This window comes from Ictidomys tridecemlineatus, chromosome 7, assembly GCF_052094955.1.
Source record: "Ictidomys tridecemlineatus isolate mIctTri1 chromosome 7, mIctTri1.hap1, whole genome shotgun sequence".
NCBI lineage: Eukaryota > Metazoa > Chordata > Mammalia > Rodentia > Sciuridae > Ictidomys > Ictidomys tridecemlineatus.
Window position 1 is genome coordinate 12,084,292 of NC_135483.1, and position 1,051,193 is coordinate 13,135,484.

Sequence of the window (1,051,193 nt, forward strand, 5' to 3'; positions counted from 1 at the left end):
AATTTGGTCTAGAAGTGGAAAAAGGGGTGGGCTGCGGGAAGAGTCGTTTCTTGGGTGTTGTGTTTTTTATGCAGAGATCATACACCTCGTTGGAATTACTGTGGTAGAGAGATGAGGAATGAGGAAGGAAAAGGAAAAAGGAGGAAGGACATTCTGGGCAGGAAACTGTAGGTATGTGAAATCCAGAAACAGGGAAGATGATGATAGGTTTGAGGACCAAAAAAAAAAAAAAAATTCTGTGCTGGCAGGAACAACATAAGGGAGATGTGATCCTTGGGAAAGTGGCAAAGTGAGTGAACAGTAGAGGCCTGGAAGTGTGGACCCGTGTGAGCACTTTCAGTGAAGGAGTAAAGATGATGCAGTAAGTATAATAAGGAACCACGATTGTTTCTTGAGAGCCGTAGATTGAAAAATGGATTAGAAGGGATTGAAATCAAAGCTACTGGTCCATTAGAACCCGTGGAAGTAGTCCAGGTGATTGACGAGTTAGATTTGGTTTTAGGTAGTGGGGAGGTGAGGGAACTGAATAGATTCTAATGAGATCTAGGAGTCAGCTCCAACAGAACGTGGAGGAGAGATGAATTACATGGGTTGGCATTCAGGAGGAAGAATCGGATGCCTCAGGTACTTGTGGGGCTCTGTAGGTGAGGGGGTGATTGCCTTACCATTTCTCTATCTTTTCAGTTTCTGAGGGCCATCATGATCTCTCCTTTTGATTACTGTTGTCACCCATAGGCCCCAATGACAAGGGACATTATTGTAATTGAAGAGAACCATAAGTGGCATTCAGAAAGCCATAGAGTAAACCTAAATCACTTGGGCATTAGATTTAAGGGTAAAATACTGAACAGACATCTACTTCCTCTTGGAATAGGCTTTCTGGTGCATAAGGAAGAGATTTTGTTTGCAGTGCAAAGGTAGTAAGGTCCCCCTCATTGTTGGTGCAGTTACACTTCAGTCAACTACCAAACCCAACAACTGAGAGTCCGTTCTGAACACTTAACCTAGAATGAAGATAGACTTTGTTTTTAATGTCAGAGATAAGGGAAGTTTCTAAAATCATCCGATTCCATCCATTCGTGGAAACAAATAGGACAACTAGAAAAGTAAAGTGAATTTCTGTGTTAATAGAGAGTCAGCGAAAAAATGCATCAGTATAACTCAGCCTTTCTAGCTTCTATACCATGGTGGGTGTTCAGTTAACACCATACGCTGTTTATTACATCTACCATGCATCAGGTATTACATTCAATTTAGTGCTTTCTTTCCAAAAGATGGGGATTGTTTTTTCCAGTCACCTTACCAAAGTAAAACCTAGGCATGGGAAATCTAAATGACTTGACTGAGGCAATCGTACAAGATTTCCCCAGCTTGCAGATGAGCTCCTATAGCTTCAAATTCCCTGTCCTTTCCCCTGCATCTTGTGCTCCTCATGAGCTACATAAGAAAGGGAAAGACTCTGATGGTCATGGTCCAGATTAGAGCCTCTTTCAGGGACCCAGCTTCATCTGATATCAAGGAGAAACATTAACTCTGTCATCTCAACCCACTTTATAAAAATCTGTCCACTCTTTAGCTTTGCTAGTGATCTGGATTTCTAGGATAATTGTAAAATAAATGTAAAATACCAAGCCTCGTCACCAAGAGCTTATTGTCCCACCTAATTTCCCAAGAGTGTAGTAAGGATACAATATGACTCTCAATTGCCTTATCATGATTTTTTTATTGTATGAACATTCTGTAAACTATTTTAATCTTTTCAACTTCCAGCCTTATCTTTTGTGTCTTTACTGGAGAAGTTTCTTTTTCTTAAGAAGAAATGCTATTTAAGCGGTTTTTTCTTTCTGAGTCTGCATCATCTGGCCCAACACAGTTAAGAATGAGTTGGGTAATCCTCTGAACACTTAGGCAAACTTGTTTGGCAGGCCAATTCCACGGGGGCTTGAGAGTTACGGCCACTTTGGCATTGCTAAATTCTGTGACCTATTAGTTTCCTCTCAGTGGCCATTACATTAGGAAAAAATTTACAGCTCACGATCAACAGCTGTTCCTCTAAATAAAACAATGTAGGTTTTTCTTTTCCTCTCAGCATGCCAGTGTCCTGTGCTGTGTGAGACCAAGGCATGCGCTTGGCATTCTACGGAAACTACTTAATCCTTGAAAACACGTGGAAAATAACAGTCATTTATGCTCATTTGTGTGTGTCCATCTGTTCCCCCATCTCACTTATCCTTATATTCATTCATTCACTCACTCTTTTGCTTATTGAGTTTGTGTCTTTATATAGATAAATGTACATATAAGAAACATAAAAGTTGCCATTTTAAAGTGTAGAGTTTTGTGCCATTCACCACATTCACATTGGTACAGTATTATAGCCAGCATTTGTTTCCAAATTTGTCCATCATCCCCAATGGAAATTGTTGTTATTTTCTTTGCTTATTATTTACCCTTTTCTTTAACAAATATTTACTAGGAACCTACTATGGTTGGCTCTTTGGAAGGGGCTGTGGGAGGATGCAGACCTTAACTCTGTGGGGTCTGCCGCAAAGGAACTCAAACTCTGCTGGGACACGTGTCCTCCATGTGGTCCTCTGGCTTCACCTTGACTTTCTCCTCAGACCTGCTCTCCCTGCACAGTGCTGTGGGCTTCAGTTAGTACAGAGGCAGTAAAACACAAACAGGCTTGGTAAGCGATTGATCCTTAACTACCTTCCTAATCCCAGCTTCTACACTATATTTTTCACTTTATAATGCAATTGGTTAGACAAAAGGGCAACCAGAGATAAGTGATTGGTAATGGAATCATCATCATAAACACCAAAACAACAAAAGCAACAGTAAAACCACCAACTCTGCCAGGCTTCTGCCTCTGATCTCATCAAGTCCCAGCACCTGGCTGCTTCTCACTCCTCTGGTTCTTAGAGAAACTTCTTTGTGACCACCTACTCTCAGTTGAAGTGAAAATCTGACATGGTTTAGTGAAAAGCTACTACCTCCATATATAGGATGGTGTAACTTCTAAGTGTCTCAATTGCTCCATCTGTAAAAATGAAAATGTGATGGTGATGAAGAATACCTACCTTTTGTAAAAATGGTATATCTGATTGTGAATGCAAAGTTAAATGATCATGGCTCTTCTCTGAATACTATCTACATGCCAGGCATCATTGTAGGTCCTTGCCTTGTATTTAATTGTTACTGTGACATCATAAGATGATGTCAAGATCATCTCAACTTTTCAGATGAGAAAACTGGGCACCGAGAGTTGAAGTAGTTGACAAAGACTTTTTTTTTTTTTAAACTACTGACTGGAAGGGCTTCATACAAACCATTAGCCTGGCTGCAGAATCTGCAGAATCTGCAATCTCAATCTTACACATTATAGCAGCCAAAGAAAACACACACACACACACACACACACACACACACACACACACAATATGGGAGAGGGAGAGAGAATGGATACTCTTAATTCCAACATCAGTCATGACCATGGATATGTGAATGTGTGTGTGTGTGTGTATGTGTGTGCACACGCGTGTATGTGCACATTTACTCATTCATATGTACGGAGAACAGAGAGCAAAGCATTGACAAATATATCTTTTTTTTTCCTGCAGAAAGAAGAGACTACATCAGTCAGACTGTGCCTGTTATCCTCCGTATTAAGTGAGTGGTTCTATACCTTCTACTGAAATGTATTTTTTATCTTTAGGCTAACAAATATTTGAATATTGGTCTTTTTTATCAAACATAGTTTATTATGCTATATGATTCCATGAGTATTGGGGCTTGAGGTAACTCTCATTAAACAAAAAAACTAATAATTCAATGTTAACTTTTTGGGAATGTTTTGTCCTTTGTTTCCATTTCTTCCCACTACTCCATCCCTACGTTTATGTTTTATGTTTCAAAACTTCTTTCTTGGCTGATATGTAATAGATGCCTTTAATAGCAGTCTACATATACATTATACATCATCTTTATTTGTCATTGTGACTCTTTGAAATAGGCGACCCAATTTACTCATTCATTCAATACTGCAGTTTACACTGCCAGTCACACAGGAACCACTGCAAGCATGACCTATTTCTTACCTTTAAGGAGCTTATAATATAGTGAATGATGCAAATGAGAAAACAGGTAACATCACTAGCACACACAGAATTGTCTAAGTCACTATGACACTGTGTAGACAGCTAAGTACTTCACTCTGAGAGGCTTGGGTAAAGCTGCTGGAAGACGTAAAGCCCAATTTAATATCTTTCCTTATTTAATGAATAAAAAAACTATATTTCTGAGAGGGTATACAGCATGTTCAAAGCTAGCTACATAGCTATAAAGCGATAAAACCAAGAGACACACCAATTCTACAATATCCTAACCATACTTCATATAGTAAATATTAAATTTTGAATCACAAGCTCTTTGTGTAAATAAATGTCACATGAAAAAATACAAAAAAAAACCCCCACAATGATCAAGAGTATTCCGACAACAGAGGGGTTGTCACAGACCCACTCACCAGCCACACAGATGTGAGGGTAAGATTCCACATGGTGAAGGAGAGAGAGAATCATGAACAAATCAGGAGGCTAGATAAAGCATATGTTTAGAGAACTCTAGGTCACCTTTTCTTAGCGTGCTTAATAGATATGAGGGTGGAAAATTGGTCTATTTCAAAAGTCAAGTCTTTGAAAGGTTTTGACACCTATAGTGAGCCATTCACATGCAGATTTTGAGGCATCTTTGAGGCTTTTGAGGAAAGGAGTGGCAGGATCTCTTCAGTGTTTTTAAGAAAATATCAAAAAGCAAAGAAGATAATGGATTAAGGTGTGCATCAATAGATGTCTTTCGAGTTAGTAGAGTTAGATAGATGGCGAGGTTGATAGATAGTTTCTGATATTCTTCTTTGATAACACTGATTAAAAGAAAGAATGACAAATTGTTCAAGTATAAAGAAATGTTGAAATCTTAGGAGTCTACAAGTAATCATCACTAATGATCATTTAGACACAGATTTTGGACCCTGGAGTTGCTCTATAACTGTTTCATCTATCCCACTGAATCTGGAAATGTGGTCCTGAAATTGTTTGCTAATAGCAAGGTCATTTTAGTAGTCACCCACATTTTAATTTACTAATTGTACAAGCTGTATATCTTAACATCTATTGCAAAAATATGATGAAAACATTCAACTAGTGATTGAGCAGGTAGCCTTAGAGGGCAGGACAGCTAGTACTAAGAAAGTCAGGGGCACAGGGGCCACAGAGTTGGCTGCTTGGTGACACAGGCATCTGGTAAAGTGGGAAGTGTGATGTCCACATGTCTGCAGTGTGGGGAGCACTGATCCCATCCAGCTCATCTGAAGTTTAGTTTCATGTCCCCTTAGGATGCAGTGTGCACAAAGTCACAAGTGGAGACAGGCGTCTTCCTGTTCCCACACTTCCTGCTCCTGAAGTGCCCTGTGAGCTTCATCTACATTATTTAGTAGCTGAGGAAAGACAGAGCCAGAACAGGGAATCCAAATTTGCCTGAGAATGTTGACACAGAGAGTGTGGGTCTGTACTAGTTTCTCATTTTGAGGAGACTGTCCTTAAAGGGATAAATGCAATGTCTCCACTGTAGTACAATCAACAGGATTAATTTTAACAATTCTTCAAACTCATGTCTAAGTTTTGATACTTATTGAGTCTGAGAAGTGGAAGCATTCTTAGGAAGGCTTAATAACAAGTTTTTATTTTTTAAGCAACCATGGTTTATTCTAATCATTTTTATAGTTCATTTTATACTGTATTTCTTAGTTAAGTTGTTTGAATTCAAGTTTTTGAAGTCAGGAAAATTAATCTCATCTTCATGTATTCTGTGGCTTGGGATGGACATTTAACGGGTGGCATTCAACCTGTATGTCAAATCTAACCTAAAGCTTATAAATTCTTCAGTTTTCACAAATTAAGAAATTAATGCATGTATGTCAGTCAGCTTTCCATAGCTGTAATGAAATACCTGAGAATAACAAGCAGAGAAAAGGTTTATTTTGACTATGATTTTAGAAGTTGTAGTGTATTATGTATGTGTCTGTGGAGAGAGAGGCAGAAGGGCATGGAGGACCAAAGCTGCTCATCTCATGGCAGTCATGAAGTAGAAAGAGCAAGGAAGGGGCAGGGGATAAGATATATCCTTTCAGGACACACGCCCTGTGACCCACTTCCTCCAACTGGGTCCCACCTCCTGCAGTTCCTACCACCTTCCAAAAATGCCATGATGGTACGAATCTATCAGTGGATTACTTCACTGATGAAATTAGAGGCCTCATGCCCCAACCACTTGCCCAAGGCCCCACCTCTTAACTCAGCTGCTCTGGGAACCATGCCTTCAACACAGGAGCCTTTGGGGGACATTCCAGATTCAATCTCTAAGAGTATGCATTGCTTTATTCAACAAATATTTGCTTAATTCCCGCTCTATGCCAGATTATTTTAGTCCATGTCTAGTTAATTGGCAATTTTGAATTAATCAATGCAAACCCATCCCCTGCCCTCAAAAAAAAAAAAAAAAAAAAAAAGCTCTTCTTGGGAAAAGACATATGTAAGGATATAGAAAGATATGCTTATCCCAGAAGTGGAAAAATAAATAACAAGTTATTGGTAATATAAGAATATCTTACTTTATGTGTGTTGCTTATTTTCCCCTAAGTTTTTGATAACAAACATCTATTATTTTTATAATAAAAAATATTGTATCAAAATACATTTTTGTCCTGGTTTAATTATATAAATGTTTGGCATTAACTTTTCAAGTTCAATAGCTTTCATCTTCTACCTTTCCTGGTATCTTCCCTCTTGGCATAGATACCTCCAGTTCATAATATATAATTCTATCCTTTTTATTTTTGGTTATTATTGAGAAGGGAAAACATTCATTTTTTTTTAAAGGAAAACTTCCATTTTTAAGTTTAAGAGGTAACATGTTGATGAAAAAGAGCCAGGAGTCAGAAAGACCAGAGTCCAAAGCTCATCTTCCCTGTATGACCTATAATATAGAAAGGTTACTGGCTCTCTCCCAGGCTACTTGTCTTATGAGTAAACAGTGATCCTACCTGACGGCCTGCAGATGAGATAAAGTGTGAGAAACACCTGCCTCAGAGCAGCCCTGCTCCAAGAGGCAGTTTCCTTCCTGCTTACCCTCCATGTTGGCGTCGGAAACTGAGGCCAGACAAAGAAGAGGTATTGTCAAGGTCAGTGGTTGAGCCAGGCTGGAACATGCACCTTCTAACCCCAGGTCAATGCTCTGTAAGCACTTTTTAATGATTTTAGGCTTAGAAGCATCACAAATGGCATTTTCAATTCTTATGCCCCGGAGCTCACATTGCTAGACTGTTGAAATAGCAGCAAACAATTCCAACATGTATTGCTTGACATTCAATGACAATTCTTTGTGGCATTAACCTACAGATTAACGGCCCTTGAGCTGGCAAAGTTATTGCTTTGTCTGCCTCCCCACCTTCCAAGAATCGGGTGCCTGTTCTTAGGCATGAAAGAATCCAACCCATGAATCATGGGGACAAGAGCTCATTCTGTTTTCTTTAAGCTAAGCCACCTTGCAGAACAAAAGAGATCACATAGCTCATGACCTCTTAATTCTTGGGCTTCTCTTAATTCTTCCAACGTAAGTCCTCTCTAGTACCACCCCTCTTTGAGTTAGACTTGGAAATTCAATAACTGTGTGTTAGGACATGGGGAAGGCTGAGATATAGAGACATGTGTCAAGCAAGAAGCCAGCACCTATGTATTTCCTTAGAATACACAGAAGCAGTAGTTGTTCACAGATGTGATTACCAAAAAGCACTATAGGTCCAAACTAAACAAAACTACATTTATTTGGGATGATCAAGGATTCTCTCAAAGTACAAACATTTGGGATCTGTTATCAAAATAGGTCAAACTAGCAATATTCTAATACAGGTCATGTAAAGGCAAATAAATGTTTGGAGCTAGATGGCATCTCAGAAGTTTCTTATCTGACTTTTCTGAATTATTGTGTGTATGAGTAGATTAAAACATGAAACTGAGTCCCAGACAAATCAAGATGTTTTACCAGCATTGGTGGGTTTAGCCTGACTTGAACTTGAGCCCTCTCTCACTGGTTCAATCCTCTGTAATCTATAGCTCACTGAAGCCAGCCAGGCATTAGAAGCATCTCATGGCATTTCCTTTTACTGTATGTCTCACATCTCATATTTCTAGGCAAGTTATTTAGTACCAAGTTCTTAAAGCACCTATTTCTTGACATTCATTTCTTCAATAAATAGTTAATGATCTCTTATTATGTAATATACACTCAGGGTGGAGATATAGATTTAACAGATAAGTTAGATACCTTCTCTTGAGGATCTGATAGATTTTCTTAGTCTATATTGTGGATTATGGACTTAACTCTTTGCCTGAGGTTAAGCAAAAGGGCATTTTTAGTCATGATAAACAATAACACAAAATGTTTCTAGCTATGTCTACAGAAGAGTTTGCAAGTGTTTTCTAAGAAGCTAATCATCATATTTGATTATGAGTAAGAGCATATTAAAAGACGTCCACTTCCATATTGGGATTTCATGTTTATTTCAGCATTCTGGAATCTTCCCCAAGGGGCTGGCTTTCCTTTGGCTCAGCTCCCTCACTGGATGAGAGGGGATTTCCAATGACTTATTACGTGAGACTTATGTTGAATTGTGTAAGCAATGAGTACAGGGAATGGAATGAAAAAAGGACATGACTAGATAGAATTGTAAATAAATGTTTACGCGGATAAAGGAAAATGTAGTAAGCTTTCTGACCATGGTAAAATGTGTTCCTTAGTATTCTGCCTGCATTATGGACAGATAAACAGACACAAATCAAAAGGCTATTGTTTTGTAGATCCAGGCCACCAGAAGCTACTTGAAATCACCACCACATTACACACTCTTTTGCCAATCAGAATTCAAAGCTTCCTTCCCTGCCCAGGAATAGCACTGTATGAGGGATGATGACCCAGTGTTTTGAAAGGAGCAGAAGTCTTACATCACTTTGGGATAAACAGTACACTTTGTTTATCAGGGATCCAGATTCTTCATCTTTCTTTCTTTTTTTTTTAAAAAAAAATTTGGACAGAATAAGTTTAAGAACCCTGTTAGATCAGCCAATGAAAAGATGTGGGAAATGAATGGAAACAAGTTTCATAAACATCAAAGAGAGAATGGCACTTTTAAGCCACCAAAATGTAGAATGAATCAGACATAACTTTCCTGTGTTCATATATGAATGCATGACCAGAACATGTTCACAAGACCACTTCATGTTCGGCCACAAGAATGGGATCTACTTAGAATAAGTTATACTCCTCCATGTATGTATAAAATGTTCACATACACTCTACTGTCATGTATATCTAAAAAGAACAAATTAAAAACAACAAAGCAAAACAAAACACCAACACTACACCAAAGCATCATCCCCCTGACCTTCCAGCAGTAGTGATACAGGCTGGCCGGTAGACACTAGAATGGCACAACTCCTCAGGGGTTCCCATGTAGATTGGACTGTATTTTAACATTAAAAATAAAACTATTTGTCACAAAAAGCAAAACTAAAACTGGTTCGCAGAACTGTCCAAATTATTCTTTAAGCATGATTTGAATTTTATTCTTTTAATGTCAAGGTTATTTTTTTTTCCTGAACCTATCCAAAACACTAAACTTAATTTTAGAACTTAAAATTTATATATGAGAGTGTCCTAAACTGATAGTCATCAAGATATCTTCCTTGAAGCCCTCATGTGCTTATCTCCCCTTTAAAAGGTGCATGTATCATGTCATTAAGTTGTCATTCTCAAAGATATTTCTGAAGGAAAAAAAATTATGAATTAAACACCTGCAGATTCTTCTTCACTTCTCTTATAATATGGCCATTTATCATCCAACCCACAGTGGTCTATCAAGTGAGAAAGGCTTAGTTTCTTGGCCTCTTCAGACATAGCTGGCTGCAGCTCATAAAGCAACAGCTGGCTACAGCTTCTCCACTTCGTTATTAACAACTGTAACGGAGACAGGTTGTTCTATGATCTATGCATTTTGACTAGTTTTAGCCTCCAAAGAAGATCTTCTTCCTCCTGAACCTGCCTCACCAATTCTGCTTTTTTGTTTTGTTTGATCCTTGCTTAGGATTCCCACTGACAAAATCAAGAGACTCAGATTTGCATGTCGTGATGTCCTTGAAGGTGTTTTTGAACAGGCATTTTCTTCAGATTCTCGGCCTCTGTATTTAAAACTTGAAATTCCACTTTTCTTCTGTTGAAGATGCCAGTTTCTCTAAAAAACCCTGTTCATTTTCTTCATTCTCTACTGTAAGGCGTTCTACCACACTGAGACAGGAATTAAATGAGAATCTTATTTTGCTGAATCTCATCGGTTCCATTTGTGAACGATTCCTATGGAATCCTGGGTGAGATCTCAGCTGAGTCTGATGGACTTTGCATGGTATTAATGAGAATCTTGATTTACTTCTCATCACTGGCTTTCCTCAGACCCGGTGGGGCTCGAAGAGTACAGCTTGCAATGCCCCAGAGGCTGAGACCACCCAAGAGCAGCGTTGGTTTCCAGCCAGCGGGGAATCCAACGTGCTAGAAACCCACCGCAGAGTCCGCACAGGTTCTGCTGAACGGCTCCCCAGCTTTCCCTTGCTGCGGAGAACTCAACGGTCCCGTTGCTATGCTTTTCACTGTGTCTACCTCAAAATTCAGGTCCCTTAGAATGTGGCTTCATGTCATTTAGACAAATCTGGGATAAATGTGGACAAATAGAATTTGCTGTCGTGCAGTATCGGATGCAGAACTATCGCTGATCACACTTGGGTGGGTCCAGAACTGAGATGCTGGAGGTGGATGTGTGCCTTGCTGAGCTCCCATCCTGGGCTGGAAAAAATGCCATTTCCAATTTCTTCATCTTTAAAATGACCAAATAATGGGTTGCACGATCTAGGAAAGCAAAGAGAGGTTGTGAGGCTCTATTAAGATAATGTGTGTAGAAGGGCTGGTAGTTTAAGAATTGTATCTATCCATTTGATATACAATCTTTGATCAGTTCTAAGAATGAAACATGTTAGTAGACAAACTTTAAATTTTTCAATTACTCTGTTATAAAAGGTGTGTGTGGGGGAGGCTGGTAGTCGATACTTGAGTCATATAAAAATAGCTATTGTCAGCATCTTTCTTACTCAATTAAAAAAAAATAAAATTTCAGTGGAATTCATCATGTAAGTCTCAGACTTCCCCCTAGAAGTTGGGATCTTTGAGATCTCTTTCACTTTCCTTCCAGAGACACATCCTATATAAGGGAAGTCTCTCTCCTTTCCTTTCCGATAAGGGATGCTCCTCTAGGGTGGCTGACTGGGTTTTAGAAAGGGCTTGAGCTCATTCTTTACGGGGACTCTGCAATTTAATTTTAGCCACAAGTGTCCATGGAAAAGATCACAGAGTTCAGGCCACTCTTTAGTGGAAATGAAACTGGAGAAGGGCATGAAGCCAAAAATAAGGCCCGTCCTAAGTAGTGTTTGGGGACAGGGACTTCAGCACCTCAAGTGCCCGCAGCCCTGCACACCCCCTGGCTCAAGCCTTTCGGGGACCTGAGGGTCCTGCTCTAGGAAAGGAGAGCTGCTTTTTCCTGACACCACACTCAGCAGGAAGGAATGTGCCTCAAATAGCCTTGTTCACTCAGTTACCACTTTTGGGCCTCGTGCCTTAGGGCTCTGCTCTATTTGCAATTGACACACTGCAGGAAACCAGCTGTTGATAACAAAGTATACTGAGTGTTGTTTAGGGCAAGGACTTGCATGAAATGCCATTAATTAAACATGAAGGGGGAATACCAGGGAAGAAGAAACTTGTTCTGTGATAAAGATTGTACATTCTTGGGTTTTCTCTATGGGGCAGATGCTGCAGTTCCTAAAATACTTTTTTGCTGTCCATTTGTTAGAGTCCTTGATGGGACATTTCTATTTGTAACACTACACTCTGGCTAATAAAAAAAAAAATTAGTAGCTTATCACAGTTTGTAACTTAAATGTTTATACTTACGATTGACATATGATTCATAATGCTATAAAAACTCTTTTCCCCTGCTTTGCTATGTCAATGAGTCCCCACGAATCAGTACCTACAATTTGAATTTTCAAAACAATCTTAAAATGCTTGCAAGCACTGATAGTTCAATCTTGAAATCATGATTCAAAAAACATTGTAATTTGGTAATACTGTTTTTCACTTACATTTTCTGTACAGAATACCATGAATTTCTACACTTGACCACTGTGGTTATTGACATTAGGGTAGTCGAAGGTCATTAACCTCATCTGATGACCTCACCACAATGTGGCACAGAATATCCCAATAGTTATTCAATAAAGACTTGGAGGAGGACTGAAGCAAAGTCTCAGCTTCCCTATGTGCTAAAACAAGAGCTTCCATGCTGTGAGCCTGCTGAGATGCCCACTTCACCCTCTGCCTTTCCCCGACTGCCACCACTCCAGTACTGTTAAAATGTCACGTAGCATTGTGTCCATACACGACGAGCATGTGACAACTCCCTCCCTGCTTTCCTGACCTGTTCTTCCCACCCATCAACAAAGAACATGATGCCTACCTGACAATCTTCTCCTGCTACCTAAGTAAACTCTTCACGCAGCATTTTCTATGACTCTGAGTAGATCTCTAACGGTATGTTTCATGTGGTTTGGAAATTATATGTTTTTATATTTTGATGTCTGCCACTTGAACTCCTAAATGAGGAAAAGCCTGTAGCCCCATCATCCTCCCCACCAAAAAAAAAAAAAAAAAGAACCATGTTGAAGTTCAGTCCTTTGTGCGTGTGAATGTGGCCTTATTTGGAATAGGGCTTTGCAGCTGTAACTAAGATACGTATTAAGATGAGGTCTTGCTAGACAAGGGGGGCCCTAAATCCAAAGTTATTTGTGCTTTTTTAAGAAGAGAGACACAGAGGAGGTGGCCATGGGGCAACTGAGACAGTTAGGAGCCAGGTAGCTGCCAACCAAGGACTGCTGAGGTGGCAGCCACCACTGGAAACTAGGAAGAATCAGGAAGCTCCTCCCCTGCAGCCTTCAGAGAGAACACAGTCTTCCTCACTCCCTGATTTCAGACTTCTGGCCTCCAGAGCTGTGACAGAATAAATTTCTGTTGTTTTTACCCACCTAGTTTGTGGTACTTTTCCTGTGGCATATTGGAAAATGAACACAGAGCTTGTCTTATTTAATATCATATTTAAATTCTCAACATCATTCTCGGCACTTTGTAGACAGACAAATGATTGTTTTATTGTTACTTAAACTAATCTGAGAAATGCAGAATGTTCCATGGCTTCCCCCACCTCTTATTCACCAACTTTCCAAATCTACCCAGCTGTATGAGCCCATATATGTTGTTCTCTGCTTGGGAAACTTTCCTAGTCAATTAAGTCCCTTCTCTGAATTCTTAAACCATTTTCTTGTGATCAGGATCCTAGATAGTTGAGTGCACCATAATGTATACCTTGTCTCTGCGAAGATCTCGTACTCAATCTGGAGGAAATTCTGTTACTTAGTGTGAATTGTGTATCACTCATGTGACATTTAGTGAATAATACAATCATAACTATTCTTGTAGTACTCACATTTTTAAATAATAATGAGGAAAATGGTCTCAAGTTGATGATTAGTTTTCACATTAGGACTAGGAATGGACAGAGCCAGGGTTTGCATCTAGAATCATTGACAGAGTCAAATGATTCTAGATTGTACTCTTTCCACTTTGGCCTTTTAGTAAGACTTCAGAGTGGCAACCATTGACCAAAGTCCTCAATTGCCCTTGCTGTCACTGAAGAAACCTGAGACTTTTGACCAGCAGCAAGAGCTGAGCAAATAGATATGTGGGACTCGCGGACCCGGCCAACCTGGAGAGCTGGAAGCCAGAGGCTGCAGCAAACGCACACACAGGCCTCTTGTAATCTCCTGCAATCAGGTCCCACATATCCCAGCTTCCCATGGGATGGCTCACTCTGAGACAGTTGCCCAAAATAGCAATTTAGCTTTTAGTAAGTGCAGATTGGATTACATTAATTAGTAAAAGGTAACAGAGAGGAATGTCACCCGGGAACTCACTTTGTCCTAGTTCTCTTCATTATCCTCAGATTCCTCCTTCCCAACATTTCCTGATGGCACTGGGGTGGGGGATGGGGGAGCTTTACAAAAATCTGGAATTCTTAAACTACAAGGGAAATAGACAGATGCTATCAACTCTACCTTTCAAAAGTAAGGAAGAGGCATTTTTGTAAACTTCAATGGTCTTCTGTAAACATAAAGAGCTATTATCATTGCTTTCAAAATATGGACATGGCATTTTTGGATGAATTTTATAGAATCAAGAGTGGCTCATTTCCATTACCTTAATTATTTTAAATTTATTTTTATAAACAGTACCAAAGTCTCCCCTTATCCATAAGGACACCTTCCGAGACCCTCAGTGGATGTCTGAAGCCATGAATAGTACCAAATCCTACAAATACTATTTTTCCTATAAATATATACTTATGTTAAAGCTTCATTTGTAAATGAAAAATAGTAACAGACTAATAACAACAACAATAATAAAAACAACAATGATAACAGTACAGTACAATAAATGTTATGTGAATGTGGTCTTTCTTTCTCTCAAAATATCTTACTAGAGACGGTGATTGTTCCTGAGTAGGATGTTCCTGAGTAGACTCAAGTAGGTGCAGCAGGATGGCATAAGATTTCATCACATTCCTCAGAACAACACGAAATTTAGGACAAATTGTTTACTTCTGGAATTTTCCATTTAATTTATTTTTCAGACAGTAGTTGGCCGTGGGTACCTGTAAATGCAGAAAGTGACTGTGGATAAGGGGTGACTACTGCATTGATTTTTCAAAATAGTGTCTTAGCTAACACTTCTTCAACAACATACCCCAGATTGAGTGGTTTCAACAACTGACACTTATTTCTCATAATCCTGGAAATGGAAAGTCCAAAATCAGGTTCCAGCAGATCTACTACCTCCACTCATGACTTGCAGATGGCTGCCTTCTCACGGTGTCCTTCTGTGGAAGACAGAGAGTTTGGCCTCTTCCTCTGATAAGGGCAGTATTTACCTCCCCAATTTTCCACCTCCAAATACCATCACATGGTTGGGTGGAGGCTAAGGTTTTAAGACATGATTTTGGGGGGAGACACCCACATGCAATGTGTAACAAGGAGCATATATGATTTGAGGCAATTGTATTTGCTCACATAACAAGATTCTATCTGTTCTGAAAATTAAAGAGCAGTCAATGCAGAATGTTTAACCCAGAATATCCACAGGGGCATGAAATATTTGACTTGTTATTTTTAAAAGCCTAAACTTGTATTTTAGAAATCACTGTGGTCAAAAATCTAGCTGTTATTCCAGGACCTAGCACTTACCAACTGGTTTCCTAACCTTTTTGAAGGGGCTGATCCTGAGCAAATCTGGGACAATTTACACCTCAATATAAATAATCAGAGTAAAGGAATAAACTCATTGAAAATAAGAACCCATGTTGTTTTCTGTGATGTATATGAATAAATAGAAGACAAGACTCTATATTACAATAATAAAAGAAATATATATATGAAATTTAAAAATCATTTGACAACCATCATAGAAAGAATTAATTTGGGCAGAAAATATCAATGAATGCTAAAACTAGTAGATAAAATGGGATGTGGAACAGGATTTGGTATTGTGTTAAAGTTTTTTGTCTCCTCTCAAACACACACACACACACACACACACACACACACACTAATCTGTTAACTGTAAAGGTCAAATAAGAAATTTTAGAATATAAAATACTGCCTTGAACTAATCAAAACTAAAAACACCATAAATAGTACAAATCAGCATTTGTGTATCACCAGACAGTAGGCACTGATAAAATTTTCTGACCCCAGATGCAGAGGCTGGATCTAATCATGAACAACACTGGACAAACTAACTGGGGAGACATTCTACAAAATAATCAGTCTATCATCTTTAAAAATATGCCAAGGCCACAAAAATTAAGGAGTGGCTGAAAAACTGGTCTCAATAAAGACCAGTGAGTCATGACAACTTGGAACAACTTGACGCTGGATTGGGTCGTTTTTCTGTAAAGGCTTGTCCAGGACAATTTTTTGACATTAGAACAGGGTCTCTGGATAAACAGAAGTACAGAAACTCCTTGCAGTAATTTTATAACATTTTTATAACTTGGAAATTGTTTCAAATAAAAATCTAAGAAATTAAGCAAAGATAAAGACAACTTGAATTCTGGAATCCATTCTATATTGTTATCTGGGGAGAGTAAGTGTATAAGAGATTTTGAATTAAAAATTTGGGAAGGCTCTAGTTACCTTTGTTATTTTTTCAGAATAAAGGAAGATAGTTCTATTCTTGATACTCTAATAGTGCTTGGGAAAACATCCTCAAAACTCAAAATGAGCTGTTGCTTTGATCTTCTTAATCATGGTGTTATTTGGAGAAAGCTGGTGAGTAAATGAACTTTTATTCAATCATGTACATGGTACATTTAATTATAGGCATTATTTGGGGGATACATGAAAGCATTCTAGTGGTATCTTTTGTGTTTCTTCCATGATAAGAACAAGAGAATTGTTATTTATATGGAGGAACGGACATATTTTTTGCAGAGGGTAATGCAATTTAGAGTCTCTGTGTGTTTTAAGTGTTTCTCAGGGCTGATTAAAGCCTTGCACTTGGAGTGGAAAGCTAATGCTCTTCTGTCTAATGAATATCCTTTCATTGCATGAACTTAAGTAGAAGTTAAAGTCATGACAGGATTACACAAAGACAGGTGGCACCGTGAGAGGCTTGAGGAAAAGTTGATAAAAAAAAATCCTTGGCCCTGAGAGTTTGAGAGATGTTTTCAGAGCTTTTGGAAATTGGATTTTCTTATGCTTTAATCTAAGAAATTAAATGTGTATGTTTTACCTATCATTTTATCCCAGTTGTTTTACCTATCATACTTACCCTAATAAGTAACTGAAAAATAAATGAATTGAAAGCTCAATAAATAAAGAAAAATGAATGATTGAAATGAATTATTTTCTCTTATTGATTATCAACTCCAAATACTCTTCTTACATTTTCAACTCATAGCGCAGAGATCAGTAGGCCATGACTTATGGGCCAAGCCAGATCGCTGTCCATTGGTGTAAGTGGTTATGAGAACCCAGCCATGACCGCTGGTGTATGTATTTTCATGATATAGCAGAATTAAATACCCACATGCAGATTGTGCAACCCATAAGGTCTATGAGTTTACTGGCTGGCTCTTTTTACACAACATTTGATGACTCCTCTTCAAGAGTATAATCAAGTGCTTAGAGATTAAATGATGGTAAAACCCAAAAGAGAGAACCTGATGAGATTCACCCCCAGAACATGATCACAACAATGATTTCAACACATAAGTGAGAACCTTCCTGTTTGATCTTCACCTCTGTGTTAGGAACACAAAAGCATCTTTGGGTATTTCAAAACCAGGAATTTGACGCAGGTAACTGTTTGCAAAGGTGTCAGAGGGAATGGAGGGACAAATGTACAATGGTCATGGATTAGTAACTGCAAACAGCTAAGACTAATGGAGATGCTGCAGAAGAAGAGAAAACCACAGGGATGCTCAGAGCATAGATGCTCTGTGCCATCATGTGATGCGGGTGCTGTGGGAACTAAGCCACCTGGGAGGACCACATATATGCTCAAAAGCTCCCACTGTTGAAGCTGCCATAAAGGGTGGGGTAGCTTTTCACTTACTCTCCCATCAGCAGTCGCTGGGGACACAAGCTAACAAGAGACCAGTGGGCAATTGGGTCTACAGTTATAGTTTATGGGCTGCAAGCCCCAGGAGCACGGAGAAGGAGAAACAAAAGACTCGGAAGCTGAGTGACACAGACAAAGTCTAACTATGCCAATGCTCATCTTAGCAAATTTAATTAAAAGTGCATCATCCAGCCAAGCCTCACCAGTAGTGATGGTGGTGAGGATAAGAAGGTGCTCTAGAAGGATGCAACAAGGAAAAGCAGTATATATAAATTCACAGGGATGGGACCGAGAATTAAGAGGATATATATATCTTACATATATATATATATACACACACACACACATAAATTTTTGTTTTAATTAGTTACACATGACAGTAGAATGCATTTGTGCACTTTGATATATCATACATTGATGGAATATAATTTCTCATTTTCCTGAGTGTACATGTTACAGAATCATATTGGTCATGCAGTCACATATATACATACGGTATGAATGTCTGTTTCATTCTATTATCTTTCCTACCCCCACATCCCCTCCACTTCCCTCCCATCACTTCCCTCTACCTAATCTAAGGTAACGCTATTCTTCTCTAGTGCCCCCTGCCTTATTGTGAATTAACATCTGCATATTAGAGAAAACATTCAGCTTTAGGTTTTGTGGGATTGGCTTATTTTGCTAAGATGATATTCTCCAACTCCAACCACTTACTGGCAAATGCCATAATTTCACTTTTTTAAAGCTGAGTAATGTTCAATTGAGTATATACCACATTTTCTTTATCCATTCATCCATTGAAGGACACCTAGGTTAGTTTCATAGACTAGCTATTGTGAATTGAGCTGCTATAAACATGGATGTGGCTGCATCACTATAATATGCTGATTTTAAGTCCTTTGGGTTTAGACAGAGGAGTAGGATAACTGGGTCAAATGGTGGTTCCATTCCAAGTTTTTTGAGGAATCTCCATACTGCTTTTCATAGTGGTTGCACCAATTTGCAATCCCATCAGCAATGTATGAGTGTACCTTTTTCACCACATCCTCACCAACATTTATTGTTGCCTATATTCTTGATGATTGCCATTCTGACAGAAGTGAGATGAAATCTTAGTTTTCATTTGCATTTCTCTAATTGCTAGAGAGGTTGAACACTTTTTTATGTATTTGTTGATCAATTGTATTTCTTCTTCTGTGAAGTGTCTTTCAGTTCCTTAGCCCATTATTGATTGGGTTATTTGTTTTGTTTGGTTTGGTTTTTGGTGTTAAGTTTGAGTTCTTTATATATCCTAGAGATTAATGCTTTATTGTAGGTGCATGTAGTAAAGATTTTATCTCAATCCTTAGGTTCTCTCCTCACATTATTAATTGTTTCCTTTGCTGAGAAGAAGCTGTTTAAATTGAATCTACCACATTTATTAATTCTTGATTTTACTTCTTATGCTTTAGAAGCCTTATTAAGGAGGTCACATCCTAGGCAGGCATGGTAAAGATTTGGGGGATTCAATGTATCTTGATTAAAGCCGCGAAGGGAAGAGAGGTGTACAACTTGTCAGAGCTGGAGAGGTAAAGCTGGATAGGGAGGCACATCCCAGATAATATGCCTAAGGTAAAAAGTGGAAGTATAAATAAGAAATAAACGTCATTATGACATTTTATCAAGCCTTCTCCATTCTGGGCTTGAAATTTATCACTGGAAGAGTCAGAGTCCGGCCACATAAGCCAAGTGTCGATAAAAGAAGCTACAGGGAAATTTCAATTTTACTGATGTTTCAGATTGATTAGCAGGAGGTCCCTAGAGATCTGAATTATGAAGGATTCTGAGCAACCTCCTGATTCACTGGAAAAAGCAGCAGAATGTGTGACGTCTGTCACTAGCATAGGAATGGCACAATCTGTCATGTTTGCTGCTGTGATTTTTAATGATGTACCTGATGATATTGTATAATTCAGGAATTTCTGAAGACAACAATAGATTTGTTGAGAATGAATGCTACGGTTAGCAAGTCTTCCATATACAGTTTTATAGATAGAAATAAGGGATCTCAATGGGCTGTCACATTTGTCTCTTGTTGTTCCCAAAATAGTAAGTGTGCCGAAGGAAATTGTTTCTGGACAGTCTAACTGAGGCATAATTCTATGGATACATGTTACCTTGGTCCCACTGGATCTTGTCTGGGTTAGATATGTTTCCTTAGGATATTTCTTAATGATATTTTAGCGTAGAAAGTACAAAGTTTAGTCCATAAAAATCATGTGAGAATGAAATATGTCATCACTTTTTCATATATGAACTCAACTTGTAGGTTGCTTTAACAATGCTGGTTGTGGATGAAAAAACAAAACGGTTTCAATTAACAGCATCACCCCACACCACTGTCCCCTGCCCTAGAGTGGATATCAGAATACAATAGAGCACGCAGTGACCGGTGGAGAACCGTCTTACTTGGTGTTTACTGAGTCCACCATCGTTGTTGTCTAAGAGTTTTCCTTAGGGCTTCACAGTGAATCGATGATGTTCTGTCACCTTGGGGATATGGAACTCTCTGGGAGGCTCTCGAAGGTCCCATGCAGACACACACACACACACACACACACACACACACACACACATACACACACACATTTATTCCAATGGCTATCTTCTTACCAACCTGGAGCATCAACTGATGCAAATCATATATCCTCACAGCTTTGTTTCGATAAACTGAACTGGGTCTTTTAGATATTTCATAGACGTGTCCAGAAAAGACCCAGGACTTTTTTTTAATATTCATTTTTTAGGTATAAGTGGACACAACACAATGCCTTTTATTTTTATGTGGTGCTGAGGATTGAACCCGGGTCCTGCCCGTGCTAGGCAAGCGCTCTACCGCTGAGCCACCATCCCAGCCCCAAGACACGGGACTTTTAGTGTCTGTATTTTTGTTCCTTCCAAATCTTCTTCCCCAGCCACGGAAACTGGGGAGCAATATGCGCTTGAATGGAGGAAGGTAGAACAAGAAAAAAGAAAGGTGAGAAGGGTTCCGTGTTTGCTTCTGCACTTGTTCAAAAATAGCCTTTAATCACTAAGCTCCGTGTGCTAATGCAGGAGCCCATGCAAAAAGCTGCAGGTCTGGCTTGTGTGATTTTCATCGAACATCCCCGAGGCTCTTCTCCAAGAAATGGCTGTTCGCTCTTTTCTCACTCTGGTTATCTTTACATAAGAAGGAAATTAATGAATGAAGGAGCTAGGTTGGTGCCCTATTCTGTGATGAGAAAGCAAATAAACCAACCTAACCCCACATTCACACAACAAATTCACAGTACAGTTAAAGACCAAGCCTCCTCCACCCCAGGTTTGAGTATCACCTCCAGAGTGTCTTTCCCAAAATGCACGGAGAACAGGAAAAAAATGAGGCAAGTGGCTTGACCCAACATTTCACAAAAGAAGACATATAAAAAGCCAGTTGTACATTATTAATCACATTACTTTTCAAAGAAATGCAAATTAAAAGCTCCATGTTAAGCTCCTCCACGCTCACTACTGTGGCAAAACCAAACAAAAAAGGCTTGGTAAATGCCAAGTGTTGGAGAAGATGTGGAGTAAGTGAGATCTTACATACTGCTGGTAGGAATAGAAAGCCATTTGGCAGCATTACATACATTTAAATGTGTAGTTTACCATGTGACTCCTAGATATTGACATAAGAGAAATAAAAATAGATGTACATACACACATACACACACAAAATACTAACACAAGAATAGGCATAACATCTTAGTCATAACAGCCTCAAACTTGAAATAGCCTATGCCTGTATGAACAGAAGAATAGACAGAAATGCTGTTGTCATCATACTTTAAAATATTGCACAAAGGAACAAACAACTGGCATCTCTAACAACATGGCTGAGTTTCCAAAATATGATGAGTTAAATAAACCACATCCACATGCTTATAAACACACACACGCATTCTGTGTAATGGCATTTATATGAAGCACAAGTACAGGAAAACATAATCTGTGATGATACAGCCAGAATTGAGGCAAATGAGTAAAAACTCTCATCAAATTCACAACTTAGGATTATACGTTTTATTTAGCATAAATTATACATACTACAATAACTAATGTCAGAAGTGAAGTAATATAACAGTGTTGTTTATAAAAAAGGCCAGATCTTGAAATGAACCTGGTAACTTTCAGTTGGGACATCTTTAATCTGTCAGTCAAAGATTCTAAGAAGGGATGTTCTTAGCAGAGCCAAAGAACCTTCTGGGTAATAATCATCCCTAGGTATTTCTGATATCAGTAATCCAAGGACTCCATTTTGAGAAATATCATTGCTGAATTTGCTGCTAATATATATTTTAACACTATTTTTTAATGAGCTTCCCTTTGATTGTCAATTTTCCACTTTCATAACTTTGGCTAACTTTTCTCCACATTTTAGTAATTGGTAGTAGTCTTAAAAGATCCGATCCTATGGTCTAAATATCTAGATTGCTTTCTCTGGCCCAGTAATTAGGTTTGATTATGTGAACTCTCATAAAATATTCAAAGCCATTAATTAAAATACTGATAGGTATCAATGTGCTTTCCGGAAACAAGGAGAGTTCAGGCCAGAAACCTGAGCACCTGTTGTACATAGCGCACATTCTTTTCCTCCTGTATTTGTTTTTCAAATGGAAACCAAGAACAACAAAATACAGCCTTGTAGACCTGATGCTTGTGAAGTAATGCTGTGCATCACAGATGCTTGACAAATGGAATTGGCTTGAACCAGAACTAATAATTCAGACAAAAAGAAAGAACATAGCTCCCTTGGGAGTGCACAAGCTTGAGAAGGTCTTCCATGTGCCAGTTAGTGAAGACCCCTGAGTCTCGCTCTTCCCCCCATGCAGATGCGCCTGGCATGGTGTAGCCACTTTGCTTTCAAATTTCACTATTTACTTTATTTAGTGACTGCATATTGTCCCCCTTTCACAGATGAGGAACTAGAAGGTTGAAGCAAATAAGTGGCTCAGATTGAATAAATATCACATTGATCAGATTTTCAAGTTTGAGAGGTAGAAATGAACCACCAAATCTATTTCAGTGGCTTAAGACCATGGACATTTATTTTTTTGTGGACCAAGCTTGGCTCTGTGTCATTCACTTCATGCTGCAGAATGTAAGGGGTAAGAGGAGACTGCATCCAGGGACTGATTTTATTACAGGAGAAGTCCAAAGTCAACCCTGCAAGGACCTCCCTCTCTGCTCAACCTCCCGTCTGCTCTCCTCCCAATGCCAATGGAGCAGGACGTCCAATCCATGTGTGGGGAACAGCAATCTGTCAAAAGTGGGAAAACCAAATTATAAATGTAGATTTGTCTGGTATTAAGGTTCTTTCTCCTTTTTCTTAGATCATTCATTTACTTGTTTATTTGCTATTTTTTAAATTCAATAATATTTAAATATCTATTAGTAGCATGTATTGACTAAGAAGATATTAATGAGTTTGGAAATAACTGACTCTGAACCCCATCTCTTTAATAAGTTATTCACTACAGAATGGTTAGACTTGTATTCCACCTGATAATGAAACTGAAAATTATATATATATATATATATATATATATATATATATATATAATCTTGTAAATCATGACATAAATACAAACTCTACTTGTGAAAATGTAATGTCTTACACTTACATTTAGGCCCACATGAATCTGCAGAATTTTTCTTTATCTTTCTGAAATTTCCCTAGTTTCTATGGATCCCAAATTTTAGGATGCTATAGATTAAGAAAATATTAACTAATAAATTTTGGAAACTGTGTTTTGATACCTAAGCACATTAAACAAATTACTATACGCTAGAGCTATCATTTCACACACAAAAACAAAATACAATAATGGATACATTTGAAGTTCTTTAGGATGCAGAAAAATTTAAAAATCAGCATGAAATACACTTTATGATGTTATTGCCTTACCATATTGTTTTCCTGATGTATTTCTGTTTTTTTTTTCTGCTGGGAATGTTTCATTTCGAAGATGTTATAGAATATATTCACATAGGAGTGATGATGAACATGGAGTTTAAATATTTAATATTTTCATTTCATTGAATCCAGAATATTAGGAAACAATTGAGAGAAACCAATATGTTTCCATCTCTTTCCTCAACCTCTCCCATTTGTCCATCTAAAACAAAGGCAGTTCGGATGTCTGACTAGATCACACAATGTGTTCAGCTGAGGGTTGGCTGGTGCCCTGATTTCCCAGAACTGAGCAGTCAGGAATCTGAGGAGGAGGCCTGCTGGTACTTAAGATCCCTCTGTCACGGAGTAGGATGACCTGAGGACCGGTGCTTATGAAGTGTGTCCTGCTAATTTGAAGAGCTGAAGAAACCCCTCCATTTCAGTAGTGGCTCAGACTTCTTTGGTCTGATGAATTTAATTCAAAAAAACTTTTCATCAAGTGTCTACTCTAAGCCATATATTATTCTGTGTTCTGGGCATGTGACATTACATAAAAGAAGAATCTGACCTTGTGGATTCCAGTGATGGTACCACAGCCTCTGCTGAGCACCAGCACTCACACTAGAGGATGTTCTAACGATTCTAAGAAACAATGCGACTCTGTGACAATATAACTGTACCTGGCAGGCTTTCCTCTCTTGGTTCATCAATCCTGCATAGAACTTACAATAGCAATACTACCAGAATGCAACCAATGTTGCTCGTTCAAACCCTGCACTGTGACTTAACATGGGACCTTTTATACATCTGATGCTGCCACTCTTCTGCTAAAGTCCTTTCTTTAGCAACCCTATCCCCTTGTCTAAGGGATTCTGTAGGGTCAGCCCTTTGCCTAAACTCTCACAGTGCCTCTTAGTATGCAGTATTAGTATTTCTGAGGTATTTAAATGGGCGAGCCTTTTTCCTGTCTAGAGACCTTCTCTCTACCTAGAATGTTCTCCCCTCCACTCTGTGCCAGAATAATGTCTATTTATCTTTCAGAGCTATCCTTGCTGATGTACCAAAATAGGATTCCCTATCCTAGTTGGTTATTTTCTTACATCCTCTACTGTTTAACTTCACTGTGCTTATTACTGTTTGCAAATATATTTCCTTGTGTGTTGGTATGCTTAATATGTATCCATTTCTAGAATAGAAGCTTGGAATTAATAGAGATGTCTTATTATGTGCTCAGCACTGTATGCCCACAACAGGGCCAGAAGCCTTCTGTCACCTCCTGGTTATGTAGTACTATCTTCCTAGTTAATTCCTGACAGTTTTGAAGAGTCCCTGAATTTTAATTCTAAATCTCGAAGAAGTCGGTATTAGGATATAAAACCACCTAGTATAGATATTAATAGTTCACAAGCCTGGAATGTTTGCAAACGGAGGCACCTCTGTGGATCTAGATAGAAGAATCAGCTCCTTCTCCCTGAGTTGGTGAAGAGGAGCAGGATCCTCCTGGGAAATGAGGGCTAGTGAGCTCCTGGCACCCAGCACGACAAAACTAGAGAGGGGGAGAGGACCAGCGGTTGGCTCCAGCTCTGCGTAGGTGCTCACTGACCATGGAGGACAGACACGAATTGAGTTCTGCGTGGCATTGCCTTCTGGGTCTATTATGAATCAAGGAAAACCCAGTTTTACAGCATTATCCTAAACTTCACCATCCTCCGTGTTAGTCAGCTTTTTCACTGCTGTGACCAAAAGATTGAACAAGAACAAGTAGAGGACGCAATGTTTATTTGGGGGCTCTTGCTTTCAGAGGTCTCAGTTCATAGACAGCTCCATTCCTCAGGGATCTCTGCTCAACAAGGACAAAATATAAGCCTCAAGGTCATGCATATCCCCAGGGACATCCTCCTTCTGCCACACCTTACATGCTTACAGTTACCACTTAGTTAACCCCATCAGGAAATCAACTCACTGATTAGGTTAAAGCTGTCATAACCCAATCATTTCACCTCTAAACCTTGCATTTTCTGACGCATGAGACACCTCACATCTAAACCGTAACATACCCTATTGTCAAGATAATGACTGGGGTTAGTGTTACTGAAAGCTTTCTCTGTGTCAGAGACTAGTCACATGCCTTAAATGGATCTCCTCACTTAATTGCACAGTGATCTTATATGGTAGGCCTCACCTGTATTCCCATTTTAGAGATAGGAAAATAGACTCGGTGAATTTACTAAGGTGGTTTAGCTCTAAGAGGTCAGCAGGGTTTGGAAATTAGGAGTCTCATGTAGGCCTCATATTCTGAACTTATTTTCTCTGAGTCAAGTCTTGTTCAGCAGGCATGATGGGGACTTCCAGATCTGGCCCGGTACTTTAATTCAATGTCCTCCTCGACAGGGAAATTGGGGGCTACTGGTTTATGTCCCGACCTTCCCCAGGATTGGTTCAGTGGTGGGAGAAGGCTTTGGCCTGAGAACTCCTGCCTGAGGAAGAGGGCTCACTTCCACAGCAGCCGGAACCAGGAAGGGCCAGTCTCAAGTGGCAAGAGGCAAATACCCAAGGATGGAGAAGACGCCTCCTCCCAGGTGCCCCATCTCATCCTCTCCAAGTTCTGGCCCTTGGAAATGATCTCTTAGACATATTTGGAATTTGTCCTCCTGGATTTGTAGCCATTGGCCAGAATAAATGACTCCCATCCGATCTAAGGGCAATCATTATCCCTTTCTTTTAGTCCACTTTGAAGTTCCTATCGATGAAGAGAGTCCCTTTGTCCTTCCAATGCTAATGATGTTGGCTGAATGTCTCAATTGCTCAAAGGATTTTCACCTGAATTTATTCATCTGGCTCTTACAGCAAATGTTTTAGAGGGAAGGCTTCAACATGCCACTCTCTGGAGGGAAAGGCAGCAGACGATGGCTTGCCCAGGGCAGTACAGTGAGCGGACGGTAGACCTGAGTTAACTCTGACTCTCATATCCCCCAGGCCTTCCAAAGTGGTCATTTCAAGGTTCTTCATCCTTATCTCTCCAGCTGCATATTGGTACCCGGTGGGATATGGATATGGCCCGAATCTGATGTGCTAGTCACTTAGGCTGAGGGAAGGTTTCTTCTTGCACACACAGTCCTCACTATTTATAAACCTGACCTGGTTAGGCTGACAGAGCCGGGGTCATAATTTCTCAGGAAAATGGCAGACTAATGGAAGAAAGGTCATAAATATCATGGAATACAAGGCCTGACATTTACCAAGGCGATTGTTTCATCATAAAAGTCTCAGGCTTTTTGGAGCCTTTCAATTAAGCCTCCAAAGACATTTGCCTCCATAGGAGGAGGAGGAAAGGAAAGAATAACAAAGTGTGTGTGGGGGGGGGAGTTGGGGGAGCAGGGGTGGAGGTGGCAGATGAGAAGAGGAAGACCAAAGGGGACATTCCTGCGGTTTCAGGAGTAAATTGAGCTTCTAATTCTTTGTGACCAGTAGTAGGATTAAGAGTTCAAAAGGGCAGGTCATACAAGGGCAGGGGGCCAGGCTGGGTCTTGCAGGGACATGACCCAGGAAATGCTGGCAGGCTGGGCCCCCATACCTTCCCCAGCAGGCCTCCAATTAGGATTTAATGGTCAAATGTGGAATGCATTAGTACAACTCAGCAGAAAGTCTGTGTTCAAAGGAGCCGGATCTTTTTGGCTAAGTAGAAAAACATTCCTCTGTGGTCAGCTTCCTCCTGAACCTTGCTAATGCTGGGGGCCTTACTGACATGGGTGCCTTTCAAAGAATCATGTGTGAGTGGCCTCAGTGTAAACCTCTTATTTCCCTTGAAGATGGCATGAACAAAAAGGAGCAGACCTACCTCTCTCCTTGGTATTCGGAGCCATGTTAGGGATAGGAGGAATCTTTCAACCCAGGGTTCTTTGTGTTTGTGGATCCTGGGAATGGATATCTGATTGAGGGAGCATAGATGGTAATTGCCTATATGTCAGCACTGGATGTACCCGAGACAGAGTTAAGGCATATGTGTACCTCTGCTCATTTGTGTGCTGCTACAGTTATTTATTTTTCCTTAGAGTTTCTTTGTACTCTACCTTGCCAGAGGCAGAAATTCAAGCAACTTGTCCAAGGTAAAAGTCTGTGTGTGTGCATGTGTCCGTGGGCATTTAAACAAGTATATTTGGCATAAGTGTATAAAGAAATGTGTAATATAAAATGTGCATGTACAAATCTGTCCATCAGTGTATGCCCTGCACCTCTGAGTGTGAGAGTGTGTGGATCTGGGGGAATGTGTTAACACCCATAAAAATGCTTCTGGAAGAGAGAATAACAGTGAGTGAAAGGTTACCTATATGCAGACCAGCCCATGGAAGTGTGTGTACACATACGTATCAACGGCTGTCTCTGTGGTGAGACATTTTGCTTTGCAGGTGTTGCTTTGTGTGAATATTTATGCTAAATTATGTAATGTATGCATGCCCGGATTGTCTACTGCAAGTGCACATGAATGGATGTAAAAACTACCTTACCAAGTTATTGTAATTGTGTGTAAATTTGTCATATGTGTGAATAATCTATGAATCCAGCATAAACTTGGATGTGCAGTATGCGATTGTGTCTAATGAATGAATATGTCTAAGTCATGAATGTGTCACTACATGCATATTCATGTTTCTGGGAAGGTGTGAACGGGGTGAGATTGTGAGGGTCATGCTAATTTGGGGAACTTGAGACTGCATGTGTGCATCTGTGCACCGAGTGAAAGATCATGCTCATGTGTGCTTGTGACTTCCCTTTCTACATAGAACGCATGAGGATGAATGTCTTCAACTAGAGCTTAGAAGTCACACTGGTCCTCTCCTGATCCGGCCCAGCTTCTATTTTGGAGTTTTAAAAGATGACACAAGGAAATATCTTCATTTTTCTCCTGACAGTACTATATAGTTCTTGTATGCGTGGTGGGCGCGCGCGAACACACACACACACACACACACACACACACACACACACACACACCTGTACACTTTACATGTTCTTTGGAATAAGCAAGTGACCAAATAACTCTTATTGGAGCATTTGAATGTTATTATCTCAGCCCTGAATTTAGGGTGACCGGCTTATCCTGGTTTGCCTGGGACTTTCCTGGCTTGAGCACTGAAAGTCCCACATTCCAGGAAACTCCCCAGTTGGTCCAGATGGAGTCAGCTTGACCCCTACCTAGATTAGCTAGTGATAGACTGCTAATAGCGTAACTGAGTCTGGGCTGCACCCAGGGAAGTAGCTCAGAGACATGATTTCTGTATTTTTTTTTCCCAAAGGGGGGAAAGTTATGCTGAATCCTACCAGAAAACTTTATTTTCATGTGCAAAGTTTATGGCCTCTTAAGCACATGTAAAGCATGAAAATTTGCAGTTGCCAGGATCTGTTTTGGAATTTCACTGTATCCCTTACCAGGCATTTGACCAGTGACCATGGCCAATTTATTTAAACTTCCTGGATCTTAGGTTTCTCATCCATAAAGGGGATATAACTACTTCATAGGCTTACTTACACATTAAATGAGAACGTACAGATACAGAGCACTTAACTTACCGCCTTGCATAATGTATATATTCATGAAACGGCACATCATTATTATCCACCTATTCTTACAATATATTTATGGAGCAGTGATACAGAAAAGGTATCTGAAAGGTATATAAAAATGTAGAAAACATGGTTTCTTCCCTAAAAGTGTACTTTGGAAGACACTAGTTAACCTTATCATAAATAACGGTCTTTTTCTAATTGCTGTGGGCTTTAAAAATGAAGGAATGTGTCTACACTGCAAAGAGTGGCAGTGGTGCACTGCCAGCAGTTTTTAACAACAAACACTTGTCATCTTCCAAAAGCCACAGCTGCTCCTTGAGTCATCACCGTAGGCCTGGCAGTGGGCTGGAAGCCAGAGGACAGTGCACAGAGTGAAGCAACCCTGCCATAGAAAGCTCCCGAAGAAAGAAAAAATGGCCACAGATTGTCCTAGAACCTAACTCCAATGTGAGACGTGTAGGAGGCTTCTGACAAGAAATTGGGGTATGGGAGCAATTTGCAATCAGTGAAGGAAAATTGCCCGATCCATGGTGCAAGGAGCAAGTTCAGCTGTGTTCTCCAGAAGTGAAACGCTTTGCAGCTAAAGCCTGACTCTGTGCAGGGCTCTGTGAATGGGAGAGCTAGGCTCTCCCATCCCCAACCAGAAGAGTCAGAGGGGCTTGGAAGAGACAAATAACTGCCCAATAATTATAATGCAAAGTGATGTTGGCTCTGATTTAGGTAAAAATAAAGTGGAATAGACTAACGTTTAGGGAATTGTAAAGATTTGTCAATCAAAAAGACAGGAGCTTGAATTTGCCTTATAGGAGGTTTCACCAGGCAGGAAATTGGGTGGCTGGTGGGTGGCAATTTGAGGGTGGAGATGGGACTGTATAGCAGACATTCTAGAGGGTGGATGACATGTTCACACACAGAGATCTGGAAAGGAGGAGAGAAGGAGAACCTCCTGATGGCCAGAACATAGACTCTAGGATCACAGAACCCTCTCCAGACCAGAAGTCCTGGAGGACACCACCCAGGCATGGACTCCCCCCTGATGCTCTGCAGAGGCCCCGTCTTCCCAGCTCTATGCACAGGCCCTTGGCAAAGGTCTGTTTAGTAAGTGAAGGAGTAACTTGGCAAAGGCGTGTTATGACCATTAAACACCCCGCTGAAGGGTTTGCATTTTATCCTGGAGAGAGTGAGAAACTACCAAAGAACTGCAACCAGAGCATTGATTCAGACCAAATTTGTATTTTGGAAATGCTACTCTGGACTCATGGCTGGGTTTCAGAGATGGTGAGGCAAAACTGGAGGCAGGAAGATCAATTAGGAGATGTTCCCGGACCTCCTCCCACTTCCCTGTGAGCCTGCAGGAAGACAGCAGCAGGAGCGATGCAGGGGAGGGCTGCCCAGCTCTACTCCACAGAAGTGAGTCTGGGCAACCCCTCAGTCCTCCCCTTTCCATTCACAGATGAGCATTACTCTCATTCCCTTAAGAAAGTAATTAGAGATCTGGGAAAGAGCTCTTAGGCTTCTGAGAATATATGATACATTCACGTGATCACACTAATGGACAAGCAGCTACCCTCATTGGGGGAAAAGAAAAGACAACACGTGTTTACAGCAGCAAATCGGAGTCCTGCTTCCAGCTCCTCCATGTAGCAGCAGCCTGGCTTTGGCCAAGTCCCTAAGCATAGTTTCAAGATAGCCACATAAAACGGGAGGAATGGCATCATTATCATGGTGTTTTGGGGACCAGCTAAGGAAAATGCAAGTGAGAGTCTCTTTAAAGTCTCAGAATGATCATTCAGACATAGGCACAGATGGAGCAGAGACCCTGGACACAGGGCTTGTTGACAGTGTCCAACCACAGAGCGTGGCTGCACCGATATTGGGGTCAGCAGCTGAATGGAGGGATGTTCGACTTAAACCTTTGTCTCAGGAGTCCTGACTTCTTTCCCTGTCTTCCATGGGGCCATTTTAGTTCTAGAGAAAGCTCTCCCCAGCGTAGTGCGTGGAGAGGGAAGTGATGTCGATACTGGCTGGGTTCTTTCTGGAAAGGTACATCCTGGAAGGGGTCTCCTGAGCACCCTAAGGACTACAGCCTGTGAGGGCTCAGGCCATAAAATACCAGGACAAACCCTCTCTATTTACTCTTCCTTCTTCATGTGTGACTTCCAAGTCCCTAGGCACATGCTTTATTTCAATTAACACTTCACATGCCCTCTCTTCCCATTTCCTTAGACTGCCCAGCACTGACTCTCTCTCCTCCCGACCACAGTCGGGAGATGCATGGCCTCTATGAACAAGAAAGACGAGCCATGGCTAAGGCTGTGGATAGGATTTAAATCCACGAAACATTTGAACCTCTCCTGAAAAGAGAACAGCTTTGCTTAGAATTTTGGGTTTTGGCTCAATGATGAATGGATCCTACAGAGGCATGCTGTGACCCAGCTGACACTCTGTCATCACGATAGGTGGATGACCACGGGCACAGGGTCACCAAAGCATATTGTTCCTGAAGCGACTTGTTTCAACTCACGTTGGTGGAGAGCATCTTGTTTAGGCTCAGGTGCTTTACTAAGTGACGAGTCCATTAATAATGAAAACCTGATTCCCAAGCTCAGGAGTGGGGTATAGATAAATCCATTCATTTTTCCTGCCTTCATTTGTTCAATTATTAAATATTGACACTGTGTAATAGGCACTGTTAAGAGCCAAGTGAGGAAGACAGACATTCTTTAATATTAATCTAAACAAATGCACCTTGAAAATGACAATCCAGGAGGGAAATGGGGCCCTCATCTAGCCCTGAATACAAGAAAAATCCTTCTTTTGGAAGTGACATTCAGGCTAAGGTATAAAAACAAATGAATGAAAATCAACTGATCAAGGGATTGGGAGTCAGGAGGGGTGTCCCAGTCAGGAGGGCTCTGGAGGAAATGAGCAGAGGCCAGTGTGGCTGGGACTTCGTGAGCAAGAATAGAGGACCAGGGAGGGCCTGGAAGCCATACTGGGAATTTTGTTTTTGATCACTGGGTCAGTGAGAAACCATGAAGAGTGGTAAGTGAGGAGGTATGAGATGGTATTGCAATTGAGTTGATTCCCCCGTGAGCAGTGTAGAGAACTCATCTGAAGAGGCAAGCAAATTTGGAAGCAGAGAGACTAATGTGGAGGGATTTGATGTGGTTTAAGCCAGAGAGGACAGTGGCTTGGACTAGAGTAGAGACCATGGACATGAATGAAAGTGGTCACACTGGCAAGAATAAATGCAGTATACAATGACATTGAACCAATTCCCAGAGGACACCACGGTGGCCTGTGGAGCTTTACAGATGAGGAAAGCACAGTTTGGGAAGCCAGGGTTTGCCCGTGGCCCCCAGCTAGCAGTTGAAAATGCAGGCCCTGACTTTCCTGCCTCCTGCTCTGTGAAATTTCACCACAGTTCTGCCCTGCCCTTCCCCTCCAGCCCCAGCTCTTGCTTGAAGTGTTTCCTGCCTTCTTTGGCCATAACAATTGCACATTTTCTTCAGGTCTAAAACAGTCCTTAGGATCCCAACTCACAGAATCCAGCACACATCTCTGTTCCAACTCATGGGCCCATGTAGGGCCCAGGTACTCTTTGGGTGAAATAAGAGAATCAAGCCAGTCATGGGTCCACCAGGCAAAGACCAAGAAAACTCTAAGATCCCGCTGCAGAGAAGAAGAGGTAAGCAGTTGCCTAGATGACATGCCTGGGGACCTCATTTAATCACACTTGAAAGACATCAAGTACTAGGAAACAGGCTGTGGGAATGTGCTTTCGTTGGATCTTATTAAACTTCCAAAGGATGCAGGTATTTCTTGGCCTGCAATAATTATTCAGAGGGTAAAACTGAGTCTTCTTTCCAGTAAATCATAAAATCCACGAGGGCACAGATATCTATGTGCCTATGTGTTCACCTCATAGAAACTTCTCTGTGGTGCAAAGTAGGCAAGCAATTTGGAGTCTTAGAGTTGACCAACTAAATAAACCCCTGAAGACTCGACAGCTCTGAGCAGGGTGAAGAGGGTGATGGGACTCAGTCCCAGGTCTGTTTGAGCTCATGCGCCTTCTTAGAACACACCGCCTCTTACTGGAATCAGGGAGAAACCCACCACCATACCTAGTCTAGCCTGCCTTAATTCATCCAGATGAAATTGAGGCTCAGACGAGATGTGGTGGTGACCTATTCAAGGTGTTACAGCATGTCAAAATCGAGTCTAGCCTGAGAATCCAGATCTCTCTGAATATTGCGATCTTGGATAAAATGTATCTAAGATTCTTATTTCTAATCTGTACAATGGGGTTCATTTAAAATCTTTTATATTGAGTAAAATCATGAACATTCAAGATGACCTGTGTAAATTGTGCAGGATAGTGTCTCATCTCCAGAAAACACAAAATAAGTTTTGGCAGTCTTAGATTTGCCATTAAAACAGTTTAACTTACTCTTGATTTTTCCATATGAAAAAAAAATGGAGATAACAACAGTACCTAGGTCACAGTGTCTTTTTCTAAAGATTAAATGAGGTTATGGTGTTTAGCATGGTAATTGTCAAATAGCTAGCACTGAATAAAGGTAATCTATCATCACGGCTATCACTGCCATTATTATTGTTATTATTAATATATTTCTCTTGGCCTTTCCACAACAGACACCTTAGATTGAGTGAGCAATGCATTGCGCCACCTCTAGAGGGCTTCTCCTTTCTGTCCTGGTGGGAATGCTGAGAAGAGATACAACACTAGCAACCTCTGCTCAGCCCAAACAACTACAAATGCTCCTTTGGAAGGGGACAGAGGAGAGCTTATTCTAACAGTCCCCATATCATATTGGCATCTGATCTTAGGTTCTGTTTACATTTTGTCTACTTAGTGTTTTCTTCCCATCTGTTTCCCCTATAGGGATGGTCTAAGCTCTTCTGAAAATGGCAGCCTGCAGGACCAGCCTGCCCCAAGTTCCTGTTTCAGCCCTGTGACTGCAGGTTTATAAAAGGGACAGAAAAGCCCTGGGTGCCTTATGCCAGTCATCTAAGTACATAATCACAACTGCTATTGTTTCTGGAATGCCCTGTGGAAATGGGGTGTTTCACTTAGTGTAATGTTTAATTTTACATGTCAACTTGACTGGGTCACTATGTGCAGAGATATTTGGTCAAACATTATACCAGGTATTTCTGTGAGAGTGTGTTTGGATGAGATTAACATTTAAATCAGAATACTAGGTAAATATTCTTCCTTAAATTGAATGAGCCCAGTCCATTCAGTTGGCGTTGGATAGAGCGGAGACTGAAACTTCCCTAAGTAACAGGGGAATCTCCCAGATTTCCCAAATCAAGGGATATGAGATGCGGGATGTACGTTTGAAATATCACTTCATTATTGGTAAAGCTGACACAGGAGAGTTGGGCTGCTGTTTGGAACTGAACAGACAAACTCTGAACTCAAGAATTAGACTTCCTTCCACTGCTCACAGGCAATGGTGGGTGAAAGTCACAGAATAGAGGTGCAGAGTGTACTGCATGCTCTCTCTACTCGTGCCACATGCCAAACATGAAAATACTGCTGGGCTGCACATGCCCAGTGCTTTCCTCCAAGATCACCCATCGGATGCAAGAGGGTGGAGGGAGTCGGAATACTATGACTACCCATCTCCCTGCAAGGGGAAGCAAATGGGAAAAGCCTCTCTCCCCAAAGGACTCAATGTGGGTCATGTGCTATTAGAAGGCAGAGGTAACTAATTGCCCGCTGCACTTGTCTTTACATTCGACTAGCAGACAGCCTTATAGATTGGAAAGCACCGGCTCTGGAGTCACTCAAGGGTTGAATCTCATCTTTATCATTTATTAGATTTGTGATCTTGGTTGACGGAGTCTCTGTAACTTCATATTTCTCACCTGTGAAATATGAGTATCATTTTTCTGAGCAGCTCTGAACATCAAGAGACCATGTCTGTAAAATGTCTGAAATATAATCAGTGCTAAGTAAATGTTATTCTCTTTTGCTCTTGTTCACCCAACTCAATGCCTGCTCCCTAGCTTTCAGAAGTATCCTGCCTTTAAAATAGCTAAGTCTCAAATTGTCTTCATCTATGTAAAAACTAATGCTTACTTCTGAGTTGCCAAGTCAATTAAAAGGATGAATGTGTACAACACTTAGCTATCTGCCTGGCACACCAATAGGAAGCAGCAAAAGTCCTGATAATGATGGTTGGATACTTAGTGTCCCTTTTTGTCCTTTTAGTTCTGGTTATTGCTTGAGAGAACTACCAGGTAAAGCTGTCTGCCTAGGAGGCTTTTACCTCTGCAGCCCCTGACATTCAGTCAATCCAAAGAAGGATGAATGATTTTGGCCTGTAAAGTACACTGTGCCAGTCTCTTTAATCATATCTGCTTCTTAATGTCCTAATGGGCAGGCTATCTGGGATCATTAATGTCTGCAATGTACTTTATGTCCATGCTGGTAGAGGGCAAATGTGAGTGCATTGTTCACAAACCCAATCAACAAATATAATCATATCCATTCTAGAAATGCCCAAGCCATCATCTTGTTAAGAAACCATAAAACATAACATCATGCCTCATAGAGTCAGGATGTGCAAACGTTCTGTCATAGAAATAGGTGGCAAAAAAGCAAGTCACTTCAATTTTTGGAGCAATAGAAGCATAAATACAGACTTTCATAGTTTTTGTGAGGGATGGTGAGAGCCCATAGCTATAAAGTCTTGTTCCTTGCGGAAAAAGAACCTGGAAAGGAAGAAGAGTTTCTCGTGGGAGAGTTTAGGCCCATGTTGGCTTTTCCAAATACAAGATAGCAAAGGCTGTGGGTGCATTTCACAGCCGCAGCTCTGGAAGAGATAAAGGTGATTTCCATGAAGAGTAACTGACTTGGGTTTTTTAATCCCACAAAGAGAATTTATATCATGTCTGGATGTGAAAGCCAGTGTGGAGCTCAAGTATCTGAAACATATTGGTGATTTAAAGAAAAAATATGTTTGACTCTTTGAGTCAGAATTCCCCAGAAAATATCAGTTATTAAATAATTCCACTAAGCCAGCTGACAACACTGTTGGTAATACACACCCAAATCCCCATTCACGGTTCAAAGCCCAAAATGGCTCTGAAACCTCAAAGCATTTTTTTTTTTTTTTTGGAATTTGATGGAGATTCATTTGTTGACTAAATCTGAATGAAATTCACTTGAGGTTATTTACAGTGTTTCTTAGTCTCATTCAGTGTGAATGTTCCAATGCATTTCACTACAGAATAATGAATGGATTTGCTTACAGAGAGCTTCTCCAAATCCTTCCTGGGTAGTTAGCAAACATGCTCCCACAAGATTTGAATTATATCACCTTTCTAAAAATCTAAGATCTCTAAATTCAAAATAAATCTGCCCTTATGAGCATCAGATAAGGGATTATATATCTGAAAGAACACTTGATCATATATGCTCATATGTACATGTTCAAGAAACTGTGATCAATCTTATTATGTAGAAAATCTTGTATGTACTCATGGCCAGCCATTTGTGGTAATTATTTAGCTCCAATTGCTAGTGTGGAAAGTGGGGCACCTAGATACTAAATAACTCATCCTGAGATGTTAGTCTTCATTCAAGGTCTATACTTTTTACCCATGTCTCCTAAATTGATAAATACTATAAAAATGTCGAATTTTAGACAGAATTTTCTTTCATTTTTGCTTTCCTGAGCTGTTAGTCACTACCTATATTATTATTATTATTATTATTATTATTATTATTATTATTATTATTATTATTTAGCTGCACTAATAAGGTTCTGAATCCAGTAGGGGATTACAAACTGAGCTGGAACCCAGGAGTGAGAAGGAGGCATGGTAGGAAGAGAAACTGGCTCTCTGAGAGGCAGATGGGATGGTGCTGATTGTAGTGTCAGTACGAACGTGTGCTGTCAATACTCCCCCTCCAGCCAATTCCAGACTTCTCGGGTTTTACAAACGGCTCCCAAAACTTCTTGATATTTAACAACTTGTAAATCAACATGAGTCACCTCTGGCCCATCACAGGAACTATGTCACTCTTCAGAAGTCTGAGATGACCACAGGTGAGACCCTCCTCTTTTGTAGGCAGCTAGAAGGCCCCCAGGAAGCTTTCGCTGCAGCCTTGGGTCGCTATGAATAAGGGGAGCTGGTCTTGAAACGAAACAGGGACCTACTCTCCATCAGGTGCCAAAGTTAAACAGGGGAATCAATCACATGCTGCAGGTCCTCGAGCTCCTTAGAGTCCTGGAGGTGGACAGGTGAGATGGCGACTTCAGTGCCACATTGAAGCCAGGGCTTCGGCCACCTCCCTTCACCTGATTTCTGCGTGTTTCTTTCCTCTGAACCACACAACATTCCTTGGCTCTTCAGACAGGATTCAAACAAACCCTCTCCCCTCCCCTCAGGGAGGGTTTGCTGAGTCCTCACAAGCTACCAGTCCTACAAGGTCTGTGTGACACAGAGACCAAGACAGCCTGTCCCTTGGGGAAAACAACTAAACAAATAATTGCAAAAGAGGGTTGGAAGTCCTGCACTGCATCCGTCACCCAAAAATGTCATGCTCAGGGGACACTGAAGCCTTCACAAAGCAGAAGCCTCACCTGGAATTTGAATAAGGAGACTTTGTCCTTCAGGTGGAGGGTGGTGGGGACAGTGTGGAGAAATAGCTCATTCCATGTGATGGAGTCATGGGTATACAGCTCAGGTCCTCTGTGACCACACTGGTCTAAGATCAGGAACACTTTATGTTTAAAAAGCCTGCCTACTACTCACAGACTTACAAGACCTGGTGAACTTCTTATGTATTTTTATTTTCAGCATCTAGCATTCTGCCTGATGTAAGGTATTCAATCATTACTGAAATGATTACCAAAAATAAAAATATGATTTTCTGTTCCAACAAACTGGGGAAATTTAAAAAGGCAAATAGAATACATAACATCAGCCAATCCTTGATAGAAAAATACTGAACACTTCAAAGAAGAAGCAATAGTTAATTGTGAGATTGACAACATGTCTGCAGTCTGAAAATTATAGTTGAGATTCCAAGGTTTCTTTACTTGGGCAGAAATTGTTCTATTTCCTGGGAAAATCTTGATGAATTCAAGGAAAATTTCATGTTCTCTCTGGAGAAAGAAAACAAATCTAGGGGCTGGAAATATTGCTCATTTGATGGAGTGCTTGCCTAGCATGCACAAGGCCCTGGGTTCAATCCCCAGCACCACACACTTGCAAACTAAGAAATCAAATGTAAATCCCAGAAAAAATTCTTCCTAGTAAGTTCTTATTTTGAAAATGTGAGTATAACATGAAAATACACACCAGTTTTCCTGGGATCATTCTAGTTCAAGGCTATATCTTCCCTGGTGTAAGTACCAGTATCACATCTTTTTTTTTTTTTTTCCTCAGAAATGTCACATTTAAAATTAAATTCTCAGTTGAAATTTTGATGAGTGAAACATTTTAAAGAAATGCATTGTGTATAGCAAAATGAAAAAGAATGCTGCCTGTGGTGGTGTGTCTGTAGAGTCAGAAAGTGAAAAGAGACACAGATGACAATAATGAAGAATCGGGTAGGTTAGTCACGGTCATCCCCACATGGCACTATCAGGTGCCCATTTAAAATAGTGATCGTGATCTATGTTCATCAACAAGAAAAGATGCAGACACACTATATTATTAAACACTGAAGAGGCAGATTTCATGATAGTAGCTTTATTATTTCATTCTTCTTCTCAGAAAGAGAGTGTGAGAGAGAGACTTGGAGACAGGCAGAGCTGTGAGAAGTCTCAGCTTTTTCATGGAATTTCAGAAGCTGCCCAGCCTTTCTGACCACTAGGTTCCTTGGCTGTAAAGTGAGGTAAAATTGACAGTTGCCTGTTGTGCTTGTTAGGGTTTGAAGGTGTAGTATATCCCCTCAAAACTCAGGTGTGAATGCCGAAATGTTCAGAGCTTCGACTGAGTTGCTTATGAGAACTGAGACCTCGCCAATGGGTTAATCCATTGAATAGATTTTTAAGAATTTAAATTGATCACTGTGCTCGGTGGGTAGGTAGTGCATGGCTGGCTTTCGGAACAAGGTCACCGGGGGCGTGCCTTTGTGGTTTATATTTTGTTTATGGCATTTTGCTCTCATTCTGCTACCCAGCTGCCATGAGCAAGGTCCAGAGCAATGGAGTTGACCAACCATGGACTGAACCTCTGAAACCGTGAGTCAAAACAAACCCTTCCTCCTCCAAGTTATTCTTGTCAGGTATTTTGGCCACAGTGACAGAAAGCTGACTAATACAGTGCTATTCTGAGGAAGTGGTACATTTGATGCTGTTTTGCCCAGTGGTTCTTAATCAGGGTGATTTTTTGGTTCCGAAGGGACATTTATTAATACCTAGAGACGATTTGGGTTGTTAGGGTTGGGAGGTGGTGCTACTAGAATGTACTGGGTAGAAATCAGGGATGATGTTAAATATCTTACTATCTACAACCTAACCCCAGAAGAGAGGATTATCTGAGCCAAAATATCAGTAGTGCTGAAGTCGCAAGATTGAGAAACAATAAGCACTCAAAAATTGACATGAATATTTTCATCTGCGGATAGGCTAACTATGATTATCTTTTAATGGCAAGATTCAGTGTGTGTGTGTGTGTGTGTGTGTGTGTGTGTGTGTGTGTTCTCATTATCTTTATTTTGTATTATTATCTGTAATGAATATAGATTACTTGAGTTATTAAAAAGTAATACTTTTTGTTTGAGACCAAGTCTCCCTATGTGGCCCAGGCTGACCTTGAACTTCTGAGCTCAAATAATCCTCCCTTCTCAGACTTCAAAATGGGTGGGACTGTAGGCAATTGCTGTTGTGTCTAGAACACCAATTTTAACATCAATGTTTGAAACCACAACAACACGAATAATAATATCGGAAGCCCCTAGAAGTCAGAGTTCCGATCTCAGGCCCATGGACTGAACTCAGCACTGCTCAACTGAGGTGAAAGGCACAGGAAACCCCAATGCAGAGAAAGGGAGAGGAAGCTGGCTTGTACTAGCTGGATTTTTGCTAGTGTTCTAGCAGAGTGAATAATTTGTGATAGGTGAATTACAAATATGTAAATTGTGCTGCAAACCTCCTGTCTGAAAACAACTGTGGACTGAACATTTGTCTTCTATGATGTGATTTAACCCATTGCCACACCCATGTATCAAACAGTCACACATGTAATTTTTAAAGACTATAAAAGTCTTCATGTTTTAAATAGCTGGAAGGTATACTGTTTTCTCTGTATTCATATCCTTTTCTTTTGAATTCTAAAGTGTCTACAACTGTCTCTGGTTCAATAATGTTACTCAATTTCCTTTCTGAATTGTGTATTCCAAGAGATCCAAAAGAAGATTCTATCTTTATCATGGAGAGATGTTGAGAAACAATGTTAATTTATGAAAATTGTAAGAGATTGGGAAATGCTTCTGAAGCTCTGTGTCCTTATTTGTCAAATGATAGTCAAATGAGAAATGTTATATAAAATGTAATACATACCATTAGGACTCAATGAGGTGTAGCAATTGTTATTCTTTTTTCCCTTTTATCCCAGGTGGTTATTTTGCAAAATGCCTCAATGTCACTGAGAATCAAATTTTCTCTGAATCATGTCCTGGGAAGAAAACACGAACACATACATGATCTAATTTGCTGAGAGCCACCATGATGTCCAGGCAAGAGCTTTTAGTCTACAGTCACCAAATAACAGAATGTTTATCTATGTTTATCAATGTTTCTTATATTTTTTAAAACCCATGACCTCCTATGAAAGCAGAAAATACTATCAAAGCCACATTTAATATCAGTTGAAATTTGAAAATAATTTGAATGGAACAGCCAAGTTGGTGTTGAGTTGAAGGTCTTATAAGTTTTTTTTCCAAACTTCTCGTGTTCTTCTCTGAGACAGCTGTGGGTTTCTGCCCAGGCATCACTGAGAACCATACTTTGAATAATGCCAGAATGCTTAAGTGGACTCAAGGAACTTCTTTGCCTGGTTTCACAAGGTCAATCAAACAGACCCTTCATGGTTCCATCATTGAATAATCAATCAAATGAAAAACTATTGATCTGCTCCAGGCATGTCAGCAACATATTGATTCACCCATTGAACTCTGTTCAGATTCAATGAAGGTGATGAAAGCCATCACTGCACTGAGAAATGGCCAAATAAAGGACCCTGTTCCCACAGTTTCCCTCCTTTTTAATTATTGCAATTATTCTGTAAATTGATTTTAAGGTTGTTAATACATGAATCTATATGTACCATGGCACAATAGATAATGGGGTGAATACCTCCTTTTGGCCACTTGCTGTCTGGTGAGCATACATATCTCTTCATCTTTTGTGATTTTATCCAAAAGTCACCTTGGATCTCCCCAAAGAAAAACAATAAATAGTTAATAGCTGAAACTTGGGGACCTGATGATACTGATATGGATCCCGCTCTGCAATATCCTTGTTGGGAGACCTGAACAAAGGCCTTAACTTACTTATACCTTATTTTTCTTTCTTATAAATTTGCTATGAAAACAGTAACTATCCTTCAAGGACTTTGTGAATGAAGGTGATCCATAAAATACTGATTTTATCATTTTAGAGCACCACATTTTGCAAGACTCAATACAATTAGGTTTACTGTTCTTGCTTTTTGAAATGCTTTTCCTTATATATTGTTCCTTTGTTTTCCAGTGGCATATATTCCATTTTATTTCTTGTATGCTGAGCATCCACTAGGCAGATGGTACAACCCACCACTGGTCATCCTCCAAAATCCAGTCTTCCAAACTCCCCATTACAAAACACCCCACATTAGCTGGACCTATGTTTTCTAAATTGCATACTTCATATATATATATTTTCCCTTTGATGTTGAGGATTGAATCCAGGTGCACTCAATTGCCAAACCCATCCCCAGCCCTTTTTGTTTTGAGACAGGATCTCCCTAAGTTGCCAAATTGCTGAGCCTCCTGAGTCATGGGATTACAGGTGTGCACCACTGCATCCACCTGCACACTGCATTTGTAAGTTTCCTTTGTAGTAGATGTGGCCCTGTGTGTACATGCTGATTGTTTAAAGAAGCACTGTGGGAAATTAGTAGGTAATATACACACAGGAGAGAGTACTGTACTTTTCTGCCTCCTTTCTCTTTTATGTTGGATACTGTGTGACTCTGTTGACAGGAATTTAACCTTGACCTTGAAGATAAAGTTGAACAGCCCAGCTCTAAGTGGGAAGGTGGGAGTAGCAGAGAACAAAGAAACAAGGATGCTGAGACTTTAATGGTTATGGGATCATCAAAGCAGTCTGGACCCTCTGTCAGGATCTCTATGATATTATCATATATATCTTGTGTGTGTGTGTATGTATAGTGTGTGTGTGTGTGTGTGTGTGTGTGTGTATATATATATGAAAGTTTAACATAATTATGTCTTGTTATAGTTGGGGATTAAGAAATAATCATGTAATCACACTAAGAAAGATCACTCCTGAACCAGGGAATCAAGTGATTTCCACAGGGCTGACTTAGAAATTCAACAGGATAATAAAAGTCAAGAGCATTAAGCTATCTGCGTGAGTAAGACTGCCTGCACCCCTCTTGCTTTAATTATGCTGAATGAATGAATAAACAAACAAATGATTAGAGATTAGGAAAAATTTAAAAATTTATTATTCTCTAGTTGAATCTACTTTGGAACAATAGAATTCAACTCTTTACCCAGGAGTCTCTGAGAACCAAATGTAAGACATGTATATTTCAACAACATAGAACAATAGAAAAACCACAGGGCTGAGAATTAAGGGATTTGGATTACACCATGCTCCTTCTTGAGTGAACTGTGTGACTTGGAGATTTCATTTTTTCTGAGTTTTAGTTTATTCCTTTGATGTACATCATAACATCGACATTTGTGTAGAGCATAAAAGGTTGTTTATAGGGTAATGAGTACATAAATATTCTGAAATGTTGAAATCTGGAACATTCGCAAGGTATTGCTATAACTAGGTTCCCTGATGGTTGGTGTTGACTCAGAGTTTCCATGGAAGGGAACAACAGGGTGGAAACCAGAGGCCACTGATAAGCCAGTTGGCAGCGTGTCCTACTGGGATTGAGAATATTCATTTATGCATTTGGATTTGCCCTTCGCACCTGCCCCCACCCAATCCCTACCCTCTGTGTGAGACACAAGCCTGCTATTTATCATAGTCTCTGCATGCCATCAGGAATGTGCTGCTGCTCCAGTCCTTTGGAACAGCCAGTTGGTTGGCACCCCATCAGACACCTGTTGAGACTGCGTCATCCCTATTCACAGGATGTGCCTCACAGCCTGGGTGTAGAGTGTTCACTTAAGGATGCGGGGCCTGGTTAGTCCAATCGGGTGCAGCTGATGCCCTCATTCATTGGCAGCTTTCAGGGGAAATGAGAGAGCCATGGTCTAATTTCACTTGCTCCTCATCTTCTCTTTTGACAGATGGCTATTGCAATGAAATAGTCATGCACATTCGTTCAGGCTGGGGAACCTTAGAAGGAGTTGTGTTGAGCTTGAAGGAAATCAACTATTTCATGGAAATTAAAATGAGTGATGGTGGCATTGACATGCTTCCTCATCCAATCTCTGATGCTTTCTCCCAGCACAGCCAAATTTGCTAGTGCAGTGACTTAGGTAAAGGTCTAGGCAATTATGTCAGTTCCAGAATTGGCCAGTAGGGTTTGCAGATGACATTAGTTCTGTAAGTCAAGCTGGTGCTCTTGTCGTTTGTAAGGTTGTCTATGAGTATCTGAGTTTTTACTGGAACCAAATCAGTCTTGTCAATTTCTGGATCAGTGTTAATGATTAACATTTTCTCCTAGTTGCCTCTTCAGAATTCCTGTCATAGAAGGGTTTTGGGAGCTGCCACACCTCTGGAAGGGGAGAGTTGGAGTCTTGAAAGTGACTTTTCTATTGCTTATACAATATATTAAGAGATAGTGTTTCTAGGAAAGGTGAGGAGCTGGTGGCCACCTGAGTCCTTACTTTGCAACTGACATTGTCCTTTTCTTATTGGATATTGCAAAAATAAAATAAAATAGGAACAGAAAAAAGCTTTAATACTGACAAAACGAGATTAGAACATGCAGTTTGGAGCTACGGCCCAAGCAGACTTTTCTTCTCCTTTCTCCTGATTTAAACTGACCATCAGCGTGGCAGGCACAATGGCGGGACTGGAGGGCTTTAATCTTAGAATCGCTGTCCCCATGGGTCAGCTCAGTCTTGAGGAGGAGTGTATGGTGTGTATGTGGCAGATCCCACGGGAAAGACCAGAGAGAGACCACAGAGCAACTCCTCAAAATCTCTAGTTTCTCGCTGGGAGGGGAGTACATAGGAAGTGAAGAGAAGGCTACAAGTTCTCAACTTAAAACCTGGGAGAGGGCCGAAGCTCCTGTTTTATGGGCTTATAATATTTCTGGAAAAGCAAGAAAGAATATGTCTCAATTTTTAGAGGGAATGCTTTTAATTTTCAGTTCTATTCAACACAGCCCTTGAAACTCTAGCCAGAGCAATTAGACAAAGGAAAGAAAGTAAAGGGATACAAACAGGAAAAGAAGAACTTAAACTATCTCTATTTGGCAATGACATGATCCTATATTTAGAAGATCCCAAAAACTCTACCAGAAAACTTTCTAGAACTCATAAAAAAATTGAGCAAAGAAGCAGAATATAAAGTTAACATCCATAAATTAAGTGCACTCCTATACACCAATGATGAATCAGCGGAAAGAGAAATAAGAAAAATTATTTTATACATAATAGCTTTAAAAAATTTGGAATCAGTCTAACTAGAGAGGAGAAAGACCTCTACAACGAAAACCACAGAACACTAAATAAAGAAATTGAAGAAGAGCTTATAAGATGGAAAGGTCTCCCATGTTCTTGAAAAGGCAGAATCAATGTTGTCAAAAAAGCCCAAAGTGCTGTACAAAATTAAAGCAATTCCTATTAAAATTTTAATGTTATTCTTCATAGAAAGAGAAAAAGCAGTCATAAAGTTTATTGGAAAAAATAAGAGGCCAGGAATAGCCAAAGCAATATTTAGAGACAAAAGTGAATCAGGAGGCATCACAAAACCAACCTTAAATTATACTCCAGAACTAGAGCAACAAGAACAGCATGGTATTGGCACCAAAACAGACATGAATACCAAGGTACAGAATAGTAGACACAGAAATAAATTCATATGCATACAAAGGCACCGTATACATGGAGAATCATAGCCTCTTTAACAAATGGTGCTGGGAAAGCTGGAAATCAATATGTAGCACAATGAAATTGAACCTCTATCTCACACCCTGCACAAAATTCAAAGTGGATCAAGGACCTAGGCATTAGACCAGAGATCCTGCACCTACTAGAAGAAAATATATGCATAACTCTCCATCATGTCAGCTTACAAAACTCCTAAACCACAAGTAGTGAAATCAAGAATCAATAAATGGGACAGCATGAAACTAAAAAGCTTCTTCAGAGCAAAGGAAACAATCAAAAGTATGAAGAGAGAGCCTACGTAATAGGAGAAAATTTTTGCCACCTGTACCTCAAATAGAGCATTATTGTCCAGGATACATAAAGCATTAGAAAGCTTAACACTAAAAAACATATGACCTGATCAATAAATGGGCAAAGGAACTGAACAGGCACTTTACAGAAGAAGAAATATGAATGGTCAACAAATATATGAAAAATGGTCAACATCTCTAGCAATTAGGGAAATGCAAATTAAGACTACACAGAGATTCCATCACATTCTAGTCAGAATGGCAATTATCAAGAATATAAATAACAATAAATGTTGGTGAGCATGTGGGGGAAAGCTTACACTCATACATTGCTGGTGGGACTGCAAATTGGTGCAACCGCTCTGGAAAGCAGTATGGAGATTCCTCAAAAAACTTGGAATGGAACCACCATTTAACCTAATTATCCCACTCCTCAGCATACACCCAAAGGACTTAAAATCAGCACACTACAATGACACAGCCACATCAATGTTTATAGCAGTTCAATTCACAATAGCTGAGCTCCGGAGCCCACCTAGAAGCCCTTGAACAAATGAATGGATAAAGAAAATGTGGTATATATATACACACAATGAAATATTACTGAGGCATACAAAAGAATGATTTAATGATTTTGCCAGTAAATAGATGAATCAGGAGACTAGAAGGCTAAGTAAAATAAGCCAATCCCTAAAATCCAAAGGTTGAATGTTCCCTCTGATACACAGATGCTAACACTAAACAAGGGAGGATAAGGAAGAATAGAAGTTCAGTGGATTAGACAAAGGGGAATGCAGGGAATGAAGGGAGGATAGGAATAGGGAAGACAGAAGAATGAAGTGGACATAATTTTGTATGAATAATATGTCAAAATATGCTCTACTATCATGTATATCTAAAAAGAACAATAACAACAAGAAGAAAAGAAACAGTTCAGAATCACCAAAACATAAAAGAATCAGTTGACTGTAAATGTGTGGAGGGGGAAAAGAATATGGCTCCTTTCTGTAGCACCCAGCTTAGATGAAACCGCTGGGTGTCCCGAGAGAATGGGGAAGGCCCTGGATTTGGAGATAGAGGCCTGGATTTGGATTCAACTGAGTTTGGATCAGGCTCTTCTGTCTACCAGATTTGGAATGACCGCTTCCTCTCTACCTGCCTCAGTTTTCCCTCCAACAGAACGGTGGTGCTGAGACTCAAGGTTTCCTTCAGAACAGCAGAGCAAGGGGCTGCGTGGTGGAGAGCCAGCCCTGGAGCCCGAGGACCTGTTGGTTCAGTCCTGGATCCAGTGTTTTCCAGGAGCCAGATTTCCCATTGGAGACATTAAATGTTTCAAGCATTAAAGCATCTGTCTTGAAGTCTTATTTTGGATAATCAATGAGAGACAATGTATGAAGAATTTAATGATAATAAATGATACATAAATGTTACTTAAAAACAAAATGTGTGTTCAATTTTATCTAATTATTTGCCACATTTTGGGATTTAGTGGGCATGTATATTAGGGCAAATGCTGAGAAGAAGATACAACAGGGTCTGTTGACCCAATAATTTCTTGGGCTTTAAGGACAACAAGGCATATTTTCACCTAACAGTTCTGACATTTGTCCTTCAGAGTAGCAGTAACTCTTCTACCAAATCACGAGATAAACTGGATTATATTATGAAATGTCTGAGCATGGTATACAATCAGAGGCTGCTTCCAGCTCAGAATGAGTAATGACTCTAGGTCCGTCAGGAGGGATCTGTTTTTTGAAGAAAACCAAGGCATCGTATCCCTCTCTGCTGCTGAATTCACTCCTTTCAAGTGGGCTTGAGTTTGCACCTATGAAATGAAGAGAATGGTTGAATACTCAGTGATTTTAATGTTTTTAAGTAAATAAACAGTCATGAGAAATATCAAAGCAGAGTTAAAACGGGGGTTTTCTGGATACCTCTGGTCACCCAATGACTTCTCCTCCAGCATCTCCGTGAATCTGCCTGACAGATACCCACCAGGTTGATCTAGATCATCAAAAAGGGCAACTTATGCCCAGGTCAGTGAGTCCATCCAAGAGCCCTGAATCTAAATTGAGTACAGACATTCCTAATAGGTACTAAGATACAAAAGACCATTCTGGATAAAAATGAAATGTAGACCACTGTACAAAAAAGGTTGAGAAATCAGGATGGTTACATAAGTCTATAGGTATCAAATTTAATATATAAAATGAGTGTTAAGTGAAACTAATGTGTCAAGTAACCCTGACAAATATAGATTCTATATACAGGCAGAACTACATCTAAAACATAATAGAGTTAACGATATTAACTTTTGGGAGATACCCAAGAAGTTTGTTGAATAAATAGAAAAATCAATGACTTGATGAATTGATAATTTTATATTAGAATCAATGGCATTATTTTCTTCCTTACCAACAGGCTCTTATTTTTGATAAACATATCCAGCCCTGAGGATTTATGTGTTAGTTCTCTATATCAATAGTTTTGAATTTTTTATTTATAATTCTGATTCCTCCATGGAACTCCAGACATTTGAAATCTCCAAAAAAAAAAAAAAAAAATACAATCCAACAACAGCCCTTTTTCTGGACCCTCTCTCCTTTCTTCAAGACATTTTCCATACGTCTGTTCTGCTTGTCTATTGTTCCATAAAAACAATCCTAAGAGTTGATGACTCTAGATAGCATCTCGTCACGAATCTTTTTACAACTTTTTTTCACAAATCTGTAGTTTGGGAAGAGATTGTTGAGAAAGCTTTGTGTCTGCTTCTCCCTGCATCAGGTGGGCAGTTGGATGAGCAGCCAGATGGTCTGTTATAAGGTGGCTCAATCACTTCACTAGTTGGTGCTGGTTGTTAGGCTCAGCGGGTGCTGGGGACCGGGAGCTCCTGTCTAAAGTGGGTTTTCCATGTGGGCTAGACTTCTTCACAGTATGGAGGCTGGGTTCCCGGGATCTAATCCAAGAAAGAGCCAGGGAGAAACTGTGGAGCCCTTCATGACCTAACCTCCAAGGAAGCCAAACAGCATCATTTCCATAATGCCATTCCACACTCTTTTAGCTAAAGTCACAGAGAGCAGAGCAGATTGGAAGTAGGGAGCCACAGACTGGACCTGTGGGAGTGGCAATGCCCTGGAAGAGATGGAAATATCCGAGCAGCCATTTTTGGAAAACACACTGTGCCACATATTCCAGTCAGAAGGCAAGGACACTGTTATGCTCCCAGCCAGGTGCTCAAGCCAAAAATTCTTTTATTTCTTCACGGGAATATTTGGTTAATCAGAAAATCCTGGCAACTCAAAACATATCACAACCCTGAGGTTGGTTTCATCTTTCGGAAGACCACGACAGTTCAAGTTGCCAGTATCTCTCTCCAAGATGGATTCATCACCACCTTGGGCTCCTACATTGACAGCCAGGGCCAACATGTAAAACCTTCCAATCATATCCTTCCCTGATTAACAAAATCTCCAATGACAAAGCAGACCACAGCCTAGTGATAAAGGGAGCATTTCACCAGGAGTATATAAAAATTTGAAATGTCAACAAATCTAATACCATAAGGACAATATATGAAAATCAGAAACTGGCATAAATTAATAGTTTTACACTCATCAATGCAAAGTTTTTCATAAATTTCTCTTTAAATGATAAATTAGGCAGAGAAAAAAATTAACAGTACATATCTTAAATAATTACTGTTGGATTGGGATACTCCTGCTTTCTATTGATGAGCTCTCCTATCTGAATTGCTTTATCTATGCATATTTTTGTGCACATTAGAAGAGGTAAGAGATCATTACCTTAAATCACCTCTCATACAATAAAGATACATTCCTCCATGTTCATTGCAGTATGTTTTGGGGTAGTGAATATTTTGAAGAAAGAATCAGAATGAAGAAAATGTATTGGGTATTTGCACAATGGATTATATGCAGGTATTTACATGGACAAACGTTACAGATATTGAGGAAGAATGGATGTGATATGATACCATGTGTGCACAGGTTAAAAAGTTGCCGAACAATTTGCAATTATTCAAGGATTCTTACCTATGTCCTCTAAAATATGAGGACAGGTGGAGAAACTGAAGCCACTGAGTTCAGGTGAGGGCTCAGGTCTTAGAAGGGTGGGAGTGAGAAAGAAGTACACTGAGGGAGTCATGAAGAAAGAAAGAGGGACTGAGGATGTTGCTCAATGTTTCTCTTCTTATAAAGCAGTGGTAAGTACATTTTTATTGTATTATTCTGGTACATTTTTGCACATATCAAAAATAGAAAAGAAAGCTAAATTTTAGCTCTAAGCTTAGAAAACCATACTTATACATGTGCACCACACACACACACACACACACACACACACACACACACACACACACACCAGGATTCCCACGATTTCCTTATTCTGGCTAACAAAGCCTGCAGTATAGGACCCCTGCCTCTCTCTCGGGTCCGGCTTCCTACGACCCTTACTTACCAGGCCAGCCCCTCTAGTAGATCAAGTTCTTTTCTGCCTTTGAACATTCTGTGCCTGGGTGTCCATTTTCCTTACCACTCAGAACTCACTTCTCATCCCCTCAAACATCCTCCCCCAACACTGAAGCCGGAGTAGGTGCTGTCTTTCTTATCATTTCTTTCTAACTTGCCTCCCTCCATACTCTGTACATCCATTGAACTTGTAAAGTTCCTTTGGTTGCCTGATGCCTGCTCCCGTCTCCCATGGATCTGAAGCTCCAGGAGAACAGGTTCCTCAACTGCTTGTTTCCCCCACTGGACCCCAGTGTCTGGAAACGATGTCACCCATGGAAGGCAAACCACAACTGCGTGCTCAACTGCTACAGGAATGAATGAGTGAATGAATGCAGGTGGTGTGGTTTAGACACGAGGCGTCGCCCAGCCCAGGTTTGAGAGAAGTAAACCGATGGCATCACCAGAGCCTGCAGCTGATTAGTGCATTGATCCACTTGAGTGAACTCACGTGGTGGGAACTGTCAGCAGTAGGCTGTGGCTGGTTAGAAAGTGAGTGGCTGGGGGCGTGTCTCAGAGGTGTATCATTTGTTCCTGCTGAAGATGTAGTCTCACTCTGCTTCCCGACCGTCACGTCCTGAGCTGCTTCCTTCCTTCCTACTCTTTCACCATGATGTCTTCCTCACCCTGAGCCCAGAGCAATGGAGCCTGCTGCCTGTGAACTGACACCTCTGAAATCGTGAGCCCTAAATAAACCGCTCCTCCGTTGAAATTGCTTTTGTCTGATATTTTGGTTACAGTAGTGAAAAAACTGACAAAAAGAGTAGGCCAGAAAACTACTAGACAAAATGCAGCCTGCCAGTGTTGAGAGTGGATGATAAGTGAGTTCTGAGTTGTAAGGAAAAATGGACATCTTGTATTTTAAGACATTTAAAATACCACTGTATTTTAAATTTTAAGAGTTCATATTCTAGTTGGTTATGTCTTAGCACTGGATTCTTACAAAGGACGCTTTTGTGGCTTTTTCTAATTGGTTAAGATGATAGAGGGCTTTCAGCCAGGTGAGACACAAACATCATCAACAGACCACTGAGAACACTCCATGGAAAATCATCTGGTACTACCACTCTACATGCACTTTATCTTTGGGAATATATTCCCTGTCCCATGTATTTGTCATTGAGTAATAAAGGTAATTTCTAAAGAAATATAGAGGCTGTATCTTAAGGAAGGACTGACTATATGCTATGAAATTTCTAGTTCTTGATCTCTATAAAAGCTCACACCTTTCAGTCATTTTCTAGCTATCTGTCTGCCTCAAAGCATACTTTACATTCAAGCCATCTAAGAAAGTTGATTACTTTTCTAAGACTAAGGAAATGGCCAGTAAATGATTCCACGTCCTGGGAGAATGAGAGCCACTATTCCATAATAACCTTTTAGTTAAATAAATTCTTAAGAGCTCACCTTAATCTTTCAAAGTTAGTATTTTATGTTGTCTTCAACCAAATTTCCTAGTTTTAGTAATGGTCCTGTATGCGGTAGCTGTAAGACCTTAGGAAAGCTACTTAACCTCTCTGTGCAAAATGAAGGGTGGTTGTGAAGATTAAAAGAGCAACTGCAGCTGGTGGTGGCACACTTCTGAAATCCCAGAGGTTCAAGAGGCTGAGGCAGGAGGATTGCAAGTTCAAAGTCAGCCTCAGCAACTTAGTGTGGCCCTAACCAACTCAGGGAGACTGTCTCCAAATCAAAACTAAAAAGGGGTGGGATGTAAGCACCCCTAGATTCAATCTCCAGTACAAAAAAAAATACAAAAAATAAAGCCCTACTGTGTGTAAAGCACTTAGATCATTTATCTGAACATGGTAAATACCATTTATGGTCAGCCAAAAAATTCCTCCCCTATTCATTTGCATGTTGACTTTGACCTTGGTGGTCACAAGAAAGAATTGACCTCTTCAAACATGTTTCACTTAAGATTATAAAAAATCTGCCTGAATGTCTTCTCATCTCTGTTTACCCCAGGTTTAAGATAGCTTTCCTTGATAACAGCAATAATATCTGAGGACAAATTGTGGTTGCATGCTTTGTGGTAAGTAATTTCTTTTATAATTTTCCAGTGAATTTTCAATTATTTTGACAAGGGTGGCTAAGGACACCACGGATCTGACCTCACAACAACTCTCTCCTGTGGCCTCTCCTCACAGGTTAGCTTGCCCTCTGGGCGATTCACCTGTTTTTGAAAAACTCCTTCCAGATTGTGTGCCTCCCCCCAGTAGAGGTGGATGGAAAGGACTGAGATGCTGAAGTATTCGTCCTATCAGAAAACTGAGTTTTGTTATATAATCACTTCTACACTTTCTAATTAGTGGTCATCTCCTCTGGCATAAAACATTTTGCATTTTTATGCCATTTACTCATCTAATGAATAGTGAAAATTAGGTATACAACTTTAGAGCAAAAATGTCGTGTCCCTTCTTAAGGATTTCAACATCTAGTGGGAGATAGAGACAGCAGAGCCGAGCTGGACTGGGGGAGAGCGAGGGAGAGCGAGAGAGAGTGAGAGAAAGAGAGAATTTAATGTAGGAAAACAAGCGCTAGGACAAAGAGCACAGTAGGGACTTTACGTGGGTCCGTAGGTGCAGAAGAGGGGCAGGTAATCTGACTTTTGGCTGAAGCAGGATCAAGGTGTCAACAGACAGAGCATCAGTGGAACCCACAGGAGCTGAGTGCCCAAGGATAGGGGAGACGGAATCCATGCCAACAGAAGGGTCATGGTGTGGACCTGAAGTGTTCCCCCAAAGCTCCTGTGTTGATGCAGAATGTGAAGTGATGGGCCGTGAGAGCTGTAGCCTAATCGGTCCATCCTCCTTTGAGTGACTGGCCATGATGTTGACCAGTGGGGCCTGGTGGAAGGAGGTGGGTCCCTGGCAGTGGGCCCCGGTAGGGTGGTTCTTCCCGGAACCCCCTCCTGTCTCTTCCTCAGTCTCTCTGTCTCTCTCTGTCTGGGTCTCTTTCTGTCTCTGTCTCTGTCTCTGTCTCTGTCTCTCTCTCTCTCTCTCTCTCTCTCTCTCTCTGTGATTCCTGGCTGCCATGTCCCCAGCTGTTTTCTTCCACTGGCCCTTTTCTCATGATGCGCGGCCTCACCTTAAGCCCAGAGCAATGCATTAGGCCAGATATAAACAGAGACCTCTGAAATCATGAGCCTCAACTAAACTTTTTCTCCTCTACCTTGTTCTTGTCAGGTTATTTGTCACGGAGAAGAAAAGAGCTGACTAAAGCATATAGTCTTGCAAAGTTATTTATTCTCCTTAAACTTAAATTCCCTCTAACTAGTCTAATACCTACCTCTGGAGGTCAGAGAATTAAATGAGATTATATAGTTCCCTTAGGTCAGTTCCCCTCGAATCAGAGCTGAGACAGGGATTTTTATTCATGTAATTGACAGAATGTGTTCTCTCAGGAGAAGCTGACAAGAGGGTGAGGAAAGCAATTAGAGAGGGCAGGAGAGCCACATAAGAGCGGACTTTCAGGTGAGAGCTAACTTCAGCCTGATTCTCAGGGGTGCTCGGGAACATAGACCACAGCATCTGTTGTGCCTGAGGTTCAAGACAGGAGAGGAGGTCACAATGCAGCATAATCCCGGGGACTCCAAGAGGTGGCTTCACAAGACCTAGAAAAATTCTGGAAAAGTCCTGAGCTAAAACGCCCACAGCAGTTGGGGGTTGGGAACAACAGTACGTGGGGTGAGAGGAGTCCCAGTCCTGGACAGACACCAGCACCGTGTGTGATCACAACGATCAAATGGGGTCCAGAGGAAACAGGAAATTGCAAATCAGTGGAGCTGACGGGAGTAAAGCGTCAGACAGGGGGTGGGCAGGGTGCTCAAACACTGTGTGCCAACCAAGGTGAAGAGCCTTCCTGGGGATGGGGTCATTGGCTGAGCTTTGCAGGATAAGTTGGGGGCCACAGTTCAAATGTGGTCGTGCACGGGAAGGATTTGACCAGGAGCATCATCCAAAATAAACTCCCTTGCTGCGTGCTCCCACCTGACAGGGAGGCCGTTGGTGGTTTCTACTGGAGAAAGTTAAGAATTTGCCTTCTGAGTGTCATTAGGCTATAGCATGACAAACCGAGATTTGATGTGGTGAATCGAGGATGAAGCTCACTCTTCCCAGGCAACCATCCAAACACTTGAGCACATTGCAAACGTGTGGATTGATTTCAGTGTGTGCTGGGAACAGCTCCAAACCAGCTTTCAGCAGACTGTAGCATCGAGATGAAGCACAAAGCAAAAGACACAGATTGAGCTGACCCTGAAAGAGGGAGCAGATGTACTATTCTTGGAGGGTGTGGCCATTTGACTTTTTAGGGGTCCCTCAGGCAAATCTGTAGACTGGGAACATCTGATATTTCAAATAGTGGGAAGGGGACAGAACCTCTTGCTAAAACGTCAGCTCTTCTATGGATAAAGTTGTGACACTTTAGAAATGAGAGCAAGAGGGAGGGAGATTAACTTCAGTCTTCAATGCTTCCAGCTGAGAAAAGGGCATTGATTCATCCACAAGATTGCTAATAGCAGGTGTCTTCCGCAATTTATGCCAACAAACAAAGTTGTGTGGGGCCCTAATCCTTCTCCATCTGTTCTACAACAGGGAATAGCAACAGGAGAGGTTGTGAATACTTCTAGAACTTCCAGATCCTTCCCTCTGGCATGTGGAAGCCACACTCGCCTGTCACTCAATTGGCCTCTCAAAGACAGTGGCCCTAGTGGGGATTCAGGCTCCTGGGCTGAGTGTCTCATAGCTCTTGTCCCTGGTGGTGATGAGGCTTCCTAGACCTGGGAGGAAGTGGGGGAGTGAAGCATATCTCTCAGGAGGAACATAATGGAAAATCCCTCTGTTCCTCCCCCATCTGCTTCCATGGAATTGTAATTCGGTGTTCTCCTGAAAGAAGTCTCCAGGACTGGTCAGAAGTCTGGGGAAGAGCAGGCTTGAATAATTTGCACAGAAACAGCAATAAGTTGAGTACATGCAACTGGAAGGTATTTATGGAGGTCATTTTATTGGTCAGGCATGGTGCTTTCTACGAATCTGAACTTCCAGACATATTTTGGAACTTGAGAAAGAACATCAGTTAAGAATTCAAATGATTAAAATGCAGTTTAACTGATCGACTGTGTTCACCACAGACAAGAAAGATCTCTGGGACATTAGTTCTTCCTGATCAGCAAAACCGGCAAGTGTAACAGGAAGAACACTCGACACAAGTTCATGGGGCCTGGGTGCCCTCCATGTTCGTGAATTGCCTGTGAGTCTCTAGGTACCTTTCTTGTCTTCTTCTTCTCTTCATTTGTAGCATGAGGGGCACATCCTCATTTCCAACCCTACACACTTGCTGTGACTATTACATTTGATGATTTTGAAAGTACTACATGAATGTAGTTTTTCTTTAATTTTTATTATTATCATCATTATTATTATTATGAAGAAACCCATAAGATGCAAGGAGACATACGGCACACAAATTGCCTCTCAGGAGGTAGGTTCTGGGAAGTGAGCCACTGACATGGCATTTAAGCTGGGCCTTTGAAGAAGAGGTACCTTTCACAGTTCAAATGAGAGAGCTTATTTATTTTACTTCCTCAGTGAAGACTGTTGTAAAAGAGAAGCTACCAAAAACTGGACTGAAATAAGAATGATTTATTATCATAGGGTTCAGGAACTGGGAAGTCTGAAATTAAGAGACTGGCAGAGGCCAGCTATCTCTGAAGGTTCTGAGGGAAGAGCCGTCCTTGGCAATCCTGGGACTGCAGGGGCACCCATCCAATCTGCCTCCGTGGTCACAGGGCATTCTATCTGCGAGTCTCTGTTCACTCTCTGTCATTTTATAAGAGCGCTGGTCATGGGGGCACGGTGGTGCATGCCCATAATCCCAGTGGCTTGGGATGTTGAGGCAGGAGGATCTCAATTCAAAGCCAGCCTCAGCAACTTAGTGAGACCCTGTATCTAAATAAAATATAAAAAATGGGCTTGAGATGTGGCTCAGTGGTTAAGCACCCCTGGGTTCAATCCCTAGTACCAAAAAAAAAAAAAATGTAATCACTGGGTTAGGGCCCACCCTAATCTCAGATGACCCCACTTTAACCTATTTATATCTTCAAAGATGGTCCCTAAATAAGATCACCTTCACAGGCAGGTATGGGGCACTAGGATTTGAACATATTGGGGAGGGGCACATAATTCAACCCACAACATTATGAGAGCAAAAATTCAGGGGAAGGGGTCACAAAGCCTCTTCAGAGAGCTAGTAAACCACTATGAACACAGAAGGAAAGCGGTGGATGGGTACAGAGGAACAATAAGAGAATGGATTTGTAGTCAAAGAGCAAGTACCAGGCAAGGAGCTGGGTGTGCCGAGATGCACAAGGCCACATCTCTGCGTTGCAGACATTTTGTGTAGTTCATCAAACCCTTTTGTCCAGATAACTGGAAAAGAGGTCGCCGGTGCTCTCATGGACTGTGATACACAGGATGGCTATGTTCTGGGGAGACCACACCTCTGCTCTCTGCTTTATCCATCATGGACTGCTTAGAAACTAGAGTAATTTCTGACACATAGCAGATGTTCAGCCAATATTGTTGAATAGATGAATGGACATCTGCTTTGGCAGATGGAAAAATCAAATGAGAGAGCGAAGTATTGAGGGAAACACACCACGGATGATAACACTGGTGTACACCTGGCCTGCGGGAAGCCAGAGACTCTCTTTTCTGGACCACGTCACTGCTTTTTGAGGTTCCTCTTAACTCTGGACAGTTTACAGTCCTGGCCTTTACAGGAAGCTGGAACTCCACTCAGATGCTCATGTCCTCCTTCCAGAGAGAGTGAGGCAGGGTTGCTCGTGAGACATGTCATTTAACAGAGCAGTGGCTTGATCTGGCTCCACTTCCTCAAATGACATGCTCACTTTCTCCCACAGATGTTAGGCAGAGCCTAGAGGACATAGTGACATTTGGCATCTGCAAAAGGCCATTGTAATTCCTCCGTCACAGGCAATGCCAATCATCCTTTAATATCCATTTAAAATAGTGCCATAGCCTGACCTTCTGCCCATGGAGATAAACAGATTCAGCAGGATGGGTTTGCCCCAGGCATTCATTACTGAGTTGGGAGATAAAATGGAATTCAGGTTTCACAGATTCTCAGGATCCAAAGGAAACTTAAAGTTCATCTGATTTTATTCCTTATAAACAATGCTTGAAGCATCACCCCCATTACCCTTGCACAACCACATACACACATTCATGCAGACATACAAATAGATACATGCTCATTTGAAAGATTTTTTTCAAATACTCAGCCTATGGACATAACCATACCCAAAATCTTGAACTTGGGACTTTGAAGGCACCGACAGAATTTTATTTGTCCAGATAAGAATAGTTCTTATAAAAAGAGAAATTGAATATTTAAACCATTGGTGGGAAAGCCTTACTGCTGGATAAAATATAAATGATGTGTTGTGTGTCCTTTTACATTTAGATGCTATTTGGTGGATAATCATAATCTTAATTTGCTATTTTTTTTTTACATTTATCTTTGTGATATGGTTTGTAAAGAGCAGAAGATAATAATAAACTCTCCCTGCTGCCAAGAGCTAACGTCACCATCTCTCTCTTGTTTGCAATGATAGAAAGACAAATTGCACTAAATATTTGGACTGGCTGGTAGCTTTGATGGATCCTAGTCTTCCAGTTCTGCAGAGAGCAAGAAACTAACAAAGAAAGAATTCAATTGGACTTATTTAGGCCAAACTAAGAAAGCCATGTCCGCCCAGTTCAAAACGCCACCAGAGTTTGCTATGGCTGCTCCATTTCAGAGAGAAAGCAACTCTCAGCAAGATTTCCACAGGCAGCAGAGAAGCCAGGCTGAGCCCTCATCTTCAAATGGCATCTGGAGCATTTATGTTCTGACATTTTATTAGGACAATTAAAGGTGCAAACTCCTTGTTATTTAAATGAGAGGCACTTTGTTTTAAGCAAAAAGGGCTAGTTCTGTAAAGGGAAGAAAGAGTTCAAGAGCAAATACCAGGTATCAGCTAAGAGTTTTGCTAAGACATTTGTGCTGTGACAGATCACTAAGAACCTTGAGTTCCAACTCAGTCCCAATGGCTGAAGAGAGTCATTCAACAGTTTTGAATAACAGCATGACATGTTCAGATCTGTGACTTGAAAATGTCATTTTGACCACAGTCTGTAGGGCACTGGGAAGTGGATATTCTTGTATTGTGGAAACCACAGGGAAAAAGGGACAGTTTTCAAATATGTTGAAGACTTAGGATGGGTAGGATTTTCTAGCTATTTGAATGTGGGATATGGTATGTGAAAATAGGGAACTTAGAATATCCCAAGTCCTAGCCAGGCAACTGGACAGGTGATCATGGTTTTTATGAAGAGCAGTAAAGAAGAGAAGCCTGTCAACATAATGAGTCTGGCAGGAAAGTGTTTCACCCATGGTCTTTGTGTGACTTCTGGTAGTAGATGCCCCAGGGACCCTGGATTGAAGATAGGCACATGCAGTGGTCAGCAGAGTCATGACACTCAGAGCTGATGTATGGATGAGGTCTCAGGGCCACCCACAGCTAGGAGGATCTAGGTCAGAACAGACTCTCCCAGTAGGTAAGCAGAGGAGTGGGATCCAGGGAGGAGGAGTTCGCAGAAGTAGTCGCAGATAAAAACAGGAGACTGTGGTAGATGCAGATAGTGAAAGAGACAACAAGAAACAAAAGGTCAGCAGTTTCAAATGCTAAAGACACAACAAATACGAAAAAAAGTCACAACTGATAAACCCAAACCCAAATCTGCTTCCTCTTTGATGTATCCTGTCTTATTAAATAATAACTTCACTTTACTCTGAGTTCATGACCCAAAGCAAGAAACCATCTTTACTCTTCTCCCTGCACATCTGTCTTACAATCAATGAGAAAATTCTGCTTCCTCTAACTTCAAAATATATGCATAACTCAACCATCTCTCCCAAGCCTCACTGCCCCCATCCCATCCAGACCCTGTCTTCTTTTACCTGGACCCCATGGTCATCTCCCCATTGGTCTGCAGGTTTCCATGTGGACTCCACCACAGTCTGTTCTTCAGCTCAAGTTTTGCTTGAAAATGCAAATTTTAATATACTGCACCATTTTGAAACCCCAGAAGCTTCTTTGCACAATTTGAATCAATTCCATTACTCTTCCCATGGCTGACAGGGCTTCCTGATGTACTCCAGTCCTGGTGATTGCCCAGCCTCTTTTCTTACCACTCTGCGCCTTCTTGCCTCTGCTCCTCCCACAACAGCTTCCTTCCTGGAACATGAGCTCACTTGCTGGGTTAGGCTTTGAGCTTTCCCCATGCTGAGGTGCAAGTGCACCCACATGTCCAAATGGTTCACAGTATATTTTGTTGGTTGATATGCATTCATTATGTCATTACAGAAAAGCCCTCTTCCCCAAGTCATCATCTCCCTATTTTGCTTTATTTTTGCTTTGTTTTCTTTATAACACTCATTGTGTATATATAGTATGGATATATCTATCTACCTCTTTCTATAATATATCTATCGATCTCATGCCACGAGGATGTCAGGGTTGTTTTGTTTTGGGAGATGGTACTGGAGATTAAACCCAGCGGCACTCAATCACTGAGGCACATCCCCAGCCCTATTTTGTGTTTTGTTTAGAGAGAGGGTCTTACAGAGTTGCTTAGCTCCTCGTCTTTGCTGAGGCTGGCTTTGAACTCGTGATTCTCCTGTCTCAGCCTTCGAGCCACTAGGATTACAGGCCTGCACCACCGAGCCCTGTGAGAATGTCAGTTTTTGAGGGCATGGCTGGTTTCTATTTTGTTCATTGCTGAAATTTCCACCATGGGGCATGGGATTGGTCAATCCCCAGGCCACATGGAAAAGGAAAGGGAACAGTGCGTCCCCCTGAGAGAAAGCTGAGGGGTAACTCTCAAGGGAGATCCTCACTTTGTGAGATCTAAGACTTGAACAATTGTGTGTGAAAAATGAGTACAAAACCGAATACGATTGAATATGATTGTTGATTTGATGGCATGGGAAATGCCCGTCTGATGTAACATGCTCTGAAACTTTAACATAGTAGTGTCCTGGCACATCAAACGCTGGGAAGAGAAACAAACAAGCAGAACCCTAGAAGTCCCTGCAAGGCACTGAGAACGAAGTGACTATGTGGATCAACTGCCCAGGGCTGCAGGAGAGCAGGGCTCGCTGACGTGGAGAAGGACGGCGTCAGTCAGCCTTGACCGTGCTCCCCTCTTTTCAGCTGAACACATTTCCTGCTCAGTTCAGGAATTTGCAGAGTGATTATTCAGCCAGGAAGAGAGGAATGCAGAATTTGTTCTTAAGCTTTCTGTTCTTACCATTGTCTGCAGCTTGCTCTGAAGAGACTTGTGGAAAGAACAGCTGTGTGTCCCCAGTACAGCTAATCCTTTTGGGGGAAAAAAAAAAAAAGTTACATAACATAAATGTGTTCAGCTTTATCCTCTCCTCCTCCATAATTTAAAACATCCCACAGAATGCCAAGTTTGGGTGGGGTGTGAATATTAATGACTGCTTCCTGCACTATACATCCTGCATCGCAAGGAGGGGAGTGAGTTCATCCAAAGCCCTGGGAATGAGGTGGCAGGACAACTGAACGTGCTCACGTGGCGCAGAGGAACTCGGCCCTAGGCTTCCGAGCACTTCCGTCCTGGTCAGCTTGTGAGATGCTGCCTCCGGGTGCATGTTTAGAAGTCAGTGAACATCATCCCCCAGAGGTCAGGGGAGGCTGCAAGGGTATCCCTCCAGGGAGCTGGGGAGGTGGCCAAGAAAGGAACCAACGTGGGCCAAGAAGGAGGGCTGCCCGGTGGGCTTTGGCCCTCTGCAATAACGCCTGGTGATACAAGTGTCTTTTGTGTTTGCAATGTTTTTTCTGAGCTCCCTGGGATTAGGGAACCCAGTGTCGCAGACTTATGAAGAACAGATTTCAGGGGTCCTCTGGGCCAACTTCCTTGTGTAACCCAAGAACAAAGTGAGGTGTCATGGCAGTGGCCTTATATACGACATGTCAGCTGTTTGCCAGGCAACGGGTTTGATGCTTTTTATACAATATTTCTAATACTCAGAGGAACCCTTTCCTCAGGTAGACTTTACAACCCTGCTTTAAAGTAGAAAATAAAAAACAAAATAAAAAAATCCATAAACTCAGAAGGCACAAGGAGAGTGAATGTCAGACGTGGTATTCCGCCCCTCATCTATCTGACCCTAACCGTAGGACGAGATTTCCCCTCAAGATATCTTAATTTTTATTATTGGGATCATCATTAGTATTGATTGGTGGTTTGTTAAAGGCAGTGTGTGTGTGTGTGTGTGTGTGTGTGTGTGTGTGTGTGTGTAAGAATAGATGAGAAAACTGTTTTTCTGATCAGACAAGAACTTGGCCCAAGGTTATTCATCAATATTTCACATTTGAACCCAGCCTATTCCAGTGATGAGAAGTTCCCTGCTCTGCACGTGCCTGCTCGTGGGTGATGTTGAGCTTTGCAACCTAGGACTTGGCGATGTGGACAGCTGCCCCTCACTGGCCAGCAGCCTGCAGGTAGAACTGCGCAGTGTCACCAGGTAGCTAAGTAGAGGACACCTTCCCCTTGCCTGATGATTCCACAGCAGCTCCCTCTGCACAGGACCAGTGGGACCCGAAACCCTTTGTGCCCCAGCCCCACATCATGGCTGACCGCCCCGTGGGGAGTCACCTCAGCTGTGGGGTGGACGTGTGGCCAATCCCACGAGCTGGCTTCCTTTCCACTGTCCTGATTGTTAGCTCTGTGGTGGTGGCCAAGGAATCGACTGCCTCAGCATTTAAATTTGAAAGTGCACATTAGAGCCCCACAGGCCCTGGCCCAGGAACGCACGGCTCCGTCCGTCCTGCACTTCATGTTCATCCAGCACAAGCCCACAATGAGGGCGACGCAGGGCTCCCTGGACGTCCTGGGTAAAAGGAGTTGATACATGAAACCCCAGAGAGAAACGTGACGTGGTTTGAAGTGCAGAATCTTGGTCGATACATTTTCAGTCACCTCCCTCCAAAGGGGTGGTTTGAGATAAAAATGGCAACCCACTTGAGAAACGCTTGTGTTGGTTTGGTAAGGGAGCCAGTCCAGACGTTCCACAAGTTTGTGGAAGAAAAACTAGATTTTCAGGTCCTTGAGGCTTGGGTTTAAATTCCCATTTCAAAAGAATACAAGATGAAAGGACCCTACTAGCTAATTTTAGAGAAGCTATTTCATCCCCTTGATTGACTCAAACTGGGAAGAGGGACAGGGAATTGAGAAAGAATTGAGGTCTTCCCTTTAAAACCAGCTAGGCCCGTGGAGCCAGCTCAGGCTGTGTTTTCCTTCCTCAGCATTTAAGGCAGGATATTTCATGACTAGAACTGGGGAGCATTTTGCTGTCTCAGAAAACAAAGATCCTCTTATATATCTGGGGTAATGAATGAATTGACAGATGGTACAGAAACCCTCCTGTACATCTGACTTTGCCTTCTTCGTCTCTAAGATTGGAAGAGAGAACAAGAGAATGTAAAGGGAAACTCACTTAGAAACCAGGCAGCTGCAGTCCTTGGGAAGCAGAGGTATGTGAACATTACTGTTGGTTCAAGGTCAGGTCACTGGTTAGTGGCTGAGGCAGGACCTGTGCGAGCTGTGGAGCTCTGAATCCAAATTCATTGTTTTTGCCTTTTTCTTTAGACCAACAGGTTCAACAAATATTGGTTGAATGTCTACATCATTATTGGAAAATATACTTTTAAAAAGCCAGGAAAGATTTGAAGATCTGGACTCTGAAGACTTTGCTGATGGAAGCAGCCCTTCGGACAGGCCAGAACCTGCACCAGGGAGGCAGTGCCTCTCCGGCATTTGGAAGGGCTGCCTTGGCAAACCCAGCCATGCTGCTGGAGAGACCAGGGCGGAAAGCCTCCAGCCACCACTGCTGAGAAGGAGCCAGCAGCAGCTGTCCCTCTGACACCTGACACTGCGGTATTGAGGATGGAGAGGAACAGTCCAAACCAGACCTCCCTGTCTTGACTGCTTGGAATACCAGCTCCCTTTATGACTCTGGGGCCCAAAGTCTAGGGCCTCTAGAGCTGTCCAAGGAAAGGTATCCAGAAAGCCTCAGAGGCTGCAAAAGCAGGCAACCCAAAGTGGGGGGCCTTCCTTCATTTGTGTACCCCCTCCTGCCTTCCATTGAAATATGTCAATCCAATCAGTAACCCCCTCCTGAGTGAACTCAGGTCACCCTCATCCCCCAGGCTGCCTTCTCCCTGTGCTCCCACCTGCTGTGCTCCTCTCCCACATCATTTTATTCTGTCCCTTAAATCAGCCCCAGGGTACCTTATTGCAAGCTGCTTTTGCAGCCTCTGGAGGTCTTGTCCTCTCTGCCTGGGACAGTCCCTCTCCTTCACCTCCCCTGCCCTCTGCTTCCCTAGCACCCAACGCTCTATACATTGCTTCTTTCAGAAAGTCTTCTCCACACCTCAATGAGCTCCGTGCTCCCTTTGACCTCAGGATACTCCCGTGGCTACCCTAACAGAACTGATGACACCATGTTGTTGTTCTCCGTTTAGCTTACTTTCTCCTTGAGTGACCTCAGGGACTCTGTGTTTGGATTAACGTTTCCAGATCTCATCCTGCTTTCAACACAGCACAGATCCTTGCTAGTCACTTAGTGGATAACTAACAATTCCTAGTATTTACTAAACATTTACTATGTGGCCATCACTGTATAAAAACATTAAGAACATTATGACATTATCCTTAATTCCTAGAAAAATCTTTAAAGAAAATGGCTTTATGGTCTCTGTTTAATAGATGGGAAAATTTAGGCCAGGAGTCTTTAGAAACTCACTCAGAGCTACGTGATTGCCTAGGAGTGAGGAGATCAAAAACATGGAAGTTTGCCCTGGTAGCCCCATTCTTACCCATCTGCCGACTCCTGGAAACACAGGGCTCTTACCTGCTGTGTTTATTTTCCCCATCAGCTCTGTGACTACTCTGAGATTTGAGACAAAAGGAACAGTGCACCGGAAGAGATCCCTGTCAGCACCAACATACTATCGCTGTATGTCTTGACATTGGGGGTAGAGTGTGATAGGGGCACAAACAGATGCTTCTCGGGCATCTTCTCATTAATAGACATGTATCTGGTGTCTCAGCTCCCAGGCACCCATTGTAGTGAAGAGCATATCCCATTCTACTCGTGATGATTTCTGGGAAATCAAAATGTGTTATCAAGTCAAGCTCCAGGGATTCTTTTGCCTTGCAATTCTGGGCAGTTAACAATAACCCTCCATGCCATGTTTGTGAGAGTCCACACCCAAAAGGGAGACTTTATGGTGTTTATCAGGGTAGAGGACATATAGGGGTAATAGCATGTCAGAAGAAGAGAGAAAATTCGATTTAGTCTTCGACATATGGGCCATGCATCATCAAGGAAATGTTGAAACCTTCTCCCATTCCCTTCTATTCTAACATCCCTTCTGCATTCATCTGGACAGGACTGGATGGTAAGGATGAAATATTACAGAATTCCAGAGACACCAGTATAAAAGGAAATTAAAACTGTGAATGGTGGGGGAAAGGCTTGCCAAACAGAAGGAGCCGTCATGGAAGACAGACGAATCTGGCCAGGTGCACGTTGTCACTTTTGTTTTTCTCTATCTCCCTGAAACACCTGCCCACCCCCATTCTTTTTATGTGGCACACTTTGGGGGGTGGGGTAAGCTAATTCCCTTTGTACTTCATAGTCTGTATCCATCAATTATGAAGTGCCACCTACATATCTACATGAGGGCTTCATTCAACACGTTTATGAGAACAATTTCCTATGAAGAGCATTGGCCAAATGGGATGGAGGATACTGCATTTAAAATCACAGGGGAGAGGGTGAGCCAATGCCCAATCATAAATATAATCGAAAATGTGCACCCAGGGTGCATTCCTGCAATTAAGCCTTGCATTCTTTTTGGGGGATTTACATTGTTCCTTTTAATTATATGCCCACCCTGTGGTTTATAGGTGGACCAGTTTGAACTGGGTCAGACATCAACATATGAACTTTTTTTTTTAACCAATAATATCCCAGTGATAAAATAATTGATATTTTAACTAAAACAAACTACTAAAACCCATTTATACCTCAATATTAGGTTAGTATAAGTATGGAAACAAAGATAAATATTTTTTAAAAGTAGAGACAGAAAATACCTTGAGCCTGGGGATGCACTCCCTGAAGAAGAATTGAGGGGAAAAAAATAACCTTTTCTCATCAAGAGAAATGATAACAGCGGAGAAAGAATGTGGAGAGGCCAGTGGAGAGCAGAGAATAACATCAACCTACTGTATCACACCCCGTATCTAACCACTGTACCTCCAAACCACTGGTTTGATATTTAAAGACCATAAGTACACTCCTGTTGGGGTTTACAACAGACAAAAGAATAACAGGGTCAGTGCAGAGATTATTTTTCCTTTGGGATTCAGGAAAATGAATGTTCCCCAGAAGAAGGAATATGTTTCTAGGGGTCAGATCTGCTCAGAGACAGGAACAGTGTGGCCTTGTGAGGTATTGAGTTTCCAGTCACTGGGAGAGCTTGGCAGAGGTCGACCACCATTTGGTGGAGATATTGTAATATGAGTTCCAGCATTAACCACTCTTTCAGGCTAAAACAGTAAGACAAAGATCCTCTGTTGCATCTCTTAGGATTGAATTTGATTTGACTACCAGTAACACAATACCTGAGCTACAGGTATGTACAGGGTTGTTTGTTGAATATTTCAGCAAGTCCAAAGTTAGGTGGGTTAGGGCAGTAAATTGGCTTGTTATGGTGTGGATATGAGGTATCCCGCCAAAGCTCCTGTGTTGATACAGGAATGTTCAGAGGTGAAATGATTGGATCATGAGACTAATCTAATCAGTCCATTCTAGTTTGCGTGGACTGGGTGGTAACTGTAGACAGGTGAGGTGTGGCTAGAGGTGCCCTTGAAGGGTGCATCTTCCCTGTGGCCCAGGGGTTAATGCTGGAACTCATATTACAATATCTCCTCTCTCTCTGTTTCCTGGCCATCATAAGGTGAGTTGCTTTTTTCCATCCTGCCCTTGGGCTCAGAGTAATAGAGTCAGTCATTTGTGGAATGAGACCCATAAAACTCTGAGCTCAAATGAACTTTCCCTCTTCCAAGTTGTTTTTGCTGGGTGTTTTGGTCATAGTGATGCAGACTATGGCTCATCAATGCTATTGAAGACTCAATAAATTTGGTTTTTCACTCTATTATCATTATTTAAAACTTCTCATGCTCATAATAATGAAAAAACTAATAATGATAATAATACCCCTGAGGATACTGACCTGTTTTTTCAGAACTAACCAGGTACTAAGAATTGTTTTCTAATTACACTCATGTATTAATGTATTTATTCATGGTTACATGATGGCTGTTATGTTACAGAACTCACATCTGTGTTCCAGCAAGCAAAAACAGTTTCATGTTTGTGCGAAAGAAAAACTAAAGAGGAAAAACTAAAAGCAGGACCTTCTTATCAGTATAATACAGATATTCTTAGAAGCCCTTCAGAAATGTCTGCTTTTGTTTCTTTGGACAAAATTACATTATATGACCATATTTTGCTAGGAGGTGGCTAAGGGAAAAGGGATTATGAATGGATGTTGGGGTCTACTGACAAACAGATATTGGCTTAGGAATTAAACCTTTTTATACCCATACTGCCAACTGATCCTTTCAATAAGCCTGGGTGCTGGATGCCAAAAGAAGTGAGGAATGCACTTTTTAGGAGCCAGTCCTTAGGTATTGACTTCCAAAACCGAGAAGAGAACACACCAACAGCGACCCCAGAAGTCATATTTCCATGCTGTCACTACTAATGAGGTTACCTTCCTAGATTGGTTTTAATGCCTCTCCTTCCCTGGAATTTGATAACTGAGATGTGCTAGTCACCTTGAAATAGAAGACAGAGTAAAATTACACAGCAGCCAGCCCAAAGCCAGTTCTTTTCCTGTAATGGCTTTCCATGAATTTGCTGGACTCAGTAAAGGTCTGATGAGGTGAATGTTCAATGCCACTTAGCCAGGCTCAAGTTCAGACTGGCACCAGAGTTAAAAGTACTGTTCTTGCCACAGCTGAGCAGAGCACAGATGCTCTGGATGGAAAGTCATACTCTGTAAATAGGTTAGGCCTTCTTAATGGTTCACTGGACACATCAGGTCATAAGAGTGCCACCCAGGCATTCCTGGATGAATGTCACCTGCAGCAGTTCAGTGACCCGAGAAGGATGCTCTTTCCTGGGAGTTCTCATCTGACCTCCACATGAGTGGCATCAACACTAGGAAAATCCGGATTGCTGGGAGATGGAGCCCTCCCCTTTTTGGCAGAGGCAGAATTGCCAGCCCAGCTATTCCTGCAGGATTTGCAGGTTACAAGGCTAAAGGAGACTTTGATGAGTCTCTGTCAGAAATAGCTGCTGTTGGCCTAGAATCCCTTCTGCCCATGGGGAGGCAGCATAGCACAGACAAGCAAGGGGCTTTTATCCTGCACCCCTGCCCCCACCTTAGCTATGCTACCCAAACCTCTGCACTTACATGGTTGTTTTAAGAATCAAATTAGGGAAAAAATTATTTAAAGCTCTCAGCAAGATGAACACAGGAATAAAAGGAATGGTCAATAAATGTGCATTGAGTTTTTTATCACCTGAAGGACAAAATTCTGGAAAGATCCTAGAATATTGCCCAGGCAAAATCGGGATCCATGCATGCAGGCTATAAGAGTTCAGACATTTCAACCGCTAAAAATTGAAGCTGGAAGCCTGTATTTGGACAATTTTACATCAGACCATGGAACTTATGAGTTCTCATTTGGACCATGAATGATCTTCAAATATCAGTCAACTCTGAGCTGAAATGAACCAGTGCCAGGAGAAAGATCTAGAGCCAAGAAGCCAGGTCTCAGAAGTCGACCTCAGGGTCCATGCTGTGTCTTCCTTCAATAAAGCCACTGTTCTGCTGAGGTGAATAAACTATGGAGCACTGGTGTTTTGGACACTGGAGTGCCTCCTCTTGGTCCAGCGGACATTCTAAGCCCTCACACATGTCTTGTCACACGGAAGCCTCACCTGTCCTCCGTGGAATCCTGCCATCCCCTCCATCACGGAGTTAAAGAGAGTCCTGCAGACCAAATTAGACAAACCCACGGATACAAAGCCTGTAAGGGCAGCCCTGGGCTCTGGACTCGGGTAGGGATGTACGCTATCTATGATATAAATGTCTTTCTTTTCTGTGCTTTATTACTTTCTGCTGGGAGGATTCTCCCTGCAGTGGGGCTTCATGAGTCACCCCAGCTCATCACTCTCTTCCTTACTCATTTCTCTTCCTGAGCTTTCCTGGAACACATCAAGCTTATTCCCACCACAGGGCAGGGCCTTTGCATCTCCAATATTCACTAGCTAATAATGCATTTAGAGGTCCCTCAGAGGAAAGATAATTGCTGAGACGGTCTCATTGGTCACAGAATCAAACTTTATAAACAAACCAAACTCAAACAAAATCATCTGTCTCTCTCTCTCTCTCTCTCTCTCTCTCTCTCTATATATATATATATATATATATATATATATGTTATATATATATATATGTTTTATATATATATATATATATATATATATCTTAAAATTGTAATACATTTCCATTTTTTTTACCTTTTACTCCATGTCCTAAAGAAAGATAAAAATAATTAGCAATCAGAATCATTTAGGTTATTCATTCATCTTGGTTGGACCAAGATAGTCAGTTTATGCCCCTTTTTCCTTTTATGGTTATCAAGAATACCTTCTTTTGCTCTCAAAAATGTCTTAGTTTAGAAAATAAATGATATATGGTTGCCACCTTTTTAATGGTAATTTTTATTTCTATTTTACAAAGTAGGGTACCTCATTTAGTTGCAATTCTTTCCTCACAGTAGGCAGGCAGAAATAATGTACCTACACAAATTCAAGTTGGTAGTTTTCAAAGATCTGTGTCCTTAAATGATGAGAAAACTGTTCCAGATCTGACACATCTCAACTTGCCTCCACCAGTGACTTCCAATGTCCCTATCAGATATTGCCTCTATCATGATCAATACCAAACTTATGTGATGCCATTTTTCTCCTTTTGTGCATATACTTGTCGTTTCCAAGTGGAGAAATAAAATTGACGAGTGGATCTTCTTCTTTTTTATTGTCTATGGTGTCGAGCAAAAGGCTATGTCCAAACCAGGAACACTAAAACCTGGTAGGAAAAAAAGGAGGGAAAGAAAGAAGTGGATGAACTATAGACAGAGAGCAGAAAGGAAGGAGGGAAGAGAGAAAGGGAGACAGTAAGAGGGAGAGAAAGAGGAATGGAGAGGGGGATGGAAGAGAACGGAAAGGAAGAGAGGAAGAAAAGAAGGAAGACAAGGGAGTGAGAGCAAGTCAAACATCCTGCATTTCCTGCAGCAGACGGCAGGAAAGCCAGCTGGTGCCCTGTGACAATGACTTGTTTTCATCCAGTGTGAACAGACACATCCTCCCTGGGCCATTCTTTGTGCCACTGAATGACATGCATTTCCAGACTGAAGAGTTGCAGGCACGCTGGACTGTAATTGGACTAATTTCATATTAGCTACTTAAGAGAAGCAATGTGCTTTTCTACTTGGACAATCTCAGAAGTCCGCCAAATAAATAAAGGACAAAAAGCAATTTGCTGAAAAATGAGGCTTTCTTCAAGCGTTCTAATTTTCTTCACAAGCCACTATGACACATGGGTTCTCTTCTAAGCCCACAGCTTTATCACGGCCTGGGTCCAAGCCTTCTCTGGACTACTTTATGAGATATCTGCAGTTAATACGTCTTGATAAGTTTGATTTGCAAGTAGAAAGATTATCAGAAGAAAATTGAGGCCTCTCTAATGGCCTCAAGTTCAGCATCTCCTCTTTGAAAACAATAAACTTAATAATTTAAATCCAGTCACTTATGCTAAATATAAAAAACAAGGCAAGATTTAAGAGGTATAAAATGCTATTTCATGTAGATTATATATGCATGCATATGCGTATTGCACTTAATGTTAATGCATAGCTCTATACAAATAAGAGTATATGAGGGATATCAAAATAAATATGAAAACAAAATGCAACAGTTTTTTATAATTACTGCCCCCCCCAATCCCTCAGAAATACTACTTTCTCAATTTGCTTAAGATTTGTAGAAAGGTCTCAACTCAGAATATTTGTAAAGGTAAAACAAGGGGTTCCTCTAAGATCAGGAAAAAGACAAGAATATCTTCTCAAACCACTTCTGCTCAGCACTGTTCTAGAGGTTCTCACTAAAACACATAGGCAAGAAAATTAAATAATGGACATCTGGACTAAAATGAAAGGAAGAAAGCTGTATTTGTATCTCAGATGACCTTCTATACAGAAAATTCTTAGGAATCAACCAAAAAATCCATTAGAACTAATAAATGAGTGCAGCAAGGTTATAAGATAGAAGACAAACATAAAGAAATCAATTGTATTTCTAAAAACTTGTAATGAATAATCAAAAAATGAAACAAAAGTCCATTTCCAATAACATCAAAAAGAATCAAATACACAGAAATAAACAAAATGAGTACACAACTATTCTCTAAAAACAAAAATAATTGGAAAAAATTATAGTAATCTTAAACAATTAGAAAAGCATTCCATGTTCATGGATTAGAAAATTTAATATTGTTAAGATGGCAATACTCAACAAAATGATCTCCAGATTCAATGTAATTTGTTTGTAAAACTTAATGAACTGATTCGAAAACTTATATGAAATTGCAAGAGGTCCAGAGTAGCCAAAAACTATTCTGAAAAAGAAAAACAAAATACAAGAAATGATGCTTTTTGATTTTAAAACTTACCACAAAATAATTTCAATCAAGACAGTATGGCACTGAAATAAGCAAAAACATTTAGACCAACAGGATTGAATTGAGCATCCAGGAACAAAACCATGTGTCTATGGTTAACTGATTTTCAACAAGTATTCCAAGACCACTCAGAGGGAAGAGAATATTCTTTTCAGCATCTGTTGGTTGGACAACTGGAAGGCCACATTCAAAATAATGAGTTTTGGGCCCTTAACCTACCCCTATCATACATTTTAAAGTGATTTGTAAGTAACCAGATAATCATTCATACTTGAACACAGACAACATGAATACACACACACATGGTTCAGTGGTTAAAGTTTTTGAGGTAAGCAATTTTAGGTATAAATATCACTTGAGAGCAAGGCAATAAAAATTAGGACTTGTAAATCAATGATTTAGCCTTCCCAGACATGTAGTTTAGTTAAGAAGAGAAGCAAGAAGCTATTGATTTGGTAGTCTATGGTCAATAACATGTGATGGCCATGTGGACCTGGAAGGAAGCACCAAATAGATGGTGGTGGATCAGGGAATGCTTTCCTAAGGACTCATGCTTGAGATGATCATGGACGATGGGCAGGCCGGCGTTAGCCAGGAAGATGGAGGATGTCCAGTGTGTGTGATGATACACTTGTGGAATGGATTTCAAGTGGTCTGGCTGTCAGAGCAGTATGTCTGGTGGTACAAACAACTCTAAACAAAGAGAAGTCGGCCAAGGATCGAGGGTGGAACCAAAAACAGTCCTAAAGCACTTTTATAAATAATATTAATAAGTGGCAGAATAAAGGAATCCACATACCTGGATTCTGTAGCATCATATTGTTCTCAAACCAAATGTGAATCTTTAAAGTTTCTTGACTTCAATATCCTTACCACCCAAGTGAACGCTTAAGCTCATTATAAAATATTTTCAGCTTTAAATTCTAGAATCTTTCTCATTTGCATTCAGGCCTCTAAAATAAACTTTTAAGATAGAAAAGTATATGTGTTAGAAGCAATAAATATCATATCACAATAAATATTCATTTTACTTGTAAAATAAGTTGAAAAAAAAACAGAATGATTTAAAACCGATTCAAGTCATAATTTCACAAGCCTTATTTCATTATTTTTCCTGTTCTCCCCATTCTGTAAGACATTTTCCCCAAGACTTCTCACCTTTGGTGCAAGACAGAAGGGAGGCCTCTTCTCTCTCAGCCTCATTACTCTGCTTTGAGTACCAGGCCTTGACAATGTGCCAGACTGCCACCACCTCAGAGAGGGGTATGTGAGCCTGTATGAGTGTGTGTGTGTGTGTGTGTGTGTGTGTTAGATTTGTTTATTTAAATAAATACTTAAAAATTAAAACCTCATGATGAAAACTACCTCCTCTGAACATGATAAAACTATTTATTGAGAGGGAGAAAGGAAACTTCTTCAATGACAGCACATTCAAATCTCCCACTGCATGCTCATAAAGATGCCCATCTCTTCCTAGTCACAAGCACATGAAGTGAAAGAGTAGCTGGAGTCTAGTGACTCAGTCCTGTATCTACTGGGTTTTTCTTCCTCCAGTTGCTTTTAAGAACTCATACAAGCTAGACAACAGTGGCACAGTATATTTAAAATACTGAAAGAAAGAAAAGGTGTCAAATAAACTAAGTGAAAAATATCAAAATAAAATTAAAAAACAAACAACAGATGAATTGATAAAGAAAATGTGCTGTATACACACAGTGAACTATTATTACCCAGAGATAAAGAAAAATTAAACTAAGGCATTTGCCAGTTAATGGACGGAACTGGAGACTATCGTCCTAAGAGAAATAAGCCAATCCCCAAAAAACTAAAGGCCAAATATTCTCTCTCATATGTGAATGCTAACCCACAACAAGGGGGGGGGGGGAGAATAGAAGATCATTGAATTAGACAAAGGGGAATGAAGGGAAGGAGTGGGGATGGGAATAAGAAAGAGAGTAGAATGATTTGGATACAACTTTCCTATGTTCATATATGAATACATGACAGGGGAACTCCACATTGTGTACAACCACAAGAATGGGATCCCAATTAGAATAAGCTGTACTCCATCTATGTACATTATGCCAAGATACACTCTACTGTCACGTATATCTAAGAAATGCAAATAATCTTTAAAAAGTAGAACAAATACACACACACACACACAGTACAAAGCAGAAAATATATATCACTGGCAGTCCTGCACTACAAGAAATGCAAAAATAAGTCATTAAGGCAGAGGGAAAATTATACCAGCATTAAATCTAGTTCTTTAAATAAGAATGAAGACAACCTAAATGATAACTATTTGGGCATTTGAAAATAATTTTAAAAATCCCTTTTGAAATATTGATGCTTTATGGTTCTTTATTCAACAAAGAAAACAAAAACATTAATAATTTACCCATTCTTTCGTGCAGTACTCTTCTGATACTTAAATCTCTGTAGAAGATAAAGCAGTAGAAAGCAAAATTAATCATATTATGGAATTTGTCACACATTATAGTACATGTGGGAAAGCAAACAGACTCACTAAGATGGATAAGTGAAAGTGTATGATGGCAAGTTCTTCTAGAATCGGTGAAGTCATGTAATGTGATTTGAATATAGACCTTGACAAAGACATGCATTTAAAGCTGTTTAAGTAACCATTAAATTAAAAAGGAAGAACAACAAAATGTACCTCAGAAGTTACTATGGTTGGAATACTCTCCAAAATTACATGTTGAAACTGAGAGTCTGGAGGACTCTGTCACAGGTGCCCGCCTGGGAACAACACAGCCCTCACCAGGTACGTGTTCGGGCGCCTGGTTCTGGACTACATTGCTCTCTTTTTTGTGGGGGAGGGTGCAGGGGGTACCCGGGATTGAGCTCAGGAGCACTGGACCACTGAGCCACATCCCCAGCCCTATTTTGTATTTTATTTGGAGAAAGGGTCTCACTGAGTTGCTTAGCGCCTCACTTATGCTGAGGCTGGCTTTGAACTTGCGGCCCTCCTGCCTCAGCCTCCCAAGCTGCTAAGATTACAGGGGTGTGCCCTTGCACCAGGCTGCACTGCTCTCTTCTTTTTTGCGTTTAGTTAGTCGATTTTTCTTGTAGTGAAATGTTTAAATTCCTTTCGTATTACCTTTTATGTATATTCTTCAGTAATTTTCTTTATTGTTAACACGAGGGTTACATTTAAAGTCCTGAAGTGGTAATGCTTTGATTTCAATTCATACCAGCTTAACTTTAATGACATACACAAACTCTAGCTTTTCTTAAAATGGTTCTGTCCTCATTCTTTTAGATGGTTAATGCCACAAAACTATATTGTTATACATTGAGGGTCCAAAAAGATAAATCAATAGTTTTAATGCATTGGTCTCTTAAGTTAGGTGAAAAGCAAATGTAAAATTGTGACCCTAAGTTACATTATTTGCTTTTAGGTTGATTACTTTTAATGTGTTAGTTGCTTTAATCATGTAGAAAATTTTAAAAAATGCATTTATACACCATTATTTCATTAATAATAATTTTTATCATTGCCCATGTATTTACCTTGACTGAGAACTTTATTTCTTCATGTGCCTTTGAGTTTCTGTTTTTCCTCATTTCAACCTACAGGACTCCCTTGTAGGGCAGATTTAGTGGTAATGAACTCCCTTAGGTTTTGTTTATAGAAAAATCACAATTTCTTCTTTACTTTTGAAGGACAGTTTTGCTGGATATAGTACTCTTGGTTGATGGTTTGTTTTTTTCTTTTAGCATCTTTAATACATCAGCTTGTGGCCAGGTTTCTGGTGAGAATCAGCTGATGGTCTTATTCTTTAATGATTATTTAATAAGAATAATAAATAAGTGATTCCTTGTAGATAAGGAATCTCTTCTCTCTTGCTGCTCTGAAGTGCTGTTTTTGGCTTTTGACAGTCCTGTAATAATGTGTCTTCGTGTGTTCCTCCTTTCATGTATCCTCCTTGGAATTTATTGAGTTCCACAGATATTTATATCTGTTTCTTCGTCAAACACCCGGGACATTTCCAGACAGTATTTTTTCCAAACTTCTCTCCGTCCGCTCACATTTCTTATTCTTCCCATCTCCATGGCACATGAGTGGCCCGGCTTGATGGTGTCCACCAGTTGCTCAGCTATGTGCACTTTTCTGCATCTTTTTTCCTGCTCCTCAGACCCCTTAGTTTTCTACCTCCAAGGACAATGTCCTCTCTTCCTTTCACCTGGTTGAATCTTCCTTTTGCCTCTTCTGGTGAATTTATGGAGGTGTTCACTTTAGTTGTCTTCATTTTAAGCTCCAGAATTCCTTTTCAGGTTAATTTTGGTCTTTCTATCACTGTACTGATATTTTCATTTGGTTTGCAAATCAGAGTCTGGATGATCTCCATATCTTCTTTTAGTTCCTGGCAAGACAGTTATTAGAAATTCTGTGTGGTAGCTCCAGCAGCAGGTCTTTTCAGGGGTGATTTCTTTGGTTTACATTTTTCCTTTGAATGGGCCATGCTTCCCTGTCTCTCTATTGGAGTTGTCTCCTGGTCCCTGGGGTTTGGGGTTTTGTTTTATTTTGTTGTTGTGGTGGGTTTTTCCCCCCCATTGTTTTAGTTTCTCTCTAGGCTGAAAATGAGCCTGAGGTATAAAGTTCAGGTGTTCTCAGATCTTTTCTGAGTTTGTGCCTACCCCTGGCATGTATGATAACTTTCTAAGTCTTCCTATATTATGTAGTTGCTTTTGAGTATTCTGCTCTACAATAGTTGACTCTCAAAAAGGAAAAAAGGGAAAAATAAATGGGGGATGGTGGTGATGAGGTACCAGCCCTTTAATATTTCTGCAAATCACTTCAACCAGAGGGGCAGGGGCTTCCAACAATGAAGAGAGGTACGGAAACAATTACCACAGGTTGTTTGTCTGCACTGCTGTGATCAGAAGCAGAAGCACGGATATTTGAAGGACAGAATTCTTTTTGCCTGTCCCATCTCCTACAAAATATATGCAAACTACTCCAGGAAAGTGTGCACATCTGCTTACCATGCGAGTGAGTCCTGGGGAATGGGTAACTGCCATTGTGCTAATAGGAAAAACCATCTGAAATTAACTGCAATGCACCATCCATGCATTCCTTTGGAAGTTTCCCGCCTTCCAAGTATTTACACCAGACAGATTCTGCCAGTGCCATTGTCGTCTAGGTGGGGAGACAGATTCTTGGAGCTTCCTATTCCTCTGTCCTCCAGAATCCTTCCTGATGATTTGCTTTTAGTTGCTGAGAAGTACTCCATGCTGTACATCTGCCAAATCTTTGCTCTTCACTATTTAAGTGATGGATACCACTAGGGCTTCTGACTCCTCATCAGCATAAATACACTATAGTAGATCACTGAAAGTAGATTCATTGAGAGACCACTTACCTACAGTTACCCCCAGATCAGTCCATTCAAACAGGGTTGGATTGATTCAGCTCCAGCTTTCACAATCCAATCACTCTACCTCTGACTATTCCTGCATGAACACAGGAAATTTTGGGGAACACCTCACAGCCAAACCATAGTAAGGATATGATGGAAGGGGTAATAACTAAAGGTGATATTTTTATACCTGGCAAAGTGATACAATTATAAGCAAACCAAGAGACTTGATAAGAATTCAACAAAGATACCTGATACATGTTCTATAAAAATCAATACTATTTCCTTATTCTGAAAATTATCAACTAAAACAGTTTAGTTGATAATTTGAATAAAATAAATAAAACTTTGAATAAAAAAGTATTCCATAATGTGGCAAAGTATTAATATATGTAGGAATTAGCTTGACTCGAATCACAAGATCCCTATTGACAATAATTAAAACTCCAATAAGACATAGAAAATGATGTGAATAAATGAATAAACTTCCATGTTTTCAGACAAGATAACATTCTTAAAAATTCATTAGGATCATCATTTTACAGTGCTGGAAATTGAACCCAGAGCCTCAGGTCTGCTAGGCAAACACTACCACTGAGTTAAACACCTGGGTTCCAATGATAGCATTTTAAAGATACCAATTTTCTTTAGGTTAATTGATAAATATTTGATGCAAATATTTGGTAACCATATGGGTTTTATACACTTGACAAATCTCTAATAAAGTTTAAATTGCTAAATATATCTAAGTTAACCTTAAAAATAAATAACTGGAAAAGCTTACCCCATCTGATATTGAAATATAATAGTGAAACCCTAGTAATAAAAATGGTGTTTTATTGATGTAATAATAGGAAATTTGACTAATGGAAGATAATAGGTATCTCTGCAACAAACTCATTAATATATGAGATCCGAATACATGATAAAGTTGGCATAAACAATTATTTGAGAAAGAACAAATTGTTTAGTAGACAGCATGACCAATAATGGTTCATTTTGGGGTAAAAAATGAATTCAGCCTTCTATCTAATACCACCAAGATGTGTGAACTCTAGAGAGACTGGAGATATACATGAGAAAATTAACTATTAAAAAATTAACTATAAAGTTAATGGTATTTCTTCTGTATTTAAAATCAATAAGAAATTGATATCTAGAACATAAATCAATAACCTGCCAATTGAAAAGAACCCCCAACACCAAAGAAAGGTGAAAGACAGAAATAGTCATTTCAGAAAATAAAAAAGTGCATAAAGAGAGAATAAAAGTTATTCATAAACAGAGTTCAGTGAATTAAAACACAAGTAGAGCTGGCACACACCTGTAATGCCAGAGGCTCAGGAGGCCGAGGCAGGAGGATCACGGAGTTCAAAGCCAGCCTCAGCAAAAGTGAGGTGCTAAGCAACTCAGTGGTGCCCCTGAATTCAATCCCCAGTTCCTACCTGACACAGACACACACACACACACACACACACACACACACACACACACACACAAAGCAAAACAAATAAACAAACAAATAAACAAAAACCCCACCAGCAGCTAGTAGTGTACTTATTAGAGAAAATAATTATAATTTTCTATACTCTATCATTCTCCCTTCTTGTAGAGGTTTAGCATTTTCTTCACTAAAGTTCACCACTAATAAACGACATCTTAAGTAAAACTCAAAGCTAGTTTTTAAAAATTTATTATCAAAATCTCTCCCTTTTCTAAATAAACACTATCACAGTGATAAGAAAACAAAGGATGATCTAGGCTATTTGGCTTCCCTTTATTTAAGAACAAGTTAAGATCTGGTTTGGTATACTCCATCCCATCTTTATTTTCCACAATGAGTTAACTTCCATGAGCTGTAGCTATTGAAGATTCACATTATTTGAAATAATAAAAATAGCAGTTCATTTATTCACCCATGACTTCATTAACAAATGTTAAGATCCTTTATTATTAAGCATTGATATAAATTCTATGAATTTTATAAAGAAGAGAGAAATAGCCACAGTCTTCTAGGACCTTATAATCCAATATCATTCAAAACTTGGCTGCAGCACTTTCAGGTTGTATGTTCCCTGGACAGTGACTATTTGACCTTGTATGAACTGGGGCTTTGTGTCTGTGTAACTCAAATAGTAACTCCTGCCTCACAAGGTGGTTGTGAGAGTTAAGTCATGCTGTTCACATAGGGCGCTTATTACAAAATGAAGAGGTTTGCAGCACATCAACTACCATATCTTTAATATTTAGTGTCAGTAGTCATAATTGACAGAAGGAGTCTTATCTTTCTCTTTAATGTTGATTGCTTTTGTGAAATTTATAAATTAGGGTTAATTTTTCTTATGTAAAACATGACCTGCAAAGGATATTCTTTAAGATTTCTGTTTACAAGTTACTGCAAAATAGTACAGAAGAGTGGTAGTTAGTTTTTGTATCTCCTTGGTTGGGATAAAAGATGTTCAGATATAAGTGAAGCTTTATTTCGGGGTGTGTCTGTGAGTGTGCTTCCAGAAGAGAAGAGCAGATTGAGGAGAGAAGATACACCTTCACCTGTGTGGGCAGACAGCATCCAACCATCAGCAGCCTAAAGACGACCAAAAGGTGGAAGGAAGATGAAGTCTTTCTCTCTTCTTGAATGTGGACATGGATTTTCTCTGCTCTCATACACTAGAGCTCTCTTTGGCCCTTAGCCTCTGAGCATTCTCATAATCAGTTTTTCTTTATCTTTCTACCTCTCTCTTGGAAAATTACTATTATTACTCTGGAAAACTTTGACTACTATAAGTGTTAGGATTCTTCCTTATGAGTTGTCCACCATCAGAAGAATTATGTTTTCTTTTAATCTTATTATCACTTAACCGAATATATGCCTTCCCACCACATATATACAAAGAGTAAAGAGAAAAAGGCTAATTTTAGCATTGTGAAACCCACAAATCTAAAGCAGATAGATATTTAGTGATGTATATTTGAGGTGTGTAGCTTCTGCTGGGAAGACTAACTCCAAGTATTTACAGGGAGTCAACCAAGAGAACGATAAATAGGAACACTGGCCAGTCTGCTGGTCTCCTCCACACACAAGTTATTAAACACACTGATGCATAATCCTGAGATCTTCTAGCATGACTATTTTTCCCCAGAAGCCTTGTAAAACAGTTTTGGAATCTCTTTTGTTCCCTGCTGGTATTTCCTCCAGTTCCCTCCTGACCACTTGGCCAGATGATTGGGCAGTCAGATAACTCTTCCTAGAGAAGAGGCTAAGATGTTACTGGACTCATCACTTCAGTGGGGCCAACATCCTGGAAAGTGTACTACCTTAGTAATTTCTTAAACAAATTTAGCCACAAAAATTTGGAAGAATTTGACCTATTAGCAAAGGCAAAAATGAGCTAGGGATGTTGAGGGGGTAAGTCTAAAGGGTCTGGTAAGAAGAAGTGCCTGATGAAATTAAGAACGACTGGGTTAGCAAAGGGTTCACAAGGAATGGCAAAACTGAGTGACATATAGTGCATCTGGCATGCTACATGGAACAGCTCATGCCCATAGTTGAGGGTATGTAGTCCAACAGTCAACCAGCTCTTCTCTGCATTTGATGTGCTTCCTTCAGCTATGTACACACCTTTGTTCTGCCCTGGTCCCATTTTGCAAATGGATAGACACATCTGCAAGCCAGGTAACTGCAAAAAGAAGTCTAATTTGGGAGCAATGAAAGGTTGAAATTCCTTTTGAACATTGATTGAAACTAAAAACAAAAAATCTGCAAGAATATTAATAAATAATGTTCCTTTGTAAAATTGTGTCAGAGATGTTTAATCTCTTTCTTTTTTTTTAGGACACCATAATGTATGAAATAAAGATAATTTCAAATATGTTTAATTTTTTTTTACATTATGTCAACACTTATATAGAAAAAATTTCATCTTTAAAGTTCAACTTTAACTGCAGAGAATTGAGTTCATCACCCTAAGCACAATAGTATGCATAGCTATGCCTGCAGGTAACAAGAGAGTGTCTCTCCCCTCTTCCCACAGTTCTTTGTTGTGCAATTCTATTCTCAAGTCCTCAGACATGTAAGACACTTAATATATTCCCTGAAGCATTATTATATCTTGTAAGATATCTATTGTTTTATATGTGTGTTTTAATTTGCATAAATGGTTCTATCTATCTATCTATCTACCTACCTGTACTTCTTTTTTCTAACTCAACATTCATTTTCATGGGGTAATCTACCCACATGGTTACAGACATCTAGTTAGTGTTCCTTACTGATGTCCACAGTGCCTTTGTGGACATCTATCAACTACTTGCTTCCTTGGAGATTTGCCATGGTTGACTTTCTCTGCTACCAAAAACAATACTATGAAAAAATAGGATTGCTCATGATCCCTTAAGAACATGTGCAAGAACTGTTCTGGACTTCACACACAAGATTGGACCATCGGCATCATAGGAAAGAGGAGTACCTACTGTGGCTAAATTTGTTTAATTGTGTTCCAGAATGATTTTTACTGTTTAATCTCCATTAGGACTTTATAAAATTTCCTTTTTCCCCAAATCTTGTCAGCCCTATAGCCCAGCTTTTCCACTGATTACCACTCTAATGGGGATAAAGCAAAGTCTCATTGTTCAAAGTCCATTTCTGTGTTTCCAGCATGATTTTATTCCCTTCAGACATTTAGAATTCCTTTTCTGTAAATTGCTTGATCACTTCACCTGTGTTCTTGGTACAGTTTATTGCTTTCTGCTGTTAATTTGGAATTAAAGCATATTTCAGAAATCAATTTTTTTCTTAATTTTAAATGGTAAAAACGTCCCCAAAAGTCAACAATTTGTTAACATCATGTATGATAGACTTCTCAAATATAGATCCAGAAATGTATATAATTATCCTATTTTATGGTTTATGAATTGGAGTTTTGTTGACTTTTAAGTCATTAAGATATTACTTATACAAAGCCTTCTATTATGTAGGAACTGCTTTAAATATTTCATCTTCTCTAGCATATGTAGGTATCTAAACTACCTCCAAACACATGAGACAGCTATTGCTATTATTCTCACTATACAGATGAGGAAAATAAAGTCGGGGGGCAAGGGCAATCAATGCTTTCTAAGTAGTTCTGATACAAAAACAGTCAAGAGATATAGAGGCAATTGGCAAGGAAAGTGGAGTCAGGACATAGTTAAGGACATTTCTCCCAGTTAACTGCTATGAATCCAATCACGCCACATATTATTCAACCTTTTCTCTATTTACTTTCTCTGTAGGTTTTTGTCACTTTAAACAATGGTACAATTGAGACACTTATGTGTATATACATAATCATAGCAGTGGTTTTTCCAACCACCCAGTCACTACCATACTTATATACATATGAATCTTGTTCAGTGGGCTAGACAATTAGAGATGGGTATTCTCAATAGGATTGCACTAAGTATTTGCATATCTGATATCTAATGAATATCAAGCTATTCATATATATTTATTAATATACAATTTTATATAAACACACATGTATATAAATTGTGTTACAGTTCTCCCAGCAATATTTGAGTACATATTTTCTTGGAATTCTCACTGGCAAATAAAACACAATTCATCATGATGAAGGCAAGTTATAGCAAATACTTTCTCTGGTCTTTAAATTGGAACTGTGGTACTCCCTCTAGCATGACCCCCAGTTTACAGATCAGGAGAGATTAAGATGCTAATGCAGCTGTCTGAATTTAGATTCACTTTTTGTCCCCTGTTATTTCCTGTCTTTGGACTCTGGTTTTATTCACAGACTTTTCTCAGCAACTCTGAAGGAGGCTAGAGCGAATTCTTTTAAACTGAGCTTATATCTGTCGCTGCTCTTCACCAAAAACCTGATTGCACAGTCTGCTGCCTAGCATCCTTCCCTGGGCCCCAGGTCCTCTTGGCCCTGAGAGTCTTCCCACCCTGAGGCCCCACTGAATCTCAGCATATTACACATTCCTCCAGCAAAACAAGTTCCCTGGCAGACACCCAGGAACACACAGTTACACATGAGGCTCCCCAGGCAGGCTGGATTCTCTCCAATTGTGGTCATAGGTAGCCGCAGAGACAGGGGTAAATGCAGGTCCTGAGCCTGAGGCCGAGGAACAGTGGTTCGAGTGTGTGGAATCACAGTGTCCTGTAAAGTCTGCAGCCAGTGGCCGCCACTCAGGACCTGCCAAGAAAACTGGAGCATGGTAAGAAACCCAAGTGTCCTTTCACTTTCTGCCCTTATTTTCTTCTCCTTTAGAAATATGGTGCTGATACTCTTAAATCCATGATCATTAGTTAACCACTAGATAACACTAATAGTTGTAACTATCACATACTTTGGAAACCAACCAATAAGTTACAGGCACCCCACATTCTTTGCATGCTGGCTTCAGAAAATCTTTGAAATATCACTTTGGTTATTTCCAGTTCAGAAATATTAAGAAATACACTCTAGATTATCCAGGTAGTAAGGGGTAGAATTGGCACTGAGAGGGACCTCCCAGGTAGGGACATTTGTGGGATTTTCACTTTAACACATCACTGTCAATAATAATAATAATAATAATAATAATAATAATAAAGAATATTTGTGAGTCTTTAATATGTGGGATGCAGCCTCAAATAATTAACATGTTTGTTCAGATAGGCTGACAGCAATTCTGATTTCCTTTCTTTCCAGTACAATTTTTTTAAATTATTATTTTCTTAAACAGATGAAGGAACTAAGTCTTAGACAGTTAAGCAATTTGCACAAGGTCCTAGAACTAATAAGATGCAGAGATGGAATTTGAGATCCAATATATGTGGCCCTTGGCCCATATTCTTGACTATCTTGTCTCTTGAATACACAGTTTCTCCCCATTCTGTGAAGTAAACCTGGATGCATTTCTTAAGAGCAATGGAAAGCAAGGTCTTTCTCAAGGGTCAGATAATATCACAAGTCTAACAGGAGAATGAATTAACAAATGCATTTTCAAATGAATATGTACGGTTTTTGCCTTCCTGGAACTGTTGCTAAGATCCGTCTTTAAAGCTGTGAGCTTTTTGTTTGGTTTCTCTTTGAATAACCCCAAGGTGCCTGGATTAGTGTTGGCATATGGAACTTAATAAATAAATATTCTTAAGAATTTGGTTAATGCAAACACTCAAGGAAGGACAACTCCCAGGCATGTCTAAAGGAGGACAGGTCACCTGCTGTTATTTAGCAAGCAGCCTGTTCCTGATTCCTACGCATTATCTTCACTGGTCACAGCCCTCCCTGTAGCAGAACCAGACACTGAGAGGTTAAAATAATGGCCTCTGTGATCTAAAACTTCGACTCCACCCAGAATCAACACTTCCTAGGAAAGGAGAATAGTTGATAAGCCACTTCTGTGCTCCTCAACTGGAATCCTTGGAGCCAGGCCAGCACAATGAAAGACGGGCAGGGAACACACTACTTATAATGCCGTCCACGTGGAAGCCTTACTTCCTGGAAAAATATATCAGGCCATTGGAAATCCTGAGATTCTGTGAAGCTGATTAATACAGTGTGGACACAAGGAGCTTCTGCATACACACACCAGGGAGCCACGTTTCCCATCAGGAAGAGGAACTCTTCCATTTCCTTTCTAGAATCCACCTTGCCTTTTGTTTCAGGTGCCCTGTAGGGACAGCCCCTCCTGGGGTTGGCCAATGTCAAGAGATAGTGCACAGCACGCCAGGGCCATGCCTTTCAAATGGAAACCAACCAATCCACAGCAACCACCTCCCTTACTGGGCTCCCACAGTTCCTGCCACTATTCTACCTGTTCTGATCACCTGAGGGCCAGGTATCTTAGTGACTAAGGACAGCCTCTACACCCCAGAGCCCACTGTGGTTATTCAGATTCACCAATCCTAAGCCTGTTTGCCTATTTGTCTGTTCCTATTGATAGAAACAATAATGAAGGCTTTTGCCCACATTCTTCCTCTCCCTCTGCCTTCCGACTAACCCTTGTGCTTCCCTGAGTGGGCTCTCACAGTGTGGATTTGCCTCCTTCTCTAGGGATCTGTAGCAAAAGACTTCATGTTGGCCTCGACATACCTAAATAATAGCAAAACATATTGCAGTATCTCTGGACATGTTCTTTTTGACCTATTTGTCCAGCAAGAATGCAAGGGCAGGTGTCACCAAAGATGCATAAACTTTCCAATGAATGCAAGGATATATGCAGAGGAAAGAAGAGCTCTAACCCTTAGCTTTGGATGACAAGCACCCCAGAGGTCACTCCTACTGAACAAAGGAAAAGGTGCAGCAGTGGCAAGAACCACCTGCTATGGCCCCTCTGGATGTGACTTCTATGAATTCTAGGTCATTTGTAGTCTCTGTGATTTTTGTGACTGCATTATTGACTTATATTTGTAAGATTGTAGGAAGTGCCCACAAGTTCCTTGCTCCAGTGTTTCAAGAACTAAATGACTGACCTTTCCTCAAGAAGAGTAGAAATATAGTGAACTTTCTAGGTAATTATGCCTTTACTATTAAAGATAATGCTTTGCCAATTTAGGAAACAATTTAATTTAACTAGCCATAGATTGCTAAGCACTTATAGCAAAGTTTAAAGGAATACCAATATTTAGAAACAAGTTAAAAGGCTTCTTGACTACTAGGTAATTATTGTCAATAACTGCTTCCTCTTGCTGGAATGTTCCCCAGAGTTGTCAGAGTCAGCAAAAACCAGCCTTGACCCCTTTTGTTGTAATTAGAAGGTGACCAGCACTTTGCTTTCTGAGCAGATGGATTATCAGAAGGTGTTAACTCTTGAGTGTGGTGATTAAATTGTGAGCTTTGGTTCCATCTGGCTGTGGGTTTGACAGGGGAGCAGGGACTTGTGCAATGTGTGATCCTGAGCAACATTCTTCACCTTCCTTAGCCTCAAGTTCCTGATCTCTGAAATGGAGCTAAACACTGGACCCACTTCAAAGCATTACTGTGAGAATTTAATGAGTTAGTACATGTGCCTAGCACATTGCCTGTCTTAGTGGTTGGCCCCATAGTTGTCTATTGGTAGATATCCCAAAGAATCTGGTAGATACTTAAAAGAAAGGAGGAGTAGATGTACTATGTGTTTTCTCACTTATTATTATTATTATTATTATTATTATTTTGGTGGAGGGGTACCAATGATTGAACCCAGGGGCACCTAACCACTGAACCACATCCCCAGCCCTTTTCATTTTTGTTTTTAGAATTTTTTATGTAGTTTTTAAATTTGTATATGACAGCAGAATGCATTATAATTCTTATTACATATATAGAACACACTTTTTCATATCTCTGGTTGTATACATAGTACATTCACACCAATTTGTGTCCTCATACCTGTACTTTGGATAGTAATGATCATCACATTCCACCATCATTAATTACCCCATGCCCCCTCCCTTCCCCTCCCACCCCTCTGCCCTATCTAAAGTTCGTCTATTTCTCCCATGCTCCTACTCCCTATCCCACTATGAATCAGCCTCCTTGTATAAAGAAAACATTCGGTATTTGTTTTTTGGGGAGTTTGGCTAACTTCACTTAGCATTATCTTCTCTAACTCCATCCATTTACCTGCAAATGAAGGTACCTTCTTCTCATTTGGTATTTTATTCTTAGCAGGACAAGACTTACAGTAGTTCTGCTCTGAAGGGATGCTTGGCTTGAGGAGAGAGATGTATGAAGAATTCATAGAATTCCTAACATCCCACACATGTTCAGGGTCCTGTGAAGCACTTTCAAAAAACAGAAATAAATTCATCTACTGACTCCACTCCTTGTTATTGCTCTGAACCTCAAGTTTAAGTGTGATTTCATTCATTCACCCTGTTTATGAATTTAATTCCCACATTACTCCTGTCCCTGAAAGAGAGTCTGTTGAAGAGCTGTCTTGTCTTCCACCTTTAGGGCACCAAACATCCTTTAGAAAGGACACTTTTTAAACAGTTATGCACTGTGGTATTCTTACTTTTTACTCCAAAGCCTTCAGAAATTACTATTAGCGTCATTCAAGTCGGGAAACCTAGTCCTATTTCTTGAACATTATGGACGCATCCCAGAATGAGAAAGGACAGAGGATACGTCTTCCACAGCTGGGAGAGGTTTTGTGGATTTCATAGTGGTTGAGAACCACTAACAAGGAAATATTACACATGGCCTTTGGCAGAAACCTATTATAAAATCCAGAGCCTTTTGTTATGGGCTGAGTAGGGTATTATTCATAATTGTTATTTGATTTGGTCTTCTTCCCGTCTTCTTTGTAACAGAAGGCTTTTTTCTGCCTTGAAAAATTACACCATTTAAAGGTGCCCTATGTCTGTGATTATATGCTACATAACCTGGCAAATATTCCTCAAATAAAAGCCCATAAGGCCAATAAAATTTGCAGCAGCAGATGGCATTTCACCACCTAACAGAGCCAGTTTTTCATAGAGGTAAAAAAAGGGATCCACCCTCACTTGAGCGATGCCAGGAAATGTCCATCATTCCCAGAACATCTCACTCATTCAACCGACTTCATTAATCCCCGGAGCATCCCGACAACTCCAGGAAACCATCCAAACTCATCTGTCTGGCTCCTGCTCGTGTCGCCAGCCCCATATCACAACACTCCTCTGCCCTACAAATTCTAAGCTCGAGCCATTTGCACCTTCAACGTTTCAGCTTTCACAGCTGACAAGTGTCCCCAAGCAGCCAGTGACATGTAATAATAGGTAAATTTATTGATGCACTAATTTGAATCCTGCATGCTTTGGTCTGGTGAGCTGAAGGGACTCATTAAGCAGCTGATTGAGATTAGCTGGCTGCCTGGCAATGGTTTTGCTATTGCATTTGGCCATTTTTCTGTTTATTTCTATATGTGCTTTTTATGGGGTGCATCATTCATTTATTTCCACAAGAATGTTGTGCTAAAAACAACCACAAGCCTCACTGGCCTGCTGCAGTAAACATTTATCTTGCTGCTGGGTCTGTGTGTGTGGCTCAGAGGACTTGGGAGGGGCATTGGTGATCTCACCTGGGCTTACTGGTGAGCCCCTACCAGCTACTGGTTGTCCAATAGTTTTTGTCTAGGCTGACCGTGGGATTCACGGGCTGTTAACTGACCCAATATGGCTTTTACCAGGTCAACAGAGGCAGCCTCGTTCTGTTTATGCTCCTGTGGGTGAGTCCAGATATATCTCTCAGCAATGGCAGAACCATGAGAGGAACCAGCCCCATGAACCTTCCAGTCTGGGCTTGGTCACACTTTTTGATACCACATGAGTCAGAACAAGCCACACAACAACACCAGAGCTACTAAGACCCACTGCAAAGTTACATAGCAGAGGGCAAGAATAGAGGAAAGGAGAGGAATTTTGGTCCACTATAGTTTATCTGCCCCATGGAAGAAATGAGTTCCAGGCTGCTTCTGAGAGCGATTCTCTTTAAGCCCACCTGAGTTCTTAGAGCACCATCTCTGTCCTTTCCCTCCTCCTCATTGCATGGCTGCTCTTTCTCCCACTCCTCATTTTACCTTTCTACCCACCCACCCCCAGTACTCTGCCAGTCTTCGTAGGTATAGAGACAGACCTGAAGCATCATCTCTGATTTTAGGAAGAATAGAGATTATTAGGGCAACTGACCCATTAGAATTGAGTTGGGTAATACAAATAAAGAAGCAACATAATGCTTGGTTCATGATAAGCGTGGGTAGAAGATTGTGCTGAGATGCACCCAGCCGGCAGTGTGGGCATTAGCCCTGGGGTGGATGGCTCTGCCAACACTACTGCTATAGTGGCCTGATATTTACTGGCCCATGTCCTTAGAAGCAAGGCTTTCACTAGCTGGTTGAGGTCACAAGTTTCTCCTGATTGTTCTAGGGGATTTCTTGTGAAAAACAGCAGTAGGCAGTCAGCCATGAGAACCAAGCTCCCACCAGATCATATGTACAATGATTCGTGCATCTGTCTCCACCAGGGATGTGATTTAGAAAGGAGCTGAATGATGGACCACCAACACACCAAAAGCAATGAAATCCATACCATAAATGCCTATTAGCTCAGTTCTTCTAATATAGGCCTTGAAGCTAGGCCCCCAGTTCGGTTTTCTCACAGTGAGAATAGTGAGAAAACTACAATAGTCGATTAAAACACAGAAAGCATGGTAAAGCTCCACTACATGTTCTATACTCACCACAGTGTGTCTCTAACAAGGGCAAAGACAGACGTGTTTCAGGAGCTGGATTGTTGACATGCCAACTACAAAGTTGTTATCAGTCATGACTGCCCATAGGGTTGTTACAAGGAGAGCCTGAATCTGCAAGTGGAAGACCCTTCTCAGGGGAAAGCTTCATTTATGTCTATAAAATTATAGTGTGAGGGGTTTTCTTTCACAAGAGTATGCCATGACCAGCATGGCCAAACTATCATGATCCTGTGAGGGGCGATGGGAGACTGGAAGAAATAAAAAGTCACACATGCAGATCTTGAAGATAAGACAGCTGGGGTTGGGTGGAGCACTCCTCTCTGATGGAGAAGCAGGTCTAAACAATTACACCAGCAATCTTTATTATATATGTCTCTAAATCAGATTAAAGACTAAGCAAGCATTATTTGTATTCGTGAAAGTAACAGAGTTAGCAACAGTATACAGCTATTTCCTCAGTTACATTCTACAGTTGCAATGTTAGGAGCATCCTGCAGCTCTAAGATACTAATTCAGGGGCAGATTTAGGAGCAACAACTGGTGAAACATTATGGTTACCTTAGCAAGAAAGTTCCTTCATTCCCAGGAGCTGCTGTGCCTGAGAATAAGGTAGAAGCTGATAAGACTCTAGCATGAAGGACATCTCCATAGCAACCAGGCATCCTATGCCTTTGCACAGAAACTTTCCTAGTCACCAAGTATGCCACAGCCATGAAGTCATCAGGGACCCCAATCTCAGACATTGTTCCCCCAGTCACTGTCACTGCTCTCCACAAGAGTAGGTGTCAGGTGGAGATAAAAGATTTGAGAAACTAGTTCAAAAACCTGTAGGGAGTTCATCCCAGGAGGACTGGGACTTGGTTCTTGGCCAAGAAGAGCTGTGTTTGCATTTCACCCTGATGTGAGTATTGAAAACACACACACACACACACACACACACACACACACACACACAAAAGCACATACACCCTCAGTGTTTGCTGGCTAATCTGCTATAATGTAACCAATTTGAAACCTCATACCTTTTTCCTAGAGTGTCTATAAAGGAAGGTGAAGAAGAGTGAGCTACAAACAGGACAAGGTTATAGTTACATGGAGGCTTTTCCATAAACAGAGAGGACATATAAAGAACAGGCTTAAATAAAAAATAAAATAAAATAAACAGGCTTGGGAACCATATATACCTGCCTTTAAATACTGAATCAGCTGTAGGGCATTGGGCTGGATGGCTGCTCCTCCCATTTCTATCACAGTTACAGGTGATCCCACCAGTCTTGCAGAGGGTTTCATTAACATTAGAGCAGTTTCATGGTAAGTGCTTCTGCATGTGCATGACAAGTACTTTCTCCCATGGTCATGTAATTATGTCATCCCCCGTTTTGTTTTATTTATTTTGTTTGGTTTTTCAGTGACTGCTGAGACACTTGAAATAATTTGAGGTTTCCTTAGCAACTGGGGAGGTCATTCTGAATCTATTTCCCACCCAACCCCTTTTTTTGACTTTTTCTTTTCTTCTCTTTGGATCGTTTACAGAAACTTGATATATTTTAGGGATGCTGCTTAAACATTCCTACAACAAGTCAAAGTGCAAATCAATCAGTTAATACATTACCATCATATGAGACATCCAGAAATTTCAGCATAAGCAATTATCAGAAGGACCCAGAAAGGGTAAGTTAGATTGATCACTATTGGTCGAAGATATTGTTCTATTGAGCAGTGAATTAATCCATTGTTTTCAAGTTTTTGGAAACCATATTATATATTAATGTTAATACACAATTATACTCAGAGAGTTGAGCTAACAGTCCTGGCTTGAGTTGTATGCTCTGCACTTCCACGAAATTAGGGGAATAATCTTTAGGACACCCGGTAGAGATGTTCTTTCTTCCATCAATGGGGCCTCGAACTACATTCCTCACACCCCGGGGCCTTCCTCATCTTGAGGACTATTATTTCTTCCTTAGAAGGCTTTGGATCCTGAGAGCTGATCAGAGAGAGATTTTTCAGACTCTTTAAAAAGGAATGCAGTTGTAAACCATACCCATACAAGCAAAATGCTTTCTATATAGTGGGACCCTGACCCCAATGTCTTGATTTCTCCTTTTCTTCTTCCTGGCTTTTCCCAGCATTATGGGTCTCCTCTTTTCTCTCAGCCTGATGGGATCTTGAAGCCACAGCCCTCAGGAGTGTTGTATTGAGACTCTGGAGTCTGGAACAAAAGGTCTGGGCTCCATACTGCTCACATCAGTTATTAGATGGTAATATGGACGTCTGGCAACTTATTTAACTTGTCCAAGCCTCAGTTTTATGTTTGTAAAATGGAGTATGTAATAGTCCTTACATTAAAGAGGTTTTATGAAATGAAATGCATTAGATAAAATTGTGGTATCTTTAAGCATCCACTCAACAACTATTGCCATTTCCTGTTGATATCGTGATCTTTCTGTTTCCCATTTTTGTGCTCCAGCCCCTCAGGGTCTTTCTAGCAGGATCTTCTTGGCTCTGCTGGTGGTGAATACGCCAGGATTCTCTATTTCCACATGATGATCACAGCCAGGTGCTGGATGGAAATGGTGGGACACTTCCCATCCTGAGCACAAAACCATGGGAAGACTGTGGCATCTCTAGTTAAATGAACTACGATCTGCTCCTGGTAGATGTGGACACTAGGAAAGGCTCAACTCTACTTCAGTTCTTAACCTTGTAGGGATTTTGTGATGCTTTCCAAGAACTAGTGTTTACAGGACAGGCATTGAGACTTTTTAATGATCCCTCACGTTTCTCTTTTTGCTTCTGCTTCTGGGGAGCTCAGAGCACATGAAAAGCTCAGCAATCACTATATAATTTCATTTTTGATACAATTACATTCTCTTCCATCTGTGTTTCTTTTGTTCTTAAATATCTTCATATGTCAATTCTATTCAGTATGCAATTTTATTGTAAGTCATGTGAAACTTCTATAGATTAAATGTAAGGAACCAAAATTTGACAGATTTTTCTTTTGTTATCCTGATGTTTAAGCCGTCAGCCACCCAGTAGGGTTTTGTTTTTCCCCAAGGAAGACAAGACAATAAAAGATATGAATGCAAAATTAGAAAAAAATAAATGATGACTTCTAAAAATTCAATTTATTGCCTTCTTGTACACAGAAAAATAATTTAGTAGATACTTCTCTCATTCATTTTACAAATGCAGGATATTAATAAGAAAAGTCCCAGTTGACCAATGCTATGTAGAAACTTCATATATGTTTTCTCATAAAAACTTCCAAACAACCCCTTGGAAAAGAATCATTTTACAAAATGAGGAAACAGGCTCAGAGAGGTTAAGAGGTGTGTCCCTGGTCACATGCTGGTAAGAGGAAAGCCGAGACTGAAGCTGTATTTGTCTCACCCAAAGCTCAAGTTTCCCCCATATGACAGGTATGTGCGGACTGACCAGTGCTATATGAAATATGGAGACATGCTCCAGATTTCCAAAATCCCAGAGCAGAACTGTAAATAAATGGGGAAAAAAGCACAGACTCCCAGTTCTCCACAGCAAGCAGGAAGTCATGAGCCACCTCTGCCCAGAGCACAGGGGCCACCTGCCTGACTCCAGGGCAGTGCTCTGTCCCCCAGGCCCCACCCCTCCCTCAGAAAGTCAAGATCTACCAAGTCAAGTCCAGGCTTCTGTTCCTTTTGTATCACAACTGGAATCCATAATTGGGGAGGGGCCTCTCACAAGCAAAACACCAGAAACCTCCAGACCTCGACCCACCATTTTGCCTTTGAAATGGAAAACACTCCCCCCACCCCCCACCCCCATAGAACTTGGCAGGTGACAGCCAAGATCTCTCAGCCCCATGCGTGCCAGGGGGCCAGGTGTGAACCGGTCCGTTTCCAGAGAACTGCCAGGAGCACAGCCACACCTCTGAGGGCGCCTGGTGGCACCGGAGCCTTTGCAGGGGACCAGAGAGGGCGTGTGCTTCTCTCCTGTGAGGCACTGCATGTGTGTGGCTTTGAAGCCTTGAAAACGGGAAAATGAATCACCTCTACGCCCAGGGTCCCAGCGCCAGAGCCGCAGGCCCTCTCGGAAAGAGGCCTTTCTCCCTGACGGGCTGCGCCCGGTGAGCAGCCACCGTCTTTGTGGAAGGAGAAGTGCACACCCCGGTCCCCGCTTCACATCACCGCCTCTGGAACAGTGGGCTCCTGGAGGTGAAGGTCACCTGCAACAGCTTCTAGCTGGTGAGCAGACCAGGGGGAGAGCCCGTGTCCACCAAGGACCCCCAGCAGCCCTGTTGGTCCTCGAGGCTGGGTGTTCACACAGCCCCTCACGACTCTGGTGGTGGAGGTGGGGACACTCCCCTCCACCAAGCAGGCACCAGGGCACCAGCTTGATTCAGATCCTGAAGCCCTTCGAGATAATAATATGTAAACTTTTTCAGGCATAAGAAATCAAAGTGGCCTACAGGTGACTTAGCTAGTGACAACTGAAGCTGAGAAGGACCCCCCCACACACACACCAGCATGGTGGCTCACCTTCAGTGCTCTTCCTGACGCATGGCACAGAGGTGACCCGCTCCAGGACACTCCCTCCATCCCGCGCTCAGGAACTCAAGTGCAGAAACATCATTCGGGGCCTGTTCTGAGCTGCATCTGGGGCTGAGGGCTGAGACCCAGAGGGAGCATGAGGACCAAGTCCTCCCGAGGGCACAGCATCCTGGGGACAGGAGGAGAGGGCACCAAGGACTGGCACGGTGCCCAGACCCTGCGATCTTGAATGCTTGTAAAGGCGCAGCAAGGGCACAAGCTGGGCTTGGGGAGGTGGGAGTCGCAGAGCAATTCTCTGAAAAACCAAGGCCTGAGGACAAGGATTGGGTACAGGCGCTGGAGATGAGCCCCATGAGGAAAGGGACACACTCCCGGGCAGAGGGAAAACATAAGCCGAGCCCCGAGGCATAAAAGGGCTTGTGTTGCTCATGGATCTGGAAGGAGTTTAATTTGATTGGAGTGTCTCCTGATTGCCCTAAATTACATCAATTTCCTAATAAACGTCGGCCAAAGGCTCCTCATGCAAAGAGGAAAAATGAAACAGGGATCAAGTCAGAATCTATTTCATGAATGAGAGCCGTGCTGGTACCTAGAGGGGCTTCCACACAAAGGGCGTCCAAGAGCCTGGACAGGAGGGGATTCCTGAGACCAGGATGAAAACCAAGGCCAGCTTCCAGCACAGCACCCCCACTTCCATTTATCACCACTATTTTAGCCACCACATGGACCCAGCCATCGCTCATCCTTTAACTCCCCAAACTGATGTGTTTCAAGGTTATTCTTTCATAACCTTGTATAACTTCAGGGACCCCTCCTTACAGATTGTCCTTGTGCCCTAGAAGGAAACTAACCTCTCTGACAAGCATTCCACTCCAGTATGAAGGCATCCTATCACTCCTGAGGCCCAGGGAAATGGAAAAGCATTTGATTTCTATTGCATTAATCCCAAACTCCTGTTCTAGAAGAGAAATGGTAGGAAGAAAATCAATATTTACTTAGCCTCGTCTATGTGATAGCCACATATTGTTTAATATTATGAGACTGATGTAATAATCCCATTTCCGATGAGGAAAATTATTTGCTAATAATCACACAGTAAAAATAACAACAAGACTCAAACCCAAGTTTTGTTCTGAAGCTTATGCTCTCTAGGGTAAAGAACTTTTGAAGGTTCTTCCTAGGCATGACCCTGCCCAGCTTGACACCTGGCTGCGTGGGAGATTCATCTTTCTTTCCTGTAGACTTGTCAATAGGGGATGTGCCAACACCAGGTCTGTAAACCAAGTGTGTACAGTGGGTCCGGCCCAGTGGACTGACTCTTAAATCAAGAAATCATAGGCAATGGGGAAAATATTTGCCTTTCAATAGTACAATTCTGTATGGGGTAGATTCTTTAATCACTGATGTTGAAGGAGAAAAGCAAAATTATTATTGCATGACCAAATTCCATAGAGAGGCAAATCTCCTGTGTTCTCATAAACCACATGCGGAAATGGCAAAAGAAGGCCCAGACTTGGTCAACTATGGCCTCTCATTCTACCTAAACTTTTCTCCAGGCCAGTCACGTGGACGTATTACTGAATTCTCTCTCGTCTCACTGGTTCTTTTATACATTGATAAACATGTCAAAACGAGACAACATACATTTAATAAAAGAACACACTAGCAGTCTAAGAGGCTTTCAACAAATGTCAGTCCTCTCCTACTTCTAATGAACTCATTGTGTTTTCAACCATCTATATTGGTTTACTGTTTTACTGAGATGATGATAGGATATCTTAAAATATGTAGCACTTATATGTTATTATTTGCAAAGTATCTTCAAGTTTACTGTCTTATTCAGTCATTACATCAAGGCAATGCATGACTTGTACAACTAAGTTATGCAGACTCATACATTACACGTAGTAAGGGATTCACAGTGCCCACAAGTGCCAACTGCTATTATTGACCAAGATGACTCAGTGGTTGGTAGGAAACTGGTTTTCGAATGAGTCCTTGGAAACTAAAGCCATTCTGAGTGAGGAGGGAACAACTAATGGTGGAAGTCCTATTGTGTGCTAGAAGTCCTATTGTGTGCTAGGCACAGTGCCAATGCTTTGAAGCCTGGCCTATATTATTTTTGTAACACTTTGAAGATTCAAATCTATTATCCCTGTAGTTTCTAATTCTTAAGTGGGGAAAAGGCAGCCTGTTTAATTACCCTCCTGTAATAAAGCTGTGTAAGGGAGGCCAGTGAATTATGGCCCCAGCTGTTCCCTTCCTCAGCGCTTCTCATACAGCTACTGAGACTGGCTCCCTCCCTTTGCAGCTTTCTCTCTACTGCCTACAACCGAAACAGACCATCACAAGCTGCTTTTTAATGTGAATCCCAGCTTTCACTCCCAGACTCAAGCACATTTGGGAGACAAACCTCCTGGGCTTCCCCATCAGGGCAAACTCCAATAAGAGGCTGGAAACCAAACTGCGTGGATAAAGCCTCAGAGTAGAGGTGTTTTTGTGGAAGGGAGTCTGCAACCTGGTCGTGTTGCTTTTGATGGAGGGCCTAATTAGCCTTTAACTCTTTAACCACAACATCATCTTAAAGCATGGAGAGGAAATTAACCACCAGCACTCAAGAGCCACATGGAAGAAGTTAATGTTCTTCTTCACTAATCCTCGTTCAAGGCACAATAGTAAATATGCATTATATTTAACAATCCTGTTCCCCCGGAGCTAAGCATGGGTTTCAGTGAAAATAAATTGCTCTCTACTGTATCTCAGGGTGCTACCCAGAATTACAAACAGAAAGTCCTGTGACCTCCAACCCCAGCAGAAGGCCCTGCATGATGGCAAGGATGCGGGTCAATGAAGAGGGTTTGCAGATCCATTTGTCATCTAGGGTTTATATTTCATCTTTGCTTGCAAAACAGAAGCTTGACTGGGTGGGACCATCACTTCCCACATCTGGCTCTTCTCCAGTCTTGGAGGAGTAGTGGTGTTTCCAAATACCATCTCGAAGGAGATGACATTGAGGTGTTTTCTGGCTATGTCACTTGTCCATTGCACATTTGATTTTGTAATATGGCAATATTCATCTAGTTCACTCTATATATGTTTTGTCATCTTGCATATATTTTATTCATGTATGTTCAGCCTATGTGATTTATTTATACATAAATGTGTAAATACAGGGATATAAGAATACATAAACTTATATATGAATATATAGTCATGTGCATATATATTATATACACAAATAGAAATAATATAAAATAAATATATACATATGCATGCATACATAAACACACATAAGTACACCTTAATATAAATACAGCAGATATGTATAGATTTCCTTGTATGTGAAAAAGAGTTAAAAAATTGGTGGTTTATTTGTAGCCTCGTGGAGTCACTGTTTGCTAGATCAGTGAAAGCATACTGGGGAGTAAATCATCTAAAACAAAGAGTTTTCAATTATGGTCTTCATAGGCCTGGGTTTCCTCATTGGGTTTACAGTGAGATAGATATTTAGATATGGTTGCATTTCAATTTGAATACTTGCCGAATTACTTGTTAGCTTTGTAAACTTGGGCAAAGCATCTATGTAATCGGGAGAGTAACAGTGACTGTAGGGATCATGAGTCTTACACGAGCAGATGCACGTGAAGTGGATAACACAGGACTAAGATTGTGGAAACGAAATCACAGTTAACTGAATTGGTGTTAAACAGTACAGTGTATCTGGATCCTTATTTCTCTCTCTTTCTTTATATAAGTACATACATCTCTCTCTCTCTCTCTCTCTCTCTTTCTCTCTCTCTCTCTCTCTCTCTCTCTCTCTCTATATATATATATATATATATATATATATATATATATATATATAAACCATAAGTAAATATCAGTATCTTCTAAAAATTACACTTTTGGCACTTTTCTAAAGGGGTTTCTGAACATCTTACTATAGTCTAATATGCTCCACACATAAGAACAAGTCCAGAAAGGGTTTGAGTGTGTCAAGGTCACAGACAGGCTCTGTCTATTATGAAAAGGAAGGTGTCTGGAAAGATTTGGGGTTGTTGATTTAAGAGGAGCTCTGAAGGATTGCTTAAAACAATATTGAATAAAGGGGAATTTAATTTATTCTCTGTACTGAAACTGCTCCTTCAACCGTCTCCCTAGTTCAAAATTAAAGTTCACACACACGCACACCCAATGCAAACTCTCTCTCTCACGCACATGTACACACAGATATATTCAGTCACTCATTCACATGCAATTATACACATACTCATGCACACACCATGTCTGGGGGCAGAGCTGTGGTAATCTCTCCTATTTATCCTTTCTGCACACTCAGTAAACATGCAGGCATGCCTGTTGTGAGGCCTGATCTCTTTATTTGGATGGGGAATACCAAAAGACTCAGTAAGCCCAGGTTGCTCCCTTCAGTGACTCTTTGCCTTACCCAGCTATCGAGAGTTCTCACTCTATTAAGCTTCTAACAAGTATTATCACCTTTAATAATTACAACCACCTACCTAGGGTGGATGATCTCCACTTCACACTTTCTCTTTACAAATTCCCAGACTCATAAAAAGTCAAACTGCCTGAATCTTGAGACTACTTATTGGCAATACCAACATTCAGAACCAGTTCTGTGTTACTCTAAAGCCCATTTATTTTGAGGATTCTCAAGCTGGCAGCAGGGGCCAGCAGGGAGAGGTATGTTTGTGTCTTTCCATTCATTTCTCAAGGAAGCCCAATTTAATAAGTTTCAACTGGCATCTAAAGTATTTGAAACAGAAAAGAAGAAAAAATGTAAGAGTACATTGTGCACAGTAAGTATGGTTTTATGAAACTTGTCTAAATATGCATGCGTTTGTGTGTTCACAATAAACATGTAAAATCAATTATGTGTTGTTGGTCTCAACCAGAAACAGGTTGACAACCACAGCCCTGTACTCTTCAGCCAGGGTCAGTCCAGGCATTTAGTATAAGAGTTTTGCTGGAACCCTCCAGACTGAAAAAAAGGCTTCTGCCTGTGTGTTCCCTAAGCAGTGTACATTGTTATAACATGAATCAAATTGCATTTTCGTTTCTTCCTCAAAGAGTTTCTATGTGTGTATAGTCTTCTCTCTCCTATGCCTTTCATCTCTGCCTCAAAATTACCAGTGGAGTTACTGGGAGAAAATGAACACCTAATACCTTGGACTTGATGGAATTTAAAACTGACTTATTTGAGAGAATGTCTCCAGTGTTTGAATCTACGAGTTTCTTCTCTTTTATAATGTGGCATGAAATCATTTTATTCTTCCTTGGGATCTATAGAAAAGACAAGCTAAAAAGGAAAAGAAAAAAAAAGAGAGAGAAAAAATAGAAGACAGAAGAGAGGTAAAAAAGGGTAGTATGTGAAATTGCTATTATTATTATTATTATTATTATTATTATTATTATTATTATTTGTATTGCTAGGGATGGAACCCAGAGTTTTGCACATGCTAAGTACGTACTATACGACCGAGCAATATTCTGGACTCCCAAATTATCCATTTGAATAAAAATGAAAAAGAAGAAAAACCATAACGCTGTTTATGAAATTTAAGCTTTTATATAAAGGATATGAGTTTAATTTATTCAAATGTTCACAGGCCCAAAAAGTGTCAAAAGCTAACAATTAATAGCTGAGTTGAGTAAAATCGGTTATATCCATAGGAAGGACACTTGAGCCATTAGCCAGGGGAAAAACATCAGAGGAGAAGAAATGAGAACTTTCCGCCCCCTCTTCCTGAACCATCTCTTAGCCAGCACAGGAAGCCCAGCCAACATGGCCTCCCGAGGCCAGAGAGGGCTAGACTGTACTCTTTCGGCTGTTTATGTTGTTTTATGGCTCTTCATTTTCACATGCCTCCTTGGAAGGGAAGCGGAAATGCGGAGTTCTTTCTCAGGAGGAGGAAGCCACAGCAGACGCCCATTGGAGCCAGAAACCCCCGGGGCCAAATGTTCCTTGCTTGATTGTAGGAGAAACACACTGGAGTGTCCAGACACATCTCAGATAAACAATGAGTTCTTAACTTGGAATCAGTGTTGACAAACGAGTGCATTGGAAAACAAAGGGCTTTCTCACTCCATTGCTGTCTTACTCCACAGGGGTGGCAGGAATCAGGGATACACACTTCTCAGAGAAAACCACTTGATGGGTCTTCTGTTGTTCATCTTTCTCTCAGTATGAATTCTGTTGTTATTGTTTTATTGTCTTACTATCTATTATTGTTTCTTAAGGTCCTCTTATCCTAGTCTCCAAGATTAGACCCACAATAAACCCAGTCAGAACCCAGAGTGGAACATGGATGCAGGGCACAGAGCATATTTAGGATGCAGTTGAAGCTGGCGTAGGTCGGGGGACAGTTTGTAAAAGATGATCAAGAATAGAAAAATTGATACTTTGTAAAACATGATGCTACAACTTTGGATAACTCACTTGAATGAAAGAGCAAAATCATGTAAAAAGCATTTCTATTTGAGACATAGATCCTCATTATCTTAACCCATTGACTTTGCTTAATTAAAAAGTTTCTCACTTTCATGGTACCACAAGCCCTGGATGCCAGCTTTACAGGTTTGGAAGTTTGTCTCTGAAAAGATCAAACTATTTTCTCTCAATTCATCTATTAGGAATATATACAGGAATCGTAATCGTATTAATGTTTACGGTTTAGATATGAGGTGTCCACAAAAGCTCATAAGAAAGCACGAAAGTTTAGAAGGAAGATGATTGAATTCTGAGAACCTTAACCTAATTAGTCCATCACTTCTCTTAAATGGATTAATTGGGTAGTAGCTGTAGGCAGGCAGGATATCACTGAAAGAAGTAGGTCACAAAGGAAATGTCTTGGGTGTATATATGTTGTCCTTGGTGAGCAGAAAGCTCTCTCTGCTTCCTTATTGTTATGTTCTGAGCCATGTCCTTCCACTATGGGCCCAGAGCACTGGAGTCAGTCATCTGTGGACTGAGACATCTGAAACCCTGATTACCAAGTAAAATTTTTCTCCTCTAAAATTGTCAGTTCATTTAGTCACAGTGGGGGAAAAGCTGGCTAAAACAGAAATTGATATTAGGAGTGGGGTTGTCAGGGTGACTAAATTGACTATGGAGTTCAGAAGCTTTTGGAGCTTTGTAATTTATGGGAGGAACTTTGAAAAGTTGAGAGATGCAAGATGGAAATGTTTTAGGGTGATTCTGGTGAGAGCTCAGAAGACCAAAATGCTAATAGAACTGTGGACAGTAAGGACTGTGTTCAAGAGATTTTAGAGAAAAAGGAAGACTCTATGGAACATTGGAATAGAGGCCGTTCATATTACATTCTGACTAAGAAGTTCTCCACATTGCGCTTATATCCTGAGACTTTCTATGAGGGTGTATTTATTTATTTATTTTTATTATTTATTTTTTAGTTTTTGGCAGACACAACATCTTTGTTTGTATGTGGTGCTGAGGATTGAACCAGGGCCGCACGCATGACAGGGGAGCATGCCAAGCAAGCGTGCTACGGCTTGAGCCACATCCCCAGCCCCTATGAGGGTGAATTTAAAGATGATGAACTAATTAATCTGATGGAGAAAATTTCAAGGACACCCAGCATTTAGGAAGTGGATAGATATTGCTGGCATATTTCAGCCAAATTTACTATGCTAATTAGGAGCTGGAAAGCAAATCAGAAATATTTGAAGAATTTGCAGTTTGACCAGAGAAGTGCAAGTAAAAATGGGGCTAAAGAAGGTGTGGTTGTTAAAGAGATGACAACCAGGAAAATGATGTTGCTAAATACTTTACCTAGAAACAATAGGAAAGATGGCTTCAGGGCATCTCAGAAATTAGCAAAACCACACCCCATCTCGGTCTCAGGGTGTAAAAGTAAAAATTCCTCTGAGAGGAGATCATGAGGGCATCTTACTTGCACAGGTGACCTAGGAAATTGTTTTACTGTGCTGTGGTCCAAGGATCTCTGGCGACTGCTTGAGACCGTGGCAGATTTTCCATCAACTGTGTGGTGCTGGTGCTACAGGCATGCGGGATGCTAAAGTTTGGGGGTCAGGGAGCCTTCCATCAAGATTTCAAAGGAAAGCTTGGGAGACCAGGCAGAGGACCACAGGATCTGAGTCCCTGCAATCTCCCCGGAGAAAGGGATGCATAAAGATGTGAGAAGGAAGACAAAGCTGGAGTGGAGATCCCCGAGACTAAGAGATGACAGTGACATGCAATGTCTGCCTGGGAAGGTTGAAGGAATAAGGAGAAAAAAGCAAAGAGGACAGTCGTGTGGGCTGCAAGGTCACAGAGGCGAAACCCTTTGGAGAGAACATCACCAGGACTATGTCCCCGAAGCTGGATGCAGAGGTACAGGACTTGTTGGCCCAGCTGAATTTCAGTCATGTTTTGGTTCAATTTTTTCTTTCTGTGCCCCTGTTTCTCCCTTGTAGAATATAAATATTTACTCTGTGCCTTTCTACACCGGATCTACATATAACTCGCTCTTGGTCTTTAAAAGGGGAAAATATCTGAGAGTTTGACTTGATTCTCGGAGACTCTGAAGTTAAACTTCTGGGAATTGCTGAAACTATTAAGAAGGTGAAGACTCTTGAAAATAGATTAAATATATTTTTCACTGTGAAACAGGCATGAGCTTTTGGGGGCCAGGGGTGGAACGTTATGGTTTAGTGATCAGGTGTCCACAAAAGTCCAGGTGTGAGAGGATGCAAAAAAAAAAAAAAAAAAATCAGAGGTGAAGTGATGGGGTCAGGAGAGCCTTAACCTAATCAGTGCATTAACACACTTTATTGGATGAACTCTGGTAACTGTAGGAAGACAGGGTGTGGCTGGAAGGAACAGGTCACTGCGGCTCATCTTTGGTGTTCATATTTTGTCCCTGGTGAGCAGAAAGCTCTTTCTCCTTCCTTGTTTCCATGTCCTTTTCCTCCTCTGAAATTGTCCTTGTCAGGTCTTTTGGTCACAGCAGCAAAAAGCTAACTAACGCAGTCAGTTTTTCACTTTTGTGACCAAAGGACACAATAAAAATAATTTAGAGGTGGAAAAGTTTATTTTAAAGTCATGGTTTTAGAGTTTCAGAAGTTTGTCAGCCAATTCCATGGCTCTGGGCTGGAGGTGAAGGACAACATCATGGCAGAAGGGTGCAGCAGAGGAAAGCGATTCCCCTCATGGCATTAATGAAGCAGAAAGAGGGAGCAAGCCCCTGGGACAAAATATAAATCTCAAAGGCATGCTCCTAGTGACCTGCTTCCACTAACCCAGTCCTAACTGCCTAAGGTTGCCATCCATTAATCCACTCAAATTATTAATCCATCGTATGGATTAATCCATTGATTAGGTTTCAGCTCTCAAAATCTATTCATTTCACCTCTGAACATTCCTGCATTGTGTCACACATGAACTTTTAGGGAACATCTCACATCCTGATATCTAAACCATAACAATAATAATAATAATCTTTTATAGAATTGTAGACTTTACAAAGTGTTTTAATATTCGTCCTGCTATCCGCTCATAGTCCTAGGAGGTAGGTGTTTAATTCTCATATCTTAGATAAAGTAGAATATGGGAAGAGTTTTCCAAGGTTAAACAGAACAAATATAACCTGAAAAATGAACTAGGTGTTTTACTCCAAAGTTTAATACTGTTTGGCTATGCAACACAATGTCGTAATTAAACTTGGAAATAGAGATGTAACTACTTCTACATGATGGAGAAAGAAAAGCAAACAAAAATCATAGGACTAAAATAAATTTCAGTTAAGAGTTACAGTAAATCCCAATGAAACCATTATGCACCAGTATGGCCCAGTCCCTCTCATAGCATTGACACATTGTAAACTTTTGGTAAAAATCTCCCTATTGACTAAATGGATGAATCCATTGAAATCACCCACCCTCCTTTGGAGAGAATTTTCAAATGACTTTACTAATGGTGGCCAGGCTGTTGGACTAAGCAGATGCTTTGGAACTGTGCCAGACATGTTTTCAAAAAATGCTGTCTGTCCTCTGTATCTGGGGGTTCCACATCTGCATAAAATATTTGGAAAAAAAAGGAAAATGTTCAGAACTTTACAGACATTTTTTGTCATTATTCTCTAAGCAGTACATTTTAACCACGATTTACATGGCATTTACATCTTATTAGGTTTTATTAGTAACCTAGAAATGATTTAAAGACTATAGAAGTGTGTGTGTGTGTAGGTGATATGCCAATACAATACTACAGCATTTTACATAGGGACTTGAATATCCACATTTTTGTTATCTGAAGGGGTGTGGTAGCCTGCAACCAATTTCCCGTGTGTAGTGAAAGATGAGGGTTGGCTGTATTTGTTTACCGAATACCTTCCAATATTTTTGTCAGTTACCTTGAAGCCTGAAGGAAATCAATGCAAAAAAAAAATGGCATATATCTTTACACCTTAGCAATAACAATGACAATAATAAAAACAGTAATAAAGTCAGCAAAGATTCCTAGCCCTGTACTGAAGGTGGTACTCTCACACATATAAATTGCTAGAAGACTTTTGGAAAATATTTTATCAATAATTTTCAAGAGCCAATACATTTTCTCACACTTGTCTTAGCAAAGTAAGATCAGTCATCCTCTTCAGGTTCCAGACTCAAACGGATATTTTTCTAGCTTCAGCAGCTCTGTTATAAGGAATCTGCCATATTTTTTTTTTCATGGAAAAAGCATTTACAAAGCTCTTTATAATTATATTACTTATGTTAAATACGAAAACTAGAAAATAACACAGCTGCTTAACAAAAATTTAATGAATATATAATTCATGATCCTTTTAATCAGAGTGTTTTCAACAGCACCCTTAGAATTCCTGTTTACAATCTGGGACTGCCTAAGAAATTCCCAAGACACATTGTTAATTGTAAAAGGGATATAAGATTGTTTAAACACTAATTTCACCTAAACATAAATATGTTTAGGAGGGAGACAGGAAGTAACACACAAACATGTTAATAATAACAGGCCTAGACTGGTAGAATCCTGACATTTTTCCCTCAATTTTTTCTAATTTGGTTTTACAGCTTTTCTGATACATAAATAGATGAGAGAGGAGAGAGAGACATTTAAGTTGCAATTTACTGTGTGACCATAGACATACTCCCAATCTTACCTGATTGCAATATGAGGAGGTAGACTGCCCATTTTTTTCTGGAATGACCTCCAATTCTATGGATGATTTCAGCCCATAATAGGTGTTAGTGAGATGATTCTGGAAAGATACTTTATGTTGCTAAATACCCTCCATCAAGGGAGCAAAGGGCCAAGACATTCGTACTATAAATGTAGCAAGGAATAGTTAGCGGGGATTAGAAAAATTCTCAAGTTATGTTTGGTATATTCCTCAATAATCTTTAAAGAATCATTTAAGGGCTGAACATGGTGGCACATGCCTGTAATCCCAGCAGTTCAGAGCCAGTCTCAGCAGTGAGGCCCTAAGCAACTCTGTGAGACCGAGTCTCTAAATAAAATATAAAAAAGGTTGTGGCTTGGTATTTAAGCACCCCTGGGTTCAATCCTTGGCACAGGAACAAAAATCCTTTAGGGGTAATAGTGCATTCTGCTGTCATATATAAATTTAAAAAATAATTTTAAAAAATCCTTTAGGGAAATGACTGGGTTGTACTTGCTTTACATAAGTGGAACCCTAATAGTACTTGCACTTCCTTGGTCACAGATGGTGATAACAGCCCTAACATACACACACACCATCTAAACATTGGTAAATGTCAGGAGTCAATGGCAGAGAAATTATACATTTGGAGTAACCTTCAAAAAAATGTACCCTCATTATGTCTTTTTCCGGCTTGAACCCTCTCATTCACCTAGAAGAAACTTACCAAGAAACACAACACCCTGTTTTCCCTTCTGACCTTGGACCCTATGGATTTCTCATAGTGGCCTGAACTTGCCGTGCATGGTCAAGCCTCTGTGCTTTTGCATGTGCCCACTCAGCCAGCTGCCTCCCAGTCTCTTCTTACCCTTCAGTGACCGTGTGGATCATGACGCAGACCCTCAAACCTCTACATACAATGAAATATAACCCAGTCTTTAAAACCTTTTTCTGTACCCATCCTGGTCTCTTTCCTCTACCTAATCCCTGCCTTTAAATCTGCACAATCAGCCTCTGAACTTTCTGTCTTTATTCTAGTATTAGGCACTGAACTATTATTGACAATTTTTTTTTCAGTCTACTGGGAACTCCTTGAGGGAAAAATATTGTTTTTCTTTACTTCCTATTTCTAAGTACAATGCCTGACACATAATAGACACTCAAAGATATGCATTAGAAGGATATATATACACACATATCTCACATATTTTATGCATGTAACATGTGTCTATATAGTCACATTTATGTAATACATTATACAATTTTGTAGATAATTATAATTTATATAAATGAGTTTATGTAATTTATATATAAAACATACAACTAAACATATATATTTATGTAAAGTACATACATACATGCATATATATATATATATATATATATATATATATAAAATCATAGAAAAAGTAATACATTGCTGCTGGGACTGCAAATTGGTGCAACCATTAAGGAAAGAAGTATGGAGATTCCTCAGAAAACTTGGAATGGAACCAACATTTGACCCACCTGTTCCACTCCTCAGTTTATATCCAAAGGACTTAAAATCAGCACTCTACAGTGACACAGCCACATTGATGTTTATAGCCACTCAACTTATAATAGCTAAGCTATGGAACCAACTTAGATGTCCTTCAAAAGATGAATAGATAAAGAAAATGTGGTATATAACCCAATGGGATATTACTCAGCCTTAAAGAAGAATGAAATTAAGGCATTTACCAGAAATAGAATGAGCTGGAGGATATCATGTTAAGCAAAATAAGCCAATCCCCCTCCCAAACTAAAGACTGATATGTAAATGCTAATTCACAATAAGGTAGGGGGCTGGGAAGAATAGAATTACTCTGGATTAGGTAGAGAAGAGTTAAGGGTGGTGAGGGGTCATGAGTGTAGGATGGATAGTAGAATGAATCAGACATTATTAGATTACCTACATATATGACTACATGACCAGTGTGATCCTGCATCTTGTACAACCAGAAGAACGAGAAATTATACTCCATTTATATGTGATGTATCAAAGGACATTCTACTGTCAAGTATAGCTAGTTAGAATAGAGAGAAAGAGAGAGAGAGCCATCAGCATAAGGGGACAGATGTCTGTAATCCTCTGAATACAGACTGCATTACTACAGCATTGTCTTCTGGCAGAACAATCCAGTCTCTTATCAGTAAAGAAGAGGAGTTCTATGGAAGAGAAATTCAGCTTCTACATTATTAGCAAGAACCCCCACCTACCACCCCGCAAAAAAATAAATAAATAAAAAGCTGCATGATATTTGGACCTTTATAGCTAGCTCCCTAAAATAGTTCTCTACTAAGAGTTTTGCAGTTCTGATTGGAATAGATTTATTTAATACACATGAAAGATGATTTCTCTACTGACAGTAGGTCTGAAATAAGCCCTGTAGAGTGGGAATGCTTTTTGTTTACCCAGAATAACAGCAAAGAAGCAAAACTAAATTTGCCAAAATTTTTCAAGCTTTGAGGGGGGAAAAATCAGGATTTCATTGTGATTATTGATTTATTTTAATTTTTTCAGAAATAAATGTCATGCTGATAGCATGAATGTAAATTTATTCTCAACTCTTCAGTTTCCATGATTTATATATTTTATTTATATTCCATGCTTTTATAACTATGTCAAAATGGATTCTACTGACATGTATAACTAAAAAGAGCCAATAAAAATCAGTCAATCGATCAATCTCAATATGTTTCAAAAGGAACTTGATGAGGCTCAAAAACATCTATAAGTTATATGATATTAAAAACAAACAAATAGGTAAAGGGGAAATAAACAACTATAAAAGGGAGATGAAAATAGAACTAATTAAATAAATTCTAGAATCCATCATATGACTTGTATTTTATATATATATATATATATATATATATATATATATATATGATGGTTGCAAGCACCTAAAAATTGGGTTTTGCTAAGTCTGAGTTTCCTGGACGAGGCAAAGAGGGTAGATGTGAAAATCACAGTTAAAGTAAAAAAAGTACATCCATTGTCCACAAGAACCACAGCTGTTCTAGATAAGATTTTTAAAATTCCTACCAACTTTACTAATAATATGTAAAATGGGAAATGTCTTCTATGGGTCCTCATGGAGGAGATTGTCATGCATTGGGTTTCTTCAGGAACACATAAAAGTAAATAGAAGAAGCATTTTTGCACATTTATTGTAATAATTCATCTGGACCAGGAAAAAGTCAGATACAAAAGAACATTTCTCCCTTAGATGGTTTACTGTGACAGTGCCTATTGCTTTTAAAAATCTGTTTATACCACCTGTACCAATTTCAGTCTCATTTAGCTTAAAACAAAGAAACAGCAGTGGGTAAAATAGGTATTCTTTCACTTTTTCCCTCTCTTATTAGTAAAAGTGTTATGGGCTCCCCTTCCCATGGTTTAACATATTAGTCACACAAATTATTTCTGTCAATGTCACTGATAAACAAATTTGAAAACAATCATTTGGCAATATCTAAAGTGTAATAGTTGGAATATACAACCTTCTAAACGTCTTCCAATTCAAGCATTCTATGATACTGAATGTCAAAAAATATGGCAAGAAGTTGAGAGAGTGAGCTGGGAGGTGTACTTGAGGGTGGAATGGAATGGATGTCTTTGGACAGTTGTATAGTGTACATAGTATAGATTGAGAAAAATTGCAGAGTGGTCCTATCACCTAACCTATTACAATGTTTCTACTCAGTCATCTTGGCAAATTTTTCAGAGCATTTTTTTTCCCTAAGAAGCTACAACTGTGTTCAACAAGACAGTGGAAAAGTGTAAGCTGTTAGTGTCAGAGAGAATGTTTTTCAATTCTAACCTTTTCAGATAACAACTATGTGACATTGGGCAATTTGTTTAATCTCTATGTGTGAAAATACTGCATCCCTTAAATGTTGTGAGGATTAAATAGCAACAGAAGAACTAACTGATTCATACAAAGGGCATTCTCAGTATACATTTGTTTCCTTCTTATGGGAGTTTTATTCTTACAAATAACATTTATAAAATAATATTTATATGAACTTCTCATCTAAAAGTCCTTATAAGAAACTAGAGTAAATGTAGTTAAGAACCTATAAACAAAGAGAAACTGATTTTTTTCCCCCCTTAGCAGACACTTGGTTTTAACTTCTGGAAGCAAAGTTCATGCTAACTCCTGAACGGTTTCCTGAATAGGAAATATGCCATAGAGACATTTTGACCTGAGCAATATCATTTTCAGCAGAACAAAGATGTTTATGTGCTGTATAACATTTTGGCATTTGATGCTGGAAGCAAAGTTTAAAGTTCTGAATATACATGAATATCCTAACTTCATTTAGCAGCATCTGCTTTGAAAGGGTGAACCTGATATGCCTTTAAATTCCACGCTGTTGGGTCGAGTTAAGATGGCAGCCCTGGGTGGAACGCATTTAAAATCTCTCCCAGGAATGGAAAGGTTGGACTTGAAGTTCCTCTTCCTCCTTTACTATCTCTTCCTTCACAGACCAAAATGTTTGTTGATGAAAACACTCTTAGGAGCATCTTGATTAAAAGGAGATGATTTTTAGAAAGAGAAATTATTGAACAAAACATTGTAATAATAAAGATCAACCATAGTAGAAATCAAAGACTCCTAAATGAAAGCAAATTCTTTTACTAACAAGGCTATTGTAACACGCCTTTAACAGCCTGTTCTTTCCTAATGTGAGGAAATTTCTACATTGCCTATATCATTGAAAACTGTACAACTCCATAGGCAGGCACCAGGGCAATGGGATATTAAGAGCTCAAATCCATTTATACCTTTTTGCTCAATAATTATGAATGCAGGTATTACCTTTATCCATTACTTTTTTTTTCCCAGAAAATGCTGTGAACCTCTGATGGGCATTTGACCTAAAAGGATTAAGGCAAAAACTGCTTGGTAATGTTTATAGTCTAGTGAGGAAATTTAAAGAAACAATTTGACTGAACTAAATGCCATAATAAGCGATTTTCACTTCAGTGCTACTTCTAGGAGCAAAAAATATGATGCCTATCAAATATCCAGCAACAGGAGGCTAATTACATCCATCAGTTCACTGGAGAGCAGAATATAAGGGTATAAAATGTGATGATTGTGATGTACAATGTAGACAGCACTGTAAAATTATTAAGCAATCTTTTACAAATAGTAGAATCTTATTCATCTTAAATATATTTGAATGAAAGAAAATGGAAAAATGGTAAAAACTGCACTTGTCATACACCAGCAGGTTTTAATCTACAAACTAGCAACACTAGAATGGAATAACATTTTTTAAATTAAAAAAAAAGTAGTGAACAAAAAAAATTAATCTAGTTTTTCCTGATCAATGATAATTATATGGGGATTCACAGAATTGGCACAGTTTATAAGGATCTAGAATTTTCTCTTCCTTCCTCCCTCCCTCTATCCCCACCCCCTTTCTTTCTTTTTCATATAGTTTTGTCCTTTCTGCAAAATACTGTAAGTTCTTTTTAGGATTTTAGCTTTTAAATATCACCTTTCAAAGATCTTTCTGGAGTATAAACTAAAGAGAGTTGGGGAGAATGTAGAAGGGTTTGATATGAATAGAGGTCAGAAATTGTGAACAGGTCATTCCATTTCTCTAAGTTTCTACACCTGATTTTTTCTGGGGGTGGGGGGACAAGGGATTGAACTCAGGGGTACTAGACCACTGGGCCACACTCCCAGCCCTATTTTGTATTTTATTTAGAGATAGGGTCTCACTGAGTTGCTTAGGGCCTCACTTTAGCTGAGGCTGGCTTTGGACTCACCATCCCCCTGCCTCAGCCTTCCAAGCTGATGGGACTACAGGTGTGTTCCACTGTTCCCAGATAACTTTCTACATTTGAAAAATGCTGATGATTGTTTCTGCTTGACTCTAAGTGGTTTTGGGATGACAAGCACTTATCCAAAGACAGGCTAATGTTTTGAAGCTGTTGGGAAACTGGAACAGTAATTCCCAAAATCCCATGAAGATCTCATCATTAGTGATTCTATTCTGCACACTGTTGATACGTGGGAGTAGACTCTGAGGTCTTCCCAGGCTGAAGACCCTGAGAAGGAATTTGGTGCATGAGATAAGGCCTTCAATGACAGGAGACATAAAACCATAGGTCCTTGTGGCTTAGATGTCAAAAACAAAGAATTATAAAGACTAAGCTCAGGTCGCCCTGCATTGGTATACTTTCATTGAAAATGATAAACTCAGTTTTCATTCCTACCATCCAATAAGAGACTGTCAAAACAAGGCTGTGCTGTTGTGCTTCATGTAATGTGTGTGATATAGTCTCTGTGATATCGTGGATACAGTCTCTGCACACACACAAAAGCTTTCCTTCAAATAAAGAAAATAAATGAAAGGAAGGAAGAAAAAAAGGGAAGGGATAAAGAAGACAGGGAGTGTGGGGGAGGGAGAAAGGAAGGAGGGAAGAAAGAGGGGAAAGATGCAGAGGGCGCCTGAAACAGGGCAACAGTGGTGTCTTGCTGGATTTGTGATGCACAGAAAAAGAAAAGCTGGTGCGGCAGAGCGGAACTGAACTAGCACTCTGGCCACGGACAGAGCAGATGCTGCAGGCTGGGTGGTCAATATTATACTGTAGGGAAACCTTCAAAGATAAATGATCTAAATCTCTATGGTTCCTGAATTTAGAGCAGGGAAGTTCATAAATTACTTTTCAATGTGTAAGGAAATATGCAAGTGAGAGAGTTTATCACTGGAAAAACCGTTCAGAGTATACAAATGACGCCTTTTCTCATTGCCAAGGAAGCAGTCTGAACGCCTCTTACCTGCACCCACTGGAAAGACTGCATCCTTCTTTTCCAAGTCTCACTCGATTTACTTCCTAACGTAGATTCTCCACTTGATTCAAACCCTTTCATATATGGCCTGAGACATCCGTTCTCTGTCACCTACCGATGCTACCCGCCCTCTCCTAAACAGCAGTGAACCCTCATCACCACTCCAACAGCCGTCAACCACCTCTGGAACTTTCAGCATCCCCAAAAGTCTGTGTTTTGTCATCTGCAATTTGTAGAGGACAACTTCTCCCTTGGAAGTCGAGTGTACACCTCCCCGAGTACCACACTCAAACTGCATGTCCTCTCAGATGCCCCCCTTACTTCCCAGTGCACAACTTCCCCTTCCTCTTCACAGCGTCCATAGAGCTTTGTTTGGTAGATATGCTTTTGAAGAAGTAAATGGAATGATGAATGGGTGGAGAAAAAAACAATGGAGCCATCCTGAGCAGAAACTTGGCAAATCTGGGGGCAATAGTGAAGTAGTACTTTGCTAAAGGTTTCATTAAAAATATAAAGATTGCAAACCCAAGTTTTTACTTCATACATTTCTAACTTGGAAGGTACATGAACTAAAATGAAAAACAAACTTTGAATGAAGCTCACCCCTCAGGAATGTGTGAAGTTGGAATACAGCCATCTTGAAATCTCCAATAAGTTCTAGGGTCCTCCTTACTCCTCTTCTTCCACCACTTGCATCACTGAGACATAACACTTTTGAAAAATCTGACAACTCACACTTTTGTTCAAAAATATATTGCCATCATCTATGTTCAATGGTTGCACAACTTTTTCATTTTCAGATTTGCAAACACCAATTAGATCTAGACTGAGGGCATAAGGGGTCATATTTGAGTCATGGCTGCATGCCATGCTTGTGTGGCCTTGCAAAGATTATTTTCCCTCTCTGAAACCTCATTTTCCTCTCTTGTAAAATGGGTGACAAAGTCCCTACATAATAGGGGTTCTTTCTCTCTGCCTTTTATTTTATTTATTTATTATTTTGTGTGTGTAATCTTAGACATTTATTTACCAGGGACCAAGTCCAGTCTTTCTGGGTAGCCACTCATTAATCCTGACAGTCCTGTGAGTTCAAAGTGAGAAAAAACCATGACTCATGCTTAGCAAAGCACCTGCCATTTGAAGAGCACTCCTCATATGATGGCCATTGTTGATTTCCATTGATTCCTCTTAATCTAGACTAGAAGTCAGTGATAGAGAACTTTCCAGGTTTTCTTGTCCATATTCTCATTTCAAAGTTGAAAAATTGGCACCCTGGTGGCAGATCATAGGGTGGGACCTTTATTTCTTATGTTGATCCAGCTCCATTTCCAATACATACTTTTCTTGGAACAAAGGAATAAAGACACGAGATTTCTTGGGAAGAGTTTCCTGCTAAATATGTGTGGCCAGTGTAAAATGCACATGAAAAGGGGTGTTTGTTTATTTGTTTTTTTAATGCTTTTTAGAAAGAAAAACATGGGTAAGTCGGTGCTTTTAGTCAACACTCTCTCTTCTTCAGTCTATGATACATGCACATTTGTGTAAATCCATTTTCTGTTGTTAAAACAAAGCACCAGAGGTTGGTACTTTGTATAAAAAATAGATTTATTTAGCTCACAGCTTAGAAGCTGAAAGTGCAGAATCTGATGAGGGTCCCTTAACTCCATCACTACGTGATGGAGAACTGAACAGGAAAATGGCCTCATGTGGAAGTGGTAAGAATATATAGCAAACTGCTCTGGTGAGACTAACTCAGTCCATTAAGACCAGCATTAAGGTTTTCAGGGGTCTTGTCTTCATGGTCTACTGATCTTCCACTAGGCCCCACCTCTTAACATCACCACCTCCCAACATCACACACTGGACACTAGGCTTCCAGCCCATGAACCCTGATGAGACACAATCAAACCATACAGAAACCATGGCAATGATCTAAAATACAATTTTAAAATTACCCACAACTACTAATATAATGTCTATAAATTTCAAAACTGAAATTGATTCTTTGGGGTGTGAGGAATATCTCATTACAAAAAAACCTTGTCATGACTCTTTTGGAAACTCACCTTGATATTTGCAACTTCAAATATCCTCATGTTATTTAATTTTCGTTTCTTATTTCCAATTCCACAGAGTTGAGGAGATATGGAAATTAAGAGCTTCTAATCTCAAGACTTGCATTTGTTGATTCCCTCCCCTCTGAATTCATGTGCTATGTTTTTTTTTATTAAGATGGATTTTATATTACAAATATGTGAATATGTGTAGTGACAACCTCTTGCTGAATCCAATCACCTGCTTCAGCAGCAGTAGGTTTATCACAGAAAGCAATAGAACAATGTGACTCTCTGGGTGGGTAAATCTTGCCACTGGATATGTTCTGGGACAATGACTTTTACCAAGTAGAAATGTCACACCTGCTTCCATAACTTTGCGTAGTTCCTATAATCTATGAATCATGTTACTGCTGAATTACTTTTAGGGGAAATAACTTGGGAAAGAGCATATGTTTTGAAAGTTGTTAGAAGGGGAATTGTTGACATAAATATGTACGGGAGAAGATGAACATATGGAAATTTTCATGGTGAGTTTTCCTCCAGAGTAAATGAAAAAGAATGTCAAACCACAAAGAATCTTTTCCCTGGGCTTCAGAGTGATAGCAGAAGTCTTAAAAAGGCACTTAATGGAATCATATCTGGAAATGGTTGAATCATAAAAAGGTACAGCATTCAACTCTCTTTTTTAAATGCTTTGGAAACTTCAGTTTTCTCATGGAAAAAAATGAACCAGACTTTAGCCTCCTTGGATGCAAAGTGAGACCGTTCTATAAGCCACTTCTCACCTTATGGCCTGTTAAGGTCAGGCGGGTCCTCTTTTACCTCCCAGACTATACAGATCCTGTTCCCCCTCCAGGGTCTAGACACTAGGATTTCCTCCTTAAAGTTGTCTCTGCAGGGCTCTGCTCCTTTTGACTTCAGTATTTCCTAAAACCTATCGTAGATGTTTGTAAAACCCAACTTTACATTTCCTTCAAAAATATCTTGCACTGAGCTTGAACAATATCCTAGCAGACCACCAGGTCCCTAAAGGCAGAGATGAAATCCCACTTCCTTGGTGTCTAGCTCTCTTTGGGGCCCCTGTAGAGACTTTAAAATATTGGCAATAATCAGCTTAGCAGTTGGGATAATTTAACTATAACCTCCCCCGTCAAAGAAAAGGACTTTTCATGCAAAATAAGAATGGTCACTTTCTGAGCCCTTGATATCTACCAGATGTAAGGCTATTTTTGAAATTTATGAGGTTCAAAGATAGTGAGTTGTTTGCCCAAGGAAAAAAATCTACATTTGAATCCAGAGTGTGTCTGACAGTGGGATTACCAACGTACTTGTAGAAACAACAAAACCAACCATTAAAAGTATTTCCTTTGTATCAGAGATAATCTCCCCCCAGATCATGGACATGGCCAGTAGGAAGTCCTTGTTCTTCTATGTGGGAAATCTCTCTGCTTGCACCTTGGTTTTGCCAGCAGTGTGGATTACTCAAGGTGAAGAGGGATGGCATGACATCTGTTTCCATTCTACTCAGTCAGATGACATCTTTGTGCAGACTGCCAACTACCAGAAGATATAAATCTATGAAAATTAGAAGAGGTTTCTTTTTAATGTAGAATTGAAAATTGGCTCAAAGAACAGACTTCAGAACATTTTTAGCATATGATGTTTTACTTCTTCAATCAATTTATTATCTTCTCTCTTTTCTCTTCATTGTCCCCCCTCAAAAAAAAAAATACATTCAATTTAACATTTCAAATGTATGTAGGACCTCTCCTGTATGGTTATTGAGCACTCAGGGAAAACCACATGATCAGAGAGACTCCCCAAGTCAAGGATCTGGTGACGTTTTAAAAGTGACTAGGGCTGGGAGATCAGTGGAAAAACAGTTGAGTCATGTGCAAGTTTAGATTCTATTCACTGCCCTAGTATTAATGCAGAGAGTACTTGGGCACTAGACAGGGGTGACCAATGGATGGCTTAAAAGAAGAAGGTGGATTTTGAGCTAGATTTGAGGAAATGAGGAGTATTTGCTGAGAACAGGATCAAAAGATGTTCAAGAAAGAGAGAAAACATGAACGAAGATGAGACTCAAAGGCAGTAGATTTTTCAGGGATTTTTAAGCAATCAGAAAAGGCCAGAAGATACAGTTTGGTAACCACCGAGAGATGTTTTAGTCTGGAGAGTGTAGAAACGAGAGAGTGCTAGGAAGTTTGGTTCTATCATCTATTTCACTAATGACCCACCCCTTTTATTTAGTGGAAATCTGATCTGATGAGAGCAGAGCTCTAAAAGTTGCAGAACTGTTTATTCCTTAGAATAGGTTTTCTCACTGATTGATATTTGGATTCAGATAATTCTTGCTTGTGGGCATCTGCGCTATGCACAGGAAGTGCTTAGCAGCACCCCTGTCTTCTTCCTGTTAGGTCACTAGAGCACCTGTTCTCATCAGTGACAACCGAAAATGTTCAGATGATGTCAGATGTCCCCTAGTGGGAACATTTGCCCTCAGCTGGGAGCCACTGCCTTGGAGTCTATTTTTATTCTCCATCCCCTCCATATCGCATGGCTTCCTGGGCCGGGCCTCAGAAGATCCCTCTCTGACCGTCTCTTGCTCCTGCCTCTGTCCTGAAACAATATACAGAAACCCAAATTCCTCTTCTCCAGTATAAAGAAACTACAACTATTTCTCTAATCTTCTACTTTTCTGTGAAGGTTCTGACCATATAGACCTCTCTAGCCTGCCTTATCTGATAGTGGGTTCCAAGACCTCGTTCCACAGGGGAGCTGCCACATTCCTGGGGGAAGAGGACACAGTGTGGAGAGATCCAGGGGAACCTGGACAGGTGTCCCCCTGGGTCTGCTATCTCAGGTCATGCCTTTTGTCCAGTCACACTTCTGCATGGCCTCCATCCTTCATCACACCTGAGCTTTCGAATAGGCAATTTTCCCTGGGTCTTGGGTCTTCATTTCTGAAGGCTTTTGACTCCTAAGAATTTTGATTTAGTAAGTTAGTCATGCTTTTCTCTTGTAGACCTGTCTTGTTACCAGGATGTCAGCCATGACCTTGATGATGGGTGAGCAAAGACAGCGTCCCTTCTGACCCCTCCGTATGAGCAATGGGTAACGCCACCACGTCGGTGGAGCTGTGAGAAGCTCCACACAGGTCAGACACACAAAGTTTCATCTGAGGCCCTGGCATGGAGAAGTGACACCCAGAGCACACATTCCCTTCCTTCCAAAGTAATATGCTCTTCACTGGATCCTGAAAAGTTCGGTCTAGCCATGGGTGGTCTCTGTGGATGAAGGGCTTTCTGCAGACTTCTCATGCCCCCCCATCAAGGGGGGACAAAAGCAGCCCACAGGCCAAGTTCAGCCTGTTGCCTGCTTTTGTCTAACCTACTTTAAGGATGGGTTTTACATTTTTTTAATATTTATTTTTTAGTTGGAGTTGGAAACAATACCTTTATTTCACTTATTCTTATGTGGTGCTGAGGATCAAGCCCAGGGTCTCACACGTGCAAGGTGAGCACTCTACCGCTGAGCCACAACCCCAGCCCGGGGTTTTACATTTTTAAACTATGAATAATGACAGATAAAGATTATATGGTGTTCACATTTCGGTGGTCGCAGGTGAAGTTCTGTTGAAATACAGCCTCATCCTGACTGACTGCGGCTGCCTTTGGCTCCAGGAGCAGAGCTGAGCAGCTGCAGCACAGACAGTGTGCCCTGCAGGGTGGAAAGTATTTACTTTCTGGTTCTTCACTGAGGTTTGCTAATTTCTTTACTTGTTGCTGGAGCTCAGAAAAGGACACCCCCAAAAAAACATTGTTTTGGATTTCAAATTAAGATTACCTAGGAGCAAAAATGCAGAGGAGACTTTCTCTGAGGTTCCCTTAATACCAGATCTGCCAAAGAGAAACACAATTCCCTTCAATCCTCTTACTGCAATGTCATTAACCAAGGAAGACCCAACTCATATCACAGAAGGACACTGGAAATCACACCTCATACTGAGAGCTCAGAAACATTGTTTCGGGACTTTGTTTTTGGGCCCACTCATTTCTTCTGAAAATCAATTATTGTCCATTTAAATTGCCTACAACCCCCAATTCTATCCACCCTATGAAAGAGATGTTTAAACCTCAGCCATCTGGCTCTTCTTTGGATTTCTCATGTGGCATGGCTCCCACACACATGAAATAAGTCATGTTCTTTTTCTCCTATCAAGCTATCTGCTTATTCTGCAGACTCAAAATATCAAAACTTCAGGGGAAGATTTGAATTCTCCTACATTCTCTACCCTTTCTCCTAAGGGCTCCGGGCTTTCAAACAGTCCTTTGGATATCCATACCCTGTTTTCCCCCATTATCACTCCAAGCACCATAATTAAGGTTATGAAGTCCAAACCCATACCCACAATTTTTCATTATCCTCACCTGGGCAATTTGAATGAAATAATCCATATGAATATGAAAGAAATTGGCTAACCATGGGATTTATAATATTCTCCTTATTTTAAAAAAGCACACATTCATCTTCTACTACGTAGGGTTTAGGCAGCAGGGCAGTGCCAAAATGAACCTGTGGTTCTGAACTGCTCTATAGCTTTATATCAATTAAGTCACTGAGTCCTTTCATCAGTTGTATGAAATGGGTCACATTATTATCCATTATTTTATACATAGGAGGAAACTGAGGAACAGGGAGGTTAAATAGCTTCCTCATGATTAAGAAGCAGGTAATGGCTGCTGTTCAGTTTCAAGCTTGGGCAGTCTGGTGCTAGAAGCCTGCCTGCTCTTAACTGCTGTGTACATGGCCACTCATCACCAAGTGGCTGAGAACGTCACGCAGAATCAGGTTTGTTCCCTCCACAGTGTGGCTTCTGGCAAGTTTATCAACCTCTATTACCTTCCGTTTGTTCATCTCTTAAATTATAGTAATATTAGAATAGTCATGTGCCACGTAATGATGGGGATATATTCTGAGAAATATGTCATTAGGCATTTTTTGTCATTGTACAGGTATCACAGAGTGTCCCTAAATAAAGAGAGGTAGGACCTTAGTTGGCCACATAATTCATCGGTTTAAAGTTTTAAATGCGAGTCATGATTGAATGAAATGTCACACAGAGTGCGACTTCACCTAATTCACATGGTACTTATGACTTGTGAAGAAATTTCAGTCTATAAGGGCTAAGCATGATGCCTAGTCTATGAAAAGAACCACACTAACCAATGTTTACTTTATTCTTACAACTTTCCCTGTGCCCAGGACGTCATTTTTAGGCAGAATGGAAGACCAATATGAGGTTATGCTTGGAAAAAAAAAAAAACCACCTGTCCTTTCATGTCCTTTAAATTCCCTGCACAGAAACCTGCTCTGCTCATTCATGAAGCCAACCCTGATCATTGATGTATGTGCACAATGTGCACATATGTCATCTCATGATGCAGACTCCAAGAAGGAATCCTTCAGTTCTGCTTTGTGGGCTATCTGAGCTCCTGAGTATAATCACTTTCTTTTGTGGTTTCAGATTTATATACACAATGGCAGCCACAGGCATGCAGGCATGTATTTTTAGATCACTCTCTGAAAACTGAGCATCCAAGTTTTTAAAAATAAACTTGTGCAGCTCTTAAAGCTGGAATCAATGAGTGGGGAAAAACACCACCAAGCCTTGTGCTCCCAAGCCTGATTTCAGCCGATTCTTTGATTTTCCACCGTAGGACCTACAGTGCAGATCTTAGCAACTGGCAAGTGTGGAGTTTGCTGTTAAGGAGAAATATCTGACTCCTCCCGGGGATTTGGCTTCTGACAAATGTTCTTGAAGACTTTAGGATGTGCCTGCATATTTCAAGGGCCTCCTTAGGAAACCTTAAGTGAAAGAGGCTTCTCACAGATGAGCCTCTTTGGGCTGGGGGCTCACCAAGTGCCCCTTGAAGGGAGTCGGAGCCTGTGAACACAATAAAGTCCTGTGCATGGACTCTTCAAAGGGACAAGCCTCCACTCCCCATTTCCCCAACACAGCTTAACAACCAAGAGAGATGTTTTCATGGCTGATTAGCGTTGCTGGGGCAACTCAACATGGATCCTTCATCATATCACTTAGGGGCAGATCTCCTGGCAATTGGAGAGGGTGATGGGTGATATTCTCTGGGTGGGAGAACAGGGTGCTATTTAGCATCAGGACTATCCATTCCCACCCCAACCCACCCCTGAAAAACAAAAATATCGCAAAGCTTGATTTTAAGTTCTGGAGATGTACTTAGTCTGATAAAGGTTGAGGATAAAGACAGCAGAGGAGGCCCTAAGACTGCTGGGGGAAGGAAGACCTCACTGCAAGAAGCACAGATTCCCAGGATGGGGATGAGAGGGTGGTCAGAAGGAAGAGACAGGAAACAACTGTCATTCAATAGCCAAGGGACCAAAGACAGCCCCAGGGGACAACCCTTCAATTTGCCACCGAGGAAGATTTAGAAAATATGGGGGTAGGAGAGGATAGAAGGTCCTGGGGAAATCCCAATCCTGTTAAAGAACAAGGATTCTGTTCAGCCAGTACTTTGAGGAACACCTCGGGGCAGACAAGTGGAGGAGACTTTAGTGACCTTAAGCAGGGCAGGAATTAACTGCCAGTGACACAGATCACAGATCTGTCCTCTTCTGGTTTAAACTCAGATGAGATCAAACTCCTTTGGAAATTCAGTTTGTGCTTAGAGAACCACAGCAGCCACTGTGACTTCTTACTCCCTGTGCTATTTTGACTCTGAAAAATTTCAAAGTGCCTGCCTATTACTCCACTGTACCTTCAGAAAGAAAGGAAATCGAAAGAAAAAAAAAGAACAGATTGTGAAACATTCCAGAGAGCAGATTTGGCAAGTAATCCCATTTCAAAAACATCTTATTGAAAACAATTATTTGTCTTACACCTAATTCACTGTTTTCTGGTGCACTGGGTTGGAAGAAACTCTAGGTTTGCTTCCAGAGTTGCCAGAGATAGAAAAACCCGAGACTCCAGTGGGGACACTGCATCTGCACAATTTACTTGACCTCTCCGAGCCTCAGTGTTGTCACCTCTAAAATGGAAAGCATGCCACCATTCAAGGAGGCTTAACCTAAGACTTCAACACAAGATAAACACCCTGAGTGGTGTTTTAAGCACTTAGAAAGCAGCACCTATTATTTCTGTTAGTTTCTAGCGATTCCCAAACCTAAAGCTAAATTATGATGTAAAGGGGACTCAACATAAAGGGTTTATGAACTATTTGAGAAAATTAATTCCATGCAGTCTTGGGAACTGTTTTTGAAATCTAGAAGAGAAAATGTTATTTTATCAGCATTGTTCAAATAGTGTTTCAATCGTGTCGCTGGCTGTTTCCTTGAAGGGGGGAAGTCGCATGAGGCTGGCGCTGCATGGATATTTCATCTACAGTTCCCACATATGTGTTTTTCTCAGCAAGCAGCACATATGGAAGAGCTCATTATGGAAAACAGGAGTGATGTCATTGGCCTGGCAATACCAGGATATGAACTCAGACTCCCACCGTGCTGTTGGATCTACACAGCTACCAGTGTGCTTGGAGGAAGGGGGACTATTTTGAAGGTTTCCGGAGCAGTAGGCTTTGATTTTCTTCTGAGAAATCACTGGGAGGGTGTAATCTGATTTCCACAAAGAGGAGGGGGGGGTGTGGGGCCAGAAATAAGTTTATTCTTAGGGATTCCTCGGGAACTCATTGAAAGTGTTTCTCATATTTCAGAGCAGAAAAGGAGAAAATGGAGCAAATGTGTTCCATTCCCTTTTATGTAGAGGAAAACAGTCCCTCGTCCTCTCAAGAGCTTGGGTCCCAGGCAGGCTGCTCAGACCTGCTATTCAGTCTGCATGCCTCCTGGCATCGCTGAGCAGATTAGCTCCAAAGGAGTTTAGTGCTTCTCTGGTGATTTAAGTCATTTTAAACAAAGATTTCGAGAGCGAATGGATGAAAGGAAGCCAGATATTTGGGCATGCTCTCTCCTTGGGGAAAACCTGTTTGTTTGTTTTTCTTCTCTTAAAACCAATAATGAAAAAAAAAATTAAGTTTATTCACACGAAACTGTATTGGGATGGCTTAAATTCCATTCTTTGTAGCTAGGTACAATGCCCTTCATTAGCATTGATCTCCCTATAGAAAGACCCTTCATGGTGACTGGGAATTCAGGCTCCAGTCTATTAAGAACTAATCCCCATAAGCTCCTAGGAATTGCCACCCTGGGCCACAAATGAGAGAGCTGCCTGGAGTCACTGAGGGGTCCACTGGTGGCTCCTGGAGGGACTGACTTCTTGCAGATAATGGGTTGGGTTTGGCAAAACGTTTGAAAAGCATTTGAATTGGAATGCTTTAGCCAGGGGTATGCGCTATCTTTTTTTCTCCTCGGACCCAAGAACTCCCTAATAATATTTCCACTGGTGTCCCTTAGGGGAAGTTACCTGCCCAGTTCCCAGAGGCATTTGAGTTTGAGTTTCTTTGGATGAGAAGGGACACCTGACATGATGTCAATATTGTATGAATTTTCCTTCCTATTCCACCAGATCCCGACGTCAGTGTGGACTTGGCCACTTCCTTTGCCACAGACCTCACAGTCTGTTTACCCACTGCTGGTTGGCTGCTGTTCTACTCCAGGGTCTGACTCCAGGATCCAGGTCTGACTCTAGGATCCAGGTCCAACGGCTCCCATTTGGATGTATACTCAAGTTCATTGCAGAGAGAACAGAAAAAGGACCAGTTACTCTTCAAACATTCACTCAGAAGTCACACACAGTCTTCTGTTTACCTGATAAAGTGAGTCACACACACAAGCCCTACTTCCTAGATGGGAGCAAATAGCTTCCTCCTTCAAGGAGGGACAGGGAATATTTTGGACAATATAAAATCAACTTCATCATTTAAAAAGAAACTATTCATGAGCTCAGCACAAGCTAAATGAAGTGATAAGTGGGGGATACAGCCTGCCTTCAGTTAGAAAATGGAATTGATGAGAGAAAAGTGTAAAGCATTTAAAATTTTTGCTGTTGATTCATAAGTAATTCTATTCCTATTCTTTTATCTATTAGCAGAATCTCAACTCCCTTTGGAAAACATTCTCTTCCTTATATGTGTTTTCTAGTTGAGCTGTGACTTCAGATGTCCCTCCTCTGACAGGAGATGTTATTATTTTTACAGGATTGGAGAAAAAAATTAGTCTCATTGACTGAGATAAAAATTCCGCCCTGGTGGTTGTTATGGGTTGAATTGTATCTCCCATCCCCAAATCTATATGTTGAATGTCTAAGCCCCAGTACCTCAGAAAGATAACCTTATTTATAACTAGGATTGTCATAGATATATTACCAGGTAAGAATGTGTTATGTTGTGGTTGGGTAACCCTTAATCCAACATGGGTGATATCATTATAAAGAGGGGAAATTGGGGCATAAACACACAGACAAGGTAGCACTCTGTGGAGATGAAGGTAGATACTGGAATGATCCAGCAGAAGCCCAGAAACATCAAAGATTCCCAGAAAACTAATAGAAACCAGAAAGGTCTGTAACAGATGCCCCTCACACTCCTCAGAAGAAACAAATCCTACTGGCATCTTGATCTTTAACTTACAGCCTCCCAAACTGTGAGATGATGAGTTTTTTTGTGGTGTCAATCACAAGGTTTGTGCTTCTTATCTAAAAAGTTCTTGGAACCTAATGCACTAGACTTAATTGAATATATAGGAGGGAGAAAGGGAGTTTGATGGAGCAAGATCTTGGTTCAAGAGAAAGGACCAACAATCTAATATTAAACAAATAAAAGATCTCTCGGTCTTTGGAGAAAAAAAAAAGATAAGGATTGGCTTGAATAAAAAGACTTTAAGGGAAAAGAACATGAGTAAATCAGTATAGGTTTGCATTTTAATCTTTGATATGTCACAAAACTTGGGGAAATTCTGAAAGTATCACAGTTTTTATACATAATATGCCATAACTACTTTATAAGCTGACTGATATAAATACTTTTAAAAATACTATTCTCTGTCATGACACTCCTTTTAAACTGGAAAACAGTTTAGTGTTTTTGATGTAAAGAAAAGTTGCTAGACCTAGAACATCTGATTTGAGTCTGATACATAATTTCTCTTACTGATTCTGGTCAAGCTGCTAAAACATTCTATCATTGAGAGTTATTCTCTATAAAAAGAAAATGACAATATTCTCTAAGAAAGATTATTTGCCTGACCAATCTGTTTCCAGCAGGCCCAAAGGATAAGAAATACTAACTAAAAAATTCAGATAAAAGGAAAATGAACTTAGAAAAAAACACATAACTTTTCAGATAAGAATAAAAACATTAAAAGAGGTCAATATTTGAGCAAGTATAAATTACAGAGTCTTTAATCAACAATAATAACAATGTATTACAGGTGCTATATCTATATAGAAAAAATGAAATGTATGGTAGCAGTAGGTGGCAGTAACATTAAGACATTAAATCTAAGAATCATTGGCATAGCAGAAATATCAAGTTGCAGACTATAGGAATGTGCAATACTTTGGGTGAAATAATATCAGGAAAAATTCCAAACCTTAGGAATGAGATGGGAATTCAAATACAAGTCACATTTAGAACACCTACTAAATAATATCTAAGAACATCCTCATCAAGACACATTATAACTAAAAGGTCTAATATACAGAAGGACAGAATTTTTAAAACCAGAAGAAAAGAGCATCAGGTCACAAATGTGACCAATTAGACTTCCCAAGAACTCTCAATTCAGATTCTAAAACAGTCAGCAACACTCAGAATAATGTACACCAAGTCCTGAAGGATAACAGTGCCAACCAAGATTACTATAGCTACCCAAACTATCCTTCAGATTTGAAGATGAAATTGAAAAAAAGAAAAACTTCCAGGATAAGCAGAAATTTAAAAAATTCTTAACCACAAAACCAGCACACAGACTATACTTAATGTAATATTATATGCAGAAGAAAGGAAAAATAAACATCAGAGTAAGGGAGTGAATGGATATCACTAGAAGACTATTTAATTAAAGAGAATTAAGTCTGAAACAAACATTAGAAATAAATAAAAATAGTGGAAAATAAAAATCATCTCTATTATACTGAATATCAATTGTCTCAACTCTCCAACCAGAAGATATAGATTGGCAGAGTGGATTAAAAAACAAGACCAAACTATATGTTATTTGCAAAAGACTCACCTTCTAGGCAAAGATATCTACAGGTTCAAGGTTAATGAATGGGAAAATATACCACACAAATGGAGACTGAAGGCAAGCAAGGGTTGCTACTCCTATATCAGACAAAGTATACTTCAAACCACCATTAATCAGAAGAAACAAAGATGGTCACTTCATGCTGGTTAAGAGAATAATCCAATAACAAGATATGGTAATTATAAATATTTTTGTCCCAAATATCGGTACAACCACATACATAAAGCAAACTCTACTCAATATAAAGACTCACATAGACCTCACTACAATAATGGTATGTTATTTCAACGTACCTCTCTCACCAATATATAGATCATCCAGACATAAACTCAGTAAAGATTTTTCAGCACTAAAAATAATATTAGTCAAATGGACCTAACAGACATATATAGAAAATATCATCCATTGACCACTGAATTCACTTCCTTCTCAGCTTCACATGAAACCTTCTCTAAAATAGACCATATTTTAGGATACAAAACAAGTCTTACAAAACACAATAAATAGAGATAATTCCTTGCATTTTTTTTCAGATTATAATAGAACGAAATTGTAAATCAATAACAAGATAAAAAAGCAAAAACCATTCCAACATATGGAGTTTGAATAATAACCCTTTGACTGATAAATGGGTCAAAGACACCAGAAGAGAAATTATTTTTAAAAATCTGAGAAACAATGAGAGTAGAAATACAACATATTTAAATCTCTGGGACAGTATGAAGGCAGTTCTAAAAGGAAAGTTTATAGCATTAAGTACCTATATTAAAAAAGAAAAAGAAAAATTCTAAGTAAAAGATCAAATGCCACCCCTCAAGTACCTGGAAAAGTAAGAACAAACTAATTCCAAAATAATCAGAAGTCAGGAAATAATTAAGATTAGAGCTAAAATTAATTAAATTAAGTATAAAAATACAAAGATCCATTCAACAAAGGCAGTTCTTTGAAAAGATAAATCCATTAAAAACCATTAGCCAAACTAACCCAAAGAAAAAGAAGACCCAAGTCACCAGAATTAGAGATAAAAAAAAGAAATCTCACTACAATACTGCTGAATTTCAGAGGATCACTAAGGAGTATTTTGAAAATTTATATTCCAATAAACTAGAAAATCAAGAAGTTATTGTAAAATTTCTAGACACAGATGACCTACCCAAATTGAACAAAGAGGAAGAGAAAAACTAAACAGACCAACATGAGATAGAAGCAGCAATTAAAAGCCTTCCAGTCTCAGAAATGCAAATCGAAACTACATTGAGATTTCATTTCACTCCAGTTAGAATGTCAATCCTTGAGAATATAAATAATAATAAACGCTGGTGAGGATGTGCATTCCTATTTGTTGGTGGGTCTGCAAATTTATGCAATCACTCTGAAAAGCAGTATGGATATTCCTCAAAAGACTAGGAATGGAACCAACATATGACCCAGTTATCCCACTCCTTGATATTTATCCAAAAAAAAAAAAAAAAACTAAAGCCAGCAACCAGTCATGGTATAGGCACATCAACATTTATTGCAACACAATTCACAATAGCTAAGTTCTGGAAAGAGCCCACATGCCCACCAACAGATGAATGGATAAAGAATAGGTGGTCTCTCTACAGAATGGTGTTCTACTCAGCCTTAAGGAAGAAAAAAAAAGTGAAGAAATTTGATGTAAATCATCGATGGAACTGGAAAACATCCTGCTAGGTGAAATAAACAAGTCTCAGAAAGTAAAGGGTCAAATGTTTTCTCTCATATGTGGAAGCTGGAGAGAAATAAAGAAATAAAAAAAAAATGGGAGCAGGGATCCATGAAATTAGAGAGTTCAGAGGAAAGGGACAGAGGAAGAGGGAGGAGAAACAGGAATAGGGAAAAGCTGTCGAATGAAATTGATCAAGTTATGCTGTTCACCTACATGAATATAACCATCAATTGTACCTTTATGTCTAGCTTTAAAGTACCAATTAAAGAATAAATAAATAACAAAAAGAAGAGTGGTGGGATAGAGGAAGGGAAACAGGGAGAATTGGAGGAGGGGGGAAGTAGAAGTACTAGAAATAGAAATGGAACAGATTATCCCCCATGCATAAACGCACATGTGAAAATGAACCCCACTATCCTGTGTAACTACAATGCAGTCATAAAGGTATTTCAAAAGAATAAACCAGAAAAAAATAAAACTACTGAAGGTGTCTGTAGACTTCTACGAGCAGGGAGAAATCTGAATCTCTTCCCCTCTTGCCTCATTCCCCTTATTTTGTTCTGGAGGAAAAAAAAATGACACAAGAACAGTAGAAGATTTTTGTTTTTTTCTCTAACTGAAAGCTAGTCCCTCCACGCAGGGTGTTTTCTGATGTGGCTCTCACTCTATTGCTTCCAGATTCATCCTTAGCCATTGTCTTTCTCCTACCAAATATTTGAGCAAGATTGCAATAAAAATTGAAGTTTGATCACTGATCTTGTTAGATCTCCATATATATTTGTATTATATTTGCATATGCTATTCCCCCCCTAAAACATCCTTCCCATTCAAGTAATTCCCCCCAAGCTTATTTACCTTTTACAAATATTTCAAATCTCCATTCCCATTTTCTAGTATTTTCTAGCGGTCCTGGGCACCCCATAGGTCTTTTTGGAGCACTTGAACAGTGTGGTAGTGATATCCCTTCATATTCTCTCCCTCTCTAAACCAGTGTGCCTAACTTTTTGAATTTCAGCTCAATTCGAGGGGCAAAATACCCCAAAGCTATCATTTGATAGACTTAAATTCTTTATGATTAGGAATTGGGTCCATTTCTGACATACAAAGATCCTTAAGACTCAACAGTAGGCCAAAGACCATGCATGAGAAATCACAAGGTTACATAAATATTCAGGTATTGATGTAGTGGCCAAGTGTGTGGGCTCAGGCCCAGCTCTTGAGTTGTAAATCTAGCTCACCCCTTTACTAATTGTGCCCTGTGGAAATCACCTAATGCTTTTTTCGGTTCCCTCATCTGTATAATGGAAATAATAATACTATGTTTCTCCAGTTAACTCATGCAAAATATTTACAAGAATGATTGGTGCATAATAAATTCACTGTAGAAAATAGCTGTCTTAATCAGTTTTCAGCTACCATAGCCAAACTGCAGAGCAGGTAATTTTAGACAACAGAAACTTATTTGACTCAGAATTCTAGAGGCTGGGAAGTTCAAGAGCATGGTACTGGTATCTGGTGAGGGAAAAAGGGAACACAGGTAAAATAGAAAAACATTGAATGAACTCAGCCTTTTTACCATAAAAACAAACTGAATCCCATGATAATATCATTTATGTAGCAAAAACTTCCTGCCTAATCACCTCTGAAAGATCTCACTTGTTAATACTATCATAACATCAATTAAATTTGAACAAGATTTTAGAAAGGATATTCAAACCATAGCACTATTAAACTTAATGGTATTTCTATACGTCAGTTCTTCCCACATTACCTAGAACATAGTAGATGTTAAATGCATTAATGTTCCATTATCCATAAAGGAAACATTTCAAGACCCTTAGTGACTGTCTGAAACTTCAAAGAGTACCAAACCACTGTTTTTTTCCCTATAAATAAGTACATACATATCTGTGAGGAATTTTAATTTAAAATTTAGTCAGTAAGAGAAGAACAAGAGTCACTAATAAAATATAAAAAAACAATAATATACCAGCATACTATAATAAAACTCATGTAAATATGGTCACTCTCTTTTTGACTCCTAAAATATTGTATTATACTTCCATCTTTTCACACTTTACAGGAAGCACTTTATAGCCTCTCTTTAACACATCTGAATTGTCAACATCACTCACTCCTCTTGCATTTTGGGTCCATTATTAAGTAAACTAAGGGTTACTTGAAGCAAGCACTATAATACTGTAATCTGATAACTGAAACAGCTACTAAATGACTAAGTGTGGGTAGTATATACAGCGAGGATACACTGGACAAGAGCATGTTTCATGCTCTGGACCACACTGAGCAGGCTGCATTACTAAGATTTGTGTGTAGTTTAAAACTTACTAATAGTTTAATTCTGGAATTTTCCATTTATTATATTTAGACCCATAGTCACTTGGAGGTAACTGAAACCATGAATAAGGGAGAATACTGTCACTGCTTTCTAAGTGAAGGAATGAATCAGCCCATTTGGACAGAATGCCTACCAAATGCTCAGCAACTGATAAATGCAGAGGGAATATAAGACTCGGTTTCATGTTAACTGCTTTTATCACTCTTTATGACTACCTCAGACAATCCAGTTTGAGGACATCTGAAGAAAAAAACCATCTCTGCCCATTGTACACATCAACATGGCAAGTTGTTAGAAGGCACAGAGAAATGTTTTTCTTCTGCTAGCAGAGAAGCAAGGTGATCAGAAGAGGAAAACAAGAGAGAGAGGGAGATTGGATTTGAATACAGGAAATTAGGGTTAATGCTCTCTGTGCAAAAGTGCAACATTGGATAAAGTCACTTAATGCTATCATTTGCTCCATCTTAAATGAATTATTTATGCTTCGGTGGTTCCCAGTAGATGGTGAGCTCCATGGGGAGGAATATCCAGTGTTCCCTTGGTAATGGCACTTAGATACCTTGCTAAGTGTTTTGCAAAGGGAACTAAACTCAGACCCTTCCTTCATCATTTATGAAGGATGCCTGTCCAGCCCACCATGAGGATGCACTTTGGAGATCTTCAAATTTTCCAAGGACTATAGAAATGTGTATGGTCTCTGTAGATGTTTTATGAAGATCAGTAAGTAACCAATACATATGAAAATCACTTATTTACAAAGCATTTTTCATATCCAAAGCCCAATTTAATCCTGGCCAATATTTAAACGTATAGAAAAGGATTACTATGTCAGTTTCTGAGAAGTTCCAACTTAAATCATCATTTTGACATTAAAATATGCTTTATAATAATTTAAGGGTACTTGTTTCAAAAGTCTTTTACAGTAATTCTTACCTAATAAAATATTTTCTCTTTTGTAAATTTTACAAGTCTTATACTGCGGTTTTATTTGCATTGATCTGCAATTGAATGAAATCTATGTGCATTTGCCTCAACATCAGAGATTATACCAATGCAGTACATTCTCTACTTTAAAACTTTTTTGGTGGGGGGGACATAGATGTATTTATCTGTTTTAAAAAACTATAACAGTCAGGAGTAAATGCAGACTTAGGAGTTAGATATACTTGTGTTTTGTTTCCTTCTTCTTTCATGACCATGTGCATATCAGAATTCTTACTTATAAAATAGAGAAAAATTTATAAATACCACCTAGACTTATTTTGAGGACAAAGTAAAATAATGTCTTTGAAGTATTCAGCACTGGTCCTAACAAATAGCAAGTGCTCGACAAATAACTGCATTTCCTTTTATTAACAATTATACTTTGTAGGCTAATCATAATTAGTAAAATGTCTTTGAATTAACAATAATAAATGCAATGGGTAGTTTTATTGTCTCTGTGTTTGGTTAGGGAACCTCTGAATAAGCTTTGCTATGATTTCCTATTCTGTGAATAATTCACAAGTGAGACCAGAATCTTGTTATGCTCTATGATCCCCATTTGTGTTTGTTTCCTGGACAACAGTAACAAACCCCCACAAAACTTAAATGGCTTAACACAACACAAAGCATTATCTTATGATTCAACTGGTCAGAGTGTTAAATGGGGCTCTCTGGCTGGAGTGAGTCGGGTGGCCTCTCTGTGTCTTTCTGCCATTCTGATCTTACACTCTGATCTATGCCACCTCTCTACTCCCTCTTTAAGCATGATGGTGATTATGCTAGACACATGGTATGATCCAGGATAATTATCCCCTTTTAATGTCAGCTGATTAGCAACCTTAATTCCATCTGCACTTAATTCTCATACAACCTAATATATTCACAAGTTCCAGGGACTAGGACTTGGGCATCTTATTTGGGGGACATCATCCTTCCTACCACACAGTTCCAAATATCTAGGTTAGAAGACAATACTGTGGAATTTGGATAGAGGTAGGTTTTGATTTGATGTCAAGTTTCAAACTGACATTTCTTGACCCCAGGCTCTGTTTTCATAAGGCTATATTTCCTGCCAGCGAGCAACAAAAGATGTACCTATTCCACAAGACAACCCATCTCTGGTACTCTGGTTGGGTCATGTGCTCTTAAGAAATCCAACCCAGCTGACACTGAAGAAATTGATGATAACTTAAAATCCCTGGGGTTTTTTTTTTCCTGGTTTCCTGTATTTTCCTTCTTCTATGAAAGCTGCCTAAGAAATTCTACTGTTTATAGTATCCTTCAAAATCTACATTGGATTTCCAGGAAGGTCAGGAAAACTTAGTATGAAATTTTTAAAAAGTCAGAGGATTTAGTTAGTGGATAGTACCTTGACAGCTGAAGGAGCTGAGGCCCTCTGCAAGTCACAGTCAGGCCTGGGTTGTCCCATCTGGATGCGAAGATGTGCACAAGTTGTGTGGATCAGTTGTTGTCTTCCCTCTGCCAGGTGCTTTATGTCTAATGTCTCTAAGGAGCATCACCATTGTTTTGAAGCAAGTAAAGATAAAATTTTAGAGGGCTAAATAACTTATGAAAGAGCCTTCAGTTGTGAGTTGCAGTAGGGGTTTAAATCCCCAATGTCGGATTCTCAAGGTAAGGATTTTCCCACTGCCTGCAAGCCTCTTCTGCACACTAATGCTCATCATAGATCAAACTGGTTGCTTTACAGCTGTCAGAGAGCTGGGCTCAGTCGGTTCCATCTGTCTGCTGCATGAAGGCTTGGGCCTGGTGTGCAGTCAGGATTCAGCAACATTTGCTTATTTCATGAACATGAGATTTTGCTGGGATGCCAGCTTGGGTGTCTAACTGCTCCGGCGTCTATGTTAAGAGACACAGCAGTGACTCAGGGACTGGTGGAAACTGGCCAGGGAATATTGTTGTCTCCAGTCGCCATTCTCATGCTATTGGATTTGGCTTTCTGAAGCATCTGAATCAGCCCTCAAAACTCTACTCATGGTCATATGCTACTCAGTGGCAATCAGCTAGCATTTGTCCATGGAGACACTTGCAAAGATGAAATGGAAAATCGGACTTTCACAAGGGGCTTTAACTTGTCCCCTTCTTCCCAGCTTCATTTAAACCTCATCTCAATGTGCCCCACACAGCTCTCTGCTTGAGGACTCCTACCAATGCCAGATAACTCAACACATAGCTTTCAGGTGACTTGCATCTACTTAGTGGCAGACACCGTGTTTGTCCCTGTGTATTTTAATCTGGATATTAAAAGCCCAACAGATGATCAATTTGCAATGCTACATTTATCTAAAATTCAAATACATAGTGTTTCACAAAGACAGGCTAAAGTTTTCTTCAACATCATTTTCGAATCTCTAAGAGTTTTTCCATTAGGGATGAATTTTTAATATCATGGACTATTTTTAGTTATTGAAGACTAAAAGTATCCTTTAACAAATTTGCCAGAAAAATATTCTAAAAATATCCCCAATAGAGGCACAGAAGGAAGAGATATATCCTATTAAATGCTGGAAACATTCAGTACCTGTTATAATACATAAGAAATGTGTCAAAAAATATTGTTAAAAAACATTTGTTAATCCTCTTTCAGGATGGCTAAAATCATTCTGATAATATCAAATGCTGTCAAGGAGATGGAGTAATTTATTCTCTGAGAATGATTACAAATTTGTACCGACATTTTGAAAAGGTATTGGCACCCTATCACACAGCAATTCGACTCCTTGATGGTATGTATATGTTTAATGTATTTGTTTGCAGGTGAGTTTTTGTGTGTGTGATCATCCATATTCTCTTTTGTGAAGTTGTCTATCTCGTGTCATTATTTCTATTAAAAGATATATTTATCTCTTCCCAAAGAATTCTTCAATGTGGTTTTATTCATAACAGTCCCAAAGAAGAAGCAGTTACATATCCTTTGGAAGTAGAATTAATTGATGCAATACATGTGCACACACACACATGCACAAGCACACACACATACACACACAGACACTTGAATGCTATTTAAGAATGAAGAACAAACTAATGCACAGTAACATAAATGACACAAACACAAAACTATGTTGAAAAGCCTGATACAAATTGAAGTTCAAATTAATATGTGATGATTAAGGATATGTTCCTTGGTATGGGCTATGAGGAGTCTCTGAATGACATAATTTGTCTGGAATGTCCTCCAAAGACTCACATATTGGAGGCTTGGTCTGAAGTTGGTGGCACTCTTAGGAGGTGATAGAAACCTTAGGAGATGAGACCTAGTGGGTGAAAGTAGGTCACTGCAGGAGTGTCCTTGAAAGGTGTATCTCATGCCAGCACCCCCCCCCTCCGGGCTTTCTCTCAGCGCTCTCTCTCTCTCTCTCTCTCTCTCTTTCTCTATCTCTCTCTCCCTTTTTTGGACACCAATAGATGAGTATCTCTGTTCTGCCTTCATGCTCCCTGCCATGATTTTATGCCTTATCAAAGGCTCATAGTGACTGGGCCAATTGTACATGAACTAAAACTTTTGAAACCATGAAGCAAAACAAATCTTTTCCCTTTAAGTTGATTTTCTCTGCCTCATTGTCACAGTGACAGAAAGGTGACTAACACAGTGAGGTACTGTGAATGCTGTATACCTACTCTAATTGGTGGTTAAATGAGAATAAACCTGAAAAAAATTCTCTGAGGTATGTATCCGTTGCATGTTATGGTATGTAAATTATACTTCAATAAAAACTGAATTTAAAAGATATACACAAAAATCATATATTTCAGGTAAGTGCATGGAAAATTTATATCCACATATATTAACCTTATAAAGACTGGCATAGAGCTCATGAATGTAAATTTCCTACAGGTTGTTTCTCAATGCCAACATGGGAAGGGTTCTCCTATTTCATGGAAATCCCTTAGCACTATGTCAATGTCTTTTATGTGAGAACTATTTGTTCTTATTTCTTACCTACAGATGTGTTAGGGTATGTTCCCATACTAGGCCACAGTTTAGAAATGCTTGGAAACCAGAGATTCAGAGTCCATGTCAGATTTATTTCTATCTCACTTCTCCCCATAGACACAACCCCCAGGACCTGACTCCTGTACATAGACTGCCCTTGTGGATGTATTATTTTTGATATCTAATCCATGCCATCTAAACTTTGAAGAGTGCTGGCCTGTTGGTCCACTCAAGCTGTCACAACAGACTACAGACTGGGTGCATTAAACAACCAACGAATTACGCCTGTTCTGGAGGCTGAAGTCTAAGGTCAGGATGCTCACAAAGTTGATCTCTGGTAAAAGCTCTCTTGCTGGCTTGCAGATGGCCATATTCTCACATAACCTTTCTTCAACGCCTTGAGGATGAAAAAGGATTTTAGGTGTCTCTTCTTAGGAAAATACTGATCTGTTGGAATAGGACCCCACCTTTCTGACCTGATTTAACCTTAATTACCTCTTTAGAAGCCCTGTCTCCAAAAGTAGTTACATTAGGACTTCAGCATATAAATTTGGGGAGTGGAGCACAATTCAGTATATAATAGCTCCATTAGCTGAACCCCTTTGTCAATCCATCTTGGCACCTAGAATTCTCTACTCACACCGTCTTTGTTTCCATGGAATTCTAGTGGCATTATCGATCCTGGTCCCAGGGTTTGGACTCACATCTGTCTTGCTTTAATTTGCTCCTCAGTCTGGCCTTCTTAGTCACTAATTGGTGAAGTCCTTAGAAAGAATCGTAATCATTCAGAACCCTATATATGACACCAGCTCTAGGATTCTCTATTTTATAGTTCTCGTATGTGTGTGTGTGTGTGTGTGTGTGTGTGTGTGTGTGTGTATTCTCCTTTGTGAGATATCTATTATCTGTTTAAGATTTTTTTGTTAGTCATTTCATATGGGCTCCCCCTTCCAAAAAAAAAAAACAAAAAACAAACAAACAAACTAATTTTCTACAAAATCCTTTACCAAAAATCATGAAACTTATGAGAAAAATCAGATTGGAGGAAGATGACTCAAAATGAAAAAAAAATATTTATCAGAACCCTAGTAGAACTACTCTTATTGGGGTAAAAGAGTGCACAGTTAGTTTTCTATTGGTATCTGCATTATGCTTTATAGTTAGATTTGTAGTCTTGAATGTGGGGCTTACACCTTCTCCTTAAAGATGTAGGACTTTGGAGGTCATTTGCTTCTTACAAAGAACATAATGACCAAAATTTAAAAGTCTGGTCTAAATGTGTAGCTTGCTTCCTCCAGCCATTGTTTAAATGCACTAGGAAATGTCTTTGCAGGTTTTTATTTCCACTGTGTCCTTCCCTGTAGGTTAGCCTAGTGGAAAGCCTGCAGTTCTGGAAACCATTCAATTAGCCACCACTTGCACTAAAGAAGGTCTCTTCTATAGATTTTCAATTTTTACTTCAGATCTTTCCCTTTAATTGTGAGATAATTTGCCCTTGATTGCTACAAAAGATTCACATATTGAGAAAATTGTGCACAGATCAACACAACTTTTATACTTTATTGACATCATCTCCCTATTTACCAACAGCCTGTCAGATAACTTCTGCCACAGAAACACTCATTATAGCTGAACAGAGCGCCGTAAACCCTCAGGGCCTCCTCTCTCAGGATGCTCCTTGCCACCTTCTTCTCTTAAGTCTCCGTCACCAGAGCATGCAGGAGCAAAAAGTTCACCTTTCTCTGCTTGACAGGCAATTAAGAAATGCATCATTCCGAAACCTAAAAACTGGGATAAGGAATTTTAAGGCAGAAGTTAGAAGACAATGTTCAAGACCCCAGCAAGGATTCATTAGCTGCTATAGCCAGTATCTGTGCACTCACTAAACTTGTTTGGAGGATAAACAACTTATCAGGAAGTCAGCAATAGCAAGGGATTTTCCATGGGTGCTCAGTGTTATCCCTTATGTTACTTTACTCAGTCCCCCAAGCAGTGGGCTGAGGTGGACCAACTCCATGCTCTTTTGCTAATCAGGAAAATGAAGCTCTTGAGGAATAGAGAACACAAGCACGATGCATCCAGAGTGGAGAACTCATTCTTGCTTTTGCTCCAGAGAGTCACTGCTACACACCTGAGGTTCAAAGATGTCTCCTGTCTTTTTTGTGTACTTAAGATTTCCTTTCCTTGGACCTGTCCAAGTCCTTTTTAAAATAGATGAACTTTTCCAAACTTCCTTCGTTGTAATCCAACTTTTCTCTAACATGTTGCTTCTAGAATGATCTCCTCATTTTGAAACAGTCCATTGAAAATGCAAATGACACCCATCCAGTGGCCTGATTTGGGGTCAGAGGAATTATAACGGCCTTAGATTTAGTGGTTTGAGGCCCCAGTTTTCTAGAAGGTGATACTGGGCACAGACACATAGTCTCATGATAGGGGATCTACAATTATTAATTATTTTTCACAATTGCTCGAAATCATGCAACAATATGGCAGGGCAACATTTGAGAACTGTTCTGTACGAATCTAGATTGTATGCTTATTTAACAAAAGCACACTTCCCCTCTTGTATGCTAAGGAATAAAAACATATGCAACACAACTCCCAGTCTTGAAGTGTCACAGCTGATTAGTGCGATGGGAGAGAGCCATGGCAAAGATTGCATCATCTAAAGTAATCCACACATGTCTCCGTAGAGGGACAGTTTCTTGGCAAGACTGGAACTGGGGAAACCTGGTGACACTGGATGTTGAGTAGGTCAGAAAAGAGAGAGAGGGGCTCAGAGATTTAACTGGACCCTGAAGAAATGAGACTGAGTTATGAGTGGGAAACTGGATAAGGCAATCATTTTCTCGTTTCTCAACCTTATCACCACAGTTATAGATCATTTTAAATTCATTTTATTCATGCCTCAATTTTGCCCATCATCCCACAGTCTCCATCTTTGTCTCTAATAATGATTTTATTTCTAAATATTATAGAAGCAGTCATTCTTCCTGGACCATAGGGTGAAATTACAATGAAATGAAACTTGCTGTTCTTGGCCTTTTCCCCCTATCCTGAATACATCATACATGATCCTGCTCAAAGCTTTCACTATTCTTACTCATCCATATCCTTGAATTGCTGCAATCAATTAATCAATCAATCAATCAATCAATCAATCAATCAATAAAACATCTCTCTCCATGTCAGCCCAGTGGTCCTGGAAGCGGCGTTCCCACAGCCTAATCCCAGTGGGCCCTCCCTAACATCCCTTTGGGATTGTACTCATAGTGAATCATCTTCGAATCTTCTGGGATCTGCCTTCTCCTCTAAGGCTCCTTGTAGACTTTCCCTTCCATTTGCCAAAGTCCCTGAGAACTTAGGAAATTCAGCAAAGCACCCATTCGTTCCAAGGAAAAGATTTTTTTTTACCTCTTCCTCTGTTGAAGCTAAACTTTTCTTCTTTCTCACTTTCTAAGCATATATTTCTGTAATTCCTAAAAATGCCTACACATGGGCATTATTTGAAAGTTTGAAGCTTTTTCGGTGAGTCACAGCATGTTCCAGCCCTCCCTTTCCTTCATAAAGTTTTGAAGAGTGAAATAGAGAAGTGTATAGAACAAACTATAATTCTAAACCCTGTCTGACATTAGCCGTATGATCTTGACCAAGCTATTTGACCTCTGTAAATTTCTAACTTTGGATCCCCAAAATGGACAAATAGCCTTTGAAGCACTGATGTAAAATGCTTAGCACAGTATTCTGTGCCTGTGGGTCAGACTCCCCAAATGTTGACTTCTCCTGTTTGGATTCATGAGCTCATCACATTTATTACGGACTCTCCTCTCACTTTTTTTATGAAGCATTCAGCATATCCCAGACTTATGTGTAAATCCTGGCTCTGCTACCCCTTGGTTGGGTGGCTTTGGACAAATCACATACCCTCAGAGTCAAGCTTATCTACTGAGTAGGGATTAAAATGGCTACTTCTCTAGCTTTTATGAGGATTAAATGGGGTCATTTATGTGAAGTGCTTCCTCTAGTGCATGGTAAAACTGCATGTTAAGTGGTAACCATAAATAGTTCCTTTTCCTCCTACTCGTCCTCCTCCTTCTCCTTTTTTTCTTCTAAATATCATTAACATTTAAACATTTTTATTATATTACTACTATTACTGTGTCACAGTTGTGATCAAAGTACAAGATTCTCAATCTCATTCTCATTGTGCTTCCTAGCCTTCTTGAGTTTGCTGAACATGGAGCCTGTTCTACAGTATTTGGGGCTATTTCCAATCACTGTACCCATCTTGGAAATGGCAGTGATGCTATCTTAGACTGAGACAAATAGCCCATTTTCATATTCATTAATTATTCTTGAATGCAACCAGCCTGCCTTGAATTCAGATATCTCTAAATCTGTATTAGATGAACAAGGCTTCCATTTAGTCATGATTAACATGAAAGTCTTCCCGTCTGGTTGGTTGATTTAGTGGGGAATTTTGCCTCTAAGTCACATCTGTTCAAACAAGCAATATCAGTCACTGGTTTATCCAGACCACTGTTTCTTTTCCATCCTAATAGGCCAGAGCACACAGACTTCCCAACATCAAATAGACTCATGAGGGCCACTTGCATTCCTTGCTTAAAGATTTGTGGCAATAACATACTCTGGACCACAGAACTGGATCAAGGTTAACTATGGCAGCTAGGAAATGTCTGCAATTGACGGCATGTTTCTCTATGATCTTCTTCCAGTTGCCTTATCATACTGGAAAGGGCAAGAAGTCAAGACACATTGGAGTTGTATTTGAGTCTGAGTCATGTGATTAGAGTGTGACCTCTTCTTTCTGTTTTAGTTTTCTCGTCTTTAAAAATTATATTGAAATGTAATTATATTTACATTACTTGGGTCATTAGATGTGAGACTCACAAACGCTTTATGTGGACCTCCAGCATGGTATTTGTCACATGGCACATGCACAGTAAATTATAGCTGTTATTATTATGGTTAGCAAAATAATTTATCTTACATAGAAGGGCCAAGGTGGTACTTATCTTCCAAACAGCTGTAGAGTGTTCTGGTTCCAAATCTCAAGTGTGGCTGTCATTCTTGCCAGCCTGAAGGTTCAGCACTTGCCATCACTTGTCAGATTCCTGATGCACCAGCTCTGCCATCTCTGTCCTCGAGAGCAGATGAGGCTGGTAATAGCATCAACCCATCTGCAGAGACTTCTACCCAAGCAGAGGCAGACTTCTGTTTCCTTTCCTCAGCCTCTCTGCTTCTCATTGTGCATTCAGTCATCGTACAAAATGGGAAGCTCTGTTATGCTCCTAGTATGTGTGTCACTAAATTGTATTACATTCAGTGGCATATTCTTAGGGTTTTCCAGAGAAATATAATCAATAGAAACAATGGGAGAATATATATATATATATATATATATATATATATATATATATATAATGTAATACATGCACACACATACACATGTATACAAAACACATATTTATTATGAGAAATTAGTTCATTGTGATTATGGAAGATGAGGAGTTTGATGATCTGCTATCTTGGAGCTAGAGACACAGGAAAATAGTGGTATAATTCAGTCTCAGTCTGAAGACCTTTGAGCTAACAGAGTTGATGGTGTAAAATTGAATGCTGGAAAATATGAGATAAAAAAAAATAAAAAAAAAAATCAGCTCAAGCGGTTGTTTTGTTCTGCTCATGCCTTCCAAGCTATTGAATGTTGCCCACCCATGTTAGAGAATGCAACCTACTTTACTGAGCTCACCAATTCAAATGCTAATTCATCCAGACACACCCTCACACCAGCATTCAGAAATAATGCTTAATCTGGGCACCTTATAGCCCAGTCAAGTTGACACATTACAATTAACTCTTATACCTCATTCTTTAACTACTTATAAATTTACCAGCACCACTAGGGAGGGTGAATTAATCAATCTACATTCAAAATCTGGTTGTTACAATATCCTTTGCATCTCACCTCCCCTGTCCTCTCCTCTAACCCTCAGTACATGTTGATGAAGTGATAAAATTTTATCAAGCTCTCTTTCTTTCCTGATCTGTCTTCCTGGTCTTTTGAGCCCCGGTTTTGAGGGTTGGCAGTCACATTAATAGAAGTGAGAGCTTCCAAAGTTGAATACTGTTCAAGTCATTATCCCACTTCCACAATTTCTTGAGCCTCTTCTTTGGCTCACGACAAATCCATGCATGCTGGTAGAATGTGGACTCAGTTACCACCCATGTACAGGTCATATCAGAATTTGGATTCAGGCCCATCCTGGATTCCTGCTGTATGAATTTTTAAAGCCACAGGCAACTTACAGGACTGATGGTGTCTGATCCCTGATGATGACACATCACTGTCTTAAACACAGCTGCATTGCCATACCTATGAGTACTGAGTTATAAAGCTCTTACATTGTGCAAGATGTTGTGATTGGTATTTCAGAAGCTTCATCTTATGAATAGCTCAAGAAAGTATGAACCTTTAAAATCTTCCTAGTGATCAGAAAGACATCTGAGAGGTTAAGATATTTACCTAATACCACCCACTTAATAAGAAGAAAAAGCAAAGCTTGCTCTTTTGTAAACTCAAAGGAGTCTCTATACTCTATTGCCTCCGAAGATGAAGAATTTAGTATTTAACTCACAGTAAGCATTTGATATGTGGGTATTATCCCATATGGAATGTGCCGCATCTGTAAAACCCTTGAAGAAAAATGGCTTGTCTTATTCTGATTTTTATTCTCATCATTGTCTCATAAATTCCAGGAAGTCAACTGCAAATACATGCCTAGTTGAGGAAATTTTGATGTTCCTCAGCTCTAAAATGGTCACAAGCACATATTTAGTGTGCTTTTGTATATTGAGAGGTCAATTCCCATGTGGAGAGTAGCCATGATATGCCTTTCATACTTCAATGAATAGAAAACCTCTGCTCAGGTTTGCTAGATCCAATCTCCATTAACTTCTTGAAACTCAGATTTGAGGAGCAATAAATGAGTAAATAAAATGAAGTAAAAAAAATAAATAGAATTGTTGGCTGAATATTTCTAGAGCCTGAGATGGTTAATTTAGCAAACTTCACCAACTGAGATGTCCGTCTAACAATAAATATGCTAGTACATTGTGTTTCACATCAGTTTGCTGAGCTTGCACAAGAGGTCTTAAATGAAAATAAGATCAAAAGTGACAATACAGCAATCTAAAGTTGAATGGGTTTATTTGCCCTGTCAGCAAGACTTTTTTTTCGTAGGAGACGCTGTGTCTTTCCTTAGCCCTAAATACTACAAGCTTTATCCTTGGCCTTTGCTTTATATGCCAAATGTAATTAACATGAGAAAGTGAACCTGTTTGGAAAGAGAGAGGGTCAACTTAGAAGATATGAGGTTAGTTGGAATCCATGTCTTTCGTGAATTATTTATACTGTTTGATCCCAGTTTTAAAGGAGAAACACTGAACATCTTTTTTCTGTTTTTTTTTATTTGATTTTATTGGAGTGATTCAATAACTTTTTTTTTTCAAAGCAACTATTTCTGGGTGTTTTCAAATAGCACTTTGTGTTATGTGGGGTGATTCAGTGAAGGAAATATGTATTCATATTTAGACCAGCATAATCAGAACCATTCCTAGGGTGATACTGAGTCACCCCACCAGGGATAAGCAAGTGATCTTGAACTTAGAAATCACTGTGGGTCTACAATATAACTGACCCTGTCCCTAACTCACTGTGTAGCCTTACAAATTTGGTGTAACTTACCTGAGCCTTAATTTCTATGTTGGGAATGTAGGATAAATACTGGCCACCTTGCAGCAATCGTAAGGTTGAGAGGACACCATACCCATATTGTAGGTGTTCCATAAATGGTCACAGTCTTTATGTGGCTCACCAGGCACTCATGTTTAGAAACAGTAATGTCATCTGTCCTGCATGTAGGGAAGAAACAGTAGGATGACCGAATGCCCCACAATAGGTCCATTAAAGACCATGGTCTTGACGGCCACATCAATGTTTATAGCAGCACAATTCACAACAGCTTAACTGTTGAGCCAACCTAGATGCCCCTCAGTATATGAATGGATTTAAAAATGTGGCATATATATACATTGGAATATTACTCAGCAATAAAAGAGAATAATATCATGGCATATGCAGGTAAATGGGTGGTGTTGGAAAAAAATAATGCTAAGTGAAGTTAGCCAATCCCCCAAAAACAAATGCTGAATGTTTTAATATAAGGTGACTGACCCATAATGGAGTATGTAGGGGGAGCATGGGAGGAATAGACAGACTCTAGATAGGGCAGAGGGGTGGGAGGGGAAGGGAGGGCGCAGGGGGTTAGCAATGATGGTGGAATATGATACACATCACGATCTAAAGTACATGTATGAAGGAATGAATTGGTGTGAACATACTTTACACACAGAGACATCAAAAATTGCGCTTTATATGTGTAATAAGAATTGTAATGCATTCCACTGTCCTGTATTTTAAAAATAAAATCAATTAAAAAAAGGAAATAAAGAATTATAAGGGATTAGAGAGAAAAAACAAAAAGACCATGGTCTTGGGAGAATTTCCTCTCTAGCATGTTCCCTTTCCACTATTCCCTCTCCACATCCTGCACCTCCTTGGAAATTGTTCATGCCAGTAGGCTATGCATCATAGAGTTCTCCAGGTTTCCCCTATCATCCGGCCCCTTCCTCTTCTCTAATATCCCCTTCCCTTCTTTGTATTCCAAAATCGCTCCTGAGCATTGTCTGCTCTTTCTAATCTTATTTCTCCTCCTAGGTGAATATGTCCCCACCTCCACACTCCCCTTCTGCCCTCTCCTATCTACAGGACAAGACTGAACAGTGCCTTCATCCGCTGTTATTATTAGTATTGATTTATTTATGTATCTGAAGAGCAAACGGAGCTCCTATGGAGGGGAAATAACTCCTTATATTTTCTGTTCCTTGTATCCAATTTGGCTTGACTCCTTTCAAGGTACAAAACAAATGTTGGACGACTGACCGAAAGAACAAGTGAATCTTCTTGAAGTTACTCTTTATATCCCTCATACAAAAAGGTGAGCTGTAAAGAAACATATGTATAATATGATTTGCTTTAAAATGTATGGCTATCTACATAATTGGCCTTTGAATCTATTTATCTACCATGATTTCACTCATAGGATACTTCACAGGATAACACAATGAATTATTTTTTTAAATTAAAATTTCAAAAAAAAATGACTTTGCTGTGAGATAAAATTTTCTATTGCTTAAAGGAGAGAGTGGCCAAGTATACATATTCATTCATTCAATCACTCATTCACTGTACACAAAATTCACTGGTAACTACTACTGTGCGTGAAAGTGGGCAAGGTGCTGGGAAAATAGCAATGTACTGTGGAGACAGAGTTATTTCCCTCCCCAACCTGCAATCATTGGGAAACAGATAAGGAAGGTTAATTACCAAACATATCTACGATAAAAATCAAACTGAGGTAAGTGCTTTGAAGGAAAATACAAGCGGCTGAAAGAAACTCCAGTCCTAGTCTAATAGGGTTAGAAAGGCTTCCCAGGAGAACTAACCAGTGTTAAACACAGACAGATCCAGGCAGATAAATGGGTTGCAGGGGTGGTGGGAATAAGTAGCAAAGAGTTACAGCCGGAAGCAGCTTGGAGAGATGGAGGTGGTTTCCAAACATTACCTCGACTGAAATCTAAATCCAAAGGAAACAAACCCAACTCGGCTCTTTTGGAATGGCTTCCTGACTTCCATCAGCCTGCCTATCTGCTTTTCATTAGATGAACTACCTATATCCCATGGATATAATCAGATTTATTCAGAGCCCTGGGCGCTTATAGAAGATCTGCATTGAGTAGAGTCTGATCAAATAGAAAAAGTGCCTTTATATGCAAAACAGAACAAGAAGAATTCTTATACAGAAACTCCTATAATTTAATCAAGAAATCTGGTGTGCTGGCTTCTGCTTGGTCAGCCTGAATCCAGTCGCATAGATACCTTGGGCTGTATTCAGAAAATGTAACAACTGGGGGCTGGCTGTGTATTCAGGACAAAGGATATTGTTGGGAGAGCGATGTAATAGGAAGAACATTGAAAGAGCATTCCAGTTACATCAGATTTAGCCTCTATTTCAACAGCAGCCGGGACGGAACTGCTCCCCAGCCTTGTTTCCTTAGAGAGGATGGGATTGCATGATGGGCTTTCTCTGGGTCCCTTCTTCTTTTAAATGTATATGGATCATCTCCAAATGCTGGCAGGAAGTAAGGCTGAGTCTTCACAGTGAGAATGAGTTCAGTCATCTCAGGTGCTTGAGACAGACTGCAGCCTCTGAGAAAACACAGCCTTACATTTCCTTAGGGTTGAATTTACCCTAATGATAAGTTCCTCAGTCTGCTCTTCCTAATGGGGAACTCATCCCATTACAGGTACTTGGCTGGAAATCGTGCTTTCAATTGATGAGGTGCTATGACACTGGTAGGCTGTTGTTCTTCAAATCATTGTAGGAAACTTAACTGTGGCTAGTTAACAGCACTCCTGCAAGGGCGGTATAGAATCTCTCTTAAGGGAACATATGTCTTATTTAATTGAGGCCCAGATTACATTTGTTTTGTGGTAACAACACAATGCTATTTGTGCATATAGAGCTTGGACTTCTCTAAGTCTCTAAACTGGGAGACCCATTACAGGACATGACTGATTACACCACTCCACGCTTCCTTGGTGAAGCTGACCCATGTTTTGAGGATAGGGGACCCTTTTTGTGTGTGAGACTGTGGAGTAAGGAAAGATTTATTAAACTGGGAACAAAAATCACTAACTACAAATCACTAACTACAAATGCTAAGTTGGACTATATCAAAATTAACAACTTCTTCTATAATCAAAAGTCAGTATTAATGACATATAAAAATTACACATAACAAGAGAAAATACTTATACATATATTTCTTAAATTATTTATAGCTAGGATTTTTGAGAACACCTAACAAAGAAGAAAAAAAATGATCAATCCAATAACAAGTTAGCAGAAAATTTGAAGGTACTATAATAAAAAATATACAAATGGCCAATAAAGATATGAAAAAGAGTCCAATTTCATTAGCAATTCAGAAATTCAAAGCAAAACTTTCAATATGATATCAGGAGACTGGCAAAAATGGAAAAAGAGAACTATGAGGCAGCTGTGTAGCCAATAAATATTCCTACATTGTTTCATTGTAGAAATTAATGCAATGCTCTTGGAAAGCAGTTAATCAGCATTTGCTAACATTGAATTGCTTATTTCACCATGCAGCAATTCCATCCCTAATTATATCATAGAATATATATTATATATATGCAATATATGTATATGTGTATACATGTTTTGTGTGTGTGTTTAATAAAAGACATGAGGTAGAATGCTCATAGCACTACTATTGATAATTGCCTCAAACTAGATATTACTCAGAGGCCCATTAAGAGTGGATAAATAAACATCAACATTGGCACAATGTACTATTATTCATCAATCAGAATCAATGACCTACAACTACACACACAAATATGAATGAATTTTATAAAATACTCTTTTTTTTTTTTTTTTTTTTTTTATTTATTTATTTATTTATTTTTTTTTTATTGATTGTTCAAAACATTACAGAGCTCAAGACATATCATCTTTCATACATTTGACTCAATTGGGTTTTGTACTCCCCAAATACATAATACAGACTCACTTCTGTTACATACTCACATTTTTACATAATGGCTTATTAGTGACTGTTGTATTCTGCTACCTTTCCTATCCCCTACTATCCCCCCTCCCCTCCCCTCCCCTCCCATCTTCCCTCTCTACCTCCTCTGCTGTTGTTCAATTCTTTCCCCTTGAGTATGACTGTAAAGGAAAAACCCTGCATGGAAAAACAGGGTTCTGACCAGTTCTGCTAACTGTCCTGCCCATTGGCAAGGCACACATGTTCACCAGACCTCAGTGTCTTTGGTGGACCGACATAACTATGCCAATGTCAGGCACTGATTAGGAAACACTCAGGAAGTGGTTTTCTTTTCAACTGCTCTCCCCTCTTTCTTCTCTCCTTCTGCCTCTTTTCTATTATTTCTCTTTTCATCTTCTGGTTCTTTTTATGCCTTTTCTTTCTCTTTTAATGTAGCTGTATTTATTCTCCCTTTTCGTTGTTTTTACTGTTATCCTTAGCAGTAAGGATGTGCTGGCTATTCCTACGTAGTATCATTTACCTTTTCCCTTGTTAAAGGCACCACATATGGTGTAGGGGATTATCCCTCCCGCCATAGTGTCATGGAGAGATATTCAATCAAATTCCCCTGGATTTGTCTAGAAAAAAAAGAGTGAGCTGGGGACTCAAGCTAGGCCAGTTAAATGCTTTCTACTTCAATGGATTTTTACAAGCACTGAAAATAAATTGTGAATTCATCCCACCCTGAAGATCTGCCCATCAGATCTCTCCAGCTATATCTCTAAGTCTGCTCTGCTGCTCTTCCTTCCGGAAACGTGATTCTTCAGCTTTTCTTTCACTTCCACAAGCTACTCTGTCTTTTCTATGAATCTCCCCTTTTGCTTAAGTTAGCTAGAGTATGTTCATGTAGCTCCCCTCTGAAATTCCCTGAGGGATTCACTCTTCCCCCACCCAGAAGTGTCTCCTTTACCCCCATCACAGCTGCTCCACTCCAGTGGACAATAGAACGTAAACACATGGAGCTAGGCTTTGCAGAACCAAACATGGGTGTCAATGATGCCTGCAAGCCCCAGGTAGGAAGAAGGAGGCCCAGTGAAGCATCATCCAGGGTGGCTCTCTTCTGGTGCTCTAGAGTGTATAGAGAGATCATAGCTAGGCATAAAACAAAGACTGAGGGGGAATCTGCTCACTCTTAATCTGCTCACTCTTCAAAGGTCAGGCAGCAGTAATGGGAGTGAGCATGGAAGTTTGTAGCCTGGCTTCTCTATTATCCATGATCCCTTTCACAGAGGGAGATGGGATTATTTTCAGGGTCCCTTGAGCTGCCTTCTCCCAAGGTGTTATTTATTACTTTCACCTTCTACTGAAGCTTCATTCTTTTGACCCTCTTCTTCTACTTCCCAAACACAGACTCACACACCTCCTCCTCTAACATTGAGGTTTCTGCTAACCCAAGAAAAATAGCTAGGATTCTGGGATCATGGAAACCCTTGCTGAAATTGGAACCTACACCAATCAAGCTTTTAAGACCACCTCTCCCTTTGGGGATAAGCGTAGACCCATTTAACTTTAGCTCCTCTATGCAGGACTGGCTGTCTCAGTATAAAGCAGTACAGACTTTGGTTACTTCTAGTTTTAATTTCACTGAGATGTGTTTTATACCTCCAAAAGCCATATACTTATAACAGAGAATTTAAATACATTACAAAACGGAAAGGACAGGTTTGCTTGGGAAACTTTACTAACTCAAGAGCTCTTTTCATCTCGGTTGTTTTCTTTTCCTCAATTTAAAGGAAATGACATTTTCTGGTGCAAAAGAATGAAACAGCCCTTCTTTGTTGGTGACAAGCATGTAAAGAACTTATGCTAGCTGCCTGCACATAAGCAATAATGTGACTGTTCTTTAAGCTCATTGCCTGAAATGGTCTAGGAAAATCGAAAGATAAATAGATCATGGTGATGGTATTACCATCACATCAAGATCTTATTTATCCGGGAGGACTGTTAATAGCTCTGTGCTTAGGACACAAGTTCAAAAGAATTTGCCTAGAAAAGACCCAGGGCTTTAAATATTCCCTCTGAAATGTGGGCTGCTGAAGTAGATTGCAACAGTCATTTGTCTGCTTATTAGTTTAGAGCATTTGTTGCACTGTAATTGCAGGGAGAGAAAGCCTCCCATCCACATGGCTGGTTCCACCAGTCACCAGCGGGGGTACTTCTCCCTGAGGATCAAATCGCTATTTGTTTTTTGTTTTGTTTTTCTTAACCTCCTGCAGAAGCTTCCAGTGTGATGGGCTATAACAACTAATAGATACAATACATCTTCTCTGAAGAACTTACAAAAGAAATCAATGGCTTGCTTTATACCCATTGTCTCCCCCAAATTCCCTCATCCATTTGCCTTGCCTGGGTTGGGCAACTTAAGAACGGCCACACTTCATAATAAAATGTTGGCTCATAAACATGGACTTGGGCTAGAAACTTTAGTGGGGACTCGTTTATTTATGGCATTAATTGTAGTCCTAGCTCAAAATAGGATAAAAGAACATCCAAAAAAGGAAGAAAATGAAACAGTAAAACTGATAAAGTATGCATTCACACACAGTGTTACTCTACAAAAGGCACAGTGGACTCATTGAAGCTATTCCCAAGCAGCAGAGCATAGACCAATGAGATTCCAGTTTGCAATAATCAAAACACCTTCTAACAATCGAAACACCCAGTGATGGAAAACAATGCTTCACTTCATTCTGGGTATCTTCTTTCTCCAGAGCAAAAGCACGACAGAAGGTAAATATTCTAGAACTTGAAGAAGGAAAGAAAAACATATACGCAGGGGGTCACATGAAGCAGCTGAGTGAAACAAAATAAATTATTTAGCCTCTGTGACTTTATTTTGTCATCTACAAAATGATGATAATGCTTAACCAGATTTGGAAGACTGAATGAACCCGTGTGTGCGCAGTGGCTAACATGATGTCACACATATTTTGTATTCAAAAAATGTCATTTTTAAAATTTTTGTTTTTATTTTCAGTAAGAGTGAACGCATAAATCCTGCTCAGGATGTGGGCCATTTGGCACTTAGCATTTGTCCCCAGGTCTCCTAGTGGAAGTTTAGAATCTACCTCTTCAGTGTCTCCTGGAGCTCAGATTTTCTACCAAGTTAAATTCCATTTGTTTGATGCCTTTATGCAGATGTGGGAGGCAGAATTTCAGCTGGTGGCAATTTCCTGGAGCACTGGGACATTTCTTGCCACCCGGCAGTGTCTGGGTGGGATCTGTGTCCCTCTTCCAGCTTCATGCAGTGGCTTCCTGGCCCTGATCAGAGCCATGGCAGTCATTCTTGAACTGAGTGGCGGTGGGGTCCCTCTCCCAACTTCCTTGTTTCGGAAGAGTGCCTCTCTTACTTGGTCACTTATTCACTGGGAAGCCTGGTCATCAGGCCCTTTAGCAAGCTTATAAGCAACTATTTTTGTTTTGAATCTTTTCTCTTAAAAGTCTCCTTATGATGTTTTCTGCTTGCTACCCTGAATTAAGATATATCTTGGATGCCCCATGAGTGCAAAATTTTAAGAAGATTAAAATTGACTACCGTTAAAAAGTATGGTGAGTTTAAGAATGGGAAATAGCCTGTGAAAGATTTCCAATTTCCACTTCTTAGCATGAAGAAAATATTTGAAGTCAATTTATAATTTTGCACATTTGCAATTATTTTGTAGGTTAACAGTTGTATCAAAATAAACATTCAAAGTATGTTATGAGGTGATTATGTGATTTATAAAAATAATTTTAAAGATAAATCATTCATATGATAAATGATGTTTGAGGAATAGCTCAAGAAAGCAGTGATTATCTTGGAATAAAGTAAAATTAAAGAGAGAAATTAGATAAAATAGGGCAAAAGTATGCTACTTTTAAACAGAGAACCACAACAGGGTAGACATCACAAAGAGACTGACTTGGTTCAACATGAGAAAGAAATTTCTGTGTCCTATAGTGAAAAGGCTGCCTTCAAAGAAGGTAAACATATCATTTAAATGGGGAACAAGCAGCCATTTTGCAGGGACAAATGACAAGGGATTCTCAAGTAAGAATCTGAATTAGAGAAACCTCATTGTCTTTTGCAAGTTTAATATCCTAGGATGCTATGATCCTTTGTATTGTGACTTGACTTTTCTCATTTAATTGATGTGTGAAAGCAATTTAAGCTCAACATTCCAGAAACATAACAGATTCATAAACTGAGGCCTAGAGTAGCTCAATGATATTAGGGCAATTATTGTGCATTTTTGTACCATACATTCAAGTGTATGCATATGTATGAACATATATTCACAAAATGAATATACATGGTGTACATATGTGTTAGTGAACAGAAGTGATATGCAGAAGCTTATCAATCATTTATGCAATCATTAACCTATCCATTTAGTCTCCTTTTTATTATTTGACTTAAAAATTAGATCTGTGTAATCTGGAAGAGCTAACAATATACATGTAAATGAATATCATTAGTTACTGAAATAAATAGGGTAAAAATGTGTTTTATGTGTATGTTAGAAGTTCTATCAATATGATTCTAAAACAAGTGCCTTTTTCTGAATCCCCAATGTTTTCCTTACTCCTATAACACATATCTTGAGGGATACTCATTTCAGTGATACATTAAAAACAAAACAAGAAAATTGTGATTCATTTTGACTATTGGATGAAATTTTATGGACTTGAACTATTTTAAAAATACTTTCTCTTAGCCAAGAAACTCTGGAATTTACAGTAATTTGTAGTGTCATATTAAAAGGGAGATCTTAAAAACATAAGTTTCACAGGATAAGGTGGTGCCTGCCTGTCTTCCCAGCTACTTGGCAGGCTAAAGCAGGAAAAGAACAAGGTAGAACAGCCTGGGAAACTCAGGGAGACGTTGTTTCAAACAAAAATAAAAAAGGACTAGGGATATAGCTCAGATTCCCAGAATCCAGAACATGTATATTTTTACACATTCACACATGTTTACAAATATACACGTGGATGTTCATATGTGTGTGTATAATTTTTAATTGGGCAAACTCTGACTTTCTAATTTTCCCATAGACCATTTAAGAAGCTTTTATGAGTACCTGACTCAGTGCCAGGCAGAAGGCAATGAAGAATGCACATGCTTAATCTATGTTTTATTTTCTTCCTAATTCACTGGCAGGATCAATGAGATTATGGATTAAGTGATTTAATAATTCTAATTCATTATACAGACAGAAGCTGATGTTCACATTGCAGTATGGATTTGGATTTCAATGATGTGAATACCAATTCCAGTTTTGACATTTCTTTACTAGGATTTGGGGTAATCGTCTGTGCTTCTGTTTCCTTAGCCATAAATGAGAGTAATAAAGCCAACAACAGTACTCGAGATTAAGTAACGTGTGAAAGTGTTTGGAAACCAGAATGAATCGCATGTTTATTGAATCTATTGAAATCATAGGTATATAGGGGAGTACAAGAGCCAGGAAGAACTTTTAAAAAGTGTGCTCAGACTTTAAACACAAGACCTGGTTTCAATTCTCCTATTCTTTAAATGGCGCTGTCTATCTCAAGCTCCATCCCGCTGTGGGTAGGTAGGAATCTAGATTTGTCCTTTTGGCATTGTGCCCTGTATCTGAGACACCACTGCCTCGAGTGTGCTGCAGCTTGATCTGTTTGTAGAGTTCATTTTTCAAACCAGACAGATTCTCACAGAACTGTGAACCCCCTTACCTGTCTGAATGTTACTGCTGGGAACCTCTCATATCAACACTAGCCGACTGAGGCCAGTTATGAGATGTCCTTTGAATGTCTTGATTGGAATGGCTGCAGAAACCCCAGGAGTACCACTTCCAGGGTCCTGAGGTCTTTCCATGTGTGTGGTCAACATTTTATAGATTATCAAAATTAAATCCCTCCCAGGCTATCAAGTATAATATAACATTCCATAAGTGGGAAGCAGGAGGGGCTTTACAAGTCCCATATCATTGTGCAAATGGACAGTTATTTTGTCTGAATGTGTGTGCCTTCTCTATCTAGTTCAATTAGCAGATTAGGAAGAAAATGGATGGTAAGTATGGGTTCACTCTGCGGTGGCATAAATCATGTTTAGAACCTTCTTAGAGTTCTGGGAGGCGCTGGGAAACTCCGATCATTTACTCCCTGTAATTACATTTCCTCCTATTTGCTTTTGGGTTTGTCTGTTAATGGAGTCTCTTGATCTGCTTAACTGCCTCCTCTGTAATTAAACAGTCGAGGAAAGCATATGGATAATACTATGCTAATGATACAGTTTTAAAATTTAGGATGATTTAAAAGGAAATTTTAATCTTCTACTGAGTTTGGCCTCAAACTGCTCTGGTCATATGGTGTGTTTTCAGACTTATCACCTGCAATGGCTTCACAGTTCACAAAGCCAACTTCGCATCCAAAGAGTTTTAACCAGCACTTGCTCAGAAATAGATGCACCCAAATCTCCATTATGTATTCTAACTTTTTCCCATGACTGAATAGGTTAACATTTCAAAGGCAGGTACAGAATTTTCCTAAAGTCATGTACCAAGAATGTTGGAATGACGTGTTTCATATTCAAATTTATCGTTCAAAGTTCTGCTTGGTCTATGAGAAGAATGCTGTGTAAATCAGCTTTGCTAGTCTACAACAATCCCCAAATTTTAGCGACTTGTAACCACAAACTTAAAAAAAAAAAAGACTATATGCAGTAACTGCTCCAACTTTGTTTGTTTATAGTCTATATGTATTCTCACGTTGGGGCTCTGGTTGAGGATCAGCCCACACCTGGTACATGCGTCTGGAAGCAGAAACATAAAGTCCAACAAAACTACATAGTTGCACTGAAAATTTGGAAGTGGCTTGCACAACTTCCACTAGTATTCTAATGGCCAAGGTGAATCACACAGTCAAGCTAATATCAGTGGAGTGGGATTTTTATTTTTCTAGAAAACAGAGGAGAGGAGTGAGCTCATGAAGATGATAACATATTACATAGAGTCAAATAATATTTTAGTTGCATGAGTGTCTAACTGTTCTGTCATCTTACAAATCTGCTGCGTCCTTTGATTTGGATCTTCTGCTTGTATTTGGCTAAAGACTACCAGGTCCATCCAGCCTGTGCTTTCTCAGGTGGTGCTGTGTCCTTCCATGAGGCAGAATGGAATATTAGAGGGAGATAGGATTTCAAACTTCTGAACAGAAAATATGAATTGGAGTCTCAGCCCTATGAGCATCCAGATGTTCGATGGTGTTGAGTCAGTTTGCATGAACAGGGCTGTGGGTTCTTAATCTATAAAACTGTGCTAGGCATAATAACATGGGAAAAGTTGTCATACAGCTACTCTGGGGTTGGAGTGGGGGGTAGAAACACAAACACATGTGTCCCTGGAGAGGACTCTCCGTGTGTGTAGGGACGGGTAAGAGCTTTCTGATAGGGAGATAAGAGGGTCATGTGACTAGGTGGGGAAGGAGTGGGGTCTGGGGAAGAGAAGAGCATGCAGAACAGGAAGATCGAAGACACAATGTGGAGCATGCTGAGGGTGCAGCGTGGCCACTTCTCTGACTTTGCACTGAATATGGAAAAGGTGTGCCCCCACATTTTTTGTCAAAAACTCCCTTAGCTTTCTCATCTTCTCCTCAGACATGCAAATGACATGAGAAGTAGGAGATGCTCATCTGTAAGATCTCTGGTCTATTACGTAACACCTGTCAGCCTTAGTTTTCTTATCTGCTAAATGGGGATGATCAATCTACTTAATGTTTTCTTTTTTCCCCCTGAGATAATGATCACAGCAGGGCTTTGAAAGGCTTAAGATATGACACACGTGGAGTTACTCTATTGTCTGTAAAATAAAAGACCTGGAGTATCACTAAGAACCTTTTTATCTTAGAAACTTTATGATTCTGGTACTATTTTGTTTTTACTCACAAAAAGTGTTAGAGAACAAATAGTTCATGCTTTTTATTTCACAATTGAACAAAATACTTTCAGTTCTTAAAATGTTTAGCAAAATATTTAGACTTCTTACATCAGAGTTTTGGGATTGATTTTAGTTTTAGTTGTACTGCATACAAGAAATACTTCTGCAGTAATGTTAATATGGTCTGCTTTTTCTCTAAATGCCTACTAAACCTCACTATCGTTCCCTTTAGTTTTTTAAATGTTTTTTTTTCATGTTGATGAGCCTTTATTTTATTCATTTTTTTATATGCAGTGCTGAGAATTGGACCCAGTGCCAGACACATGTTAGGCAAATGCTCTATCACTGAGCCACAACCCCAGCCCTCCCTTTAGTTTTTAATTTATTTCAAGTCAATCAATACACATAAAATCCATGGATATATGGGCGTATGTACACACTAATGCTTCTCAACTCCACTGTATAGTGGAAACACTCAGGGAACTTTAAAAAATCCTAATTCCCAGGCCCTACTCTAAAAGCTGTTTTGTTTAGTCTCAGGTGAGTACCAGGCATAATTTTCATATGCTTGCCTTTTACCTGGTTGTTTGAATCTTTGGTGGATTCTTTTGTAAAACTAGGCTTGGGAACAACTGCTCTAGAGACATCAACTTGAATAATGCAAAGCTCCTTCTCTCAAAAACTCAAAAATCTTTTGGATCAGCCAGACATGGAGAAAAATGGCTTAGAGCTGCTCTGGTATGGAATTCCTTCCAGATGGGTGCTTTCTGAGAGCTCAGCAAAGGCCTCCCGAGTGGGATAAAGCTTGGACTTTTGTCTTGAGGTAAAAGTAAGTATTTTCTAGCTACCTGGCCAAAGGAAAGGCCCTTCCAAGGAAGAGGGGAAACGGCAGGCACAAGCCTTCACAGCAAGAACATCAGTAATGGGACATGTTCCAGAGAAGCACAGGTTCTGAGGTTGGCAAGCAGAGCAGGAGCTGAAGACACAGAAACAGGAAAAATCGTACAGGGAAGGAGCTGGACACCGTCTGCCTCCAGCCATTGCAAACACACCAAAGAGTTCCCAAGAAACCAGATCAGTTTTCTTTTTTTTTTCTTTTTACTTTTCTTTTTTTTTTAAATTTTTATTATTGGTTGTTCAAAACATTACATAGTTCTTGACATATCATATTTCACATTTTGATTCAAGTGGGTTATGAACTCCCATTTTTACCCCGTATACAGATTGCAGAATCACATCGGTTACACATCCACTGATTTACATATTGCCACACTAATGTCTGTTGTATTCTGCTGCCTTTCCTATCCTCTACTAACACCCCCTCCCCTCCCCTCCCCTTTTCTCTCTCTACCCCATCTACTGTAATTCATTTCCCCCCCTTGTATTATTTTTCCCTTTCCCCTCACTTCCTCTTGTATGTAATTTTGTATAATTCTGAGGGTCTCCTTCCATTTCCATGCAATTTCTCTTCTCTCTCCCTTTCCCTCTCACCTCTCATCCCTGTTTAATGTTAATCTTCTTCTCATGCTCTTCCTCCCTACTCTGTTCTTAGTTACTCTTCTTATATCAAAGAAGACATTTGGCATTTGTTTTTTAGGGATTGGCTAGCTTCACTTAGCATAATCTGCTCTAATGCCATCCATTTCCCTGCAAATTCTATGATTTTGTCATTTTTTAATGCAGAGTAATACTCCATTGTGTATAAATGCCACATTTTTTTTTATCCATTCGTCTATTGAAGGGCATCTAGGTTGGTTCCACAGTCTAGCTATTGTGAATTGTGGTGCTATGAACATTGATGTAGCAGTGTCCCTGTAGTATGCTCTTTTGAGGTCTTTAGGGAATAGACCGAGAAGGGGAATAGCTGGGTCAAATGGTGGTTCCATTCCCAGCTTTCCAAGAAATCTCCATACTGCTTTCCAAATTGGCCGAACCAATTGGCAGTCCCACCAGCAATGTATAAGAGTACCCTTTTCCCCACATCCTCGCCAGCACTTGTTGTTGTTTGACTTCATAATGGCTGCCAATCTTACTGGAGTGAGATGGTATCTTAGGGTGGTTTTGATTTGCATTTCTCTGACTGCTAGAGATGGTGAGCATTTCACTTTTCTTAATAGATCTCCTCCAATTAAACCAACTCAGTTCTTCTTAAATTTTTGTTCTACTTTTTATCACACTAATCTGGGCTTCTATGTACCTGTACATCACATGTGAGTCCCGGATGGTCCCTGCAATGACATCTCCTTTGAAATATGCCACCTCAATGATAAGTCTATCACAATTGTGAAAATACTTTGGTCTTGAATTTCAACAAACTTGCTCTTATTTCCACGAATCTGAAGTGCCAATGAGTCTAAGAAACCACTTTAATAAAAGCTTTCTATGGAAAAATATAAGGAAAATGAGCTCTGACATATTGTCGCATGCTTATATTTCTTATTCCCATGAGCCAGCCCAATTGTGAGACTCATTACAACTGGGGGAAGCTGCATGTTGGAATAAGGTAGTGAGGAAGGGCGGGAAGCTCTGCAGAAGCTCAGGTTGTGCTCACATGCATATGACACACGATGAACATGTTGAGATTTCACTTAAGGAACCCATGAGTTTTGCTTTTTTTTTTTTTCCCTTTCATTTTTCTGTGTTTACGTGTCCTCCCAAAAGACCAGAATATCCAAATAGTGTCAGTGGAAAAGGGATAAAAGTAACACTTCCTTTGGATATGACCAATAAACAAACAGAAATTCTGATGCTTGTTGATTGTGTTCTAACATGTAAGGCAGCTTTGCAAAACACCAAGAATCGAGGCAAAGCCATCTGCTCATGGACTCACATATCACTTATTTGAACAATTATTACACACTTCTCATCATGAAAAAGTCTGGACAGACAAAAGTAAGTGGAAGATGTTCCCTATCTTTAACGTATCAATAGTAACAATTCAATTGAAATATACTGCAAGATATACATATATATGTGTGTGTGTGTGTGTGTGTGTGTGTGTGTGTGTGTGTGTGTGTGTGTTTTAATAGCCACATTTAAAAAGCAAAAAAAAATCAATTTAAATCAATTTCTGTAATATATTTTATTTACCTCATATGTCCAACATGTTAACCTTTGAACAAAATGTAACAAAATATTAAAATATTTTGAAGTCCTTTTTCCTTACCAGTTCTGTGAAATTGCTAAATATTTCATACTTACGGTAGGTCTCAATTTAGATATCACAGTTCTAGTCGTCAAACTAAAATCATAGGTAGTGGAAATACTTAACACTGCTTCAGTTTTAAATTTAAGTTAATCCAAAAACTCTGTGAGATTAAAATCCAGCCCTGCAGCCAAACCAGCCGTGCTGCGTGTGCTTGAGACACAAGCGTAGCTAGTGGTTACGGCTGCACAAGGCAGGCAAGAGACGAAGTGGAAAAGGGAGAGATCAGTCAAGGATTAGAGTAACAGCTAGGAGACCTGGAAGGTGGCAGAGAGCACAGAGCAAGATGCACCTAGTGTCCCTAGGGTAAGCTGGAGAGTCCAGCAGCTCAATAACTGCTACGGAAAACCAAGCTCCTGAGAGGGGAAAGGGATTCCTGGAAAAGGCAGAAGAGTGAGAAAGAAGAGTGGTGAAGGGCACAGTCACCTGCTCCAGAGTCACACCCGCCCCAGGCATGCATGGCAAGGAAAAAGAAGTTCACGCTGAAGAGCAAGATAAGCTTGGGAGAGCTTGGAGGCCAAGAGCCAGCCCCCCGCAGCTGCATCCCACTTCTGTAGCTGGGTCATGCTGAACAAGCACCTGAGCATTTCCTTGTCTGTAAAAATGGGGACAATACACCTTCCTGGGCCATTGTGAGCAGTTGACAAGGTGACATGGATTAGCGCTTCCAGCACATGACTGTGACCTCAGAGGCCAAGTGGCAAAGTCATGAGTGACTAACAGCGATGTCCCATGTACAAGCCACCCCTAGACGGGAGACTTAGGGTAGAGCTCTCACTTCAGGCTACAGTGGTAAAGGGGGCACCATCAGAGGTGGGAGGAGCTGGGTATCCAGGGGAAGAGGACCGACTTCCAGGTATCGCTCTCAGAGTGACAGAGCAGCAACTGGTGTTAGAGAGCAGAGGGGGAAGTGGTTAGTGCAAGCCCCTGCCTTAGAAGGACACAGAGAGAGGAAACTGGGGACAAATAAGAGGCAAACACAGAATTTAACTTTGAGCAAGACTAAATAATATCAGGAAGCAGAGGGAAAGAGCGCCGTGGAGTGTCTCTGGTCCGCCAGGGCCTGGGCAAATCGCCGGCTCCACCTCTGTGCTTTCTGTTGTCCCAACCCCTCCTCACTCCCTGCCTTGAAGACCAGCGCAAGCCTTTCTCTCCTCTAGATGCCTGTGACTTTGCTCTTTGCCTCGTCCCTTCTCATCTCCCGTGTCTCAGCTCAAATGTCTCCACTCCTGATCTTCCCTTCTATAGCACTCCTGGTCACATAGCCGGTCACCACCTTCCACGTGTCCATTGAACACGTGTTGAATAAACAAATGACATCATCCATGGCATTTGGCTATTCTTCAGTGCTGGCCACTCATTGCTCAAGAAGCTAGAAGCTAATAGCATGAGCTCAGATGCCCCCTGAACCTTAGAGCAATTACCAGGATCCTCTATTTGCTTCTGACCCAGTCCTTTGTTTTTCTCATTGTCAGCTTCTTGTTCTACTTTCATCCTCTAGACTTCAGTTTTAAAGCCTAAACCTAATTATTTGGCTCCAGACTCTTTTGGATACAATGTCTTGAGGAGTGGTATGAAAGAGTGAGCCTGGTCCTTCCCTTTTCTCTGGCTTTCTATCTTGTCATGTGATCCTTTTTGCATGTGCTTCCACCATGATGTCATCCATAATTACATTGTCACCACAGGTTGAGCCACTATAGTCACCTCATCTTGGAATTTTGGCCTGTAAAACTATAAGCTAAATACACCTCTTTTCTTTAAAAAGTAATCCACATCAGCCATCTTGTTATAGTGACAGAAAACAGACTAATGAAGCTAGAAAATAAAACCTCATGAAGAAAGAGGTTCAGCTGTTTATGGAATTGAATTTCAAATAAATCAAAAGAAAGTATGTACTGCTTGAAAACCCTGGAAGATGGCATATTTAGGACAGGAAAACTTCTTGCGAGAAATTTTCAGACACTTCTTGAGGATATGAAGTCACTATTTCCAAGAGAGACAGAACTGCTTTATTCTGACAAACTTTCTTCTTCCTGATCAATCATGGTATTTCCTAAGTTTTGATTTCACTATACATAAACAATCCACATATCTGGGTCAACAAAATACACTCCCATCTACAACAATTCCCTCAATTTTCACATTGGGCAAAGCATCCGTTATATGTCAGCTACATCAGAAACGGGCTTCTTGTGAGGTTAAGAAGAATAAGAAGGAATCTATTTAATGATTATGTCCTGAGGGTCCACTTCCTAGATGTGAAATCTGAGGTCCAAAGAAATGGACACATGGTCAACTCAGCAATCCTTAATTACCTTAATCTCTCAGATGAACTCTTTTAAATTCAAAAAGGTTTCTAATAATCTACAACCACCATTCCTGAATTTCACTAATTCTTAGGGCCATTGATTTTGTTGTCCCAGATCTACTTACACTTTTAGGATGAGAAAATATTCCAGGTCAGGGGAATGCATCCCTGTTAATTCTTCTGATGCAGTGATTGATGGGTTCTTGAAAGACAGACAATGGATGGGTAGATGTTCATGGAGGAACAAGGAAACACCGTTCTTAGATGTCAATTCCCGGTGATCCATATAGCTTATGTACTCTATGCATTTAGGTTGTGTCATAAATGATTTTAAATGCTCAGCAAAGAAATAGATTAATCCTTATAAAAACCTAATGGTAGTTGTTGTTATTATCATCTGTGCTTATAAATGAAGATACTGAAGCACACAAAAAAAAGTTAAATAGCTGGTCCGAGGCACAGATATAGAAAATATTCAAGCCAAGATTTGAACCAAAGCCATCCTTGAGTCAGGAGAAGTCATGCACTATACTTGCCTTCTTCTCCAGGAAGACACATTGAGGAGGAGACCTAGGGATTAAGGAACACAGGGCATGGAATATGATTCAAAGACGCACAGAACAAATGCTCCTGGAATTACAGGATCTCCCGAGGAGGAGTGATGCTGGCAGGGCTGCCCCCGTTGCTTGCCAGATCTGCTTAATGAAATTTGTATTGCGTGGCCTCCCAACCTGACAACATCTTGAAGACAGTGATGGGAGCTTGCTACTTTGGACAGTGCTCTTCACCTCTCTGCAATTCCACAATATGGAAGCACAATATATTTCATATAATAAACTAAGCTTCACTCCTTAACTAAATCTTCTACCCATGTGTCCCAAATGTGCCTCTTAGGAACACCGAGACCAAGGCTAATACATCTTACATCTGGCAACCCTTCATGGAAAAATAATGACTATCCTCTCTCTATTTTCTTTTAGTCAAGATAAGTCGTTCCATTTTCTCAAATCTTCTTTTTATAAAATGAGCTTGAGGTTTCCCCCTCAGTCCTGAGGGGCTTGGGTGAGAGAAAGCATTCTGGGAAAGAAAAACAAACACCAAACCAAACAACAGCAACAACAACAACAAAACCAGATGTTGCATATAAACAAGAACATTTGATTAACCATCTGACTCAAAGATAAAAAGTGTGACTTGTATTTTCATTAGACAGTGTATTAATTAGGGTGAAATTTGTCTTTACACCAGTTCAAAGTGGGTGTTAGCCTGTGCGTCTCCCTGTGCTGTGATTCAAGAGTTCAGGCCTCTTCCCTTGGCACAGTGTATGGATGAGAAAGAATTCCTGGGGGAAGTGGACTTGATCGTTAAAGCCTTGATGCTAGTGGTACACATCATTTCTCCTCACACCAGTAGGAAGCCTGGAAAATGGAGCCTTGCTGTGCGCTCAGGGAGACAGAGAAATGGGTTTGGGTGAACAATCAGCACAAGCCCGATTTGTAATGTGGAGAACTTAGACCTAGATTGAAATCCCAGTCTCCCTTTCTGACTAGGCACGTGAATATGGGTAAGCACTTACTTGCTTGAATCCACCATCTCCTCACTTATGAATAGCATGCTTCCTACAGGATTGTGGCAATGATTAAATGAGATCACACATTTCATGCTCTTGTTCTTATCTATCAAGCAGAAATTATGAAATACATACGAATCCTTATTATCACCTATTTTCTTACTATTACTGCCAGATTCCAGCTTAAATCTTAGAAGATAATGGACCTCAATAAATGTCTGTTGAACTGAACTGAACTAAGCATCGCAGTCATTCCCAAGGTCAGTTACACCCTTATAAGGAAGTACCAGGGGGACACGGCTGGTCCATGCTCACTGTGCTGCTAACAGGCTTACAGGGTGCTTTCCTTGTGTTCCCACGCCTCTGCAGCATCCATCCAAGAGACTGATTTAGTTCTCCTCCTGGGACACACTTCCACTAATTGAGGACCAAAACCCAGAAATCTAGAGCTAAATGGAAGAAATCAGCCAGGCTAATAAGTGCCACTGGTCTCATTTCTCCAGTGCCTGGTGACTAGTGGTGGCTATACTGGCACATGCAGGGTCCTGGCCATCTGCCCAATGAGCAGGGTGGCTCCCCAGGAAATGAGAGTGGCTTTTCAGTTGCTCTTCTGAAGCCTTGTGCCGAGTCACCAGTCTTCTGACTCAGAAAGCCCATCAACTTCAAAAGGCAGCGAGGAGTGGTGGGGAATATTTGCTTTCTTTCTTTCTTTTTTTTTTTTTTTTAAAAAGACCATTAAATAAAAATCACCATCTCCAGAATTAACATAAGCCAGCGTGCACAGTATTCCCCAGGGCTGCCATGACTAAGGCTGGGTTATTGATTACTGTCTGTTCCCTCAACTAATGTCTTCTTTGCAGTTTCCACCCCAATCATTGTTAATTGTTTAAACAGTGAATTGATAGCCACGTGGCCAGATGGAATGGGGATGGGTTAGATCAAGTCTGTCTTTCCTCATATTCATAGTCTCTGAGACACTCTGATATGCCAAAGCTGGGTGGAAGAGTGGTCATATCAAAAAGCCAGTCTGTCTCTGAGAGCCAGACAGGATGTGCAGTTGAAGATTCTCCCGTTCGAGTTCTTTAAATAACCCTCTATTCAACTTCTGCTCAGATTTTCTCTGTGACCCCATTCCTCATTTCCTTTGGAACTGGGGAAAAAAAATTCCCTTGGAAAAATCATCAGAACGGGTTGTTTAGTACTGTGGAAAATAGCTAGAGCATGAATAGTTATCCCAATAGCTGAACTTTCTTTTACCCCAAAGGTTACCAGGGCAAGGATATCAAAATTTCTCTTTGTATTCTTTCAAGGCCTCGCAGCCCCTCACACTGAGCAGCTCTTCTTGCATCTGATCTATTTTCCACCAGTTTCCTTGAATCCTGTGTTTGGGGAGGATGGGAAGATCTGGAGAGCAGCCTGAACTGTCTTCCTTGGGGTCCTTCCCATTCTGTCTGTTTGTTTAAGAGCCTTCTCATCTTTCTTCTTGCAAGAAATGCAAAGATAAGAGCTGAATGAGTCCCAGGACAGACAACTTGGCACTTCTCTAAAAACCGAGAGGCCAATTGGAGATGTAATGACTGCAACTGCTCCTTACACGTCTTTCTCAGCTTGGACGGCCTCTATTGCTTGAAACTTATACTCCTGTCAGAGAGAGATGGACAAAGGGCTCAGTGTGGGAAGCTGTGAGTGTGTGGCGCTTTCCAGAGTCAGACCTGTCATTGAGATGAGTCTGCAATGCCTGCTGTAGGTCACTTGGGAGGTAACTATATGCGGAGGGCCGTGGTGTGTTAAAAGAGCAATGCTCACAAGTTCAAGACTTGGCTGACCATTTGTGAACGATTGATCTTGGGGCCAATCATCACTCTTCTGAGCCTCCATGTTTTCATCTATAAAACGTGGCTCATAATAATCACTTCACAGGCTGCCTGGGCAGATGGAAGGTGTTATGTGTGGAAAGGGCCTTATGAACTATAAAAGATGGCTATAAATAGAGACTGCATGTTCAAGGCAAACAGTAGGAGAGCAGCCCAGATCCATAACAGCAAGGGTGAAGGGAGGGCTGAGAAAGGCCTGGGAGTGAACAGCCCGGCCACTCCCCACACCCCCACGCTGCAGGCTGCAGACCCTGGATCTGGAGTCTCCAGCTCACACTGTGCTACTGGATGGTTGTGGAGGTGAGCGCTGATTAGAGTGAATTCAACAAGAGCAAAAAGAAACAAAAAGGAGGAAGAAGCAGGAGGTAAAGTTTTACATCATCTTTTAAAAATATTTGACATGTGGTTCCCTGAGTCAAAAAATCGCCCTCACTGGAAACCTGCTGCCATAAACCCACCGGAGGGGTCTATCACATTTTTCAGAGGCCTGGCTTTCTAACACACAGGAGAGGACCATCAGAAGTGTTCCTGTGCAGAGATGTGCAGATGTGCAGGAGATGTGCAGACAGATGGATGTGTGGGAACACACAGGTGGCTTTAGTGGTGGCTGGGAATCAAGGTGGGGCTGATGTCTGGCTTTGTCGCGACACACGAATTTCTATCTCATTGACTTGCCTATATTTTTAAATTACAGAATGCGGCTCCATCACTTAATTATCTTGACAGTTAACTTCCTGATTTTCATAAAATGAGCATCGTTCAGAGGATTAATGGAAAGAATAGGTACCTATCATCCCACTCATCCCAGAGGACATTCTTGATAAAGGATGATTCCTTCTCCTTTTCTCCAATTTCATCTGCTGTCTTGAATGTACAGAATTTTCTATGCTAGAACCTCCAAAATCATGAAATTATGAATTTATATATATTTATATATGTGCATATATATGTATGTGTGTATGCGTGTTTATGTATATGCATATATGAAAGGTATCTGGTTAATTGATAATATTAGTGCTTCTGATAGTGTCTTTTCAAGGTTACAGGAATACCATATTCCTCATACATGGAGATCAGTGATATTATCAGTTAGAGAAAGCTATCTGCAAGCTTCATGATTGCATATAACATCACTTCTTGGTAAATGGAAAACTTTCAAATATTCATATGTAAGTATTATAGAGCCATTTCAACCAAGTTAAAATAAATCTACTATCAGGATAATTTTATTGGGGTAAGAAGTCATTTTAAATTAACTTGGTGGACTCAAACTAAGGATACCCTTCAATCTGGACAAATTAAGGATAGATGTGGGATCTAAAATGATCCCATTAAAATAGCTAGAAACTTTTGATGGAGGGAGAATGGAGATCAGCACACTCAATGTGCACTGTGCACCCGGGCCTCAGTTACAGGCTGTCCACAAACCACCTCACACAGCTCTGATGACCTCATGAGTCAGGCAAAAACAGGCCCATTTTGCTGAAAAGGAAGCCAAGATCAAGGGCTGTTAAGCATTTGTTTTTTTTAATCAAGCTGCAAATGACAAGACAGGCACTCACACTACTGTGAATATAATGAATGTATTCGAAGCGCTTACATGTGCTAAGGATTAATTTTTAAGTGTTGAGATTTAGCTATAAATAAAATAAGCCTAAGTTTGTTGCCTTTGACTTTAGATACAACAAAAAAATGGTATAAAATATATGCACCTATAGAAGCCCAGCCAATTGTACACTTTGAATTATACCAAAGTGATCAGAATAGTTATCTCAAAAGAATTCAGCAGCAACATATGTGAGAGGGTCGTTACATACATGTACACACACGTACACATACACATACACACACACAGTGCATCATTATAGTGCCCTCTCAATGCATCTTATCAGGAAGTACATACTGTTGATGTTCTATTACAAGCAATTCCATGAAAACACTTGTATAAGATTTCTTCCCAATAAAACTATAACTTACCCCTTTGTATTTAACTACAACTTTGTGGAGAAATATTTTAAGACTATTCAAATAGCCTGTTTCTCATCATACCTACACCAATTGATTTTATTATCCATTAATGTTTCTCTCTTTTAACAATTATTACTGTGGAGTTCCCCAAATGGTAATTTTTCTATTGTTATTATTCCCTCTACATTTATTAACTAGAGTGCAATTGTAAGAAAGAGTTTTCTTTTCTCCCCATTTATATTATGTCTATGTTTTGAAGTTCATGTCATATGGATTAATGGACATTTATTTTCATCCCTGAGTCTTATAATCCATGACTGTCTTTATTTATTTTATTGTCCATATTAGATCTTCGGAGGCCATTCTCATTCTCTTCTGATTAGCTCATGGATTGCTTCAACATAATGCTATGATTTTTAAGCATGTTTGTGTTTTGCTGCATTTGACAATGGCATGTTGATAAACTGGTTCTCAAGAAAAACAAAATTTTAAAAAACGAAACCAATATGTACATGCAAATTGTGCTAATTGGTATTTAATTGCTATTGGTATGTCATTACACATTGATCCAATCAGAGACTAGTTTTTGGAAAAACTTTATGTATGCATCCACACATGTTTATATCCATTTCTTTCTGTGTATATGCACAGAACTATGTGCTCAGACTGATATCTTTGATTCTGATGCATTGCTACAGGATTGACTCTTGTCCTCTCTCTTCTGGTATTATAAATTCTTTCTAACACTGAGGAAACATGGCTTTCATTGTCTCATTATCTACAACACATGTACCTATTTGCTTAACCTTATAATACATGCAAAGTTTCAGTATTAGTAGCCCATAGTTACTTAGACTGTTCCTGTTTCTATGACAAAATACCTGACACTGGTTAATTATAAAGATAGGAAATTAATGACTCACTGTTCCAGAAGCTGGGGTTCAAGATCAAGGTGCAAACAGGTTTGGTGTCTGGTTTCTGCTTCCAAAATGGTGCCATCTTGCTGAATTCCCAGGTGAAGAGCAATGTATGCTGTGTCCTCACTTTAGCAGATGGAATAGGAAAACAACAACAAAAGACTAAGACCTCTTTTATAAAGTCCCCAATGTCATTCATGTAGGCTCTGCCCCGTGACTTCCTCATCTCTTAAAGGCCTCACCTCTTAATACTATCTTATTGGCAATTACTTTTCAATATATAATTTGGGGGGACACAATCAGACCATAACATTCCACCTCTGATCCCACAAATTCTTGTCCTTCTCCCGTATAAAATGCATTCATCCCATCCAAAGAACCTCATTCTAGAACCAAATCAAAACTGTAACATCCAATCCCATGCAACTTCAATTAAGGCACAATTCATTCTTAGGCAGACACCCCTCCTCCAGCTGTGAACCTTGGAAATCAAATAAGTTATTTGCTGCCAGAATACAATGACAGGACAGGTAGAGAACAGGCATTTCAATTCCCACAGGGAAAAACATAAGAATGAAAAAATGTTCTCTATAAATTTGTGAATGGCTTTTACTTTATCTACCAGTGTTTTTAAAAGCTCATGTGTTCTTTCAATAAAGCACCATCAAGTCTCACTGGAGAGGTGCAGAAGGTGTTTGTGTCCTACCCAAGGATAAACCATCTTGGTGACGGTACGTACCCAGGCACACCTCTGTGCCACGGTAACTTAACCTGCCCACCTTGCTTTTCCTTGCCTCATCTGACTCTCTTGGCACTGACACAGTCAGAGAAATATGTAAATCAGATTGTGCCACTTCTCACTCAAATTGCTGCAGCTTGCATGGAGTGTGCATTCCCTTGAGCTCACTAAGCTGCTTCTGCCTCAGGGCCCTTGCATGGCCTTCTCTTTGGTCAGCAAACTCTTACTCTCAGGGAACTGTGTGGCTGGCTCTCTCACTTGCCTCAGATTTCTCTCATCACCAGCCAGGTTTCTATCTAAAGGGAACGCCCATCCCTATGCCAAATGGCTCACTTTCTTTCCCTGTCTGATTACATTTTTCATTATTTAACATCATTTGTGGGTGTGTGGATGTGCATGGTGCTAGGGATCGAACCCAGGGCCTTGTGCATGACAGGCAAGTGCTCTGACACTGAGCCGCAGCTCAGGCCCTGTCTAACACCATCTTTATTCTCCTTGTTTGCTTACTTCTTATCCATATCCTTCTAGTAGACTTAAGGCTTCCCAAGGGCAGGGCTGTTTGCATTTTTTCACTATGTTAGCTCCACTGATGGGGCTCCAGAAAGACTTTTGGAAGAACTGAACTAATTACTATAGTAAGTTTGGTCTGGATGCATACTCAACAACCTAGAAAGTTTCTAGAAACAACCAAAGGAAATTTCCATTTGAAAGAACTGAAGATGAAGGCTATTATGATTCAGAATCAAAGAATCTGTAGGCCTAAAGAAGCTTCACAGATTGTGTAGGTGGTTACCCTCTTATTCAAAAGGAGGAACTGGGGTCCCTCTCAAGTGCAGAAACTGGCCCGGTGTTCCACAGCCGGCCTGGCTCCACCCCAGGAAGCCCACGCTGCTCAGCTATAAAGTAGTGGAAACTTTACACATTTGTTCAACTCTTTGTTGTATTTTTGCTTCATAACTTTGGACAAATACCTTAATTGGTTCCAGTCTGAGTTGCCATCTTTAAAAATGGGAATGATAACCCATCACAGGAGTCGGGACTAAATGCTTAGGGCAGTGCTGGGTATCCTGTGGTCCTACATGGAAGGCACTCTAATCATTCTATTTTTTGTTGTGAGCCATCCATGGGCTGTGTGTGTGAGCTATGTGCATTTGAGCACTATGAGGGAACTGGTCTGTGATTGTGTGCTGATTGAGCTGGGCGATGTAAGTGTGCCCTTCTTCTTGCTCTGCCTGTGATCCCACACAGCACCTGAGAGGGGTGTGACTTGCCAAGATGTCAATCAATCTGTGACTGCAAAGCTCCACCTTCTGAAGCCCTATCCCTTGCAATTCTCTGGGTGGAACATTCCATTGAATGTCTTTTCCCTAATTAATAGAGGGTTTCTGGGTGTGCTCACTCTCTCTTGCTCCTTTTCCAGCACTGTCCAGAGCAGAGCTGAACCCTTAAGGTCACAGAGCCGTCCTGCCCTCATTCTCAGAAACTCAGTGTTTGGTTTAGTATTCATTTTGTTGGGGTGCTCTAGGGTTACAATACTGATCAAGAGGAGCCTCTGCCCTCATGATGCTGATAGACTCGTAATTTTTAAGAGCTCTATCTTTTTCCTCAATGATATATTTCTACTTGAATATAAATAAAAACTATGGTATATTTCTAGGAATGGTTCCTATATGAAGTTTAACTCAAAATGTCAATATTTGCTTCAAGGATGTACTGGGGAAAGGAAGTTCCAAATCTGTCCCATAGACAATATCTGGAATACAGAAAGTTAGAGTGAGCAATGTAATTATTTCATATACAGATATAGGCATATACATTTATACATATATGTGTATACATACATACACATATATAAAGCCATTTGCTTATTCTTCAGCTGCCCTTATTGATCAGACAAGTCAGGCAGTCACGCATGTCGAGGAGCGTGCCTGGTTTGCCATGATCCAGTGAATTTTGTCCAACAGACACTCATGTGCCCAGTTTTATTAATACATAAATCTAACACCTGAGCAGCTACAAAATATGCTGCTAAGGAAAGATAGTAATATCCCCAGGACTAGAGAATCCATGAGAAATATAAGCACAAAATCATAAAGTTATACAGTTATATAAGAGCTCAGAGGTCCAATCTACCTATCGCAATGCAGGACTCATATCCACAACTTCAACCTCGCCATCAAAGAGCACTCCAGAGGCTGCTTGGCACAGCCTTCAAGAGCATAAAACGTTGAACCCGGTGGAGGGGCATGATATTTGCTGCTGCCCAAGGTCCTGAAAATCACTCTTGTTATGGCATGGCTCCTTGTACCAATTATCATGGAATTAATGGTGGCTCATGTTCAATTCTGCCCCAGTAATCTTCAGCTAATAAGAAAAGGCAGTGATGCTGGTGGAGAATGAGAGAAAGGATGGAAGGAAGTGGGGAGGACACAGCCTTTTAAAGTGCCAGGGGAAAAAAAATCCTTGATTTTTTTAACCATGTTCAAATAATCACAGTTACCAACAAAGAAGACGACTTCAACTTAAATATGTTGAGTGTCTTAGTCTGATCAGGCTGCTGTAACAAAAAAGCATAGGTTGGGGGGCCTTATCTATGACAGAGGTCCATCAGGATGGGAGCACTTACACTTTGGTGTATGACAGGGGCTCAATTTCTCACAGAGGGTTTTCTTCTCTTTCTCTCTCTCCTTTTCCCTCTCCCTCTCCTCTCCTTCATCTCCACCTCCTTCTCCCTTCTTTTTCTTTATTATTATTATTTTTTTTTTAACCAGGGATTGAATTCAGAAGTACTTAACCCCTGAGCCACATCTTCAGCCCTTTTGTAATTTTTATTTTAAGACAGGGGCTTACTAAGTTGCTTAGGGCCTTGGTAGCTTCGAACTTATGATCCTTCTGCCTCAGCCTCCTAAGCACTGGGATTACAGGTGTGTGCCACCGTGCCTACAGCTGTCTTTATATATATATATATATATATATATAGAGAGAGAGAGAGAGAGAGAGTAACCTCATGAGAGGGATCTCTAAGGACCTCTTTTGTAAGGTTATTAATCCCAACCAAGAGGGCTCCACTCACTCTCATGGCCTAATCACCTCTCAAGGGCCCTGTCTCCTGATGCCATACCCTGAGGATTAGGATTTTCTGAGGGTTGTGAATTTGGGGGGAACACAAACTTTAGTCCATGGCATTGAACGATGCTATGGATTGGACATACTGGAAAGCAGACTTGGGTAGAGCTAAAGAGTAGGCATGCAGGCTGTTGAAGTCTAATCTAAGCCTTACAGATTCATACCTGTTGATGGAAAGAAATAAAGTAGGGGAGGGGAGGAAGGAGTCCTTGAAAGCCTCAGTGGACTTTGGAGGAAATGAAGCCTCAAACACCTTGGCTGACCCCATAGGAAATTAAGGAGCTCGACTGTCCCATCAGAGTTCTTTAAAGATGGCCCCAGGAGGTATAGTTCCCACATACATCGGGTGGATCTGGAAAAGGGCCTCATCTGGTGGAAAGTGGAGCTCTAGAACTCACCAAACCCATAAGAAGGCTCTGGATATTTTCCTGAAGGAATATCCAGGTGGTCCATGGGCTGGAGACAATAGCTGCTTCTTATCATTCCCCATGGCCGATCTTCACTTAGCTCCAGCCTTGTTCATATTCCAGCCTTGCCCTTGGGAAGGCAGCTGCCATGCTTCAATGCCACCCCCGAAAGCCACACCTGTCTTCCCTGGTGCATCACCCTTGACCCCTTCAGAGTTTCCTGGGATGGCAACAACTTAAAGTCGTCTTTTATTTTAGTCACTCTCTTCTGGTTGCATTCTTATTTTTATTTTATAAAAATGGAACCCGGAATAAAAACTACTTGTGAAAATGTAGCCACAAGGCCACTTGGAATACAGTTTAGGAGCTAAGTAAATATTTTAGCCTTCATGTGAACTATCTATAGAGAATAGAATACTGAAGAGTAATTAAGGACATGAAAGCAGGGGGGATATATGTCAATATATCAAAAGAACCAGTATAGAAATATGAAATTTTATGATTTAAAAATATCTGGTTTGGAAGGATGGAATTTAACTAGAATGTTTTTGTGAGCTGTCTGCTCTTCTATCCAGCAGAGTCCTTTAAAATGAGACTATGGAGCCTGGGTTTTTACCACCCAGTTTGCTGCATGAGAAGGAGGTCTTCCCGCATCTTCCTGTTCTTCCCCACCTTGGTTCTGAACAGTCAGCTCTGCCTGTATGGCACCATGCCTCTCAGTAAGCTGACCCCCTCCAATCTTCTAACTCATTATCCACTTACGATCCCACCTTGTCCCTTGGAAGAGTAAAGTGGCCCCATTTTGCCAGGTACAAGCTAGCTACCTGCCTGTGATTAAAAGCTTTCTTTGGACTTCATTTTCAAGACAGTAAATTAGTTGCAAGGCAGTAAGTTAGTTGAGGCAGTAACTCCCTGTTTCACTCCCCATTCTTTTTGCACTCCCTGCAAATAGAATAACTGGGTCCAGGTGCCTAGGATGAGAATGTCTGGTATTGGGCAGATGTTCAAGGAGTGACTGATTGGGCTGTACCTCTGAGAGCTGCTGACAAACTTTTTCATGTTCTAATGTACACTTGAGACCCTCTGCCTCAGCCCCTCCCATGAGCATGTCACTTACCAAGCCCATGTCACCCTGCAGGTGAGATCCAGGCCAAAACAGTAAGCCACTCTTCCTCCCTTTACAAAGCAAGTACCGTCTGCCAGGAATCTCAATCCCGGATAGCAAGCAGTTAACTCGAGGGAAAGAGAAAAGAGAAGACAATGGAGGAATGGTCCTCATTTCCAGGGGCATCTGCGTCCCAAAAATGAAACATTTGGAAGTTTTTTAAAAGCTCCAAAATGCAACATGTGAAGGGAGGTTATTTAAATTCTGATCTAACTGTGTGGCCTATCTTCATGCCTGCATTAAAACTGCTCAGGCTTTGACCATCCACCCCCGTCATTTTGTTTGGATTAGCCCAGGGCTCCACTTGTGTGGTACGTTTTGATTTTGTCTGACACAGTGTTCCCATCCCATCCTCCCTTGAGTAGGTCTGGGGAAAAAATGTACTTAGCTGAGAAGTCACAATCTCTGCTTTTTTATGCTTCCAAAGAAACTCAACAGGAAATGGCTTTGCTTTGCCATATTTAGGATAGATTGCAGTGCAGATTTAGAGAATTTTCCTCAAGTTAAATTTTACAGAGAAAACTCAATGACAGATGCAAAAGAAGAAGTGATCTCAGGATCCAATCCCAGTGTGCTTTGAGGCATGATTAAAGCTTTTCATTTGATAGTTGAGGGAATTAATTCCTGGTGGGGGAAAGTTTGTACTCAAAGCCACACAGTAAACTATTGATTATTTAAGAACCTGAACTGGAACCGGATTTCTTGCCAGTGTTAGGTGAGAGAGCTAAGTTAAGCTAAAAAGTTACATGCTTTCAATTTTTTTTTTTTTAACTCCATGGTCCTAATGGCAGGGATAAAAAACAGCACTTCCCAGGTTTGATCTCCCTGATCTTAGCGTATATGCTGGGAGTGGTCCCTAAGGAAGTTCTACAGGTTCTGTAGAAGTTAGATCTGTGAAGGTAAGTCATCCAGTCCCAGATTTGTAATAGTCTGATTGGATGTTTTTCTCCGCCTCCTAGTAATGTGCTTCTAGAATTGCACCCTCTTTATCAGAAGCAGCAAGAGACCTGGAGTGAAAAGAAAGATTAATCACAAACTTGTGCTTACATTGCTTAATTCTAAGGGACTCAAGTAGCACAATCTTCACAACAGAGTGATTTAAGTGATGGAAGATTCTAGAAGGCAAACTAAACCTTATCCAGGACCTTTATGCACGATAGGGCCTGTGCCTCAGCCATGCTAGAGGGAAGTAGCTTTCAAATTGGTCAGAAGAAGAGCAGGAATGTGCATCAGCTTTCCCCAACTTTGGGGGAGAAGAAGGGAAGGGGAGGCGGGGAAGAATGAAAGGTGGGAGGATTCATTTGAAAGAGTGTTCTGGGATATTCCAAAGTCTGCCTTGATCTCCTACCAACAGTCCATTAAAAAGCCGCATCTGCAGGCTTGGATCAGTCTTGGCTCCAGGGGAAATTTTATTATGAAGAGACCTTCAGTAACACTCATTGGGAGGAGTGAAAAGCCAGGAAATCAGTGGGGTTTCCAAGCCGAAGGAAGACCCCAAATGGCAGGGATGGTCCTGCATAGGTCTATGCAGTCCTGTGTGGTATAGTGGGGGGTTTCTGATTCTCCTCAACCTGTCTCTATATTGGATTATTCATATTCAGCATCAGTAGCCACAGGAACCAACACTTCAGTTTATCTCAGTGTCCTTCAACACATGAGGAAATGTGAGTGTGGTAGCCATTTTTATGTGCATTATTTTTTATCCAAACAACAATCTCAAAATAAAAATATTATAAATGTTTTATAGGAAAAAAAAAAGGAAACTCAAAGAGGTGTAGCATTTAGCCAAGGTCAAATGATTGAGTAGTTGTGTAGGTTGGTGGCTAACAACAGGGGCCCTGTAAATAGAATAACTGGGTTCAGGTCTTAGTTTTGCTCCTTGCTGGTGGGGTAGTTGCGGTAGGAAGCCTCTGTGTGGCCTGGATGATCCCCACATCCTGCTATTACAGGTTCTGTACAATCCACTCCCCTTCAGTGGAATCTACTTGCTTCTCACTAGTAGAATATGGCAACACTGCAGACTGACATTTTATGGTGAATTTATAAAATACAGCATCTTGATAGCAGACTCTATTGCTGGCTATGACAAAGCAAGATGCCATGCAGGAGTGGCTCTAATGACCAGGACCTGAGGGTGCCCTCTAGCTGGTAGCCAATGGGCTGAGGCCTTCTGCCCAAGAACCCACAGGAAATTGAATTCAGCCAAATGTCCGTGAGTTCATCTGAAAACGGATCCTTCTCCACTCAAGCATTCAAATGGAACCCCAGCTTCAGAGGACACCTTAACTATAGTACTGTCAAGCAGGAGATGTCATATAATATAATTGAAATAATAAATAAGCCTTATGTTAAGCCTAGGAGCCTGGGCAAATTTGGCCATCCTTTGCCTCTTTTTTGTTACTTCTAAAATAGATATTATCACAGCTATTTTCACAGAGTTCCTTGGAAGATCCTGCAATACTACATGTGTGTAGCTTGAGACACCTGGTAAACGCTACATTTTTTAAGTATTAAAGCTGAAGCTGAAATGTGGGTTGGTTGCTTCCCAAGCCCTCTGCCCTGCAGTAGGCTCTCCTGCACCATGCCAATTCATAAGAGCCTTGTCTTTGATATTTACTGAAAAATTCATCCATGGCTTTTCTTTGTCCCTTGCTACTTTTCTAAATTGATCTCATTCCTGACCCGTTTCTAATCTCTCTGTCTTTGGTTTCTAAACCCATTCTTAAACCTTTGAACCAACGAGGGAATTGGCCGTCCCACTTGACTGCGCAGCATCCACCTTTGGACGCCCGCTTCTCTTTGGCTTCTGGTCACACGCTCCCAGGTCAATTCCATTCAGTTTCACGGCGTCTCATTCCTGAGTTCAGGACCATCTGAAGATCTCTATGCAGTACCCTGAGAAACCAGGATAACAATGACTGAGGGCAAGGACATGCGTCTTCTTGTTCCAGTTCTTTAAAGTAAGTCACTTCATCATTTTCTACAACTCTGTGTATCGTATGAGGAAGGAGATGCACACGTCCTGTCTCACAGTGACTCTAGAAACATTAAAGTAAGTGAGGAAGATAGAACAATTAGCATCCAATGAGCGCCAGAACGCTCTTACATCCTCACCTTAAGCATTCCACGACTCTAGCTGTAAGAAATTGATACAAGCAGAGGCCATGGAAAGTACTAAAAAATCCCTTCCTCTCCACCATGACCTGTTTTCCATTGTCCCCTGACCTCTTTCCCACTGGAAGTACTATTTCTATCTAGAAAAAGATAAACCAGCCTCCAGAGATCAAAACTTGAAGTTTCCTGCTGTGGGTGGTGCTTCTGAGTCAAACCGCCAGCCTGATTTATTCTCTCTGGGGCCTTGCTCCTGTTCCTTCCATCCCTGAATCTTGGGAACCTCACTCTTCCCTCATCTGTATTTCAAGTACCTGCTCCTTAAGGCTTCTAGGCTTCAGATGCTATAGAACCACCAAGTGTCCCGGATTTTCCAGTTTAATTAACAGTTATTGCATGACTTTTCACTTACTCTCCCTATAAGGCTTAGTTGTTTCATTCATGAAATGAGGTGAAAATGTCTATTTTACAGTGTTTATGTTGCTAAAATTCCTTGCACACAGGACTCAATGTAGGATTATTATTATTATACTTAAAGGTCAGATAGAGCTAAATTGCTTACCTTTGCAAAGCTTTCCTATACCTATATTGATAAATAAGCAAAAGTCCTTTATGAATCTTTCCCTTCAAAACAAGATACTTTTCAGGACATTAATAATACTGTGTGTGTATTTGTGGCTTCTTAGTGTGACTCAAGGGGCAGCATGTGCACTTTAAGCCAATCTCAGCTTCATATCCCTTGAGCTCAGCTCATCTGTGTGTCTTTGGCAAGCTCCTTGATCTTGCAGACTTTCTGTGTAAGTGTGACCATGCAACCTGCCCTGCAGGAATTTGGTACCCATGGACTCCCTGCCATACACTGAGGACATCATATACGTTAGCTTTCTCTCCCTGGAAAAAATGGTATTTTTCAACATAATCTACTTCCACTAACGGAGACAGCCCTGACTTTGTGTCACTTGACATGGGATTTTACAAACGTAATGTCCCTCCTTGAATGAAAGCCAGCTCAGAGGGGGCAACTAATCCAATTCATGACCCCAAACATGGCTGACTCATCCCCCTCAGCATCCTGCTTCTTCCTCTAACCCTGGATTTGTTTCTCATCTAGAAAAATCTCATCAAAATTCAAAAGGCCAAGGGGTCTTCTGAGGGAAGTCGAATCTCTTCATACTTTGCCAGAGAACTTTCCCACAAAGAGGAAATTCTACAAATACTCAAATGACATCATCGAGAAAGGACCCTATTTCCCCGAGGGCCCATCCTCTCTAGAAGATGGCAAGGGTTAGGAATAGAGAAACCTCAGGCCACTTGTCAGATTTGGCAAGCGGCAGCCAACAGCTGGTCCAGCCGGTTAATTAGCCCTGCACTCTGCTCCGGTCCAGCCTTCCCTGGCAGAGGCAGAGAGGCAAGGGGCTCCGGCCTGCTTTTCTCTTTCTATTAACAAAGCCCAGTGCCATCAGATTACCTTGGCCTGCGGCCAGATCTGCATGCCCTTTGCCTGCCTGCGAGTTGCTATGGTGATGGCGATGTGCCTTTTGCCAAGGCAGCAGCTGGTGGATGGGTAGCCGATTACCTGCCAAGCAGATTTACTAGCTCCGAAGTGTAGACCTTTCTCCAAAAAGTAAAAGGGGGTGAGGGGGTGGGCCATGGTTTCCAGACTCAGGAAACAAGGGAGGAGGGTTTGCCACACCTTTTGCCCTGTTTCCTCTATTTTAATTTTCAAACAAAAGATGATTATCCCTCCTCATTTGTCCAGATGCCCATCTGCTAAGCTCATAGGCTCGTCTCGTGTCTTTTTCTGAAGAGAAGCAATAAACAATTTAGTCTTTGTCTTTGCTGCAAGAAATATGCTACCCGCCCCCAGCATCCTGCGGCAGGATGCAGCGCCTTCCACGCTGCAAGGCTGGGCTTTGGGGGATGAAAGGGTTTCAGGCAGTGGAAGCAATTTCTGTCAAGACAGGAAGGCAGGGCCCAGGATGCCAGAACCCTGAAATCTGAAAAAAGACACAGGGTGGTGACGGTTCTCACTAGGAGGGCCTACCATGGGGTCTGGGTCCCTGAAGGTTAGGATGCCTCTTTACATCTTAAACTTCATTCAAAAACCATCTATTAAGCATCAACTGTATTCAGAATCAGATTTCACTGCATTTAAAGCCTCAGTCTGGGATAGTCCTTAGTAAGTTAGATTTCAAAAGGGCTCTCCAAGCAGAGCAGGTGGGGACCCTGGGACGGAGTGAAGTGAGGAATGGTGAGCACTTTGCATAGCTTGAGTGTGGGAGCTGTGCCTGAGAGGGGGAGAATGCAGGGAGCAGCCACAGACAATAACTAAACCAGAGAGTACAGCCATGTTCCAATAAAGCTTTATTTAAAGAGCAGCAGGCCAGATTTGGTCTTTACTCTATGGTGTACCAACTCTTATTAGTCTAAGGTGAAAAAAGAAGGTAATCTCCTTTGGTTGTAAAAATGGCACAGAAATGGTTGTGAATTATTGAATTTGATATGAAGAGATCCTGTGGTCTACAAATTCAGATCTAGGAGTCTTGGAATTGACCCAGCGATGTTAGGAAGGACTCAGGATGTGAGTCATGGTGTTTATGGCAACATTCCTTAAGAAAAATAGGGTGGACTCGGAGGATGCATCACCAATATACTTTCACTTTTCTGGTACAGTCCACAGTGTAAAGTGTAATGATTGTTCTCCGTTGAGGTCATATAAAGGTTGGAAGGAAAGCACATTGTAAGGACTTTGGCAGTAGCCTAAGTGGGCTTTGCAAGGCCTTGGGGGGTCTGTACGTCCCTGGGATTGTTGGAAGAATTGTTGGGGATGTGTATGGCTGTAAGCCTCGCCACTGTGCTGCCTCCCATCCACATCTGCAGGCAAATGTGCAAATTGGTGGATGAAGAAACCAGAATTGGACTAAGATAGACCTAGGTGCAAATACAGTACCCCCGCTTATGAACTCTGATATGCAGAGCATGCTGATTAGCCTTTGTCTGGATATTTAGAAAATGGGACAAAAATAATACCAATGTTTGTATGTAGGAGACATTGCTGTTAATATTAAGTTACGTAAATTAGTTTGATATAAATTGGATATTAGTCATTGTGTAAAAAATGGTCAAGTGGGGTAAGAATAAAAGTAGAGTCTAGCCCCGTCTGGGGGAGAGTACCAGAGTGGTCAACTCCTGTGCTCATTTGCAAAAAAAATGGATAAGTATTAGAACACCCTCCACTTGGGGAAGATAAACTGAGATGATGCTTATGAACAATTTAAAGAGTGTGTGATTCATGGTCGGAGTCCTTTGAGTTTATAATTTGGACAGATGGTAAACTGAGGCTCAACATATACAATGACTCACACAGTTGTAATGCTCTTTGGAAATTTTCCAATTTTGAGAATGAGAGAAGGGAGGAAAGCTTAATTCTAAAACACTGATCTCATATCCACATCAAATTAAAGAAGAAAAATGCTTATTCGGAGAGACATTGCCTTTGTGCTTACCAGAGGCTGGCAATATTCTAAGTGCTTTGAGTTTCCATCCCAGAAATCAAAGTACAAAAAGGTTCAACATGGAGATAGAAATGCCAACCCCCGACTTCATCAGCACACACCATACAGCTGTGGAAATAGGATACTGTACCCGGTTATGTAAGAATACAAAACTGTTACACACTAATAAAAAAAAAAAAAAACACTATAAAGAGTGTAAAGGCACTAAAGACTTTGTGCACCCTAGTGAAGCTGTCGCTGGTGACCTCTTAGTGTGACGTGGCCCGTGTTTGTGGTGATGCAGGGTCACAAGGGAGGAGGACTGAACAACGCTCAAGATGGTGCTCGTGTGGGACCCTGGCTGATGGTGACCAACAACGGTGCTGCTGTTTTATGAAAAGAGGGGCTAAGGAAGTTGCCCGGGCAGACAGTGGTAAGTAGCCCTCCCAACCTCCCTAAGTACAGACAGAAGAACAGCAAAGACAGTGAGGAAGAGAGAATGTGAATGCACAAGCGTGTCTCTCTGCACGGGTCTGAGAAAGAAGGCACCGGGCCTCAAACCCCTCATCAGAAGTCTTGGCGTAGGAGGTGTGTCCAATTCTGCAAGGTGTCTGTTCCCAGCATGGCGTGATGTCCGGCTCCTGGGTGGCATGTCCACTGCTCCCTCATCCTGACCCCTGCTGTGGCACCTTTGACATGTGACCCTGTGCAGGATGCTCCTCTGTCTTCTTTATACAGGCTTTGTCGTATCCATTTGTACATTCTCAGGACCCAACACAGTGCCCGGTACAGCATAAGCACCTGATTCATTTTTACTGAATTAAATAAACAAATCCACAAAGAAACGCATGAGGGTCTTTGGGTGAGAGGACGGATGGGTTAAGAAGCCATGATAACAGCTGGGGGGAAACCCGGTTTGGGTTCTGGTGAAGCTATTGTGTGACTCCTGTCCCAGCTGGATGTTGAAATGAAAGCTGATGTGAACCTGCGCTCTGCTAAGAATAACACCTACGAGATAGCAATGTTTGAAAGAAGCCTGTCTCTGGAAAGGTTCCTGAACCTTGTAATTTTACTTTTATAGTCATGGCCCCAGCATGTTTGACTTTCCAAATCCCCTTACTGTGATTCAAGGGTCTGTTTATAAAAGCCATATCTTAGGCTCGTTCCTCTGCGAGGTACGAGTGGGATTTGTAGGCCTCTGTATAAATTGGTCCCATAGAGTGATACTGCATTCTGCTCCTTGCAGACTTTCTGCTTGATGCAATGGGGAGAGAGCAGACAGAATTATATAGAGTTGGTCATAAACGTCTCTCAGGAACCAAAACCCTCTAACAATAAATGTAACAATAGCAACAGTAGTAATAATAGCCCAATGCAGCTGTCATCCAAGGGGCAAGAGCAAATGGGGACTTAGCAAGAGTAGCTAGACTAGTACCAGAGGAGCAACAGGACATTTTAAGTGTGATGTTCTGGTCAGTGGACAGGAGTCAGGGATGTTGGAACAGGATTTGAAAACAAAGAAACATGTAAAACAAAGCAAAAGTATGCAGAGCTATTTTCAGGATCCAGGAAAGACTACCAAGACATTGAGTTTATTGGATTGCAATGTGGTTGGATTAAAATATTTAGGACCAGACCAGAGCCCTGTCATCCCCGATGTATTAGGGTGGCTTTATGTATCAACTTAGGTAGGCTGAACTGAATTTCCTGGAGCTTTTCTCCCCAGAATGTTTCAGGTCCTGGTGGGCTACAGTGGGGATTCTCATGCAAACTCTGAAGGGTTTCAACACCATCTCATAGATTGCCCATCTGCTGGATGGCCTGGTCAGCATGGGGGCAATAGTTGGACTGGCAGCTGCTCTTGCTCCCCCCGGTTTCTTCCCCAGCTTCTCAATCTCTTAAACCGGGTGCATATGTTTAGTTCAGTGATGAAAAGTACCAGAGTCTTCTACAGGACACAAGGATCATCAAGGTCCGAGGTAGTAAGATCTGATAAACATTTCATCTGATCCCTGTGGATTCTAACTTGCCCTCACTTACCCTCACTTCCATCCATCTTCCCTCCCAATGTCCTTGTAGGCTTCAGGGTTCAACATTAGATGCAAAGACAACAGGCTTGCAGAGAACTCCTTCTCCGGGCCATCAATTGGGCAAGATCAAATCCCTATGATAAATCACTTGCTACACACATCTTCATGCTACCTATTATTTGGCTTTTCTGATGGGACGCAGACTGATACACACATCCTCAACAGAATGAAAAGAGCATGTGGTTTAGAAAAAGACCTGAGTCCAAGTCCCATTCTTTTCGCTCCTTGTGTTTAACCATCTGTGAGGAATCTTTATCCTGATGGACACGGGGCTTCTTGTCCGTAACGTGAGGATAACGTCCACTTCCCAGGGTTGGTGTGAGCATCAGAGGAAGCACATATGCAAAGCATCTCACTCATGGTAGGTGATGCGTTATGGTGCTGAGGGCAGGGCACGCCATTCTCTATTGACTTATGGATTTCCTCTTTAATGCACCCAAAGCAGCAATACTAGCACAAATGGCGTAAGAGTTGTGCTCCCTGGTTGAGTTGTGATGAGTGGTCACAGCTGCTCACTTACAGGACACAATGGAGATGAAGCTGGTTAGATTCAGGCCATGCTTGCTTCCTCCAAAGTGAGTCACTACAGGCGATTTCCTCTTCACTCAGAATGAGCCCAGCACGTGTGTCTCAGTTCTAATCCCCAAACATTTCCACATGGCCCTCTGGCTGAGGATTGCCCAGCCGGGTTCTCCTATTCCTTCCTGCATGTCTTGGTTATCAGAATACAGGGGATAATGCTGCTGGAAAAGGTGGAGGCTCTGCCAGTCAGCTTCCTGAGTCCCTAGCTAAGCCTTCCAATAGTCTCTTGGGTGTCAGGCCTCCAAGGGTATCCATCGTCTAACACTAGAAGCAGTCTCGGGACTCGGGACAATACCCAATTATGGGTGTTGTCAGAACTAGGTTTCTGGTGCTAAGTCCTCTGATGAAAAATCTCCCTTATGTTTATTTAGCAAGACAAAAGCTGCAAAGAAACAGTCCACAGAATATCAGGCATCCACCCTTGCCTGGGTTAATTCACAGCAGAGGCAATAGGAAGTAACAGAAAAGGCAGTGGACGGAGACTAAGGAGAGATTCCAGGCCACATGTGTTCCTCAGGGCTAAGGGAACTGCAGACGCCCACATTATTTTCTAGATCTCAGTTTTCTCCTCTGTTCCCTTCTCCGAGGTTGGTTCTTAACTCAGTATTTACATTTCAGTGTGGGTTTGTAAAAGGAGAACTAGACCATCAAGCCATAAATACCTCTGAATGTTTACTATGTGCCAGAGACTCTTGCACATTCTGTAGAATCAACAGATGGAAGGATCTGATTTCTACCTTCAGAAGAAAGCTAAGAATTAAACAATTAAGATGCTGTTATAGAATATTAAGATGAAAACAGCAATGTATTTACCTGTTTTGTGATTTGTGCAGAAAATACATACAAAAGAAGTCAAAGGAATTGAAGGAAGAAACAAGAGAACTGCACCCCAATTGGCCATGGGTCAAGGGGGTATGCTTGTCTATGATGAGGCTTAGGATTTGAATAGACAGAGACAAAACTGAGAATCAGGCAAAGAAGCTGCATTCTCTGCCTCATACTAGAAAATTAAACAAGATAAGAGCCTGGGTATAGCAAATCCTCAGTTTTCCCATCTGCTAAGTGGTTTTATCAGGATGCTCTTAAGAGGGATCTGCCAAGTATCTAATTAGATGGTACTTCCTACCATTTTGAATGACGTTGTACAAATGAGTCACTGTCCATCAGCCAAGTGGCTTTGCTACACACCAGCAATGGTCACAAAGACATGAGTGAGCAAAGTGAGACAAGCCAGAAGACGTTTGAGGGAAACTGTAGAATTTTCCCTCAACAGGTTAACAATAGTGTCGGGAAGATATGAGTCGTGGTTAGGGAACTACTTGGCCCACTGCGCACACACTCAAGCTAAATAGAGATGAAAGTGGATAACCACGCTCAAATTACCAGGCCAATGTAGAATCTGAGCTTTTCAACTGCAATTCCCACCCAGCCCTGAAAATTTATTCAAGGAGAGGAAGATGTGTGAAAGTTGTCACCACATCTCTTTTCTCACAAAGCCAAGCACTCGGTGTCTTTTTTTTTTTTGCAAGTTTGCAAAATCATAGAAAGGCTCCGAGGGCTGCTGGGAACAGACTGTCTCTGCGGCCCCAGCAGAGCAGGGAGAGGATCTGTCTGCTGAGTAACGCGTCTGACACGCAGACATGATATTTTCATTCCTGCTTCAGTGGTTTGAATGGGATGACTGAGGCTTTTTATAGAATTATTGTTTTGGCCCCGACAGTTTGCAAATCTGTTTTCAATCCAAGGGGTTTGTGTGTGGGGGGGGGGGAGTCAGGGAGATATTTCCAAAGTGGGTACTGTGGAATAGACAGGGACCACTCAGCATCCTTCTCTTGATGGAGCTTCAGTAAGCTGTTTTATTGGGTGAGGAGTCTGACTCACCTACAGGGAACAGAAATATTTTGGGACCTGTCAAGAAAGTGATTTTTGTGGTTTTAGAACACAGAAAGGTGTCCTGGGTATTACTGGTGTCCAAGCTACCTGGCCCAGGTAAGGAGATCATGATTTTCCTAGGTGGCCCTTAATTTGGAAAACAGTTTGGGTTTTAAAAGACCTTCTGGATTTATTATCTTGATGGCTCTGGGGTTCTTTTCCCTTCCAGATTTTACTTTGCCACCTGTTACCTGGCAACATCTTCCAGGTCTGGCTTCCCTCTTGGACCTCTGCTCAGGGCTGGGATAGGTCTTGCTCTTCTTGGATTTTTTTCTCTAGTGTTGGTTTTGCAGTTATCGTATTTTACTAAGCGCTTTCCAAATTGATTTTGATTTCCTAAAACAGCCTGTAGGTTAGATCAACCAGAAATCTCCTTATTTAATTAACTGAAGATCAGCCCTCCCCCCAACATACCTTCCTCTTTTCCCAGCGGGTAATTCACAGAACTCTTTGTTCCACCCAAGTCCCTCTCCATCTGGATGTCCCCTGATCGCCTCAAGATTCATTTCAGGGGATTTCTACTCTAAAATAATGTAGTGATATGAGACCTCTTGAGATCATCCTGGTGACATGTAATAAGACACAAGCTCAAATACTCCTCATCTTGGTATGAGGCCTCTCAGACTCCTGCGAGAAATTGAGAGGAAATTTCACTTGCTACAATAATTCAGCAATTCAACTAAGAATCACTACCTCTAGCTATTGAATTCATTATTATCCAAATGCAACAGGGCCACTTGTTAAAAGAAGGTGAGGAGATGCTGTGCTTCAGCCTTCTCATGCATATAGCTATATTTTGGCAAAGACCCAGAGCTTTAGGCCACAGGAAAATCATGCCATTGTTTCTCTGCTGAAGAGGACATCTTATTGAAAAAATAAGATACTGTTTATTCTTATCTAAGAATACTCCCCCCAAATAAAATATTCATATGTACACACATACACACACATCTCCTTACATATGAAAACACAAATTACCTGTGTTACATACACACACACACACACACACAAAATAATTCCACAAAAAAATTCATATATTTTTTTCCAGAAATGTTAAAAAGCTATATCTATCATTTGGTTCTTTGATTTTCAAATCATCTGGAATATACTTTTAATATGAAATGACTTTGGGATTTATGTTTTTCAAATATGAAATACTGTCTCCACTCTACTTTTGAAAAGTCCATTTGACCGTTATTTCAAATGCCACTTTAACAATACAGTTACATGCACCCTTCTGTCTCTGGGCAGTGCATTCAGTTCCATGGATCAATCCTATGCATTTTCATGAATGTAGCTAAAGCTTAAGTCTTGATGTCCACCAGGGCAAATATAATACCCTTCTTTGGCAGAATTTCCCTAGCTATGCTTGGACAACTATTCTTTTATATGAATTTTAAGTAATATTTTATCAAGATCCATGAAAAAAGTCCTACTGGATAATTGACTGGAATATCATTGAATAGATACCCTAATCTGGAACAAGCCTCAGTATCTAGTCCTCAAGCCCATGGTTGAGATACTTTCCTAACTGGATCCATTCTGCCTTGATTCTCGGAGCCCTTCCACAATACACTGGAGAATGTTCAGTCTGACTCTAGCAAATCCCCTGTACCTAGACCCTGAGGCCAGGACTTCCCCTGAAGTTCTGTCATTGTACCCTGTTGTTCTTCCTGCATCCTTTGTGTCTCTGAATGTGGAGTGGGGGTCTTCCTCGCTCTTTATTGGCATGTTCTAATGATTCATCCTCCTTTCTGTCTAAAACATCCCACATCCTTTGGAAAAAAATACTGTTGGACTGCACTGTTTACTGCATTATGCACAATTCCTGGACAGTCTCCTCCTCATTGATTTGGCACCTGTGTCCTGAATTTTCTCTGCACTACTTGTTGGTGATTTCTATATTCATGATGTTTCACATATCCACAGCTCATCTTCTTTTCAGGATCTCCTCCACATCTAAATTTAACCAAACCCACATTTATGACAAACTTGACAATTACTTATAATCATCACCCTGTAAAAAAAAAAAAAAAAACCTCACTGTCAGACTCCTCCTACCACACCTAGCTTTTCAGCTGTCTCTCTAGTGCTCCTTTCCAAACAAGCCTCCACCTCACCTGGAGCCCCCATGCATCATGGTAGGTGGCAATGCTAATGATCATGGTTTTTCTCCTGTCAGTGACCTCCTGGGCTCATGTTCTCCCATGCTCCATTCAATTTTTTTAAAATTTGTTCTAATTAATTATACATGACAGTAAAATGCATTTGGGTACATCATACATAAATGGAGTATGACTTCTCATTCTGGTTGTACATGATGTGGAATTAAACTCGTTGTATGATCATATATGTACACAGGATAATAATGTCCGATTCATTCCACTATCCTTCCTACCCCCTATCCCCCTTCCCCTCCCTTCACTCCCCTATGCCTAATCCAAAGTACCTCTATTTTTCCATAGGTCACCCCTTATTGTGAATTAGCATCCACATATCAAAGAAAACACTGAGCCTTTGGTTTGGTGGATTGGCTTATTTCGCTTAGCATGATATTCTCCAGCTCCATCCATTTACTGGCAAATGCCATAATTTCATTCTTCTTTAAGCCTGAGTAATATTCCGTCGTGTGTATATACCACATTTTCTTTATCTATTCATCTGTTGAAGGGCATCAAGGTTGGCTCCATAGCTTGGCTATAGTGAATTGAGAAGCTATAAACATTGATGTGGCTGTGTCATGGCAGTATGTTGATTTTAAGTCCTTTGGTGTAAACCTATGAATGGGATAGCAAGGTCAAAGGGTGGTTACATTCCAAGTCTTCTGAGGAATCTCCCTATTGCTTTCCATAATGGTTGCATCAGTTTGAATTCTTACCAGCAATGTAAGAGTGTACCTTTTCCCCCAAATCCTTGCCAACATTTATTGTTGCTCTATTTCTATTTTGATTCCATGTTCTACCATTATAGTGCCCACTTGCCTCTCTACTGTCAGAGCATTTGTATTAGTTTCATATTGTTGCTGTAACAAATTACCACAAACATAGTGACTTAATTCAATACAAAAATATTGTCTGACCCTTCTGTAGATTGGAAGTTAAAAAAAAAGAGGGTCTCATATTTAAAATAAAGGTGTGTATAAGGCCACGTTCCTTTTTGAAAGTTCTATGACATAACCTTTTTTCTTGCTTTATCCACCTTCCTGAGATACCCAATAGTCATGTATTTCTTCCATCTTCAAACCTAGCAACGACTGATCCAGTCCTCACGAGATGTCACTCCAACAGCTACTCTGCGGTCTCCCTCTTGTATTTATGGGGGTCCTCATCATTACATTGTCCCGTATTCTTTGATGCAGTATATATTTCCAGTTTGCAGGATAATTTACCCCATTTTGGGGCAGACGATCAGCAAATTAATTCATCTGCAGTCTTAATTCTGTCATGTTCTATAACCTAATATGATCGCAGAGTTGTGGCACTAAAACGTGGGCATTTTTGTGGTGCTATTATTCTACCTACCATAGTACTCCAATGGCAAAACTGCACTTAGTTGAAATTAAACTTGCAGCCTATATTCTGGGACCAACATCTTGGAGCTTAACCTGACAGCTGCTGGCATAAATCTCACCACAAGAGACCTCAGGCATGCCACCGATATTCTAAATTAATTCATTTTGATGCTACTGTTGTTCACACAGCCCCATTCTCATTGCAGTTCATCTCAACTCCCTCCTAGTAGCTGTGGCCTTGGCTTTGTTACTGAGAAAATGGAAACCATGAGAGCAGAGTTGTTAAAGTCTTTCACTAATACACTTATCACCGTAGTGGCTTCTAAATATTCTGCTTCCCTCTTTTCAACAATTGTCAGGTGTGCTGCTCCAGTTGGGAACACCTCCTAGAGAGTGGACTGGATCTTATGTTGTGTCCACTCTACAGGACCTTCATGGTTTCCCTTCCTTCTTCTCCTGTATGTCTTCTTTATTTTTTTCCTCTCTCTCTCTAGAAAATAATTTTCATTAGAATAAAAATATGCTATAGTGTCTTCCAAACTAAAGCAAGCACAACTTTTACCAAGTCATTGCTCTGTTTCTCTGCTATCCTTGATTGCAATACTCCACACAATTCTTATGGATAATTGAGTTTTTAATGTCTCCTCTGACTGTCTTTGACCCTTGTTCCCACTAGTTTTTCTTCATTTGACTCCATCCTCTTTTATCCAGGTGGGCAGTGACTCCCACCTTCTGAGACCTCATGACCAGTTCTCAGTCGGCGTCTTCTTCATCCCGTTTGCAAGAACAGACACTGAACTTTCAATCTACTGTGTCTCTCAATTTTCTCTTGTACCTCATGGCCAATGTCCTTGTCAGATCCTTCTCGATTTCTCCATGTGTAAGCACTGAAGGAGTCCAGGGTTCAATTTTCAGAACTCCTCCTTATCAGGTCCATGATGTTTAATGCCCAAGTTGGTCCTTCCAGCCCCTGTCTCTTCCTAACTCGCATCCAACTATACAACTTCCAACTTGGCATCTATACTCAGATGCCTATCAAGGTTCATCATTTATTTATCCCAAACAGCACTCTTCATTCATATCCTCCATACTGAAGTTTCCTTCTTCTATACAATTTCTTGATTTATCATCAAGAAGCCAAAGCTGTTGTCTCTACCTTTTAAGTCCAACCCAAGACTCACCTTTTCCTTAGCATCTGCCATGCTACTTCCCCAGTCCACTCCCCACCCAGTCATTTTACACCTGGACCAAAGCAATGGTTTTTCTGTCCAGTCTCTCTTTTTTCATTATGGCTTGCTAAAGTGCATTCCATTCTTTTCAATCTAAGATTACTTGACAAACCAAGTAATCCATTTAAAGTTCTGACCTGATTATGTCACTTCCCTGCCTAAAATCATCTATTGGCTTTCCATCATGCTTAGAATAAAATCTGCATCTTACCATGATGTATAAAAAGTTTTTCATGACACACCAAAGTCTTCCTCTCCTACCTGTGCACTTGTTCACTCTATCCCATTACTCTGGCCTCCTTGTTCTTCCTTAAACACACCATGCAACCTTTTACCTTGAGACCACTGTTCTTAGGTGTTTTGTGTCAGGAATTATCGTCTTACTCATGATGGCTTGATTTATTTTTCTTTGAGATTATTTTTGTTTTTATTATTCTTTGATGCAGTATATATTTCCAGTTTGTTTATTTTCTGAATCTCCCACTAAAATGTAAGAGAGGACATATTTTTGCATACTACTGTATCTTGGGAGACTAAAGGAGTGACTATATCCACAGGATGTTCTTTTCAGTTATCTGTCAGCTAAATTGACTGCATGAATGAAATATCTTGAATGTCCATCTATCTGTAGTACAGCTGTTCCCACCCATTCTCTTAGAAATTTCAACAGTGTTTTGGAACCCACATGGTTTCTGGTCCTAAGTTTCTCTCATCTTCTCACAATGAGAGAAAGGAGAAGGGAAGAGAGGCAAGTCTACTTCTTAGAGATAAAGTAACTTGTACTGGTAGTACTCTGCCCTTTTAGAATATGTTTGTTGAATTTACTTATTGTCTGGAATATTCATGCTTCACTCCAGACTAATTAAAAAAAAATCTGGATACGAGTGAAGGATATCAGTTGCATTTAATGTTCCCCAGATGATTTCAACAGCCAAGTTGAGAAGCCATTTTTTAAGGGACAAGAAGAAAGAGAGAAGTTTCAAACTGCACATTCATGGTCTGGCTTCCTCTCAGGCAGTTGCCTTTGGCTACCACTTTTCTATTATCCAGGGTTGCGTCCCACTCTCCAGGCTCTGACTGTGGATCTTCTGCCTCCCCTTCTTTTTCCAACTCCCATTTGAGCCTCTGAAGTCTGATCATCTTCCTCCAAACTTCCCAGAGTTTTCCTCTCATAACTTGTAAGAGACTTTCCCCTTGTGGCCACTGAGCATTCCACCCTCACCTCCACCATTGCTCTGGCCAGAAGATTTCAGTCATTGGTTCCTTTGGGTCTCTCCCATTGGACTCAATGCTCTTGTGGTTGGGGCCATGTTGTGTTCATCTGTGATTTCTCAGTTCTTATTGGAATGCTCCGTTCAGAGTGGAAATCTCGGTGAGTGTTGAATTGATGAACAGAAAATCATGAGAAGGTTGAAGTAAGAACTGTTGGCATTGCCATTGCCTGAGGCAGTGTGTAAAATATCTGGTCATAGCCAGTGAGGAAGAGTAAGTTGGATTGCACCACATTCATATTGGGGAGCCACCTTTCAAACACAGTAGTACCCCATCCAGTGAGATGTCCGGTTGGGAAACAGCCATTCCTGGGTGTAAATTGTCAGAAGTATGTACTTGACAGTGATGGTGATCAGAGATGTCTGATGTCTCCAATCTGATTTCCCCTGGATCTCACTTCTCTTACCATCATCATCCCTGTAAAAGATGCCTCCAAATTGTGTCACAGAAGACCATCAGTGGAGCTGGGGTTGTGGCTCAGTGGTAGAGTGCTCGCCTAGCATGCACGAGGCATTGGGTTTGATCCTTAGCACCACGTAAATGTAAAATAAAGATATTGTGTCCACCTTAAATTTAAAAATAAATATTTAAAAAAAGACCATTAGTGGCAGTCTTGGATTCAGTAAAGAAAAAAGAAGAAGAAGAAGAGGAGGAGGAGGAGGAGGAGGAGGAGGAGGAAAAGAATCATCCAAGGACCAGAAACACTCTTCTTAATCTTCCTTGACCAAATATTTAAAAAATTACAGCTCAAAAGAAAAACAGAAGCTAACAGAGGCATTGCACTATTTTGTTATTATCAGATAGTCACACACACAGAATTATCTTAGGTTATGACTTAATAAATTTACTTTTATTCCATATAGTGACTGCCATCATTTTTAGAAAATATTTTGGCTGTATTAACTTATGAGGCTAAAATCTTTTCTTATTTTATTCTATGTAACCATCTGGACAAAGATAGACACCAAGTAATAATGAAGCAAAGGTGCCTCAGGCAAATGTGAGAGATAAGGGGAGAAGTTCAGTCCTGGATGGAGAGCCACAGCCTGCCAAGGCACAGCCACACCCAGATCTCAGCACTCCCCATGGAAGTCATGAGATGAAAATCTGCTGTTACTGTCAAATTAACATGCTACTGGAAAGTGGCATTGTGTCACGTCCATTTTGTATTGGAACAAAATTGCAGCAGGAGGAGTGGCCAATGATCCTATCAATAACTACAGCAGCAGCAGCAAACTAAGGAATATCTTCCCTTCTGAATTTCCTTCTGTATAACACAGAGGGCTTCATACTCTTCTGAAGAATGAGTTAAAATAATTCCAAATTAGAGAGGCAGCTGAAGGAAATATTCAGTGAACAGCAGAAGGAATTCTTCATCGAGAGCCTGGGCCTTAGAGAGGTTTAAAGTGTGTGCGACCACAGAGCTGACAACCGGACTCAGGTGGGATAGGGTAATTTCCGGAAAGGCAATGGTTCTAAACTGGGATCAGTTCTACTTCCCAAGGACATTTCACTCTTTGTCAAGGATCTTTGTTTGGCACAACTTGGGGAAGAGGGTGATGCTGATATCCAGTGGGAAGAAGCCAAGGATATTCTACAATACCCAATACAAATGAACCAAAATGATATTGATGTTGAGGTTGACCAACTTTTCTTATAAGGCAAATACAGTTGAAATTTTGACTGCAACACCTACTAGCAAGGTAGCTTTGGAAAATTATCCTTTCCCAATGTGTCTCGGTTTTCTTAAGTGTAAAATGAGGAAACTAATATCTGCATCAAGTGAAGTTTTCTTGTTTTGTCTCATATGCTGTAAACATGTAAAGGAGTCTGTATATGAGAACAGGAATATTATAGCTGAAGTGAGGGAGTAATTCTACCTTCCATCCCACAAAGAAAGTTCCTTAATCAATAGCAACCCTGCCGGATGGCCATTAACCCTTGTCACCTGGTCCTCCTGATAGCCTGATGCTCTAATTGGTAGCTGCTGCTATTATTCTATATTATTCTTCAGCTACTGCCTGGAGTTTGAGCTCATTTGTTCTATCTTTCCTCTGGAACAAAATGTCACAGATCTCATTACTCTTTCACAGGACAGCAAGTTACGTGACCTAAGATGCAAGAGTAATGTTTTCTGGGTATTGTTGGAAATGTGGGGATAGCATACCTACCTAAGCAGTTTATCACAGTAATATCCTGAGATACTGGAGCTTGCAGAATCTATCATCTAGTCATGTTTCACAATTAGAAGGCTCAGATCTGTTGTTACTTTCCATCATTTCTTCTACTCCAAATCCAAAGTTAATGTCAAATATTAAGGAAGAAACACTTTCTAAGAGTAATTGAAGCACATACCACATATAGACTGTTTCTCTATTTTCAAAACATGTACCATGGATTCAAGGCAAACTGTGAGCTCTGGCTAACTCCAGGAGCCACTGTTGCAACTCCACCCAAACCTCCTCCCACTCCTCTTTATTCTTCTCTCATTGAATGACTTGCTGTCCCTCCTCTCTGTTTCACCGCTCCATGTCAAAATTTCCAGTAGTGATTCTTCTTTCTTCTTCATCCTCCAGGTGTGGGTTCCTTTAGCTCTGGTTCGTCAACATATCTGAATCTGAGGCTCATTTTCATCAATAATGCCACTTCTTCAATGTCAGGTTCCATCATATATCCTCTATTTTATTGCAAAAGTAACCAATCACCCTCCTTATTTATTGCGTCTTTTAATAGACACTTTAATGTGTCTTTTGAAGGGCACTTGTAATTATGTATTAGTTACATATGTGCAGCATGCAGAAGATTTTATACCACCTGTCTTTTTTATGTAAATTTTTTATTTATATATGACAACAGAATGCATCATAATTCTTATTACAAACATAGAGCACAATTTTTCATATCTCTGGTTGTTTACATAGTATACTTACACCAATTCGTGTCTTCATACCTGTACTTTGGATAGTAATGATCATCACATTCCACCATCATTAATTACCCCACACCCGCTCCCTTCTCCTCCCACCCTTCTGCCCTATCTGGAGTGAGTTTGTCTATTCCTCCCATGCTCCTGCTCCCTATCTCACTATGAATCAGCCTCCTTATATCACATAAGTACCGTGTGCTAGCCAATTGTGCAACTAGAGCCACCAACCACCTTATATCAAAGAAAATATTCGGCATTTTGTTTTCTGGGATTGGCTAGCTTCACTTAGCATTGTCTTCTCTAATGTTTTAATGATAAAATATTCACCCTGCAGCCCAACAGTAATTTCTAGCAATTAAGGAGTCCTTCACACCTGGATTCATAGAAGAGCAGCTGGACATTCACATTCATAAAGATGAAGTTTCTTTAAGCTCTAAGGCCCTCTAAATTACTTCTTTCAGTTAGTGTCCAAGCTGCCTCCTGACCCAGTGTGTTTCCAGGAACCCACTGTGTCGATGACCTGGGACTGTGAATGAGTTCCCACTGTGTCATTGTATTTGCCAGTAGGGAAAGATGTGCAGATTTCAATCCCATCTCAGCAAGTACAAGCCTTTCCACCCCTTATTCCAGCCCACAGCACCCACACTGAGATCTGGATGCTGATGATTTTGTATGGAACAGAGAAGAGGAGGTTAGAAATGCCCTTAACCAGCAACTCACATTTTTTTTTTTTGAGGCACCAGAGTTGATATCCTTCTTGAACTAAGCAGAAGTTTTCCCACTGATTGCATGAACACAAATCACAAGGTTAAAGAACTGTAGATCTGAAAGACCATAAAGCCTAAATGTTCCAGGAGACGAGCTACGTGGCAAAGCCAGTAGTCAGTCATATCCACATTTCTTCATAATTTTAAACAAATATGCCAACCTATCTGCTGAGAATAAACAAAAATAAAACCTACCCTCTGCATCTTGGCTTTAGATTACACAGTCACCAGAGAAAGTCGGTCAGTTCTTCCCAGTAAAGATCCCCTCTTCGGCATCATCATGCTGCTTGGTTCATACAAAATCTGCTTTCAATTTTATTTTTTTTAAGTTTTAGGTCCTTAATAGGCATAGATCTAGTTTCTGCAGTAGGGTTTATTCAAAGTCAGCGAATGCCTTTCTGTCTTGCTTATTGCTCCAGATGTAACAACTGAGGCATAAGAAAGGGCTTTTCTAAAATCATGGAGCAAAGTGTCCCAAGACTTCAGAGTGCTCACTTGGTGAATCTCTGGCCTTCAGTGCTGGGCTCCTTCAGCTGTGTGAAGAGCTTGAGTGGAAGACGGGTCTCACTTTGCTTTCCTGAAAGGCCTCCATTGGACATCTTGCACTGTCTTTATAAAAAAATTATTCTTTTCTATGACTAAAATACTACAAAAAATGGCTTCCTAGAATCTCTTTTTAGACATGTCTCTAAGAATCAAGAGGAACTAGCTATACACGTCAGGAAATCACATGTTCTGCTTGTCAGGGATCTGTGGTCATTTATCATATAGACTCTGACTGTGTCTTGTTCTTTTCTTATATTATTTCTGGTTTCAACATTTCATTTTGACATTTGTTCCCATGTACCTGTTGCCTGAGTTTTCTCTCCACTTCCTGTAGTGCTGCATCCTAAAAAATAAGTATGGCTTTTTTCTCCTCTAAAAAAAGACTACTCTGACCAGTCACGGTGGGCAAAAATCAATATATAAACAAATTATTATCATTCAATATTTACCAAGTTTTTATACTGATAATGATATAGTATGACTCAGAAGCTACCATGGAATACCAAAAAATGCAGGATTTAGAATCATATCCCCGGTTCACTACTTTAGAGATATGACTTCTTGGAAACTGAATTGCTCCTCTAAAAAGACTGGAAAATTCCACTTAACTTTTAAGTCTGTTGTGAAGACTGAAGGGAAATTATTTATCAACAAATATTTACTGTGCATCTTTTAGGTTACAGGAACCATGCTGGACTCTCGGTATTTAATAGAAGGCTGGTCTATTGTATGGGTCACATACATTGCTGACAGTTCTCTGAACTTATGGAGTTCATATTTTATTGCAGGAGATGACACAGAAATAAAGAAACATATAACAACCAAATAGTAAATTAAAGATATCATATTACCTCCTTAACCTTGAGACATGGGGGCCCTCAAAATTTTTTTTCTTGTAATTTTTGAAATTATCGATCTTAAAAATATTTGGAAGATATAGCAATGTAACCTCACTTATTTATTTGTGTAGTGATTTACCTTCCTAAGATTGAGAATACATCCTTTGAATTTCCTCCTGAATCATGTATCAATCACATTGGGCATAAAGGAAGATGGTCCCAGGATCTGGGGAAGAAAATGTCTTCTGTTCTTGGGTTCTACAGGGAGAAGAAGGCTGAATAGATTTAGTCACAGGTAGTGGCTAACTTGGTCCAAGTGGCTTGCCTGAAGATAACTCCATGAAATTAGGGTTAAAGAAAAGAAATCCCACTCTCCTATGTATGGTACACATACAAGCCTTTGTCTTAGAAAAGGAACTGAGGCAACTGGTGGCAGAAAAGAAAAATATTGATGCATTTTATAAGACACAAATATAATGTCTCAATGTTGCTCAAAGAAATAGAATTTTATAGAAATATTTCATATTCTATATCATATTTTCCTGTTAAGCATTTCGAATATAAACCTTCTGAAGTAACCACTGGACTCACCACTCACAATGATTGAGTGAGCATAATGCTCCAGAGACTTAACAGCCTGGAGAGATGGTAAAGAGGGTCTCTGAAGGAGGCCAGTGTACCAGAGGCCAGCCTAGGGTGAATCAGCACCGGCCACAGTGAGTCCTCCCGTGGGAGTGGATCACTCAGGTCCTGAAAATGTCAGTATATCCTGTCTCCAGGATGTGGTACGTTGATTCTTGTTGTCTTTTCTGGAATAGGAGGGGGAAAAGTCATCATACCCAGCTCATATCTAATCCTTTGATATCGTTATTATGTTTTGACTAATCCAAAAGTGCATTGTAATTTCTGTAAGCCTTGTAGTGGTTGAGTCTATTCTTGTTTGTCTAAATCAACAGTGGAATCTACTCTGTTCTTTTAATCTGATGTGCTAGGGGGAATTCTCAGTGAAGACTGCGTTGGCTTTCATCTTTTCTGCCAAACCTAGGGAGCAATCAGCAGCCCAAGTTGCTTTGAGGACACAGTAAGTGTTCTTGCCAAGTCTGCTGTGGTTGTCTGACTGCCATGCACCATTTTGTGGCAGGGAACCTTACAATCAGAGACCCAGGGCTTTACACACTACAGATACACACACAACAGACTCTTAAGTGCATATCTCCCACGTCCCTTTTCAGTAGCCCAGGATCATGCATCCAGCGGCCCATTTCATAGGTCTCCCTGCTTACCTGGTCTACAGATCTGAGATGACACATTCAGAACAAACATTTTTATTCCCCAATGTGCAAAATTATTCCTCCCTCAGATTTCCACAGCTCAGAGGTGTTTTATCACCACCCATTCAGTATTTGAAGCCAAAATCCTGAAATGATACTTAGTTCCTTCCGTTCTTCCTCCCCATAGAGAGGGACCCAGCAGATGTTCTCAGTCTCCCTCACATAACTAAGCTGGCCATTCTCCACCAGGCATCAGATTACCAGCCTAGTCCATGACTGTAAGATTCCCTGCTTACAGGACAGTGTGACCCATGGGACTCCTCTCACATGCACCCCACTGCAGTTCTCTCCACAGCTATTGATTTACCTTTTTAAAACATAACAAATATTAACACTGTTACTTGTGTTATAATTCACCTCTACCAAACTTCCCTCAAAGTAGGAGATAGACAAAGAATCATCTGATGGTTGATTAAAAGCCTATGGTGTAGTGAATAAAATACACTGGAATCAAGAATATCATTCATCGTTTGATCCAAATCAGTTTTCCACAATAGCTGTATGAATTGGAGCAAATTAACTAACATCTTTGTATTAGATTTTCATTGCTGTGACGAAAAGACCTGACAAGGAAACTTTAGAGAGGAAAAGTTTATTTTGAGTTCATGGTTTCAGAAGTTCAGTCCATAGTTACTTGACTTTGCTGCTCTGGGCCTTAGATGAGCTGAACATCATGGTGGAAGGGTGTGGTGGGGGAAAGAAAGCGGTTTGGCTCATGGCAATTGGGAAGCAGAGAGGAGCGAGCCACAAGATACAGTTCAAGAACATGATCCCAGTGACTGACTTTCTCCAGCCATGCTCCACCTGCCTAAAGTTACCACAGTAGTCAACTCAAATTATTTTCTAGTTTTATTTTTATTTTTTAATTTTAGTTGTAGATACACACAATGCCTTTATTTTATTTATTTATTTTGATGTGTTGCTGAGGATCAAACTCAATGCTTCACACGTTAGGCAAGTGCTCTACCATGGAGCTGCAGCCCAGTCCAAATTTTATTATTTTTATTAGTACTTTTTAGATGTATATGACAAAAGAATGTATTTTGACATTATACATATTTGCATACAAATTATTCTAATTAGGATTCCATTATTTTGGTTACCCATGATGCTGAGTTTCATTGGTGGTGTATTCATATATGAACATAGGAAAGGTTCGGTTCCTTCTACTGTCTTTCCTATTCCCATCCTCCCTCCCTTTTCTTCATTCCATTTTGACTAATCCACTGAACTTCTATTCTTCCCTCCTCCCACTTATTGTGTGTTAGTTTGCACATATCAGAGAGAACTTTCAGCCTTTGGTTTTTGGGGATTGGCGTATTTCACTTAGCATGATGGCCTTCAAGTCTATCCATTTATCAGCAAAAAAGTCATATCATTCTAGGGCTGAGTAATATTCCATTGTGCATATACAGTACATTTTCTTTATCCATTCATCTGTCAAAGGGCAACTAGGTTGGTTCCATACCTTAGCTATTGTGAACTGAGATGCTGTGAACATTGATGAGGCAGCATCACACTGGTATGCTGATTTTAAGTCCTTTGGGTATATGCTGAGGAATGGGATAACTAGGTCCAGTGGTGCTTCCATTCCGAGTCTTCTGAGGAATCTCCATACTGCTTTCCAGAGTGGTTGCACCAATTGCAGTCCCACCAACAATGTATGAGTGTATTTTTCCCCACATTCTCACCAACATTTTATTGTTACTTGTATCCTTGGTAATTGCCATTCTGACTGGAGTGAGATGAGATCGCAATATAGTTTTCATCTGTATTTCTCTAATTGCTAGTGATATTAAACATTTTTTCGTACATTTGTGGACCATTCATATTTTTTCTTCTGTGAAGTACCTGTTCAGTTCCTTTGCCCACTTATTATTGATGTGGTTATTTGTTGCATTTTGTTGTTGTTATGTTTTTTGAGTTCTTTGTATATCCTGGAGATTAATGCTCTATCTGAGGTACAGGTGGCAAAGATTTTCTCCCATTCTGTATGTTCTTTCTCTACATTCTTGATTGTTTCTTTTGCTATGAGGAAGCTTTTTAATTTTATACCATGATGAACACATATGCAAAAATTCTTAATAAAATTAGAGAGCTTTGTGCTGTCATTTAATATAGAAATATCTACTTTTATTTTTTTACTAAAAAAACCCTGAAATTCTTTGTTCTATGTAGGATAACTTGGATAGACTTCTTAGTGTAAATTAGGAAAAGATGAATTATTGTGCCCAAGTTATTGCACAACATTTTTGTACCTCTTTTAAGGTTGCCATTTTCTGAAATCCATGTTATACAAAGTTGGAAATAAACCAGGTTAGGATAGAAAACCAGAATTATTTCTAAAAGGGAAAAAAATGGTAGTCCTTATTCTTCTTGCCTAGATTTTGAATTATAGGTTATGAGGGAGAAGGAGGCAGCTATCAGAGAACACTGGGAGATCTTAAACAAGATCCAACATAGCAAAGAATTTCCAGGATTCTAACATGAAATTAACCTCAAAGACTTCCCTGGTAATTAGTGGTCAACTCAGAGACCAAAGAGGATGAAGTAGAGCATCAGCAGAATCTGTGGCTGATCATGAGGTCACCTCTCCATGCAGCCTCCTCTCTGTAGACAGGTTGTGTTTAGGGGAATCCATAGCTGAGCACCATTAAAATGCTGGCCAGAATCAGGTGACCAGAGGGCAGCAGAAGTGAAATACAGGGCATATTAGACTGTGCATGGCCAGTCTATAGTGGAGATGTCACAGGGCAAAGGGCACTTTTCCTGCAATGCCTTCAGTCATATATTTCACCCACTAGATGTGTTAAGGTGTATGAGGAAGTGTGTTCTTTGAAGTTTACAATTGTGTGGTATTTGTAGCAAAATACAAGAATTGGGTTTTATTTACAACAATAGATCATAAACAGCAGATAACACCTATGGCCACAAACCATACAGAGGTGGGTGTGGACTTATCACTGTTCATATTCACTTCCAACCACCATTAAAATAGAAATGGGGATCTCTGGTCAGCCAAGTAAGTGACACAGGACAAAGGTACAACAAAAAAAGAGGTTGGGAATTTGACAAGAAGATAGGCAATTATTTCCTGCTGATAGGAAACAGGAAATTATAAAAATACTTTGCAAAGTTAAGATATGACCATATTTTAACAGTTTTGAGAACAGGTAGTCTTGATTCTTCTATTGAAATAAATAGGTTTTCTACGAGGCCTGAGAAGGTCTTCAGCCATACATCTCACCCGGTAGGTGTTAAGATGTATGAGGAAATGTGTTCCTTGAAGTTCACAAAAGTGTGATGCTTGTAGTAAAATACAAGAATTAGGTTATAGTTACGACAACAGACCATAAGCAGCCAGATGGCACCTGTGGCCACAAACAACCGAATGCAGGCCAATAGCTGGAGTCAACTGAGATCTAAAAACCACAGCTGCAGGTGGCAACAACCTTAGAGCAGCTTGGGCCAGCTCCACCTTCTCTCCTGAGCACCAGGAGACCTCATCTTTGTTGAGAAAAGTGTCCCTGTGACAGCATGGGGGGCCAAGGCTGGTTGCAAGCCCCTGGGGACCTTTGTATACGTAGCCCCAGGAAGGAAAGCCTTCATTCTTCAAAGGGAACCACAATTCAGTTCACAGCAGAGAGAAGTCCAAAGAACACCCCCTCCCTTGTCCTCCTGCTACCCCATATCAGCTCAGCCAATCAGAAAGTGGCATTTTCAAAGGCCTGCGCCTAGCTCTGAAACGCTTTGGCTTTCATTTCATAAGATGAGCAAATACAACTGCCTAGCCTGGTGAGAAAAACCTGGATTCACTGATTTCATTGGGAAAGTCTTTTTTCTCACTTGGGTTCTTTGGGCATGGGAAGAAATGAAAAGGTAAGCCATCTAGGGATGATTCTGACTCCGTGCTCCTGCAGCATGGGTAAGCCACTCCTCTTGGGTCTTAATGTCCTTACCTTAAAGAGGCAGGCAGCAGGAAACTTTAAAAGGTCCTTCTGAATCTGCAGCACAAGCCAGAGACACGCAGAACCTCGATGGAAGGGGCAGAACTCTAGATGGATTCACCTCTGCTATCTGGGGGTCAGATCACTGACTTCAGCCTTTAGGCCATTCCACTATACTCTGGGCTTCCTTTCAGGAAGGCCCTTAGTGTGAAGAAGGCCCTAGTTCTTCTTTGTCCTGCTCGCACATTCACCTTACTAATTACCATCTTTTCTTTGAGCCATGGACCCCTCTCATCTGCACAGGAGCCTAATTTGCTGCCTCAGAAGACTGTGTACTTCCAGTGGGTCCCTGGGTCCATCTCTTGCTTTAGAGTAAGAGAAATGTCTCCGTGAAGGAGAGGCAGATTGAACCTTCGGGGGAAGCTCTTGGTAAATTTCTTTTTCTCAATTTAAACATCTATGCACTAGGGATAAAAATGAATTCACATAACTTCGGAATTAGTGGAACTACCCAGATGTTTGTTCTTTAAACAATATAAGCACCTTCTAAGTTCTAACCACAGTGCTAAGGAGATTAGTTGTATCTTATGTAATCAATTTAATTAAAAATACTAATTGAATACCTACTAAGCATCTGGAAACGTACGTGCTGCATTTCTGATACTTTTTCCCCTCAACATTTTCTTCCTAGAGTCCTCTTCCTTTAAAACATTTAAAATCAAATTTGTCAAGATGTAATTTATTTTAGTAAACAATTCAAAGAACTTTGAAAAATATACATACCCATGTAATTACCCAATCAAAATATAGGACATTTACTTTATCACTGGAAAATTCCTCCATGCCTCTCAGCAATCAAATCCCTTCTATTCCCGGCCAGAGGCATTACCGATATGTCATTATAGATTTGTTTTGCCCTTGTTCTAGAATTTCATAAAATGGCATCTTAAAGTATGTTCTCGTGAATGTCTGTCTTTTTTTCCTTTACTGAATCCAATGTTTTTGAGATTTTCCCTTGTAGCTTGTTCCTTTTTCTTACTAAACATTGCTCATTGTAAAGACATTATTGTCTATCTATTCATATATTTGTAAACAATTGGGTTGTTTTTAGGTTAGGTTTTTTTTTAATATATATATAGAGGGGGGGGGATTTTTTTAATATTTATTTTTTAGTTTTCAGTGGACACAACATCTTTATTTTATTTTTATGTGGTGCTGAGGATGGCACCCAATGCCCGGCGCATGCCAGATGAGCGCACTACCGCTTGAGCCACATCCCCAGCCCCTAGGTTAGGTTATTATAAGTAAAGCCACTGTAAATATTCATGTCCAGGTGCTTGTGAGAACATTTCTCTCATTAAGTACCTAAAACTTAAAGAGTGAAGTGTGATTATGTTTTACTCTGAGAAGCTGTTTTTAAAGTTTTGTTCCATTTTGTATTCCCAATCTGTGTTTTACCTCTTCACCAACACCTGGTGTCACCTGTCTTTTTAATTCTAGTTCTTCCAGTGGATGTTCAGCGGTATCTTAGTGTGGTTCTAATTTGCATTTCGCTGGTGGCCAGTAATGTTGAGCATCTTTTTGCTTTGCTAATTGGTCATTCCTCAATCAATTAAAAATCTGCTGAAATACTTCTAGACCAATTTTATGGGCTCATTTAATTTTATATTATTGAATTGTAATAGTTGTTTATATAAATAGAGTAAGAGAAAACATTTCTCACAGAGGACTTAATTTTTTTTTCAGTTATTTAGTGGCTTCCTTCAAAGAGGGAGCATTTGTCATTTTAATGTCATATAATTTATTCCTTTTTCTATGCATTTAGTTACTTTTGATATAAGAACCTGGGTCTATTTTCAAGCTGTGAATATTTTTCTTTTATTCCTATTGTTCCAGATAAAACATTCATCGATAAACCATAATATATCATCTTAGATGTAAGGATTTTTTAAAAAATATTTATTCTTTAGTTTTAGGTGGACATGGTATCTTTATTTTACATTTATATGGTGCTGAGGATCAGACCCAGTGCCTCATGCATGCTAGGTGAGCACTCTACCACTGAGCCACAAACCCAGCTCCAGGATATTTTTGCATACATAGTTACATAGTTGGTTGAAATTTTTTTTATGAATGCTATAAAACTTTTTTCTGAGATTATCATATAGTTTTTCTCCTTTATTAATACAGAGAGTGCATTTATTGACTTTCAACTATTATGCTAACTTTGTATTTCTAAATAAGTCCTAATTGGTCATGATGTATTATTATTTTTAAATTTTATTGGATTAATTTTTGAGACCTTATTTGGAGTTGTCTATCTTCATAAAGAATATTAGTTTATAGTTGTCTTTTCTGGTGGAGGTATCAAGGTAATATTGGCTTGAAAATTCAACACCATTTCTGATGAGAAATCAGTGATTCATCTTAACTTCATCTCCTCTAGGTAATGTTTAAGCACCTGTCTACCATTCCAATTTCTCTACGATGGAGGTTCTTACTTTGATCCCCTGAAGGATTTCTAGGGACCAGAGTTATAATTCTAAACCCAGTTGATTGCAACTAGTTTCTCTTCTCTACCTGTTTCCATACCATGGAGTAGCTGATACTGTTGTTTTAATCTCTAATCACCATCCAAATAATTTTCATCCAAAGATATGGAAATGCATGACATTTCTTCTCAGTTTTTGGTAGGGGAAAAATCACTATAATGAAACTTCTAGTTTATATTCTTGGATTACTCATTATAATTTTTAAATACAAAGGAAGACAATTTCCAATTTTCCAGCCAAGGGTAAAGAAACTAAGAATTTGGAGGAATCACCCTTCCTAAGATTCCCCAAACCCTCCAGCACTTACTCATGTAAGCTATGGCTCTTCTTGAAGCAGTGCTTCATTCCTCACCTTAAAATCGGCCCAAGATTCTTTTCACATCCAATAATGACATCATCCTAAAGAGAACAATTTGTCCCTTATAAGAATCTCAGTGAAATGCTCTTTTATCCTAATCCTCAATCTATTGTTTATATTTAATGTATTATATAAGTTGACTCATTTTTTTGCATACCTTTCTTCCTTTATTAGTTTAGAATACTTTAAAAATATAAGACTTCCTCTGTATCACTTGATATATTCTCATTCATATTCTTTCTCACAATATATTGAGGGAGACCTGTGAATAAATGAGGGGGAGCATATAATCTTTGGAACCAATCTACCTAAATTTGGGAATAGGTTGTGGAATTTACTAAGGGTGTTATGGGGAAAGTTAATGTCTCTAAGTCTCTGTTTTCTCACCTACCCATGAAGGATAGCATCAACTGCTTAGAATTGGGCTACAAAAACCTCACTAGTGTTAAACATATAGAAATATTGGCACAATTCAGGAATGCAATTATTCTTTCCTTCCCAGATCTCCCACTCCCCAAATCCAAATCCATTCCCCACTCCTACTTCCTTTCCACCCACCGTTCCTGGTTCCACCCCACCGTTAATCAGAGTTTGATAAATTGTACTGAATTCCCTGTTGTTAGTTTCATTGAATCAGGAAGCAAAGGATTCACGGCTTTTGAATAATCTATTGACTCTTCTCTCTGCCACTTGCTGGGGGCCTTGCCTGCTTGTCTCCTGCCTCTCTCTTTCTAGTCAGCGATGACTAGTCTTTTGTGTTGCCGGTTCTGTTCCAACATTTTATTTTCACCTTGGAGCCTCTTGTTTACACGGCCTCTGTCTTCTGTTGGAAGAGCCTGGCCTTATAAGCTGGCATTTGTTTAAACTTCTGACTTCTCAAAACCTGTATTCATGAGTTTCCTAATGTTCCCAGTGCGGGGACTTCAGTGTGTATGCCAAAGCTTGTCAGAGCTCCAACCTGAAAGGAGGCTTCTGCAAGGTTTTGTCATCCCATCGTGGCACTGACTCATCCACCGCCAGGCAAAATAGAGGTTTCCATGGAGATGAAACAGAAACACGTCTGTCTGATCAATTTTGATTTTTTATAAATAGGAATTTGCTTTCAGTCTGCTTGTAGCTTGAGCTAATTGCTTGTCAGTTAAGAGGAGTGTGGGATGTTAGCAAGTAAATTTCTAACATCATCTCTATTCAGCTCAATATAAGAGAGAGGACAGGACCCTACTCAAGGGGGGCTTAAAATTTAGTTGGGGGTAATCAAAATTAATTCATAAGAAAGAGGAGGTCACTAAAGGTTAGGAGTAGGAACAGATAATGTAACTGATATTTATTGATTGCATAAAAAGTACATGATTGAACAAATGAATAAATATAAGTCAATACATAAATGAAGATTTAAACTGGTGCTTTAAAAAATCTGACAAAGTCACTAATTTAAAGCAATTTAAATCACCATTAAATTTTTTGCAGTGAAACGCCACATTTATCTTATTAAGTAAATAATCTATTTCAATAAGCACACCAATCCATAATCACAACTGGCCAGGCCTTTTACTGAGTCCAAGAAGAAAACATGATGCATAAGACAGGGTCCTTTCTCTAGGATTAAAATGAATTCTTGTGCACATTTTTTGTGGATTATTGCCAACATATCCTATATATAGGCCCACACTCTCCAAGTCAATAGAAATGTGACCAATTCTAAGTTCACTAATAGACTGAATGGACACTGTGTTGGTACTTGGGACATTTTGTTGCTCCTAGTGTAAACATTCCTGTAAGCATTACTTGGAGTGTCCATTTAATCAGCAGGAGAGCTTCATCTTTCTTTTTCTGAAGTCATTTGGCACTTTTTATTCTCTGTTATAGGTATGTGAACTATTTGTTATGTTACAACTAGGTTGTAAATTTTCTGAGAGCAGGATCTATTTTTATTTATATGTATATCTTAAACAGAGCGAGCACACTGTCGGGCATATGGCAGATACTCAATATATACTGAATAAGTGTATGAATGATGTGCATTTGTTCTACAAGGATTTGGGAACTCTCCCTATGCATCAGGTACAAATCTAGGCAAAGGAGACGTGAAGATGAATAAAACTAGTTCTTGGTGCTTTTACAGTTCTCAATCTGTCTGGGAACTCATATTGCAAACCAATATAAATAGTATGTTAGTGTGCTAAATATCATGGTAATGTTGAATACCGCAGGATCTGTGAGTAAGTGGCTGAGCTTAGGACTTCTTAAAAGACTTGAGAAGACATATAAACTTGAAGGAAGATCTAAACTCATTAGAGGTAGAAAAAAACAGTATATGCTAAGGTACAGAGAAATGAGAAAGTCTGACATTTACGTATCAGGTGGGTAGAGTAGGGGTATGTGAAGGAGAGAGTCACAGTGGAGGGAAGAAGCAAGCGAGACTTTGATCAAATGACAAAGACCCTGTTGTGCCAAGTACTTTGAACTTTATCACTTGAGCAATAGTTAGTCATTAATTTTCTACACAAGGAATCTAGTGATATGAAAAAATGGTTAGTCTTAAAAAGAACTTTGAGAGAGCTGGGGAAGGTGGTCCCAAGAAGGAATAAGGAAGAAAAGAAATATTTATTGAATAATTTCTATGTACCCGGAAATTTATCAGGTGTATTCACAGATAGATTAATGTTTTTTTTCTCATTTAAACTATTCAGTAACCAGGAGAAACTATCATGCATATGCTCATTAAATAGAAGAAAATGAGGCTTGAATTTGGAAATGGAAGAAGTATAATAAACTGAGATATTTCCTAAACTTCTGTGGGAAACCAAAGCTGCATCTCTGCTGGAGGAGTGGTATCAAAGACAGAAAAGCAGGTAGGGAAGGGAGAGTTGGATATAGCACACCAGAGGAGAACTCAGAATGCATAATGATAGAATGGTCATTAGCTATATGTGGGCACGAGGAAGAGTGATAATCAGCTGATTTCAAAGTCTCTAGACTTCTACGCAGTTGAAAAGCTGGTACTTACATAACCAATATTTTTAAATCTCACACACTTCATGTAGTTCCATTCACTGAAGTCCGCAGAGGTAGAAATAATTTTCCCATAGATGCAAAACAAAGTTTTAAGTCTTGAGTCTTCAGTGGGTCCCCTTGGGAGTTGGCTGCTATCCTAGGAAAGAACACAAGTACACAGATTTTAAGACAATTTCATGTCTTTAGTTCTGTTGTATGGAAAGGATTACTGTTAGTAACGTGTTCAGAAGAATTTGGAAGCAAACAAATACGTTAGTGCAAAGCAAAGAACTGTATCAGATGGGAGCCGCCACCCAGACTTTTGGCACACCAAAATTCACTTGGAAGCAATTAGTGGCTCAAGAGACTGATATCATAGAGGATCAAAGTGTTCGCTGGGAAGTGATTTGGGGAGTAGAGGCCACCAGTGACTTCACAGAAAACCACGCAGTGATTGTGAAACTCTGGGTGCATTTTGCAATGCAATCCACTGCAGGGGAATCATTCCAAGTCCAGAGAAATCCTGCTGACATCCAAAAAGCCTCTTTCTTAGGCTTCCAAGGACTTCTAGTATCACATATTCTCCTTCCTCTCCCAGGCCTAGTTTTTGGTGGTCTGCTCTCTATTTTGGGAGTTTCTATAACTACTAACATTGCTGAATTTAGTCATGCACACCCCAGCTTTTTACAAAGAAATTGAAAGTGGAGGAGGTGGATTGAGGTTGAGAAGGTAAAGATAGATTGCTAATATACCTTTGTGGCCATTCTATAGTAGTTCTGACCACTTCCTCTGACCAAAGCTATGAAAGAGGAAATAAGAGCAGAGGATGGGGGTGACACAGGAAGTCAGAGCGGAGGAGAGAGGCAAGGGTACCTTCAAAAGGCCTTTCTTCAGTTTTTTTTTATTTGTTCTTTTTAGTTATACATGACAGTAGAGTGTATTGTGACGTATCCTACATACGTGGAGTATAACTTCCCATTCTTGTGGTTGTGCATCCTGATGTGGAGTTACACTGGTCATGTATTCATATGTCTGCTTCATTCTTACTGACTTTCCTATTTTCTTACCTCTTCCCTTCCCTCCATCCCTCCCCTCCAATCCCGTGAACCTCCACTCCCTCACAACCCTGCCTATTGTGAATCAGCATCCACACAGCAGAAAGAACTTTTGGTCTTTGTTTCGGATTAGCTTATTTCACTTAGCATGATAGTCTTTACTTCCTTCCATTTACTGGCAAATTTCATAATTTAATTTTTCTTTATGGCTTATTGATATTCTATTATGTATATGTGCCACATTTTCTTTATCCATTCGTCTGTTGAAGGGCACCTAGGTTGGTTCCATAAGCCACATTGATGTGACTGCATTCATTGCTATAGTATGTTGATTTTTAAATCTTTTGGGTACATATTGAGAGTGGGCTAACTGGGTCAAATGGTGGTTTCATTCCAAGTTGTCTGAGAAATTTCCATATTGCTTTCCATAGTGGTTGCACCAATTTGCAGTGCCACCAGCAAAATATAAGGGTTCCTAGTTCCTAGTTGCCAACTTGTAGTTCCTCACAACCTTATTGTTAACTTGTAGTCCTGCCATATATTGTTACTTGTACTCTTGATAATTACCATTCTGATTGAAATGAGATGAAATCTCAGTGTAGTTTTTTTGGGGGGAGGGTGGATACCAAGGATTGAACTCAGGGACACTCAACCACTAAGCCACATCCCTAGCCCTATTTTGTATTTGTATTAGAGACAGAGTCTCACTGAATTGCTTAGCACCTTGTCATTGCTGAGATTGTCTTTGAATTCACAATCCTCTTTTCTCAGCCTCCCAAGCTGCTGGAATTACAGGCATGCATCACTGTGCCTGGATCATATATATATATATATATATATATATATATATATATATATATATATATATATATCACCATTCGTATTTTTTCAAAGAAGGTTTTCTATCTTGCAAATCTAGAGAAGGTCTCCTCATTCATCACCCTCATCGTAGCCTGCTCTTTTATAACTTTTGTGGACTTTTGTGTATATTTTTAACTTGTTACCATTTATAATCCTGAAATGCTTAATAATTTCCAAATAATGGTATTCGGGAGATTCTAGTGAGTGTCCTGTGTGCGTGCATGCATGTGTGTCTAAGAATAACAGTGCCTGACAAGGTAAAATGGCAACACAAATTCTCACATGGAAATCCATCTGGATAGGAGGATGAAATTTGTAGTTCCCAAATATGAAACTCAGGGAGAATTTCAGACCAATGAAACAGTGGATGACAGTTTCTATGCAAGTCTCATACACTCAGAATCAAACTCTCTAAGGATGAAAATCTGGACTATTTTAATTATCAGAATTCTTCACAATTACTCAAACTCATGCCCTGAATATTTTCTTCCCTCCCATTCTCCATCCCTAAACACACAAACACCATGCACATCCTACATTTCAGCCATTCTTCTCTGTGTCACTTTCCCATTGGTGCATTAATGGTCACCACAACTGGGTATTTTAAAGCAGTAAAAGTTGATTTTCTCATCATGCTTCAGTTCTGAAGTCCAACACAACTCTCAGGAACTGAGGTTGACGTTTTGGTAAAGCAGGCCCCTTCTCGAGACTTCAGGGAGAATGCAAAATTTGGCCTTTGGCAGCTTCTAGATCCTACCTGGGTCCCTTGGCTCAGGACACCACTTCTCCTTCAAATCAGCAGCATATGGCCATTTTCAAATCTCTCTTGGAGGCTCGCCCTCTCACATTTCCTTCCTTTTTTATAAGGACTCTTGGAATCCTCCAGGTAATCCCCCATTTTTCATATCCCTATGTGTCCTCTTGGTAATGTCCCTTGTCCACATAAGGTAACAGATTCGTAGGCCTTGGGAATTATCCCAGAGATTTCCTGGGAAGGGCCTTTCTTTGGCCTAATGTCTTTGAAGAAGACAAAACCTGTCCCCACTTCCGTGTCTTGTCTCAGGCTGATGTCTCTGCATAAATTCCCTCTCCTCCTCTGTCACCTAAAGATGACCTCTCTTGACTATGATCCCTTTAACTACCTAGCCTTCCCTTGCAAGATTTACTGTCTTATCTTTGTCTCCATGGCAACATGTTAAACATGGTGTTTATTTTAGCATTTATCACTTTTTTTTGTCATTTATCTGCTTCCTGCAATAGGCTGAGTGTTTCTCAAGGTCGGAGTGCATACCTTACTCATCTACTTTTAATTGCTAGTCTTAGACAAGTGGCATTAGTAGAGGTGGTTTATCACTGAGGAAGATAGGATATTTTTGGTCATTCACAACAGCGTACTTTGTTATATACCTTCTAACCCCAGTCCAACAACTGCCCCTTCACTTGGGTTCTGGGCAGGCAATGCCTTAGCTGGTACCATAACAACTGAGTTCAGAATTTCAAAGGAAACTGTGTGAGGAGAGACCATGTTGAGTGATGCCAGAGGACGGAGCTAGGACTAATGCATCAACATTACTGAAGATCTAGTTTTGATTCATTGTTGGGGGAAAACTTCTGTTTAAAAGAGCTGTAAATCAAAAAGCAGCTCTCTTAAAAGGAAGGTTCTGTAATTGCTCTGGTATAATTAATAGAAAACAGTAGTAGATCATCAGGAAAACTAGAGAGTCCCTGATGAGTGTGGTGAGACCAACAAAGGACAACTACTTCCTTAATGAAAAGCAAATTCAGGAAATTTAAAATTATTTTTAAGCCATCGTGAACTATACATTAAAATAGATATCCTGGAGTCGACGACGGGGAAATGGTAAAGCAGAATGCTCAAATCATTGGTCCCTCTACTAAAATTATATCACCGTAAGGTGACAAAAATGGACAAAACCAACATTTTTGAAATCTGTGTACTAATTGAAGACTTGGCAAAGAAAACTGCCACAGAATTCTCTCAGGAAAGTGTTGTGGCATTTGTGCTTACTCTCTGTCATCGCCCTGTCCCCTGCACTATGGTAGTGGCCAGGTGACAGAAGTTCACATTCCCTGTGTGGCTTACTGTTGCTGGGGGATGACATGAATCTTGCCTTTAAAATACTGTGATTGTGGGCTGGGGGTGTGGCTCAGTGGTAGAGCACCTGCTTAGCACATGTGAGACCCTGGGTTTGATCCTCAGCACCACATAAAAATAAATAAAATATAGGTATTGTGTCCATCTACAACCTAATTTTTTTTTTTTTAAATACGACTGTGATTCTGTGCTTTGATCTGTCTTGCACCTCCTCAAGGACTAGGAGCTACCACTTTGTTTTGCTCCTCTTCTCCCCCAGGCTGGGGAGGCTTTTCAGTGGTCACTAAAGAGATTGTAAAAGATTGTCAAACATACTGAACCTGTCTCTGCCTGGGACAAGAGACAGAAGAGAGGAAAAGCAGAAGGCAGACTCAAAAGCCTGGGAAGTGGGGAAGGGAAAGGTCAGTTTCATGGGGTAATGTGGAATCAGTAGGGTCACTAGGTGGACAGAAGGATCACATGATCAGAAGATACTTGTACACACTGTGTAGACTTGTGCTTCTAAGAAATCTTATGCTTTTGCACAAACAGCAATAAAGAATAAGTTTAACTTAGCAATGAAGTAGAACTCCAGTTCAGAGCTGAGACACAAAGCCTAGGAAAGTACCATTGTTTCTTTTAATTCTAGATCCAGGGTTTAAGACAATCCATATCAGGGCACTGGATGACCACTATGACAGCTGAAGAGTCCTCAGTGATCACACATGACAAGGAATACAGTGTTTTCAAAAATGGTTTGGAAAGAGGATGATTGCAGCCCTCGATAATAAACACCAAATTGCCTGTGAAAGGATAATCTAATGTCTAGTTTATCACATTTTAATGTTTAAATTTTAAACAAAATATTACAAGGCATACAAGGAACAGGAAATTATGGCCCACTTACAAGAAAAAAATTAGTGACAGAGGCAGTTCCTGAGTAGGCCTAGACATTGGACTTAGTAAACAAAGACTGAATCAACTGTCTTGAATTAGCTTAAAGAACCAAATAATACCCCGAATAGCAAACTAAAGAAAAGTAGGTAACTGTTGCATGAAGAAATTAAAAATATCAAAGAGAAAAATATTTCAGGGAGGTTGACTAGTAATTCTGGAACTGAAAAACACGTTAAGCGAAATGACTAATTCACAGAGGGATTGAGCGGAGAATTTAGCCATCCAAAAGAAAGAGTCAGTAAATTTAAAAATAGGACAAATTCAGCATAAGTGTCCAAAGAGAATTAATTTTAATAAGGTGATTTTTTCTAAAGCTGAAATATCTGTGCAAGAGTTTTTGTATTTCCTGATAAAAACTGCTCTGGTAGATTAAAGACTGGTTTGAAATTTTGTTCAAAATCTTACTGCAAAATAATCTGGGCTCAAAGTGATCCAACCTGGAGTGAGTTGTCAGCAGAATCCAGGTATGAGAAGTATGTTAGAATGACAAACTCTCTATTACCGCAAAAATATTTATAATTGGGGAATAAAAACATATGGAACACTTGTACTAGGCATCATTTCACAGCAATTCAGATTGGCCTAGAGCTCTATAGTGCCCTGGACCCTGGATTGATCTATTTTATATCTTCAGTAAACTTTGCACATGATTTCTGACTCCTATCTCAAGACCACTGCTCAAATCCAACCATCCTGTTTATATTCCAAAGGGAATATAGCAAAACAACAACAACAACAAACTCATCAAAATTTACAATTGTAATCTTAGTGGCTGAGAAAATTCAAGTATTATTCAAGTGCCCCAGGAAGTTCTATTAAAGAGAAATAAAGGGAGAAATATGAGTGACCAAGTAGCAAAATCAACCACAAGAGCAAAAGCTCTGGTTAAATCATCTTATAACTGAACACAGATGGCATTGAGGAAAATGCCAAGATGGAGAGTTCTGTTTCTTCATATCCACTGTATGATTTCTCATCCAGGGAGAAATCCTGGTACATCACTGCCCTGGAGAAGACAAGGAGAGAGATCTGCAGAGCCATGGAGATTTCAAAGTATTGCCATGAAAAGTAAAACCATGAACTTACCAGGGAGGTGGACTAGAGGGAAGTGGTGTTTCTCACAGGACCAGGACATGGGACTCAAGTAGCAGGAAAATTGCTTCTCTGTGAGGGGACTTTACTGATACTCAATATTGGACAGAGAGCCTTGGAGACTTGGAAACTTTTGGTTCATCAGACAAGAAAAAGGAACAAAATTGGAGCTGGGCTCCTGGTAGGAGCAGGGGAAATTAGTACATCAGGTCAGAAAAGTCAGAGAAGTGCTGCAGACAGTCCTGCCATGGAGAACCCTGCGATCAGGGGGCACAGCTTACCCTGGGCTGACCCAAAGGCTATTTGGCTCATTAAACTGGTGCACAGAAGACTCCTCAGGTCTGCCAATTGTGCACAGGGAGCCAAGGCAGGGCCTGTTTGGGGATATCCATACTGCAGCAGTGCCAACAGAGACCAGGAGCTCAGATGGGCTGAGTCAAATACAGGAATCCAGCAGACACCAGCCATGGCATCTGGACGCACCCTAGCAAAACTGGAGATTTTCAGGCATGGAGACGATTTTTCCCAGGTGTAAAACAGGTGGAGAAACTGAAGAGATCCCTTGTCCCAGCTAGGGAACACCAGTGGGTGGAAGTGATGGATCTGGGGGACAGACCCATGGGAGCCCAGAAAGACAACAGAAGCAGCAGAGGATTGGCTCCCCCGTCCCACAAGTGGAGCCCTGGGAGAGTCCTGGGGTACAGATGTAGTGGTGTACTGATTTAATGTTGCCAGTTAACTCCCTATGCAATAAAACACCTGGGGCAATACTAGACCTAAGCCCCGTCCCTGGAAACTTCACTTCCAGAAACTCATCTCACAGACCTGCAGCATCTCCACTGTGGGAGTGGAGCTGACAGCATTTCCCATCCCTCCACATACCATTCTGCTCTTTCTGCCGGGAAGGGAAGATGAGTTGGGTGTCAACGAACTTCATATATAAACAGAGATGTGAAAAATTGTGGTATATATGTGTAATGAGAATTGTAATGCAAAAAAAATCAAAGTACACGTAAAAAGGCATGAATTGGCGTGAAAGTACTCTATATACAAAGATATGAAAAATTGTGCTCTATATGTGTAATAACAATTGTAATGAATTCCACTGTTGTGTATTTAAAAAATAAAATCAATAAAACTAAAATAAATAAAGAGAAAAAAGAGGGGAAGATGAGAAATGGAAAGAAACTTTGGCACAGAGAATAAGCATATACTCATTGACTATTCTTTTTTTTTTAAATTGAATGGGTACTGATTAATTCATGAACATTTATGTGTGTGTGTGTGTGTGTGTGTGTGTGTGTGTGTGTGTGTGTATATATATATATATATTTGTTTCTATTTTCTCATTTCTTGTGTTTCTTGAAGGTAGTTATTTTCCCTTACTCTGATTTTTAAGGATAAGGGTGTTGATTAGTATATTTTCAATTGATTTTCTATTATCGGTTCCAAAACTATTTTTTCCTTGCTTCTGTTTCTCTCTTTTCCCACAGCTGAACCCCATTGTTCTCCTCTTCACTGTCCCTTTAGCATTTCTACTTCTATTTTTCTCCTCCTGCTCATGAACAACACATCCTTCATGGCCTCTCCATCTACCTATCAACTTTCAAAACTACAAACCCTTTTCTCCCCGCTGATCTCTTCTTCTTTCCTCTTAATTAGCTAAATTCTTAAATCCTCTAAACACTAATTGGCTTATAAAATGCCAGACCCTACCACTAATGATATAACAATAATTAATATAGAGAAAGTCATTGATAAGTTTAATTTTATGAAAGACATAATTCATGATTATTTACTACCTTTGCTGATAGAAATTGATGATCTTATCATTTCTGTTTATTGTGTCAATTAACAAGGAATATGTCACAATAAGAACTAAGTGCTTAATTTAGTGCTACATATTGTAGGGTTGCTATTACTTGCTCTCTGTTTTCTGTGAGGATTACAAGATCACTAAACACTAGTAGAACAGGAGCTCTGCTGCTTCAGATCCATTTGGATAGATTGGCAGTCACAAAAACATTAATGAAAACTTAAGGGAACAAACCATCCCAAACAAACCGGAATGAATCAACAACAGACTCCACTGACACCACAATGGAGGAAATGTCTGATAAGGAATTTAGAAAGTTCATAGTTAAACAGATCTATGAGTTAAAAGATGATGTAAGAAGTGAAATCAGAGCGAGAATACAAAAAGTGAAAATTCACTTCAATAAGAAAATATAAATTCTAAAGAAGAATCAATCAGGAATTCTGTAAATGAAGAAATCAATAAACCAAATTAAAAATTCAATGGAAACATTAGCAATAGACCATTTGGAAGATAGATTTTTTTTCAGGCAGTGAAGACAAAGTACATAATCTTAAAAATAAAGTTGACCATGGAGAAAAGATGTTAGGAGACCATGAACAGAATTTTCCAGAAATATACCATGGAATACCATTAAAAGACCAAATCTAAGATTCACAAGGGTAGGTGAAAGCTCTGAAGTACAAAATAAAGGAATGCACAATCTTTTCAATGAAATCATAACAGAAAATTTCACAAAGTTTAAGAATTAAATGGAAAATCAAATACAGGAGGCATACAGGACTAAAAATATACAAAATTATGACAGATCCACACCTAGGCACATTATAATGAAAATGCCTAACATACAGAAAAAGGATATAATTTTTTAAATTGCTAGAAAAAAATGACTGGTCACATTCAGAGGTAAACCAATCTTGATCTCGGCTAATTATTCAACCCAGACCCTAAAATCTAAGAGGTCCTGGAATAATATACAGGAAGCTCTGAAAGAAAATGGATGCCAACCAAGAATAATATATCCAGCAAAATTAAGCTTCAGATTTCAAGATGGTGGGGGGGGGGAAAGTTCCATGATAGTATTTTAACAAAAGTTAAAAGAATTCATTATTAGAAAACCTGTACTACAAAATATACTCAATTTAATATTTTATGAAGAACAAATGGAGAATACAAGTAAAAAAATAGCAGAGGGTGAAACCACACTGGAAAAATGGCATGTCAAAGGAGAATCTAATTCAACTTAAATAAAAACTAGAAATAAATCAAAATGACAGAAAATATAAATCATCTCTCAATAATAACACTCAATGTTACTGGGCTCAACTCATCATCAATCAAAAGACATAGGCTGGTCGATTGGATTAACAAACAAGACGCAACAATATGCTGTCTCCAGAAGATTCGCCTCAGAGGAAAAGACATACACAGACAAAAGGTGAAAGGATGGGAGAAAATCTGGTTGAGTTATTTAGTCTCAGAAGCAAAAAAGCTGACCAAAACAGACATTGGAGAGTCTAGTCTCTCTCTGCTTCCTGATCATCATGTGGGCTGGTTCTCTCTGCCACACTCTTCCACCATGATGTTCTGCCTCACCTGGAGCCCTGAGGAATGGAGCTGGCCTCCTATGGACTAAGTAAGACCTCTGCAACTGTGGGGCCTCAAGTGAACTTTTCCTCCTCTAAAATTGTTCTGGTCTGGCCTTTTAGTCACAGCAGGATGAAGCTGACTAAAACACAGGAGATTTTATTCTCATCAGATAAAGTGGACATCAAGCCAAAATTACTCAGAAGGACAAAAGAAGGTAATTTCATATTCTTAAAGGAGTCATACAACAAGAAGTAGCAGTTGTAAATATTGATGCCCCAAACAACAGAGCATCCATGTACATCAACCAACCCTCTTCAATAAAAAGAATCAAATTGACCACAGCACAGTAATACCAGGTGAGTTCAGCATGTCTCTCTTATCTCTAGTCAGATCATCTAAATGAAAACTGAATAAAGAAACTACAGAACTAAAAAATACAATTAATAATTAAGACTTAACAGACATATAGACTATTTCATCCATGAGTGACTGAATGTACTTTCTTTTCCATAGCACATGGAATATTTTCTAAAATCAACCACATTAAGGGCACAAAGGAACTCTTAGCAAATACAAAAAAACCATAGAGATAACAGCTGACATTTTATCAGATCATAACAGAAGTAAATGAGAAGTAAATGAGAAAGTAAAAATTAGAAACTACTCTAACACATGGAGACTAAATAATTAACTACTGAATGATGAAATGGTAGCAGAAGAAATCAGAAATAAAATTTAAAAGTACTTAGAAGTAAATGAGAATAATAATATAACATGTCAAAATCTCTGGGATGCTCTGAAAGAAGTACTAAGAAGAAAGTTCATAGCACTGAGCTCATACATTAAAAGAAGAGAAGGATACCTAGTAAATAATCTACATTACATCTCAAGGCCCTAGAAAAAAGAATAAACTAATGCCAAAATCAGCAGAAGACAAAAAATAACTAAAATAAGAGCCAGAATCAATGAAATTGAGATTTTAAAAAATTTTTTAAAATCAATGAATCAAAAAGTTGGCTCCTTGAAAAACAAGTAAAATTAATAAATCCTTAGTCACGCTAACTAAAAGAAAAAATGCAATTCTTAAAATCTGTGATGAAAATGGAAATATCAGTACAGACACTACTATAATACAGAGGAAAATCAGAAGCTATTTTGAAAATTTATAGTCCAATAAACTAGAAAAACTTGAAGACAATGACAGATTCCTAGAATTAAGACATACCTGAATTGAACTAGCAGGAGATAGAAAGTTTAAGGAGATCAATTTCAATTAATGAGATTGAAGAAGCCATTAAAAGCCTACCAAAAAAGAAAAGCCCAGAACTAAGTGGCTTTCCAACTGAGTTCTACAAGACCTTTAAATAAGAACAAATCCCAACCCTCCTAAAATTATTCCATGAAATAGAAAAGGAGGGAAGTCTTCCAAACACATTCTATGAAGCTAATATCATCCTGATATCCAAAATCAGACAAAGACACAAAAGGAAAGAAAACATCAGATGAATATCTTTGATAAACAATAAAGTACCGACAAATTGTATACAAAAACATGCTAAAAAGATTATGCACCATGACCAAGTAGGTATCATTCTAGGGATGCAAGATTGGTTCAAAATATGAAAATCAATAAATGTAATTCATTGAATAAATAGACTTAAAGACAGAATCACATAATTTTCTCAATAGATGCAGAAAGCATTGATGAAATAGTGATATGAATAGCAAAAGAAGAGCTAAAACTATCTCTGTTTGCTGATAACATGACTCTATATTTAGAAGACCCAGAAAAATTCCACCAGAAAACTTCTAGATCTCATAAATGAATTCAGCAAAGTAGCAGGATATAAAATTAACACTCATAAATCAATTGTGGAAGTGAGGGGAAAGGGAAAAATAATACAAGGGGAGAAATGAATTACAGTAGATGGGGGTAGAGAGAGAAGTGGGGTGGGGAGGGAAAGGGAGGGGGGATAGTAGAGGATAGGAAAGGCAGCAGAATACAACAGACACGAGTATGGCAATATGTAAATCAATGGAAGTGTAACTGATGTGATTCTGCAATCTGTATACGGGGTAAAAATGGGAGTTCATTACCCACTTGAATCAAAGTGTGAAATATGATATATCAAGAACTATGTAATGTTTAGAACAACCAACAATAAAAAAAGAAAAGAAAAAAATCCAAATTATTAAAGTGAAAAAAAAATAAATCAATTGTGTTCCTTTACTCCAATGACAAATCAGGTGCAAGAGCAATTAGGAAAACCATTCTATTTAGTATAGCCTCAAAAAAAAAAAACTTGGGGAATCAATCCAACAAAAGAGAAAAAAGACTTTTGCAATGAAAACTACCTTACCCTGAAGAAAGAAATTAAAGAATTAGAAGATGGAAAGACTTTCCATGTTCTTGGATATGCTGAATTAATATTGTCAAAATGGCCAAAAGTGCTATACAAATTCAATGCAATGATGTTTTCGTGGAAATAGAAAAAACAGGCATAAAATTTATTTGGAAAAATAATAAACCCAGAGTAGCCAAAACAATCCTTGATAAAATTTGTGCTTTTGAAAATGGCATGATATAATTCAATGGCAGAGAGAGGAATCCTTCCAACACTTCTTTTCAAGCCTTGAGTTTTCTGCCAACAGAATTCCGTAGAGTCTCCCTCTGTCCACAGAGGCTTTCTTTCTCCCTCAGAGCCCCATCTTCTCATCTTTTCTGTCCCTCCACGATGCACTTCTCAGTAGTAAGGTCTTGCAACTTTCCAATGACATAACTATCATCATCCCTGTTTTGTATAGAAAGAAAGGAAAAAGTCAAGATACATAATGTGGGTAGAAGCATACACACCATATCAAAATTATATTTTTGTAATAAGGTACTTGCCAAACTATGAGAACTAATAATAAAAATCATGTTTATATATGCATTACTATAGTTACCAGTTTGTATGCCCTAGCAGAATGCCACGAACATAGCAGGTAACTCCTCACATCACGTACCAGCTTCAGGACTCTATGTATTAGGTAACAATGATAATAAACAAGTAAATTCATTGGCTATTCTGAGGTAGGCATTTCATTAAATATTATGGGCTCTATCTCTTGATCTGTTGGACTATGCTATAAGGCAGATGATGTCACTGCCCCTTGCCATATGAAATTTCTGAGACCTAATGTGTCCATATTGATATATTCCATAATAATGTTTTCTGGTCACTATCAGGGAAATGCAAATGAAAACATAGTGAAATATCTCATTCTAGTTAGAATGGCCACTATCTAAAAGGGGGAAAAATAAATTCTAGTAAAGATATGGAGAAGGGGAGTGCTCATATACCATTCATGAGGATATAAACTAGAACAGCCATTGTTTCTATGTCCTCGAATCACCAGACATAAAACTTCCATATGACCCAGAAATTCCTACACTGGGTATATATTCCAAAGGAAGCAAAATCAGTAGGTCACAGGGACATAGCCACTCATACATGTATTGCAGTACTATGTCCATCAACAGATGAATGGATAAAGAAAACATGACATGTATACACAATCGAATATTACTCAGAAAAAAGAATGAAATTGTGTTACTCACAATAATACAAATGGAACTGGTATTAAGTAAACTAAGTCAGGCATATAAAGACAAATACCATATTTATCTCTTATATATGGAAGCTAAAAAGTTGATCTTACAGAAGTAGATAATGGTTTAGTGGTTAACAAAGCCCAGGTGTGGAGAGAGGATCACTAACAAGTACAGAGATACAGATGGATAGAAGGAATAATTTTTAATATTCTATAGCACCATAGAATAACTGGTTGACAATTAATTGAATATTTTAAAATTATGTATATATATATATATATATATATATATATCCTGTTGGTCTATTCCTCTAGAGAATTCTAATACAGATAGATTTGCTAATTGCAGTCATCTGATAATTACACATAGCATAGGTATTGAAATGTCACACTGTATTCCATAAGCATATACGGTTACTATGTGGCACATGAAAAATATACATATATTTTAAAAGAAAAATTGTGTTTGTTGGATCATAAGATCTAAATTCTCAGAGAGTGCACCTATTTTTATAGTCAGTCCTAAGATCAAGAGCAAAAAGCACTAGAATTTAATGATAGGGAACCTCAATATTTATTCCTTTGTCTCTGCCCTGAACAAGTGGCACTGATTGGGGGCTGGACAACCCTGTGTTAGAAGCTGTGTTCACACGGATTCTCAGAGATTTGCCTCCTCCTGTGTTGTTCCATAAGAAATTAGCCCACGGGCTTATGTTCCCTTTTTACCTTTGTGTGTGGGGTCAGTTCACTGTCATGTTGGTTCCAAGGAACGTGGGCGTATCCTGTTCATCTTGTCACTAGTGTAACCTCTGGGTTAGCACTTCATTTCTGATGTTAATATTTTCTCATTTCTAATTTCTTCCCTAGAATTTTCTAACTTATGTCTAAATTTTCTGCTGTTCTTTCATGGTTTCCAAGATTTTCTTAAGGTATTTCAGCTTGTTTTGAAATAGAATTTGCTATTTTTATCGGATTTTTGCACAGAGCCTTCTGGCATAATTTTATTGTTTCTAGGGATTTTTTATTCTCATAACTTTTCATGAGATATAACCTCAATACTTCTCTGCTTCTCATTTTATGTGAGATTAATTTCTGTGAATTTCTTAGAAGGCGTGAAGGTTCAGGTATCATTTCAGCTTCACAACCTCTTTGGCTGTTTTAGTTTGACTTCAGGAATTCCATGGCTCCTTTCTCCTCCCACACTTTGTCCTCCTCCCTTCTTCCCTCTGCCCCACTTCCTTTTTTTCTCATTCCAAGTTTCATTTTGGTTCAAATTCTAGGTTTTTCTTCTCAGTGTGTCCAGTCCAGGAAAGGAGCTCTGGCTGGTGAGTTCTGAGGATCCAGAGTGATCGACTTCTTAAGTGGAAGACTTCAGAATCTCCCAAGGTTGTTTGGGGGCAATTTTCATAAGATGCCACTTGCTCCCCAGGCTCCCCTGCACTCTGGGCTGTCCAATGCCCCCTCTTCCCTCTGCTGCTTCTAGTTACATGCTGACTTTTGCAGGCTTTTGGGGCCTGGTGCTGCTTGTATTTGGGGTTTATGAGGACACTCAACGGTGGGGTTTTGTTCTAAATGTTGCCCATGGTTTGTGGTTTTGTTACCTCATTGTTTGGGCTGTTTTAAACATTGTTACCTTCTTCTTTGAATTTTTTTATAGCTACCTTTTTGTTCTTAATTTCTATCTAAATTCCACTGTGTGGGAAATGCCTGTTCTGGTATAATTTAGATCCTTTCATATTTATTGAGACAAGTTCTGCCACTCAAGATACGATTAATTTTAGTAAAGTGTAATTCGAGCTTGAAAAGCAATGAGTATTTCCTGTTTGGTGCCGGGTTGTGCATTGGTCAATTAGGTTAACTGACATATATTTTTTACTTCCATCTGGGATTACATTTCATCTTCATGAAGACTGCCTTCAGTCTTTAGTGCACATCTCCTGGAGCCAAGCATTCTCAATTGTGTTTGTAAATATGGTTTTTGGCAGCATCTATTCTCTTCCAGTGCTTTCAAGTTGCCATTCCACTTTCAGCTGGTCTGCTGTGTTTCTCTTGAAAAGTCAGTTCTCAGTGTTATTGTTTAATCTCTGTTGGTGTGTGTGTGTGTATTGGGGGTGGGGGTTACCTTTTGGGACTTACAGAGATTTCCTCCCATTTTTGTTTTATAGCAACTTTACTCTAATACATTCCTGGGGTTTGCAATTGTCTCTTGAACCTGGTGTTTGGTGTCTTTCACCATTTTAAAAAATCGGCCAATATAATTATGCCTATGGCTCTGACACAAATTATTTCTGTTCTCTTTCTGGTTCTTCAATTATAAATACATCATCAATTTTCACTATATCTCACCTGTGTTTCATGCTATTCCCACTTTAATGAAATTTGGCATTACATTTTTAATTATGGTGATTCAAGAGTCCAGACAAAGTGGCTCAGGAGGCCAAGGCAGGAAGATCACAAGTTCTAAACCAGTTTCATAAACTCAGTGAGGCACTAAACTCAGCAAAACCCTGCGTCTTAAAAAAAAAAAAGACTTAGGATGTGGCTCAGTGGTTAAGCAGCCCTGGGTTCAATCCCCAGTATCCAAGAGAGAGAAAGAGAGAGAGAGAGAGAGTCTAAGAGATGACCTCAAGCTCTCAGCCCTTTTATAGAATATGGGCAAATAAATTTCTGTTCAAAAGTGAGTTGAACTTTCTAAAACACTCTTTTACATCAAGGCACTTGCCAGTTTCTGAAGTGTTTGAGGCAAAAAGTCAACTAGAGAGTAACAACTAAGACACTAAAAAATAAAATTGAAAGAAAAGCCTCTTTCTCGGGGTACTCAGAAGACAAAACACTGCAGTTCAGTTTTCAGTAAGGAGAAAGGAGCTTTGTAAACTCTAGATTTTATGTTAAGACCCCTGAAAGATTACATCATATTAATGTGGACACATTGCAAATAGACCCACCCTTCCTATAACTGAAAATCTCCAAACCAGATTTAATAAGGGTCTCCTTCCAAATATATCCACCAGTCAGAAAGGAAAATAAATTCTCTTTGGAAAGGACATTGTGGGATTTGGACTCTTCCAGTGCTGGTTCACTTGGTTGCTTTGTGAATGACTTTAAGCATCTCTATTTTGTCAAAATATGCTTTTGTGATCATGTTTTTGCAAGCTCACCATCATGTTTTGACAAGTCCCCAGCATTTATCGTCATGATTTGACAAGAATGTTGGTCTGAAACATGCCACTCTGTGACAGCCACAGTACCTCTTTGTTCTACATTTTAATTATGTAAGATTATTTAGTTAATGCTAAATGTTTCACTTCCAAGTAAACCACACATGGGTAGGGAGAATCCTCTTGTCTTTGTGACACTCAACAGTGCTTGACACACCCAGACAATCAATAAACCCTTTTTGGTGGTCATAGGAATAGACCACCTCTCTCTCACTTTCATATCAAGAGCACTTTGAACAAGTATGCACCCAGCAGTACCTTACACATTTTGGAGGTACAAAGAAATGTAAATTATAGGTTGCAGAGAGCCATAGCCAAGTAGGAATGATGCATGGCATTTTTGGTTGAAAGGTGATGCCAGGAAGCCATTGAGATGATAATGATTATGTTAAGATGTGCCTTCAATTGGAGATTAGACCCCTGCTGTCCACCTTGGCCTGCTACTTTGGAGCTCTAGCGGGACTCCCGGAGAGTTCCCATTGGTTGGGGAAGTGCGGTAGGAGGGAATTCCGGAGGAGGGATTTCCTGTTGGTGTACTTTGTCCCTGGAGAAGGCCGCCTGCGCGGCATTCGCAGGAGTTTTGGAAATAAAGTTTGTTCCTGCTTGAGTGGCTCGTGATTTTGTGCCCAGCCAGACTGCGGCAATAGGTTTTGTCCTAAATAATTTATATATTTCAATTAGTGACTTTCATGATTGAAGACACAATTAAGGTCACCCATGTCAACTAGTCATTAAATATTGAAATCACAGAGCTTAAATGGACACTGGAGTCCTTTAGTCCCAGGAATGATTAGTGTTTTTGTGTCATACATGTGGGGCATGAGAATGGCATATATTAGACTTATCTGATAAAATCCATATGTAGCACACAAAGAAAAGATATAAAGATATAAAATATCCCGAAAACTCTTTGAGTTTGGGGAATTTCTGAACTTGCACATACTTATGGTAGAAATAAAATAAAACTTTCAGGAAGGCTGGATTCATAGTCTTACCTTTCTACTTGTGTACCCAATGTTTTATGTATGCTTATTCCATGTCTGGTCCAATTTTTGAAGTTTTGCATATTTAACTTATTTACTGTACACAGATTTATCAATAAATTGCCACTCATTTCATGACCTTGGCAAATGACCTTAAATGCTCACAGCCTCATTTCCTTACTCTGTGGCTACTTCATGGCGCTAATGCAAGGCTTATGTGACATCTATAATCTAAAAGTGTGGTGTGCTATTATTATTCTAAGCCTATGGGATGGTTACGGCTGTTGAGTGTGGAGATAAACTAACACACAAAACAAGAGGGCCCGGATTGCTCAGTGTCAGAGCTGAACAAACCGTGTAAATGAGCTCTGTAATGTTGAGGCAAGAAATAGAGTCATGGAGGGCAAGGACTTTAGTCATGAGTGAAAACAAAAGATGAAAGAAGGCAAGGAGATTCGGTAATAAGCACAATACTATTAATTTCTGAAATTTCAAAAAAATGTTACTTGAGTGAAATGGAAAATTATACATAAAAAATCAAACATGCAACATGCGTATAACAGAATAAATATAATGAATATTGTCTTCGCTTGAGTGGTTTTAATTACTATTTCTTCCTAGGTACTACAATCATGTCTGGGTAGGTTTTTGCCATTCTGTTTGTGAGCTTTCTGGGGACAAGGACAAGCTTTATTTATTGTATCTCTCTACATGTTGTGAAAGAATATAGTAATTGAGGTAAGACACGTGAGTCGAAATCTTTGCTCCACCCAGCTCATGAAAGCATCACCTTCTCATCTGTGAGGACAAGAGGCTGAGCCTCCAACCACCAAATCTCATGGCTGTGATAAGGAGTGAATGAAGCCACCTAAGGCCTGCTCTCAACTGAGATGTGATGACCTCTGTGGCCACCGCCATTGTCTTCATCGTCTTCACTGTCAACACCACTTCCTCACTGGACTCAGTGCTGTTTTACACAGTGGACCACTGAGTGTTCACTGAATGAAGGAAACATGGAGCCGATGGCTAGATAAATGAATCAGGAGGAGCTAAGAAGCAAAGCAGAACTCCAGGGTATGCGGGATGTTGAAATCTCACGAGTAATCAATGGTTTTAAATAATTAATAAATTGTGAAACCTCACAATAAAGAGGGGTTCACAATTCCTAAATTTGAAGCCCTGCCTATGTGTCGCTTTCTGAGTATAAAATATAAATTTATATTTGAATGAGACCCAAGATAGGGCAGAGGCCATGAGTGGGATTGGAGGGAAAAACCTTCTAAAAGGAGCCTTAATTATTCTGGTGCTTAAAGAAAGGCCAATCTTTCAGTGAGTGGGAACCACAAAATGACCTTCCAGCCAGAAGAGAGGAATCCGACGCCCTCCTTGGTGGAGACTACTTTGAACAAGACAACCAAAGAGTTTTCCCTATTCAGACCCCTGGCGGCTGGGTCCAAATGAGGTACGCATTTCCAAAAGTAAAATTTTTGCCGCTGAAGTTAAGGATGTTATTTCACAGAGGAAATTATATCAGCCAATTTTAGGAAGGTTTAAATCTCATGACATTTCCTGTCCTTTTGGAAAATTTGTGTATACTAAAACATTCTTACGAATCAAGAATCACTCTTTTGTCTCAAAATAACATCAACTCTTTGCCTTCTCCTTGTGACTTTTGATGTTACAGTCATTTGTGCTTGAAGATAAAGGGGAGGGGAGGAAAGCAGATGTGGAAATAAAGGTAGGATTCAAACACACCAAGCCTGAATCAATGCGGTTTCACAAATTTGGTTCAGTTGTGCAGGGTCTTCTCATAATGCAGGACAGGAAGGAAAATCCACTAACCCAGCTGCTTGGGTGGGTGGAGGAGAAAGAATTTTTTTAAATACTCTTTGTTCAAGATGGAATAACTTGCTCAGAACAAAAAACAGAACAAAACAGAAAGAACCCTAAATAACAAGTATTATCAAGAGCTTAGTGTTACTTATGAATTGTTTTGTATAAATGCAAATTTTTTTCCTGTACAAATCTATGAATATTTGGGTTTATGTATGTTTTTTATTAGTTTTTTTAAAAAAAATCTAATCAAAGAATATACTATTATTTATAATAAATATAGTAAAGGGTCCAAACATGGAGACCTCTGGGCTGGTGATAAGGTAGAAAACACAAACAGCTCTCCACAATCTTTTTTATGACTTCTAAACTGAGTTTCTTCTCTTGCTGAAGAACTGTGGGTTTTTACAAGTTCCTTGAGCCTTTTTCTCAGGGTAAGGAGTAAGTATAAAACTGGCTTCCCATGCTAAGTACCAGGTAGGGGATATTTATGCCTCTGGTCATCTTCATTTGTATGAGTGCTCTGTGTAGTTGTAAGAATGGATAACGCTAGAAACATTTGATGTTAAAGACTTTGAACCCTGGGCTGGGGATGTGGCTCAAGCGGCATGTGTGTGGCCTGGGTTCGATCCTCAGCACCACATACAAACAAAGATGATGTGTCCGCTGAAAACTAAAAAAAAAAAAAAAAAAAAAAAATATTAAAATTCTCTCTCTCTCAAAAAAAAAAATGACCATGAATCCTAATTGTGTCTTTTTGTTTTTTTCTGGGGGGGGTCCCAGGATTGAATTTAGGGGTACTTGACAACTAAGCTACATCCCCAGCCCTATTTTGTATTTTATTGAGAAACAGAGTATCACTGAGTTGCTTGTCATCTCACTTTTGTTGAGGCTGGCTTTGAACTCAAAATCTTCCTGCCTCAGCCTCCAGAGCCTCTGGGATTACAGGCATGCACCACTGTGCCCATCAATTGAGTTTTAATCCTAGGAAATACTTTCTAAATATCTTCTAGCAGGTAAGTTAGCTGAAAGTCAAAGCATTAGAAAAAACAGGTGAGTTACCCTCCAATACTAAAAATCTTCCCCATTTTCAAGAAATAGGCCAGATGGTTTTAATGCAAGTACTTGATCATAAGACTATACTCTGGTAAAAACACTCTTTAAGAGGGAAAAGGACTAGTATTTCATTAATAAACATCTGCTACTTACCAAATACATATCATCAGTCATAATAACCTTGTGACTGATTATTATTATTATAAGTAGTATTATTCCATTTTTGCAGATGAGAAATGGAAGCTAAGAGCATCCCATAGCTGATAAATGGTAGATCAAGGTTTGAAATTCATGTTCTTGTTTCTTTCCCTACACTAAAAGTTTTTCCTTTTGTTAAAATGTCTTTCAATTCTGATTATCAGGAAATTATTCCTCCTTGGAACAAACACACAACATTTGTTTCCTTTGGCTCATAACTTCATTTTGGGATTGAGTATACCTAGAAGCAGCATACAGAACAGTCCTCATAGAATAAAATATGGACCCAAAGTGGCCTGGTGAAGTATCCTCCACCAGCAACCATGGGCCTCTCTCAGTTTTTAAAGAATTATTCGTCATCTCTCTCTTTTTTTTTTTTTAACTTTTGGTTTGAAAATTAGATATTTCTCTCAAAAGAAAATTTGAAGTGGGGTTGTCATAAGGCTTATGCATAATGATTTGTTTTTTTTTCATAACCGAATCGCATTATTTTTATCCATGTTATTTCTTATTCCATTATCTTTGAAAAGTGGAAACTTGTGTTTTTGTTTTCCTTTGTATTGGTTTCCCATTCTTTCTTATAACCCGATGTAAAATTAGATTTAGGGCATCCTAATTATGCCGTAATTACCATGATCATATCTTTCTGCTATTGAAAATTAGAACCAATTTTGGTTTTCTCCAGAACTTCAGCAGATGCTTTCCTTGTAGAGCTTGGGGATCAGCATGGAGCAGGCACAAGTGCAGGGGCCATTTTCCTGAACTGGCAGGGGCGTGTCCAACCCACTGTTTCACTGAAGCTAATTGTTTCCAAGAGTTATCATTTTTATTGATGATTCTATTGCAGAGGACGTAATTATTCTCTAATTACACCACAGACTGTTGTATTTTCACTCTTTAGAAAGAAACTTGTTATCTCTGCCAGAAATTTCATTTTACAGACAAGACATAGAAAACCAGAGAAAAGAAATGACATTTTCAGGGTCACTCAGCAAGCCAGAAACATGGGTGAAGTTAGATATTTTTATCCCCAAATTCCTTTTATGATATCACTCTTAATCTGCTAAGTCTTATGATCTAAGACTTGAATCTGAATTCTAGTCAACCATCTCATCTGTATTGCTTTTGAGCAGCAGAACCTTAGAAAGTTTAGTGGAAAGAGACTGAAGCTCACCAGTTCTGGACAAGAAACATCTTAGTGTCTCCGTGGGCGCTTGGAAGATGAGACTTTACTGTTTATATATAATTAAAAGTGTCACTTATCTCTTTTCTAGAGGTTTCCTGGTTAAAACCAGAGAGGAAACATATCTTCCCAAGCTGACATGTTTATATGGAGAACCAGGAATGACTAGCTAGAGATTTTGAAAGCACATGTGAATATTTACAAGTGAAAACAGCCATTTTCTAATACAGCAGTTTTTTAGGGATCCAAAATAGCCTAAGCATTTAGATAAACAACTAATCCAAGTCCTGGGCATGTTTTATTTCCATGAAAGGTCAGCTTATGACCAAAGATTACAGAACTAGCTGTCAGTGTGCATATTTATTAAAGAGAAGTAGAGTAGACATAGAGTGATAGGGAAGGAAAGAGACAGAGACCAATTTCCTGGGTATAATTTTCTGGATTAACTATGGAGACGGAGCCGCAGGAATGTGGACTTACTTTACCTGGACATCAAGTTTCTACATGGAGACAACCGCTTTCCAAGGGATGGAAGGAGAGGGCTGAGGGACGAGAATCTTTCTCCCAGTACTTGCCTTCTCCCGTTACCTATCCCCATCTCAGTCCTTCCATAAAGACCAAAAAAAAAAAAAGCTCCTCTGTTTCCACTTATACAAAGTGTGTCTGTGTGTATAAGTGGGTGGAGAGATGGGGGAGGACCTGCAGTTCCTGTTGACGAAACTGATTTTCCCATGAGATGATCATATCTCGGACCACACTGTACATTAACCAATCATTGGTCCAAGGATAAATGGGAGCTGGCACTTGTAGTGTTGCTTTGGATCTAGAAGTGACCTGCCACTCATTTCAGCTGTCATACCCCTCCATTAAGTCTCCCCTGTGCAGACAATGCATTTCCAGGTCATATACAAAGGAGGGACCACTTGGTTAGTGGTAAGAAAAGAGTGACAGCTGCCAAATGGATACGTAGAGCCATTAGCTTTCAGCCCACATAGGGAAAAAATAATTTCAAGATTTAAGGATGGTGTTCCAAGTTAAATTAAACTCACTTGATCCATAAACATTCATTTCCAAATTTTTGTGCCAAACTGTCTTTTTCAAAGATAGAATTGCTATTTCAAATCTCTCTTCAGATTTGACAATGTACGATACTTCTGTTTTTCTTTTGTTGTTGTTGTTTTGCGTGGCTTTTAAATATACTGATTAGGGCAGGAGGAGGACAAAATATCTCTTAAAATTAAAGTCCAAATCTAAAACTGATAAATCTTTGGTGTACCTTAAAGATTATCCAACTGTGTTTACAAACTTGATTAAATTCAGTTTGACTCATTAATAGATATTTATTCTCTGTCATTTTTCAGGAAATTGTTAGATGAATTAAAAATGTTAGCCTTGTCATTATAGGCTGAAACCCTTTCACCATTTATAAACAATGTAAATGACAAAAATTCCAGTATCTTGATGGCATTGTGAGGGTGAATGAGATCATTTATGTGTGAAAAGAACCCTGTGTAGTAGAAGGTGCTTTGTGTGTACAAGTTCTTGTTATCACTAAAACACCAGAGCTACTATTACTCCAAGAAGGGGAACTTGCTAGAAACATACGGGATGGTTGAAATCACACCTTCAAGCAAACTGGCAATTTTACAGCTTTGTAGCTATAAGAAGGAGACCATAGAGGTACCCCCTGTCAGAGCAGACTCTTGCAGGAAGTGCCACACAGTCACCTAAGACAGGGAGGGACAAGTGTCTTCCTTTTTGTACTGAGTCAGAGTTGATCCCTCACTTGAAATATGATCAAATGATAACACCATAAATATTTTAGCAATTCTTAAGTAGAGGTTTGGGGGAAAGTGATTGATTTTAAATGGGGGAAGGATTTTATTTTTTGCTTGATGTTAGACACAGGACTAGCTCTTAGCCTGATCTCTTTCCTGGGGGCCGGGAGGTACTGCTCCAGAGGAAGAGGTCCGTTCTCTGCACGGGTACTCATCATGGAGGCCAGTCACGCTGCAAGGTGGGAGAAGACACCTGGGAACTGAAACTTGACTATTTGGAGGGAAAAAGCATTGGTACCCTGTATCAGGGAAGGGGGTTAAGTCGAAAGTGCCACCAGAGGTGACGGCCACTGGCAGAACTGGAAAAAGGGGAAGTTTTCGCCTAAGCAAGTTCACACTGCAGGCTCAACGGAGCCTTGCCTTTGTGCAGAGAGAGAGCTGAGAGTCAAGAAGGCAGGCCTGGGGAGCTGTGGTCTCCCTCACATTGCTCCTCGTTTCCACCGTCATGGGCACCACGTGAAAGCAGGCGTACCCTCTATGACTTTAAAGAAATGGAGTTCTTTAGAAGAATTGTTTTTAGACCAAGTCATTTTTATTGGTGCATTATAATCACACATCACAATGGGTTTTGTTGCTGCATATCAGTACATGCCCTCAGAACAATAATATCATTGTGTCAATTTTCTTCTCCAGTATCTCCACTTCCCCTGCCCTCCTCCCTCCACCTGGTACCTCCCTCTATTCTACCGGTTTTCCTTCTGTTTTCATGAGATACCCTCAGCTGGTTTTCCTTTTTAGAAAAGAATAGCTGAAACCATCTTCAGGTTCACGGGTGTATTGATGGCTTCCTTAGCGTAAACTGTGTAATCGCCTCCTCCAAGACTTGAAGGTCCCCCTACTGTTGACTCCCAGCAGACATGGGTTAGCAACCTCCCAACCACAGCCCATCTGGGATAAAACAGGGTCCAGTGACTTTCTGTCCTCAAAGGGAAGTAGGAGAGAGACTCGGTGACAAAAGAAATAGGGGGCATACCTGGTTTCAAAATGAATCCTGGCAAATCAGTTCATGGCAGACGTGGCAGAAAAGCAGCATTTATCAGATGGTTGTTACGAAGATCTGGGATTCCAACCTGGGTTCAAGAAACCTCAAAGCTCTCCTCAGAGACTGCCTCTGTTGAGATGTTGGTGACTATTATACATTTCACATTTATTACATGCTTGTCTCTATATTACACAATTTTCACAAAAGACAATTTGACAACCTCGTGGACATTATTAATGCTCATTTGATAGATACAAGAGAACTAAAAAATGATGATAGAATTCACACAACTAGAAAGTGGATTTGGAATTAAGCACTAAGTATTAATTAGATGAAGTATCTAAACAGTATTCGATTAGACTAATTAAAGCTTGTGTCTCCACCCCTCCAGTTTATATAATGTATCATTTGCCTTTTGGGTTTCCGACAAGTGCCTTCTATCAATGTGGCCCTTTGAGGTTTCTGCCAGACCAGAGTGATGACACTCATCTGTTTCTTCTAGCTATTTAGTGACACCACAATTTCTTATGCTTAGTGTTCCCGTAGGTCTGACATATTGTCCTGATATTGCCTATTTCTATACCTGGATCCCTAAAACAAATATGTGCTGGGGTTTATTTTGGGGGTCCAACCTTGATTCATAGGTCTTTTCCAAGAATCATAGATTGCCAGGTACAGAGTAGCAATTCAGGGAAGTTTTGAACGCCTCTTCTGATATAAAGCTCTTCGTTGGGCAAGTAGAGAACTGAGCTTGTGTCAGAGTTCCTTGGTTAGCTGTGAGGTTTTGAAATGGCCTGAGGCAATTACAAATTAACCAGACCGGGGTGTCCCACACTAACTGCAGCTCTCAGCCATGTGATCACGCCGTGTCCCCACAGCACTTCTCAATTCCTTTGGAAAAGACATTTTAAAATGGTTTTCTAGGAAAAAAATCACCGAAAAATGATCGCTGCAATCTCTCTACAATAGAGTGACTCATCTGCAGCAGTGAACTGCATGGCCAGGAATACGTGAGCAGAATAGTCTGCCCAGAGAGACCAGGCCATAGATGGTCCTTCCCCTAGCTCCCACCCTTTAGCCTTCTGTTCCAGTGACAGCTGAGGACCACATTCACCAAATAGTAATGCCAGGGTTTCTTTTCTTTCTTTCCTTTTTTTTTTTCCTTCCATTGGAATTTCCTCTTTTTCTGTGTCATGAACAAAATGGGGAGGAAAGAAAAAGAAACAGCTTCACATTTCTTGACAAATTGCTTGTATCGGACACTGCCCCTGACATATTGGGTAGGTTGACACATTTAATTCCACAACAGCCTACGTGGTAGGCTAGAGAGGCTGCGCTTGTCCATAGCCAGACCCTGCTTCAAATAGGCTTGTTGAATAAGGTGCTGGCAGCCTGCCTTAGCCTGACGCTTACAGAAAGACAAACCTGACTCAAGAGTTTGCTGAAGGCTGAAATTCTGAGGAAGAAGAAAAAAAGAAGGAAAAGCATTGGGAGAGGAGAGTAACTTCAAGGGGAGTGACACCAAACTAGTCACTACTCTGAGATGAGTGCAGCTGGTCCCTTGGCCTTATGGTATGTTTCCAAAGAGTCTATTCAAAATCCTGTGTTTCAGAATAGTCTGTCCAGATAGCACAAGGGGAAAAGAATCATATATCATCTGATTCTTCCCTATGACTGGTGTCCCATTGGCTAATGACTGCCAGCCATTAGCCACACTTCTCAATTGCTCCTGTCAGGCAAGTCGTGCATGGAACTACTCAATTTACAGTAGCATCAGCACTAGTAGACACTTGGGCCCAGGACCCTTGGCAGGTCTCCTCCTGTCAGAAAGCAAGATTTCTGGCCTCAAGCCAAAATCAAGATATAGGGGAAGAAAAAAGAGGTACCCTTGCATGATTTAGGGTGGTGTGTTAATGAGTTTAGCCTTTCTCCTGCCCAGGTCCCATAATCTTTCCTAGACCTAGAGACTCAGCTCTTCCTGTTCATCTTTCTTCCTTTCTTGGTCATGGACTCCAGCCACTCAGACTCATTTGCTTTCCTTTCAGCAGCTGCTACCAATATTCTCCCCCTGAGAAAGGTGGAAATTCTCTCTGCATTTTATGTCTTGCAGAGTAGCGGCATACTGCCACTCCAGCTGTCCCCACTGCCTCATCATCACCCTCCTATCACCACTCTCAATGAGGAGGGTCTGATGTCAGGAATGGCCACTAGGTCTCAGTCTACTAGTGTCATGGGCTCAGACTACTAGTGACAGCCTGGAGAGCTGCTCAAAAAGTTTCCTGAGGCCATGATCATTGGAGATCCTTTGACATTGTTTGGAATTTATTTCTTTTTCTTGGGAGGAGAGTGATGACAGTACACGGATCAGACTTTTTTTTTTTTTTTTTTTTTTGTGTGTGTGTGTATTATGATCCCTTATTATGGACTCATTATACTTTGAGTTTTATCTCATCACTTATGGAAAGCTAGACAGAAAAGATGACTTTTACAAGTTAAAAATATTAGGAAATAATAATATTTACAAGAGTTTTAATGTCATGATTCCTGGTTCATGGTCCTTACTCTTCAAAGTAGTGAATTCAGGTCTAGGCGGATTTATACTCTGTATTTTGTGGAAGACTCACTGACAGCCCTTGTACACAATGATATCATTATCTCTCTTTTAATAGAAACTTTAGCAAAAAAGAATACCCTAATTTCCTCCAAGTAAACTCCCCTGTTAACCATGAAGCTAAAAATCAAATTGAAGCAACAATAATTTTCAGTCTCAAATGAGTAATTTATAACTTGAGACTTCCATTCTGAGGCATCTTTAGATCCCAAAGATACAGGGCATGTCTTCATAGTCCTTGACGGAAACAGAGAAATACTGACACAGGACGGACACCAGGGGTGCAAGTTAGTAACAGGAAAAGTAGATAAATTCTGGATATATGCTGAAAGGAAAGCCCCTAGAATTTACTGCTTGATCAAATGTGTTGAGAGAGAGAGAGAGAGAGAGAGAGAAACAACAGGTCTTTAGTCTGAGCAATTGAATAAACAAGTAAAACGTTAAAATATCAAAGAAGAGATAATATAAATCTAAAATACCTTAGATTATAATTAGTATTTCTTCCATCAAAGACATGAGTTCATCAGTAAAATAAATATCCTGAGTTCACCAGTAAAATAAGTATATATACATACATACATACATACATACATACATATATACATATATATTTACATATATATAATATATATGCATATATGCAGAGAGAGATAAAGAGAGATAGCTGTGGATATATAGATACATAGTGAAGAGGATCAGACAATTTTCAGGGTAAATGAAAGAATTCCATTAAGGAATTCCATTCAGAGCCCCTAAATATGTTATTTTCTGAATGCCATTTAAAATATCCATTGCAAAAAAAAAATTATTAGCAAAATGCTTCTAAATAAAGTATTTCCATAGAAAATAAATAATTCTGATGGGGAGGACCCCCAGAATGCATACTGAGGACTGAAAACAAAACAAGGTACTTACAAAAGATCTGAAATTCTGCAAATGACAAAGTTGAGGGGAAATTATGAAGACATATTTGTTCAGAAAAAAAATCTGTTAAAGTACTCATTCCCTACTAAAAAACTTATTGTCTTAAAAAAATCTTAATATTTCCTTACTTATTTACCTGATTCTCCTAAAATTAAATATTCCTATTAAAACTTCACCCACTTAGCGTTTCAAATGAGATCTTCCAGCCAAAGAAAGAATCTATAAAGAAAAGAGATCTTTACAATTGCAAAGAAGATACATTTCAGCTAATTATACTTATAAAAAATAAGGAATAAGCAGGCTAGGTTCACTAGAAAGGTTAAAGAAAAAAAATAGCATGAAAGTCAAGGTCCAACATAAGACCAACCTGAAACTTCCCCAGGAAGAGACAGAGAAAATTCATGGAGAAAGAGAAATTAAAATAGTAATAAAAATAATATTATCAGAGTAAAGAGATTCAAGATAATAATGTATCCAAAGATTAGTTAGGGGAATTAACCATTTGATAACCAAATGTCAAACCTAATTTAAAATGAGATCCATATAATATGCACGACTAAAATGTGTGTTAGCCAAAAAAAAAAGAGCTGAGCTAAAGGAAATGTATCACAGAGTACAGTAAAAACTCAAAGAAATATTTTTAAAAATGCAAAGAACTTAAAATCATGGGGGTTCTACCTAAGAGATTCAAAATGCATTTCAAGTTTCATAAGAAAAATAAAGTAATGGAAACAGAAGATAATCATCAAACTTATAGAACACTCTCCTGAGTTCAACAATACAGTCACTTCTGAATGGCACAGAGTGTAGAGAGCCAAAACTGTCAGGTGATCATGGGAAGAGTCACTGAGGGAGGAGCCTGCAATTTTCTCTTCCCAAGTGAATGTTGATAAGGTTTTCTCTCAGTTCAGGACCATAAAGTGAGAAAGTAAGCCATGCAAGATTCATAAGAAATGGAAATTAAGAATGTCTTAAAGCATCATCTTCCCTAAAAATAAGAATCTTAAAGTAGTTTATCAGGAGGTACCCTCATAGGGAAATGCGGAATGAACAAGGGAAGAAACTGTCCCATGATATACTCACAACCCAGGCCTCAGCAAGCCCTAGGGAGAGTTCTAAACCTCAGATGGCATTTTACAATTGCCTCAAATTGCAGCATGAGGCTGGAATTTTGTATCCCTACATGAGTAAACCACTGCCTGGAACATTCTTGTAGCTGGAAAATAGCAAGAGCAAGGTCTCAGCTGCCAATCTCCAGCAGCTGGAGACATGGTACGGTGACCCTATAGAAGGGGTCCGTCGTGAACACAGCAGTATCATCACAAGCCTGTACAGGTTGTGTTCTTCTGTTACAGGCAAAATTCATAGTTCAAAATTGGTTGGGAGGTTTTTCTCCACCGAGTTTAAATTCATAAGTCATGAATTCCAGGAGACTGGCATGAATCACTGACTGGCATTAGAGTGAGACCATACCAAGACTTTCTCTTTCACTCATATATCCCTGAAATTCTGCTGTCTTTTTGGCAATGGAAAATATTGTGTTCTGGGAACATCATTTTACCAGTGATAATTGCTTTAGGGAGCTGGAGATTAGCTTGTTTTCCAAATTTTCTGTGTGTGGGCCAGGGAACATCTGTACTAATGCAAAAGGTTATCTATAATATTTTCTGAGAAAAAAAAATTGTATCTCTTATGGACTCTTTAAAAACCAGAGAACTTCCACTTCCAAGAAAATGGAGTGGATTTACTTTTCCCTATTCCTTGTACTGAATACAATTAAAACCCTATTCATTATACACAAAGCTTACATAAAAATGATCTGAAAGGAAAAGGTAGACTTGCTAGAAGCACTGGGCCCTGAACAGTGTGACAAGGTGGGAAGTCCCCTGGGTTTTCTTCTTTGCCTCTGATATATCACACTTGGAACTAAAGAAGCCAACATGCTAGAAACAACCATGGAAGTAGATCTTACTTACAAAGAGATTACTCAAAGCCTTCTCTCTCTAACCAAAGGATAAGAAAATAACAGCTTAACATTTCTGAACAAGAAATATTTTAGATAATAAGTACTCTATTCAAGCCAAATGCTACAGAAAATCTGACCTTAATTGAACTCATGCCAAGCAAATGCTGAGTTGTGAAAAAGACTCAGCAAAGGCTGAATGGTGGGTCCTTGAGGCTGTAACAAAATGTCCCAGCAACTCTGCTGGGGTGGCATCAGGACAAGCAGAAAGTATAGACTCTCATTCAAGCCAGCCACTAACAAGGCCATCCCTGTACTGCCATGGAGACTCTCCTGGGAGCTAAGGCCTGTCGCATAGCCCAGCAGTGACAAGAAGCCACTCTGTGGGGCATCAACACAGGGCCAATCTGGAACCCTGGACTTCTGCCTCCACCTGGCAATTATGAGGCAGTACCTCCTTGTTCCCCACCAGGGTGATATGAGAAAAATCCAGTTAACAAAGGATTTAAATAAGAGATGCAGAGTCTTATATTACAATGCAAAAATGTCAAATTTTGATTGAGAATCAGTCCACCTAGCAAGAACCAGGAATACGTAAATGAATAAAAGACAATAGATACCAGCATAGAGGTGACAGAGATGTTAGCAATATCTAACAAAGATTTCAAGCAACCATCCAAAAAAAGTTTCAATGAGCAGTTACGAGCACACGTGAAAATCAGTGAAACAATGGAAACCTCAGTGAAGAACTAAAAGGTCTCACCAAGGAAATAGAAGACACAAATAAGAACCAAATGAAAAGCACAGTACTCAAAAATAAAATAACTAAAATAAAAAGCTTAATGGGCGGGCAGAGCAACAGAATTAAGATGACAGAGAAATAATAAGGAATCTAGAAAAAAAAAAAAGGAGATTAGCCAATCTGACCAGACAGCAAATAGAGTTAAAAGGACAGTAGTAGACAAAGCTTCAAGGTCCTGTGAGAAGAGATCAAAAGACATAGATTTCTGTCATCAGGAAGAGAAAGAGGTGGGGGCCTCTTAAATAAATGCTGCCTAAGAACATTTCAAATTTGGGACAGAACTAAACCAAAATATTGAAGAGACAGAGCAGATCCGAAACGATATAAACCCAAAGAAATACATGCCAAGACACAACATCATAAAAACCCAAAGACTAAGTTCAAAAAATGCCTTGACGTGGCCAGAGAGAAACAGCAGAGAAAACAAGTGGCAGTCCATTTCTTATCAGAAACCATGGATCCCTCAAGGAAGTGGCACAGTATTTTTCAAGGGCTGAAAGGAAAGAAAGAAAGGGGCCATCAAGGCATTCTGAAATGCATAAAAGTAAGAAAATTTGTCACCAGGAAACTTACCCTAAAAGAATGATGTAAAGAAATAATTTAAACAGAAAAGGAATATTTTTTAAGTGAAAAGAGAAAGAACACAGTGTGCAAAAACATGGGCGAATTCCATAGATTGTACTTCTCTTTTTGAGTCTCCTAAAATATGTTTGATGGGTGAAGTAAAAGGCATATAATCGTCTGAATCGATTATCAGTTTGTGTAGCTAAGTAAGGCAGTGATATCATCAACGTGCAAAAGTAAAGGGACAAAAGGGGAGATAAGTTTTTATACTTAACTAGGTAAAGTCATGACCCTAGTAGACTGACAAGCATATACAACACACAGAACAACTACTAAAAAAGCTCTACAAAGAAGGCTGGGTATATAGCTCAGTTGGTAGAGTGCTTGCTTCTCATGCACAAGGCCCTGGGTTCAATTCCCAGCACCACTACTACCACCCAAAAAAAAAAAAAAAAAAAAAAAAGCCATACAAAGAGAGACATATACTCAAAAATATCAGGGATTCATCAATCTAAATTCTAAAAAATCTTCAAATAACAAACACAAGAGTAGAAACATAGAACGGAAAACCAGATTGAATGCAAAATAAAATGTGTACTTAAGTCCTAGCATCAGTAAGTATATTAAATATAAATTTTCTAAAAATGTCAATAAAAAATGAATGACTGGATTATAAGTAATGACCCAACTATGTCCTGTCTATAAGACACTCATCTCAAATTAAATATTATAGGTAGACTAAAAGTAAAAGAAAGTAAGTAATGTACTATGCAACTATTAACCAAAGGAAATCAGAAGAGACTATACAAGTATTATGTAAAGTACACTTCAGATTCATCCAAGAAAATTAGGAGAGACAGACGACATTATAGACTGATAATATAATATATCCAAGAGAAAGACTTAGCAATCTGAAAGGCATAGGCACAGTCAACAGAGCTCCAAATCTGTGAAGCAAACTAGTAGAACTCTAAGGGAAAATAGACAAATCTACAACTACGTCAAAGACATAACAGCTTTTGTCAAAAACCTATAGGACGACTAGACAGAAAATTAGTAAGGACATAGCAAAACTCAACATTACCATCAATTAATAAGATTTAATCAACATTTACTCAACATTCCACCCAGCAAGAGTAGAATATACATTCCTATCAAGGCCATAAAACATACAAAGTGGACCATGGCCTGGGTCATAGAACAAACTCCAACAATTTTTTTAATCGAAATCATGTTGTGTATGTTCGCTACTTCAATGAAAATTTATTTAGATATCGATTAATAAAAGGTAACAGAGTAATTGAGGAAAAAAAGGGAATAAACTTTTTAAATAACCCAGGCCAGAGAGAAGTTCTCAATAGAAGTGAAAGAAAAAATTGCATTGACCTGAAAATGAAATATATCAAATGAAATGAAATGGAAAATTTGTAGTTCACAGATATAGCAGTGATAGGAATTCATTTATAACACTGAGTGAATAAATTAGGAGAGAGGAAAAGCATTAAATAAAAACTGGAGAATGAAGTCAAAGCCTAGAAAAGCAGGGCACATGAGCCCAAAGCAAGCAGACAGATGGAAATAATAAATATAAGAGCAGAAATTAATAAAATTAAAACAGAAAAAAATTAAAACTCAATGAAGTGAAGCTAAGTTCGTTGAAAAAAAAAAGAAAAAAATAAAAGAAAATAAACAGGCAAAACTCTACCAGAAATAGTAAATGAAAAATATAGAGGGACGTGAAGACATACAAATTACCAAAACCAGGAAAAATTTTCAAAAAAAATTGAAAACATAAGTGAAATGCCTTGAAAAACACAAGCTACTACAACTCAACCATTAGGAAATAGATAACTGAATGATCCTATTCATGAAACTGAATTGGCAGTTTAACCCTCCCCTATACACCGCCCAATCTTCAGACATAGATGGTTTTAATGCACAACTCTACCACACATTCAAGAAAAGACCAACACTAATCCTGCCCTGCCTTTTCCAGAAAAAAAAGAGATTAGAACGCTTCCTAATTCATTCCTTGCAGCTAGGAATAACTTGGAATAAAAGCAGAGACAAAACCTAAGTGAAAATGCTGGCCAATGTACTTTAAAAATTTAGCTGTAAAAATTCTTAGCAAAATCTAGCAAATAAAATTTAACAACATATACAAATAATTACACATCATGACCAAGTTACTTTTATTCCAGGGGAAAAGGCTTTTGATATTTGAAAATGTATCCAGGTGATCCCACTTATCCTTAAAGAAGAAAGGCACGTGGTCCTATTAATCACATCCTAGGAATGATGCAGAGAAACTGGATTGCTCATACATTACTCACACTCACTGGGAATGTGTTGTCCACTAGAAAACAGCTTGACACTTCACTTAGAAGACAAAACATTCAAATCCCATGTGACCCAGACATCATGGATCTGAGTGTTTACATCAGAGACATCAATATTTAGGTTCACATAAAAACCTATACACAAATGTTTGTATCAACTTTATGTGTGATAACCCCAAACTGCAAACAATCCAGATGTTCTTCAGTGTATGAATGATTAAACAAACTGGTGCGTCCTTACAACTGAATACAATTTGGTAATAAAAGTGAACTATGATGCCAAGAAACCTGGATAAAACACAGGGTTTAAAAAGCCAGTTCTAATAGGTTACATACTCCGGAATTCCATTCCTATAACATTCGTAAGATGAAAAAAACTATAGAAATGGAGGACGAATTTGTGGTTGCCAGAGTTAAGGAGGATTGTGAGTGGGAAGGGGTAACTCTACAAAGACAGCTTGGGGGAGCCCTTGTGGAAAGTTCTGCATCTTTGCCTATGTAAATAACCCTGCATGACTGGTCTACCATGTTGCAAGATGCTGCACTGGGGAAAACCCAGCAGAGGAAACAGGAGATACACAGGATGTCTCTGATTTATTTCTTAAAGCTGCATGATAATCTATTAATTAATTAAACAAAAAAATTTAATTAAGAAAGAAATCAGGCACAGTAGAACCTTCACATGGAATTGTTTTTATTTTTGAGGCCATGAGAGAGCTTTTGAGTCAGCTTTTGGAAAGAGATAGCCTACCTGCATCTGCTAAGGAAATCCCAAATCTAGAGGGTGTTAAGAACCTCTCTTGCTAAGAACAAGCAAGATCTGAAATTGGATATGAATAAATTTTGAGCTTCAAATTCTTCAAAGTTAAACTAAGGATAACTAAATTTTCATTGTAATTTTTTTTTTGACGCTTTGTACCTGAAAATTTTGCTTTGAACTTTAATTTCACCAGACAAGGGATAATGGTTGAGGGTAAGGGGGCAAGTTTATACATGATTTTGGAGAATTTGTGTTAACATTTTATTGTTGTAATGTTTAAAAATTTTCTCTGAAGATTGGCATTCATCCCAGGGCGGACGCTCTGATGTGCGATTGTGATCAATATGAGGGACTTGGTATGTGCTGGGAAATGCAACGTGAAGGAACTTTTCACTTGGGGGTAAAGAGTAGGTCTGTGTGGGTTAATATGCCCCAGAGTTTCCTGGAGAATCTCCAGTGGAGCAGTGGATGGTGCTGGCCAAATGGTTTCATGAGAAGCAGGATTGTCCCAAGGGACTACTGATCGCCTCTTCCCTGAAGGTAGCCACACCATTTCAATCGAGGATCTACAGGTGATCCCAGCTAGTGAAAGAAAACAGGTAAGTGTACAGGGGATGGGTTTTCTCCAGTCCTGAGATTTTCATGAAGAACGATTTTCTTTACATGTATCCTGACAATCCTCTGTTTTTTCTCTCATCTGCCCTCCTGATGCGGAGCTGCTTATCTGATGGGAAAACTTAGAATTCTAAGTGGACATTCCAAACTCAGGGAGTAGGAGCCCGTCTTCCTTTTTGCTGTCCATAGAAAGCACATTCAGTGGCACCCCTGGCAGCGCCCCATGCTGCTCCCATCGGCATTAGGGAGACTGGGTGGGTTTGCCCAATTAGAGCATTTCCTATGAGCCAGTCTGTTAGCCCTTTGTTCTCCGTGGTTTGATCACTTTTTGATCAGTAACAAAGGGTTTTTCAATAACTCCGTTTGTAGCAAAATGACGTGAAGCCCCTATCTCTCACTCTGCACAAAACTCAAAGTGGATCAAGAACTTAAGCATTAGACCAGAGACCTTACACTTATGAAAAGAAAAAGTGGGCCCAAATCTCCATCTTGTCAGCTTGGGAACAGAATTCCTCAACAAGACTCCTAAAGCATAAGAAGTAAAATCAGGAATCAATAAATGGGATGATATCAAACTTAAAAGCTTCTTCACAGCAAAGGAACAATCAAGAGTGTGAAGAGAGAGCCTACAGAACGGGAGAAAGTCTTTGCCACCTGCATCTCAGAGCATGAATCTCCAGGATATATAAAGGACTCACAAAACACCAAAGAAACAAATAGCCCAAGCAATAAATGGCAGAGGAACTGAACAGGTACTTCACAGAAGAACTATGATTGGTCAACAAATATATGAAAAAAAGTTTAACATCTCTAGCGATTAGAGAAATGCATATTAAAACTACATTGAGATTTCATTTCACTTTAGTCAGAATGGCGATTATCAAGAGTACAAATAAAAATAAATGTTGGCAGGATATGGAGGAAAAGGTACATACATACATTGCTGGTGGGACTGCAGATTGGTGCCATCACTCTGGAAAGCAGTATGGAGATTCCTTAGAACACTTGGAATGGAACCACCATTTGACCCATTTTTCCCACTCTTTGGTATATACCTCAAAGATTTAAAATTAGCATACTATAGTGATGCGGCCACATCAATATTTATAGCAGCTCAATTCATGGTAAGTAAGCTATGGAACCCACGTAGATGCCCTTCAACAGATTAATGGATAAAGAAAATGTGATATGCATATAAGAATGGAATATTACTAAGCCATAAAGAAGAATGAAATTAAGGCATTTTCTGGTAAATGAATGGAACTAGAGGCTATCTTGATAAGTAAATAAGCCAAACCCCCAAAAAACCAAAGGCTGACTGTTCTTTCTGATATGCAGATGCTAAAACACAATGGGGTTGGGGACGAAGAATAGAAGTATTTTTGATTAGACAAAGGGGAATGAAGGTAAGGGAGGGGACACGGGAATACGAAAGACAGTAGAATGAATCAGACATTACTTTCGCATGTTGATGTACGAATACACGACCAGTGCAACTCATGTATTCATATATGTGTGACCAAAGAATGAGAACTTATACTCCGTATATGTACAGTATGTCAAAATCCATTCTACTGTCATGTATAACTAAAAGAACAAAGAGTAATAAAAATAAATCCTATTTGTCAATTGGGAGATTTCTCAATGTCTTCAGAGCACAAATAATAGATTCTGTTTGGGGTGGTTATTTAGGCCTGAATAAATAAAATAGGTTTAAAATACTGCATTTGTGGGCTGGGACTGTGGCTCAATGGTAGAACACTTGCCTCGCATGGGTGAGGCACTGGGTTCGATCCTCAACATCACATAAAGGTAAATAAATAAATGTATTGTGTCCATCTACAACTAAAAAATATATTTTTTAAAAAATACTGTATTTGTTCCTTGTGGTTGCTATAACAAAATACCACACACTGGGTGGTGTAGGAGGGGTGGATGAGCAAACTGAAATTCATTTTTCTCACAGTTCTGGAGGCTGGAAGCCTAGGATGAAGGTACGGGCAGGAATGACTTCTTCTGAGACCCCCTCTCCTTGGTCTGCCGATGGCCACTCTCTCAGGGGTCTCACCTGGTCTTCGTGCACACACATCACTGGTGTATTATAGGGGAACTGGCCATATTGACTTAGGGCACCATCCTTAGGACCTCATTAAACCTCAGTTACCTCTTTAAAGGACCTGTCTCCAAATAAGAGTCACTTTGAGTATTAGGGGCTTCAATATATGAATTAAAAAAAAAAACAATTTAGCCTACAACAAATATGTTTTTTTTAAAAAAAAAAAAGAGTTCAGAGTAAATTTTAGAAAAATAGAAAACCAGCTCTAAGTTATTAAGAAAATTTATACTTAAAAGTAAAAGTTAAAAACTAAAAAGCATGAGACAGTATATTTCAACGAGCAATGGAAATAAAATCAAGTTTATAGTACTATAGTAATATATAGTAATGGAACGCAGGGCAAAACAAACTAGATGTAATTACCGAAAGAAAGAGCAGGATTCAGGAGGGATACTCTTACTGATAAAAAGAAACAAAACCACCAGGAAGATAAAATAATCACAAATTCATATCTAGCAACATAGTCTTAAAATATACACGGCAAAATTCCTCAGAAGGGCAAGTAGCAATAGAGCATTAAAGAACACAGAAATTATCTCAGAAAATAACATCTAAAACAGCCCAATTATTGTTGAAATAATTTTAATAAATTTAATAAATAATGAAAAATAGAAGAATTAACAAAATAAAACGTATCCTGTCCTATAAAGAATACTTATCCTAAAATGCATTTGGAATTAAAAAGTCCGAGGAGTCACCAACACACAATATTGAAGAACACAAATGTTTGGGAGGATGAGGGTTGGACTAGCTTATTGGGCATCAAGACTTGGTGTATGACAGAAAGCCTTACCAAATGGTATTGGAACACTGTTATGTATCTGATAAAAAATACAGTTATATGTCTATTCTATATAGTGCCCCTTAAAGCCCTACCTGAAAATATTTACTACCTATAGAAAAAAAACATAAATAATATATTTATTATTTGAAGATCGGAAGATTATTTTAGGAAAAAAATCAAAAGCTTAACATGTATCTACACATTAAAATAAAAAAAACCTACAAAACACAACAGATAAACAAAAATCAAGAGATTAGCAGTGGAGAGATATTTGTAAAAAGATTTTTTAGGAAAATGGATCATTAGCTCAGATGCCTAAGACATCTACATATCAATAAAATATTGATAAACTGCAAGTAGGAAAACTGGGAAAGCATGAAAAAAGGAAACTTCACAGGTGAGGAAATCTGCATGGTCAGTAGGCATAAAAGTAAACTCAATATTGGCAGAAATTGGATAAATGAGTATTAAACGGATGAGATATTCACTGTCAGAGGAAAATAGAAACAAATACTGAGAAAATAGAGGCAAAGATTTTATTCTAATTATAAAAGTGTAAATTGATATAATCACTCCAATATTTGAAGAGAAATGCTGATGCATAAATTTAATACATCCAGTCATTCTGTGTTTAGATATCTGTTACTATGAAATTCCCCATGTGTGGATCAGCAGGTAATTGGGAAAGCATTTGAACATTTACTAGGAAACCTCAAGGATGTTAACAGAAATCATCAAGGGGTGTTTGTAAAGTAAGAAGACTTGGAGGAAAGATCTAGAGTGTGTGTGTGCAGAGAGCAGTTTGGCTTCCTGTCCAGTACAATGACAGTAATGTCATTCTTTGCAATAAAGGTCAGAGGTCAGGTACATCAGCTTGGAGCGTGTATTAAAAATCCAGCATCTCAAAGGTTAGTATTCCTCAGGTGCAACGCAAATCTTCTGTGTTGCTCCTACAGGTTTCTCCTATGAAAGCCAAGGGGAGAAAGAAGTTGGTGCAAAGGAGCTAATTCACATGCAGCTTGCTGTGCCATGAGTAATAAAGTCCTTTGTCTCTGACTCAGGAATCTCTGAGCTTCTGCCAGAATTCATGAATCTGGCAGGCTGTCTTGTACGCTTACTAATAGAGTGAGTACATTTCCAAACTTGTACCAATTCTTGACAGACTTGTGCAAATTAATGCTTGCACGGTTTATAATCATTAAAAATTGGAATCAAGTGCAATGCAGCACAATTAGAAGGATGTATTTTAAAGTGGTGTAGTATAATACATTTATTTAGTATTAAACTGAGTGAAATGAATAACCATGCTTAAGCATATGGCTGCTATTATACTGAAGGTTAATTGATTGTTGACAATTTTATGTGGTTCAACCCAGTATTTGTATCAACACAAATAGATCTGAGAAACATGAAACTGAGTTTTAAACTTCAGAAGAAAGCAATGCTTGCAAACGATTAATGTGATAGACAGCATTTACCAAAGTACATGTATGAAGACAGGAATTGGGTGTCAACATACTTTATGTACAAACAGAGATGTGAAAAATTGTGCTGTATATGTATAATAAGAATTGCAATGCATTCCATTGTCATTTTTTAAATCAATAAAAAAATAAATAGAAATGAAATTAGGGTTTTTCTATTCACATAGATGGAAAAAAAAAGGTGTCTACTTTATTGTAACAGGAGAAACAGACTTCAGGGTACTAGTTGCCCCTAGACTGAATGAGAGGGTGATGAAAACAGGATGATACTGTTGAGACTTCAACTGCTTCTGTAAAAATTCTGGTTCTCAAACAATGAAGGTTAGAAGTGACTATCATCATATGCTAAGCAGTTTAAATGTATGTGGGTATACCTGAGGAGTTTCCGTGAGCTCCCAAGCTCCCCTTGCTTGTTATGGCTGCACCATTTTCTAATTAAAACACAATTAAAATACAGAGAAGATCCTTGGGTTCCAGATGGACACCACGGCCTGAAGACAGGCCTCCAGAAGAGCCTTTCCCCATCTCTACGGGTGGCAGAGCTCTCTGTCCTCTGTTTTCTCAGAAGCCCTATCTTCATTTCTAGGGCAGGACTTTTTCTTCTAGAAAATGCATTATGAGTCTCTCAGAAGTGTACGGGTCTGCCATGGAATTTTTACCATGTAGCCTTAAATGTCATGCAGTTCAACAGAAGGAAATTTTTTTTTCTCATAATGAGAAATGCAAAGTCTGGGTTGGTTTCAGTTTGTTATTTCTTTTAATCCCGAGAAAACATCAATGAGTTCATGTATGAAAAACATCTTTAAAATGCAGCTACTATGTGCCTGCTAAACTGACTTTTCATGTACTATATTAATACATCTTTGAGTTATATTTTGTTTTAAATTTTGCAGTGTTTACTTCTGAGATCGGTGGGAAGTACCTAAATGAAATAAATGCAAAGAATTATACATGTTTAGAGCTTGAAGAGACTTTTGCACTTGTGATTTCATTCTATAGATGAAAATACACACTTGCCTCTGGGTAGTGGCTATGTTCCCATTTTTGAACTCAAATCTCATATCTCCTGACCCACCCAAAAATATTAATTTTAGTATTCTGGGTTAGACGAAGAGTGAGCATTTATTCAGTGCTTACTGAATGTCAGGAACTATTTTAAGTTCTTTCCCCAGCTCACCTCATTTAATTCTCACAGATCTCTGGATTAAGTACTATTGTTGTTTCCAGGTTACAGAGGAGGGGATCAACCTCTTCTTTTAACTTCATGTAATATGAGGAACTAGCAGCACCTGTCCACCCTCTTGCTTTATGTCATTAACAAATTCTGAACACTGGAACCTACCCAAGCTGAAAGAGTTTGAGGGAGCACTAAACCCTGGGAAAGGAAGGATGAGATCTATCAGTGAAACTGGTGGGATGAACATGTGAAGCTTCTGTGGCTTCATGATTTGGTTATTATGGAGTGGTTTTAGCATCAAAAGCTACCTTTTAACTCATATTTGGCAAAATGCCTATACCCACCAGTGTTAGTGGTAATAAAAGTTCTCAGTTGTTAGAACTCATTGCAGATTCTTCCCTATGTGCAGCTTCTGGGAAAGGAAAAGATGTGTTATTACCAAGTATACTTAATTTATTTGACAGATATTTTTACCAGCCTTTTTCCTGTGATAAGTACTGTAGTTACAAATATGAATATCACAGTCCTTTCTTCAAGGAATTTATAAACTACTGGGGGCATGGGTATGTTAAGTCAGTAACTGCAAAATGAAACACAAAAGGATGTTTCCTTCAAAGATTAGAACTTCCAGATCTTTCTAGAAAAATGAGTACCACTAATAATTCTTCAAACGGTTTTAAACAACAACAACAAAAAAAACATAGGTAAAGTGAGTGATACAGATAAGGGAAGACAATTGGTACATGAAAACATTGTGATGGTTTTTATTATTGTTCTTATAGAACCATTGGCAAATATGTATAGACAAAATAATGGAGGGGCAGAGGAGGGCGCGTCCAGCTCCACCTGGAGAAACTCATATGGATCTCCATATAAAAGGAAGCTGTTGGGGCTGGGACTGGGACTCAGCAGTACAGCGCTCACCTAGCCAGTGTGAGGCACAGGGTTCAATCCTCAGCACCACATATAAATAAATAAAATAAAGGTATTGTGTCCAACTGCAACTAAAACAAAATATTGGAAAAAGAGAGAGAGGAGAGAGAAAGCTGCTGAGAAAGACAAATTGGCAAAGAGTAATTTTAGGCTCATGACAAATACTCAATGAGTGTTAGTATTGTTATCCTTAATGATTAAGGAAAGTTGTATCTATAGAAAGTTGTGAAGGGTAAGATGAGGCCAAGGAGGCAAAAAGGAGGGATTTCAGGCAGGTAAAGGATTTTTTTTTTCAAATTCTGGGTGATGTGCTCCATGGGATCATCATGAAGCGAGCGATGATTCAGCACTGAATGTCAGGCTGAAGAGCTGATAGCACATCCTGTCGACTATGGAAAGTCACTAATAGGTTTTAATATCTTAGGGGCACACGATCAAATTCATATTTTAAGATTGTCATTTGAGTGACAGTAAAAATTTTGAATGGTAAAAGGAAAAAGAAAGTTCGGGGCTATCTGGTAAAGTTAAAATAACCAAGAACCTAACAACCTTTTTTCTTTTTTTTTTCCTACAAAGTAACTCAGGTTGGTCATAAGCTCATGGGCTCAAGGAATTCTCTTTCCTGAGCCTCCCAAGTAGCTGGGACTGCCAACAGGATCTACCAGGCTTAGCTGGCAATTCTATTCTGAGATTCCTACTTTGGAGAGAAGCACACACAGTAGAGTATTTGTTCTGTTGTAGCAACATTGTGTATAGTAAGGCCAGACACAATCCACACACCTACTGGTAAAGGAATCATTATAGAAACAGTACAATCTAGTGGAGGAATTAATAGAATATTAGGCATTTAAATGAAGAAAGTAAATGCAAGTCTATTGCAAGGGATAATATAGGAAAACTGAGTTAAAAAAACATATTGGACAATGTTAAACACAATTTTGTGCTATTTTCAAACATTTACAAAACAATGCTGTTTATGGGCACATATACTTCAAGCAAATTCATAAAATAGACCTGAAAGGAAAAATCACCAAGTGCATAATAGCTGTTACACCTTGGGAGTGAGAAAGGGACATGCTATTTATTGGAGAGGGACATTGACAAGACTTCAAACTCGCCTTGGAAGATCTATTTTTTGATTTGTCAATTTTAAAGCAAACTTGACAATATATTAGCATTTGTGATTTACAACATGTTGGGACAGGGGTTTTCTATTTAGTTTCTGTTCCTTCAGAATAAAAAGTTTTAAATATTTAAAAATGTAAAGAGCATGTGTTTGATTTTATTTATGGTGTGTGTGTGTATGTGTGTGTGTGTGTGTGTGTGTGTGTGAGAGAGAGAGAGAGAGAGAGAGTCTGTGTATGTGTTTGTGTGTGAATGATATCCAGGGGCTCCAACCTCTCTCTCTAGCTATTAGTGTTTGACATGTTCTCAGGGATCGGCAGAGAGCAGCTGAGAATGGGAGGAACAACTTCAGCTGAAGCCCAAGGATGGAGAGTGGGGAGACTCAGCACACACCACTGGCCATCTAACCTTTCAGCTCACAGTGAGGCCAGAAGTCAAGGAAGATAAGTACCACCCGTACGTAGTGCAGGAGGAGACCATGAGGGCTGCAGGCAAGGGGTGGGTATGACTGCCCAGGAGCTGCAGCTGACTGATGTAATCCTGAGTTTCGGGGAAGTGGCACCGCACCTTCATATCTCTGGGCAGACGATTTGCTTCACCTCCTACCCTCTTTTACCACTGGTCTTGAAACTATTCCTGAAGAGGGGGTGGAGCATGCTATCTATGGTCCCATTGTCGCTGTTATTGAAAACAGAGACCCTTGTGGGAAAGACACAGTAAACAGCTTGAACACAGAAGCATGAAGAACAGTCTTTCTCAGATGGCTCATGTTTCCAAGTCAAGTCAGCCAACACTTTATGTCAAGTATGCTTTGATAACTGTTCTAGGTGTCAATTCTAAGGAGACACTCTTCACACTCAGGATAGTGTAGGATCTATGTACTGGATAGGAAGTTTGTAGTAAGAGCAGGTTAATTAGTGTACACTATGATTAAGATTCCAGAATGAATCCCAGAGCTCAGAAAGGCTGAGGCAGGAGGATCACAGGGTCAAAAACCAGCCTCAGCAACTTGGCAAGGCCCAAACAACTTAGCAGGACCCTGTCTCTAAATAAAATATTAAAAGGGCTGAGGATGTGGCTCAGTGGTTAAGCCCCGTGGGTTCAATCCCCAGTACCCATATATAAATGAATAAACAAATAAATATTCCAAAGTGGGAAGATTTCACACGTGTTGCAAACGAGTCATGAAAATAGGTGTGGTGTTTGCATGTCCCCTGGGTTTTAAAAAAGGTGATAGTTTCAGGAAGACAATGTTAGAAGAAAAAAGAAACTGGAATGAGAAACCAGTGGGAAATGAAATGCACTATTGCAGAGCATACAAACAGTGCAGTTCAGATACCTGAAGAAGGTCTAAATTGGGGACAGCAGGAGGGGATGGATGGATAGCCTGAGAGTTGAGTAGAACTTGTGGAGTGCAGAGTCCTAAGTGTCTAGGTGAGAAATATGGGTCTTCCACAATTGGCAGTGAGAAGTAGTTCAGAAAAGAGTGTTTAGATGTGATACTTTGTGATACTTTTGATCCTTTGGCAGCCTGGATCCTCTAGCTACCATATGTAACTTCCCTCCTTTGCATACTTAGAAATCTCTCCCATGAGAGCAAGCTGTGATAGCCAGTGAAGAAAGAATAAGACACAGAGGCTCTCTCACCACACTGCACTAGGGACAGGTGGCCAAATGTGGCATATGAGTGAAGCCATCCCAGATCATCAAACTACCAATTGACACCCTCCCCGCAGCTGACTGCCTCATCCAAACCAATGCTAGGAAAAAAGAATCATCCTCGTAACCCAGAGTCAGAAGCTAAATACATGATTGCAGGTGGTTTCATGCTGTTGTGTTTCAGGGAGGGTATTTAGTGACATAGCATTATGAATCTGCACAGTGTATTCTTATGCATTCAAGAGTGAATTAAAATGATGAGGTTTTAATATTAAATGCTGTCTAGTTTGTGTAATGATAGCTGGCAGTCTTGCTGATGACAGACTTCTGTAGATGATGGACTTACACTTATCAGTCACTTAGACCAATCAGGTTCATTTCTACAACCCAATTCTGCTTCTCTGGAGTTTTTGAAGAATAGAATCTATACAATTTCCTTCTCTTCCTCTCTGATGATCTAATTGTTATGCATTCACTACTTATTAGAATCTTTTCCAAAAGAGAGGAAATAAAGTAAGAAGGAAGATTAAATCATCTCTTCCCCCTCCCTGCAGCCATTCTCCTCCTCTTCCTCTTCTCCATCTTCTCCCCCCTCCTTCTTCTTCACATTCATGGACAGGATGCTCCCATGTAAGGCTTGAAAATTAAAGATGTAAAGATAGTAAATTTGAAAATTTTCGTGCTAAAAAGACCTAGCTCGAGTGCTGCCCCCTCATCGTCTTCCCTCCCCTCCCCATTGAAATGGAGTCTTCTCCCTCCTGTCACTCTCAGTGTATTTGCTTTGCTGAACCTGTGTTGCACTTCTTAACAGCTGTGTTCTCTCTCCCTCTCATGCAGCTGAAGCTCATAGTTAGCAGGGACTGTGACTTTGCATGGTATCTTACCCAGAGTCCAGGGACACATTGATTGAAAAGTGGAACAGGAAAGTGGAGTCATTTTTCCTGCCTCCATAAACTCTTACCTAAGCCCAAAGTTCAAGCTGTGCTCTTCAGCTAATCATGACTGGTGAAGGATGCTGAGAGGACCACATGCAGAAAAGAGTGAACACAGAAGGCCTGAGGTTGCAAATCTGGCTCTTGGCTGATGTCTGGGGACTTGGATTTCAGGAGGGTTCCCCCTTTCTCTGATAAGAAAGAATCCAATGTGTCTAGCTTGTGTGGACATTGTTCACTTATTCGGAACACCTGCCTTTGTTCTTTTTTCATTTAGGGAGGCTAGAATTTTGGTCTGTGCTAAGCAGAAGATGCCTAAGTGACTAGCCCTTATAAAAGCCCCATATGCTGCATCTCCAGGGAACTTCCCTGGGAGACACTGTCCTACAGGAGGATGAAGCATGTCCCTTGGACTCTGTGTGTGTCTGCTTTCCACCCATGTCTCTTTCCCTTGGCAATTTTTTCTTTATATACTTTGGTAGGTTGTATCCTATTAACTGTAAGCTGATTCCTGTGAGCCTTAGCAGACCAATCATTGAAGCTCTGGTGGTCCCATGTGGCCTCCCCAAAGAGGACACCAATGATAGAAATTTCATCTGTGAGAAAAGAGATCATATGTCTGTGAATGCTGGCATACCTTTAGACCAATGAGACTGGTTTGTACACAGTTGTGTAACACAGCTGATGAACAGAGGTCAAGAAAACAGATAAAGAAGTAAAAACCCAATTCTACTTTAGAACAGGTTTTAATGTCAACTCCATATACAGTTACAACATTGACTTTAATACAAACTAAAAAAAAGGTCTCTCATGGTTGATTACATGGTTACTAAAGATGATTTTGGATGAATGAATAGATAGAAATTTTTGGATGAATGAATAGACAGAAATTTGTCAATGAAAGGAGAAAAATATTCATTGTTACAGTTTATCCCATCATGTCTAATAGCTAATTTAATTCTATAACAGGACACTTAATATTAAGAATGAAAACTTCTAGTGTTAGAACTAATAAATCCTTGATGAATTAAGTCAGAGAATTTATTCTGAAGGCCATCACTTTATTAGTCATCTAATTGTAAATGCCCATTCTCTTTTTCCATTTTACTGTATGAAAAGTACTTCCAAACACTGTCACTTAACAATCAGCTGCTCATCATTCTGTAGGCCACCAAGTTGGGCTGGTCCCAGCTGGGTGGATCCTGGCTGGTCTTGCTTGAGGTCACTCATGTGCTTGGTGGTTCACTAGAGGGTAGCTGTTCCAAGATCACCTCCCTCCCATTGCTGACAAATGGCTCTGGTGTTGATGAACTCGTCCAAGGCCCACAGCTTGGAAGATGTGTCCCTGCTCCATATGGCTTCTTTTATTCCAGGCAGGAGATCAAGAGTCTTCCCAGACTGGCAGGAGCCTTTCTAGAGCAAAGGACAAAAGATTAAAAGCTCCTGTAACTGAGGTTTGTGAATTGCTTGGTGTCACTGCTGACACATTCAGTTGGTCAAAGCAAGTTACAGGGCCAACGCAGATTACCAGGACGGGGAAATGGGTATCACAACTTAACAGGAGAAACAGTCGCTTTGCAAAGGAATGTGTGTACCAGGATGTGAGCAATTGCTGAGGTCTCCTTTGCAGACTATGTGCACATTTGGCTCAGGGTGCTTTGACAAACTCCACAGAGCATGCCCCATGTTGGTTTGCCTGACTAATTGATCTGAACAGGCATGAAAGATGCTTAGTTTAAATTGTACAAAGTTCAGTCATGAAAGTATTAAGAGTTTTCACTGTGACTTCATAAACATCTGTCTGATAAATGTTCTCTATTTTGATTATTTTTTGTTTATTTCCCCCAATTCTGTGCAAAGTGTGAATTTCATCTGTGATGACCCTTCTCCAAGAAAGTGAGTGCATTTTAAATTATCCCCCAAATTATTATCTCCTCAAAGTCTGTGGCACCAAAGCTGAGGGTTTGTTTTCATATCCCTGACTTTTTGTAAGAAAACTGAAAGTTTGAGTTAAATGTTCCATTGACATTCATCTATGTTACCTAATCTATAGACTTGGGGTGAAGATCGAATCTGAACATGTAGATTAGTAAGAACTGTAGTTACTCCTGAGCAGCTAAAGGAAGAAACTGACATAAGTACCACAGTGGAATCTTGTCTTTCAAAATGCCTAATATTCTGGGTCTGACATTTGTCCATGATTTATGAGTCTATACTAACTTCAATGTCCCAACAAGAGAGCTCTTAGTCCCAGCCTGAATTGCCACAATTCCAGACATTAACTACAAAGTCTTCTACTATGCCTGCATAGAGCATCATATGCACATACACAGAAATATAAGGATCATAAGAGGGAAATGGACAAATTCCAATGGGAAATGAAAAGATGAACAAATCACATTTAGTTTTATGAAGCAAGACAGACCAGGGATGCATTGTAAATGCCCATTCTCTTTTTTCCTTTCCGTCTTTGTAAGTTGGAGTTCTTCTCCTTATCACGAGAGTCTTGCATTATATAATCTGGTGGTTTCCATTTTATACTTAAACTGTAGGTCCCTAATTGGCATCACAGTTTCTAACAATGGTGAGTCAAAGCTGTTCCTCACTATCTTTCATAATAATCTACTCTTCTATGAGAATAGTGGCTGAATCTCAATATATTTGTATCTTATCTATTCTTTTGTAATGATACCACCCCTATTCCAATAAAGTTTATAAAGAAAGGCATTCATTTAACAATCAATGTTGGATGCACAATAGGGAAACCAACCAAAGTCAAAATGAAGAAAAAAAATCTACACTATTCTGAAAATACCTGCAGAACTCATGGCAAATAGATTTCATATAAATGCAGCACTCTGCTATTTTAGGTAATAGGCTGTTGTGGTGTGCAGATCTGCATCTTCTAAACTATTCTGAAGTTTGCAGGGTTCTTCTTTGTGATTCTACCTAAATCCTCTACTTTTGCTTCCATCACTCAGATAGTTATTCTTATCTGTCAAATCAAGTACCTAAAATTCTTCAGTGCTTACATTTTATTGCACATTACACATTTTACATAGTGTTAAAAAAAACATCACATTTGATCTCCAAACAAAACTGCAAATGTTTTTTTTATAAATAATGATATGAAGCCCTTAGAATCCAAGTCTAAGAGCTAAGTCTAGCTGGAGCTTATAGAGCAGGTCAAAACAATTCAGATACTACACCATGAAAGCAAAATTTTCTCTACTATAAAATACAGGGACAATTCTTGACAGTTGTGTAATCCTTCCTCTATTTTAGAGACAGTATCATTTATTAGTTTCATTGCTCTAATATTCAAGTATAACAACAAATATGAAGCAGAAATATTTAATGATGGTTGGGTTATTTTGGTGTTCATTTCCCCATCTGTTGAACATCTGGGCAAGGCAACAGTTGTCCATCAAGGTTGCTTTGCTTGGCACTATTAGATTTATTGATACTAAAGTCTTCCACCAAATGGTGCCTGCTCTTGCTGAGCCCATCTTGATTGGGCAGGATGATGGGGGCTCAGTGGTTGTGCGATGCAGTCATGAACTGCAGTCCTTTCATGATGCAAGGTTTAACATCAGAACAAGAGGGTAAATCAGACTCACCATTGAAAAATAGAGGTCGACTTTGAGTTTGTAGAGCCAGGACCTGGGTGACTTTCAAACAGGCCAGTTTATGAATCCCATGGTTACTCACTTCTCAACTCAGACAAATTGCTAACCTCATTTGGGATCAGTACCTACTTATAATGCACCTTAAAATAAAAGAATACCCATGAAAGGTCCCTGTGTGTCTAGAACGTTGATTCATCATAAACAAAGTCAGAAGCTACCTCCACCCTGAGTCAGGTATGACCTTAAGAAGATACATCTCTGGGGTCATTTGGTATCAGGCTTCAATTGCCTAAGGCATTGGAAGGTGTTATTCTGCATTACACTCATTTTAGAGTTTCAAATTTATTTCAAAATTAGAAGTAATTTTTCTAACACTCAGAGCGCTGTATGGATGGAAAGTTCATAGTGGCAGGCTGTAAGAGAAACATCTTAGAAGAGGCTCAGGGCCACCTCTGTGGATGTTGTAAGAACAAGATGTAATTTTTCTCCTCTGGTTTCTTCCTTCATAATTCTGGCTGTTCCCTCTCCCAACAGTACTGTGTAGAGCTCAAAGGGATCAACATAGATCCTCACCCTAAAGAAGCAGTGCACACATTTCAAGTCAATGCATTAGAAGAGATTGAGAAAATACACTGTGCAAGTTAGCAGCCTGAGTGGGAATGGAAACCTGCAACTAGCCATCACAGACACCCTAAGTATGAAGTCACTGGGAAGTGCCGTGTGAGTTTCCCTCACTAGGGTGAACGAACCCCTTTGAAGCAGGGGAAATAACTTCACATTTATCTTATAAACAGTTCTTTTGCTATGAAATGCATTTGGTCTGTATTTGTTGGCCAGAGATGCCATAACAAAGTATCACAAGCTAAGTGGCTTAAATGATAGAATGTATTGTCTCAGGATTATGCACGGTAGATGTCCAAGATCAAGGTGTCATGGGGGTTGGTTCCTTCTGAGGATTGTGGAGGAGAATCTTCTCTCTGCTTCTCCCTTAGCTTCTTGGGGTTTGCTGGCAACTTCCGACATTCTTCTGCCTGGGACACATCATTTTAAGCTCTGCCTTCATTTTCTGTTGGTGTTCTCTCAGTGCATGTGTGTCTGTGTTTGAATTTTCTCTTTTTAATAAGGACACTTGCTGTATTGAATTAGGGCCTTTTCTAGTGACCTCATTTTAACTAACTGCATGTGCAATGACCCTGTTTCCAAATAAAGCCACATCTGAGGTACTGGGATTCAGGACTTTAATATGTGAATTTTAGGTGGACACAATGAAACCCATCATAGGGCCTTACATGGGATATAGTCAATGTTTTCTCCATGAATGCAGCTAAAAATAGAGTGATCAAACCTGAGAGTTATAAATAACTTGATGGAATGAGCTCAACCTCCGCCACGCTCAGATCCCCTCTGCAATCCAGGATTCCCTGGCTATTTCAATGGCCAGTGTTGCTCTGATGTAGAGCACAGGTGGGGGAAACAGCTAAGTAGAAAGGACACTAATTAATAAGTGGCTGCTTAAAGAATTTAAATCCCATTGCTTGCTAAGATATAATTAATTAATTAATTATCCAGAGGAAAAATTAGAAAGTAAAGAGTTAATATTCACTGGGCACTCTTCTGTGTCACATGCTGTGTGCTTCCTTGATCAGGTGGAGAACATCTAGCCACAGCAGAGGTGCTGCTATTTATACTCTTTGCGTGGAGGAGGAGCTGAGTCCTCAAGCTACCTGTCCGAGATCCTCTACAGATTGAAAAGAGGTCCATCTGACTCAAAAGTCCTGTCCCATTCTGACTCTTGACTTCTCTTCATGATAAAATTCAAATACTCTGATCCTGGCTCAGGGTGAAGTGGAGAATGGTGAGGATGTTTGCTTATGCATCTATATATACAATGAATAATTTTTTTTCAGTGCTGAAGATCAAACCCACTCTTAAGCATGACAAGCAAGTGCACTCCCATTGAGCTATACTCTCAGACACTAAAACCGATAATTTTTAAAGATGGAAGGAGGGTAGGAAAGGGAAGTGAGACTCTGTAAAAGGAAGGAAGAGTTTTTACTAGGGTATGTTTTAAGTAGATAGTAGGTAGGTGGGTAGTTATTAATAACCCGCTTTCTTCAAAATAGTTTGGCGATTGCCACTCTCAAGTAAAATGCATGACAAGAGAACAATTTAGAAAGTTGTGTTTCCTAGAAAGGCACCTGCCCCCTTTTCTGCGGAGGTGTGGGGAAGGACACCAGCTGTGCTGCGGTTAGCTTGCTCCAGTGTCCTCTCATGAGTCCACCTCTATCCCTGAAAGAGACAATTATTGCAGGTGAATTTCTTAACCGGAAGTTGGTACAGAAGTTTTCTCCGGCTCTCTGGATATAGTCTGTGCCACTGATCAGTAGTGCTGAGTGCTCTGGGGTGGCCGCTTTACCGACCCACAGCTCCAGTCTGTTTCTGGATCTCAGAAGACAGCTCTGTGAATGTAGCTCAGCCAACTGGAGCGAGAGGATGTAGAAATCCCACCATCTGTCCTTCCCTGGGACATCACTAGTCAAGGTGCTACTCCTCAAATAAGAACGTGCTAACATTAACCCCCAAATCCTCTCCTCACATTTCTTAGTCTGGATGCTGATGTTGCCTACTTTGTTACCATAGTTCTTCCTTTAGCCAAGGATATGTGGAGAATTCCGGTGTGCCAGAGCGAGCTCTCTCTGTGTCCATTTTCATAATCCATTCATTCAACTGACATTCTCTGAACGCGTTCCTACAGAATTTCATGTATTAAAATTGGGGACGAGGATTTACTCGTTACACTAGAGCTCTCTGATAGGCATTATTCACCCTACACTGTGGAGGGACGGAGGCGAGGCAACTTGGGGAAAATGCCAAGTTTCCTGTCAGCAGCTTATAGCACCTTAGCAGAAGCCATATGGGCAATTCAGCCTTTTATTCAACAGACACCTTCACACCGTGATAGTGATGAAGGTAGAAGAGCAGATCGTGCAAGTAGGGCCCCGTTTCATCTATCCAGACACAAAACATATTATCATGTGAGTCACTGAATGGTCATAATTGCTATACACAGACTGTGAAATGATAGTGACCAAGCCAAGGACCCATCCTGGTCTCCTGGGAAAGGCCTCACTGCAGGTACATTGCATAGGTCAAGGCAGTGTGGATGTGTGGGAGGTGGGTGGGGTGGAATGGCAGAGGGAGAAGAGCTTCAAGGAGGTGAGAGACGAGCACCCAGTGGCTGAGAGGACGCGAGGAAGGAGAAGACTGGCAGGAGAGGGACTGGGACATGAGACAGAGACTGAATGACGTGAGTGTTCCTAAGGCATAGCAAAGAGGAATGGGACACTGTCGAAGGGCAGGGGAATGGCAGCATGAGAGCCACATTTAAAAGCTCACTCTTGTCCAAATGGAAGGAAAAGGGGGAAGAACACATGGATGAAATCTAGTCAGAAGAGTCTGGAGATTCTACAGGAGTGAAGATATCAGTATGTGGCTGGATTCAGAAAATAACCAGAAGAGGTCTTGCCAAGATCTGAGTGTTAATTAAAAATGCACCCTAGGATGAGAGAGATGGCCAAGATAACTGTGATGACAGCCCCAAACACATGGATGTTTCGAGATCCACTTATTGAGAAAATCACTGGAGACATAACATGTCTTTGGAGAATAGATTCGAGTTCAGTTTGGGATAGACTGGGCTGCATTGACCTGTGAAACATCAGACCGAAATGTCACATCAGTGACTAGATATTCAGCAGAGGTCTAGAACTTAGAAAAAAAGACTGGGAAAACGTTGGGAATAGCCATTTGGAAGTCATAGCCTTCGAGATATTAATGAAACCAAGGACACAGGAACTATGACTAAGGGAGCTGCCCAAGACTGAGATGACCTGAGAGCCTTCAAGAACTCTGAGTTTTTAGAGGTCTCTATATAAATTCAGAAGAGCAACATCTGGGAAAGACTGATAAGGAGTGACCACGATCTTCACGGTCACAGAAGAACATCTCATCAGGCTGATCAAAGAAGGATTGCCTCAATAATGTAGTATCCACAGTACTCAAAGGTCAGGAAAAGGCGTTAAGTCCAAAGGGTGTGTGGGAATTGAGGTCTGAGTATCCCTGGGAACTCCAGGACAAACACTGGTGGGGTGGGAGTGGAAACCAGAACGGGGAGGGAGGTGAGAAAATGGAGAGACATGTAAAGATACCTCTTTAAATTCAGTGAGAAAGAGGAAAACTAGGAAGTAGCTGGAGAGGGAAGATCCAGATAGGACACAGGCCATCTTTTCCCACCTTTATTTGATCTAAATGTTGTCCAAGAACACGTAGGATTCCTAAATTCCAACACAGTACCATGATTGCTATGCCCCTGGTCAACGCGAGTCTTGATAGTGGTGTTTCTTCACTCATGATATAGTCTATCTAAACTACATGCTACTAACTGGTTATTGAGAGATTAAAGTTATCATTGGTGGGGTGTCTGCAAGGGTCATGAAATACCCCCAGGACGTGGAGGAACTGTTTGACTGGAGGTATCAGAGTAAAGGCCAACATCTTCCAAAACCAAATATGTGATATTCTTGTGAACAGAATGACTAAGTTAGAAGAAAGGGTGCCGAGCTGCTGGCAAGGGATTGTACACGTATTGGTCAATGAAACCACCACTGCAAATGTGTACATATTAGAAGTGATTAATTTAGAAAGTACAAAGACCCAACAGCCAGAAGCCCCTGGAGGGTTTCTTTTAACAGTCAGTATTGGAATGATCTTTCTCACACTTGAATGCTATGAAATTAGTGTTGGGTCTCAGTACCTGCAAGGAAATGATTGAAAGCCAGACAGAGTAAAGATGAAAGTGCCTTCTCTCTCAGGTTTCTCAAAAAATGTATTGGCTTGATCGCTTATCAATAACTGTTGGGTTATTGGTTTTAAAGTCTGCAGTCAGAAGAGTTGCAGAAGTATACAAGGTATTATGGGATGCTTCAAATCCACCTAAAGTCATGCAGCCTGGTGTGTTCGACACCAACCTTGACACTAGAAAAACTGAACTCTCTACTGAAATTAATAATAGTAGCTAACAAGCTGTCCTGTTCCTCCGTGTCTTTAAATTTCCTGCTGGCTGTGCCTAGTGCGCAATTTCAAATAATAGTAGTTCTTCATATTTATTCAGTGCTTGATACTTGCCAAATCCTGAACATGTCTTATCTCATTGAGCCCTCAAAAAAATCTTCATTTTATAGAAGGAAACAACTGAGGACAAGACACATAACTTGATCAAAATTGCATAGTTAGTAAGTGACTCTGCTGGGAATTAAATTCAGCTGGGATGCTGCCCAAGAATAATGAAGCTTACCAGAATATTTGTTTTGCAGTGAATTCAGTCCAAGCAAAGAATGACGAGTTGGAAAACAGGCATCATCTCTGTCAGAAACCAGCAAGGACTGGAGGGTGGAGCAGAGACCTATGCCTGGGTTCCTCAGAGGTTCAAGAAGGCTTTCTCCGTCTCCGTTCTGGTTTCCTGAGTGCCACCCGGAAGAGAAGAAGGGGGAGTATAAGGAAATGTGAAATATTGACTGCTTACCTTCCCTGTCTCCAATTTTTCTCTCAAACTCTTAGGAATCCAATTTGTATTGTAAACGACCAATGTGTCATGTGCTAGCATGTTTTTTCCTTCTGATCCAGAAGATTTGGGACTCAGAATCAACCTGACATGAGTTTTCCAAAAATGAGAAATCTTCCCTTTTTTTGCACATTTGGGATTTGGTGTGAAATTGATGATGCTGCTATATCAGGGGCAGCAGGCTTTGGTGTTTGTCTTGACTGGCACTTTCCATTTAGCACCCTTTCTTTGATAAAATTGTAGAATTTTGTATAATAATTCTCCAACTCTCCCACAGTGATGCAATTTCCCAGGGAAGACTCCACCAATAGCTTGAGGTCACAGGAGTCCTCAGGTGTCAACGTGTGTGTGTGTGTGTGTGTGTGTGTGTGTTCACGCGTGTGTGTGATACATATCAGTGTTCACAGAAGAAGAAATCCAAGTCCACATACCAAAGTAGGGAACTTATTTGGTTGGTGCATGAAAATGGATCAGTACGTGAAGTTGCCTAATTTCAGTTACTCTAAAAAGTCTTTGGGGGGCTGTGCTAGGAGAATGCTTGGAGTGTACAGATGGAAAGATTCGTGATGTAGAGATTTACAGTAATTACTTGAATAATTTTTGACAAAAACATTCATGAGATCATTTTCTGAGTCAACTTAATAATGGCCTCATAGAATGTCAGCATTGAGAGAATATGCAGTGATCGTGTGGTTCATGTCTCTGGGACTGAGACTTATAGACAGACACACTCCGTGACAAGTGAATTTAATGCAGGGGTGAGAATTCAGCTTGCCAAATGGCCGGATGCTTTTAATATTTGATTATCCAATGGATAGGTTTAACTCCAAATTAACCCCTCACCAGTCATGTACCCATTTAAAACTCGATATAACAAGTTTAGAACTGCTCATTCGTGTGTTCATTTATTGAAAACGATCACCACATTTTTTATTACTGAGCATGGAACTGGGCACTGGGAACAGAATAAAATATAGACCCCTCCCTCAAAGAACTCATACATAAAAGGGAAGACAGGTGTGAAACTGGAGAGTAAGACGCATGACCCTTTGGTCACTGAATCCCTTTGGTAATCATTGCATCTCTATTGACTCGTGTCAGTGCATGGGGTTGAGATGACTGAGCCTCTGTCTTTGTGTACAGGATTTGTCTGACACACAAATAATGAAGATAGTGCTGCAGCAAGGAAACCTGATCACTGATGAAAACACATGATTTTTCAGCCAATCTAATGTAGTAGGGGGAAAACGAGTCATGCACCTAGCAGCCTATCCACAGAATCACAGGTTCTGTGGCTCGAGAAAAGGCAAATTACAAAACAATCCTGCAACTCTCCTGCTATGATGCAGAGCACTCAGCTTGAGGCAGGGTCACAGGATGGTTTGGTGCTCCCTCACCTCATGCATATGAGCTCTACTCCATTTAGTCCTTTTTTTTTTTTTTTTTTTTGGTTTGTACTAGGGATTTATTTTATCAGAGTCAACTGCTTTTAAAATATAAAAACTAGATTAAACTAGCCTTTTCATTTTTAATGTGGGGAAATTGAAGATCAAGAAGTAAAGCATCTTTGACCAAGTTCCAATGTTGGTTAGGAACCAAACAGGAGTGAGACAAGCACCGTGTTCCTCCTGGTCCTCCTTCTACCCCACTGCCCTCCTCCTTCCTTATTTGTGAGAACTGGCAGTCCCATGATGGAATTTGCAAGTCGCTGGCCCTCAGACCCCCACACTCTATTAAGGTAGAAGGTCTATATTCCTTTACAGAACCATTTGGCTTCTGAGTCATTTCTCAGGGCCAGACTGGCTTCCTCCTGCAAGCCTATTGAAATAGGAACCTTGCCCTATTCTTGGAAAAATTCTGTGAAATTTGACAAAGCTAACGTCTTAATAAAGAAGACACATAGTATAAGTCCATGTAACTTGTAAAAGTTGGCACAGAAATGAACTTATTTTTACTTCTATGCATGCAGCAAAAGCTAGTATCACAAGAATAAAATGAAAAGAAGAGTAACATAAAATACTCAAAAGGAAAATAGGCCATACACAGGCTAATTTACTTAAGAAATTATCTGTAACAATGAACATGTAACTGCAGGCATCACATTAAATACATAAGCATCTGGTTATCTATTAAAAAACAAAATGGTTTTGACAGTATAATCTTTCCTTTTATCCAAGCTTGATCATGAATGAACACAATAACTCATGCACATGTAAAATGGTAGCATCTTACATTTCGCTTCATTTGTCAGTACAGATCTGCACATAGAGTTCTAACTGTAGCATGCAAACATGCACATCAAACAGGTACACACATAAATTCATGAATTATACTTTATGATTATGAATTTACCCTTCCATATACGCATGAATGCTCTTTAGAGTTAAACAGACCTGCATAAAGACTTGAGAACTCTAAGTCAAAAAATTACAATAAGATGAGACTTTTGCAGATGGCATAATAATCTTTAAAATAACAACAGAGCCTGTAAGCCCAGGCTCAAAGGTGAGGACGTTTCTTCTTTCTGCATTCTGCAAAACAACAGTCTGATTTTTTTTTTTCTGAAAAAGGCCAAACAATGATTATATAAGTTCTCTGGGTCGTATGGTCTCTATTGTAACTATTCAACTCTACACTGTAGAGAAAGCAGTCTCCATGAAGTATAAACAAACAGGTGTGGCTGTACTACAATAAAACTTTATAATGACCATCATCTGAATTCCATTAAAATTTTTTTATGTCATGAAATATTCTTCTTTTATTTTCCCAAGTATTTTTAAGAAGCATTAAAGATTGGATTGGATTGGATTTGAACTTTGGACCATGGTGTGCTGACCCTGTCCTAAGATCCAGTGTATTCTCAACAATAATGAAGATGTGGCGGTCCTTGGAGGGACAGTGTGGCTTGCTCTTCTGTCCAGGGATAAAGGAGGTTGTCTTGACCTGCATTTGAGCTGTTCAGGCAGTTCTGAGTTATTGGCCCATCAATTCTCAGAAGGTTTTTCAAACTCAACAAGGAAATGACAGCCTTTAGAGTATGTATCCCCAAGCTTGGAGATTTCATGTTTTACTTTAGACATTCAGAGTAGTGGCTAGAGAAAATCAATTTGTGCATGAGAGGTATCTTTCATGTGCTTATTCAAGTAGCTCTCGTCTTCACAAAACCTGTATGTTAGCTAAAATATTCAGGAAAGTTTCAATTTATTTCTATTATAATATTGTTTAATTTTTGCTTAGAATGCTTTTCAGTCAAAATCACCAACAGATACCTCCTGAGCTCCTATGATTGCTGAGCACAGTTGTGAGTGTGAAATGTCACAATTGTGAGCAAGGCAATGTCATTGCTCTCAGAAACCCTGCATTCTAGATTCTGCATGGCACTGTTAAAAATGAGTAAAGAGATGAATCAGCTCATTACACATAATAGTAAGTGACAGAGGGGCAGAGTGATGATGGTTAGGTAACATTTGAGTTAGAGCCCAAATGACATTAAGAGTCAGTCATGAAAAAAACTGGGGAAAGGTCATCCTAGCCAAAAGTGACAGCTACTGCAAAGGCCATGATGTGGGAGGGAAGTGGAGAGGTTTAAAGCAGGAATTGAACTTCTGCACGGGCAAGGCAATGTAACAGGGGAGAGGAACAGATGCAGCAAGTAAGGAGGATGCAGTAGAGTTTTTTACTGCCCAGTTCAGGGCTTTGACCTTACATTCTGCATGCAGAAGAAAATCAGCACATTGCTTTATTATACGTGTGCTGTGAAGCTAATGGAAGATACTGGGAATAATTGTGACAAGTCAGATTAATATCTAAAAATGTAGCTCTGTCTCCAAGATGAAAAACTAGGTAGTAGAGAGGGTCGGAAAAGGCAAGCAGGGAGCCTGGCTAGGAGTTTTGTTGTAGAAATCCAAGGGAGGGCAACGGCAACTTCGACTTTGGAGAAAGACTACAGAAGCTCAAAGCAGTGAATGGATTTGGATACATTTGCTGGTGACTCCATTCTTTGAGGTGGAGGAAACAAAGCCATCTAGGAGGAGCCCCAGAGCTCTAGCTTGAAGAACGAGGCAGCTCAGGTCATTTACCCAAGCTTCTCCTTTAAAAGCCCTTCTATAATGACCAATCTAGTCCTATATTATGACACAGAAAATTACATAATACATACCTGACATGGTGACTGATACATCATTAGCACTTAATGCAAGTAGCTTTATTTATCATGTCTCTCGGAACCAATTGGACTTATTTTTAAGTAAAATTTATCAGATGCAAATACTTCATTAAGCAAATATTTTAAAATTCATTATCTCCCATACTTGTAATGACCAAGTAAAGTGGAGGTTTCTGCTCTTACTTCACAGGTGAAAAACTGGGCACAAAGCCAGACAACTTGTCAGAGCAGGTCAGGGTAGCAATTCAAATTATTTGATTTCAATTCCCTAATACTTTCTCTCACAAAATTTCTTCATTCCAAGAGGAAAAATGCAGCAAGAAGGAAGGAGCATAATTTCTATTTATAATAAACAATTAATCATAACCATATTTGCCTTCCATGGGGTAAAATAATATTCATGGGAGAGAAGATAAGTTTCTATTTTCTTCTTTCCTGGCAAATACAAGTGGAACCAGGCTGAATCATATAAAAGGGATGTTTGTAGTTTTCAAAGTTTCCACCAGTTCCTTGACTGTCAAAAGAATCCCAAATACATGGCCTTTTATTCAGAAGAAAACCATAATACCTTCTTATATATTAAAAAGTTGGCAGAACTATCAGTTTAGGTGAAAAGGAAACTGCTCTGTACATTAAAAAGCAAAAATATTAATTTTTGTTTAGTTTTTCTATTTTCAGGTGAGGCCCAAAATAGAGGTAGGGAGTGATTCAAAATATGGACCAATAAGGGGAAGCTCTGAAGAGATGGGGGCCTGGGCAAGTTTCCATGTGTGAGACTCTAGCCAGTGTGAAAGTCCCTTTCAAGGTGAATCTGAAGAATGTGGGGAAACCAATACTTTATTTATCATTTCCAGTGGCGCTCTGCAGAATGTTTCCAAAACAATAACAAAAACAGAAAAGTCAAGACTTCCCCTTCTCTCTCTCTGAAGCTTGACTCAAAACAAGGAAAGAATACTAGGTTCTTTTGGGGGGTTGACCCAAGTTAGGAAAAGAAGAACCACAACTTTTGAGAGTAAGAATTCAGAAGAGAAACTTGGGACAAAGGAGTAGTGGGAGTATTTGTGCCCATCCTCACCAGAATTCCAAGCAGAGGGAATAGGGTGATTATGACAGCTGGGCTTAGCACCGTGTAAAGGTGACAACTTGAACCTCTTCATTTCGGTATTAAAAGAAGATGGTGACAAGGGACCATCAACCACAAGACTTGGGAGACTCAGATTCCTGGTACTGGATCATAAAGGGAATACTGAAAGCAGTCCAGACTTTCTAGCCTGGACTAGTCTAGGGGAACCTTTTGATAAAAGCTCTTTCCATTGTTTTCTTCTTTCATCCCACTGCATTGTAGATTCAGTCGACACAAAGTGATTTACCTTCTGTAAATATACTGTGGTTGCATGGACCACAGTGTTTCTCTCCATCTAAAAGGCCCTTTTCCTTCTGCTATAGTTCTCTTCAGATAGCAGTGGAATCTCTTTAGGACGACTTGTTACTTTCCCCATTTCTTCTTTCTTAATAGCATCCTATGTCTCTCTGCTGCATTATCCACCTCTCTGGACAGTTGCTACCTATGGCCTGTCTCCCAATCTGAACTGTAAACTCTGAGTGAAGAGACACGACACTATTGGATACTGTGTTTCAGAGCCTAGCCTGACACTGAAGCATAAGGCCCAATAAATCCTGATTAGCTATATACTAATCAATGGGTCTTTTGGCAATTTTGTTCAAAACATTATAGGAAAGAGTTCAAATAGTACTTGAATCTTCTCTGGAATTCCTTCTATCACCAGCGGTGTTAGAAGCTGTAATTACGGTGTTCATGTGAGGATTAACTCAGTGATACAGTAAGTGTATTAGCCAAGGCAATTCATGGAAACCATGCAGGATTTCTTTGAACTCTTGAGAAACATAGCGATCTGACTTTGCAGTTTGGTTCCTTCTCCTCCTAAAGTATTAGTTTCCATTTGATTGTTCCATTTTTTTTAATAATTTTAACTTATACAAAGCTTGGAAGAATCACACACAAAGAAAACTCTTATTTACCCTTCATTCAGTTGTTAGCATTTTTCCATATTTACTTTACCATTATCTCTCTTTCCCTTACATATACTCTTCTTTTGTCTTTTTCTTTTTTCTTTTTTTTTTCCTGTAACTGGTGACAATACACTGCAGACATCTTGCTTCTTTATCCCTAAATACTTTCTAGGTTATTTCCTAAGAGGAAGAATGTTCCCATAACAATGGGAAGATGTTGATTTTCATTTTAACATTGGCACTAACATATTTAATTAACCAGTGGATCATAAGCGACATTTCCTGCTCCTGGATCTAACTTAGGTCACAAGCTGCAGTTTAATGCTGTGTCCTAGTCTTACTTGGAGATGATTCCTCAGCCCTTCTGATTTCATAATCCTGACACTTCCCAAGGTAACCACTCACTAATTTTGTAGATACCTCCTCCTTTTGAGTTTTGTCTAATATTTTCTAGTGATAAGATTCTCTTTACGCACATTGGGCAGAAAAAACCATTGAAATGATGTCAGGTCATCTCATTAGGAGTTACGGGGTGTCAGTTCACCCAATTTTGGGTCATGTTTTCTCTATACATTATTTAATAATTGCAAATGGAAAAACAGTGACTTTGCAATGGAAAAGTCTGACAACCACACCTTAACTTTGAGTCATCAAAGTTAACATCACCAATACCTTATGTAAAAGAAAGGTACTCCAGTTAAAAAAAAATTTCAGGTATTTTAAGAACTTATTTGTCACCCATGCAAATTACGCATTCTGAAAAAGTGCATGGAAAAGTTGTGACTTTGGTGCTTGGTGTTTGCAGGAATAAATACCTACTCAGCATTCATTGCAGGTAGAATAAATTTTGTTGATGCTCAATAACCAACCAGTGACCTGCTGTTAACACTCTTGCATATTCTTTTCAAAGTTCCCATGGCCCAGGTACAGATGGAGGGAAACAAAAGTCAGCTGGCCAAGATCACAAAGCTCCAGTGTCGTGTTGGAATATGAGGTCTCTTTCCTCTCTCATCAAGCCCAGTGTTCTCTCTCTGCACATCTTCATTCAAAACCCAGGAAAATGTAACTGTTCAACATTGGACCTCAATAGGAGCTAAGGGAAGGTCAGGTGCTGATTCTATATTCACACTAAGGGGTGGCATTCTACAACCTTATTATAATAGTAATTCAGAGAAAGAAAGAAAGGATTGTGGGAGTGGGAAGGGGGAGTGGGCTAAACAAGGAAGGTGGAATAAAGGGAAAAGATTCCATTGCCTCCAACAGTAGCTCAATCATGCTGGTGGCTTTCTCAATGAAAACTCTGCTGATCTCCAGGCAGGCCTTTCTGATGGCTGGCCCCTGCTCACACACGCAAGCACTTTTTCAAAGAAAGCAGGAAGCTGTGTTTCAGGGTAGACAGGACTTGAAAGCAGCAACTATATATAGCACTTTAGCTAAGAAAACCCCAAAGCCCAAAGTGCCCCAAACTCTCTGTTTCTAACATCTTCAAGTTATAGATCAACCTCAATTTTGGGTGGGAACCTCATTAAGTGAGTCTTCAGAGGTGTCAAGAAATGGACGCCATGTCAGTAATTTGCAAGCTGTTCCCCACCCAGTTTTCAGAGAGAACATGTGGAACAGGACCAGGCACAGAGAAGAAAGTTCAAAGGCTCTCTCCTTCTTTGCTTGATCTGGACAAAAGGGAGTCTTCCTTCCCCAGTAGTTCCACAGTGCAAACTCATAGGCACCTGAGCAAGAGGAGAAAGATGCTTTGTAAATATCAATATTTGCAGCTTCTGAAAATGGCAGTTTATTTTTTAAAAATCACTCTCTGAATTCTACAGAGAGTGGGTAAGGCTGGGAAATGCCTCTTAAGGGAAAGGGGAGCTGTCAACCCTGAAGATTTAAGATCACCAACAGAAGTCATTCCAGAATTTTCTTTTCTCTCTTTGCCTTTCTGGGAGTTGGGTGGGCCAGTGGATGGGGATGAGCCATCCAGATCACTTCTTTTTATTAATAGCTGTCTTTTGTGCTGTTCTATAGCAGCCAGATTCATTCCACTTGCCTGGGTCACTTAGTCACCACTCTGCTCTCAAGGATGCCTTAGTTTCCTGACTGACACCAGAAATTTCATTTGTTTTGCCATCCTCTTCATACCTGGCACCCCTAACTTCTCCAGGAAGGCATTTCTGTTGGAGAACAGTGCATCCCTGCCAGCAACCCATTTTCTACTTCTCTTGCAAAAAAGCACACAATACCAAACGATGTAAGGTCATGAAGCAATCAGAGGGCAGGCTGAACAGTTAAGAGCTCAGATTCTGGGTTTCACAAGGTTCCTCCTTTTGTAAAATTGTCTGATCTTAGGCAAGCCAGTGTCTCAATTCTCTTAGCTGTAAAACTGGCACAAGAGAACTATCCCTGCATGCCAAGTTCCCTGCACATAGTTACAGGTTAATAAATCTTAGTGAATAGGATGACTATCCTCATCAGAAGACTAGTTGCTATCACTGTCATCATCACCATTATCATTGTCTTCTTTAATCATTGTAAAGACAAAGGCAAGAAATAAAACTCACGGATTTGGAAACTTTAGAAATTTGAGGATCTTATTAAGTTGCCACTGTGTTGTTGTTGTTGTTGTTGTTTAAGAATACGTCTTGATCCCCTTACTTAAATGGATTTCTTTATATTATGGTTTGGATCTCCAAAGGCTTTCCCAAAGGCTCATGTGTTAAAGACTTGATCCTCAGTGCAGCAATGTTCAGAGAGGGCTTTAGGAATACAACTAGATCATGGGGGCTTTTGACCTCATCAGTGGATTAATCCATTAAGGGATGCATAGCTGAAAGGACTCCTGGGAGGTTCAGGAAACTGTAGGAGGTGGGACATAGTTGAGTTGACATAGTTGGGAGCATGATCTTGTAAGCATGCCCTTGGAGACTATATCTTGTCCCTGGTCTTTCCTCCTTCCATCTCTCTGTCTCTCTGTGTGTGTCTGTATCTCTCTCTCTCTCTCTTCTCTCTCTCTCTCTCTCTCTCTCTCTCTCTCTCTCTCTCTCTCTCTCTCTCTCTCTCTCCCTCTCTCTCTCTCTCTCTCTCTCCCTCTCTCTCTCTCTCTCTCTCTCTCTGCCTAAAAGAGCAGAGAGGTGACCCTCAGAATCTTCCAGCAGTCTCTACGTTCCCCTTTGTCATGGGTCAAATTTACAGTGCTCAGGATTTTGGCTTCTCTTTGTTTTGGAATTTACCATATTTTCAGAGGGTGCTGTGGGCTATTTTCTGAATTGCCTCTGTCTAAACTACAGGTGTCTCTAGGACAGGGAGAATTTTTGTTCAGTGCCTGTTCTTTGGTCCAAGTTTAGTAGCTGGCACAGAAGGAAGGAGCTGGGTCAGGGTTCCCTGACACTGGCCTGGCTACCCCATCTCATCCCCTCTCCCAGTCTCACTTTCTGTTCCTCTCTGTCAGTGCAGAGCTGTCAATGTAAATAAGCCCACCCTCACACACACCCACATGGACCTAGGAGGACAGACTCCAAGAGGGACTATCTGGTGACCAGAACCTCACAGCAAAAGAGCAAGTGGCAGCAGTAAGACCGGCATGCAGGGGTCAGGACTCTGGGTCCACACTCCCATAAAGCCTTGCTATTCAAAGGCTCCCAGGTTCGACTGGTGTTTATGACTTGGGGGAACCCCAGACAGGTGACTCACCACAAAGAGCCACCCTGTTTCCACAGGAAGGATCACCTGCACGCCCCCTTGTGCCGTTCAAAACTGCCCCTGATATCCAGTAACCACATCTCCTCCTTGTCATTAACACCTTACAGGACTCAGCCCTTTTCTCCTCCCCTACCTCCACTTTTAGCAACTTGGTTCATTTGAGCATCACACAAACTCTTACTGAAGCAAGGGTAGATGCTAAGAATACTAGGTCTATGTGACGTTTTAGAGGGGCCTTAGAGAGGTCTACAGGAGTGATTTCCAGTCTCGAGGTCATGAGGACAGCCAAAAATGATGGTATTTCAGATTGTATGTGTGTGTGTGCGTGTGTGTGTGTGTGTGTGTGTGTGGTGAAGGGATTATGTCAAGGCATGATGCAGACATTGCAGCTTGTACCCTTGAATGTTTTGATGGTTCAGATCAATGGTGAATGAAACATGCATTGTCTCATCCAGAAACTATGGAATGTTCCACACTCAAAGTCTTGATCACATTATCTTCCCTTGCCACAGAAGTAGATATGCTATTAATGGAAGCAATTGTGGTCAGAGTTATCTTTTGTTTATTGATGGCTTATTCAATGTGGGTGAAATGTGGCATGTATTGTGTGATGTACAGTATATGATGCACGTTATGTGTAAGCCTCAGCAACTCTTCAAGGTAGCAGTTATTATGAAGTCCAAACACAGAAATAGATAATGTCATATGGTTTAGAAGTGGCTCTGAATCCAGACCTGCCTTCTCCAACCCCACCCCTTCTGTTTCCCTATTGTTGAGCACAATCACATGGATCTGTCTGGCAGAGATGCAGAAGGATGTGTGTTTAGTGATGGGGGACATTGAGAAGGGAAGATTGCCTTGAAATGGTTCACTAATGGGAGACCTAAGGGCCCCATTTTTGTTTATTGGATAATATTTGGGGGGTGGGGCTCTTACATACATAAAGTGTAACTAAGCAGGACCAATGGCTAACAATCCAAGTAACTTTTTCTTTTGTCTTACACCTATCCTGGCTCACAAATTTATGACACTTGTCAATGCCTTGGAGGCATCTGAGGATTAAAGTCTAGACAAGAACACAGACTGCAGTGCATTGTGGGCTGTGGTGAGGCCAGATGGGATGCTTAGAACATCCCATCTGCATCGGCCTGTTCCTTTAAGCAGCATCTCAAAGTCCACAAAGCTTTTGCCAGTCCAGCCACCTTCCTACTATGACCTTGGGAGGTCATCAAACCCTGCTCTGAAGACAGTGAAGACAGCAGGGCAGAGTTAAACACTCCAACTTTCCTTCCTTGGAGAACTTTAAGAGCTCTTGTGGTGAAGTTTGACCACGTCATTGGCCATATTGAGCAGAACTCTTCCTCCTGGTAAGCCTAGTGCTTTTAAAACAATAGACCTGTCATAGACCAATAGTAGACAGGCTTGGAGCATGGGGGCTTTGCTGTGTGTGGTGAGAAATTGATGTTCTAAATAAAGCTCATTTAAGTGTAATGTTCTCCAACAAAAAAAATTAATTGAGACTTAGCCAAATGTAGCGATATGAGTGACTGTCCAGGACCTGGATGGCTATGGACTACTCCTGTGGATAACCTCCACAGAGCTCATTGATATTACCCACTGACCCGAAAATCCCTTCTCTAAGGTTCCTCGTGGGAAGGATGGAGAAAAATGACCACACACCAACATACAGAACTCATTTTCACTTCCATAAAAGGGCATGAAATCCTTTTTGCCATTCTCTGGCCTTTCCATAGGGTGGCCCCTATCTGGGGAGCTGTTCTGTACAGAGTTTCAAAAGCAGTTCTTGAAAACCAATTAGGGGCCATTTCCCTCACTCCATTCACTTATTTGCAAAATTAGTTTTTATCATATAATGTATCTAAAATTTTCCTTTCATACCAGGGATGTTGTGGGATTTTTGAACCTGAAAAATTGTTTGGAATCCTTGGCCTTTCAGATACCAGTTTTGTACAAGTAACTTAAACCATGAACTGGGAAGAACTCGGTGACGACCTTACTTGCAATAATGCTTTGAAGCCAAAAACCAAAATATCCAATCAACATTAGAATTCTGCCTCCATCTTTGCCAAGGTCCCTCTATTTTTGTTGTTGTTGTTCAGAGATTACAGTAACAATCTCCTGTCAGCTTCTCTTTTGTTCTTTCTGAAAGTCAACTTCAAAAATTCTATCACCAAAAATGACAGATGACACTTGATGGGTCCTGTAGTCCATTAGAATGAACACTGATAGTCTGGGCCAAATCAAGACAAAAGTGGTTGGAATTGGAACACGCTGTGGACATTTTACAACAGGAATGCTTCGAGAATGGGGTTGTTTGTCCTGGAGATGAAGATATTTGCAGCATCCTTTTCAAGTACCTATAGGATTGTTAGGTAAATAAAGAATTCTACGTCTTAACTAGTGAAATTTAGGCACAGGAGAGAAAAATGTGAGGCAGAGCATTTGGAACAACTAGGAAAAAAAAAATCACAATAGCCACAGAAAAGAACTGGCTCACTCTGGAGGTAGTGAGGCCTGACAGGCGCTCACCTGCAGAGGGTTGGCCACTTGGTGGAGATGTTGTAGAAGGTATTCAGGTATTTCCACAGGGGGTTGGGCTCTGTGACCTTGACAGTCCTTTTGAACTCTGAGATTTTGTAAGCCTACAGATCTTTATTTATCTGTATCTAGTCTCTACTGACTGAGGACTGGTTCAGGGCAGGTTGGAACTTTGAGAAAAAATTTTCAGAAATGATCCTTAATTTCAAACAATAGAATCACCAAATGTTAAAGCTGAGATAAAACTTAAGAGAGCGGTTCTCATGACCCCCATTGTAAAACATGGGTTTACTCAGACCAAGAGAGTTCAAATGCCCTCCCCAGTATGCCCAGCGAATTGTTACCAAGTCAGATCCCAGATTTCAAATGAGAGATAAAATACATACATGTACACTCCAAGGAACTCTTCAAGAAAAATCCCTTTTTAAAGAGACAACTGCAATGAATAATCTCTTCTTCCAAATTTTATTTACTTAGAAAATATAAAAAACACACTTGCCTTTCTTTTCTTTGTTTTCCAATTGATCAAATGGTTCACATTTAGTAACTTGTAAGAAAGCAAGAAAAAGCGTATTTAACTGCATAATCCTGCTCTTCTATTTCAGAGATAGATGGGCCTGAAACAGTAAATTAGCAAGATCTCAGGAAGCCTGCAGAAGATAATTCTTAACTTGAATTACTACCATGGGAGATATTTGATAGCAGACTTGGGGCTTCTAAGAGAATTGAGGAAACCTATTTCCGATAAAAGTTGTCTATCTGAGCAAAGCAAAGGATATCATGGAAATACTTGCCACTACCCTGATGTGGAGGGGGCAGTGGGTATTGGTAGCAGGTTTGATCCTGGACAGAGAGAAAGGAAGTCCTTACCACTAGCATTTTTATGGATTTGTGAAATAGTATAAGAAAACAAATGGGAGACACTATGACAGAAAAATTGATGGTGTAGACAACTTTAAAGACTGGAATAAATTGAGTAAATTATACACAGAGTCATAAAAATCCCTGAGACAGAAGGAAATGTCCATCAGCTCTGGTCCCCTGGATTTAATGAGTGTTCACTTCTGTGAATTCCAGGCCTCCAGTAGAGTTAGAAGTACTCAATTCATTAACAACCTGTGAGACTGGAAGCCTGCCACACAGAAATGACCAAGGCACATGTCCCAGGAATGATGAAGAAGGTCACAGACCGTCCAAGACCAGACCCAGACATCTCTCATGAAGTTTTTTGCACTCAGATGAAATCATACAAGTTTGTTATGGTGGCACACACCTGTAATCCCAGCAAATTCAAGAGGTTGAGGCAGGAGGATCGCAAGTTCAAGGCCAGCCTCAGCAACCTAGTGAGCCCTAAAAAAACTTATCTCAAAAGTACTTAATAGAAGGGTTGAGGATGTGGCTCAGTGGTTAAGCAGCCTGGGTTTAACCCTCTAAGTAAAAAAAAAAAAAAAAAAAAAAGCATATTCACATCCATCTTTAACCTCAAAGTTGAAATCTTTTGTAATCCATATATGTTTTTCCCTGTGCAAAGCCCAGAACCGACTTTAGAATATCGATGTACAATAAATTATAGTGAACCTGAAGCTAAATTGCATTTCCTTGATATCCCAAGTGTAAATCAATCACAAGCCATCTCCTATAAAGACACCTGAGCCTTAATATGTGTGTGAATGTGGAATGTATACATGCAGACATAACTTTGGAAATTTGCATTTAGCTTCAGTAAGACAAGTGGCTAACATTTTCTAGGTTTCCATTTCTTCAACTACGAAACAGAGGGAATCACATCCACCTCTAGATCTGTAGGACTGTGGTAAGGATCGGTGTAGAACTTGCCTAGGACAGTGTTTGCCACTAGTATGTGTTGATAAATGATGTGAGTTGCCATTATCCACAAATTCTTTATTTTTATTTCTTTCTGAAGACCTGAGTTAAGAAGTCACTTTGGCTAACTGAAGACTTTTGGGATCTGAGTCAGTTAGGCTCTCTGGGGACTCCAGCAAGATTCTGGTTCTCAGAAAGGATACATCTAATGACTGCAGACCAGCACCTTGATGATATCTACTCCTGTTGGGACCAGATTCTCTGTAAAATATCATGAAATATAATCACGCTGTTTAATTGAATATAACACCTGTTAACTCGGTGGGTGACTTTCTCGATGCGTCAAGTATTTTCTGTCACTCCCAGTTTTTCATTTCAGCTTGGTTTAGCCCACGGCTTTCTGCTGCCGCTGCCCCAACCTCAGAGCAGGGTTTTCCCCAGCCTCTCCTTTCTGCTGAACTGCGTCTTCGTGTCTGTTCAAAAACAGAGCATGAGAAATAAGTATGAAGGATCGAGATCCTTACCATCTATGCTGCCTCTCAGAGTTTTTTGTTTTAATTTGTGTTTTCATTATAGACAATAAATGTTGTGTGACTAGTATTTTCCCACTCTACAGAGGGGAAAATAATAAGGGAGAAGGAAACAGGTAAAGATTCCTAGACTAAGAGAGACATGGACGCTAACAAGCAAACTGCCCTGAATCATCTCCAAGATCTTATCTGCCCAGGGAAGCTGAGCCATGAGGCCCTCCCAAGGGCTCCTCAGGACACAGTATCTTTCATCCTCCACCACTTTGGCATTGTTGGGGGGTTGAACTCAGGGGTACTGGGCCACATTTATTTTTAGAGACAGATATTAGACCTTCTAATATCTCATAAGTTGCTTAGCACCTTGCTGTTGCTAAGGCTGGCTTTGAACTTGTGATCCTGCTGTTCCAGCCTCCTGAGCTGCTGGGACTACAGGTAGGTACTTCCACACCCAGCTTCAACTGATTTTTAGAACACACTAAAAATTAGGTTATATTTTCTGCATACTTAAAGTCCAATGATGGGGAATTACCCAAGACATTAATAGAACAAATTTTTAATCTTGGGGGGAGGGAGATTCCATTCTTTCTTTGGAATTGGATATCTTAAATTTAAAGTTAGAGAAAAGAAAATATAAAGTGATTAAGTACTACTAAAATAGTATAATTTTTTAAAATAGAAAATCAAAAGCAGAATTTCTCATGCACAAAGATTAGAGTGTATACATGGTTTCTATCCAAATAAATTCAATATGATTGATAGACCCTAGTCATTCTACAGTTTGCAACGAACCACAAATTGATATTCTGAGAAGGGATAACATGCCTATTGCATATCATAGGTACTATGGAATAGACCTATAAATAAAACTCATGGTCTAATTTTTTAACTTTGGTTGGATGATTAAGTAAATATTGTTGCATATCTTAAAAGTGAGTAAATCAAATCTAAAGTAATTGATGCAAGTCCAAATTTTAGACTATTGATTGACAACACATTGTTTGAAGTATCAGATGCACCATGTCATCCTTGAATGAAAGGTAGAGGAAAAGACCAAAGTGTTTGAGAATATTTGCAATTGTGCATACAATATCATGCTATTGGAGGAAGTGAAAGATGTCTTGACAAGAATTCTTTTTTGGCCAAGAATCATGAAGGTGATACCTCCTGTGAGAGTGGTATGCAATGGGTTGCCTCTGGCTTTGGGGTTGCTAAGGGGAATGCTATCTGAAATTCTCCTTGGGTCAGGCTCAGGGCAAGTCTGTCAAACAAAAGCCTTCTGAAAGAATGGGCCCCAGTCCTCAAGCATCCATATTTAGACTTGATTTCTCCAAGATATAATTTTCGAATCTACCATATCTGAGAGCCTTATTTTATTTTCCTTGATCTATAAAATGCTTTGAAAAAATGTGCTATAGATATGTGTAAAACCCAACACTTAGCATTGCCATTATTATTAAACATTTTCTATTTCCCTTCTATGTTGACTATCTCACCTTTATGGATAACGGACCTTCTAATATCTCCAGGGCTTGTTGCTTCGCAAATGGTGCACACTAGATTAGGAATTTTTTTTTTTATTTTAGAAAAGGGGAAAATATTTGTAAGAATTTCAGAAATGATTCTTTTTTTTCGTTTGTTTCAGAGCTCGTTGCATTTATTGAAATTATTTTTAAAGTGTATAATTAAACTGTGAGAGAAGAAATGTTTATCAGCCTATTTGTATTAATGTGAGGTCTGTTACTGTGCATTAAATTTTCTCCAAACTTTCCTTCCTTCACCAAATCATTATTGATGGTTTTCCAGGAGGAAAAAAAAAGAGAGAGAGAGAAGGGAGAAGAAATGAGCTAATATTTATTGAACACAAACTGTTTGCAAGGCACTGTGATGAATATTTTACAACCATTATTTGAATAAATCCACCTATGATGAGCAAATTGGTACCCGCCCCCTGCCCAGGGGCTCATAAGAGATTCAGAAACAGTCACACAGCTTGCAAAAGAGAGAGATGGGAGTTGAACAATTTCTGCAAATGTCTCAGGATTTCTCCTGGAGCTGACCAGTCACTCTACTAAGTAGTGACTTGAATGCTAAGCATGTGAGGAATTGAGTTGTTGAGGATGCAGTAATTCCAGGCAAAATAAGTCCCTGAAGGTAGAGACGGGAAGAGCTTGCAACAGCAGGAACTCAAAAGATCAGCACAGTGGAGGGACAGATGGAATTGAGAATTAACAATTGAGTCCGACCACACAGGACCCCACAGACCATGGGAAGGGTTTGGGTCTTTTCAGTAAGAAAAATGGGCAACTCAAAATGATTTCTCCAAGACCATGACACGAATCCATCTACGATATAAAGAAGATGGCTCTAAAGACCAGAGACATGGAACGAGGGAAAGCCATTTCAGTTAGACAGCTTTGTCAGAAGTTTAAGGAAAAGATGAAGGTGACTTGGACCTCACTCTTGGCTATGGGGAAAGTAAGAAGTAGACTGACTCAGAACAGAGGAAAACTCAGCCTGTCTCAGTGTTGACGGACAGGGGGTCTGGGGGATGGTTTGACATGACTTCTGGTTTGTGTCATAAAAATCTAGAAGGTGGAATTAGTCACACTGTTTTGATTAAAACCTGTGTTTTTTTTAGTGTCTAGGTCAATTAAAGGAGGAAATCACAATAGAGGATTTTCTAATCCAGAAATCTGGGGGTAGTCAGACGAGACTGAGGCATTTCTTAATATAGTGATGCACAGGTCCTCTGAAGACCACGCCTACTTTGTTCCTTCTTTCTAATCTAATGCCAGCATTGCTAATCTTAGAATATCAAAGAATAGCAAACAAATGGTGCTCTTTTAACAATTTTGAAAGATGTGTAATGACCCATGGCTGAATATATGCATGTCTTTATCTGTACTCTTTTTCTAAACAAAGCTATGAACTCCAAAAACAAAGAAAATGCAAGAGAAGAGAACAGCAAAAAACAAAACCAAAATAAAACAAAAAGAACTGACCATGAGTTTGGGAAAGATTGTAAGTGAATGGAGTAAATAATAAAGCAGAGAAATAGAACACCAGGTACCTATACAGAGGAAAACCACTGAAGAGCAAGATGTTTTATGTCACAGACCCAGAGTGTTTCAAAAACTAGTAGTACAATGTGCCATCAAATATGAGAGTGAATAATGAGCTTTCCAATATGAGAATCTGTTTTTTTGTGTGTTTTTGTTAATTTTTAAATTTTAACTTGGTATATATGGCAGCAGAATGCATTTTGATTCATTATACACAATTGCAGCACAACTTTTTATTTCTCTGGTTGTACACAATGTAGCATCCCACCACATGTGCAGTCACACATGTACCTAGGGTAATGATGTCCATCTCATTCCACCATCTTTCCTGTCCCATGCACCCTCACACCCTCCCTCCCTTTTGCCCAAATGTAGGCTAAACTCAAAGCCAATATTATTGTAAATAGAGAATTTTCCATTTTTTCCCATGTCTCCCCCATTATGGATCAGCATCCACTCAACATTCAGCCTTTGGTTATTGGGGATTGGCTTACTCTACTTTGCATGATATTCTCCAGCTCCATCCATCTACCTGAAAATGCCATAATTTTATTCTCTTTTAATGCTGAGTAGTATTTCATTGTGTATGTAGTTTCTTTATCTACTCATCTATTGAAGGACATCTAGGTTGCTTCTGGTGCCTTTGTCTAGTGTGAGATAACTGTATTTATATGGGTTTGTCTCTGTGCATTCCATTCTATACCATTGGTCTACATGTCTATTTTGGTTCCAATACCATGTCGTTTTTGTTACTATAGCGTTGTAGTAGAGTTTAAGGTCTGGCATTGTGATGCCTCCTGCTTCACTCTTCTTGCTAGGGATTGCTTTGGCTATTCTGGGTCTCTTATTTTTCCAAATGAATTTCATGATTGCTTTTCCTATTTCTATAAGGAATGATGTTAGGATTTTAATTGGAATCACATTGAATCTGTATAGTGCTTTGGGTAGTATGGCCATTTTGACAATATTAATTTTGCTTATCCAAGAGCATGGGAGATCTTTTCATCTTCTAAGGTATTCTTCAATTTCTTTCTTTAGTGTTCTGTAGCTTTCATTGCAGATTTTTTCACTTCTTTTGTTAAGTTGATCCTTAAGTATTTTTTTTGAGGCTATTGTGAATGGGGTAGTTCTCCTAATTTCTATTTCAGAGGATTCATTACTGATGTATAGAAATGCATTTGATTTATGGATATTGATTTTATATCCTGCTACTTTGCTGAATTTACTAATTAATTATAGAAGTTTTCTGGTGGAGTTTTTTGTATCCTCTAAGTACAGAATCATGTCATCAGCAAATAATGATAGTTTGAGTTTTTCTTTTCCTATTTCTATCCTTTTAATTTCTTTTATCTAATTGCTCTGGCTGGAGTTTCAAGGATTATGTTGAATAGAAGTGGCAAAAGAGGGCATCCCTGTCTTGTTCCAGGTTTTAGAGGAAATGCTTCCAAATTCTCTCCATTTAGAATAATATTTGCTTTGGGTTTAGCATAGATACCTTTTACAGTGTTGAGGTATGTTCCTAATATCCTCAGTTTTTCTAGTGTTTTGAACATGAAAGGGTGCTGTATTTTGTCAAATGCTTTCTCTGCATCAATTAAAATCATATGATTCTTATCTATAAGTCTATTGATGTCATGAATTATTTTTGTTGATTTTGGGATGTTGAACCAATCTTGCCTCCATGAAATGAACCCCACTTGATCATGGTGCACTATTTTTTTAAATATGTGTTTGTATTGATTTGCCAGAATTTTATTGAGAATTTTTGCATTAATGTTCATCAGGGATATTGGTCTGAATTTTTTTTCCTTGATGTTTCTCTGTCTGCTTTTGGTATCAGGATGATACTAGCTTACTAGAACAAGTTTGGAAGGGTTCTTTCCTTTTCTATTTTATGGAACAAACTGAGGAGTATTGACCTTCTTTGTAGGTCTTGTAGAACTCAGCTGTGAATCCGTCTGCTCCAGGGCTTTTCTTGGTTGGTAGGCTTTTGATGGCATCTTCAGTTTCTTTGCTTGAAATTGATCTGTTTAAATTGTGTATGTCATCTTGTCTCAGTTTGGGTTGATCGTATGCCTCTAAAAATGTGTTGGTGTCTTCAAGTTTTTCTATTTTACTAGAGTATAAATTTTCAAAATAGTTTCTAATTGTCTTCTGTATTTCAATGCTGTCTGCTGTGATATTTCCTTCTCATCATAAATTTTAGTAATTTGAGTTTTCTCCCTCCTTCTTTTTGTTAAAAATGGCTAAGGGTTTGTCAATCTTATTTATTTTTTCAAAGAATCGTCTCCAGTATGGAAATTTATTGAGACTGTGCATGGGATAGTTATTCTACCAGTATACCTACAGCCCTTTTTCAACACCAAGAAAAATTTATACCTTGGCCTAATAGAGGGTTCATGCTATAGGTGAACTGAGCCAGAAAGACCTCAGGCTCAAGGATACTATGCAAAGCAGGTTAAATCAAGAGGATTAAGTACAGTGAAGAGACTCCAAGAAGTGACATCCTTTGTTAGGTTCCAAGAACATGGGTAGAAAAATATATCATTACTATCATAACTACCACTCACCCTCCCACCTCATTCTCCATAGTCCCACCATAGCTTCCTCAAGCAAATTGGTAAAATGTTTTCTGAGAAGTGAAACTGCTCCTGAAAACACACTTGAGACTCCCTTATCTGACTCATGAAATGAATTAATCTGACCCCTGCCATGTTATCTCATTCAACACATTAAAAGGAAAATATGAAAATGTCACCCATATATAAATTTGACAACTAACATAAAATGGACCATTTTCTAAAAATTACCATAATTTCAATCATATGAAACAGATTATTTGAATAACCCTGTAAATATTAAAGGAAATGAATTTGTTGTTTTTGTTATTTTAGAGGAGAAAAGCTTATTTTGGTTTACAGTTTCAGAGGTTCAGTCTATGGCTGGCTCATCCCACCCCTTTGGGCTGGAGGTAAGATAGAACACTATGGTGAGATTGTAGGCAGGAGGAAAGCTGCTCACATAATGGTGGCCAGGAAGCAGAGAGAGATAGAGAGACAAGAAATGGATCTCTAATTAAAGAAATTCCAAAAAGGTGCATTGTCATGTGTGACTTCACCAGAGAATTTTCCACAAGTTTCATGCAAAATTAACAGCAATTCTATAATCTCCTGGTAAAATTAGAAAATAAGGAAACACTTCCAAATTAATGTTATAAAGCTAGTATTGCTTTGAACTCCAAACTAGTAAATGGTAGGAAAAAACAAAGAAAAAAATTATACGAACCTATCAATCTGTACAGAAAAGGCACTTGACATAGTTCATAGTTCAACACCCATTTGTACTAAAAACTCTCATAAAAAGTTAAATAAAAAACTCAATTTGATTGCCCCATTAACAGATATTTCCCATCCCTCTCTCCTTCCATGACCCTGGCAACAACTAATTGACTTTCTGTCTTGATAGACATTCCCGTTCTGGATATTTAATAAAAATAAATTGAATGTTTTTCTTCTATAACTGAGAATAGGGTAAAAATATGCATTTTTATCACTTTTATTAGGCATAGTACCAGAAATTCTAGGCATTGCAATCAAGCAAGAAAACAAAATACCAGGTTTAATTTTTTTTTTTTAAAAAAAGAGGTTAAACTGTTCCCACTACAAATGGCACAATTATCAAGAAGAAAATCACAAGAACTCTTCAAAAAGATTTCTATAACTAATAAATGATGTCAGAAAGGTCATGGGATTTAAGATAAGCATATAAAATTTAATTGTATTTCTATTTAGTAAGAGTGAACATACAGATACCAACATTAAATACATAATATTCATTATATTGGTTATAACTGCTGAAAATAATGTAAAAATTATAAATAGAGCAATATATATTTGGGGTTTATCTGAGGAAAACTATGAAATGCTGACAAAAAAAATCAAAAGATCAAAATAAATGAACTCACCATATTTATGGGCTGAAAAACAGCAAAAATGCCAAATCTCTTCATGTATATGTACAGTTAGCTCATTTCTTAGCAAGATTTTTGTAAATATGGACAGGATTATTCTGAATTGTATTTGAGAAAGCAAAGAAAATAAAATTTCTGAATAATTTTGAGGAAAAATAAAGTGGAAGAAATCAATCTTTCTTATTACAAAGATTCTTACATAGCTGTAAAAATTAAGATATATGGCATTGGCAGAAGGATATAGACACATAGCTTAAATAAATAAATAGAGATTTTTAAAGCAAAACCTGCCATGTCTCATACTTTATATAACATAACATTTTTCTCCAATAAATAATAGACTTAAGTAGCAAACGTGAAACCATAAAACTTCTAGACTACACTTAAAAGAAAATCTTCAAAATATTTTAGCAGTATTTCTAAAATGTGATCCAAAATATTATCCAAAAATAAAACTAGTAAATTAAATTTTGAACCATGTAAAAAACTTATTTATATGAAAATGAAAGATCAAGAGTTGGTAAAAATATTTGCCAGTAACCTATCTAACAAAGAGATAGTATCCAGAATAATACAACAAAAATTCCATTTCTTAAGCAATGATAAAAGACATGAACAGGCATTTAACTAAAGAAAATTTATAGGTGCCATGTAAGACATGAAAAGATGCTCAAACATCATTTACCATTAGGCAGATGTAAATTCAAACTATAAACAAATATCACCCATGTATCAGAATAATTACAATTTTTTAAAAGTGGTAAGGTAATACTAATGAGAATGCAGAGAAACTGACTCACTTTGCACAGCAAGTAAAAGTGTAAAATAGAAGACAGTTTGATGGTTTGCTAAAAATTGAGTAAGAACAACAAATAATTAAAAGTTAAATCTGCTACTACCATGTTACCAAGCAAATTGTATTCATGAAATTCTATTGGAGAAAATGAGATTCATATAAGAGGCTTGCACGCAAAAAATAAATGCACAAAACTGATTATAATGGTTTATTAGTAATAACGTTAAACTAGGAAAAATAAATCTCCAAGATTAAATGGTCAAACTGGGATACAGCCATGGGTACCATGAAATGCTGCTCAGCAATAAAAGTGAGTGAATCATTTATATGCATAACAATCTAGAAAAATCTTCAGATAATCATTCTTAGAAAAAAATCCAATCCCTAAAGTTTATATATTGCATGTTTCCACTTATGTAACACTTTTGAAAAGATAAAATTATAGAAATGGAAAGCTGATTAGAGGTTGTTATAGGGTAAGGAGAGGGTGAAGTTGGAGGGCAGTGGGGGTGGCCATAAAAGGGTAACAGAAAGGATCCTTGCAGTGATGAAAATGTTTTCTATCTTGACTGTATCAACGTCAATATTCTGATTTTGATATTGCACTGCAGTTTTGCAAGAAATTACCATTTGAAGTAACTAGGTAAAAGTTACATGATCTCAAATTTATTTTTACAATTGCATGTAAATCCCACGATTATCTCAAAATGCAAGTTTAACTTTAAAAAAGTAAATAGTGTAATCATAAAATGAATACCCTTCAGGGGAAAAAAAAGTTGTATAATAGAAGTACTTCCAAACGGGGTATGTTTTAAGTCTATACTTGACAGGGTTATAAATTAAACATGTATTTTAAATGAGCAAGTTCCAGGAAATTGGAAATGTTTGCACCAAAGTCACAACCTCCCCAGGCTGGGTGCTGTCCACTTTCACCGAATAGAATAATTGCAAGCTCTGAATCCCACATTCGGTTAGGAATAGGTGGATTTTCAGGTTTGGCGAACCTTCTCATCTTTTCTTAGCTGCTTCTAGCAGGTGCTGTGCTTACACTGGCTTCAGAGGTAGCTCTTTCTCACCTGAAATTTCTTAAGTACATCAGCATAGCAGGATATATCTTCTGTCGTCACTTTCTTTTACACTATTTCTTACTCTATTGTCACTTGGCTCTTTAGATAGAGCTAATCTCCTGCTCCCAAAGTAAGAGCTAGAAATTTTTCTCAAGTGCCCAAAAGGGAAAAGAAAATTGGATACACTCAGCCAGAGTTATTTCAATCTCCACAAATTTTATAAACTGGAGTGTTGTTTTTTCTTTTTCTTTCTTTTTCTTTTTTGTTTTATTTTGCTTTTTGAATGGTCCTTCAAATTCATGCTTTTTTTGTTTTTGCATGCAAAACAGTCACCCCATTCCAACAGTCCAAAATTCTTAACCCATTCCAGTATCCACTGTAAATCCACAACATGGTCTAACCAACCAAGGGTGATTCTCAAGGTGACATTCATCCTGAGGCAAAATTCATGTGAACCCAAGAAAACAGAAAAATTATCTTCTTCCAAAATTGAATGGCAAGTCTGAAACCTAGCAGGAAACATTTCTTTGCATTTTACATTGATTTGCTACTCAGTCCTCCAGGCCCCCTGTAGTGCCAGCCCAGTCCTCACAGCCAAAGATGGTGAGTGTCTGACCCACTAACACAGAGAAGGTGGCCCCACTCCCCTAGGAAACCAGGAGGAGACAGCTCCAGCCCTGCCCCTCCCCAGAATTGTCACTCCTGGTCCTCTGCTGGCAATGGGAGCCTGCTGATCTCTGAATCACCTTTGGGATCACTCCTTACTCTCCAAGGCCTATGCAAGTTCACAGATGGAGAATTCCATTGCCCCATCATATGGAGTCTCCACAGTCTGATGGTTTTCTTCAATTTGTCTGGTCTCTGCTCCTTTTATTCCAAATTAGTAGTGTCTCCTGGCTCAGCACATCTCTATTCCTGGCTCAAGATGGCTAATGGTTCCCCAAGGTCATAGCCACCATCTCTTTATCAAATCATTGCCTGAGCACCTTTGGTGGTCTCTCCAGAATGTTTTCTTTTCTCTCTTTTTGTTTTTGTTCTATTCTCTTTTCAAATTGATGACCTAATAATTTTCCAGATCTTCAATTTTTCGTTTCTTTTTAGTGAACAATTCCTTCTTCAGTATTTTCCCTCTTGCCTTTTACAATATGTAGCAAGGAGGAACCAGAACCTGCCTTCAACACTGACTTTAGAAATCTACCTTGTAAAACACACAAGTTCATTATTCTTAATTTCTGCCCCTCACAGAGGACGAGAAGAGCATAGCCCAGCTCTCTGCCAATGTAGAGTGAGGACTGCTTTCCTCCGGCTTCACCAGCAGGTTTCTCATTTCCACCTGAGTTTCACCAAAAGCACCTTTCATGTCTACATGGTCTCTTCAAGGCAATTGAAGTTTTCCTAAGAAGCACCTAAAATTCTTGTCGCCCTTACCCATTACCCAGTTCCAAAGTCACACCCACATTTTTGGATATCTGTTAGAGCAGCATTCCTATACCAAAATTTGTATTGGTTTGCTAATTCTGTCATAGCAAAATATCACAGACTGAGTGACTTAAATAGCGTAAATCAATGTACTCACAACGCTGGAAGGGACAGAAGTGTCAGCAGGATCAGTTTCTTTTTCTTTTTTTTTTTTTTTTTTACCTGTCTGAGATTTTATTAGCAGGACCATATCGACCAGTCACAGAAGAGAAAGGAGTCCAGGGGGGGCGGGTGAGGAGAGGAGGAAGAGAGAAGAGAGGGGGGAGAGAGAGGAGAGAGAGGAGAGAGAGGAGAGAGAGGAGAGAGAGTAAGAGTAAGAGAAGGAACACGAACAGGTGTTGATATTTATGGGCTTAACACAGGATGAGGAGGAGCAGGGCGAGTTGGCTGTTACTTCTTCATTGGCTGAGAGTTGGTGCCACTTCAGGGATTGGAGGTGCACCATTCAAAGTTCGCGCCACTCACAGGGATTGGATGTGACGGTTCACGCGCCTTCAGCGCGTCATGGACCTGAGCTCCCGGAAGAGAAGCACTCGCGGGCCATCTTTACCAACATTCCTCCCTTTTTTGTTTTGGTTTGGGGGCGTCCTTCTCAATCTGGGCACTTCCTGCTGAATAGGGGCATCGTTTAGAGGGAGGGAGGGGGTCAGTTGGTTGGAGAAGAAGGGCCAGGAGGCCCCGTATCCATGCACTGAAGGCATGGATTTCCTCCCGGGGGAAGTCCATGAACTGCCCAGTCTGCAGGCCGGTGGTGGATGTCAGGCAGGCCGTCAGAGGAGTGAACTACGACAGGAACCACTGGGCTCAGAGATTGGGAACGGGGTTCCGCCTTCACCCATGGGGATCCCCGTCCCGGATTTCGGCATCAATGTAAAAGACGATGAAAAAGCTCCGTAAACTCAACAAGCCAAAACTACAGTTTACCTGTCCGAGATTTTATTAGCAGGACCATAGCGGCCAGTCGCAGAAGAGGAGAGGGGGGAGAGAGAGGAGAGAGAGGAGAGGGAGGAGAGAGAGTAAGAATGATTGGTTTCTTCTAAGGCCTCTCTTCGTGGCTTCTAGATGTCCACTCGCTGGCTGAGTTCTCACTCATCCTTCCCTGTATGTGTACCCCTGCTGGTGCTCCATGTGTCTAAATTCCCTCTTCTTACAATGACACCAGTCAGTGTGGATTAAGGTCCACCCTAATGGTATCATTCTAAGTGAATCACCTCTTTAATGGCCCTGTCACCAAATACAATTATTCTGAGGCAGTGGACATTAAGGCTTCAATGTGAGTTTTTAAGTTGTTAATGGAGTCCAGAGCCAAAATATTACACTCATTGGCAAATATTCTATATTACTAAGGTTGAAACTGCAGCAGCATGTATGTATTTACTTTCAAACATCCTTACTTTTTTTTTAAAAAAAGAATATAATATAAATGAATTAAGTATACTGAAGTAGAAATAATGGTGAAAAGTTAAAAAGAAAATGTTTAAGATCACAGTATTGCTTAAGAGTTCAGAAGAGAACTGAGCTTTCTTATATGCAAAACAAAGGAAAAGCATGCACACAATCAGTTACAACACTTGTTCCATCCATAGATCCAGGACTAGTATGTGCCTTTCTACCAGCAATAGAGAGTTTATATGCAATGCTATAAGCATGCTAGGGTTCAAAGAGGACATTATTTTTCTCTTTACCACTAATTTGAGGGATTTAAGAGTTTAAATATTTCTATAATATTGCATGTATAATATTGTGGAAACTCCTTCACTATATAATCAGACTTTTCCAAGCAAATCCACAGGGCTTACATTTAATTGGAATGTCGCCCTTGATGTAGCACTTCACTGATCACACCTGCTTGTGCATATCATTAAATGGGCCCAGTGATATGTACGCATTTGTAAATATACATATCATTTGCCACACAAATGCAAAATATTTGATGAGATATATTGAACTTCTAACAGTTATTGAGCACCAGCTTTCTGTCGGCTACTCTGTGTGATGTGTAGATAGAGGTCAGAGTCACGGCCTTGTAGGATCTCTGAGTAAGCAGTCTGAACAGGACAGGGTATTGCAGAGGGATGAGCCCCAATGCAACAGAGCTGTACACAGCAACCACCTGGCCTGGAACTGGGAGGATGCACAGGGCCGCCTACACGTGGTGACACCTACGCTCTGTTCAAAAGGTAAAGAGATTAAACATCTTTTTAAAAACCGAGGGTGAAGGAGCATTCCAGACACCCTGAACTATCAGGACAAAGACGCAAGTGTGTGAGGTGCCCTGAGGACATTAAGGGAAAGTACCTGGATACCCAGGACGCTTTGCTCTAAGCCAGCTCGTTACTTGCAGGGTTGTGAAGGTGGCACGGTCCATCAGCCCCTCCGAGCCTCTGTTCTCCTGCATCTGAACAGGAGTCATCACCTCTTCCTTCAGAGGTTGTTGAGGACATCTATGAATCAAATAAGGTGACATTTGCTGTAACCGCACACAAGCAGAAGCTATCACCAATACAGTGCATTTGGGGACGTCAAGGTTGTGGAAACAACATTACTGACAGTTCTCATTACTCCCAGCACAACAATCTCGAGATTGCATAAGATACAAGCATAATCCAAAAGAATTTGGAAATATGGCCAATTATTCCATCTGTAGAGTATTTACAGAAGACTTCAAAGATGAGGCACATTATGAATGCTATTTAAAGTCCCTTTAGTTCTCAGGAAGAGCAATATTGTTGCTTCTAATCCTGAGCATCTGAAAACCTCTCGAAGCTGTTTCTAGAGGGAATCAGAACCAGAAAATTAAGGAGGGGGACTGTTATGGAATCTGCCAGAGGAGGCTGGGAGGGCATCTTCAAAGGCTTTTGACCCTCAGAGTGAGGGTCTGTGTCTTTCCACAGCACAGTCTAGCTTTCTATTGTAAATATTTCCTCCAAAGGATCACAAGGTTAACCCAGAAGGTGGATTCTTCATGGCTTTTGGAGGACATTGCCACCTGTCTGTGGGCCGTTGGCTGAACGGCCCTACCCTGGCAGAGCGCTTCCTACTAGAAGGAAACTCTCCACCTGTGCTCCGCTGGGGACTTCTGGGTCTCTCTGCTTTGCGGCCTCCTCCTTTCATCAGTGGCTGCTTCCTTTTTGGCTCAGTTCCAGAGCCAGAAGGACCATCGATCACCAGTGAGGGGAGGCCCTTGATAGGTGGCCAAGGCCAGGCAGAGAGGCTTGTCACAGATGATTTAGTTTTGAACTACAACTTATGAATGAAGAAAAAAAAATCGCTTCTACTTCATCTGCCTTTTCATCTGTGAGTGGGAAGTTGAGAAAGAAGGAAAAGAGCAATTAAAAATGCAAAGAAAAATACATATTTAGAAGAATGTGATGCTTCTAACAGAGTGGCTTATTGTCCCCGTTGGGTCCCCCCAACTCACAAAGCCTCATCCATGCCATGTTCAATCTGGAAACTTCATATGCAACAGCCCCAAAGCCTTTGCAGTTTCCTGGGGAGGCTGGATGATTTAATATCTCCATCCCTTTACACAAACAACTTCCTCTGAATGGATAATCATCTACCCTCCACTCAGGTCTGATTATAGCTGTGAAACTTTATTTTTTAAAAGCCTAATTTAATCTTGCCCACTCTGTGATGCTTCCCAGCCAGTTCATCCTTGCTCCTTTGTGTCCTATAAGCATGTAAAGATCCCAGGAATCCAAAGGAAGTCTGCCCACTCTTCTTTTTACCAATGAGACTAGAAAATTTTAAGATAAAAAAATCCTATAAGTTGGGAAAAATTCATGTGTTATTGTTTAGTATTCTTAAAATTTTTCTCAAAGTATTAAACAAGAGTCCCTAAAAAAGTATTTATTCTTGGGACTTCTGTTACAGATTCTGGCTGCAAAATCTTTGTTGGAGGCAATCATTTTCTTTAGTTTTGCTGGGAAATCTGAGACACCATGGGGGGAGGTACAGGATTGTCTACCTTCTCTTACATTTTATTCATTCTTTCTTGCTTGTGCCACTGGGAATGCCAGGGATAGGCATGTCAGATGCTAGTAAAAGCATCCAGTATTATTCTTCAGTGTGGGCTTAGCTTCTCACTATGGAACCAGGAAGTGTCTTTCCAATTAAACTGAAATGAAGTGTAAAGAAGACATCATGAGTAGTACAAAATCAGGACATTAGATAACTTTTTTAATAAACCTGTCTGTGCTGGATGTGGATACACCACCAGGATAAGAACAGATAAATCTGGCTTATATAATAGTCTATCACATAGAAATCTCCATTAATCAATATTTCATTGCCAACAATTTTCACAATACTTTGTGAAGCATTAGAGAGAGGTCAGATTTGATTCAATCTTATTTGTACACTCAGGGCTGGACATGAACTTAGAAATGATCTGGTCTCCGATGGAAAATGTGCTATGTATAGGGGGCTTTTACTTTGGGGGACATTGGCAGGATTCGTCAGTCAATTCTAAAGCCCCCCTTGCACTGGGCCTGGCTACAGATGCAGAATATTTCTTAACCCAATACGTAGGCAGGCCCAACCAGTCAAATGTTCTTGCAAAGATTTAGTCCACCTTTGATTGAGTTCAACTCTGAGTCTAAAGAATTAATGTCCTCAGTAATATTCTGGACAAGAGAACATCATGTGTCTGCCTGAGCCCCTCTGAGATGAGACATTCTCTAAGTAGCTCATCTATCATGCTCTCCTTATGTAACTGGTAATAAAGATGCATGTCATTAATAAGGGTTATGTGCATCAAACAAATGCTAGACCCTAAATATTGTAATCATTACAACACTGCCGAATAGGAATTATTAACCCCAGTTTATAAACAGGAAAAATCAGAATAAAAAAGGCACAGAGCAGGCAGGACGTATGTGGCCTGATTAGAGTTTTCAAAAGAAAATTGGGCCAGCATTTAAAAATCAGGAGATTTTGCATAAAAATCGTGGTCTTGCCGCTTCTTATTTGAAAGTCAGAATAACCTGTTTTTCCATGTGGCGATGATGAGCCCATGCTTCATAGAAGCTGGACCCTTTGATGGTTTGATGCTTGGCAGGTTTCTGTAAGCCCCACAATTCACTAGAGTACCTTTTCTTTTTCCTACCTGCTTCCCTCATGTTACCTGGGGTCTTCCGTAAGCACTGAATTAACATTGACTTCTCGAAATTCCCCCAAACTCAGGTGGCTTCTCTTGGCTTCTTGCCATGGCATTCCTCTGACTCAAATACCTTCCTATTCTATTTTTAAATTGCTAAAACAATAAAAATGGGTGGGGTAGAAGGAGGCTAGGACTCCAGAGAGGGGAAAACTTTGGAGAGTTTAATCTCATTTCTGCAGCCACTGGAACCGTAGGCATGTGCGGATATTTTGCCTGGGCCAGAGGCTAAGAATTCAGGTTTGTACCCACAAAGGATTGCTGATAGAAGCCAGAAAAAGCAGCAAAACTTTTGGCATAGATTTGGGTGATCCGGTTGACTAGGTGTTTTCCACTTTGATCTGGTTTCCAATTCCATAACTTATGACCTACCAGGCATGCATGTCAACTTACCACATAAAGACTGCTCCACATACATATATGTGTCAATAAAATTCCATTGCTTTTATCACAATGTTTTAATAAGTTGACTTTAGGCCCATCTGTGGAAGGCTGGGTGCCAGTCTGTGGCAGTATTGGCAGGTGGTAGCACCTTTAGGAGGTAAGGCCTCGTGGAGGAAGCTAGGTCACGGGGGGCATACCCTTGAAGGAAGAGTTGGGGTCTCAGCCCCTTCCTCTCTCCCTCTTTGCTTCCTGGTCCCACAGAGGTGAGCAGCTTTGCTCCGTGTGCCCCTGCCATATTGTGCTGACTCACCACAGATCCAGAAACAACACGGCCAACCGATCCTTGGCTGATATCTGTAAAACCATGAGCCAAAATAATTATTTACTTTTTATAAGTTGATTAACTAGGGTATTTTGTCACAGAGAAGAAAGAAGACTCAGACTTCACTCTATGCCCTTCTCTTTCCCTTCACAGTCTCTTGTAAATATTCATGTCATAATCTACCTCAAAGCCACCAAGAAGTAGGTAGACCATGTTATCCCCACTTCACCGATGATAAATATGAGGTACAGCACATACCAAGTCACTCACTGGGTATCTTACAAAGAGAGGAGAGAAAAAACATACGGAAAACAGTTTAGCAACCAGTGTTTGTTAAGTAACAAGTCCCTGAGAGGCAGTGAAGTGGGACAGAATGGCTGTGGGTTTGAAACAAATTCTAGACCCTGCCTTCATTAGCTACTGCCCTCCAAGGCAGGCACTCCTCTGGATTATGTTGGGTACCAAGCTTCAGGGCCCTCCAAGTACATGGTGGTCCTGGTTTAGAAGAACAACTCTAAGCATCTTTGGATTGAACATTCACATCTTCTTCTAGACTCAGACTCAGTGAGACACATGGAAAGTGGCAGGGCCGCGTCTCCACATGGATCCTCTGATTTCAAAGCCCATGCTAATGCTCTGGGACGGTCAGGAATTTCTTTGATGAGGACTTGGGTCTCTCTGAGCTTGGTCAGTCTGGTATGTTGGCTATGAATTAGCCCAGTTCTTTGTGCTTAACTTCACTTGTTGGATGAGATGGCTACTACCTCACTTTGGATCACTTTCTCCTACTCCCAAAGTTCTATGTAAGAAGAGACAACATAGCAGATGGTTACTGAAGCCCAATTCTGCCTAATTACAGATATGATTTTGTGAAGACCCACAAAAAAATTGGTTTTCAAAGGTTTTTCATTTATTAAAATATGTTTAATAAGACTCATTATTGAATATGTAGGTACTACAGTATTAGAAAGGTCTCTGTTCTCTTACTTCCTATCTGTACAATATGTACTATTTGGTAACTGTCTAGACACTCAAGTTTCTCATTTATGAAAGAATAATCATACATTGGAAAATCTTTGTTATGAAGATTAAATATGATCTCATGTGTAATGTTCTTACCACAGTGTCTACTACAGGAACTTTGTAAGTAGAAGGTACATTTACTTTTCCTCTGCACTGAACTTCAAATGAAGGAAAAAATAGTCCCCATGCTCACTGACCCCAGTCATGGAGCAGATACGAAGTCACTGGGCAGCCTTGGAGAATTTCCCAGGATGGTTGGGGCAGAGGTGGGAAACCCCCACTGCGTATCTGAGAACAGGACATCAATTCAGAGAAGTTCCACAGAGAAATACATCATTTCCATTATTTCCCCTGCACCCATCTTAAATTGCCTCACCCATGCAGTGCAGACCCCTGGCTGGTCTACATTAGAATCTTTGGAGGGAAAGAAGGTAGGATATTTTATCTAATGACCATGAATCTCTCCTTTGACTTCACAGCCAGGCTGGGCTGGACTGATCCAAAAGGTGTTCCAAGGTTGAGGCACAGCCAATATCACTGGTGAAAGTCCACTGGTTTGGCATGAGCTCTGAATAATCAGCCGTGGCGCCAGCTCAAAATGACAAATACAGCCGTCCCCACTTTACCCTTGCTTTGGTTTAATACTGGACCAACCAAAAGTGAAGAGCATATGAGGGAAACTGGAGGCCCAGTGAGTGGACAGACACACGGCTCTCAAGGCCACACGAGTTCCTCAGAGCAGTCCCCTGGGTGCACATTTGAGCAGAGCATCCTGAGTAGTTCATCTCAGAAGCTTGACTCTCTACCTTCTGAGGCAAACAGCCTCGACTCTAGAATTCACATTGTTGGCACAAAAAGGCCATCTGACCTGCTCCGCAGTTCTATACTTCTGAGTTCATTTATTGCATCCCTAGGAGTACTCAGTTACTGATGGGACAGTTCTGGCCAAGGCCTTCCATAAGTGCTAGCTTGGCTGACTTGGCATTGTCCAGCAGCCTCTGTAGCCAGATGGCTAGAGCTCAAGGTCCCAACTCAACCCCTTGAACCTGAATGTAGTCGAGGAATTTAAATTCTAGTGAGAGACTCTGCAGAAAAAGAAAGTGCTCTCCTCCAAATCAACCTTGCCTCTCTGCCTTCAAACTCTCTGGTAGTTTCCCATTCTTTTGGTGGGGAAAGATGAAGATCCACTGGATGCCATCTGGTTTCCTCTGTGCACTCACATTCAGGAGCCTTTCTTGTAACAAAATGATTCCTTTGTACTCATCTCTGTTCAGCATGTTCTCCTCCTTCTTTGAGCCCTAAAGAACTCTGATCCATTTTCAGACATCAAGTTTGGAGTTCTCCAAGGATCTTTCTTTCCTGGAGCCTTTCAGTTTAGGATAGTTCGTTTGTTTTGTTTTTGTTTTTGTTTGCCATGTCTCTCCAATTGCTAAGAAACACAAGGATAGATTAACTGGCCAAATAAAAATGACATTGCACTAGACCAGTGTGTGTTCCTGCTGTAGTGGAGGTCATCAAGGGAAAGCATGACTTTTATTCCATCATTAACATAATTCACCGTAAGACTAGGACATGATTCAAAAACAAAGAGGTAATGGGTTGGTGTACGTTTTCTTTTCAAATGTATTTCTTTTTTCACATTTCCTGACTTATTAAAAAAAAAAAAAAGCCTATGGAAAATGACAAAAAAAAAACCTGATAGAAAACCCCAGTAATTTCTCATGGTTCTGACTTTCCACAGGATGTGTAATCTATACAACCCATTCACAGGGGTGAACTATTTTATATTGTTTTTCTGCATGAATTTCCCTCTTTTAAAACATTTTTATTGAGAAAGAATTTTCATGCCATAAAATCCACCTTGAACAACTAGGCTGGTCTTGAACTTACAATCCTCATGTCTCAGCCTCCGAGTTCTGGATTAAGGGTATGGGCAAAGCTCCTGGCACAACCAGTGGTATTTGAATAAATATACAGAGTTTTGCAACTGTCCTCATAATCCAATTTTAATATTATAATTACTTCAAAAAGAAATGTCATAGGCTATAGTTTTTAATGTTTTCCTGCATAATCATACATCTTTCCTACAGAGCACTGATCTCACTTGTAAATAAATATTTATTCATGCTATTGTTCATTATTATCTATTTCTTACCTTAAAACACAATCATGACAACAGAATGTTTCTTCCTGTCACCTCCTGTTACTAATGCTAACGACATAAAGAAGGTTTGTAAGTATCATAGGATGAGATCCATGCCCCACAGTGTTACCCTCTACTGAGGAGAATGAAACATACCTCACAGAGGAGGATCCAAACTTACAGTGCATAGGAGTACTTTCTAAACTGAAATACCATGTAAACTTTTGATAGTATTTAATAAATATTTTCAGTTTCAGGAAACATCTGGGACACAGAGACATGAATTTTGAAAGTATAAAAATAACTGGATGCTCCTCAATCACTCCTCCTTTTCCTGAGAAGAGCGCAAGATGCAATTTCCCAGGAGTCTATGGCTGTGTAACTACTTCTGAATAATGGGATGTGAGAAGAAGTGAGGGAGGCCTACTATGTTCCATGCCCAGCCCTTAAACTCTTCCAAAGATCCTCAACTCTTGCTCTCTCTTCATCCACATGGCAAAACCCAAAGAACATGGAGATGGTAGTTCCATGATTAAATACTCCAAGACCCATGGCATTGAGGAAAACATCCTCAGAAAGCAATCTAATCTGCAACAAACTCTGACATTAGGACAGATTTAATGTTTTGTGTGCTAAGTCAATTTCATACAAAATTTAATACTGAGAAATGGGGTGCTGTCATAACATAAAGCTAAAATAAATGGTATTGGTCAAACATTAGTAAATGGGTATCAAGAATGCTGACGGGCTGAAATGACAGGTCTCCAGGTTATGCAGTTGAAGAAATTTGGTTTCATTTCCAGCTAGACTCACTTGAGATATTGATGGCATTCCTTGTTAACCAACAGCTCTAACAGAAGGTCTGGAAAGAGAGCATTGTTGGTATGAGTTGACTCCCAGTGGCTATCTTTGGCAAGATAATGTAAGACAAGAGCTCAAGGAAAAAACAGATGCTTTGCAGGAAGAAATGAAAGAGAATACAGAAAGTCCAGAAATTCAAATGTTTTTTCGAGATTGGAAAAGTTAAAAGATTCTAAACCCCTACAAGCAATACAGGAGATTTTCAAAGACACTGATATGCAAAGTCTAGGAAAAATTCCTCAGTTGAAAGAGGTGACTCAGAGCAATGATAAATTATGATTCAATTAATCCAATTCAATTCTGATCACTTCAAGATAGCTTTCATTAAGACAGAGATCTGGGGGATGAAAAGGCAAACAGGCCTGAGATAGAACTATATTTAGGAAAGGATTAGGGTGTGCCTATCACACAGGGAACTGACTGGAAGTATAAAAATGAGAAGCTATCAAGGTGTTGAAAGAATTGAATTTTCCAAAAAAAATCACAAACTCAAAAAAAAAAAAAAAACCTCACAAATTCATTCAAAAAGTCTTTGGCCCATCTAAACATGAACCTGACCTGTGTCAAGCAGGAGACAAGTGTCAAAACCCCTAAGAAGGATGTACTTTCCATTTCCCTTATTTTAAAAGGTTCCCAGATCTGAGATTTTTAAAAAGACCACTTGGAAAATGTCTCTGGACACACCAGCTCTAAAGTGAGAGAAGCAGGACTGGGCAGAGGGAAATGTTGAATCACAAAGTAATTGAACCAAAGGACCAGGCTGAGCCCACAGGAGCCTGGGGGCTTGGAGGGCCCTTCAGAATTGTCCCTTTTGAGGTAAAAGGGCTATGACTCCATCCCCACATTAATCATTAAATGCAAGCTGCCATCAATGGGTCAGAGTCGTCCTTGTTCTAATGACGATTCCTGGTGGGCACTCAGATGTGAACCATCAGCAGCCAGTGCAGTGGGCCGCTGAGACAAAGGGCCTTGGTCCTGAGGGGAGACCTGGGCAGGGGGCCTCAGTGGCCACTATAACTAGTGGTTTTTTTTTTTTTTTTTTTTAAAGAGAGAGTGAGAGAGGGGGACAGAGAGAGAGAGAGAATTTTAACATTTATTTATCTTTTCTTAGTTCTCGGCGGACACAACATCTTTGTTGGTATGTGGTGCTGCTGAGGATCGAACCCAGGCCGCACGCATGCTAGGCGAGCGCGCTACCGCTTGAGCCACATCCCCAGCCCCACTAGTGGTTTCTTCATCCAGTGTCTTTCTCCCTTTTAGATGAGAGTGGATACTGTGAACATCCATCTCCATCCGAACATATAATGGGGCCCTTATCCAGGGAGGGAAATTGAGAAATTGGGACACACAGATGACTTATTGTCATGGCTCATCAGACTATGAGAACACACATCTGGATCTAGTGAAGAGACCTGCACCTCATCTGGACATCTGGGTTCATTGGTCAGGACATTAAATTGTTGCCCATGGGATGGAGGTAAGCATATTTCACATTTAAGAAAAAGAGAGAAATTGATTGTTGGAGACCAGACGGGATCCACAAGAGATGGACTTGATCCTTTCCCATCCAATTTCTCCTTCATGGGGACACAAGGAAACCCCATTCCCAGCTTCCCTTTCACTCGGATTGTATCTAGTTATGGCCAATAGAATGGGGAGATAAGAGAAGAAAGCGTCTTCCAGTCAAGATGCTGAAAATCTGCCTCAAGAACCTTGGCTCTCCCTCTTTCTCCATCCAAGGAGCTGGGGGTGAAAGACCCCCACGTTGGTAGAGCTTTTTAACAGTTTTATAGGTGGAGATGTTTTATATTATTGAGCCAAATTGTACAAGGCACTGGAATCCTGAAGTCACTCTTTGTAGCAGGGTCACCCAACCCACCGTGGGCTGTGATGTGAGAAAGAAATGAAACTCGCTAGTTAGATCACTAACTAATCATATGCCACTTCCTTAAATATGGAAAAACAATATCCTCTAGGCTTCTCAGGGTTTGTAACGTACCAGTGCGCACTGTTACCCCAGCCCTTCACACCCTACACTGTCCCCTGCCACCAGGACACTCCCTCGGGCTTCCAGTGCCCTGAGAAATCATATACTGGATTTTCTCATTTTTACCCCTTTGGTCAGGGGAAATCCAAGATCTCAACTATATCAGCACTCCTTAAAAAACATCATAGAAAACACCTTTATAGGCTATAAAGTTGTTTGATTGCTTCCATCACAAGAGAAGAGAGATAAAGGTACATGGGTGTGGGAGTGCTAGGGAGATGAAAAAGCACCCTCTTCAGAGCTGTGGAGAGCTCTGAGGCACCTGTAGGAGCAGCAACGCCTTCTCCCTGAACCACATGATTCCAGCACGGATGCTGATGGAGAGCCCCAAACCCAAGCTTCCCAAGTTCCAGCTAACTGCCTGTGTCCCCAAGATACATCCTGAGCAAGTACTGGGCAGCCCGCAGGCACGCATCACCATACGTATTCTAGAATCTCACAAGTTCTTGGAGCAAAACAGGTGTTTAAAAGGATCTCTTTTGCTCAAAGGCCTAGAAGCAGGAGAAAGGCATTGTTTCTCCACTTTCAAAAATAAATTGCTCAAAGAAGAAAAAATAGCAGAATAAAATTTTATGCCATAATTTTACAATTGATCTCACCACAGAGGGCATAGTACAAATTTATTTTCCAACCACTGAGGGGAAAAAAAAGATGTGTCTTGAAAGAGGGTATTTTTAGCATAATAAGTGATTGTGTAGTTAAATATAGATTTTGTTTCACTTTCTTCCAACTGTGAATGTGATTGTGTTCATATGCTTGGGAAATTTGCATATAATGTATGCTATTTGTATCAGAGCCAAATCACTTGAATTCAAGCTCAAACTGCTCACTGAAAGGGGACTGAAGCCCACAGAGATAAACATATTTATCTTTCATTTCTTAAGGCCAGAATCAAAAAGAATATCTTCCCTTATTCCCAGATCTGCCCGTCTTGCAAATTTGCCAATAATTATCACGTTCTCACTGCAAGGCAAACCAGCATCTGGATAAGCAGCAATAATCATACTCTGCAGCTTAGGAGTAAAGAGAAGATCAAACCAGAATTTTTTTTTTCTTCATTTTCTACAATGTTCTAGAATAAGCTCAATTGGGGGAAAAGAAATAAGCAAAGAAACAAACAAAACCTTATTTGTGGAACTATAAAATGTCAGTGGTGAAAAGTCCTTAGTACGCATTCTATTGATTTGTCACAGTACTAGAAATTGAACCCAAGGCCTCACACATGCTAGATAAGCTCTCCACCACTGGCTTGTTCTTCTAATTGAAATATTATTCACTTGCCATAAAATTCACACTTCTGATTTGTACAACCCACAGAGTTGTGGGCTCATCACCCCTATCTGACCACAGAATATTTTCATTACCTTAAAAAGTAAGATTGTGCCTGCCAATGGTCACTCCTCCTTCCCTCCTCCCTCCAGCCCCTGGAAACCACTCATCTTTTCCTGTATGGATTTGCCCTTCTGGATATTTCATATAAGTGGCATCGTATAATGTATTCACTTCACACCACTGTGACAAAATTCCTGAGATAACCAATATATAAGGAGGGAAGGTTTATTTTGGCTCGAGAGTTCAGAGTTTTCGGGTCATGATCACTCGCCACCCCCCCCCCCCACTCATGGCTTTGGGCCTGGCACAGGCAGACCATCTTGGTCACATGGTGCAACAGAGCTGTTTGCCTCACGGTTGCCAGGAAACAAGGAGAGGGAACTTGCTTTGGTCATGAAGAATCTCCCCCCAAACTCTTTAAATTATGAATCTATAAATAGACTCCTCTATTCATGAGGTCACAGCTCTCCTGACCCAACCACTTTTCCGAGGCTACACCTCTGAAAACTTCTACATTAGAGACCAAGCCTTCAACAAGAGGGCTTCTGAGGGGCAGTGAAGTTACCCACCATAACACACAACATGCATTCTTCCGTGTCTGGCTTCTTTCAGCTTGTCAGGAGCTTCAGTTTATGGACAAGGTAGCTGAGCCTGTGGAGGGACAACAAATGGCCCAGTCACAGGGTTTTCAGGCTTGCTCAGAACTGGGCCTGTTCTTGCAAGAGCTGGATCCAGCAGGGTACTAGCTGTGGTCTTGCTGGGAACTTTAAATTCAAGGGAACTTTCAACCTCATTGGAAACGTCACCAAATTCATTCTGACTCTCCCCTGAGAATGCCATGCGAGTTTGGGGAGTTTGGTAAGGTCCGGGGGCCAGGGAGAACTGATGAGCTCACTGCGAGGCGTGCTCTCTTCACACACCACGGTGTCCACGGCCCCGAGTCTGCACCTGCTGGAGCACAAGGCATTTCTGTTGCTGGGGGATAGGAAATTGAGGCAGAGCCTCCCCAAATAAACTTTGAACAGACGCATGGGAAATACATTTGTGAATGAGGTTTAGACGGTCGGCCTGCCCCACACCTCTGCATTTCCACCAACCTCCCCAAATCAGACCCTGCAACCCCAAATAAGCCATTCTACCTCCTACCAGCACATAATGATGAACATATCAAGAACTTTCCCTCTAAATTTCCACTTTCTAAGCTCAGCTTCTAGAACAGCTAAAAAAAAAAATAGTGGTATACTTTAATGCTATGGAGGTGAATGACCAGGCTTAATAACCCAGAATTAACTATATCTCAGTAGGTATGTGACATTAACCAAGAGTCTTAACGTCTCTGAGCATTAGTCTCTTAATATAAAACAATGGGAATAAAAGTAGCACATACCTTAGGAAGTTGTTCTGAAATCAAAATGGCTTTATAAATATAGTTACATAAATATTTGCCATACAGAAATTATGTAAAAATATTAATATTAGTTTTATTTCCTCTACACATATGTAGCTCACATGCAACAGCTATGTAAAAATTGTATAGAAATGTGAAATATTTTCCATTTGTATTTTTTTTAAACATCTTGAAATATCAGAAGAAAAAGTGCTAGACTGGGAATGAGAATCTAGTATCTAGTTTTGACTATTTTACTAAATAACTATTGAACATACTAAATTTTCTTTTAAAGGCTAAACATTTTCCTCTAGCCTCCCCCACGCTGTGTACATTTGTGAGTGCCGTCTTTACAGAAAGGGAATATATAAAATTCTAAGTGGTCACAGATGCCAAATTAGTGGCTTCCTAATAAATGAGATGTCTATAAATGATTCTTCTTCCTAACGTTGATGAATTCTTCAGCTCCGGAGCACACATTCATCTCCCTGAGTCTCTGCGCCCTGAAAAAAAAAAAAAATAGAAGAAGAAGAATCCCGATATTGAGTGATGATGGGAAGTGATGGCCACACAATCAGCATATTAGAAAAACCACCGGCCAGTGGGGGGCTGTGTCAACCCACTCTTGGACTCTGGTACGGCCTTTCCCCGTGTCTCTGGCAGAGCCCGTCTCCAGGAAGGACCTCCTCCTGTAAAGGGGGACATGGTGTTCCCACCTGCCTTCCAAGGGTGTGCCCCGGGGGTCTAGAAGGGCATGGTCCACTGGCAGCCGGGAAAGGGCTGCCCGACTCACCCTCTCCTCCTGGATGTTTCCAGAGACCCTGTGATCATCACAGTTTTAATTATTAACTAATTCTGTCTTCCATTTCCTGTGCCCACACTGTGTCTCCTGAGAGAAAGGACTGGGTTCTGTGCTCTTTAAATTGTGAGCATTCAACATTCAACCAGTGCATTAAAAAATGTTTGCCTTCTGTGGGTGCCTATGGTGAGTCAGGCCAGATGTCACTTTTTCCAAGGTAGGCTTTGGTTCTTTTCACACGTTGGCCCCCTCTGTCTGAAATGACCCCTTCTTCCTGTGCCTTAATGAGTCATCCTTTATAACCAGATAACCCTTTATCTGATGTGTCATCCTTGAGTACCTTCTCTCCGTGTCACAACAGTGTGTTTCCTTACAGAGGTTAAAGATTTCTCCGATGGCTATTTCTACATTCTTTGAAATGATCACATTGAATTTTTTTGCTTTTAAGTAATTTATTTACTTACAAGTCTGGCTTGCTCATACAATGAGTGTGACTGAAAGAAGACAAAGTACTTCCTTATCTTAGCATTCCCACAACCTACTACAGTGCCTGGCACATAATAGGAATGCAATAAAATGCATTGACTTCAACTACATTGTATTTATTTGAATTTCATTGAGTTTAGATTAGTTACTTGGAAGGTTTTGTGATATAACTGATATAGTTAAATGAAACAGGTAAATTACCATGGGCATATAGTTCACTCTTCTTTTATAAACGTGGGCTAATAAATAATTTTTACCATTATAAAGACTTTTACAAATATTATTAGGAATCTTCTTCCATGGAAGTTACCTCCCTCTCTGCCCAACTAGAAGTATCCATTTGTCTCAGAAAAACTGAGACTATGGAAGAGAAGGGAAAAGCTAAGAGTCAAATTTGGCTTCTAGAATAGAATGCAAAAAATCAAAAGTCTACGAGCAGTCATTTTGCTTTTGTTTTATTTCAAAAGAAAACAGGATTTCCAAATGCAAGTTTTCTAAGTGGAAGCCCATCTTGAAGTATTAATGTCAGACAGGCTTGCAGGAACTCAGCATGTGTCCAAGGATACTTCTTCCTATTTCAAAAAAAGAGATAGAGAACTTTCCTATCCCAAAGGTGAAACCAAAGTTAGAAAAATGTTAAAGGGATCAAAAGTAAAGAAGGGATTCTATGTTGGTCTTGCAGGGATCTGGAGCCTACACCACCTAAAGTCTCATGAATGTGGTAGTTTGCAGGTAGGGACCAAATAGGATATTAGTTTCTCATTTCCATTTGAGGTAGACTTTCTTTCAAAGTGGATGATTAAAACCAACTAGACCAATACCCTGAAAACCTTAAACATAGCAAGGACATGAAGGTACACACCTATGTTCGTTCCTGCCTCCTGTGGGGATTCCTGTGGAAGCTGGCCTTCTCTGGAGGCATCACTGGTATCATCTGTGCAAAAACCACTTTATCTCGATAGCAGGTAATTCCTTAGAGAAGTCCTCCCAGACACCAAGTAGATAAGGCATTGCAAGTAGAGGGCAGCAAAAATCATGCAAGATTCCTTTTCCTGCCTGGGTGTCACTTAAGGTAGGAACCAGAGAAAAACGACACCTTAACAGAGGAAAGAAATGGATGTAAGAATAAATGTGAACTTTAGATCTACAGATTATTGATCCAAGTAAGATGCAGAAGAACAGAAAGAGACTGCATTAAACTGGAAAGGAATGATAAGTACCAATCCCTATTTCCCTCTGTCACCATCAGAAAATGGAAGCCCAGAACTAGACATCATCTTTTAGAGAATACATTTTTTTCCATTTTGTTTAACATGTAAATTTCTCCATGCACTTTGAAAAAATATATTATTAACACAACAGTTTTTCAGAAGGAAAAATTGCCTGGGTCAGATGCAAGTCTCCCCAGACAGGCTATCTGACCTTTGCATGCAAACCATAGTAAAACCATCAAAAGGCATTCATGAAGGTCCCAGGAGTACATTAGTTGCCCAGATGATAAAATGTCAAGAATATGGGCTATTTAGATATAGATGTCATCTGACAGATGAAACACTATAGCAATCTAATAAGCCATAGAGGGAAGTGACATTAGAGTTTGGCAAAGAACCCAGGACCCAACATGCTGCATAAACAATTAAGATCACTATGGCAATCAAACTCTTGTGGGAAGGCTTTCCTCTCCAATAGAAGGAGACAACAAATGTTGAGCTCCGGACTACTCATGGCTTCTCTTTGACCTTGTCTTTTTATCCCCAAATATCTTAAAGGAATTAAGTAAGGATTTTTATCAAGAATCTATAAAATAGAAGTGCTCTGGTTGTTTGTGTGTTCAATTAATATCTCTAAGGTTGTATGATTATTCAAGAATTTTAAGAACTGTGTATTAGTGTACTTTAGAGAAACAATGAAGGAGAGGGAGAGAGGGAAAGAAAAAGAAGTTGTAGTAGAGGAAGAGAAGGAAGATTTATTAAAAGGAATTGACTCACAAATTATGCAGACTGGGAAGTTCTACAATCTGCCTTCTATAAGCTGGGAACTCAGGAAAGCTGGTGGTGTGGTTTCAATTTGAGTCCAAAGACCTGAGAAGCAGGAGAAGTCTGACATCCGGCAATCCAGACATGCTAGTGGTGCAAGTTTTGGTTGAGAGCAGGAGAATGATGTGTCCAAGGGAGGAATTTGCTTTCCTCCACCTTTTTCTATTCAGTTCTGCAATAAATTGTGTGGTGACCACCCATATTGGGAAGAATAATCTGCTTTAGTTGTTCTACTGATGCAAACGGTAATCACTCCCAGAAACATCTTCACAGACACACCCAAAAATGAGGTTTAGCAAGATATCTGGGCACCATGTGGCCCAGTCAAGTTGACACATAAAATTAACCATTACAAGCTACATGTTAATTATTTGAAAATTGTTAACTATTATGGACCTGAGGATGAGAAAGGATGGTTATGCCTGCTGCCTCCAACTTGCTCTCATGCCTGATCCTCTTTGTCACTTCGAACAGTCCAGTCTCCCAAAGGGAATGTTTTCCTTCCAGCATCACCTGATAGGTGGAGTTAGTGAAAGCTCTCCGCTCCTTATCACCAATGACAATTTCTAATGTCCTATGCCTGAGTGTTCTTTAGATGAAAAAATCAGCTCACGCAAGCTCAGAATTTATTTCAGACTTGTCGTTTGCTGTGTTTCCTTGTGACAGCAGAGGTTTCACCTCAGCATGACTCAGCGTGACTCCCAAGAATGGCGCTTTCCCTCTAAGGGAAAGCAACAAACACTCAAATCATGGAGTCAGGAGCCCAATTCAAATGGGTCTCTACCTTTGACTTTGATCATAACCCTTGTCATTGTTTTTCTTATGGGAAAAATTTAAAAATCAGCCAGCACACTGTCTAGAGCTTCTTATATGCTCTGAAAAACATATGTTGCCTTAATTGTTGAGGTGGTTGTTTTAGAAAAAATTAGCATGTCTATAGTGGTTACTAGATGAAGACAAAGATAAAGACTGTGTAAGCCACTGAGTATCTCAGAGGATCATAGGGAAAGTGCGTAAATCATTATTAACCATAATAACTTCTGATGAGTGTTAATTGAGGGATTTATTTGATCTGACCCATTTGCCACTATCTATTATGAAATCTAGGCGACTGCAGAATGAGTGTGCAGTTTACCCAGTTTAGAGACTCTTCCAAAGGCACAGAGAACTCATTCTCTTCCGTTTGAGATCCATGATCTCTGTTCCAGGCTATTATCAAAGGGTTCTAATTCACCATACTAAACAATGATCTCTAAAAATCAAAACAAAACAAACACAGGTCCATGAGAACAAAGGGGAAAAGAAGAAGTGGACATACAAGACAGGAAAGGGACTCACACATTAGTTGGGTTACGCATTTTGAACACCTGGGTGCCAATTGTTGAGCTGCATGCTGAGACACAAAGGTATAGAAAAGTCATCAAAGGTATCTATTGTTAATGAGCTTTCGTTAAAATTAAAAAGAGTAGATGCAACTAGTAAACAAAGTATCCCCATAAGTCTGATGAGGGAGATAAATGGTTATAGGACAAAGGGGAAGGGAGTCCTGTTACCTGAGACCAGCTCTCAGAGATCCCAAGAGTAAACAGAGCCAAAGGCCCTGAGGAGGAAAATCCTGATACCTGAGGAGAGAAGAAGGCAGACCAGAGGGCCAGGATGGTATTTGCTGAAGTCACAGACTGACAACGTGGTTGCAGGGAATGAGGAAAAAGGAAGTTTTTGGATTATGGCTAAATTTAGTCAAAATGAATGGGAAGGCAAGAAGGAAATCAGGAAAGGAGGAAGAATCAACTAACTGAATGTTGGCCTACATTTTCTTTTTATTTTTTTCTTTTCTTTCTGTGTGTGTGTGTGGGGGGGAAGCTGGGGGTGGGAGGCTAGGGATTAAGCCCGAAACCTCACACAGGCTAGGCTAGGCTAGCACTCTCCACTTAGCTGCATCTCCAGCCCAAACCTCGATTTTTGTACTATACCCAAGATTGGCACTTCTTTTTCTGGAGTCTTCGCCAACCAAAACCATACTAATTCTATGAAGGGGCTAACTATAACAAGGGAGAAGAATGCACCGCTAGATTATTGGCTCTAAGAGAGGTGACAAAGCACTCTGCAAGTCATAGAAGTCTGGATGGTTTGAGCAGTTAATCATTTCCTCTCTGTGAGTCAAGAGGAAAAAAAGGAACATTTATCTATAAAGGTGAGTAGGATTCACCCAGATACAAATGGACAAGTCCATTTCAGACAAGGAGAAGAATGCTTACTGGTAAATGGAGACACATCCGGAGTCTCCAAGTGTTTCAGTAGAACCGGGGGACAGCGTGAAAAGGGAGGAGTATTGAGAGACAGGATTGGGAAGTCAAGTAGAATCAGATCAAGGAATGCTTCAACACTGAAAAAGAGTCTTCCCAGCATCTTATGCTTCTGAAGCTCCATCAAAGATGATGTTCTATTCCTCAAACAAGCCAAGCTCCATCCCACCCAAGGGATTTTGCAACAGTTCATGCCTTTGGTGGCCTCTGCCACAAGCACTCAGGAACTGGCTCCCTCCCACCAACTGTCAGTCAAGTCTTTGCTCAATCCTCCCTTCCTCAGCAAGAATGCTTCTTGGGATTCAATCTGAAATAGCCTCAGCCATTTCTTTCCAATCAATCCGTTTTCTCCTTAGTATTTTCTATTTGGAATTATCTTGCTTAGGTATGTGTTTATTAATTTATTTTCTTCTTTCCTCCACAGAGATAAATACTAAATAGGCAGAAGTACCTTTTCTATTTTATTTGCTGCTCCATTTCTATCATCTGTAATAGAATTGTAGGTGCCCACGAAGTATTTGTGGAATGAATGAATGAGAAATCTTCATTTAGGAAGACACTCATGGTCCAACTTGGACTTTGGGGTATCAATTTAAATGCAAATAGAAAATAGGATTAAGTATTTCTGAAGGGTAAAGTTCTAAAGTTACTGTATGAGAGTTTTTAAAAATATACGAGTAAAATTACCTTGGAACTGGATTAGAAAGGTATAAAGACACTGGAGATTGACATTCATCCTTCCTGGATGCTGGGTCCAATATCCCTAGTATTTTTTAAAATATATTCCAGAACAGGCTATATGCCTGTATTTCTGTACTTGATATCCTGATATTCAGCATCTAGATGATGATTTAGCAATTACTATATTTACTGGAGATATGAAAGAAATAACCAGGGGGCCAGGATGGTATTTGCTGAAGGGGGAGGATGGTAGAGCATGATTTTAGAGATGGATGGATGGATGGATATAATATATGAAGATATAACTCTTCATATCTTCTTTTCTTTATGAGAATAAGCATTGCAGAGTTTGTGTAAGATAAATATTCCTACAATAACACTTTATGAAAAGTGGATGCAGAATTTATAAGTTTGGAGGTTGCAACCATCTAAAAATAGTATTTTGTTCCTTTTTGAAATGCAAAGAAGTAAAAGAACTCTTTGTCTTTCATTCCATCCCTTTCAATCCTAAGCTACCCAACTTTATGTATCTGAGATGTTTCTGCAGTGAACTGAAAGTAATTTAGATTGTGTTTGAATCTACTTTCTTTATCCCAGGGTCAGCTTGAATGTCGTTGCAGAAGATGTCTTGGATTAAAAGATCAACCTGGGCCTCGATGTGTATATTGTTTCTAATGACCTCCAGGTTTAGAGTTTCACTTTATCACTCCTCTTGTCCTGTTACTGCCTTCCCCAATAGAACACACTTAAAACTTGTTAATGAAGATTTAACAATTGGCAACCTTTTTAATTCCTATTTCAAAAAAATATCAAATATAAAATTTGAGCAAAAAGTAAATCATCCATTTAAATGTCAGTTCTTAAATACACTCCCTTTCTCTAGTAAACATGCAATCAAACTTAATTTTTCCTTCCAAGCAACTAGGAAAGGGAGAAATATTAGCTTTTCACTCCAACTAATTTGTCAAGCATTGTCATCTAACTCAGAGCATGAGATATAATTCTGTCCTCTTTGCAAGTTATTGCCTTAAAAACATCCCAAAAACTGCGGAAAATGTTCTACCAGGAGCTAAATGTTTTATACTTCCATTTGTCTTTTACCAGTTCTCCCACTTTCACTGTACAATTCCCTAAATCTTCATCCCTAGAAATTAGAAATTACAAATACATTCTGGATTGTGATAGCTATAATTTGGTTTAACACTGTTGGCTAATAGGTTGCAAAGAGACTGAATAAACCTTTGGTAGACACAAGTGTTGATCTTGTGCAGCCAGAAACTTACACTCACTCTCCTCCTCTTAGCAAGAGAGAATTTTTCTGTATCTACCCAATGCTAAATAGGTAGATGTGCAGACATCTCACTGCTTTCTCCCTACAAAGAGCTAATGGGCACCTTTGGTCCTTGGAAGTGTGAGCACTACTCTGAATACCATCATTTTAAAAATACTTGTATAAGCCACAGAGCATTCTTGCTTTGCAGGCATATAATACTGGGGACTGTTGACCAACTTATGACAGGTTTGGTGTATATAAAGGTAAGTCAAGCTCAGAGAGCTAAGATTGAGCTCAGGCAGGGAAGTTGAGAGCTATAGATATGGGTAATTTGTTCAACTTCCACAGTCTCATTTTTCCATATGAAAAGTAAGGATAACAGTAGATAACACATCACATAAGGCTTTCGTGGGAATTTAAAGAGAGTATTAATACAGGGATTAACAACAGTTTAGGTTTTTACTACTTAATTATAATGAGACATCATAGTCAAAGAGGCATGGTGATGACAATGATGATGGTGATGATGATGATGATGGTGATGATTATCATCTTATGTGTCCTGAAACAGAGCCAAATATGCCAAACTGTCTAAAGTCACAAAAGTCCTGAAGTCCTGGGTCAGGTTCCAAGCTCCAAAATGTTTCTTTGTTTCCCAGCTCCTGGGGCACAGTGAAGAGTTTGGGTTGGGTGCTCCTATGAGAAAAAACTTGTCTGTTTCCCTGTAGAATTCTTTAAAAATGAGTCCAAGGAGACAGAGTTTCCAACTCGGATTCTCTTTTTCATCCTGGTGAACAAAACAAGTGTGTATTGCAAGCCTGACTTACAAGGACTTGACAGGAGGAGGCCCATGTACTATTTGAGTTACTAATGGGATAGCAAACAGTCCCTACAATTTACTTTGTACTTTGATAATGTCTTGGCTTGAAGGGTCACACAGGCCTTTCCAAACATTAACTTTTCCCCCCTCCTAACATCTCTAAGGGGTCAGAGGTCAGCACTCCCTTTGTTTTATAGATGAGAAAACTGAGATCTGAAAAGGCCCAGCATCCTACCAAGGTCACCCTGATAGCCAGTGTGCTTTCCAATCCGCTGCTCCCAGCTGTAGACACTGCCAGAACCCACACGGGAAACATGTCCAGGATGTTTTTCGTCCGAACCTGGAACTGCCACCAAATGTCATTTTGTGTTGTTTTTCTGTATGACTCAAGCAAACACTTCCAACAAACAAAACAAGGGTGTTGCAAGTCTGGCTTCTTTGGAACCATGAAGCTAAAAGAGGTGAATGAAGAGAAGCAAGCCTAAGTATAATGTGTGTCAGTTGTGAGAAATATCACCTACCACGTTTAAGAGTGAGCGGGGGAGGTTGATTTATTTTGTTTTTAAGGTTCCGTGGAACAACATAGGAAAAAATAGACTCATACCTAGACCAGACTTCAGTACCTCTTCTGAATATAGGGAGTAATTTCATTCAGGTAGGAATGAACGTTACTGAGTTCTGGGCCCAAGTAGACATGCTTTCTTCCATTTAATCACAACAACCCTGGTTATGCACTGTGTTATGTTGATTTTGGGGATGGAGGAGATAGAAGGACAAAATAGACAATTTATTCTTCCACATACTTATTCAAAGTCACCTTCCCACTCCCTAGAAAGGGTCCTTTCCTTCCAGGCTACTTTTTTCTCAAAGTGTGGCCTCCTTTACACTCCTCTCCCCTATTGTATATTTCTCATTGTTGCATCCCAGTGCCCGAAAGAGAGTACTCAGCACACAATGAGGCTCAACAAGTAATTATTAAATTAATTGATACATTTGGGTTCTCCTGAAAGCATATAGCTCTTTCATGGAGCATGCATTTGCAATTAATTTGCAACTTTGAACTTACATATGTGGTTATTTGATTAAATTCCACCTCTTCCTCCAGAAAGATCTGTGAAAAAGAGATTGTTTCTGTCTGATCAGAAAGTATACTCAGTACCGAGCATGATGTCTGGCAGAAAGAAGTTCTTAATAAATAATTTTCAGTGGAATAAATAACTAGGCAGTCTGGTCAAATTCAAGCAGTGAAAAGATAACATAAGATTTGGAACATTTTCTTTTATTCAAGAACTATTCATTTTTGACAAAATAGATATTATTGCTGCTTTCATGGGGCTTACTACCTGGTAGCCTCTTCCCATGAAAATAGTTTACAAAATTTGATGACAAAACATTGTCTTAAATCATAATTCACGTTCCAGGTACTCATAGATATCAGAGTCACCCTGTCATCTTGGGATCATTACTCTTCTCAAGTGCTTGCCCTAATCCAACTACTGCTAAATCTCTGGAAAGTACAATCAAATATTATTTACTTCCAACTATGCATCCATCATGACTTTCACTAACCCAGATTACACATTTCAAGCTGGGTTATCTCCTCTTAACATTGTTTTTTTCCGAAGAACATGACTAAAAGTCAAAATAAATAGGGCAGGTAAGGTAGGTGTCCTGAGCAAGCTTCCGTGTAAGGGAATGATCCTAACCCCAATATGGTGGTGGAGACTTCCTTGTTCATCTAGTCAAACAGAATGGATGAACCCATCCATTTCCACTAGGTCAGTTGTTACAGAGTTGGCCTCTTGAAGAGCAAACTCTAATTTAAAAGTGATGGTTTCTATAGCACACATCCCAAAGTCATACCCTGGCTCCTAAACTTTATATATATACATTTATATTTTTTGGCAGGGGTGGGGGGGTGGTACTGAGAAGGATTGAACTCAGGGGCACTCACCCCCTGAGCCACATCCCAGCCCTGTTTTTGTATTTTATTTAGAGATAGTGTCCCATGGAGTTGCTTAGCGCCTCACTATTGCTGAGGATGGCTTTGAACTTGCAACTTTCCTGTCTCAGCCTTCCAAGCATCTGGGATTACAGGTGTGTGCCACAGCACCCAGTTTAAAATTTGCATTTTTAACACACGTTGAACTCACTGGATATGGCTTTCCCATCTTTACCACCTGTGCCTTACCTAGGTATGCCTCACGGTGCCACACATGTCGTATATGTCAGTGTGGCTGTCCTCTTACATGTGTGTTTCTCTGCATGTGCCTCTCTAGAAGGAGGAGAGCCATGGGCATAAGGCAACAATCCAAGATGGATGGATGAAGTAAGTGCTCCTTCTTAGTCCCCTTGAACTTCTGATGGCTTTAAGGAGAAAGTCTATGTTTTGTGCTATATGCCCTTAACTCCCCGATATTCATGATCTCCTTTGTTAATCAGAAGAAGCAGCCAATCCAGGCTTGCAAACCTGAGCACACACAGTAGCTGGATTGAGTTTAATCACATCACTGTTTTAATGGTTTTGGGCTTAACATTCACCTTCTATCTATGGCAAAAGAAACTTATTTAACATTATGTTAAGACACACAAAAAAAATTCAAGTGAGTTAAGGCATGGAAGTGTATGTAATTAAAAAAAAACACTCAAGATAATAATACAGGGAGCACAAAAATATGACAGAAACATGACGGAGTATTCAAAGGGCTGAAGTTGGGGAAACAATGCAAAGACCAAGTCCACTACTCCCTCCAGGCCCACAGTTGGGCACGGCACGTCACAGGCCCTTGGTAAACACTTGTGGAAGGGAGGGGAGCCTACGTTCCACAGTCCCGTATTGAGAACACTGAGAATACGCTGGGTGAATTCCCCAGCTCCCTTACCCCTCGCTCCTTGTGCTCAGCTGGCAAAGGCTCAATCGGATGTTAGAGCCAAAGCTCTGCCCATTTCCTGCCTGTGCTCTAGGAAGCTGAAAAGCCGTGTGACTCATTCGCAACCACAGTGACTCATCTCACTTTATGTGACTACTAATCTCAGGTGGACAAAGAGGCCACATAATGATCCCATTATATTTCCCCAGTCCGTCCACTCACTCCCCAAGTGCCCTAAATAACTATGTCACCCCCCCCCTTCTTCTACCTCTAATCAGAAGAGAGCTTCTGCACACTCACCTCCCCTGTCCTTTGGATTCTGAACTCGTGCATTCCATCATCCTTGATGTTAATGCAGCTGAACCGACTTCACTCAAATCCAAGATGATTCCCTCCACTGTGACACCCCATCTGCTTCTTATTCAAGGAACATCACTTCGAGACATTTCCTTTCTTTTACATCCCGTTTTAACTGATTCATTCCTATCAGCTACAAGCAAACTGTAAAATAGCTTCTATTTCTTGACCTCACTTGTATACCATGTCTGTTTTCTCCTTTTAGAAAATCTCTGATTTCATTTTAATCTCATTTTTTTTCCTCTGCAACTCTCTTCTATCTGGTCTTCACAAAACAGTGTTAACTAGGGTCACTAATGACCTTTATCTGCCCTATGCAGTGGATATGCTCAGACCTCATCTAAGGTGGCCTGGGTTCAGTGCTTGGCACAGTGCATCACACCCCCCTTCAAACACTGCCCACACTTGTCTTGCAGGAGGCTGCTCTTCCCGCTGCCCTCTGACCCCAACCCCTTTTTTCCTGGTTTATTCTCGTCTCTGATAGTGGCAATAGCTGGGGTGCTTGAAGCTGCCACCCCCAGAGCCCTTCTTTTTACCTATACTTTCTCCTCAGTGGCCCTCCCTGGATGTAAAGATTTATGTACCATCTACACGCCTTTGTCTTCTGTACTCCTACCCCCAGCAGACCTCACCCCCAAACCCCAGGTTAACTTAGATCCCTGCCTACTTGACATCTACATTGACGTGTTTAATAGGCACCTTGAATTCATCATGGCCCAAGTCAAACTTCACCTCTCATCTCTCAGTTACTTCTTCTCACAGTCCTTCCGCCACATGATTCATGGCTCAGGCAGAAGACTTTGCCTCATTCTTTACTTCTGTCCCTCTTCACACCCCTTATCCCATCCATCCAGGAATCCTGACTTTTTAACCTTCAGAAAAGATCCAGAACTGGGCCAGTTCTCTCTTAGTATCCCACTGCCGACAGCTGTCCCCACTCGCGCTCCTGGCCGCCTGCACAGCCTACTCACAATTTCTCTCCCCTATTCTAGCCCTTTGGATCCTATTGACACAGCATCCTGAGTGCTGCCTGTCCAATGTGAGTCAGAAAACAGCTCAGAAACTTCCAGTGACTTCTTATCTCTTTAAAACGGCCAGGAAGTCCTGGCTGATCTGACCCCTGCTAACACCTGACCCCACTTCCTAGGGCTCCTCTGTTGACCTGTCCTCTCCATCTGCCTTTCCTCTCCACTCTCCCAGCAGAACCTTCTCACCCCACCTCTGTTGGCGGTTCCCTCCAATGGACCATCCTTACCTAGAAAATATACATTAATTTTGTCTTTCTGTTAAAAATCACCTTCTTATTGAGATGTTAAGATTCCTCCCCATGATAGTCCATGTTTATAATAATAATAATAATAATAATAATAATAATAATAATAATAATAATAATAATACTTTCAACAGCTTCCCTGGCACATTCTAGTTGGGAAGGTACAAACAATAAAGAAAAATACATTTACCCTCTGAGTGTGTGTACACTGAACAAATCCCAGTAGCTCACTGTGCACATCTTTGCTTGTTTGTTTCTTGTACCTTCATATCTTGGATGTAAGTGCTGTGAGAACAGGGATTCGCCTATTTGGTTTGCTGCTGAATCCCTAGTACCTAAAACGGCCTCTCGTACATAATAGAATCTCAACACGTATTGTATTTGTCAAATCACTAAGAAAGAGAAGGAAAGAAGGCCAAACAATGGCACCCATCCCATCTTAGATTTTTATATGCACATCATCTTTGAATATCTTTTTCTGAAGTTTATCAACTTTATTCAACAGATAAATAGAGCACACCAAATCCCTGCCCTCTCGGAAGAAAAGGAGAAACAAACACAAATCAATCCCATGCGTCATGCCAGAGGAAGTTAAGTCTATAAAATTTAATTCCCAGTTCTTCATCTGTTCAGGCTCATCTTTTAAGGCTTAGTTCAGAGGTAATGTGTCTTGACCTTACAGTCATAACTAGACCTCTCTTTCCCATTATTCTCCTTGTACTCAGGAGTTTCAAACAGGATAGCACTTGATCAAGTTGACAAGTGCTTTTAAAATGAGATACTTACAATTTAAACAACAAAGAGTTGACCACTCTCAAGTCCCCATTTCAGTATGACAAAAATGGTCTAGAACTGTCTTACCAGACCCACCTTCCCCAGGACCTATCCCTCCATCCTCTATCCTTGTGCAACCTACCTGCCTTCTCCCTCTGTCTTGCCTGCTCGGTCTCTCTAGGCTGAGTCTGAGATCCCTGTCTGGGCACTTTACCACAAATGTTATCAGAATCTGTTTTGAATGGCATCATTGGTGATTTTATAAATGCCTGTCTCTTCCATGCATTATCCCAGGAGCAGTTTGGATCTATGCATCTGTGCATTCCAACTTCTCATGTACAGCTTGACATAGAGTAGATACTCACCATACTTTTGAAAAGAAAATAAAGTAAAACTTGTTGCTCTTGTCCTCCTCCCTTCCAGCCCCACATACACACACACTTTGGCCATGACAGGCAGGAGTCAGTCAAAGGGTAAGTTCAGGCAGACGTGTTGTCTGAAACATCCTGTAACTACTTAGAGCCTTACAGAGAAGGAAGATGCAGAGACCCAATAAAAAAGAGAGAATTCCTAACACACAGCAATCTGAAACCAGACAACACAAGGCAAATGCACTACACATTTTTGTTAACTCTGAAGTCACTGCATGGTGCGTTGATGGTAATAATGAGCATGTTTATGTGTGGGGGCAAGATTTAAATTATTTAATGAAGTCTATGTTCTAGGCTAAGAAGTATGTGAGACAGAGTAGGGTAAAGTGTGCACCCTATGATACTGGATCCTACGTTATTAAGAATACATAGCCCACTTATTTACAGAAGATTGGGATTTTATTGTGAATTTGGCATATCTAAAAATTGCCAACTATTCAAGTTTCAAATTGCTTATTATAATCCTCTAGAAACTGAGAATCTTTTCTCTCAATTTTAATACCACTTATGAAAATTCATTGAGCAGTTGGAATTTTTTTATAATGTTTGCTGAAAGGGTATAGTAGATATCAGAGGAAAATGAAAGTTCTTAACAGATAGCAAATACTCAGAAAATAGTCTTGCAATACCAGGTATTTGCATGACAACCATCTAAGTCTATCTTTTTTTCCTCCCTCACTTCCTTCTTATATCTTTCATTGTCCATTGCCTGGACTTCAGCTCTCTCACTCTGTTTGGCTAGGCCTATCGAGACTTAGACAAGTTTACACTCCACTAGATTTTTACCCTGCCCTCAAAACATTAACAGAGTCTATCCTGGGAGAATGGTGACACACTGTTCCATCTAAACACTGCCACAGGAACCACTCCAGTATGGTCGATCAGCTCTGAGACAGGAAGTGATAGAATCTCCTTGAGAGTCCTCTCCCATGCAGCTCAACCTAGTTTTAACTTGATGATTCTGCAGGTCTGATGCTGTTCACTGATAGCTCTCTGTGTATTCAAAAATCAGTTAATTATGATAACTAAGAAACCCAGCTTTTAAAAGGGCTCAGAGACCACAATCCAGTCAGTTTTTTTATTGTAGCTATCACCAGGAGAATTGTCACATATGACCTGGGTCTTGGAAATGTGAATCTGATTGAAATGCAAAAATAGGGGTGGAATGAATTCCAGTGGTAATTTGCATACTGTCTTTTCATTTACTTGCTCCTTCTACTTTATAACAGTACTGTCAAAAATATTTGAAAATCTAAGGTGAGTGTGACTGTGGATGAGAGTATGCATGTGTGAGAAGAGATGAGATTAGGGAGACAGGTTAAAGAAGTTAAAGTTAGAACAACCATAGGCTTATTGATGGGATTCTGTGAATATGACAGACATAATGCCCAGAGTTTTGTATGCACTATCTCATTTAATCCTCTCTATGGTACTATGAATAAATGGGATGGATTCAAACTAAAAAGCTTCTTCTCAGCAAAAGAAACAATCAATGAGTTGAAGAGAGAACCTACATTCTGGAACCAATTTTTGCCACACAGAAGTCAGATAGAGCACTAATCTCTGGAATATATAAAGAACTAAAAAAAACTTAACATCAAAGAAAAACAAACAACCCAATCAATAAATGGGCTAAGGAGTGGAACAGATGCTTCTCAGAAGAAGATATGCATTTGATCAACAAATATATGAAAAATGTTCAACATCTCTAGTAATTGGAGAAATGCAAATCAAAACTACTCTAAGATATTATCTCAAGGCAGTCAGAATGGCATTTATCAAGAATACAGACACCAATAAATGTTGGTGAGGATGTGGGGGAAAAGGCCTACTCATACACTGCTGGTGGGAGTGTGAATGGTGCAACCAATCTGGAAAGCAGTATGGAGATTCCTTAGAAAATTTGGAATAGAACCACCATTTGACCCACCTATTACACTCTTCATTCTATACCCAAAGGACTTAAAATCAGTATACTACAGTAATGCAGCCACATCAATGTTCATAGCAGCTCAATTCACAATAGTTAAACTGTGGAAGCAACCTAGACTGCCATCAATAGATGAATGGATAAATAAACTATGGTATATATACACAATGGAATATTACTTGGCATTAAAAGAGAATAAAATTATGGTATTTGCAGGTAAATGGATGGAGTTAGAGTAAGCCAATCCCAAAAAACCAAAGACCAAATGTTCTTTCTGATAAGTGGATACTGATCCATAATGGGGGGAAGGGGACATGGAAAAAAATGGAGGAAATTTGATGGAGCAAAGGGGAGGGAGGGTTGGGGAGGGATGAGATGGACATCATTACCCTAGATTCATGCATGAATGCAAGTATGGTGTGACACTGTATCATGTACAACCAGAAAAATGAAAAGTTGTGTTGCAATTGTGTACAATGAATCAAAGTTCATTATGCTTCCATATATACCTAATTAAAATAAATTAATTAATTAATTTAAAAAAGCCAGTACTATGGAGTAGGTATTATTTTCATTCTCATTTTATAGTTGATAAAACTAAGGCATGGGTAAGTCTTTAACTTGCTTAAATTTATACAAATATTGACTGAGCCTGAACAGAAACTCATACTTTTCCAACTTCTCATTCTATGTTCTTAACCACAATGAACCAACTCAGTTCCTTTTACCAAGCCACTAATGGGAGATCAGAAAAACAGACATCCAAGATAGCTCTAATGACCTTCTTCAAGTTCCACCTAAGGCCTTTGTCCCCTGGATTGGTGCTGAGAGAACAAGACAGACGGGAGAACTGAGTACCATATGGTCTTTTGGGTCATCAAGTATTGGTGTTGCTTCTATTTGCACCTTAATAGAAAAAATAGAGAGTTCATGAAGGTCAATGTGTCATTAGGCATGAGAAAAGCGGGAAGCTAGGTGAGACACTTTGGAGACCTTTGAAAACTAAAGCAAAATGGCAACACTTCAAAACATTGTTGAGCATCTATTCTGTTGATCACTGTCCTTGAGTGGCCATGCACACATATGTATTCAGGCATCCATGTAGATATATGCACATGCGTGTTTGTGTACATATTAGAGCAAACTACATATGCATCAGTGATGAAAGCATAAATTCCATTTCAGATCCAAATTCCAAATTTCAAAGCCTTGAACTCATTCAAGGCTACAGAAATTGTTGGAAGAGTGACTTTTTATGGCTTTGGACATATCATAGAATCTTCCTGAGCTTTAGCTACCCCTTATGAAAAATGGAGGTAATAACACCTTCTGCCAGGATTCAGTAAAATATTGCAAGTAATATTTAAGACTATCTTTGAACCTGGCACAAAGCTGTGGCTTATTCCAGGTGAGCTGAGATGAATCTGGCCCATCTGACTGCTGAGCACCATGATACATGGGTGAACATGGAAGAATCATAGTCACACATGCCTGTGTGACTTTGGAACTGCTGTAGAGGTGACAGTACACTCTATTGGATTACTTTTGACACCAGCAGAAGTCAGACTCTAGCATGCCACTTTAATTATGTTCTAATTGAACTGCAATATGCATCACCACTTGGCATAGGCCCTTTGAAGTCCAGCCTCACCACCCTGCCTCGTGGGAATGTGCGCCGTTACCACCAGCGTAATTGTTGCAGCAACTGACACATTCCCAGCAGTAGGTATTGCAGCAGGTAGAGAAGATAATTAGGAGAAGATTTTGATCTTGCTGACTTATGGTGAAAGGCAAAGTATCCAGGGATATGAATATAGAGACAATCAAGTCATATTAAAGTCGACCACGAAAACTCCCTTTAATATAAGGGAATAAAAAAGCAGTAAAAACAAAGCTATTTTCAATTTGCATGGGGGGGGGGAATAAATACTGTCCTTTGATCCCTGACGTAATATGACAGGGAAACAATGCACTCTGACAAATCATTCTGTATGGTGATTTTTTTTCTTTCTTCTTTGAATTCTTTTTCATGCATGGAAACCAAGTTGCTGCTGCTTTAGAAAGTTCATTCACTTTGTTCATTCCACAAATGTTGATTCAATGCCGAACTCAATAGGCTCTGGACCTGTGTTGGGCTTATGGACCTTGCACTCACTGTTCTCAGTGTACTGGGGGAGATGGAAATAGTTTCAGTTCGAGTGTGGAGGGCTAGGTATCCACAAGTTGAGCAAGGGACACTTGAAGTCAGGAAGGGGCCCCTGTAGTGCACTAATGAATGGAGGGCGGGTGTGGGTGAGATCAGAAGTAGCTTTCTGGAGGAAGACACATTTGATCATGTATTCAGCTTGCATTCAGCTGTGCTAATGGGAACAGGCTGATTTTCACAGGACAAAGCTCCTGGAAAACATGGAGGCACCATGAAGCACAGAGAATGGTAAGAAGTTTCACCACCATCTTGGTGCACGGGGACGATTGTGAGAAATGAGCTTAGGTGGCGTCAGAACAGCCATGTCTTAAGGGAATTGTTCTTTAAAGGAAAGAGCAAGTCCTTGAGTGGATTGTGAGAGCCGAGTCTAGATCTTTAAGGACCACTGTATTGAAAGATGAATGTCATAGTGGAGGGACAACTTTGAAGCCCGGGAGGCAGTTAGGAGGCTGTCACAACCACAGAAGAGAAGTCCAAAGGGTCTGGACCTAGAGAGTGGAAAGCATAGTGAGAATAGAAGAGGGAGCCAGAGAGTACTCCGTTTCCTTTGAGGCTGAATCCAAAGTAGATTTAGCTAAATACATTTTAGGAAAAAATGCAGTCTTTCTCATTGCTCATATTTAATGCTAATGGCGAATAAGAACTACTTATGCTTAATGTATGTGATATAAGCCTTCTGGTAAAAATTCACTATGTAGATTAGATTTTCTTAAGTAAATCACATCCGAATATGTCAGAACATGTGATTTTTAAATATTCCTCTGCTGACTCATATTCCTGTGTTGACTGAGTATAGACATTAACCCTCTAACTTACTTGGTTTGTTAATTTAAATTTTCATGTTTTGGGTTAGCAGGTTTTGTATGCTTCTGCCACCAATTTGATTTTATTTTGGTTAGATGATATACTTTGGTACATAATAATGTGGGACTATCTCTCACTTACTACAGAAGTGTCAATCCTAATTCTGTCTGTTTCCACAACATTTTGGCTAATATTAGTGGCTCACCTATATCCCCAAGTTAAGAGGACTTGTCTGTTTTGTATGAACATTCATTTTGTGAATGTCCTGAAAAGTGTGGTGATGAGATGGTGCATTAATAAATAAGAAAAGTGATAGAGATAAGCACTCAGAGAGATGTAGAATTTGTAGCTTTTTAGACCTTCAATAAATTCTAAACATTAATGTCCTATGAATAAATGGTGACTCAGAAAGACTAAATAACTAAGCCACATAAATTGCTTCTGGACATAAATGAATTAGAATTCAAACCACTTAGTCAATAATTTAATGCCCCTTACCTGCATCATATTGATAATAGAATTCAGATAGGTGAAAAACTGGTAAATAGTAAAATAATGTTACACTTCTGCAGCAAACCAAGAAAACAGCAAAATAAGTTAGATGGAGTTAATTGTAGTTCCATCCATTAGCTCCACATAAAAGCTAGTCTTGAAATTAAAAAAAATAGAATAAAATAAAATGGTATTGCATCCAGATAGAAGAAATTCCCTGGCAAGGCACACAGATGGTCCCATTTACCCTTCACAATCAGTAGAGTATGTAGGTATTACCAGCTCATTTTTACAAATGAGAGAATTGAGAATCAAATAAATTAAATGACATTTCCACATTATTTACTTCTGAAAGTTGAAGAGCCAAGGAAAGTGTCAGTCTCCACAACTCCTTGGGCCATTTCCAAACACCGTGTTAGGTCGGCAGCCTCTGATGTGAAGACCCACTATGATCCCTGACTGTTTGCCATTATGGATTTGTTTTTGAACTTCTCCCCCAGAGGGCAAGTGGAGAGTTTCTGGACCTTTTCCTTGTTTAGCACTTTGTAGATAAATAATTTTCTTCTAATAATTCCAAATGCAGTGTCCTGAAGAGCTCAAAGCCGTATGTGGAGATTTGCTAAAATCTCTCAATTATTGAAGCATGTTCCCATGAATGAATGAAAAAAAAAATACTAGGTCAGATCAGTGGTCCATTCCACCCAGTGCACAGAACTAATGCTGACACAAAAGGATCATTTGTCATTTGTGCTCCCTGATGTCAACTTCAAAGGATTTAGCAACTGCCCAAGCAGGTTAAGCTTGTTCTAATTACAAATTGTAACTCAACCATTCATCATTTTAGCACAATCCTTTTAAAATTTATTGGTATAGATTTATGCAGATTTTGTTCACTTTTGTGTCGGTTAACTCAAAAGTGTCTATTGGGTACCTTTGGTTTGGAAAGAAATTTCTGAGGTATCACATCCCAAGATGATTAAAACCTGCTGCTCTTCCAAAGCTCAGGTAAACAATGACGGTTCTGTAATTACAGAGGGGTTATGATGGCAAACAGCAGAGAACACTTTAGAGTCACACTATGGGGACTGCATTTCCTTGTTAGGAGAGGGATTCTTCAGGTGCCCATGCCCCTTTTATCCCAGGCCTCAGAACAATCATATGTGTGGCACTAACACCCCCCTGGAGCCTGGCCTGGAAGCCCCCAGCCTGAAGCAGAGCCACTCTTCCAAGAGCAGGCAAATGGTAGTGAAGCCCCCCCACCGTGAGAACAAATGCTCCCTGTTCTTCAGTCTTGTTGGAATCTATTTTCTTTTGTGGAACATTATTGCAACAACAGATGACTAATACTAAATATAAAGTTCTAGCACATGAAAGAGCCTCAATAAGTGGTAATCCAACTGTTCTTTTTCTTCTACTGGTATTAAGTCCACTGAAAATTAAATGTGCACCTGAGTGAATCTGTCTGTACTCTATTTAAGCAAAATATGCTACTATTCCATTACAAAAAAGCATCTACTACCCCACTATGGGGGAGAAATTGAAGTACAGAGACTCATGATGGTGCCCAGAATCCACTTAAACACGTAAGACATTACCGGGTCAAGTATAAGAACTGTTGTCTGTCATGGAAGGGAAACTTAATAAATATTTTTGATGTTCTCTCAAATGAGAAGGAACAGATCCTTGGGGACATGGGGAGATGTGGCTGGGCTCTGCATTGGACCTCAATGGTTCTTCCTTTGAAGCAGGCCCAAATGTCAGGTTTGAGTAGTGGGTTGGATCAGGTACCCAACCATTTCTCCACTGATGGAAGCTATTCTAAGTTTCCCCAAAAGGGAGAAATAAAATTTTTATGACCCTGTTCTAAGAGACCAAAAGGACTTGGTTTTAATTGGGGGCTTTCCTTTATGTGTGAGAGAACTTGAGTATTGCAAACTAACTGTCACGGGTGAGTCTGCAGCTCGTGAGTGCCCACGAGCTGGCCTGGCATTCGGGGTCTTAACCTTGACCCAAGGTATGCCTTGTCGTGCTCAGAAAAGATTCATAGGGACATTGGTACTTTTTGCTTATGCTTCAAGTATGTGCTGAGCACTTACTCAGTGACAGCAAAGGATTTAGGAACAACGTTGTGAAGAAAAAAGAAAAGGAAATTAGCAGCCACTGAAGGCCATTCATGGCATCTTGGTTCTACACTTTCTTTTCTTTTCTTAAAAATTAGAGCACTAGAGCTAAGCATAATACCTGACTTAATCCCAACATAATCATTTGTGCATGGAATTGATTTCAGCCCACGGCTTCCCCCTCTTCCTTCCTTCTTCCCTTCTCCATTCTCCTTCCTCAACTCCTACTGGTCTCCCTTTAACTTTCTTATTTATCATTTTGGATTGGTTCTTTCTACGTGTACATCAGGATGACATTCCCTGTGACATATTTGTGCATGATCAGAGCATGATCTTTTGATATCACCTTCATTTCCTCCCTTTTCCTGATCCTACTACTTCTCTCTCAGTCTCCTTCATCTACTCTACTGACCTTCCCTACATCTTCATGCTATCTGACCCGACCCTCCTTCTTTCCCTTATTTTGCTCCAGCTTCCAAACATGAGAAAACACTCAGCCCTTGATATTCTCTGTCTAACTTACTTCACTTAACATAACCTTCTCATTTCCACCCATTTACTGGCAAATGCCATGATTTCATTCTTCTCTGTGGCTGAATAAAACTCCATGGTGCATCTAGACACCAAAGTTTCTTAATCCATTCATCTATTGACAGGTATCTGGGCTGGTTTCATAATCTGGCTGTTGTGAATTATGCTGCTATAAACACTGAGGTGGCTGTATTGTCGAGGTATGATGATTTGGGTTCTTTTGGATAAATACTCAGGATCTACATTGTACTTTCAATCCTCACAATAGCCCTATAAGGTAAGTAAATTTTTTTGTTTGTTTGTTTGTTTTATATTTTAGAAGTGAGAATGCTTCGTCTCAAGGTGGTGCTCTGAGTTGGGCTTCCTGGAAACAGAGTGTCCCAGGGAATTGTGTGTAGGAGGTTTATTGGGAGATGCATTTGGGAATCAGCCGTGTAAGGAAGGGTGGGAGCAGGACTGGGCAGAGGAAATAGGTAAATCATGATGTGTTTATAACAGAAGCCTTAACTGATTCTAAAAAACAAACAAACAAACAAACAAACAAAACCTGTGGAATTGTCACACACACACACACACAAAAAAAAAAAAAACCCTGTGGAATTGTCACAGATTGACACAGGAGGCTCAGAGACATCTGAGAGATTATACAAAGAGAATTATTTTATTAATCCCTTATTATAAATATCCACGTGGGAAGAATGTCACTGATTTGTGTTTATTTACCTGTTCATACATTCCTGGATCCATTCATTCATTCACCAGCATGCAGACAGCCCCTATTACATGCCCAAAAGTACACGGGCTGATGGATCGACTCTGAATATGGATTAAAATGTACTTTCTGTCCTTTGGTGGCCTTGAAATCCAGCTTTGTGCATGTCTAAGTAAACGAGGTCTTTTTAAAAGTGAACATATTTACTTTAAAACTTAAACCAAATTAACACAAGGACAGACCTAATCTCCAAACTCATTTTCCCTCCAGTCTACGGGACATCCCGCAAGGACAAGAAGACACTTGTATAACCAACCCAAGTATTCTCTTCCCCCATGAAAACCACTCTTTGTGGGCAGGAGCTAATTAAAGAGTACACTCTGCTGTCTCGTCCCCTGCTTGATGGATTTGGCTCTGCTCAGAGGCCAGAGACTGGCTTGGATTGCTTCTGAATTTGCCCTTGCAATCTCTACACTTCTCTCTCTGCCACAGGGAAAATGATGTTCTCACTGTGAATAATAACCCCTTCCATGAAGTCACTGAAGAAAGTAGATTGGAAAATAAAGACAGCCAAATAAAAATGTCATAATAGGTAAGAAGCCCTGCCAGTATGCTTCCACGGGGACCCTTGGCCCATTATCCATCAATATTTTGGGCTTAAAGTAGACAATGTAATTAGTATGACACCATTTGCTGAGACCTCTGTGGACATGAAAAAAACCACAGTTCTGGCTTGGGAGCCTCCGTGCCAACAGAGCAATGTAAACCAAGCATCCGTAGCTAGAAATGCTTGCCAGAGACGAGCTCAGCTTCCAACCAGTTGGAAGCAAACAATGCACTCCAGCGTGTGGACTTCTGAAACTATTGTTCCACTCAGGAAGAAACTCTGGGGGTCTATCCCTGCTGAACTGCTTGGAAAACGACAGTCCAAAGAACAAAGACTGATCTAGTATAAACTGAAGAAGGGGGAGTTGACATTTAAAGTGTTACACTGAGGTTGAATTATGCTAATCAAATTTCTTAGAAGTACCCAAAACAACAAGTTTCATTACTGAAAGAGAACCAAAGAAAAACCCTCTGGAAACTAAAATAAAATAAGACTCATTCATGAACTCCTTAATTCATTCACCCTTTCAGCACCGTGTATTGAGCACCTACTGGATGCCAGACACTATTCTAGGAACTGGAGATATGGTAGGAATTTTTTTTTTTTTTAAGTTCTCATTTCCTTGGGAGAAAATAAAGACGGGTAAATATAATATTACAGACTGGGAAGGGATATGAAAAAATCAGACACTGTAATGTTTGTATGGAGAATACTGGTAAAATTAAGGATTTTTAGATGGAAAGATAAATATAGACTTCTCAAAAAAAGTATGATCTGAAAAATCTAAAAGAAGAACCTATGGAAAGCAAGAGGGGACTCCAGGAAGACAGAAGCCAGTGCAAAGGCCCTGAGGTGGAAACAAGCTGGGCACAGCTAGGGGAATTCTAGCAAACCAGCTCATAGTCTGCTTCTGAAGCTGGCTGACCTGGCATATGGTCTCTGAAAGGAGGAGTTGCCTGTTCCTAAGTTGCCCAAAGATACTAGACAGCTCAGGAGGCCCCCAAAACTTAGAAAGCAAAATGGAGAATGACAACAGGCATGATGGGCACAGTCACACCATGGTACCGTTGGAAAAGCAGCACACCTGAAGTCCCATGTTCCCTTTTCTAATTCAGATGCTGTCACTCCTGAAGAGGCCATCTAGGGACAGCTCCTGTTCTGTTCAGAGCCTCGACCCCTTTCACAAGAAACAGGAAGGCTGAACTGGATGACCCCCAAGGCAGCGTCCCCCCACGCTCTCCAAGGCCGGTGCACCGGCTCATTAAAGGGCAACGCAAATGGACAGCCTCACACGGGGTCTGGGGCGAGCCCATCCCATAATGTTCGGGTTTTGTTTGTTTAGGTGAAAATAATTAAATTAATTATCTTTTACACAATAGCCAGCGAGCAATTTTTTGAGTGAGATGAGTAAGGGAATTTGGAGACTAACCCCGATGGGCAGGGGAGATAGAGGGCGGGCGTGGGTCTCTCCTGTGGATGAGGAACACCACCCGCCTCTGCGCCAGGTGGTGGCTGACGACATGGATTTCTGAAGTGCGAAGATTTGGCTCGTTGATCTTAGGAACCGATTACAGATGCTCAGGAATTTTTTAATAAGGCAGATAATTGGGCTAGATGCATTTGGAGCATCCACTGAATGATGAATATGTCTCCATTTTCAGAGTACTGAAGAAATATACTTAACTTTTAATTTAATTATCCAAATTAGAGGGAAGGTAACTGCCTTATCCTACAAATGAGCAAGTAGAAACTCAAAGTAGCCAAGAAAATAGCTTAAAATTACCGATTTCCAGCAAAGCCAGGACTAGAATCCAGGCTTGTTGATTATAATTCCTGTACTTTGAGATGTGTGTAATTGAATGATATTATACATATATTTAGTGTAATATTTACAGAGCCCAGGTTTCTTTCATATCAACAGGTTTCTATTAACCAGAAGAGTTCTTTTGTGTGAACTTACAAGAACAAAGGAGTTCAGCCTTCCCACTCCAGGGTACCTTGTGTGGGATTGTACCCCATCCGCGCACCCTCTGGACATTCAGTATACAGCCTGAAGACCTGTGTCAACCTTGAGACTCACCAATCTCCTTTTGATCATTTGAGAATGTAGTGAATTTTACCCTTTTTGACAAAATAGCAAAAGGAAAAAATTTAATAAATATTATGCATGCTTCGATTTTTGCTTTCCAATGTGCTGAGCTATTTCATAATACTCTGGTTGCTCTAAAGAGCAATCTTAGGAGACGTCAGGACAGAGATGGATTGGGAGTTGGCGATTCAGAGAGACATTATGAGCATCCCATCTTCTCACAGTCAATAATCGGAGGAAGTGGATCTCCATCTGAGAACTTCCAAAGCCAAGCGCAATCTCGTTCTTACCTATTCAGCAGAGAAACATAAGCCTACTGGTTTTATTATTGCTGCTGTTTTTCTTGCCCGAATTCTTACAATTTCTGGAACAAGACTTTAAAGAGTGAGTTCTCAGAAGGAAGTTATCTGGGGTGAAGTTCGGCTGTGATCTACAGGTTTCATTTTTCCAAGGAGTCTTTGTTCTCCAACTGGGGTGAGCCCGTCCATCTCTCCTCCACATGGGGAACTGCTGTCTGCAGAAAAGGAGGCGAGACCAAGCCACACACTCCATCTTATCAATGTGGGGGTGTGGACCTGTCCAAATGCAGAGAAAATGACGATGCTCCTTATGAAACACATGTGTGTCACTGAAAAACAAGAGCATCTTCACCAAGAGTTGCTCAGTTTTTGGAACACAATGAAAGACTTTGAAAAGTCATAATAATTTCACCAACATAAACTGTTACATTTAAGAAACAAAACTCCCCCACACTCTGTATTGTGTTTATAATGCCACAGAAACATTGGCCAATAGCCCATTTTTTTTTTTTAACTTTTGAGCTCTTTGTGTTGGTGTCCTGGGAAGAATGAGGGACATATGCGGTGCTGTGGCGTTCTTCAGTGTAGGACAGGATCATCTGCATTTCAGCGCAGAAAACACGGGAGGAGACTTTCTGCTTCAAGCAGAGAACTTTTATGTGGAGTTTCCACTAGCTCACGGAAGAACCTTGCCACACTTTTCAATTGCTGACCACACTTTTCAATTGTGTCTGGAGGTGTTTACATTTGAAATGTGTCAATAAGCTTGTGGTCAACCTGTAAGTCTTATTCAAACCTGTTGGCCTAAACTCAGTGGCTCCAGTTGTATCAATGCCTTCTGCCCAGGACATCTGTCTGGGCTCCAAGTCTTGCACCTGGTTGCAGTGTGCAGGGCTCCTCAGGGTGCAAGGGACTCTCTCTCTCTCTGGGAGGAGCCCCTTGGAGCAGGCATGTGGGAAGCCCTCACATTCTCTGGGCCTCCCGCCACCCTAGGCCTGAATGCATCATCCTCTCAGCTCTGCACCCCATGGCCAGGGACCTGCCAGCTGTTGTGGGGAATCCCACGCACCGCAAAGAGGAATTTGGAGAAGACATCATGGCCACTTGGAGAAACAGACACCGAGGATCATGGGAAAAAAATAAAATGAGATAGAATAGCTACAGACTTCTTTCAGATGCAAAGCCAGACATTTATTGGGTTTTTTTTTAAAAAAGAAGTTTATATAGAACTGTTAAAAACAGTTAAAATAATTTCTGCCAGCCAAACTCATGTTGGGCAGAATATTTGCTCCTTTTTCTCTGAAAGCATTGATAATCACTCTTCTTATGACTAGGACCTCCATCTGAGAGCAGGGATGATGACTGTATGTTTTCTTTGGCCTTTTGTGGGAAGGAAACAGCAGGCCTCCTTTGCTCCTCCTCAGTCTCCAGGGCCAAAGTCTTCGTGATGTCCCCAAAGGACTTGGACTGACATGCTTTAACAAGACGGCGGTAACACCTCAATGTATTAATAATCTTTAAGAATGGTGATAAGTGCATTCAAGAGCATGGGAGATTGTGTTCTTTACAATTGAAAATTTGAAGCCTGTGTACTTGTCCTTTTAGTTATGTGGAGAAAGCTTTCCATTGTGAAGAGAAATTCAAAAGGCGCATTTTCCATCCACCTTGCTGGGACCAGCTGTTTAAATCCGCCCCCGGGGCTTCTACTGCAGTCCATGGGCCTCTTTGAAGGCATCTGCAATCTGTTGAGAAATACCTGAATTATTTTTGAAAATTGATCTGTCAATATAAGTGTATAAATAGCAGGCACTCTCTTTGACTGTTGGCTTCATCCTTCTAGTAATGGTGTATTGATCAGAATAAGCTACTCAGTTGCAAAGTAACTGTATTCCCAGGATCAAACCTCATTGTTTGGGAAATAGACAGGCAAGGCCCGAGCATTGGCAAAGTACAAGGTTACATATGGTATTTGTTGATGGTGATTGTTCTGAAGAGAATTAACCCAGAACAATTTGATAAAGCGAATGTGTACATCATGTGCGTCGTTAACCATAATGGCTGAGGGGAACAGGTTTGGAGTTAGGTCACCTGGGCTCAGATCCTGGCCCTGGCATTTCTGATTTGAGTGCTGCTTGGAAAGAGTGCGGAGAGCCTCCATTTTCCCACTGAAGGCTAGAAGCTGCCGTGGGCTTGTTATGGAAATTCATGAAGATCAAATGTGTAAAATTCCCAGCGAAGCCTCAGTCATCAGAGAATGTTAGCTAAGACAATTTCCCGTGACTTAGAAGAATAAAGTCTGACATGCTAAAGCCACTCAAGAAAATTCACAAGAATTCACTCCTCCTGGATGATACCCAAACCTCTGACTTGTAAAAGCACATGTTGATGAAAAAAAGAAGAAGAAAGCCCTGATTTTACAATCTGAGATCTTGAACCAATTGTTCATCCTCTCTGATTCTCTATGGAAAGGAAGAAGGTGATGTCTCTTTCACACTTGTGGAAGAAGGCCAAATGAACACTGTATGCAAATTGCCCTCCACCATGCCTTCAAGGGATGCAGAAGGTACTCAATAATCAGGAGTCTCCTCCTCCTCTTTTCCTGTCCTCAGACTCCGATGGCACAGTGTTTTTAATTGGCCTAAATTGAAGATGGGAACAACATTTTGCAGTGAAGTTTTAGGTCAAGGCCATCGGTTCCTAAATCTAGTGCAAGGAGCCCTCATTTGTGGAGAGATTAGACGGATTTCCATCTCAATGTAGCCTCGAGCTTCACTGGTGGAGAAGTCCATCCTTCGGAAGAACTTGGGCTTTGTGCTCCAGTTCCCGTCTTGTGGCCAGCGGTGCTCTTTCATTGATGGAAAGGACACTGACCCTCCCATTGCACATTCACGGATTTGCCAGATGGTGGCTGGGAGAAAGTTGGCGAACATGAGTCATCTTCCCCAGACTCCAGACCTGTCTAGAGAAACTGCTGCCACCCCCTCCCCTATTTTATTGGAAATGCCTGAAGGTGTAAGCTGTCACTGAGTAAGTTTCTCACCCAGAGAATCCAGTCTCTCTTACTCTTGATTCACACCGTTCTCAGGAAGCCAACTGACAATTTCTAGTCAAATTAAGTGGACCAATCAGGGATTTTAGTTTGCCCACTGTTTTGCTAGATTTTAATAAGGTAAGGTGGTGACTAATGTGTTCCAGTTTCAGTCTGGGACAAGATAACCCTTCCCAGAAAGCTGGTTCACTTTTTTTCAAAGACAAAATTGTGTTATAGAGTTGAAAGATCAGTTAGGGATTTCCACTCTGGTCGGAAGTCTGGTAAATGTATGCTAATTTGCAAATACAGGATTGACTTGGACTTCCCTAGTGTAAGGAGATTCTGTTTTGAAGTCAATGGAAAATGATTTCCTTCCTGGTTAAAAAAATAATGCATTCACTTATCTTAAAAGTGAAAGAGTCAGAAACTAGACTTCCTTTTAAACTTGAACCTGTCAGGCCACAGGAACTTCCTTAGCAAAATGTCTTTTTTTATTGCATATAACATAAAATAAATCCTTAGCGTTTTGACCAAACCAGACCTAGCATTAATGTTGTAATGTTGAATGCCATGATAGTTCTACTCAGACTTCTCAGAAAATTTACATCTCCTGGGAAAGTATTTGAACAAAATTCTCTGCTCTATTTCCAGGATGTTACTCCTCAAAAAAGTTCAATGGCAAAGGTCTGGCTTTCAGACTGCCTTAGTAATCTAGGTTTACAGTGAGCCTGAATGCCTTCAAGGACATGTGCTAAGGACATGTTCTGAGTTACTTAAGCATTTCTATTGTGGACACCTACTATACAGAATTAGACAGTTCATAGTGGTATGCAGTCTTGGGGTGTGGACTATTTACTTCTTCACAAAGTTTGCCATAACAGTCTTCATCATTACGAGAAATTGGTTTTCATTTATTTGTCTTGATTTTGCTTTTCTCAATGCAGCCGTTCAGATTCAGCTTGAGCTGTGTTTGCAGGCTCTCCCTGTGTGCCAAGCACTGTGATTAGACTTTCATCTGTCAACTCATTTCATCTTTGCAGTGATGGTTGAGGCACACGGTACTGTGTCTGGAGCTTCAAAGGTTGGAATGACTTGCCAAGCTCGCTTAACTCTGTGGCTCCACAGTCACCTAGAAAACTAGCTCAGCCAGGGTTTGAATTCAGCTCTTTCCAAGATCCTCCTAGATCTACTTTGTCAAATTTGTATTGGATACAATGTCATCCAACTGAAAAAAAATAACCCCAAAATTCTGTGATCAAAGTAATTTGAGAAGTATGGAATGAAATAAAGTTAATTGGTTTCTTAAATATAAAATTAAAAAAAATACAACAACTTTATGGATATATAATTCACATATTCCACACTTCACTTGTTTAAAATTAACAATTCCATGGTTCTTAGTACATACAAGGAGTTGTGCAATGGCCACCCAAATCAATTTTAGATCAATTTAATAAAATAAAAACAGAAACTCCATAATATAAAACTGTCTTAGAATCAAGAATGAGGTTTCATATGAGCCAAGAAGTGCCTGTGGCTGGATTATGTCCCAAATGTTTTCTCAGTTAAATCTTTTCTATAAGGAGCCACGCAGAAGACTCAACAAATGTTGGGAACGTTGCTGTCGTATTTCAAGCTTGCCATTGTGTGTGGTGTGCAATTTTCTGAGCTTCTTACAGCATGTCAGAGTATCAGGGCTCCTTTAGGTTTGCTGCACATCCCCACTGTTGAAGTCATCATCGAGGCATAGCAGAGGAGACCTGGCCCATGCCCATGACACCATCAGAAGCCCAGAGAGGTGAGAGCATGCTGAGTTTATCTGAAGCAGTTCCACTGATCCAGGAACATCACCGGGATCTTAAGAGCATGAATTTGGAAACGTGCTATGAGGTGAGCCTCAGAATCCATCTTCCAAGGACCTAGGTTCCAAAAGTCACAAAGGGACTTTATGTGTTTCATTTGGGGTTTCTCTACTAGAACTTCATAATCATCAAAGTTCTAGAAAACAATAAACACCTGCCCTTGTTTTTGACTATGTATTTGAAGAAAAAAAAAGTTATTTGAGTGAATTCAGTACAAACCCAGCTAACAAGGGATCAAGAGAAGGGAAATCACACAAATGCACACAAAAAGCAGTTTCTAGATACAAAATTGTACCAATATCCATTGAAGTGAAGCAAAATTTCCCGAGTCTTCGAGGTCCTGCACTTTCCACAAATTAACCATTGGGCTGGTTCGTGCAGATTTACCAATGTAATGGGAAGCGGAAGTCACAGCGTGCAGAGAGGGCGCAATGGGTAATCCCTTCAGCATTCATCCGTTAACTGTTGTTAACAGCCAAGCAACAATGTGAGCAAAGAAGGTGAAGAATGACTAATCTCCTCCCTTTGGGTTATTGCATTCAATCTGAAGATGTCACTGCAATTGCACTTGTTTCTAGTCTGCTGAGGTGGCTAGAAAAATTGATATGCTGCTGAAGTTTCTTCCACACCAAGGGCATATTAAGTCTGTTTTCTATAGAGCATCTGCATGAGCAATGGGCAGTTCTTTTGTCATGATCACTGTTGAAATACAATCCTACGCCCTGTCAATCTTCTGCAGCTGTGGGCTCACTCTCAGCCTCTTTCCCTTCCATCAATCATCTCAATACCACGTAGGATCATATCCCCGGCTATCCTAGGAAATGTGGCCACTGTCTGTATGAGCTGACTGCCAGTTCAGCTTTTGTCTTTATCATATGTCAACTTTGAGGATACGCAGTTACACATAAACACCCATAGAGCCACATACAAATACACCTCAAGGTGTGTATCTTAATCTATATGACATATGTTAACACATGTTAATGCTTACTCATGTGACCTCATTTATCCATCATGCACAGTGAAATGTGGTGTTGGTACAGAATACTAGACTTGACCTGGCCATACTATAACAATGAGATATTTGATTTTGGGTAAAAAACTTAATTTCTCTAGGAGGTCAGTTCTTCATTTGGATGATGAAAATTCCTCACTCATACCTCCACAGAACATTCTTTCAGTGACTTCATTCACTGAGAACAATTTTGCAAATTGTGGCAAACAATATATTTTTTTTAATCTTAGTCATTGATTGATTGATTCAGCAAAAGTATACTGTGACTCTCCCAAGAACATTGGGCCAGGTCTAAGGGCGAAACATTAGATCATCTCTGTGATTTTGCAAGGACTTCATATTTGCACACAATGAAGCACCAGTTCCTCGATGGCCTCTCAGTACCATTCATCACATCCTTTTACTTAGAACCTATAATGAGATCAGAGTCAAGGTGCTTGCTCCTCCCTTTCCATTTCTTCCTCCTGTACTGCTTTGGCCACCTGAGTCCTCCATGCAATCTCTAAGGGTGGCATTCTTGAGGTCTTGGTCTTAAGCCACTTGACTTATTTTCTCCAGCACAACCTTATCTGTTGACTTTAAATTTCATCTCTAGGTAAGGACCTCCAAAACGTATGTCCCTGGGCTTAGGGGCAGTTGCTTAGATTCCAGATGGTTAGTATAACTTACAGGCATTCACCCTATTTCCATATTGCAAACCAGGACTTGATTTCAGCAATCTGTTCCCACCCTATTTCCTCATCCTAGAGTTGCCTCCATTCAAAGGGCCTAGCTGACCAAAGCCTGGCCACAGTCACTTGTACCTCCACAGCACATCCTTCCAAAGATCTTCCCATCTCCACTGCCACCATCCCACCTGACGCTACCAGCATCACGCACCCACGGGAACTGTGGCAATGAGTTTCTAGTCGGTCGGTTAGAGTCCTCTTTCCCAAAAGAAACTGTTCTTTCTTGAAAACAAAACAAGACAAACAAACCTCAATAACTTGTGTTTGCATTGGGCAGAACCAGAAAACAAGAAATCTTTAGGGTGGTATTTCAGGCTAAGAAGACCCCATGACCTTCTCCTATTACCAGTCACTTCCAGTGTCACCCCCTTCCTGACTTTAGTCACTTTAAGGCTTTGGGGTCCTCAGAAGGCAACTGGTCTCCTGCCTCAGGCTGTTGCCCTTGCCTCAAATGGCCTTGATGCCTTCTTCAAACCTGTGTATCCCTGGGCTTGGGTACAGTTGCTTAGATTCAAGATGGTTAGTATAACTTACAGGCGTTCAATCTATTTCCTCATAGAGCCACATATAAATACGTCTTCATTTGGCCACGAACACACGCACCTCTGAGACCCACTGAATGTCACATCTTTGTAAATAAGCTTGCCCTGACTCATCTGTCAAAAGTGGATCCCCTGGTTTTTCTTTCTCACGGGGCCTGCACTTTCCTTCATGCCATATATAATGATTGTAGATGTGTATTTATATGTATGTATTTTCTATTCATCTTTCCCACTTGAGAATACATTCCATGAAAGATAACACTGGGCTATTTATATTCCTGAATACCCAGCCCCTAGGACAACTTCTGGAGTATAATACAGATATAGAGAATATTTATAGATTGAATGGATTAAAGAATGAAAAGTATTTTCATCTCCTAAGTAATTGACACTTGCCCTTGAAATAACAGTTTTAGTTAAAATATTTTGGATGATGATTTTTATTAATTATGTACTTGACTTCTTACAGCAAAGATATATAATTTTCTTGATTTTATAAGTAATTGATGAACAAAGTATTAAAAAATTCATTCATACAGACAAGACTTAACATTTAAGTTCCAAAACCAAGTGGACTAGCATACATTACAAAAACTTGGCTTTATCACAGTTAATTAGAACATAACTCAGGGGTTTTAGTTTGACTAGAAATTCAAAGTGAGTCAACAGTAGAATATGGCTCACAGACATTAATATAGACACAAGCTGTATTAGTAAAACTATAGATGCCAAAAGAAGATAGGTAAAAGTTCAACATTGCTCTGAACCCCAAATGCCTATTCATTTAAGGGTACCAACATTGAAAGGCCATGATCAAAGGCTACAGGGCATCAGAGGAAGAAGACTGAAGGTAGAGAGGTCATCTCATTGTCCTTCTGAGTTTCTCCAGCCATCACTGGATAATGGTGGACTCCTGGGCATATTTCTCCCTTGCATTGGTCCATAATTTCTTATTGGTCACTGGTTTCCAAATCTATGTTACTTTTTTAGACTCTCCCCAAGCTCCAGATGCTCGAATGCTGAACATCTCTCCCTGGTTGTCTTGCAGTATTTCAATCTTAGGGCATAAGGAGTGCTTCTCCCTAAGACAGCACCTAATACAGCACCCCTTCCTTTCAGGAACATCCACTGGTCCCCACACTGAAACCTGAAATCATTTCTGTCTTCATCTATGTGTGTTGCTAGAGCAAAACACCATTGACTGGGTCGTATTCAGATCTCCATCCGTAGTTCTGGAAGCTGGGAAGTCTGATATCAAGGTGACAGCCAGTTGGGTGTCTGGTGAGGGCCAGGTCTCTGCTTCCAAAATGGGGCCTTGAGTAGCATCTGGACAAGGCTGAAGGGAGAAAGAACCAACAGAGCCCTACATCATTCCCTCGAGTTCTATCCTAAGACACTAATCCTGTCCATGGGGGCGGGTCACTCCGGACCTCCTAAAGCCTTAGTTCTTACTGCCGTTGCCTTGGATAAATTCCAACATAAATTTTGGAGAGGACCCTTTCAACTCCTTAGCAGTATCACAGCCCTTTTCCCACAGCCTGCAAACCTACTAAGGTGATGTCCTGTTTTTCACTTCGGTCAAGAGCACCTGTCTCCAATGGCACATTCTCTCATCCAACTACCAACTGCTAAGAATTAGGAAAACCCAGGATTAAATGGCTGGGATTTTCCTAGCAAATAACAATCTGAATGTGCATGGGGCTTGCTTGGTCCGCCTGTGGATGCGGGGGATGGCTTTGAACAGTTGATCTAGGATGTTCCTTCTCTACTGCACTATGGTTCCCACCACCATGCTTACGAACGGTGCCTCCTCCTATGGTAAAGTGCTTTCTACCTGCACCGATTCTCTTTGCCTGGAGGATGGCCACTTCTCCTATAGCTCTCATCCAAGGCCTTTTTCTCCAAGGAAGTCTGGGCTGCACTTCTTCATCTGTGGCTGCCCAGCTGTCTTTGCCTACAGCTCTTACGACATATGTTAAACTCTGCTATGATGATTTGCATAACCTGGATGAGTCAAAAACACCAAGAGTTTTCATTAACATAGAATCTAAATGTCACGAATAAGTACTCCATTATCTGGGGAAATTCCAAGGCCCCCCACCCCCAATATCCCTGAGTATACTGAGGAAGTGGGGGAGGGTTCCTGTCTTCCTTGTCCCATTCCATTCTGAACTTGTACTTTGGATTATTAATTTCTAAGTCCCAAACATCACATTACCTCATCACTGAACTTACCCCCACAATGGTGGCTATTATATGTGTTAGTCAGGTTTTGTTGTTGTTGTTGTTGTTGTTACTGTGACTAAAATACCTGACAGGAACAATGTAGAGCAGGAAAAGTTTATTTTGGGGCTCATGGTTTTAGTCCATGGACAGCTGACTCAAGGGCTCTGGCCCCGAAATGAGAGAGACATCATGGCCGAAGGGCATGGGAGAGGGAAGCAGCTCAGCTCATTGGAACCTGGAAGCAGGCAGAGAGCAAGACACATTATTTTCCAGACACACCTTCAGAGTGACCCACTTCCTCCAGCCATGCCCCACCTGCCTGTAGTCACCATGCAGTAATCCATTCAAACTTTAATGCATCAAACTGATAAATCCAGTGATCAGGTTATGGCTTTTACAATCTAATCATTTCACGTCCTGACAGTCCTGCATTAATTAACACATGAACTTTTGGGGGAGATACCTCACATCCAAACCATAACCATATATTTAAGTCACAGTTTTCCCACCCATGAAAGGAGAAGTAAAGGGATGTGTTCTTGATTGTTAGGAGTTTTAAGTGAGTCACATAGGAAAAGCTCCACCCACGGAGGTTGCTCCTGTGTCACCATCAACATAATGAACAGGTAAAAGTTGTTTTTTTGGGTTTTTTTTGTTTTTTAATAGACTTTATTGTTTCCTTTAGTTTTTGGCTCACAACAAAGTTGAGTGGAAGGTCCAGATTTTCCATGTCCACCCTGCCCCACCGATGTGTGCCTCCCTCATTATCAGTGTCTGGCCCCAGAGTGGTACCCCTGTTACTCTCAATGAACCCAATTGACATGTCATCATCACTCAGAGTGTAGATTCACATCACAGCTCACTCCTGATGTTGCACACTCTACAGGTCCAGACAAATTCATCGTGACATGTGCCCACCATAACAGAATAGTTCCGGTGACCCTGAAGTCCTTTGAGTCCTGCCCATACATCCTCACTGAGTTGCTTAGCACCTCGCTTTTGCAGAGGCTGGCTTTGAACCTGTGATACTCCTGCCTCAGCCTCCTGTGCTGCTGAGATCATGGCATGTGCCATCACACCCGTCCTCCTTCTGCTTCTTATTGCAGAGTTTTGCCATCTTTTTTTCTGCAGGAATCCCCACACCTTGAGGACTGGCATTAGGATCTATTCATCTAATGAGACCACAGCTCTTGCACGGAAGATCTTCATTAAATGTTCAATTACTGAAACAAGGAGAAGGCTTCCTCTTTTCTGCCTTCCAGTGTCGTCAGTGTGTCTTGGAGAGCGCGTTGATATGGTAAGCAGCTCGCGGGGACATACTCCCTTGTGTTTGTATGTGTGCATGTGTCTGTGTGTATATGTGCTTGTGCATGTTACAAATAGCAACAATAGCTACGTATATTCGTATATTCGGGACACTGCCTGTATATTATCTCATGTATTATAAAAACACTCTTAAGTTGTGTATAGCTATAATTATTGCTATTATTACTATCTTCATTTTACAAATGAGAAAACTGAGGCTCAGAGCACTTAGGTAATTTGATTAATTTTAAAATAATTAGGAATTGGAATATAGCTCAGAAAGTGTGAGGCCCTGGGTTCAATCCCTAAAACCACTCACACATGCACTCGCGTGCGCGCGCGCGCACACACACACACACACACACACAAAATCATTAATTAGCACAATCAGGAATTATATCAAGATAACTCAACTGTGAAGCCTGTGGTTTAACTATTACACTGTACAGATCAAGGTATGTGTTAGTTTTATCACAAAGAATGGTTACTGAAGAAAATTGGCAGTCCGATGCAAGACAGAAATGGGAGAGTCTTTTAGATCATATCTAATACAGAATAAGTTAATTAAAAAAACAAAACTCTAGTGAAAATTTAAAATCTTCTCAGTAAACTACTCATTACTCCCAATCATTTCGTGGAAAAGAAAAATCAGTGAATGAAACTCCGTACTCAGTCTCAGGAGAAAGAAGAATATTGCTCAAAAATGTCATTTTGTCATCTCTTCGCTCTGACACCTGGAACCGCGTTGACGTTGTGATTTACAATGGAGTGAGCAAAGGTAACCCAAATCCCAGTTCAGCAGCTCAGTTCCTAACACAGCAGCTCGATGCTCGTGTTTCTCTGTTCTGGGTGGGCTTAGCCCACGGGTCAATTTCTAAAATCTGAATGGCAGTCAGCAAGGATAAGGCAGGTCAGTAATTCCTGATAATGTGGTGTCTTGGAAATTAACTAAAATAAACGGTCAAAGAGAAGAGAAAAGGAGAAAAGTCTCAAAAACACACAAACACAACATGTAGCCAACCTTGGTTTTGAGCTGTAGACCGTAAAGGGCTGCTGGGGGAAGAGCACCCTTGAATTTCTGGAAGAGGCACAACGGATCTTGGAGACCACGGACTCCACGTGCCCGGTTTTTCCCAGGACGCAGTACGGCGCCCACTGCAGGTGCTGCCGGGGAATCTCATTTGACCACGTACTTCCCCTGTAGCCTGTGCAGTGATTTCTTTGAGTCTAAACATCTTGCAGGATTACGTGGGGTGACATGCAGTGAATAAGGTCATTGTCCTGTTTGAGCACATGGGTAAAGAAGCTGAGGTCTCCCTGTTCAGCACTCTGTGGCCTCTTTGCCACAATCTAAAATTTATGCTCCCTTCTAGTCACTGGTCGAATCTAAAGAGGACGTTCTCACAAAGGGCCTTCGCTGGGCTGCAACTGGACTTCCCTCTCTCCCCAGATAACATCATTCCCCTTGACTCCCACTGAAACGGTCCTCTTCAACTTCAGAAAACAGAACCACCGTTCTCACACCTCAGAGAATGTAAGGGTTTGTCATTGATTTCACAAAACACACAGAAGCCATCCCCTCCATTTCCGGCATTTATCATACAAGTCTTTCTCCCACCTTCCACCACTTCATCAGGGGGCCTTTCCCTTCTGGAACAGGCCAGGCTCCCCACCGTCTCTCCTTCTCCCCTAGTAATTTCTATGACCTTTGGGTCCTCCAGGGTCACGTCCCCCAGGACCCACACCCCTCTGCTGGGCATCATGCTCTAATTATCCTGGTGCCTTGTTTCACGTCTCTTCCATTAGACAGCAGGAGCCATGGTGTGGGGACTCTCTGCTTCAGCTCATCAGGGTAGTGACTAAGGCTGTCCACGGACGTTATGTCCCTCTACCTTCTGGGCAAAGACGAGGTTGCACATCATTGCCCCTGTCGGTTGGAAGAGGCCACGTGACTTCCTGTAGTCAATGGCAGGTAAGGGAAGAAGAGGTGTGGCAGCAGGTGTCCCACAGGTAGAGCACAAGGTTTTCTTTCATTTACGGTTGTCTGTTTCTCATCCTCTATTCTGACTCCAGAATCTGATCACTGCAAGAGCTGTCAGTACACCGCGGAAGAAGCCCCTTTACCCCTGCAGTGGCACCACGGCTGTGGTCTCAGGGGCACAAGGGAGGTCCACTCAACAAGCTCACTCGGCAGGAAGCAATCTCAGAGCTCTAGGGACAGACGAGGATCAGAGGGAGTCCTTCCTCTAATGAGGCTCTGAGTTGACTTTTAGAAGATAATTATGGAAAGACCAAGAAAAGCCAAGAGGCACAGTGAAGTGGGGATATGAGAAAAAGAATGACATAGGAATTTAAAAAAAAGAAGAAGAAGAACAAGAGAAATGTCCATCTGATCAGTACTGTGTCTCCCGGTGGTGTTACTAATCCAAACGTGGAGAAGAATCACCCTGTTATGCTTTAGATATGAGGTGTCCCTCCAAAAGCTCCTGTGTGAGACAATGGGAGAATGTTCAGAGGTGAAATGACTAAATCACGAGAACCTTAACTTGATCAGTGGATTGCTCCACTGAGTTGGATTCACTGGGTGTAACTGTAGGCAGGTTGGGCGTGACTGCAGGAAGCAGGCCAATGAGGGCCTGCCTTTGGGATGTATATGTTGTCCTTGGAGAGTGGAGCTCTCTGCTTTCTGGTGGCCACGTTGTGAGCTGCTTTCCTGTGCCACACCCTTCCACCAGGATGCTCGGGCTCACCGCAGGTCCAGAGAAGTGCAGGTGGCTGACCATGGACTACGCTTCTGAAATCATGAGCCAAAGTGAAGTTTTTCCTCCTCTACATTCTTCTTACAGGGTCTTTTGATGACGGAGATGAAAGAGCTGACTAAAACATACCCTTTCTGCCCAGAGCCACGTTTCCAAAGTGGCATAGTGACCATCATCCATGATCACAAGTTTCAAGAAAACAAATGATTGAAAAATCTATGAAATACACATTGTCTCTGGGGAAATTAGCATCAAATTTATGGAAAAAAAAAGATGCTGGCTCAACACATCAGGCTGGAGAGCTGTTGTGAGAATACATAGACTCTGGAAGGAATAAAGAGCAGGTCATCATGTCAGAGCTAATATGCATGGTGGGGAGTGTGGGAAGGAAAACAATACAGAAAAAAATGACTGCAGCTGAAAAGTTTAGCAGATTAAAAATAGAGGTTTTTTTTTTTTTTTAAAGCTTTTGAGCAGAGCTTGAAAGCAAAATGTTGTAAGCAATCATTTCAAAGAGCCAGCAAAATGTACAACTTCCACAAAGGTTGTGTGTCCTAACACACACTTCAAGCTCAAGGTTTTCCCACATCTGGGGTCCATCCCAATACCCAGGAAAATGGACTTTAGATGGGGAGAAAACCCCAAACAGGTTTATTTGTAATTATCCATAAAGCAAAAGTGCTCTGTATGGTACCTGTCTCTCCAGGACACCCACATGCAGGGTTGCTCATGGTCTATCTACCCCACCTCACTATGTCACCTACTGGGGGCTTCTTGATCCAGACCCCACAGTGTTTGGGGTTGTTTTTCCAGCTCCTCAGACTCCCATTCCCTGTCTTAAAGTCGCCCTGGGGTTCCCTCTGCTGAGAAGGCTGCACCCACCCACCTCCCTCTGTACCAGCAGCCCTGCCGGGGGTTTGTTCAGAAAAGTCTGGAGACATTTTAGTTTGTCACAAGCAAGATGAAATGATATATCTACCTAGTAGCTAGGGCCAGGGATGCTGCCCAACATTTTGCAAGGCCCAGAAGGACCAACGCCCACGGTAAGAAATGCTTGGGCCTCAAATGTCAAGGGTAACAAGGTCAGGACACTCTGCTCTAGATATCTTCTAACAATCAATCTTTAGGGTTTCCACATAATGGTCACTTCTCCTAGAAAGCCTTCTTTGGTCTCTCTGATTAGATTAGGAAGATATTTTTGCAAGTGACCTCGTGATTCTGCTTTTTAGTGATTATCACAGTGGCGATCAACGAATGTTCTGGTGAGGCATGTACGTACCCCAGTTAAAGGAGCAGCTTCAAGGACATTCAGAAAGAAGCTCTTGCCGATAACAAATAGGAAAAATAAGGTCCAGAGGACAGTGAGAGCAATTTATTGTTTTCCTTATTCAGTGGCCATTCTCAGTAAATTTTCCCATTCTGTTCTTTTCCTCCTCTTCCCTAAGAGTCATCCAGACTGCTCCTTTTACTTAGCCCAGTTCCACCGTGAAGTTTCTTAAAAACAAGGTCTAAATTGGCCATTTCAGCTTACCCCTGGACGGCGCGTCCTTCAGGGTCCTGCAAACTGCTTTTAGAAGTGTTTCTTGTTAACGGTCACCTCTCATGGATGACTTGGACAGGTTCACCCATCCACCCAAGTCCTACTTCAATAGGGATGAGCACAGAGGGGACAACTCTGTGAGGTGTCCAAACCACCAACTTCTGCCTGCGTGCCTGTGGGGACACGGCAGACCAAGGAAGCCAAGGGGGAGAAGAGGCCACCGACCTGGGCCTCAGCACACAGCCACACCCGCTGCTCGTCCTGCATTCAAACTCTCCAGACCCTGCTTCCTCGCCTGTCCCCCATCACCTCTGCTGCTGGCTGATCGTCTCAGTCCACTTGGGCTGCCATAACAAAATACCCTAGTTGGGGGGGCTTACAAACAGAAATTTATTTCTTATAATTCTGGAGGCTGGAAAGTCCCAGACGGTCGTGCTGGTAGATGTGGAGTCTGAGGAGGACTCATCTCCAGGTTCATAGATGATTGTCCTTTTGCTCTGTCCACACATGATGGAAACAGTGGACGAATAGATAAAAAATAATGTGGCATAGATACACAATGGAATTTTACTCAGCAATAAAAGAGAATAAAATCAAGGCATTTGCAGGTAAATGGATGACATTGGAGAAGATAATACTAAGTGAAGTTAGTCAATCCCCAAAAAAACACATGCGGATTGTGTTCTCTGATATAAGGAGGCAGATTCATAGTGGGGTAGGGAGGGGGAGCATGGGAGGAATAGATGAACTCTAGATAGGGCAGAGAGGTGGGAGAGAAGGGAGGGGGCAGGGGGTTAGCAAGGAGGTGGAATGTGATGGACATCATTATCCAAAGTAAATGTATGAAGACACAAATTGGTGTCAACCTACTTTATATAGAGAGAGATGAGAAACTGTGCTGTATACATGTAATAAGAATTGTAATGCATTCCACTGTCATTTATTGTTTTTAAAAATCAATTTAAAAAAAAGAAAAGGTGGGGGTTCACTTTGTAGTCCTTTCAGGAAGGTATACAATCTCTTTTATAAGGTTCCATCTCTAAAACCCCCATACTAACTTATCACCTCCCCAAACGCTCACATTCAAAACTCTTGAAATGGGAACTAGAACTCAACATTTGAGTTTATGAGGGACACAGACATCGATCCACAGCATTTATTTGGGGTCTTATTCTTTCCTATGTTCTGTATCTTAGATACACTTTATCTCTGCTCCAGGGCACAATGGCTACTCCATCCAGCACCTAGTGTTGTATGCTGTCAAAAGTTTTCTGGTGTTTCTTCCTAGGCAACTGTGAGGTCTTGGAGTTAGGGACAGGGTCTCGATTATTGTTACATTTGTAACTTATGCCTTTAGTTCCTAGTAGGAGCACAATGACCATTTTTCCATTTTGAAAGGGCAAATATTTATTAGTAAGATTCACCCTAATTTACAACTGAGAAGAATAATTTTACCCAAGTATATCCCAGTGACACCCAGGTGCATTTTGAGAAATCATTCAGTTGTGAGTCTAAGACAATGGTCTAAGTATAAACCTAGAACCCATTCCATTTTTTGAACTGACAGTCACAAAATTGGAAAAACAGTTGACTAACAAAGATATGGAAAAATACTTTACCTCATGAGTAAGCAAATGAGTACAATGATGGGGCAATTAAATACGACCTCTACTTTTTTCTTGAAGGAAAGGAGAATCACTATGCTGTTAGGAGTATAGGCCCTTCTCATTCATGTTCAAAGTGCAAATTGCTAAAATTCAGAAGTTAAGTATCAAGACCCTAGAAAACAATTGATATCAACAATAAAAATCCGTGTGTGTGAGTTTCAGAATTCAAAAGTGCTGTGAGGCTTCTCCATGACTTCCCTTCCTACACCCCTTCCCGTTCCCCTTATAGTTGGCCTGACCAGGAGCCAAAAAGGTGGCCTAGCTGAGCTGGTGATAGCAAGAAACCTCAGGACAAAATGCAATCCAGACTGTAAACCTAGGAGACAGGAACCAGGCGAAGTCCGAGGCTGCTGCAGGACTCGTTGGCGTGGTCGGCCCTTAGAAAGCCGTAAAGAAACCATTGGGGGTTGAAGTTAATCAAATACATAATTAGAGTCTAGTTTCTTGAAAAATCCTAGGGGGAGATTAGACACAATTTTTTTTTTCCTTTATACTTTTTGGTGGCGTGTTTTGTTTCAGTATTCTAATCCTCCCAAATTTATCTTTTAAAAGCCAACATGAAGACCATTATTATTTTTTTTTTAAAGCATCATTCTTTACTCTTTAAAAATTGCTGGAGGCTATTCCGATATTTTTTTTCCAAGATTTTACACAATTATTGCTAGACGCTCTTCATCTCTGAGGCTCTTGATTCAATCTTGAAAAGGAATCTATAGAGCACCTACTGTGTGCCAGGCCCCGTGGTAGGCACTAGGCATGTCAACATCGATGTGAAGCCATCCTTGTCTGGTGGAGCTCAGGGCCCACCAGGAGAGACAGACAGTGGTGAAATGGAGATCCGTCAGAAGTGCCTTTCACACCAAGTTCTACAACGTCACAGGGGAGGAAGCAAGGTACCCCCGTCCAAATCACGTGTATGGAAAAAAATGGGGCTTGAGTTTAGCCTTGAAAAATGGCAGAGCACCAGGAAACATGTGATGCTTTGGACAAGTGTCCCCTGCCAGGCCCATGCGTTGAAGCCTGGATTCCAGAATGTTCTATTGGGAGGTGGTGGAGCCTTTTAAGAAGTGGGGTCTAGAGGTAGGGCCTAGGTCACTGGGGTAGGCCCCTGAAGCCAGCAATGGGACTCTGGTCCCTCTTTGTCACTTCCTGGCTTGAAGTCAGGGCTTTCGCTCTGCCCTGTGCTCCCAGGACGGAGGCTGCCTGTCACAGGTCTCAAGGCAGCAGCGGTACCCACGGATCAAGGCCTGGGGCCTCGAAACCATGAGCCCAAAGAAGGCTTTCCCCCTTCTAGGTCCTCTGGGGAATTTGTAACAGTAACCGAAACCCCACGAATACACACATGGAAAAGGCAGGTGGACGCCAAGCCATACAGCAGGGCCTATAGACCTGGAAAAGGGCCCCGGAGAACCCCGAGAGCTTCACCAGCCGCGAATGCACAGGGCTCAGAGGGACTGGCCAGGGAAGGGTGGCGCCATCCTCTCCCTGGTATAATAGGGGTCACCTGGAATGGGAAGAAGCTCCACGGTGTCCAGCTGAGACCACTCAGGCAGCAGTATGGGGGCAGAGCCGGAGCAGAGACGCAGGGGCAGAGCGCTCAGTCCAGGACAGACGGTGGAGCTCCAGAAGAAACGCTGGGCTTGTCCGGGGCTGGCTGAGCCGGGACGGAGGCTGTTTCTACAGAAGCCTCAGGTTCCAGCCCCGGCCACGGAGGCTCAGGGCACCTGTGCGGGACCTTATCTCACTTCACACTTGACATCTGCACACCTTTTCCCCTCGGCTGCACCAAGAGGTGTAGAACTGAAGCAAGGAAACCTCGGCTTCTGAAATGACAGCATCAGAATGCAAAGACCTGAAGGCCAAGAGACTTCCTGATTTTGGAAAGAAGTGCAGCCTGGTGGACTTCCCACGGGTCAATTGACTCCCTATGGCTGATTTTTTTTTTAAGGAAATAAAATTATTTTATTTATCTTATAAATTGAGTAATACAATTACAATCACATATATCTATCATGTGTAACATGATGTCTCAAAATCTGCACACGTAGTCGGATACATGATTTCAGTTAATTAACATATGCATTGCCTCACAGTTATTTTTGTGGTAAGGACATTTAGAATCTCATAGCAGTTTTCAAGAAAACAATAAATTTTTATTAATGATGATGATCACGTTTTACATTTACAGCTCTTGAATAATTTCTTTTATTTCACTAAAATTTTGTATTATTTAGCCAAAGTCTTTCTAGCCTCCTGGAAACCACAATCTTCCTCTGTAAGTTTGACTCTCTTAGATTCTTCATAGAAGAAGGGTCATGTGGTATTTTTCTCTCTGTGCCTGGCAGGTTTGATTTCATGTCATGTCCTCCAATTCCATCCTCATTGTCACAAAGAACAATATTTCATTTTGTTTATGGCTGAGTAGTATTCCACTAGGTAAATACACCTCATTTTCTTTATCCACTCATCCACTGATGGACACTTGGGCTGTTTCTATGTCTTGGCTACTGTGACTAGCACTGCCATGGACGTGGGGTGTGGATGTCTCTCTGACATGCCAATTCCGATTCCTTTGGATCAGTAGCTATGTTTATTTCTTTGAGGAATTTCGTGGCTGATTCTGTGTGAGAAGGTGACTATCAAGTCAGGGCTTACCTACTGCCTCTAGAGAAATGTCTCCAGCGGAGTGACTGGGGACAGTGACAGAGCAGACACAGGAGTGGGGACGCCAGCCTTGGTCCCTGGGGCTCTGACTCCTGCCCATGCCCAGCACCGTACCATGTCCAGCACGCTGTCCACACTGCCCAAGCCACTCTCCCCATCCACAAAATGGGCACATTGATCGGGGATTGGTGACGAAGGCACAAATGTCCAGCCCTTGCAAAATGCTCGTCCACCTGGTGTGCAGTCCACAGTAAAGGTGCAGGTCGAAGGAACCCACAGCTGTCATTGTCCTGGACACTCTGAGAACTGGTGGGTACTTTTTGTTCGTCTTTGCAGCACTGGGCTCAAACTCAGCCCAGGGCTCTAGAGCTGAGCTACGACCTCGGCCCTTTTTATTCTTATTTTGAGACAGTGTCTCACTCAGTTGTTCAGCCTGGCCTCAAACTTGTGATCCTCCTGCCTCAGTCTAACCAGGAGCTCGGACTCTAGGTGGCTGCCCTCAGGCCTGGTGGAGGTGCACAGTTTTAATAGCTCTGATGACTGTCGCTGGTCTTTCCATTCACTGGATTCACGATGATCCTATGAGTGGAAGCAGGCAAAGACACTGATGCCCACTTTTGCATAATAAGGGGGTAGGTTCAGAGAGGCTAAACATAGATCACAAAAGTTGCACAGCAAGTAAGAAGTAAACATAAGAATAGATTTCATGCCTTCAAACTTAGATTTTATGTGCTTTGTAACGTCTCACCCATCCTTCATTCCTTTTTTCCTTTTGCAAGTATTTATTGAGTTTTGATGATGAGCCAATCCCTGTGGTAGATATAATAATCCACTTCCTAAGAATAGAGGGTTAAAATGTTCTCAGTCCTGCCCTTTGCTTCTTTACCTCATCCCTTTTAGGACAGGGAATGTGGTCTATTCAACTCTCAGTGGAAACTCGTAGAGAGCATGGCACAGAGTAAGTGCTTATTAAACAACTGGTAAATGGGATCCTGGATGAACGATTCATTCTAATGCAATATAGTCCAGTCTTGACAATTATGGGTATTAAGCAGAAGGAGGGTCCTCTCTATTTCACAAAATCGGAGATGTACAATAACGCCTAGGCTTTGAAGTCAAATATGCCACTGTTAAATCCCATCTCTGTGTGACTGGGCAGCTCTCTCAACCTCTCTGCACTTTAGTGCCTTTATTTGGAAAATGAAGCCTACTGGGACTGACTTTGAGGACTGAAAGCACCCGGCTTTGTATATTGACACCTGGGAGGTGCCCCGTCAATGGGAATGATGACGACTTCTGCAAGTCTGCAGCGGAGCCCAGAGGGGTACCAGCACCAGCACCCTAGGATGCAGCGGCCATCACCCCAAACAGAAGTGTGGCCGGAACATGCCACCGACCCAGGCACACTGTGAACACATGGTTGTTTCTTAGCCTGAGACCGGCTTGCAGGCCCTGGCTTCCCACTGTACATGGGAGCGAGGAGCAGGTCCTGACCTCGGGGCGCTCCTGCTGCCCCGCTGAGTCATGCTGACAAGCCTAGAACAACTTGTGCCTGGATTGTTAAAGTGCAGAGGTCTGCAGGCGCCACGGGAGCAGAGTCCTGGCTTTTTATCCCCTTGCTACAAAGGCCAGAATCACACACATAGAACAGAAATGTAAACACACTCCCAAAGCCTCTATTTGCTCTCCTTGGCCCATGCTTCCTGCCCACCCCCAGGCTCCCACCTCCCACCCCTTCAAAGACCACAAATGCAAATGAGGGAGAGCATCAGCAGTTCCTGATCCCCGAGAGGAGTTTGCGCTTGAATCCCAGGAGATTTTAGCTCATTCTCAGCCTTTATTTCATAAGAACATAGATAACAATTCGCTCTCGGCGTGGTTTCGGTAAAGTGTGGAAATGTCAGTACAATAACAGAACCCAGAAATATGAAAGAACTAAAAGAAGTCCAATCAATAGAGACTGGAACAATCCTCAGGATCAATAATAGGAAATCAATGAAGTCCAGTTGTGACACACTCATGTTGGAATAGGCGCAGCCCCGGAAACTGTTGGTTTTAGTGGATCAGGACATTTCTACAGTAAAATCTGTAAGGACAAAGGCTAGAAAACTACACAGCGCATCCCTTCAGTTACTAAATAGAATCAATAGACCTCAAAGCCTGCAGTGAGTTCTGTAAGGGATTCTAATAATTATTTTCCTTTATTCAATTTGTACGAAAGTGCTCAAAATGACTCATATTTCAACATGGTTTCTAAATGTGGTCGCACAGCTGATGTTCTGGGACCTCTGTCTCTCAGCACCTCTGGAGTCGTTAGAAAAATTCGCTCAGCGCTCAGGTAATAAGCTCTTGCCCTTCACAGAGTTCTGGCCATCGACGGTGACATGTCCTGCCCAAAGCCCGGTGTACACATGCGGACCACGGTGGCCCAGGGCTGTCTCCATTGCTGAATTTCTGGAGAACCATGTCATGCGAGTCAGGAAGGGAGAGCACAAATACCAGCCCTGCCACTAAATGGCGGTGGCCCTGAACTAGCTTCCTGTCCCTGTCTGTTCTTCAGTGATTTCATTTGTAAGCTGAAGGAGAACCATTCCTCCACTCATCTGTTGGTTCACTTAGTCAAGAAGGCGTTCTCCAGAGGAACAAGTTCTTCCCAGGGAGCTTATGTTCCGGCGGGGAAGGGACAGCTGAGGAAGGGGACAGATATGTCATAGTCCCAGGGGCTGTGGAGGAAGAGAGGCAGGGATAGGAGGGGGCAATGAGGTCTCTGGAGGGGGGTGCAGCGGGTCCCTAAGTGAAGGCAGAGGAAGCCCCCAGTTGCTCCCCAGGGTGGTGGGTGCCCCCCAGGGTGGTGGGTGCCCCCCAGGGCGGTGGGTGCCCCAGGCAGGGGCAGCAGCCCGTGCAGAGGGTGCAGAGGTGGGAAGCCGGGGACTGGCCAGGGAGAGAGAGCCAGGGAGGGTGAAGGAAATGCAAGCTGTGGCTCTTCCACTGCAGTTCCACCAGAGTGCATGGAGGGCTGCTCTCAGACTCCAAACGCACTTGGGCTCTGAAGTCCAAGGCCCTCGCCCAGGGAGTGCGTTTACAGAAACTCCTGTGGCTCTTTGAAGGGCCGCTGAGCAACTATTAGCTGATCCCACTTAACAAACAGTGACACAGCCACCAGGCATGTTTGTGCCCAAGCAGGTGATGATTTTCTCTCCGCCGGCTCCAGTCAAGGACTCTCTGCTTCCAGATTTCAGACTCCAGGTGACGTTGGGCACAGGGGGTCAGGTGAGGAGTGGAACAGGTCATGGGCCCGGCAGGTGACACGATCCGCTCTCAGCTGGCATTTCCAGGCGCCTGCCTGTCAGCCACACAGCTTGAAGGCTGCGGACGGAGTCGGATGACTCATCCATTTCCAAGCCCTTGGGAAAGGCATCCCTCGTTGGCTTTTTTGCCATGTGTTTTCCTCACCCCCACAGAGGTAGCTACAGCTCAGGAAGACGAACTGGGATGAAGGTAAGGGGCAAAGAAGAAGCCATTACTGTCGTCCATAATGAGAAGCCCTACCGTTCATGGTCACTAATAGTTGCATTTCCAAGCAGAGGTTATTAATTCGTGAAATAGCAAGGTAATTTGCATTCATCCCCCTTCAGAAAAGAATCAAAACTATTTCCACCAACCACACATAGGTGATTCGGCCTCATTATTTGTGCTTTTGAATAAATTGGGAAACTGAGGCAGAAAATTTTAATGCGTCATAAAAAGAAGCATTAAAGCTTCGCAGAAGTCAGATGGCCATCACGGAGGGCAGGCACTGAGATGATGTCGTGGGACAGTGAGATGATGTCACAGTGACGAGTTAGATCACGAAGAGGAGACTGTGTTACGTGGGCAGGGGAATGACGTCAGCCTTACCCAACCGTGAACTTGTGATCTAACCCGAGTCAGTCTGCACCCACAGAACGGGGCTGCGAGTCCCTGCCTGACCACTGTCCTGCCGAACATCACAGGAGAAACACACAAACCCCGCCAAGCAGATGTGGCTTGTGACCTGACAGCGTGCCGCCCAGAGCCCTGGAGATGTGTCTTTTCAGGAGCCCGTGGCTCTGCCTTAACCTCGAGTGTACGGAATGTTCCAGAAGAATTTTTATCCAGGGCAGCTGAGACCATGCTACTACAGGAAACCAAATCATCTCTTTTAGTTTTTGCTTTGTTCTTTTTAGTTTATACATGACGTTAGAATGTGTTTTGACAGATCATACGCACGTGGAGTGTGACTTCCCATTTTTGTGGTTGTACATGATGTGGAGTTACACTGGTCATGTATTCATATATGAACTTAGAAAGTTATGTCTGATCCATTCTTCTATCTTTCCTGTTCCCATCCTCCCTCATTCCCCCACAACTCCCGCTCCCCCCGCCCCAACCCCTGTCCAATTTGGTGAACCTCCACTCCTCCCTTCTGGTCCCCACCTATTGTGAGTCAGCATCCACAGATTAGACAGAACATTTGGCCTTTGTTTTGGGGGAGGGATTTACTTACTTCACTTTATATGATAGTCTCCAGTTCCATCCATTTACCAGCAAATGCCATAATTTCATTCTTCTTTAAGGCTGAGTAATATTTCATTATGTATACGTGCCACATTTTCATTATCCATTCATTTGCTGAAAGCTCCAAGGTTGGTTCCATTGATTCCTATTGTGAATTGTGCTGCTATGAATATTGATGTGGCTGAGTCACTACAGTATGCTGATTTTAAGTCCTTTGGGTATATACTGAGGAGTGGGATAACTAGGTCAAATGGTGGTTCCATTCCAAGTTTTTAAAGAAATCTCCATACTGCTTTCCAGAGTGGTTGAACCAATTTGCAGTCCCACCAGCAATGTATGAGTGTGCCTTTTCCCCCACATCCTCACCAACATTTATTATTATTTGTATTCTTCATAATTGCCATTCTGACTAGAGTGAAATGAAATGTCTGTGTAGTTTTCATTTGCATTTCTCTAATTGCTAGTGAAGTTGAACATTTTTTTCCCATATATTTGTTGATGGATCGTATTTTTTCTTTTAGGAAGTGTCTGCTTAGTTCCTTGAATCATTTTATTCATTGAGCTAGTTATTTATTTATTTATTTATTTGTGTTTAGTGGTAACTTTTTTGAGTTCTTTGTATATCTTGGAGATTAATGCTCTATGTGAGGTGCAAGTGGCCAAGATTTTCTTTTATTCTCTGGGCTCTCTCTTTACATTCTTGACGGAGGAAACTGAAATCATCTTAAGGAAAATATCAAAAGTCTAGTTGATGCATGAGGAAGAATCCTAGCAGGTTCATCTTCTGTTCAAGGATCTGGCCAGAAGAGCTGGGGGCAGAGTGGGTCATGCATGCTACCTCCACAGGACTGGGTTCTGGAAGGAAGGGGATTGGTAAAAGTTGGCAGGACGACTGTGACTGGACCCTAGCTTTGTAAGACGGAGAAGTCCCCATGGCTCGTTCAGCTCTTGCAGCATATCCGTGTAAAATGGCATTCACAGGTACCACTGTCTACTGATGCACATTAGGTCAACATGCATTTTAGATTGACATAAATAGCACAGATGGCGAAGGAGGATTTTCTACATTAGTTTGTGGTCTTGTGTTTTAAACAAGGGTCTGTCAGTGTGAGGCAAAAGAGAAGAGGGGGGAAAGTTCTTTGTACTTTCATTGTAATCTGAGATAAAATCTTGCCAAGGCTCTTTGCTTTTCCGATATAAAGAAAGAGAAGCTGAGCAAGGTTTGGATGACAAAGTGGAGGTAGAGTCAGCCAGAATCCTGAGCCAAGGAGCCCCTGACTAGCATGGTGTCCTTACCCCACCCAGGGCTCCTCCAGAGGCACCTTGCTGGCTCTCAGCCAGGTCCTCAGCAGGTAGGGGGACTGTCATCTCGCAGTCTTGAGTTCAGCCACTCCCGAGAGTCTCATCCCAGAGAAAAGGAAGTCAATGTGAGACGAGGTGGGTAAGAAAAAGTCACAGGGCATCTGGAGTCAGGGATCCGAGTGTGACCTCAGGTAAGTCACTCGGCTTCCCCGAGCATCTTCCCTTGTCTGCTAATGTGGATCCCAGAGGCTACTCTGCTGGTTGTTGTGACATCACGTTTTGAAAGGAAATTATACATGAAAGGACTGATAAGGAGGGAGACAGCAAAGAAACACCCTGTTCTCGCTCCTGCTCCCCTTCTGCTCCTGGATGCTATTATTGGTATTCTTATCATTTGTATTGTCACTGGAAGGCAAGAAAATAGCCTCTCATTTCATCTAGGACTCCATCACACAAATCCAATTTGATTCTCTTGATTGGGCTCTCCAAGGATGGGAACATAAGATGGTCTTGTATTGGCATTATCTTTCTTAAAGCGGCATTTATCTTTCTGACCAAGTTGAGTGAAGACAGGAAGCAGAGCGGCAGGAGGCTTTGTATGTGTCTCTGTTTATCAATTAGAGAAATAACGTAAGGATCCCATGACTTCCCACCTGCTGCTTGCCACCGACTGGAATATTCTATTCTATTGCCTTGAATTACTTGCGATAAGGAGGGCGTGCTGGTTAAACATTTCCTAGCTCGTAATCCCCTTATTTGTATAGGACACCTGTTCTCCCAAGGTCTCACTTTACCCTACAAATATCTCATCCTCCAAAAGACACACCCCGATGCCATCGATAATCAAATCTCTGCAGCCTCAGTTTCCAAAAGAGGCAAACTTCTCTGGGTGCCTTTCTCACCCAACCCCTTGAAATAGAGTGGATCGGAGGCTAGAAAGAGACTTATCAGGAATGAGGAGGTCTGACATGTTGGGCCGGGGACAGCAGGTGTACATTTAGACGATGATTGTCATGGTCATAATGATGACAACCTTTCTTGATCACCCATATGACATTCAGTTCATACGTCTTGACTGATGAAGGCCAAACTGGTTTGGATACTTTTGATATAGGTAAGCCAGGCACCTACTAAGGACAGTGTAGACTTCCTGGTGGTAGGATGTGCCCAGGACTGGCTGCAGCCTGGGGTCTGCCATCAGCCTTGGCTTTTAAAGGCAAAGGTGTTTGCAGGTGTATCTTCCTACAACAATGTGAGAAATTAGAAAACGGAAACAAATTTCCCTTTTTGACTTCCTTTTTCATTATAAGGAAAGTTCCAGAAGCCCCCTAGAGGACTTCCCCTCATGTCTTATGGACCCCATGCCCAATTTTGAGCCATTCACAGGCCAGGGGGAAAACTGCCACTCCTGGCTTGAATTGGTGAGTATGCCTGTGCGCGCACACCCCCCCCCACGCACAAACACACACATGTGCATGCACAGTGTTCCATGGCCAGAGCAGAGGAGGGACCTGGACTCCCTTAATGCAGAAAAATGCCAGTTGACCTGCCATGGTCAGGGGTCTATTGACAAGGAAAAATTGGGAAGAGCCACTCTCAGGTGGTCAGCTGTTACCAGCCCTGTTTTACACATGAAGAAGCAGAACTTCTGAGTAGTCGTCTGCCATCTTTGTGAAGGTAGATTAACCATCATGCCAAAGAACTTAAAAATCTCAGTGGCCTCATGTCATAAGAGTTGACTTAGCACTCATGTCCTCGTCTGAGGACAGTTGGGGGAGGAGGTTGGGTAGTCATGGAAGGACCCAGGCATCCCCTGCCAGTGGATCCACCCTCTGTGTCCTCAGAGCTCTCCATGCAGCTGGGGATAGAGAAGGAGCAGGAGGACGGTCCATGGGGATTTATGGGCCAGGCCAGAAGGGGCTACACCTCTCTCAGCTCACATCCCCTTGACTGTGGTTTAGTCTCAGGGCCACACCTAACTGCAAGGGAGGCTGAGAGTCTCGCATAATGCAGAAGATGGACAGGTAGCACTTTCCGTGGTCACAGAACTAGTGGCACAACCACCACGTTGTGCCAAGCAGGTCTGAATGCACAGGTACAGCCACACCGCCTCTTGCTCTGGTCATTCTCCTGCCTGAGTGGCACATTAAGTTCCCAATCCATTTAACTTTCCTTTCAACTCGTTGCCAGCTCACACCAGTTGTCATCTCGTCCCTGTTCCTAACAGAAGGCCCCAACGGCTCTTACACCAGATCTTCCCTTGGGTCTCTGTTTCTTTGGCTTCTCAGTAACAGCAGATTCTATTGAGCTCCTCTTCCCTCTGTTCGCAGACACTGTCTGTGTCCATCTGTCTGTTGGCCAGTTCTCTCTCTTGGCTGGCTCCTTTTCCACCTCCTCTGCATCACAGTCCTCTGCCATCGACGACGCCTCTCCCCATGGACTGTTCAAGATCACGGTTCCATGGTTAATCGGGTTCCATGCTAACTCCCCGACATTTGCTCTGTAACCTGAGCCTCTCACCTGGCCACAGGCAGCAACTCAGTTGTTGATATTATTGCTGCGGTGACTTATTTATATCCACACCACTCTTACTGTCACTCCTACAAATAGTTTAACACGGGCCAGATACCATAATAGGTACTTTTAAATTTTTGTCTTTAAATCGCTTAAGAACCCAACTGGTTGGTTTTACCACCAATACTACTACTTTTTTTTACAATGTAGAAATTGGAGACAAAAATTGATTGCAATTAAATAGTAAAACAGGGGCCCCAAACCAAACAGTGCGTCTCCAAAGCCAGTGCCGTCGGCCCCTCAGTCCCATTGTTTCTGAGCTAGAGGACTCTGAAAGCCACATGCTCCAAGTTCCCTTCAAGCATCCCGAGTCTGGCACAGAGCTCAGCGCACAGTAGGATCAACATACACTAAACTCATCACACCCCAAAGCAAGCAGGTCCTCCTCTGCCCAAAGCCTGCCATCTCCCAAGTTCTTCCTGTTTTTAACATTCCTTCCCTAATCACTTGTGATGAAATTGCTGCACCCTTGTTGATGTATCCTCTTGGGGAGACCCCTGAATAACAACAACTGTGGTTGACATTTATCAGACATCGATTATGTTCCAGGCGATGCTTGTTGCATGCTACCCTGTGATGCAAGTCCCGTGATTGGCCCCATTTTACAGATTAGAGATAGGGTAAGAATTCAGCGTTCTGGCTCCACCACCCACATTCCCCGTCCTTAACTCTGTCGCCTGTGGCCATGCTGGTCACTGGCGCATTCCTTCCAAGTCTCTGGACTGCATTTGTCCCTTCCTCGTTCCGGTTGCCACGCCTGTGGATGGGTTCTCAAGGAGCTGGTGGTAGAAACAGCTTCTTTTGGGCCGTCACTAGCTCCGCCCCTGTGCCTTTCCGTGGAGTTAAACTGACTGGACCTATCGTTGACTCTCTTGCATTTTCCTTCTTGTTTCTGCCTTCATCTTGTCCATTCATATCATCTTCTAGAACGTTTTGCTTTTTTGTTTTGTCAAGTCAGAAGACTCCTTGTGTCCACCTGGGTGATATTTATCATTCTCCACATGATTAAAATTTTGGAGGAGTATCAAGTGGGACTGTAAAGTATTCTGCACATCAAACTATGAAAAAATTGTTCCAGATCAATGGGACGCCATCTGCCAGGACTCCTCGTCACTCCAGCCGTTGCTATCAGCTTTGGTGACTCATGAAAGGCTCTCAGCTAAGGCTCACGGGAAGTAACATGATGGGTAAAAAGAATACAAAAAACATCGACTTTGGATTTATTCCTTCGTGGAACTATGACTATTTAATAAAATGAGCATGGATCTATCAAAATACCTGAAGAGATGTTGAGAGAACTGAACACTCCATCAGCCTTTAATATAGTACCTAGCCTGTAGACAGTGAGTCACATACACAGAAGTTCAAACATCCACTTCCCATTGAACAAGTAAGAGTGCAAAATAATTCTCACTCACGTTTCCTATGCTATTGCTAAGCCATGGCTCCTCTTCTGTTAATTTACACGGCCGTCTCCCGGAGTCTGCCTCTTGATGTGTGGACCATGAATCCCGACCAGTTCTGCTCTGGTGTGGATCCTGCCAAGCGTTGGTTGTGGACAGCCCCGCCTTCCACTCAACATCCACTCACCTACCCTGTGCCTGGCTCTGGGCTGGGCTCCATGGGCCCCATGGCAACCAATAGATGTGTCACCCCAAAAGAAAACAAGCAGCAAGTGTGGAAATAGGTACGTTTGAGAAGCACAGGATAGCACGGAGGAGCACACCAAAACAAAGCACAATGTGTGTACAAATGCCATTCACGTGGCCCCCTGTCCCTTGTTAAATCCTGCTCTTCTCAGGATGTCATTGAGTCCAGTTACAGAAAAGAAGAAACAAAAAGCTCAGTGATTTAAATAACACCAGGGAGGGGATTTTGTTTTTATATTCGTTTTTGTTGGTCTGTTTTTTTGATTTATATCACTGATAAGTCCAGGGAGAACTGATTTTTAGAAAAAGCTTCGATCTAGTGTCATGAAAGGATCAAGAATCATTCTTTTTTCCATTTCTCAGCTTTTTAATTGCTGAACATCAAATCGATTATTGAAAAGCTCCTTCTCTACTGGTCCCAAAACAACTGTCCTTGGCTGCTGAGGACACAAACTTCCTGTTTTATTGACAGCAAGAAGGAGTGTATCAAATAGAAGTTCTGGGGGCTGGGCTGGGGCTCAGGGGCAGAGCACTCGCCTAGCACGTGTGATGCATTGGGTTCCATCCTCAGCACCACATAAAAGTAAATAAACAAAATAAAGGTACTCTGTCTATCTACAACTAAAAATATTTTTTTTAAAAAAATAGAAGTCCTGATTTCTAATTAGACTCCTGCAAGTCCTGTAGCTGTCTGTGAGCAGAAGAATGGATGTCCAGGATGGAACCATGGCCCCCACCTCTAGACCCAGATGAACTTTCTTAAAGCAGAAGATCTGCCTGAGAGGGGTCATGCATTGGCATCGTGTGACCCTCTTCAGATTTATGATGACTGCACAATTGCTGCACAAACTGGGTTTCTGTCTAAACTTCTACCAACAGCAAATGAAGGCTGCCATTTCGCCACTTTCTCCCTAACACTTGTTTTTTGTTTTGTTTTGTTTAATTAATGTTAATATTGAAAGATGTGAAATGGAATCTTACTGTTCATGAGCCATTCCTATAACTTCTTTTCAAAAAGGTGTCCATTTAAATAATTTGACTATGCCACACTTAGGTCATCGCCTCCCCCCAACCCCCATATATTTCACACACCAGCTTTTACTTCTCTTGCTTTTTGCTAACAATCCCTCCCAGTCTGTGTCTTTCCTGTTGCTGTATTCTCCGTGCAGATGTATGAATTTCAAGGTATTTAAAAGCAGTTTGGAATTTTTTTATACCTTATTAAGGAGCTGCTTTCCTAGCTTTTCTATCCCAAGGTAGTGAAAATAACCTTTTATATTTTTAACCTACAGGTTTTAAATTTTTGCTCTTCACTTCTAGTTTCTCCACTCACCTGGAACTGGTGTGGATCATGTGAGATAAAGACTCTATTTATTTACTTTATTGTTGAGTTCAAATGGCCGGGTGTTCTAGTGCTGTTTATTGACTCTTCCTTTCATTCCTGATAATTTACCAGGTGCTAATTCTTCAGGTTAAAACGGAGTCTCACTCTGGGCTTGGTTTTCCACTTATTGTCGTGAGTGTTCTAACCTGCTTGCTTTCTATTTTCTCCCTCTTTCCCCACCTTCTTTCAAGTTGTCCAGGTTCCTTGATTTGTGCTCCTTTCCTGATTCAACAGCTGCAATGTCTACGTTCTGTTCTTTAGACTCACTTAGGCTTCAGGTGCCAACATTCCCGATCCCCGCAAAGGACTCCATGCCTCAGACTCTCACACCTGGTCACCTGTCTCCGAGCCTTTCGGTTCCACCTGGCTGTGACGCCTTCGTCATCATCTTGTTTCTTTCTGTAGCAGGTCTGATTTAGAGTCCTGTATGTGCTTCCTCATTTATCTGGGCCTTGTTTCTCTTGCATTCTTCTGGTTCATCTTTCAGCATTTTTGCAAATGTCATCTCACTAATTTCCAGACTCCACTGCCAGCGTCCGTCCATTGCCGGGTCTTGGTAGGTGATGTCTCCTCCGCTGCCTGCACCTACAATCATTTCTTTGTGTTTTGTGTTTATTTCATCATTATGTGTCAAATTGAAGTTGTGTGGGTTTATTTGTTTTATTAACTATAGAATTCAGTGTGCTCTATTTATTCTGAAAAATTATATATTTCTTCTACTTGGGGAACTTCTAAGCCATGATCTTTTTTTAAAACATTTTTTTAGTGGTTGATGGACATAATATCTTTGTTTACTTATTTTTATGTGGTGCTGAGGATTGAACCCAGTGCCTCACGCATATGAGGCAGGAGCTCTACCACTGACCTACAGCCTCACCCCTGAGCCATGATCTTGTTGCTTTCCTCCCATTCTTTCTGATCTCTATATATCTTTATATTTAGTTATATAGATATATAGATGGGTATATAGATATAGATAGATAGATAGATAGATAGATATGTATGAAATAAATTTTCTCTATCCTGCATAACTTTTAACCTTTCTTTTGCATTTTCTGTGTCTTCATTTTATTGAACCACATTCTGTATAATTCCTCCAGATCTATGTTCACAAATTCTTTCTTCATCTAATTTATTGGGAACTTCTTCCCTTTCACAACTACTTATTTTTCACTCTTGAGAAATTCTCTTGGTTATCTTTGTTTTTATAAAATTCTCCAGGTCTTTGGGTTATAATTCCTTTTCATTTCTCTTTAATAAATTTGAATTTTGTTTAAAAAATCCTTCTCGTATTGTTCTATTACATTGAGTTCTGGGGACACCATCCCCCATAAGTGGTGGCCGCTGGCTTGTCTTCATGGCACACTGGTTTGTAATTTGTGATTGTGAGCTCATCTTTAGTGGAGATTGTTTCTGTCGCTGTTGGGATCAGTCAGGCTGAATTAAACATTTTATATTTTTTTTCTTGGTGATTACTACCTGTTTTTTATATCTAGAACGACTTTTTATATCAATAATTCTGCTTGAGATTCAATCCAGACCCCATCACCTGAAGTAGTATCACCTTGAGTTTCAATTTCTCAGGAGACATTTCCCATCCATTCAGGAGTCTGGGAACAGGACAAGCTTTTATATCAGTATTTAGATTTTCTTCATCACCCTTTTAATATAAGGGGTATCTCTGTAGGATCCCATAAGTTCCACCTCTGCAGTGTGCTCAGGCTCAAGAGTTGACCTCCCGGATCCCAAAAGGTCATTCAAACCTCAGCCATCAAGAGAGCTGGCACCCGCACCCAGCTCCATGCCTTATTGCTGCAATCTCAGTTCATGACCCACTTGAATTTACTCTTAATTTTGGATATTTGGAGATTTATCTCTCTTTTGAGCTTGCTTACACACTTTTAAAAAGATCATTTCACTACATGTATATCCGTGTGTGTATTTAATGTGAGGCTACACGGCTATACTTTTGTATTTTTTGTTATGAAAAGCTAAATTTAAAAGTCCATCTCTTTTATCTGTTTATTTGTCTACCTATCTGGGTATATCACTCAAGAGCTTGTGAATTCCTTATGGTCATCTTGTTGTTGTTTGTTTTCACAATGACCATAAACACTGATAAATTCTAACTCTCGTACAAATAGGAATAACAGTAAGTAAAAAGCATTCTGTATTCCTGTTTTCTTATCTAAAAATACTCTACCAATATAGAAGTGTTATGCAGAGGAAATACAATTGTTCATGAAATAATCCCTGATTGATATCTAATGTGTGAAAGGAAAAAAAAAAACCAGAAAATAAAAACCTGAAATAAATACTAATTAGTCTTATTTAAAAAGTTTCTAGAAGTGTATGTATGTGAGTCAATAAAAGAGCCTTGGAGGTTCACACCTCGAGGGCTATGCTTCCAGATTCTGGAAAGCAGAGTCTTTTCAGTCCAGCAGCAAGGTAATGTAATTCCATAAACAAAGGCCTGTGGGCCTTAGCTAGTGCCCAGGCACAGAGAGCGCTGAGCTGCCAGGCCTTGGGATGCAGGTGGTGTGTCCTGGCTTCCCTCCACACTCTACCACCCAGCATTAGCTCTCGCTTGTCAGATGTGCCAGAATGAGACAATAACCCGCCACCCTCCTCTGAGAATATGATGATCCCCATTTAGTATGTCATGGTACTGGCACATAATCACAGTGTCATCTCTTCTAATATTGGAAGACAAAGAGCAATTGGGGTTAGCAGGTCTCAGGCTGGAGAACTGAAGCCGAGGAGTAAAAGCAGGTTAATACCTTATGAAGAACAAAGCCGTCGAGGAGGCAGCTCCTGGCGAGATCTGAAAAACCACTTCCCATCGCACACGTGTGGTGCTCACCTTGCACGCGTGTGGCGTGGGCTCATCGGATGTTTCCATGCCGTGGGCCTCACCCAGGTTAAACTCTTGGGCTGTCCTTTAAAGTCGCCTCTGGTTGAAAGAGTGGAAAATCAAGGTAGCATCTTGCAAAGCCTGCCTGGTTTGGGAACCGGAAGTGAGGCTGGGTAACCAGGGGGCGGGGGAGTCAGGGCTTGGAAGGGGCCTGTGAATTTCCCCATTTGGTTTCTCCCACAGTGACCTGGGCAGCCACTCCATGTGACCGGTGTCTAGACATGAGAAACAGCTGGAGGGTAGGTGAGGAAGGCGAGAAGAGATTGGAAAGAGACCTGGTAAACATCCTCTCTCGTCTGTTGCTCTCTGGGGCAAGAGTAGGCTTTTTTTTTGTGAGGCTCCCAAAATGCAAAGTATAGGTCATCAATTATTTATCAATCATTTATTGAGCACTTTCTCTGGGCCAGTGCAAGTGAATATCATATGATCAGTGTGCAAACTGTTTATTTTTATTATCTCACTTAATTTTCAGAATACTGCAAGGACAGTATTATCTCATGGCCTTAGGAGCTATGTTAGGTGGCTTTTCAGTTGCTGAAAAGCAGAATTTTGCTCAACATGAAGGCATTGTGATTTAATTGAAAACAATTGGGCTTTGTAGCTAGATAAACCTAGGTTTATTTCCCAGCTCTGCCACCCATTAGTTTTGTTACCGTGATCAACATAATTTAAACTCTCCTAGGCTCAATCTGCTCATGCATAAAACAGGGGTGATAATAACTACCTCATAGGATATGCACAGAATTAAAATGAGATACGTTTACATAAAACCTCTTAGAAGTTAACATTTATTGAGCACTATCTTTGTGCCAGGCATGTGTTAACCACTTTATAAACATCTTATTTAATTCTTACAACACACTCTCTAAAGTACCAAGAATTCCAATTTCTTTTAAAGAAATTAAGGTTCATAAAACTTGGTTTTTGCCTAAGGCCATTAAACTAGTAAGTGCCATAATTGACATTCCAAGCCCTTCTGTCTTGTTGTGTTGTGGCCTTAACCGCCATTCTTCAAAGGATTTGGAAAGTCTGAAAAATAGGGGAAATATTCACCATTTTTTGAGGTTTTTGTACAAGTAGTTCCTGTACTGTAAAGGAAGTTAGATGCCGTACTTTCTAAACCACTTTCCAACTGTGAACCTTGTTTGTATAAAACAGATTTCTTAAACCATTTAGGAAGAAGCAAGTGCGTTGGCCACATTTTCTTGGTTTGAACTTCAAACTAAGTTTTTCCAAACTGCCCAAGGCAGACACCTACTCCTACACCATCTTAGAAAGAAGATCCCTTGGTCCAATCCCAGGTCTTGTTGGTTCAACTTTTGTTCTCTGAATTGTTTGGAATCACCTCCTGCTTCCTTCTTCTGACCCATCCCTGATCTATGCCAATACGGGAAGCATAGTGTGGACATTTTCTGGAAAGCTCCATCATGCTTGACTCCTGACGTTCTCCTCAGCCAGAGCCCACACTGGCCATGCCCACTGGCCCTTTCCAAGCCCCCTCCCTGAGCCACAGTGATCTGGTCCCATGCACTAACCATTGTTGTCTCTTGTTCATCCCTGGCACCCCCCACCACCACTCACAGGGAAGCCTCTGTCCTGGGAGGTGGAGGAGCTAATAACCAAAGACACCTTGTTACCCGACTCCACCGCCACTCAGGAAACCATCCCAGGGCGCCTTCTCAGCGCAAGAGAGTCTCCTTTCCAGTCCAAGGGTTTCCCTAGTCATGTGTGTACCTAGAAGCCGGGCCCATTTTACATGGAGGGGAGCCCTAATGCTGAGAAATGGAAGGGACATTGCAGATGTTCCATCCAAACGTTTTGTTTTGCAATTATGGAAACTGAGGTGAGAGAGAGGAACTCTTACTTCTCTGCTTATTTTGTTTGCCTTTTTACACACACACACACATACACACACACACACACCACACTCAAATCTGTGCCCCTCCCCCAGCCACACACACTGAATTATACCACCTAAATATTTATCTGGGTAAGTGGACCTCAGTTATCACTAAAACATGATAATTTCACAGGGATGAAACTGTGTACCACATTTTTTTTTAATTAGATAGACTTTCTCATTAGAGCACAGTGTAGTACCAAGAAAAGAGAATTCTGAGTCTACGTGGCTTGAATTGGTTTAGATGTATGTTCTACTGACTCACTGCATGACCTGAGGGGACTCACTTACCATCTCTGGGTCTCATTTACCTCCTCTGAAGGACCGTGGTGAGTACGCGGCCAGGTTCTATAGTGGACCTTTTCATCCTCTGGTGGCACCTGCTAAGGTATTCAGCAAATGCATCTTTTCCTGCACTGGGTGAGGTTCAAGAACCCTGAAGCGATGGGGTTTGGGTAAGTGTGCTGTGGTGAAGTGAACTGAAGTCAACAGGCAGAGACCCACAAAGCCTCAACAACAGAGCCATATTTGGGCTCACCACACCCAACCTCACAGCTTCAAGCAAGCACACAGAAGGAATATCAGCGTAACTTGCTGACTTCCAGGGGATGGAGGTATTCCTAGAAACCCAAGGTGGCAGACTCCGCAGGGTCCATGAGATGGCACGTGTCCCCAGGACGTCCTGGACACTGCCACAGTCTTGCCTAGGTTCCTCCCATCTCAGCAGTTCTGGGCCTGGGGATGGGAAGGAGCATAGAACCATCCCCGAGGCTGGAGGAGAGAGGCAAGGCCCATTCCCCCCCCCCCCCAGGAGCCTGAGAATCCAGGCCTTGCCTCAGGGGACGCGGTGGCTGCTCGGCCAGAGTGATTGAGTTGGGATGAGCCATGATACCGAGTTCCAGTAAAACCCACAGAATGTTCTGAACTTGTGACTAAGCCTGAGCTAAATAAACATGCACCTCAAGAAGGATGGTTCTGTGTGGTGTGGCCTAGTAATCTCTTTTCTAAAAAAAAAAAAAGAAAAAAGAAAAAAGTGAAAGAAGCAAAAAGTTCAACTTTGCAGTTTGCAACGTTTTTTTAAACCGTGTGTCCAGCCTCTGTTTCATGCTAATCGTTGCATCAAGAGCTCTGTCTCGTGGGGAGGCTGTTAACTGTGTTCTCTGAGGCCTGGGCCTGCTCAGGATCTCGGTGGGTTCTGGGTGGAGCCCGGCAGATGGCATGCTTGCCTGCTTCTCCCTTGAGTCCGACTGAACAGCTTCCCTTTTATTGATTTCATTTTATTGGCCTTCCTCATATTTTATTGGAAAAAAAAATAAAAGTATAAAAGGCCCTGCTGTTTTTCAAAAGAGAAAAAAAAAGTATAAAAACAGAATCTGGGGCAATGATATTCAGTTAAAGAGATGATGGCCTATTATTTAATGAATGCTGGAGGGGGAAATAAAACAGTCGATATCTGTCCTTTATTGTGTGCCAGTCTTTTTTCAATGAAAAAGTCCTCACGTGACCATAGACTTGGGTACTGTTAGCCCCATTTTACAGAGGAGGAAACTGAGACCCAGGAATTTGAGTGAATTGACTCAAGTCAGACAGTCAATAAATGGTCCACTCTATATTTGCACTGATGTTGGAGCCGGTGCTCTTAACAGCTATCCTAGCCGACTCCTGCCCAGGTCTCACTCTGAGTTCATAGTTCAGGACCAAGCACTGGAACCTTTGCCCAGCTTCCCTTCTCTGTCCCTGGACTTTGACATTTTCAGTCTCTACACAAATACTTACCCTTTCAGAAGACCTTCTCTGGTCACTCCAGCCAAACTAGCGCCTTCCCTGGCCAGTCTGACTTTGCTTCTAGGTCCTTCTTATACTTACAAATCGATACATAGGGGTAAGCACCTGCTTATGGCCTTCAGTCTGTGAACCCCAGCATGTCAGTTCTCGTGATGAGGGGCTTCCTAAGCTCCTAGGTCACTATCCGTCCCTGAAATCTATATTGCAACCAGGCCCTGTGGAGATAAGTGTGCAAGGGTGTGCAAGAGTTGGAGGAAGGAAAACACCTGGATTGAGACAGCATGTGTAGGGAATAAGCCTGGAGTTACATGTCGTAAATTAGATCATGGCTCTGCTGTCAGTTAGCTGTGTAAGTGAGCAAGTTTTGATTTCCTTCTTGGTAGTACACACAGCTCTCCAGGGGAACTAAAGGAGGGTGCATCAATAAATGGTTCGGTGTTTACTTCATTTGTTTTATTTTTTTCCCTCTAGCACTAGCTCTGGAAACATAATTAAGCACATAGTATATGCACTCAATAAATATATCTTGGAGGACGGAAGGCTGGGTCATAGTTAGGACATGGTTAGGACATGTTGTGTCACTGAAAAAGGAGTAGGGAGACTCTAGCCCCTGAACTGCCACGTGACTAACTCTAAGCCCTTGGACACCCAGCCTTGCCTCTTGAGTATACACTTCCTCCAGGGGAAAAGAAGGTTGTTGAGCTTGTGTATAAATTGCCCTGGGTCTCTGAAGTCTGTAAAACAGCAAACCATGTCTGAGGGCTGATCTGGTTTCCCTTGGATTTCTGGTAACAAATCACCCCACCCTGATAGTTTGTCAGAAAGCTGGAATGACCGATGATGTTTTTTATTTGCTTCCTGGTCTCCACTGCAAATAAAATCTTTAGTACATCGCAGGTTAGAGAATAACAGTTGGTGGTGCGGCCCAGGGCAGTCAGTTCCCCTCTTATCTGGCTGGGAGGGTCGTTCTGGATTGGTGAGCCTCTTGACTGACTGGATTTAAGGAATGCCACCACGGCTGGTCCTTGCCTCAAGGAATGGGAAAGGAGTACCCAGGTCACAGGGGAGACTTCTGCTGCAGCTCCTCTGAGAGAGCCCAGCGGGTTTGCTGTGATAGTGAGGAAGTCATTGTTTCTTTGGACACGCTGCTGATTTATTCAAACAGGCTGCTGCCAAGGGTTTTACTGGCTTGTAAGGTCATACTGGTGACCTGACATGAAGGCTCTGTGTTCATTTCCTTAGCCACCAGCTCACAGCAGCCAGTACATTGCCTCTGCCTGTATTCAAACGCCTGCATAGCTATGATGGCGTCCAAAACTTCTGCAGAGAAATCAGTAGTTTTGTGAATTCCTATCCTATGATCAGTGAGGTAGCACGTACGTCTCACTTAGTCACATAGTGTCTGAAGGCTCATCATATGCCTCACCTTTCACTTGACATACAGAGAGCGAGAGAGAGAGAATGAGTGATACACAGCATTTTTTAGTTTTCAAAGCCTTCTCACGTGTACACACATGAAAGCTGCACGGAGCTGGTCTTATTACAACCCCATATTTCATTTGAAGAAGCTCAGTCTCAGAATGCCTTTAAGTCTTGCCTAACAACACAGATTAAAATCTGAGTTTTCTGACTCAAATCTTTGGCTCAGAGTTGAAGGGGGAGAGAAGGAGATTTGGAAAAGAACCAAGGCAGAGGTCCCCACACTGAGCAAAACAAGAGACAGTGCTGATTTCAACATCTTCCCAACCTTTCCACCCCCACAGGACACACAGAAAACCCCTGGGAAGGGAGGCACAGCCATTGTAACTGGCATCCCGCTTGTTACATGCCAGGAAGGCAAGGCCCAAGCGTCTTCCCGGCCCCATTGAGGGAGTATAGTGTGGGGAGGTGGGCGAGGAGATGGAGGCTGTATTTAGACACTTGCTAAGGGTCCCTGGGACCTAGGTCTGAAAACCCAGCATGCCTCTGAGAGTGTGGGCTGTGTGCAAATCATTTCCTGTCGCTGTGCCTCAGTTTCTTCAGTGTTAATAAGCATATTCCCCTCCGAAAGTTATTATGAAAACCAAAGAGAGTTATGAGTGCGAAGTGTGAAGTTCCTGGAAGAGAATGCTGGCTACCACGCGTAGGAGCACATGGTTCCACCTGGTCAGGACTCAGCTTGTGAACAGGAACAAGTGTTTGGAGGAGATGCTCTCTGGGTTTTATTTTCTTCAAGTTCCACATATGACTTCCGAGTGCAATCGATGGAATGGAGAGAGAAAGGATTGCAGTCGATTTATTTAGTGGCTTGTCCTTGATGTATGTTAAGATGGGCAGCAGGCAGGTAGGTATGTGGTGCCTATGTTTATTACATCTCACTAGTAATAAGGATAATATTAACAAAGAGAGATCTATTTGGTATCTGCTGAGATGTATATATGATTTCAGTAATTTCTCTACAAAAGTCCCATCAAGCAGGTTGTATTGGCTCACTCTACATAAGTAGAGAAACTAAAGCTCAAACAGGTTGGGTGACTTGTTCAAAGCCACGCAGGTCATGGACGCTGGATCAAACCTGGCTCCATCCGACTCTGACTCCCATTCCCTCGGCAGTATCTTTTGCTGCCTCTGTTCATCAAAAGAGCTGTTTAATCTCTATCTGACCTTTGTTTTCCTTATTCCATGTCAACTTCTCTTTCTATATTCATACTTCCACCTAATAACAATAGAATGCATACATTTTCATGTACCCTTGTCGCATTGTATGCTTTTGTGTGTGATCTATTATTATCTACTTAAAACTATGTCCTTATTGCATATTTCACTATTTTAATATTCACTTTGAAAAGTGTTTTGAGTCACTTCTCTGCAAAGGTGCTGTATTAAATTACATTCATTATTCTTGCTAAATGTAGGCAAGTCATGGTTCAGGTGAACTAGAAAGTAACTCCCATTATCCCCAGCACATTCCATCACATTCGTTGTTCTATGTGACATTTATCAACACAGCATTGAGACATTTTAAAGAAAGAGAGAAAAAAAAAATCACTTTAAATTCCAAAGCATTTAACTAACACAGAGCCGAATTTTGCAGGTGAAAAAGTCACTTCCTTGCTACAAGTTACACATTGCCTTAACTCTCACAGCATAATAAGAAGGCAGAAAAGCCCATGCTAAGGATCAGGGTCTGTGAACTCTGAAAACTGTCTGCTGCAATTTCTGTTGCATGATGCCTACAGCCGAGGCTGTGTTATTCAGAACAGCAAATGGCTCCATGAGAACCAAGGACTCAGAGGTTGTGTTGATATCTTCCTAGGCCCCTTTGGCCGCCTCCATCTGTGTGATTTTTCCATCCTGTGCAAAAGCTCTTTGTCTTCCAAAGGGAATGCCGTCTTGCCACTCTGCCTTTCCACTGTCCCCCTGGCTGGCATTCACCAACCTCACTTGTTTTATTCATGAATAAATCACACTTTCTACTACAGCTTGAGCCACTGTAAGCACTGAGGGAAACTCAGCGGGGTCTTAGGCTGGCATCTCCAGGAGCACACTCTAAGATGAGGAGTCAGTTGCAAGTGACATAGTAAAGCAAGATTCCTGGGAACACTGGTAAAAGAATGAGAGAAACAATTCAAAGACGGATCTCAAAGCCCTGTGTAAGAGAGCTTCGTCCTTGAAATGTTAGGGATCCGTGGAGAACAGGTTCCACCTTAGGCTGGGAAGCAGATGGGTCTTACTGCCACACTATTTAGCCATCAATCAAGGGCCAGTGGGCATGGGAAGGGAGATTGAGAACTTCCAAGGACTGTCTGCAGTAGCCTTAGCTCCAGGAACCTAAGGGCCATTTTCCAGAAAGACGGTAAATGCCAATGGAGATGAGGGTGCAGTTCCCAAAGTACTCACTAGAGGTGGTCACCTGGACCAGCTGCCCAGGCCTAGCATCCAACCCCTTGACTTTGTTTCAGCTAGGTAGGGCTGTCACAACAAAGTGCCACAAACTGGGTGAATCCAACAACACGACTGTATTGTCTCGCAGTTCTGGACGTCACAAGTCCAAAGTCAATGTGTCCGCAGCATCCGTTCCTTGTGAGGACTGTGAGGAAATAATCAGTTCCAGGTCCCTCTCCTGGACCCTGGGCTCCCTGTCTCTGTTCACAGCGTCTCCCTTTAATGGCTGCCTTTGTGCTCAGCTCTTCTCTTTTTATAAGGACACCAATCGTCAGACCAGGGGCTGCCCTGTTCCAGGATGAGCTTCAACTTGACTCATTACACCTGCAGGGGCCCCACGTCCAAGCAATGCCATATTCTGTGGTGCCAGGAGTTCGGACTTCAACACACGAATGTTAATTCCACAAATAGCAACCCTCTTCCATTTCAAAATGTTTGTGAAACTCCAATTCCGTGCGCCATTTCCGTGCCCACATTCAACATCTTACCTCCTGGCACTACCTCAAGGATCTTCAACTCTTAACTTCTTATTCCTGGCCTATCTGTTCTTTCTCTTTCTTATAGTCCTTAGTCCTTGAAGAACATAACAAAAGAGGGTAGCTGTAATATTTAAAGGTCTGAGAGAATGCTTTCTGAATGGTAAACTTCTATATGAATTTAAATTGCCATTTAATGAGCTTCTGTCTTGCACGTAGTACGTATTCTCTGATGTTTCTGATTTCAGAAAGCTCTATAAGTGAAGGATGGATAAAAGAATGGAGAGAGTAATTGTAAGGCCATTGTAGTGATACAAATTTTAAAACAGAGTTTGGATTAGGGAAGCACAAAGGGGCTGTAAGGAAAGAAATAAATGTGAGGCATAGCCCCAGGGGTAGTTGTAGGGAGAAAAAAACTGGTCTTGCTACATTATTTTTCTGTTTCAAGTGCTAGGGCGCATCCAAATAACACACAATTTTATTCCTACGCTGATAAGGGTTTTCTAAAACTGCTAAATAAAAGGTGAATGCTTCAGCAAATTCTCTTTCTGATCTTGATTCTGACTGACCCTCTCTATCTCCATTTCTCCCTCACAGCCTTGCTCAGACCTGCACACTGGGAGCTGACTCCTTGCCTTGGTTTCTTACATCATACCTGCTTTCCTCTCTTGCTGAAGGTCCTTCCTGGTGTGCACCTGACAAATGCCCACGTACTGCTGAGATGGGGGCGGAGGGAGCTGCTGCTTGGAGGAAAGCCAGCCTCTCCTGCTCTGTGCTCTCTGTACCGTGGAAACCCTCCTGCCGACTTGCTCCTCACAGTGGATTGCAATCCTCTCTTATGTGTGTCCCCCTCCTTAAATGGAAACTTCTGGAAGACACAGTAACATGTTAGATTCCTCTTTGTATCTGTAGCTTTTAGTACAATGCCTTACCCTTACTCAGAGTCAAGAAATGTTGATTAAGTGAGCAAATGAATGCAAACAGACTAATTTGGATGTCGGGCCATGGGTACTCACATGGGAAGGGCACAGTGTTGTCTGGCCACTGCTCTGGGCACCTGGGGTGGTCTCCATTGTGTGTTCATTGTGGTTCAGAGAGAAGAGGTGCCCAGTGGAGGAGAGACAGGTCATTAGCAAGACAATCTCCCTCTCAGCTAATGAGCAGCTTCTCACATGGCTGAAGCAGCTGAAGTTTAACAGTTGTCCTGCAAATTAGCTATTTTTTTCTGCCCAATTAGAATATTTCTGTTCAAATTATGATAGGATTATACTGACTTACTCTCAATTGTCCATTTCACAGGAGGAGTGGACCATTAACATCTAGATGTCTATAATCAGGGAAGCAGTGGACAGCAAAAAGGATATTCTCTTTAGGGATAGGCATCTGGAATTCAACCCCAAGCTATTATTTAGTTTTTTTTTTTTTTTAATTTCTGCAGTTGATTGAAAATCCACTTCCTCGTCTGTGAACTAGAGCTAATAATAACTGACCTTATAGCATCTTTGGTAATTATTAAAAATTATGCAAACCACATTTTTAGAGGCAAACGTTGCTTGCCAACAAGGGTATTATTGACATATGGGATGGAGAGAATTCCCACTGTGAAAATCTGTCGCTTACTATTTGTTACATTAAGCATTTCTGGAGGTTGACCTCTGAAGGCCAGCACAGCAGCCCCAGACACCGGGACAGTGTAAAATGCCCCCCCACACACACACATTGCAATAAGCCCCACCGTAATAAGGGAGAAAACTTACCATCGCCATGGCATGCCAGGAAGCATTCTAAGAACATTATTTGGCTCATTTCATTTGATGCTTGTTAAATTTTTATAATGCGCTGGAAAGTCAAATACATTGTTAGGTTGTATAAATGGAAAGTCAAATAACTATGTTTGTAGACTTTTGATTTTGGCATCTGGGTCATCCTGACTAGAAGAATAGTAGGAACTCAATAAATATCCTTTTTCTCTTTCCCTTCCAATGCCAATGCCTTTGGTTAACTCTTCAGAAAGCTACAGATAGGTTTTGTCCCAGATGTGTCTCTTGGGAGACCCCCAGGTCTGCAGCCTTAATGGCTAATGCCCAATCTTCATAACATGAAAGACATCTTTTTTTCTTTTTCTACAAATGACAGTTATCTTGGTGTCAAATTTGTCTTGCTGTAATATTCCATGGCCCACTGAGGGTTTTCACTAGAAATAAATGAACAAAGTATCACTCCACACGTTTCTCCTCTGACTTCATTCTCCTTCTCCTTCCATGTCCTCAGGGCCCTCCTGTGTTTGGGGAATACCTCTCACTTAGTTACTTTTTGTTACTGCAAGAGTGTCTTGCAAATCTTTCAAAATAAAACCAGAGTCATGGTTCCTTGTAAATAAAATTAGGAATCTCTGGCCCAGCTATTTAGCAGAAAGCCTGATAGAATGCAGAAGTCAATCAACTCTAATATTAGGGGGCAAACATTCTCCTCACCTGCTACCTGCAGAGAACAAGTGTTGCAGTGGTGCTCAAAGTGGTAGGAGAAAGGGAAGAGCAGCCTGGCAGGGTGAGGGGCGGAGGTAGGAAGCACTTAGCCTCAGGGAAAAAAGGGACTCCCTCTGCCATGCACTCACCTCATAGATTCAGGCTCCTTCCTATAACAAGGAAGCATTAAAACACATGTTTTCTAAACCCCTGAAGGTTCTGGTAAATTCTAAAAGATAGACTTAACATCAGTAAGGAAATTCCAAAGACGGGAGCTAAGAAGGGTGCTAGAAACCAGAGGTGGACAAAGTACAAGTTGACTTTAAATCAAAGTAACATGTATGGAGCCCCCACCTGTGTCAGGTGGGTGCCAGAGATGTCACATACAGAGGAGAGTGACACCGTCCTCCTTGGAAAGATTCACAGCCAATTCATAGTTAGTTACCAGCTTAAAATGAATAAGAAGGAAAGGATTGAGGGGGGGGGGTTATTTATTGCTGTGCCTGTGTGTGTCTTGATGCCAGAAAGGTATGGCTTAAGTAAACAGTGCTGGAACTATGGAGGAGCTGTTCCGGGAACCGAGGTGCCTGAGGGGCACCATTGTTCCTCTACACTCCTTATGGTGCTGTCTCTGAGATGACAGGACCATGTGACAGGACCCTTGAGGGATTTTGAGGATCTCCCTGGTCAGCTTCACATCCTTCACATCTCGCAGAGGGAATCCGTTCTCTCCCTAAGGCTAAGGTGCTTTCTACCCCAGCCCCTTTCCATCTTGTGAACCTGGATGGCTATTTGCTCTCTCTCGGGCCTAGCTCTTTGCTCTGTAAGTGGAGATGATATATTCTAATTCTCAGTACATGGTAAATGCTAAGTGAGCTAATGTGATGATATAGACAGACTTTATATGCATAACGTAACAAATATATATATATGAATACTTAAATACTTTGCATATAAAATGATTTGTACATAATTACTACGATTTGAGGAACTCTCAGAAGTCATCTCATCTTAACTTTTCAGAATAGAGGTGCAGGCAGAAGACCTAAGAAATGACTGTCTCCCAAATTGACACATGAATGACAGCTCCTCTGGACAGGGAACACCTGGGACGCACGCAGCCTGGAATCACCTCTTTAAAAAGCCTCTGTTCCCTTGTTGGGCAAAATCACAGTCTCTGGGACAGGAGGCCCCTGTGTTTCTCCTTTGCTAGCAAAGCAAGCAAACTTTTTCTTTTTTTCTCACACAAACAATACAAGTGTAGGAACTGAGATCCAGAGATTCAGCCATTGCCCCAAATTATATTTGTCCAGGGTTGTTTAATTAAAGCCCAATTTTCAAAAGTTCCAGACTCAGGTTAAATTCAGACCATGAGCCACCGTGCTACAGACTATGCCAGCTCTTTGGACAATGTATAACTCTGGGAGTAAGTATTATCTTCTTCACTTTACAATTTAATAAATTGAGTCTTAGGGCTTAAAAGGCCTGCCTTCCCATAGTCACACAAATAGAAAATGAGGGCAGAGGGGCCCCTGCTCTGCCCATCTCCAAGCCTTGCCCACTCATGTACACTTTGCAGATGCACATGATCATTTGCAAACATTTGATTGCTTTGATTTCCAAAATGGACACATCCTCAATTTTAAAAGATATGCAAATTGATTTCATTTGTGGAGGACACTTTTTCAAAAGAATTTTGAGAGGGAGCCCCTGGCTTATCCTAAGTCCATATTTCTATGAATTGCTCTTGTTGCAATTTCAGGGTCATGGGAACTAAATCGTACCCCACATTAAAATATCTAGAAAAGTATCATAAAAAAACGTTTTTCTTTTTTACTTAGCTTACACAGAGATCCCTTTGCTCCAGATAAGCTCTTTGGAAACACATATGGCTATTGTGATTGCATCTGTGAGAACACAGATAATTTGCTGAAGGAGGAAGCTGAATCCTCAGAAAGTCTGCAGGGAGAAGAAAGCAGGAAAGGACCACAAAACAAACCTCCATCTCTGTGAAAAAAAAGGAGCCAAGAGCTTTTTAATATCTTGTCAAAAGAGGAAGCTCTGGGAAAGTTTTAAAGCTCAGACTTGTACCTGTCAACCAGGGTAGTGACCCTGAAATAAGTGAATCCTTAAAATCACAAATGAATGGACTTTAAAGAGCATTGCTTTCTATAATGTGCGCGCTCGCGCGCGCGCGCACACACACACACACACACACACACACACACATACACATTATACCTCCCCTGATTTCACAACCAGTTGCCAGAAATGTAAATGGCTTTGCTCATCCAATCACCCTATGCACTCTTAGGCGTAATTCATGCTTCAAACACCATGCATGGCTTTTCTTTCCCAACTGTCTGACCTCATGACCATTTTCACCTTTGCACAGATTTACAAAATGATGCTCAGTGTCTGGAGAGTGGAGCAAGGTCTGTGGCCTTGGGTGAGGGGGTTCTTCAATGTGGCTTTGTTTTCCTCATTGGCAATGTCATGAGGTTAGACTAGGTCACCTCAAACCTTTTCCAGTCTGATATTTAAGATTAAAAATTTTAAAAAAAGTGTCCCCAAGGACAAATGAGATCCATGACTATAGCCCAATAGGAACTATGACCTGGGTCAATGATACATACAAGTCTCCAGGCCATTAATCTATTCATCAGTCCCTCGCTCTCACCCTCCCCTGGCACATGTTCATCAGGCATCTCCTCTGTGCATGTCAGGGGAGCACCTAGGCCGCTCAGTGCCTGCAGACTTGAGCAACGAGTGTGTGGCGCTATCCTAGATCCAGGGAAATGGAGGAAGCTAACAGGAATGGAGACTTCCTTCCATGTGGAACAAGAAGATAAACTGATGAAGAAGAAATATGCCCAAAAAAATAGCCTAACCCTGAGTTAGGATTGAGGCAAATCTCAGCCCTGGTAAGTACCAAATGGATAGGAACATGGTTTTCATCCCAGGACGCCTCCTTTCCCATCTACTGGACCAGGATGGTGATGACACTTTTGACATCTTTTGTTAGACTTTAGGAGGTCTGAGAATTCTGTTTAGGCCCCTTTTCTTTTTCTGATCATTGGCACAGAAGGAAGTCCCCAAGGACAGAACACAGGCACCCTAACTGCCTGACATTCTGTATCCCAATTGCACTGTTCATCTCCAGTCCAAAAGAGGGACATTGCTAGATCCATTCTTCTCTCCTTTGAAATTTAAAAATTTCCCTACTACTGTAGGCCTCTCTTTCATGTCCTCCCAGTGTCTAGAAGAGGTTAGTTTTTATATGTGATCGGTAACTCATCCTGCCCATTTGGAAGGCTGAAGCTGATAGAGCAAACCCTCAGCAACTGATTCCCCTCCCAACTTCAAGTCCACACCGCTCTGTCTTCCCTGCCTTTTTATTATTTTTATTATTCCTCCTGCTCACTGCACTCCTGCTCCACCAGGGCAACAGATCCAATGAATAGCAGAGCATAGTGGGTTCTCAAGGATTTAAAACCAGGAGGCAGAATTGAGAACTAGGCTCAAGGTACAACTCCAGTCATGAGTGAACTGTGTGAAATTGATGAAGGCACTAGGTGTCTGTGAACCTCAATTTCTTTATTCAGTCTTGTAAGATTGTTATGAGAATTAGAAAGATACTTTAAGTTTCTGAACCCCTATGAATACATTAACAGCATTGATAATTAGTTTTAACAATGATAATAAAATGCAATAGCAATTATGGAGCTATCTCCAACAAAAGAACCAAAATGAATTCTCCGCATTTATAGTTCGTGACAAATGTATGGAATGGCATGGGAAACTGAGATCACACTTGTTGATGTCCCTAGAGTAGATGTGCAGCACACAGAAGTCTGATCCACCTGGTTCCCTTCCCAACTAGAAGGCATAGAAGAAAGAAAACCCTGTTTCCATAATTTTCATCTGTCGCTGGGCAGACTGATGGAATCCCTGAGCTTCCTGACCCTTCCCTGGGACCAGACAAGCATGAGTCTCCCTTGTCTGTGGACTGCTTCATGGATGAGCTGCAACAGGAAGCATCTTGAGCTGAGCCTGAGTCATCATCATTCTTCCAGTTTTTTGGATATGGATCAGCCCGTAATTCTGAACTCACCCAGACAGATATCCCTTTCTTCTGGGTCACCTCTGTGCACCTTATGGAAACTTCTCTCGTGGCACCCACAGACGTCACTGCATTTGTCAATTACTTGTGAATCCAATGCAATTGGACACTTAAGTACCTAGGGGGAGAGACCTGTAATGTAACATAGACTCATAGTAAACAACATGACCCCGGTGCAGGTACAAATGAATGATTTGGTGAAGAAGGGGCTGGATGGTTCAGTGGATGGATGCATGGGTGGATGCATGGATGGATGGGTGGATGGATGGGGGATGGATGGGTGGATGGATGGGTGGATGGATGGATGGATGGATGGGTGGATGGATGGGGGATGGGTGGGGGATGGATGGGTGGATGGATGGGTGGATGGATGGGTGGATGGATGGATGGATGGATGGATGGATGGATGGGTGGATGGATGGATAGATGGATGGGTGGATGGATGAATGGATGGGGGATGGATGGGTGGATGGATGGGTGGATGGATGGATGGATGGATAGATAGATGGGTGGATGGATGGGTAGATGGATGGATGCATGGATGGATGGGTGGATGCATGGATGGATGGGTGGGTGGATGGATGGATGTATGGGTGGATGGATGGGTGGATGTGTGGATGGATGGGTGGATGTGTGGATGGATGGGTGGATGGATGGGTGGGTGGATGGATGGATGGATGGATGGATAGATGGATGGGTGGATGGATGGGTGGATGGATGGATGCATGGATGGATGGGTGGATGCATGGATGGATGCATGGGTGGATACATGGATGGATGCATGGGTGGATGCATGGATGGATGGATGAATGGATGGATGTGTCTCTGTGCTTAGAACAAGGACAACAAAGTGCATTCTACCTTTCAAAGTTTGACTTTGGAGTCATAACAAACAAGTAAAATGATTTAGCTTCTTACTCTAAATTGAGTCCTACCCAACACCCCTACGTCCCCCCCCACCACCACCACTGTTGTCTTTTGTTTATTTTTAACATTTCTCTGATGTTTCTCCAACTCAGTATTCTGGTTCAACCCAGCCTCTTGTCCTGATCACCAAGATCTGTCTCTGTGTACTCTCTAGATTTAACATCACAAAGGCAGTTTCTCTTGGCTTTAACTGTTGTGGTCACCAGTGACTGTCATTTTCACTACTAACACAAAGGCCAGGAAATCTGGAAATCTCTGGTGACACTAATGCTAATCAGATGTTTCCCTAAGCAGTCTCCATGCTTTGGTCCTATCTGCCACAGCCTACAGAGAAATCCCAGATCCGCTTATTTAAGCAGAAGGCGTTCTAACACATAGGTCGGGAAATCCTGGCCCATCAGCCAACTCTGGCATGCTGGCTGTGTTTGTAAATAAGGTTTCATTGGAACATGGCCTCGCACATTCATTTATGCGTAGTCCACAGCTGCTCTCCCACGACTACAGAGCTGAGTAGTTGTGACAGAGACTGTATTGCCCACAAAAGTCTAAAATATTTACTATCTACCCCTCTGCAAAAAACATTGACCAAACTTTGCTCTGATAGATAAACTCTCCATTGTCAATCAACCCAGATATGTAAGTCATTGAGCAACTTGCTGGGATAGAGTGCTTGGCTCTGGATGTGATGGCGAGTGGACCACCATGTTCTTACTCACTCCCATTCGGACTCCTGACACCACCAAGAGAAAACAAGTTTGTTGGCCTTGGCTAATGGTCAGATGGAACTCAAATAACTCTAAATTCTAAAAATAAAGAAGGGATGGAAGGAAGAAAGGGAAGGAAGGAGGAAAGGAGAGATGAAGGAAGGAAACAGAGAATTGGGATGAGAATGTAGCAATAAATAATTTTGGCACTCAAAGATCAATCTAGGGCATATAAGACTTGCCTAATACAGTGAAACACAATGTCGACAGACTGGTTCTCTGACCAGTTTCTTTTTTCAAATGTGTGTATGTGTGTGTGTGTGTGTGTGTGTGTGTGTGTGTGTGTGTGGTGTGGTTTTAGTAATTGAACCCAGGACCTTGTATATGGAAAGCAAATACTCTACTACTGAGCTAAATCCCCAGCCCTCTCTGCCCAGTTTTAATACTTACTACCTGAGTGAGTGTGCATATATACAGAAGTCCAGTCATATATCTGAGTCTCAACTTCCTCATCTGTGAAATGGTTAAGATGATAGTTACCTATGGAGAGCATTTGAAGTAAATGTGGTTTTTTTCTTTCTTTCTTTCTTCAGGAGAGGACAGGTATGCCTCTTGTCCTGGGCAAAGGCCTCCCTAAGGCCTTCCCTGGACACCCTACAGGGAATGCTCCATCCACATGGGGGATTTTCACCGTGGGCACTTTCTACGTTATGTTTTTGTGTCAGAATGACAACAGTCACTGCAAATTAGGTGCCAGTATGTGTTGTCACCACCCCTGGAAATGTGTGGATTGGAAGTGGCAGAGAGTAAATCACTGACATGGCAGTCACAGATCACAGCTGGAGCACATCACAGGCTGGAAACCTAATTGAGCTGAATGCCATTCACACAAAGGGGAATCTGGGAATCCTGCCAGCATCTTCCCAGAATAGTAATTTTTCATTTAAATTCACCCTATTTCCCCCCCTTAAGGCAGACCTCCTTCTCTGCCATCAACTTAACTACCTAACTTTCCCTTTCTTCCCATCCCTGTGGCAGAAAAACTGGATTCTTCCTGAACCTTCCCAGAGACGTGATTTGTAGACACCTAAAAGTCAATGTGGAGAACATTGTGCATCTACTCCACAGCCCGGAAGAAGAGTGAAGAGGCAGGGACTATCAGACATGCAGAGCAAAAGACAACGAGGAAAGATATTGATTCAATATGGCCCTAGTGGTTCTGAGATGGGCTGGTTATCCCAAGCTCAGTGGTGGAATAATCCCTATGGGAGAGTAAGGGAGGCTTAATCCTGCCGCCACTGATTCAGGACAGAGTGAGCTCCATGGCATTTCATGACTTCAACATTTTATACACAGAACATAGTCTACAGGGATTAAAAAATGTCTATGTTGGAAGTTCGCCTGAAGTTGAAAAGCCTAAAATGCCATTTGAGTTGAAAAGAAAATATAACTGCACTTTGAGCAAGAATGAATTTAACCCATGCTTGGATATGAAAACAACATATACCATGGTGTACAAGTCTAGAAGTTGGCCAATATTTTTAGGGGTGTGATTCTTGCATTAATTCTTTTAGCAAACATTTTTTGATCACCTGAGTCTTAATAATTGCAAAAATAATGTTTGTAGAAGCTTTAGAGTTTAAGGAGTAGCTTATCTCATTAACTCTTTCAAAATTATCTGAAAGAGGAGTTACTGCATTTGTTATCTTACAGATGAGGGAATGGAATCAAGTCAAGGTCATTGGTTCAAGGTCAACCGCCTGGATAGTGATAGAGTGGAGTAAGAAATTCATGTGTTCTGACCCCAGATCCCCGAATTCATGTCTATCTGCTCTTCTCTGTCTAATTCACTGCAATTGTATCTTAACTCTAGATTCTCAGACTATTCTTTACCCATTCTGATGGGAAATTGTATTTTCTTTTCTGTTTTTTCAAGTCCAATTTATTTCCACAAAAATATATATATGAGCTCAGACCTTCAGTGATATGTCTTCTAATGCTGCCTCCCAGGATCAGCTTATTAGATCAGAAACAAGGGAACATTTTCTGTAAAGGGCTGGACAGCAAACATTCTAGGCTCTGTGGGTCATAGTCTCTGTGGCAACAACCCAATGCTGTCATTGTATTGGAAAGGCAGCTTGAGTCATAGACAATACATAAATAAATGGGTATGACTGAATCCCAATGAAGTTTTATTTACAAAAATGGGTAATGGCCAGGTTTTCCGAACCCTGCTTCAGACTCACATTGCTTTCTGCTGATCTCCCAACTAACAAAAGTACTCAAACTTCATATTTTTATAACTTTCAAGTGTACTGGTCATTTACAGAAAATGCCCAAGTTTTATACTCTTTTCAGTCAAAGAAAGTCCATGCCCAATACGTGGGGTGGGGGGAAAATGAACAGGGTCAAAATGATGACAAGATGCTATCAACACACAAACAGAACTGGAGCTCCAAGGTCTCATCCCACAATGGAGGGGAATTATCATTTTTAATTGCCTATTAAGAGACAAGTACTCTGTAAGATGTTTTATATATTTCTTAATTATCCAACCATGATTTTAACCCTTTTACTGATGAAGAAACAGATCCTTGGATTCCCGAGCTTCTTGTCAAAGTCCATACAACTAGCAAGTGGGAAAGCTCATATTCAAATTCGCTATTGTCTAATTCCAAAGTGCGGATTCTTTCAAGTTGCCATGCGGTGACTTCAGAATCAGCTGACAGCCCTCACTGACAAGAATGCCGGCTCTCACAGATCCCCAGCCGATAGGTACTTTGGGTGAGTTTATTTAAGATATTATTGAATTGATGATCATTTTGCTCAAATCTAGTAGCATCAGTGGAGGATGGAGATGAATACGTAAACCCTCCCGAAGTCATTTTCCATCAGTCATTGTCCCTTCTGCTCTCGACCCACTCCATTAAAAAGTCTTTCTAGTCATTTGTGAAGGAAAATACATCACTAACCCATGTGATTAATGAGTCGGCCAAACCAATTTCATGAAACCATGAGTCAGCAGTGGCAGAGTCAGTAGGAAGGCAAAGCCAGTTCCTGGACAACGGGGACATTTCCCAAAGCTAACAAACACTGATGATGCATGGCCCTGTGTCTGGGGAGGTCTTTGTTCACCGACCTGCATCTCTTTAACCTGCATCTCTGATTCTTCTAAACCTGGAAACACACACTTCCCAGGGCAGAAGATGGTAGGCATTTTTTTTTTTAACAGTTGGCATTTCTGATGACTTTTTTTTAAATGACTATATTTTTTCTCGATGATAGCATGGAACCTGGACCTGAAAGAATCACTTTTCTATAGAGTGTCTATTAAGACTGTATCAAATCAATGGCTCTAAATCAAACCTGGAGGTGGGGTCATAATTCAAGATCAGGATAGAAACAAAATTTCCCTTTGTGTTTTCTTATGTAGTTTTAAAGATTTAGAAGTTTTAATTATTTAATATTTTATATCACTGTTTTTTAAACTGCTCTGATTGGAGTCTTGGCAATCTGAGTAAAGGCAATGGGTAATCCATAGAGGGAACTTGTAAAGTGGATACACAGAATGACTTTTTCAATGGCTGAATATTTTTCAAGTTGTGTTCATTATCTATCAATGTGCAACTATTCCAAATTTTATCAACTTAAGGTGCAAACAGTTATTGCCTCCCTGTTCCTGGAGCTGAGAATCCTGGTCTCAGCGTCTCTCAGGAGAGGCAGTGAAACACTCATCATGTCTGCAGCCATTTCCGGGCTGACTCACATGGCTGTTGGCAGCCTCAGAAAACCCATTCCAATGGTACTGACATGGATGCAGGTCTTGGATCCTTACCACACTGATTTCACCGGAAACTTCTTGAACACATTCACAACACAGATGCTCCTATAGTGAAAGAGAACCTTCTTGAACACATTCACAACACAGATGCTCCTATAATGAGAGAGAACCAGAGAGCAGCACCCCAGTCAAAAACACAGCCTTTTTACAACCTAACATCCAAACTGATACCCCATCACTTCTGCCACATTATGTTCAATAGAAAGCAAGTCATTAAGTGCAGCCTATACTGACGGGACAAGATTATCCAAAGGCTTATGTGAGCAGCAAAAATAAGGAATTACTGAGTTCCATCTTGGGAACCACCTCCACACAAGTTTTGGGTTAAACAAAATTAAAATTTTTCTTGGATATAATAAAATTTTTCAGAATGTTTTGCTCATTAAAAAAAAAAAAGCACTAGAGTAGGGAATCAGCAAACTTTTACTTAGAGAGGTGGATGTAAATATTTAAGGCAGTGGACCTCAAGATCTCTGTCCCAACTGGTCAGTTCTGCCAGACAAGAGAAGCCAGAGACCATAAGTACACAAATACACATGTTGAATAGGACCTCATTTACGAGAATGAGAATTAGAGAATGAGACTTTAGCAGATAATAGTGTCTTGTAATGACTTTTAATCATGAAATTCCTACCCCAGCCAACAGAGTGAAAAGCTGTCTTATATGCATTTGAAATTTTGCCAATAAATGCAAAAATGTCAGCAACAATAAAAAGCTTTAAACACTTGCTGAAATATCACCATTTCAAATTGCTAACAGTCAAGGAGCACTTGGGAGTCTTTCATCGCTCTTAAAACTGTAGGCTGTGAATTTCATGGGGGCAAGATTCATGATGTATGCACCTACCACCATGTTTCCCATACTTAGCAGACTTAGAGACCTAAAGTGCATTCAGTATTTTTAAGTTAATAGATAGGTGATTAAACAAATCCAAACATTCTATGTTCCTGTCTCCTTCTCCATTTCCATTATCCATGTTGTACCTTCCTAAATGCCCATATGCCAATGAATCAAGTATCCCGACTGATAGCTCACCTTCTACCCTGGAGAATCTCCTTTACTTTTTTTTTTTTTTTTTTTTTTTTGCCCTCAGTCATACCTGAGTTTATAGCTCAGGATCATCATAGCCACAACCCCAGAGAGACTTAGCATAAGTCTGTTCACTCTTAGCTTTGGCTTTTCCACCAGAAATCCTGAGGAAAGCAGGCTGGCAGGCAGAAAGGAAGAGAAAAGGAAGAAAATCAACATATTTCACAAGTCTACAAGATATGACTGAATTAGGGAAGTCTACACATTAGTTATCCAGTGCTTACAACAAAACTTTGAAATTATTGACTCTACTTTGCAAATGAAGAAAGGATCTTAAAGAGGTTCCATGACTTGCTTCACCTGACACTGCTACAGGCTGAAGGACAGCTGGTCTATATTGATTCTAAGGCTCATTTTCTTATGGTAACACCGACTACACATCCCAGTGATGTGGGACTGTCCAAGTACATACCCATTGTTCTGACACAGTCATTAAAATCATCCTTCACACTCTCTAAAGTGTCCATATTTAGATGATAAATTATGTAGTCATCTGCCTGCAAATATCTATGTCTCTGGGAATAGGTTTGGAGTCTGCCAGGGAAACAAATACAACCTATAGTTAGAGTCCATGGCTGGGATTTTTATTCCAGAGACAGAGTCATTCCAATGAGGAGAAAATCAATTGCCCAAAATAGTGTGTGGGGCTCTGGTGAGGCCACTGGCTGCCATATGGTGTGTGCTGGGGGATGGAGAGTCACGAGCACTAGTTCCATCATGAAAGGGCATGCACAGGTGCAGGTAGACAGAGGCAGGCTTACACATGAACACTTATTTTTAAGCCATCCTCTGAATATTTAGCTTCTGCTCTCCCCATGAAAAGAGTTTGCAATGCAGCTATTTCTCTCCAAGAATCCTCCCTATTCCGTCTGTTGTGAGCTGATTCTGTCTGCTTGGAGGCTGGCATAACAGATTCCTCATTTGGACTTGGCTTGAGGAGGTCTCCCTTCCTAGGCATTCAGTCCATCAATAACAGCTCACTATTAGTGATTACGACACTGAGCACTTTCTACCTAATATGATAGTTTTGGTGGTCTTCCTTTCTCCCTCACTTGGTCCAATATTCGTATGCTACTTTACCATATGAGTATACATTATGGTTTGATTTTTCACAATAACCTTGTGAGGTTGCTTCGTTGATCCCCATTTCAGAGATAAGAAAACAGACATTCACAAAGTTTAAATGACTCACCCAAGCTCACACAGTGCAGAAAAGTTGACAAAGTTGGGACAACTTGCAGAAAGAGAAGAGATTATCCTATTCTGAATAATGGTTAAATTATAGCTATCAACTGAGATATTTTGTTTATGACTGATTGAATTACTGTACAGGTACTGTATACAGGATTTACTTTTCCTAACTGACAATGATCTCTGTTCTAACTAGGATTGGATTTGAAACTTTTTCACAGGAGCAATGTTAGGAAAATATGTTTAGATGGGGTGGGGGTGTGCTAGAGAAAAGAAGGCAGTAAGGAAGAATCAAGAGCTCTTATAGGAAAGAATGTTAGGCTTTAGGGAGAGGCGTCAATTGGGACTTTTGTATGGAAAAAGACTGGTCAGATCTTTATAACAGCACACGTTCAGCAGACAGAATTGTCTAGACTTTAGAAGGCTCTCGTGAGGAAGTGAGGCTCTCACTCCAGGAGGGGGGTGGTTCAACAGGAACATGACACATCCTTTGTTGGGAGTCGGTAGAGGGGTTCAGACGTGGCCTGTGGCAGTTGAATTGGCTGATCATTATTACAGTCTCCTCTAAGCATAGGAGTTGGGATTTTTTATTTAGATGCATTTTGAAGTCTGTATTTCATTCAATTGTTTCCCTAATTGCCTGTCGGCTGTCAGTGCTGATGTTCTGCTGAGCATTCTGCAGTATTGACACAAGTGTCCATGAATACTACATCTTGTTCTGTCTCCCAGCAACCATTCTTGTTTTGTTGTCAAAGTATCCAAGCCTTACCCACGCTTATAGTAACAACAGGTGTGAACCATTTAGAGATGGATGCATCACAGAACCAAAACTGAGGTTGATATCACTGGGACAGGCTGCCCAGAGACAGCTCATTGCAAAGGGGCTTGGCCTCTTCCTAAGGTCCCAACTCAGCCATCACACACTCACGACATGTTTTTCAGACACTTCCAACCCGAGGCCTGTGAGGAGAAGGAATGCCAGGTAAACCCTGTGTACCTGCATCCAGATTAACCTGAACACACAAACCAGCTTCTTCACCACTCCTGATAACTGGCCAACCATCTATGGGAGAAGCCAGGGTTTCTCGGTTTCACTAGATAAGAGGTAAGAAGCCGAGTGACCATTGAAACAAAGCTGGAAACCCTGGTAAGGAGTGTGGAGATTGCAAAGAACCTGTTCAGATATCACAGATGAGGAAACTGAGGCATAGGCAGGCAATAGACTGACGTAGTGTCACAGAGTATTGCGGGGGCTGGAACTCGGACTCCTCGTTCTTGCTCTCAGCCTTCCACTGGCCTTCCACTGACCTGACCCTACTAGGATCAGTAGGCTTAGGACGTCTTTGATGGTGTAGTATGGGTGAAAGGGGACTTTGTCAAAGATGAGGAAAGGGAAGGTACATGGAGGCGTCTCAAATTAGCACTCGGGAATTACACGGCTTTTCCTGGTGGTGGGCACTGAATCACAGAGCTTAAGAGGACTCCCAAGTTCCACACAGGGGGGCCATTCCTCTCTCCTAAATCTCATTTCTACTCCCCCAAGCAGGGCGCATCAGCGATTCATTCAACCCACGTATTCTAGGCCTGGAGAAGTGGTGAGGCTCAGAGGGGAGGGGCAGGGCCTCTGAATTCACACTGCCCTGCTCACACCTCAGACCCTCTTGCAGACTCCTTTAAACCTTACTGAGCCTCAGTTTGCTCGTCCTCAGCCAACCTCTGAGTGTTCAGAGGCTGCTCTATGCGCTTTGCATATGTTTTCTCATTAAAATTTTACACCCTTGCTCTGAGACAATTCTGCAATTATCCTCATTTTACACATACAAAAATAGACACATAAAAGTTAGATAATGCACCAAAAAATTGTATTAGCTACCCCAGAAGATGGGTATTAAATCAGTTAATTCAGGTAAACCCCGAACGGCAGAATAAGTTTGCAATAAATGTCATCTTTCCCTAGTAACATTTCTCCTTGCTCTATTACTGCCACCAGCAAGACCACAGCACTGGTGTAATATTTCTCATTCTCTGACAGGTGTTAGGGACCTGAAAAGCATCCTCCTTCTGTGTGCCTTTAGGGTCTCACATGCTAGCAGGAGAGTAAACCAGTTGTTTGAACCAGCTGAAAACGACATTGTGATATATGGTCTCAAACTGTTGATCTGCAGATCTCCCCAGAGGGGTCTGTTCCTGTGATCCGTACCAGCCTACTCATACTGGCCACCAAGATCAGCAGCAGTGACGAGCCTAGGTCCTGCAGAAGTCACTACTTCTTGGTGTCATCAACTAGGAAGAGCTGCCCTTAAATGAGAAGCAGTGAATGTTATTGTTTGGGCATTTACAGGGACTTACTGTTTAGATATTAGCTGTTTAGATATTAGATCCTTATATCAGTCCACTCAAGCTATACGGAGTAGAATACTGTTATGGTTGGATATGAGCTATCCCCTCAAAAGTTCATGTGATCAGCAACGCAGGAAGGATGAGAGGGGAGTTGATTAGAATATGAGGGCTGGGTCTCAGGAGGGGTTAGTCAGTTTGATGGGTGGATATGTGAAGGGATGACTCGGTGGTGTATTGGAAGGTAGGCCCGACTAGAGGGGGCAGACCAATGGTGCCAGGTCCTGCTCTCTCTCCCTCTCTCTCTCTCCCTCTCTCTCTCTCCCTCTCTCTCTCTCTTCCTGGCTGCCATGCTTTCCTTCACCACATCCTTCCACCATGATGTTCTGCCCCACCTTGGGCCTGAGCAATGGGGTCAAATGATCATGGACTAAAACCCATGAACTAGAGTCAAAATAAATTTTCTCCCTTTAAGTTGTCTTTGTCAGTTATGTTGGTCACAGCAATGAAAAGCTGACTACCACACAGACCATAGGCAGGGCGACTGGAGAGTGCCGCTGCCGTCTTCTCTCTTCATCCTCGGGTTGCAGAATGAGCAAGGGAGCTCTCTGGGCCTCTTCCAAGGGCACTAATCCCATTCACGAGGAATCTGTTCTTATGACCCTATCACCTCCCAAAGGCCCTACCTGAAAATAATATCAATTCAGGGATTAGAGTCCAAAACATGAATTTGAGAGGGACCCAGAAATTCCGTCTATTGCAGCTGTCGGTATTATTACATAATGCCATCCTTAAAATTGTTTGAGGCTTGTCCCTGATTAAAATTGTCCCTTAATTAAAATTAAGAAAGTTCAAGTTCTCGACCTCAGCAGTAGACCCAGAATTTGAATCAGAACTTGTTCCTTCAACCAACATACTTGCCACAAAAATAAATATTAAACATTATTGCTAATTTTTATTAAAAAATAAAGTATATGCTATTCATTAAAAATTAGTTATATGATGAAATATTATGGACTTATTAAAAAGAATAAAGTAATTTTATACTAATAGAGGAAATTTATAACAACAGTAGATGAATTAAATAAAAAAATTGAACAATATTTAAATGATATTATTTGTCTGAAGAGATTATACCTATTTATACACATGAATACACTGTGATTTTGTTGAAAACTCTACATGAAGCTTTTTTCTGTTAGAATAGTTATAAGGAGCAAGACGTAGGTGTCAGAGGTAAATTAAGGGGTTACTTTTCACCATACATATTTCGGTTTAGTTTAAATACTGTTAAAAATGATTGTGTGCTATAGCATAGTAAAAATACATTTTATTTAAGAATTGAGCACATTTTAAGTAAATAGACTTGATTTAGATAAATAACAAATAAATTAAATTTTTGACTAGTCACAGGGGAGACTGATAATACAGCAAAATGTGCCACCACTCACGCACCTATCCATGTCCACGTGAAGGAGACAAGATCTACCGTACACTCGGGGACAGGCAGCCTGACACTTCTGCCTCCTCCCAGAGAGGGGCAATAGTGACTTGTGTTTTACAGAAGAGGCCACTGAAATCCTGAAAGATGAAGAAACATGGACAAGGACGCAGCTGGAAATTCAAGGCTGAGCTCAAATCCCTTCTGCCTCATCTTGAAATGCACTTGCTCTCCCCCTCCCCCCGCCCCGCTCCATCAGTACCAATTCCAGAAACACCATGGAAATAATTTTTTTTTTTTTCCCGCTACTCTTGGAGATGACACGGGAAGAAAAAAACTGTGATGTGAAGCTCCCCAGTGGCAGAGAATAAATGAACATGTGTGCACTTAAGAGGTGCCATTATTAATAACAGTAAAAAAAAAGTATAGATTGTTTTGGGAAGAAGTGAGGGGCTTGAAGTCATCAATATTATTCATTTTAGGGAAAGAGTCATCATCCTGTGTTTCTGGGAAGGGAGCCTGAAAGAATAAGATCATCAATGCCAAGGGTACTTTGAGGTCATCATGAGAAAATAATAGACCTTGATGATAAAAGAACTGGTTAGTCAACAATTCCATCCCCTTTGCCAGAAAAAGAGACTGTATTTAAAGAGCAGGACACATTTTTATTGGACTCAGACTCAATTCTTTTTGGGAAATAGATTTCCAACACTCTTCCACTAACATGTCCTGAATTCCAATTGTTTAGAATGAACTTTAAAGAAGTGAAAGTCCCCATCACTATCCTTTTCTGATTAGAAAGAGGGTCATATACAGACTAGATCCCTCCTGTCACGTGTGTCTCAGAGAGAGCTGACTGGCAGGGTCCCCTGAGCGTGAGGGGGACCTAGATGGAAACAGTCAGGATGTGGTGCTGCCACTCAAGCCCATCCCTCAGAAAAACCACAGATAAAGACTCTGGATCCCAAGACTGCTGAGAGTGTTGACAGGAATCAGTTCAAGCTCATTTTCACTGCTCAACAGTAAAAAATCCTTCCGGAGGGTGCATGAGACTAGGATACAGATGCATAGACACAGATCCTGTGCTTCCCTGGTATTTACGGAATTGAGCCTGAACTTGAGTGGGGATGACAGAGTTAGGATGTCAGAGTAGCAAGACATGGACGCAGGTGCCGGAAGCTGTTGTACTCTTAAAGTGAAGGCAGGAAGAGCTTCCTTGCAGTTTCACTAACAGCAAATAAGACAAATCCTCCTCGTGTGGCCACATTCCACATGCTTCCAATTTCTAATTTTCTCTCTGCATCCTGGGGACTACAGCAGGCCTATGTGCCCATCGCCTACTATACCTAGGGCAATTTACCTAAGCCTTCAGAGCCTTCACCTCCTCCTCTATAGTAGAAGGACAGTAACACCTCTCTCAATGGCTTAGCATGCAGGAAAGTTAAATGAGACCACTCCTGTAGCGCAATCTGGCACACAGTAGGTGTTAAATACATCACTTCCCTTTCCACTTTACCTTTTTCTCATCTTCCACACGCGTGCTCACTCACACACTCTTATTTTCAAGGCACCTGGGTACGTGCGTGCCATTGCGACTCTAATGTGAAGATTCCGGAGGAGGCGAATTCCTCACTCCTGAGTGCTTCTCACAGGGTTTTTTCTTGGACAGGTTAGAGCCTCACCTGGACTTCATGCAATACTTCAAGGCTCTCACGTTAGAATAGCAACCTTCATACATGGGAACCCCTTCTGATCTCAGAATGGAAGCCCATCAGCTATTAATGTACCCATTTTACAAAGTCTGATGTTGAGACACCCACCGAGAGTCAGGAACAGACTTGTCTTTGTCTTAAGGGGCTTTTGAAGGACTCATCTCAACGCTTCAGAATGTTCTTTCAGGCCTTAATCCCCAGGTCTGAAATCCAACCAACCATCCAGGACAAATCGTATTATGCTGGGCTGTATTCTTATATATATATCCATAACTAGTTTTGCCTCCGATACTCCACAAAAAAATAAATTATCAACTTTGCATAATTAACAACAGATTTAAGAGGGAAAAATGTGAGAATTTGATAGGAAAGATTAAAAACACACTATACAGTTGATACATGAGAAATCTTGATCTCAGAGAGACTCAGTGTCACAACTGTAATCTGATGGACTGGGATACAATACACAACCCACATTATTTCATGAGAATTCACTTCCCTAGGGAGCTGATAGAGCAGTCCCAGCAGTTGACACTCACCCCTTCGTGGATCAGACAATTCTTCCTTATTGAAAGCCAAAGTCTGCCCTTGTCAATGAAAGCTTTGGACCATTAATTAACTTTGAACTTCTTTGCAAATCTCTAGAGACAGAATCATTTTGTCTGAAACTCTGTTATCTGTCTGATATGATAGAATGGATACTAGTGAAAAACGACTTGGGATATTGCCCACTCAAGTTTGTACCTGCCTTATTTCATTTAGGGATATTAGACCCATTACATGATTGGATCTGGGACTGGAACCAAGTATTCATGATTTCCAATCCAGGATACAATCTGTATATGCAAGCAGTTGCTAAACTCCTCTCAAACAAACATAGAATTCATCCATGCTACATCAACTTCAACAAAAAAAAGTGGTAAGCACTTATCATGTATCACAAGATATATTGGGTTGGAGGAACAAGACTTTATAAAACAGACATAGCTGACATGACCATACTACTTACTGTCCAAAAAATTACTTTTGAGAATGAAGGAGACAATAATAATAATCACACAGAACAACAGGTGTATATGAGAATTTTCCAGATAAATTGATGTATAGAGTAAACACGGTCTCAAAATATGCTTTAGAAAGTGGGAGAAGACAGGCAATAAATAAGAGTAAAGGTACGGGATGGATCTTATAAATAACAGAGCTATGTGATAGGTGGTGGTGAAGGAGGAGCAGCTAGTGTAGAAAGAGTGACTTTTGGGTGGGAAGGCTTCTCCCATGGAAGGTATGATATTTAAGAGGAGAACTAAACACAGAGAAAAAAAGGTTGAGAAAACAACTCATGCAAAGGACTTCAGCTTGGCAAGGGCTGGCTATTAAGGACCATTAAAGAAGATGTAGATGGGGAAGCTCAGAAGAGCCAGAGGGAGGGGAGCGAGTATAGACCACAGAAAAGAGTTTCTGGGGATGCTTCAGAAGTTTTAGAATATTTAATCAAATATCCATGTCCAATGTACTCAAATATCCAAGGGTGAACTTATCTATACAAATATAAAATTACATACAAATACCATTTCTAAAACTATAACAACATGCACACTCAAACATATTACTGATGATTTATTATGATGCATAATCCTGTGCTAAAATGTTTTAGGTAGAACTTCTAGCAAAGCATCTCTCCTCATCACTGTGCATGTGGTTAAAATTCATGGACATATATTACTAGTTAGAAAGGTTTTTAGTTGGCATTTGTTCTTGAAATTTAAGACTATACATCTACTTGCATAAATATTGCACAAATAAGTATATCACTGATGCACAGATATACTATCCTCAAAAGCCAGGAAGGGCTGAATGAGCTCAGGGCATATTTTTATCAGTGTGGGGTAAATGGTCTAATAAAAATGGAATGCATTACTTGGGATACCAGAATATCATTTTTATTTTAGCATTTGTAAGTTTTGGGTCTACTAACCATTGTATTTATAAGAAAGAATACAGACAATAGCTAGATATTGTTAGTGATTCAGCCTAGAAGAGAGAAAACCTAGTGCCCTTCGAAATTCTTTGACTATTTAGCAAAATAATGTACAAAGATTGCAAAAGAAGTTGCTTCCTAATGGTAAATTTTTCTTCTAATTTTCTTTGTGAAGTAGAGGCATAAAAATAAATAGATAAAAAATTTTTAAAAGTAAATTGATTCACTTTGAGTTGACTTTTGTTCAGGGCAAGAGATAGAGGATTAATTTCATTTTGCTACATAAGAATTTCCAGTTTTGGCAGCACCGTTTGTTAAATACACCATCTTTTTCCAGTGAATATTTTTGGCACCCTTTGTCTAGTATGAGATAACTGTTTATGTGGGTTTGTCCTTTATTCTGTACCATTGATCTACAAGTCTATTTTCGTGCCAATACCATGCCATTGTTTTTACTATAGCTCTGTAGTATGGTTTAAGGTCTGGTATTGTGATGCCTCCTGCTTCACTTTTCTTGCTAAGGATTGCTTTAGCTATTCTTGTTCTCTTATTTTTTCAAATAAATTTCATGATTGCTTTTTCTATTTCTATGAAGAATGTCATTGGGATTTTAAGGGGATCACATTATATCTTTATAACACTTTTATTAGTATGGCCATTTTGACAATATTAATTCTGCCTAGTCCAAGAGCATGGGAGATCTTTCCATCTTCTAAGATTTTCTTCAATTTCTTTCTTTAGTGTTCTGTAGTTTTTTCATTGTAGAGGTCATTCACCTCTTTAATTAATGATGCCCAGGTATTTTATTTTTTTGAGGCTATTGTGAATGGAGTAGTTTTCCTAATTTCTCTTTCAGTGAATTCTTTGCTGATGTATAGGAATGTGTTTGATTTATGGGAGTTGATTTTATCTCCTGCCATTTTGCTGAATTAATTTATTAGTTCTAGAAGTTTTCTGGTGGAATTTTTTTGACCTTCTAGATATGGAATCATGTCATCAATAAATAGTGATAGTTTGAGTTCTTATTTACCTATTTGTATCCCTTTAATTTCTTTCTTCTGTCAAATTGCTCTGGCTAGAGTTTCAAGGATGATGTTGAATAGAAGTGGTGAAAGAGAACATCCTTGTCTCATTCCAGTTTTTAGTGGGAATGCTTTCAATTTTTCTTCATTTAGAATGATGCTGGTCTTGGGCTTAGCATATATAGCTTTTACAATGTTGAGGTATGTTCCTACTATCCCTAATTTTTCTAGTGTTTTGAACATGAAGGTGTGTTGTATTTTGTCAAATGCTTTTTTTGCATCTATTGAGATGATCATATGATTCTTGTTTTTAAGTCTATTAATATGATGAATTATGTTTATTGATTTCCATATATTGGACCAACTGCATCTCTGGGATGAATCCCACTTGATCATGGTGCACTGTCTTTTTAATATATTTTTGTATGCAATTTGCCAGAATCTTATTGAGAATTTTTGTGGCTTAGGCACTGGAGCAGAGACCCTGTACCTAATAGAAGAAAAAATAGGCCCAAATCTTCACCATGTTGGCCTAGGATCTGACTTCCTTAACAAGACGAAAAAGTAAAATCGAGAATTAATAATTGGGATGAATTTAAATTTAAAAGCTTCTTGTCAGCAAACTTGAGGAGAGAGACTGCAGATTGGGAAATAATCTTTACCACATGCACCTCCATTAACATTAATCTCTAGGATACATAAAGAACTCAAAAAACTTAAAACCAAAAAACACAAATAACCCAATTAATAAATGGGCTAAGGAACTGAACAAACACTTCACAGAAGAAGAAATACAATTGATCAACAAATGTATAAAAAACTGTTCAACATCTCTAGCAATTAGAGAAATACAAATCCAAACTATTTTAAGATTTCATCTCACTCCTGTCAGAATGGCAATCATCAAGAATACAGGTAACAATGAATGTTGGTGAGGATGTGGTGAAAAAGGCACACTCATATGTTGCTGATGGGACTGCAGAGTGGTGCAACTACTATGGAAAGTGGTATGGAGATTCCTCAGAAAACAAGGAATGGAATCACCATTTGATCCAGTATTCCACTCCTTGGTTTATACTCAAAGGACTTAAAATCAGCATACTATAGTGATGCAGCCACATCAATGCTTATAGCAGCTCAATTCACAATAGCTAGACTATGGAACCAACTTTAGTGTTCCTCAATAGATGAATGGATAAAGAAAAAGTGGTATATATATATATATATATATATATATATATATACACTCAGCTTTAAAGAAGAGTTATTATGGCATTTGCCAGTAAATGGTTGGAGTTGGAGAATATCACGCTAAGCAAAACAAGCCAGTCTCACAAAATCAAAGCCTGAATGTTTTCTCTAATACAGCAGATGCTAATTCACAATAAGGTGGGGGACACTAGGGAAGAATAGTGTTACCTTAGATTAGGTAGAGAGAAGTGAAGAGAGGGTAGGAGAGGGGATGTGGTGATGGGAAAGACGGTAGAATGAAACAGACATGATTACTGTATGCGTATATGTGACTGCATGACCAATGTGATTCTGCAACATGAACACTCAGAAAAATGAGAAATTAAATCCCATCTATGTATATCAAAGGCATTCTAATGCAATGTATAACTAATTTTTTAAAAAAGTAAATTGAGCACTAACTTGGATATGGAATAGTTATCATCAAGGGTCTTCAACTTACATGTTTACTTCATTAATATAGTCTCAGGATTTTCTCACTTATCAATAGTAAAATAAATGTAATAAATTAGAGCTTCTGCAATATAGTCATGCCCATTACTTTAATGGGCTCAGTTGGGTTTCCACATAAGATTTTGCCTGGGAATACAGCTCATTGTTAAAGATATTTAAATATCAGGGAGCCTAACCCCCTTTTTTCTCTCCCACTTCTTTGGCTCTTGGGGAGAAATTTGTCTTAGTCAACCTCAGTTGAATCATCACCAAGAACAGTTAGTTATATCTTACTGCTTCCAAGATAAGCTTTTATGAAACCAACAATACTCTAACTTCATGTAGTGCTGAGAACGGACCTTTTAGAACTTTGTCAGGTAGTCCATTTCCAGGGATCACACTATGTCACTATGTGAAGTCCACAAAAAAATGGAGACTCAAGCAAGCCAGAGAGTCCTTCCAGAAAGACCCAGCCGCCAACCTCAAAATATGTGAGTTTGTTGGTGGGTCTGTAAATTAGAACAACCACAATGGAAATCAGTGTGGAGGCTCCTCAAAAGACAAGGAATGGAACCACCATGAGACACAGCTACACCACTTCTCTGTATTTACCCTGAAGAATTCAAGTCCTCCTACGACTTCACTTCCCTCTACCTAATCTAAGGTAACACTATTCTTAGTGTTATTATTATTGTAACTACCTATGTTTACAGCAGCACAATTCACAATAGCCAAACTATGGGACCAGCCTAGGTGTCCACCAACAGATGAATGTATAAAGAAAATGTGGTCTATATATACAATGAAGTTTTATCCAGTCATAAAGAAAATTGAAATTATGGCATTTGCAGGAAAATGAATGGAACTAGAGAAGATCATGATAAGTGAAATAAGTCAAACTTAGAAGGTTAAGGATGGTATATTTTCTCTCTTAGATGGAAGCTAGAGAGGAGAAGGAGGGGAAGGTGGGGGCGGATCTTATGAAAATCAGAGAGAGATCAGTAGAGGAAATGGACTGGGTGTGGGAAGTGGGACGAGAGGGAGAAAGTGCTGGGAGGTGACATTAGGCCCAATCGTATGGTTTTACTGTGTGCATGCATAAATATGTGACAACAAGTACCATCGGTATGTACAACTATAATGCACCCATAAAAAATGTGGGATAGAAAGAGACAGCACTGGACTTCTGAGCTTCATTGAAAGAGTCACATTCAATCCACCATCTCTTAAAGACGGATTTTATCACCGTGGGTGGCTTCAGGTTCCACAGGAGAAAGCCACAAACTAGATGAACAGTCTGCGCTGACTGCAGAAAACAAGATAGAAGGCCATTGAGGTGCAGGGTAGCTGGACAAAGCATCCTCTGTCCCCCTCTGGAGTCAACCGTAAGAACCAGGCGCTGGAGTCTGGACCTTTGATGGGCAGCCCCCATGGAGGCAAATGGTGTGGGGCTCCTCCAGTCCTGGAGATGAGCAGGGGTGCTATGTGAACTCCAGAGTCAACAGGAACAGGGAAGCTCTGTGTCATGGCCCCCAGAGCACAGGAGGGTGTTGGAAAGGGGAAGAGATGTGCCCGCGGCTTTTCCATTGGAGAACAGGCAGAAGACCACACATTTGCCTGGAAAACACGGAATTGGTGTTTATTTCAGAACCCAAGGCTGACAATGAGATTTCAAGCAAGTCATTTACATCCTCTGTACCCCAGTCGCTTTCATTTGTAATGAAGGGATATAAAATATCAATAATGTGGGATATGTTCATACTGCTGTGATTTTTTTTTAGAATTCCCAAAACTTTGAATACCACTCTCACATAATTTCTTCCATAAAAGGCAGTGAAATATAAATAAAAATTGAATGATTTCTGTGATGCACAGATACATTGCAAGTGTTACAACGTATCTGAAGTTGAGAAGCAATAAAGTTTGGGAGATGGTATATCCAAGTGGATGCTTCACAGACTTTCAGATTTTATAAATGAGTGAAAAGTTTTATTTGTTTTTAAATAAAAGACTATTATAAGTTTCCAGGATTTTCTTTTAGCTAAATGATATAATTTAAAATAAAATACTCACAACTGCTATGGATAAGAGTACTTTACCAAGAAAGGACACTTGGTAAAACTAATACAAATAGGCAAAAATGCAGAAAAGTATCAACATGCATTGATATTATTATTTGTAAATAATAATATTAAAGAGTTTGTCGGGGCTGGGGATGTGGCTCAAGCGGTAGCGCGCTCGCCTGGCATGCGTGCGGCCAGGGTTCGATCCTCAGCACCACATACCAACAAAGATGTTTTGTCCGCCAAGAACTAAAAAAAAATAAATAAATATTAAAAAAAAATTCTCTCTCTCTCTCCTTTTAAAAAAAAAAGAGTTTGTATTTTTAATTCTGGTTTACAAGTTGGGCATTTATATTCAACACTACCACTTTGAGTAGAATTAGAATATGCAAATTGATCTAGCAAATCATTGCCAGAAATCTATTTTCATGTGACAGGAATGAAAACAATGACCTGAAAGTCATTTGTTCAATTAAGTTACAAATTCATCTGGGATTTTAGCTCAGCATTAGACCCAGGATGTGGTCTTGGTCACGAGTGACACTGTTCTACATACCAGCATTTGAAATCACTGACATTCCAATCTCACATCCAACATGAATCAAGTCTTAGCCTCTAAAAAATTAGAAAGTGAGCATTTATGGGAGATTATTACTAATTCAGTATTTCACAATGAGGTGGTAGAGCCGCAAAGAGGTTAAGCAACTCGTTTGAAATCACACCATTCCTAAGTGATATATGATTCAAAATTGCTGATGCCTGGGATAGCTAACATGATTAATACTATTTAACAATAGGTGTATCTGTCCATTTTCTGTTACTATATGGAAATACCTAAGGCAGGCAACTTTATGAAGAGAAAAGTCTTACTTAGTTAAAGCTTAGCACCAGCATTGCTCAGCTCCAATGAAGTCCCTAAGGCAGATGGCATTGTGGCAGGAGTACAAGTGAGAGGAGGAGATCACACCACCCAATAAATATGTTTAGAAACACTTTAAAAGATGTTGGAATTTGAGAATAAAAAGACAGGTAAAGCTGCACCACACATACACCAAAAGAAAGCTGATGTGGCTGTGATTCTTTCAAATAGAGACAGACTTTACTTTAAAGCAAGAAGTATCATTATATGTATTTTTTTTTCAAAAAGACATTTTATAATGACAGAAAATTGATTCCAGCAGGAACACAGAACAACCCTGAATTTGTGGACACCTATTAACAGAGCTTGAAAATACACAGAGGTAACATCAGTGTCCAGGCATCAGAGCAGAAAACAGCTGTGACTCTCTCATAATGTCTGCAGAAATGGACCCTCTGGCTCCCAGTCCCCCTCCTTGTACAGTGCCAACTCTGTGCCTGCTTCTCCTGCTCGGCCTCTCCGAGTCTGTTATTACTGGCAACGTCAGCAAGAGCCGCGGCCTTGTGGGCTACGGCACAGTTCATTTTATGATGCCGTGAAACGCGCAATCAGAGGGCAGGAGTCACCCCAGTCCAGCAACATGCACGCCAAGTCCTTCAGCTTTATCTCTTTTACCTGGATCGATAGTACTTGGCTTCGAACTCTTTGTAGTTGAAGTGATAACCACTAACGGCCCGTATTGACTTTGCAGAAGGATAAGTCTTGTGTGAGCCTAACGTTTGGCCCAGTTTGATTAGCATGTACACAAATAGCACACCTTCCATCCTCGGCAAGAAGCTGATTAGCAATCTTGAATTTAAAAAAAGCCGAAGGACCATAACTGTTTATGGTTGCATGTAGTCCCCCTTTGTTTGTGCTGAACTTTGCTCCTTTAAAAGGTTCTTAATCATGCCTAGAGATTTGCTATCACCCTTCGATTAATTTAAGGGTAATTTAAGATGTGGGCAGTGTCAAGGCCAATCCTCAGCAAAATTATGAGGAAGTCAGTTTCGCACAGGCTGTGGATTGGAAGGAAGCAGCTCACTCCTTGAAGGTATTTCTTCTGTCCATCAAAACCAGCTCTCGATTCTTCTGATTCTTATGTCCTCTCAGATGTTTGTGCCTAAAGACAGTTTAGAATGTACCACGCTGATGGCATTTCATTCCTAACAAATGGACCACCCACACCAAAGAATGAAGCAGACATGATGTGGGTTTCCAAAAAAAAATGTCCTCGAAGCAGACAGCAAAGTCACGGGACCGAAAGGTGTTGGAGCGAGGTCCAAAACACAAAGCCAGGGCTTGGCACACCTGACGGGAGTCCTGCGGAAGATTCTGCCTCTTGCTCTCAGAGTCCTGTCGCTGTTCCAGGCTGTACCCGAACCCTGGCATTTTCCATTCATTCATTGAATGGTTCCTCCTGTCACCTGAACTGTATCAGGCCCTAAGCAGGGACCTGGACTGAATCACGGAACAAGACCATCTCAGCCCTGAAACTCACTAGGTCTGGGGCAGACAGACTGAACCAAACAGTCCGTCACAGCACATTCCCAGAAAGTGTGAAAAGGGTGGAGACGGAGAACCTCCTCCTCAGAACCAAAATATCAACATGGTGCTTGAAGAAAAGTCGGAGTTGTTTAGGATTGTTCCAGAGAGAATGGCCGAAATAAATCAGTGCAGAAGGTAAAAGTACTGGACCATGATTCTCATTATCCACGACATTGTCCTCAAGGAAAAGGACATCATCGAAAGCTTACTTCGTACCAAGCCCTGTTCTGATCAGTTTGTAAGTTTCGATTCATTTACGATAGGCTGCATATGATGTCATATGCTATTAAAAAAGTGCTTGAAGTTTGTACTCTGAGAATAAATTAGGTCACTCACACTCAACAAGAGAGCTATTATCTAAAGAAACAGAATGGTATAACCACTGCGGAAACCAGACTAATAATTTATCAAAATTAAAAAGTAGAATTACCAAGTGATATGGTAACTCCACTTCTGGGTCTGTATGTAAATTATTTGAAAGAAGGGAGTCACAAATATAGCAACACTACTCACAAAAGATTAAAAAAAAAATAGAAGCAGCCCACTGTCCATCAGTGAATGAATAAGCAAGCAAAATGGGTATATATGCACAATGAATATTATTCAGCCATCAAAAGGAAGAAAACTGGAAATTCTAACAGATGCCCAACATAATTGAGCCTTCAAGACACTATGCTAAGTGAAGTAGGCCAGTGACCAAAAAATATGAATGCTGCATGATTCTATTTTTTTTAATAAAAACTGAAGGAAAAAAAGAATGAAAGAGGAAGAAGAATTTAATTGAGTGGAAAGGCTAACTTTTAATTTGAATGAGTCTCATTGATCTCTATGGGAAGAATATATTTAAAGAGACAGACTCTGAAAGCAGGGAGATCAATCCACAGGCAACTAAAGCAGTCGAAGCAGAAGAATTAGAATTCCCGAGACAGGGGAAGAGAGCAGGGGGGGAAAGATTCAAGAACTATGTATAAAGTGAAATTTTGGATTTAATTATTAAACTGGGGCAGGTCCTGGGGAGAAAAAGGAAAGACTGGATTGGCTCTCAGGTTAAGTCCAGGTCGTGAGATGGTTGTGTTGCTGATGAAAAGATAAAAGTCCAGGGTGTAGGATGCTGCCCTCTGGCTTAGAAGAATTGCATTAGAGAGGCTGAGGGGCATCCCGATGAGGTGGTGCACAGTGTGAATCTCGAACCTGAGAGGAAGTGATCCACCTGCTGGTCACCATGGTCACCAGAGCAACACTGACTGCAAACCATCAGCAACTCGAGAGAGGAGGAGGGGACAGAAGGGAAGGAAGGAGAGGATCTCAGATGCACAGAGATACAGAACCTTTTGTGAAAAATGACCCATGCTTAATGCAGAAGTGAGGCCTGGTTGGTTCAGTCCTGAAAAGTACGCACTAGATTTTGCAAAGAAAGAAATTACTAAAACAAAATTATGTGGGGCATTTTGCTGAGAGTAACTCTAAGAAAAACTGGACCATGCCCAGGCCCCATGGTATTTCATTCCTTTTTTTTTTCTTTTTTTTTTTTTTTTTTTTTTGGTACCAGGGATTGAACCCAGGGGTGCTTAGCCACTGAGCCACATCCCCAGACCTTTTTTAAATTATTTATTTTTTTTATTTTCAGGGTCTTGCTAAGTTGCTCAGGGCCTCACCAAATTGTGAGGCTAGCTTTGAACTTGTGAACCTCCTACCTCAGCCTCCCAAGCCACTGGGATCATAGGTGCACACCACCACGCCCAGCTTGGATTCTGGAATCCCTTGTTCCTAAAAGTCTAGGATTCTAGACTTGAGATTCTACGGTTCTAGAATTCTCTCTCTTTTTTTTTTTTCTTTTGTGGTGCTGGGGACTGAACCCAGGGCCTTGTGCATGCGAGGCAAGTGCTCCACCAACTGAGCCATGTCCCCAGCCCCCTGGCATTTCATTCCTAACAAATGGGAAACCCACACGAAGGAATGAAGCGGCCATAATGAGGGTAAAGAGTGAATGAGAGGTGAGTAGACAGGGGATGATCGGAAAGCAGCTGGAGAAAGGACCCGGGGGCAGAGGGCCATATTTTTATAATGGTTGAGCCTTGAGAAAGGGAGAGAGTGGAATAGAAGGAAGCACCTGGAAGGGAAAGTTGGAAATCTCAGAAAGAAGGGGATAATCGACAGAGCAGTTTCCCAGGGCTGAAGGTCGAAGGGTTGGAGTCCAGGGCACAGAAGGAGAGTCATCCATGACCCTGAGGAGAGAAACTGCACCTTCTAAACCTGGGAACAGGAAGACGTAAGGGGAGGAGAAGAGACGTGCGGTTCTTCCTGAAAGATCTGTTTCTGATGGTCTCAGTATGAAGGTGACCCAAGAAGCAGCCAGTAAGGTGCTTGGGGAGGGGGAGAAATTGAAGGGTTCACTGAGGAGAGCCAGAGCTGGCAAGGGATTGACGGAAAGTGCAGGGGCTTATCAGGCTGGGAGCCGGTGCTGGGTTTCTCCAGTTTCTGAGCAAGAAGCCATATTGCAATTAGTTCTAAGGCTGACGTGTGGCTGGGGGAGAAGGCAGAAGAATAGAAGGTGTGGCTTCCCCTCTTCTCATTCCCACTCCTCCAAAGTATCCAATGCCTTTATCTCACAAGATAAAGGAGAATACAAGCTTGGTCATGTGGAGATACTGGAGATGCAGGTGGTCTGTTGAAACAGCCCTGCAATTCCAGGGTTCAAGTGCTGACTCACATGGAGTCCACTGCTTGACCCTGGGGCAGGTCCTAGAATCAGTCTGAATATCTGTTTCATTCTTGGCCAAAGAATGTTAAGAATTTCACAAGCTTTATACCCATACAGCCCTTAGTTCAAAGTAGACATCAGAAAATTCTGGTTTCTCAGTGCTTTATCAACACCTCGCAAAAGAATAGCCTTTGTGAAACTGGACCCAGAGGAACTCACACCTAAGAAATTACTTTTTTTATAGTTGAATTTTCCATTATGGAAGAACAATTCACTTAGCGAAATAAAAACCTATTCCCAGCCAACTTGATTAAACCCTGGAGAATAGGGATGAATGTTTCAAAACATTCGTCAAAACAGACTTCTATTATTTTTTTCATGGTGAGTGAGCATCTTGACTCCTGACCTAACACCACCCACAAGATAACACTATCTCCACTCTCCACTTCCCAAGGAGTCTCAGGCTAAATCAAGCCCACAGCTGCCTAGGAAAAGTACCAATCAAAACCTCCATCTTAAAACCTCCATCTTGAAATTCTTAGAAATTATTAACTCACACTGCTAATAAATCAGAGTTTTTGATACTGAAGAGTGAGCAAGGCTTCTCCTAAGTAAGTCCTCAGAGCTAATTACATAAAATAATAAAAATAGAGGATCTTCCTGTATTAACCTTCACGTTGGTCATTTTCTACTGTCAGCCATTGTTAGTGGAGAAGAGACAGCTTTGACCAATTTTTTTCATGAATTAAAAATCCTGTCTATTTCCGATTTGTGCTGTAGGAAGTGCTACAAGTCCCCCCTGTCCAACCATTTTAATGCGGAAACAAGCAATCCTGTGGATTCCTCTTGGCTGTGTGAACTATCCCCTCCTGAGTCATCTGTTTCTGAAAACTCTCTGAGTGCTGTGTTCACCAAAGAAAAGGAGGAAATCCATAGACTATTTTGTTTCACCTGCCTTTCTAGTCAGTGCTCCCTGCTGAGGTTACCGGGTGTCTGTCCTTCCTTGCTTCTTCGTGCCTGGGTAGAATGCCTGATACCCACGCGTGCTCAGATAAAAAGTTTCCCGATAGAAAACCTGACCTGTTTCAAGAGGGGCAAGGGTAAAACAGAGGAGGTTTTGTACTATTGCAGGGAGAAGTCCTCCTCAAAAACAGGAAGGAAGCAGGTTTATGTTGGTGCACTGGAGCCAAAGAGGAACCAAGCAAGATAAGTGAGGGAGGGGCTTTTAAACTCTGCTTTGCTAACTGGACACAACCTTCCTGTGTTCATACATGAGTACCCGACCAGCGTAACTCCACATCATGTCCAACCACAAAAATGGGAAGTTAGATTCCATGTATGTGTGATATGTCAAAATACATTCTACTGTCATGCATAACTAAAAAAGGACAAATTTCTTAAAAATTTAAAAACCTCTACATTGCTACACACACATTGATATTCTTTGTAATATGCATGGGATAGGGGTGGTTCTAGGTGGTTTTTAGTCTTTATTTATTGAGTGCTTTGGATGTAGCAAGTACTAGGCTGAACATTGGTGAGTTATCGGTGTGTCACAGCACAGTCCCGCCATCTTGCAGGATTCTACAATTGTCCTTCATCCAACTCATTACTCTCTGATGCTGGGCTTTCCTTTGGCATCTGTCCAGAGAGGAGGGTTGGCACAGTGGAGAAGTAAGTTCACCTTAATTATGTTCTGCTTGGGAATCTTACTCTTGGTTATCTGCCCCAGAACTGTGCATTGTGGATTCTGTGCGTTGGTTACAGAAATATTCCTTCCAATCTGTTGTAGAAGAAGGAGGGTAATAAATGGGAGCAAGTAGGAGAGGGAGGAGGTGCTAGAGAAAGGAGGGATAGCAACACGAAGAGGGCAGCTGAGAAGGGAGCAGACAGGCCTAGGGTGTGGCACCTAGAGAGACTGGACGAACTGTCACATCAAACCACACCATCTATGACACTGGGACAGTAAGGGGCAGACAGAAGGTAACTCACCGGGTCACACATCGCACCTACCTGATGGCCAATTTCATTCTTCCTGGCCATTGTCCTTCTTCGGGCATGTCTCCCTTTAGATGGAGCTCTAACCAGCCTGGGTAGCAGAGTGGCTGTGATAAAGCCCTTCGCATCAGACTGCCAAGTTGAAATTCCAGTTCTGCCACTTGTGACCCGAGTGACCTTGGGGAATTGCCCAACCTATTTGCCTCTTGGTTTCTTCATTTCAAAATGGAAACCACCTTGATATCTCTCTGTGGCTGAGGGAGAAGGCAGAAGGATAGAATGTGTGGCCTCCCTTCTTCTCATCTTGATAGCTCTCTGTACTTTTAAGGGGATCAAGTTAATCAAAACTTTAAAATATCGAGAATACAACATCACTATATAAGCTTGTAATACGTGCATGAATATGTGTGTATATAGTTCTAGTTGAATCATTCCTCAAATATTAGTTGCCTTCAGCCATCCCCTTAGAAATAGAGTTCATTTCCTTCTTGTATATTACTCAACTTCTCTCTTGTATCTATTCTACCCGTCCCACGTGCCAACGTGGTGCGTTTATGAGATATTCTTTAGGGAGTGCCCTGGGTCTACATACACAAATCCAATCAACAGACAGATTTTTTTATCAAGGTCAGAGGAAGTTCGTCCCCAAGGACACGTCTCATGAGCACCTGCCCAGGATGTTACTAACAACTCAAAATATTTTCTTCCCAAAGAGATGCTAACACAAGACAGGGAATGCCCATGGTGCTCCAATGAGAGCTGGAATTTGAGCTCTGCAGAAGATGGCGTAGGTCCTTCCTTTACTCATACCCTGCTGCTTCCAGGACAAGCTGGGTTTCACCCCAGAAGTACAAATGTTGTTACAAGATAGAGAAAATTCACAGAAATTCTTAAACTGAGAAAGCAGTCTCTTCTCTCATTTTCAGCCACTGATGTTTAAGAGAGAATTTCCTCTTTCTTTTTCCTGCTGGAAGCAGAAAATAGTAAATCACCCCCCCCCCTGCTTCTTAATGGGAAGCAGAGAGAAGGACCACCTTAGGCCCAGAACAGGTGCTTGCCTCCCTACCTTCCAGGCCTCCCTTGCTTTCTTCTTGCACTCCCTGGATAACACCTGGCTATGAAATTCAGTAACCCTGAGATGAAGAGAGTGTTCCCAATTGAGAAAAGGTCAAGTGGGAATAACAAGAGCTGACATTTATTGAGTATTGACTCTGCGCCAGGCAGTGTTCTCAGCCACGCACATGCAGAAACTCATGTCATCTCTGCAGCAACACTCTGATAATTGTCCCCGTTTTGCAGAGGAAGAAACTGAGAGCCCAGAGCTGAACTCCAACTAATTCTAACTAACCTAGAGTTAGAATTCAAACTGATAGAAAAAGGTGGAGCTCAAATTCGCACCCAGTCTGGTGGATTCTGGAGTTCAGCCCCTCAGTTAGTTGTTCCTCCAAGCGCAGGGCCGGGCTGTGACCTCTCTGTTGTCAGGTATGAGTTAAGTATAGAAGCTGAGAATAAGCACTGGGAAATTTTATAGCCATTTGCTCTTTGCCTGGCATCCAAAAATGTAATCAGCAGTCATCTCAGTGAAGAGAGCCACAGAACAGCTGGGTGCTGGGGAGCACCCATGGTAAAGGACATGTGGCGTCAGCTGCAGGCCCAAGGTGCACAGCAGGGCAACACATAGGTCCGTGCAGGTCTGGAAGTTGAAAAACAAGTCCCTTGCCAGAGATGTTTGATAAGCGTTGCTTTAAAGCCTCATGCTATATGACCTGAAGAAACCTAGTGCTTTCCATAAATAACCCGTAATGCATAAGTGTGTGCGGGAAAAGAAACACTCAGGAGCCAGAGGACAATAAACCAGGGGCATGATCAATAACTAGATGCAATGGCCTGCTAGAAGTTAATAAGTACCAAGGAAATGCTTAAAGAGTGGAGTATTATTAAGATTTGGGGAGGAAGGTCATTAGGACAGTGCACAGACATTTTTTTTCCTAGGCAGATAAGCCTCTTTACAAATGTTTAATCTTGCCTAGGTTTCTCCCTGCCCCTCCCTGTCTGAAGTCCTGGCGCCCCTATTTTCTCTCTGAAAAGAAGCATAACAAGGCAATTCATTCCTTGCCAACTTCATCACCATATGCACCACCCCATAAACATAACTAAGTTATGGTTTGGAAGAGATGACCTCCAAAATATCTTCCAACTGCAAAATTCTGTGACTCTGATTGGAAGAACTGTTGTAGATTGCTCTCCGGAGATGAAAGAACTAAACCTTTATATCAGAGAGGTTCATTTGGTATGATTCATTCATTCACCCACCACATGTGTTGATCATCTTCTATGGATCAGAATCATCTTTAGGCACTGATGTTAGAACGACACATGAGGTGTGTCTGCTTTTGAGAATTTCAGAGATCAGCAAGACAGATAAACAAGAAATGACAACCGAGGTCTTAAGTTGCCTGTGCAGAGTATTACTAGAATGCAGATGAGAGACTGTTTTATCCCTGGGCAGCAGGAGCGTGAGTATCACAGCAAGATCAGGTTTTGGACATTGAAGAAGAGTTTCTCCTCTTGAGTATAGAGGAGGCAAGCCAATTCAGGCAAGGAAATAGATATAGACACATCGATAGAATAAAATTAGAGTGGCTAAAAGGTATGTTCATGTGTGAATCCTGATGGATGAGAGAGAGAACAGGAAGCCAGGTAGAAGAGATGAGACTAAAAATGTTTGTCTTTTTCAACTGTGTTGCAAGTACGTGCTTTACCCAGCATGTGATTTCAGACACACACACACACACACACACACACACACACACACACAGTGTCACCCACTTCCCTTTCTGGTTCTCTAGTTCCTCAATTATATAACCAGATGTGGAGTCATTGGGATTCTCCAGTAGAATCCCAATGTCTATTACAGTGCCTGGCATAAGGAAATGCTCAATTTTGGGATGAATGAATGCACAAATCAACCAACAAATGATTCAATCAGTTACTGCCAATGCTCTTTTGAGCTCTGTGATTTCTATAACCTCTAAATTTCTTAACATCTTTGGATGAAATATTTGTCTGTATCCCCTTGACAAATGAACATCTGTGGGTGGAGCATACATATGAGTATACTAATATGTATTTAAATAAATAGTCTATAGGGTGTTAGACCTTTCAAGAGTCATTAGTTGGGAGCAGAGTAGAAGATAAAGGAGGGACCAGACAGAGAAAACTTTGACTTTCAAATGATTTTTGGTGATTGAGGGCCAGATGTCTGTTTCCCATCACTTTCCCCACCCCCCTGTCTATGTATTAGAATTGACAGTGTTTTCCTAACACAGCGCTTCTGCAGTGATCACGAGTTTAGATTTCACCTCTGTCACACTCACAACAGGACCAGGCTCCATGGTGAAGCACAGCCGTTCCCCTCTTGGCACACACCGCCTAGAAGTTTCCAAAAGTACTCATTGTTCAGAAGCACTTTCTTGATGCTCTTCCACGCCCTAGGGATGACTTCATCCTCTTACTCCAATTTTTGTAGTTCTCTTACATTGGAAGTTTTACAACATAAAAAAATAGAATACTCTGATGAACTCCTGCATAGCAATCGCCCCGCTTCGATAATAATCAATATTCTGCCAATATCATCTCTTACCTATCAGGGCCTCCCCACCCTGCAGAGATTTTATTTGTTTGTAATTTTGCTTGCTGAATCGGTTTAAAGCAAATCCCAGATGCCACGTCATCTCCTGTGTAAATGCTTCGGTATGAATTTCTGAAGGATCGGGTCATGTTTTGTTTGTATGGTCTCCCTAGCACTGTGACAGGAATGCACCTAATGGTGGTCATACAGTCCTCTTAATTTTCCTCTTATGTACAGTTCATATTCAATTGTTCCCAATTATCAGAAGATGTCTTTTTACAGTTGGTTTGTGCACATGATGATTAAACCAGGTCTACACGTTGTGTTTTTGGCATTGTTTTAATGTGGCAGTTTGGGGCTATTTACTTGAAATATTCACTTTTTTCCCCTACCTAGAGCCTAAGAGGCTGAAATATGCAAGGAAGGGGGAAGGGGCTGCCGTTGCACAGCCCTGTACGACAGCACCATTTTTTCATAAAGATTTCCACTCAATTCCGGCTGGTGGCAATCCATAATATGCAAATAGAGAATGGAGTCGATACGTCTTAGACACGTAGGCCTTCACATTCTTCCTTCTAGGAATACAAATCAAGGGAGATTCACTCAGGTGAATGCTCAGAGGGACTTGCTTTGATCCTCCCTTCCCTTCTGAATTCATCCCTATTTTCCTCAACATTTATTACCTAATAATACCGTACTCTTATATTTTTATGCAGTGCTTTAGAGTTGACGTTGTATTTTCACCCTTGGTCAATTTACTAAAACAAAGAGTCCACTCTGTAGGAAAAAAATCATCTCCCATGATTGTCCAAATGAGCCTCTGAAGGAAGGCATAGGCAGATGTAACCTTCCCTGTTCTACACTTGTGGGGAAAGCATCAAGGGTAAGCAACCGAGGCCCATATACTATTGGTCAAGGCCGGTTAGCTGAACATTTGATTTTAGTTCAAGTGATATCTAGAACAAAAATCTTTTGATCGAATATACCATGCTTAATTTTATATAGAAAACCCCAAAACTGGCCTCTGACAAAACACGCTCTAGCCAGCTGCCATCTGGTTAAATGTTAAATATCCCCTTTAGGGCTCCCTCTAACTTTGGTACAACCCAGGCTTCCTGTTGTCTAGAAAGCCATGCTTTCACCTATCTGTTGGAGGGTTAGAATACCAGCCACCTTCCCTAACCCCAAGAATGTTATCATGGAAGACACAGCCATGACTTAATTTTTTAGCAACCTGTTCCAAAGCCCCAAAGGCAAGTTTGTACACGTTAGATTGAAACATTTACAGCAGAGATAGCAAAAGCTTGCTCATACCCAGGTCTGTCCCATTTTATGAGCATGAAGGATCACACTTTCCCACTTTCTTCTTAGTTGGGCAAGGTCACGTGACTGCTCTAGAGTGTGGTTCTAAAGAGAAATGCTAGGTGTGCCTTCTAGATTATCTTAAAGAATTAAACATAAGACCCTCCCGCAAGTTTGTCCTCTGCATCAGCAGTGGTGGAGGTGGCTTTGTATTGAAATGGCAGCATCAAAAATCAAAGCCTCCTGAGATCACTAAGAATGGAGGAATCACCCTCCCTTCAGAACATTACAGGTGGTCAGGAAATACACTGTTGGTCAAGGCACTGGTATTTAGGACTTGTGTGTTATTGTAGCCCAATTTGGGTCCAGGACCCTTTTTTCAAGCCAATTCTGCTAATAATTGTCATGGAAGCCTCGAAGTTCAGCCGTCACTAGGAGATAGACGCAGAGTGGAGGTGAGCAGAGGAACACCCAGCCGGCGTGCCGTAAGTCACAGCCCTGTCAGTGACTCCACCCGAGGGCATCCTCATGAACATTCACTCATCTACCCACTCAAAAACAGCTGAGCGTCCACTATGCACACACCCAGGGACCACCTGAAGATACAGCAGAGTACAGGCAATGGCGATCCTTGATGTCGTGGATTCTAAAATCTAGCCACAGGAAAAACTATTCAAAAATATAACTTAAAATTTGTTGTTGCAAGATACAGATTAATTTAGGGTCATCTCCTAAGAGAACCCAAATAAATCTACCCAGAGATTCTAGAAATTTACCCAAGGAATAATGGGGTTTAAATTCAAGTGAAGAGAAGATTGGACTCAGTAAGATCCAACTAGAAAGCAGCTCAGCATATGGGAGAGTGCATACAGGTCATTCAGAGGGAGAAAAGATTTCTGCAGTATTTGAAGTGTAGACATAGGCTGAGGGCAAGAAGACTCCATATTGATGAGACAGGCATTCTTCAGAGAAGAAGTAGTCAGACCTTTCAGAGAAACACAGACCTGTTGAAGATCTGGGTTCTATCGTAAGGACTATGGGAAGCCACTGAAGTGCTTCAAGTGAGGATAATGATGTGACTACATTTTTTTGATTTAAAATGCTAATCATCAGCAAGGACGGTGGAACGTGACGGACATCATTATCCAAAGTACACGTATGAACACACAAATTGGGTATCAACATACTTTATATACAAACAGAGATATGAAAAACTGTGGTATATATGTGTATTAAGAATTGTAATGCAAAAAAAAACCAAGTACATGTATAAAGACATGACTTGGCATGAACATCCTTTATATACAAAGATATGAAAAATTGTGCTCTATATGTGTAATAAGAATTGTAATGCATTCCTCTGTCATGCATTTAAAAAAATAAAATCAATTAATATAAAATAAAATGCTAGTCATGCCATGATAGATAATAAAATGGAGAGGCTAAAAGTGGAAGTTAAGAAACCAACTGCAAAGCTACGTCAATAGTTCTAGTGGGGAAAGTGGGGGTAAGATAATAAGGAACGGGAAGAAGCAAAATTATTTATGACACATTGAGGATACAGATAAAGGGTAACGAGACTTACATATTTACCCAGGACAAGGAGCTTTTGATGCTAAAAGTGGGACAGTTTGGGGCCAAGAGATAATCATTCTATATAGACATGCTTCCTAGTTAGTCATGTTTAAGAATTGAAGTGGAGGAGAATGATGGAAGGTATTATCATTTATTAAGATAGAAGACACTGAAGAAAGAAGAGATAGGAGAGGAGAGAGACAATATAAATTGAGTTTGAGTTGCATAACCAAATGGAGATGACAAACAGGCAGTGACACACAGGTAAATCTCATGGAGTATCATCATTACAGCTGACATTTGAGTGCCTTCTCTGTGCAAGAAACCAGAGAAACCATAGCCGCTCAACATATGACAGAGTCTCAATGTTTGTGTCCCCCACACATTTGTGTCCCCACAAATTGCTTTGCTGAAACTCTAATGTGGTGGTGTTAAGAGGTAGATTCCAACCAAAGGAATTTGGGAGGTAAGTAGGTCACAGGAGTAGAGCCCTTCTCAGTGGGATTAGTGCCCTCATAAGACACGAGAGCTCACTTCTTCCTTCTCCCCTCTCCACGTGCAGGGATGTAAAGAGAAGGTGGCCGTCTGCAAACCATCAAGTGGTCCCACACAAGCCCCCATAACTACTGGTGCCTTGCTCTTGGATTTCCCAGCCTTCACAGAGAAAGGAAACTCTGTTGCTTAAGCCACCCAGGATACTGTTACAGCAGCCTAAGACCAAGACTGCACCCTTAACCCTCTTACTTCTCTCAGGATCCTGTGATGTAACTTCATTTCATACCACTAGAAGCAAAGAAGTCACTCTAGTCCACACTGTCTGAAAATGATGAATCTGAAGCTGAAACTCAAATTAACCTAAATTTGAAAACGACCTTTCCTGTTTTCTAGTTGTAAGACACTGGACAAGACCCTGCGGAATCAGATCAGAACCCTGGCTCACACCTCCAGCCTTGCTCCCTGCAGCCCAAACCTGGTGAACCCATTCTGGCCTTTTGTCCTCAAGCATGCAAGGCATAGTCCTCCTCATGGACTTTATTTTCCCTGTCCTTCACATCGAAAGCTTTCCTCCCTCTTGTTAGAGCACCTGTTCCCTTTGCTCATTTGTTCTCTACTCAGCAGATGCTTCCTCGAAGAATATTCTCTGAACTAACTTGTTCACCTTGTTCATTCAACGTGTATGCCACTTTGTCTCCTTCAAATAGACTACAAGTTCTAAGAGATCCGAAGATTTCTGTCTTGTTCATCATTGTGTTTTGAGCACCTTAGCTAGTAGGATGTCTGGCACACAGTTGGTTCTCAATAGCCTTTTGTCAAGTAGAGAAATATCCATCCACATATAGCTAGAACTGGGACTCCAAGGAACCAGTCTTCAAAACCACAGGGATCCGACAGAGGGAAAAAGAGGGGAGATAAGAACCTAAAGCCTGGGTGTAAGTCAGAGCTTATCCTCCAGCGAGGCAGTGGCTCAGTTACAGGGATTGAAGGGGACAGTAAGGGTGGGACCAGCAGCAGGAAGGACAATGTAGCTCTGCATCCTCAGAGAACTCTCCCAGGGGACTTTTGAGCCCCTTGGATAAAGATAATGCTGAGTCTGAGCAGGGCTGCAGATGGAAGACGGGGCTCCACAAGAGATAAGGAGCCCGCCCAGAGGAAGAATATTATCACTCTGTGGGTAGTTAAATTAAGAATTTCTAAAGTCCAGACCACTCCCAGACAGAGTGTGAAATGCCAAATACATCTTTGACTTTTTTCTAATGCAGGGCTCTGTGACTCAATCTTGTAGCATTTCCTTGATTTGTTAAATAAGAAATAAACATTTTGTTGGAAGATCCCAGCAGAACAGTCTGTAAAAATAACAGGAAGCACTCAGCTTGTAATTGTGCACCTTAACGCGGCACAAGGACCTTTGTCACCCTCCTGTGCTTCCCTTTGCTGTCCACCCCAGAAGTTTCAGGAAGTCCAGTCAATCTTATGGGAAATTAAACACCGGTTAAGATCCTGCAGTTGTCCAGTCTCCAATATCGATCATGGAACAGACAAATTGGAGCAATGAGGTAGAGTGGCCTTCTTGTGTCTTAGATGTAAGTGCAAATACTCAGTGGAGAGTGACCTTTAACAAATGCAAATCTGCTTTGTAAAGCATCACATCTGTGACTCTTTTCAAAGTGTTTGCTAATGGGTTGTTAGATGTCCCCTTTTGGCTTCTCTTGATTCACTTAGAAAAGCTCCTGAGAACCCTCTGAAGGCTTTTATATGTTCCTCACTGATGTTTGCTTTTCAAATGTTTGTCAAGTTTAGGCACTTGTCATGTTTAAAGGTTTCAAGCCGTGACAATTACCCACAATAAATGACACACACACACACAAAAAAAAAAAAAACTCGACTTCTAAAGACTGTGTGTGCCAAACCCAAGAGGTCACAGGCCCTGGAAATTCGAGCCCCAAGTTCCCCCCAAATTAGGAGGTGCTAACATGGCGGAATGTTTAAGCACCTGCCGTGCACTCATTGTATATCATTGCCCTTTTATTTGCTTCTCTAGGACACAATTTTCTGATCTATAAAGTGGAAATAATGTTTATCTATTTTGTAACTATTATATAAACATCTAGCCTATATTGGCATTCCACAGTAGCAATCTTCTATGAGAAATAGTTATCAAATATCAAATTCCAAATGAGGCTTGTGAGGCTTATCACAAGACCACAGAAAAAATAATTACTAAAATATGTGAATCATTCTTTGCTTATTATCATTTTATTGCCAGCTAATGCAATAAATATGAGTCATTCTTAAGTTTTTAAGCCTTTTGGTAAATTTTAGATACAAAGTATTAGAATTGTAAGACTTTAGAGATTCTTAATTTAACTACCCATAGAGTGATAATATTGTTTCTTTAGCAAATCTTCTAATGATTATTCTGTCCCTACTTCCAAAACTATATTGGGAATGCTCTGTTAATAAACCATAGAAGTTATTACACATAATGAAAACCTAGGTGTCCATGGGGGATTGATTCTGGGGCCCCATACAGATAACCAAAATCTGCAAATGCTCAAGTTCCCTGTACAAAAAAACATAGTATTTGCATATAACCTACATACATCCTCCCCTATATTTTAAATCATCTCTAAATTACTTATAATACCTAATATAATGCAAATGGTATGCAAATAGTCATCATACTGTATTGATTAGGGAATAATGAGAAGGAAAAATGTCTGTACATGTTGAGCGGAGAGGCAATTTCTTTTTAAATATTTTCTATCTGCAGTTCATTGAATCCACAAATGTGAAATCCACAGACACAAAGGGCCAGCAGTGTATTCAGTGCATTTCCATTAATGCACGTTCTGTCATCATCCTAAATGTTAGACTTCAATTTTCTAGTTCATCTCATTGGTGGCTTCCAACATTTTAGCTTGTTGAGATCATTTTGAATTGTGTAATCTTTATATTCCAAATGCATTCTTTCTATGGCATCTCCCAAGTAACAGACAAAACTATTAAATAGTCCTCAGCCTCCACTGTGGATACATCTCCCTTGTGACCCTGGTCCATCATTAATATTCTGTAAATATGGCCACTCAGCTCATTACATAATTCAACTGCCAATACTGTCATTGTGGACAACGCTCATCAAAATGTTATCCATGGGGACATCAAAAGAGACTCTTTAAGATCTTTTTCCAAAGCATTATTCAAGTAACAAGGTATGTGGATTGCATTTTTTGGTTGAATTATCATGTAACCAGTACTATGTTCTCAGAATTTAATATTCATAAATCTTGAAGTCTTGAGGAAATCTTTTCATAGATTACAACAGAGAGTTCTCAAACAAATCCCTGCTCAGGTTTTTGGATAGACTACATCAAAAGTTCTTAACTTGCACAAATTCAAGGGAGAATTTTAAAAAATAATTGTAATTCCATGAGAGTCACAGGAAATGTATTGTGGTGATGTAAATATGGGCATTTTCTTGGAATAAAAAACCTCAACCCAAAAATGTCCTCAAAAATTACCATTGAATGACATTAAATCCCTAAATAAAGATGTCCCAAATGAAAATCTATTCTAATTTCTGTGGTAGTAGTTTTTGGTATTTGTGTCATGTAGCAAGAGGCACGCAACATCACTTTTATTCTCCATTCCTTCCTGAGTGGAGTTGAAAGGATGTAAAGACAGCAAAATGAACTGTGCTTGTCCAGTTGTCCCTACTGGATTTGTGGTTTGAAACACAAACACCTTCAAAACTTGGCATTTAATATAAATAAAGCGTCTGACTCTGAATCAGTCTTCTGATATCTATAGGTCATGCAAAGAGGATTTTTGTCATGGTTGAATATGAACCAGAAGGACAGGAATGAAATGGAGAATGGATTTGTTTTAAGAAAATTGGGAAAGTATGAAAGACCTGATTATAACTACAGGGTAAAACTATCAAGACTGGATGTTAAGCTAGTCTTTAGAGTATTCAGGTGCCTAGGAAGGAAAGGTCGTTCTCCTGAAGATGAATGGAGTGGCGTGGACAGCTAACTGAAGAGCAAGCTGCCTTGGGAATCCACGTGTGGGCTGGAGGCAGGTCTCACTGCAGTAGTTCCTCTAGGAATCCCCAGCATCATTTTGGTTACATATACAATCTCACTTTAAATACTGGCTTAAGACTCTAATGTGCAAAAAAGATATGAATTCACAGTTCCTGTAGGAAGGAAACACCACCTGGAGAGATCACTATTAGGAGGAACCCTACTGAGCAGGAAAGAGTAAGTGTCTCAAAAATCAGAGAGAGGAGGAGCTTTAACACACCATTTCCAAGGTGGAAGAAGTGGCTTCAGGTGACTTTCTAGAAGGGTTCCATATTCCTATCACTTTGTCCTTCCATATGCCAGTTTGTGTACTAAGATGTACAGGGTAAAAACAATATTTATTCAATAGAGATTTTATGTCATATTTGCATTTAAGGTTCAATATTGTACACTAAAGGGGAAAAGAAATGGAAGGAGGGAAATTAAGAGGAGGCAGAGGGAATCCATAATTTAAAGAGCACCAGCGTTTCTGTCTGCCATATCAAACAAACTAGCGCCTAGCATGACTGAGCATGTGCTACATGGCATGGGTCGCCTGCTTCCTTTGTGAGCTCAGTTTGCAAAAGCCACTCATCTCGTGAGGAATTCTGTAATTCTAGTACTTGAATATATGGATGTGTATGAATACATACATATATAACTTATTGAATATATTGGACAGATACATGATAGATATAGCGAGAGAGAGAGAGAGAGAGAGAGAGAGAGAGAGAGAAATAATATCAAAGAATGGTTTTGCCCAGTGCCTGATTGGGGGAAAAAATACACTGGAAAGAAAACTGGTTGGTGGTTCCCAGTGAGAGTTATGTATCTAGTTCTAAAATAATCTCTTACCAAGCCATTCCCCAGGGTCAGTTGATTATATACAGAACTTTATTGGAAACACTAATTTAGATTCTGTGGTGGGTGAATAATGCTCCCGCAAAAATGTTCACAGTCAAATTCCCAGAACCTTCAGATGGAGCTTTATCGTGGATGACCTGGGCAGGTCCAATCTAATCACAAAGCATCTTTTTTACAGCTATGGTCAGAAAGAGTTGCAACTATGAAAGATAGATCATAAAGGTGCAATATTACTTGTTTTGGAAATGGAGGAAGGGGCCAAGAGCCAAACAACATGGTGGCCTCTTAAAATCCAAAAAGACAAGAGAATGGATTCTCCCCTTGAGCGTCCAGGAAAGAAGCAATGCTGCTTTATGGACACCTTGCTTTTAGCTCATTAAGTTCAACTGAGTTTGAACTTTTAACCCCCAGAATCCTAAGATTAAAAAAAAATGAGTTGTTTTTAAATGGATGAAATTTCAGAATTGTTACTACAGCAAACCATAGCCCCTATCCTGACGCCATATTTCTCCTAGAGAAAATCAGCTTTAGGTGGACATGGTTTAATAAGCAGCATATGCAAAAGATCTCTTTGAGTTTGTCTGTTCCTCCTATGCTCCCTCTCCCTATCCCACTATGAATCCGTCTGAGGAATTGAAGGTGAAGGGAGGGGGCATGGGGTTATAAATGATGGTGGAATGTGATGATCATTATTATCCAAAGTACATGTATGAAAACATGAGTTGGTGTGAATATACTTTCTATACAGACATGAAAAGTCGTGCTCTATATGTGTAATAAGAATTGTGGTGCATTCCATTGTCATAAATAAATAAATAAGGTCTCTTTAATTAGCAAAATTTTAAAGGCCAACCAATATGATTCATATAAAAGAGGTAAGTTTCACATACATCTGGACCTAGTTGTTAAAATTGGCTCACTGGGAGTTAGTTCTACTCTTTCTTTTTCCTCTTTTTACCTTTTCTTTCCTCTATGGTTTTTCCTTCTCTTATCAAGCAAACTCTTCTATGGTGGGGTCAAGATGGCTTTAGTCATATCTTACCAGCTTAGTAATCTTCAGTGGCAAAAGAAAACCTTCTTCATGACAATTTCAGGAAAAGTCCCAGACCCCGACCTTACTGCCTTGTTTGGAGTCACACGCGTGGCTCTTCAGCAGGGGTAAGCAGGGAGCCATAGTTCCGTCATTAGGCAAGTCTGAGTCTTGACCCCACCCAAACTTCGTGAGCAGAATGGGAAAACATGGATTTCCTAAGGGAAACAGGAATGGCACCTCCAGGAGGATGAAAGGATCATTGGGAAAACATGAAAAAGTAGCCACTCCAATACCTGAAGCCTAAATGGGGGGCCCTGTGTAAAACCTCTCCCAAATTCAATAGCTTCTGCCTCTGATTTTTCATTTCTTCAAGATATGTTCTAAGTGTGCATTTATTTTCACAGATGAGTTAGTTTCCCTTTATGACTAAATGTTCTTAATGATACGTGGAGTTTGATTTTTTAGGTATAATAAAGGGGGAAATCATTTCACTGTGTTTTCTGTAATGATCCTTTTACCTGGGCGTCTCTCAATACCTGAAGGCATTACATCCTACCTGCAGGCAAAGCAACCAGGGAAGGCATAAAGCCTTCCACTGCAAGCACTGACTTCATGAGCTCAGAGCTGTAAAGTGGCCAAGAACCACAAAGGGACAATAAACGGGTCCCTTCTTTCTATCCAGGGGTTTCAAGAGAATACCACGTATGTAAACTCCTTAAACCCTTCAGAGAAAAAGTGTATATAAATCCGAGTGATTATTCATACCATTATCCAACACAAATTGAACTTCCATCCCTTAGAGACTGTTCCATTGCTAATTTCACCGACAGCGGTTGATAAAGTTGACATTTGGTTTTAATGGCACTGGCTAATAAGCTGTCAGAAGGTTTCACAATCTTACAAAGTAATATATTACATTACAAATATTAAAAATTACTGCTGGAATTAGCATAATCTACTTTGGACACTCGACTGTATTAATCTGATAGGATATATCAATTTTTGTTCTTTTCTACTTCTTCCTCCAGGGAAGACTCACGTACGAACAGCAATTGAGGATGGATGTTTACAGAGCCTTGTGTGTTTGTGTGTATTCTATGTTCTTCCGATGACAAATATTCAGACTGTGTCACAGTAACTGGCATTTTCGTGACATGCTTTGAATTTTTGAAAATACACAAACTCCCAGCACCTGATTCTACTTAAATCCTTTTATAGCTTTCAACTTTCGAGACCACTCCAATCATTATTATGAAAATAGTGTAGCGTTTAAAGGAAATTGAAAAACAAAAAAGCATAATGATTGCTACTTTTTAGAACTTCCCCCAGATTAATTCTGTTCATAATTATTTTTTTTTCCTTGCCACAATCTTTTGAGATAATTTTATCAATTTAAACTCTTATACTTGCAAGTGACGGAAAGTCCTACTCCTACTCTGACTGGCTAAAATAAGGAAGGGGATTTGTTGGCTTACGTGCAAGTCCAGGGTAGAACTCAGGGTCTCAGGCCTCTCAGTCAAGTGCTCAAATGAAATCCCCAGAATCCTCTCAGCAATATTAGATGTACTTCATCCTTTTGGTGTATTTTGTTCTCAGAGTTCTATGGTGGCTTTCCTTAGGGGGAAAGTACAGCACCCAACCCAGCAGAGCCGGGAATCCATTTCTTCCTTTAGCTCAGAAAACACACAACAGAATCTCATTTTCTTGGTTCTGATTGGCCTGACTTAAATCATGTGACCAGCTCTAAGCCAATTATCAAATCTTGACAGATGGAATGTACTAGTTACTACTGATACTTAGCCTTGACTTTCTTTACCTGTTAGAGCTGGAGAGAAAGGTTAGAGACAACTTCACCCAAAATGCAAGAGCTAAGAGGGTGAAGCCAGGTGGGGCCGTCAAAACAGAATCATGATAGCAATGCCTGAAGAGTGGAATTAGGATCAGAATAGGAGCAGAGCCACATGTCAATACATATCCCTCGTAGATTGACATCATCTTCAGTTTATCCAAGAGGAACCTTCAGAGTAGTTCAGTGATTTGTGCAACATCAGACACCTAATGAGTGGCAAGACCAGAATTTACAGTTAAACCCCTTTACTGTCTCCTGGGACTCAGCAAAATGGTCATGTCAGGCAGGGCCTGTGCAAGAGGTGGGGTATAGCATATCTCCACCTGAGAAAGGAGGGCCCCAGGTGCTCTCTCTCCTTGCAATATAGAGAGCGAGAAAATAGCGTCACATCTAACAGAGTAATATCTACTGTATGCCATTCATGCAGTGGATGAAAAGGGAGAATGAAAGAATTTTCCTTGGTGGAAAGGACAGTGATTTGGTTGGGGGGCAGGGGTGGGGGTTGCTTAGCATCAGATGCTCTATCCAAACTTCTGCATCTTCCCCTACATTTAGTGAGAAGTTAGGGAGACTCATGTAACATCTCTGAAACTTGAAATCATGGATAAAAGGTACCTAACTCTTGCAGGCTAGAAAGCATTCAAATGCCCTGATATATTTTAAAATGTTTTATAAGCTGTCACATACTTACAAACTTACCAGTGAACACGAAAAAGTCCCATTCCCACTTGTAGTCACAGTGTAGCACTGGGCAGAGAAAGATGTCTCTGTATTTGTGAATTTGATTTAGATGATTAATTTTCTTAACATTTACAAATCCTCTCTGTCTTGAAACGTGAGGGACCTCACACATGTTATAAAATGGATTCCTTGTTATTCTCCCTGGCTCATCTTCTGCCTGTCCTCATTGTGCCGCTGCTCTTCAGGCTGTGTCTCCTCCCACTCAGCACACTCTTCTTGCTGATCCCTCCAGTCCTCTGGCTTTTGTATAACCCATGTACCACTCATGTACCACTGAGCCCAGAAGTATATCTTTAACCCTGATAGTTCAAATATGTGCATCCAACTGTCAGTGTGTCACCTCCACTTGGGTTTTAACAGATATTCCCAACTTAACATGGTTCAAACAAAATTCTGAATTCCCATCCTCAGTCTCTTCCCCCAATCTACTCCTTTTCTAGATTTTCTCCTGTCAATGCATTCATCTTGATTTCTTTCTCCTGCATCTTCCACATCTGATAAATCAGCAAGTCCAGTTGACCCCATCCACCTGTATGTCACAGCCTGAGCTAGCCTTCACTACCATCACCCTCTCCCAACCCTCTAATGTCACCCCTTCTTCTCCTGCAGCAGTCCTCCAGCAGGTCTTGCTCATCCTATTCCTTCCCTCCAAATTCGGCCATTCAGAAAGTGGCCAGAGAAATGCTTTCCAGCCCTGCACCCACCCTGCTCCCTTCTCCAAGCCTTCCACCATGTTCCCATCACTGAATGGATGATACCTTCTCTGTGATCCGGTGCCCATTCCCCTTTTCCATTCCATATCTTACAAAGCTTTCCCTAGTTCACCAATTTCACTTGTCCAAACTCCTTTCGTTTCCTGGGGTTCCTCTCTACCAGCTATTCTCACTACGGAGAATCCCCTGGCCTTTGATTTTTTTTTCAAAGCTGACTGTTTGAGACCATACAAACATTACTAATGAAAACTAAAATCTCCAGAAGGGCTCTTTCTGACCAATCAAATTAAGACAGCCACTCACCTCTTTTGTCGTATCACCCACTTTAGTTCTTTGCATGTACTTTTCACTACCTATAATTTTTATTGTTTATTTGTTTGTTCATTCCCCCCCCCATAAAGATATATTCTATATAACCAGGGACTTCAGCTTATTTATAGCTATGATGTCTAGGACTAGAACAAAGTCACTTTTTAATAAATAAATAAATGGGAAAACAGATGAATAAATGAACACATGGTGAATTATGGCTTTTATTTTAGCGTGTGGGCCACCTTGTCAAGGGAGATTGTGATATCTTCAAGATTACTAGCTCTTTAAGGTGAAAACAAGCTATGAACTTATATTTCCCTGGAACATAACAAAGTGAATCAACTCAGATTGGCCTAATCATAGAAGATCTTTCAAGGTTCTGACCTGTGCTTGTGTTGGAAGCAAGAGAATTGCATGGTACCAGGGGAAGCATTTGAATCTCCTGTCGCCCGCCCAGTTCCTCTTCCGCCATTTCTGCCTCATGTGCCATTACATTAAGTTACTCAGCCTCCCTGTCTTGCTGTTTTCTCAACCGTAAAGTGGCTGCAATAATAACCCATCTCACTGAGTCATTCTGAGATTCAATAAAACAAAACAAGAAGTCTGGTAACAGAAGGGATCCAATAAATGTTACTTCCACTTCTCTTGACTTGTAACTTCATTTGTCACTGATGACAAATAATTTTCACAGTTCTTGCTGAGGTTAGTATCTCTACTAGACATTGAAGGTACTGGGAAGAAGGAACCACCTCAATACACCTGGTCTCTGTGCCGCCTCCTTCCACTTTCGCTTCCAGATTTACTCTCCTTCTATCCGCATGTGCTTCCTGCTATGTGACCTAGAGATGGTCCTGTGTGCACTCTATCCATGAGACTTCTTGCCTTTTGGGTTCTGGTTGGGTTTGATAAATGGGGAGCATCCTCAGGAGATGGGAGGGAAGCAAGAGCATGTGGCCAGGTTCCTCCTCTGGCTTCTTCTGCTCGGAGTAGACAGGGCTAAGAGCATCTTCCCCTGAGAAGCGTTTCCCTCTCCTCCTCTGGTTTCCGCAATTTCTTCTTCTCTTTAGTCCTCAAGCCTACGAATGCTAAAGGCGCCCTTTCTAATAATTATTCTTTAGGAACCTTAAGAACATGCCTCTGACACATTTGTAAATAAATATTTAAACTTCCTCATCGTCCTCTATTTAAAGGTGTCATCTCTTCTCTTCCTAGATCCTGCCTGCTGTGGTCCCTGTGCCTAAGGCATTCACATCCTAAGAATGCACCACAGCAGAACTCACTGATGCTAAATGGACCACAGCAAGAGTTCTCTCCTGCTTCACGCACTTCATGGTACATCAATTCAGCAGCGCAGGGTGATATTATTTATTATTTACCTTCCAGAAGAAGTCGTCAAAAATATCCACATACTTATGAAACAACAAATTTAATGAACAGGTCGTGTTAAATGCAATTATTTCCTTTTAATCAGTGGTTTTTAATGAAGTTTCAGGGAATGAAGCACAGACTTCTATATATTTCAGAACAACTCAGGGGTCTCCAACATGAAATTAGGCTGAGACTGGTAAGAAGCCCAGAGCAGATGCCAGCATCTAATAAAATGCGACATGGTCATCCTCACTGTTGTGCTGAATTTGCTCCAGATTCAATTCTTCACTATCCACATCCAAGCTACTCTCTTACCTTGGCCCTATTTTCTTTAATTCTGTGTAAGCAACTATTCTTCTAGTATTTCCATTGGACATGGCTACCCAACCATCACTGCCTAATAATTTGTTTAATATTTCTCTTGAATGTCCTCAATAGTGTCCCTTGGTTTCAGCCTTCATCTCCAAGGATGAGAAGCATCATGTTATGTCACTTGCTGAGAGCTCCAGTTCTCAGCCCAGGCCAATAGTGCCCCTGGGTCTTCCCCTTCCAGGGACACATACTGCATCACTTCAGAGAAAAAATACATCTTCAGAAGTGGGTTTCACCAGGGGTGTACTTTTCACGTCCCTTAGTATATTGAGAATATTCAAAAAAGTCTCATAATCAAATCACAATCATCAAAAGATATTATAACTACTTCTCTTTAAACAGATCGAAGGATTTTGATAATGAACTTATCCAAATCTCTTAATGCACCTGGACTTGTACTTTAACTGTCCCTACCTTAGGGAGCTAATATATGTGGTAATTCTCTGTAAAGTTTATGCTTCTGCACATGTACGTGATTATCATTACTGCTTCTATGATTGCAACTTCAAACCAAAAACTTAAAAATGCTATAAGCAAATGCATTCAAGATAGACTAAATGAAACAAAAGCAATTTCAATGCATTCAAACTGTTTAATAATACCAGCACTGGAAATGGAATAATATGGAATGATCCCGATGCTAGTAGAAACTTTACAGAAAAAAAAGTATTATGAATCTGTGTATATTTAAATCTGAACATCCAAAGTTCTGTTGTAACCAAATATTAGAACCACGTTTACTGATAAAGAAGTTGGATGGACAGGAAAAGGAGTAAGTGGGGCAGTTATTGAAGAAAAAATATTGGAAGTTGCATATTGAAAGCATCACCACAGTGCTCATTTGACAAATACCAAGATGATGTAGCTATTGTTGACCTTCCAAGTGGCAAATCCACCCTAGCTTCCGGTGAGCGAAGCCAGCAAGCTCTGTCTTCGACTGTTGATTCCAAGGTGTTATTGCAAGTTTGCAGGCAGATTTTGTCTCCAGCTGGGATAGAGAAGGATGACTGCCTTCTCTTGTGTGACCTTAATGTCAATCACTTCATTGCAAATCACAGTTGTTGTGAAATCTGAAGAAATAATTGGATGTGATTAGAACACTTTTAGAAACTGATATATCGGGCTGGGGGGTTCATATGTAATCATTTATGCATTCATTCCCATCCTTCAAAAAACATTTCTTAAACAGTCAGGAAGAAAGGGGACCCGTGCTAGATACTGAGCCATGGAGAACGTACAGGCCGGGCACCTCTACCCTAATGCTCATGGGCTAATGCTAGAGAGACAGGCATGGCTTCTGAATTAACAATATCTGACAAGTGCCACGGACAGATGGGTACATAAAGAAGGGAATGATTTGTAAGAAAAGTAGCCACATTTGGCCTACCTAACCTTCCTTCCAAATGTGACATTGCTTTTAGCCTAAATCAACTACTTGGACTATACCCCTTACTTACTACCCACTGTTTCCAAATCAATGTTTCTGGGCTATCTAGATTCCTGAGGTGCTGCCGTGGATCTGGCCCCTCCTGTCTTCTCAGATGCTCTGAGGCAATGGGATAGATTGGATCTGACAGTCCTGGGTTTGCTTCTTGTTTGCATCAGTATCTGAGTAGCCTGGAGTAAACCTCCTTGAGTGTGTTCGTCAGCTTTTTGTTTCTGCAACCAAAACACCCAATAAGAACAATTTAGTGGAAGGAAAATTTATTTTGGCTCATGGTTTCAGAGCTTTTAGTCCATGGTTGGATGAGTCCATTGTACTGGGCCCACGGTGAGGCAAAATGTCTTAAGGTCACAGTGGAGCAAAATTTGCTTGTCTCTTGGGAACCAGAAAGCAGAGCAATGGAAGGAGGAAGAGGCCACAGAGAAGATGGTCCTCCAGGGCACATCCCAGTGACCCACTCTGCCAGCCATGCCCCACCTGTCTGCAGTTACCACCCAGTCAGTGCCTTCAAACTAGGATGAACTGATCACCACCCATTCATTTCACCTCTGGGTTTTCCTGCTTTAACACAGGAGCTTTCCGAGAGCACCTCAGATCCAAAGCATAACACTGAGTCTCTGTGACTTCAGGTAACTAAAAATAGGGTACAGTTAAAATTAGGGAAGTATATATAAGGCACATGACACAGAGCCTAGAATATGTAACAGATCCACAAGGAATGAAAGCATTTACTATTACTATTGTTGTTGTTATTCTCAAACCTTTCAAATTTTGCATCATTTCTCGATTCATGCACTTGATTTTTTTTTTTAATTAACAAAACGTTCCGTAGAGATTTGCTTTGTTTTGGTTTTGTGTTTGAAGTGCTGGGGATAGAAATGGAACCTTGTAACAAGTTAGGCAAGCATTCTACCACGGAGCTACATCCACAGCCTGTCTACAAATTTATGGGGTACCATGTGACATTTCAATACATGTACACAATGTATAATGATCAGAGATGACTCTACTTTGATATTCTAGACTTGTTCCTCAAATAATAAATGTGGGAAATATTTAAAAGTGGAAGAAAGTAAAGCTTAATTCCTACCCCACATTGTTGGCTGAACTTAGTGACCCACTTAGAAATAAAAGAATAGAAGAAGATGGGGAGAGAAACTTTTCAGTGGAGAAGTCTGCAAACATGAACTGAGCCAAATGGTCATGGTTAAGATCACACTGATAACCATATTGATATCTTGGTATTTTACACCTGTTCTACAAAGTGCCTGGTGAGTACTCCTCAACATTGTCAAGGTCACAAAAAACTAAGAGAACAGAGGGGAATATGGAGACATGGACCCCAAGTGTGGTACCTGGATTGGATGAACCCAGGAAGACCAAGAGCATTAATGGAAAAGGGATCAAGAACTTGGTTAGTAGTAGTTTAACAATGTTGCCGAATGCACTATATCATCTTTAGAACTTCACTGTAGATTTACATTTCTTTCAAAGCCACACATTTTTTTTTAAGTGAAAACTGAAATTCCTCTAGAAAACTCTGCTTCCTAGGACTATGGATTGTTTCTGTGTCTCAAAGACACTCAGCAGAAGACTTGTATGTTTCTTCCACTTTTTTCTTCATTGAAGCATAGTCATAAACAAAACTATTTTCTGAAAATCCACTAATTCTTCTCATCGAAGGGAGTAATTGTTCCCATCAATCAATATTTCGGTATTTTTGGGGTTAAATACAATCAATGTTTTTTTTAAACTTCTAATGAGTGAGTCTATAATTTGGGAAATATATTTAAAAATTAATCAGATTGGTCATAGCTTAATATTCTTCATACGGATGTTATTTGTTTATGAAAAAAACACCTTACAATTGGATAAAGTGATTGGTTATTATTATTATACCAATTGCAATTTGAAAACTAGGATATAAAAGATATTACTTGTACTAAGTCAAGTGACAAAATAAGTCAATTTTCCTAAAAGATTTGTTTACCAACTCCAATTCCTGTCTATCCTATAATGACATTCCCTATATAAAAGGTTTTTAATAAGCCCATTAAATTTTCCAGGGTCCTCACTATACCTTTGTGTAACTTGTTACCTGTTTGTGAATTATCTCAGTTGTCTTTTAGGTTCTAAAGTTTTAATGAAAAAAAATATATTAAAACTGAAGTGAAGGCAGACGTGCAAGGAACCGCTCATTAGAATTTGTCTTGAGTGTCACGTTCATCTTGCTTGTTAGGCTGTGAGGCCCATGAAGGCAGGGAACACGTCTCATGCATCTTCATGTTTGTAGGACTTGGAACATTTTCCAACACACAGCACAGCTCAATAAGCAAAGGAATATTTATTATTACTTGGAGCCTGGAGTTTCTCCTTACGTTCTCCTTAGCATTTCTCTATTAAGTGAGGCCTCCAAAAATGAGACTGAGGTGCACGGTAACAACTGCATGACCCACCTCTGGTCATGGGGCGGGAGGCAAACCTGGGAAAGAGGAAGAAGCAGGTTTGACAGGAAGAGCCTCCCAATGCAATGCAGATGGGACCAAGTCTCAGCCAACACGATGGGGAGCTCTGGAACAAAGGTTGCCTGTGAAAAATCCTGCACCCCAACCCCCTCCCCCTGTATGGGGCAGAAATGTCAAGGTCCCAATGCCCCTGGAGAGTGTGGCCCCCTCCAATGCTGTGGCCAACTCCAAGAGTGCTGCAGCTGGAGCTCATCACCACCGATTCCCACATTTGGTTTAATGTCACCTTCTCTCCAGTGTTAGCACACGGACGACTACTCTACATGTTGAACAATGTGATTCCAAATGGATCACTAACTTTTAGGGCAGGTTCAAAAATCTCAACTATGACGTATTTTAAAAGATTGAATGTAGTTAAAGTGTCCACAAAAACAAGGCTATGATAATAAAATATTATTATTTTGCATATAATTGTGGTTACACAAAATAACCATAGTTTTCACAAGCAGAGATTCAAATTATGTGAATAAATTACAGCTCATAGTGTCATATAGCATCTTTGAGGTAGATGGGACAACGGAGTTCTAAGTGGGAACAAAATATATTTGGATTCAGAAAAAGCATGGTAAACAAATTGTTGATTCATGTTGACGCCTGCTAGTTCCAAGGGCCCTGCAATTACTCTGCATCTAACACGCTCAGAGGAAGACATTGCTGCTGAACCCTGACTTCAAAATAGAGGGCTGTTTGCTCCTATACGACAATAAGAACCTTGAAATGCTCGCTGGAATAAATAAAAAAGATTTCTCAGGAGTCACACAGTTGGTTTTCTTTCTTGCTCGTTTGCTTTCTTTTATTCATTTGTTTTCTCTATCAAAAACTAGAACTTGAAGGAATGGCTATGGAGGAAATCACACAGTAGGAGGGAGAATACAGGATGAGATTTGAGGGAAGTCACACCTTCTAAGAAAAAAAAAGGAAAACCTCTGTAAGCACAGAAAACAGCTTGGAAAGATCATGAGTGGATGTGTCCTAAGCCCTGTGGGGTTAGCATGACCCACTCATGCTGGGGAGTAGGTTGGGAATCATGGGATTTTGAACAGGTAGCCCAAAACACAAGGCCTCTGGGGTCCAGCATGTTTCCTTCTGAATTCTTCACTTTGCCCACATCTTTCTTAACAATCCCTCTATTACACCTTACTTGAATTATCCTAATTCCATGTGCCATTGTTTTCTGCTAGGAACACTGATTTTACAGATGTTAATATCATAATATCAGAAAATCATATCTACCTAGGAAGATTATGGAAATTAACTGCTTTTACTATACCATTAGATAACAAGGAGATTGGGAGTCTTTAGGCAAATAGAAATGAATGTCAGAATACAGTTTTTTAAAGCTCAGTTTCTGACAAATATGTCAGATTTTTTAGTGTGTGTGTGTGTGTGTGTGTGTGTGTGTGTGTGTGTGTGAGAGAGAGAGAGAGAGAGAGAGAGAGGAAAGTTTTTAAAAAATAGAGAAATTCTTAAATAAAATCATCAAGTTTCCTTCCCAAATAATGCCATGCAAAAATGATGAGACGAGGCTAGGCAGGGCAGGGTCAGGGGTGACAGGCCTGAGCAAAGGAGCCCAGCACAGGATTGGGAAGGTGTGTACCCCTCGGGGTGGCCCAGCACAGAGGGTTGGAGCCTAAGTTGGGCATTAAGCTCCTTGGGGTGAGATAGCTGCTTGGGGTACTGCAGGGTACTGATGTGGCAGTATCATCCTGTAGGATAGGCCTCTGCAGGGTACTGATGTGGCAGTATCATCCTGTAGGGTTGTTGCGTTCTGAGCAGGGTGAGTACTTCCTGTGCTGCCCACCTGGCATGGGGCATTGGAGCTCAAGAAGGATGAGGGAGTGCTGGTGTAGAGGGCCCAGTGTCAGAGCCCCAGAAGGCGAGGAGAGCCTCTGTGTGAAGGAAAACAGTTGCCCCTCGTGCAGAAACTCAGAGGCAGGGCAGGGTGAGACGGCGCCTGTGCAGGGGATACCAGACCTAGAGGCCCCAGCAGCAGCCACTGACCCTGCCGCCCTGGACTCCAGTTGGGAAGAAGAAGGTATCCGTGCCTGGGGAGGAGCAGCAGTATTGGCAGGTGGGTGTGTCAGAACCTGGCAGGCTGAGAAGGTGTCCTTGAAGGGTCACAGACCAGGGCAGGCAGTGACCTATGGAGGCCAAGAGAACCCAGGCTGAATAATGGGTGGACTTTGCCCGAGTGAGGGGCAGAGCTACGAAAGGAGATGGGTTTCAGGGAAATGATTAAGTAAGCAGGAACATTAAGGCTAACGGGGGCCTTAATGTTCTCGCAGTGGAAAAGGAAAAGGAAAATACAAAAAGAAAATCAGAATGAAACTCTTGGTCCTGACGGAATTGGAGGTATTGACGTAATCTCGTGATTTTTTTTTTTCACCAGATGAGAGAATACACACAGCAAGTAAGATGTAAACGTGCAAATCCACATACCTCGTATACATAAAAAATGATCTGTTCCCTAGCTTTGCCCACGATGGAGGGTCGGTATCTGATTATGATGAGCACACATGGCAACCACGCCTTGGCTTCTAAATATTGTTTCCCACTAAAAGGAATGAGGTTCTGTGGAGCAGTGGCTGGTCCCAAGACTGAGACAGGGAAAGAACTAGATTCCCTGGACCATGTTTCTTGGCCAGAATGTAAAGAGATCATCAAAGATGAGTGGGGATGCATCAGGGGCACATAAGCCAGCTTGCAGGGACTTCCCAGGTCTTAGACAATCCCAATGTTTGTTCTGATATAAATATATCAACGAATAAGCTGAAAGACTGGTGTGTAACTATATGTTTATAGAGAGTCATACATAGTACCTCCTTCAACACATTTTTTTATCCATAACAGGGAAAGAAAAACTCTGCAATGGTAAAGCCTAGAAGAATTGATTTAATCCAGTAATCACAAGTGTGGGACTAGTAGAAATCACTGTGACCAGAAAGGATACGATGAGGAGGAACCAATGTCACTTCAATGATATCCCTACCAAAAGTACAGACTATGAGCTTAGTAATTAAAATAATAAAGCAGGCATTCTACCAAGTAACTCTCTAATCTTTCACTAAAGCCAGGGTCATGAAAGTCAAATGGGGCTGAGGAATTGCTCCCGATTGAAAGAAGCTAAAGAGAAATAATATCTAAACACAAAACTAAACGCAATATTTTGCTGTAAAGGACATTATCGGAACACGTGGAGGAATTGAAATGGGGTCTGAGGATTAAATGATAGTCATGTATCACTGTTATCTCCTGATCTTGATGGTTGTTTTGTGATTATTCAGGAGAACACTCTTGTTTATAGAAAATGAATACTGAATTATTTGAGAGTGATGGGACATTATCATATGAGCGAATTACTCTCACATTGTTCAGGGTGAATAAAAGAAATTTTTGTGCTGAACTTGCAAATTTTTAAGGTCTGATATAGTTTTAAAATCACTCTGAAAATGTTATTAAATGTTTTATCACAATGTAGCACCGTAATCCACTCATCATTCATTTTAAATATGAAGACTCTGCTTAATGAGTATTCTCTCCGTTTCTAGCCTCTTCAGCAAAGAGAACTCGGACTTATTTCTAGCAAGACAATTTGGGTCCGGTAATTTACAGGGTAACAGTTGGCGATATGACAGTCCCAGGGAGATTTCTTTCTCTTTTTTCAGCTAACTGCTTCCACTTAGAAATGAAACTTTAAATATTCTGCTCTGACCTTTTTGCCTGGGAGGAGAGTTTAATTACCTGCCCAGTTTACATAAATTATGTCGCCTGTTTGTCTAAAATTGAATCCTGGGCAGAGATCAATATGGCCTCAGAAAAGCCAGAGCAAATGACTTCTCTCAAATGCCATCAAAGGTCACCAGAACCTTTCCTGCTTGGATGGGACACGTTCTGTTCGACAACCTGGAGCATGTCAGAGGCCTGCCGCCTGCTGCCTTGGGTGCACCACAAGAGCATGATTGATCATCGGCTAGAGGACACTGGGTACAAACTCCCTCAGGAGCCGACTGTGTGAAATTAATTGAATACCATGATGAGTCTGATCCATCACTCTCCAAAGAGAAAGGGGAAAAATGGCACAGAACACACCCAGCGTTTGATGCATGAGACCTTGGGAAGGGAAGGTGCAATTTCTACTCAGGGATCCTGATGGTCACGAACTGTGAATGTTCTATTGTGTGCAGCTCCCCCAAAATTATCCAGAGAAAAATAGTATCTCTGTGTCCTTACTTCTTTGTTTTCTCTTCTCTTTCTTGAAGAAAACAGTTGATCAGGGCCGGCTACATGTTGGAATCGACTCAAATAACCACATTATACAAATATTAAAAGAATTTTAATAGTGATAGGATTTTTGCCATCTGAGGGACTCAGAGAAAGCTTCATAGAGGTTGTAGAATTTGATTGGTAACAAGGTGCATGACTGTGCTGAATATTCAAGAAATGAAGTCAAGAGTAATGTCACAGAACTTGTTCAAATTTGAAGCACCGCAATTACTTCAATATGATTAGAGCAGCCAGAAAGTAGTGTCGGCAAAAGAAGACAGCTCGTGGTTGCTGAAGTCAAGTCCTTAGGGAACACATGCTTTCAACACAGGGCTAGAGAGAGAGGTGTCAACCAAGAAGAAACAGAAACGTACAGAACCTGGAGGGTCCCACTAGCCCAGAGAGGAAGGAGATTTTACATCAGGAAAAAAAAAATGACAAACAGGTCAAAAGGGAGAGAGAAGCCAAAAGTTAAACAGAAAACACCACCGATACTGTAACTGTGACTTCTGCAAGAGCAGTTCTTAGGAAAGCATGGGACAAACCCATCTAAAGAAGAAAGAGGAGATCCCGAGCTGAGAGCTGACACACTAGGGGGAGTGGGGGTCACCTTCCTCATACTTTGGTGGTCTGTGAAGAAAGAATGCAGGTAAAGATAGCAGTCAGAAAGAAAAGAGTGAAGCAAAAAGCAGGAAAGGAGATTGATTGATTGATAAGGACAAGAAAACCACTGTGATAGCAGAAAGGTTGAACCCAACACAGAATGGGAGATTGGTGCTATAAGAAAAACAACAGGTAATTGTCCCGGGTATGTTGGAAGGTGAGAGAAATTGGAATGGAGAATACAGCTCTGAGAGTACCTCCTCTAACAGAAAAAAAAAGGAGAAGATAAGACATTTTTTAAGGTTGTTGGGATAAGGGGTATGCAAGGGAGAAAAGTCAAACGTGCTCTGTTAAGTGGGTGCTACTTTCATGTATTAAGAGCTCAGGTACCTTCTCAAGAAACAAAGGAAGCATAATGGGAGAGAGAATTTGAGAAATAGACTCCATTGAGATTATCAGCTCTTGGGAGGGTTTCCCATGAATGCAGAAAACTTCTATATTCATGAAGGAAAGAACCATAGTAGAGTGGAGTAGCGTAAACTGCTATTAGGGTTTGGTATGTCCCCCGAGCCCCAGGTGTTCAGAGGTGGGGTTTGGGAAGTGACTGACTTGTGAGGGCTCCGTCTTCATCAGTGGGTGCATCCAGTGACAGCTGAATGGACATTAGGAGGTGGAGCCTAGTGGGAGGAGGTAGCCCACTCGGGCATGCCCCTGCTCTCCCTCTGCTTCCTGGAGTTCAGCAGCTTTCCTTCTCTGTGCCCTTTTGCCAGGATGTTTTATCTGGGAGCCAGCTGACCATGAGCCGAATCCCCTGAAACCATCAGCCAAAATAAATCTTCCCTCATTTAAGTTGCTTGTATCTAATATTTTTATTACAGCAACAAAAACCTGGCTAATGCAACTACTATGAATGACTATAGCAAATAGAACTCAAGAATTCAACAGCTTACACACACACACACACACACACACACACACACACACACACACACACATGATGTTTGCTTCTTTCTCATGAGAACCAGGTTAGCAATGAATCTTTTCCAGTCAGTCATCTAAAGACTAGGTTTGTAACAGACCTTTCCAGTACAACATGTGACTTCCAAGTTAGCTGAGTTCTAATATCCCAATGGAAATGACCTTAGAGGAAAGTGCATACCAGGTTTGTGTCCCAGAGCTGAAGGTGGCACACGGCCTTTCTACTCAGATGCATTTAGCTACATAGAACTCAGTGGCCTACCCTGGAGGGTGGAACAGCTAAAAGTTTCTGAGATTAGGCCTATGCTGCTATTCTACAGGATCAGGACTAGCATCAACATGCCAGATCTCTTAAGGTTTGTAAAAGTCTTCCCTAGGGACGGAAACAAAGGCACGCAATATGAAATTATTCAGGATAATAAGCTTCAAAGTCTGAAAAGCATCAGGGGCCACATGCTTGCTGGAGCTCTCCTTGGTACTGAACACCACAGCTGCCCGAAGCATTCCACAAAAAACGAAAAGGAGCGCAGGGTGCATGCATGCATCTTTTTTTTTTTTTTTTTTTTTTTTTTTTTTAATACTCCTGGGGATTGAACCAGATGCACTCAAACACTGAGCCACATCCCCAGCCCTTTTTTTCGTATTTTATTTAGAGACAGGGTCTTGCCGCATTGCTCGATCTCACTACATTGCTGGCTTTGAACTCGCAATCCTCCTGCCTTAGCCTCCCAAGCCGCTGGGATTACAGGCATGCGCCACTGCATCCAGCGGGTGCATGGATCTTCAGGGGCTATTCAATTATGATCTTTCTGCGTATACAAGAAATTCTCTTGGACACTTTGAAGTCTGTCCATTTGGCAAAAAATGATCAAATTAAGGAGTGACAGGCATCTCAGACTGTAAGTTAGCTAATGTAGAGTGTTGTCCAGATTCTGTGAGCAATTCTCTGGTGACATGGCCAAGTGGCTTCTCTCCTCTGAGTATCAACTTTTCTGCTTAAAAATGCTGATTTCAGGTTCAGGGACCTTGTAGCTTCTCTTATTCAAAAATAAACAAATATTTTGTCCTTGCAGCTGTGGTGATATTTCCGGCCTCTGCTGTCTCATGGAACAAAAGCCCCAAGTTAGTGTTCAGCAGGAAGTCATCTTTAAATAATGATGTTCAGAATACAGATGGGCCCTCTTCCTGGAAGGCATCTTGGTACAGTTTTTTAAGAGCTGTAAGTACTTTCATGCTAGAGGGAATATGAGAAACCTAGGTGTCTGTAGAGAATTATCTATAATTATCTATAGTAGAGAAAATTAAAAGCAATAAAAGTGTCCTAATTCAATAGGAATATTGAATACACTGAATATATGCAGTCATTAAAAATAGGATTTGAAAGTTTAGCTAGCATAATGGATATTGAGGAATCATTAAAATGTTTGGTTAATTATTTAAGATAATAGAAATATGCTTGTGACTTCCATCTCTAAAATGTCAAGCCCTCCCCATGCTCTCTTGTAATTTCAATCAACACCTGGAACCTACGCATTATAACTGTCTTGTTTCTTCTTTCCCTTCCCAAACTGGATGTATGTTCAATGAGATCTATAATTTTTGGTCCTTTTTTTTTTTCTCTATCTCTCTGCTTAACTCTCTTTTCCTAGAAAAGTCTTTGGCAGAGAGTAGGCATTCATAAAAGCATTTTGCATATATACATTTAGCATTGAGTGAAAAAAAAAGAAAATTACATGCATAGTGTAACTATCCAAATAAAGTTAAATTTATATATATATATATATATATATATAAATGAGCCTGAATGTGTCTTAGATATTTCTTGTGCATTTATTTCTTGTTAAAGTATAAAAAAAGGGGAAAAAATACCCATTTCTGAATTCTTACGTGATACTACTTGACTTTCAATCTGGTTAGTATGAATGTGTATGTGTGTGTGTGTGTGTGTGTGTGTGTGTGTGTGTGTGCCCTTGTGTGCGTGTGCAGTAATGCTATGCTGGCCATCCCTGGTTCCTTCTTTCTGCTATATAGTAGTCTCAAACCTTTCGTTGTCAGGATTTCTCTCTCTATGGTCCGAGCGTCCACTGTTCTTATTGAATTGTCACAAAGCCTTTACACTTGTCTCCCTGTGATCACTCCTCATCCTACAATTTGCCTTTCAAGTAGTTTCTACAATTTAAAACCAAAAATGGTTCTTGCTAGTCCCCTGTTAAAAAACCCCAGGGACTTTGTGTAACACTCAGACTACAGAACACTGCCTTCTCCCTGGACTGAAGCCTGGCCAGCTTCCCTGGCCTGTGTCCTGCCAACCCCTCCCACGCCCACCTCCTTTCACTGCACTTGTTCTTTGTCCTCCCCGCCCAGAGTCTCGGTCTTCTTTGATGGCATTTGAGCTCTGCCTGAAGCCTCCTCTCCCAGATGGCTCAGGCCCAGTTCCTCTCAGCCGCCAGGCCTCTGTTCAACGTCACTCCCCAGAGCCACTGCCCCTGACTCCAACTCCACAAGTCACTGACTCACCACCATCTTGCTGAATTGATTTTAAAACACTAATCTTTAGCTGAAATCACTTGGCCTCTAAATTCTTTTGTTATATTTTCCTCCTTCTCTAGAAAAACTGCTTCCTGTCAGCAGGACCCTTGTCTGTCTTCTCTATCATCCCAAGACCCAGAGAACACGCAGGGAGTCACCCACAATTACTTGTTCTATGAGCGAATCAATGATACTGACCTTGGTTCTTATCTGTTCTAAAACGTAGTGTTCTTCCTACTCCATTCTTCGTATCCTGTCCCTTGATCTCACTTTCAAAATGATGAAGGAAGGTTTGACTTCAAATGATAAAGGTATGGTAAAGATATGAGCAAAGAATGTTCTAGGGTGAGAATGTTAGCAAGGGACCAGGAGAGATGAGGCATTTAATGTACATTAAAACCTGCTGGGAAGCCTACAGTGGTAAGAATGTGTATAGAGGGCAGGCCCCAAAGCCAGCCATTTTAAGAAAAAAAAAAAGGATTTTTAACTTCACATTACACTGAAATTCAAGACTACACTGTCTTCAGGTATTACTGCATCCAGGTAGTCAAAACATGTTATCAAAAAATGAGTTTCCCTTCCCTATGCAGCAAGATGAAATTAAGCCCCTATCTCTCACCATGCACAAAACTCAATTCAAAATGGATCAAGGACCTAAGAATTAGACCAGAGATGCTGCATCTAATAAAAGAAAAAGTAGGCCCAAATCTTCATCACATCAGATTAGGCCCTGACTTCCTTAACAGGACTCCTTAAATGCAAGAAATAAAATCAAGAATCAATAAATGGGATGGGTTCAAACTGAAAAGCCTCTTCTCAGCAAAAGAAACAATCAGTGAGGTGAAGAGAGGGTCTATAGAATGGGAATTTTTACCACACCCACATCAGATAGAGCACTAATCTCTAGGATATATAAAGAACTCAAAAAACTTAACACTAAAAAAACAAAAACAAAAAAGACCCAATCAATAAATAGTTTAAGGGACTGAACAGACACTTCTGAGAAGAAGATATACGATCAATCAACAAATATATAAAAAATATGTTCAACATCTCAGCAATTAGGGAAATGCAAGTCAAAACTACTCCAAGATTTCATCTCACTCTAGTCAGAATTGTTAGTAAGAATACAAGTTATAATAAGTGTTGGCGAGGATGTGGGGAGAAAGGCACAATCTTACATTGCTCTTGGAACTGATGGTGCAACCAATCTGGAAAGCAGTATGGAGATTCCTTAGACAGCTTGGAATGGAACCACCATTTGACCCAGCTATCCCACTCCTCAGTTTATACACAAAGGACTTAAAAACAGCATCCTACAGGTGGCAGCCACATCAATGTTTATAATAGCACAATTCACAACAGTTAAATTATGGAATCAACCTAGATACCCTTCAATAGATAAATGGATAAAGAAACTATGATATATATATACACAATGGAATATTACTCAGCATTTAAAAAGAAGGAAATCATGGCATTTGCAGGCAAATGGATGGAGTTCTCTAGAATATTCTAGAAATGGATATTCTATAGAATATCATGCTAAGTGAAGTCAGCCAATCCCCTAAAAACAAAGGCTGAATGTTTTCTCTGATAAGTGGATGCTGATCTATAATGGGTGAGGGGATAAGGGAGGAATGAAGGAAGATTGGATAGGGCAAAGGGGAACCAGGGGAAGGGGGGAGGGCATGGACGCAGGAAAGATGGTGGAATGAGATGGACATCATTACCCTAGGTACATGCATGAAGACATAAATGGTGTGACTCTGCTTTGTGTACAGAGAAATGAAAACTTATGCTCCATATGTGTTCTATGAACTGAAATGCATTCTGTTGTCATGTGTAAAAATTAGAACAAATTAATAATTAATTAATTAATTTTTTAAAAATGAATTTCCTTAACTTTTCATACATGTTTTTTCTGTGTTAGTATTTTTTCAAGCAAACTCATCTTGGGTATAAATGACCAACAACAATTCAAATTAAGACCTAATTGTTTAATAATATCAACCAATAATTATTATTTCTTTCCCAGTAGCTACACCAAAAAATTCAGAAGATCTCTCTAGCCAGATGTGTCAGTTAACTCTTACTTCATGAAACATCACTCAAACTCACAGTTTATAAGGCAATAATAATTCATCTCTGCTCACACGCCTGCAGACTGTGTGGGTGGCTCCTCTGGTCTCAGTTGGGCTCAATCACCTCTGAGAGAGCTGGAGGTTCTGGTGACCATGCCCAGGTCCTCTGCATGTTTGGCACATTGCAGATTGGCTGTACTTGAGTAACTTTAGCTAGAGAAATGAGGTTCTCATCCACGTGTCTCTCTTCTTCTACCAGCTTGTCCCAGTTACTTATCAAAGCAATGCTATGCTTCTAAGGTGGAAATTCTCAAGAAATCTTGCAGCCTAGACTTAGAAGCAGCACAGAACCAAACTAAGCCACAAGGACTCATCCATATTGAGAGGACTCGGGGAATATCATGGGGAAGGCTGCAGAGACGTCACAAAGGGCAGGGATGCAGGTAGGTGAAAACCCGGGATCACGTTGGCAATCAAGCTCACACTGAACTTGGGTCAAAAGTCCATCATTAAATCAGTTGCCATAAACAAAGTGTGGACAGAAGCTTAGGAGTAGTGGTTTCTAAGGAAAATGTGACATGCAGCTTCCTTAGGAAAGACGGCGGATGAGGAAGGAAAACCAGAGGTACTTCACTTCATGACTCACCATCAGGGAGTCTGTTCTTCACAGTGATTTAGAGCACAAGGGTGTGATTCTGACTCCTGATGGTGGGATCACAGCACTGTCACTTAGTAGGGAGGTTAAATGACTTACTTATCCTCTCCAAAAACTTATCTGCTCTAAGTCTTCACATCTGTACTATGGGAATAATCACAGCTCTTTCCTCAAGGTATGCTTTTGAGGACTAAATGCCATAATATAAGTAAAGTCCTTAGAAGAGAACTGGGCACATGGTAAGTGTTCACTAAATCTTAGACATGTTGCATTACTCTTTGGCAACAGCAAGCTTTTCAGAAATTATAGAGAAAACAGGGATATGTCAGTAACAACCTTTGAGGGCAAAAGCTGGAGTGAGGACCCTCTTTCATCTCTACTATACCTGCCATACTAAATTTCATTTCCTAGCATAATATTGGAGCCCCCAGGGCAAAATATTCTTTCACTGAGAAATTCAGGTAAATTTCAGGCTTTCAAAAACAGAACTTATAAATGTAGATTAGTGGAAAGGGCACAAAGCTGGGTTTTCATGGTTCCAGGGTGTTGGAATCCATCATTGATTATCAAACAAGGTCAACGTCTGTGGCCCAGAAAAGCCTTTTAGCATCTATTATTTATGTAGATGTTTGTGAGAGGCTCTCTATGCTTGAATAAGGAGCTTCAAGATCAAGAGTGAAAGACTGTTAGCAAGAACACTAGTTGGCAAAAAAAATTGGGGTATCTTATTTTTTAGGCAAATCTCTCTCTCTCTCTCTCTCTCTCTCTCTCTCTCTCTCTCTCTCTCTCTCTCTCTCTCTCTCTCTCTCTCTCTCTCTCTCTCTCTCTCTCTCTCTCTCTCTCTCTCTCTCTCTCTCTTCCCCCACCCTTCTCTTACTCTCTGCTTCTTCTGTTATGTAACCATTTTATTTCTACACAGGGGAATAGTCTCTAATAAATCTATAACCACTTTTTTCTCCATGCTGTATTTTGCTAGTATTTTACTATAGAAAAGTTGCGTGGAAGTTCTAGGTAGAATAATCTTTGGCTCTGCAAGAAGCTTGCATTCTCACTGGATGAATACAATTTCAGGTACAAAGCAGGAAAGAAAATGCTCTGGATTATTAAATGCTGGACATGGGATTGCGGCAGATGGTCAGTAGAGATTTTGGTAAGAGAGGTGATCCATAGGAACTAAAGATGCTGATGGGCATGTTACAAACGGCAGCTTTTCCTCCAAAGTCTGAAAGACGACTGGCTGGGGGTGAGAGGAGGACATCTGGGGTTGCATCAGTTGACAGGTCTAGAAGGAAGCAGCTCAGAGGTGACAGTGAGTCAGCTGCATGGAGAGGGAGGAAGCTCATGACAGGAGATTCACTTGGGCTCCAGGAGGCAGAAAGAGTTTTGCATTTAAGAGGTGACTCAGGCCTCCCTCTGCAGAGAGATGGGACAGCCAGATTCTGTTCATTAAACTTGCACAACACAGAGCGGCTGTTGATCTAAGTTACTTCTTGATTCACTCAACCAATGGTAAGAACGTTCTGTTGAATCCCTACTGCGTGGCAATTCTGGGCCCACACGCAGAAACATAGGGATTTCTAGAATGAAGACCTCCTCCTCGGAATTGCTGGGAGCCAAAGCACACGTGCATGCACGCACACACACACACACACACACACACACACATACACACCCGCTGCTGCACTAGCCAGATTTGCATCCCAGTGACTATAATAGTTGAGAAAAACAACTGGAAGAAGGAAAGATTTATTTTGCTTCACAGTCCTAGAGTTTTCCAGTCATGGTTGACCTACTGCAGTGCTCAGGGCCTGAGGCAGGCAGTGCATCATGGCAGAAGATCGTGGAGGAGGAAGGTTGCTCAGCTCATGGCAGCAGTAGGCAGAGAGAGAGGAGTGGGAGTCAGGGATAGGATCCTGTGCCCAGGGACATGCCCATAGTGACTACTTCCTCCAGCCAATCTCCCACAGTCTCCACCACTCAGCTATCGGTGGACTAATCTGCTGATGAGGTCAGAGTCCTCATGATCCCGTCACTTCCCACAGCCCCACTCTGCACATCGCTGCATCGAGGACCAAGCCTCCAGCGCATGAGCCCTTGGAGGATACTGCACACCCAAACCAAAACAGCAGCTGCTTATGAAGTGGGGATTGCCTTACAAGAGATGTAAATGGCCATTCACAGGCTAGATCTCCTGGGCAGCAGGAGCCAATACATACCAGTGAGTGTTCTGGAACTTTCTCTGGAGTGAACTCAGTTCACCTCTCTGGTTACTGGAAGTAGTCATTGATTTTTAGACTTAACTAGAAAACTCTGGTTCTTTGTTTGCGTCATGTGAAGCCAATCAGCCAGGCAACAGCATTGATTTACCTTTTGCCCCAAGAGTTGTTCCGGCCCCAGTATTCTGTTGTCCGGGACACTCCTTAGTATCTGGTCACCTTCTCGGCTATGGAAGGTGCTTAGGAAAAGAAAATTTCTGTCTGTTGGGAAGCAGAGACATTTCTCGTCCACCTAAAGTGCTGTCACTATGCTAATAAAGGAGGGACAGGTGAAGCAGTCAGGCAGACAGATCCTTGGCTCACTCATTCATTGGGGTTTGGAGAGATCATGACATGAAGAGCTTGGAGCTTGTCTCCAGCAGGTCTCCGGCAGAAAGCCATCAGACAGAAATCACTGCTGCTGCTATTCCCCACACCCCTCCTCCTTAATAACAATAGTGGACAGGACGAAGGACTTCCAGTGAGTGCCTGAATCAAGCTGTTAGCATACAGTGTATTTTGTAATCTTTACGGAACTCTAAGAGGTGAGCATCATTGTCATCTATATTATAAGTGACATTAAGTGGACGTTAAATGATGGGCTTAAGGTTGCTTACCTAGCAACTGCTGGGGCTATGGTGCAAATGAACACGTACAGAAGTTCAATTTTGGGAAGTGGTGCACATCTTTCTGATTTTACTCTATAATGTCTTTTTTTCTCCAAAACCAAATTATGGTACCACAATGGATGATCTTATGTTATAGCAAATACTTCAGTAGGTGTTTTCAAATGCATAGAATAAAAATATATTATATATTCCATATATCTAGGTAGGTTTATATTTATCTCACACAATATGTGTACCAACACATTAATTTGTCATGTATAGTTTATTTATTTTTCCCAAGGAGGCACTACTGGGGAATGAACCCAGGGATGCTTTACCACTGAGCTACATCCCCAGCCCTTTTATTTTTAATTTTGACACACAGTCTTGCTAAGTTGCTGAGGCTGACCTCCTACTTGCAATCCTCTTACCTCAGCCTCCCCAGTCACTGGGATTACAGGCAGGCATGAGCCACCACAGCTGGATTTTCATGAGTAAATTCTAAAATGGTACAGATATGCAATTATCTACTTGGTCTGTGTCCTTTTAGATGAAAAGTTCCATAAAAATGACATTATGCTTGGTTGCTGCCGCAGTCCTGCTGGGCAAAATAACCGAGAGCTGACAAGCAACTTAAAGGTTGAATCGGGAACGACTTTATTGCAAGTGAACTCAGCGGGAACTGATAGAGAACTCAAAGTAGCGGGCTCCTAAGGTAGCAGGAGCCGCTTTATTTCAGGACAGCAGAGGTATACATACCTAACTAATTACAAACAGCTTGATTCAAGTAACATCATCTAGATACAGCAGCCAGATAATAAGGAATCCTCACCATTAATGGCTCCGTGGGGTTGCTTCATAAACCACTCCTCCTGGCAAACTGCCAGGTGCCATCTTGACTTGATTTGCATCCCCAACAGGTTGTTGCCATGTCACAGTTCCCAGTAAAGTGCTTATCTCCTAATAGGCATGCATCACAGGTCAAATTGTAACCTAAGTGTACACATAGCCTTATCAAGACACGTGTATCTAGATATTTTAATTATGTGTATAACATTTTAAGTCCATACATATCACATGACGTATGATGCCATTTTCCAAATGTTGTTAGTTATTTCTCGATGGACTGAGAATTCTTCTAGCCTAAGTGCTGGTCGACATTCAACAGTGAGAAACGTACAGGCAAAGAGATTTGTAGAGCTCCATTTCAATTACTTCATAAAAATTTGATTCAAGAGAAAAATACCTATTTCTTGGCCCTTGCGGTGTTGGCCTGTTGATGGATCGTGTGGTGGACAAACACAGAAGCATGAAACAGCTGCCACGATTCATGCTCTGACCGTGATTGGGGATGTGAATCCCACGCACGGAACCAGCAGAGGATGGTAGAGAAGGGCAGAGGATCATGTCCCCAGGGTCCATGGGAAGACTGAGCACCGTGTTAGTTCACAGGAGAGAACAGAGAGGGCTTTCCATGACCAGGTGTGGCTGTTTAATGACCAGGTGGGCATTTGCTTTGAATGTCAGAAGATCGATGTCATTAAAGACGAGCGAGAAGAAGAGACAGGGACAGAATTCACAGAGTTGAGAACCAGGCACGTGGGGGTGCTCATCTCAGTACCTCCCCCCACCTCCTTTTCTCTTTGGCTTTGTGGATCCTCAGTCTCACCGTCTACAACATTAGGATTGCAACAGTAGCTGCCACAGGCGGCCACTATAACATCTAAATAAGGTGTCACACATGGAGTGGTTAACATGGTGCCTGCCTCAGAGAGACTGTTCCGCAAATGTTGGGACTATTACCTTCTGTTCTTAACATCTTTTGGGGAGTCACAATCAGAATGGTGGAGCTGGAAGAGCTGTCACACCATTAAACCTAACTCAGTCTGATCTAGAGGGAACGAGTCTTTCTTTTACCATTTTGCTTGGGAAGACAGGTGGAAAGAGCCCGGTGGAGCAGGCTGTTGTATTTGTATTTATCTATCGAGATGTGTCTATTGATTTTCTCCAGAGCAGGGCGGCACCAGAGGCCTTTCTGATACCAACTTATATCAGCAGGTTCCTCCCCATTTCCATGGGGGAGGGTAGCCAAGGTCACTCTGCATAGAGATGGGCTTTTGGCAGAAGCAGCAATTATACTATGCTGGAGAGTTTCATCGAAAAACTCCTCTAGAGGATGACAAGAGTGGACTATATGCCTGTGTTCCTCCTTTGTATGAATGAGAGTGCACAGAAACTCAATAAAAGCAACAGAGGAGGCTCACTTGCAAGGATCATCGAATCATGAATCAGCTGCATCGTAAGAAGCCACTTTCCTGCTAAAAGGCTGAACCCAGAGCAAAATCCCGCTCTACACCTGATTCGAGACTCGAGCATTTGGAAGGGCTCCTTTGGGTCACCCGCACTTGCAATTTGAGCCCTGACGCTGTGGGCCCTTCCTGGCATTGCCCTGCTCTTGGCTCACTCCCTTCCTGGCCCATAGTTTTCACCAAGTTCAAAGCTGCCCTGTCTCTTACCTAGACTTTTTCAAGTGGCCTGCCAGCTGGTTCTCACTCTCTCACTAGCACTGATCCACTGTCACGGGGCTGAACAAAATATCCTCCTCAAGCACAGACCAGAAAGACTCCTACTTTCATAAAGGTGTCTGTTGGACGCATTTAACATCCTAGTTCTAACTGCTTCTGATGCTGCCAGTGTTATATCATCATCACAACCATCATCGTCGCCACTATCATCATTTCTGTATAAAATCCAAACACCTTGGAGCAGAATTCAAGCTGTTCAAAATCAGTCGACACTCCCAGCTTTACGATCATGAACATTTTTAAATACCTTTTTATTTATTTATTTTTACGTGGTGCTGATGATTGAACCCAGCACCTCGCCCATGCTAGGCGAGTGCCCTACTACTGAGCCACAACCCCAGCCCCTATAATCGTTAACATTTGTTGGAAGTTAATATGTTGCAGGTCATGTGCTCAGTGGTGTACCCCACACTCCCATCTCATGCACCTGAATGCTTGGCACCTGAATGACTGTCAAGCTTTTCATAGGAACAGAGAAATGTCTCATTAAATGATATCCATCTCCCCAATCTCATTAATAAGCTAATGCACCCAAATGCTTGGCCCATCTCATGCACCTGAATGCTTGGCCCACTATGACCAACCAGTCCCACCAACTGCCGTGGGCCTTTGCACGTGTTTCCCTTCTCTGCGGAATGTTATGTCTTCCTCCAACCCATTACAGAAAAAGAATCACTTCAAATACCCGCACAGCAGAGGCTGTGAGCACCCCACCCAATTCCACGTAAGGGCTGGTGAACTCACCCACCTGCCGCAGGCCTCGGCTGCTAACCACTTCCTTCCAGAGAGCTCTTCAGGAGCCTCTTCCTCCAGAGACGAGGAGGAGGCCAGGACGCAGGCCTCCCCCACTCATGGCCAGTGGTCCCCCAAGGAGAGGGATTGACCACGAGGACTCCGGGCCATCTGAAGTCATGTCTTTGCACAGCTGCCTCCCCTGCCCTGTCTGCGTCCCTCGCTACCTGACTCCCCTAAGAGTGCGTCCTAACTGAGTCCCTAGCGCAGGATCTCTTGAAGGGCACCGACCTAAGACAGGCACACCCTCCCTGAGGCTTTTCCTGATGTCCCCAGAAAGCCCCAGCATCTTGGTTGGACATTCTTGCATTAGAAGTCCCCGTCCTCTCCTCGTTCACCGTTTCTTTTCAGATGAGAACGGTGCCCGTTGAACCCGGCTGCTGCTCTGCCTGGCTGCCCCCTGCCTCCTCACCTGAGACCAGGGGGCCAGCTCCTCCCTGCATGCCCCACGCAGGCTCTGCCTCCTCCCTTCTCCTCCCCGACATCAGTTTCTCTCTCTCTCCCTCACTTCCCGGACCTCGAGCAACGGGACACTTAGGATTACAAATCATCTCATCAGAGGCAGCCGATGACCTCCTCAGCCGGATGCAAACGTGTGGCCTCTTTAATTTACGACTGTCGAGCTTTTCATAGGGACAGAGAAATGTCTCATTAAATGATATCCATCTCCCCAGTCCCATTAATAAGCTAATAGAAAAATTAAAGTGCAGCTCATGGGGGATAGACCAGCTTCTGTGATAGAATGTTGGCTAAATGAGATATTAATAAAAAGACGTCGGAGGTGTGTGTCGGACTCCTCAGTGACGAGGGCTGGGACAAAAATCCACAATGTGAGTTTCTTCTCATTTGTCTGATGTACACATTCAGGGTCCTTTCTGTCTGACTTATTTTTTGTCATGATCAAATGATTTTTATAAGCACAAGTTGAACAACTAGAACTAAGAATTGCTTATTGAGAAGCAGATGCTTTAAATAAATTGCCTCATTTAATAATCACACCAACAACTGGAAAAGGTTAAACATTTCCTAAGCTCCTGCTCTAGAAAGGCCACTAAAACTCAGAGAGGGTGATTTGCTTCCTTGGAGTCACACAGCTAACATACAGCACATAGCACTTGGTTCTTCTGACACTCTCTGATGAAGGGCCAGGATTTTGTTTGCTGGGGTTTTTTGTTGTTGTTGTTTGGTTTTTGTTTGTTTGTTTTGTTTTGTTTTAAGTTTTCAAACCTTGCAGATGCTGCATGGTCCCAGTTCATGTGACAACTTAGATATCGGTGGCAACATCAAATTGACCTAGGAGTCTCTAAAGGCTTGCTTTCAATTTTTCTGTGCTTTTCTCATTGATATCTGTCCACAGATCATAGTTGGAGTACTGCAGCTCTACTGTACTGCTTTCTGTTGCTCTAGCTGGCTGAGATGGTCAATGGGATTTAGGTTTCTTTAGGTTTTCGTGTCCTATCTAGAAGAAACATATTTTTCTAAGACACAAGTTGGAAAACTCTCATGAAACAGAGGGTGGTATCTTCAGTCCAATTTCCCAGGCCCAAAAGTAAGGCTAAGCAGGCCTGAGTAGCCCAGCTCCAGACTCAGTCTCTGTTTCCCTGAAAAAGATATCTTTGCATTAAAGGCATAATATAAATTATCTGTCTGTTCATTACTAGAATATATAAGTGATACATCACAATTTAGAATAAGATTTATAGAAATATGAACGCTAAGATACAGGCTGGTAATTTTTCCCCATACTCAACTTCAATTATCATCAATCATAGCTTCATCTAGCTGTGATTCTTGCTTCCTCTGATACATTCTTCATGTGATCCAGGCTTTGTGAGGTAAACAACTTCTACTTTCCTGTGCAGAGGGCAGACACATCTACCTATGCCAGCCTGGGCTAGTCCCTGGTGCAATGCTGTAGATCACAGAAACTTCTCTGTTGCATGGCTTTCATTCTGCATCTCAATTTGACAGTGCACGCCCCACCGGACAGAAGGAATCTTTCCAGTAGACCAATTGAGCCTCACTTCTTCTTTTATGAAGTGAAAAAATCTCCCTTTCAAGCTTCCAACTTTTCACTTACCCCCCACTCTGTGGACAGAATGTAACTCCAGTAATCACACTGGGTTATGTCACATTCTTTGGGATCTAGTGATGGGGGAAGCAACTTGAGGATGGCCTTGTTCCAATTGAGAACAAATAGCCTCGCCGATGAGTTTTGACACCGCCACAATTGTCTAATCATCCCTCTTTTATGGAACAATGCCTCATTATCACTCAGATTGCTCCTTGTGGAACCAGCTCCCAACAGTTTTTACAACCTGTTTGGATCCCTTAGAACCAATTGGTTCTTGCATATGGGGAATAATTCTTTTTTATTCCTCCCAAATGTTTAAAATCACATTTCAGCAAAGCAGGGGATGTATAGATTTATGCAGCGTGCTTTGTTTGGTTCACGCTGTTTTTGCTCATTAGGTTTTCTGGGCGGAGACTGCTGTAGGCAAGAATCTGAATTTTGAGCAAGATCGAATGATAGAATTTGGGGTGCAAGGCAAAAAAGATGGGGAGCCGGGTTAGCATCTAAGCCCACGCGAACCAACCAGGTTTGGGGAAGAGATTAGGGGAAATCAAAAGGAACCTGACCTCCTGAAGGTTTGGGGGAGACTCTTTCTGAAGAAATCCTTTATCTCACACACCTCATCGCAATGGGCCTGAGCCCCTTTCTGTTTCCAGTTCAATCAACCCTTCTCACATCCGGGACAGTGGGTTTTTCTGAAGCTTTTGAAGCCCAAGAAAGCTGCTGCACGTTTGCAGAACATTTGGAGATGTCAAGGTGCAGACCGCACACTGTGTATCTCACACGTCTAACCTAAGATTCATTCAAGATTTGGTGACCTACGGAAACCCCCAAATGTCCTCTAATCTATTAAGTGACCATTGAAATTGGTCCCTGGATGATCAGCGTGTCCCTGTCACAGGAGAGTGCCGACGCTGGAGGGGAGGTGTAGGGAGAGCAATAGCGGGCCAAGTGCTAGCGAGGACAATGGGAAATGTCCCACAGAGTTGTTCTTATGAGCAGTGATCAAGTCTTCCATTTTATGGTGAGGAAAACAAGACTTAAAGAGGCGGATTATTTCCCCGGATCACAAAATAAGGCTAGTGAGCTTCCTCTGGGTTGGCTTCAGCCTTCCCTCCCCAGGTCACTTGCCAGTCCCTGGACCTACGGCTACGACTCCTGTGCCTCCCCCCCTGAGCTTCAGGCTCAAATTTAAAGTCACCAAACCAGCTTTCCCACTAGAATGTTCTCCACATAACCTGTCCACAGAAAAACCATCACTGCTCCCACCCACCCCAACCCCTGCCACCACCTCTGTGCCCTCACAGTGAACGGCCACAGCCACTTCCCTTTCGGACGAGGAACACTGAGGATCCTTCTTAGCTCTGCCTGTCTTTCCTCAGTCCCATCATGGGTCCTATTCATAGATCGAGGAGAAACGTTCCAAATGTGACCGTATCGGACCACCTCTGATAAGAAACCTTGTTCAAGCCACTGTCCGACCTTGACTGACACCAGCCACCTGGACGGCATCCTCCCTTTCACCTTGACCCCTTCTATTATCTATTCTGTGAACAAAGTGATCGTCCCAAGGTGCGAATCAGTCCATGACATAGTCCTACTAACAACACTCCGAGGGGTCCCCCGTGATTCTGCAAAGCTTTACCATTACTTCAACAACTGCCCAGAATTCATCTTCCTCCATTCTCCCCTTGATCTCTCCAGAACACTAGCCTCCTCAGAACTCCAATTTACTCTTTTTTTTTTTTTTTTTTTGGTATCAGGAATTGAACTCAGGGGCACTTGACCACTGAGCCACACTCCCAGCTCTATTTTGTATTTTATTTAGACACGGGGTCTCACTAAGTTGTTTAGTGCCTCACTTTTGCTGAGGCTGGCTTTGAACTCACGATCAGCCTGCCTTAGCCTCCCAAGCCCCTGGGATTACAGGCATAGGACACTGCACCCAGCTTCCAATTCACTCTTTTCTCCAAACAAATACCCTACTTCTCCATTCAGCTGATCAGTCCTGAGAAGCACCTTCCTGGTCTGTGTGCAGTGTTCATACACTTCACTTTAATATGACTTCTCTGAGGCAGAGACTTTTGTGAGCTAAGAATAATGAGCAGCACAGACTGACCATTCTCCACTGGGCAGGTTCCCACCTCACAGTGCTGGCACCTCTTCCTGACCTCGGCTGGGATGCTCTGCTTCATCTTTAGTGTGTAACTCCATTCTCCCCATCCCTTTCATCAGTCATTTCCTTGGGAAGTGTTCCCTGGATCCTCCAGACTTCCTGTTTTATGTTCTCCCATCGCCCTTTCTTTTGTGATTCTCACCAAAATCTGTGATTATGAATAAACGATGGTTACAAGATTTCTGTGAGTTCTCTCCATTAAAAAAGTAAAGCATCGCAAAAAACAAATCATCTATTTTATTCCACAGAGAACTTGCTGAGCATATTAAAAAGCTTGTCATATAGTACATGTTCAATAAAGATGGAAATGAAAAGGAATGAATGAATGGATGGATGAACGGCTGATAAGTAGAGAACTCAGGGAGATCTGCCTCCCAGCAGCCTTAGAGTCACCTAGATTGTGGCTGCAATCCTTCAAGGTGGGGCAGGACAGGTGGATGAAGGACGAAGGTCAGATTTCCACAAGCTGCAGTAATAAAGGGTAAGAAGGACAGGTGGACGAGGAGCCTCATGGCAGCTTTCCATGCAACACTTCATAGAATCTCTGTGTTCAAAAAAAGACATGGAAGCAGACCAGAAGCAAAAGATGGAAGGGCAAAGGAGGAGCTGGAAGGGTGTCAAAGGGAAGAGGCACAGGAGGAGGGCAGGTCCAGCCTTGGTGAGCAGAGGTGGCCACGACAGGGGGGTGAAGACCTCCTAGTTGAAATCTAGCTGTGGGGAGGCAGCATGGAGTCCTAAAGGGCTTTAGGAGCCCCGACACATCAAGGCACAGCCACTACCTGTCACACTGGTTTCTCTTTGGGGGTTTTCCACCACTTGAGGAACAGCTAAGCTTCCGTCTGAGTGTGCCAGCTGCTGCTGGGGTATAGGAAAGGTGGCAGAACTCCTCTTCAGTATGTGCCATGTGCTCTCAGTCACAAAAGTGGTATTATTTGAGGTTTCTTTGTAGAGGAGGGGTCAAAGACATGTAAGGCAAAGCAGCTGGGTGGAAATTCCAGTGGCCCTACCAAAGCACACATTGAATCAAGTAGGAGGGTTGACCCATAGCTCTAGGTTACCCTTCCTTAATATTTCTGGCTGGTGTGATGGTCGGCACTCTAGCTGATATAATGGACCATGAGGCAACATTGAGAATAGAAACTAAGTGCTGTGAAAGAATAAGTACAGTAGAGAGAATCTGAACCTCCGATACCCCGGGAATCAAGCCACTAGCCTTGGGTTTGATTAACATGCATTAAAACGGAAGTTTAGACTTTTGATCTCTCTTGTTTACATTTTTCATAAATGCAATTATATCTGATTCTACGGATACAAATTAAATTTAGTTTACATCTGATTCTTGTGGCAAAATCACTTTGAGAGCAAAGAAAGGGGACAGACAGACGGTATCGAAGACAGTCTCCTGTCATTTGACTTTGGGCAAAGCTCTGTCTCTTCCTCGGTAAGTTATAGCTAATAATTTCCTTACACAGCTTTGTCAGGATTAGATCAAAGCACAGAAAGTGCCTTGAACAAACTAGCAGCTCAATAGTTACTGCAATTACACAAAATTTCGTTGTGTAGAAATGTCTATATCCATTTATTTATTCACCGATAATTTAAACACTTATTTTTATGTGGAGCAGACACCCAGTCCTGGCGAGAAGACTGATCAGCCAAGGCTAGATATTTGGAAAACACCATTAGTGCAGTTGATAGATTAAGAAGAAAGTAGCAAATAGTTCCAAACATAATTTCTGTACTTTAATATCATTTCACGTTTGCACAGTTTGTGATAAACCTGAGCCACTGCCCCCGGCTCCCCACTTATTAATGACAGCTTCCTTTGATGTTTGCTTCAGCACAGGTTTCATAACCTTGGCCTTGCTGATGTTCTGGAACCGACGATTCTCTGCCACTGTGTGCTGACTGGGGGCAGGGAGCAGCTCTGTGCATTTGCAGGCTGCTCAACAGCATCTCTGGACTCTTCCCACCAGATGCCAGCAGTGGCCCCAGCCCCAGCACGACACCAAAATGTCTGCCGACATTGCCACCCATGGGGAAGAGGGAGCAAAACTGTCCCTGTGGAGAACCCACATGAAATGTCAATCATCCAGGCACAGGGGAAGTTTGCGCTGGTATCTTGGGTTTTGCACAAAGTTATAAACTTCACGGAGAAATAGCTCTGACTATAGATTTCCTAGACAGGAGCCCTGTTCTTCCCTCCCACCCGCTCCAGGGGCCTCACGGGGCCTGCTGTTTGGGCCCCAGGGTGTATCTTAGTGCATCCTCTTCCCATACAACCTGGTCAGCCTCAGTCGGTCCCCTCTCCTTCCTCTCCACTACACTCAGCAAAAACAGTCCAATTCCAGCTCCCAGACACTGCCAAGGTCTCCTCCCCCAGGCCTTGACACCCTTTCCTGCCCGCCTCACCCTCCTGCATCCACTCTGAGATTTTAACTCCGACACCCCCACTCACTCTGAACACGACACTCGGAGCCTCGGTCTCCAGGCCTCCAGGACTCGGTGCTGCTGTTCCCTAGCACTTCTTATCACGGGGCCAATGCCTCCAGGGACCTGCGCTCCCCGTCCACTTCAGCTGTGCTCAGCTTTCGGCCATCATGTCCCACCTGGCCTGTGTGCTGTGCCTAGCACGTTGTCAATGACATGGCATGAAGCAGGTGCTCAGGGAATGCTAGAAGGTTAGTTAACTTTATGAATTAAAAAAAAATAAGTAAAAACAAATGTTTTCATAGGAGATAAACTTAATCTGCTTATCGCTCTATGAGTTTTTAAAGAACTCCTGTGTGTCAAAGAGATCTGAGCATCTGCAAAGCTGGCAGCTGCCAATCTCCTTTACGATGACACTTTCTCTTATTCTCTGAATTAAATTGATGTGAAAAAGATGAGAGACAGGACTGCATCTGTCAGTCCTGGGAACATCACCACGGGCTGCAGATTTTGGAAGCTTCTGGAAGTAAGCTGAACCTAAAATTCACCATTCCTTCATCTCAAATGTCTCTCATTGTGCTCAGTGAATTGAAATATCTAAAAAGGCCTCGTCATTTGCAGGTAATGTTTAATACTTACTGTTTTCTGAGGGTTTTGGAATGTTCGATTCATAAGATCAATCAAGGAAAATCCTTCAAAGGAACTCTCCATGAGGTTTCTGTTTCAAAATAGACCTTGAAAACTGGGAGACTCAAGACTATTTCTTGCCAACAGAAAATTTCAATGGTGTTTGCTTTAACTAGATTTAGATATCCTGAAGAACACTGTTAGTTGCCAAATTAAAAAAAAAAAAAATAAGAGAGTCCACATGGAAATCTATATTTCCAGGTTTTTATTCTTTTTTCTTTCTTTTTTTAGAAAATCAACAATACTGGGACCATCCTCCCTCAGGCCAGCATTTGGCCAGACTAGAGCCCAGGTGCCACCACTGAGGGAGCAGTACCCCAGGGCTTCTTCCAGGTAGGTCACCTGCTTGGATCACCCACCACCTGGCCCTTATGGTGTAACTTCCATTTTCTGCTTCCTCTCATTTATATCCTTCAAGGGGTTCACAGTCCTCATACTTAATATCCAATATTAAAAATCATGTAAGTCTGAATTCACATAGGATGCATCTATTGCAAATCACAGAATACAAAATCTTCATTTTTGATGAGCTACTTCAACCTCCCAATCTTTAGACCTGTGTTGTCCAACGTGGTAGCTACTTAAACTTAAATTAATAAAAAAATAATGTAAATTAAAAATTAAAACCCTCATCCACGGTGGCCACATTTTAAGTGCTCAATGGTCACGTAAGGTCACAGGCTACCACATGGAAGAGCTCAGAAAACATCCTCCTTATGAAGGAAGTTCTATTATGATAGTCCTGCCTAGGACATTTCTGATAAGTGGACAATGAAAGGAAAAAAGAAGGACTTATGGAATCTTAGAGATTCCTTCCAAGATTTATATATGAAATCCCTAACCCCCTAGTATTCCAAAATGTGACCTTATTTGGTGACAATCTTTAAGGAGATAACTAAGTTATAGTATTGTCATTAGAGTTGGCCTTGGTTGGAAAGACTGTTTTCTTACACAAAAGTGAAACTTCTACTGAGAGACATGTACAAAGTGAAGGTGACATGAAGAGGGACAAGGGAAAGATGGCCTCTGCCAGTGAGGGGTCAGGTCTAGAGCAGGCTCTTCCCTCCCAGTCTCAGAAGGAACCCACCCTGCCGACTCCCTGCCTTGGGCTTTCAGCCTGCAGAACTGAGGCATGTTTCTTCGGGTTAAGCCACTGAGCTTGTGGTACTGTGCTGTTTTGCTAAATTGTCCTTAACAACTAATAGAGCCATTGTCATTGACATGCTGACTGTGATAATGGCTGTCAAACACCTTCTGCATCAAAAATTGTAGAAGGTGTTTTTAAAGAATACGGAGGCACTCTGATCTCGCCTTCAAGAGCTTCTGGGTCTAGTGGTCTGGTACAAGTGTGAAAAAAAAATGTATTTAAAGAAGCAAATGGAAAGTATAGAATGGTAAATGTTTTGTGAACGGTCTTATGGATTTTTTGAAATTAGAGAAATCAAGAGTTGAACTTTTCCCCAAATGCCCTGCTAGGGCTCAGGATAATGGGGACTTTGAAAGTAAAAGGGGACAGTCTATTATTTATTTTATTGGACAAAGCAAAGAATACTAGTCCCTCTTCCCTTTCACCTCAGCCTTCCACTTGGGTGACAAGCCAGGGGACTCTTTGTGCCCTGTGCTGCCATACATGAGGGACAATGCAGATGATAACAAGTTTAATGTCAGTGACCCCACACGGTCCAAGCCCAGTTGCTCCTGGGTTCTCACCAGGAGGGTTTACTCTCCACAAGACCAAAAGAGTCAAGTGGAGTCTTTTTAAAAATTTATTTATTTACTCTAATTTGTTATACATGAGAGTAGAGTGCATTTCAATTCATAGTACACAGTGTCTCTGTTGTTCACAATGTAGAGTCACACCATTGCTGTCTTCATACATGTACTTAGGGTCATGATGTCCATCTCATTCCACCATCTTTCCTACTCCCATGCTCCGTCCCTTTCTCTCCTTCCCCTTTGCCCTATCTAGAGTTCCTCAATTCCTCCCATGGCCCCCCATCCCCATTATGGATCAGCATCCACTTATCAGAGAAAACATTCTGCCTTTGATTTGGGGGGATTGGTTTACTTCACTTAGCATAATATTCTCTAACTCCATCTATTTACTTGCAAATGCCATGATTTTATTCTCTTTTAATGCTGATTAATATTCCATTGTGTGTGTGTATATATCTCCCATAATGCAAGATATAAAATCAAGCATCAATAAATAGGATTAATTCAAACTGAAAAGCTTCTTCTCGGCAAAAGAAACAATCAGTGAAGTGAACAGAGAGCCTACGGAATGGGAGCAAATTTTTACCATATGCACATGAGATAGAGCACTAATCTCTAGGATATATAAAGAATTCAAAAAACAACACCAAAAGACAAACAACTCAATCAGTAAATGGTCCAAGGAACCGAACAGACACTTCTCAAAAGAAGATAGACAATAAATCAACAAATGAAAAAAAAATGTTTATGAAAAAAATGTTCAAGCTCTCTAGCAATAAGAGAAATGCAAATCAAAACTACTCTAAGATTCCATCTCACTCCAGTCAGAATGGCAGCTCTTAAGAACACAAACAGCAGTAAGTGTTGGCAAGGATGTGGGGAAAAGGCACACTCATACACTGCTGGTAGGACTGCAAATTGGTGCAACCAATATGGAAAGCAGTATGGAGATTCCTTGGAAAACTTGAAATGGAAACACCATTTGACCAGCTATCCCACTCCTCAGTTTATACCCAAAGGACTTAAAAACAGCATACTGTAGTAAGGCAGACACATAAATGTTTATAGCACCACAATTCACAACAGCTAAATTGTGGAACCAACCTAGATGCCCTTCAGTAGATGAATGCATCAAGTGGAGTCTTCACTTATCATTTGATCAGTAAGAAGAGCTTATGGAAGACCCGCTTGTGACCAACGCTGAATCTCCTGCTAACAGAAGCAATAGACTGGTTTTCCCCAGCCTATCTCCTCCAAGATGGTTTTATTAAAAGCAGGGTCTTATGTCCCATTAACTCACTTACTTCCAAGACCAACTCTTCAGCATGAGGGGCCTCTTTGGCTTTGGCTCAACTGCTTTCCTCACTTAGAAAGGTGAATAACTTTGTTATTAGAGTATGATAGTGACTCACCCACTTTTCCCCATAAAATTTCCAGGCATGTATAGATAATAAAGGCATTTGTTTAAAGTCCTTGTCCTTCTCAGACTCTTATTGTGGGTAGGGACCATGTCTTCAGTGGTCCATGCACACCTCCCGTGCAAAACCCATTCAGCAGGTGCTCAATAAATGTTGAATGCTTGAAAGAAGTAATTTTATAAACCAAAAAAGTTAATGTGAAAAATTTTTATTATTTTTAAGTCAGATTTACAAACTACAGAAGAACTACATTATTTAACAGTATGGAAAGAATGGCTTCTAAAATGCTCCTGAAAAGCCTATGTGAGTAGAAACTTTAAGGATGAGGATATTTTCCAAGTGGAATTGGAAGGAACCAATGGTAAAGACTAGATGGGCATAGCCCCAGAAGACAGGGACATATGAAGAGAATTAGAGTAAGTAAAGCTGGAATGGTAAATTGTGGAGAAAGTTGGGAAAGAAATTGGGATTTTTTTTCCTGTAAGTAATGAAGAGGTATTGGAAGTGCTTTATAAAGGGATTGATATGTTCAAAGCTAATTTTTCAGGCAAATTAATTTGCCACTAATGCTTGAGATTGATTGGAGTAGGGAAAATTGGAAGCAAAGAAAATGAGCATGAGAGAAATATGCTCTCTTGCCTGTGTGTTTATAGATTACTTTTTAGACTAATACTATGGTTATTGTGCTGTAATGACATATTTATCTTTCAGACTTGAGAAAGCTGACAATCATTGTATCAGAATGATGTCTTTGTACTTCAAGTGTTAGGTGTTTATTTCTTTTCTTTTTTAAATTTTTTAAATCTTTGGAAATTTCCATGCTCTATTTAAATGCAAAGGTTCTGCCTACTCTTCCAGCACAAGTGGGGCTGGGAAAATGTCAATCAAAGAGGAAAGAACTGAATCTTTTCAGCTAAGGTGAGTGGTCCTCAACTTTAACCACATGCTGAAATCACCTGGAGAAGTTTGTGAAAACCCTCAATGGCCCAAGCCACATCCTTGATCAATGAAATTACAGTCTCTGGAAGTAGAACCCAAGCATCAGGGTTTTTCCCGCCTATCTGGTAATTCCAATAACAACCAAGGCTGAGAATCACTAGTTCGGATTCCTCTTCTCACCTGAAAAGTCACCATCAAGAGATAAACCTTGGAAATTGATTCTGCTTAATAGAGAGCCGTGCTGTTATCTTTAAAGCTAAAAGTCAGGTGCAGGGAACAAAAACGTTGAGTGGATGGGAGTTAACACAGAGCATCAGAGACTGCCTCGCTGACTTTAGCAGGGAGCTTTAACAAAACAGGGAAGAGGATGATGAACAGGTTTGGTAGGAAAAAGATGAGCTCAGCATGGAACAAATTGAATTAGAAGTGTCAGCAGGACATAAGGTGGAGATGTCACACAAGAATTAGATCTATATGGATGAAGCATTGGAAAGAGGCCATGCTGGGGAAATAGATCTAGGAAACGGCCACATGGAAGTTAGTTAGAAGACTATGACACCATGGGACAAGCTACTGAGGGGAAGATGCTAGAAAGAGAAGAAGGAATCTAAGGACATGCCCTCCTTACATTTCCATCTCCCCAACTTCCAAAGATCATCCCTTCTCCAAGTTGGTTTCTCATATCTTGTGCTCTCTTGGAGCATTTCTTGCATCACGTGATCTAATGTTTATACCTCATTATGCTTTGGATCTGGAATGTCTCCGAAGACTCATATGTTTAAGGCTTGGTCCCTAATGCGACAGCATTCAGAAGTAGCGCTCCTTGGAATTGATTGGGTCATGAGGGTTCTGGCCTTATCCAGACTAATCCATTGGGGCAGTCATAGCTGAATGGACGACTGGGAGGTAGTGGAAACTGTAGGTGGTGGGTTATGGTTGGAGGAAGTAGGTCACCAAGGGGTGTATTTTGGATGAGTAATTGTGGTCTCTGGCCTTTTCCTCTTCTCCTCTTCCCTCTCTTGTTGTTGTTGTTATTGTTCTTATTATTGTTGTTATTATTATTATTAATTATTATTCTCCTTTTCCTCATACTCCTACTCCTCTTCCTCCTCCTCCTTCTCCTTCTTCTTCTTCTCCCCACACTTTTCCTCTCCCCCTCTCCTTCCTGGCTGCCATGAACTGAGCCACTTTCCTTCGCCATACCCTTCCACCCTGATGCTCTACCTCACCTCAAGTCCAAAGCAATGGAGCCAGTCGAGCATCGATTAAAACCTTGGAAACAGCCAAAATAAAGTTTTTCACCTCCAGGTTGTTTTTTCCAGGTATTAGCTAAGACACATCTCTCTCTCCTAGCTCCTTGCTCAACTTCATCAAGGGCAAGGCCATGAGCTGTCAATCTTTGTGTTCACCAGAGTTGAACCAAGGCACAATAAAGAGGTCAACGTCAATGAGCAAATGTAGAAGTGAATTATCAGAAACTATGGCTCTGTTAGGCCAGGAGGCACATCCCCGTGCCGACCTCAACTGTCACTGCCACATCTAACATTCTACCTGCCAACCACTGCGGCAGTCTCCCAAGGGTCACTGAAATAAGTAATACTTACACATTGATTTACCCAGCACTGAAGATCTGCTTCTGAGCTGGGAAAGTGAATAAAAAAATCTTAGAAGCCATGGCCCCTGCCTTCAAGGAGCTTGTGACCAAGCAGAGGAAAGAAGTATTTCCTCTGTGGGGCCTTTCCTGAGAGCCAGGCAGACAACACAGTCTCTCCTGGCCTCCTTACGACTCTGCAGGCATCGGCACAGAATGGGCCACACCTTCCCCTCTGATCCCGAGACACGTTTCCCTCTCCATCACACAGGGACACTCCTCGAGGGGAATCACTGTCCTGCTCATCTTCATACTACATTGTCTACTGCCCACGCCGGACCCCTTGTTCTTCAGCATCTTGTTTCAGGGGACCTGTGCCTCTGATATTCCCTCTGTCTTGAGTGCTAATACCGCATTCCATATGGCGACGATGTGCTTATCTTAAAAGGTTCAGCTTAGATGTCATTTCCTCCAGGAAGCCTTCCAGACTCCAGGTCTGGGTTAACTCCAAAATCATCTGTGGCTCAGAGCTTTTGCCTGTGATCAACTATATAATAATTGCCTATGTGTTCATGCAGCCTCCATGATCGTGAACTTTATTTATTTATTTATTTATTTATTTATTTATTTATTTATTTATTTATGTTTGGTACCAGGGACTGACCCCAGAGGCACTCAACACACACACACACACACACACACACACACACACACACACATATATACACATACATATATGTGTGTGTGTGTGTGTGTGTAATATATTTTTTTTGAGACAAAGTCTCAGCACCATATAAAGCTACTAAGGCTGGCTTTATATTTGCAATCCTCCTGCCTCAACTCCTGTGCCACCACGCAAGGCTGGGTCATAAACTTTAAACATGAAGATTATGGTTGTTTGTTTGTTTTTTTTACACTGTATTCCTAGAGGCTAGTGTAATACCTATAAAATACCAAATTCACAGTAGAGGTTAGATGAATGAACAAACAATTGAATAACAAAGCAGAAATTCAGCATGTCTCTGAATAAACTGAATTACAGATATGCAAAAATTAGAAGATATAAACAGAGGACATAATGTGGTAGGATGAGTATGAGTGATAGCTGTCCCAATGGATAGAGATGACAAGCACAACAAAGTCCAAAAGTAAGGCTAGTCACTGAAAAATTGTCAACCAGTTATCCACAGCATTCCAAATGGCTTCAATTGTTAATAATTTAATCTATTTTATATGCTTCTGATACATTTCATTATGATCACAATTAACATCATTATTCTTTTTTGAGGTAACATTTACTGAGTTTAATGTGAGCAACAAATAGTTATCTATAAGTTAAATATTTGAAAATTATAAGATTTTTTAAAACAATCTAGAAAATGTATATGATTCTTATCATTTTTTGTGGATAGCATTAAGTTAAAAATATATGATGTTTTTAATAATGCATGTTATGAAAATTGTATTTTTGATTTTCATATGTTAAATAAACAAATCCTCAAAAATAACATGGCTTTATTTAGTCACCATCTACTAGCTACTATCTACATCACCATTTGAGAAAGAGTTTGTGTCATTCTCAAACTTTACAACACAATAATCATAGAACTAATGTGTCAAGAACAGAGATACCTGTTCATTGCTTCAAGATTATTCAGAAAACAGTGCAGGTAGAATCCTCGATATCCACACTTACCATAGATAGATAGATAGATAGGTAGATAGGAGGACAGGTAGTAATAGATATAGATAGATGATATATGGACACAGATAATAGATATAGATGATAGATATAGATAGTTGATAGAAGGGTGGATAGTTAGGTGATAGATGGATACATAGATAATAGACATAGATGATAGAAGGATAAATGATAGATATAGATAGATGAGAAATGCATAGATAATAGGGGGAGAGAGGGAGAGAGAGAGAGAGAGAGAGAGAGAGAGAGAGAGAGAGAGAGAGAGAGAGAGATATGACAGATAAGCAGACATAGCACAATTAGTTAGGTGCCTCCTTTGGGTGAGATACCATGTTATGTGTTACCAGACTACAAAAGAATACTGTTATTCATATCATTGATTAGAATTCTTGATGGCTAAGCAAGCAGGTAACTGCATCACGCTTGAACCCTCAAGTTTCTGACAGCAGCACTCTGGAACTTGCTGGGTCGCCCTGCTATGTAGTCTTTCAAGACAAAAAATCCATTCTCGCTGGAATCCATTCACATTCCCTTACCCTGAAATTTGCTCTTCTTATCAAACAAGTGAGAGGACAGCAGACCTGCCTACATCCTGCAAGGTCCGAGCTGACTTCACCATTATTCTTTAACCAAGGGACCCAAGCAGCTTCTGATGACACTATTACCTTGAATGGCTGTGCTAAGGGATGACATTCCCAACAAGAATGATCCTTGGAGACAGACTACTCCTGACCCACTCAAGTCCCTCAAAAGACAAACTAAAGTACTGAATCTACTTGATTCAGGTTTGACTCTGCAGTATTATCCTAATGGATTTGCCAACTCAGGGCTTAAAAATATAACAAAAAAGTAGGGTGAGAAACATCTTTACACCATCCCCACCACCATCCCTGCTGCTGACAGACACACAGAAAAGCACATGGTTATAATTTATAATTATGTGAGCATACATATGTACATAAATATATGTAAAGTCATATACAAAATGAAACTCAAGTACTTGCATGCAATCAATCACACACCTAGATTGTGGATTCAATAATAGAAAGGACTATGGCATAATTTGATTGGTGTCTGTATAGCGTGGCATAAATTTAGTGTTGAAGAACAGTTTGTCAAATGCATAAGTGAAGTCTAAAGACACCACTAGCTTTCTCAATTCCTCCTCCCTTGGCATTGCTCAAATCTCCAGCCAGCACTTTTGATGTAGTTTCTCTTTTTCTTCCTGTTGGGCATTGCCTGGTCCTGCCTCCTCCTCTGGTGGCTGTCTCCATCGACACCCCTCGGCCCATCTCCACATACCTAGCACCACTTCCTTCAATGACAGTTTATCACAGAGTTCTCGGACTGCCTCTGTGATGATTGGGCAGTCAGGCCTTGAGTGCCAAGGTCATTTGCCTTGAACCAAACATACCTTATTTTGACTATTTCAGTTCTTATTGTTTTTAATTACTAATAACACCCACCCAAACAACTTCTATGCATGTCCAGGATGTTAAGGGCTTCCAAGGACAGCAAAATCTGCCCTTATTATTTATTTATTTATTTGCATAATGCCCGCTGTTAAGTGTCCATGATACCTGTGAGGGCCATATTTAAAGTATAAGCTTAGAGTTAGAAGTCTGGGTATCGACTCCAGACCCTTCACTTATTAGCTATGGGTATTAATCAAATTACCTCCCCTATCTAAATTACAATAAATCCTTTCTTAGAAAATGATTGTTAGGAATCGAAGAGGATACCCCTTATGGAAGACCCCAAACCAGAATCTTGCAAATACTATATTCTTAGTGTCTCATTTTTCTTCAACCTACCCCCCCCCAAATCCCCTCCTTCACTGAAAGAGTTGTTGCAGATCTCCATGGCTTTAGGCAGAGAAGAAATAACTTCCATAGGTCATGTTACTTGGAATATTCCTCTCTTTTTCAGAAAAGTTCTTCCCCCTATGGTCCTTCTATGTGTGCCACAGTCAAAAGTCAGAGTTTAAAATTGCCCACCTGCTTCCCTGCTAGGGTTTCTCCATTTAGGTTTCTTGCTTCCATGTGGCTTCATATTGTTCTGCAGAATTCTCCAATTGGGGATTAGAGTGGAAAATGTCTTCAGTTAACAACCAACAGCAATGAAAAGATCTTTCATGTGACATTGAAATAGACCTTTTTTTTTTCTCTTTCTTTCTTTCTTTCGAAATCTAACTGGAGTCCAACGGGGGAAGCTTGTTAGGTAGAACAGACTGACAGGCTTGCTCTGGGTGGTAACATCTGAACCCATTCTAACAGGGTGGATGGAAATGAGAGCCGGTCCAGGCAGGTGAGGCTGTGAGGAAAGACGGAGCCCATGTGCTACATGAATAATGGATCATTTGGTCACAGCTGGCTAAGGGTGCCAGTTCCAGTCTTGTAGCAAAATCACCACTTGTAACCTTTCTTTCCCCCCTCAAGAAATAAGGTAACCGAGCAAAGAGAAATGTCCATGGCTGTGAGGATTGCCGTTTGTGAAATCTCTTTCTGCTGAGAAGTTTTGTCATTTTATTAGAATTTGAGGAGGAGGTCATCTTAGATGTGAAGTAGCAATCTGTTGGCAAGAAATACTGGACCGTAAGAAGGCCCATGGAGGGAGATGGAAGGGCTGGATTCCAATCCCGACTTTTCTCCTTGCTTGCTACACACAATCTTGGTAGAGTTTCTTAGCTTCCCTAAGCCTTGGTTTTCACTGTGAACGAATAAAAATGGGAACTGCTTTTGAAATGGTTGCATCAATAAAAATCATTTTTGTTTCCTTTGAACATATCCATCATTTTAGAAAATATTTGTCCCTCCCTCTAGCCTTGTGCCTCTGCCAGTACTGTGAAATTTTGACTAAAGATAGATGGGCCACATCCTAGCAGGTGTTCTCACAACCACAAACTCGTGTATTAAGCAGATCTTAAGCACCAGACCTCTCTCAGGCTTACTGCTTGTAAACCAGGTAACAGTAACAATCTCTGCTATTCCTACTTTGTGGAGTAGATAATGGTCATGAATATTCTGGAAAAGGGTAAACATCTCTTATCTTCTCTCTTATTTTGGTAGTCCATGGTAGGTCTTGAGAAACCCCACGTGGGTCACAACTACCATGGCTCATATTCACCTTCTGTTTTTATGTTCCCTAATACTTTAGAGTTTCTTAGCCCCAATGTTACTCAACACAACTCTTTGGAGGAGTATCAGTTCAAGAGTAATTAATAATTTTGACTTCTGTGGAAATGTTGGATTCCAAATAGGCTCTTTCCATTTTGAACATCGGGAGTACAGATGAAGCATCCATCTAAAAATATCCGGATGACACACTAAAGAATACCTGGATGACATTTGCCAGCCATCTCTTCAACACACCTGTGAGAAAGATGTGTCATCCCCATTTCATAGATTAATCAAGCAAGTTTCAGAAGGTTTTATTGAACCCCCAAGGTCATAAGTTTGTTATAGCAGTAAGATTCAATACTTTGGCTTATTTATTTATTAAAATCCTAAATTCTATTCCCAATGCATACTGCTCCTTATTCCACCAGGAGAATTAAAATGGACAGAGCATTCAGAAAAAGTTTTCTTTATGGTAACATGAAGTTGATCACCACACACCAGAGGAGGGACGGAAGGCTCAACCTGAAATGTAAACAGATCTAGAGAAAGGCCCAGCCTCCTCTGGAGGACCATGTGAGCCAGGATATGTCACCAACTAGAAGCCAAGCACCCCTTTCACCTAGCCATGGCTCAATGGATACGTGTTCTCTTTCATTTTTCTTCCTAAAATGGCCATATTTTGCTCTATTACTGCATCTTAGTTCTTGCTGCTGTAACAAAGAACCAGAAGTTGGTGATTTATAAGTAAGAAGAATTTATTTCTCACAGTTCTGGAGTCTGGAAGTCGGAGATCTGGGTGTCAGCATGGTTGGGATCTGCTGAAGAGGACTTCTAGGTTGCAGACCACCAACTTCTTGTATCTTCAAAGGGCAGACAGAGAGCTAGCTAGCTGCTACCTTGGGCCCTCTGTGACGTCTGGGGAGGCCACCGCTCCTGAGCTCTTTTCCTACCCTCCACCTCTCACAGGCTCACTGCTCAGACAAGTTCCGCAAGTCTTTAGCTCTAGGCCACCAGCTCACTTTTCTTCTCAAGGAAAGAATACATGCCTCCTCTTTGCAGGGAGGATCCCACAACAGGACCTCTCAGGCTCTGAGGGTAACCTGCACCCATTTTCTCCCAGGTGGAAGCACTCCCCTTCCCTCAGTCTCTTACACATTACAGTCATTGCCCCTGAAGCTGGCACCTAGGTCTCCCTCCCCTCCCAGCTTGGGTTCATTTGGTAAATCCATTCCACTAGGCTTGCATCAAAGGGGTTCCCTTGCTGACCAAACATTTACCATAAAATCTGGCATCTATCGCCATATCCACTTACCCCCTCTTACCCCACTTACACCAGTGCTTGTTGGTGAAATGTTTCTCAAAAAGCCCCCTACGCATATACAGATGCATTATTAGGACAGTCACCTGAGGCCACTCACCAGTCAGAACCACAGCCCACTCCATTCCACTCTAAAACAATAGAGAATACAAATGCTGCCTGTTTTATTGCCACAAATGGTTCAAAATTATAATAATTTATAATTTACCAAACGCTTCCCCAAAGTTATTGCTAATTCTCCCCATCCTAATCTTTGAACATATTAAAATTCAACAAGTTGAGCAAGTGCCAGTTTGGCGCTAATGTTTATATTAGGTACTTTCATATGTATTTCCCATTGAACATTCAGAATAACTCCCTACAGTTATTATTATTTATATGTGTAAAGACCCAAATGCTTAAGAGGTTAAGAAACTTGCCAAAAATCATTGAAGTAGAAAGACTTTTTATTTCTGCAACTCAAATCTAATAATCTTCAAAGCCACTGTATTGGTTTGCATTTAACGAAGTAGCTTAGCACTTTATAAATCCAACTATTTGTGTTTTTTTTTTTAATTTATAACATCTTCTCTTATCCGGACATTGTAAGTTATTTGAGAACATCTGATACTTCTGTTTAGTTGTGTGTTGTTACAAAACAAATTAACTCAACACCCTAGAGATAAACTGTAACCATTTTTTTATTTCCCAATTTTGTGGAGCAGGGATTCAGGCAGGGCTCAACTGGACAATTCTTCTCCACATGATGTTGATTACAACCTGGAAGTAGCGCTGTTCACTTGGAAGATGTGCTGCTCTGGAGAGTCTGAGAGGTTTCACTCTTATGGCTAGTGCCTTGGTAGGGGTGGCTGGCTGGACAGACATACTCAGCCAGACAGACTGTCAGTCAGGTCACCTACAATTGGAATCTCTAATGTGGCACTCTTAAGAAGTCAAGTTTTGCACACAGTAGCTCAGGGTTTCCCAGAGACAGGAAGTGGAAGCTGCTCATTTCATAAACTGACATAACATCACTTGTGCCACGTTTAGTTGATCAAAGCCGTTTGCAGAGCCTGCCTGATTTCAAGGGAAGACAAGAGAGATCCTACCTCTCAACAGGAGGAGTGCCAAAGAAATTATAGCCATCCTTAATGTGCCACAGCTTCTTCCAGATTTTCTAAATATATACTCAGTACATGTAAGTGGAAAGAGATAATAATTATATTTTAATAGCTACCATTTTTAGTGCCTCCAGATGGCCAAGCTTACTCTAAGGCAGATTTTCTCCAACTCAGCACACTGTTGACATTTTGAGCTAGATAATTCTTTGTTGTGAGGAGCTATCCTGTGTATTGTAAGATGTTAAGCAGTGTCTTTTGCCTCAACCTGCCAGATACCAGTGACCTCTCCCTGAAGTTATGACAATCAAAAATTTCTTTAGGCATTGCCAAATGTCTCATAAAGGAAAGATGGCCCCCACTGGAGGTCTCCTGCTCTTTGTTAAGCACTAAACACAGGGATATGTTCTGATATAATAGATAAGTCTCAGTAAGGTATAAAACAGATAGTATGATTAATCCCATTTTATAGAGAGGTAAACAAAAACCCAGAGGGTTAAGTGGCTTATCCATGGTCACCTGGGTCACTCCCCAGGAAAATTTCATGTCTGTTTAAATACAATGTATGAAATCTTTCTAAAATGCCATTGATTTCTATTTTCTACTCCAAAATTTCCAGAATCCAAATAGATCCCAGGAGCTGAATAACCAGCTCCAAAGTCAGAGGCAAAACCCCAGCCACACAGGTCCAGCTCTGTGGCTGCATCCCTGACTGATGCACCAGGGGGTCTGGCTGGACTCTCCAGCTGATTTAGGTCATCTCCAGCACAGAAAGCATTGATCCACACAAAATTAGCAGGCGCTTCTCTTCTCTGCCCTGCTGTTTGCTTACAGAGGGGATTCAAGCCTCATTTGGATCTGCGCCTGACTCTGGGCTGCGTGCCAGGCCTCGGTGCAGGGACCGCTGGGCACCGCACTCACCTGGTGTGCAGTCTGTTTCAGGACACAGCCTCAGTCTCTGCTGCTGCTGGTACCCTGAAAGATGCAACGTGCCCTGCATTTGCCCTGGATTAAAGATGCCACTGTGGCTGGTGCAGACGTGTCCTGGGCCCCTTCTTTTCAATCCTCCCACTGGCTTTCTTCATGGGAAGCCAGTGACCCACATGACCACATACCCCAGCCCCGTCCTGAGGGAAGACAAATATGCAATTGACAATTAGGAAGTGGAGCATCCATCTGGGGACACAAAGAGAGGAGTGGTGAATCCTCCTTGGAAGAGTGGCTGAAGCGGGTGTTCCAGGGAGTCCTTCTAGAGGGAAACACGTAGCATTCTCCAAGCAGAGCAAGAGGGAATAGGACATTTCATGCAAGAAGGCTCTCATGTGAGAAGACAAAGACGCTCTAAGTGGCAGGGATATCCTGAGGCCACCAAAATACAATCAGAAGATAAGACAGTGAATCTCAAAAAGAAATGACCAGGGGCTGAGGAGGAGGAGCTATGTCCGTCTTTGAGATCTGCACACACAAAGATTTCATTTAGCACCTCTAAGCTGTGTCGTTTGTAGAGGGGCAAAAGTGATGGCAAGGGACAGGTGAAAACCAAATGGAAATTTGTTCAAATAGTATACAGTTTAATCATTCAACAAGTATTAATTGAGTGAACGATTGGTTTCCAGAGTCCCCACTAGAAAGCCCAAATGGAGTGGTGAATAAACTTGACATTTTCCTGACATACGTCGATCCCCTGTTCTGATGGGCACGACAGATATTAAACGATAGGCATCATTAATCACATAATTAAAATGAAGGGTCCAGGGCGGGGAAGCTACTAGAGGGTAATGCACAGTGGAGCAGCCCAACGCAACCTGGGGGTGGAAAGCAAGCAGGATGGGGGCAGCTGCCCTCTTCTGTCGGAGATCTCAGGGCCCCAACAGGACAGTGAGTTGGGCAGGATTAGGGACCCTGTTACAGGTGCAGAAAAGACGTTTTAAGGTAGAGAGTCAAAGCTCCGCCTTGAGACAAGGTTACCCAGGCTTACAAGTGAGCAGTGGCCGCAGGATGAGAAGGTCGGGAGGTGGAGTCCAGAGGAGGCAGCTTGGCTCTGCCTGCTCATGCGAGTGATTTGGCCATTACCTGGAGGACCAAGGTATTATCATGGAGTCTAAAGTCTCAGTTCCTCCTCACCAAGGTGCTCTGGTTTATTGAACTTTGTGAACAGAGCCAGCTAGCAAGGTGACATTGTGGCAGAGATGGAGCCTTGCTGCTCCTTGCATCAGAAAAGCCGAGACAGCCTCTCTGGCAGTGACACAAAAGAAGCCTGCGTGGGACATGACTCAGCTCAACAATGCTCCACCACTGGCCCTAAAAATGAGGCAAGGCAGCAGCAACACGACCTGAGACCGTGCCCCCAGCAAGCCACTGCCCCACAGGGAGGCTGCCAGCCGGGCAGTGCCAGCTCTTTCATGAATGCAATGATATGCCCAGGGCATAAGCACAGGACCTAAGCACAGAACCGGCTGGCCTGGGTAGTCTTTGTATCCTGGCCACGTGTGGCACTGATCTCTGTCACCTGGACAGTTGCCCCGAGAGCAGGCCCTTGACTGGCTAACTCATGCTGCATGACCTTCAAATAGCTAGGTGACAGTGACTCTGAGCTGAGGAGAGAGGAAGAAGTTTGTGCAAATGTAAAGATGTCTTTCCCGTCAGCCTCTGACAGATGGTTTAGGACCCAGTGCCAAGGACACAGGTGGAGGAGTCACCTGATGAACTTGGAAGTTTGGTCCTGCCCCTCACAGCCACGTGAGCAGAACCTGTCTGCACCTCAGTGTCCAGCTAAATGGAGGAGGGGACAAGGAGATGGAGCTAACTGACATTAGACCAGGATGGATCTCATCTGGCTTTGCCTCACTCACTACCACATGTGAGACCGGTGTGCCGATCCTGTCTTACATGTGACCGTGACACCTCCCTCAAGGTGAGAATCACGAAGCAATATCGATGAGTGCTTAGTGACCCAGCCTATCCTTGTTATAATTATTATTATGCTAAATGCTATCCCCATTACACAGATGAAAAGCCTGAGGCTGGGAAGCCACATAGCAGGGACCTGACTCCAGCTCTCCCTAGTTTCAAAGCCCCTGACCTGAATCACAGAAAAAGACTGCCTTCTTATTTCTATCCTCATCCCCAGATGTTGACTGAGATCCATAGAAAATGGGTTCAAAGGGGGAAAAAAAAGAACTGAGTCCAATGATTCTTGAACACATAATTTAATAATAATTAGTTATTAAGAAAGTACTCAACTAAAATAATGTATTTACTTAAAATTATTCTCTAAATATTTATCAAGGGCTATTTATATGCTAGTCATTGCATTTCTATGGGACATTAAAAAAAATTAGCATGAAGTCTTCCTACCCACAGTTTATAGTCTAATAAATACATGCAGAAATCATTCTAGTGGTCGTGGGAGTAGTAAATAATACTCATAATGCACCGATCTATACTGATGTGTACCATATTTCAGATGTAATCCTCAGCATCTTGTATGCATTATCTCTTTAGCATTTAGAATAATTCTCTGAGATGATAATTATTACTCCAGTTCTACACAGAACAGAGCAGAGCTCAGCAAAGTTATATAATTTGGCCAAAATTATATAACTCAGAAATGGGACAGAACCAAGAAGCCAGCCCAGGTCCGTGTGACCCAAATAAATGCCCATAGCCATTGTTGGCTCTCCCTGGTCCTTCCTGACCAACCTCTCTACTTACAAATAGGAAACAAACTCGTTTCGCTAAATGGCCTTAATAAAGAGCAGAATCCTACCAATCAGCAATAACGGACAATGATACCAAATAAAATCTCAGGAACTCCAGTTTGACTTTGCAGTTCACTATTTTATTCTCTCAGCTGTAGTCTTCCTCCAGGAACAAGGGCAGGTCCCAGGCCGCGAAGACCCTGCTCACGCTGCAGCTCACACCAGCCTTTCATCTGGGGCAGCAGACTAACTCCTGGCTTTCCCCAGGCTCATGCCACCATCCTGCCACTTCAAGCAGCCCTTAATCAAATATTGATGACAGTTTCCTTCTTCTTCAAAACGGCATATTTGAATGCCATTATCAAGGGATAAAATAACAAGGTTGTTTCTTTTTTGTCTTTTTTCTTCCAAGTCGTTGGAAGACATCTGAGCCACACATAGACAGGTTTGAGGTCACCTGAAGGACAGAATTGGGGACGATGTTGAGAACAGGAATTCACTGTAGTAAATGGATGCTTCCTCCTCAAGAGCCCACGTAGGTGACATCTTTGCAGAAGCACCACTCTCTTGCTCATCGTCAGCAGAGGGAGGAATATGCTTTCTCACTAGACTCAAGGCCTTGGGGTGATTGACAACCTCTCCACCTTCTATCATGCAAACACTGCCCAGGGCTGCTTGCCAATCCACCTCTCCCACACAAAATGATGCCTTCATTATCAATTCCATGTCCCCCATCTGTGAACCCTGTTCAGGTCCCAGGTCAGAATTCGCCTTATTCATGAAGCCTCCTGACCACCCAAGCACTTCTGCCTTAGCACCCTGCCTCCTTCTGGGTCATGACCTAGCACATCTGTCTTCCCAGCGGACAGGCAGCAGTATGGACAGGCTTTATCTAGACCTACTTTGTCACCCTATTCATCAGTGGAAAACTAAACAGCATACACTCTAGGGTGTCAGGCAGCTTTGTGTCACTGTGACCAAAATACCTGACAAGAACATCTTAGAGAAGGGCAGGTTTATTTTGGCTCACAGTTTCAGAGGTTCAGTCTGTGGTCAGCAGGTTCCAAGACAGAAACATCATGGTGGAGGAAATCTGCTCAGCTCACTATAGCCAGGAAGGGGGAGGGAGAAAGAAAGAGAGCGAGCCAGAGAGATGGAGACAGATAGAAGGGAAGACATAATCCACAGGTGTACGTCCCCAGTGTCCCATCTCCTCCAGCCATGCCCCAGTAAATCCAATCAAATTATTAATCCATCAATGGATTAATGCACTGGTAAGGTAGATCCAATCACTGCCTAAAATCCGTGCCTCTGAACCTTGCTGCACTGGGGATCATGTTTTCAACACATGGTCTTTTGGGGGCCCACTCCAGATCCAAAGCATAACAAGGAGATAGTCAATGACCCTGGAAGCAAAATATTACAGATCACCATATCACCTAGGAAGGAAAGCGTATTGGAGATGGAGTCGTGGACGAAGGGACGTGGCAACCAACTCAGACAAGTGATCCAAAAGTGCTCTCAGAGGAGGCCGAATTTAAGCTGAGGCCTAAAGGGAGAGATCGATCCAGTCCCACAATAGACTAGGCCAAGAGAAGCAAGCACGAAATTCCTGCTATGAAAAGAGCTTGATGTCGACAAGAAAATGGGCAGAGGCCAGTATGGTGGGAACGGTAAGAAACAGCTGGAAACAGCTGAGCAGAGTACAGAAGAGACATGGGCCAGGCAAGACAGGAGGGAGCCCGCAGGTCACAGGTAGTCCAGAGTTTGGGTTATTCTAAAAGCAATAAGAAGTTTGTTATGGTTTAGATATTGTCTTTCCCCTCCAAAATTTAAAATTTAGTTCCCAGTGAAATGGTGGTGAGAGGTGGTGGGATCTGCAGGAGGAATTTGAATCATGAGGATTCTGCCCGAATGAGGAGACTCGTGCCGCTCTTGCAGGACTGAGTTAATTCAGGAAAGCCAGTGACCCTCACTCTTGTGGGACTGGATTAGTTACCTCCAGAGTGAGTCGTTATAAAGCAAATGGGTCCCTAGTGTTCTGTCTCTTCTGCATGCATCCACTGGACCTTTGGCAGTTCTGCCATGTTGCACTGCAGTCCTCACCAGAGGCCAGGAAGGTGTTGGTGCCATTCTCTTGGACTTCCCAGCTTCCAGAACTGTGAGCTAAATGTGCTTCTTTTCTTTATGAGTTACTCAGTCTCAGGTTTTCTGTTGTAGCAACGGAAAACAAAGACATAGTTATCGAAAGGCTCTTGGTGGGGAAGTAACTTTATTTGATTTATGTTTTGAAAGGTTGTTCTGATATTTATGTGTGGGGGGGCATCTAGATTTAAGGGTAAAGAGGGACAAGAATAGAAATTGAGCATTGGGGGACTCTTGTCCCATTGCCAACCACAAATGACTGATACAGCAGAGGTGCTCCACAAAAACACTTGGAAGGAAATGAATGGATGAGTAAGTGCATAAGTGAAAGAATGAGTGAGTTAAATCACCCTGGGCTTTAGCAAAAAGTGTGACCCACCATTTCTTTCTGTCTGGTTCTATTTTATCTCCCATCCACCCTTAGCACCAGCAACACTTGATTTATTCAGAAAAAAAAAAAAAGGGTAAAAAGTGCATCCTGAAACTTTTTCACCCATCTCAGGCCCAGATTTCCCATGTCACAAAAATCACCATCTTGTCCTGGCAACATTTTATCATGTTTAACATCGTTTTTTGCCACTGTTCTTCATTCCTGTGAACAGAACACAGCCTCCTGTTTCTGGCAGGAGAAAAAAAAAAAAGGCAAGTTCTGCTTCAATCAGACAGAGAAAGAAACGGGAAGGGAAGGGGGGACTTTGATGAGGACTTTCATCCCCTTTCAGGAAGCTGGCTGAGGGCCATGCTTGCAGGCTTGACATTAGACCTGAAAACCTCAGCTCCCCCAGGGAAGCCAGGAGGGGCGGGCTCTTGGCACACGGAATTCCCAAACAGCACAAATATCCGCTTTTCCTCAGCAATCTCCTGCTTTATTAGCTAAGCTGCTCCGAAGCCCAGACGGGCGCATTTCATGCCGAGTTTAGGGTGAAAGTGATTTGGCAGGTTACATTCCCAGGGTGCTCCGGAAAAGAGACAAGAGGCTGTTGAACGCAAGCCATGCTGGATGCTTTCCTAAAGCAGCAGGAATCAGCTGCTTTGACAGTGGGGTCTGCTAACAGATGGAAAATTCTTCAAGGGGAACAGAGGCTGAGGGAACCGAGGAGGTGCGGAGCACTCCGTGTGGATATGATTCCAACAGAGCGTTTCCCCAATATCCTCTACCTTCTGTAAGGACCATTCAAAAGGACACAGAGGTAATCCTCCGATAGACAAACTTTAAAAAAATGTAAAAACAATAAAACTAAATGGATTTTCAAGCTAGAAAGGAACTTCATAATCAACAGTTTCTCCTTTCTCCAGGGAAAATTGACACAGCAGGTTGAGAAGTAACTTCCCAAATTCACTGAGCTGCGTTGGAACAGATGCCCCAGGTAACCAGACTCCACTCTGTCTAGCCCCTTCCTGATGCCATACCTTCTTGCTCAGGGGCAGAATAAAGAGATGATTCATGACCATTTGGATCATTAGTAAGTCAAAAAGACTTATGATCCTACAAACCTCTAATGGAATCTCTGAATGACACTCACTAGATCTATGACCCTTGATACTGTCTCCTCCAAGGAAATAATTGAACATAGTAATAATCCCTACCTCACAGATTTAAATGAGATAATGCCTGCAATGTCTGCACACATAAATTATGTTCCTGTGTGTTCACCAGATATTTTACTTCCTTGTGGATATTGAGGGCAACTGTTTTCAAGCTCTTCTGCACCTGGGTTGGGCCATATGACTAATCTGGTCAATGGAATGTAGGCAGAAGAATGTGCCTCTTTGGTATGAATCTGGAATGTCCCCTAAGACTTGGGTGTTAAAGGTTTGGTCCTCAGTGTGACAATGTTCAGAACTGGAGCTTGTGGGAAGTGATTGGATCCTCAGAGCTCTGACCTCCTTGGTGGATTAACCCATCGGTAGCTGAATGGAGTCCTGGGAGATGGTGGAAACTGCAGGCAGCAGGGCAAAGTTGCACAAAGCAGGTCACTGGAGACGTGCCCTGGAAGGGTGTTTCTTGTCCCCAACCTTCCCCTCTCTGCTTCGCAGCTGCCATGAGCCGAGCAGCTTTCCCCCACTGTGCCTCAAGCCCAGAGCAATGAAGCCAACTGAACACACATTGAAAATCTGAAACTATAAACCAAAATATTTTCTTCTTCCTTTAAATTGTTAGTGTTGAAGTATTGTCACAACAACAAAAAGCTGACTACACAGTGCCCAATGCCAGTAGTTGCTTGTGAAACACTGTATTTCCACTCCTTCTGGACAATGGTGCCACTTTGTAGATGCCAGTGTCACAGGAGGTTATGTCCTTGAATTGCTATTTGGAAAGAGTTGACCAATCAATACTATCCACACTGGATTCTGTAAGAGAAAAACCTTCCTGTGTTAAAATATAATTTAGAGGATTGTTTGTTATAGCAGCAGCTCATCTTTACTCTGATTAATATAGAAAGCATCCATGGAATAGTAACAATCATAAGTGACACATTTTTAGTTATTCAGAATCTATACCAGCTATGGATTCTTATAATCAAAACTCATTTCTAGTACTGAGCACTGACAGCCAACATCAACCCTGATAAAAGGCATCCTCTAATCCTGAAGTGTCTGGCAAGAATTTAACTGTGTTCCATATACTCTGGCTGCAGATATGTATCTATTGTCTTTTTAAAAAAATTTTTTTTTAATTCTTTAGGGAAAAACAACAGCAAGTGAGGGTAATTCTCATTTTATAAATGCTCTTATTTCTTAAGTACTTACTGAGCTCGAGACATTGTTCTAGTATTATCTCTCAGGTTGCCACCAGCTATTCCCGTGATAGCCCCATAAGACTGTGAGGTCACTGTTATTCCACGCATGGACTCCCACTCCCCATCTTTCTCTTCTTCCATCCTCGGTATGACGCCTACTCTACCTTGGCTCAAGCCCTCTGCCATCTACCTCACTGGCTCCCATGCTTTCTTCCCTCACTGGCTCCTGTGTGGCTTTTCCTTCCTATCACTGTTTATCCTGGCACTCCAGAGCCTCATGCTTGGTAGAAAAGGTGCCCCTTACCTGATGCCATTGGGTTCCCCTTGCCTCCAGGATGGAGCACACTCCGAGGCAGACCTTCCGAGCCCAGGGAAGCAGCAGGCCTTGAAAGCTTTCGTAACAGCCGTCCATCCAGTATTCTCACCTGTCTCATGTGCTTGGGGTCCGTGGGTTGAGCCCCTCTCCACCCTCCACCACAGTCGCCCTCACTCTGTTCCAGCATCCTGATCTCTCCATTCACAGAAGAAAGGGCTGGGAGGCAGTCTTCATTTCCACCTGGATTTTCTTACTCCAGCTCTGATTCTGAGCCTTTCTACGTCAACCTGCCTCTTTCTTACAGGGAACAGCCAGTTCCCTACTTTTTCCTCCTCAACTCAAATTCAGCAAGAAAGTCAGATTCTAGATTAAATAAGCTTGCAAAGCTGTGTCTTTGTGTTTGCTCTCCGTGCAGACCACTGGTGCAGGACAAGCACCTGAGGAGGCCCTGAGCACGTGGCCATGGAGGAAAACCATCAAACTCCTTGCTTCCTTGCAGCCGCAGGGAGCCAGGATCAGGGAAGGAGACCATGGTGCCTCCAGCCTGGAAGTTATAACTGAGATTGGTTTGATGGCACAGAGGACACACCCTTTTGAAAATTTCTCCAAATGAGGGGCCTTTTCAAGTTGCTCATTGAGCAGTCAGTTAGCAGGGCTGGGAATGTCTGGAGTCATGAATTCCTGGTCCCAATGTGATTGTGACAGGGTTTTAGGCACAGCTTATTACCACATTTAGGTAAGGATGTAAATACAATGATTCCCCATAATATGCAGGTACTTGGTCTTTTGGAGCAGGCCTGGTGACTGATGGGCTTGGTGTAAAATGCAAATTCACATTTTGTGGAAAGTGTGAAGTTCATTCATCTAAATCATTTCTGTTACAGTCTATGACGGCTTCGGAAAATTGCCTGGGTAGGATTTTTATTTGATCTTTCAACATTATTGGAGGTCCTATAAACAGGATTATATGAAGTCTTTCACTGTCAATTAGTGTAATTTTAAATCAACCTTCTGTCAACGATGTGCAGATTTCACAGGGCAAGGAGGAAGAGAGAAGATCTGGTTTCTCCCTTCAGTGGATTTGTCTGGCTTTTAGTTACTGCTTACATAGAAAGCAAGGGAGAGGAGGGGAGGTGGAAAGGAGGAGAGAGAGGGAGGGAGGGAGGAATAGGAAAGGAAAGGCAAGAAAAGGGAGAGAGAAAAGAATGGAGTCGGGGGAGGAAAGAAGGAGAGAAAGAGCAAGTTAGCTTCTCACAAGGTGCCTGAAAAAATTCATCTAGTCCTTGAGTTTATCTTAAGAAACAAAAACGTAGAGTTATTAAAAGGTTAAGAACAATTCATTTTATGTGAAATTGGATGGCTAAATGGTCTTCTCATGGTATAATCTAAAATGTGACTCTTTCTGAGCCTAATGTGTAGCAGACATTTTTCACTAATAGATTCAGTGACGGGCACTAATTGTTTTATGGAAATAAAAAACATCAAATTTCATGTATTGGGGGAATACTGGCCCTATTTTTAAGTTTAATTTGACCTTCAAGGATTTATGAGCGTATCTGGGACAATGCTTTCCATAAGTCTCTATAAATATGAGGAAGAACTCTCTTCATTTGAAAATCTTCATAACCGCGGGATTAAATTTTCATCCCTTTTACAACTCCACAGGAAACCTCCCAGCAATGGACAAGGAAAGTCTTAGTGTCAAGCAAATTATCTCACTCATGGCTACAACATCCTTGTAAAGGCTGTGCTATGTTTCAAGCTAATTGAAGTTGGAAAGAGTCAATAGATGAAATAAAATAATCCAATGAAGAAGCACTTTTCTGATCTGGTTGTCTCTGATCTACCAGACCAGCTTATTTCAAAAGGGATGCTTGAACTCCAGAGTAGACTCCGCCAGAATAGATTCTCCTCTGTCTACAGTCTGACCCACTGGGATAGAGTCCCAGTTCTGCTTCCTTTTGTGTGATCTCTAAGTCTCCATCCACACAGCAGGGAAATCCCATTTTCTATCCCGCATTGTGGTGAGCACTAAATCCTAATGAACGGACCATGATTAACACCATAACTAACATCCTATCATCAGTGTCAACGTCGCCTTCGTCCACCACAAAGGTTTCAGGATTAATTCTAGGTCCGATCTTGCCTCCTTTAAATCCATTCTTAAACAATGCAGCCAGAATGAACCTTCCAGGATGTGAACTTGGTATATCACGTCTATGGTTAAAAGCATTCAGTGTTGCTCCATTGTCAAAAGAACAGCGTCCACGATCCCTGAGGAGGAGGCGGCCAGGCCTCTCTCCATCAGGCCCTGCACCTCTCCATCCTCTCCCCTCACTCCCCCTGTTTCCTGTCCCTGATCTGAACTTCCAGCCACACAGGGCTATTTGATAATCCTAAGCATTTCCTTCCATTCACTCACCCTCCTGTCTATACTTCTCCATGCCGAAACATTCTTTCCATTCTTGTCTCCAAAAGGTTAGATTAAAAAAAAAAAAAAAAAGTTCCTTTCTTGAAGCAAGAAACTCCAGACTCAACGATGCACAGGAGAAGGGAAATTAATGTGCTCCAGTGCTGTTGGAAGAGGAGCAGGTGCCAATTTCCTTAGCAAGGAGAGGATCCATTATGAACTCAGCAGTCCTGCTGCTTTGCCGTCCCCGTTGTGGCCTATTTGCTCACACTGTGAACGCAGTCATGATCTAAGCACTCCCAAAGTCAGCCTGGCCGGCGTACAGCACATCTTAAAAAGCATCTGCAGCACAGACTGAACCCGCACTTTAAAAATCCTGGGAAGTGATAAACATATGATTTTGCTTAAGTACTTACGTGGCGGCTGCAATTAAAGTTGAGGATAGTGTCTCCTAGTGCCTTGCTAAACCGCACTTGTTCACACAGGCAGAAAGAGAGTGACTTCTCCATAGCTTTCCTAAGTGGAGAAAAGAATAGGACAGGCAGCAAAATATATATCATCTCTGTTTGTGATTGTGGGAGTTGGGGGCTACTACCGCTGGTCTTCTAGAATCCATCAACACCTGTGCTCTCCATGGCCCAGCTACCCTGTGTCTTTTTGTTTGTTTTGTTTTGTTTTGGGCTTTTTTTTTTTTTATTAATCTATTGTAGTTACATAGAATATTGGGGCTCATTTTAACATAATTATATAGCAAGGAATATAATTTGCTCAATTCAGTACCCAGTCCTTCCCTTTTCCCTCCTCTCCTCCTACCTGCTATTCTCATTCCTCTATTCTGGTCTTTCTTCTATGTATTGAAACAGTTTTTAAACAAGTGCATTATCAATACACATGAAGGTGAATTTACTGTGACATAGTTACCTACATACCTAGGACACTTTGGTTCTTTTCATTCTACTGTTCCTCCCTTTCCTGTCTTTCCTCCTTCATTCCCTTTCCTCTACTCCATTGTTCCCCCTTCTGTTTTATGGGGCCCCACTCTTTTCCCCTTATTTTGGTCTATATTCCCCAGATACCCTTTCTTATCATTCCCTGAGAGAGGGATTTATACAAAAGAAAATGGTGGATGAGAAGTCAAGGGCACTTTGTTTCACTGAGTTCGATTCTTTGATTATTTGGCTGGAGTTTGAAGGACATAGGTCACCAAGGCCTGGGGAGTGTTATCTACTTTTGAAGCCCTGACACAAAACCGTGCTTCTCTGCTTGGCCCCATGAAGAAAGAGACTTAAGTGATGAACACATTGCAGTTGTGTTGGAGCAGTGCAGAATGACAATTCTAAGCAGGAAGTGTGAATCTGGAGGTATAGCGATACCAGAGCTCAAACTGTACTACAAAGCAATAGTAACAAAAACAGCATGGTACTGGTACCAAAACAGGCAGGTGGACCAATGGTACAGAATAGAGGACACAGAGACTAATCCACAAAGTTACAACTATCTTATATTTGATAAAGGGGCTAAAAACATGCAATGGAGGAAGGATAGCATCTTCAACAAATGGTGCTGGGAAAATTGGAAATCCATATGCAACAAAATGAAATTGAATCCCTTTCTCTCGCCAGCCACAAAAGTTAACTCAAAATGGATCAAGGAGCTAGATATAAAAACAGAGACACTGCGTCTGATAGAAGGAAAAGTTGGCTACGATCTACATATTGTGGGGTCGGGCTCCAAATTCCTTAATAGAACGCCCGTAGCCCAAGAGTTAATGACAAGAATAAACAAATGGGACCTACTTAAACTAAAAAGTTTTTTCTCAGCAAGAGAAACAGTAAAAGAGGTAAATAGAGAGCCTACATCCTGGGAACAAATTTTTACCCCTCACACCTCAGATAGAGCCCTAATATCCAGAATGTACAAAGAACTCAAAAAATTAAACAATAAGATAACAAATAATCCAATCAACAAATGGGCCAAGGACCTGAACAGACACTTCTCAGAGGACAACATACAATCAATCCACAAGCACATGAGAAAATGCTCACCATCTCTAGCAATCAGAGAAATGCAAATCAAAACCACCCTAAGATACCATTTCACTCCTGTAAGATTGGCAGCCATTATGAAGTCAAACAACAATAAGTGTTGGCGAGGATGTGGGGAAAAGGGCACACTTGTTCACTGCTGGTGGGACTGCATAATGGTGAGGCCAATTTGGAAAGCAGTATGGAGATTCCTGGGAAAGCTGGGAATGGATCCACCATTTGACCCAGCTATTGCCCTCCTTGGACTATTCCCTGAGGACCTTAAAAGAGCACACTATACTGATACGGCCACATCAATGATTATAGCAGCACAATTCACAATAGCTAGACTGTGGAACCAACCTAGATGCCCTTCAATAGATGAGTGGATAAAAAAATTGTGGCAGCTATACACAATGGAGTATTATGCAGCACTAAGAAACGACAAAATCATAGAATTTGCAGGGAAATGGATGGCATTAGAGCAGATTATGCTAAGTGAAGCTAGCCAAGCCCTAAAAAACAAATGTCAAATGTCTTCTTTGATATAAAGAGAGCCACTAAGAATAGAACAGGAAGGAAGAGCATGAGGAAAAGACTAACAGTAAACTAAGACAAATGGGGGGAGAGAAAGGAAGAGAGAAGGGAAAACATATGGAAATGGTAGGAGACCTTCAGTGATACACAAAATTATAAGAGGTTATGAGGGGCAAGGGGGTGGGGGGAAAAAAGGGGAGAGAATTGAACAACAGCAGAGGAGGTAGAGAGGGAAGATGGGAGGGGAGGGGAGGGGAGGGGGGATAGTAGGGGATAGGAAAGGTAGCAGAATACAACAGTCACTAATATGCCATTATGTAAAAATGTGAGTATGTAACAGAAGTGAGTCTGTATTATGTATTTGGGGAGTTCAAAACCCAATTGAGTCGAATGTATGAAAGATGATATGTCTTGAGCTCTGTAATGTTTTGAACAATCAATAAAAAAAAAAAGAAATTTGAGGTTGCAGAAAATATAATAAGAACCTTAAAGGATAAAAATAATAAAAGCAAAAATAAAAAATAAGTGAAAGAAACAAAGAACAGAAAGAGAAAAATAAAAGAGAAGATGAGGGAGATAGGAAGGGCAACTTAGAGACATTCATAGCATTAGAATGTAAGACTCTTTTTTTATTATTATTAGTTGTTCAAAACATTACAAAGCTCTTGACATATCATATTTCATACATTTGATTCAAGCAGATTATGAACTCCCATTTTTACCCCGTATACATATTGCAGATTCACATCGGTTCCACATCCACTTTTTTACATATTGCCATACTAGTGTCTGTTGTATTCTGCTGCCCTTCCTATCCTCTACTATTCCCCTCCCCTCCCCTCCCCTCTCCTCCCATCTTCTCTCTCTACCCCATCTACTGTAATTCATTTCTCTCTCTTGATGTTTGCATAATTGTCTATAGATAAAGAAATTTCAGTAGGAGTCATAAGATTTGAAGGGAGATTCTTCACTGTATCATAATTTATGATTCTTTAAAAATTTTTTGAATAAAAAGAATCAATGCATATATAGCAAAGAAAAAGGAACATGATGCATAGGGACCCAAAAGAAGGGAGGGAAAACACTAGGCTGGATTCAAACATTTATATATTTAAATGTGCAGCAGGTACTTATTGAATGCCTGTTATATGCCAGGCTCTGTTCTAGGTGCTCAGTATTCAGTAGTAAAGAAAAGAGCCCCAAGTATCTGCCTTTACAAACTTTCATCTTAGAGAGCATAGATAGACAACAAACGAGATATATTCTAAAGCAAACGATCATGGTGAGAAAAAGAGGACCCGGGGAGGAAGACAGAGCCCATCTAGGAACTGGCACCCTGGGCTGGCTAGTCAGGGAAGGAGTGCGTGCATGGTGATACACAGAGGAGACCTGGAAGATGTGCCGGGAGAAGGACGTTGGAATAGCCAAGGCAGACTGGATGGTAAGCACCAAAGGTTCTAGGGCAGAAAGACTGTCCTCGAGAACGTAAAGGCTATGGAAAGGATGTGTGTTTCCTTTACTCAAGGTTCAAGGGAGAAAGACTTCACCCACATTGTGTCAATGAATGGGAAGGGTACTTTCCAGAAGAAATTTCCCTTCTCTGATTTGTTATCTAACTTTAAATCTCTATGAAAGAAGAGTGAAGGATCGGAGAGTCGCGGTGTGGTGTGGATGCCCACGATCAGGAAGAGAGGGTGTAGCGTGGATTGACCTGGAGGACAGATGTGCAAGGCCACCCTCTCCAACGGAACCTCAAAAGAAAAGGAAGTCTTGAATCCCAAATGTCTGCCTGCCCAGGGTTGGCCCTGGGAGGGAGGTGAAACCGCCGGAGACTTGGGGTGTTTTGAAGATCATGCTTGGGCTCTCAAGTATGGGAGCCAGAGGAGGATGCATGCAGGACAGGCCATCAGAGGTGCTTTCTGTGTGTCTGCTATGTGTCAGCTCTGTGACAGCCAGGACGTGGCAGCAGACCTCATGAGAGTGACAATGAATTAGATTGGAATGTTTAGAAACCCAAAGAAAAGACTGCAACTGCATCTAATAAAAAAGAAAACATTGTGCTTTCTGTCTCTATCTATCACCCAAACAGTCAAAAGTGGAGAAAACTACTTTTCCTCTCTGACCAACATGGATGCTATTTACATAACACTGTGATTCCAATGATCTTGTATTATGCATAAGGAAACACTTTTTTTAAAAAATTGAATCATATATGTAATACACAAAATGGACCCCCAAAAATGAGGCAGTGAGAGAATGCCTAAGATTCAAAAGTCTGCCATTGCATTTATTTTGCATACCATGAAATTACGGGAGAAAACGTGACCTTTGCAAGGTTATATAGCTAGTTAGTTGTGAGGCTGAGTATACAACATAGGGCTCCCTTTTCTCAATTCATTGTGAGATCTTACAAAGCTGATCACAGAAGCAGACAGAAGACTAATCATGTGACATGGGGATGTGGACATATTTATGCTCACAGCCCCTTGTACCATCTCCAGAATAAATGGTTGCACATCGAGAAAACACAGAGCCATGAACCACAGCTCGAGTGCACTCACTCCACGGTGTTATGGTGATAATTTATAATGCGATTGCAATTACAGTAGAATTATAGCCTGCCCGGCACCTAATAGAGCTGTGTGCATACTCTTGAGAAAGAAGGATGTGCTGGCATCTTGGGCTGCAGAAATGAGATTAAATGGCTCCCATCCCTGATCCTGCCATTGATTTTTGTAGCACTCCCATTAACATGATCCCTCACATTCCATCCTTCTATCATTCCTCAGAGGTGAAGACATAGTTTTAGAGTGTAAATAATTAGACCCTCAAAATCCAAGGTGACAAATCTTCCACGCCTCCAATTGCCATGAATCAGGACACATAAATCAAAGCCTCTTTGGAGGGTGTGTTCGTGAGCAGGAAGACATGTTTACAGAATGAACCTGCGGTGCCTTTTCCTTTCTTCCTCTTTCCTCCTTTTGGCTTGTGCACAAACTTGACTTTGGATGTGAATCATTCAGGATAGAGTGATTATATAAATCGAGACATTTTTGTAAAGGAGGAAGGTTGCTCTTATACCAGGGCAACCAAACCAAACAGGAACTGTCCCTGGCATACAAGAGCATACATTCTTTCATAATGCTCCACAGTAGGAGTGGTGATCTGTGCTTTGGTTTCCATAAAATGCTTTTCTACAGGCTATTCAATATTGCTGATGAGATAATGCAATGAAAAACAATAAGCAATACTAATGTTGGCTACCTTTTATCAAGTGCCTACTTTGTGTTCCTAAATGTCTGGAATAATGATTGAGAACATTGGATTGCATATCACATTTTGACAGATTGATCAATCACTCTGTGCCCATGTCTTTAATAAATATGCACTGGTTCAAAGTAAGCATGCAAAGAGATGGGCTATTATTACTGTATGCAAAGTCCTTTCTATACCTTATAGCATCAGTTCCTTACAGGAGATGATGCAGACATCATTAACCCTATTTTTGAGATGATGAAACTAGGGCTCAGCAAAGATAAACTCCTTGTCTGAGGTCATAATAGGTTTTTTCCAAGCTCAAGCTTTGTTGAACTTTGGCTTATATAACTATTAATGCACACATTTTCCCATTTGACATTTTTTAATTATCTTGTTTGTTTGTTCACTGTTTACTTACACCAATTTATCTTACTCCAGAAAGATTTACATGGTTTATAAAAATACAGCCTTTCTATGTTTTAAGTATTAATGTGTTAATTATACACATTAATGGGACTCAGGATCATGTTTCCATACCTGTGTACACTGTGTATCTTCTTATTCTACCCTCATCTTGTTTCTCTCCAGTACCCTTCCCATTAATATATGGGTTGGGGGGGGGAGTATTACTGGGGATTGAACCCAGGGGTGCTATACCACTGAGCCACATCCCCAACTCTTTTTTTTTTTTTTAATTTTGAGACGGGGTCTCCCTAAATTGCTTAGGGCCTTGATAAACTGCTGAGTCTCGCCATGAACTTGTGATCCTCCTGTCTCAGCCTCTCAAGCCACTGGGATTACAAGCATGCACCACCACACTCATCTTGATACATGCATTTTTACATGTGTGCTGAGAAATCAGGAATAAAAAAAAAACAAGACCAGGGAAAAATAAGATGAAGCCGAGAGTGAATATGGTATTCAAAGTGTGAACAAGCGTTTATTGAGCAGATTCACTCTAGCTGGTGCTAGACAGAAATTGGAAATTCCAGGTAAAAAGATAAACTCCCTTCTCTTCTTAAATTTGAATTCAAATGGAAGAAATAAATATACAAATAATTTCAATGCTGTGAGGAAAATTGGAAATAATGTATAAGACTCAGTGATAACAGCATGTGAGGAGGAGCCATGCCATCCTGTATGAATCGTGCCCACCATGATCTGATGTTTTCCTGGCTTGCTAGTTGCCTCTCTTTCCCTTCTAGAATGTTAGCTTCAAGATATCTTCCATGACAGTCATATCCTCTCTTTCTGGATCACTGCCTGACACATTAGAGAGGCTCCATAATGAGAAAATGAATGGATCTCAGAGAGGTTTTTAAGTATCCCATTCTGCACAGCTTGCAAATTGCAGAACCATCCCAGTTCTGTCTGTCTTCCTTAGACCTTGGAGGTGGCTCCCACAGGTAGTTACCTCCGCAAACATTGAAAGTAGAGATTTGGAAATTAGACTCAAAATCAGTGCCTTGAGAAGGAGATCAGCGAACAAAACTCAAGCCCCAAACCAAAGGATTGACTAGTGCCAAGTTGAAGGCACTGACCAAGGCAAGGGTGGTGACTCTAGGGAACAAGCAAGACAGCAGTGATTGATTTCATCAACTCGACAGAGCTGGTTGGAGAAAGTCCCTGCAGAGATAGAACCGAACAAGAACTGAAAAAATACCTGGAGAAAAAGAGAGAGAGAGGCTTGGGACATGAAGAAAGGTGGAGAGTCAGAATGCACAAATACTTATTGATCTTCTAAAAAAAAAGGATTTCAGTAACAGAGAAAAATTGCTGTGCTTTAATCAATGCATGATTAAAATGCATTGAGTCAGTCTGATGGCCTTAGCCTTTTGAAAATTTACTTGCTTTCAAGTTCTTTTTTCCCTTTTTCTTATACAGATATATCACCATGAGTCTGGGGAATCAGCTTGAGTCAGAGAAGCACTCTTGGCGAGGCTGGGGAAGGTCCACGTTGTAACCTGTTTCTCTCCACGGTAACAGGGAGGGAGGAGGCTGTCACTTCCTTCCTCACCGCTTTGGATTCTGCTTGTGGGGAGTGAGGAATTTAGAATCAGTTACTCCCAAGGTTCTTTCCAGCTCTGGCTCGTATATTTCCAGGGCCTTTGACAGAGTCAGGAGACCTGATTCTGACCTCAGCTCTGTTTGGTCCCAACTTATTTTTGGCTTAATTCCCTGGTCTCTGTCCTCGTTTTCCAGATCGAGTTGGGTTAAAATTCTGAACATTGGCATAAAGAATTGGGGTGTGAGGACCCTTTTTATAATTTCTCCTTTAAAGGCAGTGCTGTTACCTGCTCTCCTTCTTCTCCAGTTCCTGTGCAGATCAAGTGAGGCCATGCACATGTAAATACTGGGCTAACTACCAACTGCAGTAATATAAAAGAATCGAATGTTCTTTCTGCAGTTACTATTTTTACACAGACCTGTTAGGCTGTTTTCCAGAGAGGTTAAAAAGTCTTTCCCTAGAGGACAGGTTAAGACAGAAGTAGAGGCAGAAAAAGTCAATGAGTTCTTTTTTTTTAACCACTAATAATGAACTCACAGTTGGTTAAGAATAAATTAAGATAAAATAAAATCTAATGAAATGAAATAATATAATTTAATAAAGTAATAGGAGACATGGTGTCTTAGGCAGTTGGGGGATAGCACATGGATCCAGGAAAGAGGAGGCAGCACAGTCAATGAGGATGCATACTCTAAAGGGCAGAGGGAACTGGAAGCTTCAGCTTTTCCATCTGGAATATGAGAGGAAACACTGGAAGGGCTGGGTTGGCTGCATCCCTGGAAATCACTCCATGGAGGGTGTTGGGCAGTGTCAGAACCAATACACTTAGTAAGAGGCAAACCATGTGGCTCTAGCTGATGCCTGCCCTGCATGATTTATTCAGATCATAGGCCAATTTTCTTAAAAGATGCCAGAAATCTGTAGTATGATGCATAATGAAGAAAAAATTACAAACCTCAATTTTTAAATGCTGGAACTGAATTTTTTTTAATCAAGCCTAGCCTGAATTATTTGACAGATTTCCACCTTGAAACTGGACAATTCTTCTTTCTACTGTTAACTTTGCAAGAAGACACACACAGGTATGTGAGTTCTGCCTAGAAATAAATCTGCAGGTCCTGAGGCCACTCTGAGTAGAAATAATGACAACAGTAGTATGAACATCTTGTACATATGTAGCAACCACTTACGTGCCCATTCTTTTCTTATTGCACCCCTGATTGCTAAGCCAAATATGGGGGAAGCTGAAATCTAAAGGAGGTTAAAAGACATGGCCAAAGACCTCATGGAAGGTTTATGACAATCCTTGGGCTGAAGGCTGACATCTAAGGTATATTGCATGATGGTTTTCCTGCCAGGGTGACCACCATATAATGAGGATCATTTTCCTACTAATATATATCTCCATATCGTCTGAGGAAGGGGGATGTTGGGATGCAAGATGATGCATGAAGGTCACTGCTCAGTATCAGAGGTAAGTGGGCAGCAAAACTCCCCTCCTGCTGTTGCCCACATGAGATTCCCAGGTCTGGTGAGTAACAAGTCATCGAGATATTGGGTGAGCCAATACCAAGTTCCAAGGCTCCTAAAGGCTTGGTCAGTGCATCCAGGCTGCAGCAGAGCATCCAGCTCCAGCTGTAAAGAACAACCAACTTTTAAGTAAAAGAGCTCAAAGGACTCAGTATTCCAAGATTTTCCAGAGAAAACGCCTAGAAATCCTGTTCTGTGGGTTCTTTATTGGAAAACACCTTTTGGGATTGACAAGACAGGGGCTTCCCATAAGGAATGAAGCAGAAAACCTAAAGGAGCAAATCTATGGGTCCAAGACCTGCAAGGATCATGGTTAGGGGGTTCTCGTGATCTGGCTTGCCCTGGATGCTCTCAGTACCTGAATTTGCCTTTCATTCCCAAGAACGGTATGGTTTAGATGATAAATTACATGGTCAAACCAACTCAAGGAGTCTTCTGGCCAATGGGAAAATGTGTAAGAGAAAAGAGAGTCCTGGAGAGTTGGACGCTCAGCTGACTTGGTCACAGCCTGACACAATTGAGGGCCCATAAGCAGGACAAATGAGGGAGAAATGGCAGAAATAAGGACTTTAGGGATAAAGCTGTTGGAGGCATTGTTTGATGAAACTCTCAATCAAGACAATTTCTGTAGAAGTTCTAAGCCAGGCCCAAACAACACAACAGCATTAGCGGTGACTCCCTGTGTCACTAGCACCCACTAAGTTTCAAGCACTTTGCCAAGAGGCTAGATTGTAACCAGATGCCATCCTTGCCTATCTGAAAAAGCAAAGTGTCCAAGTCAGCAGTAGAAAGCTCTGAGGCTCAAAGAGGTTCAAGGACTAAATAGAGACACAGAGCGATGAGGAAGCCAGGTGGAGGCCACCTGGATGTGCAGGGACTCGGCAATAGCTGTTATGTGTCCCTTTTAAGAAGACATTTTTCTAAGATTAAGATAAGGTTCCAAAAACCTATGGAACTAGGAGTTAGAAGGCAAGAAAGGATTGTCCTTTAACTTCCAGGGCAATAAAACTTTCCATTCAACAACATGCATGGAGTCCCCACTGTGACCCCAGAAGTTGCAAAATTCTCCAGGGAACATAAACAAAGTACAAAACATGGTTTCTCCTCCACCCACAGAACATGTGACCTATGTTGGAGGGGAAGAATCAATACCAGAGTCATCTTGCCCTAGGAAGAAGCCCAGAGTCTTGAGCTGGGTGATGAGACTGATGCCGACTGTCCCTGGTACCTGTCACACGGCAAGGCAAATCACTGGTTGAGAACCTCTGCTTCCCCCTCTGTAAGCAGGAGCTGGAAAAAAGGCCAAACTCATGAGCCTGAAAACCAGGTCTGAAAATAATGTAAAAGTATCCTGTACCCTGAGAAGGAATATTCTAGAATAAGCTATCCTTCCAGCAGGAAGCAGAGGAAATTAATCAAGAGATGTAAGTGCAGCAGGTGTCCGTGGAATGACTCCCAAGAGAGCGGATGATCTTTCGGTGGACTCTCCGTTTCTCGGTGCCCAGGTCTACCATCTACTTCCATTAGTGTCTCTTTCTCCTTCCCTCTTTTAATTGAGAAACTGCATTTCCTTGTTCCCTGCAGCTGTTTCATAGGTCATTGCCATAGGAATGGCAGCCATGGCTGCTAGTCTCTTTCTTTCCCATTCAACCATGTAATAATTTTTTTTCATACCTGGCAAGCTCCCTCTAGAAGTGGGCCCAGCAAATTGCAAACCTCAGGGTGCTGGGTGGAAGTCACTTGTTTGGATTTAGATTCCCAATAATGTTTTTAATACCTAGTATTAACCAAGCCTATAAAAATGTCAAAAGTCATGGCCATCCTTTCTTTGAGTAGTGCCATGTCATAAATTATGGAATTTATGGATTGCCTGAAATCCTACGCAAAGTGTTGGAGACAGAAAATGTTAGTTGTTTGGATGTGTGAAGACAGCACTCCTGTGCATATGTGTGTTTTCCTGAGACGAACTATTTCGCTGTTGATGGGCTCACATGCATACAGACTCCTGTCACCTTAGAAACGGTCACTCAGCTGATGCCAAGTGCACGTCTCATGGTTTTTGTCTTCATAAAGGAATAAAAGAAAGACATTTATTGGCCATTACTATTTAAATTCACCAGCAGTTTCACTGAGATAATAAGCCCTAGGTCTACTTGCCAGGTTTTCTGCCGAAGTTCTCACTGTCATACGTTTTATTCTCACGCAGAAGGCATCTCTGTGTTGAGGACAGAAAGACTGGAAGGAAAGGGAGAAGCTGTGATGGAAGGAGGAAGGGGGTCTTTTCATAAGGGGGAGAGGGGATGCTACATTTCATGACCTCTAGGTCATCCACCCCCCACCCCGAAAGGCTCACCCTTGTCAATGACACTTGCAAATGTTATTGAGCACTGGTTTCCTGCCGTAGACCACACTAAAACCTGAGCAAGCATGATTTCATTTCACGCTTCACGCAGCACAAAGAATGGGAGTGATTCATTCGAGATCTTGCATCTAGTGACTGAAAAGCCTGGTTGGTAAACAGGTGTTGATCCTGCTGGATGTTATGGTTCTCCCTACTAGAGACTCCACCTGTCCACCAATAGCAACCACATCCTAAGAGGAAAGAAGGGATTTTTCCATGAACCTCAGAATCCATTTTGATATTGATTCAGTTCTTGATCAAAAATGATGATGGATACTGGTTTGTGGATACTCTCAGACACCAACAATCTAAATCCCCTAACACGTCCCAGGAGGACCTGCCTAATAGGACCTTTGACACATTTCAAATCATAGCCTCTGCCTGTCGTAAATTTTAAAATGGCCACAAACCCTTTTCAACACTTCCCACCAAGAGATGAAATCATTTTCCTGATTTTTGAGTCTGGGCTGAGCTTGTGACGAGCTGGCCCATAGAACATGGTAGAGGTGATGCTGGGGACCTTCTGAAGCAAGGCATGTGTTCAAGAGGCCTTGCAGCTTCTACTCTCCTTCTGCCAAATGCTGCCTCCATGTGAGCAAGCCCAAGCTAACTTACTGGGATGTGGCCCAGCCAGGAACAAGGCAGCGGTTGCAAGAGTGAGGCCTTCTTAGACCGTCCAGCCCTGATCCAGTCTCCAGATTGACTGCAGCTTCGAGAATGATATGAGTGATATTTTAAGCCACTAAGCTTTGGGGACTTTATGAAGCAGTAAAATATAACAGGACTAGCCCTTCACCCTCTGACTTTAATCTCCAACCTCTGTGGTCTTCTTGTAGTTCAAGAACTTGCCATTGACTTTCCCACCTCAGGGACTCTGCAGATGTTGTTTCCTGTGCATAAAATACTTGCCTCTCTACCTGTCAAATGGTTTGCTCTGTCTTATCGTTCAGGACATCGCTTAAAATATGCCCCCAGTGGCATTCCTTTCCTGAGCATCTATATAACAGAGATTTCTTATCCTGCATATCAGCCCTTGCTTATTTTTTGCCATTGCCAATATCACAAACTGTGATTATTTTGTGCTTTTCTTTCCCAATCCCCTCCCCCACACTCAAACAACAGGAGAATATCTAGAGACAATGTCCTTTTCTCCAGTGCATCCCAAGAGAGTCTCTCCATCTTCCCGTGGATCTTTTTGGTATTTCTGTGCATGCCTCCACCCTGAGCACCCTCACTCCCAGTAGCCAGCAATTCCCTCTCCTCTCTGAGCGTGGCTTTCAGGCTTTAGAAGCCGAGCTTGTTGTCTGCAGCAAAATGCACAAATGCATGATCTTAGTCAGTGAGCCATTATTAGGTATAAACTGGGACTCTGGCTGACTTGTTCCGGATCAGGAAGACGCCGAGGTGTGACCTACACTGCGTGGAGTACTCCTCTATGGGAGCTCCTTTCTCCTTTGCTGGCTTCTTTGTGCATTGAACGAACTCTTGACTGGGTCCTTCCCTCCCCTCTCCTACTTCTCTAATTCTCAGTAGGGATTTCCAGCAGCGCTTTGTAACAAACCACTTTCCCACTAACTCTTACGCCAGAATCTGCTTCTAGTGAGGCCACAAGGGGTCTTTGTGGAATAAAGTCATGGAAGCCGCTCTGGATTTCCACACATTGGCTTTTCACATTGATACCCTTCAACCGACGCCATGAATGAATTCAGGTAGATGTCCTCCACAGCATCACCATCTGTCACAGCGGTGTTTGTGCAGTGACGTTAAGGTCTTATTGCAGGGTGCCCTAATGTTTTATAAAGCTGAGTGGGAAATGGAACAATAGTGCTTATAGCGGCAGCAAGACATCTGGGCCAAAGATGAATCTGCTTGGTGGGCTGAGAGCTGAGAATGATGACTGGCGACCTGTTAGATAGATTGAAGTGGGTCTTGTGAAGAACAAGTACCAAATGAAACAATGTGTAGGGAATTCTACAAACAGATCCCCCAGGAATGGAGTGAAAGATAGAGCTCTTCAAAGGATATGGAAAGGTCTTTAAAAGTACAGAAATTGTGAATATCGGCATCCCAATCTCTTCCAGATACACAAAATCACAGAAGTTTCTGGAACCAAAAAGCAGTTCTCAGGGACGAGCTTCCTTTGGGCACTCTCTTTGAGAGAAGAAATCATTTCATGGTCAAATTTCACCTGGGAAGTATTTCAGGAAAACTTACAAAATTCAACCCAAATCACCCTTGCTGTCTGTGTCACACTGCAGTCCCTACACAGCCCCTTGCAAAATCACCACCAGCCAGATGTCCTCCTGCATTTTAAAATAAATTTGTTCTCTTTACTAAGTGCTGTTTTAAATAAGTAGAAAAAAATAGGTTTTCAAGACAAGAACTTACACAAGATCATGAATTCTATTTGCATTTCATATCCAAACCAATTGCTGATATTTTAAATAATCATTATTGCAGAATTTTAAATTTTATGAATGTTTATGGATTCATTCCTTAGGAAACAGCCTTTCCATATCACATTCAGAGTTTGGGGTATTTTTTTCAGTTTTTGTTTTATTTTTTTTTAGTCTGTATTATGCACTGATGGAATGAGTTAGAGATCAGAGCTCTGTCACTAATTATGTAACCTCTGTCAGCAGATCTTCCCGGGTCTCTGTTTACTCAGTGACAAGGCTTCCTGCACCGGACTGGGGTGAGGATTAAGTTGGGAGCTTAGGCAAACTGTATGAGGCACAATGGGCACTCTGCCGACCTTGGTTCCCTTCCGTGCCCCATGTCACACACAGTTGGTTTGCAGATTCTGCTAACAAGTCAGCTATTTTGGCCTGAAGACAAACCCAAACTCAGCCCTCACAGAAGACCCTGTACAATCAGACCTCCCATGTCTCTCCCCCTTAACACGCCCTGCTTCCAAAGGAGCACGTGGAACAGCCCCTGGAAAGTGCCAGCTCTTCTCACCTGCAGAATGTTCTCCTTAGGACTCAGCTCAGAGAAGTACTCTTAGACTCTTCCAGTACCCACATCCACCAGATTGGGCAAAATGTCTGTTCTGTACATTCTTCCAGGAGCCTGAGTCTCCTTCGAACATGATACTGTCACATGGCTAATCAGTGTCAACCTCCTCTGTTAGATTTTAACCTCCTCAAATAAGGATGTCAGAGTTGGCTCTTCATATCTGCAGGTTCTGCATTAGCAGAGTCAACCACTCAAACAAGGACTGAAAATATGGAGGGAAAATACATCTGTGCAGAACGTGTAGACATTTTCCTTGCCATCGTTCCCTAAACAATACTGTGTATTTACATAGCATTTACATTGTATTGGGTATTATAGGTAACCCAGAGATGAATCTAAAATACATGAAAGAATGTGAGCATGTGCAAAAACAGCACAAACCACTGTGCTGTTTATATTGGGACACGAGCATCTGAGAATTTTGGAATGCATGAGTCCTGGAATCAATCCCTCCACGGATACCCAGTAATGACTATATGTCACCTTCTGCATAGGTACACTATTTTCTCCTCTAAGCTCTTTCCATATGGAACTTATTATTACAATAGCACTATGAGATTTGTATCATCGTTAGTTCCTAATAAATAGGAGAGATAAGTGGGAGAAAAATAATAGGGAAATGATTTTCCCACGACCAAATATATCTATCAGCAACATCTGACTCTGTGACCTCCAAACCTGAACGCTCTCTTTCTAATTCTGGATCTAGAACGTGAGGGCTGCAGGTAGTCAGTCAATCAAGTAAGAAGGAGGAAGTTATTCAGTCCTGGGGAAGGAAATGAGATTTGGGAAGGGATATAGAGATTAAGACTCAAACCCACTCTGTCTTGGCTTCTTCAAAACATGGCACAGAACCATCTCATAAAACCTAGAGTTTGGAAGAAGCTGCAACCTCTAGTATCATGAGTTGATTCTAGAGTAATGGTGCATGGGTTACCTTAGGAAGCAGGCACCTGAATTGCAGTGTCTTACTCGACGATCTGCCTCTTGCAAGACCTCAATTGACTCATCTACAAAATAACAGCAAATAATGAAGTCGACCCTGATGCTTTTGCAAGATTTGATGTTCTATGATCCCAGAAGAGAACTGCAGGGACTTGTGTTTGCTGTCCCTTTGCCTCTCAAAGGTCATCTGCTCATCATTTCTGTCTCAACAAAAATGTCAAAACAGAGTAGGGGTTAATAGCATAGACTTTCAATTCTGGCTCTGTAAGTTCTAGGCAGTGTGATCTTGGACAGGTTACATAACTTCTACAAATATTGGTTTTGCATACCTGACTCTACTACTGGGGAGAGAACTGACTATTACTGTTCAATCCCTAGTGCCTGCAGAGTCTCACACCTGTACTCATGACCATTGGGAGGAAGTAGGAAATTGTTTCAAGAAGACATTATTATTTAACATGATATTATTAAAAAATCATAAATAGAGAATAAAGTGAGATAGCAGTAGAAATAGATCAAGGTAGTGCAACTGAATCTCGGAGGTCGTGTTTCAGCACTGTTGCTGACCTTCAGGTCAATGATTGAGTAAGCCAGCTGCCCTAAGAGATGACTGCCCATCCTCTCCATTTTGTGTTCAAGTTTGATTTGGATTAACACATAGGATAAATGTAATGTAGATACAAACTGATTGAAAAATATTGGCTGGATACAGAGGTCAAGTCCAGAAACACAGAAAAAAAAAAAAAGGTACAAATTCAAAAGTTTAGTTTCAGTTCAGAAAAGACAAATATAGGAAGATTTTGGAATTAAGATTTAATTTCTCTTTCATTTTCTTGCTAGATAGTTGACATTATAAAGAACCCAATCCAATTCATATACTCAAAGATCTTTATAGAAGGATTTATATGGGATGAGCTGATCTTCACCAGATCAGTAGATTTAGGTCTCTCTTCAGCTACTTGAAAAAGCAAAAAAAAAAAAAAAAAAAAAAAAGGAAGAAAGAGAGAAAGTAAAAGGAGGAAAAAAGAGATGGAAAAGGGAGAAAAAAGGAAAGAAAAGCCCAGAATTAAAGCTTGTAGTCTTAACAATAACCAACCAAGGTACTGAATCTTATGCTGCTAAAGATGAAGTCAGAAGAAAAGTTCATTAACTACAATAAACTTTACACATCCGTAATACAGAAAACCATATAAATATAAAATAAAATTCACATATTGAGGTATGGTGTAAGTAATGATAAACTGAGGTTTGCAGAGTATTTTCTAGATAAAGGCTACAAAGAATCACCAAGGTGTTCGACTATTCAATTCTACCTGTTTTAAACTGTGTTTGTGTGTTTCTGTGACAAACTTGATGCGTAAGTGTAAACTCAAATTTGGTGAGCCAAATACAGACTCATCATCTTCTAATCTTCAGAGATAGAATGTGTCATCCTGAGGTCAATGTCACCATTTGAATCCCAGAAAACTGGAGGGCAGAGGTCTTCGCCAGGGGTCTCCATGCCTCTTTCTGCCGTGCAGTTGTTTCTGGGAAGGCTGTGAATTTTCTCATTCCCCACATTCAGCTGAATGTGCCAGTGGTCACTCTCAGCCATGGACCACCGTAGCATGCCATCTCAGCCACCTTAACCATCTTAGGTTAAGAAGCAATTGTGCTCCCTCCTACCTTCTGTCCCCCATTTCCTGGCTGGATACAGAGACTCCTGGGGTCTTTGAGGATGGCGATGCCACAGGGTGGAAATTTCCGGAGTCACGGATTCATGAGGTGGATCAACTCCACTCTGAATCGAGAATATCCACACGGAATCGTGAACTAAGCTTTCTGCTAAACCTCTGAAAGCGTGGTGGGGTGCCCACTCCTGTGGGTAGCACTACTGAAGCAGCATGGGACATGAGTCAGATCCAAGACTGGAGGCCTGTTCCCGATGGCCCAGCAGGTATTCGTGCTATGTAGCCACGGGGACAACATCTGGGCACCCTGGTGCTCCTGGATGTCGTCTGGATCCCACAGCTGGCTGTGTCTTTCCCCTCCTCATCCCAAGAACCTAGCAGGATGCCAGCCCCCAGCAGGTGCTCCATCAACATTTATTGAATGAAAGATCTGCAAATTAGGAATCAGAATCTTTTAAATACTGCGAACCAAGGTACTGAACATGCGATTTTGTGAATTCTTAGTGCTCTGATATCTGTAAGATCTCTGGTTCCATAAACACTCTATATTCCTCTGCTTGGGTATGTTTTCATTTTATTCTTGGCTCTGAACTTATAAAATTCCATTCTCGTGATATTTCCCTGATATCTATCTATATGAATGTAGGACACACTTTCTGGCCCAAGCTTGAAGTAGGAAAGACATACTTCTCTTTAGTTTGCAAGTCCGAGCAGCTAATATTTATTAAGGAGTTGATAAGAAAAGGGTGAGCAAATTGTGTGATGAGGACCAGGCACTCTGCTAAGCAAGTTACGTGCATCGGCTCATTGTCGGAACAACCTGAATATCCTCGTTTCACAGGTGAGAAAATACATCAAGAGGGATTAGGTAACTTGTCCCATGGCTCATACGCAGACAATGGTAAAACCCGGTAAGAGTGGAGCGCTCTCTGACTTAGGAGACTGGCTTTATTATTCTCCAGGCTCTGACACCCAGATGCAAGCAACAGAGACAGGCTCTGGCAAACCTAAGGAAAAGAAGTTACTGGAAAGATGGAAGATAAGTGGAGGAAAATAAACAAACAGAACGAGGAAAGAGCAGGATCAAAGCAGTTCCTGGAATCTGGGACAAACAGCCTCTTCAAAAGGGCTGTGAGAAGGGGATGCTTCAACTCCATCTGTCCCCAGTGTGTATGTCACCCTGGAGGAGAGAAATACCTCACTAAGAGTCTCTGACTTCCCTCTCCCAAGTGGCCTGCCCATCCCTTGGCTGGGCCACCATGAGTGATTCCATAAAGACCATAATCAGAGGAGCGAGGTTGTCCCCAAAGTAAAATAAGGCTGTTATCAGAAGTAAAGGAAACAGACACAGGAAAGGCCAAACGAAAGGCATGTCTCACGGCAGCAGGGTGCAAGGGAAGGCACAGCCTGCCAGTCTCCCGAAAGCCACGAGGCCAGAAGATGTATTTCTACCCACCCCTCATCCTCAGCCAAGCCCTGGCTCAAATCCCTTGCTTGTTTAAGAAGATAAGTTCTGGCCTGAATCTGGGCTTAAAATCTTGTTCTCCAATATACTATTTATGTTTGAGAAATTTACTAAGCCTTTTAACGCCAGTTTCCCCACCAAAAGGCTAGAATCTAACTCTTTTATGCCTAGCATATAGGGATGCCAAGAGAATTCAAATCAATAATGCATGAAGAGTTTTTGACATAGCACCTAGAACACCAAAAGAACTTAGTAAATAGTACCTACTACTGCTACTACTAGTAGTACTGAATAATGAATGAATAATGAATAATGAAAACTCTGTGGCTGAGAAGTCCTGGGCTTTAGAACCAGACAGAGCTCCTGAATACCCACCTGCTCTACCACTGTCCTTCTCTGCAAAACAACCTTCTCTGCTACTGGGAGAATTAACTTGAGAAAATTAGAGCAAAACTCCTGCATGAGATATTTTCCCCTCAATCTCTGTCTTTGGCACTGGTTTGATTTCAGTATCTTTCCAAGGTGTTTTCCAAGTCCAATTGCCTCTGTAGGAGAGAACAGGAAACACCTTCCTCACCCATTGCAAGTTCAGGGCTGACACCCCTCAACAAAAGGTAGACCAAAAAGAGCATAACAAATGCATTCACCAAAGTTCTGTATGATTCTTGCAGCATCAGCAATGATGATCCAAAGACTCAAGGAATACTGTGTTTTTCTGCCTTTAATTTCAATGAAAAATGAACAGTTATGTAAAAGTACAACTGAACAAAAAAGGTAGTGATCCAATTGAGGGGAACTCGGTAAGGCTCCTCTTCAGACTCTGCTTGGCCTTCCTGTGTAATGTTCCTTTCTAGACATAGAGAAGAAGACCCTCTGGAAAGAGGGCCTCATGATCTATTTTTAATGAGGGAGGTTAGAGGATTCCTTTGTGACTATGCTTCATAACAAAATAATTCAAGGTCACAGTGACCTTCTTGCTTCTGTGTCTTTCCCAATTGCCAAGGTTCCATATTTTGGATTCCAAGTTCTGGGTTCCAAGATTTTGAAATAAGATGTCTCCCTCTGTGATGCTGGGAACATATCTTATGCTCTTTTTGCATCTCACTGATGCAACGAAGAGCCTGCGTCAAAGAGGGCGCCAGATGATGCAGGCACAGGCTGCATCTGGCAGCCATCACAGGGCTCCAGGCAGACACCAGGTCTCGGGGGGACCTCGCTGAGCTCCGGGGCCAAGTGCAGAGGCTGGCACGCCGCAGGCACCCACGGTCATTGGCTGAACTATGAATCCGTGAGCAAGAGCAGGCAAGATCTGAGACAGGAACACAAATTAGCAGACCTGGAAACTCACACAGGAGCTGACAGCTCAGAGAAAGAGAAGGGAGGCCTCAGGAGAAGAATGTGGCAGAAGCCACCCCAGCGTGCGAAAGAGGCCTTGCTGTCTGCAGGGGTCTCGGCTTGTTTGGAGAACTGAGGGCTCAGTACTGGTTCTCAATTGCCTGGATGTTGTTTGCTTAAAGATGAAACCAAATTATGTGTCACCGTTCCTATCAGGACAGAGAAACAGGGAGGACGGGTTTGCGCCTATGTGTTGATCCCCAGCACAAGGGGGAAAGAGCTGTTTTCTGTTTTTGTAAAACCGTAGCACAAACTTGCTCAGAGGGTGTGTTTTCTTTTTTTCTCCTGGGAGATTAAAGCACCCCCTTTTCCAATGCTTCCTCCACAAGAATGCTGGGCCCCTCTCCTCTCCTGGATGGCTGTTTTTCTTCTGGCCCCAGAATAGACATGTGGCCTGCCCAGCAAGAGACTCTGCTTAAACTCCCGTGGTTCCGTTTCCTTGTCTGTAAAGTGCATACAGTTACAGAGCCCCCATCAGCAAATGCTGTGTGCTCCACACAAGAGCAGAGCCGAGAAGCCACCAGAGGCAGCCTGCTGGAGGGGGCATTGTGCTCCCAAGTCCAGGCCAGGTATGTCTTGGAAAAGCATCTTGGCCTTTCCGTCTTCTTCATCTGAAACAGAAAAGAGGGTGCTGAACCAGGCCTTGATGAGTTTCAGACTCATCACGTCATTTGGGTGTTTTAGCTTTTGGTTATTGATGCAGAAAAATAAGCTTTTGATTTTTAAGTCAACGTCTTAGAATATTCTTAAGAGCCAAAACCTCAGGATTACTGAAGGGAAATTATTGCCTTGGTAATTTGCAAAATTGTAAATATAAAAGGAAGAACGAAAATACGGAAGACCATCAGAAAACAAGAAAGAGGGAAGGAGATTCCAGTTCTAAATAGTTGGCCCCTGGAGTCAATGTGTGTCTTCTGACCACACATAGGAATCTACCCTAAGGAAATGTGATGGATGGATAGATAGATAGATAGATAAATAGACAGATAGATAGTTAGATAGACAAACAGATAGGCTGACAGAATATTTCTTTTTAAGTTTTGGGGTCAAAGATGATTGCTTTTTAAATAGAATAAAGAAACCCTGATTCAAATGTACAATAATTATATTCAGATAGTTAAAACTACAGTGTAACTCCACTGCAGAATTGTAGATGACAATTTAAATGATGTGTTTTAGGGTTATACAACAACATTATAGATACTTACAGAATAGTGTTGAATTCTTTAAAAGCAAACTATAAAATCAAACAGTGTAATCAAAAGAATCGTAATTGTTTCCAGTCTTTTTATATTTACCAAATATCCTGTAATGTGTTTTATAATATATGTGTGTGTGTTCGCAGGAACCAGTTGGGACCATTGAGCTTGGATGTCGTTCAGGTTAGGAGTTCAGGTTAGACTTAGCTGTGCTCAGATTTGTCCCTTTGTTCCTGTTTGAAACATTGTATAAGAGTCACGCTGGGGACAGCCACGTTCTTGCACTGGAGGGGAACGGGTAGCTCTTCATTGCCTGGAGATTCTAGTCCCATTCATCACAGACCCACTCACATCAGTGAGAGAGAGGGAAGGAGAGAGAGAGGGAGGAGCCTTCAGGGCAAGTCACAAATGGCCAGCTCATCAAGCATCTGAAAGATCAGCGCTCACAGGGAGGTCAGATCCAGCCAGGTTTACACAGTTACCTGCCTAGAATCCCCCTCAACCAGGAGCATTTGATTTGCTGAGGTGTACCAGCATCTCAGTTGCTTACTGCATCTTTCTGTGATGCAGACACAATTGCTGTGGGTTTTCTTTACACTTGTGTCTTCACGTGAATGAGAGAGAAGTTAGAAAGCTGTTAAAGATTAAATATTTGAAGTAACTTTCTCATAGTACAACTATTAATTTAATACCAGAAAGAAGAGGAAGAAGTGAAAGAAGGAGGAGGAGGAGGAGAAGAGAAGGAGGACTATTTATCATCACTCTGGTTAGATGCCAATTGCTGCTTAGTTGTTAAAGTTTACTTTTTATTGCACTTGAGATTCCTAAGATGTATTTTTAAATTATTTGTTCTCCTTTGTAATTAAAGTTAGCCAGACCAGCACCTCTTAATATGAGAATCTTCTGTCACCCTTTTGAAGGCTTCAACCCTTGTGAAACCTATAATTATAACTTTTACTGTATTATGCTGCTAAATTTATTTTCAGGTTTTTTTATTGTTATTTAAAAAAAAAATGGTTCTTTAGCCAAAGTCAATGAAAACAGGCTGTAAGAATGGACGAGGTTCCAAGGAGGAAAGAAGTCTGAGCATGTCTGCTTTATTTATGATGCAAGTTCAATGTGAACAAAGCCCTACAGCACATGGAGAAATCACAGTAAGATTTGCAAGTAACCAGGAGCTGGTTGTTGACTAGTGCTTCCCCCCACCCCCCCAAAAAAGACATGCCCACATCTTAACACCTGGGATTTGTGAATGTGAACTTTTCTGGAAAAGAGTCTTTGTAGATATAATTGAATAAAGAATCTCAAGATGGTATCACCCTGGATTGTTTGGGTGGGTCCTAAAAATCCAACCACCACAAATATCCTTATAAGAAATCTCTACAGGACAGACACATGGAGAGGAGCAGAGGCCAGGAGAAGGAGGCACCAGGTGGAGTGATGTGGTCACAAGCCAAGGAATCCCCAGAGCCTCCAGATGCTGGACAAACCATAGATGGATTTTTCTAGATTTTTCAGAATAAGCCTGGCTTTGCTGGTATCTTTTTAAATATTTTTTTTTAGTTATACATGGGCCAATATCTTTATTTTGTTCATTTATTTTAATGTGGTGCTAAGGATGGAACCCAGTGCCTCACATGTATGAGGCAAGAGCTCTGCCCCTGAGCCCCAACCCCAGCCCACTCTGCTGATATTTTGATTTTGGATTTCAGGTCTCCAGAACTGTGATCAGATAAATTTTTGCTGTGACTGTAACCTTAGGACACCAGTGCAATCTTAGGCACATTAATAACTCCCTGGGCCCCCTTCATCCACATTTGCTGGATGGGGTTGGTAAAGGATACCCCTAGGGTTGTAATGACGATTAAACCTGATGTGATATAAACAACCCAGTGCTTAGGAGGAGCTCAATAAACAGTAGTTACAGTTACTATGTTTTTGATAGTACAGTGAAGTTTACCCCAATTGCAGGGAAGAGGCAATCGGAGACCCAAGGAGGCTTGGAGATTCTTTGTTATTTTTTTTCCTCACGAGATGCTGCAAAAGCCCAGCTTATGTTTTAACAACCTAGTGATGGGCAAGGTTTGAAATATTAAAAGCTTTCATTTGGGTTTTTATCAATGGCCTCACTCTATACTGAGATACACACTAAATGCTAAGTAAATATTAAACTAAAGAAAGTGGTCAAGGAACTAGGTATAATAATTAAGTTGGTGTTACAGTCTATGGACCCCCTTCGTAGGAACAAAACAATGGAATTCTCTTAAAAGAAGTCCAAGTTGAACCACCAGCTAGAAACCCTTGTGAGAATGGAACCTGCTGAGCCCACCATGTTTCTTCTCCCAGAAACTCTAGTTAAGACCAGTGGACGCCGCTGGCGGGAGAAACTCCATCTCCTGCTCTCATGCCCTCTCTAGCATTCAGCCGTCTGTCTTGCTGCTGTGGCCCTCCTGTGACTATGCCCGTCGGCTATTTTCATCTCCCTCATGTCCACCAGTTCTGGTCCACCCTCCCAAAAGCTCCCCTGGGTGATGCCTCTCCTGACAGCCCCTCTCTTCCTCTGTGGCACTCTGTATATCATCTGCACAAAGCACCCAGAGCGGATGAGCTCTTACAAAACCTGTGCGCTCTGTGACAGTTCAGAGCCCCTCCGTGGCTTCTCTTCTCACTTGGAATCTGTCTCCCTGGACTCTGGAGCAGGGCAGGTCTGGGCCCACTCCCTACTTCTCTCTTTAGGCTCTGTCACACGTCTCTCCTTTCTGCTCCCCCAAAGCCCCTAATTCATTCCCTCCCCTGGGACTCTCGTCCAGTTAGTCCCCCTGTGTGCAAAGTCCCCCATGTCCCTCTCCCATGGCTGGCTCCTCCCAGGTGCTCAGCCCTCCCTTCCAGGGAATCTCCTCAGAAAGTCGGTCTGTCTTTGACCACCAACTGCCGTCGGCCCCCTCGCCCTGTTTCACTTTCTCCTCTGAATTCTCAAGTTTACTCGTCTGTTCCCCCATTTCTGTCTTTCTCCCTCTTAGAAGGTCAAGTTCTCCAGAGCAGGGCTTCTGCCCATCTTGCTCGCTGCCCTGTCCCCAGCTCCTGGAGGAGTGCCTCGCACACATGAAGTGCTCAGAAATCCTCACTGAACATTCAAACCGTGATGGAGGATTATTGCCTTGAAGCAGTATTTCTCAATGGGGAGGGATTGTGTCCCCCCAAGGAACATCCATCAAAGTCTGGAAACAAGTTTATGTTGTCACGTCTGAGGGGTCACTATTGACATGGAGTAGGTAGAAGCCAGGTCGCTGCTAAACGTCCTGCAGGGCACAGGGCAGCCCCACGAGGAGGAGGAATGATCTAGTCCAAGTGCAACCATGTGGGGCTCAGAAATCTGGACTTCTGGTTTACGAGCTGCCTGCCAGACACTGCAAAATGCCACGGATATAGCTGTGCAAAAACCCACCCGGGCTGGCCCACAAGAGCTTTTGTAAGGGAGGAGGACAGTCTAAATAAACAGTGCCACAGTGACACCTCACTGATTCATTAAAGTTGTGTCCACAATGCTATAGAGCACTCGAAGGTGGTATGTCATCCAGGAAAAAGGAGGTCAGAAAAGAATTGTCAATTTATCACACAACTTTCCTAAACTCCTACTACCATAGCCACATCACACACACACACACACACACACACACACACACACACACACCATAACATCTGTGCCACACTAGGACACATGCATGCTTTTCTCTAAATCCACTCCATTCTTATCTGAAGATTTCATTTCAAAACTTCAATCTCTCTATTTTGTTTGCTGTAGTTTATTTGTTTAAAAAAACTTTGTAATTTTAAAAAAGTATGTATTATGATTTACAACATGATCATATCGAAATATTATACATTGTGCAATGACTAAATCAACTTAATTCAAATGCCTTCAAATCTCACACTTTCTTCTAGCAAAATGTTCAAGAACACATTACATTGTTATCAATTATTGTCACCGTGATGTACAAGAGATAGATTATAAGCAGTTTTATTGTGATTTAATTCACATATCATACATCTAATTCACACTTTTAAAATGTGCAATTGAGTGAATTTTAGTGTATCCAAGATATGTGGAGCCACTACCATAGCAATTTTAGAGCATTCTAAAGACAACTCACTTTATAAATGCCCATGTACGTGTTCTCTGTGGGCATATCGCTGCCCAACGGTGATAGAAATTATTTCTTTTTGGAACCAGCCCTTGACTTCTAGTCTCTGGGGTACCAAAGAAGAGAGGGGTGGTTAAGCTTCTCTTCGTGCATTTGGCCTGTGGTTTGGCCAGAGGGGAATGAGTCAGAAGGGGTTAAGTCCTAAAGAGCATCGTCTTAGAATTTCATGTTTGTGGAAAATCCTGAGGTCAGGAAAGAAAAGAGCAAATTCTTTGGTTGGAGGTGTCCAGGACAAAGATCCCTGGGAGAGTCTTGGAGGCATCCGAGGTTCTGACCCAATGGGGAGAACGAGCTTTAGGGCTTCCTCAGCTGCAAGAAGATGCCTGAAGCAACAGCCTAATGCAGACCAGCCTCCAGGCTCTGCTGCACCCTGCCTGGCCACCCTCTGAAATTAAGGATCCACCCAAGTCCAAGTGCACGTCACTGCCTGACCCCTCAGCAGATAACGGGGTGCTGGCAATGCCCCATGTCCTAGGATAACCAAGATCCAGCCCTCCTTCACCTTCCCTGATCCAATAGAGTCCTATTTACAAGGACTCTGATGGTGTGATTCAAACCACTAGAAACTTTACAAGGCAAAAGCAGTGCACTCGAGCCTTCAGGGTAAAGATGTTGATAGACATAGCATGATTTCTACATGGGCCCGTTTGGAGAAGAGCATGTTTGATGAGAGACCAAGCCCTCTTGGCACCGCAGGAGGCGATGTGATAAGCATCACATAAATACAGAGTCGGCACATGGAGTCTCATTTTTGTTCTTCTGACATCAGACTGTCTGTTGCCATGGAAATCACTCTGTCGCCTCACAAATACAGTCTTCCTTCCAAATCAGAACAACCAAGCTTGTCTGCTTTTGGGAATCAGACTTGGCCAAGTGTTTTTTCTGTCACATATAGAACATGTCTCTCACATCTCTGACCTTGAGTCTTCTGACCTTGACCACATGGTCAAGGACTTTGTCAAATTAAGAAAGTCTCAAAAAAGAGTAGGCCCTCCTTTACTGACAAAAGCATCTCCCTTGGCCTTACCTCTTCCCAGTCATCCAAAGGAAACACCGTGTCCCTTTTGCCTCCAAGAATCCAGCACCTGCTCAGTGTGTGTCTTGCTTGATTCTGAGCCTTGAGGAATATCGCCTGAGATGTCTCAGAGCTATTAGCTCCTAAGAAGGCATCTGGCTGTCTCCTAAAACCGTCATCGGATACACGTTGAGCAGGGCTGCTCGCTTTCAGGCATCATTAAAAGCATCATGAACACCTACAGGTGAGCTCACCCTGCGGGTGTTTCAGTGTGTTCGGTAACTGTTTTTCCTAACTGGGTTTCCAGTTAACAAATTGCTATCTATATGTTTTCTGTGCGAGTCACATAAGACCCCTGAGGTCGGTGACACTGCTCTTAGTTCCACCTGCACAATGAGTCTCAAAAAAAGTCAAACCAATATCTTGTGACTTCAAATCTCTTGCTCAGAGAACCATGATGCCTGGCAGAACAGAATGGATGCCGTGGAGAATACAGGGGCTCTGGGGCTATAAAGTAGGAAAATTAAAACACATGTTTTGGGAGAAAAACGTTTTGGCAGTATTTGGCAAACGTGAGTTTTGAAAGTTAAAGCCAGAAGTGAGACTCTCAGCCAGAGACATAATTACAGGTCTCCTAGTCCTGTTTCTCTGATATTGCAGAGAGAAGTCTGTCCTAAAGATTTTCCACATTATTATTATTATTATTTTTTGCGGGGGGTACCGGGGATTGAACTCAGGAGCACCCAACCACTGAGACACATCTCCAGCCTTTTTTGGTATTTTATTTAGAGACAGGGCTCACTGAGTTGCTTTGCTCCTTGCTTTTTTTTTTTTTTTTTTTTTGCTGAGGCTGGTCTTGAACTCATGAACTCAGCCTCCAAGCCTCTGGGATTATAGGCCTGTGCCACAGCACTCGGCTTCCTCACTCTTTACATTCGTGCTTTAAATTCATATTGTGATGACTAAATGAGTTAAACCAATGAAGTCCGTAGTACTTTGACCAGTGCAAAACTAAGCACCAAAAATGTTACCTACAGGATGGATCTTTGATTATAGTTAATTGAAAATGTTATCGATAACTTCCCATTTTGTAAATATTTACTGACAAAAGAAAAATCCTCAATTGAGGAAAGGAATAATTGGCCATATATTTGTTTTGACCTTGATTTTATGTGGTTGGTATTTTACTTATTGCCTGAAGAAAGGAATGCATAATGTCAGCACAGAGAACTGATTCCCATCAACTCATATAGCCCACCTGGAAGGCAGGTTTCTGCCATCACCCACCACTCCCGATCACAAACCCATATCTCAAAGCCCATCACATGGTCACAGTCATTACGAAGCCTGTGCACATGACTCACTCTTATTTGTTTGTTGTGATGCCAGGGATGAAACCCAGGGCCCTGTTAAGGCAAGCTCTCTTCCACTGAGCTACCCTCCCGGCCCCAGACCATGACCTATAACTCATATGGACAAACTGTAGAGTGAGTGTGTCAGTGTCTATACTGCAGCACAGAAGAGCTTGTGTTGCAGGGCGTTTTTAGAACCTTGCATCCCTCCAGGGTGGAGCTTCTCGAGAGGGAGGTTTCTTGCTCAGTAGGTAAAATGCAGGTGCCACACCTACCTGCTTTCACCTCTCCCTGCCAGTGTGGAACACAGGCCACGAGGACATGGACACACACCTCACGTCAATGCAGCACACCTCACACCATCAGAGCTGCAGGACCAAGAGCTGTGCCCAACACAGAAGCCAGTGTTGGATGAGGGCACCTGCCTCCCGACACTAGGCCACCTCTGTCCTCCCCAGCAGCTGCAGTCCACCGAGAAGCTACAGCTCCATTGGAGGTTAGGGATGTTCTACAGGGTTCTGGCCGAGTTCTCCAGATCCTTGCTGGCAGGACTAAGCAGGTTATCCCTTGGGAAATAAAACCAAGTCCTCGTGATCTGGGTTCAGCCCAGGAGCAGAGCTGCAGCAGGACTTCTCAGCAAAGTCCTGACCACATCAGCCAGCAACAGTGGGCAGAGAGAGGGAGGAATGGTTCATTAGAAAATGACAGCCCTCCCAGGCCTGGGTGGCAAGAGGCCCCTCCCACCTCGCCATTTCTCTGGTATGCAGGATTTGGCCTTCTTCATGGAGACACCAACTCTGCAGAACAACCCAACTCAGGCTAAGAAACATTGGGTTTCATTCGTGCTAGAGGACTGTGCACAAGTCACTTAACCTCTCTGTATTTCATTCCCGTCATCTATAGAAAATGTTATTATGGGGCTTAAATGAGTTAAGTCAATAAAGTGCTTCTTACTAAGTGAAATAAGTGCTCAAGATATTACCTGATTTTATTATTTTAACTCTGAGAAGGCAGGAACCAGGTAATATACTCTGAGTCATTTACATCAGAAATCAAGACGTAGGCTTGTATTTATGTGTTTTTGTTTCTGCTTTACAAAAAAGGAGTAAGCACCACTTATGTAGAAAATTAGTAAAACCAGGTGCTTAAATAAACAATAATTAGTGAATAGTTAATAGGTACCAGGGCTATGCTAAGCCTGAATACACAGCAGAGGAAAATACAAAGAAAAACATCTCTGCTGCCATGGGGCTCACAAACAGGGGCAAACTGTGCAATAAACAAGATGAATAAGGAAAATGGATTGTGTGTTAGGGACTAGAGAGAAAGAGCCATCAGGGATAGCCATCTCCTGCACGTGACCGTTCCATCAGTGCTCTGTACTGACGCCTTTAGACAACCAGGCCTGCCCTGGCCTTTGACACGTATGTCCCAGTCAGGTGGAGCAAATGAGGCATCATGGGAAAGGGACACAGCTCTTGTTCCTAAGGCGGGACAAACAGTAGGCCAATCACCTGAGGTTGTGCCTTGACAGGTCCACCTTTGTCCAGCTTCCCTGGCTTGCTGTACACGCCTCTTTCTATAGGTACAGCTACCATTTGCAAACTACGGTCCTGTTTGGGAGTTTCCTCTTTTCTCTTCTCTGAAGCCAGACAAGAACCTTCATTCCTGAGAGCAGATCAGGGCAGGATGTTCTCTGCCGGGTCAACCCACATGGTGGAATCTCCTTGCATTTGCCTCCAGCGGGTCCTATGGTTAAATATTAGCTGAGCTACCCATGGGCTCTGTCCCATTTTAAATGGGGACCCTAAGACCCAAAAATTAATAATGAAGTCAGAGGGTAAGGAGGCCATTTTAAGACATCACTACAATGCAAAAAGGACAGTTCAAGTTATTTCCATAGTAAATGGACTAACCTACTGACTTAGCGAATATCTGGAGCTAAGCGAATATGGTGGTACTTTAGAAACCAGGCAAAAGCAGGGTGCAGTTTAGCCTGACATGAGTTCTCCATGAGGAGAGCAGAACACTCCAGGAGGCTGAAGGGGGTGGGCGTGTGTGAAGAGCAACAGTCCCGTGCACTGACCTCAGGAGCAAACTTCTATGGGAGGACCACAGACGCCAACTCCCAAGCACCGACCTTGACATCCTTCCCAGGAGACAAGACCCCATGGTGGCAGCATCGGCCTCATCACACACTATAGAGAGATCTGGGAGGGAAGGAGCTGAGAGGCAGGGAGGGGACGGTATCAAGTCCTTCATCCTGTGGGCAGCCTTGGGAGCACTCGCTCATGGTCCCTGACAGCTCCTGGGGGTGGGGGATGCTATCTGCAAGTCAGGCTTTTGTATGTGCATGTGGAGATGTGGAGATGTGGAGATGTGAAGGGATGACACAACTTTCTTCTTGGCCCTGAGATGGCAAATGACATGCATGACAATACCCTGGAGTTGGTCAGTTTCTACTACTTATCAGCACTGGTCCCTGGGGGTATGTGTGCAGGATGGGTACCATCTTTAAGGGGAATGCTTCCATTGGTCTCCTGGAGAGGAACACCCTAGTTCTGAACCCTTAGAGACTGACCACAGATACAAGCTCAAAAGAGGGGAAAAAACCATCTGGGTTATCTCCAGGATATCAAGAGCCTGCTCGAAAAGTGCCTGCTCTCCCGAGCTCAGGAACAGTCCAGGCAGAGAACAGAAATACTTGTAATGGAAACAAATGCCATTAAGAAACACACTTCCCCTCTTGGTAACATCCATCAATTGTTCCCGTGTAATGACAACAGAGGGCACGAATCTCCAAGGATTCACTTCTGAATAGGAAGAGGGAGGAGGGAACAGAGGAGGGACATTTGGATTTGTCTATAGCTCCAATTTCCTTTCATGAATATTTCATTTAATCCGGTATTAATCATTAAGTGGTAATGGCTGTCTCTGTCTCCCTGTACTCGCTGTCTCTGTCACTCAAACATGCTTTCCTGTCTCCCTTCTTTTTTTTTTCCTTTTCTCTTCCACGCTCCTATATTATCCATTCTTTATGCCACATCTGATTTTCTGTTTTCTCTCCTTCCCTCTCTTCCCTATCCTGTCTATACAGTTTATACGTTTATTCCCACTCAGTGTCTCTGTGCTGTTCTGTCTCGGTCTCCCACACACATACTCCATCCATCTTTCTCTCCCATACTTCTCCTTTTGAATCAGAAAGGTATCTAAATCCACCGGTTTGTCAGCCACATATCACAGATGGCACAGCCCTTCGTAAAAGATGCCTGAGAGACTGAAAAACCACCCACGTTCCAGAAAGCCAGGAGCCAGAGAAGGCACTGCAGACCTTTACAAGCCCAGCAGGACCAAGGCCTGAGCTCCAGCAAGTTCCCATCATTAAGATCCCACTAGGCAGCCCAGGCGGGAGTCCAGTAAGTACTGACCAACAATTCATTTTACCCAAGACAGCCACTCCCCCATACAAATCCCACCAGGGAAGGCCAGATCTGAGCCCTCTGCTCTCTTGGCGAGGTAAGAATACCTAGAAAACCATATCACTGTGCACAAGGAATTGACCAAATCAGGAGGTGAGAGAGCAGGAGGGGGAGACATACAGAGGTGGGATTTTGAGGATGGTTTTTCTGCAAAGAAGAAAGAGGGAAGAGAAGATCATTTTTGATTTTGTCTACTAAATCCATCTCACTTGTCTTCAACCTGAACTTACCTACATTCCCTGCCCAAGACCTGACTTTCTCCCTTGTTCAAACTAAGCCTCTGGGTTCACATAATATTAACTAATCAGAACTGGGCTTCTCTTTATTTCCCCAAACTGAGTCATAGATAGTATAGATTTCCCAAAAGTCTTGACAAGCATTAGCTCTGAGTGTAAGATTAGAGATTATTTTTAATTTTTGTCCCTCCAAATTTTACCATATGTATGATGATGATGATGATGATGAGATAAACTTTGAATAGTCAGCAACTACCCCCCGTAAGTCCACTGTGCCCAACCCAGCCTCTCCCCAGGACCCTCAGTGATACCACAGTATACTGACCTCTGCCTGCCCAGGGCCAACGGGACTTTTCGATGTCTTTGCAGCCGTCAGTTTAGCTTCTTTGGAAGCTAAACTAACCTTCACAGTGGCCCTATCACCTAAGGCAATTGCTCCCATCTTACAGAGAAACAAGGGGGCCTCAGAGAGCCCGTGATGGGTCTGTGTTGGTATATTTAGTGCCATCTTCAAGTCTCAAACATGTCTCTTCTTTTAGATGCTTCTAGCTCTTTCTCAGCTGAAAAAAAAAAAAGTGACGCAGAACTTTTCTTAATGGTCCCAGTGATCCCCAGAAGTGGATTGCTCAATCGGCTAACGAATGAACTAATGCTAGGTCAAGATGTGTCTGAAAATGTTCCCAATACAGAAGGAGCTCGTTTCTATTAAAATCACTGAAAGATGTGGCAGTGCACTTCTCTGAGCTCCTTCCCCGTCTCTGGATGCTCCTCCTTCATCCTGGACAAGCCTGAGGTCAAGAACTCCTGAATATAAATTCTGATGAGATAATAGCTCCTTCTCATTCCTACCCCCTCCCAAATGTTTGTTTGCAAAAATTTTGATTCTGCTAGAAAACTGGCAACCTTTTATGTTCCTGGGGTCTTGCCACAGGACAGGACTTGCCATGTGACCTCAGGGACATCTGGCTTTTGCAGTGTGGTGGGAAGCAGCTCTGAAGGATCCAGGAGGGACTGGCAGTGTCTACGGTGAGCCCCCCAGCCTGGAGACGGCAGAAATGCCACAGTTTCGAGAAGTTTGCCTCAATAATTTGGCCTTGCTTCCACGGAGAATCCCAACTCACAGGGTCATTTGATGCCACCAAAGAATTTGGAAGGAGAGAACCAAGAGATATTATCTCTACAGGGGCAGCAACTCATCTTATTTTCACCTGAATTCTTTTATCCCTGAAATTTAACAAAAAGGTAGCTTGCAGGGTAAGGGTCAACCTCTCCTGAGTTATGATAAGAGGCAGTGAAATAGCATTAAGTTGGTGTTTATGGATTGCATTAGCTGGAGGCAAAGTGGGGTTGTGGCTCAGCGGTAGAGTGCTCACCTAGCACTTGTGAGGCCCTGGATTTGATCCTCAGCATCACATAAAAATAAATAAAATAAAGGTATTGTGTCCAACCACAACTAAAAATATATACATATTAAAAAGATACATTCCATAAATGACTAAGATAGATTTGGATTCAATGATGGGTGGTTACAGAATCAAATCCCAACAGACAAGATAAAGAATCATAGATGAGAAAATAATATGTAATATTGTCTCAGTGGAATGCAAACAACCTCATCCTCCCCATTTTACAGATGGAGAAATATGGGCACAGAAAACCAACTTACTGGAGTTCATCCAACAAATAATCACTGCACTTGGGAGGAGAACCTGAGCTGTGGGTCTCCAGGGCAAAGGTTGTTCCACTTCTGTTTTGCCTGGCATCTGATCAGGGGCCACCTGCTCACAGTTTCATGTTCTTGTGTGTTGGGTACATGTGTTGGTGTATGAACCCAGGAGAAAGATGTAGATATTTATTTATCCCTCATGACCAGTACTGTCCAATAGAATTAAAATGAGCCATACATATATTTTTAATTGTCTAGTAGTCGTATTATTTTAGAATTGTTTGTACTTGTAGATAAACAGCGTGCTTTTATTTTATTTGTTTATTTTTACTTGATGCTGAGGATCAAACCCAGTGCCTCACACGTGCAAGACAAATGCTCTGCCAACTGAGCTACAGCCCCAGCCCCTAGTAGTCACATTTTTAAAAATAAAAAGAAGCAAGTGAAATTAATTTTAATGATATCTTTTGCTTAACTCCATGTAACTCAAGTATGATCCTTTTAATATAAAATCAATCCAAAGAGTTTTTGCTGAGCATTATGGTCTGGATATGAGGTGTTCCCCAAATCTCGTGTCTTCATATGGGAATATTCAGAGGAAAAAGTGATTGGGCTGTGAGAGCTGCAATCTAATCAGGCCACCCTAGTTTGAATGACTGGGTGGTAACTGTCCACAGTTGCTAGAGGTGGCTCACTGGAGATGTGCCCTGGAAGGGTGGAAGGGTGCATCTTCCGTGTGGCTCCTTCCCTCCTCTCTGTCTGCTGCCTGATCCCCCCATGAGCTGAGTAGCTTTCCTCCTCTGGTCCCTTCCACCCTGATGTCTGCCTCATCTGAGGCTCAGAGCAATGGAGTCAGCCATCTGTGGACTGAAACCTCTGTAACCATGAGCCCCAAACAAACGTTCCCTCCTCAAAGTTGTTCTTGTCAGGTATTTTGGTCACAGTGATGGAAAACTGACTGAAACACTGAAATATTTAAATGCTTATGTTCTTTCTTGATCTCATGCGCATCACCCTGTGGACAAGCCACACTGGCCATCTTCAACGTGTGACTCAGTGCAGCTCTGGACCACCTAGTTAGCATCCTGGGGGCTCTAGATGATGCCGACACCAGGCTGCCTCCAAAGACCTGTTAGGTCAGAAATTCTGGATCCAGGGTCAAGGCTGGGTGTACATTTATTTAGTGCCCTAGGATGCAACCAGGCTCCAAACTTCTGGAGAAAAACTCTTCCTTTCCTCTTCCTTATGTGTGCTGATTACTTTGCATACAGTCTGGAACGTTGCAGGCATTTGGAATTTATTTCACAAAAAAATGAATGGGATTTGAACTTGTCTTTAGTTTGCTGAGCTGTAGTCCTGATTTGCCACCAACCATCCTGATCATGATCTTCTGCCAATCCCCCTCTCTGGGCCTAATCTTCCCATCAGTAGCAGCAGCTCCTGTGGACTAGCAGCTCCTGGGCCCTTCCATCTCTGAGGTGAATAAGCCCTGGAAGAGGTGCCGGGTCCCACACAAGCACAGCCCCGTAAGTCCTGTCCCTTGAGACAGGTCTTCAGCTCCAGGGTCTGGAGCCCACGGCCCAGGATTCACAATTACAGGGCTCCCTGCTGCACAGCTTTTGCTCAGCATATGCAGTCGTCGTGTCGGTGGCATCTCCACAGCCACAGGGAATCTAAATTGCATCTTTCAGGTCTTAATATGTTGTTTCTGGGCTGTTCCACATGCAGCTCCTACGAGGAGGGCATCTCCTTGGCAAGCTCACCAGTTACTCTAATCACAGGGGATGGTGACATGCCGTTGCTCGTCGCCCAGGGACAGCTGTGTCTCTGTGAGCAGCACATTCTGCTTAGAAATTAGTGGGCAGGTGGGAGAAAGGAGGGCACGGCAGTGCACAGGAAGGGAGCCTTTTTGGTGTGAGTGTCATTTGCATCTGTGGTTTTGTAAAAACATGAGAAAAAGCACTGTGAGCTCAGAGCAGGTCCATGCACCCAGAAATGCTGAGGAACCAGTTTGTTAATTCGGTCAACGAGGAGGTAGGAAGGAAGGAGGGGCAGAGTTGTCACAAATTCTGAACAGAGCACCAAATCCTGTGATCTGTGCTGCTGGCGCTGGAGCACCCCTCCCCTCCCTGGCTCTCAGCACCTCCTCTGTACTTGTCCTGCCTCCTAGGCACTCTGACCACAGTTCCCTGAGCTGGCTAGAATCTCTCAAGATTCCTTGGACTTGCGCATGCTTATTTCCCAGCTTTGCACTTGCTCAATTCTACCCATTCTTTAAAGCTCACTTGGATGCCATCTCTGCCAGAACGTGCTCTTTCGCCATGTCAGCAAGCCCCGGCAGGGTGTGAGATCTCTCCTCTGTGGAGCCTGCAACATCCAGGCTCACTCTTAATACTGCACCTGTCACCATTTAATGCCAGGCCCAGGTTTTCCTTCCCAGTGTTTTAGAGTGAACACGGCATCCTTGGTCTCAGCATCCCTAACTCACCGGGGGGAACAGGACAGGCTCTTAATTCAGAGAGTGAGAGAGAGATGGGGACAGGGAAGGAGGGAGGAAAGAAAGGAACATTTACTAAATGGGGCTCATGCGAGTCATGAGCTCCGCGGTGCCCCCCAATACAACTTCTAAAGCCTTAAGCCCCAGCATGACTTTATTTGGAGACAGGGGCTTCAAGGAGCTAATTAAGACTTAATGAGGCCATAAGAATGGGGCCCTGATCCAAGAAGGCTGGTGTCCTTACGAAAGTGAGGAGTGCACGGAGGGAAAGAGCAGGTGACAACCCAGCAAGAAGGCAACCCTCTAAGCCAAGGAGAAACCAAGCCCGCACGCACCTTGTTCTTGGAACTCCCAGTTCTAAAACTGAAATTATAAATGTCTGTGGCTAAGCCTCCCCATCTGTGGGGTTTTGTCATGGTGGCCCTTTGTGGTATTTTGTCCATGTCTGTGGCTTGGACCAAGAAAGAGGAAAGAAGGAAAAGGGCGCATGTCAGCCATGAACTGCTGGCCTTACCTAGCTTAGGTGTCTCTGCAAAGGAGAACCTGCTGGGGGGAGTGTAGGAAGCAACTGTCGCCACGGCCACCCGTGAGTGTTCCCATGGTGTGCACAGTGAGGCCCTGCGCCCCCAGGCTGTTCCCACTCACACCTGAGCACGGTCAGGACACTAGAGCTGGGACATGTCCACCCATGGAGGGCCCTCCAGCAGACAGGCTTTGCTCCCGGCTGCTCTACCTGGCTGAGCCTCCATCGGAGTTGGCCTGGCGTCTGCAGCTCTCTCTTCCCCTCCTCCTTCCCTCACGGCCTTCACCAGGGTCCTTGCTGTCTGAGCTTCTGTCCACCTACCCCCACTCATTTCTCCTTATTCTACTCCAGCATTTTCCCAGAAACTTTCTTGTCCAGTCAATTCCATGTCGGCTTCCACCGAAGCTGGAAAAGGCTGTAAGTAGAGGACACTCCCTGAGGGCTACTTGCTTTAGAATCCTCACCTGATGACACCACCCTGGCAACCTGCAGAGGCGAGAGTTTCAGTCCCATGGTAGACAGAGGGGGACACTAATATGATGGAGGCGACGGACTTGCCCCCATGTCACGTGGCTGGTGATGAAGGTGCTGCATCATCCCCAAAAGTGGAGCCCATATGCTCTGCTTCCTCCTGTTCTCTAGTGCCTTGGCCCCCACCTACCCTCGCCAAGCCCTGCTCCTGCCTGGGCCTGGGAGCAGCCCTTCTGAGCCCTGGGCAACTCTCTCCAGGTTGCCAAAGAGATGTCTCCGAGTGGCCTCCACAGTATCAGGCTTCACCCCAGGGGAGGAGGCTTCCAGTCATCCCTCAACCTGAAACACGACCTTTGGGGTAAATGAGAAGCATGCAGAAGTCAGGAGGGGTGTGGTGCCGAGGAGCTAGCTCCTCTGAGGGTGGGCGCAGTCCACCAGTCATCACCCAGAAATGCATGGCTTCCTTGCTCTGGTGCACAAACTGCACTCCCAGCCTCCCCGTGCCTGGGACGACAGCACGTTCACTGCTGGCCATGTGACTAATGTTCTTCAGCCTCATGAGAAAAAGACTGAGCAAGGGGGCCTCTGTATGTGGTCCAGAGGGACAAAGAAAGGGTACTGACAACCCCATGTGTATCTGAGAGCCACACAGGAACTTCATCTAGATGGACATGAGTATGCTAGTCCCCCAGCCACCAGCCTGCCTGCTGATCCTCTTGTTCTCTGCAAGGGCAGGGGGCAACCAGGAGCTCAACCCAGTTGAGAACCACTCGTTTGGACTTTGCCAAATAGCTGTTGGTCTAAGGAAGTTAAGTTCAGGTCAATAAAAATTAACTGAGCACCTGCTAGTTGTCATAGTTCTCATTCCAGCTTCTAAAGATCCAATTTAAATAAGATGTGGCCCCTGGTCTTGGGGAGTTCGCCATTTCTGAAGGAAGACAGCAAATAAAAAAGCAATTCCAAGAGTGTATGACAAGAATTTGAGAGATCAGAATGCCATGCCTAACCCAGCTATGTGAGCTCCTGGAGGTGCCAGGCAGGAAAGGGATGCTGTTGGGGTTTCAAAGAAGAGGGATTCTTGAGCAAAGGCACAGAGGTTCAAGACAGTGTGGCTTCTGTGGGGTATATATTAGGGCAGCAGTTCTAGAACATGCGGGAAATGACCAGGCACTGCACAAGATGAGGTCAAGAGGTAGACCAAGGGCAAAAAAAAAGAGAGTATATTGGATGCTCCCAGGAAAGCCCCACTCACATGGTGAGATCCCTGTGCTAGGATTCTCACCAGGTTTTCCCTTTCCATCTCTGACCGTCCCATAAATAAACCAATAATAACTGCAGACAAGTACCAGCAGCAGCAGATAGCTATTATGCATTATCATGCCGTGTGTTAGAACCTTGGCTGAGCATGGAGCAATGGTGCACACCTGTAATCACAGTGACTCAGGAGACTGCGTCAGGAGGATCTCAAGTTCAAGGCCAGCCTATAGCCAGACCCTCCCTTAAAATAAAAATAAAAAGAGCTACACCACGTGTTGCTCAGTGGTAGTGAGTGCATCCTGGGTTCAATCCCCAGTATCAAAAAAACAAGCCAACAAAAAGACAACTCCTTGGCTGACTCATCACATTTGATTCTTAAGAACCCTCATAGCTTCACCTCACAGATTAAAGAAAGGCACAGACAGGAGAAGTACTTTGGTTAAAGAGGGCCCTGAGATCATCAAGAGGTGGAGCCTTCGCCTCTCAGAGACATGGAGTCTGATTCTACTCCTGGTGGAGCTCAGGACATATCACCCTGAGATACAACTGTCGGAACCAGAATACGTCACCCCCAAAATATGGCTCTTTGACATAGGATTATTTTGATTTGGTTATTTAAAAAAAAAAAAAAAACCTGCAGACATGGGTGATTCTGAAAAGTTGTCTTTTGTGAAAGAAATTTACATCCACAAAGGAACCCTCCTTTGTAAGGGTCTCTTCCTCTCTGCACCAGGAAGACCAGAGACTTCAACAATGAAGAGGCCATGGACTCCGATCTGCAAAACAAATCTGACTTTAAATCACCTTTCCTGGCCATCTTGTCTCAGTGGGCCCTTTCCACATTCCCTTCATTTCAGAAATTGATGGTATTTAAGCCTGAAGTGTTAGCACTTTCCTTGAGATCTACGTATTTACCCTTTCCTCTGGGTTTTCTCCCATGGACATACGGGGCATGTGTTAGTCAACTTTTGTTTGTTTTTCTCATATTAATCTGTCTTTGGCTACAGGGAATCCCAGTCAAAACCATAGAGGGTAGTTGACTTTTCTTCTTTAACCTTCCTTGCCTGAGACCATCAGCAGCTCCCCATTTTCTACAAAGGATAAGTCAGACCCTAGAATGGCATTCATCCCACTCCTCACCCCCCACCTCAACCCTATCTGCTCAGTCCCCATGTTGCAGGTTCCAGCATCTGGAGAGCAGGCAGTCCCCAGACATCCACATCCTGTGCCCTTCCTCATCTTCGCCCCTTCCCTGCAGTAGCTCTCCCTCCGCCATTGCTCTTCCATGTCAAGTCCTCCAAGACGGGAGCCTCCACCCCAGGAAGACTCTCAAAACTCCCCCAGAAAGGGCCGCTCTCCCTCCTCAGTGCCCACAGCACTTGTTCAGACAACGTAGCCAAGGACACATCCACACGACCACAGATCCTGGTGAACACACCAGCTCACCTCCAGGCACACCCTGAGAAAAGGGCCTTCTCTGTCCCTCGTCCCTGATACCCAGCACTAGGCCTGGATTCTCATGTCTTTTGAATGACTATATGAAAGAGTAGTCTTTAATGCCACATCTAAAAAAAAATAATCAAGGTTAAATCCATCAAACTCTGTTAACATCCGATCTTTTCAAATCATTAGGCCCCTGGCACAATAAGATATCTTGACAAGTAAGTTCTAGCTTTCCCTCAATTGATGGATTTCTTGAAGACTCATCACACACTGATGGCCATAATATGAAATGGTGGAATTCTGTGTTTCAACAGGCCACCTGCTTCTTATTAGACAAAGATTCTTAGACTCTATGTGATTTATATGATGTCAGAGCCTAAGGAAGCAGCAAGGGAGTTATTTCCATTTGCAAGAAGCTCTGTGGATAGAGAAAGAGACACATCCTACTGCAAGACTTTTCCTTGGGCACCGTGAACAGGATGGGCCAGGGAGACAACAAGAACAAGGACCAGCAGCCAGATGCCTCTTGTGGAACCAGGAGGCACTATAATCATCAAGCATCAGAGCCTGAATGTTAAAACCAAAGTGGTTTTTCAGAACAAAAAGAATATTAGAAACAGAGGAAGAGACAGAAAGCATAGCTCAGTGGCAGAGTGCTTGCCTAGTGTTCTGGAGGCCCTGGTCTTGATCCCCAGAACTGTAGACACACACACACACACACACACACATACACACACACATACACACACACATACACACACACATACACACACACACACAACACACACACACACATACACACACACATACACACACACACACAACACACACACACACACACATACACAAACAAGGGAAAAATGTGTGCTAAGCCAGAACGTCACAACAGAATGGGTCAGATGACAAGAAATCTACATCATCCAGGATGACTAGAACATAGATTTAGCAGGGAATGGTCCCCATTGAGGCTTCTCTGTGTCTGAACCCAGTTCTATATTTGGGGATTGTCTTCTTTTCTAAATCTTAATCAGAGACCAAACCCTTCTCAACAAAAATGTCAACAATATATAGATTCTTATTTTTTTATATTTCTCATAATTGTGCCATGGTATGAGATCTACGTTTGATATCCTCTATCAAAGATTTTTAACTTGAAGCCAACGACTCAAGAAGCAGAGGACATGAGGGGACCCTCTTCTGAAGGTAGCAGTAAGACTTTCCAGGACATCGAGGATGGTGTTAACCAAGGTGTAGCCTGCAGACTCCAGTGGCAGGGTCCACACTGTGGTGGGGTCACTGTAGCAAAGGTAGCTGAGTATCCTCACTGGATAGACTATGGGGTGATTTTAGCTATGGTTTTCACTACATCATTTTTCTTTGCTCCAACTTAAATCCTATAGCTGGTTCTCCTTAAATCCTATAGCTGGTTCTCCTTTCTTCTTGGTGAGTCTTAGAGCTAATTACTATCTCCTTAAGCTGGATTCCACAGAAGTAGACATTGAGGCAAGAATTCAAGAAGGAAAGAAAGAGTTTAGAAATGGAAAAGTGAGACAGGAAAAGGAAAAAAAATCCAATGAATGGTACATAAATAAGTAGGTTACTCTTGGGTGAAGCTAGAGCTCAGTCCTTCTGGAACATTCTTAAGAGTTTCTCACCTGAGAAAACTGCAGTATCTATCTTCCAGTGTCCAGCCATCATTGTCCAAGGACTTCTCTCAGGCTTCAGCTTCTTGGAATTTCCAGTGGCCTCATTAATAAACTGAGGAAATCTTGTAGACAAGAGTCATCAAGCCCTGGGACGTCCAGCTTGTGCTGAAATGGTGAGTTCGCTCAGCAGCTGCTACACGACTGCTTCAGGAAGTTATTTCTGCTAAAACCAGATCTCATCATTTTCTGTTGCTTACATCCAAGAATGCTGATAGAATTCAAGCATGAGGCAAAGGGAAAGAAAACCATATCATCCAAGCTAGAAATCTGGATGCTATCCTTAGAGTGATGGAGAGTTCTTGAAAAGTTTAAACCCTAACTTTTGTTTATCATGGAAGGTTTTTATTTCATCATCAAATCTAAAGCTTAATTTTACTGGATAAAAGATTCTTGGTTGGCTACCATTTTCTTTCAGGGCTTGGTATGTGTTGTTCCAAGATCTCCTGGCTTTGAGGGTCTGGGTTGAAAAATCTGCCGAGATATGAATTGGTCTGCCCTATAGGTGATCTGATTCCTCTTTCTTGTGTCTTTTAAGATTCTGTCCTTATTCTGTATGCTGGGCATTTTCATTGTATTGGGCCTTGGTGTGGATCTGTTGTAATTTGGTACATTTGGTGTCCTGTAAGCCTCTTGTATTTGGCTTTCCAATTTATTCTTCATGCTTGGGAAATTTTCTGCTATTATCTCATTGAAGAGATTGTACATTCCTTTGGTTTGAGACTCTGTGCCTTCCTCTATCCCGAAAACTCTTAGATTTGGTCTTTTGACGTGTTTCACAATTCTTGGATGTTCTGCTCAGGGTTTCTTATTATCTTCACTGGGTGATCAACTTTATTTTCCAGATTGTATACTTTATCTTCATTATCTGAAGTTCTTTTTTCCAAGTGACCAGGTCTGTTGGTTATGCTTTCTATTGAGTTTTTTATTCGACTTATTGTACTCTTCATTTCAAGGATTTCTGACTTTTTTTTTTTTGAGCTTCTATCTCTTTCTTGAAAAGATTGAGATAGATTCCTTGCCTGCTATTACTTCAATAGATAGGAGTAATCTTTTGTAACCTGTATTTGCTCTCTTATCTCTGTTGGAGTGATCAATTTTTGCCTTATTTGTTCATTCAGGTCATTCTTTAATTCACAGATATTTTAGTTATAAACCTCTGAACTCCTTCTCTGACATTTCATCAACTGTGCTGTCCATGGGTTCTGTTATGGTAGTGTCCTGGTTTGTTTGGGGCACTTTCCTCTTTGTTTTCTCATGTTGTCTGTGTGTCTTCCTTTCTTGCAGTGTGGATCTGAGATATTACAGTGTCTACCTTATATTCTTCTAGTACCCATGCAGATTGTCTGTACCTCACCTTGAGATCGGGCTTCCAGACCTTGCTGGTGTCCCTTGACGTATGCTATTGCAACTAAAGTTGGTGGCGGCAATAGTTGAGGTAACACAAGATAATAGTGTTGGTGCCCCAAGATGGATGCAGTGTCTTCAGAGATGGGGCTGAAAGGGTGGGCCTCACACTGTCTTGGGATGCCTATTCTGAGATGCAGCTGCTTCTAGGCCCTTTCTGTTGTCAAAAAGGTAGGGGCGACTGCATGGGGATGACTGCAGTGTCCCAAGATGGAAGTGGGTTAGGCTTGGGCTCCCAGGTGTAGGGGGAACGAATTTGCACCTACCCTGGACCTGGGTCCCACGCAAGTTGGTGAGGGCAGATCTGGTCTGGGCCTGACCTACTGTGGTAGTCTGCTGGTCAGAAGGGGCGGTCCTGTGCAGGAGGCTCAGCTCCCGCTGGTATCTCCTGGTGGTGGGATGGACCTGGGCCTACTGAGAGCCTGGGTCTCACTCAGGCCAGGGTTGGCAGATCTGGGCTGGGCCTGACCTCCTGCAGTAGTCTGCTCTGAATTAATAAAATTAAGGCTCTAATCATCAATAATTTTTATCAAGAATTCTATTCACACACCCAAAAAAGAAAAAGCAGAAGCTGAATCTGAGAGAAAAGAACACAGTAAATGATGTTATGAAAACAGTCTGCAAAATCCAAACTGTGGGGAACCATAGAACAACAACAACAAAAATGTGTTCAATAGACACAATAGCAGTAGACACACAAAATGAATAAAAATGGAAATGTTCAAGAACAAAAACTGAGAAAGATACTACAGATATAAATGGACAAACATCAACCAATTGCCATGTATGGAATTATTTGGGTTCTGAGTCAAACTGTAAAATAAAATTATTTTTTAAAAAAAGCAATAAAAAATTAAACACTATGTATTTGATGATATTAAGTTATTACTGTAGAATGTTTGAGGTATGATGCTCATATTGTGGTTATGTTTTAAAAGACAAAGCCAGGATAGAGTCCCTACATTTTAAAGATGCATATTTAAATGTTTACGGATTAAGTATTATGACCTAAGAATTTGTTTCAACAATTTCAGTGTGGAGCTGGGGAGTGGGAGGAGCAAGATTGTCTAAGACTTGATCACTGAGGAAGTTGGGGAGTGGGGATTTAGGAACCCAATAGACTATTCTCTGTAATTGTGAACATCAAATTTTGAATAATAAAAGTTTTTAAATCAGTGTAGATTTTTTGTGTGTTTTCCCTCTCTTCCTCCTTCCGCTCTCTGGAAACTGCCTCCCCCCACCACACACACACACACACACACACACACACACACAGATCCTGGAGCATATTAGCACTAACCCTATGGCTTGCCTTTGCTCCTACTCTTCCTTACCTCCAATATCCTGCCCTCCCTCTTCTGCCTGCTCACTCTTTAAGACCCAGTGCAAAAATATCATCTATGAAAATTGTCTCTTATCTCTAAAGAAAAGATAGATGATCATTCCTTGCCTGAGCATCCAAAGCATCAAATCTGTACCCAAATGGCGATAGCTATACCAGGACGTTGTAGTTAGGAAAACAGAGCGGACTTCGCCCCCAGAGTGTGGATCCCTCCCTCCCTCCCTCCCTCTTCCATTCAGCCATTCCTTCTGGAGGACCTGCTGCCTGCCAGGTGCCATGTACCTGTGAATGACACTCGTCTACTTGGAGACTCTCAGGTACTAGTAGTCTGGTTCAAGTCAAGGCAGGTTCCAATGGAAACATAAAGGAAAAGGAGCCCAATAAAGAAGATTCGGGGTAGTCATTTCTTGAAACAGGACTTCAAGGGTAAAGATGCCAGATGGCAGATGGGGTACAGCAGGGTCTTGCTTGCTGATGGCAAAACTTCTTGCCAAGGAGCACACGGTGCATCTGGAGACCCTTGTGGTCTGTGAGAAGGGGATTGGTGGGATAACAAGACTAACATGCAGCTCAGAGCCACGTCAAGGGAAAGCTTGCTTTTTCCATCTCTGACTCCCTGTGCCCAGCAGCTCCTGCCACGCAGTGGGCACCAGAGCTGCAGGCACTCTAGTAGTCAGTCAAAAGACATGACCCCTCCTTTTCAGAACCCGTTTGGCTCTTGGGTTAAATGGGTGCAGTACAATCTATTTTCCTTCCCTTTCCTTCTTATTTTCTTCACGTCATACCGTTAAGTCAGGGTAAACCCAAGGCAGATGAGTCAGGAATGGGCAAGGCTGGTTACCAGAGTGGCCTTCTGATACCTGCCTTGTATGTAGTACTTATCTCTCCTCTTCTGAGGCAGTTCCCAAAGAGTTAATTCCTGGCAGCATTCCAAGAAGTCAGCCGCTTCCTCCTTCTCCACCTCCAAATCAATCACAGGAGATTTTCTGTAGCCCTGCTCTAAGTTTTCCTTTGATCATTATCTTGTCCCCTGTTATAAGCCCACTCTCTGTCTTGCCTGGCAGTAGGGGAGACAGACAGTGAGCAGATTGGCTGCAGAGTCCTTGGAATTTGCAGCCATTGGAGGCCGCCTGCTGATCTTTCGCTCCACAGGACTTCAAAGGGGAGCCCCACACACTTAAACACCAGGGGGGAGAAATTCTGGAAATAGATGCAAATGCTGCCTTCAGAGGCCTGGCAGTACTCTCTGTTCCCGGGGAAGGCAGAAAAACCAAAAGGTATTTGTTAAGGAGACTGGAGGTGGGGGCAGAGTGGAATTTTAACCAGCTGCTAAATGACTCCAGGCAAGAGATTTCTCTCCAATGGTCCTCAATTTCCTCATCTATAAAGTGAATGGATTGATGATCTTTTAAGTGCCTTTCTGTTGTTGAGGACAATTACTTCTGGGAGGACTGATGATGACTGGATGGATGGATGGATGTTTGGATGGATGGATGTTTGGATGGGTGGATGAATGAAGAGATGAATAAATAAAAAGGGAAAAATAAATTACCTAGATGATGACAGGTGATTAAAAAATGACTACAGAGATCATAGAAAGATATAGATCAACAGAGAGACAATAGAAGAGAAGGAGAAGGAGGGAGAAGGAGCTCAGGAAAAAGGAAAAAAAAAAGAGGCTGATCATAACAGAAATGGCAAATGAAGATCTGAATCCAGACAAGAACAAGACCTAAGCCTGAATTCTTGTTTCCCAGGTTATTAGCAGATTTTATAACTGGCTAAAGTGGTTCAGGAATTCTCCAGGTCTGGATTTTCTCAACTGAAATTAGAGAACATCTCACTGTGTATGGGTTTTAAATAAAATATTCACAGAAATTGCCTCATATAGTTATCTCAGAGATGCCTACGAGAGGCAAATAACCCAAACCACTAAAGTAGTAGAGAAATCCATTGGTTTTCGGAAACATCAAAAGAAACAAGATATATGCAATATGCCTGTTCGACATCTTCACTTGGTTATCTATCTTAAAATCAACCTGTTCCAAATTGAAAGCTTCATCTAACCCCTGAACCCCTCTTTGGCCAGCCTATCTCAGCGATAGAACTGTGCCTATCACTTTCCTGAAGCCAGAAATCTGAGACATTTCTGACCCCCATTCTCCCTCACCCTCTTGTTTAATCTCTCACCAATTCCTATCAAGTTGATTTCTAAAACACTCAAGTCACGGACTTTCCAACTCTTCACCCACTTTTTCCTAAGTCAAGACATCCACGTCTTTTTTCTGGACTATTCCAAGTGCCTTTTCCTGTCCTCCCTGCTGGTGTGCTTGGCCCTTCACCTCCTCTAAACCTACGTTCACGCTGCAGTAGACAGGTTCTCTGAACACATTAGTGGGCCAGGTCACTTGCCCACTCAGTGGCCTCAGGGTCCCTTTTTCATTTCTTATATCTCAAATACTATACAAAGTCATCAAAGTCCCTGTGCCTCGGCCCCAGCTGACATCCTCCACCTGCCCTGGGTCATGCTCCCTCCAGGACAAGCCACTCCAGGGTCTTTCATACCCTCAATACACCACCTTAGTTCTCACTTCAGAGAATCTTTATTCCAACTCTCTACCCCACTAATCTGAACCAGACCCAGGCCACCCTTTAGGCCAATTTCCACCCACCTTCCATCATGAGTATCATTCAAAAGACTTTCTCTGACTCCCCGATTCAATGAGGCTCCTATTCACAGGCTCCATCACAGCTCTCTGTTTTCCTTACCAATCCTCTTCATGGTGCAGGACTCTGGGTTCAAGAATGTATCACTCCTTCCAGCTCTGTCTCCAGAATCGGGTTATAATGCCCACAAGGACGGAGAGGGTATGCTGGCTGTGGTAGCTCACCCTGTCACCCCAGCAGTCTTTTAGTTACAAGTGCATATGTGTTGTGGTTTGGACCGGAAATGTCTCCCAGAGCTCACGTGTTGAAGGTGTGGTCCCCAGTTGATGGCCCTATTGGGAGCTGCTGAAAACCTTAGCAAGTGAGTCCCCTTGGAATTAGGTCTTGGGGGTGTGTCCTAGAACATGGGACATGTTCCTTAGGACATGGGACCCCTCCCCCTCCTCTCTCTCTGCTTTCCAGCCTCCATGAGGCTGCACCACACTCTGCCATAATGTTCCTCTTTGACGTGACTAAAGCAATGGAGCCAGGTCACCATGGACCAAGATCTTTGAAGTCATGAACAGAATAAACTCTCCTCAATATAATCTATCTCCAGTGTTTTGTCAGTGATGGAAAACTGACTAACACATGTCATTAAACATTGGTTGAATTGTTGGATGAATGAATGAAGTCGCTTTAGTGACTTCTAATAAAAATTAGTGCTAATAAAATGAAATGATTTAAATAATGTTTCATGTTTCTCTCATAATTGACCTTCAAAAGTACTCAGAAAACAGTATATCTACAAACTGGATATCCTAGATCCTTAGAATCAAGAGATTCAGAGTTAAAGGGAAATTAAAAACCTTTTCATTCAACCTATTATTTGAAGTTTTTTTTTAATCTTCTGTTTTAATATTGCAGTCATTCTTGATTAAAAAAACTAAAGTATGTGTTAGTTATTGTATTGTAATAATGGATTTGAAAACTTTTTTTCTTTTTTTTTTTACTATTTTCTTATTGGTTATTTTACTATTCTTATAATGTTAGTATTATGGATAAAGGCATTTTTACTTCTCTGGCTTAGATAGGAAATATGATTAAATCTGTGTGATAGGTGAAAAGATTGCTGTGATTCATTTACTATTAGCACCATTATCACACACACAAAAATTAATGACTGGAGACCTGCTTAATATGAGATTCTAGGTACTCTTTTTGCAAATAAGGTAACTATAATCCCAAAATTTTGAGGATTTTATTCCAATTCCACAGCAGATAAATTATGAAGCTGAAAAAATAACTTAAATGATTGACTTCAAAATCTACACAATGCACAAACTTAGAAACTGAGGCAAATCCTTCTACCAATTTATTAGTATGCACAAAGATCACTGACAGGGTTCTCTATATCTATCTCTACACTCTAAATTTTCTTACAAGTCAATTGCCCTTTACATCTCTTTCTTAAGTATTTCATAGTTTTTATATTTTATTAATTAGAAAATCAGTGTCTAGTTTGTGAAAATCTTTGCAAAATTAAAAAAAGATATTAACATGCAATTGATCAACCAGAGCCTGAATGAATGAAGGTTCAGTCTAAAAATGACATGTTGACAATAAGAGTAAATATTATATTAAATAATCATATTTCTAGTCATATAAAAAAGTAGATACCAAGGTTGATGTTGATGTTTGTTTTTAAAATCACCAAACAAGCAATCAATAACTTCCCTTGTGATGTTAACCAAGCAATTATGACTTGCGGAAGTCTGGCTGGGCACAATTCAGGAGCCACTTGTCAAGCAGAAACGAACTTTATTTTTAGAACACATATGCCACACCACACAGCTCTTCAGGAATTCCCTCAGAGCCCAACTGCCACCACGGGCTTCCAGCCAGCCTCTCAACCCCCCACTCTTCCTGCTCTTGAGGCTGATTGGCTGGGTCGCATGGGCGGAGCCAAAAGAGTCCCCCAATGAGCAGCTCTGTGGTCTGAAAGGGTGGGGAAACAGCCCAATGAGCATCACCGCAGAGGAGCCAATCAGCTGGCAGCTGGAAGTTTGCTGGGGCCACAGTGAGCCAATCAGCTGGAAGTTTGCTGGGGCCCCTTCAGCTGTGGATCTCAACAATGACTGGTTAATAATGACCAACTAATTTCAGTTTCAAGGGACATGCCATTTGCCAAAGTTAACTTCTAAACGATGCCCAATCTGGTTAATGTTTATAGCCCCAAGGTGCTCACCTCCACTCAAAGCACTCTTTCACGTCGGCCCTGAAGGGAGAGAGACGGCTCCCACCACAGGTGAAGGGGGCCCTCCAAGATAAAGAGTAACCCAGCCGGAAAGCCAAGCCTCAAACATGCCTGGTTCCCATTCACTGGGATTGCAGCAGTCTCTTAAAAGGTGAAGAACATTCCTCCCCCAATACCTAAAAATATATTGCTTCCTCCAACTCCCAGGCTATAGAATCTACCTCTCAGCAGAAGAGTTATCCTTTTAGGCTGATTTTAAATGTTTGCTTTCCAATTTTTTAAAATTATTATATATTAACTGTATAGAAAAATGGGCTTCACAGTGACATACTTGTACACTCACGTAAGATACTTTGATCATTTCTACCTCAATTATCCCCCTTTATCCCTCCCTTCACCGCCCCAGGATCCCCTTTCTCCTGTCTAATAATGCCCCCTCTACTTTCATAAACAAGTTGGTTTTGTAATGCAAATATTAATATCTACTACTTTGGTGAAAAAAAAATAGAAAATACCAGTCATCTCAAGCAAGAATTAACTAAGATTCTATCTTCATTAATATTTTTAAGAAAAGAAAAAATATATATATATATTAAAAGGAAGACATAAGAATGTTTTCCCATATCGCTGAATTGTTAACACCCTTTCTAACATCCTTTTTAAGACTGCCTGGTATCCAGGTGAAAGGACGTATGTGAATGTGGGCAATCCCTTTTGTCATTTGGACGTTGGGCTGTTTCCAATTTCCCCCTATTATAAACAATCTACCAATGAGCATCTTTTCATTCAACCGCTCATTCTACAAAGATTTTTGGAGCACCTACAAAGCCAGCTGATACTGAAATTTTTGCTCACACCTTTAATATTCCTTTATGATAAAGTTCCCAGAAGTAGAATAGTTTGCCAAAACATACTTTTTAAAAAATATTTTATTTACATTTTAGTTTTCGGCAGACACAACATCTTTGTATGTGGTGCTGAGGATTGAACCCGGGCCACACACATGCCAGACGAACGTGCTACTGCTTGAGCCACATCCCCAGCCCCTACTTTTCAGATTTTAACTACTTGTCTGTTACTACCCCAGAGAGGTTGCACCAAAAGGCCCTCAGCCAACACCACCTGAGAACACCTCCCCACCCTGTTTCCACCACAGAGGGCAGCAGGTCCCATTTTAGGGCTGTTTTGCTTACGGTGGTCCTCACAGGAGCAATGCCAGCATCCTGTGGAATGTAAATTCTCAGCCCTCACACCTGTGGCCTAGTCAATCAACAACCCTGGTAGGTGTGACCAGCATAGGTTTTAACAAACTCTTTGCATCATTCCTCTGCCGACTAAAGGCAGAGAACCACTGATTTTAAGTATAAGAATTAGTTAGGGTACATCCCCCAAACTCACATCTCCCCTGGCCACTCCGGTTGACTTCCCTCCTCAGTGACTTTTCCTGAGGCTGACTGGGAGGTAGCTCTTTAACAGAGGCCCAGGAGATTTCAAATTCAGCTTTAAAGCCAGTTAACAAGAAAGCAAACTCCAAAACGGAGGCGGGAAAACTACAGAGACTAGCAGAAGTAGAGAAGGAAGCCATCATCCTCAGGGAGACCGAAGAGGCAGGATGTTGGGCCTGGACCATTGGCTGGAAGATTGGCCTGGAACATCTGCACCATCTCACTTGTAGCTCTATGACCTTGGACTATGTAATCCTCTCAATCCCCTGGTTTTCTTTTTTCTTTAGTTTATCGGGAATGAAACATCCCGTCTTGCATGTTGCTGTGAGGTTCACATACAGTGAATGCTGTGAAACGCTTTGGAAACTGTAAAGCCCGTTCTACATCAGGGACTAACAGTATTATCAGAGACCCGGGCCTGGATGCTCTTCCTGTGCAAAGTCCCTCTTCCCCATTCTGACCGAGAAATTCACTTCTTCCTGTGAACCTTCAAAGGCGCCATTTATCAGCCGTCAAAGTACAAAGCAAACAGCCTCCTTGGCCTCCTTTTGAGGGGTATCACTTACACTTCCCAGTTGGAATACTATCCCTCTTATCTGCAGACTGCAGAAACCCATGACCCATGTAACTTGAAGTTGCATGGAAAATTACTTAGATGGAGAACCCTGGTTGCAGAAAAAGTGTTTTAGTCAGCATTTTTGCTGCTGTGACTAAAAGATCTGACCAGAACAATTTCGGTGGAAGCAAAGTTTATTTGTGGGCTCCCAGTTTCAGAGGTCTCAGTCCCTACATAGCCAGCTTTATTCCTCAGGGCTCGAGGTGAGGCTGAACATCATGGTGGAAGAAAATGGTGGAGGGAAGCAGCTCACAGGATGATCAGAAAGCAGAGAGGGAGACACTCTACTTGCCAGCTACAAAATATATGTCCCCAAACCACACCCCCAATGCCCACCTCGTCCAGCCACACCCAACCAGCCTTCAGTGACCACCCAGTTAATCCCACAGGGGATTGATTCACTGATTGTGTTAAGATTCTCAAAACCCAATCATTTCTCCTCTGAACCTTCTAGCATTGTGTCACGTGTGAGCTTTAGGGGAGCTCACATCCAAACCATAACAGAAAGAGACAGTAAAAGTTGGACACACCACTGGGCAAGGCAGCATAATGTTTAGAATTCAAAGAGCTGAAATCCTGGTTACTAGGAAAAAGAGTGCATCTTTGGCCATCACAAGAACCAATCCCAAAAGAGAATTCTTGAATTCCCCTTGTAAATCTGCTTTCTATGGGATTCGCATCTCAGAAAATAACTCCACCACTTCTTGCAACAACAAACAATGGTCCCTGGTCCTATTCTTTCTTACTTTCCAGGTCTAGTTGATCAATAAGTTCTATGGATCTTAAGGAAGTTGCTTAGACTTCTGAGTGTCAGTCGTCTCATCTGAGAAATAGAGGATAATTAATGTATTTCATCTCAGACTGCTCGAGAATTAGCTTAGTTCCTTCTAGTCCTTGCCTATGTGCTCTGCTAAAACTACCAACTGCTGCCAACTACTTGTCTCTGAGAGCCATTGTATTACCATCCTTGGGGCCCATGCTACACCCCAGGCACTGGACAAGGTAACGTAGACATCCCTGCTCTCCTGGATGGCTACAAAGGCAGATGATCCATGGAGGAATAGACAAAAGGAACAATAGGAAGAATTTCAGATCACGAGAGCTGTCCAAAGACAGACTGAAAATCAGAAGACTTGTTGGAGAGGAGGTGTGAGGTTACCTGCGGCTGCATCGCCACCGATGGCCTCCTAAGGAGGTCACATTTAGCTGAGATCTGAACTACCAGAGGCAGCCAATCATGTAAACAGAGTGAGAGGACAGGATGCCCCAGGCAGAAAGGATGGCCAGTGCAGAGGCCCTTCAGCCTGGTGAACCTGGAAAAGACAGAGAGTACCCACAAGAGCAGCATGGCCGCAACGCGGATCCGCAAGGCAAAGGGAGCAGAGGCTGACCAGAGAGCTTTGCCAACCAGGGTGGGAGCGGAATTTGTTTTCCAGTGACCAGGGAGGTCAGCAGAGGGATTTGAGTAGGACGGAGATTTTAAAAGCTCCCTCGGAGTACTTCCTGGGGAACAGATTGCAGAATGAGAAAAGTAGAAGGGAGGTCAACGAGGAAGAATTTTTGCAGTGATTCAAGTGAGGGAAGACAGCGACTTGGGCTGGCTTGGGAACACAGGCTTGGAAGGAGGCACAGTTCTGGGTGAATTTCGAAAAGAAAAGACGTGGTGCTCAGTGGGACATGAAAGTTCAGAAAAGGAGAAAAATCAAGGGCAATGCAGACCTCCGGCATGAGATCCTATGAACCTACTTGGCCTGGGTGGGAAAACCCCTGAGGAAGCAGTTTTTCCAAAGGAAGTCAAGGGTTCCTTGCTCCATGTTCCTTGTGATACCTGAAGATTTCAAGTTGGCACTTAGATGGGTTCCAGGATACGTTTCCAGCTAGAGGTGGAAGCTCAAGAGTCATCGGTATCTCAAATTCCATTCAAGCAGCCATTCCCTAAAATGTTAACACATTGTAATGCTCCCGGCTCTTTGCTGCAGTCTAAGGAAAGACGAGTGAACAACACAGGTACCTTCCACCCTCATGGTACTCTTGCTAAGCTGGTGGAAAGGCTGCTTCGACTTGGTAAGTGCTAGAACGGATGTTTGTGTGAGGTGCTCACCTGCGTGACCTTCTGCCATACACGAGGCCTCTCTGGTCCCTGGTTCTGCCACTCACAGATACGCACAACACTACCTGTTTTGCCTCCAGGGAAACATGTGTCTCAAAGGAAATAATGTAGATGAAAGTAAACGGAAAAACAAGAGCCCTGAATTATCGTCCCACTGCAAAGAGGGAGAAAGCTGGCATGACAAGCTTATTAACAAACTCACAGCAAAACACAGGGCTGAGTTCTGGCTGGCAGGGCCTATCTAATCACTGCAGCAGGAAATGTAATTCTTCACAAAGCCAGTTTTCCTACGAGGGAATTTGCATGAGGCCTAAGATAGGATGGAAAAGTTTTTCCGCAGCTGCCTGATAGCTACTAAAACACAGGCACAAAGGACTGGGGGACTCTACGTTGCCCAGCAGCCCGCCCTTGGCCCTCAGCTGAAGTTCAGCCTTCAGACTTTCTCCCAATGATCTCACACTGTCCAACTGTGAGAGCAGCGAGCTGTGCAGTGGTTGCCCAGTGTCTCCTGATAACTCCATCACAAGTGACCACGTCCCTTAGCCTCAGTCTCCTGAAATGCATCATGGTGAGATCCACCTCCCACATCTGTGAAGGTCAAGCAGGACGCTTGAAGCACATCACCTTGTGTGTAGCACATAATGAGTGCCCTAAATCTGGTCTCACCTGGGCAGCATTTAAATCTCCATTCCCATGGATTTCCTTCATCTGGGAATTGCCAGCATCTAGCGGAACGGAGGTTCTATGTATGTGTGTGGAATGAACAAGCGGTATGCAAAGTAGCTGTGTGAAGTCCTTGAAGGACACAATAAGGGACCTCTGGCTACAAATGCCTTCCCCCCTACCAGAAACCCTTCCCTACCGAGCCCAGCTGGTGCCCAGAAGTTGAAAAATCAACTTTATGCTTCACAATTTCAATAGCATCTTTGTTCAAGAAGACTGACATTGGAGCTCAATGGGAGAAAAAAAGAAAAGTTCCCGTCACTATATAATTACTTCAGTTTTCTTCCTCCCCTCTCACGAAAGGAAAGGCTCACTTTGACAAAGAGAACATTAAAACCTGCTTCTGCTCTGGCAGGTTGAAAAAGAAAATGTCATCACCAAGACTCCTCTGCACATGAGCAGCTCACGGAGCAAGGAGAATATTCATTGCAATAATTTTTTTTTTTTACCTTGCAAAAGTTGAATTCCACAAAAAGTTAATGTTTTCTTGGGCTAACATTTCTCAAAGTGTGCCATTTGGGAAGCTTGATCTGCAGAATTCTAGTGGATAGTCCTGGGAACAAAGGGCTCCATGGTACCTGGGTTTGGGAAAGACTAGGGCAAGACTAAAACCTAGGGTAAAAGTTGAAGACGTACTTTTGCTGTCAAGGTGTTTAATTTTTAACACACTAGTGTGTGTTGTCAGTCTCCAGCAGAGGCTGAGGCATGGCCCATATTTACTGGATTTCTACAGCATCTCACAGGACTTGTTTCACCTCAAGAAATGTCACCTGGAGTCAGGGGGACGGACCACATAAGTTCTCCAGATCCTCTCTGGATGAAATCAGCTGTTCACTTCTCACCATACAAAATTCAAATGGCAGCTACAAATAGGCTGGGCACCGTCTGAGTGTTCTGGGATTCTTCTCTGACAGCCTCGTAAGTTCTCTTATTTATTTATGGGTGGATTTATTTGCCCATCAAGGTCTATTAGAAACCTGCAGTGGAGCAGGCACTGCAATTAAGGCAGAGCTCTGTTCTCTCAAGTGCTGGGTGATCCAGAGGAGGTGGGCAGCCCAGGTTAGGAGGACAGGGAAAGAGATGGGCAGGTGACAGGTGTTCACTGAGAACTTACCTCATAATTGAGGCTGACTGCTAGGTTTCAGGACCACAGAAGTGAGCAAGGCGCCCTGCCTGTCCAAACAGTGAACTCTTTATTGGGAAAATCAAGGATGGGGTCTGCGTTGGGAAGACCATTTGGGCTACCCTGTGGAAGGGCCAAGGCTGTGACTGGGATTTAGGTAGGATAACGTAAGCCAAATTGTGCAGTTCTGACCTAGAGCAACAGCAGCCAGGATGAAGAGGTTTGGATCATACAAAATTAAGGGGATAGAATGGGCAGAGGAAGTTAAGTGAGTGGTAAAAAGTGCAACTTCTAGGATTTTAACTTCTGGCAACTCGACAGAGGGGGTGCCTGCCAGTGAGATGAGTGAACAGTGGAATAAAGGGCTGAGATGGGAGGTCCAGGTGTGTGGGGGATCCTAGAGAACCCAAGGCAGGAGGATGGCGAGTTCAAAGCCAGCCTCAGCAAGAGCAAGGCCCTAAGCAACTCAGCGAGACCCTGTCTCTAAATAAAATATGAAATAGGGCTGGGGATGTGACTCAGTGATTGAGTGCCCCTGAGTTCAATCCCCAGTATCCTGACCACCAGCAAAACAAAAGAATTCAGAAATGAATTAATACATTCTAGGAAAACTTTATTTGCAAAAGCAATTAGCAGCTCTAATTTGCCTTTGGGCTGTAATTTGCCAACCCCTTGTGATGATGGTATTGGACTGTATAATTTGCATTCTTCTCTACATGTGATTTATTGTCTACTTTTTAAGATTTAAAATACATCAAACAAACTAAAAAGGAGAGCAGGATTCTGGATTCAGGTTTCCTGGACTCGATTTCTGACATTGGGCAGCTTGACTTCTCTGAGCCTCTATTTCCTCATCTGCAAAGTGAGCATAACAGCACTGCTACCTCACAACATTGAAATGAGGTAAAGGTGAGCAGTGTTTAAAGCAGTGCTGGATTTACAGGTAGCTGTCCGTCAAAGCTCACTACGCTTCCTATAAATGCTCATAACAATTCTATACATGACAGCTTTGGTAGCCCTGTGTTACCAGAGGAGTAACTGAGGCACTCACTCTCCTGCCCGAATCTCCTGATTTCTTAAACTGGCACATGAAACTTTTCAAACCGAAGTCAGCACCCTGGGAGCACCACAGTCATGTGCAACTCCATCAGCACACCGTGTTCTTCATGTCCCTGTGCTTTTGGAAATGTCCTTCCACCTGCATGGAAAGACCTGTTTCTTAGTTCCTCAGTGAGCCCTTACGCTTAAAATCCTGTTTAATACATCATCTCTGTGAAAGGGTAAACACCTCGGAAAAGTAATCTTCCAAGCTGAACACATGCATGGGTCACCATCATTATCATTTCCGTTTGACTCTGTTTGCCATGGCCACACACATCCAGGAATTGCCCGGTGGACGGTGGCTCAGGTCCCCTCTGAAGGGTGGGCTCTTATCCTCCTTCCCAGCCCTCGCATAACGCCAGGCCCACGGCCAGTGTCCAATAAATGTGTGTCAGATGGATGGATGGATTGGTTTTGGGAACCCACCCCCAGGCTGGGCATCCCCACAGACCCGTAGATAACAGGTGACAAGCAGCACAGTCTCAGGCTCAAGAACTCCAGCCATCGCCAGCACCAGTCATCAAGGGATGACACTGTAAGAACCTTATCTGTGTTTTACACCACAGGGAAAACTCTACGGATGTTACCATAATTATTTCTCACATTTTCCAGTCATAACAACAAACAAAATACATGCCCACCATTTCCCAAAGAGTCTATGAGAGAAAAGTACCCTGTTGAGGCAATTATAATCCACAGCTGCTGCCTGCAATTGTCTGCAACTCCCAGAGAATCCAGGGACATTACACAAATGTTAGCGGGACCTCAGAGACAGGCGAGGCCAGCCTCGCTGTTCACACACAAGGGAATCAATGAGATTTCTGTTCGCCAAATCATTTTTGCTGTAGTGTTCTTTTTTCCTGTCTTTTTAACAAGACAGAATAATATCTATAAATAATATTTTATTTCACTTATCATCTTCTAAATGCATACGTACATAGCTGAAGGTAAAATAGGAAAGTTTTTTTTGGAAGGAAACTTATCATGGAGCCTGGCTCTAGAGAGAGAAAAGGAACTTAGTACGATTTCACCCTCGTCAGTAACGACAGTTCCTCTTAGGGAAATTGTTTTATACCATGATCTCCAAGCAGAGAGCCGAGTCTTGGTGGACACACTGCCCACATCTGCAGGAGTCCTGGGTGTTGTAGAGAAAAGGCATGAATTGCTTGGTGATATCACAAATCACCGGCAGGGAAAAAGGGTGCATGGAGAAGCATCCACGATCCTGTGGGGGTTTCCAGAGGCACCATGCTGTTCTGAAGGACTCCTACAACTCCTGGACCTCATTTCCCAGATTTTGAGTCATCCAATGAGGCTCCTGTCCCTGCTGTGGGAAAGAGGGTGTGAGAAGCCAAGCTGAGCCTGCAGCACCAAGTCCTGGGATCAGTCCTGGAAAACCAAGAAGCAGCTCAGATTAGGAGAGAGTTCTCCATGACCTTGTCCAGCTCCTCTGCCTTCGGGGGTCCCGACCCTGCATGTCCTAACCACGTCCAGCTTGCTACGAGTTCTTATTTGATGGGTTTCACACACCTCCTGTTGCCTGAAGTCTTCCTTTCTCAACTGTTTTTCTGGTTCATTTCCAATTCTGAAGACCTCGCTCAAGGTTACTTCTCTTCCTCCGCCCTGCAGCAGGTGGGGCTTCCCAGCTCCCCGCCAGGGCATCCATTAAAGTTCACACCACAGTTCCAGGTACTCGTCTTTAACTTACTTAGTGAACCATGAGTTACTGAAGACAGGGCCCTGACCTACACCCCAGTCTAGCGCAGGCATACTCCCTCTTCCCAGTGGACTCGGAATCACAGTTAACAGCTCATCTCTCAATAGGGCAGCTTAGTGCTTCCCAACTTAATTACCTATGGGACTTAACATCATGGTTTGAGGGCATTTCTGGGGTCTTTTACCCGCCTTGCTGAGATGACCAGGACTGAACCAACAGCTTTAAAGAGAGTAACTGCTCTATCTTCTTGTGTGAAGATGAAACACATTTGGAAGGAATCCTGCACATCAGATTGAATTATTTTGTTCCTTTCATTAATATTTTTGTTGTATCTGAGCACGCATTTCTTTGCACTTTGGGGATTTAAACTTTTGTGACATTCATTCAAAGCCTGGTTGTGACCAGCCTGCTTCTCTTATCCTGGCTGAATTTCACCTTTCTAAAAGCAGAACAAGTTGGACAGAGGAGGAAAATATTAATTGGCTAGATAATGTTGGAGAAGGTAGACACTTTAGGGTCTCGTGTAAGGCACACAACTGAACCGGCCAATGGGAAGGCAAGGTCTGGAATATAGGTCCCCTTGATCTTGGCCTGGAGTCTACCCACACCCGTGAGATGCTTCTCTCTCTCTCTCTCTCTCTCTCTCTCTCTCTCTCTCTCTCTCTCTCTCTCTCTCTCTCTCTCCACTTAAGTGTACCAACTAAGCAGTAATGCTAAGGTGAGCATCTACTGAAGCATCCATTTAAGAGGTGCAGAGGTGGTTACTGGCATGTGGCAAATCTGTAGAATTCACTTATCAAATGAGTCAGACACACAGTCAATGGCTTCTTTCAATTCTGGCATTAAATATAGGAAATATTATACAGCGACCCACATGCAAATATTTGAAGTGATGCTTTTTAGCTCGCAATGTTTTCCTTGCACCTTCTAATCAGCCAACCAGAAGAGGGTGGAAACAGCACGAGAGGCTTTTACATTGGGGTATCAGAAGTTTCCAGGCTTCATCAGAGGATCTTGTCCGACATCAGTCCTTTCCCAGCTGACACGGAAGGTTCTGCTCCTAAAGGACACACCTAAGTAGAGATCATGGCTTAGACCTTTTTGGCCTCTGGTAGTAGATTGACCAAACACTGGTCCAAAATAACACTCCACAAGCCTTCTCATTTAGAGTCAAGAAGTTGGTCTGGACACAGATGCTGAGTGAGAATTACTCCACAAATAAAATGCCCCCTTAGGAGTCCCAGGTGCCCTCTTGTTGGCACTGAGTGCCACAGCTTGCACGATGTGCCCAGAGCCTCACCCCTAAGACAGCCCAAGGGACACACACCCCAGTTTCATCTCCTGGCTCCAGACCCTAAATAAGTGGCTCTGTCTGTCTTGAAATCCCTTCCCCACCTTTGTCTGTCACTTTCCACCTGAACCTCACCTTGAAGGATCTCTTAGAAAGAATGTCCTTGATGACCACTAATTCCCCAAGGGCCTTGCACCAGCCCTTTCATTCTAGGACTCTGCACATTGCATGGTGGCCACACGTCAACTTCACCCCAAAGCTTGGTCTCTTCAGGGCAGGAATTTCCAAATTCTCCTTGGGAAGCCATTGGAACTGGCTCCAGCAGCCACTTTGGGGCAGTCTCCCACCCTTGGGAGCCAGGGCCGAGGAGGTTATCCAGAGCAAACACTAGACTAAGGGTGAATGAATGCCAATCACACCTGGAAGGCCACCACGGCCGTGGCCAGGCCAGAGGACAGCATCCGTGTTGGCTCCCAAGAAGGAATGTGCGTGCTGGGGGACAAGATGAGGACGGGTGGACCAGAACAAGATGATGATGAAGGACAGGTAGCACAGTGAGTGAAGTGAGATGAGGTGGAAAGGCCTGGGACAGAAGTGGGGAGTGGTAAAGAAGGGGGCCAGGTGCAGGGCTTTTAGGTTGCCTGGTGCCGGTCATGGGCAAATGGGAAAGTTGGCCTCTGTAAAGGAACAGGGATGGACTGGAGACTGTTCCTTTCCACGTGCTGGTACCTGGCACACTGCCTAAAACAAAGCAGATATTTGATGAGAGTTTACTAAATAAATGAGTCAATCAATTGAAGAGTTGACCTCCATATTCCAACAGGAATCTCTTCCTCACTTACTCGGTAAGATGTGCTCTGCAGCAGTTCCTATAGACTCCTACTTTACAAAATGTAGTGGTTCTCATAGAGGGCCTTGTTTATAAGTTATGCACCTGCGATTCTGCTCCATTGGATTCTAGCCTCATGGAAGCAGCCATGGCGTCCAGCAGAGAGCAGAGCACTATCTCCCGCTCGATGTTCCATAGATGTCTCTGGAGTTCAGTAATATTGAATTGAAAGGAATCAGCTTAGTGGTCCACAAGAAAAATATAGTCTTAGATCAAAGGCCAAAAACAGAGACATAAAAACAAATGAGTTGACTAAGCACATGAAATGATGCTCAAAATCATTGATCATTAGGAAATGCAAATCAAAACTTCAGTTAGGTAAGACTTCACATCAGTTAGGATGGCAATTATTTTAAAAGGCAGAAAATAACACTTATTAGCATGGATGTACAAAAACAAGAGTACTATGTATTGCTTAAGGGGATGTAAAATGGCACAGATACTACAGAAAACAGTATAGAGATGTATCAAAAAAAATTAAACTAAAATTACCACAGGACCCAGAAATTACTCTTCATGTCTATACCAAGAAAAATTAAAAACAGATATTTGAACAGACATGTGTACGTCTGTGTTCAGAACAACATTATTCACAAGTGTCAAAATGTGGAGGTGACCTAGATGTCTATCAATGGTCAAAGGAATATAGGAAATGTGATTTTATATATATATATATATATATATATATATATATATATATATATAGAGAGAGAGAGAGAGAGAGAGAGAGAGAGAGAGAGGGAGAGAGATGCATAATGAAATACTACTCAGACATAAAAAATAACAAAATCCTGTCACTTGAAGCAACATAAATGAAATGGAGATCATTGTGTTACATGAAATAAGCCAGACACAGGAGCACAAATACCACATGATCACACTCACATGTGGAATCTAGAAGAGTTGATCTCATAGATATTAAAAATAAAATGACTACCAGAGACCTGGGAGAGGAGAGAAAGGGCATAAGGAAATATTGATGAAAGGCTACTAAGTTAGGAGCAAGAGGTTCTGGGGAGTCAGCGCACAGTTGGTGACTACAGGTAACAGGAATGTACTGCACATTTCAGAAAGCCACAGGAAAGGATTTTGAAGGTTTTCACCATAGAGAAATGATAAATGTCTAAGGAGATAACTAGTTCCACCTTATTTGAATATTATGCAATGTATATATGTACCAAAACATAACTCAGTCTTCCATTAATGTGTACATTGCTTGCATTTTGTGTATCAGTTAAAAATTAAAGAGAAAGGACATTCTCACACGTGCTACTACATAAATCTTAAGGATTTCATGCCACATAAAATTAGCCAGTCACAAAAGAACATATGCTATGTGATCCCCTGTACAAGGAAGCTAGACGAGTCATATTCATAGAGTCAGAAAGCAGAACAGTGGTTGTCCAGGACCCAGGGTAGGAGGGAGTCAGAATTATTGTTTGGTGGTACAGAGTTTCAGCTGAGAAAGAGAGAAAATTCTGGAGACGGAGATGATGGCTGCATAATAATATCAGTATTATTAATGCCATACATACAGCCATACACTGATGAAAGATATGAATATTACCATAATAAAAATCTCTCATCAGCAAAATTTTTAAAAATTGAAAAATCAGACTGAATTTACTAGAGATTTACCATTTAGAACATTTTCCCTCTTTAACACTTTTATATGAAAAAAAAATGGCTAATGACCACCCAAATACACACACACACACACACACACACACACACACACACACCCTTCAGTAAAACTTCTTCAGAGATGGAGAGAAGGCAGAGAAAGTTTTTACCAGACACTTGCCCCCTCCAGGGTGCCACACCTATGACCACTTCACTATGGCAGGGGACACCCACCGCAGCTGCGGGACCCAAGTCCCAGATGCAGATCTACCCAGGAGCTCAGAGGAGGTCTGAGCTTGTGATCAGGGGGCTTAGTGAGGAGGTGGACCAGGGCGCAGAGTGTGAGGCTGGAAGCTTGGGGATATACTTCAAGGTATAATTCAGGTTCCACCTTGTTACAAACGCTCCCCCTCATTCTTCAAGTGATCACAGATTTTCTCCCTCTCGATGGATCTTGGAAGTCTTCAGAATGAAGGTTTACGTAATATAATCTCCAGAGATTTTTCCAAGTTCTTGACGTTTTATCCTTGGTTAGACTGTGAGCCCCTAATCCAGGTGACTGCCCTTCCCTTGGCACCAAGCCACTCACATTGCCAGCACTGAGATAAGTGATGGAAATGCTTCAACAACAGGTTGGTGTTGTTCTTTCCTGGGGATGGGGGAAGAGAGGGAGAGACACAACCTTCCGCAATAGCATCCCTGTGTAGCAGGACTTGGTACATACTTTTAATTCTCAATAAGTACCTTTGAAGCGACCATCTGAAAGCAAGTAGCATCTCCTCTGAATATCATGTTTGTGCCCATTGTCCAACCTGGAGGGGGAAAAAAAAAAAGGATCTACTTACAGGGTACAATATAATTGGACACATGTATGCAATGTATAATGACCAAATCAGGGTAATTAGCATTTACACCTCCTAAGCATTTCTAGTTGTTGAGAAACTTTGAACTCTTCTACTTATTTTTTAAAATATGCTATGTTTCTGCAGACTATATTTGCCCTACTGTTACAGAGGTTATAGAACACTAGCACTAATTATTTTGGAACTATTGTCTCATCTTTCTGCCTTATCCTCTCCTCTACCCTTCCTACCCTCTAGTCCCACTATCCTACTGTCTTTATCAATAAGACCAACTTTTTTTTAAAACTGATGCAGCAATGAGTGGAAACATGTGGTACTTTCCTTCTTTTCCTTCTGGCTTGTCTATCTCAGCATGATGCCCTCTAGTCCCATCCATGTTGTCTCAAGTGACCGGATTCAATTCTTTCTTTTCTTTTTAGCTGAATAACATTCCACTGTGTGTATAGACCACATTTCCTGTATCCATTCATCTACTGATGGATACATTACAAACCCCAGCCTTGTCATTAGAGGTCATTCCTGGATTCCTCCTCGGGTCAGAATTGTAGAGGACTTTGGTGCAATTAGCCAGCAGTCTCCTTTTCCAGAAAGAAAAACTGAGTCCAGAAAAGGATGGTAGTTTGCCCAAGGTCAACAAGGAGCTGAAGGCAGCTCTGGAACTGGAACCTAACCCTTAACCATGGGGTGTGGACGGGCAAACTAGTCAGAGATCTTATAACAGTACCTTTAAATCTTCTCTCTATGATATAGAAAGAAGTTCTCAATGAGCAATTATTGCATTGGAGTAGTGCAGATTGACAGAGCTGCATAGAATCTTCTAAAATCCTGACAATTAGAGAAAAAACAAACCGGTGTTCCAATGCACAGAGGGTAGAAAGTTGCAGGAAGAATTCAAAGTGAGGATGAAGATCTCCTTGAAACCTAGACATTCTCCACATTTCGTTGTACTTTTAGATAAATAAACCAACAACCCCTGCACTTTCAGAGAAGGGCAGACCCTTTTTAGCATGAAGCGATAATTTTGTTCTTTGTTCTAAAAATGTGTTTCTCATTCCAGTAACTTTTGTTTAGAGCACCTATGAGTTGTCAGATGTTGCGATCAGCCAGGAGGACCCAGAGGTAAACTGGTAAAGGCCCCTTCCGTGGAGGAGTGCTGGAGACAGCAGATAGACACACGATTGTAACAAACCAGGGTGACGCAAGACGCGTGTCATAAGATGCCTCAAACAGCTTTAGACAGAGGAGCTGATCAAAAATGCCTGCTGAGTGAACTAACTAATCAACCGGATTTTGAGGAATTTAGAGAAGGGTTTTTAGGAAAATTGACTGTAAGCTGGGTTTTCATTCATTGATTCAATGTGGTCATTCGTTATCAGGATGTTGAGCACACAGTTTGGTACGAGGCACCATGATGAGCTCAGTAAACAGAATACTGCAGCAGGGTTCTTGAGCTGGGTCATGACAGAACTATGTGGCAGGTAGCGTTTTATCCTATATAGTTTTATTCTACTCTCTGTACGTGCCAGGAGAATGTAAGTTCCCTGAAGGCAGGAGCATTTCCTCGCTTTCTCTATCTTTTTTTTTTTTTTAAAGAGAGAGTGAAAGAGGAGAGAGAGAGAGAGAGAGAGAGAGAATTTTTTAATATTTATTTTTTAGTTCTCGGCGGACACAACATCTTTGTTTGTATGTGGTGCTGAGGATCGAACCCGGGCCACACGCATGCCAGGCGAGCGCGATACCGCTTGAGCCACATTCCCAGCCCATGCTTTCTCTATCTTGACATACCTAGAACGCCCGGTAAGTACTCCACAGTGTTGGAGTGAACACTGAGCGACTGCAGGAACAGAGGCCAGGGCGTCAGATGCACTGCAGGGGCGTGGGGGCAGGTCTCAGCAGCTCAGCACACAGGGATGAAGGAAAGCACCCATCAGAGAAGGAAGAGAAAACCCAGGACAGCGCATTGTCCTAAAAGCAACTGAGGGGAGAACTTTCAAAAAGGAAAAGGTGGCTGGCAGCCCTTTCCCCAAGAATCATTGGTTGGTCCACCATCTTGGGCCCCCCACTAGGACTGGAGTGAGCTGAACTGGGAGTCCATCTCAGGGTCATGAAAGTGCACTGTTGCTCCTGAGAGTCGGGCTTCCTAAACTGTGTCCTCAGGGTCTCACTTGATCCAACTTAGTGCCAGCCTTGCTGGACCTAGCAATGTGCTTGAAGTTTGGGGAATAGTAGTTGCTAAGGCACTGTCTCTGCCTTCAAGAATGCCCGGATCTAATGGGCAGACAGACCTGTATCCAGTGATTAATGCTGAAGATGAGCCCCAGCAGGAGTGAGCATAAGAGTCTGCTAGGATCAGACATGGAGCATCCCCATCAGATCATGGGCTCGGAAAACGGAATGAGAATAAGGAGGGAAGAAAAGAATTCCAGGCAAGGGAACAACACCTTCCAAGAAGGAAGGTTTGGAGGGACATAAAGTTCTGTGAAATGATGAAGCGTGGTAACCAGAAGTGAGAAAAAGTTGGTAGTAAACAAGATGAGGAACGCAGGCTCTCGTTATTCATGCTCATGCTCCTCTGGTCTGGAGCGCCATCTTTATTTCTGCCATTATCTCAGTTTCTGGGGGCATTTTCCCTTGGAAACAATGCAAATTAATTGGGAGGCTCATCAATCTGCTGGTTCTGCCTGGTTCTGGCCTCTAAGAGAACAGGGAGGAGCCTCCGCAGAGCATTCGCTGCTCGGTCAGATGTATTTTTAGCTCCTGCAGAAAATAACGACAGTGTGCATTTAATAAAAAAAAGAAAGAAAGAAAGAAAGAAAGAATGAAGCCCTGGGAATGATCTAGTGCCAGTGTTGGAGCCATCAGGATGGAATATGTTTCCAATTGAATTACTACTGTGGTCATAGTTATAAAAAGAGAGAGGGAGGAGAAAAAATGTGAGGCTGGTCAGTTTCTCGGGAGCATTTAATCTTGGTTTGCTCTAATTTTAACATTCAAAGGCACATGAGCCAACTCTGCCCTTAGGAGCTATTTCAGGGGGACTGGCCAGCACCCGCGACTTGCAGTCAACCCTGGGTGGCTCTAGTGCCTGAAGTTGTCTTTTCTTTTTTTTTTTTTTTCTCCCCCCAACGCAGTTTGCCCTCCACTAGTTCTTTGCTCTCAAGCTGATGAGACACAGTGTGAATATGACGACGAGGGTAAATTTAGATTCTGACAATACTGGAGGATGTGGACTAGGGTCTGGGACTCAGAGAGAGCTGGGGAGAACTCGGCATCAAGAGCCTCAGGATGGTGGCACTGCGTTTCCCTGCTGCTTCCAGATAAGAAGCCTCCGTGGATCAGCTGCCAAGGGCGGCTCCTCCCAACCGCATCACACTCCACCTTCCAGCACAGTCTCCCTCCTCTGTTTCTTCCCACACTTCATCATATCCCTTTAAAAAAATGGGAAAAAAAGTCACCATAATTAGCTGCCACCTATTGAGTGCCTACTTTATGCCAGACACTTGCTGAGCAATTGCAGGAGTTATGTCGATTTATCCTTGGACTGGCAATAGAAACCATGGGCCAGCTATGTTGGGTGAGGAGTCTCAGAAAGCATAAGTCACTTTCCCAAGGTCACCCAGATATTCAGTGGCAGAAGCTGGATTCTGGACCACTGAAGCCCACCCACCCATTGCATGACCCTGAGCCCCCAATGTGGGCTCACCGTTTGAAACACTGGTCTGCACACCCCTTATCTCCCGCTGTGGCCCCTCTCCCTGTCATGCCTTCCCACACGGTTCCCTAGGGTCCAGTCCTGGAATGTCTTTGTTTTTGCTTACAGCTATGACAGCATGTTACTGTTAATATTAGTGATGATAACTAGGACACTTTCCATTCTTGTTGCATGCCAGGCATTGCTAAAAAGCCTTATGGGTATTCTCTGATTTCATGTTCTCCACATTCTTCTAAGGTAGTACTATTATGAAATGCACTTTACAGAAGAAAGACTGATACATAAAATGATTAAATGACTTGCCCAACATACAGAGCTGTCTAGTGATAGAACTGGAAAAATGTCCATCACTCATGGAGCCATGACTCTGAAACAGGCACTGGATTTAACCTAGATAAGGATCATTGCCCTTGATCCTCATGGAAATTGTGAGGCAGGATTATCAACCCTGCTTTACAGACCAGAAGAATGAGCCTCCGTGGAAGTTTTGGGTAACTTGACCAAGGTCACAGAGCCAAGATGGCAACACAGGCATGAGAAATTTCCAAGCCCTCTGCCTTCATGGACTTTGCTATTAGTTGCTTGCTATCCATCTTCTCAAAGAATCATCACTCCTAGAGAGAACTGAAACTCCATGCTTTATTCACGTCCACTTGCCAGCACTCCCACAGCATTGTGGCACGCAATGGGCATTGAGCAAATGTTGGATGAAAGCCTGAACAGAGGGCGTTAGTAACCTGTCTCGATGGATATGTTGAAATGAACTAGGAAGGGACAGCAGAGGAGGCATGCTAGCAAGGGACATTCTCAGGGTTGGAACACTCCCAGCGTGCACAACTCTCACTGGCTGTCTGGGCTGTCGGATCAAATCAAACTCATGTGAAGGATTTCCCTGGCATGGATGGCCTCCTGTTGGGGAAGAGGTCTATCCCTGTCCCACAGGCCCCTCCTTGCTATCCCCTGACCCTCTCTGAGCTGGACCAGCTTTTCCGCTGGGCAGCTGATGATAATGATCATGCTCTGTTGGCTCTCCCTGGAATCCAGCTGTCCTTACTGATGTCCTTACTGGTGTCCTTACACACTGCTACTCTGCATCATGCCCAAGGTCAGAAAGTCATTAAGTCTTTTAGAAATAAAAAGTTAAAGTCCTAAAAGTAAGATTTCCCTGGGGCTCTCCAGATAAGCCAATAGAAGTAGAATCTGTTGCAGGAGACACACTGTCCCAGTTTGTCTAAGACTGTGGTTTCCTGGGATCTCAGGTTTTGAGTGTAAAGTCTGGGAAATGCCCAGACAAACCTGCTCTAGTAGGTCGCCCTAGCCATCCACCTCACAGAAACCTGGGGAGGAGTGCTCCTCTCTCAGATGATGGCTGTGGGATTCTATGCTAATGGGTGAAGCATGTTCCCAAGTCCTCCACGGTTCCTCCTAGGCCCCCTGGGTGATTACAGGCACCAAGCCATGGTTTTTAACCAGGTGGATGAGAGGGAAAGGAAAACCGAGTTACACCTGGTTACCTGTGAAAGATCTCCCACCTGGGACCAGAGGCCATGCAGGTGACTCCTGTCCTGAGGAGTGAGGGACCCCAGGAGTCCGTGAGGAGCAGATTTCCAGGATGCTAGAGTTAAGCCGACTTACCTTGCCTGCTTCGTGCCAGGCTGGTACCTTGCAGCTGTGGGCTGGGAGAGGGCCCACGGGGCCATAGCAGAACACTGACTTAATGAAATGATGCAGGCACCAAGCTGGAGAGAATTCAGGGAATAAGTAAAATTCTGGAGAGAATAAAGGAAGTAAACCATCAGTCTTTTGAGCTGTTCACAAGAAGGATGTGTGACGGCAGAGTGTCACCCGTGGGAGAATTCACATTGTAAAGTCTGCTGAAAGCGCATGGTCAGCAGGCCAGGACCTGGCCCAGAAAGAACACTCAACAAGCAGACTTTTAACGTGTTGATTTTCAAACTGTTTTGACAACCTCATTTGAAAGAGTGATGATTACACATCTTAATGCAAACACATTTGCCCAAGGATATCCTTGGTCAATGTATCTTCCCTCCAAAAGGTAGGAACACAACCTCGGCACATAGTGGGCATGCCACAGGTGACAGCTATTGGCACTGTCATTATTGTTAATCTTATCATCTTAACCATCTTTCTTGATTGCTTGCCTAGACTCTGGTATGAGCTGCTCAAGCCACCCCCCCATCCCTCACCTTGATAAACCCACTCGGCCAGGTACTAATTTTGCGATCTTGTGTAAGTCATCTTTCTGACCCTCAGTCTCTTCACCAACAAAGTAACAGTAGTAATCTTTGTTACCTCATAGAGCTGCATTAGGATCAAAAGACAGGTTCAACATGAAGATGCCAGGCACACGGCTACTGTGCCAGCTGTAAGATGGAGCCATTTGTTGTTAATTTTATTTTCAGGACCTACCAACAGCTTCATCCACTGTCCAACATTTTGGCCTTGCTTCTCTCCTCTGTATGTATTTAAAAGAAGTCAGAAAGAAATAACTCCAAGAACAGAGCACAGCATTTGTGAGTCAGACAGGTCTGGGTTTAAGTCCAAGTTCCACTGCTTACTGGCTACTTCCCTGAGTCTTAGTGAGCCCCTTTGTAAAATGGAGACTGCAGTATATCTATCACATACAATTGTTTCAACAATCAAGTGACACAGGTTCTGTCAAGCCACCCCAAGAAATAGATTCAGAACCAGAACTCAAACCCAGGACACTTGGCACCCAAAACAGGGGTGCGGACATTAGAGTGTAACTGCCCCAGAGCCAGGGAGCCTGACAGGTCAAAGGCCTCCTGTGCTTTCTTGACCATACTGTTCCTGGGCAGGTGAGATCTTGACTTTCACCTGGTACCTAGCATCCATTTCAATTACCTTCTACATACTTACTTACAAAGCACTAAAATAGGGGGAAAGATGCAGCAAGTATGGGTGCTGCTACTGAAAGGTTTACAACCTATCTGGGAAAGTCTGTATCTACTTTTTCAAAGAGAGGGAGGGAGAGAAAAAGAGAGAGTGAGGGAGAGGCACTAGGGAGTAATTCCAAGGAGCACTGAACCATAGCATGTTAATATTTTGAGGCCAACTTGCCAGATGAAAATTGAGATAAGCAGCCTTTGATGACTGGGTCCATACTAGACCTATGTAAGCAGACAATATAAAATGATAACAATGACAGTAAATAATTCCAGTAGCTGGCATCTGTTTTGCCCTGTGTGCCAGGCAGTGCGTTTATGCAGTGGGGTGTTGTGATATGCTTTTGATCCTGACAGCTCTTGTAATGTTCATGGCATTGAAGCTGCAGTCTAAATACATGGGAATTCAATCTCAAAACATCACCCTGAGTGAAAGAAGCTTCTACAAAAGGAGACATAAAGTGTGGTTCGAGAAGAGGACAAACTAATGTACGGCACAAACCATAGAAACAGCCTTCATCTCTGGTGAGGTTAACAGTAGGAGCAGGAATTGGCAGAATTGAGGGGGTGGGGGTTTCCTGGTACATTTTATAAGGGTTTGCATTACAGAGTATGTGTGTTTACCAACATTCATTCACGTTAGACTTAAAAGTTATATATAATTATTGCATGTTCAAAAGAAGAAGTAAGAATATCTTAAACTTTAGATACTGATAAAAATCCTTAAGTATTAAGAAGAAAATATATTGATACTTGCAACTGACTTCGAATTTTATTTGAAAAAAATAAGACTGATATCTGGGTAAATCAGTAGAGATAGACCAGCGAGTGAACAAACAGGTGAGGAAAGCAAGTCATAGAGAGATGATAATGGTGGAAGCCAGGTGAGTGCTTTTAACTCTTCTCTATGTACAAAAAATATTCATTGTGAAATTTTTAGGAAAAAAATAAATAAGTCAACAAAAGCAAATGTGATGGATTCTTATCCCAGATCTCTTATGGAAACAAATTTGGTGAAGTAATGTTCTGCCCCTAAAACACCAGTGGAGTTGAAATTGGATCTGAAATAGCTGAAAGGTGTGACCTCATACACCCACAGGGGACAGGAGGATGTGGCCCGCTGCTTGGCCCTGAGCAAAGCCAGGTCCTTCTCTGCAGCAGGCCCGAAAGCTCCTGCTGAGTCACTCCTGTGCTGAGGTCTAGCACGATCAATCCAGAAAGAGGAGGCCAAGTGCATGTGATGAGGGCCCCGGTGCCCAGGGGCACAACATGACCAGCAGCACATCTGTGGGGTCATCAGAATGACCTGTGTGCAGTGCCTGGAGGAGAAGGAAGTGGCCGTGCGCCCGGATCCAGCAGATAGGAAGCTCCCCCAGGTGAGCCCTGACGCCCTTCTCCAATATGATCACAGTTTGTCCTTCAGTGCACTTTGATTTGGTTAAGGAGATTCAATAATCCACTCTGGCCTGGGTAGCTCAGTCCCAACTGGCCCACTGTAAATGATGCAATGGTCTCTGCCCTTTTCTTAAAAGAAGAGCTGCCCGTCAGTGGAGAGAGCCCTGGAGGTGGTATCAGGAGGCCTGAGATGGATTCTGGAAACTCACATGAGTCCCGGAAATAATCTGGGCTCTGGTTTCCCTCATGCATGCAGGTGGCCTCTGAACACTGGTTGGACATTCACCACGACCTCTCCTAATAAGAACCAAATCTCCACCAGCTCTATGTCCTTGCTGGCTCACCTAGTACCCAAACTCAGACAACACTCAGGAAAAAAAAAAAAAGATACAAAGTGCTTGCACAGAGCTGAGACCTCGGAGCTGGATTTTGCTTTTCCTGGCATGTGCTTCAGATGTTTGGCTAAACTGTTTTCTATCCTTGTCCTGGCCTTCTGAGGTAGGCACGATCACCTTCACTTTACAGTCTGGGGACACTGACATAGTGGGTGGTTGGCCAGAATCGTGGCAAGAATGCAGCCAGGACCTGAATCCACGCTGGCCTGGCTCTACCACCCAGACAGCCACGTGACACGCTGCAGCAGAGTCATCTCTCAGTGTCCCAAGTTCTCCTTTCCTCACGAGAGACAGGCCAGGCAGCCTCTTCCAATGAACAGACGAGACCGAAGACGCAGGCAAAGGAGCCCACCTTCAGGAAAGCTCCAGGCGGCCTCCACCCCCAGCCCCCACAAAGGAACAAAGAAACAAGTAAATCTACTCTGAAGTGTGGACCCACAGGAGACCGCATTGCAATTTTGGGTCACCCAGGCAGATGAGAAGTCCCTCGCTGGTGACACAAAAGGGCTGCAAGTCACTGGAAAGTGATAGCAAAGGGCCTTCAATAGGGAGGCTGATTGATGGAGCCCTGGGAGAATCGCTCTTGCAGACCGTAACAAAAACGCCCCATCCATTCATCCTCCTGGCCAAAGCCTTTCTCCTTCCCGCTGGGGAAAATAGGCCCCTAATCCAGAGCACCGCTACACCTGCCACATTCTGTTTCCATGGCGGTGGCTGCCCTGAGATTACTCTTTGAAGAGGAGATAAAAAATGTTCCAGCCGGAAGGAGGGCTCCTAATATCTTTATCCTTGACTGATGCCGCTGACCCCCAGGAGAAGGGTAAACTGTGCTTTGATGCCAGAGGTTTATTCTGACAATTAAATCTCATCCTTCCTCAAAAGCCACGCAAGCTTCAACTCTCTTAGTGGAAGAGAGTTTGTGTAGGTTTCCAGGTGAATGGTGTCAGGACAGGGGTACCTCTAGGTCACCGGGATTGTGCCAGACCCCGGTGCACAGGACACTGGACACCTTGCTGCCACCGATCCCCACAGTGAGCCTGGAGCTTAGTCCACCCACCCCACTTCCAGAGGAGGAAAGTGGTCTTTCTGACTTAGACAGTGCTCGCCCGGAGCATTGAAGGAAGAGCGGGATTTAAGCAGGCTTGGCATATGCGCTCAGCATCATGGAAGTGACTGTGGTACTGAGACCCCTCGCTCTGGCCTGGGAGTTCATTTAGCAGCTGTGCAATGGCGGGCCAGTCTCAGCAGGACTTGGGCAGCACTGGGGACGGTGAGGATGCCTTTGTTCTAGGATTGATCTGATAATAAATAAAGCAAGGCATGGAGCCGGAGAAAGGCAGTCAGGAAAATGTTGGTGATTGTTCCTGAAGAAGAGATGAAATACATAGCAGTGGTGATGCAAGAGAATGTCACCGGCAGAGAGGGAGGCATCAAAGAGCAGCCCAAGGCCAGCAGTGCAAACAGCAGGAGGGTTCTGTTCGTACCTTAACACCTGGTTTCAGCAGCACATCTGCGCTGAGCAAGTTTGGGGGAATGTGGTGAGGGGGGCGGGGCGTGAAATGTCATGAGGGAGGGTTTGGATGTGATCTGAAAGAGCCAAGCTGGGGCTATTGCACACTCTTGAGCAAAGGAGTAGCATGGCATAAGGAGAGGGGTTGGAGACCTTCTTGGACGCTCTGGCATCACTTCGTGGCAGACAACTCGTGTCTTCATTACCCAGTGCTTATAAGTCAGCATTCGTGTTTTCTCAAAGAAAGATATGCCAGCAGCCCAGCTCCCTGGGGAGTCTGTGAAAATTACAAGGTCTTAGACCCCACCCAGACCTAGGAATTCAGAAATATCTCTAGAGATAACACCCAGGAATTTTCATGGTTCCAAATACCTCGGGATGATTCTTACAAGGAAGTTTCAAGCTACTCATCCCAAATGAGGGGTTTCAATTCTGGAATCAAGGAGCATCCTCGTTTGAGCAGTCTGTTTTGTAACCGGGACACGGGGCTTCCAAGAGCTACTCATAACTCTAATAATAAGACAAAGGCGGGGGCAATCCTCTTTGAAATGGTCAAACACCTGAAAATAAAGCCAGCCAGGCATGCGAGTTCAAGTCTGAGAAGAGTGAAGGGAAGAGGGATTGCAATGGGTGACCGACCCTCTTTTCAGGCCTCTAGCCACTGCCAAGTCGGCAGCAGAGGACACACCCCAACTCAGAGGCAGCTTGCTCCACTGGCTAGGGTACAGGAAAGTGGTTGTGACCCCAACCAAATCCAAGGACAGGGCAGGGGTGCAGAGCAGTAGAGGGAAGGAGAAGAAGATCGGAGACAGGTTGCCAGCATTGAGTCAGCACCTGCCACAAGGCAGGAATCCCAAGTCACTTGGTGGGAACACAGGTTGGAAAGACTGAGGCCTGCCCTCAGGGGGACTGTTATCTAGCAGAGGACCCAAACTCTGAGCACTTTAAAGGAAAAGACTGGGGAAACAGAAAGAGGAGAGATTCGTTCTGAGAAGGCTAGGAAGGGAAGACTCTGTGGATGAGGTTGACCCTGAGCAGGATCTTGCAGCATAAGGGGGATTTCAACAGTCAGAGATCTGGGGTGAGAACAGTCGAGTAGAGAAAAAGCAGCTTACAGACACCTACAGTCAGGGAACTATGGAAACGCTGAGCATTCTGATGCCATAGAGGTACTGAGTTCTGTCCCACAAAGAACAGCCTGGAAAGAGATTAGGAGCGATTCATGAAATCATTGGATGCTAGGATAAGAAACGTGCTCCTTGTTTCGTAAGCGACATGAAAAGTGTTGGAAAGTAACCTTAATGATGATGCGGGGAGTGACTTGCAGAAGGCCAAGAAGTGTCTGCTGCCTTCCAGAAAGCAGTGAGCGCATCTGTGTGTCCTGCTAGGTTGGCCCCAGGAGAGAGGGTCTCTATTCTTACGTCTTTTGTTTCATCTGACTTTGACATAGCACTGGAGGAAATAGTACTTGCTAAATAAATGTCTTGAAATTGGTTTCCTGGTAAAAAAAAAAAAGATGAGCTTCAAGCTGCCCTACCTGCTAGGCAGCAGAGATTATGAAACTGTTCCCTGGGGCAGTGTCAGAGCCAAAAAGAACAGGGGTCACATAGGGAGATAAGAGAGAAGAGAGTTCACATTCTTCCTTTTTTTTTTTTTGACAATGCTGGGGATTGAACCCAGGGCTTGGCACATGCTAGGTGAGTGCTCCTTCCCTGAGCCATATCCCTAGCCCTTCTTATTTTCTTTGAGACAGGGTTTCCTTAAGTTGCTGAAATTGGCCTTTAACTTACAATCCTCCTACTTCGGGCTCTGGAGTAGCTAAGATTCTGGGTATGGGTCACTACACCGGCTCACATTTTCTTTTTTTGAATTTATAGCATAAATCACTTTCCCACCGTAGCTCAAAGTTATTTGACAGATTAATAGCATTGTGTGCCTATTCTCATCCTAGCAGTGGTAATATAACTTTGAATTAAAACATCAAGTCCAAATCCCCGCCCCTTGAATCTGCATTGACCTTGCTTTAGGAAATAGACTATGGATAAAGAAGACCAGTTCTAAGCCTAGGCCTCAGAAGACCCCGAGCCACTCAGCAGCACTTGGAAACACATACAGCCATGTACACAAGCTCAGGCTAGCCTGTGGGAGAATAGAAGCAAGCCCCCTGAGGCCATCCTCCCTCAGTCTATCCCTGGCTGGTCTATCAGCTGGTGTCTGACGGACAAGAGCAAAGCAGACCAGCCAGACCCAGTCAGGATCAGCAGAACCTACCAAGTGGCCCATGGACTCAAGAAAGAACGATTATTATTTTTTCAACATGAATATTATTGTGGTAGTTTATCAAGAGGTAAAAGTTAACTGTGCGGGCAGAACTAAAATTTCCACAGGGACCCTCTTAACTTACAGTTTTTCATGGCAAAGAAACCTAGACCCTACATATAAAAACATTTTAAATTAAATTGTAAAGAGGGAAAAGAAGAAATTTTGAGCATTAACAAGCACAGTTAGCACTGACCATGTGGTCACTGGGTACTTACTTAAGTTCATAAATACTGAGATGGTGCCGTGGTGACCAGACAGGCCCTGGCCTTACAGAGCTCATGAGCGCGTACCTTCACATTGACAGAGCGCACTCATGTCTGTGGGCTCATTTGATCCGCACATTCTCCCACTTACAGATAAGGAAACCGAGGTTCAGACGGGGCAATGAGTTTTCCAAAATCATCTGCAGTCAGTTAGGGGGTTCATATTGCCTCACTAGACTTGGAGCTTACTGTCACCTCAACACGTGGGCCCAGATCACTAGAGCTCTGCAGGAAGCCACAGGAACAAATAACAGGAAGAGGATTCAGTCCCACAGGTCTGACTCCGATCCCTCTGCTCACCCCAGGATATCCATTATGAACTGAAGACAGTACTGTGTCCAGGGACAGGGAAGGAAATACCTCTTTCTTCTGTTTCCAGCTCCCAACTCCAGCGCAGAGTGTGTGAGGGTGTCTCCTCAGTGGAGCGTCAGATGTCTGGGATGCCAAGAGGAAGGGACCCAGGTGTCCATGTCTTCCTCTCTCTGCCTCAGCTCCATGTTCCCCTGAGCTCTTGTCTTTCTCAGATAAACTGGCTTCAGCAGTAGAGGTAAAATGGCCCTGGCAACTCCAACCCGCAAATCCTTTTGGCTCAAAAGGAGAGGAGACTCTTTTAGGAGACTCTCTCTGAATGGTCATGTTAATTCCCTATTTTGGACCTTTGCCATGAAACCTGGGGTTTTATGCCCATCCCCGAGCTAAGGGGTGGGTCCTGGAAAATGGTGCACTCTGATTGGCCATTTTTCTGTTCGGATGAACACAGATGATAAGTGCCTGCCAGAGGAATCAATTAATATTTTTGAATGAATGCATGCGTGCGTCTTTGGCTCTTAATGGTTCAAACCTATCTCCACTGCTAAGGGACAAGCCAACATTCTTTCCTTCTTTTTCTTCCTTTGTGTTGTCTTTTTGCATTCCATGAACTGAGTGTCATCTAACCAATAACCCTTCCTGAGAAGCAAGACATGGCCTGCAATTCCAGAGGCATCTGTACCCTGAGCATATAATTAAATCAGAGGCAAGTACAGCTGGTGAAAGCAGGAAGACATGCATAAACTCTTCAATCTGGGAATGTTCGCGGACCCTGTCATTACGTCCCCCGCATGCTAATCTATCCCACTGGGACTCTGTAAACTCGGTGACTCTAACTCCTCTGGCTGGAAAGGGCTCCAGCCTTCTCTGGACTTTGGCTTCTCTCCTCACGGCCCTCGCCGGCAATCTTTTCAAATCCTCACCAAGTTCAAAAGATTTGCACACAGCCGGAGGTTGACGTAGGAGGTATTCAAGGTACAGTGCCACCAGGGGTGGGGATGGGGGGTAAAGTTATTTTAAAAAATGTCTATTCCACATCCTCACTGTGTAATTTTTGGCAGATTACAAAGCCTTTCTGAACCCCAGCATTCACAACTGTCAGTGTTACTAATAACATCTGCCTCCTGTGGTCACTAGGAGAATTAAATGTCATTAAGAACATTTCGTAAATCCTAGCATGGTGCCTAGAACATGACAAGTTCTTCTCCCCTTTATAGACATAAAATGTGCTGATCCCATTTGTCAAAGTTTAAAAACAAACAAACAGAAAAAGACATGTCCTTTAAAATGGTCTTCTTAGAGTCAAAGCATATCAAATTACATACCTAATTGTTCAGATCACTCATTTATTTATTCATTTAATTAATTAAGTAGTGAGCCCATAATATCCGCCAGGTCCCCTGCTAGTGCTGGGATGTAATTGTGGGTAAGACAGGGGCTCTCAGCATAATGAGCTCAAGTCTAGTGGACATGATTATTACCTAATGAGGGAAGCATTTGAAACTGTAATTGCATTTTAACTAATGAATGTGGCCACTACTCTTGCATTGCTATTAAAATTTGGGGTATTTGTGTCCTAGCTCCTCAAATAAACTATAAACTAATCTAGGGAAAGAAATTTCCTATATCCTCTACGTTCCCAAAGAAGTGCTAAAATGTTGTTCTTGACTTAACTATTTGGAAGGGGGAAATTGAGCTCAGGAAAAGAAGGGATCTTTCCATTTTTCCATTGAAGGACACTGTTCGCCTGAGTCAATACTTTAGTTAAGGATGGCCATGTTCTGAGATTCTTCTCTTTACCCAGCCACAGTGCCACAAGTACCATTTAAGCTAAGCATAGCACTTTTTCCCACCTGTAAAATAGACATTGAAGGTCTTACCCATATTAATCTCATCTTGAACTTTTGTGATGCATTCATGAGCAGGAATAGTATTTTATTCATCATTGTGTTTCTGCACCTAGCAATTTATGACACATAGTCTACGATCAACACAGGGTAGCAGCTTTAACAGAACAACATTGCATATTGCTCTTAAGTCAGGGGATTGGATGGGCCATGCTGATGTGTGCTGGGCTCAGCAGATCTTGACAGACACACTTTTGGTACACCACTTACAAATAGTTGGTGTGCTGGGGATGGCTGGGCTGGCCTGGCCTCAGCTACGATGACTGGGTTTTGCTCCATGCTCGGGGTGGGTAGAGTCATCTGGAAACAACAGGACAGCACTAATTTATTTCCTGGTGCCAAATAATATCTTGAGAAAGGCACTCCATCAGATAGAGTACCAAAAAAGAGATAAAGAAAACAGACATTCTGACTCTACCTATATCTTTTGAAGGAAATATGTCACCTCTCTGGATCTGTATTAAAACGCAACCTGTTCCTGTGAGTTTGAGCTTGGAGATATACTCAGGCTAGGTGCAGAGTAGCAAGAGAGAGAATGCAGAGGACAGATTGGGGAAGAGATGGCGACACAAATGTGGTAGGTGACGGCAGAGAAGTCAGAGGGCAGCCTGCCTACTGATACCTCTCTTCCAGTTCCGTCCTGCTTTGCACCGTGAGACTGAGCCATGAATCACGAGTCTTCCCCCACCTCCTAGAGACAGGTGAGAAGAATTGTGGATCATTAGACACTTAGGTGGGAATCCAGGGGGAGCAAGCCTTGTGACCCCGCTGACTTCTGACTCTCAAGTGGATGCAATCTGGGGGACCAGGGCCTTGGTGAGGTAGCCGCTCCCCAACTCCCCAGGCAAGGAAAATAGCCACCGAAACTTGCAGAGCATCAAGAACAGATTGTATCAAAACCATTAAGTGGGCAGGTAATGCACTGTTCCAACATAACAGGATTTCTTAGCTTGAATCTCTGAAATCTCTGCAAATAAAAAAAAAAAAAAGCCTCTGTTTTTCCCCTTATCTGTTCTGTGTCTGGGTTGTCAGAGTTAGCAGCAAGCTCGCAGTCTGGAATATGTTCTCCATTGTGTTCTTTCTGTGAAGAAAATTACAGCATGAAAAGGAAGGGGGTGGAGAGGAACATTACATTCCAAACAGTCTCAGGGAGATAATTGCAAAGGCTCCCTCGCTCTCCTGGTGCCCTGCCCTCCCTGCTCCTCCGACTTTCCTTCTGCCTCTGGGATCTGGCACAGGGCCTGCCCTATGCACTGCTGCAGCCAGGGAGACTTGGGCTAGTGCTGTCCCCACCGTGAGAGCCAGCTGCTTCCCCTCTGCTTTCCCAAGGCAGTATGTCACCGGTCGTCACTACCAGCAACGGAAGATTCAGAGGTTTTGTTTAGGGTGACATGGGCTGTTTGGTTCTTGTCCTTCTTGTTTGTTTGTTTGTTTTTTTCTTTAATAGATGACCTGCCCACATGGGCTCCAGGCCTCAGTACGTAAGTGCATTATTTCAGGCATTTCCATGTTCACAGTAACTACTGTGTTCCAATTCTATAACTGTGTTCAAGACCCTGTCAAGCATCCACAGTCCTGGTTTCATTTGCTCCCCACAACCAACCTGGGAGGTGTTTTGTTCTTATTTCCATATTAGAGATGAGATATCGGGCCCCTTGCTCAAGTTCACTATTAAGTGGCAGAGCAGGTCCAAGATCTGAAGTTGGACCTGTTTCATTTCCACTACAATATTCCAACCCCCACACCAATAAAAATTGATAAAAGGCAATTCTCAGTCCTCAACATCCTCGGAGTCTTATAGAAGGCGACAGAAACCTTAAATGAGTGGGTTCCAGGCATGGTTACCTGATCCACTTCTGGCCAATAATCTGCAAGCCAAAGGAGGTTCCAGGAGGTGACGTCACTTGCCCTAGGTCAGCCACCTGTAGGCAGAGGCTGGAGGAAAAGGCCCATTCGGATCTGTCTACTACAGATACCTGAGGAATCATGACTGTCAGGCTCAAAAGATGCTTGTAATCATGCTTAAGATGACCATTCTTTCTGCCTCCCTGCACACAGCTTAGAAAGAAGGAGAAAGAGAAGAAGCAAGAGAAATAAAATTGGTTTTCTATTTTCAGTCTTCTTATTTTTCTTTTGAAATCACTAAACATTGAGTCCGTTGGGTCTGTATGTCACCATTTAATAAATGAGAAAACTGAAGCTCTGACACATTAAGTCACCCAAGATCTGAAGGCCAGGGGTCTTCCTCCACACCAGTGGGTCTTCAAGTGTTGTCCCTAGACCAGCACTATTGACGTCACTTGGGGACATGAATAAATGCAGGTTTTTCAGGCTCCATTCTAGGATTGCTGAATCAGAAACTAGTAAGGGCCCCAGCACTCTGGGTTTTACCAAGCCCTCTTGATAATTCGGTTATAGACTGAGAACTACTGCTCAACAGTGGTCCTGAATGAACAGTTAAGAACAAGATCCAGGGCTGGGGATGTGGCTCAAGCAGTAGCGCGCTTGCCTGGCATGCGTGCGGCCCGGGTTCGATCCTCAGCACCACATACCAACAAAGATGTTGTGTCCGCCGAGAACTAAAAAATAAATATTAAAAATTCTCTCTCTCTCTCTCTCTCTCTCTCTCTCTCTCTCTCTCTCTCTCCTCTCTCACTCTCTCTTTAAAAAAAAAAAAAAAAAGAACAAGATCCAGCGGTGGATTCATATATTTTAAACATTTGTGGCTTTAACTGGAGCCTGTTCTGAAAGCAATTTAATTTTGACCTTGGACAAATCAGTTGGAAAAGGGAGATGCCAGCAAACTTTTAGAAATCTAATCATCCATGCAACTTATGATATGCTGGCATTTGGTACCTGGCACAAAACAGCAGGTTGCTGTTTTAAAAACAGTGGTATGGATAGAGAGGATTTTCCAAGTTCTCATCACGTTGTCGTTCTTGTGATATTCCTCTGCACCAAGTGGGGTGCACTCCAGCTGCTAAGGCCTAACGGGCCATGTTAGAGATGTCCTCGTCCAAGGGCTCCTTGTGCTCAGGAGCTTCCTCAGAGACAAAGACACTTACCCAATGACCCCAGGTTTAGAACAGAAGGAGGGGAGAGGCCGTCCATGTCCTCCCTGTCTCCACCAGTGTAATGAATCTGATTGCCACACAACTTAGCAGATGCTTAAGACAGAGTTTAAAATGACTACTCTTCCTGCCTCCACAGTGATTGTCACACAGGAAAAAAAACGACACAAAAATCAAAGAATAGCCTTGAAGTGAATTTTTGTTTTGTTTTATTTTATTTTTAAGCTTTGGGTTTGCTGCATTTAAAAAATGTTTTTGAGATGTGTCAGTGGTAAAAGTGAGAATATTATTCAAGTTCTTATGTAATCCCTTCAAATTTCAAAGCAAACAAAAATGGAGCCTTGTTCAGTGAACCCAGCATGGAAAACTTTTCATTCTCTGTCCTTTTGCATCTGAATTTGCTCACGGAAATGACCCCACCCCTCCTTGGCATGGCCTCTCTACCCATCTTCTGTGTCATTGGTCACCATCAGCACCCTCATCATCTTATCATGTACAACTTTTAACTCTTCTCTTGCCTTCACTCTGTGGTCCCTCTTTTTTCTCCACCTCCTCCTGAAATCCACATCCTCTCCCTTGTCCCCAAATATTGGTGATCTCCAAATCCTCTGGATTTCTCTTTGTCCATTCTCTCCCTGATTCCATTTGATCATACCAATAACTCAATTATGTATCTGTCTTCCTCAGATGTCTTTTCAGAGCCTCGGACTGGAATATCCAACCCCCATGCAAGATTTCTCTCATAAGCATCCCAAAAACTTCATCCCATCAAAAGTGAACTCATCTTCCAGCTTCTCTCACAACCTGCCTCCTCTGAATTGTAAGACTTCGTGTGCAACATCACCAACTATCCAGTTATTCCAGCCAGGCACTAGGGAGTCCCTGTTCATCCTCCCAGATTCTCACTGGCATTACCCCCACTGCAGACACCCCCACACAAGGCCCAAAGCCTGTCAGTTTTGCCTCTAGACCCTGTTTCCACAGCTTCTGAGCTGAGACCCTCATCCTCACTCTCCTAACTACTGGGAGAACCTCCTGCTATTCTTACTTCCAGTTTTGACCCTTTTAAACCCAGGCTCCATCATGCAGCCAGAGAAGTGACTCTAAAGTGCATGTCACCAGAGTTCCCCACACTGCATTCCATGTCTCCGGTTGCCTGAAAAGCCCCAGCTCTTAAACATGACCAATCAAGTCCTCTTTGACTTGACTGCTTTCTTTTACTGGGACATGCTCAAATATTTTTTATGAAGATCTGGGAGCTATCCATTAGAAAACATAAGCTTCAGGGAAAGTGTGACCTGTGAAGTAGAGGCTCTTTAGTCCTACCAACTGGGCTGCTCTTCCAAGGCCACAGCAGTTAACCAACCAAATAGCATGGGAAGAGAAGGAGAAAGAAGGAGAAAAGCCAGGAGAGAAAAAGAAGTAGGAAATTCAGTATGCACTGATAGGGAACACAGGAGAGTTCAGTTAACAAGACCCATTGACAGAAATGTTGCCAATCCTTACTTTTACCATTCCCAAGTTGTGTTATTGAAACCTCAGCATATCTGCCTTAGGGATAAAACATCAAAAGAAGGACCAGAGTAAAACTGGCTCCACCAGTTACAGAGCAAGAGACCAACTGAGACCAGGCTGGCTGCCGAGGAGATGGAGAAGAGAGATAGGAGAGGACCTAAAGGCCCTGTGTTAAGGGATTTACTTAGCTTTGCCACAAGTGAAAATGGGGGTCATTATTTCAAATCACCTATCCATTTTACAGACACCTGTTGACCACCTACTATGTTCTAGCCGGTTCTGCCAAGTTCTGAAGATCAAGTGTGGCAGCCACTCCTTACCCTCAAGGAGGTCTCAGGCTAAAGAGAAAAGGTGTGTCACCATTCTAGGAGACACTAATGCACCTCGGGGCCAGGGCTGGGTACGGGAGGGAGGCTGTTGCCAGGGGAGACACACTGGGTGTGCTTCTCCAAGGGCCATCCTGACCAGTGGTTAGTGGGAGCATCACTTGTTAGGATAGCACTCTCAGACTCACTGTGGCCCTCCAGAAAGAGAGCCTCTGGGTTCTGGGATGGCATCCCAGCAATCTGGGGTTTCCTGAGCCCTGGAAGGGGTGGTGGTTCTTGAGCAGCTGCACTTTGAAACCCAAAAGACACAGAAGTAACTTTCCCTGGCTGGAACCAGTCTGCAAAGCCTTGAGGCAGGAAGTGACCTATGAGCCCAATCTTCAAAGGGAAGAGAGTTCCCCAGAAAGATAACAAAAGCTGGCAGAAACATTCCAGAAATTCCAGGTGCTTGTTTTCCTGAGCCAGCTCACAAAACCTCCAACCTTGGGATTTTCTGAATGGATTTAGAACTAATTCAAGGGAAATGAAGCATACACAAAGCAAGTCATTGCATTTTTGCAAACAATCTAAACACCTGTCAGCAGATGACTTGTTGCATAAGCTCTGTTTATGCATCTAAGGATCATCCCTAGGTTCAAAGGGAGGGAAGCCTTATCCAGTGATTGGAAAATGAGCTGTGGGATGTGGGACTAAACAAGGTGCAGCCTTATGCGAGCTGTGTGAAAAATGTCATGTCATGTATGCCTTGAGTAATGCAGAGATGCACAAGAAATTAGTAATTGGGCTCTTAGGAAAATTTATCAGTGGGAGACAGGAGTGGGAGGGAGATCTCACCAGATACTTCTTTGACCATGTTCATTTTGTTCTATGTGCGAAGGGTTAGCAATTCAAAGAAACGGAAGATCTTTTCCATAAAATGTGAACAAGTAGAAAAGACCTTGCTGCAGGGCACTCCATCACCTTTAGGGGCATGTGGTAGGGTGGGGGATGTGACAGGGAGGGGTGCTCCATGTGATGTGAGCATTACCACTTTCAGTACCTATTTTCTTCTGACAGGATGTGCTATGTGGGGTTGAAGACCTGGGTCAAAAGCTACAGAAAAGCTGGTGTTCGTGGTACAAGCCTTGAGTTCCCGGTATTTGGGAAATGGTCACTGAATAGTGACAGCGGGGGGAGGGAGGAAGTGAGGGTGCAAGGTGGGGTACATGCAGCCACTATGGTAGGGAGGGGGCCCCCTTGTACCATTCAGAAAAAGAATAATCAGTGGTTTCGGGCAGTTGAGTGAGAGCAGAAGGGAAATGTGACAGCCCAGAGAGGGGAAACACTGACCCTTGCTGTCATCCAAAAAAGGAAGAAGAAGAAGAAGAAGAAAAAAAGTGCAAAAAAAAGTGGCCTTGAATGCAAAATGTTTCTTGCTTTAGCAGCTCTGGGCACCCTCAGTGAAGACTACCTCACCATTTCTCATCTGCCTCAGCCTCCCCATGCCCCTGTAGGGAAAGGCACTCACCTCCACAAAGCACCTGTTACACGCCAGGTTCTACTTACTGACCTTTTTTTGTTACCACATTTAATCCTTTCCAAAATACTTCTGGAAAAACTGAGCACTTGCAGATGTGAAAAGTGAGTCTTAGAGGAGCAAAATATCTTGCACAAAGTCTAGATCGCATTTATACTATGCTCAGCTAGGGAAAGACCATCCTCAGGCTCTGAAATCACTCATTGGTGCGCAAGCCACGTGGGCTCAGCCTCAGACCCCCAGCTTTGAAAGCTGCAATTGAAGGTAGCACAGAGCAGGGTGATATTTGCAAGCAGACAAAAGAATGCACCAAGAAAATCCTGCTTAAGACAGAGTGAGGATTCCCAGGATTTATCTGCTTGGATAACCACAGTTTGTATTTGCTTCTGAAAAAATATTGGTTTATCAAGCCACGTACTGGATGGCAGCCTTATGGCCATCCATCACCGGAGCTTTCTGTTTGCACATTGCCCCATAGCCAGGCCCACACACCTCTCCAGCTCCAAGAATATGTCAGGATAAAAGAGTATTTGGAAAGGATATGACCTTCTCTGGGGTTTCAAGAAAAAAAAAAAAAAACACTTTGTAGATGGCTTTAAACCGAACAGCACCTTAACTCAAATAAGATATGGTGTCTCTGGGATTTGTTTGTGGAATCATTTAACAAGATTCATAAAGGACCTCCTGCATGCTCAGGATACAGAGATGACTAAGAAAGACCTTCAGTCTTTATGTGACTTATAACTGGTGGAGGAAACCGAGGTTCATGAGGATTGACAGAGACAATCTTTAAATCCAAGGCTTCGGCAAATGCCACAGACAGGCAGGTCCATCCTCCCTAGGTTTGGGTGGTAAAGTAGGGGTGGAGGGAACGGGAATTGTAAGAAACCTGTACAGGAGCAGATCTTCGAAATGAGCCTGGTAGAATGTATAAAAGGCTTGCTGGATAGAGAGAGGAGGAGAAGCAAAGTTCTGGAAGCTTTATGCATACAGGGATGTTGCTCATAGGGTCAGAATCCATCTGAAATTCCTGCCCTTGATACTACACTTGTTATGTGATCCTAGCCAGCTCATTTTGCCTATCTGATTTGCGATTTCAAGTGTAGCTCTTGTGTATTACAGAGGCAGAAGGAAAGAGAGAGGGGGAGATAGAGATTGATAGAGAGAGAGAGAAAGAGATCCACATAAGGTAACAAGGGACACAGAATCGCGTTGTCAGGGGCCCTAAATGAGTTAACCACAACCTCTTGGCATCTCTCCATGGGAATACACACATTCAACTAAAAAGCCTTTCAGAATAAAGATTCCAAGGTTAGCTGATGGCTGCTCTCTTATTGCCTCATGTGTGAAATCTATGGTCAAGTTCTCAGGAAAAGAAGAAGTAAAACCAAAATGGGTGAAACAGCTGAAAGCAGCCAATCTCAGCCATCTTGACTACCCGCACACTGGGAGAGCCAAAAGGAGGAATTACCCCCTAGCCTCATGCTGTTTCCTAAAACCTGTCCTCCAGTGACCTCCTCCTTTTACTGGCCCCAGCCAGCTACAACATCAACTCTGCTGTCCTTCGTTCCCGATCCACCAACAGGACGGCCACCCCTCTTCCACTTTCCCAGTCCCTTCATTGTGGGCTTCATCAGGCTGAATTGGCTGTTGTCTGTTTGCTTTTCAACATCCCTCATTGGATTGAATGACTCATTCAAGATAGGCATCATGCCTCTCCTCTAGATCCCTAGCCTCTTAGGTAATAGGGACCAAGTAACTGTTAATTGAATATGAATAAGTGAACACATGGATGGGAAATGAGAGGGAGAGAGGAAAGGTCGCAAGCAATTTGCAATCGCCACAGAGTGGTCCAGAAACCTGAATCTTCTGAGTCAAAATGATACCTGCTCTGTGATTCTAGACACCATTTGGATGAGGGAAAGGGAGGAACAAAACAAGCCCCAGAAAAGTTACTGCTATATTACAACTATTTGGGGGCCCATAATGTATTTCCCAGCTGTTGAAATTTTAAGGTAGTTTTATGCCCATTTTTCCATGAGGATCAAAAGGCACAATTAATTTGTAAGTTCAACTGCTAGCTTCAGGTAGGTGACTGGGCCAGATGAGTTTTTAGAAGACATAAAAAGAACTTTTCTGAAGAAAATGAGCCGTTATTTGACATGTGAGATGGCAGGCTAGAATAAAATGGAAGAATCGAGGTGGACCTTGTGGAGCCTCGGGAACAAATGTTGGTGTGGTTGGTGAACCAGGCCATGATAACGATGAAAGCAGAGTGGTGGAGGTGACCATGAGGCTGACAGCTGTCGGCATTTTGAGCGTCTTAACATCTGCCAAGCGTTCTACACGCGTGACTTCATTTCTTCCCCATAGCAACTCTGAGCGGTGGGTAGCCTTCTAATCCCTATTTTACAAATGAAGACAATAAACTAAGAAAGTTGACATAATTTACTGACTATCCCACAGCTCATCTGTGGCAGAGCCAGGAATTAAACCCAACTTGGGATCCAAAGTTCATTCAACTAAATACTGCTATTATTTGCCATTTGGGATTAATATTCTCTTAGGTGGAATCTTGATGTCTTCATGCTTGTACTCGCTCCATCCTGAACAACAGACTGTTGGAGCCATTGCTAAGCAGAAAAAAAAAACTATGCAACAAATTTAATTCCCTGGAAGTAGTGCAAACCACTCAGGACTCTTCACACTACCCTAGCAGGGATTTGGAGCCCATAGTCCAAAATAAGTGACTGCCATTTCATAGCAGACTGCATCCAGAGCTTGATTTCAGAAAAGAGAAGGTCAATTCAGATGTACCAAGATTCATCCAAATTTCAAATAGTACATCCCATAATTCTTGTGGAGCACTGAATTGTCATGATGTCCCATCAGTTCTGCAGGCTACAAACCTCATCACAAACCAGAGGTCACAAGTATTTGCTTTAGAAAAAAAAAAAAAATTCATGGAAGCGATTGACATTCAGAAACTGGGCTAGGGGCTCTATCCACTCGATGAAATTTAGTCTCTGTTTTTCACTCACTGTCAGCTCCTAAAAGACAGGAAATATGACCATTAACCAAAAAGTCAGGGGATGAAAAGTTCTCATTAATTTTATAACCTGGTAAATTTTTACAAAAGACTACAGCTAACAAAAAAAAATGGATTCCTGTTATCTCCCAAATAGAGGTTATAATACCACATAATGCTTATCTTCATATAAAGCAAGAATGCCGTGCAGTTGACTGAGTGCTCTGATAGACATCATCAAATATAATACAGCACCCCATGAAAAAAAAACAGTATTATCTATACTAGAAATAGGAAAGCTCTGAGAGCTTTAATTATTAATTATATGTAATAATATGTTCCAGGTTACACAGCACAAAGGGAATGGCACTGGTCTGAACTGCTTTCTCATTTCTTATCTGCTGAGCATTCTGCTACCTGCTCTGTCCCACTCCTTCAGACACACTTCTTTTCTAGCCGAGACAAGCGGATGTCAAGAACTTTCGCCAATGAGCAAACCATACAGAAGCAAAGTCAATAAATTATCTTACTATAAGGAAACTGTAGAGTTTGTTGTGTAATATAGAAAATTATAAGCCCGTAAGTACAAGGGTCATTTTCTATTAACCTTGTATTCTTGATTGGAACTTAGCACAGAGCAAATGTCTGCTGAATTCAGCCACTAGCAGGTTCTCTGTCATTCTTTGTGGATAAAAAGGGTTTGGGAGGAGTTCTGAGCCAGGAGACAACTCTCTTCCAGCTTCTCACTCTGCCAAGTCAAATCAAATTGAGAGCTCAGATTTGCCCCCGATCAGTATCAGGATCCCTCGTGATCTTCTTCCTTGGACAGGCTCATCAGAGGCTGTCTCTTTGAGGGCAGTAATCGAAGCACCAAGTGACTTAATGCTAATAAAAGCAGAACCTTACCTAGAACCAGACAGTGGACACCAGGTCAGGAAGCAGCACCCAGCGGCATCTGACACTTGCATAAGCATGCAGGGGAAGTTCCTAAAAGAAGCTGAGCAGCAGACTAAAGGGATCCTTCCAGCCCACTGTAGATGCCCCAGGTCACAAAGCTGGATAAAGCTCTCAAGATGCCAGAGGGCAAGACCATCTTCTCAGGGATAACCAGCTGCCTATCTCTCTTGCTGACCACTAACACCCCTCACCTGGGACATTATTACTCCACTGACCAAATGGTCAATAAGGATGGGAAAGACTTAGACTCTGCTTCTGTAAAATGAATGGGCACAAAGATTAAATGAGATCATGCATGCAAGACATGTAGCACACCCTAAGGTCTCAATAATATGCAGTTGAATTTCATACAAAAAGCATAGGTAGTAATCCCAGCGGCTCGGGAGGCTGAGATGGGAGGATCATGAGTTCAAAGCCAGCCTCAGCAAGTCAGTGAGACCCTGTTTCTAAATAAAATACAAAATAGGGCTGGGGATGTGGCTTGGTGATTGAGTGCCCCTGAGTTCAATCTCTGGTACCGCTCCCTCCCCACAAAGAAAAAAAAAAAACACACGTAGCAAAAATTACCCTTGAGAGTCCCTTAAATTGCCCAGAAAAAGAAATATAAAAGTTTCATTTAATATAATCTGTCATAGTAATATAAGTAATATATACATGTAAACAAAAATACATGTAGTAGTTAATGTGTGTGCACAAATATAATTTTAAAGTGCCATAATTACATATGAAAGGACAGAAATTGAGAAGCATGAATGACTAGGATCACACAGCAGGTGTAACATAGTCGGACTCAGAGGAGGTGGCCATCTAATTCTATGGTTGAACTAAAAATGAGATCCATACTATGTGAATAATATTTAAAGATGACAGCCCAGAGCAATAAACATGGATAACACAAAATGAACACAGAAGACACTTAATAAACTCAGAATTTCAGAGCTGGAAGGACCCCAGGTAATTCTTGTAGGTACGGGAGTTTGCTGTGAGCTCGCGGTCTAGAAAGGGATATTCCAGAGCTGAAATCCAGCTGCACCTTAAAGCTTGGAAGGATGGGTGTGTCTACAACCAAACGGGAAGAAAACGGAAGCAGGCACATCTGTATGGACCCTGGGGCACCAGCGTGTGGGGCAGGAGCAGACTGCCTCTAGTTTAGTAGGTGTCTAGAGAAACCCAGCTGCGGCTGTGAAGGGGTAAGACCCTTTGATGTGAAAGCAAAGCCAAGGTCATAGTGTGCTGGCCTCTGGGATGACCATCCAGGAGTCTGAGGAGGACCTCAGGGAGCCACTGAACACTCCTAGATCATGGAACAAAAAGACAAAACCTATCATTTGGGAAGACGAAACCCAGTTCTCATCCAACATGACAGGCCATCCAACCAGCTAGACTGCACCTCCATAACAGACAGCTAAAAACAGTCCTGCGGAGGTCATTTTTACCCAGCAAGCAAATCACTAAACAAACGTGTCTACTTTCAGGATGAATCTAGACTTTCCAGCTCTCCGAGGTCATGTACAACCCACATGGCCTCTGCCGAATGTCCCTTAAGGCCTCCTAAAAGAGGCATACCTGGTACTAGATGGTTTATTTTCAGAGCTCATGGTAAATTAGGCCTCTTGGAAGACACATTGCTTGAACCTTCCCCGCTGCGCTAAATTCTTCCCATGGTCACTGCCTCGCCAAAATGAAGTTCTAGACTGCTGGCAGTGATGGAAAAATACCCACTGCAAGTCACTGCTGATTCCGGTGCCTAGAGCTTCAGTAATGAACGGTTTTGTCGCCACTTGTTTTTGTCTATTCATTCATGATGAAAAAGATCCACTAATATCAAATAAGCAATGATCAGAAAGCCTGGCTTCAACGGAGCCTTTGCTCATTCTTTAGAACCTGAAGGTAACTCCAGGTGGAAGTAGCTCATGCATCAGATAGTGCACTAGTGACAAGTGTGGGATTAGAACTCAGCTCTGCCAGACGCTAAATACCAGTGACAGTTTGAGTGGGGTGGAGGATGGTGGCGGAGGAGACAGGGCAAGAAGTGCCTAAACCGAAAAGCTCAAAAGATCTTCAGGGCTGGAAGAAATTCTGATGAGCCAAAGAGCAGGGAAGGAAAAAATGGTAAAAACAAACAGAAGACAGCAGAGAGCTCAGAATAGGTTGCATTCTGGTGGCAACATGACACCTTTCATACTGCCACAAACTTTGCCGCTTCTGTGAAATTCTGAATTCTGTTTCTGATCTTGTTCTGCAGGAATATACGTTATTTATTGAGAGTCCATCTGGAAATACATTTTCTTTATTGCCAACTTCGTGAAAAATCTGATTCATTTTTTTTTTCTCCAGGAGAAAACAAGATAAACTATAACCTTTTATTAGACTAATTTGCTCCTTGCCCCATTGGTAGAAAGAGTCGATTCTTTCATGATGTCACTGGAACCTCAGATGCTCCCTCCCGCTCTCCCTATGCCAACCAATCCCACACTGTAGGACTCAGCCTGAATCCTTTTCTGAACTTCCTGGTCTGTTGCACATGCTCAGATCAGTTAGGAACCTACCCAGTACAGGCAGATGGATACAGGTTTGCAGTCCAGCTCAGCCACATAGGAGACATTTGTCCTTAAGCAATAACTGAATTTCTCAAAACTTTGATTTCCTAACCCCTGACATGAGTACTAAATAAGTAAACATATGTGCTGGCTTCCAGCGTGCTTCCTGATACAAAGCAGGGGCTCAGGAAACGACACTTACTCTGGCTATGACTTGCTGGGTTTTTCTGTGCATCCAGCACCCCACCACACTGTTTCATTTTGGGGTCTGTGCTCTGACTTTCTCACGAGTGTGAAATTTATCTCTCAATTGAGACTGAGATCCTTGACAGCAAGGGTTGCATTTGCATTCTTGACTATCTCATAACCAACTTTTGATCTCACTGGCAACACCTGGAAACTTCCCATTCCCCCCCCCCCCCCTATTTGTGGTACCTACTTTTCTGTCCAGGACCTCCCAGAATTTTACTCCGATTTTGCACGAATCTCTGAACTAGAGATGCTTTTCTCGGAGTCTTTTCTTTTTCTGACTTATGGTAATATGAATACCTACTCTTTTTCAACTCATTATCTACCAGGGACTAAGATAGGCACACAGCATACTCCTGCTCTAATCTCCATAACAATCCTGCAAGTATTTCCTGTGATTCTCATCTGAAGAAGAGGAAGCTGCATGAGCCTGGGAGAGTTTGGTCATAAGCCCATGACTACCCAGCTAATCACCAAGCTAGACTTCAAGCCCATGTCTGCCTGAGCTCCAAATCTCCTTCCAGTTTGCTTTATTCATCTCAATTTGATCTTAACGTCTCCTGCTCGATTAGTCCTGCTAAATCACAGATCTGCTCCTAACCTTCCAAGAGCTGTACCCTGTGTTCCCTGGAAGCCAGACCCTTTCCAACCTGCTGAAGCCGGTCCCTCTGTTGAGAGGGGTCTCGGTGGGCCACTCACTCATTTCCAGGCCTCCCCTCCCCCAGAGCTCATGGCTCACATGCCTCTGCTGTGAAGCAGCGTCCTGAGCATTCCATGCATTCACTGGGGTTTACATGCCAAGCCGGTCAGCCTTCCAGGGAAAGCAGCACTTCGGGTGAGTAAGTGCTCTGACAAGGTCAAGGCAAAGGGAGGGCTGGGGATGGAGGAAGGGGGACATCCGCCCATCAGCAATGCCTTTCTGGGGAAGAAGGTGGCTTGTTTGAAACTGAAGGGAAAAGGTAGCATTCGGTAAACACTCTCTCCTTATTCTGAGCATCCACAGCTTTGTTTTTTTTCTAGGTCTTTCTGAAGACCATGCATCTTTTTTTTTTCATCTCTTAGAGACCGAGAGTTCTGAGGAATGGGATCTGTGACTTTTTCAGCTTTGAATCTATTTTGCAAAATAGGCACTCGATGGAGGTCTCAAGCACAAATTTGGAAAAGGCAAATGTGAACTAAAAGAAAAAAAAAAAAACAGATCCCTCATAAGCCATTAGACATTGGGTTGACTGTTTAAATGGCTTTTTTGAGGATCTTTCTTCCTATATGTGTAAATTAGTATAATAATAATATCTGAGACACAAGGCTATCATAGAACCCAAAATAATTAGAAAAACTGTTTGTGTAATGCTAAACACAGTGCCTGATGAGAACCCCACAAATGGTGGTAGCTCTGTACTTCTATACAGGTATTGGTTTATTTCTTTTATACAACTCTCAGCACCATAAGCAAGAATAGTCCCTCGTGAGCACTTGCAAACTTGAATCACCTTATTCTAGTCCAAATATATGTGGACAAGCAGGATCATATTAATTAAAACTGCATCTTGGGGTTTTTGGGGGGAGACTTTTGCTTTCATTTGTTTGCAAGATGGATTTCTATTTTGCCCCCAAACTCATAAAGAAAGAGCAGTTTGAGGCTGAAAAACCCAGTGTCTAATCACATACCATGTTGTCCAGAGTTTATCAATTACTCTACAAGCACGCCTAGTAAGTATCCTTTGTTGTCAAGTTGTGTGTGGGGGGCAGAGGGGAGTACCACTTAACCAAAGAAAAAGAATGAAAAAAAATTTTTTTAGACCAGACCTAGTAAGAAATTAAAGTGTATGTATGATTCTTTCTGAACAGCAACCCTGGATGGTTCTGGTTTAGATGGTGGTGATTTTTAATTACCCAGGATATAGGAATGCTCATCTAAGAGAGAAAATCCCATTAAATATTCTCAAGCCAATCCTTCCTCCTTTGTTCAGGCTAACAGAGATGGAAGGCAGAACATGAACTCAAAAAAATGCTATTATCTTCAAACACACATGGTACCTCAGCTAATTAACTAGTTACCAGATGCATGTGAATTGAAATTCTCTGGGTGTGGTTCATGAAATAAATAAGACTATTGAGCACATACTAAGTACTAGGAGTTCAGGGTGAAATATACTCAGGAATGAGATTTGCGTTCTGGAAGAGAGACTTAAGAATACCCATCTTCAAATTGGTGATAGAGTAAAATTACACAAAAAGGGGGGAAATTTGCATGTTTTAGGAACCTCCAAAAGAAAGTCATCATTTTAAGTGCAGGTAATAAATTTCCTCCTGTGGACAAGATCACATTCCAGATGGGCTTTAAAGACTGAACTCAAAGGAAAACAAGGAAACTCATCCTGACTGAGCACCTAATCTATGACGTTTGCTTTACACACCAGGCCTCCGGGGTATATTTAGAAGGCATGAGTGTTTCATTCCTGTCTTAGGAAAAAAGAAGGTACTTTTCCATTTGACCCAGCTATCCCTCTCCTCGGTCTATACCCAAAGGACTTAAAATCAGCATACTACAGGGACACAGCCATATCAATGTTTATAGCAGAGCACAATTCACAATAGCTAAACCGTGAAGCCAACTTAGATGCCCTTCAGTAGATGAATGGATAAAAAAAAAATGTGGCTTATATATACAATGGAATATTACTCAGCTATAAAAGAGAATAAAATCATGGCATTTGCAGGTAAATGGATGGCATTGAAGAAGATAATGCTAAATGAAGTTAGCCAATCCCCCCACAAAATAAATGCTGAATGTTTTCTCTGATATAAGGAGCTGACTCATAGTGGGGTACCGAGGGGGAGCATGGGAGGAATAGATGAACTCTAGATAGGGCAGAGGGGTGGGAGGGAAAGGGAGGGGGCAGGGAGTCAGCAAGGATGGTGGAATGTGATGGACATCATTATCCAAAGTACATGTATGAAGACATGAATTGGTGTGTGTTTATATACAACCAGAGGTATGAAAAATTGTGCTGTATATGTGTAATAAGAATTGTAATGCATTCTGCTGTCATTTATTTTTTTAAAAATCAATTTACAAAAAAAGAACAGGTAGGTACTTTTCCCAAGGTCACCCCACAGAAGAGTAGCAGCCTGGATTCCAGCATGGCCCTGGGCTTTCCGAGCCCATGAGTTCACGTTCTCTGTTCCCCTGCAATCTCTGCATGGCAGGCATGAGGTCAGCTACATAAGTGACAAGGTTAAAATCACATACAACCAGAGTTTCTATCATTGTCGCCAAACAATGACCCCATCCAAGCCTTCAGGACCAGTTCCTTTCTCTCCGTAGATTAAATAGGCTCACTGTCAATACTGCCCATCCTACTCGTTACCCAGCATAGATTACCTAATTTACAGCTACCTTATAACTAATTTAAACAATTAATAAAGGTGCTTGGATTGCACTGAATGAGTTTCTCTCATAGAAGGCCGTGTGAGGGTTAGCTTTAGCCCAGTTCATGTCTAATTACAATAAATTACACACAATACTGAGTGGGTCGGAGAGCTAACGAGGTGTTCCCAGGGCTTTGACGAGGTACCAGCCCACCTGCAAATGCACAGCTCGCGTCTGTGCAAAAGGCTAGAGAAATGCAAAGAATCACGTCCAGGATGGGAGTCGTGGGGGCCTGTGAGTGTTCACCGCCAACAGTGCCGGGGGTCCCCAGGGGAATGGCTCTGCCCATTAATCACCCCAGGCCGGCTTTTTGTCTCCTTGCCTGGATCCTCCTTGACTCTCCCAACCTACTCCCACCCACAGGGTGCTCTCCTTCCGTCTCACCACTTCTAACCCAGACCAACACTCAACCTTAAATGCCCACTTCTGCAGCTGTTCCCTTCACTCTAGACTTGAGCATTCAACTGCTGGCTTGTCACTTTTCAATCATATATCTGATAAAGTTCTCAAATTTGACAAACTAAATCACTTTTGCATTGCTGCCTCCCCTTCACATCCCTGATGAATTTCTCCTGGAGTCTTCCAAGTCTCAGATCCTGGAAGAACCCGGCATGAACCTACCCTTTCGGGCCCAAAGCAGCTGGAGTCAACCCTGGACTCCTCCTTCCCCGGGTTCTCCACAAGGAACCCGACAGCAACTGCTGGCGTTTCAATGACAGTGAACCCCTCTCTCTCCGTTCCTCTTACCACGTGGCCTCGACCTTCATCTCTTGCCTGTTACATTTCTGCAACAATCTCCCTGCTTCCCGGTCTGGATTCTGCATTCTCTTCTCAACCCAGAAGCCAGAGGCTGCCAATGGCTTCCATGACATCAGAATAAAAGGCCATACCTCGTGGCTAGGACCCATAGTGTCCTACGTGGGCTACACACACACTCTCATGGTCCCTGTGTACTTGGATCCTTGTGGTCTCCCCCTGGACAACTATAGTCAGAACACAGTGGCCTCCTTATTTTTCCTAAAAATGACACTGTTTTCCCACCTGTGTCTACAGTCTATAGACAATGGTCCTCCAATCTCGTCATCCAAAGAAATGGGACAAATGAATCAGGGTCCTGCCACAAATCTTTACAACTATTTTTATACACAAATAATGAAGACGACAAAATCTCAAGGCAAACAATGGGGCGATACTGTGAGCTCAAACCACTGGCAAAGAAAAGCCAGCATTTCCGTGATTCTCCAGCACTGGCCCTGAAAATCAAAGGCAAGGCCATCAGCCGTTCTAAGTTAACGAGAAACTTAGCCATGGTCTTGCGCAGGAATGTAGCCATTTAGATTTTATGGCCATGAATATAGTATTAAATAAGAAGCAAAATTATCCGGCTAAAGTTCTAAGGCCAAGTAGAGAAATAGCATATGTGAATGCTATGATAACAAACAAAATGTAAAAAAAAAAAAAAAAAAAAAGAAGAGATGTGGAAGAAAAATCACCAGCATGTAAGAGAAATGAATTGTGCCGAAGTCAGGGGATTAAGGATGACTTTTTCTCCTTCTTTTTAAAATTTTCTTCTTTATGAGTTGTTTTTTTTTTTAATCTTTAAGAATGAAAATAAAAATGGGAATGTGCTTTGTGTACTAAACTCTTACAAGTCTGAACTAGGAGATTGATCTCCAACCAGCCTTCACACTATATGTTCTTCCAATTACTGCAGCAAATTAGGAACAGTATTCTTTGAACAAGAACATGGTAATAAAAGAGTAGAGGCGATTTCCCCACATTGATGCAGTCAGCTCTCTCGGCTGTCAAGAGCCCAAATACATGGACTCCAGGGTTTTCTGGTCCTCTATGCAAAGACATAAGGAGGGACAGACTCACTATTCTAATTGCTAATCTGCTCAAAGGCCCTGCAGGGACTCTAAATTCTTTTTATTCTCAGTTATGCCATGATGCAATTCTAAGCCAAAGAGTAACACAAGGCTCATCAGTCAAGAACGCTCATTGAGTCAGCTACGGTGGCTCACGTCTGTAATCCCAGCTTGGGAGGCTGAGGCAGGAGGATCCCTAGTTCACAGCCAGCCTCAGCAAAAGTGAGTTGCTGAGCAACTCAATGAGACTCTGTCTCTAAATAAAATACAAAATAAGGCCTGGGATGTGGCTCAGTGGTCAAGTGCCTCCGAGTTCAATCTCCAGTACAAGAAAAAGAAAAAAAGAATATTCAATGAGTTTTCCAAATTGCAACTCAGTCTATGTAGTATTTATTAAGTTAGTGCTGTGTTACTAGACATGCAAAGTCCAGGCTTCTAGATTTAGAGTACCACACACAAAAACTGCTTAACTTTGGGCAGATTCCTGAACATCATGGTTCTCATCCATAAAATGAGAAGCATGAGAGACTTTTGCCATGAAGGGGAAAATAAGGAAAAGGGAGGAAAAAAGGAGAAGGAAAGCATTCCACCTTCCGCGGCTGTTCTGAGCATCCCATGTTCTAATCAATTAGCACAGGACTTGGTTCAAAATACAAACTCAAAGTACCAGTCTTTTACTCATTCAGCAAGTGTGTCAACTGAAAATTTAGGATGGGCCAGGACTGTGCTGGGTGACATGGATGTGACAGTGAACATGGCTCTCTCTCCTGCTCTGAAGAAGTGCTCACGCTGGTGATGGATTCGAAGGAGTTAATGCCCACCCCAGCCCAGGAGGCCACAACTAGATGAGCAGAAAGCACAGCCCTGCAGAGGCCCAGAGGCTGGCGAGAGAGTGGGCCACAAATATCTCCCAACGACAGTCAAGAGAGTTCTTGCCCTCAGTGCTAGCTTGAGTGTTTATTAAGTGCCCAGCATTACTGAGACATTTCCACAACTTTGAATCTGCAGTAGCTTATCGATTCTCTTCTGTTCTTAATAACTCTATTTTAAGATAATTGAGCTAGAGAGCGGTAGAGCCGCGTTCCTAGAATAGCTCAGCTAGTAATCATGGCGGCCCAGACTCAAAGCCACCAAGTGATCTCTAACCGGCATTTCTAACGCTGTACACACATTGCCTCCTGCCTTGGCTACTTTGCTGGTTAGGGGAAGTAACTGAAGAACAGGCATAGAATATGGCCGGTCACAAAGTAGATACTCAATAAAAGTCAGCTGGCGTTAGTAATAGCAGTAGTAGCAACAGTAGTAAAAGTAATAGCAAGAGAGCGCGTGGAGTAGTAATAGTAGGAGCAGCAGTCATAGTAGGAGTGGTGGGTCAAAACAGGACAGCCGCCCTCAGGTGCAGAGCGCACTGCAGACCCAGCAGTTATTATTAGTCTGGGCTGATGGCCAACCTAAAGAAGGAAGGTAGATGTGTCCTTGTTCCTCTGTGTCACCTGGTTCCTGCTCTCAAGACTTCCACTTTGGGGTTCTGAAAAGGGGCCACAAACAACACATCTGGTGATGTAGAATAAAGACTCTTAGAGTTCCAGACGAGATTGTTGACTTTCCAGGAACTGCATGACTTAGGGACAGGTGGCCCTTTGGGGTTAGTGCAGAAGGGACATGGCCGCCGCATAGAGAGTTCTTGAAAGGCACGGGGTCAGGGCAGTGCTGAGCTCTTCACCAGGACCCTCCCAATGGCTCCTCATGTGACCGCACAGAGGGCCATGTCTAGAGAGTTGCAAAGCCAGGATTTGAACCCAGGGCCACTAACTCTGCTAAGCTGGCTGTGGGGTGTGAGTTAAGTGCACCTTGAGCTGAAGGTGCTCGGACAAGGACAAGGGAAAGAGAACAAGCAGGGCCTTCAAAGAGGGCGAGGGCCAGTGCTGGGTGTGGTGGGGTGCAGGGCTGTGGGCAGGGAGGGACTCAGCAGGCCAGCCGTGAGACACGAGGCTGGGCCTGTCCCTCCAGGCTCCCCACCCAAGAAAAACCACACGCCAGAGGCTCACACTTGTTTACATGCCTTGTTTTTAAGTTACATTTTGTTTTTCATATATATATATAAAGATGTGTGAGAACCAAGTCCAGAATGCTGAGAAAAGACCATTTTTTAAAATTTTGGTTTCCTCAAAAATGTACCCAAAGTAATAGAACTTCAAAAAAACCAAAATGATCCTTTAGGTTTAGAACAATATTTGAAACCACATTCATACACTTATTTGACCCCCACCCTAATCAAAACCCTCTAGAGTTAGCTGAAATAACTATGGGAGCCTTAGAATAGCCTTAGAATAGCTGTCATTTATTCAGTCAACAAACGGTTACTGAACACCCACTTTATAGCAAACCACGGGCTCAACACAGACTTGGCCGTGAAGAAGATGTTACTCTTTGTTCCCCTGGAGTTCGCATTGTAGATGGGCAATAATCGATACATTATTTATCATCTGATAAACAAGATTCAAATAAATAAATATAATACCGAACAGACACAAACTTGAACAGATGTGGAGAAACTGGGAAGCTACTCTTGGTCAGGGTCTGCACCAGGTGATGGTAACGTTCACCCTGGGAGACATGCTCGGGTTTTTTGAATTGAGAACGACGATAAGAAGGCGCCCACGGCGTGAAGATGGAAGACCAGAGGCACCCGGTGGAGGTAAGAGCCGGTATGAAGACCTCAACATGAAAGAAGCCAGCCTGTCTGGATCTCAGTGTGCCAGCCAGAGAGCAAGAGATGAAATCGGGAGGCAGTTAGGAGTCAGATCAGGAAGGGCCTCATACTCTCAGCGGAAGAGTTTGGACTTTGCTTTAAGTGCTACTAAAGCCACGTGAAGATGGTGGGCAGCTCCTTTCCACTGAGGATGGAGTGGGTGGGACGGGGGTAAAGGACCCCAAGAGACTGAGTAGGAGGTGGTCACAGAGTTCCACGTGGGTGAGGACGGCCTCGGTTCTTCTGGAGCATAGAAGGCAGATCTGGAAAAATGTTTCACATTGGAATGAAGCAGTCTTGCCGGCCGAGGGGACAGGGTGGATCAGGGAACAAGTGGAATCTAGAAAGATCACTGGGGTTTGGCCTAAGGAACTTGGCATTTGGAGGTGACAATCGATGAATGCAGAGGTCTTGGTGTGAGCAAGCCATGGGGGTGCCAGGAAGGGAACTGGAGGTTTCCGTTTGGAAATAATAGGTCAGAGATGGTTGTTAGACACCGGGGTGGAAGTGTCCGGTAGGTCTTTAAACACCAAGTTCAGAGAAGCAGACAGTCCTGGAAATAGAGATTTGGACTTTTTCCATGCGAAGCCACCTTGGAGAAGGGAGCAAGGAAGGGCCAAACTAGGTTCAGATAGACACTGTGTATGTCAGTGTCCTTGTTTATAAAACAGAGATAACATCCGACTCCCTCATGGGTGTACGATTTACAAACAAATTTTCATTTATTTATAGCTCCCAATCTATCTGACCCCAAAGCCCTCGTCCACTCCAGCACCATATCACAGACCCATCAAGGCCAAGTTCACAAAGGGTAGGGTTCCTAGAGGGACAGTGCTAATCATTTACAAAGCAACACACACACACACACACACACACACACACACACACACCACACACACACACACACACACGCGCACACACACACACACACACACACACACACGCGCGCAGTCCTGAGGTTCCCACCATAGCGCCCTCTATGCTCCGACCCCCTCCTTGACTGTCTCCTACAGACATTTACGCAGCACACAAACATGCGCTGTCCATTTGAGTTTTTCCCTGGGCTGCTAAATCCCTAATACTCCAGAATATAAAGACCTTTAGGGACCTGGACCTGGGAGCCTGGACCTGGGAGCCTGGATCAAGCCGAGTTGCTCAGTGGGCTGGTTCCCCTTAGCTGGAACAGACAGCAACTACCTTCAGAGCCCCAGGCTGGTGCTCGGTGGGTTAGCGGCAGGCCAAGGGTCAATGGGGCGCTAGAGGATACCCACCCACACTCCTCAAGCTATCTTCTCTGCCACATTCCATTGTCCAAAAGAGGGAGGCAGGGCTGGGGATGTGGCTCAAGCGGTAGCGCGCTCACCTGGCATGCGTGTGGCCCGGGTTCGATCCTCAGCACCACATACAAACAGAGATGTTGTGTCTGCCGAAAACTAAAAAATAAATAAATAAATATTTAAAAAAAAAAAAAAAAAAAAGAGGGAGGCAGAGTCTTCAATAATAACAGCTAACATGGACCCCGTGTCTGCTCTATCCCAGGCACCCGGGCAAGCACTCCCTGTGCCTTATCACATTGAATCCTTCCCACTCTCGAGTGGGCTTTGTGCTCTTATGACCCCCAAGTTAAATAAGAGAAAAATAAGACTCATGGAGGTTAGGCCCCTGCCTAAGACCAACAGCTGAGACGTGAGAGCTTTAAACGTGCTCCACAGTCCACGCGACAGTGTCTTGGCCCATCCCAGTCTCTCAGCTACACGGACCCCTGGCCTTGCCTGCTGTGGGAGGAGCATGGCATGAGGAGCCGCATGAGTTCAGTCTCAGGCCCATTACTTATTAGGAAGCTGTCGTCGTTCATTGACCTTCTGTGAGCCTGAGTTTTCCACCTTCCGGATGAACAGAGTGGTCTGCCCCATCTGGAGCATCAATGTGCTACTTGGTGCAAAAAGTGTACACATTTGCAAGGGAAAAAAGCACGTGAAGATGACGTTGATGATAAAGCACACGAACGAACAGCAGTGAGAAAGCATGTCAGGAGCATCTCCTCTGACAGCTAAGAGCAGTGAGGATGCTGTCCTGGACTGAGTAAGGGAGCACGGAAGCAAGAGTCACAAGAAAGATTTGACGAGAGAGAATTCAATAGATCCAGTCCGTTCCAAACAGAAGGGTGTGCAAGTGCATCTCCTAGACTCCGGGAGGAAGGCGCAGGAGGCACCCGCCAGGAGGGACTCCCTACCCAGAGTTCCACTCTGCTCTGCAGGGGCTTCAGGTGGCTCAGGCCCTGGCTGAAGAACTTCCTGGCCTGCAGGGAGCACCAGCCCAGCACACAGGGAGCCCCATGGAGGCGGCTCTCCCCTGTCTCCCTCCTCCCCACCCCCTCCCTTTCATTCCTGCTCTTCTCTGTCCTCACCTCTTCCTTCTGAATTCCTTCTCCCCTTTCTGAATTCCTTCTCCCCTTTCTGAATTCCTTCTCCTCTTTCAGCTCCTCCTTATCTTTTCTCTCCTTCCTCCCTCCCCCTCCTTTCTCTTTCATCCCCCTCTAATCACCTTTCCTAGCTAGATAATGACCCTCTGCTTTGTCTTTGGGTCTCTACTCATCTTCCCTCCCAAGCCCTTTCTTCCAAGGCCCTGATCACATTAGATAAGCATTCACCCACAAGGCCACCACAGCAAGGCTTCTAAGAAACACAGCCATGGCCACCTTCCAAAGGTCCAGTTTCAATGTTTAATCTGTGAATTGACTCACCCTCAAGGGTGCTCTAAAAATCACTGATATGATCAGGGCCACCTCTTCCACTAATAGAGTCATTGAGGAGAAACGTGTCAGTTCCAGGAAATGCGTGTCCAGCTGTAACGCAACTGCTCGCCTTTTCAAGAACTAGCTGTGTGGGTTTCTATCCCCCACCCCAGCCTGCTCTGAACTTTGAGCCCCTGAAGGTCACTATCTACATTCATCTTCTCCTTTATTTCCCACAATGACTATATGGCTGAGCCTTGTTTTCCCCCCAACTTAGAGATTAAAAAGAAATAAGAAAAAAAGATCAAAAAAACAAGAGAAAGAGAAGGAGAAGGAGGAAAGGAAAGAAGGGGGCCAGGGAGGGAGGGAGGGAGGAGGAAATTTTTCCCAACTTATTTACATATTTACTACAATGATAATATAGAATTTAAATTCATGTCCCCCAATCCAATGATGTTAAGAAAGCAGAGAAAAACCTAGATCTTTCTCCGGCTTCCTAAGGATTCACAATGGTCAGAGCTATTCGGGTTGAGAAGAGCACAGGGCTCAGCTGTAGAAACTGACAGTTCTGGGTTCCTGTTAGCTCCACTAGCCTTGGGGCCTTGAGCTGGTCATCAGGATCTCTGTGACACATTTGTCCTATAGAGAGAGAGAGAAAAAAAAATTATATATATATATATATATCTTTTCTTGCAGAGTTAAATGGAATGATACGTGTAAAACCTTCCACCACGGAGTTCCTGATAAAGAATATATCAAGTCTGTAATCCCAGAAGCTCAGGAGGCCAAGGCAAGGGGATCGTAAGTTCAAAGCCAGCCTCAGCAACAGCGAGGAGCTAAACGATTCAGTGAGACTCTGTCTCTAAATAAGGCCGGGGATGTGGCTCAGTGGTCCAGTGCCCCAGAGTTCCATCCCAGTGCCGCCCCTCCCCCCAAAAAAGAATATATCAAATAAAGTTAGCTGTTGTCACTGTGGAGTTCTGATGCCTGGAGAGGGTGATCCTGTAGCCTCTGTGGGTAAATGTGAGGGGCCAGGTTCACGTTCTGCATGGCTCCCTGAGCAGCCTGTGCCAGATCACAGAGAAGGACAGAGACTGTCCCGGTTCTGAATCTGGGTCTGTGGAGATCATCACAATTGATCCTGTGGGCCCAGGGTTGGTCCCTTGAGAGGACAAAACCCCCACAGGTTTTCCAGCAGCTTTCACTGGGGCTAATGACAAAGCACAAGATTCATCCCTGGGCCCACGGGAGTCATCACAGGAGGACTCAGGAGTGTCCACCTCGGGGGAGGCCAAATAGCCTGAATAAGGGCCTCAGAGGCTTTGGGACAGTGGCATCGTGAAGATGTCAGAGTGGGAAAGACACCACTGGTCCTCATTCTCCCATTGACTGGGAGAAGGATCCATGGTCACGCAACAGAAATCCACGGACATCACTGGATCTGGAAGCCACCATCCCAGATAGCTTTGCAGGAGCTGGGCACGTAGATTGGGAGTGACTGCAGGATCTCTGCTCTTCCCATCCCTAACGACTCAGCCCTAGAATGGACTTAAAGAAACCTCAAGATACCACTGCATGAGTCAAGGCCAGAGGTCCAACCCAGCACAAAAATTCCAATCTTGTGAACCCTCCAGCACTGCCCCCCACCCTTAAGCCTTTTAATCCTTCAGATTATTAGGATCCACTGACAAAGCCAGCATGAGTAGGTATCAGAAAACAGAAGCTATCATCAGTCTCGCCTGGTGGGGAGGCACGCAGACAACCAAGTCCCTCCTCTGCCTGGCTTCAAGTTCATGTTGCTCCGCAGAATTGAACAGAGTCTCCAGAGGGACATGTCTCATCTCTCCCTTGGCCTGTCTGTGACTCTACTCCTGGTACTCGATTCAAAGCCAGGTGGAACAGACTTTTAGGACATGGATGATTGCTCTTGGGATAACTGTTATTCTGTTCAAGGTCAAAGTATAAGTTTCCTTTCTCTCAGCCTAGGCAGCACCCTATTTGGAAGTTGGTCTCCAGGAATTGCCTGGTCTCATGGAAGGTTTTACCCATATTCTCTTATTTGCTAGTTGGATTTTTCATTGCTGCTGTTGCTGCTGCTGCTGCTGTTGGAAATCAAGGGAGACAAAGATGCTCCAAACTGGTCCTCTGCCATGTTTGAAAACCAGCCCCCTTCATTTTAAACTTAAGTCAACCAATTGAGAGACAGAGTCAGGCAGCCCTGGGGGTAGGAACTGGACCAAACCCTGATCTCCTGGCTCCAATCTAGCGCTGCTTCCATCACCAGGTATTTGGGGCAGTCCACGTATTTTGTCTTGGGACTGCAAAGTCGGGGCAGCAGGGATTCCCTGGCTTGATGCCTTGATGACATCTTGAAGGGGAAAATATGTCAAAAGCAATTTCCTTCAGTGATTTCTCACCTGGACTCATTGTTAGACCCAGGAGAACTCAGCTGGTCTCAAAATCCTGAAAAAGTGTAGTTGGGCCAGAAAGTTGGTTATGTGCAGTCCGCTGTCTCTCCTGGTGTGCAGACTCAAATTTGGTGGGAGAATTCGACAGAACTGAGGATTTTTGATTTAGTTTGTTAACACTTTTTTTTCTTTTTAAGCCCCATCTGCAGGATAAGTCTATTCATTCTGTCAGTCAGTCAGTCAATATGACCTATACTCTTTCCAGGTGGCCAAGGCAGTGATGTGTAGTCACCTTAAAACTCAAGTTTTAAGAGTCAGGGAGTTTCTGTTGGGCATCTCTATTTAACTTTAGCAAGCCCCCAAAACTCTATGAGATTTGCAAGTCTCAACATTAGAATGTGAGCAGTAATGGCGACATTATTTTTTTAGTGAAATAGCGTAGGTTAATGATTCCCATGGCAATTGACACATGAATATCTAGGACTGTGTGTGTTAATGATGAACGCTAGCTTAGGACTGGATGAGAATACTCACAAGTAGGCCTTCCATTGCCTTAGTTAGGAAAACAGCTGAGAAATTCCTGAGATGTTTGTTTTATATCAGAAACACCTATCTGTCAGCAGCAGGGAGTGTGTGGCATGTGTGTCTCATTTGGGACAAACAGCAACCCCGAAGGCTTTCACTCTCCAATCTGCTTTGTCTTGTAATTGTCATAAAAAAAAAGAAAAAAAAAGTTTCTGACATGGTCATGGCATTTCCAGTATATCACTTAAAATAATGACATTGGGCGGGGACCATTTGTACGTTCATCTCCTTTTGGTCTAAGACCTCATGGGAATTTACTCTCCATCAGTGTGAACTCCACACACCTCTTGCAGTGAATTCACATCACACTTGGGAACGATCACCCCTTCTAAGCAGCCAGCAACAGTGAAGAACGGGGACAGGAGGTCAACACTCTGCTAAGAACAAAGCTCTGGGGGAGCCCGTGGGGAAGACCTCATGATGGGTTATACGAGTTTCATAGTGTGAATACTCCGTCATGGCCAAGGTCAAGCTACCAAAGTGATATCGATAAACACAGTAGTGCACAGACATATAGTATTTCCACTGCACAGGTGATAGGTAGAAATGACCTCAAGATGATGGACTACAGTAAAACATTGTAAAATGATAAGGAATCAATAGTTTGCAATGTTTCTGATTTCAATATAACTTATTTATCAAGTTTATATAACTTAATTTTAATAACGCTGTGTTCAACAACCAGATTGTAAAATTCCTAAAAAAAAATTAACAATTAGCTCTGCCCAGCCCATGTGTGCCTCCTAGGTAAAAGAAAGAACCTATCTGGAATCAAATTCAAGACCTGTTCACTACCACACGAGTTAAGTCCACCTAATTTAGTTTTGTAAGTTTGTTTCCTCACATGTAAAGTGGGGTAAGAACCCCTGCCCCTCAGAGACTGAGAAGATCAGAGATAGTGCACATCTAGTTCGTCGCACACAGTAGGATCTCAGTAATGGCTGCCATTGTCCCTGGGACATATCAGAATTTTAGATTTGAGGAAAATTTCAAGTACAGACCAGTGTTTCAGAAAGACCCCTCTTCAAGAACATGATGAACTTTGGAAAGTTGGGAGGTGATGCTGGGCAACCCATTTAGACATTATTCCCCAAATAAGCTCATGCACCCCTCATGCAGCACACATGATTTTAGGTAGTATGTGGCTAGTTATTTTTGTTTTAATAACTTTACATTTTAGAAAATTTTATTCTATGTATTTATAATAAGAAGACATTGGTTTTCTACTCATTTCCAACACCCCGTTGTTTATGTGTTTGTGTGTATATACATGTATATGTACAAATTTGTATATATGTATACAAAAGTTTCCTTTCTAATTACACTTACATATGCCAGAATGGGGAGACGCTTCACTTAAAGAGTAATGTTTAGTAAATGATAAAACACAAGGTGAGCTAATATTGTGGGGGGAAAAAAGTCTAATCGTCCCATAAATGAAGGAAGTTTAGGGAATAGTGGGACAAAGGACCACTGGGGATCAGACGGCCTGTACAGGGCAGAGGACAGGAGATGGAAAGCCATCAGTGGAATCCAGACACATCTCTGCTACAACATGCTGTACCAGATCGTCTGGGGTGACTGAATTGTCGGGGACAGTCAGGGGTGGTGTGCGTTGGGCAATAGAAAGCTAAGATCTCAGTTCAGAGCCTGTGACCTAAAGGGACTTGATGTGAGCTAAATCAATTCAAGGACTGTGCCCATCCAGGGTAAAGGACAGAACCTTCCTAGTGAAATTACCACCTGCCGGTGGTAACTCCAGATTGCAGGGGACATCACAGTCTGCCTCCGTCCCCTCCTCAGATGATGCTTCAGTGGGAGCCACTCCCTTGGAAAACGAGTACCATTCTAAAAGGGAAAATTGAGGGTCCTTGCAGAAAAATCCAGGAACAAGAGGGAGAAAAGGATTTAAGCAAGAAAAAACGCGCGTGTGCACGCACATGCAAATTTATGCAAGGAAACAGGGAATCAGTAAGATCTTCCCTAGACTGATTTTCAAAGTGCCAACCTGGCCATTTCCCTCTCCTGCTAACAGTTCTTTCAAGGCTTCCCATTACTCCACCCAGCCTTTTCTCAAACCTGTAAGCCCACTTTCCTGGAGAGCAGGCTCCCTCCCCTCCTCACGCTCTGGGCTCCCTCCCCAAGTTCTGGCCACACTGGCCTGGATTTCCTTTCCCACCCCAACGCTTCCATTGCTGCAGCTTCTTCTGCCTGGTTGTGCGTGGACTGCACTCTTCCAGTGTCCACTTCAGGTCTCAGCTCACTGATTTCCTCCGAGAAGGAATCCCATACTGAAAGGAAGGCAGGACAGCAAATGACAACCTTTATGACATCCCTGAACTCTCCTTCATGGCCTCGACCGGAATGTGCCCTCCTGGATAACTATTTGATTAGCATCTGAGTATCTATATGGGCTGGAAATTCACCCAGAAAAGAGAGTCTGGTGAATCTGTTCACCTTACACCCTAGGCAGTTAGGTAATAGAGAAATAGATGATTATGCTCAACTCTTACCAATTACTCAAATATGATCTTGTCCATTCAAGTAGATTTGTCAGACCTCTATTTTGCTCCAGGGTTTCCTACAAGGTCCAGAAAAAACTAGGCTGAAAAGTCCCAGTCCATGACCTGGAGTTCAAAGTCTGGCAGAAGATGTGAACCAAGGCATTGAATGGGCTTGGATGGTGATCAAAGTAGGTAAAACCTTAGCCGAAGTTAATAGAGCTCCGCTAGCTATTGTTTCATGTAGCAATAAGCTTCCTCAGATCCTGGATCTTTAACACCGCCTCCCTGGATCTTGGATTCAGCCACCTTTGGAAATCACTCTGTGCTCCTTTGGTCAAGGCCTATCCATCACAGGCACCCATGGTCAATAACGACAAATTCTTCCTAAAGAAAGTTAAGAGACCACAGCTATTGATGTCCTGTTTGGGTGTCTTGAAAGTGTTTCTAAATAAGTTTTGACTTCAAAATTTATTTTTGAATTGGAGAGAGAGAGTATCAGAATTAAGAATGCAAATGGTTTGGAGTTTTCCCTATTAGAAACCTCTTCGCAAAGTCATGTTTTTATCTGAGTCTTCTCCATGTGTGTAACTTGTACAATTAGCATTTGAACCTCATCTTGAGGTCCCAACTGGATCTTTCTGATAAACACCACTCACATTTCCACAGTGAGAAAGCCCAACCTCTTTGAATAGAAATAAATAAATAAGATCCAGAAAAGTTTCCAAGCTATTAAAGATCCAGAAAGCTTCCAAACTATTATTACAGATAGAAAGTAATCCAAATCTTCAAGTCAGTCACCCAGGTCCAAACTCTGAGCTCTTTCCAGCCATTTCATGTTGCCTTGGTAACTCACACTGTTCCTTAACTGCACTTTGGTTCTCTGGGCTTCAAAGGCAAACCATGGAGCTCTTAATCCATTTTCCAGTCAAGGCCATCTCCAGCGAAAGACTTGTCATTTGCTGTTCCCAGTAAACTCCAAAGACCCTGTCACCCCTTCCTTGTTTTGTATTTTCTTTGTGACACATCCAATTCACAAAACATGTACAAGTGACCACTTGGATGTCATGGTCAGTATCAGCTAAAGAAAAAGAGGTTAAATATTTTTGTGATTTTTTGTTTGGATTTTGGGATTTTTCTTTGTTTTTTTTTTTTTGCCCAGTAACTTCACTTCCAAGAATATACCCCCCCCCCAGGAAAGTGACCACAGATGTATATGAATTCCTAGGCTTACAGCTAAAGGATGTTCACTGATAATTTGTGTATCTTGAAGAAATTTTGAAAACAAGTTATATTCATTATACTATGTCCTTACTAGATTATGCGACCATTAACAGTGTTGTGGATAGAGCCAGGTGCAGTGGTACACGCCTGTAATCCCAGAGGCTCGGGAGGCTGAGGCAGGAAGTTTGCAAGTTCAAAGCCCGCCTTACCAAAAGCAAGGTGCTAAGCAACTCAGTGAGACCCTGTCTCTAAATAAAATACAAAATAGGGCTGGGGATGTGGCTCAGTGGTTGAGTATCTCTGAGTTCAATCCCCCGGTAAACACACACAAAAACAGTGATGTGGATGGATATTTAATACCAATGAAAGACACAGGCAGTGGATTATTAATGTGAAAACTCAGATTATAAGACAAGATGTACTATATATTTTGTTTCCTGTTTTTTTAAAGTTTATACTTACATACTGAAAGTTCCAGAAAAATAAATGTCTGACTGTTAGTGATGGTAAATTCTAGGTTTCATAAGAGCTCATTCTGATGAAGAAAATGCATCTAAAAAATATAAAAATATATCTGCAAATATTTAAATTGGGAGCTCAGAAGGGTTATGGAATGCAGAAAAGAAAAGAAGCAAAACAATGAAGGAAAAGAAACTCAAGGGTGTATTTGAGAGCCCCTCATTAGATATGTAAGACTCCAGGCTAATAACATTTGTGAATGGCAAGAGTGTTTTTAGGAACTATGAGAGAAGTAATCCATGAAGCAGAGAAAAGTAACACCTGGTGCAGAAAATATGACATCACTCCAAATCTAAGAAGTAACATCTAGCTTTTATGCTGTTGTGTTCAGAGAAATGTGGCAAGGCCTATATTGCTTTTCTAAGTTCATGGAACACCACCCTCTACACCCCCCTAACCAAGCCCACACTAGAAGACAGAAATGGTGAACTGACTTTTATTAACTCCAACCCCCAAATTGTGCCCCTGATGTTAAAGGGAAGATTTAAGTGTGAGCCACTGAGGCACTTAGAGAACCTAGTGTGGGGGCCACATGGAGAAGGAGCTTTGGGTCCATGGTACCCCAAAACAAAGCACATGGGAAATCTCTACTGAACATCAATGCTAACTTTCAGATTGTCCTTCTGTTTTCAACTCTGGAACAGGTGACTGAATTTTAGACAGGATCTCCATGGGCTTCGTGGTTGTTATGTAGAGGCCAGAGTTATTTCTGGCTATTTCCAACCCTTGTTGTACACATCAGTTAAATGACTAATCAAGGCTTGATAAAATGTTAAGGATTTATATTTCAATAAAGTCAAAAAGCTGAGCTGATACTTGCTCACTCTCATTAACTAAAGCATTTGTTTTCTAGCTGGGAAAAATTTGGGAGAGAAATCGCTCCCAAAGAAGCTTGGAATCCCTGGATCCTGCTAGCCTGCACCTTCATCTTCTCCCTGAATTGATTCTAAGATGTAAGAAAAATTCAGTTTACTGAAAGCCAACTCATTGTAAATATCATACATATAAGTTAATTGAAATTGGGGTTTTAATCTAACTTTTATTAGCAAGTAATAAGAACATGAAAGATGGTGGAATAAGATGGACATCTTTACCCTAAATACATGTATGAAGACATGAATGGTGAGACTCTATTTTGTCCAACCAGAGAAATGAAAACCTGTGCTCCATGTGTGTGCTATGAATTGAAATGCATTCTGCTGTCATGTATAAAAGAATTACAACAAATTAATTAATTAATTAATTAATTAATTAATTAATTAAAAAATAAAAACATGAATTAGGGTATCATTAGTTACTATTATAAACAAATCCCCAAAATGTATGATGTCCCAACACAACCGAAATGTTCACAAATGTAAAATCCAAAATGGGGGGTGTTCATCAGCAATTGGTCTTCTTCCTGGTTCCAGAAAACAGGTGTCTCCTTCTTGTGGCTTTGTCATCTTCCACAAGAGACTCCCAAAGCTATGGCACATCTGAATCCACTAGAAGATGGTAGTCTGAAAAGAAGGTGTGAGACCATGAGAGAGCTTTCTGTGCCAGACCAGAAAGTGGGCCATGTCCTTTCCAGGTACAGACTATTGGTCAGAGTTGATCACATGATCACAACCAATGCAAAGGAGGCTGGGAAATGTAGGCAGTGTTCCCAGGAAGACAAGGACACAGTGTGGTATGTCTCCAGATAGGCACATAAGCTTGGACCAGCCGCAAGAACAATAGAATGGCAGTTTTCAAAGTGCATCATGGAAGCTACAGAAGTGAAGCCCCATCTCTTAGAGTCTTAAATGGAATAAAGATATAAGATGTTCTGCCAAAAAAAAAAAAAAATTAACTGTCATCATGGGACTTTTCTTTCTAAGAATGAAATGGATACATTTTAGGGAGAAACAAGGGGATTGATGGGGGCGGGCTCATCAAAATAACATCAATATTAGTCTTAAATTTTCATTTACCATAAGTCACCTTTCTCATGTAGTCCAGCTAATCTGGGTTTCACCTATACAGGTAATAAACTAAGGCTATTAATCAGTGATATTTTGGTATGAATTATCTTAGTGAATCCCTCCTCATCGAATATTTTACCTCAGACGAAATTGATGCCTCATGATAGAAATAAAAGGAAGGAAGGGCAGGAGGGAGGGAGGAAACATGTCCCTCCCTCTGTGAGCTGCAGGCCCTCTCCTTCCCTGGACAGCTACACTTGGCTTTTAAAAGCTGCCTTCCTCCTCTACTTACAGTGACAAAAAGCAGCTCTGAGGAGAAAACCCAAGAACATGCAAAACCAGGTTACAACTCCCTTTAGTAATTTGATTCTGTAACAAAATATGCATGTGAACAAATTATCTTCAAACTCCTGCAAGAAGAGGTCCAGTGCTCATGGGAATTCAAATTTATTTCAAATGTGGAGGGATTCTTTCTACCACTTTTTAACATGTATTTCATATCTATGAGCATGAAAGAAATATTTCTGATTTCTCTCAGTAAAACCCTTAACTCTAATCAAAAGCCAAACAGATGGGCATTTCTTTCTCTCTCTCTCTCTCTCTCTCTCTCTCTCTCTCTCTCTCTCTCTCTCTCTCTCTCGTACTAGGGATGAACCCAGGGTACTTAACCACTGAGCCACATCCTCAGCCCTGTTATTATTATTATTATTATTTGAGACAGGTTCTCACTAAGTTGCTGAGGCTGAGTTTGAACTTGCAATCCTCCTGCCTCAGCCTCCTGAGCAGAGTGCACCATGACACCCAGCCAAACTGACCTTCTTTATGTCACGGGTGCAGAGTGAAGAGATGAATAGCTTAGACTTCTCCATCATGCGTGTCTGTCTGGAACAAAATGTGCACACAGCCTCACCCCTGCAGTCAGAGCTATTGTTGGAGAAAGGTAAACACTGCTAATTCAATCAAGTACAACTAAGATAGAAGTTTTATTGTAAATTTTCAGGGTTAGAGATGTGTTCATAGTTTTGGAATCAATGACTGAATTTCTGACCTCATTTTAAAAAGGAAGTGCTCTTAATTTTAGAAAAAAAAAATCTTTGTTGTAGAACTGTTTATTTCAGGAAATAGAAATAGTTGGAATTGGTTAAATTAATTTAGCAGATAGAATATAATGATGATGTTTAAAATTATGCATATACTATCAAAGGTAAATGGCTCCCTTCATATGCAAATCATTACAAATTGTTCATTAGCAAACTGACTTTTTTAAAGCTCTAGCACAAAATTGTGAGCGTCCTCTTTAAGTGAATATATTTCTATATAGTTGTTGAACAGCTGAAATACTATGTTTCTAAGGTCGGAGCGTTTTAATTACTTTGCTTCTGAGAATGGGTTGAAATTGAATTTAGGTCTCACTTTGAAAATGATGTCATTTTGCAATAACCTGGAGACACGTTCCAAAGACAATCTTGGGTGAAAGAGGCAGGAAAGAATATTGTTAGAACAGTTTGGCAACAAGTTGAAATTTGAATGGAAAATGAAACTTTTTCCCCATGGTTTGCCTCCTTTCAGAGTTTCTGCAAGAAAAAAAATCAAATAATTCTTTGAGAAAAAAATGCATAAATACATATAAACTTAGGAATCGTCACCCCTTTGATCTCTCTACCTTCTCAACTCCCAAACTGCAAGGATCATTTAGGTCACCTGAAGCCTGACCTCAGCCAGCCGGCTGCACAGCTTCCTAGGAATCTCAGCGAACATCATTCCCAGTTTGTTGGAGGCCCTCCAGAGGCTGACTTGCACTTCCAAAGCGTCCAGTGAGGTCTTGTCTGCCAGAAGCACATCACAGGCAGCTCGGATGGTGATGTTGGTGATCAACTTAGAAAAGAGATGCAGACGGGAATTGCATTCTGCCCACTCTGTAGTTCTCCTTTCAACTGGTTCTAGAAAGAACTTCTCAGAATGAGGAAATTTGCGACAGCAGAAGGATTAGTATCTTCCTTTCCCCAACTCTTTATTTATTTTTTTATTGTTGTTCTTAATGTTAGCATTGGTACCAGGGATTGAACCCAAGGGTGCTTAACCACTGAGTTACCACATCTCGATGTATTTATGTTTATTTGACAGGGTCTCACTAAGTTGCTTAGAGCCTCACCAAGTTGCTGAGGCTGGCCTCAAACTTGTGATCCTCTTGCCTCAGCCTCCCAAGCTGCTGGGATTACAGGCGTGTGACACCATGCCCAGCTTACTACTTTAATTTGAATGTACCATTTTCAAAAATACATGGAGGGCATGCTGAGTCAAGTCTCTTTCTACCAGCATTCTCCTTACTACTCTCGGTGGCAGAATGCGGTTTTGTTTCGTTTTCAGTGACAGTAGCAGGGAGCCTATCTGCCGTCAGAGCCTTCTAATCATTCTAAGAGAACATTTATCTCTCTCCCCTGCATTTAATCACATCCTCTACCTCCATAATTAAAAATAACCGGTGTACGTCCTATTCAGGCAGAGATACAATGTCTCCTTTGTTCCCAGGGTTCTGAGGTGGGGACCCTTGCCGTCTGACAGTGACACATCTCAAGAACCCTACTTGTCTGTGATTCAGCTCGGGTCCTCAGTTCCTGTCCCTCCCCTCCTCCACATGCAGACATGGCGTTGGTTTTAGGAGTGTCAGGCCATTCATTCAGTCCATGATATCTCTTGGGAACCCAAGAGCTGTCAGCAGTACATTAGCCACTGGGAAGGTGGCGGGGGACATAGGCCTGAGACAAACTTTTGCCATGAGTTAAATCAAAACCTCAACTGTCCAGAGTGCTAGGCGAGTGTCTGAGGACCTAGTTTAGTCTAAGGCAGTTCTTCAGTTTTTCCTCCCCTGGTACATTAGGCAAGGTCCAAAGACATTTCCAGTTGTTCCAATGTGAGGGGAAACGGGGAGATGAAGGGAGGGCTACCGACATTGAGTAGGAGGTAGGATGCTGCGAAAATCCTACAGTGCACAGAAGGGTACTAAAAGCAAAGAATTATTCAGCTTAAAATGTCAAGAATGTCAAAGAGAAAAGCTCCCGGTGATCTTCGGTAAGCAAAGACTCACCTGCAGGGCTGGGCCCTGGCCTAGAGCTTCTGGTCAGTAGGCCCAGGGTGGGGACTGTGCAGTTGCATTTCTCACAAGTTCCAGGTGATGCCGGCATTTCTCACAAGTTCCAGGTGTGCAGGACCATACTTGGAAGAAATATCCTGTGGGCTCTTAGAGGAGGAATCCCTGAGAAAATGATGTGTGCAAGTTCAGCAGGAGTTAGCTGGAGAACAAGGGAGAAGATCAAATTTTGCAGGCAGTTTATGGGAGAAGCTCAGAGGTGTGAGGTTGTGGCATGATCAAAGCACTGAAATCAAGGAGGATGGGGTTGGATGGAGCTGGAGAGGGACCCAGAGCCAGGTTGCTCAAGGCTACAGTAGGATACCAATCTGTTGCCTAAAGGCAAAAGAAAGACACAGAAGAAATTCTAGCAGGGAATTGGGGCAACTTGACCAGGCATTTAGGGAGTGAAGGAGGAGTACGGTATGTTTTCTACAGTTCAATATAATAAAAGGGCATGGCTTTTACAGACAGGCAGTCCTGGATGCCAACTGTAGCTCAGCCTTTTATATGATCCAGGCAAATTACTTCACTTCCATGAGCCTCAGTTTCCTCACCTATAAAATAGGAACATTCAGACCTAGTTCCCCGGATTGTTGTGGGAATAAATGAGATCACGTTCATAAAAGTGTCTGGCACACAGGAGGACTCAATGGATGTTAATTCCCTTCTATTAAGTACGAGAGATGAAAGGACTAGGGGCTCCTCCAGCGCCTCATTTGCATCTCAAAGAGAACACAGCAAAGCGTTCTGTCCACAGAGCCCTTGCATCACCCGTGTGTGCCAAGCCTGTGCCAGGGCCTGCTGCTGGCATGTCTTAAGTGCAAATTAGGCGAGTGCCTCCCACACAAATATGCTTCGAAGCTAATGCTAGGTTTGCAGATACCATCACAGAGCTCAGGCCAACGTTACCTAGTTTATAGATGTTTGGATACTTCAGAGGCCCTTTTACCATTTCCCTTATTGTTTTGTAGCCTGACAATGGGGAGGAGAAACAGCGTTTGGAACCACAATAAATAATAATACTTAGCGCTAAATAACATTTGCCATCTTCAAAGCCATTTACAAACACTCACAAATTAAGAGGCACCCAGCCCCAGCCTTGGGAAAGTATCATTATCTCTGTTTCTTCAAGCCAGCAAAGAGGATGAGGTCATTGGAGTTGCCCAAACCCTGTGGCCAGTTGGCACCGAAATGGGCTGCTTTAGTTCAATCCAGACATCCCAAGCGGGTCCATTCCAGAACATTCTGGTCATCTCCCAGGAATGGGGGTAGGGCGAAGCGTTTGGGGGGATGAGTTCCACTTTTCAGGAACCTCCTGTGAATTTGGGTGGGTGCAGCTATGCCCAGCACAACCTGAGCTAAACTTAATTGGGAGCATTGCTGTCAGCCAACAAGGTTGCTAAGACAGTTCTCCAACTCATCCCCTGCCACCTCCCAGAAAACTGAGCAAAATGTCAGGATCTTTCTGTGTGCTGAATAATTACATAATTAATCCTGATAAGATCTCAGAGTTTCCTCATCTTCCAACTGGAGTGGTAATGACCACGGGGTATCTGCGAAGGCACCGCAGGCAGAAGTTCTGGTAGGGAGCTAGGTAATTGACGCAAGGAAGATTTCTTTATCAGCGTGTGTTTGACGTCATGGCCTTTGTGTTTACATCATTACAGAAAGTGTGCATAACATGTCTTTTGTAAAGAGAACAGGTAATGTCACCCTCTTGGGAAATGTGGGCCAGAGAGGAAAAATGAACTCACTCAAAATCACCCAGCTGTTGGCCAATGAAGCAAAAAGGGGCCGGTGAGCTGTTTGCTTTCTCTCTCTGTCTCCACATTCCATGAAAATCATGACATCTGCGTCCTCCCCTCCTGAAACTCCACACCAACCCAAGAGGTATTTATGAAGCCCCCATCACGTGCCAGACACTGTGAGCAGGGTCTGTGGAATATCTGGCAGGAGTCTGTCCTCAGGTGAGAATGATGAGTGCTGCCTACATCAGCTGCTTCTCAGACCCTGAGGTTGAGAAGGGGCCACTTAGAAGGGCCGCTGCCAGAATTTGGGATTTGGGAAATGCCAACCATTCCCAGCCTCACTCCTGCTTCCACACCTAGGTCAGCAAAGTATGATGTTCTAGAAACACTTGGAGACAACTGGATAAATTGCATTTGTCTCAGGATATAAGACTCTTTTGTTAAGATGCCTGGAAGTTCTTTAAGCTTACTTCAAGTCAGATGATATTTTCCAGCATGTTAGATGGACAAAACGTCCAGGCTTTGGGATTAGATAGACCCAGACTCGTACCTCACATTAGCCTTACCTTGTTCATCATAACAGCAGAAATGGAACTTTCTGTCAAATAGAAATTGCAGAATGTTGATGGAGGAGGAGAAAATGAACATTAAGGGCTTAGCACAAAGCTGGATACATGGTAGCTCTCCATAAATAGCAGCTCTAGTTATTATTATACTATTGTCTATACTATTATTATACTATTATTTCTCATTGGTATTATCTAAATATTGTACTAAATCTGAATGCAAAAATTGGCATTGATTCTGCTTACATCTGTCCTGTAGATGATCTTAGTTAGCTAAGGTAACAGAAATAGAGTCTTCAAAATTAACACAGTTATCCACCAGCCACCTCCAGAGAGTATTTTAATTTTGGTAATTTTTTCCTTATTTCAATTGGTCATTGCTCATTTCATGACTGTCAGTGGTTAGAAGAAGCTAGCTCAAAGAAACAGAGTTTTTAGAATCAGAGTATGAGCCGAATTTCTGCTCTTTAATTAAGGCTGTGTGATCTTGCAGCCCTGCCAGGACTGTCTTTATTTATAAAATAGGAATAGCAGCCTCCATGGGTTATTGAGGAGTCAATGAAATAATAATGTTTATTAAAGATGTGGCATTTTGCAAATGCTATTAAAATACTTTTACTATTCTGAAAATATTGATTTCTTCAGTTAACAAGAAACTGGAAAGCAAATTAGTAATTATTTCATAAATATTGTTAGTTGGATACACTCTTTTAAAATAGAGGGAAATAATGGGTTAAATGCCTGGAGCAACAGGTGGAAAGCAGCCAGTGTGTCATCATTCTTAAACACCCACCCTGTGCCATGCAAACCCCAGGACATTGATTCATACCATGGTCCTCCTATTAAGTGCATGGCTCCTGATCCAGACAGACCTGGGTTCACATCCTAGTTCTATGGCCTCTTTGATGAGCTGTTTCATCTCTCTGTGCCTCGGCTTTCTGATCTGCAGGTATGGTAATGAGTATCACCTACCTCCCTGGGCTTTGGAGATTATGCATGTGAAAAGCACAGACCACAGCCCTGAGAAGCAGTGGGCATTCTGCACGTGTTCACTTCCACTGTTAAACACCAAACAGAAAAGACAGCTGGGTCAGCTTCTCCACACCAGCACTTTAGAGAGTGAATCGCTCCTCTCTGGCAGAGCAGCAGTAGTGAGAATGACACACTGAGGTGCTGGCTGGCTGGAGAGGCAAAGGTGTGCACTCCACGTCCTGAGGTCCTGGAACCAAGGGCAGGAGATGGGTGCCCAGGCTAGGAGCCATGCTGGGTGGCTTATTCTGCCTGAACTGTCACCACGTTTAGGATGATCAGACACTCCAGTCTACGCAGGTGTGACAATTATCTACTGATGTATTTCAAACCACCCCAAATTTAGTGGCTTTAGACAACACCATTTTGCTCAGGTACTTGCAATTGCAACAGGGCTTTGCGGGGGACATAAAAATGGAAGAGAGAGAGAGAGAGAGGGAGAGAGGGGTGGGGAGAGGGTGGGGGGAGAAGGAAGGAAGAAAGGAAGGAAGGAAGGAAGGAAGGAAGGAAGGAAGGAAAGAAAAAGGAAAAGAAAAGAAGGAGGGAAGAAGAACGAAGGGGAGGGGAAAAGGAGATGATTGATGATAGATGATAGATAGATAGATAGATAGATAGATGATAATTGAAAATTATAGTATGTACGGGGTTTGCTTGAACTTGCTTGAAGAGAGAGATGGAAATCCCTCAGCCTTATTCGTGCAGGGCTGGAGATTGCTGACATCCTTTCTAGCTCTGTGACCCTCCCCAAGGAACGGGCATGGTGTGATTAACATTCCCTTTTCCCAAGACTAGTGGTGCTAGCTTTCATCTCTCGGTGTTTATAAATGCCTTTGAAAATGGAATGTGCCCCATACACACACAGGGCTATTATTAATATGGTGTCCAAACACCTCTCTCCACATGATAGTTAAGGAACAAAGCATTCGGGTTGTAAGTATCCGAGTAAGCACGCGTGTGTGCACACACCCCAATTAAGAAATATTCTTTATTCTCACCCTGCCTTGGGAGGCACACTAGAATACCTCACAAGAGTCCAGATGAGCAGAATTGGGACCACATAAAAGCTCCAACAGAGAATTGGGTGACAAAACCCGGGAATAATCAGTGAGCCCACTTTTTCCTGAGCTCCTGCTTGCTGTGAGAGCTAAGCACTATGGAAAATGAAAAGCTTAGCGGGTACAGGGTCCTACAATGGGGGTACAGATATGACAAAGACATTGGCCTGGATTTTAAGAAGCTTACTTGTCAAAGATGGACTTAATGGTAAGCTGAGCAGGTCCCAAGTGGAGAAAACACACCAGGGTTGAGCAGGGAATGAGGGAAGAGAAGACTCTACTTGTAGAAAACCAGAGGTAAATTGTTCTTAAAGTTTGCTGTAATTGCAAAGGACATGGGTCTAAAGCATTTTAATTTTTGATCCTTGAGTAATCCAACAAAATTCACAAATCCTCTCCCCAGAAAAATGCACATGCAAAGAAATTTTGTGTTAAGCAAGTCACAAAGTTCACCAATTTTGTAAAGCCCGGTACTCCCTGGGCCCTCTTTTGTACTTATCATGGAATTGCAATGTTGAGTTGTGAAATGAGCAAAGTCTGAACAGATTCAAAGCAGTGATTAGATTTTCTCCAACTCTGTGCCCAGAGCATCATGCCCAATGCCAGGTTTATCAAGCTCCTAAAATAAATGTTTGTTTAATAAATAAGCACTGAACTAAGGTATTTGAAAAAAACAACCACAGATTCTTCCTTAAATTGTACCTAAAGAGGTCTTTTTGTATTTATTTGATGTTTTGATTCCAGTCTGGAATAAAATATTGTTTGATGCTCTTCTTTCCCCCAAGGATTATCTGATGTTTGACCATAGGCGGAAGACCCAAGAACAAATGATCAAATCATTTCAAGAGCAAGGGGAGGTTGAAACATTTGCTCTCTTACACCCAAGGTAACACAGGATAAAAACCCATCTTGAAGAATATTCAGTGACCACCTTTGAACTGCAAAATCAACACCTGAAATGGCAAAAATTGAGGAGGTCTCTCTTTGGATATCCCGGATCAATCACAAAGCAGCTCGTACTTGGAGACTTTGATCCACCTGGGCAGTGTGAGCCTCAGTACTCCTCCTAAGCTTCCTGTGTCTCCATCCATCATGGACAACATAGAAGCAGGTGGTACTCAAGTGCACCTGGCTGTAAAGGCCCTGCCCCGGACCCCTCTGCCAGACAAACACCTCCTGGCCATCTTTCTCTGGAAGAAATGGATCCTATTCCTCAGACAGGTTCCTCATTTATAAAAGTCAAGAGGGCATGGGCTTCCGGTTTCTTTTGCTAAAGGAGTTGTTCTCCTCAAAAAGGTAAATAAAACAGCACCATATGGGCGTCACCTCACGCAAATGAGGAGCTAGAAGAGAAGAAGCCAAGCAGCTGCTGACAGGTGGCAGTGGGGGAGGGGCGCGTGAGGGCTGACCTCCCAGCCCCCCACCCACCCTGGGCCTGTGCCTTTGCATGCTGCTCCAGGACATCTCCCCTTGAGGGCTCCCAACTTCCGGCCACCTTGAGGGGATTTTTGGTAAAGTGCCACAGAAGATAAAATTAGAAACCAGGCTTCCTTTTTTTCCTCCTTCACTCTGTTAGTCACAAGTGCCTCAACTCCAAATGAGAAACAACCCTCCCCCCTTCCATCTGCAGGCCAGAGAGCAAGCTCAGCTTCACGGCCCCCTCCCACCCACCTCTCAGACCACCCGAGATTAGATCACCTGCCATGGCGGAACAAAACAAAGCCACACCCTGGCCCCACATTCTCTCCACTGTACCTGCTCCCTCCTCTTTCGAGGTGCGGGACCCTGGACAAATGGTTTCATTTTGGAGAGCCTCACTGGTGAAATGGGATAAACCCGCCCACTTGCAGAGTGGGTGTGAGAACCAAATGCAGCCACAGTTTTGGTGTTTGGCAGCAAGCAGGGCATCCAGTGCCCGGAAGCGACTGTAGAAAACCCTGCCCTGAGCCCAGTTTCACAGGGTTTGAACTCCAAGTTCAGCTTCAAACATGATCCCCCAGGGCAAGGACCTGCAGTATTTATCACTCACTATGGTAGTCTGTCCCTGTGGGAGGTCAAAACGTGCTGCAGACACCAGGCCTGGGAATAAATGATTGTTTGATGCTCTGCTTTCCCCAAGGCCTCTTATTATCAAAAGGAGAAATAAGAGCAGAAGTGGTATGTTTTTTCTTTCTGCCTAAGGGTCCAGGTTGGGTTCATTTCTATAAAGCAAGCTTACATTTCTTCATAGGAGTGAGAATTGGTATGTTTCCTTGGGATGGAGCAATGGGCCTCCAGAAAACCTGCAGCCACTGTCCAAAGCCCACCTGACAGGTGACTCAGGAGGAAGTCCTGAGCAGCTTCCTCAAATGCTCAAATGTGGTCACACAGGGAGAGATGCTTGTGGGTGGTACAGGGGTACACATCGTCTTTCTGTTGTAAAATTTAAAAGCAAGTATTGGATAATCGTAACAATTGATTTCTGTCCATTTTTCTTCTGCCATATTGCTACTTAGGTTTTAAAAGAAAAGTACTCTCATGGAACTAGGAAAGGAACAATAATACACATAATTGCCAAGCGGGTCAAAAATCTTAACTTGATACTCAATTGAGAAACCATGAACCAATGGAAAAGCGTTGAAGAAAAAGCATAATATCTGAGCTATGGTCTTGGATCTAATTAATTTTCTATAAAAATGTAGGCCGTCCATATTGCATTTCAGGTTACAGTTTCCCAACCAGTAAGTGCATCTATGTGACAGGAGAAAAGTTTTCTCTCTGTCCACCATTTACACACATCATCCTCCTGCTTCCAGGATTGCTCTACCCCGCCCCACTTCCCTCTCTGCTGGAATGTCTCTTATGCCTCACTCCCGTGACATGGAGCATGGCTTCCTGGGGAACAGCAATCCTGCGTGATTAGTGTGTGAGCTCCAGAGCCAGCCTTTTGGGTTCATATCTGCTGCAGTCCGGCTGCAGCAAAATAACCGGTGGGTGATGAGCAACTTGTGTACATTGATACAGCAGGAGTGGGAGCCGTTTATTGTAGGGCAGGAGGGGTATATATACATTCCACACAGCTTATCTTAATTAACATAAACTAGATACAGCAGTCAACCAATGAGGAATCTCCACACTTAATGGCTCGCTGGCAGTACTTCACAAACCACTCCCTCTGCAAAATGCCAGATGCCATCCTGACTTGTTTACAGATTCTAACACATATCCCAGCTCTGCCACTCATCACTCATGCCTTGGTTTCCTCCTCTGGCAAATGAAGCATCTAACTCACGGAGTCATCATGAGAATCCAAGTTTACATGAAGTGCTTAAAGCAGGGCCTTGCACATAATGAGCACTCAGGAAACAGTGGTGGTTGTTATTGTTCTCCTGAAGACATCCCAAGTGTTTGTATTTAACTGAGTCAGTTGTCTATTGCCAAGGGAAGGAAAATTTCCTGAGGGTGGAGATGGGGGCTCTTGAGTCTGCCTTCCCCTTACCCCCTAACACAGCTGTTGGAAGATGATTGGCATGTATTATTGAAACCAACTAAAGAAAATGTCTTTTACCTTTATTTTATAGCACCAGAAGTTATTTTTGTCATATATTGATTTATTCTAGCCAGTGAATGTTTTTATCTTCAAAATGAACGGATATAAAAGCAAACATACTTGTTGCCCTGACTACCTGACCCTACCCGCCCCTCCCATATCACAAGCCGAAAGCAGAGGTAATTCCCTAAACCATTAGGTAAGTGTCATGAGATAGGTGTCTTCTCCTCAGAGTCCATGAGACTTACAGGCCTTAGGTCCTTCATGGGAAACTGATATCACGGAGCCACGCCATTGTAGAGTTGAGCGAACCTACGCGGTAATCATTCTTATCTTTCATTTTATAGAAAGGGGAACTGAGGCCCAAGATGAAAACAGTGCGTGAGTGGCAGTGCCAGGGTTAGGACTTTCTTGAGTAGTCCCAGAGACGTCACGTTTCACTCTATGCAGCCACAGTACGGTGCTCTGTTCAACAAATATTCTGCAGAGGACTGAATGGCTCAATGACATGCTCTCAAGCAACACACGCCTGCGCGTTTGCAAAATGAGGGGATATATCATCTTCTGCTGTGCACATCGGTGTCTTTCATAAGGATGTCCATTTGATTGAGACGCTTCCATTTAGAGGAGGGCTTTGTTAACTACATCCCATGGGTCAGGCTTGGCCCTGTCTGACTTTGCAAATAAAGTTTTATCAGAAGACAGACATAGTTTTCAGGGACCATTGTTTCTATGGATACTTGGATGCCACAGTGGCAGAAGAAGTAGTGGTGACAGACATCTACCAAAGCCTGCTGTTCCGTCTGACCCTATGTGGAAGAAGTTCCCAATCCTGCACAGAACAACAAGCCCTGCCTGCTTTCTGCTCTGCTGGGAATGTACATACAATCTCTCTAATCCACAAATGGACCTTAGAGGAATTATGATTATTCCTATAGTATATATTAGTGAATTGAGGTCTGAAGAAATTGAAGGATTTATCCCAAATCTATAGCTTCTAAGCATCAAATAGATTTTTTAATTTGCTTTAAGTAGTTATTTATGACAATAGAATGCCCTTTGACACATCATACCTAAGTGGAGTATGTATGATTCTTCTGGTTGTACATGATGTAGGATCACATGGGTTGTGTAATCATATATGCACACAGGGTATTAATGTCTGATTCATTCTACTATCCTTCCTGTCTCCCTACCTCTTCCCTTCCCTTCCCTTCACTCCCTTCTGCCTAATCTGAATTGCCTTGATTTTTCCTTAGCTACTCCCCCGCCCCCCACTTATTGTGAATTAGCATCTGCATATCAGAAAACATTCAGCCTTTGGTTTTTGGAGATTGGCATATTTCATTTAGCATGATATTCTCCAGCTCCAACTAATTACTGACAAATGCCATAAACTCATTCTTCTTTAAGTCTGAGTAATATTCCATTGTATATGTGTACTACATTTTCTTTATCCATTCATCTGTTGAAGGGTACCAAGTTTTGTTCCGTAATTTATTTATTGTGAGTTGAGCTGCTGTGAACATTGATGTGGCCGTGTTACTGTAGTAAGCTGATTTTAATTCCTCTGGGTATATACTGAGGAGTGGGATAAATGGGTCAGAAGATGGTTCCATTCCAAGTTTTCAGAGGAATCCCCACACTGCTTTCCATAAAGCTTGTACTAATCTGTAGTCCCACCAGCAATGTATGAGTGTGCCTTTCCCCCACATCCTTACTGATATCAAATAGATTTTTCATAAAGGCAAAGCAGTAAATATTATTCCATGACAATGTGGGAATGTGAGAGGTCACACATAGTGCTCTGTGTTTAACTCCAGGATTCAGAGGATTGCAAAACTGATGGGATTAAGAACATGGCAAGCAACCTTTTTGCATGGAAATCTAGGCTTCTGTCTGCCCCTCTTCCTTCATTGCTGTGTAACCTTTAGCAAGACACAGGACATATCTGTGCCACAGATGTCCCATCTACACTGAAGTTGTGGGCTTTTAAGTCTGTTCTGAGACTTTCCTGGGGCCAAGCGGAGTTGGCCTCAGCTACAATCGAGGCAGGCCATGTTCTTTGGGTTGCAGGCTGAGAGTTCTCTGAGGCTTCTAAGAGATTCCCCGGGGACTCCCTTCCATACGTGCCTGCTTAATCAGGACTCCAGAGGTTCTTGATGATAAGACTTTGAAGCAGGGTTTCAGACTGGCTAGGGGGCAGAGCAGAATAAAAGTGAGTTTGAACTCTTAGTAATGAAATTAAATAAAAAAACAGCTTGCCATTTGTTCCCACTCAAATGAAGACTCTTGATACTGATCAGTATCAAAGAAAGATAGAACTCGCTCTTTGCTGCCTTGAAGTAGATACCATGATTTTTTTTTTTTTTGGATCAGAAATGCACCCATCAATATTTACTGTGTACCTGTCAGTTTGCCTTTTCACTTTAACAGGTTTTAGAGAATCATCCATCCATGTGAACTTGAGAGTACCCACTATCTTCAAAACCATCGTACCGCGGCTGGCAGACTGGAGTCTGTTGAAGTCTGACTTGACTAATGGCACAGACCACAGAATGGGCTTGCTGGGGCCAAGGTCAGTCATCTGCAGCCGGTGGATCCCTCCTGCAGAGGAGAAACTGAAGAGTCAGTAAGGAGGGGTGGAGCCTCCCCATTTTGCCTATCTGACGTTCAAGAATTGATGTGGTCAGAGGGAATGTTGCATCTGGTATGAAAGCAAGATAGAACACACACACCCTCCCTTTGAGACTAAATCTCCACTTCAAAATGTTCTCCTTGTTCTGTTGAGATCACGAAAGATTACCAATACCTTGCTGCAGGTCTGACACTATTCAAGATGATGCCTAGATGCGATGAACAATCAGAAAGGCTGAAAGCTATTTTGTCCTCAATCCTCAAAGAACTTGCAGTTCGTCCTCCTCCGAGTGTATTCAAGGAACTGGTTCTTCCCCTAAGAACCAGCCCACCCAGTGAGCAGCCTGGAGAGTAAGGAGTCCAGAACTGGTAAGCTATGCCCCCGCCCCACCTGGCCCCGACTTTGGGCATGGTCATCTGGCCTGCTCTGACCAGTGGGCTATGTTTGTAAGCGGCGGCGGCTCATTTCTGAGCTCTGTGTAGGTCGGGTCTCTCTCCCTGTCCTGTGTAATGAGGAGCAAATGTCCAAATGGCTGTGGCTTCTTTCGCCTGGACCCAGAATGAGACCCAGGAGTAAACCTGAACCCGACCCAAACACAAAACCCAATCCGTAGACCCAAATTGCCTGCAACCCCTGAGCAGGGGAGAAAACTTGTAGTCACAGGCCACTGATCCTTGGGTTGCTCTGTACTCGAGCAGATCCGACTGACACGGTCCGCTTCTTCATTTGCCAATAAGGCTGTCGACGCCAGGAAGCTTATTGTCAGATTTGTAGACTGAACTCCTAACTAAAGATCAAACAGTAATTAAGTGCCCTTTATTTTATTCCACACATGAGAAAACTTTCAGAGAATGAGTTATCCAAAGGACCCGTGAGTCGAGGGCAGAGAGAAGAAGGTCCTTCTGCCTCCTGACGCGGATCCCAGCTGGCCGCCAGCCAGGCTCCTGAAGCACTTGTAAATTTTACATTCTAATCTGAAAAATACTTGGGACCATGAGAAAGTCCAGCCATCACTATCAGGAGATAACAGTCGAATGACTTTTGGGTGACACAGATACTGATATGTCACCCTCACATCAGATCCCCTCAGAAATGTCCTGCGTGGTCACAGCAAGATGAGTCCCAACAGTAAACACAACCGCATTTTATTTTTCAGCCTAGGAGTCGACATTCACATGCCCCAGATTACGTTTTAGATTATTTTCCCAAGCAATTCGCACCGTCATTTTGACTGACCAACAGTGGTGCTACTCCCCAAGTGATTCAGAAATATGTCCAAATTAGGCCATGAACAACTTGATTCTTATCTGTTGGCCCAACGTCAGACAAGCGATGCCTTTAAATATTTCCAGAATCTCAAATGAGGGGAACTTCTGAGGTTATAGGGTCCAGCCTTCTAACTATGAAGTCTGGAGTCTGAGGGTCTGAAAGATCCAGTTGAAAACCCCACCTCTGCAAACCACTAATGCATGGCCTTGGGAAAATTATGAAATCTCTCTAAGGCTTGAGTTTCCCGTCTGTGATATGGAGATATAGCCACTGCTACTTAAAATAGAGCTTGAGAAGTAATAGGGGCAGGACTTAAAGCCCCTGGCCCAGTACCTGGTTCAGTATCAGCACACACACAAAAGTGAGCGTCCCTGTCATTGATTGTCGTATCCCAAAAAGATGGCCATTTCACTTTTTAAAAATTAATTCTAGCCGGTCATGGTAGCACACACCTATAATCCCAGCAGCTCTGGAGGCTAAGGCAGGAGGATGGCGAGTTCAAAGCCAGCCTCGGCAAAATCAAGGCACTAAGCAACTCAGTGGGAACCTGTCTCTAAATACAAAATATAAAATAGGGCTGGGAATGCGGCTCAGTGTTTGAGTGCCCCTGAGTTCAATCCCCAGTACCACGCCCCCCCCCACCAAAAAAAATCAATTCTATTCCATCAAAATCTGCAGCCGTAAAATTTGCCCATGTTAAGTACTTGGCAGAGTTTGATGGGATTTGGCAAATGTCCACAGTCTTGTAACTTCTACTACAGTCACTGTAGAAAACATTTCCTTGAGCTGGGTGTGGTAATTCTGGTGGCTCTGGAGGCTGAGACCAGAGGATCGTAATTGCTGAGACCAGGCTCAGCAATTGGAGCTAAGCAACTCGGTGAGACCCTGTCTCAAGAAAAAAAGAAAAAGAAAAAAAAAAAAAAAAACTAGTGCTGGGGATGTGGGGATGTAGTCAATGGGAAAACACTCCTGGGTTCAATCCCCAGTGAAGAGGAGGAGGAGAGGAGGAGAACATACATCCTTTTAATTTTTTAAATTTTATTTATTTTTTTTATTGGTTGTTTTTAGTTCTACATAACTATAAAGTTATTTTGATGTAATTCCACAGGCATGGAGACATATCCTTGATATTACCAAGTTTCTTTATGGTCTTTGAAAGCCATTCCATTCCAACCCCAGCCCCAGGCAACCCTTAATCTGATTTCCACCAATCTGTTGTGTCATGACAGGGAAAGCGGGTCTATTCTGGAATTTCATGTGTACGGAAGACAGCAGTATGTTTTGGGGTCTGACCTCTTTCTCAACACATTGTAAGATTCCTTCACATTGTATTATCAGTAGCTTACCCTTTTCCTACTGAATAATATTCCATTGAGTGCCCATGATAAAACCTGTTTACCCACTCATCTGTCAGCAGCCCTTTGGACTCTTTTGATTTAGAACTATTAGAAGTAAAGCTGCTATGAACATTTGTGTCCAGGTCTTTTGGTGGACGCATGCTTTCACGGGAGAAGGATGGCAAACTGATGACGTGAATGCTTCACTTTGTAAGAAGCCCTTGAAGAGATCTTTAGAGATATGCGAGCTTTCACAGTCTCCCAGCCACCCCGACCCTTCCTGTTGCTCACACTCCCACTGACACTTGGTGTGTTTAATTTCTTTTTAATTTCAGTCATTTAAATGGCTGTATTGGTCATTTATTATGGGATTTAAATTTGTATTTCCTTGACCAAAAAAAAAAAAAAATCATGTAGTATATCTTTTCAGCTGTTTATTTGCCATCTTTATAGCTTCTTTTGTTCAAAACTTTCACCCATTTGCAGGGATATCTTATTAAGATATATATATACACACACATAAGTATATATAATATATGTATATTCACATATATATACACACATACGCATTTTTTTCATAGAGACCCTTTGCCCCATATATGTGTTAAGACTATTTTATCTCAGTCTGGTCTACCCAGACTATTTTAAATACATTATGGATATTTCAGTCTCCCCCCGACACCCCGCCCAGAGACTCTGAAATTTAATACCTTTATTTACTGGGAAGCTTGGGCTTATGTAGAGGGAAAGACATCTCTTTATACAGGGTTTTAATAAAGACCATCATCGATGGGCCACGCCTGGCCATGGCCTGTTTCTGTGAATGAAGTTTTGTTGGAACACAGCCACACTGATTTGTCTACATATTGACGATGGCTTCCTACAGGCTACAAAGGCAGCGCTGAGTTGTTGGAACAGAGACCCTGTGGTTGCCAAAGCCTAAAATATTTACTATCTGCCCCTTCACAGGCAAAGGATGCTACTTCAGAACATTGTCCTTTTGGTTCTAGTCCAACTTCTAGACAACAGAAAAGAAGCCTGTCTCCTCCTTCAAGACCTGAAACAACTCCTTTGGCTCCTCTTCTGCTTTCCAGGCTGAAGAAAGATCTTTCAACTTTTTCTGGAATCAGTTTTAAAGGTGGTGCACCATGATGGCCACCCTTCAGTTTCTCCGTTCCTCTGACATGAAAATTCCCAAAATTCTCTATCCTGAGGCTTCCTGCACCCGCCCTCCCCCCCCAAAATCATTTCAGAAAGTGAGCAAGTCATTCATTGTTTAAACGTGGCCTCTGAAGCTTTTGAACAATGTCACGCCACGTTTGGCCCCAGTCGGGAATTTAGAGAGCCATAGATCCTCCGTTTGTCCTCCTGAGTGGTGTCTCCCCTGGATGATTTACGGACTCATTCATCAGTGTATTCGACATGGATGTGGGAAGGCCTGGGTGCGGTGCATTTTATTCAGAGTTATTGGAATCTAAACACGAGATGCTGCATTTTTATCTGTCACCTATCGTGGACTATGCTTCACATTGCAATCTGTCTTGAATGGCATGGGCTATTGTTATCTGTTGTGCAAAAAAAATCCCAGATATAATGTATAAATAAACAGCCACGGTCTGCTCAGCTGATGAGTAAGCAACCTGGGCCGCGCTCAGCAGGGAAGGCTCCTCTCTGCTCCATAGCTGCCGCGGCTGGTGCTCAGACACCTCTCTCCGTGTGCCCTTCATGAGCTCTCTTCAACACAGTAGCTTTCCAAAAACACATTGTGGGGGACAGAGCCAGGCAGCTACACGTCCATTTCTAACCTAAGTCTCAGAAGCTTGGTACGGTTGTTTGTCCTTGCTTCGTCGTTACTGTCACCTTCTTTTGTCAAAGCTCTCAAATCCCTGCCCCATATCAAGGACCCCCCTGGACGGCTCCACCGCCACCTTGGCTTCTGTGGCCAGGTTGCTTCTCAAGCTACGGCTGTGAGGAACTTGATGGTCCAGGGACAGGACCTCGTTTTCCTACCATGAGAACAGAATGTTGACCTGCGCCCCTTTGATGATCTCTCTGGAGAAGAGGGTAGGTACTTCTGGGTTCCTGCTGCTTGGTGACAGCCAGTTTAGGCGTCGTCTGCCCATCGCTGCCTGGAGCTCAGAAGAGGCTCCGGTAGCCTCTCAGTGAGGACCAGGAACCCACAGGCCTCGTGAAGCGAGTTCTTTCCATTTACCTGGAGTGGAGCTGGGTTCTGGAGCGCAGGACGATTACCAGTGTCCTGCTTCAAGACCAAATTAAATTTAAAAAGGAAAAATATATATATTCCTATCTTCCAGTGGGCTTCCGGAAGACATCATGCAGTTGTGCTGGTGACCGTGGATCAAAAGTTCTTTTTAATAAAGGATCTCTGCCAAGAGTGTCCTCTTGAATGCCTGTGGGGCCCGTGACACAGGCTGCGGTCACTTAAACTAGGATTTGAATCTTGAATTTCTAGCAGTGGGATTAGTTTTTGAATTTTACCATGATCCTATGACCTCACTCAAGGAAAGAGGACGGGGCTTTGAATCAGACCAAGGACTGTGAAGTTAGAAGCAGCAGGTAAGGTGCCCAAGAGCACATGACCTTTGGAGCTAGTATCCCCGCTTGAGTGACATGCCAGCTTCAGGGACATTACATTGCAGGGAAAGTCTGCAACCTCTTCAGGCCTCCTCCGGTCCTCGTTTGTCAAGCAGAGAAAAGTAAAGGAAGCCAGGCACACGCCTGTAATCCTGGCAGCTCGGGAGGCTGAGGCAGGGGGATCGTAAGTGCAAAGCCGGCCTCAGCAAAAGCAAGGAGCTGAGCAACTCAGTGAGACCCTGTCTCTAAATAAAATACAAAATGGGGCTGGGGATGTGGCAAGGCTTTGGAGTGCCCCTGAGTTCAGTTCTGGTAACCATCCCCCAAAAAAGTAGATGAGAAATTCTCCCCAATGTCCCTGTGACTGTCCCTAAATCAGGAGTACAGAATGGCTTTAGGCTTAATTCCTGCCATTCATCCCCCAAGGAAGAAGAAAGACCAAGCACAGTGATTATGTGAGACAGAATTAGAAATTCTCTTTCTTAATTGCTTCACATCACTTCTTTGAGCCTCTATTTTCTCATCTATAAAACGCAGGTGGCCATCCAGGTACTGCCCATTTCTCTGGGGAGTTGGGCTGATTAAATGAGATAATACTTGCGAAAGAACACCATAAACTCAAATAGCCTCTTCTGTGCCAATGGCTATGGGGAAGAATACAAAAAAACAGGCTGTATGATCAATTAGGTTCTCAAGCAGCACTCCTGAGAAATAGCCAGAGGGGCAGGGATTGGACTCACACCTCTCGCACTGAACCTGCAAGACAGCGAGATCCAGAGAAGATATCCAAGGCGCGGAGTATGACAGGAGTACATGGCATCCAGGAGGGGCAGGGGGGAAGGAGGGTGGGGGAGATGGGCAAAGATGAGGAGCTGCTGAGGGGACGCGAAGGACAGTGGCTCAGAGAGGGAATTCAGTTGCCTGGTCCTGCTTCTGAGATCGGCACTGCTAAGATGCTTGGCCTCCACTTTCGGTGCCTCAGTTCTTTACCTGTAAAATAGGACTTCACCTAGGGCCTCCACACCGTTGTGAAGCTTGTGTCACAAGCTGTAAGTGCTTAAAATGTGGGCGCTGCCCATACAGACAGCTTGGTCTGTGTGGCATTTCTTCCTCAGTTGACAAGTACTTGCCAAGAGTTTAGTCCAGGCCCGGGCCTGTTCTAGGAACTGGGCCAATAGTCACGAACAAATCAAATCCCTATCCTCAAGCAGTTTAGATGGAGCTCTAGAACACTCCGGGAAGACACCCGGAAGGAACACGGTGTCTCTTCATGATGAATAGCACTGGGGGAAATGAACCAGACAGAGGCCATGTGGGATGAAGAGAAACCTCTCGGATCTAGTCATTCACAGAGCACGTTGGGAAGGTGGGTTCTCATCCACCTGCTGCCGGGGGCTCTGGGTGCTGCTAAACCAAATAGAGTGTCCCCATCTCAAGACAGAGCCCCCAGAAGGCAGCCTTCCCCCACGACAGGTCAACAAGGCCCCGGCACTTGCCTTCAGCTGGGACAGTCTGAAGGTGCACCCAGCGCCAGGATACCCTGTGGGATTGTGGGGGCGTCCATTGAATTGCATGTGGGTCCGACTTCTGCCCAATCCTGTTTCCCTCCCGCTGGGGGTGTTGTTCCTGAGTTTACTCTCCATTTAGCCTCCTTCACATGAAACTCAGAATCATAGCATTGCTTTTCCAACCAAAGTCCTAAAGTCATTCTTTCTGATGGCTGAGTAATATTCCACTGTGTATGTATACCACATTTCTTTTTCCATTCTTCTGTTGGAGGGCACCAAGGTTGGCTCCGTAGCTTAGCTATTGTGAATTGTGCTGCTATAAACATCAATGTGGCTGCGTCTTTATCGTGTGCTGATTTTAAATCCTTTGGATAGATACTGAGGAGTGGGATAGCTGAGTCAGAGGGTGGTTCCATTCCTAGTGTTTGAGGAATCTCCATACTGCTTGGGTCACTTTTCCAGGAAACTTCACCCATGATCAAGGCTAAGCAGCGTGTCCTAAATTGTTTGAGCAGAAAGCAGAGGAACTAGGGTTGGCTCTTGGGACTGCCTACCTTGATGCTCTTGTGCACCTCCTCTAGGACAGTGCATTCCAACATGTTCCAGTCATGTGGCAGCAGGAAACGTCTAGAATCCCTGAACCACACAAAGCATGGCTGTGGAGATGGCTGTGGAGAAAAGAGGGGAGGAGGTTTGCCCTCCAGTAGCAAAAGACCCTGAATTTCTCACATTAAAACCCAGTAAGGATGAAAGTGCATCACTTACAGCACTCTAGAATTCGACTTATTTTCTGTTTGCTGCAAACTCTTGGCACATTTGCATTAAATAAATAATGATTTAGTTCACATCAACTTAAGCTCTTTCCAAATAAGTTCTAACTTTAGATTTCCATAAGATGTGTCTGTGTTCTAGGATGTTATTTCTTGGAATGTAAAATTACCTTTTGAGAGCTCAAAAATGTGATCTTCCTGTCATGCCTTGAAACCCCAATGTTGGATACTGGCTGTGTAATGAAAAGAAATCCCAATTGTGTCTCATTCTCTCCTCCCATGCTCAGCAGCCTTGGAGAGTTGGTTGTAATAGAAACTCTTGAACTTGGTCCCTGAGCCCTTTCATGACCTGGTCCCGAACTCACTGGCACATCTCTTTCCCACTGGGCAAAGACGCATGATCATGAGACAATCCTTGGCTTTCCCTTTGCCTGGCTCCATCAATCCACCCTCCCTGTGAGGAAGGCCCCTCTCGTTTGCTTCTGCCTGCCTGTCAATCAAGTTGACAACTGAAGTCAAGTGCTCCCTAATGGAGCCTCCTCTGCTCCTCTCCTGCCACACCCTGAGCTCCATCTTTCTAACCAAGATCAGAAGGCTCCGGCTGTTCCCAAGATAACCCCCAGGAGGAGCAGCATGGAGATCCAAGTCTCTTGGGTCCTCATCCCATTCTCTTTTCACAGATGCTTTCATTAATAATAATAAAAAAAAATACGAAGTTACCCTAGCAACTCAGAGAGATCCAAGACACTCTTCATGTTTCGTAAAGCCAATCTACGCAGCCATTCTAATAAAACTGTGGAGATACAATTGCCTGGACCAGGTGACTCGCTCACGGCTGGCCTGTCTCCTCAGACAAGGCCAAGAGCTAAGCCCAGAGCTCGTCCAGATGACAAACAAGAACAAGAGTGAACTACAGGGCCCTCGTTCCATCCAGGATCTCTGATGGGGACAGAAACTTCCCAAACAGGCTTCTCTGGTCACAGAAATGACCACCTCCATGAAATCATGAGCCCTTGCAGTATTTGACTTTGATTCTCACAGTGATGGGACTCTCTAAGTAAGGCCAGGGGCTGCAGTCACAGATGGAGTTTCTGTCCACAAATAAAGAATTCACCTACATCAGTGAAAGCAAATGAGTCTTATTGCTGTGGCGCTTCGAGTCTCCAAATAGGATCTCCTCTCCTCCAACTGGAGACAGCCTGCACCCGCATGCAAAACCTGAAACCCTTCAGGTGCATATAGGTCACGGGGGAAAAGCTTTTGTTATTAGGTCTGATCAGGGATTAGTCATAAATTCCCAGCAGGAACGGGAAGCCAGGAGGGTGTGAGGATATAAGTCGGATCTTGCGACACCCGCACACGTTGTGCAGAGCTGTTGTGTGGACTCTCTGAGGATCCTTAGATGTTGGCATGTGCTGCATGACTGTCCCCGCTTCACACACAAGGAAAAGGGAGGCTCTGAGGTCCTGCATGAGTTCCCCCAAAGTCATGCCAACTCGAGACTCAGGGCCAGACACAGTCCGAAGCCCGGTGCATTTTCCATTCTGCTAGACAGCTTTCTACCCAGGGGGTTTCGCACACCATCAAATAGAGAAAGAAAGTCAGAAACAGTGAGATTTTGTACAAAAGAAATGGAAATTTTTGCATTCCAATGGAAATTCTGGTTGTTTCTGAAGTTGCCAGGCAATAATAATACTAATATTCACATTTTATTATTATTATTATTTATTAAAGCTGGACTACATTTCTCTATCTACATTTTGGGCCTTCATACCCCATGAAACGTGCCTTACTGTGGAGAGAATATAAGGTCCTTATGTGTATGAGATTTGGCTTCAGACAGACTTATTAGTGGAGGGACTAGGGGCAAGTCACTTAGTCCCTTTTGCCTGAGTGTTCTTATCATGAATATAGGAATTATAATTGATTTGTCACCAAAATAGGCCAAAGAGAAAACAGAACAAGAGAAAAGTGCTCCACAGGGTGTGGCTGGCACACAGCAGGTGCTCACAATGAGTATCTAAGGATGCAGATTCCTCATCTACTAAGATGAACAAGGAATTCAGTCTGTGGCCTCACAGGGGTTCTACTCCTCTCTCAGTATCTTTTTTTTTTAAGGATTATATTAGTGCCTAAGAGTCAGGTACAATAGTGGGGTTCATTATGACATGACCATACATGTGTGGAACATCATTTGCTCCACTGCAGTCCCCAGTATTTCCTCTTCCCCTCCTCTCTCCCCTGTTCCCCTCCAGTCGCCCCACTGGTCTTCCTTCTATCTATCTACAGCTTTTTCACTTTGTGAAGAAGGTGCACTTTCATGTCTAGAGAATCAAATCATTCTCACCATTGTTGGTGGGACTGCATATTAGTGCAACCACTCTGGAAAGCAACATGGAGATTTCTCAAAAAAACTTGAATGGAACCAATATTTGACCCAGTTATCCCACTCCTCATTCTATACCCAAAGGACTTAAAATCAGCATACTACAGTGATACGGCCACATCAATGTTTATATCAGCTCAGTTCACAATAGGTAAGCTAGGGAACTAACCTAAGTACCCTTCCACAGATGAATAGATAAAGGAAATGTGAGATAGATAGATAGATAGATAGATATGCAATGGAATATTATTTAGCCATAAAGAAGAATGAATTATAGCATTTGCCTGTAAATGGATGGAACTGGAGACTATTATGCTAAGTGAAATTAGTTAGTCCCCAAAAAACAAAGACTGAATGTTTTCTCTGATATATGGATGCTCACACACAATAACAGGGGTGGATAGAAGTTCATTTGATTAATCAAGGGGTAATGAAGGGAAGGGAGGAGAGACAGCATAGGAAAGACAATAGAATGAATCAGACACAAATTTCCTATGTTCATATACGAATAAACAATATTGTACTTCCACATCATGTTCAACCACAAGACTTGCATCCTAATTAGAATAAGTTATACTCCATATGTGTATAATATGTCAAAATACATTCTACTATCATGAATACCTAAAATGAACACTTAAATAATTGAAAAAAAAAAAAGAATCAAATCCTTGTCTTCAGATCTCTGCTATTCGGCCAGGAACTAAATCAGCCCTTATACCCACCAACAAAAGATAACGACTCCTTCACCTTATTAACGGAGCTGCTCCTTTGTACTCACGGCAATGCGTCCTAAGCATGTGCCATTAACCCTGGCAGTGCTAGCAGTCAGTTAAAATCTCCCAAGTACCTGCTGAGCATCTCCATTCACCTGAGCCCATTTGAGCGTTACAAACACTCAGGTTGTAAACTCTGCAAAGATAAAATTCTTACCATTGATAAGTGAGGAAACTGAGGCTCAAGGTTACCCCACACTAAACTGGGGGAGCAGGACTCTGGCTCTAATGATCTGCACCCTCCTCTAGGCAGAACTCACTGCCCCAAGCTTCTCAAGTGGCCATCACGCCAACCCCCAATGAAAGCACCCAAGAGTGAGTGGGAGGCGCTTCCCCCTCTGACTCAGACCCGGGGAGTCTGCGCAGACCTCGCTCTCTGCCTGGACACTTGGGAAACGGGATGGCCTCGCTCACAGTTCAGATTTAAGTCACTAACCAGTTACTAAGTGGCCTGATTCATTTCAGAATCTCACATGTGCATCGTGTCTTCCAGAACGTCTTTTGGAAGAGCAGCCTTTCTTTAAGACCACTTTTAAAATTGTGTGGCAAAAAAGAGAAAAACCTTTGTTTCCTATTTGCCCACTATTTGTGGGGCTGTGCTAGTTTCTGGGAATAGAGACGCCAACCAGACAGACTCCATCCCTGCCCTCGTGGAACTGGACATAACAGAGGCACCCTGAACTGTACAAGTAAGGACACCCTCAAAACTCAGAAGACCACCACTGAGAAGAAGTCTGGGAGGTAGTGAGAGGGTGGATCAGGGGTCATAACCTAGTTCAGGGTCAAAGACGGTTTCCCTGAGAAGGAGAGATTAAGCAGAAAGCGGAAGAAGGGGTGCAAGTGAGCCAATTGAACGGAGGGGGCATGACTCTCCTACCAAAGGAAGAAACACTGGCAAAGCCCCTGGGTCAGCAGGGAGCACAGCCCATTTGAGGAACTGAAAGGAGAGGCCAACATGGCTACAGCACTGAGACCCGAGTCACAGGGCACCTGAGAACTGGGCAGCAGCAGGGCAGCCCTGTATCCAAAAGCAGTAAGGGGTGCTGGTTCCAGACACGGAGGTTCCACGCCAGCCCAAAGCCACACGCCTATTCACCTCTCTGATACCTAAGCTCAAATGGATGAAAAGTTCAGTGGATTAATTCTTCTTTCCCTTTCTCTTCCTCTTCTGCCTTCTTTTTCTTCTGGATCATCATCTTATTTTCTAAGTATGGGAAGAGAAGTGGAGAGAATTGCCCAAGACTGTGTTGCGCAGCCTCACACACATGTGTCTGGGGGAACATGTGCAACCTCAGGCCAACCAATAGAGTTCAGGGTTGTTGTGTTTCTTCTGCAAAACGGGAGCAAGAAAGATCTCAAGAGTGAAGCCGAGAATACAAATCTACCAGGCACCGTGGCTGGTACTAAAGGCTGTGTACTAAACACCTCCCTCTCTCTGGGAGAGACAGGGGACAGAAGCCACTATCTGCTGTAAGAAGTGGCCTTTTCAAACACGGTAACAGCTTATCTTGCTGACGTCACGTCTAAAATGACTGCTCCTAATTGGTGGCTCTTTTCCACACAACTTTTGGGGACCAGTCTCGGTCCTTCTCAAGCCTCTACCATGTCCTTCCACATCAGGTGGACAGAAAGGATAAAGCATGCCAGAGTGTGCATACCTGGGCCTGGAAGGAGCAACGTCGTATCTCTTGTTAGGGCTCAAAGGCATAATCACACCTGACAATAGGGAAATAAAGCCCCTATAGTGGAGTAAACAAGGAGGGGACAGGTGTAAGGGACTAGCCAACAACCTTGGCCACCTCAGGAAGATGAAAAGTCTTTCTTACCAAATCAGCTTAAATCAATCAATTTATGCACAAATAGGTGCTGCATATCTTCTTTCTGCAACGCTGGGTCCTGAGTATAGGTACAGAAATGGCACCGAGAAAGACAGTGTGTTCTGCCCTGTCTGGAAGGCCCTCACAGGTGTGAGCAGCCTAACTCTTCCCTTCCCTCATCTCCTACAACATCCAAGCATCCTTTTATTGTGGTTATTGTTGGGTTTTCCGTCTCCCCACAAAAAATGTGAAAATCCTTCCATTTCTCTAGTAACTGTCACTGCCCTTTGACTTCTCTTATCAGAACTAGAACAAGAGTTTCCTGATATCACCTGCAACCAGACCATTCCTACCCATCCCACCTCCAACCCCAGTCCACCCTCCCCAGGGCTGCCAAAGGGCTGGCTCTCCAATGCACATCCCAAATGCCGTGGACGCTGCTCGGCTTCAAATCCCGTGGGGCTGATCACATCCTGCAGGATGAAGTCTAAACTCCTTCATTTGTCAGCTTATAACCCTGGCCCTGCCTCCCATGCAGCCCCATCCTCCTTGAAACCCTTCTCTGTGCCTCATGCTCCAGCAACAAAGCATTTCCAGAATACACAGCCATTAAGCTGTTTCTCTCCTCCGTGTCATCTTTGCTCCCATTAACACGGGAATGGCAAGCACAATTTTAAATTCTGCCTCAGGCATCCCTGACCCCTGGAAGCCTCCTTGGATCCTTGCCTGCTTCACTGAGTTTTGAAAACACTTGGTGCAGGTATTCGTCACTGAATTCACTCGGCTGTGGGCCCTTGGTGTGGTACCCATGCACCTTGCTCTCCCAGAAGCTTGTGGGCCCTTGGTGTGGTACCCATGCACCTTGCTCTCCCAGGTAGAGTGTTGAGGGCACTGAATGTCATTCCAGAAGCCTGGAGTTTTATCCCATAAGTTAGGGGGAATTCCTGAGGATTTTTGATGTAGGGAGTGATGTACTATAGTCGATACTTTCAGAAGATAAATCTCTGGGAAAGAAAGGACTGGCTGAATGTCAGACCACCGGAAGGGAAAGGATATCAGGGTAGGAATTGCTGTGCAGTCTGGGTCTCGGGATTTGAGGGATGCCCACTGGATAACTCCAGCCCAACACCTCTCTGAACCTTGTTTTGTTTGTGAATAAAATGGAAATCATAAATCATCCTGGACCATCTTACCTGGTCAATGTAAGGACATTGCAAAATAATGAATGCTAATATGCGTCATACATTCCAGCAAAATGAGTAAAGCTAGCGCTTAAAATCCAAATGAATCCAGAATGAGACAGTCTTATCATACACTTGGTGTCAGGATCCATCCCAGAAGTCCCCAGTATTCCCATGTGCAATGTGAGCCTAAGATCATCTCTGCTTCCTTGTCACCTGAATGCTGACTTCCGACATCGGAAGGGTTGTCAGGTGGCAGAAGGACGGGATGAGCTCCACAGGGCTAGGCACAGTTACCGGGAGACATATACTGGCTCAGTACAAGGGAAAGTTTCCAGTTGTCAGAGCTGTCAGTGCTGCCTGGGGCTGGGAGTGGAGTCCTGCTGTGAGTGCCATGAGATGGAAGAAGAGGGTTGAGGCAGAGGAGGCCAAGCTGGAAGCCGCAGCTCTAGAATCCATGCATCAGGTTTGGACTGGTCAGCCTCTGGGTGTGCCTCCATCACGGTATTGCTCAGTTACGGTGTGAAAAATGATGGGTTTCTGGGTTGTCTTGCTGTGACAGAATCACCCGACCCTCAGAAATTTATGAAGAGTTTGATTCTGGCCAGTGGAGGATCCAAACCGCATGGCACTGACATCCTTGGGCCCCCCACCCCATCCTTGGGCCCCCACCCCCACCCCCCGAGCATCACAATGTGGAGAGACATGGAAAGGAAGCCGTCGTGCACAGGAGGGAGAAATCACGTGGAAGGCCAGGAAGCAAGGGGTGTTCCAAGGCCAGCTTGCTCTTTGGTAACAACTCTCTCTCCCAGGAATGGCACTGATCCCTTCTGAGGGCAGCACCCTTGGTGACCTACTGACTGTCCCTGAGGCCACTTCTTAAATGGTCCCACCACCTCTGGACCTGGCCATGCTGGGAGCCAAGTTTCCACCACGTGGGCCTTTGGGGACCACTCAAGATGCACCCGAACCTCATCTGGAAGCTTTCCCTTGAACTGAACAAGCTTCTTCCTGGAGGCGGGGACTGTGTCTCCTTGACCCTGGGAATTCAGTGCCTGGTACGTAGCCTGGCACACAGTGAACCCTCAGGAATCACTGGTGGAATGGACGGATGGACAGAGGGACAATTCTCCATTTGTATGGATGACGGTGACACCCATTGCGGGGAGGGGGAGATGATGATGTCTTTGGGTTTGGGCTAAAACAAATCTTTTCATCATGGCCCTGGAGGTGATGATATATTCTTCTGAACCCACATCTCCAATTGGAAGCCTTGGGACACCTCAGAGTCTTATTTTTAATGTATTTTTCTAAAGTTAGTAAAAATCAGGCATCTGTTCACATTTCAAAGTGCCCAGATTTCAAACATACCAGGTTTCTATGCTGTTGGCCTGGAGTTATGAACTCAGTGTGGTTTTATCTCTGTCTCACACAGACAATCATACCTTGAAAATTGTAGGTATCATCTCATTTAACCTTACACGAAGCGTGCATGTTAAGTCAGAGCATCTAATTTACAGACAAGGAGCCTGGGGGTCTCCAGGGGGTTTAGTATCAGAGGCAGAATGCCCACGCGGTACTCTGGCTGCTTGGCTCTGACTCTCCTCATGCAGAACTCCCTACCTTTCTGAGAACATTTTTTCTCTGATGTGCATTTCTGTCACATACAGAGATGGCACCTGTTTGGGACATTAATAGTTTTCTTTCCTTGATGAGCCAGTAAATAAGAGAGGCAAGGTGAGCACAGCCCAGACAGCCTGCTGATCTCTTAAGAAAATCTCAGTTTAATAAGGAGATGCACGATCCCCCAAAACCTATTTTGTGAAGCACAACTTCTGAGCCTCGGATGGCCCCAGACACCACCTCGTTCTTACCCTCACGCGTTGTACAACAGCACGCTGGGAAACCTCCCAAGCCCTCTATCCTAGACCTCACATTTTTCTAGTGTTGACAACTTAATACGTGTCCACACTTCCTTTTATGGGGAAAGATAAGCCCCTGATGGTAATCAGAGCACCCGGGTAGGAAATGCCACATTCCTCTGTGTAAATATTTGACTGAGCTTTCTCCGGGCCAGGCTTCCCTGTGCCGAGCCCTAGAAGGTTCAGGTCCGCAGATCGGCAAGCGTGATAGCCAGCTAATGAATTATGAGAGGGCTGGTTTAAAGACGTGGTCAGAGCAGTGCATTCCAGGGTGGCCCTGCTCTCCATGACCACAGGCTGTTCTCAGAGGGCCAAGGACAGAGGCTGGGGCTCAACTGGGGTGGACAGCTGTCCTTCGGTCAACTCATTTCTAAGAAAGGGGGCCTGTCCCTGTGACATTAAAAAATAAGTAAATGCAACTATGTAGCTAATTTTATTTTTGGGGGGTGGGCGGGGGTTACAGGGAATTGAGCTCAGGAGCATTCGACCCTGAGCTACATCCCCAGCCCTATTTTGTATTTTATTAGAGACAGGGTCTCACTGAGTTACGTAAGGCCTCACCATTGCTGAGGCTGGCTTTGAAGTTGCACTCCTCCTGCCTCAGCCTCCCAAACTTCTGGGATTACAAGAGTGTGCCATCAGTTTGTAGCTGATTTTCATATCTTTTTAGAAAGTGAGAAACCAGGAACAACCTTAAGGTCAATAAAGAATTCCGAACCCACAAACACAAGGGACAGAGAACATGATGACTACCAATGTTTACGGAGCTCTATCCCTGTGCCAGAAACTTCTGGAGGTTTTTTGTTTGTTTGTTTGTTTGTTTGTTTTCACATATTATCTTACCTCCCAGCATTCTCTTAGGCCCTCTTCAGGTACTTATTACCGCCTTTTACAACTGCAGAAACTGAGGCTGGGAGGATTGCACAATTCGCCCCCGGACTCGGGATAAGCAAGTATTGGATTAGAACCTACCTACGTGTCCACTATAAAGGATCCTGCGAAATGGACATTTGTTAAGTTCAAAATATGTTCATGCATACGTTAGTAAATGGAAAATTTACTCGTGTGGATAGGGATTCCACTGTGTGACTGAACCTTTTTCAGTTAAAAGAAAAGACAAAGCTCACATACAAGATGGCCATGATGGAAAAACATAAAACGCACCCACGTCAGCGAGGACGTGTAGACAGTGGAACTGTTGGTGGGAATATGAAGGGGTGCTGCTCCTGTGGAAAACAGCATTCACATTTCCTCATACATGCTAAAGTAGAATTACCAGACGACCCAATACTTCCACTTCTCAGTAGACACTCAAAAAAATAGAAAGCAAAGTCTCAAAAATGTATTTGTAGTCCCACCAGCTATGGAAAACAGTATGGAGATTCCTCAGAAAACTGGGAATGGAACCACCATTTGACCCAGCTACCCCACTCCTTGGTTTAGACCCCAAGGACTTAAAGTCAGTATACTATAGTGACACAGCCACATCGATGTTTATAGCAGCTCAATTCACAATACCTAGATTATGAAAACACCCTAGGTGTCCCTCAATAGATGGATGGATAAAGAAAATGTGGTATATACACTCAATGGAATATTACTCAGCTTTAAAGAAGAGTAAAATTATGGTATTTGCCAGTAAATGGTTGGAGTTGGAGAATATCATACTAAGAGAAATAAGTCAATCCCACAAAACCAAAAGCCAATGTTTTCTCTAATATGAGGATGCTAATTCACAATAAGGTGAGGCGGGGGGGGCACTAGGGAAGAATAGCATTACATTAGATTAAGTAGAGGGAAGTGATGGGAAGGGAGGAGAGGAAATGTGAGGGTAGGAAAGATGGTAGAATGAAACAGACATTATTACTGTATGTGTATATGTGACTGCATGACCAATATGATTCTGCATGTACACTCAGAAAAAGGAGAAATTATATCCCCTCTATGTATGCATATCAAAGTTCATAAATGCATTCTACTGTCATGTATAACTAATTAAAACAAATAAAAAATCTCAAAAAAATGTATTTGTACACACATGCACAATACAACTATTTGCAACAACTATAATGTGAAGGACCCCAGCTGCCCATGGACAGATGAATGGATAAGCCAAATGTGATGTGTAATCCCAGTAGAACATTATTTAGCCTTCAAAAGGGAGGAGATTCTGACATTACCATCCACATGGATAAACTTTGAGAACATTAATGAAAATTGAAATAAGGCAGTCACAAAAAGACAAAGACTGTACATTCTTCTTATATGAGAGACCTAGAGGAAGCAAATTGAAAGAGACAAAGGTGTAATGGAGAAGCCAGGGCATGGGGGCAGAGAGAAAACTGTTACATCATGGACAGAGAGTTTCTGTTTTCAAGGTGGGAGAGTACCGGAGATTGATTGCCAACAATGTGGGTGTCCTGGCAGGGCAGGGCAGGCCAGGAGAAGAGAGGAGAGATGGAATGGGAGAGGGAAGGAGTGGGGAGGGAGATAAAGAAGAGGAGGAAGAGGAAAATGTGGTTAGAACATGCATGGGAGAAGTTTTAAGAAGACACACACCAGTGAACTAGTGGCCACTTATATTGGGTCACAGTTTTATAAATATATTTACCTACTTTCTGTTTGCCTAAATTCTCTACTTTTTCTTACTTTCTTTCTTTCTTTTTTGTACTGGGATTGAACCTAGAGGCGCTGACCAATAAGCTAATTCCCAGCCCTTTAAAAAAATATTTTATTTAGAGTCTCACTGAGTTGCTTAAGGCCTCACTAAGCTGCTGAAGTTGGCTTTGAACACCAGACCCTCCTGCCTCGACCTCCTGAGCCGCTGGGATTATGGGCGTGTGCCACTGTGCCTGGAAATTTCCAACTTTTTCCATAAGGTATATGTATTGCATTTATAATAAGACTGTTTTAACTACCTGGGAGAATGAGGGAGGGAATGTTAGAGAGACTGAAAGCTGGAGGAGAGGGAAGGAGTCTATACAACCCCTGCACACAGGGACAGCTGGGGCCACACCTCCTGCAGAGAGCCGTCTCACCCAGGCTGACTCTACCCACAGAGGAGGTCCTGTGGGAAGATGCTCTGCCTCTGTGGAAGAGGGACTCACAAAGAGCCCCAACAACCCAGAGTGGGGTCCTTGATCCACCGTAAGTAGAAGAACGACAGAGGAAGTCAGGATTGTACTTCTGAGTTGAGATAGGCATTGCCTGGGTGCCTTCTGCAAAGAGACTCTGGTACTATACCTGGCAAGAGACAGTGGGTGGGAGAGGCCCATTTCTGGCCCACTACCAATAAAGACAGATTTCAACTTCAGAACTCAAAAAAGCATTGGAAAAATTCTAGCCTAAATGTCTCATTTCACAGATGTACTTAAAGTACATACAGGTGAAGTGACTTGTTTAGGATGGCAGGTGTCAGGCACCAGATTACAACCCAGCTAGCCTGAGCATGTCTTCCTTACTGCCCATCCATCCATCCATCCTTCCATCCATTCATCCATCCACCCATCCACCCATTCACTCACCCATCCACCCACCTATCCATCCACCCACTCATCCATTCTTCCATCCATCCATCCATCCATCCATCCATCCATCCATCCATCCATCCATCCATCTGTCCATCCACACACAGATACATCCATGGGTGGGTGTGTTTATTCTCTCCTACTTTGTTCATACTTACTGAACATCAAATATACCCAGGTTCTGAGGGCAGCACCCCCATCTTCCTACTTCCCCACAGTGCTCCAAAAAGAGGCTATTTGCACAGGGTGTGCCATGCCGTGGAAATGTCACATGCAAGCTGGGCTGCACCACATTTTCACTTCTCTTCATCATGGCCATTTGCATTAAGGCTCATCCTTGCTCCACTCTGCAATGATTACTTCAGAATAACCAAACACCACCCTGAGAGGGCCCTCATGGAGAGGGGATGCTACAGGAGCAGAGTCTGGGAGCCCTGGTTCCAAAGAAGGTTTTTAAAGTTAAGAATTTGCTTGTTTGAAGGACAAACTCTTCTTTTTGAGTCTTCATGTGGGAGTCATGGAGAGGGTCCAGCAGCCTTCCGCCAGTCACTGTGACATCGGTTAGAATGTCATAGACAGAGCTGTGTTCAAATTCTGGATCCACCACTTCCAGCCGGGTGACCTTTCAGAATTTTCACCTCCCAGTGCCTCAGTTTCCTCCTTTTTTGAGACTCATAGTTCCAGCATCATATGCACAGCTGAAAGCCCAGCTCTTACCACAGAGCCTACAGAGCAGTGGATATTAAATAAACATGAACTCTCTTCTTCATCTGTACGCACTTTGTCCAATAAAAGGATGTTTAAATATTTCTCACCAGCTGGGAAACCCTCACCCTACACATCTTACCAAGACCAGTTTCTAAGGTCAAGGAACAAAGAACAATGAGGGCCAAGAGGTTTTATTTGATGGTTGGTTAGTTGGTGTGTTTTGAGGTGCTGGTGTTGGTTTTGTTGATTTATTTATTTATTTATTTATTTATTTTAGAGAACATGAGCAGACATGCCAAAGATTGGGGGTGGCCTGGTCCTTCTGCATCGTGGACAGTTGGAGGCTGCTTGGGAGCCTCCCTCATGAATCATTCATCTGGGGTGTTGGCCACGGTTTCCCGCCGTGGCTTAGTTCCTCAGGGCCCAGGAGAGAGCCTGTTTTTAGATTAGGAAAAGGAAGTAGTTTAGCCAAGTTGAGCTTGTTTAGGACAGAAGATGGCGAACTGTACAGCCTGTGAGCCAGATTTTGTAAATAAAATTTTATTTGACTTAAACAAGCTGACTTCACCAAAAAAGAGAGCAAATGAATGAAGTTGTAACATTGTTTCTTTTCCCTATTTTTGTAAACAGCCATTTATGGGAACACAGCCACACTCTCCTTTATGCACCGTTCTCAGCAACGCCAGAGAGGAGTGGTCAGGACAGAGACGACATGGCCTACGAAGCTGAAGACATTTACTGTCAGCCTCTTTGCAGACACAGTTCCTCAAGCTGCAGGTGACAGAGCATGTACTATTTTATCAAAATGCAATGGACGTGAGCCGTTGTCCTCTCCCGATCTCCAGCAGGAAGATGTGTCGCCTGCATGGACAGTGAAAGAAGGAGGTCCCCCCCACGCCCGTCCTGCAGCTCCAACCGTCGGGATCGCCTTTACCAAATCCCTGCCGCCCTCCTTTAGACCAGTGCTTGGTGTCAAGTTGCACAAAACCATAATGTGGTTGTCAAGTGGCAGGCGGTGGGGGAAACTTAGTTGGTTTTCCACTGGTAGATGTTAAATCCTAAACAAAGTAAAAAGGCCAATGACTCCGAGAGTCACCGTGTATCTGAGTGGTTAACCTGTGCTACTAAAATGACTCATCACCGTCCCTGACTTTACTACTGTTGGTTTCATTAGTTTCCGTCCCCGCTTGCTCTGCTCATGCTACCAGGGTTGCTGAACGCTCCTGATGTGTGCCCCCTGCCCGGCCTCTGGGTCCGCTCCCAGGCCCTCTTCCTTCCTTTCTGTCTTCATCTTTCTTTCTCTTTCTTTCTTTCTGAGCTTTGGCTTCTGCCAACAGCTGAAGAAACTGGAAGCTTCTGCTTTTACCCCAGAGTCTATGGACAGGACTTTTAAACCAATGACCTAGACAATAACAAGAATGGGGTGCTAAAAGACTGTCAGAACAGAGCGCTTAAGTCAGCCTGGCGCTTTGAAATCGGAATCAGGAGATAACAGGCTCTCGGGCACGTTTCGAGCAGAACAGTCTTAATATAAGGGATCCAATGTACACCTCTGGGCTGGGTTGGTGGGGAAATCTGAATGGGCTGGGATCCAGGAAGCCAAGCTGAAGGGCACAGTTCTCAAGGGGGTGGACCCAAGGAAGCTCCTGGTGACCTCTGTGACCCCATCACCTGCTCTGATAACTGCTGCTGGGAATAAAGATTTCTCTGCAGTCTCCAAAGGCAAATCTGGGGAATGTGGTCCCTGCATTCATTTCCCCTATGCAGGAACGATGTAGAAGAAGGGGTGGTATTGAGTCCATCGTCCAGTACAATGGGAGATCCAGGGAGACTTCCTGAAGAGGGTGATGCCACAGACCAGATTTTGCAAACTTGAGGTTGGCCAAGCCCTGGACTTGGTCAATGATTCATCAAAAGAGTTTCCCTTTCTAGGCTGCAGGAGCCTAAATAGGGAAGTGCAGCCTTCCTAAGAAGCTCATCTTATGCAACCCAGTGAAGAGGGAACCAGAAATAGCACATTTGCTCATTATTCCATCTCCAAAATGGATGAATGAGAGTAACCTTTCCTTCCTCGGGAAACAGGGATGAGTCGCAATCACCGGAGCAAAGAGCAATAGCCCTTGTCACTGGGAATGTAAGTGGGGAAAGGGCTTTTTCTTCAATGTATGCCATAGGCACCTTGGAATTCTGCCAAGAGACTGTGCAAGGGTGGGTCTTCCTGCTGCCAACTGTGACATTTGCCGGGCGATGCAGAGGACAGAGGCTCCAGCACTCACCTGGGTACCATCATTCTCTCCATCAGACGGCCACCATTCTCTCCACGTTCACACCAAAATCCCGCCAGGTAACCATCCCTTGGCAGCAGGTCATTCATCTTTCCCTCAAAGTTTAGATTGACGGAAACGTCTCTGGCCAGCAAGGTAAAGGTGGCGCGTTGATCGAGTTCCTAACATTCCTTTCTGCACCAGATGCTTTGTGCCCCTGATGTCCTAGAACCCTCTAAGAGACCTACGAGATAAGTCCATTACCCACGCTTTCCAGGTGAGGAAGCAGAATCCAAGCAAGGTAAACCACTATATCTGAGGTCACACACCTATGGCTCTGCTCCAAAGAAACGAGACACCCCTGGCCCCCCCTGCCACAAGCACACCCTAGATTTTACAGGGTGCCGCTACTCCCCCAGGGTTGCTGGTTCACCACGAGACACCCCACCCCTCCTCCAGTGTAAGCAAACCCTGAAGCTAAAGGGTGCTCCTAGGTCCCACAGAGGTCATCGTCTTGCAGCTCTGTAAATCCATGAAGAACTTTGAATCCAGCCTGTGGGACATCTCTTCATCCCTTCTCCACCTCAAAAGACGGGAGACCCTGATGTTTCCCCATTGCCAGGGAAGGCCGCCTGGAGGGTTCCCACCCACCTCTGAGCCTCCCTCTGCCATTTTCCCATAGAAACGATTTTTAAAATAGAAAAACCAGGTATGGTGGTGCACACCTGTAATCCCAGCCACTCTGGAGGCTGAGGCTGGAGGATCATAAGTTCAAGGCCAGCCTGGGCAACTAAGTGAGACCCTGTCTCAAAATAAGGGATGTAGCTCAGCAGTAGAGTGCCTCTGGGTTCAATTTCCAACACCACAAAAAAAAATTTAAAAAAATAAAAATAAGACAGAGATGACTCCTTACTAAGTAAAACTCATATGAATTTTTAAATTTTCAGGTAAAATTCACTTTTAGTGTTATATTTCTATTTTTTTAAATCTTCTTCAACCCTCACTATTTCTTTTTTAGCCAAGTAAATACTTACCATGTTAGAAAAAGAGAAAATACAGGTACTGCTGAGGAAAAGTAGAACCTATAAGCACATTACAAAGATAAAAGCCACACATCCCCCGTGTGACAATGAGTTCGACTCATTCTATTTCTTCTCCACACCTCGTCTCTTGTATTTCCTTGTCTTTGTTACTAATTCTTTGAAGTTTTGGGATCCAGATTCTTGTTATGACATTTCTATTTTATGCATTATAAATACCTTCCTTCCTGAGTGCATTTCAGACTTTAATTCAGTTTTGTAGCCATAATAGTGACTTTAAGATTTATCTCCTCCTTAATGGTTCTCACTGCTTCCTGATAATCCCTCTAGGTAGAGGTCATCTAGCTCTGGGTTCTTGTATTTCACTACTCGGTTTGGAATCTGCCTTAAAGAAGAGAGATTCTGTTCTTAAGCCATGTGTTTTTCTTTTTCAAACTTTAAGGATGATGGCAAACTGTCTTTTTTTTTTTAAAGCATTTAGTGTACCAGGACGAAGACTAAGGCTAGGCTAATTTTATGTTCAGAAATAGCCATTGTTTGGGATATTGATACTTTTTTTTTATTTATACATGACAGTGTAATGCATTACAATTCTTATTACACATTTAGAACACAATTTTTCATACAAAGTACATTCACACCAATTTGATACTGGTACATTTTTGTGGTGATCTCAGTTGAAACGTCTACCAGTCTCCGAAGAGGTGAGGGTCACCCTTGGTTTTCCTAAGTTGAGGTGAGCTGTCTGTCCCCTGTGAGCTCTCCTGCCCTCTAGCTCAGGAACACCTGCTTGTGTCACCTGGCTCCATGTTCTGGCCACTGCTTCTGGACTCTCCATCATTGTCACCCCTTGTCCCCTTCTGCTAAATTCTGGGACATTTCCTCACGGAGGCTCTCCACAGCAGTGACACACCTTCATGGGGCACAATGATGCCCTTCCTCGCTCTAACAGGGACTCGATTCCCTGTTAGACATGAGCAGCAGAGGTTCTTGACGCTTTGTTCCACCACCATTCTCAGCCTCCTGGCCTTCTTCCACCCCTCACTTCACCTTCCGATATTGTGCTTCCCTTTGAGAGGAATCAAGTCTCCATGCAGCTGTGAGAGTGCCGCGCAGCTGTCTGAACGGCCGTCTGTATTGGGAGGCAAATGGCTTGGGGCATGGCTTTGTTTTATGGAAGTTATTCCTTTTTTCTTTTCTCTTTTCCATGATTTTTCCGCAACCCCTTGCTCCTGTTGCTGTTAGGATGCTGTTTGTCATGCTCCTCTTTGGACAGGACAGGCTGGTGTGTGAGCATTTGTGAACTCCAGAGATAGTGCTCTGCAGTGTGCCCTGCCCTCGGGGTCTCATTCTTTTCTCTAGTCCACAGTTTGTATTCACGGATTCCAGCCCAGTTCCCACCTGGGAGGCTCCTGCCTTCAGCCAGGCGGGCACCCTCTTCCTCCGCCCTCCGCAGCCCTCCGCCTGGTTTCTGGTACTTAGTGACGCTGCAAGGCAGGAGCAGCATGGTCCCAGGCACACTAGGAAGCTCAGACTTCACCCTTGGAGGTAACCTTCAGAGCTCTGTCAGGGTCACTCACCCCACTGTGGCCTCTGCGAGGTCCTCCTGCCTTCTGCCCTGCAATTTGCTGCTATTCCCAGAATCCACCTGGATTGGGAGAGGAGAGCACCTGCCAGGGAGAAAGAATGTTCCAGAGAACAGCACATGAGCAGGGGGAGGAAACAGCCGCTCCTTTCCAGTTGACCCAGGGCCTGGGACTGCATCTGAGTGTGGGGGGGGGGGGGGCGGGTTAAAGGACCTGCTGCGAGTTAGGGAGTGTGCTCTCTGCAGAGTGTGTCCAGGCCCAGGAAGGAGGCAGGACCTCCTCAGTCCAGGTCCATCTATTTTGTCAGAGTCTGTCACAAGGTTGTGCCACCAGCTGTATCTTTCCACCTTGTTCAGAGTCTTTAACAGAAATCCTTCGGATGACTCAGCTTTGGAGGCACCAGCCATTCTGCACCAGAAGGCAGTGAGCCGCTTTCTCTGCACTCATCCAGCTTCCAAGCAGCTGTTATTTTAAAGGGTCAAAAAGAAGATAGCCAAAGTACTGAAACCATGGTGACCTGTCCCTCTCTCTCCTTCCCACTCTGGTCAAAAACTTGTTTACAGAGCAAGAGACCAAAGGTGTGAAAGTATTATTAATAATTTTAGTAAATCCTCTTTGCAGAATCCTCCAAAGTGCCAGTTCAGTTTTCACTCAACACTTTAGCTTTGACAGAGTGTCCCAGAAGTGGCGGGCTCTCTACCACTCATCTGAGGACCCCGGACCAGGTCTGTGAAGTCCCGATTCTCAGGGGCAGTCATGCAGCTTACTACAGAAGACAACGGCAAGCCAAGAGAAAAACAAGTTCGAAAAGAAACTAACACGGGCAAAGTACATTCATATTAAGAGGAGCATGAAAGTTACCTTTGAAGGCTCAGGACTCCCCAGGTTCAAATCCCCCCTCTGCCACCTGCTAACTATACATATTTAAGCAGTCTTTTTTAACCTTCCTGTGGTATATTTCCTCATCTCTAAAATGGGATAGTAAGAGGATGGAACTCGTAGAGTTGCTGGAAACACTCATGAACTAACATCTTCAAAGAGCTTTAAGAGCTGTGATTCCCAGAATCTGTCTGGACTGGGGGAAATGGCAGAAGAGCTCAATTCCTGGAGCTGCTGATTTGCCGACAGCGTGGAGACGCCCTTCAAGCTTATTGTTGCTAGGCCTTCCATCCCACTGAGTCCTTCTCCTTTATATATATATATATATATATATAAAACAGCCAACAACACACAAGAGGAACAACAGGAACAAAGTCAGAGCCTTCTTACTGGTGGTCAGCGCTCCATGGTCACCCGTCCTCCCCAAACAGAGCAGGATTACAACTCAGTGAGAGACCCTGTCTCTGAATAAAATACAAACTAGGGATGGGGATGTGGTTCAGTGGTCCAGTGCCTCTGAGATACTAGAGAGCACCCACCCCCCAAAAAAAAAGGAAGCAGAAGAAGTGCCAGGAGGCCCAGTGGGCTGCCACAGCAAAGCCAGGGTCAGCAGGGACCACGCTTTCCTTCTCCCCAGGCTGACTGGGTGGACTACCGTGAGATACAGCTGAGTGGCTGGGAGTGGGATGCTTTGAGGGACGTTAGAGGAAACCCAGTGTGGGGTCAACCGGCAGCCAGAGCCAAGGTCTCACTGATCCTAGACACTTGGTGTCCAGAGGGGTGTTCAGAAGCATCCAGCCCTAATACGTTTAACGAAAAGCAACAAGACCAGACTACTCGATCCAAGACAAGGCAGAAAGGGGATGATAAAGTATTTTCCTCGTTGGATCAGAGCAAAGAGAACACCTGGGGCGTGTTCTCCAAGCTAACCATGAAAAAAAGAGGGGAAATGGCATTTCAACTATGCAAACCTTCCGGAATACAGAGAAAGGAAACCCAATCTGCAAAGGAGCAATAGAAAACTCAGTATGGCGCCATTTACACAGGACTCAAAAATGAGATGATAAAACAATGAGCCAGGATAAAAAGAAAGACCAGCAAGTCCAAAGCACCATCTCTACAGGTCAAATAAATACGTGTCAGCCAGCAGAGAAGAGTCTAGGCATGACTAAAAATCCAAACAGCCCAACAGAGACAAGGCTCCAGCACTCAGAGTGAAGGCAAAGGAAACGATGAATCCATAGAGCATTTTCAGGAAAATGGATGGAACTAGAGGCCATCAAGTTAAGCGAAATAATCCAGACTCAGGAGGTCAAGGGTCTTATGTTTTCTTTCATATGTGGAAGCTAGGAAGGAGAAAGGAAAAGAAAGGTGGGGCTGGATCTCTTAAAAATCAAAGGGAGATCAGTAGAGGAAAGGGACCAAGGGGTGAGAAGCAGCGGGGAGGGGGAGTGCTAGGGAGTGATATTGGCCAAATTACATCGTCACATGGTGTGCCTGTATGGGTATGTAACAACAGATCCCATCCATGTGCACAACTCTAATGTCCCAATCAAGAAGGGGGAGGGGTGGAGGCTCCCCAGATCCATCAATTGGAGATGGTGACAAATAAGAACTTCCAAGTTGGTGCAAATAAAGTCCACTTGTATTTCTCAGGTAGAGAGAGCACTCCACAAGTGAGAAGCATTCAGAGATGTGATTACACAAGTTTCTTTTTCATATTGGGAAAGACTGCTCCTGCAAAACATAAAGAAATTCATATACTAGAAAAATGGAATTTACTTGGAGACATAGAACCTATCCTCATCAATATGAACTAGAGAGGAGGGTTTTATGCAGGTGAATAAAAGAAAGTGGATCGGGGATGAAGCTGGCCTCTGATTCCTACACACTGGATTTTTTTTTCCAGAAGAAGTTATGGTAGTGTCTATAAAGCCCCTAATAAAGGATTATGTAGTCTATCAAAACTGAATAAAACTGAAGACATTCTCAAACATGAAGGAGCTCAGGAAACATATGAGCCATTTTGGAAAATACACAGGAGAGCTAAATCTAAACACAGATGAGTTTACTAAAAATGAAAAAGTACATCTCTAGAGTGAGGAAGTTATTATTAAGAGAACTAGCAATCAGGACTAAATCCATTTGAATAAGTATAAATAACAGCATAATGGCAACTTTTTTTCTTGTTAACCAGAAAGTGTTTTCAGTTATTTTAAGTTCAAAATTATTAAAAAAAAAAATCAGGAGGCAAAAGAAAGGAAAAGGGATAAGGTATCAAGAGAATGCCTCATTTCATCTTTCATAGTAGAAAGTTAATTAGTACTACAGAACCTGAGAAGTTTAAAGATGCAAATTAAAAGAAAAAAAAATGGCACAAGCTTATTTGGTTTCTTCGTGTTTTTATATAGCCTTAGAGGGATATTTGAGGAAATAATATCACTGGCAGGAAGAGAAGTGTGATATAAAAATTTCAGCAATTCCTTGAGTTTCACTTCAACTTTTCTCTAGTTACACTCAAATGACATTAAGCAAAGGCTTTGTTTTAATAAACGGGTCCAGCACGATCTCTAATTACCTAGCTATTTTTCTGTCTAAATAGCTTTTCATGCTTCCCTTCTTTCTATGCACAGGGCTCTCTGTAGTGATGTCCACCAAGAATTACAGCTGGTTATGTTTTACTGGGGGGAATTTTGGGTCAATATTCTTTTAAACTATTTTATTAAGCATTTTTTACTTAATAAAAATAAACATAGCATGTTTAAAAATAACCCAAACTTACAGACCACAATGAGATACCACCACCTCCCACCCATTAGGATGACGATGTATTTTTAGATTTTTTTGATCAGAATATAACAAGCCTTGGCAAGGATGTGGAGAGACTGAAGTTCATGCGCACTGCCAGCAGGCAGGTGACACGCTGAAGCCCCCGTGGAAAACAAGATGGCAGCCATTCCTCGAAAATTTAAAAATAGAATCATCATTCAAATTCAACCTTTCCACTTCCAGGTTTCTATCCAAAAGCACTGGAAGGAGAGTCTCAAAGAAAGGTTTACTCCCCCAGGTTTACAGCAGCACTGTTCTCCACAGATGAAAGATGGGAGCAGCCTATTTCCAAGGATGGATATAAGTGGCTAAGCAAAGTGTGGTGCAGATATGCAGAATGGAAACTCATCCAGCCTTAAAAAGGGAAGGAATTCTGACATCAGCCACCACCCAGATGAACCTTGGGGGAAATCAGCCAGTCACAAAAAGACACATACTGTGAGACCCGCTTACTGGAGACACCCACAGTAGGCAAATTCATCAAGTAGTCAAATGCATGGAGACAGAAAGCACAATGGTGGTTTCCAGGGGCGAGAGCAGGAGAAGCGAGTTTCAGTTTTGCAAGATAAAAGAATTGTGGAGAAGGACGGTGGTGAGGGCTGCATAGCAGCATGAGCGAACTTACTAGAAGCTTGCTTAACAGTGGCTACGATGTGAGAGAAAATGGTTGAGAAGGTCACTTTTATGTTGTGCATTTCACCATCATAAAAAAAATTTGTCAAAAATTTTAAAACAGCAAAAATCATATTAGAATACGCCGAGTTCCTCTTAATGTAGTGATAAATCACTCTTTGACGGTGCCCTGCAAACAGAATGTCTGCTCGCTGGTCGGGAATGTTCTGAGAGCATCCTGAGCAGGGCCTTGTTTCAACAATCCGCTTAGTTTAAACCACACGACTTAAAAGAGTGCGTTCAAGTCTAAGGATGAGGAAACCAAAGCTCAGATCTAACTAACAGCTACCACACCATCATTCTTCCAAGCCCTGGGCGAGGGCTGAATCCATATCAGCTCCAGGTCTGTCCATCCGTTCATCAGGTTTGAGCTGGGGCCTCGCTCAGTCCCACAGACACATATGTTTCATGAGGGTGCCGTTTCTACACTTCCTCCTGATGACTAATTTTGACTAAGAATTTCCTCTCTGGTCTGTTAAAGAAAAGTACATGGCAATATTTCTTACTAAATTAGAGACTAATTCATAAATATCCCCAAATGAGACATCTACTTAGTTTTCCTTTCATCTTCTCTTTGAAGATAAAATAGTTATTTTACATATACTCTGCAGATCAATTTCATTTAAAAAAAAATAAAGTATAATGAAATTGAAACCGTGGTGTTTGTTTTCAGTCCTTTCAACTGTACATTTATGCTTTGGGCAATTTCTATATATGGTTCTATCTCATGACTTTAAGAAAGTTTTTTTTATAAAAGGCTGCCAAACCCCAGGATGATTTCTCCAATCAATAAATTCAATTCTGATCTGTGATAAACACTAAAACATAAAGGATTAAGCATTTATAGCAATATTGTTAGGTACACATTGGGATGCTTATTATTTACCCATTGCTGAGTATCAAATTACTGCCCACATTAGTGCTTAGGACAACAAACCTCTATTTCCTGGAAGACTCTGCCAGGGATCTAGACAGAGATCAGCGGGGTCCTCCCACCTGCCCTTCCTCACACAGGCAGAATCCGTCTGTGGATGGGCCCCTTCCTCCTAAAGTTTCCGCATGGAGAAGCTCCTCCCAGACTCACCTGTGTGGCTGCTGGCAGTTCTGACATTCACCGATGCAGACCAGAGACATGATCCCCCCCACGGGGGTTTCCCAGGACCTCTGTTCCCCAGAGGATCCTTTCCTTCTCCAGAGTGAATGAGCTCAGAGAAAGAGAAAGAGAGGTCTAAAAAAGAAGCTATGGCATTTTTATAGCCTCATCTTGGAAGGTACATCCAATCACCTCTGCTTTACTCTGGGAACTAGAAGTGAGGCACTAATTCCAGCCCACAGGTGTGTAGCACGAGGTGTGGACCCCTGCGTGCCCTCACAGGGGCTGCTACCACAGACTGGAAGATGGTTTACCAAATTGCTAAGCAGCAGCAGCTGCCTCTGGAGAGTGCACTGGAATCCCAGGTGGGCTTTATATTCTCCTTCTTGCTTCTCTGGTCCACAGAGCAGAGGCTGGAGTGGTTGAAACATAGGCCCTGAATTTAAATTCTGCTCTTGTCACTCTCCACCTGGATAAGATAAAGATTTTAGCTTTACTAAGCCTCAGTTTCCTCAGGGCTTACTTCTTACGGTTGCTGAAAAATCAGTGTGATCTGTATGGAAGGCAACTTCACAATGGCACTTTTTAGGAGTTTATTAAATATGGGTGTTTATCATTAATTAATATATAATTTTTGAAATACAAAAAAAGGTGGCGGAAGTTATAATGCTACAAAATGTTTACTCTAATATTTTCATTCATGGAAGAATGTGAGTCCATACGACAAAGGAAAAATGAGAATAAATAATAAATGCAAATGCTATCATGTGTAGGTTGTTAATGAAGACATTAAAAATAAACAAAGTGGAACACAAGCAAATGTGGAAAAGGATGTATTTCAGAGATGGGGCAGGCTGTGGACAGACTGAAGGGCAGGATGGAACAATTGAAATTCTGGTTGGTTTCTCATATACCAGGTGTCTCCTCTGCATAGAATAAGGTAGACAATTCGCACCCAGAAACACAGTCTGCAAGACAGGGGTGTGGATAAAGTAATCCTTTCAAAATATTTAGTGAATATTTAGTGATGGCGATTGGTGTTAAATAACAGCTATGTATTGAGCACCTACTGCATGCTGAGATTAGAGTGGATACTGGAAACTACTGGCCTCCAATAGCTCATGGCATTGCTCAGAAGATAGAAAATTAAACAGGAAAGCTCAATGCTAATTTATTGGATAAGTTGAAAAGAGAGATGGGAGACAGACAAGGGCACAGGAGTGGCACTCGGAAGGCTTTGTGAAGAAGGTCACATCTAAGCTGAGACTGTGGCAGCCGGGTGGAGTCAGGAGAGGGGAATTCTAGATGAAGAATGCTCTGACGGCCGAGGGGAAGATGGTATAACGGAGAATCCGATGGAAGAGTGCAGACAATGTAATCAAGGCCAGGTGTGGAGTACACAAAATTCCAACAGCAGGAAGGAGGTGCCCTCTGAAAATCTGTAGAGAGCAATGACCCGGCCAATGCTCTAAGGACAACCATGTGTTTCCCCCAGAGGAAGGGTGGATAAGGGGTGAGCTCAGCACTTGGAGAGGTGACCCTGACATCACAAGTTGAGTTCACCTGGGACTCTCCTCCCAGGGTGACTTCCTCAAATGCCAGTGACATCTGGGCTGGAAGTCCACTGTAGCTCGCTCGAAACTCTACAGAACCACCCGGTGCTGGTACAAAGAATTGGTCTCATGCAAAGTGTTGTATAGAACGACAGGGAAGAGAGAGCTCTCAAAATGAGTCAAAACCCACCAAAACTTCATCAGGGTCTTCACAGAAGGCTTCTTCATTGGGAAAGTGTCAGGGAAAGCAGAGCAGAGCCTGACACAGGATGGGAGGAATTCTTAGTCACCACCAAGGCAGGACAACCGTCTGCATTTGTTATTCTGGAGCAGAATGACTTGCAGCAAATCCCTTAATCCCTTTGACCCAAGTTTCACATCTGTAAAATAAGGACAATGACTTCCATTTTGCAAGACTGCTGCAGAAATAAAGTGAGATTATCCCTACAAGAGACACAGAGCACTATCCAACTGTCAACTAATTTATGATGATTATTAGAAAGGAAGAAATTTGTTGATGCTTGGACTCTGCAGTCCATGCTTGGGTTCAAATCCCCAGCCTTGTTGTTTCTAGCAGTTTGATCTTAAGCAAGTCACTTCACATCTCTGAATCACCAATGCTTCCTGTACAAAAGGAGGGGAATTACAGTAGCTACTGCCTAGGGGTTTTATGAGGCACAAATGATTTACTAAAATCTAAAGCAGTTCAGGCATATGGTAAAATCAATAAATACCAGCCACTGCTGTTATGAGTAACAATAATAGTACCAGTGGTAGTAGTTATCATCACAGAAGTAGTAGTATTTCTGGACTCAATGATGCTGAATTTTATGAGATGCATGTGCAAATAGAAAATAACATATTAATGCAATTGAGATTTATTTAGCACCTCAACATATTTTCATGAATTTTGTGTTTTTTCCAGCCCAATTGCAAGACTGCAGTGTTATTCTCATATTAAAGATGAGAAAACAGAGACTCAGAAGAATCACATAAATTTCTATGGTCACACAACTCTAAAAGGGGGGAATTGAATCTAGATTTTCTGAAGCTAAATTCAGTGGTCCCTCTGATAAACTGAGATATCGCTTGGTACTGAGTACAGTATGCTTTAAAAAGAATCATTTCAAGGCATCTCCCCAGGAATTTCCTTTAGGATAAGGTAAAATCCAACTGTAGCCTCATGAGCCTTTTGTTCTTTTAAAAAGCTTTTGTCTTCCCGGTCCTGTCTTTTAGCTTTCTCCTCCAAGAAGAAATTTTCAATTAACCATTAGCTTATGTTGCAAACATTTGTTCTTAAATGCACTCATTCATTCTTGTAGGTGATTAAGGATGATGGGTATATAAATATACAAGTACATAAATGACAAGTCAAACCATGTACATATGGTAATTTAATTTTGAGATGAGTACCATGTTTATGTACTTCTATCAGGGCCGCCTACTTTTGATGAATGTGCAATTTCTTACCCACCATTTTATCACTGCCAATATTTAAGTAAATATCCTAACAGCAGGGCTAGAAGACGCCATCGCTGCCATCCAAATAATTTGCAACAGGGAAAGACAAGAAATAGAATCCTTTCTAAGTAAATTGATGCTCCTCACTTCATTAATGCTGCGTGTTTCGCAGGTGCCCAGTGATTTGAGACGTGCCACTGGGTGAAATAACTTTGATCCTTAAATGGAAGCACAAGATGAAAGATAAAGGTCAATCATGGACCGAATATTGTCAGGAATATTGCAGAATATATCATAGATTACAGTCATCCCTTTGTGCTGGGGAAAATTGGCTCCAGGATACATCCTTTACCCCACTAGTACCACTGATTCCAAAGTCCAAGAATTTTCCTTATAAAAGGTGCAATATTTGCACATAATCTAGACAGATCCTCCCATATACTTTAAGTCATCTCTAGATTAGTTATAATACCTAGTACAATATGAACATAATATAATTATTGTACCATACTATGTAAAAAATAATGTCAAGAAAAAAATATGTACATGTTCAGTACAGATGCAATCTTAAGTATTCTCAATCCATGGTTGATTAAATCCACAGATGCAGAATCCATGTATAGGTAGGACCCACTGTATAGAACTTTAGAGTTATGTAAATGAATGGAAGGGACACCAAAGCCACCTAAGTGAAATAATCCATGAATCAAAGAATAGGAAAGATTGTCTGGGAAGAAGCAGGGACAAGAATTATGTATGACAGCTTTGATCCAGAGCCTACAGGAATGTGTCATTGCTGAAAGAGCCACAACCAGCAAAGGCCGGGATTTGGAGGGTCTTGCATGCCACACTTCAGGACAAGGACTTTATCCTGAGGTCATGGAAAGGTGGTAGGCAAGGAGTGGCATTGGCCAGATTTATTTTGGGTGAATCACACTCATGAAAACATGGAAGCTGGTGTGGCATTTCCACACTGGCTGGAACTCCCAACATCCTTTGAGTGTGGTCTAAAGCTTTCCCAGCAACACCCTTCTCCCTCCATAGCAAGGGGACATGGAGAGGGATTGGAGGAAGGTAGAGACATTCCGGCTTGTCCAAACATAAAATTACCCCTGATCATTAGCAAAGTCAAAATGTTCTTAGATTTCATGGCGCTCGATGGTGAGGACAGGTCCCTTCAGATGTAATGTGAAACCGGAATTGAGACTCTTGAAGGCTGTATGCTATCGTAGGAGCGTTTTGCACCCTCAGGGTGTAGGCTAGAGCTGAGCTGTTATACAACTGTGGGTTTTGCAAACCTAAACTCACAAGTTCCTTTCCCAAAGCTGCTCCTCCACACCCTGCAGCTTCGCCCCTCTGTGAAATCTGGGGTCTCAGGGTATAAAGTAAAACTGAAAGTTCCAAAATAACCACAAGAGACCTCTGTTGTCCTGTCCTCACCAAATATCTCCTATCAATGCATACCCTCTTCTTTTATTGCATGTAGCCTATGCAGAAAATTGGGTTGACTCAAATGCCAGGTGCCGTAGTGAAAGAACACTAGAGTCCAGGCACTTGGTTTGGATTCTTGAGCTGTAGCTGCTGATCATGTGACTTGTAAATGATGTTACCCACTGAGCCTCCAATTTCCCATCCATAAAGCCGAATGTTAACCAGAGGATGCCTGGATGTTTTGAACTCTCTAACATTCTGTGGCTACAAGAGCAACCAGTTCTGGATGCTGAAAATGGATAAAAGGAAGCAAGCTGCAATCCTAGCCTCATACTATAGCCTGGTATTGATAATAAGCAGGCACCCCAACAATGTTGTAGACCAGCACCTAGGGACATAAAAATTCTTCAGCTCTATTATCAAATGAGAAAAGATTTTCCAAGAAGTGCATTATGTTATTGGTTTTGTAAAATAAATACATACATAGCAAAAATACCCAAGAACACGCTCATGGTCATCTCTGACCATGAAGTTTTCTTTTGGGATTTTTTTTTAATTTTCTGATTTGTTTTTACAAAGAAGAAACATGGTTTTTACAGTAATAAAATAAATCTCATTTATGTAAAAATAATAAGGGTTGTTATCCTCTGGAGCATCATGAACCCATTGATCATTCTTGTGGGAAAATCACTAAAGACTTTTCAGATGGTGTGACATTTGTGCTGAATACGACGGATAATTAGGAGTAATTTTTCCTCAGCAAATCCTCCATCCACCCATTTTCTGATTCTTCTGAATACATCTTACGGTTTCTCGTGAATAAACACTGACTTGCCCCACTAAAGCATATACTACTCGAAGGCGAAAAGCAGCTCTCCTGTATCCTCTCTAAAAATGACAGGATATACAGAATACATAAATCTGCACTCGGGACAGGGGCTTTATGGAAGGTAGTAGTGTTGATTGACACCTAAGTCTGCGGGCAGCTATGTAAAACTCCGTCTCTGGGTTCTCAGTGGTGAATGCACCAGTCTCCCAAAGCCAGGGTCACGAGTTCACTTCCTCCATTCCACCAGCTTCACTGTTTTCTCTGCAGCTTGGGCCAAAATTCCAACTAAGTTCAGCAATCCCTGCCCTTGGAAAACAGAGATAAAAGAACAAACTGGAAAAGCAGAAGTTATCCAAGATGTGAATGCGTGGAGCTTCGCATAAGCAGGGAGACATTGGGGTAGGTAGAGGGATGGAAGGAACAGGGGGAGAAGAAAGGAACAGAGAATTCCTACTTCTTGGGCCTATATGAAAATCAGGTGAAATAAATCTTGGGAAAAACCAGCGACAGGATACTTGTCGGCTGTACCGCAACTCCTTGCCATGGATCTGCACCCCAACAACTCCCAAATTGCTTCTGTCTTTCCTGGCCCCATCTCCCAAACTCCAGGCGACTATTTTCAGCTTACTACCTGATATGTCCATGTGGATACCTAATCAGCTTCTCTGACAGGCCCTAAACTACCAGAATCCAGCCACTCTCAACCACCCCTCCACTGCCATGCTCGTCTGAGTCACCGTCATCTTTTACTTACATCATTGCAAAAACCTCTGGAATTTCCCTCTTGCTTCCTTCCCCTAGAGTTTATTCTAAACCCGGCAGCCAATGTGGAACTCTTAAAACATATATTATCTCATGACACTCTCCTGCCCACACTTCACTCTGCGTAAAAGTCAAAGCCTTTTTTGCAGACAGTGGCCTAAGGCACTCCAAGGGACCCTGTCCCCATCGCCTCATCTCATTCACTCAGCTTTTACTCCAGGGACCCCCCCCCCTTACCATTCCTACAAAACTTACCCACTGTTATGCAGGGTTGTTTGCATATATTTTATCTAACTGTTGAGTAATATGAATAGCTAATATGTGAAATCTCATTTGTGCTTAGTAGCACTTTGCAGTTTACAAATGACTTCTGCATATATTTATTTTAATACTCATAATAGTGTTGTGAACTAAGTATTACTTCTCCCATCTTGCAGATCATAAATCTGTGCCAGAAAGGTTTAGAAAATGTGCCCCCCAGGAGAACTCTAGATAGGATGGGGTGGGAGGGGAAGGGAAGGAGGTATGGCGTTAGAAATGATGGTGGAATGTGATGGACATTATTATCCTAAGTATATGTATAAAGACATGAATTGATGTGAATATACTTTGTATACAACCAGAGATATAAAAAAAATTGTACTTTTTATGAAAAAAAAAGAAAGAAAATGTGTTCAGGGCTGGGTGTAGTGGCACATGCCTGTAATCCCAGTGACTTGGGAGGCTGAGACAGGAGGATCACAAATTCAAAGCCAGCCAGAGCAATGGTGAGGTGCTAAACAACTCAGTGAGACCCTGTCTCTAAAATACAAAATAGGGCTGGAGATGCGGCTCCCTAGTCAAGTGCCCCTGAGTTCAATCCCTGGGAAAGAAAGGAGGAAAGAAGAAAGGAAGGGAGGGAGAGAAGGAAGGAAGGAAGGAAGGAAGGAAGGAAGGAAGGAAGGAAGGAAGGAAGGAAGGAAGGAAGGAAGGAAGGAAGGAAGGAAGGAAGATGGGTCCAGGATCACATGGTTAATAATCAGTATTATAGAATTTGAATATAGTTCTGTGTGACCCTAATAGGAGGAAGAAGAAGTTAACTATTGACTGATTCATCCTGAATTCATGCTGTGGTTGGGAATTTAAATGTTTCCCACAGGCCCTTGTGTAAGGACTTGTTCCCCAGAGTGGCACTGTTGGGAGGCTGTGGAAATAAGAAGAGGTGGCCCAGTGGGGAGTCTTCAGGTCACTGGGGGCATGCCCTTGAACTTAACCCAGCTGCTTCCCCTTTCTCTCTTGTGCCTCCTGCCGGGATGCGCTGCCACCCAAAGCAGTGGGACCAACAAGTCATCGTGGACTGAAACCTCTAAAACTATAAGCAAAATAAACTTTTCTTATAAATTGATATCTCTGGTGTTTCTAACTAATATAGTTCAGTTTCATTATTTGACAATCTCATTAATTTCCTTCAATCTATCATCTTTAATCCTTCTACTACATTCTTTCCATTCCTTCTTGGGTTTTTTTTTTTTGGGGGGGGGAGGTAGGGGGTACAGGTTTCGTTTTTTTGGTGATTGGTTTTTGTACTGGAGATTGAACCAAGGGCCTGGTGCATGCTAGGCAAGCACTCTATCACTGAGCCAAATCCTCAGCCGGTGCCCTTCCACCATGTTGTCCTACACCATTTTGCAAGGAGTTCTGAATATAGCAAAGGCTTATAAACATCATCATCATCATCATCATCATCATCATACAAATTCCCTTTGGTACCTTCACCCTGGTTATCATGGGCCATGTCCTTTCTAGTTCTTGATTCACAAACTAAAGAAAGAGACAAGTAGGCAGCAAGGTGGGAAAGTTAACTCCATGAAGTTCAGTGGAAAGCATTCGTCTGTGTTTCTTTTCTTTCTGCTTATCCTCACTGTCATAAGAGGACACTTGGTTTACTGAGTTCCTACCTAATTCTCTTCCCTAAATTTAGCTAAGCCATTGTTCAGTTTTCCAACTGTGTGCTCCCAAGTGTCCTCCATGTTAGCTTTTGCAGGTACAGTCCAACTTATCACTATCCCCTGGATAGTCTACTTATATTTTTTGAATGTACTTGTTTGTCTTCTTTCTCAAAAAGTGTTCAGCGTTTCATCAGTTATTTAGCCAAAAATATTTGTTTAGCATTTAATAGATTTCCAACCTCTGATTTAGGAATTGGGACTAGACAATGACATAGGATACTTGGTCTTTGCATAATGTGGGGTAAAGCTAAGAACTTCATTTTAATCTAATCATTGTAACCAATTCCTAGAATGTAAATAATTGAAGGTGGAAGGTGCCTAACAGATCATTTGGTCTCCATTTTACAGATGTTAAGAGTGCGTCCGTCACAGCAGAAATTTGTACATAGTTTTTGGCAATTTCTTCATAATTTTTTTAGCAATCTCCCGTTTTTTATCCCAAGTACTTTTAGCTCAACACATTTGAAGTTACAAGATCTTATTTTTCATTTGGGGGGACTTAATCCAGGGCCTCACATATGCTAGACAAGCAGTCCACCACTGAGCTACACCCGAGCCTAAGTTTTTTAAGTTTTGAAGACTAGGCACTCACTTTAAAATATACCATTTTTAAGCAATTTTAACATTTCTTGGATTTGTTAATTAAAGATGCCAATTAGTGCTTCTAAGTAACATGAGGTAAAGCTGCTACATTAAATTGATTTCATTCCATCAAAATTAGAATAAGTTGACATTTTGCTGAGCCCAAGCATTACTAGGAAGGCTAAACACATTTTTCTTTCATTATAATTTGCACAACATTTTTTGTGGACCCCTGGGGATTCAGGGAACAACATTGAGGAAAACTTGCTAAGATGGGAGAATAATAATGTCAAGAATGGAGCCCTGGTCCTGCAGTCCGCTGTAGCTCCTCGTGGCTCGCCCATCCCGCAGCCATTCACAGAACCCCAGCTGGGCTCTGGCCACTCACACATACACATGGCCCCACTTAAGAGTTCTAGACTGTATGATGGTGCAAAAGCAGTGTGAATTAAGTAGAAACTATCCTCAGAATTTTGAATTTTGGTTTTTTACCTGAGCTAGCAACCTATGGCATGATCCTCTCACAGTGCTGAGCAGCAACAGTGGGCTGCAGCTCCCACGTGATCCAGGAGAGACAACTGACACTCGACAGTATATGGCCTTCAATGCGTAGCAGGAGATATCGAGCGCTCTATTCTAAGATGGACTTGGCCATGGGATGTTGCCTCAGGGCTATTCAGCATTTCTGTAGGCCCAGCTTACCTAGGAGGCCTAGGAAGTTAAGTGTCTCAGATGCATTTTCCATTTACAATATTTTCAGCTTAAGACAAGTTTATCAGAATGTAACCCATCGTAAGTTAAGAAGCATTGGTACTGTGATTCCAAGAGCTGCAGAAGCCCTCAGGGTGGACAGGAGCTGAAGTGTGGACTTACGAGCTGCAAGTCATTCAACACCCTTAAACCAGGAGGAAAAAAATAGTGAGTAAAGGGACAGGGGTGGTGGGGAAGGTGTGGTTCTGAAAGAATTCATACAGCATCCTCCTACAGACTTTGAACTTCATTTCACAGTCATTGAGGGTCCTTAATTAAAGCCATGATCACTTTATGTTTTCAAAAGCAGCACTACAGAGCTTCCATTAGTCTGGGGGGGAGATGCCAGAATCCAGGAGATCAAATCAGAGACTACCACAGTAACCTGAGCAAGTACACATGGGGGCCAAAACAGCAGAGGGAAAATAGAACAGATGTGAGAGATATTTAGGATGTTAATCAGACTTGAGAGCAGGAAGGAGGAGTTATCAAATGTTCTAGGCGTCCTATGAGATTATCATGTGCCATGTTCCAATGGCTCTCTGCAGTGGGTCTCAGCTTAGAGACCACAGGTAGAGAGATCTGACATGAATAGACCAGATTTTGTTTCCCTGAAATCTTAAATTAAGACACAGAGATTGAGTTTTCCATATACACTGAAAAATCATGAATATTAAGTTTGAAGCAGGGAGACTCAAGAATCAAAGCCAACGTGGGGTAATCGACAAGCAGTAAAAGATGACCTTCAGGATGGAATGGAGATAATTCATGCAGAGAAAAAAAAAGATGAAGAATTATGTCATCCAGGGAAGGAGGAAGAGAGGGAGGGATAAGGAAAAGATGAGAGGTTGGGGGGGGGGAGAGAGAGAGAGAGAGAGAGAGAGAGAGAGAGAGAGAGAGAGATCCAGGCAAGGGATCGTACTCCCTGAATTATAAGAAAACTAACTGGGAATCATTATTCCAGAGAAGAGCCACAAGATTCATCCAACTTGGAGAAGGTGTTATATCCTACTTTATAGTGGCTCCCGGAGACAGAAGATAAGAGCCAGATAAAGAAGACACTAGTGAGCACTGTGTCCCTGCTGTCATGAAACCAAACACCACACAATGAAGTTGTGACACTCAGGGTTTTAGAAATGTGACAAGCCGAAGCTCGCCTGATTTTAAGAAAGGAGGCCTTCTGCAGGAACAGTTGGCTAAGCACAGACATCATATTTACACATTTCTTGAGCGGCAGTAAATCGCAGTGCCCTATTTTGGGGTTTGGAGGTTTTCTGAAGAATGTTTGTGGTGCTAGAGTAACACAAGCTCTCATTGAAGAAAAATGTGGATGCATGTGTGCTGGCCATCTTGACAGAGGGGCACCAAGATGTGAGGATTGGGAGGTCACTTCCTACCCCAGGGAAGCTTCGCTCCAGGGAACGCGTGGCACCATGCTAAGGATCACAGAAGAAGGTAGAACTGAAGAAACTCTAGGAACCAGGGTGTGGCTGCTGACATGAGCAAAAGGGGTACGGCATATCCCTCCAAGGAGAAAGATGCTTCTGAGGATTGAAGGAGAAGTTCACTGGGCTGCTAAAGGCAGAAGAGGAGGCCACCATGGATTACCATCCACTTCTCCCAGTGGTAGTGCGTAAACTTAGGTGTTGATTTGGAAACAAAACCTTAAGTCTCCCGAAGGTAGGATCTAAATTTTTAAAATTAATCAGCTGATGTTTTCTTTGGGTCTCACCCAAACTTAGTGTATCTGAGTACATACATTAGTATATCTTAGCATACATATTACTCCATGGTACTCGACCACCCGAGTATTGGAGCCTAACACACTTGTCCAAGTCCCAGCTCTGTCATTCCCCAGCCGTGTGGCCTTGAACAAGCCACTGAATATCTCTATACCCCAAGGTGCTAAAACAGAGGCTACAATCTTATTGACTTCATTGGACAGCTCTGAGAACCAGGGTGTGGTTACTAGAACCAGTATTACTTACCACTCCTGATAATACCAAAAATATTGGAAGCATGTTATTTAAAGGAAAACACGTGCTTTACCCATCATTATCCAGTAAAATCACCTCAAAGTTGGAAATATGGTGATAGATGTGACTCATTCATTTACACCTTTTCTTAAAAATGTTACAGTAAGAAAAGAATGTTTACCTATAGATCCGTACAAACAAAACATTGGCCCCACACGTCTCCAAAGCACCCTTCTAGTTTTTGTTCTCCCAGCCCTACATTTTTAAATTAGCTAAAATTCTAGCATAAATTTCATTGTATACTCTGTTTCTTGGTTCCTAACATTATTTAGAGAATTTTCTTTTTGTCTTTCTTTAAATATAGGCCAAAATTATTTTGAACTGAGGTATTACAATTCATTTCACTTGCCCCATCTTTAAATATTGGAATTATTTATAATTTTTCTCTGTATATCACCTTCATTTATTCAGTACCTATTAAGTACAAGACACAATTCTGCTGTGTGGGATCATGAAGCTGATTCAAACAGAATTTCTGCTCGCAGGCTGTAAGTCTGGTAGAGTGATGCTAGATCAGCATATAAATAATACAGACAATAAGAGAAGTTGTACAGGTATCTGATGATGTTCATTTAACCTCTAGAACAAATGATGCAATTTGGCTATAATTCAGGGCAAATGAAGCGAGAGAGAGAACGTTGGGATAGTTGGTAAAGACGGATGACAGAAGAGCCTCAGCTCTAGCAGTCACGGCTGCTTCCTGCGAATGGTGGGTCACCAGCAGCTGAGACAGCGTTAAATAATGCTTAAAAGAGAATGGATTCGACAACAAGGGGTCTGTTAACTAAGTCGTGCGAATACCCTGAAGCCATTGGTGAGTTAGGGTGCCTTCAGGATGCTATGGCTGGAGACCCCTGTAGTCACGGAAATGAGTCATGGAATAAAAACCAATGAATCAAAAACAAGGCCAATTAGCTCCACATGAAAGGTCCTAAAGCAACATTCCAGTACGCTCCAAAGTTTGCATCAGAAACAAAAATTTGAAAATAGTTGTCAAGATAACACACCCTTTCATTGTGATCATGGCTGAATGGAGGGATTATCCATGATTTTAACTTTCCCCTCTGTGACCTACTTTCCTCTTTCCTTGTGTAAACTGGGCCCTGAGTGCATCTCTTCATGTTTGGCAGGCAGAGGGTCTCCGCTCACTGCTCCTACAGACAAGGCTGGAGGGGCCCCTGTTGGTACATCTGTGTGTGTATCTGTTCATTCATGTGGAGATGGTGTGAAGGTCAAGGGGTATACCTAGAGGCACTTGATATTTAAAATTGTATCTTAAAACAATAGCAACAACAACACCACCCTGGGTCTGGTGCCTGGCCACCTGTGCGAGAACGTGAAGGCATGAATACCACCACCTCCTAGGATGCGACCCTCAGCATGCTGCATTAGCTTTCTGAACCCACTTCACTCTCAAAGTAAGGATGGGTGTGTACAGCCCTCCCTGGGCTACAGGGGCTGTTGTGCAGGTTGGGGGTATTGATTCCTGTAACTTACAACAGGCCTAACACAAAGAGGGTGGTTAATAAATGTTAGAAATCCTGAATTTTTATTCTTAGAAATATAACAAAAAATGTCTGCATTTTGCTTTGCCCTGGAGCTCCGTTGTTGTCTGGTGTTTTCCACTTGGACAGTATTTTATATCCTCCCACAAAATTTTTACTCACAATTTTTTCCTGTGGCCACTTTGAAAAACATATCTTAAGAATAATTCCCAGGTCACAGGAAATAAACCATTGTGTTTCTCTCCTCTCTCTCTCTCTCTCTCTCTCTCTCTCTCTCTCTCTCTCTCTCTCTCTCTCTCTCTCGATATGAAAACTTATTTTGTAAAATACATTTTTAACTACCCAGTCACTAGTCACAGTATATTTTGGCATAAAAGTTAGTTAGGATGTAGTTTCTGTCGTGTCAAAATCAATTCCGAAAGAACACTGGGATTCCCTAAAGGATCTCAAGCTTCACTTTTCAAGGGAATATTTCAGTTCAAACATGCATTTGTTCCCAACATTTCCCTCTGGGGCCTCGCTGAGATACCAGATGAAAGAGGGAAAGGGGTTCTTTTTTTTTTTAAGAGAGGAACAGGCACCCGCCAGAAGCAATTACACAGAACCGAAGAAAGCGTCCTTTAGAATTGGGGGGTTTTGTAGAACATAATCCTATCACATAAAATATTCTGTTAAACAAAGCCTCACTTGCAAGATGAGGTTCCTTTAGAATTCAGATGCACTCTGTTTGCTGGCAAAAGAAATAAGTCCCTTTCAGGATCCTTTGTGCTCCCCACACTTACCTGTGACTGGTGGAAGAACACCCGTGGCTCTCAGGAAGCCACTGAAGACTGGAAATCAGGACGCCTGGTTTTAGACTGGCTTCGCTACTAATTACCTGGGTAACCTTGTTCCAGGTACAAGGTAACTTCTCTGATATTCAGTTTTCTGTCTGTGGAAATGAAGCACAGAATCAGCTGATGTGGTCCCAACATTCTGTTTTGCTTTTCCTGCTTTTGTTCTGAGCTGGCTCAGAGGTGAAAAGGCAGTCGACAGTCATTAAAAGACTGCAAGAGAATTCCCCGTAGCACTTGGAGGGAGACGGTGAAAATCCATGTATTAATATTTTCTTCCATAACCAGCTCCTCGTATTTAGAAGGAGCCTGTCGGTTGTCAGGCTTGTTACATGGTGGGATACGTAGTGAGCAGCATAGAGAGGGTCTGTCCTTAGAGAATTGGAGGGGGATCAGAAAATGAAGCCAATGATGATGATTAAGTTCAACAGGTGCAGTGACCTCAGGAAGAGGTAGCTTTGAGATGCTGTGAGTTTAAAACTGGACCAAAGGAGAAAAGAAGCTAATTGCACTGATGTAGCAGCCCCTTCAGATGACCTCTGGCCCTTCCCAACACTCTGAGCCCAAGCTGGGCCAGGCACCCCTTTGGGATCCAGGGCATCCAGTACCCACTTCCGCCTACTCTCTTAATGTATGGCATTGAGAATTTCATGTGTCCATCACATCAGACAACGAAGCTCAAGAAGAAGGGCCACTTAAGTTTCATCTTCGACCCACTACTCCTATTTTAACATGACATGACTCTTTTTTCTCTCTTCTTTTGGTACTAGGGATTGAACTCAGGGGCACTCAACCACGGAGCCACATCCCCAATTCTTTTTTACATTTTATTTAGAGACAGAGTCTCACTGAGTTTCTTAGCGCTTCGCTTTTTGCTGAGACAGGCTTCAAACTTGCAATCCTCCTGCCTTTATAATCACCAGCAGGTGATTCCTAACTCCATTATAAGGGCCTGTTGCTAATAAAGTCAGTACAGGCCCTAGTGGACAACAGTGCTATAAGTCAAGGCTAGGACACTGGTCACCTTGCTGATGGCCTAGGGCACACCACCAGCACCCTGACCAAGTTCTGGGCACCACTGGCCACAATCCTTTTTCAAACTTGAGTCAGGAGAGATTTTAGAAGCAGCAGCTGGCTTGGCATTTGGGCATCTAGTGGTTACTCACCTGCTAACACCTGTGATTCCTCCACCATCTCTCCCTGACCCACCCGTCCACCTTTGATTTTTGGCCGTTTCTCCTCGTTCCTGCCACCCTGTCTGTTCTATCTGAGCATCAGTCTTCTTCCACAGCTTGTCTTTGCACAGACTGAATCCTGGCACCAGAACTCTCCCACCCTCCCTTCCTAAACCATCTCTGTGTGCTCAACTTTTCTCCAGAGATAAATGCTAGGCCCTGTGTGGGCCCTACACTGGATTTACCCAGGGCTTGGTGATATTGTTTCCTCTCACTCCTTCTTTCCCAGGGAGACTGAGGAAAGATTTGTTCTTTGATTCCTCTTCGACTACCAACTCTGGGACTTAGAACTTAATCGGACTTTCTTTTTGTCTTGTGTATTTCTCGTGTATTAAGGGAGGCGATTTTTTTTTCTTTTTTTGGCAGGGGGTACCGGGATTGAACTCATGGGCACTCAACCTCTGAGCCACATCCCCTGCCCTATGTATTTTATTTAGAGACAGGGTCTCACTGAGTTGCCTAGTGCCTTACTTTTGCTGAGGCAGGCTTTGAACTCGCTATCCTCCTGCCTCGGCCTCCCAAATCTCTGGGATTACAGGCGTGCACCATCACACCCGGCAAAGGAACTGATTTTAAATGATGCTTTTAAAAGGACGGCAGCTTGCCCTGGGTCTTCTGTGTGTAGAATGGCAACCTGTGTTCCCTGTACGTCTCCCCCTGGTGATTCTGAGTCTTCTTCACAAACCCTCCTTAAATTGTGGTATTCCCCAGGGTTCTTTCTTTGGCTCCTTTCTCTTGTTCTCCTTTAAGTGTTGACTTCTAGAGCCTGATCTATCATTTACCTGTATTTTGGTAACTTCTAGATCTCTCTCTCTTTCTAGCCCTGAGCCTTATATAGCTGCCCCATAAACACTTTGCCCAAAATCCAATTGATGAACTTCCCCTAAAACTCTGCCTCATCCCCTGATCCCTGTCCTTGTGACTAGCATCTCTTCAGCAGCCCAATCCCAAACCTTGGTCATCGTATCAAATCCTTCCCTCCTACTATCCCATATCTGAGCTGTTGGTCACTAAATCTTGGTGATTCTGTCTTTAATCTCTTCCCAGTTCCTCTCTTTGCCCCCTGTCCTGTGACTTTTTGAGATGCTGGGGTCCGACCCAGAGCCTCGTGCATCACAAGCGAGCTCTCCACCATCGAGCTCCCCAGCCCTGTCCTGTCTCTTGCATGTCCTGCCGCATGCCTCCCACCTCATCTCCAGAGGGCCAGCCTCTCCCTCCCTTCTCCAGCCTACACTGCTGTTGGGGCACTCTCCTTGAGAAGCAAACTGATCACATTACCCCTCTGCTCAAAACTCTTCAATGACCTCCCATTACACTAAGAACAGTCTGGACTCACTAAGAAAAAAAAGATCCAAAGTGTCACCAGCCAATGTCCCCAGGTGCCTCTTTGGTTGCTTTAGTTGAATGAAGCTTCCCCTCTTCTGAGCTTTCCATGGAACCCTGTATTTGTACATTTCTTTCTTCTTTCTTCCTGCCTGTGCTTTACAAGTCCGTGGGCTGGTCTTATCTTCCCTGTTAGCTGCAGGTTCACCAAGGAAAACTCATTGCTGTGTTCCCAGCAGCCAGTAAATCAAGATGCTTAGTACATTTGAGATGGTTGCATGGACGGGTACTTCCACGGTCACATTTTTCATTCTTCAAAATAGTGAATGAATCCAGTGTTTGCCAGGGAGAGATCCTCGGAAGGCCCAGTTGCTATAGAGTTTTCTTGAATTGTATCCTTGGTTATCTCTGATTTGTACACAAAGTCGGCAGGTTCATGGGTGGAAAGTGTTCAATCCCAAGGGAACAGCCCCAGGCATTGGAAGCCCTTGACTTCCTGAAACTTAGTGATTTGAATGCAGGGTCCATGGCAGAGCAGGGAGGAAGCAACTAAAAAGGCCGGAAAAGCCCCAGATGGCAGAGAAACTTCCGTGCCAATGCAGGGAGACACCCAAAGATGTTCAGCAGAATCAAAGTTGTGTTCCAAGAAGACCCTGGGGCTTTATGTACCCACCTGGGAGGGGGTGGGGAGACGTTGTGATTGACAGCACAGCTTCTCCTGATTCACCTGGGATACAGGAAGGACCCAACACTTTGTGTGGCACACAAACACCTTTCTTGATACACTATTAATAAAAAAAATAGCTGCGAGATACAGGTGACCCAACTGTACTTAGAAGCTCTTGAAAAACCAAAGCGAGGCCCCATGTAAGAGGGGTGCAGCTTCAATGTAAGCGCCGGCTGTTCCCAGGCACTCCTGCCACACATTTCACTCCCACAGTTATTTTTAATTGAAGCATTCATTCTTCCCCAGAAAGCCAGGAGAAGGGTACAAAGCCTGCCAGCTCCATCGAGTGCAGTACGTCACAGTCCTTAAATACCCGGGCATCTTCCTCCCTCCCCTCCTTTCCTCCCTCCCACTGTGCCCGCCCGCTCTCTCTCTCTCTCTCTCTCTCTCTCTCTCTCTCTCTCTCTCGGTTCAAACCTTCATGTTCATATAGCTTTAGGTAAATTTTGGTTCCTTTCTGTCCTGGCCCAGGGCAGGGTCCAAGTAAAGTACTAGAGCTCACTGAAGAAGATAATTCCCCTCATCTTGGTTCCCTTTCCTTCTGTTTTGGATACTCTGCTTTTCTGTAGAACCCACTTTGTTCTAAAAACAATCTGTAATGAGAGCTGGTCCCTGGGGAGGAATCGGAGGAGGGGAGGCCCTCGCAGCAGTGCTCAGCAGCCGGCAGCTCTTCCCTGTGAAGCGCAGAGTGCTTGACCGAGATGCCCAGGACTGAAATTCTATTCTGGAGTCTTTGAGGACAGAGGGAAGATCAAGTGCAAAGGCCCGAGCCATCATGCAGGCTGCTTCATGATGTAAGTGTGCCAGTGTGACTGAGCAGGGTGGCCGGGGTGAGGTGAGGTGAAGCTGGTGAACTGGAAAACCGGCACCCACATCCAGGCTGCTCGGTCAGAAGGAGCAGTCCATCCAACCTGAACCCCAGCACTTCACAGATTGCAAGCACCCTGGAAAATAACTGGGTAGTACAGTTCTACGAACCGGCATCCTGACGTGTCTTCTGACACACCATGTTTTAGATGCTAGAAAGGTAGGATGGTGCTTTCACAGGAATTTTGAAAGTCCCCCAAGCAGGGACTAGAGGGCACCTCGAGTCAAACACCTATCAAATATCAAACACCTTGCTATTTCTGCCACGGTGCCTGTGAACATCCACACTCAGTGGAATAAATAAAGTACAGATAACTTCCCCTTGGTCAGTGTGTGGCAGGTGCATAAGATTGTGGAGTCAGGGTTTACCCAAATGAGTTGCAAATTTTTGCTTTTCAGAGCTTAGAGGAGTTCAGGATTGCAGACAGGGATTCTAAATTGCCATCAGTCCCATTGCTGTTCTTTTCTTTCTCCTGGGAATGCTTCCTGCACGGGTGCTTGAGTCCCTAATGCCTCATTAACCTCCTGCGTTCTTCAAAGCCCAGGTCAGGAGTCCCCTTTGGGAAAAGCTCTTGGATGCCTTGCACTGCATCCTCAGAGAGAGTTGATCACCCTGCCTCTCGACCCCTCTGTAGGCTGTACATAAGTGACACGTACGTCTATGTCTATGCACCTCTTGCACTCACTCTGAGCCCAAAGGGTGGCCAAAATCTCACTCCTCTCAGTATTCTCAGCACCTGGCACCATGCTTGATCTAAAACGTCACTGAAGAACTGATTGTCAAGTTGAATGGCATTGACCTTCCACCCAGATCTCCTTTCCCACTTTCTTTGAAAGCTTCCAATTCTTCTCTCCTGTTTTATCCGGATAAGACAACTGCCATGATTTACTTAGATACTCAGTTTCACCCAATAAACACTTCTTTTCCAATTTCCAGCCCAGAATGAGCCAGAAGCCACTTGGGGACCCTGGTTGCCATTCAGTGTCTCTGCAGGCAAGGGATGAGAAAGAGCGTGAGAGTCTCCTGGCAGGGATGGAGCAGGACTGGAACTGCCATCACCTCTTCCCACTTGCTACTGGCTACTTCTCACCTGAAACATGGCTGGGAAATTCCATCAGCTTCCCTGTCTTTTATCTCAGAAGGGAGAGACAGAGGGCTAGTGAGCACCCGGCACCTGGGTCCCAATCCTCAGCAACACAGCCTAATCTTTCAGAGGAAGAGCAATTGATGCTCCGTTTCAGGGACCCAGCCACTCTTCAAACATCTTGGGATCAGCTGTATTGGGTGACTCGAAAATGCTCAATCCCAGCACAGGCCCTCGGTGAACGTGCAAGTTTTGCCCTGTGCTAAAGACGAATCCCAAGAGTGTGTCTGTTCTGTAAACCTTATGAAACCTTCTTGTCCTCCAAAATTACTCCCTCAGCATTTCTCCCTTCATTTATATCTTTTTGGATGCTCTTCTTTTGCCCAAATCTTTTGGGTAACTAGATTCGTGGTAGTCAGACTTCAAGGCAGAGAGCAAACTGACCTGGGTGACTTTTCCCACCCAAAGGAGAGAAAATGTGTAAAGCCCCCAAAAGAACATCGCAACCCACTGAGAAGGTAAAGCAAAGAAGGCCGCGCAGCTTATGCACATACGGGTTTTGTTTCAGTGTCAAACGAGGAACTCTATGGACCGGGTGGGGCTTTCAACACAATTGGCTTGGCTGAAACACAGGAGGAAGTGAGAGTCCTAGGAAGGGAGGGGACCTTGATTTGGGGTGTAAAATCTATACTATCACAAATGTTCTGTTTGGCTTTTTTTTTTTTTTAAATAGAAAATCTCTTCCAGCTTAGTGGGTGGCCCTGAAAATACACTGCTCTCATCTCCTGTTAGGTCAGGAGTGGACTGTGTCCCAGCAGGCTGCCAGAGCCCTGCGGTGCTCCCAGCCAAGGGACCAAGCGAGGTTTCTGCCCCAGCACCTTTCTGCAGGCACAGAACCTCCTTGAAGGGCAGTCTCGGCTCAAGGACTCCCACTGGCTTAGCCAGATACCAGATGCAGAGATGCAAAACCCTCTGAGCCTCTGTCTGCACAATCTCCTTCCTTCTTCCTCCTCTCACAGGTGTGAGATGGCATTGGGTCTGAGGCTCCCTGACTCTTCCTGTTCCCTCCCTCTTATTCTTCACAAGCGCTTCCTCCAGTAAGTCCCATGCACATCTAATCAGGTGCTTCTCAGAGGAACCAAACTTTCACATGAGTCTATTCAGACTTCCTGGTGATTAAGATAGAGCTGTTTTTAACACCCCCTCTTATATCTCATTTTATTCGGGGAGGTAGAAGGAATGGTAGAACAGTCATCTTCGTCGTTCTTAAACAAGGAAGTTTCAGCCTTTGAAAAAACTCACCTACCGCACCAGGCTAACAATAATTGCTACAGAAAAATGATCACATCTTGTAGTCTGCAAAGCCAGCTGAAGGATGCAGGTGTTTGTTCACCCCAGAGATCAGGGAGTGGGATCCCAGAATAGCGAGAGGACTTGCGGAAGAGCTGGGTGTTTGTAAACAGGAGTGGTAAGACCAACATGGTCCAGCTCCTGGTCCTCCCAACTCTGCAGACTGCCACATTACACAATTCCATGCTTCACATCCAACTGCATGACAGAATCAATGCCCGAAACCCAAAGTGACCATTTTGCATGATATCGTTGGTCAATTTAACCCCCCAAACAAACTGATTTTGTGTAAAGAGATGTCAATTCTACCAGTGTTTCCAAAACACCCTTAATTGACTTTGAAAAATCATTTAACAACTTGAGGCACCATTGGGTGCTTAGCATAGTCCTGGTGAGCAGCACCCTGCCAAGAATATAACACAGAAGTTTCCTGCAGCCCATGGCTAACTAGGGTATCTCATATGTCATAATCTGATAGCCTGCTTTTCAAAGGTGATGACTGCAGCTGTTTCTGTAAAACATGTTCATTGTAATGATTAACTGAAGAACACAAAATGTTGACAAAAACCACTGTGGTTGTCATTTGCTGAGCCCTCGGTCATGCCAGAAACCATCAGAACCAACCACCTGCCATTATTGTCCCACACTGCAGACAGAAAGGAAGCTTGGCAACATTACCAATGTGCCCAGGTGCCATACTAATGAGTAATAGAGGTTGGTGACACTAGATCAGGTCCCCTATGTCCTTCTGTCTCCTTTATATTCTTGATATGAACACAAATTCTCCATTTCAGATACATAATGAAATTATGAATTCAGTTATTGAAAGAAATATTTTCCACTATTTCATTGAAACTTCATCAACAAAGTGATACCTAGAAAAGGCATTCAGATCTCTTGCGCTATGAGCTGGGTAGAAGAAGTTTGTAATCATCTCATGAAGCATTTGATAACAAGTGCTTCCGAGGTACTAGGAGCATTTCAAAGGGTTTCTTTTGCTGAGTTTCTGAGGATCCCTGTTACTGTGTTGACCCTCTAATGGGGGAAGGAAAGGCCACAGGAAACTGCCCAGAGACAGCATCAAAGGGAACGGGCTCTTCTTGACTTCCAGTCTTGCTGGAAAGGGCTAAGTCATGTCCACGTGTGCTGCCCACGCCTCAGACATGCTGACCAGCCCCCATCAAGGCCCAGTGGGGCAGTGCTATAGACCATATGGGTCCCTTACCCTGTTACCAAACTTAGGAAGAGTCATCTTCAGACAGGAAGAATATCCCCATGACCACCCACAGCCAGCTCAGAAAAGAGGAAACCTAAAGAAGAGATGGGGGAAATCCAAGAGGAAGAGCAGCCTGCTGTTCATTCATCCCTTCACTTATTCGTCCCCAGTGCTATGGTTGGAATGTCCCCCTCCAGACTCATGTTGAAATTCACTCCCCCTTTTAAGAGATTAAGAGGAGGACAAGGTGGGACCTCAGAGAGGTCATGAAGTGGTGAGGACTCTGAATGGATCAGCCCATTCATAGATCCCGGGATTAGTGAGCTCACGTATGATCTGGAGCTAGGCATGGTGCCGTCCCAGCACTAAGGAGGCTGAGGTGGAAGGATGGCTTGATCCTAGGAGTTGGAGATCGGCCGGGGCAAAATGGCCAGACCTCATATCAACACCAAACGAACAAATAAACAAACAAAAAGACAGTTTGGCTCTGTCTCAGGGATGCATCCCATTCACCATACGATTCCCTGTCCCACTTCGGGAATCTTCAGTCTGCATCAGCAAGAAGAGGGCCCTCACCAAATACAGCCCTTCGACTTTGACCTCCCAGTCTACAGAACCATGGAATGAATCAAACTTCATTCTTTATAAATTATCTAATCTGTGATACCCAGACATTGAGTAAGACACCCAATAAGTATAGATGGTGTACTTTAGCCCATCCAATTACATGATGATCTAGTGAACAAAACAGGGGTGAACCTTGAGAATACAGCAAGGATGCTTGGAACTGAGGCAGCCATTTTGACCCCTGAGGAGAAACGTGGCCGAAAGGTCCTTGAAGGTCCTGGTGAGGTCCTTAAAGACAGGCATCAGAGTCCAGCACGTGTGGGAACGGCTCTGACAGGCTCGGCCCTGTTAGGATTTCAGAAGTGTCAGGTTTCACCAATAACTCTAGTGAAGAAAGGTGAAAACACATAGCACCCGTTTATTTAAAGTCTGTTTTGTGCCAGGCATTGGGCATGGTTCTTTTCACATTATCCCTTTTCATCTGCACGAGAGGTTGGGCAGACAACTCATATTTGCTCAAACCAGATGCATTCTTTGGATCCCCAGTGTGTCCTTCCTCCTTCTTCTATAGTGACACGCTCATTTTCCCAGGAGGAGCCATAGCTACTCCATTCCACGGGGTTCTGCAGGGACCATCTCCCTGGGCGCCGCAGGCCTCTCCTACAGCGATACCTGTACATGTATGATTTCTTCTACTCCTAAGCCCCCACCAAATTAACTGTTTTAAAAAAACTGGGCCATCTTGTTACTACCTTTGCAGGAAATGACTTATTCCAGATAGATAGATTACTAAAGTTCCATGTAGAAGAAAAGCTACGCTCCAGGCTCTCGAGTTCTGACATTTCTCACCACAGGCCAGCTCCGGAGGTGGAGAGAAGGTGTTCAGTTACTAGGGAACAAGGAATTGGAGGGGAAATATGTGCGAGGGCTCTCACCACCCATACTTGTAAGCTAAGTATTGTCAACAAACACAGACCCTGAGAACAGACTTCCCTGCAAGCACCTTGTCACTGCCAGGAACATATTGCTCATCCTCAACAGTGGAAAGAAATGAATTCTCTTAAATATGTGTATATATATATATATTAGTTGTAGATGGACACGATATCTTTATTTTATTTTTATGTGGTGCTGAGGATTGACACAGTGCCTCCCACATGCAAGGTGAGCATTCTACCACTAAGCTACAACCCCAGACCCTGAAATGAATTCTTGATAGCCAGGAAGTTCAAGAACATTTGCCATCTGCTAATGAGGATCAGCCCCTTTTAGACACACACTGCTCATATCATAGAGGACAGAGGTCAGTGGACTTCCTCCCAAGCTAAATCCATCCGTTTATATAAATAAAGTTTTTTTTTGTTACACAGCTGCAACCACTTGTTTATGTTTTATCGATGGCTCTTTCACACTTCAATGCCAGGGCTGAATTTTAGTGACAGATGGTCTGGCCCACCAAGTATAACATATCTCTTGTTTGGTCTTTACAGGTGAAGAATGCTGGCCACGGGTCTCGTATAACGTCAACAGTTATTGAACATCAGCGTTTATCTCCATTTGTGTCTCAGGACATCTGAAGTAGGCTCCCAATTCCACTTTTCTAAAAAGGAAGCAAAGTGAAACTTAGAGACCTTTAATAACATGACAAAGCAGGACAAACCAAGTGAGGATTACGACCTGGTCTTGTACACGTGTTTATGAGCAAGATTTGAGGGCCTACTATGTGCTGAGCGTGAGCTAAAATCATGGGACGATGTAAATAGTGCTGCGCCATCTTTGTCCTCCTGGAACTTCCAGCAAATAGAGAGAGGCCACTGTTAAACCGGTGATCACACACACATGAAAGCACACTGCGATCGGCAACGTCATAGATTGCCAGTTGGAGTAAAAGTACGAGAGAAGAGCGATGGACACTAGGAGGAGAGAAAAAGCAGAGCCAGCTCTGGGTGGCCCTCAGGCTGGGCTCTCAAGACGACGGGGCCTGCCGTCAAGCTGACCGGCTTGTCCAAGGTTTAGCTGGATAGGCCAGCTCCAGCAACGGGGCACGGGGATCTCTGCCAGCTGAACCCATGGCTTCTCATTCATGGGAAAGCCCCAGGCAGCCCGAGGTGTTACGAGGACAGGCAAAGGACAGGAGGTTGGTCCCTCCATTAAGCAAGTCCCCATAGCAGAGATGAAGCAAGGCTGAGAAACACACAATGTGAGTTAGTCAGAGGCCAAGGTCAGGAACCCTCTCCGAGGAAGTGACCTTGCTGCTGAAATTTCAAAAATGAAGTGAATGGATGGGAGGAAGTGGTCACTTAGGATCCAGAGAGGGAAAGGAAAAGGGTCTGAGTGAGGGATGACATATTTGAGGAACTGAAAATGACAAAGGGGTCAGGGATCACAGGCTGTGGATCCATATCCCTGATCCGTCATTTACCGGCTGTGTGGCCTGGGGAAGTGTTTGAACTTCTCTGAGCTTCTGTCTCCTCACTTATTAAATAGAGGTTCTAACCGATCCTACCTCACAGGTGTCAGTCTTGTCATTATGTCCTACACAACATCATTTGTAGGTCTGAACATAGTGTCTGGGTCATAAGAAGCAGACAATGTCCGCTATTGTTTTTGTGTCATCGTCCTCGTCACCATCACCAATACGACTGTCATTATAACCTCTGGTATATTGAATTAAAACAGCAGAAGAGGGGCCCTGGGATGAGAATGATTGCCAACCCCTTAGGAGAGTTTGCACTGAACTTCAGTCCTCCTGAGAGGACCACGCACTCCCACTCTTGCCACATCTCCCTGGAATGCCTCTTGGTTTTCACAACCTGTTGTCAGGCTTGGCCAAGTGAAAGGCTTTGGCCAGCGGACTGTGAGCCGCGTCCCACAGAAGTTGAAGGTGACTGCAGCACTGAGGTCGGGCTCTTGCACTCCTGCCTGCTCCCAGGAGAATAGCACCTTGCAGAAGCTGCCTTTTCAAATGCACTTGTAGAATTGACTCACTCTCCATGCACGGCCCAGGGCAGAACTACAGCTCACCCAAGGGCCTCATGTGACAAGAATGGAAAATAAGTGTTAGTCACTATAATCCACCAAGATCTGAGGATTCTTTGTTATGCAGCAAAACTGACAGATACACTCCTTAATGGTATTTTTACACACCAAATTATGAAAATATAAAACACAATGCATCTGGTATGAGCTCTTAAAGGAGTTGGTTTTTTTCCCCCAGGACAGATATCTGGGAAGCACGGATCAGGGAGATACATGAGTGTAGACTGGGATAGTAGAGTGGGGGAGGATGATATCAGAGAAAAATCTCTATTTAATGATAAGAAACACTAGACCCAACACGAGTGTGTTTGCTCAAACTTCCCTCTGCCCTCTGGTGGAAGGGGAAGCCCCATCCTGGCTCTGACATCCTTCCATCTGCAGGCACCACCTGGGGCGTTTCTGTTCCCTTCGAGGCTTTTCTAGATGGGCATTTTCATTTTCTGCTGGTAGCAGAATGTGGGGGTGGGGAGGGTTAGCAAGATCGCCACCTCCAGCGTGGTTTTCCCCAGGCCTCACCAAGGCTCTCCCCCCACAGCGCCCCCTAAAACTGTTCCCCATTTCCTGCCCCTCAAATCCTTTTGAAAAGCTTCACACTCCTTTCTAAGAACAATGTTAAGACAATGTGAACATTCACACAGCTTTTTTTTTTTTGAGAGAGAGAGAGAGAAATTTTTTTTATTTATTTTTTAGTTTTCGGAGGACACAACATCTTTGTTGGTATGTGGTGCTGAGGGTCGAACCCGGGCCGCACGCATGCCAGGCCAGCACGCTACCGCTTGAGCTACATCCCCAGCCCCACATTCACACAGTTTTAACTTCCAAAAATATTTTAGAGACCTGAGCTCAGGCCACCCTTGCCAGTGCCGTTTGGCCTCCTCTGGAAAGGCCACAGGATGTGCTGGACAGGAGGAGAGATCCTGGCATGAGAATATCTGCATTTGAACCCTGCTCCAGCTGGGTGGCCATGGGACGAGTTACTTAACCTCTCTCTGCCTTCATTTTCTCCTGTACAAAATGCAGATCATAATGGTAATCATATCACTGGGTCGTTGTGAGAATGATTTGAGAAACACATAAAGCACTGAGATTAGTGCTTGGACTCTAGTGAAATGCTCAAAAATCTTAGCCTTTCTTATGATTTTATAGATGAGTGCAAGCACCTTGGTCAAGTCGCAGAGACAGAGCCAGGGTCACAGATTACACACTTCAACCTCCTCTTGTAAATGATAGTGAAGACTGGACCCATGCCTTGTCCTGCCACTGCCCATGCACACACCTCTGCTCGGGTCCAGTCTGCAGATGCTCTTACATGGCAGCAGATAAGCCAGAGCTGGAGATCAGCATGGAGCCAAGTGCACCACGTGCAGAGTCAGAGCAGGGACAGAGGGGCCAGGAAGGACTGAGGGCTGAGCACCATCTTCTGCAGGGTTAGGGCTGCTCTGAGGGACCAGGGTGCGCTAGGCTGGGAGTCATCCTATGGGGAGACGGTCTTTTACTAATGGGTCATCCATCATGTGCAACAGACAGGTGGCTGGCTGGCAGGGCCTCAGCCTTGCGCTGTCCTCTCAAGCAACTCGGCTCTGGCCTAGCCTTGTCTTCTTGGCATTAACCTGATCTACCCTCCCCAGGAGGCAACTTAGTGGGTAACTATTTCTCCCTTCAGTGGCTTAACCAACATTCCTCCCAAACAGCCTTGTCGGTGCAGATGGAGTATTGATAGATAAAGTGCACTCGGTGCCCAGTGCTGTCTCCTATCAGAGTCAATCATGGCCTCGCCCCACCCCACCCCACCCCTTCCATTGGCTCTAAATAGAGTTATTGGCTCATGGCAGAGCAGAGCAAGAGGCACATCGCAGGGTAAGCAAAAGCCAGCTGTAAGCAAACTGCCCCCGCCCCCAAGACCCTCTTCCACCTGCCTTGCCAAGGGTCTCCTTATCAAGGCGTTCATTTTTCAGGATGATGCAGACATTGAAGACATCCTCTGATAGAGGACGCAAGCTCAGAAATTGGATTTAAATCCTTATTCCGAGATCTATTATTATGTTTTTTTCATGTATACAGTGGGAATTATTATATTCATTCTACAGAGATTATTGGGACAATGGAATGTAAAATAATATTTATAAAGTGTCACACAGTGCTTGGCATATCGCCATTGATCCATAAAACGAGGGCCCTTTGGAAAGATAAAGGATGTAAGAGGATCCAGCAAACTCGATTTTGCCATAAATCTGCTCAGAACCAATCAGGAAGGAATCCCCAGCTGAGATCCCAGGAAATGTTCCTCCCTCCCCCCACCAGCCCCCTCTCACAGCTGGTGTCAAGGTGCAAGGGCCCTGGTGCCTGGTGCCTGGGGCACAGGGAGAAGGATTCGGGGGTAGGGATGGGGGCCACATAATGGGAGAACCCCTGGGGGCAAGGCGGAGTGACCTCCCCTCTCACTGGGGCTTCCTGTGATGTCCCTGGCCATCTTGCCACATGGGCCAGCCTTTGGATAAGATGTGTGCTACTGGGCCCTTAGTAGCCAGGCAACCCGCTCAGGGCTTTACCTGAGTTACCTCTTGGGAAAACTTTCCTCAGATCCCGTGCAGTCAGAGCCCTGCTGATCCTCATTTTGAAGATGAGAAACCAACCTCAGAGAGGTTAAGTCATCTGCTAGGGATCACTGTCTAAGCTGGGCGTCAAACTCAAGGTCACCTGTGCTACACTGTGTGGCTTGTAACATGCAGGAGCACTCTCAGCCCAATGAATGTGATCGTGACAGGCAAGATGAGGAGGTCACCGTGGGCTACCTAGGACAGGATTTTGAAGGCATCCCTGACTCTTCACTATCTCTCTCTCTGATTTCCTCCTTTTCCCTTCCCTTTCTCCTGGGACCACCAAACTCTTCTCCATGTCTTCTTTCCCTGCTTCTACGTCACCTTATCCTGAGAAGTTGTGACAGTTACAGAGGGGAACTTCTCATGGTGCACAGGACATCTCGTAAGTCATCACGACTCACTCCACTCTGGGGAATACACTTTGACTGACCCTGCTGGGTGTGGAACCCATCACCTCTCTCATGACGTGAGCATGGCTACATTGCTTCACCTCAGAGAGCTTTAGTGGACAAAGGATACCCCTTCTACCAACACATCATATTCTCAGAAGGTATCAGTGATGTCACCACCTCCTGCCTTCCCCTCCCATCACATCCTCTTTCTGAACAGAGCTGCTGCCTCTGTGTTCCCTCAGCTGCGGTCCACATGCCCCAAACAGCAGCACCTCTTGAAAAATCATGTTCCCAAGGCTCGGAGTTCACCCATGAGTCCACCCAGTGGAAGCCCTTCCGTGTCCTAGAGCACAATAGAATAAGGTCATTTGGAGGTTCTCAAACTTGAGTGTGCCTCAGGACCCACAGGAAATCTGCAAACACCCAGTTTGCTTGGCCCCACCTGCAGCGTTTCTGACCCAGTAGGTCTGGGGTGGGGTGCAGAATTTGCATCTCTAACAAGTTGCCAGTGGATACCATTGCTACTGGTTCCAGGACCGCTTTGAAAGCCACCGGTGTCGTCTATTACTGAACAAGCACCCGCACAGCCAGGGCCCACCAGTCCACCTGCCTCAAACGGGTGCCCAGCTCTTCCTTTCAGCTGTGCAATCCTGGGCAAGTCGATCTCTCTGAGTCTCAATCTCGTCCCCATTAAATGGAGACAATGATGGGGTGTGTCTCAAAGGTCATTGCAAGGGACGGGGGACTCCTCCATGCGCAGCCTTCGGTACTCTCCCAGGCACTTATTACGTGCTCAGTTTTTGTGTGATGTCAGAATTTTGTGAGTTCCGGGGCCTCTGGCATCACCCATCCTGCATCCCCTCAGGAGGCTGAATGCCCAACCCCCAGAAAGAACATTTCACGACTGAATGTGTCTCTAGCCCAGGAGCTTCTCACAGATGAAAACAAGCTACAGAGAAAATTGCTAATTTGACAACGACAGTGAGTCAAATGTTCCCCGTCTCTGCGCTGTTGACTGAGCAAAGTTGAGACCACTCAGATTCTTGTTATATCGGAAGAGCTTGGGGTGTGACATCAAAGGCTTAAGATTTGGATGCAGACTCGGCCAGTTCCTGGCTGGGTAATATTCAGTAAGTTCAGTATTATCCACACAACTCGGTTTCCTCATCTATTCAATGAGGACAATGATGTTCCCTTCAAAGGGAAATGAGCTGTCAGTCTATTTCATGAGCTCCTCCTTGTGAGAATCTTAGCAGCTACCTAAATATCTGTGCCCTTTACTGATCCAAGCAATGAAAATACCACTGCTGATAACCTAAGCCTGCTAGTGCTCCCTGTCCCTTGAACAAGCCACTGCTGGCTCCTGTTGCACAATGAACCCTCATTTCTGAGAAAGGCCAGGTGACTCCATGCAACCAACATTCCCAGCCTCAGTCCACCTGCGTTTCCAGGGAATCCTGTTGGCCTGCATGTCTATCAGAAGGCCATCCCAAAAGGTCATGTTTAGCAGAGGGTGGCTCCAGCCAGTCCACTGGAGCTACGAAGTTCAGAGAGGAAATCCAGGCCGACGTCGATGCGTGTTTCTCCTCCTCTTCCTCGAGAAGTCAATTTCATCTGTCCCAGATCCTGCCTTGGAAGAACTCAGAACATCCCACAGGAAAGCACCAGGGATTGCTCTCATCGTTTTGCTCCATTTCTCCAATTTGCTTAATAATCCTGGTAAATAGATTTCTGTAAACAGAAACCTTTTAATTCTGTTGAGACTGGAGGCTCAAAAAAGTCTAGGAGTAAGTGGAAAAGGTGCTTTGGATGTAAACTGTCTTATAAAAGACTTTATTTAAAAATTGAAGAATACTTAGTAACTATTCATTCATTAAATATTGACTGAGTTGTTACTGAGAGGCAGACATGGTTCTTGGGAGCTGGGTATATAACAGGAAACAAAGCGTGGTCTCTGTTCCCTTGTATAAATACCTAATCAGGGAACATTCTAGATGACACAAACAATTACATGCAGAGTATTTTTTCCCAACAAGCAGTAGCTCTATCTTGGCAGTTTAAAATAGAGTGGCCAACATATAAGTGCAGGTAGAACAAAACTTGAAGAAGATAACCAATCTAGTTGCCTTTTTACTGTGTCAGAAGAAATTATGACTCTTCTTCTGATCAGAAAACAAGGGATGGAAAATGTTTTGTCTCATTCTTTTAAATTGGCTACACTACTGGAGCCATTTGTTACTTACTCATATACTTATGCTATCAGCCATTGTTGTTTGGGACTTTCTGTGCCCCAGATGCTAGGAACAACAGTGACTAAGACATACTCCCGGCCTCTTCAGTCTGCTCCATCTTGCAGGGACAGAAGGGTGAGTGGGAAAGTGACAGTAATGGGAGCCTAGGGAACGAGTACTGGCAGGCTCAAGTGTGCTGGCAGAGTCCCGAGGGTGCTGCACATATCCATGTGGACTTCACAGTACCCCTGGGAAGAGTTTCTGACCCAGTAGGTCTGGGTGGGGTCCAGAATTTGCATCTCTAACAAGCTGGGTCATACCATGATCCCCCTTTAAAAGACGGAAAATGGAGCCACAGACACAGATTGCACACTGGTAAGTGCCAGATTTGAGGAGGGACACTGGGTGGTTTTTAAGGACATACTTTGCCTTTCCATGCTGATTCTCTGGTACATATTTACTCCAAGGTTTGATGACAGCTTAGCTTTGCTGTTAGTTCAGATTATCTTTTTTTGAGGGGTGGGAGGTGAGTACCAGGGATCGAACCCAGGAGCATTCAACCACTGAGCCACACCCCTCCCCCTTTTTATATTTTATAGAGAGACAGAGTCTTGCTAAGTTGCATAAGGCCTTGCTAAGTAGCTGAAGGTGGCTTTGAACTCATGGTCCTCCTGCCCCAGCCTCCCTAGCCCCTGGGATTAGAGGCGTGCACCACCACTCCTAGGTAGTTCAGATTATCTTGACTCACAAATGCCACAAATGTTTAACATGAAAGATCTTATCCAGTGGCATTCATTCCAAGCCTGGGAAAGTCCAGCTATTTATTTTTTCAAGGCTTGTATGGCCAAAGGGTATTGCCTCCTGCTTTAGATGTTAGCCAGAGAAGAACCAGGATGCGTAACCATGTACAGATTCAGTTCCCATCCCAATTCTGTGTCTCTCAGGCCCTGAGACACCCATAGGTTGTTGGACCTTGAGTTCCTTTTTAAATCCAATATGGATTTCAATACCAACCCCCAAGCCATACTTTGAGGTGTTTAGATATGAATGTGGAATATAAACACTCGTATGGAAACTGTTGGGTTTTTTTTTGTTGTTGTTTGTTTGTTTTGTTTTTTACTATTATCAACACCATCATCATTCCCATTCGAAGTGTGATCCACAAGTACTTTAAGATGTATTTGTCAGGTGTGAATTAGTTCAGGGCATCAGAGTCCTGACCCCAAGGTTGCATGTCAATCACAGCCCAAACCCTAGAGAAAAAAAAAAGAGAATACAGCAGAGTTTGGTTCAGAAAGCAAAATGCACGTCACCTCTGCAGAGCCGCTTCTTGAGAGCTGGCAGGACAAAAGTCCTCTGAGTGGACACTTTACAAATATCCCCCAGCTTCAAGTTGCACACTGGGCCTGCTGGATCACCACGCCCAGTGCCATCCAATGGTTCTGTGTGGGACCCATGTCGGGTTCCTTTGTGGTTTGCAGACTCTGCCCCTGGGTTGTGTTTGCAAGTTCCCTCGCCGCTCCAGCCTTTTCCCCGTGGCGATCGCTGCTCTTTCCACTCCTACAGCTGTGCTGTCCTGGTAGCCGGCCCTTTTCACCTGCCCCTGTGCACACCACCGAGCAGCACTCTCTGCAGCCTGAGCACCTATTAATTCTTTGTTTGGTTTGGTTTCTCGCCAACAGCCGGCAACTCCCTGGGTTTTACTCCTGGTTGCTCAAATAAATAAACCAAATGTTAATTTGTTGCTCATTGATTGAGATTAAGTGCAAAGAGGCAGCAACCAGAAATATCTGTGTTTTTCTAGATGTCTGTACTAGCTGAGGCATGGTATTGGGTTTTGTTTGAATTTGGTTCAGAGACAGAAATGAATGCCCTTTCTTTTAAACTATATTTTTTTTGTTTGATTCTCCCAATAGCTTGAGAAAGTAGAGAGAGCAGAAACTTTTGTCTTCATTTCACAGATGAGAAAATCATACAAAGAGAAATGAAATGACTCTCCCAAGGCCACAGGATTGGGTAGACCTCTGCAGCTAGAGTGAGGCCCAGTTTCATGATGCTGTTGTAAGTGGCTCCATTTCCCATCATGTCCCCCCATGAGTTAATAATAATACTTTACATGATGTGTTTTCATAGACATTTTCTGGATTTTCTAGAGCACGTTCAACAGAACAGCGGTTGTATAAGAAGCCCTATATGAAAAAAAAAATTTCTGTGGTCAAACATGTCTGTAATGAGCTGTGTACTGTGTCATCCTCCCAGCAAGGCACTGTTTGGGTTGGTGTATGAAAGCGTCCCTCCGAGGACTTCTCATGTACTGCAGTACAAAGCTTAAGACAGCTTTTGTCCAGACCTTGTCCATACATACTTGACCAGGTCGGGGCAAGATTAAAGCAGAGAGACGGCATTCCATTGTTATAGGCAAGAGAGCGGGAGTATTGGGGCAGTGAGGGACGGCAGCAGAGGAGGTGAAAAACAGGTGGATTCTAGACCCATTTCAAACGTGGAGACTACAAGACCTACTGGTGAACAGGCTTGCAGATGTAACAAAAAGATCGTGTTTGTATGTGCATGTCACAATGAATCCCACTATTGCGTACAATTAGAAGGCACCACAACCTATGTGAATAAAATGAAAGAAGGCACCGATTACTCTGAAGTATCTGAGCAACAGATGGAGGGAATTGTCACCTCCCTAGGAACACTTGCCCTGGAATGAACCCCACCCCTAGCTTCAGGAAGTCCCCCAGCATCACATCTCCTGCCTTTAGAGATCACACGGCTTTCATCTTGTCTTTGTTGATGAGATCTCTTTTTTACTCATTGGTCCTTTTGGGGGCAGGAAAGGGGCCTACACCTACTGCAGTCTTGTCAACTGGACTGAGAATATTGGAAACCATCACAGATTAACAAATCGATCACCTTTTCGATTTTTACTCACAGTTGCATCCCCCATACCTAGGACATGGCACGCACTCAAAAACTACTTGTTGCACAAATGAACAAACAAAAATTAGCATGTGGTCCTTGCTTAACAAAGTGTAGCTACCCTATCCCTAACGGATCCATTTTATAGGGCTGATCCACGCAGCAAACAGTAGAGGGATGGAGAGAGGCGTGAGAGAAGCCATTGCTCTCCTCAGAAAGGAGAAGGATGATCCGAAGGCTCAGATCCAAGTTGAGGCCTGTCCCTGTAGTTCTGAGCTGGCCTTGGGCAAGTCTTTTCCCCTTTCTGGGTCCAGCTGTTCCGATCTCATTCAAGAGGAGCAAGACAGTAGGGTTTCCATGCCCCTGCACCCGGCTGCCTGTGGGTCTAAGTGGAAGCCATGGCCCAGGCCCTCAGTAACAGCATTGCCCAGTACAGACGCGTCCAGTCAAATGCTCCATCCTCCTGCTTAGAGGAGTCCTTCAGGTACACAGGAAAGAGGAAAGCAGGGATTGCCAAAGCCATCAAGACTTCAGGGAGGTTTCCCTTCTTCCTCCTTCCAGAGCTTAAAGTCATAAATGAATATCCCAAACCAAAGTGGAAAAAAAATCTGTGATGGTTTCAAATATTCTCAGTCCAATTGACCAGACTGCAGTAGGTGTAGGCCCCCAGAAGGACCACTGAGTAAAAGTCACTTGCTCTTCCAGACTCATCCTCTAACCTCCTTTTGTCCATCTGCAAGAGTCTGTCTCTTCTCTTCCAGTTAGGAATGCACGGATGTTTTCCCCCTGAATCTTGTCTGAATCATTCTCTCTGTTTGGATATGAGGTTTCTTCCAAAAGCTCCTCTGTTGGTGCATAATATTGAGAGGGGAAATGATTGGATGGGGAGAGCTGTCACCTAATTAATCCATCCTAGTTTGAATGAACTAACTGGGTGGTAACCATAGGCAGGTGGGGCATGGCTGGAGGTGGGTCACTGGAGGAATGCACTGATCGTGGGTTCTTGACTAGGTTATGCATGGATAGACACATGAGGTTTCATTAGTTCTAAGAGGGATCTTGAGCAGAACTACTAGGCAAATAATTTTCAGTTTTTAATTCATTCATTTTTGTTTCCACCTGGCTGCTGAGGCACATATCTATACTGAGAGTTTCTCTCTCTGGGGACCTTCGGCTCCATCCCGGGTTGCCTCAGTGCAGATGTTCTATGGTCTACTAGTGCCAGCCTTTCTTTCCCCAGAAGAGGTCACTACCAGATTAAAAAAAAAATAGTAAATTTTGTCCAGCCCCTGACCCCTCACTGCCATTCAATGCCCAAGTCTTCTCAGCAGTTAATAACCAAACCCAAAATGTCACCCAATATTTCCTAATGTTCTTGCCTTTGATTTTATTATCATTGTTACTGTGAAAAACATTCATGGTGTCATCTATCACTTCATGAGTCTTGTTTTACAAAGATCCCAGATTGGCAATCATTTTATCTTGTTATTTGGTACTAGGGATTGAACCTAGGGGCTCTCAACCACTGAGCCACATCCACAGCCATTTTTTAAATATCTTATTTAGAAAAAGGGTCTCTCTAAGTTGCTTAGGGCTTCATTAAGTTGCTGAGGCTGGCTTTGAACTTGCAATCCTCCTGTCTCAGCCTCCCCAGGCACTGGAAACACAAGCATGCACCACTGCGCCTGGCCAATTTAATTTTGTCCTTGAAATATCCTTCTGCTGCTACTTAGCTTAGTTTATAGGTGACATGACTAAAGGACAGTGATGAACATGCTTGCAACAATGATCCAACAGCAAAAGTTAATTAAGAACCCATGTCTCCCAATAACGAGTTGGTGTGTACAAAGAAAAGACTTCTGAGTTTCATTGGCTGATGTACCCTTCTAGGGTAGGAGTGAAAGAGTAGAACATGGTAATCATTCAATTGAGAAGAGCCATCCTGTGAAGGACTGGAAGGGATTGAGAGCAAACAGCTTGGCTAGAGAGTAGTTTAGCAATCCAGATTCAAGATTCCCTGAAAAGTAGCAAGGGAAACCATGATACAAAGATGGTGATCCCACCACACAGCCTGCTACAGCCACCCGTGCACACCCAGGGTTATAGCTCTGCACTCACGGCTGAGTTGGGAACGAGCTGAGCTCATCAACAGATGGATGGATAAAGAAATGTGCTATACCCATCCAGCAGAGTTTTATTCAGTTGTAAATTATTCAGGACTTGACCTTGGCTAGAGAGTAGCTCAATAATCCTGATTCAGGATTCCCTGAAAAGTAACAATGGAAACCTTGATAGTGATCCCACCAGGTAGCCTGCTATAGCCACAGGACTGCATGGGTCAAGCCTGAGGCATTTGCTTAATCTGTGAGCCTCGGGGTGAAGGGAGGGAGGACTAAGTCTCTGATATCTGTGGTGGAAAGAGGCCACCACTCTCCCACAAGATTCAGAAGTCGTTGCTGTTCTAATAGAGAAGGTGAGCTGATGCCAGAGAGCAGTCTATGAAAGCCCACCATCCAGCAGGCTGGTGTGCCTCCCTGTCAGCCCAGTGATTCTTCCAGAGCCTACTAGAAAAATCCAGCGTCCATCATTAACATCAGTGAGAGCTACAATTTCATGAGGACCTGTTACAGATTGAGCAGAAAAATAGGTGCTCTGTACACAGATTGGCACATTTCGTGTCACAGCAGCCCCCAACGGGTTTCATTAACTCTATTTCACAGAAGAATGATCTGAAGCTCAGAGAAACAAGACATTTCCAGGATGACACATTACACAGTTAGAATTAGAACCCGGATCTAGCTATCGGTGCAAAGATGCAGCTCTTGGCATTACTAGATACCCTGCTCTCCAGGCTAATCACAGAACCCTGTGTTGCCATCACAGGAAAGGAGAGAGGCGAAGACTTCACGTGAGCCGTCACATTGGAGAGGACGCTGTTAACAAGGGTTTGAACCAAGTTGGCATCGGAAGCCATCCCAGACCTGCGATCTCATCGGTGCCTTCTTTCTAAATGTTATGTTTTATTGCATTGCTCAAACAATAATCAGGCAAGAGTTTACTGGGCAAGATGCTATACTGGATCCTGTGGAGGATGTTAGGACACACAAGCCATTATCTTTCTCTGTTTTTATTCATGTACCTTGAAATCTCATTGTTTTCTTGTGTGCTTGCAAAGGTAATTAGAAAATTGAATTCTGTTGATTTAAATAGTAAGTGACAAGACTCTTGGGGAGAGATAGATAGGAGAGTCTCACAAAAAAAAAAAAAAACCTGATACCTGAGCAGTATTAAGTGGGAGCAAGTGAGAGAGATTGGCAGGCATAGCTGGAAGGGGAAGGGTACAAGGAAAGGCCCAGAAACATTGAAGAAACCGGCCCAGCTGGAGCTGACAATAAACATGGAAGTGGAGCCGAATCAAGTTCGAGCAGGGATAGAGCCTCATGTCATAAGGCTGGACATTTATATTAACAGTGGTGGGAATCAGAGGGAGGTATCGGAACACATTAGGAATATGTCCAGCTACTACGGTTCTCAAGACCCATCAGGTGTCTGGTTCACCTGTGCTCGGTAGGCAAATGAGTGCCAGTTCAGAAAGAGAAACTAGGGATGCCAATTAAGAGCCCATCGAAACAGGACTCTCAATAATCTAGGATGGTTCTAGCAGGTACAGAAAAGGTAAAGAAAATTTAGAACAATGAAAATGGTATCATTAAAATATATAGAGAGATTTTTCTAATTTCCCCATTATTACGGTTTGGATGTGGTGTCCCCAAAAAGCTCATATGTGAAACAATGCAAGGTTTAAAGGAGAAATGATTGGGTTATGAGAGTCTTAACCCAATCAATGAATTAATCTCCTTTGGCATTAACTGAGTGGTAATTGGAGGCCGGTAGGATGTGGCTGGAGAAGGTGGGTGCCCAGGGGAGTGCCTCTGGGGTATATATTTTTTATCTGGCAAATGGACTCTCTTTCTGCTTTCTAATCACCATGTAAGCCTCTTCCCCCGGCCACACTCATCTGCCATGTTGTTCTGCCTTACCTTGATGGACTCAGACCTCTGAAACCATGAACCCCCAAATAAACTTTTACTCCTCTATAATTGTTCTGGTCAGGACTTTTAGTCGCAGTGGTGAAAGGGTTGACTAAAATACTCATTATTAACACCATAACAGAGGAGAAAATCTTCTAATAACCAAGTTCAAGAACCCATAATTCCACCAGTGGAGCTAGAGATGCTTGTTCATGTTTCCAACAGCCCAAAGACCTACACGGGGGAAGCAAATAAGAAGGAGGCTTTAAAAACACAACATTGAAATATAAGGTCTGACATATGTTAAGCTTTGGTGGCAATAATCCATCTTTTCTCTAACTGGGTAACTGAAACTCAGCTTACCTGTGGCAAGGAAACGCAGGTCTTCCCACACACAGTCAGCCGATGGGGAAAGAAGTGAGGCCCAGAGAAGCCCAGAATCTCACAGGGACTCGACGTCAGGTGAACTGGTTCTAAACTCTGTGTATTTTCTATTATCCCATGGGCAGAGGACAGACAGGAAGAAAAGTGAAAGGTAAAGGAAGGAACGCAGTCCCAGGGAATCTCAGTGTTGGAAGCTTCAGGAAATCCACAGAGGAGCTGTGCAAGGCCAAGACCCACCGTTGGATGCATGCTGAGTTTTTCTCTCTGCCATGGGTGTGGATGTGGACACTCACCTGCTACCCATGAGGATCTTGTGATGAATGACAATACCTTTTCTATTCTGAGAATCGGTAAACTTCTGTTCTGTTGTTTGTTTTGTAATGTGAAGAGCACATATATGAAATGGGTCTTTTCTGTCAAGATTCTTTTGGGTTAATAAACACCTGCTTTATTCTATCTTTTCTCTACATCTTTCAGTCATCAAATCCCAGCAGATGCTGGGGACTTCTCACCCAATCCCCTGAGTTTCGGGTTTACAGAGAGCTACAGATGTTCCCCCTCAAACAGGACCTTGCCGTGGGGAACAAGTCCCATGGCTTCAGCAATTGGGTTTCTTGGCAGGAGCCAAAAATAGCGCGCTCCCTTCCCTGGAAGGTGGGGATCCTGGGGTCTGCCCAGGGTGGGTGCACCTTGGACTTCCCACATCCTTCCTCGTGACGTAGGATTGGCCAGAGGTCTGGCTGAGTCCAGCTGTGGCCATCAGCTGTCCAATAAAAGTTGAAAGAAAGGCTAGCTACATTCCCTTCCGTGACGACCAGGTCTTGAAAACCACAGGCAGGGTGTTCCTTCATTATGATCCCTCCAGGCCCACAAGGTCCACTGGGAATGACCCAGCTAATTTTGGCCTCCTCCAAAATTAGCTACTTCTTGGAAATGATCACCCAAAAAATGTGCTGAAGTTTTGAGCCATGACACCTGGTTACATCCCAATAAAACTCACCCTGTTGACATCTTCTCCTGGTCCACAGTCTACTTTTTCTTTCTTTTCTTTTTTTTTTTTTTTTAAAGAGAGAGTGAGAGAGGAGAGAGAGTGAGAGAGAGAGAGAATTTTTAATATTTATTTTTAGTTCTCGGCGGACACAACATCTTTGTTGGTATGTGGTGCTGAGGATCGAACCCGGGCCGCACGCATGCCAGGCGAGCGCGCTACCGCTTGAGCCACATCCCCAGCCCACACAGCTTACTTTTTCTGGTCTCCTAACACCATGATACAGACTGGCCCCCCCCAGGAAAAATGGCTTCTTTCTAAAACCGGATCCCAGTTGTCCTGGGATATGTGCAAACTGTAGCAGACCAGAGCCGCCCAATGGGGTGGAGCACCACAGTGGAGCGCACTGAAGACACCCAGTCCCGCCAGGATTTTGCTTTCTTTATACCATGAGGTCCCAGGGAAGTCTTTCTTCCTTTTAGCCAAGTTCACTATATGAAAATCATCCTTTTTATGTGTGCCAAGAAGTGAAAAACAGAAATGGGGAGTATTGTTAGAAGATTGAAGGAGGAGCTTGAACTGGATAAAGACTTCTGGAAGGACAAGGATTTCTTGAAACTGAATGCTCTACCTAGGGGCTAGGTTGTGGCTCAGTGGTGGCGCGCTTGCTAGCTTGTGTGAAGCACTGGATTTGATTCTCAGTACTGCATATAAATAAATAAATTAAATAAAGATTCATCAACATCTAAAAAAAATCATTTTTAAATACTTAAAAAAAAACTTTAAAAATGCTCACCCTTTAAACGAAAAAAGCCACTACTAACAATTTATTCTCTGCTAACCATTAGGTGCAAAAGAATAAAAGTATTAAGAACACTCACCACAGGGTTATTTATAATAAAGAAATATAAACAACCTATGGAGCTCATGTGCTGCATAACCTTTCAGTCAACCAGTGGCTGCATTTATGACTGTGTCCCCATAAGATTATACCACCTCCTGCTGTAGCTGTCTGAGTTTGTGTAAGTACACTCCATGATGTTCACACAGCCACCAAGTTGCCTAATGGAGCATTTCTCAGAATGTGTCCTCATTAAGTAACACATGACTATATCTGCAAATCGGCCTTCGGTTAGGAACATTATGATATACTATGGAATATTCAGCGGGCATTTGACATGGTGCTGATTTTCCCTGGTATTCTAGTAGTTAGGACTTTTTGGTCTCAAAATGATGTAAATATCTTTTCATTGATCTGGCAAAAAGTTTATCACTATCATTAAAAAGGGGAAAAGATTTTTAAAATAATAATTGGAGTGGTATTGCACTTTTTGTTCAAAAGTATATTAAACTAGCCATAAATTCTATGTGTAACAATAGGATAAATGCTAATTTGTGGAGTGCCAGAAATTTGGCATTTAAAAGGAGATATTTCAGCTTCTTTCTCTCTTGAGATAGCCCACATTGTCCCTTGAATGCGTGCCCCCTTGCTTTCCTAAACAAACCTCCACTGAGAGACAGAGAGAGAGAGAGGGAGGGAGGGAGAAAACGTGCTGTCCATACTGTTCTGAGCAACTACGGGACACCTGGGTCTCCCTAGGAGCTCACGGGCATTGCTGAGCTGGGCGTTGAGGGGTGCTGAGAGTACAAGATGGACGTGACAGTACAACAAGAGACGGATCTGGACCATGGCAGACCCATGAACAAGGCCCCCAGGTGCAGAGAGGAGAAAACGCTTGACTCTCTCTGGGAGAGGAGCCTCATGGACGCCCACAGCTGTGCACAGAGCTGACAAGATTGCTCCCAGCCTGCTTTTAGGTACCCCAAGGGGGCTCATAACACTGCTCTAGAAGTGGGAAGTACTTGCCCTCACCTTTGAGACAAGTAAGACCTTTGAGGCAAGGTCTCTAAGGGGAGCCCTTGACTCCAAAGACCTCAAAGACCCCAAAGACATTGTAGGCCCTTCATGACAAGCCGTTACTCTATCCCTGTCTGTGAGAGCACTGATAACGAACAAAGGGGTTGAAGAGGATCAGATCACCTGAACCATGGATTGAAGCAGCCTGAAGACTCAGCCCGGTAAAGGTCCCCTTGTCACCTTTTCAAAAAGCCCTTTCAGCTGGAGACGTGCACAGACATACACACGTACACCCCCGTCACATGCAGGCAAACACATACACCCAGATACATCCAGGGCACAGATTCTTGTGCAGCAAACAGTATTTTTAAATATTTGAGGGCAGTGACCTGTGGGTCTATGGAACCTGGGTTACTGCAGCAGTTTTCTTTCCCAGCCCAAATCATCTTCAAGTCAAGACCTATGGCCACAAGCCGTGCCTCTGAGTAAATTCCATATGGCCGTGTCCAGCTGAACCCAGTGCACAACGGATCCTTAATGGCACTTGCAAAGAACATTTAGCTTTCTGGCTTCAGCAGCCCTGGTGTCTGCCTTACTACTGTGTCAGGGGGCGATGGTAGAAAAATCCCAAAGCGCTGTGTAACTCAGCTTAATTGGGCAATCATTAGAACTTCCTCCAGTGAAGCCAGGAAGCAGGGAGACTGCAGCTGACCTCCCTGGGGCGATGCAGGGGTCTTGGGTCCGGGAGCACTTTACACAGGATTAATACCTCTGAAGTTACCCAACTTCCCAGCATGATCTAATTAGTAAACACCTTCAAAGGGATCAGCCTAACTTGGGAGACAAAGTCTGCCACACACAGCAAAGGTGGACAAATAAATATTTAAAGGCACATCTGTGTGGGTGGGAGAGGAGGGGACCAGATGGGGAACAGATATGCTCTAACTTCCGGATTGCCCTTGACCTAGCCCTTTCCACTGGCCAGACGTGCCCTTTCTCCAGGGCTTCTGGGCGGCTTGGCTCACTAGATGCTCCCAGCCTGCCTCCAGAGGACCTGTCCTAAGGCATGGACTCTCCCAACCTTATCATAGAGGGCAGTCAGAGCCCTGGTCTCTCAACACCATTGTGTTGTTTGTTAGGGGTAAACAAGTCCTATTTAAGGGTCTAAAATAACACACTGCTAATCAGCAAAAAATGACAATTAGTGTTGTCATTGTTATCGTTGAATCCAGCAACACAACACGTAACCTCAAGGACTGGCTCTGCAATGTGGCATTTCAGGTAACAGCAGCTCAGGTCAACTGCACCTCTACGGAAGACTAGCTCGTCTGCTGATTTCCCCGACTCCTCATGCTTTTCAGTGGCTTGTGGCCAATTATCACATAACTCCCACCCGCCACACTGTGCTGGAACAGCAACTAACAAGACCTCCCCGGTCACAGAAAGGCTTTGACAGAATCAAAGGACGTGCATGCCTCCCCAGTGAGCCATAATCAATTCCATCTCCATCATTAGCGCTCTAGAAGACCGGGGACGGAAAGTTTCTCATCACTGAATTGAAAACTGGGAAATCGCACTCGGATTGGAGTTCAGCTTCCTGATACACTTTATTTCACATGTGAGAGGACGGAGGGGACAAGTCACCTGCGGCATTATGCTGGGGACTGCCGTCCATTCATTGCCTCATGTGATCCTTCAGGTCCACCTGCCAACCCGGCTTTCTCCTCATTCACACAGGAACCTGAGAGTTAGGCACTTCAGATGGGCTACACATATTCAGTCCACTCTGTGGGTTCATTTTTCTTGTCTGATTGGAGTAAGGGGAGTCATAGAAGATGATGTCGAAGAGATAGGTCAGCTTCAGGTGACACAGGGCTTCGTAAGCCAGGGTAAGTCTCATTCATGAAACATTTCTTAAGTGAATCAATGCACAGGCCTTGAAGTACCAAGAAAGTGAGGAGCAAAAGCCTTTAAGACTTGCATCAGAAGGACACACCAAATCCTCACCCTGTCATTTGAGAACTATTTCCTGCCAGGGCTGTGGCAGAAAGGGTTGCCAGACTGAGCAAGCATGCTCTTGGCTTCCTCCCAGCTCAGCCTTTTAAAGAAAGAGACAAGACGATGGTTAGAGCAGCAAGTTCTTCAGTCTGAGGAATCTCTGGGTGAGCACATGGAAAACGTCTAACTGTGCCCAGAAAGAGTCAAGGAAAATGCCAGGATGGTGTACAAATTACAGCCAAGAGAAAAAAATAGGGATGAGTTGCTCCCAAAGGCTGGAAAATCAGGCAGTATTGAAGATAAACTTGGACTTGAGTTGTGTCTTCAAGAGAAGTTAAAGGTGAGAGAGGAGGGGCACCAGGTGAAAAGCACATGGTTTGAATGAAAAGTCGACAATAGTATGAGGCACTCAAAGCCTCCTACAGTGTCTGTTCCTCCTAAGTCACGCTTCTTCTGCACACACCACATACACCCCCATGCGCATCCTTCCTCTCTGCTGAAACACAGCTGAAATGACCCATAAGCTTTCTCCCAATTCCTCATCACCATCGTCACTCTGAAATGAATGTCTGATTCTCTGCTAGGAAGGTCCCGTGCATCTTCCTGATGATTGAACGTGCCCATGGCCAGGAAACTCTTCATTTCACCAGTTCACCTTCTTTGGCTAAAAAGATCTGTCCTTACATGCAATAGAAGTCTTTTTTCTTGATGTTGCTATTCCTTGGTGTTAATTTTAATTTCAGAAGTATGTTGGCCAGCTATTTGATATATAATGATAATCATTATTATATTAGTATATAATGATAATCATCACTATCAAAAAAATTGGGTGCTTTTAAGACGAAGCATTAATTTCTCAGGCATGAATGATGTTTTGGTCAGCTTTTTTACTGCTGTGACTGAAAGACCTGACCAGAACAATTGTAGAGGAGGAAAAGTTTGTTTGGGGGCTCACGATATCAGAGGTCTCAGTCCATAGACAGTTGGCTCCATTCCTCAGGGCTCCAGATAAGGCAGAACATCATGGAAGAAGAATGTGGCAGAGGGAAGTGGTTCACATGATGGTCAGAAAGCAGAGAGAGAGAGAGAGAGAGAGAGAGAGAGAGAGAGACTCCACTGGCCTGAATCAAAATATTACCCAAAGGCATGCTCCCAGGAACCCACCTCCTCTAGCCACACCCCACCTGCCTTCAGTTACCACTCAGCTAATCCCACCATGGGATTAATTCACTGATTGGGTTAAGACTCTCAGAACCCAATCATTTCTTCTTGCATTATTTTACACATGAGCTTTTGGGGGACACTCCACATCCAAACCATAACAAATGGACCTTTTGGCTGGGAGGGCTCTGGTGCATGTTGCAGAGTAGCAGAGGTGGCTAGCCTCTAAATGTGTCCCAGCTCGTCTGGGACCAGTGGGCCAACGGAGTCATGTTGTTATGGCAACTGAAGAAAGACAGGAGAGTGAAAGGAAACATGAAATGTACTCTAAGGTCCAAAACTGGCTTTCTATAACTTCTACCTACCTTTCTATAACTTCACTGGCCAAGCCAAGTCATGTGTCCAAACCCAGATGCCTAAGGTCAAGGAGAAGGAGAAGACACACTGCTCGCCAAAAGATTTTGGCGAGAATGAATGCAATCATACAAGAATTGTAGCCAATTATTTAACCCACCACAGAAGCTACAAATTCTTTGTCCCATTTCTCTAATGTAGAACTCTCTGGAGGCAGAACTCATGTTCCTGCTAAAGTCCTTCACTTTTCATCCAGCAGGTCCCCAAAGCCTTTCTCCCTACCCTGACCTGAGCACACTGTAGTTTGTGAACATTTCTAGCTAATGATTACGAACATTTCTAGTTAATATTTCTGGCCATCTGATGTGGTCATGATACTGTCTCCCAGAGAGGATTTGCCAGGACTTTGGGTGAGTTTGTTAGGATTCCAAAAGTTAGCTCACAGTTCTAAAGGTCAGGGAGGTGATTCTGGTCTGGGTTGAGCTTGGCTGATCTCAGCTGGGCTCACTCCCACATCTAAAATCAGCTGAAAGGTCTGCTGCGGTAGTTGGTCCAGAATGGCCGAGGCTGGGACAGGCGGGGTCTCTCATCATGGTCTTCCTCCAGGAGGCTCAGCCAGACTGAATCACGTATCCATAACGGGGTTCCACGAGTTCAAGAATGGAGAGGTGGGCTTGAGGAATTGGCTCAGATGACACATCACTTCTGCCACATTCTAAAGCCAAAGCAAGTCTTGGGGCCAAAGTGAAAAAGAAGAATTAGGAAAACAGACTCCACCTCATATGGAAGAAGCTACAAAGTGCATTGATCATTTTTGCAGTTCCCCTGCAACTCCCCACCCGCCCCACACATACAGGGGGACTTTGTATCAGGTTTCCATGAACAAATTGAATGTAGTGTGCTTGCCTTGGGTTTTGGCCCATGCCACACGGTTGACTCACGGGCAAGTTAATTAACAACCTTAGACTTTGGGTCATGAAATGTTGTCAAGAAAATTCATATTACACACACGTTTATGCTACTGAGCTGAACCCCAGAAGAACCCTTGATACTGAATTCCAACTCCACTGCCACCTCCAGTATGTTTTCCTCTACAACCTTCTTGCAGAAATCTTTGTATCTGTTTTTAAAGGGGCTGCCAAATTCTGAACATCATTATGCATGTCCATATAATATCTTGCTACTTGATATCACATTGATCCAAAGAGTTTAAAGACAGAGATAATCACATTTTTTAAATCTTCCTGCATTTTTTATAGCCACCAGGACAGTGCCAGACACACTCCTTTATTAGCAGAGAAAGCCACCCAGGAATGAATCAATACCCAGTACGACACAACTCGGACGGGGTAAGTTGGCGGCTCTTCAGTTTTTTAGTTTGTTTGTTTTTATTTTTGTTTGGTTAGTTGTTGTTTGGTTTTATAAAGTTTCTTTTTAAAAGATGAACTACTATATGAAAACTCAGCATGAAGGGAGGATAAACACAGGACTAGTTTAGCGGGAACAGGGGACATTCTTGAGGTTTCTCCTACTCTCCTTGTCCTCTCCCATCCTCTCCTAAAGTATGGGAGGCCTCCTATGCCATGGAATAAACTTTGAAAATCACTGCCTGAAACTGGCATTTTCAAGCTTCGACAAACAACCTCCCAATAAGAAATGCATTTTGTGCTGTGACCCAGATACCCGCACAGTGCACACCTGACTGCTGCCTCTCAACACTGCTTCACCCCAAGGGCATTACCTCTGAGGTCCTCTATTCCATCCAAAACATAACCTAGCAAACATTTCATTTTGGAAATGTTTCTTATGAACTATTAAATTGATTTTACAAGCCACTAGGCAAGCCGTGTCCCCTCCCCACCACCAACAGAACCCATCAGACGAGATGACCTCTTGAAGAAGTCTTCCAACGTTTAAATCCTCTTGGCTTATGATGCTGTAGCTTCTGTGTCCTCAGTTTCCATCACTTGTTCTCAGGGGCAAAGAGGGGATGGTGACGGGCATCATCATGCAGAGCAGGAGTCAAGTTCTGGACAGGCTGCAGTAGTGCTCCCCAGGACAATGGACACCATGTGAGTTCAGGGACACTGATGAAGCCAGTAGCTGAAACTTGTCAGAGTTGACTCTGGAGTCACATGACCTAAGTTTAAACCCTAGTTGTGCCAATTAGAATTTGAGTTGCCTGGGTTTACTAGTTTATCTGTCTGGATAAATTACCTCTGCCAATAATTACCTCTTTTGAAATTGAGGTGATACCCCCCCTGCAGGGTCATTAGCGGCATTAAATAAGGTAATATATAATGGACTTAGTATGGTGCCAGTAATACAAGCCCTGCTCACACTTCTTTAGTGTTTTAAGTGCCAGATGAAGGGGGAGCTGCAGAGAGACAGAGAGAAATGCCTGAACAATATCTGGCCAAAACAATGTTTTGAGAAGCAAGACTTTGGATTCTTAAAAATGCTTGAAGATTATTAAGTTGGACACAAAACAGCCAACCACATAGCATCTTGGCTGTGATGAGTTACTCTAAAATGCAGAACCCTATGAAAAGTCCCAGCAAGATGAAGTCATAAAATTCGTCAATCTTGTGTGTGTGTGTGTGTGTGTGTGTGTGTGTGTGTGTGTGTGTGTGTGTGTGTATTAGGGGGGTACATTTGTTAAGCTCAGCAAACAGTTGTCTTCTGTGTGCCACACAATGTAGTGAAGTTACAGGACAATTGAGGCAAGTCTTCACCATCAAGGAACCTACAATCAACACCTCAGTCTTGCTCTGTCATGGCTCTCCCCTTTTATTGAGCACTTACTCTGTAGCAGGCACCATGCTAGGTGTTTTCTATACATCTTCTCACCTAGTCCCCCTGGCAGCAGCTGAGCTGTCAGGTTCTAATATTCCCATCTCATGGTGGAGGACACTGAGTCCACTAGCTGCTTAGAGGCAGAGCAAGCAAGAATGTGAACTCAAGTGTCTCCACTGCCACGTAAATCCTCCATACCCCTCAGTTCTAGTCTCATGGATTAATAGATGAAGATATGAGAATGGCCTGGTACAACGTTCCAGCTATGTGGTGCCTGTGTGTGTATCCAAACAGCATCCGGTAGGGAGAGGGGAAGTGGGTTTCAGATCTGGGTTTGAATTCTTGCTCCAGCACATAATAACTATGGGGGAGGGGATCAGATGGATATTCATAGAACAGAAAGATTATAAAAATACACATCCCAGCACCCCCAACCCAGAACATCCAATTCAATAACTGTACTTTGCAGCTGAGAAAATCACCACTGGGTGGGGAGGGCACAGGGACGGAGAGGCTGCTGCCAGCAGACCTGGTTTTCAGACCCCAGCTCTGTGCTCCTTCCTGGCTCCACCCCAGGCCACCTCTCTCTATAAACAAGCCCAAATTTGCACATGGATTCCCCCAAAGTCAAAGGAAACTGGCTTCCCACACCAGGCAGATTTTTGTAGAGGACCGTCCCCCTCACTCTGAGATCTCCCTCCGTCTGCTCACTTGTAGAGGTCACACGAAGGGCAGGGGATGCTCTCTTGACTGGACTCCTGGGTCTCTACGCCCAGGAATGCAGCAGAGGTTTAAATAAATCAGGCTGCAGGCAAGAATTCAGACTGGCTCCTCTGCAAGCTCTGGGCTTTTTCTTTCTGGTGGATACCACCAGCTGTCTTGTTGCTAAGAGACCAGAGTGGGTGGGGAAGGGCAATAGCCATATTTTTCCAACTTATCTGCAAAACCAGTTTTGCCTTTGCTCCCCCAGGGGTTCCATTTCCTTAAGAACAGGATATTACAACCAGGCAGAGGGAGAGGGTCAAAATATAATTTTTTAAAGAAATGGACTGAGTTTTTACTGGGCATGCAGTGTCATCCAGCAGAGGAGTCCTGGGAGCTGCCAATTACGGTCTGATGCAATGTTTGGGAAAGAGCTGCAGAGTACACATGACTCAACACAATGTGACGATTTGCATTCCTATCTCTTGGGAAGTTGTACTTATCAGCACCACCAAGTACCATGCGGTCAGCAAGAGAGCTGGGCTGAGTGTGTCATTGGAGAATTAAAAAGGAATTAAAAGTCAAGACGGGGTTCTGGGGAGGTGAGTATTTGAATCACTATCACTCCGGGACTTTCCTTTTGAGTTGCATTCCAATCGGACAGACCTCAACCTGGCAGAGCCGTACCATTGCTCAATGTCAGAAACATGCTCCTGGAATGTGGGACATGTGAACTTGGACACCCCCTGTAGCTTCCCTGTGTGACCCAGTGAGCTGCACCCTCCATCAACACACCCTTCCTGAGAGCAGAGGCAGAACTCAGAGCTGGGGTGAGCAGGGAGGAGACAGGGACACAGGAGGTGAGGAGCCCGCAGCCTTCCTGCTCCAAGCTGTTTGTACAGACTCTCTGAGGAGCAGACTAGGAAAGTGAGCCCTTAGGAACAGGCCGGGGGCGGGGGGTGGGGGTGGTGGGGGTGGAGGTTTTCCTTTAGAAAAAAGCAAGAATGTAAATGAACATTTTCCTTCTCTGAGTTTGTGCTTAGCAATGTGAGAGAAAGGAAGAAAGAAAGAAAGAAAGAAAGAAAGAAGGAAGGAAGGAAGGAAGGAAGGAAGGAAGGAAGGAAGGAAGGAAGGAAGGAAGGAAGGAAGGAAGGAAGGAAGGAAGGAAGGAAGGAAAGAAAGAAGGAAGGAAGGAAGGAGAAAGAAAGAGAGGGAGAGAGGGAGGGAGGGAGAAAGAAAGAAAAACTACCCAATCCCTCAATTCCAAAGAGCTCCAGGAGTGGATATATATGGGCATTCAATTCCCCGTGCTGCCCCTGTCCAGCGATGCCCCCACCTTAGCTCAGATAGTCAGCTCAGGGATCCACGTCACACCACCATAAATGAAAATCCGAGCTGGCATGCTCAGAAGTCCACTGAGACCTTGCAGCGGGTTCTAGAGCTCAGAGCCTCAGTCAGCCAAGGGCTAATCTTTGGCATCCTGCTCTGACAGCCATATACAAATCAATCACCCCACCCCTCCTGTACCTCCAAAACTAGTACAGAGGAAAAGAAGGCTTCATGGCCCACGTGCCATCGAAGGCAGATAATGACGGATTTGAGCACAGGGTGCTGTGTGCCAGGGTCAGGGGAACACGGGGAGTCAAGAGGAGAATGGTGAAACTAAGTCAATCACACGCCGTGAACAGCCACCGTGGGGAGAACCCGATGGCTCTGCCCCATTTAACCTCTACCACCCATGGGGTGCACACGGCAGCTTCTCACAGCCCCTGCCCCATCTATAGACCCGACTCTATCACACAGAAGGCGGGACGGCTTCTACAGTGACGATTCCTCAGGCCAGCTGTGGGGATGATGCACTCTTACACATAGGACAGCAATTAGCTGAAATAATACCAAACTGCTGTCACCCCTAATCCCTAATTGCCCCTCTGGGCTTGTGGCTTGTCTACTAGAAGACACGCAGAGGAGCAAGTGAGAGGCCGTTCAGGGGAGACTGGACGAGGTTCCATGGGTATTTTCAGACGATTGACAAGTGGGCTGGAGACAGCCAGCCATGCTCTGTGAGAGGCAAGGCAGAGTTGAGTGATTGACCTTGAGCTCTGGATGGGGGAAGGAGGTGGAAGTGGGAGTGGCCAGATGATTAGGTCACAGTCACATTAACCACAGGATGGGTCCCCTCCTGGTCTCATTCTGGAGCAACTGTGTGGCAGGCATTTTATTGATGGAGGCATCAGAAAGTAGTGACTCTGTAACCAGCAGCTTTAGATCTCCTTCCAAGCCCAGAAAACTCATCAGGTGACTTTGGGCCAGTCACCTCTCCTGCGTGGGACAAATCAGTAAACCAAATGATCACATTCACAGTCATGGTTGATTCCTGTAAGGCCTTGTAAGTCATCTCTCTCTAAGCCAGGGTCTGATCAGAATGCACGTTAGTAGATAAAACAGTGAGTCACATGTATGTCTAGTTTTGAATTTTGAGAAGGAGGTAAAAAAGTGTGTCGATTTCTTCCTTGCAGAATGCAAAGAAGAGTTCCATCACCACAGCAGATGCCCCTGGAGGAGGGCTGAGCCTCCGTCAATGCTACACCAATAAAGGCACCTTTAGGAAAATGGCTGGAAGCAATTCATCCGCGTTATCTTCCCAGCACCCAGCGTGATGCAAAGCACATAGTAAATGTTGAATAAATGCTTGCTGTGTGAATCAGTGGCTTGATGGAATTCAATTCTGAGTTGAGCTTACAGTTTTTGTTTTTGTTTTTTTTTTTGAAAGAATACTTGGGATTTTTTTCTACCTAGGACAGCTTGAGCCAGTCAATCAGTCAGGGCCATTACTTTCTCTCACACCCACAACCCTGCCCTCCTCTTGCCTTTCCTACCCAGGTTAACACTGATCCTAGGAACTCTTTCCACACTTGCCTAGGCAACTCCTGTCCCTATTTTGACACTCTTCTCAAACACGTCCTCCCCTGATAACCTGTCCCTGCTGTAGCCTGAAGAACCACCGATCAGTCCCCATCTTCCCCTGGGTGTCACCCTGGTATCCACAGCACAGTGCCTGGCAAACAGTGCCACCTCAATACTTCTCAATTAGCAATTAAATGAACAGTCACCAAAAGTACCCACAATTGGGATTTGATCAATCACCACAAGATGCCTACTAAGTGTAAGGCACTGTGCCTCTGCCTTTTGCTGAAATTGTCTTGCACAGTCAAGAGCCTGGGCGCATTGCATATCTGAATGACTGCTCCATTCTGAATTAATTCTGTGTCACAACCTGCTCTTTGCATTTGCCAACACACCATAGCCATCTTTTTTAAGTCAAGAAATGTTCGTTCTATAATCATTCTTGATGTCTGCCTAGTGTTTGTTGATGTGGATGTACTGAAATCTGTTTCCCCAGCTATTATTTTAAGGATAAGGAAACGAAGTTCAGATAATTTAGAAAGATGCTCAGGGCCACACAGGGGATGACTGAGGGAGCAGGGATGAGGACCCAGATCTGCCAGGCACCTGCTCCTGGCCTCCATATTCTGCTCAAGGACCCAGCCTTGGGATTCTCCTAGCAACCCTGGCCAATGACATCCTCCCAGGCCAGTCATGGACCCTCTGCTTACCCACTCTCTCATCAAGACCAGTCACTCTTTCCAGACGAGCAGAAAAGGAAAAATGCAAAACTCAAAACATGTTTCTACCTTTGGGGTTCTGCAGCGTGACTGGCAACTTCTCGCTGCCTTATCACAAAGCTTATTCTTGGACTTCCTCATAATCGATGGTATGATTTGAATGCTCAGGTTTTTCATCCACCTGTCTGATCAATAATTAGTTCATTCGAGTCCAAAAAAAATAAATAAGATAAAACACAACTAGAAGATAGAGGAGACATGGCCAGTATGAAAATACTGGGGCTTTAGGCAAAGTGGGTCTAGAATGAGTCAGCAGGGAGATGTGGATGAAAGAGAGCAGATCCTACCTCAGCAGCTCTTAAAGAACTAGGTGCCCAGAGTGGGGACAGTCAGCAGCTCCCTTGTGGGATCAGGGCAGGTTTCTTTGTCCCGCTGTTAATTTTCTCATTTGCAAAATGAAATTCATGGAGAAGGTGTACCTCAATTAATGCCCAGCAGAGCACGTAGCCTGCGGCCAGCATGGAGGAGACAGAGCTAGACCCGCCCTCTCGACCAATAGGGGTGGGCACTATTAGTCTTACTTTACAAATTATGAAACTCAGGTGACAAAGCTCTCAAGTGGCAGAAAATAGGCTAAAACCAGGTCTGCCTGATTCTGAAGTCCATTTTCATAACCACTAAGTTATACTTCCTCCCCCCTAGAAAACCCCCTATAATTTCACATCCCAGAGATAAAACACTTTTACCCTCCTGAACACTTTCAGATTTTCTTCCCAAATTAGTGAACACTATTACCTTCTACTTTGCCATCTGTTTTTTTATGTGTTCCATCTCACCCTAGTCCTCTTTTTGGGTTGATAAGCCTTCTTCCCCAGACATAGCTGAGGGTCCTTTTTGTGTGTGCTGTAACCTAGTCAGCCAATCTGTCATTGTGGAATATTTAAGTGGTTCCAAGTTTTCACCCTTGTAATCAATGCTGCAGTGGACATCCCTGCTGTTCCATCTCTTAGCTCTTGTGGGTTAAGAAGGTGTGGACACATGGACGCCCCTTCTAGGCCAGCGATAGGCGGGTAGTGAGACTCTGACCCTTGCTTCATGGGAAAAGTATGTAGGGTCTGACATTATCCTGCCTGGAGAAATGAGAGTCCAGTGTCCAGTGGTGACAAAGTGGCTGCCCTCGGATGACCAGGAAGGTGCCCAGGGACAGTGATGGGACTTTGTCCTAAGGTTCTGAGCAAGTAGACAACGGAGCAGCAGCAGGCTGCAGGTGAGTGTGCCAAAGCCACTTCTCATAGACTCAGGCATCCAAGGGCAGATGAACCTGTCTCAAAGTCCCCCAGGATGCAGGGAGCCTCCGTACACTTCAAGAGGATGCTCAAGAAGAAAGCAATCAGTCCTAATTCTTAAAATATTGCTGAATTACAAAAATGTAAGGTCTATCTATGTCTTACTAACTTGTCAATGAAAATTGAAAATCTACCCAAAGCCAAGTGCTTTACAAACATAATCCTGTTTATCACACAACATTCTAATAAGGAATGGAGCAAGAGGGGGGGGGGGTACACTAAGTTGCTGCAACTAACACATGTGAGTCCTAGGAATTCAAACCTAGATCTTTATGATACCAAAGCCCCTGCAGCCTGCTATAGTAATTAAAAGCATGAGTTTTGGAGGAAAATGGATTCTGGCTCAAGAGCACTCCTCACTTGCTGACTTGGTGACCTTGGACAAGCGACTGGTACTCTCTGAACCACAGTGCCTCATGGGTAGTGCAGCAGGGGTAGAGTAACAGCAGTCACTTCTGAGCATGGTTGGTTAGACTGAGGGAACTGACTCATGTAAAGTGCTCAGTGCAGATTAAATACTTGATAAATCTTAGGCCATATTAGCTAGTTGGCTTGCGCTAAAGATAGATCTAGGAGAGAAAAATGAAGAGTCGTAAAGTTTGTTCGTTCTCATTTAAAATGAGACCATCTGTGTTTCTCCATTAAGATCTTTGAGTGCCCCAGCTTCCAGGGATCAAGTGGTGGACATGGACCCAATGCTTCTATTCACTGCTTCATTGCTGGGCACCCAGGTAAGTGCCAAAACCATCACAATGAGGATATTGGCGGGGCTAGCTCCAGCTTCCTAGGTGGACAGAGCCTAACGCCAAAAAACAACCAAGGGAGGGGCGGCTAATGGGGCGGGGGGGGGGGGGCAAGCAGCTCTGGAAGCACATCCCAGGCAGCCCTCTTTGTAGGGGAGCAAGGACAGGCTTCGCCAGGGCTGGCACCTAGCTGAGCCCCCAGGAGGAGGTGGTGTAGAATAGGGTGCCGGATGACAGCCACTGAAGGAGGGGGCGAGAGCCCTGGGTGAGGCTGGAGGGTAGCGGAAGCTCTTGCTGCTTCAGGCAGCCCTTAGCTGGAGGGCAAGGGCGACTTGGTGTGGGCGTTAAGCAAACAGTATGAAGAGATTGGCATTGAGACAGCTCTGGGAAGATGGAGTAAGAGAGGCAGGTCTGGAGGCAGAGGTTCCAGGAAATGCGGGTGACTCCAGCAAGAGACTGGCAGTGGCATACGAAGTGACCCGTTTGAAAGCAGTGCCTGCTGAAAGTGCCCTGGAGCTGCTGCCTGAACCAGGCTTTCTTCCTGCCTTGAGTGCAGAGGTACCATCTTGGCTTGCACTGGGACCACCAACCATCGATCCAAGAAAGACTCTGTCATCCAGCTCCTTTAACCCTTCTTTGTTCTCTGGGTGTCAACCAGCGGAACTGGGACTTCCTCAGTGAACAAAGCAGAATCATTTCTAGTTCCCAGCCCCATAGGTGCACCTCCACTGAGACTCAGCCGCAAGTCAGCTCGGAAGAGGGAGGGAGAGTTGGAAGAATGGGGAAAACCAGTTATTAATAATAATAGGCCGCCGTGGTGTAATAACAGCCTCTGGTTTACAGAGCACTTTCACAGACATTATCTCATTTGATTCTCACAGTACACGGGGTAGAGGGGGGACAGGGCAATTAGCTTCCGCCCCGCCCTTTCCAATATGAGCACTCGTGGCTCAGAGAGTTTAAGTGATTTGCTCACGATTATGAAACTGGTGAGTCGAGGAGCTGGGATGAGGATTTTATGGCTCTAACTTCAGTAACCTTGGCTTCTTCCATGGCATCTATGGGCAAGGGGTGAGAGTGGCTTTTTATGCCAACTGGGGAAGATAGCGTGCAGGTGCCTGTTGACTCCTTAGAATGGGGAAGGCAGGGCTAGAAGAGGGCCCTGAGAAGATGGGGTCCAAGCAGGACAATTTCAGCTGGTCTGAGCAGATCCAGGCTGGGGCAGGCAGGACGTGCTAGAGGCGGGGAATGCTAGCTCTTGTCTACACCCAAGGGAATCAGCTTCCAGAGAGGAATGGGTGAGACCTAAGAGTCTGGGGGTGGCGGATGGGCAAGTCCTTCCGCAGAGTCTGAGAGCCCATCCAAAGCCCAGGAAGCAAAAGTAGGTTCCACAGACAGGTCCTTCCTCTGCGCATGTTCCTGTCACCTAAGAGTCATAAGAAGAAGGACTGGAACTCTGCTTATGAACAACTCAGTGAAATCAGAGAAGCAGAAACCAGCTCATGGGCCCCCGCCAGCCTAGGGGCTGTGGCTGCCTGGGGGCTTATGAAAGGCTCTTTTGCAGGACAGTTGAGGTGGGCCCTCCTGCTCGGAGAACCACAGAGAGAAATTTTACAGGGATGAACCGCACAGCCAACCAGGAAGGAAGGAGGGACAGTCCCCAGAATCCGGCTGGGGACCCAGGTCAATGGCCCTGCTGTCTGCACGCTGAAGGGAGAGAACAAGCCAAAGGCCCTCTGGGTACTGCCTACATCCCTGCAGTGCCCCCAATCCTACACAAAGCCCTTTATGCCTGACCCCACTCAGTCCTCACACAACTCAGACCCAGAGCACATCCCCTCTCTGCTCAAAGTCCCATAACAGGAGAACGGCAGAGCCGAGATGTGCCGGGAGGCCTGGTGGCGCAGAGCCCAGGATCTTTCTCCTCCCCACAAAGCCTTGGGAGTCTGTGGGCTGGAAATAGCACAGCAGGGAGAGGAGGAAGGCAGCAGGGCAGGGTGGAAAGTCTGCCTCAGCCACCACCCTGACTCACCCCCCTTCATGAGCATCCAGTGACAGCCCAAGTGTCTGCTGCGGGAGCGGGGCTTTCTAGAAGAGTGCTGCGGGGTGACGAGGGCGTGAATCAGCAGGACAACTTCCAGGGCAAAGAGGAAGCCTCCGTTCAGCCAGCAGCAGCCCCCGATGCAGGAAGAACAGTGCCCACGCCATCTGGAAATGCTGGGATCCTAGGGGGCTCCACCTGGGCCCAGCCATAGTTCAAACTGCTGCTGCCAAGCGTCTCTCCAGGCCTCTTCTACAAGGAGCCCTTCTGGCCTAACTGTACCCCCAAGTCCCTCTCCTCCCACCAGCTCTGTTTGACCAAATGTGTTCACTCGTGGACTCACTGAATCACTCGGGTAGCCAGTGTTGTTAGGCACCTGCTCTTCCTGTGGAAGATATTGAGAAGCAATGATAAAAGATTGTGCCTGCTGAGTGGAAAGAGGGATCATGGGAAGAGTGTAATAAGAGCTGGTTGTCAACGTTACAGAAATACTTGACTTTCCTGGCCACGGAGGGGCCAGGAGGTTTCCAGAAGGAGAGCCCAAGCCGGATGTGTTTGGAATGAGTGTCATGAATGAAGGGAGAGCGGCAGCCCGGACACTGGGTGCCAACCTGTGCTCTTCCACTGCCCAGACCGCGGGGAGCCAGGCACTTCGCCTGCTTAGCCCTAAGGAGGGGGCTGGACCAGCCAAGGCCTCTCTCACTTGAGGCCTGACCTGCATACTCAATGACCACCTAATTATCTTACATCTGGCCCCTCTAGGCCTCTGGCTCCTTGTCTGCAAGATGGAAGTGCTAAGGACCTAGCCGTGGCACTCCACAGCAGGTGTGTGGCAAAGCCCTGGCCAGCTGGCGCCAGGAAGGGAGTGCGTAGCTTCAGGTCAGTTCTCCACTGGACGACGCTTCTCTCTTCTTGGTGGACACCAGCACAAGGATGGACTCATTGTGTGAGGACCCTAGACACGGGCCAAACCAAGTTGAGCTTGCTTTACACACACACACACACACACACACACACACACACACACACACACACACACCCCGTGCTCACACACATATATATCAACCCTCATCTCACCTCAGAATATTCTCCTCCCTCGTTCCCATCAAAGCCCTGAATTCCTCTTGTACAAGTGCCACTCCTCCAAGATCCACAGCAATGTCCCTCTGGGGACTCTTGCTCTCCTTTCTGTTTTCCTACACGAATATGTGGCAGACCCCAGACTTTGGGGAAAGGCAGAGATGAAATGAAACCCTCTCAAAACTAGGCCTCCGTTTTCCCCAATATAAAGCAGTAGAAATGATGCACCTGCTGATAGGATTGTCTGAGAACCAAGACAATCCGTGGAAAGTGCTTGGCAGAGTGCCAACATTAAATAAGTGTGCAGTGTGTTTTTCCAGAGATGCTCCTCTACCCTGCCACGTGCCAGGTGCTTGGGTGTGTGGTACCTGCTACTCTCCTTCTCCTACTGAACCAGGCACTAGCAATGCCCTGGGTAAGTCACTTCACCTGTCCACACTTCTCTTCCCTCAGCTACAGAATAGGTATTCTGATGATATTCCCTACCTTTTAAGGTTATTGTGAGATTTGAGTGAATTAATGTACATGAATATACAGTTCAGTGCCTGGCATACATAAGCCCTATACTGTTAGTTATTATTACCAATATTTCTATTATCACATTTTCTACACAATTTACTTCTATGCTCCTACAACTACAAGATTTTCTAAGTTCTGTGGTTATTTCAAAGCAGGACAGCAAATTCTTAAACTGCCCTCCCATGGAGAAGTACAGCCTGTGTCTCTCTCTTTGAATCTGGGTGAACCTCTGACGGCGTCAATCATTAGAATGGCACCATGTGGCGTTTGAGGATAGACAAAAAAGTGCCAAGTTCTTCCACCTGGTTGGCTGCAGCGTATCCTTCTGGCGCTCTGAGTAGCCACCTGAGAAGCCGCCGTGCTTGAAGGAAGCGCACGACAGGTCTAAGGGCCACGGGTAAGTGTTCTGGTAGGCAGTCCCAGAGACGCACAGCCCCCAAGTCATCCCAGCTGAGAAAGTGCCACTCCCCGTTAGTGGCACCATCTCCTGCCATTCAGGTCTCCGAGCTGGGACCCTGGGCACCACGCAGACGCGCTATCTTTGCTATGCTGTGCCCAAGTCCACCACCAGGGACCAGGAGCACAGCACATGATGCGAGGTCATGCCACCAAGGCCAGGTAGGCTGTCCTGCGAGGAGAGCAGGAGTTAGCTTGCGAGATGAGCCCACCGTCCCTCAGAGACTCCGCCTCGGTTTGCAGAGACGACTTATTGCCCCACCATGTTGCAAGCTGCTCGTGGGCTTTCTCAGCTTCTTTCCTCTGTATGAGTCTCAGTCAGACCATCGGCTTCCTCTGAATGTTCTGGACGCAGTCCCCGGGGCCCCGTGTCTGGTCCCCAAATCTCCATCTTTATGTGACGAGTTTTCATGTCACATAATTTTCTTTATTTTACCAAAATAGGTCCCAGAGCTGAGATTAAGAAGATTCAAAGAACTTACCCAATGTCATCTATCTCCTTGGTGGGACGCCTGGCTCCCCTCGGGTGCGATTTCTCCTGGGATGTGTTTAATTACAATCGTAAAGACAGCCAAGCCTCTCTCTTCTGGGTCTGAAGTGGGGACACTCATCCTGAGACCAGGGGGACTGTCACCTCCCTGAGCATCCGTGAGCTTGCTTTCTCCTCGAGTCTTCACTATCTGTCACCCAGCTGTCTCTGCAGAGGCACCTCCTGATGGTTAATCAGGATGACAGCCGAGCATTTGCTTCAGAATTAAATGCTGCAATTAGACTCAGGTAATAGCTGCCTGTGTACACAAGTGTGTGTGGAAAGCATCTCAGCTGATGCTGCCAGTCACGATACCTAGAAATCCTAGAAATCCTGAGTCTGGCCCAGCAAGCCACTAAGTCCTCGTCCATCTCTCCCACTCTCCAGACTCCAGAGCCCAACGAAGAAGAGTGATGGTGTGCCAGGAAAATAGCTCTCTAAAGTAAAAAAAAAAAAAAAAAAAAAATTAAAAAGCCCTGATTTGTAGCACAATTTTTAGCCAATTCCCATGGTGTAAATACACTCTCAACACATCTGTTTAAAGCCACCTACATGAGGATTTGGGACAATATGAGCACACTCGTCTCTTACGAGCCAGTTCTAGTATACCATTGAGTCTCCCTTAGTTGATCACAGAGTCAAGTTGCCACGTCGGCTTTGTCTCTTAACTAGTTTGCTTTCCACAAATTCTCCCTGTAGACCAATGTCCAGGGAAGGATTATTCTCAGCACAACTGAACACCACTCCCACAAGATTAAAGAATTTGATATAATTATTGTCTGTTCACAGATACACTCTTTTGTGGAAAATTTTGACAATTCAAGAAGTCACTCTTACTATATCAGCAGGGCTCAGTATCCTGGTTTTCCGGTTGGAAATCAAGCATCCACTCAGCCTTTCAGTCTCCAAGATGCACAGCTCTGCCTGAGATCCCAGTGTAAAGGAACAGAGAGGGGGAAGTACCAAGAAAAGTGCTTATGTTGATTAATTGTGCTCTGAGCACCTACTCTACACCTACTATACACATTCTTTTTGTTACCTCTGCAATGTTTTGGGTACTCACGGTGATGCAGCAGTGGTTAAAATAACTTGACTCTGTGATCAACTAAGGGAGAGTCACTGGTGCACTAGAACTGGCTCATCAGAGACGAATGTGCTCACATTGTCCCCCTATAATTAACTCTGATTCAAACACAAAACACAGGTGATAGGCAAGTTGATGGATAAATGAACGAGACAAAGTCATATAGTGTCAAATGTTGAAGAAAATAAATAGACAGTGATGTGATAGAAAACGTGTGGTACGACTTTAGATTGAGTGGTCGCAGGTGCCCTTTCTGAGCAGGTGACATCCTGGCTGAGACTAAATGACAGGAAGGAGACACCATGCAAAGAGCAGGGAGAGAAAGGAGTTTGGCAGTGGGGTGACGAGCCAGGAAACCCCCGTGGCCGAAGAGACAGAGCCAGCTAGTGCTGGGCTCAGTAAGAAATGGCAAGACATTTGGATGCAATTATCAGTCAGATGTGTTAACATTTAAGACTTTCATGAAAGAAATATCTGGTACCCACTCATAAAAGATTATCTCCCTCTGGTTGCTGTAGAGCAGAGTGGCTGGGGTGAGAGTGACAGCAGATGGCTTGCTGGAAATAGAGTCAGGAGCAGCAGAGGGGGGAGGAGTGGGGGCGTGTCCTGGAGGCCAGGGCAGCAGGACCTGATGCTCAGGACCTGAGCGGTGAGCACTCTGGCTCACTGTGGTTTCAGGTGCATGAACTTAGTGAACACCAACCAGCACCTAGTGCCTGAATGCACTGAGCAGTGAAAGTGGCAGGTTTGGAATCCAGCTGGGAGCCATAGCCATGCAGACAAGAAACGTCAGGTGAGAATCGCCAGGCGAGGTCTAAGTCGCAGTGGGATTCCTCATGGATTGCATCTGCCGGGGTGACCAGGAGGACACCAGAGAGACAGCGGCACTCGAGTTGGATGTGAATGGATAAGGACAAGTCTTCTATGAAGACAAATTGCCAGACAGGTGGACCAGAAAAAAAAACAAGAATTTTAAAAAAAGGAGTGAACTATGCTTTTACTGTATGTGTGTGTGTGCACGCGCCCACATGTGCATGCACACACACGCACTCACACTAGTGCTGGGGATGGGACTCAGGGCTTGGTGCATGCGAGGGAAGCACTCTACCCCCTGCAGTACATCCCCAACCTTGAACTACGTTTTAATAACAGTGACATTGGTGATGGGATACTGGGGCCAGAAGAGTCACAGGAAGTTGTTGAGGAGTCGGAAAATCAGACCCGCTGCCCCAGTCTTTGAGAATGCAACATGAAAATGCAGCAAACGCAGTCCCCTGATTGGGGAGGTGGATAGAGCCCTGTGGAACTCCTGGGCTCAGCTCACAGTGGGCACCCTAGGGAGAGGCCTGCGGGTGGCCTTCCTTCTGGGTACTGAAGAGCAGGCTCACCTCTGCGTCTCACCCTGATGTCTGGGCCGCCGACCCCACACCTGTGAGCACCATTCCCGCCATCCACCCTCTGTGGGTCCCTGGGGAATCTTGGACCTTCGGGTCTTGTTGGCTGATGGGGAGGCATTCCCGTTCTGTGATGTTCCCCGGGATCCTCACAACAACTCTATCAGATGGGAACTAAGCCTCCTGCTGTGTTGATAGTAATTACTGTCATGAAATGAACGCTGATTGTGTGCCAGACACGGTACCAAGCGCTTTACAAGTAAAAATTCTTTTAATCCTTGTTACAATGAGAGGGACAGGCACTTTGTGAGCTCCATTTTACAGCTCAGGACACCAAAACCCAGAGAGGTTGACTTAACTACTTAAGGACGTCCAGCAGTTGTGGAGCCAGGACTCAGTCCTGTGTCTGTACAGCTCCAACGTCCTTTTCTAACATGGTCAATTAACGGGACCTAACTGTGACCTAAAGTCAAGGTTTGGAGAAACAAAATAGCCACAATTCCTGTGTCACACTGAAGGACAGGACTGATTTAAGGACTGCTCTCTCTCTCTCTCTCTCTCTCTCTCTCTCTCTCTCTCTCTCTCTCTGGAGTCTGCCTTTACTAATTCTTTTCCTTATATGGCTTCAAGTGACCTCCCTAAGGGGCCCTTGTGTTCCCTTCTGGCCTGGGGCTAATTAGAGACCAGGTCGGAAGTGGATGTTCCCCGAGGCCCAGTCCCGCAGCCCAGCCGCAGGGCACTCTGCGCTCTACTTCCTCCTCTCCTCCTTCCTGCCTCACTGCAGAAGGGCCACAGCCAATGTCAGTTGCCTTGACAGTCCCAGCACCTCCCCTCCACTAAATTCCATGTAGAAGTCACCCTAACAAGTAGCCTGCACACAGCAGGGCGCAGAACTCCTGTTACAACCACCCATAATCGGTGGCAGGCTCTGTTAGCAGTTTGCCAAAATCTGTTTCTTTTTTCCCCAACAAAACCCTGATCACATTTCCCAGCATTCCTTGCACTATGACAACGCCAGGGGGTGGGGCTCTGGACAGTGGGCAGCTGTGCAGATGTGACCCACACTTCCCCGGCTGGCTGCTAAGACCTCCCTTGGGCCTCTCCTCCATGCTCTTTCCCCTTCCTGCTCACGGGGATGGTTGCCGGGGTGATGGGGACAGCCACGGGACTTAGGTGGCACAGACACCCTCAGTCAGGGCCTCCCAGGGCCTGAGCTGAGTAAGCCACCCAGTTCTCTCACTCCACTGACCTGGAACAAGGCGGCACCTACCTGAATCCTGGACTTAAACTGTCTCGTGGTGGCTTCTGTGACTTTCTGCCCCAGAGGAGGGAGACTATGGAAGACCGGCCGTCAGTATTCCTATTTAGAGCTTCCCGCTGAATGTGGCACCTGGCCAGAAGTGGTGCCTAATTCATGCTGATTCACTCACCAGTGTTGGCTGACTACTGAATTCTCCATGCCTCGGTTTCTTCCTCGGGCCCCCCAGGCTCCAGGGTAAAGCTTGGGGCGCTCATTACAGGCAAAGCGCTTTGCCCCTCGGGAGTCACTGATGCCCATCCGCGGGAAACTGAAGTCACTTCTACCAAGGACCAGGGAGGGCCGAAAACCTGGAAGTGGAGGGGACTTCCACGGTCACCAAAACAGTCACAGGCATGAGAAGTGCCTTCCTGTCTGAAACAACAGCGAAAACCCAAAATGACGAAATGTGGAGCATTGGTCTGAAACGCACTGGACACCAGACAACGTGAGGCCGCAGCAGGCACCTCAGGGTCGGTACAGAGTGAAGAGTGTTGACGAGGTGGGCAGAAGACTGGGTGCTACCAGCTGGGCCTCAGGACTGCCCAGTTCACTGCCCTGAGCGCGTCTGTAGGCCTCAGTGCAGGGAGGGGATGGGGTCAGAGCCCAGCTGACAGGCTGCACTGAGAAATGAGGCTGAGGGTCCAGGGAGAACAGTGGCTAGACAGCTCCCAGAACCCACAGCAGACAAGAAAGCACTGCCCAGAGAGAACCTCAGAAGACTGCCCTACATATCTAGAACAGCTAAAAAGAAAAACTGATCACATCAAGGGTTGGCAAGGAGACCCGAGGACCTGGAACACAGTGGGTAGAAATGCAACACAGAACAAGGATTTTGGCAAAGAGTTGGGCAGCTTGGTAAAAAAAAGTTACATATACACCTGCCATCCACTAGCCACTCTATTAGTCAGTCCATTGTTTATTTTATTAAAAAAAAATGAAAGCATATGTCCAAAAAAGACTCATACAAGAGTATTCATACCAGCTTTGTTTTAGATATCTAAAAATTGGCAATAACCATACATCCATATGGGTAAATGAATATGAAACTGTGGTGCATCCACAAAGTGGAATACCACACAGCAATAAAAAGGAACAAATAATTAATACGTGCTGCAAGATGCATAAATTTCAAAATTATTATACAAGGTAAAAGAAGCCACACATACAAAAGAGTATATAATGATCAATATCATTTATATAAAAATCTTAGAAGTGAAAATTAATGTATAGCCACAAAAAGCAAGTCACAGATGCCTTGGAAGTGGGGGAGAGGGCGGGAGAGTGAATAGAAGGAGCCAAATTGTAAAGGGGCCTAAGAACCATCTGGGGTGATTGATGTGCTCATTGTCTAATTTCACGGCTGTTTCTATGAGTCAAAGTTTATCAAGCTAAACACTTGACACATATAGAGTTCATTGCATGTCAGTATTCCTGTCTCTTTTCATAAAAGCAAGCCAGGAGGCGTAGGGATGTAGGTTCTGCAGCAATAAACGCTTCTTCATCTTGCATAACGGCCTCTGAGAAGTGCTCCCCCAACACTCAGATTCAGATGTCTGCCGGGGCCTCCCCAGATGCAGCTGGTGTGGAAAAAGAGAAAATTGGTTGAGGAAGAAAAAGCCCTGGGTTCCAGCCCAGATCCCCCTTAAACTCTCCGTGACGTCACGTGGAAACGTCCACACATTGGTGGGGCGGGGCTGAGCTCTCCTTCTGAAAACAGCAAGGCTAAAAGAGGAGTTTGCCACCTGGACACCTTGTCATTGAAGAGGAAGGCGCGAGGAGGAGGGCAGGAAGCCTAAGCACCCACCTGAGTATTTATCAGAGACCCCTCCAGGGTGCCGTCAGGACCCAGAGCCTCCGCAGGCCCTTTCCAATCACTAAGCCCAGCCAAGAAGCTCCAGCGTCAGTTCCACTTCCACCCCTCACGAGCCATGTGACTTCTGACATATTCTCTCTTCCATACAGTAGAACAAATAATGCCAACTTAACAAGTTTTATTAGCAAAAGATGAAATGAAATAACATGCTAAAAATCACCCAGTGCAAAGCAGGAAAAAAACAAATCAAACCTACGAGAGATTTCATCTCACACCAGTCAGAATGGCAGCCGTCAAGAATACAAACAGACGCTCCAGAGTAGGCTGAGAACACTCTTACACTGTTGGAGGGACTGTCAATCAGTACAACCACTATGGGAATCGGTATGCGGTTCTCCTCAAGAGACTAGGCATGGAACCTCCTGTGACCCAGCTAAACTGCGCCTCGGTATTTATCCTAAAGAATAAAAGTCGTCATACTCTAGTAATATGTGCACACCCATGTACTATGGAGCCAGCCCAGGTGTCCATCGGTGGATGAACAGATAATGAAATGTGGTGCATGTACACAAGGGAGAGTTTTATTCAGGCATAAAGAAGAATGAATGTGTGTCATTTGCAGGAAAATGGATGGAACTTGAGACCATTACGTTAAATGAAATAAACCAAACTCAGAAGGTCCAGGGGCAGGTATTTCTCTCATATGCGGAAGCTGGAGAGGAAAAAGGAAAAGAAAAGTGAGTGTGTTGGGCTGGGGGTGGGGGAATCTTATGAAAATCAAAGGGAGGTTAGTAGAGTAGAGGAAAGAAATGGGGGATGAGAGGAGGGGAAGAAAGGGGAAGTGCTGGTGGGTGGTGTCGGTCACCTGGTTACATCGTGTGCATGGACAAACATGTAGCAACAAGTCCCACCATCAGGTACAACTACAATGCACCAATAAAAATGTGGGGGAAAAACAGAAATAAAAGCACTCTCCAAAACCACGTAGCACAAGGTCCATGTGTTAGAGAAATTCCATCTGCAAAAAGAAGCTGGGGAGTTACCCTGAGGGGCAGGGGGACAGCACGGAGGACTCAAAGGACACTGTCTTGACACAGCTGGGGGTGAGTGGTTTTTGCTTTTCTGGGCCCCCATCTGCAGTCACATGAAACAAAGACCCAATAAATCCTGGACTCCACATTGTCCTCTAAGGAAGGATACAGGAATGAATAAGACGTGGCCCTTGCCCTGGCTGAGTTCAGAGCTCTTCGGTTTGGATCAGCCCCAATTACTGTTCCGTCACGTAATATAGAAATGTACAAATGGGGAGACCAGTGCCACCTTAGTGGGACCTTTCATTACAAGTGTCAGGAAGCTTTTAAAACCAGCATGTTCCACTTGGCTTCTCAAATCAGCATCTCTGAGCATTAGCCCGTGGACACACACGTGCGTCTCTGATTCCCCAGGTTGTCCGGAGGCCTGTGGTCCACAGAGATCAGGTGGAAACCACCAGTGTTGGAGTGTGGGTGGAAATCTCCCTGAGCCCAGGAGAGTCACTGCAAGTTAGCTGTTCCTGGTTACAATAAATCTCTAAGGACCAATTTGCTTCCTCTTCATTTATCTCGTTCCCCTAAAATGTACCAAAAACTTTCTCACCAATTCAGAATGTCCCGTTATTTGAGCTCCAATCAAGCAAGTCATTTGTGCTTTCAAGCCAGGGTTAGAGTTCTCCATCCCTATCAAATGTGGGCCACAGCAATGATCTGCCTGGTTCTCAGCATCAAGCAATCATGACATGGCAAGCCTGTCCTGGGGCCTCCTCTGAACAAACAGCCCACAGCACTGAGAACAAACTGTTCTGTCACCCGGGAGGCTGCTAGTGCTGATGACTCTCTACACCTGTTGTCACAAGTGCTCACAGTAAGTGACACCATTGCTGAGGATGTTTGTATCGGCTTCCCCCAAAAGATGGACCGTTGCATCTGACTTCCAGCTCTGATTTGTAAAAATAAAGAATAGTGATTACTAATCACAAGTGAAAGAAAATAGGCAGCATTTACAAGGCACTGCCCCTACACCCAGATCTGCCTGAGCACTTTGATTATGTGACTTAGGCTCTGCCATGGATTGACTATTGTCCCTGATTCTTGTCCTGATTCTTGCCCTTTGCCCCGTGCCTGGACAGCTGTGCCTGGAGGTGATGTGTATTTTCCCATCCCTTTCCCTTCAAACAAGTCTGGACGGCATCTGCCAATCCAGAGATACATAAATTGAAGGCACTCATGTGTCTGTTTGTTACATAGCAACAGCTGACAGATCCAATCCCCTAGAACAGAGGCTGGCAAACTAAGGTCTGGGCTCACCTCCTGGTTTTTTGTTTGTTTTGGTTTTTGGTTTTGGTTTGGGGAGGTTTTTTGGTTTTGTTTTGTTTTATTTTTGTTTTTGTTTTGTACCAGGAATTGAATCCAGAGGTACTTAACCACTGAGCCACACCCCAGCCCTTTTTTAACATTTTACTTAGAGACAGGTCTCCTCGCCAAGTTGCTTAGGGCCTCGCTAAGTTGTTGAGGCCGACTTTTGAACTCCCCATTCTCTTGTCTCAGCTTCCCGAGCTGCTGGGATCACAGGCATGTGTCACATGCCTGTTATTTTTTAAAATAAAGTTTTATTAGAACACAGCAACACCCACTCATTTTCATGGTGTCTCTGACTACCACAGCAGTGTTGAAGGTTGTAGTAAGGGTCATATGACCTGCAAGGCCCAAACTATTCATTATCTGGCCCTTTACAGAAAAAGTTTGCTGAGTCTTAGCTGAAGCCAAGGATTCTCAAACTTTAGCCGGCATAAGAATCACCTAGAAGACTCATTAAACATAGATAAGTCTGGCCCCAGCCCCCAAATTCTGACTGTGTAAGTCTAGAGAAGAGCTCAAGAATTCGTGTTGCAAACAAATTTCTAGGTAGATGCCAATCCTGCTGGTACGGTGTCCACACTTTGAGAAGCACTGCCCTGGAGTAGCATTGAGAGTTGTTTTCAACTCTGGCTTTGAATCTTAGAATCACCTGGAGGGTTCTTGAAAAATCTGTTCCCCAAAGTGCCCTCCAGGGTTCCATGGTCTAGCATGGCATCCTGGGGTATCAGTAATCATCACAAGCTCCCTGGAAGCTCAGAATTGAAAACACCACTCAGCAGCCGGGATTGGGTCATCAAATATTCACTGAGCAGCTTCCACGAAGAGGCAACTGATCTGGAAAGAGGAATGAGGACACAGTGCTGAGCCTGAAGGGACTCAGTCTGGGGAAGACACACAAATGAACAGCAAAGGGCAATCTCAAGTGCAGGAGGGAGGGAGCATCCGGGGAGAAGACCACCTGGAGAGGAGCCGCAGTCAAGGAGGGCCACCTGGGGAGGAGACACCCCGTCAGGTTTTGAGACTGAAAACTTAACTTGCATTTAACATACAATAAAGAATTTGGGCTCAGGGTCTTAAGCAATTTAGCTGGGACCACATTCTAGGGAGCAGCGGGGCAGGACCACGATGCCGATCTGAGTGCCTTGGAACATTTCTTTGCTGCCCAGCTGTTATTCCATAAGATATCTGTCCCTCTGTGGGACAGATCAGGGGGAATTCTGGTCCAGACTCCAGGCTCAACTCCTATGCAAATTGAATAATATTTGCAAAATAAGTGCCCATAAAATAGTTACCATTAAAATGATGTTGGCTATGTCTGAATCTTGGTTTGACTCAGAAGGTGAATCGGGTTTTCAGGTGGGTCTCAAGGCCATTCACACAAACAGCAGTCTCCAAATATTCCAGGTAAAGTGTAGTTCTCACTAATTTAAATGTCTTGCTGCTTTCAAACTATGTTGAATGTCACAGAAAAAAAGAAAATCACACATCATCTGCCTCCTGATGGAAGTACACACCATATAGCATTCTTGCTTGGAAAAAAAAAAATCAAACCCAAATCCAATCAAGCATCTAAGTACCATTTACAGGCAATGCAGTAAACCACAGGGAGGCAACCTGCAGATTCCAGACAGAACAAATAACTCGGTGCACAACAAATGACTCGCTTCTCTAATAAATAAACTGTGAGGGAATAGGGGCTGCTGTGGGCTCAACTGTGCACCCCCCTCCTCAAATTAATGTGTTAGAGCCCTATCCCCCAGTATCACAGAATGGGACCGTGTGGAGATGATGCCCCTGAAGAATTAAGTTAAAATGAAGTCTCATGGGTGGGCCCTAATCTGATCCCACTAGTGTCCTTGTAAGAAGAGATCAGGGCAGAGATGTGCACAAACAGACCAGGTAAAAGCACAGGGGACTCCGTCATCCACAAGCCCAGGAGAGAGACCGCAGAGGAAAACAACCTGGACCCCACTTTGGTCTTGAGTCTCCAAAACTGCGAGAAAAAGAAAAAAAAAAATTCTGTTGTCCAAGCCACCCAATTGGTAGTGCCGTTATGGTGGCCCCACAAACTAATATGGGGGTAGGAACCCATGACGGAAAGAAACCTAAGAGACATATCAATAAGTGGAGTTTATATAAATAATGATTCAAACAAATAAGAAATATCAATCTCACACACACGGGTGTGTTGAGCACATAATAGGTTCTCAAAAGAAACGACTCCCGGCAAGCGGCTGGTTCAGGGATGTCCAGCACCACCCAGTATACAGCTCATCTTCCTTCCATGTCTGAGCTGGCAGGAGGGAAGTCAAGTCCCCCTGGGAAGCCCTGACTGTCCCCTCACCCTTCCCAGGCACCGCCCCTCCACTCACACAGGCACCCCAGGATACACTCTGCTCCTCTCACAGGGATTTGGGACTTGCTGCTCTCCTCTCCAGGACGTCCTAGCCACTCCTTTGCTTTGTCCCCTCTCCAGGGCACTTGGCAAGAGACACCTTCCCTGGCCTTCCCATTCTTTATCCCTTTGCCCTGTGCCACTCCTTTTTATAGCCACATCGTAGGTGACCGTGCACCGGTCCCCACTATTTGCTCCATCAGATAAGCTCCCTGAGGGCAGGGGATCTGCTTCTGTCCCTCTGGTGTCCCCACCACTGTGGCACTGAAGGGGCTCAACGTGCATGACATGACCGAGGCGTACACAATGGCTGTCATTAAAGTGGGGTGCTGTGGCTCCAAGCCATGACATGGACTTTCTCTTTGTTCTCCTCCCTCTTTAAAAGGACAGCAGTGACCCAGTGGAGCCTGCCAGCCCTGCAGGCCACCCAGGCTGTGGCTGCGTGGACTAGAGACGCTGTGTGGCCATCTGCAGACCACCAGGCCTAGGCAGCCAGACGCGAAGACGGAGGGGGCTCCAGGACGTGGGCCCGGGGAAGCCGCACCCACCGGCCACCAGTCTGCCTTTCCCGGGCGCCTGCTCGCATCTGCTCTGTGTGCTTTGGCTTCCAGACCTGTTTACAAACCTGGGTTGAGTCGGGACAGGAATCCCTACAGCACGCGGTTCACAGCAGCCTCCAGGGCGTCCTGTCCTTGGGTTTCCTTGTAGGAAGGCTGCGTGGAACTCACTCGAGCCACTGATTAGGCTTCGAAGCCACCCAGACCCATCCGATGTCTCTATTTACCGTGCTGGTGACTTTGGGCAAATCACATAATCTCTGAGAGCCTCGCTGTCTTCAATTTTTAAAGGAAAATGATACAAACTTAGAATTAAAAACAACAGGGAAATCCGCTTGCCAGGGAACCGGCCTTGGAATCTGATAGGGCTGTTTACATTCCCAGCTGGTGCTCTGGTATGTCCCATCTCAGGCAGAAACCTGAAGTTGTCCTCGGTTCCACTCTCCTGGGGACAGCTGGTCACTGTTCTACCTCCTAATCTACCATGAGCTGGTCACCCCTGCTCCTTGAAGGGGTGGCCACCCCAGGCCCAGGAGTTGTCAGCCTGAGAGGCTGGTCATTTTGTTATTGCGGCAGCGCGATTCTGAGCAAGCTATTGACCTTCTGCGTGACTCAGTCTCCCCATCTGCAGAATGGGGATGGCCATGGTAGCCATGCGGCAAACCCTGCTGGCCTGGCTACGGAAAGTCTCTCTCAGCCCTCCTGTCCCTTGCTACCTCTCTTGTGGAAGCTGGGAAGCCCACACCAGAGTTCCCGGCCTGCTCTGCAGCCAGGGAGGGCTGTGACTCACGCTGGCCCCCAAACGCGAGCAGAAGTCTGCTGGTGAGTTCTCACGAAGTCTGAGGACTAAATACAATCCACGTGCAGGGCTTAGGGAAAGGCTTGGCACCCGGACACTCCTATGGGATGAGTGTAGAAAGAGGGCGAGGGGTGAGCGGGGACTCTGCAGGAGGCACGAGGGAGGGCAGGCTGTGAGGTTTCAGGGAGGTGGATGCACTAGGAAGTGGGACGGGTCCTGGGCACAGGGGGATAAAGGTGGAGGCAGGACACAGGCTTTGCCCGCAGAGGAGAAGAGTGTGTCGGGCACCTCCAGTGCAGGGCTGTGACATCTTTGCTGCACACTGGCCCAAGGCCACCTCAGAAGCTGCCTGACCCACAAGGGAAGCCAACATGCCCAGCACGGATCATCAGACTGCAGAGTGCTTATGCACTGGTGTGTGGATAGCTGTTTATATGGATGCATTCCTGTTGCAATGCACACAAACAGCGCCTTTCATGGCTCACCATCTGTGGCCTCTCCACCAGACAGGGCAAAGCTCTGTGGGAAGCCCCAGGACAGAGTGCTGCAAACAGCAAGGTCCCCTGGGCTGCCCTGGTGGGGCAAAGGAAACCACAGTCCCACTTGGGGGAACACCCAGGTCTAAGCTCCCTCTGAACCCTGTCCCCAGTTGGAGAGCTATAACACTCGTCCTAAACCTCCAGTGGCCTGGAGGTCATGGGAGCCACTAGTGCCAGGAAACACCCGAGCGAACAGATCAGCTGTGGTCCCAGAAACTGCCCCTCACTTCCCTGAATCTGAGCAGGTCTGCACCACCCACCCACCCACCCACCCAGATGGTAGAACTGCAGATATTGAGAGAGAAGCCTGAAAACAAACGGGGAGAGAAATAGTCCCCTGAGAGTGGCTCTTAAGTGACCCATTACTGTGCAGAGGTGTGTTCAAAGCTGACGGTGAACAAGGGTGGCGCCCGCCCCGGCTTGGGAGATGTCTCAAATGTGTAAAAGGTCATGTTGTGCTGGGCCCACGCAGCCCTTTGGAAAAATGTGTTCTGAATCCATTCAGCGTCCAGTCCCTCGTGGGCTTAACCTGGAACAACCCCGGGAGTGCTCCTTCCAAGCTGTGAATCCAGCAGTGTCACTTTCCTGCTCAGCCACTTTGGTGGCTCTGCTTTGATGATGAAACCGAAGCCTAGCCTGGCAGAGGCACCCTCGTTTACCTCCTTCTCGTCTCTCCATCCGCGGGATGTCCCAAACTCATTTATATTCCCTGAAGGTCAGTGTCATCCACCACCCCCCCTTGCCTCTCACATGATTTCCTTCACTCCGTGGTTCAGTTATTTATTCCTGAGTGTTTATTAAGAACCTACTGCATATCCCTCTATCAGTTCCTAAGCAGACTGGTGAACAAGAGAGACTTCCTGTCCTCAAAGATCTGACGGTGGGATGCAGGCATTCTCATACCCAGCAGCGTACCGGAATTTGGACTTCCCAAGGCTCGGAGATTTGGACTTCATCCCAATATCCCAGGAGGAGAAGGGAGGGGAATGGAATAGCCAGCCAGAGTGTCATAAGAGAAGGCGGAGCCGAGTTCAGGTTTCTCCTATTATCTTCCTTGGAACCAGTGAGTGAATGGGGGAGAGCTGGGTTTGGGAACTTAAAATGCTCTAGTTGAAAACTCAGGCCTCCGCACCCTCTGGCCTGGCCTACTGCTACCTTCCACCTTTACATCTACTGCCTGGAAAAATCCTCCCTAGTCCCCCTTTTTCTCTCAAGTGTGTCCTAGTTTGAATGATAAATGACATCGTCGTCACCTTACGATACATCCAGGTTTACCCCTTCCTCCTCCTGAGACTCTGGGGAAATTCTTAAAACTCCAGAGCCTCAGTTTCATGATGTCTGTATCCCAGAGAGAGGAAGACGTACCTGAGAACACGTGAGCATTGAAAGAGACCTCATATGTCAATCATCAGCTTAGCAGGTGCCCCATTCTCCAAGCTCTCACTATTCTTGCCCTGTAGACCAGAGCCCTGACGTTCTCTGCCTTGTTCACTGACAGGTGAAGTCAGACCTTCATAGTGAGATCACGCCCAGATGAAAAACAGAGCATTTACATTGATGGAGAAGATCTGAGGTGAGACATGGCTTGGGTGGTTGCAGGACCAGATGGCAAGCCTGTCTTAAATATCTCCACTACAATTTAAACTTCACCTTGAGAGCAAAGCTTTGCGCCCCTCCTCACTGGTTTAAATGGCCCAAAGAACAGGCTCAGATGCCTGCAGGGGGCCCTTATGGAGGGAATTGCAGGCCATCCTGATAACCAGGTCCAGACAGAAGAAGGGACTGACACAGTGTCTGTCTGGGGGACCGTCCACTCCCCCCACAGCAGTGACTCATCAGATGGCCAGAGGACCTGTCTCAGCCTGTCGGAACAGTGATTGTCTGGTGAGTCACTGGTGCCCACCAGGAAGCCCCCTTCTAGATCCTCTTTTGAGCTCTTCAATCAGCCTTTGTGGCTAAGGGGACTAGAGGGAGGGAGGGTGGGATGAGCGGCCAACTGGACCAAGCGTGCCTTGACTAAGGACAGAGACAGCCAAGGGCAGGGGTGGGGGAGGAAGGGCTGGCAGAGCTGGCTCTCGAGGGGGGAGCTGGGAAGCAGCCAGGGAACTGTAATAAGTGGTGGAAACCTAGCAGGGAATATTATAATAATGGAGAGTCCTCATGGGTGAACGCCACCCCCAGGACAGAAGGAAAGGCCAGAATGTTCCAGGAGTCAGGTCGCCAGCAGGGTGCCACATGAATGGACCATCTAAAAGTGTAAGTTATACCCAATTGAAGGTAAAGTGGACCACCTTGAAGAAGCTTCCTGCAGGGATCAAAGGAAGACTAAGATAGGCTTCATCTGGTCCTGTTCTAGAAAGACCCTGAGGCAGATCTCTGGAATGAACGCTGAGCTCTCCAGTAGGGACCGAAAGTGATTTGTTTTCCCCAAGTGTGGTAGCTCAGATCAGTGAGGTATGTGCACAGAAAGAAAAAATCCTTTAGGCCAGATGCTGTGGTGCATGTTTATAATCCCAGTGGCTCGGGAGGCTGAGGCAGGAGGATCGCAAGTTCAAAGCCAACCTCAGCAAAAGCAAAATGCAAACCAACTCAGCGAGACCCTGTCTCTAAATAAAGTACAAAATAGGGCTGGGGATGTGGCTGGGGAGTTAGGTTGCGATGAACTGCTGTTCACCTCTGCAGGTAAATATGGATAAATATGGTCCTGTGCCCTGAGTTCAATCCCAAGTACCCCAAAACCAAAAAGTCCTTTTAGAAGTCACTTATGCCTTCATACCTCTGTACACAAACCCATGCCTTTTCTTCCAAGTAAATGGCAAAAATAAGCAGACTTTTTCCACCAGACACACCCAGCCTCAGAGCCCCAGCAGGTCTCTCTGCCTGAAATGTGTTCTGCCTGGCTTCCTCTTGACCTAAAGGCCTCAGGTCCAATGCTGCCTCCCTGGAGAGGCCTTCCCTGGCCAGCCTGGCCAGAGTGCTGCCGGGTTATGTCCTCACTGGCCTGCAGCCTGGGTCCTGCAGGGCTCTCCAGGTCTCCTCCACACCTTGGGTAACTTCTTTCTTTTATGTGCCCCTCCTCCAGAACGTAAGCTCCAGGAGGGCAGGAGACCCTTGACCTTGGCCTTGCCTCCATCTCCAGCCTCTAGCCCATTGTTACCACGAGATCAATGCAGAGTATGTGTTTATTAACTTAAGACTCATTAAATGGAATTGCACTCTTGACAATGACTTTCTTGCCTGGAGCAGAAACAGTGTGGAATTTTGGAGAGGGCATGGGGACAGCACATCACCCTGGACATGGCCTGGGAGGATGTCAACTGCTTGATGACAGTTATGCCCTCTCCCCTCCGGCTGAGCCTTAAACCTGGGAGTTAGGTTGGGATGAACTTCTGTTCACTCTCTGCTGGTAAATATGGATTTGAGGACACGGCTCAGAGATGAGTCCAAAAGAGGTCTCCCACCCCTGCCTCTTCTAAAGCCAATTACTCACCCCGTTGCAGCTCGGAAACCACAAACCTCCTTTCTCTCCCCATCTCCGCTCCTGTCACCATGACTCAGGGCAAGGCCTGCCTGCTCCAGCAGCCGACCTTATGCAAAGGCAGGAGCTGGGAGGACAGCTGAGACTCTGATAGCCATTTTTTTTCATGGGGAATAGCAAGCCAGGATGGGAGATTCCTCCCTGACCCCCCAATTCTTATGAGGTTGTAGACATGCCTTAAGGAGCAGAGATAATGCAGGGTGAATAGAAAGGAGTGGTTCTCTCCAGAGTCAGGCATCATGCTCAGTCATGTGTAGAGGTGAGAAGCAAAGCCAAGGGCCACGCAACCAACATCAGCTCCCAGAGGTCAGAGGCTGTCTTCAACCACTAATTAGAGACTCCTGGTTCAAGTATGAATCTCCAAGCTAGGCACACCATGATGGAGAGTTATATGAATAATAGAACAGTTTAGTGATTGAGTGAACAAAGTAAGCATTATATATCAGCCCCTTGTGAATCTGATTAATGTGAGTCTAGTTTTGAAACCCAATCACTTTTGAAATATAAGGAAAAATAGATGTTATTGACATGTAAGACTAAGAACTAGAACCTGGACATCGATGACCATGCTATAAGCCCTCTTGGGACAACCCTTAGCTCCAAGCAAGCTGGATTTCTTAAAGCAGGTAGTCCCCATAATCTGTAACTGACCAGTAAACCTTCCCTTCCTGCCTTCCATCTCTTGAAGCTAGAGATTCTTGAATCCATGGACTTTACAAGGATCAGAGGACAGACCATTTGGGGGAAGAAAGATAAGAAAGATAAAGAAGAGATGGATCTTTATTTTCACTCACCTCTAACTGAAAGTTGGCACCTCCATCACTTGTGAGTGTAAGCAACAAACCACATTATTAGCGACAGGTCAATCCATATCATGGCAGTTGGTACAGGGACCTTACACTCAGATTCATTTCAGATACATTAGCTGTTGGACTTCTGCTGTTCGGAGCATGTTTAACGAATGGTTTAAGATGACAAATCCTAAATCTCAGAAAGCCTTCCCAAGTCACATGCAATAGTACCCTGCAAGGAAGGTCATCCTGAGCTGGAGAAGAGGAGCCTTGACCTGGCTCTTAAATATGCGGAGGACTTGGATAAGTGGAAGGGAACTGGAGGCAGGGAAATGTGGAAGAAACGGAAGGCCTGCGGTCACCTGTGGGGAGGAGAGAGAGGCACTGAGGAGCAGGTGCATGGAGGAAGCTACAGTGGCTCCTGCCAAGTTTCATGTATAAAAATAAAAGATCAGAAGTGATTGCACAAAATGTCAACATCTGTTAAGTCTGAGTGGTAGGCGTAGAGGTGGATGCTGGATCCCCGTGCTGCTCGCCGTGTTAGAAACGTCTTGTGGTAAGAGAAGAAGAGAAGCATTTTAATGGGAGAAGGATGAGGGCAGGTGCAGAGCAGAGCAGCCTCGAGGTCAAGCAGCTCTTACACTCAGAACCCATGAGCCTCCTGTCCCAAAGAGGGGCAGTAGAGCACGTTGGGTACTGTCCTTGGTCCTGAACCAAAACCACACCCTTGGGCTCTGCTGTTTCTGGTTCCTACTGAATCACCCCAGTGCTTGTGGATATCCTTGGGGTTCTCTAATTGAATATTTTTTAAGTCCAATATCATCTAGTTATTGCAATTGTGTGTGTGTGTGTGTGTAGGCGGGGGTGAGGGGGTGCTAACAGAAGTTGAATATTTTTCCATTTGGTAATAGTGTCAGTTATTTATCAACCATTTCCATGTGCTAGGTACTGGCTTGAACAGCTTTTATGTGTCACTTCATGTTGTTATAACTGTCCCCATTTTATAGATGAAAAAAGAGACACAGAGTAGTTGAAGACACAGAGCCCATAAATAACAGAGTTGCAGTTAAGCAGGTCACATAGGTATATATCCCAGGAATTAACCCACCCCTCCATGGCACATGCAAATAAGGCCCTAACTCAGAGGGAGCTGTGAAGTCATTGTCACAATACCTTCTAGAGTTTTCCATCTGCAGAGGCAGGATTGTGGATTCCAAAGGAGACAATGTTAGTGAAAGTACCTCGTAAACTAGGAAGTCCTCCACAAATGTTGGTGGCTTTCTCTATTCATCATTATTTGATAGTGCTTTAGTCAGCTTTGCATTACTGTGACCAAACTACTCAACAAGAACAATTTAGATGAAGAAAAGTTTATTTTAGATCATGGTTTCAGAGGTTTAGTCCATGGTCCATTGCTCCACAGGCCGAGATCATGGTGGTAGGGCATGGCAGATGAGTGCCAACCACACTTGTGGTGTCCAGGAAACAGAGAGAGGGAGGAGACAGGGCGACAGACTATCAACCCCAAAGTCATGCCCCCAGCGACCTGACTTCTTCCTGCCATGCCCACCTGCCTGCAGCTACCCCCGAGTCAGTCCATTCAAACCAGGATGGACTGGTTAGGTCACAGCTCTCACAGTCCAATCCTTTCACCTCCGAACATCCCCGCAGTAACCCAGGAATTTGGGAGGAGTCCTCATTTCAAACTCCTGAGCTGTAGTGATGGTGACAGTGAGAATCATAAGCCTCATAGGATGCCGACAACATAAATTAAGTTTTATTTCTGCTACTGAGTGAGGTAGGCCAAGCATTAAAAAATTATCACAATAAGGTGGAACAGAAGGAATTTGCATCCCCTGTTCTAACATGTCATGTGAATATGAGGTCATTGGAGAGCCTCCTGACTTCAGCTTCCTGAGCCAAAAGGTGGTTATGCCGATGCACAAGTATAAAGAAGGTGACCCATGGTAACACAGCCAGTGAACAAACACGGCACTCTGCAGGGGTGATGACATTGTTTATTGATCACCTGCCGCCTCGTGTCAGGCTCCACGTTAGGCATGTTATGTACATCATCTGCCAGCCTCTTCAGATCCCAGGGAGTTTCTATTATTATCTCTATTTTATGAATAAGAAAACCAAGGTTCAGGGAGTTCTTAATAACTGCACACTAAATCAGAATCCAAGTCAGCTCACCCCACGTCAGATGGCATTTGGGAGGCTGGACACAAGAGCTGGATAGGAGGTGGCCTCACTCGGAGGTTTCCTGTCTAGATGGGCACTTCCAGGGACAGCTCCCTCTCAGAACACAAGGAGAGAAAATCCCATGGGCTGGCACACAGTTGACCCAAATGCCAAATTCCAGGCAGGAAGGCGATCTGTTTTCCCTGGGGCTTAGAGAGTCACTGCTGGGGCCAGTCTCTGAACCTCAGGGAAACGTGCCCTGCAGGAGCCATTGCAGAAAGCCAAGTGGACGCAGGGAGCTGGGCTCCTCCTCCCTGCCTGTGGAGAAGGGAGAGGAGGGGAGGGATGGGGAGGAAACTGTGCCAAAGGTCACCGTGTTCTGGGTCAGTGTGTTCCAGCTTTGAAGTCAGAGAGCTGCCAGGACCCAGGCAAGAAAAGTGCTCAGGCTGCTCCACCTGCCAGGCCTCCGACGAGCTCCAGCTGGGCCTCAGCCTCCAGGGCAGCCTCACGCTGCAAATAGGGCCACGTCCACAAACTCCGTCTATGAACCCCAGCAGCACCCGCGGGAAACTGCAACTGCAGAAATGGCCAGAGGATGCAGCACACAACAGCTTTACAGTGCACCCAGGCACCTTGCTCTCTCTGCCTTCAAAATGTGTCTCCCTCACCAAAACCCCAATGTGGAGGGCAAAAATTCCTACCTTCCCCTCCTGCTCCTCTTCCGTTCACTCACTGTTCTTATAACTTCTCTTTAATTTGCTCGAGGATGACCTCCCGTGTTCATACTGCACCCACTATGAACTTGACCCTGGGCCAAATAAAGGTGGTCTAGTTATGAAAACATCATCCCTAGAGGGAGGGAAACACTAAACAATAAACTGAGAATTAACATAGAAACGAAAATGGGGATGAGAACTAGGAAGGAAAGGGCACAGGGTCCAGGAGAGAGAAGAGCCATCGGGTGACTTCCAAGCAGGAGGTCAGGGGAGGTAGCCTCAGGCAGGAACATCAGGTTGAGGAGGGAAGGATGAGCAGGAAGCTGCCACCTGAGGCCACCATATGTGACGGTACCAGGGCAGGTGACAGTGGGGTACTGGAGGAGCTGAATGGATCCATGTGCATTGCAGATTCCGCTGGAAGGCCTTGGGGTTACACCTGAATTCTCTATGCCTCCGTTTCCTCAGGTAGAATCAGGAAAGGTGTGCTCATGAGCTTGACATCGCTGGGACAAATACCTGAGAAAATCAACTTTGGGGAGGCAACAGTTATTTTGGCTCCAGGTCTCCATCCAAGGTTGGTTGGCTCCATTGCCTGGGGTGAGGCAGAACATCATGGCAGAGTATGTGATGGAGGAAGCTGCTCACATCATGGCAGCCAGAAATCGGGGGGTGGGGGGGGGAGGTGCCAGGGACAAGAAGGACATAGTCCACAAGGGCATTCCCACAGGATCTTGTTATTGTTTCGGTGTGAGTCAACATAAGTGTGCGACAATACAAGAAGGATCAAAGGAGAAATGGTTGGGTCATGAGACCCTTAACCCAATCAAGAGAATTAATCCTCTGATGGGATTAACCGAGTGGGGACTGAAGGCAAGTAGAATATGACTGGAGGAGGTGGGTCATTGGGGGTGTGGCTTTGGGGGTGTATGTTTTGTATCTGGCGAGTGGAGTCTCTCTGCTTCCTGATCATCATGTGGGCCACTTCCCTCCACCATGCTCTTCCACCATGATGTTCTGCCTCACTCAAGCCCTGAGGAATGGAGCTGGCTGACTGTGGACTGAGACCTCTAAAACTGTGAGTCCCCACGTAAAACCCTTCCTCCTCTACAATCATTCTGATCAGGTCTTTCAGTCACAGCAGTGAAAAGGCTGACTAAAACAGACATCCTCCAAATGGGCCCCATCTCCTGCAGTTTTCACCAGCTCCCCCAAAAGCCATCCGATTATTACTGCATCCATGGACTTACGCCCTGATGAGGTCAGAGCCCTCGTAATCCAATCACTTCCCAAGAGCCTGCCTTTGACTATTGCTGCTTTGGAGACCCAGCCGTCAACCCACAACCCTTTGGAGGACATTTCAGGTCCAACCCCTAAGGGAAGGACTCAGGGAGAAGGCTCAGAGCAGCGTCTGAGCAGATTGGAAGATGAAGAACCCTGGGGCAAATGACTTCTGTTGAGAGGAATTTCAGCAGATGCCCAAGGTCTCAAAGCTGGAAGGAACAGGGCAGCAACTTGACCCCACAGCAACCTAACTGAAAGGGGCACATTTTTCTAAGTTTCTTCTCTAGTCCTTCCTCCAGTTGTCCTAGGCAAAAGTCTGTCTACAAATAGGAGAAGTTGGGGGAATGAGGTGCACAGTCGAAGGGATCTTAGAGCCCAAGTACTTCCTTGTGCATGAGCACAGCCCTCAGAGCAGGCAGCAAGACGGGGTGAGGGCAAGTGCTCTTCGCACAGAGATCAGAGCTGATCATCAGAAAAGTGGTGGGCCTCTTGAAGTTCAAAGATCCAGCTGTGGATAATATCAGCAGAGCATAAAACCAGGGCCTCTGCTTGACCTGGAGCCCCGTCTACACAAACATGAAGCCACCCAGCAGGAATGATGCTTCTGACAAATGTGCCTAGTGTGACCACCGAAGATTTCATCTTTCTGCATCCGGTTTCACCTTCCTAGAGGAGCTTCCCCGTATTATCAGCAAAGAAAGTGGAGTGGATGTGCACAGAGTTGAGAAGCAGGGGGGCGGTCGTGGAGAAGAGCCACGCTGGCCTAGGTACTGGCTGGACCCAGACTCCAAGTCCAGCTCCATGACCAGTAGTTTAGTGACACTCAACAAGTTACATGGCCTTCTTGCATCTCATCTCCCAACCTTGCAAGATGAGGGGAATGGCTGTACTTTAGAAAAGCTACTAGAATTCAGCATAATTCAGGTAACATCCCTGCACATAGGAGGCACTGAATGAATGGCCCCTGCTGTCTTTATTGATAAAGTTCAGGTCACTGAGCTTCAGAGGGCCCTGTCACTCTTAGCACCCCAGCCTCTCCTTACGCCCTTTTGTTGCCCCAAGTCACATCTGGTAGAGGAGGCAGGTTTGTGCTGCTAGAGTAATAGGACGGGCTGGAGTGGGCTTCCAGGTACAGATTCCAATTCCAACTCCAGACACTGAGTGACCTCGAGCTAGTGGCTTCTCTTCAGGTCCCAGGCATCTCATGGATACCTGGTATGACAGAAACTTTTGTCAGCTCTTCTTGTACCAAGGAGGTCCACATGTGCCTACTTCACAGGCTCCTGAGACCACAGAAGGGACTCCTGTGCCACTGAGTGAATGGTCTGGCACCAGGTAATGCTTAGAAATATTCTGCACCTTGGTCACCTACCTGAGCAATGGAGATGCTGGTGGTCTCTGCTGCTTTATGTAGTTCTCTGGAAAACAATGTCCATGTAAAGAGCTCAGCAGGGTGCCTGGCACATGGTCATGGCACAATGAGCCTGGGCATGAATCATTGGTGATCATCACGTTGCTGAGGGTAGCAGGGAATCCCCATGACTCTGTCTTCTCTCCACATCCTTGTGGGCATCTATGTTTATCCAGTATCTATGTTCAGCGTTTGCTGATGGCACCTCAGCATCCTACCCACACCCAGAGAGTAGCTAAGCAAAGAATTAAATCTAATTTTGCTTTTGAAGAAGAAAAACAAACCCAAGTGGCAAAGCACAAACTTCCAAACAAGATAGGCCCCAGATAAGGCCAGAGCCCTGGCCCTTAGGAATTGGGAACAGTTTCTAGTAACCTCTCAACAGAAAATGATCTGTGCATCTCTCCCCCTGCAGTCATGAGGCGAGGCCCCTCATCCCCTGGTCCAGCCCAGAGAGCCATGTGCTTCCCTACTTAAAGCCAGGAGATTATTTGCTTCCAGCACCACCAGGCCTTCAGCCTTCATGGCTGTCCCCACTGTAACAAGGAGCCATGTGCCATCAATTCTTTCAGAACATTATCCTGGCCATGAGACACCTGCATGTGCACCTCTCAGATCAACCTCGAGTCCCCCTGCAGACCCTCCCTGTTGGGCTCGCTCATTCACGTCACACACTCTTCTCCAACACTCGCTATGTGTCTTGCGGAGTGCTAGACACCGGGAGACAGACACAACCAATAAGACACCATCTATTTTCTGGTGTGAGCAGACCACAAAGAGAGCATTTCCATATACTGCATGAAAGAGAGAGCCCATGGACACGCAGGCCAATACAAGAGCAGACTGGGCTCCCTATGGGGGATCCGGAAGGTTGAGGAAACGGATGCCCGATTTCATCAAGAAGAGAATGGCCACTTCTCACCCCTAACCTCCCCAGTCGTCACCTCACGGACGTGGGCTTCCCCAGCCCACCTGTCCTCTCTGGCACCTCCCCTCTCTCATCCTCGCTGTCAGCCCACAGTTCTAGAAACCAGCATGTCATTATTTAATTCTCAGATCTGACTTAGAATCCTCCTGAAGGCAGAGCCGGTCTGCCATGTTCTCCACCATAGCCACAGCACCTAACACTGGGGGGTAGACACACAGCCCCTATGTACCACGTTGGATACATATCCTTTGACAACCCTGCCTTGTCAGAGTCCCATTACAGTACAGATAATCCTCAGACAAACATGCACAAAGACACAATTAACAATTGAAGTTGGCCAGTGTGAGAACCGGATCAACCATTCAGCCCATAGACATTAGGCAGACGGGCATGTTCATTTCAGTTCAATAAAACCCAATCCAACAAATATCAGTTGTGCCTTCTGTGTGAAAGGAACATTTTAGGAGCAAGAGAAGATTCAGAAATAAATCAGAAGAAACCCTTTGCTCAACATGATAACCTCCAGCAGAGAACACAAGCACACTAAAGAGCTACAGGAATAGAGGAGGTGGATATCAAAAGGGTAGAGCAGGAGAAAGTACCAGAAAACATCTGAAGAAAGCCCATCCATGTGGGTTCAGATGCAGGGGGTGGGGAGAAATTCTCTCCAGGATTCCACAAGCAGGCAAGAGGGAAGCTGGAGAACGGGTTGCTCTCTCTCCAGCGCAGCCTGGTTTGACCATCCTTCGTAAAGACAGTGCACAGAAGAACAAGCCTCATCTCGATGCTCAGTAAGCCAGCCAGTTCCCCGGGAACTTCCCACACCCATAGCACTACAGAGTATCCTGGATCTGACCTCAATGGCCATGGGAGATATCTGCCCTTTTACTTCTTCCAACAAAGAATTGGCACATTTAAAACTGGAGACATTTCCAGGCAGCTATGCAGTAGACGTGTACGGCCTGTCCGTCCACTACTCCTTTCCTGGAGGAAATGCCCCCTTCTCCTGTCCAAATGGTTCTAATAAAACTTTGGCCAGGATAGGTAGCCATCCCAGCCCTCCATCTCAGGGGTGGACACAAGGAGGTCCATCCTACAAACAACCCCTTGCACTAGTGACCAGTGGGGGCTGAGTGTCTTGCTCTAGTAGAGTCAGGCAGGACCTTTTCCTGGATTGACAGGCAGACACTGAGAACAGGAGCTCCCTTTCCAGCTGAACCTGCTAAGCTAGGAGGAAACAAACTGAAAATATCCACGGCATCTTCTCTGCCCCCAGAGCCTGGCGTGCAGCACCAGGTCAACACGCAGAGAAGCCAACCTGAAAGGGGGAGAGCAGGCCGGCAGTGTGCTTTCACAGACCATGTGTTTTAAAACCTGAGCGGCTCCATGGATGGGGGGCCTGTCCATGGAGACCCAGAACCAGGAAGATGAGTTAATTTTCAGACAGAGACGGCATAACCTCAAATCACAGAATCTTAGAGTTGGAAGGGATCATCCACCACTTATTGGATGCTCAAGTTATTCTCTTTTATGCTTTCCTTGTAAAGAGTCTCGTTCTGTTGGTCATTTCATTCGGTCAACAAATGTTGGTGAAATAGCTGATCAATTTGGTGACTAAAGCATAAAAGAACCCTTTTATTAGGAAGATTCTCACTGATTGTCGGGTTTTGAAAGTAGGCTTCTATGAAGAAATGCACTGGTGCCACGTGACGGGGTAGGCTAAGTCCCATCAGGTGACCAAGGAAGGGCTCTTGAAGGAGGTCTTATTTATGTAGGAGCCTGAATGATGGGAGGAAGTCATTGCACAACCTGCTGGACTCCAAGAGGAAGAGCAGTCCAAGCAGAAGCCACCAAAAGGGGAGAGAGTCTGGCAGGCTCATGGGACACCCAAGAAGCCAGGTGTGCACAGATTTGGGGAAGCACAAAGGAGAACAGCAGGGAGTGGGGGATGGTCACCAGTGAGCTTTGCAAGCCTTGATGAGGACAAGAGAAAGGCACTGCTGAGATGGTGGGAAATGCCGTACAAAGAACACCTGTGGGAGAACCTTGCCCAGAACCCACAGGTACAATTTTGTCTTGCCTTGAAAGTAGAGAGTGAGATAAGTGGGTTGGAAAACACACAGGAGCTCCAGGCAGGGAGCCTTACAAAGCAATGGCCAAAGTGCTCTCCATGTGGTTGGAGGAGAGCGAATGGGTAAGTGTAATGGGTGCGTGGAAATTCTTGGTAAAGTCTCAGTGGGACAGAAACCTGCTCCCCAACTTTGGTGAGGCTCGAACAGCAGGTGAAGGGATAGATTCATCATTAAATGGGCAAGGGGGAGACACTGGAGGTCCCTGGAAAGGGAAAATGGCTCCACTCCCTGCCTCAGCAAAGCATAACTGTATCCATGGAGAGGAACAGCAATGAAGGAGGAATCCGGCTCCACTCTTCCTGGGTGATCTTAGGCAATACTACCAAAGGGCGAGATGCAGGGAAAAACTAAGAGCACCCCATCCCCCACAAGGAATGTCCTAGAGCAGGAGATGGAAAATGACTTTATCTATGCAGATAAAGTTTTGCTGGAACACAGGCACGCCATCCATTTGCACACTACCACGGCAAGGCCAAGAAATTGCCAACAAAGTCTAAAGTAGTCGGCATCAAGTCCTTTATAGGGAAAGTTTTCTGGCCCCTGCTCAGAGTCTTAAATAAGAAAACTTGATGTAACAAGATGAGGCCTCTGGCTGAAGGGAAAAAAAAAAAAAAGAAAAAACAACTAAAAGCAACTTCTTGTTGCACATAACACAACTTAGAAGACAGGAATATCCAATGGGAAGGATGATTTTTCCTAGAGTTAGGGCAATTAGAATTATTTTCTCATGAGTACAGTCAGTGGTACTTTAATTGTGAGCCAGAGAACTGAAATGGAAGTGGAGAAATCCAGATGAGAAAGAAAGACAGAAAGACAGCCATGGAGACGGATGAAGATAAGTGGACATGATGGGGTCAGGCAGAGGACAAGGGAGGAGTTCAAGAAAACATCATGAGATGAGAGGACATGAGACTGTAAAGAAAAAAAAAAGTGGTCTCACTCTGGATTTTGACAGTTTTTATGTCCTCAACACAAATAAAACATCTTTGGTAGAAATGTCAGAAAGCCGTTTCTTCAGTCCATCCTTTCCTGAGATGGAAGGTCAGGATGTGCTGAGCCAAGGGGTACCTATGTTGGCAGATCGAGGCAAGATCAATAAAGGTTTCCATGGCAAAGTCTGCAGAATCTTTAAGGTAAATAAAAACATGTTCCCCACTTGCTTTTATCAGAAATATCTGCAACAGGTTTATGAGGCTTCTTGCCCTGTCTCTCTGAGCTTATAAAAATGCTTTTAGAAGATGTCTTGCTAATTGCAAATATCACAAATGAAAATAATGTGATTTTTAGTCCTGGCTACCTCCCCAAACCGATTTCATTATTTTAGAGATGGGCAGAGGGACCTCTTAGCCTAGGAAAGAAGATTCAGACTTTAGGAAAAATACAACTTGGGGAATGTACCCTGTTCCCCAAGACTTCAGGGTGAATATTCTAAAAGGCCTGACAAAGCCGGAGGACAGGTTTGGGATGAAGAAAAGGAGAGAAAGATGGAGAGAGGGTTGTTCTGTGCCATTCACCATCTTTGCGATGGAGTGAATCATAAAGCCTGATTCAGAGGCAGGCAAAGCAACATCTGAGTTCTAAATCTGACACATGGGAGCTGGTTGACCATGAGCAAGCAGTTCCTTAAATTCCTTTGGCCTAAGTTCCATTTGCAGAACTACAAATAGCTTACTACACTTGGAGAAGGCAGCACTTGTGGGGGTATGGCAAGATGGTAGTGATAATTACGATGTAGGAGCTAAAGAGACAATGAATTTTTAATTTTTAGTTAAAGGTCTCTTGAATTGCATGTGATAAAACCCAGCTCAAGCAGGCTTTGCCATAAAAGGAATTTATGGGCTCAGATATCTAAAAACATTAGGTATTATCTTAGTCAATTTTCTATGACGTTAAGAAAATACCTGAGATATTCAACCTAATAAGGGAAACGGGGTTTTATAATATTTATTTTTCAGTTGTACGTGGACACAATAGCTTTATTTCATTTATTTATTTTTTTAATATTTATTTCTTAGTTGCAGTTGGGCACAATACCTTTTATTTTATTTATTTGTTCTTATGTGGTGCTGAGGATGGAACTCACACGTGCTAGGCGAGCGCTCTACTGCTGAGCCACAACCCCAGCCCCATGGGAAAAGGTATATTTCGGCTGATAGTTTCAAAGCTTTCATCCCATGCTGTCTTGGTCCCATACTTGGGTCTGCGGTGGCACAGTATGTCATGGAGGAAGCACGTCCTCACCTCAGGGCAGACAGGAAGCCGAAAAAGAGAGGGGAAAAGACCAGCATCCCATCGAGGGCACTCTCCCAGACCGACCTTTCTTGACTTGGCTGCATCTCCTGAAGGCTACACCACCTTCCAACAGCCTCACGAGTTAGTGACCAAGCCTTCAGCCTATGACTCTTTCAAGAACTGAACGACACTGTAGGCATAACTTCAGGTCTAAACAGTTTCAGACACAGCTGCTTACAGGAGCCCAGATGAATGCTGCTCCTTCCCATCCCTCAAATCTAATTTCTCTAGTTTTACTTTCACGGAGGCAGACTCTTCCCCAAAGGAGTCAAAGTTGCCTTCCATTGTCCTCGGAAGAGGATGAAGAGGACAATTGGCCAGCTTCACATTGCTTTTACTTTTTCCTTGAAGTTACTGGTCGTAGAAAGTCAATAAGCATTTATTCCCTATCTCCTTACTGATGCCAAGTGAAGGAAAACTTCTTTTCCCCTGAAGTTCTAACCCAAGTCTAAAGAGTAAATCTCAGTGGACCAACCTGAATCCCGTGACATCCTTGTAGTTGATCACTGTCACCAGCAGATAGAAGACTCTGGTTCGCCTGGACACAGGTTCTTCTGCCCTTGATCTCGCTCAACTGGATGAGTCAGAAATGGACTCCAAGGAGATCAGAAGGATGGGTGTCTGCTGGATAATCAAAATCAACACATGCCAACTTCACGTTCAAGAAGTGAGTGGCAGGGCTGAATAGAATGGGTTTTCAGAAGAAAGCATCCAGTTGCCCTTGCATTCAACATTACATCTCTAAACCAATGTATTGCAAAGGAAGACAGGAAGTTTTCTTTCCTCTAGTGTGGATGTTTTAAGAGGACCAACTGCCTTTGTTTCAACCACAGTTACTGATAGTGACAAAGCTGTAGGATTACTGAAGCTACTCAGCATGCCCAGCTTTACTTCCTAAACACCTCTATCCTCAAGGGTTTACACTTTGTTTGAGGACATAGCTTCTGTGACTTACATAGAGGATAAATAGGAATGAAATGAGATTAAAGTCCAAAGCCTTAGCCTAAAGAGATGTCTGAAGTACAAGGACCATTTGCCACACCCTACATGTCTATAGGTATTGAGTCTGATTTAATCAGCAGCAATGGTTCAGCAATGAAATGTTCACATGAGTCCTTCTTCAGGTAACCATTGTGAGAACCAGGTAAAATGTTTTTCCAAACTGTTTAAAGGCAATGAAAGGCATCCAAGAGCAGACCAAAGTTAGAGGGGAATTTAATCTTGAGAAACCAATAAAAAAGAAGATTTGGGACTGTGCAGCTTTCTAACTTCAGGATGATTTGCAATCCCCATGACGACTTTTTACAACTGCCTTAGTGGCCCGCCAGGCCACAGATCAGAATGTAGAACTAGAAGAACAGATGGACATTGAAAAGCAAATTTCTGGCAATGAAAGAACCACAGAAGTAGTGAGATACCAACACTGAGCATCAACTCTGTCCAGTTATCTGACTGACAGCTAAATTATGCATGCCTAGGAGAGAACCAAAGGAGCCAGGGGAAAGCATAAGACAGAACTAGTTTTCTCTGCTTTAGCTGAGCACCTTCCCCATATTTGCACAGCATTAGTGGCAGAAAACTGAAATCTCCTAGAATAGAGCCTGGGTTGGTAGACACTAGAAATTAGTGGGGCCGGTTGGGGGGGGGGGACAATAGGGGAAAAAAATTGAAAAGGTGTACTCAGAATTGCCCACATCCTTAGCAAATGACCAAGTTACACAGGCCCCTGGAAGACTCTCAGGGAGCCGGACTAACAACGCAGGAGTGGGAACCTGGAGATGTGAGCAAAGGCTTCAGGTACTACATATCACTAGGCAGGCACAGCTCAAGTGTGCACTTAGCTGCATGAACTGTTTGCTATAATAAAAGTCCAGTAGCCTTCAAAAGAACACAAAGTAATCTTGAGTGACTATAACGTATTATATGCCCAGAAGTAGCATAGAGTTTACTGATATATACTTGTCCTAATTTTTAGAAGAAGAAAGCATCCAGTTGCCCTAGAACACAAAAATCCAGGAATTTGCAACTTGCTTCGTGGGTGCACTTCTGTATCCCCAGCACCTAGAGCAGTGAACAGTGTGCCACAGGCACCCCAGAAACACTGTCTGGGAACAGATCTGCATGACTAAGTGAATGAATGAAATGCCTGCCCGGCGCCTGGGCTCGGCTGGCGCTCCATGGACGCAGCCTCTCTGCACAGCTTTGCTTTCCTCCTCCGTTCAAGGAAGTGCATCTTCCAGCTACTGGGAGGCCAGGTTCACAGCCCAGGGCCGTTCTCACCCTGCTCAAAATAATCTGGCTATTTGGCTGAACGAGACAGGAAATGACCAACAGTCACCGCTAATGACACAGTTATTGGCTGAGGAGAGGAAAGAACAGCTTCTCTGCAGAGTTCAGCATGAGGAAGCCACAGGAATGTGAGGAAGAAACATTTTTTTACTGATTTTTTTTAAAAAAAATGAAATGATACAGCTTGTCTTCCAGTTATTCTTTAATAAGTCTGACACTCACCGTTAAAAACTCAAGGAATGGTTAGTCAGAATGTGTTCTTGCCTCCACACCCACTTCTAGGGAAAGTGGTAAGTCATACTCAACAATCAGAGAATTAGAATTCCTCATTTTGGGGGGAGGAGGTGGAATAACAGCTCCCTTCAGGGACCTGGTGAACATCACTAATCCTCTGCCCAGAAAAGCGCATTTAGACATCACTTTTTGCGTAAGCTTTCAAGGGGCTGAATGATCCCACTGGCCAGATCTGTGGGCTGTGTGGTCTGAGGCACAGGGCTCCATCTTCCAGATGAAACCCCAGGTCCAGAGAGGAAGCCCATCTAGCCCGAGGTTATAAGGAAAATCTGTAATGGACTCCGCTTCTCACATCAGTGATTTTCATTGTCTCATAATTATTTGAATTCTTGTAATCAGACAAAACATTTGCAACCTTCTCTGGTGACTCAGGTGTGTGACTCGAGTAGTTAACGTTCAGTTTAGAGCAGTAGGTAAGGAGATTAGGGCTTGTGCCTGAGGAGGATGCCAATTTAAATCTTGACCCTCCACTTAGCTGTGTGATGGCCAGTGTGATGCTGAACATCTCTGAGCTTCTGTTTTCCTTGTCTGGAACACGGAAGTTAAGATATCTTACTTGCCATGATTTTTGTCAAGAGTAAACAAAATAATCTTGTAAAGCATTTACTACCATCAACAGTAGTAGTATAAAGTAGTTTCTAAAAGTGGACAAAATAGTACAAAATATTTTGAGTAATGGCGGTATCATTTGGATAAGTCTCTGAACACTCAAGATAACAACTAGTCAGGTCTGTGACTCACCTCAAGAACCTGCCAGAGCTCATCTCATGACATCGTGGAGAGGGAAAGCTGAAGGCAAAATGGCGAGGTTATGGTCCTCTAAAAATCTTGAAGGGGTGTGACAGGATTTGTTAGTTATTTGCATGACCTGCCCAAGACTGCTCTGCCTGGTCCCCACTCCAGGACCAGCTATGCAGTGGACTCTGCCTACAGCACCATCCAGCATCAAGTCAGAGGGAACGTCAAATGTGGCGAACCCCGTGCTGTCTTCTCCCCAGCCGTGACGTTCATCACACTCATTCACACGTCATCCGCAAGCCACCTGGCCCAGGCCACGCACCCTCGGGGTAGAGCCTGCAGCCCACCCCTCGGAGAGGCCGTGAGTGTTGGAGGACAGTAATGCAATCTGCCTTGGGAGACTGGAGCTGCCCTTTGTGGAATGGACCGTTCGGAGGAATGGAAAATAGGGCTGAAATAGAAAACAACCCAAATGACCCGCTGTGGACAAGGAGGCCTCAGTGACAAAAGACTAAAGTCAAACCGAAATCAAAATCGTCACAACTAGGGGATGTGGGGGGAGGGGGACCGTACACTAGCAAAAAGCCATATCTTGCATAAAGTGTGGAAACAGGAGAGTGTGACATAAACTGAATATCACTATACTGTTCAGGAAAGAGAGGGTTCTGGTTGGTCAAGAGTTTCCTAGTGCCCTTGGCAAGAGTTTTGAGCCTTCGTGGGACCTGTGAGATGGGAGTCATAAGTGGTCACGGGTACCACTCAATGAAATAATGATGGTCCTGTACTTGGCACATGCCTGCTCCATTCTAGGTGCTTATTAAACACATGTGTGTACACACATATGCACATACCCATCTCATGCACACTGAGTATCTAGGATCATATCCCATTCAGGGGCTGGACCCTGCAAGGGGTGAAGAGCCCCAGGGCCCCAGCTGACCTGCGTCCTGCCTTCTGAGATAATAACCCGTGATAATCTACCTGTTTTGTGCTGTACCATCTGTGAAGTACCTTCCCATAGATTCCCCCGCCTCCCATTTAAACACAGTAGGTCCAGGAAGTGCAAGATCCTACAGCATGTGGCAAAGCCAAACTCCAAGCTTGACTTTATCTGATGCCTTTGGGATCCAAATCCTGTGCTGGTTCTCCAATAAAATCCTGGCTTCGGCGAAGTTCTGGCCACCTTCTTTGATCTCTCTCTCTCTCTCTCTCTCTCTCTCTCTCTCTCTCTCTCTCCTTTCTCTCTCTCCCTCTCTCTCTTTCTAACTCTTTCCTTCTCTCTCCCACCCTTTCACTCTGCAATAGCTACTTCAAAGGGACATTCTTTGAAAAAATAATGGTACTCGGTTGTCCTACTTTTCAATCAGCATATGGGTTTCCCTCTCAGCTCTCCTGGCATGTCCGAGGCAGGACGTGACTGGCTTTGGGTTGTATCAGTCCCTGTTCTGAGATCCATCTGCCCTGGCAGAGAAGACTGGGCCTGCTTCTCATTGTAACAAGGCTGCACTAATTAGCTCGGTTTGATTTTTTGCATAGGAGAGAGAATGCAAATGAATGCAAAGCAGTATGCAAATGAGCAGCATCCTGGCTCTCCCAAAGAACGAGCCTGCAATACTGATGTCAACAGCAACGTATATAACAGCCATCTTACCAAAGCATGCTATTTGTTTCAAAAGGGGCAAGCATGGGGGGGTTTTATTTGTTTGTTTTCTGGAATAACAGTGACTCTATATTGAATTCCAAGTTTACGATCCTTGACAAGAAGCCCACTGGTCATGAAGTTATATTTTCTATGGAAAATTCTTGTAGGTTAATGGAGTTTGTTAGAAAGACAGTCCAGACTTGGGAATCAAGTCACATAAATGATAGTTCAAAGTCCTGCTCTTTGTTTGAGCAAACTACTTAACCTGGGTCTCCCATCTCCTCAGCTGTAAAATGGAGTTAGCCAGGGTGCTCCAGAGCTGTTGACGAGGACTAAATGAGATGGCTTCAAGTCAGTGGAGATGCAGTGGGATTGGTCATTGTTCATCTCCACTCTCCCTCCCCCCCTCCTTGAGGACTTAAACTGGCAGCGGAGGACAATGGAGGGGTCACCTCCCTGCGCTCGCCCCCCTGGGATGCGTGTCATTTCATTACATGTGTCTTTCTCGTGAAAATAGCACAGGCCCGGTCATTTTGTATCAGGAACTTTAGAACCATTTTCAATCGCCCAGAAAGGAGAAGAAGGCCCTGTCCTTCTCTCCAAAGTGCTATCTCCGAAAAACAGCACCTCTTCTTTCAAAGCCTCTCCTATCACCCACCAATGTCTATGCCAAGGTCTTTCTCAGGGTCCCTGGGAGGCTGGAGACTCCCCTGCCAGAATGTTCTGGGCCCCTCCAGGATTGTGTTCTCTTGTTGCAGCTCTACTTCTCCACCCCGCCCCCCCCCCAACTCAGACTGGAAGTTTCTCATGGACAGAGACTCTTCCTGAATCATCTTTGTGTCCACAGCACCTGGAACAGGACCCACTGCAGAGATGGTGATCAGTAAGTGTGGGAGGAAGAGAAGGATGGTGAGGGTGCATGGGAAGAAACACCTCCAGAGATTGAGCCGGAACCCAGTAAAATATGCACAGAGCTGTCTGCAACAAATTCCTGGTGGAATTCACGATGAGATTCTGGAAACACAGGCAAACCTGAGTCGCTGACACCAAACCCACCTCAGAGCGCCAGGCCACAAGAACACAGATCTGCTCCAAGGCAGCCACCTCACCCCCAGGGGGCCAGTTGGGGATTAAGGCTCTTCTATTTAGGACACTGTTTCCCAGCGCAGCCCCCTTTTCTCAGAGTTGACCATCCGAGTTCTGTCTGCCCAGATATTGAGGATTTGAGTTCCATGACTGGAACCTCGGGCCTGACATGAAGTAAGTGGCCACTATTCAAACTGCATATGCACACTCACGGAGGGTATTGGTGTGTGCACGTGCAGACACACACACGCACACACACGAAGAGATACACAGTTGGAACTACTCACACTCTGAGACTAGCTACTCACATCCACTCTGAGATTTTACCTTACTCTTCCTATTTGTTTGATTATACAGATGCTGCATTCCAGTTCCGTGAAGCACCACAGGCACGATGTAGGTGGCTCCCGTGTCCCCACCCACTCTGCCTGGCCCATCCCATGGTCCTCCTAGGACTCTACTCAACACTCAGTCCTCAGAGGACCCCCTACTCCTGCGTTTGGGGAGCAGCAGTGTCAGCTGAGTGACCCACAGGAAGGAATTTGTTCCCTCCCCAGTATTTTCTCCTAATAGCTCCTGGGACAGGACTTGTCACTTTGCATGTGAGAACACACAGACCAGTGGGCCCTGTGGTGGCACAAATATGTGGCTACTAGACCAAAACCAGGACCGCGGCACAGACTCGCCTTCCTGGGCCCAGGCTGGCTCCCCTGCTCTGAGCCCTTTGAAAAACAAGTTTTTAGGGAGAAAAGAGTCCAAAGATCTAGGGTGAAGCTTCTCAGTCCACAGAAGACCCTCCCCACAGAGCATGAGAGGGGGACAGCACTGTCCTCTCTGGGGCCACAGCCATCATTGTGCTCAGCTGCTGGCAGAAAGCTCAGCTGGCAGAGGAAGAGGCAGAAGAAAATGAGAGGTGAAGGAAGGAGGGAGAGAAATAGGAAGAGAAAGAAATGAAGGAGGGTGGCAGGAGAGGAGGGAGGGGAGAGGGAGGGAGGGAGGGAGGGGAAGAGGGGGAGAGGGAAGGAGGATGAAGGAAGAGGGGAGGACAGGCGGGTGGCATCTACCCTAGAGGGAAGAGTGGGTTCTCCATGGAAACAGAAGAGCCTGTCTGCCTTAGGATGCCACCAAAGAGGAAAATTGTAAATCACTTTCCAGGCAGGAGGCAGGATGATTGCCCTGGCGTTGACAGCTGAATTTGAAAAACACTCCTATCAATCTTCATGGATCCTGTGGCTCCCACCTATGCCAGGTGCTAGGGGGACTATTAAAAAAGAGGCAGCCGCAGACACGCGGTTTTGTCTTCCGTGCTCCTGGAAGACAAATAGTCCGCGTGGGTTATCATGTCTCCTCCCCCATTCTCAACTGGAAAAACCAGGGAAGGAAGAGGGAGAGAGGAGGGAAGGAGAAAGGGAAAGAGGGAAGGCCTAGCAATCTCAGAGGCTTGGGCAAACCTTATTGACCTTCCATGGTATCAGGGCGGTCTCTCCCTCAGGCAGGGATGCCAGAGGCCCGCAGACTCGATTACGGCACTCACCAACCCCAGTGCTCAGCGGTGGTGGCTGGGAAAGCTACTCAGTCGCACACTCTCCTGTCCTGGAGTGACAGATAATTTATCCACCATCTCTTGGGTGGTTTAAATGTCTTAAATCAAATCTGGGGCTTTTATGAAAGAACTTGGCACAGGATCAGGCACTAGGCACCCTAAAGAGAACTCTTTCTGTCCCTCCCCACTTCAGCTGCTACACAATGTTCCCCCCTCGAGCCACAGTTTCGCTTTCTGTAGTTTCAGTTATCTGCAATCAGCCAGAGTCCAAAAAATATATATATATATATACCACATGGAAAATTCCAGAAAAAAGACTCTAACATTTAAAATTGTATGCCATTCTGAGTAGCATGAAGAACTTGAGACACAAATCTTCTCTTGGACCAGAGTATCCACATTGTATATGCTACCTACCCATGAGTTACTTTGCCATATCAGTTACAGAATGACTGTTACAATGAAGTATTATGGTCAAATAACCCTTACTTTATTTAATAATGACCCCAAAGCATAAAAGTAGTGATGCTGGCCATTTGGAGATGCCCCCAAAGAAGTATAAAGTGCTTCCTTTAAATGAAAAGGCATAAATTCATGACTTAATAAGGAAAGAAAGATAAATCATAAATGTCTGAATAGGAAAAACACACAGTTTACATAGAGTTTGGTGTTATCTGTGGTTTTAGGCATCACTGAGGATCTTGGAATTCATTATCCAAGGATAAAGGAAGTCTGGTGCTTTGGTCATCTGCTGCTGCATAAGAACTTACTCCCCAACTCAGGGGCTGAAAACGATGCACATCACTTGTGTCACAGTTTGGTAGGTTGCAAACTCAGCAAGCCTTCGCTGGTGCTTCTGGCTCAGGGTCTTCCAGTGGAGAGGAGACCTGGGCACAGCAGGTCTCCAGCAGGTCTCCAGATGTCAGCTGGTGTCACAGGCATCTGAAGGCTTGTTGGCCTGTGGGATCTGTTTGCAGGAAGGTTTCCTCTCCCGATGGTTGACAGACAGCCTTCTTTCACGGTGGTTGTCAGCAGGAGGTCTCCGTTTCCAACCATATGGGATTGTCCATAAAGCTGCCTGGGTGTCCCCTCAAGATGGCAGCCAACTTCCCCAGAGCAATTGATCCAAGCTAGGATCCAGCCTAGGAAGGCACGCATTGCTTCTGCCACTGTCCCATTTGTTACAAGTAAGTTCAACCTACGTGCTCTTTCCAGGAAGCCAGGCCTCACAGGGGTGCCATCCTAACCCCTGCCCACAGTCCTGAGTCACCCTGGGGTGAAGCAGGTCCTGAAATCCCCGGGGGGGCCTACTGCCCGTCATCCACTGGCTCTCCAGCTGCCTTCCAGGAGAGAGACACTCACTCTATTCTGAAAACCAGTCTCCTGGGTTGCTCCTGCACAACACGGACACTTGAGTCTGTGAGCATGTAAGGGTGTGAAGCCTGGTGCAACTGATTCACCTGCACGATCACGAAGAGCCCTAAAACACACCAGGGGGAGGGGACCACTGCTCAGCCTGTTTTTCTGATGACGAAGCTGAGGTTTCAAGAGATGTCACACAAGTGGTACATGTCACAGCGCTAAGAAGAGGCAGGAGGTAGGACCTGCTCTCAGTCCCCACTGCTCAGCCTGTTTTTCTGATGACGAAGCTGAGGTTTCAAGAGATGTCACACAAGTGGTACATGTCACAGCGCTAAGAAGAGGCAGGAGGTAGGACCTGCTCTCAGTCCCCATAAAATTCCACCTTCCTGCCTCTTTGTCCTGATTTCCTGTCAGCAAAGGCCACCACGCCAGGCCTGCGGGCAAAATGGCAGGTGGTGTGGGGAGGCTGGTACCTGATGGGCCGAGGTCAGCAAGTACCTGATGGGCCTCCTTTGGAAGCTGTGTGTGTGCCGCAGTGTGAGGTGTGCACGAGTGTGAGCCCGTGTGTCCCCTTGTGAGTGTGTCCCTGTGTGCATGTACACGTGCTCAGTGCAGAGGAGACCTGGGCACAGCAGAGCTGTCTGGAAAGACATGGGGACCCAGCTGCTCTATGAGGAGACACTGATTTCCATAGCAGAGGAGTTCTCTATCTCTGTCTCCTGTAATTCTCCCTATTGTGACAGCCACCTGCTTAAAAGTCGCTTGGGTGGCAGCAATTCTGCTCCCACTTTCGCCAGCTCTGCCCCATACCCATGGGGCCCGTGAGGGGAATGTCATGGCTTCATTATACAGAGAAGCTAAGGCTTGGGGAGGTAATGTGACATTTCCCAGGTCACCCATCTTGTGACTCAATGGTGGCTTCGTGGACTCAACTGTGACTCATTTCAGACACACGAAATAGTGCACATGGGAACATAATGAACTCTCAGGTACCCACCAGCCTATTTAAGGTAGAGATCCTTTCACCCCAGAGGTGACTTGCAGCCTGATTTGAGGTTTCTCATTCTTAGATGTTCTCACCGTCCACTTTTTAGGGATGAGATATGTCCTGGTTACTCCCTCTGGTCCCTAGCTCTACCCAGATCTGTCTCTGTCCTGCAGAAAGCTGGCCCCAGGGAAGGGCATCTCCTGACTCCCTCTCTGTCTGGCTCTAGTTGGGCTCAGCCCAGAGCCTGGGACACAGGAAGGAAGAGACTGGGGTGTTTCCTCCCTAACTTCGTCCCTGCTAGGGTTCTGGGGTTCTGGGGTCTTCCTGACAGCCATGCTTTGGGTGCCACATTGGCTAGCCTCAACACTGCCTCCTCCCTTACCCCTTCAGGTCACTCCCGTCTTGCTGGTGCCTGGGGGCCTCAGAAACTCTTTTCTGTTCTTTAACACTTCTATGTTGAGTAGGTGCCCATAACAGACCACCCAAAACCTGGTGGCTGAAAAAAAGACCCAGGCCTTTGCTCACAGTGCCACAGGTGGGTCATCTGAACTGGGCTCAGCTGGGCGGTTCTGCTCAGCATGGTGCTGATTGGACTCGCACATTTGCACTGGACCAGGGTCAGCTGGCCCTGGTTGATGCTGACTGTGGGACTGTCTGTCTCTTCAAGAGGGCTCGGAAAGGCTCTCACCAGTTTCCTTACAGGCACCAGAAGCTCTCTGAAGAGTGAAGGCACACACCACCAGCCCTCTGGGACTCACCGTAAGGCACATTTGCTCAATCACCAAAACAAGTCACCAGGCCAGCCCAGAACATACTTTATACACAGAGTTACGAATCATGGTGCTGTAGATGGGTAATAATAAGTGTAACGCATTCCACTGTCGTCATGTATTTAAAACATAAATGAAAAAATAATAAAAAGGAATAAAGGGGGGATAGATCCCACTTCCAGATGGCAGGAACATCAAAGGGGGGGTGCATAACAGGGTGGGAGGAATTTGTGGCATCCAGCAAGCCCCCAGCCCTGCCATTACTGTGGAGGGAGCTTCTCTTAGTATTCCATCAGTGTCCTACAGGGACACTGACAGGCAAGAAGATGGCATTTTTCAATGACATCCCCTTGCAGCTGCCCTCCGAGACTGCTCTTATGCTTGCCATCATCTTACTGAGACCCACTGCTCTTCCGACACGTGGCGCCAGTTCACTTACCTTCACGCCTGTGGAAGGCTCTTTGCACGAGTTTCCGGCCATTCTCCTGAGGATGGGCATTTCGATGATCTGCATTTTTATTGTTGCAAATGGTATATTTCTCCCCTGCACGCAAGAGTTCTCTGGGGACTACAGTGAGGAATGACGTTCTGTCGTGTGATGCTGCCAGATCACACTCCAAAGTCAATAGAGTCCTTCAAGAACAAGCAGGACCTGAGAGCTCAGCACAGCTGGAAAACCGGGTTTACCTTACATTATGCAATTATGTGGTTGGTTTTTTGTTTTGGTTTGGTTTGGTTTGGTTTTTGTTTTTGGTACTGGGGATTGAACTCAGGGTACTTGACCACTGAGCCACATCCCCAACCCTATTTTGTATTTTATTTAGAGACAGGGTCTCACTGAGTTGCTGCTTAGTGCCTCACCATTGCTGAGGCTGGCTTTGAACTCATGATCCTCCTGCCTCAGCCTCCGGAGCCACTGGGATGACAGGTGTGCACTGCCTGGCTGCGTTTGGGTTTTGAAGAGCTGTAGCAGTATCTGGTTGGAATGAACCTGCCATCCAACAGCGTTCCCATGAGAAGGTCCAACAGCCCTTTCTTGAGCCCTTGACAATCCACAGGGGAAGCCAGATACTTTTAACAGTGGTTTGCTCATAGAGAAAGAATGATTTTGAAAAAAAAGTCCATCCCATTCTTAGCAGTGCTGTGGAAGCCTGTGCCTGCCCAGGGGACGTGTGGGGAAAGGGAGCAGGAACAAGAGAGGAAGGTGGCAGGATAGGTTGCGTTCATCCCCCAGGACCGTCCTGCCCTGCCAAGGACTGTGTGCTGAGTCCCAAGGGCCATGAAGGGACCCTGAAGAAAGTTGGGCCGGAAAGAAGTAGGTTCAGATTAGGGGCTTAAAAGGTCATTCCACCTGGAACGTTCAGAATGATGGCCGAGGGACCAAAGAGGGGACCGTAGGTACAGAGACCCTGAGAGAGATGCTAAGGCACAACTGAAGAGACCCAGGGTGGAGAAGAGAGTTTGGATAAGGGATGCTCAAACTAGTAAGTAGAGGCCGGGGTGCTGCTGAGACGTCTTATCACACAGAGGACAGCCCAGCAGAAGAGTCACCCAACCTGCAATGCCCGTGTGCCGCGGTTGAGAAGTCCTCCCGAGGGAGGGGACAGAGTTCAAATAAAACTGGCAGGTAGTCCTTACAGGTCCTGTTAACCTTGACCATTTGTTTCTTTATCTGTAAAACAAGGATGATGATAGTGCCCTTTTCATAGGACTGACAGGAAGACAAAATGAGATCTGCATTTCAAGAGCCCTATGTCTTAATTTATGTTGGCTCTTCTTATCATGGGAGAACCATTGGCAGATCTCAGTGAAGGCAGCAGTCGGGCGGATTCTACTGCCACAGCTGAGAGACCTCCCTCCCGAGCACAAGGGTTAGAGCACAACAGATTTCTACTTACCAGTAATACGACAGTTCAGGAGTGTCTCCTCCTGGGGGACAGCTCCCATCCACATGCTAATTTCAGGTCCCAGGTGGATCCACCTGGAATCTGGAACCTTGTTCTTTTCCTCCAGCCCAAGGCCAGGAACGAAGTACATCCACTTCTTAAAGTCCCATGAAGCGGGTGGGCACACACTCTGTTCACCCTCCATGGGTGAGAACTAGTCGTGTGGCCACACCTAGAGGCAGAGGAACCTGGGAAATGCAGATACAGGCCAGGAGCTACCTCTGTGCACCAGGACTTCTCAACCGCGGCACACTGGCGTTGCAGGCTGGGTAACTCTTCTGCTGGGCTGTCCTCTGTGTGGTAAGACATCTCAGTAGCACCCCGGCCTCTACTTACTAGTTTGAGCATCCCTTATCCAAAGTTCTTGGGACCGTAAGTGTTTCATATTTCATATTTTTGGGGGGATTGTGGAATATTTCCATGTACATAATGACACATATTGGGAGTGGATGTGTTTTATAGAGACCTGATACACATAGTCTGAAGTCAATTTTACACAATAATTTTTTAATAATTTGGTGCATAAACAAAGTTTCATGGTGTGGGCTTTTCCTCTCTCAGTGTCATGTTGGCATTTTAAAAGCTTCATATTTGGGGTCACCCAGCCCTCCCTCGCTGGAGGATAATCAGACTCGCCAGGGAGACCAGTCAAAGTAGGATCTTTGACTTAGATATGCTCAGATCAGGTATGCTCAATCTGCAGATACTGATAATGTGTGTATACACACGCACACGCGTGTGCGCGCACACACACACACACACACACACACACACACAACCTTGGCCACCCCTCACCAAGTTGTGGCAACCCAAAATGTCTCCAGACATGTCTCCAAGGGAGCAAGGTCAGCTTATTGAGAGCGTCACTGTACACAAGGAAGGGAAGAGGATTCGGAGGGCAGGGAGTGCTGGCCACCGCTTCACTCAGTTCTCAGTCCCTGCAGAAGGTGAGCTCTGTGAATGATGGGCTTGGAACATTGCCTTTCCCGTCAGACCCCAGCTCCTCACCTACAGTGACACTTCACAGGGAGGTGGTGCCCAGCAGGTTCTACAGACCACAGCAGGAGCTACTGCCCAGCTGTCCCCAAGTGCTTTCCACGAGCCACGCACCATGCCTAGAAAAAATGCTCTCTCTCCTTGAGGCAGGAAATGACGAGAGCAGCCGCAGCAGCAAGAGCCCGGATGCACTGGAAGAAGGAAATTTCATGGCTCCTGTCCACCCTCCAGCCCACCTCTGGAGGTGCTGAGTACCTGGTCCCTGAAGGAGAACATTGAGCCCCTGGCTCAGCAGCTGCACCCCACAGCTGCTGACTGAACTTTTCTGAAGGTCCTTGTGATGCCCCAGGGTTGCAGATACCCCTCCACGTCTGACCACAAGCCGTTACGTTTTCTGAAAGAAGACCTGATTATACCCTGGGCACCAACCTGCAATTTCTGGTCCACTGAGCGAGGCTCCAGGGGTTTTTAATTCTCCCCCATTTTCAAGGCTCCCGTCCCACCTGTTAAGCACCTCCCCTCCTCCTGGCTCGGACACCTCTGTCAACATCACAGGGCACAGGATGCAGGGGCACGATGGTTACCAGGGGTGAATCCAAGGGGGCGGTATTGATTTCTTGGTTATATCGGCCCTAAAAGAGCCACCTCTGAGAATGGGCCCCTAAGGGCCTGCAAAGATAAAAGAGAGAAACATAAATGGATGTGTTTTTTTTTTTCCTTTAGGGAAATAAAAACTGCAAACAAATTAGCATTTGAGCCCAGATTCTGAAGGATTTATTACAAGAGACCCTGAGCCAGGAGCACCGTGGTACTGGGCACGCAGCACACAATGCAACCGAAACCAAATGGCAAAATCACCTGAGAAACAGCCGAGAAGTTAGATCCAAGGTGAGACTCTTAGAGGGACAGCCAGACTCTCTATGTAACAACAAGGCGTTCACCAGCTTTTTGAAGTTAGAGCCTCTAAACACAGTGCCCTCACAGGTGGCACGAGACCAACGATACTGACCTTAGAGAACGATTGGGAGGAGTAACTGAGACAACAGGTGTGCGACTCCGCCACATACTCAAGTTTTAATAACACTGTTTGTGCTTTGCAGGAAGAAAGAGAGGGAGGTGCTCAGAAAATACGCGTGACTTTCAGCATGACAAGGGACACGAAGAAGTCAAAACCGGGATGACGTCTGAGCAACCTCCTCTACAGAGTATTAGAAACCAAAGGAAAATGTCTATAAACCTGTAAGCAACAGGCCATGGCCCGGAGGGACCCCCCACGGAGGCCTTGTGACACTGAACACAGACCCTGCCTCCCAAAGCCCCACATCCCCACCCCTCACAGAAGGCCAATCTGTCCTCCTGGGGAGAACAAACTTCCCACCCTATCATTCCAAGAGACAAAACCCAAACAGACAAATAAACAAAAGGAATTAAAGAAAGTGAGGTTGAAAGGAGGCAGAGTTCTAAAGGCAACTTGCAAATCAAAACCAGACCTCAGCTGCCAAAGAAGTCAGATGAGTTGGTGGAAGGAAGACCAATGGAATGTTCTGGCCAAATGTCACCACCCCCCCACCCCCGCCCCCCGCTAGACTAGAGGGGCAAGCATGGTCACTCCCAACCTTCAGCTCGAAGGGGGTGGCCAAGGTGGGAAGAGCCCTGCCTACCCCTCTGGTGACTAGACACTCATCCAGGCACCCAGTCCCAGGAGATGGTGAGACAAACACGGCAAAGTGGGCCAGCAAACACGGCAGCTGTTGAGGTCTCTGATGTCCTGGGGGATGGCCCCAGAAACAGGTGCAAGTGGCATCCTTTTTCACAAATGATGTTCAGAGGACAGCCCTGCTGGTCATCTTAAACCTGGTCAAGCTGGACCAGGGAGAGCCCACCACTGCAGAAAATGGCAAAACTCAGACGTGCAGGTGAAAGCGCCCTCTGTGGCCAGGACTCTTGGTTGATACGGGTCCAGAGTGGTTTGGTTTTATGCAAGGGAAACAGTCCTTGGTGGAGCACCTCCCAGGCATTAGGGAGTGGGGACAGGTTCGGAGGTGAGCAACACTCCTATATTCATTCAGCAAACACTAAGCTTCCAGTACATGCCAGCTCTGATAAAAGGAATGGGGTTCAGAGTAGTGAACCAACAACTGGTGGGAAAAGGGCATTTTTACTTCTATCAAGTTTTTCACAGAAATTCAAAAAGAGTAAATGGATCTTCCGAACTTGAATGGTAAACCCAGTGAGAACAGAGTCCAAAGGCTAAGATGAGCCCTAGGATGAATAGGAGTAAGTTAAGCAAGGACCACTCAAAGAACAAGTGGTGGAAAGACAGGAACCTCTGAGCAAAAGGGACATGGAGTGTGAAACAAAGGGGAGTGCAAAACTATCCCAGCCGTCAGGGGTAAGTGTCTTGGTTTGGGCAGCATGTGCTAAGGTACTGAGGTAACAGGAGCAATGACTGATAACAGAATGATGGTTGGCATTTCTTGACTGGTTCCCATGCACTTGGTGCTTTTCAAAGGGCTTCAGGTGGGTTGTCTCATTGAACAGGCACAACATTATGAGGCCCAGTCTACAGATGAGAAAACCAAGGCATGATAAAGCTAAGAATTTGCTCAAAGTCACACAGTCCACAAGAGGATTCACACGAATGTCACCGTCTGCCCTTCTCACTTCTGGATTTTGTGGGGAAGGCTGTACAGGCCACAGGAAGGCTCTGGATTTTGAGTCTCCCACGTAATGAAGAGGCCAGCAAGATGTGCCCCACAGTCTTGGCCCCTGAACACGTCACAGAGTCGATAAGAAGGGACAGTCGTGGGCCTTTCGTGTCCACGCCTCTGGTCCAGAGTGAGGGCAGGTTGAATATTCACTTGACTGACTGGCGAGGATTCCATGGGGCTGGTGCCAATTGAGTGGAGTCAGGTGGGAAGGGAAGGAATTCAGGCCAAAGTCACTGCACACACAAAACCAGGGGAGCTAGAAAAGGCAGGTGCCTGAGGCAGCGGGCTGGGGGCCTGAGGGGCGCAGGACAGGGTGGCAAGAGCGAGTTCTGCACCCAGCTGGTCTGCAGCAGGGAGCCCAGAGCCCCAGGGCTCCTGCATTCTGGACACTGTCGCCCTGCAGTGTCAAGGAGGGTGGAGGCAAACCTTAGCCAGAGTCCCCTGTGGACACTTTGAGAGGACTCAACATCGGTCAGGCTGGGCACCTGCAGCTCCAGGCGGGTGAGGCTGCGCGTAGGAGACTTTTCTCTCAATTTCACACACACACACACACACACACTCATGTTCCTGAACCCTGGTGAACCTGAGACACCCACCAAGAGCTCCCAAATCAGGGAAAAGGCAAGAGGTGAATGGGGAAAGCACCCGGGCTCAGGGGAGCCTGGCCCCCACCCCATGTCCCCCTCCTGGAAGAACTGCATTTCCCAGCCTCCCTTGGTGTGGGCCACAAGGCTGAGATTTAGCCAATGGACGGGGTGCGAAGGCAAGCGAGCCTAGCCTATAAGCAAGACATATTATGTATGCGGTGATGGCTTTAGGGTCTGTCTGTTGCTGAGCGAGTCTCCATGGTTCAAAGAGCCTGCTGCACAAGCCAGCAGCATCCCTCTCTCCTGGGAACCAGGCCTCCTGCAGTTCCACGCTGACGCTGCTGAATCAGAAACCGCGTAGGCGGCTGCAAATTCTCCGCAGGTGACACTGCGTGGCCAAAGTCTGGGGGCCCCTGACTTGTTCGGATAGGTTCCCGGTGCCCTTCACCTTTGCGGGCCTGTTTCCTCCTCTGTGGAATGCAGTCAGGAACAGCTCCCTTTGCGGCACTCATGGGAGCATGGCGTGGGTGACAGACTGAAGAATATAGCATGGGAGCTGACACTGCTGGTGCACCGTAAATGTTAGTTTTTTAATTTATTTTTAGTTGTCGAAGGACATATTTATTTATGAATGTGTGGTGCTGAGAATCGAACCCAGTGTCTCACCTGCGAGGCAAGCACTCTGCCCCTGGGCTAGAGCCCCAGCTCAAGGTTAGTCCTTAAAAGTGTTAAATGATAGCTGTCCCCTTTCAGTTGGGGGCTGGTGCCTGGGTGTCGTCAGACATAGAGGTGGGGGGTTCCTGCCTCGTGGCGCTGGGGTGCCCCCGTGGTTTCTGCCCTGGTGTAGCCCCCTCTAGCTGAGCGTGGGCTGGAGTGGACACTGATGTCTAGTGAATAGAATGTGCTGAGGCCCGCTCTCTTCAAAGACTCTAGAGACTTCTTTGCCTCCTGAAGCTCCGGGAGGCCCTGGGATTCCGTGGCTGTGGCTGTGTCACTCCATTGTCTGTCTCCTTCACATGACCCATCTTCTCTCCCTCTTCTCTACTGCCTTCTTTCAGGACATTTGCCATTGGATTTAAGGACCCCTAGGGAATCCAGAGTGATCTCATCTCAAGATCCTTCACCCAATTATGTTGGCAAAAATCCTTTGTCCAGGTGAGGCCACATTCAGAAGTCCTGGGGTGGGGACATGTCCCTTGGAGGGCCACCATTCCACTCACACGGTGCCCAGACCGTCATATTCAACATTCTGTTCCCTTGACCAAGACCCCTCAGGATGTCCATGACACAAAGACAGAATCAGACCCGGGTTTTTTTGAAGAGAAAGGCAGCAGAGCATAACCAGTAAGCAACTGGGCTTAAACCAGCTGAACCCTTCTCAAACCTCATCCACCTACAAACATGAGCTCGTTAGGCAAATCACCCAGCCTCTCGGAACCTCAGCTTCCTCCTGTGGGCATCGCAATGACACCTCTCCTGGGGTCTTCTGAGGACTGGGCTAGCAAGTGCTAAGCACCTACACAGCCCCTGGCGCCCAGTAGGGCTGCAAAGTGCAGCACAGCCCAGCACACAGCAAGTGCTCAAAAGAGGCGCACCACTTGGCTGGCATTGCCTTGGCTTGGCTCCTAGAAAACCCCCCACCCTTTGCTCTCACTGCTGGAGGGACGCTCCCCTGCCCAGGAGGAGAAAGGGCGGGGGAGGCCCTGGGGGCCCTTCCTGGGACATCTGTGGACAAGGTATCCCAGCCCTGCCCTGCCATCGCCTGGCTCCCATCCTCCAGCCATGCCGCATGCAGCAGGGCTGGCAGCAAGCTCCCTGGGCCCCTCATTGTTATTCCTGGCATGAGGTCATCCTGCCAGAATCCTCAGAGGCCCATAAAAATACCCGCATTGTGTGTTTCATCAGAGCAGCCCGAAGCCACGTGGCATCTTCCTGAGACACCAGGTTCTGAGAGCTGACTGCTTCCCAGGATGGTCTGGTATGCGCGAGGCAGAGGGAGCGCCTGTGAACCAGAGTAACCCAGGCCAGGCGCCAGCCCGGGCCACGCACCTCCAGGCTGCAGGGAGCTCGGATGGAAGGGAGCTCCCTGGGATTTTCTGTGTGCTCCTGCTTTGGGCCACACTCAGGTAGGCCTGGGTGTCCCCTCTGCTACTTGGTAGCCGTGCCACTTTAATGATCTTCACTGAATCTCTCTGTGCTTCAGTTTGAGACTCTGTAAAATAAAGTGGGTGATAATAACACTTACTTTATAGGGTTCCTGGTAGACCAAAGTGGGTAATGCAGGCGGAAGCTGGAAGAAAATGTGCACAGCATGTATGTGTAACCCAGGACTTGCATCTAGAATATGGCGGGGGGGGGGGGGAGGCACTTACAACTCAGTAAATAAAAGACAAACAACCCTCCTTCCAAATGCAGAAAGACGTAGACACTTCTTAAGAGCAGATAGATCCAATAAACACATGGAAAAAGCACAGGGCCTGGGAAGGAACTTGTACCCACAATGGGATCCCCTTTGGCACCCACTAGCATGGCCAGAGACAGCAATGAGGTCGATACCCAATACCACGTGCCGATGAGGGTGTGGGGCCCCGGAGCTCCCACGGCCTCCTAGTGGAAGTGAAAAATCAACACGGACATCTGGAAAATCAGCTTGGCAGTTGCTTATAAGGCTAAAAATACACGAAATACGCTTCCTATATGACCCAAAGATTCCACTCCTAGGTATTTCCCCCACGACATACGTCTGTACAAGACTCGTATATGAAAGCTCACGGCAGCCTGCTCGTCACCCCCCAGAGTGACAAGAGCCACGATGCCCAGCAGCACTGAAAGGACAGACTGCGCAAGGCATCCTGGGGACAGGACGCTTTGTAGCCACAGGCTGCTGGCGTACATGAGCCCTGCAGGGACCTCGGAAGCGCTACTCTGAAGAAAAGAAGCCAGACGTGGAAAATACACACGATTCGGGTTCTAAAACAAGATGGCGGTGCAGCCATCGAGCCCCGGGACCTCTGTGTGAAGGCGGGGAGTCAAAGGGGCACAGGGAGACCGTCTTGGCGTGATGGAAATGTCTGGCACTCCTGCTTGCGGGTGAGGAGACACGGGTGTAAAACTGCGTTCGTTGTGAACTTCAGATCTTCCTTGTACGGAAGTTGTATCTGAGTGAAAGATTAACCAGGGGTGTTGTATGTGGAACGCTCAGCAAGGGGACCAAAGCTCCTGGGGGGATGCAGGCAGCGTTCACTATTAGTGGTTTGCACAGGTGAAACATTGACGGATTGTGTTGTGAGTTCAGTGTGCAAACTCACTCCTCACTAGACAGGGAGCCCCGCTGAGTGGAGGAAACCCACCCACAAGATCCCAGGTGAAGGCCGCTGTGCCCGACCCCTTCTTTCTCCTGTAAGCCAGAGCCAGAAGAGGGTGCTCAGCTTGCAAAGATGCAGATCCAGGACAGGAGGATGGAGAGGGAGTCTTTGGGGAGGGGTAAGAACAGGTGCAGCAAAGACGTGCGGGTGCCTCAGGGGTCCACAGCCCAGGACACTGCATGGGCGAGTTCCAAGGTGCCCGACACAGCTGTGGGCACGAGGCTGGGCCTAGCCCTTAGGCTGTAGGCTTGGAAGGCAGGACAGTCTCCCCCGGCCTCCCATCTAGGACTCTTCCTGAACTCCCCTAGTGGATGCCTCCTGTAGCCTCCACTCTTTCTGGAGTCCCATCCTCACCCTGTGCTGGGCTGAAGCAGGGGAAGCTGCTCCCAGCGAGGGCGTCATCTCCTGCCCTAGACAAGGCCTCCCACGAGGCACTGCAGTGGCCCAGGGTTGGCCTTGAGCTGGGCTCTCTGCCCTGGAGGAGCCTCATCTATTACTGGTGAGATGGGCCAGACGAGCTCTCCCACTCCATGGGTCTCAGCGTCCACCCTGCATGGCTAGGACCTGCCCATTTCTTACCATGAGGAGTCCCGAGGGCAGAGTGGTGAGCTGCTGAGGCCAACATGCAGGATCTTGCTCCTGGCCCCCTGCCCAGCCCATGGGGTCCACCTTTCAGACCTCCAGGGCCTAGCTTTGGCCTAGCCAGGCATCCAGAGATGCTCACATTTGCATAAAGTAATCGCTCAGAGCATCTTTTAAAGAGAAGACCACATCTGAGGTTTACAGCAACAGAAGAAGGAAAAACTAAGATCTCCCTGTCCTCCACTAGCAATCAGACCACTGGTGGCGGAGGGCCCACATTTTGGATGCAAATCCTACAAAGGCCCCGGGTAGCTTTGGAGAAAACACCTTTGTAGGCGGTGGCAGGAGTGCCAACTTTCTGGTCCTCATCAAAAGGCTTTGTCTGTACCTATGAATCAAAAGTCGGAATAGGGGCTGGGGACATGCAGCTCAGTGGTAAGAGAACTGGCCCAGCAAGCACAAGGCCCTGGGTTCCAACCCTAGCACCCCTACCCACCACCCACCAAAAAAGGTCAGAACAGGCTGCACTGAATTACTAAACTTGAAACAAGTACTTTTGTTTGTTTGACGGGGGGAAGAAATTGTCATTTCGGTCTCATGCTGGCTATGTAATTAGCAAAACGCAATGCAAAAAAATAAAACGCTTATTGAAGGAAAAGAAAAAATGAAACAAAACTTTTCCCTTTTTTCCTAATATATATACATATTAGGTATATATATATACACACACTCTCACATAACCAGTGAGCCACATCCCAGGCCTTTTTAAAAATATTTTATTTAGAGACAGGGTCTTGAAAAGTTGCTTAGGCCCTCACTAAGTTGCTGAGTCTGGCTTTGAACTTGTGATCCTCCTGCCTGCGATCTGTCTGGATCTGTCACGGTGCTTTCAAATTTGCTTTCCATGTCTTGCTCTTTCCGGCACAGGGATGTCGATGGGGTTGGGGGTAGGGGTGGGTCACCCCCCCATAGATGCTCATGACCCCAGAACAGGAGAATGTAGGCCAGCCCTGACCCTCCGAAGGTGCCCAGGTCCCTAGCAGGAGAAAAGGCAGGTGCAGGCAGGGGTCCATAGGAAGGGACTGAACCCAGGGAACCCATCAGGAGAGGCAGAAGCAGGACTTGACTGACACAACAGAAATCCAAGATAAAATTACCATCAAGAATTTCAAGATGGCTCCTGGAGACCATCAAGCCCCAAGCACAGAGCCACCTCATTTCTGGTGGTCAGTGTAACTGCATGTTAAGAGCCTGTCCCTTCCTGGTTCAACCAACCTGGGCTGGAGGTCGGCTCACTGTTCGGCCAAGTTACCAATCTTGCCCTTTGTAAAGAGGCGAGTAACGGCGTGACGTTCGGGCTGATCTGAGAACCAGACGCCTGACGGCAAGGCCCACCTCTCCTGTGGCCTTACCCTGCGCCCTACTCGGCTCCCAGAGCTTGGCAGGTACAAATCCAGTGTGCTCGAGTGACAGTCCCGGCAGGCTGGTACCTCCCCACCTCATCACCGACTCAGGGCGTGGAGAGGCCCAACCACACAGCGGGTCAGGGAAACAGCACGGCTCACCTTGAGTCCACTTTGCACAGTGGAAGACAGGGAGAGTGAGCCGCGGCTACCGTTTCCTTTCACTTCACCCCAAGGGGGACCCTGAGGCCAGGTGTCTACCCTTATTTTTGATCATTTTAGAGAGGAGGACACAGAGCCTTGGAGAGGCTTGATACATGACCTCTCACCCCCAGAAGAGCAGCCCCAGGAGCAGATGACCAGGGGCCAGGTTGCTTGCCAAGGCTCCTAGGTCCTAGCATCTAACAGTCAAAATTCCTGACAGGCTGCTGGATAACCACAGGGCAGTCCCTGATACAACCCACATTCTTATAATAAAGCCCCTTTGCAATTTCTAGCTAGGGTGGTATTTTGGGTTGTAAAATTTAGAGGTGAAGAAAAAAAAAAAACTCCAAAATCAAAACCACTGGCTTTAAAATCAGACAGACCCAGATTTGAAAATGACTGTAGCACTTGCAGGCTGAATGACCTTAGGCAAATTACTTAATCTCTCTGAGCATCAGTTTCTACACCAGTAAAATGGATCTGCTTAATAGTGCACTGAAATTTCTGGAACAGAGTAAGTAAAACAAAGTTAAAAATCTGCCTGGTGCATAGTAGGTGCTCACTAAAAGACAATTCTGAATCCATCAAAGGCCAAACCTACACAGATGTAAATTCTAGGAGCACTTATGAGCACTCACCAACATCTCTGTCTGAAACCCAAGGAGGGGAAAATACAACCAAATTTGGGGAGGTCTGAAATAGGGCCACCATCCATCATGACCTCGGAAATAAGTCTGGGAAGTTCTGGTGACTGGAGGCAGGAAGGGGGAAGTTGGAGAGGCTTCAGTGTGAAAGCGCTTACATTTTCGGAGGGTTTTTTCCTTTATTCTATATAAGGTCTTGCCTATCACTCGGCAGCACTCATTTGTGGTTCGTGTCCTTAGCAGGAAAACATCCACGCTGAACAGTAAGAATGGACCCTGGTTTGGAAAGTCCTCAAAGGTTTTCACGGCTCGGGTCTCGGGTCCCGGGGGGGTGAACGACTCAATTTGAATAATTGCGTTTTGAGGATTTCCAGGGGAAGCACCCCGGCAATCTTCTGACTGGGGATCTCATGACCCACAGATCCAAATACAGAGGATCAGTACATTTGGAAGATCCTCCTTGGGCAGCCCTGCATTAATTGAACAAATATGTATTAGTCTCCAACGTGTGCGGGGCACTCTGCGAACCAGGCTGGGCGGGGCGTTGGCAACGGGTGCCACAGATGGGCCACCTGGGACCGGCGATGCCTGGGAGCCAAGGAAAGCCCCTGTAAGGCAGGCAGAGTCCAGGTAGAACTGAAGGCCAGCGGTGCCGGGGGTGGGGGGGCTGCTGTCACAAAGGGCCACAAACTGGGTGCCACAGAAAGGGATTCTCCTACCGCTCTGAAGGCCAGACACCTGGTGTCACAGTGTGAGCCAGGTCCTGGTCCCCCCTGCTGCACCCTGGCGCTGGTGGCTCTGGTCACCCTGGTGCTCCTTGGCCTGCGGACCCTCTACCCCCACCTCTGGCTCCATCTTCATGTCACCTTCTCTGTGGCCTTATAAGGATCCTACTTATTGGGTTAGGGGCCACCATATCCCATGAGACTTTGCCTGAATTTAGAAATACCCGCAAAGATCTTATTTCTAAGAAGAAGGCCACATTCACGGTCTGAAGCCTCTTTGGGGGGCACAATTCTACATACTGAAGAGCACCACAGAGGGCGGACAGTCCGCAGTAGCCAGGGCAGGGGATGGGACACTGGGACAGGAAGAAGCTGCAGGCCTGGAGGCCAGGGCAGGAATGGAACAGGAGCCACAGCGTTGGATGGCCCGGGAGCCAGAGGTGGACCAGCGGAATTCACCCACTTTCACCCCAGGAGGATGCGCCCTCCACAGCTCACGCTGCCTTGAACCCCAGAGGGGCTGCCGGCTGCTGGGGTCTTGGGAAGCAGGCCTGTTCTCTTCCCCGCAAGCTCCAGCCGGTGCCTCGGGCAAGTGGCCTCCCTGGGCTCTCAGCCTCCTCTAAGGCTCAAGCCAGCGAGACTGGGTCTCCACTGGGCCTCAGCCTCCTCTAAGGCTCAAGCCAGCAAGACTGGGTCTCCACTGGGCCTCTGCTGGCAGCCGGCTCTGAGTTCTGACTTCAGCTCTGAGTAATCGTGGGTTACTGTCACTGCAGACGGGAAGGACACCCTCTGGGGATGGGTCATGCCTCTGCTCTTTCTAGAACCCAGGCTATTTCTTCTTTTTCTCTGTCTCATTTTACTAGGAACCTTGGTCTCCTGGGTCCTCCAACTTCCCAAAGTAAACCTCCTCTTCCCGAGTTCCCCGGTCCCGTGGCGCATGAGCCCAGAGACCGTCAACGGTTTCCCGCAGCTCCGTCTCCACTCAGCAGCCACAGTGACCGCAAAATGCAAAGGCACCTGCCTCAGCCCTCCTGGGACACCTTCCCCATCTCGCTTCAGCTCTTGGCTACACGGTGCCCTCCCCAGCCGGACTCCCCGGCTGCTCCTTCGCACCCACGGTTTTGTGTTAGACTTAACCCAGGTGACCCTGCACCTCCGTCCTCCCTGGACCACTCAGGGGAGCAGAGACCTCTCCCACCGCGTGCATCACCACCTCCCAGAACCACGCCATGGGGCCACTCGGAGGACGCACCCGGACGGTCTTCAAATAAATGCATATTCACATGACGAGGTAAAACACATGCACAAGGTTTTTTAAGAAGGAGAAAGGAGGAAGGGCCGGAGGGAGGACACTCGGAAGACTGCAGACTCTCCAGCTAATCCCTGGTCGGCCACCCCAGACGTCACTCCTTGCTGCTGCCAGCACCATCCATCTGTGAGCCAAGCCACCAGGCTCAGGGGCTGAGGCAAAACTGGGAAGTCACCCAACAGTGAAGACGAAAACCAACAGAAGCCATTAGCAAAGTTTATTGTCAAAGAATATTAAATAAAAAAAATATGCTCATGGCACAGTTTTAACTAAAAGAGCAAGTTGGGAAACAGCCTCTAAAATAAAATCTCCATATATACGTACACACACACACACACACACACACACACACACACACACATACACACAGAAAATGTACTAGGAAATTATATGTTAAAATGCAAGTTGGCTCTATTTTATTGGAGATTAATCTGGTTATTTTTATTTACTTAAAATTTCTCTAGTGACACTACAACACTTTTGTAGTGAGAAAGAAAGTAACTGAAGTAACTGTCACTTTATTTATGCGTATGATAAGCCCTTGGTCAGCTGCCAGAGGAACAGTGACCCTGTGAAGGGAGAGCCCAGGGGACAAGGACAACTTCCAGAGCAGACAGGAGTGGACTAGGAGGTTCACGTGGGCATTCTGTTGCCCTCTGCCCACTGTGACCCTGGGCAGGCCTCTTGGAGTTAGAAGGTGCCACATGTGGCCTTGGGCCCTTGGCCCCTCCAGGCTGCCTTGAAGTGCCTCTGGAAGCGTCCCTCCTCAGAAGGCCAAGAGCACACAGTTCTGTGTCACCTGAGGAGGACGAGTGCATGAACTGGTGTTACCATGTGCAGTGACCAGAGAGGTCCAGGTAGGTGGCCAGCTGGGTGACGCTGGGTGAGTCGCCTCATCTCAGGGCAGGAGCGGTCTGTAGAAGGGTCATGACGCCCCCACAGGAGGGGCAAAGGGCAAAGGTAGCTTTCAGACAACACCCCTCTCAAATGCTAGCCAGCCACGATGCCACTTCATTCAGAGCAGAAACAGGCCAGGGCGCCACTGCCCTCCGGGGGCCTGGGGGCCTGGAGGCAGGAGGAACTCAGTCCCCAGGACAGGCTCAGTTGGGGGCTGCCAGCTGGGCTCTGCAGGGAAGGCTGCGCCTGGGAGGGGTGCGGGCACCAGGCGTTTTCCCACTGAGCACCTGCTATGTGCCGGGAGCCACATTATCTCACACAGAAGATCCTGCCAGGCAGCCACCACCACACTCCTTCTTAAAAAGAGAGGGAAGTGAGTCAGCACAGAGTGTGAAGCAACCTGCTCCAGGTCACACAGCCTCTCTGTCTTCCTCTGAGGGCAGTGATCCACCCCGGGGTGGAGGGGCCACCACCAGAAGGCAGGCTTAACCGCCATCCTGACCGCCCAGTGGGCAGGGCACGAGGGTGATCTAAAAAGCCTGCTGTCCCCTGGCCACTGCCTTTCCATTCTCACCACCTCAGCAGCCCTGTGCGTGGCCTGCCGATCACAGAGGCGCCGTCCACCTGTCCAGCCCTGAGGTCAACCATTGTCCCTGGTCTGGCATTGTTCTCTGTGATCCCCAAACCCAGGGCTTTTCCTAGGGATGGAAGGGGTCTCAGTCAGAGCTTGGGAGTGACAGGGAACAGAGGCTTTGGATGAGCTCCCTGCGCATGCCCCCACCCGGACCCAAGGCCACATACCAGAAACCAGTCCTGGCGGGGGCAACAGCAGTTGGGGGGGCGGCAGGACTGGTCTAAGGTTCTTCCAGGGGGAAGAACCCTGGCAGAAGGGTATAGTGTATGCGCAAAAAGGAGCAAGACAGGTGACCCCAAAGGAAACTCGGGGAGCCTGGGTCCTGGATAAACTCAGGCAGGGCCTGCTAGGAACACTTGCTTTCTGGTCAGCCCACCTGCTGGTACCACTGGACACGGGGCTGGAGTGGCTGAGGGGCAGGCAGCGTGCTCACCACGGGGAACCCACCATCCGTCCTCTCCAGAAACATTTACAAAGCATTCGCCATGCTCCGGGCACAGTTCAAAGCCATCAACCAAACCAACAAACCAGGTGCTACATGCGGAAGTCCTGGTGGGCACGCCGAGCCCCTCCCAGCCCCCACCTGGGCTCCTGCTCCTGTTTGGGGACCCACTAGCCTCGGGGAACTCGCCAGCCTTTGGTGGTCTCTGAAATGCTCCTCTGGTGGTGGTGTTGTAGGATTCTGGGAGCCTGTTGTTCTGTCCTGCCGGAAAAGAAAGAAAAAAGATCTGCAGACTGTGACGTGGCTGCAGGACAGAGCCCACCGCACTGCTCAGCTGGACGGGGATCAGGGAAGCCCTCAGGTGCAGACCTCAGGGTACTTGACACAAGATGTCCATCCCAGGAAGGTCTCCTTCACCAGCCCAGAATCCAAGGTCCTGAGGGGCTCTCACCTGTGGCTGCCGATCATCAGAGAGAGTGACAACACCGAGCAGAGATCTTTGAATATCTCTCACCCAAGCTATAAATAAAGACCACTTATCATAAGATTGCCGAGTGGACACTAAGTTTTGGACACCTGATACATCATCTTATTTAATCTTCATGAGAAACCAGCGTGGGAGATGTCATGGTTACCATCTCACAGACTGGAGATCAAGTCCAGTGAGGCTGAGGTGTCCGCGATGGCATGGTTTACTATGATGGAGGAGGGAGTGGAAAACCTGTCTCCCGAGCTCACACAGTGGATGCCCTCCTGCACCCCGTCAGTAGCCTGTATTTGAGGCTGTAAAGCAGGCTGTACCTGGTGGGCCACCTCCTGTGTGCGTCTCTGGCCCTGGGCTTCTTGCAGGACATGCCGTCTGTCCCTAGTGAATATGTCAGGAATGGACAGGTGAGTTAAGTTTCTTTTTACACAGAAACGAAAGTAACACCTCCATCCACATGAGAGCCAGGCCACTGCGCAGTCAGTTAAAGCTAACCCTAAATATCTTAGAGACGATATCGAAAATTCACAACTGGGGCTCACCGCAGGTTTCCGACTTGTAATGCCTGATACTACCTGGGAAAATGAAATCCGTCATCATCCGTACACAGGAAAACCTTGACGTTCAGAGCCGGAGTCCTTAAGTTTTGCTGCAAATGGCCCAATAGTATAGATTTTAGGTAATAGGGGCCGCATGTCTCTCTTCAACGATTTTATTCCACCACTGCAAGAGGAAGGCAACCACAGACAACATGTAAAGGAATGGGCCATGCTATGTTCCAGTAAAACTTTATTTACAACACCAGCTGGGGGGCCATACAGAGTTGGTGAGTTCCTGATTTAGAATAGACATGGTTATGTGACTGTTGTTCCATCTCCCACGTGCCAAGAGCCCCTCAGGCTTTCATCTCCATTCCAAGAGGGGTGTTTGCTGAGTGCTCAGGCAGGCCAAGGAGTGTCCTAGGTTCTGGGGCTGCAGTGCTGAAAAAGATAGGACCCTGCTCTCCCCAAGAGTGTTAGTGGGGGCCCTGCCAGCTCTGCTCCTCAGGACATCACTGTAATTTTCAGGTGAAGAAAAGAGGCGCAGGGAGGAGACATCCCAGATCTCGTGAGGGCAGCGCTAAGGTGCCAGCTTGGATCTCAAGCCTCAGTTCTTCCCACAACCCTGTGCCACCTCTCAAAGCAGAATCCAGACCTTCCACTCCAGCTCGGGCTGCACCCCCTCAGCTAGAGCTCATCTGTGGTCACGGGCACCTCTTTGCGGTCCCGTCCGAGTTCCAATCCCCAAAGCAAGACAAATGCACAGAGGAGACGCCCAATTCCAAATAAACGCAGGAGACGAATGCAGGAAAAGCTCCTCCCTAAGGTAGCCCTGTCCCTGTGAGTGGGATGCAGATCTGACGGACTCTGAACCCTGGGAGTCCTTCAGACTGAGAAACCCAGGGCAGAAAGGGGCCCTGCTGAAGGACTGGCTGTGCAGGGCCTGCCGGTCATCCTTGTCCATAAGGTTCTACATAAGCCCTGAAACAAAAGAGCCCTCTGTGAAAGGGACCTCTGCAGGGAGGGAGGAAGAGAGAGGAGCAGGCTCTTCCTGAGTTCCCTCTGGCTCTCCCAGGTACTCTGGGAGCATCCTGTCCTTGCACAGTGGGAAGGACACACTGCTGCTCCTGCTCCCCAGGCCAGGGACCGGGCAGGCCACCTCTGCTCTGACTACTCCACTGTGCCGTTCATTATCAAGTAAAAGCTCTGGACACCCCGTGCATAGCTCATTCAGACCATATGTGAATGGGGAACCAAGAGCCAGAGGCCGCAAAGCCTCAGTGAACAGCACACCTTGAGCTTCTCTACAACTACTACTAACGGCAGGTAAACAGGCTGCGTGCTGGTGCCGGCCAGGTCCTAAGCTCTTCCTGAGGGTCATCGCAGGATCTCCAGTCCTTACGATCTTACGAAGCTATTGTGCATTGCGCTATCATGTGTTGTATTACTAACAGGCTGTTAATATTAGTTACATATTCATACGGTGTTCTCGCTTATCCTGATGAGAAACTGCACAGAGCACTTGTTCTTCTCAGCCCTGAGGGCACAGTCAGGACAGTACCGTGGGCTGTCAACACTCCAGCCCTTGGTCTTCAACGCGGTCACATCCTTTCATACACCCTGCCAGTGTCTGAGAAGCACCCAGAGAGCAGAGAGGTGGAGGAAAGAGAAGAGACAAAGGGAAAGCAGGTGTCCTGGAGGAATGCAGCTCTAGTACATTAATCTTAATCCAGATGAGAAAATAAAAGGCATGGGGTGGGGGAGGAGTGGGGAATGAGGTGGCTGTGTGACGCGGGGACCGCAAGATGATTCTGAATAAAGGTCATGAGTTTCCAGAGTGACAAAGTCGGCTGGAGTCACTGTCCTCCTGGTCCCCAGGCCGGGGTGCAGCAGGCTGCTGAGGCGATGCTGGGCTTGGCCCAGGGCAACCTCCGCACCAGAAAAACAAGCTGGTGAATGCCTGCCGGCAGGGGAAGAGGAGCAAACAGGGGTGGTGGAGCCCCAGGGACCCCAGGCTCCGCCCTGTCCTGCCGGGCCAAGGGTCCTCTCCGTTAATGTTTGACGAGCACCGAGGTGTCCAGCACGTGTGCTCGGAGCTTCCTGAGCATCTGTTAAATCATCAAGAGAAAGTCAGTGGGTGGGTGGATAAGAGGAAGGACTTCTACTGTTCTAGGCCACAGAGGGGAGGCCACGGTCGACAACAATTAATTGCATATTTCCAAATACCCCATAGAGAGGATTTTCAATGTTCCCAGAAGGAAGGAATGACAGGTTTGAGTGATGGATAAACCCGTCGGCCTGATCCTCCCATTGCACATCGTGTGCAGGTCCTGAAAGACCACCTAAAAATGCACAATTACTGTGTATGCATGGGAGATTTTTTTATTATTATTATCAACACATTTCAATTGTACAAATTAATGTGCTTCACTGTGACATTTTCATGCACGCATATATCACAGTGGGAGCATGTTCCCCCAACCCCATTACTTCCCCCTTCCCTACTAGATCCTCTCCCACTTTCAGGTTTGTTTTTGTTGTTGTTGTTGTTGTTGTTTTATTTTGTTTCCACACATGAGAGAAAGTATGTGATAGATATAATGCGCACATGCACTATATACATAATTGCTATACAGAGATATGATTTTCGGTTGTGTCTGTCAGTGGGCACCTAGGTTGGTTCCATATCTTGGCTATTGTGAACAGTGCCACAGTAAAGTTGGGAATGCAGAGATCTCCTTATATCCTGCTGCATTTCCTTCAGGTAAATATCCAGGGGTAGAATAGCTAGATCCTATGTTAATTGTATTCTCGTTGTTTTTTTTTCCATACTGTTTTCCGAAGTGGCTGTACTAATTTACATTCCCACCAACAGTGTGTAAGTGTTCCTTTTTTTCCCACACCCTCATCGGTATCATCGGTATACGCAATTTTTTTGTTTCTTTGGTAATAGTCATTGTGACTGGGGTGAGATGGAATCTCAATGTAGTTTTGCATTTCCCTGAAGGCTAAAGAATTCGGACATTTTCTCATTGACTTATGGGTCACTTCTTCTTTTGAGAAGTTTCTGTCCGGATCATTTGCCTGCTTTCCTGTTGGAGCACCTGCTCTTTGTTGGAGACTTTCTTGAGTTCTTTCTGTCTCCCTGGGTATTAGTCCTCTGGCACATGAAGAGCTGGCGAGGACTTTTTCCCATTCTGCGGGCTGTCTCTTTACTCTGGATTGTTTCTTTGCTGTGCAGCTTTTTAATTTGATGTAGTCCCCTGTGTCAATTCTTGCCTTTATTCCCTAAGCTACTGGAGTCCTAGGGAGGGGATGATCTGTCCCTTCTTTCAATCACCTTGAAGTGTTTCCCTGTGTTTTCTTCTAGAAGTTTCAAAGATCTGGGCTTACATTGAGGTCTTCAATCTGTTTTGACTTGATTCTTGTGAACAGCAAGACACAGTGTGTAGTTTCAGTCTTCTACAGGGAGATATCTATTGATATAGCACCAATTGTTGACGAGGTTGTCTTTGGGCACCTTTGTTAAGAATCAGTTAGCTGTGAGTGTGGGGGTCAATATATGGGTTCTCTACTCTATTCCATTGGTCTACGTGTCTGCTTTTATACCAGGGCCATGCTGGTTTTGTTGCTATGATTCTGTAGTCTATTTTCAAACCAGGTGTTGTGATGCTTTCATCGTGACTTTGGTTATTCAAGTTCTTTTGAGCTTCCACATGAATTTCAGAAATTTGTTTTCTAGTTTTGTAAAGAATGTCATTGGTGTTTTGGTGGGGATTGCAATGAATCCTACAGGTTGTTTTTGGTGATTTTAACAATATTCATTCTCCTAATCCATCATTATTAGTGAATAGAAAATCCACAAATTTTGCATGTTGATTTTTGCATCCTACTACTTTGCTGAATTTGTTTATTACTTCTAATAGGGTTTGGGTTTTGTGTTTTTTTTTGTTTTGTTTTGTTTTGTTTTTTTTGCTGAGCTTTTTAGGGACCAATAGTACAGAATAGCAGACACAGAGACAAACCTGCCATGTATAGTCATCTGCCCTTTGACAAAAGTGTCAAAAACATACATTGGAGAAAAGATAGCCTTTTAAACAAATGGCACAGGCAAAACTGGTTATCCCTCTGTGGAAGAATGAACTAGATTTTCAACTCTCACCTACACAAAAATCAACTCAAAGTGGATCAAAGACCTAGGAATTGGACCAGAAATTATGCAATTCCTAGAAGAAAACATAGGGTCAACACCCCAGCATACATGCCCGGGCAATGACGTCTTTAATAAGATCCCTAAAGCTCATGAAATAATGCCAAGAGTTAATAGGTGGAATAGCACCAAATTTAAAAAAAAAAAAACACAATACCCTGCACAGTGAAGAAAACAGTTAAGAACGAGATGAGAGAAACTACAGACGAGGAGAAAGCCTTTGCTGGCGGCTCTTCTGACAGAGGATTCATATCCATAATATATAAAGGACTCAAAATCTTTATACCAAAAAACCAAGTAACCCAATAAGTAAATGGACAAATGAAAATTAAACAAACATTTCCAGAAAGAAGAAATACAAATACATTAAAAAATGCTCAACATCACTAACAATTAGGGAAATGAAAATCACAACTACCCTGAGCTTTTATCTCACACCAGTCAGAAGGACAGTCCTTAAGAATACAATAATAAGTGCTGGCGAGGATATGAATGAAAAGTAAGAGTATTACCCTGCTGGTGGGATTGTAAATCAGTACGACCACTGTGGAAATCAGGAACCTCAAAAGACTAAACATGGAACCATCATATGACCCAGCTATTCCACTTCTTGGTATTTATCCTGAAGAATTAAAGTCGTCTTACTACAGTGACACCTGCAGACCCATGGTCTACAGCAGCACAATTCACAATAGCCAAACTATGGAACCAGTCTGGGTATAGCTCAATGGATAAATAGAAAAAGAATACATGGTATATGTACACAGTAGAATTTTATTCAGCCATTTCAAAAAAAAAAATGTGTCATTTGCAGGAAAATGGATGGAACTAGAAACCATTATATTAAATGACATAAGTCAAACCCAGAAGGCAGGACAGGGGTTTTCTCTTACACGCAGAAGCTAGAGAAGAAAAAATAAATACAGAAAGGTGAGGGCAGATCTCATGGTAAGGAAAGGGAGATCAGTGGAGGAAAAGGACCAAGGAATGGGAGGTGGGGAGGGAGAGGGAAGTGCAGGAGTGAGACTGGCCAGATCATATTGTCCTCTTAGGTACTGTGTGCAGGTAGGACTATGTGGCAGCCAATCCCATCCTTATGCCCAACTATAATGCACCAATCAAAATGTGGGGGGAAAGGATCATATCATCTGCAAACAGGGATTAGGCAAAGAGGAATAAAGGGAAGGAGGGGATGAAGATAGGAAAGACAGTGGAATAACCAGACAGATCCTTCCTGTGTTCACATATGAATACACAAACAGTGCAGCTCCACAGCATGTTCAACCCCAAGAATGGGATTCTAACTAGGATAAGTTACACTCCATGTAGAGATACTCCATGAAGGGATAATTTGACTTCTTCCTTTCCTATTTGTGTTCTTTTTGTATCTTTCTCTTGCATAATTACTTTGGCTGAAATTTCAAATACTACATTGAATAAAAATGGCAAGACCGTACACCCTGGTCTTATTGCTGATCCTAGAGAAAATGTTTTCAGGTTTTCCCAACTCAGTAAAATGCTGGCTGTCAAGTTTGTCACATACCATCTTCATTATGTTGATGTACGATCCTTCTATACCTAATTTATTCTGGAATTTTATCATGAAGATATATTGAATTTTATCAGTCTTTTTCTGCATCTACTGAGATGATAATACAATTTTTTATCCTTAATTCTTTTAATGTTCCATAATATATTCATCAATTTGTATGCATTGCACCACCCTTGCATTCCTGAAATAAAACCAAGTTGATCATGGTGTATGATATTCTTAATAAGCTGCTGAATTCAACTTGCATGTATTTCACTGAAGATTTTTATACTTCTCTCTCTCTCTCTCTCTCTCTCTCTCTCTCTCTCTCTCTCTCTCTCTCTCTCTCCCTCTTGTTCTTCTCTTATCAGATTTTGGTACTAGGGTGATGCTTTCATAGAATGAGTTTAAAAGGTTTCCTTCCCTTTCTATTTTACAGAATAATTTGAGGACCTTTTATCAGTTCTTCCTTAAAATTTGGTAAAATTCAGCAGTGAATTGGTCCAGTCCTGGGCTTTTATTTGTTGGGAGACTTTCTACTACTGCTTTAATCTCATTGTCTATTATTTATTTGTTTAGGTTTTCTTGTATCCTCTAGTTTCAATTCTCATAGGTCATATGTGTCCAGACATTTTCCATTTCTTCTAGATTTTTAAGTTAATTGTCATACATTTTTTTTTCAAAATATTCCTTGGTGATCCTATCTATGAATTTCAGAGGTATCTGTTGTAATATCCCCCTTTTCACTTCTCATTTTAATTACTTGGGATGCCTTGCTCCTCTTTTTTTTTTTTAAATTATTTTCCCTTTTTAGTTATATATAAGAGCAGAATGTATTTGATGTATTATACCTACATGGAGTATTTGGGGTTGAATATGTTGTGGAGTTACACTGTGTATTCATATATGAACATAGGAAAGATCTGCCTGGTTCACTCATACTCCTTCCCTTCCCTTCATTCCTCTTTGCCTAATCCAGTGAACATCTATTCTTCCCTCCCCCACAGTTATTCTGTTAGCAACTATATAGAGAAAATATTTGGCATTTGGTTTTTTTGGACTGCTTTATTTCACTTAGCATGATAGTCTCCAGTTCCATCCATTTACCAGCAAATGCCATAATTTAATTCTTTTTATGGCTGAGTAATATTCCATTATGTATATATACTACATTTTCTTTATCCATTCATCTGTTAAAGGGAAACTAGGGTGGCTCTATAGCTTTGCTACTGTGAATTGAGCTGCCATAAACATTGATGTGGTTATGGCACTGCAGCATGCTGATTTTAAGTCCTTTGAGTATATGCCTAGGAGTGGGATAATTGGGTCAAATGGTGATTTCATTCCAAGTTTTTTGCTTTTTGCTTTCTTTTGGTTAGTTTAGCTAAGGGTTTGTCATTTTTATCTTTTCAAAGAACCAACCTTTTGTTTCATTGATCATTTGTATTATTCTTTTCGCCTCTATTTCATTTATTTCTATCCTGATCTTTATTCTTTCTTTCTTTCTACTGATTTTGGATTTCCTTTGTCCACGTTTTTCTAAGACCTTGAGACACACTGAGAGTGCACTTCACAGTGTACTCTCTCTGTGGCTTCTTTGACTGCGAAAGATGAAAAGCAAGTTGAGATCCATTTCTTAAATGTAGGCACTCATAACCATAAGTTTTCTTTTTAGTATTGCTTTCACTGTATCACATAGTTTCTGGTATGTTGTGTTTCTATTTTCATTTAATTTGAGAAACTTTTAAATTTCCCTCTCATATCTTCAATGACTGACTGACTGTTCAAAAGTCTGTATTATTCAATATCCATGTGTTTGTATAACTTGTACAATTCCTCTCGCTGTTGGTGTCCAATCTCATTCTACTATGGTCTGATAAGATGCAAAAACACAATGTCAACTTTTTTAGATTTGTTGACACTTGCTTCATCATCTATTACATGATCTATTTTGGAAAAAGTTTCATGTGCTGATGAAAATAATGTGTGTTCTGCATCCTCTGGATGTAGCTGCTCTCCCTCATCTATTTCAACTATGTGTATGTTTGGTCTTCTAGAGGGCCCCAGAGATCTGGTGCATTCTGTTCATTTTCTTTCCTCTTCCTTTACTACCCTCTCAATATGGAAATTCCTCAGGCTACTCTTCAATCCCTGATTCACTTTCCTTTTTTTTTTGTTTTCCCCAATTCTCTTTCTTCTGCCCAAGTTTTCATCTGACTTACTGAGCTTTTCACTCCCGGGATTTCTGTGGGATTCTTTTTCAAGATCTCTGTCTCTTTATGACCTGCTCATCTGGACGTGCAATGTCTTCCTTCCTTGGTGCAGTCGTTTACCTGTACGCTCTTGGAACTCACTGAGGTTTTTTAACTCACTCTTTAGAAGTCTTTGCCCAGCGTTCATTCCATCCACCTTGATCCTTTGGAGTTAGTGACTAGAGCGTTAGGAACCTCTCGGGGGCTGTGCGCCTGTTTTGCTGCGGTCCCCGTGATTCCACACTGCGTCTGGGCATCAGTTGTGACAGATTTCTCCTCCACTTCTGTGTGAAGGCCTTCTTACTTAGCTGCCTCCTCCCAATGGTGTGCCCTGGGACATTGGTTGGTTGGGTAGTATTGGGTTTAATTCCAATCCAACCTCACAGTCTACTTTCCCTGTGGCTTCTTTGACTGCGATGAGTGGGTTTTGGCACAATGAACACTGCCTTGGAGCCTGAGGGCCCTGGTTTCTCTATAGGGTGGGGTGGGGTCCCTCTGGTAGTTCAAACAGGTGTGGTGTAGACAGCGGAGCATATGGGTTGTTCCCTCTGTGGGTTCTCCTCCCATCTATTCAGCAACCTGTGGCTCTGATAGGGTATGAAGTCCCCGGTGCTGAGGTCCCTCTTACACGTGGTGTCCACAGCCACTGTTATTCTCTCCATGGTTGCTATGGATGTTGATGCCCAGGAGCAGGATTTCCATGTCCTTCCTACCTGGGTCTGGTAGATTGCATGGGTGGGGTTAGTTTGCAGCTGGAGTAAGGTGCAATTTCTCAGAGCTGGACTGAGAGCGTGGCTTTGTGGCAGAGCAGCCATCAAACCTTGTCCAAGTGTCAGACCCAATCCCGAATACTGCTTAGAGAGAAGGAAACCGACCACTACGACCAACACCGAGAAAACCAACCATGAAAGGGCACAAAGCAAAAACCAAATAAAAACAGCAGCCAACGCAACAGAAAAGGGGCACAGATAATATACAATGCACTACAAAGAGAAAACGTAATTAAGCAAAAATTAATTTTAAAAGAGAAAAGAAAATTAAAGGACAAAAGGGGACAAGCAGGAGAAGGGTAAAAGATGAAAAGCAAAAATAATATAATAAATATTAGAAAGCAAACTAAGAAAAGTATATACAAACCCAACCCAGCAATAAGAAGTCCTAATAATTAGAGGAGGCCCTCTCCCTGTGGCGCTTGCTGAGCGGTAGGAGGGGCTGCTCATGACCCGTGTCACCCCTTCTTTCCTTTGGGGTGCTTGCCCGGGGGCCACGGGACTGGTTGGTGCTGGAGCTGGCAGGGACCCCTCTCAGCTGCAGGAGGTGGTATCCGCACACCTCTACTCTGGGTTCCGGGGCTGCGCACGGACACAGCCGGGCAGTGGCCGACTGCAGGCAGCGTGTCACCAAGGGCACGAGGTGCCTGCTGCACTTCCTGTGCTGTGCTCCGAGGGTGAGGAGAGGCTGGGGAGAGGCCGCTGTCTGTGCTGGGATGGCCGCAGCCCGGCTCTCCACCTGGCCTTGGGAACCGGGTTTAAGGGGGAGCACCTCCGCTCCCTTCCGCGTGGCTGTCTGTCCCCTTGGCAGGTTGGTGGAAGCCCTGGGACCACACTGACCCCTGGATCAGCGCAGGAATACTGCTCCAGGGACCAGAGAGGAACATGCAAGGGCCTTGGACTCCCGGGGAGGAGGCTCGGCCTGACCTTGGGAGATGGCCCCTGGTACAGCACCTGGAACACAGTGGGGAAGCGCAGAGGACCGCCCCAGAGCCAGTTGCCTACACACACATGCGGGTCGAAGTCTGCTAAGGCTGTATTTCTGCAAGGTGTGAATTCCTGTGTGACTGGTGCTCCCTGGGTCTCCCCCTCTTTCACCTCTATGTCATCCTCTGCCGTGAGCAGAGCTGGGGTTCTCTGTTCCACACAGACCCCTCTATCCAAAGCCTCTGCGTTTCCCCAAGTCTCTGGCCGCTGCTGAGCTCTTGCATCCTCTCAGTCACCGGCTCCATATGCGTCAGTTCTCCAGATGTTCTGGTTCTAACTCACAGAGAAGCAGGCGGGTCTGGGTACCTCTAATCTGCCACCCCAAGTCCCCTTTGTAAAAGGTTTAGAAATTTTTTTTTAAAGAACAGAATATCTGTGGGGAAGGTGATAAATATTATCCCCGTTTTACAGATGAGAAACCTGAGGACCAGAAACTCACCAGAAATCCTCAGGCTCTTTAAAAAGGATGTGGAATGGGCACCTAGGCCAAGTAGGCATGTGGCATGGGGTAAAACAGCACAAGGACCTGGGAGCCCAGGTTCTGTGGAATAAGATCGTAGCTCTACGGTCTCGAGCTGGATGAACTTGGGTTAACTAAGCTTAGTGTCCCTTGTCTCACTAGTAAACTGGGGACTGCAGATCCTAGGGGGTAATGAGCAAGGGGATATAAGCAAAGTAGCTGCGGTGTCTGATCTCACAGGCTCCCGGCCGCTGCTGCTGCCCCCAGAGTGCGTCATGCGTCCTCCCTGAACCTCTGACCTCTCCTCAGCTGCAGTCCCGGATCACCCATCCTCCTTGGCTATACCCTGGTGAGCTCCCATCTGAGGTTGAGTCCCACAGTGACCCCACAGGCTCCTGACGAAACCTCTGATCATTCAGTCCAGGACTTGCTCTCCCTTCCCCAGAAAAGCCAGTCTTTAACACTTTGCTTCCCACCATGTCCGCTGTCATCACTCTTGTCTCAGAGAACAAGGGAAACAAAGAGGGACAATTTAAGGGTCAGTGTGTGTCTATTTTCTGGAAGTTGGGCCAGAGTCTGGGGGAGAAAAGAAACAGTAACCATGAGCTCACCAAGGACAGGCGTTTATGGAGTCACCTGCACTGACCTGGGAGGAAAGCATCCGCCGGCCTCGCACAGATTTCCTAAGTACGGAATCCATCTCAGGGAAGGCTTTCTCCTTTTCTGCACAATATCTCCCCGTTATCCCCTAGGCCTCCAGGTCCTCCTCTCTCCATCGGTCAGGGCCTGACATGGCTGGTTCCTTCCCCATCCTGAGCATGCTGCTCATAGGCCCTGTAAAAGCATTCTTCTAAAAAGGGGTCACGGCTTCCCCAGATTGACAAAACAAAAACAAAAGCAAGCTTTTGAAAGCTTTCTGGACCTGGTGTACCAGGCCTCGGGGAGCGGGCAGGCTCCTGGCCCTTCAAGAAAGCCTTTTGCTAAAAGTTGCCAGCAGATTTAGGGCTAGAACCACGTGATCCCCACTCTCGGCTTCCTTGTGGAAACCCCGCAGTCTACTGAGATGTGTGTAACAGAGAAAGGGAGAGGGAGGCACAGGAGTGATGCTCTTCTAATACGTCACACTTTCCCAGTTAGGCCCCCGACCTGCTGTACATAACTGTGCGTGGTCCGCGTGGCCTACGGATTCTGAAAGGGAAGGGCGGTCCTTTTTTATCCCAGAGCCTGGAACTGCAGTAAAGAGCAGGTGTTATGGACTAAACCTGTCCCCTAAAATTCCCACATTGATATCCTGACCTTCAATTTGGTGGCATCAGGTGGGGGTTGGCTTGAGGAGGTGATTAGCTCATGAGGATGGAGCCCTTGTGAACAGGATTAGTGACACCCAGGGAGCTCCCTTACCTCCTCTGCCAGGTAAGGACAGCCAATTAGGTGGCCTTCTGTGAGCCAGAAGGTCGGCCCTCACAAGAAACTGAGCAACCCTTGAACTTGGGCTTCCCAGCTGCGGGGGCTGTAGAAATGAGTGTTTCCTGATTCCTCACCGCTGGCCTGTGGTGCTCTGGAACAGCAGCGGCTAAATGGACAAAGCCAGAGGTCTCCGGCAAGGGCTGGCTGAACTCAGAAGGGAAAGAAGAGAGTTCTGCCACGCAGCGTCTCCTCCTTTCAGGGGCACCTCTTCCTCCGTGAGCAAATCCCCAGGTGTTTTCTCTCTGGCCCAAGGAGGACGGGTTGTCAGAGGGTCAGCCTCCCGGGTCCAGGCCTGGCTGTGGCTTCTCCCCCACAGGGACCCTGGCCCTCTTCCTCCCCTGGGCCTGCTGAAGGGTGATGACAACGTCCTCAGAAACCGCTCGTCTGTGCAGAAATGAGAATCTCCTCCTGCTTATGGGTTTATTTGGGGATCAAGGCAAAAAAATGAAAGAACGAGCTTTTCTTGGACAGCAACTACCCTGAGCTGAGGACTTTCCACAATGGATATTTAGGGAACACTCTGCCCCAGGCCCTACCGACATGGTCTTTTCAAGTGCATGTGCCCTTCACGGTGACAGGCCATAGGCAGGGCCATTGAATTGTTCTCAGTAACTTTCAAAGAACAGACATCAAGCACAGTGTCTTCTCTGAGGACAGTGGAAATAAAGTAGAGCAACAGAAGGTCAAGCGTCCCCAAGTGCTTCACTGGGCCTTCACTCTCGGTGGCTCCAGCCAACAGTCCCCCAGCCCCTTGGCAGGGGCCAAAGGTGAAGGTCGATCACTGGCCGAGGACACTGCTACAGCATGGGAGTGTCACTCACTGCCCAGTCTGCACCGTGAGCAGACACAGTGACTCCCTTGGACTTGGCTCTGAGCCCCTTGGCTCTCACCAGATCCGCACTTAGACAAGAAGATCTCTGTCACATGCTGTCACATTGGCTCCACTCCCATCCAAGGAGCCCCAGTCTGTCTTTCTTCTTCTTCTTCTTCTTTTTTTTTTTTTTTTACTGTTTTCTCTTTTTTTTGAATTATTATTATTATTTTTTAAACCTTGTGTCTTTATTTTTTTATTTTTATTTTTTTAAGAGAGAGGGAGAGAGAGAGAGAGAGGGAGAGAGAGAGAATTTTAATATTTATTTTTTAGTTATTGGCGGACACAACATCTTTGTTTGTATGTGGTGCTGAGGATCGAACCCGGGCCGCACGCATGCCAGGCGAGCGCGATACCGCTTGAGCCACATCCCCAGCCCTTGAATTATTATTATTTTCATTTATATATGACAGTGGAATGCATTACAATTCATTTTATACACACAGAGCACAAATTTTTCATATCTCTGGTTATATATAAAGTATATTCACACCAATTCGAGTCTTTATATGTGTACTTAGGGTAATGATGTCCATCTAATTTCACCATCTCTCTTACCCCTCTGCCCCCTCCCTTCTCCTCCCTCCCTTTGCCCTATCTAAAGTTCCTCCATTCCTCCCATATTCCTCCCCCACCTCCATTATGGATCAGCATCCATATATCAGAGAACATTTGCTTTAAGCTCTCTGTTCACCCTGTACAAACTCAGATTTTGAGGGCTTGTTTTCTACCTGGGTTTTAGTAGGTATTTGTGCTCATCAGTCTTCAAATCAAAGATCTTAAACTATACATCTTTCTTTTCAAATTTTAACATCTCCAAAATTGATGTGTCTTATAGCCAGGGGCATACCATCATTTAATATGGAAGCATGTTTCTTTCTTAGTGCACATAAATTAATGGTGAGTTGGTACTGGAAAATACACTACATTTACACAAAATTTGCTTTCACTTTAAACAAGAGCATATATATGAAATACTACTAAGTTGCAGGTGAGAAATCTGATGCCCAGAATGTTAAAAAAAAATGACTGGCTTAAGATTGCCTGAGCGTGTAGGAGGAAGAATTACGGTAAGGGTGCAATTGCTGAGGACACATCACTGGAAACAGTGATATAAAGCAAAATGGTACCGCCACTTTTGAAAAGAGTCTGGCAGTTTCTTACAAAACCAAAAATATTCTTTTAAGATCCAGCAACTGTACTCCTTGGTATTTACACAAATGAACTGAAAATTTACATCCAGGCAAAAAGTGACACAACAATTCAACATTGTCAAAACTTGAAGGCAATCAAAATAATCTTCAGTTGGTGAATGGACAAATAAACCATGGTGCATCCATGGTATATTATTTAGCTCTAAAAACAAACTATTGAGCCATGAATAGACCTGGAGCAACCTTAAATGCACATCACTAAGGGAAAGACACCAATCACAAAAGGCAACGTTACTATATGATTCCAACTATGTGACATTTTAGAAAAGGCCAAACTAGAGAGACAGTAAAAAGCCCAGACCCAGATATGTAATCCCAGCTCCTCGGGAAGATCAGTAGCTGCCAAGAGTTGGTGAAGAGGTGAGTGGATAAATAGATGCGGCAAAGGAAAATTATTTTTTTAATTATTTTTCTTTTTTTATTATTAGTTGTTCAAAACATTACAAAGCTCTTGACATATCATATTTCATAATTTGATTCAAGCAGATTATGAACTCCCATTTTTACCCCGTATACATATTGCAGATTCACATCAGTTCCACATCCACTTTTTTACATATTGCCATACTAGTGTCTGTTGTATTCTGCTGCCCTTCCTATCCTCTACTATCCCCCCTCCCCTCCCCTCCCCTCCCCTCTCCTCCCATCTTCTCTCTCTACCCAATCTACTGTAATTCATTTCTCTCTCTTGTTTTTCCCCCTTTCCCCTCACTTCCTCTTAAATGTAATTTTGCATAACAATGAGGGTCTCCTTCCTTTACCATGCAATTTCCCTTCTCTCTCTCTTTCCCTCCCCCCTCTCGACCCTGTTTAATGGTGATCTTCTTCTCATGCTCTTCCTCCCTATTCTGTTCTTAGTTGCTCTCCTTATATCAAAGATGACATTTGGCATTTGTTTCTTAGGGATTGGCTAGCTTCACTTAGCATAATCTGCTCTAGAGCAATAAAACTACTCTATATGATCTCATAGTGGTGGATTTATAGCACCATGCATTTATGAAAACTCACAGAACTACACAACACTAGGACTGGACCTAATGGAAACTATGGGCTATAGTTACTCATAATGTATCATTATTGGCTCATTAATTGTAATAAATGGCCCACAGTAATGCAAGGTGCTGATAACAGGAGATATGGGGGGAGGGGCCATAGAATATGGAAAAGGTACTTTCCACTAGATTCTTGGTAAATCTACATTCATTTAAACATATTTAGATATAAATATATAAAACTATTTATTAAATATTAAATATATATTAAGTATATTTGTGTATATGAGAATGCATGTATTTATATATACATATATGCATATAAATGGCTTAAAAACATTTCACTTCTGAAATTCTCTTGAGATGTAACAACATTCTAGAAGGATATTTCATCACTCACAGCCACATGGATAAAGGAAATTCCAAAATGGTAGTTGAAAAGGCTGTGAAATTGCATGGGCATTGCTGGCAGAAAAACATAAATGGAAAAATTGAAAAGAATCCCAAGATAATAATTATGTTAAAAAAAAGACTGCAAGATAACACAAATGGGCTATAGCACATCGATGGTGATAATTGCTATTGTTACCACGGGCAATGAGATTATAAATAACTTTTCATTTTTCCCACTTTCTCATACTATTTTTGACATATCTGCTTTCTTATAATATTTTTTGATATTTGTGTGTGTATATATATGGGAGTCTATGAAATCCCATACTGAAGGCAGAAAAGAGGAGAACAGTCAGCGAAGCCAGACAACTTGCAACAATAGCACCATCTCTTCCTCCTCCACAACTTCTGAGAAGCTTCTAGGTGGAAGCCCTCCTTGGAGATGCACATAAGATCAGCTGATACTCTGGGCTTTAAGAACCTTCAGTCCTGCCTCCCCAGGATCAGAGGTCCCAAGCTGTGACATTTCTCACGATGCAGAGGTGCACAAACTACAGAAGGGGCTGCAACAGCGGACATAAACTCTAAGTCCCTGGATTTCCCTCTGCAACGCAGCCCCAGGACAGCAGGAATCCCACCCCTTAAACCCTCCCTGTCCAGAGTTCACTTAGACGGACTTTTCGGGTCAAAAATTCATTCTGACTTTCCCTGTCTCACCCCAGCAGCATCAAGCATTTCACATCAAGGACCTATGATTCACAGGGCAAGTTGACTCATTTCTGAAAGTTTCCACTTTGTGAATGAAAATGGTATTGACAGCTTGGAGGAGGATCAAGAACAGGGGACAATGTACCTCACTCTGGAGGGACCTAAACAATGCAAGTCTCATTTGCAGGCAACTGATTAAGATAAGGAGGGTGATAATGGGAAAATATTGGGATGGTTACTGCCGCCCCTTTACTTACTTGATTACTTATTTTTTATTAATTGACCACGTTTACCTGGTTAACGACATTCCCCCCCCCATTTCTCGTGCTGCCTTTTGGTTTTATTTTAATGTGAAAACACCCACAGTAGGCTTTCGGATGCTCATTTACAGATTCAGAGCCTCTAAAATGTCGGGTTTTTTGTTTTTTGTTTTTTTCCCATATAAGAAAAGGAAGGAAGTAACTGGTCGAGCTCCTGTTGCAGAGGGTCATTTTATCTAATGAAGACCCCGCAGGGCAGGACGCAGAGGCTGGGAAGGCTTAACACAGAGGAACTCAGCAAGCCGAAGAACACCTTAGAGTCTGGGCTTATTCTTGTAGGAACCTGCTCAACACGGGCAGCCTCAACCAGAGCACTGCCCAGGAGCCAAAGCTCAGGGCTGGAGCACCCGACCGTGCACAGGGACCAGGGAAGCCAGCCCTGGAGACTGCCGAGCACGACTCTCACATCTACTCAGCCCGACCTTCCATCTGCAGAGCACCATGTAACTCCAGACCAAAGCACATCGCCAAGCCAAGGGCCAGAACCCTGCTCTACATGGGAAGCCTGACGAGAACCTTAGGGAAACCCAAGGCAGGTGAATCAGATCCTGTGACCCTTGCGGTCCTGAGCCACAAAGCAGGGGAATACCCTTTGCCTCAGCCCCACCACATACACAGCCCCAGGGCGCAGGGGAGAAAACCCCACCTGTGAATCATAGGAGCTCAGGACCTTCTCTGGATCTCTCTCAGAGCCCCCTGAAGAGGTCGGCATGTGTCATCAGGGGCCAGCACAGCTGCACAACTCTCCTGTGAAACAAGATCTCATGGGTTTGGGGGTCTCTTAGGTTACCTCATCAATGCATGAGATGACCTGTCTGCAGGGGACGGGAGGCTCAGAAATGCCAGGCGAAACCTGGCATGCGGGGATGTGGTTTTCAACTTTTACATGTTATTTTAGTGGATACCTGGCTAATTTGGAATCAAGATCTTAACAGGTGAAACCCCAGGGAAGGTAAATGACTTATCTAAGAAGACACAGCTGGAATAGACAAACCTGGAAATAGAACTCAAGGGTTCATACTCTCTTTCCCCATAACTATACATCCTTGCTCAGAATAAAAAAAAAATCAAACAAAGCAAAATAAACAAAACAAGGGCTAGGGATGTAGCTCAGTGATAAAGAGGTTGCCTAGCAGGTATAAGGCCTTGGGTTCAATTCCCAGCAAATAATAATAATAATAATAATAAATATAAATTTTTAAAATAAAATAAAATGAATTTAAATTGAATGACCAAATAATAGTAAAGAAGATTGAAATCCAGAGGCAATACTTTCCTAGCCAATCAGGGGTTCTCTGTGGTATCAGCTAAGAGCTCTGAGCTGGGAATTGCCTCTTTTCCTACCCCAGCACACGGTGGAAGGAGAACTAACAATGCATTCTGTTAATCAATCCTGGTGACACTGCGTAAGTCCTACTATTTAGAGTCTAACAGCTTGAAGGGGCTCCAAGTCTGTTGTGCAGATGAGAAACATAAGGTCCAGGAAGAGGAACTGAGCTGCCTAGAAACACCCAGCTGGCCGTGGGCAGAGACGATCCTGTATCCATCACTCACTCTCCACCGCTGTACGATCCCCAGGGCACAGCACACATCCGAGGTTAAGGACAGAGACACAGCTAATATATCAAAACCTACACATGAGAAGAGATGTGGAAGTATAACAAATGGAAAAGCAAAGGAAGACTTTATCTGGTCCAAATCAAAGGTGGTGTAGCTGCCTAATGTAATCAAACAATGCAGCCCCTAAAAAGGAAGAGATGGCTAATCTGGATTACATTCTGATGGACCACTGAGTGATAGAGGTAAACTGTAGAATAATCTGTTTATCGCAAGTCTACCAACAGTCCTCAGTGTGTGCAAAAGTAAATGCTCTGGAGAGGTCTGCAAAGATGTGCCCCCAAATGATAACAAATATCACCTAAGCAAGGTAATGAGGATGCAAGGATTGGGGGTGGTGAGCTGAAAGAACTTCAGCCTTATTTGGGAAGATTTTTTTTTCTCCTCAAGATGAATGCATTCACTTAATATTTTTATTTTTATTTTTTTTTGCAGTAAAAGTTTGACAATTTTTTAAAAAGAGGAAATAGAAATAAAATTTGAATGATTCATCTGTCTATTCATTCACCAGCTGAGCACTTCCAAGTGTCAGTCATGAAACAAGAAGTACAGCCCCTGCCCAAAAACTTATATTCTAACTCTAAGAGGTTTACCTGCTAGCCAAGCATAATGAGGTATGGACATGTATTCTGGGGAAAGAAAAGAGGAGATTAAGAAAATAAAGAAAGTGACCTCCATGTTTCACTGGAGATCCAAAAGCCAAAACTAGGTCCCCAGGAAATCCTAAGGATTGTAACACAGATGTTGGCAAAGTACGCAAGTGGAGAGACCTTTCATGATTTGAAAGAAATTTCCACTGCCTTCAACATCAGTTGAGAGCTTGGAATGGAATATAATAGCACAAAAGACAGCTTACAATTCCCAAACATTGAACCCCACAAACAGGGAGGAGGTGTTGTTGCTCTTTAAAGATGTGGCTTCTTTGGCTGTTTTATCGGTATATATGGATTACTCTGCTGGGCTAGAGATGGCCTCTGCCAAAATTGCTGTTTTGATTTGGGTTTCTAAAAATAACTCACAGACCGCCTGCAGCGTAAGAGAAAGATGGTAGCACACAGCTCGAGGGAGGAAAATAGGAAGCATTTGATTTGAATTACCTAAGAGCTGAAATTGAGCACAAATACCTCCTTGTAGCAACTGCTATATAATGACCCACCTTAATGGGACCCTTTTAAAACAGAGGCAGTTCAACAAGCAAGTTTAATTGAACATAAAATTTCCAGACCAACTGTCCTGTCAAAGCCACATTAAATGAAGATAGCTCAGCAGTGACCAAATCTCTGGTGAGATGTCAGATGTGTGACGGGAGAGAGGGGCAGAAAGGTGTGTGTGTGTGTGTTGGTGGGGGGTGAATGTGTTCTCTTCTCTAGGAGAAATGGGAAGGAGGGTGGGAGGAAGAGAGTCAAAGACATTCAAATTTAAGAAATAAAATGAAGGCCAGACATGGTGGTTCAGGCCTGTAATCCCTGCAGACTGGGAGGCTAAGGCAGGAGGACCTTGTGTTCAAAGCCGGTCTCAGCAACTTGGCAAGGCACTAAGCACCTCAGTGAGACCCTGTCTCTAAATAAAATATAAAAGAGGGCTGGGGATGTGGCTCAGTGGTTGAGTACCCCTGGGTTCAATCCCCAGTACCCAAAAACGTAAAAAATAAAAGAAATAAAATTAAAAGATAGGTGAGTCACTAAGTCGACTGAGTTAGGTTCCAAAGGCCTCCGAGGAAATCTGTGTCTTGAAGCCAGCATCTGTTTGTTTAAAGACACGTCGCTTGGCTTGGACGTTCATTCATTAGCAAACAGTCTCACACTCAGCACCAGGCCTGGGTCTGAAAACGCTCAGGTGGACAGAGAGGATGCTGAGGGGTCGCCCCATGTAACTATTTCCCCAAAACCCATAGACACTGCAGCTAACCCCTTCCAAACCCCAGCACTGCCTGCCCCACCGTGCAGCTTCATTAAGAAAGGAAAACTCTCCTCCAGAAGGTTCTAAAACCCTGGTTCCTAGCCCTTCCAATGACTCCAACAGAGCTGAGGGACAGCACCTTGACTTGGTGTCTGTGTGTGTGGGTGGGAACCTGAGGGGGCTCATGCACCCACATTCTGGAAGGAGCCTCCCTGACCATGCTGGGCTTAGGAGACCCTCCATGAGTCCTTTCCAGAAGAAAATATAACTCAAACCTGAGGGTAATGAGGACGAGAAACAAGCTCAACACTGCTACGTGGTGGAAGCAGGAATCAGACTAGAGCCTCTCTGATTTGGTGCGTGCCCATTTTCCGTGGCCCAGCATTACAAGGTCCCCTGAGACGTTCTAGAAAGTTCCAATGCTGGAAGCATTACACTGTAGATGGCTGGAGACTCTATGATAAAAAGTGTAACTGAGTCTTTGGCTGGGAATCCACTCTCCTGCCAAGGGGATGGACGATGGTGATGTTCCCTCCACTCCAAGGTTTTCCTGCCCCCAGCCAGAGCTTGGAAGGAATCCAGCTCTGGGGTTCAAATGGCAGCCCTGATGCTCAGAGCCATCTAAGGTTTAGTAAATAGGCACCTCTGGGTCTCCCTAGTTCCTGCATTTTGAGAAATAGCACCTAACTAATGGTTTTCAAGAGTCCCTCTTAAGCACTTTGTGTTCATTAGCCCACAGAGGACTTCCAACGTGCTGCTATGATTCTGCGTGCCCAAATGAGAAAGACACGGCACAGAAAAGCCAAATTACTCACCCAGCGCTGCTCTGCTCATTGATGTCCAAAGCGGGATTCTGCAGGTGGTCTGGCTACAGTCCATGCTGTGACTGGGATGCAGACACACTCTGGGGAACCATCAGGAGACTTCTACAAGATCACAGGAATGAAAAGCTCCCCAGGCCACCTGCAAAGAGTAAGAACTCAGTAACTTATTAGGCATCACTTAAAACTTAATGTGTTTGGTGAGCCAGAAATACAAGGACATCCACTACAGTACCCATGTGGCTGGGGTGAAGGGGACACGGCCACCGGCAGAAGTGCCGTTCCCTGACCAGCATTCTCCACCTGTCCACAGCTGGCACCCTGTCTTGGACTCAGGGCACCGGACCAGGGATGTAGTTCTCTTCCCTTTGAATCCTCCTGGTGCCTTCTCTCTGGGGATCCTGCAGGAACCTAAGCTGGGGTAGCTGGGGTGGGGACAGGCTCTGACATGTGCACAGCAAAAAGTCCAACGTGACACAGACACATTAATCCCCAAGGCAACAGGCATGCTGGGGTGGACCCACCACTTCTGAAACTCTGCAGATGCCAATCACACAGACCTCGGGTTGATCCCTTGTACAGAAGAGGTGGCATGCACTTCAAAAGGTGGCAAAAGTGACAACCTGGCAGAGGAGACTCTGTTGGCTGTGGAGGAGCCAGTCAACCACTGCTGACTTCTTATCACAACATTCCAGCTCCGTTCAAGTTCAGGGCAGACAGCAAGGCACTCAAGAGAAAGTTAAGGCCAGGGAAGAATCATTCCTAGCCTGAAACAGCCTCAGCAATCCCACTACCTCTGAGAGGGACTGGCCAGGAGGCCACCTGGCCCAGGCTGGCCAAGGACACATAAGGGGAAGTCTACTGGGGATTTCTGGGGAAATTCTTCTTCCCTAGTAGAAGATAGAGACTTGAAATAGAAAGGACCTCTTTTCCTACCCGATTCTTCTTTTTGCTCAAAATGCTGTCTTGGCAAAGTGATGTCTACAGCAGAAAAACAAACCCAGGGCCCCGGCGAGTGCATCTTTTCTGATACCTCTGCTAATACCAGGTGCAGGCAGTGGGGTAGAGAAACAGAAACTCCTAAGCACGACTGGTGGAAGTGTACATCGGTACAGTCATTCTGGAAAACAATCTGGTAGCACTCGTGAAATTAAATATGCACACGCACTATGACTCATCCGTCAGTGCTGGGTCCAGGCCAGAGAAACTCTCTCACAGTCCATGCAGGTACAGGTGTGAGGTGCTCATCACAAAACCAGCTGAGATCACCTGGGGTCCATGGCGGGGTACAGAGATGTAAACAGGGCAGGTCCTGTGTCAAGGGAACCAGCTGTACTGAGGGCACCAGGACTGGATTGATCCGGTTTGGATATGGTTTTTGAGGGTGTTCCCAAAGGTTCCTGTGTCGGAAGCTTGGGGTTCAGTTTCCAGCTCAGTGCAGTGATGCTGAGGGTTGGAGAGACCCTGGAGAGATGGACCCTAGTGGGAGGTCATTAGGGAGGCTGCCCTCCAGCAGGGATTAACATGGTGCTCACAGCATCCCTGCCCCTCCCTGGCTCTCTGTTTCACCATGGGATCTCCTGCTCTCACGCGCTCTCTCCATAACACCAAGCCCCACGCGGCCTCTGCCAGAGCCAAGTGGTGCTGCCCGGTGCCCCTTGAACGTGCAGCACTGGACTGTGCAGCACTGGACTAGGCACCCAGGCAAGGCAAGGAGCAAATGCACTGCACTAGAAGCCCATGGAGGAGCGAAGAGGAGGGAAACGAAGAAAGAAAAACAAAAGGAAGCAAGAGCCGGGCCCCATGGGGACCAAGGATGACATGCCTGGAGAGGAAGCTGTCACGCACGAAATTCAGCGGAAAAAAAAAAAAAAGCAACCAAATTAAGTGTCAGAAAAGCCAGGTGTGATGGCTTCCATGATTCTCACTGGCTGTGGCCCTCTGGCAGGTCCCCACGGTGAAGAGCAGACTTGAAGAGCTGTCCTGACACACGGCTGTGTGCCTCTGAGGGGATCTCCTGTGGGAGACTGGAGCCCCCAGTGCTCAGAGGCTGTCTCTAGAATAAGGTCCAGTGTTACCCATGGGGCAAGCGCAGTGGGACAAGGGGAAGAGGGGATGGGGAGGACCAGAGCCCCATAACGAGGGTGCTGATGCCTGTGGGGGACAGAGAGTGCCTTCGCTAAGTTGTACTTGCACCCAGCCCTGGCTGGGGGCCCCCAGCTCACCGGCCGAGTGAAGCTCCTGGGTCCCAACCCCGGCACCACCGCCCGCCCCTCACTGCACAGCGGATGCTGTGCGTGTGCCAGGTGAGCAACGGGGATCACGCTGCCCCTTCTGATGCCACCCGAGGGGGCACACGGGACCCTGCACATTCACGTATCGAGTCCTTCTTTCCTTCTGTGGCAACAAATAATACCTACTGACTAGAGCAGGTTCCAAAAAAGAGAAGAGATGAGACAGAAGAGAAAAGAGCAAAAGAGGAAACCGTCAGCCCTCCCGTCACCCCCTTGGGGTACGCACTGCATTTCCCGAAGAGCCGGCATCTCTCTGCACGAAAGGGTTCCATGATCTCAGGAAGGACACGTGCCTTGGGGGACTGTCACATCACAACTTGTCACCACTCTCCTCAAGGTGCTCCCTCTTCCCCGTCATGGTCCTTTAGGAGTTGGGAGAGACGGAGGAGCAGGAATGGCATGAGTTCCTGGGGCCCCTTTTACCCCAAAAGGCGTCTAGCTGCCCACTCTGAATGAATCCTCAACAGGGAGACAAGGTCAAAGTGAGGCTTTGCTGCTCCTGACAAATTGTTCCCAAAGACCTATTTAGGCTGCCACTAGCCATGCAGGTCCCTGCCGGGCTCCCTACAGATTCTCACAGTACAGGGCAAAACCTTTTACTCTAAGGGAGATGCTGCCGTTGCCCTGCTTTGGCGAGCACTGCCGTGACCCCAGGGACGCCGAGCTCGCCGCGGTGCTCTTTCCCACTCATGAGACCTGTCCGAATGCACACATCTTCCCAAAGAAGTGTCTCTGTCTATAAAGAGACGCTTTTCAAGGCAGCCTAGGGGTGGAGTGGGGGGCAGGACTGTGAGAATTGGGGAGGGCATGACAGTCTTAAGCCTCCTGAGAAAGAGGGAAAAATAGAGGAGTAACAAGTGGACAATCCTCCTGAGAAACCGCAACTGAAACTCCCCCGCGTCCATCCTCCCTGAGAACACGTGTGTACAACAGTGACCACACCACGAGGAAGAGCGGAGCCCCGGGCAGCAGGACCCCCGGCGTACGTGGGTGGCACTCTGGGACTTGGGCACTCCAAGGCCATTTTTTAAGTTAATTAATCAACTTATTAATTGATTCACTTATTCCAGGAGTAGTTACATTGGTTTTCACATAAGATAAGCAAACACAAAGAATGTGAATAAACACACAGAAAAAATAAGGGGTGTCAGGAGTGGAAAGGAAGCGAATGCAGAAGGAGAGGCACGTGGCCTGGAGAACAAGGTCAGGCTCTGTCCTGCGCCGTGGGGTGACCACAGATAACAACTGCTTATCACATGCATCATAAAGAACCAGAAGGGGGGAGTTTGAAGGTTCCAAGGACAAACAAAGGATACATGGTTAAGGAGAAGGAAATGCTGATATCCTGACTTGATCACTCTACAGTATAGACAGATACCAAACTATCACACTACACCTCTTAGATGTGCAATTATTCCATGTCACACTACCCCATAAATGTGCAATTATCACATGTCAATTTAGTAAAAAGCACTCTGAGCATCCCTTAGGGCTAAGCATGGGGTTAAAAACCTGCCTCCCAGTGGGAGGCCCATGTCACTTCGCAGACCTGTTGCTGGCCACTAGTGGCTCTTGCTCAGGCCCAGCTCCAGTGCTGGATCCCCCAGAGCCCCCACACTTCATGTGGGCTGAGACCTCCACTGGGCACTCCTCTGGCTCCTGTGGGGCTAATTCTCACACTCACCCTTGTCTTATCCTAAGCCAGCTCCCTGGGAAGTCCATCAGTGCAGAGTCCATGTTGGGTCTCATCTTGCCCTGACACGCTCCTTCTCCCAGGGCTTAGCCCAGCCACTCACTGCACTGGCTGCTGTAGCAGTCACCCCCAGAGCACAAGAGTCACTGTCCAGGGGGCAGATCTCCACGCTGAAATGGGCCAGCAGTTCAGAGAAGGACTGGCCTGAGAGTGGGAGGCATAATGGGTTGGCCAAGCACAGAGATGGAGAGGGGGGTCCTTAGATGACCGCACTGTTTCCCCTCCCCTCCCTAGCCTCACTCCATCAATCCAGCCAATTCTTTGGAATGCATTTCTCAAGTGCCTGCTATCACCAAGACACTGCTGTGAAGAACTGCAAAACTAAGGCCACTCCCTGAGTGTGCATGCTAGTCAGGGAGTCAAGACTTCAACCCAAGGAATGTTAGATAACCATGGAGGAATGAAGTGTGAGAAAACAAAGCAAGAATGTCAAAGATTAACGGAGTGTAGGCACTGCGTGGTCTGGGCTCAGGACAGCAGGGTCACTGTGGGCTGCAAAGGAAAAATCCTCTGAGAGCCCCTGTGAAGGATGACCATGGCATGTGGGTGGGTGGATGGTGGTGGCATCAGTGATGAAGCACTGGAGTGGAGAAGGGTACTGCGTGCTCAGGACAAGACCTTCTTGGGGCCAGAACAGAAAGAAAGTAACCAAGACCCCTGAGAGGGTGTGTTGGGTCCTGAATTTTGAGGACCCTGAAAACCAGGCAGAGGATTTGCCAACTCCCACCTGTGGGCATTGCAGTTGTCACCAATCCATTCTACAGAGCCCAGATGGGACCTCAGATTTTTCTCCCATTCAGGGCTCCAGGCAGCCCCTACCAGTCAATCCAGGTGACAGTTCCAGGCTATTTGCCTTGCAGATTGTAACAGTCAGGAGTGGCAATGTTATGACGCATTAACATGTATCCCCAAATTGCAGAATTTTAAAGAAATAAAGAGTAATAACCCCTTCAGTCTACATGTCTATCATGGGTCATGCACAATCAGAGATTGTGCTCTGTGTTAGCACCAGCCAGACCAGATTGTTGGAGCACTCTCCACTTCAAGCACTGCAAGGTGGCAGGTCTGAAAAGCAAGAGACCTCTGAAGGGTCTCTCACTAGTATTCTGAAATGACACATCACTTCTGCTCATGACTCATTGGCTATGATTGGTCAGAGCAAACAAGGAAGTAGGAGAATGAATGGCCTGTGTACATCACCATTCAGAGAATGTGGAATTTACTATCCATTCATTCCACTAGCAAGACTTCAAATGCCTGCCTTGCCCCTGCAGACTCCCCTTCTCATTATCTCAAATTTTCATCACATGACTCGGCACCATCTGAAATGCTTCATAGCTATGGATCTGACATCTGTCATTGCCTGTCTTGCAAACAAGTCTCTAAGCACCACACCGGCCTTGTTCACTGTGCTGAGCACATGGTAGGGTGCTCAGCAAAATCACATTGAATAAATTCTTGTGGGCAGGGGCTTTGTCAGCTTCGTTAGCTGCATCCCAGCGCACCCAATGCCCAGCACTAGTTGGAACTCAATGGGCTGCTGAGACACCAACCAGCTTTTCATGCCTCGGCTCAAAGGGACTCGGCACCTCCTCCTCCACAGCCACGGGAGCTATAGCCTGCTCTGTCATCTGCAACTGCTGTGGGCTAGCAGTTTCCACCCTGAGACCCCTGCCATCTTTCTCCCCCACTTCCAGGTATCCCGGAATGGTGTCAGACTGGCCTAAGGACACAGGGAATACAGGGAAGAGAAATCAAAGTAAAAGAAATGAAGAGACTTGCCCTTGCACACACAGGCACGTGGACACGGGTTGTAAGTGCTGGCTCTGGTCAGGCCTCCTCAAGAACTCCCTGTGTAACCTTGGATGAGCCACTTCCTTCTCGGTTTTGGTTTGCCTGATAGTAACATCTGGGCATTGAAGAAGGACACCTCTAAGTGTCCTTCCAAATGCAGGAACAAGAAGTCACCAGGGCCGTATTTCTCAGAGCAGCATTTCTGGGGCTTGGGATTGGTGAGAGCTTTCCTGGACCTCCATACAGCACTTGAAATGTAGGCCCCTAACCTACATCAAAATAACCCCCATGTGACACTGTGAAAGTTGAGCTGCACTGAACAAGTTGACAGAAAACTCGATCAATCTGCATGGCTGTTTCCACTTTGCAATTTCGTGTTTATTTTAAACTAATAATTTTGTTGTTCTTTTTTTATGTTTTTTTTTTTTTATGTTTGTGGGTCTTTGAAATACAGACACTATTGATAGCACCTCATTAGCTGAATGGACCTTTCTAAGAAGTTTGGTAAAAATGCTGATTGCCAGGTGCTAACCCAGAACCACTGAGTTAGAAGACCTGGTGGGGCTGGGTGCAGTGGTACAGGCCTGTATCCTAGCGGCTCTGGAGGCTGAGGTAGGAGGATCACAAGTTCAAAGCTAGTCAGAGCGACTTAGTGAGACCCTGTCTCTAAATAAAAAATAAAGGGGGACTGGGGATGTGGCTCAGTGGTTAGGCACTCTGCCCACATGAGTTCGTGTCCTACCAGGGCAAACAACCATGGCTCAAGCTCCATTGAGTCCCTTCTCCAGCCCCGGAACACACCGCTCACGGTCATCTGGGACCTCACTTACGATGGTGATATGCAAAAACAGTTAAAGTTTCCAACACTCTATTGGGCAACTGCTGGAAGGCTGAGCCACAGCTGCCAGGGACGAGTACAGAAGGATGGAATATAAATAGTGACACACCCAGATGTTTGCTGGAACAAGCTCCACCTTGGGTTAGTGACAGACACAAGCTCTATCAGTGAGCTGTCAGCCTAAATTCACCCATGGGAGGGAGGTATTGTGCAATATTTATTTGTTTGTTTGTCTGTTTGTTTAATGTGGGGTACTGTGGATTGAACCCAAAGGTACTTTACCATTGAGCTACATCCACAGTCCTTTTTTTGTTTTTATGTTTTATTTTATTTCTATTTTAGTAACAGGGTCTTGCTAAGTTACTGAGGCTAGCCTTGAACTTGAGATTCTCCTCCTCCAGCCTCCCAAGTGGCTGAGATTATAGACGTGCTTCATCCCCCCTGACTGTAATAGAGAAACTTGTACTTCTTCATTGTGTACAAAAGGATGTTTTGAAGTAGATATACATGGTGAGTCACTAAAGCTAGTTAATTAACATGCGTTTCCTCACATGGTTACCATGTTTGTGGTACGAACATTTTATATCCACTCTCAGCATTTTTCAAGAATACAATCTATTATTAACCATAGTTACTATGCTTTACAATAGGCCTCTTGAACTTATTCTCCTGCCTACCTGAAATTGTGTGCTCTCCTACCAATATCTATCTCCTCAAAGCCCCTCCCACTCTAAATTCCCCAGTGCCTGGTAACTTCTTTCTCCTCCTATCGGATCAGCTTTGTTAGATTCCAGATGTGAGCTGGATCGTGCCATATTTGTCTTTCTGTGCTTTGCATGTGCTATGCATGTACATACGTGCACGCATACAGTGCCTACACATGCACACACCCCAAACGTCACGTGCATCTGTGTAAGTTTCTGCAATGATCAGAGTTGCAGCAGAAGCCTGAGAGCTGGTTTCCAAGGCACCAGGAAGGCAGCAGGCTAAAGGGAGGGAGTGGTTGAAAAGGAAGGAGAGAGCTACTCTACAGGGCCAAGCTTTGTACTGCGCCAGGAGTTTTCCCATTTATGTCTCTACATCGATTCCCTAGGGACAGTGTTTTGTTTCCTATTCTTCTGAGACAAAGACGAGAAATGAGACTTGCCCCAGATTCTATAAGACCAAACCCTTGCCTGGTTAACCTCAAGGTTCATGGTCAGGGTCTCATGTGAGGCTGCCTTGAAGTTCCTAAGCTCTAGGTATGGGGTTGGGGAGTGTGAGGCAGGCGTCTGTTCTAACAGAACAAATTGATCTCTCCAGTTAGAGAACAACCCAGATCCTTAACAATTTAATTCACGAGGGGCTAGCGGTATAGTTCAGTGACATAATAAACTTTTCTAGCACTCCTGAGGCCCTGAGTTCAATCCCAGTGCCACCACAATATATAAAAAATAAAATAAAATAAAAAACAATTTAATTCACAAGCAATAAATCATCTTTGGAAAAAATCAATCACACGTGAGGAAAAAGTAAGAAAATAAATATACAATGGCATCTTCCCCCTAAATATGATATTTTATGCTTCTATAACTTTGGCTATCCAAATACATTTTTCAGTCTAAAAATAAGGGGATGCATTTTGCAATTTTATGAAAAATTAGGTAAGACTGATTTTTTGTTTTCAACTTGAATAATTAGTGGTGCTTGCCCACTCAAAAAATTCTGGGAATTTATGTTCATTCATACATTTTTTCCCCAGATTCTAAGGGAAGAGAGGGAATCTTTGACTTCTTTTCTATTTGCGGTTGTCTGCTTCTTGGCCGTAACAAAGGTGCTCCATCTAAATGCTGTGTTTTGGTGCGTGATGTGGCCTTGGAAAACACTAGGAAAATGAATTGGTTTCCTCCTCCTCATAGGTGAAAACGGAGAATAGACTTTGTAGCAATTGATAGAAATTAATCTTTTTTTTTTCTTTTACCTTGAAACCAAAGGGAAATACAACTTGACCTGGAGGCCTCAACAGGACCACCCGAGGGCCCCTCCCCACATCAGGGAGCAGCTGTCCAAGGGACCCCACTAGCTGGGAAAGTGGGAAAGAGCCTCCTCCGGTGTTAATGACACTCCCCATCCAGACAGAGTTAACCACATCAACAAAAAGCTTCCACACTTGGCCTTGGCTGCCAGGCACAGGCCCTGTGTCCATGGAAAGTGGTAAGATAAGCAGCCAGTCACGTTATGAGACCATTTAGATACATGTGTTTTTCTTTTTCTCCCCAATTGTTTTTTTTTTTTATTTTTATCCTTAAAAAAAAGTTTAGACATAATTTATACACAGGAAAATGCCCAATTCATTTGACAAATTTATCTACCCAAATGCACCAAACCACTAAGACGAAACATTTCCCTCACCCGCAGGGCCTGGGCCTGTCCCAGTTGTCTCTCCCTGTTCCTATAGGAAGCCACTACACTCATTTCTAGCATCCTCAATTAATTCACATGTTCTAGAGATTCATGCAAATGGAATCATGTAATATGTTTAAAGATGAGCTTGACAACAAGCAGGAACAGGCAGCTTCTAGTGGGAAGGTGAAATCGTGCAGGCACTTTCTGGAAAGGTCTATGCAGTTACCATAAGACCCAGCAACTGCACTCCTAGGGGTATGCATTCCCAGGACAAACGAACACACACTTCCAGACATCACCTGCACAGGAACGTTCAGAGCAGCATGCTCCAGAAAATGCAAACAACCACTGTCCATGGGCTGCTGAATGGACACATAGAATGGCAGGTATGCATACAATGGAATATACTCCCAGCATAATAAAAGAATGAAGTACTCATACATTTACCACGTGGATGAACCTTGAAAACACTCTGCTGCATGAAAGAAGCCAGTCGCAAAAGACCACATACTGTATGGCTCCGTTGATATGAAGGGCCTAGGAGGGCAATTCCATAGCAACAGAAAGCAAATCGATGTTTGCTTTGGGCTTGGGGAAGAAGGAGACTGGGAGGTGACAGCTAAAGGGACAGAATTCCTTTTCAGGTAATGAAAATGTGTTGAGATTGGTAAATGGTACACAATATGAATTACACCTCAACACAGCAATTTTAGAAGAACATTTAGAATCAACAAAAGCAGGGAGAGTTGGGTTGGGGGCGGGGAGCAGCATTCCTGCAGTAGATTTTTAATGGAAGAAGAGCTTGGAACTGTGGCCCAAGAACCCTGTGTCGCACCGCAGGAAGGTCTCTCCCGTGGCAAGGCTCTGGGATTTGCTGCTTTTCACAGAGGTCCCTGCCCTCTCCCTGCAGTGGGAATCCTTAGAGTCCAGGAGCTATCCATCAGATTCCTTCCTTCACTCTACACACGTCTTTAAGTTGGCATTCAGCAGAAAGAACATGACCCCACCAGCTCGGTCCTGCCATCTCCTGCTCTTGGCAGTGTTTGTAAGGAGATGCCAACGCCCTTGTGGATTTGCCCCTATGTTGACCAGGCTATCCCAGGAGCTAGGGGAAGTGGAAGCCCACTAACAAAGAAAGGCCAAGGTTGTCCAGGGCCAACTGACCCAGTCCTGATTCCACTGCTCATTGACAGAGGACCTCACCTGTGCCCACCTCACCTTCCTCACCTGCGCCCAACTCCCCTTCCTCACCTGTGCCCACCTCACCTTCCTCACCTGTGCCCACCTCACCTTCCTCACCTGTGCCCACCTCACCTTCATCACCTGTGCCCACCTCACCTTCCTCACCTGTGCCCACCTCACCTTCATCACCTGTGCCCAACTCACCTTCCTCACCTGTGCCCAACTCACCTTCCTCACCTGCAAAGGCCAAAGATGGAGAGCACCCCACTTTGAAAACCAAGCCCCAGTTCCACCACTTCCGTACTGTGTGTGACTTCAGGTCACTTCCTATCTTCTCTGTCTCACCCTTTTCCACGTATAAATGGAGACGGCGACAATAACATCCTGCACTAGACAGGATTAGAGGCAAACTATTTTGGTAAGGGCCAAACAGTAAACATCTTGAACACCATGGGCCATATGGCCTGTGCCATGGCCAATCATCTCTGCCACTGTAGTGTAAAAGCCACCACAGACGACGATTCAAAAAGGCCTGCTGTGTCCTATCCATTTTATTTATGGACACTGAAATTCCCATTTCCATTCTGTGTAACTTTAATGTGTCACAAAATATTATCTCTCTTTTGATTTTCCCCCCTCACTAGTTAGAAAGGTAAAATCCATTCTAGCTCGTGAGTTGCACAAGGCGGGGAGTGGGCAAGAGCTAGAGGGAGGAACAAGGCTGCTACAGGGAGCAGGGAGAGGTGTCCTCTCAAGAAGGGACACGTGGGCTGGAACAGTGTGTGCCTGGTGCCATCCAAGTGCCAAAGAAACGAGGCTAAACGAAGCTAGAACCTGCTGCAGAGAGCTCAAGGGCACAGCCACCTCTGTCCTGGTGACAGAAGTTCTGAGACACTGGTCCAACCTTCCTGAAGGGGAAATTGACAACCTCAAAGGCCAAAACAGCCCGTGATTCAGCCACTTTGATATATGGGAATAGCATCCAGGAAGATCGAAAAATATATCCACAAAGATTTCACTGCCTTCAATAGTGCCAACTCTGAATTCATCCTCAGACACTGTGAAAAACTAAAGGGATTCTTACACCTGAAGAGTGGTGAAGCTGGAGGCCCAGGTCATCACCTGGTGGTGCAGCAGAAACATAGATGCTGGTGGGAAAATGTCTTTGTCCTGTATTCAGCAAAAAAAAAAAGCCATTTACACACTAATGTGTGTACTACCATACTTTTATGAAGATAAATCAGTAGATAAATGCACCCACATACACATTTGCTCATTTCATGAGTTTCTGCTCAGTGATAACAAGCATTTTTAGCTTTTTCTGGGAGATACCTACTGCTTTTTAATAAGTAAAGAAGTAAAACTGGTTCCCAGACAGGAGGTCAATACTCCCAATGTGATCTGACTGGTAAATCAGGATTACTCCTTATAAATAGTAAATAAATTATTACATATAAATAGTATCACTACTTATAGATAGTAAATTATATATCCTTTGGAAAGAACCATCACAAGGTAGGGACAAGTTCTGAACTGGAGATTCAGGGCAGATGAGTCTCTATCAGTTCACTCATGGTACAGACGTCCTAGGATGTTTGCGGAGGGGAAATTCAGCTTACAAGAAAGGGCACAGTCTCTTCCCTTAGTCTGAATACAGCCTTGGATTACAGGTGTGTGTGCACGTACACACACACACACACACACACACACACACACACACACACACACACACTGAGCTAATGAGCAATTGAACAGAAGGCTTCCTGGTATCCACGAGATGTTTGCACTTAAAGCCAGGCCAGTGATTTTCCTCATCTGCAATGCAGGTAACCTCTCAAGGTAGCTGTGAGGATAAACCAATCATTCTGCAAATGACAAGGCCCTGCACACCCAATAGGGGGGATTTAATGCCGAGATCTGAACCCCTTCCTACAAGGGCTGACAACCTGGAATTTAAATCCTGATGAATGCCAAAGTACAGGGAAGAAAACATGTTTATGAGCTAAAAGATGGAACAGAGGAAGGCAGTGAGCAGTGGGATTCCAGGTCACCGTGCCTTGGGAGGGGGCAGGTGACTTTCCATGTACCTCCCAACACAGGCAGCCCCAGGACAGCTCTTGACTTCCTGGTACTTGTTTGTAACCCCAATGACAAGATGCATTTTTTTTTTCCAGTTCTAGGGATTGAACCAGAGTGCTCCACCACTGAGCTACATCCCCAGTCCTTTTTATATTTATTTTATTTTATTTTGAGACAGCTTGTGACTGAGTTGCTCAGGCTGACCTTCAATTTGCCATCTTCTTGAGTAAACTTCTCAAGCTGCTGGGATTACAGGCCTGGACCACCATGTCCCATCAAGCTGCTCCTTTTAAATTGTTTAAAATTTGTCTGCAAAATTTTGTTCAGAATCCTTAAAAGAGAAGTTTTTAGGACCTCAAGCTTTGGAAACAACCCTGATGTGTCTGGCCTCTGGTGCAACAGAAAGAAACGTGTTCCGGCTGAGCTTGAACCCAGCTTGTGTGCTCTTCTGTGAGCAAATGCAATCTCCCAGTTTGGGGATAAGAGTGTCTTCACAGCAGGGTGGTAAGGATGGCACATCACCACACGGCGCAGGTGCTCAATGAGTGGCGTCTGCTCCTGTCCTCGTGGAAGGCCTCAGGGAACTAACAAAGCACCCAGAGCTGTTCCTGGGTGAATCGGCTCCTCATGAAAAGGAAGGGCCATGGGAGGCTGGCCAGACGCAGCTCAGCTTGGGAAAGGTGGGGCGAGGACACCTGGTCTGTCCCAGGGATGTGGGACAACTAAGTGAGACTGAGCATCTAAAAAGGACCCTGGCCCTGAGCTCAGCACTGCTCTGAGAAGATGGCTGGGTGGGGACAGAGTGCATTCCAGTTTGATTTTAGGAACAGGAACTAGCCCATGAGTGAAGAGGGCACAGCTGGGGGCCAGACGCTTGGTGCTTTTTGTGACTCCCCCACCTAGTTCAGCTACTCCTCTCACAAGCTCTACTCGAGTGCTAATGTAATCCCATTTTCCTGACGAGGAGCCTGAGGCCTGGCAGAGATAAGAAACTTGCCTGAGATCAGGCTGCTGCTCAGTGGCAGGTGCAGTACATGAAAATGGCATGGGGCTCCAGAGTCCAGAGGTGCAGCATCTGCTTTCTGGTGGCAACATAGTAAGTCATTGATGGGACCTCAATCTCCTGAGAACCCCAAGCCCCGGGGTCTCCTGTTAAGTCTGCCCTGTTCTCATCCAGGAGAAGCTAACCTAGTGCTTCTGGAAAGCACATCCTCCTTCCTCCTCTGAACTACTCCACAGTCACCAGGCAGCTGCTCGAGGCGGAATGCAGACGGACAAGAGTTTATTGCTCTCTCTGGATTTTGTTCTCTTGCCCCCATGAGTGCCAGCTGTTTCCTTCCAATTGGGGTCCACCATGCCAGGAAGCTTCTTTCCCCCTGTGATCCGTTGTATTCAGGGCCCTGCAGGAGTCAAGGATGGGACCAGCCAGGCACAGGGATACAGGAGCTGGCCATCCTGGCCGATCCTCACCCCAGCCCTCCCCTGGTGGCTCAGCCTGTCTGCTAGGCTGGTGCCACTATATCTGCCAAGGGACAGTGGGAACAATAGGAGACCCTTTATGACAATCAGGAGCTTTATTATCAACCTCAAGACTCTCTGCTCTGCTCCAAATCCACCTAAGAAGACTTACATGACTCCCTCCCATTTCATAAGCCAACTGCCCACAGTCCATTTAGGGACAAGGGATGGAACCTGTTCCCACCCTTATGTCAAATTGCTAACCTAATAAATTTATGTCTTAAGCCACTGTATATGTGATCATTTCTTAGAGCAGCAACAGGAAATTAATACAAAATACAGCCTTTCCGAGGAGCCTGTGTGGGCATCAGGCAGGACGCCATCTTATTTTTGTCTCCTGAATAAAAACATGTATCGGAACACCCACAGATATAACATTTTGTGCATGTGAGGAGCTTCTCTAAATGCCTATCAAGCCTACAGTGGGCAAAATAATGGCCACCAGAAGAAGTCCACATCCCAGGCCCTGAATCCCATGAATACGTTAGGTCACAAGTCAAAGGAGATCTAAGGTTGCAGATGGAGGTAAAGTGATGAATCTTCTGACCTTAAAGTAAGGAGGCTACTCAGGATTATTTCTGTGGGCACAAATGCCAATCAGGAGGGCCCTGAAGCAAGGAAAGGGAAAGCAGAAGAACCAGTCAGAGAAGATGTCACTGTGGAGGAAGAGAGAGGTGTTGCACTGCCGACTGTGAGGACAGAGGAGAAGGGCCGTGCATGAGACAAGGCGTGTGTGCCACCTCCAGAAGCTGAAAATGGCAGGAAAGCAGATGGGGGCCTGGAGCCTCCAGGAGGAGCATAGCCCACGTCCCCTGGCCTTACCCCCTGAAACCCATGTCCAGCTTCTCACCTATGGATCTGGAAGATTTTAAACCAGAAGCTTCCACAGGCATCCCAATGCAAAATACAGTTAGAGAGCTTCCATGCCTTCCATGATCTACTTGGATCATGAGGCCAGCAACTTCCCATGGACCAAAGAAATCCAAAGTCCAGAGGGAAAAAAGCACAGTCTGCCCACATCGACATCTCAGCAAAGGTCTGAATGTACACTTCCACAATGGAGAAGTGGAGAACTGGAACCCATCGTTTAATCTCCTACAGATAAGCACTTCTGACACCAGGCCATTTTACACATGAGCAAATCAAGAGAGAGTCATTAGAATCTCATCTGCACTCACACTGTTGGAGGGTTGAAGGTGTTGCTCAGAGGCAGAGCTCTTGCCTAGCATGTGTGAAGCCCTGGGTTCAATTCCCAGGGCTGCAAAATCAAACAGAAACCCACAGTCACACTGTTGATAAATAAAGCAGCCAGGATTGCCAACCCAACAGTCCTACCTTACAATCCTGGTCAAGGACTTACATCAACTAATTAGTGGAGCCAAATTTCCATGACACTGAGCATCATGGTCCCTAGGCAAGGTGCAGCACTTAGGGCTAAAAACGTAGTCACCTGGAGCCGCTGCTCTCATCGGCAAGGCCCCATGTCTTGTCCAGGCCTGGGGCCAAGAAGGATCGTGACTTTCCAGGGATGATGTGCCAGCAAGTCCAGCATCCAGGATGAGTCAGCGGTGCGTGGCTGTCACGAGGCCAAATGTCCTTCTCCCCTGTCTTCAGGGGCTGAATCTGCTGCCAGGGCAGACCAGTTCCTAAGACACCAGCATTTCTGTTCCTTTGAGAACTAGATGCAGTTTATTAGAGGCCAGGCAAGGTGAAGGCAAAGGTGAAGAAAAGACCAGAAGAAAACTCTATGCACATACTGTGGGAGAACGGGAGCCAGGGTGAGAGGGGACCATTCCTGAGCACCGGAGAGCAGGTGCAAGAAGGAAGGAGGGTCAGAGTGAGCCGGCTCGGCACATTCCAGAGAGATTTTAAAGCAGGGTGCCTAGCGTAGATTTCCTGGAAATGGTCATAAAGGCAAACCAAGGACTCTGGGCCTGTCTCACGAGCTCACAAGGCAGGAAGGTCAGGAGCAGGAGAGAGCAGAACTTCGCCATAAGAAAGCAGTCAGCAACTGGGGACACAGAACACTCACAGAGCTGAGAGCAACTGGGGGGCCTTCAGTCATGCGGCCTGAGTGGGTGAGTCACAAAAAGCCCCAAACATTTGGCCCTGCAAAGGAAGTAGCAGCAACTCCAACTTAGGGTAATGACAGACTAAACTGAGCAGAAAGATGGGTGCATCCCCTCTGTGTCCTGCACCAACTGAGCCTCGTCCCTTCTCCCCAGCAACCTAGTGACAGTCATCCCCTCCCTCACATCTCCTCCCTTCCAGTTAGCTTTATCTGAAAAATGTGATGTGATCTGACTTAAAAATGAGAACATCTCCAAGAGGGCAGATCACACTTTTCTGGGCACACACTATAACATATCGGTTCACTAAGTTTCCCTTCTTAATGCAAAATAAATAGCATTGCTCCCATTTTGACCTAAGAAGACCAGGGGTCAATGAAATTAAGTGGTCTGCTCAGTCACCCAGTTAGTAACCGGGCGATCCCAGATTTCAACCCAGGTGTACTGGATTCCATATCCCTTCTGCTTTACCACACTGCCAACTCCATACACCATGCATAAACTGTAATGAGGAGTTCCTCCAGAAATGGGGCAGTGGCACCTTGATTCAGGGACCACCCATTTTCCAAGTACCACCACAGGCGAGGTCACTAGAAGGAAACATTAGGAGACCTTGGCAGAATGGTTATGAACGAAGACCCTGGAGCTATCATGAGGTTTTCAATCCTGGTTTTACTAACTACCAACCAGAAGGGAGAGCTGGAACACATTAATTACCTTGTCTATGCTGTAGTTTCTTCAAATCTATAAAATAAATGCAATAAGAGAATCTACACCTAAATTAAGCCTTAGGATGAAATGATTTGGTAAAATGAAGAATCTAGACGGTACCCAGCATAGAGTCTGTGTGGTAACAGCAGTGGTTTTCATTGAGTGTGGTAGACAAAATTGACTTGACCCTTGCTTTTACAAGGTTCGATACTAGTGGAGGAGGACAGATGTGAAACACAAACAAATGAATGCATCATTGAAAATCATGGTAAGAAGGAAGAAATTACATCAGCAAGATGGCAGAAGAGGAAGTTCCAGTGTGCCTCCCTCCTACAAACATCGGTTTGAAGCACCATTCATACGTAAAAATATCTTCACAAGAGCTAAGGGATCCAGGGGAGAAGATACAGGATCTATGTAGAGTGCAGAAAGAAGAAGAGATGTATTTTAAGAGGGCAGGAAGGATAGTTTTACATCACCCATGTCAACCTTCCCCCAAGCCAGCTCAGCCCAGGGTGGAGAGAGAAGCCTCACGGTGGAAGAAGGAAAGGAAGTGAGCACTGACTTCCCTTCAGGCTCCAGCACCAGGCCCACCCCAGTGAGCCCTAGTGCTAGGCCAGTCCCCCAAAACCCAGGCTCCAGGTCTACCCCACAGAAACAGTCTACAAGCCCACCCCAGTGGACCACAGTGTCAAGTGGTTCCCAAGGGCCCCAAACCCAGGCTGCACTCATGGATTAAGGCTTTCAATTTACCTTCCATTGACCCAGAAACCAGGCTTGGCTACACAGGCCCAAGCCTCAAGCCTATCCAAGTCATCCCAGGCCCCAGGATGGGTGCTGCCATCCAGGAGACAGACCCATAGTCCCACTTCCCCAGATACCAGTTCTCCAACAGTAAACCACCCACAGACTTCACCAGCCATCCGATATCTGGGTGGGTTGACTTGCTCTACCAAAGCCCATCCATATAGAATCTAAGAGTACACACTTCTTCAAATGCACTGACACCAATACAAGTCTACAGAATTATGAACAGTCAGGGAAACATGCACCACTACGGTATCAAAGGAAAGCATGGGTGACCAATCCTCAGGAAGTGAGGATCCATGAACTGCCTGGCAAATAATTCAAAATGTTTGTTTTACAGAAGCTCAGCAAATTACATGAGAAGACAGACAGCCAAACAAAATCAGGAAAACAATAAGTGAACAAAATTGAAAGTTCAACTAAGAGGCAGAAACCATACAAAAGAACCAAACAGAAATTCTGGCACTGAGACACAATGACTGAACTAAAAAATTACACAGGGAACTTCCATAGCAGACTTGCTTAACTGGAAAAAAAGAATCAACAAGGCTAAAGACAGGTCATTTGAAATTACTTAGAAGAACAAAACAAAAAAAGAATGAAGCGTGGAAAAAGTCTATTGGACTTCTGGTCCACCACCAAGTAGACTAATATATGTATTATGGGAGCAAAGCCAGGAGAAAGTGCCAAGCAGGTTATTTAAAGGGGGTGGGGAGAGAAAGAAAGAAAAAAGAACAGAAAACACATCTGGAGAAAGAAATAAACACAGAGATAGATGCATTGATACCAGAGAACCCCAAACTGTACATACAGAGATCTTCAACAGAACACATTATTATCAATTTTTCAAAAGTCAAAGACAGAATTTTGAAAGTAGCAAAAGAAAAGTGACTTGTCACAAACAAGGGAAGCATCAGATGACTTTCAGTACATTTCTCAGCAGAAATCTTGCAAATTCGGAAAGAGTGGGATGACAAATTCAAAAAGCTGAAAGAAAAATCTGCCAATCAAGAATATCATACCTGTCAAATCTGACTTTCAGAAAAGAAGGAGAGATAAAGACCATCCCAGACAAAGAAAGATGAGGGACTTAATCATCCCTATACCAATCTCATAAGAAATGCTTTCACAGGGAATTCTTCACATTGAAATAAAAGGAAGCTATCTACCAACATGAAAACATGTGAAATATAAAATTCACCATGAATTAAATAAGAATATGGTCAAATTGAGAATACTCTTATGCTATAATTGTGGTGCATAAATCACTTTTTAACTCTAGTATAAAAATTGAATCACAAAATTATTAAAAACAACTATACATACAATAATTTGCTAATAGATATAAATGTATGAACTGTGATATCCGTAACATCAAAAACTGATGAAAAGGAAGTTAGAGTCTCTGTATGTGGTCTGAGTTAAGTTGTCATCAGCTTAAAATAGACTTTTATAAAATATTCTATGTAATCTCCATGGAAACCACAAAGAATAAGCCTATAGTTTTAAATATATATATATTTTAAAAATAAAGGGAAAAAAATCAAAGCATACCACCAAGAGATATCACAAAAGAAAACAGGAAAAAAAAAAGACACTACAAAGCATTTTCTGTCTAGAAAATGACAAAACTGAAATAGTAAGACCTTATCTGTCAATAACTAATTTAACTGTAATTGAATTAAATTCTCCAAACAAATATAGAGTAGGTGAATGGATAAGTGAAAACAATATCCAACTACAGCTGCCTACAAGAGGCTGACTTACCTGGCTTCAAGCACACCAAAGGCTGGAAGTGATGCGAACTGTGAGCCAAGACAGCAGGAGAAGGGAAGTGAGCCGCTCACATCCAGAGCCAGCACCTAGTGGGGCAGGGGTCTGAGCCCCAGGGCGTCCTCAGTCAGGGCCCCTGGACTTCTCAGGCACCCAAAGGAGAAGAGATGATGGGCTCCAAGTGCACAAGCCCAGGAGAGGTAGCAACAGGCATAGAAGGCAAGAGGCGAAGCCTCTGACCAGGACTGACATGGGACATCAGAAGCTCAAAGGCCATCGGCTGGATTCACAGCGGAGTGAGGCTGGGTGGGCCGACAATGCCATGCTTAGAGGTCTGACCTCACTCCTGGAGGCGACAGGAGCTGCCGACTGTGTCTGGGATGGAGAGAGACACGGTCAAAGCTGTGCTTTCAGAATTTGGACTCAGTCATTAGGAAGCCAGGTGACAGACAGGAAGACTCAGTGAGGCAGGAGGACCCGAGACAGGGAGGAGGAAGAGGAATGGAAGGAAACTGAGATGTGGGCCACGAGGAAGGAAGCCCCCGGGAAGGAAGCAGGGCCAGGAACTGCTGACTGGAACGGCCCGCAGCGGGAGAAACCACTTCTCCTTCCCTTTCTGATGACAGGGAGATCATTACTTGTGAGTGAGGCTGGGCAGGGCAGGACTTCCCAAAAATCAGAAAAGACAGAGCCCTGCACATGTATCTACACACCGAGCCCCAATCGTGTGGTTGCCTCTGATCTCCTCTGCCCTGGAGCTGTCTGTCTGCAGTGAGCTCTGGCTTCAGACTCACCGCCGTGTGCCCCGTAAGGACCCTTCTTCCAAAATCTCAGAGCAAATGAAAAGCCCAGGGGCTTGTGTTCCTACTCCAAAAGCAAGTAAAGGACATGAAAAAAAAATGATGTCACTCCCATACTACAGATCAAGAGACCAAGGTCCAGAGAGGCCCAACTCGTGGGCACCTCTAGGATAAGTGAAAACATGTAAAATGTCAAATGTGACTTTCAGAAAAGAAGGAAAGATAAAGACTATCCCAGACAAAGAGCGATGAGGGACTTCATCATCACCCCTATACCTGCCTAGGAGGCCTTACCTGAATCAGTGAGGGACCCCGGGGGGTGGAGGAAGAAGACAGCCTGGCTCCACTCCCTTCTAGCATCCCCATCCTGCCGGTTCCTCCCCAAGGCAAGGGATGGAGCCCCATGTGGCGTTTATCCCGTGGGCACATCTACACAGAGCAAGGGGGAGAGGAGGGAGTGGGCTTGGAGGGGCGTGTGGAGGCTCCCCAGCACTCTGACTCTCCAACAGCACAGCCCCCGGCGGGTACCACGGCCTCAGCCGATCCCCAGCTCAGAACTTCCAGGGCTCTGCAGCGGGGGACCACCCGCCTGGCCCTAGAAGGGGAGGGCACAGAGGCAAAGTTCCCTCCTCCCATCCTCAGTCACTGTCCCCTGCTCTGTCTCTGTCAAGTGCTTTCAAAACAAAAATCTTTAACGGGCCCACTTCCAACAAGATAGGCTTTTGGGAGTGGCTGTCTAAAGAGATGAAGGCCGGCTGATGTCACCGAGACCCAAGCTGCCCACCCCCAACCCCTTGCTGCCAACCCTGCACCCTGCACAAAGAGGCCTGATGGCCAGTGAAAAGAAAGCGCTCCTATCTCTGATTCCACAGGGCCTCTGATAAGAAATGTCACCCCTTGCTGGGTACTATTACCCAGCCGATAGGAATCTCTATCAAGCTCAAACATATGGCCGGCAACAGAACGCAGAGCCCATAGAGCAGGATAATTTATTTGCTTAAACGGAAAACCCTGGGAGGCGGAGAGAAGCACTGAATAAAGGAGTGAGAGCCACATTATAACCTCTTCTGACGGGGCCCTGGGATTTTTCCTGGGAAGGACGGGGCACCCGAGAACAAGGGGGCTCCTCACTCTGCTTCCTCCTCAAAAAGCACTTCCACCTTCCCCCTTGCTCAGAGGCACTTCCTCCTACGTTATCACATTTTAGTCTCACTCTCTCCTCCTGAGAAGCATGCTGAGCCTTCCTTTTCAGATCAGGAAATTGAGATTCAGCAAGGTTAAGTAGCCAGGCCAAGGTCACAGGGCAGCCACGCTGGTGTGCCGACACAAGCCCCCACAGATCTCAGTCACCAGCACCCTGTCAGATGGGGATCTCAGCTTCTGGGCAGCTCAGCTCCAACAATTAAGTTAATCAATTAAGTCAGATCTGCCTGACTTAACTGACAATGTCAGCTACACTCTGTAATCTCGAAGGTCCAATTCAAGCCTCTTCCCCGATCCTCACTTCTCTGTAGCCTGGGGATGATGAGGTAGCCTCACGGGAGAGGTCAGGGACAAAATCAGAAGAGGGAGGAGGGGTCTCTAGGTTTAGACTCCAGCCTCATGTGTTCAAGGAATAGGAGGCAAAAGGAACGGTGGAAAGAAAACTGACCCCTCTGGTCATTGATTTTTTTTTTTCCCATTCACGAGTGATGACAGAAAGTCTACTATGCACCATCTCTGGAGCTTGGCCCGGGCCACACTCTTGTTCATGACAGGCAGCCCAGGACCTGTCTTTATGCAGTGCTGTCTCTTGGGATTGACCGACAGGTTACTAAAGAGGCAGGGAAAACAGAGCGTGGTAAGTGCCCTTGTACATTTGGAATCTGAGGAGCAGGTCTGGAGAGGGGTGCTGTGTTAGGATGCAGCCATCAAAGAGAGCAGCACACGCTGCTATTCAATGCCCGTTATTTTTTTTTCTTTTTGTTTATTTTTGAATCGATAGTTAAGGTTGGTATCGCTTTTTGGTAGTTAATATAACTTTGTTCACTATCAGTTCATAAAGTCATTGATTATTCTAAAATGAATTTATTTTTAAGGGGCGAGTAAAAGGTGTATATATTTATGTCATATGACATGATGTTTTGAAGTGAGTATGCCTTGTGGAAGGTGAAACAGAGCTAATTAATGTATTGCCTCATATACTTATCTCTCTAAACTTTCTTTTTGATGGATATTGTTGTCCAACTTATCGATATCTCAGTTTACTCGACAAATCTCAAATTAATGAACATCCAATAGACATTTTTTTTTCTATTTTAAATACTTTTGACATGAAGATCCAATTTGCATCACTCTGTACTTGTGCCCGTGGTTCGGTAGGATCACATTCTTTACTGAACACCTTTTAAACTTAACTTTTCCTGCATTCATCTTCCGAATAATAGCTAAGTCTCTATACTGTCCCCTTTCATGCTGCTGGCTCTGTAGCATGGGACGTGTGTCCACCCTGTTCAGATCCTGGTGGGCTCTCCTAAGAGGGCCCTACCACTGGGTGAGCAACTACTGCCATGTCCACAAAAGCACATAAGAAAACAAAAAATATTCCTCTTCCAGTGGCCACAAAACCCCTTCTCCTGCCCCTGACTCCTCTAGCCTGCCATGTCTCAGCCCAGAACCCATTTGAACACTAAGTAAGACACCAAGCTCTCCTCACATAGGCCGTCCCCAGAGCCACTCAGTTTTCTTCTTCTTCTGGGCCCTGAGATATGCAAGGTTGAAGAGAGGAAAATCTCCCCAGGAGCCCAGGAGTCATCAAAAACTATCATGCACCCTAGTAGAGCACAGCAAGTGTCACTTGTGCCCCTTGGAGGAGAGCACTGTCCCCACTAGAAAACCTGTGAAGGGGCAGAAGATAGATAGAGTGCATCTCTAAGGCTAGAACCAAGCAGAGCCTAAAGGAAGACAGTCCCCATGTGAGCGGAGGCCATCCACAGAGCACTGGGTGGTGGACACGGAGGGACCAGCAAGTGTGAGTAAAGCAGAGCTCCACTCCTTGAGGAGCCCTGGTTGCTAGGGGAGATGGAGAAAAAGTGTGTTCTCAATCACACATGGGGGACCAAGCGTTCAGAGCACACATAGGAAGGCACGGCTCGCTCTGCCCAGGCAGGGCAGGGAAGTGGATATTTGAGCTAGGTATTGAAGAATAGGATTTCTCCAGGCAGAGAACGGGAAGGGAGTTTCATGCATTATGAATAACATGTGTACCACGGACAGTGAAAGAGTGGCTGGCCAGTGGACAGGCCGTAAGGGTACCCCTCCCCTGCTATATCAAGGTATTTGACTTTCCCCCTCTGAATGCAATAAGGAGGAACGCAGGCTCCTGGGAAGCAGGGTGTCAGATTAGAACCATGTTTCAGAGTCACCATTGAAGATAATCGGGTGAGGAAGACTCTCAGCCATGTGGGAAACAGTAGAGTGTGGCATGAGGATCATCCCGAAAGGCCACAGATATAGGGTCTAATAATGGCCTCCTGAGCCAAGCAACCAGCCTTCAGATCCCAGTTCCGTCACCACCACTTAAACAAGGTATTACAGACCCCATGTACAGTGTTGTCATCTGTGACATGGGAACCATGTGTGCAGAGGCCTCTCAGAGCTATTCTGTGGACTGTGCACTGGATGAGGTAACATCTGTACAGTGCTTAGGACAGAGCCTGGCACAAGTAGGGGCACAACCCATGACAGCCAGGGAGGTTGGCCCCATCTCCCTTGTCACCTGAGCTTCCTCTTTCAGCCCTGTCATTTCGTCTGAAATATGAACTTCTGTGTGTCTGAGCCAACCTGAGTGGGCCTCTGCTGAGGTTTGCTTCAGGAGGGATGGAACTACCATCTATAATAGGGTTCGGGGACTGCCAGTTTCATCTTAGCTCCCCAAACCTCTATAACAGGGATGTCTAAGACAGGGATGCTGCCTAGTAGGATCCCCTGGGGAGATGTCATAAGTTCCCATGACCAGGCTCTGGGCAATTTAGTGAGATCCTGCTTTGGGGTCAGGGGACCAGGTGGACTGGTGAAGTAACTTAATGGTAGAGTGCCTCTGGGCTCAAGCCACAGAATCAAACAAAACAAAACAAACAAAAACAACCAGTGCCCAGCTCCATTTCAGATAGAATCAGATTCTTTGGGAGTAGGGTACCAGCAGTAGGACTTCCAAATCCCCCAGGTGATTTCAACACTAGTTTGAGAACAACCAATATGAAGGGTCAATTTTGTCTGGAGATGGAAACACAGCGGAGGAGGGACCCCCCATCAATGAGCTGGACAATCCCCGAAGCCACTTTAGTTCCTTAAACCACACTCGTCACATCTCCCAGGAAGCCCAGAAGTCACATGATGCGAACAGAGTTGAAAATGTCCTGGATCATTCGATTTGCATCCCTTCGAAAAAGGTACTCTACAGAAGACCAACACATTCAGCCCCGGGGGTCACTTAGTGGTCAGAAGCACTGGGGTAGACGGCTGGTTCCAGGCTGGGCTCTCTCAGTAACATGTGACTGTGACCTAGGAGTCATATAAGTTTTGAGCCTCCTTTTCTCCTGGGGTAAACAGAAATGAGAATGGACTCCCTGGACAAGGTGTCCGTGAAGCCAGGAGGAAAGAGGGCAGTCCCATGAAGAGTGAGACAGAGGGCTACTGAATGTGTGTCTGCGGCATCAGCCATGAACGGCTCAGGACAGACAGTGCCTCCTCACACACAGTTCTACATGGGCAGGGAGGAGTTAGGGAGCGGCGCTGTCCACTCGCAAGCTCCCCTCACGGCAGGCTGTGTGGGCACCTGCCAGGGCTCCACGTGGGGCCAGCGATAGGGCAGTGCGTGGGTGTGTCTAAGGGTGGCCCCGCAGAGTCGCTCAGATAGGGTGCGATATCTGGGAACAATGGAACAACGGTACTGTTGTCCTAGACCTGAATCTGACAAGAGGGGATAAGACCTCAGGCAAGTGGCCAGAGTGGCCCCAGCCAACCACCAGCCTGTTGGTTTGCTCCTTCTCCATTCACTCATGGGCCTCACAATCAGTGTGTGTCAACTGCATACCAAGGATTGTGTTAGGAGGTGGGGATGCTGAGATGAATAAGGCTCCGTGGCACCCGCAGGAGGGACAAAGATAAGAAAGGCAAACAAGGGACATTAAATACAACACAATGTGCTTGTGTTGGGCAAAACAATAAGAGAAACAAACATAAAGCAAACGGCCTCCAGTCCTTGATGGTCAACTGTGTATACACCAGGCTGCACGCTTGGTGTTTGTGCTGGACACCTCAGATGCTCCTTGTCCCACCAAGGGCAAGGGTGCGTGCTCCATGTAAGAGAGACAGAAACTCAAGCTGGATTAGCCAGACCCGACGTCGGGTGCGGACACGGTGCTGTCAGCATTGTTACTTCCATTTCACATCAGCTGAGTCCCTGTGGGTTGCGCACACAATGCTGCGCTTTACTTTGTTTCCCACAGGAAGACAGTAATGATCTAGACCAGAACAGGGGCTCCGGGCCTAGACTTGCCTTCTAGTAGCTGGGTGACCTTGAGTTGGTGACTTTGCCCCTCTGGAGGTCATCTCTAAAGTAAGAACTCATCCATTCAACATATAATTTCAAGGTACCTACTGCGTTCCAAGGAATTCTTATTCACAAAACTAGGCCCTGCCTAGATGAGCACCTGCCTAGATGACCTCTCATGAGGCCAACAGGAGCTCCCAGGAAGACTTCCAAAGGACCCCCCTCCAGGGGTCTCTCTGTCCCTGGAGGCAAGACTGAGGATTCTGGACGGTAAGCCAGAGCTGATGAGTGGAGGGAGGGAAGGAGGAAGGGAGGGGAGGAAGAAGAGCAGCGCAGAGCCAGCAGAAGCACAGATCCTACCACCCTTCAGCAAGAAACCAGAGGCAGAAATAAAAGAGGAAAATGGATAAAAGAAAACAGGCATTAAGAGAAAGGTGGGGGGGGTGACTCCATGGAACTCTAGGCAGCAGTTTAAAAGAAGGGGGCACGTGGGCATCCACACACACACCTCCAGGAGAGGGAATGGGGGAGAAAAGGAAGATGTCGATCATTTGCTTCCCTCTGGCTTTGAATCAGGGAGTCCACGAGCCACAGACACAGCCAGGGATTGGACAGATCCCAGGAGATGCACCGCCCTGTCCCTGGTCAGGTGCACATTCCTACCAGCAAGGGAAGGACGGCCACGCCCTCTCTCTGGGTACCTAGGCTACAGCATCCAGTCTGGCTTGCTTTCCAGCTCCTTGAAAATACTTGTTCTGATTTCAAAACATAATAAATCAAAAGTGCCTCGCTTGCCTCCTGGCCCTGCCTCCTGGCCCCATGAAGAGGTATTCATGAACACCGCACCTCTGAACACCTGGGGCTTTATTTGGCTGCACGTCCCACCCACAGGGTTTCAATTTATGCTTCAATTCATAGATTGCATCTAAAATCCAAGACACTTCATTATGTTACAAAAGCCAGGTTAATTTGGCATCTCTGGAGCCCCTCGTGCCCACCATATAGCAGCCAGCTCAGTGTCACAGGAGGCCCAGCTCCTTCCTTTGGGACAGGCATCTCTCACTGCCCAAAGTCCCACCCCCAGCAGTCACCTTGCCAAACTCCGCACAGATGGAGATACTGCTGCTCAGAGGAGTCAGACTTTCTCCAGCTCCCCCCACCAGCCAGGAGCAGAGCCAGAACCAGAACTCAGAGTTCCTCACACAAAGACCCTTCCCTTCTGTCCACCAAGTTGCCCCTCTTCCTTCTCAGAACCGACCACAGCCTAGGAAAGCAGGTGATGCACTTGACCTTGGACTAGAGAAAGGCCATGGGTGTCACCCAGGATCCAGAGCAAAATCCAGCTCAGGGAGAAGCAATGTTCTTACACAGGTCAGGCATCCGAAATCCCCAAACCTCCAATCCCAAATGACCCCAAATCCAAAATTTGTTGAGGACCACCATGATTCCACCAATGGAAACCATGAACTGCACCAAGTCATTAAAAAAAAAAAAATACTGTATGTTCCCTGTAATCCTAGTGACTTGGGAGGGTAAGATAGGAGGATCACAAGTTCCAGGCCAGCCTCAGCAAAATTCATGACACCCTCAGCAAATTAGCAAGACCCTGTCTCAAAATAAAAAAGAAATTTTAAAAAAGGCGTAGTTCAGTGCTAACGTACCCCTAGGTATAATCTCCAGTATATTAAAGAAAAACAAAAAATTTGAAATTACCTTGAGGCTAAGTGTATAGGAAACATAAATGAATTCTGTATTAAAACTCAGGTCCCATTCCCAAGATATTTCATTATGTATAGGCAAATATTCCAAAATCTAAAAAAAAAATAATAATAATAATTCAAAATCCTAAGCATCTGGGATAAGGGATCCTCAACCTGCACCACGTGATGGCCCAAACACATTGCAACACTGTGACCATAATTAGCCCGAGCCTGGTTGTCAGGACGACTGTTGCTCCATGTTATGCTTTCCTCAGGGTTTCGACATCCAGACGAACAATGCTTCTCTAAAAATCAATTGTCCCCAGCAACCCACCTCCACAGTTCTTGGAAAATATGGGTTAAACATTCTGCCTCACAAAGAAAACAAGGAACAAAGAGGGCCAGGGAGTCCATCACGGTGGCCCTGCGCTTTGCATTATTCACACCGAGTGTTTTTCAAGTCACTAAGTTCAAATGACCCTGTCCCCTGGGGCAGCAGAACTATTTTTACCAGCACTTGCCAGTAAGGAAGCTGCACATGTTTTAATAGATGGGATTGCTCAGAACCCAGAGACTGAATGGCTTCGAGAGGCTGGAGGTTAGGGGAACTGAAAAGTGCCTGGAAGGAGGATGCCGGAACAATCCATTTCTGACACAGGAAAAGAAACTGCAGGATGTCCTTTTGCTGCCTGATGGACTGGGAGGGCTGCCACACCGGAAATGAAAAGCATCCGATAAAGAAATAGGTGGCTCTGTCAGGATCACTTTCCAAACTCCCACCCCAAAGACAGACGACTCTGGTGTTCACAAGAGGCACATTGAGCAATGGCCGGTGTCTGGCACATAGTAAGTGATCAGCAAACACCACACACACACACACACACACACACACACACACACACACACACACACACACGTGCGAGTTTCCGAACCTGCAGACCTGTGCTGCACAGCCCCACAGACTTGCTCCCTCTGTCCACCTTGCCCCCTGTGAGGTCACACCCAGCCTCAAGGCTCAGATAACACGGATCCCAAGTATGAGTCCAAATACATTCTCTTCCATTTAGAATTTTAGATGTTCAATTCATTTCTTTATCCCAGTGTTAGGATTTTTCCAGAACAAAAGAACCAACAGGGTGTGCGCACTGTGGGGTGATGGAGTACTGAGGAAGAGGTGCTCGGACTCTGGGGGCTGACGAGCCCAGAGTCTGCCAAACTGCGGGTCAGCAAATGCGACCCAGGAAAGGGCCGGTGTTGCAGCTCCAGGGAAAAGGTCCCCTCCCTCTGCTGTCACAGGAGACCTCAGTGTTTTTCTCTCAAAGCCTGCAACTGATTGGATGAGGCCCACCCACATTATGAAGGGTAATGACCTTTGCTTAATCTACTGACTTAAGTAGTAACCTCATTGAGAAAAATACCTTCACAACAATACCTAAACTGGTGTTTGAGCCAACGTCTGGGTACCATGGCCTAGTCCAGGTGACACGCTTGTCCTCATTATGCACTTCCACTTAACACGTCTGCCCAACATCTCAAAGGTGACCAATGCACTCGACCCACAAAACAAAATGGACATTCCCCTTATCTCACTGATCCCAAGTGGAAACTTGAGTCTCTAGTTGCACAAGATAAAAAATATCTTCCTCTGGCCTGCATGCGTCCCATCAAACAGCAAATTCCACCTGCCAGATACATTTGGAATCTGGTCACTTCTCAGAGTGTCCTATGCACAGCCTGGGCCACCTGGCGGCCTCCTGACTGGTCCAGCTGCTCCACCCCTCCCCCATGTTCAGCCTGCTGAAAAGCCTCTGCTGATCTTGGAACTGGAATTCCCTGCCCCCTGGGGATGCTGCCCACCCCTCAGTGCCCAGATAGGGCATTTACAGGGCCTACTTAGTGTCCTCTAAGCCCAGAAATGACCAGGAAGACTCCAGGACATTAACCTGAGGACAATGAGAGGCAGGAGGGCATGGGAAGGTGAGGAGGGACAGGATGAGATATTGTCTTTGGAAGACTCCCAAAGGCGGGTGGTGCAGATTGTTCTCTGAATTGTACTGAAATAGAGATAAAGTAGCCGGCAGCCAGGTAAGGAAAGGTGACAGGAGGGAGGAGGGAGGAGGGAGAGGCAGGAACCCCAGCAGGTGCCCTGCCAAACAGCTACAGTTTCACACACCAACGGTCAGAGGAATCCGGGGAACAAAGCAGAAAGGAGACAGGGGCGTTGGATGGCCAGTGGCAAGGGGTGGGCACGGGTGCTGGGCAGGACGCTGGGCGAAGGGAGCCGACCCCTCCCTCCTCCTGCCCTCCTGTCCCTCCCTCAGGCAGGACCTGGGCACAAAGACAAAGGCACCAGGTCCCCGGTGTGTTCAAAGGCCCTGGCTGAAGACAAGGGAGGAGGGAGAGGTGCTACCATCTTTCCTGCAGCAGAACTTTCTGTTGGCTTCGCAGGGCCTGCCCAGCCCCCTGCACTGCACTTTGTCAACAGACAGGTTCAAGGTCCCCACAGGGCCTCTGCTCGCTGAGCCTGATGAGACTGGGCTGGCTGCAGCACTTCTCAGAATCGCCTCCTGTTAGCAGGACATGGCCAACTGCAGCATGCTTTTTATAAGAAAAAGGATTTTGTCCCCAAGGAGGTGGTTTGCGGGAACCGGGCCCTGCAAGGAAATACGTGGAATAATCCTGAAAGGGTCCAATGAGAGCGGGCAGGGCTGGAGACCTGACCATTTGCAGGATTTACTGAACGCTGTTACACCAGAGACCAGCACTGGATGTGCCACTTAATGCCCAGCACTTCCCCTCAGCACTTAGCCATGCAGGAAAGCACCCTCTTACACCTCCGCCTCCCCAGGTGACTGCGGGCCCCACTAGAGCAGGGGGCTCGCTGCTACCCCATGCAGCACCCTCACACCCAGGAAAGTGCCAGGCGGGGGACAGCCACTGAATAATACGAGTTGATAATAATGCTACTCGTGCCGGAGTGGGGAGATGGAAAGGCAAAGGAGCTTTCTATGACATTCCGTCCATGTTCTTTATTTCAACAATGAAACGGAAGCTTGAACTGGTGACCACAATCGGGATCCCAGCACTCCTCCTCCGGGGTCCTCAGGCTGTTTTTCCCTCCGTCAAGGACTCTACCAGAAATTGAGTCTTTCTTTCCAATAAAGGTGCAATTGTCACCAAAAAACGTCAACTTCTTTACATGTCACTGGCCAGTTATATCAGCTCGGCCCAGTGACCCAGGTCAGAAACCTCAACTGGAAGGTGCGTTTAGATAAGGAAGGGAATAAATATCTGACAAAGGAAATTTATGTAGTTGAAAAAACTCCCTCGCAGGGAGGGAGAACCAACATGAGGGATTTCTGGTGATGCAAATGTTGGGCACCGCTGGTCTACATCAGTGGGGACAAGAGGCAGGAGCACCAGGGGTAATGGGTAGAGGCCAGGGGTGCTCAGGAAAATCCTGCATTGGACAGGGCAGTCCCACAACAAAGAAGCACCTGGACCCAAATGTCAGCAGGGCCAAGGTCTGAAGCCGTGCAGTCCACAGAGGCGAGAAATACTGGAGTCCACAAGGTGTGGGGAAGGACGGCCTCCACTCCTCTTTTTTAAGATTTTTTTTTTTTAGATATATATGACAGTAAAGTGGATTGACATATTGTACATACATGGAATATGATCATGTAGAACCACAAGAATGGGATCTAATTAGGATCCCATTCTTGTGGTTCTACATGATGTGGAGTTACCCTGATCATATATTCACACATAAACAGGAAAGTTATGTCCAACTCATTCCACTGTCTTTGCTGTTCCCATCCCCCTCCCTTGCTTTCTTTCCCCTTTGTCTAATCCAATGAACTTTATCTTTCTCCTCCCCACCCCTCCCCGTGTTATGTGTTAGCATCCATGTATCAGAGAGGACATTCGGCCTTTGGTTTGGGGGATTAGATTATTTCACTTAGCATGGTAGTCTCCAGCTCCATCCATTTATTGGCAAAAGTCATAAAGTCATTCTTCTTTATGGCTAAGTACTATTCCAGTGCGTCTATGTGTCACATTTTCTTTATGCCTTCATCCGTTGAAGGCACCTGGGTTGGTTCCATAGCTTAGCTATTGTGAATTGAGCTGCTATAAACATTGACGTGGCTGCGTCACTGTAGTAGGCTGATCTTAAGTCCTTTGGGTATAAACCAGAGAGTGGGATAGCTGGGTCAAATGGTGGTTCCATTGCTAGTTTTCCGAGGAGTCTCCATACTGCTTTCCAGAGTGGTTGCACCAATTTGCGGTCCCACTACACCAGCAACGTCCGAGTAGACCCTTTCCCCACATCCTTGCCAGTACTTACTGTAACTTTCCACTCCTGACTCCACCATCAAGTCTCATCCATACCTCTCAGTGTGGCACAAAAATATATAAACTTAAAAGAAAAAGAGTGGACTCCCTCCTGTGACTGGCCCTGCCTCCTCTCGGACCACCAGCAGCTCCCTTCTCCCTCCCCACGCTCCCTCCTCCTGGCCTCCTGGCTTGCTCTTTGCAGAGCCAGGCTCGTGCCCTCTGCCAGGCAAAGGAGACCCTGCTCCAAGGGACACCTTGCTTCCCCCGCCCATGATGGCTGCTCCCCGGGCAGCAGCTCGGGAGGGGCCCTCTCTGGAAAGAAGCTGAGAGTTCTCCTTCCCGGCACCCAGCTGGGCTCTTCCTGAGAAGTAGTGATGTTGGACCAGCTGTCTTCCTGGTCTGCCTCTCACCTTTACGGCAGGCCGTCGACTCTGTAGAAAAAGGCCCTTTATCCCTTTCCGTTCCAGAGCCGGACACAGCCCTAGGCTCGGAGTCGGGGCCCAATGTGTGATTTTTGAGGACATGAGTGATGCCGTGGCAGGATCAACAGGGATACTGAGGGGGAGGGCCTGTCCAGGTCCATATGGGACTGAGGCCCCATCTGTACACACAAGCAACACAGCCTTCTCCAGACCATTCTGATTAGTAAGAGAAACCGGGAGAATTCTTTGTGCCTTGGGCTCTGCTCTAGGTTAAATTGTGTCTCCCAAAAAGATAAGCTGAACTCTTAGCCCCAGGTACCTGTGCCTATGTCCTTGTTTGGAAATGAGGTTTTGCAGATGGAATCCAGTTAAGACAAGGTCAAAAGGTGGTTCTTACCCAGTGACTGATGTATGCGGGGAAGAGAGAGGTACAGGGACTCAGAGGCATGAGAGGGAGAGAGAAGGCTGAGGCTGCCACAAGCCAAGTGGCCCAGACTGGGCGGCTTCAACAGTTCTGGAGACTGGGAAGTTCAAGACCAAGGTGCCAGCTGATTCCGTGTCTGATGGGGACCCTCTTCCTGGATTGCAGAATCCCACCTTGCTTTGTGTCCACATGACCTTCTTCATGCACTTGGGGGAGGGTAACTTTCCATGCATCATCTTATAAGGTAATGCATCCTGACCTTGTTTCGCTCTCATTGTCTCCTTAAAGGCCCTATTTTCAAATATAGTCACATTGGGAGTTAGGGCTTCAATATATGAACTTGAAAGGAACACAGACTTTCAGTCCCTAACACGGAGAAAAGTCCCAAAGACAGCCAGCATCGATGAAGCAGGGAAGACCGGTCCCCCGAAGACTTCAGACTGAGCACCGCGCTACGGGCGCCATGATTGCAAACTCCAGCCTCCAGAACTGTAAGAAGCTCTACTTCTGTGGTTTCAAGTCCCCAGTGTGTGGTCATTTGTTACAGCAGCCACAGAAAACTAACAGGGGCTCCGACACCTTGATGGGGCCTTTGGAAGAGAGAGGAAGGGACAACCCGCCAGCTTCCCTCTACTACTTCCCTCTCCTAGAAAACAATGAGGCTCCCTTCATCCTCGGGATGACCTGCCTTTTCCGCTCCTCATGACACTAAGGACCACTGGTCAGATGTCCCCAGAGTCCTGGTGAGGCCAGCCACCTAGGTTGATGAGTGTGCAGTGGTATACAGTAAGCACTAACTGAAGGCCCTCTGAGTAATCAGTGGATCCACTGATCCGTAAGATGGGGAACACGGTGAGGCACCCTGAGTTAACCGGCATCACCTGGCCTGCTGTCAGCAGAGCCTTTTCCTATGGACCATCTAAGACAGCCCTGTGTCGGGTGTCTCTCCTGCTCCTCCGTTCCGCATCCAGCAGGAGTCAGGGCATCTGGAGCGCTGTCTTGAGTCCCAGAGGTTTGGGGGCTCTTGGCTGAGAAGGTCAGGGAGCAGCTAGTTCTGGAAGCTCTCACATCCACCATTCATTCTAACCACAAAAATGCAGAAAAGTAGGTTCCATTATTACATGTTCCAGTCGAAGAAACTAGGCTCAGAGTCACCCAGCGAGTAAAGGGGAGTGACAATTTCAAAGTCAAGTCTTCCCACCCCAAACCCAGTTCACTTCCTGCCAGACTGCACAAAGCAAGCCGAATGCAGGACCAAGCAGCCTCCATGACGGCAGAGTGGACTCTTGGCTCTTACAACCATGTGGCCATGGCATGAAGGGGATAAAGCAAGAAAACCCCCTCTCCCCTTCTTCCCTTGCTGACAAAAGAACTTGAAATCCAAGTGTGGCTCCTAGAAGCTATCCGTGAGGGAGACAGCAGCGAATGCACCCGAGGGGCTCCAGTCCTACTGAAGCATGAGCGTCAGGGCCTCCTGCGCCTTCCTGAATGGAACAGAGAACCCAGGTCGTCTGTGGGTGTGCCTGGCCCAGCTTGTATTTGTGCAAAAAATGCACTCGGGTCCTTGCTCTAGAGGGACTCTTCTTCCAGCCCAGAAGCTTCAACGCTGCCCCCTCACTCCCGGAACCTTCTGCTGACATGGCCCAGGAATGCAAACAGGCCACCGTAACACAATAACAAAGGTATTTTCAGCTGGGGAAGAGAAAGCCCTACAGTAAACCAAAGCAAGCCTCCTGCTGCTCCGGAAATCTGTGAGAAGCAAAGATCATCAACTTCAGACTCACATCTGGGCTCACGACTCACTTACCCTAGGACCGAAGGCACGTCCGTCTCTCTGTTCCTCAGTTTCCCCACGTGTGATAATGGTGATTATGCCTGCTCTCCTCTGGATGTGTGTGCAGAATTAAAGGGAGGACAGGCTATGCTAGTAACCAACCAACAGACAGGCACGAGCAGACGGTGAGAAGGGCACCGTGACCTACTTGTCACAGGGGTGGTGACCACAGGGGCCTAGGGCACCAGGCACAGTGCCAGAGCTCTGGGTAGTGTGCAGCCCTGCCTCCTCCCACGGCCTGGGGCCCCTCCTTCTGGAGTCCCAACGAGAACCAAGAACAAGTCCCAGTAGCTTCTAAGCCATCAGCTTCCTTCCCAAATGTCCCAGAGAAGGAGCCAAACCCAGGTTGGAAGTGAATCTTCAAGTCTCCCGCCAACAATGGTAGGAGGAACCGGAACAGCTGTCTCTGGAGGAGCCTGGGGCCCGAGGATACCTGGGCTTCTCCAGTGGCCCTTGCTGGACTGTCCTCCTGAGCTGCCTGACCGTCTCAGGAGCCTCGCTAGCCAGGCTCAGATGCAGGAGCCCTGTGGCAGGTCCTCCTACGGTGCCCATGCCACGTGCCTGGCTGGCACAGGGCAGGAGAAAGGCAGGTGCTTACTACACAGAGGTGGACATACTTAAATATGCTCACGAGAAGCTTCTGGAGGGGAAACGGGAGTTCCTGGGCACGACGGCACCAAGGAGGGTGAAGAACAAGTGACTACTGGGAAGAAATTCTGAAGCTCCCAGCCCACTCAATCCTCCTGTCCAGAAGCCCAGTCTTCAGCCTCCACAGTGTCCGCTGCACTTCAGTGTCCTGCTGAGAGGTTCCCTGAGACCAGTGCTTTCCCACTGATGGGGACACCCAGGAAAGGGACAGAGAGGAGGTTCTGGGCACCTGGGCCTCCATGGCATTTCATGGTTCAATCCTCACAGTCACCATGAGATGGAAATGAGCAGGAACCTTATTTTACCAAAGGCAGATGACCCTGGGGCTTTGAGTCATAATAGGAAAAACCACTTAAATAGTACAAGTTGAACCCAAGCATTGGGACTCTGGGGATCTATCTTGGAACCAGTGACCCATTTGGACTCCATTGCCATGATGAAAAAGCTGGGTCCATGACATCACATAATACTGCAGTGATGACATTGCATTAGTATCTTTTTGCTGCTGTAACAAATGCTTACAAACGTGGCAGCAAACAGCATGAATTTATTCCCTCACAGTTCTGAAGTCAGGGGTCCAAAATAAGTATTAGGAAGCTATAGAATCAGGAGGCCGGTTCCTTCTGGAGGCTCCAAAGGACACTCCGGCCCTGCCTCCTTCTCTGCCAGAGGCTGCCTACACTCCTCAGCCCCGAGCAGCAATACTCCAACCTCTCCTCCCTGGCATGCCACCTCTGCTTTCTCTTCTAAGGACACTTGCAGTCACACAGGCCCCCAGTGGACAACCCAGCATACTCTCCCCACTTCTCACCCTGCACTTAATCCCATCCACAGAGTCCTTCTGCTGATTAGGATATGGACATCTCACATGGCCAATTGGTCTATCCTCTGCACCATGTTTTCCTCCTCTTCTTATCCCTAGAAACTAGCAAGGTGCCTGCCCCACGGTAGGTGTCCAAGGCACAGGAGGAAGGGGGAAGGGTAGGAACAGAGTCAATATGTTGTCTCTACTAGGAACCCTCACGAATCCCGAGGTATCGGCAGCTCGCTGGCTCATGGATGGAAGTCCCCCGTGAGTAATGAATCTGTTTTCCCCTCCCTGCGTGTTCTCGAAGCTATCTCAGCCTAAACAGTGGGCCAGCCAGCAGCAGGTGGTCTGTGGCCTGCAGATTTCCTGGGATCCTGGGACTCTTGGCAGGTCTGGAGTAGCCCTCAGCCTTATTGCTATGTCCTACTGAAGGCGCTTTTCCTACAAGAGTAAACAAACTCAGGCAGAAGAAAAGCCTGGGGACACCCACATCCTTGTCACGATAGCCTTCATTGCCCACCCGCCCAGAGAGTAAGAGCAGTGCCTGTTCTGAAAAAAGATGATCACTGTGTCAACTACTGCTTATGCCAGGACTTTACAAATATCACACCTACGCTCTCCAACAATTCACAAGAAGCAAAAGCTTCTGTGTTCATTTTTACACATGGGGAAACTGGGCATGGAACAGTAGTAAAGTAACTTAACTTCACCAGAGAGGAAAGGGGTCGAGTAAGAATTCAAACCTGAGTCTGTTGAACTCTAAGGCTGGGCCCTTTCACTTTCACACACATATGCTAAGTGCAGGGTTAATGGTGGGTGTGGGCCTTGGACCTTGAAGCAGAGCCAGGCTCTCTAGCTACCAGGCTGCAGCCTGCAGCCCAGGCTCTCTGTGCCTGAGGGTATCCCCACTCACGTGTGCGTTTATCCATCCTGCGTACACAAGTTTGGGGTTTGCTATGGCACCATAGTGGGGCATGCCGGTCATAAAGATAAATAAAAGAAGCCACAACGCTGCCTTTGAGGGGCTCAGTCGACCCTGATGGGACAGAAGAGTACAGTAATGGGAGCTGGACCAGATCAAAGCCCTGGAGACGTGGTGATCCCGACAGACGGTCGGCAACTGGGGGACGGGGGCAGTGTAAGGAGGCTTCTGGGAAATGGGCTCATTCACTAGGTGCATGAGCTGGAACAGGAGATTTCTGGGAGGAAGGGAATGTCAGGCTGTGTGGAGGGAAGGGCATCCTCCCTGTCAATCTTAAATACTGGGAAAAAAGTCAATAGCTGGGCTGGAGTTTGGCAAAGAGTAAGCCCTAAGTGGAGAAAGAAGGGGAGGAAGGGGACACCTTGCTTCTCCCTCCTCTACCCTTTGCCTGGATCAGGTCAAAGGTCAGGACACAAGGGGTGCCCGTGAAGCCCCCTTCTAGCTCCCAGCTCACTGGGGCTGGGCAGTGGGCCAGCAAAGCAGAGGCTGCCCGACCTCCCACCTCTGCCCACCCTAGAAGCACCTCCAGCTGCATCGTCTTGACCTGGGAAAACAAGACAGAGTGCAGAGGGCCCTGGACAAGCAAGTGGAGAACCGTGTTCCTGGGGTGGCCCCTAAGAGGGGAGTCAAAGACTCACTGGGCATTTATTCTCCTTGGGGCTCCACCACGGTGAAGGGAGGCAGAGGAGGAGAAATGGTTCCAATCTTACAAGGACCAAGGGCTTCCTTGGAGGCCAGGTTCAACAAGCAGAGTCCTGGCTGAGTTTTAGTCCTTGAGCCTGGACCCCTCTTACCTGGCCGGCCCCAGCCTGCTGCTGGAGCTCATCTGTGGCTCTCGGGCCTCGTTTCTCCTGGACACTGCCATCTCAGACGACTCTGCTCTGAAGACTCCCAGGCTTCCCAGAGGAATGCCCTGCTCTGCTCCAGCCACGCCTCAGAGGGAAATGTTTGGGAAAGCAATGACTCTACAAGCCGTGCAAGCAGATGTCACCATCCTTGTGTCCCACAGCTTCTGATGCTGTGGCCTCCAGCCCCCATGCAGTACTGGGCGGCAAAGCCGTGAGGAGCTTCCCGCTCATGCAACCTGGGCACAGGCGGGGCTCTCTCACACGCTCAGGTACCCAGGAAACAGGCTGGCAGAGCCGCCTCCCAGTCAGACAGGCTCAGTCCTACAGAGCCCAGGCGGGCACCCTGCTGACCTCCCTAAGTGAACTGTCCTGGCTCCCGGTCCCTGCCGGCTGCCTGAGAGTCTCCTTTCTCTTTCTGATGGTGGGATTATTTTAAAGTCAGGATGACAGCAAAGCTCAGAGACATCTGGGGGAAACTGAGATGTCCTCATCTGTGGTCCACGGAAATCGGGGCCCAATTCCTTCCCTCTCCCTGCAGGCTGCCCTCGGGCTCTGTGATGCCCGGGCCAATGGGCCGTCCATAGACAAGCGTCCTGCAGAAGTTGTGGAGGCCAGACTCCATACCATATCCAAGCTCTTCTTCTTGTCCCCTTCTCCCACTGGGACTGCCAGTCCTGGGAGGAGATGGAAGACAGGTAGACAGGAGATGAGGAACCCCTTCCAGCCAACTAAACTGGATCACCCAGGCAGCTGCCCAGCCCTGGCTTGGAAGAGTTGGCTGTGCAGGCTCAGTGGGCTCTGCTGAGGGTACAGGGTGCTGAGGCCCAGGGCCAGGAGCTGGCAGGCCAGCTGGTGCTGACTTCTTGCCTCTGGTGGAGCTGGAGAGACATCTGCTTTATGGATGTTTTTTATGCACGGAGGATACCCTCATCAGCAGGGCCACGTGGCCAGGCCCCAGGTGGATGGACGGTGCACACTGACCATCAAAAGCCACCTGGATCCTGTCGTTAGCTACCTGGCCTGACTGGGGCAATAAGTAACTGGTACACCTGATAAAATGTCTGTGGATTGAGGGAAAGAATAAAATGGACCTTCCGGGGCCACTGATTCTGTGTGCACTGAGTGGGGCTGGGCTTCCACCATGCTCACAAGAGGCCCATGGCCACCGTGGGGTTGTCTGGACAGGGAGGGACAGGGCCACTGTCCTGAAGGCAGCAGGAGTGGGGTTCTCCTCCCACCCACCCTGCTATAGCTTCGGAGGGTCCTGCAGCAACAAATGGTCACACAGTCAGGACCCAGAGACCCAGACACAGCTCTGTGGGCCTCAAGAACCCCTGTACCATGGACCCCTCACCTGGTCTGACTTTCAGACCCGGCAGCATGGCCACATTTTAAGGCCCAGTTTCTTCAGACTTTAAAATGACTCCCTGCTCCCAGCCTGGTCTGAGGACCACCTATGAAATGAACTTGAAATTCCAGCAAGAAACAGCTAGCCATTCAAAGTGACCATCACCACCAGAATACACAGGAAGCATAATGCTCAAAAGAGGAGGAGGAGAAATAGGCAGCAAAGTGGTGACGTGCCTGTGCTTCACAAGCAGACTGTGAACCAGACTTCACTTCTGGATGGGCTTTGGTTGAGCTGTGTGACCCAGAGGAAATCAGTTAACATCTCTGAGCTTTAGTTTCCTCTTTTAGAAAACAGAAATAATGGTCAGAACGACCTCATGATGAAGATGAAATGAGTTAATACAGAGAAAGCAATTAAAATAGCGTATAGCACGTAATAAATGCTTAGTCATTATTGGCTACTGCTGTTATTGTTGTTAGACACCCACCGCAGGCACTGTACACACGTCAACTCATCTAACCCTCCCAGGACCTGGTGGGTTTGGACTCCACGCGTGCACTGAGCATGAGAGAGAGCAGAAGCTCGGAGTGTGCAGGGCCCTGCCTTCCCCTGAGCTCCCAGGAGGCCTGTGCACCCTGCCAGCCCTCGCAGGGCCCAGGATGTGCCCTGAGCCCTCCCGCATCCCACGTCTGGGACCCGGAGACAGGCTGACGAGCCCCGGGCAGTTTCTGGGTCGCTTCATTCCCTCTGTGCCTCCTCCTTCTGCAACTATCGTGTTCCCTAGAGCCCTCCGCTGCGCGGCCGTCCCCAGGCTCATCAAAGGCCCCGCTGGCAGCCGATATGGAGGAGCAGCAGTGCCAAGGAGCTTTCCCCTGCCAGCCACCCGCCACCCGCCACCCAGCCCAGACTCACCAGGAGGAGGGGCCTGACCCACAACGCTCCAGGTGTCACTTAACCCTCGGCCATGAGATCCGTCCCGGAAGAGCCCAGGTGTGCCAACCCCATGGTGACAGGCCGGGGCCAACCTCCCAATCCTTCTGGACCCACGGTGGCGGGCAGATCACTGGAACACCACGGGTCCCGGGAGCTTAACTCACGGGTGATAAGAGGCTCCTGAGAGGCTTGGTGGGAGGCACTGCTGGAATCCACAGCCGCCAGACCTCGGCTCCTACAGTTCAGAGCAGCCCCGGGCCAGGGTCGAAGATTCAAAGAGAATGGGACATCTCTGAGCTTTGAGGGGTACACAGGCTAGTGAGGAGGCCGTATGTCCAGTGCCATCGCGGGCTTGAGCAAGGAATGGACCAAGAGGTAGAGGACTAACTACTCGCCCCATTCTTCACGATTAACAGGAGGCCCTCTCTCAGCCCTGCAGGAGAACGTGAGCCGCAGACTCAGCCCTGTCCTCAAGGGACGTGGATTCATGCTGAATCTGCCTGCAGCAACCACAAAGACCCACATGGAGAAGGTCACCTGCACAGGTGATGGCAGCGTAATCTCAGGATCTTATGCTGCTTCTCGGTGCCTCAATTTTGTCATCTGCAAAATGGGTGTGGCATGTTCACATTATGACATGCCACATGGCCTCTGAATTCTCCTTGAAGAAAAATTTAACAGGAAAAAAGTTCACCTTAGGTTAAAGGGCAAAAGCTGGTTATTATAACCACAGGATCCCGTTCTTTATGTTTTTCAAACATCTGTATATGCAACAATACATACATAAGATGGATGTAATATAAACTTAAATGCACACAATTTGCATTATATGTGTGCATAACATGTCGGAATGGTAATAAACACATATTTATATACCATATAGAGAGAGGGAGAGAGGAAGAATTTATAAATTGTGCACTCTAGTGTAGGTGTGTGTGTGCAATTGTGTAGCCCTGGCTAGATGTGTCAGTAGAATAACAAGTAGTTTTTAATTTCCCTTTGCTTACCTGAATTTCCTACCTTATAAACTCAGCATGCATCACTTTCCAAAAAATCAAAAAGCAGGAGGAAAGACCACTCCTTCTCACCTGGCTCTGTAACTGGAAACAGTGGCCGGCACCCAGGTGGCCCAGGGATGAGGCTAAGCTGGGCTCATGTGTGCCACCTCCTGCTCCTCCTGGCCGCAGATGTCCCTCGGCAATGAGTAACAACATTCTCGAAGCATCTGCTGATGGGATCCACAGTAAACTGACCCTCAGCTTCCTCAGCTCTTACATAAGGGACACCCGTGACCTGGGTGCTGTGTTCTCCTACTTACAGAAGAGAAAGCTGAGGGACACAGCAGTGTCCCACAGCTAGAGATGGCAGAATGAGCCAAGTGGTCAATACAGTGTGAAGCCGAAGCCTGTGCTCCGTCCTTCAGAGAGCTCAGCACCCAGCCAGGTGGCTCCTCTGCAGGGGCTCCCCTGGGGGGACGGGGGCTGTGGGCTGCGTGGCCTGGGAGAGAGCAGAGGGCTTCCCTGTGTGGGAAGTGGGTCTTCTCAGGCCTGTGGGAACAGCCCCAGCCTGCAGCCCTGGATGGCCTGTCCATGCCAGCCCAGGCGAACATCCGGGCATTTCTGTCCCCCTGTGAATGGGCCTCGGAGCAGCCAGATCCCAGGAGCCAGCAAGGCGGGAAGCGGCTGCCAGGGCTCTGGCACCAGCGCACTCTGTGCGCTCAGCCAGCTTGGCCGGCTGCCTGTCAAGGCTTCAAAGGGGTGTGTGAAGCAGGCTGGGGGACCGGGCTGGACAGGTCTGCCTGAAACTGAGATGGCTCCACAAAAGGAGGCCGTTGTGAGCCGAGCTGGCGGGAGCCCGTGGCGGGACAGAGGGCGGGAAGCGGGAGGCAGCAGAGGGAGGGCTGGGGGAGCAGCCAGGTGCAGTCAGCAGGGCAGCCTGCGCCCGCCCACGGGAGGAGCAGCAGGCCAGCCGCAGGCCACAGGTGGGCCTCCAACCCAGGAAGGCCTGGCAGCTGGTGGCCAGCAGAGAGGGGTTCAAGGGTCTTTGGAGGCGTCTGTGCCTTCCAGGAACCTGCCGGCGTCTCCCAACTCGGGTCCACCACGAGCCAGACCCTGCAGCACCGAGGGCCCAGCTGGGAGTCTGCCTCACGGGCGCCCAGGATGGCGTCTCCCCCAGTCCAGGCAGGTGGGACCCCAGGGTCACTCAGGGATGAAGACAGGGAAAGTCCTGTCCCAGGGCACAGGAGTTGGACCAAGTGCCCTGGGTCCCCTCCTGAGCCCATCACCAACTGAGACGCTGGACATGTGACCTCACCCCCTGAAGCTGTGTCCAGTAAAGGCGAGATGCACACCTCGAGCACTCGGGCACACTGGTAGGTGGAGGTGGGCTCCCAACGTGGGGCTGCTGCCCTGAGCCAAATCTCTTCTAACTGCCTCCTGTGGACTCCCAAGGGAGTCGCCATCGTGTGTGATAAGACATCTGCATTCTGGAGGTCACAGGGGTGCCCTGCTAGCACAGGGACTGGTCATTCAGAGTCCACTCAAGGGGAGCACTGCCACTGCGGCAAGAGCCCCCGACAGGGAGGGAGGAGTCACTCAGGCTTCAGAGATGACACGCAGGCAGGACGGGAAGCCAGGTCCAGGCCCCGAGAGCCTGGCTCTTCCATTACAGCCTGGCCCCTGCCTCTGAGGCCTGAGGTTCTTCCCAGAGAGGAGACCACACTGAGTGTCCACTTCTGCAGAAGAGAGAACCCGCAGGAAGGCAGGATTTCGAGAACGGAGACCTGGGCTCCCCCTGCTCTGGTGCTTCCCGCACTTGGAAGGCTCTGGCCTCAGTTGTCCTACCTGTCCCCTGAGAATGCCCCTATGCACCTGGTGCAGACGATTCCAAAGCAGGTGAGAGTGTCTGCTGACCAGAAAGCTCTGGAAACCTTCATCCCACCGCACTCTGTCTACCAAGGCGGAAATCCTCTTTATTAGAAATAGCCCCGGAAGCCGTCTCTTGCCTGGTTCTAGCAGGAGGGGAGCCATGTGGAAATCCTGGGTGACTAAAATCATTTCTTCACATCTAGTCAAAAGCAGATACTGCAGGCTCTCGAGAATTCTGGCAAATACCCTTGATGGGACCCAAAGGTCTGGGAGCAGTGTGAGTCCAGGCATTTGGAGAAGGGCGCTGGGCTGTGCCGGGGGCCTCTGTCCCTTGGCCGGAAGGTGTCTGTGCAGAGCTCTGAGTGAGGCGCTTGCCAGTGTTTGTCTGTGCACATCAACCAGCCCCTCCTCCAGGTCTACACCAGGTGGTGGTGGGATCACAACCTGCCTGCCAGGTATTCGAGGGAGGAAGGTACAGAGAGGGCAAGACCTACGTCCCCAGAGAAAGGGCCTCCCCCTCCCCAGCAGCTGGCCCGGAACACCCAGATCCAACGGAAGGCATCCTGCTTCCTCCCTCTGACCTGCCAAGCAAACACACAAGAGTGGCAGGTGCCCAGGGCGGTTGGCCAAGCAGGACTCCTGTCCAGCCAGTGCCAGCAAGAACAGAAGCTCGAGAACCTCCCTGGCACCAGCCCCGTTGCTCCCTCTGAGCTGGCAGGCCAGGGGCAGGGCAGCTCAGAGCCAGGTGGCCAGAAGGGGGGCTTTCCTTCTCCGTTGCTCAGAGAGGTGGTCTGGACACGTCACCCCAGAGCCGGCCAGCCTTGGCACTGCCTCCTGACACACGCCTTCCCCGCCCGGGATTCTGCCCGGCTTCCGTGAAGGCTGCGTGAGAGGACACCGGCTCTCGTGTGGGGCGGTGCGTCTTTAACACACTCACGTGGATGGAGACCCAGGAGCTGAAAGCCGTCATGGGAAGCTCATCCAGGCATTTCAGTGATGACCACTGACCCGTGGAGGACTCAACAGCACACAAAGCTTGCTAGAAGGAGTGTCAAGTAACCTGGTCACGCTGACTACTGGGTAGCTCTGGGCAGCACTTCCTTCGACAGGTGAGATTCCTCCCTGGGTGACATGCTGCGTGTGGCTGGATGCCTGCCTCCATGCCTCGTGGGGTCACAAGAGGCTGTGCTTTAGGTCAAGTGGCCTGGACCTAAACCTTCACTCCGCCACCTCCTTAGCTGTGAGCTGTCTGCTCCTTTGATGCCTCTGTGAATCTCTTCCTCTTCCTCCTGGAACCTCAGGAGAGCAGCTCCTTCCTGCAGAGTGAAGGAGAATGGGAAGTGCCCGGTGCAGAGCGAGCGCCCCCAGGCCAGCATGCTCCAGGTGTCTGGGTGAACATGGTGGGGGCCAGGCAGGCAGCTTGGGTGGTTATCTCTTGCTGGCTCAGGGGTCTAGGGTTGGCTGGATGCCAGTTGGTCTGGGCTGGTCTCCACTAGCATGATCAGACAGCGCACCCTGGTCCCATTTCCTGGGTCAGCCATCCCTCCCCTGCCATCAAAGGGCTGTCCCAGAAACATCCCTTCCTTGGTGACGGCAGAGGCTCACCCCTGGAAACAGACACTTTTCCAAGGCCCAGCTGGCAACGTGTCTGTTGACAGCACATTAGACAGTCAGCCACACCACCAGACCCCACAGAAGGTGCAGGAAGGGGTGAAGGAAGAACTGGCCCATTCCTATAACCCACTCACCGCATTTCACAGATGGAAAAGGGGAGGGTCTATAGAATTATGTTACTGAAAACAAGTTAACAGAAGACAGTGTCTGAGTTAGAATTTACACTCAGGTTTTTGCTTTTGATTTTGGGGGATCCCCTGCCCCCAAGCTTAGTCCTGGGGATTGAACCCAAGCCTCTGTGTACTAAGCACATCCTTGACCTCTGGCCATTTGGTCAGCACTAAGGCCCGTGCCACTGCCATTACGGAAGAGTCAAAAAGGAGAGCCAGCAAGACCCTGAACACCAACACCATGAACTTGACATCAGCTTTGGCTCCTGCTAGGGAATTCTTTGGTGCATTCTGAGTGATGGACGGCCAGGGAAATGCCCACCTGGCCCCGGTGAGAGCTAGCACAAGACTGACCACCCACAGCCCTCCTTACCCAATTCAGAATGGAAGCAAAGAGCTGAGAGTAACAGCTCCAACTGACCAGCAGCCCTACCTGGGATGGTGGTGTGGACAAGCTGCTCCACAGAAAGGAGTGCGGCCTTCCCTCTCTGTCCAAGCTCCATAAACCAGGGTAAAGGTCAAACTAAGACTCCACCCCCTTCCCACCCCAAATGCCCTGGCTCTCCTGGATGAGGAGTGCACAGCCCTGGTAAACCCCTCCTCGTCTGCGGAGCTGTGCGGCTGATGGGAAAGCAAGGGCGGCTGTCCTGCAGGCCTCGTGGGAACTCAGGTGACCGTCCTCCGTCCACAGAATGTGCCGGGACAACTCCCTCCCCTTCTGGTAAGCAACTGAGGGCTTCTCAGAGAGGTTGAGGAACTTGCTCAGAGCCCCGCAGACAGTCGGAGGCCCAGCCCTGTATTTGAGCTTCTCGTATCAAAGCCCTTGGGGATTCGAAGAAAAAGTGGAGACCCAGGCTGGAAAAGTCAATGACCATCTTTATGAAGGAAAAGGAACTTCCCGAGTCATGATTAAAGTAAGGCCCGGGGGATCCGGAATGGGAAGTGTCCTGCTTCCCGGCAGAGGAGAGCTCAGGGCCAAGGACACAGTGTTGTCTAAGGCACATTCCAGGGCAGGGAAGGCCTGCCTCTGGCCATCAGGCCCAGGGCCTCCGCTGGCCCTTCCTCTGCCTCGTGCTCACTGTGGACGTGGCTTCCTTCCGAGGAGAGTGGGCCTCCAGCCAGGGGCCTCGGGACAGACGGCTTGGCCAGCTTCCCCAGGATGTAATGCAGAGGGATATTTTCCCCTCCGACTCCATGGTTCCCCACTCAGAGAAAATAAATAGAAGAAGATGAGCCTCTGTCACAACTGAGGGTACCAAGTCACCAACGGAAGACTCACAGGCCCAAATTAAAACTGTAACCAAATCCCCTAATTTCTGACTCAGGCCCACAGGGGATCGCAAGGTGAACTCTCGGGTCAGCCTTCAGCCTGGGAGCAGGAGGGGGTGGGCCAGGCAGGTGCATCCTTGTGGAAGGAGGGAACATAAGCCTGAGAGGAAGGGCCCTGGCTGGAAGTCCACCAGGCCCAGTGGGACAGTGACTCTAGACTTGGTCATTTTGCTTGGGACACATCCATGAAAGAGCATCATCCTTCCTGCCAGTAGCCCCCAGTGCCTAGGCTACCCAGGACGAGAAGGAAGGAGGGGGCTTCCACACCTCACAGCCCTGTGCCCTAGGAGGGGTGAGGGACAGTATTCAAGAACTGCAGCAACCATGTTAATGGCCATGACTTTCCGCCAGAAACACAGGATTTTCCTACCTTTGATGAGTGAACCAAAATGGCAGCAATAGAGGAAAGGCATACAGCTTGTGGGGTGTGGAGCGGGGCACGTGGTTACAGCCTTCAGAGACAAACTGCTTGAGTTTGAAATCGGCTGTACTACCAATGAGCTGTTCAACCTTAAATAAATCACTTAACCACTCAGCTCCCCAGTTTCTTCCGCCATGCAAATAGTCCCAACCCCACAGCATGGTCATGAGGATTAAAAGGGCCAATCCATGGTGATCACAGGTGTTCATCATGTGCTAGCTTTCAGTCACAGCATAGCAGTCCTGTGTCAAATAGAGCCAAATGTCATTTGCCAATGTGTACGCCATCTTTGAACTCAGTGTAAGCAGCTCCTACAAACAGAAATGGTTACAGGAAAAATGTGCTAAGAATACGGAGATTTGTTTTTTTTTCAAGTCCTTAGAGGCACCCATTTTAAAACAGGGCAAAAGGAATCAACTAAATACGCTTTTGAAAGAATGAGCGAGCGTCAGCCCTGTGCCTAATATGGTGAAGGGGCCTTCATGGTCTGGTTGCCCCGCTCTTTCATTCTGGATGTCCCTTGATTGGCATGTGACACACGTGACACAGATGAGTGTGTCCATGGCACTCTGCGTGGCTGGGAGGGTGGTGAGTCGTCCTCGGGGCCCTGGGGGCGAGTGTGTGGGATGACACGTCTTATCCGCCGCACCTATGGGCTCCCTGCAGGACCGCAGGACGCCATGGCACAGGAGCAGAGGGCTTTGGGCTGAAGACACAGACAGACGTGGGGCAGGGAGGGTGAGGGCATCAAGGGACAATGAAGGATGAAGGTCAGCCGGGCAGTCAGGAGAGATGCCCGCTGTCTCCTCATTTAAAGGCTGGGATTCTGGACCGAGGGCTCCCACTGGATCCCACGGAACGGGAAGACCACAGCTGCCCACAGCTGCCCACAGCTGCCCACGGCCGGGAGTGAGCAACGCTGCCCTTCAGGAGCTGGCATCTGGCAGACAAGAGGGAGTCAGGGAGGTGGGAGACCCCTGAAGAAGCCGCCAAAATCCCCCAGGGGGTCTGAAATGGAGAGTGAGGCCCACCTGGTGGAGACCAAAATCCACCCAGGAGCAACCATCGGGAGCCGGGGAGATGAGGTTTGGAAGATGGGGGAAGATGAGTTCCAGGGGAAGCTGGGCTGGGACATAGGAAAAGGAGCCCTGGGCAGGTGACGTGAGTGTCCCCTGGGAGGGAGCAAGCACTCACTAGGATCCTGTATCCGTTTCCTACAACTGCTCTAACAAATTGCCACAGAGTGGTTGGTTTAAAGCAACACACACACGATCACCTCGCAGTTCTGTGGCCAGAGCATGTGGGTTGGCTCAGCTGCTGTCTCTCCTCTGGGGAGGCTCTGGAGAATCCACTTCCCAGTTCCTGTTGCTGTGGGGTTCAGTCTTTTCTGTCTGTCTGTTGGTGGGCCCCCACTGCAGAGCAAGCGTGGTCCATGGAATCGACCTCTACCTTGAGTCTCTCTGACTCTTTCTTCCAGAAGACTCTCCGATCCATTGGAAAAAGTGCTTACAATGGGCCCCGTAGTTAATTTAGGATGATCTCCTTATTAAGGGCCAACAAATTAGTAACCTTAATGACATGTGCAAAGTCCCTTTTGCTGTGTAAAGTAACACACAAGTATAGCTCTAGGGTTGGGGTGGGCATCTTCGGGGCCCACTGTGCCTTCCAGACGTACCTCGCCCAACAGCTAGTATGGTGTGTGGCTCTTCTACAGGAGGCATGCCCAGGTCCTAAGGAATCACTGAGAAGTGGACTGGGAGGGAACCTGGAGAATAAAGTTCCCACCAGAAACAGGAGATTCTCTCATGGAATTGGAAATGAGCAGGAACCAAGGGGAGAAGCACAGCAGACTTGCCGGGACCACGGGTTGTTAGAAGAACATGTTTAGAAGAGACCAGAAGCCGAACTCGAAGGAAAAGCCAGATGTGGACAGCATTGCAGGAGCCAGGCCCATCAATGCCAAGAGCAAGGCCATCCTTCCCTTTCCTGGTGGACAGATTCTTCCCTCCCAAGAATGTTCCAGAAACCACATGGTGTGCCCTTATGGAAACCCTATCCTAGGAGGAAAAAGAAGCCGAGTGGGAGTGCGTGTGCTGGTCTGGAAGATGCCCGTGACATAAAGAGACGGAAATGGAATGCTGACCAATACAATAGGTTTTCAATTCCCCCCAAAAGGAGAAAACAAACAAACAAAAATTCGTGAGCTTGTACAGGCGTGGCAAAGCCAACTGTTAAATATTTAAGAATCTCGCAAACTGTGTTTTAAAACTTTGTTAGCCTCAAATCCATCATGTTGGAATTTCACCATAAAAATCAACAACCCCCCAACCCAGGGCTCTCCTGAAAGGCATAAAGAACGCCAATAGGTCTGCATGAATCACCAGCCCGATGGCAGGGATTATCTCCAAAAGGGGCAGGTGGGCTTTAAACTGGTGTTGAGCATGCTCCCTTCTTCATGTTATTAGTTTTTAAAATGATGATTACAGCAATTTTTAATGTTTTCCACTTTCATTCATATATTTTAAGAAAAGACATAAAAGGACCACCCCCGTGCTGTATGGCCCCCCTTCCGAGGCTCTCAAGTTGGGAGGCGGCTGCAGCACCCTGAACTCTGAGCCTGCCTCCAGCTGGTCGGTGGACAGCAGCACTGACGCGCCCATAGACTGGAAATGCTGCGCAACCAGGGGCAGCTCATTGCTGACCACACTGCTGGGAACTGGGCAGCCCGGGCCAGCTGCACAGCCAAGTTCTCTCAAGGCTGGGCACGCCTCCTCAGGGAAGGACCGTCCGCAGCTGCAGACTAAGCCACCGACCTCTGCTATAATCATTACGCATCAGACTTGATTGTCCAGGAACAAGGAGAGCTTCTCCAGAGCCAGCCCGTCCCTCCTGAGGTCAGATCCAGGGAATTTTAAGTGGGGGAGGAGCCTGCGGGCTCCAGACAGAGCGCTAGCAGCCTGTCCTGAGGATGTGAGGCTTGCTCAACTGGAACCCTCTCATCCTGGTGCAGAGCTGAGGTCCCCAACAAGGTGCCCCCTGCTTCACTGCTGGCACCTGGAGCAAAGGTTTGTCCGCGTGGAACACTTTGGCATTTCTCCAGGACTCCCTTGCTGTGACCGCTCAGTGTGATGAGCACGCAGAACGTTGCTGCTTCTGGCGATGGGCAGGCGTCCCACACGGCGGTGCTCTGTGGAATGAAGACGCCGATCCGTGGGGTAGAGATGGGGTCAGCTCAGATCAGGGTTTCAGGGGAACCCGTGGTAAAAACAGAGGCAGAGGCCCATTTCCTTGAGGGACCCTCTGCTGACTTCTATCCTGGTGCCCGACACAGAGCAGCTGATCGAGACGTGTCCACTGACCTGTGGTTGAGAAAACCTGACATCTTTTTTTTTTTTTTTAAAGTTGTTCATATGGATTTAGTTCATTTTTTATTTATTATTTTTTTTATTGGTTATTCAAAACATTACAAAGATTGCAGAGTCACATCGGTTACACATCCACATTTTTACATAATGCCCTATTAGTAACTGTTGTATTCTGCTGCCTTTCCTATCCTCTACTATCCCCCCTCCCCATCCTATGGCATCTTTTCCTTTCCTCTTCCTGTCTTCATGCCACTGGGACAATTCGCATCCTATGCCTTCCCCCCCCCTCCCGTAATGTAAGCGCCTTAAACCATTGTTTTCACATTTAAATGACTACAAAATGGACTTTTTACATGTGTACAGAGCCTCTGCCTCTTCCCTGAGCCCAAAGCTTAAAGCTAATCCTGATGTGTTCAGTTATAAACATGACTGAGGTCAACGTCTTTGTGCTGCTGCACAACAGGACTCTGGAAAGGATCTCTGAGACGGATCTGCCTATTTTCAGGAGGTTACAAACACTGGGGTGCAGAGGGCGAGCTGTGTTAGGATACCACTGATTCTGGAAAATGCAGGAGTGGAATGTGACCTGCGGTTCAGGCACACGCAGCGTGATCTCTGGTTCAGGGACACTGGAAGCCCCGAGGCAGGGCCCTTGTCTGACGGATGACAAGCTGAGGGAGGCAGGTGGTGTCCAAGTCCTATCTATCTGTGTTTAAAAATTAGGAAGAGGCAGCTAAGAGGAGTTTGCTGTGTGAACGCTGCAATTCTGAACGGCTCCTGAACCAGATGGGAGCATTCTTGGTATTGCCCAGACCTACGCATCTAGAACGAACAGATGGAGGAAGATCTTTACTCTTCTGACAGAGGATTCACATCTAGAATACATAAAGAACTTAGAACACTTTACACCAAAAAAATCAAATAACTCAATTAGTAAGTGGGCAAATGAATTAAACAGACACTTCTCAAAAGAAGAAATGCAAATGACCAATAAATCCATGAAAAAAATGTTCAACTTCCTTAACAATCCGTGAAATGCAAATGAAAACTACACCCAGAGTTCAGGTCACACTAGTCAGAAGGCAGTTATTAAGAATATGAATGATAATAAATGCTGGAGAGGATGTGGAGGAAAAGGGCATTTTTACACTTTTAGTGGGATTGTAGACTCAGATGACCACTGTGGACACCAATATGAAGGTTCTCAAAATACGAGGCCTGGAACCACCATGTGAGCCAGCTGTACCACTCCTCAGTATTTATCCCGAAGTCACCATGCTACAGTGATGCACACCGACCCATGTTTACAGCAAAGCAATCCACAGTAGCCAAACTCTGGAACCAGGCTGGGTATCCATCAGTGGATGAATGGAAAGGAAACGTGGTACATATACACAAAGGAGTTCTATTCCACATAAAAAAGAATGAAATTACGTAATTTGCAGGAAAATGGATGGAACTAGAGACCATTCTGTTAAACGAAATAAGTCGAATTCAGAAGGTCAAAGGACACATGTTTTCTCTCCTCTGAGACAGCTAGAGAGGAAAAGGAACAGGAAGAGGGGAGCAGATTTCATAAACATCAAAGGGAGATCAGCAGAGGAAAGGGGCCAGGGGGTGGGAGATGGAGGGGAAGTGCTGGGCAGTGATAGTGGCCAAATTATACTTATATGATATCTGCATGAACAGCTAAGTAACGACAAATCCCACCAGTAGGTACAACTATCATCATCAATAAAGAATGTCAGGAAAAAAAAAAAACCTACTCATCCATTCCTCCATGGTTCATCTCATCTCATCCATTCTCCACTACCCTCCACTGCCCTCACGTGGGATGGTGACAGCCCAAGATGACCTCAGGGGCCCCTTCTGAGGCCCTCCCTGGTCATTGACTCCAAGAAGAGAGCTGCTGACCCAGGAAAGCCAGAGAACTCGCTGCACCTGCACTGAGACAGCAGCCCCCCTGCACTTCCAAACCTGCACGGCTCTGGAACTCTGACCAGGGAAGCCATGACTCTGGCCACAGCAGCCCTGTCATGCATGTAGCCCGCGTGACTTATTCAATCCTAAGTGTCTGAAGGCACGGTCTGGTGTGCTTCATCTTTGCCTTTCTGCACCAGCCTGGGGTGAGTGCATGGGAAAATTATCCTGGATCCTTCCTGACAAGCTGCGGGATAAAAGCAAGGACTGCAGTGTAAGGCATGGTCTAGCCGTGGTTGGCCATTACATACGATGATGATCTGTCCTTGAGGCAGGCAGATTTCAACACAATCCCATAATCACAGGGGGTAAATGAATTACAGGACTACAGGAATGACCCCATGTGGCCAGATGTGCCTAGGCGGGATTATTTATGTGTCATGAGTTCACAAATCCATGGGTCATGGGATTTCGGGAGGTGTTTTAACTTTATCCTCAGTGTCTTCCTAAACTAGTACTTCCTTAATTAGTACACATTCCCTACCTAAGAGCGCCTAAGACTGGACTTAGCAATCCCCACCCTTCAGTCCAAATCTGGCCACCATATGCTTTTGTTTGGCCCATGAGCTAATAATGGCTTTTACATTTTAAAATAGTTGGAACAAAAAAAAAATCAGAAGAGAAAGATTATTTTGTGACGTGAAAATTATGTGAAATTCAAAGGTCAGTATGCAAACATAAAGTTTTATTGGCACAGAGCCATGCCCATTTGTTCTGCATCATCCATGGCTACTTTTGTGCTACAAAAGCAGAGCTGAATAGCTGCCACAGAGACTGTGTGGCTGGCAAAGCCTAAAATATTCTCGCTCTGGCCCTCGTCAGAGAAAGTCAATCAAACCCTGGTTGAAGGCATCGCCTGCTCTAGAAACCTCTGCATGAATCCTTCTGCAGATTTGCCTCTCCTGGGACAGTGTTCTAGTTCAGTTGATGGTAAGGTACAGTCAATTCTCCTGATTTGTGGATTCTATATTTGCAAACTTGCTTACTAGTTAAGATTTATTTGTAATCTCCAAATCAAAATTCTTGGTGTTTTCTCGTTCATTCCTCTTCATTTGCAGAGCAGCGCAAATTATGAGTCTCCAGACATACGTATCCCTAGCCAAGGCCAAACGAAAAGCGATACTCTATTTCCAGTTTCCGGTCATACACTTTACAAAGTCCCCATGGTTGATTTAGTGTCACCTCTTTTTCTTGCGTTATTGTGTCTTTTGATGGTTCCCAAGTGTCATACAGAAATGCTAAGCCAAGTAGCTGCCATGTGCCTTACAAAGAAAACACACACTGGAGAAGCTTCGTTCAGGCATGAATTCCTCTCCTTTTGGCCATAAGTTGGATGTTAATGACTCAACAGTATATACTGAAGAAGGCGCCTTTACACAGACACATAGAGCTGGGTGCGGTGGTATACGCCTGTAATCCCAGAGACCTGGGAGGCTGAGGCAGGAGAATCACAGTTCAAGGTCAACTCAGTGAGATTTTGCCTCCAGATACAATATAAAGAGCTGGGATCTGTATCTCAGTGGTACAGCATTTGCCTAGCACGTAGACGGCCCTGGGTTCAATCCCTGGAAGAAGAAGGAAAAAAAAATATTGACAGACAACATGAAACAAGACTATGGATGGATAGATAGGTTGACAAAAATGTTGTGGCCAGAGCGTCCAGGAACAGAACCCTGCATTTCTTCTGGGTCAGTGATTTTGTGGCTGATTCAACGTTCACAGAAGCTTTGTTAGGACAAAACTAATAATGGTTAATAATGAGACTCAACCATACACACTTTCAAAATCTATCTTACCACCACTATAGCCCCTACCAAACCGTGAGGCTCTTGGGGACCCGGACTATGACTCACATCTATATCTCGAACACCCATGAGAGAGTCGGGAATGAAGCACATCACCCTTCGGAAACCTCATGGTGAGGCCAGAGGGCATGCACAGCTGGCTGTGGCTCCACGCTTCCGCCCACTGATCCTCCTGACCTCTGTGGCCTCAAGGTCCTCTTCTAGAGAAGGAAGATCACCAGTGTGGCTGAAAGGACTCTGTGAGGTAAGCACTTGGCTCCTGGCCCCCAGCAAACATTGCAAATGCTGATAGGATTTGAAGGAAAACCGCCCAGGGAGAGGCCCCCCTTTCAGTCTTCAGAAAACTGTCCCCTGTGCTCAAACGCGCTCATTCACCAATATCCCCGCCCCTGCATTGAACCAAATCCCTCTTTCAGATTCTGCTTAGTTCTTAGTAGAAACATTTAAAAAAGTAAAATAAGAAGTTACACAGCCCAGGAAGAACCATCATAAAATTATCAATCAACAATTTTTGGCAAAGCCCTGTAATAAGTCCAGTAAAAAAAAAAAAGATTGACCTCTCCCTAATCCCATCCCCAAATGGCAAACATGATGTCAATTTAGGAATTTTACAGATTAGGTTATAAATAAAAAATATATGGTCACAAAAATTAATAAGTATCTGAAGCTATAGTAGGAAAGAGCAGGAGAAAAATCCATAAATAACAAACGCCCATGTCTGTGGCCTGCACCACCCTGGGGTGTATTCATAGCCCACCCAACTTCACTGACTCTAAAGCAATGTGTTACGGTGGAGAATGGTCAATGTCTGCCTTCTAGAGCTCTTCTAGAGCGAACTCAGGGAAGTGAAGTGACTGTACACCATATCCAGAGCAAAATATTTAAGAAGTTGGTATGGACACCTATATGCCAACAAATCTGATAATACAGAAGAAATGGAAAAACATCTTCACACATCCACCTTCCGAAGATTGAATTAGGAAGAAACACTATCATGGGCAGACTAATAATGAGACTGAACACATAACAAAAAGACTCTCATCAAAGAAAAGACTAAAACCAGATGGCTTCAATACTGAGTCTTATCAAACATTCAAAACACTAATGTTAATTATTCCTAAATTATCTTAAACATTGAAGATGAGAGAATTCTTCCAAATCCATTCTACAAGGCCAGCATTACCCTGACACTATACTAGACAAGGACACAACAAAACTAGGTCAATATCCCTGATGAGCACAGATGCAAAAATCCTCAACAAATACTAGCAAACTGAATCCCACAGCACAAGAAAAAGGTTGTTCACCACGATCAAGTAGGATTTACCCCAGGGATATAAGAAGTTTCAATAAATGTGATACACCCTATTAAAGAACAAAATCCACATGATCATCTCAATTAATGCATAAAAAGTATCTGATAAAATTCAACATCACTTCATGATAAAAATTCTGAGCAAACTGGGCATAGAGGGCATATCCCCCAACAGAATAAAGGCCATAGACAGTAGGCCAACAGCCAACATAATAGTGAACAGAGAAAGCCGAAACTTTCTAAGATTTAGAACAAGATAAAGATGCCTACTGTCATCACTTTAATTCAATGTAGTTCTGGAGCAGTAGAAATCCTAGCTAGAGCATCAGGCAAGAGAAAGAGAAATGCCATTCAAGGATGGAGCTCAGGGGCAAGTGCAAGGCATGCTGGGTTGGATCCCGGCATCACCAAAGAAAGACACAAAGAAAGAAAGAAAAGTAAATTCAACCAAACTGGAAACAAGAAAGTCAGATTGTCACTATTTGCAGAAAAAAATAATAATCTTGTACTTACAAAATACCCAAAGACTACGGTAAAACAAAAACAAAAAAAATCTAGAACTAATAAACAAAATTTGGGGATCTAAAATTAACATATAAAAATCAGTAGATATTATATACATGTAGAGCAAGTTATCTGAAGCAGAAATTTTAAAAAGCAATCCCTTTTACCATATCTAAAAAAAAAAATACTTGGGAATAAATTTAACCAAAGTTGTAAAAGATCTCTACAATTAAAAATTATAACACATTGATGAAAGAAACTGAAGACAACACCAAAAAATGGAAACATGGTCCACACTCATGGACTGGGAGAGTCAGTATTATTAAAATGTCTCTACTACCCAAAGCAATCTATAGATCCAATGCCATCCCTATCAAGGTACCAATGACTTGCTTCACAGAACTTGAAAAAATAATCCTGAAATTTATATGGAGACACAAGAAAAAAATCTAAATAGCCAAAGCTGTCTTCAGCAAAAAGAACCAACTACATTACAAACTTATAATAATCAAAATGGCACAGTATGGAGGCAAACAGACGCTCAGACCAGTGGAATGGAGCAGAGAGCCTAATTTGCTGATAAATGGATAGAACTGGAAAATGTCCTGCTAAGTGAAATAAGCTAATCCCAAAAAACCAAAGGCCGAATGTTCTCTCTGATTTATAGATGCTAATCCAAAACAAGGGTGGTTAGGGAGGGGAATAATAGAAATCGATTGGATTAGACAAAGAGAAACATAGAAAAGGGAGTGGGGAGTGGAATAGGAAAGACAGAATTAATTAATTAACAACTTTCCTAGCCTTGCATTTGAATACACGACCGGGGTAACTCCACATCATGTACAACCACAAGAGTGGGTCCTAAGTAGAACAAGTTATACTTCATGTATGTACTATCTGTCAAAATACATTCTACTGTCATGTGTAACTAAAAAGAACAAAAAAAATTAAAGATTTAAAGAATTTTTTAAAAGGGGCTCAGTTGGTAGGGTACTTGCCTCGAATGCACAAGACCCTGGGTTGTATCCCCAGCACTACACAATAAAAGAAAAATTAATAAGAACAAACAGCCTAGAAGTAAATCCTCACATCTACAGCCAACAGATACTTTTTTTTTTTTTTAAACAAACGGATTAAGTCCTGAATGCAAGACCTAAAACTATCCAAAGAAAACCTAGAGAAAATGCTTCAGAACTTTGGAATGGGCAAGAATATTTTCAACGAGACGCTCAAAGCACAAGAAGTAAAAACACACAGACAAATGGGATTATATCAAACTAAAAAGTTTCTGCAAAGAAAGAAAACACTCATCAGAGTGAAGAGACAATCTACAAAACCAGAGAAAATGTTTGTAAACTACACATCTGACAAGGGGTTAATATCCAGAGTGTATAAGGACAAAAAATCCCTCAAAGAATCCAATACAAAAAATAGGCAACAGACCTAAACAGACATTTGTCAAAAGAAGACATATAAACAGCCAACAGTATATGAAAAAATGTTCAATCACTCATCATCAGGGAAATGTGAATCAAAATCACAATGGTATCACCTTCCTCCAGTAAGTACAGCTATTATTAAAAACAAAAGATAACAAGTGCTGGCAAAGATGTGGAAAAAGGGGGACCCCTGCACACCGTTGGTGTAAATGCAAATTAGAAAAGCCATTACGACTGACAGTTTCTCAAAAAATTAAAAATAGAACAACTATAACCATATTTCAGCAATCCCAGTACTGGGTACATATCCAAAGGAAATGAAATCAGTATGTCAAAGAGGTGTCTGCACACCTATGTTTACTGCAGCCCTATTTGCAATAGTCAAGAAATGGAAGCAACCTAAGTGTCCATTAAAAGATGAATAAATAAAGACAATTCGGTGCACACACAATGGAATCACACTCTATTTTCATTGAAAAATGAAGGGATGGGCTGGGGATGTGGCTCAAGCGGTAGCGCGCTCGCCTGGCAAGCGCGGGGCGCTGGGTTCAATCCTCAGTACCACATAAAAATAAAATAAAGATGTTGTGTCCACCGAAAACTGAAAAAAAATATTAAAAAGCTCTCTCTCTCTTAAAAGAAAGAAGAAGAAGAAGAAGAAGGGATCCTGTTATTTGTGATGACATGGATAAAACTGGTATTATGGTAACTGAAATAAGCCAGGCACAGAAAGACAAATACTTATTAAGTAGAATCTAAAAAAGGTTGATCCCACAGAAGTTGAGACTAGAGTGGTGGTTACCAGAGGCTGGAGGGAAGAGGAGGGAGGGAGAAGAGGAGGCTGGTTGACGTGCAGTCACCATTAGATAGGAGCAGGCAGTCCTGGGATGCTCTTGCAGGCAATTCTAGGGTGCTCTTGTACAGTGCAATGACTACAGAAAGATAACCTACCATATACTAGAAGAAAGGATTTTAAGTGCTTGGATTATAAAGAAATGATAGAGATAGAGATGTTTACTGCAATTTAAACATTAAGCAAATGCATACGTGTATAAAAACATTGCCTCAAATCCCATAGACCTAAACCACTTTTATGTTTTTATATCCAAGGTAAAATAATTTTTTTAAAGACGTGGTCATGACTTTCCATCGTTGCTCCCCGCTCTGCCAGCGGGATGGACTTCAAGATCCCAGGGATGGCAGAATGACATGGAAGAAGAGCCACCTACAAACCAGGAACACCCAGAGTGGAAGTGGCATGAGAATGTCATCTTTTAGGCACCTAAAATATTCAGGTTTATTAGTTATAGCACCTAGAATTATTCTAACTAAGCAATCCATGTTTTGTTTTGTTTTTTTCCTTTGTTGGAAGAAGAAACCACTCAAAATGGTAAATTAAATGGGGCTGGGGTTGTGGCTCAGTGGTAGAGCGCTCACCTCACACGTGCAACACCCTGGGTTTGATCCTCAGCACCACATATAAATAAATAAATAAAAGTATTGGGTGTCAACTACAACTAAAAAATATTTTTTTAAAAAAACTGGTAAATCAAATGACCATATCCCACTAGAAACAGTTGATTCCCACCAGTTTCTTGGAAAGTTTTCGAAAGTCTATGATCTTTCTAGAATACTCAGCTGCTGACATTGCAAAGCTTAAATGCTCAGAGTCTGGAAGAAGAGCTCTAGGGGAAATACTCTGAAAAGAAAAAAGCACTCTAGAAATCACTAAGTTGCACATGTCATTAGATGTCCTGCCTGAGTCCCCATTCCTTGGTCACTTGTGTCCACGTAGAACTTCATTTTCAATGGAAATGGGGGGAAAATGTGGTAGCAGTCATTGCTAACTGCTTGCAAAACCTTCTTTTTACTTTGAAATGGGCCAGAAAGCCCGTCCTCACCACCCACTCGGCTCCTATGCCCGCCTTCCAGTCTGAGTTCTCTGTGGAGTTACCACCCACAGCCAGACGCGGCCAGGCAGCTTCACAGAAGCCAAAGATCTTATCAGAAATAACTATTTGATTTGACCAGGAAGCCAGATGTGCAGACAGGGGCATTTCCAAACCCTCACTTCCCCGCTCAAAATTAGTCAGCTTCTAGCAAAGCTGAGAGTCAGAGAATGTCCCAAAAGTCATGACCTTCCCGGCAGCTCCAACACAGGGATCTATTTTGGCACCTGTCAGCAGATCCCAGACTTCGAGGGCTGATGGACAGCTTCAAAATGTTGGCTCACCTGCTGTTTAGAGAGGAGGACAAGCTCCCAGAGAAAAACCACAGCCATGCCCTGTGTATCCCTATGCCCCGGTGTGCCAGGCAGGGACCTGATCCCTGGGAGATGTAGATGCAAAAAAGACACAAGCCCTCACCTTGCAAAGCCAGGGTTGAACGGGAGAGAAGATGTGGTTATTTCAGAGATCCATTCATTTTTTAAGGACCTAAGAACCCTGGAGTCCCTATTCATAGCAACTGTGATGGGCCAAACAATGCTCATGTACAACTCCATATTTTCCAGAGGATGGCAACCACTTCTAGAAGGGTCTCTCATCTGTGGGACTCCAACATCAATTCAGAGTCTAGAATATGCTGCTGAAACTGGGCTGAGCCCAGGGACTGAATGAATCATACTACACACACACACACACACACACACACACACACACACACACTACACTTTTCCTAAACCCAAGGTAATGATCGCTTAATCTTCAGGTAAGTAAGGAATTTTATGAACCCCCAACATGTGCCAGCCAGGTGCAATCCCAAGTTCATGTTCACAACAGCCTTATAAGAACTAATATTAGGGTCTCAATTTTGCAAAGGCGGATGTAGAGACAGAGGCACAGAGAAGTGAAGCTGGCCTGTCCTCTGTGGACCAGGTGCTGTGTCACAATGCACACAGAGGCAAACACACCAGGCTTTGTGAAACTGGAACTTGTCTTCTGCTAAGGGAGTGAGATCTAGTGAGTAAGGTTCAAGGTAGGATGGGTCATGCGAGACCCCACCCCCCCACCCCCACCCCCATGCCCAGCCCAGCACAAGCCAAAGGACAATTGAAGACACTAATTAGTACTTGCTGAAGAGTAGCCACATGTCTTTCCTACGTGTCAGAAACCCACGTGCTGACAGTTAAGGAGAGCCAGCGATGGTCCTGGAGACTCCAGCCATCAAAGCCACGGGTGACACTGCTCGTATGCAGAAAAGAGAGTAAGCGGAGGCCACACTGGCCTTTTGAGGATGACTCACCACCAAAGTCCCAGGTCTTCGTGGCAAGTTAAGTCTTGAAACACTTGAATTTGGTGAGGAAGAAGCTGGCTATCCGAAGTGCAGCCAGTCTCGAGAGCAATTCAGCGAGTGTGGCCCTAGCATTGACAGGAGATGGGATTAAAAAAATAGAGAGCTTTTACAGTTCATAAGATAAAAGCACCAAGGAGCTTTAACAGGATGCAACAATCAGACAAGTATTCTCCTACAATTGCAATCCCGTAGTCATGGGAACAACTGTCACGTGCAGTAAAACCAGTTGCCCAAAGCCATTGCAGTGGAAGCGGAATGAGATGGGACATAGTTCAAGGTGCGCATGGGTCCCGTAGAGGCTTAGTGAACAGTAAGCCCGGGGAAGCGTCTGCCGGAACACTGGAGAGCAACTGCACAGGCCCCAGGTCAGCAGAACTGCAACTTCTGTTTTTGGGTTCCTGTCAATCTGTTCAACACTTTACAAAAGATTCTTGCTGCTCAGCCATGGAAATACTTATCTTTACCAGCTGACTTTCTGAAATCATGTCTTTCTGAACTATATGATTCTTATCAGTATCTATTTCCTATGATTTCCAAAGTCAGAATCAATTTTTTTTGCGGGGGGGCAGGGCGTGAGGGGGTGCTGGCATGATTTACATCCCCAGCCCATTTTATTTTAAGAAAGCATCTAAGTTGCTGAGTCGGGCCTCGAACTTGCAATTCTCCTGCCTCAGCCTCCCCAATTGCTGGGATTACACCAAGCCCTGCTATATTAGAATCTTATCAATAAGTTAGAAAGATTGGGAGCCAAAATACCCAGAAAGATATGTGTGTATTTTTCACTCAAGCAGAAGTAGCATTTCATTTTAGCCACCATGAGGCCCTCCCATTGGTCACCTCAAACACTGGGACAGAGACTGACCATAGGGCTCTTCGCCTGTTTACATTTACATTGTCCCATTCACAGGAGGGCACATAAGGATATGCATATCCTTATTACTATCACTTTTATTGGGCTTACCGAATGGTAGAAGATGCTTCAATGTGCTTTTCAAGGTCTAAAGTTGTACCATTATTTTTAAAAAATCATTTAAAAAAAATTACAGCTCTGGGAAAAGGTCCATTTATTTATTTATTTAATATTTATTTTTTAGTTCTCGGCAGACACAACATCTTTGTTTGTATGTAGTGCTGAGGATCGAACCCGGGCTGCATGCATGCCAGGCGAGCGAGCTACCGCTTGAGCCACATCCCCAGCCCGAAAAGGTCCATTTAATAACATCTGCATGTCTTTAATGTCTTCAGACAAAAAGTTTTCCATTCAAGGACTATTTGCCCGATGGGTGCAACTTAACAGGGAGGTTCTGAAAGAGACAAGAGCAAAGTAGTAAATACTTCCTCTCTGACGGCACCTGTCTTAGGCAAGACAGAAAAGGCCCCTCGTGGAGCAAATATTTTTAAAAGGAGAGACACTTTGTTATGTGATGCTTTATTGACTGTAGTCAAAATAAATTTTTATCATATCGTATCATTTATTTTACCAGAGTTGTAAGATGATGACTATTATTTCCATCAAAAAACGGATTTCCCTCCATTTCCTCTTTATCCCCTGAAAGTGTTTTTGTGATGAATTAAACAGATGCTATCTCATGTGTCATATACGCTTTTGAGCTGTGCAGCTTAATATCTGGATTGATAATGTCACTGATATAATGGTAACGGGATTACAGTGGGTTCAACCATGTATTTACCACATCTGGGAACAAATGGCCCCAATTCTGGGGGAGAATCAGCGTGTCCGAGTTCAGGAGCTGGCACAAACCTACTGCTGGAGCTTACACACCCAAATTAGCCCTGAAATGAGCAGAGAATGTTGAGCCCCCTTAGCTTCCGCTTCCTGGACAGGCGTGGCTCTGCATTTCAGGCCACCCACAGAGCACCTGCAGCCCCCGTGGAGAGAGACCAGGATGCGGTGCCTGGCACTGTGGAGTTTGACAAAGACAAACATGGATTCCTTATTCACCGTCACCACTGCCATTACGGTCACTGCTGGGCTCCATCCACGGAGACGCCCTGCTAGGCAGGGGAAGCCAGGAGACAAGAAGGGAGCAGGTTGATGGGGCAGCCCAGGATGCTGAGGGGAGCCACCAAAACCACTCCAAAGAGCAAGCCCTAGAAGGAGTGAGGGTCCGCGAGAGCAGGTGGCAGTTCTTTCGGGATCTGACTCATTGGACACCCCAGGGTCTCCGGGACAAGGCTTTTAGCATCAGTTTCCTCACTGGTAAGAATGTCACCAAGGAGCAGGTGACAATAGCTCCAGGCACACAGGAGGCCCCCGCTCAAGAGCCATTACTTCTGTTTTGCTCCTTCCTTCTCAGACAAGAAGGGCCCACCTGAAACCAAACCTGTCCACAGAATAAACCCACCTAAGAGAGATGCTGCTTTAACCACAAAAGCCTAGTGATCAATGGAAATTCCTAGGAGGAACCATGCTGGTCAACTGGGCTGAGATGCCCAGCACCATCGAAGGAGAATGAATCGTTGCTCCTAACAGAACAAAAGGGATTGTCACTTGGCAAATCAAGAAGGGTCTGCCCTGAAGCCAAACCAAAAGTTTACCACTGGAGGAACTGTTTCCCCTGTGGGTGCAACTTAACAGGGAGGGCCTGAAAGAGATAATGAAAGAAGATTATTAAATGTTTCCCCTACAATGGCACCCGTGTGGAGGAAAGCCACGTCACGGCCTGCTCTCCTGGGCAGAAGCACACCCATTCACCCAACCCACAGTCTGAGGACTTTCCCACTGCCATATTAGCACATGCTCTTTGTTTTAAAAAATAATCAAAAAGTAAAAGTCTCTACTGTCTCACGCCTTCCAATCACATTTCCCAGAAGTGTCTGCTGACAGGAAACACAAACCCTTCTTAGAATTTCTCCCACATGCAGATAAATATACATGTGTCCTATGCTGCTCTAGTTTCACAAAAATGGGCCAATTCGGTACAAACAGTGCTGATTTATCTTTTTCAATTAATCGATGATGGATAGTATTTCATGTTACCCCAAAAATTGGGCTCACTGTATTGAGTCATCTTTTTACATTTCATTTTAAGATAGTCTCACACAAACTCTTACAAAATTAAGAATTTATTTTTAATTTTGTAAGAGAATCCCTATACAGCCTGTGACTCCTCGGACATCAACATCTTACAAGACCACAGTACAGTTACTAAATTGCACCAGGAAATTAACTTTTGTACAATATGACTGCTTCCTCAGGAGACCTCATTCGAACGCTACCACAAATGACTTTTTCCAAAGCAGAATCAGACCCAGGGCCCTACGTTGCCCTGGCTCGCCACGTCCTTCGTCTATCTTAATCTGAAATTGTTTCTCAGTCACTCTTTCTTCTGAGCAGTTATTTGGGTGTCCCTCCATTGGGGTTTGCCTGGTATTTCTTTGTGATTAAATCCAAGTTACCGACTTCTAGCAAGAACCCCTCCCAAGTCATGGCTGAGTCTAGGGCTGGAGCAGGCAGAGAGGAGGATGAGCCCTGGACAAGCCTAAGGCACAGCTCCCAACCCAGTGGGGAGCTGTCAGGAGCCAGGACACAGAACCCAGCTCCAAGGGCACACTCATCAGCCAAACCAGCAAACTCCAAGCATCAGAAGAATTCTGGCCATAGATTGAAATCGATCAAATAAGAATCCCTGAGTCCACACTAATATAAATAATTGATTCTTTTTAATGGAAAGGAAAAGAAAATGCTTCCTTACAACAGAATTCTAACTGATAAAGAAAGAAAGAAGAGATGAGGGAAAGAGAAACTCACTGTTCAGCAAACACCAGGGTGACCAGCGCTTCCATCATGGATTCTCAATGGGGATGAAAAGGAGCTCAGTCAAGGAATGACACACAGAGATATTTATACAGTTCTAAGGTGTCTCCCAACAGGCACCGACAGAGACAGGAGCAACCGCTCAGGGCACACCGTCACCAAGTGGAGAGAGTGGACATCCCTAGAGATGGCACAGACCCGCTCTGCACCTGCTGATCAGGGCAGCCAGGGGGATGCAGCGTCACTGGCACTTTGGTGACTGTTGAGCGGGATGCTGTACGGATCAGGCTGTCCTGCTACTGGACCATGGTGTGGAACGAGTATCCATGGAAAGGTCCCTCACAATTCCTAGTGGACAGACTCATTCTTGGGACTCCGGGACCAAAGGGTGCACACATCCTAACCTTGGAGAGGTCTCGCCAAAGAGGTGGTCCAACACAGCACGCACGCACACATACACACACACATGCACACACACACACACACACACACACACACACACACTCTTCTCTGCAGCCAGCAGGGCACGGAAGTACCACTTCCCCCACCCACACTCAGCACAACCCACACCAGATGCCTTTGGGCTGGAGCAAGGAGCCAGACCAGAGGCCCAAGTGTTTCCTTCTGAGTGGGTTCTCATAGCTCAGAGCCTCCAAAATCACTATAATTATTTACTTAAAATGTATACACTCAAACACCTGTATTATTAAAAAGACATAGGAAACAAAGACTTGTTTTAAAAAAGAAACATGGAAGTTACAACAGTTTCTTCTCAGGCCCTATTATGGGCTAACCATGTCTCCCAGTACCTGTAATTGTGACCCTATTTGAAACAAAGTAAGATGAGGTGACAGTGGATAAGGGAAGGCCCATGGCTCCTGCAGGAATGCAGTCCTGCTGCCACCTTCACCCAGACCTCCAGCCCACATGGCCATGGGAGAATACTCCTCCTCTGTGGTTCTGAGCAAACTGACATGTACTGCTTGTTACAGCAGCCCCAGGAGACTAATACTAACCCCCAATAAATACTCACACCCCCTGGATAAGAAAGAGTAAGGTGTAAAGCCACATAAGAGAATCATAACAAGTAAAAAGACCAGTTCTGTATACAGGGGATCATCATAATGGTCACCATCAATGAGAATTCCCAAAGAATATCACCAGTTGTAAGAAGCTGAATATTTCACCCTGAGAAACATAAAGTTTCATTTTTTAGAGTGACACAAAGGTTGTGGCTCTCAGGAAGGTGAATTCAGTCCAGTGATATGGGGACAGGGGAGGGTGCTCCTATGATCTGAATGTTTGTGCCCCCCCTAAAGTCCATATGTTGAACTCCTAACCCACAAGGTGATGGCATTTGAAGGTGGGGACTTAGGGAGGCGGCAAGGTTATGACAGTGAGTCCTCCTGAATGGGATCATTACATTACACAGGGAGCCCCGGACCCTCCCTCACCACGCCCACTAGGGCAGGACCTAAGTATGAATGCACCAGAAAGCAGGCCCTGCCGGACACCTCCAGCTCCTGGAATTGGGAGAAGTCGGTTTCCGTGGCTGACAAGCCCCGCAGTCGATGATGTTCCATTACGGCAGCCCACACAAAAGAAGACAGGAGAAAGGGTGACGACATGGACAAAGAAATGTCTTCTCCACCAGCTCCAGGAGTGGCTGAAGGTAAAGCAGGTGGTTCTGCACCCGCAGCCCTATTAACCAGGCCTGCCGGGGCTGCGGGGAGTCTGAAAGGTCACAGTGTCAGTTGACTGGCTGGGAGCCCTAGAGCAGCAGGCCCTGGTGCAGAGGAAACCTCCCAAGAAGCACGGGCCCACGCCTTCTCCCCAGGCTGCCTCACTTCCCCTGTCGGCAGTGCCCTGGGCTATTCTGACCTGTCACCACCATGCACGGCTGCCCGCCCCTGCAGGCACAAGGAGTCCTGCCCACCCTGGGGACTGTAGTTCATGGTGGAAAACCCAAAGCAACACCTCTGTGCACAACAGGTTGTGGAAATGGGGGCTGCTGGTGAACCCCCGGCTGTGGGGCAGCAGCGTGACGCTCTGAGCTCGGGAAACAGGGCTTCCTGGCATGGGGGGTGCAGGGGCACTGCAGGGGGCAGCAGGGGTGGCAGCAGCTGAGCCTCCGGGCAATAAAAAAACCGCTCCATGCTCAAGTGAGCCAAGGAGGCAGGGAAGGAAGTCCAGGCGCACGATGTGTGTTCTCCAGGGCTCAGGAGGGAAGGGAAGCCACTGGCTGTCTTAGCCAAAATCTCAGGCCAAAAATGAACCATGAACTGGGCCCGAAAATGCTAAAGGGGGGGGGGGCAGGGCAAGGCATGGCAGAAGCAGTAGCTGCAGACAGTAGTACACCCTTGAGAATGGGAGGCGGGGGTGGGGTTATCAGAACTGAGAATGGGGACGGAGCCTGCAAAGCCCTCGCTGGGGGTTATCTCTGAGAGCAGCACAGTGCGGCTGCTCAGGAGGGTGCAATGACAGCCCTATAAACCAGAGCGACTGTTGCTCGTGGACAGTACCGTCAGGGCAGAGACAGGTCTGTGGTGGCACTCCGGGCAGAAGACAAAGAGGAAGGGGTGAGGCCCCCAATCCTCAGCTTCCCATCTTCCTTTGAACAAGCAGAACTGGCTACCCAGGCCTGCAGTCCTTCAGAGACACAGTCACTGTCCACAGATGGCCACTCTCCCCCTTATGCTGGGCATGCCCAGGAATAGTGGTCGAACACTGCTGACCAACTTGTCAGGACAGACCCAGAGCGATGGGCAGGGGCCTGACCACTCTGAGCAGGTGAGAGGATAAGCCTGTAGCCAGGGCAGCACATTGGACTGGGCTCCTGAATTTCTGTCCCTCTGGGGCCCCTCAAGTCCTCCTGTGCACCGCAGCACTTATCTGTTGCCCTTCCGACCCTCAGGGACAGTGAGTTTGAAACCCCTGGCTAAGGACACAGGGTGAGGGGCTGCGTGCCAGGTGCCAACTCCATCCTGCCCATGTGGAGCGCCCCGGGCTCTAGGAAGGCAGCTCTGAGGCTCCGGGAGTAGGGAAGGGGGCGGATCACATAGAGGGAGGGCAGGGGCAATAGGAGAGGCTGTGGTGGGAGGCCAGGCAGCCCAGAGAGGGGCATGAGCAGGGAGGCCCGTGAGTGTGACAACAGCCCAGCTTGCAAACATTCTGGGCAGCACACATCCCAGAGTCTTGACCTCTATTCAGTGAGGCCGCATTGTCAACAGGGAAAAGTCCAATGTCCTCAGCCCACTGCTCTGTGCCCCAAGGTGGCCTTTCTGACCTCTCCACTCATTGCATTTCCCGGCCAACCAAGGTAGGCAAAAGCAAGAAGTCTGCTCAAGTGGGGGAACAGGTGAGGACGGGGCCTCGGCGTGACCTGAGAGTGGGCTTAATGTCCATGTAGATGGGCACCACAGAAATACTCACTCCTGTGGGCACGGACACATCTTAGCATCCACCACTCCACGTCTGTCAGCTGAGGTGGTCGAGACCAAATGACACCCAGCAGCAACAAGCAGACGAGCACCCGGGTTTTGGTTTCTAATACCATTTTCCAATAAAATGAACCAGGATTATTGGGAGAAATTAATGATTCTAAGCAAAAATACAAGATAAGCCCAGGGATCTTGTAGTGCCAGGAAATATGGACATATTCAAAACAAAGTGTACAAAAACGCACAATGAGAAGGTACGTCAAGGGAACACAGGGCTTAACGGAAAGAGGTTCCAAGAGACAAAGCTGGAAAACTTTGAGCAATAAAATAAAGTCAAGTGAAATTATAACCATTTTAAAGATAAAATAAACATGTGAGTCCCTAGCAGTAAAAATAAATAATTGAGAGAAATGGGACAAATCTCCCACGTAAAAAAATTCCAAAAAGTCTATGTAGATACTTTCCCCATAAAGATGGGAAGCATAAACCCCCACTCCCTCTTTTTCTTGCAGGGGTTACATATTGGAGATTGGACCTAGGGTGCTTTACCATTGGGCTACATGCCCAATCCTTTTTATTTTGAGACAGTGTCTCACTAAGCTGCCAGGGGTCTTGATAAGATGCTGAGACTGGCCTGGAACTTGAGATCCTCCTGCCTCAGCCTCCTGAGTCACTGGCATTACAGGTGTGCACCACAGCACCTGGTGAATCCCCACTCCTTACACATTGGCTATACATAGTGACTCCCATCCCAAAACTAAAATATGCAAAGGAGAGCAAAAAACAGACACAAAGATCATCTTAATAGTGAGGAAACCTGCTAAACCCTACCTCAACCAGGTGATCAAAGGTATAAGTCAGGTCGGCATGTTTTATAACAACTAATTTTTTTTTTTTTTGTACCTGGGATTGAACTCATGGGCACTCAACCACTGAGCCACATCCCCAGCCCTATTTTGTATTTTATTTAGAGACAGGGTCTCACTGAGTTGCTTAGCACCTCACCATTGCTGAGGCTGGTGTTAAACTTGTGATCCTCCTGCCTCAGCCTCCTAAGTCACTTGAGATTACAGGCCTGCACCACCATACCCTGCTACAATCATTCTTTACCTTTGGTGTACCTCCCCATCCCACAGCCTCAGTCTAGTAGCCAGAAACAAATTCCAAAAGAGGTCTTTGTCAAAACTGTTAAGGTCACCCAAAACATGGAGCATCTGAGAAACTGCTACAGGCCAGAGGACCCTGAGGAGGCACATGACTAAATGTCCCGAGAGATCCCAGCAGGCACCCAGGAATAGAAGGAGGACAGTAGGTAAAAACGACAGGAATCTCAAAAAAAAAAAAAAAAGCATGAACTTCAGCTCTCAGAATGTGTCAACGCTGTTTATTAGCAGTAGGCTAATAGTACAGAACATGGTGCGGGACATTCACAATTCCACACACCTAAACCTCTCCTCAAAGTAAAGTTGGCTTTTAAAATGCATATGGAGGTTTATTTCCAAAAGTTCATGATGGTTCGTGATGGGGTGGAAGTGGGGGTGCAGATAAAGCAATATGGCACCTGGGATGTGGCCTTAGGTTTCTGCTCCCATGGTCACTGGTCTCGGTCAGTTCCCATTAAACCCTAAGGATTTTATCAAGCTGGAAAACGGGCCGCGCACATGTGGGATGGTGAAGCTCGGGGCACAGCAGAGGCTCCCAGTGCTCGGCTTTCAGGGACAGTTGACAGCGTTCAGGTTACACACTCAGAGCATGCTTCATCCCCACGCCCCCCGGTGGAGCATCTTCTGGGTCTTGCAGGGTCACAGGCGATAACATCATCTGGTCCTGAGAACAGTCTCTACTCTGCAGAGGAGGAAAGGAGGCTCAGAGGGGCCAGGAGCCTTCTTCCCAGCTCCAGGATGGGTAAGCAGCAAGCAGAGGTGGCTCTCATAACCCGCCAGATGGTGAACTTGTTCCTGTGCCTCAGATAAACCTGGATCCCAAGGGAACAGGAAGGGGAAGGGGGAGCAGTGGAGAGGAATGAGCCGGAGGTGGAGACCCTGCTGGGAGGGGTGGCGTCTGCTGTGGGAGAAGGCAGAGACCCAGGATGGTGGTCGTGCAAGGGGCCGCACTTCCATCAGTAGAGCCAGAGGTCCTCGCATTAGCCTGAAGTTAAAAAAAAAAAAAATAGATGGAATTTGAAATTGTACAAAAGCCCAGAGCACCAATACATCTCCGATTTCACGAGCCGTATATTCCGTGAGAAGATTCCTTCATCTTGCAGACGTGACCTAACGACCTCCGCTTCCTCCTAAGCTGTGACAACTAAACGAGGCAATGCACGCACAGTGCCTGGGACCGTGCGTAAGACACCTGTGCGCTTATGATCTTTGCTGTTACCCCTGGGAACCTCACCTGCACCATCGCCGTCATCACTACTAGTACCAGCACCTCCACCAGCACCCGCAGCGCCACCGGGGTAAGGACAGTGGCTTCTCAGTGGAGTCTAGTAACTATCTGTAGAATTCCCTGCTGAGCATACTTCAGGACTGGCTGACAAAGTGCACAGACAGCTGAAGAAATGAACCGAGAAGTGGATAAATGCCTACATCTCAAAAGGGAGGCAGCCCCGGGGGCACAAGACTGGAGTCCAGGGGTTGTCCCCAGTCCCAGGAGCCTCATGCCATAAATACAGCCGCGCTCAGTAAAAGCCTAACTGATGTCTAAGCAAGGAAGTGACAAAAAACAGCCACGATCCATTGAGCTCAGCGAAGGGAAACGTCAAAGTCGGGGAGGATGAGAACAGGCGCGGCCCTGTTTACCAGGCATGGGCTCCTTGCGGCAGAGCTGGGGCAGTGAGGATGAACGGGGTCCCCTGGAGCCAAGATCGTCAATGGGCCCTCCAGCCTGTGGGCTGAGACCAACATTAAATCCAAGTGTCTAGATACACTGTGTCTCCCCTGGGGTGACAGTCATTATTTTTTTTAAACCAGGTATTAAACCCAGGGGTGCTTTAACACAGTCCTTGTCACTTTTTATTTTCAGACACGGTCTTGCTAAGATGCTTAGGGCCTCACTAAGTCACCGAGGCTAGCCTCTAACCTACCATCCTCCTGCCTCTCAGCCTCTTGTGTTGCTGGGATGACAGACCTGCACCACCGCGCCCGCCCAGCCTGATGGTCCATTTTACGTCTCAACTTGATTGAGCTACTGGATGCCCAGAAAGCTGGTTAAATAGGACTTCTGTGTGTGTCGGTGGGGAGGTTTCCAGATGAAATTTTCATCTGGCTCTGCAGAATAAAACCAGAGCCCTGTCTGGTGTGGACGGCATCATCCAATATCTTGAGAATTAGGGCAGACAGACAAACAGAATGCTGAGTACAGCACAAGGTGGAGCCAGGGAGACCTCGACTCTGCGTTGCTGCTGGAACTGCACCGTCTTGTCCTGCGCCTGGTATTCCTGGTTCTCAGGCCTTAACTTGGGACTGGAATTTACAGCGGCACCTCTCCAGCTCGCTGGCCTTCCAGCCACACCACACACCCCCTACAGGTCTGCAGGCTCTAGACGACCGATCGTCCAACTTCACAGCCTCTAAAACGGCATGAACCAATCCCTTGTGATAAATACGCCTCTCTCCACACCCACTATAGAGCTCCGTGGGGATATGGACATAGACACGCACAGAGATATGCACCCGTCTGTGTCTTCCACCCGCCCTGTTCTCTGGAGGACCTGGTGGATACGGCCAGTACACCGTGAAGCCTTTAAAGACAGAGACCGTTTACCACTCTCCTGGCTCCACGCAGCCTGTCTCAGCACCTGGCCCCCAGTAGGAAAATGGAAGAGGACAGGGAGGGAGGGCAGTGGGAGCAGGCCATGTCCTGCCCATCGCCACACAACCTGCTGGGGAGGTGGAGTGAGGGAAAGGTCTGGTCTCAGGGAAAGTCAGACAGGCCTCGCCACAGGCAGGACCCCAGCACAGCCCCAGATCAGAACCCTTGCCACGAAGGCTGTAGAGAGAAAGAGCCTTGTCCTCAGAAGGCAGGGCCAGGAGGGGGCAGAGAGAGGGGTGAGGGAGGGGAGGAAGAGGGAGGGGAGCGAGGAGCGGCTGGAGCCCAGGACACAGGCTTGAGATCCGGCGGGGCAGGTTCAAGGGCTGATAACCCACACTCCCACTGAAGATCTACCTGCTGCTCAGCAGCGCACTGTCCCCCGTCTCCAGCTCCTTCCCCAGTGAGATCTGGGGTCCCCGAAGCTGCCCCCTTGTCTGGGCCTCCCTCAGGGCGGTAACAATGGCTCCTCCTCTTCACTCCAGGGACCCTACACAGTGGCACACAACGGGGTCTCAGCAAATATGTGTGCAATAAAAAATAAAGACCTGGCGACAGAGGAAAGGAGCAAACTTTGTCAAACTTTCCTCAGCAAACGGCAGGGCTCACTGGGTCTCTCGGAGACTTGCCAGCCCTAAAGGAGGAGGGCTTCTGCATCTCCTTAACTCTCCAGGCCAAAGTCAGCGTCCTGAAATTCAGTCAACCCAGGAAAACTGTCCCTGAGCATGTCCTATGCACCTGTCACGAGGCCAAAGGCTGCAGAGAGCTAGACAGGACCCAGAGCCTTCCTTCCCATAGACATGCCCCATCCAGGAAGAAGAGCTGGAGACCACAGAAGTCCCCAGCTGCTTCTGAAGAAGGCATGAACCCCTCTGGGGAGATAATACAAAATGAGGATGCCACAGCCTGGCCTTTACTCTAACGGTACGGGTGCTGATGACCGCCACATCAATGGCTCTGGGGGGTGTTCGTCCGTGTGGCCAGCTGTTGGACAGCTGGACTGAAAGAGACCCAGGAACACCTGTTGTCAGGGGTCGGCCCAGACATGGCTCCCTACCTCTGCAGGGGCAGAGCAGGCATCAGGGAGGCGTGTGCTGGGGGACAGACATCACCAGAAGAAATAGAATCAGGCACATTTTCCCCTAGACTTAGGAATGCCTCCTCTGCATCTGCCCTCATGTTCTGACATTAGCTGAACTCTGTCTTCACTACTAAAAATAAACTTCAGGTCAAACGCAATGCATCAGAAACCTCAATATGAAACCACAAGAAACAGTAATAGAGAAATGGGCCAACACCGAGGTGGTGTGAAAAGACGTTTCTGTTTCAAGTGTGGAGTTGCGAGTGGGCCAGGAGTTCTTTTATTGCTGTGAAAACTGAATAAAGGAAGTCACCTTGACACACGCCCTGGTAGCTAAAAACCAGAGCTGGCTCGTGTCCACAGAGAGGAGGGCAGGAATGACCTGATGCTCTCTCACCAGGGCCAGAGGGGGCCAGGGCGGGGATAACAGGCAAGGAAACAAGAGAAGCCATCGGGGCAGACAAGGCCAGGAGAGGGGCCCAAAAGAGCAAGGAGGCAGGGGATGTCCAAAGCAAAATAGTCCATTGTCTTTACCTGTTTTCTGTTGCTATAACAGAGTACCCAAGGCTGGACACTTTAAAAGAAAAAAGGTTCATCTGAGCTTACAGTTCTGGAGGCTGGAAAGCACAAGATCAGGAGCTGTGTCTGATCAGCTTCTGGTGAGGGCCTCACGGCAGAAGGTCAAGTGGCTGCACCCAGAAGAGGAACTAGGGGGCTGCCGTCATGATAACCCAGCCATTCCACCAAAAAAAAGTGTCCAGCAATCCACGAGGTTTCCACCCCGCTGACCCACACACTCCCGCGGGGCCTCTTCTCCCAGCGCTGGGCATAACAGACTTGAAGCTCCGGCACATGAACTTCTGGGGGAGAGACTCCAAGCACAGCACCGACCAACAGGGAAGAGCATCCGGCTGCCGTCCGAGGAGGGCCACGGTGAGAGAGAGCAGGCTGAGAACGCCGGGAGCCTGACAGGTCGGCGGGGAAGGAGAAGCAAGTCAAGGACCCCACTCACTGAGCATTTCTGCCATCCTCCTGGCACCCCAAGCAGGCACAGGTCACTTTGCAGCTGAGAAAGGAAGGTCTGGAGAGGCACGAAGAACGTGCCAGGGTTACATGGGGAGGGGAGGCCGAGTCGGGGTACATCAGTGTGTTCCTGCACCTCTGGTCCACGGTAGGGACAGAACACAGTCCAGGCTCCTGAAGAGGGAGGGGTGACCACCTCCTGTTGGCGTGGCGCCCAGGTAAGTCGCATCTCAGACAGACTCCCCATGTGGGGGGCCACAGGCAGAGCCACAAGCCCGCGAGCCGAAGCGGGGCCCTTTCCAGGACGTGTCGGGAATCCCAGCCCCCGGCTGCCCTGTCCCCCTGCTCCCAGCAGCTGGACTCTGGGGAAACGGCTCTCCTTTCGCCCTCGGACGGCCTGGCCCTGCCTCTCTGCTCACAGAAGGCGGGTGACACAGCTCCTCATGGCCCGGCACCAAGGGCTGTTCTTCCGCTTTCAGCTCCTCTGCCCCGGTGCCTGGAGTCCTCTGCCCTCTCCTCCCGTCCCGGGACAGCCCTGCAGGTGCAGCTGGGCTTGAAGACTCTCAGAAAAGGACGCTCCTGCTCCCCAAGCCCCCAGCTGGACAGCAGGGAGGCTCCTGAGTCACCCCCCAGGACTGCCGGAGCCCAGCAAGGCCCGTGACGCGAGCAGGAAGGACCTCGGCTGTACACCCTGCAGATGAGCCTCCTCCCCCGACGTGGGAATCGATCATGAAATGAAGAGGAACGGCCATGGGAACACACAGGCGCCTGAGCTCCCGCTCCAGCCGACGGAAGGCAGCTTCATCGCCACTCAGCAGCTCGGCTCCCCGGTGGCCCACTCACGGGCACCCTTCAAGGGCATGGGGCAGCAGCCTCCTGAAGGCCTCCCTGTGCAGAGACAGGCCCTCCCTGCCTCCCATGCACACCCAGCCCTCTAGAGCATCCACGGGTTCTGCAACTGCAGATTCAACCAACTGCAGACGGAAAACACTTGGGGAAAAATCTGCATCTCTACTAAACGGTTAAGACACTGTCACTGTTCCCCAGACAATGCAGTGTGACAGCTACTTACATGGCATCAGCTATAATACACCATCTAGAGATGATCTTAAGTACACGGGAGGGTGGGCATGGATTGTAGGCAAATAGTACTCCAGAGCTACCGGGCACTTGAGCATCCTTGAACCTGGAACAATTCCCCTAAAACACCGAGGGATGACTGTGCACATACCCCACGTGCTGCCGTCTCCCTCACCTGACTGAAGGACAAGGCCTCCCTCGCTCCGCCTCTGCATGTCCCGGGAAGGCTGCACACCAGGGCAGACCAGGTCCAAGTGCGTGGAGGGAGGCTGCAGGGACACCACATCGTGCAGCTCTCTGCAGTCACCTGTCTGCACTCACTTCCCAAAGCCCTCTCACCACCGCCACTCTCTCACCTCCTCTCCATCCCTGCACACCTTTCCAATTGGTGGTGGGATCACACCGTTTGTATTTCGCCAGAAAATTAATTCTTTCCAACATCTTGGGGTATTTTTTTTATTTTATTTTATTTTATTTATTTATTTTGGCACTGGGGATTGAACTCAGGGGCCCTCGACCACTGACTCACATCCCCAGCCCTATTTTGTATTTTATTTAGAGACAGGGTCTCACTGAGTTGCTTAGCGCCTCGCTATTGCTGAGGCTGGCTTTGAACTTGCGATCCTCCTGCCTCAGCCTCCGGGGCTTCCGGGATCACAGGCATGTGCCAACGCGCCCAGCTGGAGCTGTATCTTAAGCTGCCCATTGCAGTCGAGTGCAGGGACTCATCAGCTCTGCTTGGGACAAGGGCTGCACACAGCCCCAAAGGGAATTCACAAGCCAGCTCCCAGGCTGACTGGGTGGTGGGTGAAGGGCAGAGAGCACATGGTCTGGCACATCAAAGGAACAAATCAATACGAGAATACCTCTTTCATCCCAGAGCACTTCCTCCTCCTCGGGGGCAGTCTGCTAAGCTCTGGGTGTCCACCCTCATGGGACACCCACAGCAATCTCATGAAGCAGGCACTGATACCGTCCCTTGCCTCTAGATGCAGAATCTGGAGCTCAGCGAAGCTGAGTGATTTGCCCAAGGTGAGGCAAGTGTCCAAGTGGGAAGACTGAGGTCTGCCGAAGCCCCGGCCTCAGCTCCCTTCATCCCAGGCAGCCACACATAGCACAGCTGGTGCACATGACGGAGGAGAAAGGAGGAAGGAGGAAACCGATCCGACTAGGCAGAGGAAGACCTCCCAATCCGCCTGCCCCCAGTCAGGTGTCGTGACCTGATCCCTAACCTACCTGCTCCTCCTCCCCCCAGAGAAGTCTCCAACATCAGAGCAAGACAGATGGACAGAAGTGGGGAGCTCAGCCAAGAGACGGCGGTGGGCTCTCCCTCAGCTAGGCACCGGGGGAGCAGCCTAGGCACAGGACTGTGGGCAAGGACCAGGACACGGTGCAGCGGCAGGACACTGGCTTCCCGGGCAGTCGAGGGCAGCACAGGAACCAAGAGACCCCTCCCACCTGGGTGTCCGTGGGAGCTCAATTACCACTGCAGCCAGCGTAGAGGGGACTTGCCCCTCTATGCAGGAGACCCCTCCCACCTGGGTCAGGGGAGCCTGAAACAGGCACAGACAGGGTAGAGGGGACCCGCAGCTCCAGGCGGGAGACCCCTCACACCTGGGTGTCAGTGGGAGCTTTTATACCGCCACACCCATCTGCCACACCCATCCGTTCTGTTGCTGAGACTACCAATTCCGAAAGTCACATTTGCTCCCACCAGGCTCAGGAGAACATCCCTTACCTCAAATATCCTATCTTTCCTTCAGGGAAGTCCCGAGGGGCTGAATAGAGATGCATTTTCTCAGATGAAAAGCACTTAGATCCCAGGTGTAGCCAGATTCTAGAAATACATAAGAAAAAAAGAATGATTAATATCAATGTTTCTCTCGAGTGGATTTGATAAAAAGATGATTCATTCAATTATAAAATTAAAACTTCATATTCACTGTATGCCAAATGAAAAGCAACCCCCTAAAAGAGATTTATTTAGCAACTATTATGTGCCAAGTCCTATGGGATGCCTTCTATACCTCTCGAGATGGGATCCGATATCCCCCCGTTTCAGAAAGCACACGAGCAGCCCAGCCAGAACTGGCGCTTGGGTCCTCCTGACTCCCAGGTCCCTGCCCATCAATCCTGTCTCCCTTCCTACCACAGCTTTTCCGATAGCAAGAATTACGGGGGGAGAGGAGCAAGACACAACCCAATAACTTCATGCTGGGAATGGCTCGTCCTTGGAGGCCCGGCTCATCCCGTAGATGGTGGAGACTGTGTGAGCCAGGCAGCTGCATCAGATTAACTGTGCCATAAATTTTATCTAAGCTCCACACAATCATCTAGCATGTGATCTGTGGTCAACATGCATTACTTACTCAGGGAACAAAAACTGTAGTGTCATCAGAGATTGCTATCTTAACCGATCATTGAGAGGGCTCCATGGGGTGGCCAGAAGGATGGGACCTTGCAGGAAGGAGCATGGAGGCCCATCGCTCAGGAAGACCCTCCTAGGCTACCCCAAACCTGGCCTGGTGTTTGTCTGGGGGCTCAGGCACAGACCGTCTCTGTCCTTGGAGGACAGTGAGGCTCCAGTGTGGACTCCACAGAAAGCCACATTGTACCTTTACAATCACATTCACAGCGGGGTGCCCCCCCCCCCGTCCCAAAAGCAACCCAACATGTTGGCAGTGACATGGATAAAGGGATGGGGCTGTGGGCACAGACTCAGCACAGAGGACACTGGAAGGTTCTGAAGGGGGATTTGCCTTCAGCTCCAGCTGGCCAAATATCTCTGCCCCACAGGTGGGAGCAGTGGGCAGGGCTGCTTAAGTTTCCCGGAGCCAGGATGAATCCCCCTCTCTCCTCTGGGAAGCGCATGGCCACGTTTGTTGCTTTGAGTCAACATTCTCCCCTGGGGGGTGGGCACCCCAGACAGACCTGCAGCAGCTGGGCACACTCCCGCCTCCTCCTGTGGAAGTGCTGGTCAACCCCCCCAGCACACAGAGTCCAGTTCTCAGCAGTGCAGGGTGGATCCCCCCATAGGAAAAGCACTATCGGCCGCCGCACACCCAGACACCAGCCCCGGCACCCCTGCACCCCTGCACCCACAGCATGCGCCCACCCGGGCTCCCCGGCACTTAGGCAAGGAAAGCACCTTTCGCCTTGCTGTCAAGACACACTCTCTTGGTTGCCCAGAAAGGACAGCACGACTTCCTGGCTGACAGTGGCTCTTACCAGACCTCCTGGGCTGGCACCCACCCCTCCTGCTCCAAAGGTCTTTTAGGGGCCTCAGGGGGTTGTCCTGAAGACTGGCTCCTAGCCTCGAGAATCTCCGCAGAGCAGAAGATCAAAAGCACTTAGACATGCACCCCTTATGGTCACTGAAACGGAGGCCCGAGACTTCACTGCTTAGATGACTCCTAAGAAGAAAAATAGAGTCTCCCCTCTTTCCAGCTCCTGGGTGACTCACTCGGCACAGGCACTCAGCCCCTGGGGCAAGGAGAGTCCAGAAGAGACCAGGGCAGAGGTCCCCAGCTGCAGCCAGGCTGTGGTCCTCACTTCCCAGTGCATCCATCTGTGAAACGGGAGGGACCGCAGCACTGCCCACCTCCCGGTTGCCGAGGGCGACACTGGGCAGTACGGGAAGGAGTGGCTCTGTAAACCACAGGGGACCCGAGGAGGTGCCTTCATCACGACCAGAGAGCCGGTGACCAGCACACCCTGCCAAGGATGTTCCCATGGGAACCCCCCTGAACACCCGCGGTGATCCTGGGGGGTCAGGACACAGGTACCTTCTCATTTTAACGAAATGGAAACTCACACTGAGGCTGGTTAAGGAGCCTGCGGGCCCCCTAGCAGAATGTGCAGGTGAACCACTGGTTTGCCAGCTGCCCCCACCCGTGTCGGCACGAGCTGTGGGGACAGTGATAACACAGAGCGATGGCTCCTGCAGGAGAAAGACCTCTCTCCAAGGCAGCCGGACTGATTAATGTTCTTAATTAATGTGTTAACCACACGCAAGGAGCGATGTCCAGGGAAACTAGGGGCTCATTTTAAAGTTTCCCTAGGGGCTGCAGGCCCAAGGGAGAGAGGCCTGGGGTAGCTGGGGGGCCCAGAGCCTGGTACAAAGTGGGAGGGTCCCCATCCTGTCTACACTCTGAACCTGGACAGCAGAAGGGTCACTTCCACACAAGACAAACCAGGGGCAGGAGAGTGGTGCAGCACGGGGCGGCCATGGGGAACCCGCTCAGATGTCTGGCGAGCCCAGCAGAAGAAGGGGGCACAGGGAGAGGCCCAAGGTGTACCATGAGCCAGGGCCTAGGCCTGGGGAGCGGCCACCAGGCCTCCGCCGTCTCCCCTCAACACAGCCCTCAAGGACAGGGAATTCACTCGCTCTGGGTTGACAAAGAGACTCTGCATGTGATCTGTTCCAACAAGTCCTCTAAGGATGCTCACAAGTTTCCCTGATGTCTCCAGGATTGCAAGAGCCCTACTCCAGCATACTCTGCTGTCGAAGGAACCCGAGCCACTGTGACAGGCAGTTCTAGGCCCCCCAAGACCTCCAGGAGGCAAGAGGCAGAGAGGTAGCGAGACCCCAACCCCTCAGCTGTTCTGCTTCGAGGTCTGCCAGCAGCATTCCCACTGTGTCACCAGTCCCAGGTCTTCTATTCCTCTCATAAGCCAGAAGTCAGGGTTGTATTTTCTTCCCTTCTCCACCCAGAAGGGGAGGCAGGGCCCCAGTCACCACAGTGGAGCTCACCTGTAATACCAGTGGCTAAGGAGGCTGGGCCAAGAGGATCACAGGTTAGAGGCCAGCCTCAGCAACTCAGACCCTCAGCAATTTAGCAAGACCCTGTCTCCAAATAATAAAGGGCCGCGGATGTAGCTCAGTGGTAAAGCACCCCTGAGTTCAATCCCTAGGACCAGGAGAAGAAAGAGAAGAAAAGCAGCACCCACAGCACGGGTGAGACACAGCACCCAGGAAGCACCCACTGCTGCAGCCGAGCAGCCCCGCCTCTGGGGCAGGAACCTTGAACACCACCTACACGTGGCCCAGGTAGTGGAGCCAACTGGACACACAGATTGCAGCCAGGACCAGCTGCCCCCCAGGCAGAGACCCTCAGCCACCTGGACAGCGGGAGAAAGCCAGCCGTGAAATAAGACTGGCACGCAATTTTGACCTCAAAGTCAGCCAAACCCCATCTGCCCACTGCAAGTGGACCATGGGATGGACTGTGGCCCCTACAGCAGTTCTGCATGGCTACCTTCCCAGATCAGGGTGGCACCGTGATGGATGGATGGACATGGTCACTGATAGCCACAGGGGAGGGGACCACCGAGGATATAGGAGACACAGTTGAACAAGTGGTGCAACATGAGCTTTCAAGTACGAAGGTCCTAACCCAAACCAGGGGCATTCTACCAAACCCCTGGCCAGGCCTCTGCAACAAGGTCAAGGTGGGGAACCGCCAAGGAGATGCTGCAGGTTAAAAGCAAGGTGAAGGGATATGGCGGCCATGGACAAGGGACTCAAAATCAGGAAGAAGTCGTCCAACAGGACATCAGGATGCCGGATGAAACTGGTCCGTGCATTAGATAATTCAGTTGCAGCAATGCTACATTTCCTGAGTCTGACAATCTCACCGTGGTTACACAAGAGAATCCCTTGTTCTTCAGAAATGCATCCTGAATATTTAAGGATAAAAGGTCATGGCTGCACCTTATTCAAATAGGGGAGAGAGAGGAGAGTTTTTGCAGTGTAAGCTAACAATTGGTGAATCTGGGTATACAGCGGTTCTTTGTATCACCCTTGTGATTTTTTTTTTTCTGCTAGTTTGAATGAAGTCATCAGAATAAAAGATGATCAAAGGTTAAAGACAAGGAGAGACACAGGTCTAGGGAGCTGAGAACTAACCCTGCTCATGCAAGCAAAAAAATAAAGATCTTTCTAGCATAACCCATGTTACCTACTTACCAACGTTGCAATTCACGGTGTAGAAAATTACAAAAGATAAAACTGAAATTCAACTGAACCACCACTTTGTCCCACCAAGGAAAACAAAGGAGAGTGGATCATTACTGTCATTAATGTGGCCAGGAGCAGTTTTTCACAGGACCAACAGAAACAAACAGGACACAGTCTTCCCATCAGGCAGCTGGGTACATGGGTGAGCTGGCATCTGAACCCAGGTTGCCAAACAGGGATTCCACAGGCAGTGGGAAGGTGGGTACTTCAGGTCAGCACAGCAGCAAGACCAGCATTCCTCTGCCTCAGAGACTCGACCCTGAAACCCAAAGGTGGACTGCAGGGGTCCCAGCCCATGTCTCTCTGCCCTCTATGTATGAGCACAGTACTGTACACAGCAGGTGCTCAATACTGTTAGTAGACACAGTCGCTGACATCCATCTTTTCAACAATACACAGACTATCTTTGGAAGACCCAATAAACTGGTGACAGCCAGGTCATCTGGGAGACAGGAATCTGGGGACACAGGCAGGAGGCTTCATTGAAGTGCTTCTCCCTGTTGGATTTTGTGTCTTGTGATGACTTACTGCTGTGATCTGAAAGTAGTCTGTCCCCACTGAAGCTCATGTCGAAGTGACCGTCATAGTGGGAGGTGGGGCTGCAAGTTGTTCAAAGGCACTCATGCCTTCCTTAGGCCTGGGTTATTTCTCATGGATGAGTGAGTTCTTGCTTGCTCTCATGGGACTTGACTAGTTATTAAAATAGCATATTGTTAAAAAACAAAACTGCCCTTGGTATTCTGCCTCTTCTGCAACTGCTGTCTTGTCCTTCTGACTTCTGCCATGTTATGAAGCAGAACGAGGCAGCTGACCATCTGGGACTTCCTGGCCTCCAGAACAGTGATCCCAAATGAACTGCTTTCCAAATCAGCATCTCAGGTGTTCCATGACAGCAAGAGGAAACGTGCTAAGAGGCTTATTCCAATTTCAGCAAAAGAATAAGACCACTTTTTCAAAACGTATTTTAATTCATTCCTTCTAATAGCAAAATTTATTTTCTACTTAAAAAAAAAAAACAATTATTTTGTTTTGTTTGAACCCAAAACAATAAATGACTGCAGTTACCATGTGAGCCTGTTCTGTGCTCTGCTGTGCAAGGCCTGGTCTCTGGCACCAGCTGTCACTCAGTGAACACCCTCCTACTGGGTGAGGACAGAGGGTCTAGAAGGACTAAAGACCCTGGAGCAGCAGCGACACAGGGGATCAGGCGTGGCTAAGGCCAAGTCTGTGTGTATCCGAAATTCCAGCTCTGCTGCTGCGGACGGTGCTTCCCGACAACACAGGAAGCAGACAAGGTTCTTCCCAGCCCAACTGACAGCTCAAGAAACCAGGGCAAGAATGGCCAGGAAAGGCGCCCACGGTGTCCGCAGAGGAGAGAGGGTGGTAGGAGAGGGAGAAAGTTGAGCCCCAGCAACCAGGCTCTGGAAGCCTGCGCCTCCCCCAGGAGGGACAGAGCGGTCCACCAAGGCCCCGTGGAAGAGGGTCCGGAGCTGGAGACCACTGGTTTCCAAGCCAAGTGGCCCGGGGAGCTGTATGGGTGAGTCAGGCAGCGGCGCCCGGCAGCACTGACTCCTGTGGGGGCTGCAGGAGGCGAGGTGCTCTGGAACCATCAAGTGCCAGGTGAATCTCACCTCTGAAACCAGGACCCGGGGGCGTGGGAGCAAAGAGACTGGAAGGCCGCTGTGACGGGAGGCTATCCCTGAGCCGTGGAGGCAGGGTCACCTCCTGGACCATCTCAGACTTTCCTCTATGTACCTACTCTTGCATTCAACTTTCCCTCACAAACATCCTCCCACCGTAGGTAGGGGTGTCGAGTGATTAAGTCACCACCAAAAGTAAATAGTTTCATTTCTCCAACCCCAAAAACCTCCCTTCCTGCCAGCACGCCTGGGTCTTGTCACCTAGAACATCAAAGCCACTGCTTTCAGTCAAAGCCTCTCGGATCACCTGGGTGACTTGGGCAGATAAACACAGCCACCAGGCCCCGGTACCTTCCTCCTGCTCCCGGGGAGCCCAGGGCGTCGGGAACAGAGCCGCACACCCTGCCTGCGCCTCTCTCCTAGCACCCAGCCGCGGCCCAGTCCCCACCAGGGGCTTCCTGCACAGGAAGGAGGCTGGATCAGGCCATCTCTATGCCTCTTTCATATCTAGAATTTACTGATCTCATCTCATTCTCGATGCTCAGAGTCTCTACTTCGTGAACTGTAATGACAGCTCATTTGCATACAGGAAAAAAAATCTAAGTGGTTTTGTATATACTGTAGTTTTTGGTGACTCACAGAAAGAAAAACTATATATGTGTGTGTACGTGTATGTGTGTGTGTGTGTGTGTGTGTGTGTGTGCGCGCGCACGCACGTATGTGTTTCCACTTGGTTCCATTCGCTGATCACTCAAGTGATGTAAAGTCACTGAGAATGGGACCCCAGGGGAAGTTCCAGGCTACTGGGAGTTAAAACACCAGTGAGCCTAAGTTCGGCAGGGAATTTCCCACGGTGGACAGGTGCACCAACCGGTGGGTTCCACGGAGATTCCCCTCCCTGAGAAAACATCCCAGACCCATTCAACTCTCCGTTCTCAATAAGCCATCTTCTAGAGAGCCAAGAATGCACTGGGCCCAAAGTTGGCCCAGAGCCCACAGTCCCGGAAGTCACACCCCCAGAATGAAGGTCGCGTCTTCCAGGAAGCCCGATTGAACCACCGCCCACCTCAAAACCCCCAGATTGTAAACTCTGAAGGAGCAGCACTGGTGCCCGATGTGTAACAGGATCAAAATAAACCACTGCCAAAACAGTGAATATCTGCTGCTTCCTACGAAGCTTAGATAATTCCCTTCCACAATACGCTGAGTGCTTCTGACATGCTGGGTACAGAGGACAACATGGGAACAAAGCACCGACATATCCATGTGGCCATCACTCAAGGCAGTGGGTGGAAGCGCAGGTAGACGATGCTCAGCTGCCGGTCCTCTCAAGAGGCCAACTGGATATCACTACCTCGGGTCAAGGTAGATGATCCTTCCAGGCAAGGCTACAAGCAGGGACAGATAAACCTCACCCTGATTTAGGGCAACTCTCAAAGGCCGTTCTCTTTCCTGGGTGCCTGTAGGACTGTCCATGGTCGTAACACGTCACAGCTTGACCTCTCCCTCTGGCTCATCCTGGATTCATCCTCCTGGTCCCACCGCTGTTGATCCCAAAGGCACCCCCTGATAAACTCTGCTCACTGGTCTACATCTCCACAACTGCTGCCCAGGGAACCCAACATGCACCCAGAAGGTTCCTCCGGTCTGTGCTCAGGTCCTGTGGCACCAGGATGAAGACCAGTAAGCACAGTGAGCAGCACTCGTAGGTGCGAGCTGCTTCCCTGGAGCACCATGGTCACCAGGATGCTGAGGCCGGGTTCACAACCGTGATCAGTGAGAGCCACGGAGAGCGTGCAAACACTCCCGCTGGTTTTAACATGTGGCTGCGTCCAGGTGGTTGAGGGGGACACCCATTTCTTTACCTTGGCCAACACCCTGTACAAGCATGATGGCTGGCAAAGCTTCTCGAGAGATTAGGTGAAGGGATGAACAAATGGCTGATGGACCCACACGGCTGCTGAACATGAAAGCCACGTCTGAAGCTGCTACCCAATAAATGGAGGGCAACGATGACTTAGTGTGCATTTAGTTAGTGATTCGCCGTGATTCTTAGGTACCGTTAGCGATGAAGGGGATGACTAAGGTACTCATGGAGAACTCCCTGGAAGAAATCGGCAGCTTGTGTCCTGCAGCCTGAAAGAAAGGAGAGAACATACAGGAAAAGCACTGGCATGAGCAAGCTGAGTCCTGGCTCTGTTCATGGGCTACCAGGTAAACACCACCTCCTCACTGTGACAGCCCAAAGGGGCACGGCAAGGGGACAGTCTGTCCCAGGAACATCTATCACCGTGAATGTGGATTCCGACTGCTTTGACCAGTGGAGACAGTTGACAGAAGGCACTAAGATACACCACTGCAGCTTGCAGACTTAATCCAATAGTGATAAAAGCCATCACGCTCCTGGGCCCCGGGTGATGGGTGACAGCTGCTGGCCCGTGCTTCAGAACTGAAGGGAGACTTCTTGAACAAGCCATCCTAGGGTTGTCCGCAGGGCTTCTCTCCCCAGCTCTGCCACTCTCTTAAAGCAGCTGGGGGCTGGAGCCTCCATGCTGAGAAGCAGCCTCAGGGGCAGACCTGGGCCAGGAGAATCCTGGATGTGCCCACGGTGAAGCCTGGAAGAGGAGATGGGAGTGTTGAGGGGAGAAGGGATGAGGCCAGCGGTGAGTGCAATGAGAGTCCTGAGGACGGCGGGAGGGAGGGGTGCACTGGACCCGAGACATCACGGAACCAGTGACTTCACGGAGGCACATTATGAAATGCTGTGGTGTGTTCTAGAAAACACCAGTGCCTCTGGCCTGTTATTACAGGTCCCTAAGCTGAAGCCATCTCAAAAATGCTGGGCCATGGAGGATGGAGTCCCACGTCGCAGGGAGGCAGTAAAGCTCAGAGAGCCAGCAGGCGGGCTGTGTGGAGAGCTACCTGCGCTGGGATGGGGCTCCACCACTTCCTTCCTGCACAGCCACAGGTACACAGGGCCCAGCACCGCCCTGAGCCTGGGGCCTTTTCTGAGATACAAGGTGAAGGGCACGGAGCTCCTGGAGCGCCCGCAGGGAACACAGAGCCTGTGTGAAGCGGTGGACACGGTTAGTGGTCACTGAGCGGAGGCTGGTCTTAGATCCCTGGTTCGTGGCCTTGTGCTGCTTCCCAGCTGTGCTCACAAATCCCCCGGGGTCCAGGCAATTCTCCTGCAGGTCAGTTCTGAGGACGTGATGTGGATGAGGTGGGGACAGCAGGAGAACAGCCACTCATCTTGACCAAAGCCGCTCTCCTCTTTTTTTTTTTGGGGGGGGGAATACTGGGGATTGAACCCAGGGGTGCTTTACCACTGAGCTCCCTCCCCAGTTCTCTTAACTTTTTACTTTGACACAGAGTCTCACTAAGTTGCTTAAAGCTGGCCTCAAACTTGCCATCCTCCTGCTTCAGCCTCCCAAGTCGATGGGATTACAGGTGTGAGCCTGGCTTAGCAGCTTTCCTTTAACCAGTTAGTTATTTGGACAATGCTGGCTCCTAAGATTTCAGTTGCCAAAGCAGGTAGAGGGCTTAAGAAAGCACCAAAGCACCAAAAAATCTGAGTCTCAGCCTTTCGTTTTTCTAAAGAAAACGCTGAAGGCTCAAAAAAGCAAAAAAAAAAAAAAAAAAAGAAAGAAAAAAAAAGACTCCTCTGAACTCATTTGGCAATTCACAGGCGAGGACAGGGACGCTGAAGCTGGAGGCCCTGAGGCCCACACTGTAGCTGGTACACACAGGGAGAGGTCTATAGTGCCAGAGCACCAAGAAGATTACAAGGCCTCGTGGCTAAAGCCTGTGGAAGAGTGGAGGAGATGTCCAGTGGAGGCCAACGCCAGGCACAGGAAGAGTGACCCCTCCCACATCCTCGAGAGCCAGGCTGGCTGGACCGGGAACCAGCCCAGGGTCCCTGAGGGCTACAGCTTCAGGGCTCCCAGGGTCAGAAAGGGGAACCTCAGGTTAACCAATGCCAGGACTGAGAAGGGGGGGACTAAGAGCAGGACAGGACAGCCCCTTCCTTGTCTAGAAATCACAGCCCCCAGGGGACCGTCCTATCTTGTTCCAAGTCACCTGTGGGTCTCCATCTGCCCCCAAAGTAGTCCCCTCTGAGCAGTTTCCTGACTTCTCCCAGAGCAGAAAGCAGAGAAGAAATGACTTCTCTCAAGTGCAAGTGCTCTCGAGTGACCCCAGGTCAACTATCACCCGAGGAATCAGCCCAGGCAAAGGAAGGAAGCCTGAGCATCGGAGAGATGATCAGCACAGGGGATCGCTCATCACGCCTGGATCTCCACCTCCCCCGTGCAGGGCCCTGGGCGGGGAGGGGACTATCACTTAGTCACCAGCTCTGAAAGGCAGCCTTTTTGTCCCAGGATGGGCAAACTGAGGCTCAGGGAGTCTACTTGAGACAGCTGAACCTGAATGCACACTGCAGAGAGAGCCATGTGTTCACAGAAAGACCTGCGTGAGGTAGGGTGTTCCAGTGTCCCTTTTGCTTTCCCTCACATCCTCTCAGCTAGGAATCATTTAATACACACACACACACACACACACACACACACACACACAGAGAGAGAGAGAGAGAGAGAGAGAGAGAGAGAGATAAAAAATATATATAAAGGGGATTCAGCCTGTAGGAACATGGTTTTATTCAATAAGAAAGACATAAATTTCTTGGAAGGGGTGCAGGCAACAGCCAACACACCAGAATGCTGTAGAGGGGAGTCCTGCTCTGGAGAAGGATGGAAGAGGTGACCTTTGAGGTTCTTCAAATGCTGAGATTCTGGGCTGGACACGTAGCTCAGTGGTAGAGCACTTGCCTGGCGTGTGAAGACCCCAGGTTCAATCCCCGATACCACCAATACATACATAAGCCCTAAGATTCTGTAACTCTAAGTTGAAATTCCAATTCCCATCCTATGATTCCTGCTCAGCTGAATATGGGTATTTCTAACACATCCAAGCACACACCACTGGCTCTTTAAAATCCAGCCCGGCCTCTTCCAAGTAGCCTCAGCCTTCCTGGGGAGGGAGGCTCCAGCCGGAGGCACAGCAAGGCAGTCAGCAGAGATACAAGGTGCTGGAGAAGCCTCAGCCCCACAGGATGTGGTGTGTGAGGCAGCAAGAGAAAATCAGAGAAAGCTATCTAGAAACGCAAGCCACCCACAAATAAAGAGACTTAACAGGAACACACAGGGACTTTTCTTCTTTTTTGTTGTTGTTGTTGTTGAGTTAGGAAGCCCAAAAATAATTGAAGGGAGGTGTGTCTCAAAGTTATTTCTAAAGAAAAACCCTACCTTGCTCATAAGAAAATCCTAAGGGTAAAAGTGTGAAGTTTAAAAGTCATAAAAACCCCGAGTCCGTCCAGTGAGTTCATGCAGAACTCGTGGATGTGAGGCGCGGCTGTCTGAGTCCCAGCCTTCCGAGGGGAGCCAATGTGCTGATCGACTTCCACACAAAGGCTCAATTTTTAAATCCACTGGTTTTAAGTGAAGGCCGCAGTGTAACTGGCTCAACTTGAAGGAGTCCACATGGAAAGTCACCAACTTGGTTCAAGAAGCAGCCAAAGTTAGCGCTCCCAACGAGAGTGGTAAACAAGGAGATGGAAAGAAGAACACAACCTCACTAAGGGGAAGAGGTACAACCCAACAAAGAACCATTCTGCACCACTGGGTTTTCTGAGCTCATCACACCCAGGGTTGATGCCACCGTAGCGAAAGTGACATGCCCACGTGCTAACAGAGGAGGCATAAACAATCCTGTTGGGAAGTAAATCGGAAATAAGGATCTGGAATCACAAAGCCATACCCTTTGACTCAATGATCCTTCTGCTAAGAATCTGTCAGAAGGATTTTCCATCAAAGGCATGTGCACAGAGATGTTCACAGTAACACCAATGTTACTATGTAACCCTTACAGGTAACAAATTTATTAGAAACTTTAATTTTCAAACAACAGGACTGGCTTGAATATGATTTATCAAAGAACCATTACATAGGCTTTAAAAATGATAATTTACAAAGTGTTTTAATAAAATAGATAAATGTTTAAAACATCGGATAAAAAAAAAATGGCTACAGATTAGTCCCCACTACACCTATGCCTGTGTAAATTCTCTGTTCAGCGTATGGATGGAGCATATTGGATATCTGAAGCATGGTGATTAGTCACGGGGGCTGCTTATTGATTTTGTCTTCTCCAATTCCATTCTAGGCAACGACAATGCTGTTGGGGTGCAATATGTGACAGCAACCATGGTGGTGACATTTTACTGGTAAAACTGCAATAAGGTATGAATAAGAGCTGGGACAGAACCCTGGGGCACTAGACACAGAACTCAGGCTATGAGAAAAGATCAACTCGGGAGGCTTTTGAGGATTAAGTCAAAGAAACGTGATCTCTAGGCAGAGAATGGAATATGTAGGCACGAGAGGCACGATTCAGTCCTTTTCCTCCTCCCCAGGATGCCCTTAGGGTTGAATCCCAGATCTGTGTGCATTCAAATGTCCGACTCCCAATACATAAAGCCCTATGGAGAGGCCTACAGATGATTTAAATCTGAGTTTCCTAAACTAAGTCTTTTTCAAAAAGGTAACTCAGGTCAGCTTCTGCACAAGATATGAGGAACTTTACTTTCCTTTCACTTGGAACCTGGGTAGAATTCCAGAGTGGACAGGAACCCTAACAATGACACTACAATCGGGGACAGCCAGATAGATTAAGGGCCAGCGCTCTGCAACCTCAGGGACCTTAGGCTTATCCTGACACCAATACTGTCAGCCTTTTGCCTCTGAGCAGACCCTGTGTCCTTAGTTTGACATTCATAAAACGAGGCCAGTTCAGAACCCTCCTCCTGCAGCAGGCGTGAGGCCTGATGATTAAGCCCCGCGGGCAACAGTGACCTCTTTCCCTGTCTCCATTACCCTGATGTCCTGACTGGTTTGTCTCCCGTGTCTTCATGAACCACTTGTACACAGGTGGCCAGGGAGGGTACCCAATCAAATGGCCAAGTGAGGTTCAACCCTGGCTGGCATCAGGGTCATCTGGAAGCTTCCAGAGGCTCCGATGCTCCTGGCCTTCCCATAATCAGCTGGCTCTCTGGGCCCCTGGCCTGGCTCCTCCTTATAGCTGACCCCACGGTGCCACTGGGCTGGAGTACATTGGGCAAAGCAACCAGCAATCTCTCCTTCAAACGTTCCCAAGACAGCACAGGGCAGAGGTCTTCCCTAATGGATGGAGGCCACGGTTCAAGAGCTCTTTTTGGAACAATTCAGCAATCTTGGAGAGACTGGCCAGTGGTGATTGGATCCCCAAATCCTGCCCTGCTGCTCAGTCCAGCAACTTCCTGCAAAGCCATCAAGTGGGCCACCTGGAGCGACGTGCCGCAGAGGCCAGTGGGAAGCACTGATCAACATGGCAGTGACAATGACAGGCGAAACCTGGTGCCATGCACAGTTTCCAGGTCTTGCCGCAGCCCCTACAGGATGGAGTGCAGCAGTGACTGCTGAGCAATCTGCACGGCCCCCAGCAGCAGGCGTCCAGGGAGGTTGAGGCCAGATGCCCTGCCTTTCCCGGCTCGAGTGCAGAAAAGGCACAGTGACTCTCTGGCTGGCTTTTCAAGGGTCGTCTGAGTAGATGAGGGGCCTGTGCATGCTAGGCAAGCGCTCTGCCACTAGGCTACAACCCCAGGCCAGTGTCGTCTTGATGACAGAGATCCCAACCATGCAACTGTTAGTGAGTCACACTCAGGGACCATTCAGTACACACCCCGTTCTTAAAAGGCCAGGCAGGCACATGTCCCTGAGAAAAGACAAGTGTGCAACCCCAGGTGTTGGCAATATCTCTCAAGATCTCCCACTCCGCTCTGACAGATCCAGAACTTCCCCAGGCTGCCATTTGGAAAACTCAGCGCCATGCGCTTGTGGAACGAGCCAGCGGTCCTTCCAGAGCCATCCTTGAGCTCCACTCCTCCTGCATGCCGCTGGCAGCTGGGCACCACCATGAACCAAGAACAGGGACCCAAGAGGAAGCAACACCCAAGCCACGGGATTCCAGGAATTTCAGATCCAAAGTGCACGCTCCAGGCAGCCCCGTGCATACTACAAGCACCCAATAAATGTCAAAGGAGGTAAACCGACCAGAGGGACTTTCCCATGTACATATGAGGCCTGTGTGTGATGGAATACTTTTCAACAAATCTGCCTTGGGCAAGTTCTAGAACCACCATGAGCACCTCTCCTTATCTGCATGTATGAAGCCGAGATTAAAAGGAGTCTTCAAATACCTGAAATCCTTGCCCCTTCCCTCTTTATGACAGGGGAAGCACTGCCCATTAAGCTGTCCCTTGCTGAAGAGCTACCAGGGTGAGCCTTCCTAAAGTGGCCTCCCAGCTGGCCCAAGCCTTGAGCCACTGCTGGGCAGGAGTGTTTACAGACCTTGAGTCCCGCCCAGAACACGCACCCCATGAAGCACGCCAGTGTCCTCGGGGCTGCCTGACCCTGGCCTCTGCCATTTTTGTTTCCTTCGGCCAACGGCATTTCACAAGCCTACCTGTACCCGCTACTGGGGCTGGGGTGGGTTTCTGGGGCACTCAGCAGATGAAGACTCGGACTTCAGTGACCCAGTCCAGGTTATGCCCTCCCTCTCCCCGCTTCTCCAAGCTCTCCAGAGCCAACCTCCCCTTCTCCCCAGTTCATCGCCTACCTCATTCCTGAGTTCCAACAGGAGGCTCTAGGTCTGGCTTTCAGTTCAAGCAGAGGCCCTGACCTTCTGACCTGACCACTTGTGATCAGCGGGTGGACACTCGTTCCTGTAAGAAACACCCCACCTGCAATCAGACTGCGGATGTGTCCCTGGAGTCTCCAGAAACAAACATTCATCATCCAAAAGGTCGCCCTGCCATCAAGATCTCTCAGAGCTGAGCATCAGGGACTCCTGGGGGGCTTCCCTTCTAGGAGTAAGGGGCCTGCGGCTCAGGGCCCAGCTCAGCCAGTGAGCACCCCAGCCACGGCTCCTTCCACTGTGACAGAGGGACGGGGTCTGAACAAACCCCAGGGAAGGCAAAGATACCCCACCAGCAGGTGCTACCTCTGCATACTTGCAGGATGGGAGGGCAACCCAGCAAGCAAGGGGCATCCACAAAGGTCCTTCGAACATGCCACAAGCGCCTGAAGCTGATGCACGTCCACCTGCAACAGAGCCCAGAGCCAGAAAGGATAATGAGCAGAGATCGTCTTGAGCTCCACCCAGAAGCCAGCAGAAGCCCAGTTGGCCCTTACTGGGCTCAGAACCAGGCTCTCTAGTGGCACAACATGGAAAGCCAAGTATATCAGGTGGCCCAGTACTCCAGCACTTTGTGGGGCAGCCACTGGCCAAGGGGCTGCTGAAATTTCCACCCATTAAAATTAATTCCCAGTAAAACTGCAATCCCTCAGTGGCGACAGCCCCACACGGCCGGAGGTGACGTCCAGCAGGGCAGGTTAGAGAAAACTGCCACACCACAGCAAGCTCCACGCTGCTCCCGAGGCCTGCCCTGGCTGCCGAGAAGAGGGACGATCCCCGAGGCCATCCTGGGCCTCAACAGTCGCTAACTTCCTAGAGTGACGTGGGAAACGCCTGCTCAGGAGAGAAACGGGCCGGTGCCCAGAAGTTAAGAGAGGGAAGCTGGCATGGAGCCCCCAGCAGCCCTGCCACTGCCCCAGCGTGTTAACTCCACGCGCTTCACGTCACCTCTGAGCACCTCTGCATCCCCATCCATGTCATCAAGGTAGGATATTGTCCCTGCCCCTTCCCACAGCTTTAGGACTATGAAGGGAAGCCACACAGGCCTGTCAGTGGGTTTTCTCTTAGATGCCATCACCACCCTTCCCTCTCATCATGGCAGCAGCAGCTACGCTGACCCGCTGGCACTTACTGGGACTCCTAATAATAAAATGGAATTTAATTCAAACCCAGCCACCTACCCTCCCCACCGGTCCCACCTACTGTCCCCACCTGTGCCCTGAACGCAGTCTCTGCATCATGACACTCTCTCCCCCTGGTTTTCCGGTCGTGACTCTGCCTGAACTCAGCATGAGCTTTCTGGATGGCGATCCTGTAACTTCTGCCCCTTCTCCCCACAGTAGGTCCGCAACCTCAGGAGGGTACAACAGAGCTCTTCAGAGCTTGAAGCACCACCGTCCCGGGTCACCGGAGCAGTCGGCTCACCTGCCTGGCCCTGCTCTGTACCCACTCCAGGTGCGGCTCACACGTTTTCCCCACCTGTTTCACCTGAGCGATGTCCCCAAGGTGGCCTTCTAACCCACAGCAGCTGTCCCTTCTTTGGGGAAGCATCCCAGATTCATCATCCCTCTCCTTGGTGACCCCTCTCTGCAAGTTCCAGGTGACTGCATGAGGCCCTTGGCCACACTGAAGGCCTGGTGCTGGGAAGGCCTCAGCAGGATGCCCAGTAAGACGAATGGGGCAGGAACAGTGCAGCCAAAGGCTTCGGGGCCAGCGCCTGGGAGTGGGGCAGAAACAGACCAAAGTGCAGCGGGCAGGGAGCCACCTTCTCCAAGCCACCTTCACTGGGTGACAGGAGCCTGCAGCTGGAACATCAGAGAGAAGGGAGAAGTGGACAGGGCCCAGGGTGGCCCCTGGCTCAGCGTGGGGTGAGCACACTGCGACTTCACCCTTGCTGTGACTTTGCCAGGTCAGTGTCACCTTCTCAGGAACAGACGCTCTTCTTACTACCCAATGGGGTAACACCAAGGCCAACACTGAGCCTGGGCAGGCCAGCTGCCTTCAGGGACGAAACAACTGTCCAGCCCCAGGAGTAACCCGTGGGCCGCTGGGCTGGGGGAGGGCAGGGCTTCACAGCGTACCCACCGCTCAGCCTGAAGGACATGGGCACGTTTCACCTACTTAGGGGCAAAAGGTTGGAACTGGTGAACTTGGGTGAAATCCTGTGGGAGCCCTTGGTGCTATTTTTGTGACTTACACTCATGTGAAAGTGAAATCACATCCAAAAAAAAATTATATTGAATTGTCTAGGTTTAAAAAAAGGAAAAGAAAAAAAAAAAAAAAAGAACAAATTGGAAAACCGGAGAAGAGCCCAGGGAGCCGGACCGTCCCCAGGAATGCCGGCCCTGCTGAAGGGTGTCCACCCCAACCACATTCCATGGAATGAAGGCAGGTGGCCTGTTTTGAGAAAAGGGTTTTTGCAGATGTGACTGAGTTAAAGAACTCAGATGAGTGGCCCTGGATGAGACGCCCTAAGTTCAATGACAGGAGCCCTCATAAGAGAGGAGAAGGAGGGACAGGCCCAGGGAAGGCCAGTGGAGGGGGCGGCAGGCCTCAGCAGAAGCTAGGAGCACCAGAGGCTCCAGGGGCTGCGGGGGGTGAGGGAGTTTCTTCCCCCGCTGCCCTCGGGGGACGCAGGGCCTCGCCGTCCTCCAGGATGGGCGAGGACACACTTCTGCTGTTGGAAGCCACGTGGGGTGTCACTTTTTACAGCAGCTCCAGTAAAATAACAGGGAGCCTTCGCCTCCGGCCCCAGGAGGAAGCCTGGTGCTGAACAGGTGCCTTTCTGGCGACAGAGGTCACCAGCTCTGGTCCCATTAGTGGCTGGGGTTACAAGCTACTGTAACCTCAGGGCCAAGGAGGCGCCTGTAACCTCAGGGCCAAGGAGGCGCCTGCCCCGCGACAGGCACAATCTCCAACACATGAAGGAATGAGCCCTGGCCTTCTGCTGTGGGGGATGGGCCACCTCAAGTCTGGAGGACAGGGCTGTGGGCAGGTGCTGCCACCTCAGGACCAGCTGAGATGCCTCTGTCTGTCCCACCCCCTGCTCATCCTTGTGGCCTTCTGAGCTCATTCTTGTCACAGGGCTCCCCGCATCTCAGTGCACCTTAGCAGCTGGGCTCGCTCCTCCTCTGCGGTGAGTCCCCCAAGGGAGGGACATCCCTACAGGACACCCAGCCCCCAACCAGAGTCACCAGGTGAGAACTAACCCAGAACTGGAAATAGACTCTCAAGATATTTTTAATCCAACTGATCAGTTGACATGAACGATCTGGGGGTCAAGAGCAGAACAGGGAGCTGTCGGGACGGTGTTCCAAGGTGCCCAGACCAGAGGCCCCGCAGGACGGAGGACCCCATGCCTCCGTGCGCCAGCTCCCCACTCCACAGATCATTCCCTATTGTCTCACGGGCTGAAAATAGTGCCCAGCTCAGGGCTTGATATGTGCTGAGCAGACTTTTGCCAGGGGTGCCCAGAACTCAGGGCAGAGGGTGCAGAGCTGGTCTTAATATCTGCAACTTAAGCTGCTTTAAACAGGTGGCAACTGTCTTGTGTGAAAATAAAATAATCTAAGGGTACTAAATCCCCTTGGGCTCATACTTCTAGAAACTTCTCTGCCCCAGTTTTCCATAGAAAAGACAGGAAGAGGTGAGAGGAGCAGGAATTAAATATCAAATGCTGTCCAGTAGGGCCCTCACTCACACACCAAGCCATTGCCACGTGTCACCCAGATCCTGGGCACTGGGGACCCAACGTGCACACCCTACTCCTGCCCACATGAAGCACCCAGCCCTTCAGGGTCCTGTCCCAAACACCTCCAGAAAGCCCTTCCCAAGCACCCCAGGGGGAAAGGCAAAACTACCCATCTGAAAGTCCCCACGCGCTCCTCTGAAAAACGGGGATGCTAAAATGGAGGGGTGTTCCCATTAGACAGGAAGAAAGCTCAACCTGGGAGTGAGAAGACGCAGGCCCAGCCCTAAGACGGCTGGACTTCTCAGCCCTGCTCCCTAAGAACATGAGCACAGGCCAGGCGTGGTGGTGCCCACCTGTAATGCCAGCAACTCAGGAGGCTGAGACAGGAGGATTACAAGTTTGAGGCCAGCTTGGACTCTGTCTCAAAATAAAACCAAAAAAAGAGCTGGGGACGTGACTCAGTAGTAAAGCACCTCTTGGGTCCAATCCCCAGTAGCCAAACAAACAAACATACCCAGCCTTCTCAGCTCCTCAGTCCTCCATGTCGCTGAAGCTAGAAATGCACCGTGAGTGCGGCACCCACCCCAAGGATCGGGTGCAGGATGGAACAGAAGCAGCTGTCCGTGTGTGTTCGGTGCCCAGCATCTGGTCTCTGCTCAACTCTCCTGCCTCCCCCTGCCTCTTCCCTGATCTAACTCCTTCCTCCTCTGAGCACCCCAAGTCCACGCAGCAGGGCCCATTGTATGCTGACAGTGTTCCCCATCCCCACCGCAGCACTCAGACCTTGGCTAAACTGATTACCTGATTCTTCTAAATTCCCTCCCCCGAGCAAGAGACCCAGATTCCCTATGGGGAAGGAAAAAAGAGCAGCATCCTACTCCTTTCTGTCCTCGCAGGATGCAACACTGAGCCGGCCTGCAGCATGTGCTCGGTTAAACTCCTGTAAGTTAAAACAGTGTCCTCATCGGGGATATTTTTTAAAAACTGAAACTTGCAAAATGGTGACCTAGGCCTCAGTTTCTGCATCTGCAAAGTGGAGACAGACTCCAGAAAAGGGCTAACAGGAAGGAAGTGCCTCAGAGCCAGCCCTGCAGAGGCATTCAGTGATAAGTGCTCTCCCTATCTTCAGCCCGTTGATCTTCCTATCAGGGGGCATCCATCCAGATGGCTCCCTGGTGACAGGCTCTGCCACAAAGATCCTATCTCCCACAAGGGAACTTCAAAAGCACTGTTATCTGCAGCACCCACCTCAAGGAAGGTGGATTCCTAGATTCCTGAATGACCTCTTTGGCAAGCCCTTTTGGTTCTGGGCACGCCCACAGGGCCTTATCAGCAGTGTCCCCCAGCTGCTCTTTCCAGGAAGGGTGTCTCCTATCTCCAGCCCTCCAGGAGGCCAGACTCAGGGAGGCCAATGGGAGACAGTGCTGGGCCTCCAAGGCCCAAGAGCTGGCTCCAGTCTACCTGCAGGCGCTCTAGGCCCTCCACCTTGGGACCTGAGTAATAAGAGGTGGGCTGGACCTACCAATGGCCACCCTATCTGCCTTGGCTGATCCATTCTAGCAAGAGGGTGAGACTTAATCCAAGAAAGAAATCGGGGATATTTCCAGGAATTGCCTTATCCTGGTTGGCTCTGCAGATGACAAACCTTCCGAGAACCACTCAGTGCATGTGGGGGAGGACAGGGGCCAGGGCTGATACCCTTAAGGAGGGGGACAATTAGTGAATGCAGGTCCCTGATCCCAGGGTCGAGATCAGCCCCAGGAGAATTCTGCAGGGGCCTTTATGCGCAGGGCTGGCAGCTGCCAGGGCTTGGCATGAAACCCTGGGGGGCTGCTGTTCTAGGTCCTCACCCTCTGCCCTTCCAGCTAGTTCTTGGCCTCCTTGAACCCCAGGCACTGAGCCAATAACAGCCAACCATGGGACAGCCTGGGCAGCGTCCAGAACATGCCTGCGTCTTGCCCTGTCCTGAAGGAGTCTGCAGTGAGGGCCCCCAGGGTGCCCAGGGTCTCTTCCTTCCTGTGCCCACACTCTGGCATTCTCTGGAAAACAGGAGTGGCCTTGTAAAGCCCACTGAATGCACAGATGGGGGAAAGGAAGCAATCGGGACTGATAAACAGCCGTCGATTGACTTGGTGAGATACACTGTGTGGCTAAGCACGGGGGACATGCCCCATGTCCCCCTTCCACCCTTCCACCCTTAAGGGCGCACAGGTGGCCCCTGGCCTGGGCTTACCCCACTGAATTCCAGCCTTGAAAACAACAGAATATGAGGATCCAGACACCTGGAGGTTCTGCACCATGGACAACTTACTGGAGAAATTCCCTGTCTCCACAGAACCCACCTCCTGCGGCATTACGAGGATTCCATGCCATAGAGGACATAATGTGTCTCAGAACTGGGCCTGGCACGAAGGTCCCAGGACCACAGGGATATGGTTGTCACAGCCACAGTGGACTTCAGGGCAGCAGAATGCACTTGTGAACCACAGAAGGCACACAGCCATGACCCTGGATGGCAGGTGCCATGTCACCCTTTGAACTTGAGACTAGGAATCCTCAATCCTGAGGTCAAATTCTGCCTCCCAGCTGTGTGGCCTCTGGCACCTCACTTGCCCATTCTGAACCTCATTTGGAAAACCCATCTTTAATTCTGTTCTCTCTCTTCAAAAGGTGGATCAAACAAAACAGAAAGCATAAAGCTTTCTAAGGCTGCTGTGGTAGGTGCTCAATAATTACATTATTTAAATTAATGAATTAACACCTCCCTGACCCTTAGACCAACCAGCCAACCAGCCCTTCTCCATGCGCCTGTTGAACACCTCACTCTCCGCCGCCACCCACCCCCGTGTCTCCCATTTGCCTGCCCCCACCCCTTCCTGGAGGGTACTCGGCTTTGAAGACTCTGGATTTTGATGCCAGGGAATTACACACTAGGGCCAAGACCTGAAAATACAACTCTCCCCAAATCACACAGTCTGTCCCCTGCCCTGGGGCCTCATCCCATGGAACAGGAACAGGCACCTGGGAACAAGAGCCCACATCCTGCCTGCAAAGCGGGCTACCCGTACACACCTGTGCATGTCACCTCAGGGTCACACAATGCCTGCCACCAGCCTCCAGGCAAGCCACAGGAAGGACTAGGCTGTGTGGCTCAAAGCAAGTCACCGCTCCAAGCCTCAGCCTCTTCACCCACAGAATGGAGAGCACGATCCACAGCCTGCAGAAAACACGTTTAAACCACCCTGAAATCTGGGCGTGAAGAGGGGTTCGTGTCACGAGCTATGTAACCTTGGGGAAGTTACTGGACATCTCTGACCCTGAGTGTCCACATTTACAGAACAGGGTTGGCAATCATAACAGAGGCCGAGGACCCTAGAGCTTGAAAACTTCCTTGGGAAATATGAAAACCCCATAAAAGCTAGGCGAGTGGTGACAGGTCATTTCTATAGAGAAGCATAAAAGCAACAACGTTGGTGAGGACTACCATAAAAATCATGCCCATCCAGACAGCAGGGCTATGGAGTGGCCACTCCAAAATCCAATGGCTGCTGGGGATGAAGCTCAGAGGTAGAGCACCTGCCTGGCAGGTTGAACCTCTAACACTGAGACAAAACAAAAACAAAACAAATAAAAAAACAACCTACTGATTAAAAGCAAAGACAAAAAACCAAAAGCCAAATGAATAAACAAGAACAAGCTTCTATCTAGTAAAGGGGGGCTCTGGCTCAGGTTTGCAGCAGGCTGTTTTCCATCTTTACCGAGAAAGGGGGGGCTTACTCAGCAATTAAAGCTGAAGGCGTGTGGCTTCCTCTACCAGAGACCACAGAACAGCAGAGGCCAACCCTTCCCTGACACAGCTCCCTGCACGGTGTGGAGACAGAGTAAGCGCTGTCCTGAGCCAACACGCTGGCTCATGCTCCCTCTGGGCCAGCCCAGGGATGAGCTTTGAAGGTGCTGGGTGGAAGCAGGGAGGGCCCCCCACGGCCACAGTCCCACCAGCCTGGCTCACTCCATCCTTCTGGGGGACAAGCAAGAGGGATCAGCCTGGAGCAGTTGCCTGCTGGGGTCAAAGCCAGGGCTCTGGCCCACTCCAGGGGCACTCTTCTTGTACACCACTGTGACATGCCCAAGCACCTCGGTCAAGGATGTGTCAGTTCACAGCCTTGGAGCCTAATAACCAAGTTCAAACCCAGCACTTGCACAACAGACTGGGCACCCCGGGCAAGTTTCTCAACCTCTTTATGAGTTCGGCATTTTATCTACAAAATGACTCCGGTGCATAACTTTCAAATCTCAGCTCTTGGGGCCAGAGTTTTCAGTAAATTGGAGCTTTGACTTGAATTAGCCGGTGGCTGTTTATGGATTTCATTTATGTCACTTATAGAGTGCCAGAGGTGGGGTGGCCTGAACGATAGGAATTTATTGCCTCATCCTGCTGGAGTCTGGAAGTCCAAGATCAAGGTGTTGCAGGTTAGTTCTGGGGCCTCTCTCCTTGGCATGCCCAGGGCCACCTTCTCACTGTGTCCTCACAAGGTATTTCCTCTGTGCACACTCCTCCTTGGTGTCTCTGAGGCCACATTTCCTCTTCTGACAAAGACACCAGTCCAGCTGAACTAGGGCCTACGCCAATGGCTCCTGGTTAACTTCATCGCCTCTCCAAATCCAGAGGCATTGAGAGGTAGCAAGGGTAAGGACTTCAATACAAGACATCTGGGTCTGGAAGGCTACGTCCAAACATTTTGATAAGGGATAGAGGGCCTGGAGGAGAATTCCCTGGCCTGGGGTACAGACTCAGCCCTTGGCACCCAGGACCAAGCCAAATGCCAACCACAGAGCAGCAGCTCAGCAACTGTGGGTCCAATGAAGGAATCAGGGGACTCAGACAGAGGTTTGAGTCCTTATTCCAAAACCGGTTACCTCGTGTGCCCGACTGTAGCTCCCTGGGCGCACTCGCTGCACTGTACAAGGCAGGGTGCTCCTACTTTGGAGGGGGACTGTGGGCCTGAGCCTAGTTACAGCCAGCTCATAACCACACCCAGACTTCATTTCATCAAAATCATCTGTACTGGTTACGATATAGGCATTGGCAGGCCAGGCCTCTCTCACTTTCAAGAGTGATTCTCAGGAAATATCCTGAGGTCCACAAAGAAGGCTAAGAGCAACCGAGGGTCAGCTTGACCCCTAGAGGCAAGTCCTTGCCAAGAAATGACAAAATACCATGTTTTCTGTTGTTCTGTTTTGCATGTGCTTGTGGTGTGCCCTAGTAACTAAGAGTTAGTCAAAATTATTAATATTTGAAGTTTTGCAAGTATTTTCTCTAAATCCTACAGCCCACCTGCCCTGGCCAAGCTCTGCTTTCATATGTGCATTTTCTACGCTGAAGTGTTGTTGGGAGGGAGAAACGACATGTCGGGGCGCTTCTGGCCCATCTACCAGGGCTGTAGCAAAAAAAAGTGCCAATCATCTAGAAAGTCCACCTAAGATGAACTCACAACAGATTTCTTTCGAGCAGGAAGAAAGTGATCTCTCTCTGCCTTTGGTCTCAGGAGTTGTGGGTTTCCGCCTCAATTCTGCCATTTTGAGCTTGAGCTTTAAAAGTGGAGCAAATTACCTGTTTTGCTGACCTCATGTTGAATTTGGAAGAAACGCAGGCAAGGCTGTTGCTGCCATATCAGACACTAGAGTAGCTTCTGGAAATGGTTGGCACATACTAAATACTTAAAAAAATGTTGGAGATTATCATCTCCTCTTCCACCGATCTCTACAGCCAAGGAATCTGAACAGCTTGATAGCTGCTGATAGAGGAGAGCTGGGGTTGGGTCAGGTTCTCGGGGCAAAGACAGCCCGATGTCTCTGATTTCAGGCCCATCTATTCATTCATGCCATGCACAGTGTCCAGTCAAAGTCCCCTCCTCCCCCCAAGAACTGTGGTGGGGAGACTCCCAGCCCATCAAGACCAAGATTCTCCACAATGACTCAAAAAGGACAGAATTGGTCTGGCCCAGCCTTCACAGCAAAAATTAATAACATGCCATCACCATGAGTTCATGGCCCTATTCCAGGCAGGCCTTCTCCTCCTCCCTTGGAGGAAGCGCAGAGAAGCTACTGCTCACTGAAGAGAAAAGTCTAGAAAATGCAGGTGGAATTGCAGCAAGGAATCCGATTCAGGAGCAGGCACAGCGGGTGCTCCGACCCTGTGACCTCCCGAGCTCCTCCATGTGAGCCTCAGCTGCTTCATCTGACAATGGGGATGCACATCGTCGTTTGCTTCACAGAATGACTCTAAGCCTTGAAGGAGTTCATATAGAAACAAAGCCAGCACAAAGTAAGTGTAAAAAAAATGTGCCGATTCATTCTTGGAAAGTGTTGAAAAGAAAGAAGAAGGAGAAAAGCAGGTCTTCAGGCTACAAAGGAAGTGCCAAATAAATCGCCTAAGGAAACCAGGGGGGGCCGGAAGGAGGGAAGGATGGGTTGCACATCCCTGAGGACAATTCTGCTGAGTAAGCAATGATGGCACTGTTAATACTCTGGGAGCTCAAAGGGCTTTAACAGACATGATCTCACTGAGACTTTTTTATTAGCTTCTAAGACAGGTTAACAGGTTCCTGCAACTCTGCTGAGACCGCGAAACTGCAGGCTCCCCGCTGCCCTGGATGGGCTGAGGCCAGGGCAGCCTCTCCGAGCTGACCATGGTCTGTGTCTTCACCTGATCCATCACGAGCCAGGCGTCGCAGAAGTAAATTAATTTTTTAAAGAAATATGTCTTCTACGAGAACATTAAAGGAATTCAGGTCTTGTTTTTCTAAGGTACCAAGTGATAGTGTGAAGGTTTCAGGGTCTGCTTGCGCTTACTCCTCAGCTCCTCCCAGATCCACCTTTATCAAGACTCAATGAAAAGAAGCCTGTAGGTGCTCGGCACAGCCCCGACGCGGAGGGCATGCTCAGTCAGTGAGAGCTCTGATCATTTAGGTGGGAGGGGAATCCAGATCCTTGCTGCTTCCACGTGTGCATCCAGGTCTGGAGATGGACAGACAGCTCTTCGAGGGAAGGGCCACACCAGGACCAACGCAAGGACAGCTGAGGTTCCCCACAGCCTGGACGCGTGCCGTGGGGGGCCGGGGGCTGTGTCACTGTGGCCTCCCCCTCTGTCACGGGCCTCTTGGTTCTTCCTCCTAGGGGCTCCTTCAGCCCTCCTCAAGACTGTGATCTCCCTGGGTCCCTTAGATGTCAGCCCACTCTGCAGAGAGGCTCCCTTTGGAGTATTCTAAGGCTGCACCAACCCACCCTGCCAGGCTGGGGTAACAGGGACACTCTGGTGGGCATTTCTGTCCTTTGCTTAGGGATTCCTGGCAGAGGAGTGGGGTGGAAGTACCGGGCCACTTCCTCCCCCCTCTCAGGAAGCCCCAGTTCCCACGGAGTGCAGCGGGGCTTGGATTCCCACGTGATTGCTCCATGGACTGAGCTAATGTCCCTGATGCTGCGCAGAAGTGCTGAGCAGGCGGGGCTCAGCCGTCCTCTCCGCAGCCTCCTGGGCAGGCTGCTTCCTGGGTCAGTGTGGAGGACAGGGGAGAGGAAGGACTGTGAGACCAGGGAGCCCACTACAGGGGACCTGGCCAGGGGACCTGGCTGCAGCCTGAGTCTTGGGTGTGTGCAAAGGGATATCCAGACCCAGGGTCTCTTGGGTAAAGGTCCGCTCCTCCCAGATCCATCTCTAGTTCTCATGATCTGTCCCTCACCCTAAGTGATGACGAGTATCTCCTCCCACCCTGAGGTCAGTTCTCCCAAAGGCCCATTGAGTCAATCTGCTGTCTGTGCCTGGCGATCCCAGGCCCTGCCCTGGTGACCATTGGAGAAAATAGGAAATCGCCACCCCTCGCCTCATGGGTAGACAGTGGGGAGCAGTGGTCATGCGTTCCCATGTGATACTACAGCTTTGTGGCTAAGAGTTCGACAGGCAGACGGCACACTCAAGACCAGCAACCCAGGAACGCCCAGGTCTCAGGCTCCCCACGTGTGAAAAGGGTCAAAAAGAACAGCATGTGACCCCAGGGTTATGAGTAGTTAACCCAGGGGCTTGGCGCAGGTGGCACCCAAAAAGGTGAGCTGCTTGGCACTGTAGCACCCGGGCTGCTAAGCCGGTGTCCTTATTAGTAGAGACAGAGGAGAAGATGACCTGCTCCACAGCTTTACCGAGATTCAATGAAGAGATGCCTGTGAGGGGCTCCGCACAGCCCCTGACGCGGAGGGAGCGCTCAGTCAGTGAGAGATCTAATTACTTAGGTGGGAGGGGGATCCAGGAACCAGGACCACCAGGGAGGCGGGACAGCCTCAGCTCAGAACAGGAGGCTCTCTAGCCAGTGACTAAGGCAGTAGGATCCTGACGCCCAGGAGGGACTGGCTTGGGCCATGCCTCAGCTGGCCCCCGTTCAGAGCCATGCGTTTTTACTGTAAGGTCTGCGTAGCTGCAGAGCCAGTGCTGCAGGGCCTCTCTGTCCCTGGGGCCTGACAACCATGAGAGATGCTTCGTAAAAGAGGCCGAGACTCCAGGGCCCTGGAAACTGCCAACAGGGAGAACGACAGACAGCTGGGGAGAAGAGAAGGGCCGCAGGTGCATGGCATTTACCACGGTCCACCATCGGCTGCTTCCGCCGTGTGAGGTGGACAGGGCAAGTCCGGGTGCCAGGCTGTTCTGGGACAGGAGCCAGAGTCAATGAAGACCAGGGAAGAGGGGAGAGGACAAGAAGGAAGGAGCTTGGTGGCCAGTAACAGTGTAGGAGTGGCTGAGACAAACCAAAACGGAGGGAGAAGAGAGGAGATACAAGACAGACAGACACACACACACACACACACCCACACACACACACACACCTGCTCCTGGTGTCCAGACATTCCACACATTCAATGCAGAAGTCGGAAGATCTGGTCCCAGGGCCCTCCCTTCAGGGTGTCCCTGGGCGCGGCTGGGAGCCTCTGCAGTAGTCACGTGTGGGGACCAAACACAAAGGTCCAGGGACCAACTGACCATTCTTTGCTGAGTAACAGCAAGCAAGTCAACCAACAGCTCTGTGCCCCATTTCCCTCTTCTGTGAAATGAGAACAATAGTGCCTGCTGCCCAGGCCCCAGGGTCCCTAAGGGGATGCAGCGTGCTCAGACCCGGAGAGGGCGTAGAGTGCGCCCAGGGAGCCTCGGCGGTGCGGGCTGCTCCGCCAGCTCTTCCCACGGCCAGAAGCACACAGTCCAACGCCCTTCTCCCCGCAGAGGAGGGGAGGCTCACAGGAAGGGGGAGTGGCCTGCTCAGGGGCACTGCGTTCATCTGGAGGGGCTGCCATGACCAATCACCAAAACCAGGGGGTTGACACCACAGAAATCTGTATTCTCCATTCTGGAGCTGGATGCTGGCAGCCAGCGTGAGGCAGGCTGGCCTCTGAGGTCTTCTCCTGGCCCTGGAAATGGCCAGGTCTTCAAGTGGCCCTCCCTCAGAGTGTCTGTGTCCCACTATTATCTCCCTGTAAGGACACCGGTCAGTTGGGGCAGGGGCCATCCTGGTGACCTCAATGATCAGCTCTTTAAAGACCCCATTTGTAATCCAGTCACGCTCTGAGGCACGGGGGATAGGACTTTAACGTGCACTTTTGGGGGGACACAATCCAACCCACAGCCGTCACCGTGCCCTCCTGAGCTCTCCTGGTCTGGAGTGGACACACCAGAGGGAAGGAAGATCAGAACTCAAGTCTGAAGGAGACCTGGGCTCTGCCTTTCTACCCACAACTGAGCTACAACTGGTCGCGAATGCAGGCCTTCTCCAAGAAACCAGACTGGACCCCTGAGCCTGGGTCCACCCCCCACCCGAGGTACAACAGTGCTGGGCCCAAGCCAGAGCTCGAGACACCTCCCCTGCAGGAAGATGACTCACCAACCCTGTGTCCCTCACTTAGTGACAGCTTCCCAAGAGAATGAAAGTGACGTGGAGGATGTCCCACAGCCTGCACAAGGCCCGGATTCCATAGGGATAAGAGAACACGGGGGCTTGGGAAATGGGTCACCAGACCGTGCCAGTTCCCTTTGTCAGTATTCTACCAACAGCCTCTGCCGCGGTACAGAGTCAAGCCTGCTGCTGGGATCCGAGCTCATCAGAAGCAGGCCTGGGCCAGGCTGTGCCCACCCCACTGTGCTCACTGCCCAGTCCAGCAGCGACTGCTACATGCACCGTAGACCCAAGGGAACGGAGGCCCTGTAGACACCTGCAGGCTCCCTGTGTGCCCGGCTCTGAGCTGAGCAGGGAAGGAGAGGAAAAGGGAGCTGCAGGACAGTCAGAAAGGGCAGGTTAGACGCTAGCGTCCCCGGACAAGGGAATGTGCACAGCGCACCGCTGCCCCAACTGCCCTGGTCAACCTCTGGGGAGCCATAATCACCTCCCTGCTCCCCCCTGCTCCGTTGGCCATCCTTACCCAATACTTTCCCAACATGCTACAGAATAAGAGGAGGGACACTGAGAGGCAGACACACCTGGGGGTGCTCAGACAGCCCCAGAACCTGCTGCAGGAGCTCCAGGGTTAAAAGTTCAATGGGAACCACCTCTGATCATGGAGAAGAGGCACGTCGTGGAAAAGGGACTGTGGGCCTCCGTCTGTAAGGACACCGTGGAAACTAAGTCTCCGATAAACGTTAACAAGCATTGTACAGAACAGAACCATTGCCAGGATCTGCCTCAGGGAGGAAAATGGGGGAAAGGAATCAAAAAGAAAGTCAAGAGAGCAGGAAGAAGGGAGACAGGACCTTGGGTTCAAGGCCAGCTGCCCAGTGCTGGTAGAGAAGAACTGGGACCGAATGTCTGGGATCCTGCAGCGTGGGAGCCACAACAGGTGCTTTAAGATTAAAGGAAGGCACTGTTCCAGACCGTGATGTCTGGGCCCAGGCCCTGAAGACAGATCATGACTCTGTACCCAGTTTCCTTGTTGGGAACATGGCAGTAACAACATTCCCTCCTGGTTTATACCAAGCTCTTATCAGAGGATCCAGCCCACAGTAAACGCTCCATAAAGGGGAGCTTCTCTCTGTAGTCCTGTTCCACAGTACTGCCATCCTCCCTTCTCGATGGAGATCAAGCACTTTCTCATAGGCAGAGGACAATTACCAAAGCAACAAAGAGGACCACCTTTCCTTTCTATAGCGGGTGACGAGTTACCCAGAGCCAGGTGGGTTTTGCTGGTACTACATCCCTGGCACCTTGCACAGTGTCATTCGATGTGAGGTTCCCAGTACAATTATCTTGAATGACTGATGCATAAAAATTACGTGACTAGTTTGGGTGAATAACAGAGAACAGAGGCCAATCCCTGTGAGTTCTCCCCTACGCACATGTCACTTGTACCAGACAGACAGACGGCAATCTGGTATGTACCAGCATCCCGGCCAGCCCTGCCCCAAGTAATGCCCTGCCAGAATCCAGTGCTTCCTTGGACACCCGCAGGCATTGCCACCTCTCTCCGTTCCAGTCCCCTGTGGAAGTGGTAAGCTCTGGTTTCTTACCATAGACAAGCAAAATGCACCCCAGAAAGCTCTGGGCGTCTCCATGAACCACATAACTGACAAGGGACAGCACAAGAAACCCAGGCCTTTTGCTTTCCATCCTGTATTGAATATAAAATAATGTTGTTCTGCTGAAGCCAAATGGGAGCAAAGGTACAATATTCCCCAGAGAACGCTGTCCTGTCTAAGTATTGAGAAAAGAGCCTAGTGGTGGGTCCCACAGTGACACTCATTGGCAGCAACAGTGACCTGGAAAAAGAAAGCAGCTCAGATAATCAACAGGCAAGGCCTGCATATGTATTTTCCCAGCGATCAGAGGGCTATGAGGATTCAAGCTATGTGCTGGTCAGCTGTCCTTCACTGTGACAAAGTATCCGAGAAAATTAACTGAAGGGAAGAAAGGTTTATTTTGGCTCCCAACTTTTTGAGTCAGGTTCAGTCTGGGGTCACTTTCCTCAGTTGCTTTTAGGCCTGCAGCAAGACAGCACATCACGGCAGAGGCACATGGAGGAGGAAAGCCACTCACCTCATGTCAGTCAGGCAGCAAAGAGTCAGAGAGTGAGGAAGGTGTGGGGGACACACCCCGAGTGACCTACTTCCTCCAACTCCTGCCTACAGCTCCCACCACCCCCCAGCAGCCCACCAGAGGTAAGCCATACAGCCAGCAGGACCCAGTCACCTCCCCTAGGCCCACCCTGGAGGTAGCTGCACTGGGGACCAAGCCTCCAACACACAAGCTTTGCGGGGACAGTCCAGATCCCAGCCCTAACAGGCTGCCCGTCAGGTACTGCATTGGCACTTGAGTATAGGTGACAGGAGGCCCGGCCCTGGCAACCAGGAAGGCTGCCCCTGTCACCCACTGGACTGGCCATGATGTGTCAGACGTGGGTAGGGACACGGGAGAGAGGGGCTCTTGGGCACAATGAGTGGCCGCGTAAGCCAGCTCAGCTGCTCTAGAAAGCAGATTATCAAGGGGAGATGTCCACAGCCACAGGGACAGCAATGTCACCCACCTCGAGGTTGACACCCTGAAGACCCCACACACACATGTCCAGGGAAGGTCTCCAGCAGAGCTCAAATCATGAGCAAAAGAAGGAGGACACCGTGCACAGACTCTGACAGGACAGACAGCCCGTCCGGAACCATGTCACCATCCACCTCTCCTGACCCACTGGCCCCACACACACTCAGCCCCTCCAGTTCCTGTATCAGCCAACTGCTGGCCCTGGGGGATAGAGAACTCACGGGAGGAAGAGCGCCAGGCCCCCAGAAAGCTGTTCAGTGTCCTTTGCCCAGAGAGGTTCCCTGACAAAGGGCCTGGCCCTCAGCCAGAGCCCAGGGAGGGAGGAGCCGATTTCATCCCACTTAAGCCAATTTGCCGAGCCAGACAGCAGCTAATGAGAGGCCTGTGCCCTCACAGTCATCAATACCACTTTCCAAATCAAGTTACCAAATTGGTCTAAAACCACTTCAAAGGGGCCGGCTGGCTGTTACCAGGGAGGCCTCCTGCCGGCCATATGGCCAGGACTCCCGCCTCCCAGGCTCCGCGGCTGAGGGAGGAGCTGCCTGCCTGCCTCTGTACCTGATGAAGGGGGCTCTTTCCCCCACGTGCCTGAACCTCCAGAATGGAGCTCAGGGCATCACACTCGGGACAACCACGGCAGAGACACTCAAACGAAGGAGGACCCAGGCAGGCGGCTCAGCCCCCCGGGACCCACGACCCCCTCCCAGCCCCCAGCCCATATCTCTATGAAGCCAGCGCTCTGTGGTCCCCATGTTATAGACAGACATATGAGATGACAAAACCCAGCAAGGCCCAGGGTGGCAGACACAGAGCACAACTCATGGTCAGCCTCTAGGCCGCGCTGGCTTTAGGAAAGGCCAGGGCCTCCCAGCTCAGACCCCCTCACACAGTTAAACACAACAGCGGTCAGAGGAGGCTTCACCAGAGCCCAGAATGGCCTTCCTCAGGGTGCTGGGTGCGACCTGCCAGAGGTGCCACGCCATCGGCTTACTGGGGCTGATGGACAGGGAAGCACTGGACCGCTTTGTTCGCTACGTGAACATCCTGGAGGACATGGGTTAGGTTTTGGGGGGATGTCAAGTAACCTGCTCAAGGTCCCACAGCCCAAGACAGAAGAATGGTCATCGTAAGCTGGTAACACAAAGTCCACTTTCAACACCTAACTCCCTCTTCTTTCCCCTAAGCCAAGTGACCTATCAGTCTGCCTTCAGAAAGAAAGCTCTGCGGAAGAGCTTGGGCCCACCCCACCAGGAAGGGAGGCACACGTGGACACGTGCAACAATGGCCCCCCAGGAAGGGAGGATCTGCACCCTGCACCTCCACCCAGGGAACGGCCATCAATGCTGGGATCTCTGGATGCCGTAACTGGGCAGTGCGGGTTGATGCTGGCGATGCTACAGGCAGCTGGCGGGTAGAAGTCCAGGGCACAGAACGGCACCAACAGCAAATGATCTGGTCCAAAATGTCAAGAGTACCAGACTGAGAAGCTCTACTAGGGACCCTGCATGTCTTTGTAGGCCTCATCCTGATGCCCAGGATCCAGTCAACCTGCATTAGGTTTAATCATTTCCGTAGCTAACAGACCCACAGTCTTACAAGAGCTGCACCAGAAACGAGGGCTGGGTTGAGATCACCCCATGAAATGAAGGCAGGGCTGCCGGAGAAACAGGTCCTCTCACAAAACTCACCTGCCATGCGTCAGACCTCACGCTAGAGGAGGGGCTGGTGCCGGAGACAGGGCCACTGTGAACCCAAGAGTGGAGTGTCTTCTCCCCAGAGGACACGTCACGGAGTCCGTCACCAGATGGTCCAGGTGATATTCCCAGGTCCCCAAGGCCCAAAGCCCCACATCGTCCTTTCTATTGTTTCGGAACATGAGGACGGAGGCTCCAGGAAGCAGGAAAGGACACCTGGAAAGGTGGTCACTGAACTTGGAGATGAGGCCCTTGGCAGAGGTGGCCCTCAGCTGGTGTCTTATCCACCGACCCCAGGGAATGATACCCCCATTAAAAGGACAGCTTACACATCTCACTGGTGGACTCTGTCAGGGTCACCCCAGAACAGCCACCACCTAGAGGAGGGTGCCCAGAGGGGAAGAGCGGCTGCCTAGCTTTGCGGCCGGCTTGAGTCCTGTCTTCTCTGCTGAAAGATGCTGGCACTGGAGCTCCAATACCTGGAGTGACATAAGGCACCACTTAGGATGAATCAGGATTCGAACCCAGCTCTACTGGCCAGCCGCCTTCGATTCAGTCGCCTGGGGACCAGAATCATTGTGGTCACTAGGATGTGGACCTGTGCGATCCTGGGCCTCCGTTTCAGCCACTGTCAGCTCACCCCCATGGCAGCCTCAGGGGCCATTATGGGTCACAGCGGAGAAGATGAGTGACACCAGCTTCAATGGACAAAAATGTGAACTGCCCCTCACACGGCTGTGCAGTCCCTGCCAGCAGGAGAGGACAAGGTGCTGAGAGGAGGTGGTGTGAGCCAAGCACAGAACTGCACTGACCTCCTTCCCTTAGTCCAAGGGGCACACAGACCCAGCGGCCCACATGCCAGCTCTGACACTTCAGGCCAGCCATGAAGAGTCTCATCTCCCCTCTGCACTCGGGTGGGGATGATGCCTCCCATCCGGAAGGGGCATCTGACAGGTCAAAGTGTCACTTTCCAGCCCAAACACAGCCAGGAGTCGAGACCTACAGAGCTGGGGACACTGGACCACACACACAATTCAGATACCAAAAATCTGCAGGGCGGAGGGGCTGAGCCTCACGATGCCCTTGGGGAGGGAGTCACGTCCCTGACTCCAAACATGTCCTTGCTGGGCCGTCCCCTGTAGGCCTGATTCAAAGGGCAAAAGGCCCCGATGAAGTCAAGGCAGGACAGTCCCTGGGAAAACTAGAGGACAGCCTGCTTCTCAGAAGGGAAATGTGCCACCCGTACCCTTGTTCCAGGGTCAGGCTGCTCTGCACTGGGACTAGACTAGGGACTTGACACTGGGGTGGAGCATTCATTCTTCCAGACCAGAGGGCAGCAGGGACCCAAGCTCATAGCTATGAGATGCATGGCAAGACCGCGCATCTCAAAACCAGAAGCCACGCACGACAGGTGAGAGACAAGACGTGAGGATGCCACAGAGATCATGCCATACCAAGACAGTGACGATGACTTGCAAAGGCACACCCACAAGGACCGAGCAGAACAACAAGCTAGCTAAATCCAGCACGCTTCCACCCTAGAATAACATCCGTGAGCCTTCTCTGCAGAGGTGCCGAGGCCAGGGAAGGAAACAGGCCATCACGAGCGTCTCCAGGAGGGACAGGACCTGAGTCCATCACCTTGGCACTGCTGTGACCTAAGACCCGACAATACAACCTGGAGCAAGGGGGTTTACTTGGGGCTCGTGGTTTCAGAGGTCTCGATCCACAGGCGGCCACGACCACTGCTCTGGCCAGAGGCGAGGGAGAGCATCACAGGGGAAGGCCCAGCCAGGACAAGCTGCTGGGCTCATGGTGGGGTCAGGAAGCAGAGGGAGAGAAGAGGGACAGGGCACACCCCAGTGACCCCTCTCCCCCAGTCACACACCACCTGACCACACTCAGCACCCAGTCAGTCCATTCAAAGTAGGATGGACAGACTAGGTCACAGCTCTCACCACCCAGTCCTTGCACCTCCGAACATCCCTGCATTCACACAGGAGCTTTGTGGAGACTCCTCATATCCAGACCATCACGAGCCCACAGACACCTCAACTTCTGCCCAGTGCGACCCAGGCAGGGACATGCTCTACAGACTGTAGGATGATCTATTTGGGTTGTATAAGGGTTGATCTGCAGTAATGTGCTATGGGGCCAGAGAAGACTAATACACTGGATAAAAAGCACTCGTCCCACACCTGGGACACAGACAAGGAGATGGATGATGACCCTGAGATCTCACAGCCCACAAGGTGCACAGCCAGGACCTGGTGGCAACTAGGCCTGACCCTGTTCCACGCCATCGTGGAAGAGCAATTCTAAATAAAGATCTCTGGAACACAGAGGCTGAGCTCTGGGGCACTTCCACCCAGAGCAGAACTTGTTTTTAAACCCAGATGGTCCTTGACCTACAGGGGGGCTATGTCCAGATAGACCCTCTATACAAGGCAAGTGCCCTAAAGTGTCTGCGGCACACCCAACCTACTGAGCACTACAGCTTAGCCTGGCCTGACGTCACCGTGCCCAGCACACTGACCTTGACCCCACCGTTAGGCACTGCAGAAGAGTGCTACCACATGTCACCAGCCCAGGGAAATATCGAAATTCAAAGTACAGTGTCTACTGGACACCCACCGCCTTCACACCAAAGTCAAGTCAAAAATTGTGAGCCAAACCCTCCTAGGAGGAGAACCGTCCACATCGCTACTGCTGCAAACAATTAAAATCGCTAAAAAGAAGAGTAGCATGCAATGGCATGACCAGAAACTGGAACACAGGGGGCCCGGCAGGTAGGTCATCCCGGGCTTAGGAGAAGGAAGCCTCTGCTGGACCCCTGAGGTCCCGGGAAATGTGTGGAGCGCACGCAGACCCCAGACCCAGCCTCCAGCCGCTCCACAGTCTCCTGTTAACACTTGGCCCGGGGCCCGCCGGTTCCCTCCAAATCTCAGCCCCACTAACTGACCTGGACCACAAGGATGACTATGGGCCAAGGACACCCAGGCAGCACAGGGACAGCTCCTGAAGGGTGGTCGCCAGTGGGAGCAACAGCCAGGAGTGCAGGTGCTCTGGGAATCCAAGACGGGCCCCGGGGCCTGGGACCACGCCTGGCTTTGACTCCTCCTAAGAGGGCCTTTATCAAGGCCTCTGCCCACAAGGCCACATCCTGTCAACCGGGGCTCCTTCTGCAGTCTCAGGCCCCCATCCATGAAGCACATGTGCCTCACCCGCCCCAGCCGGGGGTGTGGAGCCCCAGCCCAGCCCCTGGGCACGGGGACCCTGTGAACGGCGGCTAAGGGAGGAGGGGGGAGAGTCACCGAGCAGACCCCCATCTTTCCCCCTCAGTAACCCATCAGGCCTTGTTCTGGAGAGATGAAGTGGGACCCTGAGCCCAGCCACAGCACCCACCTGACTGCACGCACAGAGAAGCACCGCAAAGGGAGAGGGCTCCCTGGGCATCACAGTCCCCCACTGCCCAGCCCCTCCCACCTCAGTTCCCTCAGGCTCTGAAACGGGCACGATGCCTGCCTGTCCACCTCCCGGGAGGAGCTGATCCACAGGGACCGAGATGCCATCCACCGCACACCAACACCACCTCCTAACGGAGCCCACGGGTCGCCTGCATGGTGGTGCATGCCTGTGACCCCAGCGACTCGGGAGGCCGAGGCAGAAGGTTGGCAAGTTTGAGGCCAGCCTCTGCAACTAGCAAGACCTTATCTCAAAATAAAAATAATAAAAAAGGCCAGGGTCGTGGTTCAGTGGTAGAGCACTTGCCTAGCATGCATGAGGCACTGCGTTCAATACCTGGCACCACATAAAAATAAATAAGTCAATAAATAAATATATAAATAAATGTGCTGTGTCTGTCTACAACTAAAAAAAAAAAAAGGCTATGGATATAGTTCAGTAGTGGAGCATCCCTGGGTTCAAAACAAAAAAAAAAAAGACCATACACCTGCGACCGACCACCTGTGGATCCTGGGGCAAAGCAACAAAAGTACAATAAGTGCAATCTTGGATATTTGCAAAAACAGCCTGGAAATTTCCCTTGTGTCCAGGGAAACTTAAATCTTTCTCTTCCAGGTTCGTAGCTCTGCAAACAAATGGCACTCCTTTTTAAAGGTGTCATTTTTCTCTACACACTCTTAAGAACAAAATGTCAGAACCCCAAGGGGACCTCTGAGTGTGCTCTTGCTGGGAGCTTTCAGATATATGTATCTGCAGAGCCACAGGACATCGCTGCAGGGCGCGGCTCTCATTCAGACCCCAGCTCCTCCGAGTCTCCTGCCATCGTCTTGAGCAGCTCCCTCAGGGGATGTGCCAGGGACGTTGTTGGAACAAGGAAGCTTCATCTTTGGCTAAACGGAAACACAGTGTGATTTGGCTCTCTCCTTCTCGGGACAGAAGCTTCTTAGTGGCCTGGCATCTACATGGCCACAGATTTCCCTGGAGAGCACTGAGATTTCCAATGTCCCTCCCAGGTGTCGGAATCATCCTCTTCTCCCCGCCCCAGCTGGCAAATGACCCATGTGAGGGACCAAGGCAGAAAACTGGACTCCACCCCCACCCCACCCTGTGCAAATACACAGCCTTTCTCCACCGCTCTGCTTCTTGACCACAGGCCAGGGAGGCTAGGCGACAAGGTCACAGGCCAGGCATTTACAGTTGGCTTCAGTCTGGAGAAAGAGACACTGATTTAAAAGACCCAGGGGACAGGATGCTGTGCAGGGCCCACACGGGCTACAAACTCAACAGGACATGGGAAAGGTCGTGATTTGGGGTGATGGAGACCCCAGAGTTCACATCCCAGCTCTACCCCTTTCTCCCTGAGACTAAAAGGTGTCTTTCCTCTCAGAGGCTTGAGTTTGACCTCTGTAAACCCAGGGTACTAATGACCTTGCCCAGAGATGACAAAGATTGACTTGAACAACGCAGTCAAGGGCCTCACGACTTGAACTTAAGACTTGGTCCCTGCTCTCCAAGTGGGTGCAGTTTACTTGTGGAAGAAAAGTGGGTGCAAAGGAGCTGAACCAGGTGATTCAGGACAATCCCCCCGTGGATGACGCAGGACTGGGTAGGTGGTGGCTGAGTCTGAACCTAACCTGGGGGCAGCGAGCTGGACAAGGGTACGTTGTCCTGATCCCCATCTATGCAAAGTTCTCCAGGGTCCACCTCTCCTGGAGAATCCACCCACAGGTGTGAGAGCATTGGGAAGGAAGCTGTTGGGCCTGCAGAAGGGGGGCCCAGCCTGGTCCTTCAGGTCTCGTCCTCGGCCTGCATTCAGGGTGAGGCTCCCTCCCACAGGTGCTCATGAGCAAGCAGGCCACTGGCTGGGTGCAGGACAGGAAGAAGACTGTCCTGTGGGCTGCAGCTCTGCCCTGGGGGAGGGACGCTGGGGGAAGGGAGCAGCGCTCCAAGCCCAGGCTGCACGGATCCAACGAGTCAGGCCCAGAGCGTGGCGGGCCAGCCTCAGGGCAGCCATAGGAAGCCAGAAGCCACAGCCAGCATCACCTTCCTCCTTTCTGAGAAAGAAGCTGTCAACACAAAACAAGGGCAGCTGAAGGGCGTGGTGCTCGGGCTCAGAAAGGGGACTTTGTCCCTGGGCACCTGGGCAAGGCCACTCCCCCACACACACCCCTACCACCCTGGCAGCCACGGGCACCCTGGGTGAGATGTGCCCGAAGGGGCCCACCAGTCCCATCAACACCTTTCAGAAGCATGAAGCTACCGGTTAGTCACCCAGCACTTGGTCAAAACCACCCAAACCAGGACAGGCGCAGTGGCCAGGACTGTGGGAGCAAGCACTCACACCGAACAGACACCGCTCTACACTCCAGCCTGCACCCCCGCCTCTGCTGTGTTCACAGGGACTCTCGGGGTGATACGATCACTGTCCCATTTTACAGGTAATAAGCCAGCTGAGCAAGGCGCAGCACCGCCCCTGGCTGCACTCCCCCCCCCAAGCACACACGTTGTGTCCCTGGGACATGCACCCTCGCCTGCCCCTGTGCTGAGGGCCAGATTCTTGGGTCTGTGTGTGGACAAAGCGCTTCCTCTTCCACGGCAGGGGTGATCAGAACGCCACCTGCTCCAGGTTGACTTCATGTTGGTGAATGAAACCACCCACCTCAGCAACGGGCACCTGGCAGACCCTAGGAGTGTCGTCAGATGGGAGGGCGCTTGGAGAAGAACACACGCACAGAGACACCGAAGGAGCTGATTTCCAAAGAGGATTGGGTGAACCTTCAGAAGGAAAGGCAGACGAGAAAGACCTCAGGCCCCCACAACGGCATGGAGCCAGCAGCCAGCCCGTGGATGATGCTGCACTCTTGCTTCCAGGAGAAGAGAAGTATACAAGAAGAAAAAACTAAAGAGGGCCTGGTTGGATACTGGAGCTTCCTGGTGCAGCAGCCGTGAAACAGAATTCTCCAGGTGTTTTGACCCCAACCTTGTCTGACCCAGGAAGAACTAGAGAATGTATTGGCCATTATCAATAATTCTCACTCCACCCCAGCCTCAGGGTCTCCAATCAACCGCTGACCAGTAACCATCAGGAATTGAGCGGCTCCTCATCCTTCCCAAATCACCCAAGGCACAGTCTCACCCCAAAGAACAAGTCACAGTCCCACTGAAAATCTTTGGGGGTGCTTGTCAACGGTGCAGAGGGAATGGGGGTGTCAGGCCAGAATTCCCAGCCCAGAGCCAGGAGAAACATGGCCATCTTGGGTGTCTTCCTCTGACACCACTCTGGGTTACTCTGAATAAAAGGTGGCCATCTCTGCTCCCTCCATCCTTCCCCAGGCTCAGTCCAAGAACTAGAGATCAGCTTCCTTCCACCCACGGCCCAGACCCTCCCAGGGAAGAAGGCCTCAAGCGGCCCAGTCTCCATGCAGCCACCACCACAGACTCCATGAAGACCCGAGTGAGGCTGCCCTGTTTCCCCTTTGCCAAAACAGGTCGCTGGGGCAAAGGAGGTGCTCAAATTTTTTCCCCTCAATGCCGAGATCACACCCAGAACCCCGTGTCCGCTAGGAAAATGCTCTACCACTGAGTGACACTCTCAGTGCCAACAAATCTTTGTTAAATAACCGAACATGCATAGAAAAAAAAAAGAAAAGAGTGGAATGGAGTCATCTCTACTTGAAGAAATGCCCAACCAGAGGGTGAAGCTTCTCTGTCCTTTGCAAACATGAAAGCCACTCTCTGTTATCTTGGTGGGCAGTCACACCCCAGGAATGGGCCTCTGGCTAAACCCGGGACAGTGCTGCGCACAACCCATGAAGGCACTTTAAACCTAGGAGCGACACCCCCTCTATAGAGGGGGAATAATGCTGCGACTCTCCAGGGTGGCCGGAAGGATAAGTTAAAATAACCCATGAAGAGAATGGCTAATTAAGGTGCAAATCATTCTAGAAAAATCCCCAATTCCTGACAACCATTATGGCTAATGAAGAGAAAAATTAAACATAGAGAGGACCTGGCACAACACTCCACACGCACTGGGGGTGGGTACCCGCGCAGACCCGCCTGCAAGAGTGAGTGTGTATGCAGATGTGTGACTATCTACCTCCATGTCTATTTCTTAAGATGAAAATATAAATACATGATTTTTTTTTTAATTGGCAATGAGAAAAGGTGCCTTGGGTGTGTATGGCAAAGCTAAGCTTGCTCTCCGTCAGAAGTGGCTGTGCCCACAAACAGCTAAGTTGCATAGAGTGAATTAGGAGACCAAGGATGTCTGGCTCTCCTTCCAGAGAGAGGAGCAAACAGGGTTGATTCTCTTAAACGTTCATCTTCTAAGACTGGCAGGTAAGGACAGTAGTTCTTGCATGCATTCTGCTCCCCAAGGTCCCTGTGCTAAAATTGAATTCTAAGAAACATGTTGAGAGGTAGCACCTTTAAGAGGTGAATGAGTGACAAGGAAGCAAGTCACTATCTGGGACTATGTTCATTATCAGAAGTGATCTCTTATAAAAGTGAGCTGGGCCCTCTCTCCTCTCTCCCCTCTCCCTCTCTTGTATTGGGTTGCCTTCCACCATGTTATGATGCAGCAAGAAGGCCCTCACCAGATGCTGGCCCTGGCCTTTCAACTTGCTAACCTCCAGAAATGAATTTCTGTTCTTTATAAACAACCTAGTCTCAGGTATTCTGTTATAGTAGCACAAAATGTTTGAAGTAACCTACATGGTTCACATCCTGTCAAGATGATGCATCTCAGATGTCCCAGGGCTGCTGTTTCCCCTCTGCCAGGAGCAAGGAGGAGAGGAAAGAAGTAAAGCCTGAAGCATACCTATAGCTCACGCATGTGCATTAGGATGGGGAGAGGCAGAAACGCAAGCTGCCGGTTCAGGGTTCCCCCACCGGGGTCTCCTACACCATACCTGAGTGCTGGCACCGGGCAGGTGGGCTGAGAATGTGTGCCACTCTAGTGAGATGCAGGCCCTGTTCGTAGCATCCCTGCCCACCCACAGCCCCAGACTGACCATAGCCCAAGGCCAGTCCTTCCAGGACGGTGTTCCCGGGAATCTGTGTGGCGGGAGCAGGAAACGGGCAAAGCAGCCCTGCCAAAGTTTTCCAGAGGAAATGAGTCACTGGTGTTGTGCAGTTACACATGGCCAGGCGAGGAAGTGGCATTGTCTGGGGACCATGCAGGGCCTTACATAACAGGCACCCTCTCACTTTCTGCCATGGCCGTATTTGGGGATTGGCACACACATCGGATGAGCACCTCCAGTCTGCGTAAACATTGGCTTTATTAGGGTGGTGGAAGGAGGTTCCATTTGGCTCAGTGCCCTGTTCCTTCAGCTCCTATCCGTTGGGTGGCAGTGCTGCTCAGTGGTTAGGCCCTAGCTCCGGGGACAGGCTGACAGCAGAGCCCACCATATTCCAGGTGTGTCATTTGGGCAAGACGTTCACCTGCTCTGTGCCTCAGCTGCCCTCTCCACAAAACAGGGCGGCCCCTGCTCCCCAGTCCCAGGGTGACCTGGGATGTGCTGGGGTCCTTGGCACCAAGTGCTCAGCTCAGCTTACACAAGGCAGCCTTCAACAGAGTTACCACAAAGTGGAAAGTAAAACACAGGGAGACGGGGCAGCTCCTTCCCCAGCATCCTGCGCACGCAAACAGCCAAGGGCCCTCCCCAGGAGCAGCTACAAGAGGATGGTGTGGACATCAGCAAGGCTAGGCTCCTGCTGGGAAGACACGAGCCACGTAACAGAATCTTAAAATCCATTCATTCTAACCAGCTCTTTCCGTCACAGCCTCGAATGTCACAGTTAAGGCACAGGGAACGTGCTGCCAGGGGGTCTCTGTGGAGTCGGCATTGCTCTGCAATCCCAGCACCACCAAAACAAAGATGAGGGAGCTGAAACTGAGGCACAGAGGAGGAGCTAGTTCTCCAGCCAAAGTCAGACTCTGAGTTAATTGAAAGGGCTTCCCTTCAGTAAGGGATTTTCTCCCTCTGTTAGTTAGCTGAACTTCCATTATTATGGCTTTATCTGTGAAATACAGGCTTGTAGAAGAGGGAGTACAGGCAAATCCTTGTCCCAATGCCATGTAGGAGAAACTGGCCAACCAGACAGCTCCTTAAGCCAGAATACTTATTTTTGGGGGGGGTGGGCAGTGGGGATACTAGGGATTGAACCCAGGGGTGCTCTACCACTGAGGTACAATTCCAGACCTATTCATTTATTTGTTAGTTTATTTTTATGACAGAATCTTGCTAAGTTGCTGAGGCTGGCCTCCAACTTACCATCCTCCTGCCTTAGCCTCCTGAGTTGCTGGGATTTCGCACATGTGCCACCATGCCCCACTGCCTCAGAATACTGTGTGTGCACTTCCTAAAGCAAGGACATTCCCGCTTGGGACCACATTCCACATTGAAATCAGGGCACTGACCTTAGTAGATAACTCACATCAAACTCTTTCTCCCCATCCAAGTTTTGACAACATCCGCACTTAAGCCTGCACCCAGCAGTCACGTCCCTTCAGCCTCCTGTCTGGAGTGTCCCCCGGTCTTCCTTCAGCTCTCTTGACCTTGACACTTCTGGGTGTTATAGAGCGGTCCCTGCATTGGAGTTTGCCTGCTATTTCCTCCCGACTAGATTCACATTGTGCCTCTCCACGAACAGTCCCCTCTCCCCGCCTCCACCCTGCCACCTTTCACATAATGACAAAGCCAGAGTCGGGGAAGACTTCCTGGAAGAAAGGAAGCCATCTCAGTCAACCTGGTGACAACCTGAGCCGTCTGCCTTACTGGGCCCGGCCACGGAGGCTGGTGGAGGGGAGGCTGGTGGAGGGTCGTTTATGGCTTAGGGAGGGACCGAGCCGTCCGACGGCAGCAGAGTGGAGCCTGGCCTCGGCGGCTCTCGCCAGCTCTGCTTACAAATAAAAAAGAAAAAGAAAACCCTCAGAGTCGGGCTTAAAAAGGCCTTTCATGCCATGCCAGGCCGCTCCCGCGCCCCCACCCCTGCCCGTGTCCCAAAGTACAATGCACATGTTTATCTAGCTTCTAAGCAGGGCTCTATTAAAATGCTTGAGGATTTTCCCCTCCTGACCCTGGCGCGCTGGCTCCACCGGCCGCACGGCCACAGATCGCCGAGCGCAGAGGCAGCAGTAAATTATGGCCTTCGCAGACTCGGGGCTCTCTCCTGAGGCTGGACGTCGCCGCACTTGAAAGGCCGACTTTCTTCAAACTTCCAGGAACCGAGTGGCCCGGAGCCCGTCTATTTGAAGGTCAGCCCCTCCCTGCTGCAGTTGGAGGGCTGCCGTGGACACAGGCTGATTCTGGGCCCCTCTCCACGGCCACCGCAGCCGGCCAGGCTGTGAGCAGCTCTGTGTCCCTTCAAAGGGAGGAGAAGGCGGGCCAGACACAGAGGCAAGGCTGGGGAGAGACGGAGGGTGCAGTGACTGGCTTGTCCCCTCCTGATGGGGGGGGACCCTGGTGGTTAACAGAGTCAACTCGCTGCTTGATCCAACCTCCAAATTGAGCCTAGATCCCCATTGGTGGGGGGACAACAATATCCTTTTTGTCCCCCTTTCAACTCATCTCCCTGGATGCAAGCTCCGTCAGGAGGAGATGGAGGCATGAAGTCACTGAAGCCTGGTGAAGGTGGTATTCAGGACCCCTGTGACAGGTGGGGAGCCCCCGCAATGGGATTTCGCCAAAGGGGAGACCTGGACTCCACCCTGCACACAGCAGGCGAGGGAGACTGACAGCCAGGGAGCAGGCCGAGCGCACAAAGTTCCCAGGTTTGGTGGCGCGTACTGGCAATCCCAGTGATAGGGAGGTTGCAGCAGGAGGATGGCAAGTTCAAGGCCAGCATGGGCAATGCAGCAAGACTCTCAAAATAAAAAGTACAAAAGGGCTGGGGATATGGCTCAATGGTAAAATGTCCCTGGGTTCAAACCCCAGGACCAAAAAAAAAAGAGAGAGAGAGAGAAGAAAATTCCAAAGAGGAAACATCAGAAGAATTCTGGCTAAACTGACCTAATGGGATTCTTCCTGAAGATAGCGGATCAGACATCACCGGAGGAAGGTGGAGATCAGAGATCACCGGGGACAGGCAGAGGACAAGGGACCCCATCAGATACTGAGGGTGATCTGCTATCAGGGCAGAGGGTGTCTTTGCCAAACTGACTCAGCAGTGGTTTTTTGCTACTGGATTTCATAAGAAAATACACAGATGGGCTGGGAGAAGTTTCCAGAATCTAAGATTTGCTCAAGTCAGGAATCTGTCAATAGAGAGCAGGGGATGGTCCCTATACCCCCTTACAAAGCAGCCAGAGTGGTGACAGCACCCGTCACCCACCAACCACAGTGCCCAACCATAGCCAGGGGCTGACGTGTGTGCCTACTGAAGGCGTGAGCTCGCATTCGCTTACCCCTCACTCAGCCAGTGAGGGAGGGCCACACAGGCCCAGGACACACTGTCCACTGCATCACACGCTGCACACGTGCCCACATGTGTGACGTCCGCAGAGCAGTAAAGGCAGGCCCCAGAGCCTCTGCAGGGCTACACTGACAGCATCCAGCCCACCCAAGTGGCCCCGGAGGGCTTCACAGAGGAGGAGGCATTTGAACATGGCCTGAAGGCCGCTTTTGACAGGTCAGAGACAAAAGTACAACATAAAAGAAAATAATGAGGGGCGGGGGGTTGGGGGGGGGGGTGGCGCAGTCCTGCAACCCTGAAGACTCCAGAAACCCAGGTAGGAAGAGCCCAAGTTCTAGGCCAGACTCTGCAACTTAGCAAGACCCTCTGTCAACATTTTAAAATTTTTTTAAGAGAAGCTGGCGGTGTAGCTCAGTGGTGGAGTGCCTGTACGGTTTCATCCCCGATACTGCAGAAAGACAATGAGAGCAGAGCCCAGAAAGGACCTGGACAGAGGACAGTCACTGGCTGCTGCGGCTGAGGGCCTGAGTGGGAGAGGGGGTCCAGGAGTCCTCTGGGGGTCTCGCCGGCCTCTGTGCGCTCCAGGCATGGACTTGTGCTGGTCCTCAGGCTGCATCAACAGCCCGAGTTACTCCCGATCCTCACAACGGTGCAGTGCACAGGCACAGAAGTCACTGGTCACTTTTTAGGAGACAAGTCCTAGATAGAAGCCGTTGCTAGTCACCTCCTGGCTTCCGAGAGGCAGGGCCGCCCTTGAACTCTGGTCATTTAGCACCGAGGCCAGTGGTTTTCCCAGGAGGGTGCTCAAGGGGAATGCTGGGAGGAGGGAGGAAGGGAGGGGAACGGCCAGGACCGTGACTCGGCGCAGACCCCTCGTGGGCCTTACCCTGGAAGACTTGGAGACAAAATGCCCAAGAGGCCCACCCAGGAAGCTCCTATGCTCCAGGACAGGAGGAGAGAAAGAGAAGCAGGAGGGGGTCTCTGAGACCGAGAGAGCATCGAAGGGGACCCAGGAAGGGTCTGAGGTGGGGCAGCCTGGAGACGTCTAGGAAGGGGACGTGCCGGGGAGTGTCCTCTGGAGAAAGGAAGGGACTCCACAGAACCAGCCCGGGAAGGGGCAGCGACCCGCCTCCCGGGGAGCTCAGCAGCATGAAGGGCACTACAGAGCTGGTCCACTTGGAAGGGGGCGGGCAGCCTTTTGTAGCCCTGAGTCAGCGGGGGCTTGGGCAGTGGTTAGCAACCTCCTGAGTGAGGCTTCTCTCCGGAGAAGGGGAACTTTGGGCAGCCGGAGGTGAGCATGCGGGTCAGGCGGAGGGGCAGCGCAGGCCTCAGGCAGTATCCCCTACCATGAGTCCCATTAACCAACTATGAGATGCGATACCAGCTGAGTTCTTAACCTCTCCTGCCGACTCTGCCCCCCAAGCCAAAACCCGCCTGGAGCCATCAGCCTCTCCACTGAGTTCTGGGGCATCTGGACCTGGAGGGACGTGCAGGTCTGGACTAGCACAACCCAGGAGAAGACGGCCAGGCAGAGGCCAGCAGCCCGTGGAAGGTGGAGAGAAGAGTGGTACTTGGGAGAGCCCGCCTCTTCCCTCTCCTCTCTGCCAGGGACAGTCAACATCTGAACCAAAGTGGCTTAAGAACACCCTCTTATTCTCCCACCTGCCAAAGCCACAGAAATATCCACGGTAAGTCTTCTCATGAGATCACAGCATCACATGCTGTTGAACTAGCAGAAGGCTTACTGCAGTGCCTAGCATACAATCAGTGTAAATGAAATCCATGGTCTGTCCACTGAACACAACATCCATCGTGTGCTCACACATCACTTTCTAGACCTCTTCCCAAATATCCGAGGCTTTCCTTCATGAAGTCAAGTTTTACCTGAATCACGTGATCGTACTCAACCAGCCACATGTTGATTTCTCCATGAGAGTTCTGTGGTCCCCAACGGTCGGTCGGGAGATGGACAGGTGAACAGAATGTGATATTTCCACACAACAGGACGTCAGTCAGCCACAGGAATTAAGGAGCGAGAGACACTACATGACAAACTTGAAAAGCGCCATGCTAACTCACAGAAGCCAGTCCCAAAAGTCCGCAGGACGTGATTCCTTTTACACGCAATGTCCAGCATGGACACGTCCCCAGGGACAGGAAGCAGACTGGTGACTTCCTTGGGGACTGGGCGGAAGATGAGGTGATGCTAACAGATCAGGATTCTCTTTTGAGGTGATAAAAATGTTCTAAAATTGATTGTGGTGGTTTCGCAACTCCATGAGTACATTAAAAATGCCGCACAGCACACTTTGGACGGGTGAGTCGTAGGGTCTGTGAACCGCGTCTCAACAGAGCAGCTACCTTCAGAAGAAGGAGTCAGAAACAGGCTGGCACTCGTGTGAACGGGTGACAACACAGCACCCGGCCAGGTGACGTGGTTCCAGGACAGCCTGAGCGGCCCCATGAACCCACAGACGTGTGTCCCCAACACATGTGTCCCCAGAAAAGGAAAGAGAAGTGCTACTGCCCGGCCCCCCAAAACCCGGACTGGCAATACCCAACGCCCCAACAGAGGGGCCACGGGGCTGGCAGCCAGCAACCCCGATTCGTCTCCTGCTCAGAGCGATTCCTAAACAGTGGGAGTTAAATATTTATAGAGCAGTCACTGTTTGTTTAATGTTCAATCTGCACTGGGGAAGCCCGGTGCAGGGACAGCTTAGGTGACAGCTGATCACACAGCATGGAAGAGCACACCGGGAGGCCTAGGGTTCCCAGGACAGGCCCTTGCCCTCTCCCTGTCCCTCTCCCTGTCTGCTGGGGGGGCTGTCCTCCTTCTCCACGTGCCCAGGTGGGGAGAGGCTCCTGTGCTTAATAGCCTCTGCCCATCTCCCACAGACTGAGGCTAAATAGCCCTGGACACACTAAACCCACAGGGGCTGCTGGCTCTGAATGTGCCAAGAGCAGTTCCAGAGATGGGGAAGGTCCTGGTGGTGGCATCCTTCATGCGGGTGCCAAAGGGATCCCACCCAGAAAGGGGGGGGGGGGCATACAGGACAGCAAGGGGCACACAGAGACCAGAGACACCCCCAGAACTGGCCTGGTCCATGTCTGAGCATAGGCCATGCCAGGACGTGAGGATACTACACTGTTGGAACCCTGATTGTGGCCTCACATCCCAGTTTTGTCACTTAACAGCTGTGACATCAACCTGCTCGGACTCAATTTCCCCCCAAGTGGCCCACCTGCCATTCACAGTTGCTCAAGATTCAAACTAGAGGGTACTTTCAGGCATGGAGCATGATGTCACTCTTATGACGAAGGCCCCGGGGACTCTCAGCTCTAAACCTCACTGGGCTGTCACCCTGGCCAATTACGGTCACTCTGTCCTCTTCATGGCCTAATCACCAAGTGGGACTAAGATAGGCTGAGACAAAAAGGAGGTATGTAAGAGGATCAAGCAGCGTGGGGAAGTGCTCTCGTGACTCGATAAAGGACAGGCTCAAACACGGGTCAGGGTTCTCCACGCGGCTGGCAAAGGGCCCGCAGCTCTGTGACCTCCATGACCCCTCTGGGGCCTGGAGACGGATGAAAGTAGCTACACACCAGGATCTTATCGCCAGCTGGGCCAGGTAGCAGTTTTCCCAGACCTGCACACCACCTCCCCACTCGTTCCAGGAAAGAAGTCCCCACAAGTGCCGTGACAGGTCGTGACAGGTCAGGGTGGGGCACAGAGAGGTACAGATGAGCGGGGAAGAGAAACCTAGGCAGACGGAACAGCAGGACAGAAGCTGTGTGGCAGGGACAGAAAACAGGTGTCACTCCAGGAGCTAAGCCACCGGACGTGAAGCCACGGAAAATAAGGTCCGGATACTCAGGGTAAGCAGTGGGTGTCTGTGTCATGGAGGTGGACACTTTGTCTAGAAAAAAGAAACGGCCAACCCCAGTGACCCCACTGTACCCAAGCCCTCCTTAGGGTGCCTCCATCCTGAAAACAGAAACAAAGAATTATAAAGATGGTCTTTAGACTTACAAAGTAACAACAGAAGTATCTATAGCCTAAATATGTGTAAGCCATAAAATTACAGCTTCAGTTTGAAGTCATGATTTTAGACTATACTCTCAGTGCCATTTTTTTTTTTTGCAAGGATGACTCTTACCCCCTAAAGTTTTCTTAGCACCCATTTTCTCAAAAAATAGAACTCGCCTTTGCTCCCTTCTCCATCATTTAAAAAGGCTCATTCTGCAAGACACATTTCAAGGCTCTTCCCCAAGACCACTCTTGGTTTCTGTGCCTTTATTTTTCTTTTCCTTTATTGACCCAGGGCCATAGGCGTGTGAAGCAAGAGCTCTACCACTGAGCCCCACCCCCAGCCCTTTTATTTTTTATTTTGAGACAGGTCTCACTAAATTCCCTAGGGTGACCTTGAACTTGTGATCCTCCTGCCTCAGCCTGTCAAGTGGCTGGGATTAGAGGCGTGCACCACCACACCGGGCTGTATGTATCTGTGACTTTTAAATCATTTTCTTCTGACTTGCCATGATCCACCATCTTTCTTGCTCCTCTGCTGTTAACTGGTCTGGTCCTGCCAAGCATCTCATCTCCCCTGCAGCCTGTTTTTGGGGTCTCTTCTATTTCTCTTTCCCTAGAGGGTGAGCACATCACTCTGGACATTGGAGTCCTGTAGCCTATTTACAGTATACTTCCCCCAACTAGGACACAAGGCCCCCCTCAGGGCACAATAAGTGTCTACTTTGCCCCCAGCCCCACGGGTTGTGTCCAGATCAGTGCAGGCATGCAGGAGGGTGGTTCCTGGGGAGCAGGCAGCCACTCCCAGCCCTCTGCCTACCCCAGGAGCCCTGCAGTCGGCATCATATGTGCATCTTCTAACAGATGACCTGCCCTGCAGAGGACAGCCCAATTCACCACCGTCATTTCATTTAAATAGCAGACAACCATAAAAAGCATCAATACCAAAACACTTTATTATGGCTGCACAGGTATCAACCAATCTTGACAGGGTAGGATCTTCTTGGGTCCACTTATTGAAGCTGCAAATTGCCTTTCTTGCAAAAAACAAAAACACGCTGACATCTCGTTTCTGATTTCTACTTCTTTGTAATAGTGCAAAACTGAGCTGCCTAAAAGCATCTGGAATACAGACTCTTTCAAGTTCTACAATGTCATACTTTTTTTTTTTTTACAACTGTTCTGCCTCTAAGTAATTTAGTAAAAACTTTTGTCCAAATCGACATTATCTGTTCTTCCTAAAGCACTAAACTTACTTTTCATGGAATGACTCTAAATAAACTCAATTTTCATCAATTTCCATAATATTTAATTGCAAATACAACTAACTTTTGGCAAGCACAAAAATTAACTGATGGGAAAAAGAAGTTTTCCAGGCACACCAATATATCAGTAGCTAACATTTAACAAGCACCTACTGTGTCTCACGAAACGCTGCTCAAAGCATCCACGTGTATTAATTTGTTTAGTGGCTCTTAATCACCTTAGAAATCAGCTGTTAGTATTAGTTGGGTTCTATAAATGAAGCATATAGGCACAGAGAGGTTAATTAACTGGTATAAGGTCCCATAGTAAGAAGCAGAACAAAGCTTTGAATCTAGAAAGTTGGGTTTCTGAGTAGCCCACCAGCCCAGAGTCTTTGATGAGCTTGTTCCCTTAATTTGCAGCATCGGTTAATCCAGCAAGTGAGCCAAATGGAGGTCATTTACGAGTCTGTGCTATTCTTGCTGTGAAATGACGAATATTGACAACTTCTGGCAATCAGCAAATGAGCATCTCGAGGGTGGGTGGGTGGGTTGGACCTGAGCACTGAGTTTACGAGTGTGTGTTTCCACGAGGGGGGGAGCTGGGCTTCCCTGGGCAGCTGCTGTCTGCAGGAACACACATAGAAAGGACCCCGCAGTTTCTGGGTGGTAGGAGCATGGACGGCTGCTGAGGGCCTGGGGTGGCCGTGGAGGTGTCTTCATGTTCAGTGACTGGCCAGCAAGGTCGCCTGCATGCTGCTACCTCCTACCAATGGGCTGAGATTCAGGGACTCCCCAACCTGCTGGCAGACGGGGGAGGAAGGCTGCACGTGGGACAGTGGGCCCACAGGGGAGGGCTCCCACCCATCCCGAGGACCCCAGGATGCCCACGCTGTTGGACGGTGGACCAGAGGCGAGGACCTGAGGAGGGGGAGCCCTGCCGAGAAGTCAGCGGCTCTTCCAGGCAGCACAGAATGAGACGTCCCGTCTCCGGGCTCAGGGTACAGCCTCCTTTCTGCTGCCCCATGCCATAGCGGCCAACGGAGCCAGGGGCACAAGTACTCTGGCAGACCCTACTCGCAGGAGAGGACATGTGTGACAGGGTGAGCGCAGTCCCCAAAAGGAGGGAGAAGCGCTCAGTCTGCAAAGCCCCCCTCCTGAAGCCCAGACAAAGTGGCAGCGTGTCCCTGAGCAGAAGACTCAGAGGTGAAGAGCAGGAGGTGGCTGTTCCCTGCATCCCCTCCCTGGGCTGGCGGGAGTCATCTCGCCTCACGAGATCATCAATACCAAACGGGAATCCAGGGAACTCGAGGCTCCTCTGCCTGTGACAGATACCAACTAGGACCCATGAGCTCCCAGCAGCCCAGATGCCACCTGAAGGGTGATGGCAGGTGACGTTAAAAACTACACAAAGTCCGGCCCAGTGGCACGTGCCTGTACTCCCAGCAACTCATGACGTGGAAGTAGGAGGATCACAAGTTCAAGGTCAGCCTCCGCAACTTCCAGAGGCACCAGCTCAAAATAAAAAAATAAAAAGAGCTGGGGATGCGGCGGCTCAGTGGTAGAGCACCCCAGGTCCAATCCCCAGAACCAACAAATAACAAATAGCAAGCAAGCCAGCTTTGGCTTCTCCGCCCTGTGCTTTCCAGGTGGGGGCTGCCTGGAGTCCAGTACCTCATGTGCAATCCCACCAGAGAGGGAGACGGACACACACGGACTTGACAGCCTGAGAGTGTCGTGGAGCTGAAGGGCTTTGCCCAGAGGCCCCAAGGCTCCAAACCCATGGCTGCAAGAAGGCGCCTTGGACTCAGGAGAACCGACAACACCGGGAGCACCACACCACCTTCCCGGGGAGCCGGACCCGTGGCAGAGGTGTTCCTCGGCCTCCTGAGCTGCTGCCTCCTACAAATGGGCTGAGAATTACCTGGAGGTGGTTGGAAGAGACTGCAGCAGGGACTCCCAGAACCAGTGGCGTCTTCAGCATTGGCTCACGGCGTCACGCATGCCCGTGGGAGAGTCAGCCACTGCGGGAACCCAACGTGACCCGGTTCCTTTACACCGCGCTCCACATTCCCACAGGGACTGGCACGACCTTCTTCATCCAGCCATCTGCCAGGAAGGCCAACTACGCACAGGCACAGTGTGGGGTATTCAGGCGAATAACACAAGTCCCCCACCCCTGTCCCCTAGTACCTGTGACACAAGAGGTCAAGACATCAGTTACAGTAGAAGCCAAAGAACGTTCCTGAGGACCCAAACAGCACACAAGACAAGCTGAAAGGCAGCGCTGTGGGTGGTGACGGTATCCATTATTCCCAGCGACTGTGACGTGCAGATGAGGAGGGATGGGCGACCCCCTCTGCTCGCTCAGCGAGTTCCTGGGGAAGCCAGCACCTGCAGGCAGGCACCCTCTCTATGGCCCACAGGACACCCCTCCACCGGGAAAGCCAGACTGGCCTCCTCTGTCTCCATCCCTCCATCCACAGCCTCCACCATTTCCTCTCAACTCTGCCATGGGTACAAGTCGATGGCAGGGGTACCAGTCACCACGCCAAAGGCCGCCAGACTCTGAGAGCAGTGCTGTGGAGGGCACCCGTCTCCACACAGATGTCAGGGCTTGCATCAGGAAAACCCCAAAAGACCCACTCCTGCACACAGCCTTTCATCTGCTACAGGGCAAGCAGAGGCTGCTTATTAGAAATGGTGGTTTGTCTGTCTCTCCCCTGTGGGGGATGGGGTCGAGGGGCTCATGCCAGCCCTACCCTCAGAATCTTGGTGCTGCCTCACTCCGGTGCTCTGGGCTGGCAGAATTACAGGTTTCACTCTGCCCTTGGCCACCGGACACTGGCTAACAGGACAGAGAGGAGGTCTGTCTAGGCCGGCAGTCACCATGCACATGGCAGGCTCTGCCAGTGGATGCCATTCCCAGTGCCAACTGCAGGAGCACAGGACTGCCAAGCCACTCACCTCCCACACACAGCCTGCAGCTCCAGGAAACAGAGGGTTGGGACCGCAAACCAAACGGGCAGGAGGGCTGAACGGCTGTTCTATTTCTTCCTTCTTTTTCTCTCTCTTTCTCCAGCAAAGCTGATAATTGAGAGCTCCACATTACAGATCCCTGTGGCTCAAAGGCGTCTCCTGAGGTCATGACACTGTTCCCCTGCATAAAGACATGCCTGTCCCAGAGTCCTCGCAGAAGCCAGGCGGTGTCCTCAAGAGGGCCCAAGAGGTCGCAGACCACCTCGCCGCCTTCGGGACAGCCTGCACCTTTCTGAACGACAGTACCTGTCACATCAGATAATCCTTTTTTTGTAATCCAGTATCTATATTCCACTGTGAGCTCTTTAGACCAGGGTCTGTTTTCATCTTCTCTGTGTCTTTACGATGGAGCATGAGGCCCAGTCTGCTAGTTAGTAAATGTGAGTGAGTGGAAGAATAGGTGGATGAGTGGGCAGGTGGGTGGATGGAGGGATGGGGGGGGTGGACCAGTGGACGGATGGAAGGATGGAAGGATGGAAGGAAGGATGGATGGATGGATGGATGGACAGATAAGTGGGTAGGTGGGTGGCTGGGTGGGTAGATGGATGGACAGGTGAATGTATGGGTGTAGGTGTAAATAGACAGTTGACAAATGAATGTAGATTCAGGCTGAAAGGGAAAAAAGAGACTGAGCAGGGTGGCAATTAAGGGCTGTCAAACATGCCAGAAGCAGGGGACTCTGTAAGTCTCACCCCAGTCCTTATTGTGTAGATTGAGGTAACTAGGACTCCAGCACAAGCTGCCCTGTCCACCGTCAAGGACTGAAGGTAAGAGAATCCACAGTAACACCAAGGCCTTCGCACAGCCTTGTGACAACACCCTCCACTAGCAAAATCAGAGAGCCACACTCCCCCAGCTGGGCACAGCCTGCTCTGACCTGCAACCCTGAGGCTGCTACTGAGCCCGCCTAAGATGGCAATGGCAGCCAGAGGAAGCCAGGCACGGGGAGAAGGAATGCAGATCTCCTGTCTTGACAGGCCAAACTTAATACTGCAACCCACCGCTTCCCACCAGGAAAGCCAGTACCCTGCTTGCGCCCTGGATCACACACCTCACCCAGGGAACAATGCTGAGCATCAGATCTTCTCTGTCCTAACTTCCTGTAATGACTCCTATCAGCAGAAAAGCACTGGCTATCCAGAGACCTGAATGAAACTGCCCATCTCCTGCTGGGTGATGGAGAACACAGACAGAACGGTCCACAGCTGTTTCCTGATAACCAACTACACACTCTGGTCTGGGCTGAGCACACACAAGGACAGTTAAGTCTAAATCCCTGCCGGAGCCCACAGTCAGCTCCTCAACAGTCTACTATACACTTGCCCTCTGGTTCACGCAGCACATCGTTACTGACCATAGACACAGGCCACGGGCTAGGCCTGTGTGTGGATCTGCTCTCTGCAGAGTATGCAAGAAGCTTCACCTTGATTCCAGGAAGGAACACCCGATGGCGGTGACCGTGCCCACCAGTCACATCTGTGTGGTCCTTCTCCAGTGTCCACACATTCTCCCAGATGCTGATACATTTAAACTTTACAACCACCCAGGGAAGACCCCAGATGAGTGTTCTCATGTTCACCCACCATACATTTGAGAAAACTAAGGTACTGAGGTTTGGGGAGATTCACCCATGAGCACACCGTACACCTGAGATAGGAATGTGGGAATAAAGACAGAAACACTGAGTGACGAAGGAAGTGCCCGTAAACAACTAAATGCAAAAAGCACCCATGAAAATTCCAACTCCTGAGCAACATGCCCTTGGCCCGTGCTCTTGATCGTACCCTTGTAACAGAGACCCACCTGCACTCCCCCAGGGCAATTTGCGAGCACAGGACAAACTGGCAACGTTATGCAGCTCCACCCTGGCTCCACCTCTAGTCCCCAGCAACCATCCATCCCCCTAAAAATATTAATGCCCCACACCAGTGGGCTGCTGCCTCCTGCTCTGGAGATGGCCTCCAGCATACTCCTTGCCTTATCCCAAAGGTGTATCCCCTGAGATTGCCCCGTTCTCCCTCTAATGTGTACCTACTTCCCTAAATAAACCTCTGACTGTGCCACTGACTGTTGCATGTTGAAATTCCTTTCCTTCCTTGGGCCCTGCTTGGGAGACATCTCTTCTCCAGTGGCAGGACAGTAACAAAAACACTCTTCTCTCTCAGCTACCAATCTTTTCCTCCTGTGAACAGGACATGAGAGTCTACTGGCCCAGTGGCCAGGGTGGGCTGGATGGCGGAGGACTTGGATATGTGGAAGTTGCACAAAAGTTTGTAGAATGGAGCTGGGAGGGAGGGGCAGGGCATGCTTCCATGGTGCCCAACACAGCCCCCAGCACAAGTCAGGAACCCAAAGCAAAGCAAAACCAAGCCCAGGCTGTGTGTGCTGAGAGCTGGAGAGCGGTGGGCAGAATAGCAGGCCACCTGGGCCTCCCCACCGTGGGCTGCCCCAGCCTTGACTTCCTCCTCCATAAAATGTGGCTCAAGGGGCACTCATTCCATCTCTGTGACATCCAGCAGAATTAAGTGCCAGACAGTCCCGTGTGAAGCAAATGCTCCACACTCCCCCTTTCACCTCTGATGGTGGCTTTGATTGAGGTGAAATTCAAGTGATGCAAACTTGACCATTTTAAAGTAAGCGATTCAGCAGCATCTAGCACATCTGCAATGTGGTGCAAGCAACACCTCTGCTACTCCTGAACACCTTCACCACCCAAAATAAACCTGTAGCCGTGCAGCATGCACTTCTCCCCTCCCCGACAACCACCAATCTGCTTTTCATCTCTGCAGATCTGCCAGTTCTGGAAATCTCATGGAAATGGAATCATGCATGTGAACCGGGTCTGGCTTCTCTCACCCGGCACAGTGTTTGAGGCTCATCCACGCTGCAGCCCGCGTCAGCGCCTCTCTCTCTTTTATGGCTGAACAATGTTTACCCATTCCTCCTGGGAGAATGGAGGTGGTCCATTTTCAGAATATAGTGTTCAGCCTTTTAATTTAACTAATTTGATTTTTAATTGCAGCCCTTCCCCTTTGCCCATCCCAATTCTAAAGTTAACCAATCACGCAGAATGTACCCCTGAGTCCTCCAATCAGGGTGAAACAGCACTGTTAGGTGGACAGACCCTGGGACTGCCCGCACAGGTGCTCTTCGAGCCCAGCTCCACAGCACTGCCTTCTGCAGAGGTAAAGGTCTGCCTGCCCACCCACTTCCCAGCGCGTGTTTGGTTTCTTGCAGCTCCTCATTATTTCTAACATTCCACCCATAAAGGGCAGTGGGGCTGTTCCCACCTCCAGGCTGGGGGAATAGTGCTAGGGACACCGGTGCCCAGGCTTCTGTCTGGACATACATTTTCAATGCACACCTAGAAGTAGAATCACTGGGTCAGAAGATGATTTTCTATTTACTTTCTGGGGAACCAGCAAACTGCATTCCATGAAGGCTGCGCCATCTTGCATTCTCACCAGCCATGAGAAGGACTCCAATTTCTCCACATCCTCACCAACACTTGCTTTGTTTTTTGTTTTTGTTTTTTTAATTGTCACTGCTGGTTTTTTTTTTTAATCACAGTCATCCAAATGCATATACGGGGACACACGTCTCATGGTTTACTTTACATCTCCCTATGACCAATGATACTGAGCAGATTTACCTTCTCTGAAGAAGTGTGTATTCAAGTTGTTTGCCTACTTTTAAATTTTGTCTTTTTGCTGTTCTCCACTATCATTTTGAGCCACGGTAGAACAAACCCAAACGCTGTCTCAAGTCTGTTCATCTGGTGGTAACGGGAGCCACAGAGAGGCAGGGTCACCTAAAGACCCCTGGACTGCTGGGAACTGCACACGGTGGATGACAGCCCCTGTGCACCCCAGCTATCCCTCATAAAAGCCTCTGGAGACACTGGAGGTCACCAGGGACACAGCATGTGGAGCGGAGGAGAGACTGTTGTGGACTTAATTCCACTGAGCCCTTCTTAGAGTGCCTGCTAGGTGGTGTCCAGGACTCTGGCCAGCTGTTTTCCATTTTCCCCAGCAGACAGTGAGGAGGAAATGCGCACAGCAGGGAGCAGGCTGGGCCAGAGGAAGCTCTCTGAACTGGAGGCTTTACCTGGCAGGGTCTGCCAACACCTGCAGGGCCTGCAGACTACCCCTGGGCAGCCTGGGCCTGCCCCACCTGCAGCATTCCCCCAGGCCTCCGCTTAGCTGCCCCTTCCCCATCAAAACCCCTTCACCACACACTCGCGGTCCCACGTGGACAGCATCAGCCAGGACACTCCAAGCAATCTTGCCTGACTCCCTGGGTTGGGCCAGGTGAAGAGGGGACCCTGGTGTGATTGCCAGGTGCTGGGAGCAGACACTGAGACGATGCTGTCCCGACCCTGAGGGGTTCACCACTGACAAGGTCACTGGGAAACCACTCATGCCAAACCAGCAGAAGACAAGGCTCCAGGGTACAGAGAAGAACCGAATCTCAAAGCAGCAAAAGAGGAAAGGACTTCCAGGCGGGGGCTGTGCAGCGTGCTTCACGGCTCACATCTGCAGCTCTGCCCGGTAAAAGGCCAGTGCGCAGCCACTGCTGGCTGAGGGACCTCCAGTAGATTCCTTCTCTGAGCCTCTGGAGGAAACTGACCTCCACCACAAAATGGAGAGGTGATAACAGCAGAGATCGTGGAGGGCTGTTGTGTGCACAGCATGAATGAACACGCAGACCACGGAGGAGATACTTGGGAAGTGCTCAAAAATTCACCCAGCTGGTATTCTGCAACTTTCCAAGAAATGACCCTCTCTTAAGTGCTCTGTGTTTGGTACAGATTTCAGCACTGTGAACCGAGAGCTAGGGAGGCATGCTCGAGAACGCGTGGGCTGGGGGCAAGGGGGAGGTGAGAAATAGAAATTCTGGGGGTCCATTTTCAGAATATAGTTTTCAGCCTTAGTTGGAACCCATTGTAGCCATTTTTATTTGTAGCCCTTCCCCTTTGCCCGCCCCAATTTTAAAATGACCCAATCACGTAGATGGTACCCCTGAGTCCTCCAATCAAGGCCAAGGGAGTGCCGCGTTAGGTAGGTAGATGCACAGGTGGACTGCCGGCCCAGGTGCGCTGGCTAGCGGGGTTCCACAGCCCACCCTTCTGGCAGAAGTAAAGGTCTGCCTTGCCCACCCACTTCCAGCACATTCTTGGTTTCTTGCGACTCCTCATTATTTCTAACAGGGGGACCACTGTGCCTCCCAAGACGTGGAGAGAGGGACCCAAAGGCTCACCTCACTAAGGCCACTCAGACCCAGAGCTCCACCAAAAGCCCGCGGCCCCCAGCCCCATCCACCAACTCCCCCACTTTGAACCGCACCCATTCTTTATCCAGGACCAACCAGCCCCACCCAAGGACCTGCGGCGGCGAGGTTCGTTAAAACAGTTTATGGGACACAAGGAGCTCTTTCTGTCGATCCCCCACTAACAACTAAGATAAAGAGTCTGAGGCCAAAGGAGCCAGGATGTCACACACAGCACCAACCCGAGCCCGTGACAGAAACCCTACATTACTAAGCAGCACCCCAAAAAGCAGAGGGGGGTTCAGTGGCATGTAAGGAGGGCACACTGTTACACACAGGGGGGCTGAGCTCCAGCTCAACGTTGGCTTTTGAAAAAGCTCCTTGCCCTCCTGAGCTCAGGAAGATAGGGCTGGCAGAGATCAGGACCCCCAGTGCACCCTGCAGGGAGACCAGGACCCCCAGTGCACCCTGCAGGGAGACCAGGACCCCCAGTGCACCCTGCAGGGAGACCAGGACCCCCAGTGCACCCTGCAGGGAGACCAGGACCCCCAGTGCACCCTGCAGGGAGACCAGGACCCCCAGTGCACCCTGCAGGGAGACCAGGACCCCCAGTGCACCCTGCAGGGAGACCAGGACCCCCAGTGCACCCTGCAGGGAGACCAGGACCCCCAGTGCACCCTGCAGGGAGACCAGGACCCCCAGTGCACCCTGCAGGGAGTCCAGGACCCCCAGTGCACCCTGCAGGGAGTCCAGGACCCCCAGTGCACCCTGCAGGGAGACCAGGACCCCCAGTGCACCCTGCAGGGAGACCAGGACCCCCAGTGCACCCTGCAGGGAGTCCAGGACCCCCAGTGCACCCTGCAGGGAGACCAGGACCCCCAGTGCACCCTGCAGGGAGACCAGGACCCCCAGTGCACCCTGCAGGGAGACCAGGACCCCCAGTGCACCCTGCAGGGAGACCAGGACCCCCAGTGCACCCTGCAGGGAGACCAGGACCCCCAGTGCACCCTGCAGGGAGTCCAGGACCCCCAGTGCACCCTGCAGGGAGACCAGGACCCCCAGTGCACCCTGCAGGGAGTCCAGGACCCCCAGTGCACCCTGCAGGGCCAAACCACTCAGCTTCAGGTATGCAGGGTCCCAGGTCCCAGGCTGGCCCAGTCAGGTTAGCCGATGGGAGCTGGGGACCAGCGGCCCCTTGTGTTCTGCAGGTCAGAGTCCCAGCGCTCAGGAGCATGCTTACCCCTGGTGACTCCAGGGCGAGTGCCAACACAGACCCACCTGAATCCACTCAACTGACCCGGTCCAGGGCTCCAATGCCCAGAACAGAGACTGACTGTGAACAAGAAGTTACTCAAAGACGCAGACAGCAGGGCACCCAGTTCTTGGAGTCTGAGCTGCCCGGCTTCCTCTGCACCTCGGCATGGTCCAGAGCAGGGAGAGGAGGGGGTGTCTGTGGGTCCAGCCCGTTCCAGACTTTGAGCACAGGCTCTGGAACTGAGAGACTCTGGGGAACTGAAGCCAAGTCCTTCTCCCTCCCTTCCCCAAGCTCCTGCCATCATAGGGGCTTGGCCCACCAACATTCCAGTGCTGGAGTGCCTAGCAATGATTTCTGTTTTCCTTTACCACACAGGATCACCACGACTGGCAGGCCAGCACAGTGGTTAACAGCAGCACAAGCTCTTAAGCCAACCTGTTATAACTGGAATGCCAGCTCAGTGTTAGCTGTGCGACCTTAGAGACTATAGTTAACCTCTCTGAGCCTCCATTTTTTTTTCTCATTTATAAAATGGGGCTGATTATAGCTCTAACCCTCCTAGGATTGTTACAGGAATTAAATCACATAACAGATGAGGCCTAATTTGAATGGCCCAAGAGTTAATAAGCACTAGATAAATGTCAGCTGTGATTATTAGTTACTAATCTAATTATCATGATCAGGAAGCCATTTAATTTAGCAGATCTGACTGGTGAGAGCTTCGTGTATTGTCAAATTGGACAGAGATTTACCAGCAAAAGGCCATTAAGAAAAGCAGGAAGGAAACCAGCATTCTTTGTCAGCTTCCTAGAGGAGCAAACATTCGGGTCAGGATTTCACAGTGCCCCCCAGTCGGCAGATGAGGTCATCAGAGCTCAGAGGGGCCAAGGTGACACACTGCTCTCCAAAGCTAGTCCATCTGTTCAGGGACAAAAGCAGGCTTCCAAAGCATCACTTCCCCACGCAGGTTCCCACGACCCCATCCCGTAACAGACGGCTGCTCCCACCATCGCTCCTCGTCCTCCGGTGGACCCACTGCAGGGGACGCTGCTAAGGGCTCTTCCAGCCACAGCCCAGCAGGTAAGAGAGGACACGGCGTGCAGAGACCCTCCCCAGCACCCCACGCCCAGCGCCTTGGGACCCGCCCTCCATCAGAAAACCGTCTTCCTGTCCCTCTGTGGTTCCGCAGCACCCTGCTTCCGCCTGGTCCCCAAATCACGGGCCGTTCTGCAGCTGGGAAAACTGCCACTTAGAAGTAACCCTTCTGGGGTCACATGAAGCCACGGATTCAAACCCAGGCTGCTGTCTCTGAGCGGAGCCCGTGAAACACTTTCAGACTGTCTTCCTCTCCTTCCACCGACTGCAGGAGAGGCAGGCCCTGCTTTCCAGTAACTGCCCAGGGAACACAGCAGGCGGCCAGCCCTTCACACCTGGGAGGCTCCCAAGGCAAACAGCAGGCAACAGCAAGACAGCGGTCTGCCTGACCCCGGGCCCTTTAATTTTTAAAAGCCTCAACCAGGTCCCTTGAGAGCCCTTGGTCCATCAGCAAACATGAACCAACCTCCGATTAAGGGATCTGAAATACAAGGTGGACCCGAACAGGGTGCTTTGGCCAGAAATGCTCAGGGGCTCACCGGGGAGATGCAGAATGGCAGGAGCCACTTGGAAAACGAAAGGACAAAATGTCCCTGAGCTGAGAGGACAGAGCAATAACTGCCAGGGAAGTCAGAGGGGGCTCTGCAGACCCTGCAGCTGGTTCAAGGTCAAGACCAACGGAAGACAGCGAGAGGGAAACGGAGTCAGAAAGCTTCACAGGAGAGGGGGGCGTCAGCTCCTGCCTCTGCCAACATCAGCAGCTGCCTGGCGGCTGTGACAGTGGCCCCCTGCCCCACTCGTCCAGCCACAGCAAGAAGCCTCTGCACCAGTCCCGACAGGTCCCACCTCAGGGTCCCAGACGATGGGAGCATTTAACCACGAGTCCCACTGGGCTTTACGAACGCAGTGTGGAAGGGCAGATGCTGCCAATGCAGGAACAAGGAACGGGGTCCAGGTCCCAACAGCCGAGCATCTTCCAATCAGGACGCCCAAAGTGACTGCCCGTGGAGCAGAACTGCGGTTTCTACGGTGGAGTCGCACCACAGCTCGGCCTTGATCTAGCACCAAATGAAGAAAGGAAAAGGAAGATTCCAAAAAGATGAGGCAGCAGTCACAAAACCGAGACAGAGGAGACTGCGGAGGAAGAACGGCCGCGGTATAACCCAAAAGGAATTTCCTCCTTAGTCACTGCAAGGCGCAGGACCTCAACGCCAGACCAGGAAGGTCCCGGAGCAGCAGCTGAGCCAGAGGGGCCCTGCGCACAGATTGGGGAGGAAGCTGGTGGGCAAGGAGCACTTTTCCTTTTGGTCAGACAACACCCGCTTGGTCCCCTCCCTCAGCCCAGTCGATCCCTCCTCCCACCGTCCACAAAATCTTGGCTCAGAAAACCCCAAATCCACAATCACCAGGTGACACTTAGAAAGCAGGGTCCTTTAAGGTGGTGATGACTACATGGAAAAATATGAATATGTCCCAAGATCACCGCAGCCCAGGCTTCCTGATCCAATCTGCTCCTGTAAAGCACCGTGTAAAACGCCAGGAGTCCATCCATGATCCTCTGAGCTGTTTGGAGTAGGTTCTTCCTTTCCACCCCACGGCCTGCCACGCCCCCTTTCAGTGTCCCCCCTGCAGGCCAATAGAGCTGCGCTATATATAACTTCCTGTCATCCTCCAGAGTGCTGGCCGGCGGCTGGCTATGGCTTCCGGAGACCCCGCAGGAGAACCGGGACTGTATACAGCAGGTTCCTGGAACTTCCTTCAGGCACAAGAGCCTCCTGCAGGTCAAGGGCTGCTGCTGTCCTTATGGAGCCAGAGGCCCCACACTGAGGACGCTGAACATTGAGACTTCTGGTGTGGGAAGCCTGTGCCCAGGACCCTGCCACATGAAGACCACGAGGCATGCACCCCTTGGGGTTGCTGGAAGAATCACTTAGATCCTAGCACACAGCAGGTTTTCAGTAAAGCCAAAGACTCGCTGGAGATGTGCTCAATGGTAGAACGCCTGTCTAGCATGCATGAGACCTTAGGTTTGATCCCCAGGGATGCACCAAAAAAAAGGAAAAAAAAAATCTAACCAGATGTGGTGGTGTACCTATAATCCCAGTGACTGGGGAGGCTGAGGCAGGACCATCACAAGTTTAAGGTCAATCTGGGCAATTGACTGAGACTCTCATCTCAAAATAAAAAATAAAAAGGGTTGGGGATGTATCTCAGTGGTAAAGCTCCCCTGGATTCAGTCCCCAAGACAAAAAAAAAAAAAAAAAGTGTGTAGGAAAAACTCACATAAGAACCCAGCTATCGATGCCTGCCTTTCAACATCCCCAGCCATTATTAAGTTCAAGATCCTGACATTTGACAGAATTGATCAAAACCAGGCTCAAACATCAGACCGCAGAGGTGACAGGCATCTCTAGTCCCCACAACAGAGCCCACCCCCTCCAAGGACATCAGAGCTGTCCTTACAGCCATTTCTCACCCACTCGTCACACCAAAGGGGCACAACCGGCTGGGCCCAAGCCAGACTTCCTCCCAATTTGCCCCTCTACCACAGTGTTGCTATCTAAACATTTATCATCCTCAGGAAGATGCAGAATGCCGGGGCCACCCAATTCAAAATGCAGCGTCAACTGGACCCCTCACAGCCATTTGGAGGATTGATTTTGGTGCTAACTAGAGAGCAGATGAAACCCCAGGAATGCCATAATTAAGTCTGCAAATGGCAGCCAGGATTCCCCCCCCCCCTGTCTTGCTTGGGCTCTCAAGATTCCCTCAGATTACCAACAAGGACAAAGGAACCCACAGGAACAAGAATGTGACTCAGGGAGCCAGCAGGGGCTGGTCATGAAAGCAGAGTGGGGAAGACTGGCCCGGGGTCATCCCAAGAGCTGCTGAAAACCAGCTGCATGACAGTCAGCAAGGTCCTGATCCTCTCTCAACAGCTGTAAGGTCGCCTGTGAAGTGGTGGTCAGATGGATGACCAGGCTTCAGGGCACCCTTGGTATGTGTTCGGTGCAGTGCTAAATGTATCTCATTTAAACCTCAAAACCTTCCCACAGGGAGGAAAGATTAGAACCTTATGTTACAGAAAGGGAAACAAGAGGTCAAGACGAGTCAGACAACTTGCCTGAAGCCACATTCACCAATGGTAGAGCCAGGATTCAAATCAGGTGGGCCCAATTAGATCCCCTGAAATCTCTGAACCTGGTTGCATGTGACAGAGAAGACTCGGACTAGGTTGGGTAAACCTACAGTGGGAGACTGGACCTCCATGGGCAACAGAAGCAACCTGGCAGGATTGCGACCACAATTAAATGATGAAGCCATGTGAAATGTCAGGAGACAGCAAATACGTGAACTTAACGGAGCCCAGGGGTCCTCGATGTCTCAGCCCTGCGCTTAACAGGTGCTCAGTGGACTCTGGTTGAATGGAGAGATGACCAATGAATGTGCAAACCTTACAGGTGTGTGCAAGGAATAAAAGGTGTACAAAAAAGAACCGTCGGCACTCCAGGACCCAAAGACAGGCACTGGGGGGCAAGACTCTTCTCCAGGTGGGGCTCCATGGATGTCACCCCTGGATACCACACAGGTGGCCCACATCCCTGAAACCAATCAGCCCCCAGCAAAGACAGTGAAGCTCAGCACACCAAAGAGCAGGTGAAAGGGCCCAGGCTGTTGTCATCTGCCAGGGTGATAAAGCAGGAGGAGATGGGCTGGGGATCTAGCTCAGTGGGTAGAGTGTTTGCCTTGAATGCACAAGGTTCTGGGTTCAATCCCTAGTACCATAAAAAAGCAACCATCCAAAGCAAGCAAGAGGATAAAGCAGGAGGAGGCGACATACTTAAGCACCACCCTATTCCTCTACCTCCCAAAACAGCATGAGTTCCTTAAACCACCTAAAAAGCTGGCCCAGTCAGACCCCTAAACATATGCTAGCACTGACGCTGTATAGAAATCTTAGTCATTTTTCAACAAGGGGCCCTGTATTTTAATTTGCCTAGTCCCATATACTTGCATAGTGGGACTATGCAAGTCAAAACACAGGGACCCTGTTGACATAGATCGCATCCTACCTACCCTGGATAAACCAAGAGGGCCACCTCCCTTCCTGGCCTCAGTCTCTCAGCAGTGAAATGGGGGCACACCCCTACCCCAGAACTGCCAAAGCTGGCCAGGCCCTGCGCACCCAGCCCTTGGCCAGAGTGAGCTGCGTCCTCCTAACTGATAAGATCCTAAGCTTGCCACCTGGCGACTGGGGTGCTAACTCGGGAACTGTCTACCAAGGGGGTCTTTTAAGGGGCCCAAAAGACCAGAGAGAGACACACGCCGTGGAAAGGTGAGAACTGAAAACTCACACCAAGTCGAGCTGACAGCTCCTGGAGGACAGGACACAGGACCTGGGCTTGGAGTGGCCCCCACTGATCAAGGCCACGCACAGTCTGAAGCCGCCAAGTAAATACAGGAGGGCCGCGAGCTGTCCAAACGCGGGAGCCCAGGGTGCCATCTCAGCACAGGTAGGGTGAACCACCACCCTGACGCCTAGGACTGAGAGGCTCCCAGAACACAGGACTCCCACTGCCAAGGCCAGAAAAGTCCCGTTCACCCAACTGGTAAGTGTCCCTATGTCTAAGACAATGCCATGTCTTTTTTTTTTTCCTCTTCAAAAGCAACCATCCAAAGCAAGCCAGGCACATCCCAAGCAGGTGCCCATCCTGGGGGTGGGAACAGGGCATTGGTTCAGTGACACTTGTGTTTCACATCTAGACAATTCACATTATGCAGAGAAACTGTCCCCAATCTACAGCAGATTCCAGAACACAAAAAGGCTTTCTGAAAGACAGTGGAAGGCAGAGGGAGAGAAGCACAGAGCTGGGACCGGACACCTCAGCGACCCCAGCGCTGGTCACAACATGTCCTGGAAGGAAGAACCCCCAGAAGTGCCTGACAGTGGCAGGTGGAGAGACGGAGGGAAAGACACCCGGCCCCAGTAAGCAGCCAACAGTCCGACAAAAAAGGGGCAAGAAGCCCCCAGCCCACCCCTCACCCTCCACCACTGGAAATGATCCACTTTCTGGCAGGGCAGGAGGTGAGACAGCCAGCAGGTTGACAGGGACACCCACGCCCAGCCAGGGCCACCAAGCTCCTCACAGGCTCACCCCAGCCACTCCAAGTCCCAGAGTGGCAGGAAAAGGGCCACACTTGGCTCACCTGCCTGACATGAGTCCAACCCAGTGTGGCCCATGGATGACAGCCCCAGTCTGGTCCCCAACATCATAACAGGGTGCTTCACTGCCCAGCTCTAGCCTGCAAACGCCTTGTCCCTGAAGATGCCGTGAGCCACCGTCAGAGGATGTGTCCTGAGACAGTGTCAGCCGACAAATCTGCCTCTGATCCCTCCCCAGGGCTCCTGGCTGAACACATCACGGGGGTCTTCACGTCAGAATAACAAAAGGTTTCCTCCTGTCTTTTAGGGTGACGAGGTCACCCTTCAACTTCTCATAGCCCCTCACTCCGCCCCTCCCAGGCGCAGCTGAGAACTCCAGCAAACACGCTTTTCTTCTCCCGAAACGTCCCACCCAGAGCAGCTCAGGTTAGCCTGCAGGTAGCCTGTAGGGAAGAGGCCCAACACACCCACCCCCCTGAGACTTCCTGGGGTCAAGGTCAGGGTCTGGCTGCAGAGTGTGAGACTGCTTTCCTGCCGTGATTACAGACCTTCCCTTGCCTCCAGACTCACTGGGGGGTGACCAGGGAGGTCAGAGACCCCACTGCAGTGGCTCCCGCCATTAACTCTGGAATTCCACGGCCGCTGTTTTCTCAAGCTTTCTTACACGGAAGACTCAGGAGGAGGGGGCTGTGATTCTCACCCCCACATGCCTTCCAGGAGAAAGCCAGGAGACAGCTCCAACGGTGAGGCCAGCAGCCTCCTGGGCCCCTGGAGAAGGAGCCAACACGTACAGAGCAAATGCTGGTTGGCCAGTGCTGGGTATGAACTAGAGAGAGATCTGAAGGCGTCACATCGACAGATGAACCAAATGAAGGTCAGAGAGGCGAAGGAACTTAGTAAGGCCACACAGCTATAAAACAGCCAAGTTCCAAATCCTGAGTGATTTGGCTCTATCCTCCAATAGTTACAGGTGGATGTCCAAGAGGGCAAGGACCTCTTTGACACAGCCACTCCAATGGCAGGTTGCTAAATGACCAGGCCTGATCCAGGTCTGTAGGACCCAAATCCCAAATGACCACTGAGACCAGAGTGTAATTCAGGGATGGGACAGTTCACCCAGCACTGAGGACAGTTCCCTCTGGCATCACTGAGATCACCCCTTGCCATTGTTGCACCTCCTGCTAAAATGCAATGCCTGTAGATTTTATTATCTGTCAACGTCAGAGCGTGGGACTCCCTCAATAAACGTGTGCTCAGTGAACGAGCCACGGGAAGGCCTTCTGCTAAATTTCCTATAAAACCTCGAGAAAGCGCCGTCCATAAGCTGCTTGACAAGTCTCAGGTAAATTCACATCATCTTGCAATAAACTTTTTTTCAATGTTTATGATCCAGAAGAACTTCCTGTCTCTCCAAAGCAAACAGGCCCCTTCCTTTAGACCAAGGACAACCTACAGCTTACCGAGGCCACACCCACTGATTTACATATTACCTAGATTCTAAAAGCCAAAGACATTTACTCCCCAGCCCCATAGGAATTGTTTGCCAATCCTTAATTTAGACATAAATATCACCTACTCTGGGGCTGGGGATGTGGCTCAAGCGGTAGCGCGCTCGTCTGGCGTGCATGCGGCCCAGGTTCTATCCTCAGCACCACATACAAACAACGATGTTGTGTCCGCCAATAACTAAAATATAAATATTAAAAAAAAAAAAATATCACCTACTCAGCACATGCTAACTAGCAAGTTCAGAGATAAAAACTTGACATTAAATTTTAGTGCCTCAATCATCCTCACTATTTTTTGTTTCTCTGTGCCTGTCTGTTTTGATCTTCTAATTGCACTTTAGCTTTTTACTTAAAAATAGCTAATATTTCTTCAGTGCGTATTATATGCCAGATACTGAATCGAGTCCTTGAAGGTATACCCTTCTCTTAACTCTCACAATAAACTCATGGCAGAGGTAAAATTATCCTCTATGTATTAAGGAGAAATGAGTGAAAGAAAAGTAATGACAATCTCATCCACTGAGTGTACAGGGGTGATATTTACTGTCATAATTCAACCTCAGAGAACATGACAGAGGTTGGTGGGGAAATATGGGTACTTGATCATTATGTAGACTAGGCAGGGCCAAGATCAGTAGCTGCAGCCAACAGAGTTATGGGATTATAAAGCACTAATGCTCTGGGATTCTTGTGGTCCTTAATTTAGCTTTAGACCAAGGGGTACAGTCACTTCTCACGAATCTTCCAGAATCACAATGAACTAAAGTCTCAGCTGACCTGAGCAGGATAGAGAGTTACCCATGTCACAGACTCACAGACCCTGCCCCCAAGACATGGCAGGGGTCACTTGGCCAACAGAGCAAAATCTAACCAAGGACCTGGGCTTCAAATTGAGTCCTCTTCAGGAAGGCGAAGGCCACTTTTGTTACGTAGCATTTTTACAAAGATGAAGATATTCTTTCTTAAATATCTTCATCCTAAGCAGTAATATCTGCAAAATCAAAGGCATTTATTTTGTTTAACAGAAGCTTGCCTGTCCACTAAAAGCACCTTCACTCCTCATCAGCGCACCAAGAAACTCTGGCCAAGCAGGGGCAGAAGGCTGACGTGTCCATGTGCACGCACAGCTTCTGAGCTCTCTGGGGACAACCGTGACAGCTTTGGATGTCTCTGAACCTGGGTTTCTTCGAAGGTAAGCAGAAGGGTCTCATCTGCCTCACCAGATTGGGAGGTCAAGCAGGCTCCTTCCAGGTGTTCAAACAGCAGCTCTGAAGCAGCCCTAAGCTGGTCACTGAAACCCCAGAAGAGTGGACGCTGTGGGAAAACAGGAGGGCACTGAGCCATGTCTGACACCAGCAACTGAGGGTCCACATGGGCAGGAGGGCAGCCCCAAGGACTAGAGGAAAAGCACAGTCTGAGACATCGGGGCTCAGCAAGACAGACATCCTGTCAAGCAGCTCAGATGGGACCGGCCAACAAGCTCGTGGGCTCCGAGCAGAGAGGCGAACTGCGCAACCATGAATGGAGAACCGCGGGAGCTGCTTTGGGCACAGGCAGCATCAACACCAGACCCAGCAGCCATGGGAACAGCAGCTGCAGGACCTGCCATCTAACTGGTGAGTCCTGCAGCCACTAAATGTGGTGCTGTCCTGATGGCCATGTCTGGTTTCCCCGTGTCACAGCTGTCACCCAACGTAAGTGCCCCTTTGACAACCCCAAGGGTCCCAGCTTAGAAGAGAAACTATTCAGTTCCCTTCCAATGAGGGTACTAAGGCTCAGAGAAGAGAGGTCATCTCTCCAAGGTCACAGTCACAGGGCGGGATGGGAGGCCCTCCAACAAGCAACAAGAGGTTGTTGTGCCTCTCAGGTCCAGTCCCATGGCTTTGTAGGCAGACAGAACTGTGTTCAAATGCTTCCTGTTGTCCCTGGGGACACTCTCTGGCCTTGACGCTGTGTGCCCAGTGACTCCAGCAGTAAACAGATCATAAAGACAGCACCTACCCAGCAGCTCTGTTTTTGAGTTCTGCATGGAACCATGTTTGCCATGACCCCTGCACAGATCCTGGCTTAACAAATGGTGACTTGCTGCCAGACTCACGTCCACAGGGAGCAGCCTCCTCACAGACACTGGGGGAGTCTTGTCTGTAACCGTTGTGTGTCTTCTGGTCCCTGAGCCCACACTCACCCTACCATGGGGAGCAGGCGATAACCCAGACCACCACGGTGGTGTTGTTCTAGGAAGTCACTGATAAAAGGAGAAAAACAGAGCCATGGGCCATGTGATAAGCAAGGCACAGCGACCACAGGGCCACCATGGAAGGGTTGGGGAGAGAAGGCCCGGGAAGGCAGAAAGCAGGAGAGGGTCCATGATGCACCTCCACTCCCACGCTCACCTTCCTGCAGAGATCCCCCCATCCAGGAGAGCTCTGCTCACCACTGCTGACCCAGCGGAATCTCCCAGCCCTGAAAGTCTCCCCAGATCCTCAGCGGCCCCCTCCCTGGCCAGCCACAGCAGCACAACACCCATCACCCTAGGTGGTAAGCCCTGGTGTCCCCAGGGGCACGTCCTACATCCCGACTCTGATATCTCCTGGGGACCAGCACTAGTCATGCCTCCTGAGGGACAAGAAAGACCCCCAGTCCTAAGGACCCAGCAAGCATTCCACAGCAGGAGGGGCTGGCTCCACACACTCTCTGGAGAAGTCCCGGCCCTTCAGCTGGAGTGGCCTAGTTTGGATAAAACACCAGGGAGTTCATGCTTTCCTGCTCTGCCTTCTCCTGCAAAAATACCCTTGAGCCAGGAGCCGAACAGCCTCAAGGTTCCCGACCACAAGGCAGGCTCCCAGTCAGCTCGCCTGGTAGGACTGTTGGGCTAAACGATGGCCAACGATGCTGATGCAAGCAATCTCCTATGCCAGAGCCCGGTTCCTTGCCTCAGACAGCACTAGCTGTATGTGTCGAATCCAGTCACTTGCACAGATGTTGTGCATCCAGGAGCCGTGGGTGGGAGCAGCGTGTGAGAGCCAGAGGACCCTACCACACGAGGAGGTGAGGACAGCCTGTCTGGGAAGGTCCACTGGCAGGACGCAACCAGGAAGCCTTCCACTACCAGACCCCAAGCCCTACCCAGTCAAATCCCTGGTGGCCCCAGGTGACCTGAGTGCTTATGGGAACTGCCACTGTCCTTCAGGAAGCCCAGCACTAAGGCCAACACATATTGGAGCTACCCACTTCCTAAGCCACCAACAGACCTGAGAGGCCAGTCCTGCCTGTTAGCTGCAGAAGCACAGTAGGCCTATGCTGGCCAGCGCAGCTGTCCACTCCCTCCAGCTGGCATGAGGCCCTCTTCCCTTGCCTACCAATGACCTGCCACTTGACCTACTCACGGGTTCCAGGGACTATGACCTGTCATCAGCTGTCCATGCCAACCGGTAGTGCCCAGTTCAAAGTCTAACACTGCCTACCTGGCTCTGCTCAGAGTGACCTTCAAGGACCAAGTGACACCCACCATCCCCAAGCCCCAGCACTGTCCAGACCCTGTGCAGAGGGTCCAACGTGTCCCTGACACCAGTGTCTATTGTGTGATCCTCAACACTGACCCTGTCAAGCAGGATGATCTTTCGCCCCTACCAAAGAGAACAGGGAAAGGAACCCAGCAGCCACTTGCCCCGAATTACACAGGATGCACATGTTGGAGGCTGACACTCAGGACAGGCGCCTGCTGACATCCGACTCTCTCAGCATCAGCCACGTGGACTTACGTTGTTTCCAGGTGTCTGCATGGAGCTAGACAACCATCCCCCGGGCACATCTTCCCCCGATGGTTGTCTAGCTCCATGCAGACACCTGGAAACAACGTAAGTCCACGTGGCTGATGCTGAGAGAGTCGGATGTCAGCAGGCGACCTCTGTCCTGAGTGTCCTATTCACTCCAACATGTTCATCCTTCTAGACGTGTGACAGGGTTCCTTTCCCTGTTCTCTTTGGTAGGGGCGAAAGATCATCCGTTGACAGGGTCAGTGTTAGGATCACACAAAGGCACAGGGGTGCAGGGACAGTTGGACCTCTGCACAGGGTCTGGACAGTGCTGGGGCTTGGGGATGGTGGGTGTCACTTGGTCCTTGAAGGTCACTCTGAGCAGAGCCAGGTAGGCAGTGTTAGACTTTGAACTGGGCACTACCGGTTGGCTAGGACAGCCGCGCCTAAAGCACCAAGCGCACTGGACAGAATATGCAAGAGATGCTTCACAGGGAGGAAATGGAGACTTACGTTTCAGAGGGAGCCAGAGGGAGCTGGCCGCTGAGGTCCTCTGTGCATCCCCTGAAGGCATCCAGGCTGGAAGAAACCACGGAGCCCTCCGCCAGGGTCTTCCTTAAAATCCCTTGTACCATCCTAAAATGTGCCAGGTGTGTGTAATTCCAGGGCGAGCTTCCACCAGTGGTCTCCTTATTCCCCAGGAGATTTGGACATCACTGTAAATCCATCAGGCTCAGGAAAGATCTAGAATGAGGCTCCTTGCAACTGGCAGCACAGCTGTGTTGAGCGGCATGTTTTTAACCTCCTTCTGGTCCGAAGATCAGGCCTGGGACAGGAGGAAGGAACAACAATCTTGTCACACTCACCGATCCAGAACGGCAGTCGGCCACCCCTCCCTCCTCTTGATTGACCCTGACATTCTCAGAGAGGAACTCACAAAAAACAACTTCCCATAACTCTGGCACCCAAGCCCAGAGAGGACAAGAGTACCTGGGGCTGGTGGTTGAGGGTTGCTTCCCAAAATGCACCCAGGACCCCCTCCAATAGGGGCCTTCCAACTGCTGGGGGGTCCTCAGAATTGCCCTGGGAGGAGGGTGGAGCTGAGGTGCATCTATTTTGCAGAAAAGCAGAGAGAGTTAGGTGTCTGGCTTAGAGCCACAGCAAAGCCAGGCCTGGCACCAGGCCTGGGCTCCCTGCAGGGCTGCAAGGTCCCAGCAGTGAGCTGAGAGGCTGAGGGTCAGCTGGTGGGAAGTAGTTGTTTTGTTTCTCTTGAAAGACAACCACAAAACCCTGGCGTGGCTCCAGACCTTGTCCTGCGCTGTGAGCTTCTTCAGGGCAGGGCCTGAGGCCTGTTCCTTTCTTGCTCATTCACTCAGCAATCCTGCAGCCCCTGTGAGCTTCCAAGTACTGTTCCAGCTCTAGGTGAGGCCTTGGTATCTTTACACCAGCATCCTCAAACTACCCCACAGACAGAAAAAGGGGGTCCACAATGCCCAGACCCAAGGCTCAGCATTCCCCAGCCACCAACGAAGCACTCATTGCCCCTCACAGAGCATCTATTAGCCACCCTGCAAGAAGAGCTGGCCCCCACATCCTGTAAGAGCCCCTCAACTCCTGACCCAGGTTCCCAGATGAGTTTTGGAGCACAAGGACTACTTCACACTGGTAAGAGGGGGCCTGACTCTGGAGCCACACTGCCTCCCAAGTCTGAGCTCTGATCCACGGATCCAAGGTGTCTTGAGGACTGCCACCCCCCCAAGAGGCTACAACCCAAGCTCACTTCCAGGCATTTCACAGGTAGCGAATCCTCATTTCATCTTAGAACAAGAGCAGCTATGCACTACAGACCCTTATCTTTCAGTTTTTGAGATGAGAAATTTGAAGCCCAGAAGTTGAGCAGCTTCCCCAAGGTCACACAGGTTAGAAGCCAGGCGTCTGCTCAAAGGCCCATGAACCTGACCATGACTCCACCTCAATCCACAGCCACCACGGCCACCAAAACAGATCTTCATAAACTGAGCAGTTTAGAACAGCCCAGCTGGGTTCTCTCTCAGTTCTGGAGGTCAGCCGTCTGGCATGGGTCTCAACTGAGCAAAAACCCAGCAGAACAGGGCGCTGTTCCTTTCTGGGGCTCTGAGCAGATCTGCTCCCTCGCTTTTTCTAGTTCCCAGAGGTTGCAGGTACGTCTGGGCTCACGGCTTCCGTCTACATCTGCAAATCCAGCCCGGCCCCTCTCTGCCCCTGCTCTGCTGTCAGGCTCTTTTCCTGCCTCCCTCTTCCACATTGCAGGACCCATGTGACTATGCTGGGCTCACTCAGATGATCCAAGATAACCCCTCTGTCTCAAGGTCCCCAGCCTTGATGGCATCTGCAAAGTCCTTTTTGCCCTGTAACGTAATGTACCTACAGATTCAAGAGATTAGGGCATCTGGGGGGCCGTTTCTCTGCCTCCCGCAGCACCTGCACCAGAAGGGCATTCATCCCGTTTTTAAGCATCCTTGGAAGATGAAAAGCCGCCCATTCTCCAAATGGAAATCAAGCCAGCTACCTCCAGATCCACCTGACCTGACCCCCCACCACCACACACACTTGCTCATCAATAAAGCAAGCACCAAGGAAACAGCAAGGTAGGTTCTCTTCCACACACCCACCACCCCTCTCAACACCTGGGCACCCTGATATCCTCACCTGTGCAGGTGAAAACAGCACCTACCACACAGGGTCACACCAGGGTTGTGGGTCTCCTCAGGGTCAGCAGTGGCCACCAATTAACGAGGACATTCTAGGAGATGCCCAGGACTCGGTGCTCAGCACGCATTATTTTATTCATGTCAACTGCCACGGCGTGTGGAGGCCCATGTGTTCACCCACGGTACAGACCACACTCCCGAGCCTCAGCTTTGAGAGGCAGAGTCGGGTTCTGCATCCTAGTTGGCTCTGACTCCTAAGTGTGTTTTCTCCATTCTGAGCTATACCCTCTCTTATTAAATGAGGCACCGTTTCTAGAAAGTTCTGCCTTTGGCAGTGGTCAAGTAACTCCTGTTGGACAAGCGCTCCTGTGGATAACAACTATAAACTCTGTACAAAATATTTTTTGCAAAAAAAAAGAGAAAAGAAAACCGGGAGGAGAGAGAGAGAGAGAGACAGAGAGAGAGAGAGAGAGAGAGAGAGAGAGAGAGAGAGAGAGATGGAGTAAAGAGACAGGCAGAGATCAGAGACAGAAAGGGGAAGAGAAGTGAGGGAGGGAGGAGAGATGGGAGGGCAGGAACACAAAGAAACCTCACTAAAGGCACCAGAAGGACCAAATGCAACAGGAGGCCCACTATATGGATCAGCACTTCCTTGATGTCCTCCTTTTGGTCATTTTTAGCCTGGGGTCAGGCCCAGGTCAGTACATACTGGGGGCTAAAACTTAGTTTTGCTGAATTTAAGAATCAGGACAGAGAGAGAGATCAAGATGTTTTTTTCATTTTCACAATAGCTGAAAATGAGAGGTGAAATCCTATAAAAGAAAAATCCAGAAAAGGATAGCCCCAATTAAGAGTGTATAAATGTTCTCAGTACCACGGAGTGACCCCTGAGCCCAAAGAACTGAACAGAGATTTTTCACTGTTGCCCATGTAAGAGGCACAGTTTGAAGCCACTAAGTTTACTCGTCACAGAAACAAAAACGCAGTGCTCTTCAGAGGAACAGAGTGGAACTCAACCCTACAGCCCCTCATCCACAGGGTCCACCACGATTAAAAGAGCTCAGTACAACAAATGACCAAAGAGGAAATCTGACGCATTCAGGAGAAACAGATGATTGTGGCCGCGTCCTCAAGGTGCCCAGTTGCTGGAGTTAGCAACTATTATAACTAAGCTGAAGAACTTAAAGGAAAATATATTCTTAGTGAATGAAATGACAGGAAGTCTCAACAGGAAAACTAAAAGAAAAAAAAAATGGAAATGGGGGGTGGGGCTCAAAATCAATTCCCTAAATTCATTCAACAGCAGATTAGGGGGTGAGGAGCTAATGAATTTGCAAAGAGATCAACAGAAACTGTTCAATCTAGAAAACAGAGGAAACATTATGAAAAAACTGGAGAGGGCCTCAGGGGCCTGTTGCACAATATCAGGAGGCCTCACTGACGGGTAATTTTAGTCCAAAAGAAAAGATGAAAGAGAAGGAGCAGGACTGATAGCTGAAGGAAAAAATGGCAGGCACCATCTCAATAAAAGACATGGATTTACAGATGCAAGAATCTCCGTGAATCCCACACGAGAAACACAGACAGACCCCGTGAAGGTCCCGGGGACAAGCTGCAGGACACCAGCGACTGAAAAGTCTTGAGAAGAGACGGAGAAAGAGCCGAGAGTCACACCTGCACCCAACACGCACTCTGCAGGGGACATCCTCAATCCACCTGGCGGCATGAGAGCCCACTATATGACCCAGGGAAAAAATGGATATAAAAGGAAGCTCGGGTGTCTAAGTATCAACAACTACAAAAGAAGAGAAAGTGAAGCACAGCAGTAAAATATCATGGTTTGAAGTTAGACTGCCAAATGCACTGGCTAAATGACTCGAGGAACACTTTCTTCTTTTTCTTTCTCTCTCCCCCCCAACACTCCACTACTTGAGTTTGAACCCAGGGCCTCACACATGCTAGGCCAGCACTCGGACACCGAGTTTCATCCCCAGCCCTTCCCCAGCCCTTTTTTTTTTATTATTATTATTATTCTTAGTTTGACGCAGGGTCGTGTTTTTGCTGAGGAACTTGCAATCCTCCTCCTTCAGCCTCCCAAGTATCTGGGATTTCGGGCATGCACCACGGTGCCCGGCTCCGGGAAAATGCCTTTAACCTTAGATTTTTCTTCTCTGTAAAGAGCCATAAAAACATGCACCTGGAGTCCTCGTGTGAGGCTGTCCTCTGGTCTGAATGTCGGTGTCCATCCAGAATTCACACATTGAAATCCCATCTCCCGAGGTAGGCATTGGGCACGGGGTCTTTCAGAGGTGATGAGGTCAAGGGGGTGGAGGCCTTAGGATGGACTAAGTCTTCATCCAGGAGGGACCCAAGGGGGCCTCCTTGCCCCTTCTACCATGTGAAGACAAGCGAGAAGGTACCACCTATGAACCAGGAAACAGGTCCTAACCAGACACCAAATCTGCCTGAGCCTTGATCTCAGACTTCCCAGTCTCCGGCACCATGAGAAATACATTTCTGTGGTTTAAAGCTTCCAGTCACAGGTATTTTGTGATGGCAGTCCAAATGGACTAAGACGGGTTGACCTCAAATAATCAGCATCAAGCATTTAACAGACTGCTGAGCACACCTGAAGAGCTCGATTCTAAGCCGGGCACAATGGTGCACATCCGTAAGCCCAGCAGCTCAGAAGGATGAGGCAGGAGGATCGTGAGTTCAAAGCCAGCCTCAGCAATGGCAAGGTGCTAAGCAATTCAGTGAGACCCTGTCTCTAAATAAAATACAAAATAGGGCTGGGGATGTGGTTGAGTGCCCCCGAGTTCAATCCCCAGTACACAACCGCTCCCCCAAAAAAGCGCTCAATTCTGGCTATCATCCATGCATCAAATGGAAAAAGCCACCCCCAAGTCCAAGGCAGTCCCCCAGAACCATCATAGTAGCTCCTCTTCCACTTCTCAGTTCCTACAAGCTCCACTGAGAACCAGCAGCACAGCAAAGCCGTCAGGAGAGGCCAGGAGTCCTGTGAAGGTCAGGACTAGAGGCCAATCAGCTGGGAGGGGCCCCGTCCAGCAGGAAGGAGAGCTGTGATGTATGGTGCGGCCTTGGCTACGGCAGGGGAGGTACCGGGGGACACTGTTAAATATTTACTGAGGCCCCCAGGCAAGTCTGAAGCCAGGTTTATTTTGTTGGGGTCGGGTCCATTAAAGCTCTGTCACCTGAGGAAGAGTTATTACATGGTCTGTTGGGTATTTCTGCAGCCAAGTGGTGGTCCCTGGCCAAGGGCAGGGGCGGCACAGAGGCTCACGTGAGCAGCCTCAGCACTCACTCTCCACCTGCAAGAATGTGCCCTCCCAGGTCCGGTTCACCTGGATCTGGGAGACCCTCGGAACCACCGCTGTTCTCACGGGGAGCATTTCCTCCTCTCTTCTGCTCACTGGCCACGGGATGCCTTTCCAGTCACTTATTCTTTCTAGAAGGGTCTGGCTCCAGCAGGAAGGACAGATGAGGCCATCTGGAGCAGGAAGTCATACATGCTGGTGGACAGACATTCTGAGGAAGGGCAAAACCACACTGGGACCCCCCAAACATGAAATGTACGCGTCCCTGTGACCCAACGGCCCCAGTCCTCAGGACAAACACACAAACATGTGCACGTGACACCCAAAAGACAAGACGGAGGTGTCAGAGTGCCATTCCCAACCGCCAATCAGGAGGGACTCTTTCTGTGGACAGAAGATGGCACCACCTAACGAGCAACAGAATGGCTGGCCAGCCAGGCGCGTGGCTCCGTCTGTAATCCCAGCATCTTGGGAGGCTGAAGCCAGGAGACTGGCGAGTTCAAAGCCAGCCGCAGCCTCAGCAATTCAGTGAGGTCCTAAGCAACTCAGAGAGACCCTGTCTCTAAATAAAATTTTATTTTGGGGGTGGGGGGAGAAGGCACCAGGAGTTGTACCCAGGGACGCTTACCCGCAGAGCCACATCCCCAGCCCCTTTTATATTTTATTTAGAGACAGGGTCTTGCTGAGTTTCTTAGGGTCTCACTAAATTGCTGGGGCTGGCTTTGAACTCACGATCCTCCTGTCTCAGCCTCCCAAGCTGCTGGGATTACAAGCATGCACCACTTTGTGCCTGGCCAGTATGATATTTTTTTAAAAAGGGCTGAGATGTAGCTCAGTGGTTGAGAGCCGCCCTGGGTTCAATCCCTGATACAAAAAGAAAAAAAAAAAAAAAAGACCAGCCAGTGCACTTAACCTATGGATGCATGTCACAAATGTCATTTTGGGTGAAAGAAGGCAGACACCAAGGAGTGTGTGAGGGTGTTATTTATATTAGGTATATACAACTATCTGTGTATACACTATCTGGCGTTAGGTGTCAGAACAAGGTCATCCTGAATGTCTGCAAGACTCAGGAGAGGCTTCTGAAATGCTGGGTCACGTGTTCATCCGAGCGCTGGCTTCCCGTGCAAGGTCAGGAGGTGGACATTTATCAAGCTATCTGTGACATATGACTTGGCCACCTTGGTGTGTGCACTTTACTTCTATAAAAAGGTAGTTCACAATTTTTTTTAAAGTTCCTCCTATGAAAGGGTGTTTGTGGAAGTAGAAAGGCATTGAGAAATGCCCTCCAGCTGGGAAATCTGCAGCGTCCAGGGTTCCCTGCTGCACGGGCTTCTCACACTCCACTGTCCCCAGCTGCCCCTGCCCAGAGGACCAGAGGGGAAGATGCTGGCTGCTGACAAGAGAATTTCCCCACAAGAAAACGTGGCCCCCAGACCCATTCTCCAGCCTAAGCCTCTCTCCTCTGCCTCCCAGACTGTCAGACCCAAATTGGTCACTTCCTTCTTGACCCTCCCTACCAGTATTTCCCCACCTGACCCCTTGGAGTGGCCATCTGGAAGAAAAATGAAAAACAGATGGCTTCTCTTTCCTACCCGATGCCAACAGAACTTCTTTGTCCGTTGACTCCCCCTAAATACAGGGGAGACGGATGGATGCCTTGGGGACTAAACACTGCAAGTCTCCAGGGTTGGCACAGGCCAGCAAATGGTGTGTGGGCAAGGTGCGGCCTGCAGAAAGGCAGGGGACACAGCGCCGGCACCAAGGTTGGGAGGGGAACAAGGCTTGCGGTGGGAGCCACAGGCCAGGTCAGTGTGTGTGTGTGTGTGTGTGTGTGTGTGTGTGTGTGTTGCTCTTTCCCTCTCTTGCACAAACATCTGTCTTGATGCTTTTAATTTCCAGCCTGGGTCTGCAGATGTTGATAGTAACACCTCCAAGATGCAGCCGCAGGGCGCCCATGGCAAAGCAGTTCTGGGAGGTAAGCAATGGAGTCTCTCTCTCTCTCTCTCTCTCTCTCTCTCTCTCTCTCTCTCTCTCTCTCTCTGGTCAGTGAAGTGAGAATTCTTTGTAACTGGCACCACAAAGGTGTTTCCTCCACCCTCTCCAAGTAGGGCAGAGGCCATGGTCACTTTAGTTGTTGGTACCCTGAAAGCGGGCACTCACCTACCTGGGAAGATAAATGAAGGAACTTTCTGTGTTCCCAGAGAAAGCAGCAGCTGTTCCCTGAAGCCAGTCCCCACCTTAGCTGCTTTCCATTCTCCTCCTAACATGCGCTCGGATGCTGACCAGCTCCGGAGTCCCCAGCCCTTCCAGCCCTGGCTCCTCTCACTCCCACCTGTTCAGGGCTGGGGATGAGGCCGGGCTTGGGCACCAATAAACCAAGGTGTGAATCCCCAGGCTGGGTCAAGCTCTGTGGCCTCAGGCACATCTTTTATTCTCCTTGAAAACATTCAATAAAAAAGAAAAAGGCTAGAGGTATATCTCAGTTGCAAGAGTGCTTGCCTAGCATGCACAAGGCCCTGGGTTCAATCACAGCACAAGAAGAAGGAGGAGGAGGAGGAGGAGGAGGAGGAGGAGGAGGAGGAGGAGGAAGAGGAGGAGAAGAGGAGGAAGAGGAGAAGAAGGAGGAGGAGGAGGAGGAGTAAAACGCTGTGTCATCTGGGGTTATCTGTGCAAGAGAGAATAGGTAAACAAAGTGCCCCCGCCCCAGGGTGGCTCACAATTAGCAGTGCCAATGTCACCCTCGGCAGCTCAGTCCCCTGAGACATGTGAGCCAAACCCAGTCCCACTCCCTCAAATGACTAAAGGTGTGAGGTCCCCACACTGAGGGTGACCAGCCTTCTACTGCCAGCACCTTCCCCTGCCTTACGTAAGGGAATCTGTTTACAACTGCAAAGTCCACGGCTCCGAGCTGTTCTTTGAAAGCCCTGGCATCCAGTCTGCCAGCTCCCAGGGGCCTGGGCACCTCCTGCACAGCGCTCAGGCTCAACAAGTGCCCAGCAGGTGATGCCTGGGTGGTGAGCCTTGGATCACAGCTGCATGTTGAGAAGTGGTGATGTCCACGCCTGATGGACACCCTGCTCTTTCCCCCCATCGTCCCCTCATATCATCCAGTCTGGCTCCCTGATGGGGGCTGGGAAGAGTGTTGACAAGAAAACCATGGTCCTGACCACCGTGGGACTTGCAGGCTGTTCTGAGAAACCCAGAAGGCAAACACGAAGACAATGCATGCCTCCAAAAAAGGATAAGTGGTGACATCCAGCTGCCAAGGCAGGTGGGAGGGAGCTGAAGAGAGGAAGAGGAGAGAGGCCCCTGCACATCAGCACGCACTGAAGCTTGGCGACAGTCAAGCTCAATTTCCTCGGTGAAGAGCTGAAGCAAGGTGCAGAAAAGCAGTGACGTGCTTACTGTCACCAGGTGAGACCTGCAGGTGTGCAGGAAGAAGCAAACTGAGACAGGTGGGTCGGCACACAATGCCTAAGGGAGGAGTGGCTCCTTAACCCGGCAGGGGCCGGGGCACTGTCAGCCAGAGGTGGTGTGACCCGAAGCCCAGCAGAGGAGGCAGTGACCACATCTCCAGAGTGCTCAGCCCAAGAGCAGTGTGGGTGTGCTGATTCCGGGAACCACCCCTAGGGCTGCAAGGTGGAACCTCAAGGACCGTTGAGAATGCTGGGGCACAGCCAGCCAGGGGACCAAGTCACCAGGTAGTAAGAGACAGCGGGGTAGGAACCAGGCACTCTGCCTCTGGAAACGGTGGACTTCGCCACTCGTCAGCCTGGCCTTAGACGGATTATGTGGTGGGAAGGACTGGTGGTAAAAGATAGGCTAAGAAGCTTCTGGAAGAAAGAGATGAGGGGGCAGGAGCTCAGCTGCTGGAAAAGCAGGAACAGAGGCGACAGAGGTACTGGCCGCGTCAATGCCAGAACTGACCTGAATGGCCCAACAGGCCACCAACAGGTAAGGGGTCCTGCTCTTTCCCCCATTGTCCCCTCATATCATCCAGACTGGCTCCTCATCAGAGGGCACAGTGTATCCAGCTGTGGCCTGGACCATGACATAATTCCCAGTGGGCTTGGGGACTGGAATCTCCAAGAAGTTGACCCTTGACCACTCCTCCCCACCTCAGCCCCCACAGCACACATCCTTCTCAGAGACACCTGTGGGCAGCATCCAGATAGGACCCGGGCTCTGCTCTCAAGCTCACCTACAGATCCAGCAGGACTGAGGCCCCTGAGAGGACTAGGAGAGAAGGGAAGGGACAGAGGAGAAAGGGCTAAAGAAGGGATGTCACCTCAGATAAGGACAGCACTTTAGGGGCCGATACACCGGGGCCAGACTGTCAGCCCTGAGGCTCACAAAGGCTCTGACTCCACAGCCCTGCTGCAGAATGGATCTGAGTGAAGGGGAAGATCAGAGGCAAGCTCCATAAAGCCCTTGCACACAGTAGGCCTCCATAAAGGAAGGGGTCCATCTGGTCAGTGGGCTTTCACTTTCCTTTAGCATTAACTCTGAAGGTGATTAAGATGCTGAAACGGCTGAGAAAAGCTGGGGATACTTTTCTTCCACAAATCAAACCTTCAAAGCTTTTTTAAGTTTTGTTTGCCTTCGCTCCTGGCATCCCTCAGGGAAAGGGCAGCAAAGGCCAACTCCCCATGCACAGAGGGACAAGGTGTCAAGACACTGAACCATCAGACCATGGCTTAGGGAGACGGTGCCTCACAGCAGGATCTACCCTGGAAGATCCAAAACACAGTCTAAGGTACACACATTGTTCCAGAAAGCAATCTTAGTAGAGACCCAAGCGCTCACACTGGTCTCTCTACCTGCCAAGAATGTCAAATCTCATTTTAAAAAATAGGCCCAAATAGGACACGGCGGCATGTGCCTAAAATCCCAGCTACTCAGCAGAAGGCTGAGGCAGAAGGGTCACAAATTGGAGGCCAGCCTCAGCAACTTAGCAAGACCCTGTCTCAAAATAAAACTTAAAAGAAGAGAAAAGAAACAGGCTTATGAGAAGTAGCCACACTGGCTTCAAAGAAGCTCTGTACCCGTTGGGAGCTGTTTTCTTGGAAGGTCACAGGGTCAGAGAGACAGGTAAGTGGGAAAGAGGTGAAAGACTTTCCAGGTAGGGGTGAGGGCAAAGGGAGGGACTAGTGCTCAAAATAAGGGGGACAGAAGGAAACACCAGTCTCACAAGAGGTCCCTTAAACTCCCCCTTTCATCCTGGGAAGGCTCACAATTTCACAGACAGGTCTCAGATCCCCAAATTATAGAACTGGCAGCATGGGAGGATGGGCCCCTTGCCCCTGGACCTGAAGCAGAACCACTGACCACCAGTCCCCTCCCCCAGCCTCTCTAGAACGCAGGGCTCTTCCTGAGTACCCTGCTCAGGGGCTGGGAGCTGGGCCCCTCAGCAGGACAGCGGCGCCTGGCTGAATCTGAGCTCCATACATTCCACAGTCACCACCTCTGTCCCCCCTCTTCTTTAAAACCTGGATTAGCTGGCTTCCGGAGAGGTCACAATGCGGACTTTGGAGGGCAGGACTGTCAGGGAAACAGGCCCTTTTACCTGAAGTCACATAGGCACATTTCACCAAGTCAACTTTAGCAACAATCAGCCTTGCCCACAGACTCCCAATGGCCTGGGGCAGGAGGAAGGCTGGCACAAACCCCCAGATGACAGGCAGCTGCTTTGCTGGCACCCGTCCCTGCATGAGGCAGGGGGCTGTTGAAAGCTTCCAGCCAGCAATCTGGGGAGCCCAGTGCTCCCTCTCCCCCTCCTGCCCTCAGTGGCCCGCGTCAACCTTGGTGAGACAGGGAAGAGAGCCCGCCACACTCACCTGATCTGGGGGAAGGGAAGACAGGGGGGAATTCAAAATTTTTTTTTTAATTTTTAGCTGGGCATAGTGGTGCACGCCTGTAATACCAGTGGCTCAGGCGGCTGAGGCAGGAGGAGTCCAGCCTCAGCAATTGAGTGAGGCCCTAAGCAACTTAGTGAGACTCTGTCTCAAACTAAAAAAAAAAAAGAGAAAAGAAAAGAGAAAATTAAAAAGAGCTGAGGGTAAAGTGCCCCTGGGTTCAATCCCCAGTACCAAAAAAACTAAAATAGGCAGGAGAAATTCAAATCCACTGCATTAAACTCACTGCCAGAAAAGCACTCCAGAAAACAGGCCCCACCGCGGGGACTGGAGCTCCCCAGAGCTCCGTGGGAACTGGTGGCACTGCAGCATTCATGGCAAGCCAAGTGTGACAGCGTGTGTGCATGCGTGCTCACACACCCCATCCCACAGGGGTGTGTGCAAATCACTCGCGACTTCCCAGGGACCTTTGGATGGAAGGGTCAGCACTTCATAAACAGCTTCTCCCAGTCTCATCCTGGGGCCAGAGGGACTCAAACCTGGGCGTCCCCACGAATCCCTGTGGCCTTGCTGCAAAGCTGACCTCAGAGGGCCAGCGCAGCAGTCGGCCTGGGTGTCTGCTCTGCAGGCCCTCCCCCACCCTGAGGGAGGGGCCACAAGCTCAGGGCGCAGATCTCTCTGTACACAGACCTGAGGGTGAGCACCAGGGGCCACAGCTGTCCCACTGAGCACCATTCCGTCCAGGGCCAGGGCTGCCTCCTGACCTTAGGGCCTCCCTTGGTCCCCGCCCACCTTTGGAAGCAGCAGGGATGCCTGTTGGTCCCGAAGGATAAGAACATGCCATAAACTGTGGAAATGCAGAGCGGCTTAAAGGAGAGGAAGGAAATGGGAAAAAGAAACGGCAAAGAAATGACGGAGGAGGAGGAGGAGGAGGAGGAGGAGGAGGAGGAGGAGGAGGAGGAGGAGGAACTTCCCCTCTTGGGAGGGTGTTTGTCTAGCGGTGCGGCAGGGAATGCAAACTGAAATGCCCAGTTCCACAGCACATTTCAACCCTCTCTCACTGGGAAATATTTATTGAGTGCCCATGCGTAAAGGGCAGGCGCCCCTACTCCCTCACCTACCCCCTCCCACCTCCACCCCTGCAAAAGGAGTTTCCTCCTGCATTGACTGCTGAGTTCCCAGGGCCATCATAACTAACTGCTACAAGGTGGGCGCCTTACAAGAGCCGAAGAGTATGCCCCCGACTCTGGAGCCCACAAGTCCAAATTCAAAGTGTCTTCTCTAAGGAAGAGCCTCCCCGGCCTCTCCCCAGCCTCCAGTGGCTCCTCACAGTCCTTGGAGTTTCTTGGATTGCCACTACATCATGCCCAGCTCTGTCCCCATAGTCACCGGGCCTTTTCCCTGGGTCTCTGTAGGACACCAGTCATTGGGCTGAGGACCCACCCTAATCCAGCAGGACCTCATCTTAAGTAAGTACACCTGCAAAAGCCCTGTGTCCAAGCAATGCCATCTTCTGAGGTTCCACAGACACGAACTGGGAGGAATTCAACCGGGTCCAACTGTCTGTTCATCCCAGAGTGGCAGGTCATGAAGTCACAGGTAATGGTAAAACCAGCCAGGTCCTTAAGCTCTCAGGAAAACCACAAGGAAAGAGCCCAATGGAAAATGGTTGGTGTTGTCTAGCATCTTATTTGTCCATCTGTTTTATCAGCCAAATACTACAGCGCTTAATATTGAATAATGAGATGTAAGTAATTAATACCCGAGCTGGGGATGCAGCTTTGTGGTGGGGTACTTGGTAATATGCACAAGGCCTGGGTTTAATCCCCAGTACCATAAATAATGATACCTGATAGCATTATTATCATTTTGTCATTGAATAATAAGAAATAAGAATGCTGAGTCATGATTTCCTTATGACTGCTTAATGCATGATAATATAAAGCTGGGTGTCAGGGCGCATCCCTGTAATCCCAACAGTTTGAGAGGCTGAGGCAGGAAGATTGGAAGTTTGAAGTCACTCTGCAAGTTAGTGAGATCCTGACTCAATAATAATAATAATAATAATAATAATAATAATAATAATAATAATAATACATCCCTGAGTTCAATCCCCAGTACCAAGAAAAAAAAAAGGAATATGCAATTATAATCATGTGGACTCAATAACTGAACCAGCCCCCAGTCCCTGGTCAATACCATCTTGCCATCAACACAGTGCTGAGCTGTAGATTACTGACTTCAGTCCCGCAGAAGCAACTCCTGAGTACCAAAGTGTGCATGGAAAGCGTAATGGGCCTGTGGGCATGCTTTAGAAATTTGAAGTCATTCTTAAAGTTTCTTAAACATTCAAAAGTAAAGATAAATATGCTCAGAGAAGAAATAGGATACGAAATCAGATATTCAGGACCATTAAAAATGCATTACTCATTCAGATGATAAGGCATTGATAAAATAAACTATCATACAGTTGTAAGATATATGATATAGCTGTCCATATAGCTACATAACTACACATCAGATACTGTAAATACGCAGAGCTTTAGTGTCTGGGTGCTAGAGCAAACTTTCTGTCTTCTCTTCCAGGAGGACAGCCTGCCAGAGACCCTAAAGCTGGGCAGCATGGACTTTACCAGGAAGCTGCTGTATGACCTCTGGAAAGGCATCCTGACCTCTGTGTCTCAGTACCAGCAGGCGTACTGGGCCGCTTGGAATTAATGAGTTAATATTTGCAAAGGGTTTAGAACAGATGTCTCGTTGATATTAGTGCTATATAATTCTTTATTAAACAAAATGTATTACTTTAGAATGAGAAAAAAAATCATTTTAAAAGCCAAGGAAAAAATTGGGGGAACAGAACAGAGGGGATCAGAGAGGCATAAACATAATGCCTCCAGAGATCCAGCACAGGGTGATTTTGTTAGGGGGTGAGGGGGTGGGTGACCATAAAGGATGACATGTCAGAGGACCTTAGCTTCCAGGTCTCTTTCTCTCCAACTCACCAAGTCACTGCAGCAGCCTCCAACATATCTGCATAAAAAATGAGTCTGCACAGCCTCAAGGACAGTCCCAGAGGTCCATTTTTCTTGTGGGGCCAGGGCTAAGCCAGAGGGCATTACCATCCCAATAGCCCAGCTTTGTGGGAGAGGAAGGGAGAGGGCATAGAAATGCAGGAAGGAAGTGCAGGATCAGCAGAGCATCCTGGGAGGGGAGGAGAGGGGGCAGGCCTGCAGAGCATCCTCCCTCATTGTCATTCCAGCCAGGTGTCACATGCTGGAAGACCCCAGGCTACCACGGAGGAATGTGCATATCACATCACAGACAAGGCCCCCCACAAAATTCCTGGCACCTCCCTCCTCTTCCTGGGGAGGAATTTCCAAGTAGTGGAGTAGGTGAGTCCAGTTTGCACAAAAAAAAAAAAAAAGGTCTGCGGCAGGCAGACCTTGGCTACCCAAGACCCCAGGGCTACTGAAGCCAGGACCCTCTCTGGCTGCTTCCTAGGCCAGGCGTCCCTCCCCTTCCTCTTTCTGCACAACTTGACCTTGGCCAAGGACAAAAACAAGCCCAGGCAGCCATCAGGCCAGTCCGTCCTAGCACTGTAGGTGAACAAGACTGAGGAAGGCTGCAGGCAGCTGTGAGCAGGATCAAGAAGGGTGTTGATCCTCAGTCACCATCAGGTGAGCAGCCCACACACCCAGGGCCAGGGGATGAAAATGGGTGAGCTCACTGGCTTGGGTTGAAAGAGATGTTTAACGTCACCCTACCGTGACTCCAAGGCCACACATATGCACACTGTATTTGCACAGTCACTATGTGCCTCCTATTTTAAAATGGCCCAGGGCGCCGGGATGGTGCAGTCAGCAGCACAGAGCGTAGTGCCTGAGTGGCCAGTGTCATCTGTACCCACACAGGGGTGTGCAGGAACGACCTTCAGGGGCTCTCCAGGAAGGCTGCATTCACTAGCACCTTGCCAGGCCCAGGAGGAGGGCCTGCCAATGACACCCACATATAGTCCAATGTCTGTGAGCTGCTGTTTAATATCTGCACAGCCCCCAGGCCGGAACCTAGCCTGCTGGACTGGTACTCATCCTGACCCAGTCACTCCAGATGGTTCTAACTCCCTCCTCATCCTAAGGATTCTCATCCAAACTGGGGTAGAGTGACCAGATGCCCACTTCAGGATGAAGCCTGGGCCACCCATCCCTATAGAATGGACACAAATCTGGTCTTCAAGTCAGCAGGCTCCACTGTCCCACATGGACCAAGAACTCAGTGTGGTTCTGGGCTTGTGTACTAAGTCTCTGGGGAGTCCCTCCCAGCCCAGGGGTGCCTCTGGTACCCACATCTGGTGCTCTGGTGGACAGAAGGATCTGCATCTCAGATCTTACTGCCTCCACTGAGGACTTCCCAATATTAGAAATCTGCTGTATCCAGCCTGGGTCAGTTGTGAAAGAAACCAATATCCACTGACACCTAGCCAGGTCAGGAAGAGGCAGTCCGTCACAGAATTCTGCCCACAAACTCAGAGAGCAGGCTTCATGAGTTCCATTTGACAATCAAGAAGCAAAGGCTGGGTGGGGGGCGTGCTGGGTTGTGGCTCCGCTGTAAAGCTGTAAAATGCTCTCGCCTGGCACGTGCGAGGCTCTGGGTTCCTTAGCACCACATATAAATAAATAAAATAAAGGTATTACGTCCAACTACAACTAAAAAATAAATGTTGAAAAATTAAAAAAATAATAATAATCTACGGCTCCCAGAAGTGAGTAGCATGTCCAAACTCACACAGCAGGGGACTGGTGGCAGTGGATTCTAGCCAGCAGGCCTCTCCCATCCACCAGGAGGCCTCCTCTGCCCTGGCCCACCCAGGAACCAAGCATTCCAACCCACACTGATGTTACCTGACCAGCACTGTGGCCTTGCTCTCCAGCCACCAGATACCTGTGCTCCTCCTGCCAGCAGGGCAGGACCTGGAGCTGGTGAACCAGAGCTTTTTGCTGGTGTCGTCCCTTGGCTTGGCAAAGGCAGGCCCAGGGAAGCCATGCTGCCTAGGTAAGCCCCATCAGGGAATGCAGCAGCAGTCACTGGGCCCCCACCTGGAAGACAGTCCCAACCTGCCCCTGGATATCACCCCATTCTCCTTAACCCAAAATGACCAATGGCCAAGGCCACAGGAGCAAGGCCCTGCCACCCAGCAAGGTGGCTGGTGTCTACTCACCTAGACGCTAAAGCAAAGCCCTGACCCAGGTGCTAAGGGTACCTGCCCTGCACCTTCCCCTCCCCCACCACCAGAGCCCAGGCCCAGACATCTGGTCAAGAGTGGGATCCGCCACAGTCAATCTGAGTGACCACAGGCAGGACACTGCACTACTCTGGGTTTCAGCTGCTAAGCATCGCTGGATGGTGACCCATTCCACACTATAAACGCAGCGTGATCTGCTCTCAAATCACTTCTCCAAGTCAGAATACTGAAGAAGGGGGCTCCTCCAAAGCTAATTTAGGGATCTGACTGCCTGACTATTCTGGTGATATTTACACCGACTGGAAGTTTGAGGGGATTACGTGTGTGTGTGTGTGTGTGTGTGTGTGTGTGTGTGTGTGTGTTTATGAGGAAGAGAGCAATTGTGCAAATGCGACTCACAGGAGAAACATTTAAAAGTGACAGCTTCTCAGGAGGATGGGGCAGGTCCTGGCATTCACTTGCAAAACATGGTTTTGCTCCCACAGATCCAGAATTGTAAAAAAAAAAAAAAAAAAAAAAAAATGTCCCCCATGGAAATGGAGCCTCAATCCTGCAACAGCATGCCTAACAAAGAGGATTCCCCGGCTGCCCTCTCCCCAACATCCGCAGAATTCCAAAGTTAATCAGGATCTTACAAATCAATGAGGGGGAAAAAAGTTGTTAACAGCTCCATAGGAAATGACCCGTTTACAAAACACAAACAGGTGATAAACAGGAAGAGCTGGCCAGCCACACCTTGAGTCGCAGAAAAGTCACCCTAAGTTTATAACCAGATACTGGTTGGGTTGCGCTTCTTCATTTCTTAGCTGTAGCTGTTTGCCTGCCGTGTCTCTTGTGCTGGGTCGTTTGCCAAGGATTGGATCCCTTCCTGCCTTAAGAATTTTGCATTAATTAGAATCTCCAGCTTCAGGAGGTGGCTCCCAGGGCCGCCCCACCCCACCCCCTGCACTGTCTAAAGTGGCTACTGGTGAAATAGCCTCAAAATAAATCTGACTGAATGAAGCAGACCATCAAGTTCCTGTTTGGGGGTGGGGGGCCACTCTGCCAAGAAAAGGATCCTGCTGTAGCCACTGGATGATGATGACAACAGTGACCGGCAGCAACTGGCCATCACCCTGCACCTGCACTGGCCATCCTAGGGAGGCTCCAGGCAGGGCCTCCCTGCCCTCCCCTCACAGCAGCCCCCCAGCCCCCCAGCTCATCGTGTGTGTTGTCCAGCTCTTTGTGTGACAGCCTGTGGGTCCCCAGAGGTGGCAGTGCTCGCCAGCTCCTAAACTCCCTCGGTCCTTTTCCCTAAAGGTGCTGGTCTGGAGTTCACAGCCCTCTCCTTGGTTCTGAAGGTTCCTTCAGGGAGATTTTTGTTCTGGTGGCGGTGGGCAGGAGAGTCGCCCATTCCCACACTGCACTCTGGCGCCCACAGCTGGAAGGCAGTCCTGCAGCCTGGCATCCAGCGCCAAACCAGCTCCTGTCTTGCTGAGGCTGCCCAGGGCCAAGTCCCTTCCCAGAGCAACCTTGTGGTTCCAGGAAGTGGCCCCGCCCAGATTCGCATGCCCTTCCCTGAAGCCCTGGAGCATCCCCAGTTCTGGGCACCAAGGGCAGCTCAGAGCCAGGCGTGTTCCCAGTATGAGCGGAGGTGTTCCCAGGGGTTTATGTCACCAATCAGCTTGTACAGCGGCATTACTCCTGGGGCGTACCACACCCAGATAATACAAGCTTATGGAGGGCCAGATGACACATTTAAGGAGGACAGAGAAAGCGATCTCCCTCAGGACTTGTGACTCAGCCTCTCTACTTGTAGAGACAAAGGAACAAATGATTGCCGAGGGCCTCCAGGGTACCAGACTGCTGCGTGCATGAGAATCTCACCAACTTTGACCTACAAGATGTTGTCTGCATTTTACAGGCAAGAAAGCTGAGGACAGGGAAGGTTAACTCATCAGTAGGCCCAAGAGGCAATTCCAGGGGACTCAAAAGCCCAGCTCTGACTCTTCATAACGGTTGGCTCATTCGGAGAGAGCCCACGCGGACTTCAACAGAACCAGGGCAGCCAAGATCTCAGTGGGACTCACATCGGCACCAAGAGTCCAGGGGCTGGCAGTGGATAGTTCTGTCCCAACCTCACAGCTTCTCCTATACTGCAGTCCAAGGGAGAAGGGAGACAGCAAACTCAAAAGACACCTCTGCCTGGGCCACCGTGTGACCACAAGCAACGTGCTCATGACACACTGCTCTTTAATCCAGACTGGGTACCATCGAGCCTGGCAGCGGGTGGGCACCAGGTGGGTTGCTCCTGTTTTCTCTTCTCCTGCCTAGCAAGGTGAGAAGCTCCTGGTTCTCTGTGTTCCAGTGATAGAGGGTACAGTCAGGCTGGAGCAGCCAAGCCCTCCTCCGAAATGGCCCCAAATGAGGCAGTCAGCTACCAACAAGCTCAAGTTTTTCTCTCATTTAAAAGTGCCATTAAAAATGAATTTTCAGGCTGGATGCGGTAGCACACGCCTGTCGTCCCAGTGGCTCGGGAGGCTGAGACAAGAGCATGGCAAGTTTAAAGCCAGCCTCAGCAACGGCAAGGTGCTGAGCAGCTCAGTGGGTCCCTGTCTCTAAGTAAGATATGAAACAGGGCTGGGGATGTGGCTCAGTGGTCAAGTGTCCCTGAATTCAATCCCCGGTGTATCCCCCCAAAAAAGAATTTTGGGGTGAAGTCACTAGAGAAAGGAGCCAGGTGAAGCTCAAGGACACAGACTTGCTCTACATAGACTTCATTCAAAACTCCTGTATTGGCCACCTTCCATATGCCAACCACAGTCCAAGAAACCCTGGTACCACCATCATTCCTTTACCAAAAAGACTCGAAAGCATCCATCAGAACGAAACTATTCCCACATCGGTCAAATTTTCAACTATATTCAAAATGCCCAACCTCGAAAAGTGTCCATTTCTATGACCTCTCTCTATCGGGCAACCTCCACAGAAGGTAACCTGAGGCCTCGTTAGCACCTACTTAGTGACCGGCTTCAGGTCAGAGGTTAATTCAAAGGACAACTGTTTTCTTTGAACCCAGGTCCAACAAATCCCTGTCCTCCCGTCCATTCAGCTCTGAGCAGTAGCCCCTCCTCCTGACTCCTCTCCCCTCCACACACACTGAAGAGCCCGAAGGCCTCACAGCTTCTGGGAGCTTGACCAGGAAAGCTGGCCTGGGGAGGCCATTACACAGGCAGGTACCAGCTCTAAGCCTTAAGCAGATGCCCCTACCAGGAAGGGAGGAAGGGAAGGGGCTGTGCTTTAGAAACACTGATCTAGCCCAAGCCCCTCTCTTGATACGTGAGACCCCCAAGGACAGCAGAAACAAATCCAACCAACACAGCTTCCCCCTCAGGGACAAAGAATGGCCTTAATTCCACCTGCCAAGGCCCCCAGCAGCTCTCTCTGCAACCAGCAGGCCTCAGGGCTCAGCAGGCAGCTCAATCCACAATGCCAGCAGTCTCCTAATGACACTTTTGTCTTCCCTTAATAGCCATCTTCCTGTAGGACAGCTGCTGTCCTCAGGGAAGACTTCAGCAACCACTCAAAAAAAAGAGGGGGGGGGAGACAAACTCAAATGGGGGGAGGGTTAAAATAGTAAACTGAGTCAGGGGAGTCATAGTCAAATTCCAGAAAGCTGCTATCCGGCTCTGTGACTCCGAGTCTGTATCTTCTCCTACTAGATCCTCAGTTTCTTCAATGAATTGGGTAGAAGATGGTGTGAAGTCTTTGGGTCAGGAAGGAATGAATGCATCAGTGCGTGCTCAGAGGGGTTGCAGGGGGCCACATACAGATGTTATTCTTGCACCTGCTCCTCTGGGAACAGGGCTGGGTTCTCAAGATGTTCACAAAATAGGAAAGAGATTTGCAGGCAGCTCCTGTGGCAGCAGAGATCCTGCCCAGTTGGCTCCCGCCTCTGCAGGCTGGGTCACCACCCTAGCTTCCTCCCTGAACTGAACTTTTGAATTCAAAAGGTAGATGGAGGTGAATTCCTGGAGCCCAGGCACAGACCTGGAGAGGGATCAGGGGGCAAGACACCTCGAGGGTGGCCGGCAGCAAAGAGGTTCAAATGCCAGTGTATCCCCTTTAAATGCTTCTAGAAGCAAGAAAGTCCACCAGGGTCCCACAAAAGGCTCACTGTTGAGGCCAGGGTTGCACGGTGACTCAGAGGCCAGCTGGACTACGGGGAGATGACTCAGCACCCCTGTGCCAAGCGCCTGCCTGCCTCCAGAAGCAGGGGGTCCCGTGCCAGGAGACTCAGTCAGGAGGAATGCCCCCCGCCCGCCCGCCTGTGCCCACTGAGGGCGACTCACGCGCCTGGCATTCCAGTGGTGCCAAGTGACGGACCTGTTGCTGCGCCAGGGTAAACAGCAGGCGGGAAACCGAGCCCGGCTTCCCGGCTGCGGGTGAGGTCATGCCTGCGAGGGTGGAGGGCAAGGAAGGCGGCAGGATCGGACAGGGTGGGTGGCCCCTGGGGGCAGGAAATGGCCTGGATACCAGCCAGCCTCCCTGCCAGGCTGCTGCACACTGGCTTCTAGGGAGGGAAAGAGAGAGAACCCAGGAAGAAAAGTGCAGGACGGCCAAGGGCACAGCCCCGAGGGACAATGGGGACTGTGGCGTAAAGTGCGCTGTGTGATGTTCACAGACCTAAATAGCATCCTGCTGCTCTTCCCAATCCCCGCCCCCAACAGAGGTCCACTTTATGCTTTGACCACAGCCCTTGCTGCTCGGCCACCGCGGCTTATTTTTGAAACAGACGCTTCTTTCTCTTCTTTCCCTGTCTCCCTCCCCTTCCTAATCTAAGCAGGATCACCTTTCTTCCCCATCCCAGGCTGAGTCCTCTGTCCCTGAGCGCACGTCCACCACAGGAACAGGGTTACTCAGATTTGGGATGGCACCAGAAGATCTCAGAAGTGACAATCTCCCCAATTAACAAGTGGGTCACAACTCTGGACACGGAACGCAGGGAGGGCAGCCTTTGATTCCCCCCCTTTAAAACCCCCTGCTCCCCTGATGGCCGGAATCCCCGCCTCTGGGAGAGGAGTCCTCTGTGTTTTCTTCCTTCGCTAGTAAAGCAGTAAAACTTCTTTTTCCTTTTTTTCTCAAAATCGTGCCCTCATGATTGGATGGTCATCACTGAGCTTTCGGGGACACCCCACCAGCTGAGGATCAGAAGGTTGCAAGAGAGTTGTGCGGGCTGTGGAGGCACCGCGGAGACCCCTGGGCTAGGCGGAGGAGGGAAGCGAGCCAGGTGAGTAGACGCACAACCACAAGCGCAAGTGCTCAAACCCTGCTGCTGCCCAGAGCCTCAGCTCTGCCCCCCTGCACAAGTCCTCCGCCACGCCCATCATGAGAGGACACGGGGCCTGGGCAGCTCTCCCCTTCACAGCTAAGCAATGCCAGTGGGGTCCTTTCACAGTCCTAGATGTCCGCATTTCAGAGGTCAGGAGGGTCCCCAAGGAACCGTGAAGCGTACCCAGAGCCCCTGCTAGGTAGGTGGGCAGCAGCTTCCCAGGGCACAGGTCCGGCAGCCACTGTCTGAAAAGACAGGGCCTTCTCTTAGGGAATCTGTCCCAAATTCCACCTCAGCACCCCATACCACATCTGCCCAGAACAGCACAAGAGCTCACAGAAAACAGTGAGGACCTCGGGAGAGCTGCCTGGTTACGAAGACCTGGCCCATGGCACGTCTCTGCGGGGGCACACCTGACTCCACCCTATGCCGACCCTGGGTGGTAGGTAGGGTCCTGCCTGACCCTTCGGCAGACCAGGCTCCCACCAAAGAGCAAAACAGATCTTTAGTTTTGCTTAGAAATTCAAAATCAATAAAGAGGTCATCCGAGGGGCTGGGGATACCGCTCAGCTGGTAGAGTGCTTTTCTTGCACGGGCTCTGGGTTCAATCCCCAGCACCACACACACACACACACATACACACAAAAGTAATTGGGGAAAGCATAAAATAACAGGAATTGATAATATCCCACTTTCATAATAGTTTAAAGGGCCACACACCTTAACTAAATAGGTAAATAATAAAAACTTGGCAAAAGATAAATTAAAAATGAATAAATAACAAATATAAATGATAGAACAATTTAAAAATAATAACAACTTAAGGGGCTGGGGATGTGGCTCAAGCAGTAGCGCGCTCACCCGGCAAGCATGTGGTCCGGGTTCGATCCTCAGCACCATACAAAGATGTTGTGTCCGCCGAAAACTAAAAAAAATAAATATTAAAAAATTCTCTCCTCTCTCTCTCTCTCTCTCTCAAAAAAAAAAAAAAAAAACTTAAAATGCACTAATGTGCCTTTGAAATTAGAAATACGGGTGTACACCTCTGGGATCAGGAGGCCTGAGCCAAGACCTGGACTCCACCAGGGGACCCACCTTAGTCTCAGTGTTTCCTAGCATCTCCAGGTCTAATCTGCCCTCCTACGGGATGAGGACAGTAGCACCTGCCGCCCCTTCCTTCCTGCCATGAGAGGTACATGAAGATCCAGTCCTGAGCTGGAGGAGAATTTACTGAGCAGGACTGTGTCAGGTCGGGCCCAGCACCTCACCCCTTGCTCCCAAGGGCCCTTTGATGTACAGATCCATCTCCATTAACAATGGGCTTCATCCCAATGACCCTCACAAACTGAAAAAAGTCAAAGTGCATCCAACCCCCCACCTATGGACCACCAGAGGTCAGCTCCTGATGGAGGAGGAGGACTGTGTTGCTTATCACTGGCCCAGGAAAGGACTCACAATTCAGATGTGGTTTCTACTCAGTATGTATGGGTTTTGCACCATCTTAAATTCTGAAGATCTTAACATTTTAAATATCGTAAATCCATGACTTTCTGTACATTGTCTTCATGTGACAAGTATATAGAGACTGAGGTTCAAAGATGTCAAGCCCTGTGTCCCAAATCATCCATCCAGCCCAGAGCAAGCTCAGGGGTAAAAAAAAAAAAAAAAAAAAAATGACAAAGGACTTCCGCCTGCAAGGGGTTTCTGGGTGACTTGGTCACCTGGGACCCAGCAGCAGAACCTGCTGGGACTGTACAACATTTGAGCCCACCCCTGCCTAACAAACAGTGGGCATGTGGGCCTCTCCTGGGCACTCCACGGGGACCAGTTCACCAAGAGACTCGGCCACAGCTTGCCCTGAGCACACACCCCACCACCCACCTTTCATTCCCTGGCTGGGCTGGACCAGCATCTGCATGGGCAAAGCCAGTTGGGTGCCACCTCCCCAGAGAACCCAACCCGACAAGAGAGCATTTGGGCATCCTGTTCTGCAGAAGCACAGCCATGACAGTGGCAGAGTCCACCAAGGATGGCCAGTATGACTGGACCACACCCTTGGCCCCTCTGAGCCTGTCTCCCAACATCTCACACAATAGCACAGCTTTCAGAGATCCTATTGGGACTGGCCAGTCTCTGGGGACAGCCCGCAGAAGCTCTCCACCGGGGTAAAGAGTTAAATGCTCTGATCAAAACATGGTTCTCAAGTCTTCTAGAATCTCCTCTTTGGAGGCAGATGCTCCTTTCCCTTCCTGTCTTTCAGGGCTGGCAGGCCCTCCGTGTGGTCAGGCAGACAGCTCATGGAGGGTCGGGGTGGGGCTGGAAAGGGCCTTTTCCTCCCCAAGTCAGGCTCTGGGGCCTGGAGGAGGGGAGAGAAGGGGACCTGCCCACCCCCACCATGGAGGCAGGTTCTCGGATGGCAGAGCCCTATTTGAACAGGCCTGTTCTAGCCTTCCACTGGCTGCACATCCCTCTTAACAAAGCAGAAGGCCCTGTGTGGTGTGGCCTCCCCTCCCGGGCTCACTCCTCTCCTAACTCTGGGTTACCCTCCAGCTACCCCGTGCCCCACCTTCAGCCCACTGTCCACTCAGTGCCCAGAGAGCAGAAGCCTGCAGGCCCCAGAACTGGCTGCTGGGTGAGTGCAGTCCACGGGAGACACCAGGAGGTCAGAGGGCCGATGAGGGAGAGTTCAAAAGTAGGACTTTGGGGGCACCCTCCCTGCAGCAGGGCCAGCTCCTTCCACACTTCCGCCCTGACAGGAGGCCTATCCTCCCCAGCTCCAGCCAGACTGCCTGCCCCCACCGGCTCCCATGTTGGTCCCTTCACCTCCCCACCTCTGTCCATGGTCCCTCCTCTAGACCCTCCTCAGCTGAGCCTCTGTGAGGGACTCCAATGCCTCAGGACTGATCTGGGGTTTTCCTTGTGCATCTTGGCCCCATCTCATTATCTTCATTCAAATTCCAACCTTTTATTTCAAGGTCCTTAACTTCAGGATCACTGTGAGCTATTAAGAGATCCAATCCTCAGGCCTCACCCTAACCCCTGGGGGTAGGGGTGGGGGGTTTCAACAAGACCTCTAGGTGATGCTGATGTCTGTTAAAATTTCAGAATCACTGGACTAGACGGCTGATAAATGAGTAGGATACACGAGCTGGCCCCCAGGGCTCAGCTTCGTATACCTCTAGGGCCAGGCAGAGCCAAAGCCCAAAGCCAAGATCCTGAGATCCACAAGGTGGTTTCTGGAAAATAATTTGTCCATTTGGTCAAAATCCGTTTGCCCAGCTGGGCTAGCTCAGGCCAGGCCAGCGCAGACAGGAGAGGACTGGGCTGAGCAGGAGGGACACAGGCCTGGGGACGCAGCTCCATGGTAGAGTGCTTGCACAGGGCTCTGGGTCCTCTCTCCAGCACCATACAAAAGGAGGGAGGATGGTGTTACCCCAAAGGTGGAGCTGGAGTGGACAGCAGAGGGAGTGGTGCGTCCCTGCAGTCACTGTCAAGCAGCCTCATTTAGCGATTCCATGACAGGAATGCAGACAATGCCTCAGAGTCCCCAGGCAGGACTGTGCAAGGCAGAGAGGATTGCGGAATGCCTGCTTGTTGACCAAGGCTGACCTGCGGAATCCAGCTGAATCCCTCAGCAGCCGTGGGGAGTACCATCCCATTTATCATTCCCCCAAGGGATTGTGTGCACACAGCAGGTAATTGAGCCAGAACTTCCTGTGCAAAGGCCATAAAAGCCCAATTCACTTCACAAGCCTGGGGTCAGACCTGCCCTCCCAGACCCCAGAGCATGCCACCTCTCCTCAACCCGAGGAACCCCCATCAAGTACAGTGACCAGGAAAGACCAGGGCCCAAAGCAGCCAAGTGAGCCAACAAGCAACCGCAATCCTGTTGCCCATGGCCCTCCTACAGAGAGCGCAGAGGGGCAGGTCCTGCTCAAGATGGTTTGTATCTACGATCCAGAATGTCAACGAACACCATGATTCATTAAATAACTCCATGGATGTCAAACAATCTTGGGCCGAGTCAACGCGGTATGGGAATTCTCTCATCTCATCCAACAGTGTGTGACCCCCACCTCTTCTCGCAGCAGACTCCTTCACGGCCATTTTCAGAGAATGAATGCTCATACGTCATTCCAAAAGCCTCTTGCTGATTGCCTGCCATTTTCCAGCAGATCCACCTCCATTCAAGACACCCAGTCTTTGAAGCCAAGCATGGAGTCATCTTTGATTCACCCTTCTCACTCTCCAAATCCAACTCATGAGCAAGGCCTTCCAGGCACCCCACCCCAAAACACTTAAATCTACTATTGTTTCTCCACTTGCCAGGTTAGTACCCAACCTAGACCACCACCCCTCTCCCTAGTAACAACCAGCATGCTGCCCCCCTCCACTGTCACCCTCCACACAGCAAGCTCCTCTCCAACCACTGCCCCACCACACCCTACAACTCCACTTCTCCATCTGGCCCTCCTCCTGTTCCTCAAATAAGTGGCTTGCTGCCATCCTACCTGAGAAATGTCTATCCGTGCCTCTAGCAAGTGGCAATTATAAAAATATCAAATGCTGGCATGGGCTAGGATGTTATCCATTAGGCCTCAACACTGGGGTCAAATAAAGTCTCTGCAAAATTCATGTCTAACCAGAACCTCAGAGGGTGACCACATTTGGAAATAGGTCCCTCACAGAGATAAACAGTTCAGATGAGGTTATGCTAGATCAGGGTGGGCCCTGATCCAACAACTAGCACCCTTGTAGGAAGAAGAGATGAGACTCCCACCCATGGGGAGAGGTCAGACCATGATGGAGGCAGAAACCACAGCCATGCAGCTTCCAGCCCAGGAGCACAAAAGGTGGCCGGCCACCACCAGAGCAAGGAGAGCCCTCAGAACGTGGCCCTTGTGACACCCTGAGTTTGGACTTCGAGCTCTAGAACTGTGAGAGAATAAATCTTTTTTTTTTTTTGCAGGAGGACAGGGAGAAAATGGGTGTCACTAAGCTGCTGAACATCTCACCAAGCTGTCCAGGCTAGCCTGGAACTTATGATCCTCCTGCCTCAGCCTCTGGAGTCCCTGGGATTACAGGTGTGTGCCATCATGCCCTGCTAAACGTCCACTATTGAAAGCCACCCACTTTGTGGCTATTTACAATGGCAGCCCTAGGACACTATCACGCGTTTTATAAACACTCTCCCCGGTCCATGCCCACACCCCACGAAGACAGAATTCTTGCTCTAACTTTACAGATGGGACACTAAGCATCGGAGAAGAGATGTCCCCTGCTCAAGTTCACAAAGCTGATACGTGGCACACAGCAGAGATTCAAACCTCATCGGACTCCAAAGAGCAAGTTCTTGATAAGGACTAAGCAGCCACTATTTTTTTTTAATAGAACTGATGTTCAATAAAAATAAAAACTTTAAAGCAAGGCCTGAGAAGCAACACCTGGAAGCTCTTCCTGCTTACAAGGCGCCGGCAGCTCTTCTGTTGGAAAGGGGTTCTGGGAAGCTCTGGTTACCAAGGAGAAAGGAACCAGCTACCAATCGCTTTAAGAGCACTTAAAAGCAACGGAGGAAGGCTTCCTTCTGCAGCTGTATTGTACATTTTTGTTGCTGGGACCACCCATCTAATATACAGAGATATGTTTTTAATATACATATTAAAAGTTTTATTATATACAATATATGCAATAATTATTTTTCTGCTCATCACAGAGTCCTTTGTAGTCCCTGACTATTATTATTACACTGGGCTCCTACACGAACAAGCTTACCTTGTGAAGGCATTCTGGGCAAAAGATCCAAAAAGCTTTAACTGGTTAAGGCGCGGAGCTTGGAATGGCGTGTAATTATTTTTAACAGGGAAAAAATAGCCCATCTTGTCAGCTCTCCATTTTGAGAGAAGACAAATTGGCCACAAGCACATACATAAAAGGGTGAGTCCGGGAGGACGGGCTGAGCTTCGTGGGATGAATGCAGCCATTCACTCTGCGACCAGTCCCTCAATGTCCCTCTCTCCCAGTGCTTAAAAGGAACCCTGGCCTCCGCTGGTTCCCAAAACCACCCTGGAGAGGTTTCATACAAGTCTTCTACCGCTTCTAAAGGGCTTGTTTGCTTTATCATTTAAATTTCAAAATACATCTGGAGCCAAGGAGGAATACAAAGGCCACAGGGCCTGTGCTGCCCTCAGGAAGAGAGGAGACCCCCTGGGCCTTCCCAAGGCAGCCAGGACACAGACCCTCACTTGGCAGCAGCTGCCAAGTGACGACTGTTGTTGTTGTGGTTGTTGTTGTGGTTGTTGTTTTGGGGTAACAGTGTCTCACTCACCCGAAGCCCACTTCACAGAGCCTCTCCCACACATGCTCCATGTCCACTCCGGGCCTCAGCTTCCCTCACCTGGGAACAAGGAATTCGATGAATAGTAAGAAGCTCTTGACAAGCAGGAAGAGGCGGAAGCCGGCTTCAGAACACCCACATCCTTCCGTCCAAAAGGGTGGACATCCCAGGGGTAAGAAGATACACCCCCACCCGCCTCTTTCCATTTTGAATGGAGAAACAAAAGGGGGTCCCATAAACACTTTGATGTTTCCTGAAGTGGTCACTGAGCTAAAAAAAAAAAAAAAAAAACCTTACAATTGAACTAGATGGCCTCCAAAAGGCAGTAACTGGGCCCTAACAGTCACCAGATGTGACAATGGGCTGGGAGAAATGAGGGACGGGGCTTTGCACCAGAATTGAGATCAAAAGCTTTGAGAGAAAGATGGATTTCAGCCTTTCTTCCCCGTCCCGTCAGGGTCACCAAGCACGATGCTCTTGCAGGACTCTACTCACATGACCCCTGACACTCATGGGCAGGGATGGAACAGGGAATCCACCCCATGTGTCAGAAAGAAGGGGGAGGGAATGTTTCTAGGGAGCTGCCAACTCGGCACATAGAGCCTGGGGGAGCAGCTCAGCCCCGACTGCAGGGCGGCCCTGAAATTCCTGGGAGAGGCCCTGGTTCACAGGAGGACAGGGAGCTGCCCAGACACTGCCTTGTGCATGAGGAGTCCCTGGCCAGAAAGGAGCAGACGGGGGTGGCCCAGGCCTCCAGCCTCAGGACTCTGGGTCAGGCCCACAGTTCCCCCACCCAGGCCACCCCAGAACAGAACAGTGGGTGGTCAGCTGCCCAGGAGCCAAGGCTGGATGTCCAGGACTCTGGCTGCACATCAGGGGGCTCAGATGGACAGCTATGAAACCACAGGTTGTGGATCTTCTTAGGGCTTCTGTGCCTGCATTGAGAAGCTGGAGGGCACTCCAAGGCTTTTCACTATCTGGTGGACTTCTGAGAACTTGATTCTTATAACTAAAGAACTCAAAGGTACACAGGGTCAGGGCCACAACTGGATGCAGAGACACCCAGGAAACGTCAGCTTCCGACCCCCCAGAGGCCCCTGTCCTCAGAAGCATGCACTCTCTTGGTGAACCCCTCCAGAGCCAGCCTGTGCATATATGCTTGTGTGTGTGTGTGTGTGTGTGTGTGTGTGTGTGTGTGTGTGCTTGCACATACATATTCACAAATGGGAATGGTTAGGAGACTCCAAAATAGTCACTTGCCATCTGGAGACTAACTTTGTCATCCATCGAATGACAGGCTTGGACGGGTCCCCTCTGACTGTAAAGATTGCAAACTATGAACCCGCTCAGCCAGAGGCCAGAGCCAGCAGCTTATGAAGCGAAAGCGCAGCTTGCTAGGATGTGATGGAGGGAATCACTGGGTCTGCCGTGTCCAATAGGGGTAACTGGCCTTTGCTGAGAATGAGCCAAGGTCTGGCACCAGGCCAAGCAAATTCCAGGCACTGCCTTGTGTAACCTGCACAGTTCTCTTAGGAATTAGGGGCTCTTCATTCTTAGGAATTAGGGGCAATCCCCTATTATTCCCATTTTGCAGAAAACAAAAATAAGGTCAAGAGGAGAAGCAATTTACCCAAAATCATATAGCTGGTAAAGGTTTGAGAAACAGGATATAGACGCACTCTTCTCCTGCTCATCATCTTAGGGAACAGGAACGTGGCTGGGAAGCGCTGCAAGCCATGTCACCTAGGTCTCTGGGACTCTGCCAGGAACACTGCTGTGGTGTGTGGTCCCCAGGGTCCAGGCATCAAAGGCTTGGTCATCAGCATGGCCCTCCTGGAAGGTGGGGAACCTTAACAGGGGAGATTTTAGGTCCTTGTGGATGTGCCCTTAAAGGGCCACTGGGCTCTTCCTTTCTTTCTGTCTCTCCAGCTTCTTGGCCACCATGAGGTGAGCAGCTTTCCTCCCTACTCTCTCCACGATGTGCTACCTCCCCACGGGCCCACAACCAACAAGGTTCATCAGTCATGGAATGAAATCTCTAAAACCACGAACCAAAATCAACCTCTTCTCTTTTCAAGTTTCTATCTCCGGTATTCTGTTTCCGTGACGGAAAGCTTACCAGTACCAATATCCAGTTAGAAAAAGCATCAGGGGCAGAACCCAAGCCCTTGGGTTCTATATCCAAGACCCATACTTCTGACTTCCGTTAACACATCCTGAAATGGAATATCACTCTTAGCAAGTCAGATTTACATGACTTCACTTCACCCTCCAACCACACTAAAGTGGCCATTGTCATCCACTCTTCCACGCCTGAGAGCACAAGGCAAACGGAAGCCGAGCAACTTTCCAAAGTCTTCCCGGGTGACTCGGGACAGGATTCCTTCCACTCAGCCACAGCAAACCTCAAGGTAAAAACCTTCTAGGCTCCTGTGAAACTGCTCCAAAGCCAAAAGCATACTGAGAAGCCGTGACAAACACGGAAGAGTCGTCTCCTTCACCTCAGCAACGCCACTTCTCCCTGGACTCAGAGGCTCAAGTTCACCAGAAAGCAGCTCCGCGGAGGAAGGATGCTGGAGATGCCTTGTCACTGAACTTGACACAACTGAAGGGGAACATAACTAAACCACATGCACTAAGGGCCTGAAGATCTCTCGAACCGTTACCCTGGTAATTCCAGCTGCAGCAACCTATCCTAAAAAAATAAATCTGAAAGATGGAAAGTGTGCACGCACGCGCACGCACGCACACACACACACCCTCGTGAGGATACACACACACACACATATCCTGAGACATTTAAGCATTATTTGAAAAAGAAATAAAAATGATGACCTGTGCCACTGGATGAAATGAGCAACAAGTAACGTCTGAGACCAGGGGAAGCGTCCACTTAGCTTTCTTGTCATTTTCAGATGATGAACCTAACAAAGTGCACGATCCTGGAAAATCAGAGAGCAAACCTAGAAAAAGACTGATAGAAGACCCGGCAGGAAGGGGCTCCGGCCCAGAAGAGCAGTGAGGACCAGAAACGAGTCCTAGAATCCGTCTACACTGAGCCGGAAGACAGCCATTGGAGCAGGGGTCTATAGGCCCCCTGGGGAGTTACCTGAGGGGCCGGGCAGAGGGCCTTGAGGGAACCGAGAGCTCAAAACCACCTGGAGTCGTCCTGGGGGACTCATTCCAAAACCCGCAGCGGATGCCTGAAACCTTGAAGAGCACCAAACCCTATGCACACCACGTTTCCATACACCCCTGTGATCATGTTTAATTTAAAAATTAGAAACAGTTGGAAATTAACAACAAAAACTCACCGCGGGATCTCTGCGATGTCCGTGTGCAAACTTGTTTGGTTCTTTGTTTTTCTGGTGCTGGCAACTGGACCCAGGGCCTTGCACGCGCTGGGCAAGTGCTCCGCCACTGAGCTAAAGGGCACTTAACCACTGAGCCACATCCCCAGCCCCTTTTAGTTTTGATTTTGGTGAGGCTGGCTCTGAACTTGTGATCCTCCTGCCTCAGCCTCCCAAGATGTGCCCAGCTTTTTCTTTTCTTTTTAAGCCAATAATTTTTGCCTTTTCATCTAAAGGAAGCACTTTATGGCTACTCTTTGGAATGCCCTAAATGGCCAGCTTCACTGCTCTTGAACTTCAGGGCTATCATTAAGTAAATGAAGGGCTATTTGAACACAAGCCCTGTGACAGGGCAGTCAATCTGATAAACCCACACGGGGAAGCAACTAAAGGGCGGGAAGCGCATACAGCAAGGATATACTGCACAGAGGAAGGATGCCCGCACCAGGAGCCCGAGGAAGAGACGGGCAAGATTTCACTGCACTACTCACAGGAGCAAGCAATTGGAAACTCAGGAATTGATGACTTCTGGAGTTTCCCCTTTAAGACTGTGGGACCACAGCTGACCATGGATAACTGAAACCACAGAAAGCAAAACCTTGGAAAAGAGGGGACTGTCATACTCAAGAAATTACAGGACTTCAAGGAAGGTGCGGGCGGTTAGAAAAGCCAGAACAAAGGGAAGGATGGAGAAAACGGGCACGTGGCCAGAGTCCATCACGTGGATATGCAGTGACCGCCGTGGAGAGGCCACAGAGAAGTCTCCAACTTCCAAAATTAACCTAGCAGCCAGGCATGGTGCTACACCCTGTGATCCCAGTGCCATGAGAGGCTGAGGCAGGACTGCAAGGTTGAGGCCAGCCTCAGAAGTCAGCAAGATCCAGTCCCAACATAGGACCTAAAACAAACAAAAAAAGGTGGGGACGTAGCTCAGGGTAAAGCACTCCTGGGGTCAATCCTCAATACTGCAAAAAATAAATCAATAAAAACCATCTGGCCGATGAGGAGCAGAGTGTTCACTGTAGGTGTGCGAGGGAACAGCTGTGTTATTACCAATGTGAAAGGCACAGAGGCTGGAATTGCAAGGGGGGTGTAGCAGGGGCAGGACCTCTGCCTCACGGGGGCTGAGTCACAGGACACCACTGAGGGTCCAGGCACAGAGGATGAAGTCAACTGAGAGGCAGCAGCAGGAGCCTGTTTAATTTAGAGATACGGACCTGCCCCTGCTTCACTCCAGGGACAGAACTACAGACAAGCTGTCAGGGGCCAGGGGACTCTGACTTTCCATAGAAGCCTTACCCACTTGAACTAAAATACATGCAGGTGTTATTTTCATTAGAAACCTAATTTTCTTTTAAAGGAATTAGAACCAGAATCAACACACCAAGAGCAGAAGAAGCTCCCTACGGCCTGCTCACCACCCTCTCTCATACCTCATGTTTAAGAAGTCCCCGTTGATGCAAAGTCACTGGCAGGGGACTGACAGGCAGCCACGGCCAGGGGCTGGCCAGGGGCTGGCATGGAGGCCAGCTTGAGGTGCAGGCCATTCCCATTGTCCCCATTGTCGGGCCTGTGCAGAGAAGCTGGGAGGGGCTGCAAACGTGGGTGCAGAGCACATGGCACTTGGAAGGTGAAGATTCAACAGGAACAATGAAAAATGCATGGGCTCCGGAGCAGCATCTCCTCTTATCCTTGTTACCAGTACAGCCTCCCAGAGCAGCTAGCAACGTGATCCCCAGCTCCAGCCAAGTCACTCTCCAGCCCAAAGCCTCCTGGCTCCATTGAACTGCAAGTCCCACCCACACCTGCTGCTGGTCCCCTTAGCTGGGCTCCCTTCCTGCTCACACACTGCAACCTGCTCTGAGCCAGGCTCCCACCCATGTGAGCCCCCTAGGTCTGTCCCACCTGCCCACCCCATCCTTCCCATCTCCTGTCTGCCTGCAGACCCGACTTCCACTCCCAGGGCTGGAGCCCTGCAGCTCTGGGAGTGCACCCTGTCTTGCCGGGACCAACTCCTGCCCTCCAATAATCACCACGTCGGTTTTCTGCTTCCTTCCCTGTTCTGGTTCCCTATTGACTTCATCTTTGCAGCTACATGTCTGCAGTTTATAAAAGCCACCACCACTACAATAACAATGAGACCACCAACACTCGCTGCACCAGACACCGTTCCAAGCACTTCATAGGCATACGAAGTAGGTACGATTACAGTACTCATTTTACAGATAAGACAACTGAAGTTCAGTTAAACAGCTGCACCAATTTCACACAGGTGATTATTGGCAGAGTCAAGATTCAACCCAAGAAGTCTGATATGGACATGGGAGGTCTGCCACACATGGTTGTACAGGTTGCACATCACACAACTCTAAAGCCCACCTCTGGGGTCTACCTTGGCAGCGTCCCATAGAAATATAATGCTAGGGCTGGGATTGTGGCTCAGAGGTAGAGTGCTCGCCTAGCAAGTTCGAGGCCCTGGGTTTGATCCTCAGCACCACATTAAATAAATAAATAAATAGATAGATAAAGGTATTGTGTCCATCTACAACTAAAAAATAAATATTTTAAAAAAGAAATATAATGCTAACCACATACACAGTTTAAAAAGAAACAAGTGAAATGGTTGTTGATAATAGATTTTATTTAACCTAGTATATCCAAATTTTATTTCAACATGTAATCAATGTGGAAAAATTAAGATATTCTATGTTATCCCTTCATTTTAACGAAGTCTTCAAATATGGAGTGGATTTTACACGCACAACACATTTCAATTCAGGTTTTGCTCTATCAAGTGTCAAGGGGCTGGGGCCGTAGCTCAGTGGCAGGCTCGCCTGGCACACGTGAGCCACTGCTGGGTTCCATCCTCAGTACCACATACATAAATAAATAAATAAATAAATAAATAAAATAAAGATATTTAAAAAAAAAAAACTTTTAACAAATGTTTTTAAAAAGAATCTTCAAGCACTTGGACAGCACTGGAAAGCCAAACTAATCCCAACCTTTCTGGGTCTCAGAACTCAGGGTACCTGGTGAACCTGTAGTAGGGACAGGCCTTGTGCCTTCAAATTTAGTTCTTTTGCTTTACTCACCATTTAGATATTCTTCATGCAGTCACCTCAGCAAGTGGCTGCCCATTTCCCTACAGAGACACACTACACCTCCCCTGGGGATGGCAGCAAAGTCACTGAACGCTCCTAGACACAGTGGCACATACCTGTAATCCCAGTGGCTCAGGAGGCTAAGGCAGGAGGATTGCAAGTTCAAGGCAGCCTCAGCAATTTACCAAGGCCCTGATTCTTGCTAAACAACATAGCAAGACCCTGTCTCTAAATAAGAAATATAAAAAGAACTGGGGATGTGGCTCCATGGTTAAGCACTCCTGGTTCAATCTCTGATACCAGGAAAAAAAAAAAAAGTTAATGAAATCTTCTTGAGACTCAACTTTTAAAGTGATTCCATCATGCACCCCTCTGTTTCCAGAGGAACATCTGGAGGTTGAAACCACTCAACAGCTGGGTGACATCCTCATCCTTAAAAAGCATAATTTGTGACTGCAGCAATGAAAACCACTGTCGATGTCGCCAAAGGAGTGTGCAGCTCCAGCATCTCGGGTTCTGGATTGGGAGGGTGTGTTTGCCGTGGCCCATGGCCTAATAAGGGAAATGGAATGAGCCTCCTTGCCAGTCTGCTCCCCCACACCAAAGGACCAAAGCCCCAACCAGCCCGGAGGTACCCCTTCCCCATGAGGGGTTGGGGGTGATGGAGCATGGACAACGGGTCATGAACTTACCTTCCAAACTCAGACTCGACCCCCAGCAGGCCAAGCTGGGAGCACAGTGCAGAGCCCACGCAAGTGACCCACACCAGGAACATCTCTATAAAAGGCAAAGAGTTTCAAGGCCTAAATATCAGCCCCATCCTTAGAAACATACTCAATCCAGCGACACTCCAGAGGATGAAAGAATGTAGCTGATGCTTGGAGCTGCCTGAGGGGACAATATGACCTATGTGTAAGGACCAGGGCCACCCATCTTCCAGTCCCATGTCCACCCTTCATCTCACCTGGGGATTCTTTCCCTGGCTGCACTAAGCTTCTGAGCACCCCCAGCAAAGACCACCAAAAAACTTATCCGATGTCCTGGGCACTTCCGCAGTGCCACCCCAGTCCAGCCACCTGGAACCTAGAGATGGCCTCCAGGCAGTCGAGCGTACCAGGAAGACACACAGGCCTGAGTTAGGCTGCCTGGCTTCAAATGCTGGCTCTGGCCCTGCTGCACCCCTTCATCTTGGAAAGTCACAGCTCTCTGCCTCTAGTCCCCGTCTGTAAAGCTGGGAAATCAATATCAACTGCCCAGATAGGCGTAAGGATGAAACATACAGATTAAATACTGACGAAGTGTGCTAAAACAGAGCCAGGGAACAATCCCGTCCCTTATGTGAGTTCACAGGTGAGAAGTCAAGGTCCAGGAGGAGGGAAGCCATGGGCAACATTCTGCAGAATGGGCTCAAGCCCTTGTCCCCAACTCCACTGCTGGGAAGGACAAAAGGGAAGCATCATGCATGGGCTTTGCAAACTGTTGGGCACTAAATGCCCCTGGTCAGCACAGATTAACCAAGCCCCACTGTGCCTGAGACAGACCTAGTGGGTGGGTCCTAGGGCACAGGGGTAGGCTGGACCTTAGCAACCAGCGCCTGTGGGGGGGGGGGCTGCGAGGGAGGTGCTCACAGCTCTGAATCTCACTCTATCCCCTCGGTTCACGTATTTAGTAGTTTTTAAATAAAGGAACTGAAACACAGATGGGTAAATAACTTGCCCAAGAAAATCCCAGAGCTTTGCAGCACAAAAGGAGAACTCAAATCCACAGGGTAGCTACAAGCCAGCACTTCACCCATGATGCTCTGGGTCCACACACGGCCCCTTGCCTGTGGACAACAAGAAGTTTTGTTGTTTCTCTCGCCATCAGGATGATTCAGTTTCCCAGGCAGAGGCCCAGGTTTTAAAAAGCTCAGACTCTAGGTGTGATGCAATAAAGAAGTGAATAAATCTTGCTGGTGGCCAGGAACCTGTAATCCCAGCCATCTGGGCGGCTGAGGCAGGAGGAGAGCAAGTTTGAGGCCATCTCAGCAACTTACTGAGATCCTAAGCAACTCAGTGATGCCCTGTCTCAAAATAAAAAATAAGAAAAAGGTCTGGGGGTATAGCTTAGCGCTAGAGCATTTGCACAGCATGCATGAGGCCCTGGCTTCAATCTTCAGTCCTGAAAAGAAAAACTGTATTTGCTAATGAATCACGTAGGACTTGCCTGATCCCTCCTCCCCTAATTTGGGCCTCAAGTGTGGAATGTCAGGCCAGCCAACACAGGAACTAAGCAACTACGTAAGTACTCAGGAAGGTATGGGGAGGGGGGTGGGGCCTCTACTGAGCCCCTTCTATTCAGCTGCAATTCGGTTATCAGTTTCCTGAAAGGCTTATCCTGGCTGGGGGTATCGGGCAAACACAGCTCCCCTGAAGGAGAGGCCCTGCAGGCTTAGTTACTTGGATAAAATGGGAAGCTGGAGGAGTGGAGGTGGGGAAAGCTCACCTAGGAAGAGAGTTGTCTGCTGCACTGGGAGCCCGCCTGGCCTCCTGGGCCCACCTGGAGGAGAAAGTCACTGGACTGCTACACTGTCTGACCTTCTGAGACTCACTGCCCTCCTGTCTCAGCTCTGGCTCAGAGCTAAGCCGTCCTTACACACCCACGGGGCTCCAGGCCACCAGCAGGAGCACTCATTCAGGGTCTGTCTCTGGGCCCTGGAAAGAGAAGTGGTTCTAGGGGACCCTCGGCAGTTGCAACCTGTTCTCAGTAGGATGGAAGGTTCCAGGTATTTATGAGCATGCCTCATGGCATCTATTCTCCTGTAAGTATCAAAAAAATATATATAACATGCACGCTGGGAAGCTACACAAAATGCACTGCCCAATTCCGTCACCCTGAAGATGTTTGCCAGCTACCTTAGAGGTGACATGTGGTTCTAACTGAACACCTCCAACGGAGTCGATTTACAAGGAAAAAGGATGTTTTCTCCTCATACTTATGAAAGCTGAAAATTCAAGATCAGGTGGCTGTATCTGGTGGGGACTTTGCAAAATCCTGAGGTGGCAGAGGGCGTGTCACATGGTGAGAGGAACTGAGCAGCTGGCTTAGGTCTCTCCCTTTTTTTTTTTAATTGGGGACTGAACCCATCACTGAGCTCCATCTCCAGCTCTTCTTTTTTTAATCACTTATTTTGAGATGGTGCCTGGCTAAATTGCAGAGGCTGGCCCTGAACTTCTCAGGATGCTGGAATTACAGGGTGGGCCACCACGCCCAGCTCTTCCCCCACCCTTATAAAGCCACAGCCCCACAGAGAGACCCACCCTCCAGAAACATTTAACTTTATCTTCAGAAGGCCCCACCTCCTAAGGCCCTGGTGGATTAAGTTTCCACCCTCTCATCCTCTCAGGGTGGGGGTTAAATTTCACAATGAGTTTAGGGGGGACCTTCAAACACAGCAGGAGCCATTGATTTTTGTGGGCAGCAACCCTGGAGAGTGACCCCCTAATCCCCAAGTCTGCTACAGACTGGATGCAAAGGTTCTTTCCACCCACTTGTGGGGCAAATGAACTCTGGGTTGGCACCAGGCATCCAGCAGGCAGCAGGGTAGACAAAAGCCTCTGCCCAAGGGCTTAGTATCTCCTGGGGGACAGATCCTGGGCGAGATAAGTAACTTAACAGAAGAGCAGCCTGTTCAGCAGGGAGGCAAAGCCATAAAGAGGCTCCCGGGAGCGGGGCAGGCAGATATGGGGCGAGCTGGGCCTGGCAGCAGAGTGGTGTGGCTGGAGCAGAGGGACAAGGGGCACGGCTAGAGGGTCACGAAGCTCATGGTGCAGGTGTAGCCTTGTCCTGAGGAGCCACAGGGTGGTTCTGGGCAGGGGTGACTCCATGGGACTTAGACTTTACCAAGATGCTTCTGCTGCTGTGAGAACTTAATGAAGGATGAGGAGTCCACTGTGACCCTGTCACCATCTGAGTCTCCAGGAATGTCCAGGCTGACACCGCAGGGGAAGGGGCAGCTAGGTGCACACCATGACCTGGTCAGGACCATGGCTCTGAAGACATGGCTGTCGGAATTTACGCACTCATTTCTGTGTCCCCAGAGCAGGAAGGCGGCCTTATTCCCACAGCGCGGGAGGAACTGAGGCCCAGGGATCTGAAGGTCCACAGAGCTGAGGTTCACGCCAGGTCTGCCATTACATCTGAGGAGCAGAAGCAGCCGGGGCAGGGACCATGCCCGAAGGCCAAGGCCCTCGTCACCTTCAGCCACACTGCCCAAACAGGGCTCGGCATGGGGGGCCACAGACAGTGTGACCTGGACCCCAAGTGAATTGTGCACTGTTTCTCCTGCTCAGAAAGCACAGGCAGCGAGGAGGAACAGGCCAGAGACCTGGGAAGTCTGTCCACCACAGACTTCCCGTGAGTCTGCTCACCCCCCTTGCCCCAGTCTCAGAGCCAGAGTTTGGATTTCTATTTATGAATTTAAAAAGGACTATGGAACATCAAAACAAAGGCAAAGAACTTCTAAGTCCTGTGCTGTAATTCACAGCACTTAGCATAACTATAAATTGAATTTTTTTCTCAATCTATCCAGAGATTTAGAACTAGAGACTTGGGATAATGATATCAACTTTTCAAGCTAAAGTCAAAACTGCATTGCCTTTTTTAGGGTGTGGAAGTGGATAAGATAGGGAAATAGGGGAGCAAATCAAGAAAACCCTGACCTAGGGCAAAGGACCATATACCTGGATAACTCAGACTCAACAAATCAGTTCCAAACTCAGTCTTTGCACTCTGACCTGGGTTCAGCTATATACCCTTTCAGGACTGTGTGAACCTCTCTGAGCCTCAGTATGTTCCATCTGCAAAATGCGATTGAGAGCAGTTCTGCCTACAGAGCAAGCAGTAACCGAAGCAGTGCAGGTGAAGCACCTGGCCAGTCCTCACAACCAGATGCAGGACACGCATGCATGCAGAGAAGAATCAGGGATGCCTGCCCCTCATCTCCTCCTGCATCCTGCCCCACCAGCCCTGTCTACAGACCCTGTCTCAAGACACCTCCCCTAGCAGCCACCAGACCACCGATTTCAGCCATCCTATTATTCAGAATACCTTCTTCAGTCCCCACCTCTCTAAAGCCTTCCCTTGTCATGAGCTGCTTCCTTCCTGTGCCCTGGTACTGCCCTGTCCACCTCTGAGGACCCCTATGTCACTCTGCTCTTGTGGCCATTTGCAGACCAGAGGGAACTGCAGTAGCCTGGGGGGGGGGGGGCTCAGAGGGACCTTCGAGTTCTCAAGGGGGCAGCTGCAGGCCTGTTCATTCTGCTTGCGAGGAACTCAGTAAACAGCGGGTGACTGAATTGAGCTGGTTCATCCATGGTTTCCATGTGTAACTGATTAATACGTGTTGATCAACTGTAATCCCAAAATCTAAAACCAAAAATGCTCCAAACTCAGACCCTTGGAGCAACAGAATGACACCACAAATAAAAAAAAAAAAAAATCTCTATACCAGGAAATAATGTTTCATGCACAAAATTATTCAAGAATCGTGTATCAAACTACCTTTGGGCTATGAATATGAGATGTATGTGAGACGTAAATCAATTTCATGTTCAGACTTGGTTCCTATCCCCACAATTTCTTATTGCACACATGTAATAATCCAAAATCTGAAATCCGAAACAGTTCTGGCCCCAGGCATTTCAGATAGTGATACTCGATCTGGAATTCATATTCACATGAATTGAAACAGGAAAAGTTCTTCAAACTTGCCAAGAGTTTCTTAGCAATACTCCTCTACAAGAATCACATCGTTCCAAACCTTCAACAGTAAAAAGCGTGGCCCTGGAGGGTAGCTGCCTTCATGCATTACCACCTTCTGCTCTTCCGCTTCCTCAGCCTCTCCCAAAGCCAAAGACTTCCACTTATGCACTCAGTTCCTCTTAGTTGTTCCGCTGACTTCTGGCACACACCCATGTGGAGCGCCTAGGTCCCCAGCCATGGCCTGATGGAATTCCGATCTCACCAGCACACTGAGAAAGGGCACAAGATGGGAGAAGCCAAACGAAATGAGAGGGCTCTTCTTGGCATAGTAGCTGACTGTTTGTTTCTTACATTCTGCTGTGATCACTCACAGCAGGTGAAGAGAGATCGGAAAATCACGCCTGTTCCCCTGATGAATGGCAACCCAGTTCAGAGGGCAAAAGTCAGTGGGTTGGCCGGAAACCATGGCTGCTTAGTAACAGACCCACACATTACGGAAACCCATGCTAACCAGCAGGATAGGCTTCCTCCTCCCACCTCAACTTCATCACCCCGAAAAGAGTCAACATGTAGAGGGAATGGAGAGGGAAGAGGGAATGGAGAAGAACAGCGTTATCTAGAACCTTAAAGATGCGGACTTATCCAGAAACACAGAGCCTATTGCTAAAGCACAGAAGAAACTGAAGAGCAACACAGAGTGACATGACAGAAAAGAGTTGTTAAGGAAATACATTCACACCGTGGGGGTGCTCTCTCAGGGCCACTTCAGGAGGGAGAAGCCACCGTTTGGGCTGGCTTGCTGCCAGGAGCCTAGGTTCAGGCAGGAGGGGCTGTCATGTTGGGAGCTGCTCATGTAAGAGGGAGATGGATACAACCAGGGCTTGCAAACTGCTGGCCCCCATCTGGCCCACAAGTGTTTCCTTTGGCATAGGAGGGTTCCTTAAAAATATGAGTTGAAAACTCCTGAAATCAGGAAATTTTATATTTAAAAAGGTCCCTTCCCCCAACTTTTTATCGCTCCCCCCCCCCACCATGTTCAGGATGGAAACCAGGGCAACCTGGACTTCTCTTTTAAAAATGGACATTCTGGCCAAGTGGTGATGCACGCCTGTAATCCCTGTGGCTTGGGAGGCTGAGGCAGGAGGATTGCAAATTCAAAACCAGCCTCAGCAAAAGCGAGACACTAAGCATCTCAGTGAGAACCTGTCTCTAAATAAAATACAAAATAGGGCTGAGGATATATATGGCTTGGTGGTTGAGTACCCCGGAGTTCAATCCTCAGTATCAAAAAAAAAAAAAAAAAAAAGGACGTTCTGGCAATATTGAATCTGCTTTTTGGCTTGGGGAGGCTGTGAGGAGGGAGCTGTAATTAGCAGCCAGCTGTTCTTACACATTTCCTACTGCACAGGATGCTTTGAGCACACCTGATGTATTTATATATAATCTGCTCATCCCTCTAAACAGCTGAGTTTGCAGCCCCTGCCAGGAACCCACTGCAGCAATCTGATATTATAGGTATGAGGTGCAATAACTTAGGCAGGACACCTGAAGGGACTGCTCTCAGAAGCCCCCTGGGAGTCCCTCCTGGAGGAGGTGAGCCCTTGGTGGAGGCATAAAGTGTAAGCAGAAGCTCCTTAGGAGAGGAAGTGGGGGAAGGGATTGAATCCATTGGCCTGGCTGGCTGATTGTCTCACCATGTCCAAAGTGAATCTTAGAAAAGAATTTGCAGACACGAATCCTCTAGAAGAACCTCATCGTTCCAAACCTTCTAAATTAATCATGCCCACACTGGCCAGTGGGCTCCACCTGACAGCCTTACTTGCCCACAGGGCCAAGGCGCTCAGTCTCCAAGGTCGGTGAGGGCTGGATTCCTGTCCCAGCCCCACTATTGACAGCGCCATTCAGTGCTCGGTGCACCCGCCCCAAGCAGCAGGCTCTCGACTAATGATGGGAAGTCACTCAATTAAGTGCCTGAGCTTCAGGATCCTGTCTGCCAGTCGGAAACTCACTCCTGTGATGCTCCTCGGGGACAGGAGGATGTTCCTGCCAGGACCTGCCACACAAAGGAGCTGGTGCTCAGAAGAGGGGCCTCTAGCGCCAGTGGGGCATCTCCCACTACGGGACGGGACGTGCCCTAGGTGCACAGTCATGGCCAAGGGTGGCAGGCGTCTCTCAGAGATAACCGAAAACCTCACTTAAGTGGTGGCTGCTGGGCCAATGTCTATATGGCACCATTACTGAAACACTGTCTCCCTTTCCGGCTCCACTCCTATTTTTTTAAACCCTTGGCTTTTGCTTTTAAAGGGAATGAATGTGCAGGAAATGTGTTTCTAATGGGGAAAGCATGTGTGGAATGTCCAGAGTCAAGAAGAGATACTGCCTTGGAACCTCCAGGCACCAGACGAAAACAGAAGAGGACTCAGGCCAGCAGGGGACTTTGCACAGAGCACAGGCGGTGACAGCCCTCAACCCGGTCCAGCTGGAGACCCCTCGGAGGACAGGCTTATGAGAGGCCATCACCTCCAGGTGCTCTGAGGGGAAGGCAGTCCTGTGAGGGGTCTGTCCTCACCAGCTGCATCCTCTGGCCATAAACCAGTCTGTCCAGCTCAGACAGTCTGGCCTTCCGCTGGCGTTTTATGGACCCGATACTGTCATCTGTTTTGTAAAAAGTGATGTGTCACATGCAGAGATGATCTTTTTCTTTTAAAATCTGGAACTGAGAGGATTGGCTTGGAGATCCAGATCCCAAAGCTGCCGCCTGCCCCAGCTGCATGAGTCATGACTTCAGGGGACGGGAGCTATGGAACAAACCCTGTCACCATGAACGCCGGAAGGGACCTCTGCCTTCCAAGCCTCTCTCCCATAAATTCCAGGGGACTTTCCACACCGAGGACCTCTTCCTTTTCCTATTTCCTTTTGAAAATGCGAAAAATCAAGTAGCCAGCAAGAGGGCAACCACTCTCAGCCACATTAACTAGACTGTCGAGCTCCAGGCTGGTTACATCACAGGGAGAGAGATGTGACTCCACTCCCATCTCTCCCCTGCCCTGGCTCAAACCCTGCCCTAGCAGGGGTTTTTATGGATAGGATAAAGCCTGTGGGATAAAGTCCAAGTGCCCCTGCAGGTTCAGAAGGCCCCTGGCTACCTCAGCAGGCCCACCATGCAAAAATCCTTCCCGCCTCCAAAAGGAAGACTGAATTCGTCCTCTTCCCTCCACCTCCAATTCAAGAGCAGACTTCTGCTCTCTCCCCAAATTGCTTCCAACAGGGGCCAGCCCCTGTTGACTGTCCAATTCATTATCTACCCATCAAACTGACCAGTCAAATCAGGCCCACACCCCTGAGCAGCCCCCAAAGACTCCGAAGAGCCTATAAAGCCCTCTAAGACCAGGTCCCCGCCACACTGCTCCTGCTACACCAGCCTCTTGCCACGGAACACTGCCCAGTTTTTCCTGCCCCCAAGGGCCTTCACACAGGCTGCTGTAGCCCTCCTCAAACTGATTTTATTTTTGTTTTTGTTTTTTAGGGGTGAATTAAACCCAGGGGTGCTCTACCACTGGCCTCAAATTTGTGATCTTCCTTCCTCAGCCTCTCAAATAGCTGGGATTCCAGCCATGTACCACCACGCCCGGCTCCCTTCCTGCATATCTGACAAATGTTTAAGCGATGTGTACAGGTGTCTATATTAACCTTTTAAAAAGCACTAAGAGATGAGGAGGGCATGTACCTGAGTTACAATTAGAGAGGGGAAATAAGTTCTGGTATAATATTGCATAGTAGGTATGACTACAGACAACAATAATGTGCTACGTGTTTCAAATAAGCTAGATAAATGATTTCACCCCCAAAGAAATGATAAATGTTTGAAGAAACAGATATGCTCACTCTGATTTGAACATTACATGTATGCATGTGTTGAAGTACCACATGGTACCCCAAAAGTAAGTAAAATATTTGTCAATTTTACATATATATATACTATATGCCTGTGATCCCAGCCACTTGAGAGGCTGAGGCAGGAGGACTGCAAGTTCAAGGCCAGCCCCAGCAATTTAGCAGAAAGACTCTGCAACTTAATGAGACCCTGTCTCAAAAAATAAATAAATAAAAAGGTCTGGGGATGTAGCTCAGTCAGTGGTAAAACATCATGTATTTAATCCCCAGTACCCACGCCCGCTCCTCAAAAGAAAAGGTTCACATAATTAAGTAATACATAGCATGAACAAGGGCTCTGCAAATTTATCAGGGCGTGAAGCTTCACATGTGCTTCCAATTTTATGACATGCTGCCAACTTGCTTCCTAGCTGAGCTGGAGAATCCTGACTGCTCAGGTGACCACCAGCGCTTCCTAATTCTGGCACATTTTAAAACCTGAAGCATGTAGCTCTGAAGACAATCCAAAGGCCCTTCAAAGGGAGGTTGGACACACATGGTACACGGAGATCACAAAACTCCACTTCTCCAGCACACCGTGCCACACCCCTGATGGAAACAACCACGTGAAAGAATCTCAAATGCATGTGCCAAGGGAGGAGATCAACACAGAGGCCCGCACATTGGAAAAGCCAACGCCTTCGTAAGAAGGCAAGGGGCCCGCAAGCCACAGGACAGGAGGGAATCTGGGGGCGAGGGAAGAGTTCTATATCTCAGGGTGGTGATGACATGGCACAGCTCTCTGCATTTTATCAAAACAGCACCGTACACGAAGAAGACTAAACTTCCATCTTAGATCCTACCTGAATAAAGCTACTTAGCTAGCAAAATCCAGAACCTTTTCACATTTAGTTCCCATTTCGCGTCCTTCTTCTGGGAGCTGCTCTTTCATATCTTTTGCCCTCTTTGCTAGGAGGCTGTCTGTCGCTTTGTCACTGACACTGGGGAACTCTTCACACACTCTGGATGTCAGCGCTTTATAATGTCACGTATGTTGCAAATATGAGTCTTTTATTTGGATGTCCTGCCATTCTGGTTTTTGTTGCTTAGATGAGCTTTTTTCTTGAGCATATAGACCTCTTCAATCTTGCCCTTCCTGTTGGTTCTGCCCTGGTTAACCCCTCCTGGTCTTCACGTGTCACACAAATGCCAGGTCCTCACCCGGGATTTCAGTGACAAGGCCCTCTCCCGTGTGAACCATCCCTCTCTGTCAATTCAATATTCTCTACAATGAGGCTGTTTTGTGAGTGGATTTGCTCGCTTGTCTCCCCACCAGTAAGTCCCGTGAGTAGCGGCACTACATCTACTCTCATCACTGAACAGCCCAGGCCCAGCACAGCGCTTGACACCGGACAGGTGGTCCACAACCTCTGCTGAATAAGGGCTTGCAATAGATGCCAACATGTGGCTAGCATGTACCGTAGGGCATGCAAAGGGGACATCAGCGGGTCATAGACAGCAACAAGCTCTGCGTCTCACCAGAGAACAGCAAATCTAGCTGTGCAAATCTCGTGACCACATACCTACCTAAAACCTTACAAATATTAAGATGCTATGATTTGAAAATCCTAAGACTGGAGATTTAGGAAAAAAAAAAAACAGAAAACTTGGTCTATGTAAACAGTCTATTGGGGAGTTAGGCATCCAAATCAAAGGAATGACAACGTCAACAAGAAAACAGTCACAGAACAGAAATATTACTTGCTCAATAAAAATGGCATGAACAAAACATTGATAATATATTAAATATTATGATATTTATCATAATATTATAATATATATTTATAATACATAATATTCATAATATTATATATAACATTTATAATATTATAATATTACTGGGGGCCATTGATGATATTTATACTATTATAACATTTATTATGATATTATAATCTTATAAATATTATAAATGTTTTGTTCATTTATAATATTCAGAAATAGGTATGACCTAGCAGTACAACAATGGAAAAAATCAAGACACCAACATGCACATCATGATACTGTTAAAAAAAAAAAAACTAGGCATGGTGGTGCACACCTATAATCCCACCTACTCGGAAGACGGAGGCAGGAGGATCACAAGTAGGAGGTCAGCTTCAGCAACTTAGCCAGACCCTCTCTTAAAATAAGATTTGAAAAGGCTGGGATCTAGCTTAGTGGTAAAGTACCCTTGGGTTTAACTCCCAGTACTGTCCCCAGCCCCGCAAAAAAAAAAAAACAAACAAAAAAAAAACTTGGCATTCAATTCAGAGCCTTACAAATGTCAGGCAAGCACTTACCACGGATCCACAAACCCACCCCAGAAATAACATTTTTTAATAGGTTTTTCCTTTGGGTGCTTAAGGTTCAGATTTCATTTGAGGAAATATCATTTAAATTTCCCTAGTCATGTACAAATATCAGTGTATCCCAGTATCATACATAATTATAATGCACCAATTTAAAAATAGAAATATATATATATATATTCTCATGTATATGAATAAGTCTATGTATTTATTTCCCTAGTTACAGTTGTGTCCACCATGGGTCTGGAATCCCCAACTCAGGTCATCTTCCTGAAATCCACCTTCCACATGCCTAAGACATCTCTCCCCACTCTCCTTGCTCAGAATCCTTGAAACGTGCTCAGCTGACTGCACCCAGTCAGTTATTGAGACTCCCAGGGCAGCCTGCCCCAGCCCACCCTGCCTTCCTCTCCAGGACACTGGGGCCTGGTGGCTGCACACTGTCACCATGACCCTGCTGAGACAAGAGGTCTGTCATCCACCCTGGCCCAGGTGAGGCTTTCAGCAACAGCAGACGCAACCGGCCATGGTCCCTCCAACCCACCTTCCGCTTTCCAGCGGGCATCAGCCATCTGCCCTCGCCCATCCTGGAAGCTTCCTGAAGACAGGGACGGTGTCTTACTGCAGAATCCCCTTTGCCTGGTGCTCACTCATGCAACTCACCAAGTACCCACGAGGCCCCAGGAGTGATACCAGAGCAGTGCTGACCAGTGGAAATATCATCCAAGCACATGATTTGGATGATACTGAGATTTCCTATCAGCCATAATAAATAGGGTTCAAGGTGTAGGAGGAATTAACTTTCCTAATATACTATATTTATCCCAATTTATCCAAAACATTATCGTTTCAATATATAACCAAAGTTTTAAAGGATTAATGAAAATAATAATAGAAAGGATTAATGAAATGTTTCTCTTTCTTTCTTTCTTTTTTTTTTTTTTTTTTGGTACTACAACTTCAAAATCTGATGTGTATTTAACACCTACAGCACATCTCGAGTTCATTTCAAGTATTCCACAGCTACATAAGGCTAGTGGCTACCATGCTGGACAGCACTTTAGGTGCTGAGGATCCTGGAGTGAGGGGTCCACACCTCCTGCCTCCAGCCTAGACCAAGCACCTGCAGCACACTGGCTCCGGGGTGCACTGGCTTCAAACCCTGATTCAGTTTCCTCTCAACACAGCAGCCAGACTGATGATTTTAAACGCTAAATCAGATCACCTCACTTTTCTGCTTAAACCCCTCCAGTGGATCCCCATTTAACCCAGTGAGAGACAAAAGCTTTACAACCTTTCTCTGAGGTCTCTCTCAGCATGCAGAGCTCCTAAGACTGCCCACCTGCTCTCCCCACACCCCTCTCACTCACTCTTTGTGCTGTTCCCGCATCTCACAGGCCCACTCCTGCCCTGGGCCTCAGTCTTGGGGCCCAAAACACCCTACTGCAGACTAACTCCTCCAGGACAGCTCCAGCGTCAGCTTCTCAATGTTGCTGACCCTGACTAGCTAACCTAAGCCTGCACCCCACGCCAGCCCTCCAGATGTTCCCATAGAACTCACGGCCCTCCCATACACCGTGGATGTCTTTATTTATCATGTCTATTATTCTTCATCCACCTGACCCAGCTACCATGTTAAGTTCTACTAACATTTAAGTCTGTCCTTCGTCCTTCCTTTCTGCATCCGCAGCCCCTAGAATGATGCTGGTACAGGACAGACACCCAAAATATATAAGTTAAAATCATGAGAAAGGATGAATAAGAGGCTGGTGGTCCTCCACCTGTCAGAACTTGCCACTTAGAGGGAAAAGACAAACAGATATGTAGGGTCTATCCAGGAAGGTAAAAGCTTTGGAGAAACATAAAGCTTGAGAAATGGGAGAAAGGGAGGTTGTCATTTCACAAGGCAGCTACCAAAGAAAACTAATACTGATGATGAGCTTAGCAACTACCACTTCCACAGTAACCACCACAGGCCATGTTCTGTGCCAGGCACCAGTAGCCCAGCAGGGCCAGGCTGATCTTGCACTGACGCTGGTCTAGTTTTGCCCACACGCATTCCATCTGTCCTTGACTCAGAAGACCACACTGTCTGTACCCATTCTGTAGCCTCCATTACAGCGGAAGCTACAGGAGAGCAGGGAATTTTGTCTCTTTGCTCCTGCTGCATCTCCATCAGCTAGAACAGGGATTCCCAGACGGCAAGTGCTCAGTACATGAATGAATGGATGGATCCATCATGAATGGAGCAGCAAATGTCTGGGCTAATTAACCAGGAAAATGAGAGCCCTAAAAAATAATAATCAATAGCAATTGGTTTTATGCCTTCCTCAGGGGCTAGTCGTCTCTATGCTAAGTGCTGGACACCATCCCTGGGAGGGGGTAACTACTGTCCTCCCTGTTCAGCAGCTGAGGAAATGGAGGGACGGGGAGCGTGGGCGATGTGCAAAGGGCAGCTGGATGTGCCCTCTGATTCCTGTGTTTCCTGAGACCCACTCCTGCAGCTGACTGGCCTTCTTCCCTTCCTAGCTTCTATCGGCCAGGGCTTCTTTCTGATACATGCAAAGAATTCTGGGGAAGTCACTGCCATCTCATGATCTATATTCTATGTCCAGAACATTACCTTTGTACATTAAGACGTGTTCAGAAACCATTGCTTTATGAAGCCACAGGAAGTAATGAAACTCAATAATTGTGGCAGGAATAATATTTGCTCACTTTTACTGAGTGCTGGGTACGCCCCAGGCCCTCTGCTGATTGCCTTCTGCTTACCACTGATTTCCTCCTCAGAGCAGCCTATGAGGTTGCTGCTTTATCAGCCCCATTTTACAGCCAGGAGACCAAGGGGAAGTTTGCTCATAAGTAACCCGGGTCCATACTCAGTCTCCTCGGCTTGGATGTCCCCACTGCTGTCTAGCTTTCCTCTTTCTTTTTCTTTCCCTGCGGGCAAGCCCCAACTTCCCACCATGTCAGCTGCTTCACACCTAAAAAGACAAGGACAGTGGACACACCGGCTGCTTGTTTCTTTGAAGATGAAGCAGATCTTGTCAGCTACCTGATTCAACAAACACCACAGCTATGTAGGCACCAGGTGCCCCTGTCCTCAAGTTCAGGGTCAATGTCAAAAAAGAGGCAGGTAAACAAAAAATAACACTTCAACACCACCCCAACCTCAAATAACTAAATAAATAAATAGGCAAGAGGAAAAAAGAACTCAAGAATCCTATAATTAAAAAATGAGCTGGGGCTGGGGATGTGGCTCAAGCGGTAGCGCGCTCGCCTGGCATGCGTGCGGCCCGGGTTCGATCCTCACCACCACATACCAACAAAGATGTTGTGTCCGCCAAGAACTAAAAATAAATATTAAAAAAAAATTCTCTCTCTCTCTCTCTCTCTCTCTCTCTCTCTCTCTCTCTCTCTCTAAAAAAAAAAAAAATGAGCCAGGTGCAGTGGCGCACGCCTGTAATCCAAGCAGCTCGGGAGGCTGAGGCAGGAGAATCAGGAGTTCAGAGCCAGCCTCAGCAACCTAGAGAGGCCCTAAGCGAATCAGGGAGACTCAGTCTCTAAATAAGATATTAATAAAGGGCTGGGAATATGGCTCAGTGATTAAGCACTTCTGGGTTCAATCCCGGGAGCCAAAAAAAAAAGATGAATGACATCTTGGCCCACAGGTGTGGCTCAGGGGTAGACCACTTACCACACCCTGGGTTTGATCCCTAGAGCACGTGTGCACGTGTGCACTCACACACACAAAAAGAATGAGACCATTTTGGCATCATATATTTAAGTCTTGCCTTACGAACCAATCTTGTCGTTCTAGTTTTTGTTTTTGAGACAGGGCACCACCATGTTTCCAGGTTGACCTTGACTCCTGGGCTCAAGGGATCCTCCCACCTCATTCTCAGGAGTAGCTGAGACTTCAGGAGGGCACCACCACACTTCGCTACTCTTTTTGTTCTTAATGACAGGGCTTGAGGAGGGCCACCAAGGGTCTCTATAGGACATAAACATCCCCAGTGTACAAGTGGATGCTCAGAACAGTTTGCAAGCGGGGGTAGTATCATGGCAAAAGAGCTCTATCTCCCATCTGCTGTGAGAGATGATAGTAATTAAATTCTGAAAACAGTCCTTGAAGGGTTTTGGTCATGAAGCCAAGCAGGACGTCTGGACGTAGTCTTTTGCAAATGATCATAGATTTTTGCACTAAGACTGAGGCTTCTGACCTCTATCCACACAAGGCTCCTGCCCAGGCCCAAAAGGGACCCTTCTACACCACAGCACAGGACTCTCCCAGCACTGTAGATCACTCAAGGCCTCTTGGCCCCTCTGTTCATCTCAGCCTGCTCCACAAACCGACAGTAAGAACGAGCAAATGGTATCTTCTTCATGCAAGGGGCTAAGGTTTCCACCTAAGCCCAATCCAGGTGGACAGGTTCTGACACCCTGCTCAAGGCCAATTAACATCCTCTGTCCTTAAATTCACCATCTTCGGGCTGGGATTGTGGCTCAGTGGGAGAGCGCCTGCCTCGCACCTATGAGGCACTGGATTCAATCCTCAGCACTATATAAAAATAAATAAACAAAATAAAGATTTAAAAAAAAATTCACCATCCTCTGGCTTCTGAGAATGGGCCTGGGAGTCACGTGGCCCTGTTCAAATCAGCTCCATAGATACCTGGCCATGTGGCCTGGGGCAACACTCAACCCCTGAGCCATTCCAAATAATAATCATCCTATCTTGGGCTAGGGTTGTGACTCAGTGGTACAGTGCTTGCCTAGCACGTGTGAGGCGCTGGGTTTGAATCTCAGCACCAAATAAATACATAAAAGGTGTTGCGTACATCTACAACTAAAAATATTTAAAATAATAATAATAATACTATCTTACAGGATTACTGGGAGATTAAGTGAGAATATCTGTAAAGCATTTAGATTCAAGTCTGGCCTACCAAAAGAACTCGGTCATTGCTGGATATTTTATTTTATTTATAAGTGCCTTGTGAGGTTATGGGGAAAGTAAATGTGAAGAGAGGACTACGCATGATCAACGATTTCAGTCACCACCTGTGCTACTATTGTTGTTATTATTAATTCTTCTTATTACTCTTTCTAGTTATTTCGATTATTTGGTGCCAGAAAAACAAAAGAAACAGAGGAGGCTCCAACTAAAGAGCTCACTTGGCAGTGTGCATAAGGCCTGGAATTTCTGAGATTTTTTTCCTAGGAAAGATGTCGATGTGACTGTCAAGGGGACTCTTCAGTAGCTAATCTTATTTCAGATTGTTGCTTGGCTCCCTCTTTGGGTCAGGGTCCCATGACAGACATAGGGTATAGACAGGGAAGGTCGAGCCTCTTAATGAGATCACAAACTGGCATCAGGGAAAAGACATAGAGAATATCATGTTGGGCTGGGGAATGTGGCTCAAGTGCATGAGGCACTGGGTTCGATTCTCAGCACCACATAAAAATGAAATAAAAACTAAAAAAAACCTAAAAAATAAATATTAAAAAAAAAAAGAATATCATGTCCACAACCACGAGGACTGGAAATACAAAAGAAAAAGCCCCATAGCATCTACAGCACAGGGAAGTACAACCATTAGCAGGCCCGCACCACCTCCAAAGAACCAGCACCCAGTACTCGGCTTCCCCAGGAAAACCATCACCATCTGCCCTTGGTCTGAGCAAACTCAGGGCTACTGTCACAGAGGAAGAAAAGTGGGTGTCTATGGTCCAGGAGATTCCTTTGCTGAGCTGTCCAAGGACAGTGTCCTTCTTGGGCAGGCAGAGTCCCTGGGCATGGCAAACACACACTGCCGGACTCAGCAAGTATGGCTGCCTGCCTGCCGGCCTGCCATGCAGGGAAAAGAAAAAACTAAACTCAAGAACCAAGGAATGATTTGATGCAGATGGTGACAATTCACCAGGTTTTTAGTCCAGCAATCACACAAACCAGATTCCTGAGAACCTAGAAAAAATTCCCTCTTTCCTGCCCTGCAAAGCTACAGCTATAGAAATGGGGTGGGGGGGGGGTGGGGGACAGGGAGATGAGAGAGGAAAATCAATCAAAAAAAGATGATTACTTCTACTTTTCAAGAGAGCCAGCTTACGTAAAATTCTGCACTTAAGGCAGGTAAAGCAACAAGAATCCACTCTTAACCAGGAAAAAAAAAAAAGACAAAAATCAATGCAATCACATAACAAGTCACCTCCAGGTCAGCTGATCCAGCACTACAGCCCACGATGGTCCCACCCAGCCTTTCTGTCACCAGACCCATAAGTGGAATTCTTTGGGTCCTCCTGCCAGCGCCCCACACCACGAGGCACATTCTCACCTCCAAGATGTAACTCACTTCAAATAGCTGAGAGAGCTAGGTTTTCCCTAGGAATGGATTCTGTTGGTCCTTCTTCAGCTTTCACGAAGGCTTTTCTCCTGATAAATCTTTCAGTAAGTCCCAATCGGGTTCCCAGGATCGATGCAACTCCTTCTCGGCTGATTAGAGCTTCAGAAAGACTAACTGTGACCACAGGACTGTGGCAACTGAACAAGCCTCGACTTGCCACAGCCCATATGCAAAATAGGCCTGCAACATCCTATAACATGGTTCAACAGATACAGTCCCTGCCTCCTCAGGGCCCCCACCCACCCACCACACAAACAAGCTTCTCCAGGGTCTCCCCTAGTGGGATTGACAGTGGGGGAGTCGGTGAGAGGGGACTTGGAAAATACAAGCATGGAAAAGAAACACACAAAAAAAACCACTATCCTGTCCCTACTCCTCACAAGTGAATGCAGAATGTCCTGAAGTCAGAACTCTTTTTTTTTTAATTTTTAATATTTATTTTTTAGTTCTCGGCGGACACAACATCTTTTTTTGTATGTGGTGTTGAGGATCGAACCCGGGCCGCACGTATGCCAGGCGAGCACGCTACCCCTTGAGCACATCCCCAGCCCAAGAACTCTTAACAGAATATTCCACTCCTGCAAAAATGTATCCACACGCCAAGCACATGCAGCTTCATGGCTGCGCTTCCTGAAAGTCTACAGCAGACCACAAACACTGACACAAACAAGAGCACAGGAGCCAAGGGAAGGCAAACCTAATCAAATCAACAACCCATCCATAAAGAATGACCATGAGGAGAGTGCCAGGGCACCCAGCACACCCAGGAAGGCCAGTGCAAAAGCAGAGAAAGTTTCAAAACACAGTTATTGAGTTTTCGAAATCACCTTCACTCAGCCCTGAGGGGGTGTCTGGGAGTGGGAGGGAGGACCGGTCAAAGGATGGAGGGAGCATCATACAGTTCACAGACCTCTAGTTTTGCAAATGGGGCCTCCAAACCACATCAGCGGCCCCAAATCTGTGCTACTGGAGAGGGGTCTATTTTTAGAGATTAGGTAATGAGCCTTTGATCAAGTGCATAAATCCAGAATTACCTCTAGGCACGAGCCACTCGGTGTCACCTCTCCCCTCCCCCTCCCCACGCCCAAACTCGCTGCCAGTCTTGGGTCCCGGGATGAGGAAAGTGCACGGTTAATACACACACACAGGAATCGGAAAGCCCCTTTCCTCCACTCAACTATTCACTGCGCATCCCTACCCGCAATGCCAAGCAAGGCTCGAGTTTCCAGAAACGCAGAGGACAAATTGGAACTTACTGGAGGGTGGATCCAGCCTTGTCCCACGGGTCACCAGGACCGCCAACATCCTTTCCGCGTGAAAATCCACTGGGGGGCTCCGGGAGGTACGGGTGTCCATCCTTGCTCGCGGCTCCTGACTGCTCCTCCTCTTCCCGGTCGCCCCCAGCCCGCCCGGCCCGTGGGCCCATGTGCTCGGCGGCCGCACGCGCTCTGCCCGGCGGAGCTCAGGGCTGGCGGGTGGCCCGTGACGTCACGGCGGCTCGAGCTCCCGGCCGCGGGGGAGGGGGAAGAGCTCGCCTCCCGGTCCGCCGCGTGCGTCCCGGATCCCCGCGTGCCCGGCAATCCCCGGCCCCAGGCCGCTGTCCCATGCGCCCCTCTGTCCGCTGCCTGGGCAGTGCTGGGCACAGAGCCAGGGAGGGCCGCGCACGAGGCGGGGCGGGCCTGGGACACCGCGATTGCAGAGGGCCCAGATGGCGCGGGGGAGAGCGAGCTCCGCTCCATGTTGGGGGTCCTGGCGGCGCTGGCGCAGTCTCACCACCCACCCCGCAGCCCACAAGCACGCAGCAGTGATGCCAGCTAGCGTGCGCGTTGAGCTTCCCGCAGTTGCTCTATGCCCGCCTCCCCACCACCCCCTCCCCCAGCGTTCTGGAGGCAAGAAGTCCTCCCACTTTGCAGATGGGGAAATAGAGTTCAGTGAATTACAAGGATCAAGATGCTCCGAAATGATGCAGTTCCCACAGAAGACCCCCGGGTCAGCTCCATCTCCAGTGGTCTGAATGGGTACCACCCAGCATCTGTGGACCTGGTGAGAGGGACACACACATCTTCCCGCCTCCTCAGACGTCTGCCACTCTCCCGGGGGGCCTAAATTGCAAATCTGTGCAAAAGTCCAGCTGTCTCCGTAACTCCCCCTCCACTCCAGGCAGACCCACACTGTATTAAACTAGCCCCTTGAATGCCCAATAATCCCTCCAAAGGAAGGGCACTGGCCTCCCGCCTGGGATGCGAGTGTCTCGTTTTCTCCATAAAAATGCAATACTAGACACACGCGAGAAACTACCTCCGTTTGGTTCGACATTTATGCGCACTGACACGGAGCCAGGCCGCCTGCTAAGATGCGCGGAGGTGTGAAAGATGAGACCAACACAGACCCTACAGAAAGAAGACACGGGCCGGTGAAAAGTTGGACACACACAGGTGCTTTCAGGATTATGAAAAAGAAGGTGGCCCCTCTCTTCTCCGCCCAGGACACTACATCCACTGTCATTTTGAGCGCCCCATCGGGTCTGGTCTCCTCCGTCCCTCGGTGCCGGATTCAGTTGCTCCTCTTCCAACTGCATCTTCGCGAAGCGAATACTTCTCTCTTGAAGGAGAAAAGCAGCCTTCAGCTGAGGGCCCTGTGCCGCCTGTTTCTCGTCTTTATTTAGAATCACGGAGCACCTGCTTTGTTTCAGCTCTTTGCAAAGAGCCTGGACAGGTCTCAGAATTACAGTTGGCCTCTACCTTCCAAAATAGTGAGAGAAGATGACCACAAACCTCTGAGTCTGTAGAAACAGAACTGATTGCTTTCACAGCTTAAACTTTTTCTAGGAACCCAGACCTTAGGGAGCTAACCTCCTCCTGAGAGGCCCAGTTTCCAATGATAGACTCAACTAGGCTCCCCGAAGGGTGTCTACAGACGCTAAGCACCTGGTACTTCTGGATCATTGTCTGCGCAGAAAAGCCCTTTTGACTCAAAAACATGTCTTCTCAGAGACTCATTCAACTTTGACCTTGACCTTGATTGCTTTGTCTGGGTCTCTGTTACATTAATTGTATATTCTTTTCTTCTTCTTCTTTTTAAAAGTTCCTTTTTTAAAATTTTAAATATTTTTTCAGTAAAAAAAATTTAATTTTTTAATACTTATTTTTAGTTGCAGTTACACACAATACCTTTTTATTTCATTTATTTATTTTTATGTGGTGCTGAGGATGGAACCCAGGGCCTCGCACAGTGCTAGGCCAGCACTCTACTGCTGAGCCACACCCCTAGCCCTCCAGTAAAAAATTCACAGAAGAAAATATTTTAATATCCCTACACCCAGAACAAATATTTTGGTATATCTGCTTCCAATTTTTTAACTCATTTTTCTTCTTGCCAAAGTGATGCAATACATATGTGCATCGTATTAAAAAAAAAGGAAAAAAATTAAACAATAGGGAAAAATACATAAAAAATAAATTTTACTAGTCAGAAATAACTCATGAATGTTAATAAATCCTAGACATCTTTCTAGACAGAGGTAGATATAGACATTGATATATGAATGGATGTAGGGTTGACAGATCAATAGAAAAAATAAATGTATTTTACAATGTAATAAAATTATTTTGCAATGTCATTTACCCATAGTTGCTATTTTTAATTTAAAGTCTTTAATTTTCTGGGGTTTTGGTATGTTTGTTTTTGTTTTCGTTTTTTTTGTTGCTGGGGATCTCCCCCAGGGTGGGGGAGGGGTGTGGGTCACACATGCTAGGCGAGCACTCTACCACTTAATTTTTCTTAATAGAAGAAAAGTAGACTAACATGAAGCCAAACAATTGTTAAATTTTAAACATCTTTACCCAGATGATATATACTTTTCTTTCCTAAATAATCCTACAAAGGTTCGGAAAAGTAAAGATGAAAAAGCAAAAAATGACTGCAAGAGAGCTGGGGATGTAGCTCAGTTGGTAGAGCGCTTGCCTCGCATGCACAAGGCCCTGGGTTCAATCCCCAGCACCAAAAAAATAAATAAATAAATAAAACGTAGAAATAGTCTTTAGGGCTGGGATTGTGGCTCAGCTGGAGAATGCTCACCTAGCACGTGGGAGGCCCTGGGTTCAATCCTCAGCACCACATAAAAATAATTAAATAAAATAAATTGTCCAACTACCACTAAAATATAAATTAAAAAAAAAAACTGCAGGAGTGGTGTTTCATGTGTTGGCTTTCCATTTTAGAGAGCAGGCAACTCCAGCTGTAACTTTAGCACACTTTCCCCCCTCCCTTTATTTTATCTCCTCTATTTGTTGTGTTATTGTCCTTCAACTTCTACTCTGCATCCCATAACTGTAATTCCCTTGGTTGTTGTTATTGGGTCTATAATTAAATAATTCCAAGCTCAGTACCAGTCCCTCTCTTCTCTTTTTCTGTTTCCTCTTCTAAAAACTCTATCCATTCCTTTATCAAACATGATTGAACTCCTTATATGTGACAGGCTTTGTACTAGTCCCCAGGACTCTGTGCACCATAAGACAAGCAAGGTCCCTGCTCCTGGGAGATTGCATTCTAATGAGAAGCACAGACTTATAAGTGAATAGGCAAGACCATTTCCATAGTGATCAATGCTAGTGAGACAGTAAATTCAGGGGAAGAACTAGAGAAGGATGAGCCAGAAGCCATCAGATTCTAGATAATCTGACCCAGAAAAGGAGACTAGAGAGAGAGTTCCAGGAAGAAGGAACAGCAAGAGCAAAGGCTTGGGAGGCCCAGCAGAACAAGGTCATCAGTCATTCAACAAAGGCTCATTGATCAGACAGGCCAACAGTCACAGTCATCATTTTCTCTTGGGTCAGGAACCACAGTTTTGAGCTAGCCATTGTATTTCCAGCATCAGCTCCCACACATACAGAACCCACGAGTGAGTGAGTAAGTGAGTGAATCAGTCAATCAGTGGGCATCCTGGATCTCATGAGAGCAGGAGGAGAGGGCTAGTGTCCCGAGTGGTAGGGACACAGAGAAGCACTTGGCAAAGGCCGAAAAGGCTTCCCAGGAGAGGTAGGATCTGAGCTGAAACTTGGAAAGATGGGTTGGAGTTTACTAGTTTGACAGAAGGAGTGGGAACAGCTGACCAAGGCGACAGTATGTATCCATATGGAGCTTGACAGCTAGGGATGTTGAGAACACAAAATCACTATTGGGAAAGGTTAGACAGCACAAAGGAGGTCCAGCGAGACTCCGGAGAGACCCCTTTATCCCGAAGAAAGGAGGCAGCCACAGAAGACCTATGAACAGGCTGAGGCGGAGTTGTCCTGCTCCTTAGAAAGAGCACACTGGTTATCATGCAGGAAGTGGATTTCAATAGGACCCGACAGGAAGCTAAGTCCAGTCAGGAGGTGGCCATAGCCTGGAGTAGGGCTCACCTGCGTGAGGCAGAGAAGGGTTGGACACAAAGAACATTCAGGAGAACAGACCCACTAGGTAAACCCACCAGAGGAAGAGAGGGATGGATCAAGGCTGATGGCCAGGTTTCAGGTTTAAGCAACTGAGGGTTGGGGATACTGGTCATGTGAATGGGGAACAGAAGGACAAAGTGTTGATATAGGCAGGGTCTAGGATGTCCTTGATGGTGGACTAGCTGAGGTTAAGGAGCTAGCAGGCTAGAGGTGTCCTGTCTCATGGAAGTAGTTTCAGTTGAAGACAGAAACATTTAGCAGCCATCAACCTGTAAAATTCTGGTAGATGCACCCGGCAATCATGAGCATACCCAGGGAGGGAGTGTATCTGCAGAGAGACAAGGACCAAACCCCGAGGAGTGAACATTTACCCAGCAGAAAGAGGAAGGCATTGCCTGTATTCCAATGTCTGCATGACATTTATGAAGTTTATCCTGTCCTGTCCGGCTGACCTCACATGCCCTAGGCATCTTCATGACAGATCCCACCTCTTCCCAATGTCTATCCGGTGACCAGGTCCATGATTCACCCACCCATTTTCTTTCTGCTCACAGGCATTACTTGACATACACTTCCATCTCTTCCCTCTGGATTCTGCAACAAGCAAGCCACTTCCTCTGAGTTCAGTTCTCATTCCATTGAAGGCCTCTCAATAGTCTCCCTAGGTTTACCCTAGGAAGAGGCAGGTTTCTCTCTCTTCCCAACCTAACCACTTGGTAAATAACTGTCCTATTTCATTGGGTTTTTCTTTTCTCTTAGAATATCCTTCTTTGGGGCTCTGTCATCAGTGGCTGAGCACCAGTCTCTTCTTCCAAGAGCACATCACAATGCTCTCCAGGCAGCCTCTCCTTCCTCCAGCCCTGCCCTCCTCCACCTTCCCAGCCTCTCCAAAGCAAGCCCCAGCTTTCTCTGAACAGCCCTCAAGCAAAGACTGTCATAACCCCCAGGTGTCACATCACACAGGCAAGCTGAGGCCCTGAGAAGTCTTGGCTAAGGTCGAACAACAGCAAGTAGCAGAACCAGCACTTGAGAACCAGTCCACTGTGTGCTCCAGAGCAGAGCTGTCCCCAGAGATGAAATGAAGCCAGGCCTCGCTGAAGTTCAGGCAGCGGGGACAGGACAGGCAGCTCTCCATGAATGAACACTTTCTGAACCCCCCCAATCATCTTTAACCTCCCAATGCAGGGTTTCTGAAAGAGGTCCAGTTTGATGTCAGATGGACCTTCTTCTGAATCCAGTTGCTACCATGTAACCCTGGATGGGGAACTTAAGTCTCATATTTTTCCCCCATTTATTGGTTTAATTATATTAAAATATACACAACATAAAATTTGCAATTTTAAATGCCGTTTAAACTCAGTGATATTTACTGCATTCACATTGATGTGAAAACCATCATCACTCCATCTACAAAACTCTTTTCTTCTACAAAACTCTTACACCTGTAATTCCAGTGACTTGGGAGGCTGAGGCAGGTGGGTTGTAAGCTTGAGGCCAGCATCAACAACGTGGTGGGATCTTTTCTCAAAACAAAAAAATAAAAAGTGCTGGAGATGTAGCTTAGTGGTAGAACACCCCTGGGTTCAATTTCTAGAAAAAAAAAAAAACAGACAGAATCCTCTTTTTATCTTGAAAAACTGAAACTTTGTACCCATCAAAAGTCCCTATTCTCCGGGCTGGGGATGCGGCTTAAGCGGTAGCCCGCTCACCTGGCATGCGTGCGGCCCCGGGGTTCGATCCTCATCACCACATACAAACAAAGATGTTATGTCGGCCGAAAACTAAAAAATAAATATTAAAATTCTCTCTCTCTCTCTCTAAAAAAAAAAAAAAAAAAAGTCCCTATTCTCCCCTCCTCCACTCAGCCCTGGACAGTCACCATTCTATCTTTCTTTGTGTGTGTGTTGCTGGAGACTGAACCCAGGGCCTTGTGCATGAGAGGCAAACACTCTACCATCTGAGCTACACCCCCAGCCCGCCTTTCTGTCTCTGAATTTGACCGATTACATGAGTGGAATTGTTTAGTATTTGGTTTTCTGTGACTGGTTAATTGCACTTAACATAAGGTTTAGCCATATTGCTGCATGTGTCAGAATTTCTTTCTTATTTCAATTTGCATGAGACTCTTTTGTGAGTACATCCTATGTTTTATTTACCCATTCACCCATCCGAGGACACACAGGCTGCTTCCACCTCTGGCCTATTACCAACAATGCTGCTGTGAACGTGAGTATACACATACCTCCTCGAGACCTTGCTTTCAGTCTTTCGGGTATTTTCCCAGCAGGGGCAGTGCTGGAATGGACAGCAATTGAATGTTTTACTTGTTGAGGAAACCTCCAAACTGTTCAAGTTTGGGTTGGTTGGTTTTTGGTTGTAGTTTTGAGACAGGATTTCACTACACTGCCCAGGCTGCCTTGAACTTGTCATCCTCCTGCTTCAGCCTCCTGAGAAAATTGTGTGTGTGTGTGTGTGTGTGTGTGTGTGTGTGTGTGTGTGTGTTGCTAGGGATCAAGCCCTGGGCCTCACACTCTTTTTCAGAAAGGTTATCTGTGAGCTGACATATTTCCCTTCATTCCCAATCAAGGTACTCTCCTTTCATAAGGGGAAAATAGTCCAGTACAATGATAGAGGAGGAAAAAGAAAAGAAGTGTTTCCGTTTTCTTTCTTTTTTTTGCAGTGCTGGGCATGGAACTCTGGACCTTGTGCATGTTAGGCAAGCACTCTACCACTGACCTATGTGCCCAGCCTCTCCCTGTTTCAATTGCATGTTGGTTTGTTAACAAGAATGAATACCCATACATTTGTTTGGAGCTCGTTGTTTTTTTAGTTTTTTTTTTAAGATGGACACAATATCTTTATTTTATTTCTATGTGGTGCTGAGGATTGAACCTAGTGCCTCACGCATGCCAGGCCAGCAGGCTACCACTTGATCCACATCCCGAGCCCCTCATTGCTCATTTTTTATGAACATTTTTTTTTAAATATCTTTATTTATTTATTTAAATATATTTTTTTAGTTATACATGGGCACAATATCTTTATTTTGTTTATTTTTAGGTGGTGCTGAGGATCGAACCCAGTGCTTCACATATGTGAGGCAAGTGCTCTACCACTGAGCTACAGCCCCAGCCCTATGAAAATATTTTGCTTAAGTCCATCTGTTGAGGTGTTCTTTCACTTTTTGGTATTTGTTCCCACACTAAAATTCCTTTATTTATTATTTTTGCTTAAAAGCAGTGAAAATGAAAAATAAAAATATACCACCCACCAGAAATAGGCATTGTTTATTCTGGAATATCTACTCTTCTAGCTAATCCCTTCTGGATACTTACACACACACACACACACACACACACACTCACACACACACACACACATCACATTTTCCTTTAGGCAAATAGAACTAAACCATATACATTATTTATATTCTGCTTTTGTCACTTAATAATACATCACAATCATCTCCCCATGACAGCACATATATTCTTGCAACATTAGTTTTTAATGGGCCTGTGGCATGCCACTCTGAGTCTATATCATATTTTACTTAAGCAGGACCTTATTAGTGGAAATTCATCTTGTTTGCAAATTTTCATTATTAAACATAGGACTACTACAAACATCTTTGTGACTAAATCTTTGCCTATGTCCTTAGGGCAAATTCTCAGAAGTGATTTGTGGAATATTAACACTTCGCTTGCCATATAATTGTTATAAATTGTGAATATTTCTCCCTGGTGTCTTACTTATATTTTCCTTTTGTTTATATGCAGGGGTTTAATAAATAGGCTTTAATTTCAATAAGCTCTTTCCTACCCATTCTGCAATTTGTGATTTATTCCTTTTTTAATATTAAAAATAACAGTATCTATCTTATGATCACTTCTGTTTCCCCAAATCTGTTCCTCCTGAGAATCAGGCTCAGCCTAGTCTGTAATTCCATTTCACTTGCTAGGGATCAGCTCGGGTGTGGACTGACTGATCCAATTCTAGCCAATAGCATGTAAGACTATAGGAAAGTTGCTGGGACTACTGAAATGAGCCTGAATGCAAGAAAAAGGAAGAGATCATTTCTAATACTTTTTATGAAACAAACAAGCAATATTTTTGATGTTGCTTGAGATGGTGATTACCCTTTTGGCTGTAGGTAACAACAACAACAACAAAATCTCCTAAATGTGGTCTTAAAAAACATGGATTATATTTCTCTTTAACTAGTGGTCTGAAGGCCAGGAACATTCGTTCAGAGGCTTGATATCATCAGAACAGCTTATTCTAGGCCTTTTCATTGCAGCTGTAATGTGAAGATGCAGCCAACATCCATGTTCAAGCAGGAACTTAGTAAAAACTTGCTAAATATTCGTAAAGAAAATATAGAACCTAAGGTGGGATCTGACACCCATTGCAAGTGTCTATTAACTGTCCTTCTACTCCTCCTCCAGTACCTAGGCAGCAGGCTGATGGAATAAGTTCCCTGCTCATTATCAAAAATGACTTTTGCCAGGTGTGGTGGTGCATACCTGTAATCCCAGCAATTTGGGAGCTTTGAGGCCAGCCTCAGAAACTTAGGGAGACCCTAAGCAACTTAATAAGACCCTGTCTCACAACAAAAAAATAAAATAAAAAGAGCTGGGGTTGGATTTAAGTGGTAAAGTGCCCTTGGGTTCAATCTCCAGTACCAAAATAAACAGACACCGAAAATAGCATTCTTGATGCAGAATTGTGGGTCTCTAATAAAATGACTTCCCTTCTTTGTGCCTCTGTCCTGTTTCTTTCTGTATATAATAGGAGGACCCCAAGGTGAAGATCCTTTCTAGCTCTCACTGCAGGGATTCTGGGTGAGTCGCAGCACTTTTACATAAGAAAGGCTACACATTATAATTGCTTTTACTGCCAGAGGAGAGAGAGCACCTAATAGAGATCTGCCTCCTTGAAACCTGGCCTAAATGAACTACTGCCAATGACCAGGCTGCCAGAGCTAAAAAAGACATCAGGAAGTCCCCAGCCCAGCCCTCTGCCTGCACATAGGAGTGAAATCAGCCTGCCCAATGCCACACAGCTAGTTAGAGTCTCAGTCAAGACTAAAATTAGTTTCTTTCCCCCAGTGTCTCCTCCCCGCACTGTGCACATCTCCAGGGCACTAGATCACTTTCTGCTTGTGCTCATGTCCCTTACCTCAGTGCACAGGCATTACTCTTCTGCTTTTGGAAAAATTAGGGGCATTCCAATGAGCACAGTTAAGAAAAGTTGATGAATGATCTTGTGGGAATCTCTGGCTTACTCATGATTAAATATTAACCAGACCCTTTTACGCACAGGTTCCAGTTCCCATCAAGTTTCTCTGACTGCTTGGCTGGTCCTGATTATGGGGGTCACCGCCTACCTACCTTTCCTCTACACTTTATGCGCCCATATGTCAAGGCTCAGTGGTCTCTAAGGCAGGGTCCCTGGAGGAGTAGGATCTTTTCCCGTGTTCTAGGGCTCTGTACTTGGCTTTTAGGTCAAACCAGGTTTCCTGGCACCATGATGTCTTTTCAAATTTGCTGAACAGAGGAGATCAATGCCGTGTGGTCACAACACTGAATTTGGAGCCAAAATAATCTGGTTTCGATCTGCTTATTTTGTCCTTCCAGACACATGACCATACATCAGTTATTAACCAGGCAGATCCTTGATTTGATTGTATTTACATATTTTAAAAGTGGTAAAAGTAGCATCTATTTCACAGGGTTGTACGGAAGACTGAATGACGTTTTGTGGTGGTATGTGTGTGATAAGGCATTTGGTACACAGGAAGCGCCTAATAAACATTGGTTAAGAGTTGTCAGTACTTAACCTCTTGGCTTATACCCATCTGTGTTAGTGTTTCCTGGGTTTTATTTGTAAACTAATGGAACAAACCTGATAAAGGAAATGACACAGATTCTGTCCTTGACCAATCTCTAGCATGGCTCTTCCGAGTCCTCTCACTGGACCTCAGTTTCAGCCTCCAAAAACTCAAACAAGCACTAACTGTGTTAGTCCACTTCTCATTGCTGTGACCCAAATACCTGACAAGATATCATAAGAGGGTTCCGACTTAGAGGAGGAAAGATTTATTTTGGTTCACAGTTTCAGAGATTCAGTCCATGCTGGTCTGGCTCCATTGTTCTGAGATGGAGCAGAACAACATGGCAAAAGGGTGAGCAGAGGAGAGTAGTTCAGATCTTGTCAGGCAGGAAGGGGTGTGGGGAGGAGGAGGGGGAAGGGACCAGAGACAAGATACAGTCCTCAAGGGCACTCCCCTAGTGATCTACTTCCTCCAACCAGGCTTCACCTGCTTGCGGTTTTCACCTCCTCCCAGCATTCATTCAAATTTTAATCCATCAAACTAATTGATGCCCTGATGAGGTCCCAGTGCTCAGTCCTCGTGATCCAATCACTTCCCAAAGCCCCACCTCTGAATATCACTGTGCTGGGGACCAAGCCTTTAACACACAAGCTTTGGGGGGACATTCCAGAACCAAACCGTAACACTAACATAGTTTCTAGCAGCACAATCCCAGGACAACCCCACATGCCCAGCATGACCCTGGACACTTTAGGAACCTACTGAGAAAACTCAGGATTATCAAAAGAATTTGCTGTTATTCCAGCCAGGACTTGAAGACGGTCCCTGTTTCAGGTACAAGGGCCAACCCCTCTCCAGTTTCTGCTTTCTGTTATTTTCCCTCCCCTATACTTATTGCTCCTTCCTACTTCCCTTTCTCGCTTAAAAATACCTGGTCACCCCAGCTCTTTCTCTACTGTCAGTAGTTACTGAATGACATTTGTTTTCACTACTTTAACTTATGTCCAGTTTTACTTATCATTTTTTGTTTCTGTTTGTTTGTTTTCATTACTGGGGATTAAATCCAGGGGCACTCTACCACTGAGCTACATCCCCGGTCCCTTGTTATTTTTTATTTTGAGATAGGGTCTCACTAAATTGTCCAGACTGACACAGAGCTTAGAACTCAAAGTAGGTCCTCGGTTGAGAAAAGGAACAGGCCAACTGAGGAAGAAACGATAGCAAAGCTTATGCAGAGCTTGCGATGTGCAGGCACTTTTCTAAGGGCTTTCTGTGGGTTACCCCAGTGAATTCTCATAACAACAGGTGAGATGAACACTCCTATTAACCCTGCTTAATAGCAGAGGAAACTGAGGCACCAAAAGCTTCAGTGGTTAGCTCAGGGTCACTTAGCTCCTTTCAGAGTCTATAATTATAACCACCACATTGTAAGGAAAATGGGGCAAAGCATTTTTTAAAAGTTTTTTTTTTTAATTGAAAAGAAGCTGACATATTTTGAGAGTCTACTATGTACCAGGTATAATGCTAGCTATTTCCAGCTGTAACCAGAGGATGAAGTCCCGTTTCACGCAGCCTTACAGTTCACCCAGGGGTATGAAAGATTTTCTGAGCTCTTTCCCCTGGTATGGTCCAGATTGAGCAATTGTCAGTTCTGAACCAGAAGCACAGGTTTGCACAAACCAAAGTATTTCCTTACAAATGGCCAAGATTAATGGGGTTAGTTTATCACTGTTTTAATGCATTGACATTAACCTTGAGCATCCTAAGCTGGTTGGACTGGCCTATCAGGTACTAAGTCTTTGATGTCTCGATTAGTTCAGTTTATCTACAGCAAACAGAACCATGTGCCCAGCTGTCATTGGCCAAACACAAAGAAGTTGATTGCTTTTAAATTGACATCATGGAATTTCCTGGCTCCTGAGAAAATGACATATTCTAAAGACAGCCGTTGTGCTTAAATGTACCAGGAAGGGGGACTTCTGCTTTCTACTCCTTCTGTGTTGCTGAATTAGACACTTGTCCCTTTGTATCTCAGTTTCTCATCAGTGAAATGGGAGAACTACACAAGTTGACTCGAATCCTTTTAAAAGCTCTAATAGCCTCAAAGTCTGTGGGCTTATTTAGCACTGAGACTCAGCAAGATGTCAAAACAATGAGAACAAAGGTGAGAAATTGACTTCTTTCCTTCTTTGTAGTTGTTCAGAGAATATGTATTGAGCAAGTACCCTGTGCCAGGTATGGTTCTGGACGTTAAGAATGAAGCAATAATCCAGGCACGTATGTATTAATATACACATACCTGTGTATTAATACATGCAATCCCAGTGGCTCAGGAGGCTGAGGCCGAAGAACTGGGAGTTCAAAGTCAGCCTCAGCAATTTAGTGAGGTCCTAAGCAACCTAGTGAGACCCTGACTCTAAATAAAATATTGAAAAGGGTTGGGGATGTGGCTCAGTGGTAAAGCACTCGTGTGTTTAATCTCCAGTAGCAAAAAAAAGAAAAAAAAAAAAGAAAAAAAAAAGAAAAGAAAAAAGCAAAGAAAGAAAGAAAACAAAGGGCTAATGTAAGCAGCATGCCCTTCACCCACTACAGATCCCTGCTCTCCAAAAGCAGCCATTGTATCCATTTGAATTATATTTTCCTGACATAAAAAATACACACACACAGGTACAAAAACAGGAAAATGTATGTACAGCCTTGTTCCATATGTTTGATTTTATCATATTATTATAAAGTCCTTTTTACAAGCTGGCAGCTTGTCTGTGCACATACACATACACAGTAACAATAAACATGTTTGGGAAGCCATTCATATAGGACCCCTTAGATCCATCTCATTTTTCCCTCTCCCCATTCTTCTCTCCAAATCCATTCAAATGAACATGACCCAATGCTTTAGGATGACTACATGAAATTGACATTTTGGGTAGTTGTTATTGGGGACTGAACTCAGTGCTTGTCCACTGAGCCACATCCACATTTCTTTTTTCTTTTTATTTTTTATTTTGAGACAGGGTCTGGCTAAGTTACTGCGGTAGGCCTCATACTTGTGGTTCTCCTGCCTCAGCCTCCTGAGCTGCTAGGATTAAGGTCATGTGCCACCGCGCCAGGCACAAGCTAACATTTCTGAAGGTGAAAAATACTGACCATTTCAGATGGTTCAACCCCAATCCTCCTGCAGGAATTAGCCACAATTACTGAGAAAGGGGAAATGCCAACTTGCCCGAGGTGGAAATCCTATCATCCCAGTGAAATGGGAGCTGAAAGTACAGAGTAAGTTTTAAGAAAATGAAGGAGGCTGCATGTCCAGCTGCATTTCCACTCCACGATTGAGATCTCCATCTTTTAGGCTCTCATGCTGGATTGCTCAGAATCTGCAAGGTGCTGGTTACCATTGTGAGATGCAGTCGATGAGCCACGGACCTTCCTGAGAAAGGGAGGCTCTGACAATCATTGTTGATTCAGGGTGTTTTCACTTTTGTGAGCAGGGTGGGGATGTCAGCAGGTTGAGCCTTCCTTCTGGCAAATATTGCATAATATGCCATATCATCTAGACTGTCATATGTAGTTACTAGGGATGAATAATTAGGCTGCCTCTGATTTTTAATGTTTTTTTTAATTAGACACAATGCTGCAATGAACATCTTTGTGCTTTCAGGAAACACCAATTTTTTTCCCTTTATTTTTCAAATCATTTTAGTAGCATTTTCAAAGACACAGAAGAGGCAAGTACAGTGGTGCACACCTATAATCCCAGTGTTTTAGGAGGCTGAGGCAGGAGAATTGTGAGTCCAAAGGCAGCCTCAGCAAAAGCGAGGCACTAGGCAACTCAGGGAGCTCCTATCTCTAAATAAAATACAAAATAGGGCTGGGGATGTAGCTCAGTGGTTGAGTGCCCCTGAATTCAACAGGAACTTGAGAATTTAAGACTTGGTGGCACATATTTATAATCCCAGTGCCTTGGGAGACTGAGGCAGGAGGTTGACAAGTTTAAGACCAGCCTGAGCTATTTAATGAGATTTTGTCTCCAATTAAAATATATATGTATATATAGAAGAAAATAATTAAGAATCTATCATGCATACATCTGTCATGTAGGTTCATAAATATGTAAAATTTTTCCATATTTGCTTACTTTTTATGGCTGAGTATCCCACAGTAAGTTACATATGTAATTCTCTTTACCGCATGCATCTACCCAAAACAAAGACTTTCTCTTAAACACAATACCATGTGCACATTTACAAATTTAAGCAATCATGGCATATTCACATTTTTTTTCAACTTTCCCTCAAATATCTTTTATAGTTTTGTTTTTCTAGAACTAGACCCAATCGAAGATAAGGCCATGAGTCTCTTTTGATCTGTAAGGATTATCTCTACCTCCTCTATTTCCTTCCTTTTATATTGTGACTTTATGAAGAAATCAGGCCTATTATCTACTTTTTTTTTTTTTGAGACAGGGTCTCACTAAATTGCACAGGCTGACCTTAAACTTGTAATCTTCCTGCCTCATCCTATGGAGTAACTGAGATTACAGGTGTGTGCCACAAAGCCTGGCTTCTTGTAAAATGTTCTGAAATCCAGATTTATTTTTGTTATGGGTTTTTTTCCATAGTAAAATACCTACTAATTCAGCCCCTAAATTTAGTCTTCACATATCAACTTGACATCTGTTGAAATGATGTTTTAGCTAAATAGATTCACAGGCAACTGGAAGATCTGAATTTTAGCCTAGTGACTCTTTCTGGGTGACTGTCTCCCAGGGAACATTTGGCAGTGTCTGGAGGTATTTTTGGTTTTCACAAATCAGAGGGTGATGCTATTGGCACTTGGTGGGCAGAGGCCACAGGTGCTTTGAAACTGCATTGCACAGGACAGCTCTCCATTGTAAAGAAATGTTTGGCACAAAACATCAGCAGTGCTGAGGTTGAGAAACCTTCTCTAATCCATGACTCTGACATCAACTTGCTCAATGACCTTGGAAAAGTGCCATCTTGTCCCTGGGCTCCTTTTGATGATTCTTTCCGGCTTCAACCTAGTAGGGCAGAGGCGAGTTCTAGTTCATGATTGGCTTTTCTGTAGTTGATTCAGAGTGGTTCAGGAACATGCCATGCCAAAATTTTCCCATTCAAATGACAACAGGTCAGGTTCACATCCTGTCTTATCATGGCCATGCCCTTTCACATACTACAGATACACTGTGTTAGGGCCAAGCCGTGCAGGGTGGTTTTGAAAGATCTACCCATGGGACAAATGGGATGTGACTAAACAATGCCACACAGTGTTGCTGGTCTCTGGCAGTTTTCACGATTGACCAAATACGTGGGTTACAAACCGGTGAAAGAGGAGAGCAATTGAGAAAGCAAAATGTCAGCACAGACATATTCTTCATTATTCTTGTGTGGTGTGCAAAGGGATGATTCAGATAGCATCAAAATGAGCCATCAGAGGGCTGGGGATATATCTTAGTTGGTAGAGTGCCTGCCTTGCATGCACAAGGCCCTGAGTTCAATCCCCAGCACCACAAAAGGAAAAAGAAAGAAAGAAAGAAAGAAAGAAAGAAAGAAAGAAAGAAAGAAAGAAAGAAAGAAAGAAAGAAAGAAAGAAAGAAAGAAAGAAAGATGAGCCATCAGAAAACCACTTACCCCCTGAACACCTGTTGAAGGCTTCTCCTGGGATTTTGACCTCCTTGGTTCCATGCCCATACCTGTAGATTAAGTATCTACTGGGAGGTATTTACTCTGTTGGGCATATAGACACATACGATCCGTTTGCTTTGATCCGTTTGCTTTTTAAATTCTTACAACTCTGTGTGGCAAATTGTACTTACTCAAAATGGCCACAAGGAAATCCCCCATATAATCAACTCTTTTTGTAGTGTGGTTTGTTATTCCTTCCATCAAGAAGTGGAGGTGGGCATATGACTGCAATGGAGGTGGTATACTGTGTGACTTCGGGGGCCAGATCATTTAAGGCAGCACATCTGCTACCTGGAGCTCTTGGGATACTCACCTGTGGAACTAAGCCACCATGCTTGAGGAAATCCACGAACTCATGGCAAAACTCATGTGGAGGAGATGGAAGCCTCCCGCAATCCCATCAGAGTTCCCAACGGACAGCTGGTTCCACCCCACTTAGCAGCCATGTGAGTGGCTTGAAAAGTGGACCCCCAAGTTGCCTAAGTACACACTCTGCACTGGAGCAGAGATGAGCTGTCCCTGTGGAGTGCTGTCCACATTGCCAATACGTAAGTCAAATACATTATTTTTGTTGTTTTAAGGCATTTAATTTTAGGATGATTTGTAATGCAGCAATATATAGCCGATGTGAATCTCAATGTATACATGTAGATATTCTTATGCTATTGTAGAGAATGCTGGATTTCCCAATATCAAAGGCAGAATCCAAATTCAGCCTTGTCTGGTTCTAAAATCTATGGCCTTTACTGTCACACACTACTGCCTACTGAGAATAACACATGATCCCTGATATTAAAAAGTATAAACCTCACAGGAGAGGAAAAGAGACCTAAACTTTACACATCAATAAAAAGAATCCTGAACTCATGGTGTCCATGGACTGATAATATCAATCCTGAGTACTAATCTTATGGAAAAATCCAGTATCATATGTGATATATAATATAACATTAAAAATTGTGAAAGATCTTAAAAATCTTTCTTTGAAGTGGAAATGGCTGGGTAAATATTATGCTGACATTGAAAATATTCCTATGAGCCAGGCATGGTGGTGCACACCTGTAATCCCAGTGGCTAGGGAGGCTGAGGCAAGAAGATCAGGAGTTCAAAGCCAGCCTCAGCAAAATCAAGGTTCTAAGCAACTCAGTGAGATTCTGTGTTGAAAGCCACAGCCGAATTGGAATGGCCCCTGGCATTTTGCCAGAAGTAATGGTTGAGAGGTGACGCCAGCGAGCCATTAAGATGATGATAACTAAATTAAGCTGTGTATAATCGCTGTGACTGGATGATGCTGGATTGAAACAGGCTGTGTATTCAGTTGTATATTAGATCCCTGCTGTCTGGTAATAGGAGGGCTCCTGCTGCTTTGGTGCCCGCTACTTTTGAGTTTCGGTGGAGCTCTCCCGGGGATTCCTGGAGAGTTTATGTTGGTTGGTGAAGTGCCGGTGGAGGGAGTTCCAGTTGGTGTGTGGTGTTTCTGGAAGGGCCTGCGTGGATAGCATTCCCGTGAGTTCGGAAATAAAGTTTGTTCCTGCTTGAGTTGCTCGTGATTTGTGCCCAGCCAGACTGTGGCAATTCTGTCTCTAAATAAAATACAAAACAGGGCTGGGGATGTGGCTCAGTGGTCAAGTGCCCCTAAGTTCAATCCCCGCTACAAAAAAAAAAAAAAATCTTTGAAAACCAGGTGACAACATGTAAAAATTATTGCAAAATTATAATAAGTGACAAAAGTTTACAATGAAATACAATACGCACTAAGCTCAAAACAACACAAAGAGCAGAGAGAGCATCATATTTTTCAATGTTCCCCTAATCTCTAGTATCACGTGTATTATTCTATTGTTGTTTTGGGTACCAGGGATTGAACCCAGGAGCTCTACCACTGAGCTATATCTCTGGCCTTTTTTGTGAGTGTGGTCAGGATGTAGGGGATTGAACCTTGGTCCTTGTGCATGATAGGCACTCTACCACTGAGCTCCATCCCAGCTCTTTTTTTTTTTTTTTTTTAATTTTGAGACAGCTCTCACTAAGTTGCCCAGGCTGGCCTCAAACTTGTAACCCTTCTATCTCAGGATCCTGGGTAGGTTAGGGTACAGATGTGCACGTCCAACTATTCCAGAATTTCTTCATCAAAAGCATGAAAAAGGTTTGAATATTATTTTTCATTTTATGGATGAGAAAAGTGAGATTTAAAGAACTTTGTATGTATTTGTTTGTTTATTTATTTATTTATTGGTAGGGGTGGGGGATTAACCACTGAGCACTTAACCACTGTGCCACATCCTCAGTCCTTTTAAATTTTAATTTTGAGACAGGATCTTGCTAAATTGCCTAGGGCCTTGCTAATTCCCTGAGGCTCTCTTTGGACTTGTGATTCTCCCACCTCAGACTCCGGAGCAGCTGAGATTGCAGGTGTGTGTCACCATGTCTAGCTGAGACTTAGAGAACTTAAGTGACTTCTCTGTCCCACAGCAGACACATGAGAGAGCTGGCACTCCAACCCCCATTTGGGGACTTGCTGTCTAGTTGCTGTTCAGCTACAGCAAGTCCTAAGACATGTTAGAAGACACCCAGAAGAAGTGGGGCAGCGGAAGACAAATGATTCTCCCTGGCTCCAGCCAGACCCCTGTGTTCTTATTCCTTCCTCTGTGGTGGGGAGGGGAGATAGCTGACATTGCTTCTTGTCATTTGAAAATCAAAGAGCAAAAGTAGACAGAGTGATTAGTGTGTCCAGAACTGGAGGATCACGTAGACTCAATCCATAGACTGCTACAAGAGGTGGGACCAGTCTCAAGGCATTCTCAACACCAGCAGGTAGAAAGATCTCTTCTGAAATCAGATACAGTATAGGTTGCTATCCTTTCGGATTTTGTATTACCATGGAATATAGTAGCCTCAATGCCTACCTGATGCCCTTCTGACTCTCAAAGGTCCAAAAGGTGGAGGAAGTTAGGATTAAGTGCCAGCAAGTAGGGTATTGAGTCTAGGCCAGTTCCCAAGCCATGGGATAATTAAAAAAAAAAAAAAATATATATATATATATATATAATTAACCCATATTAATTATATGGATTAGTGGGTTTTACTGACATTTCCATACATGCATATGTAATGCTTTGATCATACCCACCCTCCCTCTCTCTTGCCCTCCCTTCTCCCCTCCCTATAATCCTCTTCCTTACTCTAAGGGCAGCTTCCTGTCCCTAGGGCAGCTTCCCGTCCCTAGGGCAGCTGTAAATGAGCTTTTTAATCCTCAAGGAAAGGAAAATAACCCTCCATTTCTATTCCATCATCCTTTTACTCCCTTTGAGAAGCAGGGTGGGTTTAGTTCAGAGTCCAAGATTATAATCCTGATGGGGTGTTAGAGTTGAGGGGATCATCAAAACCCCAAAGTCCCAGTTTCCTAATGTGTAAAGTGAGTGCATTGGCATCTATATTAGAGTTTTCCAGAGAAACAGAAGCAAGAGTCTGACTGCTAGAGTAGGAGGGATGGGCTTGGGAGAGTGTGCAGGCTGAGAAGTTCCAGGAGCTGCTTCCTGCAAGCCAGAGATCTAGGAAAGTAGATGGTGAGCCCAAATCCTGGGAGCCTGAGAGCTATCGTATCGGTTCCAATCCCGGAATGAAGGCCCGAGAATCAAGGGTATTGAGCGGGTGATCAGAGGAGGGAGTGAACCCACCTTCCTGTTCACCAGGCTCTGAACAGGCCAGAGGCTGTCCACCCACATCAGAGAGGGATCTGCTTAGCTCAATCTACCAATTCAAACGCTAATCTTCTCCAGAAACACCCTCAGCGACACACCCAGAAATAATGTTTAATCAGCTCTCTGCGCATCCTGCAGTCCAAGAAAGTTGACTCATCAGTGTACTATCGGCTGTCCATCTCCCAGGTTCTTTGAAATGTATGACCTCATGTACATGAAAGAAACTAACCTGATGGAAAATGCCCAGAAAATGAGCTGCCCCCTGCCCCTTTTCCTTTCCATTTCTGAAGAAAGTCCTAGAAACCAGGATATAGGAAAAGGCCATTCCCAATGGTTCTTAGATTATCAGATTTTTCTAGGTTGCAGAGATTATTCTTTTCATATTCATGTAGGTGGAAATCTCCTGAGAGGGGATGTTTATGTGCACCAACACACACATGCACTCACCTACACACACGCTCACATGCCCTCCAGTCACATGCAAAGTTATTTATTGCAAGCCGGAATTTTCCTTCATAAACTGCCCATGAACAGGTGTCTTTTAGATGCATCTAAGCAAAAGACTGAGGTAGTCGCAACGGCAAGTCAAACAGATCATCTAAGTCCTAATTAAGGTTATTCCCCAAGAAAGCCTATAAATGATAGGTTTGACCAGGGCCAGCCTCGAGAGCATTTCTCCTTCACTCATACTGTGGGCTGATAACAAATTGTCCAGTTCCCCAGGCACACACCGTAGAGGAGGGCTGACTGGACTGGGAAGGAGCCTCATTAGGAGCAGCCCGGTCCACTTGGCCTGCAGCTAGCGGGCACTGATCCAGAGCGCTGCACACCCACGGCTTTGTTCCAGGCTGGTGAGCTTCCTGAGATCTCACCCAACAACGCTGGGTAGGACCTGTGCCCACCGACCTCGTCCTGCACTATTTCTTAATGTCGGCATGGGATTTGGAAGAACACACTCGCATGGGCTCCCTGCTCCTGGGAGACTGGTTTCTGCTGAGAGAGAACACAGGGGCCCAACGTGCAGACTGAGAGGCAAGCTCTGGGGCTGCAGGCGGGGGCGCCTGTCTCCAGGGAGGGCGTCCTGCGCTGTGCCTGCGCAGTGGCACAGGACTGCCCACTCAAAAGGCCTACGTTCCGTTTAAAGCTCTGAGATGGAGGTCTTGAAATTCTTAATAATATATATGAACAAGGAGCCCTGCAAATTATAAAGCCAGGCGTCTCGGCCTCTCTGGGCCTTGGCACACACGATTCCTGGCCCATAATGCTCTTCCCGTCACAGCTCCCTGCGGAATCTCTAGTTTTCTCTCCTTCCTTCTTTTCTTCCTTCCTTCCTTCCCCCTCCCTCTGTCTCTCCGTCCCTCCTTCCTTCCTCCTTTCCTTCCTTCTCAGAACAGTTATCTGTGATTAGGCTCTGCCTCCTCCCAGGACCCAGGAACAGGACCCAGGAATTCTAGGGTTGACAAGACAAAAACAGCCCTTGTCCCTAGCTGACCATCTTGAGAGGGAGGCAGACACCCAAAGTCCTAAGAGGATAAAAACAACCATTTACAGGTTACAGGCGTTGCTGTGCGGGACACCGCGTGCTGCAAAGAGGAGCCTCTCCAGGGAGGGTGGTCAGTGGTTTGGGGCCAAGGCTTCCCTGAATTCCCCCAAGTGATGCCCTCACTCTCTCCTCTCAGCAGAGCTGGACACTCTCCCAAGGTAAGGGACCAGGGGCACCTGGCTCCTGGCTGGCATCTCGGTTATTGTGCCAGCCACACTTCAGGACAGTTATGTGCAGAGGGTCCATCTCTCTTACTCCAGCAGGAACCATGAGTAACTGGAGGGGTGAGACTGTGTGATAAGCACTTTTGTCTTCCTGGGCTCTTTGTGGGTACTTAATAAACACTGATGTCAGGATGCTGTGTTGCTCTGCACAGGTCGGGGGAGGGGGAGGAGGTGGGGGGATTTGTCCTCTGTGTCTGGAGGCAGTTCTGATTGTCATGGAGGTAGGGCTGAGGCATCTGGTGGGCAGAGGGCAGAGATGGATGGAAACATCCTAACATACACAGATCCGCCCCCACAACCAAACAGCCTCCCGTCCCCCTGTTTGTGGTGTTCAGGGTGAAAAGCTCTGCTCTGCCTCTTGCACATATGGATGTTTTTTAAAAGGAACTGGCAGCGGGGTGTGGTGGCACATGCCTGTGGATCCCAACCACTGGAAAGGCTGAAGTAGGAGCAGAGCAGGTTCTAGGCCAGCCTCAGCAACTTACCAAGTCCCTGTCACAAAGTTAAAAAGGGATTGATAGTCACTTGGTGTAATCCTACCTCTGCTTCCGGGAACCTCACTCACCAGGTGTTTCTCCAGGAAGCCAGCAGCACCCGGCAGCGCCCACCAGCCCCAATCCCTCCCCTCTCCTCCCCATCAAGCAGGAGCTTCAGTGTGTTGACTCCATAGTGAGCACCAAGCAGCGGTGATTCCCCCTCCTCCAGCCCCTATTGCTGCCTTCCTTCTGCATGCATTTCTCCTGATGCAGCTGAAATCCATTTCCTCAGCAGGAGATATTTCTGAGTTTACCCAGGAACATGATTGAGCAAGTTCAAGAGCAAAGAGCTGCTCAAGGGATTTGGGGTTAAGGAAGGAAGGAACTAAAATTTGGTAAGAACTCTTATTAAGGGCTAAGCACTTTCCCCATGATAACCCTTGACACAAAGTTTCAAAGGGAGTTATTAGTAAAGCTACCCCCACTTCTAAAAAGGTAGAAACTGAGACCCCATAATTATCACAAGGTCACACAGCTAGAAAGTAGACAAGCTGCGATTGAAACCCAAATGTTTTCTAAATGTTTTAGAGCTTGACCTTGTTCTGTCCATTGGTCTGCTTCTATTTTAATTTTCTTCCTTCATATAAAAATGGATATGAGGGCCACCTGTAATCCCAGGGGCTCAGGAGTCTGAGGCAGGAGGATCACAAGTTCAAGGTGAGCTTCAGTAACTTAGCAAGGCCACTTAGTGAGACTCTGTCTCAAAAAAAAAAAAAAAAAAAAAAAAAAAGCTGGGGATATGGCTGAATGGTTCAATCCCCAGTTCCCCCTCCCTTCCCCCAAAAAAGTATTTTGTAAATAAACAGAGTCTGCAAGCTCTGAGTCCAAAAAGATGGAGCTGTCTTGGCACTAAGAAGAAAAGTTTCTCTCAGGAATTCTTATAAAAGTGATCATGCTGAATTGGTGATACTGACAGATATCCCTACCAGGTGCAAACATGTGACCAAAGGATAATTTTGGTTTAGGTGCAAAAATTGTTAATGATACAGGAGGACAAATGATACCGTGGTCTGTGGATTAACTGAAGTTTGAGGTAGATTGTAATTATCAGACACTGTGGTTTCTACCACGACATCCAGCCTCTCTGGGTTAGCTGAGTCCTTCCATCCAGATGAGGAGGTTCCAGCTCCATGCTTCCAGGAGGGCCGACAGGAAAAAAGGCACATGTCCAAAGTGACCTGTATATTAGATCTGAAAACCTCTGGGTCAGATCTCACTACTACACTCACATTTCACTGGTCAAAGGAAGTGAGAAGGCCACGCCTAATTAAAGGTGCCAGGAAGTTAACTGTACTGTGTTCCCAGGAGTAAGAACTGGAGATATTCAGTGACCAGAACCAGCGGTTGTCTCTATGGCGTTGTTTTGTGTGTGTGGGTGTGTGTGTGTGTGTGTGTGTGTGTGTGTGTGGGTGTGTGTGAGTGTGGTGCTGGGGAGGGAATCAGGGCCTCACTTAAGCGCTCTACCACTGAGCTCCACCCCAGCCCCTGTGGAGTAATTTTTAAAATGAGCGTATTGGTTATCGATTGCTTTGTAACAATTCCCCACCCCACCCACACTGCAGAAACAACAATCATTTATCATCTCTGTATCTGTGGGCAAGAAACCTGGGATCATCTTAGCTGGTCCTTTTGTTCATGGTCTCTCTAAAAGCTACAATCAAGGTACGAGTCAAAGCTGAGATATCTCAAGGCTGAGCAGGAAGGGAATCGCTCTGATAGGCCTCAGGTCCTTGCTGATGTTGGAGGGAATGTCAGTTCCTTGCCACATGGATCACTTTCTAGTGCAACCCCCAACATGTCAGCTAGGCCCCGAGATAAGTGATGTCTTAGAAGCATCCTATGTTAACTGCGTACACCCCTAGATCTCCCCAGGGTGAGTGCTACATGGACAATGTAGGAAAGCAAGATGGCAGCCTCAGTATTTGTAATCCAGCCTCAGAAGGAACATCCATCACTTTCACCGTTTTGTAATCTGTTGGTGAATCACCAGGTCTACTCCACACTCTGGGGCAGGGCTTTCACAGAGTGTGCACTGCAGGAGGTAAGGACCATGGGGCCTATTGTTGAAACTGCTTCCCATGATGGACACAGTCCATTCTCACCCGGGCCACCTGCCTGTGTGTTCTCATATGTAATAGCACCTGGTAACCAGATGGTAGTGACGCTAACTCACTGGGTGCATATCATTTAATATTCCATAGTACACATGACCGCGTCTGGCCTGGCTGGTAATAAACAGTCACAACACCTTCATTGTTGTTGTTTTGATAGTGGTGATTGAAAAGCAGAGGCATCCTCTCTCGGAGCTACCTCACCTGCTTTACAGGTCCCAGAGTTTGCCACCAGCCCTTTTTATTATTTTGTTTTGAGACAGGCCCTCACTCGGTTGCTGAGGTTGGCCTCTGACTTTCAATCCTCCTATCTTAGCCTCCCAAATTGCTGGGACTGGAGATGGGTGCCACGACATCCAGCTCATTTCTTCTTCTATGTCTTTCCCCTCTTCCTTCCTCTCTCTTGACTCTCTGGGATTCTGTGCAGGCCAGATGTGTGATAGAGATAGAGACAGAGATAAAGATAGAGATAGAGATATGGAGATACACAGTTTTTTTTTCCCCCCCTTTGGTTTTAAACCCAGGAGTGCTTTACCACTGAACGACATATCCAGTCTTTTCTTTCTTTTTTTTTTCTTCTTATGTTTTTTTTTTTTTTATTAAATGTATTTATTTATTTATTTTGCATTAGCACACCCAGTCCTTTCTAATTTTTATTTTGAGACAGAGCCTTGCTAAGTTGCTGAGGGTGGCCTTGAACGTGCAATCCTTCTACCTCCCCCTCCCAAGTCACTGGGATTACAGGCACGTGCCACGGTTGACTCTTTTTTAATATAATGAAACTGGCAAAGCTGTTGGATAAATGCTGTTGGACATACTTGCCACTCTTTTGAGAGTCTCAGGGTTGAGACATATCATTTACTCCATCTACTGAACCAATGTGTGGCTCTCACCCTTCTTTTTATTTTACCCGGGAGCCTCTCTCTCCTATCAACTAACCAGGACATTCTCTGGAAACAGGTTTTCTAGGCAAACAGCGATGGGCCCTGGGTGCCTTCTGGGCTCCACTCCTCTGTGCTTTCTGCTGCCCAGCTCTTGGCAGCTTCTGCCCTGCATCTTTCCTGTGTGCTTTGGGGTTGGCTGCTGTGTACCCAGGAAGCAAGGTTTAATTACCCCTGATTTCCTTCCTGCCTGCCCCCCTGCTGTTAGCTTGTGAAACTCTCATGGGCATCTCCTTCCAAGGCCAACCAGTGTTCTCAATAATTAGCTGGAGTTTGTGCCTGCTGCTGAGGCTGTTTTAGGGGTCCCAGATTCTGCAACATACTAGGGACCCCCAGTGAGGTCCCTGGTATGTGTTTGGGTGGGGCTGGGATGGACACATAATCTTCCCCTTGGCAGTACCCATTATCTGTCTTCTTTTGTGGAGCTAATTATCATTTTTCCAGCTAGGTAACATGGTTTTCTCCTACAACTCCATGCCAGCTTTTCCAAATAAAGGGCCTCCACCAAGACATATTTATGGGCATATCTTAGCTACAAGAAACTAGTAAGAGAAAAAAAAAATGAGTGAGAAGGCATGTTGTACTTTTCTCAGTAGAACACATTTAGTGATCTCTCCTTATTTATTCATTTAACCTACATTTGGAAAAAAGTCATTATTTTTTTTCTTCTTCTTCTAGACAGGGTCTCCCTAAGTCGCCCAGACTGGGTTTGAAGTCCTGGGCTCAAGCCGTCCTCCTTTCTCAGTCTCCCAAGTGAGTCAGCGGGACTGCAGACACACACCACCATAACCTGCAACCCACATTTATTAGTTTATTTATTTTATATATTTTTTAGTTACAGTTGGACACAGTACCTTTATTTTATGTATTTATTTATTTTTATGTGGTGCTGAGGATCGAACCCAGGCCCTCACACATGCTAGGTGAGTGCTCTACTGCTGAGCCACAACCCCATCCCTCCAACACAAACTTTTTAATAGTGATAATTGTGTGTGTGTGTGTGTGTGTGTGTTTGTGTGTGCGTGCGCGCATGCGCTGGGGATTGAACCCAGGGGCTTTCTACCACTGAGCTACATCCTCATCCTCAGTCTTTTCTATTTTTTGAGACAAGGTGCCACTAAGTTGCTTAGGGCCTTGAACTTTCAATCCTCCTGCCTCGGCCTCCTGCATTGCTGGGATTACAGGTGTGCACCACTGCACCTGGCTTGTCCTTGTGTTTTTAGTGATGATTGGGGGAAAATATAACAGTACCTCAGCTCCAGGTTAAAGGTTTCTTTCATTGATTCATTAATTTGACATATACTTACAGGCCACAACGGTGCCTGGCATTATTCTAGCCCCATGGATATTCCTCAGTCAGCAAACAGCTAAAAGTCTCTGCCCTCATATGTTTTTGCATTAAATTAAAATACATATGTACAAGTGTTAAAGGTGAGATGATTTAAAGGAAGAAATTCCCATATGTAAAGTATAGGAGAATGCAGGGGGGCATTTGGAGCCAGCTCTGCCTCTTACTTGATAGGTGATCTCAGACAAGTTTCTTAACTTCTCTGTGCCTCATTTTCTTCATCTGAAATAGGGATAATAGTGTCTACCTCACTAGGATTTTTTTTTTTTTTTTTTTTTTTTGTGGTGCTGAGGATTGAACCCAGGGCCTTATGCATGCAAGGCAAGCACTCTACCAACTGAGCTATATCCCCAGCTCTCACTAGGGTTTTGTGGGAGCACTGCATGAGCTGAGCATGTGTCTTGTATACAGTGCCTAGGGCGTGGTAAGCACCACAAAGGTGTTTGTTAATTTTAAAAATTGTGAAAATGAAGCAATGCCTCAATTCTGGGAAGCTCAGCCTGGGATCTTCCCAAGCACCTGGAGAACATGTTAACATGTGTTTTTCCCAGGCTCCACCCTGGAGAATTTGACCTAGAAGAATGGGGGCAAGGCCCAGGTTTACCAACCTCCTGCTCTCACCTCCACTTCTCTGATGGTGAACCATCCCGGGCCCAGATCAGGACTTCTCTAGGGTCAAGAAGGATGGTCTGATGTCTTCCTCAGTACTGTGGCACCTTGAAGAAACAGTCCAATGGTTGGGTTTGGGGAGAGGGGTTGGGCTGAGGGAGCTGCAGAGAATGGGCTTATTCATGGAACTGCAGACGCTTACCATGATGGGGGTGTCCCTAAGACAGGCTGTGCATCCTGACTTCAGGATGGATTGTCATTGTCTCTGCCCACCAAACTTGCTGAATCAAGCTTAATGGAAATCTGCCAACAAGGAACATTTTGCAATTTGGAGCAGTTTTTGTTTTAGGGCTTAGATTATTGTTCCCTTAAGCCCAAAGCAGCTGCTGTGAGAAAGACCCATTCCAAGGAGATGTTTTGAGGGAGCAGCAGTCCCAATTCCACTTAACTGACTTCAGAGAGAAGGGAAATGGGAAGAATCTATTGGGCTTAACTCTTTAAAGAAGATTCCAGATCACATAAACAAAATGCACCCCCCACCCCCCACCCACAGCAGTGGAGATGAAACCAGGGATGCTGTACCACTGAGCTACTTCTCTAGTCCTTTCTGGTTTCTATTTTGAGACAGGGTCTCATTAAGCTGCTCAGTTCTGACCTCAAACTTGGGATCCTCCTGCCTCACTCTCCCAAGTTGCTGGGATGACAGGCGTGCGCCACCATGCCTGGCTGGCTCCGGTGATCTTGCCTGTTCTGGGCATGCTTGTCTGGGAAGTTCTTTGAAGGAATAATATTCTCAAGGTCGCTCGTTCGCATAACCCCATCTCATCATGACAGGAATGCACTCTGGGATCTGTGATGGACCTAGGTTCAAATTCCAAGTCCATCTGAAAGTAGACACGTGGCCTTGAACAAACTCTGCAGTTGCTTAAGAACTGGTATTGTTGCTTGGTATTGTCATCTGCACGGAGAGAATCATGTCAAGAATGAATGGTGTAATGTGTGTCTTTGACACAGTGGCACATAGCGAAACTCTAAGTGACAACATGTTTTCACTTTTTCTCGGAAAAAGTGCCCTTGCATCCATGCATCCAGAAACTAAAAAAAAAAAAGAAAAAAAGAGGAAGGCAGTGGCTGGGCTGACCAGGAGGAAGTTTTCACTTGGGACTTAGGACGACTCTGATGGGTGCGTGTTGAGATGCTGGAGTAAAAGCTGAGAACACAGTTCAGCTTTCTGGGGGATCCTGATGACCTGGTGCCTTAGAAACAGAGCACAGAAACCTTTGGATGGGGGTAGGAAGTCTGAAGAGAGGAGGACATTACTCACCTGTGGGGTGTTAAGGTCCCAGCCTCCTGAAGTGCCTGCAGCCCAGCCAGGAATGGCTGCCAGGAGGAAGGAAGGAGGAGAAGGTGGCTGGGGAGAGCGAAGACAAAGGCTGGTCAGAAAAAAGGAATGAGGGGCCTTGGGCGTGGCTGGCTGCTCAGAGGCTGTGGCACAAGAAAAATGGCTTCCAGGGATGGATCTCCCCCTCCCGTGCTACCCTTGTGAGCAGGTCCAACCTGGATTGTGGAGTGTCTCCTGTGGGTATTCCCCAGTTAGCCTCTTAGACGGAAGTTGATCTGTGCTACGAATTTTGAGGCTCTTACGTACCTGTGCAGGACTGGATGATGTCCTCCCCAGGAAACTCAGAAGGTGACTTTGGACTAGATGATGTCCTCCCCAGGAAACTCAGAATGTGACTTTGGACTGGATGATGTCCTCCCCAGGAAACTCAGAATGTGACTTTGTTTGAAAAGAGGGTCTTTGCAGATATAATTAATTCAAATGAGGTCCTACAAGATCTCAGTGGATCCTGAGTCCAATGTCTGGTGTCCTTATAACAAAAGGAAGGGACACCCAGAGATGCACCTAAGAAAGAGGCCAGGTGCAGGCAGAGGCAGAGATTCAAGTAAATGCTGCTAGAAGCCAAGGAAGGCCAAGAGTTGCCAGCACCTACCAGAAGCCAGAAGAGGCAGGGAAGGACCCTCCTCTGGAGCCTTCAGGGGAACATAACCCTGATGATATCCTTTTTTTTTTTTTTTGAGTATGGGGAATTGAACTCAGGGGCACTCGACCACCGAGCCACATCCCCAGCCCTGTTTTATATTTTATTTAGAGACAGGGTCTCACTGAGCTGCTTAGCACCTTGGTTTTGCTGAGGCTGGCTTTGAACTCATGATCCTCCTGCCTCAGCCTGCCAAGCTGCGGGGATTACAGGCATGCACCACCATACCCAGCCCTGGTGACATCTTGATTTCAGACTTCTAGTCTCCAGAACTGTGGGAATGAACTTCTGTTGTTGTAAGCCACCCAGTTGGGGGTAATTTGTTATAGTATCCCTGGAAAACCAAAATACCAGAGCAAGAGAAAAACAGAACAGAGACACTCCTCACTTGGTAAGGCACTGTATTCAGAGAAGATTGGGTACGTGCCCTTGCTTTGCAGAGTTCTGTGGTACTTGAGGCTACGTCTCAGTTAAGACATGTGTCAGTTAGCTTTCCATCACTGTGTGACAGAACACCCGAGAAAATCAACTTCAAGAAGGAAACATTTATTTTGGCTCATGGCTTCAGAAGTTGTAGTCCACAGTGACTCGGCTGTGCTGTCCTAAGCCTGTGGTGAAGCAGAACATCACGAAGAGAAGCTTGTGGTGGAGCCAAGCTGCTCACCTCAAGGCAGCTGGGGAGCAAAGACAGAGAGCAAGAGGAGAAGGGACCAGGGACCAAATAGACCCTGGCATACCTCCCCCCGGTGACCTGCTTCCTCCAACCAGGTCCCATCACCTGAAGTTTCCACCACCTCCCAATAACCCTACAAGCCCTGAGTTCATCAATGGGGGAAGCTATTCATGTGTTCAGCGGCCTCACGATCCAGTCCTGCCCCTGAACACTGCTGCATTGGAGACCAAGCCTTCAACATAGAGCTTTTGGGTGACATTTCAGATCCAAATCATAGCAACACAGACCCATGCAAAACAGACTGTATACATGCACGTACACACACACACACACACACACACACACACACACACACTTTAGAATCAAGAGAAAAGTAATACAGAGCAGCACAAGTCTTCTATCAGAGGCTTCAAGGGTGCAGAATTGACTGAGGTTAATTGGGAAGAGCTTCCTGGCATCACTGAATTTAGATAAGGGATTTGAAAGATTGGAAGACCAGGGGCTATCAGAAGAGTCACATGGCAGTGTTGGGTATCTCTGCTATTTCTTTCAGGGTTCTTATACCTATCATACAACATTTCTTTGCTCTTTGGTCTTCATCTGCCTGAGCCTAAGTTTCCTCCCCCGTGAGATCGGATGCCCCTGTTTGGCCAGGCAAATGCAGAGCCGTTCACAGCATCTTGTTCTCATGGCTAGACTGCTTTGTATTTTTAAAACATCGGGACTGTGCTGGGGCTGGGGCTCAGTGGCAGAGCACTTGCCTAGCATGTGGGAGGCACTGGGTTTGATCCTCAGCACCCCATAAAAATACAGAAATAAAATAAAGGTGTTGTGCCCATCTACAACTAAAAATATTTTTAAAACGTTGGGACTTGGTTTTTATCTTTAACTTACCAAATTTGAAATTACCGGACACCAACTATGTCAAAGGACACCAGAAGAGATGTGCTGGTCCCACTGCACTCTCTTTGGGAGATTAGGATTCAAAATCCTGAGACTGAGAATCTACGTGGTCTGCTGTGGGCATCTGCTTGGCAAGGGGAGGTCAAGGTACCCGAGAACCTGCAAAGCCCACCCACATAGAGCAAGAGGGAACGCCAGAAGGAGGTGGGGCGTTATCAAAGAAGAGCACCCCAGGTCCCCTTGAAAGTGGCATGAGGGGCGGTCCCAGCCTGCTGCTGGAGCACTGTGTGCTGCCTGTGTGGCCTGTGTCCTGTGGGGACCTCCGCCCTTTCATCTGTAAAATGGGTTCCTCTGTGTGACCTTAGGGGTCTCTCCAATCAGAGTGTGCTCCAGCCCCTGACTATTCCCACTGCTCGGATCGCCCATTTCCCGGGGTGGGGGTGGGGGGGGTTAGCCTCCCAAACCTCCCACCCCGGTGGAGAAGAAGGGGGAAGTGAACACACTGGCTTCTGAATGGCAGATCCGGGCAGAGGCACTCCTGAGGGTCTGTGCTTCTGCAGGGAGATCCGCGAGGTAAGGGAAGTGACAGTCTGGGCTGCTGAACACAGAGAGGGGTCTGCCAGGCTCGGAAAAGCCACCTCAGGATCCCCAGCGGACGGGGCAATGGGGTGATAGCTGAGGGTTGAGGCACAGAGACCTGTGTTTGTCTACCAGCTCTGCCTTTCCCACACTGAGGTGCCCTTAGGCCCTGGCTCAAGGAAAGTGTTTGTTCTCCCTCCTCCTGCAGCCTCCCAGTGTCACACAGGGAGCTTTGTGAAAAATTCAAGGCAGTTCAGGCGGCTCTAAAAAATATTAGGCTGGCTGGGCGAGATGGTGCACGCCTGTCATTTCAGCAACTCTGGAGGCTAAGGTGGGAGGACAGAAAGTTCAAGGCCAGCCTCAGCGGTCTAGCGAGGCCTTAAGCAACTTGGAAAAACCCTGTCTCAAAATAAAAACTAAAAAAGGGCTGCGGATGTGTCTCAGTGGTAGAGGGACCCTGGGTTCAAACCTTGGTACCACAAAACAAAACCAAGAGAAAATGGGCAAAATCCTAGCTCCTTGTTCATAGGTTGTCATGAAGAGTCAATGAGAAAAAGTATTAAAGTGCTTTGCCTAGTACTAGGCCCGTAGAAAACACTGGATCAAAGTGCTATTATTTTTATGATTGTTGTTACGTTTCCATTACATGACCTTCATATATAAGATTACCTGGTGTGTTACTGACCGGTTTACAGACAAGTAGTCCTTAGAGCAGAAAGCCCAGGGTCCTGGCCTAAGCACCGTGACTTCACACTTGTTCCCGGCACACAGCTAGGGGAGGGTGCTGCCGTGGCCACAGACCCAGACAATCACGGTGGAGTGACGTGGATCTCCCCACTCTGCGGCTGTCTTTAGGCGATAGTCCAAATCCCTGTGTCCTGCCCTGGGTGATCTGGCTAGGGTCCTGCCCATGGACCTCACCCAGAGGTGAAAATTCCTTTGTACTTTCTTTTCCTTCTCTTCTAGTTGGCTCTGGGTTCCCTGAGCAGGTCGCCCTTTCTCCGAGAACTAAGTCTCAGAATATGTGGTTGTCTCACCCACACTCATCCTCCAGATCTGGCTGGGAAATTTTCCCTGAAGCCCCAGACTGACTCCCCAACAGCACTGTACTTCTTTATTCTAATTTATCCCCTTGAATTTATTCAGTTAAATATTTGAGGAAACCCTTGTTCCATGTCCCTGTTCTCAACCACACTGCTGCCTCCTTTATTTGTAGGAAGTACCCAATAGATATTTGCTGACTGGGGCAGTCTGTGTGTGGGGACAAGAATTGGTGTGGAACTGGGAACTAGCCTGATTTGCAAGGCAAATCGCCCCTAGTTTTAGGAGTTCATTCTGCCTGTGTTCCAGGATGACAAGGGTACAAATCCTGTCTCAGAAGATCTGAGGTCTTGAAACAACCGAGAAAGTTCAGGAAGACTGTATCTTCTCTAGGGAGTGACTTAAAACATTAAGGCTATGATTGTCCCCGTGTGTGTCACATGTTCTGCAGTTTAACCCCGGAGCAACACGGTAGGTGCCAACTCCTTTGGACACACACTTATTAGCAGCCTTCCATGCCATGGATCTCGGTTTAAGAACACACTGACTGCATTTATTCAACAAGACTCGAGCCCCTTCTATGTGCCCAGTATGGGCTAAGCGTTGGGGATGTGCCCATGTGGAAGCAAGTAGCCCAATTCCAATGCAGAGGCCAGAGGAGGAAGCAGTCAATTTCAATATGGTGTGGTAGCCAAGAAGCCACGGGAAGTGGAGGAGCCCATGATGAGGAATGAGAAAGAGCCAATTCCTGCTGACTCTGCCTGGCTAGCTGACCTTGAGAAAGGCATCTGCTGACCAAATCTCAGCATTCTGCAGTGTGACAACAAGGAAGTGAGTGTGGTCATCTTACGGGGCCTTGTGAAATAGAATACAACAGGTAAAGGACTGGTAAGTGAGAAGGCTTCCCTGGGGGCCATGCTCCCCAGCTGTTTTGAAAGGGGAAGCAGGCAAGCAGAGATCAGGGAGGGCTTCCACGAAGAGGTCACATTGAAAATGAGACCTGGAGGGTCAGGAGTTGGCGGGGGAGGGCAAGAACCAGATCCAAGGGCAGAGCATGCCTAGCGTTTCAGGAATATCAGAAATCGCCTCAGTGAGTTGGTAGCCAAGATCAGAGGGGCTGATGTGGCAGGAGATGCGTCGGGGCATCCCACCCCCAAGTAGGAAGATATTTGTGCTTTACAGTCAGATCAAGGATGGCCACTAAATTCTCTAAATAATCAGGGAGGGGTCTGATGAGTTATCTTTTTAAGACCATTCCTGGGCCTTTGAGGCAACCAGATGAGAGGAGCAGGAAGCCTATAAATCCCCAGGAAAAAGATATCTGTGGGTGGAAAGAGGGTGTTGGCAGTGGGCAGGGAGACATGGGGACGGAGCAGAGAGGCCTTTAGGAAGAGTATGTAGAGGGCTGGATGATGCACAAAAATGGAGGAGGAGGGGAGAGAAGAGGGAAAATTCTCTCATTTACTGAACCTCTGCTGGACCAGTTCTCATATCTTATCTCATTTAATGCTCTCCAAGCCCAGCAGAGATATGGTGTCTGCATTCCCCTGGGTCTCCTGCACACTGCTTTCTCCCTGCACATCAGCAGAGTCAGGCTCAGAGCATCAAGTTTGCTCTGGATTGTGCAGCGAGTTGGGGGCACAGCCAGTATGCAATGCAGGCCTTCAGAAGCCGCGTGCCTTCATTTGTTTCTGAACCTATTTGTTTGTCCCACTCCTGAAACTTCACAAATTACAGGATCCCAGGCCTCACCTCTCTGCATACTCTGGTTGAATAACTCTAAGCTGGACTTGGAATCTGTGTTTTACATAAAGGCCTGACAAGCTGGACGCAGCGGCACTCTCCTGTAATCTCAGCCACTTGGGAGGCTGAGGCAGGAGAATCACAGGTTCGAATTCAGCCTCAGCAATTTAGTGAGGCCCTCAGCAACTTAGTGAGACCCTGTCTCAAAATAAAAATTAAAAAGAGCTGGGGATGTGGCTCAGTGGTGAATCGTCCCTGGGTTCAATTCCCAAAACAAAACAAAACAACAACAAAAAAATTGTTCTCAGATGGTTCTGGAGAAATTTTTTTAAACATCTGGGCTCTTCCATGTGGCTCTCAGGAGCTTAGAGCCACAATTACCCAAAGAATACAAAATAGTGAACATCTGTTCTTCCTTTTCCCTTTCTTTTTTCTTTCTTTCTTTTATGTTTGTGCTACTGGGAACTGAAACCAAGGGTACTGTATCACCTCACTGAGCTACCCAGGCCCCATCCTTTAAAAGTTTTTGAGACAGGGTCTAAGTTACCCTGGCTGGCCTCCAACTTTCTGTCCTCCTGTCTCAGCCTCCCTGGTGACTGCAATCCTGCAACATCACTCCCCACTAACATCTGTTCTTTTTGAGTGCACATCTTTTCCCTAACTGATGGGTTGTCAATCACATGGTCCTAACTCAACCACAGGGGTGGGGCTAGAAATCAGGCTGATCAGTGGGGCCTTAGGGTAGACATGTGACTCCAGGAGACCAGTGAGAATCCTTTCTGAGCTTTTGCATAGGGAGGGAAGGAGAGGATTTCATTCTTGAGGAACTTTCATAAGCCTATAGCTGCCCTTCTTGGTCCCAGGTGGGAAGACGCTGTCTGAGAAGAAGCTATAGAGAGAATCCTGCAGTTCTTATTTAAACCCCTGGATTGACTCACCCCTGCTTTTGCAGTTACATCACTCCTTTCTTCCCTCCTCCCTCCCTCCCTCCCTCCCTCCCTCCCTCCCTCCCTCCCTCCCTCCCTTCCTCCCTCCCTCCCTCCCTCCCTTCCTTCCTTCCTTCCTTTTGCTTTTGCCAGTTTGAGCTGAGTTTCTGCCCCTTGAAACCTAGAGTCCCTGATTGAAACTGTTGTTGAGGCTTCTGCTGCCAGGAATAAATTAGGTAGACACCAAAGACAGAAGAGATTTGGCAAGAGCTGAGTGCAGGGCAAAGGATTAAATGAGGTTTAGAAAAAAAAAAAAAAAAAGATAGACAGCCTTAGGATAGATCTTTTTTTTTTTTTTCCCAGTACTGTTGAGGGCCACAGGGATGATGCAAGACATTTTGCCAGAAGGGAGTGGTTGAGAGGTGACACCCGAGCCATTGAGATGATGATGGTTATGTTAAGCTGTGTATTCAATTGTATATAGACCTTTATTGACCGGCCATAGGGCGGCTCTTGCTGCCTCGGTTGCCTGCTACTTTGGAGTTGGGTTGAGTTCTCCCGGGGTCCAAGAGGGTGGGCTTGGAGCCCGGTGTAGAGCTGGTAGAGTTCCCTGGGGAGTGTGTGGAGTGTGCTGGTGGAGTTCGGAAATAAAGTTTGTTCCTGCTTGAGTGGCTCACGATTTGTGCGCAGCCAGACTGCGGTACAGTACTAGAGACTGAACTCAAGGCCCTGGCATGCTAGGGGTGCTCTCCCACTGAGCTACATCGCCAGTCCTTTTTAAAAATTTTACATTGAGATAAGGTCTTGCTAAATTGCTGGGGCTGTCCTCCATCTTATGATCCTTCTGCTTCAGCCTCTAGAGTAACTGGGATGACAGGCGTGCATGTCCAGCAGCAGCAGGCAGAATCTTAAGTGTACATTTATTCATTTGCTTATGCTTCTTTCACTTATTCCACAGAATTGTGTATGTTCAACATTGTGCATGGTTTTCAGGGCACAATGATGAAAGAAAAGATCCACACCTCGTCCTTGAGGGGTCTAGCAGGGAGAAAGAGAAGTAAACAGGTGGTTTTCCTTCCTAGATCAACATGCCCTGTGAACAAGGTCCAGGAGAGGGCAAGAGGGCAGCCTGGCCTGGGAAGGCACCACCTACAAGGTCCCTTCCCTGGAGTGCTGAACACATTCCTTCTCACCTCCATCAGACACAGAGCCACGCACAGAACCCCTGAGGGAGGAGACAGAAGCTGCCCTGGAGATGCCCATATCTGGCTGCTACATCAGATCAGGCTACATCTGGCTACATCTCTCTTTCACTTGGGTCTTCAATTCTTCCTTTTTCAGTTCTGTCCCACTGTGTGGAAATGAATTATCTCTTCTGCCTAATAAAGTAAAATAAAATAAAGCGGAAATCTGCCCAGAGGTGGCGCACACCTGGAATTCCAGGAGGCTGAGCAGGAAGACAGCAGATTCAAGTGCAGCCCTAGCCATTTAGCAAGCTCTGTCTCTACAAAACAGTGAAAGGACTAAGGATGCAGTTCAGAGGTACAGCACCCCTGGCATCAATCCCCAGTATAATCCACCCGTAAATAAATAAAAATCTATTTAAGCAAAACAAAACAAATTAAATTTCTTAATTTTTGCCCGCACTTGATGCATCCATCTCCTTCTTACCTTCTTGGCTAAGCTTCTTCCTCCTCCACCTCCCAGGGTGCCAAGCCACTGGGCTCTGGTTAAGCTTCTTGAAAAGGTGGCATGGAAACTTGGCTTCCACTTCCCCTCCTGCTGACATTTCATGCTATCACATCACCAAATGGCTCTTCACTACGCTATTCACCAAAGCATTCCTAAGTCACTATTAGATGCCGGGACTTTGATGTGGGCACTGACGATCCATTGTTGAACAAGATGATGACGTTTTTATTTTTCAAAGAGTTGATTGTCATAAAGAGCAAGGAGTGCCCGGCTGGTGTCACACACCTGTTATCCCAGTGGCTTGGGAGGCTGAGACAGGAGGATCATGAGTTCAAAGCCAGCCTCAGCAAAAAGTGAGGCGCTAAGCAACTCAGTGAGATCCTGTCTCTAAATAAAATAGAAAATAAGGCTGGGGATGTGGCTCAGTGGTTGAGTACCCTTGAGTTCAACCCTTGATACCCGCCCCGCAAAATGTTAAATAAAGAGCAAGGAGTGTTATCACAGGCAATGTTGGTCCTCCTTGGAAACTCTGGGATTGGTCAAAAAACAGTAGAAAGTGAGCCTTGAAGAATGAATATGGTCAGCTATGGGAGCCTGGTGTTGGTGGATGGGCCAGTAGCAGGGAAGAGTACCTTGGGCACAGGGGATTGGAGGATGGCTTTGAACGGGAGGAACAGCTGGAGCCCTCTGAAGGGTTTTGAGCAGAATCTGTAATCTGGAAAGTTGGCTGGGGTTTCAGTGATGGAGGAGACAGAGGTTCTGAAGTTTCACCAAGCTCTCTTGAGATTCTAATTTAGATTATGTGTCTGCATCTTTGGGAGCTCCAGGAAAAAGTGTTGCAAGAGGGCAGGGTGTTGGGGTATGCTGGGCAGCTGTTCAGGTGGTGGATTAAACAAGGGAATGTAAAGACTCTCCTTGTCCTTGTTTTGTGGGTAGGGGGAACAGGTGGGTCCCAGGAGAGCCTGGGTCTTGCCAAGCCCAGTGGAGCTCCTGGCTGTCCTACTGCACACTTGCCACTTTTGACACGGCTCTAGCAGAGGAGCTTCCTCCCCAGGTGGGTTCCTCTCTAGCTTCCCTCCATCCTCTGAGGATATCTTCTCCTGTGGCTCCTCTTTTAGTACTTCCTAGACTCTGTTCTTGATTCATTTCTCAGGAGGTGGGGGCTCCAGCTCCCAGTGCTTTAACCCCCCAACCCCCGCTGCTACATAGCAATTGTCTAGTGTTGGTAAAATGACTCAGTCTTGGGCTGGTGATGGAGCTCAGTGGAAGAACGTGCACCCAGCATGCATGAAGACTTGGGTTTGATTCCTAGTGCCACAAAGGGAGAGAGAGAGAGAGAGAGAGAAGGAGGAGGAGGAGGAGGAGGAGGAGGAGGAGGAGGAGGAGGAGGAGGAGGAGGAGGAGGAGGAGAAGGAGAGAGAGAGAATATTCAAATGCCTGTTATCTTTGTTCTCCACTAGTCCATAAGTGCCTGGCTCAGAATCTTTTCTATCTTGTTTATCTCAATATCTGTTCCTACTCCTAAGACAGTGTGAGCACACAGAAGGAACTTAATACATATTTACGATTAAAGGAATAACTCCTACTTTTCCTATTTGTCAGTTCAGTGAATGCAGGCAAATTACTTAACCTCTCAAAGTTTCAGGCTTCTCGTTTGTAAAATGAACTTTAGAAATAGTATTTTCCATAATGGCACTGTCATGCACATCTGTAATCCCAGAGGTGGGAAAGTTCAAAGCTAGCTAACTTAATGGGATCAGGCTTGAATGAAAACAAATAAATAAACAAATGAAAAATGCAGGGATGTGGTTCAGTGGTTAATTACCCTTGGGTTCAATCCCTGGTACACACACACACACACACACACACACACACACACACATACACACAAGGCTGAGGATGTAGCTCAGTGGTAAAGCATTCTTAGGCTTAAAAAAAAAAAGAATTTCCCTTCTAAGAGTTGTGTTGGGGAAGAAATAAAATTATGCACTTAAAGTGTTTAGCATACAGTAAACATTAACTATTATTATGGTTGTGACTTTTGGCCAGTTATTTGAGTTGTCTAAATGTTAGGTTTTGTCCCAATCAACTATCACTAGCTAGGGAGCTAGGCTGCTCTGGGGGTCTGGAAGAAGGAGGGTAAGGCAGAAAGTATGTGTGTACTCTGTACTCTCCCCTCCCCCAGTGCACTCCAGAGTTTGCCTGGTAATGGGGTGATGAGGCGATAATTGGAAGAAAGTGTTGGGGTGATGGCCCAGCTCCCAGGCATTGTTTAAAAACAAAGAACATTCCTTTCAGCCTGGGAATATTTACATGCCATTAACACTTGTTCCCTCCACTCTTCTTCCTGGAGTGCTCAGCATATACTAATATTGAATGAGATAAAATTAAAAGTGAAATCCACTCACAGTAGTTTAGAGTCACCTCTAGCCAGTTTGGCAAAGCCTGAATCCCTGGGTGTTTTCTTTAAATTTTCAGTTTTTCAAAACTCCCACCAGGAGACAGAACAACCCAGGGCTAATGCTATGGCTATGGTGGTGAGCGATAGTCTTTTCAGTTGTATTTAATTTATTTATTTGTAGTATGGAAGACAGAATCCAGGGCCACAAACATGCCAAGTAAATGCTCTACATTTTTGGCCCTGGTTTTATCTTTTAAAAAGGAGGAGTTTTTATTTTTTCTTTTGGTACTGGGGATTGAACCCAGGGGTGTTTAACCACTGAGCTACATCTCTAGCCCTTTTTATTTTGAGACAGGGTTTCACTAAATTTGCGGAGACTGGCTTTGAACTTGTGATCTTCCTGCCCCAGGATCTGAGTGGCTGGGATTACATGCATGTGCCACCAAGCCTGGCAGGAAAAGGTTTATGTACTGTGTCATGGTGAATTCCTAGTTAGGATTTAGGGACTTCCTCCAGCACTTTCCAGCCTAAAGATTATTGTTGGGAGGAAATGCTTCAGTGGGCCCTCCGCATGCATGCTAAAAAATAATTGAGCTAATCACAGGTTATAGCAAACAAACCACAGAAAAACTCTTAATGTGACATTTTTTGGTCCCCTTTCCCAAGTTTTGTGCCAGAGTTCGTTTGTTTTAAAAATCAGCAGAAAACTTTACTTACATGTCCAAGCTATGAGCAGTCTAAGTATTACTCTGGGACTGTGAAAACTTTGTTCATTATAAAGTTTGATTGATTGTTTTTATAATGTTGATTCCTTTGTTGTTTCCAAATGGCAGCCTAGAATAACACTTCCTTCCTTTTTAAACAAAATCATCCCAGGAATCCCCTATAGGAGCCCTTGTTTCCAAAGTGTCTTGGGTAAAAAGACAATCAGTATTGACTTATTCCTCCTCCTCCTTCTTTTTTTTTTTTAATACCAGAGATTGAATTGGGGGGTGGGGGCACGCTTAACCACTGAGCCATATTCCCAGCCCCTTTCTATTTTTAGATTTTATTTAGCGACAGGGTCTCACAGAGTTGCTTAGAGCTTTGCTAAACTGCTGAGGCTGCCTTTGAACTTGCGACTCTCCTGCCCCAGCCTCTGGAGCCTCTGGGATCACAGATGTGTGCCACAGCGCCTGGCTAGCTTATAGCTTGTGTATTTCTGAACAAACTACAAGCTCCTCCCTCCCATCCCAAATCTGATCATTGAGATCATTATCTACAAAACAGATTGCACAATGGCCTTAGGCCCCTGGGACTCTCTGGATTAGCTCAGAGGGACAGTAAGTGTTGTGGTCAAGATCTGCCGGATTTTCTGGAAAGAAGTTGGCATCTGTCCTGTTTTCTGACCATTTTGGGGCCGACCACGGTAAAGCTGAGAGGTGGCCTAATGGGAGGTTGGAATCCTTCCCATCCATTCCCACAGCCAAGTTCGGCATCCTTAATGCGGAGTTGTTTTCCTAATGAGGAGCACTCTCCTGTTCCTCGGGCTTGCCTGGACTCAGTGATTCAACCCAACACCTTTCCAGTTCCCAGGTGAGTCACAGCAGGACTGCACTCCAGCCCTGGGCCACAAAGGGGCAAAGAGAGAACCGTTTAAGAGCGCCCCCGCTTTTTTTTAACACTTTGAACTCTTCAACGTCTGTGGATTGTATTTTCCTTTGAATTTAGGCTATAGGGTGTGGCAGTTTGAAGCTGAGGTTGGGACTAAGTACCCAAAGGAAAGATCAAGAACAAGACATTAAGGGCTTGAACAGTTTATTCTAGAGGTCAAAGACAGTGATTATTTATTGATTTACGGATGGTGATGGATTAAAATTCCAAAGATAGTCCAGGGAGCTGAAGACCTTCTCTGGGTCTGAGACAATGAGGTAATTAGAACAGCAAAGGCACTTCCTTTCTCTATAGTCACTGTTCTAGTTTCTGGTTTGGGCCGTGGGTTTTCAGAAGCTTATAATTAATAAGACATCTATTCAGAAGTGCCTTCTTATGGAGTAATGATGAGCATGTGTCATGAGTGTGTGAAAGCGGTTGGAAGGAAGGAGAGCTTGCAGTTTCTAAAATAATGATTCACATGACAGAGGCTAAGTATGTTTTATTTTATGATCAGAACAGTAGCGTTTCCAAACTGGCTTCCTCCCAGAAGCCAGCAGTGAAACTGATGTAACAAATGCCTAAGGTAGGGGTGAGCAAGCTGTAGGCTTTTCCATGTGAAAAGAGAAATTAAACAGATTAAAAAAAAAAAAAAAAAAGAAAAAGCAAAGCAAGATAAATAAACAAGGAAACTGCTGTCCTGTCCAAATCTAAATATTGAAACTTAACATGGGTATTCCGCTGGACTAATACCCGTTCTCATGAATGGCTAGTTTGTTGACCGACAGGCCAGTTCAGAGACCATCTAGGGCAGCAGGTTTAGTAGATGGCCTGGTTTCAATCCCTTGGGCACATGATTGAGTCCTGTGCCTGTTTCCCACTCTGAAACATGGAAAAAACCCAAGTCCCTCCTTGGTGGGGTTGCTGTGGAGTTCTAAGCTGAATGCTTGAGAGTACCTAGCACACAAGAGTCTAGCACTGACTGACATCACTGCGTCAGTCTGTCAGGCCCCAAGACAGCAGCATTCTTGAGCTGAGGACTTCAGATGTTAAGATGAGCCAAGGCATGGTGATAGGCCAAAAGTTTAACGGACTCCACTCTGCTTTTTGTCACAGATAAGTTACATAACCCTCAAGCTCTTATATTTCCCTGTTTGTAGTATTATTACTAACATTCCTTCCAGGACTCCAGAGGCATAAATAGCCCATGTAAGGAGGGGCTGGCACCTGGAGCAGTAGGTAAGGTGCAAAAGATGGCTCCTGCCCTTTCTCCTTGGGTAGAGTCCCTGGCTAAGTGACCAGGGAAATGGCTAGAGTTAACCAAACTCAAGGGAGTTCCTTTATGGTCCTCCCTCTCTGTCTACTTAACACTGAAGTGTTACCTTGAACCCCCTGAATCCCCTTTCCCTACCCCTAACCTTCTGACCTCCTTTTGCCCTTTGCTAACTATCCATTCTGGCTCATATCAACCGTCTCCAGGCAGCATCTTATAACCCTGAGAACTTAAAAGACCTTAAGACTCCCAGCCCCATTTTAACAAAGAAAAACCCTTGCTTTTCTTAGAGTAACTTTTCTCATCTTTGGAAGCCTGTCTTTTTTTTTTTTTTTTAAAAAGGATACTGGGAATTTAACTTGGGGAGAGCACTTAATTGCTGAGCTGCATCCCCAGTTCTTTTTATTTTTTTGAGACAGTTCTTGCTAAAGTTGCTGAGGCTGGCTGCAAACTTGGGATCCTCCTGTCTCAGCCTCCAAATTGCTGGTCAGCCTGCCCTTTTAAGGTAAAGTTCTGTTAATTTGTAATTGATGAAAATAAGTGGGGGTGGGAGGAAAGAAACAAAACACAACTTAACATTTGGCACAACTTATATATTTGCCAGTTATTTTATTTTTTTCTAAAAACAATAGAAAAAAAATCAACTTTAAAAAGGAAAATGTACTTAAATAAAAAAAATTATGGTTTATAATACATGTTCTGAAATCTTGTGTAACTGCTATAAACGTTTTATTAAAGTTATTTACATTTGATACTATATTTACACAAGAAAATTTGGTAAACTTTTAAGATTTTTTTTTAAAAACAATTCTTAAATACAAATCTGTTTAAAGAAAAAAACAAAACAAAACAAAAAAACAAGATAGCAAGCATAAAAAAAGTTCTTTTATGCCCAAAGTCCTATTTGAGGCAGTTTATGGCTAAACCTTACAGTCCTAAGACCCAGCCAAGGTTGTGAGGTTGCACTTTGAACATGCATTTGAAGTAAGTTCATATTTTATGGTAATGGGTTGCTGCAGTTCAGTCAGAAGGAACCTTTTTCCTTGCTTTCCCTTAGTAAGGAGTGAGAATTTAGGAGATTCCAGTTCCTCCCTCCAACAGGTCAACTTATGCACAAGAGTTCCGCAGCTGTTCAAGTTTCTGTTTTAACTGTTCTCGCCGCTTCCTCAACAAGTCCTTTTCTGAAATCAGCTTTTGCTCTTCTGCTTGGAGAGACAGGATGTATGCTGTGGCTTTTTTAAGGATTATTACCTTGGGGGCCTTTTCGTTGTTTTCCAACTCTGGGATCTGGTCACGCAGGGCAAAAAAGCTCCGTTTCAGCTCATTTCTCCTCTGGCGTTCCAAGACGTTGTGTGTCCGCCTCTTGTCATTCTCCTCCGTGTCTGAGGACCTGGGGCTGGCACATTTGCGGTTGTTGCTGATCTGTTTCAGGACTCTGCCACTGTCCAACTTAGCCCTCTTGGCAGCAGGACAGTCCTTCCTAGTGGAGGGGGGTGCTGCGTAATTGTGCTGGTGTGTGGAGACGTGGCACCTCTTCAGGACCAGTGGGCTGTGAGGAGGTTTGCTGTGGCTTCCTGCTGGGGGTGACACCGATTCTGACCTTCTGGCAGAAGGCTGTCTCTTTTCCACAGAGACGACATCAATTTCTTCCTCATCCTCTTGTTCTTCCTCTTTAAGAAAGAAAGGAAATAGATTTTCACTGGGTTAGCAAGGTTTCCTTGAACCAATCAATGGTAAAGATTAAAATAGTGTCATATAAATACAAAGCATTCATAGATTAGAAAGGACTCTTATCTCCTAGCTATCTCCTCTCCTCCTCCTCCCAGAAAGGAGGAGTTTCAAAGGGAGGAGGACAGCTGGGGTTATGGCACAGGCAAGAACATTACAATTCACCAGGATATGGCATTGATGCCAATTCTTACCTAAGACTTAATGAGGCTTTGGGCACACCCAATTCAACTGCATTCCCAAGCACCTCCTCTTTTTAGGGGACTTTACTAAGAACCCTTCAGGTGTTGCGAATGATAGCTGCAAATCTCTTGGTATGATTTTAGCAACTCCCTATTTTACTGGAAGTGCAAAAAGAAAAAAAAAAATCTTTTAGCTTTGCCAAAAGTCCTGTGGGTGGGGAAAGGAAAAAAAGAAGTCCAATTTTGGCAAGGATTTGCTTTCAAGTGTTCAAAACAGGCTGGAATAAGGCCAGCTCCTTAGCCCATCCACTCTTAAGGCACTTTCACTAGCTCCTGGCGCTCAGGCTATCCTGCCTGTCACTGCCTCTCTGCAGTTTTGTAGATGCCTAGCCCATTAAATTCCAACCATTTCTCGGAAGTTAGGGAAGAGAAGAGGGAGGCAATTCATTCACCTTCCCAGAGATCAACTCTCTCTTATCCTCATTTACACCCCCCTTAGGGCAATTAAAATGCTTAAGAGTGGTAAGAGGGAGTGGATTGAGTTGCAAGATAAGCCAGAAGGTTTAAAAACTCAAACGAAATTCCTGAGGGGTGGGAGGGGAAGGCGAAGGGCGGTCCAGGGGGATAGGATGGGGGGGAAACCGAGACTGGAGCTCCAAGATCTACCATATCTCCTTCCCAAAATAAGAAAAAAAAAAAAAGAAAAAAAAAGAAAGGCAGGGTTGACAAAGTGGCTAGTTTAGTTAGCTGCCCATGAGACCAGGAAAAGATGCCCGGTCACACCCTGTCTCCCTTAAACTGGCCTGGAGGGGTCCAGCTTACCAGAGTCGCTGCTGGTGGTAGGCGGTGTCTCCTCGTGGAGCACTAGGGGCTCGGGGCTGGCCCGCGGGGAGGACTCCGTGGAGGAGAGCAGAGAGTCCGAGGATGGAGAGAAGGCGGTGGAGTCGGGCGAGGCGCAGGGCTTGGGCGAACTGCTGTCGTTGAGCGGGTAGGGGAAGACCACCGAGGGGTCGATGCACTCGGACGCGGCGGCGCTCAGGTCCTGTAGGTAGAGGCTGGAGGAGGAGCAGCCGCTGTGCCCGCGGGCGGGGCTCGGGCAGCCGCTGTCTTTGCGCGCAGCCTGGTAGGAGGCCAGCTTCTCCGAGACGAGCTTGGCAGCAGCTGAGAAGCCGCTCCACATACAGTCCTGGATGATGATGTTTTTAATGAAGGTCTCATCGTCTGGGTCGCAGATGAAGCTCTGGTTCACCATATCTCCTCCCAACAGCTCGGTCACCATCTCCAGCTGGTCGGCTGTGGAGAAGCTGCCACCGCCACCATCGTCGTCTCCCGGGGGGGAGAAAGACGCGACCGTAACATACGGAGGCGAGCAGAGCCCGGAGCGGCGGCTGGGGGACAGGGGTGGGGTGGGCAGCAGCTCGAATTTCTTCCAGATATCTTCGCTGGGCGCCGGCGGCTGCAGCTCGCTCTGCTGCTGCTGCTGGTAGAAGTTCTCCTCTTCGTCGCAGTAGAAATACGGCTGCACCGAGTCGTAGTCGAGGTCATAGTTCCTGTTGGCGAAGCTGACGTTGAGGGGCATCGTCGCAGCAGCCTGTTGAAAGGGGGACACAAAGGGGGGCAGTCTTGAGTCGAGGGGCTGGTGTTGGTGCTGAAAACCGGCGCAGCACGCACCACGGTGCCGAACCACTCCCCTCTAGAGCGCTATTCTCAGAAGGGGCCAGAGGGGATCAGACAACCTTTTACTGCCTTCGGGCGACCCCCCACTATCTCTACTCGCCCCCGGCGACCCCGGTGCATAGCGCCCTCCGAGTCCCCGTCTCATTGAAGAGGGGAGGGCGAAGCCCGGGAATGGGCTCCGCAGCCGCCCAAGGAATCGAAATCGGCCTTGGCCTCCTTAAAGAGGCAGCGGGAGGTGGCGGTGGGGAATACATTCTGCCAAAAGCGAAGGCGCAAAGTTTTGCGCCACCTGAAGGAGAAGGCGAGAGGCGCCTTGACTGGAGCGGCCCCCTCCTGCGCCGGGCCAGTCAGCGCCGCCCGCTCGGCCCCACTCGCGCCTCGCCGCGTTCCTACCCCGCTGGCGCCGCCGCCCTCTCCGCCGCCTCCAACCCGCCCCCAGCGCGCCCCCCTTCCTTCCTCTGCCGGCTTTCTTTTCTCTCTCCGGCTGGAGTAGCGAGCTCAGCCTCGGGCTTTAACAACATTTCCCCACCCTCTCGTAAATAAGAGGGGGTGTTAAATAATAACAGGGGCACCTCCCTTCAACACTCAGTAAGGCGACGCAACTGCGCCAGAGACCCCGCAGCGATTCCGCGCCCGGAGCCAGCGTCTTACCCCACCCCACCCCACCGAGGGTAGCAGCTGTTCTTGGATCAGCCCAGAGCCCGGCTCGTAGTCTTCCCTTCGCATCTCAGGGACGCGGGGATACCCGCGGACGGCGGCGGGGGAGTCAAGGCTGAGTGCGCAAATTCTCCCTGTTGTCCCCTACCCCCACCAACGACCTGGGCACATCCCTGACCCACCCTGCGCCTCCCCAACACTGAGTCCTAACACCTCTGGAGACCAGGTATTTGGTCAGGTTTTAAATTTCATAATTATCATTATTTTTCAAAGCCAAACGCCAACTTCTTAAAAAAGAGCGGGGGCGAGTTGGAATCGCCGTGGGGATCCACGGGCAGTCCCAATGCACCACAGTGTCTGCTTCGGCTGTCAAAAATGCGGTGAGCCGAAATTTAAATGTCCTCTCCGAGACTGGGAAAAGTCAGCGGTTGCCGAGCTATCTCTTTAACACGCAATATATGATACATACTCCAAACGCGAACCGGGCACTCTCTCCAAAGAAAAAAAACCCCAAAGCAAAACCCAAGCAGCAATTAATGCAATAAGACAGGAATAGAATATCCAACCGGCAGGGGTTAGCGTCAACATACATAGTAAAAAAAAAAAAAAAAAAACCCCAAAAAACTCCAAAGCATAATTTCAAAATGCACCCCATTTTCCCTTTTCCTTTCCCTTCACATCTCGACAAGTCACTGTACCCCGATCCTCATTAACCCCCACCCCACCCTGACCTACCCCAACTACTCGAAGAAAAGTGTCAGTAGCACAGGAATGCGAGAAAAGACACCCAGACTTGGGCAATCGTACTCATCGCAACCCCAAAGCTGTATAGAAAATAAATTAGAAGACAAATAGATCTGGTGCTTACCGGGTTTTCAACTACCCGAAGGAAATCCAGCCTTCAAACAGCAGCCAGGAGCGCTTTCAGAGGAGCGGGTCCTGGGTAAAGGCGGGGAAAAGTGTCCCCAAATAGGCAGTATAGCCTCCCCGCTCCGGAGAGTCGCGTCCTCGATCGGGTATTTTAAGTTCCAGTGCAAAGTGTCCGCCCGCAGCAAAGGGCAAAGTTTCTCGGCTGCGGACCCCTGGTGGGGCTCCGCGGGAGGGCTGGGGTGGGGGCGGCTGGTCAGAAGACGAAGCCTCCTTTCACTCCGGGTTTCCCTTCCTAGGACGCCCGGAGCGCGGCTCTGCTCGGTTCTTCCACCCTCACGGGTTCGCCCGCTCACTCCCTCTGTCTCTCGCTGGAATTACTACAGCGAGTGAGATAAAGCCCCGAAAACGACTTTTATACTGCTGTTACGCGCGATCCCTCCCCCTCGCTTCTTTTTCCCGCCAAGCCTCTAAGAAGCCCTGCCCTTCTCTAGGCAGGAGGGGAGCCAAGAGGCGGCCGCCGGGGCGCGGCGATGTTGGCGGCCGCGAGAAGCGCAGCTCAGGGGTCCTCGGGCGCGCAGACCCTCGTATTATAAAGGGCTGGTGGGCGGGGATTCGACGGAATCTTTTTTTTTTCTTTCTCCCCCGCCCTCGGCTTTGGGAACCTGGGAGGGGCACTGCCGAGTGAGGGAAGGGGAGGAGACTCAGCCCCGCAGCCCGGCACTCCAGCTATCGGATGTAAACAGTATAAGGGCGCAGCATGAATTAACTGCGCGCGCCTACCATTTTCTTTTGCTCCTGTTTAAATCCTTTTCCTTTCTCTGCTGCTCCTCTGGCGCAGTACTCTGACAAACTGCATTCTCGTCTTGCGTGTTCCAATTAACACAGGTGGAACAGCTGCCCTCAACACAGAGCATACACCATGTACCCACGGCCGCGCCACGCACGTCCTGGGCGGCCGGGCGCCTCCCTAAGGCTGGGGAAAGAGCAGCATTTTGAAAATAAGTCTTATGAAGACAGGCGGGCAGAAGGAATATTTATGAGTGCGCATTCAGTATAGGGAGTGTTAGGGATAAATGACAGAGGCGGTAGGGAGGAAAATGATTTCTGGAATAATTAAAATAAAATAAAATAACTCAGCAATGCCTTGCCACGTATACTTGGAGAGTGTTATGAATAAATACCTATTACATTTCTTTTGGTTGTGTGAGTGTAATTCATTATGCATTATGTATGCACAGCTATCTAGATTGGGCACTTCCCACCCAGAATGAATCCCCTAGTTTGCTGCCAAAACAGCAGATATCGCTCGTTTTGCCCAGCCGGCTCAGACTTCCACCCGGCCGGGTGTGGGAAGCGGCTATTCCCGCAAGACGCACTAATCGCTGAGATCTTTCTGCGTGTTCACCAGCTGGAGTAGAGGAGGAGCGCGGTTGGGGGCGCGCGCCTGGGGGGTGGGGATCCTCCCCCGTCAGCTCTTTGCCAGTCTACAGCCGGATCCCACCCCCGCGCCTCTCTCACGGAGTTCCCAATTCCGCAGCCAGGTTCCAGAGACAAACCCTCCTAGAGCCCCATGGCGCGGTTTTGCACCAGATTCCGTTTGGGGGGAATCAAAGGCGCTAGACAGAATATGGGAGGGACTGGGGGGACCCAAACCTCCCGACTGGACTTCCCAGAAGGGGGGGGGGGAGGCAGGGAAGCACTTGTGGACCCGGCCTGGGGAGTCGGCCGAGACTGGTGAAGAAAACCGTTAACTCTTTCCTGTCCGGATAAACTGGACGTTTGATTCCTGTCTGTGTACTCTTTCCCCTTTATTTTTGGAATCATAATCACGAACAAAACCCCATAGATCCTATCAAGTGAGAGGAAAGGAGTATTATTTTATGCCTTTTTAGGGGAGATCTTGAGCTAATTAAAAATTGGATGTATTTCAAGCTTTCATTTCTTAGTTCACTATTTTTTTTCTGAATATCCTACTGAAAGCGCATTATATAAATCCGCACATATGTATACACATTTCATACACACGTCGACCCAGTTTATTGCTCTATCTGAAACATGATTTTTTGCTCCCTAAATGGTTCTATATTTAATATATAGTGCATATTCCCTCGGGTTTTGCTATTTCCATGGCATCAAAAACAAAGGCAATCCTGTTACCCATGGTCCCTCACCCAAAGACATTTTTCAGTAAACTCTTCCTACTCCTCCTTAGAAAAGGAAAAAAAAAAAATGGAGAGAAGGGCGACTGCGTAGCGCGCATCCAGTTCACGGTGTCATTACCCGATGAATATGCAGCTCAGCGTTCAATTGTTAAATGAGTAGTAACTTCCCCCAAACCAAGCTCACTGCACAGTTCAGCTTTAAGGATTGCAAATTACTCCAGCCTCCAAGCCTTTGCCGCAAACGCTGGAAGCGATCTGGGCTCGGTTTTGCAGCAAAGCGTCGTTACCCCGCCCCCTCCCCGGCTGCACCCGCCTTGGGCTTTGCGAAAGTAAAGTAAGTATGCCCTCTACTGGCCTCAGAAATCGCCGCGTCCGGAAGCCAACCAGGGCGGAGGGCAGAGGTCGGGTGGGGGCAGGGCGTCCGGATCGCCGCGGTTCTGGGTGGAGGTAGGATGCGCGGCTCCTTGAAACGAGTTTCCACCCGCTTTACGATTCTTTCAGGTCAGGTCGGCTGCAGAAAGGGCCGAAGGAAGAGGAATTACAGGAGGAAAAAGTGGTTGAAAGGCGGCTATTGGACTGCATAAGAGGTAGTGAAAATTAACCCATCACTGCTTACTGACACTGAGCATTACCCTAGGGGGGCACCAAAGCTAATTTATGGGAAATAGTTCCGTGAACTATTTCACCGAACGTACAGGAAAAAATTTCCAACACCCCCTCCCCCCAAAAAAAGAACCAAAAAAAGCTTTAGCCTTCACTTTTTAGAAACCTGTTGTCTTCAAACCACCAACTTTGAAAGCAAGACACTGGATTTCATTGGGCAAGGGAGAGCAAAGAGGGTTTTGCCTATTATTGTTTTCAATTTAAAAATTTGGATTGGTGATGATAGCCAGATTTTTTGAACGTGACGAGTAACATTTGAGATGTCACAGAAAAAAAATAGTGTAAAGGACCTTTTATAAAAATTTAAAATCATTTTTTTTTTTTTTTTTTTTTTGCAGGGCACAGTGGTGAACATCTGTAATCTCAGCGAAACAAAAGAGCTGGGGGAATAGCTCAGTGGTAGAATGCTCTGGGTTCAACCAACAAAAATGGGGAAAAATGTGCGGATTTATATAATGCGCTTTCAGTGGGTCTGTGTGTATGAATGTTAAAAAAAATAGGATTCTTTTTTTTCCTTTTGAGTTGGGTTTTGCTTTGTTGCTTGGACTGGGGATCATCCTGCCTCAGCCTCAGAATTGCTGGAATTACAGGCCCAGGATACCTGGCCAGGGTCAAGTAGGACCTAACTGTGCCAAAGATGCTTGACAGTATGACCGCAGCTACAGCAGCATAAACTGCAGTAGTTGGAGTTTGACCTCAGAGGCCAGTTTTAGAGTCAGTGAAAATGGCAGATGTGTTTTAAGGTCTGCCTCCCAAACTATGGCAGACCACTGTGGGTGTGTGAAGCCAGGCAGAGGTATTGCCTGTGGGTTGGGGACTCAACCTCACTCTCCCCCAGGCTGGTGACATCAGCTGGGGTGTTACTTTTCAAGTAGCAGCTAGGAGTTTTGTGCCTGCGGACAGGTAGGTGTCATCCCCACTTACCCACAAAGGAACAGAAAGCAGATCTTGGAGAGGTCAAGGGACATCCCTGTCTTTCTTTTAGAATATTTTAAGCCACAGTTGACCTAGAGTAGATATTTGGGTTGAGAGGAGATTCCAGTTAATAATATCATTGGTGCTGAGCAAGAGATATGTAATCATTATAAAAATAAATTGTAAAGTCCAAAAAGAAAGGGACAAGAAAATGACAGAGTTTTTAATCCTGGTTGCCCAAAGGTTGGTGTTAGAATATGTCTTTTAAGGGAAATCTTGCCTGGTGCAGTGGTGCTTGCCTGTAATCCCAGTGATTCAGGAGGCTGAGGCAGGAGGATCACAAGGTTAACCTCAGCAACTTAGTGAGACCCTATCTCAAAACAAAAAATAAAAAGGTCTGGGGATGTGGCTCAGTGATAAAGTGCTCCTGGGTTCAAAAAAAAAAAAAAAAAAAAAAGAAAAGAAAAAAAAAGGAGTGGGGATGGGGGGAACAATCCTTCATCTTTCTATGCTAAATTTCCTTTTTTAAAAAATCTTTTTTAAACGTTCTTTTATTGATAGATCTTTATTTTTTTTATTTTTACATGGTGCTGAGAATTGAACCTAGTGCCTCACACATTCCAGGCAAGTGCGCTACTGCTGAGCCCCAGCCCCAGATCCAGCCCCATTGTGCTATATTTCTATTTGGAAGACAGCTGAAGGTGTCTTCCTGGATGTTGTATCTTGATGGGTCTCTTGGTTTTGGAGATGCTGCTGGAGTGGGTTGGGCTCCTGAGAAGAGCCAGGTCTCTAGAAGAGCTGCTGTGTTATTCTTCACCCTGACAGGCCTCCCAGTGGACAGCCCCACAGGATTGCCCTCAAGAGGACACTGTCTCCTGGGAGAGGACATTCTTTCCTGCAGGATGGCACAACTCAGGATCGTCAACTCTCCAAATGACATGTTCTCACAGTAGTTGTTATACTGCTCTGATACTTAGTAAATAAGAAGAAACTGCAAAAAGAACATTTTGTTGTTGTTGTGCTAAGAAAGAATGGGACCCCGGGCCTCGCACATGCTCTACCATGGAGCTCTACCCTCAGCCAGGAGCAGTTTCATCAAACTTTCTCCTTTCTTTCCAGAGACACAAAAGGGGGAGATTCAGAATGTGGGACTTGCGTAAAATAACACGAGTGAGTTTCCTCCTTAATTTCTTTGAATGTTTCTTCCTCCAGCCTTCAAAAAGTTTCCTATATAGATGATCTTCCACAGACAGTTACTAAGCCGTGTGTGGTGGCCTGGGAGACTGAGGCAGGAGGATTGTGAGTTCAAAATCAGCATTAGCAAAAGCGAGGTGCTGAGCAACTCAGTGAGACCCTGTTTCTAAGTAAAATACAAAATAGGGGTGGGGATGTGGCTCAGTGACTGAGTGCCCCAGAATTCAATCCCTAGTACCCACCTTCCCCCAGAAAAGAATAGTTAATCTGGAAAGAAACTGGACTGGGGTGATCATAAAGCTGGCTGCAACTTGGAGAGGGGTAGAAAGCCCCCAGGGTAGCTGGGCTGCTATTTCAAAATCTCTTCCAGTCACTTGAGGCCTGTTGAGGAGAGGGGTCGGGGAGGAGAGTAGCAAATAAGAGTGTGTAGTGGAAGGATCATTTTTAAAGAAGGGCAGTCAGATGAAAACCTAGCCAGGGAATGCTAAAGGAAGAGGACGTCTCATAAGCATGTCAATGCCAACCATATATCCCAGAGTAGCACTGGCCAGCTCTTCAGTGGACAAGAAATAAATAATGTCCAGCATCATTAATTCATACAAATGACAGCAAGAAAGACAGTGAAGAAAATCTTCGTGCATTTAAAAAAAATACATGTTTTGGGTTACTGTTTTCCCCTCCCCTTCTTTCTTCTAGTCTGCTGCATAAATTGAAGGAATCGAGAAGAAAAAATTAGTAGATATTTTTAACAAAAGACGTCAGAGCCAACATTTCCTGTGTTGCATTCAGTATATTGGTTTGCTTTCGTATCCACCGGCTTCCAGATCCCAGATCCTGGCAGAGGGTTCTAGGCTGCACCTGGTGAACCCTAGCTGCGTTGCAGTTTAGCACTCTCCTCTTATTTTTTTAGTCTTCTGCTATAATCTCGCTTTACTTTGTAGCTCCTAGAATAGACAAATGGTTCCTTTGTTTAGCTTTGCTTCAAAGGCTAGGTTTATTGTTCTCTAAGTGCCAAACCCAAGCCAATCTCAGAAGTTTCCACACTTTGGCTCACTGGCCTGTCTTTGCTCTTGTCCTTTTGGGCAGCATCTGTCCTCAGGATGGACCCTTGCTGGGTTGGAGGTAGAGGTGACTGCAAGGCAGACACATGGGGGGAAATGTTTGCTTTTAACCTCAGCCTTCATTTGGAAGCCAACAGAAGAGGAGCCCATGCAGGGATTCTAAACTGTGACTTCTGACAGTTTTCAAAGTCAGGCTTTCTGAGAGGAGCTCACCTTTGCTTGTTCTTGTTTTTATTTTTGTTTTCCATTTTCTATTTTGTACCACTGGGGATGGAACCCAAGTATTGTGCATGGTAGGGAAGCGCTCTGCCACTGTACCCCCCAGCCCCTTGCTGTTGGGTTAGGTTGTTAGATTTTCTCCATGACTCCTTTGAAGTGGACTTCTTTACAGAAGCTTTCCTGAAGGCATCCAGTGGATGTCAAACACCAAGCCAATGGCCTCGTTCCTATTTTCCTTTTTAACTTTGCTGCTTGATGTCAGGCTTCTGAAAATGATCATACACTTCTGATTTTATAAATCAGTGGTTCTCAACTATGATTACATTTTGGGTTGTCAGAAGGGCTGCAGAGGGGGCTGACTGCTGGCATTTTGTGGGTAGAGGTCAGGGATGTTGCCAGTGTCCTACAATGCACAGGAAGACTTCCACAAGAGACTCGCTGGGCCTCAAACGTCAGCATTGCTGAAGTTGACCATCCCTAGGGTGACTCTGTGCTCTCCTGATGTTGTTCCCGTGTACTAGGCTTGTTCTTCTATCCCCCTTTTGGGCTATCTTTCCTCTTTTACCTTCTCCAGGTAGCTGCTAAAATTGTCTTGCAGTAGATTCCTATGAGTTCCCCATCTCCCCTGCTGCATTTACCATGATGCACTGATTCATTTTCCTCCTCATTTACAATTCTTCAATGGTCCCCAGTGGTCCGAAACAAAGCTCTACCTCATGAGCTAGGAATTTAAGCCTCATGCATTTGGTGACACCTTATCTTTCCCTACTTCCCACCAACTCTGCACTTCAGAGAAACACGTCTATTTACAGTCACTCTGAAGGACACGCAAGTTCCCACCTCAGCACTTTTTTTCAGCCAGCTTCCCCAGCCCTCTTGCCTCCTCCTCTTCTTCCAGATGGAGCTGCAGCCTAGTTTTCTCCCTGGGGCCTGTCTTCCCTTTCTGCCCTACTCCATGTTCACTAGAACCATGAAACTATGGAGTCTGAAGTTTTGGAAAGCAACTAATTAAACTGTTCTGAAACATAAGTATTTGTTCTCAGGGTATAATGGTATTTCTGGCTAAAATGGATTAACTGTGACCTTTCTTACTCAGAGAAAGGCTCCTTTTTAGCCTTTTCCATGAGATTATGAATGTCACAAGGTGAGGAATCAGGTGCAGCCGACAGCAAATGCTCAGTTATTCCTTTTAGAGAGGATGAATGTGTGCTCACTCTCCACTGCTAGAATTTAGTAGATCGGTAGACTGTCTCAATTACTTTTAGTCTACTCGAGAACCAGTACGTAGGCAGAGGTTGCTAGATCGGCCTACCTGGTGGCCTGTTCTATCGTGACCACTTGCTAAATATAGCAAGGCCTCTGAGCTCTCTGAATCTCACTTTTCTTCATCTGAAGAAAATGAGAATATCATAATTATAGCACTTATCTTATTGAAGGTAATGCCAAATTAAATGAGATGGTGCATTTCACACAGTGCCTGGTGTTCGGCATGCCCTTAATAAATGTAAACAGTTGTTAATATAGGTCCAAAATTTAGCAGAAAATTATGTATTAATATGTATTAAGATATTTTAAGTTTAATGTATTAGTTTTTCATGATATTCCATAGTCAGTTGCATGAATTTTTTTTTTTCAGTTGCACAAAATTTATGTCCTCTGCCATGTCATCGAACAGGAAAGATTGTGGACTGATACAAACTTTCCAGTGGACAGATGAGAAATTGAAACAGAGAATCACAAACAGATGATCTAATATTTGATGACAATTTCTAACCAACCTCCTTTCTTTCTCCACTTACTTACTATTCCAAATGTCTGCCACTGTATAGATTGCTCCATTCAGAAACGCCAACATTCTGGAAGCTCTGGAAGGGACAGTTAGACGTTGTTATAATGGATCAAGGCATTATGTTAATATTTTCCTTCTTTAACTAAATTGCAGTACTGGATGACCCCCAAGTGTGGTCCGGGAAGGCCGGGGACAGGGCGGCACCTTGGCTTCTGGCTGGACAAAGCTTCTCCTGGGATCTGTGTCTACTTTCTTGTGCTGTCCAGCTGATCTGTACATTAGAAAAAATTTCCTTTAAAGCATAGACCAACACTCAAGCTTAGAAACCCTGGCTTCTAACCCACATTTCCCCCCACTTCATTGAAGGTCAAAGGTTGTCAACTCAGATGCTTACAGAGGCTTTGCAGAGAAAATGTGATCTAGGAACACAGTAGGGAATGGTGTGGGGAAAGATCAACTGGAGAACATTCGCCTGGGCCTGGCTGGCAGCTGCGCTCAGCGCCTGTTGGTAGGTGCCCTGAAATCTGACCCTGTCGGTGGCAGTGCTTCCAGGTTTTTAAGAGAAGGCATAACTCTTGGTTTTAAAATATTAGCTACTAATAAAACAATTGTATGGAGAAGCAAAGCACATCTCTGAGACATACTTGGCCCTTGGGCTCCGGCCTGAGAACTCTGCTCTTAGGTTTTGGAATCTAGCCCTGTAGCCTTTCCCCCTGCCTTCCCCTGAGTTTTAACCATCCCCTCATTTTGTGTCGGGTAACATGACATTTTGTTGCTTCTGTAGGTTTTAGTGTCTAACACCTTGATCATAGGTTTCTGAGGTTCGGTGGATAGCTCATCGACATTCTCATCTGCCAAGAAAGTCTCCATGTCACACGACCCCAGGGGACCATTCACAAAGTGCGTGACCACACAGGCTGTCCTTGATGGTGAACTAGGCTTCAAGACAGATGAAATGCAGGAGATGAAGGTGGGAGACTGTCCAGATGGGAAGAACTGGATTTATTTATTGACCTTAAAGCAAATGCAATGAGATAAAAAACCAAACCACACTCAACGTCTTCGAGCAGCGCCCCCTGCAGGCCACTTTTCTCACTGCTTTAGAACCCCACATAGGAGGAAATCCTGCTGGAACCCAGGAAGGAAGGAAGGAAGGAAGGAAGGAAGGAAGGAAGGAAGGAAGGAAGGAAGGAAGGAAGGGAGGCAGGGAGGGAGGGAGGGAGGGAGGGATGGATTGGGCTAGGGAGGAGTCACCCTATCAGTTAAAATCTGCCTAATAAGTAACGTCCAATATTTTCACAAAATGGACTAACAGAGAAAATATAAAAATATTTTGTAGATTAAAAATCTTTAAATTGTGGAACCAACCTAGATACTCTTCAGAAGATGAATGAATAAAGAAAATATGGTGTGTGTGTGTGTGTGTGTGTGTATATATATATATATATATATATATATATATATATATTACTCAGCATTAAAAGAGAATAAAATCATGGCATCTGCAGGTAAATGGATGGAGTTGGAGAATATAATGCTAAGTGAAGCAAGCCAATCCCCAAAAACCAAAGGCTGAATGTTTTCTCTGATATAAGAATGCTGATCCATAATGAGGATGGGGGGAAGTGTAGGAGGAATAGATGAACTTTAGATAGGGCAAAGGAGAAGGAGGGGAAGGGAGGGGGTATGGGGGTAGGAAAGATGGTGGAATGAGATGGACATCATCACCCTAAGTACATACATGAAGACATGAATGGTGTGACTCTATGTACAACCAGAGACATGAAAAATTGTGCTCTATTTGTGTAATATGAAATGAATTGCATTTGGTTGTCATATATAACAAATTAGAATAAAGAAAAAAAGAATCCTCTTTGTCTCTGTTTCTGTCTCTCTATGAACATGGTCATGATTGAAATTCACCTCTAACAGTGTTAGAAAAGCCAAGGCATTATCTCCTTAAATCTCCACTGTAATCCCAGGAGGTGAGATTAGGATTTCCATTTCCCAGATGGGGGAATACATGTGTGGCAGGGACCTGCTCATACAGGAGCAACACTGTGGGACTGGGACCCTGAATTCTTTTACTCCCAATGGGCTGAATCTGTTCTATCATAAACCCAGGAGAGCCAGTTCTCAGGCCGGAGCCCAAGGGCCAAATCTGTCTCAGAGATGTGTTTTGCTTCTCCATACAATTGTTTTATTAGTTGCTAATATTTTAATATGAAGGTAGGAACCTGTCCAGATGGGAAGAACTGGATTTACTGACCTTAAAGCAAATGCAATGAGGTAAAAAAAACCCAAACCACACTCAACGTCTTCGAGCAGCGCCCCCTGCAGGCCATTTCCTCACTACTTTAGAACCCCTCACAGGAGGAAATCCTGCTGGAACCCAAGAAGGAAGGAAGGAAGGAATGGGGATGTGGGGATATGGAACGGAGACTGGGAGGTGCTTGCTAGTTCTATGCTGCTGAGCAGGTCAAGTCCTTTGGGAAATTCTGAAGGCAGCAAAATACAAGACTTTCCTTCTGACTACCACCCTTTTCCTGGCACATAATGCCAAGGGGTCAACAGTATTTGTGAGTGGATACAAGAGACACATCCTCATCTCCCAAGGGGTTTGCTAAGGTACACATTCTCTCTGTCTTCCAGAATATTTTATAAGACAGGTTAGCAATATTTGTGTGTGTCAAATAGACTTTTCTTTTGGTAAGGGGATGAGGGCAGAGGACACACAGAGCAAAAAATACAGATTGGCAATCTGATGAGCCTTGGCAGTTGTATGAGTCCCCATAAGCCTGAGTTAAAATTCTTTTCCTCTCCCCTTCCCCCGGCTTTTTTTTTTTTTTTTGTGCAGTAATGGGGATAGAACTCACAGGTGTTCTACGACTGAGCTGCATTCCCCACCCTTTTTATTTGTTATTTTGAGGAAGTGTTTCTTTAAACCCAGCTGGGGCTGGGGTTGTGGCTCAGTGGTAGAGTGCTTGCCTAGCATGTGTGAGGCACTGGGTTTGATCCTCAGTAACACATTAAATAAATAAATAAATAAATACATAAAATAAAGATATTTGTGTCCATCTATAACTAAATATGTTAAAAAAATGAATAAATTGCCCAAGCTGGCATAAAACTTGCAATCCTCCTGCCTCCACCTCCCCAACTGCTGGATTTGCAGGTGGGTACTACCTTGTCCAGCCTAAGTTCAAATTCTGTCACTGACATTGACTGAGTGTGGAGCCTTGGAGAAACTACTTTACTAAAATGAGCTTCAGTTTCTTCATCTGTAGAAAATGGTAACAACCATAATTGCTTCTGAGAGTTGTCTTGAAGATTAAACGAGAATGCACACCCTCAGAAATGGAAGCTGTTTGGTTTTCATTAGGATTAGTAGCATGCTTTATTTCAGAGCTTCTTGTTCTTCATTGTTTTCAGATTGAGATATCATTACCTGCTTCAATCCTTACTCAAGGAATTCCGTGTGACAATCCACAGTGGGGCCCAAGCCCTGTGCCTTGGTGGGCATCCCAGTGGCATTTATAAGCGGAGAGTATAGCTTATAGTCAAAGGTATAGCTGAGATTAGGTGACTGTCATCATTTTCTGCTTGTCTAACTAAATGATCATGTTTTGCAAAAGCCTCTCTCTGCACCCCTTAGTCCAAATGCACTGGGAACTCCAATGAATTGGGAAATCCTTGCCTGCAGCTTGTGGGTCACCTTGGAGTTGTAGCCCTTGCAGTAACTCTGCAGGGTGGGATGTGGGGGAGGGATTAGATGTTGGAAACTGGCCAGGGGACTTCACAGGCCCAACAAAGAATTTTTTTCAAGGGTTGATTTGGTAATAGGCGGAGGGGAATTCCATGGATAGATAATAATTTATGCAAGGAATGCCATCTGCTTCCCTGGCAAAGTTGAATAATTGCAGGGGCAATTTCCTTCCATTCCTTGTCCTGTACCATTCAACTCCTTAAGTAATTATATTGACACCTCCTGAGCTGACTGTTTGGGTGGGTGGAGAGGCATGAGGTGCTGGGCTCCGACGTTGGCTGAAGTCAGTTTGCCATAAAACTGAAATAATTAATTGGAATGCTTTAGAGGCTTAAACACTAAATAAGAACATATTGCCGTTCTGGCCAGTATAGCCAAATGTTGTGCTGGAAATTAATAAAAACTGGCTTCACTGGAGATATATAAAATTGTAAACTAAATTTGGTCTTTGAACAAAGAACCTGTGATAGAATTCTCTAAGTAGATTAGGAATCCAGAACTGCACACCAGATCCCTTTCTACACCATCCCTTGCATTGGCATGTATGAGATGTTTTGGGACACTTTGTTTGTGTATGGATTTTTTAGTCTCTCTTTGCTGCTTTGATAAATTCTGCTGGAGGTGGTGAGGGCTGAAAATCTGAGTTAGCAGGTGCTGAGGTGGAAGTGGGATGGCAGAAAGGGCTGGGGACTGTTCTGGGAATCATGCTAAAGCAGCCTTCTTGCTTGAGCACCAAATCTTGCCGGCTGTACTCTCGCTTAGATGTCAGGTTTGGACCCTCTCAGTGTCTGTAACATTTAAAAATAGGTGCCAACATTTAAAAGTTGGTAGATTGCACAGTAGAAGTCTAATTCCTTTCTTAGGAATCTTGGGTCTCCATTTCCATGTGGATGGAGGTGAGAAGCACTCGATTGTCTTTTGTTTTTATTTATTGGTGCATTATAATTATACACAGTAGTGGAATTCATTGTTATATATTCTTTTATTGTGGTGGTGGTGGTACTGGGGATTAATCCAAGGCCTTAGGCATACTAGGAAAGTTCTCTGCCTCTGAGCTACATCTCCAACTCATATTTGAACGTGTACATAATATAATAATATAATTTGGTCAGTGTCCTGCTCCAGAACCTCCCCCTTTCCCCGCTTCTTACCTTCCCCAGCCAACTGCTTTTTATTTTTATTTTTAATTTTCCATTTTTAATCTTTAAAAAATTTTTTTGGTACCGGGGATTGAACCTAGGGCCACTCTACCACTGAGTTACATTCCCATCCATTTTTATTTTTTTGTTTTGACACAGGGTCTTGCGAAGTTGCTCAGCCTGGCCTAGACCTTGGTAATCCTCCTGCTTCAATCTCCCCAGTTTCTGGGATCATAGGCATGCACCACTGTGCCGGCTCAGACTGCCTTTTCAACAGTTGGGAGCTTTCAGATTACCCCAGCTTCCACCGCTCCCTTAGGCTGCGTTCACTTAGCTCATCAATGGTCCCTTCCTAGCTTCTGCCTGGTCCATGAGCTCATGACCCTGATTGAGACAACTTCTTGGTGTATTCATTGTTCTGATTATAAAGGAAAACTTCACCTTCAGAAAGGAGATACTGGAGAAACATTGAATAACGATGATTCTAACTAACATTAGGCCTCTATATGCCATATACCTGGCCCCCTTTTTCCATTATAGTAGATTTATTGAGATAAAATTCCCATGTCATATGGTTTACCCATTGAGAGTGTACAGTCTAATGGTTTTGGTATTTTAGGGTTGTGTAATTGTTGCCACAGTTGATTTTAAACTTTTTCGCCATTCTTCAAGGAAACCCAAGACCTATTAGCAATCACATCTCATTTCCTCTCCATGTCCCCAGCCCTAGGAAAACATCAACTACTTTCTGTCCCTATGAATTTGTGTTATTTTGATCATTCCATATAAATGGATTTAGATCATGTGTGGTCCTTTGTGGCTGACCTTTTTCATTTCAGATTTATCCACGCTGCAGCATGATCAGTACTTCATTTCTTTATATTGATGAATAATATTCCATTTCCAGCATCTATCACATTTTATTTATCCCTATGGATGGCCATATGGGTTGTTTCTATTTTATGACTATTAAGGATAATGTAGCTGCAAACATGGCTGTAACAATATTTGTATGAATATCTTTTTTCTTTATCTATGTATCCATCTAATTCTGTGAGTCTAAAAACTAAGTCATATGGTAACTATTTTTAACCATTTGAGGGACTGCTAAACTGCATCCCCAAATAGCTGCACCATTTTTTGTTCCTGCAACAGCACGTGAGGACCAGCACTTTCCCTGAACTTCACCAGTACTTGTTGTCACCTGTCTTTCTCATTGTAGTTGCGTTAGAGGGTGTGGAGGATCATGTGCTGATTGGTCATTTGCCAGCCCTGCTGTAGGGGCTTAAGGGTAGTAATTCTTTACTGCATAAATTTTAGGAGGAAAGTACTGATAACTCTCACCCTTCCCAGTTGTAGACCAGGCTCTGACTTTCAGCTCTGACTTTTTTTAGGAGATGACATTAGTTCTTGTTCTATATAAGGAGGTTTTATTTCCTCATTTTAGATAGGGTTATAAATCTCAAAATAAGATTATTATTATTATTTTTTAAACTTGGAATCTTGCTCATGCTAGGCAAGAGTTCTACCATTAACTATATACCCAGCCCTTCAGAAGACTTTCTGATATACAGGTAGCCCTTAATAGTTAACATCTCAGGGTTCCTTACCTGCCATATTTTCTTGGCTCAAAGTCTCATGCACGCTCACTCCTCAGCCTCATGTAGGTTTTCTTTGACTGATTTTTGTTCATTTTCAAGATTCTCTGAGAGGCTTTCCTGGCCTTCCTTCCTACATCAGGACCCATTCTTTCTGTCACCAGTCTGGACTTTACCATAGTCACATTTATTCATTAGCATTTTTATTTTTTTCATTTTTTTAAATGGAAATTTTTGTTTTATGCGTTACTAATCTTGCTACACATGCACATTTATATTCTCTCTCTCTCTCTTCATTTGGAGGTTAGGAGTTTTCGAAGCACATTTAAAACAATTTTTTTTTTAGTTGTAGATGAACACAATTTCTTTCTTTCTTTCTTTCTTTCTTTCTTTCTTTCTTTCTTTCTTTCTTTCTTTCTTTCTTTCTTTCTTTCTTTCTTTCTTTCTTTCTTTCTTTCTTTCTTTCTTTCTTTCTTTCTTTCTTTCTTTCTTTCTTTCTTATGTGGTGCTGAGAATGGAACCCAGTGCCTCACATGTGTGAGGCAAGCACTCCACCACTGAGCCCCAGGCCCAGCTCCTCAAAGCACAATTTTCCATAGTTACAAAATATTCTGTTAAGTAATTTAAAAATGCCTTATTTAGCCATTTTCTTTTATTAAAAAAGAAGTTGGAATTGTTTTATTTGTCTGCTATGGTAAATAATACTGACATGAACATCTCTGAGCATAAAGCCTTTTTCTATGTTCAGGATTCTTTTTTTAGGGTCGAGTCCAGATGAAGAATTATTGAGTCAGAGGTATTTGTAAGGCCCTTGCTGAAGGGAGTTAGGTTGTCCCAGGGATATAGGAGAATGCTGGCTTCACCAGACCCAAGTCAACCCTGGGCTTATTATCATCCTGCAAAAAGCTGTGCTTTAATTTGCATTTCTTTGATTAACAGTGAGGGCAAAAGTACTAATTACACAAATCATGGAAGCACATCTTAGTTGATATGCTGATTAAAAAGTAGATACTGCATTATAGGTACATTTTCCTAGAGGAGCCCAAGAAAGACTGAGTAAGAGCATTTGTTGGTGAGGATAAGAGAATGGAATGGTCTGAATGGCCTCAGCAAATTGCTAATAGTGGAATTTGCAGATAAAGCAGGAGGACATTTGACTGGACAATCCCTCTGTAGCTCATTTTTTTATGCCTTATCAGAATTAGATTTCAAAAGGTCTGGCCTCCTCTAAGTGATAGCCACACCTGGGAGTATAATTAAAAGTACTGCAGGTGGACAATAAGAGCTGGAGACAGCTCCGGGGGCAGGTCACATAGGACCTAAGATGCTATAGGGAAGCCTTGGGGAATGCTGGGAGCTTAAGGGTTTTTCAAATATTATATTTCTTCTTATTCTACATTTTGGTTTGTTTATTTGTTTGTAAAATCTTAACATAGAACTTGGGGTGGAGAGTGGAGGAGAGAAGCAGGAGAGCCCTTTGGTCCATGCTGTCATGCACAGGTCTTGAGATTTTGGCTGTGGTCTCCATATGAGATGAGACCACAGTGCCAGAGTGCAGTTCCAGAGACATGCTGCTAGGATGGGAAGATTTCCAGCCTTTGACATTCCTCCAGTTCCTGAGGGTATTCATCAGTGAGCGTGCACAGCGATCCCCCAGGAAAATACCTTTCTCCTTTATATCTTGCAAAAGAGTTAACTACAGAATGGGGAGGTTAAAGAACTTGCCTAGAATCAAACACATGGTATATAGTAGAACAGGGATTCAAATGCAGGCAGTTTGGAGAGGTTCCGATGGAGATGTTGAAATCTGAGAGAATGAGCTATGATTTAGTAGTAGTCACTGGGAAGCTGTGGTCCATGGTGGTCCATCTGCTTTCCCCCTTTCTTCCCTCCTCTTATTTATCTCTCTCTCTCTCTCTCTTTCTTTTTAAACTAATTTCTTAAAATTAAAATGGGATTAACTAATCTTGGCTTCCTGAAAGACATCGATTAAATTAATCATTTGAAGTAGGCAGAAGAGGCAAATGACACAGATCAGTAGACCCTCCGTTGGCCATGTGAGGGTCAGAATGTGAAGAAAAATCAATGGGATACTCCTTTGGCCAGCTCATTCACTTTCTCATCCTCACATTCCTAATTCCTGAATTGGGCAGTGTAGTATTTAGAGCACAGAGACCATCAGGCTTCAATCCTGCTGTCCACAAACCACGACTTTGGCTTTCTTCTTTCTTTTTAAAATGAGGATAATAAATTAGATGCCGTGGCACCCACTTGCAATCTCAGTGACTAGGGACGCTGGGGCAGTTGGATTGAAAGTTCAAGGTCAGCCTGTTCAACTTCACCAGACCCAGTTTCAAAATAAGACAAAAAGGGCTGGGGATGTAGCTCAATGTTAGAGTGCCCTTGGGTTTCATTCACCAACGTGGTAAACTGACAACAGTATGGTATTTACCTTGTAGAATTCTCAGGAGGAGTAGATATAATAATACCTGTAATGTTTATAGTGCCTGGCACAGGTAAGAGTTCAATAAATGCTTATGGTTAATATTTAGTCACTTTTTTTCTTTCAATGAATGTTTGCTTATCCTTATTTTCTACTAGATCAGTGGCTATGTCTTGGATGACCAGTAAAGAGATAAGATAAAATTCTGAGACTGGAGATTTTAGTTGCAAACCTCCCTTGTCATGAAATGCATTTACAGGTAAGAATTTTTGAGAGATGGGATGATATAACTTACCTGTGATGAAGATAATTCAAGAACATGAACACAAAATCCACTGGGAAAACACAGTAAGAAGGATTCAAAGTAAGACCTTCTGATATGGATTATGATTATGATCCTTTGAGTTGCCTGCCGTGATCAAAACAAAGCAAGGTCAAAGCTACCATTGCTTTGCTACTTGAGATCAGAGTGAAGATCTCTGTCATATAAAGCATTTGGACCTTGACTCTGGGAAATTAGCTAAAGCACAGTTGAGATATTAAGTTGGAAAGAATTTGGGTCAAGAAACAAGGTGCTTGAATTAGCAGATCACTTTTTGTGACTAAATCCTCTAAATATTATATCAGCAAACAAAAATTTCATGATTCTGGAGTGACACTTTGTATCATTTTTTTCTGTGATTAAAAAGAAAGAAAGAGTTGAATGGAAGCCAAAGAGCCAATCAAAACCCCATTAAGCTCCAAACAAGGCATCCTATTAAGTAAATCTTTAAAAAAAATATTGGATTTGGATCTAAAATCATTATTTAAATAGCTCTCATTGCTTCAGGTCTATGTGCCAAATTCTGCTTCAAGAGCTTGATGCTTATTATTTTCATTTTAATCCTTTCTGCAGCTTGGGTTTTGTGATCCTCCTCATGCCTCTTATATATTTCCTTATTTGACAATTTATAGTTGTATATTTTTGGATACATAATGATGTTTCCATACATGTGTACATTGTATGTTGATCGAACCTGGCTATTATTGCCTTATGAATTCACCACTTCTTTGGGGAGAGAGCTTATGAAAATCTCTCTTCTAACCATCTTATGCCCATTTTATAGATGAGTGAACTAAGGTTCAGAGAAGTCAAGATTTACCTGCAGATGCTCAAGTAAGAGTTGGATTCAGAGAGGACAAGTTGGGGCCCTTAGCTTTGGGGTGATACACCAGGAGTCAGAGGCGGTTCCAGGCCCAGCTTCTCTCCCACACTGTGAATGCCTTTGACCTGGGAACTCTGCCTCTCTTCTCCAAAGCCACAGTATTCCTTCTACTGCTTCTTGGTAGCCTTGTTGTGGCGGGATGCCCTACTGGTCAGAAAGCACTTTGGGTTTCTCCCATTTCTAGCTAGCTCTGCAGACATGTCACTTGGACTCGGTTTGCTTCACTCTTTACATCTGTGTGTGAAAGCATTGGACCAGCTGCCTTGGCCTCCTTTCTAGCCCTGGAAGCACAGGGTTTTACATCTCTCTGTCCCTCATGGTGACTTGGAGACATTGGCAGCAGGGGAGGATAGAACACTGTGAAATCTTCCATTTGAGCTTTGGGGTTGAATAATGTTGGTAATTTCAAAGCCTCATTATCTTATTCCCTAATGTTTTGCTTCTAAACAACTGTAGTAGTTCTTGGAGGAGGGGGGTTAGAGGGGTAACACTGGAAATAGTTCCACTGGGGAGGGTGAAAGGCATTTGGAGTTTTTAATTTAGAACCTCAGTGACCAAACGCTGCACAGAGTTTGTCCCTGAGGCAACCAAATCCCCATCTAGGACTACAGTGTTTAGGAATCAAACCTGTTACTAAATGGGGGCTGGTAACAGAGGATAACATTGGCAAGAGTAGGGGCAATACGCTGTAGTCCCAACTTGGTCTTGGGGTCCAACCGCGTGGTTGTAATCCCTGTTCTCTCACTCCATAGCTTTGGAATTCAATAGCTCCCCAGGCCTGGTTCTCCATGCAGCTAGGCTGGCCACTGAGTGTCTCAAGAAGAAAAAGAGGTGGTGCCCGGGGCCTAGTTAATGACGTCCAATGCAGACCCTTCAGAGGATGCTCTGGTCCTTTGGAAGCCCAGGGGGAACTGGAAGCTGTCTCAGTTGACCTCTCCAGCAGATCTCTGGCACTTAGGTTCTGGTCAAATGCTCCTACATTCATAAACCTTCCCTGGATCATGCTACAAAATCATTCACTCATTCAACATTTTAGTGAGCACAATATGACCCTGGGCTACAGAGGTGAACCGAGTAAAATTCCTTCTCTTGTAAAGCCAGTCTGTAGAATATGCTCAACAAACCCGTAGTCAAATAGTTTAAAAAATAATTAGCCGGGCTGGGGATGTGGCTCAAGTGGTAGTGCACTCGCCTGGCATGCGTGCGGCCTGGGTTCGATCCTCAGCACCGCATACAAACAAAGATGTTGTGTCCGCCGAGAACTAAGAAATAAGTATTAAAATTCTCTCTCTCTCTCCCTCTTTTTTTTTTTTTTTTTTTTTTTTAAAAATTAGCCTTAACCTGGCATGGTGGTGCATGCCAGTAATTCCAGTGGCTGGAGAGGCAAGACAGGAAAATTTCGAGTTCAAAGCCAGTCTCAGCAATGGCAAGGCACTAAGCAGCTCAATGAGACCCTGTCTCTAAATAAAATACATAAAAGGGCTGGGAATGTGGCTCAGTGGTCAAGTGATCCTGAGTTAAGAATGAACTCAGTGGATATATATTGTGCATGTACCACCACCAGGAATTATAATGGACATCGGTGATGGGATCTCTCGGGCAGCTCTTGGAATAATGAAAGTGCTGCTCATCTAATCCATTCTATTGGTAAACTATGAATCCAGAGCAGAGCTGGACTCCCACCTGGGTCCACACACATCACTCTGCCTGCTACTGTCTCAGCTAATGAAAATGAATGGCCCACTAAACTCAAAGGCAAGAAGAAAGCTATTGTCTCAGGGTTAGATGGGAGAATGGGGGATATGGGGATCAAGTGGTCTCCCTTGGACTCAGATCTCCCCAAATTAAACCAGCACTCACCAAACTTTCTCATTTGACCCATGATCAGCGTTTCTATCCATTTCTTTGGTGTCTTTTTTCCTTCACGATATCAACTCCACAATGGCAGACATCTTCCGTATCTTCAGCACCTAGGACATTGCTGGTTGTTTTGTAGGCACTTAGTACAAAATGGAATGAGTGAGTTAATGGAATGAGTGAGTGAACACTGATTCAGGAAGGACCAAGAAACCAAGATTAGTGACCTCTTTCACAGGAAAATGAGATTTTGTCCTCTGCTTCAAAATCTCATCTTTGAACCCATCCTCCTTGACTGTAAACCAAGTTCTTCAGCATGTTGGTTGGTCTGGGCTCTTTCAGCTGTGAACAATAGAACCTAAGACCCCACCAACCTAAGCAAATAAAACATTAGACAACACACTAGAAAAATCTCTCAAATGTATTTGTCCAATTGCATATTTCCTTTCAGGAACAGTTGGATCAAGGAGATGGCCAAGTCTTCCAAACTCTGCCCTCTCAGCTGGATGTGGTGGCTGGTGCCTGCAGTCTGAGCTAATCAGAAGACTGAGGCAGGAGGATTGTTTGATTCCAGGAGTTAAAGGCCAGCCTGGGCAAGGTAGTGCGACTGCATCTCACCACCCTCCTACCAGGAAACCCCCTCAAAACCAACCAAACAGGGGGCTGGGGATGTGGCTCAAGCGGTAGTGCGCTCGCCTAGCATGCGTGCGGCCCGGGTTCGATCCTCAGCAGCACCACATACCAACAAAGATGTTGTGTCCGCCGAGAACTAAGAAAAAAAAAATAAATGTTAAAATTCTCTCTCTCTCTCTCTCTGTCCCCCTCTCTCACTCTCTCTTTAAAAAAAAAAAAAAAAAAAAAAAAAAAAAAAACCAAACAAAAAGACCCCAATACCAAACTCTGCCTTTTCCTTCTTTCTGACCTATTTCCTCTGGGTTGGCTTCCTTCCTAGGCAGACTCTTGTCCATATGGTACCTTTTGGTTACTTGAGCCAAAGCATTCCCTATTTTGCTGAAGCCAGTTTGAGTTGGGTTGCTGTCCCTTGCAAAAATAGAAAGCACCAACACTCTTTCTCAGAGCCTGAAAGGATGCATAGTTGGGACGAATTAACACGATGAATCAACAAGATGAGGGTTCTATTGGATCCTGCTCACCTGTCACCTTCGTCCTAAGCTCAGGTCCAAAGACCTGAGTGTTCCCTGGTCACATCTCACACAACAACAAGCACTGACAGGATAGCACCTCCTATGGGAAGGCCTTATGTGGTGTATGCTCAGTTTGTTTCCAACAGCTTACATTAGAATTTCCCTTTCTGGGGATGATCAGCTTTGGAAGGTGGGAGGGACATTGCATTTCTTTCTCAGGAATACCTTCTCAAGATTCCCACCGTGACTCAGCTTTCAGATGCTGGGTTGTGGAAAGTATTTTGCAATTGCTTTAACCCTGAGAGGTGTGCAGAAAGATTCAGTAGTATTCAATTTTCATAGAAATTCTAAAAGTTCAGCAGTGGTGCCGACGAAAGTTGGAACATGTTGCATGGACCATTAGTGCTCACCACATCCAGGGACTTCCCAGGTCTCCTGGCTTCTCTGGCAGGAAGACTGGCCTCAGGGATTTGTTCTGTCCAATGCACTGTGAGTGGCGATGATTTGTGTCACTTCCAAGACTAGGATATTGTGCTTTTCCTATTTTTTTTTCTTCTTCTTTAGGATCATCATGGAATTGACCTATGGAGATGGTAGGACCACAGGATAGAAGAGCCTTAGATATTGGTGTCTCCAAAGAAAGCTGTACTAGGGAGTTAGGGAGTTGCTTGACCTTCGATGGATATGAAGTAAATAAGGATCAATTTTTTTTTTTTATGTTAAGCCACTGAGACTTCAGAGTTTATTTATTACTGCAGCATAGCTTAGCCTATCTTGACTGTTAGAAGCCTGATTTCTCTTCCACTACACTCCCTGAATGGTTTCTGGTTGAGATGTACTTAAACTAAGACAAGATATTGTCATTGTGTGATTTTACTCATGTTTCACTTTCTGTGTTTTGGGTATTGCCTTGAAATTCCTTTGGTGCAGGAGGCCTGGCTTAATCACAGCTTTGCTATTAATTCTCTTGTTATCCTTGGGCACATGGCTTTACATCTCCCAACTCCAGTTACTTCATTGGTCAAAGACTGAAAAATGACTGGGAGACTCTACCACTCATTGCCTATCTGTAATCTGAGGTAAGCTTAAACTTTAACTTCCTCATCTGTTAAAAGAGAAAAATTATGCTCCTCTTCTCAAAGCTGTCCAAAGAATAAAATAACAAAATATAAAGAACCTGTCCTTGGGCTTGGCTCACTCTAGACCCTTAATATATTTTATTCCTTTCCTATATTTCTAACCCATTGGGATCTCCTCTTTTCCTACCACTCTCTGCTTCATTCCTTTCCCTTCTTTGAAAATATCTTTTATTTATACATGGGCACAATATCTTTATTCTGGCGTGGTACTGAGGATTAAACTCAGTGCCTCACACATTCGAGGCAAGCGCTCTGCCACTGAGCCCCAGCCCCAGCCCAATATTCCTTTCTTCCCTTCTTTTCCTTTCCCAAATCATTTCAGTACAGCTCTTCTCCTCCTTCTTAACCACAGACTCTTTCTGTGGTCGGCTTGGTGTCACTGGTACATAAAGAGGAAACTTCCAAATACAACTCTGAGCACATTTGCGACTGTGTGAGTGCATTTGTGTGTGTGTGTGTGCCTGTGTGTGTTCATGCGATTGATGCCCTAGTTATAGAAAGGCAACGGCCACCGGAAGTGGAGGACAAAGTTAAGTCCACACCTGAAGAACACACGGCAATCTCCTGATAAAGCCTGGAGGGCCTAATCATTTGCTCTGAAGAGAACTGAACAGTTGCACTGATAAACAGACCAACTAGGAACAATTAAAATCTCTGTGACTTATCTAGAGCCAAATAAGAACAAGTTCAGAGAGTCTGAAGGTGAGAAGTCACCTAAGTTCTTAGTGCAGCCCTGGAGAAAGAGGCCTCCCCTCTGCTCCTGTCTCCGGTGCACACAAGTTGGGCTTGGATAAGACAAACTTTTATGCAGGAGTCCTCTTTGCACCAGACTGGAGGACAGGGGAGGGAAAACATGACACGGAAGAGCCCCAGATAGCGACAGATTGGGTTGTGTGCAGATTCTTTCTTTCTTTTCTTTTTTTCCCAACTTCTGCTTGAACTTGGTGGTTGTCTTCAGAAAGATTGGCACCCCAAAGAGGAAAGGTAGAAAGAACCAATTGGCTGTTCTCAAAACAAAACAAAACTCAACAAAGGCTCTTTCTTCCTCAAGGACTCTTCCCATGGAAAGTAAAAAGTGAGCCCACTGGGAATCACCTGACTGCGGAACAAGGCCACTTTTATTAAAGGGAGTTAGTTTTTCACTCACCCGGTTTAAACGTGGCTCCACAGAAATTGCCGAAGTCTTCAAAGAGGATGTGGTCTTCAGACTGGAGACCAACGCAGAGAGATTTAAGGTTGAAAGGAACATTTTCTACTGAGTGAATAAAAAACAAGAGTTAGAAGGGACCCACTCTTCTCAAATTAGGTTAATAAGTGTAGTAAGATGTGTGTTCAGACACCCACTGGCCAGCAATGGGCCTTGTCTGGCAGCCTGTCTCCAGTATTCCAGAGGGGATTTTGCTTTGGCTCTGTGAATATTTTAAGCCAGCCTAGTGATTTTTTTTTTAATCACATTTAGATGTGTTTTGGGTTCTGCACAGTGAATACTTAATAAAACGCATTGAATTGGGTTGGGCAGGCTTGCCCACTTTGGCTCTGGAAACCTGCACTTCACCTTTGCAGGAGTAAGGAATAACATTGTAGCTTCATGGAAAAGGAGTCTGGTCCTGTATGAGACACAAGAGCAAGGGACTTGTGCTTTCCCCCTAATTAAAGTCAAGTGTGAGCAACCTGTTGAACCTTGTTGCCAAGTCTTTCACTCTATGTCTCAGGAGTCACTCAATATGCTGTCAGAGAGTACAGGAGTCTCATCCCATGGATGTACTGGGGAAGCCCGGGTTTGTGGACCCCTATTCTGGGGTTAGCAGCCTGCGGGAGGCTTGCTTTTCCTCTGGGAATTCCTGCCATCCTTGATGTTCACCCTGACTGGTCTTGTGGTAAAGCAAGTGTAATAGGGCTGGGTAAGGCTTTGTCCTAGGTGTGTAGTAGATAGTCTTCTTCCTCCTCCTCCTCCTCCTCCTCCTCCTCCTCCTCCTCCTCCTCCTCCTCCTCCTCCTCCTCCTCCTCTTCTTCTTCTTCTTCTTCTTTCTTCTTCTTCTACAAAAGAAATAATTAAAATTTAAACATGATTAGATCACCTTTAAAAAAAACATGCCAAGCCTGTGTCTCTCTTGTTCATCATTTTTAAAAATATTTTTTATTGGTGCATTATAGTTGTACTGTGGTGGGATTCATTGTTACGGATTGGCACCTGCACACAATATAACAATATGGTTTGGCCAATATCATTCTTCAGTATTTCTCCTCCTCTTCCTGGTCCCTTTCCCATACCCTACTGACCTCCCTTCGATTTTCATGAGACACCCCCACCCTTTCTTTTCCTTTTACCTCTCTAGCTTCCACATTTGAGAGGAAACATACTACCCTCAACTTTTGGAATCTGGCTTGTTTTGCTTAGCATAACTTTCTCAAGTTCCATCCATTTTCCTGCAAATGACATAATTTCATTATTCTTTGTGGCTGAATAAAACTCCAGTGTGTATATAAACCTCTTTTTCTTTTTCTATTCATCCATTGATGGCCACAAGCCTGGTTCTATAGTTTGGCTATTGTGAATTGTGCTGCTATAAACATGAGTATGCATCTATTGCTATGGAATGATGACTTTAACTCTTTTGGATAAATATAAAGTAGTGGTATAACTAGGTCCCATAGTGGTTTCATGCCTAGTCTTTTGAGGAACCTCCATACTGATTTCCATAGTGGTTGAACTAATTTTGAATCCCACCAAAAGTGTAAAAGTGTTCCCTTTACTCCACATTCTCTCCAGCATTTATTATTATTTGTATTCTTTAAAAAATTAATTAATGAATTTTAATTAGGTATATATGACAGAATGCATTTTGATTCATTGTACACAATTGCAGCACAAATTTTCATTTCTCTGGTTGTTCACGATGTAGCATCACACCATATGTGCAGTCATACATGTACCTAGGGCAGTGATGTCTATCTCATTCCACCATCTATCCTGCCCCCATTGCCCCTTCCCATCTCTCCCTCCTCTTTGCCCCAGCAAAGTTCCTCCATTTTCCCCATGCCCCTCTTCCCATTATGAATCAGTGTCCTCTTACCAGAGAAAACATTTGACCTTTGTTTTTTTGGAATTGGCTCACTTCACTTAGCATGATATTCTCCAACTCCATCCATTTACCTGAAAATGCTATGATTTTATTCTCTTTTAATGCTGAGTAATATTTCATTGTATATGTACACCACAGTTTCTTTATCCATTCATCTATTGAAGGGCACCTAATTTGATTCCACAGTTTATCTATTATGAATTGAGCTGCTATAAACATTGATATGGATATGTCTCTTGTAGTGTGCTGTTTTAAAGTCCTTTGGGTATAGATGGAGGAGTGGGATAACTGAGTCAAATGGTGGTTTCATTCCAAGTTTTCAAAGGGCTCTCCATACTGCTTTTCATATTGGTTGCACCAATTTGCAGTCCCACCAGCAATGTATGAGTGTGCCTTTTTCCACACATCCTCGCCAACATTTATTGTTGTCTGTATTCTTGATAACTGCCATTCTGATTGATTGACATGAGATGAAATCTTAGAGTAGTTTTGATTTGCATTTATCTAATTACTGGAGATGTTGGACATTTTTTCATATATTTGTTGATCAAATGTATATGCTCTTCTGAGAAGTATCTGTTCAGCTTATTGTTATATTCTTGATGGCTGCTATTCTAACGGGAGTGAGATGAACTCTCTGTTTGTTCGCCATTTTTCTTTTGTACCAAGTACTATAGTGTTCAATTGGTGACCATTGAAGGAATGAGATAAGACACCACCCTCATACACAGCATCTACCCCAGAGGCTTACAGGGATGTCTGCCTCAAGTGGTTTGTTCTTCCCTGTTGCCTCAAGATGAACATAAAAGCTATTTTTATTTTGAAAGAATTCTGATACTCATCCCTATGGGATATGGGCAAGGACAAATAAATAACCAACATGGGTGTTTCAGACAAGTTTAGAGATATTTTGCAGCTAGGATCTTTGCACTATGTATTTTGATGCTTCCTACAGGTTGTTAGGAAGCCAAGAGGATTCTATTCTGCTTTGCTTCACCTTAGAGGCTAGTTGATCTGGTTTGTGTATTATTTGCATATCTGAGAGGTCCAGGCTAAATGACACTCACCCATTTGTCTCCATCCCTGTATGACAGCTCCCATAATACAGTAGCATTTACTGTAATTTCCCCACTTATGTAGAAAATGCGTTCACATTTCTGGCTTCCAGACCAAGCCAAATGCTTGGCAATGGTGGCACGGAGATGAATGAGGCATGGTTCATAGTTCTCAAGACACTCACAGCCTGAAAGGGAGAAAGACACAAGGAGAACTGATTGTAAAAAGAAATGGCAGGTGAAAAGCAGAGTGCATGGTGGCCCAAGGGGTTGGGGCTAAATCCGGGCCTTGGTGGTTCTCGCCTGGTTGTGACATCTTGGTCACAGGTTGAGTGTCTCCTGAAAAGATGTTTTGGGGTGTGTTGTTGACTATCTGCACGTTGTGCATCTCTTTAGGAGGACCCTAAAGCCAATGTCTATTGGCCTGAGAATCGGAGTGACTGCTTTTCCTGACCAGGGGTGCATTTTTGCCATATGGATGTTCATTGAGTATGGATCAGGTTTCCTTTTTCACATCAGTTGCTGGTGAATTTAGAGCCCCAACTGTGGTTCACCCAGAGCACCTGTCAGTAACTGAAGGAATGAAGAGAACTATAGACTGAGTTTCATTCTACCTTCTGCTGTAACTTCCTGTCTTTATTTTTATTTTTTTTCTTTCCTTCTTAGTGCCTTTTAACTTATGTCACTTTTGCTCTATTTTTCATCGCCTTGAATATTTCTGGTATAAGGCAGAATGTGTGTGTGTGTGTGTGTGTGTGTGTGTGTGTGTGTATTCCCCTCCCTATCTCAGGAGGAGTCAAGTGATAACGGGGAGGTGAATCAAATGGTGTTGCAAGGTTTTCCAGGCAGAATAAACAGCATATATATGAAAGCAAAAAATTGTGAGTCGGACCTGAGCTCTGGCTTCAATTTCAGTGTCACAGAGAAATTCATTTATTGACACATTTTCCCCTGTGACATTGTCTTCTTGTTCTACCAAGTACATTCAGGATGTTTCCAATGTCTTGTTGAGCAAACATGACTCACAGGAGATAATCATGAGGTGTTTTTATTTGACTCATCACTGTCCAATCCTTTTAACACCACTATAGGGACCTATTAATCCCCAGGGCCCTATAAGAAAACTGGACAGGTCCCCAGACTTTCCTAGTTCCTTTTTTATCACAACACAGCATTTCAATGGAGAAATTAACCCGTCTGGTGCTATATCATTTAAAAAGGATTGAGGTTGAGCCTTTTGCCTCTCTATAGCTCAGGAGGGAAGCCTGTGGTGGGATAGAAGAACTGGCTTATTCTATCTTTGCTGGCTATTTCTCCCCCATGTCATGCTCCTAGGCTTCAGAACCCTCCAGGTCTAGGGTTCAGGGAGGACATGGGCAGAAGAGTACTTACTCAGCTCTATGGAGTTAAGAGTTAGGGCTGACCTGTGCAGAATTCTGCAGAAATGACAGGGTACAATTTCTGAGAGTAGGTCGTAAGAGGCACTCTGGCTTTGGCTGTGGCTGTTGGTTTACTTGCTCTGGGGGAGCCAGCTACCATGTTGTCAGGATACTCAAGTAGCACTGTGGAGACGACATGAGAGAGACATAGCCAAATGTCAGCAGCAATTCACCAGGTGTGCACACATACCCACTGTGGAGTGTGTCCTCAGCCCAGGTCAACCTTTGAATAACTGCAGTCCTGGAAAAGGTTGGACTGCAGTCTCAAACACAAACTCTCCAGCCAACTACACTTGGATCCCTCAGGCCCAGAAACGGGAGGAATTATAGAATGATATTATTTTGAGTCACTGAGTTGTGATGTGGTACATTATGCAGCAAAGGGTATGTAATACAGTACTAGGAAACATGCCTTTTTTGGGTGAGAAATAGATCTCTTCAAAGAATCTTCAAGTGTCCCATCTTTAGATTTTCAGACTTCCCATGGACCAGATGTGCATGGTCATCTCTGGAGAGAATCTGCTTCCGGGGGTCATGTTAGGTCCTGACCAACAGGGCTTCCTGAAGGGACCGACCAACCAACCCCGGAAGAGAAAAGCTGCCGATTTCTGGGTGGCACTCATTCCCTTTTCATATCCTCAATTTGGCATGAGAAATTAAAAAAAAAAAAAAACTGATATAGATCTTTCCCACCTATTTTTTTTCTTTTTCTGCATCTTGCTCTAAGAGCTCATTTAAAAATATGCCTCAACTTTCCTTCTCACAGTTATAATTTTTTTTTTTTACCCAACTTCAAGTCAATGGCACCCGTGACTTGGTCAGGACCTTCCCCTTCTCTGTAACCTCAGTGATACCATCTCCGTGAATTGGTTCTGAGAAAAACTCTGCAGTGCAGAACTCAATTGATTTAATGTAGTGACATCCTTACCACAGCCAGATTGGGTAGTCATGGCCTTGGAGAACTGAGGAGTCAAAAATAGTAGGAATATTCATTATAAAACAGAAGTTTGGAAAGCTGCCATGCTCTGAGAAAAACCTTTTAGCCAAAGAATTCAAATCCTTGTTCAGATTTGCATGGGTAAAATTCCAAAAACAGTCTCTTCTCAGCAGAGGGAGGGAGAAGGAGAAGGAGAGGGAGGGAGAAGGAGAGAGAGAGAGATCCACTTTTGTAGCTGACCTAATTCTGCTAATAAGGAATTTATTACTAAGGACTCGATAATTTATTTAGCATTTAATCACAGACTTATTTCCACCCAAGAAAGACCTGGGGTTTGCTGGAGCATTTGGGGAGCTAGGGTACTAGTTATTAATTTTCTCTAACAACTCACGTGCCCGATGTAACATATACGACCTCTCTATGCCTCATTCTTTTCCTCTGAATGAGTCTGAGAATATCTGTTGACCAGAGATAAAATATCAGAGGGCTTTGAAGTGCTGTAAATGCTTTACCTGTTTGAGGTTTCACTATTATTTTTGTCTTTTATATTTAGTCATTTTCTGGAAGAGGGGAGAAAAACGGCTTCTATGACATTATAAAAACATTAAAAGTCAAATTAAAAACAAGCCGATGCATGAAGACTGTTAAGTAAGTTTCTGTTAATTGAATCATATTTCCCCATTGATTTGCATAAAAAATGATGATTGGTTTCCATGGGGGCAGGTGGCTTGCAACGAAGCAAAATCACACTCTGAAGTGTAGAAAATCTTTAACAATCATTAAAAATACCAAAATAGGTCATGGGTATTCATGGAACCTGACAGCGAATATATTGTATGCTTTGAAGGAAGGTCTCTGAAGGAAGGGGAGGGGGCCCTCAGGTGCCAAGGATGAATCCAAGTCGAGGGAAGTGGAACCCTGTTGTTTAATACGGGAGTAAGATTTCCTAAATAAGAGGTAAGAAGACAAGCAGATAAGGTTTAGTTGGAGGACAGAGCTATTGTATTGATTATGGGAAACAGGGGTTTTATTCCAAGGAATTAACTGGGGCCACGTAGGACTTATGGGTCAGCTAAATGAAGATCAGAGGCATCACCCCAGCTGATCTCAGCCCAGCACAGAGGTTCTAACTCTCCAGCATGCCCAGACTCCCCACTGATGGTTCTCAGATCATCCGGGGCAAGCTGGTGGGTCTGGGGTTCTGGGAAGGTGCCGTGATCCTGCAGGCCTGCCAGCGCCTGCCTCTCAAGCCCATGTCCTACTGCCTCTGAGCCTACCCATCTGGCCTGAGTGTTCTCACGGGCAGATTTGCCCTGGGAACCACTCGGGGAAAGGGGTGCTGGAGCAGGAGCCCTGTGCAGGAGAATTGTCCAGGGAGGGGATGATGCACAGGAGCACAGGCCGCCCAGGGAGCTCTCTGCACCGGCACAGGAAGCATCACTGGGTTAGCTCAGCTTAGCCAGGAAGGAGGGAGCATCTGTCTTCCAGCTTTTTCTTGTCAGTCATACAAGTGAGAAAGAGAATTAAATAACTTGTCTAGAATCTTACAACGGTATTTAGCCACTAGGATTTAAACTTGGGACTATATAAGGGGCTCTTTTGATATTTTATATCTAAATTGTGGTTCTTACTTTAGGTTTATCAGAATCACCTGGAAAAAATCACTCCAGTCCCAATGTTTCTAAGTCAGCAGGTCTGATGAGAGGGAACCAAGATTTCATTTTTAATAAGTTCCCAAGTGATGATGGGACAGACAGTCCAAGTACTGCACTTCTTTTATTTTATTAGAAATATATATATATATATATATAATTTTGGATACCAGGGGTGCCTAACCACTGAACAATATTGCCAACACTTTTTATTTTTGAGACAGGGTCTCACTAAGTTACTTAGGGCTTTGCCAAGTTGCTGAGGCTGGCTTTGAACTTATAATCTTCCTGCTTCAGCGTTCTGAGTCACTAGGATTATAGGTGTACTTGTGCCTGGCTCGAGTACTGCATTTTGAGAGCCCTAGAGCAGCAAGGTGATCCAAAACCTTACCTATCTTCTTGTTTCCAGGGACAAACAGATACTTTAAAACAGCATATTTGCCTTATTATTATTATTATTATTATTATTATTATTATTTTACTGGTTTTGCAAGGTGTCATAGCACCTGCCTGTAATTCTGGCTACTCAGGAGGCTGAGGTAGAAGGATCACAAGTTTGAGGCCAGCCTGGGCAACTTAGTGAAATCCAGTCTCAGAACAAAAATTAAAAGAAGGCTGGAGATGTGGCTGTGTGGTAGAGCGTCCCTGAGTTCAATACAATACTAAAATTTTTCTTAATTGTCCTGGAATATGGTTGCTCTCAAGTAGTACAGATGTGTTTCTCGGCTGTGTGTGTGTGTGTGTGTGTGTGTGTGTGTGTGTGTGTGTGTGTGTTAGCCATATTGCCTTGGCAGGGGATCACACAGTTGGATGAAAATGATGGACTTATTTTTTTAAAGTGCTAACTTATCTGGAAACTTAGGAGGGTACCTGGTACTATGCATACTGTCCTGATTGAGTCAGAATACCAAATTAAACTTTTGAGTTGATGATTTATTTATTATTTCATTGGGAGTTTTTTTTTTTTTGAATCCACATTTGATAAGTATATGGTCCAAATTTCACTTTGGCATTCATGGAAACAACATTAGTCTTGATGAATTATTTGCTTATTCATTGAATATATAATTTAATTCTATAGAAATTGCATGCTAATTTGGCAATTTGATAATGAGTGGATACTGTCTCCTATCTTAATGAAACTGTCAGCCTGTTAAGGTGGGGGAAACATTTAGGAAGTAATGCTAGGAGGAATCCTGTGAAGAAATTCGTGGCCTTGACCAATCTCCTGGGATCCTTTGAAGTGCAGAAATACGGATTCAGGCCCTCAGGTCAATGCCAGGTGGTTATCAGCTAACGCTTTTTGGAGAGCGTGAGAAAGACCAGAGTGTGAAGCCAGGCCCTGTCTGCATCCAGCTGCAGGATGCTGAGCTGTCTGTGGGGTTCTCACCTATCAAATGGGGGGCTCTAAGATTTATAGGATGGAGGAGAAGAGTCAATGAAGTAATGAGTGGATGTGAGAGTCCTGAAATATAATTGGTCCTCAGCATATTATGACGGATACAATGTTGTGCGGATACCCTTCACCTCAGTCGGATGCTCCCTCTTCCCTCCCTTTCACCCATGCTGCTGGCCTTCCTTCTTTCCTCCCTTCCTCCTTTTCTTCCTTCCTTTCCTTCTTCTATTTATTTACCTCTTGATTCTAAAGGATCAACCCCAGGAACTGCCAAATGGAGGAGCTGCACAAGGAGGCATGGGGTGGTTTGTGGGCCTCCTCTGCCCTTTGTGGGTGCACTGACTCCCCAGCATGACCATGCATCCCCTAACCTGGAAACTCAGTGACTTCCTCTCCAGCCTCTGAGGTGACCCATTTTCTGCTGCCCCAGGGGGTCTGGCCTCTTCCATCATGCCCCCTTTCCCAGCCAGGTGGCCTGCCCTTTCCCAGCCTCAGGCCCAGGGCAGGTTTCTCCATTGTCCTTGTTCATCAAATTCCTCCTCCACCTCAGGTTGAAGCTGGAGGATCCCCTCTTCTTGGAAGCCTTCATGATAACCTTCCCCTATCGCAGAGTTCAAGGCTGCTGCTTCCCTGTCCTTTCATCCTGTGCCTCCTACCTCGTCCTGAAATTGTCTGTAGTCTCCAAATGCGGGGGCTACTGGAGGAGTTTAGGCTTAAGACAAACAACATGAGTAACCTCAGCATTATTACTAATAATGATTCGGTAGCGGAGTCCTTATCTAATTCCTGCTAAAGATCGCCAATCTGTAGACTAGGGAGATGAAGGCCAGCGAGGTCAGAGGCTCATTGCCCGAATTCACTCATGTGCTAGGCCGGGGGTGTCTGACCTGGGAGGGTGGCTCTCTGTCCCTCAGGGAAAGCACTTCACAGCCTTCCATCTCGGCATGACATTGGCCAGCTCTTTGTCTACTGGAAAATGCTAGGTGCAGGATGGGCTGTCATTTCCTTCCCTGCCTGGGGGACTCTGGTTTCAGTGGGGGTGGGGAGAAAAGCTGTTACCTGACCAGTTTCCACCCAAGTTCTGCGTGTGAAGCGCTAGCTGTGGGGTGATGCGCCATCCCTGTTATTCCCCAGCCTCCTGTCCCTGGGTCCTGTAACCATGCCCAGGAGGACCGCTTTGTCTTTCTGTGCCACTCAGCAGGAGCAACGTGGCCAGTGAGGGCCACAGAAAGACAAACCAGGTGGTGGGCATTTGCTACCCAGAGATCTTCTCAGTTACTAGAAAGAGCTGGGGCTGCAGGAGACGAAGGTGGACTTTCTCACAGAATCTTGCTACGTTCTTTTCAGCCGCTTGTCTTAGGGACAGCAGGAAAGCCGGGGAGTTGCCTGCTCTGTGTGGCCTCCAAGCTTCTGAGTTCTGTGCCTGGTGCCCAGTGGGGGCTCGGGGACAAATGACTTTGGCTTGTGTGGCCCAAATGTTTCCCTACAGCCGCTGCTAATGTGGTTCTGCAAGGAGCCGTCTCTACAAACTGGGTCAACAGGTCAATTGGGCCTTTTATATGCCAACCAGGCTGCTTATATTTACGCTTAGGGTCAGGTCTAGGGCAGAAAAAAGACTCAGGCAAAAAGAAATCCATTTAGAACTTTCCCGTGTTGATGCCGACTGCTCAGAGGAGCTGTTCATTATTTATAGTCCACACGATGTGTTTTGTACAGTAACCTTATTTGGGCATATAAATAAGCAGAGGAGAAGAGAGGAGAATGAAACTGCATTGAGTTTTTCTTTTCTTTTTTTTTTCCTCCTTAAATGAAAGGTAGGTGAAGCCATTTTATATGTGTAGACTCCCGGCTGGCGTGTTACCTAGAATCAGGAATTGGAATACACATAATACTCTAAACAACACTAATGGTGCATTGAAAACACTGTTTATTAAATTTATCTTTTTGACATTTTTAATATATTCCATTGAGACCTTGTGACATAAGTGCTGAATATTTAGCATTTATTAAATGCTTATCAGGATGGTGCTAGACACTGTGCTAAGTGACACATGAATTCTCTCCACGAAAGCATGAGAAGACACCTATTTCAACTTCTATTTTACAGATGAAAACCGTGAGGCACGGAGAAGTGCTGTGATTTGCTGGAGTCGCTGGGGATGGAAGCCAGGTTGTCCTCTGTGAGGACACTTGGTTGTGACACTTGGTTGTCACACTCTGCTGAATGACGGGGATGCCGTCCTGCAAGTGACAGGGGAGAGTCATCAAGTGGCACGTTCTTCCTTAGCGGGTGCTTGCTGAGCCCTGGGGTAGACCTTTTCCTGCACAATCTTCTTAACCAGAACAAATGCTCAACGAACTTCTGGGCATCTCTAGAACCTTCTCTCTAAACCAAAAGAGAATCTTGAATTAACTTATACTTTAAAATAATATGGTGACTTTTTTCTAATATCTGTCTTAGGGGTTGCCAATAAATTAGTTGGTTTATTCATCTGTTCTGCCTATGAAATACTAGTTTTGGAGTGATGAACTGTGTTTTGGAGTGCCTTCTGTGATTTAGGAACTAGAGCATTATCAGCTAACCAAGGCAGACAAAGATTTCTCCTCTCAGGGAGATTATGTATTGTGGTAAGGAGACAGAGAATCATCAGTAAGCAAGGTGCTAAGTGCTACATTAAAAATCAAGGAGGTTAAGAGGAGTCAGAAGTCCTGGGGGTGCAGGCACCTTGGGATGGGTCTCTCTGAATATGATCCTTGTCAGTGTTTGGAAGAGGTGATGGGATGAATCTTAAAGCTATCCAGGGAAAAGCATTCCAAAAAAAGGGAGCTGCCAGTCGAGGCCCTAAGGGAGGAGTTGGCTTGGGGGATGGAGAACCGTAAGTGGCTGGAGTAGGATGAGTGAGGAGGGAAACACAAGAGGAGGTGGGAGAGAAGTCCAGGTGGCCCAGGGCTTTCCAGACCATTGTAAGAACTTTGGCTTAATAGGGATAAAGTGGAAGATTTTGAAAACAGGGAGTGACATTACATGCTTTTTTTGAACGGTTACTATTTGCCAGTATTGGGAGATCAGGATTAAAGAAACAGTCCTTCAATAAATCAGTTTTACTGGGAGAGAGCTACAAAGGAAGAGCTACGGTCTAGCACGAGAGGAACTGTGAGAGAGGCAGGAGGCCACGGAAACTTAGCTTCTAAGATGGTGCCTATGGTCCTCACCTGTGTCTCCTTACGCCCTTGTAGGGTCAGTCCCCTGACTGTGCAGCAAATGGGATATTGCAGAAGTGGTGATGTGATGACTTCCAAGGCTGGCTCATATAGGGCTTTGCAACTTCTTCCTCTCTTTGGTTTTGGATCACACCTTCTAGGAGAAGCCAGCCGCCATGCTACCAGACCACAGTATTGGAGATGGCCCCTGTGCAGAGCTCCATGAGGTGAGGTACTGACACCTCCTACCCATGGCCAGAACCAACTTGTCTATTATGCAAGCAGCTCCTCTAGGAAGCAGATGACTCCTACCTCAGGGGAGACCCCAAGCCAGAGCCAGAGAGGTACGCTGCTCTCAAACTCCTGATCTATAGAAATCAGGAAGTAATTATGGTTTATTGTGGCTTCAAGCCACTTAAGTTTTGAGTTAAATTATGATGCGGCAGAACATACTGGAACTCTGCACAGTCAGGGGGTAATGGAGATGGGAATCAGGAAACACTTCCTGAAGGAGGTGATAACGGAGCTGTGTCCTGAAGGGAAAGGAGGAGTCCTGAGCAGGAGTCAGTGCGGCAGAGAGTGCCAGGTGGTGGGGCTTTCCAGGCAGAAGGAACAGTGTTTACCAGGATTTGGAGACTGGTCAGTTAGGGGCAGAAAACTCGAAAGCCAGCGGGGGCCAGGCAAGCGGTGCAGAGAAGTGAAGCAGCCGCAGGAGCCTGCTGTGGACTGTGCGGCCAGTGAGAAGCAGAGCGCCCATTTCTTCACTCGGGGGCTGCCATCCCTCAGTGCAGCGGAGTTTGCTCCGTATCAGTGGCTAGGCCTAAATTTGCCACATCTTTTAATCAAGAGAATCCAGAAATTTGCATTTTTTCTTTTCTTTCTTGGGTCCTGGGAATTGAACCCGGAGCTTTAGGTATACTAGATAACTCCATCATTGAGCTCCAGCCCCAGCCCCTTTTATTTTACTTTGAGACAGAATATAGCTAAGTTGCCCAGGCTGGCCTTGAACTTGAGATCCTCCTGCCTCAGCCTCCCAAGCAGCTCGGATTGTGGATGACAATATATATATTTTTTTTAGTTGTAGTTGGACACAATACTTTTATTTTATTTATTTAATGTGGTCGAACCCAGGATTGAACCCAGGACCTCGCAGGTGCTAGGCAAGTGCTTTACCGCTGAGCCACAATCCCAGCCCGATAAATGTTTTTAATATACAATCTTCTAGTTTTCAAAGGGCAGCCAATCCAAACCTCATAGCGTTCAAAGTCCCTGCTTTTCAGCCCCTTTCTCAGGGTCTCCTTGTGGGTTAGCTACTGGAGACTCTGGCTTTCCTTTCCACAAACCTTTGTCCCCTGCCTCTTGGTTCACCCGAATCTCATATGACCGGTGCAATGATTAACTGGCTTGGTGATTTGCTAAACGGTGGCACATAGCAGAGTTGTGCTGAGTTCCTGAGAGCAGAGGACGTGAGTGCTAATACGTGCAGAATGCCTCAGGCTAATGCTGTTATGGACAAGGTGTCCAAGCAAGATGGCAGAATGCAATGAGGTCAGTCATGTGGACAGTGAGCCCAGTGTGCAGTTCTGAGGCCATAACTGTACAGACAGTGTCCAGCGTTGGCTACCCTAGTTCAAGATTCTGGCATGTGGGCTGGGGATGTAGCTCAATGGCAGAGGGCTTGCCTAGCATGTGTGAGGCATTGGGTTTGATCCTCAGCACCACATAAAGGCATTCTGTCTATTAATAACTACAAAAGAAAAAAAAAGATTCTGGTACGTGACTGCAGGACGTCCACATCTTAGAGAGGCGAGTAAGATTACAGAGCCCTGACTGTGCATCGGGCATGAGGCTGAACATAAGGGCACTTATTAAATCCTTGCGCAGCCCTAAGAGGTTGAAGCTACCATCATTCCCATTTTGCAGATGAGGAAATTGAACAACAGGGAAATTGAGGCAGGTCAGGATCTTCTCAGAGCCCGTGCTTCTACCCACTCTTCTGTGATTTTCTTCCTGGATGTTGGGTTTGAGATTGTATTTGAGAGCAATCTGGGCAAAAATCTAGGCAGGTGTACAGGTTATTGGACTTGCAGACAGTTTACAGAACAAGCACAATTTTTCTTTTTTCTTTTTTTTTTTTCCCACTTTGAATGAAGTGCTTACTTTCTTACCCCTCACCCCACCCCACCCCCAAAGGACTCCTGGGTGACAATATTGAGAGGACATTGGTTTGGAAAAGAATTTCATGGACAACCTGCGTGTCAGACAGAGTCCCAAGTTGGTGCTGAGCTTGTGAGTTCCAATCAGGTGACTCAGAGGAACGCTTAGCCGGTAGGACCTGGTGCCTTGGATTGTGGTGGAGGTAGCACAGAGGAGAAGGGGCACTCTGGGCTTTGGAGCCTGGGACATGTGGGTTTCCATTCGGATGCAGTCTCTAATGACCTGTGTGGCCCTGGACATGTTGTGTAAGCTGTCTGCATGCCCCGTCTCCTCTTCTGCCACATGAGATCAAGAACACTTAACTCAGAGTGTCCCTTGTCTCTGCAAAGAGCCTGGGACAAGGTGGACACTCAGCAAAGCCTTGTGGAATGAGTGAGTGAATAAGTAAATAAATGAATGAGTGGGAGTGAGAGGAAGTGATCGGGGAAGGACTGCAGAGCAGAACATCCTGGGGCCGTCCTGGGGGATTTAATATGTGACATGGAGGAGGGAGGCGTTGGGGGCGGTTTCCCAGAGCTGGGCGGCAGCAGGACGGCGGGGTTCCAGGCCTGGGGAACCAGGAAAGCCTCTGGGGAGGAGTGAAGAACCGGGGGCTTGGGCTGACTTCCCCATCCTGATTAAATTTCCTCGGAGCCCAGCAGTGAGCCCGTGGCTGACACTAATAGTTCTTTTCACAGCCCTTTCACTCCCCAGCTCAGAGTGCTCTGCGAGTGTTAATTAAACCTCCACACCCCTAGTGAGGTGAATCTCATTTACCCACTTTTCCTAGGTGAGGAGGTCCTGGCGCCAAGAGAGGTGATTTTCCCAGGGCCATGCCTCGCGGTGAGAGTCCATTTCCATGCTGGCTCTAGAATCGCCAAAACATTCGGTTTTAGGAGAAAGCAGAAAAAAAGAATTAGGTCCCTTTGCCTCCTTCCCTCTTTTTGTCTGTAACCTCATACATACAAGAAAGAAAAATTAGGGCCTCACCCCAAAATGATTACTTAGGTGGGTGCGGTGGTACAAGACTATAATCCCAGTGACTGGGGAGGCTGAGGCAGGAGGATTACAACTTTGAGTCCAGCCTCTGCAACTGAATGAGGCCCTTTCTCAAAATAAAACGGCTCAGGATGTAGCTTAGTGGTAAAATGCCCCTGGATTCAATCCTCTCTCTCTATAAAAAAATCTTTTGAATTATTTTAAAACCTACCCCCCACCACATATTCTTAAGCACACACCTCTTTTCATGGTTTCCTGGGACTCGTGGCAAAGTGATGGGGAAAATTGTTTAGCTGAGTGTTTCTTAGACGTGTTCAGATTTAAAAATCCGTGCTTCCTATTCTTGGTCTGTAAAATGGGGTCTCTCGCTTGGCGGGCTTGAGAGGATTCACTGAGCCACTCTGCACACGAGGACGCAGCTCAGGGGCCGAGCCCAGGGCTAGGGGGAAGCACAGGAGAAGGGGGGGCGTATTGATAGTGGAGTGGGGCCAGCAGAGCAACTGCCACTCTGATCTTCTGAGTGGCTTCTGACATTTTCTCTTGAATGACCTGCCATCCCCTTGGCTCATTTATTCAACCAATATTTATTGTCCTCCAGGCGCTGTGCTAAGTTTGGGAAAGACAACGATGCACAAGGCAGGCGGGGACTCTGTTCTCTAATTCCGCCTTCGATTATAGTCCAAGGAACCAGCCACCAAAAAAGAAAATGCCCTCACAAAAATTCTGTCTGAGCTGAGCAGTAGAAGTAAGAGGTCTGTGATTCCCTGAGAGGCATGAAGAAGGAATCCGCATAGGTCAGGGTGGCCACCGGGGCTCCTGTAGGTAGTGACATGCTACCCGGGACCCAAAGGATGGTAGGAGGATAGCAGGTGGGGAAAAGGGAGGAGGACGACAGCAGAGGGGACAGCAGAGCTGAGCACACCACCTGCAGGGGTGCAGCATGGTTCTTTCCGCGACCACCTGCGAACCCCTTGTTTAGAACGGATGTCAGGGATCAGGAGGAGAGAGGGGCTCGAGATGAAAAACTGGCGCTGGGAAGTGGGAGGTGACATTCCACCAACATCAGGCGATAAGAACATGGACATTGATATAACCCATGGAGCAAGAGCTAGAATTTTCCAGAAGCTTTGCCAAGAGGCTCCTCCTGGCGAAGTTGAGGTAGGCTTCCCAGAGGCAGCATGGAGCTGAGGATTCTTTCCTTTGTTTCCGAAAGGCCACAAGATGCCAAGCCCCAGGCTCCAGTCTGGTGAAGGAGGGACGGCAGAAGTTCCCTGTCCTAAAGGAAGCTCCTGTGGTCTAGGGGAGATAAAGGTTCAGGTGTCTGCAGAGGAATACAAAGAGGGCGTGGCCTAGTTTTCCTGTGTGTCTCCAGAACACGGTGGGAGGGGGCAGGTTGGGAGCCAGATGGATCCCAACCTGACACAGCGCAATGATTAACACTCCATCACGAGACCTTGAGTCGGTACACCTAGCAGCTCCGAAGGCACGTACATTGGCTTGCTGGGTAATATAATAGCTCAGCAAGGAAGTGGAATAGTCTTTCTGTCCACATTTTAAAGACTCAAAGTTCAGAAAAGATAAATTGATTAAATGAGTTAGTTTTTATGAGAAGTAATACCCTTATTGACTTCATTTTTGTTCTGTCTAGTTTGAATTTGGTTTCTGTGCATTGGTTTCCCTGCACCTCCATCCTTAGTGGAGACTATGAGCTTCTGAAAGCTCATAGCTGAAGATCAGGTTTGGGGGCACCCCCCAGTCCCTGGAGCTGCCAGTCCACCTGGAGCAAATGGAGTTGACCTCTGTCCACGTATGATCTGAAGAATCACAGCTGCATTTCTTTACCAAATGCACTCTGAGCAGATGGGCACATATGCATCATCTAACGGGGGACTCTTGAAAACTGGAAGTGGGGTACGATTCCTAACCCCATGGGGATCAGGGCCTTACATGGAGAAGAGCCCTGGCAAACTAGGGCATTCTGTCACCCTCCCCAGGTGTCATCCTTCTCAGAGCCCTACTTCTGTCCTGATTTTCTTCTGTGTCATTTGCTCATTCAATTATTGGACAGCTCTTTGCCAGGCCTCTCTATCCTTGGTGCTGGGCTGTCAAGGAGGCATGATCCAGGACTCCTTCCCAGAGCAATGACAGACTCCCCTGCTAAGCTGACACAGTCTCCAGTGGCTTTCATTTGCCACCTTCACATCTGTTAATGAGTAATCAAAGGACATGTTCCTGGAGGCCTGAGGGGGTACGCAGGGTCCGTGGGGATCTTCAGGAAACCATCCATAAAAGCAGAGCAATCCTTCCTGGAGCACGGCAGTGCTGGTCTCACGGCTCCCGGGGGGCCTCGGCTGCCTTTTCCCTTCCCCGGGCTTCTTTCTGCATCTTGTAGCACTCGTCGCATTCGTCATTAATCATTTGTAAGCATTGGTTTAATTCTCACCAAACAAGAAGGTGGGCTGTCCTTCAGGACGAGCAGGGGCCCTGGCTCCTGGAAGTCTTTTAACAAATATTTGCTTGTTGACTAATTGACTTCAGGCCCAGGGCAGCGGACGTCTCTGATGAGCAGCCTGGAGAAGTGAGCGGCCTGGGTGAGAGAGGGGGTGTGCCCGGCAATGGAGAGAGGCCCACCCACCTGAGGCTGATGAGTAGGAGATACTTGTTGAGTGGGATGTCCAGAGGACAGTCTGGCTAAGGAGAAGGAGTGAAATGCTCCTGTTCCTGGATGTCTTTCTTGAGACTTTCAGGTAAGGGTGGTGGCTTTGTGACTGCCTCCCCCACCCCCCACAACGCCATCTGTCCTATCCGTCAGTGGGCCTTGCCAAGCAGAGAGATCAAACAAGAAGGAGGATTTCCCACACAGATTAAAGTGAGGCTCCACTTCCAGGATTTCAGATGTCCCAATGAGAAATGACGGGGCAGCTAGTAACCAGGTGTACGTGGTACTACCCCCCTCATACCTTTGTCCAGCAGCCCCAAGCTTGGTATTTCCCAAGCCCTTCCAGCTGGGCCCAGGGTTGGCTGCTAGTGTACTGTGGGACTGGACCAGTGAATGGCCTGGATGGGCTCATGTAGGTCTGTGGAGAGGACCCCTGGGTCTGGCAGGGGTGGCAGGTGGGTGATGGGAGGCCTGGGCCTCAGAGCCAGAGAAGAAGGGGGTCAGTGAGGGTCGGGCTCTGTGCCACTCAGTTGAGTGGTACCTGTAGCCCACCTGCAACCATGGGCAGCTCCACCTCCCGCTGGCCCGGCCACTGACAGCAGATTACTTAACCTGGATTTCTCAGTCTCCTGGGAGAACGACAGAACCATCTCACAGGGACTTAGGGCAAGGAAAGCCCTAGAGCAATTCCTGGAATAAAGTGTGAGATACAAGCAAAACAACCCCCTGACGACCTTACTGGACTCTAGGCTGCTCCAAAGGCAAGGACCGGATGGTATGTGTGTGTGTGCAGGCTCCTGTCCCCGCCACGGTGCTCTGTACACGTCAATAAAACAAAGACTGCGGAAACTTCCGAATGCAGTGTGGCTCCCAGGTACTTCTCCTTGTGGTTTGTGGCCCGGACGCTCTGCTTCCTAGTTGGGTGACTTTGGCTATTTATCTTGCCTCACTGGACCTTGATTTCCACATCAGTCAAGTAGGGTGATTATATTACCTCCTATTGTAAGAATCAAGTGAGGTACTACAGCCTGTAGACCAATCCCTAGTCCACGGAGAGCGGTCTGTGAAAGTTAACTGTGGCTGGTATTGAGAAGACACGTTCAATATCGCCACTTCCCAGCATGCTCTGTGTGGCTGGCACACTTTCACCTTTTTCCGGTTTCCACCTGCCTTTACCTACTGTCCCTCGGCTCAGCCAATCACCTCAGCATGCATTCCTTCCTTCCTTCAGCAAACACTCCTGGGAACTCCTGCTAGCCAGAAGTTGTGCAGAACATTCCATCACAAATAGCCAAGTCCCTGCCCACCAGAGGCCCACAGTGCAGAGGGGAGGATACAACAGAAAGACACATCATCTAAGGAAAATGGAAAGGCGTGAGTTCCCTGAGGGAGGCAGAAATAACAGAAGGCATTAGTACTTTTGGCAGGAGCCTTTTTGAAGGCTACCTGAAAGAGATACATAAAAGCTGATTTAGAAGAAATAAGTAATATAATTAATAATAATAATAATAGCTTCCAAAATTTGAGCATTTTCTATGTGCCCTGTTCTACAGCCTTTCTGGAGATTTTATCTGTTTGCAACAAACCTCAGGAAATGGGTACTATCATGATTCCCCCTCTTACAGGCAAAGAATCTGAGGTTTCAAACAGATGATAAGCTTGTGTAAGGTTTCATAGCTATTAAGAGAAAAGTCAGGATTTGATCCCAGGGTTTGATCTGGATTTGATCCAGGGCCTGTGGTGCCACTAAGCTCTACCGAGAGGACACTGGCATCTTTATGCTGGAAGCCCATCTTGTCGGGATCCGGGGATGCTCCATCCAAAGCTGCAGATCCCTGGGGTGTGCTTTGTATGGACCATGTCTCTGCCAATGATCCTGATCCTGGCTGGTCCTCCATAAATATCTGTTAATTGAATAGCTGTGTGCAGTATCTGTGGAGTGCTGATTAGATGCTAGGCCCTATCTTAAGAGCTTTGCTTGTGTTGATCTACTTATCCCTTACGACCACACAGTGGGCAAGTGCGCTCATTACACTTTACCTTTTTTTGGGGGGGGGGTTTGCCAGGAATTGAATCCAGGGCCTTGCACTAGCTGGGCTGGGCAAATACTCTACCACCAAGCTACACCCCCAGCACTCTTTAGCCTTTCCTTTTATTGAAGAGAAAACACAGGTCCAGAGTGGTCAAAATTACAGATCATATCTCCTTCTGCAATTCTACACATTTGCTTTCTAGTTTGGTCTTTTTTTATTTTTATTTTTTCATGCCCTTTTCTGAGTGGTAAAGTGATTCAGGCTGGGGTGTGGGTACTCACAGATGGACAAGCAACCTTGAAGCGACTTCAGTGCTTTCCAGGGTTGAGGTGGAGACCTG

The 1,051,193-nt window shown here is 44.7% G+C and overlaps 1 protein-coding gene, 7 long non-coding RNA genes, 1 other non-coding gene and 1 pseudogene across 32 annotated transcripts; 6 read left to right on the forward strand and 4 right to left on the reverse strand.

Moving 5' to 3' along the window:
- Positions 1 to 9,900: 9,900 nt before the first annotated feature.
- On the reverse strand, positions 9,901 to 10,442 carry LOC101967326 (swi5-dependent recombination DNA repair protein 1 homolog pseudogene; annotated as a pseudogene).
- A 36,904-nt stretch (positions 10,443 to 47,346) lies between these two features.
- LOC144365404 (uncharacterized) lies at positions 47,347 to 93,964 on the reverse strand. Its single transcript, XR_013423788.1, has 3 exons — positions 93,617 to 93,964; positions 60,903 to 60,970; positions 47,347 to 47,825 (listed from the first exon to the last, which is right to left on the reverse strand). It is a non-coding gene; the product is annotated as an uncharacterized LOC144365404 (long non-coding RNA).
- A 369,738-nt stretch (positions 93,965 to 463,702) lies between these two features.
- Positions 463,703 to 961,736, reverse strand: LOC106144726 (uncharacterized). Of its 17 annotated transcripts, XR_013423792.1 has the most exons (11): positions 961,163 to 961,736; positions 906,829 to 907,141; positions 835,428 to 835,526; positions 759,545 to 759,692; positions 577,879 to 584,808; positions 571,411 to 573,011; positions 571,002 to 571,071; positions 533,525 to 533,592; positions 471,613 to 471,712; positions 465,584 to 469,885; positions 463,703 to 464,041 (listed from the first exon to the last, which is right to left on the reverse strand). It is a non-coding gene; the product is annotated as an uncharacterized LOC106144726 (long non-coding RNA). The 17 variants fall into 17 exon arrangements; XR_013423790.1 differs by lacking the exons at positions 463,703 to 464,041; positions 465,584 to 469,885; positions 471,613 to 471,712; positions 533,525 to 533,592 and adding an exon at positions 569,207 to 570,191 and having other exon boundaries at positions 577,879 to 583,495; positions 584,641 to 584,808; positions 961,163 to 961,732; XR_013423794.1 differs by lacking the exons at positions 463,703 to 464,041; positions 465,584 to 469,885; positions 471,613 to 471,712; positions 533,525 to 533,592 and adding an exon at positions 557,242 to 557,861 and having other exon boundaries at positions 961,163 to 961,734.
- On the forward strand, positions 466,787 to 470,593 carry LOC144365405 (uncharacterized). Its single transcript, XR_013423807.1, has 3 exons — positions 466,787 to 466,919; positions 467,026 to 467,096; positions 470,452 to 470,593. It is a non-coding gene; the product is annotated as an uncharacterized LOC144365405 (long non-coding RNA).
- LOC120892893 (uncharacterized) lies at positions 670,460 to 675,672 on the forward strand. Of its 2 annotated transcripts, none has more exons than XR_005737698.2 (4): positions 670,460 to 670,549; positions 670,730 to 670,819; positions 673,339 to 673,570; positions 675,488 to 675,672. It is a non-coding gene; the product is annotated as an uncharacterized LOC120892893 (long non-coding RNA). The 2 variants fall into 2 exon arrangements; XR_013423806.1 differs by having other exon boundaries at positions 673,462 to 673,570.
- On the forward strand, positions 927,651 to 934,431 carry LOC120892892 (uncharacterized). Of its 7 annotated transcripts, none has more exons than XR_013423803.1 (6): positions 927,651 to 927,821; positions 928,290 to 928,709; positions 929,779 to 929,943; positions 932,927 to 933,080; positions 933,721 to 933,835; positions 933,997 to 934,431. It is a non-coding gene; the product is annotated as an uncharacterized LOC120892892 (long non-coding RNA). The 7 variants fall into 7 exon arrangements; XR_013423804.1 differs by lacking the exon at positions 929,779 to 929,943 and adding an exon at positions 932,274 to 932,446 and having other exon boundaries at positions 932,924 to 933,080; XR_013423805.1 differs by lacking the exon at positions 929,779 to 929,943 and adding an exon at positions 932,274 to 932,446.
- A 2,101-nt stretch (positions 961,737 to 963,837) lies between the features above and the next one.
- Positions 963,838 to 963,911, forward strand: Trnaa-cgc (transfer RNA alanine (anticodon CGC)). Its single transcript has one exon. It is a non-coding gene; the product is annotated as a tRNA-Ala (tRNA).
- A 39,455-nt stretch (positions 963,912 to 1,003,366) lies between these two features.
- On the reverse strand, positions 1,003,367 to 1,008,466 carry Myc (MYC proto-oncogene, bHLH transcription factor). Its single transcript, XM_013355904.4, has 3 exons — positions 1,007,907 to 1,008,466; positions 1,005,527 to 1,006,295; positions 1,003,367 to 1,004,464 (listed from the first exon to the last, which is right to left on the reverse strand). Exons 2-3 carry the CDS (start codon positions 1,006,281 to 1,006,283, stop codon positions 1,003,902 to 1,003,904), a joined length of 1,320 nt encoding a protein of 439 aa, XP_013211358.1. The 5' UTR covers positions 1,006,284 to 1,006,295; positions 1,007,907 to 1,008,466; the 3' UTR covers positions 1,003,367 to 1,003,901.
- Positions 1,008,467 to 1,010,477: 2,011 nt separating this feature from the next.
- Positions 1,010,478 to 1,012,651, forward strand: LOC144365406 (uncharacterized). Its single transcript, XR_013423808.1, has 3 exons — positions 1,010,478 to 1,010,657; positions 1,011,072 to 1,011,173; positions 1,012,474 to 1,012,651. It is a non-coding gene; the product is annotated as an uncharacterized LOC144365406 (long non-coding RNA).
- Positions 1,012,652 to 1,044,408: 31,757 nt separating this feature from the next.
- On the forward strand, positions 1,044,409 to 1,049,677 carry LOC144365407 (uncharacterized). The gene is made up of 2 exons (XR_013423809.1): positions 1,044,409 to 1,044,514; positions 1,045,160 to 1,049,677. It is a non-coding gene; the product is annotated as an uncharacterized LOC144365407 (long non-coding RNA).
- Positions 1,049,678 to 1,051,193: the final 1,516 nt, after the last annotated feature.

Excerpts from the sequence above, each read along its gene's own strand:
- Myc (XM_013355904.4), bottom strand. The coding sequence starts at position 1,006,283 with ATGCCCCTCAACGTCAGCTTCGCCAACAGGAACTATGACCTCGACTAC. Across the intron at positions 1,004,465-1,005,526 it reads TACCACCAGCAGCGACTCTG|AGGAAGAACAAGAGGATGAG; the intron begins GTAAGCTGGACC and ends TCTTTCTTAAAG.